Source organism: Rhodnius prolixus, unplaced genomic scaffold (genome assembly GCF_049639745.1).
Source record: "Rhodnius prolixus isolate KJV_2025 unplaced genomic scaffold, Rpr scaffold_7, whole genome shotgun sequence".
NCBI lineage: Eukaryota > Metazoa > Arthropoda > Insecta > Hemiptera > Reduviidae > Rhodnius > Rhodnius prolixus.
Window position 1 is genome coordinate 18,055,003 of NW_027411582.1, and position 1,153,433 is coordinate 19,208,435.

The 1,153,433-nt window shown below is 34.3% G+C and overlaps 13 protein-coding genes and 6 long non-coding RNA genes across 35 annotated transcripts in view; 9 read left to right on the top strand and 10 right to left on the bottom strand.

Annotated features, from left to right (window-relative positions):
* Positions 1 to 33,264: 33,264 nt before the first annotated feature.
* On the top strand, positions 33,265 to 36,302 carry LOC141446550 (uncharacterized). The gene is made up of 3 exons (XR_012453785.1): positions 33,265 to 33,353; positions 35,452 to 35,775; positions 35,949 to 36,302. It is a non-coding gene; the product is annotated as an uncharacterized lncRNA (long non-coding RNA).
* Positions 36,303 to 60,097: 23,795 nt separating this feature from the next.
* Positions 60,098 to 61,764, top strand: LOC141447102 (uncharacterized). The gene is made up of 2 exons (XM_074114307.1): positions 60,098 to 61,523; positions 61,625 to 61,764. The coding sequence occupies exon 1, from the start codon at positions 60,417 to 60,419 to the stop codon at positions 60,951 to 60,953; it is 537 nt and encodes a 178-aa protein (XP_073970408.1). The 5' UTR covers positions 60,098 to 60,416; the 3' UTR covers positions 60,954 to 61,523; positions 61,625 to 61,764.
* Positions 61,765 to 62,285: 521 nt separating this feature from the next.
* Positions 62,286 to 95,075, bottom strand: LOC141447105 (uncharacterized). Its single transcript, XR_012454145.1, has 3 exons — positions 94,164 to 95,075; positions 74,750 to 74,932; positions 62,286 to 63,310 (listed from the first exon to the last, which is right to left on the bottom strand). It is a non-coding gene; the product is annotated as an uncharacterized lncRNA (long non-coding RNA).
* On the top strand, positions 90,257 to 109,284 carry LOC141447104 (uncharacterized). Of its 2 annotated transcripts, XR_012454144.1 has the most exons (4): positions 90,257 to 90,384; positions 91,232 to 91,436; positions 105,179 to 106,378; positions 106,491 to 109,284. It is a non-coding gene; the product is annotated as an uncharacterized lncRNA (long non-coding RNA). The 2 variants fall into 2 exon arrangements; XR_012454143.1 differs by lacking the exon at positions 90,257 to 90,384 and having other exon boundaries at positions 91,044 to 91,436.
* Positions 109,285 to 116,113: 6,829 nt separating this feature from the next.
* Positions 116,114 to 888,088, bottom strand: LOC141447108 (opioid-binding protein/cell adhesion molecule-like). The gene is made up of 8 exons (XM_074114310.1): positions 887,803 to 888,088; positions 612,323 to 612,354; positions 505,697 to 505,786; positions 326,425 to 326,612; positions 256,763 to 256,976; positions 199,144 to 199,321; positions 140,657 to 140,793; positions 116,114 to 130,966 (listed from the first exon to the last, which is right to left on the bottom strand). Exons 3-8 carry the CDS (start codon positions 505,779 to 505,781, stop codon positions 130,866 to 130,868), a joined length of 903 nt encoding a protein of 300 aa, XP_073970411.1. The 5' UTR covers positions 505,782 to 505,786; positions 612,323 to 612,354; positions 887,803 to 888,088; the 3' UTR covers positions 116,114 to 130,865.
* Positions 281,386 to 292,853, bottom strand: LOC141447106 (peroxisomal N(1)-acetyl-spermine/spermidine oxidase-like). The gene is made up of 3 exons (XM_074114308.1): positions 292,706 to 292,853; positions 283,101 to 283,340; positions 281,386 to 282,815 (listed from the first exon to the last, which is right to left on the bottom strand). The coding sequence occupies exons 1-3, from the start codon at positions 292,744 to 292,746 to the stop codon at positions 281,438 to 281,440; spliced, it is 1,659 nt and encodes a 552-aa protein (XP_073970409.1). The 5' UTR covers positions 292,747 to 292,853; the 3' UTR covers positions 281,386 to 281,437.
* Positions 353,577 to 354,913, top strand: LOC141447107 (uncharacterized). Its single transcript, XR_012454146.1, has 2 exons — positions 353,577 to 354,493; positions 354,568 to 354,913. It is a non-coding gene; the product is annotated as an uncharacterized lncRNA (long non-coding RNA).
* Positions 601,906 to 612,780, top strand: LOC141447109 (uncharacterized). The gene is made up of 2 exons (XR_012454147.1): positions 601,906 to 603,120; positions 612,588 to 612,780. It is a non-coding gene; the product is annotated as an uncharacterized lncRNA (long non-coding RNA).
* On the top strand, positions 632,223 to 632,876 carry LOC141446590 (uncharacterized). Its single transcript, XM_074113132.1, has one exon. It carries the CDS (start codon positions 632,223 to 632,225, stop codon positions 632,874 to 632,876), a length of 654 nt encoding a protein of 217 aa, XP_073969233.1.
* A 24,634-nt stretch (positions 888,089 to 912,722) lies between the features above and the next one.
* On the top strand, positions 912,723 to 943,161 carry LOC141447110 (cytochrome P450 4C1-like). 2 transcript variants are annotated; one of them, XM_074114311.1, is made up of 13 exons: positions 912,723 to 912,961; positions 919,004 to 919,231; positions 919,328 to 919,446; positions 923,789 to 923,876; positions 923,951 to 924,142; positions 924,289 to 924,358; positions 927,590 to 927,737; positions 932,225 to 932,264; positions 932,441 to 932,559; positions 933,237 to 933,474; positions 936,217 to 936,396; positions 936,877 to 937,060; positions 942,045 to 943,161. In XM_074114311.1, exons 2-12 carry the CDS (start codon positions 919,060 to 919,062, stop codon positions 937,041 to 937,043), a joined length of 1,533 nt encoding a protein of 510 aa, XP_073970412.1. In that variant the 5' UTR covers positions 912,723 to 912,961; positions 919,004 to 919,059; the 3' UTR covers positions 937,044 to 937,060; positions 942,045 to 943,161. The 2 variants fall into 2 exon arrangements, with proteins under 2 accessions (XP_073970412.1, XP_073970413.1); XM_074114312.1 differs by having other exon boundaries at positions 912,724 to 912,961; positions 927,608 to 927,737.
* Positions 943,162 to 943,503: 342 nt separating this feature from the next.
* Positions 943,504 to 970,245, bottom strand: LOC141447111 (cytochrome P450 4C1-like). Of its 2 annotated transcripts, none has more exons than XM_074114314.1 (11): positions 970,014 to 970,245; positions 951,856 to 951,974; positions 951,016 to 951,103; positions 950,725 to 950,913; positions 949,540 to 949,609; positions 949,100 to 949,229; positions 946,854 to 946,893; positions 946,645 to 946,751; positions 944,624 to 944,861; positions 944,359 to 944,541; positions 943,504 to 943,875 (listed from the first exon to the last, which is right to left on the bottom strand). In XM_074114314.1, the coding sequence occupies exons 2-11, from the start codon at positions 951,970 to 951,972 to the stop codon at positions 943,715 to 943,717; spliced, it is 1,323 nt and encodes a 440-aa protein (XP_073970415.1). In that variant the 5' UTR covers positions 951,973 to 951,974; positions 970,014 to 970,245; the 3' UTR covers positions 943,504 to 943,714. The 2 variants fall into 2 exon arrangements, with proteins under 2 accessions (XP_073970415.1, XP_073970414.1); XM_074114313.1 differs by lacking the exon at positions 970,014 to 970,245 and adding an exon at positions 959,806 to 960,061.
* Positions 960,826 to 966,037, top strand: LOC141446551 (uncharacterized). The gene is made up of 3 exons (XR_012453786.1): positions 960,826 to 961,303; positions 964,858 to 965,002; positions 965,827 to 966,037. It is a non-coding gene; the product is annotated as an uncharacterized lncRNA (long non-coding RNA).
* Positions 970,246 to 974,456: 4,211 nt separating the features above from the next.
* LOC141447118 (cytochrome P450 4V2-like) lies at positions 974,457 to 988,304 on the top strand. Of its 2 annotated transcripts, XM_074114321.1 has the most exons (12): positions 974,457 to 975,156; positions 977,040 to 977,149; positions 979,378 to 979,465; positions 981,301 to 981,489; positions 981,563 to 981,632; positions 982,469 to 982,598; positions 982,801 to 982,840; positions 983,850 to 983,962; positions 985,219 to 985,459; positions 986,755 to 986,925; positions 987,678 to 987,857; positions 987,944 to 988,304. In XM_074114321.1, exons 1-12 carry the CDS (start codon positions 974,931 to 974,933, stop codon positions 988,120 to 988,122), a joined length of 1,737 nt encoding a protein of 578 aa, XP_073970422.1. In that variant the 5' UTR covers positions 974,457 to 974,930; the 3' UTR covers positions 988,123 to 988,304. The 2 variants fall into 2 exon arrangements, with proteins under 2 accessions (XP_073970422.1, XP_073970423.1); XM_074114322.1 differs by lacking the exon at positions 986,755 to 986,925 and having other exon boundaries at positions 974,754 to 975,156.
* An 871-nt stretch (positions 988,305 to 989,175) lies between these two features.
* LOC141447122 (cytochrome P450 4g15-like) lies at positions 989,176 to 1,003,679 on the bottom strand. The gene is made up of 5 exons (XM_074114337.1): positions 1,003,436 to 1,003,679; positions 992,028 to 992,140; positions 991,347 to 991,584; positions 990,551 to 990,733; positions 989,176 to 990,417 (listed from the first exon to the last, which is right to left on the bottom strand). Exons 1-5 carry the CDS (start codon positions 1,003,608 to 1,003,610, stop codon positions 990,257 to 990,259), a joined length of 870 nt encoding a protein of 289 aa, XP_073970438.1. The 5' UTR covers positions 1,003,611 to 1,003,679; the 3' UTR covers positions 989,176 to 990,256.
* LOC141447119 (cytochrome P450 4V2-like) lies at positions 995,187 to 1,032,731 on the bottom strand. Of its 6 annotated transcripts, XM_074114328.1 has the most exons (13): positions 1,017,352 to 1,017,409; positions 1,015,133 to 1,015,216; positions 1,013,784 to 1,013,899; positions 1,011,932 to 1,012,019; positions 1,011,670 to 1,011,858; positions 1,009,411 to 1,009,480; positions 1,009,176 to 1,009,305; positions 1,008,724 to 1,008,763; positions 1,008,542 to 1,008,654; positions 1,008,053 to 1,008,290; positions 1,007,094 to 1,007,276; positions 1,006,243 to 1,006,418; positions 1,005,398 to 1,005,777 (listed from the first exon to the last, which is right to left on the bottom strand). In XM_074114328.1, exons 3-12 carry the CDS (start codon positions 1,013,841 to 1,013,843, stop codon positions 1,006,258 to 1,006,260), a joined length of 1,272 nt encoding a protein of 423 aa, XP_073970429.1. In that variant the 5' UTR covers positions 1,013,844 to 1,013,899; positions 1,015,133 to 1,015,216; positions 1,017,352 to 1,017,409; the 3' UTR covers positions 1,005,398 to 1,005,777; positions 1,006,243 to 1,006,257. The 6 variants fall into 6 exon arrangements, with proteins under 6 accessions (XP_073970426.1, XP_073970427.1, XP_073970429.1 ...); XM_074114325.1 differs by lacking the exons at positions 1,005,398 to 1,005,777; positions 1,011,670 to 1,011,858; positions 1,011,932 to 1,012,019; ... (1 more) ...; positions 1,015,133 to 1,015,216; positions 1,017,352 to 1,017,409 and adding exons at positions 995,187 to 995,305; positions 1,027,879 to 1,028,067; positions 1,028,143 to 1,028,230; positions 1,030,468 to 1,030,583; positions 1,032,512 to 1,032,731; XM_074114326.1 differs by lacking the exon at positions 1,015,133 to 1,015,216 and having other exon boundaries at positions 1,005,397 to 1,005,777; positions 1,017,352 to 1,017,642.
* A 3,380-nt stretch (positions 1,032,732 to 1,036,111) lies between these two features.
* Positions 1,036,112 to 1,036,531, bottom strand: LOC141446591 (uncharacterized). Its single transcript, XM_074113134.1, has one exon. It carries the CDS (start codon positions 1,036,529 to 1,036,531, stop codon positions 1,036,112 to 1,036,114), a length of 420 nt encoding a protein of 139 aa, XP_073969235.1.
* A 7,885-nt stretch (positions 1,036,532 to 1,044,416) lies between these two features.
* Positions 1,044,417 to 1,083,900, bottom strand: LOC141447121 (cytochrome P450 4C1-like). Of its 7 annotated transcripts, none has more exons than XM_074114333.1 (12): positions 1,060,967 to 1,060,994; positions 1,060,747 to 1,060,887; positions 1,057,884 to 1,057,999; positions 1,056,072 to 1,056,159; positions 1,055,808 to 1,055,996; positions 1,054,824 to 1,054,893; positions 1,054,187 to 1,054,316; positions 1,052,904 to 1,052,943; positions 1,052,722 to 1,052,834; positions 1,052,231 to 1,052,468; positions 1,045,810 to 1,045,992; positions 1,044,417 to 1,045,510 (listed from the first exon to the last, which is right to left on the bottom strand). In XM_074114333.1, the coding sequence occupies exons 1-12, from the start codon at positions 1,060,977 to 1,060,979 to the stop codon at positions 1,045,350 to 1,045,352; spliced, it is 1,482 nt and encodes a 493-aa protein (XP_073970434.1). In that variant the 5' UTR covers positions 1,060,980 to 1,060,994; the 3' UTR covers positions 1,044,417 to 1,045,349. The 7 variants fall into 7 exon arrangements, with proteins under 7 accessions (XP_073970434.1, XP_073970431.1, XP_073970437.1 ...); XM_074114330.1 differs by lacking the exon at positions 1,060,967 to 1,060,994 and having other exon boundaries at positions 1,044,417 to 1,044,927; positions 1,045,336 to 1,045,510; positions 1,060,747 to 1,060,960; XM_074114332.1 differs by lacking the exons at positions 1,044,417 to 1,045,510; positions 1,045,810 to 1,045,992; positions 1,052,231 to 1,052,468; ... (6 more) ...; positions 1,057,884 to 1,057,999; positions 1,060,967 to 1,060,994 and adding exons at positions 1,068,733 to 1,068,908; positions 1,069,210 to 1,069,392; positions 1,069,855 to 1,070,092; ... (6 more) ...; positions 1,074,006 to 1,074,121; positions 1,083,599 to 1,083,900 and having other exon boundaries at positions 1,060,749 to 1,060,887.
* A 5,420-nt stretch (positions 1,083,901 to 1,089,320) lies between these two features.
* On the bottom strand, positions 1,089,321 to 1,111,404 carry LOC141447112 (cytochrome P450 4c3-like). 2 transcript variants are annotated; one of them, XM_074114315.1, is made up of 12 exons: positions 1,111,277 to 1,111,404; positions 1,099,804 to 1,099,919; positions 1,098,531 to 1,098,618; positions 1,098,267 to 1,098,455; positions 1,096,407 to 1,096,476; positions 1,096,192 to 1,096,321; positions 1,094,450 to 1,094,489; positions 1,094,259 to 1,094,371; positions 1,093,350 to 1,093,587; positions 1,092,502 to 1,092,684; positions 1,089,658 to 1,089,833; positions 1,089,321 to 1,089,518 (listed from the first exon to the last, which is right to left on the bottom strand). In XM_074114315.1, the coding sequence occupies exons 1-11, from the start codon at positions 1,111,356 to 1,111,358 to the stop codon at positions 1,089,673 to 1,089,675; spliced, it is 1,410 nt and encodes a 469-aa protein (XP_073970416.1). In that variant the 5' UTR covers positions 1,111,359 to 1,111,404; the 3' UTR covers positions 1,089,321 to 1,089,518; positions 1,089,658 to 1,089,672. The 2 variants fall into 2 exon arrangements, with proteins under 2 accessions (XP_073970416.1, XP_073970417.1); XM_074114316.1 differs by lacking the exons at positions 1,099,804 to 1,099,919; positions 1,111,277 to 1,111,404 and adding an exon at positions 1,099,381 to 1,099,584.
* A 23,207-nt stretch (positions 1,111,405 to 1,134,611) lies between these two features.
* The window catches only part of LOC141447114 (cytochrome P450 4c3-like), a 19,461-nt gene continuing 639 nt past the window's right edge, over positions 1,134,612 to 1,153,433 (bottom strand). Inside the window, exons 2-11 of the mRNA XM_074114317.1 lie at positions 1,150,591 to 1,150,706; positions 1,149,741 to 1,149,828; positions 1,149,469 to 1,149,657; positions 1,146,149 to 1,146,218; positions 1,145,940 to 1,146,069; positions 1,144,051 to 1,144,090; positions 1,143,860 to 1,143,972; positions 1,141,753 to 1,141,990; positions 1,138,849 to 1,139,031; positions 1,134,612 to 1,135,715 (exon numbers count right to left, since the gene is read on the bottom strand). Coding sequence (XP_073970418.1) covers positions 1,135,555 to 1,135,715; positions 1,138,849 to 1,139,031; positions 1,141,753 to 1,141,990; positions 1,143,860 to 1,143,972; positions 1,144,051 to 1,144,090; positions 1,145,940 to 1,146,069; positions 1,146,149 to 1,146,218; positions 1,149,469 to 1,149,657; positions 1,149,741 to 1,149,828; positions 1,150,591 to 1,150,706 — 1,328 coding nt within the window. The 3' untranslated portion in view covers positions 1,134,612 to 1,135,554. The remainder of the gene's footprint in view (positions 1,135,716 to 1,138,848; positions 1,139,032 to 1,141,752; positions 1,141,991 to 1,143,859; positions 1,143,973 to 1,144,050; positions 1,144,091 to 1,145,939; positions 1,146,070 to 1,146,148; positions 1,146,219 to 1,149,468; positions 1,149,658 to 1,149,740; positions 1,149,829 to 1,150,590; positions 1,150,707 to 1,153,433) is intronic.

The following is a 1,153,433-nucleotide window of genomic DNA, read 5'->3' on the forward strand; positions in this document are numbered from 1 at the left end:
ATGAGCTGTCACTAATCTGAGTTACTAATAACAAGGGTAACCTAAAACTGTGGTCTGAGCAATTCCTCGACCCGACCATGTTCTCTGCATCGATTTTAATCACCTTACAAGAAACTTGTGGACAGTTAGAAAGTTGGCCTCCATAGTCTATTCAATTCATCTTTACATTTCATTTCTGAAATTTTGGGAAATTATAAAATTTCTCTGAAATGGCGTAACACCAGAGTTTTTCTGGACCAATGAGTGATTTAGATTGAATTCACCGATTTTCAATTAGATTTTGGGACTTTTTTTTTTCTGAAATAGTTTACTTATGAGCTTCGATCAAATTTTGTTAGGCTGATTACTTTGGTTATTATTTTATTCATATATTTAAGAGTTTATAGAATAACACAGAAGTCAACTTTCTGTACGAATTCAATGTTTAAAAAAAGAAAATTAATTTGGTAAACTGTAAAAAGCAAAATTCTTGAAAGTGTGCGCACTAGATTGTTTTAAATAAATTTTGTTCCATCATTGTTCATGTTTGGAGCTCTATTATGGTCTAAACATTTCTGTACTTCGCAACACAAAACAAACAACCTACAGCTCTCAATAAAACCTTTTTATTGAATCATAATAAAAACAACTAACACCTTAAACTTTTGATAAGTGAGTACCCAATTTTATATAAATAAGACATTTAAAATAACTATCTTGCCAAGGATAATGGCTTTTAACTTGAGTAAATGCAATTTATTGCATAAATTTATAGTTACTAGGCAAAATGCTAGAAAATACTCATTTTTAAAATTTGCTGGTTCAATTTTAGCCAAAATAAAGAGTAACGATAGAAAAGTAATTTTGCATGGAAATATTACATAAAATATAAAAAAATATGCTAGCTGAGAAATTTCTACCCACGCTACGGTAATTTTTAACCCGGCAAAATAGAATTGAAGCTGTATAAATATAAAAAATGATCCTCACAAATCATATATCTCCTCTTTTTTTTTCCATTCTTCAATGCACATGATGGATAGAAAATATATGGATACGTTGCGTGATGCTTGGAATCCATACGACATATATTGCATAACTGTAATATACGTATATGTGTACCAGGATACAGGAATTGATGACATACTTCCCACCTGCGAAGAAAGGAGACATGTATAGATTTATTTATTAGATTCAGTATGGTTGGAAGTCTTCTGACGTTCCGTCATAACATAGTTTTAGGGATGACGCATTTTAATTACTTTTTAAGGAGTTTTATTTCATTTTTAGTTTCAATTTAAGACTGAAATTGTTTCTGTAAGTTATTCTACAACAATTTAAACGGAAAAAGTGCTAACTCGACTGCTTTTCTAAACTTCAAACAAGCTTTTGATTGTGCTTAGCAACAGAGCTTGCTCTGTAAACTTATGAGAACCTTCTCGTTCATTGGCTAGCTCATCCTTAGATTCTACCTTTACACTAGATACGAGTCTGTAAATTAAGTAATGGGACTGATTTTTTTAAATTTTTTTTATTCAAAAAGAATTACAATTCTATATTGTCACCTTCAAAATAACTTCCTTCTGAAGCCACACAGCGCTAGAGACGTTATTCCACTCCTCATAGCAGTGCTCGAACTCCGATACTGGAATAGCCTTCAGCTGGTCGGTTACAGCCGTTTGAATGTTTTCGACTGTCCCAAAATGAGTTCCCATGTGGTGATTTTTGCAACTTTGGGAAGAGAAAAAAAGTCATAAGGACTCAAGTCAGGCGAATAAGGAGGCTGAGGAGCCACAGGAATGTTTTTACTGGCCAAAAACTCGTTTATTGAAATTGCTGTGTGACAAGGAGCATTATCGTGATGCAACATCCACTTGTTCTTGATGTTTGGTCTCACACAAATGTCCCTTTTTCGAAGTTTTTCGAGAATCTCTCGGTAAAAGTGTTGATTGACCGTTTGACCTTGAGGTGGAAACTCTTTGTGGACGATTCTGTGGATATCGAAAAAACAAATCAGCATGCATTTGATGTTCGACTTCGCCATCCTTGATTTTTTGGGCCTTGGAGAGGTTGAAGTGGGCCACTCCATGCTCTGGCGCTAGGTTTTTGGGTCGTACTCAAACACCTAAGACTAGTCACCAGTAATGACACGTTCCAGAAAACGAGATCAAACCTCAAGGGAACTCATTTTGGGACAGTCAAAAACTTTCAAACGGCTGTAACCGACCAGCTGAAGGCTATTCAAGTATCGGAGTTCGAGCACTGCTATGAGGAGTGGAAGAAACGTCTCCAGCGCTGTGTGGCTTCAGAAGGAAGTCATTTTTAAGGTGACAATATAGAACTGTAATTCTTTTTGAATAAAAAAATTTAAAAAAATCAGTCTCATTACTTAATTTACAGACCTCGTACTTCCCGAATAGCATAAGGTCCTACCATCTCGTTTTATCAAGTAGAAGCTAGAGGGCCTCAAGGTAATTTTCTAGACCCTGTTCTCTACATATACACTCCTAACTATCCGATATTTTTGCCTTATCACAGTCAAACTAAGCAGATGTCTCTACAATGTTGTCCAATCACAACGATCATTTAAAAGCCATTAAATGAAAAAAAAACCTTAAGTTCAATCTTTTATCTTTTGAGATATGGTTCAAGAGATTGAGAATTTAGTTATACGAACAGAAATTTGAAAACGTTACTTTTAACCTCTGGAAGAAAAAAAAAACTTCGACAAACACCTGATATGGAATCCTCAAATTAGACTGAAACGAAAATAAAGTAATCGCTTTAGATTGTTCAAAAGAATTCTTGGCAACAGATCCAAACTGTCCATTAAAAAAACAGCAAGTTTTTAACTGGATTTTACAATTCATCAAGGCCTATTCAGACAATTACCATATCCATCCAGACTGTCAAACATTGCCTTGAATTGCTTAATGGGACTTGATAAATACCAGGAATAAACATGAAGCCTTGGCATGAATGTAACATACTCGTATACTCTAATACAATTCACACAAACCTCTTCGGATGTTGTAGATTTGGGCAGATAATATATTCAAGCAATTGTGTTCAATCACCCTTAGAAGATAATTGAACAAATAATCCAAATTTCTTCTTTGTACAAATCTTGACACTTAGTTAACCTTATCCCCAAAAGATCTTTTAGATCGCAGTGGATTACTCTTTAAATCCATACCTCTGCTTGATTAACATCTTTTCTGAATTGTTGAACAGATACATTATATTTTAAGTAATTACGAGTGTAGTTGTGTCTTCTAAATTATTTGTTACAGTTGCATAAGACAAGTCTTTTAAATGCTATCTTATAAATTTACTTCAAATTTAATTACATTTGCTTAGCTTATATTAAACAAGTGTTTAAAATTAAATAATTAAAACTGGTTATTAAATAAATAAAATTGAACGTTCAGTTTTCTTTATTTGCCAAAAAAGTTCAGAAATATTTTTTTATTATTTTTTATTTTTACGAAGGAACAAAAATTGGCTTAAGAACAAGAATGTTTCTTACCAAGCTAAGCTTTTCATGTTATCCTATCCTTTTTTTTACTGTTTTGTTTCCTATGTGTGCCATAACATGAATCCGTATCCAGGGCTCAAGTCACGTATCTGTGTTATACTAGTGGTACTTCTCCAGAACAAATATTTTGGGGCTTATATTTTTTGTACTTTGGCAAATTTTTAAAAAATTTTTTTTAAATGTTTTTTACATATATATTGATAATTTTTCTTTGTATTTTCTGAGTGGTTTTTCTATGAGAAATTCTTTTTGTTTTTTTGTTTTTTTTAAGGAAACATTAATTACAGCAGAGAAAATAATATCAACTAGTTAGTAATGTAGTTTATTTATGTAGCATATTTAAGGAATTTATTTAATATTGTTATTTAATGCAGCGTATTATGTTATTATTTTATTTAGTGTACCCTATTTATTTATTTTATGTTGAAATCATTCCTTAATTAAAAGTAAACAATTATTTCTAAAGAATAGTTATTTATTTAACAAATGTGGAAAGTAGTACTTTTCCACACACGAGGCAGGGTTTGCAAGCACGAACGAGCAAAGCGAGGCTTGTGCAAGTGCAAATTGCCGAGTGTGAGGAAAATACTTTACACTCGAGTTAAATATTATATTTTTTTCTGTAACCATTAGGGTTATTAGGTCAAGAAGTCCTGCATAAGGGGTACATTAAAATGATGGGATGATTGCTTTTATTTGATGATAAAACAAATTTATCCTGATTCACCCACGACCATTACATTACACCACATGTTTTAAAATCTACAATTATTATTATTTTTGTTCTTTGCGTCACCAATAACATTTTTTGCAGTCAGAGGACCTCCCAAACGTGTATTTCTGGTGGAAAATTAATATCAAAAACCGTTCACGAATAGATAAAATTGTAACTTTGATCTTAAATATCTCAACTAATATTAGAGGTATCAAAACGGGATTAACGTCATTTTTCACAGTTTTTTATATACGAGGGTCGTTTGAAAAGTCCGTGCAAAAATAAAAACTACTTAATTTTTTGGGGTAAACCTTTTTTATTTTTCAACATAGTCTCCTTTTAGGCTTATACACTTCGTCCAACGCTGCTCTAGTTTGTTGATCCCTTCCGAATAATAGGATTTGTCCAAGTCTGAAAAATAGCCATTCGTTTCTGCAATCACCTCCTCGTTTGAATAAAATCTTTTTCCCGCCAGCCATTTCTTCATATTGGGGAACAAATTGTAGTCCGAGGGAGCCAAGTCTGGAGAATAGGGGGGATGTGAAACGAGTTGGAACCCTATTTCCATTAATTTTGCGACCACAACTGCTGAGGTGTGAGCTGGTGCGTTGTCGTGATGGAAAAGGACTTTTTCGTGGGCCAATCGTGGGCGTTTTTCTTGCAGCTCGGTTTTTAAACGGTCCAATAACGATGAATAATATGCACCTGTAATAGTTTTACCCTTTTCCAGATAGTCGATGAGGATTATTCCTTGCGAATCCCAAAAGACAGTCGCCATAATCTTTCCGGCCGAAGGGACGGTCTTCGCCTTTTTTGGCGCAGATTCCCCCTTGGTAACCCATTGTTTACGAGTAGATTGTTCTTTGGTCTCAGGAGTGTAGTGATGTATCCATGTTTCATCCACAGTGACGAAACGACGCTTAAAGTCCTGCGGATTCTTCTGGAACAGCTGCAAACCGTCCTTGCAACACTTCACACGATTTCGTTTTTGGTCAAGCGTGAGCAATCGCGGCACCCATCTTGCGGATAGCTTTGTCATGTCCAAATGTTGATGCAAAATATTATGTACCCGTTCATTCGAGATGCCCACAGCACTAGCAATCTCACGCACCTTCAATCTTCTGTCATCCATCACCATATCATGGATTTTATCAATGATTTCTGGAGTAGAAACCTCAACAGGGCGTCCAGAACGTTCAGCGTCACTTGTGCCCATATGGCCACTCCGAAAATTTTGAAACCACTTATAAACCGTTCTAATCGAAGGTGCAGAGGCACCATAATGTTTATCAAGCTTCTCTTTAGTCTCCTGAGGCGTTTTGCCTTTCATAAAGTAGTGTTTAATCAACACACGAAATTTTTTTTCGTCCATTTTTTGAAAATCACTCGAGTTCCTCGATTCAAACGAATGCCAAACACAAAGAAATAGACCGATCTGGCTGAAACTTGGTGTGTGTTCTTCCAAGAGATGCTACTAACTAAACATAACCTCGATACGCGCCAGTAGTGCTATCTCTCTGACTTTGCACGGACTTTTCAAACGACCCTCGTAGTTTTCATAACCATTGTCAAAACCAGTGTTCTTTATGAAACCCCAAACAGGTTTTTAGTCGTAACTCCGCCAAAAATGAAGATACAGCATCGGGGATGGAAAAATTGAAAACTAGACCAAAAAAAACATATAGTTTACTTCGTGGTTTTTTCGAAATTCCGCTTTCCTAAAAAGTTATTAGCGATTGGTGCGTTTTAAATGGATCACCCTGTATAATTATATAATGTTCTGAGGAAGGTGTACACCTCTCCAACCCATTTAAACGACTAACTCACATGGAGAACCACAGGATTCGAAGGTAAAAACACATAAATATTTTAAAACCTATCCTTTATAAAGGAAACGTCAGATACGTTGTTAATAAGTTATTATAAATAGTTCTGAGGTGCAAAATGTAGATTATATTCGAAATTTAATTGCAGCATGTATTGAAGAAGTTATGGTTCTACTTAATGTAAGTAGTAACTGTATCAAAGTGAAGTTACAATTTTGGAATAATTTTAATATTTAATTATAATTGTACACCGATATCAAGTGTACAATTGCAAAAGCAGCACTACAAAAATGGCAGACAGATTACAGTAATGGTAATAAAGGGAGATTCTATAAAACTATGTGTAGATCTGTTACCTAGACAACCATGGTTTATAAGGGAACTGTCACTAATAAATGGGTTGTTACTACAATAAGCAGGCTGAGAGCGAACCACGCGATGTGTGAATCGTATCTTCACAGGATCAACAAAAGGTCCTCCTCTCCTCTTTGCGTGGATTGCAATGAGGAGGAGGATTTCAAGACAATATAATAATGATACGTCCACTTTATGTGGTAGAAAGGAAACGAATGTTTGACCACATCTACAGGTACTTTAGATGCACCATTTCGCTACGAAGACATAATATTCTCCACCAACATCTATGTGCTTAAATCTGTAGCAGAGCTAGCAATGAAATATGAATGTATTTAAAAGTTATAGCCGATTAGATTGAATGTGAAGAAAATGATTAGAGAAGGATTACGTGATTTTAATTTCGGATGGCAGGAATATAGAGGGATGAATGTGTGAAGCGAATGTATTTATAAGTAAGAATGGAGAGTGAGTGATATTCTAGTGATAAGCACCTAGACGATGCTGGCTGTATGGCGAAAGTCAATGCCAAAAAAAAAAGGAAAAAAATAATAATATACACAATATTTGTAGACTGAAGATGGTTCAAAAATGCTTTTTAAAATTTAAATAAAATTAAAAGAGACTTGAATTCGTTTAAAGCATAGTAAAAATTTTGATGGCACCCTGTTTACGTAAAAGAAAAAAAAGAAGATGAATTATGTATAATAATATCAGTTGAAAAAAGCATTTTTGAAAATAACACTAGGCGATTGAAAAAATAATATCAAAGTAAGTTCTTCTTCACGAATTGAAACCGAAGTTTAGCCTAGCACAAAATCAATTCCAGACACTCTTAGCTTTTCTAAGGGAAAGTTTTGACATAAGTTTGTAGTCAAAGTCACGAGAAGACTTCCTGACACCTTCTTTTCTATAACTTTGAATGCTTTTTTTTTTGTGTGGGTGTGTCCATTTTCCTGCTATATACTGCTTTGAGTTATGAAAACTTTTTCTGCTTAATAAGAACTATATCAACTAAAACGGCCAGATCCACAATTCTTCAAACTAGTGTGGTTCGTTTGCTCTGTATTATTATTACTATTTTTGGTGAGAAACAGTTTCAGACGGGCTTTACATCCAACTAATAAATTAGATAACAGTGGTAAAAGGCGACTTGTAAACATACATTACTACAGATTTCTTTCTTTTGTTTAATTCATTTACTTAGATTAGATTAGATTGAATTAGAGCGGCCTCAAGGCCTACGCCACCGCGACCCCTAGGATCTATTGTGGCTCCCCGACTTTAGAGCTCACCCTCCAGACCCGTCTGCTTAATCAGACTCTTAATTCTGGAGAGTGACTCTTGGGTAAAGCCTACAGGCCTTGGTTTTCCTCCCCGAGAAGTAACATCCTTATCCAGGACAAGCCCCTCACACTGACACAACACGTGCAGTGCCGTTTCCTCCACTTCCTAACAAAATCTACAAAGGCTATCCTCTGCCAGGCCCATGCGAAGCATTTGTTTTTCTGAGCCTGCAGTGGCCAGTTAATATGCCTTCAATTATCCTTATAGCCCCACGGCCTTGACGGATTAAGTCTGCGGTCAGCCTCGGCGAATAGCCTCTGATGAACCCCTTCGCCTGTCTGCCCAGTGATGGCAAGCCACCACTCCTGAGCCCTATTCTGCACCCATAAGTTAATGGCCGCAGACTTAACTCATTTCGAAACCCCAAAGCAGGGCTCCGGGCCAACTAAGTGTCCCGCAGAGCCTTCCTGGATCAATAAATCTGCCACCTCGTTTCCCTTATGCCCTGAATTACCAGGTACCCAAACTGGAAAGACCTTATTCTGGTCACTAATTTCCTTCAGGGCACCCAGACAGTCCCAAACTAGTCTTGAGTTGACCTGGTAGGAACTAATTGCCCGTAGAGCAGCCTGACTATCCGAGAAAATTACGACCTTAGTTGGAGGAAGGGACAAGAAAAAAAAATGATGAATTATGTATAATAATATCAGTTGAAAAAAGCATATTTGAAAATAATATCAAAGTAAGTTCCCATTTTTTATCTTCTTCGCCCTTTAATCTCGGTAGTGCAGAACCTAATTGCAGCAATTCATTTACTTACTCTTACTGTTTTTAAAATGCTCTCTTTTTTCAACCTTCTGCAGCAATACAGGCACTATTTGCACTCATTCCTGACATGCCTGCCTACTTTTAACCTTATCCGCAGTCGATAATTTTTGCCCTCTTAACTGCTAATGGTCTCTAAATTTTTCCGTTGAATACAGAATTATTATAACATATAAACCATAAGGGTGTAAATGGGAACTGCCAATAGGCACCATTAATGCGATCTGGTACATATTGACTAATTGGATCATCTAAACATGAGATATACAAGAATGGAAGCTGGCTGTTAAACAGGTAGAATCTAGTTTCTCGTTTTAGATAAGGCCATGGCGAATGGAACTGAATCTATCTTAGTTATAAATAAAACAACAAACAGCTCTGAGTCTTGCTGCAAGAATATAATATAAAAATTGGCCCAATACTCCTAGGGTGCGTTCCACTAAGCGCTCACAACGATCACGCTCACGACCGCGGTTTTGCCCGTTCCACTTGCTTGCGAGCGTTACAATCGAAATCCCCCAAGTGGAATGGACTATGGGGCGTTTTAACCGTTCATGTAAACATTACAAATGGCGACCTCGAAAATAAGTCAGAAGCTTGAAGAGGTTATTTTTTAATTTTAACCCCGTTTATAAGCAGTTATATAAACTTTATTAATTATTGGTAAAGTTGACTTATATTAAAAATATATATATAATTCAATTTTTTATATTACATTTTAGTGGAGTATTTTTAAAATTTACGTTTAAATAAAATTAAAATGTCTTTTTTGGCAATAGTAGGATATTTATTAATGTAACGTAATAATGCTTTAGAAAGTTCTTCATCTAGTCCCGATGAAAAGTGGAATGCAATTTTACAAAATCGCAATAGTGAAAAGCGAAAACTTAGGCCACGTATTATTAACTATCAAAGTGTAATTGGTTATTGGTTATTCAGTGATTTAGTATGTAAAGGGATAAGTAATTTTTCATTTTATTATTATTTTTTAGGCTTTGGGGAAACACATTCAGGTATTTACATGAGATAATACTTTCATTTACCTGATATAATTTTTTCGGTCGCCATATTTGTTTTTAAAAATTGCGCCAAATTTCTGAACGCTCACTTTGGCCCAGCTCTTAAGGTTTTGAGCTTCGCGTGACCGAAAATAATGACGTCATTAGTGACGTTTTCGCCACGACCAGAACGACCGCGGTCGGTTGCGAACGGCTGAAAATATATTTTGATCGTTGTGAGCGCTTAGTGGGAGTATCCAGTATTCAGCCTTCCTTTAATCTTCTTAAGACTCCCTTCAAAAATTGCTGACTAGAGCGGCAACGGGTACGCTAAATCCAAATATAAAAATTTAACTACTACTGCAGACACTATGTTTATTGAAAGGGTTTTGAGAATACAAATGTGTTATTTCTGTTGTTATTGATGGAAGAAGTGACTAGTCTTCACTTCATCCTACGGTAAAGATAACATCAAAATGATTATGGAGCTTCAACAAGATCTGCAACATTCAGAAGACCTGAACAAAGTTTTGGAAAACTATCGTTTTACTTCAATATGCGAAGAAGCATGTAGAATAGTTGAACATTAAAAAGAAAATAAACTTGGATATTACTCATCAATTTTGGTAGTTTGTTCAGTGTATTGATTTGATCATTTGAGATTCAGTGATTTGACTGTGATTGTCCAAATGGTTAATTTGCTTTAACGGCAAAATAACTTTAAAACAAGAATTATGAAAGAGTTAGTTAAATGCACTATTTAATTTAATTAAATAGTTTATTTTTTTTTTTTGCTTGTTGTAATGTTATTCTATATTTTCCTTATGAATTAAAATTGGTCATAAAAGTAAACTACAGCATGTTGGGTAAAATTTAAAGTGAAATTATCTCAGAGGCAGTAACAATTAAATGGTAAAAGAAGGTAAGTGTGACTTTGCTATCTTGGCCCTTTTTTTAGAATTAAAATTCATTCCACTTCTTTTTCTAATTAAACGTTGTACACTAATTACACATTTATAAGGTAGACATTTGCTTTCTCTTTAGCATTGTTGTAAGCAAAGTTGTTCTCCTTAATTTGATAGTGAAATCAAAAAAACAAGGGAATCAGATGCAAGAGTTTGTTTTTTTTATATAGTAGTTGTTTCATTCTTTTACATTTCTATGATCTTGAACCCTGAAGGTGTCAACTTTATGGTTATTTTCTTCATTTCTGTAAATAAAAAGAATTTTTATTAATTAATACAAACCTCCTGGTCTGTCCCAACTTAACTTCCCTATCCAAAGTTGGAAAATTGCCAACTTAGAACGTGTTCCAGTTAGGAATTATACTCTCCTCTGGTGAAAATGAACTGTATAGCAATGCTTCATATCGTCACATTAAGCATTTGTTCATTTATATGCAAAAATATGAATTAGTGTATATTTACACATCCACCATTAATGAAAATTAATTATACACATATATAAATTGTTCATTGGTACTCAAAGGTCTTTATCATGATTCTTGTTGGGAATGATGAGGGATTTTTCTTGTTGAACAGAGCAACACTGTGTAGAGGAGAGTTTATTGCGCGGTTGAGAAAAGGAGTGTTAAATGTGTGAGTTATTGAAGTATTAATGTTGTATGTTTTATTTTGTGAGAAAATATAAGGAAACGTTGTATTTGTACATTCTCCATATAATTCTCCATACATTTTTTAATTCTAACAATTCTTGTGACCTCTATCTCTTCCGTCTTGAGGATTCCAGCAAGGGCAAAGTACACTCCAGGGTGATAACAGTAAGTTTCCACTATTTAGTTCTTTGATAGTTCAGCTTTTAATTTTAAAAAGTGGTTGAGAGAAAATAAAAAACAAAACTAAATTACAAAAAAGAAAAAAAAAACACAGAAAAGAATCATTTCCCTCCGAGTGATATTAGCTGTTAAACAGCATCTTCATTCACATTATTCTTGAAATCATCTCCAGGCACTAATTTACCATCTAAAGGGAAGAAAGATTGAGAGGATTTCCTACGGTGTTATAGTTGGCGCATTGCCTGATTTACCCTTTTGTCATTGGATAAACAGGGCAGGCTTACATTCCCACAGTAGATCTCTTTTAACGAATATTCCTTCGGTCTTATTCCATTATCCACTGAATTCACCTTCACTTTGTTTTATCATGCTTCGTTAATCAATGATTACAATTAATTTAAGATGAACCACAGATGATAACCAGGTTTGCTTAGTTATTTTCTTAGAAGATATTTTTATTTAAACAATAATATTTGTTTTATACAAACATTAATTACTTAAAATTTAAATACCATTTAGTAAATAATTGTACAAAGTTACAAGTGACATTAAACAAATTTTAATCAAATTGGTTAATTGCTTATATGACTAAAGTTTTGTCAATATATTAGCATTGAACTTGGAACTTTATAAGCTGCTTGCTGTAATTGAAGGGCATAGTTTGTGTATTAAGTACTAGGACTTTATTAACTAGTTAGAATTCAACTTAATTGTTCATGTTATACTAATCAATTTGCCTGTGCACTATAGAGTTTCTTTTATCACAGATAAAATTATCAAATACTCTCATTTTAAAGTAGAAAAGTAATGTTTATTTTTATTACATTGATTACACACATGTGCACGCAACTACAAGGATGGAACGCCATTAAAAAAACTGCCTATTATTTCTCGTCATCCACTTTCTACGTCGAGGAAAGTTTAAACGCTCATATCAAGTAAGAATCATTCGGAAAATGCTGGATTATCATAAATTTACAAACACTAATGCTAACTGCATTGAAAATTTGGAGTCTTGGTGGTTAAATCTTCCAGAGTTAAGTATGAATCTAAACCAGCTATACTTTGACTTACCTGAGATGCAATGTTCTCTAAAAACGAATACCGTTGTTGTTGTCGCCGCCGAGATAAAGGAATCTGGTGCTTAGAAATAAGGGCTAAAATTCTCTATAAAATCTTGAGTAATTGGTAGGCCAGGGTAGATTCATTCTGGGTCCTTCGAAAATTAGGCACACTTGTCTAATTTAGGCCAAAAGCCTTCCTGGCCTGCTGGAAATCATTGTGGAACTCATAACGCTTTTGATATTCTTTTTTAGGCAGACCATTTCATCTCAGTGTTTGTAATCATTGAGTTTCGGTTATGAGGATGATTGGCCCGCAGTAACCTAGCTTGATGGAGGGGCTGCCTCCTTAAGGCTCTCAAGCTAACCTGTATCTCTTAGGGACGGTAGCCCTAAGGTGTGTCCTGTCAATGCCTTTGTGGTTTATGTATGTACTGTTGTGTGAATGTAAGGGTCTGAAGTGTGCGGATGTCGTGTGCTGTGTCGTTTACTGTTCTGGTGAGTGTGCATGGTGTACTGAACTGTGGTATCCCGTGGGGTCGCTACTCCCCAAGTAACTGCATGCAACTGCATAATAAGGCGCCAGGGGAAGATAAAATTTCTGTAGAAATGCTAAAGCATGGTGGAGAACTACTGCAAGAAAAAGTGTATGATTTAATCCTTTCGGTTTGGATGCGAGAGAAAATGCCAAGGGATTGGGACTCGGCTTTGATTTGCCCCGTATTCAAGAAAGGTAAAAGGCAAAGTTGTATGAACTACAGAGGTATCTCTTTGTTGGGTACAGTGTATAAGTTCTTCGCTTGTATCCTGTCTGAAAGAATAAATATAAGTGCTGAAAAGGTTTTGGGTGAATACCAGTGCGGATTCCGTAAAGGAAGGTCAACTACTGACCACATTTTCACTATGAGATCGATTTTAGAAAAGTTCTATGAGAATAATCTAGACCTCCACCAGCTGTATGTGGATTTTGCCATGGCATATGATACTGTATCCCGTGTGGGACTTGTGAGCTGCCTCAAAGTATTGGGTGTCCCATTTAAAATTATAAGACTGATTAGAATGACCTTAAGTCACACAGTTGCTAAGGTGATGGTGCAAGGGGAGCTGTCATGTTCCTTCCCTATAAGCCAGGGCCTAAGGCAGTGTTACCCAATGTCGCCTGTGCTGTTTAATTTAGTACTGGAAATGGCCGTACGTAACAACAGCACCACGAGTACAAGTGGATCTATCTATAATAGAACGGTCCAATATCTGGCATATGCGGATGACGTGGCTATCATCGCAAGGTCTGCTGGAGCTCTAAAGGATGCATTCGCCGATTTGGAAAGTGGTGCTGCACCGTTTGGTCTAAAGGTAAATGAGCTCAAGACGAAGTACTTAGTAACCACAAGAAGGGCAAGAAGGTATGGCAACCTGCAGGCTTCACAGCACAGTTTTGAGGGGGTGAAAAGTTTTAAGTATTTAGGAGCTACGCTAACGTCCAAAAATGAAATAAGAGAAGACATTATAAATAGAATTGCTGCAGCAAACAGATGTCTGTGGGCGTTGAGCGCAACCCTCCGAAATAGAAATGTGTCCCGAAAGGCCAAGATAGTGATATACAAGACCATCATAAAACCTGTGCTCCTTTATGGCTCAGAAACATGGACTCTTACGGCAGCTGATGAACGTGCTCTCCGATGCTGGGAAAGGAAAGTATTAAGAATAATTTATGGCCCAGCAGTGGAGAATGGCACGTACAGAAGTAGAAAAAATGCAGAGTTGATGGCGTTGTACGAGGAGGCAGATGTGGTCAAAGGTATAAAGATCGGAAGACTACGTTGGCTGGGACACCTACACCGGATGGAGGAAGGAAGAGCTCCGCGAAAGGCCTATGAGGGTCATCCCGGTGGGCGTAGACCTAGAGGGAGGCCGAGATTGAAATGGCTGGAGAAAGTGGAGGAGGACTTGGATAAGCTACGCGTCAGACAGTGGCGAAGGAAAGCAATGGATAGATCCGACTGGGATAAAGTGTTGAGTGAGGCCAAGGCCCTACAAGGGCTGTACCGCCGAAGAGTGAGTGAGTGATTTCATCTCAGTTCTACAACATCGATAATAGTTTGATCTTGGTCACCAATAAAGCTCCCTCCCCTGTTACCACATCAGAACAATCGTATCTGGAGTCCCGATATGCCCAATTTTTTCAATGTGCCATTTGTGACCTTAGACTTTCTTATTTTAATACAATCTACTGTAAAAATTGATTACTGGCCCATCTTAAAGAGTTTTCAATGAATTAAACAACTTGATAAACTAACACTGTTGAGTGCTCGTGAACACGTTTTCTTGTAAAACAAACGTAATTTCTCATACGAAGATAAAAAGGAATCCTGGAAAATGATATACCATTTGAAAGCCCATTAAACAAGGAAACTTTTATAAAAAGTGCCAGCACCTAGGTCTGATAATGATCACATAAGGGCCTAATGAGTTTTCTTAAAAAAATCGATTACTCTTATTTTTCCAGTATCCAGGAGGAAGATTGAGGCTGTTTGGTGAATAACTTATGCTTCAAAATGGTATCAATTTTGAGAAAATTTATCTATCTTTCTAACCGTGTTATCAGAATCGAATTCGCACTAAAACTTACTGAGTAATAACATTTTTATTGGAAAAAAAAATTAAAGTGACGTCACTCAAGAACAGTGGGAAATATGAAGTTGGCCAATACTCATTGAACTCCACATTAGATATACTACACACAGTAAGCCTATGGACATTACTTACTGGTTCACCCTGTATATCTTCTTTTTCATTTATTTTTATGTGTATATGTATGTATATTTACAAAACAACAGCAATCGACCAGGTACATGTAGCCTAAAAATTAAAAGTAAAAATAAAAGATAATTTATTTGTATTAATTTTTGGACCTTCAGAGTAACATTTTATTACTTGATAAACTTTATCTAAAACAAGAAAACAAAAAAAATACAATGTAATTTTGTACTACAAAAAGGTCTTCTACAAATAAAAAGAAGAAGAAAAAACTCAATTAGTTCCTTTTTTCCCTGTTTTTTTCAACTTCAGTGAGTGGACAAGGATAATCGAGAAAGTGGAGTATATATTTGAAAAAACAAGAACATGAATCGGCCACAATTTAAATAAACAAGAGAAGCAAGCGATTGGACCACATTCACGCTCCACTTAAACTTACAAAAGTAAACATTTTCTGCTTGACCTCCTCCGTATATTTGATGTCATTAATTTTATTTTGATGTTATTTGTTTTTATTGATTTTATTTATTTATTTCTATCTACAATCTTCATTTCACATTTACATAGAGAATAGTTTCAATAATAGAAAAGTTTTACATCGTTTACCACTGAGTATTGCTACAAAATTTATTGAGAAAAAAGTCTACTGATACAAAGAGTGGCTCACTCTGGTTGACAAGTATAATTTGTCTTTTGGCGGTGATAACTATGAAGAAATTGCGGATAGTCTGGTTAGGTATGTTGATGCAGCTTATCGTCGTAGATGGCAGCTCACTTGCAGCACCTTTATAGCAAATTATCGTATAGTGAAGGTCGACAGATATATCTGATTGATGATAACAAGCTCTACTTTATTAGATTGGTGTTTCGTGTGAGGTGTTAGTTGTTGAAATTAAAGTATTGTAAAGTTTTTCTATCTTTATCTAAAAATAACTTTACCTATAACTAATGCCTGCCACTAGTTAATTTAATAATATGTGGGTTTGATTAAATAATAAAACTCGCTAAATTTGTAAGTAATAACCTGATTTATTTACACACATAACCTTTACTCACATTAACATTTACTAGCAACTAACGCTATTCATTACAGTTACCATTTACACCAGTCACAACAGTTTACTGTTACAAAACTGTTCCACGACTGACCACTGGTCCGCACTGCACCGAATTGCACTAGTCTCTGCTACACAAACAAAGCTCTACTCACTAACTGACTAACCGCCTGACTAGCTAACTTTGAAGCACTCCGCAACACTGACTCTCAAAACTAACTCAGAACTTGACTAAAAACTCTAAAAACTCAACTTCTCCAGCTGTGTCTGCCTCCTTTTAACTGCGACTGCCCCACTCCGTCTGTGTCACGCCCACCGGCCGGTCACTGGCTGAGGAAAACACATACTGCCACCACCCCAACTGGGGCCGCCCTCTTCCAGCTCACCGTCTCACTCCAACTCCATTTGTTTCACTCCAACCTGCCGCCCATTGGCTGAAAAACACATACTGCCACCACCTCAGCTGCGGCCGCCCACCTCCTACTCTCTGTCTCACTCCAACTCCGTCTGTCTCGCTCCCACCTGTCAATCACTGGGAAAACACATACTGCCACCACCCCAACTGAGGCCTTTCTCTTAGCTGGCTTTTACACAGCGGTGGACCGTTACAGGCTGGTCACTAAACTCATACAACAATCTAGCCCTTTTCTTTTCCAGCTCAGGTAGAGACCGGCCTTTTGTTTACACAGTGTTGGCCTGTTAACGACATTGGTCGCTTAACCCCTAGAACAATCTAGGCCTTTTTTCTCTGCCCAGGTCAACTTCGTTACAGTATAGGTCGAAAAAGTGCTCGCAGTGACTATTACGACTATTGTAAACTTTTTGGTTGTTTTGCCCTGCGTTCGACTTGCATACACGTCATTGTCTAAATTTAATTCCGCACACTGTGAGAGGTTTTTAAAATTAAATTCCGCGCTTAACTGGTTAAAAGAGAGGGAGAAAAAAACTCTCAGAATCTGGTGAGGTTATAACAGTCCCGGTGAGAATGACAGTGGCGTAAGTCCACCAGATTGTTTGTTTCTTTATGACTGTTTTCTTGGTGAAGTTTATTGTCGTGTGATGTTAATTAGTGAATTGTTATATGGTTTTAGTTAACTAAAAATTAAAAATAAACCTTAGTGTTGGTGTTATTAGTTAAATTTTAATTTGGATTTTTTTTTTTTACTTTATTTACTTTCACAACTGCATTATATTTCAGCAATAAGTGAAGCTGATACATACAACATGATAATAGATAAGTACATGAATAGCATGAGGGGATAATTCACTCATTCCCAAAGAGGAGTTCACTATTGTGCACTGGCACTTACTTCATTTAGAAGATCGCGTGGCCACCTGCGCTTCAGCCGTCTTGAAGTAATCCCAGGCAATGCAGTAAGTTAGGGATACTAGTGGATTAGGATGTGAGGTGATTGACTTGTGGAATTTAATATAACGGGATCTTACAGCTTTTGGAAACATAAGGAACAAGGAAATCTCGGTGCAAGGTAGATTTAGGGACATAGTAAGGAGCATTTGCGGATTCTACGGAGTGTTTTTGACTGGAAGGATTGGATTCTTGTAGAGAATTGGAAGCTTTGGCTGAGCCCCAATGTTCCATTCCGTTAAGTCCAGGCAGGTTTTCAGTATCATAGTGTAGATGAGTCTTTTATTCTGTAGTGAGAGTTTAAGATCGCTTGTCGAGAAGTCTAGAGAGACGTTTAAATCGTCTGTTCAGTTTATTGGGAGAGAGATGACTGTTGATTGAAGAGAATTGGAAGGATTAGTTGGGATCAGATTGTGTTGAAGACAGTTTTTTTATTAGAATTGCAATGCCCCCTATGGGCAGTGTCATCAGGGTGATCAGTACTGTGGATAGTGTAGTAGGTTATGTTGAAATAAGATCTGCTAGTAAAATGAGTCTTCTGCATTTTGAAGCATTGGTTTATGGAATAAAACCCTTAAAATTAGTTTTAAAGCCGCTTTGTTTAACCTTCCGCCAGACAGAGTTGGGCACTGATTAAAAAAAAAAATTAAATTCTAAATTTAATTAATTAAATTTTCTAATTGATTAAATTTATTTCTAATTTTAATCAGAATTTAATCGGCAAATTTAATCGTAATTTAAATCATATGACAATTATTTAATCAATTAAATTTCATATTTAATCGTTAATCAAACTAATTTAATCATCCACTTTTATGGCTTTTCAACCAATGGTTCGAACCACGTTTTGGCGAGGCCATTTTCCTAAGCTTCTTCAATAAATACTTTTCGGTTAATTTTTGTAGACTTGGACTTCTTCACGAGTCTCTAGACCAGTGGTTCTTAACCGGTGTTCCGCGGAACACTGGTGTTCCGCGAAATTTCAATTTTAAATGTATTGAAATTTAGAAACTTAGAAAAGATACGAAAACAAAAAATTGTTCCTTTTTTAATTTGAATTTAATTTTAAGTTCTTGCTAAATACCGAATTTCGAATTATTTAATGTTAGTGTTCCGCGAGAAAAATAAATACATATAATTGTGTTCCGCGACTATGAAAAGGTTAAGAACCACTGATATAAAAGGTTGAAAATTCTTTGGGTCATAAAATTCTGTAAAATTATGGCCGTTCTATATCTCCCACTGTGAATCACGTATTGGTATGGAATTTTTTTCTATTATACACTTTGTTTTTCTCAATTAAAAACTATAGTTATTTTGTGCACAGATCTATAAATGTAGAAGATATAAAGGGTTGAAAATTTTTTGGGTCATGAAATTCTTTAAAATTATGGCCGTTCTATATCTCCCACCGTGAACCACATATTCGTATGAAATTTTGTTCTCTTGTACACTTTATTTTTCTCAAATAAAAACTATAGTTATTTTGTGCACAGATCTATAAATGTAGAAGATATAAAGGGTTGAAAATTTTTTGGGTCATGCAATTCTGTAAAATTATGGCCGTTCTATATCTCCCACCGTGAACCACATATTCGTATGAAATTTTGTTCTCTTGTACACTTTGTTTTTCTCAAATAAAAACTATAGTTATTTTGTGCACAGATCTATAAATGTAGAAGATATAAAGGGTTGAAAATTTTTTGGGTCATGAAATTCTTTAAAATTATGGCCGTTCTATATCTCCCACCGTGAACCACATATTCGTATGAAATTTTGTTCTCTTGTACACTTTGTTTTTCTCAAAAAAAAACTATAGTTATTTTGTGCACAGATCTATAAATGTAGAAGATATAAAGGGTTGAAAATTTTTTGGGTCATGCAATTCTGTAAAATTATGGCCGTTCTATATCTCCCACCGTGAACCACGTATTGGTATGGATTTTTTTTCTCTTATACACTTTGTTTTTCTCAATTACAAACTACAGTTATTTTGTGCACAGATCTATAAATGTAGAAGATATAAAGGGTTGAAAATTTTTTGGGTCATGAAATTCTGTAAAATTATGGCCGTTCTATATCTCCCATTGCGAACCACGCATTCGTATGAAATTTTGTTCTCTTGTACACTTTGTTTTTCTTAATTATAAACTATAATTATTTTGTGCACAGATCTATAAATGTAGAAGATATAAAGGGTTGAAAATTTTTTGGGTCATGAAATTCTGTAAAATTATGGCCGTTCTATATCTCCCACCGTGAACCACGTATTGGTATGGATTTTTGTTCTCTTGTACACTTTGTTTTTCTCAATTATAAACTGTAGTTATTTTGTGCACAGATCTATAAATGTAGAAGATATAAAGGGTTGAAAATTTTTTGGGTCATGAAATTCTGTAAAATTATGGCTGTTCTATATCGCTTACTGTGAACCACGTATTGGTATGGAATTTTTTTCTCTTGTACACTTTGTTTTTCTCAAATAAAAACTATAGTTATTTTGTGCACAGATCTATAAATGTAGAAGATATAATGGGTTGAAAATTTTTTGGGTCATGAAATTCTGTAAAATTATGGCCGTTCTATATCTCCTACCGTGAACCACGTATTGGTATGGATTTTTTTTCTCTTATACACTTTGTTTTTCTCAATTACAAACTACAGTTATTTTGTGCATAGATCTATAAATGTAGAAGATATAAAGGGTTGAAAATTTTTTGGGTCATGAAATTCTGTAAAATTATGGCCGTTCTATATCTCCCACCGTGAACCACGTATTGGTATGGAATTTTTTTTCTCTTATACACTTTGTTTTGCTCAATTACCAACTACAGTTATCTTGTGCACAGATCTATAAATGTAGAAGATATAAAGGGTTGAAAATTTTTTGGGTCATGAAATTCATTAAAATTATGGCCGTTCTATATCTCCCACCGTGAACCACGTATTCGTATGAAATTTTGTTCTCTTGTACATTTTGTTATTCTCAAATAAAAACTATAGCTATCTTGTGCACAGATCTATAAATGTAGAAGATATAAAGGGTTGAAAATTTTTTGGGTCATGAAATTCTGTAAAATTATGGCCGTTCTATATCTTCCACCGTGAACCACGTATTGGTATAGATTTTTTTTCTCTTATACACTTTGTTTTTCTCAATTACAAACTACAGTTATTTTGTGCAAAGATCTATAAATGTAGAAGATATAAAGGGTTGAAAATTTTTTGGGTCTTGAAATTCTGTAAAATTATGGCCGTTCTATATCTCCCACCGTGAACCACGTATTGGTATGGAATATTTTTCTCTTATACACTTTGTTTTTCTCAATTACAAACTACAGTTATTTTGTGCACAGATCTATAAATGTTGAAGATATAAAGGGTTGAAAATTTTTTGGGTCATGAAATTCTGTAAAATTATAGCTGTTCTATATCTCCCAATGTGAACTACGTATTGGTATGGAATTTTTTTCTCTTGTACACTTTGTTTTTCTCAATTAAAAACTATAGTTATTTTGTGCACAGATGTATAAATGTAGAAGATATAAAGGGTTGAAAATTTTTTAGGTCATGAAATTCTGTAAAATTATGGCCGTTCTATATCTCCCACCGTGAACCACATATTCGCATGAAATTTTGTTCTTTTGTACACTTTGTTTTTCTCAATTATAAACTGTAGTTATTTTGTGCACAGATCTATAAATGTAGAAGATATAAAGGGTTGAAAATTTTTTGGGTCATGAAATTCTGTAAAATTATGGCCGTTCTATATCGCTTACTGTGAACCACGAATTGGTATGGAATTTTTTTCTCTTGTACACTTTGTTTTTCTTAAATAAAAACTATAGTTATTTTGTGCACAGATCTATAAATGTAGAAGATATAATGGGTTGAAAATTTTTTGGGTCATGAAATTCTGTAAAATTATGGCCGTTCTATATCTCCTACCGTGAACCACGTATTGGTATGGATTTTTTTTCTCTTATACACTTTGTTTTTCTCAATTACAAACTACAGTTATTTTGTGCATAGATCTATAAATGTAGAAGATATAAAGGGTTGAAAATTTTTTGGGTCATGAAATTCTGTAAAATTATGGCCGTTCTATATCTCCCACCGTGAACCACGTATTGGTATGGAATTTTTTTTCTCTTATACAGTTTGTTTTTCTCAATTACAAACTACAGTTATCTTGGGCACAGATCTATAAATGTAGAAGATATAAAGGGTTGAAAATTTTTTGGGTCATGAAATTCATTAAAATTATGGCCGTTCTATATCTCCCACCGTGAACCACGTATTCGTATGAAATTTTGTTCTCTTGTACATTTTGTTTTTCTCAAATAAAAACTATAGCTATTTTGTGCACAGATCTATAAATGTAGAAGATATAAAGGGTTGAAAATTTTTTGGGTCATGAAATTCTGTAAAATTATGGCCGTTCTATATCTCCCACCGTGAACCACGTATTGGTATGGATTTTTTTTCTCTTATACATTTTGTTTTTCTCAATTACAAACTACAGTTATTTTGTGCACAGATCTATAAATGTAGAAGATATAAAGGGTTGAAAATTTTTTGGGTCATGAAATTCTGTAAAATTATGGACGTTCTATATCTCCTACCGTGAACCACGTATTGGTATGGATTTTTTTTCTCTTATACACTTTGTTTTTCTCAATTACAAACTACAGTTATTTTGTGCATAGATCTATAAATGTAGAAGATATAAAGGGTTGAAAATTTTTTGGGTCATGAAATTCTGTAAAATTATGGCCGTTCTATATCTCCCACCGTGAACCACGTATTGGTATGGAATTTTTTTTCTCTTATACACTTTGTTTTGCTCAATTACCAACTACAGTTATCTTGTGCACAGATCTATAAATGTAGAAGATATAAAGGGTTGAAAATTTTTTGGGTCATGAAATTCATTAAAATTATGGCCGTTCTATATCTCCCACCGTGAACCACGTATTCGTATGAAATTTTGTTCTCTTGTACATTTTGTTATTCTCAAATAAAAACTATAGCTATCTTGTGCACAGATCTATAAATGTAGAAGATATAAAGGGTTGAAAATTTTTTGGGTCATGAAATTCTGTAAAATTATGGCCGTTCTATATCTTCCACCGTGAACCACGTATTGGTATAGATTTTTTTTCTCTTATACACTTTGTTTTTCTCAATTACAAACTACAGTTATTTTGTGCAAAGATCTATAAATGTAGAAGATATAAAGGGTTGAAAATTTTTTGGGTCATGAAATTCTGTAAAATTATGGACGTTCTACATCTCCCATTGTGAACCACGCATTCGTATGAAATTTTGTTCTCTTGTACACTTTGTTTTTCTTAATTATAAACTATAATTATTTTGTGCACAGATCTATAAATATAGAAGATATAAAGGGTTGAAAATTTTTTGGGTCATGAAATTCTGTAAAATTATGGCCGTTCTATACCTGTTACTGTGAACCACGTATTCGTATGTAATTTTGTACTCTTGTACACTTTGTTTTTCTCAATTAAAAACTATAGTTATTTTGTGCACAGATCTATAAATGTAGAAGATATAAAGGGTTGAAAATTTTTTGGGTCTTGAAATTCTGTAAAATTATGGCCGTTCTATATCTCCCACCGTGAACCACGTATTGGTATGGAATATTTTTCTCTTATACACTTTGTTTTTCTCAATTACAAATTACAGTTATTTTGTGCACAGATCTATAAATGTTGAAGATATAAAGGGTTGAAAATTTTTTGGGTCATGAAATTCTGTAAAATTATAGCTGTTCTATATCTCCCAATGTGAACTACGTATTGGTATGGAATTTTTTTCTCTTGTACACTTTGTTTTTCTCAATTAAAAACTATAGTTATTTTGTGCACAGATGTATAAATGTTGAAGATATAAAGGGTTGAAAATTTTTTAGGTCATGAAATTCTGTAAAATTATGGCCGTTCTATATCTCCCACCGTGAACCACATATTCGCATGAAATTTTGTTCTTTTGTACACTTTGTTTTTCTCAATTATAAACTGTAGTTATTTTGTGCACAGATCTATAAATGTAGAAGATATAAAGGGTTGAAAATTTTTTGGGTCATGAAATTCTGTAAAATTATGGCCGTTCTATATCGCTTACTGTGAACCACGAATTGGTATGGAATTTTTTTCTCTTGTACACTTTGTTTTTCTTAAATAAAAACTATAGTTATTTTGTGCACAGATCTATAAATGTAGAAGATATAATGGGTTGAAAATTTTTTGGGTCATGAAATTCTGTAAAATTATGGCCGTTCTATATCTCCTACCGTGAACCACGTATTGGTATGGATTTTTTTTCTCTTATACACTTTGTTTTTCTCAATTACAAACTACAGTTATTTTGTGCATAGATCTATAAATGTAGAAGATATAAAGGGTTGAAAATTTTTTGGGTCATGAAATTCTGTAAAATTATGGCCGTTCTATATCTCCCACCGTGAACCACGTATTGGTATGGAATTTTTTTTCTCTTATACAGTTTGTTTTTCTCAATTACAAACTACAGTTATCTTGGGCACAGATCTATAAATGTAGAAGATATAAAGGGTTGAAAATTTTTTGGGTCATGAAATTCATTAAAATTATGGCCGTTCTATATCTGTTACTGTGAACCACGTATTCGTATGTAATTTTTTACTCTTGTACACTTTGTTTTTCTCAATTAAAAACTATAGTTATTTTGTGCACAGATCTATAAATGTAGAAGATATAAAGGGTTGAAAATTTTTTGGGTCTTGAAATTCTGTAAAATTATGGCCGTTCTATATCTCCCACCGTGAACCACGTATTGGTATGGAATTTTTTTTCTCTTATACAGTTTGTTTTTCTCAATTACAAACTACAGTTATTTTGTGCAAAGATCTATAAATGTAGAAGATATAAAGGGTTGAAAATTTTTTGGGTCATGAAATTCTGTAAAATTATGGACGTTCTACATCTCCCATTGTGAACCACGCATTCGTATGAAATTTTGTTCTCTTGTACACTTTGTTTTTCTTAATTATAAACTATAATTATTTTGTGCACAGATCTATAAATATAGAAGATATAAAGGGTTGAAAATTTTTTGGGTCATGAAATTCTGTAAAATTATGGACGTTCTACATCTCCCATTGTGAACCACGCATTCGTATGAAATTTTGTTCTCTTGTACACTTTGTTTTTCTTAATTATAAACTATAATTATTTTGTGCACAGATCTATAAATATAGAAGATATAAAGGGTTGAAAATTTTTTGGGTCATGAAATTCTGTAAAATTATGGCCGTTCTATACCTGTTACTGTGAACCACGTATTCGTATGTAATTTTGTACTCTTGTACACTTTGTTTTTCTCAATTAAAAACTATAGTTATTTTGTGCACAGATCTATAAATGTAGAAGATATAAAGGGTTGAAAATTTTTTGGGTCTTGAAATTCTGTAAAATTATGGCCGTTCTATATCTCCCACCGTGAACCACGTATTGGTATGGAATATTTTTCTCTTATACACTTTGTTTTTCTCAATTACAAATTACAGTTATTTTGTGCACAGATCTATAAATGTTGAAGATATAAAGGGTTGAAAATTTTTTGGGTCATGAAATTCTGTAAAATTATAGCTGTTCTATATCTCCCAATGTGAACTACGTATTGGTATGGAATTTTTTTCTCTTGTACACTTTGTATTTCTCAATTAAAAACTATAGTTATTTTGTGCACAGATGTATAAATGTAGAAGATATAAAGGGTTGAAAATTTTTTAGGTCATGAAATTCTGTAAAATTATGGCCGTTCTATATCTCCCACCGTGAACCACATATTCGCATGAAATTTTGTTCTTTTGTACACTTTGTTTTTCTCAATTATAAACTGTAGTTATTTTGTGCACAGATCTATAAATGTAGAAGATATAAAGGGTTGAAAATTTTTTGGGTCATGAAATTCTGTAAAATTATGGCCGTTCTATATCGCTTACTGTGAACCACGAATTGGTATGGAATTTTTTTCTCTTGTACACTTTGTTTTTCTTAAATAAAAACTATAGTTATTTTGTGCACAGATCTATAAATGTAGAAGATATAATGGGTTGAAAATTTTTTGGGTCATGAAATTCTGTAAAATTATGGCCGTTCTATATCTCCTACCGTGAACCACGTATTGGTATGGATTTTTTTTCTCTTATACACTTTGTTTTTCTCAATTACAAACTACAGTTATTTTGTGCATAGATCTATAAATGTAGAAGATATAAAGGGTTGAAAATTTTTTGGGTCATGAAATTCTGTAAAATTATGGCCGTTCTATATCTCCCACCGTGAACCACGTATTGGTATGGAATTTTTTTTCTCTTATACAGTTTGTTTTTCTCAATTACAAACTACAGTTATCTTGGGCACAGATCTATAAATGTAGAAGATATAAAGGGTTGAAAATTTTTTGGGTCATAAAATTCATTAAAATTATGGCCGTTCTATATCTCCCACCGTGAACCACGTATTCGTATGAAATTTTGTTCTCTTGTACATTTTGTTTTTCTCAAATAAAAACTATAGCTATTTTGTGCACAGATCTATAAATGTAGAAGATATAAAGGGTTGAAAATTTTTTGGGTCATGAAATTCTGTAAAATTATGGCCGTTCTATATCTCCCACCGTGAACCACGTATTGGTATGGATTTTTTTTCTCTTATACATTTTGTTTTTCTCAATTACAAACTACAGTTATTTTGTGCACAGATCTATAAATGTAGAAGATATAAAGGGTTGAAAATTTTTTGGATCATGAAATTCTGTAAAATTATGGACGTTCTACATCTCCCATTGTGAACCACGCATTCGTATGAAATTTTTGTTCTCTTGTACACTTTGTTTTTCTTAATTATAAACTATAATTATTTTGTGCACAGATCTATAAATGTAGAAGATATAAAGGGTTGAAAATTTTTTGGGTCATGAAATTCTGTAAAATTATGGCCGTTCTATATCTGTTACTGTGAACCACGTATTCGTATGTAATTTTTTACTCTTGTACACTTTGTTTTTCTCAATTAAAAACTATAGTTATTTTGTGCACAGATCTATAAATGTAGAAGATATAAAGGGTTGAAAATTTTTTGGGTCTTGAAATTCTGTAAAATTATGGCCGTTCTATATCTCCCACCTTGAACCACGTATTGGTATGGAATATTTTTCTCTTATACACTTTGTTTTTCTCAATTACAAACTACAGTTATTTTGTGCACAGATCTATAAATGTAGAAGATATAAAGGGTTGAAAATTTTATGGGTCATGAAATTCTGTAAAATTATGGCCGTTCTACATCTCCCAATGTGAACCACGTATTGGTATGGATTTTTGTTTCCTTGTACACTTTGTTTTTCTCAATTAAAAACAATAGTTATTTTGTGCACAGATCTATGAATGTAGAAGATATAAAGGGTTGAAAATTTTTTGGGTCATGATATTCTGTAAAATTATAGCTGTTCTATATCTCCCAATGTGAACTACGTATTGGTATGGAATTTTTTTCTCTTGTACACTTTGTTTTTCTCAATTAAAAGCTATAGTTATTTTGTGCACAGATCTATAAATGTAGAAGATATAAAGGGTTGAAAATTTTTTGGTCATGAAATTCTGTAAAATTGTGGCCGTTCTATATCTCCCACCGTGAACCACGTATTGGTATGGAATTTTTTTCTCTTATACACTTTGTTTTTCTCAATTACAAACTACAGTTATTTTGTGCACAGATCTATAAATGTAGAAGATATAAAGTGTTGAAAATTTTTTGGGTCAAGAAAATTCTGTAAAATTATGGCCGTTCTATATCCCCACCGTGAACCACGTATTCGTATGAAATTTTGTTCTCTTGGACACTTTGTTTTTCTCAATTATAAACTATAGTTATTTTGTGCACCGATCTATAAATGTAAAAGATATAAAGGGTTGAAAATTTTTTGGGTCATGAAATTCTATAAAAATATAGCCGTTCTATATCTCCCAATGTGAACCACGTATTGGTATGGAATTTTTTTCTCTTGTACACTTTGTTTTTCTCAATAAAAAACTATAGTTATTTTGTGCACAGATCTATAAATGTTGAAGATATAAAGGGTTGAAAATTTTTTGGGACATGAAATTCTGTAAAATTATGGCCGTTCTATATCTCCCACCATGAACCACGTATTGGTATGGAATTTTTTTCTCTTATACACTTTGTTTTTCTCAATTACAAACTACAGTTATTTTGTGCACAGATCTATAAATGTAGAAGATATAAAGGGTTGAAAATTTTTTGGGTCATGAAATTCTGTAAAATTATGGCCGTTCTATATCTCCCACCGTGAACCACGTTTTCGTATGAAATTTTGTTCTCGTGTACACTTTGTTTTTCTCAATTAGAAACTGTAGTTATTTTGTGCACAGATCTATAAATGTAGAAGATATAAAGGGTTGAAAATTTTTTGGGTCATGAAATTCTGTAAAATTATGGCCGTTCTATATTTCTTACTGTGAACCACGTATTGGTATGGATTTTTGTTTTCTTGTACACTTTGTTTTTCTCAATTAAAAACAATAGTTATTTCGTGCACAGATCTATGAATGTAGAAGATATAAAGGGTTGAAAATTTTTTGGGTCATGAAATTCTGTAAAATTATAGCCGTTCTATATCTCCCAATGTGAACCACGTATTGGTATGGAATTTTTTTCTCTTGTACACTTTGTTTTTCTCAATTATAAACAATAGTTATTTTGTGCACAGATCTATAAATGTAGAAGATATAAAGGGTTGAAAATTTTTTGGGTCATGAAATTCTGTAAAATTATGGCCGTTCTATATCTCCCACCGTGAACCACGTATTCGTATGAAATTTTTTTCTCTTGGACACTTTGTTTTTCTCAATTATAAACTATAGTTATTTTGTGCACAGATCTATAAATGTAGAAGATATAAAGGGTTGAAAATTATTTGGGTCATGAAATTCTGTAAAATTATGGCCGTTCTATATCTCTTACTGTGAACCACGTATTGGTATGGATTTTTGTTTTCTTGTACACTTTGTTTTTCTCAATTAGAAACTGTAGTTATTTTGTGCACAGATCTATAAATGTAGAAGATATAAAGGGTTGAAAATTTTTTGGGTCATAAAATTCTGTAAAATTATGGCCGTTCTATATCTCCCACCGTGAACCACGTATTGGTATGGAATTTTTTTCTCTTGTACACTTTGTTTTTCTCAATTATAAACTATAGTTATTTTGTGCACAGATCTATAAATGTAGAAGATATAAAGGGTTGAAAATTTTTTAGGTCATGAAATTCTGTAAAATTATGGCCGTTCTATATCTCTTACTGTGAACAACGTATTGGTATGGATTTTTGTTTTCTTGTACACTTTGTTTTTCTCAATTAAAAACAATAGTTATTTTGTGCACAGATCTATGAATGTAGAAGATATAAAGGGTTGAAAATTTTTTGGGTCATGAAATTCTGTAAAATTATGGCCGTTCTATATCTCCCACTGTGAACCACGTATTGGTATGGAATTTTTTTCTCTTATACACTTTGTTTTTCTCAATTACAAACTACAGTTATTTTATGCACAGATCTATAAATGTAGAAGATATAAAGGGTTGAAAATTTTTTGGGTCATGAAATTCTGTAAAATTATGGCTGTTCTATATCTCCCACTGTGAACCACGTATTGGTATGGAATTTTTTTCTCTTATACACTTTGTTTTTCTCAATTACAAACTACAGTTATTTTATGCACAGATCTATAAATGTAGAAGATATAAAGGGTTGAAAATTTTTTGGGTCATGAAATTCTGTAAAATTATGGCAGTTCTATATCTCCCAATGTGAACCACGTATTGGTATGGAATTTTTTTCTCTTGTACACTTTGTTTTTCTCAATTACAAACTACAGTTATTTTATGCACAGATCTATAAATGTAGAAGATATAAAGGGTTGAAAATTTTTTGGGTCATGAAATTCTGTAAAATTATGGCTGTTGTATATCTCCCACTGTGAACCACGTATTGGTATGGAATTTTTTTCTCTTATACACTTTGTTTTTCTAAATTAGAAACTACAGTTATTTTATGCACAGATCTATAAATGTAGAAGATATAAAGGGTTGAAAATTTTTTGGGTCATGAAATTCTGTAAAATTATGGCCGTTCTATATCTTCCAATGTGAACCACGTATTGGTATGGAATTTTTTTCTCTTGTACACTTTGTTTTTCTCAATTACAAACTATAGTTATTTTGTGCACAGATCTATAAATGTAGAAGATATAAAGGGTTGAAAATTTTTTGGGTCATGAAATTCTGTAAAATTATGGCCGTTCTATATCTCTTACTGTGAACCACGTATTGGTATGGAATTTTTTTCTCTTGTACACTTTGTTTTTCTTAAATAAAAACTATAGTTATTTTGTGCACAGATCTATAAATGTAGAAGATATAATGGGTTGAAAATTTTTTGGGTCATGAAATTCTGTAAAATTATGGCCGTTCTATATCTCCTACCGTGAACCACGTATTGGTATGGATTTTTTTTCTCTTATACACTTTGTTTTTCTCAATTACAAACTACAGTTATTTTGTGCATAGATCTATAAATGTAGAAGATATAAAGGGTTGAAAATTTTTTGGGTCATGAAATTCTGTAAAATTATGGCCGCTCTATATCTCCCACCGTGAACCACGTATTGGTATGGAATTTTTTTTCTCTTATACAGTTTGTTTTTCTCAATTACAAACTACAGTTATCTTGGGCACAGATCTATAAATGTAGAAGATATAAAGGGTTGAAAATTTTTTGGGTCATGAAATTCATTAAAATTATGGCCGTTCTATTGCTCCCACCGTGAACCACGTATTCGTATGAAATTTTGTTCTCTTGTACATTTTGTTTTTCTCAAATAGAAACTATAGCTATTTTGTGCACAGATCTATAAATGTAGAAGATATAAAGGGTTGAAAATTTTTTGGGTCATGAAATTCTGTAAAATTATGGCCGTTCTATATCTCCCACCGTGAACCACGTATTGGTATGGATTTTTTTTCTCTTATACACTTTGTTTTTCTTAATTATAAACTATAATTATTTTGTGCACAGATCTATAAATGTAGAAGATATAAAGGGTTGAAAATTTTTTGGGTCATGAAATTCTGTAAAATTATGGCCGTTCTATATCTGTTACTGTGAACCACGTATTCGTATGTAATTTTTTACTCTTGTACACTTTGTTTTTCTCAATTAAAAACTATAGTTATTTTGTGCACAGATCTATAAATGTAGAAGATATAAAGGGTTGAAAATTTTTTGGGTCTTGAAATTCTGTAAAATTATGGCCGTTCTATATCTCCCACCTTGAACCACGTATTGGTATGGAATATTTTTCTCTTATACACTTTGTTTTTCTCAATTACAAACTACAGTTATTTTGTGCACAGATCTATAAATGTAAAAGATATAAAGGGTTGAAAATTTTATGGGTCATGAAATTCTGTAAAATTATGGCCGTTCTACATCTCCCAATGTGAACCACGTATTGGTATGGATTTTTGTTTCCTTGTACACTTTGTTTTTCTCAATTAAAAACAATAGTTATTTTGTGCACAGATCTATGAATGTAGAAGATATAAAGGGTTGAAAATTTTTTGGTCATGAAATTCTGTAAAATTATGGCCGTTCTATATCCCCACCGTGAACCACGTATTCGTATGAAATTTTGTTCTCTTGGACATTTTGTTTTTCTCAATTATAAACTGTAGTTATTTTGTGCACAGATCTATAAATGTAGAAGATATAAAGGGTTGAAATTTTTTTGGGTCATGAAATTCTGTAAAATTATGGCCGTTCTATATCTTCCACCGTGAACCACGAATTCGTATGAAATTTTTTTCTCTTGGACACTTTGTTTTTCTCAATTATAAACTATAGTTATTTTGTGCACCGATCTATAAATGTATAAGATATAAAGGGTTGAAAATTTTTTGGGTCATGAAATTCTATAAAAATATAGCCGTTCTATATCTCCCAATGTGAACCACGTATTGGTATGGAATTTTTTTCTCTTGTACACTTTGTTTTTCTCAATTAAAAACTATAGTTATTTTGTGCACAGATCTATAAATGTTGAAGATATAAAGGGTTGAAAATTTTTTGGGTCATGAAATTCTGTAAAATTATGGCCGTTCTATATCTCCCACCATGAACCACGTATTGGTATGGAATTTTTTTCTCTTATACACTTTGTTTTTCTCAATTACAAACTACAGTTATTTTGTGCACAGATCTATAAATGTAGAAGATATAAAGGGTTGAAAATTTTTTGGGTCATGAAATTCTGTAAAATTATGGCCGTTCTATATCTCCCACCGTGAACCACGTTTTCGTATGAAATTTTGTTCTCGTGTACACTTTGTTTTTCTCAATTAGAAACTGTAGTTATTTTGTGCACAGATCTATAAATGTAGAAGATATAAAGGGTTGAAAATTTTTTGGGTCATGAAATTCTGTAAAATTATGGCCGTTCTATATCTCTTACTGTGAACAACGTATTGGTATGGATTTTTGTTTTCTTGTACACTTTGTTTTTCTCAATTAAAAACAATAGTTATTTTGTGCACAGATCTATAAATGTAAAAGATATAATGGGTTGAAAATTTTTTGGGTCATGAAATTCTGTAAAATTATGGCCGTTCTATATTTCTTACTGTGAACCACGTATTGGTATGGATTTTTGTTTTCTTGTACACTTTGTTTTTCTCAATTAAAATCAATAGTTATTTCGTGCACAGATCTATGAATGTAGAAGATATAAAGGGTTGAAAATTTTTTGGGTCATGAAATTCTGTAAAATTATAGCCGTTCTATATCTCCCAATGTGAACCACGTATTGGTATGGAATTTTTTTCTCTTGTACACTTTGTTTTTCTCAATTATAAACAATAGTTATTTTGTGCACAGATCTATAAATGTAGAAGATATAAAGGGTTGAAAATTTTTTGGGTCATGAAATTCTGTAAAATTATGGCCGTTCTATATCTCCCACCGTGAACCACGTATTCGTATGAAATTTTTTTCTCTTGGACACTTTGTTTTTCTCAATTATAAACTATAGTTATTTTGTGCACAGATCTATAAATGTAGAAGATATAAAGGGTTGAAAATTATTTGGGTCATGAAATTCTGTAAAATTATGGCCGTTCTATATCTCTTACTGTGAACCACGTATTGGTATGGATTTTTGTTTTCTTGTACACTTTGTTTTTCTCAATTAAAAACAATAGTTATTTTGTGCACAGATCTATGAATGTAGAAGATATAAAGGGTTGAAAATTTTTTGGGTCATGAAATTCTGTAAAATTATAGCCGTTCTATATCTCCCAATGTGAACCACGTATTGGTATGGAATTTTTTTCTCTTGTACACTTTGTTTTTCTCAATTACAAACTACAGTTATTTGTGCACAGATCTATAAATGTAAAAGATATAAAGGGTTGAAAATTTTTTGGGTCATGAAATTCTGCAAAATTATGGCCGTTCTATATCTCCCACCGTGAACCACGTATTCGTATGAAATTTTGTTCTCTTATACACTTTGTTTTTCTCAATTACAAACTACAGTTATTTTATGCACAGATCTATAAATGTAGAAGATATAATGGGTTGACAATTTTTTCGGTCATGAAATTCTGTAAAATTATGGCTGTTCTGCATCTCCCACTGTGAACCACGTATTGGTATGGAATTTTTTTCTCTTATACACTTTGTTTTTCTCAATTACAAACTACAGTTATTTTATGCACAGATCTATAAATGTAGAAGATATAAAGGGTTGAAAATTTTTTGGGTCATGAAATTCTGTAAAATTATGGCCGTTCTATATCTCCCACTGTGAACCACGTATTGGTATGGAATTTTTTTCTCTTATACACTTTGTTTTTCTCAATTACAAACTACAGTTATTTTATGCACAGATCTATAAATGTAGAAGATATAAAGGGTTGAAAATTTTTTGGGTCATGAAATTCTGTAAAATTATGGCTGTTGTATATCTCCCACTGTGAACCACGTATTGGTATGGAATTTTTTTCTCTTATACACTTTGTTTTTCTCAATTACAAACTACAGTTATTTTATGCACAGATCTATAAATGTAGAAGATATAAAGGGTTGAAAATTTTTTGGGTCATGAAATTCTGTAAAATTATGGCCGTTCTATATCTCCCAATGTGAACCACGTATTGGTATGGAATTTTTTTCTCTTGTACACTTTGTTTTTCTCAATTACAAACTATAGTTATTTTGTGCACAGATCTATAAATGTAGAAGATATAAAGGGTTGAAAATTTTTTGGGTCATGAAATTCTGTAAAATTATGGCCGTTCTATATCTCTTACTGTGAACCACGTATTGGTATGGATTTTTGTTTTCTTGTACACTTTGTTTTTCTCAATTAAAAACAATAGTTATTTTGTGCACAGATCTATGAATGTAGAAGATATAAAGGGTTGAAAATTTTTTGGGTCATGAAATTCTGTAAAATTATAGCCGTTCTATATCTCCCAATGTGAACCACGTATTGGTATGGAATTTTTTTCTCTTGTACACTTTGTTTTTCTCAATTACAAACTACAGTTATTTGTGCACAGATCTATAAATGTAGAAGATATAAAGGGTTAAAAATTTTTTGGGTCATGAAATTCTGCAAAATTATGGCCGTTCTATATCTCCCACCGTGAACCACGTATTCGTATGAAATTTTGTTCTCTTGTACACTTTGTTTTTCTCAATTATAAACTATAGTTATTTTGTGCACAGATCTATAAATGTAGAAGATTTAAAGGGTTGACAATTTTTTGGGTCATGAAATTCTGCAAAATTATGGCCGTTCTATATCTCCCACCGTGAACCACGTATTCGTATGAAATTTTGTTCTCTTATACACTTTGTTTTTCTTAATTACAAACTACAGTTATTTTGTGCACAGATCTATAATTTTAGAAGATATAAAGTCTAGTGAGTGGTAAACATGGTGAAATGTGTGTGTAAGGTGGTCCTATCTAAGTCGATTGAGTGGTAAAGATAGTTAAATTTGAGTGTATGGTGGTCCTATCTAAGTCTAGTGAGTGGTAAACATGGTGAAATGGGAGTGTAAGGTGGTCCTATCTAAGTCTAGTGAGTGGTAAACATGGTTAAATGTGAGTGTATGGTGGTCCTATATAAGTCTTGTGAGTCACTAACATGGTATAGATGAGTCACCAGACTGGTAGAATGAAGGTGCCACGTTTGGGAAAAGTGATAATATTAATAGAGAAGAGGCAACAGCTAGGCGGAATAAAGATGCATTGGTCCGATTCTGGTTTAACTATTGGCAATTTTTGGTTTTAAAAATTTAATCTCTCCAAAGTAATTCAAACTAAATTTGGAATTTAATTCAATCAATTAAAATTATGATTATTTAATTTTAATCCTAATTTTTAGTTATGATTAAAAATTTTAATTCATTAAATTCCGATTAAATTAAAAGTGAATTTAATTTTAATCAACTAATTTTGGCCGATTAAATTTTTTAATTTTAACATGATTAAAATTAAATTTCTGTTTAATTGAATTGTTTTTTAATTGATTAAATTTTCACCCAACTCTGGCGCCAGATATGTTGAGAATGACAATGAAGTAAGTCACATTTTTGCATTTTCTTTAATTTAAAATAATTTAAGTAATTTAAAATCCCATTACATTCTAATATGCACCAAAAAAATTTGATTCTATGTAATAATAATAATAAAAACAAAACCAATAAAGCTATTTTTATTATCTGCATTCTTTTTACAGAGCAAAACACAAAACTCGTTTTATCTCAAAACTGCTCAAAATGGAATTACGTCACTTTCATTCTAACCGAGACATACTTGTAGTTCTAACCTAGGCAGTAAACCTAACATTCACTTCCAGTTTTGAACGCCCAGAATCATTTCACATTATCCAAACATCACAGACCTGGCAATCTACTTGGCAGTTAGATGTCAGCAAATTTTTTATGTTTTGGAAGCGTAGCTCTCGTATTCCATCTGCATTTGATTTGTTATTGGATCATTCAGAATGTCAATCAATACCAACTGTTAATAGTGAGACCCATTCACCGAGAAGAATAACCAAGTAAGTAAATCAAGTAATTGACAAGTTACTAATTGATCATTTTTTATTCAAGTAGTAAAAAAATAAATTTTACACAAAGGTTATGGGTATTTCCTTTATCATGCTTGCCGAAAAAACATATACAACCACCAAAAGAACAGCAAATTTATGAAGCAATATTTATTTTTCCACAGAAAAGCAAAGTGCGAAGTTCTAGAAATAAATAGTCTGAAGTCTGTGTTTGGCATAATAAACTTTATTGCCTGCATTCTAGTGCTCAGTTATGTAAGTTATTCAAATCATTTATTAAACGTACAAAGAATAGACATACATTTATATAAAATATAACTTATATAATTTTAAATATTACAATATTCTAGAATTAGCAACTGTTGTACTTTAATAATTAATCAATACTTCTGATAAATATTTCTGTAATGTTTTTAAAAATAGTGTTCAAATTTAAAAAAAGGGTATAACTTTAATTTCTATAATAATAATCTATAATTTTTTAATGGTTTTATTGTAATTTATTAAGTTTCCACAGTAAGGTTGCTACAGTTTCTTTGCTGCCACTCGGCTAACCGTAGGAGGCTAATCATCAATCCGTGGCTTATCTTGGATTGAGCCTGTCACTTTGAATATTTTCATCCATTTGTCAAAACTAAATTAATGTAGCCCTGAAATTACGCTTTATTACAATTTTATCTAAAATGATCTTAAACCCATCTTTCACAAAATTTTAATAAATAATTTTATCGTTTTCAGCACAACTCACATGATAGACTTTAATAATCTCTTTAAGGCTAGAAACATAGTGGAGCAGCTAGCAAAGCGGCGATGATAGTTGCTTCAAATCAAAGAGACCGACAAGCAGCGAGCAAAGAGTCACATGCACATAGTGAAGAGTTTAGTCGCGTTTCTCTTTTCGACGAGACATGATGGAGGAATTATTTCTATATGAAAATTCTTCCTTAAAAATTTGGTATTTGCAGCAGCCTAGTAGCAGGAGGCTGCAGTGTTCATGATATAAACATGACTAAACATGAACATGGTGAATTTGTACCAACAACTTCGGGAGCATCCTGGCAAGTTTCATGCGTATTTTTGAGTGTCTATTTCAACATTTAATTACATACTGACCTGTATTGAAGGCATGTTAATCAAGAAAAGGACGAATTTCAATGTTAACCCGAATTAATCCTGTCCCATTTCTTATCCAACACAAATCTGAAAATACTGAATGTTGTTTACCATTACAATCATGATCATCTTCAATTCTTTGTGCCACACTAAAACCTTTTGATAATGTGGATTATTATATTTTTCTTTCTTTAATTTGTGACTTACACTGCTTCACTGTCTACAAGACTCACCTTATACTGCCAACTAAATCTTATTACCTTTTTACAGGTTACCCATTCTAGCCTTAGTCTTCATCTGGAACTACTGATCGATGGATACTAATTACAACCATGTTCATCTTCATTTCTATGATATCACCCTAAAACATTTTGATAACGTGTATTATTATATTTTCAATTCCTTAATTTTTGACTCTTTTAACACCTTGTTGACCACTAAGATCGATCAACGTTTCCCAACCTGTGGTACGCGAGTTTCTGGTTGGTAGTACGCGAAAAATAATCAGCAATGGCGGACTTAAAAAATTTAAATTGTCTTTCATGGAGTATTTTCTAAAACCCGAAAACACAAATAATGATTGGATTTCAAACCTCTTTTTTAAAGAAAATTTAGGAAAAGCTACATCATTATCAATAAAAGACAAAGAAAATTTAATAGAATTATCATGTAACAGAACTTAAATGATTACTCTGTAAAGATCTGCTTAAAGAGACTATCCAAGCAACATTAAATTTAATTGGTACTTACATAGTTGGATGCTTAAAAGAAATTAATTTAGAAGATTTGGGCACAAATATAATAATCCTAAAGAAGAACTTTGTAAATTGATTAATAATTTTGAAGAGAAAAATATGTACGCAATTTTTAATTTAAAAAAAAAGTTTTAAAACTAAGATCTTACACTTTGCAAAGGTTATAAAATGAAAATGAACTTGGAACTCCTTTGTAACAGATAAATTGTATCTCTATTCAAATAAAGATAATAATAATAATAAAATAACACACTCGGAATAAGAAATTTCACGAAATACAATAATTTTTACGAAGTTGTACAATTTAGCTTGATGTACTACCAAGTGGTACGCGAACCAAAAAAATGCGAAACGCTGACTTAGATTATACAAGTGAGAATTAGTTCTTACTTGTACTGGCCGTTGAAAATCGTGCAAAACACCACAAAAGAATATTTTTATAAAACCTGGAAATTAAGAACTTTGAAGATGCATCATTTAAAAATGCTTGATTACTTTTGCATAGCTAATGGTCACTAATGATAAAGTAAAAAGAAGGCATTATCAAAGAAAAATATCTCCTTTTCAATTAGGTTTGCATAAAATAAAACAAAAGTAGAAAAAAAATATATATATATATATAAAAGTATAAAGTATATTTAAAAAGCAATTTGCTGCAACTATTCTTCTCTTAAAAAAATATTTCAAGAAAAAGGTTCTACTTTTTGCTGGAGCAAAGTTTGCAACTCCATTTTTGTAGTTATGTTACACCTCAAAGGTTCCTTTTATATTCTTTATTTAATTTTTACTTTTTGCAGACCATCTTGAAAATTAAGACGACTTTTCTTCTTTTAATTCAGCATATTCCGCATTTTTATTTTTAATGTTTCAACAAATGATGGGTTAGTTCTGAATAGTCCAGTATACCAACGTGCACAAATTGTTAACCAAGTTTAAATAACATTGGTGCCGTTTTTAGGAAAATATGACGCTCATAACATAACAGAAACATAACTCTAGAACATTGCTGCACTGTTTTACTCTACAAGGCTCGTCTTAGATCTCTTTCAACGTACGCAGCTAGCAATGGCGAAAATACTACAGACATTTTTAAAATAATGTACTACGAATTGTACTGAACGCCCTATGGTTTACTAAGAACACACAAATAACCAGAGAACTGGACATTCAAGGCCATTCTCACTCACATGACCAAACTAGCGGACAATTTCTTCTTAAACCTCTACACACTGCCATCCACATCTCCATTACCATCTTGGTGAGCCTACATCTTCAAGAAGATTGAAACCAAGACTGTATCAAGACCTATTAAGAACTGAACTCCACTTAAAATGTGTTTCAATATAAGGATGAAAAAAATAACTGCCAGTTTCAGTCATGATATATTTTTATTATGCCGAGCTTTTGACCTAGGGACTAGGTCATCTTCAGGGCTAATTTACAATGTAATATTTTACATCATTAGAGGATTTGGTGTTTCTTCTGTCTTGTCTGTTCATGTCTGTTTAATTATGTAAAATATTACATTGTAAATTAGCCTGAAGATGACCTAGTCGTCCTAGTCCATAGGGGCTCGGCATAATAGTGTAAAGAAGTTGACCTGAGCCAGAGAAGAAATGCCTAGATTGTTCTGGGAGTTGAGTGACCAAAGTCTATAACGGTTCACCACTGTGTAAACAAAAGGCCAGACTTTACCTGAGTCGGAGAAGAAAGGGCTAGATTGTTCAGGGAGTTTAGTGACCGAAGCCTATAACGGTCCACCACTATGTAAAAGCCAAGGGAGCGGCCCCAGTGGAAGTGGGGGTAAGGCAATCGCAGTTGGAGTGAGTCAGCAACAGTTGGCGAGACAGTTGCAGTGAGTGGCAGTTTGGGAGAGACAGTTTTGAGAGAGTCAGTGTTGCGGAGTGCTTCAGTGTTAGCCAGTTAGGCGGTTAGTCAGTTAGTAAGTAGAGCTGTGTTAGTGCAGCTGAGACTAGTGCAATTCGGTGCAGTGCGGACCAGTGGTCAGTCGGGGAACAGTTTTGTGGCGTTACGTAGTGAGTAAGTAACAGTAAACTGTTGTGACTGTTGTAAATGGTGACTGTAATGAATAGCGGTAGTTGCTAGTAAATGTTAATGTTAGTAAAGGTAATTTGTTAATAAATCAGACTACTTATAAGTTTAGCGAGTTTTATTATTTATCGAACCCCCACTTATTATTTAATAACTAGTGGCAGTCACTAGTTGTAGTTAAAGTTTTTAGTAAAAGGTCAAAAACTTTACAATAGTTTATCATGACTGAAACTGGCAGTTATTTTTTCATCCTATTGAAACTATGAATCAGTCACCAAAAATGCAGAATGACTAGGAATAGATAAATGCTTTTTCAATCGTATAAGTCCATCTTTAAGGGTTTATATTTCTGGTTCAGGTTAATGAATGGATGTTTTATCTTAATATCTGCAAATATAGGTTAAATTATTCCAATACTCACAATGTCTTCTAGTCTTCGTTGATGGTAAGCTGCAAAGTATATGGAGTTGGCCGTTGGATGAAGGTTATAAAACTGTAAAAATAGTGGTGAAAAGAACCACGGAATTTAGCGTACAAAATGGTGTTTTCAGAACGCAAAAAACGCTAGTGAAGTCTTTAGGATAGCACAAGACTGTGAAACCAACAAGGTTCAGTTACTGCTGCTTATTTGCAATGCAGAACCAGTTTTTTCCATTCACTAACCCCTGGCAGGAGGTGGTAAACGTTAGATGGTAACCAATATCACGTCCTACTGTTAAACTGCCTTGCTAAACTCTTTATTCTTGGTTAGAGTTTTACTGTGTAACACAACTTAGCCTTGTCTTTACATCTATTTAGGTGACGTCATTATTTTGGCGTCATCTTTTTTTAATAATTTTTCTCCCATCTCATTTGCATTATATTTTATTGTAATTTATTAATAAAAAACATCTTCACTGCCATTTAATTCACAATTTTTGATTGGCCGTTTCATTTGTACTTGATATTTTGTATGTTTTTTTAAAAATGCATAGCCTCCTTAATTTCGTTGCTAAATTGAATCTTCTTCTTCAAGATGTTTTTCTAATTAGCATTTTTTGCACACCAAGAACAGCATATTTTTCGAGCGTAAGCATTGTTATCTTGCTCTAATTTCCTGCTAAGATCAAGCTATCTCAAGGTCTTACTTTACTTAAGCCTACTTGGTCCATTCTTATTCTACTCTGCGAAGGACTTGTTCATACCGCTGTACTCCCCTTTTCTGTTACAGGGATAGGGTGCTTTGCATCTACAATTTTTCTTGTAGTAATTATAGGGGACTTTATCAAGGAGTTATTTTGTTTTTTTCAACTCCTCCAGATACCCATTTCTGTCGGGTTTTGTATTTTGCTAGTTAGCGTCATTTCCTCGGATCAACTTAATATCAATGAAGTGTATACTTAACACTTTTTATGGATACTTATTCAATGTTCCATATCACTTGAAGAAGCTCTCCATCTTTTGCCAAATCTTCAAGAAAAGTACCGCCCTTAGTTGATTCTAATCCTAATATTTGGTGCTTAAGGTTCGCGTGATAGTTTCACTCTATCTTGCACTAAATTAGATGCATTTTATTGGTTACATCCACATCTTTTTAAATTAACTCTGAACTAACTCCACTTCTCGGACATTCCTTTGGTAGTTTATTTGCCATGTAGCTGGTATCTTCCTTATCCAGCGCGATTATGACCAAAAACCTACAGCGTAGCTTAAGAAATAAATGGTAATCCACAGGACTTTCATCTGTTCTTAATTTTTTCATCCAATCACTAAATGCCACCTGCATGTACCTAAGCAGCAACGGTTTGCATCTTTCAAATCCTTCAGTCCTTTTTTCGCCAGGAAAGAGGAGCATAATGGTCCTTATATAAATACCTCTTCTAAGTAGTTTCTCGAAGCAGATTTTGCAGAAACTTGGTTAGTACTTACCCTCTGCCTATTTTCCATTGTCTAAAATAGCTTTTCTTTTTTCTTTTTTTTTAATTATTGTATAAATTTTAATATTATTGCATTTTCTTCTTTTTATGTAACCATTTATTCATGCAACTCGTTTTAGATGTGTCACAAACAGTAGAACTTTGACTGTAAAGTTAGGAAACTAGCGGTTTCAAATTTCCTGACTGCCAAGATAAGGCACAGTAACCTACACTGCACCTTCTGCAGCCTAAGGATCAATAACCAATCCAACCTTTCTAAACTAAGTTCATATATTTAAACTGATGTATCGATATGTTAAAGAGTCGATAACAAGGAATAATTTCAACAAGAACAAACTAAAAAATAATGATGTATAACGCGAGCGAGGAACTCTATTTGTAGTTAAATATTATTGGAGTTCTGTATTAGCTCTGACACGAGTAAGATCGGCTCTGTATTTTTCGATGTGTAACTTTGTTTATACGAGGAGTTAAGTTGTGATTTTTGTTAAGTACGTTCAATTTAACTCATCCGTTATTGTGGTAAAATTTCAAGTATTTTTGTCGAACAGTTTTTGAGATATAAGTGATTGAAATATTTAATTAAAGGTAACTTATTACATATAGCAGTGATTAGTGAGTTGGAGGGGATAGAAGCGTACCGATATAGTGACTGTGGAAGGGGTATTTGTTCAGAAGTTTACGAGGATTTTAAATGAACAATTGCTATTTGAACCCAACTTCGCATCTTTAATATTTCTAAAGTAAACATAATATTTTTTGTTTTTCTTTCTTTTTATTATATTTCAACAAATTTACTGACTTTTGAGAGTTCTGATATTAAATTAAATTTATTTTATTTCAATTTAAAAAATTTTTAATAAACTGAATATGGCTGAAAAAATTACATTAGATGAAATAGCGAATTTAATTAAAGGTCTACAGGTTGAAATTCGTCAAGGGAATGAACAATTTCAAATTTATAGAGAACAACTTGAAAACACTAAACAGCGAGTTTCAGATTTGGAGGGCATACAAATCGATATAATAAGAGTTTTAGATGAAACACAAAATGAAGTAAAATATTTAAGAGAATCTCAAAGAAGAAATAATTTAATGTTATTTAACATAAAAGAAGAGCAAGGCGAAACTACATCGGACCTTCTGAAGTTAGTGAGAGATATATTTCTAACTAAATTGGAAATTTCATTGATGTCAACTGATATCAGTAATATTTATAGAGTGGGCAAAATTAAAGGTGAACGGCCGATTCTTATTAAACTACATTGTCTTTGGCAAAAGTTTGAAATTCTCAAGGCAGCAAAAAAATTAAGGGGCAGTAATATTTCTATTTCAGAGGATTTTTCTCCGGAAGTGAGAGAAGATAGAAAACAATTAGTGCCATATTTGCTTAAGGCTCGTGAAGAAAATCAGCTGGCATATATCAGGAGAAATAAACTCGTTGTTAATGGATCCCAATACTCTGTTGAGAATTGTAAAAAGTTATTTAAACTAACCGGCGAGGTCCAATGCAGTTCGGTATCGCTAAATTCTGAAAGTATTTCTCAGGTAGATAAAGTTATTTCAAGCGAAGAAGTTGTGTTACCTCATACTAGCTCTACGGAGAAAGATAGCCCTCGACCTGTATATAAAGGAAACCGGGGAACCCCAAGATCCTCGAAGCGGAAGGCGAAATCAAAGACCTCTCCTCCGTTAAGAAAATTCAATTCAATAGAGAGCTTCATTAAGAGATATGAACAGAAAACTGAGGTGGGAGTCAAAGAAGTGGACGCAGTGAAAGTTAAGGCTAAATAGCAAAGAATAGGTTCGCTTAATGCCTTTGAACAATCAGCTAACTCTAATATATGTAATAAATCAATGTTTAATGTTGAAAATCTATCATTTGGTTTTTGGAATGTGAATGGTTTTAAAAATCTGTTTCAATTAGATAATAAGGAAAGAGATATGCTCTGTAAGTTAAATGTAATTTGCTTAACAGAAACTTGGGCTTTGAATGAAGTGAAATTACCTAATTATTTAACCGGATATAATGTGTTTTGTAGTAAAGCTATCAGAGATAAGTCTCGAGGGCGCGCTAGCGGCGGACTGCTAGTATTAATTCAAAATGTCATTAATGATGTTGAAATTATCGAGATTACCCAGCTTTATATTATAGTTCGCTTTTCTTTAAATGACAAGCAGTTTATTTTAGGAAATTTCTATTGGCCACCTACAGCCGATATTGAATATTGTACTGAGTCTCTTGATCGGGTTTTGTTTGATTTAGAAGTGAAGTATTCAAGTAATATATGTAAAGTATTTGGAGGGGACTATAACTGTCGCATAGGAAATTTAAATTCTTTTGAAAATGATTTTTTTGAAGGCCTTAATATTACTGGGGAGAGATTTGTCTTAGATAAAAACATTAATCTCAGAGGTAGCAAACTTGTTGATGTAATGGAGTCTAGAGGAATGTTTGTGTGCAATGGTAGAAGTGTTTCGGATACCCCAGCCAATTTTACATACGTCAGTAGCACTGGTTGCAGTATTATTGACCAAGTTTGGGCTGATTTGGCATCATTAAACATAATTAAAGATTTTAAAGTAGTTAATTTTACTGAATTATCTTGTCATTTGCTATGTCAACTTGAATTTAATATTGATATTGCTGGAAGTTGTCCTGGCGAAGTAAGTGCTAATGCCGAATATTACGAATCTGTCCAATGGAATATTGATAGTGTAGAGTTGTTTCAAAACAATTTGAATTGCCATAATATATATTTCAATAGCTCTGATGTAGATGATCTAAATTCAAATTTTCTTGTAGCGGTTTACAAATCTTTAATAAATTGCGGCATGATTGTCTCTAGAAAGATTGTAGATTGTCCTAAAAAATATAACAATAATCAATCCTGGTTTAACGACGAGTTGAAGCTGCTTAAGAAAGAAGTCAAACAGAAATATAAACAGTATAGGCAAAATATAAATAATTTATATTTACTCACAGATTTTTTAAATATAAAGAAAGTGTTTAAAAACACCGTTAGAAAAGAAAAACAAAAATATAATTTTAAACTAATAAATGAATTTTCTAATGTTAAGAATAGTAAACAGTTCTGGAGTTTAGTAAAGTATTATAATATAAAATCGTATAATCAAAATGGTATAGATTTGGCAACCTGGAGTGAATTTTTTGAAAATTTGTACCCCCCGAAAATTAATTTACGTAATTCTTTCCACTCTGTCCTTGATCCTTTTCTGGATAAGGAATTTGATCTAGGGGAACTACAATTGGCAATAAAGGAATGTAAAAATAGGAAATCTCCTGGTTTAGATAAAATACCTAACGAAGTTTACAAACATCTAACGCCCATGTGGGAGCACTATATTTTAAATATGTTTAATTTAATACTTGAAAAAGAAAATATTCCCAAGATGTGGTCGAAAATTCAGATGACAATGCTCCATAAGAAAGGAGATAGATCTTTACCAGATAACTATAGAGGAATTGCTCTGATCAACTGTATTAGTAAGTTGTTTACTAGCATTTTAAGCAAAAGAATCTATGAATGGGCTGAATTGCACAATATTTTTCCGGAAGAACAAGCCGGATTCAGAAAAGGAAGAGGGTGTCTGGACCATTTGTTTACACTGAATGCCATGCTTAACATACATACCAGACTAAAAAAGAGTTATTTCTTAGGAATATTTGTTGACTTTCAAAAAGCGTTTGACACGGTGAATCGAGAAAAATTATGGTTTAAATTGTATAATCTAGGACTAAGCGGAAAATTGATAAGGATAATAAAAAATATGTATGATGGTGCCACATTATGTTTAAAAATAAATAACAGATATAGCCAAGAGATAAATATTACCCAGGGAGTTCTTCAGGGTGAATGTTTAAGCCCTATTTTATTTGTGCTATACATATGCGATATAATACAGTTTTTTGAAAAAAATAATCTCACAGGTCTTAGTGTAAATTCAAGAAAAGAACTATTAATGTTGCTCTTTGCGGATGACATTCTCATATTCGGACATTCATGGAGAGATAGCGTGGAAAAGTTAAAAGTGTTAGAGAAGTATTGTTGCGAAAATTCCATTACTTTAAATCCTGAAAAAACGAAAATTATCCCGTTTGGTCGATCTAATAGGCCAAGAAATTTTAAAAGTCTGTATTGGAAGGATAAGCCCTTGACATTTGAAACTAAGTATATTTACTTGGGAGTTCCATTCTGTGCAAATACCAAATTTAGTTATGCTGCTCAATATTTTTTAAGTAAAACAACCCCTCAAATAGCCAAGGTAATTAATATTTTATCAAAGAGTAAAAGCCGATCTTGGGAGCCTAAAACTAAACTATTTGACGCTATAGTTTCTGCAACTTTGTTATATGGTTCGGAAATTTGGAGCAGTAGATATTTGAACGTAGTGGAGAGAGCTCAGGTAAAATTTTTTAAACAAATAATGTGTTGGCCCAGAAACACTCCTGACTATATGGTTAGGTTAGAATCAGGACGCTTTCCATTGAGTTCAAAGATATTAAAAAGAATTCTTAATTATTGGAAAAGAATTTTAGAAATGAGTGACGATCGACTTCCTAAACTATGTTTTAAAAGACTTAAAGATCTACATAATCTGGATGGTGTTAAGGCGGAGTGGAATTGGTTTTCACAGCTACAGAATTGGCTGAGTATGTTAGGAGAACCTGAAATTGCGTTTACTGAAAACATTAATCACTTAGATGCTAAAATTCCCAATTTAATTACAAAATGGAACAATCATGCCGTTTCAGTGGATATTGAAAGAGTGCTTCACTCTGGATATAACACTATCTATAGAAATATCAGTAGCTTGGGATTTATTGAAAAATATTTGGGATTTAGAACTGCGATTGACAAACTTCGAGTAGTGAGTCAGTTGAGATTAGCAAGTGACAAATCTATTAGAATATGGTACAGCAATGGTGGATACCATGCTATTGATGCTCTATCATTATGTACATTGTGTAATTTAAATGCCCATGAAACGCTGGAACACTTCTTAATCCATTGCCCTCTTTACTCTCCTATTAGAAATCACTACCTAGAACGATATGTAACGGGTAGTGTAAATGATGGCCAAGGATTGGTTAGCTTGTTGACCGTTGCCTCTGAGAAACAGTTGGATCATCTCTACTACTACGTTACTGGCGCTCTAAAACTTAGAGCATTTGTGATAAATGAGTGAAACATGATGGGTTTGATGGGTAGTTGTAGATGCCTAGGATAACATTAAATATTATATAATAAAAATAAATTTAAGATAATCATTATATATACATATTATACGGATATTATTATATTGGCATATTAAGTATAATTTTCTCAATTTTTATTTTTAAAAGTTCATTTTAGTTTTGTTTACAGTTTGTTTCATAGCAGTATCAATTTTTTGTTTTTGTTTTGAGTAAATATGTTCTGTTTTTTTTTTTTTTTTTTCTGTTATTACAGAACCCCTGTAATGTTTTGTATAAAAAAACTAGATACAGTATTTTTCTATCTATCTAGTTAAATATTATTTAACTACGTCAACATGTAAATGAAAGTCACCTCACTGAAACCTGTGACCTAATTTAAGTTTTCCTCAACCCAGCAAATCTCTTTCCTCACTTTCATTTATTTACTTTTAGAGGATAGCAAGGGTTCTTTTAAGATCAGCTAGCTGTATTCGAATCCACTGTGTTGTCGCGCAATAATTACTCAACTATTTTGATACTTTAATTAAAGTTTTGTCTCTATCTGATTAAAGATTACCAAAAATTCTAGCTCTAACAGTAATTAAAAAAGATATTTCTTGGTTCAGAGATATTAATTATTTAAACATTTCATTAAATTTGGCTAATTGTAATAATATTGAATTATTGCTTAATAGTCTCAATCATATCCGAAAGCGTATTTTAGAAGACTTTAAAAAACAATGTTACCAACAAATAATGAACTGTAATCGTTTTCCTCTGCATAGAGAACTAGAATTTAAATTAAATAACCATTTCCTATATAATTCCTCATTGTCATTAGATAGTATTAGTTGGATCTTTAATTACTTTCCTCCAAGTAAAGTAAAGTAATCGCCTATTTTTTCAGGCGGGACTTAACGTCCAACTACCAAATTAGGTGTCGTGGACGGCGGCGACTAGCAAACATACTTTACTGTGAATTACTTTTATTAACCATTAAATAAAATCCAAGGCTACTGAGGTAAGCCTTTCCTTAATTATTGTTTTACTAGTTTGATTACTAAATTAATATATATGTAAAATTGAATCTGAATTATAAACATTTTAATACTGTCAGTACCAAGATTGAGATGTGTTGGTTATACTGAAAACGAGGACTTATTTCACTTTTTAGCTGTCTGTCCACCATTATGCGAAATAAGAAAGAATTATCAAATTTAAGGCTTAGTTTAATTTAAATAATGCCTATAGATTGGTGTACTTTGGTACAAAGACTTCTATCGGTTTGGCAAATAAGTTCGTTGGGTTTTTATTTTGGTACAGATTCATTCCGATTTTCTGTTTTTGTTTTCGGCGCAAGCGCACAACTCGATTGTTCATTTGAAAGATTATGTTAAGCTTAACCTTTCTATGGATTTCGGTTTAACAAACATTACTATTATGCTCGCTGCGTAGCTGTAAAGATGGAAGAAAATAAAGTGCATTTTCGTCATATTTTTCTCTATTATTTTTTTTTAAAAGGGCAAACAAGCTGCAGAGGCTCATAAAAAGATATGTGGTGTTTATGGTAATGATGTCCTAACAGAACGCGTGTGCCAAAAGTGGTTTGTCAATTTCTGTTCTGGAGATTTTGACATTAATGATGCGCCCCCCCTCCGGTCACCCGACCGAGATTAATTCAGATGATGTCAAGAGCGTAATCGATAAAGATTTGTATTTATTTGTATTTTGCTCCCTTATAATTACTTTCATTATTTATTGAGTTATCGTAACAAGGCACCACTCTGACGATCCAAAACCAATAGGTATGTCTTTAGTTATAATAATATAAAATGCATTTTATTCAGTTATTTTCTTTTGTATGTAATTTTTTAATTTTATGTTATTCATAAATATAAATACAATTAATATTATTATTTTCCTCCAAGTAAAGTAGTAAAGTAATCGCCTATTTTTTTCAGGCGGGGCTTAACGTCCAACTACCAAATTAGGTGTCGTGGACGGCGGCGACTAGCAAACATACTTTACTGTGAATTACTTTTATTAACCATTAAATAAAATCCAAGGCTACTGAGGTAAGCCTTTCCTTAATTATTATTTTACTATTTTGATTACTAAAGTAATATATATGTAAAAACAATCTGGTTGTAATATAATACCTATTGATAGCATTAGAATTTGTTTAGTGCCTATTACTTTTAGGTTATTATTATTACTATATATGTAAGTCACACAACTATATACTTGTTCCAATGTTTTGAATGTTAAAAGTTCAAATGATGATCCTTCTCTTGATGTTGATAAACTTTAATAGCCTTTTAAGTTTTAGCTTTTATAGTTAAGGTTATCTAAATAGAAAAATAAGATTACCTGAGTTAATAAAAAGTTTACTAAAACATTATCTTAATGTGAAATAAAGATCTTTATTCATAAAATTGTTCTTAACTTTATTTCTTGCATTAACGGTAGGCAGAAAAAAAAAATAATAATAATAAGCTTCTTTAATAGTATAGATAAATGCAATAGCCTAATAAAAAATTTTAAAATATTCGCTGCCATTTTCTGAGTGACTCATAAAGATGAATACTCCAAAAAAAATGGTTATACACCTCAACTAGCTCTGGAGTACAAAGCACTGAAGCAAATTATCCTTAGACAGTATCTTTTTGTTTATTCGCCTTTTATTTTTGTAAATCTTGTAAACTGTGTAAAATTGCTAAGAAATTATTCAAATCTCTTTTTGACGTGAATACGTCTTTAAATTTGCTATCATATGGAGGCAATCCAGAAAACCTAATGATAACAAAATCGGGGGATACAGTTAGGCATTATAGTTTCGAATCTATCGTCTACATCCAAAATTAAATTAGATCACTGGATAGCTAAAGGGACAAAGAATTCATTACAATAAGCGAGGACTGTGACGCATCGCGCGCGGTAGAGGGGGAAGCGCCGCCATTTTGAGATCATTTTGCTGCGTATCGAGATTTGCAATTAGTATAACTTTTTACTCGAAGAAGCTACGGTGTTCGTTTAAGTTTTAATCGTCAGCTGCCGTCACAATCTATCGATTGAATATAAAACTTTAGTGTAAAATAATGACAGTGAATATAATAAGGTGTTAGAATAAAAAAATATCAAAAATATATAATGTCGGCCTTTATGCGTCAAAAAGCCAAAACCAAATACAGAGATCCGTATACGGTTGGAAAGGGCTTCTCAAGAACAATCGAAAAGTAATAATAAAACACCATATGACCGAGTCAAGCTGTGCCGGGAACGTAAAAGAATGAATGCGGCCGAGCGGATCAACTACGGTGTACATCTGCAGCTGGGGCGGTTGAAATTATGCAAGTGGATGATGAAATCGCTTCTACATCGACAACGGACTGAATAGGCATAGATTGTGTTCGATCGTCGATTTGTTTCCTTGATTTCATCCTAAAAACATAAATAAAAATATTTTATATAAAAAATATAACCCGTTACGTAAACGTATTCACGTACAACACACGGCCGTGTCCATGACACAGTCACAGTTTTTTCTAATGATTTATATAATGATTATTATTTTATCATTTCAACTTTTGTAAATTAATCTACTAATGTAACACAGAACCCCTGTAGTAAATACTTAATATTATCGATCTATCTATCTATCTACATGTTCCTCATGTAAATTCTGCAGCATTTAATTCTTTAATCACCTCAATGAAGTCGTATACAATGAAGGCCTCAATAAAAGACAAGTTCATTATCTAAGTGGTATCATACACAGTCTCATGTAAATGGTAAAAAGGTGAAACTTATGGTACTTTCAAAATTGATTTTTTGGCAATCTAAATTATTAGTTTTTTAGCATTAGTTGATTAGGGTCTGATTAAATTCCAGAGCTTCACCAAGAATTGATAAAGTAATGATTAGCTGAAAATATTTACTGGTATATTTCGTTTAATTCCTTTACTAGCTTTTATTTAATAGACATCGTGTAGTTATAATCAATGGGCATAATGGGCAGTTTTCAAGCCATTTTGGAGGTCCCATATGACCTTTAATATTAACCTCAACCACAATTATTTTTAGATCGTCAGTGATCATCACCCAAGGGGATGTTAGAAATATCTCCATTCCCAATTCCAGCCAAGAGATTCCGCATCTATATTGAAAAATTTCTCCATTAAGGTGGGTTTATTACTTTCCTTATAAAACAAGTCTTTATTAAGCATTCATTTTGATTATTGTTTTTTCGTTTAATAAATCGTAAGTTTCGTGCTCAATTGAGATAAACTTGTTTAGAGAAATCTGTATTTTCTGTTCTTATATCTCTTACAATAACAGATAATTTTTTTTTTTTAAAGATAAGATTTAAATTAATTAGATGAAAAACAAAAAGATTATAAGTACATGAATTTACAGGTCGATGGCAATTGAAAAAAACTGACAGTAATCACTGCAAAGACATTAACAATTATTATATAAATATCAATGAAACTTTTAATATATTTACTAGTTAAGGAAGCAAGACGATTTACTCTGCGCCCATTTATCAAAGCCTATCGCAGCCCCCTATCTAACTTTTAAACTATGACTCTATTTCTTCAAGAACTGTGCTATGGCTATCAACCAATTCTCTGAACTCGGATTTGGGACGTCAAAAATTCCATCTCAGTAGCAGCAATCCTGTAAAGTTTTTTTTCCTCAATTACTTTACTACAACTAGTGTCTGCCACTAGTTATTAATGGTGTGGGTTCGATAAATAATAAAACTCGATAAACTTGTAAGTAACCTGATTTATTAACACATTAACATTACTATAGTTGTCATTTACTAGCAACTATTACTTTTCATTATATTTTCTATTCCGAACAGTCACAACAGTTTACTGTTACTTACTCACTACGTAACGCCACAAAACTGTTCCACGACTGACTACTGGTCCGCACTGCACTGAATTGCGCTAGACTCAACCGCACTAACAAAGCTCTACTCACTAACTGACTAACTCTGAAGCACTCCGCAACAATGACTCTCTCGAACTGTCCCTGACTCACCGGGTCATCGACTTACCGGCTAACAGCCCAACTGGCTAACTCCGCAGAAATCCGACTCAACCCTGATTCTCTCCAACTGTGACTGTCTTACCCCCACTCCCATTGGGGCCGCTCCCTTGGCTTTTAGACAGTGGTGGACCGTTATACGACTTCGGTTACTCCACTCTCAGAACAATCTAGACCTTCCTTCTCCGGCTCAGGTCAAGTCTGGCCTTTTTGTTTACACTGTGGCGGACCGTTATAGACTTCGGTCACTCAACTCCCAAAACAATCTCCACGGACAATAGCTACATCCCCTCGGCGCCAAGACCACTTCGTTACACTGCCTTTCTATCACTGATGATACTGTTTATTTTTTTTTTGCCAGATCGAGAACAAAACTCTTTTTAATAATGTCCAATTGCTGATGGACTTGAGTGCAGTAAGAGGTGACTGAAATACCTGCTCTTTTGATCACAGCCCAAGATTTCCCAGGATTCCGGTTCATCTCCTTCTTTTTATGTACTAGTTTTTGCCAACTCCTTTCCCTTTATCCCTACTTTTTGCTGATAGTACGGGTTCATTAACCGTGATGATGGCTAACCTTTCTAAGGGATGAACCATGACTGAAAAGCCTCTGGTTCCTCAGATTGGGGGATTTCGCTTCTCAGCCGAAGTAAAATGAACTAATTGCTATATAGATTAAATCAGTGGATTTAACACGTATAACTTGGATTCGATACCTGCTTTTCTTAGATTAAGTGTCCATAGATTTGCTTTTTCTAGAAGCTTCCACAGCGGTGATGGAACAACATCATAGTAAGAAATAACACGAAGTCAGAACCGTCTGAAAAGACTCTAAGTTCACAGATCTCAAACCAAGTCAAACAATGCATCTTACGTTAAAAATAAAAAAGTCAACGCAGGACATACTCTTCGAGATCATCGTTTTAAATCGGTACCTCACACAGTTACGTCTCAAGTTCCATTTTTACCTCAACATACTGCACTCCCTTCTCTTTTTTAATAGTTGTTTCTGGATGGAACTTAACCACGCAATCTAAATAATGAAAATCTATAAACATATTTAAAAAAGAAATACTTTTTTTAAAATATATTTTTGAATGAAGCTGCAAAGAAACTAGATAAAAACGACCAGATTGTTAAGGCAGTTTTTATAAAAACTTGGAGAACTAGTAGAGAATTCGATCTAATCTCAGTGGAGAGTTACTTGTGGTAAGTTAATGCTGCTTCTACAGGGAATATCGGATACTGCTGAGTATAATCTTACCACGTACAAGGAAAGCACCACTAATACAAGCGCTTTCTCTTTTTTTTCCCAACTTTACCTCTGAAATAGTGTACAGAGCTTTTCCCACTGATCCTATTTGTAATCTGTGACCAATTCTACTAACTCATCTAATCTGAACACGCTCTGGTATCAGATACTGCCATAGGTGCAACTAGGGAAATGGTGTTTACGGGGAAAAACCTCATCGAAAAATATATGAAAAAATATAAATATTCCAGCATTATGAAGTTAAAAAAAATAAAATGTTATTACAAAGTAGACTATATTCATTATGCAGAAAATTCAAGTTCTAAGGCAATATTAAATGGTTTAACTCCCCTACATTTGTTTAAACATAAGTTTTTTACAAATTGAGTTAGATCAGTACAAAATCTTATACAAAATTATAATAGTATGAAGACAAAATAAGAATGTAAAATGAAGATCAACTTTAAATACAGAATTAGAACAAAATCAAGGCTTTAATTACATAATTATAAAAACAAACAAAAGGCATTATGTTGGAAACAAAAACAAATAGAACAGAAAATTCTGGGTAATAGAAAGAAAATAATTTATAAAAATAAACAAAAAGGAATTCTTAGGGATGAATCAAATAAAACAAATATTAATTTACTGTCCCTTGGGGACAGGCATGTAGAAAATATTTATAAATATTGTTAATTTGTTTAATGTGATGGAGATCGCTTAATAGAGAGCTGAGGGAGCATTCATAGTCATGTAAATACATCGATTTTAAAAGATTTAAGGCTAGGCAAATAAATCAAGTATGATATAGAGAGCTGAGAGAGCATTAATAGTCATGTAAATATATCGATCTTAAATGAATTAAGGCTGGGTAAATAAATAAAATACGATATAGAGAGCTGAGGGAGCATTAATAGTCATGTAAATATATCTATCTTAAATGATTTAAGGCTGGGAAAATAAGTAAAATATGATATAGAGAGCTGAGGGAGCATTAATAGTCATGTAAATACATTGATTTTAAAAGATTTAAGGCTAGGCAAATAAATAAAATATGATATAGAGAGCTGAGGGAGCATTAATAGTCATGTAAATATATCGATCTTAAATGATTTAAGGCTGGGCATCGTAAATAAAATATGATATAACGATTCTGGCACTCGGCTACATAAAGTACTTACATCACTGGCCATAATCGAACACCCCTAAATCTGCCTAGAAACATGAATCAATCTGTTGTGTGTTTTTAGTACCAAAATTATTAATAATAATTAGCCATTTGTTGCTCTTGTTGAACAAATACAAGTAGAAATGTAGTAATATTGTTGAGGCACCTTTTAAAGATGTAGCGGAGAGGCCACCTCCTATGAACTTGAAACAACTGCCAAAATTATCTGATAGAAATATTTGTCGAAAGTTTAGATTAAATTACAATTTAGATTAATGTGACTGTCCTGCCATTCTAGGTCTTCCAGGGTTCATAGAGGTGTCTATGTTTTGTATACCTGAATGTTTTAGTCTTGAGTATGTAAAAGGGACATCTAGGTAAAGCTTGAAGACACGAACTGTCAGCCATTGAAAGTAAATATTGAAATCACACAGTTCCTTTTCTCTATTCTTTCTGACAAAACTAGACAAGGCTGTCCGTTGGCAATCAAGAGGCTTTTTATGGTTACCAGATTGAACTTCTAGCCTTGTTGGAGCTTTCGTACAAGAATGGCTACACCTACCTTTAGCTTGAGAGTTTCATCCACGATTGCAACAACTATTCTTGCGTCCACGCATTGTCGCCAGCAAACCTACTGCAACTATTTTGTTGGGCCCACATTAGCTAAGGCCCTTTCTGGGCAACCTTACCTACCTTATAAGTTACCTTCTTGGTAAGGCTTTCTGCATTCTGTCTCTTTACACTTTTGCCTTGATTCACCAGGCAGCCAGAAATAACAATATCAATGACAACTCGAACATTCACACAAGTAACAACAAGTTTTTAATTAATTTATTATTTTTTATTTTTTGCAGATGTAATGTATTTGATGAACCCTCTTTTGCTTAGCAATCTTGACACATCTCTCTAGTCTCTATAACCTTCAAATTATCAACAAAATACTGATACTAATGTCGCTATGGATTTGGCTTTACTGGACGTTTTAAGGGTTTAGGTAGGCTTTTAATTATCCACTTCATTTCTAAATTTGTGCGCTGCAATACCTCAGGTCTTGGGCTGGTACAAAGAATTGTACTGCTGTCGTTCAGAAAGAGTTATTAAAGGTACTCTAGCATCCATGTTATTCTTTCGCTAAAAGAAATTCTTTAGTAAGATTTAAAACAAATAATAACAGTCCTGATAATGAAAATCAGGTAAAGCACAAAATCATTTTGTAATAAAAAAAAATTGAAACAATGGTTACAATTTATAAAAAGGCGCTCTAAAGATTATTGCACAAGTTCTAAATAATAATCATGTACTTCGCTTAAAACTTAATAAAAAGTAAATGTGGATTTTTATTAAAAATATAATACTAAACCATTGAGAACTAACTTAATGAACTACACATTGCAACCAACAGTAGAATTCCAAGTCTCTGGAATTTCATTTAATCCAAGAATAATAATAAAAAAAGACGGAAAGAATTCCAGACTTCTTTTGAAATGGATTGTCAAGTCTTTTCATTCAAATGCACTTACAAAGCAATAATCTTGAGTGCTTGAATGTGAACAACAAACATAATTTACAATAATGCATTTCTCTATTTTCTATTGAAAATTATTTATCCAGAAATAAATTGAAAATAGATAATAGATAATTATCAAGATAAACATGTATTGATCAAAAGAAATATAATTGATTAGTTACAAATAAATCAACCACAACAAAAAATAAACTAAAGCTATTAGTAAAAAATAAAAGTTTTATTTCTTCTGATAGTTTTTTTTAGAGAAATAGTTTGTTAACTAAATTCAATCAAATGTTTTTTAATTAAACCAGGATAACAGTTGTTTTCCTTCCAATTTTTAGCAACATCTCACTAACGTTTTGTAAATAGTAGAATCGTATAGTAGTCAAATTGAGTTAGATCGGTACAAAATCTTATACAAAATGATAATAGTATGACGACAAAATAAGAATGTAGAATAAAGATCAACTTTGATTACAGAATTAGAACAAAATCAAGGCTTTAATTACGTAATTATAAAAACAAATGTAGAGAGGCGCCCGACAAGGCGGCCAGATGGGGACCGCAGAGTGGGGCAGGTATGGCCAGGTCCGAGCGAACTGACAGGCCAGTTTATGCCCAGAGCTCAGGCGAGGTTGTTAGCTGGCTGAAGGCCACACTGCCCCACAGTCAACGTTGACCAAAACCGACGGAGACGGACGAGCGACTTCCCCGGCCGGAATTAGGTACCACTTGGGAGATATAACTTTCTTTATCCTTATGCTTATTTGTGTTATTAACTAGCTGTATAAATAAAAGAGTTTCGTTCATTTTACTATGTTTATTTGTGTTATTAACTAGCTGTATAAATAAAAGAGTTTCGTTCATTTTACTAATCATAGTGGTTCCTTTCAGTACCCATTTCCTTTAAAGTTACACAAACAAAAGGAATTATGTTGGAAACAAAAACAAATAGAACAGAAAATTCTGGATAATAGAAAGAAAATAATTTATAAAAATAAAGAAAAAGAAATATTTAGGGTGAATCAAATAAAACAAATATTAATTTACTGTCCCTTGGGGACAGGCATGAAGAAAATATTTATAAATATTGCTAATTTGTTTAATGTGATGGAGATCGCTTAATAGAGAGCTGAGGAAGCAATTATAGTCATGTAAATATATCTATCTTAAATGATTTAAGGCTAGGCAAATAAATAAAATATGATATACAGAGCTGAGGGAGCATTAATAGTCATGTAAATATATCGATCTTAAATGATTTAAGGCTGGGAAAATAAATAAAATATGATATAGAGAGCTGAGGGAGCATTAATAGTCATGTAAATATATCGATCTTAAATGATTTAAGGCTGGGAAAATAAATAAAATATGATATAGAGAGCTGAGAGAGCATTAATAGTCATGTAAATATATCGATCTTAAATGATTTAAGGCTGGGAAAATAAATAAAATATGATGTAATGATTTCTGGCACTCAGCTACATAAACATGTAATATGAAATAAAACAAATATTAATTTATAAGATCCCTTGGGGACATGGCATTTTTGAAAATATGCTTTCATTTTACATAAATGAAAATAGCACATTAAAGCACAGTTTAGGATCAATCGACTTCAGAATTAATATAAAATCTATGGTTTCTCAAATATAAATGATTATATTTCTAAATATCATCATAAAAGAAGTAGAACCGTGCTTTAATAATATTACAAAAAAGGAGTTTTATGGCTTAAATTATTTATGCCATTTTTTTTTTTTTTTTTTTGTATGGAAGCTGCAAAAATTAAAGAAAAACAAATCGACCAAAAGAAGGAAGAGAATTCTCAGCCAGAGGCTATTTCAGCAACCAGAGAGATTTAAGATTAAAGCTTTTAGCCATATTACTTTCTTTTTTCTCAAGTGCTGATTCTGAAGGCATAAAGAAATGTATAAAAATTACTGTTTTTCGAAATCAGAGAGATCCAAGTTTTATTTTTGAAAACTTAACTAGGAGAAAATTCAATTAACGCTTTCCCACGCCAACAATGTAAGAGTCAAAATACATTCAAATTTAAAATTCTACTGTAATGTTGGTCCAAGAGTGGTAAAACAAAATTGCACAGATGAAAACCAATTTTAGTTGTCAATTGTTGGAACAATGATAGCAGTTATGTTCTGGGGCTTTACAATAAAGTGGAAATATATTGAGAATTTGGTAACGACAGTTTGTGGAGTCCCCTTTGGCATAACAGTTTCAATTCAGTACACCAATCTAAGTGTTTTCAATTCAATGTCCGCATCAACTAGTAAAAACATTAAACAAAAAGCAAAAATTGATATCACACCTACTCACCTCCATGCCGTACCATCTTTGCACTATACTTCTGCCTGCCTACACAGGTGGCCCCCACCCCCGTCAGTTTTGGAAAACAAATCCAACTAAACACAATTTCCCCCATCAACTGCTATTTCCCAGCTACCTAATGCTGGGACTCCATTCTTCCTGGCATCAAGATTTATAGTGCAAACCTATCACATACATATTTGCCCATTTCTCTTTGTTCATTTATCCAATATTGCTTGGAAAAATAACAGAATAACAATATCTCCTATTTCATTGGTCTTAAAATACAAAAAAAAAAAAAAAAAAGATCTGATTGCAAAATGCACAGCTTTTAATGTTGGACAGATCTTACACATATAAATATAATTTAAGTTGAATAAAATATGGAATATCTGGCTCAAGTACTGTTCATTATTTTTGGGTGATTGATTCATGAATCCAGAAGGAAAATAGTTATTTATTTAACAAGTGTGGAAAGTAGTACTTTTTCTCACACGAGGCAGGGTTTGCACGCACGAGCGAGCAAGGCGCAAATTGCCGAGTGTGAGGAAAATACTTTACACTCGAGTTAAATATTATATTTTTTCTGCAACCATTAGATTTATTAACTAAAAAAATTAAAAATTTCATTTTTACAGTCTACAAAAAGTAATTTATTTATTATAAACATTTATTGTTATATTACAATTATTTACATTACTTACGTATTTACATTACTTATTACATTTTCTGCTGTTTCTTTTATTGATGGAGGAGTGTTTTCTAAACAGGAATCACTAGAATCCATTTTAAATTTCTATAAGGTAACACTATAACCTTTTTAACTGTTACAATTAAAAATATCTTATTATTTATTAAAATATTATTTTTATTTCTATATTCCTTTCAATTTTTATTTTATTTTTTAATATTCGTTTTTTAATTATTTAGTTACGTTAAATAAGCTTATTTAATTTTTACAGAAAATATTTAATAACAAAACTTCTTATATCAAGGAAGCACAATAAAGTTTTTTCACTCACTAGTGAGGAAAGTTATTAAAAAATATTGTGATCCACCCAAGGATGCGACTGGCATAGGGCCACATACATCCGCATGCACAAGTTCGCCAGGTTTCATGGGTTTCACGGTTCGTTGCCCATAACTCATGCGGCTCTGTTTGCCGTAAAGACAAGCCTCACAAAAGAAATCATCATCGACAAAATTCACGCCATTTTCATTTAAAAACTTTCCTGCGGCTCTGCTTAAGGCCGTATAAACTTTTCTCTAACAGGCAAACACACTCCGAGCCATCACTAAAACCTTTCGGTTGCCTCATATAAATTTCTTCATCTATATTCGCATTAAGAAAAGCCGTTTTAATGTCAAATTGACCCAAAATAAAATTTCTAGATTCAACTACGCTTAAAAACGCCCTAACAGTATCCCATCTTACTACTGGTGAAAACGTTTCTCTATAATCAACCCCAGGCTTCTGGGTGAAACCCTGAGCAACTAATCTGGCTTTATGTCTTATAGTTCCATCAGAATTGTACTTTCTCTTGAAAACCCATCGATTGTCTATTGCCTTCCTTCCTTCAGGCAGATCAGAAAGACTCCTTGATCTTGATTTTGTATGTCGATGATGGGCTTGTGGCTGTCAACAAACGAGAAGTTTTGGATGTTTTCTTTTTGAAACTGCAGAAGAAATTTAAAGCAACTGTGAGTTACAGTGTGAACCAATTTCTAGGTATGGAACTAAGTCAGCTACAGGTTGGCTCTATCTTCATAAGCCAACAGACGTATGTGAAGAAGGTTATTAGTAAGTTTGGCATGGTTGAGGCGAACCCTGTACTGACACCTGTTGATCCCAGCCATCTCGCCGAAGTTTGCACTGAGAATCTAGATAAGTCCTATCCTTACCGCGAGCTGGTAGGTAGCTTAATATATTTATCCATTGTCACCAGACCCGATATTTCGTATGTTGTAGGTGTGCTGTCACAGGTATTGGACAAACCCAAACTCAAACATTGGAATATGGCATGAAGATAAGGTAAAACTTCCAGATTCCCTGTTTTTGAATAGAGTGATAAACACCTTGCCTGGTCAATATCTTTGAATATTTTAGTTACATTAAAGTTTTCTATTCTAGCTGAACCTTTCGTTTTTTGTTTTTTTTATGAAATCCAACAGGTTATGGGCCCAGGACAGTTAGAATAGAAGAACAATTCGGAGTGTTTGCGTTTAAGTTTTGCTTTGCTCTGTGTATTATCGGATCCTTTTTGTTTTGGTATATTGGCAATGGATTCACGAGGAATTATTGTTATTGACAAATTGTTGGGCCAGTCAAATTGGAAAGACTGGAAGTTCCAGGTGAGGATCCAATTACAATGTAACGATGCAATGCAGGCTATAGATGGCACACTTTTAAAGCCGACACAGCTGCCACTTAAAGCTACATCCAAAGATATGGAAGAATACAATAAAAGTTTGATTGCTTATAACAGAATAGAGTACTATGCTCAAGGCTTGATTGCTTCGAGTGTAACTCCTGAAGTAAGGAAACTTATTAATATGTGTACTACATCAAAACACATGTGGGATAAGCTACACAGCATTTATGAGCAGCGTACTGAGCAGCGTCAGGATCGGTTGTTTAATGAATTTTTTGGCATAAGAGAAAAGGATACATCTGACAATATTGCGGGGCATATAGCCAGGCTTGAAAAGTTGTGGGAGGAGTTGAAGGACGAGACGTGGAAGGAAGATAAGGTAAAACTTCCAGATTCCCTGTTTTTGAATAGAGTGCTAAACACCTTGCCTGGTCAATATCTTTGAATATTTGAGTTACATTAAAGTTTTCTATTCTAGCTGAACCTTTCGTTTTTTTTTTTTTTTATGAAATCCAACAAAAGTGATATAATGGGAATTTTTCCCCACTAGTGAGGTAAAGTTGGGCATTACACAGTTGATTTTAATTGAGTAATGAGAACATTCCTACATGGTTGCAGAAAAAAAGAACTTTGCTAATTTCAGTCATGATGTTTTATTTAATTGTTTTACAGAGTTTTATCGACCTAGGGACTAGATCATCTTCGGGCTTATTGACAATAAAATATTGTAACGAAGTTGACCTGGGCGGAGAAGAAAGGCCTAGATTGTTCTAGAGGTTGAACGACCAAAGTCAGTAACAGGCCGCCACTGCATAAACAAAAGGGGCGGTATCTACTTGTGGCAGAAAAGAAAGGCCTAGATTGTTCTAGGGGTTAAGCGACTAAAGCCGGTAACAGGCCACCACTGTGTAGACAAAAGGGCCGGTCTATACCTGAACTAGAAAGGAAAGGGCTAGATTGTTCAAGGAGTTAGTGACCTGTGTAAAAGCCAGCTAAGAGAAAGGCCGCAGTTGGGGTGGTGGCATATGTGTTTCCCAGCCAGTGATTGACAGGTGAGAGTGAGACAGACGGAGTTGGAGAGAGACGGAGAATGGGAGGAGGCGGCTCACAGCTGAGGTGGTGGCAGTATGTTTTCTCCAGCCAATGAACGTCAGGAGGGCGTGGAAACTTATGCTCAGAGAGTTGGAGGAGGGCAGTCCCAGTTGGAGGGAGGCACGCAGTTAAAAGGAGGCCGACACAGCTGGAGAAGTCAGTTTTAACAGTTTTTAATCAAGTTTTAAGGAGTTCTTAACGAGTTGTTAATCAGTTAGTTTTGGAGTTAGTCTTGGAGAGTCAGTGTTGAGACATAGTTAGAGAGAGTCAGTGTTGTGGAGTGTTTCAGTGGTAGCTAGTTGGGAAATTAGTCAGTTGATGAGTAGAGCTGTTTTAGTGCAGCTGAGACTAGTGCAATTCGGTGCAGTGCGGACCAGTGGTCAGTCAGGGAACAGTTTTGTGGCGTTACGAAGTGAGTAAGTAACAGTAAACTGTTGTGACTGTTGTAAATGGTGACTGTAATGAATAGCGTTAGTTGCTAGTAAATGTTAATGTTAGTTAATGTTAATGTGTGAATAAATCAGGTTATTACTTACAACTTTAGCGAGTTTTATTAGTTAATCAAACCCACATAATATTTAATAACTAGTGGCAGGCATTAGTTGTGTAAGTAAAGTTTGTTTGGGAAAAACTTTACAATATTTTTACATTGTTTCCATAAAGTTGGTGTATCTTCTAACCTGTCTACTTAGGGACTAAGTGTTCAAAAGCAGGCAGTGCAATAAAATAAAAACTTAGTTACTTAGGGCAATGATTTTCAACCTTTTGAATCATTATTATTTATTTTTTATTTATTTTATGAATAGAGATACAAAATTAATATGACAATTAATTTAGTGTATCGTCAGCTACTGCTTCTTTATTAACGAATCAGATATTCTTAGTTGCTGTTCTGTTTCTGGGAGACGAAGTGCAGCATTTATATCCATTTCTCACGGGCCATCGGTTATATAAACACTGATGTCGAGTGCAATACAGTCGAACCTCTCAAAAATAGACATTGGCGGGTGAAAGCAAAGTGAAACTACATATTATTGACAATTAATAATCTTTATAACAATTTTTATAATAATCATCACATTTATTCTTAACAATAATAATTTATGGTAAAATTATCATCTATTATCAGAAAAATAGAACAAACCTTTCGGCAAGTTGACGATGGCTCGATTTGGTTTTTGCAAAATCTTCCCAACACATTTATTTTCTCTTCTAGAGTTAACCAGTTTCGTTTGAGAGACATATCGGAAAAAATAATATTGTTCGTCCAAAGTAATATTGAAAAATGATTAAAATGGTACAAGATGTATGAGCTTATACAGGAAACTTTAGGAAAAACCAGAAAAAAAAAAAAAAAACTTGAGAGGGGATAATTATTTTTACCACCTCATCAAAGGAACTTTTTAATAATAAGGTGATCGTGAAACATTTAATCCGTTCCCTAAAATCAATGTCCGCGGTCGCCATGTAGAGTGACCGTTAAACGGAGCTTCTTTTATATAGAAAGTGTATAGGGGTAAAACGGGGAAATCCAAAAACTGGTCCGAAAATGGAGTTGGCCGCTAGTGAGAGTGTCCTTTATAGGAGGCTCGACTGTATATATTTTTTTTTTTTTATTGCACTATTATTGCAACCAGGCAGGAGACGCATGGTGCTCCGTCTTCTGTATCGATGGGAATCGATTTTCCCTTAATTATGTTTCCTAAATACCTGTTTAAAAATAAAACGATGAACTATTAGATTACAGCGATTATTAATATTCAGTTTATGAAATAATTTTTTATGAAAAATATAATGAAATTTTGCATTTAATTTTTAATTAGAGGACGTGCAACCGAGCTGCCTAAGTACGAGCCTCCATTTAAACAAAATACTACTTTAAAAAATAAAATTAAATAAAAATAAGTGAAATATTATTTCTGAGGCGGAAAACAGAAAGGAGTAAATAATTATTATCCCCAAAAGTCTCACCTTATTCTTCCTGAGATAATGCTACTGTACAAGTGAACACACTTAGTAGCTCCATTACCTAGGCGCTCGCAAACTTATTCCTTACCTGAATGGGGAGGGGGGGGGGGGAGCTTAATGCAAGTAATTTTTTTTTTCGGAGTCATCATAAATCATCTTTAAAATAAACAAGAAAAAACGGGTAGCCATCACTATTTTACAAATTAGTGCCTCCTACTTATCAAAAATTTAACTCGCCATATTGTTTTTATTTTTTTGTTTTACTTTTTCTTGCCACTAGCATTTTTTTTTGTTTTGTTTCATAGCTCAAACTTTAGCTTCAGAAGCTCACCCTATCAAATCATCGCTCTTAGAAAAAGCTGTGCACTTGTTAACCTGTTCGAGATGGAAACATATACGAGGGTCGTTTGAAAAGTCCATGCAAAAATAAAAACTACTTAATTTTTTGGGGTAAACCTTTTTTATTTTTCAACATAGTCTTCTTTTAGGCTTATACACTTCGTCCAACGCTGCTCTAGTTTGTTGATCCCTTCCGAATAATAGGATTTGTCCAAGTCTGAAAAATAGCCATTCGTTTCTGCAATCACCTCCTCGTTTGAATAAAATCTTTTTCCCGCCAGCCATTTCTTCATATTGGGGAACAAATAGTAGTCCGAGGGAGCCAATCTGGAGAATAGGGGGGATGTGAAACGAGTTGGAACCCTATTTCCATTAATTTTGCGACCACAACTGCTGAGGTGTGAGCTGGTGCGTTGTCGTGATGGAAAAGGACTTTTTTGTGGGCAAATCGTGGGCGTTTTTCTTGCAGCTCGGTTTTCAAACGGTCCAATAACGATGAATAATATGCACCTGTAATAGTTTTACCCTTTTCCAGTTAGTCGATGAGGATTATTCCCAAAAGACAGTCGCCATAATCTTACCGGCCGAAGGAACGGTCTTCGCCTTTTTTGGCGCAGATTCCCCCTTGGTAACCCATTGTTTAGATTGTTCTTTGGTCTCAGGAGTGTAGTGATGTATCCATGTTTCATCCACAGTGACGAAACGACGCTTAAAGTCCTGCGGATTCTTCTGGAACAGCTGCAAACCGTCCTTGCAACACTTCACACGATTTCGTTTTTGGTCAAGCGTGAGCAATCGCGGCACCCATCTTGCGGATAGCTTTGTCATGTCCAAATGTTGATGCAAAATATTATGTACCCGTTCATTCGAGATGCCCACAGCACTAGCAATCTCACGCACCTTCACTCTTCTGTCATCCATCACCATATCATGGATTTTATCAATGATTTCTGGAGTAGTAACCTCAACAGGGCGTCCAGAACGTTCAGCGTCACTTGTGCCCATATGGCCACTTCGAAAATTTTGAAACCACTTATAAACTGTTCTAATCGGAGGTGCAGAGTCACCATAATGTTTATCAAGCTTCTCTTTAGTCTCCTGAGGCGTTTCGCCTTTCATAAAGTAGTGTTTAATCAACGCACGAAATTCTTTTTCGTCCATTTTTTGAAAATCACTCGACTTCCTCGATTCAAACGAATGCCAAACACAAAGAAATAGACCGATCTGGCTGAAACTTGGTGAGTGTTCTTCCAAGAGATGCTACTAACTAAACATAACCTCGATACACGCCAGTGGTGCTATCTCTCTGACTTTGCACGGACTTTTCAAACGACCCTCGTACGTAGTTAAAGTGACTTCATTACACCAAACTGATTGGTCAATCTCTGATAATAGATTTGTTCCCAACACTGCCCCTTAATTTTTTCTAACAATGGAACAAAATAAAAATCCTGCCCAGCGTTGTCCTTCCACCACTTGTACTTTTTTTTTCTTTTTTGGTAATGTAAGTGCAAATTTATGATTTAGAGGTTATGTTTAAGTTAAACTTTTCTTAGTAATGTTGAAGATCCAGTTTGCCAAAAATTCTAGTTTGCCCGGTCCTGTTGCCCTGATTGCGGGTTTGAAACTGAATGCTTAGTAAAAAAACTATTTTGCCTCCCTTTTAGTGTTCTCTGATTGGTTGGAGTCAGACCATTTGAGAAAGTTGAAATAAAACATAAAAAAAGGGATTGCAAATTGTTACACAGAATTTTAATTAGATTAAATAAGTGACGAAAGTTAAAAGAATAAAAAAAAGTTAAACTTTTTGACCTGATGACCCCAAACAATTTACTTTCTATAGTTGTATAAAGTCCTAAACTATTTTGATTGGATAAAACTGGATATCGAGCGAACACGCTCAACCCTATTGGCTATAGTCCAAACAGTTCCCACTAGGCTATATAACCCTTTTCTGTGTACCTTCTCCTAGTACTTGGCTTGATTTTCCCACCGCCTACTAAATCAAGACTAGCTGACATAGCGCAACTCACACACCAACGACAAATATTTGAACATTGGGTTAACTCAAAGAGATTTTCACGACATTCCTAAACAAACGGATACGGTTTACTATTACAAACATCCAGTAATGAAAAAAAAAAATTAATTAAATAATCTTGAATCTATTTTTCCATTGTTCCAATGAGAAAATTTTACAATACAAATTCTGCCTACCTGTAAGCAATTCTAACAATATCGATAAACTCAAATGAAGGAGGGGTTTATATTCCCTCTCTCGAAAACTTTATTAACATTTAACTGAAACTGACAACACCAAGACTGTTTTTAAAACAAACTCTTTTTCTGAAAATATATTTCTGTAATGGCCAGAGGTAGTATTTATTTCTATTCAATGTTTGTTGTGATCTGTCGATTCACAAATCTTCTGAATTAGTAAGTTATCGTTCTTCAGGAGCTTGTGGATTTTATTTTTCATTTTACCATTAGCACAACCATGGTCTGTACAACCATAGTAAAAATGTACTTTACTCGGGTAATATATATTTATTTGAATAAATAAACCATAATTTACAATACATAATTATAATAATTTAATAGTGAAGAGATTAGTTCAGTGGTTAGCACACTATAGTCCCACTGCTGCCACTTAGGTTTTTCTCTACCTAGGAGCTCCTTATTCTGTTCGGTGGTGGACAGTGTTGTCTGAAACGAGAGAGCAGTGCACTGAAAAGCTACGGGCACCAATGAACTAAGATGCTGAGTCCTTTTAAGTTACGAAATAATAATGATGATAATATTAACAATAATGTGAAAAATATTGTAATTACTCAAAAAAGAAGAAATAAATTAAAATGCATACAATAAATATTTTTTACTTTAAAAATTATGAATATTACAAATTTAATGAGTAGTTTTCTAACTCCTTTCCTTTATTTTATTGTTTGTAAAATTAGTCATTAATTTTTAAGTAATTTTAAGTAGTTTTTTATTTTTTTTTATTTTGACTTGTTTCAACCTGCGCAAAATTACCAGAAAAAATGATCAGCATTCGTGGTATTACAGTTGATAAGTTACGCTTGTGTACTAACTTCATACACTATGATCAACATTCGTGGTATTACAGTTGATAAGTTACGCTTGTGTACTAACTTCATACACTACGATCAGCATTCGTGGTACTACAGTTGATAAGTTACGCTTGTGTACTAACTTCATACACTATGATCAGCATTCGTGGTACTACAGTTGATAAGTTACGCTTGTGTACTAACTTCGTACACTATGATCAACATTCGTGGTATTACAGTTGATAAGTTACGCTTGTGTACTAACTTCATACACTATGATCAGCATTCGTGGTATTACAGTTGATAAGTTACGCTTGTGTACTAACTTCATACACTATGATCAGCATTCGTGGTATTACAGTTGGTAAGATTCCACCGGTCTTAGGCCTTGGATTTTATTTAATGGTTAATAAAAGAAATTTACAGTTAAAAGTATGTGTGCAAGTCGCCTCCGTCCACGGCACCTAATTTGGTAGTTGGACGTGAAGCCCGCCTGAAAAAATAGGCAATTACTTTACTTTCACTACTCGTATGTGATGAAAATTTAATCATTTTAAAAGATTTAAAATTTAAATCGTTGAGCAAAAAAAAAAAAATATCCAACCAGCTGGTAGAGACAACTTTGCAAAATGGTATTTTTTAACAACAAAAAAAAATCACCATAGCAACGGAATTTTTAAATACTTCTCGTATTTGCTATATTCATCCTGACTGATCGATTCGTATTAATTGAGTGATGCTAATGGCTGTTAGTAACTTCTTCTTTTTTTTTTAATTAAAATCCTGGGATTAAAAAACAAAATCTAAACTCCACATTGATGATTTTTTTTTTTTGAGATTTTCCTATTTATAATCAGTTTGAATTGAATCATTTTTTTTCTTTTTGCGCTCTCTGTTCAAAATAAAATTAAAAATATCCCTTGAAATAATAAATCAGCGCTGAATCCTGTCTAGTTATCTTTGAATAATTAGTAAAACGGTCATTATGGTCTGTGGGCAATACTTGGGGAACGGACGGTTTAACGAGGAAGTCGGCAAGGCCATCTGCTACCGTCAACACGGCTCTCTACAGCTAATGCATACAAATTACTCTCGGCCTACCACTTTATGTAAAATCTCATCTAAACTTGAAAAGGTCCCAAACCATCTCACTATTTGCTGATTCTCTTTGCAATTCTCTCTTTCTCCATGTATCCATTTTAATGTTTCATCAGTTTAATAACCTTCTTTCAAGTATTTTATCATATTTTAAACTACTTTAAGAGAAAGCATTTTTTTTTTTCAAAAGCATTAAATGAGGGTTTTTCGGAAGTGCATCTTTTGATGCTCCCTAAATTTGAAAAGAATGTTTTCAGCGCCGAGCAGTCACCTAAAGCCACATTCCTTCATCTCCAGTAACTAACCATGAACTCTTTATTAAAACTATCCGGTTGTACAGTTGTATAAGGGTTAACTGGTATAAATAGCATTGTTCTAGTGATCATAGTTAATGAGATATAGAAGGTTACATTTTGGAGGTTTTACAAACTGTTCTAATTTCAAACCTCAATATCTCTCTTCGTACTGTTCCGATTTTAATGATTTCTTTACTGAATTGTAGAGAAAAGTTAGCTCTATAACTGGTGTATATAGCAATGTTCTAGTGATAATAGTTAATGAGATATGGAAGGTGAAACTTTAGAGGATTCGCAAATCGTTCAAAATTTAAAATGACTGTATCTCTCTTCCTATTCATGAGAATTCAATGATTTCTTTATCAAATTGAAGAGAAAAGTTAACTCTATAACTGCTATAATTAGGATTGTTTTAGTGTTAATAGTTCATGAGATAGTGAAGGTTAAACTTTAGAGGTTTTGTAAATCGTTCAGATTTCAAACCTCTATATCTCTTTTCCTATTTTTTTTTTTTTTTGGCGCATCAACAGCTGAGGTTATTAGCGCCCGGAGCTTTTTCCAGTGCACTACCGGTCTCCGGACAGTGTTCTTTCGTTACAGGAGCTGTAAGAAGCTCCTAGGAAGAGAAAATCTAAGGGTCAGCTGCTGGTCGAACCTGGGACCTCAGCGTGGGAGTCCAGTATGCTAACCTCATAGCTAATCCCTTCCCCCTCTTTTCCTATTCTTCCTATTTTAATGGTTTCTTTACCGAATTGTAGAGAAGAGTCTACTTTGTAATTACAGTTTAAAATGTCAAGTATAGGGGTTGATAAAAAGGACAAATCATACCTTTTAGCGTTTAATCAACTCTTATACTTTTTAAACTGTAAGTTTTTGTTTCGAGAGATTATGTATTATTTTATGTACATGTATATCTAGTTGAATAAATATTATATAGTAAGTATTTCATTGACTTGTTTATGGGCAATATGCCATAGAAAAATCTTAAAGGTTTAATCTTTAAAGCCATTAAAATTAACCAACGATTTAAAGTAAATACTAAAATCTACAAAATTCATGTCTTCAAATTGTTATGAAAATCGTGCCCATACTTCATGTATTTTTTCTTTTTCTTTTTTTTTTTAAATAAAACTATTGAAAAAACCGTAATCAACAATAAGTAAAATAAAAAAACTGAAATTGAAAGATTGAGAGAAAAATTGATAACCAAGTAATGTTTATTTAATGAAGCAGAATCAATCATCATTCTGACTCCCGATAATCTGCACACTTCTTTTATTAGTCGTTCTAAGATTGGATAAATGATTTATTTTCATATAATTTGCCAAAATTAACGAGTTTGATAAAAAATAAATAGAACCAGAGCTTAGAAAAGTAAACTGCTACAAACAATAGAAATTTCCTCGCTTTTATAATACAATACAACTTAGAGATTTGTACTACAAATTAAACATACTACTACTACTACTTTTTAAACATGAGTATGCCACCATTATTTGGAATTAATAAACAGTAGGCGAAATAAAGAAATGACAGGAAATCTGCTAAAGAAATTTACCTACTTCCTCAAATGTTCAAGGCAATGAAATGAAGAAGAGTAGTATTTGGATTTGCTTGTGGAAACTAGTCTGAGGTATGATCTTAGTTTTGTTAACAAGATTTTACATGAAGAGGTTGATTGTACATCCCTCAATCAGCGAATAGCAAATTAGTACATAAATAAAGCTGAAACAATTCAGTACCAAGGGAGCTGGACATTTTTGCATCAGATTAGAAGATGGCATTGTATTTATATAAAAAAGACAAAAAAATAACCTTCTTGTATGTTATAATCAGCTGTTCAAGCTTTATTTGTGTGTACTAGAATCGATTTATCTTTTGCATGATACTGTAGATGTTTTTGATATAAATCATATACAAAATAAATGTATAGTATAAACATTCCCAATTTAGCCTTTGAGCAGACTTCATAGGATCTTCATAGCCTGCAATATTCTAAATGAAGAGGTCGATTGTGGCTATCTGAGAAGACGGAGTCTAAGAAATTAATTAATTCCCTTCTCATGAACTTCGAAGCACAAAGGAACTTTGCGACTAGCTCCAGCTCACGGACCAATCCAAAGCTTAACAAAATGTCAAACCTCATTCACTTGGGTTTCCTCTTCTTCAAAGCCATATATAAGGAGCTCTCCTTTCAGACGGAAATTCTCCTCCAGCTCCTCGCATAGCTTTTAATATGTTCCACTGTGCATGGAATTTTCCTGCCATCAACAGCTACAGCCGTACGAAGTAATAGTAGAAGTAAAAATAAGTGGGAATGATTCTAATTCTAGATTCTATATCTTCATTATTAATTCAGTCATACATTCTGAGAACAAAGTAAATGATGTATACATATAAAACGTTCATTTGAATCATATTTCCAGGAAAATGCTACTTAAAGAGGTCTAGAATAGATGGAGGTTATGCCTGGAGGAGGTTATAAAGAACCATTTAAATGAAAATTAAATTTTATTAGAGATTAGATTAGATAATAGATGGGACGGGACCTACGCCCCACGGCACCGCAGCCATAAAAAGACTTATTGCGCCAACCCCTTCTTAGTTCTAGTAAGCGAACCCTCCCCTTCTAAAGAGGTTAAGGACTTTCCCTACTAGTTCTTTTTGCGCTACTATCTCCTTCGGCCTCAGCGTTCCAAAGGTTTCATAGCGCAAACGCTCGATTGCAACGCAATCGAACAGCAGGTGAGAGGCCGTTTCCTTCTCTTCCTGCCATAATCTGCGACACAACGGTTCCGAGCTAATAAGCCCCCACCTTGCGCAGATGCTTCTTTAACCTACCGTGCCCCTGTGAATAGGCTCTGTAATCAGAGTAATCTGATTTCTACCCAAGCACAGGGTCTCTTTGGTTCTTTGTTTACACAGCCAAGGCATCATAGTCTTGCTGTATTTAACCCCAGGAACAAATCACTCAGTTCTTCTCGTGCTCCCTCCAGATCCAATCTCTGAGAGCCGCACCAACTGCACGCCCTTGGTGATCCCTAGATCAAGCTCAGGGCCGATGAAAGGAGGTGTTAGCTCCATTCCTGGCCAGATGATCAGCCCTCTCATTCCCTTCAATCTCCACATGACCCGGCACCCATTCCAGTCGAACTTTGTTGTGCCGCGCAAGTTGTTCAAGGCCCTTTCTGCATTCCCAAACCAGGGAAGAGGTCATTCTGAAGGATACAAGAGCCTTCAGGGTAGCCTGGCTGTCCGAAAAGATACGAATCTCCCTATTTCTAGGTTCCATCCGCAGGTTTTCCTCAGCACATGTTTTAATCGCAAAAACCTCGGCCTGGCCAGACTGTGGCGTATCTCCCAAGAAATCTCTCAATGAGTACCTCGAGTTTAACCCCATGCACTCCAGACCCAGTCCCACAGTCCATCTTGGAGACATCGGTAAACCAAATGCCTCCCTTCCGGTACTGGTCCATCCAGTCCTCGGTTTAGTTTTTAATAAGTATTACATAAGTAATTACAATTTCAAATTTTATTAAATCAGTTGAGAAGATGAACCATCAATTTACTGGTTAAAATTTGTATTAACGATCATTTTTCCCAAATAATAATGTGAGTGATTCACAAAAAACAAATTAATACTTTTTTTTTTATAAGCAATGAACAAATCATAAACAGATATTCCCTGTCATATAAATTCTGAATTACAATATTTAGCCAACACCACTGCAGTATCCTACATCCTGAAACTCAATTTTATTGGTTTTAACATAAATTTGAGTTTTTTTTTTCTTTAGCAGAGTGAGTAAAAAAGAATATATTATCACATTCTACCGGAGCCACTCCCGTTGGCAGATCTACTAGGCTACAACACAGCACTATCTAGTGTGCATAAAGTGGAATGGGCTTGTAAAATCTACCTTGTATAATGGTGGTACTGTAAGCAGTGGTGGTAGAAACGCCATCAATAGCTCTTCGGCTGTTGACTTCGTAATGAATAGCTCTCTAGTGCAGTGTACTCCTCCATTGTTCAACGATGTCTAACTTTAACACCACGTTTGTAGTCCATTTCCACTTACGGAAATCCGTAGTTCAACACTATCACTTTGTCATGTCAATGAATTTACTTTCATGTGGTAAAAAAATGTTGATTTTAAAACATATAATTAATTATTAAAAAATAAGACGCGCAATCTAGCGCTAACTCAGTCCACTAATCTCCCTTCGATGTCTCTTGCATTCTTGTACCCTAAATCGTTCTTATAACTTGCCCAAGTTGACAGTTGACTCTCAGAATTTCTCTTCAAATTAAGACAAGTTTGCTCCGTTTTTTTTTCCTAGTGACCTCAGGAAGATCTTGGTGAATAATAAAGCTTGCACCTCTCCGGTATCTTTGTTGAGTTAAGAATATTAATTTTGTCTTGAGGGCGAGTGAACGACACCACCAAAGGCGTATTAGCATTGCTCATACGAGGGTCGTTTGAAAAGTCCGTGCAAAGTCAGAGAGATAGCACTACTGGCGCGTATCGAGGTTATGTTTAGTTAGTAGCATCTCTTGGAAGAACACACACCAAGTTTCAGCCAGATCGGTCTATTTCTTTGTGTTTGGCATTCGTTTGGATCGAGAAAGTCGAGTGATTTTCAAAAAATGGACGAAAAAGAAATTTGTGTGTTGATTAAACACTACTTTATGAAAGGCAAAACGCCTCAGGAGACTAAAGAGAAGCTTGATAAACATTATGGTGACTCTGCACCTTCGATTAGAACAGTTTATAAGTGGTTTCAAAATTTTCGGGGTGGCCATATGGGCACAAGTGACGCTGAACGTTCTGGACGCCCTGTTGAGGTTACTACTCCAGAAATCATTGATAAAATCCATGATATGGTGATGGATGACAGAAGAGTGAAGGTGCGTGAGATTGCTAGTGCTGTGGGCATCTCGAATGAACGGGTAGATAATATTTTGCATCAACATTTGGACATGACAAAGCTATCCGCAAGATGTGTGCCGCGATTGACCAAAAACGAAATCGTGTGAATTGTTGCAAGGACGGTTTGCAGCTGTTCCAGAAGAATCCGCAGGACTTTAAGCGTCGTTTCGTCACTGTGGATGAAACATGGATACATCACTACACTCCTGAGACCAAAGAACAATCTAAACAATGGGTTACCAAGGGGGAATCTGCGCCAAAAATGGGCGAAGACCGTTCCTTCGGCCGGAAAGATTATGGCGACTGTCTTTTGGGATTCGCAAGGAATAATCCTCATCGACTATCTGGAAAAGGGTAAAACTATTACAGGTGCATATTATTCATCGTTATTGGACCGTTTGAAAACCGAGCTGCAAGAAAAACGCCCACGATTGGCCCACAAAAAAGTCCTTTTCCATCACGACAACGCACCAGCTCACACCTCAGCAGTTGTGGTCGCAAAATTAATGGAAATAGGGTTCCAACTCGTTTCACATCCCCCTATTCTCCAGACTTGGCTCCCTCGGACTACTATTTGTTCCCCAATATGAAGAAATGGCTGGCGGGAAAAAGATTTTATTCAAACGAGGAGGTGATTGCAGAAACGAATGGCTATTTTTCAGACTTGGACAAATCCTATTATTCGGAAGGGATCAACAAACTAGAGCAGCGTTGGACGAAGTGTATAAGCCTAAAAGGAGACTATGTTGAAAAATAAAAAAGGTTTACTCCAAAAAATTAAGTAGTTTTTATTTTTGCACGGACTTTTCAAACGACCCTCGAATGTCCAAGAGGAAGGACATTAAAATGCTCACAGGAAACTTCAACCTTCAAAATGTCACGACAAAATTCGCTGACCGCCAATTTCATATCGCCTTGAGCGGAATAATTAATTCCTTTTAATATTAAATTAAAATAAATTATTGTATAGGTTATATTATGCACTTACTCATTATGTCCATTTAATACTAATCCATTTAGCACTGCTAGTGATGAATGCACTTTTTTATTATAAATACAAATAAATTGGCCACCATTTATTATTTCAACTTTTTTTAAAATGGTTTTGTCTTTGATTATCAAATTGTAGAGCAAAATTAGCATAATTTATTGAGCCATAGAACAATGAGAGGTACTGTGCGCAACAGAAGGACAATAATGGAATTTTAAAAAATAATGAGAGAGGTTATATAACAGTCGAACAGTTCTCGTAACCATTTTATGCCTTTTTCCCGCTTTTGTGTACTATCCAATTTATTGTTTGTCCATTTGAAAATACTGCCTTCTAATTAGAGCCTCGCTAATGGGTTACATCACTAAAAACAAGGGTACCTTATCTGGGGTTTGGTATCTTTTAGGACAAACATACCTCTCTCTCTCTCTCTCTCTCTCTCTTACCAAACTTACCTAATTACTATTTTGATCCACAACCTTAATGCGGGACTTTGTATTCTGTAAACGTACATCTCCACTCTGCCCAGAGCACACAAGTGCTAGAAGATACGTGTGTTTCTGTGTTGTATACATATTACATACATTGCAAATTCTCTTCTAGTCAGCTTAGTTCCTTTTGCCAGCAATTCTCCCTGGCTGTAATTCACAAGTTTACAAAATTTTAATCAAAACTCGAGAATTTACTTAATAAGTTCCTGTTATTTCTAGATGAATTGGTTAAGGTGCTAATTCCTATTGCTGTGCTTATAATATTAAGTGAATTAGAGTACAGTCGAACCTCTCAATAACGGACACTGGCGGGGGAAAGCAAAGTGGCCGCTATTTGGAGGTGGCCGTTAGAAGGAGGTAGGCAAGTTTCATAATGAAAAAATATGGGTTTTTTTTCCAAACATCTATTTAAAAATTGTTTACTATTAATAGATTTAAAAACGTGCATAATTGCATAATTATTTAGCTTATGATATGCATTAAGTTTTTCTTAATTATCCACAAAAATTATCAAAAAACTACAATTATTGACTTAATTAATAATTTTTATAATAATGATAACATTTATTCATACCAATAATAATTTATGGTAAAATTATCATCATACTATCATCTATTATTAGAAAAATAGAACAAACCTTTCGGCAAGTTGATGATGGCTCGATTTGGTTTTTGCAAAATCTTCCCAACACATTTATTTTCTCTTCTAGAGTTAAACCACTTTCGTTTGAGAGAAATATCGGAAAAAATAATATTGTTCGTCCAAAGTAATATTGAAAAATGATTTAAAATGGTACAAGATGTATGGAGCTTATATAGGAAACTTTAGGAAAAACCAGGAAAAAAAAAGAAAAACTTGAGAGGGGATAATTATTTTTATCACCGCGTCAAAGGAATTTTTAATAATAAGGTGGTCGTTGGTGAGAGGTGAAACATTTAATCCGTTCCCCAAAATCAATGTCCGCGGTCACTATGTAGAGTGTCCGTTAGATGGAAGTTCTTTTATATAGAAAGTGTATAGGGGTAAAACGGGGAAATCCAAAAACTGGTCCGTAATTGGAGGTGGTCGCTAGTGAGAGTGTCCTTTATGGGAGGCTCGACTGTACTTTAATTCAAGACGAGGGTATACACTTAGATATGAAAGTTATGATTTACGAAATAAATGCATGCGTAATGTAGGTGGAATGTCTTATGCATTGCCTGGCATTGTTTCTCTCGAAAATATACATACACCAAATCATGAGTGTCCTAGTGTATACTTAAGCTAACTATTTTATAGACAGAACCACCTCCACTGGATTAAGGGCGCTTCGCGCCTTTTTTTTTTATCATTTGTTGGAATAAATGAATTTCCATGGAATAACATGGAACTTGTAATTTGTGATCTGTTTCACAAAGAACTAAACACACTTTTTTTGGATGAAGTAAGATTTGGTTAAACTGGTAAAATTTTCTCAGCACCGTATTCAACATAGAATCTTGCCTAATATTTTACCAAATTGTAGATATCACCCTTCAAAATGTTAGTTTCACTTCATTTGATTTTACTTCGAAAGAATATTAACATATTAATGAAAGTTTTCTGAGAATAAAATATTTTTAGAGCTGTTTTTATTTGAAAAGATCCAAGTTAAACCATAAGTGAAATTGGAGACAATAAAGCCCTGCTAAAAGATTACTGCTGTCAAAGGAGATTATCATCGCTATTACCATCACTCTCTGAAGCATTCGTTTATGTTCCAAGCATTAAAATCTCAAAATATATGCAATAAATATATAAACATTATTAAATCAGTATACAGAGACAGCAAAGCAAGAATAGTGACAGACAGGAAGGGACCTTATTTTAGCATTGAAAGGGCAGTTAAACAAGGAGACCCACTGTCACCTGTTCTATTTAACTGTGCTCTTGAAGAACTGTTTAGCTGTTTAAACTGGAAAGGTTATGGCATCACTGTTGAAGGAAGGAAACTCAGTCACCTCAGGTTTGCTGATGATTTAGTATTGTTTGCCAATACGTGCGAAGATTTAGGAAAAATGCTGGTAGAACTAGAGGCAGCTAGCAGAGAGGCAGGACTAGTTATTAACCTTGACAAAACTGTTCTATTTACAAATCCCAATAATAAGACTAAAGATATTTCACTAGACAATGTCAAACTGAAATGGGTTAAAGAAACAGTTTATTTGGGGCAGCTAATTAGTTTTGATGACAGGACCAGCAAAGAAGTAGAAAGACGAATTACGCTTGCCTGGCAAAAATACTGGTCATTGAAATATTTAGTAAAAAATAGAAATATTAATCTTAAACAAAGAAGTCAAGTTTTAGAACGATGCGTAATGCCCTGCCTTCTGTATGGTGCCGAAACCTGGTCTTGCACGAAACTAAATCTATATAGGCTTCAGACTACTCAAAGAGCTATGGAGAGGAGTATGCTAGGAGTTAGTCGGAAGGATAAAATCAAGAGCACATTTATGAGAGAGCGAACTGGTTTGTCAGATATTATTCATTAATATTTAAGTAATTTTACTGCATTAATATTCATTAATATTTTTTAGAATTTATTAGATGTCACAGACCCTTATGCTGGCCACTTCATTTATAATATTTTTTTGTTATAATTATGATAAATCACACATATGTACATGCATGTTAAAGTAGAAAAAGACAAAGTTAGAGTAGGCTACTGTCTTGAATTCGTCTTACCAAAATATTCGAGAGCACAAATAACACACAGTTATAACAAGTAGATTATTCAACAACAATTATTGATTTCTCTATTGTAATTTAATTTTACTTATAGTAAAATACTGGAATAATTAGCTGTCCTAAAAATATACATATCTTATTTACTTTATATTACATATTACATTTTTTTTTATAAAAAAAAGTTTTGAATTTTTTAGCCTCATAATTTTTTTTTATTTTTTATAACGTTTTTCTTTTTAACCTGTAATTAATAGTTTGATTATTATAAATAACTAGATATTACAGTCAATCTACAGTGCTACTTGAACAAATATTTTGTAGACGAAAATGGCCAGCATAAGGGTCTGTGACATCTAATAAATTCTAAAAAATATTAATGAATATTAATGCAGTAAAATTACTTAAATATTAATGAAGAATTAATGAAATGTTGGGTGCTTGCTGATTTGTGTACCTTTTGGCGTTTAATCAACCCTTATACTTAACATTTTAAACTGTAAGTTTTTGTTAAAGAGTATTATAAAAAAGGTGAAGATGGCAAAGTGGAAATGGGCAGGAAAGCTGATGAGAGTGAAAGATGGTCGTTGGACAAATCGAATTACTAACTGGTCTCTGGAATTCAGGAAAAGAAGGGTCGGCAGCCAAAAGAAGAGATGGGCGGATGACATCTTAAAACATGCTGGACCATCATGGACTAGGAAGGCGAAAGACGAAGGATTATGGAGTTTAATGGGAGAGGCCTATGCTCAGTAGTGGGCCTGGTTTCAAGAATTACTCAATATTATAGTAGTCTTTCTTTTTGAAAAGTTATTGTTTTATTTGTTTCATAAAAAACATGTATTATATATATAAAAAATGTATTATTCTGAAACCAAATAAATGGCTTTATTATTATTATTATTATATTTTATTTGAAAAGATCCAAGTTAAACCATAAGTGAAATTGGTGACAATAAAGCCCTGCTAAAAGATTACTGCTGTCAAAGGAGATTACCATCGCTATCCCATAAAATGTTTACTCCTCACTTTTTTATTTAAACGCTTCTTTTAATAAAATGCATTAATAACGACTGTCTTAAAAAGGAATGACTAAGTAATAACGTGGTTAATTTTGGCCAAAACGTCAATCGAGTAAAACAGTGATGGCGAACCTATGACCTGTGCAAGCTTTTTCACTGACCCACAATTGCTAGGCAACCATTTGTTTATTTACGCTGGTTGATTTAGAATTCCTAATTGTGTGGATAATTTATATTCTCTCTGTCCTTTGTTTTCAATCACGCATTGACACAAAAGCAATTTAAATGCTATCTATAAACCTTTAGTTTGATCATTACAGTTCTAAAACGCAAATGACGACATATGCTTTTGTAGTATTTGAAATAAAGCAAAAGTGTTTACAAAATATCAAATAAAATGTATAATTTTACTCATATTTTGTTTGTTAAAAAAAGCAAATAACCATATTTAGATTTTTCTTCAGATAAAACACACTTTTTTATGGTGTTGTTCAGCTTATGTTTGTAAAAAAGAGACTTCCGTAGCACAATGTTTCGTCCCGTTTTACCCGTTAAGCTAACTGAATCTTACAGATGTTTAGTTTTGAAAATATTCACTTTAAAATTTTTAAACTTAACTCTTGTGCAAATGGGCATTAGTGACCCAAGAGCTAGTACTAGAAAAAAAATGAACAAAATTTGACCCACGTCTCAAAAAGGTTCGCCATCCCTGGAGTAAAATATGTTGAAATTAAAGAAAATGTTTAGCCCGTTTATTGAAGTTTAAAATTATAAAATTAAGAAACAGTCACTTACTTGGTCACAATTGATCGCCAGAATTGATTTTCAAGACTTGTTAACTCATAAAAGAAGTTAAACTTCATTCTTTTAATAATTAATTACATTTTTATCACTTAATACAAAGCTTAACTCCTACTTTTAGAATTTAATTAACAAAAAATAAAAAGCAACATCCATTTTAAAACAATGAAATACAAATTTCAAGTTCAGTGAACAATTTTAGAATAGTCCAGCAGTAGCTTATTCATCAATTGTAATTCAAGAAAAATAAATTCTTAAATAAATTATTTATTCATTTACTAAATAAATATAATTAAGTTTGGATTGTGTGAAAGAACTTGATAAAATGGCGATAAAACGTAGGTGCTTCACTTGAAAAGTCCATTTTCAGTTAATGAAAGATTTAAATTAGAGAATAGCAATAAGGCGCTTAACTTTTCGGAGCAAATTTCATTAAGAGTGGACTTAGAAAATGAAACAAACAAAAAAAAGAGAATAATCTTTCTGCATTTAGTATGATAATGAAGCAATTCTAAAATCCCTAAAAGCTAACCAAGGAATTTACAGGAATATACTACTTCGTTTATATAACCTTAAGAATAACCTTACAGAGGTCAGCTGTTGTTTTCCTTTTTGTATTTATTTTATTAAAATAACTTTCTGGGATTGCCAAAATCTTTAACTTGGAAACAACTTCCCTGAGAGCATTTATATTTTTATGAGCTTATTCCAGCTGAACTTGAGAATTAAAAAATTAGAAGATGAGACATGTTAGTTAAATCTTGGATTAACTGCAAGTAATTATGGTTCATTAAGTTAGTAACCGGTAAACTAGTAACATCAACTTAACGGCATTTCTCTGAGAGCTACACCTTTCAAAAATCCACAATTTGTTTTTTTGCTGGGTTTTCCTTATAGAAACACTCTCTGGGTTTCGGCCTGCTTTTATTAAATGAGAAGCATAGTTGGTATTCACTTGGAAAACAAACAAAGTGATACCAATATATTTTTTTATTATGTGAAAGAGCGATCAGAAATTTGCTTTTTTGGTTATTTAAAAAGTACTGTCCTTCATTCTTTAAAATCTAAGAAGTAGAAGAAGAACAAAAAGCGTTGTTACCAGAGTGAGAATAAAATTGGATGAAGAAGATGTGTTCTTTTACAATTTAGATTAAGGGTAGATTAGATGTAGATTCATTTTTTGTTTAAACAATATTTTGTAATGACAATGGACATTTGAATTAAAATAAATTTTGATAATCTATTCTTATAAATCTTCCGTTCACTCACTTCCTCATCTTGAAGTACTATTTGTCACATCGTTATTTTCAAATTCAAATCGGAACATCGTATTCAGTTGAACATCGTATTGAAGCGGGTGTTCCTCAAGGAAGCATCTTAGGACCTATCCTATATGTTATATACACAGCAGACTTACCAATCCATCCTGGAACTGTCCTCCTAACTTATGCAGATGATACAGCTATACTTTCTCCTCACATTGGTCCGGTAACTTCACACAGAAACCTTCAAACTCATCTTTTTTCTCTTAGAGGAATGGTTTAAAAAAATGGAAAATCAAGTTAAATGAAAACGAAATCCCAAAACATTACTTTTACTCTCCGCCGCATCACTCTTCCTCCGATCTTCTATGACTCGATTCCAATTCCTCCTGCCAATGTTGTGTCCGTATCTTAGGCTGTGTTTAAACAAAAGACTGGGCTTGGGACCCGCACACACGACTTAAACGAACTGAAGTTAACAGGCGTTATCGACTGCTTAAAAGGCAACTAGACCAACGTTCAAAACTTTCACTTAATAACAAACGACTGATTTACAATTCTATACTAATACCCGCCTGGACGTACTGGTATTGAACTGTGGGGTTCAACGAAACGCTCCAATATTCAACGAATTCAATCTCTTCAGTCTAAAATTCTCCGCACTATCGTTAAACAGCTCCATTTTACGTTTCAAATCTAACTATCCACACAGACTTAGAAATTCCGTTTGTAGGTCCAGGTTGCACGAACTCGCTATAAAAGTTTTCATCAGAACTTGCACTCTCATTCTACAATCCTCTTGTCCGCCATTTATCATCTTATCACCATCCAGATCAACCTCCCAGACGATTAAAATCAGCTTGTGGCCTCGCGATTTTATCTCTTCTGAGGAGAGTAGCTAATCCTGGGAGACGACTTAGGGAGTATTATCACTGGGTAACTTCTCCCCTCAATTATTGAGTTTGTAGTGGTCAGTTATTGTCATTGTTACTTATGTCGTATCTAGCGCTGGTGTAACTTAAATAAATTAAAAAAAACAAACTTATAAATAAAAATAAAATACTGAGTCTAAACTACGAATCTTTTAGGGTTTAATACTGAAAATAAAAATAAAAACACAAAAAAATGAATGGAAATTAGCACATAACGGAAATGATCACAAAAACACCGTATGAATTACAAAAGTAAGCAACAATCTCCCGAGTTAAAATACGAGGGTCGTTTGAAAAGTCCGTGCAAAAATAAAAACTACTTAATTTTTGGGGGTAAACCTTTTTTATTTTTCAACATAGTCTCCTTTTAGGCTTATACACTTCGTCCAACGCTGCTCTAGTTTGTTGATCCCTTTCGAATAATAGGATTTGTCCAAGTCTGAAAAATAGCCATTCGTTTCTGCAATCACCTCCTCGTTTGAATAAAATCTTTTTCCCGCCAGCCAATTCTTCATATTGGGGAACAAATAGTAGTCCGAGGGAGCCAAGTCTGGAGAATAGGGGGATGTGAAACGAGTTGGAACCCAATTTCCATTAATTTTGCGACCACAACTGCTGAGGTGTGAGCTGGTGCGTTGTCGTGATGGAAAAGGACTTTTTTGTGGTCCAATCGTGGGCGTTTTTCTTGCAGCTCGGTTTTCAAACGGTCCAATAACGATAAATAATATGCACGTGTAATAGTTTTACCCTTTTCCAGATAGCTGTTGAGGATTATTCTTTGCGAATCCCAAAAGACAGTCGCCATAATCTTTCCGGCCGAAGGAACGGTCTTCGCCTTTTTTGGCGCAGATTCCCCCTTGGTAATCCATTGTTTAGATTGTTCTTTGGTCTCAAGAGTGTAGTGATGTATCCATGTTTCATCCACATTGACGAAACGACGCTTAAAGTCCTGCGGATTCTTCTGGAACAGCTGCAAACCGTCCTTGCAACACTTCACACGATTTCGTTTTTGGACAAGCGTGAGCAATCGCGGCACCCATCTTGCGGATAGCTTTGTCATGTCCAAATGTTGATGCAAAATATTATGTACCCGTTCATTCGAGATGCCCACAGCACTAGCAATCTCACGCACCTTCACTCTTCTGTCATCCATCACCATATCATGGATTTTATCAATGATTTCTGGAGTAGTAACCTCAACAGGGCGTCCAGAACGTTCAGCGTCACTTGTGCCCATATGGCCACTGCGAAAATTTTGAAACCACTTATAAACTGTTCTAATCGAAGGTGCAGAGTCACCATAATGTTTATCATGCTTCTCTTTAGTCTCCTGAGGCGTTTTGCCTTTCATAAAGTAGTGTTTAATCAACACACGAAATTCTTTTTCGTCCATTTTTTGAAAATCACTCGACTTCCTCGATTCAAACGAATGCCAAACACAAAGAAATAGACCGATCTGGCTGAAACTTGGTGTGTGTTCTTCCAAGAGATGCTACTAACTAAACATAACCTCTATACGCGCCAGTAGTGCTATCTCTCTGACTTTGCACGGACTTTTCAAACGACCCTCGTAATGCTTTCTTCATTGTTAGTAGGTTATAGAAAAGATGGCGTATCACAGGAATTACTTGTTTTGAAGAAATTATTGGAAATAAGGATGTTAGAAATAATTTATTAACAGGCAGGAAATCAAATTACTTGTAGTGAAACGGATTAATTTATGAATAGTCATTTAAAAACATCTGTCTGCGACTTTTGAATTAAATTAGGAAGTAATGTGTGAAGGAAATTTAATGTTAGAGGTAAGATACATTTATTTAATTTTGATATAAAAACATAAATTTTGTACAAACAAAATAGAATTTTTCTATGTTTATTGAATTCTTTAAATTGCATCACCCTCCAACAGCACATCACATGTTGGTGTCGCAACAATTGTGATCATTCTCAAGGGAAATATCTCTTGACGATTCAGTCGACTTGAATTGTTGAGATATTCTGTAGAAGCGACAGTGTTTACAATCAAAAATGATTACTACAATTAGATTGGATAGTGGGCATTTTTTTTTTTAAATTCACAATTTACAAATTGTTTGAATTGAATGTTGGGGTCGTTGGGAGTGAAAGAAATTTACGATTTACAATAAATCTGATGGAGATTGCAGCATCATTTTAATTTGATTTTTTTTTTTTTTTTTTAGGTTTTTTAACAACTTTTCCAGAACGGTAGCCTGTTTTTAGATTGGGGAGTCAATTTGAGGGGATAAAAATTGGACATTTTTTTTAATTATTTAAGATGCGTCCACATCTAAGGTTATTGGCACCCGCAGATTTTTTCAGTACTCTGCCGGCCTCCGAACAATTATCTCTCGTTACAGACAACACTGTCCATCACTGTCCTAGGAAAAGAAAATCTAAGGGCCAGCAGCTGGGATTCGAACGCGGGTTCTAACCTATTACTATTGTGGACGCTAACCGCATAGGTAATCCCTTCCCTATTGGACAACTTGATTAAAAAAATAAATAAAAATAATAAATCTATACAAGGCGCCACGGTAGCCGAGCGGTTAGAGGCGAGACCTGCGAAGCTAATATGTAAGTATTGTGGTACTGGGTTCGATTCCCGGTCTTAGGCCTTGGATTTTATTTAATGGTTAATAAAAGAAGTTTACAGTAAAGTATGTTTGCTAGTTGCCTCCGTCTACGACACCTAATTGGTAGTTGGACGTTAAGCCCCGCCTGAAAAAATAGGCGATTACTTTACTTACTTAATAAATCTATACAGTGCTTTAAAATCTACATATATAAAAATATATAATAATAAGTAAATATGAGTGGTTGAGTTCTTTGAAATGGTGTAAATTGATTGGCAATTGAATTAGGAAAGGCATTAAGTCAGTTAGGTACTAGCATTCTGAGTTTTATGACTTTTTTTTGTTGCATTCATGATGGCGCAGTTTATTAGTATTCAGTCTGCCAATTCTTGTTCATAAATCTTTAAACGCATCCTACCTATTTTCAGATCCTGTTTGAAAAAAATTAAAAACATTCTCCATTCCACATTTTCCTGTGTGTTTTAGTCCTCCAAGTAGGTGCTCCAGCCACTCTGACATCCATCCCATCGACCTGGGCCAGCCACCGAATCTGTTTGCCGTCCCTTCGGCCCCTGGAGAGGCGTTTCTTCTTGGCCACTTCTTCATTCAGCTTTTTTAATGAGGTGTTCTGCCCAGTTTTTGTTAGTATTATAAATTTTGCAGCAGCGGGGGCCCTCCATAAAGAGTATACAGGTTCCTGGTTACTTTAACATTGATTTTCTTTTACTTTATGATAATTTTTCCACTCAATTATTATTATTATTATTATTATTTATTTATTTGTTACATGGGCATAGCCCTATACAAAGGAGTTGCTACAAAAAACAAAAAACAGTACATATACAAAAAACAAAAAGAAAAACTTGTACATCTTACATAGCAAACAAAGGAAAACAATACCAGTGTTATAATTTAAGTAATAATTAATAGAAATCAAAATCTCTTGCGATAAATGAGTTATTAAATATTCATATAAATCAATAATTCATATTATTAGTTAAACACTGTATTATTCATTTAGAATAAATGCCCTCAGTTTTAACACATTTTCCACATAATAGTATAATTTTTTTATATTTTCAGCGCTGATATTATGAAATAATATTGGAAAATTAAATTGATCAACTTCTTGTAAAAAACCTAAATATTTTAAACGAAATTGTAAATATATTGGGCAATTTAACAAAATATGGGACAAATCTTCAAATTGGGCGGTGTTACACAAAGTGCACTTTTCATTTGGATTTAATGTATATGTAATTTTACCAATACTAATCTTCAATACATATTTAGAGGACAAACGCAACTGAGAGAGCAATCGTATAAATTTAAAAGAAATAGGAAAATTCAAATAATTCTGTGGCTCCTGATCATTAAAAACTAACGCAGAATAGATTAAACTGAAATTGGAGCTGTGCAATTTGCAAAGGTCAGATTCTTTAAGCGACTTTTTATAGCTAACTAAAAACTGTTTCAACTGCTTCTTCAAACTGGAAATATTGTCATTGAATAAAATATCTGATAGATTTAAAGAAGGAAACAAGAAATTTAATTGTGAGACCCAATTATACTTGGTATTTACTGCATTACGACTTAATTCCAACAGCTTTAGAAAACACAGCAACGGGTATCTGTCGGGCGACATAGCTTTTAATTTATAAATCCAGTTACCAGCAAACTTGAGAAGAAGATAACTAATGTGTACCACACCAAATTCCAAACGCACGGCAAAGTTGGGCGTACAACGCGGTAATCCAAGCAAACGCTTGTAAAAATTTAGACTACATGCATCCAACGTGTTGCTGTACCTGAGCCCCCATATATGGGCACCATACAATAATACGCTCATCGCAATGGCTTCATTCAGTTTAACCCTGGAATCCCAACAGATTAATTTCGATGCAGCGCAAGTATTTAACACAGTTCCAATAGCCGCATTTGTTTTAGATACCGCATTTTCAGACGCTTTTAGAAAAACCCCGGAATTAGAAAATAAAACCCCCAAGTAATTGTAATTAGAAACTTGTTCTATCAAAACATTGTTAAAGTATAAATTTCTGACTTTTTTCTTAAAACTTTTTGAAAACCTAATAATTTTGGTTTTATTGGAATTAACATTTAAACCATTTTCTTTGCAGTACGATTCCAAGCATTTCAGTTTCGATCGAATATCGGTGAACGAATCCCCAAAGATTATCAAGTCATCGGCATATAACAACATCAGAATGTCAGAGCGATGCCCCACAGGAACGCCGAACAGTCCCCTACTTCTAAAATAAGTCTCAATATCGGAAATGAACAAATTGAATAAGAGCGGACTCAACGACTCCCCCTGCAAAACACCCTCAGTGACCTCTATTGGTTCCGATAATTGATTACCAACCCTAACTTGCAAGACTGCATTATCATAAAGTACTTTTAGAAATCTTATAATTTTACCGCTAATCCCAATCTGGAATAATTTTGACCAAAGTAAGGTATGATTCACAGAATCAAAGGCCCTTCTAAAGTCTACAAAAACACCGTATAATTCACCACCAGGCCGGGAAAGCTTAATTTGTATTAATGAGGATAAAATAAAAATATTATCAGTACAGCCTCGTCCAGCTCGGAACCCATTCTGGCATTCAGGTATTGCACCAACCGTTTCTGACCAAGTTACAATTCTATTTGATAAAATCAAAGTAAATATTTTCAACAAAGTATTAGCTAAAGCTATTAATCTGTAATTTGCTAATGAAGATCTGTCACCTTTCTTGTGTAAATTAAAACCTATAATATTGGACCAAGAAGACGGGATACACTCATTTAACAAAATTCTATTGAACATTGTTTCAATATATAATAACCAATTTTGCGGAAGATACTTGTAAAATTCATTAGAAATATCATCAGCTCCAGGTGCCTTATTAAATTTACAATTATTCAAAGCGCAATACAATTCGCTTGTATTGATAGGAAGATCAAAGAAAGGGTTCAGTACATCAATGAATAGCTGATTATCTAATATTCTGTTTGGATATAAATCACTATAATAAGATTGCCACTGTTCACATTTAATAACTGGCGCAAGGTTATTGGCCTTTTTGCGATATTTATTTATGGTTTGCCAAAATGTTTGACTGTTCTTACAGTCACTTAAACTTTGTACTAAAACAGCATTGTACAGTTTTTTCTTACTTTTGATCAATTGTAAATATTTTTTCTTTTCTTTTAAATAATTAGTGTTAATTGAATTTCTATTACCCGAAGACTTTAAATTTTTTAATAATAATTTGAGCTTATGCTTTTGTTCGACACAATCATGATCAAACCAATGTTTATTTGAGACCATTTTATTCGATCCTCCTATAAAAAAAGATTTACAAAGTTCCAACTTTTCACTAGTATCGTAAACAGCAGAAATCAAATTATCGTTAACATAATCAATAGATGATCGTTCAAAATCAACTGAAATTCTTGAAGAGTGACCCATAATACTGTTGTATAAGGGCAATTTATTGTGATCAAAAACCAATTTACTCACTTTCTGAAATTTACTTTTATTGGATGGCACAGAACCAGGTAACCTTAGAGAAATATTCAATGGGAAGTGATCAGAGGCAGTGACAATATTATCTACACATAAATCTGCAATTAAGTCTAAATGACATATGTCAGCCCAAAAAAGATCAATAGTACTAGAGCCGAGTGTTTGTACATAGGTACAATCGCCCCTCGAATCACTCACTGATCTGCCATTAATAAGTACCATTGAATATAACTCCATAAAGGACACTAGCCGTTTACCTCTAGAATTACATACCAAATCCTGATTATGTCTTGCAGGATAGAGTAAAGTGTCATGAAACAAATCAGAACCTAACTGATTAAGGTCGGCCACACGAGCATTAAAATCCCCTCCAATAAACACAGGTAGAGAACTATAATTCTCCTGTATACTAGTGAGAGCCGAATGAAACAAATCTAACATTACATCTAAATCTAATGAGGTATTAAAATAAACTACACCCAAAATAAAAGAATAATATTCAAAAGAAACACTCACAAAAATCCAATATTCACATTTATCTATTAATATTACTTTATATTTTTTCTTATAAACAGTAACGAGCGGTTAGAGGCGAGACCTGCGAAGCTAATATGTAAGTATTGTGGTACTGGGTTCGATTCCCGGTCTTAGGCCTTGGATTTTATTTAATGGTTAATAAAAGAAGTTTACAGTAAAGTATGTTTGCTAGTTGCCTCCGTCTACGACACCTAATTGGTAGTTGGACGTTAAGCCCCGCCTGAAAAAATAGGCGATTACTTTACTTACTTAATAAATCTATACAGTGCTTTAAAATCTACATATATAAAAATATATAATAATAAGTAAATATGAGTGGTTGAGTTCTTTGAAATGGTGTAAATTGATTGGCAATTGAATTAGGAAAGGCATTAAGTCAGTTAGGTACTAGCATTCTGAGTTTTATGACTTTTTTTTGTTGCATTCATGATGGCGCAGTTTATTAGTATTCAGTCTGCCAATTCTTGTTCATAAATCTTTAAACGCATCCTACCTATTTTCAGATCCTGTTTGAAAAAAATTAAAAACATTCTCCATTCCACATTTTCCTGTGTGTTTTAGTCCTCCAATTAGGTGCTCCAGCCACTCTGACATCCATCCCATCGACCTGGGCCAGCCACCGAATCTGTATGCCGTCCCTTCGGCCCCTGGAGAGGCGTTTCTTCTTGGCCACTTCTTCATTCAGCTTTTTTAATGAGGTGTTCTGCCCAGTTTTTGTTAGTATTATAAATTTTGCAGCAGCGGGGGCCCTCCATAAAGAGTATACAGGTTCCTGGTTACTTTAACATTGATTTTCTTTTACTTTATGATAATTTTTCCACTCAATTATTTCACATATTTTCCTACGCGCAGGCGCATCACAGCTCTGTGCATTAGTTAATAGCTCCTTTGAACAGAACATAATTGCGTGGCTAAATTTATGTGTTCGATGCCCCCGAAAAAATGTTCGGCCCCCCCTCCCGCTTATAAATCAACAGTTGGCGCTGGTCGCGCCGTCCATTCACAGTTGGCAGAATTGGAAAAGAGGAAGGAGTGGGGCCTCTGGCTTGTGTTGAGTTGCACTTAACCTTCTCAAAAGGTTATTGTGTTGTCTCTGAATTAGTCTTTGAGTCCGCCATTACCATGTGTTTAGCATCGGTCCAGCTTGATCTGTTTACGCCAGGAACTTGACAAACCTTTAGCTATTAATTATTGAATATAAAAATAAATAAAATTATTAATTAAGTCAATAATATGTAGTTTTTGATAATTTTCTTGGATAATTAAGAAAAATGTGATGCATATCATATAGCAAGGACGTATATACAACAAAGGTGAAGCTTTATTAATTTTTAATACAAAACGCTCCAAAACTTGCAGATTCATTCAACAAATCTGGAGCATCAATAGTATTAGCCTTAAGATTCCATTTAATCCTAACCCGTGTACGAAGCGTAACAGTTCTCTTTTTGTCTCCGAACTATACGGCGACGACTGTACATAATAGGCTGCATCTCTAGTAGAAGCAGTTGTAGGGCTTTCTTCCGAAATCTGAAAGCAGAAATGTTCCGCGTAAACGACATGCACACGATTTAAAAACTCTTAAAGAATCAAGAGGTCGATAATTCGAAAACATTATTATAGGAAGAGTATTTTGAGTTTTCCTGTTAATAGTTACTACGTCACCGGCCAAAAGTTTCTTCATAAAATCAATATCCCAAGTGTTTATATTAAATTCCTCTAAAATTATAAGTTTATGAATGTGCAATAACATATCGAATGGATACGCAATTCTACCACTAGCACCAAAAAGTACTAAATCGTGAAAACCTCTGATTAAATTATTTTATTACTGTGCTTTTACCAACCTTAGATGGTCCATACAAATAAAGATGTTTTCGTTTAATAATAATAATTAGTAGTAGCAAAATTGTCATAACACTCATAAACTTCTTTGTACCAAGGAAAATCAACTGTAATATCATGATAAATGTAAGAGTAAGGCACCTTAACCTTTGAACGTACTTCTTCATACATGTTAATCAAAAATTTATAACTATTACAGTGCTCGACAATAAAACGATGAGAAAAACAAAACCTTCTCCATTGTTAAAAAATAATAAAAACATTACTGCTGCATAGATAATTTCGAAACGCTACAATTATAAACGCAGGTGTTGGTCTAGTGGTCAAGAGCGTGGCTTTGTGTGCAGGAGATCACCAGTTCGAATCCCAAGTATGTATGACCACTTTTTATTAGAAAAAAAATCGTTTAAAGCAGCGTTTCCCAACCTGTGGTTCGCGAAAAATAATCAATAATGGCGGACATTAAAAATTAAATAATAAAAATATCACAGAAACGTTTTTTCCTATAATTCATAAAAATTATTTTAATTAATAATATTATACAGTAAAGTTGTTAATATGTACAGTAATAAGGTACAGTAATAAGGCTGGTCTGTCTCAAGATATACGAGAAAATATAATAGCACATTAAACACAGCATTAAAATTGTCTTTCATGGAGTATTTTCCAAAACCCGAAAACACAAATGATAATTGAATTTCAAACCCCTTCTATAAAGAAAATTTAGGAAAAAGCTACATCATTATCAATGAAAGATAAAGAAAATTTAGTAGAATTATCATGTGAGAACTTAAATGGCAAGTAACATTAAATTTAATTTAAAAAAAGTTTTAAAACTAAGATCTTACAGTTTACAAAGTTTGTGAAGTGAACATGAAAGTGAACAGATACTTTGTACAAATAAAGATAATAAATAGTAAAATAACATTCGGAAAAACAAATTCCACGAAATATAATTATCTTTACGAAGTGGTACAATTTAGCATGATAGGTACGCGAGCCTAAAAAGGTTGGGAAACGCTGGTTTTAAGTATGAGCTTCCGCCCCACTCGTCCACGACACCTAATTGGTAGTTGGACAGTAAGCCCCGCCTGAAATTACCAAAAGTGGGGGAAACATGAAACAAAACTCAAGTTTTGTTTATACAATACACTCATGTGAAGCTACTTTGACTGTGCACAAACAATGAATGTGTTCAATTTTTTTTTCTTTTGCAGAGATGAAGAAATGTTTGCAGAAAGTAAGATTGTAAGTTAAAGCACCCAAAATTGTAAGAAGTGGAAAGGAAGATAAATATGGGCAGTATGCCAACAAACTGATTTAGTGTAAAGCACTAGGTTGGACCAAAGGGTTCCATATACAACGTTTCTTTTGTTCGTCCAGTTGTGAAAATGTCCACTAAATCATACACAACCCAAGCAAGTAAGATATAATATTTCTTATATAAATTAGGAAATTTTAGTTTCCCTCTTTACGGTGAAAATAAAAATTAAGACTTTATGAACTACACATGTGACATCAGGTCCATATCTATTTTGAAAGCTAGTACTTCTATAAACGTCTTTCTAGGGGTGCGTTCCACTAGGCGCTCACAACGATCAAAATATACCTTCAGCCACTTGACGACCGCGGTCGTTTTGTTCGTGGCGAAAACATCACTAATGACGTTTATTATTTTCGCTCACGCGAAGCTCACAACGCCCCACCTTAAGAGCTGGGTCGAAGTGGGCGTTCAGAAATTTGGCGCAATTTTTAAAAGCAAAGATGGCGACCGTAAAAAATTATATCAGGTAAATGAAAGTATTATCTCATGTAAATAATTGAATGTGTTTCTCGAAAGTCTAAAAAAAATAATAAAATGAAAAATTATTTATCCCTTTACATACTAAATCACTGAATAATGACCAATTACACTTTGATAGTTAATAAGCTCAAGTTTTCGCTTTTCACTATTGCGATTTTGTAAAATTGAATTCCACTCTTCATCGGAAATAGATGAAGAACCTTCTAAAGTATTATTACGTTGCATTAATAAATATCCTACTGTTGCCACAAAAGACATTTTAATTTTATTTAAACGTAAATTTTATAAATACTCCACGAAAATGTAATATAAAAAATTGAATTATATATATTCTTTTAATATAAGTCAACTTAACCAATAATTAATAAAGTTTATTATAACTGCTTATAAACGGGGTTAAAATTAAAAAACAACCTCTTCAAGCTTCTGACTTATTTTCGAGGTCGCCATTTGTAATGTTTACATGAACGGTAAAAACGCCCCATAGTCCATTCCACTTGAGTTTTCGATTGTAACGCTCGCAAGCAAGTGGAACGGGCAAAACCGCGATCGTGAGCGTGATCGTTGTGAGCGCTTAGTGGAACGCACCCTAAGTTATAGTAAATCACGGCAAAGAAGTTGCAATGTTGGCTAAGTAAAAAAAAATTTACAACATGAATTCTCACAATTCAGATGCAATGGCCGGCAAAAAAACAAACAAGAATGTAAGGATTGTTGGCATTATATAGGTTAAATGTACTATACATAATTAAAAGCCCAAATTAATGTGTCATAAAAGCAAAAGAAAAAGTCAAATGAGTGTTATAACTAGTTGTTTACTTGTTGGTACATAATTATATTATACATTATATTATGTCAACATGTGAAGTAATGACAATATGTGCAAGCTGCAAGTCATGTATTTCCAGTTAACAGCTGATTTAGATATTTTGTTTTCAAAATCATTTTAAACATTCATGGTAATTTAATAAAGTGGGAAAGTCAACTTTTGAACTGATAATCTTACTTTATTACAAATAATTTGTTTTCAACATTATTTAATTTCTCCTTATTTCATTTATCCCAGAACGTAATATTATTATCTTAGTGGGATAAAAAGAAAAGAATAGTTAAGAATTCAAGAAGCATAGCAACTGAAGAGTCGTAATGCATTTTGAATGTGACCTTTTTACCCAATGAGTTGCTGTGACAGAGCGTTCAATTATGAAAAGGCAATTTTAACACTGACTGAACGAAACAATAATTTAAGCGTTTATAAAAATATTTTTATTTAAAAGTTTATTAATTTTAACAGGATAATTAATGTCTTAGTTTGAATATAATGAAACATAAAAGTGAAATAAAAATTTTCGAAGCAATTTAGTTGTAAATTTTAATTACTTATTTCAACAAATTATTAGAATATGTTGCTAAGTTGTGTCTTTAAGTTTGTTCTAAGCCTAGGCCTTTGTTGTAAGTTCTCCTTATTATTTTGTATTCTCAGATAAAGATTTGATAAAGATAAAGGAATGGACTATGGGGCATTTTAACCGTTCATGTAAACATTACAAATGGCGACCTCGAAAATAAGTCAGAAGCTTGAAGAGGTTGTTTTTTTTTAATTTTAACCCCGTTTATATGCAGTTATAATAAACTTTATTAATTATTGGTAAAGTTGACTTATATTAAAAATATATATATATAATTCAATTTTTATATTACATTTTCGTAAAGTATTTATAAAATTTACGTTTTAATAAAATTAAAATGTCTTTTGTGGCAACAGTAGGATATTTATTAATGCAACGTAATAATGCTTTAGAAAGTTCTTCATCTACTAGTTCCGATGAAAAGTGGAATGCAATTTTACAAAATCGCAATAGTGAAAAGCAAAACTTAGGCCACGTATTATTAACTATCAAAGTGTAAGTTGGCGTTTATTCAGTGATTTAGTATGTAAAGGGATAAGTAATTTTTCACTTAATTTTTTTTAGAGTTTAGAGAAACACATTCAATTATTTACATGAGATAATACTTTCATTTACATGATATAATCTTTTCGGTCGCCATGTTTTCTTTTAAAAATTGCGCCAAATTTCTGAACGCCCACTTCGACCCAGCTCTTAAGGTGGGGCGTTGTGAGCTTCGCGTGAGCGAAAATAATGACGTTATTAGTGACGTTTTCGCCACGACCACTACGACCGCGGTTTGTCATGTGGAACGGCTGAAGGTACATTTTGATCGTTGTGAGCGCTCAGTGGAACGCACCCACAGAAGCGAAAAAAGAGAGTTTAATTGACAACGCGGTGTCTAATGGTGAGAAATAAAAAAGGCCCATCGAGAGCGAACAAAAAATTATGAAATACCTGGAGCTGGCAGAGGGAGCTGATTAAGGTGAAAAGCCTTCGAACAGGTGAAGATAGTACCAATGATTACCACCTGAAATGATCCAAAAAAACTAAGCTGAAGGCGACAGAAGGAATTAAGTAAGTTCCCTTACTACAGAAAACTGGATTACTGGGGACTGTTTTTGGCAGGAAAGTCCTTGATATGCCCTTGCCCCCACCAGGTGTTTTTTTTTGTTTAAATACATAAGAACCATAATTTCCGCGTGGACGTCTAGAGTGCGCTAAGCTCTGAGCTAGTTCCTTCCATCTTTTTATTTATAGTGTTATTAGGTTAGGCAGCACTGTTCTTGAATCAGCTGCGTTGGAATCAAGTAACATATCCACTAAGTTAATACTCTCCCAAATTCCTTGTAATTTTTAACATTTCTGCTGATTTAAGTTTTCTTACCATTGAAGTATTTAATTTTGTAAGCAAACTTCTAAAGATAAATCAATGAAATTTGAACATATTTCAAGTTGATAATTTGGCAAGATAGTAAACTATAATTTATTTATTTTCTGGCATAAATAAACTGTGGCTTTCTAATAAACAATAAGAAATGACCACAATGGATTGAAATTTGTGGCTTTAATACATTCAAATGTATCTATAAAAGGACAAAGCCACCAACTAGTTATGTCACGCTGAGCTCAAACCCACAAGGGCGTAGTTTGGAATTAATTATATATAGTGTATAGGGTTGAACGGGCACCTTAACTGAATTCCTCCATGCGTGCTTCATTCCAAGCCAGTACTACAGCCTACAACTATCTACTCTCAACATTCTGTGTGCAGTGTATTTAGAGAAGATACTAGTATTATATTCTGTTGGTAAACAGAATACGTCTCCTTATTATTTTAAACATTTTATTTATTATCTACATCTTCAATTTGTTCTTGAAGTCTTCAAACCTATAAACAATAGTTATTAGTTTAACTAGAACGCAAAGTGATCCTTTTCCGGCAAGTAATAATAAACACTAATAATAATGTTTATTTACTTCCAACTATATACATAAGTTAGGTACATTATAGAATGTAACACTCAAATGCATGGAGCGTACTGCGTCCGCAGAGTTCAAAGAATAAATTTTATAGATATAATACAACTTGTTTTTACAAAAAATAAAATAAAATTATATATCCACTTGTGAGTAAAATAAATAAATACTCTTGCAAAAAAGAACTAAATAAAAAACATTTTAATCGCAATTAAATTCAATAATTAATAATTTTCAGTAATTTAATGCCACTTTTAAATAATTACATAAGTTATTTTAATTGCAACCGTTTTATGTAGCATATTAATCAATTTCATTGAGATTTTTTTTTTTTTATTAATATGCTTCAAACGATATGGGGTTGAAATAGAGCATGTGCAAATAAAGAGTAATATAACCTCTGCTTTATTCAGATTACTTAGGGTGCGTTCCACTAAGCGCTCACAACGATCACGCTCATGACCGCGGTTTTGCCCGTTCCACTTGCTTGCGAGCTTTACAATCGAAATCCCCCAAGTGGAACGGGCGTTTTAACCGTTCATGTAAACATTACAAATGGCGACCTCGAAAATAAGTCAGAAGCTTGAAGAGGTTGTTTTTTAATTTTAACCCCGTTTATAAGCAGTTATAATAAACTTTATTAATTATTGGTAAAGTTGACTTATATTAAAAATATATGTACGTATAATTCAATTTTTATATTACATTTTCGTGGAGTATTTATGAAATTTACGTTTAAATAAAATTAAAATGTCTTTTGTGGCAACAGTAGGATATTTATTAATGCAACGTAATAATGCTTTAGAAAGTTCTTCATCTAATTCCGATGAAGAGTGAAATGCAATTTTACAAAATTGCAATGGTGAAAAGCGAAAACTTAGGCCACGTATTATTAACTATCAAAGTGTAATTTGTCGTTATTCAGTGATTTAGTATGTAAAGGGATAAGTAATTTTTCATTTTATTATTTTTTTCAGACTTTCGAGAAACACATTCAATTATTTACATGAGATAATACTTTCATTTACATGATATAATTTTTTCAGTCGCCATCTTTGCTTTTAAAAATTGCGCCAAATTTCTAAACGCCCACTTCGACCCAGGTAATGAGGTACGAGTATTTGTGCGTAAGAGGACTTGAAATTCATATACTGAAAGGTGTGTATCGAAGCTGCTTGATTTCCTTGAAGCAAAGACCTCTGTAAAGCCTAGAGTCCTGGAGAATTTGGAGATTACATATCCTAACTTAACCCACACTATGAGTGCGTTCCACTAAGCGCTCACAACGATCAAAATGTACCTTCAGGCGTTCCACTTGGCGACCGCGGTCGTTGTGGTCGTGGTGAAAACGTCACTAATGACGTCATTATTTTCGCTCATGCAAGGCTCACATCGCCCCACCTTAATAGCTGGGTCGAAGTGGGCGTTCAGAAATTTGGCGCAATTTTTTAAAAGCAAAGATGGCGACCGAAAAAATTATATCAGATAAATGAAAGTATTATCTCTTGCTAATAATTGAATGTGTTTCTCGAAAGTCTAAAAAAAATTATAAAATGAAAAATGACTTATCCCTTTACATACTAAATCACTGAATAACGATCAATTATACTTTGATAGTTAATAATACGTGGCCTAAGTTTTCGCTTCTCACTATTGCGATTTTGTAAAATTGCATTCCACTTTTCATCGGAACTAGATAAAGAACTTTCTAAAGCATTATTAATAAATATCCAATTGTTGCCTCAAAAGACATTTTAATTTTATTTAAACGTAAATTTTATAAATACTTTTAACGGTTCTTTTTAGTTAGCGCTAATTTGAACTGCTAATTTTTAATTTGAACTAATTATGTTTACGTAAAAGGAAATATAATAACACTTTTTGTAGAGACATGCATTTGTTGATAAATTTTAATGTAAATGTAAAATTATATAGTATCACTGTATTCCCATTTCATTTATTATTGTTACATTAAATTTGCTTATTTACTATCTATCTGCCCAAATCAACATCAATACATTTATGTTGATGTTCTTGTTTGCTAACTTGCGTTGTAAATGGTTTGCATGTATGCACAATAGTAATGCGCGAATTTGTATTAAGAAGCTTTCAGATAACTGACAAAGCTTTACAATTACATTTTCATGTTTGCACCTGTGTTCGTCAAAAGTAGGGCTTCAACTGCTTGTACAGGAGATTGGATAAAAGGAGTTCTCTTCTACAACTGACGTATTCAAATCATTATTAATTTATCATTTCATTTTTATTCTTATATTTACATGTTCCTCATTAATCGTACAGAAAAAGCCACTGATTAAGAAACTTCAAAACATGTATTATTACATGCGGTTATTAGTTTTGAAATAATTTTTAAATTTTACTAAAAATAAAACAAAAAAATTAGCTTTAAACTTTCTCATAAAACTGAAGGAAAAAGTTAAAATTAGCTTAGGTTTTGCATGAAAATATTTCATATTAATTTAAGAGCTCATTGCAAAATTAAATTACATTTGAAGTAAGTTTATAATGTACTTTACGCTAAACGCCTTTGAAGTTTTAATATTGTTATAATAATGTATTTCTAAGCAAAATAGAGGAGACTACCTGAAGAGCAGTACAAGTGGAAAATGTTAGGCACTAGTGACTTTATAATAAAGGTAATGGACTTAGTTACGATGCTTTTCGTGAGGGATAGCAAGAGAAAATTCAGATTTCTTTAAGTTCATCTTGAGTTGCTTATTATTAAAAATAATTATTAGGCGCCTCGGTAGCCGGGCGGGTTAAGAGGCGAGACCTGCTAAGCTAATATATTGCATTGTGGTACTGGGTTCGATTCCCCGGTCTTAGGGCTTGAATTTTATTTAATGGTTAATAAAAGAAATTTACAGTAAAGTATGTTTGCTAGACGCCTCCGTCCACGTCACCTAATTGGTAGTTGGACGTAAAGCCCGCCTAAAAAAAATAGGCAATTACTTTACTTTTAGAAAGGTAGGTAAACAGTCTTTATTTATGAAGATTATTTACATAAGGAAATACAATTATAGCATTGTTATTCCAAGACAGGTTCTTTGGGACATCCAATCAGAAAACCTGAATTATAAATAATGGTATTTAAAATTGTCTTTCACTTACAATACACACTTCTCTCTTTTTCTCTGTAGTGCGCTTTTGTTTAGTATTCTCTATAACAGGAATGGCGAATCTTTTTGAAACTTGGGTCACTAATGTCCATTTGCACAAGAGTTAAGTTTAAAAATTTTAAACTGAATATTTCCAAAACTAAACATCTTTAAAATTCAGTTGGCTTAACTGGGTAAAACGGGACTAAACAAGTGCTATGAAAGTCTCTTTTTTACAAACATAACTGAATAAAACCTTACAAAAGTGTGTTTTATCTGAAGAAAAATCTAAATATGGTTATTTGCTTTGGGTTGTCGATTTTTTTAACAAACAAAATATGAGTAAAATTATACATTTTATTTGATATTTTGTAAACACTTTTGCTTTATTTCAAATACGACAAAAGCATTTGTCGCCATTTGCGTTTTAGAACTGTAATGATCAAACTAAAGGTTATAGATAGCATTTAAATAGCTTTTGTGTCAATGCGTGATTGAAAACAAATACAGATAGAATATAAATTATCCACACAATTAGAAAATCTAAATCAACCCGCGTAAACAAACAAATGGTTGCCTAGCGCAACTGTGGGTCAGAGCCTGACCCGCGGGTCATAGGTTAGCCATCACTGCTCTATAACTTAGAAACGGAAACTTCTAATTTGATATCTCCTTTAGGTAGGCACCACCATCAGTAAAAAGGTGCCAGGTTATGGTGGCTTTCAGGAGAAAATATGTAGCTATTAAGTTGGACAAGAATGAAGCAACCACTCAATTCATTGGCACAAAACCTGTTACTTTCTTGGCAATGGCTATAGGTAGAGCAAGGTAAAACCTCGGAAGGCTGTTTACAGGTTCAATCACTGTAAATGAACTAACACTATCTGTGTTAGATAGAACCAGATTACTCTGGTAATTGGCCTACACTTAAAGGGCCACAATTGGTTCAGGAAACATCTCCACCGTATGGGGCAACTTAACCCATAACCTCACTGTATGCTCTACCAGAAGAAAGAGACAGAAACAGCTACCACTTTTTTTTTGATTGCGTTGCCATCGCTAGGTAGAGATATAATGTGCTCAGATCTCTGCAACAAGACGAGATCATATCTTAAAAAATACTTCTAGGAAAGGTCCTTACAATTGGATCTTGTAAGGAGTAAAGGATTTACCTACTAGACCGTAGCTGCAGGTTTTTCCTTCCTTTTTCCCTGCATACTTTATCTATTATATCATAACCTTTCTTGAAATGAAGGTTACAATATTTGTACATTGACATTTTTAAGAGCTGGGTCGAAGTGGGCGTTCAGAAATTTGGCGCAATTTTTAAAAGCAAAGATGGCGACCGTAAAAAATTATATCATGTAAATGAAAGTATTATCTCATGTAAAAAATAGAATGTGTTTCTCAAAAGTCTAAAAAAAAATAATAAAATGAAAAATTACTTATCCCTTTACATACTAAATCACTGAATAACGACCAATTACACTTTGATAGTTAATAATACGTGGCCTAAGTTTTCACTTTTCACCACTGCGATTTTGTAAAATTACATTCCACTTTTCATCGAAACTAGAACTTTCTAAAACATTATTACGTTGCATTAATAAATATCCTACTGTTGCCACAAAAGACATTTTAATTTTATTTAAACGTAAATTTTATAAATATTCCACTAAAATGTAATGTAAAAAATTGAATTATATATATATTTTTAATATAAGTCAACTTTACCAATAATTAATAAAGTTTATTATAACTGCACATAAACGGGGTTAAAATTAAAAATAACCTCTTCAAGCTTCTGACTTACCATGTAATGTTTACATGAACGGTTAAAACGCCCCGTAGTCCATTCCACTTGAGTTTTCGATTGTTACGTACACAAGCAAGTGGAACGGGCAAAACCGCGGTCGAGAGCGTGATCGTTGTGAACCTTTAGTGGAACGCACCCTTAGTATATTTATTTTTTGTGTACATAATTATAATATAATAAAGATTTATTATACTAAATACTAATTCTACCTAAAAGACCACATTTGAAAAAATGATAATCAGTTTGTTTGAAACTTACAAATTAACACGAATCTGATGAATCATACTCTGAAGAATGAATATTCGAATAGAGAAAGAATTTATGGGAAAAATAAAACTGCTGATTTAACAGAAATAAATAATTTTATTCTGCAATGCGGAACCATCCATAAATTCTCCGTTCCCATTAGTGGATGTGGATGACAGTGGTATGTTAACAATACGGAATATTTGTTAAGAATGTGATAGGAATATAAAGGTGGCATGAGAGGGCGCCCCAACCAAAAGCCGGGCCGGAATAAATAGAAATATGCTAAATAAGTGTAATTTGTAATGCTTTATTCCAAATAAGTGTCAAATTTGAGAATTGAACGACACCGCAATAAGGTGAAAGTAAATGTTCCGATATAGCGTTGATTTGGATCCCAGATATCCGATCAAGTATTTTTTTTTTTTTAGTATAACATGCAATTTGGCATGCACATTGCAATAATTAATCGCAAAATTTCTCTGTACTTTGTAAGAATTTAAACTTTTATGGAAGCCACCTTCTCAATGTGGTTTTTATTTTAAAGTAAATGATGCTCTTCAACGATTAGAGATTAGCACATTATTGTTCCAACGTGATTAATGGCTTCTTAAATCAATTATTAACTTTAATGACATCTCGCATTATTAATATTTGATTTTCATTTCTTCTACAAATTAAATACTTTAAAAAATTCTGTAAAGTAACGATTGAATTTACTTACGTGCCTATTACTCTGGAACATGTTTTGCACTATAAAACGATCATTTTTACTTTTTTCATACTTTTATAACAGACAGCAAATATGTAAATATATAAGTGGGTACAATAAAGAGATTTTTGAATACAACAGGCTGCGAGCACTTCACTTGAAAATAGAGGAAAATTGCTTTTTAGAAATTTTCTAGTCAATGCAATGTCACTAGAAATGAATTAGCAGACCAATTCGCTAAAGTTTGTCGCCTTCAGCAACGGGGGAAGAACCAGTTACCTAATATAAAAAGCCCATTTCTTCAGAATAGAAATAAAATTAAAAAGAAAAAATAACAGACCCAATTGTTTTGTCATCTATCAATGGAAGAAAAGTGTTGAGGTAAATAAAACAATGTTCATGAAATTGATATGATAACCACAGTTTAAAAATTATAGTTCAATAATAAAAGCTTAATAATAATACTTTAAAATGCGTTATTTCTCCAATCCGTCTTGATTATAGCAACGAATAACACACTTTGCTGGACAAGGCTAGGCTCTCTATAACCTTCTTCACTCGATAGTTTTATCACTATCGATTAGCAGTTGTTATAAGTTCACAGGAGGTAGCCCCTCCGTTACAGTGTAATACTAGTAGATTGTAATGAGATTGTATGTAATATGTAAACGTATTCTAACTTGCGTAATTGTCACTAACGGCTTCAACTATTTCTTACAGTGGTAATAGAAACCGTAAGAGAAACTAACTGTACTCTACTATTAAACATTATTTGACCTTCAAAAGACTAGCATACATGTCATGAAATGCATTAGTTAATTAATATACTCAATATATTATAGATCTTCTTTCACTTAATTTAAAATTATATAAAAGTAATCACAACTTTGGAGTTAGTATACGAGGGTCGTTTGAAAAGTCCGTGCAAAAATAAAAACTACTTAATTTTTTGGGGTAAACCTTTTTTATTTTTCAACATAGTCTCCTTTTAGGCTTATACACTTCGTCCAACGCTGCTCTAGTTTGTTGATCCCTTCCGAATAATAGGATTTGTCCAAGTCTGAAAAATAGCCATTCGTTTCTGCAATCACCTCCTCGTTTGAATAAAATCTTTTTCCCGCCAGCCATTTCTTCATATTGGGGAACAAATAGTAGTCCGAGGGAGCCAAGTCTGGAGAAAAGGGGGGATGTGAAACGAGTTGGAACCCTATTTCCATTAATTTTGCGACCACAACTGCTGAGGTGTGAGCTGGTGCGTTGTCGTGATGGAAAAGGACTTTTTTGTGGGCCAATCGTGGGCGTTTTTCTTGCAGCTCGGTTTTCAAACGGTCCAATCACGATGAATAATATGCACCTGTAATAGTTTTACCCTTTTCCAGATAGTCGATGAGGATTATTCCTTGCGAATCCCAAAAGACAGTCGCCATAATCTTCCCGGCCGAAGGAACGGTCTTCGCCTTTTTTGGCGCAGATTCCCCCTTGGTAACCCATTGTTTAGATTGTTCTTTGGTCTCAGGAGTGTAGTGATGTATCCATGTTTCATCCACAGTGACGAAACGACGCTTAAAGTCATGCGGATTCTTCTGGAACAACTGCAAACCGTCCTTGCAACACTTCACACGATTTCGTTTTTGGTCAAGCGTGAGAAAATCACTCGACTTCCTCGATTCAAACGAATGCCAAACACAAAGAAATAGACCGATCTGGCTGAAACTTGGTGTGTGTTCTTCCAAGAGATGCTACTAACTAAACATAACCTCGATACGCGCCAATAGTGCTATCTCTCTGACTTTGCACGGACTTTTCAAACGACCCTCGTAGATGATAGTGATAACAAATAGTTGAAAGCAAAAACAAAAATGGTGTCATGAAATTACCAAAGAGAAAATATTGGAAACAGGCTTACAAAAAGTTCTAATCGAATCTTTAAAGTAGTTAGCCTGGAGTAAATGTTAGTCACCGACATTTTCACTTAAGCTTCCACTCGGTCGACTCTTTCAGTTGACACCTAAAACTCTTTTAGTTTATCCGCTAACTTTACTTCCTTCATACGTTCATACGTAGCGTGCACAGGAAACACAACCCATTGGCTGACTCTATCACACAGTAGTAGTAGGTAGAGTATCTTCTCTAAACTATAGAAGAGCCCTTAGTTCACCCAATCTCACCTGAGTTGTGTTCCAATTAGAAAGTTGTCCTTAACACCAACTACACCTAAGTAACTTATACCTCTTGGGATTGCCCCCGCATCTTCTGTCTGCACCTTACCTTCCACGCCATATAACCTCTCCTAGTACAGCCAACCTCATTCCAACTAATGTAACTATAACTGTTTAGTTAGAATACCTTGTTTTGATATACCACTTAATTTCCAGAAACTTGTTAACATCATTGAAACTAACAGAAAATTCATTTTAACAACTTTGGCCAATATTATAGCTTCGAAAGATCTCCTGTAAACGACTTCCTTAGTCCTTTAGTCTTTGACTATAATGACTGCTTAATGTACAGTCAACATTTAAAGACAAGGAGTTTTTGTAAATAATGCAGTTTAAACAGTCACAAGCTATATGCTCGAGCGATTATTTTATTTAAGGAAATAGAATTAAAGTAATCGCTAATTTCCTTCACCCATTTTTTTTTATGGGAAGGTTTTAGTGCAGTGGTTATAAGTATGGGTTTGTAAGCGGAGGATGAATTTTGAATTTCCGTCCTTGTTTCTAATACACGGTACTTAATATCATAATGATCGTTGTAATAATACTAACTAGAACTTTCTTATACTAAAAGCTTAATATTTTTTTTAAAAACATTCTCTGTGTTGAATGTAACACTCAGGCAGCAATAATTTCCCAGAATCCTTAGGTAAATAATCATTTTTTTCAGTCACTGTTCTTATTTCTTTCAGAAGAATAATAATTATTCTTTCATTTTAAAGAAAATCCTGGCAGGAAAGGGAAGAATTTAATATAGGCCCAAACTTTGACTGTTTTCTTGCACAGTTGTCCTTCTTTCTTTAAGGAAGGATTATTAAGTATTCTAAAGAAGATTGTTGGAATGGTATATATATATATATATATATATATATATATATATTTAAAAAAATATTTACTCAGTTTTTACCCTTTTTAGGCTAAATTTGTTTTTTCCTAGTCTGTTTTTATTGCAAATGATTGACTCTTACTAAGCTATTCACAAATAATTATAATTTTACTTTTGTTTTTTGTACTCTCGGAGAAATGATGGCGTTCATATCAAAGTTTTTCAAAACGTTTAAACCGTCTGATCTATTGCAGAATCGAAGCGTTTATAATGAAGTTAAGATGTCGTTTGGTTATGCGATTTAATGAACATGTAAAATATGATATTATTCTTTTACGTACTATCTACTAACGTATGCCTCCCAAAACCTTTTATTTAAAAAAAATTCTTCTTCTTCTTCTTCTTAAATGGCGCTACAACTCATGAAGAGTCTTGGCCTCCTCAAGAGGTGCCCGCCAGGCGTCTCTTTCCTGCGCAGCCACCCTCCAGTCACGGAATCCTTAGCATTGCCAAAGCATCTCTTGCCACACAGTCCTGCCATCGCGTTCTTGGTCTATCTACCCTCCTGGGACCTAGTTCGCTACCATCCATAATTTTATTTGGGTATTTCTTCATCCCCCATCCTTGCCAAGTGCCCTGGCCCATCGCAGTCTTCAGAGTTTTACAATTTTGGCCGATAACCGGTTCCTTGAACAAAGCATATACCTCCCGGTATTTCCTGATTCTCCAGTTCTTTCCATCACGTACAGGGCCATAAATTCTACGGAGAACCTTCCGCTCGAATACCGCCAAGGACCGCTCATCTACTTTTGACATGGTCCATGCTTCGGAGCCGTATATAAGCACTGGCCGGATCAACGTCTTGTACATTTGTATTCTTCCCAAAACGTTTTATTTAAAAAAAAATTGCTGGCATAAATTTAAGTTAACGTTAAAGGGTGAAAGATTATCCTTTTTTTAATGTGCTAAACAATTTCGCACTTTTGAACTGTTTGAGCCTAAAGTGCTGAACGGCACACTAACAATTTTATTTATTTATTTATTTTTTTCATTACAGCAATAAGTGAAGCTGATGCAACATGATGCATACGTAGTATAAACGTGAGAAACGTGAAGGGAGAATTCACCCATTGGCAAAACTCCCAAAGAAGAACATTTCACTTACTTCATTTAGAAGTGTTGCCACCGGCGCCTCAACCGTCTTGGTGTATTTCCAGGCCTTGCAGTAAGTTAGGGATACTAGTGGATTAGGATGTGAGGTAATTGGCGTTTAGAATTTAATGTAACGGGATCTTGCAGCTTCTGAAACATTAGGGAATAAGGAAATCTCGGTGCAAGGTAGAGTTAGTGATAAAAGTAACAGAGTGTTTTTGACTGGAAAGATTGGATTCTTGTAGATATTCGAAGCATTGGCTGAGCCTCAAAATTCCATTCTGTAAGTACTAACAATCTTAAAAAGGAAACTCCTGAAATCACACAAACAAAGGCTTATTTTGGTAAAAAGAAATGGGAACATAATCTCTCCAAAACAAGGAAAGATCACCGTCGCATCCTAAGTGAACTGCCAGCCTTCGAACAGTTTTCTCTCGTTACATACCATACTGTCCAACACCAGAGCTATAAGATGTTCCGAGGAGTGTACAGTGTATAGCTAACCACTGAGCTAATCTCTTCCATTCTTGTCTTTAACATTAGGAGTAAGAAGATTTTGTAAATTTCGTAGCAGTTTATCTTGTATTGATTTTTATAAGAACAAATAATTTGATCAAATGTTGTCAGAAAACAGGACCTGTTCTTATTGTTAAAATGGGACCAATCTTTGAACAATGCGCATTTCTATATTAAAGAAACTTTAAATTGTGACAGTTCTTTTAATTTTATTATTTTTTATTATTTTATTTTAATTATTAAAATATAATTCTCTTAAATTAGGCGAACTCCTGGCAGATAGGATGTTTTCAACGTTGATATATTGCTTAACATTAAAACAAATTACTTTTTATAATTCTATTTTTTTACGTTGTAAAGCATTTTTTTTATACCCAAACATGTAACCAATGTCTGGAACCTGGGCATGCCTACAAATCGATGTATGACTTTCTAAGTGATTTCCAAATCGTAATACTGGATAGAACTAAATTTGTTTAGAATTGAGGAAGAGTCTGCTTGGCATATCAGAGGTTCTTAGACCGTGAGAAGTATTGGAGCTGGTAATTCTATAGCCTGATGTTGATAAAACATATTTGGGTAAGCCTAGGCAAGTATGCTTCTTTTTTTGCTAGCAGAGGTTTTGATTATTATTTATTAGGCTAAAGAGTAAAATCATTATTAGAAGAATTACGGAAGACTTGCTTTTGTTTTTGTTCCAGAATAAAGACCAAGAAGGCTTCAAAAGATTTGGTGGGTCTGCTGTATTGGCATTGCAGGCTCAGATGACGCAAAAATACTGGCTCTAGTCGATGGTGTTCAATTACAGGTGGAAATAATTCCAACGTGCTCTACTCTTGCGAGGATGTGGCACAAGAATGAGACTCCCAGGAATTGAAACTGCTCTGAGGCAGTCTCACAAGCTGTTCAAGCTTGCTAGTGAGCGATGGTCTGGCGAATGTGCTCTGTTCTGCTATTGATTGATCCAGGAATGTTAAAAGTTGATCAGTTTAGCTGGCATAACTTCTTAAAACTCCAAATCATCTCATGCCAGATCAGAAGATCTCAGCCTTCCCACATTCTTTGTAGAATACTTCCATTGTACCAATCTTTATTAAATGTCCCGCTTTCAACCGATCTCAGTTTAATGTTCTGCAAATTTATTTTAAATTTATATTTTTGCTAAAATCTTACTTTCTTGCCGTTTAAATTTTGTTTACTTTTAAACTTTCACTTGCATTGTTCACTAAGTGTTTTCTTTGAATTAAAATATTCGTATATTTCATTTTGATTTTTAAATTGTTCAGCCGAAACTAAATTATAGAATAACATGAATAATTAAAATTCAGATCACGAAATAAATTTGTTTTTAAGGAGGGAGGGGTTCAAATAAGATTTTCCATTTTTTGTGTGTTTACCAGAAACTCATTTTTTCAACATTGGGAAGTATTTTTAGCGTTACTAAGCTTGTAATACTAAATTAGATCCACGTAGGATTTATTGTATACTGATTAGACTAGAAGAGAACGCTTCCATCCAAAGATAGCCAATTCTGAAGGCATTGTAATGCCCTTGAACTCTATGGAAGTAAAGCAAATAATAATTAGTTCATAATTAACAATGGTATTAATAAATTTAGGGCGCTCTGAATAAATTATACAATTTATGCATTCAGCTGACGGGCATTTATCATATCGACGCTGAGAAGGTAGGTTTTTTTTTACCATATACAAAGAGAAAGATACTACCGTACTAGTAGCTTGAATAAGGAGACTCCTTGGGGTTGGAGGTTACAGATGGTAGACAAGGTTACAAAAGGAAGCCATTGCCAACAGCAAAAAAATTAGGAGTTTAATTTACCTGTAACCCATATAACATATAAGATTACAAAGCAAGCCATGCAGAAAATACTAGCAGATCAATGATGGAAAGAATGGTGCATTTCTTTAGACCATGTTGTCCAAATTACCCTAAATGATTATGGTTTAAATGACTGGCAATGTGTACAAGTTATTACAACAGTAAGAAGTTGAAGATCTAGTCGTACAGCTTGTGGATCCATATCTGTACAGAATCAATGGGAGATTCTGTGTACAAAGTACAGTAAAGATGAACATTTCAAAAATTAATTGGGAAGAGTTTAGCTCGATGATTAGGGTTACTGGATTCCATGACGGGACCTCAAGAAGTCGAGTAGTTCGATTGTAATTAAATCGCCGTATTAAAAAGGGATGAACGCAACAACGAAAGCACGAAGTACGATTGTAATTAGATCGCCGTATCCAAAAAGGACGAACGCCAAAACGAAGGCACGAAGTACGAGTGTAATTAAATCGCCGTATCCAAAAGGGACGAACGCCACAACGGAAGCACGATGTACGAGTGTAATTAAATCGCCGTATCCAAAAGGGATGAACGCCACAATGAAAGCATGAAGTACGAGTGTAATTAAATCGCCATATCCAAAAGAGACGACCGCCACAATGAAGGCACGAAGTACGATTGTAATTAAATGGCCGTATCCAAAAGGGACGAACGCAACAACGAGATATTATGAAGGCACAATGTACTAGTGTAATTAAATCGATATATCTAAAAGGGACAAACGCGATAACGAAATTTGGTGAAGGAAGGTAGATAGGTTACTGCCAGTGTACGGTTATATTTATGGAGAGTCAAAAATAAGGTTTAGGATGAGAAGATGTAAATTATTGGTAATTAGACGCAAGGAGGAGATTTGCAATTAAAATCTTCATATTAGAATGTTTCTAGTTATAAATAAAGTCGCTGGCTTATTGGTTAAAAGTTTGCTTGAAAATTAAAAATAAAAAAATCATGTATTTTTGTATTATAAGCAGATTTTTGATTTTCAGAACGACTATTAATTAATTTTTATTAGCTAGTATCTTTTCAAATGGCGAATCAAAACTAACGTTACGAAATCAAAATTTATAGTATTTACTCTCAGACGGAAAATCCTATCTTCCATCATCTTGAACCAAACTCCTACACCAACTGTGGACAACCTTGAACTGCACTGGAATCCCCATACTAAACTGAAAAGATAAGAAACTAACCAACGCTACAAAACTTCTCGCCAGACTACTTGACAAACTTTCGAAACTTAACCTACATAACAAAAGACTCTTATATCTACTGTTACCATTTGGTCATACGGCGTCGAAGTATGGGGATCGACTAAGCGTTCCAACTCGCTACGCCTCCCAGACATTACAGTCCAAAAATACTTCGAAAACTTCTTAACGCTCCGATCTGTGTGTATCTAACCTCACTATCCATACAAGGGTCGTTTGAAAAGTCCGTGCAAAAATAAAAACTACTTAATTTTTTGGGGTAAACCTTTTTTATTTTTCAACATAGTCTTCTTTTAGGCTTATACACTTCGTCCAACGCTGCTCTAGTTTGTTGATCCCTTCCGAATAATAGGATTTGTCCAAGTCTGAAAAATAGCCATTCGTTTATGCAATCACCTCCTCGTTTGAATAAAATCTTTTTCCCGCCAGCCATTTCTTCATATTGGGGAACAAATAGTAGTCCGAGGGAGCCAAGTCTGGAGAATAGCGGGGATGTGAAACGAGTTGGAACCCTATTTTCATTAATTTTGCGACCACAACTGCTGAGGTGTGAGCTAGTGCGTTGTCGTGATGGAAAAGGACATTTTTGTGGGCCAATCGTGGGCGTTTTTCTTGCAGCTCGGTTTTCAAACGGTCCAATAACGATGAATAATATGCACCTGTAATAGTTTTACCCTTTTCCAGACAGTCGATGAGGATTATTCCTTGCCAATCCCAAAAGACAGTCGCCATAACCTCTCCGGCCGAAGGAACGGTCTTCGCCTTTTTTGGCGCAGATTCCCCCTTGGTAACCCATTGTTTAGATTGTTCTTTGGTCTCAGGTGTGTAGTGATGTATCCATGTTTCATCCACAGTGACGAAACGACGCTTAAAGTCCTGCGGATTCTTCTGGAACAGCTGCAAACCGTCCTTGCAACACGTTACACGATTTCGTTTTTGGTCAAGCGTGAGCAATCGCGGCACCCATCTTGCGGATAGCTTTGTCATGTCCAAATGTTGATGCAAAATATTATGTACCCGTTCATTCGAGATGCCCACAGCACTAGCAATCTCACGCATCTTCACTCTTCTGTCATCCATCACCATATCATGGATTTTATCAATGATTCTGGAGTAGTAACCTCAACAGGGCGTCCAGAACGTTCAGCGTCACTTGTGCCCATATGGCCACTCCGAAAATTTTGAAACCACTTATAAACTGTTCTGATCGAAGGTGCAGAGTCACCATAATGTTTATCAAGCTTCTCTTTAGTCTCCTGAGGCGTTTTGCCTTTCATAAAGTAGTGTTTAATCAACACACGAAATACTTTTTCGTCCATTTTTTGAAAATCACTCGATTTACTCGATTCAAACGAATGCCAAACACAAAGAAATAGACCGATCTGGCTGAAACTTGGTGTGTGTTCTTCCAAGAGATGCTACTAACTAAACATAACCTCGATACGCGCCAGTGGTGCTATCTCTCTGACTTTGCACGGACTTTTCAAACGACCCTCGTAATGACCTCAAAATTCCTTTTTCATTACAGATCTTGCTAACACTCTTTTTCTCAAATTCACCATTCCATTCTACAGCAGCTCATCCTAACCCTCTCATAGAACACCTATCTTCCACCACATTACCAGGTAATCCTCTAAGGAGATTGAAGAGAAGATGGCCTCTCGTGATCTACTCTCATCATGAGAGCAGTATAGCAAAGCACGTTACTGGAGTGACATCACTGGGTGACTTCTCCACTCGTGATTTTCACGTATTTTCTTTTATTTTTCTTTTATCAGGTACCACATATTTGCTTGTTGCAATAACCGTTGCAGTTGTAAATTCCAATAAAAGATTTAAAGAAAAAAAAAGTTAGTATCTTTGTACGTACATGCAAATATTTGTTGTCTTAGAGTTTTGCTTGGCACCTAAAAGATTCATTCATTTTTGTTTGAAAATTTCTAGTAACTGTTTACATCGATCTCACTAGCTTTAAATTTGCATTATAAAATTAAAGTTAGCTTTGAGTTTCCTTATGTAGGTTTTTAAGTAAATAGTTAAACAAATAGATAGGAGAAAATAAATTTTAAAGAGGAATTTAATTCTATTTTCAGTATAAATAGAAACACAGTTGTACAGGTAAAATAGTTAAATACAGATTGGGTTGTTCTAAGGAACACAATCTTCTAGCCTTAGTCCCGGTTTGGTGAATAAACAAACAAGGGAAGCCAAGAAGGGGAAGGTAAAAAAGCGCTAGAATAACAACGACCAGAGAGAGAGTAAGATTGGAGTGTAGCAAGCAAGAAGAAAGAAAGTATCTTCCAGCATGAGGGAGACTTTCACTTAAGGGCTAGCTGGTATGAGGGGACTTTCACTTAAGGGCTAGCTGGAAGAATAGCTGAAGATAAACAAACTTATCTCCGCTGATAAGGAGAAATATAGGAAAAAAGAAATAGTTTGTTATTTCCACCGATATCCGCCGAACATTATGGGCAACTTCTCTAAACCTCTTATACGTCAATTGATTGATTGTTATTCCAAAAAAAAAGAATTATTGGTTTTATCTCTAAAAAAAATAAATAGAGATTTCGTGGGTAAAAGTGAATAATTAAGTGCTCTAAAGAATTCTTATTTGGCTATTACAGTATTTCTGTTAAACACATTGTTTGGTCATATAGTTGCGAATTTAAAGGACTTTTTTAACCCAATAATTTTAGTTTTTTTAATGCTGTACATCTGTCTCTTTAACAGGCGAAGAAGTTCATTAAAGGCTATTCGCCGAGGCTGACAGCAGAATTAATCCTTCAAGGCCGTGGTGCTATAAGGATGATTGTAGGCCTATTAACCCGGCCACTACAGACTCAGAAAACACATGCATCGCATGGGCGCCTGGCGGATGATAGCCTCTGGTAGGTTCTGTCAGGAAGAGGAGGAGGAAACGGGCACTGCACGTGTTGTGTCAGTGTGAGGGGCTTGTCTGGGCTAAGGATGTTATTTCTCGGGGTGGAAAAAAAACCAAGGCCTGTGCGCTCTCCAGAATTAGGAGTCTGATTAAAAGGACAGATCTGGAGGGTGAGCTTTAGAGTGAGGGGAGCCACAATAGATCCAAAGGGGCCGCAGTGGCGTAGGCCTTGAGGCCGCCCTAGTCTAATCTATCTATCTATCTATCTACATTTTTTAAACTAATCATCTAGAAATTATAGGTAAATATTGATTCAAAAACAAAAATATGAAATTAACATATATGCAAATGAACGTACTAAATGGTGTGGAATAATAGGTGAACATGAAACATGACCCACCATTTACTTTTACCTATTTCGCAAAGAAGTAACCATTATTCCAAATTTTCTGTTTACCCTTACATTATTAGTATAGAAAACAAGACCTTAAGCGAGAAAAAACTCTTATTTTGGATGTTTTTTTATTGAGAAATTTTTTTACTGCATCATTTGATTCTTCATACTTACGGAGGAAAAATTAGTGAAAAAAAATTAAACTTTTATTTTTCATAGAAATATTCACAATAAAGAATTGGCCAATCTCAGTGAAGAATGGAAGTGTGAAAAGTAGGTTGGTTGAAGAGCCAATCAGAAAGAGTTTATTAAGCCACGCCTACCACCCATATATGACACACCACGCCCTCTTTAGTTCGTAATAAAATGGAAGATCTGTGAAAAGAAGATAACACAATAAAAAGGGTGAAGATTATAAGTATTTCTGAGAACAATGAAACACAGTATAATAGCCATAAAATTAAAAGTCAAAATAAAGGGTTCAATGTTTGGTGAGAGGGAAGAAATCTCAGCAAACATTGTTATTCTACTAGCGAAAATGTTTAAACTGCGCAATACCTCAGGCCTCATGGAAGATAGAAGGAACAAGTTAGTGATTGAATGAAAAAGAAATGGAGGCAAAGAGGTTGAAGGGACGAATATAAAATATTTTTTGGTACACGAAAATTGTACGGGATTAGAAAAGTTACATGCCTAAAACCAGAGTCTAAATATTTTATTAAATAATTTATAATTTAGTAAAAAATGTTATATACAAATTCAAAAGGTGTTCTTTTATTTTAATTTTATTTTGAATTAGAGACATGTTGAGTTAGATTTACCTCTATGTTTGAGGGGTTGCAGAAAGTAGGCAAATGAAGAAGAGGACTATTGGAGGGTGAATTAAGTTAAATACTACATGTTCCTGGCTATATATTTATTTTTATTTTATTTAGTTTTCTTAAGTAATGATTAATAATAATGTTTGGTCCTAACCTCCACCAAAGCGTAAATGTAAATAAATAAGAAATGTATTCTCCTCAAAAATTCAGTACTTGCCCTGCATTTGAGAGTATATGAATAAAAATATTTTAAACCATCTTGGATGAATTGTAAAATACGTAAATTCATCTCTTGAGGTAGTGTATTTACACATCGTCCCTAAGGGCTTGGCCAACACCTTACACCTGCTGCCCTTCGCTTTTATCTTCCACTCTTTCGACACCATTTCCTCATTCTAAGCTCCCTTATCTCATCGCGTTGATATAATCCTTCATCTGCATGGTTGTCTTTCTATGCCATTTGTGCTTATCGTGTAACAATAGTTCAGGAATTCAATTTGGTAGTTGAAAATAAAAAATAGGTATTACTTTACTTTTTTTTTAGTTAAAGAATCCTGGCATTCACTGTAGTACAATCCGCCAACCTGCCAAGGAGATTGGCTGTATCTACGAGGGTCGTTTGAAAAGTCCGTGCAAAAATAAAAACTACTTAATTTTTTGGGGTAAACCTTTTTTATTTTTCAACATAGTCTCCTTTTAGGCTTATACACTTCGTCCAACGCTGCTCTAGTTTGTTCATCCCTTCCGAATAATAGGATTTGTCCAAGTCTGAAAAATAGCCATTCGTTTCTGCAATCACCTCCTCGTTTGAATAAAATCTTTTTCCCGCCAGCCATTTCATCATATTGGGGAAGAAATAGTAGTCCGAGGGAGCCAAGTCTGGAGAATAGGGGGGATGTGAAACGAATTGGAACCCTATTTCCATTAATTTTGCGACCACAACTGCTGAGGTGTGAGCTGGTGCGTTGTCGTGATGGAAAAGGACTTTCTTGTGGGCCAATCGTGGGCGTTTTTCTTGCAGGTCGGTTTTCAAACGGTCCAATAACGGTGAATAATGTGCACCTGTAATAGTTTTACCCTTTTCCAGATAGTCGATGAGGATTATTCCTTGCGAATCCCAAAAGACAGTCGCCATAATCGTTCCGGCCGAAGGAACGGTCTTCGCCTTTTTTGGCGCAGATTCCCCCTTGGTAACCCATTGTTTAGATTGTTCTTTGGTCTCAGGAGTGTAGTGATGTATCCATGTTTCATCCACAGTGACGAAACGACGCTTAAAGTCCTGCGGATTCTTCTGGAACAGCTGCAAACCGTCCTTGCAACACTTCACACGATTTCGTTTTTGGTCAAGCGTGAGCAATCGCGGCACCCATCTTGCGGATAGCTTTGTCATGTCCAAATGTTGATGCAACATATTATGTACCCGTTCATTCGAGATGCCCACAGCACTAGCAATCTCACGCACCTTCACTCTTCTGTCATCCATCACCATATCATGGATTTTATCAATGATTTCTGGAGTAGTAACCTCAACAGGGCGTCCAGAACGTTCAGCGTCACTTGTGCCCATATGGCCACTCCGAAAATTTTGAAACCACTTATAAACTTTTCTAATCGAAGGTGCAGAGTCACCATAATGTTTATCAAGCTTCTCTTTAGTCTCCTGAGGCGTTTTGCCTTTCATAAAGTAGTGTTTAATCAACACACGAAATTCTTTTTCGTCCATTTTTTAAAAATCACTCGACTTCCTCGATTCAAACGAATGCTAAACACAAAGAAATAGACCGATCTGGCTGAAACGTGATGTGTGTTCTTCCAAGAGATGCTACTAACTAAACATAACCTCGATACGCGCCAGTAGTGCTATCTCTCTGACTTTGCACGGACTTTTCAAACAACCCTCGTAGTGCACAATACAGAATCTTTAGCTCATTATTGATTTTTATCTTCCACAGCCTATGATGCTCATAAGTAACCTTCCTATTTCACATGGTAACCTTTCGCTTCTGGTTGTTGTGGTACCTAGAGGTTTCAACCGTCCAGGTCCACCTATTATAATTATAAGAAGTTTACTCTCCTTTATAGCTAGTTATATTGAGGCATCTCCAACAGTGGCATATCTTTAATTATGAAATTAACATATGCAAATGAACGTACAAAATGGTGTGGTGAATATGAATAAAAGGTGAACATGAAAAATGATCCACAATTTACTTTTACCTATTTCGCAAAGAAGTAACCATTATTCCCAATTTTCTCTTTACCCTTACATTATTAGTATAGAAAACAAGACCTTAAGCGAGAAAAAGATTTTATTTTGGATGTGTTTATTGAGAAATTTTTTTACTGCATCATTTGATTCTTCATACTTACGGAGGAAAAATTAGTGAAAAAAAATTAAACTTTTATTTTTCATAGAAATATTCACAATAAAGAATTGGCCAATCTCAATGAAGAATGGAGGTGTGAAAAGTAGGTTGGTTGAAGAGCCAATCAGAAACAGTTTATTAAGCCACGCCTACCACCCATAACGTGTATTAAGTAATTAAGCATCAAGTAATTACACTCAGTGAGTTTAGAGAAAATGTAGACAAAAACATCAACGAATTATAAATTTTTCTGAATAAAATTTTCAATGCTAAACTGAAGAACATCTGACATGGATGACAATAAGAAGGCGATGAAAATATGAAATTGTGTGTGTTTAAAAAATAGTTATTATTAGTGCTTCGGACGTAAATACATTTTTAGTTAGCATTTTCCAACAGCATTTAAGGACTTTGTAAAATTAAATAACTTCTCTGCTCGGCCTTTATCATCTCTAGCACTGACGCTGAAATTGTTAGCAGAATCAATTTCAAGCTTGTTTACATTTATTTATTGAATTGAAAACTTAAGATATTTTCTCTAGTTCAATAACTTTTATTTTTCATAGAAATATTCACAATAAAGAATTGGCCAATCTCAATGAAGAATGGAGGTGTGAAAAGTAGGTTGGTTAAAGAGCCAATCAGAAACAGTTTACTCAGCCACGCCTACCATATAAGTCACACCATGCCCTCATTGGTTCATAATAAAATATGGTAATTCTCATAAGATTATGAGAGAAAACTACAATACTGATCTCCCAAGAAGAAAAAAAAATCAAAGAAAACAATCCGTTTTGTCATCCTTTATTTGACATCATAAAAGTCTATTTACATTTTCTGTTTCTTTAAATTCTTTATGTTAATATCATACACAATTTATATATGTATATCTGTATAAAAATTATTTTTTTATAAACTATATCGAACAACTTAACTGTATTACAATATGTAGTTATAAAACAATTACAACTTTATTCGTTCTTTTGTATTTCAATAATTGATTTTTTTAATGTACCTGTTCAAAAACTACAATATTGTGCACAAATTAAATAAAAAAATGTAATTTACATTTTTTTTGTCAGCATTTAATGAAAGGAGTTCTGAGACTTATTTTAATATTTTTTGTATAAATGGGACTTAATAGAAAAGTTTTTATTGAATTTTCATTAATTCTGAACTTTTTCGATAAGTTGTTGGTTATAATTAAAAAATTAATGAAAAAACACTTTATTACAAACATTTATCTTACAACCTTTTGTTTTTAATTACATACATTACATTTTTTTAAACATTTAACAGCAAAATAACAAATATTTTTATTACATTTTCAGTTGTTTTTACTTTATTATTTATATTATTATCCTTACACGGCGAAAACAATAATTTTTTTTTAAAAAATAGCGTTGAGGTCATTGTTAGGACTTTGAACTTTATTTTTTTGATATATTTTTCTTTTAATATTGATTTTTTTTTTCTGTTCTCTTTTACCTAACAGAAAAACAATAATATTTTTACTCGCAAATCACTCTTAATCTTAAAACATTTGGAAATAATAATTTTTCTCTGCACGCACACTACAGAAAAAACTCTTTCAATAATTATTGTTGAAAACTGAACATTATTTTATCATCTTCTGTGAATTTTAACGATTCAATAAGTGTTTCGTGTTCCTGTAATGGTTTACTTTTTCTAGATGTTTTTGAAATTATAAGTACAGTAAGTTCATCTTTGTTTTTTACTTCATGCTTCACCCAGAAGCACGTTCTTGTTCATATTTCGTAAACTCATTGGGCTTTTAAAAAAACAAGATTTTGGGTAAAAAAAATGATCGAAAAATTGTAAAATAATAACCTAAGGAAAGTAAGGGATAATCTAAATTGTTAGCGTACTTCATGCTCAAGCGGAGTACCTGAACTCGAGCTCCAGATAGCGACTCTTACATTTTCTCTTACTAGAAGCTTCTTTCAGATCACTATCCGGTGATGGACTGTGCTACCTGTAACAAGTTTCTTTGCCGAACATTTGAAAAAACCTACGGGAGCCAAAATACTCAAATGTTGATGCGCCTTATATAGATAAACAATAACTTAAGTGCAAAAAAAATACGAACAATCTGACGTTGATGTAGATGAAGATAATTAAAAAACAAAAACAAAAAATCGACGACGGCAAATGATTAACGAGCATGATGGAGATGATGCAGGAAAAATGACCCACCATGTACATGAAAAAAGCAAGAATCAAGATTGCATTTTAAAATATAGCTTAACGTTAGAAGGGCATTGTTTTGATTAATTAGCAATCTTCTAGAAACTATGTAAAAATTACTTCTTTTTTTCGGAAAATGTTTTAATCAAAACTAGTAAATCAGATATATAAATAAATCATTCCAGATTTAAAGAAAAATCTATGCAGCCATTTTGAAGTAAATTCCTATAAATATTATGCATTGTCTTATTTCTGGTTAATCGATATTTCCCTTATCTTTAAATTATAGCAATAATTTTTTTTTTTAAATTTATTTATTAAGTTACACCAGCGCCTAGATACGCCTTAAGTAACAATGACAATAACTGATATCAAACTAACTAATTGAGGAGAGAAGTTACCCAGTGATAATACTCCCTAAGTCGTCTCCCAGGATTAGCTACACTCTTCAGAAGAGAGAAAATCGCGAGGCCATTGACTGATTTTAATCGTCTGGGAGGATGATCTGGAAGGCGATGAGATGGTAAACGGCGGAGGAGAGGATTGGAATGAGAGTGCAAGTTCTGATGAATACTTTTGCAGCGAGTTCGTGCAACCTGGACCTACAAACGGAATTTCCAGGTCTGTGTGGATAGTTAGATTTGAAACGTAAAATGGAGCTGTTTAACGATAGTGCGGAGCATTTTAGACTGAAGAGATTGAATTCGTTGAAGATTAGAGCGTTTCGTTGAACCCTACAGTTCAATACCGTACGTCCAGGCGGGTTTTTGTATGGAATTGTAAATCAATCGTTTGTTATTAAGTGAAAGTTTTGAGCGTTGGTCTAGTAGTCTTTTAAGTAGTCGATAGCGCCTGTTAACTTCAGTTCGTTTAAGTCGTGTGTGCGGGTTCCAAGTCAGTCTTTTGCCTACATACAGCCCAAGATAACGGACAACATTGGCAGGAGGAATTGGAATTGAGTCATAGAAGATCGGAGGAAGAGTGATCCGGCGGAGAGTAAAAGTAATATTTTGGTATTTTTGTCTCATTTAACTTGATAGCAATAATTTTAATGTTCTTATTCTTCTTTCATTTTCTTATTCTTTCACTTAAGTGCCGAAGTTCCAATCTCACGTTGATTGAGGCGAGATATTAATTAGTAGAGTCAAAAGAGTAAAATCTAAAAAATATACCTCAGACAAGACCAATTCACAGATAACGTATTTTGGTCGAAAGTTTATGGTTATGGACAATATTATCAAAATTAATTACCAAGTTTGATCATTCTATAACTTCCAGTTCTTGTTATGGTTATTCTTGTTTGTAAAAACAAGAAGTTTTCCCGTTTTGCGAACTGAAGTTCACATATATACATTCACAATAAATATTAATATTTCCCACAGATTAGAAGGGTAATCTCAGAAAGTTACCATGATAAGTAATTACTTTCAACTGCAAGAAAAAAAATTGATAAGAAATAGTTTAAGCATTGGTTAAGAGGAAAACACCTTCTTCACCGACTTCAGTCCTTGAAGACTGCTCTTTTTTCCCTTTTGTGAGCCGAACAATAATATGAGTATAATACGCTTACAAATGACGAGAATATATTACAATAAAAATTGTCAACAATCTTAAAAGTCTTCAGAAACTACCTCATAATACAGCAACAATATTAGAGATAATTTATTCAAATTTCAACAATATTCTATAGTTTTGAACCTTAATCAGATACCAATCATGCTCACTGCACCATTTTCCCTCAATCAACATCAATTATAATTCCTAGTATTTAATCTACGCTAGGTGAATATTAATGATTTAGGTACAGAATAAGATTTACTTTAATTAGTGTTTCTAATCAACGTATTTACCTCAGTTATTTAATATGTCTCTACAGTTGGCATTTTACATTGATCAATAGAGTTCTAATGTTCGTCATGTCCATCACACTTTTGCAGTCTCTAAAGGGATGTACTCTAAGCCTTGACCCGAATTGTTGTAGCTCTATTATTATTATTTATTTAGTATTAAAGGGATATATTGGGAGGTAATGTTGTTCGCGTCCAACATAACCTCACTTGTACGAGTATTTCCCGGTTTACACTAGTACAGCATCGTGACATGTCAAACAAAAAAAACAACCCAAAAACTGTTTCAAGAATACAATAAAAGGTAAGCATGCACAGGTAACTGAAGCGAAACACTGGCATTTATTGAAGATCAAGATTGAAGTTCTGTGACATGATCTATCTGTTAAATAACAAGACTGATGCTGCTACAGAAAAACTATGCATGCGCCAAATCCTAACGACCGACAGCTGTGCAGCGTAAAGCCTTCTCTTTCGATTGCAGCGTCTCACATGTTTGTAGAGAAATCTGCCTGACCGGAACCGTCGTTTGTGTAAGAGGTGTTAGTTTCGTTTTGCGCGAAAACATGATACTACACATGTAGTAGAGCAACGAATTGTCGTGAAATTTCACATCAAAACTTGATAAAACCGCTACTGAAACTTATCTTTTATTACAAAGAAGTTTATGGTGATGATTGTTAAGTGCGCGAGTTTTTTTGTGTAGTTCAAGCGTTTCCAAGATGGCCGAGAAGATGTCGGAGATGATGACCGCCCGGGTCGCCCTTTCACGTCCAAAAATGGATGAAAATATCGATTATAATTAATCAAACATTACTACCTTGAGGTGCTTGCTCAACTCCGTGAAAGAGTAAGGAAAAAAACGACCCGATTTGTGTGAAGAACAAGTCACAGGGTTCTCCATCAAGACAACGCGCCGGCTCACACTGCCTTTGTCTGTCAAGACCTTTCTAGCCAAGTACAACATCCCAGTTTTAGGCCACCCGCCTTACTCGCCTGATCTGGCCCCATGTGACTTTTATCTGTTCCTCAAAGTTAAATCTGCATTAAAAGGAACAGTCAGATTTCAGTTCGTTGAAGGTGTGAAAGAAAAAGCGGCACGCGTCATGCAGGAGCTCACAGAAAAAGACTTCCAGCACTGTTTCGAACAATGGTAAATTCGCATGGAGCGTTTTAGGGATAGGGGAGGGATGTATATTGAAGGTGATAATAACTAAATATGTAAAAAATTTAAAATAAAATGTTTTACAGCAATAGTCTCGTTATTTAATAGCCACACCTCGTATAATCTACTTTAATCCATGGCTAACTCTATACAAAAATTTGTGCGGCATCGTGGTAAAATTAACCTCAATGTGACCTTCACTGTGAAGCCTAATTAAAGTCTGTCCTGCGCTGGAAGATGATCACTGACGATATAGAACTACACTTGGTGTAAAATACTGGGAGTATACACTGCTCCATAAAACAATTACTTCTGATGAAAAATATACCTAGAAAATTTGACTCAATTTCTAAGCTTCTTTTTTTAATAAGATTAAGTGAAAGTTAGTACAATACTATAACAGAAAAGTTTACAAAAAAAGTAATTTAATGCTATCTATTATGTGGCTTGTTGGATTTCTTGAAGGATACTAACATAAAACTTACGCCTGTGCCCAAAATGACACAATGTCAAAAATAAAAAGACAATCATAAGAGAGAAAACATTTCTGTTTCAAAAAGTGATTGCTTGGAGGTGGTTGGCGAACAAAAGACAACGTTAGCGAGTTTGGCGAACCAACTTTAAACTTCTTGCCACTTCTTTCTTTTTTTTTTTTTAGCTACGGCAATACTTTGTAAAACTTTCTTGGTCGTCAGCACTTATATTAGTAACTCTAAACTCATCTCTAACTGGTAAAGCTTCAATGGAAAGTTATTCTGTTTATTTTAAACAAATTAAGTAAAAAAAACAAAAAAACTTTGCATTATCTAGGGTGCGTTCCACTGAGCGCTCATAATGATCACGCTCACGACCGCGGTTTTGCCCGTTCCACTTGCTTGTGAGCGTTGCAATCGAAAACTCAAGTGGAATGGACTGTGGGGCGTTTCAACCGTTCATGTAAACATTACAAATGGCGACCTCGAAAATAAGTCAGAAGCTTGAAGAGGTTGTTTTTTAATTTAAACCCCGTTTATATGCAGTTATAATAAACTTTATTAATTATTGGTAAAGTTGACTTATGGGTCATTCCATGTCAAATCAACACAAAAAAAAGACCATTTTTGACCTCACCATCTCGGATTTTCTTGAAATTTGGCACATGTGTACTATTGGTATAGACTTGGAAAAATATGAAATTTTACTGTGATATGTCAACTGGTTTATGAGTTACAGGGCTGTAAAGTTGCCAAAAATGGGCCGAAAAACAGGGAACCCCGTGTTTTTGAATTACTGTAGGAGCTTTCCTAATTGAGCTACAGACTTGGGATTGGTGTCATTTTATAGCATATATAATGCCCTTTCCTGTGATATGCGACACAATATGGGTTAGGATAAATAAAGTTTGTTAAATTTAAATTTTAAATTTTTTAAAAAGTACATATTTTAAAATTTTAAAATTAATTCTATGAATAGCTAGTAGTGTTATGAATCACTGACCAAAACATTAATTTGGGACGACAATGGCTTCATTGTTAAAAAAATTTAAGACTAAAGCTCCTTTTCATGGAAAATATATTTTAATAAAATTAAAGTGATAAATAAATTGAAAATAGTAATAATGAATCAATGAATCATAATTAATAATTATTAAGATTTAAAATATTGATTTTGAAATCATTTTTAGAATTAATAATTATGATTACAGTAATTAATCATATTAATTAGAATATATTATTTTAATGAAATTACGCAGTTAATCAAATTATACAAAATTAATTCAATTCAATATCTTTGTTCAAGAACAGTCTTCTTTGGCTGATATAACAGCCTCTTTAAGTTGGTTTAAGTCGGCAAAGGGCCTTGTGATTGCGTAGGGGGTTCGGTAAAGAGACTGGCAGCTCGTGCCAGTTTGCAACCACCCTATGGAAATCAAATCCAAACTTCACTACAACTTTTTGAGTGGGCAGTAGAAAACATCACCAACAAAGACTTTGCATATTCAACCCAGGAAGACTATGTTGAATCTGAGTGTTTTTTAAAAAATCGGTTTGCTCAAGCATTGGCTATTAAAGGAACAACACAGCAATACCATGCTTTCATTCCCAGAAGTAAATCTAAAATATTGGTTAAAAACTTTTCTATGAACTCAGAAGCTTGCGAAATGGAAGTTTCAAAATTCCCTAATAAACTAAAATTAGCCGACATATCAGGTTATATCAGTGTAGTCTATAAAGAAACTGGTGGCTTGGATATGCTTTAGAGAAAAATGAAGAACTTGATGAAGTAAAAGTAACTTTTCTTCATCCAGCTGGACCCTCTAAATCATCTCGTATCCAAGAAATGCTGATATTCTTTGGGTCTCAGTAGTGGATGTTTTGATAAAAATTGATCCTGTGACTCTGACAGGAAGAACTTACATATGTCCTTCTAGAAAGTGATGCATGTCAAACAAATGAAGCCTTTTCAAGCTTAAAATAATAAAGAGATCCTATTACTTAACAGTATGTTTTACTTTGGACTTATTAGTGGAATTATTATTAGCATTATTGTATTAACATGAATTCAGAGTTAAATTAATCGGATTGGAGCTTTAGTCTTAAATTTTTTTAACAATGAAGCCATTGTCGTCCCAAATTAATATTTTGCCCAGTGATTCATAACACTACTAGCTATTCATGGAATTAATTTTAAAATTTTAAAATATGTACTTTTTAAAAAAATTAAAATTAAAATTTTAAATTTAAATTTAACAAACTTTTATATCCTAACCCATATGGTGTCGCATATCACAGGAAAGGGCATTATATATGCTATAAAATGACACCAATCCCAAGTCTGTAGCTCAATTAGGAAAGCTTCTACAGTAATTCAAAAACACGGGGTTCCCTGTTTTTCGGCCCATTTTTGGCAACTTTACAGCCCTGTAACTCATAAACCAGTTGACATATCACAGTAAAATTTCATATTTTTCCAAGTCTATACCAATAGTACACATGTGCCAAATTTCAAGAAAATCCGAGATGGTGCGGTTCAGACCCCGTGTTGATTTGACATGGAATGACCCTTATATTAAAAAAATATATATAATTCAGTTTTTATATAACATTTTCGTGGAGTATTTATAAAATTTACGTATAAATAAAATTAATATGTCTTTTGTGGCAACAGTAGGATATTTATTGATGCAACGTAATAATGCTTTAGAAAGTTCTTCATCTCGTTCCGATGAAGAGTGGAATGCAATTTTACAAAATCGCAATGGTGAAAAGCGAAAACTTAGGCCACGTATTATTAACTATCAAAAGTGTAATTGATCGTTATTCAGTGATTCAGTATGTAAAGGGATAAGTAATTTTTCATTTTATTATTTTTTTTTAGACTTTCGAGAAACACATTCAATTATTTACATGAGATAATACTTTCATTTACATGATATAATTTTTTCGGTCGCCATCTTTGCTTTTGCGCCAAATTTCTGAACGCCCACGTGAGCGAAAATAATGACGTCATTAGTGACGTTTTCGCCACGACCACTATGACCGCGGTAGTCTTGTGGAACGCCTGAAGATATATATTTTGATCGTTGTGAACGCTTAGTGGAACGCACCCCTAATTAAACTTGCAAGTGTAATAAAATTCATAACAAGTGTAATTGATGGATCCGTAGAAGGGAATATCATTGTTACCATCAAGTTGTTACATCAAAAAAGGAATGTAAATTATGTAAAAGAATTGACAGACATGAGATTAGTAAGCAAAGTCGTGCTTCTAGAACTTGCATTCATAAAAAGTTGTAGAAATACTGAAAGAAAACATTTTGTATTTTAAAGAAAAGAGAGAATAATTATTTCCGAATAGGATGCCCCATCCTGACGAATATCAGAAAACATACTTTTAAAACATGGGTTTACTGAAATATTAAATGGAAAGAACTGAGGCGAATTGGGTTAATAGTCGCAACGTAAACTATTTCAGGAAACAGATGACATTTTTCGAGACCACAGAATTTAGAATTTTTTGAGTAAACCTCAATTAACAGTCCATAAAAAAAAAGAAAGCATTACGAAATAAAATTCAGGACTACATTTAAGTTTTTTTTTTACTCCTATTTCTAATAATAGAAATTAGACGTATAAAGCCACCCGCACCATCCGGCATGTAACCTGCTGAGATAGTTGATCCCGCTTGGGTTTACCAAACCCTCAAAGCAAACTGCCGTTCAATGTTCTCTCTCTACCACATTGTACACTTTACAGACGCCTAAATTCTGTAACCAAAGCCTGAAGCTTAAGGTAACCACAGCGTTTTTTGGGTTTAAACCACACAAATGTTTTGTAATCAAGGACGTGATGGAGAATCGACTTTCTTTTTTTTTTTAATAAGAGAAGAATAATCGAATAAAATAATGAATTCTGCCTTCTGTAAGAAACAATATGAAGAGTAAAGAGCACCAATTAAATATTTTTCTCATTTAACACTAAACCTAATACGACCGGTCAATTGACTTTTTTTTTAATTTAGTTTAAATTTTCTAATTACAGCGTCATCATACCGCCATTAAACTTCACGACTTTTCCTAAAATATGTATACAATTGTTTTTTTAATATTCACTTCTTCTCCTGATATTTGATTTTTGAGAAAAATTTGTAGTCCGTCTTAAGTACCGCGACCGATCATTTGACCGGCTGAATATTTTCATTTTATTTACTTACTTTAATATTATATTTTATTTATTTATTTACTCTTTGTAACAGAATTCTCTCGAAAACTCAATTTGATAATGCATTTATCGGATTATTGTTTGCATGTGGAGCATATGAGGCCAAAAATGTACGATATTGCCCTTTTCTATGGAACAAAAAATACGGACGAGCATTCTTCTCAAACACTGTGAGCCGAAATGTATAGACGGAAATTGTGAGGTTTATTCGATTGGATCAAAGAAATCATCGCTTTACAAACCGATAAATTTACTTTTATTTCTAAATTTTGGAACAAATTCGTAGAGAAGAGTCAAAACTGTTCTAACCAAGAGCATATATCTCTTCCAAGGACAATATTGTTCCCAACAAAGTCGAGATGCAGATTTACTCAGTACATGCCCAAATAAACCGGACAAATTTTGGCTAGCGATCGATGTAATAAAAGGCTTTCCATATTTGGGAAAACGTGAAAGCAGAGAACCTTCAGTTCCGCTTGGGGAGTTTGTCGCTCTGAAATTAGCAGAAATGTATACAGCTCGTGGGAGAAATATAACCGTGGAAAATTTCGGAGATGGTCTCAACAAATAGTTTTCAATATCCTAGACTTAGCCCCGGGATAAATGCGTGGATTTTGCATAAAAAACTACCGGAAGTGAAATTTCAAGATACCATTGCAAAAGCATGACAAATATTAGTACACGAACAAGTGGTCGGAAAATAGTCAAATAAGATACTGCAAAGGCAATAAGTCTAAAAAATGCTGTCGAAACTGTAACGGGAAATTTACAATTGAGAAGCCTATAATTATAAAAAATGACGCAATAAAGAGTAAAATCTACGAGATTTATTTTTAAACAAAAGAAACTACGCCTTTTTCATTGTTAAATAATTATTATCCTCAGTCTATAATAAGAAATTTAAGTAATTTTAAAGTCCGGTCATTTGACCGGCCACGGTAGGAATAGTTATGCATAAATGTCGGTAGGTTTAGTGTTAATTTGATTTATTATTGATTTTTCTACTTCATTTCAGTATGCTATATGAATTATTTGTTTAAATAATTTATTATTTTAGAATACCCATAGAATTTGATAATAAATCTTTTAATATCTGATATATTATTCCAATGAACCAATATTCATTACATATTTAATCATGTAGAAGTTTTATACTCATATAAGTTTGATGCTAAAATAATAGGAAAATTAATGATACGAAGGGGCTTATTCTTGCACAAAACCCATTACACCCACGTAGCTTTTTATGCTACGTAATTTGGGACCAAATATCTGCATTGATATTCAATAAGCCCAACAGCAAGTTGGTCTACTTTAAAGATTGATCACAATGGCACTGTGTTGAACATTACAATGTAAATATTAGGGTTGAAGCAAAAACTATTTAATGGAATTTGCATTATATACTATATGAAAAAAATTATAAAATAAATATTAATACTTGGGAGTTTTTATACTGAAAATACCATCACCATTAATAGAAATTGGCCTTGCTAAATCTATGCTCTGCATGACTGGTTATCTAAAATCAATACAACTGGAAGATGAGTACTCACATGATAGTAAAACTTGGTTATCTATTTCATTTGCATTGCTTCTGATATTAGCCAGAGAACACTGCAGACATCCTAAGCTACAAGAACGTTTTGTGACTTGTACTTACCGAGGTGCCATTTAAATTTGGCTCACATGAAGCACACTGTCTGTTAGTGGGGAACATGAAATTGATGTGGTATTCACAATTTTGTCTTTTATTCTGATACCAGACTACCGGCTCCTCTCTCCTCCAAGAAATTCCTTGCGAGAGTTTAATTCTCTTTGTTCTGAGAAAATTAAGAGCGTAGAGTGGATGGGATGGACAGTCCTAACGCTTTACTAATAGAGGTTGTGTAATTTCCGAGTTTTATAATTTGACGGGTTTTCACATGAGACACTTATCTACTCGGAGGGCACTTGAAGAAAAACTGAGAATGGTACATTATAACATCTAAATTTCTGTGAAGAACTAGAGGAAACATAAAATGCACCTTCAAATGAACTACAATGCTATAATCTGAGGAACAGTTAGACACTAGAAAAGTTACAGGTGCTGGAGAAGGTTATACCTTCCTCAGAACCCTCTAGCGGCATTCGGGGACATAAAAATCTTGAAGGTAGCGTCATTATACTCCATTAATAAATAAAAACTTTGCCCCCAGCAAAAGCAAGGGATTTCTCCCATTATTTCTTATAGAATGGCTTGTTTTTTTGTGGTGAATACTTTAACGCCAAATTTATTTTATACCTTTTTACTGTGAAAAATCAACGAAATGTCATCTTGTTAACCAATATTAATAATTTAAGGAAAAAAAAATATAACAAAAATGAATAAAACGAGTTTGATGAATAATGGAATAACTGTTAGAAAACTCTGCAGTAAAATAAAAATATGAGTAAACATTGAGCCAAGTTATGATTGCAACCATCCACAAAAGGTTTTGTATTTTCTAAACCTACCGTCATGCGAGCTAGTTTACAGTATTGGTTGAATGTGGGCAGACCGCCAATTGTCTTACATATTCAACAGCGGGTGTGAATACCAAATGTGTTCACCAGTTTGAGGCTTTACCAGGTAACACCTTGTGCTATAAACCTTGTTATAAATTATACAAAATAAAATAATAAAAAATACTTCTTTGTTATCAGCTACTCTAATTCAAAATATTTTTGTATCGTTATTTTTTTCAATTTAAACTTGATGGAGAGGAGTAACTAAATTGAAATTTTTTATCAAATAGAAATTATTTAGTTTTAGTACGAGAAAACTGAACGATGCAGCGTTGTAAATTAAATAAATAAATAATTAAATATGTAATCCAAATCCCAAAATTAAAAAACATCGATCAACCAGAAATTGTCCTTTACAATTTTTATTTTTAGCGTTTACTTTCAAAAATGGTTTCAATGAAAACTTTTAAACTTTAAATAAAGAGAAATTTGTTTCAAAAATTAAGAATTTGAAGAAAATGTTTAAGTTTATAACCTTAATAATTGTAAATGAGATAGTAATGTGAGTTTTGAGTGTTCAGGACAATTTTTTTTTTGCATTTTCGAATGTGTTTTTAAAAATAAGCTTCAATTTTCAATTTCCCTAAAACACCTTACATCTTACAATTTAAATTCTGTAAGAAAAATATACCAGCGTTAACCAATTTAATAAAAAAAAGTCCTGTTTTATAAATTCATTTGTCTCAAAACAAATTTTTATTTATTTAATTATTAACTAACATTAAGCACATTTTGGGAATTAGGGGAAAAATTAAAAATATTAAATAAAGCATCAAAATAAACCACTAGGCCATTAAACATGTATTTGATTACATTATTAAACCAAAATATTGTCTCTTATTTTGTAATTTATTGTTCAAGTTGGGTCTTCTTTATTATAATGTTACCTTAGACATAAAACATCTTTACAACTACATACATACGTATTTATTGATTTTTGTTTTTTGTTTTTAGAAAAGAGATGCAAAATTCCCATTTTATCATAAACTTATTTCAATATATTCTGGAATTAAACTATTTTTTAGTAACTGTATACGTCCATAACATAATTAAATTTCGGGAAGCAGTTTTTCTCCTAGTTTCTTGACTCTCCTTGATTGTGTTGCAAAAAATACTTGTGTTAAAATCCAGGAAATTGTAAAGAAGATAGACATTAACTAGAACTTTAAAAGAAGTCGTACAATAAGGCTTATCGTAAAGAAGATAGATATTAACTAGAACTTTAAAAGAAGTCGTACAATAAGTCTTATCGTAAAGAAGATAGACATTAACTAGAACTTTAAAAGACGTCGTACAATAAGTATTATCGGAAAGAAGATAGACATTAACTAGAACTTTAAAAGACGTCGTACAATAAGTATTATCGGAAAGAAGATAGACATTAACTAGAACTTTAAAAGACGTCGTACAATAAGTATTATCGGAAAGAAGATAGTCATTAACTAGAACTTTAAAAGAAGTCGTACAATAAGCTTATCGTAAAGCCATCGTAAAGAAGGTAGACAATGACTAGAACTTTAATAGAAGTCGTACAATAAGTCTTATTGTAAAGAAGATAGACATTAATTAGAACTTTAAAAGAAGTCGTACAATAAGTCTTATCGTAAAGAAGATAGATATTAACTAGAACTTTAAAAGAAGTCGTACAATAAGTCTTATCGTAAAGAAGATAGATATTAACTAGAACTTTAAAAGAAGTCGTACAATAAGTCTTATCGTAAAGAAGATAGACATTAACTAGAACTTTAAAAGAAGTCGTACAATAAGACTTATCGTAAAGAAAATAGTCATTATCTAGAACTTTAAAAGAAGTCGTACAATAAGCTTATCGTAAAGACATCGTAAAGAAGATAGACATCAACTAGAACTTTAAAAGAAGTCGTACAATAAGACTTATCGTAAAGAAGATAGTCATTATCTAGAACTTTAAAAGAAGTCGTACAATAAGCTTATCGTAAAGACATCGTAAAGAAGATAGACATTAACTAGAACTTTAAAAGAAGTCATACAATAAGTCATATTGGCTGCAGTAGTTTGTGGAACAACACCCGATCTCCAAGCATGACGAAGTAAAAACTATTTGATTAATCCTGTAGTTTCAAAAATTAAGTTTTGGAAGCATTCATTGATCGACAAGAGTTTTGGATATGTTTTCAAGAAATCTTTTTAATATAGTTGTTGGAATCTGTACAGTTCAATTCTTTTAAAATTATTGTAAACTGGTAAGAGAACGATGCGTTAGAGATTGCAAATAATATCTTGGGGTTTTAATTAAATACTTCTTCAAAAGTTCTGAAATAAATCGTACTAATTTTCCAAAATAGCCGTATTTTTCGACTACAAAAATAGTCACAGATCAGTCTGATTCAATGCTAGAAATTTTCAGAAGTGATTGAAAATTTTAACATCAGTAGAAGCAACTAAGTATAATATAAACAGAACAAATACCATAAACTTAAAATTTGGGACCAGAAAAAGTTGAAAATGAAAAAAGCATTCCTAATGTTTCTTTCTGTACCATCATCAGAACATTTTTATACCATTATAAAATTTCAGAATATATTGAAATAATGTCCAAATATTTATTTATTTTTGAGCACGTACCAAACCTTTAAAACTTGAAATAATTTTTATTTAAACACAAAGGAAGACCAAAATTAGGGCAATTAAAGCCGTAAAGGACTATAAATTAATTTTTTACTTTTATAATTTTTGTTTTTTATTTAATTTTATTTACACAAGTTTTATTTACAATTAGATATATTTTTTTGAATGATATAATTTGTTCATGCTTTTCCACTATTAATTGATTCTTTTTTACTTCTTATTTGAAAATGATTCTTTTAAAAAAACATTTTCGTTGATTCTTAGGGACTATTATTTCTCTTAAGTAGAGAGATAAATTGGATATTTTTTGTTTTTATAATTTTGGAATTTTATTAAATTCTCCCCAATAAGTATTAATACTTGGCAGTCTTTCCTAACATATGGATCAACAATTTACACATGAATAACTATCCAATATTATTTTTCATGTAAAAGATTTCTATACTGATTAATTATTATTGACAAATCAGCTATTAAGGATATGTACCAACATTGTTAAAAGTAATAATACAACACCACTATTTCGTTGCCAAGCTGTACCATGTTGCATTGCAGCTGGGGTTTCTCCTGTAGACAAGAATTAAAAAAAAAAATTAGCTTAAAAAATAAAAATTATTACAAAATATATACAGGGTGTTCATTTTGAGACGGCTCAAATGTATTTCATGCTTAAACTGTTAATCTAAGCGAAAAAAATGGTGGAGGAAGAATTTGTTGCCAGTCACCTCTAGTTTCAGAATATGTAACCCTGATTTTGGATTCCTGCCCGCGTACGCGGCTGACACGCGACCAAAAGTGAGGGTTCGCGGTTGACCCCCACTTTCATGTACACAGTTTTAAAGAGTATAAAAAGTTATGAAAAAAACCGGAAACCGCAATTCGATATCTTCAAAATTAAAGGTGCTAGGCCATTTCAAAATCTGGTATTTATTAATCATATTTCAATTTTTTAACTTGTTATCAAAGAGAAAGAAGAGCACGCGATAGGTCATTTTCATGTAATTTTTCATCCCCTTTCTACTAAAAATATTGCCAAGGCAGTAAAGCTAGTATTTTTCTTAATATCGGGAAATAAGCAGTTTTCCGAGTGATTTTTCTGAGAAAAATCAAATGTTAAGAGCTTTAGATGTTCTCAAGCATACACAAAATGGCTAAAAATTAATTTTACATCTGTTACAAACAAGAAGGTTTGATAATTATTTGGTAATTTTGGGAGAGTTGCGTTTAATTACCAAAAAAAAAATTGGAAACCTCCTACCACATATTTAAGTGATCAATATCTTTCATTCAAAGGTTCAAACTTATTCCTTAATTTATCAAATAATGCACTTTACGCAACTTGTGCAGCATGTACTGTGCCTTCAAAGGTGCCTCCTCAGAAACAGAGAACAGTTGATAACCTCCTGGCTAACCTGGCTTCCGAGCCAGGTGAGGCATCTAAAGTTCTTAACATTTGACTTTTCTTAGAAAAATCACTCGGAAAACGACTTATTTCCCGATATTAAGAAAAATACTAGCTTTACCTCCTTGGCAATATTTTTAGTAGAAAGGGGATGAAAAAATACATAAAAATGACCTATCGCGTGCTCTTCTTTCTCTTTAATAGCAAGTTAAAAAATTGAAATTTGATTAACAAATACCAGATTTTGAACTCTACCATTTTTCCTTTCTTAAATTATTTTTGATCTAACTGAAAGAAAAGCACGCGTAGTACTAAATTTTAATTGAAATGTTCAGGTAAATAGCCCAATAAATTTCATATCGCATTATTCCTTAATTACAGGTAGCGTAGTTATATAAATGAATTTAATATAGGTACTAAGGATGGTTCATGCTAAAATGAAGGTAGTAAATCATTCTAACATCGACTGGTATACGGCCACATCCTTGATAATCGATTATTTGGCTAATATCTCACGCCTATAGGTAATAATAGTTTCAGTGAGAATGACAATTTGATTCGTAAACGATAATTTGTTCCTAAAATGTTTGAATTGATTTTTAACTATTGATTTTGATGGGAGTACGAGGTGTGGCTATTAAATAACGAGACTGATGCTGCTACAGAAAAACTATGCATGCGCCAAATCCTAACGACCGACAGCAGCGTCTCACGTGTTTTGTAGAGAAATCTGTCAGACTGGAACCGTCGTTTGTGTTAGAGCTGTTAGTTTCGTTTTGCCGAAAACATGATACTACACATGTAGTAGAGCAACGACTTGTCGTGAAATTTCACATCAAAACTTGGTGAAACCGCTACTGAAACTTATCTTTTATTAAAAGAAGTTTATGGTGATGAATGTTCATCACGTGCGCGAGTTTTTGAGTGGTTCTAGCGTTTCCAAGAAGGCCGAGAAGACTTCGGAGATGATGACCTCCCGGGTCGCCCTTCCACGTCCAAAACGGATGAAAATATTATAATTAATCAACATTACTACCGGTGAGGTACTTGCTTAACTCAGTGAAAGAGTCAATGAAAAAACGATCCGATTTGTGGAAGAACAAGTCACGGGGTTCTCCGTCAAGACAACGCGCCGGCTCACACTGTATTGTCTGTCAAGACGTTTCTAGCCAAGTACAATATCCAAGTTTTAGGCCAACCGCCTTATTCGCCTGACCTGAACCCATATGACTTTTTTATTTGTTCCCCAAAGTCAAATCTGTATTAAAAGGAATACGATTTCAGTTCGTTGAAGCTGTGTGAAGCTATGACGCGTCATGCAGAAGCTCACAGAAAAAGACTTCCAGCACTGTTTCGAACAATGGTAAATTCGCATGGAGCGTTGTAGGGATAGGGGAGGGATGTATATTGAAGGTGATAATAACTAAATATGTATAAATTTAAAATAAAATGTTTTACAGCAATAGTCTCGTTATTTAATAGCCACACCTCGTATTTTTTTTTTTAAATGATTCTTCATGATATATCAAATGAAGTTTATAGAATGTTATTTCAATTTCTTTCCGATTTACAGCAAACTTTGGAAAAAAAGAATCGATATTCTATTAATGGTTGCTTCAATCACTGTAGCCGTTTAAGCGTCAACTATCCTATGGCCATTATCTGTTGAAATGGACGCATGGTCACTGCCGCTTAAGACTGCGCTTTGAAGGAAGTGTTCTGGTGGACATATTGCGGTTCAGAGGGGGTTGTAAATGACTGTCTAGATTTGAGTGGAGTTTTATGTAGCGAGATTGGGCTATTTTCAGAAACGAGAGGAATATTTAAGTCAAGGTTAACTACTGTTCCTAGAGTTTTAGACTGTAAGATTTGAAGTCTGTTGATGTTCGATTTTTTGGCGCTTGCGCAGAGTTGTACTCCGTACGTCCATGTTTGGGCAAGTAGGGCGGCGTAGTTTTCTTTTGGTACAGTAAGTTTTGAACGTTTGTCTTGTAGTCTTTTTTTAGCATTTTGTAACTTAGGTTGAGGACAATTGAAGTTTGAGACGCGTGCGGAGGTTCCATGTTAGTCGCTTGTCAAAGTGCAGTCTGAGATCATTTTTGTAATGAACTAAATAAACTACTCAAAAGTGGCTAAGGAATTGCAATAAAAAGATCAAAAAAAGACAGAGTTATATTTTTTTAAAATAAAAGTTGCTTCATTTGTCTTTTAATATCACATTATCTTTAACAAATAAATTTTTTAAAAACAAAGATAAAACAGGATTTAACAAAAGCCGTGAGTGTCGCCTAACAAATTGTGGAAAACATCTCCACTGGTTTTTCCACAATTTTTATTTTGGTTATCCAATTAATAGTTTTTCAGTACCTGGTGTAGCCTCCTCTTACTCTCTGAACAGCTGAACAACGGTTTGCCATACTCAAAATAACGGCAGCTATTTCTTCTTGCGGAATTTCTTCCCATAGTAACGTTAAAACGTTAGCAAGCTCTCCGGTGTTCCTGGGTTGTGGCTGATGGTTATTTAGTCGTCTCTGTAAATTGTCCCAAATGTGCTCTATTGGGTTTAGGCCTGGTGAAAGTGCTGGCAGTGGTAAGTGGGTAATGCCGAGACGACTAATTTCCTCAAGAACATATCTGGCACGTTGAGGGCGGGCATTGTCGTCGAGAAAAACAAATTGTGGCCCAATATTGTCTCGGAAGTCTGAGACAAAGCCCCGAATAATGTCGTCTCTGTATCTGATCCCATTTAAAGTGCCCTGAATGATGTGTAGTTCAGTACGATTGTTGAGAGTAATTCCACCCCACACCATTACACCGCCACCGCGGTGTGCTGTTACCGGTTGGATGAATTGTGGCTAAAAACGAGTGTTTGGCCTTCTCCACACTCGCAAACGTCTGCTATCACTCGATAAACAGAATCTTGACTCGTCACTAAACAATACAAATTCCCAGTTTTGGTTCTCCCTCAACCTAGATTTTACCCATTCTAATCTTGCTCTTCTGTGCCGAGTGTCCAAAGAGGGCCTTCTAACTGGGCGATACGAATGCAAACCAACCTCTCTCAATCGATTTCTATCTAATCGTTTGATCAGATACTTGAGTCCCAGAGGCAGGGGCGGCTCTAGCTCGTGTAGCGCCCGTGTGCAATGAAACCCTGGCGCCCCTAGACCTGACCCCCCCCCCCCGCGGCAATAACTATTAACTAAGTTATCGCGTTTGATAACTGCCGCAACCGCGCTGGCTGGCCGCTTCTGTCATATCATTGTTGTACCATGATGGTCCAAGACGATGCTCTTAGCTGTCTCAGGGAGCGCCGCGGCGCCCGTGTGCATTGCACACCCTGCACTATAAGTTAAGCCGCCCCTGCCCAGAGGATTCAAAAAGACGATTTTGTAACTGTCGGGCGGTCAAAAAAGGGTTTCTGCGGGCATTCATCCTCACTAGGCGGTCTTCTCTTTCAGTGGCTCTTCGAAAAGTCCCACCGCCATGGCGTCTTTGTGCAGTTCCAAACTCGCAGTATCTTTGCAATGCTCGGCAAACAACACTTGGCGCGATGTTCAAATCATTAGCAATTTCAAGCTGAGAAAGGCCCTGTAAATGAAACTGGACAATTAAATCTGCCCTTTCATCACTTAGAGGTCTTCTTTCCATGATAAAAAATTAGAATTGAGAAGAGAAAAAAGGTTCATTCACTTTCAAATGCATTAGAATACTGAATCATTTTAAAGGACAAAATTAGCAATGTTTGTTTTTGCGGTTTATCAAAATGAATTAACCTTTGTACGACTAACAAGTGCATTAATTCCTTAATATAAACAAATATTGAATGCCAAAATAACGAGATAAACATCAAAACATTGTGCAAGTTAATTATATTTGATGTTATTTATGAATTCCTTAGCAACTTTTGAGTAGTTTATGTCGAAACTAAACAAAGAACTGATTCAGTTTTATGTTATATTTAATAAGTATTAAGTTTGGAGCATTAGGGTGTGAACTGATCATTACTGAATGTCCTAACTAAATGATAAAGAGTTCAAGCTACCGAAAACAACCTCTAACAATAATTAATATTCAATCAGAAAATTATTTGGTCCTGATTTATCAGAAGATTATCCCCAACCAATAAATAATCAAGTACACAAAAGATGAATTAAAATTTTCAAATAACAAAAGCTGAAGAGCTTTTTATAATAACAAATATGTCGCGAGCTTTATGCCACAGATATAATGGAATATGTATTATCAATATGGATTTGCCGCACACATCCTTCTCACAAATGTGTACATGAATAGAGATTCACAAACACTTTCTGGCTACACATTGTTTGGAGATTAATTTTACTAATGTTTGTTTTAGTAAAAAAAAAAATGTCCATCCCAATTATGCAAATATCATCAATTCCGTGGCTATAAATTTTCAGTTCGGGTTAATTTTTATTGTTTACCTAAAAGAAAAAGAACAAAAAAGTATTCTCTAAACAAACGAATATACACACATGAATAAATAGGTATAGATGTAAAAATAAATCCATGTACAAAAAAAAAAAAATAAAATAAAATAAAATGAAAAAATAACTTCTAGAAGCTCACAAACCATGACCTTCTGACCGAAAATGTTGAAACGTTTATGAAACATTCATCACAAAAGGAAATAATAAATTACAATCTAAAACAAAAAACCTAGAAATAAATATAGAGGGAAGAAGCCATTAGGCCCACCAACAATTGACTATAAAGCAGATAAATATCCAGTAATCATTAAAATTGGGTATTGAGAAGATATATCGATTATAAACAATAATAAAAATCGGAGTCTTGCGCGGACAGGCATAGTGTGCACATGGTTTTAAAAGTTCTCTTAATATTTGCTTGTATTTTACCTATTTATTAGTTTTCGATTTTAATTTTTTTGTGTTCTATTGGTTACATTAAGTGCCTATATGTTAGGAAAACGTATTTGTATCTTGGGAATAACTTTTTTGTGAGCCAGTTTCAGAGCCGAGATTGCAGTTTCCTTTTTGAGGAGTCTATAAAAGTGGTAATGTTGAAACTTAGTGTACAGAATTAACATTCGCAAGATATTCAAAATACTGAATTTAAAGCCACATTCTCACGGAAAATTTAATTCCAAACTTTGTGAGTGCCGATTTCTACATACATCAGTGTTTTTGCTATTTCTATCTAGTGTAATTTAAAACGCCAGAGGCAGGTAATAGTTGAGCTACGAACTGTGTCTTACTCCAATTTTCATAATTTTCCGGAAATAATTGTGGCATGCACGCTCTTTTGAAAGTTTTTTGATTTCTGTTTCTTGATTTGGAGTTAAATAACTTCTACATTAGTTGATAATTTAACAAATTGAGGTTGTCATTATGTGATATGTTTAGCTGTCATTTATTATTTGGATTTTGATTGAAATTTAACGAGCGGTTTTCGTGGAAATCGTTTTGCAAAATTGTGCACAAACTGGTCGATTACGCATAATTAAGTTTATCCAAATTGCTTCAAATTTTCAGTGTAATATTCTCGAGACTTCTTGTTAATGAAATATAATTTTTAGAAACATAGGACTTTTAATAGCTGAGTAATTAAAGAAGTAATTAATAAGAAGATTGTGGACTGAGGGTGAGTGGGTGAGGAACACTAGGTAAGAAGCCATCTGGAGGGGAGAGCTAGCTGTGTTATCATGCCTGCCTTCTTCATACGCCGATCTCTACTTGTTTGTCGATTTATTTACAAACACGACCTTGATCTGCATCAGAACAGAGTTCTTACTGAAACTTATTTCACTGTTTCGATCTTTTTCTTTTTTCAATTCACTAAGCGTAAATTTAATTAAAATGAGTGGTGATTTAGTGGAACTTTTTAAAAAATTGCGCTTGGTATTAAAAAATGACTTGGAAGATTCCCGACTGAAGACGGTTGAAGAAATTAAAGAACACTTTAATGTTATTGACAGTAGAGTTAAAGTCGTCGAAACAAAAGTAAAGCAACTTGATCGTGAGATAAGGAAAAGGAATGTGGTTTTATTCGGAGTCTCGCAAGAATATTCTACTTAGTTGGAAGGTTTTGTCTTTGATTTCCTAAAAGAAAAATTGGAGCCCAGTTTAGCTATTTCTGACTTAGATTTTGTCAGACGAATTGGAAAGATAGGCAATAAGGATAGGCCGATAATTGTAGGTTTCACAACATTTCGTATGAAACTGTTGGTAATGAAAAATGCCTTCAAGTTAAAAGAAACAAACATGGTTATAGTAGATGATTTTCCAAAGGAGGTGCTTGAAATACGCAAGAAACTGATGTCACAGTTTAGGGATGCCCGGAAGGATGGTAAATTTGCTATATTAAAATACGATAAATTAATAATAAAGGAGTATGATACTCGGCTCGCTTCAAACAAAAAACGGCTGCTCTCTGATTCACCGCCCACGGCTCCTGAACAGGAAGTGAGAAAAGAGAAAAAGACGCTAAGCAAGAAGAACAAAACGGATACTGATGTAAAGAGTGTTAAGACTACTTTAGAGCGTTTCGCGTTCCGACCTCGTTCTGATTCTTCTTTGAGTCAGCGTGATGATCAGGAATCGATGACTACGGACACTCCTTCTTCTGTTAAGTAGCAATTACCGTATGCTAATGGTAAGCGATTGGACATTTTGGCGTATAATGTGGCAGGATTAAAAAGAGCTTCTACCAGGAATTCTATATCTTATAGGCTGCCGGATTGGGCTAATGATGGTAGACTTTGTAAATTCCAGGCAGGTTTCAGGAGCAATTATTCCACAACAGATAATGTATTCACTCTTTTAAACGTAATTAAATATAAACTTAGTAAAAAACAAAAACAGAAGGTCTATACATTATGTCGTGGATTTCTCGGCTGCCTTCGATACTATTGATAGGCATTCCCTTATTTGCAAACTTCTTAATCTAGCAGTTTCCTCTAAAATAGTCCGATCGGTTGAAGGCCTTCCATCACACAATATTGGTAGTGTATGGTGTACTTTTATTATATTATTTATATATATATATATATATATATTATTATTACAATTGTTATTTTCCTTAATTTCATTTTCTGGTTTATATTACAGATGTTTATTTCAATTATTTTCATTATATTATTATTTTTCTTTCTTTTATCGCTTTTTGTAATGAAATTAATCTCTTTTATTTTTTAACATGAACACAGATATTTATTTTATTGTATTATTATTTTTCCTTCTCTTTTACTCTTCTAAGGAATTTAGGAAATATTTAAAAAATCTATGTTGTATTCATCTTCTAAAATATTAGTTATTTATTTCATTTATTTTATTATATTATTATAATTATTTTATTATTATATTATTATTATTTTTTGGTTTTTCTTTCTTTTTCACTTTTTATAATGTAATTAAATTGTTTTCATTTTGTAATATGTATACAGATTTCATTATTTCGTTATTTCATTTATTTTAATTTTATTGTATTATTATTTCTCTTTCTTTTTCATTTTTTTAAATGTTAGAAGTTAAATTGCATTCATTTTTAATGTCCGCTACATAGTCTCCTCCGACGATCAATTGATCAGAGATAAAATCTTTATTATTACATTATATAATGCATATTTATTTTAATTATTGTAATTTATTTGTTAAATAAAGTCTACTACTACAATAAAAATCTTAACAAGCTTCGTATCAGATAAAAATAAAGTAAATAATACTCAGTAAATAAATGAAAATCAAATCACCAGATCTAAATAATATAATTTGAACTGGATGAGTGTTTTCTGTCCTTTCTGTGTTTTGTACTTAGTAAATACCAACTCTACATAGAAGACACACCAAAAATAACGAGACTGATGCTGCTACAGAAAAACTATGCATGCGCCAAATCTTAACGACCGACAGTTGTGCAGCGTCTCACGTGTTTGTAGAGAAATCTGTCTGACCGGGAATTTGTCGTTTGTGTAAGAGGTGTTAAGTTTCGATTTGCCGAAAACATGATACTACACATGTAGTAGAGCAACGAATTGTCGTGAAATTTCACATCAAAACTTGGTAAAACCGCTACTGAAACTTATCTTTTATTAAAAGAAGTTTATGGCGATGAATGTTAATTACTAGCGCAAATTTTTGAGTGGTTCAAGCGTTTCCAAGATGGCCGAGAAGATGTCTGAGATGATGACCGCCCGGGTCGCCCTTCCACGTCCAAAACGGATAAAAAATATCGATTATAATTAATCAACATTACTACCATGAGGTGCGGAGCTCAACTCCGTGAAAGAGTAAGGATAAAAACGACCCGATTTGTGGAAGAACCAGTCATGGGTTCTCCATCAAGACAACGCGCCAGCTCACCTCTGCATTGTCAAGACATTTCTAGCCAAGTACAACATCCCAGTTTTTTAGGCCATCCGCCTTATTCGCCTGACCTGGCCCCCCATGTGACTTTTATCTGGTTCCCCAAAGTCAAATCTGCATTAAAAGGAATTTCGATTTCAGTCCGCTGAAGCTGTGTAAGAAAAAGCGGCACGCGTCATGCAAGAGCTGACAGAAGAAGACTTCCAGCACTGTTTCGAACAATGGTAAATTCGCATGGAGCGTTGTAGGGTTAGGGGAGGGGTGTATATTGAAGGTGATAATAACTAAATATGTTTAAATTTAAAATAAAATGTTTTACAGCAATAGTCTCGTTATTTAATAGCCACACCTCTACTACACCACACTATACTACATGGCATGAACCCTGAAGATGACCTAGTCCCTAGGTTGATTGCTTGGCAAAAAAAAGTGACTTAAATTGGCTTCTTTCTTTATAAAAATTAATAAATTAGCCACCAAAAACAATTAAACAATAAATTATTTTACCTGTAATTACTACAACGGAGACTGAGGTAACAGCTACTTCACCTAATGAGCATGTATAATTTCCAGAATCAGATGGCCTGACATTTGCTATGAACAGTTGACTTTTTGCACCATCTGGTAGAATGTCTGTCTTAACACTGTAACAAGAAAGAAAAGAAAATAAGTTCAATTAATTATTCAGCAAATTATAAATTAATTAGAAAAATCAGCTGAATAGTGTTAATAAAAGCTTTTATATATGTACGAGTAAAACTGCATTTTTACATATTAGAATATAATTTAAATGATTCCATAACACTATAATAATTGAACTGTAAAAACAAATATATCCAACGTGAAAGGCTCTCAAGAACAACAGATGTTAAGCTTTTATTGGTTTGGACTGTCTTGAAGGAGGCTTAACAGCAGTAAACAACCATTCCCAACCTATTTCTGAGTAATAACAGAATTTATGTTGTTAATCTCACAGATTAGTTATTGACCTCCTTATTTTTATCTTCCAACTAAGTTTTTGCCATTATCTTTTGCTAGATTGTTTTAGACAACTATTGTTGCGTTCATTAAAATGATTATTTATTATTAAACTGTTCAAATGGCCGTTGTCAATAAATACTTATGCTGTTCGTGTTACTGTTTTACAGTAAAGCAATACTGTAGTTACGAGGGTCGTTTGAAAAGTCCGTGCAAAGTCAGAGAGATAGCACTACTGGCGCGTATCAAGGTTATGTTTAGTTAGTAGCATCTCTTGGAAGAACACACACCAAGTTTCAGCCAGATCGGTCTATTTCTTTGTGTTTGGCATTCGTTTGAATCGAGGAAGTCGAGTGATTTTCAAAAAATGGACGAAAAAGAATTTCGTGTGTTGATTAAACACTACTTTATGAAAGGCAAAACGTCTCAGGAGACTAAAGAGAAGCTTGATAAACATTATGGTGACTCTGCACCTTCGATTAGAAAAGTTTAAAAGTGGTTTCAAAATTTTCGAAGTGGCCATATGGGCACAAGTGACGCTGAACGTTCTGGACGCCCTGTTGAGGTTACTACTCCAGAAATCATTGATAAAATCCATGATATGGTGATGGATGACAGAAGAGTGAAGGTGCGTGAGATTGCTAGTGCTGTGGGCATCTTGAATGAACGGGTACATAATATTTTGCATCAACATTTGGACATGACAAAGCTATCCGCAAGATGGGTGCCGCGATTGCAGCTGTTCCAGAAGAATCCGCAGGACTTTAAGCGTCGTTTCGTCACTGTGGATGAAACATGGATACATCACTACACTCCTGAGACCAAAGAACAATCTAAACAATGGGTTACCAAGGGGGAATCTGCGCCAAAAAAGGCGAAGACCGTTCCTTCGGCCGGAAAGATTATGGCGACTGTCTTTTGGGATTCGCAAGGAATAATCCTCATCGACTATCTGGAAAAGAGTAAAACTATTACAGGTGCATATTATTCATCGTTATTGGACCGTTTGAAAACCGAGCTGCAAGGAAAACGCCCACGATTGGCCCACAAAAAAGTCCTTTTCCATCACGACAACGCACTAGCTCACACCTCAGCAGTTGTGGTCGCAAAATTAATGGAAATAGGGTTCCAACTCGTTTCACATCCCCCCTATTCTCCAGACTTGGCTCCCTCGGACTACTATTTCTTCCCCAATATGAAGAAATGGCAGGCGGGAAAAAGATTTTATTCAAACGAGGAGGTGATTGCAGAAACGAATGGCTATTTTTCAGACTTGGACAAATCCTATTATTCGGAAGGGATCAACAAACTAGAGCAGCGTTGGACGAAGTGTATAAGCCTAAAAGGAGACTATGTTGAAAAATAAAAAAGGTTTACCCCAAAAAATTGAGTAGTTTTTATTTTTGCACGGACTTTTCAAACGACCCTCGTATTATTCTTGCGAGGCAGTTGGGCGAAAAGCCGTACTGAAAAAAATAGGCAATATTTATGACTATTATTTTAAGTTTTACAAAACTTTGGTTCGTTTTGATCGTGTTTGGCATCCTGGATTACTGTTCAAAATTAAAAAAGAATCTTCCCTCAACATACTACCTCCTTCTGCGTTCCTCAATCTTTCAGATAGATTCTTTCAAGTCAGTACTGGCTCAGCAATCTCTTCTTTCTCCACAGTGGGGGCAGGAGTGCCGCAGGGGAGTATACGAGTACTTGGCCACTTTCTCTACACAGTATACACATCAGACTTACCTGTACAACCCTCTACACTACTCTGTACATATTCTGACGATACAGCCATAATAGCTACAAGTACACATCCTTCATCAGCTTCATACAAGTTACAGACACATTTACATAAAATAGAATCCTGGGCCAAGAAGTGGAGGATTAAAACGAACCCACAGAAATGCCAGCATGCCAAGTTTACTCTCCGGCGGGGTTCCTGTCCACCTGTCCTCTTTAACAACAATCCTCTTCCTTGTACACAGATCTGGAGCGCTACCTTGGACTCTTCATAGACAATAGACTTACGTGGAACCCACACTCTAGACTTAAAAGGACCAGCAATGACAAAACGTGCCAAAACTGCTTTACAGACTACTTGGACGACGTACCCAAATTGCCCATAGAACTCAAACGCTTAATATACTACACTATCCACAGAGCTATGTGGACTTACGGGGCTAGAGCTGTTGGGTTCAGCCAAACATACGGACTGTACAAGACATTTCAGTCAAAACTACTGCCGACAGATAGTTGACGCTCCTTTCTACGGTGACTAACCTCACTCTTCACAACGACCTCAACATTCCCTTTGTACACCAACTCGCCAAGACTAAATACCAAAAGTTCCATACTGCCCTCTCGACTAGCTCAAATCCTCTTGTACTGTCTCTCGCCTCCTCTGACATTCCTAACAATACTCCTCGCCGACTGAATCGCCAGTTCCATACTACTCTTTCTACTTGCTCTAATCCTCTCGTACTGTCTCTCGCCTCCTCTGTCATCCCTAACAATCCTTCTCACCGACTGAATCGCCAATGGCCCCGCGAATTCCTTGCAGCATGAAGACCATAAACATCATTAATATCTTGTAGAGAGTGCTACCACTGGGTAGTTTCTCTCCTCCTGCCTTTCACGCATCCATTTATCTTTCATTCTTTCTATTTACTTATTGTATATAACGAAATAAATAAAGTTTTACAAAATTCGAACTATTTTTTAAAAAAAATCGCTATATAAGTTTTAGTAAGAAGTTAGTTACTGACTAGTAAAACTCTGTTGTCAATTTCATTCTTTGGAGCCTGCCCTTCTTAGCAACAATGTTTCTTCACATGCCCTCGGGAAAATGCGAAATATTCTTGTAAAGTGAAACCAATGTTTTTACTACATGCATGAGCCTATTGTTATGGATAACAATAGGAGTAAATATCGACTAAATTCATTAAATTTTGTTATACTTTGCTTTTATATTGCTTATAACCTGGAATTATTAACAGTTAAAGGGAGTTTTCAGCTTGGTTATTTTTTGCTGTGTTAGCTTCTTTGTTACCAGTTCCGGCAATATTCGAACCAACAATGCCCCCTAAGCAATTCATTTGTGAACTTTCTAACTATATATATGTAAAACTGCCATCAGAGAGGGCTGACGACAACGCCACACAGCCTGAATATTAGGTTATAGTCTAGGAAGGTTTAGCGTCATTTGAGAGTAATCTCCTCTCTAGACAATGCAAATCGACGGCCAAACGATTTTCTCCTAGTTGGATGTTAGTAATTGATTAATTTATTGAAGAGCTACCAATGGCTAGTAACTCCTCTCATTTTAAATAATAACTTATCCCATTTAATCTGTTGCAATTGCACCTGCAGTTTTTTGGCATATGCTTTCGCCATACAGCCAGCATCGTCTAGGTGCTTATATCACTAGAATATCACTCACTCTCCATTCTTACTTATAAATACATTCGCTTCACACATTCATCCCTCTACTACGAGGTCTGTAAATTAAGTAATGAGACTGATTTTTAAAAATTTGTTTATTCAAAAAGAATTACAATTCTATATTGTCACCTTCAAAATAACTTCCTTCTGAAGCCACACAGCGCTGGAGACGTTTCTTCCACTCCTCATAGCAGTGCTCGAACTCCGGTACTGGAATAGCCTTCAGCTGGTCGGTTACAGCCGTTTGAATGTTTTCGACTGTCTCAAAATGAGTTCCCTTGAGGTGATTTTTCAACTTCGGGAAGAGAAAAAAGTCAGGCGAATAAGGAGGCTGAGGAGCCACCCAAGACTCGTCACCCACCAGTAATGACACGTTCCAGAAAATGGGGGTAATTTTCAATTGAATCCAAAAAGTCAAGGCAACTTTCCTTCCTGATGCTTCTTCTGGTCCTGCGAAAGGTTTTTTGGAACCATTTTTGCGCAGATTTTTCTCATTCCCAATTTATTGGTCAACATTTGATGACCGAGAGGTTCTTGAAAAACTTCGAAAGAGGGTCATTCGTGTGAGACCCAAACATCAAGAACAAGTGGGGTGTTGCATCACGATAATGCTCCCTTGTCACACAGCAATATCAATAAACCAGAGATTTTGGGCCAGTAAAAACATTCCTGTGGCTCCTCGGCCTCCTTATTCGCCTGACTTGAGTCCTTGTGACTTTTTTCTCTTCCCGAAGTTGAAAAATCACCTCAAGGGAACTCATTTTGGGACAGTCGAAAACATTCAAACGGTTGTAACCGACCAGCTGAAGGCTATTCCATTACCGCAGTTCGAGCACTGCTATGAGGAGTGGAAGAAACGTCTCCAGCGCTGTGTGGCTTCAGAAGGAAGTTATTTTGAAGGTGACAATATAGAATTGTAATTCTTTTTGAATACAAAAAATTAAAAAAATCAGTTTCATTACTTAATTTACAGACCTCTTATATACAACTAACATATTTACATTAACCTTACAACTAATGGATGGATCAGTACTTTATATTCCTGCCATCCTTATAGCTTAACCTAAATTAATATCACGTAAACCTTCTCCAATCATTTTCTTCCATTCATTCTAATCGGCTATAACTACCTGCAGTTTTAATTCCATTGCAATTATTTTTTTAAAAGAAGTTTCAGTTTATCAACTAAGTTATTTGCGTAGAGTAATTAGGAATTCTAAAATAACTAAAAAAAAGTTTAATTTACATTGACACCACCACATTGAATTAATAAGTTAATTTTGCATCTCGTACATTATTTTTATGTTCGTATTTTGCAGTTAATGATGAACGAATTTTGTATTTGCTTAAGTTACCAAGTTGTTTCATTTTCAAAGTTTTGTAACTTAATTAAACAAGTGAAATTTTAGTTCCGAGATTGGAAACTTGTTTCCTGAAAGCGAAATAACCTTTTAAAGAAAGTCACGCGCCTATTGTTAAGTCCTATAAATAGTAGTTTTTGGTTTAATTAAATTGTTTTGAACTTTACTTAGTATTTTTGTTAGTGGTCATTTCTTAAATTTCACCTAATTTTGTTTTTTTAAACTAAAATGTTTTGTGGCCAGTATTAGTTCTAGTGTACAAGAATAGATAAGAACAAAAGTGCGGGTACATCATCAAAACCCTGATGGTAGATCAACAAACTGCTCTTGGATGTCACTATAGTCTGGATATGCTACAGAAATGCGGGTCAATTTCTAAAATGCTTTTGTGTTTCTTTTAAATGGTTTTCTGTTCTGTTTGACCGTACTCTTTCCCGCCAAAAAAAAAAGAGAAAAAGAACAGCAGAACCCATATAAAAATTTTATTCAATACACACTAAGACAGTGTTAGAAAGAGAGAGCAACAAGAGAAATAAGACCAACCCTTTGAGAAAGAAGATCAATAAGTTACTTTTATATTCACAGTCGCAACATTTATACAATCTGTATAAATACGACGACCATAAAAGTATTTCACATACAACATTTTTTTTCTCTCAAATATTTCCTTCCTGTTTGTATTTCCTGTTTTTCCTTTCCGGTTTTCTTTCATGAAAATATTGACTGAAATAAGTGGAAAACCTCTTAGAACCTCTTAGTGAAAATAAATATAATTGACAAATTCCATTTGAATTGGAATGTTTACAGAGAAAATGGTTTTTCCTCAACATGGAAGTTTTGCTTTATTATAAATTAATTAGTTCTTCTAAGAGTATACAGGATGTATAGAAAATATGAATTTAGGACCTCAAAACAAGAAAAAATTTTCCTCTGGAGGTATGCCCGTAAACGCTCTGTTTATGAGATATTCACGTCTAAAGATTTCAAAACGAATGATAAATTGATAGTACTCGTATAACTGCTAAAATCATCTTGTGTCTCGTAACTGCACATACCGATATTGACATTTTACTGAATAATACCATCTATACTTTGCACTGTGGACTATTTAAATAATAACTCTTTCTCAATAACATTTATCAGTTTATCGCTTTTACAGAGTTTGCATCATTATGCATCGCATTTATTCCAACAGTGAATATGCCAATATGGTGTTTGTTTATGGTTTTTGCAATGCTGCCCGTCGTGAATATTCAGTGCGATTTCCGAATAAAAGATTACTATACAATACTATCTTTAGGTCCTCATTTCAACGACTGGCACAATTGCTTTAATACCACGTGCTGATGGAGCTCTTTCTTTAAGTAATTAAAAAGGAAAAAAAAAAACAAGGGAAATGATAAACTATTGGCAAAATCATTATAAACTAAGTGAATCCAAAACCAGAATTAGTACTTTCCATCAAGATAAATATTGATGTACATAATCTGTCACACAGAAATAGTTTATGACGCACATTTGTGATGGTCATAGCGAGGTATTTATGTCATTAAGTGTTTCCGTCAATCCATAAATCAACGGTAAAGTTACAATCATGATTGTTATTAATTTAAGTGTATATATGTTATAATTTTGCTATTAAATGGTAATTGTGGTTGTTGTGAAACAATGATAAAATCTTCTAGTCAGCGTGTTGAAGCATGAACTAGAAACTTGACTGGAGTTACTGTGGGTTATACCATTAAAGGACGACAAAGGAGGTAGTCTGCGAGAGTCACCTGGTTAAGGCCCCCCAGTACAAGTCGATTTATCACTGTGACGTCTAAACAAGTATCTTTCTTGACACTATCACTTAAACACACAAACCGCAAATAACATGTCAAGATAGTAGTAAAATATCTTACCTTTTTAGGTGGTTATGTAACATTACTTGAGGTTTCACTACATGTTTTGGTTTGCATCTACTTTCCTTGCAAGATTTAGATTTTGTGATTTGAGTTTTTAGTTGATTTAGTTTTGTTTTAACTTCCAAAAAAAAAATAAGGTTATTTCGGCCCTCTGGCACACACCTGCTGCATAACCTCATTATATTTTAATGTCTTCCTATTTCAAACTATTGTAAGGCCTAAGATTTGATAAGTAAGAAGAATGTGCGAGTTCAGCCTCCTTATTCGCCCTTTCGCGAAGTTGAAAAAATCACCTCAAGGGAACTCATTTTGGGACAGTCGAAAACATTCAACTATTCCAGTATCGGAGTTCGAGCATTGCTATGAGGAGTGGAAGAAACGTCTACAGCGCTGTGTGGCTTCAGAAGGAAGTTATTTTGAAGGTGACAATATAGAATTGTAATTCTTTTTGAATAAACAAATTTAAAAAAAATCAGTCTCATTACTTAATTTACAGACCTCGTAGAAGGATAAGTCATAACTAAAGACAAGCAACTGAATGATGGTTCATTACAGTAACGAAATTAATCTATTTAAAATAAAATAATAATTAATAATAGGAATTTTGGCTAAAATTATATATTGTATTCTGTATTTGTATTTATTTATTTTTTAAAAATTATTATTATAGCTGCATTATATATTGCAGTTTAGAAATGGTATACGTTAAGGTTAGAAAGGAGGTTTCATTGAAGAGCAATTTTCCTAAATTTGGGACTGTTAGTGACAAATAGAAAGATATTATTAACTTTCTCAGTATCTTGATCATCTATAGTCAATAGATAGGTAATTTTATTACTATTAGTACTATTACTATTATTAGTGAGAGAAATACTGATGAACTTGTTTATATAATGATTGAATACCAGACATGTTTTGGGGTAGATGTAAAATATAAACTAAATCATCATTAAATAGTATACAAACAGAGTCAAGGCAGAATTTGACAGTAGTAATTTTGATGGTATTAACGGTTATGTGCTTTCCAGAGAGACGTAGTTAGGAAATAGTTCATAATTTATTTATATTGAACTTTGCATTTAAATAGCCTTCACAATCGTCTAGCAAACTTTAAGTTCTTTATACAGGGTGAACCAGTAAGTATTGTCCATAGGCCTACTGTGTGAAGTACATCTAAAGTGGAGTTCAATGAGGTATTGGCCAACTTCATATTTTCCTCAGTTCTTGAGTGACGTCACTATACATTTTTTTTTTCTAAAAACATTACTTTTTTCCAATAAAAATGTTATTACTCAGAAAGTTGTAGTCCGAATTCAATTTTGATAACACGGTTAGAAAGACAGATAAATTTTCTAAAAATTGATACCATTTCGAAGCATAAGTTATTCTCCAAACAGCCTCAATCTTCCTCCTGGATACTGGGAAAATAAAAGTAATCGAAATTTTTAAAGAAAACTCATTAGGCCCTTATGTGATCATTATCAGACCTAGGTGCTGGCACTTTCCATAAAAGTTTCCTTGTTTAATGGGCTTTCAAACGGTATATCATTTTCCAGGATTCCTTTTATCTTCGTACGAGAAATTACGTTTGTTTTTGCAAGAAAACGTGTTCACGAGCACACCAACAGTGTTAGTTTATCAAGTTGTTTAATTCATTGAAAAATTCTTTTCGATGGACCAGTAGTCAATTTTTTAAAGTAGACTGTCTTAAAATAAGGAAGCCAAAGGTTACAAATTGCACTTTAAACATTTACTACAGATCTCACTGAAATATTTGAGAAAATGTTAGGAAATATTTTAAACAAGTACTTACAACAAAAATTCATATAGTTTTGTATTTACACCAAACTACAATTTCACACATAACTGCACTGTTGGAAAAGATAAGAATGTGAATAAGCCTTAACAACTCTTTGAACCCACTAACAGATACGAGGGGCACTACTTATATTTTGAGCTTTGACAACACTGAGTGTTGTCAGGTGCTATCTGACGTTTCAACTTGAAAGTTTGACATTTTTGATCTATAACCTTCTTCAGGTTTTGTTATTTGAGCACGATTTGTGTTGTTTACAATCACTTGAAAATTCTGTCTCAGCGAAAAAATGGAATTAACTCGTGAAAATTTTCGATTTATTACGACTTTCGACGTGGATTATAAGACAGGAGTGCATCGATCAACTTACTTCCAATCCTTATATCTGAATCTGGAATTAACCAATATAACAAGGTATCTTATATACTTCTCTGATCTGTTAGACTTGTTTTTACAAAATTTTCTATTGTACCCTATTTGAAACTAAGCAAATTAACCTTCGATTATAAAAATAGTACTTGATATATAAGAGGATCCGATATGTTCACGTTCACCTTTATAAAAATGTTAAATGAAGAAAACTAAAATTCTAGTATTGAAAGTGTAAACATAATGCCCATTCAAAGGATGAACTAAGCAACAATCTGATCCTTACACTTACCAACTCCTTATTACAATTATTCCCAACACGTTAACTGCGGTCAAAGATATTGAGTATCTTGTCCGTTTCTAGTGTTACATTTCCTCAGGGTCCTATAAGTTAACTCTCTACCTGTATGCGATAGATACTCCCGGGAGCTTTTAAAAACCTTTTGCTATTTACAATTAACTGTTAACAAAATCTCTACTACTTTTAACACAGTTAACAACTGACAATTCGGAGACGTTATGCTGAGACTGTAGAAAATGGCTTCCGGTAGACTGGGTAATGCAAAAAGAAAAACTTTAGATTTTATCTAAATATTCTTCACAAATAAATGCATTAAATATAAATTGTTAAAAATGAAATACAATTAAATCCCTATTAAAATAAATAAAATAAAGACTAAAATAAGATTATGATTATACCGAAAATGTATTAAAACAGAACATCTATGCATTAGCTCGTCACACGTCTTTTTTGATTAGCATCTCTTCTAGACAGATTTTCAGCTTAATTTCCGGAAGTAACATAAGTGCGTAACCTATCGCTGAGATATTCGTAACACAATTTACGTCTTAAACTTCAATCTCTAAAACAAATTTAACTATTACTTATTAAGGTGTTTCAAAAAATGATGACTTTTAAATTTTAAAGAGCGCCGGGCGGAAAATCAAAGTTCATTTAAAAACAAAATGTTTGGGTCCGCAGTAGAGCAAAATCGATTAATATTTAGAGGTCAAAACATTTTTGATAAAGACTAAAATTCGATCCTGTGAAGGAGGGAAATCTGTGTGGAGTAGGAGACGAAATAGGGAGCTATCAACTGTTCGGAGAGGTGGATGTGGTACCGTGTGATAAGGTTGGGAAGACTGATCTGGGCGGGGCATGTTGCGAAGAATGGATGGCGAATCGATTCCCAGAAGAAAAGCTCGAGATGGAGATAGGCGGGGAAAGAGAGGAGTAGGCAGACCAAAGTTGAGATGGGAGGATGGTGTCATCAGTGGCGCAAGAAACTTGTTAAAGGTGACTGGGAACTATGGAAGGACTCATTGGGGAGGCTAGGACCCACCAAGGGTTGTAACGCCAATTAGATAGATAGGGGAGAACTACTGCCTGATCTGTACCTAGGTAATTGATCTTCTTGCATCTAAGTGTTACGAACGGTACAAATATTACGCTGGGATTATTATTATAAGTATATTAGTCGCACTGTGGGCAATTTTGTGCATGCCAACGTTATCTAGATCTCCCAAACTCTATTTGGAGTCTCAGTTTAGAGAGAACCTCGTCGTGTTCTCAGTCTCACCACATGGCCTTGTCCATTTCAGCCAGTTTAACTTAAAATCCAAGCTACGAATAAGGCCATAGATTTTTTGCCAAACTCGTAAAAAGCAAAAGCATTATCCTGGACTAATTACTGTCAACAATATTTGGACGTGAATACGTCTTTAAATTTGCTATCATATGGAGGCAATCCAAAAAACCTAATGATAACAAAATCGGGGGATACAGTTTGGCATTTTTCGAATCTATCGTCTACATCCAAAATTAAATTAGACCACTGGCTAGCTAAAGGACCAAGCAATCCATTACGATAAGCGAGGACTGTGACGCATCGCGCGCGGTGGTGGGGAAAGCGCCGCCATTTTGAGATCATTTTGCTGCGTATCGAGATTTGCAATTGGTATAACTTTTGACTCGTTTAAGTTTTAATCGTCAGATGTGGTCACAATCTATCGATTGTATATAAAACATTAGTGTAAAATAGTGACAGTGAATATAATAAGGTGTTAGAATAAAAAAAAATTATCAAAAATATATAATGTCGGCCTATACGCGTCGAAAAGCCAAAACTAAATACAGAGATCGTTTACGGTTTAAAAGGGCTTCTCAAGAACAATCGAATGGTAATAATGGAACGTAAAAGAATGAATGCGGCCGAGCGGATCAACGACGGTGTCCAGTACATCTGCAGCGGGGGCGGTTGAAATTATGCAAGTGGATGATGAAATCGCTTCTACATCGACAACGGACTGTATAGGCATACATTGTGTTCGATCGTCGATTTGTTTCCTTGATTTCATCCTAAATACATAAATAAAAATATATTATATAAAAAATATAACCCGTTACGTAAACGTATTCACATACAACACACGTCATGGACATAGCCACAGTTTTTTTTTTTTCGAATATTCAGCATGATCAAAAACTAATTCTTTCAGGTCCAAAAAGATGAATAAAAAGATTTTGTAACTACGAACAACCTGAGGGAAAAAAAATTAGTTGCTTGGATTCAGAAATTTACTAATTTCTTTAATGCGTAGGTTACACAGTACACTAAAAAATGGTTTTTACTATAATAAATAAGTTCTAGCCCTTTTACAATTTATTCCAATTATGCACATCTATTTCCAAGATGAAGTCAAATTTTACTTGTTTTTCCCTGTTTTTCTTCGAAGGGGGAAATTTTTTTTTTGTACACCCTAAATGGATGTTGGCAACACTAAACTTTTTTAGTTTAAAAGCAGACATATTAACGACCGAAGCGCTAAGTAACTTTTGTTGCAAAACTTTAATGGCAACTCTATTTAAAACAAAAAGTTGAAGAAGAAAGTATTCTCATCTTTGCATTATTTTTTTTGGTAATCTAAAAAACTGGGCCGACTTGATGAAGTTTAAAAAACTTTGATTAAATAATATTGCGTAAGCGTGTAGTTTTCGTAACGTTTCCGTGCGATGACGCACAGTGACCTTTAATAATTCTTTAATGGAAAACTTGATGTACAGAAGCACAGTATGTTTGAGCTCATAGCTACAATTCTCAGGCTACTTCCATCAAAATATGTATAGTGGAGCCTCCCATAAAGGACACTCTCACTAGCATCCACCTCCATTTAAGTACCAGTTTTTGGATTTCCCCGTTTTACCCCTATACACTTTCTATATAAAAGAACCTCCGTCTAACGGACACTCTACATACCGACCGCGGACATTGATTTTTTGGGGAACGGATTAAATGTTTCACCTCCCACCAACGACCATCTTATTATTAAAAGTTCGTTTGACGCGGTGATCAAAATAATTATCCCCTCTCAAGTTTTTGTTTTTTTCTGGTTTTTCCTAAAGTTTCCTATATACGAGGGTGCAAAAATAAAAACTACTTAATTTTTTGGGGTAAACCTTTTTTATTTTTCAACATAGTCTCCTTTTAGGCTTATACACTTCGTCCAACGCTGCTCTAGTTTGTTGATCCCTTCCGAATAATAGGGTTTGTCCAAGTCTGAAAAATAGCCATTCGTTTCTGCAATCACCTCCTCGTTTGAATAAAATCTTTTTCCCGCCAGCCATTTCTTCATATTTGGGAACAAATAGTAGTCCGAGGGAGCCAAGTCTGGAGAATAGGGGGGATGTGAAACGAGTTGGAACCCTATTTCCATTAATTTTGCGACCACAACTGCTGAGGTGTGAGCTGGTGCGTTGTCGTGATGAAAAAGGACTTTTTTGTGGGCCAATTGTGGGCGTTTTTCTTGCAGCTCGGTTTTCAAACGGTCCAATAACGATGAATAATATGCACCTGTAATAGTTTTACCCTTTTCCAGATAGTCGATGAGGATTATTCCTTGCGAATCCCAAAAGACAGTCGCCATAATCTTTCCGGCCGAAGGAAACGGTCTTCGCCTTTTTTGGCGCAGATTCCCCCCTGGTAACCCATTGTTTAGATTGTTCTTTGGTCTCAGGAGTGTAGTGATGTATCCATGTTTCATCCACAGTGACGAAACGACGCTTAAAGTCCTGCGGATTCTTCTGGAACAGCTGCAAACCGTCCTTGCAACACTTCACACGATTTCGTTTTTGGTCAAGCGTGAGCAATCGCGGCACCCATCTTGCGGATAGCTTTGTCATGTCCAAATGTTGATGCAAAATATTATGTACCCGTTCATTCGAGATGCCCACTTATAAACTGTTCTAATCGAAGGTGCAGAGTCACCATAATGTTTATCAAGCTTCTCTTTAGTCTCCTGAGGCGTTTTGCCTTTCATAAAGTAGTGTTTAATCAACACACGAAATTCTTTTTCGTCCATTTTTTGAAAATCACTCGACTTCCTCGATTCAAACGAATGCCAAACACAAAGAAATAGACCGATCTGGCTGAAACTTGGTGTGTGTTCTTCCAAGAGATGCTACTAACTAAACATAACCTCGATACGCGCCAGTGGTACTATCTCTCTGACTTAGCACGGACTTTTCAAACGACCCTCGTAAGCTCCATACATCTTGTACCATTTTAATCATTTTTCAATATTACTTTGGACGAACAATATTATTTTTTCCGATATGTCTCTCAAACGAAAGTGGTTAACTCTAGAAGAGAAAATAAATGTGTTGATTCGCAAGTTCGTCAACTTGCCGAAAGGTTTGTTCTATTTTTCTAATAATAGATGATAGTATGATGATAATTTTACCATAAATTATTATTGTTATGAATAAATGTGATGATTATTATAAAAATTATTAAATAAGTCAATAATATGTAGTTTTTTGATAAATTTTTTTGGATAATTAAGAAAAATTTGATGCATATATAGCTAAATAATTATGCAATTATGTACGTTTTTAAATCTATTAATAATAAACAATTTTTAAATAGATGTTCGAAAAAAAACCCCATATTTTTTCATTATGAAACTTGCCTACCTCCTTCTAACGGCCACCTCCAAACAGCGGCCACTTTGCTTTCCCCCGCCAGTGCCGTTATTGAGAAGCTCGACTGTATTTATTTAAAAACAAAAAAAAATCACAAAAATATGGAATTTGTTAACTTTTATAAAAACCAGCAATAAAAAAAGTTAAAGCCTGCGCTTTAGTTGAACTGTGCTTGCTTTAATTGTTTGGCAGAATGTTCTCATGAATATTTAATGAGATTTTGGAGGTTTGGTTGATTTAATGCTGTCGAAACCGTATTCTTATTTACCTGAAAAACGTTAAAAGAAATTATATTTAAACCACTTTGAATAATTTCTGGCCTTTTAATTCTCTTATTTACAATTCAAAATTACATTGCAATAAAACGTTGTAGAAAAGAAGTGAACACAGTAAGTAAGTAAGAAATCAAACATACTCGTAAAATCTAAATTATATCAATGAATCTAACCAATCGTACTTTAAGTTATTTATTTATTTTAGTAGCCATAAATATAGGTAACAGGCGGAAGAGCGATTCTTATTAAATGTAATTTTAAAAAGAAAGATAACTACGAGCTGTGGCTATTAAATAACGAGACTGATGCTGCTACAGAAGAACTATGCATACGCAAATCCTAACGACAGCTGTGCAGCGTAAAGCCTTCTCTTTCGATTGCAGCGTCTCACGTGTTTGTAGAGAAATCTGTCTGACCGGAACCGTCGTTTGTGTAAGAGGTGTTAGTTTCGTTTTGCGCGAAAACATGATACTACACATGTAGTAGAGCAACGAATTGTCGTGAATTTTCATATCAAAACTTGGTGAAACCGCTACTGAAACTTATCTTTTATTACAAAGAAGTTTATGGTGATGATTGTTAAGTGCGCGAGTTTTTTTGTGTAGTTCAAGCGTTTCCAAGATGGCCGAGAAGATGTCGGAGATGATGACCGCCCGGGTCGCCCTTTCACGTCCAAAAACGGATGAAAATATCGATTATAATTAATCAACATTACTACCGTGAGGTGCTTGGCTCAACTCCGTGAAAGAGTAAGGAAAAAACGACCCGATTTGAGGTAGAACAAGTCACGGGGTTCTCCATCAAGACAACGCGCCGGCTCACACTGCATTGTCTGTCCAAGACGTTTCTAGCCAAGTAATATAACAATATCCCAGTTTTAGGCCATCCGCCTTAAAATCTGCATTAAAAGGAACACGATTTCAGTCCGTTGAAGCTGCGAAAGAAAAAGCGGCACGCGTCATGCAGGAGCTGACAGAAAAAGACTTCCAGCACTGTTTCGAACAATGGTAAATTCGCATGGAGCGTTGTAGTGATAGGGGAGGGGTGTATATTGAAGGTGACAATAACTAAATATGTATAAATTTAAAATAAAATGTTTTACAGCAATAGTCTGGTTATTTAAGAACCACTCCACGTAACCAGGAACAAGCATTTGCCTTAAACTTCTTGTCTGACTTTCATATAGAAATTTTAGTCAAATATTTAATTATTATTAACACAGGCATTTAAATAACTTAACAATGTGCTGAACTATATAAAGGGCAACCTAGAACCTATTTGTTCACCAGAATCACAATTAATTTCAATGTTCGCGTGCTAGATTTGTTCCTGCAACTATCACTATCAAATTCCTTCACTATTCTTTTCAGTGCTTCAAAACTCCTTATTTTTAGAGTATATGGATCGAAAACTTAATTTGTCTTGAGCAAAATAATCACAAATTACTCCAAACGGGTGCATTAAACTATATTTCTTAATCCTAAAAGCCAAGAAAAAGAAAAAAACTATAACTATACGTTTATAAAATAACAGGAGTTACATTTTTTTTTTTAAATGATGGTAATTTTGTCTTTATCAATCAGGTTAATTAAGAATAAAGTAACATAGAAAAGTGATAAATCATAACTAAATGACTTGTTTTCTTTGGCTTGTAACTAGAGCTAACTAGAAACTCTTGTTTTCAGTGTCCAACAGTGCCCGTTTAAATTAATAAGGTAGGGTAGTTTTAAGTAAGTAATGTATGACAGAAATGGAAGGCTGTCCCTTTCTTGCCAATTTATTTAATTTATAAACTGTCATGCTCTAATGCAAGCTGCTAGAGATTGTCTTTCGTCGGCGTCATGGCGCTAATTAATCGTATTTTAGGTAGTAATAACCTCGAACAAGAATTACGCTCACTTTACATCCTAAAAAAATAAAAATAATGCGTAAAATATTTCAATAACTATTTAATTCAGAACTCTCACAATTTTAAGTGCACATACCTATTTGTTTCTAGTTCAATTAAAAATTTTTCTGGAGATATTTATCGTTATTCGGATCGTAACATGTTCCAAAAAAATGGTTTTATAATAAAGGGTAAAATATTTTTATACTGTATACACGTATAATGAGAGGCGGGTGTGTTGGTCTAGTGGTCAAGAGCTTGGCTTTGTGAGTAAGAGATCGCCGGTTCGAATCCCGCGTATGACTACTTTTTAGTTGTCAGAAAAATGTTTATAATAAAGTATGAGCTTCCGCCACCCATCCACGGTGACGTTTAAAGATCTGCCTGAAAAAATAGGCGATTACTTTACTTATAAAGAACAATAATAAATCATGTGTACAATATATGAAGACAAAACACAGCTAATACTACTGACAGCGAAGAATTTGTGCAGGGTGGTTGATACCTACTTAAAGAAAATGTATTTATTCTGTCATTTACACAACTGAAAAATAAAAATGCACTCTTAGATGAATCAAAAAGGCTTTTAAACAGTAAAATGAAAACAAACATGTTCAATTCGAAACAATTCAAAAAAGAAGAGAACAAAATGAATTATATACATCTGAACATCTTTTCAAAATATTGAGACTAAGAAGGCTTTATTATTATTATTTTTTTATGATTTAAGGCGCGTCAACATCTAAGGTTATTGGCACCCGGAGCTTTTTTTAGTGCACTGGCCTCCGGACAGTGTTCTCTCGTTACAGACAACACTGACCATCACCGGACTGTAAGAAGCTCCTAGGAAGAGAGAATCTAAGGGTCAGCAGCTGGATTCGAACCCGGGACCTCCGCGTGGGAGTCCAGTACGCTAACCGCATAGCTAATCCTTTCCCTATGCTTTATTATTATTTTGATTGTTATTATTTAAACTTGTTCACTGTCATCGTGTTGTGGATGTAATCTCAACCTCTCTTGAGAATGGACAGTATTGTCCGGGAGTTTTTCTCGACGTTGCTCAAGCTTTCGATCGCGTCTGGCACCGGGGATTGCTTGCCAAACTCAAGAGCATCCTACCAACTACATATTTTCTCATCCTTCAATCTTACCTTACTGGACGCTTATTTAGTGTCGTCTGTGGAAATTCCAAGTATCCTTGTTACCCAGTTCGAGCAGGTGTTCCCCAGGGAAGTGTCCTTGGGCCTGTACTCTACACCATATACACTGCTGATATTCCTACCAATCCTCGTACCTTTCTTTTTACTTATGCCGATGATACGGCCATCCTCTCTCCTCATAAAGACCCGGTCCTTGCCTACCGCTTCCTCCAATCCCATATAGAATCTCTTGAGCCTTGGCTAAAGAAATGGAGAATTAAAATTAATGAAAATAAATGTAATTACATTACATGCTCCCTAAGGCGAACTATCCTTCCACCCGTTTACCTAAACCTCACTCCTCTTCCCACAACAGATTGTGTTAAGTACCTAGGACTCTTCATGGACAAACGCCTAACCTGGAATCCACATACTAGACTCAAACGGAAAGAACTGAACAGACGATACAAACTTCTCTCTAGACTTCTCGACAAGCGATCTAAACTCTCTCTACAGAATAAACGACTTATCTACACTATGATACTGAAACCTGCCTGGACTTACGGAATGGAACTTTGGGGCTCAGCCAAAGCTTCCAATATCTACAGAATCCAATCCTTCCAGTCAAAAACTCTCCGTCGAATCGCTAATGCTCCTTACTTTGTTTCCAATCATACCTTGCACCGAGATTTCCTTGTTCCTTATGTTTCAGAAGCTGTAAGATCCCGTTACTTTAAATTCCACACATCAATCACCTCACATCCCAATCCTCTAGTAGCTCAACTTACACTCTACCAGGAAATCCTCCCAGGCGGTTGAAGCGCAGGTGGCCACGCGATCTTCTAAATGAAGTAAGAGCCAATGTACAATAGTGAACTGTACCACTTTGGGAGTTTCACCAATGGGTGAATTCTCCCCTCATGTATTCATGTATCTATTCCACTATCATGTTGTATCAGCTTCACTTGATGCAGAATTATTCTGCAGTTGTGAAAATAAATAAATTAAAAAAAAAAAAAAAAAAAAAAAAAAAAAAAAAAAAAAAAACTTGTTCACTAAAAGAGGGTATGTGGAATTGCACAAGCTGACCCTAGAATTCATCAATGTCAATCTGAGGGCAAACGGTTGAGTTAATGAAATTCGCTAAGGCTATTTTCACCATTCATGAAAACTAAGGTTGATGCATACATTAGGAAGAGAAGGAGAGCCGAGCCACTAGAAAGACAACTAAGAAACGATTCAAATACTTATCTAAATCAACGATATAATTGCTGAGTGTTATTGGGCCTTGATAAAGACAACATACTATATTTGTCGAAACGTTAGCAAATAAAAATATCTTTACAATAGTTTTTTGTTTACCGATATTAGAAAAATAAAATAATATTTTACCAGGACTGTGTTCACATAATATCTGTGAGTAAGCAGGTATCTTTGTTTAGTCCAAAAGAAGTTGATTTTCTAGGAAAAAGATTAGACAGTGTGGATGGTGAGATATCTTTGAAAAGTCTTATTTGGTTGAGTGAATCGAATACTAAAAAATATGTAAAAGGTTCATTCCACCTTTTATTCTGCAAAATGTTACCATTTGTACAGCAAAACGTCCAACAATAGCAGGACCTTCTCTTTAAAAGAATTCAATAAGGCTTTTTCTCTTGAAATATTTACTACAGTTCTTCTCACATCCTGGTAAAAATGTATGTATTACTTCTGAATTTGTAAGGATCCATTCCTGATACAGCTATGCTTTCTACGCTAAAAGAATGGCAGATTCTGATCATGTTAAATCTCCTAACGTGAATTTATCATTTTATCATTTGGAAAGACTGGCGAAAAAAAATAACTTATCGAATGCTTTTATCAGTGAAGATGTATTGTTATGTAAGGTTCCTCAAGTCTTACCTCTTAAAAAAGCGTGCCCAGAAATCAGAGAATATATTAGTAAATACATACTTATGGGTATCATTGGAAACCTTAGTAAACCCTGCTTTCATTTATTGCAAAAAGTTAAGTAGTCTGCCCACTTTTTCCTTAAAACCCTAAAAATAAAATTGAAATCGGTACGAATAAGGAAACCAGTACCTTAAGCCGTACCACCTACCGCTTAAGTCGTACCTCGAGCTAAAATTAAATCAATATATGGTTTATTTTCAAATAAATATATTTGCACGTAGAACTGGAGCCTTCAAAATTTGCGAATTTGGAGTATTCAAATTTGCCTTTATTTCTATCGTAGACTGGACGTGGTAAGTTGGTGTGACTGAATCTGAGACAATAATATCGACAGCAAATGTTTCAATTCCTGTATTTGTCACGACTTGTTTAGGAGTTGTCCTAGAGTCGATGGAAATGGGTCTGCTGACAGACTTTCAGTTTCTTCAGTTTCAATTTTCTCTCTTCTGGAGTTGGTTTGGACCAGGGGTCCCCAAACTTTTTACACAGGGGGCCACAGTTCACTGTCCCTCAGACCGTTGGAGGGCCGGACTATAAAACAAACTATTTTAAAGTAAAAAAAAAAAAAAAAAACGGGAACAAATAGAATATTTCAAATAAAGAACAAGTAAATTTAAATCACCAAACTGCCCAGTATTTCTGTGGGAACTATGGACCACCTGCTTTTGGGCTAATGAGATGGTCATTGTCCGGTTTAGTCATAGTGCTTTGCCCTTCTTCCTACTTCTGATGTTATTTTACACTGTTTTCGGAGCCGTGACGCGTGCATCCCGCGCCGTCGGAAGTAGTACTGAACCTGAGCGACGCAGCGCTTTGCGGCACCGCCACATATAGTGCTCCTCCTCTCACTGACCACCAATGAAAGAGATGCCCCTTCCGGAAGTAGCGGCGGGGGCCGGATAAATGTCCTCAGGGGGGCCTCATGTGACCCGCGGGCCGTAACTTATCACTATTTACCAAAGAGGTCTTCATCCCAAAAGACATGTCTATTATTTGGCCACAATCCTGTAAATTTTGAAGCCGTTCCTGGCGATAAACTGATCAGATTTTTGGGTATATTTTACCCAATAACTTTGAAACGGTACTTTGTTTAATTGTTACGCCAGGACTTTGTTCTTACCAAATTGATGAGACTTCGTTATAATCACTCTTAAGGTGATTTAAAAAGAACGGTCCAATGGTTGAAGACGAGTGTGCTCATCTATCTAGCCACCATAGTTATCGAAAATGTATTTCAACAAATACGCCAGAAAACTAAACTTAAAACTCCTTGCGGTCGGGTCTTAAATCGTACCACCGGTACGATAAATAATAAAGACAGTTAATAAAATCCCAAAACTATTTTGAAAAAAAATATGTTTTACAACACTGCAAGAGGAAAACAAATCACTAATAGATATACAGGGTGACCAAAGTTATATGCTCCACCCACTTTTTTTTTTAACGGCGGGAAATTTCGAAAAAATAAAAAACACGTATTTAATCATTTTTAGTCTAGTTTATTTTCAGTGATTGACCCATTTTTTTAAACCCCTGTATCTCGAGATACAGTATCCAACTTTTGTTTTTCAAATGGAACGTTATATTTTTTGTTGCATATTTTTGTAGTATTTGAGCTCCTAAAAACAACAAAAAAATTTTTTATGAAATCGGTTAGGTTTTTCAAAAGTTATGGGTATTTAAAATATGAAAAACAAATTTCAGTTTACTGTCAAAATTACGTTATTTTTTTTTAAAGAATCTATTCAAACTGGACACAATCAACGGATAGGCAAGCCAAAACTCAAACGTTTGTAGGAAAAACAACCTGAACGTCGAATAACTCTAGCCTGTCTAGATCTTGACTTCGCCACCATAAGTGCTGCTGCAAGCAAAGCGTGGGAGTCCAGAGTTTTGGCTTGCCTATCCGTTGATTGTGTCCAGTTTGAATAGATTCTTTAAAAAAAAAAATAACGTAATTTTGACAGTAAACTGAAATTTGTTTTTCATATTTTAAATACCCATAACTTTTGAAAAACCTAACCGATTTCAAAAAAATTTTTTTTGTTGTTTTTAGGAGCTCAAATACTACAAAAATATGCAACAAAAAATATAACGTTCCATTTGAAAAACAAAAGTTGGATGCTGTATCTCGAGATACAGGGGTTTAAAAAAATGGGTCAATCACTGAAAATAAACTAGACTAAAAATGATTAAATACGTGTTTTTTATTTTTTCGAAATTTCCCGCCGTTTAAAAAAAAAAGTGGGTGGAGCATATAACTCTGGTCACCCTGTATAACTTATACTAAAAAGCAAAATTAGTGTTTTCTTGCTTTAGGAGCTTCCACACACCAGATGGAAATTACTCTTAAATGGCTATAAATGTATTTGTTTACCCAAAAACAGTCTTAATTCATTGAAACTCAGATGGCGCTGCCTAAGCGCATAACTACAACCGAGCGGTATAACAATATAACTGTTACCATTTCGGCAGTAAAAGTACTTTTGAAATCATTGAGGTACGATTTAAGCACCGGTACGACTTAGACGACTTTCCCCTACATTGTTTTTGGATGAGTTTTATATGTTACTTAATTTTTTGTGAGATCGATTTCTTTTGTAAAAAGAAGAGTAAAAAAATTAAAAACAAAAATTATATACGTTGAATACTTAAGGGTTGAAATAAACACCAATGTAACATAAGTATAATTTATTCACTTAATACATAAGGCATAACATAAAGAGTATTACTTGCTACCTGCAACTTTTACCACCTCAAAACTATCAACCCCTATTTCACTCGCCCTTAACAGTGTTGCCACTCGTATACCATACATTAAATTTACCTACACTTTATTTTCTTTTAAATTCTTTATGTATATTCTCATGTTATCACATTAAATAAAATCGAAGACTCGGAATCAAATCCGGTATCCTAAAAATACGGGGACCGGAATGTCGTTTTCTTGTTAAATTTTTAACAAGTTTTATATTTTTTGTCAATAATGTAATTATCCTCGTAATCAACAACCTTTATCCATCTAGTGTGCAGTGCACCATCCAAATTTTTTAAATTTTTGGCCAATTAGAAAGTGTTTTAGCGATCGGAATAATTGGAAATCTGATGGCGCAATATCCGGCGAATATGGCGGGTGAGGCAGTACCACCACCCACCACAAATTCATTCATTTTTTTTTTGCAGTGTCCGTCTTGCGCAGTGCGGTCTTGCATATTATCATGTCACAGAATAATGCCTTTTCTATTTGACAATCGCTGGAAACTTTTGCCAATTAATGATTCAATTAATTCGATCCAATTGTTTTTTAGTAAAGATCCGTGCATTCATTAGTTTGTCCAGATTTTTTAGATGGTTCAAAAAAATATGAACGATTAACAAAACCTTGGCTCGGCTATAACTTCGTGGGAGTTTCATTCGGAGATAGACATTGCTATTTGCGTTTTGGATTATCATAAAAAGACCCATTTTTTCCATCTCCTGTGATCAAACCTAATAAACAAACAATACGTAACTACCACCTTTTTCCACGTAAATTAATTTCCGCTAAAATGGATTTCTGATCATGTTTAAGTTAAATTTCAAAGTTGAAAATTTTCTTAGAAGGTAATAAAACAAATTAGGTTTACCGATACTCAACGTTTTATAACCTTTTAGATAGTAAAGTATTGTTATTGCATATTTAACTTCCTCATTGCAATTTAATGTTTAAACTCTCGCAAAAATCAAGTGTTCTTTTCATGGTTATCACCATAACTGAGCCTACTTTATAGTTTATAGGCTGATAATCTTTTTTTGAACAGGCGCCATTAAATTATTATTATTTTTTATTAACAAGCTAAAATAATAATAAAGTTTTGATGCCCAACCTAATTTTACTTGCTTATCAACATTTTATGATAATAGGCATTAAATCTTTAAACATACCTTTTATCATTATATATTATAAAAGCTGATAAAAACTACACAAATTATATTTTGGTTCAACGTGACAGATAATGTTCAGAATTTCATTTATATTTCTGTGACTTCACGAGGATATGGCGCAGGCAGGTATTTAGAGTTATTTGTTTTTTAATCCAGTATACTTGCTGGTGGTTACGCCAAAGTACAACACTTCATCTTTGAAGCTGTTGGACTTGAAACATGGTTATGCAGATGCCTTCTCTTTCGATTGCAGCGTCTCACGTGTCTGTAGAGAAATCTGTCTGACCGGAACCGTCGTTTGTGTAAGAGGTGTTAGTTTCGTTTTGCCGAAAATTTGATACTACACATATAGTAGAGCAACGAATTGTCATGAAATTTCACATCAAAACTTGATAAAACCGCTACTGAAACTTATCATTTATTAAAAGAAGTCTCTGGCGATGAATGTTAATCACGTGCACGAGATTTTGAGAGGTTCAAGCGTTTCCAAGATGGCTGAGAAGACGTCTGAGATCATGACCACCCGGGTCGCCTTTCCATGTCCAAAACGGATGAAAATATCGATTATAATTAATCAACATTATTACCATGAGGTGCTTGCTCAACTCCGTGAAAGAGTAAGGAAAAATACGACCAGACTGGTGGAAGAACAAGTCATGGGTTCTCCATCAATACAACGCGCCGGCTCACACTGCATTGTCTGTCAAGACGTTTCTAGGCAAGTACAACATCCCAGTTTTAGGCCAACCGCCTTATTCGCCTAAGCTGGCCCCATGTGACTTTTATCTGTTCCCCAAAGACAAATCTACATTAAAAGGAACACGATTTCAGTCCGTTGAAGCTGTGAAAGAAAAAGCGGCATGTGTCATGCAGGAGCTCACAGAAAAAGACTTCCAGCACTGTTTCGAACAATGGTAAATTCGCATGGAGCGTTGTAGGGATAGGGGAGGGGTGTATATTGAAGGTGATAATAACTAAATATGTATAAATTTAAAATAAAATGTTTTATAGCAATAGTCTCGTTATTTAATAGCCACACCTCGTACATTCACAAATTATGTAAATTTATAGCTTCTGTCTGATTTTGAATGTGTTTACAAGGAAAGATCTGTAAAAAAAATTGAAGGTTTTACCAAGAAAAGAGTAAGTAGCAGGACTAAAGAAGCTCTATAGGAGATTTAATAAACCATAATGAAGTATATCGTCGTGAAACTGAGATCGCAAAGTATCTTTGCAGAATCTTGAGGGCTTGAGACCAGATAATCGGGCAAGAGAGCGTTCAGGAGGCATATATTGCAAGATAGCAAAATTTTAGTTAGCCCAATGCTATAGTTGGGAAGGCAATCAAATCCGTGCAAGACATTTTGAAAGTGGTTTGAAAAGTACAGGATGCCTACGTAGACAAAATAATGTTGCAAAGATATGTCTTTGTAACCAGCTAATGATTCCAGTTTTAAGTTTTCAACAACGAGAGATTTAAAAATTAAATTTGGGTCTTAAGTATACTGAACTTCAAGTACCTTGGTTCGTATCTCCAATTGGATGGAGCGTCGGATCTGGATATAGAAAAACGGGTGACTAGTGCGAGAAAAGCAATTGGGATGTTGAACCCTATCTTATGGAGCAGCAATATCCAGATGAAGACCAAGCATATAATATCCAGAACAAACTGCTCTATGCTGCGGAGACTTGGACTATTAGCAAGAAATTACAGAAAAAAATAGCTGCAATAGAAATGGATTTCTGGAGACGATCGTCCAGGAAATGTGACACTGAAAGAAGAAGAATTGCAAAGAGAGAAAAATCAGTGGTAGAAGAGATTGTTCGCAGGAAACTTGCTTGGTGCGGCCATCTGAAGAGAATGCCAACGGTGCTAAAATGGAACCCACCAAGCCGACGGAAAAGAAGGTAGACCCAGAAATAACTGGAGGAATGGAGTGGAAGAGATAATGATTGGTAAGGGACTTTGCGAGGATGATGTAATGGATGGAGACCAATGGAGGCGCAGTATTGAACAATGATTGGTCCGGTATAGTGAGTTTGTATTTGTTAGATGGATGATTCCTGTTTTCAATGTTTTGTTTTTTTGTAATATTTATTAATTTATTATTTATAGCGTTCACTATGTTTATTTGTATATAGTATTGTTATTATTTATTTAGGTAATGAACAATGATTGGTCCGGTATAGTGAGTTTGTATTTGTTAGATGGATGATTTCTGTTTTCAATGTTTTGTTTTTTTGTAATATTTATTAATTTATTATTTATAGCGTTCACTATGTTTATTTGTATATAGTATTGTTATTATTTATTTAGGTAATGAACAATGATTGGTCCGGTATAGTGAGTTTGTATTTGTTAGATGGATGATTTCTGTTTTCAATGTTTTGTTTTTTTGTAATATTTATTAATTTATTATTTATAGCGTTCACTATGTTTATTTGTATATAGTATTGTTATTATTTATTTAGGTAATGAACAATGATTGGTCCGGTATAGTGAGTTTGTATTTGTTAGATGGATGATTTCTGTTTTCAATGTTTTGTTTTTTTGTAATATTTATTAATTTATTATTTATAGCGTTCACTATGTTTATTTGTATATAGTATTGTTATTATTTATTTAGGTAATGAACAATGATTGGTCCGGTATAGTGAGTTTGTATTTGTTAGATGGATGATTCCTGTTTTCAATGTTTTGTTTTTTTGTAATATTTATTAATTTATTATTTATAGCGTTCACTATGTTTATTTGTATATAGTATTGTTATTATTTATTTAGGTACTGAGCAATGATTGGTCCGGTATAGTGAGTTTGTATTGGTTAGATGGATGATTCCTGTTTTCAATGTTTTGTTTTTTGTAATATTTATTAATTTATTATTTATAGCGTTCACTATGTTTATTTGTATATAGTATTGTTATTATTTATTTAGTTTTTATTAATGATAGTTAGTACGACATAAAAGTATTTGGTCTGAGGGGCCCTCATAATTAAGGAAAACACATTTAAAAAAAGTATACTCATAATTGACAATAAAGGTAATAAAGCGAATATAAATAGCCTAGTGATGGAAATGAAGGCTCTTCAAGAGCTGGGAAATTTATTTAACAAGTCTGGAACTGGCCGGTGGAGGCCGATAGATGAGTTTGGGTTTCCTACCGCAAGATTTGCAAATACCCATTAAGCTGTATTAATACTTGGGAACTGTTAGCGTAATCAGGAAAAGCCTTAATGAGCTAATTCAACTTGGGAAAATCCATCTGCCTGATTATATAAGTAAAGTGGATTTTGAGAAAGCGCGGTAATGTAAACAAATCTCCAGAAGATTCGAACATCTGTTCACTCTCTACTTTCACCGTATTCGGAAATTATAGCTTCTTACTTGTTAATCCAATTATATTATTGTTATAATTATTTTAATTGGTGAGAAGTTCTACTAGCACTCATTAATTTCAAGATTTAACGTTTCGACCAATAGTGGCCCTCATTAGCAAAATACAATTTTCTGATTGGCTATTACACAAGCACTGATTTATTTCGCAGTAAATCAAAATGAAACTGACTAATTAATTATGAAAAGGGAAATTTGGCTCAATCAATCACAATTTGTAATAATGACAGAAAGAGAGACAGAAATAAATTTTATAATTTCTAAAAAATGAGAAATCAACTAATTGCACCAGAAGTAAACAAGTTAAAGCTGCATTATCATGTTAATTGCGTTGTCCTAATCAACTTACCACCACTCATTTGTCTTAGCTTATAATTTACAATCTATTAAGGAGTATGTGATATACGACGACATTTAGATGAAGTTAACCCCGTCTAGGCTAGAACAATAGAACCAATTAAGATTGACGGAAAGGGGTACACGCCTGTCAAACATTAATTGTTCAAACATACAGAGGGTTGGACATAATGTTGGAGGGGTCCTTAGACATAACAGGACAGTGGTAGTGGTACAGACTACTCTGGAAGCTGTGCTCTGTGACCGTGAAACTAAATCGTATTGCCTCAGCATCCCTAATGGTTGTGCCAGATAATTCATAATTATTCAATAAGTCAAATTTATGGCGAGAGAGAATTTTAATTTTCGAAATTATTTTGATTCCATTTATTAAAATAGATAAAATTTTTACCATTTTCTTTCGCTGTGGGGAAGTGCATTTTATGCAATAGATTTCCATTTTTTTTTAGTAAATGGCATCCTCTAATTTGAATATATAACTGCATTAGTGCGAAATTATTATTTTTATTCTGTAACTTTTTATGTTCAAATATTTTTGAAGAGTTCTAAAGGACTCTCAAGATTTGGATTTAAGTTTTAATGCCCTAAAAATTCCAAGGAGGAAGGCAGAAGGCGCACTCAATGTAGACGCAACCTAGTAGCAGAAATTAAAACTTCTTATACTTAATAAGTACATTTTAATTAAGCGTCCAGTTTACAAAATAAATAAAAAAATAAAATAAAAATTAAACTATTTCTAGAAAATGTTGCTGACCACAAATTGTAGAATCTGTTTTTACTTCTCAGAACAAATGTCATCATTAATATAATTTTCTGAGAAATATCCATTTTGTATTGTTTACAGTAATTTTAATGTTTTGTAATCTATTTGTAAATTTAGTAAACTATCTCTTTGTTTACCTTAAAAGTGGCATGGATAAATATATTTAAGCTGATGAAAACATTTATTTATTTTCCTTTTTCTCAGTTATTATTATTTTTAAAAAGTCTTCATTAATGAGAGTAGCTTCTACTGTTATCCAAATGTTATTGTTTCTTTTTCTCTTTTAAGTTATTTTACGTCATCACCTAATTACTTTACTTCTCCCATTTTATTGTATATTGCACAATAGGAGAAAACTAATTATCTCTTTTATTTACTTATTTTTTTCTTTTAATTGTGCCATATGAATAACTGAACGACAAAAACTCTATTTTGTAACTGGTTGTACCTTTATTACTAATATAAATAAAATAGTAGCAGGAAGGAAGAAAACTGTAGGAGGAAATAGTTCATTAATAAATCAGCCAAGAGAAACAAAAAGTACCAACTAGACTGAGGGAGCTCCTATGGAAAAGGCAACACCAGGCAAAATTCCTTCAGTTTTTTTTAGACAGATTCATGTGCAGTTTATACAGATAAGTTCAATTCAATTTTTGATTACTCTCGGTAGTTATAAGATTGATTATCTAATAGTTATAATCGTTTCATTAAAATTTAAATCCTTTCACATTATCTCAGAGGTTTCTAAAATCTTGAGACTAACACGCGTAAAGCTAAAACTGCAACATTTTATTTTTAAAGTAAAGTAAAGCCTATTTTTTTGCAGGCGGGCTTTACGTCCAACTACCAGTTAGGTGTCGTGGACGGAGGCGACTAGCAAACATAGTTCACGATAAAGTACTCATATTAAACAATAAATAAAATTTAAGGTCTGCAGACCGGGAATCGAACCCAGCACTGTGATACATATTAGCTTTGCAGGTAACGCCTCTACTCGCTCGGCTACAGTGGCGCCTCTTTAATTACTACCAAAATAAGTTTTATTTCTATGGAGTTCACTTTATGCGATCAGATTTAATGAGAACTTATAAATTTAATTCTTGCAGCAAATAAAAAGTAGATTTTATATATATATTTATATATATTTTATTGTAACATTTAAATTTATTTAATTCGTTTTTTAAAGCATCCCTTACCAATTTTACTGCCCAGATATTCGTATTACCCTTTTAATTCAGAAGATTAGAGCAGAATGAATAGTGTTTAAAATTAAACGGAAGTTAAAAATACAACTTATGTTTGCAGTTTGGAACTATATATAGTATTTATCTTTCCTGTCTCTAAAAATTTAGTTTTAGCACATAAATCCAGCATCCAATTTGCTGTTTGATTGTATTGGAATGGGTAGCAGCACAGCGCCGATTCAATAAATACAGTACAATAGTTGAAACTGGCCGAGAGATCTGGCGCGGATTGCGGTGGTCATTAAATTTATTAGCCAATGGTGGTGGTAGCTCGTTGACGACAATTCAGTTTTGCTGCCCGCTCTATACCTAGGGGTTATCCAACAGTTTGTCCGAATTGGTGCGCCATCTCATGTAGTCAGGGTTCTTTTTTTTCAATCCCACCATTGTTCAAAGTTTGCTGTTTATAACGTAATCCACTTTTATTACTGGATAAAATAGCCTAAATGATATTGTCTGTTTTATTTGATTTGTAATTTTATAGTAGAATGATCCATAAATAATGTTGATAAAAGCGCTTGAAATTTTGAATAAATATTACTCTAGTCTCATTCGAAACAAATATAGACCTAATCTTGTCGAAGCTCGATGGAATAGCTTCTTGGGCGACACTGTAGTAACCGGACAGAGAAGAAACACTCGGAAGGAATTCACAATTTCAATTCAAAATGTTAACTAATGCAATAGTCTGTAGCCAACCGAAGATATTAATTGGTCCAGAGGCGCATCGGTAGCCGAGCGGGTTAGAGGCTATGCCTGCAAAGCAAGCATGTGTTAGTGGTAATGGGTTCGATTCTCAGACTCAAGACCTTGGATTTTATTTAATGATTAATAAAAGGATTTTGTTGTAAAGAACGTTTGCTAGTCGCCTCCGTCCGTGACACCTATTTTGGTCTTAAATAAAAGTAAATTTTGCCTGAAAAAATAGGCATTACTTTACTTTCTAATTGGTTACCTAGATTATGACTTCAAATAGAAGATTTGACAGAGGATATAAGAAATATGGCAGTTCCAGAAAAGATTAGATGCTTTTAGAAAAGCCTTTCTGAAATCAATGAAGTACTTCCAGAAATTTGTACCAAACGTACGAGGTATTTAAGTATGGATTTCTTAAAAAAAAAAAAAGAAGGGATATCCATGAAAGTGGTGAGAAAATGATTCATACATCATAAAAATGCAAAAGGAGACGTCGATAATAATGCCAACACACTTTTAACCTATACACATGCCTTCTGAATTTGAGCACTGATGCTACAGAAGAAGGACTTAGATCTGTTCCAGTTTCAAGTCACCCAACGCTACTGAGTAATTGCCATTGCGTACACCTCATTGCTAACTTTGTGAAGGAGGCTTATAGCTAAGTTTTGGATGGAGACCATCTCCATACACTAAGTAAAGTAATTTCCTATTTATTCAGGCGGAGCTTAACGTCCAACTACCAATTAGGTATCATGGACAACGGAAAGAAGCTCCTTCTTTACTATAAACAATTTTTCCTCACAAATAAAAAGTAGCCATACGCGGGATTCGAACTGGCGATCTCCCACACAGGAAGCCACACTCTTACCCACTAGACCAACTTATCTCTTGTCAACCAGACTATTTAACCTAATGACAAGAAGCCAATGATTCGGTGTAATAATAATAACAATTATAAAATTATTAGAATCTGCTTCACGAAACATTCACTGTATTTCTTTTTCTGATTCTTGAACCTAGAGCCGGGAAAAGAAAATAATCAGAGAATTGTCACGTACAGTTTTTTTTTTCAGTAGTTTTAAAAACAGCAATTACTGTTATCTCAAGCAAGAACAATAAACAGTATTTTTAGCAGTAACAAAGATATTCTTGTATTTTTACTAAAGAAAACTGTTTAAAAGAAAAGTAATTTCACCTGAAGAGGCTGAGAATAAAAAATTCCTTCCAATTCTACAAACAAAAACAGCGAGATAGCCCAAAATAAAAAAAACCTTACCAAATTAAAGCTCGCTACGAAAATAACTAAATTATACCTTCCAATTATTTTTCCAAAAGAGCGGAGCCCTTTCTTAAATGAATAGGTAAAAGCGTTTTGTTTGTTTTTTGTTCAAGAAAAATTTAGAAAAAAAAACTAGAATTTTGCACTCTGCTCAAAAAAATGAATAAATGTTCTTTCTTCTTGTATTTTAGTAATTTTTAAATTAGTACGTAGGAGAGTTTGTAATATTTAAAGAGGATCTCAGATTGCTTGTTATTTAGGCTATGATTTGTTTATTTATTTGATTAATTTTATTTCCTTCTTAAATCATAAAAATCAAGAAACTAATAGAATGCAGCCTATATTCTATTAATGTAACCTATATTCTATTAATGCAGCCTATATTCTATTAACCTAACCTATAGTCTATTAATGTAGCCTATATTCTATTGATGTAACCTATATTCTATTAATGTAGCCTATATTCTATTAATGTAGCCTATATTCTATTAACCGAACCTATAGTCTATTAATGCAGCCTATATTCTATTGATGTAACTTATATTCTATTAACCGAACCTATAGTCTATTAATGCAGCCTATATTCTATTAATGTAGCCTATATTCTATTAATGTAACCTATATTCTATTAATGCAGCCTATATTCTATTAACCTAACCTATAGTCTATTAATGTAGCCTATATTCTATTGATGTAACCTATATTCTATTAATGTAGCCTATATTCTATTAATGTAGCCTATATTCTATTAACCGAACCTATAGTCTATTAATGTAGCCTATATTCTATTGATGTAACCTATATTCTATTAATGTAGCCTATATTCTATTAATGTAGCCTATATTCTATTAACCGAACCTATAGTCTATTAATGCAGCCTATATTCTATTGATGTAACTTATATTCTATTAACCCCTTAATGCACAGTATTTTTGAAAAAAACCGCTATATTTTATACGATTAAGTAAGTGTTATAGCTTGCAATCCCATGTAAATGATAAATATCAATAAAACGATTGTTTTTCTTTGCTTTCACATTATTTTCAATTCTCGATTATATTCGAGTGTGAAAAATTATAGCAGCATAAAGTACAACGCCGCTCGAATTAACTCGAGTGTGCACAGTTTGGCCAATTTAGTGCGCTCGAGTTAACTCGAGCGTGCACGTTAAGAGGTTAATGTAGCCTATATTTTATTAATGTAGCCTATATTCTATTAATGTAGCCTATATTCTATTGATGTAACCTACGTATATTCTATTAATGTAACCTATATTCTATTAATGAAGCCTATATTCCATTCTCCAGTCCTACAATTGTATAGAAACATGAATCTATTTGAGTCAGTAGCAAAAAATAATTCTTATTTTGAATTTTCCAGTTTTGAGACGCGATTTGAAATATTTGTTATTGTTTAAATTAAGTAAATTTTATTACAAAAGTTAATGTGTTATAAAAAATAAATTATTTTAAATATTTTCGATAATATCAATTAAATGTTAAAAGTTATTAACTTTTCAATGAAATTTAATCGTAAGTATTCAAGAACTTTTAGAATTGTGTAGGCAGTGGTGTTGAAGGTTAGAAAACTTGTGGGTGGTCGGGCAGAGCGAACTTAAGTAATAGACCTAACTTTACCATTCAAAATCTACAAATTACCTTACAAAACTTAGTTTGTAATCTACGTCACATTTTTGTTTTGTTTTTCTTTTAATATTAGTTGTACAATAATCACTTATTTCACATGTTTTTAATTTCATTAAGTTGATAAATTGTTGAAGGGTGAAAAACTTGAATTTAATTTCATTCAATAATATTTTTCATTAAATGCCTCCCAAAAATTCTTGTTTGAATGTTTATTATTATTATGGTCAATATTCGGATCCTAAATGATTTTGTAGTGAATTGCCGAGTTACGGACAGTGTTCTCTTCATACTGCTAACTTTATCATCTGTTAGAGAGCTTAAATAGGTTACATCTCTTCTTTTATCATAGATAGGATTCCTATCTTTCAGCCTCACCCTCAGTTGCATTTGTGAACGTCTCCGTTTCGATTTTATTTAATTTTTTTTTTAGCTACTTATTTGCTTTTCCTAGTCATGCACAAGCTTCTGTCTAACGTGATGGGTCTTTAAGCGTAGTAACAATTTTATCAGACGCTTAATATCAATTCATCTTGTTATTAAAAAAGGGAAGTAGAAATAACTAATAGACAGCTCGTTTTTCCTTACCAACTTCCTGATAAAATGGTGAAAACCCAGGCACTGTCAAACACCAGCGATTCCAGTCAATCGATTCTATCTACTGTCATTAAGCTAAAACGATATTACAGTTTCTAGGCTCAAGCTTCCTTGAATCCATTTGAATAATCTGGATCTACAATAGACTATTCTTTGGTTTTTGTTTTTTTGTAGACATAAGACGTCAAAGAAAATATAAAAATTATATTTGCGAGCATTAGAAAGACTTAAAATTAATTTTTGCCATCTTGTAAATATTTCGAAATATCTTCCTGTTTTTCTGGAAAAAAAATAAAAAATAGAAATGAAATAAGGAGTGAAAAACTTCTGGAAATCTGTAGAAGAAAACAATCTATAAGTTACAGCTGGTTGAAATGCAATAACTATTTGTATGCGCTCAAAATATAAAAATATAAAAAAACAAGATGGTAATCTACCTATCTAGCACCTAGCCAATCTTCACCCCGCAGGCTTCATCGCTCAGGAATACGAATTGCGACCCAATATTAAAGTTAAAGTTGGAATCAATCAGACTTGAACCTATTTTGTATTCTGGAAGTGTTGGAAGCAGGGGTGAGGGAAATGCAAGCAACTTATGGTATGAGGAGATGCTGGACTAGTAAAAAAAAAAAAAAAAAAAGCCTTGACGCAATAGATGAATGGTTATGGGGAATGAGTTGGATAAAGAGTGTGTGAGAGGGTTAGATGGAAATATATTACAGGAGAGTTTTCCGTTGGAAAGAGATAGTAGATGATACCCAAGCTCTAGGGATGTGGAGGAAATTCCATGAAAAATGTAACGTGATCATCGCAGCCACTGCTACCTCCATCTACTTTCTGTCTAGTGTACATGGAATGAAAGATGGAAACAATGCATTGTCGGCCACTAATGGACGTTAGTCCAAGACTGTTGTCAAAATGGATACGACACTCGCAAAGAAGATGATAACCTCCCTCTTCCCCTGAAAATACATTAAAAATAAGGCGCCACGGTAGCCGAACGGTTAGAGGCGAGACCTGCAAAGCTAATATGTATTGCTGTAGTACTGGGTTCGATTCCACCGGCCTTAGGCCTTGGATTTTATTTAATGGTTAATAAAAGAAATTTACAGTAAAGTATGTTTGCTAGTTTGCTAGTCGCCTCCGTCCACGACTCCTATTTGACAGTTGGACGTAAAGCCCTGCCTGAAAAAAATAGACGATTACTTTACTTTACTTTTACATTAAAAATGTATGCTTGCCAATAATATGCTGCAAAAATAAAAGGTAAAATAACATAAATATTTTTTTTAAGAAAGCAACAAACTGGTTTGAAAATTATCCCCAATTTGAGTTATGCCTACTTTCAAGAAAAGAAAACAACAAACTGTTTTGGAAATGATCCCCCGGTTGAGTATGTTTACTTTTAAGAAATGAAAGCAACAAATTGGTTTGGAAATGATCCCCAAGTTGAGATATGCCTACTTTCAAGAAAAAATCTCATGTTTCATTCATTCAACTCATTTGGAATCACTTTCGGAGGTTACAGTTATTTACCGGCGCATTCTGAGCAAAAGCTTCTGGGTCCGGTGTGTAAAAATTAACTTAAACATACGTACCCACAAAAACTAATTTGCTGGGTCAATCTGAACAGGACTGATGTAAGACGTAAAAGAACGGAGACCTCCAGAAATGCCATGGTTCAGATATCTGTGAGATTAAAGGATGAAGTATTGCGCCGTTTGGGGAGTTTTTGACGTTACGGAGAAAGACGCGATCGTGAATACTGAAATACTGTGATGAGGAAGGCAAAATAAACCAATTTTATATACGAGGGTCGTTTGAAAAGTCCGTACAAAGTCAGAGTGATAGCACTACTGGCGCGTATCGAGGTTATGTTTAGTTAGTAGCATCTCTTGGAAGAACACACACCAAGTTTCAGCCAGATCGATCTATTTCTTTGTGTTTGGCATTCGTTTGAATCGAGGAAGTCGAGTGATTTTCAAAAAATAGACGAAAAAGAATTTCGTGTGTTGATTAAACACTACTTTATGAAAGGCAAAACGCCTCAGGATACTAAAGAGAAGCTTGATAAACATTATGGTGGCTCTGCACCTTCGATTAGAACAGTTTATAAGTGGTTTCAAAATTTTCGGAGTGGCCATATGGGCACAAGTGACGCTGAACGTTCTGGACGCCCTGTTGAGGTTACTACTCCAGAAATCATTGATAAAATCCATGATATGGTGATGGATGACAGAAGATTGAAGGTGCGGGAGATTGCTAGTGCTGTGGGCATCTCGAATGAACGGGTACATAATATTTTGCGTCTACATTTGGACATGACAAAGCTATCCGCAAGATGGGTGCCGCGATTGCTCACGCTTGACCAAAAACGAAATCGTGTGAAGTGTTGCAAGGACGGTTTGCAGCTGTTCCAGAAGAATCCGCAGGACTTTAAGCGTCGTTTCGTCACTGTGGATGAAACGTGGATACATCACTATACTCCTGAGACCAAAGAACAATCTAAACAATGGGTTACCAAGGGGGAATCTGCGCCAAAAAAGGCGAAGACCGTTCCTTCGGCCGGAAAGATTATGGCGACTGTCTTTTGGGATTCGCAAGGAATAATCCTCAACGACTATCTGGAAAAGGGTAAAACTGTTACAGGTGCATATTATTCATCGTTATTGGACCGTTTGAAAACCGAACTGCAAGAGAAACGCCCACGATTGGCCCACAAAAAAGTCCTTTTCCATCACGACAACGCACCAGCTCTCACCTCAGCAGTTGTGGTCGCAAAATTAATGGAAATAGGGTTCCAACTCGTTTCACATCCCCCCTATTCTCCAGACTTGGCTCCCTCGGACTACTATTTGTTCCCCAATATGAAGAAATGGCTGGCGGGAAAAAGATTTTATTCAAACGAGGAGGTGATTGCAGAAACGAATGGCTATTTTTCAGACTTGGACAAATCCTATTATTCGGAAGGGATCAACAAACTAGAGCAGCGTTGGACGAAGTGTATAAGCCTAAAAGGAGACTATGTTGAAAAATAAAAAAGGTTTACCCCAAAAAATTAAGTAGTTTTTATTTTTGCACGGACTTTTCAAACGACCCTCGTATATAGAATAAAATACAATTCATTATAAATATTTATTTTAATAAAATGTGATAATTATTGAATTAGTTTGTTCAATATTCCATCATTAATAAACTGAAACATTATTCGATTTATCTATCTAGGTATGCAACATACGTATAAACAGTTCTGTCACGATTTAACCACTAAAAGAAGACAAAATTTTATTTACACACAAAATTGGCTCAAAGAGAAATCCCCATTCTGATTCATGACTCAAACAAACACCTGTTGATCCTTAATTAAAAGCAATTAGCAAGGACTAAAGGATTTTGGTTTGTGTTTGGCTTTGAACATACAACTCTTTGTTCGTTTTTTTGTGTTTGTGTTTGTTTTTTGTATTAAATTTATAACATTTATGATATAATATTAACCATGCAACAAAATGATGTTGAACATAAAAGAGAAATTTAACCTGACGCAGTTATAATAAAAATTTTATTACATACTAACGTATGGTGGGTTTTAATAAAATAGTTTAATGTTACATCATATGAATTTAATACAAGACCAATTCTAAAATTTAGGCTACAAAACTTTTTATAAAATCGTAATTACTTATTTCGTCAGGCCGGCTTTTTGTTTGGATCTACTCGGACGCTTATATGGCCTTTGTAGAAGCTTTCCTAATTGAGCTAAAGACTTGGGATTGGTGTCATTTTATAGCATATATAATGCCCTTTCCTGTGATATGCGACACCATATGGGTTAGGATAAACAGGAAAGCTTCTACAGTAATTCAAAAACACGGGGTTCCCTGTATTTCAGCCCATTTTTGGCAAATTTACAGCCCTGTAACTCATAAACCAGTTGACATATCGCAGTAAAATTTCATATTTTTCCAAGTCTATACCAATAGTACACATGTGCCAAATTTCAAGAAAATCCGAGATGGTGAGGTTCAGACCCCGTGTTGATTTGATATGGAAATGACCCTATTACATTTTGCTTGCAGTATCGTGCAGCCTTGAAAAATATCTTGATAATTTAGGAAGAGTTTTCAGTGGACTTCTGACCAGAAATGGATTTAAGGGAAGGAGATGTGACTTTTGTTTGTTTAATTTATTTTTAGAAATAACCTACCGCTATTGATATAGTCATCTAGGCTTAGTAAGACTGAGATGGAAGCAGCTTTTTTTTTAAGCCTAGAAGCAGTGGTAAGTAGACTCCATCTAGTGGCCAAACCGATAAAAAAACTAAGTATATGCTGACAAACAAAGAATCTGGAACGGTGATGAAGTCACCGCTTTTCGATTTGACTAAGTGAATGAATTTATTTAAACAAGTCACTGCCCAAAATGGTGTTTCAGGCTGAAATTAGGGCAAGTCAATGATACTTACTTTAGGTTGTACACAATAGAGCACAGTCTTTCAAAATTTGAAAGAAAAATGCTTCGAAATTTATTTGGGCCAATTAACCAGTTAAGCGTGGAATTTAGTTTTGAAAAAACCCCACCACAGTGTGCGGAATTAAAATCAGACAATGACCGGTGTATACACGTCGAACGCAGGACAAAACAACCAAAAGTTTACTATAGTCGTAATAGTCACTGCAATCTCTGGGGGCTTACAGATTACAGAGCATTCTGTGCTCATTCAAAAAATCTTGCACCGTTTCACGTATGCATTGCTCTAGTTAACTAGAGATGCAAGAGCTTTTACAAGGAAGAAAAGAGCTTTGAATTCTGTGCAAAGAGAAATCATGCTCGTGCTGAGGACTGAACCTCTATCTAAGATAAAAAACGGCATTGCACAAGGGTTGAGAGCTTCTATTTGTGTGCGTAATTCCCAATCTCTAATGCGGAGACCAAACATGTACCAACCACTTATCATTTGGCTGACTCCCACCATCCACTCCGTATAAAATACTTGGCAGTTCTATTGGTAAGATAAAGGAAACATCCCACCAAATAGTATTCTTATTGTATTTTATTAAAATTTCGAGTTTTTATAGTTAATGGCAATTTTATATTTTTTCACAACGAGTATAAAAGTCGAGCGCACCGTAATAGAGATTTGGTTTGACGTGTATACATGCCAAAAAAGGCTTAACTGGTTAAGTAAGGATTGGAGGAAGATATATCTACCTGGGAGCTGTAGTTACAGTTTTTTGTCAACTTGAAAACAAGAACGATATTCAGAATCAAATGGACAGGACATACATCATGACCAAGATTGCGCTGAATCGCTTTGATTTAAAGTACATTCCACGACTCTACGTCGGACTTCGTGGTACTGGGGTGTAGATACAGGGGAAACGGGCAAATGCTTCTTGAGGAGGCCAATATCCTATCGTGCATCTTAGCGCCGTTGAAGGAGGACACTCCAATGCTTTTGGAGATATACTTCTGTTCATTTGAGAAGATTTAAGCTAGATCGCCGGCAAATCATCTATTACTATTTGTAATCGTCGTAACCGCAGACTGCAAGTCATACGTTATAGAGTGACTTAAATTACAGAAAAAATGCTAAAATAATAATAATAGTAATAAAACTACAAAATTTAGTAAATTCCAGTGAAGAACAAAAAAGTGGCCACGCTAACCTTATTTTCAGTTAACCATAACAAAGGTTATGTTTCGAGACTCCGTTTCAAGTGATCCTCAGATCGAGGAATGAATGGAGGGTAAACTGGACAGAACAGTGCCAGAAGGGAATCATGTGGTTTACGGATGGCTCCCAGATGGCCTGCGAGACCGGAGCTGGAGTGTATGGGGCTAAACCTGAGATATTCATTGAGAGAGCTCTTGGGAGGTATGCCACCGTCTTTCAGGCCGAGGTTTTTGCCATTAAAGCTTGCGCTGGGGAAAATCTGCGAATGAATCTTAGAAATAGGGATATTTGCATTTTTTCGGGCAGTCAAGCAGTACTGAAGGCCCTCTCTTCCTTCAGAACTACCTCTTCCCTGGTCTGGGAATGTAAAAAGGCTCTAGATCAACTGGCTCGGCACAATAAAATCCGATTGGAATGGGTGCCGGGCCATGTGGGGATTAAGGGGAATGAAATAGCTGATCAGTTGGCCAGGAATGGAGCTAGTACTCCTTTCATTGGCCCGGAACCAGTCCTGGGGATCACTAGGGGTGCAGTTCGTGAGGCTCTCAGAGACTGGATCTGGAGAGAACATGAAAAGTACTGGGTGATGCTTCCTGGGGTCAAACACAGCAAGAGGGTTATGCCCTTGTTGTGCAAACAAAGAACTAAAGTGACTCTAGGTTTGGGCAGGAATCAGATCACTCTGATTACAGGCCTATTCAAAGGGCATGGTAGGTTCAGAAAGCACCTGCACAAGATAGGGCTTATTAGCTCGGAACCATTGTGCAGACTGTGCCAGGAGGAGGAGGAAACGGCCTCTCACCTGTTGTTCGATTGCGTTGCAATTGAGAGACTGCGCTATGACATCTTTGGAACTTTGAGGCCAAAGGAGATAGTAGCGCAGAAGGAACTGGTAGGGAAAGCTCTCAACCTTCTTAGAAGGGGAGGTTTCACCTATTAGGCTTAAGGGGAAGGCACAATAAGTCTCTTGTGGCTGCGGTGCCGTGGGGATAGGGTCCCGCTCTGTCATTTTAAAATCTAAAATCTAAAAAAATCTAAGGTTATGAACCATAACATAATACAAAATAATTATCTATTCATGAAGTTAGATTTCATTAAATTATTTTAGTAAGTTTAGCAACTCATCAATTATTATACTGGGACTAACAGAGACAAAAATATCTTTAATTAAATTATTAATATTCAAAGTCCCAAAGTAAATTCCTGTGCAACAACTGTTTCTAGTAAAGCCCCAATATTAATTGCACATTTAAAATGCAAACTTATGTAACTCTATTAACTTCAGTTGTACGTGTGAAATCCTTTAAAATCCTTCGTCCTATCCAAAGGAACTCAGCAATTCCAACCTTGCCATTCTATTGAACACTAATTTTGGGTGAGACTAAGACGTTTAAACTTATTGTTGTTACAGGACACAAACTTATTAAGCACTAGTTAGACCAACTTGGGCTAAAGGGATCTAAATTTTAACCCATTCATGGCTACCTTGACTTTCAAAACTTATCCTGACATACGATAAACAATATACCCACCTGCTTGGAGAGAAACATCTGCTTGCCTAGTTTTATGAAGAAAACTTCCGTTTTTGGTTTTAAATTTTTGCAAAATCTGTAATTTATACTAAGTTTATTTTACTTTTCTGCAATACTTGGGGCAATTTACTTTATAACTTCAAAGTTACAGCCTTAAATATAAATACCAAAGTACCCTTAGCATCTTAAAATCCCCTTTATGGTTAACTTTGTTTCTTTTTATAAAAGCAGCTCATTAATAATACAAATTTAATTAAGGCCTTGCTTAAATATAATTATATACTTTACATTAAAAGTTACCAAAAACATTACGGAATGAAAAAAAATATTTGTTTATTTTATTTTTTTTTACAAATTGAAACGAATTATAAGTTCTGACATAAATAATTACCAGTTAATCACTAAACAAAAATTAAAAAGATTAATTAATAAATAATGTTTAAATTGAGCATCAAACGGTTTATTTTCTATTTATTTGAGGCACCATTTTGTATCGACTTCTTTGTAGCCCTATCATGAACCTATGATATGAAAAGTATATTTACAATTTCATTATTAAGAATAAAATACAGCCTTAGAAAATATATATTTATTGGTAAGACATTAAAAAACAACATATTACTTAGGTACGAGGTGTGGCTATTAAAAATAACGAGACTATTGCTATAAAACATTTTATTTTAAATTTATACATATTTAGTTATTATCACCTTCAATATACACCACTCCCCTAACCCTACAACGCTCCATGCGAATTTACCATTGTTCGAAACAGTGCTGGAAGTCTTTTTCTGTGAGCTCCTGCATGACGCGTGCCGCTTTTTCTTTCACAGCTTCAACGGACTGAAATCGTGTTCCTTTTAATGCAGATTTGACTTTAGGGAACAGATAAAAGTCACATGGGGCCAGGTCAGGCGAATAAGGCGGATGGCCCTAAAACTGGGATGTTGTACTTGGCTAAAGACGTCTTGACAGACAATGCAGTGTGAGGCGGCGCATTGTCTTGATGGAGAACCCGGTGACTTGTTCTTCCACAAATCGGGTCATTTTTTTCCTTACTCTTTCACGGAGTTGAGCAAGCACCTCACCGGTAGTAATGTTGATTAATTATAATCGATATTTTCATCCGTTTTGGACGTGGAAGGGCGACCCGGGCGGCCATCATCTCCGACATCTTCTCGGCCATTTTGGAAACGCTTGAACTCGCGCACGTGATTAACATTCATCGCTATAAACTTCTTTTAATAAAAGATAAGTTTCAGTAGAGGTTTTACCAAGTTTTCATGTGAACTTTCACGACAATTCGTTGCTCTACTACATGTGTAGTATCATGTTTTCGGGCAAAACGAAACTAACATCACTTACACAAACACGTCAGGTTCCGGTCAGACAGATTTTTCTACAAGCACGTAGCTGTCGGTCGTTAGGATTTGGCGCATGCATAGTTCTTCTGTAGCAGCATCAGTCTCGTTATTTAATAGCCATACCTCGTATTTACATATTTCAAATAAGCGCAGCAAAAAATTAAAGTCAACGATCACCATCATGGACAATGAATTAGTAGAACGAACAAGGGGCTGCTGCAGACGAGATTCTCTAATTCTCATGTTGGATGTTGGGAGTAGTGATAAACGGTAAAGGATGAAGTTCATCAACAAATTAATAACGTTGAAACCGATAATGCTGGTTTTGTTTTTCCTTTTTAAGCCCTGAGAAAAGATGTGCAAACAAAACGAATATAAAAATAAATAACATTCTTAATTATTAATTATTCTTAAAAATTTATATGTGAACGGCTAACTACTGCTAAAAAGAACTACACTATTTTACTTGAAAGTTCTAGGCGGATGTACTGATTATAAACTAGAGTCAGAGTGACAGCGCTAACAGAGAACCAACTGTTCAATACTGTTATCTTAAAATGGCCAACGTTATGTAAGAAATGGCGAGAAGAGCAAGGTGGCTGTCAACATTTCCCGCTTGACAACAAAATGTAAGTAGTAAAGGCAAAAGGACTAAAGTAACCTTCACCGTGTCACAAAAGTAACCTTCCTGTGACACTATCGGCACTAACGTATAACACTTCCTTGATTACCAATTTCGTTTGCTTTCAAACATGTTGACTAGATTGAATTCGTGTACAATATATTGAATGGAATCCATTTCTTACTTTAATTGTACGAAATTCATACATAGAAAATTGCGAACATACTTAGTCGATTTCTTTACAAAAAATAAAAATAAAATTAAAAAAAAAAAAATTGGTAAACGTGCAATGTTGTGACAATTCTTTTATTATCGCTTAGAATTAGTTTAGCGAGACTTTTGTTAAGTGTTAAATTAGTTATTTTTTTTGGCAAAATAATGTTTAATAAAGTTAGATTAGACCGCAGCCATAAGAGGCTTATTGTGCCCTGACCTTTGGATCTAGTAGATGAAACCTCCCCTACTAAAGAGGTTGAGGATTTTCCCAACTAGTTCTTTTTGCGCTACCATCTCCTTTGGTCTCAAAGAGCCAAATGGTTTCATAGCGCAACCACAACAAGTGAGAGGCCGTTTTCTCCTCTTCCTGACACAATCTGCATACAACGGTTCCGAGCTAATAAACCATCTTGTACAAGATGACTATACCCTATGTCAGTGATGGCGAACCTATGAACAGACACTGGACCCGCGCAAGCTTTTTCACTTTGACCCACAATTGCTAGGTAACCATTTGTTTGTTTACACGGGTTGATTTAGATTTTCTAATTGTGAGGATAATTTATATTCTATTTGTATTTTTTTTCAATCACGCATTGACACAAAAGCAATTTAAATGCTATCTACTGCCTTTAGTTTGATCATTACAGTTCTAAAACGCAAATGACGACAAATGCTTTTGTAGTATTTGAAATAAAGCAAAAGTGTTTACAAAATATCAAATAAAATGTATAATTTTACTAATATTTTGTTTGTTAAAAAAAAATCGACAACCCAAAGCAAATAACCATATTTAGATTTTTTCTTCAGATAAAACACACTTTTTGTTCAGTTATGTTTGTAAAAAAGAGACTTCCATAGCACTTGTTTCGTCCCGTTTTATCCGTTAAGCCAACTGAATTTTAAAGATGTTTAGTTTTGAAAATATTCAGTTTAAAATTTTTAAACTTAACTCTTGTGCAAATGTGCATTAGTGACCCAAGAGATAGTACTAAAAAAAAATGAACAAAATTTGACCCACGTCTCAAAAAGGTTCGCCATCCCTGGCCTATGTGTATTGGGGTGTAACAGTATATGTTGCTCATATTCATGCTGTTAGGCTGGGATACCCGCAGGGATGCCAAGTACCCTGAAGAAGTGGTTAATCCTTACAGGGTTAATAAAGTTACTAGGGCTCTTCAAAATTTGAAAAAGCAGAAACCTTTTTCTTTGTAATTAGTAAAAAGTACAAATAAAAAAGTATTTGATTTTTTAAAAACGATGACCCAATTACAATATCGACCAAACATCGTTAATTCATACTTGGACCACTTACGGTATTGAAATAAAACATCCAGGTCCAAAAGGAATTAAAATCATCAAAAATTGAACCCCTGATTCAGTTAGGGGCATTTTGCAGCGCAAACGGAAGGTAAAATGAAAAAGAGATATGTAGCCACCGGATGTAAATAAATTATCCGCACAATTTGCAAAAAAATGTCCTGTCGATCTATGAATCGATGGCTTTGCGGAATTTCGTAAGTTTTAATTTTCTTTTTTAAAATAGGTAATTAATGATTTTATTCGTGTTAAATAGTAATTAAATTAGGTTTTATTGTTTAATAAAATATTTTTCTCTATAAAAAAAGAAGGTTTTTCCCATATCCCTTTGTTACTATTTGGCAACATTGAAAAAACAGACTTTACCCAAAAATATTTTTTTTTAAACATTTTTCCTATGTATTTTTCAACATTGTAAAGCATTCTACAAAATATCGATATACAGGGTGACCAGAGTTATATGCTTCACCCACTTTTTTTTTAAACGGCGGGAAATTTCGAAAAAATAAAAAACACGTATTTAATCATTTTTAGTCTAGTTTATTTTCAGTGATTGACCCATTTTTTTAAACCCTTGTATCTCGAGATACAGCATCCAACTTTTGTTTTTTCAAATGGAACGTTATATTTTTTTTTGCATATTTTTATAGTATTTGAGCTCCTAAAAAAAACAAAAAAACATTTTTTGAAATCGGTTAGGTTTTTCAAAAGTTATGGTAATTTAAAATATGAAAAACAAATTTCAGTTTACTGTCAAAACATTACGTAATTATTTTTAAAGAATCTGTTCAAACTGGGCACAACCAGCGGATAGGTAAGCCAAAACTCTGGACTCCCACGCTTTTCTTGTAGGCAGCACTTATGGTGGCGAAGTCAAGATCTAGGGAGGCTAGAGTTCTTCGACGTTCAGGTTGTTTTTTCTACAAACGTTTGGTGTGAAGATATAGGAAATCAACTAATCGGCCCCATACTTCTACAGAGAGAACTTAACTGGTGCAAGGTATCTAACTTTTTTTAAGAGACATTTTGCCAGTTCTGCTTGAAAATGTTCCTCTACAACGTAGAGGCTAGATATGTATTTTCAGCAAGATGGTTGCCCGGCACATAATGCGAGAGAGGTTCGTGGTTACCTGGATAGAAATTTCCATGAAAAGTGCTTAGGGACTCATTGTCCCATCCAATGGCCACCTCGATCTCCGCACTTAACCCAAATGGACTATTTTTTGTGGAGATACCTAAAAAAATAAAGTGTAAAGTATCCTTAATCCCGTGGCTTCAGTCGATGATCTGAAACATGGAATAACACTAGCCTGCCTAGATCTTGACTTCACTACCATAAGTGTTGCTACAAGCAGAGCGTGGGAGACCAGAGATTAGGCTTGCCTATCCGTTGATGGTGCCCAGTTTGAACAGATTCTTTTTAAAAAAAACGTAATTTTGACAGTAAACTGAAATTTGTTTTTCATAATTTAAATTACCATAACTTTTGAAAAACCTAACCGATTTCAAAAAAATTTTTTTGTTGTTTTTAGGAGCTCAAATACTACAAAAATATGCAACAAAAAATATAACGTTCCATTTGAAAAACAAAAGTTGGATGCTGTATCTCGAGATACAAGGGTTTAAAAAAATTGGTCCATCACTGAAAATAAACTAGACTAAAAATGATTAAATACGTGTTTTTTATTTTTTCGAAATTTCCCGCCGTTTAAAAAAAAGTGGGTGGAGCCTGTAACCATGGTCACCCTGTATATAAAAAAAAAATAGCATCAAAAGGCATTGATATTTAAATTAAGAAACCACAATTCAAATTCCTAACACTCTAAGAGATTCACTGTGGGCGTTTATGCGATAATACAGATAGACCGTGGTAGTGAATAGTGTATTAGATTCTGCGGGTGTTGACTAGAAAGCCTACGCTACCATCGGATCTAGAGCGCCTATTCTGGCACATGAATAGTAAAAAAAAGGAAAGCGAATCAACTGTTACTGTGACTATTTTTAACAGAAAATAATTTGGAAATCCTAGTTTCATCCATTCTTGAACAGTGAATCTTTGATATGTTTTAGAAATGTTGAAATTTAGGTCAGCTGAATCACTTAAGCAATACATTATTTCATTTTCTGGAGAAAAAAGGAGGTTTGATTGATGGTTAAAGTAGATTTCGAGAAAGCAGAATAAAAAAGGGAACTCATTTTAGAAAAAATACGAAATTTATACTTCCATTGACGATGACCCGGGAGGCTGATACAATTGATTGAACGTTGTTACTACAAAATTCGACTAATATTTCAAATTCCTGAGCTATAATTGATAATTAGCCTTACTTCTAATAATAATGATTACTTATTTAATTTTCATAACGTGAGCTTGGCCATTTCTTTCGTTAGAAAACTCTTTTAGAAAGAGCGGTGCCTTCTTTTCTCTCTGCGACGCCCATTAAAGCCTTCCTTCGGGAAGAGGAATGAAGCCGAGAGATAACCGGAGTAAACCTGAAACCTATTCTTCTTTTTAGCCATCAAATCCAGTCACCGGTGGAAAGGAGAACCGTGGTGCTGGGCACTATCTTTTCCCTTCTCCAAAGTTTAGGGTGTACACATGGATAAAATTAGTGGCCCAATAATAATTAATTATGAGTTAATTAATTAAGTATGATTAATTAAAATTACTTAATTAAAATTACTTAATTAAAATTACTTAATTAAAATTACTTAATTAAAATTACTTAATTAAAATTACTTAATTAAAATTACCTAATTAAAATTACCTAATTAAAATTACCTAATTAAAATTACCTAATTAAAATTACTTAATTAAAATTACTTAATTAAAATTACCTAATTAAAATTACCTAATTAAAATTACTTAATTAAAATTACTTAATTAAAATTACTTAATTAAAATTACTTAATTAAAATTACCTTATTAAAATTACTTAATTAAAATTACTTAATTAAAATTACTTAATTAAAATTACCTAATTAAAATTACCTAATTAAAATTACTTAATTAAAATTACTTAATTAAAATTACTTAATTAAAATTACTTAATTAAAATTACTTAATTAAAATTACTTTATAAAATTACTTAATTAAAATTAAGCATATTAATTAATTATTGTAATAAGAAGTTAGAATAATAATTAAGAGTTATTTTTTCCCAATTCTTTTTAATGCCCTTCCAGATTTTTTTTAGCTGCTAATAATTTATTACTAACAGCTAGACTATAGAGTATTCGCTAATAAAGTAGGCTATAGGTTGGTAACGCTGTAGTAGAGAAACAATAGGAAATAATTGAAGGTTACGCGTGGTAGAAGTGGTATCTTGATTAATTACCACTAGAATCACGCAAGCTAAGTGCAAGAGCCGATACTCAGCTAGGAACAAAGTTTATAATACGATGTTGGTTTGGTATATAGATTGTTTCCAGGCATCCACGGTGGTAAATAGAAATGGAACCAGATGATAGAGGAATGGTGGATGGAGGTGGGATAAATTTCACTAGAGGAAAACAAAAGGTTTTGCAGTTTTCCAGTCATAGAAGTAGTATTATATGTTCCCTCATTGTGGAAACCATTTTCTCAACCAATGGTAACTATATTGTAGTAGCAATGCTACATTCAACAACACAAAACTTTATAATATTAGCAAATTAAATAGAAATGAGGTTAATCGTTATCTGGTCCAATTATTATTTCGGCAACAAATTCCCAAAAGATAATAAGATATAGGCCTATGGTGTTGTTAAGTGTTAAGCCTATTCCAGCAGCAGAAATATAACATTCATACCTTTTTTGTAAATTACAATTCCTTGGTATATTCTATAATAAGTTCCGGCTAACAACAATATAAACACAAAAAAGCATCTGGCACAATTTCTTTTATACTTGGAAGCATAATACTTCTCATGTTCAGTACGCATTTCCTAGTTCTTTCCGGGTAATAAAGTATGATGATCCAATTTTAGCATTACTTCCTAAAGTTAATTTTTTTTATGAATCACAATTTCTAAGTTAAATGACGTTCATACTATTATCAGAAGTAAGTAACCGCCTCTTTTACATATTCATACTATACTATAAACAATTTTTTCCAACAAATAAAAAGTAGTCGTACGCGGGACTCGAACTAGCGATCTCTTGCATACAAAGCCACGTTCTTGACCACTAGACCAGCACAGTTATTCAGAAAGTTGCTGGAAATGGTCACCCTAATCGATTATCGTTAAATTTATTATTTCTTATTTAATTTTTTATTTCAAAAGATTTTACAGGAAATCTTTTTTCAAGGAGTTCTGAGAAAGAGATGGGAGTGTACTTATGTCCTAAATTAATCTGAGAGAAACTTACAAGTTTGTAAATTAATTTTTTTTTCAATTTTTCTCAGTTGATGGCCATTTCAGGGAATACATTAGAATGAATTAAATATTAAGCGGAAAATAAATATATATTGCAAGTTTAATTTGAATCTCTTTCCTATTGAGAAGAAAGCTTTAAAGGATAAGGAGCTTGAGCACTCTAGAAATGGCGGGAGAGTGTTTCACTTCAGATTTTAATTCTTTAATTCCTTCGGACAGTTTTTTCGGAGAATATTTCTTAGTTACAAAGTCGCCCAATCACCGTCAGCCAATGTTGTGCTTCTCATTGATTGGTTCTTCAAAGTCTCTTTATTAAACTGAACCAGATGAATAATTCCTTTGACCAGTTTTTCGGAAAATATTTCTAGTTACACTCAAACCTGTTTTTGTGCGGTGGATAGGGACCGAATAAAAGAAAACGCATAAAAGAAAACGCATTAAAAAATTGCATAAAACTTCACGAGTAGCTATAAGAAATAGTTTTCGAAACAATATTAAAAAAAAAAAATCTCACTTATAAAATAACTCATAACCATAACTAGCAATTGCTTTTTCAAACGAAATCAAGACACGAGGCTTGGCAGCTCTTCGAATCTCGCAAAACCTTTTGGAGCCTGATTTAAAAAAAACACATGCGAACATTGTTAAATATTTTAATTACATATGTATTTATTTTATACATACAAAACTGCATATGTCCTTTAATGTTTATTTGCGATCAATGCATTTTTGCATTGCTACCCAAAAATTCAATCGCAATATTGTATTGCACATTTTATTCGTTGACATTGAAATTATTGTCAGTTCAATAATTAGATTATGAGATCGCACAAAAAAAAACGCACAAATAAAAAAATCGCATAAAAAAGGACCGCATAAAAACAGGTTTGAGTGTACTAAGTCGTCCAATCACCGTCAGCCAATATTGTGTTTCTTATTGATTGGTTCTTCAAAATCACTAAAAATTGAATTCATAAAAGCTTTAGAGGGCTCATAATATGCAATGTTTGACATAATATAAAGAACATTATATTTTTGATAGCTACCTTACACCCACTACTCATACTCTCCTATACCACAGCATACTTGTACCACTAAATTATGTACTCTATCCTCTCCATCGCCTCCCTGGCAGCAACACAATAGCCTGAGCTGGCTTCTACTGACCCCTAACCATACCATCTATCTCTGTTGTAACTTCTAGCTTCATCAGTCGATCAAAATATCTTCTTGATATTCAGCCTTCTGCTAGCCCTTCACCGAATATACCTTGTCAATGTATTTATTTATTTTCTTCATACAATAACTTTAAAGCCGGTTGTCACTTAAACGGCGTGTTTTGACTCTAAAAATTATTTACCACTATAAAATAAAATAATTCAGAGATGCCAGGAAATAGATTTTTTTGTACTGTTATTTTTATTTATTTATTTGTTGTTTTATAGTACTTTTAACAAAGAGTTGGCCTGATTACCCTTAGCCCAATACTATTCTTTTTTTTCTGTAAACTAGAAGACAGTTGTATAAGGGTTGATCGTCAAAAACTGCACGAAAAAGCGTAACGTTGAAAAACTCCCAACTTTGACAATTTTTTTCTCTTTTTCTATAAAAGATAAAATTCCCAAATTTTCTTTAAAATGTAGGGCAAATCCTCCTTTACAACTGTAATTTTTTTGCAACAACATAGATATAATAGATTTCGAGAAAAAAGTTGCTGAAAATGAGCAAAAACGGCCTTTTCAAAAAATGTTCTTGTTCTTGTTCTTCTTGTTGTTGTTGTTGTTCTTGTTGTTACCTTTTTTGTAAACAACGTAGCGCCTTAACGCGTGAACCGATTTTCATGAATGAGATGTCATACGATTCAATATTTTATGTAGATGTGCCTTTTGGGGGTCCCGACGCTGTATATCGAATAGGAGAGGAATTAGCCCCCTTTATGTAAGGCCCCCTCCAAAATTATTATAATTAATTACTCTGTAAATCTTGGCCCGATTTTGAAAAAATTTGGTAGGATGATAGGGTTAGGGCTCCCCTACGTAACTTTAAAACGACATTCTGCTCTTACACTTGTTAAGAGGAAGTATAGCAATCGTTTCAAATTATCGAGACGTGAACCGATTTTCATGAATGAAGTGTCAGTTGAATCGAAATTTTGTACAGACTTGTACTTTAAAAGTCTCGACGCTATGCCTCATAAGGAGGGGAGTTTGCCCCACCCAAATAATAGACAAAAAGAAAAATCTATCCAAAAGGTACAAAAATCTCCTTAACAAAAACTTACAGTTTAAAATGTTAAGTATAAGGGTTGATTAAACGTCAAAATGCACACAAATCAGCAGGTAACCAACATTTCATTCATACTTCATTGATATTATTTAAGTAATTTTACTGCATTATCTTTTTATTAAATTTTTTAGAATTTATTAGATGTCACAGACCCTTATGCTGGCCAGTTCATTCATAATCTGTGACATCTAATAAATTCTAAAAATGTGAAGGAAAAGTTAATGCAGTAAAATTACTTAAATTTTTATAACTAATTATGTTGATATTACTCACCTTTTATTATTATATCAAAAAACTTAAATGAATGAAATGGCCAGCATAAGGGTCTGTGACATCTAATAAATTCTAAAAAAATTAATAAAAAGTTAATGCAGTAAAATTGCTTAAATAATATCAATGAAGTATGAATGAAATGTTGGTTACCTGCTGATTTGTGTACCTTTTGGCGTTTAATCAACCCTTATACTTAACATTTTAAACTGTAAGTTTTTGTTAAGGAGATTATAGATGTCATTTCTCTGTTAATCAATGTCCCATTATGTCAAGAGAAAAAGACTTTGTAAAGTCTTCAATCATACTGATGATTTAACATCCAAAATCATCCTCCTCTTCACTACGAACAGCCATCATAATACTTAAAAGCAGCAAAAACAATATAATGTTTTTCCCCCCTTGTTATTGGCCTCTTGAGCTTAGCAAATCAGCCATTTAAATTCTTCTTTCGAAGCTTCTTTAGTATTCTGAATATTTATAGAGCTATCTTGTTGTTGTTGTTTTATGAACTCAAAGAGTTCTGTGTAAATGCTACCATCATCAGATGCAAGAATAGTATTTATATTGGCAGGTAAAGGACATCCAGTGGCTACAATTATATATAATGTTGAAGACATTAAATTTTTAACAAATTCACTTCCATATTCTCGCGTACAAATCAAAGAACCAAGGCTGACGAAAATAACATGGCCTCAGTATTCTATGTTACTGACAGTCCTTCAACATTTTGGGAAGCTTTTGCAATTCCATTAGGAATTCAATCTTTTTTTTTTTTTTTTTTTTTTTTTTTTTTTTGTTATTATTAAAGCATAAAGTTAGAAATTTTAATGGATAAAATGAAATAAATGTGAAAATTAATAATTTAAAAAAGATTTTGAGAGTAAACTAAATGTTACAGCTCCGTACAGCTTAAACGACAATTAGACAGTAATTAAATGATTGAATGCTTTGATCTAAATATGCTGCTATAAAGAAGCTCTTTAGTGTTAAGTTAATAATTACAGGATTAAATTAAAATTACGGTTTTGTTTATTTATTTATTTTTTTAACATGATGGATTGGGTGTAAAACCTAACGTGTAATTCAAGTCTACACTTTAACCTACAGCTGGAGAATGTAATACGTGAGGGAGACTTGGCATAAATTGTAAAAGACTGTACAGATTTGGGCCCCTACGCTGAGAATGTGGATATTGTGGTAAGGTCTACTGTAACATAGGGAGTGCCTTGTCAAAGCCGCTTGAGAGATGGGATTGAAAATAAATGAGAACAAGATACAAGGTATAACATACGATATAACAAACTCGTAGTTGTAAGAGGAACTGTGAAGTCCGCGGGAAGCATGTCCGAGGGAGGTTGACAGTGTCAAGAGAATGGAATTCTTCGAGCGCTGCAATTTCCAAAAATAATATCGTATATGATGAAATCAATTGCATAATTATGCAAGCTGACAGTTGTTTCTTGGGCGATCAACCGTCATATACAAAAGCAAGCTTGTATGCACAGTGGAATTCTCAAATAGAAACCGCTGATCTGTACTAAAATACGATTCTAAAACGGTAGGTTACCTTGAATGGAAGATATACAAGACTGTACAAATGCTTTTTCGAGAGAAAGATTCTCTGGAGTAAAGTTACGAGAAAGCTTAGAGTTACGGCCAAATTTGAGAAGATCTGACCTCGTGAAAGAGAACTGTAAATTAAAGTAACGGGTATGATCCAAAAGCTGGACATTATTAAAGTAATTAGACTCGGCAGACTGTGCTGTACAGGACAGCTAGCCAAAATGGCAAATCATGATGTGCCCAGAAATGATATAGGCGAGTAAAGAGTTGGTTTGAGTGAAAGAGCATTGGGCGCCCTTAAACTATGGTGGACAAATGGGATTACGGGAAAGCACAAAGGGTCCTATTTAATGTTAGGGACTGTAAGGGCTACCGCCAATATACAGAGAAGGATTGAGAAGATGATTTTTTTTTTTTTTATAAAAATAATTATTTATCGTCAGTGAGCAGTTTCTATGAATATCAAATAACGCCGATTCAAAAGTATATGTCCATGAAATTGGAAAAATCGCCAATGAGCGTACAGGAAATAGAAAAAAGAGAGGGATGACAGACATCAGAGCCTTTGTTCACAAAAAGGAGAGCCGCAATTTAAGAAAAAAAATTGATTTTTTGCATTTGAAAAGGAACGAGGATGGAGTCAATAAACTGCCAGCCCTTTGAACCATAGGTCACTTATAATGAACAATTCTGTCTCTCACTGAAATAGTTTCTCTTGTGACGAGAAGTAGCCAATTGGAAATCAATCCTGGAATCTCTGAAGTAAATGAAGTTAGGGAGCCAATATAATAACCTATCAAGGTAAAAATTCTGTCAAAGCCATTCAGCTTGAATGGTAGGATGGCTCAGTGAATGAATTTTGATGATACTGTTAATCATACCAGTATTCGTAATGATGATTTAACATCCAAAATCATCCTCCTCTTCTCTACGAACAGCCATCATAATAATTAAAAGCAGCAAAAACTATCTACATTTATTTTACCTCAGCAACTGCATGACGACTTGAAATTCAGTCCTCTTTCAAAACCAGCACAATTTACTTTTCACCAAAATACTTATGACTTACGAAGAAAAGTGTATTAATTTCAAACAAAATACTATGGATTATATAAGGAAGCCTCTCAGGTTATGTTGAGAAAAGGTTTTCCATTCCTTGTCGTATTAATTAATCTGATTAATGTGAGATTAATTAATTTAAGAAAAGCAAAATAAAAAATTCTTTATCCATTAAATATGTAAAAATTAATTTACTTACTGCACAAAATTGCCTTAAAATTAATTGAGACTATTTTCGTTCCATATGCAAAGTTTCTGTCCCATTGTTCTCGTTTACAATTTGCTTAACCTTTTGCTAAGAAAACAATCTCCAAAGAAAGTGATAAAAACGTAATAGAACAGGTGAATGTGAATGGCATTCTTGAACAGACACGCCCTCTATAGAACTAAAACTTATCTTTCGGAAGTAGCTGGCCGAATAAGAAATGAAATGAAAAGAGACAATGATAATTTAATTTACGGAAGTGAGGTTACACAAAATCTAGCTTTGCCCAAAACTAAGGCAAATATTGGGAAAAAATCTGATGGGGGGAGAACAAAAAGTCGCGCCTTTTTTTGCGTTAAAAAAAAAAGAGAAGTGATTGGTGCATCAAATACCGTAAGAACGTGAGTTGTGAACCCTGACAGGCGTGGTTCAAAAGCCTCTTGTTGTTTGGGGTAAACAAAAAAAAAAAATGGCTGCTGAATATTTATAGGCTAAAAAAAAAAAAAAATCTAAATATATGGAAATGGAGGAGATCGCCACAAACGCATAACTTGGCAGTACTGTGACCACAATAAAAGCAACCATTATTCTGGTATCTAGCCTCCTCACAGGTTTAGAAAAAAAATTCTCCCAGGATGGAGTTATTTTTTCCAAAAACCCTGGTTGTAGACTTTGCCATGAGAAGGAAAATGGTTTCACATATCTTCTATGATTTGCGTTCCCTTCGCAACGGCGGAAATCCTGTGGATCATGTCCAACAAGACTAACTAAAGGGCAGTATTTCTCAAAGTGGACGATAACGCCCCCTTATGGACGCTGGAAGTCTACTAGATGAGTGGTAAAGGGACCCAGAGAAAATTGGGAGGTTTTGAAGCAGTTTTAGTGGGGGGCGAGGGCTGATTTGTGTTTTTCTCAATAATTTAAACTTTAAAAAAAGTATATGGTATAAAGTGGTGACGGATGGAAAAGGAGATCCCAACTCAGAAGTGAGGGAGCTGTACCGTGAACTGGTAAAAGCCAGTAGACTGAGATGGATTGGACATGTAGAAAAAATGGGAAAAGAGAGATTGCCCAAGAAAGCAATGGATGGTCACCCAGGTGATAGAAAATTGAGGGGCAGACCGAAAATGAGATGGTTGGAGGATGTCCGCAGACTAGGTATTAGGAGATGATGGCGAGTCAAGGCGCAAGACAAAGAGGTTTGGAAGGAAGTTGTCGAGGAAGCCAAGGGTCTCAAAGGCCTGTACCGCTATTTAAAAAAAAAAAATAATAAACTAAAATAAAAACCTGCCTACTACACTACATCGATTATTTCGTTAATTTTCCAGCCCCACAATTATACCCCGAAATGATGTCGATTGTTCAACGTTTAATTAATAGTATTTCCATCGTCGTATTTGTGTGAACGTGGATTTTAGTGCTGTGGCAACACTGTTAACTAGAAACAGAAATCGCGTTTGCATGTTACCGAACGCGGTGACTTACGGCTGAATTTTGAGTAAATTCGAGCCTGATATTAACAAACTAATTAAAAAATCATCAGCTTCATCCTTCCCATTAGATTAGTTTTAAAATTTAAATTGAAATGTTCGTTTTAATTTGAATAAAAGTTTTTTTAAATATTATTTATAAAGTTCCCATTTTATTGCTCTCATTAGAACAGTCTCATTTAAAATAGAAGTTGAACTGTAAAATGTAATAGGATAAGTCTCATACGGCACTCTATAATTAAATTAAGGTAATGATAGATGTGGTAAAATTACCAATTTTAGGAGGGGGCGCTAGAAAATAATCGATTCTTAAAGTGGGCGGTAGACGAAATAAGTTTGATAAATTAAGCCTTTCAGGTTATGTTAAGAAAAGGTTTTCCATTCCTTGTCGTATTAATTAATCTGATTAATGTGAGATTAATTAATTTAAGAAAAGCAAAATAAAAAATTCTTTATCCATTAAATATGTAAAAATTAATTTACTTACTGCACAAAATTGTCTTAAAGTTAATTGAGACTATTTTCGTTCCATATGCAAAGTTTCTGTTCCATTGTTCTCGTTTACAATTTGCTTAACCTTTTGCTAAGAAAACAAATCTCCAAAGAAAGTGATAAAAACGTAATAGAACAGGTGAATGTGAATGGCATTCTTGAACAGACACGCCCTCTATAGAACTAAAACTTATCTTTCGGAAGTAGCTGGCCGAATAAGATATGAAATGAAAAGAGACAATGATAATTTAATTTACGGAAGTGAGGTTACACAAAAAGCTTCTATAAGCAATCCGACTGAGAGATTGGCAACCAGGAAAAACAACTGGAGTATTGGATATATTTCTCTTTAGTTTTTCTTTTTCTTTTAAGGAGTTTTTCCAAACTTCAGTTTTTCCTAATAAAAATCATATACTTAATAAAATCGCCAGAACTCTGGGCATTGTGCCAGTTTTTCTACCACATTTTCGTGTTACCATCATTGTCACAGATACAGATTCCTTGACGGTTGCCATCAATTATATCCACTTTCCTTTTCCTTTTTTTGGCCTATACTATGCTTCATTTTGTTGGAATTTCCCATCTCATTTCCCTTTTATTTTATTCTGCAAATATCATTAATTCCAAAGTTCTAAGTATTGCTGGTAGTTTTCTTCTTCAGTGAAAAACGATTGTATCAATCAAACATTGCAGATTTTGTAAAAAGATTTGATTGGCGTTGTAAAAGTAAGGTAACACTTAAGGTAACAAAAATTGTCTCCATAAACAGGTAAAATATAAACAAAATCTATCGAGTAGTTTTCCAGATATTTGATGATGAAGATTTCACTGTTTCAAACGAAACCACAAATTATCTATAATATCTCGTCCCCTACTCGACAGATTTTTACGAAATTTTATACAATTATAGAACAAAGTAGTCTCCATATACAGGTAAAATATAGACAAAATCTATCGAGTTGTCTACGAGATATTTGAAGTTAAAGATTTCAATGTTTCAAACGAAACCAAAATTTAACTCTAAATATCTTGTTTCTTACTCGACATATTTTTACGAAATTTTATACAATTATAGACAACAGTTGTCTTCATGTACAGATAAAGTATAGACAAAATCTATCAAGTAGTTTTCCAGATATTTGAAGTTAAAGATTTCACTGTTTCAAACGAAACCAAAATTTAACTTAAGTATCTCGTTTCCTACTCGACAGATTTCTAAGACATTTTATACAATTGTAGACAAAAGTTGTCTCCATATACAGGTAAAATATAGATAAAATCTATCGAGTAGTTTACGAGATATATGAAGTTAAAGATTTCACTGTTTCAATCGAAAACAAAATTTAACTTTAAATATCTCGTCCCCTACTCGACAGATTTTTACGAAATTTTATACAATTATAGAACAAAGTAGTCTCCATATACAGGTAAAATATAGACAAAATCTATCGAGTTGTCTACGAGATATTTGAAGTTAAAGATTTCAATGTTTCAAACGAAACCAAAATTTAACTCTAAATATCTTGTTTCTTACTCGACATATTTTTACGAAATTTTATACAATTATAGACAACAGTTGTCTTCATGTACAGATAAAGTATAGACAAAATCTATCAAGTAGTTTTCCAGATATTTGAAGTTAAAGATTTCACTGTTTCAAACGAAACCAAAATTTAACTTAAGTATCTCGTTTCCTACTCGACAGATTTCTAAGACATTTTATACAATTGTAGACAAAAGTTGTCTCCATATACAGGTAAAATATAGATAAAATCTATCGAGTAGTTTACGAGATATATGAAGTTAAAGATTTCACTGTTTCAATCGAAAACAAAATTTAACTTTAAATATCTCGTTTCCTACTCGACAGATTTTTACGAAATTTTATACAATTATAGACAAAAGTTGTCTCCATATACAGGTAATATATAGACAAAATCTATCGAGTAGTTTACTAGATATTTGAAGGTAAACATTTCATTGTTTCAAACGAAACCAAAATTGATCTCTAATTATCTCGTTTCCTAGTCGACAGATTTTTACGAAATTTTATACAATTATAGACAACAGTAGTCTCCATATACAGGTAAAATATAGACAAAATCTATCGAGTAGTTTACGAGATTTTTGAAGTTAAGATTTCAATGTTTCAAACGAAACCAAAATTTAACTCTAAATATCTCGTTTCTTACTCGACAGATTTTTACGAAATTTTATACAATTATAGACAAAATTTGTCTACATCTAAACGTATAATACAAACAAAATCTATGGAGTAGTTTATAAGATATTTGATGTTATAGTTTTCACTTTTTCAAACGAAACCAAAATTTAACTTTAAATATCTCGTTTCCTACTCGACAGATTTTTACGAAATTTTATACAATTATAGACAAAAGTTGTCTCCATCTAAAGGTAAAATACAAACAAAATCTATCGTGTAGTTTACGAGATATTTGAATTTAATTAATAAATAATATAAACAAAGTCATTAATAATAATAAATCTAAAAATTAAGTGTAAAACTCACCTTATTCCACCTCTTGTAGTATCGTAGTTAAGTATTGTAGAATTATGTCGCCATGTTATAAATTGTGTAGGTTGTGGAATTTTAGTTATGACACAGCGTAATTCTATAGTACTTCCAGAATTATAGAATTTATTCTTTATTGGTAGACTACGTTCGTCCGCTATTTCCAATTCTGGGACTGTAAGGAAAAAACAAAGGTTAAGTAAGAATGAAACATATTTTACTATACACAATATACTTTATAGCACTTTGAACTTTGTAAAAAATTTGAAAGATATAAAAGTAAACGCTAAAGATAAAAAAAAAAGAAAAAAGAAGATAACTGAAACTACCAGAATTCTATCTTTAGATAACTTAAAAGCTAGAACATCTTCTCCCTTTATAAGCTTTTTTGAATTCTCTTATCCTTTGTTATAGAATAAAAATATCTTACACCAACTTATCTTTAAAGAAAATAGACAGCGTAATATCTTAGCCGATCAAATCATTTTAACCTTTCACCTATCAAGTAATTCTTTAAAAGCTCAACATCTAAGAAACAAAAGTTTTACAGGTAACGAAAAAGTAGGTTTGCAGAAAATCTAGTGTGGACAATCATCATTTATTTATTTTCTATAAACTTTGAATTCTATAAACAATTAAATAATTCTTAATAACATATAAAGATAAAAAAAAAACGTATGCTACACTGATATATAATTTAGGTTGAATTTTACCACTTACCTTAACAATGAACGGCCATTACACGAATATTCCAAGATTTGGTTTGTTAAATTTTATTAGAATAGAACGGATTAGCTGAGTGGTTAGCGAATACTGGATTCCAACACGGAGGTCGTGGGTTCGAATCCAGCTGCTTGTTCCTTAGATTTTTCTCATTCTTAAAGCTATTTACAGCTCACTGGCCGATGATGGATTTTTACTTTAAAAATGCCATCATTATATTTCTTAATAAGTGATTAGTATTTGTATTAGCAAAAGAAATAATGTTCCTTCGCTTATACTTTTCATCATATTTACTAGATGCTGCTAATTTTGCAGTTGCCAATTTTTCAATAAATAATTAAATTATTTCAATTGGTGTCTACAGGTACTAATTCAAATATAGTTGTAGTCAAAATTCTCAAATCCAAACTGATTAATCAACGATTAATGGCAATGGTTAATTGTTAATCTGTTCAGGGATATATGTTAACAGGGAAAAAACAAAAACGTACTTACGACGCTAAAAAAAAAACAATGACATTACCTGGCTCTGCAGGACTTAATACAATTTTTGTGTCCTTTGACCACTGATTTCCGGTGACGTGTACACGAAATTCTATGAGACTGCCAACTTATAAAATGCCTAACACAAAGAAGTTATACAAGAAGTTTATAGATAATTATCTTACATTCCGAGGTTTACCTTTTTTTTTACCTAACTTGACTGGGCTATTCGTTAATTTAAAAAAAAAAAAGAACAAAATAATAAATAGTTGAACGAGGGAATTCCGAAGAACGGATGCAATAATTGTGCTTTAGTAAAATAATTGAACGGAATTCCATGACAAAAAATAATTGTATTATTTCATAAAGTTTTGTAACCTTTTCCGCTTCTAATTTACTTAAATATCCGTAAATAAACTTTTAACATTAAGGCATGTATTACAGGAAGCTATAAAAATTGTTTCTTTCAGTAAAGACAAGTAATCATGAGAGAAAATCAGGAATCAGGTTCAAGCTTATAAAAATATTTACAAAGAGGTTTATAACCAGTAATTACTTTTACATTATTTCCACACAACAGATTATTGTAAAATATATATTAAATGCGAAACAAATTGCTAGAAGTTATTTTCTTTATTTACTGAGAATTTAATTTCCGATTTAGTTATAGTTAGTTAATTTACTGTCTGAAATGAGACTGGTTGGTGTTGTATTGCAATAAACATGCAGACAAGCCTTTATTAGAATCGCCTGTTTGAATGACTGTTTATTTATTTTACTCCAAAGCTCACTGCATATTTTCCAACAATTTCCTAAATTTAGTGTTCAGTTTATTGTTTCACAAATAAAAGAAGTTTTTATTTTCGACAGCATTTATTGTATTAAATTAACAGCCAACAGTAAAATTATTTAAATTTCCTTCCAAAAGTAAATTATTATTTCCCATGGATGCTGAAATTGTCCACGAAATATGTACACTATATTCTTAAATAAATAATTCGAAGTGATTCTGATTCGCTGTTACCATATAACCCGCCAGATTTAAATGTAAATATAAAATAAAGAAATCTTTTTATATTTACATTTGAATTTGGCGGGTTATATGGTAACAGCGAATCAGAATCACTTCGAATTAGGCCACACCTCCGGGCGCTATTCTTTACATTTACCCCAAACTTACCTGTAAGTGCCAGGATTTATCTTTTTCTCCATTTAACTGGCCCAGAGAGGCTGTCTGCAATTTCTTTGTTGGCTCCAGATCTCATAATAGTTTATCCGAAGTCGCTTATGCTTAAGATGCTGTTATCCTCTCGCAGTTGGAGAAGATATTCCTGTTATTTAACTGTTGTTTCCCTGAGATAGTTGCCACTAATCATGTTTTCTTCCTCTAATAGATATCGCATTTTTGATGCCACTGAATTCAATTCAAGAAAACAATGCTCATGGACCTTCTTTTTTTTGCACTAGGACTAGATTATTAAATTGATATCTTTTATATGAAACTTTTCCTAACAGATCAGAAATAGTTATTATTTTTTAAACTTGCTGCTAATTTTACATCCAATTCTTCTGTAATACTCCCATCTTTTGTTTACTTTATTGTGAGCTTTATGAATACCTGAACAATGATAACCAATTCAAACTATTAGTTTGAAATTCGTCTAATCTTCTTTTAAGTTTAAAAAACAAAAAATTTCACACGTCTACACTACTGACACCAAGTAATAAAATAAGAGAATGAGGGGCCGCACAAAATTTGGTTTGTTAATCATGTTGTGTTCACACAGACTGCACTTAACAGCTAAGAACGCCATACGAGAACTGTAAGAAGTGGGGATTGTAAACAAGTAATCAACCTAACCTAACCTAACCTCTAGCGGATTCCTTATTTATTACCTTCCAGTAATTTCGCAGACAACAAATAAACAAGAGTTATTCGTTAATGAATTAAATCTATTCCTTTTTAAATTTCATACTGAGAAATTGCACTCGCTTTTCACTTTAATTATGTATTATAACTTTTAAATTAGATTAAAGATACAAGCAAGTTCTGTACTCCAGGTACTGCAAAGCTTATTTATTATTGTGCAGACTTCTTGAACCTCTCCTTTTTTTGGGGGGCAAATTCTAGTTTTTTCCTTCCAATTGTGTTTGGATTACCTCCTCTAGTTCCAAGTGCCAGAGATCTCTTGAGGCAAACTGGCGATTTCATCATCATCAGACAAATTAATATAAATAAATAACGCTTTATCATTTCCAGTCGCAGTCTGTTGTCCTTAAAAGAGCATAATCCCATGTTAAATGGAAATTTACATTTGGCTGTATTAACGACGGGGATCTCATTATACTCTAGAATAGCAAAGAATAGTCTTTGTAAGCTGTTAAGTATTTTTAAGACAAGTCTTTCTGGGTAACCATATTTTTATAAGTGAAGACAGCTTCTGAGTATTTGAAAGAACTCAATATTTTGAAGATATAGCCCATTGTTTAACAGTTTTTGCGAAAAACAACAACAACAAAAAAAACTAATTAAGTTATGCTAGATTCGCATTGGATTAGAGAGTGTCCTCTGTTGAGAGAATTCCGCCATCTTTATTTTCGTAAAAGTACACTCTCTAGAGCGGATATTGAATGAATGTTTATTTGTTTAAGTTACATAACCCATACGAAGAGTTGAGTTGCACATCTATATGTATAATAGGTATATACAAAATTATAAAATGAAATTAAATAACCTACAATCTGCTTATCAATAATAATTAATAATAATAAGAATAACAGGAAAAGTATCAAATTTTAATAGTACCGGGTAACAAAAGATTTTTCTTATGATTACACAACAAAATAATAAAATAAATAATAGTCTTTAAATATTCAATGTTATAAATAGAAAGAGAAAAATAAATAAACAAAAGCAAAAATTACTTTTAAATATATTTGAAAAGAGAAAGAATTCAAACAAATTATTGGCGGATATTATTTCTTCTTTAAACTGGCCAATCAGATCCTCGCCCAATTATTCGTTGCGAACGCCATGCATGGAAGGTAAGGTAAATTATTATGACATGTAATTTAGTTCTTTTATCTCTCTCTCTCTATTTCTTCTTGTTTACATCTGATTAAATTAAATTAAATATAAAATTGTATGTTGTATCTTGATGAAATGGAAAGGTTAAGTTATTTAGTGTTGATTTTATTGAATATTTTGTATCATTCATTAAAACTGTCCGGTAGGACAGTTGTATAAGGGTTGATTTAATTTATTGTAACGAAGTTGACCTGGGCAGAGAAGAAAGGCCTAGATTGTTCTAGGGGTTGAGCGACCAAAGTCGGTAACAGGCCATTACTGTGTGAACAAAAGGGCGGTATCTACTTGTGGCAGAAAAGAAAGGCCTAGATTGTTCTAGGGGTTAAGCGACTAAAGCCGGTAACAGGCCACCACTGTGTAGACAAAAGGGCCGGTCTTTATTGAACTAGAAAGGAAAGGGCTAGATTGTTCAAGGAGTTAGTGACCTGGGTAAAAGCCAGCTAAGAGAAAGGCCTCAGTTGGGGTGGTGGCATATGTGTTTCCCAGCCTGTGATTGACAGGTGAGAGGGAGACAGACGGAGTTGGAGAGAGACGGAGAATGGGAGGAGGCGGCTCACAGCTGAGGTGGTGGCAGTATGTTTTCTCCAGCCAATGAACATCAGGAGGGCGTGGAAACTTATGCTCAGAGAGTTGGAGGAGGGCAGTCCCAGTTGGAGGGAGGCACGCAGTTAAAAGGAGGCAGACACCGCTGGAGAAGTCAGTTTCAATCGAGTTTTTAAGCAAGTTTTAAGGAGTTATTAGAGTTTATAGTTATTAGTCAAGTTTATGAGTTAGTCTTGGAGAGTCAGTGTTGCGGAGTGCTTCAGTGGTAGCTAGTTGGGCAATTAGTCAGTTGATGAGTAGAGCGGTGTTAGTGTAGCTGAGACTAGTGCAATTCGGTGCAGTGCGGACCAGGGGTCAGTCGTGGAACAGTTTTGTGGCGTTACGTAGTGAGTAAGTAACAGTAAACTGTTGTGACTGTTGTAAATGGTGACTGTAATGAATAGCGTTAGTTGCTAGTAAATGTTCATGTTAGTTAATGTTAATGTGTGAATAAATCAGGTTATTACTTACAACTTTAGCGAGTTTTATTATTTAATCAAACCCACATATTTAATAACTAGTGGCAGGCATTAGTTGTGTAAGTAAAGTTATTTTGGAAAAACTTTACATTGGTGTCAGAAGTGGGATATAGTAGAACCGCTAGACGAGTAAGTGCTGATTTTATTAGTTCGGGTGAATTGCCGGAAAGTTGTAGAGAACTGACGAGTATTATATGCCCGTGAGTACTAAGATGCCCAGCATGGAGGAGTTAATAGCACTGATGAAGGAGATGAATGAAAACCTGAAGCAGGGCCAGTTAGAGATGATAGAAAAAGTGAAAAACATTAGAAAAGGCCAAATTGAGATGAAAGAAGAAATAATAAGGAAAATAAAAAGGGAAGTAAACGAGATGCCAGAAGAAATTGAGGGCGTAACAGAAACAAACAACATCCAAGAAGAAGACGAAGGCAGCCAGGATGATACAGACAGCAGGTCAGACTTAAAAGGTGACCAGGATAAAGGGAGACGTAGCTGTGTAGAAGTTCAGGAAGCTGCAAGGGAAGAAGAAAGCATAGAAAACTGCAGCGGACAGGAAGAGAAAGAGCAAGGTAAGGGAACTTTTGTTATACCAGTTGTGGAAGAGAGCCTTGAAGCGAGGACAGCGAGGAAAGAAGAGGGAGATAAAGTACTCCTGCCAGGATCGAAAAGGGAAGAAGGGCTATCGGACATCCACAGAGGTAACACCGGGATCCAGTTTGCAGTGAAGAGGGCAAGGGCCAAGCAGAGGCGGCGGTTCTCTTTGGTAGGCTACCACGAGAACGGTGTAGACTGGGCTAGTCGGTGCACCGAGTGGGTAGCGAGAAAGGGAACCAGCCGAGAAACCAATGGCGCCCTGAGGCAGGACAAGATTGGGTTACCGCTCAAAAGGATAGCCAGCGATATGGCAGGACCTTCTCCTGATTACAGAAGAAGAATGCGCTGCAATCTGGTTGCGATGGACCACGTCAGTAAGTGGGCAGAGGCACACGTCTTGGCAGATCAGGACGCGTCAACGGCAGCTGCAGCAACGAAGGTCTACAAGATCCTCGGCGTCAGGAGGACAAGGTCGACGCCGCCACACCCTCACTCTGACGGCATGGGGGAGCGAAGCTACAGGACCCTAGGAGGCCATCAGAGGACTTTGAAGAAAGATCATCAGGAGATTTGGGATAAACATACACCTCCCATAATGATGGTGTACCAATCGGCAGCTCAAGAGACCACAAAGCGAATGCTTGCTAGCGTTGTGCTTGGCAGAGAGCGTCGACTAACCGGTGACCTTGCATTTGGCAGCCTGGAAGCTGAAGAGACGGACGTGGATAGCTGTGCTGCGAAACTTCGCCGTAAGTTGAGAGCTGTACGTGGAGGGGTGCGCGGCAGGAGGAGACTGGACAGCGACCGGACGAGGACATCGTGTGACAGGCGGGTCATTGGAAGAACTTTCCAGAGAGGTGAGAAAGTGTGGTCGTACAAGCGTGTCCGCAAAAAGGGAAAACCTCCTAAGTTGCTGGGTAGGATCTTACACCACTGTCTCACTGCTCAACGACCTGGTGTTCGAGATCCAACCTACGCCCAGATCCAAGATGAAGGTGGTGCACTTGGACCAATTGCTGCCGCACGTCACGAAGGAGACTTCTGTTCGGGACGAACAGTTCTAAGAGGGGGGCAGTGTAACGAAGTTGACCTGGGCAGAGAAGAAAGGCCTAGATTGTTCTAGGGGTTGAGCGACCAAAGTCGGTAACAGGCCATTACTGTGTGAACAAAAGGGCGGTATCTACTTGTGGCAGAAAAGAAAGGCCTAGATTGTTCTAGGGGTTAAGCGACTAAAGCCGGTAACAGGCCACCACTGTGTAGACAAAAGGGCCGGTCTTTATTGAACTAGAAAGGAAAGGGCTAGATTGTTCAAGGAGTTAGTGACCTGGGTAAAAGCCAGCTAAGAGAAAGGCCTCAGTTGGGGTGGTGGCATATGTGTTTCCCAGCCTGTGATTGACAGGTGAGAGGGAGACAGACGGAGTTGGAGAGAGACGGAGAATGGGAGGAGGCGGCTCACAGCTGAGGTGGTGGCAGTATGTTTTCTCCAGCCAATGAACATCAGGAGGGCGTGGAAACTTATGCTCAGAGAGTTGGAGGAGGGCAGTCCCAGTTGGAGGGAGGCACGCAGTTAAAAGGAGGCAGACACCGCTGGAGAAGTCAGTTTCAATCGAGTTTTTAAGCAAGTTTTAAGGAGTTATTAGAGTTTATAGTTATTAGTCAAGTTTATGAGTTAGTCTTGGAGAGTCAGTGTTGCGGAGTGCTTCAGTGGTAGCTAGTTGGGCAATTAGTCAGTTGATGAGTAGAGCGGTGTTAGTGTAGCTGAGACTAGTGCAATTCGGTGCAGTGCGGACCAGGGGTCAGTCGTGGAACAGTTTTGTGGCGTTACGTAGTGAGTAAGTAACAGTAAACTGTTGTGACTGTTGTAAATGGTGACTGTAATGAATAGCGTTAGTTGCTAGTAAATGTTCATGTTAGTTAATGTTAATGTGTGAATAAATCAGGTTATTACTTACAACTTTAGCGAGTTTTATTATTTAATCAAACCCACATATTTAATAACTAGTGGCAGGCATTAGTTGTGTAAGTAAAGTTATTTTGGAAAAACTTTACATTATATTACATACGAGGTGTGTTCAAAAAGTAACGGGAATTTTTAAATTTCGCGGGTTTGGAGAGTCTGATTGTAAAATTTTTTTTTAATTATGTTGGTACACATGCCCCTGAAGTACGATAAAATTTTCAGTAATATTCATTGTTTACTTCTTAAGTGGCAGCCGTTAAGGTTAGACGTGTTTTTCGAGCTTGGCGATTTTTGTTTGTTAAAAAAAATGGATCAAAGAATTTGTATTAAATTTTGCGTAAAAAATGAAATAAAGTGTAATAAAGTGTGTGAAATGTTAATAAAGGCATATGGTGAGTCTGCTATGAGTAAAACAAGGATTTACGAGTGGTATAAGCGTTTCCAAGATGGCCGCGAAAACGTTGAAGATGACGAACGACCTGGACGTCCAAGCACATCAACAACCGATGAAAACGTGAAAAAAGTGAAAGAAATGGTTATGAACGATCGCCGAATCACAATCAGAGAAGTCGCTGATGATGTTGCCATATCAATTGGCTCATGCCATGAAATTTTTTCGGATGTTTTGGGTATGAAACGTGTGGCAGCAAAATTTGTTCCAAAATTGTTGAATTTTGAACAAAAACAGCGGAGAATGGAAGTTGCTCAAGAGTCACTCAATGAAGTCGACAACGATGCGGATCTACTGAAACGTGTTATAACAGGTGACGAAACATGGGTTTACGGATATGATGTCGAAACTAAGGCTCAATCGTCCCAGTGGAGGCATTCTGGATCGCCAAGACCGAAAAAGGCTCGACAAGTGCGGTCGAATGTGAAGGTTATGCTCACTGTGTTCTTCGATTTTAATGGCATAGTGCATCATGAATTCTTGCCACAAGGTCAAACAATCAATAAGGAGTACTACCTACAAGTTCAACGCCGTTTGCGTGAAGCAATCCGAAAAAAACGCCCGGATTTGTGGCAAAACAATTCATGGATTTTGCACCACGATAATGCACCTGCTCACACTTCATTGCTTGTTCGTGAATTTTTGGCCAAAAACAAAACTTTAACGTTGCCCCAGCCTCCATATTCGCCAGACATGGCTCCATGTGACTTTTTTCTATTTCCAAACATAAAGAGAACATTAAAAGGCCGTCGTTTTACAAACATAGATGTCATTAAAAGCGAATCGCTGAAAGAGCTGAAAGCTATCACAAAGATCGAGTTTCAGAAGTGTTTCGAGGATTGGAAAAAGCGCTGGCACAAGTGTATTGTATGCGAAGGGGACTACTTTGAAGGCGACAATATTAATGTAGATGAATAAATAAATATTTTTTTCAAAAAACGAAAATTCCCGTTACTTTTTGAACACACCTCGTATATACAACATTGTGGAAAGAAAACCTAGATGGAGAATGTAATTGAAGAAAACTATATTATTTACGATAAAGCCAGATTGACTACTACATAAAGTAACAATTTCTTTAATCGAAGAGTGAACTTAAACCGACGATTTTTATTTAAAAATAAAATAAAATAAAATCATTGATGTATGTTGGTGTAAGCATAGATAAAAAGATATTACAGTCAATCTACAGTGCTACTTGAACAAATATTTTGTAGATGAAAATGGCCAGCATAAGGGTCTGTGACATCTAATAAATTCTAAAAAATAACTTATTAATGAAAATTAATGCAGTAAAATTACTTAAATAATATCAATGAAGTACTAATGAATTGTTGGGTACTTGCTGATTTGTGGTACCTTTTGGCGTTTAATCAACCCTTATACTTAACTTTAAGTTTTTGTTGATATATAATTTAAGCCGTGTTCTCAAGCAGACGGCTTTGAGCCATTGCTTTATTTATTTTGGATATGTTTATGATTTCTAAATAAAATAACAATAATAATTCGCGTTGGTTATAAAAATAAAATAACAAATCAACTACTTCAATTTATTTTTAACAATTTGCAAAGCACTTCAATTAAGTAGAAGGCTTAATTTTAGTACTAAGTTCCCAAGTATTTAACTGGTTCACGTAGTACTTAATTTTAATATAAACTTAATATAAAGTTTATTCAGATTGTAAATTGTTTTTGAACAGTTGATGTTACTTTGGTAAGACTGTACTAGAGGGGTGAATCGGGGGGGGGGGAATGCTTTAGCTATGACATCATATGCCAGACGGAGCAGAATCGTATGTGTGTTGGTTGCAGAACGTTACGCGGGGGGGGGCTTATATATTTTCCTTCCGCATTTCAACCCACAGCCATCGCAATCTACACGGCCATTGTGAGCCTGCTGCGACATTTCCACTGTTCTGCCACCAAAAATGTCATCTCAATTATTTCTTCTACTTATTCTCTCTTTATTCTTCAATTTTATTTTTTCAACCCTTAGTTGATAAATTATTCATTAATTTTTCTACTTCCCAGCATCCACTTCTATTCATGTTGGTATTTTTTGGTTTGGACAGTCGATTTGGCGGAAATTATTTTTTTATTTTTTTTTATTACAGCCGCAAAAATTGGAAATTGTTTTTTCTAACTCCATTTATTTTTAACATTATAAAAATATGTGAACGTTACATTCATGGTCATTAATTCCCCGAGACTGGTTTTACTAAAACCCAAATATTCTCTGAGAAAAACTTTTCCAATCAAGGAGTAATAGGCTTAACAAATATTATGCGTCCAAAATACTTTGCGATTACCCAGACAATTTTGGGGAAACTACAGAAAAAGATAAAGAGCGTTCGAGAATATACGAGTTTTGGCTATTAAACAAAGAGACTATTGCTGTAAAACATTTTATTTTAAATTTATACATATTTAGTTATTATCACCTTCAATATACACCCCCTCCCCTATCCATACAACGCTCCATGCGAATTTACCATTGTTAGAAACAGTGCTGGAAGTCTTTTTCTGTCAGCTCCTGCATGCCGCGTGCCGCTTTTTCTTTCACATCTTCACAACGGACTGAAATCGTGTTCTTTTTAATGCAGATTTGACTTTGGGAAACAGATAAAAGTCACAAGGGGGCCAGGTCAAGCGAATAAGGCGGATGGCCTGAAACTGGGGTGTTGTACTTGGCTAGAAACGTCTTGTGACAGACAATGCAGTGTGAGCCAGCGCGTTGTCTTGATGGAGAACCCCGTGACTTGTTCTTCCACAAATCGGGTAGTTTTTTTCCTTACTCTTTCACGGAGTTGAGCAAGCACCTCACCGGTAGTAATGTTGATTAATTATAAAATCGATATTTTCATCCGTTTTGGACGTGGAAGGGCTACCCCGGGGCGGTCATCATCTCCGATGTATTCTCAGCCATCTTGGAAACGCTTGAACCACTCAAAAACTCGCGCACGTGATAAAAATTCATCGCCATAAACTTCTTTTAATAAAAGATAAGTTTCAGTAGCGGTTTTACCAAGTATCATGCGAAATTTCACGACAATTCGTTGCTCTACTACATTGTGTAGTATCATGTTTTCGGGCAAAACGAAACTAACATCTCTTACATAAACGACGGTTCCGGTCAGACAGATTTCTCTACAAACACGTGAGACGCTGCAATCGAAAGAGAAGGCTTTACGCTGCACACAGCTGTCGGTCGTTAGGATTTGGCGCATGCATAGTTCTTCTGTAGCAGCATCAGTCTCGTTATTTAATAGCCACACCTCGTAATACGAACTCAATATTTCCTCAAAAGAACGAAAATGAATAAACCAAAAACTGTAATTGTAAATAAAAGATTGGTGAAAATGGTTAAGATAAGAAAAAAAAAGTAGAAAAGATTTTGTCAGGGAATAGATTTCATGCTAAAAGGAACAGAACTTGAACACACACTAACTGATAAAAATCTTAACTCTCGACGCGTCACGTGGAAAATTCAATAAAATGATGACACGTGACCCATCACTACAATTTCAAGGTTTTCTTTTTAGCCCAATTACCAGCACTTCCATTCGAGTTATATTTCTGCTATTTTTATTTTTATATTTTGCCAATACGTCATGAAAAAGCAGCTGATAAGGTTGTTGGAAACTTAAAAGTTTAAATTAATAATAATAATAATAATAATAATAATACTTTATTTTTAAAAAGTATATAAGTACATTAAATTTTTAGTACAAAAGTATAATAGGCATGGCTACATGCAGCCGTCTGCCAGAGTTTACTAATGTCTAAATGAAAATACTCTTTCTCAATAAAACAAAGAAAGCTAGACCTAAAAAGATATGAAATAAAAATGAATAAAATAAATAAATAAAAAGTATAAACATAAAATAATAATAGTAAACTGCTACAAAACAAAAAGAAGAGGCCAACTTTTATAACAAATTAAATAAGAAAGTACAAAAACGAAAAAAAGTTCAAAATAAATGATACAAAAAATAAATGAAATGTACATGAAAAGAAATTCTAAGAAGAATCCACAATCCAGATATACCGAATTCTCCAAGCATGACGAGCATAGCGGATCAATGGGCGAGGATTTACTTGGCCGGATAAATAAGCAATAATTTCATCCCTTGCAAGAGTTCGCTTATTGAAATAAAGAACCCGAAATTCCGCCAATAGAGGACACTCACCCAGAAAATGGTATATCTCTTCGCGGGTGTTGAAGTTACAAAGAGAACACATTTCAAGGTCGGAATCTCTCTCAAGCCAAGGTCTACAGTTTAAACATAATAACTCTCCCCTCAGCTTAAATAGCCAGCGAAGTTCAGAGTGACTTAGATTCTCGGAGAAAGAGACCGTAACCTTTTCCCGATGGTCCGAAATCAAGACTCTATACAATAAAAACCGGTCGGATGCTACTGCACGATTTACAGACTCCACCAGACGAGACTTATTAATAGCATCTGGAAGTTGCAGAAGTTGTTTAGGACAATCAGAAGGGTCAACCAAAGAGAAATGAAAATCATATTGGTAACAGCTGGAGAGAGTGAGCCAATGTTTAAACCAATAGACCTTATTATTAATAATCTGGAGGGCAACAATTTTAGATAGGCGGTGATCAGGTAAGGAAAGAACTTTAATTAAATAGTAAAGTAAAGTAAGTAAAGTAATCGCCTATTTTTTCAGGCGGGGCTTAACGTCCAACTACCAATTAGGTGTCGTGGACGGAGGCGACTAGCAAACATACTTTACTGTAAATTTCTTTTATTAACCATCAAATAAAATCCAAGGCCTAAGACCGGGAATCGAACCCAGTACCACAATACATATTAGCGTCGCAGGTCTCGCCTCTAACCTGCTCGGCTACCGTGGCGCCTACTTTAATTAAATATTTTAAGTGCAAATGAAGGGTATAGGATTCAAAAGGAGGCAACTCAGTCTCTATGGCTAACATGTAAGAAGGTGATACTAATGGTAAACCATACCAACTTCTTTATAAAAAATCTTTGAAATTTTTCTAAGATTTCATAAGATTGAAAGCCCCAAACTTGGGAGCCATAGCAGACTACTGCGCGTGAGACACTCTTAAAAACTTGTATTTTAGCATTTAATGGGATGTTGTTATTTGAAATAAATTTGGACCAGATCCTGTTTAGACCAAGTTTAGCCGAGGAGACTCTCTCTTCAAGATGGGGGATAAAGGAAAGGCGGGGAGTTAACATTACACCAAGGAACTTGTACCGGTTTACAATCTCAATTCTTTCGCCTTTGTAAAACCACTTCTCAGATGCCGCAAGTCTGCCTCCCTTACGAAAAATCATTATCTTTGACTTCTTAAGATTTACTTGTAAATTCCATTTAAAAGTTTAAATTATCTGAACATATTTTATTCATACTTCATTCAATTTCTATGTTTTTGTTCTTTTCATTGCAAAAACGAAAAGGTTTACTCCAAATTTTGTTATCCACATTGTTTGTAAGCTCATAAAGAACACATTTACTCAATAGATCCCCCGCTACCTTAAATGACCGCCTCCAATCTCGGTCTGAAGCATGTGCAGGCGCGCTTCAATGTGTCACGGTCCTTATCAGGGCGAATGCCGCTTCAATAGTGGCTCTCAATGATGCGATGTTTGGATGTCTGGACTTGTTAGTGACCTTTTCAACTTAGTAGTCCAAAGGATTCAAATCTGGGCTGTAGGGAGGCTAGTATTCTTTCGACCAAAACATGTCGACGTTGTCCGACAACCAATTTTGCACCAGATGACTTGTGTGGGCGTCATACGGCTTTCCAGACGACACAGTGTCCATCCACGGCCTCACTACATTTGTTAGAACATGCAAAGAAACTTCTTTTGTGACATTTCCCCCGTTGTTAAAGAAATGCGGTGGCATGACATCGCTCTCACTGGACACTACTCCTAGCACGTGAACATTCGCCGCGAATTTCGTTCTTGTAACAATGGGGACATCTTCGGGGGTCATTCCTTCGATTAATTTTCGCATCCACAGTAAACATTTTCTCGTCAGAAAAAAAAACCTGTGTAGTTCGGCAGCATTGTTTCTTAAGGAACACAAAAGCGGACTGCAGCGTTGTCCTGGCGGCTTCAGAAAACATCTGCTTCACTTTAATTGTGTAAGACTTATAGCGGAGGTCCTCCTCGCCGATTCAACGCATAGTTTTTTCGCTCACATCAACAACCGACGACATTTTTCGGATCAATTGCCCTGGATCTTCATAAATCCAGCTCTTGAACCCGTTGAATGATGTCGGGCGTCCTGACAACGCGCTACTTCGAGTGTGTTTTTTTCGCCGCTGTTTGACTTCTCCAACTCATTATACTTCGCGATAACATCATACACAGTCGATCTCGGGTACCCGAAGAATCGAATTATTTCTGTCGCCGAGCGCCAAGCGCGAACACTTACGCTCTACGGTTATACTCCGCACTTGGTGACTGTTTAGAGGTTATGATGGTTTAGTAATGTGTCTAGCTATATGAACGCTTATCGCGACATCTATCAGTGGTACAGAAAGGCGGGAATCTCAATTTGTATTTTGCCCGGATTTTGACGCCGCACCAGTATGAAACCAATTCTCTTCTGAAAAAAAATTCAAGCGTAAAAATAATAAAAAATAAATAAATAAAAATAAACGAAGCATTTTTAAAAATTTAGAACCCCTGAAGTACTTGTTAAAAATAATAATATAATAATAATAACAATACGAGTTGTGGCTATTAAATTACGAGACTGATGCTGCTACCGAAGAACTATGCATGCGCCAAATCCTAACGACCGACAGCTGTGCAGCGAAAAGCCTTCTCTTTCGATTGCAGCGTCTCACGTGTTTGTAGAGAAATCTGTCTGACCGGAACCGTCGTTTATGTAAGAGGTGTTAGTTCCGTTTTGCCGAAAACATGATACTACACAATGTAGTAGAGCAACGAATTGTCGTGAAATTTCACATGAAACTTGGTAAAATCGCTACTGAAACTTATCTTTTATTAAAAGAAGTTTATGGCGATGAATGTTTAATCACGTGCGCGAGTTTTTGAGTGGTTCAAGCGTTTCCAAGATGGCCGAGAAGACGTCGGAGATGATGACCGCCCGGGTCCCCCTTCCACATCCAAAACGGATGAAAATATAGATTATAATTAATCAATATTTCTACCGTGAGGTGCTTGCTCAATTCCGTGAAAGAGTAAGGAAAAAACGGCCCGATTTGTGGAAGAACCAGTCATGGGTTCTCCAACAAGATAACGCACCGGCTCACACTGCATTGTCTGTCAAGACGTTTCTAGCCAAGTACAACATCCCAGTTTTAGGCCATCCGCCTTATTCGCTTGACCTGGCCTCATGTGGCTTTTATCTGGTTCCCCAAAGTCAAATCTGCATTAAAAGGAACACGATTTCAGTCCGTTGAAGGTGTGAAAGAAAAAGCGGCACGCTACATGCAGGAGCTCACAGAAAAAAGACTTCCAGCACTATTTCGAACAATGGTAAATTCGCATGGAGCGTTGTAGGGATTGGGGAGGGGTGTACATTGAAGGTGATAATAACTAAATATGTATAAATTTAAAATAAAATGTTTTACAGCAATAGCATCGTTATTTAATATCCACAACTCGTAATAATAACAATAATATAAGGGTAGGGTTAGCCATGCGATTAGCGTATTTGATTCCCACGCAGAGATCCCGGGTTCGAATCCAGCTGCTGGCTCTTAGATTTTCTTTACCTAGGAGCTTCTTACAGCCCACTGTCCGGTAATGGACAGTGTTGTCTGTAACGAGAGAACACTGTCCGGAGGCTGGCAGTGCACTGAAAAAAAACTGCTGGCGCCAATAACCTCAGATGTTGAAGAATAATAATAAAACAAAAATAATAATAATACACAAAATTATCTGTCTCCAAAAGACTGATAACAGAAAACAGTGACGCCCTAAATATTGACAAGTTATTCGATGTTCAATAGAATGATTTTCCACTTGAAAGCTAGCTTAAGAAGGCGTGGCCATCATTGTGAAAAACGATGCTAGCCTAGTTAGTGACATCTAGATGATATATCTTATTTTGATGGCCGTTACCCTACGAAGATCGTTGTAATTTCTATTCACCGCCTACACGCGCTAATACTCGTATCACAAAAAAAGAAAATTAATTAAACACGTGCGGTTATTGACGTGGCCTTGTTCAACGAAAGATATAATGCCTACCATAAATTATTATCAAGTGTAAGCGCGTAAGGTTTACACCCAGTGGCGGAGAAGGGAAGATGACGCAAACCTAAATTCCCTTACGCGATATGTGCTCGAAGGGGGCACCACAATCGATTATGTTATGTAATACAACGAAAATATATAGCAATAAAAACGGTAGAAAGGACACACTTACTTACGAAGTACCGGAAACGAGCGCACACAGCATCCGCCAGGCGGTGAAGGAGCTCTAAATAAGCGGAAGAAAGGAATAGGAACTATTAAGGAGCTTAGGTATACAATTGTGTAGAGATGTGTGTGTGTAATGTGTAGTTGAGCTCCTAGGTAGGAAATATTTGGGTTTAGGCCCAAAGAGGCGTATCAGAATTGGATATCGGGTTAAGCGGAAGAGTGAAGGGTAATAGTGCACCAAGTGCACTAGATGCGGATGAGGAAGCGGTAATAGTGCAATCAATGCACTAGATGCGGATGAAGCGAAGTGCTAGCTCTCAGCAGAAATGAATCGTAGTAGGCAGAGATGCGGTAAGAAGTACCCCAACAGGTAGACTCGAGTGACGGAAGTAGACAACGATGAAGCGTTGCGGAAGTAAATAGAAGCGGTACTTGAAGCGTACAGCTGGCCGGGGCGTAGACTCACGAACTGTTAAGGTGCGTCGACTCTCAGATGCGTTTTATCAAGTTTCATGTAAAAATTCACGACAATTCGTTGCTCTACTACATGTGTAGTATCATGTTTTCGGGCAAAACGAAACTAATAACCTCTTACACAAACGACGGTTCCGGTCAAACTGATTTCTCTGAAATCTGCAATCGAAAAAGAAGGCTTTACGCTGCACAGCTGACAGGTCGTTAGGATTTGGCGCATGCATAGTTCTTCTGTAGCAGCATCAGTCTCGTTATTTAATAGCCACACCTCGTAATTTTGGGTGGTTCAAAGAATGGCCACAAATGCTTGGTGAATCTATAGTATAGTTTCTATATTATAGAAAATCAAAAGAACAGAAATATCGCTAATCAGTTTTAGTGGACTCTTTAACTCGATATTAGTAAACCAAATCACATAAAAATCAAATAAATAAAAGAAAAATTAGTCTATAGCGTTTAGCACAATCAATTACAAATATTTAGAATTCAGCATAACAAAAAATAACAGCGGAGTTTGCAAAATCTTGTATTAATGCTACATATCATGTAACCAAGGCCAGAAGTAATAGCTGTTCAAACAGAACTTTTTTGCCCTGGAGATTGGAAAGTCAACATCAATGTTCAGTGTGTAAAAAAATAAAAAAATAATAAGAAAAAAAAAATTGAAAGCACATATCACTTGTGCATGTTCATTCTTGCAGAAATCCTGGCCTTACAAGTTGAGGAACGTACCGTATTCATCGATTTATCGTTCAGTTTTCTAAAACTTTACACTTCTAACTTTCGTCAATGTTGCAATCTTTCTTGAGCATTAATTATAATGATGATTTCGTTGGAATCATCACACAAGACTTTAAAAGACAGAATTAAACAAATTTGACGACGTAAATGTATTATTTATTTGATAAAATTACTGAATTGAAGAGTTATGTAACATCAATAAATTAATCCGTTATTAGCAATTTTAAAAATGTATTTCATCATTTTCAGTTAATAAAAATTCTGTTTATTTGCCCATAAGAAACCGAGAGGCTAGAGTTTAAGCGACATTTTATTCGTATTTATAACAATATTTTGGCAAATTCAATACGATTTGTAAGCCGATGTAAGAAATAAATTCAGTTAACTTATTTTTATATTTCAGCTTAAGGAAATAAGTGTGGATTAGTCTGATTCTACTTTCAGCCAAAATTCAATCTAGCACATGAAATTGGCCGTTCAGTAATCCAATATCAGCGAACTAAAGCTGATCCTAAAAGCTGAACTCGTTTCCCAACAATATTTCGATTACGTGTAAGCTATTCAATTATTACAACTTTTTACGATTTTTATACCATACATTCGCATAAATTTAGATGAATACAACAAAGTACTAGTTCTCCTTACTAACACTACCTCGCTCACTGAGGAAGTCACATAAATATGTGTATTTCTTACTTTTTTTTTCGACACAATTCCCAACAGAGAAAAAGCCTAACGTCTTTATTCTTATCCTGTGGTTTATTTTATCTTACAGTAATAAATTTTCAGAAAGATAAATGACGTTTTTCAGTGCCAGTACTGTGAGAGATTGTTTCCTTTTAAGGAAAAATGTTCGCCATGATTTGACTGTTTCTTTGTATAGTTCTAAAACTTACCACCATGATAAACTAAATCAATATTTATTACAAACTGTAAGAATGTAGAGGCGTAAGTAAATATTGAATGCATTAATTTAGGTATTAACTTAGGCAATAGTTACTAATTTTATCTATGTATCTGTAGCCAGATGAATCTACAATTTTTTATAAATAAAACTCCTACTATCGAAGTGCATCAATCTTAAACATAAGAACTGGCTACAAAGATGCCTCATTGGATACGAATAATTAATAATAAATAATTTTTTTTAATGAAGGGGGAAAATGCATTAGGCTGGAAACATAGTGGAGCGGCGCGCAAAGCGGCGCTGATAGCGAAGAGCGAAGCGGCAAAAACAAAAACTAGAAATAGATAGAGTTGCTCTATCTTCGCTTTGCTCGCCACTATGCGCGGTCCCATATGTTAACTTGTGTTTGATTTCGCCGCTTCGCTCTTCGCTATCAGCGCCGCTTTGCTCGCCGCTCCACTATGTTTCCAGCCTTATGCATCATCGTGGAGAAATGCCCACGGTATGTGGGACCCTTACCACTACAAAAACCCACCTCCCCTAGAGGCACAGAAACCCACCTTGGAACCACTTACGCATCACTTCAAGGTGGTGCCATGAGGCTATCATGAAATAGCCCATACGAGCTCCTACCTGCCTTTATTCGACTCTCTATCATGACAGGAGCAGACGGAAGTCCAGCTCCTGTTTCTTTCTACCCAGAAGTCCCAGCGATCCCTGTGAGGGAGCATAATCCCTACCATGTTCTCGGGCGTGATTCTCCCCGATCTCTTGTTCCAAGCTCTTCCTCTCCGGCACTCATCTATCACACAAAAAGAATGTGTGATGGTCGTCAACGAGGTCAGAGTCTCCGAAGATATATGACGGGTCTCTAACTTTCTCCATCCTACACAGGTACGAGGTGAAGTACCCGTGCCCTGTAAGAAACTGTGTGAGGTAGTAGTCGACCTCGCCATGCTCTCTTTCGGCCCACGCAGAAGGGTTGCCAATGAGCCGTGCAGTCCATCTGCCTCGGGTATCCGTCCGCCAACTTTCATGCCAGGACCGAATTGAGTGATCCCTGGCCACCACTTTCGCCTCCGATCTTCCAAGGACTTCCCTAAAGTCGTAAGCCATCTTTCGTTCCTGTGCCATCAAATCGATGGGGATCATTCCAGCCACCACCAGTGCTGCAGGCTCCGAGACCGTTCGATAGGAAGAGGCGATCCTGAAGGAAGATCCTCTTCCTTATACCGAAGCCATCTGCTTTCGGTACTTTTCTTTTTTAAGAGCATCGGCCCAAACTTCACACACACATAGAAGTATGGCATTCGTTACCGACATCAGAAGTCGCCGTTTACTTGACGTCGATCCCCTAACGTTGGACATAAGCCCACTCAGAGCCGATGTCACCTTCGCAGCTTTCTCCGAAGAGTGCCTGATCTGTTCCCAAAACGAGAGTTTAGTATCCAGGCGAACCCCCAGATACTTGACTACCGTTTGCTGGTGACAACCGTTTCGTCAGCTACGCAAACATGCACTCTCGTGGGAATATGTCGCCTTGTGAGTAACACTATTTCTTTCTTCTCCGATGCAAAACTAAGACCGTGGTCCATGAGCCAAGAGGTCGCGCGCCTCATCCACTTGATTCAGCCTAATCTGAGCATCTTCAATATCGCGTCCGACAATAAATAATTATAATAATAATGGTGTCTTTATTTAAATGTTTACTAAAATAGTGATACATATTTGTTATTTAGCAGATAAATGCTAATAAATTCTGTCAGAATTCAGGACAAAAATTCATACAAAACTGTTTTTGAAAGTTTCTTATTAAACAAACTTAAAGTAAGATTACAAATTGAACCTTTTTATTCCGTTATATTTTATTCTTTATTATTATTTCATTTAATTTTTTTGTAAGTGAAGAAAGACAGAGATTCTATTAAAATATCAGTTAAATGTTAGTTTTTAATTAAAGCCATGATCTTTTGTCATTAACAAATAATTTAAGAATTCAATAAGAACTAATTTGCATTTTCCTCTTTACTGTAACTATTACCTAACTTAATTTTTGATACTCACATTTACAATAAAATTTACATACTGATGCTGCAAGAAAGCTATGATAAGTTTGTCCGAAATTTAAGAACAAATTTTCTGGCTAAACTAATAACAGAACATTTTATTTTATTTTTTAAAAAAAATAAATACCAATTCGAGTTCATTTCATTTCTCAGATAACCTCACGAAGTTATAGAGCCTTCCAATCCTCAAGAAAATCCAAAACAATAATTATAATTAGAGTGGTGAACTGCACAAATATGTAGGAAACTGCGAATAACTATAGCTTTGGATTTAGTTCATGAATATTCAGACTTACGTTTATTTAAAGGTTCATTTTTTTAAAAGCTAATAAAAGAAATGTTTTATTTTTCAAAAGATATTGTAAAGTTTTTGTCCTTTTACTAAAAACTTTAACAACACAACTAATGCCTGCCACTAGTTAATTTAATAATATGTGGGTTTGATAAATAATAAAACTCGCTAAATTTGTAAGTAATAACCTGATTTATTAACACATTAACATGAACATTTACTAGCAACTAACGCTATTCATTACAGTTACCATTTACAACAGTCACAACAGTTTACTGTTCTTACTCACTACGTAACGCCACAAAACTGTTCCACGACTGACCACTGGTCCGCACTGCACCGAATTGCACTAGACTCAACCGCACTAACAAAGCTCTACTCACTAACTGACTAACCGCCTGACTAGCTAACTTTGAAGCACTCCGCAACACTGACTCTCTCAAAACTGTCACTTCCAAAGTGTCTCTCCAAACTAACTCTCCAAGACTCACTCAAAACTAACTGACTGACTTCTCAAAAACTAAAAACTCCAGCTGTGTCTGCCTCCTTTTAACTGCGACTGCCCCACTCCGTCTGTCCCACGCCCACCTGCCGCTCACTGGGTGAGGAAAACACATACTACCACCACCCCAACTGGGGCCGCCCTCCTCCAACTCTCTGTCTCACTCCCACCTGCCGCTCATTGGCTGTAAAGCACATACTACCACCACCCCAACTGGGGCCGCCCTCCTCCAACTCTCTGTCTCACTCCAACTCCGTCTGTCTCACTCCCACCTGCCGCTCATTGGCTGTAAAACACATACTGCCACCATCCCAACTGGGGCCGCCCTCTTCCAACTCTCTGTCTCAATCCAACCCCGCCTGTCTCACTCGCACCTGTCAATCACTGGCTGGGAAAACACATACTGCCACCTCCCCAACTGGGGCCGCCCTCTTCCAACTCTCTGTCTCAATCCAACCCCGCCTGACACACTCTCACCTGTCAATCACTGGCTGGGAAAACACATACTGCCACCAACCCAACTGGGGCCTTTCTCTTGGCTGGCTTTTACACGGCGGTGGGCCGTTATAGGCTACGGTCACTAAACTCCTTGAACAATCTAGCCCCTTTCTTCTCCGGCTCAGGTAAAGCCTGGCCTTTTGTTCATACAGTGGTGGCCTGTTACCGACTTTGGTCGCTTAACCCCTAGAACCTTTCTAGGCCTTTCTTCTCTGCCCAGGTCAACTTCGTTACAATATTTTGACAATTTTTTTTTTTTTTTTTTTCTGTTCGATTATTTATTAATGGACTGAAATACACATTTTTTCCTGAAAGACAATGTAAATTGTGTAATGAGGCTAGTTCTAAGGACGATCTTTGTCATTTCTTTACATAATGTAAAATTTTAGATTGGCTGAGAAATAAATTCTTACTAGTTCATTTTCAAGAGGAGCAGGTTTCTAACTTGGTCCAATTTGAAAAATTATTGTGCGTAGATGATATCAAAGCAAACAGTATTTGTCAATTTACTATCGAGGGATTAAGAGTAAGATCAATATTATTGTAGGGCTTAAACATGTACTATTGTTGTCTCTTTTGTACTTTTGTGTTTGAATTATTCTCTGACATAACATTCATTTCTTCAAAATATCATTGTCATTTGTCTATATGTAAGATGCTGAAGATTTCTGTCATATTGTCTAAATAAGATTTCTTATACCCATATGTATTTTTTTTGTGTAAAGTTCACTATATTTACAGGATTTCAAAGAACCCTGTTCTAGTGTCAGATTAATATTTTGTAATGTTGTTTCAGCTTTGTATGCTCACCCCCTTGCTATGGTGAAAAACTTGAAAGCAATAAAAAAAAAAAAAATATATTTTGACTAGAAGCCTAAAAAAGAAGCTATTTTATTTAGTTAATGAACTTAGTTATTAATTATTAAATATTAAGGGATTATTTCTGTGAATACGACGTAGGTATAATGTTGAAGTATTGGATAAAAGCGAGAAGATTAACCTCAAAATAAAATATTATTGGGGTTAAAAGGTGGACTACAAAACGCAAGCTTTAAGGAGAAAAGTTACAAACACAACTGTATTCAAGACAAAAAGAAAATAATTCTAAAAAGAAAAACACAAAAATCGAGTAAATGAAAATGTTGACAGTGCCAACATGATATTTGTTACGATAAAAATATTAAATAAACGAAGAATATAAATTCTGTAAGCAAATAACAAAGCAATATATTTATTCAAAACTTAAATTATATAAAATAGCAAGACACGAAAGAAAAAGTAAAGGATATGCAAAGCTGAGAATATATACATGGTATATCTTTTTTTTTATTTTTTAAAGGTAACTTCTGTAAAATGTATGTGCAATTTTTTGTTATTTATGAGCAGGACGTAGAATTCAACGTGAACTGTGAGGATATTGGGAGCGACCTTCTGTCACAAACTTGCAATCTCTCTTTTAATTCTCCTGTTCCAGTCTTTGTTCTTTTTATTTATTTTCGTGTAAAGTACAATTCTCTAAAAATTATTTTAGCATTTAGATTGTCATGTACAATGTACAATAAAAGTAAGTGATGTATCCGCAAAAAAAATAAATAGCGTTAGCTTATAATTCAGCGGCCCACTGTAAAAACATGATGGCCCCATTTAATGTGAAACCATATTTTGCCTTGTACATTATGTCTTCCTGCCTTAAATACCTATTTTTAGCACTTTATTAGACTAAAATTGTAGTTTACACGTAGGTATTTTTATTGTCGTCCTCTGAAACAAATCTGGCATCCATTTGATTTTATAATTGTGGGCACCCAAGAAACTTAAAGAAAAAGTTGCAACTTAAAACTATAGAAAAAACTATATTACAAAAAAAAAAGCAATTCTAAGTTACTTCATCTTAAGCTGATTTTGTGCATTAAACGTAAAAATAAAGATTTATTATTTAGTTCTTGATGTTTGACTGTTATAAGCTGAAACGTTCCCTTTATTTATTATTATTATTTTTGTTTAATTAAAAAAATATAGAAAGTGAAATATATAGAAGACAATTACTGCTTTTTCAGAATCTTTTAAAAGATTTATGTTTGCCACGAGTGTATATCCCAAAAAAAAGACTAAAAAAATAAACATTAAAAGTTTATGACTGTTCTTATTACAGGCGCCACGATAGCCGAGCGGTTAGAGGCGAGGATTGCTAAGCTAAGAAATATTTGTGTGTTGGAGGTACTGGGTTCGATTCTCGGTCTAAGCCCCTTGGATTTTTTTATTTAATGGTTAATATGAGAAATTTATAGTATTAATAGATATTTGTGCGCTAGAAACTGCATCAAATAAAGTATTGCGAAATAACATATGTTAACACTGCATTGCCAATGCTCGAACTTAGTCAGTTATTGCCAATGTGGGAGTCATATTGACTCCATAATTTATTTTTATCTTTTTTTTATATTGATTTCAATTTTAATAATAAAATTTGCATTAAAGGATGAGAAAGAATAGGAATTTAGAATGAAAAAACAAATTTTGTCCACAAATCGGCTTTAACATTTCACGCAGAAGAAATTAACTTCAACTTAAGATCGCAGTAATTTCAGTATTTTTTAGAACCCTGATTGGCTGCCTTCTGATCAGGGACTTTTTCAATTACTGTGCGCTGTTGACACAGATAGGAAATTACCCAATTCGCTGTAAGTTTTTGCTGCAATTCGGACAGAAAATCAATTCTAGAAAGAGGCTTTTTTCTTGTGCCTTGATACTTTCTATGAAGATTATGTAAATTTATTAAATAAGCATTTAGGCAATAAATGTTGATCATATCGAAAAATAATGCGCAATGACTACTTTCAAGTTTAACGATTAGCACACAAATTTCGATTCACTGAATCATTATGTAAAGATTAGTGTAGCAACCCAGTTTATTGAGCTTCCCTTTGTACGATACCGCTGAAACATTTAGCTCAAAAAAGAATAAAAATGAATGAATCTTGCTTTCGATTTTCATAATCTATGGAAATATAAATTTTATGGCACTCAGAAATATCAAGAGGAAAATCTCAGAATTCTTCGCGAGGAAGACAGAAGTGGGTTTGAAGTAGAAGTAAATTTCCCTGTAAGAGCAGACCAAACTGGTGATCTGAAGTCCAAGTTAATAACAGAAAATCTACTTACGAGGGTCGTTTGAAAAGTCCGTGCAAAGTCAGAGAGATAGCACTACTGGCGCGTATCGAGGTTATGTTTAGTTAGTAGCATCTCTTGGAAGAACATCCACCAAGTTTCAGCCAGATCGGTCTATTTCTTTGTGTTTGGCATTCGTTTGAATCGAGGAAGTCGAGTGATTTTCAAAAAGTGGACGAAAAAGAATTTCGTGTGTTGATTAAACACTACTTTATGAAAGGCAAAACGCCTCAGGCGACTAAAGAGAAGCTCGATAAACATTATGGTGACTCTGCACCTTCGATTAGAACAGTTTATAAGTAGTTTCAAAATTTTCGGAGTGGCCATATGGGCACAAGTGACGCTGAACGTTCTGGACGCCCTGTTGAGGTTACTACTCCAGAAATCATTGATAAACTCCATGATATGGTGATGGATGACAGAAGAGTGAAGGTGCGTGAGATTGCTAGTGCTGTGGGCATCTCGAATGAACGGGTACATAATATTTTGCATCAACATTTGGACATGACAAAGCTATCCGCAAGATGGGTGCCGCGATTGCTCACGCTTGACCAAAAACGAAATCGTGTGAAGTGTTGCAAGGACGGTTTGCAGCTGTTCCAGAAGAATCCGCAGGACTTTAAGCGTCGTTTCGTCACTGTGGATGAAACATGGATATATCACTACACTCCTGAGACCAAAGAACAATCTAAACAATGGGTTACCAAGGGGGAATCTGCGCCAAAAAAGGCGAAGACCGTTCCTTCGGCCTGGAAGATTATGGCGACTGTCTTTTGGGATTCGCAAGGAATAATCCTCATTGACTATCTGGAAAAGGGTAAAACTATTACAGGTGCATATTATTCATCATTATTGGACCGTTTGAAAACCGAGCTGCAAGAAAAACGCCCACGATTGGCCCACAAAAAAGTCCTTTTCCATCACGACAACGCACCAGCTCACACCTCAGCAGTTGTGGTCGCAAAATTAATGGAAATAGGGTTCCAACTCGTTTCACATCCCTCCTATTCTCCAGACTTGGCTCCCTCAGACTACTATTTGTTCCCCAATATGAAGAAATGGCTGGCGGGAAAAAGATTTTATTCAAACGAGGAGGTGATTGCAGAAACGAATGGCTATTTTTCAGACTTGGACAAATCCTATTATTCGGAAGGGATCAACAAACTAGAGCAGCGTTGGACGAAGTGTATAAGCCTAAAAGGAGACTATGTTGAAAAATAAAAAAGGTTTACCCCAAAAAATTAAGTAGTTTTTATTGTTGCACGGACTTTTCAAACGACCCTCGTATATTACCAATCAGGAGTCGAAATGACTCCGATATATTTACGTGTAATGCCAATATGGAGTCAAAATGACTCTTATGATTCAAGTAAACTAATCTGCAAAAAAAGAAACTAAGAATTCCAGAAACTAAGTCTTCAGCTCGTGAATGGTGAGAGAGTGGGGAAACAGAGACCATTCCTATTTTTTTTTTGGGAGTCCAAATTGACTCCGGATTGGCAATGCAGGGTTAATCCACTGTTTCGATCTCTGAGAACCTCGAATCAAATATTTTCAGTAAAAACCTTAATTTCCCAAAATTCTGACTTAATCAAAATACTTTAAAGTAAGAAGAAGTTTAAAAACAAATAAAAAAAGGTTTGTATATGCAACATTATTATAAAATGTGAAGTATATATTCTGTATTCGATGTAGAAAGTTAGTATAAAATAGTACTAACGCTGAGTGATGGTATAGTAACTGTATACCGGGTAGAGTAAAACATCTGGGGCCCTTAATCATACCGGTTGTGCAGCATTAATATGCATTGAAAAAGTTGGCTGTAGTTTGGGTTCTAGATAGTTTGTAACTCAGGCCAGTTTCTTGTTGGGCCGTTGTTTTTATAATTATTTTATTTTTTTACTTTTTTCTTACTTTGGTTAAAACTTATGGCGGCCAGTGGGAAGGTAGAAACTGGTTATTTTGCTACAGAAATAAAAGTACTTAAACTATTTTAAATAAAGAGTTTAGTCGTAAAAGTTTTAATATACAACCAAGTTTTTTAGTATGCGAGAAAAAGAAAAATTCCCGTATTCACGTGTGATATGTAATGGTGGAAAAGGAAAGATTGAATACAGTTCCGATTGTTGACTCGAGTTTGAATCGATTTTTAATTATCTGAATTTAACGCTAGAAACATCGATAGTTTCATTTATTTATTAATATTTTTTTTAATTAATTTGATTATTACAAAGGCAAAATTTTGCCCTAAGTAATTTCAGGTGTTTTGAACAATATTAATAATTAATAAGGGAAGAAACTACCCAAGTGGTAGCGCTCCGTATAAGAGATATGATAGCTTTAGTCTTATATTTTTATTCGAGCAGATCTTGAGAACATTGACGCTTAAGATGTCAGGAACTAAGACGATAGACTAAAAGGTTTCGGATGTGCAGGTAAGGTGTTATTTTTATTGAGGTAATTATGAAAGGAGTATTGACAATTGCGTATTAGGAAATATTTTAAACATGTACTATTTTTTTAAACAAAAATTCATATGTACTTACTCCAAATTACAATTTCACACACAACTACACTGTTGAAAAAGACAAGAATGTAAATTAGCCTTTCTTTTTAGTGCAATTTGTAACCTTTGACTTCCTTATTTTAAGAAAGCCTACTTTAAAAATTGACTACTAGTCCATCTAAAAGAGTTTACAATGAATTAAACAAATTGATAAACTAACTCTTGTGTGCTCTTGAACACGTTTTCTTGTAAAACAAACGTAATTTCTCGTACGAAGATAAAAGGAATCCTGGAAAATGATATACCTTTTGAAAGCCCATTAGGCAAGGAAACTTTTATAAAAAGTGCCAGCACCTAGGTCTGATAATGATCACACATAAAGGCCTAATGAGTTTTCTTAAAAATTTCGATTATTTTTATTTTTCCAGCATTCGGAGGAAGATTGAGGCTGTTTGGAGAATGACTTGTGCTTCGAAATGGTGTCAATTTTTAGAAAATTTATCTGTCTTTCTATCCATGTCATCAGAATCGAATTCGGATTAAAACTTACTGGGTAATAACATTTTTATTGGAAAAAAGTAATGATTTTAGAAAAAAAATTTAAAGTGAAGTCACTCAAGAACAGTGGAAAATATGAAGTTGGCCAATAAGTCATTGAACTCCACTTTAGATGTACTATACACATTAGGCCTATGGACAATTCTTACTGGTTCACCCTGTATATCACAGTAGTGATGTATTTTATTATCTCTCATGTAATTTACAAACTTAAAAATGGGAGGTGAAAGGGCCTCATAAGTGGAATAGCCTAGGGCCCCTTTTCATCTAAATCCGGTCCTGTCTGTATCGTGAGTCCAATTTCTTGTCGCTTAAGTTGAGTTTTATCTATGAACAGCCCAAGGTAGCGGACGGACATCAATGGCTAGGAGAGGATTTTAATTGTAATATACAGGAGGCAGTGCTCAAATTTTTGAAGAGTGAACGTAATACGTAGACATTTACTCCTATTTATTCATCAATAAATTGTATAATTACAACCTATAATATCCAATTTGATTTTCACGTTCAAAATTGTTGTAACATTAAACATTGTTTCAACATACCATTAGCATTGGAAATACCATCAAAAAATATTTGTTAGTTTTGAGGGTCGTTTGAAAAGTCCGTGCAAAAATAAAAACTACTTAATTTTTTGGGGGTAAACCTTTTTTATTTTTCAACATAATCTCCTTTTAGGCTTATACACTTCGTCCAACGCTGCTCTAGTTTGTTGATCCCTTCCGAATAATAGGATTTGTCCAAGTCTGAAAAATTGCCATTCGTTTCTGCAATCACCTCCTCGTTTGAATAAAATCTTTTTCCCGCCAGCCATTTCTTCATATTGGGGAACAAATAGTAGTCCGAGAGAGCCAAGTCTGGAGAATAGGGGGGATGTGAAACGAGTTGGAACCCTATTTCCATTAATTTTGCGACCACAACTGCTGAGGTGTGAGCTGGTGCGTTGTCGTGATGGAAAAGGACTTTTTTGTGGGCCAATCGTGTGCTTTTTTCTTGCAGCTCGGTTTTCAAACGGTCCAATAACGATGAATAATATGCACCTGTAATAGTTTTACCCTTTTCCAGATAGTCGATGAGGATTATTCCTTGCTAATCCCAAAAGACAGTCGCCATAATCTTTCCGGCCGAAGGAACGGTCTTCGCCTTTTTTGGCGCAGATTCCCCCTTGGTAAACCATTGTTTAGATTGTTCTTTGGTCTCAGGAGTGTAGTGATGTATCCATGTTTCATCCAAAGTGACGAAACGACGCTTAAAGTCCTGCGGATTCTTCTGGAACTGCTGCAAACCGTCCTTGCAACACTTCACACGATTTCGTTTTTGGTCAAGCGTGAGCAATCGCGGCACCCATCTTGTGGATAGCTTTGTCATGTCCAAATGTTGATGCAAAATATTATGTACTCGTTCATTCGAGATGCCCACAGCACTAGCAATCTCACGCACCATCACTCTTCTGTCATCCATCACCATATCATGGTTACTGGAGTAGTAACCTCATCAAGGCGTCCAGAACGTTCAGCGTCACTAGTGCCCATATGGCCACTCCGAAAATTTTGAAACCACTTATAAACTGTTCTAATCGAAGGTGCAGAGTCACCATAATGTTTATCAAGCTTCTCTTTAGTCTCCTGAGGCGTTTTGTCCTTCATAAAGTAGTATTTAATCAACACACGAAATTCTTTTTCGTCCATTTTTTGAAAATCACTCGACTTCCTCGATTCAAACGAATGCCAAACACAAAGAAATAGACCGATCTGGCTGAAACTTGGTGTGTGTTCTTCCAAGAGATGCTACTAACTAAACATAACCTCGATACGCGCCAGTGGTGCTATCTCTCTGACTTTGCACGGACTTTTCAAACGACCCTCGTAATTAACTTCTGAAAATATTAGTCAAAGAAATTGTAAAACAAAAAACATTTTAGCATAAAGATAATTCAAAATTATGCAGTAAGTTTGTAACTAAAGAAATTAATAACGTTTCTAAAGAGTTCATTAATATTAGCTTTAGATTTAATAAATAACTGCTTTAAAGAAGGATTTTAATCTTCCAAATATCATACTCTATTCTTGAGCAAAACATTTAATTGACAATAATTATGAAACAAACTACTATTATATTATTAAGTAAAAACTTAAAATGAATTTAAATTTGCGAGCCACCTGAGAATCAACGAAAACGTACTGAATGCAATTTATTCAATTTGAATATTTTGCCTCGTATATTAAAAAAACAGTGCCTAATTTCAAAGCTTCAATTATTTTTGAAAAACCTTCCTAACAATACAGAGTGTAACTGAAATTTTGAATGAGAAATTTTTTTCATAAAAAAACTCAGCCAGCAAGTACAGAAATTTTTTAATTAAACAATTTTTGTTGTTAACTTTTTTTAAAAAAATAAAATTCTGTTGTTTTCCATAGTTGAGTCCCAACTCAGCAGGCGAACTGTATCCTTGATTTTATTTATTTATTTTATGTCCTTGTTAATACTTTTAATAAACATTTTTGTTAATTTGTTACTATTGTGACTTCATTGGTAATTACGGTGATTTATATTTTTTTTTCTATTGAGTTTTATGTCAAAAGGTACCCTCTTCTTCGATAAAAGGTTTCTTGGGTCGATTCCTCTAAGTTAAAGCCCACTTTCCTAGCTCAACATCCATCTACATTCGATCCTTACTCAGATACTTAAAAACCTCCACACTTTTGCGTCCATTATTGTGAAACTAAAACCAAATAAGTCCAACTTATTTTCGATAATTTTACTGTCTGGTCTACTAATCTGATTCAAAACTCTTTTTTAAAAATATACTCAATTGATAAAGTTTTTTTTTGACGTGAATACGTCTTTAAATTTGCTATCATATGGAGGCAATGCAAAAAAACCTAATGATAACAAAATCTGGGGATACAGTTTGGCATTATAGTTTCGAATCTATCGTCTACATCCAAAATTAAATTAGACCACTGGATAGCTAAAGGATCAAAGAACTCATTAGGATAAGCGAGGACTGTGACGCATCGCGCGCGGTGGAGGGGAAAGCGCCGCCATTTTGAGATCATTTTGCTGCGTATCGAGATTTGCAATTAGTATAACTTTAGACTCGTTTAAGTTTTAATCGTCAGATGTGGTCACAATCTATCGATTGTATATAAAACATTAGTGTAAAATAGTGACAGTGAATATTATAAGGTGTTAGAATAAAAAAAAATTATCAAAAATATATAATGTCGGCCTATACGCGTCGAAAAGCCAAAACTAAATACAGAGATCGTTTACGGTTTAAAAGTGCTTCTCAAGAACAATCGAATGGTAATAATAAAACACCATATGACCGAGTCAAGCTGTGCCGGGAACGTAAAAGAATGAATGCAGCCGAGCGGATCAACGACGGTTTCAGTACATCTGCAGCTGGGGCGGATGAAATTATGCAAGTGGATGATGAAATCGCTTCTACATCGACAACGGACTGTATAGGCATAGATGGTGTTCGATAGTCGATTATGAACACACATTTTTTTATCCTAAATACATAAAGTAGATATAAAGTGGGGATCCTGGCGCAGGGCAAATGAGCCAGGCCCCCCAGCCGCCTCTGGTTTACGTTATCCTTACCCCTCTCCCTCAACATTGTGCAGGTAGTCCCCCTCTACCCCCACCCCCATCCCCGACCCCCAACTCCTTCATCGCAGAGTAGATATAAAGTGGGGATCCTGGCGCAGGGCAAATGAGCCAGGCCCCCCAGCCGCCTCTGGTTTACGTTATCCTTACCCCTCTCCCTCAACATTGTGCAGGTAGTCCCCCTCTACCCCCCACCCACCCCGACAGGGCAAATGAGTGAGAAATAAAAAAATATTTTTATCTGTTGTATTCGATCCGACGACTCTGTGCACCAAAAGCTGACGCTTTACCATCCTTGACCATAGTGGTAGTCTTGTGTATGTTTATGAAAGATGTGAATCTTATGTTTCGCGGCGGCGGCGGCGGTTCTCTCTGTGGGGGATTCCAGCTTTGTGCCCGGGGATCCGGTTTTGTCAAGGTTACGTAGGCGACAGTTGCTGTTGGCTCAGGGTTATTCCAGCAGTTATAGTTTTGTTTACTTCAAAGTCTTAATTCCTTTACCGGCGAGTATAATAAACAGGATATATTTTGGTTAAGATGATAAATATTGGAAGAACTTCAGGTAAATACGACAATTGGAGGAGAGGGGGTCGTTGAAACTGCTTCGTGGATAGTAATCTAAAATCTTACCTATATGAGATCCGGTTTTGTAAATGTCAAGGTTACGTAGGTGACAGTGTTATTGCAGGTGTGCGCGCTGCTGGAACATGTTCGTGCACCGGTGGTGTTGAGATCTGGTTTTTAAATGTTAAGGTTACGTAGGCGACAGTGGCTGTTGGAAGGGGTTTTCCCACCAGTTATAATTTATAGTTTTGTTTACTCCAAACTCTTAATTCCTTTACCGGCGAGTATAATAAACAGGATATATTTATTTTATCTTAAAGAAACATATTTATTATAGTATGGTAGAAACTCTAGGCAATAAATTTGAATCTTACGGCCGGCGATTATAATTTAAATTGGAAATCGTTGTTACACAGTTTTTTTTTAGTGGTTTGCACATCCAACTCTAGAAATGTTGCTCCGGTTGGTTTTTTACTTTTATTCTTAGAGAGGGGGTTTATTAATTATTCATCAATTTGAAAAAGTCTTTTTCAAAATCATTTCTAGCCACCTTTCTAAGCTCGGCATTAAATTCCACATACGGACTTAACCATTTAGATTGATTAAACTTTAGTACACGATTAATTTTCACCAATTTCAAACCATGCTCTAACGCTTGTCGTAGAGTAACGTAATGAACAACATAATTACTACGCGTACCTAAATGTGGAACTAGCTTCTTGTGTTTATTAATTGTAATAGTTTCTGGTAGAAAGGGCAGATCGTTGTGTAACTTGTGTAGTTGGCTTGGATATTCCAGATCAACGTCCAGGATATATCCAACATCATCATCATCTTGTGTAGACTCTAAGGAGAAAGTCTCTGGGGGCACCCATTGAAATCCTCCGTAAGGTAGAGACATTGTCATAGCTTTTCCATACAAATTCGTACAGTCTTGGTAAGATATAAATGTACTCTCCTTGTTCGCATCATAATCAGTCATGTAATGGTTGTTGGCGCGAGCGTACCTATGTGATACCTGACAGATACCTCCTCTGATCCCTCTCTCAAGTAGCAGTATCATATCGTAGTCGGTCAACAGTTGTAGACGAACGTTTGTAAATTTTAGCATTGCATCAAATGTTAATCCAGGAGCTGTATAGTAATGACATGGATCCAGTTTGTGATTTTTCAACGTAATTGTGCGAAAATTTTCAAACACAGAACATAATTGAAGAGTGTATAGGAGAAGGTAATGATCTGCATATTGTCCTAGTGTTTTAAACTGGAATGTATTCCACACATTAACTGCATGTTCATAATCCTCTTGGCTAATGCCACTTTGATTAAGCCTGCTATAGAAACTTTCTTTAGGCGGAAGTGAGGTCTCTTCAAGTTTGTTCCAATCGGTTATGTATTCATAGGGAAATATGCCTTTTCTAGTCAGTAAATCTGCATGTTTTGAGGGGAAAAATCTATTCACTTCTTCCAACTCTGAGAGATTTCTCACTAGAGAATCTAGACTGGATGCCATAAAGCGGAAAGTGTCCAAAAATCGCAGTTTTATTCTACCACCGTTCATACTTTTAGAGAAGGAAATATACTTTTCACTACTACTTGGTATCAAGTCAATAGTCTCCTCGTCAAAGCCCAACTCTTTAACAATAAAGTGACTATCATAACCGCTTAAATTATGCAGCAGGACGGGTATAAAAGTGGGATTTTGAATCCTTAAATTGCAATAATCATGCGCAGCACCTCTATATTTACAAGTTATATGACAATGATCCCTCACCTTTGTTTGCCCTTCCTCTATTTGCTGATTGCATAGGTGACAGGTGTGTGCGCTTTGAAAAGACAATTCCTCTTCTTCACTTATATCCATGGCAGTATTTGGAAGTGAATACAATCTTAATATCTCTTCAGCTATTCTCTTTAAACATTCAACAAAATGTGCTGCTGCATTTCCACCTCTATAGATGTATGGTTTTTTGGGTAATGATGAGGGTACGTCACACACTTGCACAGATTCCTTCACATAAATACAAAAACTCATAGGAATATGTTTACTATAAATGTTTGTATACGTATCTTGAGGATTAGGATCACACCCAATCACAGGTTGTAATATTGCCTCAAAATCTGCATAAATGACGTACGGCACCCGCAGCACTCGCTCCACATGTTCAAATTGAAGGTAGGGCTTTTTCACAGGCATCTCGATTCTTGCAACCTGGTGTTCAGTGCAGAATCTGGAATGTTCATTTAGTTTTTCCTCAGCCGACTCTCCATTTAGTCGCGCCGGTAAAGGAATTAAGACTTTGAAGTAAACAAAACTATAACTGCTGGAATAACCCTGCCAACAACAACTGTCGCCTACGTAACCTTGACAAAACCGGATCCCCGGGCACAAAACTGGAATCCCCCACAGAGAGAGAACCGCCGCGAAACATAAGATTCACATCTTTCATTACCATACACAAGACTACCACTATGGTCAAGGATGGTAAAGCGTCAGCTTTTAGTGCTCAGAGTCGTCGGATCGAATACAACAGATAAAAATAATTTTTTATTTCTCACTCATTTACCCTGTCTGGGGGCGGGGGGTAGAGGGGGACTACCTGCACAATGTTGAGGGAGAGGGGTAAGGATAACGTAAACCAGAGGCGTCTGGGGGGCTGCGATGGAGGAGTTGGGGGTTTTGGGTGGGGGTGGGGGTAGAGGGTAACTACCTGCACAATGTTGAGGGAGAGGGGTAAGGATAACGTAAACCAGAGGCGGCTGGGGGGCCTGGCTCATTTGCCCTGCGCCAGGATCCCCACTTTATATCTACTCTGAGATGAAGGAGTTGGGGGTTGGAAGTGGGGGTGGGGGTAGAGGGGGACTACCTGCACAATGTTGAAGGAGAGGGGTAAGGATATTGTAAACCAGAGGCGTCTGGGGGGCTGCGATGGAGGAGTTGGGGGTTGTGGGGGTGGGGGTGGGGGTAGAGGGTAACTACCTGCACAATGTTGAGGGAGAGGGGTAAGGATAACGTAAACCAGAGGCGGCTGGGGGGCCTGGCTCATTTGCCCTGCGCCAGGATCCCCACTTTATATCTACTCTGAGATGAAGGAGTTTGGGGTTTTGAGTGGGGGTGGGGGTAGAGGAGGACTACCTGCACAATGTTGAGGGAGAGGGGTAAGGATATTGTAAACCAGAGGTGGCTGGGGGGCTGCGATGGAGGAGTTGGGGGTTGTGGGTGGGGGTGGGGGTAGAGGGTAACTACCTGCACAATGTTGAGGGAGAGGGGTAAGGATAACGTAAACCAGAGGCGGCTGGGGGGCCTGGCTCATTTGCCCTGCGCCAGGATCCCCACTTTATATCTACTACATAAATAAAAATATTTTACATAAAAAATATAACCCGTTATGTAAACGTATTCACGTACAACACACGGCCGTGTCCATGACACAGCCACAGTTTTTTATTCATCAGTTAGTTTCCGTTTCTTTCTTTTATCGAATGAGCAATTACTCTCAAAAATATTGTTTCCACTTTTATTGCTCAGGGGCATAAATCAGCTCCAAGGCTCCATGACATGCTTTTTATCAGTCCATTTCTCTTAAAATCATACCTGTTAGGTCGTCCCCTCTGGTATAGTCAAGATGCTGAATTTAGTTTTGTTTTTTATTTTTACAGGCGATCAAAGGAGCAATGTCCTCGTTTCACTCGCGAAGAAAATTTCATTCCTCTCAGACAACATAACTATATTTTGATATAAGAAGTAAATATATGTACATAAGTAATTGAGGCTATGATAAAAAGATCGATAAAGAAAGAACCGATGAAAATGACAGAATCGATTTTATGAATGACGGTGAACAGGGAATGTTGGGAATGGTGAGGGATTTTTCTTGGTGAACAGGGCAACACTGTGTAGAGGGGAGAATTGCGTGGTAGAGAAAAAAGGGTAATATTATATGCGAGTTATTGATGTGTTAATTTTGTATGTTTTATTTGTGAGAAAATATAAACAAAACTTTGTATTATGGAAAATGTATTTTCCATACATTTTCTAATTCTAACATGGAAGGTACATCATTGAACTATGTAATTCTTGCATATCTTTGCGCAAGAATAGTGCCCACTGTAGAATTTATACAACATGCTTTAATGATGGTAATCAATATTCAATTCAATAACATGAAAATATCAAATATCAGGTGTAATTCTAATATTTGTTTATACTATAAACGCAACAAACAAATGCATGCGTATGCAGGGTGAACCAGTAATTATTGTCCATAAGTCTACTGTGTGTAGTACATCTAAAGTGGAGTTCAATGTCGTATTGGCCAACTTCATATTTTCCACTATTCTTGAGTGACGTCACTTTTAATTTTTTTAAAAAAAAAATCATTACTTTTTGCAGTAAAAATGTTATTACTCAGAAAGTTTTAGTCCGAATTCGATTCTGATGACACGATTAGAAAGACAGATAAATTTCCTAAAAATTGACAACATTTTGAAGCATAAGTTATTCTCCAAACAGCCTCAATCTTCCTTCAGAAACTGGGAAAATAAAAGTAATCGAAATTTTTAAAGAAAACTCATTAGGCCCTTATGTGATCATTATCAGACCTAGGTGCAGGCACTTTTTTTGTAAAAGTTTCCTTGTTTAATGGGCTTTCAAACGGTATATCATTTTCCAGGATTCCTTTTATCTTCGTATGAGAAATTACGTTTGTTTTACAAGAAATCGTGTTCACGAGCACTCAAGAGTGTTAGTTATTAAGTTGTTTAATTCATAGAAAACTCTTTTAGATGGACCAGTAGTCAATTTTTAAAGTAGATTGTCTTCAAATAAGGAAGACAAGGGTTACAAATTGCACTTGTAAAAAAAAAAAAGGTTATATATATAAAGGTTATATTCACATTCTTGTCTTTTTCAACAGGGTAGTTGTGTGTGAAATGGTAATTTGGAGTAAATACAAACTATATAAATTTCGTTTATAAAAATAGTACTTGTTTAAAATATTTCATAACATTTTCTCAAATATTTCAGAGAGATCAGATTTTTTTTATTTTTTATGTGCAATTTGTAACCCTTGTCTTCCTTATTTGAAGACAATCTACTTTAAAAATTGACTACTGGTCCATCTAAAAGAGTTTTCAATGAATTAAACAACTTGATAAACCTAACACTGTTGTGTGTGCTCGTGAACACGATTTCTTGTAAAACAAACGTAATTTCTCATACGAAGATTTCTCAATACTTACTGGTTCACCCTGTATAGTAGAACAAAATATGGCTTTATGTATTTAGCCTATTACCTGCAATGATTACAGACAATAACATTGCTAGAAATTCGGTGCCTTGGTTGTGTAAACAAAAACGGCCAAACCATTCGGTTTGAAACACACGTACTCTGTCTAATAAATCATCTCTTCTCATGCCTAAATGTTCGGTTTTTGACAGGATAACAGACGAAAATAGTGTATTTTGTAAAATAAACTGTTTTGAATGTTACATTCCATTTTTACATTCCATTGGTCAGTTTTTAGAAGTAAAGTAAATTTGACGAACAAAAGAAACTGAATTCCTGCTTTAAACTTACAATATTGTCTTTATTTGTATTGTTTGTTGTATTTATTTATACTAATTACCAAATATGATAATCACAAGTAAATAAAACAAATAACAAACAAAATCAATCAATAGTAGTTTAACAAGAGAAAATAATAAAATAATTAGGCGCCACGGTAGCCGAGCGGTTAGAGACGAGACCTGCGAAGCTAACATGTATTGTGGTACCGGGTTCGATTCCCCGGTCTTAGGCCTTGGATTTTATTTAATAGTTAATAAAAGAAATTTACAGTAAAATATGTTTGCTAGTCGCCTCCGTCCACGACACCTAATTGGTAGATGGACGTAAAGCCTGCCTGAAAAAATAGGCAATTACTTCACTTTATTTTAATCTGGGCAAACTAAAGATAAAAAGCATGCTGATTAAAAATAAATACTATCTACGATTAGACGGTCCCAAATCCCTGTGATTATTTACGAGTGGTATAAGCGTTTCCAAGATGGCCGCGAAAACGTTGAAGATGACGAACGACCTGGACGTCCAAGCACATCAACAACCGATGAAAAAAAGAAAATATAAATCTGTTTTATTTTTTAACGTTCTCTACCTTAAAAGGAAACGTTTTAAGAAATAAAAATCTATTGGACTAGTTCAGACATGTTAGAAAATGCTGACAAAAGAAAATCATCCTCTCTGGCAAATAATTCCCTGGGGCAGAACAGCCGGGTGTTGTTACAATCAATGGGTATATTTTAATGTTAAAGAATGTAAGATAAATAAAACCCAAGTGTAAGCCAAACAGCTCGTATAATTTTTTATGATAAAAATATCTGGTAAAGTAAAATAACTTCCAGACAAATGTATCCAACAATTGGTTGATAAAATTGTATATAGAATAAAAGGATATACAAAAAAATAATAATAACCTTTGATAAAGGATAAAATATAAACAGGGCCCAATTTGGTTCAGAAGGAAAATTGGTGGAGAAGGATTTAGTCGAAAGAGATATTGTGGGTAAATATAAAATAGGATAAAAACCTCGAGCCTTTTACACGTGTAGGAGGTACAAAACTGGGATATAGAAGGCTAAGATACACAACTGGGATGGAGAGGTGAGTGTGTTGCAACATCTTAAAGCCGTTTTGATCTCAATACCATCATCCAGTAATACCAACTGATATGGTACAAAGATGTCGTTTTCTTTTCCTTGGTATTGAAATTTTCAAATTTAAAAAAAATGATTGGTTTTCTTTTTAAGTTAGGAAGACACAGTAATATTCTGTTGCTACTTTTATAAATTATATTTTTATTTTTTGATAGAAAGCCCTCTGCGAATATATATATTCACTTTGATATTCAGAACACTGGGCAGAAATCACATTGCGTCAACACCCGTTGGGGCCATCGCAATGCTTTGTTTTAATTAGACAGTCGGATTCCCGTTGTCCGTGCCAGTTCTGAGTTGACTGTTGAATATCAGCCGAAGAGATCGTAAGCCAGGTCGACTAGCTAGCAAAAGCAAGCGGTAACCACACGGCTAACCACTCGCAGCAAGGAAGATCCGTGGGTGGCCAAAGCACGGGACCGAGCTCGGATCCAAAAGCGCAGATACGCAATTTTCTCCTCGTCCAGGCCCGGCACGTTGACACCGCTCCACTTCCCGACCAAGCCCGGCACGACAGTCCTCAGAGCCAATCCTTATTCCGAAGTTACGGATCGGATTTGCCGACTTCCCTTACCTACATTATTATATATATTTTCAATATTTTTTTTTCACTTCTTGTCAAACGAGAGCTATCCAACTGTTCCGAGCTTTGTCTCCTACTGCCAATGCCAAATCTCACTTTAATCCATTTGACCATTCTTCCCCCAAAGAATCTTTCCCCCCGCTAAGACTTTATGGTAAACCTTATCCATCTTTGTTGATCCTCTGACATCAGAATTTGCCGTTTACTTTTTTTCTAAGGGGGAAAAATGCCACAGGTACCTTCCAGATTAAGACTGGGTAAGTGGGGTTCTACCCACTAAAAAACCCTCTCCTCTTCAGGCATAACGTCCACCCCGGAACCGCCATAAGCATTACTTCAGAGTGGTGCCTCGTATTGAATGCAACTTTCTGTGAATTAGCAAATTGCCTGGGCCGTAGATCTTATCGACAGACTAGCTCCCACTTCTTAGTTGTTAACACAGACTCTGACAAAGCAGGAAACTTCCTCCCATAGGTCCTAGGCTAACCAGCAGAGTATCCACTATGTTGTGCGGTGAAAGCGGAGCAGTTCTTTCCTGCAGTCTCGCTCTTTCCTCCTTACATTCGAAGAAGGTGTGGTTCGCATCATCGTGAGCTGAATCCCCGAAAACACAATCTTGTCTGGCAACCTTACCCATTATTATGATATTACACATAGACCGATCGCACTCAGTCCATGAACAGACAAGACAGAAGGCACACCAACCCTGAAATGTAAAAGTATTACTTTCTAAACTAGCCCTGAAGATGACCAAGTCCCTAGGTCGAAAGCTCGGCAAAATAAATTTTACTGACTGAAATGGCATTTATTTTTTCATCCTATTGAAACTATAAATCAGTCACCAGAAACAATGAACAATAATAATAATTATAGCTCAAATTACAAATGGCGATTTTGACACAATAACACAGCTTATATACAAAGCAATCCCATTCTAATCACGTCACTTTGGAAATGGAGTCCCAACTTGCATAAAGGAGTTACAAAAGCTATGATTTGCATTAAATGTGAGGAAAGTGATTTTAGATTGGAATGGCAGTGAATCCGTAGAAATTGTAGAATAAAAAAAGGAACAAGTTAGTATTATCGAGAATCTTAGTGAAAGATAGTCATACGAGTCATTAATGCTACAATTGGTGAATTTGGTGGCATTTATTATTTAACACAGTAACTAATAATGATCTCAGTTTTAATTAGTTTATCTCATCCATGTTCAGCTGGACTAAATATGGAGTAGTTAGAAAGCTATAATTAAGAGTAACAGTTAAATCCAGTTTGTGTGCAACAGGAATAAAGAGCTAAAGACTTTTACTTAATCGCTGTAAGTCATGTTAGGTTGCATGCGCTAAATTGAAATAAAGACTATAGTATTCACACTCTATTGCCAAGATTTCATCCCTCTATTCTACATTGAACGGATAGAATTGAGCACAATAACATGCAATCCAACGTTTAGTGGCTGTCGGTCAAGGCCATTGTGCAAAAATTAATGGGAACAAAATGTTTTTTTAAACGACTTTGATGGCAGTTATTAAGAGAAAAATGTTAGCACTTAGCTCTTAGATGGGGCTTACGAGGTGTGGCTATTAAATAACGAGACTATTGCTGTGAAACATTTTATTTTAAATTTATACAATATTTAGTTATTATCACCTTCAATATACACCCCTCCCCTATCCCTACAACGCTCCATGCGAATTTACCATTGTTCGAAACCGTGCTGGAAGTCTTTTTCTGTGAGCTCCTGCATGGCGCGTACCGCTTTTTTCTTTCACAGCTTCAACGGACTGGAAATCGTGTTCCTTTTAATGCAGATTTGACTTTGGGGGAACAGATAAAAGTCACATGGGGGCAGGTCAGGCGAATAAGGCGGATGGCCTAAAAGTGGGATGTTGTACTTGGCTAGAAACGTCTTGACAGACAATGCAGTGTGAGCCGGCGCCTTGTCTTGATGGAGAACCCCGTGACTTGTTCTTTCACAAATCGGGTCGTTTTTTCCTTACTCTTTCACGGAGTTGAGCAAGCACCTCACCGGTAGTAATGTTGATTAATTGTAATCGATATTTTCATCCGTTTTGGACGTGGAAGGGCGACCCGGGGCGGTCATCATCTCCGACGTCTTCTCGGTCATCTTGGAAACGCTTGAACCACACAAAAAACTCGCGCACTTAATTAACATTCATCACCATAAACTTCTTTGTAATAAAAGATAAGTTTCAGTAGCGGTTTTACCAAGTTTTGATGTGAAATTTCGCGACAATTCGTTGCTCTACTACATGTGTAGTATCATGTTTTCGGGCAAAACGAAACTAACACCTCTTTCACAAACGACGGTTCCGGTCAGACAAATTTCTCTATAAACACGTGAGACGGAGCAATCGAAAGAGAAGGCTTTAGGCTTTATGCTGCACAGCTGTCGGACGTTAGCCACACCTCGTATTATTCAAAACTGCCTCAAATTTCTAATAAAGAAAAGAATAACGTGTGAATTTAAATGAATAATTAAAACTTCTAAGTACGCCATTAATTTGCACATTTTCTTAATTTATTGTCTTCAAAACTAGAAATCTAAAAGTAAAACAGCGTTGTACAAGCTTCAATATAATCAATTATACTAATTGTAGCATTCTGCAGATGTAACAGAGCAAATGTAATAAACAGTTTTTGAAAGATTAAGGTGATACTGTTGACAAAACTTCAACAAAGTAGCTGCCCTATATAATTCAAGGATTTGGAGAAAAGTCCTTCAGCTTAATAGTTATAGAGGCAACCTAAAGCTCCTAACATTTACTGAAATCTGTTTTAAAAGATTTATATTGTCAGATTTAATGAATTCTATAAATAGAAGAGAAATCCATTTCCTTCAATGGAATTTAATTATTGTAGATTTAGTTACGAGATCAAAATGAAAGGAATGCTGAATTAAACGGCAGTTATTGGAATTTAGAGATTAAATACAGATTACCAAGGATTAAGTAGAACAAAATTCTACCCAACTTTAAAAAAAAAAAAAAAAAATAGATATTTTAGAGCCGTTTTTCAGTTCGTTACGAGTTTATATAGGGCAAAGGGGGCCACATTTGAACAGAATTTACATTTTCTGTTACAGAATGCCCAGAATCGTATTATTGAACCTTTTTATTTTGTTTTCTACAACTTTCAAGTCTTCTTGAACAGATCTATATCAATAAACAGTTGGTACTTTACATACATATCTATATTTTTTTAAGTTAAACATTTTGTGTCAAATGTTAATATCTGCCCCACTGGTGGGGTACCTTTGAACACAATATAAAATAGAAAGAAATGATATTACTTTACTCTGAATCTACCTTCTATCAGTTATTTCTCTCACTACTACATTACTTTCTCTTCTAAACCACTGAAATCTAGTTCAAAAATCAAAGAATGACTCAGTTCAGGGATGTTGTACCCGAAGTGTGATGGGTTTAGGAAGTTTGAACAAAATATTCGGTTTGTTGCGCTTCTTAATGGTAGGTGAGGACCACTTTCCCCTTCTCTGCGATTAAACAAAAAAAAAGTCACAAACTTGCAGGTCGGTAGAGCGGCACATTGTAACTGTGATGTTGAAATGTGCCCCCTCTCCTTCCATAAAAGAAAATATAATATCCAACACTTTTTGGCAAGCAAATAGACTTTTGCAAATACTAGGTTTAAAAATACGAATTCCAAATGTTAATATGGACTAACAATACCTATACCTTGTCCACTACAATCTTCACAATACACTTCCAAAGCTGCAACAAAAATTTTACTTCCACCTTACAAAATATAACATTCCTCAATTCTGACTTTACAAAACAATGAAAACGAAGGGAAACTATGTCAATTATACAACAGGTCTACCACCAACATATGGAGAAAATTACCAATCATAAATGTTTTAAATATTTGTCGAGAAATTAAAACTGTTCAAAGGTGCTTAACTACATAAAAAGTTAATCGAAAATTCATTGTGGTTTTTGAAAATAGTCATTTTTGGAAAATTAACGATTCCCTATCACTTAAAATCTTTCAGCTACATGCAATCACACTGTTGATAGTTGCAAAGAGGATCGTTACATTTTTCTTGGTTTCTAAATAATATGGTAAAAGAAAAAAACCAAAGAACTTTTATTAATTGCATAAAACATTATACTACGTTCTTGACCAAATTCTTGATCCATCAATATCTCCAGATATTGGTTTGATTGCATCTGATGAGGACAGATAAAGATTGGGACTTGCAATAAGTTATAAATGCAGGGGCAATGAGATTGTTTATTGACCACAAAGAATGTGGGATGATGCATTAAAAGAGTACTGTGCTGCTATACGAGGGTCGTTTGAAAAGTGCGTGCAAAAATAAAAACTACTTAATTTTTTGGGGTAAACCTTTTTTATTTTACAACATAGTCTCCTTTTAGGCTTATACAATTCGTCCAACGCTGCTCTAGTTTGTTGATCCCTTCCGAATAATAGGATTTGTCCAAGTCTGAAAAATAGCCATTCGTTTCTGCAATCACCTCCTCGTTTGAATAAAATCTTTTTCCCGCCAGCCATTTCTTCATATTGGGAAACAAATAGTAGTCCGAGGGAGCCAAGTCTGGAGAATAGGGGGGATGTGAAACGAGTTGGAACCCTATTTCCATTAATTTTGCGACCACAACTGCTGAGGTGTGAGCTGGTGCGTTGTCGTGATGGAAAAGGACTTTTTTGTGGGCCAATCATGGGCGTTTTTCTTGCAGCTCGGTTTTCAAACGGTCCAATAACGATGAATAATATGCACCTGTAATAGTTTTACCCTTTTCCAGATAGTCGATGAGGATAATTCCTTGCGAATCCCAAAAGACAGTCGCCATAATCTTTCCGGCCGAAGGAACGGTCTTCGCCTTTTTTGGCGCAGATTCCCCCTTGTGGTAACCCATTGTTTAGATTGTTCTTTGGTCTCAGGAGTGTAGTGATGTATCCATGTTTCATCCACAGTGACGAAACGAGCTTAAAGTCCTGCGGATTCTTCTGGAACACCCATCTTGCGGATAGCTTTGTCATGTCCAAATGTTGATGCAAAATATTATGTACCCGTTCATTCGAGATGCCCACAGCACTAGCAATCTCACGCATCTTCACTCTTCTGTCATCCATCACCATATCATGGATTTTATCAATGATTTCTGGAGTAGTAACCTCAACAGGGCGTCCAGAACGTTCAGCGTCACTTGTGCCCATATGGCCACTCCGAAAATTTTGAAACCACTTATAAACTGTTCTAATCGAAGGTGCAGAGTCACCATAATGTTTATCAAGCTTCTCTTTAGTCTCCTGAGGCGTTTTGCCTTTCATAAAGTAGTGTTTAATCAACACACGAAATTCTTTTTCGTCCATTTTTTGAAAATCACTCGACTTCCTCGATTCGAACGAATGCCATACACAAAGAAATAGACCGATCTGGCTGAAACTTGGTGTGTGTTCTTCCAAGAGATGCTACTAACTAAACATAACCTCGATACGCGCCAGTGGTGCTATCTCTCTGACTTTGCACGGACTTTTCAAACGACCCTCGTAAAACTAGAATGGATCCGAAGAATTTAACTGACGTAGGATAGTTTACAAATCATTAATGGAAGAAGCATCTTCGAACACCGCTAGTAAGAAAAAGGTTCTGATTATGAGAAAAGAACCATGAATTCATTCATGCTGAAACATTAATGTTAATGGAATATCAGTAATTAAAATGTGTGCATGAGTAAAATCAAAAAGAATACGTCTAAATAATGGAGTGCACAAACATCTTGCTCGTAAATATGTTAAATTTTCAGTACTTCTGTGTTTAATACTTACTAATATTTAAAAATCTCTATTGGAGTGAAATGTACGAAGAACCCAGTAACAATACCAGCATCATCACGCATTATCATAAGAAGTTTCATGAATTTTTCAACACGTATTTTGTAAGAATATTCTTCTACTAAATTATTTATTCTTTTACTCAACTATTACAATTGACGTGCCTTATCAGTAACTAAGAAGTAATGCTCTAGTAAGCAGATTAAAAAAATAAATATTGTACTTCATAAAGTGTGAACAAACTTTTAGGCTTTGGTAGAATTTAGTTTTTACAGTCACTTTCTACAAAATAAAAAAAATCCAAGCAAATATTGTTAAATGAATAGTGTGTTATGTTGCAAGAAATCCTATTCAAGGAATTCTCACTTCTCCTCACGAATTTACCTTAAAAACGTGGAAATAGCCACACATTTTAATCTTTGTTATCAATTACTGAGAAGATAGAACCACATATTAGTTCTGAAAATGTCACACAAAAGCTGCAAGACAAATAGCTTATGTGTCAAAACAGAAAATAAAGCGACTGATGTTTCACCAACCAAAAGCAATAACAGTAACAACGGACTAATTCAGATTAATTTTGAAGCTAACTTTTTATTAAGCCTAATTAAAACTAAGTAAAATTATAATTTTAATAACGTTCTGAAAATAAACAGTCCTACCAAAGCGTTCTGTCAAATGTATTAAATTAAACGAGAACTATTTAATTATTCATCATATAAATTAATATTATTCAAGTAGAATGAGACTATGTGTTAACTTAGAATAATGTCTTGCTATAATTCTGAAAAGGTTTTGTTTTGTACAGAATATGATGTAGAAGTTATTGTGTCCTTGATGAAGCAGATTTGATTGTGACAAATACCATTTATATTTAAATGTTTCGTTTCCTACAATTTCTGGAGAAAGTTAGCAGTTAACAGGCTCAGTCATTCTAGCAAGTAATTCTGATGCATACTAAAGAATGTAATAGCTAAACTTACGGTTGTAAAAAACTATTAAAAGTTTATTCTAGTAAGAAGAAAGAAATAGAACTTATTTATGCAAACAAATCCCCATGGGACAACTGACTTAATATGGGATAAAAAAGAATAATGCTACAATATTTCACAACACAAACTAATAAAAACTGAAACAAAAAATTACATTAAAAATTTAAAAGAACACAAAACATTTGTAGTAAACTAACTAAAGAATATTAAAATGAAAAAACTAATTTAATTCAGTCAAGTAAGTTCTAGTTAGTTGAGTTTCAATCTAAGGTTTGTAAATTAATGTCCAATGCCAAGGTAATGGAGGAGAAAGTTGAACATTATGCCCAAAAAAATAATTTCATCTACGTATTTCTGCAATGTAGTTAGAGAAAACGTAACAATTAAATATGTGCATCATTCCTGACATTAAAAACAGATCTAATGCTGGAAATTAGAATCTTTTGACTTCATTATTCCGTAAAGAAATTCGATTATTTTGTATCAAACAGTACAAACAGATTTACTGAAGTTGCGCAAGAGTTGAAATCAGCATTTTGCAATGATCTATCGATAAAAACTTAATCGTTAGCTTTTCGTTCAGTCTAGATGTTCTCGATTCTGCTTGAAATTTCATGTAAGTGGTCCAGTCAAGAAAAGGGAGTCTGTAATAATCAGATTCAAATTGTTACAGCAGAATTAACATAGGGGAATAATACTACATTGAAATCCAAATTAGGTAAATTATTGATTAAAAATTCACTATTACTGGTTTAATTTTACTATTATTACTATTTTACTTACTGGTGAAAGGTACACAGCTGCCATCTACCAATCAAACTAGCAAACTAAGTAAGCTACAAAACACATGTTGCTGATAGATAGCACCACGCCATTCAATTTGAGCAGGCTATAGCGTCTCCACGCGTAAACCCAGCCTAAGCCCTGTCTGATATCTTCAACGCATGCACCAGACAAATTGGGACCGCATAGGTCAAACCGACGGGCAATACAATTTTCTTGTCGCAATTGTTTTTATTGCAATATGGTCATTCTCTCTTTAATCAACAATAGCTCGTTGAAAGATCAATCTGTTCTAACCATTGCTATGAGATAGATTAGATTAGATTAGACTAGGGCGGCCTCAAGGCCTACGCCACTGCGACCCCTTTGGATCTATTGTGGCTCCCCTCACTTTAAAGCTCACCCTCCAGACCTGTCCTTTTAATCAGACTCTTAATGCTGGAGAGCGACTCTTGGGTAAAGCTCACAGGCCTTGGCTTTTCCTCCCCGAGAAGTAACATCCTTAGCCACACGAGCCCCTCACACTGACACAACACGTGCAGTGCCGTTTCCTCCTCTTCCTGACAGAACCTACATAGGCTATCATCTGCCAGGCCCATGCGATGCATGTGTTTCCTGAGCCTACAGTGGCCAGTTAATAGGCCTACATTGCTATGAGATATATTATAAATCTTATTTTTAAATCTAATTCAATACTTTGTTGGTTATTTTGAATAAGCTTTTATAGGCTGCCCGGTCAATGGCTATTTTTAATTTTTGTTAGACTGACTCTACTCATGGTGGTAATTAAATGTTATATTTTATTCTTTTTATTTTTATTTTCATCCGTGAAATAGTCGACCAGGAAACTAGACTGAGTACATATTGTACCGAAGTTGACCTGGGCAGAGAGATTGTTCTAGGAGTTGAGCGACCAAAGTCGGTTACAGGCCGCCACTGTGTGAACAAAAGGCCGGTCTCTACCTGAGCTGGAAAAGAAAGGGCTAGATTGTTCAAGGAGTTTAGTAATCGTAGCCTATAACGGTCCACCACTGTGTAAAAGCCAGCTAAGAGAGAGGCCCCAGTCGGGATGGTGGCAGTATGTGTTTTCCCCAGCCAATGAGCGGCAGGTGGGAGTGAGACAGACGGAGTTGGAGTGAGACAGAGTGTTGGAGGAAGGCAGTCACAGTTGGAGGGGGGCAGGCAGTTAAAAGTGAGGGAGACAAAGTGGTAGTTAGTCAGTCTTGGAAAGACACTTTGGAAGGAACAGTTTGAGAGAGTCAGTGTTGCGGAGTGCTTCAGTGTTAGCCAGTTGGGCAGGTAGTCAGTTAGTGAGTAGAGCTTTGTTAGTGTAGCTGAGACTAGTGCTATTCGGTGCAGTGCGGACCAGTAGTCAGTCGTGGAACAGTTTTGTGGCGTTACGTAGTGAGTAAGTAACAGTAAACTATTGTGACTGTTGTAAATGGTGACTGTAATGAATAGCGTTCTAGTAAATGATAATGTTAGTAATGTTAACATGTTAATAAATCAGGTTACTACTTATAAGTTTAGCGAGTTTTATTATTTATCAAACCCACACTTATTATTTAATAACTAGTGGCAGTCACTAGTTGTAGATGTGAAGTTTTTAGTAAAAGGACAAAAACTTTACAATATTAATGGTAGAAATAATGCACATCCCGATATTCAAATTTGTCCATTATACAGTAGTTTCTCTCGAATCTGTCCATTGCGCTGCACATCAAGAAGCTTGCCTAGAATCACATCCCAGTGTAAATATGCCTTTCGTACTTTGATAAATAGAGAAATATCGTCCGATAATAAGCGCATGCGTATACAAGATCCTGAGATAATATGGCTGATTTCATTCTGTGAACAGATGTGTGCTGCAAAGGCTTCCACGAGCAAGGAATGGCCACGATTAAACAGACCGAGTTATCAGGTAACAGTTTTAGTTACTTTTTTAAGCAGATAAATAAAAAATTATAAGCAATTTAATCACGTCAGATAATACTTCTTATATTACGCAGTAAGTCACTAAATTATTCCAATATATTAATTAAAATTCGACAAAAGAACGTTTTTATGAAAGACTCTTTTTTGCAAAGAACATCCATAAATTCAACGAGAGCAAGCTTTTAATAAACAAAAAATATAAAAACTTAGTTATAAAAAAAAATATAGCAATAGAAATCCAGAGGAAGAACATTTTTTGTTAGTTAAGAGGACAGAAATATTGTATAAAAGGGGTATGAAGGGGTACAAATATATATAAGGTTTTAAGATAAGAAAAGTACTGGGATCTGTGAGAACCCAAAGGGTGAACTGGGAAGAAGATTCTGTGAAATGGGAACGAAGAGTAAGTCTAATGCTTTGCGACCCCACACAGCCTTCACAATATGGACACTCCCGCTTTAGACCACTATTTCTTCTGCCCCGCCTCACAATTACGGGTTTGTCTCCAAGCCCAAGCAAGTATCTTTTGGATTAAGATATATTACATCTCCTTTACCGTAATGGACACATTAGTTAATGGATATATGTACTATAGCAGGCGCGTGTTTTAATATACAGGGAGCTTGTGGACGCCATGTTGCAAACAAAAAAACATTCATTCCCAAAAAATATTCAAAAATATGTGCAATAAAATATAGATGACTTAAATCTATTTAGAATAATTGAATAATCAAAGATACTATTGAGGGCCAGCTTAAATTTAGGTAAAAAAGTTTTAGATGTTAAAAAAAAAAATAAAACAGAGTAATAGCAAATTATATCTCATACCTCTCTGATTGGAATGCAAATAGAAAGACCAATATTCAATCAAAAAAACATTTTTATGTTTGATCCAAATTACAAGTGTAGAGATAGTTGTAGTCTATATTTGAACCAAATTACATTGCATTCCCATGGATAGAAATCGAGATATAACGAATCAAAGTTTAGGGTATGTGAAAGATCACTAAATTTCAACATCCAATATTTCCTTCAGTATTCTATCAGGAACGCCCAAATTTCTCTCAATTGTAGAGATAGTTGTAGTCTATATTTGAACCAAATTACATTACGTTCCCATGGATAGAAATCGAGATATTACGAACCTTCTGGAATGTTCTAATTTCTCTCAATTGTAGAGATAGTTGTAGTCTATAATTGAATCAAATTACATTGCATTCCCATGGGTAGAAATTGAGATATAACGAATCTAAGTTTAGGGTATGTGAAAGATCACTAAATTTCAACTTCCTATATTTCCTTTACTACTCTACTTGGAATGTTCAAATTTCCCTCGATTGTAGAGATAGTTGTAGTCTATAATTGAACCAAATTACATTGCATTCCCATGGGTAGAAATTGAGATATAACGAATCCAAGTTTAGGGTATGTGAAAGATCACAAAATTTCAACTTCCTATATTTCCTTTACTACTCTACTTGGAATGTTCAAATTTCCCTCGATTGTAGAGATAGTTGTAGTCTATAATTGAACCAAATTACATTGCATTCCCATGGGTAGAAATTGAGATATAACGAATCCAAGTTTAGGGTATGTGAAAGATCACTAAATTTCAACTTCCTATATTTCCTTTACTACTCTACTTGGAATGTTCAAATTTCCCTCGATTGTAGAGATTGTTGTAGTCTATAATTGAACCAAATTACATTGCATTCCCATGGATAGAAATCGAGATATAACGAATCAAAGTTTAGGGTATGTGAAAGATCACTAAATTTCAACATCCAATATTTCCTTCAGTATTCTATCAGGAACGCCCAAATTTCTCTCAATTGTAGAGATAGTTGTAGTCTATATTTGAACCAAATTACATTACGTTCCCATGGATAGAAATCGAGATATTACGAACCTTCTGGAATGTTCTAATTTCTCTCAATTGTAGAGATAGTTGTAGTCTATAATTGAATCAAATTACATTGCATTCCCATGGGTAGAAATTGAGATATAACGAATCCAAGTTTAGGGTATGTGAAAGATCACTAAATTTCAACTTCCTATATTTCCTTTACTACTCTACTTGGAATGTTCAAATTTCCCTCGATTGTAGAGATAGTTGTAGTCTATAATTGAACCAAATTACATTGCATTCCTATAGGTAGAAATTGAGATATAACGAATCCCAGTTTAGGGTATGTGAAAGATCACTAAATTTCAACTTCCTATATTTCCTTTACTACTCTACTTGGAATCTTCAAATTTCCCTCGATTGTAGAGATAGTTGTAGTCTATAATTGAACCAAATTACATTGCATTCCTATGGATAGAAATCGAGATATAACGAATCAAAGTTTAGGTAATGTGAAAGAATCCTAAATTTCAACTTCCAATATTTCATTTACTATTCCTTCTGGAATGTTCTAATTTCTCTCAATTGTAAAGATAGTTGTAGTCTTTAATTGAAACAAATTACATTGCATTCCTATGGATAGAAATCGAGATATACCGAATCAAAGTTTAGGTAATGTGAAAGAATCCTAAATTTCAACTTCCAATATTTCATTTACTATTCCTTCTGGAATGTTCTAATTTCTCTCAATTGTAGAGATAGTTGTAGTCTATAATTGAACCAAATTACATTGCATTCCTATGGATAGAAATCGAGATATAACGAATCAAAGTTTAGGTAATGTGAAAGAATCCTAAATTTCAACTTCCAATATTTCATTTACTATTCCTTCTGGAATTTTCTAATTTCTCTCAATTGTAGAGATAGTTGTAGTCTATATTTGAACCAAATTACATTACATTCCTATGGATAGAAATCGAGATATAACGAATCAATGTTTAGGGTATGTGAAAGATCGCTAAATTTCAACATCCAATATTTCCTTCAGTATTCTATCAGGAACGCCCAAATTTCTCTCAATTGTAGAGATAGTTGTAGTCTATAATTGAATCAAATTACATTGCATTCCCATGGGTAGAAATTGAGATATAACGAATCTAAGTTTAGGGTATGTGAAAGATCACTAAATTTCAACTTCCTATATTTCCTTTACTACTCTACTTGGAATGTTCAAATTTCCCTCGATTGTAGAGATAGTTGTAGTCTATAATTGAACCAAATTACATTGCATTCCCATGGGTAGAAATTGAGATATAACGAATCCAAGTTTAGGGTATGTGAAAGATCACAAAATTTCAACTTCCTATATTTCCTTTACTACTCTACTTGGAATGTTCAAATTTCCCTCGATTGTAGAGATAGTTGTAGTCTATAATTGAACCAAATTACATTGCATTCCCATGGGTAGAAATTGAGATATAACGAATCCAAGTTTAGGGTATGTGAAAGATCACTAAATTTCAACTTCCTATATTTCCTTTACTACTCTACTTGGAATGTTCAAATTTCCCTCGATTGTAGAGATTGTTGTAGTCTATAATTGAACCAAATTACATTGCATTCCCATGGATAGAAATCGAGATATAACGAATCAAAGTTTAGGTAATGTGAAAGAATCCTAAATTTCAACTTCCAATATTTCATTTACTATTCCTTCTGGAATTTTCTAATTTCTCTCAATTGTAGAGATAGTTGTAGTCTATATTTGAACCAAATTACATTACATTCCTATGGATAGAAATCGAGATATAACGAATCAATGTTTAGGGTATGTGAAAGATCGCTAAATTTCAACATCCAATATTTCCTTCAGTATTCTATCAGGAACGCCCAAATTTCTCTCAATTGTAGAGATAGTTGTAGTCTATATTTGAACCAAATTACATTGCATTCCTATGGATAGAAATCGAGATATAACGAATCAAAGTTTAGCGTACGTGAAAGAATCCTAAATTTCAACTTCCAATATTTCATTTACTATTTCTTCTGGAATGTTCTAATTTCTCTCAATTGTAGAGATAGTTGTAGTCTATAATTGAAACAAATTACATTGCATTCCCATGGATAGAAATCGAGATATAACGAATCAAAGTTTAGGGTACGTGAAAGAATTCTAAATTTCAACTTCCAATATTTCATTTACTATTCCTTCTGGAATGTTCTAATTTCTCTCAATTGTAGAGATAGTTGTAGTCTATAATTGAACCAAATTACATTGCATTCCTATGGATAGAAATCGAGATATAACGAATCAAAGTTTAGGGTACGTGAAAGAATCCTAAATTTCAACTTCCAATATTTCATTTACTATTCCTTCTGGAATGTTCTAATTTTTCCCAATTGTAGAGATAGTTGTAGTCTATAATTGAACCAAATTACATTGCATTCCCATGGATAGAAATCGAGATATAACGAATCAAAGTTTAGGGTATGTGAAAGATCACTAAATTTCAACTTCTAATATTTCCTTTACTATTCTTTCTGGAATGTTCCAATTTCTCTCAATTGTAGAGATAGTTGTAGTCTATATTTGAACCAAATTACATTGCGTTCCCATGGATAGAAATCGAGATATAACGAATCAAATTTTTGGTGAAGTGCCTAAACATCGTGCATGTTTGCTATTTTACATATTTCAATACGTATTTTCTATTCCATTGTTAAATTTCTTTTCTTTTAATGTTTTATTAGTTTTATGATCCCATGTTTATGTTACTTCTTTTTTTTCTTTCTATTGAATATAATGGACAGAGAGTAAACTACTGCAATTATATGATGAAAAAACTGCATTTCTAATGTACTCGTATTCGCAACCTTAATTACACAATCAACCAGTGCTGAGACAATCTCGGGAATTTTAGTGATTGGAATTGTCTAGGATAGAAGATCACGTCGTTTTAGACGTCATAGTGGATTTTCTGGATGGATTAGGGTGGAATGTGTTCTAGCTGTTGGATTTGGATGGTTGGATAGGTTTCTGTGGACATTCTGGTATCTTGTGTAGATAATTGTGGATAGATTCGGTGTTTTTAGGAAGATATTAGATAAATAGGAAGTACTTTTGATTGAATCGATTGCGTGTGTGAGATATTTGGGAGGGTTTACTTGTTCTTATATAACCTTAATTAAAAAGGATCATACTCCCAAATTTCTTGATTAAAACACAATTTATATTTTAGTTGCAGTATTTAGCTTATTTAAACTTATGAATACTAATTTTGATTTTTCATTTATTTATTTAGATAATGCCAAACCGTTGTTGACATTTACTCTATCCGATAATACTCTTAAGTGTGAAATATGCGATCGTTATTATAATATTCTCTTTACATGTTGTCCTTTCTACTGAAAGTTGCTTTCAAGATTATGGAAGAAAACTTGCTGGCAAGGAAAGAGAATTTGTTTCATTTTGTTTAGGTAACTATTATTATAAATAATAATGGCCAAACTAACCTCATAAATTGTTATATGCTTGAAGTTTCTAAAATGTTGCAAGTCTTAAGTTGGTTTTCGTTACCATCTTTATAATGGAACTTAAACTCTTAACCTTTTAAGACTTACTCAAAACCTTCCCGCTGTACTCTCTGCATTATTTTCTTTTTATCTTTAGTGGTTTTTTTTAAGGTGGAAAAAAACTAAACGACCTTAAAATGTGATGACACCAAAAAAAAACTATTTCTCAAAACATAAGCCAGTTTTTTACCTTCCATTTTTTTTTTTTTTTTAAATAAAATATTGCCTACTCAGTAATATTGGAAAACAGAATGGTTGGAAATTTATGAGCTTGGTAGATTTTATTTTTATTTCCTTCAGCTCTACCTTTAAACCAGCAGGTTTTGGCGTAAAGATAATCGCACGTAGTGTTCTTTTAAAAAAAATATTTTTAGTGATAAATGATGGTTGGTTTTCGCGAGAATATTAAGGTGATAAATGAGACTAGGGTTTTATCTTTTTAAGAAAGGGCATAAAACTTGCATTTCAAATCTATAAAAGGCCTAGTTCTAAGTGATATAATTACCTTATTGCCTAAATCTTTCAAATGCTTGTGTTATGTACAAAGTACGAGGGTCGTTTAAAAAGTCCGTGCAAAGTCAGAGAGATAGCACTACTGGCGCGTATCGAGGTTATGTTTAGTTAGTAGCATCTCTTGGAAGAACACACACCAAGTTTCAGCCAGATCGGTCTATTTCTTTGTGTTTGGCATTCGTTTGAATCGAGGAAGTCGAGTGATTTTCAAAAAATGGGCGAAAAAGAATTTCGTGTGTTGATTTAAACACTACTTTATGAAAGGCAAAACGCCTCAGGAGACTAAAGAGAAGCTTGATAAACATTATGGTGACTTTGCACCTTCGATTAGAACAGTTTATAAGTGGTTTCAAAATTTTCGGAGTGGCCATATGGGCACAAGTGACGCTGAACGTTCTGGACGCCCTGTTGAGGTTACTACTCCAGAAATCATTGATAAAATCCATGATATGGTGATGGATGACAGAAGAGTGAAGGTGCGTGAGATTGCTAATGCTGTGGGCATCTCGAATGAACGGGTACATAATATTTTGCATCAACATTTGGACATGACAAAGCTATCCGCAAGATGGGTGCCGCGATTGCTCACGCTTGACCAAAAACGAAATCGTGTGAAGTGTTGCAAGGACGGTTTGCAGCTGTTCCAGAAGAATCCGCAGGACTTTAAGCGTCGTTTCGTCACTGTGGATGAAACATGGATACATCACTACACTCCTGAGACCAAAGAACAATCTAAACAATGGGTTACCAAGGGGGAATCTGCGCCAAAAAAGGCGAAGACCGTTCCTTCGGCCGGAAAGATTATGGCGACTGTCTTTTGGGATTCGCAAGGAATAATCCTCATCGACTATCTGGAAAAGGGTAAAACTATTACAGGTGCATATTATTCATCATTATTGGACCGTTTGAAAACCGAGCTGCAAGAAAAACGCCCACGATTGGCCCACAAAAAAGTCCTTTTCAATCATGACAACGCACCAGCTCACACCTCAGCAGTTGTGGTCGCAAAATTAATGGAAATAGGGTTCCAACTCGTTTCACATCCCCCCTATTCTCCAGACTTGGCTCCCTCGGACTACTATTTGTTCCCCAATATGAAGAAATGGCTGGCGGGAAAAAGATTTTATTCAAACGAGGAGGTGATTGCAGAAACGAATGGCTATTTTTCAGACTTGGACAAATTCTATTATTCGGAAGGGATCAACAAACTAGAGCAGCGTTGGACGAAGTGTATAAGCCTAAAAGGAGACTATGTTGAAAAATAAAAAAGGTTTACCCCCAAAAATTAAGTAGTTTTTATTTTTGCACGGACTTTTCAAACGACCCTCGTATATTAAGTTAATGCAAATTACGCAGCTTATTTAGATTAACAAAGGGAAGACAAGAAAATGCATCGGAGCGATTAAGAGGCATATAAAGCAGTGGATCTCTTATGTAGCTAGCAACAAATATCGGTTTATTTCAGTTGTATGTGATCCAAGAATCGTTTGGCACCATATTTGTGTTATTTATGCACATGACTGAGAGCACAATAGAGATCGGGAAGTTTAAATTTTAAGGCTGAAGTCCTATATGTCGTCTTTGTAGTTGAAGAGAGCTGTATAAGATAGTACGATCATCTGATCAGAATGGTGGATTCAAACTGCCAAGCTACCACATCCTGAAAGGCAATAAAGACACGGGAATCATCAGTGAAAGGAATCATTTCCAAGACACAAGGTATAGAGTGAAATTAGAGAGCTAGTTCAGGTAAAGAAAAAATTACATAAGTAGTAGAGAAGTTTTTTTTACCAAGATAATATTTGCTGTACAAAGATAGTGTTACAGGCAAATTTAAGGTCTCCGGGTGCCAATTACACAGACGCTTATCAGGGTAAAACATTTTTAAAAATCTGATCTGCTTTATTTAGTAGTTATCTGCAACTTTAAAGTTTTTTTTTTAAACGCCTGTTGTGATAGGATATAAGAAATGCAAATAATAAGATTTTCTGCATAGTACAAAATAAAAATTTTTATAACCTCCCTCTTGCACAGGTTTTAACATGCATTCTGGTAACTCTTTCCATTAAATCCATCATTGCAATACATTTATTTGAATAAAATGAAATAAAGTGCTATAAAATATAATGTATACGTCAAGTAAGAAAATTAAAAAATTACCAAAAAAAGTTAGAAACTTACCAACTACATGCAAATAGATGGACCGTACTATTGGCGGATGTGATGTCACTTGACATTCGTAGTAACCTTCGTCTGTTTGATTGACAGCTTCTAAAACTAAATTCCAATTTCTTGGCGATGTAAATGTTGCCGTATATCTCTGGTCTCCGCTGTAAACTTCGGTACCAACTGTCAGAAGAGTCAAACTGTCTCCTAGACGTCTTAGCCATGACACCTGTACACATGTGGTAAATAAAATTGTAAGAATAATTAGTTTAACTATAAGTAAATAAAAAAATATTAATTAACTAAGAACTATTTTCTGATAATTAATGCTACGTAATCCAGTCTTTACAATCGATTACTCTTAGGAGAATTGAGCCGTTCATTGCACAAATCGATTAATCCCACTTTTTTGTAATATCTTAAAAGTAAAGTAAAGTAATCGCCTATTTTTTCAGGCGGGGCTTAACGTCCAACTACCAATTAGGTGTCGTGGACGGAGGCGACTATCAAACATACTTTACTATAAATTTCTTTTATTAACCATTAAATAAAATCCAAGGCCTAAGACTGGGAATCGAACCTAGTACCACAATACATATTAGCTTCGCAGGTCTCGCCTCTAACCGCTCGGCTACCGTGGCGCCCCATTGTAATATCTTAAATTTAGGTGTCAATTGGTTCAGTCATAGCTTTTTTATATTCTGTAATAAATTTCCTAAATAATAAAGATTAACACCTTTAAATGACAATATGTTTTTGGCCTTGAATAATTAATAATTTATTACTGATGCCGTTTTGATTCAACTTCGTGCTCTAATGTAAATCGTTGCAATGATTCAACTCAAATTCATGTAGCACCCGCTGAATGATAACGGTACAATTTATATGAATTTATATTATAAAATCTTTCTTGGTACCCCCACACTAGACTAAAAAGAACAGAACTGAACAGACGCTATCGACTACTTAAAAGACTATTAGACGATAGATCAAAACTCTCTCTGGACAACAAAAGACTGATTTATACTTCTATTTTGAAACCCATCTGGGCGTATGGAATAGAGCTGTGGGGTTCAACCAAACGCTCCAATCTCTAAATGATTCAATCTCTACCATCTAAAATACTTCGAACTATTGTACACACTCCATTTTATGGTCTCCCAACCTGGACTATACACACTGACCTTAAACATTCCTTTTGTCACCCAAGTTGCTGAAAACACGATACAGAAAACTCCACTTTAGCCTGCAATCTTATATAAATCCTCTAGCTCACAAAATCTTTCTTCTAGAACTCTTCCAGATAACCCGGACAAGACGCCTTAAGAGACAGTAGCCTCATGATCTCCTCTCAAGTGAAGAGAGTGGGACTAACAGTCTAATATTTGGGAGAGTTACCACAGGGGTAACTTCTCCACTCGATACTTATCATTTATTGCTCTATTGTATCATTGTTACTTATAGCGCTAACACGCTGATTGTAGCATAAATAAACGCAAACAAAAACAAAAAAAATATTATAAAATGAATTTTAAAAAAACAAAAAACAATCTACATTATTTCATCGCTTTTCTCCACTTTTTGTTTAAGGGAGTTGATCAAGTTGTTCAGTGAACGGTTCAATTATGTGAACGGCTCAATTAATTGCACTATTATGTGTCGCTAGCTGCTGATGAAGAGATTAATGCTGGAAACATAGTGGAGCGGCGAGCAAAGCGGCGATGATAGCTGCTTCAGATCAAAGAGAGCAACGAGCAGCGAGCAAAGATTCGCATGCACATAGTGACGAGTTTAGTCTCGCTTCTCCTTTCGACGAAACAAGATGGAGGAACTATTTTTATATGAAAATTCTTGGTTGAAACTTTGGTATTTGCAGCAGCTTAGTAGTAGGAGCTGCAGTGTACATGACATAAATAAGTCTAGAAATGAACTTGGTGAATTTCATCACTTGTACCAACAACTTCGGGAGCATCCTGGCAAGTTTCATGCGTATTTTCGAATGTCTATATCAACATTTGATTACATACTAGCCCAGTGTAACCCCATTAATCAAAATCAAATTTTATTGTTTTTGAATAATACAACTCACAACAAAAGTTAGGCACAATATAGAAAAATTAACTAAATTATTAACTAAATACAAATCTGTGTAACCCCATTAATCCTAGCAGTTACTTTAAGGTAACAAAATAGAAATATATGCAGATAAAAAGAAATTAGTCAATTAAAAAAAACAATAATTTTATTAGATCACTACTCCATGATTTGTCGTAAATTACTGTGGTTCATCTGAAAAACTGGAGTAGTACGACACTACAGAAGAAGGATTGGAGAATTCGTTCTGATCAGAAGTAGTAGGACGTGAAAATGTAATTTAATTTTGCTTAGTATTTAGATGAAAGTTAGCATTAAGGGATTGAGAACCAAATTAAATGTAGCAAAAATTACCTGAATTCTCCATTAACTACTAATTGTTAATTAATTTTAACTATTAATTATTAATTGTTAAAAACTATTGTAGCTTCGCGAATACTGTAGTCCCACAGAGGTTTCTTTAAACAAACTGAACCAATAAATGTATCAATATCCATAACCTTTGAAAAATAACCTTTACAAATTGAGCGCGATAAGAGCGAAGAAATCAAACATGTCATAACGCTTTGCTCCACTCTTTATAGATAGCGTTGCTCTATCTTCGCTTTGCTCGCCACTATGCGCGGTCCCATATGTTTACTTGTGTTTGATTTCGCCGCTTCGCTCTTCGCTATCATCGCCGTTTTGCTCGCCGCTCCTCAATGTTTCCAGCCTTAGGGTACGTTCACAACGGAGCTGTGAGCATAGATGATAGCGGAGATGATAGCAGTGATGCATCAGCGCTTATAGAATAACCTAGTACATTCTTATGTGAGCGTGCACAACGAAGCTTCGACTAGTGACTCATACTCGCTGGTATAAACGAGCATAGATGATAGAATTGAATTTTTCATTTTTCTGCTAGCTGAACTGCAGTATCGGAGCTTCAAAATGGACGTAGAAAAATTATTTAGTGCTGTCTTTACTCATTATTTTTGGTTATTATTTTATTATTTACTTTTAAACAATATTTTGTTTTTTAAATCGTGCTGACATTTATTTTCATGCGTATTTATTTGTTGTTTTTTTTTTCAATAAAATCATTACTAACCTAAGAGTAATCACTAGTTTTTCTTCTATGGCTATAGGATTTCCATGACAATTTTTCCAAAGTTTTCTTAATTTTGACCTTATTTTTTCTAAAATATAGTCGAATGTGGGTGGACCCAACCTCACATATTCAAAAAAACGATCCGGATAATTTCTAAGTTCCTTATATAAATGGTGAAATTCACCCAAAGTACTTCGTTTTTTATTTATGGGATGTACATGATATTTTCTAAAGCGTTTTTTCTTTAAAATATACTTTTTCGTTGCTGCTAAACATAAAAACTCTTCTTCACTACTCGGACATGTTGGATGTATCACAGCTCCGTTGTGCACACTAATCAGCGATTATATTTTACTCTATCAGTTATCATCTCTGCTATCATCTATACTCACAGCTCCGTTGTAAACGTACCCTTAGTCTGCCGAGGCAGAAACAGTCAGAATTTAAAACTGAAAATATTCATCTAAATTGGCATGATCAATTATATTCATTATTCCCTGATAAAAAATTGGAAAACGAGCGATAACATGTTCATCTTTATAAGGAAACTTACGTAATTTGATTACGAATAAAAGAAAATTTAATCTTTTAAGTAATACAGAAAAGCAGTGTGTACCACTTTACATCTACACTCATGTTTTATTGTTTTTTACCATCGTCTAAAAGAGCGAAAAAGCTAGAAGAAAAAAGGTTTACATTAATTCAAGTACGGTGCATATCATTAATCACTGTCTGAAAGTTTCATTCAAATTCAACTTGGTCATTCATTTAATACGGTTTAGGCCCACAAAAAGTGGAAGTGCCTGTTTGTGAGCAGGGTGTTAAGTGTCTAATTAATTTGTTCGCTAATACATTCATTCGAGTTTAATTTCTTTATGAAAGTGTTTTATGAAAATTAAACTTATTTATCTTGACTTTATAATTTAATAATAATAAAAGATAAAATAAACTACAATAATATAACAGTTATTGATCTTTACGTATAGTTAAAGGGGCGTCAACATTCAAGAACCGGTGTTCAGAACCTTATCGACGCACTGCCGATCTCTAGACCAGCGTTTCCCAACCTGTGGTACTCGAAAAATAATCAATAATGGTGGATATAAAATTTTACAGCATAAAAATATCAAAGAAACGTTTCTTCCTATAATTCATAAAAATTATTTTAATTAATAATATTATACAGTAAAGTTGTTAACATGTACCGAGTAATAAGGTTAGTCTGTCTCAAGATATACGAGAAAATATAATAGCACATTTAACAGAATTAAAATTGTCTTTCATGGAGTATTTTCCCAAAACCCGAAAACACAAATGATAATTGGGATTTCAAACCCCCTTCTATTGAGAAAATTTAAGAAAAGCTACATCATTACCAATAAAAGATAAAGAAAATTTAATAGAATTATCATGTGACTGAACTTAAATGATAACTATGTAAAGATCTGCTTAAAGAGACTGGATTGTAATGAGTAAGCTCTATCCAAGCAACATTAAATTTAATTTTGTACTTTTGGTAGTTGAATACTTAAAAGAAATTAATTTAGAAGATTTAGGCGCCATTATAATAATCCTAAAGAAGAACTTTGTAAATTAATTAATAATCTTGAAGAGAAAAATATGTACGCAATTTTTAATTATTTAAAAAAAGTTTTAAAACTAAAATCTTACACTTTACGAAGTTTATAAAGTGGACATGAACTTGAACTCCATTGTAACAGATACATTGTATCTCTATACAAATAAAGATAATAGTTAATAGTAAAATAACACACTCGGAATAACAAATTTCCATTTTTGCGAAGTGGTAAAATTTAGCATGATGTACTACCCAAGTGGTACGCGAGCCAAAAAAGGTTGGGGAAACGCTGCTCTAGACAGTAGAGACTCAAAAAAGAAGGAAGGTAATTCTGCTGTTAACATTTGACGCTATCAACTGTCCTAAATGATTAGCATTAACTTAATTTATATAAGAGATTTACGCTAGTAAATAAACTGCGTGATGCTTAACTTATACAAATAGTTAATAAACGGTTTGATGACGGCAGAATGTGAGGTTAGAAAGAACTGCGTTGTCTGTGAGTAAAAGAGAGCCAAAGCAAAGTTCTGGCTTCCCTTTTACACGATATATATGGCGGTTGGCTAAACTGCTACTTTTCGATACCTACTTGCTTACGAACTATCACAACTTAACTTTATCTGTAAGTCTGTAAGTAATCAAGACAACTTCGTCTTACCTTATTGTACTTCATATTTTTTTTTAATGTGCATTCCAGCCTTTATGTTTTATTAAGTAGGCTGTGTTTGAACAAGATAATATAGTTCGCCAACTCCAATTTGCACTTATATATAGTTTGTAAAGTGTTTTTATTCAACACTTAACATCAAGAATCTCAACGTTAAATGAGCATCTCGGGGATAATTTGAAACAGTAATGCAACAACAGTTATAAAATTCATGAGCTGTTTGAGGGGCATATATGTGCTAGGGGTACCAACTTTCTTTGCCTAAGTTCATTAACCCTTTACTAACTGTTGCGTTGGTGTTAATTTTAAAGAAGGTTAAAGTTACTTTACATAAATTTACATTCTTTACTTATGTTTCATTAAATTACTTATGATTCTTACAAAAAACTGTTCAAATATTAACGTAGAAAAAGATTCAGATGTTAATATACGAGGGTCGTTTGAAAAGTCCGTGCAAAGTCAGAGAGATAGCACTACTGGCGCGTATCGAGGTTATGTTTAGTTAGTAGCATCTCTTGGAAGAACACACACCAAGTTTCAGCCAAATCGGTCTATTTCTTTGTGTTTGGCATTCGTTTGAATCGAGGAAGTCGAGTGATTTTCAAAAAATGGACGAAAAAGAATTTCGTGTGTTGATTAAACACTACTTTATGAAAGGCAAAACGCCTCAGGAGACTAAAGAGAAGCTTGATAAACATTATGGTGACTCTGCACCTTCGATCAGAACAGTTTATAAGTGGTTTCAAAATTTTCGGAGTGGCCATATGGGCACAAGTGACGCTGAACGTTCTGGACGCCCTGTTGAGGTTACTACTCCAGAAACCATTGATAAAATCCATGATAGGGTGATGGATGACAGAAGAGTGAAGGTGCGTGAGATTGCTAGTGCTGTGGGCATCTCGAATGAACGGGTACATAATATTTTGCATCAACATTTGGACATGACAAAGCGATCCGCAAGATGGGTGCCGCGATTGCTCACGCTTGACCAAAAACGATATCGTGTGAAGTGTTGCAAGGACGGTTTGCAGCTGTTCCAGAAGAATCCGCAGGACTTTAAGCGTCGTTTCGTCACTGTGCATGAAACATGGATACATCACTACACTCCTGAGACCAAAGAACAATCTAAACAATGGGTTACCAAGGGGGAATCTGCGCCAAAAAAGGCGAAGACCGTTCCTTCGGCCGGAAAGACTGTCTTTTGGGATTCGCAAGGAATAATTCTCATCGACTATCTGGAAAAGGGTAAAACTATTACAGGTGCATATTATTCATCGTTATTGGACCGTTTGAAAACCGAGCTGCAAGAAAAACGCCCACGATTGGCCCACAAAAAAGTCTTTTTCTTTCACGACAACGCACCAGCTCACACCTCAGCAGTTGTGGTCGCAAAATTAATGGAAATAGGGTTCCAACTCGTTTCACATCCCCCCTATTCTCCAGACTTGACTCCCTCGGACTACTATTTGTTCCCCAATATGAAGAAATGGCTGGCGGGAAAAAGATTTTATTCAAACGAGGAGGTGATTGCAGAAACGAATGGCTATTTTTCAGACTTGGACAAATCCTATTATTCGGAAGGGTTCAACAAACTAGAGCAGCGTTGGACGAAGTGTATAAGTCTAAAAGGAGACTATGTTGAAAAATAAAAAAGGTTTACCCCAAAAAATTAAGTAGTTTTTATTTTTGCACGGACTTTTCAAACGACCCTCGTAAGAATTTACTTTCATCAATAACTGTGTAATTAATGTGATGGCTTTAAAAATTACCTTAAATAATTGGAATGAAACATCCTAGCGTAAACAGCCACTCTACTTACTCAGTCTACTATCCTATTTAAACTGTAAAATTTCCTAATTTATATTATTTACCAAGTAAAGTTGTAATTTCATTGCAGGATCACGGTGCATTCCACAATCTAGACTTAAAATTTATTTTCATGAAAAGAATTGTAAACGAAAATCTATAACTTAGGTCTTAAACTAGCAAACATTATTAGGATGCTAGAAAAATAAGTTGCAAGACATTGTAATTTCAGGACAGAACCTTAAATACCCAACTACCATTTACTAGGTGTCGTGGACGGAGGCGACTAGCAAACGTACTTTACTATTTCTCATTTAACCATTAAATAAAATCCAAGGCCAAGACCGGGAATCGAACCCAGTACCACAATGCATATTAGCTTCGCAGGTATCGCCTCTTAACCGCTCGGCTACCGTGGCGCCTTATAATAATATTAAAAATATTTTTTTTTAAGTGAGGAAAACCTTCATAAAGGTACCGGATGCGAAAGGTTATGTGGGTTTCCTACCCACTAAAGAACCTCACTTCCTCGTTTTCCTTGATGGAACCAGCCCGGGACCATCACATTACTTCAGGCTGGACTGGGAACACTATACCCTCCGTCATTTTTCCCTCATTTCAGCTGAAGTGTTCCTCCTCAGCTTTCTTCTTTTTCAAAATATCGCTGACGGTCTTGTGTCCTGACGGACTACTCGGCTAACATTTTGCCCACGATATTCTCTGGGGGTAATGCTCCTACTATCTCCAACTCCAGTTGCATTCTTTCTTCGTCTCTTTTCTTACACCTCTTGTGTGCCTTGCATCGTCCTGAAGTTCCTTACAATAAACACAGCAAGGGCTCTCTACTTTTCCCATGGTGTACAGTCACTTTCTGAAGCAGCCGTGACCTGTTAGAAACTGAGTCAAGTAGAAATTTACTAAACCATGTTTACTATCATACCATCCTTCAATCCTGGGAATCAACACTCTTGTCCATGCTGCCCTTGCTACAGGACTCCCATTCTTCTTGCCATTTATTTATATTATTATTATTATTAACTTTTTTGAAGCTTCAACAAGGTGTATAACTTATCTAATAAGAGCCTTATGCAGGGTGTTCATTTTAAGGCGGCTCAATTGCATTTCATGCTTAAAAGGTTGATCTGAGCAAAAAATGGTGGAGATCACATATTTATGTGTTCAGCATCTTTCATTCAAAGGATCAAACTTATTCCTTAATTTATCAAATAATGCCCTTTACTCAACTTGTGAAACATGTACTGTGCCTTCAAAGGTGCCTCCTCTGGCTTGTTAGCCAGGTTATCCAGGAGGTTGCTCGTTACCTCTAGTTTCAGCATATGTGACTTGATTTTAGATTCCTGCCCGCATACGCGGCTGACACGCGACCAAAAGTGAGGGTTCGCAGTTGACCCCCATTTTCATATAAACAGTTATAAAGAGTACAAAAAGTTATGAAAGAAACCGGAAACCGCAATTCGATATCTTTAAAATTAAAGGTGCTAGGCCATTTCAAAATCTGGTATTTATTAATCATATTTCAATTTTTTAACTTGTTATCAAAGAGAAAGAAGAGCACGCGATAGGTCATTTTTATGTATTTTTTCATCCCCTTTCTACTGAAAATATTACCAAGGCAGTAAAGCTAGTATTTTTTCTTAATATCGGGAAATAAATCGTTTTCCGAGTGATTTTTCTAAGAAAAATCAAATGTTAAGAGCTTTAGATGTTCTCAAGCATACACAAAATGGCTATAAAATAATTTTACATCTGTTACAAACAAGAAGGTTTGATAATTATTTGGTAATTTTGGGAGAGTTGCGTTTAATTACCAAAAAAAAATTGGAAACCTCCTGCCAAATATTTATGTGATCAGCATCTTTCATGTAAAGGATCAAACTTATTCCTTGATTTATCAAATAATGCCCTTTACTCAACTTGTGAAACATGTACTGTGCCTTCAAAGGTGCCTCCTCTGGCTTGTAAGCCAGGTTATCAACTGCTCTCTGTATCTGAGGAGGGACATATCGCTAAAAAAATGGAGATATTTTCTGCAATTCTTACTGGTAAGGCCATATTCCTTTCCAGTGATAAGAGAAACTTAATTTTTATTTTATTATTATTATATTTTCCTAATTCAAGGCACCAACCAAATTCTACCCTATCTGAAACCATGCTGTAAAATAAAAAACTTTTCTCTCGTTTAAAGTTTAGTAAAGTACCTGCCTATAGTTTTTTTTTCCCTAACTTTTGATGACTTTCTGATGGCACTTTTTCAGTGTTAGTAGTGACGTCAGAAAATGGAGGAAAAAAGAGGGGAGAGTTCGAGGGCGTTAAAATAAGCCTCCTGTTTTTATCCTGGGTTTTTGTGATGGGTATACTAAGAGAAAGAAAGATGGGTTAGAAAGTACGGTGGATGGGTAGCGGCTTGTCGTATCCACTTATCAAAATCTCCTCTTTTTTTCCCCCCCAACTGCTTTAGGGTCTAATGAAGGGACAACATATAAGTGTTTCAATGGTGAAATGGTGTTAGCTAGAAAAAAGAGGGACCATGTTCGGGTGTGCAGGTTACTGTAATGTGTCATTGGTTCGCCAAGGGAGGTTTCAGTAAGAGCTGTACATAACCTGGTTTGTTGACAGGCTGGAATGAGTAAGTATGCAATAGAAATGAGATCTTCTATTAGCTTACTGTTCAATGTCAGGACATAAAAGGGTGCGTTCCACTAAGCGCTCAAAAACGATCAAAATTTACCTTCAGCCAGCCGTTCCACTTGACGACCGCGGTCGTTGTGGTCGTGGCGAAAATGTCACTAATGACGTTTTATTATTTTCACTCTTGCGAAGCGCATCTTAAGAGCTGGGTCGATGTGGGCGTTCAGAAATTTGGCGTAATTTTTAAGAAGAAAAGATGGCGACCGAAAAAATTATATCATGTAAATGAAAGTATTATCTCATGTAAATAATTGAATGTGTTTCTCGAAAGTCTAAAAAAAGTTAATAAAATGAAAAATTACTTATCCCTTTACATACTAAATCACTGAATAACGATCAATTACACTTTGATAGTTAATAATACGTGGAAGGGATTAGCTATGCGGTTAGCATACTGGACTCCCACGCGGAGGTCCCGGGTTCGAATCCAGCAGCTGACCCTTAGATTTTCTCTTCCTAGGAGCTTCTTACAACTCACTGTCCGGTGATGGACAGTGTTGTCTATATCGAGAGAACACTGTCCGGCGGCCGGCAGTGCACTGAAATAAGCTCCGGGCGCCAATAACCTTAGATGTTGACGCGCCTTAAAACATTTAAAAAAAAAAAAATATGTGGCCTAAGTTTTCGCTTTTCACTATTGCGATTTTGTAAGAATTGCATTCCACTCTTCATCGGAACAAGATGAAGAACTTTCTAAAGCATTATTATTTTGCATTAATAGCATTAGCCAATTGTTGCCATAAAAGGCATTTTAATTTTATTTAAACGTAAATACTCTTCGAAAATGTAATATAAAAATTGAATTATATACATATATATTTAATATAAGTCAACTTTTCCAATAATTAATAAAGTTTATTATAACTGCTTATAAACGGGGTTAAAATTAAAAAACAACCTCTTCAAGCTTCTGACTTATTTTCGAGGTAGCCATTTGTAATGTTAACATGAACGGTTAAAACGCCCCGTAGTCCATTCCAGTTGAATTTTCGATTGTAACGCTCGCAAGCAAGTGGAACGGGCAAAACCGCGAGGATCATAAGCGTGATCGTTGTTAACGCTTAGTGGAACGCATCTTCAAATGTTTAGGTTATCCTCCTCTATTACCTGACATTTGCGTAGGACTTTCTGAGGTATTTCATGGCCATTTCTAAGCCGTTTTAATTGTGATTATGCTCCTGGAGCCTTGGAAGCTCAAGATTTGTCCTATCCTCGTATATACAGGGTGATTTATTTAAAACGCACCAATCGCTAATAACTTTTTAGGAAAGCAGAATTTCGAAAAAACCCACGAAGTAAACTATATGTTTTTTTTGGTCTAGTTTTCAAATTTTCCACCCCCGATGCTGTATCTTCATTTTTGGCGGAGTTAGGTCAAAAACCCGATTGTGGTTTCATAAGGACCACATGTTTTGACAATGATTATGAAAACTACATAAATAACTGTGATAAATGACGTTAACCCCGTTTCGATATCCTTAATATTGGTTGAGATATTTAAGATCAAAGTTACAATTTTATCTTATTCGTGAACGGTTTTCGATATTAATTTTCCACCAGAAATACACGTTTTGGGAGGTGCTCTGACTGCAAAAAATATTATTTGAGACTCAAAGAAGAAAAATAATAAGAATTTAAGATTTAAAAAAATGTAGTGTAATGTAATGGTTATGGGTGAGTCAGAATAAATTTGTTTTATCATCAAATGAAAGCAGCCATAACATCATGATAATGTATCCCGTATGCAAGACTTCATGTCCTATGATTACGGTGCCAGGGAGGGGCGGATGTTGGTCTAGTGATCAAGAGCGTGGCTTTGTAAGTGGAAGGTCCCCAGTTCGAATCCTGCATATAACTACACTTTATTAAAAAAAGTATTATGATTCTTTAAGTAATAAGAATTACTGCATACGCGAGATTCGAACTGGGGGTCTCCCACTTACAAAGCCGCGCTCTTGACCTCTAGACCAACACCCTGGCAAGATATTCTTACCGTAATCATAGGTCAAGAAGTCTTGCATACGGGGTACATTAAAATGATGTGATGATTGCTTTTATTTGATGATAAAACAAATTTATTCTGACTCACCCACAACCACTACATTACACTACATTTTTTTAAATCTTAAATTCTTATTATTTTTGTTCCTTGAGTCTCAAATAACATTTATTGCAGTCAGAGGACCTCCCAAAACGTGTATTTCTGGTGGAAAATTAATATTGAAAACCGATCACGAATAAGATAAAATTGTAACTTTGATCTTAAATATCTCAACTAATATTACGGATATCGAAACGGTATTAACGTCATTTTTTACAGTGTTTTATGTAGTTTTCATAATCATTGTCAAAACCAGTGGTCCTTATGGAACCCCAATCGGGATTTTGGCCGTAACTCTGCCAAAAATGAAGATACAGCATCGGGGGTGGAAAATTTGAAAACTAAACTTAAAAAAACATATAGTTTACTTCGAGGGTTTTTTCGTAATACCGCTTTCCTAAAAAGTTATTTGCGATTGGTGCGTTTTAAATGGATCACCCTGTATATAGTATGTCCACTCTGAAAGAATCTGGAAAGAGTTCTGGCCCTTGGGAAGGTTACCCCTTAATCCAATCTCCGAGAATTTCTTAAGAGATAAATTCTGGAGTTTATCCATTACACCTCGATTAAAACAAAAAGAAAAATCACTGATAGCTCCTTTTTTTTTTTTTTTTTTTTTTTAAAAGAACAATTCCCGTAAGATAGTTGTTGCTTTTTCAAGAGGATTCTTGGTGAATTGCAATGTCTGCTGTACACTCAAGAGAGCCATTTCACTACAAGCTATAATTTTATTAGCTTACATTTATAGCGGAAGAGAAATAAGAAAGTTAGCATTTCTTCCCTTTTGGGAGGAGACTAATATAAGAAGTAAAAGAAAGAATGTAGAAAATAGAAAGAGGTCAGGACGTAAAGAGAATTAGAAGTAGTGGAGAATTCTATTAAAAAACTATCTTCAAGTCAGCTCCTGAGTTGGTAGAGGGAATGTTATTGATTGAAAAAGCATTACCTTCTAAGCATTTGCTCTCTGACAGTGAATCCTGTACCTTTAACTAGTCACATTGGCTAAAAAGCACTCTACATCTTATTAAGCTGGATGCTTTGTAGAATGATGTTGCATTTTAAGTGAATCAAAACTTTAAGGAATTAGTGATGCACAGACACGATAACTTTTACAGAAATTACAATGAAAAGTACTTATAATTACGTCCTAACACCTAGGCGAAGATTAGGTTACTAGTTATTTACTGTCAATATAACCTTACCTGACAACTGATAATCGATAATACATGTAATACTTAACCCAGTTAAAAATTATTGCAGAAGCTTATTTGGTAGGTGGTTAATTTACTAAATTTCTATTCAAAAATAAGATTTTTGCATTAAAGCCAGCTTAATTTTGGGCCAATTAACTTTAAATATTGTCAACAATACGTTTTACAAATCGATACTTTACTTCAATCGAAATGAAACGCTTTTATGTGCCACAAGGTTGGCATAGTTCATGTTCAATTCAATGATAACGATATATTTATAATAATAATAATAATAATACTTTATTGGGAAGGGATTAGCTATGAGGTTAGCATACTGGACTCCCACGCGGAGGTCCCGGGTTCGAATCCAGCAGCTGACCCTTAGATTTTCTCTTCCTAGGAGCTTCTTACAGCTCACTGTCCGGTGATGGACAGTGTTGTCTGTAACGAGAGAACACTGTCCGGAGGCCGGCAGTGCACTGGAAAAAGCTCCGGGCGCTAATGACCTCAGCTGTTGATGCGCCAAAAAAAAAAAAAAAAAAATAATACTTTATTTAAAAAGTAACTTAATCATTTTAAAAAACAAGTACAGCCTTCAGGTGGTCGGTTACAGTGTGATTTGGTGTCCCAAAATGAGTTCCCCTGAGGTGATTTTTCAACTTCGGAAAGAGAAAAAAAGTCACAAGGACTCAAGTCAGGCGAATAAGGAGGCTGAGGAGCCACAGGAATGTTTTTACTGGCCAAAAACTCGTTTATTGAAATTGCTGTGTGACAAGGAGCATTATCGTGATGCAACACCCACTTGTTCTTGATGTTTGGTCTCACACGAATGACCCTTTTTCGAAGTTTTTCAAGAACCACACGGAGTTTCTACCTCAAGGTCAAACGGTCAATCAACACTTTTACCGAGAGGTTCTTGAAAACTTCAGACGAGACTTATTAATGATATTTGGAAGTTGCAGAAGCTGTTTAGGGCAATCAGGAGGGCCAACCAAAGAGCACTGAAAATTATATTGGTAACACCTGGTGAGAGTATTTATTTATAATAAATTCAGTGGAAAAGAGGAAAAAATAACTACTTGCTACTTATATTCTTTACCAAAGTAATTACTAAGTGGTACATGACAAAAAAACAACACCAATTTCAATATTTTAAGATACAAATTTCACCTATGCATAGGGTTGCCAACTGCCCTTTTTTGGAAAGGACAGTCCCTTTTTTAACACCTAGTTGTCCTTGTCCTTTCTTAAATTAGGAAAGGACGCCTTTTGTCCTTTTTTCAGATATTATTCACACAAATCTAATTTATTTTATTGCACGTATTTTTGATTTAAGTTCTGACTTCCGAGACTTCTTCATTTGGCGTGTTGTTTTTCTGTTCTAACTGAACTGAATAAATAGGTCAACAGGTTATTGATGTAACGAAGAACAAAATGCAAAAAATGGTACTGGATTTGATGATTATATTCTTGTGGTAGGTGCATTCCTTTCATAATGCCGACGCTGTTTTAAGGCCTACTTTTAAGCAATTAATCAATTGCATCAATTCTGCATCAATTTTTAAAATAACTCCTATTCATCGCATACCTTTCGAAAGGGGATTGTATGTAGATGTTTTTTCATGAGTAGTGCACGTTTTAACTTGTATAATATGTTTCAGAAAAATGAAGTCAAAGTTTTTTGGAAAAAATTAGAAACTAGCTATTTCTAATGTTTGGGCCGCAAAATGAAATACTTGATATTATTATTTCGAAACATAAATTAGCTTATTTAAAAGGATATTTAGCCGTCTTTCTAATGAGCTTATTGAAATTGCTGTAGCTTTAATAGTTTGAGAAATATAGACAAATGTTTGCTAAAAAGTAGTACAGTAAAAGCTCCTTATTCGCGCTCCCTTCATTCGCGTTTTCACTATTCGCGGATTAAAAAAATGCGACCCAATTCCTATATTCGCGGAAGTACACTATGATAATAAAAGGATTCCAATAGGTATCCAACCCAATATCCTTTGTAAATGCCGTCAAATGGACTAATAAAAAAAGTAAAATAGATCTTATTACAACTTTGCCTAAAGTATGTTGTTAAATGATATCGCCGAGGACTTTGACATAAGCCGCCTTCGCCGCGATCGGTGATTTCAAAATCACCGATTCTTAAGAATGTAAACGCACAGAATGAAAGCAATTGTTCGTGATCCAGCAATAGAAAAAATGGAAGTGGCGTTGTCATTATGGATCGAAGACCGCAATCAAAAAAGGGTGCCCCTGAGTGGTCCAATGGTTCGGGAGAAGGCAAAGTATCTTTACGCTCATTTTAAAGAACCTGATGGTAGTTGTAGTGACAAGTTCAAACTTTGACTGGAAACAAAAGCTTTTAAAAACTGCCAAGCAAGAGAAAATTACAAAATTCTTCAAACCATTGCCTAAGCCTTAAGATAATTAATCAAAATGTTCAAAAACTTCAATTAAATTGATTTTTTTATATATTTGTTTTTTTTTTATTTTGTCAGCTAGGAACGTATCCCCTATAATCCCATATAAATTACCATTCCGTATTCACGGTTTCTGTATTCGCGGCATATTTATGGAACATATACCCCGCGAATAAAGAGCTTTTACTGTAATACCTTGCAAAAAAAACATAAAATTAAAAATATCTATAAAACTGAGCCGAATCGAGCCATAGTTTATATAGAATTTTTTTGTTGCAAATGATGCCTAGAATCGCCTCCCGAAGTAACGGTAGTCTTAATGCTGGAACACCCTGTATATTCCCGGGCCCCAAAATCCTGTCGACGGCCCTGAATGTACCTGATTTTTTTTTAGGGTATCCTTTTTTTTATAGAGTTGGCAACCCTATCTATGCATAATAGGCAATTGCAAAGTTGAAATATTACACCCTTTTAAAGTAAAAATAGAGAGATTAATAGTAGAAAGGAAAAGATTTGCAAAATGGTAACACTATTTCTTTAACAAATATCTGATGAGGGAAGGGATTAGCTATGAGGTTAGCATACTGGGCTCCCACGCGGAGGTACCGGGTTCGAATCCAGCAGCTGACCCTTAGATTTTCTCTTCCTAGGAGCTTCTTACAGCTCACTGTCCGGTGATGGACAGTGTTGTCTGTAACGAGAGAACACTGTCCGGAGGCCGGCAGTGCACGGGAAAAAGCTCCGGGCGCTAATAACCTCAGCTGTTGATGCGCCAAAAAAAAAAAAATATCTGATGTAAAAATTTAATGTATTCTATTTCCCTCTGATTAAATTAGGATTTTATTTGAAGCCCATTACTGAAAAGTTCATTAAAAATAAGAAGAAAAACAGAAAACTGCAATCCTGTAAGAAAAAACTATTATTAAAAAGATGCTGCAAGCAAAAATGATGCAAGGAATATTAAATTTCAATTTCCAAAAATTGTTTCAAGTTACCACTTATTTTCCTTAAATACTTTATTGTTTCTCTTACCCACCTTTGGGAAATTCCCCTTACAATGGAATAAATTTACTTTGAAAATAGAAAAACTGTAGCAATAGATTTTGGCGAGCATTTAAATAAAAGTTAACATAACGTGTTCATAAATTATATTTACGAGGGTCGTTTGAAAAGTCCGTGCAAAGTCAGAGAGATAGCACCACTGGCGCGTATCGAGGTTATGTTTAGTTAGTAGCATCTCTTGGAAGAACACACACCAAGTTTCAGCCAGATCGGTCTATTTCTTTGTGTTTGGCATTCGTTTGAATCGAGGGAGTCGAGTGATTTTCAAAAAATGGACGAAAAAGAATTTCGTGTGTTGATTAAACACTACTTTATGAAAGGAAAAACGCCTCAGGAGACTAAAGAGAAGCTTGATAAACATTATGGTGACTCTGCACCTTCGATTAGAACAGTTTATAAGTGGTTTCAAAATTTTCGAAGTGGCCATATGGGCACAAGTGACGCTGAACGTTCTGGACGCCCTGTTGAGGTTACTACTCCAGAAATCATTGATAAAATCCATGATATGGTGATGGATGACAGAAGAGTGAAGGTGCGTAAGATTGCTAGTGCTGTGGGCATCTCGAATGAACGGGTACATAATATTTTGCATCAACATTTGGACATGACGAAGCTATCCGCAAGATGGGTGCCGCGATTGCTCACGCTTGACCAAAAACGAAATCGTGTGAAGTGTTGTAAGGACGGTTTGCAGCTGTTCCAGAAGAATCCGCTGGACTTTAAGCGTCGTTTCGTCACTGTGGATGAAACATGGATACATCACTACACTCCTGAGACCAAAGAACAATCTAAACAATGGGTTACCAGGGGGGAATCTGCGCCAAAAAAGGCGAAGACCGTTTCCTTCGGCCGGAAAGATTATGGCGACTGTCTTTTGGGATTCGCAAGGAATAATCCTCATCGACTATCTGTAAAAGGGTAAAACTACCACAGGTGTATATTATTCATCGTTATTGGACCGTTTGAAAACCGAGCTGCAAGAAAAACGCCCACGATTGGCCCACAAAAAAAGTCCTTTTCCATCACGACAACGCACCAGCTCTCACCTCAGCAGTTGTGGTCGCAAAATTAATGGAAATAGGGTTCCAACTCGTTTCACATCCCCCCTCCAGACTTGGCTCCCTCGGACTACTATTTGTTCCCCAATATGAAGAAATGGCTGGCGGGAAAAAGATTTTATTCAAACGAGGAGGTGATTGCAGAAACGAATGGCTATTTTTCAGACTTGGACAAATCCTATTATTCGGAAGGGATCAACAAACTAGAGCAGCGTTGGACGAAGTGTATAAGCCTAAAAGAAGACTATGTTGAAAAATAAAAAAGCTTTACCCCAAAAAATTAAGTAGTTTTTATTTTTGCACGGACTTTTCAAACGACCCTCTTACAGGCTAACTGTAAGGCAAAGAAACCTTACCTACGGTTTACTTTCTCCTATAGCCTATTTATTTCTAGTGGGTAAAAGATGGAATTTTGTTCAATAAAGTTTTTCCAAGATACGATGCAGGTTTTCTACTGAATAAACTTTTAATATGTAAATTCTTTTTTTCACTTTATTAGCCATATTTACAGCTACAACAAATGGTTGCATCAAGTAAATTTGATGAAACTGGCAGTAAATTGTTTCAAAAATATTTTATTGCTGATATTATGCTATATATAGCAATGTGTGCTTTTCAATTTTGTTTCAAACTATACTGTGAGAAACATTATTGCATTTAAATAGGAACTTTAATTTGCATACAATCGATAAAATGTTGAAATATTATCTTTTAAACAAAACAGTTATGTAATACTAAAACTGTTGTTAGCTACATACCTTTTTTCAATTTACAGCCGTGAATATTAATTAAATAATAAAATACTGGTTTATTGTTTTAATAATCCTTTTGTTTAATCTCCATTGTTTGTTTATTTGAATTCTCTAAGAGAAAATATTGGGAGTTGTTTAATTCAGTTCTATATTCAGTTTTGAAATGACGTGAATAAAATGTAAAATGATAATTCGTCGAAGTTTTTCTTATAAAATAAATAAAACCCAATTAATTTTGTTTTAAACACATAGGGTAAAGTCGGGTGAGATGGCCAATCGGGAGAGATGGCCAACAGCCGAAATTTAATCGCAAATGTCGACCGACGGCGCTGCGTGACCTCTCCAGTGATGAACCTTCATGTCTGACTACAGTGAGTTCATTTTGGTCTGCGTCAATGCGTTATTAATTAACTCAGAGAATAAAAACATTATCGTCTCAACAAAAATTTTTATGACAGTTGCATATTGCGTGCTGCAGCGAATGTATTTGTCGAAATTTTAGTGTTGTTTTTTACATATTAGGAAAGTATACTACACATTAATGAATCCTAACTTCTAAAACTGTCAAAAAGTACGCGTTGAGTTATGTTTATCTTGTTGGCCGTCTCTCTCTAGCATTCGGGACAGATGGCCATCAAACAGTAGGGATAGATGGCCAATTATTTTTACTTTTTTTCTGTTATAGTTTGGCTCAGTTTCCAATTCACTGCAGAAAAATGCCAACTCAGTATAAAAGACAGAACACTAACCGCGGAAATTATACTGAAGAAAATTTGAGATCGTATTAACCCCACACCCAAACTGTCGTCTTTGCGAGAAAACGAGCCAAGTCTGTTGCCACTTTATTAACTTCTCTCGAGCACATTGCTGTTGTGAAAAAACAGAGTTGCAAAGAAATCCAAACTAACAGGAAATACCATCCCCAAAGAGACAATTCTGAAAGAAAAGGATTGTCCGAAAAAGAAAACGCTCACCATTCCCAAGTTCCGCTGAAGAGAACGAAACAGGAATCGAATTTGAAGATGAAAGTGACCTCCATTTCAGAAATCGATGAAACTGAATGTACAGGATATGGGGAAAGCTACAAGACCAGAAAAAAAAGATTGGTTGGAATGCATAATATGCCGGAAGTGGTTTCACGAAAATTGCTCTTCTTTTGCATACACTTGCAAAAATGTAGTAAAAGCGCATTTAAAAAGAAGAAAAATAAGTAAATATTAAGTAACCATTTATGGTTTTCTGATATTTTTACGTTTTACTAGTGCAATTCCATTTACAATATGTGGTCATCTCTCCCAAGTTGCATTGGCCAACTCACCCAACCCAGTGGGGATAGATGGCCAATTGCTATTTTTTTTTTTTTTTTTTTTTTTGTAAGAATAAAAAAATGTTTCCCTCAGCATTTTTTCTGAAATTTTTTCCCTATCTTATGTTTGAGAGCGTATGAGGTTTCCAAAAATAATAATAAAGTAAGCCTAGCTCTTACCAAAAATTTGCAGGCACTCTCCAAATAAAATGGTGGCCATCTCACCCTACTTTACCCTAAGTTTGATTCAGGTTACAGAGTTGCGATACCTGAGGAAAATAGAGAAGGATTAAGGCTAGAAATATAAGAAGGATCTTACAAGTAAATCCACAGAAGAGATGACAATCAGCTAGTTTGGCAACCTACTAAGTGTGGAGCAGGAAAAACTGGTGAAAAAGATATAAGATATTAAGAAAAGAGGAAAGCCAAGAAGAATTTGTGGAGGCCCAGAAGGTTCAGCAGAGTTTCTGAGATTAGGGAAGTAGACAAGGGATGATTTAGGATATAGACAGTTGGTGGAAGCCTCTACAGGAGCGACATCTCTTTATCCGGTACGAGGGCAATGGATTCGGAGGAACAAGAAGAACAATCAAAACGTTGGTAGCAGAAATCAACTATTTGATTGCATAGGGAAGGAATTAAGCTAATAAATGGTTAGCGGTCTTGATTTCCACGCAGAGATCCCGGTTACAAATTCAGCAATTGGCACCATCTGAAATGGCAAATATAGTGCACTGAAAATAAGCTCCAGATACCCATAACCACAGATGCTGGACGCATCTTAAATTAACAATATAAATATATCGATTGCTTGCCCTGGGATAAAAAAATTTTGCTTTGCTAAATATCTGGACTTCTTGAAGTTGATACAAAATTTAATGCGATTAAAAATGGTTTATCGTGTTTCACGCTTCAGCTAGCGACAGGGATTACCTGGGTAGGATTTGGAATGGTAAATGGCGAACTAATGGATTTTGGATGCAGATTTAAGGTAAGATGGAATATTGTATACAGTTTTAATGACCCTCCCATTGGGTGTTAACCCTGAGAAATATTTTCTTAACATCTTTTTTACTCCTTCGCTAGAAAATGGACTAAGTAAATTTTGGATTTAAAATTATGATTATGGTGCTATGAATACAGGGTGACCAGAGTTATATGCTCCACCTACTTTTTTTGTAAACGGCGGGAAATTTCGAAAAAATAAAAAACACGTAATCATTTTTAGTCTAGTTTTTTTTCAGTGATTGACCAATTTTTTTAAACCCCTGTATCTCGAGATACAGCATCCAACTTTTGTTTTTCAAATGGAACGTTATATTTTTTGTTGCATATTTTTGTAGTATTTGAGCTCCTAAAAACAAAAAAAAAATTTTTTTGAAATCGGTTAGGTTTTTCAAAAGTTATGGTAATTTAAAATATGAAAAACAAATTTCAGTTTACTGTCAAAATTACTTTATTTTTTTTAAAGAATCTGTTCAAACTGGGCACAATCAACGGATAGGCAAGCCAAAACTCTAGACTCCCAAGCTTTGCTTGTAGCAGCACTTATGGTGACGAAGTCAAGATCTAGGCAGGCTAGAGTTATTCGACGTTCAGGTGTTTTTTTTTCTACAAACGTTTGGTGTGGAGTTATAGGAAATAAACTAATCGGCCCATACTACTACAGAGAGAACTTAACTGGTGTAAGGTATCTAACTTTTTTAAAGAGACATTTTGCCAGTTCTGCTTGAAGTTGTTCCTCTTCAACGTCGGCTAAATATGTATATTCAACAAAATGGTTGCCCGAGAGTTGTTCGAGGTTACCTGGACAGAAATTTCCATGAAAAGTGCTTAGGGAATCATTGTCCCATCCAATGGCCACCTCGATCTCTGGACTTAACCCCAATGGACTATTTTTTTTATGGGGATATCTAAAAAATAAAGTGTACAGTAACCCTAATCACGTGGCTTCAGTCGATGATCTGATACGTCGAATAACTCTAGCCTGCCTAGATCTTGACTTCGCCATCATAAATGCTGCTACAAGCAAAGCGTGGGAGTCCAGAGTTTTGGCTTGCCTATCCGTTGATTGTGCCCAGTTTGAACAGATTCTTTAAAAAAAAATAACGTAATTTTGTCAATAAACTGAAATTTGTTTTTTATATTTTAAATTATTATAACTTTTTAAAAACGTAACCGATTTCAAAAAAATTTTTTTTTGTTTATTTTAGGAGCTCAAATACATATTAGCTTCGCAGGTCTCGCTTCTAACCGCTCGGCTTCCGTGGCGCCTTGTATACAGGTAATTGCCATTTAGAACCAGTGGAACAGATAATTCTAATTCATGATTTACAACAAATATATATTAATATTTCAGCTGATAATAGATACTGTCTGTATGAAAGTAACTTTTCCAAAACTGTGAGAAAAATATTTGGAATATCCATCTGCAATAACTTAGAAATTATTACTTTAGGATGGCTGCCAAAAGAATGATTGTAAAAGGATATTGTGTAAAGTAGGCCGGTCATAAATAGGTAAAACTGATGGTTCTATAAATGAAAAACTGTGCTTTTAAGTTAAAGGAAAAACATGTTTTAGTATGTAATTTGTTACACTGGAACTATTAAATATGCTGCATATAAGAAATAGCGAAAAATATAACACGTTAGAAGGTTAAAATATTCTATGTGTTCACACAACATTAAAAAAACAAAGAATATATAAAGTGCAAATATAAAGAGAGATTGCCTTAACAGAAAGATATTCTTAGATCTATGTCAAAGTGGGATAATCTCTGACATTTGGAGAAGCAACAAAATCCTATTAAATCGTAGAGATCTGAATTTAAATTATGTTCGTCCGATTGAGCACATTATGGGATAAACATCTGAATAATTTATTTTAAGGATCAATGATTGGAAAGCTTTGTTAAGCTGAGTAGAAACTAACACGCGAGAAGTATTCTTGTTTTCAAACACCATTTCTTTACAAAATCTTGGGTGAAAAATCTCGAAAGATTTTATTTTTTTAACTGTATCTTCCATACTTTATCTTCAATTCTATGTTTATACTGAATTTTAGAGGAGTTAGTCTCCTAATTAGACCAGTCTGTTCACCTTTTCGTTTCCTAAAATCCCTATATGATCTGGTACCAAACAACTAAAAGAACATATCGATGTGAAGCTGGCTATTCCACCAAAAAGCACGACTGAACGAGATATCACCACCTTCAAAGCCGCCCCCTGTCTATTAGAAAAGACTCAAAACTCCTTTTACGTGGGAGTTGCGAGCCTATAACTCAAAAGCATAACAATTAAATAGTACAAAATCTCAAAGTTGCTATGGCTTCTCACCTTACATCATTTTTGACCAGAGCTGGAGTGTAAGGTGCTCATTGAGAGTGCTCTTGGGAGATATGCCACCGTCTTTCAGGCCGAGGTTTTTGCCATTAAAACGCGCTGGGGAAAATCTGCGATTGAATCTTAGAAATAGGGAGATTTGCATTTTTTCGGACAGTCAAGCGGCACTGAAGGCCCTCTCTTCCTTCAAAACTACCTCTTCCCTGGTCTGGGAGTGTAAAAAGGCTCTAGATCAACTGGCTCGGCACAATATAGTCCGACTGGAGTGGGTGCCGGGCCATGTGGGGATTAAGGGGAATGAAATAGCTGATCAGTTGGCCAGGAATGGAGCTGGTACTCCTCCAGTCCTGGGGATCACTAGGGGTGCAGTTCGTGAGGCTCTCAGAGACTGGGATCTGAAGAGAGCATGAAAAGTACTGGGTGATGCTTCCTGGGGTCAAATACAGCAAGAGGGTTATGCCCTTGTTGTGCAAACAAAGCGCCAAAGTTACTCTAGGTTTGGGCAGGAATCAGATCACTCTGATTACAGGCCTATTCACAGGGCACGGAAGGTTCAGGAAGTACCAGCACAAGTTAGGGCTTATTAGCTCGGAACCTATGTGCAGATTGTGCCAGGAAGAGGAAGAAACGGCCTCTCATCTGTTATTCGATTGCTTTGCAATCGAGAGACTGCGCTACGAAATCTTTGGTACCTTCAGACCAGTGGAGATTGTAGCGCAGAGGAACTGGTAGGGAAAGCTCTCAACCTTCATAGAAGGGGAGGTTTCGCCTACTAGACTTAAGGGAAGGCACAATAAGCCTCTTGGTGGCTGCAGTGCCGTGGGGCAGGGGTTCCGTCCCGACGTGTAAAATCTAAATCTAAAATCTACATCATTTTTTAATTCTATCGAGTAAAATTTAAAGTAATTGCCTGGTAAACATATTGGTTGCCCTCATCGTTAACCAATCATCAATTGGTACAACTAACCTCTAAGCTTGATGAAATGGATAAAGCAGTTTGATTGGTTAATGTTCCATTAACTTTTCTTCAACTATAATTTACCATTTTAATATTAGGATTAGTTTGGTTGTTACCTGGTAATGACAACCCCTACCTCAAAATTCGTAAGTTTTATTCAATAGAATGTTTTTTGGAACCTATTTTTTAAATTAATGTAATAAGAGAGGTTAAATGAGTTTCTAAAATTCAGTGGATCAATAATGCGAAATTCATGATTTTTATTTACTTTAAAGGAATCTCCTTCAATACTTTTCAAGATAGACTCTTTAAATATGGCTCTCAAATTTGGCGCCCAGGCCTGCCGCTCAGTTCGCGCCCTAGCATAAAAAAAAGGACCTTACTCCAACCAACATTGCTTGTTACTTGAGAGTGCTTGATCGTAGAATTTTCCTTCACTTTTTTGCAATATTGGGTCTATTATTTAATGATAATAGAAGGAAACAAGTTTTGCACTTGTGATCAGACTTTAATTACAAACAAAAAGAGAGAAAACACCATTAAACTGCGGCCTCAGCCTTCGTACAAACACTTTCTTCATGTTTTTCAACTGGTTTTCCTTGAAATTTTTTAGTGTAATTAATAATTTGTTCAGCTGCTTTGATACCACTCATACGAGCGCCATGCATGGTGCCATACGCGCCGAGAGCCGCTGCTTCGCCAGCAAAGAATAAAACCGGTGTTTCTGGGTCACATTCATCTGGTACCGTTCTTCCTAGATCACAAATATCTCCAACATTTGCGCCATATTTTATGTAAGTTTTAGCGCCTAGACTAAAAGGACATGAGCTCCATTTTGTTTTCATAACATTTGCTGGATATGGTAATGTAGGATTATTCAAAAGTTGTCTCAGAAAACGAGTAAAGTCTTCGGCTAATTTAATTTCAGACAATTCTTCTACACATTTAGCGGCAGCATCTGAAACGGTCACTGATAATATCTGCTGGCTGGTTGGCACTTCATCGATTAAGCCGATACCTTTCAGCCAGTATCCATCATCTTTTATCTCGTCAAACCTCCAACAAGGACGTAGGCTACCTTCATTCCAGACCCAAAACGGATGGTTATATTCAAAGTATACATGGTTAATGTGGCCATAACCTAGACGTTTTATGGCGTTTTCTTTTGATTTTGGCAATACTGGTAAGAACATGGAGTCCATATGTTTTTTTAGAACGCCTAATGGGAGCGTTATCACACAATAGTCGGCTTTATAGGAACGGCCATCGCAGCAAACTACCCTTACTCTAGGTTTCTTAATGGTTTTCTTTTCATCTTCATATTCGTCCTTAGCTGTCCAGATTATCTTAGTCACTGGCTTACAGTAAGTGATTGTGTCACATTCTGGCATAGCTCTTAATAACGAAGCAAGTACTCCGATCATACCAGAAGCTACTCTAACACGACCTCCGCTCAATTCCGCATAACTACCAAAATCTTTTGCTGAAACATCTATCAAAGCAGATCCAATTTTATTCCTTAATAATAATGCTTCGGACATCATAACACGAGAAGCAAAATCTCTGTATCTATGGGGAAATGCCTCCAATTCATGTTCCATTTGTTTACATATAAAAGTTCTTAATCTACCACAATCTTTATAATCTTTAGCAGCTATGTAGAGTTCAGTCGCACTTTGTATAATCCCAAAAAATGATTCTATAGCAGCTTGTGATATATAAGCTGGAATTAAACGACCATCGCTAGTCACGCAGAGAGAAGCGAAAGGATCTTCTTTCAGTGGTGGCTTTGATATCAATGATTCTTGGGAGGCAAGAGTGTAAACAGAATTGGACAGGCTTCCACCTTCAATAAATGGTGCTCCCAATTCTACTGGTACATTGCCAAACCAGGAGCTGTGAATTCGGCCTCCTGCCCTGAAAAATTCAAACTGAATAACATCTAACAATGGTAGTTGCCATAATAATTACTCTGAATTACTTAATCTGTAGGAACAGAATAAAAAATAAAATAAAACAATTTGCAAACTCATACGATATTCTCTTAAAACTTATAGAGGTTCAGATTATAGAGACAGGCAACACTGTCTTATCATTAACCAGTGAGCTGTAAGAACCTTATAGGATCAGATAACCTAATCAAATTAAAGCTAACTGTAAGTTAATAAATGTTCCAACATTTATTTATACTTGTAACTTTACCTATGTGTCGCTTCGATTACTTTAATCTTGACCAATCCACTTCCAGCCAATCGTTGAGCAGCTGAGAGTCCAGCAATACCAGCACCAATCACAATAATCTCCGGTTGATCCCAACAAGGATCAACCATGTTCTCATCTATTATGCACATGTCCAGTTTAGTATCTTTTCGACATTGTAGATATCGTTCCATTTCTTTTGTCACAAAGGAGTAACAGTCGCAGTCCGACGAATAGTAGCGCCTAATTTTAAATATAATTATGTAAGCTCATGCTATAGAACTGTGTAAAAGAATATTGTAGATATTTTGTAAAATAATCAAAAATACTTAAATTTATCGGCTAGTAATATTAGAAAATCACGAAAGAACATTTATGCTACTTTCAGCCAAAAAAGTAAGAAATCTGTGTTCACAGGTGCAAAGATGTAAACTAAAGCCCGAGTAAATGGCGGCCCTTAGGACAAAATTGCATAAAAACATTTTATAATAAAAATAAAACTCAAAACTAAAAAATGTATTCAATAAACTGACTCTTTCGTTTGACCTTTTTTATTTCTGGAATGTTTCTAATATTGAAACCCTTTAATATTATAAAGGTGTGACATCACACTGAATCTACTCTCTAGCTACGAATATATTTTTCTTTTTTGTAAGGAAAATGATTCAAGCACAAAAGCTGCACAATAAGCACAGTAAATCAAAGTTTACAAACTATGTGTTAATCACTGAAAGAGGAGACAAGTCTTAATACAGTTGCTAGCGATCTCTGTTTGTAAAATTTGTAACTAAGAATCGCTAGAAAAATAAACAAAAAGAAAGATGAACCAACATTCAACAAGTATTTTAATTATTTATTTCAAGAAAATTTAATTTCAAGTTATATTTTTCCGCTTGCAGAACTTGTTTTTATTAGGAAAACTTCGTTTTGTTTGTTATCATTATGGTGAATTTATAACCTTGAAATTTTCTTTGATGAATAAAATTTAATTAATAATTAACATCTTCTTTTTTTAAACAATGTTTAACTTTTTTAAAAAAATATTAAATGCAATAAATTTTTTACAACGCGCCTGTCAGAAAGTTTCAATAAAATGAACATAAATAAAATGATATGAGCTCACATAGATTTTTACAAAATGTTGTATAGAAATGTGCAATCCTAAACAAAGGCTTTATAAAAAATTTATTATTTCCCAGAAGTATCATTGGTAATAATCAATGGCTTTTTACATCCGAAGATAGAATAAAAATAAAATTAAAATAAATCCTAGCCTTCCCAAGGGAAAACAAAAAAATGCAATTTTGTTCAACAAATATTGCAATATTGATTGATTAATATATTCTCCTGTGTATATACGAGGGTCGTTTGAAAAGTGCGTGCAAAAATAAAAACTACTTAATTTTTTGGGGTAAAGCTTTTTTATTTTTCAACATAGTCTCCTTTTAGGCTTATACACTTCGTCCAACGCTGCTCTAGTTTGTTGATCCCTTCCGAATAATAGGATTTGTCCAAGTCTGAAAAATAGCCATTCGTTTCTGCAATCACCTCCTCGTTTGAATAAAATCTTTTTCGCGCCAGCCATTTCTTCATATTGGGGAACAAATAGTAGTCCGAGGGAGCCAAGCCTGGAGAATAGGGGGGATGTGAAACGAGTTGGAACCCTATTTCCATTAATTTTGCGACCACAACTGCTGAGGTGTGAGCTGGTGCGTTGTCGTGATGGAAAAGGACTTTTTTGTGGGCCAATCGTGGGCGTTTTTCTTGCAGCTCGGTTTTCAAACGGTCCAATAACGATGAATAATATGCACCTGTAATAGTATTACCCTTTTCCAGATAGTCGATGAGGATTATTCCTTGCGAATCCCAAAAGACAGTCGCCATAATCTTTCCGGCCGAAGGAACGGTCTTCGCCTTTTTTGGCGCAGATTCCCCCTTGGTAACCCATTGTTTAGATTGTTCTTTGGTCTCAGGAGTGTAGTGATGTAACCATGTTTCATCCACAGTGACGAAACGACGCTTAAAGTCCTGCGGATTCTTCTGGTACAGCTGCAAACCGTCCTTGCAACACTTCACACGATTTCGTTTTTGGTCAAGCGTGAGCAATCGCGGCACCCATCTTGCGGATAGCTTTGTCATGTCCAAATGTTGATGCAAAATATTATGTACCCGTTCATTCGAGATGCCCACAGCACTAGCAATCTCACGCACCTTCACTCTTCTGTCATCCATCACCATATCATGGATTTTATCAATGATTTCTGGAGTAGTAACCTCAACAGGGCGTCCAGAACGTTCAGCGTCACTTGTGCCCATATGGCCACTCCGAAAATTTTGAAACCACTTATAAACTGTTCTAATCGAAGGTGCAGAGTCACCATAATGTTTATCAAGCTTCTCTTTAGTCTCCTGAGGCGTTTTGCCTTTCAAAAAGTAGTGTTTAATCAACACACGAAATTCTTTTTCGTCCATTTTTTGAAAATCACTCGACTTCCTCGATTCAAACGAATGCCAAACACAATGAAATAGACCGATCTGGCTGAAACTTGGTGCGTGTTCTTCCAAGAGATGCTACTAACTAAACATAACCTCGATACGCGCCAGTAGTGCTATCTCTCTGACTTTGCACGGACTTTTCAAACGACCCTCGTAAAATATTATACAGATTTTTGAATACTTTAATCTGAGGGCAATTTAGGAGCAAAATGGGGGGGAAAAATAATAAAAGAAAATTATAATTAAATAACCCAGTGAATAAGCTGAACAAAAGAACATTTACTAATTCCAACCTTTCTTTAGTCATTGTGAATAGGAGAAAAAGTTTCCAATTAGGAATGAAAGAAAATGTCGAAACCCTTCATTATTACTGCTGCTGACGACTACGTTATTTCCCTTTTATTTCATTTAATAAGTATTTCTTTGTTTTCAATTTTATTTATCTCCAAAAAAAAAAAAAAAATGACGTGATTTGCCTCATTAATTCAAGATTAAGTGAGAATATTTGTTGTCAGGCAATTTCTTTTCTTTTATCTTCAATATTATTAATATTATTATATATATATATTTTTTTTGTAACAAACAATTGTATAAGAATGTTGGTTGTGGTTGGAAAAAGTAGTTTTGGTTGATAATTGATTGAAATCTAGGTCGATTTGTTCAGTTCTTGTGCCACAAATTTCAACTAAACGGAGAATGAATATTTAGGATCAAGGAGGTTAAATAATTTCAATATTTGGGTTTGATATTAGATAGGAATGACAATTTAGTTGGTAAGCATTAAGTTTCTGCTTGGCCAACATCATTAGTGGAGAAACATGGTAAAAGTTTTTAATAGAAAATTACAAAAAAAAAAAATAATAAATAAATAATTTGAAGCATTTAATAGAACCTCTTTTAAATGGCTTTCTTTCTAGATTGTTTACTTAATATTTAAGGTTTTAGAAGGGGATTTGGAATTCATTGAATTAGTACTAAAAAGGGGAGCCTTATCAAACAAAAGCTGTCCCAAAACTCTTTATAAATCAACTTCCTAAAAAAGTATTTCATAAACTGCTGATTCAACATAGAGGAAAAGGTGATAATTTGGGACACCCCTGTTTTTGTGAACCCAGTAGTGGCTATCTGTTAGTTTTTGGTGCCTTACTACTCTTTGGGGTAGGTTTTGTCTGCTGCAGAAGGCAGCGCGTCCAATCGAGTGGCAGCTTTGTCCAAGAGAGGACCGCGTTGATTTTGTCAGTGCTAAAAAATTTTTCTTAAGGTTGATTTTCCTCTGCTTTTGGTTAATACCGAGGAATGTTAGCCTTAGACATTAAAAATGTAGAAAGTAGAGAGTTTTAATTGCCAGTACTGTGAATTTCAAATATGAATGTATATTGGAAACAAAAATGAGGTTATATTGTACGCGGTGTAAGGTGGTATTATGGGACATCGTTGTCCCACATAACAACCTCGTTAATCGTCTGCCAAGCAAGTGTGAAAAGTGGCACTGAGGACGAAACTATGTTTTTTTTTAAAGGGTACTATAAAGGGTCTAAAAAGATATGCCTAGAACAAAATTAGGACCATCGCCGAAAGGCAAACGTACAAATTGGGATGAAAAGGACATGGTTAATGCTATTAAAACTGTAAGGGAGAAAGAACTTGGTATTCGAGAAGCTGCACTTCACTTCAGGGCCCCCAAAGTCAAAATTGCATCGCCTATTATCAAAACAAACAGATTCTGAAGACGATTCTGAAGTTTCAGTTTCATCAGGTGAATCGGATTTGTCCACTCCACTCCAAAATTCGACACCAGATAATGAAGATGCGGAGAAAAGTTCAAGAACTCAAAGCTCGGAGAAATGTGGATTGAGTGCATTGTTTGTTGCCGTTGGGCTCATATGGTATGCACTGCATGTGAAAAGGAGTTATTTGTTTGTGATCTTTTGTGTCCAGTCCACACACCTATCATGTCTTGACATTTCTCTAAGAAAACTGATTACACCCTAATTTTTTATCCTTAATGTACGATAATTGTGTAAAATATAGTTTTTGTGGCATATTTAAGGCTTATTTTTTACAATTCATGGAGAAACGAGAACATTAACTATAATTATTATGTGTGTCCCCATATTACGGACCACACTTTCTGAAAACCCAATATGGCACCACCACAGGCTTTTTCAGTGTAACTCCCAGACTCCTTGCTGTAATCCAATCAGGACTCCAAATTTACAAATACAAATAATGTATGTCTATGATTTTACTTCAGAGTAGATTTTAAATTCAGTAATGTTCAAAATATGCAAGGTAAAACAAGACTGACCCATATTACCACCTTCTCACCTACTAATCGACAGTTTAGGATTAACAAATATTTTTTGAAAGGAAAAACATGTAATCTTTAAACATAATATTAAGTTTGAAAGTTGAAGAATTTACATTTTTAGAATTTGAACTTAGAATGTGATCTTTAGGAATGTTGTCCTCAGATGTAAAAAAAATAAGTGAAAACTCAAATTCCACAATTAATGACGACACTAAAACTTACTGCAATTTTAAAAGGAAAATGAGAATAGAGTAAACAAGAATATGCACAGTAAAGTTTCTTTAAATCCCCTAATAAGGATTAGCAGAATGAGAATTGTCAAGTATAAGCTACAGATAATCACTATTATCAAATAATCACAGTTCTAAGAGGCTAAAAACAGTTAATAATAACCTCATCGAGCAATTACAATCCCCATTTACTGTTTTCAAATAATCCTATTTTGTAATCCGCTTTTGAAATTTCAGCCATTCTATTAATTTCAGTAAGGCAAATGAACCATTTACCAATTAATCAAGATATCTCTCAAGCACATTTACCCAATTATATATATTATTCAAATTGATGTTAGTTTCTTCCTAATCATTCAGCCAAATGTCAGGTATCTGCTACACAATGTTACCGGAATCTTCTCACCAAGTTCTGGTTTATATGGATGATACAAATTTTAATTAAAAAAAATAATTGCCAAGCAAGCAAATCTTCTCATTGGAAAGCAGCTACACAAAGAAACAGCAAACAAGATAATCACTCAACGAGTTAAAATAAAATGAGAAATACAGACTGTGTTCTTGAATATTATTTGGGTTTTATCCGAAAAAAATAACATCCCATTCACTGTGGCCATAGTACGTGAGTGATATTGTAATTTAAGAAAAGATATTTACAATAACCAGATCCAGACCAACCAAAAATATCTGGTGAATGAAGACTCACACGTGTCTTTCTTTTACTACTATTTTCAACGTTCAATTTATTACGAAATAAGAATATGTAATGTAATGTACGATTAGGTTCTGTGAGTGATACTACATTTCTCCATTAATAATTGTAATTCTTGAAAATATATTGAACAAATATTATGGGTGAATTTTTCTACACATAAATTCTTTCCCCAATTGTTGATATTATTTCTTAGTAATCTTAATTCTTAACATACCAAAACTGCAGATTCCTTAGAAATAATATCTTTCTAGTAATGTACGTATTTACCAACTTTCGATAATAATTGCTTGGTAATGGTGGCAAAATGCACACAATAATCACTAACTGCACCCACATGTAGTAAAAGAAAAGCATCAGTATGATTGTAAGACAAAAAAAGACGACAATTCCACCGCGCTACTTAGACACCACATTGAAAATAAACATAACTTTGACTTCCAGAATGTGACAGTACTCGATAGGGATAGAACCATCACAAACGTAATTCTCTAGAAATGTGCCACATATAGTGAAACAGAACAACACAGTGAACTTTAGAACAGACACGTCTAATTAGCCAATTGCTACAATTTTATCATTAAAAAATAAATAGATATCTAAACTATATATATACAGGGTGTTCAGCATAAGACTACGGTAACTTCGGGAGGCGATTCTGGGCATCATTTGCAACAAAAAATTCCATATAAACTACGGCTCGATTCGGCTCCGTTTTATAGATATTTTTAATTTTATGTTTTTTCAAGGTGTTACTACTTTTTAGCAAAAAGTTGTCTATATTTCTCGAACTATTAAAGCTACAACTATTTTAATAAGCTCTTTAGAAAGAAGGTTAAATTTCCTTTTAAATAAACTAATTTGTATTCCAAAATAATAATACTAAGTATTTTACTTTGTGGCCCAAACATAAGAAATAGCAAGTTTCTAATTTTTTCCAAAAACTTTGACTTCATTTTTCTCAAAAACATTTTATATGTAAAAAACGTGCACTATTCAGGAAAAACATCTACATACGATCACCTTTCGAACGGTATACAATAATTGGGGTTATGTTAAAAATTGATGCAGAAATCTGTGATTAATTTCAAAAAAGTGGGCCTCAAAACAGCGTCGGCATTATGGAAGGAATTCACCTACCATAAGAATATAACTGATCAGAATCATCAAATCCATTACTAAGCCAAGAACTTACATATTACCCGCTCTGATCCCCAAATTAAATAATAGTGGATGGAATACTTCACCGGACCGCCAGTACACCTCCACGATCGTCTTTAGCGTTTGAACACCCTATCAGGAAAACATCTCGAATACTCCCGCCTAGCTTTTCCACTATTCCCATCTACGAAACCGTAGATGTTAACATATCGCGATATTCAATATTCGAAAACGTTGGCATAATAATAGCTAAATGACAACTAAATATCTAATGAAAATGTAGACTTTAAACTATCTCTTCTTCTTGTTGTACTTATTTGTTTTTATAAACCGTATTAGGATAAAACATGTCAGTTTTTAACTTCGTTAAACGAAAATCCTTTCTTTCGAAATTGGTACCTAACATTCATTTTACATCATATTCATTTTTCTTCTTTTTATTTTATTTTATTATTTGTAATGTAAATTTCATATTTTTGAAAATAGTTCTTAAATAAATAAATTATTAAATTACACGTTTGCAAAAAATCGTACTGGATTTGATGATTCTGATCAGCTACATTCTTATGGTAGGTGAATTCCTTTCATAATGCCGACGCTGTTTTGAGGCCTACTTTTTTGAAATTAATCACAGATTTCTGCATCAATTTTTAACATAACCCCAATTATTGTATACCGTTCGAAAGGTGATCGTATGTAGATGTTTTTCCTGAATAGTGCACGGTTTTTTCATATAAAATGTTTTTGAGAAAAATGAAGTCAAAGTTTTCGGAAAAAATTAGAAACTTGCTATTTCTTATGTTTGGGCTACAAAGTAAACTACTTAATAGAATTATTTTGGAATACAAATTAGCTTATTTAAAAGGAAATTTAACCTTCTTTCTAATGAGCTTATTGAAATAGCTGTAGCTTTAATAGTTTGAGAAATATAGACAACTTTTTGCTAAAAAGTAGTAACACCTTGAAAAAACATAAAATTAAAAATATCTATAAAACGGAGCCGAATCGAGCCATAGTTTATATGGAATTTTTTGTTGCAAATGATGCCCAGAATCGCCTCCCGAAGTTACCGTAGTCTTATGCTGAACACCCTGTATATACACATCCCGTGGCTTCAGTCGATGATCAGAAACGTCGAATTACTCTAGCCTGCCTAGATCTTGACTTTGCCACGATAAGTGCTGCTACAAGCAAAGCGTGGGAGTCCAGAGTTTTGGCTTGCCTATCCGTTGATTGTGTCCAGTTTGAATAGATTCTTTAAAAAAAATAACGTAATTTTGACAGTAAACTGAAATTTGTTTTTCATATTTTAAATACTCATAACTTTTGAAAAACCCAACCGATTTCAAAAAACTTTTTTTTGTTGTTTTTAGGAGATCAAATGCTACAAAAATATGCAACAAAAAATATAACGTTCCATTTGAAAAACAAAAGTTGGATGCTGTATCTCGAGATACAGGGGTTTCAAAAAATGGGTCAATCACTGAAAATAAACTAGACCAAAAATGATTAAATACATGTTTTTTATTTTTTCGTAATTTCCCGCCGTTAAAAAAAAAAGTGGGTGGAGCATATAACTTTGGTCACCCTGTATACCTGCTTCTCCATCTCTGTCTCTAAGTTTTAATAATTATAAAAAAATTTATTGTATTTTACAGTTTATGTTTATATTACTGATTTTTACTGTTTTTTCTATGTTACTGTCTCTATAAATTGTTTTGTATTTGTAATATCCAGGCCCTGAAGAGGACAATATATTTGTCGAAACGTTGGCAAAGAGACGAGTTGTTTTATTTGACCGATCCCTCGCAAATCTTCCATCCTAAGTTTAACAATTTACCGTCACGAAACCAATATATTCGTAAAAGAAAAGTTTTTACTCCAATAAAAATGATATAAAATAATATGCAGTACATTTCTTTTTCAGAATCAAGGCTGGTTTGGGACTGCCTGGGTGCCCTGAAGGAAATTAGTGACCAGAATAAGGTCTTTCTAGTTTGGTTACCTGGTCATTCAGGACACAAGGGGAACGAAGTGGCAGATTTATTGGCCCGGGAAGGCTCTGCGGGACACTTTGCTTTGGGGTTTCGAAATGTGTTAAGTCTGCGGCCATCAATGTATGCGTGCAGAGTAGGGCTCAGGAGTGGTGGTGGTGGAGAATGGGGAGCCGAGGCTGACCGCAGAATTAATCCGTCAAGGCCGTGGGGCTATAAGGATAATTGTATGCCTATTAACGGGCCACTGCAGGCTCAGAAAACACATGCATCGTATGGGCCTGGCAGAAAGATAGCCTTCGTAGGTTCTGTCAGGAAGAGGAGGAAACGGTACTGCACGTGTTGTGTCAGTGTGAGGGGCTCGTATGGCTAAGGATGTTACTTCTCGGGGAGGAAAAACCAAGGCCTGAGAGCTTTACCCAGGAGACACTCTCCAGAATTAAGAGTCTGATTAAACGGACGGGTCTGGAGGATGAGCTCTAAAGCCGGGGAGCCACAATAGATCCATAGGGGTCGCGGTGGCGCAGGCCTTGAGGCCACCCTAATTTAATCTAATCTAATCTTTTCAGAATCAATCAGTCTTAAAAACAATTTCAGTAAATCCAAACCGTTTAAATATTTTGTGCGCAAATATAAAACTATTATTTGAATGACCAAAATAATATTATTGTTAAGATAACATATTTATAAATTTGGGCAAAAACCTGATAGCACAGAGAGCTCTGTTTGTTCCATTTCTTAGCATTTTCTTTAAACATTAAATACACTCAGCATTGAAAATTTCTCAATAGTTCACAAAAAATATAAAATAAACTGTAGAAATGTTCTACATTGTAATGAGGTTAGATCACATGTGATACATGTGACTATTATTCAGTTTATTTATTAAAAATAGTTTATTTAAATTTTATTTGAGAATAGTGAACAGAATATTTTTTACAAATCGCGTCAAATTTTCATCAGAGTTTACCCCCCAAATATATTATATTATTATTTGATGACCCTGAAATCTAAAAAAAAAAAAAAATCTGGTGTCACACCCTCTCGACTTCAAGATTCTAACTTACAAATTTTCTTCACATACCAACAATATACTGTTCTTCTCCTAAAGAGTATCCGAGAAAGCAAAGACCAACATTACAGACAAAGCTTGCACTTCAGTGCGGGAAATAAACCCACCTTCCACCATCACGCCTTTATATTTGACTCTTAGAAGCCTCTTTACAGACTTCCAAGTACTGCAGGAGGAAGTCAAATTTATGGGTAAGCCTTTCATTGATGGTTGGACGTTAAGCTTACTTTACTTTTAAGTCTCATTAGTTAACCCTAAAACAAAAAAGCAAAATAAAGAAGAAAATTTCCAAATACTTTGTGCATAAATTTAGAACTTATTGATAAACTAGAATGCCTAAAAAATAAATAACTGGAATAATAAATATTTTCACCCAAATCCTACGGTTATAAACATTCTATTTAGTTGTAGTAAACATTCTCTACACCAGGGGACTTCAACCTTTCTACACTTTTAAGAACCTTTCGAGCCCATGGTCTTTCTTGAAGGAACCTCCATGTTTAAGTAGCAGATAAAATAGATTTATCAAAGCTTTTTTCCTACACAAATTCCCCAAATTATTCTTGTACCTTTATTTAATCTTAATTCAAAACATCTTATTAAGACAACTGTGTAGTGAGGTAGCGAATCAGGTATTATTTTATTTATTTTCTAGAATACATTTTATGAATAATTAACTATTAAATTTTATAATAATTAATGCGTCTTGATTGGTGTATTTGAAGCACGTGACTTTTACTGAATTTCAACATTTTATTTAATCCATAAAATATTTATTTATATTTACTCTTTACAATCCACTGCCTTTTTACGAGGGTCGTTTGAAAAGTCTGTGCAAAGTCAGAGAGATAGCACTACTGGCGCGTATCGAGGTTATGTTTAGTTAGTAGCATCTCTTGGAAGAACACACACCAAGTTTCAGCCAGATCGGTCTATTTCTTTGTGTTTGGCATTCGTTTGAATCGAGGAAGTCGAGTGATTTTCAAAAAATGGACGAAAAAGAATTTTGTGTGTTGATTAAACACTTCTTTATGAAAGGCAAAACGCCTCAGGAGACTAAAGAGAAGCTTGATAAACATTATGGTGACTCTGCACCTTCGATTAGAACAGTTTATAAGTAGTTTCAAAATTTTCGGAGTGGCCATATGGGCACAAGTGACGCTGAACGTTCTGGACGCCCTGTTGAGGTTACTACTCCAGAAATCATTGATAAAATCCATGATATGGTGATGGATGACAGAAGAGTGAAAGTGCGTGAAATTGCTAGTGCTCGAATGAACGGGTACATAATATTTTGCATCAGCATTTGGACATGACAAAGCTATCCGCAAGATGGGTGCTGCGATTGCTCACGCTTGACCAAAAACGAAATCGTGTGAAGTGTTGCAAGGACGGTTTGCAGCTGTTCCAGAAGAATCCGCAGGACTTTAAGCGTCGTTTCGTCACTGTGGATGAAACATGGATACATCACTGCACTCCTGAGACCAAAGAACAATCTAAACAATGGGTTACCAAGGGGGAATCTGCGCCAAAAAAGGCGAAGACCGTTCCTTCGGCCGGAAAGATTATGGCGACTGTCTTTTGGGATTCGCAAGGAATAATCCTCATCGACTATTTGGAAAAGGGTAAAACTATTACAGGTGCATATTATTCATCGTTATTGGACCGTTTGAAAACAGAACTGCAAGAAAAACGCCCACGATTGGCCCACAAAAAAGTCCTTTTCCATCACGACAACGCACCAGCTCACACCTCAGCAGTTGTGGTCGCAAAATTAATGGAAATAGGGTTCCAACTCGTTTCATATCCCCCCTATTCTCCAGACTTGGCTCCCTCGGACTACTATTTGTTCCCCAATATGAAGAAATGGCTGGCGGGAAAAAGATTTTATTCAAACGAGGAGGTGATTGCAGAAACGAATGGCCATTTTTCAGACTTGGACAAATCCTATTATTCGGAAGGGATCAACAAACTAGAGCAGCGTTGGACGAAGTGTATAAGCCTAAAAGGAGACTATGTTGAAAAATAAAAAAGGTTTACCCCCAAAAATTAAGTAGTTTTTATTTTTGCACGGACTTTTCAAACGACCCTCGTATATCCAATTTATATTAATATTGTAATTTTTACTTAAATATTATATTAATTTAATATTTTAATAATACAGTCCACTACCCCTGGTTCCTACATGAAAAATTCCTTGTATAGATGATATCCATTTTACGTGCATTTTGGCTGAGCAAATAGTGATCACTTGCGGAACCCCTGTCAACGTTCTAGGGAACCCAGGTTTAAGACCCCAGCTTTACAGGAATAGAGTTACTATTTGGAGAAACAAGTTCACATTATGGTTACTATTTCTAAACCTGGATAATGACTGATCTAAAGAGGTAAATGACTGATCTAAAGAGGTAATGACTGTAGGACCTTTTTGTTTCTCTCGTTTCTTTCTTATTTACACTTGTTACAGTAAATAGGTAAGAAAGCATAATATTAATTAGAATACAAAATCAAATTTAAATATTAATTTGAATGCGAAGTGTTTATCAAAAACAGTTTTCTTTTAATTTAGTACAGATTAAAGAACAATTTTGTACTTTTCTTCTACTTGTTTTAAATACTCTTTGTATTTAAAATATTTAATATCCTTGAAATGAAGTTTTCAAGGTATAGCGAATAAATTAAACCTTTAACCTTGACCATTTTACAAAAGTTTGAAATGTTTTTGAAGGTTAGTTACATTAAAATTTTACAAAATGAAATTATAACTTAAACAATTACTAACTTGAATTCTGTAGTTAATAAAGAAATTTTGTTATTATTATAATACTTTAAACAATCCTCTTTTCTGGCCTGAATTTCTGATTTTACTTTTGTGGATGTAGCTGACATTCAGCCGACATATCGTTCATGTATCCTTTATCCTCAAGCCTAATACCAATTTTATTAATTAATCTCCTTTGCGCTTGCAGGTATATAATTGGTTTTTATCATTTCATAATCTTCTACAGTTCATCTTTGTTACATTCTCTTCCTTTTTCCAATTATGATTTCATTTAATTGCGAAATGTAATGTTTAGTGTATAGAAATCTACAATTACCATTTACATAATAAATTATAGGTTTTTGATTTAGTTAAAATGGTTTTATAATAATTAATAAAAGTAAGTATAGAAACGCATCAACTGAAGAGAACAAGATGAATAGATGTACTTTAGTTAAATGAGTGTTGAATACACTGGAACTGTAATTTCTAAACTAAACAGAACAACACTAAACTGTATTCTATACTGTTTTTGTTCTAACTAATGTGTACAAGTAGGGAATGTTGTAAACACTTTTGTATGAACCAAAGGCAATTCACGTGATTTAATTAACGTATTAATTAAATTAATTGGGTTTATTGGATCAGTTATTTTTTGGGGGGCGTGTCTCACTAAATGCTCGCGCTACTGAACCATCGTGGAAGCAAAGTTATCAGAAATTAATTGAAAATGGCAAACCTGACTGAATAGATATGGACAAAGGATCGCTCATTAGGCAATATGGGTCCGCGCTTAGGGCGCTTTTGAAGATTTAGGAAGTAGCGCCCTCTAGAATGAAGATACGTATGAGCCAGCCCTCTACAACAAATGTCAAACTTTTCATTTATATTTATTTCTGTTACAGTTATTTAAATTAATTCATGTTTGAACCTTTTAATGTTATTATATACGAGGTGTGGCTATTAAATAACGAGACTTATGCTGCTACAGAAAAACTATGCATGCGCTAAATCTAAACGACCGCCAGCTGTGCAGCGAAAAAGCCTTCTCTTTCGATTGCAGCGTCTCACGTGTTTGTAGAGAAATCTGTCTGACCGGAACCGTCGTTTGTGTAAGAGGTGTTAGTTTCGTTTTGCCGAAAACATGATACTACACATGTAGTAGAGCAACGAATTGTCGTGAAATTTCACATCAAAACTTGATAAAACCGCTATAGAAACTTATCTTTTATTAAAAGAAGTTTATGGTGATGAATGTTAATCACGTGCTCGAGTTTTTGATTGGTTCAAGCGTTTCCAAGATGGCCGAGAAGACGTCGGAGATGATAACCGCCCGGTCCATGTCCGAAACGAATGAAAATATCGATTATAATTAATTAACATTACTACGGAGAGGTGCTTGGCTCAACTCCGTGAAAGAGTAAGGAAAAAACGTCCCGATTTGTGGAAGAACAAGTCCTCAGGGTTCTCCATCAAGATAACGCGCCGGCTCACACTGCATTGTCTGTCAAGCCTGACCTGGCCCCATGTGACTTTTATCTGTTCCCCCAAAGTCAAATCTGCATTAAAAGGGACACGAACTTCAGTCCATATGAAGCTGTGAAAGAGAAAACGGCACGCGTCATGCAGGAGCTCACAGTAAAAGACTTCCAGCACTGTTTCGAACAATGGTAAATTCGCATGGAGCGTTGTAGGGATAGGGGAGGGGTGTATATTGAAGGTGATAATAACTAAATATGTATAAATTTAAAATAAAATGTTTTATAGCAATAGTCTCGTTATTTAATAGCCACACCACGTAATTTCTTGACGATATGAAAGCAGAATAGATCGTGGTTTAATTTTTTGTTGATCAATAATAATTAACTCTAAATGCTTGTCAAGAAATGAAAAAATAAGTGTGGATGTGTTCTGTGAAATTTGGTTTTTAATTAAAAAAAAAAGATTTTTTTTTTAGATTCACTTTTTTGCGCTTCCAATGCTGTGGTCATTAGCGCCATTGTTAATTGATTTTTAATTGAATTATCGTGTAAGTTCTATGGGCTACAAAAAAATGTTAAGGAAGCCTAAATTAGGGAATATAATTTTTAGTAACAAATCAAAGAAAACTTACAAGATAAAGCGAATGTGGCGATAATTGCCAAAGTTAAGTGCGGATATTCCAACCTTGAAAACTTGAAAATGAAATGAACTAAAAGGAAAAGGGAAATATATATATATTTATACAGGAAAAGGGACGGATCAAAAGAGATTAACAGGAATTGAAATTAAAAAGGTGGCAAGTGAAAGACAGAATGAGTGAAGGAGTATAATAAGAAAGAGAAGTGGTTTGAAGAAAGAGGTTAGTGAAAATAAAAGAGATTCTTAGACATAGAGTGATCAGCTGGGACAACTATGGCGCGAGGTTTTTCAGATGGGGGCGGCTACTAAAAAAAAAAGGAGGAACTAGGAGGTTTTAGGGAACGAACGGAAATGAGAAAAGTAATAAGAAAGTGGAAGTGAAAAGAGTGGATTGGAGGCGGTGCCTGGTGAGATTGGAGTTAAGTTTGGGGGCAGCGTAGAGTTTTGGGACGAGAAAATTGTGACCGGACGGATGGAGGCGGGTGTCTGCGGCGGGGAATTTAATTAAGCGGTAGTTCATATTGACTTAAGTGTTCCAGCAGTGTGGATGATGATGTTGATGATACGGGCTAGCGCCACTCTTGGGATAGGATGAGGAGTTTTCTAACTATTTCTGGTATCCCGGGTGTTAACAGAACTTTTGGTAACATGCTCCTACTATTGAGTAGAAATGGGTCTGGTTATGAAGTTACATCATTCTAAAGAGTAATATAATGAATTTTATTATTAATTTTAATTCTTATAAAAATAAAACTATGAACAGGTGGCAAAAATTTAAATTCAAGTCTGTCTATCAATCAACTTTGGGGGGAATTACTATCCCTTTGTCCATGGAGGCCAAGTATCTTGGGGTTATCTTCGATAAAAGGCTCACATGGTATTCACACCTAAATATATGATTTCCCACAAGGCAAAGGTTTCTTGAGGATGATGTAAAAGGCTGTGCGGGAAAAGTTGGGGATTAAGCCCTAGGATGACGCTCTGGATCTATATAAGTGTAATAAGACCCATGGTGTCTCATGGGGAGGTGGCCTGGTGGGCGAAAGCCTTGCAGGTGGGTGGAGTCCTGGGTGGCGCTCAGTGGTATTCAAAGGCTGGCTTGCCTAAGTGTCACTGGGGCCATGAGAACTTCCCCTACTGCGGCCTTGGAGGTTTTGTTCAATTTGCTCCCATTGCACATTATATATTCAGGGCGTTGCAAGGGCCGTTGTCGTTAGGCTTATGGAAGGACAAGCTCCTATTACCGTCTGTCAAGGAGGAGCATATCAAGAGTTATAAGAGGAGCTGGAGGCCGATCCTATTCTGGGCCTGCCTTCGGATTCTGTGACTCCCAAATATAACTTCGACAAGCCTTTCAAAGTCTGTATTGGAGACCGGGAGGCTTGGAGACTTGAACCCCCTGATGTGGGAGATTCGATGTGGTACACAGATGGCTCCAAGATGGAGGAGGGTGTGGGAGCGGTAGTGTACGGGGTGAAGCCGAAATGTGGGTTTTCGGTTAGCTTAGGGAAACTAGCTACAGTTTTTCAGGCTGAGCTAGCTGCAATTAGGTTCTGTGCTGCCGAGATTGTTGGTCGAGGAACTATTAATTCTAAGGTCGTAATTTTCTCGGATAGTCAGGCTGCACTACGGGCAATTAGTTCCTAACAGGTCAACTCAAGGCTGGTATGGGACTGTCTGGGTGCCCTGAAGAAAATTAGTGACCAAAATAAGGTCTTTCTGGTTTGGGTACCTGGTCATACAGGAAATAAGGGAAACGAAGCGGCAGATTTACTGGCCCGGGGAGGCTCTGTGGGACAATTCGTTGGCCCGGAATCCTATTTTGGGGTTCTGAAGTGTGTGAAATCTGCGGCCATTAACTTATGGTAGGTCTCAGGAGTGGTGGCGAGCCACCACTGGGCAGGGACAGGTGAAGAAGTTCATTAGAGGCTATTCGCCGAGGCGGACTGCAGAATTAATCCGTCAAGGCTGTGGGGCTATAAGGATATTTGTAGGCCTTCTAACTGGCTACTGTAGGCTCAGAAAGCACATGCTTCGCATAGGCCTGGCAGATGATAGCCTTTGCAGGTTCTGTCAGAAAGAGGAGGAAGCGGGCACTGCACGTGTTGTGTCAGTGTGAGGGGCTTGTCTGGGCTAAGGATGTTACTTCTCGGGGAGGAAAAACCAAGGCCTGTGAGCTTTACCCAAGAGTCGCTCTCCAAAATTAAGAGTCTGATTAAAAGGACAGGTCTGGAGGGTGAGCTTTAGAGTGAGGGGTGCCACAATAGATCCAAAGGGGTCGTAATTGCGTAGGCCTTGAGGCCGCCCTAGTCTAATCTATCTGGCTATCAACAATTAATTTAAATTAAAGAAAGTAAAATCGACCAAAAGGAAGTGGCACAACTGGTTTGCTGATTTCGATTGATTTTCAAATCCAAACATTCATCGAAACGTTACCTTCCCATAACCACGAGGACAGATATTCGACTTTTTCCCCTCAATACAAGGTGCTCATTTAAAGACGGCTCAAATGTATTTCTTGGTTAAACCGTTGATCTGAGCAAAAAAATGGTAGAGGAAAAATTTGTTGCCCATCACCTCTAGTTACAGAATATGTGACTTGATTTTAGATATCTGATCGCGTACGCGGCAGACGCGCGACCAAAAGTGAGGGTTCGCAGTTGACCCCCCTTTTCATACAAACAGTTTTAAAGAGTATAAAAAGTTATGAAAGAAACCGGAAACCCCAATTCGATATCTTTAAAATTAAAGGTGCTAGGCCATTTCAAAATCTGGTATTTATTAATCATATTTCAATTTTTTAACTTGTTATCAAAGAGAAAGAAGAGCACGCGATAGGTCATTTTTATGTATTTTTTCATCCACTTTCTAATAAAAATATTGCCAAGGCAGTAAAGCTAATCTTTTTCTTAATATCGGGAAATAAATCGTTTTCCGAGTGATTTTTCTAAGAAAAATCAAATGTAAAGAGCTTTAGATGTTCTCAAGCATACACAAAATGGCTATAAAATAATTTTACATCTGTTACAAACAAGAAGGTTTGATAATTATTTGGTAATTTTGGGAGAGTTGCGTTTAATTACCAAAAAAAAATTGGAAACCTCCTGCCAAATATTTATGTGATCAGCATCTTTCATGTAAAGGATCAAACTTATTCCTTGATTTATCAAATAATGCCCTTTACTCAACTTGTGAAACATGTACTGTGCCTTCAAAGGTGCCTCCTCTGGCTTGTTAGCCAGGTTATCCAGGAGGTTGCTCGTTACCTCTAGTTTCAGCATATGTGACTTGATTTTAGATTCCTGCCCGCATACGCGGCTGACACGCGACCAAAAGTGAGGGTTCGCAGTTGACCCCCATTTTCATATACACAGTTATAAAGAGTACAAAAAGTTATGAAAGAAACCGGAAACCGCAATTCGATATCTTTAAAATTAAAGGTGCTAGGCCATTTCAAAATCTGGTATTTATTAATCATATTTCAATTTTTTAACTTGTTATCAAAGAGAAAGAAGAGCACGTGATAGGTCATTTTTATGTATTCTTTCATTCCCTTTCTACTAAAAATATTGCCAAGGCAGTAAAGCTAGTATTTTTCTTAATATCGGGAAATAAGTAGTTTTCCGAGTGATTTTCTAAGCAATAATCAAATGTTAAGAGCTTTAGATGTTCACAAGCACACACAAAATGGCTAAAAAATAATTTTACATCTATTACAAACAAGAAGGTTTAATACTTTTTTGGTAATTTTAATTAATTAGTTTAATTACCAAAAAAATTGGAAATCTCCTCAAACTTATTCCTTAATTTATCAAATAATGCACTTTACGCAACTAGTGCAGCATGTACTGTGTCTTTAAAGGTGCTTCCTCTGGCTCGCAAGCATATCTGCATTCTCAAATGCCTCTCTGTATGTGATCTGATGGAATGGCTCTGCAGACCTCAAGATATTCTTCCTCTAATCTGATCTCGTGTCAGGGACTCCTGATTTGACACCGCTAGGTTTTTTTTTTTTTTTTTGAAGCTTATAGAGTAGCGGAATGCGAATAGCGTTTTATTTTTGTTTCATTTCTTAAGTATTAATGTCACGGACAAACGCCTAACCTCGAATCCTCATACTAGATTTAAGCGGAAAGAACTAAACAGATTCTAATTTCTCGATAAACGATCAAGACATTCATTAAACAATAAGCAACTTAGCTACTCGATGATTCTTGACAAACCTGTCTGGACATGCTGAATGAAACTTTGGAGCTCAGCCACTGCTTCCAATATCTACAGAATCCAATCTTTTCAATCAAAAACCCTCCGTCAAATCTACTAATGCTCCTTTTCTGAAGCTGCAATATCCTGCTACGTCAAGTTCCACGCTTCAATTTCCTCACATTTTAACCTTCTAGTTTCCACCAACTTCCTGCATTACCAGGAAATCCTCCAAGGCGTTTGAAGCGCCCAAGGCTATGTGAACTTACTAACGAAGTAGGTGCCAGTTCGTAGTAGTGATAACGATCTTCTTTGGGAGAGTTTCACCAATGGGTGAATTCTCCCCCTCAAGCTACACATATATTTAAACTATGTATGATGCTGAATCAGCTTCACTTGTTGCAGAAATGTACTACAGTTGTGAAAATAAATAAGGTTTTTTAAAAAAAGAATTAATTAAATCGATTAAAAATATAAGAATCTTTTGATTTAAAAAATAAAAATACATACAATTCAAAAATAGTTCAGTAAATAATTATATCTAACCGCAATAAAAATAATGTCTACAAGGACAAGTGAATAAATAATTTGGTACTTGTCATTTTCTATTAAGGGACCCTAGGGCTGACCTACTTCATTCAGGACAAAGCCATATCAAACTGTTTGAATAGCAGTAGAATTCATATTTCTAAATGAACTTCAATATGGCCGTTGATATTAAAAACGACTCCATCAGCCCAGATTCTATTAAAAGTGGAGTACAATTTATACAGTCGAACAGCTGAACTGATTGGAAAATTTTCCCTTTAGAGTGAAATTATCTAAAAAGGTTATTAATTGAATAAATTTATTTAGGTAGATGTTTGTTTTGAAATATTTATTATTTATTAAACAGTGAATAAAGTTCGTTTTCCTTTGAGTTTGTATTTGTCAATTTATCAAGAGTGGCTAAAAAATAATCAAGATTTAAATGTTCACTTTTTATTTATTTAATTTAATTTTTTTCTTAACAAGAATTTGAAAACGAAATTTTCAAATTTTATTTTATAATATACAAAAATGTTTACGAATAGTTACAGAGTAGAGTCTGCGCAATTTATTTTTGAAGATGATAATTGTAATTTAAATACGAGGGTCGTTTGAAAAGTCCGTGCAAAGTCAGAGAGATAGCACTACTGGCGCGTATCGAGGTTATGTTTAGTTAGTAGCATCTCTTGGAAGAACACACACCAAGTTTCAGCCAGATCGGTCTATTTCTTTGTGTTTGGCATTCGTTTGAATCGAGGAAGTCGAGTGATTTTCAAAAAATGGACGAAAAAGAATTTCGTGTGTTGATTAAACACTACTTTATGAAAGGCAAAACGCCTCAGGAGACTAAAGAGAAGCTTGATAAACATTATGGTGACTCTGCACCTTCGATTAGAACAGTTTATAAGTGGTTTCAAAATTTTCGGAGTGGCCATATGAGCACAAGTGACGCTGAACGTTCTGGACGCCCTGTTGAGGGTACTACTCCAGAAATCATTGATAAAATCCATGATATGGTGATGGATGACAGAAGAGTGAAGGTGCATGAGATAGCTAGTGCTGTGGGCATCTCGAATGAACGGGTACATAATATTTTGCATCAACATTTGGACATGACAAAGCTATCCGCAAGATGGGTGCCGCGATTGCTCACGCTTGACCAAAAACGAAATCGTGTGAAGTGTTGCAAGGACGGTTTGCAGCTGTTCCAGAAGAATCCGCAGGACTTTAAGCGTCGTTTCGTCACTGTGGATGAAACATGGATACATCACTACACTCCTGAGACCAAAGAACAATCTAAACAATGGGTTACCAAGGGGGAATCTGTGCCAAAAAAGGCGAAGACCGTTCCTTCGGCCGGTAAGATTATGGCGACTGTCTTTTGGGATTTGCAAGGAATAATCCTCATCGACTATCTGGAAAAGGGTAAAACTATGACAGGTGCATATTATTCATCGTTATTGGACCGTTTGAAAACCGAGCTGCAAGAAAAACGCCCACGATTGGCCCACAAAAAAGTCCTTTTCCATCACGACAACGCACCAGCTCACACCTCAGCACTTGTGGTCGCAAAATTAATGGAAATAGGGTTCCAACTCGTTTCACATCCCCCCTCCAGACTTGGCTCCCTCGGACTACTATTTGTTCCCCAATATGAAGAAATGGCTGGCGGGAAACAGATTTTATTCAAACGAGGAGGTGATTGCAGAAACGAATGGCTATTTTTCAGACTTGGACAAATCCTATTATTCGGAAGGGATCAACAAACTAGAGCAGCGTTAGACGAAGTGTACGAGGTGTGTTCAAAAAGTAACGGGAATTTTTAAATTTCGCGGGTTTGGAGAGTCTGATTGTAAAATTTTTTTTTTTATTATGTTGGTACACATGCCCCTGAAGTACGATAAAATTTTCAGTAATATTCATTGTTTACTTGCAATTGTGGCAGCCGTTAAGGTTAGACGTGTTTTTCGAGCTTGGCGATTTTTGTTTGTTAAAAAAAATGGATCAAAGAATTTGTATTAAATTTTGCGTAAAAAATGAAATAAAGTGTGTGAAATGTTAATAAAGGCATATGGTGAGTCTGCTATGAGTAAAACAAGGATTTACGAGTGGTATAAGCGTTTCCAAGATGGCCGCGAAAACGTTGAAGATGACGAACGACCTGGACGTCCAAGCACATCAACAACCGATGAAAACGTGAAAAAAGTGAAAGAAATGGTTATGAACGATCGCCGAATCACAATCAGAGAAGTCGCTGATGATGTTGCCATATCAATTGGCTCATGCCATGAAATTTTTTCGGATGTTTTGGGTATGAAACGTGTGGCAGCAAAATTTGTTCCAAAATTGTTGAATTTCGAACAAAAACAGCGGAGAATGGAAGTTGCTCAAGAGTCATTCAATGAAGTCGACAACGATGCGGATCTACTGAAACGTGTTATAACAGGTGACGAAACATGGGTTTACGGATATGATGTCGAAACTAAGGCTCAATCGTCCCAGTGGTGGCATTCTGGATCGCCAAGACCGAAAAAGGCTCGACAAGTGCGGTCGAATGTGAAGGTTATGCTCACTGTGTTCTTAGATTTTAATGGCATAGTGCATCATGAATTCTTGCCACAAGGTCAAACAATCAATAAGGAGTACTACCTACAAGTTCAACGCCGTTTGCGTGAAGCAATCCGAAAAAAACGCCCGGATTTGTGGCAAAACAATTCATGGATTTTGCACCACGATAATGCACCTGCTCACACTTCATTGCTTGTTCGTGAATTTTTGGCCAAAAACAAAACTTTAACGATGCCCCAGCCTCCATATTCGCCAGACATGGCTCCATGTGACTTTTTTCTATTTCCAAACATAAAGAGAACATTAAAAGGCCGTCGTTTTACAAGCATAGATGACATTAAAAGCGAATCGCTGAAAGAGCTGAAAGCTATCACAAAGATCGAGTTTCAGAAGTGTTTCGAGGATTGGAAAAAGCGCTGGCACAAGTGTATTGTATGCGAAGGGGACTACTTTGAAGGCGACAATATTAATGTAGATGAATAAATAAATATTTTTTTCAAAAAACGAAAATTCCCGTTACTTTTTGAACACACCTCGTATAAGCCTAAAAGGAGACTACGAGTATGTTGAAAAATAAAAAAGGTTTACCCCAAAAAATTAAGTAGTTTTTATTTTTGCACGGACTTTTCAAACGACCCTCGTAAAAATGCACAGTATGGCTGATAATTTGATTTCAATATTTCACTTTCGCGTTTTTTTGGGGCCAGGAAAATTTATCATGAAAGAATAATATGACTTACTTTTTGCTAATCTATCAATAGCTCGCTGAGTACACCTCGTACTGAAATATAGATCTACGGCTTATCAACCTACGTAAAAAGCCAAAAAACTCACATCCAGGGGAATTAAAAGAACATGGATAATAATTACTCGTATTAACAATATATATTAATTCAAAGTAGCTACAGATAAAAAACAGATTTAGAATTTTCTTTGTTGCTTTAACATTAATGGGGAAGACAGAGTTTGCATGTCTCTAACCAAGGAATCATAATTAGGTGTATATCCTGACAAAGATAATAACAGTGAGTCTTCAGTATTGGAATCAGTTCAGTTGTTTAGTCTTCGTTAGCTTCAAAGTATGAAAATGTCAATTCGCATAGGTATGTACATAGATCCGAAACAAGAATAGATATATTCGCTACATTTGGTGATACTGGAATATTTTTCTCGGTTGACATATTTCCAAAAATCTTCTTCAAAATATTCTGGCTTGTAAGATTAAGTCAGTTTGTAAAATTATATAATTTCCTAGATTTGAATTCCCAGAATGCATTAAAAACTATTGCTAGGAAGTTTTATCTTCTACAATCGCTTCAAAGTCGGTCGATTGCGATCGACTTGTTGGACACCCCTGATATAAACGATAGTTTTATAATCGATGAGCTACTGCACTTTGATGTGATTTTTATAGGAGAAAAATTTAATTTTAACTAAACCAATAAACAATAAAATGCCTTCATATTTCCGGGGTATGAAAATAAAACTTTGTCATGACTTTCATATTGGGACGTATTTAAGTTAGCTACTTGATAACAGAAGCCAACATTTAATGATAGAGAAATATTATACAATTAAAATTTAATACCTACAAAATGCATTTTAATGATGTATAAATTGAATACAGAGCATAAGATAAACAAACTAATTAAATGAAAACATGATTGATGCAACTTCTGCATATTAATTGCAATTAAGTAACTAAATGTTCACTAATTGACTAAATTAACTGTAGTAAATTAACTAAAGTTTGATTAAACTTTTTTGTAACAAATGAAAGTTTTGAAACTAATGAAATGAAAATTGTATTTAATATTAAACTATTGGATTAGCTGAATGGTTAGCGAATACTGGATTCAAACACGGAGATCCCGGGTTCGAATCCAGCAGCTGGGCCTTTAGATTTTATCTTCCTAGGAGCTTCTAACAGCTCATTGTTCGATGATTGGACAGTGTTATCTGTAACGAGTGAACACTATCCGGAGGCCGGCAGTGCACTGGTACAAGTAAAAGGCGCCATTGGCCTCAGATGTTGATGTGCCTTAAATGAGAAAGATGAAAATAAAATGGTGGATTCTCTTCACCATTTTTTATTTACTCAAAAATAGGCATCAGCTGTTTTGCCAAACCTTTTCAGAGTTTTTTTTTTAATTCAGCATACATTAGATATCTATTGATTTTTAAATTGCTTTACAGACTACTTCGACGAAGCTCCAAATTACCCATTGGACTCAAACGTTTAATATACAATACTATCCTCAAACCTACGTGGACTTACGGACTAGAGCTGTGGGGTTCAGCCAAACCTAAAAACATATGGACTGTACAAAACATTTCAATCAAAACTCCTGTCGACAGATAGTTGACGCTCTTTTCTACGGTGACTAACCTCACTCTTCACAACGACCTCAACATCCCCTTCGTACACCGACTCGCCAAGACTAAATACCAAAAATTCCATTCTACTCTCTCGACTAGCTCTAATCTTTTCGTACAGTCTCTCGCCTCCTCTGACATCCCTAATAGGCCGACTGAATCGCCAGAGGCCCCGCGACTTCCTTGCAGTCTTCAGACCATAAACATCATTAATATCCGGTAGAGAGTGCTACCACTGGGCAGTTTCTCTCCTTCTGCCTTTCACGCATTCATTTATCCTTCATTCTCCCTATTTACTTATTGTATATATGTATATAAAGATTGTAAATAACGAAATAAATATCAAAAAAACAAAAAAATGTAAAAGGGAATGTAACTCAAGAAGCTGGTTGGAATGGTTCCCTTATTATAACTCAAGAAGCTGGTCGGAATGATTCCCTTATTATAACTCAAGAAGCTGGTTGGAATGATTCCCTTATTATAACTCAAGAAGCTGGTCGGAATGATTCCCTTATTATAACTCAAGAAGCTGGTTGGAATGATTCCCTTATTATAACTCAAGAAGCTGGTCGGAATGATTCCCTTATTATAACTCAAGAAGCTGGTTAGAATGGTTCCCTTATTATAACTCAAGAAGCTGGTCGGAATGATTCCTTTATTATAACTCAAGAAGCTGGTTGGAATGATTCCCTTATTATAACTCAAGAAGCTGGTTGGAATGATTCCCTTATTATAAACTAAAGAAGCTGGTTGGAATGATTCCCTTATTATAACTAAAGAAGCTGGTTGGAATAATTCCCTTATTATAACTCAAGAAACTGATTGGAATGATTCCCTTATTATAACTCAAGAAACTGGTTGGAATGATTCCCTTATTATAACTCAAGAAGCTGGTTGGAATGATTCCCTTACATAACTCAAGAAGCTGGTTGGAATGATTCCCTTATTATAACTCAAAAAGCTGATTGGAATGATTCCCATATTATAACTCAAGAAGCTGGTTGGAATGATACCCTTATTATAACTCAAGAAGCTGGTCGGAATGATTCCCTTATTATAACTCAAGAAGCTGGTTGGAATGGTTCCCTTATTATAACTCAAGAAGCTGGTCGGAATGATTCCCTTATTATAACTCAAGAAGCTGGTTGGAATGGTTCCCTTATTATAACTCAAGAAGCTGGTTGGAATGGTTCCCTTATTATAACTCAAGAAGCTGGTTGGAATGGTTCCCTTATTATAACTCAAGAAGCTGGTCGGAATGATTCCCTTATTATAACTCAAGAAACTGGTTGGAATGATTCCCTTATTATAACTCAAGAAGCTGGTTGGAATGATTCCCTTATTATAACTCAAGAAGCTGGTTGGAATGATTCCCTTATATAACTCAAGAAGCTGGTTGGAATGATTCCCTTATTATAACTCAAGAAGCTGGTTGGAATGATTCCCTTATTATAACTCAAGAAGCTGGTCGGAATGATTCCCTTATTATAACTCAAGAAACTGGTTGGAATGATTCCCTTATTATAACTCAAGAAACTGATTGGAATGATTCCCTTATTATAACTCAAGAAACTAGTTGGAATGATTCCCTTATTATAACTCAAGAAGCTGGTTGGAATGATTCCCTTATATAACTCAAGAAGCTGGTTGGAATGATTCCCTTATTATAACTCAAAAAGCTGATTGGAATGATTCCCATATTATAACTCAAGAAGCTGGTTGGAATGATACCCTTATTATAACTCAAGAAGCTGGTCGGAATGATTCCCTTATTATAACTCAAGAAGCTGGTTGGAATGGTTCCCTTATTATAACTCAAGAAGCTGGTCGGAATGATTCCCTTATTATAACTCAAGAAGCTGGTTGGAATGGTTCCCTTATTATAACTCAAGAAGCTGGTTGGAATGGTTCCCTTATTATAACTCAAGAAGCTGGTCGGAATGATTCCCTTATTATAACTCAAGAAACTGGTTGGAATGATTCCCTTATTATAACTCAAGAAGCTGGTTGGAATGGTTCCCTTATTATAACTCAAGAAGCTGGTTGGAATGATTCCCTTATTATAACTCAAGAAGCTGGTTGGAATGATTCCCTTATATAACTCAAGAAGCTGGTTGGAATGATTCCCTTATTATAACTCAAGAAGCTGGTTGGAATGATTCCCTTATTATAACTCAAGAAGCTGGTTGGAATGGTTCCCTTATTATAACTTAAGAAGCTGGTCGGAATGATTCCCTTATTATAACTCAAGAAACTGGTTGGAATGATTCCCTTATTATAACTCAAGAAGCTGGTTGGAATGGTTCCCTTATTATAACTCAAGAAGCTGGTTGGAATGATTCCCTTATATAACTCAAGAAGCTGGTTGGAATGATTCCCTTATTATAACTCAAGAAGCTGGTTGGAATGATTCCCTTATTATAACTCAAGAAGCTGGTTGGAATGGTTCCCTTATTATAACTCAAGAAGCTGGTCGGAATGATTCCCTTATTATAACTCAAGAAACTGGTTGGAATGATTCCCTTATTATAACTCAAGAAGCTGGTTGGAATGGTTCCCTTATTATAACTCAAGAAGCTGGTTGGAATGATTCCCTTATTATAACTCAAGAAGCTGGTTGGAATGATTCCCTTATATAACTCAAGAAGCTGGTTGGAATGATTCCCTTATTATAACTCAAAAAGCTGATTGGAATGATTCCCATATTATAACTCAAGAAGCTGGTTGGAATGATACCCTTATTATAACTCAAGAAGCTGGTCGGAATGATTCCCTTATTATAACTCAAGAAGCTGGTTGGAATGGTTCCCTTATTATAACTCAAGAAGCTGGTCGGAATGATTCCCTTATTATAACTCAAGAAGCTGATTGGAATGATTCCCATATTATAACTCAAGAAGCTGGTTGAAATGATACCCTTATTATAACTCAAGAAGCTGGTTGGAATGATTCCCTTATTATAACTCAAGAAGCTGGTTGGAATGATTCCCTTATTATAACTCAAGAAGCTGGTTGGAATGATTCCCTTATTATAACTCAAGAAGCTGGTTGGAATGGTTCCCTTATTATAACTCAAGAAGCTGGTCGGAATGATTCCCTTATTATAACTCAAGAAACTGGTTGGAATGATTCCCTTATTATAACTCAAGAAGCTGGTTGGAATGGTTCCCTTATTATAACTCAAGAAGCTGGTTGGAATGATTCCCTTATATAACTCAAGAAGCTGGTTGGAATGATTCCCTTATTATAACTCAAGAAGCTGGTTGGAATGATTCCCTTATTATAACTCAAGAAGCTGGTTGGAATGGTTCCCTTATTATAACTCAAGAAGCTGGTCGGAATGATTCCCTTATTATAACTCAAGAAACTGGTTGGAATGATTCCCTTATTATAACTCAAGAAGCTGGTTGGAATGGTTCCCTTATTATAACTCAAGAAGCTGGTTGGAATGATTCCCTTATTATAACTCAAGAAGCTGGTTGGAATGATTCCCTTATATAACTCAAGAAGCTGGTTGGAATGATTCCCTTATTATAACTCAAAAAGCTGATTGGAATGATTCCCATATTATAACTCAAGAAGCTGGTTGGAATGATACCCTTATTATAACTCAAGAAGCTGGTCGGAATGATTCCCTTATTATAACTCAAGAAGCTGGTTGGAATGGTTCCCTTATTATAACTCAAGAAGCTGGTCGGAATGATTCCCTTATTATAACTCAAGAAGCTGATTGGAATTATTCCCATATTATAACTCAAGAAGCTGGTTGGAATGATACCCTTATTATAACTCAAGAAGCTGGTTGGAATGATTCCCTTATTATAACTCAAGAAGCTGGTTGGAATGATTCCCTTATATAACTCAAGAAGCTGGTTGGAATGATTCCCTTATTATAACTCAAAAAGCTGATTGGAATGATTCCCATATTATAACTCAAGAAGCTGGTTGGAATGATACCCTTATTATAACTCAAGAAGCTGGTTGGAATGATTCCCTTATTATAACTCAAGAAGCTGGTTGGAATGATTCCCTTATTATAACTAACTATTAAAGAGCCTTCTCCTTACACTAGAATAATTAAAAATAATAATTAAGTTAAGAAAAATAGTATTCATAAGTAAGTTAACAAAGTTTCGTTAACTTTTAAATGAACATCATCTAATAGAGACTAAAAAGCTTTGAAAATAAATGCAAAATACGGGAATTAAAATTAAGAAAAGTGAAAATCTAAATGGTTAATACTAATTGTGAACATATTTATTTTTAACTGCATGATCAATAAACTGTAAACATTTTTGTTTATTGCGATGTTTTCCTTGCAATGTTTGCTCAATTCGTGTTTCAATTTGTTTCAAATGAAAACTACTATAGTTGGTATACTCGTAATTTAGAAAAATCAAAAGATTTGACTGTTACTTTTTTAACGTGAAAGGACGAATAGATAGAAGTTCCATGTTTAAAACCGAATAACTACAGACCTATTATTACGAACAATATTCTTTCACAATGCTAAAAAATCGACGAGGACTACAAATGAATCTTATATTTAGAAAATAAAAAGAAAGAACTTAAAAGATGAAGGAAAATCAGTACGTAATGCTTACAAGTAACTTGATAAGATAGTTTTGAGTACGAGGCATTTCTGCCTGGTAAAATTGCTCCTTTATATTGTTATTCTTTGATATCAATTACGAAAATAGGTCACCCGGTCCTGATTTACAGATGACCGAATCTAGCGCCTGAATCAGCAAATGTTGATAGTTCAATGGGTAGGAAGTAATTTTATTAAAGTCAGCTAATTGGTCATTTGGATGAATCTCAAATAGCACAGTGCTTATTACATTCGTCGCATTTTTTTGCTCCTATTGGCTGACATTGTCTTTGACTGTGTTTCGCCTTATAATGAAATAATTTGATGCAAAAAAAAACCTTACAAAAGTAACTTTTGAGGCACATGTCGTTTAAAAATAAATGAAACCTACTTCCGACATTGTGCTACTCTGCCTAGTCTTACCAAATTCTGTTCACTGCATTCTTCAGTTCACTTCAACCAGACTGAACTTTTCGCAGTGGCCTAGTTCATTGTCTAGAGACATTTACAATAAGATAGTTACTAATAATAATAACTGAAGAAGGCGCCACGGTAGCCGAGTGGTTTAAGATACTAGAGCTGCAAAGCTAAGATAACAATACGTTGGTTTAGTAGGTTCGATTCCCCTGGTCTACGCCTTAGATTTTATTTAATAGGGGCGCATTTGAACAGAATTTACATTTTCTGTTACAGAGTGCACAGAATCGTATTATTGAACCTTTTTATTTTGTTTTCTACAACTTCCAAGTCTTCTTAACAGATCTATATCAATAAACAGTTGGTACTTTACATACATATCTGTATTTTTTAATTTAAAAATGTTGTGCCAAATGTTAATATCTGCCCCACTGGTGGGGGTACCTTTGAACACAATATAAAATAGAAAGAAATGATATTACTTTACTCTGAATCTACCTTCTATCAGTTATTTCTCTCACTACTACATTACTTTCTCTTTTAAACCACTGAAATCTAGTTCAAAAAATCAAGAATGGCTCAGTTCGGGGATGTTGTACCCGGGTTTAGGGAAGTTTGAACAAAATATTCGGTTTGTTGCGCTTCTTAATGTAGCTTCGGACCACTTTCCCCTTCTCTGCGATTAAACAAAAATAAAGTCACAAACTTGCAGGTCGGTAGGGCTGCACATTTTAACTGAGATGTGCCCCCTCTCCTTCCATAAAAGACATTATAATATCCAATACTTTTTGCAAGCAAATAGACTTTTGTAAATACTAGATTTAAAAATACGAATTTCAAATGTTAATATGGACTAACAATACTTGCACCTTGTCCACTACAATCTTCACAATACACTTCCAAAGTTGCAACAAAAATTTTACTTCCACCTTACAAAATATAACATTCCTCAATTCTGACTTTACAAACAATGAAAACGAAGGGAAACTCTGTCAATTACAAAACAGGTCTACCACAACTTATGGAGAAAATTACCAATCATTAAAGTTTTAAATATTTGGCGAGAAATTAAAACTGTTCAAATGTGTCCCACTCTTCCCTATTTAATATGAGTACTTTATGGTAAAGTATGTTTTTTGCTAATTGCCTCCGTCCATGACACCTAATTTGGTTGTCGGACGTAAAGCCCGCCTGAAAAAAAGTAGGCATTACTATAATAATGGATACCATCTGAGAAAAACACATGTTTAGTTTAGTTGCGAAACTAGAAAAAAGAAATAGAGAATATCTTAAAACAATTCCAGACTTCTTTCTGCGATAATGATGGAGTTATTGCGCCAGTCTTTACCTCGAACTGCACATGGACACAAAACTCGCCAACAACCCACAAGATCCTAAGTAATGCAAAATTATTATACAACCTATTTGCAACAAGCCTTGAAAAAAGTTTAAAACTGATTTTTAAGTTATAAAGTACACATGTATTACGAGCTACTGAAACTAGTGTTGTTCAAGAGCTGAGTTATAAGGCTATAAGGTTCGAGCTGAAGCCTCACAGAGAGCTCGGTGAGCCTCCAAGGCTCGAGCTTTTTTTTTTTTTTTTTTTTTTTTTTTTTTTTTTTTTTTTTTTTTTTTTTATATGAAGCATTTTGTAGTAATTAATAAATTCATTTCTTAAAATAAAATGAACTTATAGCAAACAGCTAATGAATTTTTCAACATATTTTTGAATAAATGAATACAATAATTTTTGAAAATGTTCGTTGTTCATTGATTACTCGTCATTCCTTAAGAATTTAAAAAAGGCTTGCACTTTGTGAGAGCCTTCAACTCCAGGTTTGTGAGCCTCCAACTTGAGCTTCGAGGGCTATAAGACTTGAGCTCTGAAAGCTCAAGCCGTAAAGGCTCGAGTAGAAGCTCGACTCGGTTGATCCTTCAGCTCAAACCTCAACTTAACAACACTAACTGAAACCGATTTGGATTTAAGACTTAGACAATAATTCCAGTATCTACTGACATTTCAATTCCGTACTGAATGCTCCAATTATAATTATTATTCAGACAAAAAATCTGTACCCTGTCTCCTCTAATGACCCACAGCCAGAGATGCATATTGTTCCATCACCTAGACATACTTTGTCCTCTAACAGAACTATTCACATCAATTTAAAAGTACCCTTCGAAGAAAGTTAAACTCGCGTGGTGGCCCATCTTAATTCTATCATTGACCAGCTCTTTACTTTAACTAAACCCAGACAATGGCGCGATTGACGCAGTTATGGACGTCCATATAATGATTCTTTGGAGAGCCACCAATGTGTGGGTAATTCCTCTCGCATCATTTTGTCTGATATCAGATTTTACTTGTTGCAACAGCAACTGTATCTTTAGTTTAAATAATACATAAAATCAGTAGGTATTTTTTTTTTTGTGATTTAAGGCGCGTCAACATCTTAGGTTATTGGCGCCCGGAGCTTTTTTCAGTGCACTGCCGGCCTCCGGACAGTGTTCTCTCGTTACAAACAACACTGTCCATCACCGGACAGTGAGCTGTAAGAAGCTCCTAGGAAGAAAAAATCTAAGGGTCAGCAGCTGGATTCGAACCCGGGACCTCCGCGTGGGAGTCCAGTATGCTAACCTCATAGCTAATCCCTTCCCTTAATCAGTAGGTATTATCCTTATTTAGACATTTATAGAACAAAACGAGCTGTGAGAAAACAATTTTTATTATTATTCCAAAATAAGTTAGATTATTCCCTCTTTTTTTTCACTTGTTCCTCTTTTTCGGTAAGCTCAACGTATGTTGAGAAGTAAAGTGAGAAAACACCTTGGATTGAAAAGGAGAGAAAACCATAAAGGAGAATGTTAGAGAACAGTGAATTAGATCATATCTTCTTGGCTTTTGAAAATATACACACAACAAAATATCGAAAACAAACCTGATATGTCGTAAATCTAACCCAAAAGAAATTTATAGCCAAGCCACTTTTAGAATAACACTAACACCAGCTGTAAGAAATATACGGTTGTCTCTTATTTCTTTACTTATTTTATTTTTATGCTTTATTTTGCTTTTTCCCCAAACTTGTAAGAGATTTGTTCTAAATGTTCACTTTATATATTTATATATCATAATTCTTTACAATTTTTTCCTTTCTATTTGTTGTCACTGTTTTGTACATGTAAGATATCTACTCCTTAACAAAAACTTACAGTTTAAAAAGTTAAGTATAAGGGTTGATTAAACGCCAAAAGGTACACAAATCAGCAAGTACCCATCATTTCATTAATACTTCATTAATATGATTTAAGCAATTTTACTGCATTAACTTTTCCTTCACATTTTTTAGAATTTATTAGATGTCTCAGACCCTTATGCTGGCCGTTTTCATCTACAAAATATTTACTCAAGTAGCACACCATTTAACTTTGATTGACTGTAATATCTATTTATCTATAATAATCAAACTATTAATCACAGGTTAAAAAGAAAACGTTATAAAAAATAAAAAAAAAATATGAGGCTAAAAAATTCATAAACGTTTTTTAAAAAATGCTTACACCAACATACATCAATGATTTTATTTATTTATTTTTATTTTTAAATAAAAATCGTTGGTTTAAGTTCATTCTTTGATTAAAGTAATTGTTATTTTATGAAGTAGTCAAACGTTTATAATAATAGGTAATAATTATCTGTCTTTATCGCAAATAATATAGTTTTCTTCAATTACATTCTCAATCTAGGTGTTCTTCCCACAATGTTGTATATATGTAATATAAAGTAAATAAGATATGCATATATTTAGGACAACTAATTATTCCAGTATTTTACCATAAGTATAATTAGGGGCACTAAATTAAATTACAATTGAGAAATGAGTAAATATTGTTGAACAATCTACTTGTTATTAACTGTGTGTTATTTGTGCTCACGAATATTTCGGTAAGACGAATTCAAGACTGAAATATTGTTTTAAATCCTCCGTGATTCAAATTTAAACAGTAGCCGACTCTAACTTAGTCTTTTTCTACTTTAACATGCATGTATATGTACAACTTCGGAATAAACGGCATATTAAAGATAAATCAGAAGAATAATTTGGAATAGAGTTAAAATAAAGTACCTATTTAATTACGAAGATATAATATACATTTTATCATAATTGTAACAAAATAATATTATGAATGAACTGGCCAGCATAAGGGCTATATGACTGGCCAAGTTACCTATTATGACTGTGACATCTAATAAATTCTAAAAAATGTGAAGGAAAAGTTAATGCAGTAAAATTGCTTAAATAATATCAATGAAGTATTAATGAAATGTTGGGTACTGCTGATTTGTGTACCTTTTGGCGTTAAATCAACCCTTATACTTAACATTTTAAACTGTAAGTTTTTGTTAAGGAGATTTTTGTACCTTTTGGATAGATTTTCCTTTTTGTCTATTAGCAAAGTTACGTCTGCTTTACAGATTTTTTTTAAAATTTGGAATAAGCTATTCTATCATTATAACCTGATAAGGTGTTAAATCGGAACCGTAACTACCACTGGAGAGATCTTTTTAAAGAATGATTATAGTTGCGGTCCCCAAACCATCCTCAATAACAATTTTTTTTAGAAAGCGTTTTGAATAAAATAGGAAGGTATTTGTACGTAAATAGCAAAATTAAACTGCGATTTCAGTACTTCCTTTTAAGAGGAGCAAGAAAAATAAACTGCGATTACAGTACTTCTCCCTAAAAGGCCAAGAGGCAAAGATTTTTTAATCGAACGACAATTCATTGATTTAAATCGGTTCACTCTTTGATAATTTAAACGATTGCAGTACTTCATCTTAGTAGGTGCAAGAGCATCAGCAACGTAGAGGAGCTTTAACCACTTATTCGAGCTGAATTTTATCAAAATCGGACTAAGCGTTATAGAAATATTGGTAATAATAGTTTTAGAAAGGGCCTTATTTGGGAAGTACTGAAATCGCAGTTTAATTTTGCTATTTACGTACAAATACCTTCCTATGTTATTCAAAACGCTTTTTCAAAAAAATTGTTATTGAGGATGGATGGGAACGCAACTATAATCATTCTTTAAAAAAATCCCTCCAGTGGTAGTTACGGTTCCGACTTAACACCTTATCAGATTATAATGATAGAATTGCTTATTCCAAATTTTAAAAAAGTCTGTAAAGATTGCGAAATAGACAAAAAGGAAAATCTATCCAAAAGGTACAAAAATCTCCTTAACAAAAACTTACAGTTTAAAATGTTAAGTATAAGGGTTGATTAAACGCCAAAAGGTACACAAATCAGCGAGTACCCAACATTTCATTAATACTTCATTGATAGTTAAGTAATTCTACTGCATTAATTTTCATTAATAAGTTATTTTTTAGAATTTATTAGATGTCACAGACCCTTATGCTGGCCACTTCATATATAATATTTTTTTGTTATAAATATGATAAGTCACATATATATGTACATGCATGTTAAAGTAGAAAAAGACAAAGTTAGAGTAGGCTACTGTCTTGAATCCGTCTTACCGAAATATTCGTTAGCACAAATAACACACAGTTAATAACAAGTAGATTATTCAACAAAAATTATTCATTTCTCAATTGTAATTTAATTTAGTCCCCCTAATTTTACTTATAGTAAAATACTGGAATAATTAGCTGTCCTAAAAATATGCATATCTTATTTACTTTATATTACATATACAGGGTGTCCCAAGCTATATGGATAACGACTTTATCTCGGAAACTAAGATAGCTAGAAAAAAACTAAAAAATACAGGCATCTATTATTCTCTGCTTTAGTTCATCTACAGATGCAATCCCGGCTTGATTTTGATACACCCAGATTTAGAAATGCTTTTAGATAAGCAGAAATAAGGAAAGAAAGAAAAAAGTTATGAATAATCACCTTGTTTTTCAGGTATCCCCAAAGGAAGTAGTCCATAGGTGTCTAATTCGGTGAACGAGGTGGCCACTGAATTCTTCCCGTGTCGATATAACACTATCAGGCATGTAAAGAGCTATCTCGATAGGCAATTTGATGGGCGTGTTGTATCGACACGGGGGGCGATTCAGTGGCCACCTCGTTCACTGAATTTGACACCCATGGAGTATATTTCCTTTGGGGATGCCTGAAAACCAAGGTGATTATTCATAACTGCTTACCTAAAAGCATTTCTAAATCTGGGTATATCAAAATCAAGCCGGGATTGCATCTGTAGATGAACTAAAGCAGAGGATAATTATTCATAACTTTTTTCTTTCTTTCCTTATTTCTGCTTACCTAAAAGCATTTCTAAATCTGGGTGTATCAGAATCAAGCCGGGATTGCATCTGTAGATGAACAAAAGCAGAGAATAATAGATACGTATAAGTCGGTTAAAGCCGAATCTATTTCTTTGGCAGTAAGGGACAATTGGCAGGAAATAGCATGTCTATGCATCTCTAATGGTGGAGGCCATTTCGAGCATGATCTGTAATATTAATGAGGAGTAAAATTTATAATAAAATAGTACTTTTCTTCTTATTCTATCAAAAAACCGTTATAATATTATCATTTTGACATTTCTTATAAGAATCATGTTTTCATTCATAACTTGCAAAATATCGCTCACAGAAAAAAACCGTTCAAGTAAATTTTTCTTTAAAAAAATAGTGGAATCTATTTCTGAAATAAAAACCGCACCTTCCCATTTGAAAAAATGAAGTTGGTGCCTGTATCTCGCTTCTGGAAGCACCGAAAAAAATTTACAAATTAAATTTGGATTCCTAACAAAAAACTAAGGGAACACGTATTTTTTAGTTTTTTTCTAACTATCTTAGTTTCCGAGAAAAAGTCGTTATCCATATAGCTTGGGACACCCTGTATACAACATTGTGGGATGAATACCTAGATTGAGAATGTAAATGAAGAAAACTATATTATTTGCGATAAAGACAGATAATTATTACCTATTATTATAAACGTTTGACTACTTCATAAAATAACAATTACTTTAATCGAAAAATGAACTTCAACAGACGATTTTTATTTAAAAATAAAAATAAATAAATAAAATAAACAAAATCATTGATGTAAGTTTTTTATAAAAAAAAGTTTTGAATTTTTTAGCCTCATAATTTTTTTATATTTTTTATAACGTTTTTCTTTTTAACCTGTAATTAATAGTTTGATTATTATAAATAACTAGATATTACAGTCAATCTACAGTGCTACTTGAACATATATTTTGTAGACGAAAATGGCCAGCATAAGGGTCTGTGACATCTAATAAATTCTAAAAAATAACTTATTAATGAAAATTAATGCAGTAGAATTACTTAACTATTAATGAAGTATTAATGAAATGTTGGGTACTCGCTGATTTGTGTACCTTTTGGCGTTTAATCAACCCTTATACTTAACATTTTAAACTGTAAGTTTTTGTTAAGGTAGAATAAAGAGTAATTCATGGTATTCTTCAATTTGAAATGTCTTCAAAATAGAATTCAAGAAAATAGATAAAATTACGGTCCTGCAACTAGTGGACGCCACAAACAAAATATAAAATATATTCAATACATAAAATTAATGAGAAAAATTACAATATAATTTGCGAATTCTAAAATGATTTGATCCATATCTTAATCAAATGATTTCAGACTAATGGTTAATCACATTTTCAATGCATAAATTTCCTGCTACATTTTTAAAGAACACCCGTTCAATAAAAGGGTAATCCACCAATGATAATTGCATTTTCCATCCCTTAACATTAAATATTAAGGGTAGTTTATGAATAGATTGCTTGGATTCACGCGATTTGAACATTTAATCAGGGTTTTGCTTTATTATTTAGTCTAAATACAGGAAACAAGGTATAATGGGCGGATTGTTTTTATTGTAGCATTTCCAAAATGATTTCCTCATGTGCTCATTTGTGATTCTCTTTTCCTTGTGTTTTAGTCAATTTTTTTAAAAATTAGATAATGTACGAGTATAACTCCACAATATTATCCATTGTGAAATAATCTAAATACAGATTATTATTATTATTGCATTGGCTTTCGCCATACAGCCAGCATCATCTAGGTGCTTACTAACCTTATTCAAATACATTCTCTCAATAAATTACATTCACCCCCAATAAATGAAACTAGAAGCTACTCGTATGTACAACTACACAAGCACCATCATTTCTACATCTATAAATATTTACACTATATACACTGTAGTATTATACACTATATACGATAATGTATACACTATATACTCGTACACTAAACACATGGGTAGGCCATTATCATCTATACTAGAATATCACTCACTCACCATTCTTACTTATAAATACAGTCGCTTCACACATTCATCCCTCTACTATATACTACTATTTACATAAACTACAGCTAATGGATGGATCAGTACTCTATATTCCTGCCATCCTTATAGCTTAACCTAAATTAAAATCACGTAATCCTTCACTAATCATTTTCTTCCATTCATTCTAATCGGCTATAACTTTTAAATACACTCATATTTCTTTGCTACAAATTTAAGCACATAAGATGTTGGTGGAGAATATTAAGTCTTCTGCATCTAAATACCTGTATAAGTCATCAAACATTCGTTTCCTTTCTACCACCTAACGTGGACATATCATTATTATATGTCCTGAAATCCTCCACCTCATCGCAATCTACGCAAAGAGAAGAGAGGGACCTTTTTGTTGATCCTCTGAAGATACGATCCACACATTCGCTCTCAGCCTGCTTATTGTCGTAACAACCCATTTATTAGTGACAGTTCCCTTATAAACCATGGTTGTCTAGGTAACTGATCTACACATAGTTTTATAGAATCTCCGTTCATTACCATTACTGTAATCTGTCTGCCATTTTTGTAGTGTTGTTTTTGCAAATTGTACACTTGATATCGGTGTGTGGTAATTTATAATTAGCCATTTCTCCACTATTGGTGGGCTTCCTTTGCAAGTTTATCAACAATTTCATTCTCTTTTATACCACAATGACCTCTTACCCACAAAAAATTAATGCAGACTCCATTTTCTGTTAATACAGATAGTAAATTTTAAGCTTAAGAGGTTATCAGTTGTTTAAAAATTTGAAATAAACACCATAAGTCAAGTAACAAAATTATTCAAGAATAATTTAGCGTTAACAATTAAATAAAAATTAGAATAAACTGCGAGAAATGGTGTGCATATCTCCATTATTTCCATCTGAATAAATGACCAGCAAAAATAAATTCCAATACTTTATTGACAACATATTGTAAAGTTTTTTCTTGTCCTTTTACTAAGAAAGAACTTTACTTACACAACTAATGCCTGCCACTAGTTATTAAATAATATGTGGGTTTGATAAAATAATAAAACTCGCTAAAGTTGTAAGTAATAACCTGATTTATTCACACATTAACATTAACTAACATTAACATTTACTAGCAACTAACGCTATTCATTACAGTCGCCATTTACAACAGTCACAACAGTTTACTGTTACTTACTCACTACGTAACGCCACAAAACTGTTCCACGACTGACCCCTGGTCAGCACTGCACCGAATTGCACTAGTCTCAGCTGCACTAACACAGCTCTACTCATCAAATGACTAATTGCCCAACTAGCTACCACTGAAGCACTCCACAACACTGACTCTCCAAGACTAACTTCAAAACTCACTGACTGACTAGAAACTACAAGACTGTAAAACTCTTAGAACTCGATTAAAAACTGATTAAAACTAACTTCTCCAGCTGTGTCTGCCTCCTTTTAACTGCGTGCCTCCCTCCAACTGGGACTGCCCTCCTCCAACTCTCTGAGCATAAGTTTCCACGCCCTCCTGATGTTTATTGGCTGGAGAAAACATAATGCCACCACCTCAGCTGGGGCCGCCCTCCTCCTACTCTCTGTCTCGCTCCTACCTGTCAATCACTGGCTGGGAAAACACATATGCCACCACCCCAACTGAGGCCTTTCTCTTAGCTGGCTTTTACACAGGTCACTAACTCCTTGAACAATCTAGCCCTTTCCTTTCTAGTTCAGGTAAAGACCGGCCTTTTTGTCTACACAGTGGTGGCCTGATACCGACTTTGGTCGCTTAACCCCTAGAACAATCTAGGCCTTTCTTCTCTGCCACAGGTAGGTACCGCCCTTTTGTTTATGCAGTGGCGGCCTGTTACTGACTTTGATCGCTCAACCTCTAGAACAATCTAGGCCTTTCTTCTATGCCCAGGTCAACTTCGTTACAATATTGTATAATTCAAAAAAAGTCTCATCAAAATTATATTTAGCGTACTTTATTGTAAAATACTGTAACAATGGAAAAGATGGAAACTGAAATGACGAGATATCTCCACCATTGGAGTATTTTAACCTTTTTGTGGAAAATATATAGTATTAATTTACAAAATTCTCGCTAATAAACGTGGTTAGCTGCCCGTATTGCGTGTTCTAACCATTCTTATTGGCTCTAGCAGAGGGGTAGATGAATATCAGACTTTATTTTAAACAAAAACAAAAAAAAAATGCGAATGTTAAACATAACTTGAATTTTTATTATAATATTTCTAAATATTATTATTTGTTGATAAATGAATAGATTAGGTTTTCTTTTAAATAAATATTTTACATCGAAATTGTTTTTAATTAATCTACTTCACTAATTCTACTTTTGATTCTTGTAGGGTAGTTACAACTAGTCCAGAGGTCGGCAACCTATTTTAAGTACAGAGCCATTTCTTCTTTAATAATTTTAATAAATCTTACCAAGAGCCGCAAGGATGATGGATTGTAAAAAATTCTGTAGATCATTTGTATTCACAAATTATATTTTATGATATTCAATAAGATTTAAATGTTTTATGTATTTAGTTTTACATAAATAAATAATAACTAAACCTGTGTTAGAATGAAAAGGCGGCAGTCTTATGTAATTACGTACTTTATTTTAATATAATTCTGTTCAATTTCTAACCTATCACATTTAAAATTCTTTTTGAAAAAATATCTTTAATACCTACATGAAATTTCCATTTGTTTCAATAAAATTAAAATATACAATATAAAGGGAATGTTGAGGTCGTTTGTGAAGTGTGAGGTTAGTCACCGTAGAAAGGAGCCACAGTTATCTGTCGGAGAAGTTTTGACTGAAATGTCTTGTACTGTCCGTATGTTTGTAGGTTTGGCTGAACCCCACAGCTCTAGTCCCGTAAGTCCACATAGGTTTGAGGATAGTGTTGTATGTTAAACGTTTGAGTTCTAAGGGCAATTTGGAGCGTCGTCCAAGTAGTCTGTATTCTGTTCGCACGTTTTGTCATTGCGTGTCTTTTTAAGTCTAGTGTGTGTACCTCAACATTCCCTTCATAGACCAACTCGCTAAGACTAAATACCAAAATTTCCATACTACTCTCTCGAGTAGCTCTAATCCTCTAGTACTGTCTCTCGCTTCCTCTGACGTCCCTAATACTCCTCGCCGACTGAATCGCCAGTGGCACCGTGACTTCCTCGCAGTCTGAAGACCTAAGTCATTATTCTCCTATCTCTCCTCTCTCCTCCTCACATTCTCCTCTCTCCTATAGAGAGTGCTACCGCTGGGTAGCTTCTCTCCTCCTGCTCTTCCCGCTCCAGTTCATCGCTCCCTCCACATTTACTGATTGTATACAGTATACAGATTGTAAATTACAAAATAAATTAAAATAAAAAATATATATGCAATATATTTTGGACAAGCTGAAGAGACACACAATTTGGATAAAAGAGCCGCATGCGACTCACGAGCTGCGGGTTGCCGACCCTTGAATTCTTCAGTGACCTTGGAATATCAGCATATGTTTAATGAAGATTCTGCGGAGTTTAGTTATGTAATTAATTATTATAGATTTTTAAAAGAAGTGTTTGTATATTTACCACAACTTAATGGATCAATTAATGGTGATTTCTGGATGGAATCTAGGCAGTTACTAGAGTTATCAGGATGTGATACTCTGCTTGGAACGCTCAAAAAATCTTTAATTTAAAGCGTGTGTGGGGAAATCTGGGGATGTCTTTGTGGGTCAGGAATGGAGCTGGATTACCAGAAAGATTATCCCTCGGCTGCCTAACCTAGAACTTTTCTGGAGAAGGTTTTTCTTGTTGATCTGGGACAGCCGTCCTAAGGAAATCTGCTGCAGGTACTGAGCGTTAAGTTAAAGCGGGTGATTTGTCCAGGACAAGAGGTAGCTCAAGCCTGGGATTGGAGTTTCATCCTGTGTCGGTTTCTGCTGTTTTTCGAAGGCTGGAAACACAGTGGAGTGGAGAGGAAAGCGGCGATGATAGCTGCTTCAGATCAAAGTGGCCGACGAGCAGCGAGCAAAGAGTCGCATGCACATAGTGACGAGTTTAAGTCGCGTTTCTCCTTTCGACGAGACATGATGGAGGAATTATTTATGTTCGAAAATTCTTCCATGAAAATTTGGTATTTACAGCAGCTTAGCAGCAGGAGCTGCAGAGTTCATGATGTAAACAGGACTTGACATGAACTTGGTGAATTCCATCACTAGTACCAACAACTTCGGGAGCATCCTGGCAAGTTTCATGTATTTTTGAGTGTCTATTTCAACATTTGATTACATACTAACCAGAGTTGAAGGCATGTTAATCAAGAAAAGGACGAATTTTAAAGTTATCCTGTCCCATTCCTTATCCAACACAAATCGGTTGTGATGTAGAGGATCCTTTTGGTCCCACAGAGGTTTCTTGAAAAAAACTATACCAATAAATGCAGCAATGTCCATTTTAACCTTGAAAATTGAGCGCGATAAGAGCAAAGAAATCAAACATGTCACAACGCGTTGCTCTACTCTCCCTCTTGGTAGCGTTGCTCTACTCTCCCTCTTGGTAGCGTTGCTCTATCTTCGCTTTGCTCCCCATTATTTGTTAACTTGTGTTTGTTTTCGCCGCTTTACTCTTCGCTATCATCGCCGCTTAGCTCGCCACTCCACTACATTTCCAGCCTAAGAGCCCAAAGAGTGTTTGCACAATGTACGGTTTTCAACTACACGACGAATAATAATAATGAGAAATTAGCGGTGAAAAAACGCATCATTTCATCATCCTATCATCCAGCTGAACTAGCAATCGACCAAATGGGTCTTCAAAGCTGTGGACTATACCCCAACAATATCTTGACGAAGCTGAATTGTAATTCCGAAAGCCAATTGAAACAAATACAGATCTAAAAGTTATTTTTGGAAATAACGTAAGATCCACTTGGTAAATATATTCACAAGTGAGATTATTTTAACAGCGAAGCGCCACGGTAGCCGAGCGGTTAAGAGGCTAGACCTGTCAAGCTAGTATGTATTGTGGTACTAGGTTCGATTCCCGGTCTTAGGCCTTGGATTTTATTTAATGGTTAATAAAAGAAATTTACAGTAAAGTATGTTTGTGCTAGTCGCCTCCGTCCACCGACACCTAATTGGTAGTTGGACGTAAAGCCTCGCCTGAAAAAGTAGGCAATTACTTTACTTTACTACTTTCAACAGCGTAAAGTGATTAACACAGTACCTAGAACGGTGCATCACAATTGCATTTACAGAAATCTTCGCGAAAGATTAAAACCATAAACTAAAAAAACTGTGTTAAACAAAGCGTCAGTTTGGCCAAATATTAATTCTAAAACTTTTCTAAAAGCAACAACAATCTCTAAGAACTAGATAAAAAGAACATACTTAACCTACCTCAAGCTATCTAATTTTAAATGATAAAGAGTTTCTATTTATTACTCACGGTAGCGTTATCGGCTAGATAGTTGACCTGACAAAGTAAGGAGACTCTAGTGCCAGCTTGTACAGTAAAGTTTGTTGTGCCAAATCCGCTTACTAAAAGTCCAGGAGTTGTACTCGGCGATGTTGGCACCGCAGTTGTTGCAGTTGTAGTAGTAATGATGCCAACACCATTCAAAAGTTCACCACCGCCTGTGAAAATTTATACCAACATTATTTACATAGTTATGTAGAAAATTGCATCGCATTTTGCAACATTGTTACAAAATAAATTCAATAAATATTGTCACAACAGGAGTTTTTTACTTTAATAAAAAAGAAAACCTTATTACTTTACTAACTCTTCAGGAATAAACAATAAAAGTTTCGCTCATTTCATCAATTTAAGGAAGACAATCAAATTTTTTGCTTTTTATGAATCAATCTTTTATGGAAGCCATATTGCATTATCCATAGGCTTTACAGCTTGGGTTTTTATTTATTGAATTTTATATATAAATTTGTTTTATTCTTAGGTAAAGTATTTTTACAACTATGCAGTATAGTACAGAAAGATAGAAGTGCAAGAATTATCTTCAATTTATGCACTTTCGGAAAAGGATTAACTCAGTGATCAGCGTAAACTGGATTTCCAACGCGGAGATCCCAGATTCGAATCCAGATGCTGGCCTCTTAACGGAGCTTCTTACAGCACACATTTCGGTGATGCGTCAGTGTTATCTGCAACGGAAGTACTCTCACAGTACTAAATAAAACTGCATGGAAAGTGATTAACTCCTACAATAGCAAGAAAGGAGATTTTAAGTAACATTCATCTCCAAGATCTAGCCACGGCAGTCAAATAATTAAAGCTTTTTATGCGTTCTGAAACCTTCTCTTACATCAGGAGTCTTCAACCTTTCTACACTTTTAGGAACCCTTAGGAGCTCATGGTCTTTCTTGAAAGAACCTCATTGTTTATGTAGCAGATAAAATAGTTTATCAAAGCTTTTTTTGACGTGAATACGTCTTTAAATTTGCTATCATATGGAGGCAATCCAAAAAACCTAATGATAACAAAATCGGGGGATACAGTTTGGCAAACTGTATTGTCTACATCAAAAATTAAATTAGACCACTGGATAGCTAAAGGATCAAAGAATTCATTACGATAAACGAGGACTGTGACGCATTGCGCGAGGTGGAGCGGGAAGCGCCGCCATTTTGAGATCATTTTGCTGCGTATCGAGATTTGCAATTAGTATAACTTTTGACTCGGAGAAGCTACGATGTTCGTTTAAGTTTTAATCGTCAGCTGTCGTCACAATCTATCGATTGTATATAAAACATTAGTGTAAAATAGTGACATTGAATACAATAAGGTGTTAGAATAAAAAATATCAAAAATATATAATGTCGGCGCCTATACGCGTCGAAAAGCCAAAACCAAATACAGAGATCGTATACGGTTGGAAAGGGCTTCTCAAGAATAATCGAATGGTAATAATAAAACACAATATGACCGAGTCAAGCTGTGCCGGGAACGTAAAAGAATGAATACGGCCGAGCGGATCAACGACGGCGATCAGTACATCTGCAGCTGGGGCGGTTGAAATTATGCATGTGGATGATGAAATCGCTTCTACATCGACAACGGACTGTACAGGCATAGATTGTGTTCGATCGTCGATTATGAACACACATTGTTTCATCCTAAAAATATTTTATATAAAAAATATAACCCGTTACGTAAAGGTATTCACGCACAACACACGGCCGTGTCTATGTCACAGCCTCATTCTTTCTTTTTTTTTGAATTGGGAAGATTTTAAAGTACCAATTAGGAAATGAATAAAGAAAAAAACAATACTCCAAGAAAAAGACACAATTACGTAAACATGAATATTGAACAAGCAAGTATTATACTCTCTCGGTAAGACAGTTATATAAAAGGTTTTTTATATTACATATGTATAAAACATATTACGATAAAGTTTTTATTAGAAAAAGTTTGATACAAATATACACAGAAAAGTAATAATACATTTAAATGCACGAACTGGAGGCCAGTGTAGTAGGCAATAAACAGACCAAATCTATTCTTTAGTATACCAAATCGGACCAAACTTTATTGTCTTTGGGTACATATAAAGCAATAGAGTTTCAGCAAGTTTGCCTTACAATTGATTACAATTGTATGTCCAATAGATTTACGTTTCTAAATGATAGAATGAGTAGAATATTAGTATTAAATTGTTGAATATTTTAATTTCAATTAGTTTTTACTTTCATTGAATAGATGTTCAGAATTTATATTTAAATTGAATTATTCCTTATATGCAGCAGACATACCTCAACATCCAACTACCATTCTTTCTAACTTTGCTGACGATACTGCAATCTTATCTCCTCATTTCGATCCTCTTATCGCTACACGGGTTCTTCAAACACACATCAATAGGGAACGGATTCGTATGTATTTACATATTTTTTTCTAGGCAATTTACAGACGTTTTTCAACTAGAAGTATTCATACTGACACTTTTTAAGCCGTTTGAGTCTACTTTTATTTCACATATTTCCACATATTTGGATGTTATCGCATATTTATACATATTTGATGAAAATAAATAAATATTTCTACATATTTAATCAATATATGTACATATTTTTCATTTTGGGTATATTTTCATAATTGGGAGGTGGTTGACAGGAACTGTGAACCACAGACTGTAGGGCTGTGAATCACAGTGGGTACAATGGTTATTGTAATTTACACAGAATGCTGCTAAACAGTGACGGGCACTTGTTAGTTCTTTGAAGTTGTCTGTTCTTTCAGCTCGTTCGTTGAAGTGTCCAATTCATTTCGTTCGGTCACTTAGTGTATTCTTTTTTGAGTGAAATGCCACGAACATCGGCCTCAAACAAACAACTGGTTGCTAAATATCTTCGCGAGTTTCCAGCAGAACTTTTTCGAAGTGATGGAGACATTTTGTACTGCACAGCTTGTGACAAGCGCGTTTCTTGCTCTCAAAGTTCCCAAGTCACCCAACATATTGCCACCGGATCGCACATAGAGAATAAAAACAGAAAGAAAGAGAGGACGTCCTATCAAGCCTTCCTTACATCTCCATCAAGTAAGTCTACTCTGAGTACAGATCTGTGTCGGGCTTTGGTTAGAGCAGATATCCCTTTCCACAAACTTAAAAATCCTCATTTCAAAGGATTCTTAGAGACCTATATTGGGAAAAAAATGCCTGACGAGAGCGCTCTGAGGAAAAACTACCTGGAAGATATCTATAAAGATACACTAACCAAAATTCGAGAACATATCAAAGATGGACCGATTTGGGTGTCAATTGATGAAACCACTGACGTTGAGGGCAGGTATATTGCCAATGCAGTTATTGGAAAACTTGACAGTGATGCTGATGTGGATTCAAAGCCATTCCTTTTGAACTGTGAGGTTCTCGAAAAATGCAATCATTCCACCATTTCACGATTCTTCGATGCCTCAATGCATATCCTATGGCCCAGTGGAGTTTTGAACGAAAAAGTTCTTTTGTTTCTCTCTGATGCTGACCCCAACGTGGTCAAGGCTGGGCAATCTATTCAGGTATTTTATCCTAAGATAATTCATGTGACGTGTATTGCTCATGCCTTGCATCGAGTAGCAGAAACTGTCCGATCTTTGCTCAGTGACGTAGATTCCTTAATCTCCTGGGTTAAAAAAGTGGTCTTAAAAGCACCAAGTCGCATTAAAATGCTAAAAGATCTCTATCCAGACTTGTGCCTTCCACCAGAACCAATATTGACAAGTTGGGGTACTTGGCTGGAAGCAGCTCAGTATTACTATGAAAACTACAATAAAATCAAGAATGTCCTTTCACATCTCGAAGACGAAGCAGTAGCGATAAATACAGCCAAGTCTTTATTCGAGAAACCTAATTTAAGGAACGACGTTGCATTCATTTCTGACAATTGCGTATTTCTTGCACAAGCAATTACCCAACTTGAGTCCCAAAATGTTCGACTGACAGAAAACGTGTCCAACGTTCAAAAAGTCATCGAAAAGGTGGAAGGAATACCTGGGAGTAAGGGAAATCTGATCAGATCAAAACTGGTAGAAGTACTGAGCAAGAACAAAGGGTGGGAGACCATCTGCCAGATTTCTGATATTATCAGTGGAACAGAAGTCACCTCAGAACATCGTGTACCCTTTACAACCAACGAGATAACTTCTTTCAGCAAGGCACCTATAACATCTGTAGATGTTGAACGATCTTTTAGTCGTTACAAGTCCATCTTACGCCCAGATCGTCGTCACTTTACGTTTCAACGTTTGAAATTTCATGTGGTTGCAAACAATTTCGAAGAGTGAAGTTTTCAAAATTGAAAATTTAACACATCTTTTTATAAATAGTAAAAATGTTCTTTGTTGTATAAATCATTATAACTTGTAAAAACAAATTATTTTGTTCCTAATAAATTATTATAAATTGTAAAAATGTTCTTTTCTTGTATAAATAATTATAACTTGCCCCCCCCCCCAAAAATCCATTTTCATAAAAAAAATGTCCATTTTACTTAAATATTCCAGAAAATATTTTAAGAAAATCACATATTTTCCACATAATTGACGAAAATAAATGCATATTTTAATTAAATATTTGGCATTTTTAAATACATAAAAATCCGTTCCTTACACATCAACCACTTACAGGACTGGCTTTTCAAATGGCGAATTAAAACTAACGTTACGAAGTCAAAGTTTACAGTATTTACTCTCAGACGGAAAATCCTACCTCCCATCATCTTGAACCAAACTCCTATACCAACTGTGGACAAAGTACCCTACCTTGGGCTGCACCTAGACAAACGGTTGACATGGAATCTCCCATATTAGACTGAAAAGACAAGAAACTAACCAACGCAACAAACTTCTCGCCAGACTACTTGACAAACGTTCGAAACTTAACCTACATAACAAAAGACTCTTATATCTACTGTTACTGCGACCCATTTGGTCATACGGCCATCGAAGTATGGGGATCGACTAAGCGTTCCAACTCACTACGCCTCCAGAGATTACAGTCCAAAAATACTTTGTAAACTTCTTAACGCTCCGTTCTATGTATCTAACCTCACTATCCATAATGACCTCAAAATCCCTTTCATTGCAGATCTTGCTAACACTCGTTTCTTCAAATTTCATTCCTCTACAGCAGCTCATCTTAACCCCCTCATAGAACGCCTGTCTTCCTCCACATTACCGGGTAATCCTCTAAGGAGATTGAAGAGAAGATGGTCTCGTGATCTTCTCTTATTGTGAGAGCAAAGCACGTTACTGGAGTGGCACCACTGGGTGTCTTCTCCACTCGTGATTTTCTTTTATTTCTTTCTTTTACCATATTTGCTTGTTGCAACAACCGTACGTGTATTAATGTCCGCAGACAAAATTACAAAGAAACGGAGTCACAAGTTGATCAAAATTTCACTTTATATTACCAATAAGATTTTTATGAAGATAATAAGAGTAAATTAGTGATTGGAGGACAAAAAACATTGTTATAACTAGGGAACGGATTCGTATGTATTTACATATTTTTTTCTAGGCAATTTACAGACGTTTTTCAACTAGAAGTATTCATACTGACACTTTTTAAGGCGTTTGAGTCTACTTTTATTTCACATATTTCCACATATTTGGATGTTATCGCATATTTATACATATTTGATGAAAATAAATAAATATTACTACATATTTAATCAAAATATGTACATATTTTTCATTTTGGGCATATTTTCATAATTGGGAGGTGGTTGTCAGGAACTGTGAACCACAGACTGCAGGGCTGTGAATCACAGTGGGTACAATGGTTATTGTAATTTACACAGAATGCTGCTAAACAGTGACGCACTTGTTAGTTCTTTGAAGTTGTCTGACGTTGTCTGTTCTTTCAGCTCGTTCGTTGAAGTGTCCAATTCATTTCGTTCGGTCACTTAGTGTATTCTTTTTTGGGTGAAATGCCACGAACATCGGCCTCAAACAAACAACTGGTTGCTAAATATCTTCGCGAGTTTCCAGCAGAACTTTTTCGAAGTGATGGAGACATTTTGTACTGTACAGCTTGTGACAAGCGCGTTTCTTGCTCTCAACGTTCCCAAGTCACCCAACATATTGCCACCGGATCGCACATAGAGAATAAAAACAGAAAGAAAGAGAGGACGTCCTATCAAGCCTTCCTTACATCTCAATCAAGTAAGTCTACTCTGAGTACAGATCTGTGTCGGGCTTTGGTTAGAGCAGATATCCCTTTCCACAAACTTAAAAATCCTCATTTCAAAGAATTCTTAGGGACCTATATTGGGAAAAAAATGCCTGACGAGAGCGCTCTGAGGAAAAACTACCTGGAAGATATCTATAAAGATACACTAACCAAAATTCGAGAACATATCAAAGATGGACCGATTTGGGTGTCAATTGATGAAACCACTGACATTGAGGGCAGGTATATTGCCAATGCAGTTATTGGAAAACTTGACAGTGATGCTGATGTGGATTCAAAGCCATTCCTTTTGAACTGTGAGGTTCTCGAAAAATGCAATCATTCCACCATTTCACGATTTTCATTTAAAAAAATGTCCATTTTACTTAAATATTCCAGAAAATATTTTAAGAAAATCACATATTTTCCACATAATTGACGAAAATAAATGCATATTTTAATTAAATATTTGGCATTTTTAAATACATAAAAATCCGTTCCTTAGTTATAACCAATCAGGTTGCACTTAAACTCAAGTAAATGGGAAATCCCTGGTTCGAATCTTGCCTATGGCTAGTTAAATGTTTCAATTTCTCTTCAAAATTATTTTTATTAAATCGAGAATCATTTTTGTAAAAATTAAAAAAAAAAAACCTGTGCTTAAAAATAATTTATAAATTTGAATTGTGAGAATTGCATGTTTTTACTCCGCATTTTTAGGAAAAATAAACTTCTCAATATTACGTTATTGACTAAAACATCGTAAAAACAAAATATTATTTTTAGAACTTTTAATTTTTGTGATTGCAAGAGGGTTGACGGTTCCAGAGTAATAAAGTTGAAAAAAGTAGCGATGATATCTCAGTGACATTCATTTTAGGTTCACAGATTTAGCCGTAGCACGTTTTATCGTTTGTTTGCAAAAGGTAAATACGGAAACTCCTTTAATAAGTGTGCTTCAATTTATTTAAAGTTATCTCTGAACAGTAAATCATTAAACTGGTAGATAAATAGTTGTTTTTTTCTTCTTTTTTTTTTAATTAAGAAGAGTCATTTGTGAGGTACATCATGTAGTGTTTTCAGTGCATTGACCTAATGACAGTTTACTATTAAGCAGTTTGCTTAAAAAATCACATTTCCAAATTTGGCAATGGAATAATGCTTTATTTAGGAGTCATTCAGTTGGTTGCTATAACCAAGGAATGATGGATACGGTTTTGGTTATAGGAAAACTTACACCACATCTAATCTATGCTATCTAATTTGTCCTGTTCGAAAAGAATTTTGAATCTCTGTTTTTGGTGTTGAGATTCTTACGAGAGAAATCTTCATAGACTTATTAAATGGCAGGGACTGGCCAAGGGTCCCTGCATGTTTGACGCGTATACACAAATCAAACCAAATCTCTATTACGGTGCGTTCGACGTGTATACTCGTTGTGAACAATATAAAATTGCCATTAACTATAAAAACTAGAAATTTTAATAAAATGCAATAAGAATATTATTTGGTGGGATGTTTCCTTTATCTTACCAATAGAACTGCGGTGGGAGCCAGCCAAATGATAAGTTGTTGGTACATGTTTGGTCTCCGCATTAGAGATTGGGGAATTAGGCACACAAATAGAAGTTCTCAACCCTTGTGCAATGCCCGTTTTTACCTTAGATAGAGGTTCAAAATCTCAGTACGAGCAAGATTTCATTTTGCACAGAATTCAAAGCTCTTTTCTTCCTTGTAAGAGCTCTTGCGTCACTAGTTAACTAGAGCAATGCATACGTGAAGCGGTGCAAGATTTTTTGAATGAGCACAGAATGCTCTGTAATCTGTAAGCCCCCAGAGATTGCAGAAAAAGTCGCTTGCATGACTGTTGTAAACTTTTGGTTGTTTTGTCCTGCGTTCAACGTGTGTATAAACGTCATTGTCTGATCTTAATTCCGCACACTGTGGGGGGGTTTTTAAAATTAAATTCCGCGCTTGGTTAAACCAAGGTGAGGTTCAGGAGTGAAATGGTCGATGGAATTTAACTTCTAAATTGTTCGACATACATTACTTTAATTTTATTTGAAAGTAATGCTTTTTTTATTTAACAGTTTTATTTTCTTATTGTCAAGGTAATCGATTGAGATTCTTGTAGGTTAACTTATAATTTATTATAATAATTATTATAATTAATTAATATTTATTTATCGTTAATCATATTACCAATTACTTTTTATTAATACTAATTATATTATTACTTTGCAGGTGATTTTTTTTTTGTATAAGTATTCATTTTTCATATTTTTTTTTGTATTTGCGTGTTCATTTATTGCTAACACTGTAATTATGTTGTTTTTTTTTCCATTATCAGATCAATTTTCTTTTAATTTATGTAAGACGGTTTTCAAAAACAGATTTTATTATTCTGTAAAGAATATAATTTTAAAATAAATTAATACAAAACATTAATACATACATACATAAATAATTAAAACAATAAAATACCTGTAAAGAATAATTAAATTAGTTATATTTCACCGTCGTTAAACACTATGAAAATCTGTAACGTAAACACTCTAGATTTGAGTGGAGTTTTGTGTAGCGAGATTGCGCTATTTCAGAGACGAGAGGAATATTTAGATCAAAGTGTATTGTGTGATTGGAGACGTAGAAGGGATTGCTAGGTTTGAAGTCGGTTGATGTTCGATTTTTTGGCGCTTCCGTAGAGCTGTATTCCGTACGTCCATATTGGGGCAAGTAGAGCGGCATATAGTGTATGTTTGTTCGTCAGGTTCAGTTTTGATCGTCTTTCGAGTAGCGTTTTCAACATTTTATACCTCAGATTGAGGTCAGTTCGTTTGAGTCTCGTGTGGGGGTTCCAAGTTAGTCGTTTGTCAAGATGTAGTCCGAGATATCGTACTTGGTTAGTAATTGGTATAGAAGTGTTGCGGAAGGAGAGAGGAGGGAGAGTTTTCTTGTTTAGAGTGAATACTATGTATTTAGATTTCAATTCATTCACTTTGATTCTCCACTTTTGCAGCCAAGGCTCGAGAAGATAGGTGTGATTGGAGTGCACGGCATGCTATTACAGGATCTAGATGAGGAGAAAGAATTGCAGTGTCGTCGGCGAATGTGAAAGTAATTGTAGTCGGGTGAGTTGGTAAGTCGGCAGTATAGAGAATATAAAGTAAGGGGGCTAGAATGCTTCCTTGAGGAACTCCAGCGAGTATTGGAAGGATAAGAGAAGAAGAAGAACTTGGAAGAAACGGTCGGAGAGATAAGACTTATGAATGAGGTAAAAGGTAGAAGACAGTAGGCGTTTGAGTTTATAAAGCAGTCCCGTGTGCCCATACCCGGTCGAATGCCTGCGATATGTCAAGGAAGACACCCGGGCAATACTGCTTTAATTCAAGAGAAGTAGCGATCACATCTACTACTCGAAGTGCCTGGAGAACAGTCGAGTGGCAACTCCGAAAACCTAACTGGTGGTCAGGAATGATATTTAAAGGGGTTATTTCAATTTGGAGGCGGAGTAGTAGATGTTTTTCGAGGACTTTCCCCAGAATTAATGAATTTCCTTTGTTTTTAAGATGTAATTTTATAATTATTGCTGTAATAATTCTTACCTCCGATTACCATATTTCAGATAATGAATCGGATTGATTTTCGGAAGAGAGAGAAAAAACAAGATTCACATTTATAAAAAATGATCTTCCGGTATAAATGATTCCTATCCGGTTCTTTCTCTAACCGAAAGTTCAGTCTCATAATATTAGAATTCATAAGTTTTTAAAGCTTTTCGTGTTTTACTTCAATGTATTATTTCGTCCGACATTTCTCCTAGCCAACCTGTAGTTACCGTTTAAGAGCAAGCTATCTCTCGGTTTTTCCTCTCATAGACACGCTCTGTTAGCCTGCATCTACTGACTAACCGTACACAGGACTCAACAATCCTCCTTCTTCACCCACAGTCTACCTGAACTAAGCTCTTTAGCGTCCCACCATTTCCTAAGTCCTTCAACTGAAATTCACTGCTAAGCCTTTTTGTTAGGCTCATGCTTTTAACGTTGGCCAAGCCACAGAATTACCACCCTCTTCAGTCCTTCTCAGTATCACCCTCCCCCCTTCCATTGCACATTGCGAATCCTCTCAACAGCTATTTCAGTAAACTGTTCATTTCTATTTTACTAATGTTTACTAAACCAGAAAATAATTTGTACAGAACCGTAATTTTCTTAAATTATGTAAAAAAGAATTCGACAAACAAATCATTTCTCTCTTTTGACAGACCTTCTTCTTCTGAACCAAAACATTCGTTAAGATCTTTGATCCTTCATGCATGTCTCAAAAATATTACAAATTGAAATTGAATAGTTATTTATTAAATATTGCCTCCTGATAAACTCTTGTCTATGGGCGTCAGGCTATCCGCTTCTTTTTTAGAATACTTTGAGGTTATCTACCGCAGTTATTCTTCTTCTCGTTTCCCAATCAATCTCCTTTTTGTTTACTAAATTTATTTTAGATAACAGCAGCAACACTTCACTATACGAGATAAACTTGCCCATTCAATAGAAGAAAAATTAAGCGAGGATTTTCCTGAGCTTATGCTAGGTTCATGCTTTTAACGAGGCGAGGCCAAGCCACAGAATTACCTACAGTCCTCCAAGGGTAAATGGTACATCACAGGTCTTCTATATTTCCCAGATTGCCGTTGTTTCTGTCAATGAGACCTAGCACTACAGCCAGAGGTACGAGGTTTGTAAATTAAGTAATGAGACTGATTTTTTTAAAAAAAATTTATTCTTTTATTTAATTAGCCTTCAGCTGGTCGGTTACAGCCGTTTGAATGTTTTCGACGGTCCTAAAATGAGTTCCCTTGAGGTGATTTTTCAACTTCGTGTCATTACTGGTGACAAGTCTTGGTAAACCAAGCGCCAGAGCATGGAGTGGCACACTTCAACCTCTCCAAAGCACAAAAAAGCAAGGATGGCGAAGTCGAAGATTAATTGCATGCTGATTTGTTTTTTCGATATCTACGGAATCGTCCACAAAAAGTTTCTACCTCAAGGTCAAACGGTCAATCAACACTTTTACCGAGAGGTTCTTGAAAAACTTCGAAAAAGGGTCATTCGTGTGAGACCAAACATCAAGAACAAGTGGGTGTTGCATCACGATAATGCTCCTAGTCACACAGCAATTTCAATAAACGAGTTTTTGGCCAGTAAAAACATTCCTGTGGCTCCTCAGCCTCCTTATTCACCTGGCTTAAGTCCTTGTGACTTTTTTCTCTTCCCGAAGTTGCGAAATTCACCTCAAGAGAACTCATTTTGGGACAGTCGAAAACATTCAAACGGCTGTAACCGACCAGCTAAAGGCTATTCCAGTATCGGAGTTCGAGCACTGCTATGAGGAGTGGAAGAAACGTCTCCAGCGCTGTGTGGCTTCAGAAGGAAGTTATTTTGAAGGTGACAATATAGAATTGTAATTCTTTTTGATAAAAAAATCAGTCTCATTACTTAATTTACAGACCTTGTAGATAGTACTTCTTAGGTCGATCTAATCTACTAAATATCACGTAAAAATCTTTGGAAAAACACGGAATTGTCTCCTACATTCTCCAGATTGCCGATGTTTCTGTTAATGTGACTTAGTGCTCACGCTAGAGTTGCATCATACAAATATTTTCATTTCTAGATTAACAAATTTCAGTTCTTAACTTGAATATGAAGGAATTGAAAATCGTATCTATTCCCCCCAACTTATATTTATTTAAAAGTGGATTATGTACTAGCAATCAATCAATCAAATATTAGCCAATTAGAATTATGATTGAAAGCGGCTGTATAGCGAATTGATTGATGGTAAGTTTATTGCAATTTTATTCATTATTTAACTTTGTGTATTTAGTAACTAGATAAATAAATCTGACTCAAGGAATCACATTCAAAGTACTCGGTTTAGTAAGCAGCCGACTTTTACCGAAGTCGGTAGATACATTCACTATTTTTAGTAGTGTTGTTTAATCTGAGGAGGATCTTAATTAGCAGGAATCAATTTTAATTTTATAACTAGAAATTTCTTTCGACAAATACATACCTAGGAAATGAAAGCGCCCTAGATTTGACGTGTGATCTTTGGCTAGTTATTCAGGATAGAGAAGATCATGGTTATGGGAAACAACAGGAGAATAAAAAGCTGACCAGGGGCTTTGTAAAATAATGCTACCCGATGTCTTAATTAAAAAAAATAAAATAAAATAATGCTTTAGACACAAATGGCACCGAGCTAAGTTTAATAAGGAATAATAATCACGGTACTAGTTACGTTCGAATCTAAGCATATAGCTTAAAAGAGAAGGCAAAATAATAAAAACGTGTGATATGGTTGAGAATAGAATAGTAGAGGGTAAAGGAGTGGAGGAAAATGTTTTTGAAGAGATTCAGGTGTGGGTACTTCCATGGCACGTACGTACTTCAGAAGAAAGGATCCAAAAAAATTATGAAAATAGTAATCTAGAAAATAGAATGAAGGAAGAGAAGTAGACCAAGGAAGAAAGTGAGGAAATAAGATGTTGATGCTGTCTATGAAAGTCTATGAATCCACAAGAACAGTTCAGACAAAGGACTGTTACAGAGAATTATATAAAAGGACGAAGGAAACCTCAAAGAGGTGATAGTTCTTTGAAAAAAGGAAAAATAGAGTCACGAAAAAGCATTTACTTTTTCTGTTTGATACCAAAAAAGGAAAAAACCAATCACCTGTAATCTAAGTGCCTTCTTCTGCGTTTAGTGTAATTATTAATTAGCAAAATACTAATTAATTTATAATTAAAGGACTAATTATCATTTAGTTGCTAGCTCCGAAGTATAATTGGTTCAAAGGCATTTTTGTTTTTTAAATAATTTAAAAATCAATTGAACGAATTAACTAATTCGAATCGAGGTAATTTCGCCTTAATTAAAAAAAGGGGTAGAAAATAATTGATTTTGATTATGAGACATTGACGATTTAAAATTTATTTCGTTCTAAAGTTATCCTTAGAATAAAACTCTTTTATCCTTAATTTTCGTGCCAATTATCGTGACGCAGGGTTACTAGATAACAGCAGTTCAACCTTCGCTGCAGCTGTTATATCTACAAGAAGAAAACTATTTCTTAGTCCAGCGTTTCCAAACCTGTCGTACGCGTACCACTGGTGGTACGCGAGTTACTGGTTGGTGGTACGCGAAAAATAATCAATAATGGCGGACATAAAAAATTTAATAATAAAACTATCGTAGAAACGGTTTTTCCTTTAATTCATAAAAATTATTTTAATTAATAGTATTATGCAGTAAAGTTGTTTATATATTGAGTAATAAGATTGGTCTGTCTCAAGATATCCGAGAAAATATAATAGCAAATTTAACAGGATTTAAATTGTCTTTCATGGAGTATTTTTCCAAAATCCGCAAACACAAATGATAATTGATAACTATGTAAAGATCTGCTAAAAGAGACTGATTGTAATGAGTAAGCTCTATCTAAGCAACATTAAATTGAATTGGTACTTACAGGTAGTTGAATGCTTAAAAGAAATTAATTTAGAAGATTTGGGCACAAATATAATAATTTTAAAGAAGAACTTTGTAAATTAATTAATAATTTTGAAGAGAAAATAATGTTTAATTGTTTAAAAAAATTGTTAAAACTAAGATCTTACACTTTACAAAGTTTATAAAGTGAACATGAACTTGGAACTCCTTTGTTGCTGATACATTGTAACTCTATACAAATAAAGATAATAATAATAAAATAACACACACTGAATAACAAATTTCACGAAATACAATCATTTTTACGAAGTGGTACAATTTAGCATGATTTACTACCAAGTGGTACGCGAGCCAAAAAAAAGGTTGGGAAACGCTGTCTTAGTCAATTTAATTGAGACATTACTGCATAAATTTAATTTATTTATGACGCAATCTGTAAAGTAGTCAAGAATGCAGTTTAATGGTTTGAAAAATACGTTTGACAGAGACAATAAGTTGTATAATAATTGTGTAAGGTATTGCGTGTTGCAAGAGCCGAGATGAAAATCTAATTAAATAACATCAATGGAGCTAAGTGAAATGTTTTAGTATATTAAAATGATGTCGCCATATGAAATGATGTCATGTAATACAAAAGGGGATCTTGGTTAATATGGAGAAAGCTGCGAATATGGCTTTGACGAGCGGTTGTTAAAAAAAAAAAAAAGACCAAAAACACCCCAATCGCTTTAAGAAACAGGATAAAGGTGATCCTCGATCTCTACTACTTCTTCTAATACTTGCTTATAAGCTATCCTTTATTTTATATTCTTTGTTATAACATACCTCTTTGTTTCTCTCAATACAATTCCTTTAGAAACTAACCACAAGCCACTTACCGCTTGTCAAAATGTTCTCCGTAATTTTTAGAGAGTCAATTTATACAATTGGCTTAAATAAGTACACGTCTCCATTCCTGTTTTTACCTCTATTGCTTTTGCACCCCAACGTTAGATCAATAATGAACAGTACAGTGCCCTAAAAGACGTAAAATATCCTATAATATCTTTCTATTTAAAGGAACAATTTTCTCAGACAATTCACCCTAAATTACGGTGAGCCGGTGTTTTGTTCAGTCTATCACACTTCAACAAAAGAGTTTATTTTCTCGTTCAGAACTATAAGATATTAAAATGAAGTGATTTCACAAAAAACATCGAAATCGATCAACGCCAAATAGATCTTCGAAAAACAATTTAAGACATTTTTTTAATTTTGAAATAAGATTTAGCACACATATTAACACTCTATATAGTTAGTTTTTCTAATCAGGTCCCCAGAAACTAACTAACATATTCTTTGTAAAACGTTGAATCGGACACGTGTACATTAAACCCTTTTTAAACAACCAAGGAGAAGAAAGTTGAAATGAAACAGATCTCTTCCTCTGGTCTACAATGATACCCATCTTAAGAGCGATTTCTGTGCGAAGTTCCTTAAACTCATCCTTCTACTCCAAACAGCCTACTTTGCGCCTTTTGACTTCCACTACCAACTTAAAATTCAACTTCTCAACAAACCGGCTTTCTAATACTTAACTACTAAAGTCTTAAGCAATCCTTGACGTCGCTTATTACATTCCAAATAGTTGCTCTTGAATTCAAAAATATTTCCAATATTATAATCTTTAAAGACGGACATTTTACTCAAATAAATGGGGCTCGGTATTTGGTTTTATCTTTTACACTGTTTACAATAATGTTACATTGATCTTGCCTTTTACTAAAGTAATTTAGATACCAAGTAAAAAGAAAGTTTTGATTTCGTCCATATTTTTTGATTCTGAGTCCTCAACAGTAAGATTGATTATAGAATCCGGTTCCACACTGGAGATATCTTTCCAATATTTGAAATGCTAAATTGTCCAGCCAACATTTCATCTCGGTACAACACCCTCTCCTAAGAGCGGATATTCCCAACCTACCCAGAAACTGTAATAAGTGGCATTTCGTAAACTTTATATATGTCCCATTTCTCTTCCTCAGAAGAAAAGGTTTGAAAAATGGGTTTTTCCAAATTATAACCAACTAATACATCACTCGCCGCCTTGCATTGTTCGTTGACAAGAAATTGGTTCGAAAACCACACATTCCGCTGAAATGGATGAACTAAGCAGACGCTACCAACAATTGTAGAGATCGCTGGACAACATATTGTAATCACCCACAACGCGTACTATGCTCAGATAATTATCCCAAGCGGTTTAATCCTATCTGCATCATGCTATCCTATCTTCCAATGATGAGAGCAATCAGATCAGCATACCGCTTCTGGGTAACTTCTCCTCTCCGCATATTTATGTGAGATGCAGTTTTTTAGCATTTTAAATTGGACATTAAACATATATTTTTTTTAGGGGGAGCTTGCAAGAAACATAAAACTTGCTAGAATATGTATCAAAAAGTGGCCTGAATTGCTTCTTACAATACGCCAAACGGGGTCGCTTTAATATTGTAAAGTTTTTCTAAAAACTTTACTTACACAACTAATGCCTGCCACTAGTTATTAAATAATATGTGGGTTTGATAAAATAATAAAACTCGCTAAAGTTGTAAGTAATAACCTGATTTATTCACACATTAACATTAACTAACATTAACATTTACTAGCAACTAACGCTATTCATTACAGTTACCATTTACAACAGTCACAACAGTTTTCTGTTACTTACTCACTACGTAACGCCACAAAACTGTTCCCCGACTGACCACTGGTCCGCACTGCACCGAATTGCACTAGTCTCTGCTACACAAACAAAGCTCTACTCACTAACTGACTAACCGCCTGACTAGCTACCACTTTGAAGCACTCCGCAACACTGACTCTCTCAAAACTAACTCATAAACTTGACTGATTAAAACTGATTAACAACTGTAAAACTCTTAGAACTCGATTAAAAACTGATTAAAACTAACTTCTCCAGCTGTGTCTGCCTCCTTTTAATTGCGTGCCTCCCTCCAACTGGGACTGCCCTCCTCCAACTCTCTGAGCATAAGTTTCCACGCCCTCCTGACGTTCATTGGCTGGAGAAAACATACTGCCACCACCTCAGCTGGGGCCGCCCTCCTCCTACTCACTGTCTCGCTAGTACCTGTCAATCACTGGCTGGGAAAACACATATGCCACCACCCCAACTGAGGCCTTTCTCTTAGCTGGCTTTTACACAGGTCACTAACTCCTTGAACAATCTAGCCCTTTCCTTTCTAGTTCAGATAGAGACCGGCCCTTTTGCCTACACAATGGTGGCCTGATACCGACTTTGGTCGCTTAACCCCTAGAACAATCTAGGCCTTTTTTCTCTACCACAGGTAGATACCGCCCTTTTGTCTACACAGTGGTGGCCTGATACCGACTTTGGGAGCTTAACCCCTAGAACAATCTAGGCCTTTCTTCTATGCCCAGGTCAACTTCGTTACAATATTCATTGACTTCATGAAATGTAGAGAACTTTGTAATAATAATTGAATGTCGAATATCATTCCTAAAATTGAAGAGTTTGTAATGAAAATACCAAATTCGTACCTTTGTCTTTGCTGTTCAGGCTTTTGCTTCCATTTATCGTGTAACAGCTCAAGAAAATTCAATTAACTTCTTTGTTTTGGTTAAGAAGCATGTAAACTTAACTGGCAAAAAAGTCGAGTACTGTTATTTTACCCTTTTTTCATCTAAGCAAAAATTATCAATACAAAACTTAATGGAATTTTTCATTTTTATTAAAAGAGCGATATACAAGCATCACAGACAGCATTTTCTAAAAACCAATTTTTTCTAACTCAAGGGACATTAAAAGGAATTTTCCAAAATCGAAGTACGAGGTCTGTAAATTAAGTAATAAGATTGATTTTTTTAAATTTTTTTTATTCAAAAAGAATTACAATTCTATATTGTCACCTTCAAAATAACTTCCTTCTGAAGCCACACAGCGCTGGAGACGTTTCTTCCACTCCTCATAGCAGTGCTCGAACTCCGATACTGGAATAACCTTCAGCTGGTCGGTTACAGCCGTTTGAACGTTTTCGACTGTCCCAAAATGAGTTTCCTTCAGGTGATTTTTCAACTTCGGGGAGAGAAAAAAAGTCACAAGAACTCAAGTCAGGCGAATAAGGAGGCTGAGGAGCCACAGGAATGTTTTTACTGGCCAAAAACTCGTTTAATTGAAATTGCTGTGTGACAAGGGAGTATTATCGTGATGCAACACCCCACTTGTTCTTGATGTTTGGTCTCACACGAATGACCCTTTTTTCGAAGTTTTTCAAGAATCTCTCGGTAAAAGTGTTGATTGACCGTTTGACCTTTAGGTAGAAACTCTTTTTTTTTGGACGATTCCGTGGATATCGAAAAAACAAATCAGCGTGCATTTGATCTTCGACTTCGCCATCTTTATTTGGGCCTTGGAGAGATTGAAGTGTGCCACACTCCATGCTCTGGCGCTTGGTTTCTGGATACTCAAGCGCCCAAGGCTAGTCACCAGTAATGACACGTTCCAGAAAATGGGATCAAACCTCAAGGGAACTCATTTGGGCAGTCGAAAACATTCAAACGGCTTTAACCGACCAGCTGAAGGCTATTCCAGTATCGGAGTTCGAGCACTGCTATGAGGAGTGTAAAAAACGTCTCCAGCGCTGTGTGGCTTCAGAAGGAAGTTATTTTGAAGGTGACAATATAGAATTGTAACTCTTTTAGAATAATTTTTTTAAAAAAAAAAACAGTCTCATTACTTAATTTACAGACCTCGTACAATATCTTCCGGATTAATATTGCAGTAATTAAGTAAATGCAATTAATTAAATGGAATGAAGAACATTATCTATTAATTCGCCATGTTTTTTTACGTCAATTCAGGCCTCTTTTAAAAAGTTTTATTTTACTCTCTTTTTTTTTAAGAATTTTCTTGAAGAACACGAACCGTTCTTTAAAACCATAAGAAAGTGTAACAAAAGTTTACTAAAAAACTGGTTTGAACAGAATATAAATTCACCATTTTTTTCTTAAGCGTTTGGATTGGTTTTGACTTCAATGTTTCAGCAAATCAATGTAGAAAGAAAGAAGCAAGACAATCAAATTTAGGGAAATAAAAAAAAAAACCTAAGAAAAAGTAAAAGAAGAAATTAAGGCAGCATGCCCAATGGTGACAAAAGAATGTTTGTGTAGTGAAAGAAGAGTATTCTGTCTGCACTCCTAACTTAGGGAAGAGATTTTCTTGAAAAGAATGGAGATGAAGAAATAAAGAAATAGAACGTGCTTTGAAAGGAAGTTCGTTAAAGGAAAAGAATATGATGGGATGAGACTATAGACGAATGGTCAGGAGAAATCTGTTTTCTTCTGCAACAAACTTTGCTCTAAAACAGAAGACTGAGAGAGAAGAGGACTTCTAGGTGGGATAGATGAAGACCCCGACGGATGAAAGGGAAAGAAGTGAGGGGAAACACCCCCTACCAAGTGGATAAAAGGGTTCTTACTAAAACCAGAACAAAACGACCCAACCATCTGTTCAAAGCTATTTATACACTATGTATGTAAATAAATGTAAATAAGGACGGACAAGCCAGCCCAAACGAACTCTGGGATATTGCCTAATGTTTCCTCATATTGTACATACAACAGCTGCGCAAATATTAGTGATTATACACAATTTAGTCGCATGAAATGTCCTATTCAACAGTTGCAAATATTTCCTAGGTCGAGTATTTTGAAGCAGACCCTATTTCTAACTAATAAACCATAATTTCTTCCTTTATTGGAGTGTAGACTGATCTAAATTATTATTATTATAACCTTTATTTAAATAAATACAATTATACAAAAGTGACAAGTGCACAAGGTATACAGCATGGCCATGCCGTCTGCTGGAGTAGTTGCTTATAGAAAATAAATGAAAAATACATTCAGATAAATGAATTACTAAGATATTTTAAGAATGTTATATTAATACACTAATGAGAACGAAAAGAGAGGAAAAAAAAGAGATAATATGCAATTATAAAATTAAAAAATAAAAGATACTTAGAGGGTAAAAATAAAAAGTAAGTTATACCAAAAGATTTTCAATTCTTCTCTGACAAAGAAAATAAACTAAATATATATACTAAAGAAAATTAATAATTGAGACGCTTTAATCTGTAGTTCCAGGCTAGTTTAGCAAACGTAATGACGGATCTACAATCCGGAGAAGAAAGAAGATTAACTATGTGATGACCTGTAACACCAGATTTCCCTAAACACTGAGATCGAAGCTCCCTTAATAACGGACAATCAATCAAGAAGTGAAAATGGTCTTCTTGGGCACTTTGGGAGCAAAGAGGGCACAGCTTCTGAGAGTCCGCTTTTACAATCCAAGGAACACAACTCAAGGGTAATAATTCCCCTCTGAGTTTAAAAAGCCAACGCATATCACTCAACAGCAACTTGCTTTTTGCTTTTTCACCGAAGAACAGTCCAAATTGAGAACTAACGTCCACCAGTGTTCTGTACAAAAGAAAGCGTTCTGTAACTCTGGCCCGCCTAAGTGACTCCTCTCGAAAACTGTCTTTAATTTTTATGAGGATATCTGATTGATATTTTCGCCAGTTATCAAAATTACTCAATGAGAAATTTACCTCGGGCGAATACTTCTGAGCCAGTGCTGCCCATTGTACGAGGGTCGTTTGAAAAGTCCGTGCAAAAATAAAAACTACTTAATTTTTTGGGGTAAACCTTTTTTATTTTTCAACATAGTCTCCTTTTAGGCTTATACACTTCGTCCAACGCTGCTCTAGTTTGTTGATCCCTTCCGAATAATAGGATTTGTCCAAGTCTGAAAAATAGCCATTCCTTTCTGCAATCACCTCCTCGTTTGAATAAAATCTTTTTCCCGCCAGCCATTTCTTCATATTGGGGAACAAATAGTAGTCCGAGGGAGCCAAGTCTGTAGAATAGGGGGGATGTGAAACGAGTTGGAACCCTATTTCCATTAATTTTGCGACCACAACTGCTGAGGTGTGAGCTGGTGCGTTGTCGTGATGGAAAAGGACTTTTTTGTGGGCCAATCGTGGGCGTTTTTCTTGCAGCTCGGTTTTCAAACGGTCCAATAACGATGAATAATATTCACCTGTAATAGTTTTACCCTTTTCCAGATAGTCGATGAGGATTATTCCTTGCGAATCCCAAAAGACAGTCGCCATAATCTTTCCGGCCGAAGGAACGTTCTTCGCCTTTTTTGGCGCAGATTCCCCCTTGATAACCCATTGTTTAGATTGTTCTTTGGTCTCAGGAGGGTAGTCATGTATCCTTGTTTCATCCAAAGTGACGAAACGACGCTTGAAGTCCTGCGGATTCTTCTGGAACAGCTGCAAACCGTCCTTGCAACACTTCACACGATTTCGTTTTTGGTCAAGCGTGAGCAATCGCGGCACCCATCTTGCGGATAGCTTTGTCATGTCCAAATGTTGATGCAAAATATTATGTACCCGTTCATTCGAGATGCCCACAGCACTAGCAATCTCACGCACCTTCACTCTTCTGTCATCCATCACCATATCATGGATTTTATTAATGATTTCTGGAGTAGTAACCTCAACAGGGCGTCCAGAACGTTCAGCGTCACTTGTGCCCATATGGCCACTCCGAAAATTTTGAAACCACTTATAAACTTTGTGCAGAGTCACCATAATGTTTATCAAGCTTCTCTTTAGTCTCCTGAGGCGTTTTGCCTTTCATAAAGTAGTGTTTAATCAATACACGAAATTCTTTTTCGTCCATTTTTTGAAAATCACTCGACTTCCACAAGGAAACACAAGGAAATAGACCGATCTGGCTGAAACTTGGTGTGTGTTCTTCCAAGAGATGCTACTAACTAAACATAACCTCGATACGCGCCAGTGGTGCTATCTCTCTGACTTTGCACGGACGTTTCAAACGACCCTCGTATAAAGAAACCCACATTTTTGCTGATAGGTTCTACAGCTACAATACGTGGGAGACGAAACTCCGGAAGAGATAAAATTTTATTACAGTAATTAAAATGTAATCTCAAGGTGTGCAGGAAGAGAGGATCTATTGCAGTTTCTATATGAAGCATAAAAGAAGGGGTGTAAGAAGGTAGAGAAAAGAGCTTCTTAAGAAAATATCTTTGAAATTTATCGAGATGGTCAAAATTCTGAAAACCCCAAATCTGAGCTCCGTAGCAAACTATGGTTCTCGAGACCGAATTAAATAGCTGATATTTCATACTAAGGGGGACCTCATTCTGACAGATAAAGGACGACCAGACTTTGTCTATTCCAATCTTAGCCGCTGAGATTTTTTCACTAAAATGACTGTTTAAGATGTGACTGGACTTTAAGAGGATCCCTAAATATCTATATTGATTAATAACCTCAATTTTCTGGCCTTGATAGAACCAACGTTCTCTAGCAGCTAGTCGGCCACCTTTTCTAAAAACAACTATCTTAGATTTGTTTGCGTTTAAAGAGAGGCCCCATCTTTGGCAATAAGCCTCGGTGATATTAATTTCCAGGATTCTCAGAAATGAGTACGACGTCATCTGCATACAACAAAATGTTAATTTTAGTTTTACCAACCCTCACACCGCCCTCTAGATCTCTCGACAGGTCATCTACTGATCTAAATTGTTGAAGTAGAAAAAAGTCTATCGAGATTTCGATAAATTATCTTATTTTAAAGTGGAAGAATGTTAGACAAAGGCCAAAGAACGTTCGACCTAGAGACTAAATCATCTTCATGGGTTATCCTAATGACAATTAAAATATATAGGTACAGGGTGACCAGAGTTATATGCTCCACCCACTTTTTTTTTAACGGCGGAAAATTTCGAAAAAATAAAAAACACGTTTTTAATCATTTTTAGTCTAGTTTATTTTCAGTGATTGACCCATTTTTTTGAACCCCTGTATCTCGAGATACAGCATCCAACTTTTGTTTTTTCAAATGGAACGTTATATTTTTGTTGCATATTTTTATAGAATTTTAGCTCCTAAAAAAAACAAAAAAACTTTTTTTGAAATCGGTTAGGTTTTTCAAAAGTTATGGTAATTTAAAATATGAAAAACAAATTTCAGTTTAATGTCAAAATTACGTTATTTTTCTTAAAGAATCTGTTCAAACTGGGCACAATCAACGGATAGATAAGCTAAAACTCTGGACTCCCACGCTGGGTGTAGCAGCACTTATGGTGGCAAAGTCAAGATCTAGGCAGGCTAGAGTTATTCGACGTTCCAGATTTTCGACTGAACCCAAGGGATTAAGGTTACTGTACACTTTATTTTTTAGTTATCCCCACAAAAAATAGTCCATTGGGGTTAAGTCCATAGCTCGAGGTGGCCATTGGATCGGACAATGAGTTCCTAAGCACTTTTCATCGCAATTTCTGTCCAGGTAACGTCGAACAACTCTTGGGCAACCTTCTTGTTGAAAATACCTATCTAGCCGACGTTGTAGAGGAACATCTTCAAGCAGAACTGGCAAAATGTCTCTTAAAAAAAGTTAAGTTCTCTCTGTAAGAAGTATGGGCCGATTAGTTGATTTCCTAAAACTCCACACCAAACGTTTGTAGAAAAAAATAACCTGAACGTCGAATAACTCTAGCCTGCCTAGATCTTGGACTTCGCCACCATAAGTGCTGCTACAAACAGAGCGTGGGAGTCCAGAGTTTTGGCTTGCCTATCCGTAGATGTTGCCCAGTTTAAACAGCTTCTTAAAAAAAATAAAGTAATTTTGACAATAAACTGAAATTTGTTTTTCATTTTTTAAATTACCATAACTTTTGAAAAACCTAACCAATTTAAAGAAAAATTTATTTGTTTTTTTTAGGAGCTCAGATACTATAAAAATATGCAAACAAAAATATAACGTTCCATTTGAAAACAAAAAGTTGGATGCTGTATCTCGGGATATTGGGGTTTGAAAAAATGGGTCATCACAGAAAATAAACTAGACTAAAATTGATTAAATACGTGTTCTCTATTTTTTCGAAATTCCCTAGAAGTTATGATATGGGCAATTTAATTTTCAATTGGCTCACCTTTTCATGATATACACATATATTATAAATCTTTTTGGGAAAATGGTGTCCTACATCTTCCAATATATTACATCGTATCTTTTTACACTGGGGCAGAGTAGGATGTACCAATAAGGGAAGAGTAATCTGTCTACGTCACACGCTTGCCTGTGTTGCTGACAAGTTTTTTTTTTTTAAAAAAAAAACCTCTCCTGTCTCTCTAAGTACCAGCCTGTTCATCGGTTCACAAGGATTGTAGTATTAGGATAAATATAAATAGCAAAGACGGCGAATAAGAAATGGTGACCAACTTACATCCCTAAATCTAGCAGATTTTCAGACAGAAATGATCTTTACTACTTCTGGTATGCTGCTTAATGGGAAATATTGCATTGAAATAGTTATTTTCTTAAATTTATTTAAGATTAAATAATTACATCTTTAAGAAATATCTGTAGTTAAACAGATAATGGCAAATTGACCATAACCGAACTGGGAGAATCACTCAACAACAGATCATTTTGCTAGCCACTTTTATCTGCAAAATATTTGTTCAGTAATGAGTTGACCACCATTTAACTTGATTCTAATTCAGTAAATCTTAAAAGATTTGTTAAATAACAGTTCAATAAGTGCACAAAAAAGAACAGTTAGTGAACATGAAACGTGACCCACAATTTTCTTTTACCTACTTCTCAAGAAAATAACCTTTATTCCAAATTTTCTGTTTACCATTAGCGGAGAAAACAAGACGTTAAACAAGAAAAATCTTTTATTTTTTATGTTTTTATTGAGAAAATTTTTTTATTGCAAAATTTGATTCTTCATTAAATACCTACGGAGGAAAGATTAGTCAAAAAAATTAAACTTCTATTTTTCATAGAAATAATTAAGTATAAAGAATTGGCGAATCACAGTGGAAGAACGGAAGAGTGAAAAGTAGGTTGGTTTGAAGAGCCAATCAGAAGCTAGAACTGTTTATTTAACCACGCCTACTTCCCCATGTATGTCCACACCACGCCCTCTTTGGCTCGCAATAAAATGGCCGATTGCTATTTTTCATTTTCTACTTTATATTACTTTTGATCAACGAAAATATTAGCCAATTTTATTTAAATTAGAAATTTTATGCAACAGAAGAATACGAGAGCACAATCTACGCACAGTTAATAACAAATAAATAACTACTTGTAATAGTTGAGGTCTTAATAATTATTTAATAAAGTCCCTTTAATTGAGTACTTATAAAGAAGTTTTGATTAAAAAAATAATTAGTAAAGTGCTTTAATAATAATTGCCTATTTTAAAAATATTGTAAAGTTTTTGTCCTTTTACTAAAAACTTTACTTACAACTAGTGACTGCAACTAGTTCATTTAATAATATGTGGGTATGATAAATAATAAAACTCGCAAAAACTTATAAGTAGTAACCTGATTTATTAACATGTTAACATTACTAACATTATCATTTACTAGCAACTAACGCTATTCATTACAGTTACCATTTACAGCAGTCAGTTTACTGTTGCTTACTCACTACGTAACACCACAAAACTCCGCACTGCACCGAATTGTGCTAGACTGAACTGCACTAGCGAAACTCTAACTGACTAACTGCCCAACTGGCTAACTCTGCCGAACTCCGACTCAGCTCTGACTCTCTTCAACCGAGACTCCCTGGAACTCTGTCTGACTGCAACGCCAACTGCGACTCCCCCCACTCCAACTCCGTCTACCTCACTCCCGCCAGCCACTCACTGGCTGGGAAAACACATACTGCCACCACCCCAACTGGGGCCACTCCCTTTGCTGGCTTTTACACAGTGGTGGACTGTTATAAGCTACGGTCACTAAACTCCTAGAACAATCTAGCCCCTTTCTTCTCCGGCTTAGGTAAAGCCTGGCCTTTTGTTTACACAGTGGTGGGCCGCTATAGACCCCGGTCAGCAAACTCCCAGAACAATCCAGGCCTTTCTTCTCTGCTTAGGTCTACTTCAATATGCATCTGTCTACTTTGTTTTTAAAACTTCAACCTTTGGAGATATTATCTTTAGCAATATTGAAGATTGGTCAATAAAATGTTTGCAGATAAATTTCTTTTTTTATACCGACGTTTCGGCAGAGTTATTACCTTCTTCAGGGTATTCTAAATTTGTTGAGTTATAGAAATCAACTTCATCATCAAAACTGTGTTTTAGGATTGGTGGTTGTGGATGTTGTTGACAAAAAATAGAGGATTAGAGTAAATTTGTATAAAAAGGAGGGCATTATGATCAAGTTGAAATTATGATTAAAAATATATATCTTCTAGAATTTCAACTGAAAATCAATTATGATATTCTTAAAAAGAAAAGAATAAAATTGTAAAAAGGATGAAGTGAGGTTTAATTCACTTTAAGTTCTATTTATAGAAATAAAAGAGGATTCATTTATATTCTAACTGGGACAGCCTTTCGTGGCCGCTGGCTAAATTCCGTCAAACAAAAATATGGGACAGCAAATCAATGTGACCCTTTCGCTCACTTTGCTAAAAACCAAACAAACGCTTAAATTATTTTTTTATTGCGAGAATCTAGACAGATAATTTTTTTCATCCTCGAAAATATTTGGAAAAATGATTGGTTAGAGAAGTCTCATGATATAAACTGTGCCAGGGCCATGTAAATAAAGAAATCTTAACAATTTAATTATTATAATTATTTAAATTGCAGATAAAAACTGTCCATCAAATTGTGGATAGTCGACAGTTCAAATTGTTTATTGTGGGCCCGAGCGGGGTCATTACTGAATGGCAATCTGGTCTTTCTTTCTCTCGTAGAAGCTAGTTGGTGCCCTCTTTGGACATTGTGGATTAAGGAGACTTGAACCTTTCTTTAGATGTTAAGAGATGGAATTGCAAACACCCATCAATCTTATGACGGATTGTTTGGGGTTCAAATTGGTTAGTTTTGAGACTAGAACGGAGTAGGTTGATGGAAGAGGATCTTCGGCTGTTTTCTCTGAAGTTTGTTGCTCGATTTCTTTTGACAGCTGCGATTCTTGGGTGGTTCAAGCCCTAGAACTGGATTTTCATCCTAGATCACTTGCTGTTCGTTTATTATAATTTTTTAAAGGGTTAGCTGTAGATACCTAGAAGGATTTCGGATTACGAAGTGTTTTTCTTACCAAAAATACGAATAACAAACCCAGGTATAAGCAGCTATTTTAGCTTCTAACGTGCCGACAAGCCTTTCAAAGTATGTATTGGAGACCGGAAGGCTTGGAGACGTGGACCCTCCCAGTTCTGGGAGTTTCGATGTGGTATACAGATGGTTCCAAGACGGAGGAGGGTGTGGGAGCGGGAGTGGACGGGGCGAAGCCGAAATGTAGCTTTTCGATTAGCCTAGGAAAACTAGCTACAGTTTTTCAGGCTGAGCTAGCTGCAATTAGGTTCTGTGCTACCGAGATTGTTGGACGAGGAATAGCTAATTCTAAGGTCGTGATTTTCTCGGACAGCCAGGCGGCTCTACGAGCTATTAGTTCCTACTATGTCAATTCAAGGCTGGTAATGGGACTGTATGGGTGCCCTGAAGGGAAATTAGTGAACAAAAAAGGTCTTTCTGGTTTGGGTACCTGGTCATTCAGGACATAAAGGAAACGAGGTGGCAGATTTATTGTTCCGGGAAGGCTCTGTGGGACACTTAGGTCAGATTAGGTCTCAGGAGTGGTGGCTCAACAGAGACAGGCGAAGGAGTTCATTAGGGGCTATTCGCCGAGGCTGACTGCAGTATTAATCCGTCAAGGCAGTGCGGCTATCCAGGATAATTGTAGGCCTATTAACTGGGCCACTGCAGGCTCAGAAAACACATGCAACGCATGGGCCTGGCAGATGACAGAGCCTTTGTAGGTTCTGTCAGGAAGAAGAGCTGGAAACGGGCACTGCACGTGTCGTGTCAGTGTGAGGGGCTTGTCCAGGCTAAGGATGTTAATTCTCGAGGAGGAAAAACCAAGGCCTTTGAGCTTTTACCCAGGAGTCGCTCTCCAGCATTAAGAGTCTGATTAAAAGGGCAGGTCTGGAGAGTGAGCTTTAGAGTGAGGGGAGCCACAATAGATCCAAAGGGTGTTAGTGCGCAACACATGGGTTGCTATTTTTGAATAAGTATTGAACATATGGGTTTTATTTTAGAACAACTATCATATGATTTATGTGTTAAGAACTTTATTAGAATTCAGTTTGTAGTTAAGTTGGTATTTGGTTTTGGGTTTTGGATCTGGAGAAGCAGACAAATGTGGTAAATGTCATATTTATTGTTAATTTGATAGCATATATTATTCATATAAGTACCAAAATATTTATTGTTTATAGAAACGAGTTACGAGTTGCGAGTTGTGAGTTCTGAGTTGAGAACTTTTTGGTTGAATAAACTCCGTTGCACAGAATCCTGTTGTTTTGATCTGGATCCAAATACAAAGGGGTCACAATGGCGTAGGCCTTGAGGCCACCCTAATCTAATCTATTCTATTCTAACGTGCCGAAAAAAAACGTAAATCTCAATTGGGTACACTTCAAGAGTTACAATCTGTCGACCGGGCTACCCCCTATGACCTGGGGTCCTAACAAGAGAAGATAAAGAACTGTCATCGTCAGTGATAACAGAGTTGGCCTGTAAAGAACTTTGAAGTGAATAAAATGATTTATTGAAAGATAATAATTGCTGTAATCAGTTAAGATTGTAGTTATTTTTTTAAATACATGAACGGACCCACTTTAGTTAACATCCACAAAAAATAAATAAAACAAATAGTAAGAAGCCATTATTACTTTTAAATTAGAAGGTAACGTGAATTCATAACCTTTTTATTAGACACAATAAATGTTTAATGCGCTGTTTTTATGTGGGTAAGAAAGTTCTAAGTACTTTCAGAGCGTTCTCCGCCACAGACGACATATCTAAATAATGAAATGCTGCTGTCTAGTAATTATTAACTTAATTCAGCTGTTTTTACAATGTCTGCTACCATTTACTAAATGAATTGTCATTTACATTTAGCAATACCACTTTCTATAGGTAACGATGAAACACAGTTCAAAGAAGTAAAACTGTAAGTTAATTAAAGGAAAAAATATAATTATAAATAAATACAGATGGCAAATAATAAAATCTAAAATGAAAATCTGGTCTAATTAAATCTGGTGAAAGTACAAAAGGAAAATGTTATTCAACATAAAAATGTTTACATTCCTAAACAAAAAAAATACATTTTTTATGTTAGGGTTTTAAAATTTTGTTGTAGCAAAAGTATTATAATTAAATTTCTGAAAAGTTATTAAATTAAAAATATTTCTGTGCTTTTTTTATTCACTTTTTTTTCATAAAATAAATAAATATTATCTGAAAAGTTTGAATTTATAAGTACGAGGGTCGTTTGAAAAGTCCGTGCAAAGTCAGAGAGATAGCACTACTGGCGCGTATCGAGGTTATGTTTAGTTAGTAGCATCTCTTGGAAGAACACACACCAAGTTTCAGCCAGATCGGTCTATTTCTTTGTGTTTGGCATTCGTTTGAATCGAGGAAGTCGAGTGATTTTCAAAAAATGGACGAAAAAGAATTTCGTGTGTTGATTAAACACTACTTTATGAAAGGCAAAACGCCTCAGGAGACTAAAGAGAAGCTTGATAAACATTATGGTGACTCTGCACCTTCGATTAGAACAGTTTATAAGTGGTTTCAAAATTTTCGGAGTGGCCATATGGGCACAAGTGACGCTGAACGTTCTGGACGCCCTGTTGAGGTTACTACTCCAGAAATCATTGATAAAATCCATGATATGGTGATGGATGACAGAAAAGTGAAGGTGCGTGAGATTGCTAGTGCTGTGGGCATCTCGAATGAACGGGTACATAATATTTTGCATCAACATTTGGACATGACAAAGCTATCCGCAAGATGGGTGCCGCGATTGCTCACGCTTGACCAAAAACGAAATCGTGTGAAGTGTTGCAAGGACGGTTTACAGTTGTTCCAGAAGAATCCGCAGGACTTTAAGCGTCGTTTCGTCACTGTGGATGAAACATGGATACATCACTACACTCCTGAGACCAAAGAACAATCTAAACAATGGGTTACCAAGGGGGAATCTGCGCCAAAAAAGGCGAAGACCGTTCCTTCGGCCGGAAAGATTATGGCGACTGTCTTTTGGGATTCGCAAGGAATAATCCTCATCGACTATCTGAAAAAGGGTAAAACTATTACAGGTGCATATTATTCATCGTTATTGGACCGTTTGAAAACCGAGCTGCAAGAAAAACGCCCACGATTGGCCCACAAAAAAGTCCTTTTCCATCACGACAACGCACCAGCTCACACCTCAGCAGTTGTGGTCGCAAAATTAATAGAAATAGGGTTCCAACTCGTTTCACATCCCCCCTATTCTCCAGACTTGGCTCCCTCGGACTACTATTTGTTCCCCAATATGAAGAAATGGCTGGCGGGAAAAAGATTTTATTCAAACGAGGAGGTGATTGCAGAAACGAATGGCTATTTTTCAGACTTGGACAAATCCTATTATTCGGAAGGGATCAACTAACTAGAGCAGCGTTGGACGAAGTGTATAAGCCTAAAAGGAGACTATGTTGAAAAATAAAAAAGGTTCACCCTAAAAAATTAAGTAGTTTTTATTTTTGCACGGACTTTTCAAACGACCCTCGTAAATATAATTTTGCAAGCACGTTAATGGTACTTTAATATAAGAAAAAAGTACTGTTTTGCTACCTTTACAAGTTTTATTAATTACTATTATGAAATCCATCATCTCGTTTCATTCCCATCCAACGATACTTTATTTTAAATCATTAATGTAGTAGTAATAAAGTTTATTTAAATGGAAAAACAAAATACAATGTACAATATTTTGAAGCAGAACAAAAAAAAACTTTCAACGGCATGGTATCTACCGTCTGCTGGAGTTTGACACGTATATTATTTACACAATTGGGGGGAAAAAAAGTTGAAATTAATAATTTTACGTAAATAAATAAATAAATAAAAAACATTTTAAATACAGGTTTGACTAAAAAAAACAAAAAAAGAGAAAATAAATGAATTTTAAAAAGTTCATTCACTTTCATGAATTTACAAAAGCTCCTCTCAGATGATTGCAAAATCAGGAAACAGGCTCATTGAGGACTTTTCCTCTAAACTTCCAAGAATGAGCTGCGTAATGGATGAGCTGAGGCCAATCTATACCATTCAACAAACTTAAAAATCTTTCTAGAGAGAGATATCTCTCTCCAAAAACTGCCAAACGAATAGGCGACAGGGCAGGGCAGGTAGCAACAAAGTGGAAAGTGTCTTCCTTCTCCTCAAGATCACATAGAGGGCATTCTACTCCAGACTGTTGTTGGTCATAGGGCTTATAATTAAGTCTCATCAGTTCTCCTCTCAGCTTGAGAGCCCAACGTACAGAAGATAAACTATTGAGAGTGTCTACCCTCTCACTGAGTAAATTAGCACATCTCACGTCATGATCTAACAATTTATAAATTGTAAATCTATGAGTGGAGCTTGCTCTTTCCTTAAATTTATTTTTTGCGTTCAACCTCACTTGGTCTACCAAGCTCCCAATCTGAGAACTGAGGGTGGCGCCATCAGTTGTGCTAAAATTAATTGACACTTCATATTTACCAGCCAAATCCCTCCATCTACCAGCCCAGGAGATACCTTCTTTTATAACTTCCTCAGCAACTATCCGGGGATATCTATGAAGGTCCATTCTCAGAACTTTTCCTATGTACCGGGCATGAAGTTCAAAGGTATGTACAAAAAGAGGGTTTAGTCCCGTCTCCAAGTGTAAAATATAAATCATTAATATGTAATTATACGCAAGTGAGCTATTAAAATATGTGCTGAGGAAAACCTGCGGATGGAACCTAGAAATAGGGAGATTCTTATCTTTTCGGACAGCCAGGCTGCACTGAAGGCTCTTGTATCCTTCAGAATGACCTCTTCCCTGGTTTGGGAATGCAGGAAGGCCCTAAAACTACTGGCGCGGCACAACAAAGTTCGGCTGGAATGGGTGCCGGGTCATGTAGGGATTGAAGGGAATGAGATGAATGGCCAGGAATGGAGCTAATACTCCTTTCATCGGTCCGGAGCCTGTCCTGGGGATCACCAGGGAATCGGTTCACAGATTAGAGCTGGAGGGAGCACGAAAAGAACTGGGTGATCGATGTCCTGGGGTTAAACACAGCAAGACCATGATGCCTTGGCTGTGTAAGCAAAGAACCAAAGAGACCCTGTGTTTGGGCAGAAATCAGATTACTCTGATTACAGGCCTATTCATAGGGCACGGTAGGTTCAAGAAGCATCTGCGCAAGGTGGGGCTCATCAGCTCGGAACCGTTGTGCAAATTATGTCAGGAAGAGAAGGATGCGGCCTCTCACCTGTTGTTCGATTGCGTTGCAATCGAGCGGTTGCGCTATGAAACCTTTGGAACCTTTGAGACCGAAGGAGGTAGTAGCGCAAAAAGAACTGGTAGGGATAGTCCTCAGCCTCTTTAGAAGGGGAGGGTTCGCTTACTAGAACTAAGAAGGGAGTGGCACAACAAGTCTTCTGTGGCTGCGGTGCCATGGGGCGTAGGTCCCGTCCCATCTACTATCTAATCTAATCTAATACGCAAGTGAATTTGTATACTATGTTGCAGTTTTAAAATTTACCCAATGTAATAAAATGCAATAAGAATATTATTTGGGATGTTTCCTTTATCTTACCAATAGAACTGCCAAGTATTTTATACGGAGAGGGTTGGTGGGAGTCAGCCAAATGATAAGTGGTTGGTGCATGTTTGGTCTCCGCATTAGAGATTGGGGAATTACGCACACAAATAGAAGCTCTCAACCCTTGTGCAATGCCCGTTTTTACCTATTAGATAGAGATTCTGACCTCAGTACGAGCATGATTTCATTTTGCACAGAATTCAAAAAGCTCTTTTCTTCCTTGTAAAACGCTCTTGCGTCTCTAGTTTTAACTAGAGCAATGCATAAATGAAGCGGTGCAAGATTTTTTTTTGAATGAGCACAGAATGCTCTGTAATCTGTAAGCCCCCAGAGATTGCAGAAAAAGTCGCTTTAGTGACTATATTAAACGTTGTTAGACTATGTTAGACGTTGTAAACTTTTGGTTGTTTTTGCCCTGCGTTCGACGTGTATACACTGTCATTGTCTGATTTTAATTTCGCACATTGTGGAGTTTTTAAAAAAATAAAACTAAATTCCACGCTTAACTGGTTAAGTAATTCTAGGACTAAAGAAATCTTGCTGACTATTTATTTTCGATTAGTTTAATTTTAATAATTGAAAAGTTGAATTGAATAAAATATTCAGGGCCCGAAAATGTGATAGGGGATGAGAAATGTGTCCTTCAGAAACAGGCAAGACACTAAACAATTTTTTAAAAGGAAAATAGTAATGATTGAGCAGTACCCTAAAGTACATTTTTTTTTTTAAAAAAAAAAAAAGGTGCTTTAAAAGTAACTCGAAATAAGGAAGAAAAGATGGAAACTGTATAAATAAGGAGCAAGTAAGATAGAAGAAAATTTCTAGCTCTTTCTCTTAGTGTTCCACTATAAGAGGTCTTGTCGGCGCCAACATTGTGGCAAGAGTTAGATAAGAACTGAGTGAGAAGCACTCTCTACCCTGGACAACTCCCTAGGCGCTTCTACTAGAGCCAGTGAGATGGCTATGACTGCTATAGCAGACAAGTCTGATGAAACTAGAAAATAAATTCTCTTCTCATAACAATGTTATCTCGCTTAGGTTAAAGCTAAAAGAGGAAAAAATAAAAAAGGTGAGAGAGAAAAATAAGGGAACGTAAGAGGCATGACTTACCTACCAGCTCACTAAAACTACATACAACATACTAAATACTACCTCAACACTTTGTACCTCACTTTACACTTTGTTTTTTCCATTATTCTTTTTCGTTTTTTTGCTTTAAATAAACAGAAATATCTTGACTTTATTTCTCAATTTACGAAGCAAATACGAGTATGTAATATGTAATAAGCAAATATGTAATAAGGACGTAATAACTAGATGAAAAATGATAAAGATATCTATTTACTCGCAGAACACAAACAGTTCTACTCGTTTTTTTTAAAAAACATTCGTTCAAATTGCGTACAAAGATCCAGGTACTTTGGCACCTGAGCAATTTATTAGAACATCTTTGTCTTAAGATAATCTCCTATTAATACATATGAGTGTCCATCTTCGAAAAGAAAAAGCTGTAGAAAACTTATTTGCTTCGGAAAATTCATTAGCTCTTCAAAACCTGTTAATTTCCTGTATAGTTCAAGAAAAATCTGTGTTTTTATACAATTATTTAGCATACGAGGTGTGTTCAAAAAGTAACGGGAATTTTTAAATTTCGCGGGTTTGGAGAGTCTGATTGTAAAATTTTTTTTTTTATTATGTTGGTACACATGCCCCTGAAGTACGATAAAATTTTCAGTAATATTCATTGTTTACTTCTTAAGTGGCAGCCGTTAAGGTTAGACGTGTTTTTCGAGCTTGGCGATTTTTGTTTGTTAAAAAAAATGGATCAAAGAATTTGTATTAAATTTTGCGTAAAAAATGAAATAAAGTGTATGAAATGTTAATAAAGGCATATGGTGAGTCTGCTATGAGTAAAACAAGGATTTACGAGTGGTATAAGCGTTTCCAAGATGGCCGCGAAAACGTTGAAGATGACGAACGACCTAGACGTCCAAGCACATCAACAACCGATGAAAACGTGAAAAAAGTGAAAGAAATGGTTATGAACGATCGCCGAATCACAATCAGAGAAGTCGCTGATGATGTTGCCATATCAATTGGCTCATGCCATGAAATTTTTTCGGATGTTTTGGGTATGAAACGTGTGGCAGCAAAATTTGTTCCAAAATTGTTGAATTTCGAACAAAAACAGCGGAGAATGGAAGTTGCTCAAGAGTCACTCAATGAAGTCGACAACGATGCGGATCTACTGAAACGTGTTATAACAGGTGACGAAACATGGGTTTACGGATATGATGTCGAAACTAAGGCTCAATCGTCCCAGTGGAGGCATTCTGGATCGCCAAGTCCGAAAAAGGCTCGACAAGTGCGGTCGAATGTGAAGGTTATGCTCACTGTGTTCTTCGATTTTAATGGCATAGTGCATCATGAATTCTTGCCACAAGGTCAAACAATCAATAAGGAGTACTACCTACAAGTTCAACGCCGTTTGCGTGAAGCAATCCGAAAAAAACGCCCGGATTTGTGGCAAAACAATTCATGGATTTTGCACCACGATAATGCACCTGCTCACACTTCATTGCTTGTTCGTGAATTTTTGGCCAAAAACAAAACTTTAACGATGCCCCAGCCTCCATATTCGCCAGACATGGCTCCATGTGACTTTTTTCTATTTCCAAACATAAAGAGAACATTAAAAGGCCGTCGTTTTACAAGCATAGATGACATTAAAAGCGAATCGCTGAAAGAGCTGAAAGCTATCACAAAGATCGAGTTTCAGAAGTGTTTCGAGGATTGGAAAAAGCGCTGGCACAAGTGTATTGTATGCGAAGGGGACTACTTTGAAGGCGACAATATTAATGTAGATGAATAAATAAATATTTTTTTCAAAAAACGAAAATTCCCGTTACTTTTTGAACACACCTCGTATTTTTTTTTCAAATTAACTAAAGAATAACACACAGATCTAAACTCGTTAAACGAAAATCCTTTCTTTTGAAATTGGTACCTAACACTCATTTAACCTCATACACCATTTTCTTCCTGTTATTTTATTTTATTATTTATAATGTAAATTTTATATTTTTGAATATAGCCTTTAAATAAATTAATTATTAAATTACACGTTTGCAAAAAATCGTACTGGATTTGATGATTCTGATCAGTTATATTCTTGTGGTAGGTGAATTCCTTTCATAATGCCGACGATGTTTTGAGGCCTACTTTTTTGCAATTAATAAGTAATTTCTGCATCTTCAATTTTTAAAATAACCACTATTCATGGTACACCTTTCGAAAGGTGATTGTATGCAGATGTTTTTTCATGAATAGTGCACGTTTTAAACTTATATAATATTTTTGAGAAAAATGAAGTCAAAGTTTTGGCGAAAAAATTAGAAACTAGATATTTTTTATGTTTAGGCCACAAAATGAAACACTTGATATTATTATTTTGGAATATAAATTAGCTTATTTAAAAGGAAATTTAACCTTCTTTCTAATGAGCTTATTGATATTGCTGTAGCTTTAATAGTTTGAGAAATGCAGACAACTGGTTGCTAAAAAGTAGTAATACCTTGAAAAAACATAAAATTAAAAATATCTATAAAACGAAGCCGAATTGAGCCATAGTTTATATAATTTTTTTTTTTTGTTGCAAATGATGCCCAGAATTGCCTCCCGAAATAACGGTAGCCATATGCTGAACACTCTGCTTGCTTACTGACCCTTTGTAACTTATAACCAGTTAACTTCGAAGGCGTCCCTTGGGACTGGCAAAAGGTCGCTTCTGGTACTGAGCGACTGAAAAAGTTACAGTTGCTCTTCGCGATACCATCAAAGTCTTGGAAATGAAGCATAGAAAGCAGAGCTTCTTCCAGCCGAAAACCCAGCTATCAAATCATAAATACTCCCCATTTCTATTCTCCAACTATTACTTCAAAAAACTCAAATTATTTGCTCCTTTTTCTGCATATAAAACAGAACTATATGAAAATCACAATAATAAAACGCAATGTTCAGATTAGAGCATTTAGAATTCCATCGATATTAGACATTAATGTTTACTTTGAGCCTAATTAATTAGGCAATTATTTGCCAATAATGAATATAGCCTAAAGCTAGAGATTATAATCCTCAGGCTACATTCAACTATCAGCTAATTCCAGACAGAAGCTATTCATGCTATACAAGTGTTAAATTCGATATTTGTTCTATTTATCCTCATTTTTTTTAATTCTGATTAATTAATACCACAAATGGATGTACTTTTATTTGATAAATTTCACTTTTGTTTTGCTGGTGGCAAAACAGAAAAGTGAATCACTATTTTTGATTAAATGATAATCGGTAATTTATATTAGGTACACGATTATTCAGGTTTTAATTTTACCAAGCAAGAAATTTTTGACTTCATTCCATTGCTAATTTTTACGTCCCTTTAAAATCGGGTAAGAATTCACTTAAAATTTAATTATATATTGTAACGGCTTTTGGGATGGTTTTCTTTGTCTGAATCAAATCTAACAATCCAAACATCAAGCAGCAATAATTAAAAAAGAGTTTTCTTCGACTAATCAAATTAATTACCCATGTTTTCAAGGCCCAATTAATAATTTTTTATATTAAATTAGACCTAGCTTATTATTTGTAATCATTCAAATTTTCTATTACAGAGTTGCTTGTTAATTTTTTTTAAATTTTAATTGGGTAATGTTGTGCAGAGGTATTAAAAGATATAGAAGTTTCAATTTTAAGGTGTGGCTATTAAATAACGAGACTGATGCTGTAAAACATTTTATTTTAAATTTATAAATATTTAGTTATTATCACCTTCAATATACACCCCTCCCCTATCCCTACAACGCTCCATGCGAATTTACCATTGTTCGAAACAGTGCTGGAAGTCTTTTTCTGTGAGCTTCTGCATGATACGTGCCGCTTTTTCTTTCACAGCTACAACGGACTGAAATCGTGTTCCTTTTTAATGCAGATTTGACTTTGAGGAACCAGATAAAAGTCATATGGGGCCAGATTAGGCGAATAAGGCGGATGGCCTAAAAAACTGGGATGTTGTACTTGGCTAGCAAACGTCTTTACAGACAATGCAGTGTGAGCCGGCGCGTTGTCTTGATGGAGAACCCCGTGACTTGTTCTTCACACAAATCGGGTCGTTTTTTTCCTTACTCTTGCACGGAGTTGAGCAAGCATCTCACGGTAGAAATGTTGATTAATTATAATCGATATTTTCATCCGTTTTAGACGTGGAAGGGCGACCCGGACGGTCATCATCTCCGAAGTCTTCTCGGCCATCTTGGAAACGCTTGAACCTCTCAAAAAAATCGCGCACGTGATAAAAATTCATCGCCATAAACTTCTTTTAATAAAAGATAAGTTTCAGTAGCGATTTTACCAAGTTTCATCTGGAATTTCACGACAATTCGTTGCTCTACTACATGTGTAGTACCATGTATTCGGCAAAAAGAAACAAACAGCTCTTACACAAACGACGGTTGCGGGTCAGACAGATTTCTCTACAAACACGTGAGACGCTGCAATCGAAAGAGTAGACTTTACGCTGCACAGCTGTCGGTCGTTAGGATTTGGCGCATGCATAGTTCTTCTGTAGCAGCATCAGTCTCGTTATTTAATAGCCACACCTCGTATTATTTTATGAAGTCAAGTAAATAGAAAATGTAATCTCTTCTTTTATTTTCCATATTTTAATGTTCATATTCATTGAACCTTCAATATATCAATTTGGAATCTTTATTCTTAATAGAAAGTATTGTAGAAGATGATGTATTGAAGAGGTGACAAAAAGTACGTTTAAGTAAAAGTCAAAATTAAGTTCTTAAGTTTATGATATAACTATTAAATAAAGAATGCTGGTTATAATAAGAAGTTACACTTAATTATTCAACCATCGAAAATTTCCCAAGTAAATCATTTATATATTAATGCTCGGTCATAAATACAAATTAAAAATTAAGAAATTCACCAAGATATGGTTCGCACTAAGCATTCTAAGATGAGAAAATTTAGTTCTAATTAGGTGACGCGAGATCGTTACTAAATAATCAAGTAAAATACTGCGCAGCAGCTTGGCCGTAAGTCACTATTACACAATGTTGAAACTTAATATAGGAATTGCTTTTTAGAAAATTATGAATTTATTGCTTTACTTAAGGCAATTTTTCATTATTTTTTCATTTTTCAATTTCGCAGTGATGTAAGCCTTCTTTTGCCAGGGTAAATGGTTAAAAAAAATATCTCAAGAGAGTAAGAAATAATTATTTTCACCACTATGAATTGAAAGGATCTTTATGAATGGCCAGAAAGATTTGCCCGTCTTAAGTGCTACAGTATCCGAAACATCTTTGATCCCATTCAGTTATCCCAAAGTAAATAACAATAGCCATACAAGCCTATCCCAATAAAATGGGACAAAATCCCTGTACAAAGACTGTTGGTCACACACTGTCCGAACAAATAGAAATACGATTACTCGTATTATAAAAATTACATCGTTGCCAGAAAATTAATTTATTATTTTTCATTAACATTAAGGAAATGTTGAGTAATGATTCTCCTGTACAAAATTTGGCAACAGTCAATGAAAGTGGTCTCGAAACATAATATTTGTAAACATTTTAGCGTTAAAAATTCATTTAACACTGCATTGCCAATCCGGAGTCAATTTGACTCCAAAAAAATAGGATTGGTCTCTGTTTCCTCACATCTCATAGCTATCCCGAAATGCTCTTAGATATGCTATCCCCACTCTCTCACCATTCGATAGTCACGAGCTGAAGACCGTGGAATTTTTAGTTTCTTTTTTGCAGATTAGTTTACTTGAATCATAAGAGTCATTTTGACTCCAGATTGGTAATATCCAGACCAGATTTTCTGTTATTAACTTGACTCCAGATTATTGCCTAAATGCTTATTTGCTAAATTTACATAATTTTCATAGAAAGTATCAAGGCACAAAAAAAAGCCTCTTTCTAGAACTGATTTTCTGTCCGAATTGCAGCAATAACTTGTAGCGACTTGGGTAATTTCCGATCCGTGTCAACAGCGCTCAGTAATTGAAAAAAAAAAAAAAAATGAAAAAGTCCCTGATCAGAAGGCAGCCAATCAGGGTTCTAGAAAATACTGAAATTCACTGCGATCCTAAGTTGAAATTGAATTCCTTCTGCGTGAAATGTTAAAGCCGATTTGTGTGGACAAAATTTGTTTTTTCGTTCTTAATTCCTATTCTTTCTGATCCTCTAATGCAAATTTTATTATTAAAAATGAAATCAATATAAAAATAAATTATGGAGTCAATATCACTCCACATTGGCAATGACTGACTAAATTTGAGCATTGGCAATGCAGTGTTAAAGGCTCTTTTTTTTAAAAAAGAGAAGTTGAAGTTTAATGTATTGCCACGTCTTCTGCAAATATCGGTTGATTAAAAAAGAATAAATTCTTTTTTTGTTCAAAAATAGATCTTAATATTTATTACTTCAAACTATTGATTCAAGGGCAATCGACAAATTTAATTGAAAATGATATTTTATAAATTTGACACCATTTTCCAAGCATTATCAAGTAATGCATGATGAAGTGCTATTATTCACTGTCTCAATGAGCACATTGATTTGTAGGTTGTTAAAACCATAAACTGATTTAAAGCTTAATTAGAAATTATGAACACTTAATTATTTGAATCAACTTGAAAACACTTGCCATCAACAAAACGGCAAAGTACCATCGAATTGACATTATTAAAACGTTGTGACAATAATCAATGGTTAAATAATTATTTAGTCCTTATTAGAACCTCTCAATTGAGTGTCTCATCAATGAAAACATGATTGCTTAATCCAATGTAAACAAGCCTGATGTAAGAAACGTGTTTCTCTTTAGTTAAACAATAGAGAATCGACACTCTATTTTTTCTTCAATATTGTGGAAAATTTTTTTAAACAAAGGCAGCTGTTATCTATCGCTCGCGTGACTAACTTATTAAAAGAAAATTCTCCTTTTTAGCAGCTGAAATGAATACTCGTATTATCAGGAAGATCTTTTTTTCAGCAGCTAAGGAAATATAATCCAGGTCGACAGATGTATCGATCAATTCACCCAGTCCAGACCAATTTTACTAGAATTATTATTTGCAGGTTCGTTCCAAGAATCGTCGAAAAATACCAATCTGAGAGAGTCAAAAATGTTAAGGGAATCTCACAACAGCAGGTTAGCTTATTAATATGTCTTCATATTTCTATCTTTGCTGGAAACAAAGAAAATCAAAGCGCCCAAAATAATTTTTGATTTAAAAATAATAATAATAATAAATATGTAGAGGTCAAATTTGAGTTAATTGTAATTTAATTCTCAAAGATTCTATCCTAAAAATTTTCTACATTAACTCAAATATTGGGTCATATTTCTTATATTATTTAATGATCTTTAATTTAATTCAACGTCCAGAGAACTTTACATACAAGATAATAATCATTCAAATGACCCAACTTCTTCCTCACAATCGACACACAATTTATCTTAACTCATTAACACAAAGTCCAGTCTAAACCTTTCAAAACATTGAAAATGTGAAACTTATCAAGAACTATGATGAACTGAAATTGATAGTGAGCTGGCCCTAATTCAATTTATTAAAAGTATTAATAAAATATTCCCATATTTTTGGACAAACATTTTGATTGTAAAGGTTATTTTAAACAATATTATAGAGAATGGATTCAATCAGTAGTGAATGGTTAATAAATAATATCCTAAACTTTTTAAAACAGCAGCAAGAATTGCAATAATGTAGTTCCATATTTTTGTAAATTAAAGAAAATTAATTAAAAACCGTTGACTCGCAACACTGCTGATAGATAGCGCTAATAGCTTAACCAGCAAAATATATTATTGAGATCCAAAATGAGGTTAATTGATTTTATTATGATCTTTATCCATAAATGAGAGACATTATTTGAATTTAATTATTACTAAATTGGAATGTCTCACAAGTGAAACATTGTGGACCCTGAAATTCGAAATTAATACTGTAATAACAAATAGATAATCAATAACATTAATTTGTAACCATTCCTTTGATTTGTATACAATAATCTAAATACTATGGACTATATTAATAACCTATTTGTATTAATAGTAAGATTTGTAATAATGCGATGAAAGGAAGGTAAGTTTATTCAATTAATTTTTTATTACCTAATCAGGTACTATAATAAATTTTACAAAAATTTTGTGTGAATCCTCTTACTAATTTCTCAAAGTCACCCTCAGCTTAATTTTAGAATGTCTCAAAAAAGAGAAAAACGGTTCAGTGAAATGATTTTTCTGGTTGAGCAAGAGGGTGTTTCAAAAAATGATGACTTTTAAATTTTAAAGAGCGCCGGGCGGAAAAATCAAAGTTCATTTAAAAACAAAACGTTTCGACCGTAGTAGAGCGAAATCGATTAATATTTAGAGGTCGCTAGCATCGATCAAAAAATTTTTGTTTTGCTTTTTTTTCATTTAAAATCCTAATTAAATATTTTGTATCTTTTCAAATAATTAGCAAAACAAGTAATTGTACTAAGTTTATTTAAATATAATTTGCTATAAAGACAATGCAGTTGGAATCATTTTGGTGGCCTTTTTATTTTCAAAGTTATGAATAATTAAAGAAGCTGTATTTTTTTTTAAAAAAAATTAAGAAAAATATATATTTTTGAAAAATTTCGATTAATTAACGTTAAAATCACTTCATTTTTTATGTGTTTCGTACAGAATTTAAAAAACAAATAATTTTGGTCACTGAAACGACTAAATTAGGGAATATTTTGCATTTATTGTTATAATTTGAAATTGATTGATTGATAGTAAATTAATTTCAAATTATAACAATAAATTTTTTGCTCAACGGTAGCGACCTCTAAATATTAATCGATTTTGCTCTAATACGGACGAAACTTTTTGTTTTTAAATGAACTTTGATTTTCCGCCCGGCGCTCTTTAAAATTTAAAAGTCATCATTTTTTGAAACAACCTATTGAGCAATCTAACCAAAACCTTATTGTCCACTAATGTCATCTTAGCAAAATATTAAAATTCTTACTACATCTTTACCTAAATTACAGTTATACTCTTCACTAATATCATTACGTTCTTGCTTTGTATTTTATTTTTAAATGAACAATGGTAGTCATTTAATTACAACTTGTAATTTGGTAGCAGTTTCATTGTATTACAAATATGAACACAAATTTTCTATATACTTTTAATTTGTAATTTGTATTGTAGTAAAAACGAATTATTTGTTTCCAAGCTACAATTATAGTGTAAACTTTGTGCACGGAATTGTTAAAAACCTTTCATTACAAATACTTGACCAGTAAATTTTTATATCGTTTTCCACACATTGTTCTTTTATTTTTGGTTTTGTAGATACTGTAATTGTGATGGAAAGATGAGGTTGTTTTTAGTAGGAAACAACGTCCAATAGAACAGTAGAAAAAGATTAGTTACTCTGGGAAAATAATAGCCAAAGTTATAGACAGGAAATAAAATATTAGATTGTTACGCTTTTTTAGCTGGGTATATTGCTTCAGTTTTATCTATATTACAGCCTGTCTGTAATTCTTTTCTACACTCTCTTGGTAAGCTGATCAATAATTCAGTGGTAGTATTCTGTTCTAAATTAGTATTCTACCATAGTTTCTTTTCAAAATGTAATCACTATTATAGAACTACAAACCACCAAGAGCAATTTTCTAATTAACCCAACAATCTAGTTTTTAGAAAAAAATAAAAGAATTGTTTTATTTTCTATTTATTTATTTATTTATTTTTCGTATTACAAAAGTTTTATTTCTAAAAATAAAGCGGTATTAGATCCATTCTCATTTGGTGCTGTCTCTACCATTTATTTTATACCACAGTCAGGTTGCAATGCTTTCTCTTGTGGCTTAATGTATTTGAACGTGTATATCTACTAAACTGGCATGATTTGGACAGGTAGAATTGAGTGACTGTAGTACGTACAATGAATCATAACACTTTTTATAATAATGTTTGTTACTATTTTCATTTTGTTCGTTCAAATATTTTTTTTTTTTTTTTGGCGCATCAATAGCTGAGGTCATTAGCGCCCGGAGCTTTTTCCAGTGCACTGCCGGCCTCCGGACAGTGTTCTCTCGTTACAGACAACACTGTCCATCACCGGACAGTGAGCTGTAAGAAGCTCCTAGGAAGAGAAAATCTAAGGGTCAGCAGCTGGATTCGAACCCGGGACCTCCGCGTGGGAGTCCAGTATGCTAACCTCATAGCTAATCCCTTCCCTTCGTTCAAATATTATTTTCATTTTTATTTCCTTGTACCCTACTAAATAAGAGAATACATATTAATCATGTAGATTTCTAATTTTGAGACAATTCATCGCTAATATCGTTTTTTAAGTATAATTATTCAGTTGGAATTGAAAATGTAAAATGATAATTGAAGAGCTTGGTGTAAAAAGGAGTTATCTACAATTTTTTAAAATTTTTAGTAGGGACAAAAAAAACTAAATATGCTTTAAAATGTATTCCTTGTGTTGTGTCTGCTGTAAGGATTAGTTAATATATTGTGATGGGGGTCATTTGGGGCTCAAATTGAACTTTCTAGGGCATTTTTTTTAAGTTTGCTATAAGCAAAAGTTATTTTGCAGCTAAAACTCTTTTTTTGCACCAAAATCATAATTTTCAGTAAAACTTGAGTACATATTTAGTCAACAGTTTTTGAGCTTTTAAGTGGCATTTTGTGTCTTGTCGAAGCGAATGTTAGATATATTATCATGCATGTCAAAAAGAAAAATAATAATGTCTACCTAATATAAACATTAAATAAACCTAATAAAAAAATAATTGCGTCATCTTTTCTGTTTGGAGCAAAAGAAAGTTATCTGCAGTAGATAAACTCATTTTTGCTCCAAATCTAACCTAGGTTAGAGAATAAGTAATAATAAACGAGTCTGTATAAAGACTCGTTTATGCACCAAAAGATGTAGAATTGAACATACAATAGGAGGCGCCACTAAACACATTTTCTAAAAAAAAAAAAAAATGTAGATAACTCCTTTTTGCACCAAGCTCTTCAATTGTTTATTACTTTCAGCTAATGTTAAGATAAAAGAATGAATACGATAATTTAGTGTTTAATCATTTACCAAGCTCTTCAATTGTTTATTACTTTCAGCTAATGTTAAGATAAAAGAATGAATACGATAATTTAGTGTTTAATCATTTACCAAGCTCTTCAATTGTTCATCACTTTCAGCTAATGTTAAGATAAAAGAATGAATACGATAATTTAGTGTTTAATCATTTACCAAGCTCTTCAATTGTTTATTACTTTCAGCTAATGTTAAGATAAAAGAATGAATACGATAATTTAGTGTTTAATCATTTACCAAGCTCTTCAATTGTTTATTACTTTCAGCTAATGTTAAGATAAAAGAATGAATACGATAATTTAGTGTTTAATCATTTACCAAGCTCTTCAATTGTTTATTACTTTCAGCTAATGTTAAGATAAAAGAATGAATACGATAATTTAGTGTTTAATCATTTACCAAGCTCTTCAATTGTTTATTACTTTCAGCTAATGTTAAGATAAAAGAATGAATACGATAATTTAGTGTTTAATCATTTACCAAGCTCTTCAATTGTTTATTACTTTCAGCTAATGTTAAGATAAAAGAATGAATACGATAATTTAGTGTTTAATCATTTACCAAGCTCTTCAATTGTTTATTACTTTCAGCTAATGTTAAGATAAAAGAATGAATACGATAATTTAGTGTTTAATCATTTACCAAGCTCTTCAATTGTTTATTACTTTCAGCTAATGTTAAGATAAAAGAATGAATACGATAATTTAGTGTTTAATCATTTACCAAGCTCTTCAATTGTTTATTACTTTCAGCTAATGTTAAGATAAAAGAATGAATACGATAATTTAGTGTTTAATCATTTACCAAGCTCTTCAATTGTTTATTACTTTCAGCTAATGTTAAGATAAAAGAATGAATACGATAATTTAGTGTTTAATCATTTACCAAGCTCTTCAATTGTTTATTACTTTCAGCTAATGTTAAGATAAAAGAATGAATACGATAATTTAGTGTTTAATCATTTACCAAGCTCTTCAATTGTTTATTACTTTCAGCTAATGTTAAGATAAAAGAATGAATACGATAATTTAGTGTTTAATCATTTACCAAGCTCTTCAATTGTTTATTACTTTCAGCTAATGTTAAGATAAAAGAATGAATACGATAATTTAGTGTTTAATCATTTACCAAGCTCTTCAATTGTTTATTACTTTCAGCTAATGTTAAGATAAAAGAATGAATACGATAATTTAGTTTAATCATTTACCAAGCTCTTCAATTGTTCATTACTTTCAGCTAATGTTAAGGTAAAAGAATGAATACGATAATTTAGTGTTTAATCATTTACCAAGCTCTTCAATTGTTCATTACTTTCAGCTAATGTTAAGATAAAAGAATGAATACGATAATTTAGTGGTAACAATGTTTATTTACATAAATAGGAGGAATTGATCTTCACGTTAAAAATTACAAAATAAAACTTGAATAGCTTATTATTATGAAGCCCTTAAAAAGGGGCGGCCACTAATTGTTAGTTAAAATTACAAAGTGAAACTTTACCAACTTTCTCCAAAAAGCTCTCCTCCCTTTAAACAGAGGAGTTTGTTAATTGTTTTGTAGCAAAATTACGAAGTGAAACTTGTTATTATTATAAGACTTTCAAAAATTAAAAGTTTTAGCCATCTTAGTTTTTGGATAAAAGCAATTCAAGGATCCATAAACCTTAGAATACCTTTAATATGTGTAAGAAGTGCAAAACTAAGATGAATTGCTGTACTTTTTTTTATTATTTATTTATTTTCACAATTGCAATACCTTTTTGCAACAAGTGAAGCTGATACAACACGATGCATAAATAAAAATTCATGGGTAACATGATGGTAACCTCCAAAAAACCCATTTCACTATTATGCACTGGCACTTACTTAAAAACATTCAAGCACTGTTACTTTGTAATAATTATAAGTAATTGCAACCAAACAATTAACTAAAAACTAAACTTCCATTTTTAAGTCTAGATGAAGCAAAATTTAAGCTAGAGTTTAAGTAAAATTTACTCATGACAGAAAAATTGTTAAAACAATTAAACGGCAGTCAATAATTTTGCTCTCCTTTTTATTAAATTACGTAGCGAGCGAATGTCATGCGTACGAGGACTCGTACATGAGGACTCATTATTGTTGAAGACTTCTTAAGTCTTCGCTAAATGAGTGAATAATATAAATGATGTTGAAAACCAAAGAAAAGTTTAATTATGTTGTTGTCTGTTATAAATAATGAGTTTCACTATTTTTTTAAAAGTATGGCTATTAAATAACAGACTGTTGCTGATACAGAAAAACTATGCATGAGCCAAATCTTAACGACCGACAGCTGTGCAGCGTAAAGCCTTCTCTTTCGATTGCAGCGTCTCACGTATTTGTAGAGAAATCTGTCTAACAAGGACCGTCATTTGTGTAAGAGGTGTTAGTTTCGTTTTGCTGAAAACATGATGCCACATATGCAGTAAAGTAACGAATAGTCGTGAAATTTCACATCAAAACTTGGTAAAACCACTACTGAAACTTATCTTTTATTAAAAGAAGTTTATGACGATGAATGTTTATCACGTGCGCGAGTTTTTGAGTGGTTCAAGCGTTTCCAAGATGGCCGAGAAGTTGTCGGCGATGATGACCACCCGGGAAGCCCTTCCACGTCCAAAATGGATGAAAATATCAATTATAATTAATCAACATAACTACCGTGAGGTGCTTGCTCAACTCAGTGAATGAGTTAGGAAAAAACGATCCGATTTGTGTGGAAGAACAAGTCACGGGGTTCTCCATCAAGATAACGCACCGGCTCACACTGCATTGTCTGTCAAGAAGTTGCTAGCCAAGAAGTAAAACATCCCAGTTTTAGGCCATCCGCCTTATTTGCCTGGCCTGGCCCCATGTGACTTTTATCTGTTCCTCAAAGTCAAATCTGCATTAAAAAGGAACACGATTTCAGTCCGTTGTAGCTGTGAAAGAAAAAGCGGCATGCGTCATGCAGGAGTTCAGAGAAAAAGACTTCCAGCACTGTTTCGAACAATGGTAAATTCGCATGGAGCGTTGTAGGGATAGGGGAGGGGTGTATATTGAAGGTGATAATAACTAAATATGTATAAATTTAAAATAAAATGTTTTATAGCAATAGTTTCGTTATTTAATAACCACACCTCGTATTTGAAAATTATTCGGAAGTTTTACTAACTCTAGATATTAAATTAGTTATTTCAAATGTTCTAAAATTAATAAAGCGCTGGTAATGTTAAAGATTTCTGATCTTTTTTTTTTAACCAGCAAAGTGTAGCCTACAGTTTCGACAAACTTAGAACATGTTTCAGAATTTCTTTGGCATTTTTATGGACTATAAACATTGCATAAACACGAGCACGCAACGAAACATAATTTTTTTTTTTATTTAAAGGTTTATGGCTTATAGTTTCATTTAATTTTTAATCGAAAAAAGCAAACACAAAATTTTAAAGTTGATTTACAACTTGCTCACAAAATGTTAATGTAATAAATGTTAGACACGCTATTGTATGCAAAATATTTACCATTAAACGATTAATTATTATTTAAACTGAACGAGGTAATTATGGTTCTTTAATTTTCTTTTCTCAAAGAAATGATCTATAATATGATAAATTGCATTCAGGTAAAGCTATTTTGCATTAATCATATTTTATATAATTTAATTAAAAAAAACGGGGACTGACCGACTGACTAGTTTGGAGTAAATTGAATTATTTGTAATGACTACTTCTCGTAAGTTCTTGGCTGAAGGACATCGTACAGCGTCTAACAATTCAATGATTTGTGCTAAATTAAGGTCTTTGCAATAGTATTTCATTTGTTAGTGACAGCATCATGAAATTTTACCTAATGATTTAGTTAAAATCTTGTTTTTTGCAGACTGTTTAATAATGAGATCAATTTTTTTCAATCCAATCCGGATGCAGAAGATTCTCAATTATAAATATATCTTTTTGGTTAATCATTATTTGCATTGAAGGAGCTAAAAGTTACTATGAATCAATTCACTCACTTCAAAACAAAACCAATATAAATAAAGGTTATAAAAGAACAAGTCATGAAACCTTCATATATTTTTTAGGGTGCGTTCCACTAAGCGCTCACAACGATCAAAATATATCCTTCAGCCGTTACCACATGACGACCGCGGTCGTGGCGAAAACGTCACTAATGACGTCATTATTTTCGCTCACGCGAAGCTTACAACGCCTCACCTTAAGAGCTGGGTCGAAGTGGGTGTTAGTAAAAGCAAAGATGGCGACCGAAAAAATTATATCATGTAAATGAAAGTATTATCTCATGTAAATAATAGAATGTGTTTCTCGAAAGTCTGAAAAAAAAATAATAAAATGAAAAATTACTTACCCCTTTACATACTAAATCACTGAATAACGACTATTTACACTTTGATAGTTAATAATACGTGGCCTAAGTTTTCGCTTTTCACTATTGCGATTTTGTAAAATTGCATTCCACTCTTCATCGGAACTAGATGAAGAACTTTCTAAAGCATTATTACGTTGCATTAATAAATATCCTACTGTTGCCACAAAAGACATTTTAATTTTATTTAAACGTAAATTTTATAAATACTCAACGAAAATGTAATATAAAAATTGAATTATATATATATTTTTAATATAAGTCAACTTTAATTATTAATAAAGTTTATTATAACTGCTTATAAACGGGGTTAAAATTAAAAAACAACCTCTTCAAGCTTCTGACTTATTTTCGAGGTCGCCATTTGTAATGTTTACATGAACGGTTAAAACGCCCCATAGTCCATTCCACTTGAGTTTTCGATTGTAACACTCGCAAGCAAGTGGAACGGGCAAAACCGCGGTGGTGAGCGTGATCGTTGTGAGCGCTTAGTGGAACGCACCCTTATTTTGTACAAAGCACAATAGATTTCATAACAATCTGCCGTGATGTATTTTGCTGAATTATTTAAAACAGTACTGCTTAAGTAGAAAGATAATTGCCTGCGGGTGCGTTTTAAAAATTGCCAGAACAGAGTTTAAATTTTCTGTAGGTGGATTTAATGTGCAGCAAACTTTTTAAGGTTATTTTATGGTCAAAATAAACTAATCAAAAGAAATAGTTACTATTCGATTGCGTTACAATCGAATGGTGAGGATATGAAACCTTTGGTCACAAAGTACGTTTTAATTTTATTTAAACGTAAATTTTATAAATACTCCACGAAAATGTAATATAAAAACTGAATTATATACACATACATTATTTTTAATATAAGTCACAAAGTGCCAAAGGAGATAGTAGCGCAAAAACAACTAGTCCTCCACCTCTTTATTAGGGGAGGTTTCGTCTACTAGATCTAAATGTGAGGGCACTATAAGCCTCTTTTGGCTGCGGTGACGTATATAGTATGGGTCCTGTCCCACTAATTTAATCTAATCTAATTTTTATTACATAGTATAAATTAAATAATTATTACATGTTGATTTTAATGAGATAACATTTTAAATTAATACGTTTTTGCCACTTTACTGCGTTAAGAGACCCGAGGGAACCCTAATACTCGTTGCGTTCATTGCGGGGTTATTTTTTATGATGTACTAATTATTTGGAAAAGAATAAGTTAGTTCATTCTGTGGATACAAATTAAAAAATTTAAAAAAAATGTTCTTGTAATTTTTAAATATAAGCAAGAACATATCCCCAAGAACAAATACGCCTAATATTTTACAACGCTACTTGTGAGGAAAAAACTTATTAAGTAGAGACGCTAATCAGAAAGTTAGAAGTAAAAAGAGCTCTTCAAAGACTGTGATAAAACCTCTTGTTTGTTCTGTTTTTCCTGCATTAATATATTTCATGAATAAACATGAACATTCATAATAATAATTCGGCATAATTCTGAATTTTATATTTTACTGCGAGATGTAAATAAAAGAAAAGAAAACAAATTTAACATCATGTACGTTAGCCAATCACTCACCATCAAGAAATATAAATAAACAAGCGAGCACAGATGGAAAAGCAATCAATCAATTCAAATCAATCAACCTTCCCACAAACATCTTCGTTTATTAAAGCAACATTTCTCGAACATTTAGCACCACTTATCATTTCATATTGCTAATTCATCGCCCCCATTTCATTAGCAATCACTTAACTAAACTATGTTAAATGTAATTAAGTTAGAATTTAGTTATAGTGTTAATTATTTAGTGATTCTATTAGTTACCTAAATTACCCATAACACCTTCGCATGAACACGTACGAGGGTCGTTTGAAAAGTCCGTGCAAAGTCAGAGAGATAGCACCACTGGCGCGTATCGAGGTTATGTTTAGTTAGTAGCATCTCTTGGAAGAACACAAACCACGTTTCAGCCAGATCGGTCTATTTCTTTGTGTTTGCCATTCGTTTGAATCGAGGAAGTCGAGTGATTTTCAAAAAATGGACGAAAAAGAATTTCGTGTGTTGATTAAACACTACTTTATGAAAGGCAAAACGCCTCAGGAGACTAAAGAGAAGCTTGATAAACATTATGGTGACTCTGCACCTTCGATTAGAACAGTTTATAAGTGGTTTCAAAATTTTCGGAGTGGCCATATGGGCACAAGTGACGTTGAACGTTCTGGACGCCCTGTTGAGGTTACTACTCCAGAAATCATTGATAAAATCCATGATATGGTGATGGATGACAGAAGAGTGAAGGTGCGTGAGATTGCTAGTGCTGTGGGCATCTCGAATGAACGGGTACATAATATTTTGCATCAACATTTGGACATGACAAAGCTATCCGCAAGATGGGTGCCGCGATTTTTCACGCTTGACCAAAAACGAAATCGTGTGAAGTGTTGCAAGGACGGTTTGCAGCTGTTCCAGAAGAATCCGCAGGACTTTAAGCGTCGTTTCGTCACTGTGGATGAAACATGGATACATCACTACACTCCTGAGACCAAAGAACAATCTAAACAATGGGTTACCAAGGGGGAATCTGCGCCAATAAAGGCGAAGACCGTTCCTTCGGCCGGAAAGATTATGGCGACTGTCTTTTGGGATTCGCAAGGAATAATCCTCATCGACTATCTGGAAAAGGGTGAAACTATTACAGGTGCATATTATTCATCGTTATTGGACCGTCTGAAAACCGAGCTGCAAGAAAAACGCCCACGATTGGCCCACAAAAAAGTCCTTTTCCATCACGACAACGCACCAGCTCACAACTCAGCAGTTGTGGTCGCAAAATTAATGGAAATAGGGTTCCAACTCGTTTCACATCCCCCCTATTCTCCAGACTTGGCTCCCTCGGACTACTATTTGTTCCCCAATATGAAGAAATGGCTGGCGGGAAAAAGATTTTATTCAAACGAGGAGGTGATTGCAGAAACGAATGGCTATTTTTCAGACTTGGACAAATCCTATTATTCGGAAGGGATCAACAAACTAGAGCAGCGTTGGACGAAGTGTATAAGCCTAAAAGGAGACTATGTTGAAAAATAAAAAAGGTTTACCCCAAAAAATTAAGTAGTTTTTATTTTTGCACGGACTTTTCAAACGACCCTCGTAGATTCCCATACACATTTTTCAAATACCTATATATCTTTTAATTTATTAAATGAGATTTAAAGATAATTAAATTAACCTTTAATGTAAAAATATATGACACAATGAAGTAATAGTTGCAAATTAAAGCAATTACTTTAAGTGAATTAAACAGTTTAATAGGTGTCCTTTAATTGAACAAACTAACTAAAACCTGGGAAGTTTACCCATTTATTTTGATTAATACCAAATTAATCTAAAATGCACAATATTGATTTTGTTAAAAGAATTAAAAACTTTTACCATCAATTAATAAAATTTAATAAATTAATTAAAGTCTCATTTGTTGGAGACTTGGAGAGGAAATAAAATTAATCTAAGTCTGTAAACTAAAGTAAATGTAAGCAATAAAATGTTTTATTACAATTATATGTACATAAAAAAAGTAGAACTAAATAAAATTTTAGATGAAAGAAATTATGTTCAGACAATAACATCAGATAGCCGCAATGCGTACTTTCTAACCTGATGTGTAACCAGTTATGTGTACAATTTTATTTTAGTGCCAAGATAAAGTATACTAGTACTATGTAAGTTTTGAAGTAATATGTTGAAATATAACGTTTCCTTTCAATTACAGATGAGCTTGCTGTAAATAAATTTATAAAATGCAAAGAATAAATCTGTAAGTAAAATTAACTTCTTAAATACTGATCAGAAAATACATTCAAATTGCTTTTGTTTTTCTTGTAAAACTGAATAAACTTTGAATAAACAGAAATGTTTAAATTTCAGAGTAACAGTAAATACTGACGGCTGGATCTTTAACGATTTTATTGGTTTGTACTTCTGAGTAGAATAAGTTTTACTTTACAAGAATTTTCGAATAAAAGTAGTTTACGTTCAGTTGTAGTAGATATTTTGTTATTTGAGGCTACTTTTACTTCATTAGACAAAAATATCTTGCGAGAATAATACAAATTATAAACCTATCAGAATTATTTAACAAGAATTGGGCTGTTGTTGATCTAGTCTAATGATGGGCTAACTTTTTTAGGAGCGGGCCAAAAAATAAAAGAAAACAATTTGGACGGATCAAAATAATGTTTTTTATTTAAAAAAATACAGTGAGTCAGACATTTTTATAATATCAAAATTAAAGTAATGCGATGTATGATGCTGCGAGTATTTTGATAATAGTTCCGCCACAATTTGCTCCAAATTGGGACGTTCATTGTCTAACAAAAGTCTACATACGAGGGTCGTTTGAAAAGTCCATGCAAAAATAAAAACTACTTAATTTTTTGGGGTAAACCTTTTTTATTTTTCAACATAGTCTCCTTTTAGGCTTATACACTTCGTCCAACGCTGCTCTAGTTTGTTGATCCCTTCCGAATAATAGGATTTGTCCAAGTCTGAAAAATAGCCATTCCTTTCTGCAATCACCTCCTCGTTTGAATAAAATCTTTTTCCCGCCAGCCATTTCTTCATATTGGGGAACAAATAGTAGTCCGAGGGAGCCAAGTCTGGAGAATAGGGGGGGTGTGAAACGAGTTGGAACCCTATTTCCATTAATTTTGCGACCACAACTGCTGAGTTGTGAGCTGGTGCGTTGTCGTGATGGAAAAGGACTTTTTTGTGGGCCAATCGTGGGCGTTTTTCTTGCAGCTCGGTTTTCAAACGGTCCAATAAAGATGAATAATATGCATCTGTAATAGTTTTACCCTTTTCCAGATAGTCGATGAGGATTATTCCTTGCGAATCCCAAAAGACAGTCGCCATAATCTTTCCGGCCGAAGGAACGGTCTTCGCCTTTTTTGGCGCAGATTCCCCCTTGGTAACCCATTGTTCAGATTGTTCTTTGGTCTCAGGAGTGTAGTGATGTATCCATGTTTCATCCACAGTGACGAAACGACGCTTAAAGTCCTGCGGATTCTTCTGGAACAGCTGCAAACCGTCCTTGCAACACTTCACAAGATTTCGTTTTTGGTCAAGCGTGAGCAATCGCGGCACCCATCTTGCGGATAGCTTTGTCATGTCCAAATGTTGATGCAAAATATTATGTACCCGTTCATTCGAGATGCCCACAGCACTAGCAATCTCACGCACCTTCACTCTACTGTCATCCATCACCATATCATGGATTTTATCAATGATTTCTGGAGTAGTAACCTCAACAGGGCGTCCAGAACGTTCAGCGTCACTTGTGCCCATATGGCCACTCCGAAAATTTTGAAACCACTTATAAACTGTTCTAATCGGAGGTGCAGAGTCACCATAATGTTTATCAAGCTTCTCTTTAGTCTCCTGAGGCGTTTTGCCTTTCATAAAGTAGTGTTTAATCAACACACGAAATTCTTTTTCGTCCATTTTTTGAAAAATCACTCGACTTCCTCGATTCAAACGAATGCCAAATACAAAGAAATAGACCGATCTGGCTGAAACTTGGTGTGTGTTCTTCCAAGAGATGCTACTAACTAAACATAACCTCGACACGCGCCAGTGGTGCTATCTCTCTGACTTTGCACGGACTTTTCAAACGACCCTCGTACACCACAATATTTCGGAAATTTCAAAATAAAGAATTATTAGAGTAAAAAATGTGATTCAAACATTTGTAACTATTGTTACTAAATATATATATGAGAGATGAAAAGACCTCTGCCATCTCCCATTGCGTATAAATAAAAAGATCGGAGTTCATGCCTGAACAAAAGTCCACATTGGATGCGTTCCACTAAGTTACCACAACGATCAAAACATACCTTCAGGCGTTCCACTTGGCGACCGCGGTCGTTGTGGTCGTGGCGAAAACGTCACTAATGACGTCACTATTTTCGCTCACGCGAAGCCCACAACGCCCCATCTATAGAGCTGGGTCGAAGTGGGCATTCAGAAATATGGCGCAATTTTAGAAACAAAATATGGCGACCGATAAAATTATATCATGTAAATGAAAGTATTATTTCATGTAAATAATAGAATGTGTTTCTCGAAAGTCTACAAAAAATAAGTAAATAAATAATTATTTATCCCTTTACACACTAAATCACTGAATAACACAAAATCATTTACCTGAAATAACTTTTAAATTCTTCATCTGAATAAAGATCAATTACACTGATAGCTAATAATACGTGGCCTAAGTTTTCGCTTTTTATCATTGCGATTTTGTAAAATTGCATTCGACTCTTCATCGGAACTAGATGAAGAACTTTCTAAAGCATTATTACGTTGCATTAATAAATATCCTACTGTTGCCACAAAAGACATTTTAATTTTATTTAAACGTTAATTTTATAAATACTCCACGAAAATGTAATATAAAAAATTGAATTAGCTATATATGTATATTTTTAATATAAGTCAACTTTACCAATAATTAATAAAGTTTATTATAACTGCTTATAAACGGGGTTAAAATTAAAAAAATAACCTCTTCAAGCTTCTAACTTATTTTCGAGGCCGCCATTTGTAATGTTTACATGAACGGTTAAAACGCCCCATAGTCCGTTCCACTTGGATTTTCGATTGTAACGTTCACAAGCAAGTGGAACGCGCAAAACCGCGGTCGTGAGCGTGGTCGTTGTGATCGTTTAGTGGAACGCACCCATTCAGAATTGATAAATTCAATATTATAATACTTACTAGTTAGGGTAAATCTTAATATTTACAAATTTATTAGTTATAGTTGAAACGTGAATATAGGCGGATCTGAGTAAGTTAAGAATTTATTATTATTTAAAATGGTTCACCAAAGAAAGGAAATTCCTGTGTCAGAACGCAGATTAATAGTTAAATTAAATAATCAAGGATTTTCATATCGTAACATTATTTAAAGAAGCCACGCGAGATATCCTTTCCGACCCGAGATAAAAGACAAATTTTCAGGGTGTATGCAGACTTTTGTTCGGCACTATAGTTATTCTTTAGAGTGAATTTAGTTGGTTCATTCGTCAATCTATTTCGGAACACAGCTTTTTATAAGTTACAATATTTGAAAAAGCTGTTCACAAATATAATTATGAAGATGCAAAAATTGCTACAAATTCTCTGAGCATGAGATAATTAAATTTGGAAAAACCTGGATTTCGGCAAGCCCTTGTAGAACTCTAATTTTGGAATTTAGGAATAATTGTTTGTGTTGATTGTTAGATTGGAGTTCAATTAATTCAAGCTGCAATTACAATTTTAAGAAAGATACTGTTAAGCCGCGTACCGTCCTTTCTCGGCGGTACCGTTTGACAGTTCTCCATCTCGCCTTTTTCTATTTCTCTCTCCCTCTCCTTATTCCAATTCTCGTAGTATGCGTTAATTTTCGTTAATCTTTTCCTTTGCTGTCGCCGCCAATATCTTATTTTTCTGCTATTTTGTAGTTTTGTTTATTTCTCAGTTCCCATGGTTTCAACCTTCCCCTTCTCTATCCTCTCTTACCCGTGGGGTTTTTCCGTCTGCTGTAGTTCAGTACGCCGCTGACTCTGTGCAAATAAGTTAGTGCTCCTCAATTCCATACCGCTTCATAACGAGTCGACGTCTGGCCCTGCTCTGCATCAGATATAGTACGCGTCCGCTGGACCAACGCTTCAAGTACAGCTTTTCGTACTTCCGCAACGCTTCATCATCGACTGCTTCCGGCCCTACGTCACTCGAGTCTGCCTGCTGGTGTACTCCTTACTGCATCTCAGCCTGCTAAGAGACACTTCCGCTGATATCTAGCACTTCGCTTCATCCGCTTCTAGTGCATTGATTGTACTATTACTTCTTCCTCATCCGCCTCTAGTGCACTTGGTGCACTATTACCCTTCCCTCTTCCGCTTACCTCACTTCCAATTCTAATACGCCTCTTTGGGCTTGAACCCCAATATTCCTTACGCTTCTAGGAGCTCAGCTACACATTACACACACATCTTTACACACTTGTTTACCTAAGCTCCTTAATAGTTCCTATTCCCTTCTACCGCTTAATTAGAGATCCTTCACCGCCTGGCGGATACTGTGTGCGCTCGCTTCCGGTGCGTTAAAGGTAAGTGTTTTCTTGACCATTTTCATTACTAAATATTTTCTTTGTATTTATTTATCCCTACCCCAAGCACGTATCGATTTAAATTACGTTTACGTCATCTTCCCCTCTCCGCATCTGGGTGTAAGCCTCACGCGCTTACAGATACAATAAAAATAATTTACTTCTTTTATTTTGGTTTAATCAACAGTTGGTACTTTTCATTTTTATTTGAAATATGCTTAACAGTGGATTTTAATTGTTGAAATATTCAGAATCTAGTTATAAATTATTAATGAAAACACAAATTTCATTGTGGTTAGTGATTAGTCGTTCATGAATCCAAACAAGATACGTACGTATATCAAATTGTCAACAATGGTGATGTTATTATACAGAACAGCATCTGTCACAGAATGTCTGATCATTTCTGGATATATTTGGCATTATGGATGAAACACCTGGCGTAACAAACATGTTGACAATTGTGCCAAACCGTTTCGCATGACAGCTCTATCAAAATAATTGACTCAGCTAGCAAACATTGCTTTATATAACACAATCCTATAACCTCTTTTTTTTTAAACTTTTTACTTTATAAACCAAAATTAAATAAAAATAAGTTGTATAATTCATGGTTTTGTGGTACAAAAATGGTAGTTGATGGAGAAGCAGGATCATCTATCTGCAATTTACGCAATGAAATTTTGTTGAAACTAAATTTGAGACAGAAAGAGAGAAGAATGATTAAAAAATCGCTTCCGCTAGAATCGTATTTCCGCTAAATTTGTATTTTCCTTATGTAGAGGTTTAAATCTGGAGCTTTCTTCAGAGCACTGCCGGTCTCCGGACAGCTGTAAGGCTCTTAGAAAGAGAAAAATCTAAGAGCTAGCAGCTGGATTCGAACCTGTGATTTCCGTATTGGAATCCAGTACAGTGGTACCTCGGTTCTCAACCACAATTCGTTCCGGAAGTGCGGTCGAGAACCGAAACAATTTATCTCATAAGAAATAATGTAAATTATGTCACTTTATTTCGTTTCTAAGCCCCAGAAATAAGCCGTTTTACTGGCCTAATTTTTTATATTTTATGTATCTAAACAAAGAAATAAGACCTAAAAGTGTAAATATAAAAACAACTCGGCTCATCTCGGGTGTTCCGAGTTCCAAATCTTTGTTCGGATTTCAGGACAATATTTTCTCGAATTTCTTGGCCGAAAACCGATTTGCTCGAAAGTCAAGTCGTTCGAAAACCGAGATACCATTGTATTTGCTAACCATTCAGCCCTTCCATTTTAATTCCTATAAATATTATTACAATATATGCAGTTGATGAGACCAAATTTTACACTGGAATGGTACATTGCGAGTGAAAACTACCCCCATTTTTCTCCAAAAAAAAGTGCTTTTCAATATTTTCAAAGCAAAACGTCACAGATTTAAATTGAAATGTCTGTAATTATTAAATTTACATTTACAGGTTTATTTGAGGTTACAAATAAAATTCAAAAGTGCAATTTTCTATCAGCATACAATGATGGCGAATTAATTTTGTTTCAAAACATTTACAAATTGTTCTCTAAGCTGTTAATTATTATTATAAAATTTATTATTATTTTTTTGTAACGTAATATTAATATTTTGAGTTCACTGGGCCAATCACTGGCCTTCCATTTCTGTCATCTGTTGTAAATTGCGATTATAACCTATTCTTTTATAACCTCAATTTGAAAAGAAAAGAACTGGCGAGCATCTATTTGATAACACGACTCAATAATATTTTGAATATAATATTTAAAAGCCAGACAACTTGTTAAAACTGCCCGGTAGGACAGTTGTATAAGGGTTGATCATCAAAAACTGCACGAAAAAGCGTAACGTTGAAAAACTCCCAACTTTGACAATTTTTTTCTCTTTTTCTATAAAAGATAAAATTCCCAAATTTTCTTTAAAATGTAGGGCAAATCCTCCTTTATAGCTGTAATTTTTTTGCAACTACATAGATATAATAGATTTCGAGAAAAAAGTTGCTGAAAATGAGCAAAAACGGCATTTTCAAAAATGGTTGTTGTTGTTATTGTTACCTTTTTGTAAACTGCGTAGCGCCTAAACGCGTGAACCGATTTTCATGAATGAGGTGTCATTCGATTCGGAATTTTATGTAGATGTGCCTTTTGGGGGTCTCGACGCTGTACATCGAATGGGAGAGGAGTTAGCCCCCTTTATGTAAGGCCCCCCTCCAAAACTATTATTTCTAATTTCTCTGTAAATCTTGGCCCGATTTTGATAAAATCTGGTAGGATCATAGGGTTATGGCTTCCCTACGTAACATTAAAACGACATTCTGCTCTTACACTTGTTAAGAGGAAGTATAGCAATCGTTTCAAATTATCGAGACGTGAACCGTGTCTGTGACATCTAATAAATTCTAAAAATGTGAAGGAAAAGTTAATGCAGTAAAATTACTTAAATAATATCAATGAAGTATAAATGAAATGTTGGGTACTTGCTGATTTGTGTACCTTTTGGCGTTTAATCAACCCTTATACTTAACATTTTAAACTGTAAGTTTTTGTTAAGGAGATCGATAGTTTAGAATGAAGTGCAAAAGAATTCTCTTCTTGTTAAATGTAACCGTTGTCTGGTTTTTTCTCACAACAAATGATCTCTCAAATTCAGGAAAGAATGTTAAACTGAGCAAAAAATGGTTCACTTATAGCTCAATTTGAGTGGCCATTACTTACAGCTCAGAAAATACAGATGATCCAATTCCTAGATTCTAAAACAATTTTTAGTACCATTTTCTTCTTGTCTCAATGTCAACTTACCACTTTTATAAAATTACTTTTCAACTATTTACATCCGTAGAATAGTGACAAGTCACTTTTGTACAAACAATAACGTTTGCTAACCGTATAAATGAAAACATTTACTAAACGGAATACGAAATTCTGTAGACAAATGTTTGTAAGTTAAAGAGTTTTACCATATATTCCTTTGTCACTCCTTACAAGGTAGAATTGGGTCGGTGACAAAGCTTTACTTAAGTGACGGTGCTGTTCTACAGTACATTACGCTTAGTATTGTTTTGTTCTGGCTTATTTCCATTCTTGAAAGTATTCGCTAACTCAAACATTATTTATTCTGCTTTCTAGATGGGAACCCATCTCAAGTTGATTTTCTTGCTTTGAAATATTGTTTTCTTATATTCTTCTTTATATTTTCATTAATTATTTACAGCTTTTAGCAATGATAAAATGAAATAACCATACCATCAGTGAAAAAAATTTGTGAATATAAATAACATCTCTACGAGGTGTGGCTATTAAATAACGAGAATGATGCTGCTACAGAAGAACTATGCATGCGCCATATCTTAACAACCAACAGCTGTGCAGCGTAAAGCCTTCTCTTTCGATTGCAGCGTCTCACGTGTTTGTAGAGAAATCTGTCTGACTGGAACCGTCGTTTGTGTAAGAGGTGTTAGTTTCGTTTTGCCGAAAACATGATACTACACATGTAATAGAGCAACGAATTGTCGTGAAATTTCACCTGAAACTTGGTAAAATCGCTACTAAAACTTCATCTTTTATTATTCTTTAAAATTCACTGCATTCTTCACAGAACTTGTTAAACTCACGCTTTTAACACTGCATTTTGCCAATCCGAAGTCAATTTGACTTCACAAAAAAATAGGAATGGTCTCTGTTTCCCCACATCTCATAGCTATCCCGAAATGCTCTTAGATGTGCTATCCCCACTCTCTCACCATTCAATAGTCAGGAGCTACAGACCATGGAATTCTTAGTTTTTGTTTTTGCAGATTAGTTTACTTGAATCATAAGAGTCATTTTGACTCCAGATTGGCATTACATGTAAATACTCGTATATCGAAGTCATTTCGACTCCTGATTGGCAATAAAAGTAGATTTTCTGTTATTATCTTGACTCCAGATTATTGCCTAAATGTTTATTTGATAAATTTACATAATTTTCATGGAAAGTATCAAGGCACAAAAAAAAACCTCTTTCTAGAATTGATTTTTCTGTCCGAATTGCAGCAAAAACGAGCAGCGAATTGGGTAATTTCTGATCCGTGTAAACATCGCACAGTAATTGAAAAAAAAATGAAAAAGTCCTTGATCAGAAGGCAGCCAATCAGGGTTCTAGAAAATACTTAAATTCATTGCGATCTTAAGTTGAAGTTAATTCCTTCTGCGTGAAATTTTAAAGCCGATTTGTGTGGACAAAATTTGTTTTTTCGCACTTAATTCCTATTCTTTCTCATCCTTAAATGCAAATTTTATTATTAAAATTGAAATCAATATAAAAAAAAAGATAAAAATAAATTATGGAGTCAATATGGACTCCACATTGGCAATAACTGACTAAGTTCGAGCATTGGCAATGCCGTGTTAAATTAGTAAGCTGACTATATTATTATATCAGAAGAAAAAATACATACATAAACGAGCCACATATTTACATTTATTAGAAAACTCAAATTACTGTGCTACACAATTTTCTTTGAAAAGTAGAAAATACTTGAACGTAACATTATTAAACAACTCGCAAACAAATTGAATCCCACAATTCTAAAATAGAATTTAAAATTGTAATAATCCTAAAAAATAAAAAATATATCACCACTACCAGATTCAATGTGTTTTTACAAAGATTCTACAATCCGTATGGGAACGTAGGTAGGTTTTGAAAAAACGAAAATACACCATCCACAGAGAATGAGTTGAAGAAATAGCTAGCTGCTGGCTTACCATTGGTCAAGAGTATTGTGGTGTGACCGTAGTTTGTATACTAACAATCCGAAGCTCTATAGTGTCCTAACTCCATAACTGCCTTTCTAGCACATACACTGGTTTTTATTGCTCCGCCGAGTATTGGAGAGTAGCTCATAAAAATCTCTTGCCATTTTTCTGTATCTCTTACTTCCATTTCACAAGTTTTGTTAAAAAAAAAATGTCGTAACAAGTTATCTACTCGGGATGAAATATTTTTAAAATAATATAATAATTAATATTTATGTTAAATAAATAAATAACGCTTAAAATAACAGAGAAGAAAAAGGAACATTACGAGGGTCGTTTGAAAAGTCCGTGCAAAAATAAAAACTACTTAATTTTTTGGGGTAAACCTTTTTTATTTTTCAACATAGTCTCCTTTCAGGCTTATACACTTCGTCCAACGCTGCTCTAGTTTGTTGATCCCTTCCGAATAATAGGATTTGTCCAAGTCTGAAAAATAGCCATTCGTTTCTGCAATCACCTCCTCGTTTGAATAAAATCTTTTTCCCGCCAGCCATTTCTTCATATTGGGGAACAAATAGTAGTCCGAGGGAGCCAAGTTTGGAGAATAGGGGGGATGTGAAACGAGTTGGAACCCTATTTCCATTAATTTTGCGACCACAACTGCTGAGGTGTGAGCTGGTGCGTTGTCGTGATGGAAAAGGACTTTTTTGTGGGCCAATCGTGGGCGTTTTTCTTGCAGCTCGGTTTTCAAACGGTCCAATAACGATGAATAATATGCACCTGTAATAGTTTTACCCTTTTCCAGATAGTCGATGAGGATTATTCCTTGCGAATCCCAAAAGACAGTCGCCATAATCTTTCCGGCCGAAGGAACGGTCTTCGCCTTTTTTGGCGCAGATTCCCCCTTGGTAACCCATTGTTTAGATTGTTCTTTGGTCTCAGGAGTGTAGTGATGTATCCATGTTTCATCCACAGTGACGAAACGACGCTTAAAGTCCTGCGGATTCTTCTGGAACAGCTGCAAACCGTTCTTGCAACACTTCACACGATTTCAAGCGTGAGCAATCGCGGCACCCATCTTGCGGATAGCTTTGTCATGTCCAAATGTTGATGCAAAATATTATGTACCCGTTCATTCGAGATGCCCACAGCACAAGGCAATCTCACGCACCTTCACTCTTCTGTCATCCATCACCATATCATGGATTTTATCAATGATTTCTGGAGTAGTAACCTCAACAGGGCGTCCAGAACGTTCAGCGTCACTTGTGCCCATATGGCCACTCCGAAAATTTTGAAACCACTTATAAACTGTTCTAATCGAAGGCGCAGAGTCACCATAATGTTTATCATGCTTCTCTTTAGTCTCCTGAGGCGTTTTGCCTTTCATAAAGTAGTGTTTAATCAACACACGAAATTCTTTTTCGTCCATTTTTTGAAAATCACTCGACTTCCTCGATTCAAACGAATGCCAAACACAAAGAAATAGACCGATCTGGCTGAAACTTGGTGTGTGTTCTTCCAAGAGATGCTACTAACTAAACATAACCTCGATACGCGCCAGTGGTGCTATCTCTCTGACTTTGCACGGACTTTTCAAACGACCCTCGTATGTTTCTCAAAAAATGTATATAAACAGTCGAACCTCTCAATAACGGTCACTGGCGGCGGAAAGCAAAGTGGCCGCTGTTTGGAGGAGGTCGTTAGAAGGAGGTAGGCAAGTTTCATAAAGAAAAAATATGGGTTTTTCTTTCAAACATCTATTTAAAAATTGTTTATTATTAATAGTTTTAAAAACGTGCATAATTACATAATTATTTAGCTACATGATATGCATCAAGTTTTACTTAATTATCCAAAACATTTATCAAAAAACTACATATTATTCACTTAATTAATAATTTTTATAATAATCATCACATTTATTTATAACAATAATAATTTATGGTAAAATTATCATCATTCTAAAAAATTATATTTTATTTAAAACATTTCTCTGATAATTATCATCAAAAAATCATAAATACAAATAGCAATATAAATTTACATTGCATTTTTTATCCACATTTAACTATTTTTATAACTTTATGAAGGGTAAATTTTTGCTAAACTTAATGGACAGACGCACTTCTACATCACTCCTCAACATTGTAAAAATAATCACTAATTTTGTTTTGCAAGCCGTTTTGTTGTTTCCATCTCGGTCCTTCAAAATATTGGCAATCTGCGTTTTTCCAACTCCAAACCTAATTGTACATAATTAACTTTTTGTTAGAAATTATGCAAACTCATTGAATTTCTTTAGAAAAATAGGACAAACCTTTCGGCAAGTTGAAGATGGTTCGATTTGGTTTTTGCAAAATCTTCCAACACATTTATTTTCTCTTCTAGAGTTAACCACTTTCGTTTGAGAGACATATCGGAAAAAATAATATTGTTCTTCCGAAGTAATATTGAACAATGATTAAAATGGTACAAGATGTATGAGCTTATATAGGAAACTTTAGGAATGTAAGGGGCGCTGGCCAACCCGCACGGTGAGGAAGCAGGAAATGGTCACTCCAACCACAATTCAATATAATTACAGATTTCGGCTATAGTATTTATTTACAATAATTTAAAATAATTTATTTACAATAACAAAAAAAAGGACAAACAAATTATCAACAAATACCCCAAAGTAAATCGGATCCTACGCTCCACCCCTTACATAAACCAACCCCGTTGAATATTCCCCTCCAACTACAAGTATCAATCCAGACCTAGCAACCACTGAGTCGACCCGACTGGGGCTCAACCAATACCGTAATGAAATTACCACTGGGTTACCACTTACCAGCCAACAGGACCATCCAGCCGACGATCCCCTTCAACCGCATCAGTCCTCTGTACCTTCAGACCACTGGCTCCACGCTCGACCCCTGGCTCCTCTGCTAGATAGCTGGCTCCTCTGCTAGACAGCTGGCTCCTCCGCTGGACAACGGGCCCTCCGAAAAAAGAGTGAGACCCTGGCCAGCCAGTAGCCCAGTTTTTATATATGATACGGTGTCGACTCAGCGGTTCCTACACCTTTCGTAATTTTAATTATTGATTTTCCTCCTTGTCCTAATTCTTATAACCACGATTACAAAACAAATCAGAGAGCAAACTACCTAAATTAAATAAAATTTATTTTCTTGTTTAAAAACTAAGTATATTGAGATTTCATAGTACTTTTAAAAACACTGTACCCCAATGACTTTCTAACTACAAAATGTTATGAAAAGCTGGACCCTTACAAGGAAAAACCAGAAAAAAAAGAAAAACTTGAGAGGGGATAATTACTTTTATCACCGCGTCAAACGAACTTTTAGTAATAAGGTGGTCGTTGTTGGGAGTTGAATCATATAATCCGTTCCCCAAAATCAATGCCAGCGGTCGTTATGTAGAGTGGCCGCTAGACGGAGGTTCTTTTATATAGAAAGTGTATAGGGGTAGGGAAAATTCAAAAACTGGTCCGTAAATGGAGGTGGCCGCTAGTGAGAGTGTCCCTTTATGGGGAGGCTCGACTGTATTTCATTTTTTTAATCTAGCGCTAGCACTACTCAATTTATCCCATTCATTTGTGGACTGCCCACTGTTAAGATGCTTTACGCGATAAATGTCGGAAGAATAAATAAGCCAGAGAAATTTCAAAAGTTTTGACTTTACCAAATAATTTACAATTTGCCTTTTAACAAATCTGCATCATTGTCGCAATCAACATAACCGAATTTAGCCATTTAAAGTGGCTACAATCTTGCTCATAGCCACTTACAGATGCTACACTCCTACTACCTAGAACTAGAGTGGACTTTTATAGTACCTCGACGTTGTTTATAAAACCGGAGACGATAATATCTCCGAATTAAACGGCGACGAAGGTACAAAAATTGCATCAGTAGAAATAGTAGATCGGTCTTCGGAGGAAATCTGAAAAAAAGATTTATCCGCGTGTACTGCAACAACAAGACTTAAAAATTTTAAAGAATCTAGAGGCCGGTAATTTGAAACCATTATAATTGGAAGTTCATTTCTATATTCTCGTTCATCACAGTATTTCCGTTTAATAGTAACTGCGTTACCAGCCAATAGTTTCGTTAAAAAATCGAGATCCCAATTGTGTATATTGAATTCTTCTAATATTATAATTTTATGCATCTTTAGAAGCATATCAAGTGGATAAGCACTTTTGCTACTTGGTGCGTAAAACACCAATTCATGTAAACCACGAATCAACTGTTGAATAACAGTACTTTTACCAACATTAGATAAACCGTAAAGATATGTGTTTCATTTTATAATAGTACGAATGCGTAACAAAATTATCATACCAATCATATACTTGTGAACACCAAGGGAAATCAATACGCACATCTGGATATATGTATGAATATGAAATGCGCATTTTTGTGCGAACTTCTTCGTACATATTTATTAAAAATTTGTAGTTATTTCGATGTTCAACAACAAAGGGATGTACAAAACTGAAACTATCCATTTTTCGAAAATAATAGGAACATTGTTGTCTCATTGATAAGTTAGATATACGAGGGTCGTTTGAAAAGTCCGTGCAAAGTCAGAGAGATAGCACTACTGGCGCGTATCGAGGTTATGTTTAGTTAGTAGCTCTCTTGGAAGAACACACACCAAGTTTCAGCCAGATCGGTCTATTTATTTGTGTTTGGCATTCGTTTGAATCGAGGAAGTCGAGTGATTTTCAAAAAATGGACGAAAAAGAATTTCGTGTGTTGATTAAACACTACTTTATGAAAGGCAAAACGCCTCAGGAGACTAAAGAGAAGCTTGATAAACATTATGGTGACTCTGCACCTTCGATTAGAACAGTTTATAAGTGGTTTCAAAATTTTCGGACTGGCCATATGGGCACAAGTGACGCTGAACGTTCTGGACGCCCTGATGAGGTTACTACTCCAGAAATCATTGATAAAATCCATGATGTGGTGATGGATGATAGAAGAGTGAAGGTGCGTGAGATTGCTAGTGCTGTGGGCATCTCGAATGAACGGGTACATAATATTTTGCATCAACATTTGGACATGACAAAGCTATCCGCAAGATGGGTGCCGCGATTGCTCACGCTTGACCAAAAAGGAATCGTGTGAAGTGTTACAAGGACGGTTTGCAGCTGTTCCAGAAGAATCCGCAGGACTTTAAGCGTCGTTTCGTCACTGTGGATGAAACATGGATACATCACTACACTCCTGAGACCAAAGAACAATCTAAACAATGGGTTACCAAGGGGGAATCTGCGCCAAAAAAGGCGAAGACCGTTCCTTCGGCCGGAAAGATTATGGCGACTGTCTTTTGGGATTCGCAAGGAATAATCCTCATCGACTATCTGGAAAAGGGTAAAACTATTACAGGTGCATATTATTCATCGTTATTGGACCGTTTGAAAACCGAACTGCAAGAAAAACGCCCACGATTGGCCCACAAAAAAGTCCTTTTCCATCACGACAACGCACCAGCTCACACCTCAGCAGTTGTGGTCGCAAAATTAATGGAAATAGGGTTCCAACTCGTTTCACATCCCCCCTATTCTCCAGACTTGGCTCCCTCGGACTACTATTTGTTCCCTAATATGAAGAAATGGCTGGCGAGAAAAAGATTTTGTTCAAACGAGGAGGTGATTGCAGAAACGAATGGCTATTTTTCAGACTTGGACAAATCCTATTATTCGGAAGGGATCAACAAACCAGAGCAGCGTTGGACGAAGTGTATAAGCCTAAAAGGAGACTATGTTGAAAAATAAAAAAGGTTTACCCCAAAAAATTAAGTAGTTTTTATTTTTGCACGGACTTTTCAAACGACCCTCGTACAGCAATCGAACAAACAATGCTCATCTTCTTTAGTGATAGATTTTAAGATATTTCGTTCTGACTTAACAGGCTGTACAACGAGGTATTCAACATCGAAAATACTACAAAAATATTCACTAACTTCAGACAAAAATAATCGTTCAGCAAATTTAACATAGACATTTATCTGATACTCACTGTTATTACCAGATTCTAGGGATATACAATAACTTTCTAAGTCACAAAATAACTTCAAGTTTAACAACACTAAGTCTCGAATGTGAACGGATGGCCTGTCCCTACCTAGTGGCAATGTAAACAAAAACTGACTGGTTGCCCGCATTCGCTGATAATTGGCCTTGGTGCGGGCGCTTGAACCGGCTTATCTGGACATCTTGCTGGTTGACTTATTTAGAATATTCTTCAAACTGAGATGGTTGCTTAACGCGTACGAGTATACAATTAATACTAGCATGGACGTACGCTGGATTTATAAAACATTCCCCACCAAATTCAAGTTTATTTTATTTTTTACGTCAAACTAGTTTATTATTCAACTTTTTGTTTTTGTAACCTTCAACTGAGAAGAAGCAAAGAACTGTCCACATCCAAGTATTCTGTCAGCCCATTCGTTTTGTAATGTGTAGATATTGTTTAATGATAACTACATTAGGTAAAACAAAGGTAAATCCATCTTAGAACCACGTCGTGATTTTATATCTTGAATAAGTGCATACAATTTTACTTAATTCAATCCTAAGATTCTTTAATGGAACACAGTTCCAATATTAAAGTGGCTTTTTATTTCCAATCTCAAATCTGTTGGTTTAATGCACTTTTTTTTTTGTATGGGTTCCTCCCTTAAAACAATTGCATATGCTGAAATGTTTGCCTTCCATCAAGTTTTAAAGAGATAAACTAATCTAATTGACTATAAAGCACACGATATTCCTTCAGTTAGAATTTTCAAATTAACCTAAATTCTGTTGCTAACAACTTATTTTATACCTGCATTATTATTTTGTTTTCGGGGGTCTTAGGCTTTTATCTTCAGTTTGAAGAACAGTTGGTAATGGCACAGGGTCTTTGATTACGCAGTAAGATATTCTTGGCTTGAATGACACTTTATAGCTAGAAATATTAGCTAGTTTGAGATAATAGTGACTAATGTGTGCAACCTCTAATCATTGTCCAATCTTCATGAAATTTGGCATATACGAGTATATCTTTTGTAATACTTAGACTCAGGGGGGCCAGCAAAGTTGTGTGATACTCACAACTTCGGAAAAATTAAACACCTTCTCCAGCTCATCACTTCATACATTATAGTGTTTGTGTATTGTACTGAATAAGCGAGATTATGAGTTGTAGTTGCCTGCAGATTAGCTGTTCCTAAATATAATTACTCACATCTACAATTTGTGCAGGTTAGATTTAGCAGGCGATTTTGAGTAAATGTTGACAGTGTTATTTGACTGAAGATACCAAGAACCAGGAAGAATTGGCATAATAACAAATAGAAAAAAATTATTAATGCATTTGTTATTACTGCAGTTATGAATGCTTCTTCTCTTATGCAGTTCTTTTTGTTTGCTTTCTCTGTTGTATTGTATATTTCTAGTACAAACCACAGTTCCGTGATTCCCAAGATAATTAGAAAAATGACGTGCCCTTATATTAGACAAATCATCTGACTATCTAAGTCTAAATAGACTTATGATTTAGAGGCATTCCAATTAAGCTTAGCTTCCTAATCATCTTCTTATCTTATCATAAATCCTTCTTACTCATTCCCTTGGCATCCGAACTGGCAACTTTTCATCCGGACATCCCAACAATCCTTTTTGCAAGCCTCTCTCTCAACAGTTTTCAAGCATAATTGTTACTAATACTTCATTCAGAAGATTGAAGTGCTAGTGGCTTCTCGTTTATCTGAATAAGCTCGTAAGCTCATGAACCCAGATTGCTGGGCACCCATTCTCCTATAAACACACGTCATTTCACTCCAACTGCTTGTTGCTAAATTTACATTTGAAAATAAATTAATGGATGAGTTTAAAAAAAAATCAATGTTGCTCTATTTTTGCCACAGATATGAATTTCTCTTAAGGTATATCACTTCAGATAGTTCTTCTAGGACCCACAGCGGCCTTGATCCTGGAAGATAGTTGCTCCTGAGTATTATTTCTCATTTGAATGATTCTTTTCAAATGCAAACACAAGACTGGATTATATTTATAATTCAAAATTTAAATGCAAATTACTTGGAACAATTCATGTGTACAAATACAAATAGATATTTAAATACATTTTATAAAGAATTAACATTTAATTTGAAATAAAGATTCAAAGTTAAATATACCGTATGAATATTGCAATAGTTTTCTCAATAAAGGAAATATGCAAATCTAAATTGTTTGAATAACTTAAGTATTATTAAGGCGAACCCTAAATATGCAAAATAGGTAAATGCTGATTTCCCAATGTGTATACATTATAGATTATTCTTAACTGCACAACAATTCTTTAATTTATTTAAAATGTTATGTTTAAAGGGGAAAAAATGAAATAAAGTCATTATAAAATGAAATAATTGATAATAATAATTTTTTGTAACTCTTTTTATTATCTATTATCAGACTTGATAATACTTTTCTAAAGAACTGGCAGTGGTGCCAACTGTTCAATTAAGTAAATCTAGTTTTTTCTGTTAAATGCATTGAAACGGCATATGAACAGATTTTGGTACCTCTTCCAGAATGTGTTCCACTAACCTCTTGTCAGATACTCCTTAACAAAAACTTACAGTTTAAAAAGTTAAGTATGAGGGTTGATTGAACGCCAAAAGGTACACAAAGGCGTTCAATCAATCTTTATACCTAACTTTTTAAACTGTAAGTTTTTGTTAAGGAGATTTTTGTACCTTTTGGATAGATTTTCCTTTTTGTCTATTTTGCAAAGTTACATATCTGCTTTACAGATTTGTTTTTTTTTAAATTTGGTATAAGCAATTCTATCATTATAACCTGATAAGGTGTTAAGTCGGAACCGTAACTATCACTGGAGAGACCTTTGTAAAGAATGATTATAGTTGCGGTCTCCAAACCATCCTCAATAACAATTTTTTTTTGGAGAAAGCGTTTTGAATAAAATAGGAAGGTATTTGTACATAAGTAACAAAATTAAACTACGATTTCAGTACTTCCTTTTAAGAGCAGTAAGAAAAATAAACTTCAATTACAGTACTGCTCCCTAAGAGGCAAAGATTTTCAATCGAACGACAATTCATTGATGTAAATCGGTTCACTCATTGATAATTTTAACGATTTCAATACTTTCTCTTAGTAGGTATAAGAGCATGATGGCACTTCACAGCCACGTAGAGGAGCTTTAACCACTTCTTCGTGCTAAATTTTATCAAAATCGGACTAAGCGTTTTAGAAATATTGGTAATAATACTTTTAGAAAGGGCCTTATTTGGGTAGGGCAAACTCCCCTCCTTATGAGGCATAGCGTCTAAACTTTAAAAGTGCAAATCTGCACAAAATTTCGTCATGAAAATCAGTTCGCGCGTTTAGGCGCTACGTTGTTTACAAAAAGGTAACAACAAGAACAAGAACAATTTTTGAAAATGCCGTTTTTGTTCATTTTCAGCAACTTTTTTCTCGAAATCTAATAGATCTGGGTTGTTGTAAAAAATTACAGTTATAAAGGAGGACTTGTCCTATGTTTTAAAGAAAATTTGGGAATTTTATCTTTTATAGAAAAAGAGAAAAAAATTGTCAAATTTGGGTGTTTTTCAACGTTACGCTTTTTCGTGCAGTTTTTGATGATCATCCCTTATACAACTGTCCTACCGGACAGTTTTAATAATAGAGGAGTAAGACTTCCACCCTGGAATCCCTACTTCATGTTGACGATATTCGAATGCGCTGGCCTGATTGTCTTCGACAAAGACAATCCTGAACAATATTATCATCATATCATCATAAAATATTATAATACTTGAGAATCGTGGTCATCAGAATCCCTCAAAATACGATTTCTATAAATCCAGTTTTTTTTATAGTACTAATTTATAAGATGAAGTACTATAAATGAAAATTTGCCTTCCAGCGAATGCAATAATTGAAGGCGAAACCAACACTACCCCTTATATAATAGCGTTTTATATCCCAACAGTGTGAAAAGGAATTTGCAATTAAACGCATTCCTCTAGTTGTTTCAAAAGTGATCGCTTTAATTAGGAAATTATAGTCGAATGCTTATCTTAAAATAACGCTTCACGATTAACATTTATTGAAAAGATTAATGGCGATTATTACATTAAATTTAACTAGTAGCGATGGTTAAATTGGAAAGCTTGTGATAATCATTAATTTCGTTATCTTTGGGTGATTTAACCTTGTTTTTCCTAACAGTATTTACTTCATTTCCGTTTTTCTTTTTTTTCCGAGATGACTCCGTCAAGTTTTCTTATTCTCTTCAAAATTCTCTCTCTCTCTCTCTATTCACTTAAATGATACTCCCGTCCCTATTTTACTCTAATGGTAAAGTGCAAAAATGCTGTGAGAAATAATTACTGCTGTGAGAAAGATAAATACAACAATCTAGAGCAGGGAAACAGATTGACCCTGAAGGAAATACGACTTTTGGTAGCAGACGGCTACATCAATATTCATTAACTAATTACCAATTCTACGCGTCAGCAGTTCACCTTTCAATTTACCACTACATCCAGCATCCGGTCGAACAATCAGGCCACATCTATCTCTAGCTATACCATGATTAATTTAGTTTAGCATACATTCATAATTAAGACACTAATTAAGATAGCTTTTGTTTATAAAATAGAATGATTCTAGCCCTATAGTGCATCAAGTTGCATTTCTGCCACCATAATCTTTAGCTTTGTGCGGAAGAACTCTCTTGGATTTCATTTGAATTAAACTATGATGAATACGAGGTGTGGCTATTAAATAACGAGACTGATGCTGCTACAGAAGAACTATGCTTGCGCCAAATCCTAACGACCGACAGCTGTGCAACGTAAAGCCTTCTCTTTCGATTGCAGCGTCTCACGTGTTTGTAGAGAAATCTGTCTGACCGTTTGTGTAAGAGGTGTTAGTTTCGTTTTGCCGAAAACATGATACTACACATGTAGTAGAGCAACGAATTGTCGTGAAATTTCACATCAAAACTTGGTGAAACCGCTACCGAAACTTATCTTTTATTAAAAGAAGTTTATGGTGATGAATGTTAATCACGTGCGCAAGTTTTTGAGTGGCTCAAGCGTTTCCAAGATGGCCGAGAAGACGTCGGAGATGATGAACGCCCGGGTCGCCCTTCCACGTCCAAAACGGATGAAAATATCGATTATAATTAATCAACATTACTACGGTGAGGCGCTCGCTCAACTCCGTGAAAGGGTAAGGAAAAAACGACCCGATTTGTGGAAGAACAAGTCTTGGGTTCTCCATCAAGAAAACGCGCCGGCTCACACTGCATTGTCTGTCTAAAGACATTTCTAGCCAAGTACAACATCCCAGTTTTAGGCCAACCGCCTTATTCGCCTGACCTGGCCCCATATGACTTTTATCTGCATTAAAGTCAAATCTGCATTAAAAGGAACACGATTTCCAGTCCGTTGAAGCTGTGAAAGGAAAAGCGGCACTCGTCATGCAGGTGCTCACAAAAAAAGACTTCCAGCACTGTTTCGAACAATGGTAAATTCGCATGGAGCGTTGTAGGGATAGGGGAATGGTGTATATTGAAGGTGATAATAACTAAATATGATAAATTTAAAATAAAATGTTTTATAGCAATAGTTTTTAATAGCCACACCTCGTATATTGCAGAGTTCAGCAATTGAACGGAACAGTGTACGTCGCAAAAAAGGGTACAGAAAGGAACTGGGTGAGACCTTGTGTAAAATAGGCAGATCCATCATGCCTAAAAGAGCAAGGGCCATCTCCTTCACAGGACCATACTTTGAGGAGAAAAAAAATATGCATCAGCGAGACCACCAGCTAGCGTCAGAAAATATGGATTAGAACATTGGCCTTTATTCTTATGTGTAAAGAGCCAGAAATACAATTTAAATTTTTGTTTGAGGTTTTTTTTCATCAAAGTTAATTAATAATAATTCAAAACTAATCAATTTTTGGAGAAGAAACAAAAAGAAAATAGCCATTTTATTTTTGAATCATTATTAATTAACTTTGATCAAAAAACCTCCATTATGTCATTAAAATAAGTTGCACAAACAATTGTAGTCAACTACTGCGTTTTCTTGCTACTTTACTTTTTACTTCCGTTTTATTAAATAATAATTGTGAAAAACTAAAATGGTTACTTTTCTTTTTGTTCCTTCTCCAAAAATTGAGATTTGAGTAAATTAGTGGTGAAAAGTCGGTTACGCAAAATCCCAGTTTCTGCATTTACATCCCTCAGTTCGGGGTAGGGTTTTATTAAAAACCAAAAAAATCCATATGGTCTTGAAGCTCAATAAATGCGCAAACTTTTTCTGAAATTATGTGACTCCTTCATTCATTAATCATTGAATAAATGCAGTTGAAAATTTTAACAAAAAATCATCGAGAACGAATTTTTTAGACATTAAAGTAAAACTTTTATTGTTATAAGAAATGTATTGAGGCTCTGTATTAAGGAAATTTATAGGAAATTTAATGCTCTTTCGTTTGGAATAAGCAGATTTGTTGTAGGATAAAGGATAGAAAAGTTACGGCCGTTTTTATGGTGGAAAAAACGCGAATATCAACGAAAAAGATAAAAATGCAAATATCTTGGACACTATTGAGAATCGGGCCAAAGTGAAGAGGATATTTTTTGTTGCATTTGAGCTGCTGAATCACCTCTTCGATGTTTCGACCACTCCTTCGCATACACCCTGTATAACACATAACATAAATTTCACTTCCTGAAAATTGCAAGCGACTAATTATTTTTTAAAATATTTTTTCGTTGTTTTATATCAAAATATCAACTCCTTTCTAAGGAAATCACTGTTTCGGAGGGGGTGTTGCAGGGGGAAATTCTCAGCCCCTTGTTATTTTCCCTTTATCTGAAGGATATTCTAGAGTTCTTCAAAAGTAATGGAGTACAGGGCGTAAGTATTGGACACAATCGTGACCTATTAATGATCCTTTGCGCCGATGACATTGTCTTGCTGGCATCTTCTGAGCGGGAAGTCCAATCAAATTTAAACATTCTTGAAGATTACTGCCAAGCTAACTCTCTTACAGTGAATACTAAGTAAACTCATGTGGTACCCTTTTTTAGAGGGGGCAGAGTAAGGAAAACACGGAGTTTCTTGTTTGGCCAATCTAAAATACAAGTTGTAAATTCGGTCATTTATTTGGGTGTACCATTCTCCACTTCAGCAAAGTTTTATCAGGCCTCAAAGTATTTTCTCTCTAAATTTTATATAGCTCAATCATCTGTTCGAAATATTTTAAAATCAAGTAGGTCTGATTCCTGGAATAGTAAATGCCAGTTGTTTGATTCTTTGGTGGAGAGTGTTGCTTTGTATGGTAGCGAAGTTTGGGGTTGTCTGTACGGAGATATATTAGAGCGAGGACAATTAAAGTTCTTTAAGTATATTTTGTCCCCTCTAATGTCCCAAGTGCTTATATCAGACTAGAGTGTGGCCGGACTCATACTAAGTTTAGAATCTTTAAAAGAGCTATTGGTTGGTGGGTTGCTATTCTAAGCATGTCTGATGACCGACTCCCGAAACTGTGTTTCTCAAGGCTATTAGAATTGGAATCTAATTTTACATTACCATTTAACTGGGTATCTGTTTTACGGACTCATTTAAGTGTAATCGGTTATGAACAATTAATCACAATATCGAATGTAACAGATATATTAAAGTATAAAAATGACTTGATTGCCTCTTATAAAAATCACATGTTTAGTTGTGATGTTGATTTTGCTGTAAAATCTTCCTTCAACAACTTTTACAGGAAAATAAGTGCACTGGAGCCATCTGCAGAATCTTATTTAGAATTAATTGGCAGTATAGAAAAATTAAGAGTAGTCGCACAACTTAGATTGTCGAATAAAAAACGATTCTCTTTGAAAATAGGCTCAAAGAAAATTGATATTTTTCCTGAAAATGTATGTCAATTTTGTAATAATGGCAATAATGATTTAACTCACTTTCTTTTTAAGTGTTCGAGATTTTCAGGTCCTAGAGATAGATACTTTTCAGAATTTGTGATCCATAAGAATATTGCTGATCTGTTAATTATTACTGATACTCATCGTATAAATAGCATTTTTTCATTTTGTAACAGTTGTATTAATTTAATAAGATGATAAAAATTAATTAATTGTACTTCATTAACATGTGTAACAGTAAGAGGGCCACAACAAGTACGGCAATCACTAGAATTCAGTTATTTATGTTTTCTTTTTAAGTTTGACTTTCTCTTATGCTGTATTATTCAGTCTTTGTCGCAAGAGAGGGAGATAAGAATGTACTCTATTTGAATTTATTGGTTCTCGTTTAATTAAGGATTATATATATAATTTTGGTCTCACAGTCAATCAGAGATATAAACCAACATGTATTAGTGTTGATTTTGTAGTGTTATTTCTATTTCATTTATTTATTTATCTTTTCTTGTAGTCGGTTTCTATATTTTCTTTTCTTTTTCATGCAGTTAAAATGTAATATTTTATAACGTATATATTGAATTATTCCATCTCCCTGCGACAAGTATTTGTATTACTTTATAAGCAGAAATAAATTATTATTATTATATTATTATATAAGTCGTCATCTTACGATTCTTTTTCAATCAAGCCCCAATAATTGGGTTTAAACTCTCTGAAACTGAACTTGTCATCATTAAAACTGTTCAATTTCGATGTAATGTTGGATTATAAGGTTTGGTTTAATATAAATGAGCATGCTATTAGCTCTATAGAAAATCCAAGATTAGATTCCCGGGAAGCGATTAAATTTTACATTAATAGAGCATAATTGAAAGGAAGATATGATTCGACTAATGAGATAAAATTTAAGGGGTAAGTATGTGGCGGGCCTCTTAGCTGGTAAAGCTATCATAATTAGATTTAAATAAGTTTAACTTCAAAAAAAAGTTGAGGGATCAAAAAGGCTTTCAAGGTTTCTGAGAAGAAGGTTAATCTATATACCAACTTGAACTAAGATGCGAGTTTATTTCTGTGGTAAGTCACATATCGTTTCCATGTACTTAAAAAAGAAATCCCAAATTGTATACTTAGAAAGTATATTCAGCTTTTTATTTAAAATAAATACCGACATTAAGATCTGAAGATCAGCGAAAAAGAGAAAACTTTCAATAAAATCCAAAAAATATAACAAAACGGAAGGAAGTAAAGTAGGATAAAAAACTTTTGGGAATTATGCAAAGAAAAAGAAAAAATTGGTATTAAGTTTTTAAGACTCAATTACAAGAACTACTTAAAGAGTTTCCATAAACTTTTCATCTTTTTCAAAAATATAAAATAAAACTTCGATTAAGCAGTTTATATAAACACTTTTTTAAGCAATCCATTGATATCTTTAAAATCAATTATCTTTGCTTTAGATAATCTTTCATTTTTATACATTTTATTGTAGCGCAAATATTTTGTATTCCTAATATATGTGATGTTACAGTAATATTAACCCTCAACTGGGTATCGTCGGGAGCAAATTTGACCCGCGCGTTTCTCTTTTGTGTGGCAATTTGTAGGAATTAACTTTAAACATCTCCCCTTCTCTGAATTCTCCTCTTTCATCCTCACCAACAATCGACCATACAAATCAGTCGTTCTTCGAGCAGTGCAAGTAAATAAAATATAGGTTTTGTGTCAAAACTAGCCTGCCTAAATCTTGACTTCGCCACGATAAGTGCTGCTACAAGCAAAGCGTGGGAGTCCAGAGTTTTGGCTTGCCTATCCGTTGGTTGTGTCTAGTTTGAATAGATTCTTTAAAAGAAAATAACTTAATTTTGACAGTAAACTGAAATTTGTTTTTCATATTTTAAATTACCATAACTTTTGAAAAACCTAACCGATTTCAAAAAACTTTTTTTTGTTGTTTTTAGAAGATCAAATACTACAAAAATATGCAACAAAAAATATAACGTTCCATTTGAAAAACAAAAGTTGGATGATGTATCTCGAGATATAAGGGTTTAAAAAAAATGGGCCAATCACTGAAAATAAACTAGACTAAAAATGATTAAATATGTGTTTTTTATTTTTTCGAAATTTCCCGCCGTTAAAAAAAAAAGTGGGTGGAGCATATAACTCTGGTCACCCTGTATATACCTGCTTCTCCATTTCTAGCTCTTAGTTTCTGCAACTCAACCATCCCGCATAGTCACGTAAGTTTTAATAAGTATAAAAAAATTTATTGTATTTTACAGTTTATGTTTATATTACTGATTTTTACTGTTTTTTCTATGTTACTGATTCTGAAAATTGTTTTGTGTTTGTAATATCCAGGCCCTGAAGAGGACAATATATTTGTCGAAATGTTGGCAAAAAAGACGAGTGGTTTTATTTGACCGATTCCTCGCAAATCTTCCATCCTAAGGCTAAGAATAAGTATTTTGAGAAATCATGTGAGTGTACGGTAGTATTCATTTTTTAATTATTAACTGAAACAATCAAAAAGAAGAAATTAACAATAAATTTGGTAACAGTCCAATCTCAGCCCCCCCCAAAAAAAATATTTTATTTATTCAACAAAGACCTAAACCAAAAAAGTAAAGAAAGCTTAAAATAAAAAGTAGAAAGTGAAAACAAGATGGAGGAATAACAAAAATCGAAGAGAAAGGGAAGAGAAGCTTCAAAATAATATTTAAGGTAAGCAGTAACGGGGTAAACATATTCACACAGCCATGTGAATAAAGAGTTTTTTTTACCCAGAAAATAGGTTTTAGCTTCTTGGCTCGATATGTATCAGATGGTATCAGGGCTCCTTCACTTTATATATATATATATATATATACGGACACGTAGTTGATAAAATAAACATACCGGTGAACCATCTGAGGCCAGCCTGCTCATCTACTTTACCTTTCAACTCCATCTCACTTCTCACCATTCTGCCTGACCCGCACTCTAGGCTCATTTTATCCAAACCAAGACTTTGTAGCACCTTCGCAAATATATATATTGACTTTATTATTTCCTCTCCCATAAAAACCAAAAAAGGTTTACTGAATTTATTTCAATTTATTCTTTTAAAAACTGAGGTAAGGGGGGTCCTCCCCTCAGTCCTCAATGTTTTATCTCTTATCGTTCATAAAAACAAATCTCCTTGTTTAAATTAATGATACGAGTATAACAATGACGAACGACAAAATCGAGGTGAAAATATAAGAAATACGATATTTGCAACCATGAGACATGGATGGATTGCAAAAATGTCGGTTGTAAGGACAAAAGAAAGGTGACATAAAGTTGCCCATTTTTATTTAGCCACTGGCCAAAGGAGGTACCTCTCAATTACAAGAAGAATTATCCAGCTAGAAGTTGCTGGTTGATCGTGTATTATCGGGATATTAGTAGTACTAATTTCTGCCAATAGAGAGATATACTGTCCAATCAATCAAGTCTCTGTTATAAACCCAAAAGAATTCGTTAAACTTACCAGAAGAACCATTTTGGTTAATTAAAACCTATACACCTCCAAGAGGTCATGGAATCTGGAATCTGGATTCCTTATTTGTGATAGGATAAGTCCACTGTTGACCACTAAGATAGCTTACCCGTTCAACTGGTGCATCTGGGACCTGCTAAAATTAAGCAGAACCCTTCCTTTATCAGACCAAAACCTCCTTTAGCCTGACGACAGCCAGTGTATACGTCCATAATGTATAATGTAAATGTCCTCGAAGGTGGAACCGTTGGAATTCATACTCAACCACATTTCCTAAGCGGCGTAAAAGCTATTCCCATTCTATGTAGATATTTGCTCAAGGAACATCTTTTCTATTTTTTCGACGTTTCTAAAAGATCCTTATTCTTCTTCAAAAGGCTATACTGCAAGTGTACAGTATAGTTTTATTTGTTTTTAGGGTATTACCCTATACAAATGGGGTATTGGTTACAAATTAAATTAAATACCATGTAATTACATATAAACTGAAAACTAAAAGTATATACAATATAACTTCATTTCTGGTCTCTTATTTTTATTGTCAGTAACAGGTTATTATCCTGTACAAATGGAATATTGGTACAAATTAAACAAATTAATTAAATACAATGTAATTACATATCATAAAATTAAACTGAAAACTAAAAGTATATACAATATAACTTCATTTCTGGTCTCTTATTTTTATTGTCAGTAACAGGTTATTATCCTGTACAAATGGAATATTGGTACAAATTAAACAAATTAAATTAAATACAATGTAATTACATATCATAAAATTAAACTGAAAACTAAAAGTATATACAATATAACTTCATTTCTGGTCTCTTATTTTTATTGTCAGTAACAGGTTATTATCCTGTACAAATGGAATATTGGTACAAATTAAACAAATTAAATTAAATACAATGTAATTACATATCATCAAATTAAACTGAAAACTAAAAGTATATACAATATAACGTCATTTCTGGTCTCTTATTTTTATTGTCAGTAACAGGTTATTATCCTATACAAATGGAGTATTGGTTCAAATTAACCTTCCAGCGGGCGAGCCCAAAAAGTTACAAAAACAGGCGCGCGTATCTTACAGATAAACTTAGGTATTTTTAATTTTTTTATTTTTAAATAAATGAAATTAATTAAATAACATCTGTAATTATTAATAATGAAATAACAAATAAAAAAAGACTCAGAAAACGACAGTACTTTTTATTTTTTACAAGCCAATAAGTGTAATTTTACAATCAGCATGTTCAGCCACTAGACTGTCTGAAAGCTTTCGCAGGTATTTCCTCCTCGTATCTGAGATATACAATGTCTTTTTAGTAGAAAACAATATTCTTATAATCAATGTTGAAAATTGATGGACATGTATAAAAGAAAAAATATAAATAATTGATAAGTATGGAATCTTATTCGAATGGTTGCGAGTATATGTCAGGCACGGATCGGCAATTGCAAAGAAATGTTCAACCCCAAACAAGATAAGATTTTTACTGAAGGAAACTAGTCATGAGGGTGTAGCATTGATTAAAGGGGCAGCATCCTCCGCCGCTCCGTCTCTAAACTGCGATTATTTTAGGTTTAGTCTGTATCTGTGAGATACTCGCGCCCACTGGAAGGTTAAACAAATTAAATTAAATACAATGTAATTACATATCATAAAATTAAACTGAAAACTGAAGTATATTGCTTCTTATATAAAAAGATAACTGATCAAATGACAAAACAAAACAAAAGACATCTAAAAGAACCAAAATTTAGAAAGAAAAATAACAAACTGCTCTTTACTTTTCAATATTTACAATAAATTCTTTAATTTTTAGTTGCTGACACCACATAATAGTAAAGGTTATTTAGTAAATTTAGTAAAACCATCAATAACTAATAAATTATGTAAATTTTCCTCATTTTTCATGCTCAATTTTAATAAATTCAGATAAATATTTGTTTCTGACCGATCTAAATGATGGACACACCAACAGAAAAAGATGTAGAGTGTCTGGGGCTCCTGAATTGCAGCAAAAACAATCCGCCTTAAGTCTGTAGGGACTGCCTTTAAAAATTACACGACAATTATAAGGATGCCCTAGCCTCAGTTAACTTACAATTCTTTGCTTAACTGCAAGTCTAATAGGTAGTTACTTAAACTGTTATGTTTGATTGCATATTTGTAGTTGATCTTGAAGGAGTTAAAGTTAAGATGCCTTTATCCGCAGTAATTCAATGACTTTGTAAGGTTGTTTACAAATTATCAAAATTAGTAAATCTACTAAATTGATTTAAGCGAGTAAAATACTCAGATAATGCTAAATTAACGGAATAAATTAAACACCTTATAGTTATTTATTGTAAGAGATAAGGCTATTGTAAAAGCTTTTGATTAAAACAACTCAATTAGTGTTTGACCCAAGTGAATTTTCTAAGTTAATACTGGTTGTTGTTAGGAAGTTAATTCTAAAGTTATTTAACAGTTAGTTTCTAACTCTTGTTTACGCTTAGTCTGGTTTTTGTAAAACATGAAACATCAATTTTGTTAAAACTCGATGAGTTAGCTAATGATGCTGTTTTCGTTAGAGTATGATGACGTCGTTTTGTTATAGATATTAATTACAATCATCGAAGAAGTAGTAATTATGGCTAAATAAAAAGAAGATGAATAAAATTTCTCTTATTTTTTTGACGTGAATACGTCTTTAAATTTGCTATCATATGAAGGCAATCCAAAAAACCTAATGATAACAAAATCGGGGGATACGGTTTGGCATTATAGTTTCGAATCTATCGTCTACATCCAATATTAAATTAGACCACTGGATAGCTAAAGGATCAAAGAATTCATTACGATAAGCGAGGACTGTGACGCATCGCGTGCGGTGGAGAGGGAAGCGCCGCCATTTTGAGATCATTTTGCTGCGTATCGAGATTTGCAATTAGTATAACTTTTGACTCGGAGAAGCTACGAAGTTCGTTTAAGTTTTAATCGTCAGCTGTCGTCACACTCTATCGATTGTATATAAAACATTTGTGTAAAATAGTGATAGTAAATATAATAATGTGTTAGAATAAAAAAATATAATCAAAAATATATAATGTCGGACTGTACGCGTCGAAAAGCCAAAACCAAATCCAGAGATCGTATACGGTTGGAAAGGGCTTCTCAAGAACAATCGAATGGTAATAATAAAACACCATATGACCGAGTCAAGCTGTGCCTAGGAACGTAAAAGCATAACGGTGTCAGTACATCTGCAGATGGGGCGGTCGAAATTATGCAAGTGGATAATGAAATCGCTTCTACATCGACAACGGTCTGTATAGGCATAGATTGTGTTCGATCGTCGATTATGAAGACATATTGGGCAGCAGCTAGTGCACGTTTCACTACGACGTTTGTCAACAATCCATTCGGACAAGTGTGATGTGTGTGATCGTCTATGGTTTCTGCGCTCATTGAAGCTAACTGAAGAAAAACACTTACCGCTGCTTAATAATTATTATATTATAAAAAATATAGCCCGTTAGGTAAACGTATTCACGTACAACACACGGCCGTGTCCATGACACAGCCACAGTTTTTTTTGTTTGTTTCGTTTTGGTGCCTGGAGCTTTTTTCAGTGCACGGCCGGCCTCCGGACAGTCCGCTGTAAGATGCTTCCAGGAAGGGAAAATCAAAGGGCCATAGCAGCTGGATTTGAACCCATGATCTCCACGAAGGAATCCAATTCGCTATCCGCATAGCTAATCTCTTCCCTTCAATTCCTATTATTTTCAACTTTTGCTTGAGTAGAGCTCTTTTATCAGATCTTGTCCAATGATTGTCCTAACCATAATTCTGCAAAGGCTTCCTCTATTGAGTTCTCCTATTTCGAAGTAGCTTCACAATAGTTATCAAGGCAAATTTTTAGCTTTTTTCTGTTTCAAAAAGAACTGTTTGTCTCTTACTTCACCTTTCATTCTCACAAAGTGGCCAAATTTTATCTCAGCAGCCCAAAAAAATTGGGTCATTGATTTTGATAATGTTCATTATTTTTTTCCTTTATTCCTTTTTGACAGACTTTCCTCACATTATTTTAAGCCCAAACTCTCGTAAAATGAATTTTATAATTGGCAATATATATTTGGAAAAATAAAAATAAAAGATATTTGAAAGCGAGAGAAGCCAATTATTGGCATTTTCTTTTCAGAACATGTATAAAAAAGCTATAGATGTATAGGTATGGGTACAAGAAGATTATAAAGTTAAATGAATATCTGAACCTTGATGAAAATCTCAATAATAAATAAATGATGAATATTCTTTCTATAAAGTACCTCCGAGGAATTTTGACATAATCAGGTTCAAGTGAGAACCCAACCATTACGAAAACCTACCCAAGGAATCAAAGTAGAGAGTTCCTAAACAATTTTTGTCTATAATATCAATATCAAAAACCTTTGACAGGAATAATCTCCTTAATAAGTAACAAGAGTAAAAATAATCTCAACAATACTAAAATATTAAATCGAAATATACAATGTGAAATAAGCTTTAATACAAAAGGGCATATTATACGCAATATCTTTTACTAAAATTTCGGCATTATACTAAATTAAATAGGGTTATAATGTTGTAAACATGATTGATCTCCCTTATTCCCAGCTTATAAGGGGTTATATTTAAGCATAAACAATTGAAAACTGACACCACCATTGTTAACACAAATATACGGATTCAAACATTGAACTTTATTGCTTATTATTCAAAGAAATTCACATTAAATTGTGCAGTTTTATTAAACAATTTGCAACAATTATTTATCAAAAAATTAACGATAGAATAATCCATAGACTTCTTAAATATTGAAGCAAATGAAGAGTATAATATAAACCAAATTTTAAAACTGTTTTTTTGTTGGGATTAGCAAAATATAAACAAAAAAAAGACTAATTTAACAAAAGAACTGAAGATTAACAACCAAAAACCATTATTAGAGAAATAATATATTGCTTTCAATTGGCTATCAAATAATCTACTTAAAAACATTCTTATAAGTTCTTTTTATCCTAAGTCTGCAGCTAAACGCTTATACTACAATATTATTACTATTATTTTGCCTTTATTTTTGGGCATTGGCTTTCGCCATACAGCCAGCATCGTCTAGGTGCTTATCACTAGAATATCACTCACTCTCCATTCTTACTTATAAATACATTCGCTTCACACATTCATCCCTCTATTATATACAACTATTTACGTAAACCTTACAACTAATGGCTGGATCAGTACTCTATATTCCTGCCATCCTTATAGCTTAACCGAAATTAAAATCACGTAATCCTTCTCTAATCATTTTCTTCACATTCATTCTAATCGGCTATAACTTTTAAATACACTCATATTTCTTTGCTAGGATCTGCTACAGATTTTAGCACATAGATGTTGGTGGAGAATATTATGTCTTCGTAGCGAAATGGTGCATCTAAATACCTGGACAAGTCGTCAAACATTCGTTTCCTTTCTACTACCATATCGTGGACATATCATTATTATATGTTTGAAATCCCCCTCCTCTTTGCAATCTACGCAAAGAGGAGAGAGGATCTTTTGTTGATCCTGTGAAGATACGATCCACATACCGCGTGGTTCGCTCTCAGCCTGCTTATTGTCGTAACAACCCATTTATTTCGTGACAGTTCCCTTCAACCATGGTTTTAACAATTTTATAGTTTTTGTTTATTACTTACAATGGAATAATTTGAAGGAATTGGTTTCTAAACGGATTATACGGGAAGGTTGTTTGATGGAGTTTCAGAAACTAGTGAAACTTAATAGTTATGAGCAAATTTACTTTGCCACGCATCCTTGGATTGCGTTACAGTGCAAGGTCAAGACTCCAAACAGTTCATAGTAAGAGGCGAATAATCTTTCGATTTAGCTATGGGAATTTAGAGGTGTACCATGCAAGGATAAACTAGAAGCTTAAGGAAGTAAGATTTGTTGGCCTCTGGTGGACGCCTGCAATGCACGGAGAGAAGAGAGGTCGAGGCCCAAAATGGACTTGCCAGGCGACGAAGACTACCAAGAAGAACATGCATTGAATGGTTGGATGTTGTTGAGGAGGACTTGGGTAGAATTTGAATGAAGAAGGAAGACAGACAATTGTAAATTTTGTTTTTTAGTTTATTTTTTAAAATTTCTCTTACTTCGTTATCCTTGATGTTGTTACCGTCATCTAAACTGAAATGAGTCCCTACCAAAGTTATTAATCACAGCTTTGTAAAACTTCTTGTCAAAAAATAGCATCTCTTGAGCTCTTGGCTAAAGAAATGGAGAATTAAAATTAATGAAAACAAATGTAATTACATTACATTCTCCCGAAGGCGAACTATTCTTCCACCCATTTACCTAAACCTTACTCCTCTTCCTGTAACAGATTGTGGTTAGTACCTAGGACTCTTCATGGACAAACGCCTAACCTGGAATCCACACTCTGGACTCAAACAGAAAGAACTGAACAGACGATGCAAACTTCTCTCTAGATTTCTCGATAATCGATCTAAACTCTCACTACAGAATTAACGACTTATCTACACTATGATGATACTGAAACCTGTCAGGTCATGCTGAATGGAACTTTGGGGCTCAGCCAAAGCTTCCAATATCTACAAAATCCAATCCTTCCAGTCCAAAAACACTCCGTAGAATCGCTAATGATTCTTACTTTTGTATCAAACTCTACCTTGCACCGAGATTTCCCTTGTTCCTTATGTTTCAGAAGCTGTAAGATCTCGTTATATTAAATTCCACTCATCAATCACCCTCACATCCTAATCCACTAGTATCCCAACTTACTACTCTACCAGGAAATCCTCCCAGACGGCTTGAAGCGCAGGTGGCCATGCGATCTTCTCAATGAAGTAAGTGCCAATGTACAATAGTGAACTGTACCACTTTGGGAGTTTCAGCCAATGGGTGAATTCTCCCCTCATGCTATTCATATATCTATTTTATGTATCATATTGTATCAGCTTTACTTGTTGCAGAATTATACTGCAATTGTGAAAATAAATAAAGTAAAAAAAAAAAAAAAAATAGCAGATTCCCTTAAAAATATAAATTTAATAAATTTGTCTGTACTATAACTGAGTATATCCTTTTTGAATAAGATTCAGGCATTTCAATGTTACGTATTTAGTTAGCATCAAATTACCTCTTCGATTCAACTCAGGCTTTCTTAACTCTCCTGGGCATAACGTGAGAACATATCACACTGTCGTGAGATAGATCAACTTTAGGCCCATGAGAGCATGCATTTAATGAGTTAATACATGTTTAATAGTAAGTTTAGTGACTACTGAAGTGGCAGTTGATAATGTCAACCAAGTTGTTCTTAGGCGTAGAATAAATTATGATTAATTTAATTTGCCATATATTTGAAAACTATAAATTTGAAACAAAACTATAAAAGTTGACAGTCTGATCAATTCAAGTAGTTCTTAATTCAGAAATTTGCCAAAAGAAATCCAAAATAAAAATAATCATGAAATGCTTTAACAAAGAGACCTAAAACTCCTTAACAAAAACTTAGGAGTTTTAGAAGTTAAGTATAAGGGTTGATTAAACGCCAAAAGGTACACAAATCAGCAAGTACCCAACATTTCATTCATGCTTCTAGTAATATTTTAGAATGTATTAGATGTAACAGACCCTTATACTGGCATTTTCATCTATAAATATTTTTCTGTTAGAATAATAAAAGATGTATCTCATCACCATAGTTAGTATTAAAAAGGCACTACATTTTAACTCTATTCCAAATTATTCTTGTGTTTTATCTTCATTCTGAATAATCATCACATTCACTCGCATATTAAGGAAGAAAAAGGGAATGTTGGAGTTGGTCTTTTACTGTTGTAATTTGAATTACGGAGTTTAAAACGAAATTTCAGTCTTGAATTCGTCTTACGTGAGCACAAATTACATAGTTAATAAACAAATTAATAATACTTGTAATTATAATTCATTCATTTTCAAACCTTCATTTAATGAAGCTCTTTAATTGATTACTTGTTTTAAACAACCAAAAGTCAAAAACAAAAAAACAAAATAAAATCGTTATGTTCCTTGGCATATGCATTATTAATTTTTAAAGTCATAATAACAGAGCTTTAATAATTTGGCAAGATCGTGTGCCTTAAAATTGTTGGGATTATCAAATAGAAAACAGGGCATATACTAGAATATAGCAGCAAGGGCAATCCTAGAATCTCTATTTTCGCAATAATACGCAACAACTTGTACTTTTCTTTATCGGATGACCTTTCTTGACAAATTCTTTCACAAATTATCAATACCAAAGTGGTATATGTACGTTTTAGTGGAAACAAAACAACTAGAAAAGATGAGATTTCGAAACAAGATTTCAGAAATTGGGAACAATTTAAAAATTATTAAAATTCAAGTTACGAAGGATTCATATCCATACAATATGAAGGTTAATATTATAAATAGAGTAACCGAAGTTTTCAAAACTCCAAAGGCAAAAGAAACTGCAAAATTAATATTAACCTAAAACTTAAATACTTATGTATTTTAATATTTGGAAAGTAAACTACCACTTGGTGAAATGCTGTAGAACTGTTTATCTAGGATCTACCCTTTTGGTAAAGACCTAAAACTCGCCGCCGTCAGGCTCTAGTTATTAACCTGTACATTTTACTAAGTATTATTTACAGAAGAGGCCAATACTAATATTAACACAGCCGATAACCGAAACTAAGCATTTCGGATTGTAAAATAAAGTTTTGGTCTATGCTGTGTGAGTTATTTTAACAGCTAATTCCATCGTTATGAAGCTGGAGGAAATAGTCAAAGTAGAGCTATAAACCATTCGCGGGCATAGCACATCAGTTTGATATTTTTCCCCTGGTTATTTAGCATTGGGGTAGCCATATTGTATTTTTAGTTTACATTAAAAGATATATCATTTCCGTTGTCACTGTTCAAAGATAAATCAACAAGGAAGCAATTTTAGCATTTTAAAATAGGGCCGTTGTCACTAGGCTTATGAAGGGACAAGCTCCTATTAGCATTAGGCATGGAGGAGCGTATCAGGAACTATATGAGGAGCTGGAGGCTGACCCTGTTTTAGGCCTGCCTTCGGATAGCATGACCCCCAAATATAGCTTCGACAAGCCTTTCAAAGTCTGTATTTGGGACCGGGAGGCTTGGAGACGCGGTCCCCCAGTTGTGGGGGACTCAATTTGGTACACGGACGGCTCCAGAACAGAGGAAGGGATAGGAGCGGTAGTGTACGGGGTGAAGCCGAAATATAGGTTTTCGGTTAGCCTAAGAAAACTAGCTACAGTTTTTCAGGCTGAGCTAGCTGCAATTAGGTTCTGCCGAAATTGTTGGACGAGGAATTATTAATTCTAAGGTCGTGATTTTCTCGGGCAGTCAGGCTGATCTACGAGCTGTTAGTTCCTACCAGGTCAATTCTAGGCTGGTTTGGGACTGTCTGGGTGCCCTAAAGGAAATCAGTGACCAAAATAAGGTCTTTCTAGTGTGGGTACCTGGTCATACAGGACACAAGGGAAACGAAGTGGTAGATTTATTGGCCCGGGAAGGCTCTGCGGGACACTTCGATGGCCCGGAGCCCTATTTTGGGGTCTCCAAGTGTCTTAAGACTGCGGCCATTAAACTATGGGTGCAGAATAGGTCTCAGGAGTGGTGGCTTGCCACCATAGGGCAGAGACTGGCGAAGGCGTTCATTAAAGGCTATTCGCCAAAGCTGACTGCAAATGTAATCCGTCAAGGCCGTGAGGATATAAGGATAATTGTAGGCTTATTAACCCGGCCACTGCAGGCTCAGAAAACGCATGCATCGCATGGGCCTGGCAGATGATAGCCTTTGTAGGTTCTGTCAGGAAGAGGAGGAAACGGCGCTGCACCTGTTGTGTCAGTGTGAAGGGCTTGTTTGGCTAAAGATGTCACTTCTCGGGGAGGAAAAACCAAGGCTTGTGAGCTTTACCCAGGAGTCGCTCTCCAGAATTAAGAGTCTGATCAAAAGGACGGGTCTGGAGGGCGATCTCTAGAGAAGGGAAGCCACAATAGATCCAAAGGGGTCGCAGTGGCGTAGACCTTGAGGCCGCCCTATTAGAATCTTAACTTAGAACATTTTAAAATGAAATCTTTTTGTTATTTTTTTTTAAAGCAAGCTTGTCGCTTTTCCATGGCTTTTGAAGGAGTAAAAAATTGATTTATAACAATTCCAAACATTATTAAAATTACTGTGGATATTTTATAAAAGGTATAAAATATTATACCTTAAAAGAAAATATATTTTGTTTAAGAAACAGAGAAATTTATTAATTTAAATATCTTCTGTCGAAAGCTGGCTACCGACTTCATCTCCATAGATGCTAGAATTGATTAATGATTCTTGAATATACAGAAATTCGATGCAAAAGAAAAAGCGCTGTTTAGGTGATGTTAAAGGTCCGTCGGAATTACATTCTTCATTTTATTCATTTTTTCGTATGAGTGGTTAAATTATAAATATTGCAATTAAGTATTTAATGACGTAAAATTTTACTAGTAGTACTTTACTAATTTTACTAATAATTAAAATTAGTAATATAGCATTAATTTTTACTGAACGTAAAAACCTTCAAACTTTTTACTGAATTTTTATTCATTTTTTAATGCTATTACTTTTTTGTTGTTAATATATAATTGTTTTTTTAAATTTAACCAGTTAAGTGTAGAATCTAGTTTAAAAAAAAAAAAAAAAAAAAACACAGTGTGCGGAATTAAAATCAGACAATGACGTGTGTACACGTCGAACGCAGGGCAAAACAACCAAAAGTTTACAATAGTCGTAATAGTCACTGCAAGCGACTTTTTCTGCAATCTCCAGAGGCTTGAGATTACCAGAGCATTCTGTGCTCATTCAAAAAAAAATCTTTCACCGCTTCACGTATGCATTGCTCCTAGTTAACTAGAGACGCAAGAGTTTTTATAAGGAAGAAAAGAGCTTTGAATTCTGTGTGCAAAATAAAATCATACTCGTACTGAGGACTGAACCTCTATCTGAGGTAAAAACGGGCATTGCACAAGGGTTGAGAAGCTTCTATTTGTGTGCGTAATTCCCCAATCTCTAATGTGGAGACCAAACATGTACCAACCACATATCATTTGGCTGACTCCCACCAACCCTCTCCGTATAAAATACTTGGCAAGATAAAGGAAACATCCCACCAAATAATATTGTAACGAAGTTGACCGTGGCAGAGAAGAAAGGCCTAGATTGTTCAAGGGGTTGAGCGGCCAAAGTCGGTAACAGACCACCACTGTGTAAACAAAAGGTCGGTCTCTACCTGAGCTGGAGAAGAAAGGGCTAGATTGTTCTAGGAGTTTAGTGACCGTAGCCTGTAACGGTCCACCGCTGTGTAAAAGCCAGCTAAGGGAGCGGCCCCAGTTGGGGTGGTGGAAGTATGTGTTTTCCCCAGCCAGTGATTGACAGGTAGGAGTGAGACAGACGGAGTTGGAGTGAGACAGAGAGTTGGAGGAGGGCGGCCCCACTTGGGGTGGTGGCAGTATGTGTTTTCCTCAGCCAGTGAGCGGCAGGTGGGCGTGAGACAGATGGAGTTGGAGAGAGACAGAGAGTTGGAAGAGGGCGGCCCCAGTTGGGGTGGTGGCATTATGTGTTTTCCTCAGCCAGTGATTGACAGGTGGGAGTGAGAAAGACGGAGTTGGAGTGAGACCGAGAATTGGAGGAGGGCGGCCCCAGTTGGGGTGGTGGCAGTATGTGTTTTCCCCAGCCAGTGATTGACAGGTGGGAGTGAGACAGACGGAGTTGGAGTTAGACCGAGAATTGGAGGAGGGCGGCCCCAGTTGGGGTGGTGACAGTATGTGTTTTCCCCAACCAATGAGCGGCAGGTGGGAGTGAGACAGAGTGTTAGAGGAGGCAGTCCCAGTTGGAGTGGGGCAGTCGCAGTTAAAGGGAGGCCGACACATCTGGAGTCAGTTAGTTTTTGGATAGACGGTGTTGCAGTTAGTATTTGAGAGACAGTTTTGAGAGACACAGTTGGAGAGAGTCAGTGTTGCGGAGTGCTTCAAAGTTAGCCAGTTAGGCGGTTAGTCAGTTAGTGAGTAGAGCTTTGTTAGTGCGGTTGAGTCTAGCGCAATTCGGTGCACTGCGTACCAGTGGTCAGTCGTGGAACAGTTTTGTGGCGTTACGTAGTGAGTAACAGTAAACTGTTGTGACTGTTGTAAATGGTAGCTGTAATGAATAGCGTTAGTTGCTAGTAAATGTTAATGTTAGTAATGTTAATGTGTTAATAAATTAGACAACTTATAAGTTTAGCGAGTTTTATTATTTATCAAACCCAGATAAATTAAATTAACTAGTGGCAGGCACTAGTTGTAGGTAGTTGTGAAGTTTTTAGTAAAAGGACAAAAACTTTACAATATTCTTATTGTATTTTATTTAAAATTTCTAGTTTTTATAGTTACTGGCAATTTTATATTTTTCACAACGTGTGTACACGTCGAACTCACCGTAACAGAGATTTGGTTTGACATGTAAACACAGATTTTATTTCAGTCATCTACTCTAGTCCAAACTCGAGAATTTGGAGAATCACTCGTGCGGACTACAACACCGAGCCTTCGGCTCTTGTCGCAATATTCGTTTACTCACTTTTGTTCGCTAATCACTCCCTCTTGTATCAGGAAATTTTTCCAAAAAAGGTGGAAATACACCTAAAGCGTACAAAAGTATACAGTTTTTTTTTTTTTTTTCAGGTACAGTGCCATTTTTGTTGGATCAACCATTCGCTGGGTTAATACGGTTTCGCTGGCAAGTAAATGATACCTGGTATTGGAAAGCTATTTTCTATTTTAGAGGTTTTAGGGAACGTCTTAAAATGGTGTTTAGTCGTATTGTAAACGATTTATGTGTACATAAAAGCAAATAGTTATTCTTCAATTCTTCGATAAGAAAAGAGCGATTTTTCCACAATATCTTTCTTAGGAGCAAATAAGCTTTTTGGAAAATATAATTATTGAAAAAAATTATATACAAATAACTTGCAATAAAGGAAACTTCTGTTATTACTGTAGCAAGGGAACAAACAGGTTATTTTTATAACCTACCCTTACTTTCAAGGGCTACTCCATAATATCTCTTGTGTGTTAGTAGGTTAGAATGAAGAACGAATTTTGCCTTTCCACAACTGAAACCTTCTCTATCTTATTCCTACGAACCATATTCCCCCCTTCTATACATTTTCCCTTTGTATACTTGCTTCAATTCAACAACTGTAAACACATTCTCCTCCAAGATAGTGTGTAACAACTGAAGGGATGCCAGCAACGCAGAAGGAATCTAGTTGAAACTCTAGTCCCTAATCACATGCGCTCTGTCAGAGTACTTTCTTTTACCAAACCTAACCCTTTTTTTTTCTTATACCCTTACTTCTTTACCATTGCCAACTGACTACAAAATAACTAAAATTGAACAGACATTTTGCTATTCTTTACAATCCACTGCATTCCGTATTATTTTATTTATTCACTCGTAGATTGGAAAATATTCTTTTGAAACAATTAGTAAACGACAATATAGATATTTTATTATGAGTTTTACTAAATAACGAGTTCATTGTTTACTAATTTTAGCGAAAAAAAGTTCCCGTTTCTACCACCATTGTTTTTGCATTATTTTTGTGTGCTTAATTAGCAAGTTCTCATTTTTGCTTTAATATTACAAAAAAAAAGTATTTTAAATTTAGCCGTAAGCAGTGTTGCCATGAGCGTTTCTCTCACACAAATTTGAATTTACTTATAATTCTAATCGTCATCACCACCATAATCATTTCCCTCTTCTCACCCATCCTGATGGGACATGAGCGTTGTTGAGGCACCCTTCTTCATGTACTTTTTCTTCCATCCCTTCTCTGACCTCAGCCTGACCTCTACTGTCGTTCCACACAACGCCACTTTTTCTCGCACGCCTTCTTTATCCACTCTTCCTACCTAATCCTCCGTTTTACCACTTGTTCTTCACATGCAACTCTAGCCATTCTTTCAAAACTCATGCGTAGAACGTAGCCTCGAACCAGTATAGACTATACTCTTCTAATATTTATTCTGCTGTTTGTACCTTCAACCTAGTTCTTACTGTTGCTTTACGAATCCTAATTCTTCTGGTTTTCCCCCTCTATCTTTCTCAGATATCTCATCTCAGATGCGTATATTTTTTATTTTCGTTGAACTGTCGACCTATAGACGGACAGCTTCGTACTGTTTCGATATTTCTCAATTACTGAGAGAGACCTTCCAGACCGTGCTAAACATCCCATTTAAGGTACCCTTCTTTTAATTTGATCTCCTCATTCACAGATTCATCCTCGCTTAGAAGAAGCACTTCAAGTTAATTAAACTTCGTGACCTGGTCCATCTTTTCTTCTCCTATTCCTAACCACCCTCACAATTTTATGTGGCTTCCTTCAACATAATGACTTTTCTCAGCTCCATTCTCACAATAGGCTAATTATGGATGAAGCCTCAAGTCCATTATTAGTACCACCAGATTGTCCGCAAATGCCAGAAGAGGAGAGACATCATTAGTTAGACGGCCACTCCCTTCATGTTGTACCTAAAAGTAATGCAGTATCATCACAGTTACTAATTTTATTGCAGAAATAATCACTATTGCTACTTGATGGAAATGTTTTTGTACTCTTGTTCATGATACCACACTAGTTGCAATCGTGTACCCATTACTTGAACTCCGCATGTAAAAATTACACTTCCCGCAATTGAATTAAAAAATAACTATACTCGAACCTCTCAATAACGGACGTTGTTTGGAGGTGGCCGTTAGAAGGAGGTAGGCAAGTTTCATAATGAAAAAATATGGGTTTTTTTTCCAAACATCTAGGTATTTAAAAATTGTTTATTATTTATTAATAGATTTAAAAACGTGCATAATTACATAATTATTTAGCTACATGATATGCATCAAGTTTTACTTAATTATCCAAAACATTTATCAAAAAACTACATATTATTGACTTAATTAATAATTTTTATAATAATCATCACATTTATTTATAACAATAATAATTTATGGTAAAATTATCATCATTCTAAAAAATTATATTTTATTTAAAACATTTCTCTGATAATTATCATCAAAAAAAATCATAAATACAAATAGCAATATAAATTTACATTGCATTTTTTATCCACATTTAACTATTTTTATAACTTTATGGACGGTAAATTTTTGCTAAACTTAATGGACAGACGCACTTCTATATCACTTCTCAACATTGTAAAAAAAAATCACTAATTTTGTTTTGCAAGCCGTTTGGTTATTTTTCAACGCGTAGATTCCATCTCGGTCCTTCAAAATATTGGTAATCTGCGTTTTTCCAACTCCAAATCTAATTTTATACATAATTAACTTTTTGTTAGAAATTATACAAACTCATAGAGTAATTGAATTTATTAGAAAAATAGAACAAACCTTTCGGCAAGTTGACAATGGCTCGATTTGATTTTTGCAAAATCTTCCAACACATTTATTTTTTCTTCTAGAGTTAAACCACTTTCGTTTGGGAGACATATCGGAAAAAATAATATTGTACGTCCAAAGTAATATTAAAAAATGATTAAAATAATAAAAGATGTATGAGCTTATACAGGGTGATCCATTTAAAACGCACCAATCGCTAATAACTTATTAGGAAAGCGGAATTTCGAAAAAACCCACCCTTGATGCTATATCTTCATTTTTCACGGAGTTACGGCCAAAAACCCGATTGGGGTTTTAAAAGGACCACTGGTTTTGACAATGATTATGAAAACTACATAAAAAAATGTGAAAAACCAATACCCTGGCAAGATATTCTTACCGTAATGTTAGGTCAAGAAGTCTTGCATAAGGCGTACGTTAAAATGATGTGATGATTGCTTTTATTTGATGATAAAACAAATTTATCCTGATTCCCCCACAGCCATCACATTACACTACATGTTTTAAAATATTCAATTATTATTATTTTTGTTCTTTGAGTCTCAAATAATATTTTTCGCAGTCAGAGGACCTCCCAAAACGTGTATTTATGGTGGAAAATTAATATTGAAAGCCGTTCACGAATAGATAAATTTGTAACTTTGATCTTAAATATCTCGACTAATATTAGGGATATCGAAACGGGATCAACGTCATTTTTCACAGTTTTTTATGTAGTTTTCATAAACATTGTCAAAACCAGTGGTCCTTATGAAACCCCAATCGGGTTTTTGGATGTAACTCTGCCAAAAATGAAGATACAGCATCGGGAGTAGAAGATTTGAAAACTAGACAAAAAAAACATATAGTTTACTTCGTGAGTTTTTTCGAAATTCCGCTTTCCTAAAAAGTTATTAGCGATTGGTGCGTTTTAAATGGATCACCCTGTATAAGAAACTTTTGAAAAAAACAAAAACTTGAGAGGGGATAATTCTTTTTTATCACCGCGTCAAACGAACTTTTAAGAATAAGGTGGTCGTTGGTGGGAGGTGAAACATATAATCCGTTCCCTAAAATCAATGCCAGCGGTCGTTATGTAGAGTGTCCGTTAGACGGAGGTTCTTTTATATAGAAAGTGTATAGGGGTAGGGAAATTTAAAAACTGGTCCGTAAATGGAGGTGGCCGCTAGTGAGAGTGTCCCTTTATGGGGAGGCTCCACTGTATCTCAAATAACTATTCCTCTTTTGGTGATGAGAAAAAATAATAAATAAAATTCAAGAGAAAAAAATAAAGAAACTAAAGAAATCATAAATTTGTATTTTCAAAAGATGAAAACTGACATGAATTACAAAGTATCTGGCTGAATTTCCCATCTTGACTTTTGAAATGTAAATTATTTTACTACTGAAAGATATCCATGGCAATATGGCGTTGAGGCGGGAATCTTTTGGGAGGCTTTATGATTGGTTGGACTGGTTCGCTGATGATCGAATTCAGCATTGCAGTCACTAGTGGCATACTAACAAGGACGTCGGCTATTCACCAAGGGTAAAACCGTATACTAGTCCGCCTTGAGGGAATAACGGCATACCAGCTTAATGTTATAGATATTCTAACGCCCCACGGGGCCCCTTTTCCTCTTCAAGTTCCCTTTAATTCAGATCGGAATACGCTCAGGATTTAGCCGTATAATTATCTACACCATTCTCCGACAACTAGCAGTCATCTTAGAATTGATTTTAAAAATATAGTGACTAAGTAATACTCAGATAACTCTGAGTTCAAAGCAAGGTAAAGTGAAATTAATTCTTCTCTTATTTTAATACGATCTTCAAATGGACATCAATAATGAGTTTCTAATAATGTCTTGACGGATTATTGCTGTCCGGGTGCCATGTCTTGTTTAGCGAAGACATTGAGAAATTTTGTTTTAGATTCACTTCCTGGTTAACACAGCCACATAAAAAATTAAACTAAAAAACAAATGGATGCCAAAATGATATTGGCAAAAAAAAATTGTCACGTAAGAAAGCTTTTATTAATTCTCTGTGAGGTACATTAGTGGATTATGAAGGCACAGGCTTCAACATTAATTTTAGGTAAACTCCCATTATTTACAAAATAGTGACGTAAATAATTATTAACAACTATGTAATGTTGAAGTGCTATACCATTACCATTACTTAGTAGTTATCATTTTATTGCAGAATGTTCTAAACTTTAGGAAACAGAATGGAATAAGCAACAACTTTCCGGAGAGGAGATGATTGTTTTGTTAAATGGTAAAGCTTGGGATGGTTATTGCAGAAATATTGTAAAGATGCTTATAGCAGTAATTACCCGTAATAGTTTCATATGATTATATTATATTGTATAATTATTGTTTATGTTGTAATTATTATTAATAATTTTATATATCATCTAATTTAATGGAGACTGTTTTTTGAGTTTATTCAGATTTTCTTTGGCTTATTGTTCAGTGATTTATTAATTTTGTACAAGAATTAATTATTTTCTTCTTTTTTTGACGTGAATACGTCTTTAAATTTGCTATCATATGGAGGCAATCCAAAAAACCTAATGATAACAAAATCGGGGGATACAGTTTGGCATTATAGTTTCGAAACTATCGTCTACATCCAAAATTAAATTAGACCACTGGATAGATAAAGGATCAAAGAATTCATTACGATAAGCGAGGACTGTGACGCATCGCGCGCGGTGAAGGGGAAAGCGCAGCCATTTTGAGATCATTTTGCTGCGTATCGAGATTTGCAATTAGTATAACTTTTGACTCGGAGAAGCTACGATGTTCGTTTAAGTTTTAATCGTCAGCTGTCGTCACAAGCTATCGTGTATATAAAACATTAGTGCAAAATAGTGACAGCGAATATAAAAAGGTGTTAGAATAAAAAAATATTATCAAAAATATAAAATGCGTCGAAAAGCCAAAACCAAATCCAGAGATCGTATACGGTTGGAAAGGGCTTCTCAAGAACAATCGAATGGTAATAATAAAACACCATATGACCGAGTCAAGCTGTGCCTAGGAACGTAAAAGCATAACGGTGCCAGTACATCTGCTGCTGGGGCAGTCGAAATTATGCAAGTGGATGATGAAATCGCTTCTACATCGACAACGGTCTGTATAGGCATAGATTGTGTTCGATCGTCGATTATGAAGACATATTGGGCAGCAGCTAGTGCACGTTTCACTACGACGTTTGTCAACAATCCATTCGGACAAGTGTGATGTGTGTGATCGTCCATGGTTTCTGCGCTCATTGAAGCTAACAAAAGAAAAACACCGCTGCTTAATAATAATAATATATTATTATTATTATATTATAAAAGATATAACCTGTTACGTAAACGTATTCCGGTACAACACACGGCCGTGTCCATGATACAGCCACAGTTTTTTTGCATTCACTTCATTCACCCGACAAAAGCTGTCCATTTTTTGGAACGCAACATGTGATAAAAAACAGAACCTGCGCGTCAATTTGAAACTTTCTTGACAGTGGATAGACGAAATCTGTGGACCAAAATAAACGCAATCCAATGGGTAGATTTGTTAAATCTATGTATTTAGAATAGTAGCTGTCCTTGATTTGCGTACGGACCGAAGTTGCTGCTTAGTGAAATACGGTGAAATTAAGGACGCCTGGGCATGAAAATGTCTATGCTAATGTCACTAATTGGTCAATGTTTTGTAAGAGTATATCCACCATAACTTAAAAAAACAGAAAGTGTCAGTGAATTCAAATTCGGTATGTAATTATACGACATCAAACTAGGGCTGTGACAATTAGGTTTTGGTCAAAGGGCCAACATTGTATTTGTGCCAATGGTCGAATGATTATTGCTCATTTCAGCTGTAATTTGTAATTAGTATCACCGCCATGCATTCGACCTAGATACTAAGGCTTACAAAACAGATGGTAGTACACAAAAATAAAAGTTTGTGTAATACGAGATGTAGCTATTAAATAACGAGACTGATGCTGCTACAGAAATAACTCGGCATACGCCAAATCCTAACGACCGACAGCTGTGCAGCGAAAAAGCCTTCTCTTTCGATTTCAGCGTCTCACGTGTTTGTACAGAAATCTGTCTGACCGGAACCGTCCGTTTGTGTAAGAGGTGTTAGTTTCGTTTTGCCGAAAACATGATACTACACATGTAGTAGAGCAACGAATTGACGTGAAATTTGACATGAAACTGGGTAAAACCGCTACAGAAACTTATCTTTTATTAAAAGAAGTTTATGGCAATGAAAGTTTATCTCGTGCGCAAGTTTTTGAGTGGTTCAAGCGTTTCCAAGATGGCCGAGAAGACGTCGGAAATGACAACCGCCCGGATCGCCCTTCCACGTCCAAAACGGATGAAAATATCGATTATAATTAATCAACATTACTACCGTGAGGTGCTTGCTCAACTCCGGCGAAAGAGTAAGGAAAAAAAACGACCCGATTTGTGGAAGAACAAGTCACGAGGTTCTCCATCAAGACAACGTGTCTCACACTGCATTGTCTGTCAAGACGTTTGCTAGCAAAGTACAACCAACCGCCTTATTCGCCTGACCTGGCCCCGTGTGACTTTTATCTGGTTCCCCAAAGTCAAATCTGCATTAAAAGGAACACGATTTCAGTCCACTGAAGCTGTGAAAGAAAAAGCGGCGCGCGTCATGCAGGAGCTGACGGAAAAAGAGTTCCAGCACTGTTTGGGAACAATGGTAAATTCGCATGGAGCGTTGTAGGGATAGGGGAGGGGTGTATATTGCAGGTGATAATAACTAAATATGTTTAAATTTAAAATAAATTGTTTTATAGCAATAGTCTCGTTATTTAATAGCCACACCTCGTACTTGAAATTTATAAGGAAGTTTTACTAATTCTAGATATTAAATTAGTTATTTCAAATGTTCTAAAATTATAAATTCCTTTAGTTATAAATAATTTTATTCTCTATTTAAATTAATTAGCATATTTTCTAAATACGAGGGTCGTTTGAAAAGTCCGTGCAAAAATAAAAACTACTTAATTTTTTGGGGTAAACCTTTTTTATTTTTCAACATAGTCTCCTTTTAGGCTTATACACTTCGTCCAACGCTGCTCTAGTTTGTTGATCCCTTCCGAATAATAGGATTTGTCCAAGTCAGTCTGAAAAATAGCAATTCGTTTCTGCAATCTCCTCCTCGTTTGAATAAAATCTTTTTCCAGCCATTTCTTCATATTGGGGAACAAATAGTAGTCCGAGAGAGCCAAGTCTGGAGAATAGGGGGGATGTGAAACGAGTTGGAACCCTATTTCCATTAATTTTGCGACCACAACTGTTGAGGTGTGAGCTGGTGCGTTGTCGTAATGGAAAAGGACTTTTTTGTGGGCCAATCGTGGGCGTTTTTCTTGCAGCTCGGTTTTCAAACGGTCCAATAACGATGAATAATATGCATCTGTAATAGTTTTACCCTTTTCCAGATAGTCGATGAGGATTATTCCTTGCGAATCCCAAAAGACAGTCGCCATAATCTTTTCAGCCGAAGGAATGGTCTTCGCCTTTTTTGGCGCAGATTCCCCCTTGGTAACCCATTGTTTAGATTGTTCTTTGGTCTCAGGAGTGTAGTGATGTATCCACGTTTCATCCACAGTGACGAAACGACGCTTAAAGTCCTGCGGATTCTTCTGGAACAGCTGCAAACCGTCCTTGCAACACTTCACACGATTTGAAAATCACTCGACTTCCTCGATTCAAACGAATGCCAAACACAAAGAAACATAACCTCGATACGCGCCAGTAGTGCTATCTCTCTGACTTTGCACGGACTTTTCAAACGACCCTCGTACATCAAGCGATAGACAGCCACACTGCACTGACTAAATGCAGTGATTGAACGAAACTATCTTTGCCATCTTGGACTACCAAAAAAGAGTAGACGCTTTTATTCCAAATTTACACGAGAAGCAGCCTCCTCAAATTTCTATAGTTTGAATAGGAGACCAGGTCTTGATTGATTTGGAATGTTTTACAGTAATAGTCTCGTTATTTAATTTTGTAATTTTTTTTCGTTAGTTTGTACAGTGCAAAGAAATAACTATTATAAAATTATTACAGATAAAGTGACCGTTGCTCATGCAAAATAACCAATGTCAATTCCATGGACTTCTCACAAAATCAGACAAGATTCAACAGAATAATTCAAAATATAGCCAATCCAAGGTAGGCTACTAACAACAAACATATTTCAGTAGAGTTATTTTTATTAGCAGCTGATTGCTGTGGTTTGTTTTCACGATGAGAACAAAAAAGCCGCTCTCTTATTTAAAATGCAACCGCTAAACAATGAAAATTTAGCGGAAACCTTATGCTCAATTTTTATATCAAAAGCTAAAAGCTGACCGGCAGTATTAAAAGCTGAAACCAATTTGATTTTATCAATTAAAATCTCGTTAAGAATTAAATCGTTCCCAACAAATCTGGGGAGGATTATAAGGCAAATGATACTGGCACATACGAATTTAATGCCCCAATAAACTGAATAGACTCGTAATAGCCTAAAATCAATTAGGAATTATTGATTAAAAAGTAAAAAAGTGAGGGATTAAAAGTTCGATTTACTGGTATTGAATCCAACTTGAGTATAAAAAAGCATTATTAGAGATTAAGTCCAATAATATTGCTTTTTTTTTTACCAGTATTATTGTGGTATTCTAAAATTTATAAATTAATAAAATTTTTTTATTGTTTTCCATAATAATTACCACTATGATTACAATTAAGAGCAGGGGTATCAAACTGGCGATGCGGCCCCCGAGGTAATTTTTTGTGACCCACTTTGTTCTGAAATGAAATAAAACTGTTTTGAAGGAAATAGCGCTTAACACAATTCCTTCCCTCGTTAACCCTTTAGCTTCTGAAGACGTAGTATACACATGGCCCAGTACCTTTACCTGGAGGCCTGCGGGCGTTTATAAACACGCTGACTCAGTTCCGACGGTGTTTGGAAGCGATATGTCTGCCACTCGAAGTGGAATTTCAGAATGATTAGGTTTTAAAAGGCAAAAAAAGAAGTAGGAATTCCCCAAAATATATTCTTACGTTCTCAGTCTTTGAATCCAGGTATAGCAAACTTTGTAGGAGGACATCGCTGGCCAAGTTTCGGGTGAAAAAAAGAATAATTTTCGTTTTATAAATATAATTATATAGTGTTTAGGGAGGGGATTAGCTATGAGGTTAGCATACTGGACTCCCACGCGGAGGTCCCGGGTTCGAATCCAGCTGCTGACCCTTAGATTTTCTCCTCCTAGGAGCTTCTTACAGCTCACTGTCCGGTGATGGACAGTGTTGTCTGTAACTATAGAACAATGTCCGGAGGCCGGCAGTGCACTGAAAAAAGCTCCGGGCGCCAATAACCTTAGATGTTGACGCGCCTTAAATCATTAAAAAAAAAAAATTACGAGGGTCGTTTGAAAAGTCCGTGCAAAAATAAAAACTACTTAATTTTTGGGGGTAAACCTTTTTTATTTTTCAACATAGTCTCCTTTTAGGCTTATACACTTCGTCCAACGCTGCTCTAGTTTGTTGATCCCTTCCGAATAATAGGATTTGTCCAAGTCTGAAAAATAGCCATTCGTTTCTGCAATCACCTCCTCGTTTGAATAAAATCTTTTTCCCGCCAGCCATTTCTTCATATTGGGGAACAAATAGTAGTCCGAGGGAGCCAAGTCTGGAGAATAGGGGGGATGTGAAACGAGTTGGAACCCTATTTCCATTAATTTTGCGACCACAACTGCTGAGGTGTGAGCTGGTGCGTTGTCGTGATAGAAAAGGACTTTTTTGTGGCCAATCGTGGGCGTTTTTCGCATGAGAAAGACAGTCGCCATAATCTTTCCGGCCGAAGGAACGGTCTTCGCTTTTTTTTGGCGCAGATTCCCCCTTGGTAACCCATTGTTTAGATTGTTCTTTGGTCTCAGGAGTGTAGTGATGTATCCATGTTTCATCCACAGTGACGAAACGACGCTTAAAGTCCTGCGGATTCTTCTGGAACAGCTGCAAACCGTCCTTGCAACACTTCACACGATTTCGTTTTTGGTCAAGCGTGAGCAATCGCGGCACCCATCTTGCGGATAGCTTTGTCATGTCCAAATGTTGATGCAAAATATTATATACCCGTTCATTCGAGATGCCCACAGCACTAGCAATCTCACGCACCTTCACTCTTCTGTCATCCATCACCATATCATGGATTTTATCAATGATTTCTGGAGTAGTAACCTCAACAGGGCGTCCAGAACGTTCAGCGTCACTTGTGCCCATATGGCCACTCCGAAAATTTTGAAACCACTTATAAACTGTTCTAATCGAAGGTACAGAGTCACCATAATGTTTATCAAGCTTCTCTTTAGTCTCCTGAGGAGTTTTGCCTTTCATAAAGTAGTGTTTAATCAACACACGAAATTCTTTTTCGTCCATTTTTTGAAAATCACTCGACTTCCTCGAGTCAAACGAATGGCAAACACAAAGAAATAGACCGATCTGGCTGAAACTTGGTGTGTGTTCTTCCAAGAGATGCTACTAACTAATCATAACTTCGATACGCGCCAGTGGTGCTATCTCTCTGACTTTGCACGGACTTTTCAAACGACCCTCGTATATAGTGTTTTAATTATCCTATCCATATTCCTGAATCCTCACTTCAGAATATAAATTTAACAAAATTTGTAAAAGTAATGTGGTCCGCGTGAATCTTGCCTGTAGCACCAATTGGCCCTTGTTTTTATAGCTTATATAGTGGATTTTAGAAAGTGGTCCGCAAAAATATGACTGTGTGCTTACAAAATAATTTAAAAGAAATGAAAATGGAACGTTATATTTCTATTTAGTCCAACAATGTATCGGACTCTTAACTTAGCGATCAAAAGTATACAACTGAAATATAAACAATCATTAACACTGAACCTATGTAAAATCTATGAAGAAGGCGCTGACAAAATTCAAGAATGCAGCGTTTATTGTTTTGGAAGGTTCAATTGTGTGGTATCTTTAGATCAAGAAGGACAGCCTAATGTCTCCTTAAGGAAACTTTTCAAGCTAGCAGCGGTACCAATCTTTCCATCGTTGGCTAATGATGATTCGAGCTGGGGTTAAGCATTCCCAATCTGCGCGCAATCTGATCGCTAGTTCATATGTCCCAAAATGTAACAATAAACCAATTGAAAAGCAATCACCTTCTTACCAAACCCTAGCGATTATCAGCTAGAATTCTGGCAGCATCTTCATCCTCTGCGATTGACTAGAGCGCCGACATAGAGTCGAATAATACAGCTATTTTCTTACAATAATGTAGGGGTAGTTTTTTAAAAAAATGAAACTGTCAAAAAAATGCAGTAGAAGTACAGAAAATTTGGAAACCGCTGAACTATGAAAACCCATTTAGTTTGGGACATGATTAAGACATAAACATACAAGATATTTCGAAATTAAATTGTAAATATTGTCCAATCGAATAAATTACTTATTTGTTGAAATATTTTACATCTCCTTCACTAATTTGAAAACCGCTGAACTATGAAAACCCATTTAGTTTGGGAGATGATTAAGACATAAACATACAAGATATTTCGAAATTAAATTGTAAATATTGTCCAATCGAATAAATTACTTATTTGTTGAAATATTTTACATCTCCTTCACTAATTTGGAAACCGCTGAACTATGAAAACCCATTTAGTTTGGGACATGATTAAGACATAAACATACAAGATATTTCGAAATTAAATTGTAAATATTGTCCAATCGAATAAATTACTTATTTGTTGAACTATTTTACATCTCCTTCACTAATTTTAAGTTCATTTAAAAGAGATCCAACTATAAAATGTTTGTATGGAATGCGAACAAAATATTTTTTGAAGAGTTAGGACAGTAGGTTAAGTTAAGCACAGTCCAAGGAACAGTTCTACCAACTGTAGGCGGAATACGAGTACGTAATTAACCGAACCAAAATCCTATCTAAACTATGTTAATTAACCCACTTGTAAACAGCCTTATAGGATATTTTCCTTTATTTATTTTACATAAAATTGAAAGTGGCTCAACACTGTTTCGTTACTGTCAATTTTTATCCAGTATGAATTATTTAAACCTCGCAGTATTACTTAGAATAAACAATTTAACTAAATACTTAGAATAATTGACAGATCAAGTCCTATTAAGGGAGAAATGCAATTAAGGTATTTCTCAAAACGCCCATTACCTTCTTTTTGAGCTTCGTCTCATTTCAAAACAAAAACCTCAGACTGATTTCATAACAATAAAAATATGTAAACCGCATTCTATGTGATATGAATGAAATGAATTTGTATTTTCTATCCCATACTGTCTATTATTAATACAAAACAGTACAAATTACTGTGTGCTATTGAAGCCGCAATGGGCATCACAAATGAGAGGTGAACCGCTAATGTGGTACTGGGATTTCCCGTTTAAAATATATTGAAACTTTATACGCTTCAGTCGACTGTATTTCTGTATGTACAACTTATTTTATGGGTGCAAAATGTACAAAATATATTCCCATAAATGTGGCAGTAAACTATAATTTAAAGTCGCCTAGCGTAATAATATTTGAAGCATAACAATAAATGGCATCAAACTATTTTAATTAAATAAAGTTGAATATGCTTTTACATGCAGTTATTGACGAAAGATGAGTTTTAAAAACTTTAAATTTTTTTGCAGAATCATCAATGCGTCAATTCATTAATCTAAAAACTCTCTTTTCTCCCATTCCTAGAAAAGCCAATAGAAAATTGGGACGCCAATGATCTAAAAGTTCTACTGATGGAATAAAATGATCAATCATTTTTGTGTAAATATGTAAAATATAACTATTTTCTTAAATAAGCGCTTCTTATAATATTCTACTAATTACTTTCTCCTCTTTCCAAACCTCCTCATGTCAACCTTGCCTTGTACGCTGATGACGAGGCCTTATACACGGTCATCTTAGAGAATGGACACCATCACCAACAGACTTACTGTTGCAATAGACAGACTAACGAAATTCTGCAGCAAATGCAGAAAATTAAAATTAACCACGACAAGACTAACGCTATACTCTTCACCAATATTCTCATCCCATGGTCTACCCACGTTAAGTACTTAACTTTAGACAACAAACTGACTTTCACTACGCACGTTCAGCGAAAAAGTAAACGCAGGGAGTACAAGACTTTTATTCCCTCTTCTCTCACGTGACTCCAAAATGACTGTGGACCAACAAAACTCCTCCTCTACAAAGGTAGTCATTAGGCCGATGTTACTCTACGCCCGCCTGAAGCCCCTGACTTGTAGTAGCAACATAAAGACACTTCAGGACTACGGTAGAGAAATTTCTGAGACTCGCAACAGACTCTCCACGACGCACTAGAATTGACTCGCTCCACGGAGACTGCATCCATTATCCCCCGGTACACTCCTATATCCAAAATCGTCTGCTCAAACTCCTTTCCATCCTAGACTGCCATCCTAATCCACTCTACTGTGACATAGCCTCCTACAGATCCTTCTACAACGTACAGACACAGAAGACTAAAACATATCCTACTCTAACTCTCTACACTCCTTTTTTCTGCATTTTTTCTCATTCCTCTCCTTTTTTCCCTGCATTCATATCCTGCTCACTTAACCTTTCTCGTTCCTCACTTGGTAAGAAGGTTGAAATGTATTGAACATTATACTAGTGTATTTATATATTTATTTAAATAAATATTTATTTAGTTAAAAAAAAAAAACTAATTACTTTAATCTTCCTCAACTCTACTTTTAAATACCTTCATCTCATTCAACACCTGCCCATTTTTTGAAAATATCCCTGAAGGTTGTCAGTGGATAGCTTAACCACTTTTGTTCTCTTCATATTTACTAAAATCATTATTTTACTATCTCCTTCTTCAGGTTACTCTATTTAAAAAACTTTTGCCTAAATTTGAGCGTAAGCGTAAATAAAAAAAAATTATTACAGAGATTTAATAAACAAATAAATTATTAATTTAGCGTAGAGTAAAGTTTTAATAATATTTCAATAGAGCGATTATTGGCTGAAGTCATTGTAGGAACTTTCTTAAGGTAATAAAAGCTTCACCTGTTAGTAGACTAGCTTCAGCGTTAAAGTGCTTACGCTCTGAAGTGAGTAAGAGAACTTTCTAGAGAGCAATTCCACATCTTCTAATATATACTCTACAATAAGTGAGTTTCTATTATATTGACTAACTTTATGAGGTTCTATGGACGAACGAACAATCTACCATTAATGCCATAGTTTATCTACAAGCTTAACTAATAATAAGAATAAGAACTTTTCAGACTCAAAATTGTTTTTTATTGATTACTTATAATTAGGTACTTACATTTCTGATGTTTATTACAGCTCTCAATGAAGCTTAACTATTTAATGAATCATACAAAGCGTTTAAGCTTTTATAATTGAACTCGCTCTGTCATCTGTTTTTTCCCCGTTTTGTTGGGAAGAAAATACATTAACACTGGCATTGCCGATGCTCGAACTTAGTTATTGCCAATTTGGAGTCGTATTGACTCCATAATTTATTTTTATCTTTTTTGGCATTGATTTCAATTTTTATAATAAAATTCGCATTAAAGGATGAGAAAGAATAGGAATTAAGAACGAAAAAACACACACAGAATGTCCACAAATCGGCTATAACATTTCACGCAGAAGGAATTAATTTCAACTTAGGAACGCAGTAATTTCAGTATTTTCTGGAATCCTTATTGACTGCCTACAGGGCAGGGACTTTTTCATTTTTTTTTCAATTACTGTGCGCGAGTTTTTGAGTGGTTCAAGCGTTTTCAAGATGGCCGAGAAGACGTCGGAGATGATGACCGCCCGGGTCGCCCTTCTACGTCCAAAACGGATGAAAATATCGATTATAATTAATCAATATTACTACCGTGAGGTGCTTGCTCAACTCCGTGAAAGAGTAAGGAAAAAAAAACGACCCGATTTGTGGAAGAACCAAGTCACGGGGTTCTCCATCAAGACAACTAGCCGGCTCACACTGCATTGTCTGTCAAGACATTTTGCTAGCCAAGTACAACATCCCAGTTTTAGGCCATCCGCCTAATTCGCCTGACCTGGGCCCCATGTGACTTTTATCTGGTTCCTGAAAGTCAAATCTGCATTAAAAGGGAACATGATTTCAGTCCGTTGAAGGTTGAAGCTGTGAAAGAAAAAGCGGCACGTGTCATGCAGGTGGTCACAGAAAAAGACTTCCAGCACTGTTTTCGAACAATGGTAATAGCCAAACCTCGTATTCTCAAAATAACTGCGTGTGGATAGAACAACTCATAAAGGAAAGAATCACATGATGTTTTAACGAGAAATTCATTGTAGTCAATATTAGAAAAAATTATTAGGTTTCACTGTAAAACTAGAACGCATGAGAAGCAAGATAAAAGCGGAATATAGCAAATATTCTAGGGAGAGTCAATAAGACAGAAATAAAAGTAAACAAAACTATCAAGTTAATCTTATGGCCTGAGCGAAGTGGATTTTGAGCATTTAAAGGGTACCGGAGTCAGGAAACTTGAACTGCTTCAAGTGCGTTTTAATCCTGTAGGAAAACATTCGGTTGGCACAAGGGAAGGTGTGTGAAAAAAAGAAAATGGAGGTCAATCTACTTTTCGGGCTTCTGACGTCACTATTTTTGAAAGTGCGTTATCAGTGTTAGAACGTTGCTCGTTGGTTAGTGAAGTAACAATCAGTGAGAAGGAATTTCAAGAATTAAAACTGTCCGGTAGGACAGTTGTATAAGGGTTGATCGTCAAAAACTGCACGAAAAAGCGTAACGCTGAAAAACACTCAACTTTAACAATTTTTTTCTCTTTTTCTATAAAAGATAAAATTCCCAAATTTTTTTTAAATTATAGGGCAAACCCTCCTTTATAACTGTATTTTTTTGCAACAACCCAGATCTAATAGGTTTTGAGAAAAAAGTTGCCAAAAATGAGCAAAAACGGCTTTTTCAAAAAATGTTCTTGTTCTTGTTACCTTTTTTGTAAACAACGTAGCGCCTAAACGCGTGAACCAATTTTCATGAATGAGGTGTCATTCGATTCGGAATTTTATGTAGATGTGCCTTTTGGGGGTCTCGATCCTGTACATCGAATAGGAGAGGAGTTAGCCCCCTTTATGTAAGGCCCCCTCCAAAATTATTATTACTAATTATTCTGTAAATCTTGGCCCGATTTTGATAAAATTTGGTAGGATGATAGGGTTAGGGCTCCCCTACGTAACATTAAAGCGGCGATCTGCTCTTACACTTGTTAAGGGGCAGTATAGCAATCGTTTCAAATTATCGACACGTGAACCGATTTTCATGAATGAAGTGTCATTCGAATCGAAATTTTTGTACAGACTTGCACTTTAAAAGTCTCGTCGCTAAGCCTCATAAGAAGGAGGGGGTTCGCCCCACCCAAATAAGGCCCTTTCTTTTAGTAAGAACAAATAACAGTGGAAATGTTTGAAATTTCAAAAGGAATAAAATAAAATGTGTACCTTAACAAAGTGTCTAGAATTTAAATTGTAATTCTCTAAACGTTCCAGTTGCATGCTTTGTCTAGTCTAGTTTGCAATGTAGTCAGAAAACGGGTACCACCTGTACAAGGTGGTAATATTGTAAGTGAATTGGGAATTCCTAGGTTGCCAACAAGCTGCTGCTGTTGCCAAGAGAATAGTGTCAGTCTATGTGGAATATGCACAACATGGCCGAGAGAATGAGGTTAAAGACATGGGATGTGTTGTTGGGGGTGTAAGTAGTTTCTGCACTAACTTGTTACTGTAAACCTCTGCAAGGACAAATACTTGAATAGAACTATTTTCTCACTAATTAATAAATGTCTTATCACGACCAAAATTACCTCTTCACAACCATATTAAATTTAAATTGCTTCTGTAAGTAAATCAGTGAATGAAATTAAAATACTTTGAAATAAGAACTATTGCTTATTAAGATTACAAAAAGAATTTAACAACAAATAAATGCGAGCAACAGTTAATATTTCAGCAGAAATATTGTTCTTCTGAAAAGATAGTTATTTAGTGCACAAAAGTAAAAAAATATATCTCAAACTAGAAAATACCTAGAAATATTTGCTGCTTTAGTAAGTATTATAGAATAGGTTTTGGTAAGTTTCTGCTAATAGAAATAATATAAACTAAAACATTTGCAATAAATTAAGGACAAAAAAAAGTGTTCTTAATGATTTGTGCCGTTTATTTTGAAAGTGGGGCAAGTCCATTTTCTGTTATTTCGAGATATTTAAGGTTTTGCGGTTCAATAAATTTAAAAATATTGGTAAATATTAATAGACATATTTTTTGTATTTTGTGGTGTTAGATAATGTAAGTTTATAATCCAATAGTGTTTATAGTGCTGGCTAAGAAAAATAAAGGTTTTATTATAACTAAATGGACTTGCCTCACGTTCAAAATTAATGAATTATTGTAATCGTTGATTTAAATGGATAATATTTCAGTCGTATCAGTCTTTTTTTAACAATAAAAACAAAATACTAATCAATAGTTCGACTATTCTTCTTCTTTTTTTGAATTAATTTGGTCCCAATCGCTTTCGTATTCAGATTCTGATTCCAAGATTCTTCTTTTATTATCGATTGTCATGGGTCATATTTCTATAAACATAATAAAATTACTTGCAAAAGAGGATTTCATTGAAATGGCGTTATTACCCAGAAAAGTATCTATATTTTTTATTTGTTACCTACCAAATTCACTTTCAGATGCATCAGAGTTATAATTAACATTGTAATCGGTTTCAGCCATTTTTTCTTTTTATAAAATAAACAACACATTATCGGCATGAAATTTTGTACACTTATATACTATACTTTACTGAGTTCTAAGTTATATGCTGTAGTTTACTTGGGTACAGATCCATAAGTTGAAAAGATATTGAGAGTTGAAATTTTTTTGGGTCATGGTTTTGCTGTGAAATGGGGCCTTTATAACTCACACAGTAAACAACACATTATTCGTATGAAATTTTGTGCTCTTACTCACTCCGTTTTACTGAGTAGTATGCTATAGATTTCTTGAGTACGCATCTATTAGTTGAGAAGATATTGAGAGTTGAAATTTTTTTGGGTCATGGTTTTGCTGTGAAATGGGGCCCTTATAATTCCCACAGTAAACAACAGATTATTCGTATGAAATTTTGTGCTCTTACACACTCTGTTTTACTAAGTAGTACGCTATAGCTTTCTTGCGTACGGATCCATTAGTTGAGAACATATTAAAAGTTGAAATTTTTTTGGGTCATGGTTTTGTTGTGAAATGGGGCCTTTATAACTCCCACAGTAAACAACACATTATTTGTCAGAAATTTTGTGCTCTTACACACTCTGTTTTACTGAGTAGTATGCTATAGTTATCTTGAGTACAGATCCATTAGTTGAGAAGATATTGAGAGTTGAAATTTTTTTGGGTCATGGTTTTGCTGTGAAATGGGGCCTTTATAACACAAACAGTAAACAACACATTATTCGTATGAAATTTTGTGCTCTTACACACTCTGTTTTACTGAGTAGTATGCTATAGTTTTCTTGAGTACAGATCCATTAGTTGAGAAGATATTGAAAGTTGAAATTTTTTTGGGTCATGGTTTTGCTGTGAAATGGGGCCTTTATAACTCCCACAGTAAACAACAGATTATTCGTATGAAATTTTGTGCTCTTACACACTCGGTTTTACTAAGTTGTATGCTATAGTTTTCTTGAGTACGCATCTATTAGTTGAGAAGATATTGAGAGTTGAAATTTTTTTGGGTCATGGTTTTGCTGTGAAATGGGGCCTTTATAACTCACACAGGAAACAACACATTATTCGTATGAAATTTTGTGCTCTTACTCACTCCGTTTTACTGAGTAGTATGCTATAGTTTTCTTGCGTACAGATCCATTAGTTGAGAAGATATTGAGAGTTGAAATTTTTTTGGGTCATGGTTTTGTTGTGAAATGGGGCCTTTATAACTCCCACAGTAAACAACACATTATTTGTCAGAAATTTTGTTCTCTTACACACTCTGTTTTACTGAGTAGTATGCTATAGTTATCTTGAGTACAGATCCATTAGTTGAGAAGATATTGAGAGTTGAAATTTGTTTGGGTCATGGTTTTGCTGTGAAATGGGGCCTTTATAACTCACACAGTAAACAACACATTATTCGTATGAAATTTTGTGCTCTTACTCACTCCGTTTTACTGAGTAGTATGCTATAGTTTTCTTGAGTACAGATCCATTAGTTGAGAAGATATTGAGAGTTGAAATTTTTTTGGGTCATGGTTTTGCTGTGAAATGGGGCCTTTATAACTCCCACAGTAAACAACAGATTATTCACATGAAATTTTGTGCTGTTACACACTCTGTTTTACTGAGTAGTATGCTATAGTTTTCTTGAGTACGGATCCATTAGTTGAGAAGATATTGAGAGTTGAAATTTTTTTGGGTCATGGGTTTGCTGTGAAATGGGGCCCATATAACTCCCACACTAATCAACAGATTATTCGTATGAAATTTTGTGCTCTTACACACTCGGTTTTACTAAGTTGTATGCTATAGTTTTCTTGAGTACGCATCTATTAGTTGAGAAGATATTGAGAGTTGGAATTTTTTTGGGTCATGGTTTTGCTGTGAAATGGGGCCTTTATAACTCACACAGTAAACAACACATTATTCGTATGAAATTTTGTGCTCTTACTCACTCCGTTTTACTGAGTAGTATGCTATAGTTTTCTTGCGTACAGATCCATTAGTTGAGAAGATATTGAGGGTTCAAATTTTTTTGGGTCATGGTTTTGCTGTGAAATGGGGCCCTTATAACTCCCACAGTAAACAACACATTATTTGTCTGAAATTTTGTGCTCCTACACACTCTGTTTTAGTGAGTAGTATGCTATAGTTTTCTTGAGTACAGATCCATTAGTTGAGAAGATATTGAGAGTTGAAATTTTTTAGGGTCATGGGTTTGCTGTGAAATGGGGCCTTTATAACTCACACAGTAAACAACACATTATTCGTATGAAATTTTGTGCTCTTACTCACTCTGTTTTACTGAGTAGTATGCTATAGTTGTCTTGCGTACGGATCCATTAGTTGAGAACATATTGAGAGTTGAAATTTTTTTGGGTCATGGTTTTGTTGTGAAATGGGGCCTTTATAACTCCCACAGTAAACAACACATTATTTGTCTGAAATTTTGTGCTGTTACACACTGTTTTACTGAGTAGTATGCTATAGTTTTCTTGAGTACAGATCCATTAGTTGAGAAGATATTGAAAGTTGAAATTTTTTTGGGTCATGGTTTTGCTGTGAAATGGGGCCTTTATAACTCACACAGTAAACAACACATTATTCGTATGAAATTTTGTGCTCTTACTCACTCCGTCTTACTGAGTAGTATGCTATAGTTTTCTTGAGTACAGATCCATTAGTTGAGAAGATATTGAGAGTTGAAATTTTTTTGGGTCATGGTTTTGCTGTGAAATGGGGCCTTTATAACTCCCACAGTAAACAACAGATTATTCACATGAAATTTTGTACTCTTACACACTCTGTTTTACTGAGTAGTATGCTATAGTTTTCTTGAGTACAGATCCTTTAGTTGAGAAGATATTGAGAGTTGAAATTTTTTTGGGTCATGGGTTTGCTGTGAAATAGGGCCCATATAACTCCCACACTAAACAACAGATTATTCGTATGAAATTTTGTGCTCTTACACACTCTGTTTTACTAAGTAGTACGCTATAGTTTTCTTGCGTACGGATCCATTAGTTGAGAACATATTGAGAGTTGAAATTTTTTTGGGTCATGGTTTTGTTGTGAAATGGGGCCTTTATAACTCCCACAGTAAACAACACATTATTCGTATGAAATTTTGTGCTCTTACTCACTCTGTTTTACTGAGTAGTATGCTATAGTTGTCTTGCGTACGGATCCATTAGTTGAGAACATATTGAGAGTTGAAATTTTTTTGGGTCATGGTTTTGTTGTGAAATGGGGCCTTTATAACTCCCACAGTAAACAACACATTATTTGTCTGAAATTTTGTGCTGTTACACACTGTTTTACTGAGTAGTATGCTATAGTTTTCTTGAGTACAGATCCATTAGTTGAGAAGATATTGAAAGTTGAAATTTTTTTGGGTCATGGTTTTGCTGTGAAATGGGGCCTTTATAACTCCCACAGTAAACCACAGATTATTCGCATGAAATTTTGTACTCTTACACACTCTGTTTTACTGAGTAGTATGCTATAGTTTTCTTGAGTACGGATCCATTAGTTGAGAAGATATTGAGAGTTGAAATTTTTTTGGGTCATGGGTTTGCTGTGAAATGGGGCCCATATAACTCCCACACTAATCAACAGATTATTCGTATGAAATTTTGTGCTCTTACACACTCGGTTTTACTAAGTTGTATGCTATAGTTTTCTTGAGTACGCATCTATTAGTTGAGAAGATATTGAGAGTTTAAATTTTTTTGGGTCATGGTTTTGTTGTGAAATGGGGCCTTTATAACTCCCACAGTAAACAACACATTATTCGTATGAAATTTTGTGCTCTTACTCACTCTGTTTTACTGAGTAGTATGCTATAGTTGTCTTGCGTACGGATCCATTAGTTGAGAACATATTGAGAGTTGAAATTTTTTTGGGTCATGGTTTTGTTGTGAAATGGGGCCTTTATAACTCCCACAGTAAACAACAAATTATTTGTCTGAAATTTTGTGCTGTTACACACTGTTTTACTGAGTAGTATGCTATAGTTTTCTTGAGTACAGATCCATTAGTTGAGAAGATATTGAAAGTTGAAATTTTTTTGGGTCATGGTTTTGCTGTGAAATGGGGCCTTTATAACTCCCACAGTAAACCACAGATTATTCGCATGAAATTTTGTACTCTTACACACTCTGTTTTACTGAGTAGTATGCTATAGTTTTCTTGAGTACGGATCCATTAGTTGAGAAGATATTGAGAGTTGAAATTTTTTTGGGTCATGGTTTTGCTGTGAAATGGGGCCTTTATAACTCACACAGTAAACAACACATTATTCGTATGAAATTTTGTGCTCTAACTCACTCCGTTTTACTGAGTAGTATGCTATAGTTTTCTTTCGTACAGATCCATTAGTTGAAAAGATATTGAGAGTTCAAATTTTTTTGGGTCATGGTTTTGCTGTGAAATGGGGCCCTTATAACTCCCACAGTAAACAACACATTATTTGTCTGAAATTTTGTGCTCCTACACACTCTGTTTTAGTGAGTAGTATGCTATAGTTTTCTTGAGTACAGATCCATTAGTTGAGAAGATATTGAGAGTTGAAATTTTTTTGGGTCATGGGTTTGCTGTGAAATGGGGCCTTTATAACTCACACAGTAAACAACACATTATTCGTATGAAATTTTGTGCTCTTACTCCCTCCGTTTTACTAAGTAGTATGCTATAGTTTTCTTGCGTACAGATCCATTAGTTGAGAAGATATTGAGAGTTGAAATTTTTTTGGGTCATGGGTTTGCTGTGAAATAGGGCCCATATAACTCCCACAGTAAACAACACATTATTCGTATGAAATTTTTTGCTCTTACTCACTCTGTTTTACTGAGTAGTATGCTATAGTTGTCTTGCGTACGGATCCATTAGTTGAGAAGATATTGAGAGTTCAAATTTTTTTGGGTCATGGTTTTGCTGTGAAATGGGGCCCTTATAACTCCCACAGTAAACAACACATTATTTGTCTGAAATTTTGTGCTCCTACACACTCTGTTTTAGTGAGTAGTATGCTATAGTTTTCTTGAGTACAGATCCATTAGTTGAGAAGATATTGAGAGTTGAAATTTTTTTGGGTCATGGGTTTGCTGTGAAATGGGGCCTTTTAAACTCACACAGTAAACAACACATTATTCGTATGAAATTTTGTGCTCTTACTCACTCTGTATTACTGAGTATTATGCTATAGTTGTCTTGCGTACGGATCCATTAGTTGAGAACATATTGAGAGTTGAAATTTTTTTGGGTCATGGTTTTGTTGTGAAATGGGGCCTTTATAACTCCCACAGTAAACAACACATTATTTGTCTGAAATTTTGTGCTGTTACACACTGTTTTACTGAGTAGTATGCTATAGTTTTCTTGAGTACAGATCCATTAGTTGAGAAGATATTGAAAGTTGAAATTTTTTTGGGTCATGGTTTTGCTGTGAAATGGGGCCTTTATAACTCCCACAGTAAACCACAGATTATTCGCATGAAATTTTGTACTCTTACACACTCTGTTTTACTGAGTAGTATGCTATAGTTTTCTTGAGTACGGATCCATTAGTTGAGAAGATATTGAGAGTTGAAATTTTTTTGGGTCATGGGTTTGCTGTGAAATGGGGCCCATATAACTCCCACACTAATCAACAGATTATTCGTATGAAATTTTGTGCTCTTACACACTCGGTTTTACTAAGTTGTATGCTATAGTTTTCTTGAGTACGCATCTATTAGTTGAGAAGATATTGAGAGTTTAAATTTTTTTGGGTCATGGTTTTGCTGTGAAATGGGGCCTTTATAACTCACACAGTAAACAACACATTATTCGTATGAAATTTTGTGCTCTTACTCACTCCGTTTTACTGAGTAGTATGCTATAGTTTTCTTGCGTACAGATCCATTAGTTGAAAAGATATTGAGAGTTCAAATTTTTTTGGGTCATGGTTTTGCTGTGAAATGGGGCCCTTATAACTCCCACAGTAAACAACACATTATTTGTCTGAAATTTTGTGCTCCTACACACTCTGTTTTAGTGAGTAGTATGCTATAGTTTTCTTGAGTACAGATCCTTTAGTTGAGAAGATATTGAGAGTTGTAATTTTTTTGGGTCATGGGTTTGCTGTGAAATGGGGCCTTTATTATTCTCACAGTAAACAACACATTATTCGTACGAAATTTTGTGCTCTTACACACTCTGTTTTACTGAGTAGTATGCTATAGTTTTCTTGCGTACAGATCCATTAGTTGAGAAGATATTGAGAGTTGAAATTTTTTTGGGTCATGGGTTTGCTGTGAAATAGGGCCCATATAACTCCCACAGTAAACAACACATTATTCGTATGAAATTTTGTGCTCTTACTCACTCTGTTTTACTGAGTAGTATGCTATAGTTGTCTTGCGTACGGATCCATTAGTTGAGAAGATATTGAGAGTTCAAATTTTTTTGGGTCATGGTTTTGCTGTGAAATGGGGCCCTTATAACTCCCACAGTAAACAACACATTATTTGTCTGAAATTTTGTGCTCCTACACACTCTGTTTTAGTGAGTAGTATGCTATAGTTTTCTTGAGTACAGATCCATTAGTTGAGAAGATATTGAGAGTTGAAATTTTTTTGGGTCTTGGGTTTGCTGTGAAATGGGGCCTTTATAACTCACACAGTAAACAACACATTATTCGTATGAAATTTTGTGCTCTTACTCCCTCCGTTTTACTGAGTAGTATGCTATAATTTTCTTGCGTACAGATCCATTAGTTGAGAAGATATTGAGAGTTGAAATTTTTTTGGGTCATGGGTTTGCTGTGAAATAGGGCCCATATAACTCCCACACTAAACAACGCATTATTCTATGAAATTTTGTGCTCTTACTCACTCCGTTTTACTGAGTAGTATGCTATAGTTTTCTTGCGTAGAGATCCATTAGTTGAGAAGATATTGAGAGTTGAAATTTTTTTGGGTCATGGTTTTGCTGTGAAATGGGGCCTTTATAACTCACACAGTAAACAACACATTATTCGTATGAAATTTTGTGCTCTTACTCACTCCGTTTTACTGAGTAGTATGCTATAGTTTTCTTGAGTACAGATCCATTAGTTGAGAAGATATTGAGAGTTGAAATTTTTTTGGGTCATGGTTTTGCTGTGAAATGGGGCCTTTATAACTCCCACAGTAAACAACAGATTATTCACATGAAATTTTGTACTCTTACACACTCTGTTTTACTGAGTAGTATGCTATAGTTTTCTTGAGTACAGATCCTTTAGTTGAGAAGATATTGAGAGTTGAAATTTTTTTGGGTCATGGGTTTGCTGTGAAATAGGGCCCATATAACTCCCACACTAAACAACAAATTATTCGTATGAAATTTTGTGCTCTTACTCACTCTGTTTTACTGAGTAGTATGCTATAGTTGTCTTGCGTACGGATCCATTAGTTGAGAACATATTGAGAGTTGAAATTTTTTTGGGTCATGGTTTTGTTGTGAAATGGGGCCTTTATAACTCCCACAGTAAACAACACATTATTTGTCTGAAATTTTGTGCTGTTACACACTGTTTTACTGAGTAGTATGCTATAGTTTTCTTGAGTACAGATCCATTAGTTGAGAAGATATTGAAAGTTGAAATTTTTTTGGGTCATGGTTTTGCTGTGAAATGGGGCCTTTATAACTCCCACAGTAAACCACAGATTATTCGCATGAAATTTTGTACTCTTACACACTCTGTTTTACTGAGTAGTATGCTATAGTTTTCTTGAGTACGGATCCATTAGTTGAGAAGATATTGAGAGTTGAAATTTTTTTGGGTCATGGGTTTGCTGTGAAATGGGGCCCATATAACTCCCACACTAATCAACAGATTATTCGTATGAAATTTTGTGCTCTTACACACTCTGTTTTAGTGAGTAGTATGCTATAGTTTTCTTGAGTACAGATCCTTTAGTTGAGAAGATATTGAGAGTTGTAATTTTTTTGGGTCATGGGTTTGCTGTGAAATGGGGCCTTTATAATTCTCACAGTAAACAACACATTATTCGTACGAAATTTTGTGCTCTTACACACTCTGTTTTACTGAGTAGTATGCTATAGTTTTCTTGCGTACAGATCCATTAGTTGAGAAGATATTGAGAGTTGAAATTTTTTTGGGTCATGGGTTTGCTGTGAAATAGGGCCCATATAACTCCCACAGTAAACAACACATTATTCGTATGAAATTTTGTGCTCTTTCTCACTCTGTTTTACTGAGTAGTATGCTATAGTTGTCTTGCGTACGGATCCATTAGTTGAGAAGATATTGAGAGTTCAAATTTTTTTGGGTCATGGTTTTGCTGTGAAATGGGGCCCTTATAACTCCCACAGTAAACAACACATTATTTGTCTGAAATTTTGTGCTCCTACTCACTCTGTTTTAGTGAGTAGTATGCTATAGTTTTCTTGAGTACAGATCCATTAGTTGAGAAGATATTGAGAGTTGAAATTTTTTTGGGTCATTGGTTTGCTGTGAAATGGGGCCTTTATAACTCACACAGTAAACAACACATTATTCGTATGAAATTTTGTGCTCTTACTCCCTCCGTTTTACTGAGTAGTATGCTATAATTTTCTTGCGTACAGATCCATTAGTTGAGAAGATATTGAGAGTTGAAATTTTTTTGGGTCATGGGTTTGCTGTGAAATAGGGCCCATATAACTCCCACACTAAACAACGCATTATTCTATGAAATTTTGTGCTCTTACTCACTCCGTTTTACTGAGTAGTATGCTATAGTTTTCTTGCGTAGAGATCCATTAGTTGAGAAGATATTGAGAGTTGAAATTTTTTTGGGTCATGGTTTTGCTGTGAAATGGGGCCTTTATAACTCACACAGTAAACAACACATTATTCGTATGAAATTTTGTGCTCTTACTCACTCCGTTTTACTGAGTAGTATGCTATAGTTTTCTTGAGTACAGATCCATTAGTTGAGAAGATATTGAGAGTTGAAATTTTTTTGGGTCATGGTTTTGCTGTGAAATGGGGCCTTTATAACTCCCACAGTAAACAACAGATTATTCACATGAAATTTTGTACTCTTACACACTCTGTTTTACTGAGTAGTATGCTATAGTTTTCTTGAGTACAGATCCTTTAGTTGAGAAGATATTGAGAGTTGAAATTTTTTTGGGTCATAGGTTTGCTGTGAAATAGGGCCCATATAACTCCCACACTAAACAACAGATTATTCGTATGAAATTTTGTGCTCTTACACACTCTGTTTTACTAAGTAGTACGCTATAGTTTTCTTGCGTACGGATCCATTAGTTGAGAACATATTGAGAGTTGAAATTTTTTTGGGTCATGGTTTTGCTGTGAAATGGGGCCCTTATAACTCCCACAGTAAACAACACATTATTTGTCTGAAATTTTGTGCTCCTACTCACTCTGTTTTAGTGAGTAGTATGCTATAGTTTTCTTGAGTACAGATCCATTAGTTGAGAAGATATTGAGAGTTGAAATTTTTTTGGGTCATGGGTTTGCTGTGAAATGGGGCCTTTATAACTCACACAGTAAACAACACATTATTCGTATGAAATTTTGTGCTCTTACTCCCTCCGTTTTACTGAGTAGTATGCTATAATTTTCTTGCGTACAGATCCATTAGTTGAGAAGATATTGAGAGTTGAAATTTTTTTGGGTCATGGGTTTGCTGTGAAATAGGGCCCATATAACTCCCACACTAAACAACGCATTATTCTATGAAATTTTGTGCTCTTACTCACTCCGTTTTACTGAGTAGTATGCTATAGTTTTCTTGCGTAGAGATCCATTAGTTGAGAAGATATTGAGAGTTGAAATTTTTTTGGGTCATGGTTTTGCTGTGAAATGGGGCCTTTATAACTCACACAGTAAACAACACATTATTCGTATGAAATTTTGTGCTCTTACTCACTCCGTTTTACTGAGTAGTATGCTATAGTTTTCTTGAGTACAGATCCATTAGTTGAGAAGATATTGAGAGTTGAAATTTTTTTGGGTCATGGTTTTGCTGTGAAATGGGGCCTTTATAACTCCCACAGTAAACAACAGATTATTCACATGAAATTTTGTACTCTTACACACTCTGTTTTACTGAGTAGTATGCTATAGTTTTCTTGAGTACAGATCCTTTAGTTGAGAAGATATTGAGAGTTGAAATTTTTTTGGGTCATGGGTTTGCTGTGAAATAGGGCCCATATAACTCCCACACTAAACAACAGATTATTCGTATGAAATTTTGTGCTCTTACACACTCTGTTTTACTAAGTAGTACGCTATAGTTTTCTTGCGTACGGATCCATTAGTTGAGAACATATTGAGAGTTGAAATTTTTTTGGGTCATGGTTTTGTTGTGAAATGGGGCCTTTAAAACTCCCACAGTAAACAACACATTATTCGTATGAAATTTTGTGCTCTTACTCACTCTGTTTTACTGAGTAGTATGCTATAGTTGTCTTGCGTACGGATCCATTAGTTGAGAACATATTGAGAGTTGAAATTTTTTTGGGTCATGGTTTTGTTGTGAAATGGGGCCTTTATAACTCCCACAGTAAACAACACATTATTTGTCTGAAATTTTGTGCTGTTACACACTGTTTTACTGAGTAGTATGCTATAGTTTTCTTGAGTACAGATCCATTAGTTGAGAAGATATTGAAAGTTGAAATTTTTTTGGGTCATGGTTTTGCTGTGAAATGGGGCCTTTATAACTCCCACAGTAAACCACAGATTATTCGCATGAAATTTTGTACTCTTACACACTCTGTTTTACTGAGTAGTATGCTATAGTTTTCTTGAGTACGGATCCATTAGTTGAGAAGATATTGAGAGTTGAAATTTTTTTGGGTCATGGGTTTGCTGTGAAATGGGGCCCATATAACTCCCACACTAATCAACAGATTATTCGTATGAAATTTTGTGCTCTTACACACTCGGTTTTACTAAGTTGTATGCTATAGTTTTCTTGAGTACGCATCTATTAGTTGAGAAGATATTGAGAGTTTAAATTTTTTTGGGTCATGGTTTTGCTGTGAAATGGGGCCTTTATAACTCACACAGTAAACAACACATTATTCGTATGAAATTTTGTGCTCTTACTCACTCCGTTTTACTGAGTAGTATGCTATAGTTTTCTTGCGTACAGATCCATTAGTTGAAAAGATATTGAGAGTTCAAATTTTTTTGGGTCATGGTTTTGCTGTGAAATGGGGCCCTTATAACTCCCACAGTAAACAACACATTATTTGTCTGAAATTTTGTGCTCCTACACACTCTGTTTTAGTGAGTAGTATGCTATAGTTTTCTTGAGTACAGATCCATTAGTTGAGAAGATATTGAGAGTTGAAATTTTTTTGGGTCATGGGTTTGCTGTGAAATGGGGCCTTTATAACTCACACAGTAAACAACACATTATTCGTATGAAATTTTGTGCTCTTACTCCCTCCGTTTTACTGAGTAGTATGCTATAGTTTTCTTGCGTACAGATCCATTAGTTGAGAAGATATTGAGAGTTGAAATTTTTTTGGGTCATGGGTTTGCTGTGAAATAGGGCCCATATAACTCCCACACTAAACAACGCATTATTCTATGAAATTTTGTGCTCTTACTCACTCCGTTTTACTGAGTAGTATGCTATAGTTTTCTTGCGTAGAGATCCATTAGTTGAGAAGATATTGAGAGTTGAAATTTTTTTGGGTCATGGTTTTGCTGTGAAATGGGGCCTTTATAACTCACACAGTAAACAACACATTATTCGTATGAAATTTTGTGCTCTTACTCACTCCGTTTTACTGAGTAGTATGCTATAGTTTTCTTGAGTACAGATCCATTAGTTGAGAAGATATTGAGAGTTGAAATTTTTTTGGGTCATGGTTTTGCTGTGAAATGGGGCCTTTATAACTCCCACAGTAAACAACAGATTATTCACATGAAATTTTGTACTCTTACACACTCTGTTTTACTGAGTAGTATGCTATAGTTTTCTTGAGTACAGATCCTTTAGTTGAGAAGATATTGAGAGTTGAAATTTTTTTGGGTCATCGGTTTGCTGTGAAATAGGGCCCTTATAACTCCCACACTAAACAACAGATTATTCGTATGAAATTTTGTGCTCTTACACACTCTGTTTTACTAAGTAGTACGCTATAGTTTTCTTGCGTACGGATCCATTAGTTGAGAACATATTGAGAGTTGAAATTTTTTTGGGTCATGGTTTTGTTGTGAAATGGGGCCTTTAAAACTCCCACAGTAAACAACACATTATTCGTATGAAATTTTGTGCTCTTACTCACTCTGTTTTACTGAGTAGTATGCTATAGTTGTCTTGCGTACGGATCCATTAGTTGAGAACATATTGAGAGTTGAAATTTTTTTGGGTCATGGTTTTGTTGTGAAATGGGGCCTCTATAACTCCCACAGTAAACAACACATTATTTGTCTGAAATTTTGTGCTGTTACACACTGTTTTACTGAGTAGTATGCTATAGTTTTCTTGAGTACAGATCCATTAGTTGAGAAGATATTGAAAGTTGAAATTTTTTTGGGTCATGGTTTTGCTGTGAAATGGGGCCTTTATAACTCCCACAGTAAACCACAGATTATTCGCATGAAATTTTGTACTCTTACACACTCTGTTTTACTGAGTAGTATGCTATAGTTTTCTTGAGTACGGATCCATTAGTTGAGAAGATATTGAGAGTTGAAATTTTTTTGGGTCATGGGTTTGCTGTGAAATGGGGCCCATATAACTCCCACACTAATCAACAGATTATTCGTATGAAATTTTGTGCTCTTACACACTCGGTTTTACTAAGTTGTATGCTATAGTTTTCTTGAGTACGCATCTATTAGTTGAGAAGATATTGAGAGTTTAAATTTTTTTGGGTCATGGTTTTTCTGTGAAATGGGGCCTTTATAACTCACACAGTAAACAACACATTATTCGTATGAAATTTTGTGCTCTTACTCACTCCGTTTTACTGAGTAGTATGCTATAGTTTTCTTGCGTACAGATCCATTAGTTGAAAAGATATTGAGAGTTCAAATTTTTTTGGGTCATGGTTTTGCTGTGAAATGGGGCCCTTATAACTCCCACAGTAAACAACACATTATTTGTCTGAAATTTTGTGCTCCTACACACTCTGTTTTAGTGAGTAGTATGCTATAGTTTTCTTGAGTACAGATCCATTAGTTGAGAAGATATTGAGAGTTGAAATTTTTTTGGGTCATGGGTTTGCTGTGAAATGGGGCCTTTATAACTCACACAGTAAACAACACATTATTCGTATGAAATTTTGTGCTCTTACTCCCTCCGTTTTACTGAGTAGTATGCTATAGTTTTCTTGCGTACAGATCCATTAGTTGAGAAGATATTGAGAGTTGAAATTTTTTTGGGTCATGGGTTTGCTGTGAAATAGGGCCCATATAACTCCCACACTAAACAACGCATTATTCTATGAAATTTTGTGCTCTTACTCACTCCGTTTTACTGAGTAGTGTGCTATAGTTTTCTTGCGTAGAGATCCATTAGTTGAGAAGATATTGAGAGTTGAAATTTTTTTGGGTCATGGTTTTGCTGTGAAATGGGGCCTTTATAACTCCCACAGTAAACAACAGATTATTCACATGAAATTTTGTACTCTTACACACTCTGTTTTACTGAGTAGTATGCTATAGTTTTCTTGAGTACAGATCCTTTAGTTGAGAAGATATTGAGAGTTGTAATTTTTTTGGGTCATGGGTTTGCTGTGAAATGGGGCCTTTATAATTCTCACAGTAAACAACACATTATTCGTACGAAATTTTGTGCTCTTACACACTCTATTTTACTGAGTAGTATGCTATAGTTTTCTTGCGTACAGATCCATTAGTTGAGAAGATATTGAGAGTTGAAATTTTTTTGGGTCATGGGTTTGCTGTGAAATAGGGCCCATATAACTCCCACAGTAAACAACACATTATTCGTATGAAATTTTGTGCTCTTACTCACTCTGTTTTACTGAGTAGTATGCTATAGTTGTCTTGCGTACGGATCCATTAGTTGAGAACATATTGAGAGTTGAAATTTTTTTGGTCATGGTTTTGTTGTGAAATGGGGCCTTTATAACTCCCACAGTAAACAACACATTATTTGTCTGAAATTTTGTGCTGTTACACACTCTGTTTTACTGAGTAGTATGCTATAGTTTTCTTGAGTACAGATCCATTAGTTGAGAAGATATTGAAAGTTGAAATTTTTTTGGGTCATGGTTTTGCTGTGAAATGGGGCCTTTATAACTCCCACAGTAAACCACAGATTATTCGCATGAAATTTTGTACTCTTACACAGTCGGTTTTACTAAGTTGTATGCTATAGTTTTCTTGAGTACGCATCTATTAGTTGAGAAGATATTGAGAGTTGAAATTTTTTTGGGTCATGGTTTTGCTGTGAAATGGGGCCTTTATAACTCACACAGTAAACAACACATTATTTGTCTGAAATTTTGTGCTCCTACACACTCTGTTTTAGTGAGTAGTATGCTATAGTTTTCTTGAGTACAGATCCATTAGTTGAGAAGATATTGAGAGTTGAAATTTTTTTGGGTCATGGGTTTGCTGTGAAATGGGGCCTTTACAACTCACACAGTAAACAACACATTATTCGTATGAAATTTTGTGCTCTTACTCCCTCCGTTTTACTGAGTAGTATGCTATAGTTTTTTTGCGTACAGATCCATTAGTTGAGAAGATATTGAGAGTTGAAATTTTTTTGGGTCATGGGTTTGCTGTGAAATAGGGCCCATATAACTCCCACACTAAACAACGCATTATTCTATGAAATTTTGTGCTCTTACTCACTCCGTTTTACTGAGTAGTATGCTATAGTTTTCTTGCGTAGAGATCCATTAGTTGAGAAGATATTGAGAGTTGAAATTTTTTTGGGTCATGGTTTTGCTGTGAAATGGGGCCTTTATATCTCACACAGTAAACAACACATTATTCGTATGAAATTTTGTGCTCTTACTCACTCCGTTTTACTGAGTAGTATGCTATAGTTTTCTTGAGTACAGATCCATTAGTTGAGAAGATATTGAGAGTTGAAATTTTTTTGGGTCATGGTTTTGCTGTGAAATGGGGCCTTTATAACTCACACAGTAAACAACACATTATTTGTCTGAAATTTTGTGCTCCTACACACTCTGTTTTAGTGAGTAGTATGCTATAGTTTTCTTGAGTACAGATCCTTTAGTTGAGAAGATATTGAGAGTTGTAATTTTTTTGGGTCATGGGTTTGCTGTGAAATGGGGCCTTTACAACTCACACAGTAAACAACACATTATTCGTATGAAATTTTGTGCTCTTACTCCCTCCGTTTTACTGAGTAGTATGCTATAGTTTTTTTGCGTACAGATCCATTAGTTGAGAAGATATTGAGAGTTGAAATTTTTTTGGGTCATGGGTTTGCTGTGAAATAGGGCCCATATAACTCCCACACTAAACAACGCATTATTCTATGAAATTTTGTGCTCTTACTCACTCCGTTTTACTGAGTAGTATGCTATAGTTTTCTTGCGTAGAGATCCATTAGTTGAGAAGATATTGAGAGTTGAAATTTTTTTGGGTCATGGTTTTGCTGTGAAATGGGGCCTTTATAACTCACACAGTTAACAACACATTATTCGTATGAAATTTTGTGCTCTTACTCACTCCGTTTTACTGAGTAGTATGCTATAGTTTTCTTGAGTACAGATCCATTAGTTGAGAAGATATTGAGAGTTGAAATTTTTTTGGGTCATGGTTTTGCTGTGAAATGGGGCCTTTATAACTCCCACAGTAAACAACAGATTATTCACATGAAATTTTGTACTCTTACACACTCTGTTTTACTGAGTAGTATGCTATAGTTTTCTTGAGTACAGATCCTTTAGTTGAGAAGATATTGAGAGTTGTAATTTTTTTGGGTCATGGGTTTGCTGTGAAATGGGGCCTTTATAATTCTCACAGTAAACAACACATTATTCGTACGAAATTTTGTGCTCTTACACACTCTGTTTTACTGAGTAGTATGCTATAATTTTCTTGCGTACAGATCCATTAGTTGAGAAGATATTGAGAGTTGAAATTTTTTTGGGTCATGGGTTTGCTGTGAAATAGGGCCCATATAACTCCCACACTAAACAACGCATTATTCTATGAAATTTTGTGCTCTTACTCACTCCGTTTTACTGAGTAGTATGCTATAGTTTTCTTGCGTAGAGATCCATTAGTTGAGAAGATATTGAGAGTTGAAATTTTTTTGGGTCATGGTTTTGCTGTGAAATGGGGCCTTTATAACTCACACAGTAAACAACACATTATTCGTATGAAATTTTGTGCTCTTACTCACTCCGTTTTACTGAGTCGTATGCTATAGTTTTCTTGAGTACAGATCCATTAGTTGAGAAGATATTGATTGTTGAAATTTTTTTGGGTCATGGTTTTGCTGTGAAATGGGGCCTTTATAACTCCCACAGTAAACAACAGATTATTCACATGAAATTTTGTACTCTTACACACTCTGTTTTACTGAGTAGTATGCTATAGTTTTCTTGAGTACAGATCCTTTAGTTGAGAAGATATTGAGAGTTGTAATTTTTTTGGGTCATGGGTTTGCTGTGAAATGGGGCCTTTATAATTCTCACAGTAAACAACACATTATTCGTACGAAATTTTGTGCTCTTACACACTCTGTTTTACTGAGTAGTATGCTATAGTTTTCTTGCGTACAGATCCATTAGTTGAGAAGATATTGAGAGTTGAAATTTTTTTGGGTCATGGGTTTGCTGTGAAATAGGGCCCATATAACTCCCACAGTAAACAACACATTATTCGTATGAAATTTTGTGCTCTTACTCACTCTGTTTTACTGAGTAGTATGCTATAGTTGTCTTGCGTACGGATCCATTAGTTGAGAACATATTGAGAGTTGAAATTTTTTTGGTCATGGTTTTGTTGTGAAATGGGGCCTTTATAACTCCCACAGTAAACAACACATTATTTGTCTGAAATTTTGTGCTGTTACACACTCTGTTTTACTGAGTAGTATGCTATAGTTTTCTTGAGTACAGATCCATTAGTTGAGAAGATATTGAAAGTTGAAATTTTTTTGGGTCATGGTTTTGCTGTGAAATGGGGCCTTTATAACTCCCACAGTAAACCACAGATTATTCGCATGAAAGTTTGTACTCTTACACAGTCGGTTTTACTAAGTTGTATGCTATAGTTTTCTTGAGTACGCATCTATTAGTTGAGAAGATATTGAGAGTTGAAATTTTTTTGGGTCATGGTTTTGCTGTGAAATGGGGCCTTTATAACTCACACAGTAAACAACACATTATTTGTCTGAAATTTTGTGCTCCTACACACTCTGTTTTAGTGAGTAGTATGCTATAGTTTTCTTGAGTACAGATCCATTAGTTGAGAAGATATTGAGAGTTGAAATTTTTTTGGGTCATGGGTTTGCTGTGAAATGGGGCCTTTACAACTCACACAGTAAACAACACATTATTCGTATGAAATTTTGTGCTCTTACTCCCTCCGTTTTAGTGAGTAGTATGCTATAGTTTTCTTGAGTACAGATCCATTAGTTGAGAAGATATTGAGAGTTGAAATTTTTTTGGGTCATGGGTTTGCTGTGAAATGGGGCCTTTATAACTCACACAGTAAACAACACATTATTCGTATGAAATTTTGTGCTCTTACTCCCTCCGTTTTACTGAGTAGTATGCTATAATTTTCTTGCGTACAGATCCATTAGTTGAGAAGATATTGAGAGTTGAAATTTTTTTGGGTCATGGGTTTGCTGTGAAATAGGGCCCATATAACTCCCACACTAAACAACGCATTATGCTATGAAATTTTGTGCTCTTACTCACTCCGTTTTACTGAGTAGTATGCTATAGTTTTCTTGCGTAGAGATCCATTAGTTGAGAAGATATTGAGAGTTGAAATTTTTTTGGGTCATGGGTTTGCTGTGAAATAGGGCCCATATAACTCCCACACTAAACAACAGATTATTCGTATGAAATTTTGTGCTCTTACACACTCTGTTTTACTAAGTAGTACGCTATAGTTTTCTTGCGTACGGATCCATTAGTTGAGAACATATTGAGAGTTGAAATTTTTTTGGGTCATGGTTTTGTTGTGAAATGGGGCCTTTAAAACTCCCACAGTAAACAACACATTATTCGTATGAAATTTTGTGCTCTTACTCACTCTGTTTTACTGAGTAGTATGCTATAGTTGTCTTGCGTACGGATCCATTAGTTGAGAACATATTGAGAGTTGAAATTTTTTTGGGTCATGGTTTTGTTGTGAAATGGGGCCTTTATAACTCCCACAGTAAACAACACATTATTTGTCTGAAATTTTGTGCTGTTACACACTGTTTTACTGAGTAGTATGCTATAGTTTTCTTGAGTACAGATCCATTAGTTGAGAAGATATTGAAAGTTGAAATTTTTTTGGGTCATGGTTTTGCTGTGAAATGGGGCCTTTATAACTCCCACAGTAAACCACAGATTATTCGCATGAAATTTTGTACTCTTACACACTCTGTTTTACTGAGTAGTATGCTATAGTTTTCTTGAGTACGGATCCATTAGTTGAGAAGATATTGAGAGTTGAAATTTTTTTGGGTCATGGGTTTGCTGTGAAATGGGGCCCATATAACTCCCACACTAATCAACAGATTATTCGTATGAAATTTTGTGCTCTTACACACTCGGTTTTACTAAGTTGTATGCTATAGTTTTCTTGAGTACGCATCTATTAGTTGAGAAGATATTGAGAGTTTAAATTTTTTTGGGTCATGGTTTTGCTGTGAAATGGGGCGTTTATAACTCACACAGTAAACAACACATTATTCGTATGAAATTTTGTGCTCTTACTCACTCCGTTTTACTGAGTAGTATGCTATAGTTTTCTTGCGTACAGATCCATTAGTTGAAAAGATATTGAGAGTTCAAATTTTTTTGGGTCATGGTTTTGCTGTGAAATGGGGCCCTTATAACTCCCACAGTAAACAACACATTATTTGTCTGAAATTTTGTGCTCCTACACACTCTGTTTTAGTGAGTAGTATGCTATAGTTTTCTTGAGTACAGATCCATTAGTTGAGAAGATATTGAGAGTTGAAATTTTTTTGGGTCATGGGTTTGCTGTGAAATGGGGCCTTTATAACTCACACAGTAAACAACACATTATTCGTATGAAATTTTGTGCTCTTACTCCCTCCGTTTTACTGAGTAGTATGCTATAGTTTTCTTGCGTACAGATCCATTAGTTGAGAAGATATTGAGAGTTGAAATTTTTTTGGGTCATGGGTTTGCTGTGAAATAGGGCCCATATAACTCCCACACTAAACAACACATTATTCTATGAAATTTTGTGCTCTTACTCACTCCGTTTTACTGAGTAGTGTGCTATAGTTTTCTTGCGTAGAGATCCATTAGTTGAGAAGATATTGAGAGTTGAAATTTTTTTGGGTCATGGTTTTGCTGTGAAATGGGGCCTTTATAACTCCCACAGTAAACAACAGATTATTCACATGAAATTTTGTACTCTTACACACTCTGTTTTACTGAGTAGTATGCTATAGTTTTCTTGAGTACAGATCCTTTAGTTGAGAAGATATTGAGAGTTGTAATTTTTTTGGGTCATGGGTTTGCTGTGAAATGGGGCCTTTTCTAATTCTCACAGTAAACAACACATTATTCGTACGAAATTTTGTGCTCTTACACACTCTATTTTACTGAGTAGTATGCTATAGTTTTCTTGCGTACAGATCCATTAGTTGAGAAGATATTGAGAGTTGAAATTTTTTTGGGTCATGGGTTTGCTGTGAAATAGGGCCCATATAACTCCCACAGTAAACAACACATTATTCGTATGAAATTTTGTGCTCTTACTCACTCTGTTTTACTGAGTAGTATGCTATAGTTGTCTTGCGTACGGATCCATTAGTTGAGAACATATTGAGAGTTGAAATTTTTTTGGTCATGGTTTTGTTGTGAAATGGGGCCTTTATAACTCCCACAGTAAACAACACATTATTTGTCTGAAATTTTGTGCTGTTACACACTCTGTTTTACTGAGTAGTATGCTATAGTTTTCTTGAGTACAGATCCATTAGTTGAGAAGATATTGAAAGTTGAAATTTTTTTGGGTCATGGTTTTGCTGTGAAATGGGGCCTTTATAACTCCCACAGTAAACCACAGATTATTCGCATGAAATTTTGTACTCTTACACAGTCGGTTTTACTAAGTTGTATGCTATAGTTTTCTTGAGTACGCATCTATTAGTTGAGAAGATATTGAGAGTTGAAATTTTTTTGGGTCATGGTTTTGCTGTGAAATGGGGCCTTTATAACTCACACAGTAAACAACACATTATTTGTCTGAAATTTTGTGCTCCTACACACTCTGTTTTAGTGAGTAGTATGCTATAGTTTTCTTGAGTACAGATCCATTAGTTGAGAAGATATTGAGAGTTGAAATTTTTTTGGGTCATGGGTTTGCTGTGAAATGGGGCCTTTACAACTCACACAGTAAACAACACATTATTCGTATGAAATTTTGTGCTCTTACTCCCTCCGTTTTACTGAGTAGTATGCTATAGTTTTTTTGCGTACAGATCCATTAGTTGAGAAGATATTGAGAGTTGAAATTTTTTTGGGTCATGGGTTTGCTGTGAAATAGGGCCCATATAACTCCCACACTAAACAACGCATTATTCTATGAAATTTTGTGCTCTTACTCACTCCGTTTTACTGAGTAGTATGCTATAGTTTTCTTGCGTAGAGATCCATTAGTTGAGAAGATATTGAGAGTTGAAATTTTTTTGGGTCATGGTTTTGCTGTGAAATGGGGCCTTTATAACTCACACAGTAAACAACACATTATTCGTATGAAATTTTGTGCTCTTACTCACTCCGTTTTACTGAGTAGTATGCTATAGTTTTCTTGAGTACAGATCCATTAGTTGAGAAGATATTGAGAGTTGAAATTTTTTTGGGTAATGGTTTTGCTGTGAAATGGGGCCTTTATAACTCACACAGTAAACAACACATTATTTGTCTGAAATTTTGTGCTCCTACACACTCTGTTTTAGTGAGTAGTATGCTATAGTTTTCTTGAGTACAGATCCTTTAGTTGAGAAGATATTGAGAGTTGTAATTTTTTTGGGTCATGGGTTTGCTGTGAAATGGGGCCTTTACAACTCACACAGTAAACAACACATTATTCGTATGAAATTTTGTGCTCTTACTCCCTCCGTTTTACTGAGTAGTATGCTATAGTTTTTTTGCGTACAGATCCATTAGTTGAGAAGATATTGAGAGTTGAAATTTTTTTGGGTCATGGGTTTGCTGTGAAATAGGGCCCATATAACTCCCACACTAAACAACGCATTATTCTATGAAATTTTGTGCTCTTACTCACTCCGTTTTACTGAGTAGTATGCTATAGTTTTCTTGCGTAGAGATCCATTAGTTGAGAAGATATTGAGAGTTGAAATTTTTTTGGGTCATGGTTTTGCTGTGAAATGGGGCCTTTATAACTCACACAGTAAACAACACATTATTCGTATGAAATTTTGTGCTCTTACTCACTCCGTTTTACTGAGTAGTATGCTATAGTTTTCTTGAGTACAGATCCATTAGTTGAGAAGATATTGAGAGTTGAAATTTTTTTGGGTCATGGTTTTGCTGTGAAATGGGGCCTTTATAACTCCCACAGTAAACAACAGATTATTCACATGAAATTTTGTACTCTTACACACTCTGTTTTACTGAGTAGTATGCTATAGTTTTCTTGAGTACAGATCCTTTAGTTGAGAAGATATTGAGAGTTGTAATTTTTTTGGGTCATGGGTTTGCTGTGAAATGGGGCCTTTATAATTCTCACAGTAAACAACACATTATTCGTACGAAATTTTGTGCTCTTACACACTCTGTTTTACTGAGTAGTATGCTATAGTTTTCTTGCGTACAGATCCATTAGTTGAGAAGATATTGAGAGTTGAAATTTTTTTGGGTCATGGGTTTGCTGTGAAATAGGGCCCATATAACTCCCACACTAAACAACGCATTATTCTATGAAATTTTGTGCTCTTACTCACTCCGTTTTACTGAGTAGTATGCTATAGTTTTCTTGCGTAGAGATCCATTAGTTGAGAAGATATTGAGAGTTGAAATTTTTTTGGGTCATGGTTTTGCTGTGAAATGGGGCCTTTATAACTCACACAGTAAACAACACATTATTCGTATGAAATTTTGTGCTCTTACTCACTCCGTTTTACTGAGTAGTATGCTATAGTTTTCTTGAGTACAGATCCATTAGTTGAGAAGATATTGAGAGTTGAAATTTTTTTGGGTCATGGTTTTGCTGTGAAATGGGGCCTTTATAACTACCACAGTAAACAACAGATTATTCACATGAAATTTTGTACTCTTACACACTCTGTTTTACTGAGTAGTATGCTATAGTTTTCTTGAGTACAGATCCTTTAGTTGAGAAGATATTGAGAGTTGTAATTTTTTTGGGTCATGGGTTTGCTGTGAAATGGGGCCTTTATAATTCTCACAGTAAACAACACATTATTCGTACGAAATTTTGTGCTCTTACACACTCTGTTTTACTGAGTAGTATGCTATAGTTTTCTTGCGTACAGATCCATTAGTTGAGAAGATATTGAGAGTTGAAATTTTTTTGGGTCATGGGTTTGCTGTGAAATAGGGCCCATATAACTCCCACAGTAAACAACACATTATTCGTATGAAATTTTGTGCTCTTACTCACTCTGTTTTACTGAGTAGTATGCTATAGTTGTCTTGCGTACGGATCCATTAGTTGAGAACATATTGAGAGTTGAAATTTTTTTGGTCATGGTTTTGTTGTGAAATGGGGCCTTTATAACTCCCACAGTAAACAACACATTATTTGTCTGAAATTTTGTGCTGTTACACACTCTGTTTTACTGAGTAGTATGCTATAGTTTTCTTGAGTACAGATCCATTAGTTGAGAAGATATTGAAAGTTGAAATTTTTTTGGGTCATGGTTTTGCTGTGAAATGGGGCCTTTATAACTCCCACAGTAAACCACAGATTATTCGCATGAAATTTTGTACTCTTACACAGTCGGTTTTACTAAGTTGTATGCTATAGTTTTCTTGAGTACGCATCTATTAGTTGAGAAGATATTGAGAGTTGAAATTTTTTTGGGTCATGGTTTTGCTGTGAAATGGGGCCTTTATAACTCACACAGTAAACAACACATTATTTGTCTGAAATTTTGTGCTCCTACACACTCTGTTTTAGTGAGTAGTATGCTATAGTTTTCTTGAGTACAGATCCATTAGTTGAGAAGATATTGAGAGTTGAAATTTTTTTGGGTCATGGGTTTGCTGTGAAATGGGGCCTTTACAACTCACACAGTAAACAACACATTATTCGTATGAAATTTTGTGCTCTTACTCCCTCCGTTTTACTGAGTAGTATGCTATAGTTTTTTTGCGTACAGATCCATTAGTTGAGAAGATATTGAGAGTTGAAATTTTTTTGGGTCATGGGTTTGCTGTGAAATAGGGCCCATATAACTCCCACACTAAACAACGCATTATTCTATGAAATTTTGTGCTCTTACTCACTCCGTTTTACTGAGTAGTATGCTATAGTTTTCTTGCGTAGAGATCCATTAGTTGAGAAGATATTGAGATTTGAAATTTTTTTGGGTCATGGTTTTGCTGTGAAATGGGGCCTTTATAACTCACACAGTAAACAACACATTATTCGTATGAAATTTTGTGCTCTTACTCACTCCGTTTTACTGAGTAGTATGCTATAGTTTTCTTGAGTACAGATCCATTAGTTGAGAAGATATTGAGAGTTGAAATTTTTTTGGGTCATGGTTTTGCTGTGAAATGGGGCCTTTATAACTCCCACAGTAAACAACAGATTATTCACATGAAATTTTGTACTCTTACACACTCAGTTTTACTGAGTAGTATGCTATAGTTTTCTTGAGTACAGATCCTTTAGTTGAGAAGATATTGAGAGTTGTAATTTTTTTGGGTCATGGGTTTGCTGTGAAATGGGGCCTTTATAATTCTCACAGTAAACAACACATTATTCGTACGAAATTTTGTGCTCTTACACACTCTGTTTTACTGAGTAGTATGCTATAGTTTTCTTGCGTACAGATCCATTAGTTGAGAAGATATTGAGAGTTGAAATTTTTTTGGGTCATGGGTTTGCTGTGAAATAGGGCCCATATAACTCCCACACTAAACAACAGATTATTCGTATGAAATTTTGTGCTCTTACACACTCTGTTTTACTAAGTAGTACGCTATAGTTTTCTTGCGTACGGATCCATTAGTTGAGAACATATTGAGAGTTGAAATTTTTTTGGGTCATGGTTTTGTTGTGAAATGGGGCCTTTATAACTCCCACAGTAAACAACACATTATTCGTATGAAATTTTGTGCTCTTACTCACTCTGTTTTACTGAGTAGTATGCTATAGTTGTCTTGCGTACGGATCCATTAGTTGAGAACATATTGAGAGTTGAAATTTTTTTGGGTCATGGTTTTGTTGTGAAATGGGGCCTTTATAACTCCCCTCAGTAAACAACACATTATTTGTCTGAAATTTTGTGCTGTTACACACTCTGTTTTACTGAGTAGTATGCTATAGTTTTCTTGAGTACAGATCCATTAGTTGAGAAGATATTGAAAGTTGAAATTTTTTTGGGTCATGGGTTTGCGGTGAAATGGGGCCCATATAACTCCCACACTAATCAACAGATTATTCGTATGAAATTTTGTGCTCTTACACACTCTGTTTTACTAAGTAGTACGCTATAGTTTTCTTGCGTACGGATCCATTAGTTGAGAACATATTGAGAGTTGAAATTTTTTTGGGTCATGGTTTTGTTGTGAAATGGGGCCTTTATAACTCCCACAGTAAACAACACATTATTCGTATGAAATTTAGTGCTCTTACTCACTCTGTTTTACTGAGTAGTATGCTATAGTTGTCTTGCGTACGGATCCATTAGTTGAGAACATATTGAGAGTTGAAATTTTTTTGGGTCATAGTTTTGTTGTGAAATGGGGCCTTTATAACTCCCACAGTAAACAACACATTATTTGTCTGAAATTTTGTGGTGTTACACACTCTGTTTTACTGAGTAGTATGCTATAGTTTTCTTGAGTACAGATCCATTAGTTGAGAAGATATTGAAAGTTGAAATTTTTTTGGGTCATAGTTTTGCTGTGAAATGGGGCCTTTATAACTCCCACAGTAAACAACAGATTATTCGCATGAAATTTTGTACTCTTACACACTCTGTTTTACTGAGTAGTATGCTATAGTTTCCTTGAGTACGGATCCATTAGTTGAGAAGATATTGAGAGTTGAAATTTTTTTGGGTCATGGGTTTGCTGTGAAATGGGGCCCATATAACTCCCACACTAATCAACAGATTATTCGTATGAAATTTTGTGCTCTTACACACTCGGTTTTACTAAGTTGTATGCTATAGTTTTCTTGAGTACGCATCTATTAGTTGAGAAGATATTGAGAGTAGAAATTTTTTTGGGTCATGGTTTTGCTGTGAAATGGGGCCTTTATAACTCACACAGTAAACAACACATTATTCGTATGAAATTTTGTGCTCTTACTCACTCCGTTTTACTGAGTAGTATCCTATAGTTTTCTTGCGTACAGATCCATTAGTTGAGAAGATATTGAGAGTTCAAATTTTTTTGGGTCATGGTTTTGCTGTGAAATGGGGCCCTTATAACTCCCACAGTAAACAACACATTATTTTTCTGAAATTTTGTGCTCCTACACACTCTGTTTTAGTGAGTAGTATGCTATAGTTTTCTTGAGTACAGATCCATTAGTTGAGAAGATATTGAGAGTTGAAATTTTTTTGGGTCATGGGTTTGCTGTGAAATGGGGCCTTTATAACTCACACAGTAAACAACACATTATTCGTATGAAATTTTGTGCTCTTACTCCCTCCGTTTTACTGAGTAGTATGCTATAGTTTTCTTGCGTACAGATCCATTAGTTGAGAAGATATTGAGAGTTGAAATTTTTTTGGGTCATGGGTTTGCTGTGAAATAGGGCCCATATAACTCCCACACTAAACAACGCATTATTCTATGAAATTTTGTGCTCTTACTCACTCCGTTTTACTGAGTAGTATGCTATAGTTTTCTTGCGTAGAGATCCATTAGTTGAGAAGATATTGAGAGTTGAAATTTGTTTGGGTCATAGTTTTGCTGTGAAATGGGGCCTTTATAACTCCCACAGTAAACAACAGATTATTCGCATGAAATTTTGTACTCTTACACACTCTGTTTTACTGAGTAGTATGCTATAGTTTTCTTGAGTACGGATCCATTAGTTGAGAAGATATTGAAAGTTGAAATTTTTTTGGGTCATGGGTTTGCTGTGAAATGGGGCTCATATAACTCCCACACTAATCAACAGATTATTCGTATGAAATTTTGTGCTCTTACACACTCGGTTTTACTAAGTTGTATGCTATAGTTTTCTTGAGTACGCATCTATTAGTTGAGAAGATATTGAGAGTAGAAATTTTTTTGGGTCATGGTTTTGCTGTGAAATGGGGCCTTTATAACTCACACAGTAAACAACACATTATTCGTATGAAATTTTGTGCTCTTACTCACTCCGTTTTACTGAGTAGTATGCTATAGTTTTCTTGCGTACAGATCCATTAGTTGAGAAGATATTGAGAGTTCAAATTTTTTTGGGTCATGGTTTTGCTGTGAAATGGGGCCCTTATAACTCCCACAGTAAACAACACATTATTTGTCTGAAATTTTGTTCTCCTACACACTCTGTTTTAGTGAGTAGTATGCTATAGTTTTCTTGAGTACAGATCCATTAGTTGAGAAGATATTGAGAGTTGAAATTTTTTTGGGTCATGGGTTTGCTGTGAAATGGGGCCTTTATAACTCACACAGTAAACAACACATTATTCGTATGAAATTTTGTGCTCTTACTCCCTCCGTTTTACTGAGTAGTATGCTATAGTTTTCTTGCGTACAGATCCATTTGTTGAGAAGATATTGAGAGTTGAAATTTTTTTGGGTCATGGGTTTGCTGTGAAATAGGGCCCATATAACTCCCACACTAAACAACGCATTATTCTATGAAATTTTGTGCTCTTACTCACTCCGTTTTACTGAGTAGTATGCTATAGTTTTCTTGCGTAGAGATCCATTAGTTGAGAAGATATTGAGAGTTGAAATTTGTTTGGGTCATGGTTTTGCTGTGAAATGGGGCCTTTATAACTCACACAGTAAACAACACATTATTCGTATGAAATTTTGTGCTCTTACTCACTCCGTTTTACTGAGTAGTATGCTATAGTTTTCTTGAGTACAGATCCATTAGTTGAGAAGATATTGAGAGTTGAAATTTTTTTGGGTCATGGTTTTGCTGTGAAATGGGGCCTTTATAACTCACACAGTAAACAACACATTATTCGTATAAAATTTTGTGCTCTTACTCACTCCGTTTTACTGAGTAGTATGCTATAGTTTTCTTGCGTACAGATCCATTAGTTGAGAAGATATTGAGAGTAGAAATTTTTTTGGGTCATGGTTTTGCTGTGAAATGGGGCCTTTATAACTCCCACAGTAAACAACACATTATTTGTCTGAAATTTTGTGCTCCTACACACTCTGTTTTACTGAGTAGTATGCTATAGTTTTCTTGAGTACAGATCCATTAGTTGAGAAGATATTGAGAGTCGAAATTTTTTTGGTCATGGGTTTGCTGTGAAATGGGGCCTTTATAACTCACACAGTAAACAACACATTATTCGTATGAAATTTTGTGCACTTACTCCCTCTGTTTTACTGAGTAGTATGCTATAGTTTTCTTGCGTACAGATCCATTAGTTGAAAAGATATTGAGAGTTGAAATTTTTTTGGGTCATGGGTTTGTTGTGAAATAGGGCCCATATAACTCCCACACTAAACAACGCATTATTCTATGAAATTTTGTGCTCTTACTCACTCCGTTTTACTGAGTAGTATGCTATAGTTTTCTTGCGTAGAGATCCATTAGTTGAGAAGATATTGAGAGTTGAAATTTTTTTGGGTCATGGTTTTGCTGTGAAATGGGGCCTTTATAACTCACACAGTAAACAACACATTATTCGTATGAAATTTTGTGCTCTTACTCACTCCGTTTTACTGAGTAGTATGCTATAGTTTTCTTGAGTACAGATCCATTAGTTGAGAAGATATTGAGAGTTGAAATTTTTTTGGGTCATGGTTTTGCTGTGAAATGGGGCCTTTATAACTCCCACAGTAAACAACAGATTATTCACATGAAATTTTGTACTCTTACACACTCAGTTTTACTGAGTAGTATGCTATAGTTTTCTTGAGTACAGATCCTTTAGTTGAGAAGATATTGAGAGTTGTAATTTTTTTGGGTCATGGGTTTGCTGTGAAATGGGTCCTTTATAATTCTCACAGTAAACAACACATTATTCGTACGAAATTTTGTGCTCTTACACACTCTGTTTTACTGAGTAGTATGCTATAGTTTTCTTGCGTACAGATCCATTAGTTGAGAAGATATTGAGAGTTGAAATTTTTTTGGGTCATGGGTTTGCTGTGAAATAGGGCCCATATAACTCCCACACTAAACAACAGATTATTCGTATGAAATTTTGTGCTCTTACACACTCTGTTTTACTAAGTAGTACGCTATAGTTTTCTTGCGTACGGATCCATTAGTTGAGAACATATTGAGAGTTGAAATTTTTTTGGGTCATGGTTTTGTTGTGAAATGGGGCCTTTATAACTCCCACAGTAAACAACACATTATTCGTATGAAATTTTGTGCTCTTACTCACTCTGTTTTACTGAGTAGTATGCTATAGTTGTCTTGCGTACGGATCCATTAGTTGAGAACATATTGAGAGTTGAAATTTTTTTGGGTCATGGTTTTGTTGTGAAATGGGGCCTTTATAACTCCCCTCAGTAAACAACACATTATTTGTCTGAAATTTTGTGCTGTTACACACTCTGTTTTACTGAGTAGTATGCTATAGTTTTCTTGAGTACAGATCCATTAGTTGAGAAGATATTGAAAGTTGAAATTTTTTTGGGTCATGGGTTTGCGGTGAAATGGGGCCCATATAACTCCCACACTAATCAACAGATTATTCGTATGAAATTTTGTGCTCTTACACACTCTGTTTTACTAAGTAGTACGCTATAGTTTTCTTGCGTACGGATCCATTAGTTGAGAACATATTGAGAGTTGAAATTTTTTTGGGTCATGGTTTTGTTGTGAAATGGGGCCTTTATAACTCCCACAGTAAACAACACATTATTCGTATGAAATTTAGTGCTCTTACTCACTCTGTTTTACTGAGTAGTATGCTATAGTTGTCTTGCGTACGGATCCATTAGTTGAGAACATATTGAGAGTTGAAATTTTTTTGGGTCATAGTTTTGCTGTGAAATGGGGCCTTTATAACTCACACAGTAAACAACACATTATTCGTATGAAATTTTGTGCTCTTACTCACTCCGTTTTACTGAGTAGTATGCTATAGTTTTCTTGCGTACAGATCCATTAGTTGAGAAGATATTGAGAGTTCAAATTTTTTTGGGTCATGGTTTTGCTGTGAAATGGGGCCCTTATAACTCCCACAGTAAACAACACATTATTTTTCTGAAATTTTGTGCTCCTACACACTCTGTTTTAGTGAGTAGTATGCTATAGTTTTCTTGAGTACAGATCCATTAGTTGAGAAGATATTGAGAGTTGAAATTTTTTTGGGTCATGGGTTTGCTGTGAAATGGGGCCTTTATAACTCACACAGTAAACAACACATTATTCGTATGAAATTTTGTGCTCTTACTCCCTCCGTTTTACTGAGTAGTATGCTATAGTTTTCTTGCGTACAGATCCATTAGTTGAGAAGATATTGAGAGTTGAAATTTTTTTGGGTCATGGGTTTGCTGTGAAATAGGGCCCATATAACTCCCACACTAAACAACGCATTATTCTATGAAATTTTGTGCTCTTACTCACTCCGTTTTACTGAGTAGTATGCTATAGTTTTCTTGCGTAGAGATCCATTAGTTGAGAAGATATTGAGAGTTGAAATTTGTTTGGGTCATAGTTTTGCTGTGAAATGGGGCCTTTATAACTCCCACAGTAAACAACAGATTATTCGCATGAAATTTTGTACTCTTACACACTCTGTTTTACTGAGTAGTATGCTATAGTTTTCTTGAGTACGGATCCATTAGTTGAGAAGATATTGAAAGTTGAAATTTTTTTGGGTCATGGGTTTGCTGTGAAATGGGGCTCATATAACTCCCACACTAATCAACAGATTATTCGTATGAAATTTTGTGCTCTTACACACTCGGTTTTACTAAGTTGTATGCTATAGTTTTCTTGAGTACGCATCTATTAGTTGAGAAGATATTGAGAGTAGAAATTTTTTTGGGTCATGGTTTTGCTGTGAAATGGGGCCTTTATAACTCACACAGTAAACAACACATTATTCGTATGAAATTTTGTGCTCTTACTCACTCCGTTTTACTGAGTAGTATGCTATAGTTTTCTTGCGTACAGATCCATTAGTTGAGAAGATATTGAGAGTTCAAATTTTTTTGGGTCATGGTTTTGCTGTGAAATGGGGCCCTTATAACTCCCACAGTAAACAACACATTATTTGTCTGAAATTTTGTTCTCCTACACACTCTGTTTTAGTGAGTAGTATGCTATAGTTTTCTTGAGTACAGATCCATTAGTTGAGAAGATATTGAGAGTTGAAATTTTTTTGGGTCATGGGTTTGCTGTGAAATGGGGCCTTTATAACTCACACAGTAAACAACACATTATTCGTATGAAATTTTGTGCTCTTACTCCCTCCGTTTTACTGAGTAGTATGCTATAGTTTTCTTGCGTACAGATCCATTTGTTGAGAAGATATTGAGAGTTGAAATTTTTTTGGGTCATGGGTTTGCTGTGAAATAGGGCCCATATAACTCCCACACTAAACAACGCATTATTCTATGAAATTTTGTGCTCTTACTCACTCCGTTTTACTGAGTAGTATGCTATAGTTTTCTTGCGTAGAGATCCATTAGTTGAGAAGATATTGAGAGTTGAAATTTGTTTGGGTCATGGTTTTGCTGTGAAATGGGGCCTTTATAACTCACACAGTAAACAACACATTATTCGTATGAAATTTTGTGCTCTTACTCACTCCGTATTACTGAGTAGTATGCTATAGTTTTCTTGAGTACAGATCCATTAGTTGAGAAGATATTGAGAGTTGAAATTTTTTTGGGTCATGGTTTTGCTGTGAAATGGGGCCTTTATAACTCACACAGTAAACAACACATTATTCGTATAAAATTTTGTGCTCTTACTCACTCCGTTTTACTGAGTAGTATGCTATAGTTTTCTTGCGTACAGATCCATTAGTTGAGAAGATATTGAGAGTAGAAATTTTTTTGGGTCATGGTTTTGCTGTGAAATGGGGCCTTTATAACTCCCACAGTAAACAACACATTATTTGTCTGAAATTTTGTGCTCCTACACACTCTGTTTTACTGAGTAGTATGCTATAGTTTTCTTGAGTACAGATCCATTAGTTGAGAAGATATTGAGAGTCGAAATTTTTTTGGTCATGGGTTTGCTGTGAAATGGGGCCTTTATAACTCACACAGTAAACAACACATTATTCGTATGAAATTTTGTGCACTTACTCCCTCTGTTTTACTGAGTAGTATGCTATAGTTTTCTTGCGTACAGATCCATTAGTTGAAAAGATATTGAGAGTTGAAATTTTTTTGGGTCATGGGTTTGCTGTGAAATAGGGCCCATATAACTCCCACACTAAACAACGCATTATTCGTATGAAATTTTGTGTTCTTACTCACTCCGTTTCACTGAGTAGTATGCTATAGTTTTCTTGCGTACAGATCCATTAGTTGAGACGATATTGAGAGTTGAAATTTTTTTGGGTCATGGTTTTGCTGTGAAATGGGGCCCTTATAACTCCCACAGTAAACAACAGATAATTCGTATGAAATTTTGTGCTCTTACACACTCGGTTTTACTAAGTTGTATGCTATAGTTTTCTTGCGTACGCATCTATTAGTTGAGAAGATATTGAGAGTAGAAATTTTTTTGGGTCATGGTTTTGTTGTGAAATGGGGCCTTTATAACTCCCACAGTAAACAACACATTATTTGTCTGAAATTTTGTGCTCTTACACACTCTGTTTTACTGAGTAGTATGCTATAGTTTTCTTGCGTACAGATCCATTAGTTGAGAAGATATTGAGAGTTGAAATTTTTTTGGGTCATGGGTTTGCTGTGAAATAGGGCCCATATAACTCCCACACTAAACAACGCATTATTCGTATGAAATTTTGTGCTCTTACTCCCTCCGTTTTACTGAGTAGTATGCTATAGTTTTCTTGCGTACAGATCCATTAGTTGAGAAGATATTGAGAGTTGAAATTTTTTTGGGTCATGGGTTTGCTGTGAAATAGGGCCCATATAACTCCCACACTAAACAACGCATTATTCTATGAAATTTTGTGCTCTTACTCACTCCGTTTTACTGAGTTGTATGCTATAGTTTTCTTGCGTAGAGATCCATTAGTTGAGAAGATATTGAGAGTTGAAATTTTTTTGGGTCATGGTTTTGCTGTGAAATGGGGCCTTTATAACTCACACAGTAAACAACACATTATTCGTATGAAATTTTGTGCTCTTACTCACTCCGTTTTACTGAGTAGTATGCTATAGTTTTCTTGCGTACAGATCCATTAGTTGAGATGATATTGAGAGTTGAAATTTTTTTGGGTCATGGTTTTGCTGTGAAATGGGGGCCTTATAACTCCCACAGTAAACAACACATTATTTGTCTGAAATTTTGTGCTCCTACACACTCTGTTTTACTGAGTAGTATGCTATAGTTTTCTTGTGTACAGATCCATTAGTTGAGAAGATATTGAGAGTCGAAATTTTTTTTGGTCATGGGTTTGCTGTGAAATGGGGTCTTTATATCTCACACAGTAAACAACACATTATTCGTATGAAATTTTGTGCTCTTACTCCCTCCGTTTTACTGAGTAGTATGCTATAGTTTTCTTGCGTACAGATCCATTAGTTGAGAAGATATTGAGAGTTGAAATTTTTTTGGGTCATGGGTTTGCTGTGAAATAGGGCCCATATAACTCCCACACTAAACAACGCATTATTCGTATGAAATTTTGTGCTCTTACTCACTCCGTTTTACTGAGTAGTATGCTATAGTTTTCTTGCGTACAGATCCATTAGTTGAGACGATATTGAGAGTTGAAATTTTTTTGGGTCATGGTTTTGCTGTGAAATGGGGCCCTTATAACTCCCACAGTAAACAACAGATTATTCGTATGAAATTTTGTGCTCTTACACACTCTGTTTTACTAAGTAGTATGCTATAGTTTTCTTGCGTACGGATCCATTAGTTGAGAACATATTGAGAGTTGAAATTTTTTTGGGTCATGGTTTTGTTGTGAAATGGGGCCTTTATAACTCCCACAGTAAACAACACATTATTTGTCTGAAATTTTGTGCTCTTACACACTCTGTTTTACTGAGTAGTATGCTATAGTTTTCTTGAGTACAGATCCATTAGTTGAGAAGATATTGATAGTTGAAATTTTTTTGGGTCATGGTTTTGCTGTGAAATGGGGTCTTTATAACTCCCACAGTAAACAACAGATTATTCACATGAAATTTTGTACTCTTACACACTCTGTTTTACTGAGTAGTATGCTATAGTTTTCTTGAGTACGCATCTATTAGTTGAGAAGATATTGAGAGTTGAAATTTTTTTGGGTCATGGGTTTGCTGTGAAATGGGGCCTTTATAATTCTCACAGTAAACAACACATTATTCGTATGAAATTTTGTACTCTTACACACTCTGTTTTACTGAGTAGTATGCTATAGTTTTCTTGAGTACAGATACATTAGTTGAGAAGAAATTGAGAGTTGAAATTTTTTTGGGTCATGGTTTTGCTGTGTAATGGGGCCTTTATAACTCACACAGTAAACAACACATTATTCGTATGAAATTTTGTGCTCTTACTCACTCCGTTTTACTGAGTAGTATGCTATAGTTTTCTTGCGTACAGATCCATTAGTTGAGAAGATATTGAGAGTTGAAATTTTTTTGGGTCATGGTTTTGCTGTGAAATGGGGCCCTTATAACTCCCACAGTAAACAACACATTATTTGTCTGAAATTTTGTGCTCCTACACACTCTGTTTTACTGAGTAGTATGCTATAGTTTTCTTGAGTACAGATCCATTAGTTGAGAAGATATTGAGAGTCGAAATTTTTTTGGGTCATGGGTTTGCTGTGAAATGGGGCCTTTATAACTCACACAGTAAACAACACATTATTCGTATGAAATTTTGTGCTCTTACTCCCTCCGTTTTACTGAGTAGTATGCTATAGTTTTCTTGCGTACAGATCCATTAGTTGAGAAGATATTGAGAGTTGAAATTTTTTTGGGTCATGGGTTTGCTGTGAAATAGGGCCCATATAACTCCCACACTAAACAACGCATTATTCGTATGAAATTTTGTGCTCTTACTCACTCCGTTTTACTGAGTAGTATGCTATAGTTTTCTTGCGTACAGATCCATTAGTTGAGAAGATATTGAGAGTTGAAATTTTTTTGGGTCATGGTTTTGCTGTGAAATGGGGCCCTTATAACTCCCACAGTAAACAACAGATTATTCGTATGAAATTTTGTGCTCTTACACACTCTGTTTTACTAAGTAGTACGCTATAGTTTTCTTGCGTACGGATCCATTAGTTGAGAACATATTGAGAGTTGAAATTTTTTTGGGTCATGGTTTTGTTGTGAAATGGGGCCTTTATAACTCCCACACTAAACAACAGATTATTCGTATGAAATTTTGTGCTGTTACACACTGTTTTACTGAGTAGTATGCTATAGTTTTCTTGAGTACGGATCCATTAGTTGAGAAGATATTGAAAGTTGAAATTTTTAAGTTTTCCTGAAAAAAGTTAATCCTGAAATAGTTATCTGTACAGGTGGTATAAATCGCATTTTTCTACCTGTGATAGTAAATGAGATACAGAAGGTTAAATTTTCAATGTTTCTATGATTTGGTAATGATTTCATTTAAATTCGAAAAGAAGGAAGAGAGGTATAAACGTTTTTAATTTTGGATGAGTTTCAAAACTAAGTTCGAAAAGTTAGATCATTTAACTTTCTACATCAAGTTTACTGTGATTTTTCGGTATCTTGTTCACTTTGAAAATGGGTAATTTACTTCTAAATCCAAATTTTAGCGTTTTTTTTTTATTTTATGTTACTTTAGAAATAAGGCCGTTATTATCTTTTAAAACGATTCCTCTTTTTTTTTTTTGATGGTGCGGATTTCAGCCTCGTCAAATTTGATGATAGGTGGGGGTAGAATGGTGCTGATGGGTATGGCTTACAGCTTCGTTGAACTCGATGATTACCCAGTCAGATTTGGAGGTGTTTGGGTCTGGCACAATTTAGGTGCGCCAGAACCGCCATTTTCCCTCTACTTATGTTCTATATTAAAGTAATAAACAAGTTGAAATGATGATTTGCAGAAAAAAAAAAAATTTATTTATTTATAACCAATTTTATTTCACCTAGCTTAAAGTTTACATATTTGCAATCTATTATCGAATATGAAAAATTAAAAATGATTGTGCTATATTAATATATCTAGAATAGTTATAAGGTTAAGGGCCTGGTGCCAAAAAGTTTTGTCTTTGATTTCTATTCCCTATAACATGATATTAGTTAGTTTTCCTTTTTATTTAATAGTTTTTATTTAATAGTTGGGTCAATATGACCTGTGGTGACGGCTCAAGGGTTAATAATATTAATGTTTTATACAAAAACTATATTTCGTGTGTCAGTATCTGTTTTATATTGATTTTATATTATAATATATATCATTATAATGTAATAATGAATGAGAATCAATATGAAATTGAAACACTTCAATAGGTGGCATCTTACCCCAAGCACTGGAGGAAGACGCCACGTAGGTTTATTTTTGTACTAAGGCTTCAATCATGTTGTTTCAAGCTAACACGTACTCACCAAGATGTATACGACACGAATATCACGGAATTATTACGTTTAATCTAGTCAATCCATTACCAAACTTTAAGTATCGACAACGAAATATTATAACATGGGTACTCACCAAGTTCAAAGAGTTGAATTTTCAGTTTAACGACGATTAAACTAGATATAAATAGAAAAACTCACAAGCACGGTATTCACAGTTGTTTACTACACACTTTAACGTAGGAATCGCTGCCATCCAGTTGTAGATATGCAAAATCTGACGATACTTGCATCTTCCCCCAACTGGCATCTTCCCCCCACTTACCTTACATAATGTTTTCTTTAGTAAAAAACAAATATTTTTTCAAGTAAGAAAAGAAAAAAACCCAAAATTATTTACACAATTTTCTGATTGTTGCTTGAGGTTATATTTTCATCCCACATTTATCTTGGGCTCATAATTAAGAAGTATAGATAAAGTTGGTCATACTTCTTAACATAGTCATATAATAATCATACTACATAGTCATGAAACTTCTTTAATTATTTAATATAGCTTTTATTAAAAAGTTTTCAAGTCATCAACTAAAATTAAAGTTCCTACATTAATTGTTTCAATTAGCTTTTTGCTAATTTTGAAACTGTGTAAACCAGTGTCTAAGTAAGATTAAAACTTCTTAACAAGGACTATATGTCCAAGAAAAAACCCATGACTGAGATTATACAAATTTCAACTGAACTATAAATTCCAAAAGGTACTAAACATTTTAGATACGTTCCTAGTTTAGAGTAAGTTTGTTAGAATTTATGTCAATTGCAGAAAGTTTTGAAACAATTGGACCCTTTGCAACTGTGAGTCAAGATTTAGTTTTAATGAATTTCGTTACTACGATACTTATAGGACTATGTAAAAAAGAAGTTTCTTTTTAAATGTTCAGCATTTTGCAGTATTAATTCATTTATTCATTAACAGAAATAATGAAATACAATATAAATTAGTGTTATGGAACAATAATTTGGAATCCAGTTCTTGTTTACCAAATAAAAAATTTAGTAATGCAGTGTTGATACTTCAATTTATTTACTGATTCTTTTAAAATTTTTGGCTTTTTCAGTTTGCACTGTTTGTTCTTTCGTATTTACTATTTTATTTTTTTTTTTAAAAAAAAAACATCAACGAAGTTGAACGTTGAACTAGCAACCACCATTTTAACTAGGGCAATTTGTTTACATAGATCCTAGTGAATCTCCAAAAAAAAAAAAAAAAACATAGACATACACATTCTTAGTCTAGATCCCTGTTTTGTATCTAACTTTCAGGTTGGTATTCCCTACACAAACTGCTTTTTCTACCTAGAGTAGAAGAACGTAAATCTTACTCAGTAGAACTCCACTCCTCTAGGTTAGATGGTGGAAATAGCTGTAAGAAGCATGAGTTCAAATGAACTGTATAAATCCCTAAGAGAAAAAATATCACCCGACTTCCTAACTTATATTATATCCTGGAAACATCAGACAGAGTTTTTTTTTTTTTTAAATCTACAGTTTTTTTCTGAATAAATAAAATAATAAATGACAACCCATCTATAAATTTAATCATTAACTATTGCTACAGAATTTATAATTACATTAATGCACTACCTTTAATTTATTAACTGCATGTTTATATAAATACTCTTTATAAATCTAATCATAGAAGATTAACTATTGCTATTGAATTTTGAATTAAATTAATGCACTACCTTTAATTTATTAACTGCATGTTTATATAAATACTCTTTATAAATCTAATCATAGAAGATTACCTATAGCTACAGAATTTATAATTACATTAATGCACTACCTTTAATTTATTAACTGCATGTTTATATAAATACTCTTTATAAAACTAATCATAGATGATTAACTATTGCTATTGAATTTTGAATTAAATTAATGCACTACCTTTAATTTATTAACTGCAAGTTTATATAAATTTAATCATAGAAGATTAACTATTGCTACTAAATTTTTAATTACATTACTGCACTACCTTTAATATATTAACTGCATGTTTGTATAAATACAATTTAAAAATAAATAAGAACCAAATTAATTCAGTTAACCCATCAATAACTAACTACGATTAAAAAAAACAAAAACAAATATTACTGATCCTGAATAATCAGGACAACACATTTTTGTTCGATGGAGTTATCGATCTTGGAAAAAAAAGCTAATAATCGAAGTATTCATACAATTATTACGTCGAACTACTAACTTTATTTGTGCTAATTAAAAACCTTTAATTCACAATTAAAATTTCTTGACTAGGAATTGAAACAAGTACATCAATAAAAAATTAAATCATAAGGTGAACATAAAATTTATTAACTGTTAAATAAATAACGTTAAATTATTAACTAAATCGTGTAACGTAAAAAGATTTTAACCTTGTTGTTAAGTCCACTTGTGTACAGTAAAACAAGGGCCGAGATTAGGATTTGCTGTAATGGTGGGAACGAATGTAACTGGATACTCTGAAAGTAGAACCAGTACAATAAGTGTGGCCACTACTTAAGCAGATTGAAGCTTAAGTGTTTAACGATGATGCTCTTTAGTGTGATTACTTGAAGTGAAGTTGTTCTTGTTGAAAGCAGTGATTACTTCTCTGGTTACACAATTTAGGAAAGCGATCTAACAAGTTAATTATCTACTTTCCTTTCATTTAATACAAATATTAGTTTTTGTGGGAAAAATAAAATGTCCAAAAATTTAATCATATCCTAGGGAGAATAATAAAATTTATTTATATTGTATATTAGGTATTTGATCCTTCCCAACATCTACGAGGTGAGGCTATTAAATAACGAGACTGATGCTGCTACAGAAGAATTATGCATGCGCCAAATCCTAACGACCGACAACTGTGCAGCGTAAAGCCTTCTTTCCGTAGTGAAATCTGTCTGACCGGAACCATGTTTCGGAAGTTTCGTTTTGCCGAAAACATGATACCTACACATGTAGTAGAGCAACGAATTGTCGTGAAATTTCACATGAAACTGGAAACTTATCTTTTATTAAAAGAAGTTTATGGCGATGAATGTTTATCACGTGCGCGAGTTTTTGAGTGGTTCAAGCGTTTCCAAGATAGCCGAGAAGGCGTCGGTGATGATGGCCGCCCGGGTCGCCGTTCCACGTCCAAAACGAATGAAAATATCGATTATAATTAATCAACATTATTATTAGCCGTGAGCTGCTTGCTCAACTCCGTGAAAGAGTTAGGAAAAAAACGACCCGATTTGTGGAAGAACAAGTCTTTAGGGTTCTCCATCAAGACAACGCGCCGGCTCACCCAGCATTGTCTGTCAAGACGTTTCCTAGCCAAGTACAACATCCCAGTTTTAGGCCAACCGCCTTATTCGCCTGTTCTGGCCCCATGTGACTTTTATCTGGTTCCCCAAAGTCAAATCTGCATTAAAAGGAACACGATATCAGTCCGTTGAAGCTGTGAAAGATAAAGCGGCACGCGTCATGCAGGAGCTCACAGAAAAAGATTTCCAGCACTGTTTCGAACAATGGTAAATTCGCATGGAGCGTTTTAGGGATAGAGGAGGGGTGTATATTGAAAGTGATAATAACTAAATATGTATAAATTTAAAATAAAATGTTTTACAGCAATAGTCTCGTTATTTAATAGCCACGCCTCGTATTACCTCATCCTCTTAAATGTTTGACCCCGATTTCCCAGCAGGAGTCCCGCAAGGCGCATTTTAGGAAACATTCTATATTCTATTTATCCGGCAGACATCCCGGTACAATAAACACCATTTTACTCACAATCCTAATAATCTGGTAATCTTACGTAATATGCATGCCATCTAGATCTATTTGCTGCATTGTGCTCGCGAAAGCGGGTAAAATTAAATGCTAAAAGCACATATTACATTTACAATTGGGACGTAAAACCAACCCCTATTTTACATTAATTACCACGCAACTTCAAACCAAGTTTATTGGAAACGACACTAACTTGATTCTGAGGCGACTTCTTGGACCGAAGTCCACGATATTTAACCTACCTTTTACAAGTCACTTCTTTGAGGCGTCAAGACGAATCTACAATGGTTCCTTTCAACATTTACAAAGATTTCTTCCCATAGAAGCGTCAACATTCCTATTACTCCCGAACTTATCGGCTGACACTTATCATGCTTACCATACTAATGTACCCAGTCATCCTAATCCTGTATAACAATCCTTTCTACTACATCACAACCCGACAACCCACCACGTTAATACATTTAGTACAATAATTGGTCCATTATTTAGAATATTTAAAAAAACGTCAAATTCAAAATAAAAATAATAAATGTAATATTCAAAAAAATAAATGATGAATTACAGTAATTTATTTGGTTCTTTGAGTCCTCGAACAGAGTATCAATTAAATCTTTCGACACAAACTCAAATAAAAAATTAAAAAAAGTGCCAGCCCACTTAACCCAGAATCACCAATGAAGTAGAAACACTGTGTAAAGGGTGGAAAATTAAAATCAACGGCTGAACAAGAACACTAACCTGACCCTACACTTTATGCCGAGGAATAACCTCTTCGCTTTATATACACATACTCATAGCACTATTTACAGCAGCCTGAATACTTCAGTTCGCCCTGTCGAACACCTTCTTAAAAATAAAAATATTAATAGAAGAAGAATACAACAAATTTTTAGAGCATCAAGGGGACTTTTTTTGTATCTACCAAAATATATAAAATATAGTACATACATGTGTGTAAGTTTTACTTGTAGAGGTTATGGAGTGTGTCGATAAGATTTATTTAGGTTTTAAACCGTCGTCCATTGGTTGGCTGTCCAATCTTCAACTTCCATAGAATATGCTCGCAGACACAGTACCGCGAAGAAGATGAGCGATTCGTTCAAATTTCAAACCACTATAACACTCTTCCTATTCTTCAGAATTTAATGATAAATTCACACAATTGTAGAAAAAAGTTTGCTCTAATACTGGTATAAATTGTAATGTTTTAGTGATAATAGTTAATGAGATAAAGGTTAAATTTTGGAGGTTTTGCAAATCGTTTAAATTTCAAACCTTTATATCTCACTTCTTATTGTTTCGATTTTAATGATTTCTTTACCAAACTGTAGAGAATAGTTAGCTCTATAACTGATATAAATCGCAATGTTTTAATGGTAATAACTAATGAGATACGGAAGGTAAAATTTTGGAGGTTAGCAAATTCGCTTAAATTTTAAACCTTTATATCTCTCTTCCTACTGTTCATAATTCAATGCATTCTTTACCGTATTGTAAAGAAACGTTTGCTCTATAACTAGTATAAATTGTAATGTATTAGTGATAATAGTTATTGAGATATTGAAGGTTAAATTTTTGAGGTTTTGCAAATCGTTAAAATTTCAAACGTTTATATCTCCTTTCGTATTTTTCTGATTTAAATGATTTCTTTACCAAATTGTGGAGAAGAGTCTACTTTATTGCCGGTATAAATAGCAATGTTATAGTTATAATAGTTATTGAAATATTGTAGGTTAAATTTTTGAGGTTTTGCAAATCGTTAAAATTTCAAACGTTTATATCTCCTTTCGTATTTTTCTGATTAAAATGATTTCTTTACCAAATTGTGGAGAAGAGTCTACTTTATTGCCGGTATAAATAGCAATGTTATAGTTATAATAGTTATTGAAATATTGTAGGTAAATTTTTGAGGTTTTGCAAATCGTTAAAATTTCAAACGTTTATATCTCCTTTCGTATTTTTCTGATTAAAATGATTTCTTTACCAAATTGTGGAGAAGAGTCTACTTTATTGCCGGTATAAATAGCAATGTTATAGTTATAATAGTTATTGAAATATTGTAGGTTAAATTTTTGAGGTTTTGCAAATCGTTAAAATTTCAAACGTTTATATCTCCTTTCGTATTTTTCTGATTAAAATGATTTCTTTACCAAATTGTGGAGAAGAGTCTACTTTATTGCCGGTATAAATAGCAATGTTATAGTTATAATAGTTATTGAAATATTGTAGGTTAAATTTTTGAGGTTTTGCAAATCGTTAAAATTTCAAACCTCTATAGAGGTGATATATCACTCACTCTTCCTATTTTTTTTTTTTTTTTTTTTTTTTTTTTTTTTTTTTTTTTTTTTTTGGCGCATCAACAGCTAAGGTCATTAGCGCCCGGAGCTTTTTCCAGTGCACTACCGGCCTCCGGACAGTGTTCTCTCGTTACAGACAACACTGTCGATCACCGGACAGTGAGCTGTAAGAAGCTCCTAGGAAGAGAAAATCTAAGGGTCAGCTGCTGGATTCGAACCCGGGACCTCCGCGTGGGAGTCCAGTATGCTAACCTTCCTATTGTTCAGAATTCAATTATTTCTTTCGCTAAATATCGAGTAAAGTTAGCTTTGCACCCTCCACAATTTTTTAGTGATAATAGTTAATGAGGTAAAGGTTAAATTTTGGAGGTTTTGCAAATCGTTAAAATTTCAAACCTCTATATCACTCACTCTTCCTATTGTTCAGAATTTAATTATTTCTTTAGCTAAATATCGAGTAAAGTTAGCTTTGCATTCTACACAATTTTTTAGTGATAATAGTTAATGAGTTTTAGAGGAATAATTTTGGGAAGTTTTCAAATTCAATCCAATTTCAAACCTTTATATCTTTATTTCTATTCCTCAGAGTTCAATTAATTTTTTTTACAGAATAGAAGAGAAAAGTTTGCTCTATAACTGGTACTAATTGCAATGTTGCAGTTAAATGAGTTCTAGTTGAAAGAGTTAAGATATAGTGCCTATTTTTTTTATGAATATTTAATGTACATTTTATCAATAATATAACCAAAAATTATTTTTGAATTAATTTGCCAGCATTTCGGTCTGTGACTTCCATTAAATTCTTGACAATATTAATGAAATTTTTTTTTATTTATTTATTTTGCAACTTTAATTAAAATTTAATGCATTAAATGTTCTTAAATGATGTATTAATTGATATAAATTGTTCTAATAATTTTAATAAACACGTGCCTTTTCGAATGTTTCTTTATGGCTGAAATTACGGACGGAAGTATGAATGAAATGTTGGGTACTATTTGATTTGTACACGTTTTTAGAGTTTAATCATCTCTTATACTTAACATTTTAAACTGTAAGTTTTTGTTAAAGAGATTTTAATGAGCTATTATTAATATTGTTTTTGGTAGTTATTTCTTAATATTAGTAAAAATATACATAAAATAAAAATTAATAATATTTTGTTACAATTGTAGCATTTATGTATTAAAATAATTATTGCGATCAATTTGATTTCATTAACCACTGCTGCTATTACTTTTTCTAATTTTCTGAAGATTACTCCTCAAGAGGATCGGTATGGTTTATCATTTCTCTTACAGCTGGTAATTTCTGCGGGAAGTGAAAGAACTAAGGCACTCCTTCGAAGTTCTGGGTAGTTAGGATGATGTCAATCAAGAATATTCTTTCTGATGTCCCATGCAAGCTTCACTTAGATATTCTAAAAATTGGTCCAAAATTAAAAGATTGGGTGTATTCCAAAGAGTGTATTCCAAAGAATGTATTCCAATGAGTGTATTCCAAAGAGTGTATTCCAAAGAATGTATTCCAAAGAGTGTGTTCCAATGAGTGTATTCCAAAGGGTGTATTCTAAAGAGTGTATTCGAAAGAGTGAATTTCAAAGAGTGTATTCCAAAGAGTGGATACTAACCTAAATGATTCCCTCGAGAAAACAAAAGGATATTTACAAGACAATTAGAGGCAAAGAGAAATTTACTGAGAAAATCAACAAACAATACGAGACAGTCCAACTTGGAAAGTTGATAAATTAAACTTTTATATCTTTTCTAAATTCGATTTGGAATAACTCTGCCATAAAATAAACATCTTTTTTTCCAATCATTGCAGTCTAAAATTCTTTCGCTTCTTTAAATTAAACGCTTCGTATTAAGTTTCTGATATATCAATCCACAATAAACTTATAAGTTGCTGTAAATAACTTTAATTTATCTCACGCTGTTTATTAATTTTATTATTTTTTTTTTTTAAAAAAACTATATGCTCAAACAAATGCAATAATCTTTCTACAGGTTTGACATGAAGTCTTGCTCTGGAAGCCTCAAGAGATACTTTCCAATCACCTTATCCCTACTCATCTTTAAATCCTTTCTTCCTCAACAGGTATTACCTAATAGTAGCAGGATCTACCACCATCTCCTAGTCTAATCTAATAGAGGAGGAGTCTCAGGAAGCTGTGAACTCTAAAAGAAAAAAGAGTATTCACTGGTGTCTTTCCCATCCGTACTGAACCTAACATATCCGCCCAAGCAGATGACACTATAATCCTCTGAACTTACCAAGATTCTTATTGACATTGATCACCTTCAATTCCACATTTCTGTCTATTGAAAAACATGGTTTAAGTTATGGTTAATACAAGTGAATGTACAGAAATGTGAAAAAGTTGCTTTTTTAGTTAACTATAAGAAAAAAAAATAACCCAATCATACAACAATAAAATTCCCTTAATATCTGCCAAAGTTAAGACTTAGAACTTTTAATAATGAACAAAACAAAAAGCAATTAACAATTAACGTTTTTGATTGTCTTAAAATCCATAAGATTTTCAAAGAAAGTCCGCCATGTTTTAGTGATAATAGATATTGAAGCTTAAATTTCGAAGGTTTTAAAAACCCTTCAAATTTCAAACCCTAATAAACACTATTGTTTCCCTTTCCAAGATTGGCTGAGAGTGACTGGTAGCGCTTCCATAGGTTAGTTAGTTGTCCTTTGTACTACTGACTTATTATTTATGTTTCACTTATTTTTTACACATTCAGCGCATGTTTAATTTGAATAGTGATTACTAAGGAACGGATTTTTATGTATTTAAAAATGCCAAATATTTAATTAAAATATGCATTTATTTTCGTCAATTATGTGGAAAATATGTGATTTTCTTAAAATATTTTCTGGAATATTTAAGTAAAATGGACATTTTTTTTAATGAAAATCGTGAAATGGTGGAATAATTGCATTTTTTCGAGAACCTCACAGTTCAAAAGGAATGGCTTTGAATCCACATCAGCATCACTATCAAGTTTTCCAATAACTGCATTGGCAATATACCTGCCCTCAACGTCAGTGGTTTCATCAATTGACATCCAAATCGGTCCATCTTTGATATGTTCTCGAATTTTGGTTAGTGTATCTTTATTGATATCTTCCAGGTAGTTTTTCCTCAGAGCGCTCTCGTCAGGCATTTTTTTTCCCAATATAGGTCTCTAAGAATCCTTTGAAATGAGGATTTTTAAGTTTGTGGAAAGGGATATCTGCTCTAACCAAAGCCCGACACAGATCTGTACTCAGAGTAGACTTACTTGATGGAGATGTAAGGAAGGCTTGATAGGACGTCCTCTCTTTCTTTCTGTTTTTATTCTCTATGTGCGATCCGGTGGCAATATGTTGGGTGGCTTGGGAACGTTGAGAGCAAGAAACGCGATTGTCACAAGCTGTGCAGTACAAAATGTCTCCATCACTTCGAAAAAGTTCTGCTGGAAACTCGCGAAGATATTTAGCAACCAGTTGTGTGTTTGAGGCCGATGTTCGTGGCATTTCACCCAAAAAAGAATACACTAAGTGACCGAACGAAATGAATTGGACACTTCAACGAACGAGCTGAAAGAACAGACAATGTCAGACAACTTCAAAGAACTAACAAGTGCGTCACTGTTTAGCAGCATTCTGTATACTCGTAAATTACAATAACCATTGTACCCACTGTGATTCACAGCCCTACAGTCTGTGGTTCACAGTTCCTGTCAACCACCTCCCAATTATGAAAATATGCCCAAAATGAAAAATATGTACATATTTTGATTAAATATGTAGAAATATTTATTTATTTTAATCAAATATGTATAAATATGCGATAACATCCAAATATGTGGAAATATGTGAAATAAAAATAGACTCAAACGGCTTAAAATGTGTCAGTATGAATACTTCTAGTTGAAAAACGTCTGTAAATTGCCTAGAAAAAAATATGTAAATACATACGAATCCGTTCCCTAGTGATTACATTGGCCGCAGAAAAATGTAATGTTTCATATTATTGTTAGATATTTATTTATTTTAAATTCTAAATGTGTTTATTAAATATAATTATTTATTAGTGGAAATTTATCATTTAAACTCTTAAACTATCCCGTGTCGGCAGAAATTGTCGTGGTATTTTTTTAATCAAAGCAAAAAAATACACAGACTGTAATATTTGTACAAGTACTGTTTCATAGAAGCTTGTGGTAATATTTCTTCTTGCAGGACTGCCCTATCGACCCAAGTAAAGAGATGGTTCCCCACCTATTTTGAGACCCTTACAGTACCGCCTTACAGCTTACAAAAACAATAAATCTAACAAGGACCTCCATTGGTCCTCCTCCTCAGGTAATCCCATTTTCACTGTGGACCACTATATCACAATCCCTGATCATCTTTAGTACATATTTTGGAACTTCGTTTACATGCACTAAGTACTAAAGACAGATAAGAAATGTAAATTATTTGCAAGAATAAGTGCAGGTAAAGAATTACCATTTGTAGCTATGTTTTTTTGAATTGTAAAATATTGTAAAATTTTTCCTTTATCTAAAAACTTCATCTACAACTAGTGACTGCCACTAGTTACTAATATGTGGGTTCGGTAAATAATAAAACTCGCTAAACTTATAAGTAGTCTGACTTATTAACACATTAACAATACTATGGTTGACATTTACTAGTGACTAGCGCTATTCAATACATTTACCATTTACAACAGTCACAACAGTTTACTTACTTACTACGTAAATACACCACAAAACTGTTCCCCAACTGACTACTGGTCCGCACTGCACTGAATTGCACTAGTCTCAGCTGCACTAACAAAGCTCTACTCACTAACTGACTAACTCCACTCACTGGCTAACTCTGAAGCACTCCGCAACACTGACTCTCTCGAACTGTCCCTGACTCACCGGGTCATCGACTTACCGGCTAACAGCGCAACTGGCTAACTCTGCTGAACTCCGACTTAACTCTGACTCTCTCCAACTGTGACTGCCCCACTAAAACTGCGACTGTCTTACCTCCCTCACACTGAGAATTGCGCTAGACTCAACCGCACTAACAAAACTCTACTCACTAACTGGCTAACTCTGAAGCACTCCGCAACACTGACTCTCTCAAAACTGTCACTTCCAAAGTGTCTCTCCAAACTAACTCTCCAAGACTCACTCAAAACTAACTGACTGACTTCTCAAAAACTAAAAATTCCAGCTGTGTCTGCCTCCTTTTAACTGCGACTGCCCCACTCCGTCTGTCCCACGCCCACCTGCCGCTCACTGGGTGAGGAAAACACATACTACCACTACCCCAACTGGGGCCGCCCTCCTCCAACTCTCTGTCTCATTCCAACTCCGTCTGTCTCACTCCCACCTGCCGCTCATTGGCTGTAAAACACATACTGCCACCACCCCAACTGGGGCCGCCCTCTTCCAACTCTCTGTCTCAATCCAACCCCGCCTGTCTCACTCTCACCTGCTGTCAATCACTGGCTGGGAAAACACATACTGCCACCTCCCCAACTGGGGCCGCCCTCTTCCAACTCTCTGTCTCAATCCAACCCCGCCTGTCACACTCTCACCTGTCAATCACTGGCTGGGAAAACACATACTGCCACCACCCCAACTGGAGCCTTTCTCTTGGCTGGCTTTTACACAGTGGCAGACCATTATAGACTTCGGTCACTCCACTCTCAGAAGAATCTAGCCCCTTTCTTCTCCGGCTCAGGTCAAGTCTGGCCTTTTGTTTACACAGTGGTGGACCGTTATAGACTTCGGTCACTAAACTCCTAGAACAATCTCCACGGACAATAGCTACATCCCCTCGGCGCCTTGGTCACTAAACTAGAACAATCTAGGCCTTTCTTCTCTGCCTCAGGTCACTTCGTTACAATATAATATTTAGAACAAAATATCCATTATAAAAACTGCCCCATAATTCTCAGATTTACTAAATTATTTTACCCTTTACAAAATTATGAACTTGAGACTTTTTTAGCTTTATTGTTCGCTTTAAATTAGTGAATGATTTTTAAAGTTTATGTATAGGGCAATGTAGTTTTTAAAAATTTAAGTTGTTACAATACAAAAAATGAGATGAAAAAAGGGATGAATGTTCATATGAATTGTTTTTGGGTTTTAATAATTAATTCAAATGTACACGCTAATTGAAAGAAAGATAAAAATTACAGAAATATTACAGTGTATATAATTAAAAATATTTAGCATCAAGTTTAGACAGAGAAAAATGAAAAACGCCTGTCATGTTCATAACTCCAGAATTAGTTAGAAGTACATTTAATTCAGCTAGATATACCCAGAGGGATTCTTTGTTTTGTTAATGTTCTGCATCTTCTATTTAATTATTTTCTGTAGCCATACATCCTTTGTAATGAGAAACCATTTTATTTCTTTTTAACTTGAAAGAAAAACATTTTGTCTAAAACAAAGAATGAAAAGGTGTAAAATACGTCTTTTACATCCTTCAGATAATGAAGGCCTATTCTCAGGACTTGATTAGGCCCAAAAAACTCCACTGCGTTAGGATAAAAAAAGGGTTCCTTTTTTGGGTACCTTCTTCAGCCAGATGGCTAGCTAATTTCCCTTTCTATCCTACAATTTCATTTTGGGCAGCCGGTTGCGATATTTCACGGATATTCGGAGCGTTGAACTGCGCTCTAAAAACTGTAGTATACAACTGGCCTTTGAGTTAGAATACTTTAAAGCAGTGCTTCCCAACCTTTTTCTGGTCTTGGCACATTTCGTCAGATACCAAACTGTATTACACACACTATTACAACACTATTACAACACTATTACAATCCTACAAAAATACAAAGTTTTCGTGGCAGGCTGTAACATTAATAACAAACCCAATCATTCACCCGTCTATACTGCTCTCTGTCAATACAATTAACTACATGTATTCAGTAGCAATGAATCTTATGACAAAGAAATTCTTTATTTTAATGCCCATTACTGATGCCAAGAAGTGCTGGTAATTCATGCAAAAATTGTAAATCCGTATCTAAAAGAAAATGATTAAAACCACCTCTAAATGAGATTAAAGTTACCAAAAAGTAAACAGCCAATAAAGAAGAACGAAAGCCATGACATATTTTACTAATTCTCCATCTTGAATCCTCTTGGAGCAAGTTAACTCCAGTCTTCCAATGGTCAAGCTAGATAATGACAAAACTGCATTGCTTTAATTTTTATAATTTGACTAGCCTACTTTTTGGGTTAATATTTGTGTTACGTTGTTAATTTAATATTTATCAGAGCAATTGGAAATTAGGGATAGTACTTAATGTGTGTTAAAGAAATATAGTTTTGTTATTAACTGGGAAAGCTAACTTTTAATGATTTATTTAATTACAATGCGTGACATTTATACTAATGCGTTGGGTAAGTACAGAGACTGGAATCAGTGAACGAGTTGGAATCGATTCCAACTCTGGTGCTGATTCAAATCCAACGACTCCAAAGGTGGACACGTTCTGCCCATCACTAGTAAGTACAGACTCGAATCACGAATGGTTGGAATCGATTCCAACCCAGGAACTGATTCAATCCAACGACTCCAAAGGGCGGACTCGTTCTGCCCATCACTATTGAAATTGTTACGGAGGGCCACCGCCAAGCAGAACTGATGGAGTGAGGTTTGTGTTTTTTTAGAAACTCCGCATCATTTTGTGTTTTATTTCATTATAGGAATATGAGGTTATACTATTTTAACTTATAATTAATTTTAATGCAACGCCATTATAATTTTACATTTTATTTTTATTTTTTGCCACGGCACACTTCTACCACAGCCGCGGCGCATAGGTTGGGAAGCACTGCCCTAAAGAATGGTGAAGAGTACTTTAAATTTACGAGGGTCGTTTGAAAAGTCCGTGCAAAGTCAGAGAGATAGCACCACTGGCGCGTATCGAGGTTATGTTTAGTTAGTAGCATCTCTTGGAAGAACACACACCAAGTTTCAGCCAGATCGGCCTATTTCTTTGTGTTTGGCATTCGTTTGAATCGAGGAAGTCGAGTGATTTTCAAAAAATGGACGAAAAAGAATTTCGTGTGTTGATTAAACACTACTTTATGAAAGGCAAAACGCCTCAGGAGACTAAAGAGAAGCTTGATAAACATTATGGTGACTCTGCACCTTCGATTAGAACAGTTTATAAGTGGTTTCAAAATTTTCGGAGTGGCCATATGGGCACAAGTGACGCTGAACGTTCTAGACGCCCTGTTGAGGTTACTACTCCAGAAATCATTGATAAAATCCATGATATGGTGATGGATGACAGAAGAGTGAAGGTGCGTGAGATTGCTAGTGCTGTGGGCATCTCGAATGAACGGGTACATAATATTTTGCATCAACATTTGGACATGACAAAGCTATCCGCAAGATGGGTGCCGCGATTGCTCACGCTTGACCAAAAACGAAATCGTGTGAAGTGTTGCAAGGACGGTTTGCAGCTGTTCCAGAAGAATCCGCAGAACTTTAAGCGTCGTTTCGTCACTGTGGATGAAACATGGATACATCACTACACTCCTGAGACCAAAGAACAATCTAAACAATGGGTTACCAAGGGGGAATCTGCGCCAAAAAAGGCGAAGACCGTTCCTTCGGCCGGAAAGATTATGGCGACTGTCTTTTGGGATTCGCAAGGAATAATCCTCATCGACTATCTGGAAAAGGGTAAAACTATTACAGGTGCATATTATTCATCGTTATTGGACCGTTTGAAAACCGAGCTGCAAGAAAAACGCCCACGATTGGCCCAAAAAAAAAGTCCTTTTCCATCTCGACAACGCACCAGCTCACACCTCAGCAGTTGTGGTCGCAAAATTAATGGAAATAGGGTTCCAACTCGTTTCACATCCCCCCTATTCTCCAGACTTGGCTCCCTCGGACTACTATTTGTTCCTCAATATGAAGAAATGGCTGGCGGGAAAAAGATTTTATTCAAACGAGGAGGTGATTGCAGAAACGAATGGCTATTTTTCAGACTTGGACAAATCCTATTATTCGGAAGGGATCAACAAACTGGAGCAGCGTTGGACGAAGTGTATAAGCCTAAAAGGAGACTATGTTGAAAAATAGAAAAGGTTTATCCCCAAAAATTAAGTAGTTTTTATTTTTGCACGGACTTTTCAAACGACCCTCGTAGATGTTCCAATAAAAAGCATAGATTGGTTTGTCAAATCTGTCTATCTAATTTTTGATTCGCCTTCTTTTTACCTTAATAATGAACATTTTAAGTTAAATAGTTCGGAAATATGCCCGATTTGTAACTCATGTAGTCCTGAAAATTCATTGCATTTTTTAATGGGAATGTGCTATGTATAACGAGCCTAGGAGCAGATATATTTACGGATAATTCTCTACAGAGAAAATCTCCTTAACAAAAACTTACCAGTTTTAAAAGTGTCGTTGATTAAACGACAAAAGGTACACAAATCAACAAGTACCCATCATTTCATTTATACTATAGCTTGTAACAGGGGCGGCTCTAGCTCGTGTAGCGCCCGGGTGCAATGAAACCCTGGCGCTGTCTGGCCGCTTCTATACTTTAAATACGTGAAATAAGGTTTATTTCGAGTTGAAACAAAATGTTCGAAAAAGAAGCCGTCCATAGGGCGCTCGCGTTTAATAACTGCCGCCACCGCGCTGGCTGGCCGCTTCTGTCATATCATTGTTGTACCATGATGGTCCAAGACGATGCTCTTAGCTTTCTAAGGGAGCGCCGCGGCGCCCCCAGAGACGGCGGCGCCCGTGTGCATTTCACACCCTGCACTATAGGTTAAGCCGCCCCTGGCTCGTAATAATTCAGCCATTTAAAAACGTTTTTAAAAAGCTTATTTAATTTAAATTCGTATCTAATTTTTCGCCATTTTTATAAAAACAGATTTTTAAGTTTTCTGAGAACATTCCCCAGAATGTTTGTTGCCAAAAGACAACAAAAAATTGATGGTTTCAGGTGGTTTTATCTGGTTTTTGGTGTTATTTGGTTTTTTGAAAATAATTTTTTTTTCTAACCATAATATCATGGAAGTTGGCAAAACTTTGAGTGTTGGTTGTATTTGTCTTTAGTAATTGGTACCTAAAGTAAAGTCAGTATCTTCTGGAACATATTACATCTTTAATGAATTGAGCATTGCTATTATTTACACTATTACGTATAATCTTGTTAAATTAGGTTATTTTACTGTTAACAAGAAGTGGTTTATGTTGATACAAGGTAAGTAAGTACACTGTTAAAGTGTGTATAGTTAGTAAAGATAAGGTTTGTTTTGTGTTCCTTTCACCTTAATTATAACAGTTTACAAACTCAGGAATTAACATCTTACTTATTGCAAAAATATTAATCACAACTGCTCTTTTTTCTTTCGTAAATATTTATTGCAAATTTTTTGCATAATATGATCTTTGCTTTGATAGGGTAAAGTCGGGTGAAATGGCCAATCGGTAGAGATGGCCAACAGCCGAAATTTAACTGACCTCTCTGCGTGACCTCTCAAGTGATGAACCTTCATGTCTGACTACAGTGAGTTCATTTTGGTCTGCGTCAAAGCGTTATTAATTAACTCAGAGAATAAAAACATTATCGTCTCAATAAAAAAATGTTTATGACAGTTGCATATTGCGTGCTGCAGCGAATGTATGTGTCGAAATTTTAGTGTTGTTTTTTACATATTAGGTAAATATAATATACATTAATGAATCCTAACCTCTAAAACTGTTAAAAATTAAGCGCTGTGTTATGTTTATCATGATGGACATCTCTGCCTAGCATTCGGGACAGATGGCCATCAAACAGTAGGGATAGATGGCCAATTATTTTTACTTTTTTTTTCTGTTATAGTTTGGCTCAGTTTCCAATTCACTGCAGAAAAATGCCAACTGAGCATAAAAGACAGAACACTAACCGCGGAAATTATACTGAAGTCCACACCCAAACTGTCGTCTCTGGAAGAAAACAAGCCAAGTCTGTTGCCACTTTATTAACTTCACCCGAGTACAATGCTGTTGTGAAAAACAGAGTTGCAAAGAAATCCAAACCAACAAGAAATACCATCCCCCAAAGAGACAATTCTGAAAGAAAAGGATTGTCCGAAAAAGAAAACGCTCACCTTCCCCAAGTTCCGATGAAGAGGATGAAACAGGAATCGAATTTGAAGAGGAGAAAGTGATGCCATTTTAGAAATCGATGAAACTGAATGTACAGGATATGGAGAAAGCTACAACAAGACCGGGAAAAAAAGATTGGTTGGAATGCATAATATGCCGGAAGTGGTTTCACGAAAATTGCTCTTCTTTTGCATACACTTGCAAAAATGTAGTAAAAGCGAATTTAAAAAGAAGAAAAATAAGTAAATATTAAGTAACCATTTATGGTTTTCTGATATTTTTACGTTTAACTAGCGCAATTTCATTTACAATATGTGGCTATCTCTCGCAAGTTACATTGGCCAACTCACACAACCCAGGGGGGATAGATGGCCAATTGCTACTTTTTTTTGTTTGTAAGAATAAAAAAATGTTGCCCTTAGCATTTTTTCTGAAATGTTTTCCTTATCTTATGTTTGTGAGAGTATGAGGTTTCCAAAAATAATAATAAAGTAAGCCTAGCCCTTACCAAAAATTTTGCAGGCACCCTCCAAATAAAATGGTGGCCATCTCACCAGACTTTACCCTACGATATATTTCTAAAATTTAGTGAAGCTGTAGTTAAAAGGATACTACTAGTGTAAGGAACAAAAGTTTGTCTGCCCTGGAGGAATTACTTGTTATCAGGAACTCTAAGCGCGAAAAAGTGGTCTTTAGGAATTGTGCAACGCGTGTGTCTGACAGTCTAAAAGTTTATCTTTAATCTGAAAGTATAGTTCTCCTCCGTGAGCATTACCCTTACAGATTTAAATTTGCTTGAAATTCTACTACAACTTAATTATTTGCCTTTACAAGTTTTTTTTCCACCCTCCTACTTGAGACTTTAGACAGTGGAAAGGCAAGTTATAAGACAAGTTCGTTTATGTTGTTCGTGTCAACTGCAGGTAATTAACCAGGATGGTGTTGGTAACCAGTAAACCGAGGAAGCCTTTAACATCGGAGTTTCCCTTAGCAATGACACTTTAAAATCCACAGTTTTATTTATTTTATTTTAATTTTTTTCGGGGATTTCCAGTTAGAGACACTCTCTGGGTTTTGATTCCTTCAAATGAGTACAAATATACAGGGTGACCAGAGTTATATGCTCCACCCACTTTTTTTTTTTAACGGCGGGAAATTTCGAAAAAATAAAAAACACGTATTTAATCATTTTTAGTCTAGTTTATTTTCAGTGATTGACCCACTTTTTTAAACCCTTGTATCTCGAGATACAGCATCCAACTTAGTTTTTTTAAATGGAACGTTACATTTTTTGTTGCAAATTTTTGTAGTAGTTGAGCTCCTAAAAACAAACAAAAACAAAATTTGAAATCGGTTAGGTTTTTCAAAAGTTATGGTAATTTAAAATATGGAAAACAAATTTCAGTTTATTGTCAAAATTACGTTATTTTTTTTTTTAAAGAATCTGTTCAAAATGGGCACCATCAACGGATAGGCAAGCCAAAACTCTGGACACCCACGCTTTGCTTGTAGCAGCGCTTATGGTAGCGAATCAAGAACTAGGCAGGCTAGAGTTATTCCACGTTTCAGATCATCGACTGAAGCCACGGGATTAAGGTTACTGTACACTTTATTTTTTAGATATCCCCACAAAAAAAAATAGTCCATCGGGGTTGTCCAGAGATCGAGGTGGCCATTGGACGGGACAATGATTCCCTAAGCACTTTTCATGGAAATTTCTGTCCAGGTAACCTCGAACAACTCTCGCATTATGTGCTGGGCAACCATCTTGTTGAAAATACATATATAGCCGACGTTGTAGATGAACATCTTCAAGCAGAACTGGCAAAATGTCTCTTAAAAAAAGTTAAATACCTTGCACAAGTTAAGTTCTCTCTGTAGAAGTATGGGGCCGATTAGTTGATTTTTCTAAAACTCCGCACCAAACGTTTGTAGAAAAAACTAGCTGAACGTCGAATAATTCTAGCCTGCTTATATCTTGACTTCGCCACGATAAGTGCTGCTACAAGCAAAGCGTGGGAGTCCGGAGTTTTGGCTTGCCTATCCGTTGATAGTGCCCAGTTTGAACAGATTCTTTAAGAAAAATAACGTAATTTTGACAGTAAACTGAAATTTGTTTTTCATATTTTAAATTACCATAACTTTTGAAAAACCGAACCGATTTCAACTTTTGTTTTTGTTTGTTTTTAGGAGTTCAAATACTATAAAAATACGCAAAAAAAAAAATATAACGTTCCATTTGAAAAACAAAAGTTGGATGCTGTATCTCGAGATACAGGGGTTTAAAAAAATGGGTCAATCACTGAAAATAAACTAGACTAAAAATGATTAAATACGTGTTTTTTATTTTTTCGAAATTTCCCGCCGTTAAAAAAAAAAGTGGGTGGAGCATATAACTCTGGTCACCCTGTATTCTGTATTCTCAGTAAAACTAAAAAAGTGATACCAGTATCTTTTATTTTTAAATGTAAAGGGCCAACAAATAGAAATTGCATGTTTGAAAGAGAGATACCAGTATCTTTTTTTTTTAGAATGAAAAAGGGCAAACAGATAGGAATTGCATTTTTAGCTTTACAAAAGAATCTGTCCTTCTTTCTTGTATACCCAAATTGGACAAAACGTGTTACTATGTCCATTCCACGAAGTAAGGAGGAAATTGAAAAGCTAGAAATAGTCTTTTTGTTACAACTTAATTAAGGATGTAATATATGTATATATATTTTTTCTTGTAAAGGATAGGAATTCAAAAAGGTATTTATCTGCAATTGTTTTATTTTCACTTAATTTTTTCGTTTGCATTGAAGCTAAAAAGACCTAGTTAAATAAATATTGTGTATTACAATATCTAGATTTTGAAAATTTGTAAGCAACACTTCAATAAAATTGATTTTCTGTACAATTGTAACCTCAAAAAAAATTTACCTTTTTCGAAAAAACAACATGAAAATCCCAATCTATTTGTGATTCTTTTTTGACGTGAATACGTCTTTAAATTTGCTATCATATGGAGGCAATCCAAAAAACCTAATGATAACAAAATCGGGGGATACAGTTTGGCATTATAGTTTCGAATCTATAGTCTACATCCAAAATTAAATTAGACCACTGGATAGCTAAAGGATCAAAGAATTTATTACGATAAGCTGTGACGCATCGCGCTCGGTGGAGGGGGAAGCGCCGCCATTTTAAGATCATTTTGCTGTGTATCGAGATTTGCAATTACGAGGGTCGTTTGAAAAGTCCGTGCAAAGTCAGAGAGATAGCTCTACTGGCGCGTATCGAGGTTATGTTTAGTTAGTAGCATCTCTTGGAAGAACACACACCAAGTTTCAGCCAGATCGGTCTATTTCTTTGTGTTTGGCATTCGTTTGAATCGAGGAAGTCGAGTGATTTTCAAAAAATGGACGAAAAAGAATTTCGTGTATTGATTAAATACTACTTTATGAAAGGCAAAACGCCTCAGGAGACTAAAGAGAAGCTTGATAAACATTATAGTGACTCTGCACCTTCGATTAGAACAGTTTATAAGTGGTTTCAAAATTTTCGGAGTGGCCATATGGGCACAAGTGACGCTGAACGTTCTGGACGCCCTGTTGAGGTTACTACTCCAGAAATCATTGATAAAATCCATGATATGGTGATGGATGACAGAAGAGTGAAGGTGCGTGAGATTGCTAGTGCTGTGGGCATCTCGAATGAACGGGTACATAATATTTTGCATCAACATTTGGACATGACAAAGCTATCCGCAAGATGGGTGCCGCGATTGCTCACGCTTGACCAAAAACGAAATCGTGTGAAGTGTTGCAAGGACGGTTTGCAGCTGTTCCAGAAGAATCCGCAGGACTTTAAGCGTCGTTTCGTCACTGTGGATGAAACATGGATACATCACTACACTCCTGAGACCAAAGAACAATCTAAACAATGGGTTACCAAGGGGGAATCTGCGCCAAAAAAGGCGAAGACCGTTCCTTCGGCCGGAAAGATTATGGCGACTGTCTTTTGGGATTCGCAAGGAATAATCCTCATCGACTAACTGGAAAAGGGTAAAACTATTACAGGTGCATATTATTCATCGTTATTGGACCGTTTGAAAACCGAGCTGCAAGCAAAACGCCCACGATTGGCCCACAACAAAAAAGGCCTTTTCCATCACGACAACGCACCAGCACACACCTCAGCAGTTGTGGTCGCAAAATTAATGGAAATAAGGTTCCAACTCGTTTCACATCCCCCCTATTCTCCAGACTTGGCTCCCTCGGACTACTATTTGTTCCCCATTATGAAGAAATGATTGGCGGGAAAAAGATTTTATTCAAACGAGGAGGTGATTGCAGAAACGAATGGCTATTTTTCAGTCTTGGACAAATCCTATTATTCGGAAGGGATCAACAAACTAGTGCAGCGTTGGACGAAGTGTATAAGCCTAAAAGGTGACTATGTTGAAAAATAAAAAAGGTTTACCCCCAAAAATTAAGTAGTTTTCATTTTTGCACGGACTTTTCTAACGACCCTCGTAGTATAACTTTTGACTCGGAGAAGCTACGATGTTCGTTTAAGTTTTAATCGTCAGCTGTCGTCACAATCTATCGATTTTATATAAAACATTAGTGTAAAATAGTGACAGTGAATATAATAAGGTGTTAGAATAAAAAAATATTATCAAAAATATATAATGTCGGCCTATACGTGCCGAAAAGCCAAAACCAAATACAGAGATCGTATACGGTTGGAAAGGGCTTCTCAAGAACAATCGAATGGTAATAATAAAACACCATATGACCGAGTCATGCTGTGCCGGGAACGTAAAAGAATGAATGCGGCCGAGCGGATCAACGATGGTGTCCAGTACATCTGCAGCTGGGGCGGTTGAAATTATGCAAGTGGATGATGAAATCGCTTCTACATCGACAAAGGACTGTATAGGCATAAATTGTGTTCGATAGTCGATTATGAAGACACATTGTTTCATCCTAAATACATAAATAAAAATATTTTATATAAAAAATATAACCCGTTACGTAAACGTATTCACGTACAACACATGGCCGAGTCCATGACGCAGCCACAGTTTTTTTTCTTTAACCAACTGTCTCTTGATCACGTTACGTCACAATCTTCTACTGAGCTAAATACGCATATACACTTTTGTGTGTAATTTTTGCAAATAAAGAAGGCAGTTACAGGGGAAACCGGAGTTGTTTTCAAGCTCTACTGATTCATCCGAGTTGATATCTCAGAAGTGCTTTTTACTATTCTTAAGATCTCTTTGAAAATGATTATATTTCTTTGATTATCTTTTTTTTAAAAACTAAAAAAATATACGCATGAGTTATATCTAGTTTTTGCTTCCCAAGAAGTACAAATGAATACCAGAGTTTCAAGTTTCCGTCCGTCCATTTAGGACCTCTTTACACATATCGCCCTCAGAGGCGAGAACCGTAAAGCTAATATGTATTGTGGTACTGGGTTCGAGTTTTAGGCCTTGGATTTTATTTAATGGTTAATAAAAGAAATTTGCAGTAAAGTATGTTTGCTAGTCGCCTTCGTTCACGACAACTAATTTGGTAGTTGGACGTAAAGCCAGCCTGAAAAAATAGGCAATTACTTTTACTTTTTTTACTTTATGCATGAGTTTACGGTAATAATTGTTGTAGTAAAAAGTAGTTTTAGGGAATTCTGTAAAACGGATAAAGGGAATTTCAAAACTATCGGTTAAGTAATGCGTAGTTTTCAAATTTTTTATAACGTGAATTTAATACGTTTTTAAAATTCAGAGTTTGAAAACAACATTGAAGATCATACAGAATTGTAGTAATAGAAATATGGTGTACATTTTTGGTTACGTTAGTTTTTTTATTTAGTTATTTTTTGTAAGGAAATGTTATGTTAAGAAATTAAGTGATTAATTCTATCTCCAATCCATCTTACTGAGCCATGGATTAGACATGTGGTTGTTGGCACGATTCCAATTCCAGTAAAATTACCTTCAAGGAAAAAAAAAATATATCTTTGCCGTTGAAGATTAATGGTTTAGTTACTATAGATGGGTAACTTAGAAACTATATCAGTAACATCTGCACAAATATCTCAGCTTAGTTGTTTTCATATTCTTCTTTTTTTATCACGAAGATATGGGCAGAAGATTTGGAAAGACTGGAAGAACTATTCTTCAAGAAAAGGTACATCTTATTTCTAGGCTGATTTTCGGGGAATATGGGGCAGATATGGGATATCCAAATTAGGCTTGAATTAGCACCAGTTAGGCTTTGACTTTCAAGCTATGGCCATCTGATTCTCTTGCTGTTATTTCCAAAGTAACTAGACTCGCAAAGTTTCTCCGAACATAGAACTTATGGGTTACAATCATTTCTTATCACTTAAGAAAGAATCTAACCACCCATTCTCAAAGAATTACCCTTTAATCTAATTCTTTTTGGGGAAAAAATGATTGAGTTGAATAATGAATAATATTTATATCTAAGTATAAATATATACATAAAATAAATACATTTTGTATGATACATTTCAACCTTCTTACCAAGTGAGGAACGAGAAAGGTTAAGTGAGTAGGATAGGAATGCAGGGAAAAAAAGGAGAGGAAAACCTGCAGCTAGTGTAGAGAGTTAGAGTAGGATATGTTTTAGTCTTCTGTGACTGTATGTTGTAGAAGGATCTGTAGGAGGCTATGTCGCGGCAGAGTGGATTGGGATGGCAGTCTAGGATGGAAAGGAGTTTGAGCAGACGATTTTTGGATAAAGGAGTGCACCGGGGGATAATGGACGCAGTCTCCGTGGAGTGAGTCTGTTGCGAGTCTCAGAAATTTGTTCTGTGTTGTCTTTGGAGCTTCTTGTTGTTGCTATTACAAATCCAGGCTCCAGGCGGAGCAGGCGTAGAGCAACATCGGCCTAATGACTACTTTGTAGAGGAGGAGTTTTGTTGGTCCATAGTCATTTTGGAGTCACGTGAGAGAAGAGGAAATAAAAGTCTTGTGGTCCAGTTTGCCTGCGTTTACTTTGTCCTGTACGTACGTAGTGAAAGTCAGTTTGTTGTCTAAAGTTAGCCCTAAGTACTTAACGTGGGTAGACCATGGGATGAGAATATTATTATGTCTGATTTGTCGGTTAAAGGAGGGTCTACGTTTGGTAGAGAGTATAGCGTTAGTCTTATCGTGGTTAATTTTAATTTTCCACTTACTGCAGAATTTTGTTAGTCTGTCTATAGCAATAGTAAGTCTGTTGGAAACAGTGTCCATTCTCCAAGATGATGTGTAAAAGGCCGCGACATCAGCGTACAAGGCGAGGTTGACATGAGAAGGTTTGGGGAGAGGATTTATGTAGGAGATGAACAGGGTAGTACCTAGGATTGGAACCTTGGGGAATCGCCTGCTGCGATTGGATACGGGGATGAAGAGGCAGAGTTTAGGTGGATGACAAGACTTTCTGTTGGAGAGGTAAGAGTGAAGGAGTTTAATGAAATAATACAGGAAAGTGGTATTCGATTAGGCGGAAAAGAAGTCCAATAAGCCAAACGGCGTCAGAGGCTTTTTCTAAAATATTTATAGATTCCAGGGGTTTTTTTCCTGCTACTTAAAATAAAATCGTAGCGTCGTTTTGCGGGAAAATTTTAAAATACAGTAAAATCTATGAGGTACAATGGCACTTCCGTTAAGTTCATGCCAATAAAATGAATGAATGAATACGAAGTGTGGCTAATAAATAACGTGACTGATGCTGCTACAGAAGAACTATGCATGTGCCAAATCTTCACGACCGACAGCTGTGCAGCGTAAAGCCTTCTCTTTCGAGTGCAGCGTCTCACATGTTTGTAGAGAAATCTGTCTGACCGGAACCGTCGTTTGTGTAAGAGGTGTTAGTTTCGTTTTGCCGAAAACATTATACTACAGATGTAGTAGAGCAACGAATTGTCGCGAAATTTCACATAAAACTGGGTAAAACCGCTACTGAAACTTAACTGTTATTAAAAGAAGTTTATGGCGATGAATATTAATCACGTGCGCAAGTTTTTGAGTGGTTCAAGCGTTTCCAAGATGGCCGAGAAGATGTCTGAGATGATGACCGCCAGGGTCGCCCTTCCACGTCCAAAACGGATAAAAAATATCGATTATAATTAATCAACATTACTACCATGAGGTGCGGAGCTCAACTCCGGCGAAAGAGTAAGGAAAAAAACGACCCGATTTGTGGAAGAACAAGTCACGGGGTTCTCCATCAAGACAACGCGCCGGCGCTCACACTGCATTGTCTTGTCAAGACGTTTTCTAGCCAAGTACAACATCCCAGTTTTAGGCCAACCGCTTTATTCGCCTGTTCTGGCCCTATGTGACTTTTATCTGGTTCCCCAAAGTCAAATCTGCATTAAAAGGAACAGTCAGATTTCAGTCCGTTGAAGGTGTGAAAGAAAAAGCGGCACGCGTCATACAGAAGCTCACAGAAAAAAGACTTCCAATACTGTTCCGAACAATGGTAAATTCGCATGGAGCGTTGTAGGGATAGGGGAGGGGTGTATATTGAAGGTGATAATAACTAAATATGTATAAATTTAAAATAAAATGTTTTACAGCAATAGTCTCGTTATTTAATAGCCACACCTCGGTAAATACTCGTACATGTAAAATTGGAGGCCATATTGGTTTGACTGGAAAATAGCTTCACACCAACCAAAAATATAATTATATTACACTTTAGGGCCAAAGAAATTTTAAAAAGATAAGCTTAATGATTTCAATGATGATTAAAGTTTAATTTAACAAGTGTAGTAAAGAAATCTAGTTAATTTTAAAAAGGAAGTAGTTAGTTTTGTTTCAAAAAGTTGGTAAGGATGATCTCCGGGCAGACTAGAGTTCTACATCTGTTAGTTTAGATCAAATGGATAACGGTGGTATAATGTTTGTAAAGTTACATTAATTTAGCTAATTTTGTCAGCAAAGTTAGGTGCGAGAAAGTAAAAAGAGAAAAAAACGAAAAAGTTTTTACAACTTTGTTTTCAGGAAGTCCAACATCTCATTTGACTAAAGTTTTTTTTTTTTTTTTTTAACTTAGAGATAGAGAATTGTAATTTATTCTGCAATACATGAATGAAGCTGGCTTGAAGCTATCCCGAGCTTCAGGATACTCTCTGTTGTGAGAAGAGGGGTATAATGACAAAAGGGTAGTGAAGGGTAAAAAAAGGAGACTCTCGAGATAAACACCCAACTTCTTATTTCCATTTCATTGAAATTTTTCATATGCTTTGTTTTTCTTTTTTCATGTGAAAACCGTCAGAAAATGAATTGTATCCATCCCGTTAATTAAAATGAAATGTGAAAAAAGGGCTTGGAAAATTCCTTGAAGGTTATATTCTTTTCCTTTACTAAATTTCTGTATCGATTATTATTACGAGTATATCCAAAATTTCGTTTACTTTCCTTCCTATTTCTGTTAACAGGAATCAACGTGCTCATGTTCTGTTTTAACTTGAATTTTTAATGTATAAAGATGATTAGATGTAGCCTGAATTCTGAAAATTTCGTTTTTCAGCTACGAGACAAAGTAAGTAAAAACGTAAAGTAAAGTAATCGCCTATTTATTCAGGCGGGGCTTAACGTCCAACTACCAATTAGGTGTCGTGGACGGAGGCGACTAGCAAACATACATTACTGTTAATTTCTTTTATTAACCTTTAAATAAAATCCAAGGTCTAAAGACCGGGAATCGAACCCAATACCACAATGCATATTAGCTTTGCAGGTCTCGCCTCTTAACCCGCTCGGCTACCGTGGTGCCTACAATGTAAGTATTTTTATAAGGTAAATAAATCTTTCTGTATTAATTAACTAAAACTTATTTTGAATTTTAGATGAACTCTCATTTTGTATTAAATAATAATTTGTTCTTGAATATGGTTGTTCATCTTTCTCTAATGAAGGATGCACAGATCTCTCGAAACACCCTTGCAGAGCTTATTCCAAAAAAAAAGAGACTCAGACAAGGGTGTTACCCGGCTCCTACCAAGTTGAAAATATTTTTTTTTTTTTCTTTTAAACAGCAATGAATGATAATAATTTGTGCTCTCGTATTCTTCTGAAGCAAAAAAAGTTACTAATTTAAATAGAATTGGCTAATCCGTTTGTCAAAAGTAATAGAATAGCAGAAAAGTGAAAAATACAGATCTTCTATTTTATTTGGAGCTAAAGAGGGTGTGACAAACGTGGATGCGTGGTTTAATAAACAGTTCTCGCTTCTTATTGGCTTTCAAACCAACCTACTTTTCACACTTCACTGTGATTGGCCAATTCTTTATTTGGTAATTATTTCTATGAAAAATTAAACATAATTTAGTGTTTACTAATTTTTCTTCCGTAGTTTTTAATGAAGAATCAAATTATGCAATAAAAAAATATTTTCTCAATAAAAACAATAAAAATTAAAGATTTTTCTCGCTTAATGTCTTGTTTTCTCCGCTAATATTCTAAGCGTAATCAGAAAATTAGGGAATAATGGTTATTTTCTTGCGAAGTAGGTAAAAAAGAATTGTGGGTCATATTTCACCTATTGTTCATTTTGTATGTTCATTTGCATAGGGATGTTATTTAACGATTTTTAATGATTTAATGATAATAGTTTGGTACTAGCAGAGCTACTAAGGTTAAATAGTGTCCCGTGGTTGGTGCGGCAGGGTGATGATGGATTTGATGGCAAGTGCTCTCTGTGTTCCTTAGGGGTACAGGAGGAGCTCTATCGTTTCCTAGCTATATGTCCGATTTTAGGTGAGCTCCTACTCCGAATTCTAGTCTTTCTGGCCATTGTATTGTTAATTTGCTGTCTACCTCGGATTATCTTCTACTGATTACTTTTGCTAGGAGTGCCTGGAATTTAAGATACAAAATTATAAATGAAGAGCCTAAAATTTAAATATCTTTTACTTTTCTTTATTTTCATGAAGTTTAATGTTTTATTTTGTTCTTTTGTAATAGCTTCACAATTTGGTTCGCTGCTCTTCTTTGGCTCTCTATTATACTTCAACCATCTTTTTCTGATACTTATTTTTTTTTTATTTTGATTTTATTTATTCATGTATTTTTTCTTTACTTAACTAAAAGCTAACTGTTACTTTTGCCAAGCTATATATAAGCCATGCAATTTTCTACTATTATAAATTTTGTATTTTGTATTATTTGTTTTATTATAAAAATAAAGGATTATTATTAGTTTGTGGTACCTCCTATTACAACAGCCAACATAGGTTAAGAGCTACACTTTACTGAACAAACATTCTGTATAATATTATGAAAATGGCCAGCGTAAGGGTCTGCGACATCTAATAAATTTTAAATGATTTTAATTAAAATTCAATACAGTGAAATTACTTAAATGATATTATTGTTATATAATTTGAATAAAACACATAAGCTTTTACTTAAAAGTTTCTAAATGGTTGAAATTACGAGCTGAAGTATGAATGAAATGTTGGATATTTGCTGATTTGTGTAATTTTTGTCGTTTATTCAAACCTTATACTCAACTTTTAAGGTTCTTGAGTATATAAGTTCTTGTTAAGAAGTAAAATTCATTAATAAACAGATAATGTAACGTAGCATTTGGGGAGCAATACCTTACAATATTAAGAAAGCATTATTAAGCAAAAACCTCATAAAGTAGCATGATTTTGTTAGTTTAATAATAAGGGGAGAATATAAATTAGAGGATAATATTAAAAATACCAAAAAGCTGGCTGCTGAAGAATGTTGTATTTATATAACTGCACCGAATGGCTGACATTCTTTTTTTGTCCAAAAAGTAACAGGAGAAAAGTGAATAAAAAGGTAACCACAATAACATATTTGCTGTAAGGTAGATCGTTATTGTGGTTACCTTTCAGTATTCTTGTTCGTATATTATATAAATTTGTGTTTGTGTGCACGTATGGTATAGGAGTTCATTCAAGGATGATACCAAGTAGTGTCTGTGACTGTCAGTTGTTAACTCCTGGTAGAACAGGAGTACAGGAGAAAAAAAGAAGGTTTTCAGTGTTTTTTTTTCTCTTCTACTTCTTTTCTGTCTCTTACCACTTCTTATTCTGGCTACCATAACAAGGTAGCAGCTTCTATACTTGCGGCCAGCTGTTAGCACTTTGGACAATAAAAGCTTAACAACAACAAATACGAGTAGATAAGGTTTGTTGAAGTGAGCTCCTGCACAATAAGCACGAGAATTCAACTGACCAAGAATTTAATTTTGTCTAAAGGAGAGAAGCTGCTTTGTCTTCTCTTAAACAGATATAACAGTGATATACCTTCCTTTTGGTATTTTTCATCTTAAATTGGAAATAATTTGCTTTTTCTTAATATATTATCGTGCGGCTATTTCTTTCTTTATATGCTTCCACTTGAGACATTTATCTATTAGGTAATAGGATCTCCTAGAAGAGGATTTATTTCACTAGCGTTAATTAAACTGCAAAAATAACCATAAAACAAAAATAAAGAATTCGTGTACGAAACGATAAATAATGAACAGAAATTTAGGGTAACTATGTTACACTACTATGTTTCAATATAAATTTTAATGCCCTTTTTTTGAAATTATCTCGAAAACAGTTATTGTAACTGGGTAAGACTTATTTATATATTTTTTAAATAAACAAATTGTATTATTGGTTGAATACATGTAGTATTTGATTAATTTTATGTGTTTGCCTAAATTATATACAGGGTGATCCATTTAAAACGCACCAATCGCTAATAACTTTTTATAGGGAAGCGGTAATCTGAAAAATGTCTCTTTTTTTGGTCTAGTTTTCAAAATTTTCCACCTCACGATGCTGTAGCTTCATTTTTGGCAAAGTTACGGGCAAAAACCTGATCGAGGTTTCATAAGGACCACTGGTTATGAAAACTACATAGAAAATTGTGAAAAATAGCGTTAACCCCGTTTTGATATCCCTAATATTTGTTGAGATATTTAAGATCAATGTTACAATTTTCATCTTATTCGTGATCGGTTTTAAATAATAATTTTCCACCAGAAATACACGTTTTGATTGGTTCTCTGGCTGCAAAAAATGTTATTTGTGACGCAAAGAACAAAATTAATAATAATTTAAGATTTTAAAACATGTAATGTAATGTAATGGTTGTGGGTGAATCAGGATAAATTTGTTTTATCATCAAATAAAAGCTATCCAACTATCATTTTAATGTAAGATGTATGCAAGACTTCTTGACATATGATTACGGTAAGAATATCTTGCCAAGGATGGGCGGGTGTTGGTCTAGAAGTCAAGAGCGTGGCTTTGTATGTGGAAGAACCCCAGTTTGAATCCCGCGTATGTCTACATTCTGTTTAAAAAAATATTTTACTGTATTAAGTATTATGAGTGACTGCATACGCAGGGTTTTTTTCGGAATTCCGCTTTCCTAAAAAGTTATTAACGATTGGTGCGTTTTAAATGGATCACCCTGTATAATATTTAAGGAAATCAAATTTGAGACAAAGCTATGTCTTGATAATGAAAGTATGATTAATATAGCGAAAATTAAACGTGGCGTGATGATTTGAGTTCGTAAACTGCAGTCGAGCTTAATTGATTACAAGTAATGATTTTATTTTATGTATCTCTCAATCATCCAAAGTGTAGTTTCTTTGAAAAGGTGGGGATGACGGTATCCCTCTATATTCCAGAATTTTGTACTGTCTTGCAGTGGTAAGAGCTGTTCTATTATTACAATGTGTGTATCAAGACAATTATTGAAAAAATATGAAATCGATTCTTATGGACGATAAGTGTTAGAAATCGATACAAATGCAATAAGAAACCTATTGATTTTTTCAAGACTATGGACAATTATCGAAACGCAATATGGAGGTGAACTGGAATCAGTATTCTCTGAGCCACAAACAATTAAACTCATTTTAATTAGGGCAATGTAGTTTACATTATTTGTGAACACATCTTTTGAATTGTTTAAAATATTTCCAAAGCCTAATATTTGGCAAGGAAACTTTCAAATAATTTACCGAGTTAAATATTTCCATTTATTAAAGTTTACAAAGTAAGCTGTATTTAAAGAGCTTAAGTTTAACAATATAGTTGCAACTTTAGAATAAAATAGAATGTCTTATTATAATATTGTTAAACAAAACACCATTTTCCCAAATTTTCATTTTAACACTAAAAATAACAAAGCACATATACGTCTCAAAAGTGAATTATTTACAGTAATTGTGGTAACCTTTTAAAATTCAGTAGATACAATACATTTTAGATGAGCTTCTGCGTATATTGGCAAGGCAAGAAAGCTGTCTCTAGATTTAAACATAAAAATGGCTACCTTTTGTTCCAGTCTAAAACTTCCATTATTGTAAACTAACTTGCTATTCGATTGAAAAACAATGCTACCTAAAACAATACTTTATAACCTTCAACTATAAAGAAAGAAAATTCATAGCATTGCTGTGAAAGGAAAATTTAAACATTCATGGATAAAAACAAACTTTTCAAATATGTTACAAAACTTCCATATAAGCACTCTACTAAATGATGTAGAATATAATGGTATAAATTTGAATAACATTGTCTAAGAACGTAACCTCACAGCTTTCTTAAATTTTTAGTGAACAGTTAACAAAACGTTTTGTTACTAAACAAAATGTTTAGATAATGCCAAAAACAGAAGCTGTAGCTTGGTTATATCTGTAAAGAAAACTGTTTGGGTCTAGATTGGTTTTATGTCCAGCACTGATCTATACGTATTTTCCCCTGTATTGTATTAGAATTAAAGCATTTTGGATTTCAAAAACCTAATGAACTTTAAATAGGGCATAAAATGCTTTTTATTTTAAGTATTAAACAACAAAACACTTACCAACATTTGCTGCTTGCTTGTCTTCCACACAGACAGAGAGTAGTATTGCGATCAACGTTATCACTGCCACATTTCCTTCGGCCATAATACCTGAAAATAAAGTCAGAATGAATGATCGAAGAAAAACTTAAAAATACAAAGTTAAAAAACTAAACTTTTTTAGCTTTTATCAATGATCTGAATATTACAAAATTTACATTACAATATCATAAAATATAAATAAAAGATAACTTTTTCGATTGAATTCGAATTTGTTAAAAAGCGTTATTATTTTATTGAAACATCCATAAGGCAGTGGAAACATTGTTTACCATTAAACATACAACAGCGTGAACATTCAACAAATGAACAAAACTGGTTTAAACGTTAAAATTTTAATTGCACCTATGTTAAAAAAGTAATTATATCGACCAGTAGACACAAATGGCAATTAGCGAATCCAAGCTCTGAATTAACATTCACCAAGTATATTTTATACTAGTTAATTTATTCAACTTCACCTTCGCTCGTACACGTAAGCTGAATAAATTTTCTATTCATACGATTCACACATTATTCACAGTAATAAAATCCACCTAATTTGATTAATAGTACAATGACCTTAATTCAATTACAATTAGCTTTCTGAGGAAAGATGTTATTTCAGTCAGCCTTTACCTAGCGATGATGTGACAAAGTAGGGGCGAAAAAAACTATTATACTTTAAATTATGTACTTGTATTCAATACTGCTAATTAAAAAAAAACTAGGCCAAGGCCTAGTTCATGTGCTATTTAAACAGAGTACCACGTGAAACAATTCATAAAACTACACAAAGTCCAAGCGCAGAACAAAGAAATAAAGAAAAAGTAGTTATAAGGTAATAATAATGAGTTAATAATCATAAATTAAGACCCCACGGTAGCCGAGCGGTTAAGAGACTAGACCAGCAATAGATCAGTATTGTTGGTTAGTAGGTTCGATTCCCCCGGTCAAGGCCATGGATTTTTATTTAATGTTTAATATAAGAAATTTATAGTAAAATATGTTTGCTAGTCGCCTCCGTCTACAACTAATTTGGTAGTTGGACGTTAAAGCCTTCCTGAAAAAATAGGCATTACTTTATTTATCTTAATAATATATAACTATACATATAACATGAAAAATATAATTGACAACTTCATTTATCAAAAAATATAATCAATTATACCTACCATTAGATATAAAGAAAAAAATAAACAAATGAATTCTGACATTTAATTCGAGTTTATAATTATTATTATTAATTATTATTATTATTATTATTATTATTATTATTATTTTGTTTCTTTAAATTCAAAAACAGTGAAGTAATTAACTATTAAATATAATTACTGCCTCCAAGTTTTCTTTTACAAATACATTAAATATTTACATAAATGTACTGTTTAAATTATGTTGCAATAGATAACTAAAAATTCAATACTTCTTAGAGACATGAATGTTTACTTATTCTAAATAGAATCCACAAAAACATTTTCACTTCAATCTAATGTTCACTATGGTGGATGGTAAAATCAGGAAACCCTCTTACTTCTCGAAACAGATTTCTAAAGTTCGAATCAATTAAAACTTGGCGCAATAACTCATCATCTATACTACTATCTAGTTGCTCTTGTTCTCTCCTTGTTCCATCTCAACTGAAATTAATTTTCTCAACTGACATTTCCTTTAAAATTGAACTCTATTCTTTCATTTAGATAGGAATAGCGCTTCACTTCGGTAAGTACATTAATTTCAATTTATAATAGAGAAGGATTTCTGTATAAGTTTTTTTTATTATCTCAACGCTGCAAAATATTGCGAACTAATATATTTTTCTAAATAAGTTATTTATCGTAAGTTATTTTTTCTTTGAAAGTATATAAAAACAAAAAAAAAAGGATTGTAAGAACCCTGGCATTTCACCTATAATAATAATAATAATTTTTTTTTTTTTTTTAAAGAGGGGTGAAATGCATCTTACGCACATTGTGCCGGACTCCCTCGCGGCCTACCGGCTAAAACACCCCCCTACTACCAGGCCTAGCCTGGATTCGCTTGTGCAGCACTACTTCAGGCTAGGCTCCTGTTCCTTACCCACTAGGGGTTATCCTCCTCTCCATCCATGTCTCTTCTTTTAAGGGTTAGAACTGCCCTTGTAAACATCGCCACAGCATTCCACTGCGCCCTGCCACAGAGCATTATGCTTTGGAAGCGCTCAGGAACCCATTGACCCACTCTTTCTTCCAAATCTCTTCTGATACGACCCCATCTTTCGCACTCAAAGAGTGTCTGATGGGCGTCGTCTCTTATTCCTGAACAGTGGGGGCAATTTCCCACCGACCGCTTCCCTATCTTCTGGAGAAACTCCCGGAAGTAACCATGGCCACTGAGGAGCTGGGTGAGGTAGTAATCTACCTCACCAAAACCTCTACCAACCCAACTTCTGACATCTGGGAGCAGAACTGCCGTCCATCTGCCACGAGTTTCCCCAGTCCACGCATCTTGCCACGCAGCCATTGTGCGTTCCCGCTCTTCTCTGTAGGCTGCTGCTCTATCGGCCTCCCACCTTCTTTCAAAGAGCCGTTTCCTCTCACCGGCCAGTAGCGCCACGGGAATAACTCCCGCGATCACCAAAATGGCCGGTTCAGAAACTGTTCTGTAAGCGGTGGCAATCCGTAACGCGCCAACCCTCTGTACCCGCGCCAGTCTCTTTCTGTATACCTCCTTCTGGAGCGCGTCCGCCCAGATCTCAGCCCCGTATAGCAGTAAGGAGTGCGCTACTCCCATTAGCACCATACGGTTATGAGCCCTCGGGCCCCCTGCGTTAGTCAGTAACCTACTTAACTTTCCGACATATTTTGATGCCTTATCGGCGGCCTTCTGTAATTGCTTGCCGAAAGTTAACTTGGCATCTAAGGTTACTCCTAAATACTGGACAGCGTCCTGTGAGACAATCGTCTCTGTACCCACCTTGAATTGGAAGCCCGTCTCAATCCGTCTCCTGGTGAGCATTACGACCTCTGTCTTCGCCAGTGCCAATGACAATCCGTGTGCCGCCATCCACCAATTTACCCTGCGCATAACCTGGTTTAACTTCAGCTGGGCTACATTGAGGTCCCGCGCCGAAATTAGAGCTGCTACATCATCCGCGTATCCTATCAACAGCGTTTCCTCCGGTAATATTAGCCGAAGTAACCCGTCGTACGTTATGTTCCAGAGGTCAGGTCCTAGAATCGAGCCTTGCGCTACTCCGGCCGTAACATTCATGGATCTAACCCCTTCCTCCATCTGATATACTACAACTCGGTTACTGAAATAATCACCTAAGATCCGCTGCAGATATGTAGGGATCTTGAAGTCCTCTTCCAACGCGCGCATCGCATCTACCCATCTCAGCGAATTGAACGCATTTTTAACATCAAGGGTGACTAGCAGCACTATCCTTTGCAGCCACTGGGAGTGATCCTCCGATCTTTCCACGGCTCTCACAATTTCCTTTATCGCGTCTAGGGTCGATCGGCCAGCCCTGAAGCCATACTGCCTCGGTGACAGATCTCCTGCCGCTTGCACATATTCAATGAGTCTTCCTCTAAGGAGCTTTTCGTACAGCTTCCCAGCAGTATCAAGCATGCAAAGTGGGCGGAAGAATGTGGGGAGTGATCCCCCTTTCCCTTTATCGATCAATACTAGCCGCGCCACTTTCCATCTGTCATAAAAAATTCCAGCTTTTAGGCATGCGTTATACATTCCCAATACTAAGTCAGGATGCTGCTGAGCAACTTTCTTCAATATCTCGTTGGCAATGCCATCCGGGCCAGGGGCCTTTCTGGTTTTTAGGGTACGTACTGCACCCTCCAACTCTTCCTCCGTAAACAGAACGGGGGTCTCTATTTCGTCCCAAAGCCTAGCTGGCCTTGGCGGATGGGAGGGAAACAGCGTTCTCACAATCTCATCGACGGTCCGAGCATCCAAAACTGGCTGCTTCATAAAACCCGTTAGCTTCTCCATGACAATCTTATACCCCCTACCCCAGGGATCAGCGTCAACCTCATCTTTTAAGGCATCCCAGCAGCGATTCTTGCTTCTGGCTATTGCCCTTCGCAGTTCCTTCTTGGCCAATTTGTATTCCAGAGAGCGACTAAGCGCCTCTGGCCGTTGCCGTGCCCGCTGGGCTCTTCTTCTTTTCTTTATGCAGATTTTACGCAAATCCGCAATATGAGTAGTCCACCAGTATACTGGCCGTCTACCTCGCCAGGGGGCCTTCTTAGGCATAGATTGCCTACATGCCTCCTAATAATAATAATACAGGGAAGGGATTAGCTATGAGGTTAGCATACTGGACTCCCACGCGGAGGTCCCGGGTTCGAATCCAGCAGCTGGCCCTTAGATTTTCTCTTCCTAGGAGCTTCTTACAGCTCACTGTCCGGTGATGGACAGTGTTGTCTGTAACGAGAGAACACTGTCCGGAGGCCGGCAGTGCACTGGAAAAAGCTCCGGGCGCTAATGACCTCAGCTGTTGATGCGCCAAAAAAAAAAAAAAAAAAAAAAAAAAAAAAAAAAAAAAAAATAATAATAATAATAATATAAGGGAAGGGATTAGCTATGAGGTTAGCATACTGGACTCCCACGCGGAGGTCCCGGGTTCGAATCCAGCTGCTGACCCTTAGATTTTTTCTTCCTAGGAGCTTCTTACAGCTCACTGTCCGGTGATGGACAGTGTTGTCTGTAATGAGAGAACACTGTCCGGAGGCCGGAAGTACACTGAAAAAAGCTCCGGGCGCCAATAACCTTAGATGTTGACGCGCCTTAAATCATAAAAAAAAAATTATAATAATAATAATATATAAAAAAAAAAAAAAAAATTATAATAATAATAATATAAATAATAATAATAACAATACCGTACCATTCCAAGGGGTGACATTCGTCTGGGTGCCAGGGCACATAGGTGTGTCCGGCAATGAAAGAGCAGACCAGGCCGCTAAAGAAGCTGCCTCTACTACCTCTGAAGATGTCATCCCTGTACGTCCCACTGATTTACAAGCCTATTTGAAACTTATTATAAATAGAAAGTGGCAAGTTCAGTGGGACAACATTAACGAAAAACTAAAAGAGATAAGGCCACTCCTCATTGCCGAAAGAAGGCCGAGGTGCCCGCGATGCCGAGAAAGGCTGACAGTGTCACACGTGTTGGAAGGGTGTCAGGCACTGCGAACACAGAGAGAAACAGCAGGCCTGCCACATGACAAGCGCGTTATCCTTCAAGAGGGTTCTCCTTACATCAGGAGGCTATTTACGTATCTAAAACATATCAATTTATATCTTAAAATTTAGGTTAGCAATTAGGTTAATTTATAGGTTAGTCCTTTTAGAGGGGAAAGGAATATCGAGTACTTTCCCCTAGTGTGAATGCCTTGGATGGGTGTATTGTATATAGGTGAGAATGTATTTATTAGTATGAATGTATTTATTGGTACGAATGTATTTATTGGCGTGAATGTATTTATTAGTTTGAATGTATTTATTGGCGTGAATGTATTTAGTGGCATGAACGTATTTATTGGCGAGAAAGTCGTATGTCTGTTTAGGTTAGGTTTTTTATCTCGGGGTTGAAAGAAATTTTATACGAGTATTTCAACCCCATTAGGTTAATTATATTTAGCTCTAGTTTATTTTAGGATGTGCAGGAATATTAGTTCAAAGTACTGCACATCCAACTGCTAGTAGAGTAAATAGCCTCCTCGGATTTAGTATTCAGTAAAGCCCAAGCAAATAGTAAACCTAGAAATTATAATACTTTTGGTTTTGCCTACAATAAATATAATAGAAAACATTTAAAATTATTAATTCAGATTTAGATATGTAGTATAAACGTTAGTTTAATTAAGGGATGTCACAATTATATTCCACACTCCCCCTCGTCGACAATGTCGATGAAATAAGAGGGGATGTGTGGAGACAATTTTGCGGACCCAGGCTCCACCCTACCTTGTTAAGCAAGGTGTAGTGATTGGAAGCTATGGGTCTACACATGTGTCATCCCCGCTCGTGTAGTATAAGGAAATAAGAAGAACTATGATAGTGGGCGCTAATGACCAAGATGTCGATGCGCCGGAAAAAAAAAAAAAAAAAAAAAAAAAAAAAAAAAAAAAAAAAAAAAAAAAATACCGTACCATTATTCCTAAAACGTTTCTCTTACAAACCTACATACATAGTACATAAACACCGCTCTTAGAAGCACCCTAAATAAAATATTTCTTCCTCCCAATCAAAAATATCTAAATTACTCAATGGATTGTTTACTTTCTTGAAAATGGCTTTCAGGATTTCCTACAAACTCCGTTTGATAGATTTACGTATAGCTATTATTCTTATAATTTGTTAAGCAGTTGTTTAGTGGGTTATATTTCAATGTAAATTGTATGGCTTTATAGACAGAATAACCTTTGTAATAATCAAATTCTTCTCGAAAATTTAGAGATTCAAGAAAATTTACGTGTTAGAAATTTTAAGAATAGTAGCAAAAGAAAGTTATTTGATGGTTCTCTCTCCTCTTTGCGTAGATTGCAATGAGGAGGAGGATTTCAAGCATATAATAATGATATGTCCACGTTATGTGGTAGAAAGGAAACGAATGTTTGAAGACATATACAGGTATTTGGATGCACCATTTCGCTACGAAGACATAATATTCTCCACCAACATCTTATGTGCTTAAATCTGTAGCAGAGCTAGCAGTGAAATATGAATGTATTTAAAAGTTATAGCCAATTAGAATGAATGGAAGGAAATGATTATTACGTGATTTTTAATTTCGGTTAAGCTATAAGGATGGCCGGAATATAGAGTACTGATCCATCCATTAGTTGTAAGGTTTATGTAAATAGTTGTATATAGTAGAGGGATGAATGTGTGAAGCGAATGTATTTATAAGTCAGAATGGAGAGTGATATTCTATTGATAAGCACCTAGACGATGCTGGCTGTATGGCGAAAGCCAATGCCAAAAAAAAAGGCAAAAAAAAAAGTTATTTGGTTTTTCATTTACAGATATTATTTCGACAAACCACTTTGACAACGTAGTTTAAAAGCGTACAATGATGTAAATAACATTGTAAATAGTCTTGTTGTTGATCAGTAAAAACATTATTTGTTTACAGCCGAGGATTGACAGTATTATAGTCGCTTGTATTGTTTGTTTGTTTACGACGAGATTTTTGGGCGATTTACTTGGTTATTAAAAGAAAATAGATATGTTTACTTCAAATTAAGCAATTGTAAAGCCTTTGAAAGGTACATAGTTCTTCCTTGTAGAGGGTTAACAATTAAATATTTTATCCTTAATAGGAATGAGGAAAGAATTCTGTTGCAGACGAAAATAAAAGATGAAGTTTAAGGCTAAGAACCCATTTATTGTTTAGCGCTATAAGGTGGTTAAAAATTAAGGAAAATATTGACGAGTCACTGGATGAGGTGAAAAAAGCGAGCTCCTCCAATCCAGGGTTAAAAGGCATCTAGCTGCCGTTTATATTATTATAAAAGACTGAAGATTATTGATGAGGTTTGCTTTTTTTATTAAGCCTTAAAGTTGCTTTCAAAGTAGCATAAAAAGTAAGGAAGCGTAAAAATAAAGCTGTAAAATTTTGCTAACGAGTTCATGAAGAAAGGAATAAAAAACTTTTTTGAACAAAAGTAGGTAACTTTTAATTTATTCAAACAAAAGTTTGATATTTTTTAATTACATCACGAATTGTAATGAATTCTCTGTTTAAGGCTATGATTAAATCGACAACATTGGTAAGTAGATAACTTTTTTATTTTTAATTATTAATTAATCATAAAATTAATTAATTTAAAAGGAATCTGTTTTTAAAGTTTTGTCTTTAGAACACTTTTCAAGAAGTTTTAAGATCTCTAATTAGGTCGCTAATTACGTCATTAACAGAATACTGCTAAATAGACAGGAAAAAGAAGTGGAATTTGCATTTTCTGTTAAAGAATTTTGAACCAAAAAAAGTAACCTTCCGATTTTGATGATTGTAACCTTCAAAGTATTGGCTTTAGAAATTCTTCTACGTTTTTTTGAGCTCGTTTGCTCCAAAGGATTGCCTCAAAATGACACCTTCAAGTGAAAACTCAGTTTTAACTTTGATACTATTGCAATATTTCTTTTTTATCAAAGTTTTTTTTTTTTAATCTTATGGCAACACTGACAGGTCTTAGGAAACTAATAGTCCACCGATTATAATCTGAGCATATTCTTTTATTTTTAATATTTTTTTTTTCGTTTTCTAATTTTTTTTTTATGAATTTGCGACAGCAACGATTGTTGCAACAAGCAAATGTGATATTATGTAATGTCTTCAATTAAGATTGGAGAAGGCACCCAGTGGCGACACTCCATTAACGTGAACAGATCACTATACTGTTAAGAGGAGAGTAGATCGCGGGGCCATCTTCTCTTCAATCTCCTTGGAGGATTGCCTGGCAATGTGGAAGAAGATAAGTGTTCAATTAAAGGATTAGGATGAGCTGCTGTAAAGGAATGAAATTTTAAGAAACGAGTTTTAGTAAGGTCGTTAATGAAAGGGATTTTGAGGTTATTATGAATGGTGAGGTTAGAAATATAAATGTGCAAAGGAAATTAGAAATTAGATTTTTGATTAGAAGTCATAGTGATCTGCTTTTTTTTTTCATGGTAATTCCATTAAGGACACTTCTTGTAAAAGAAATGGTTAATATTCTTCTAAAGAACCGCTTCAATTCAGTAGTAATGAGAGGCGAGTGTTGGTCTAGTGGTCAAGAGCTTGGCTTGGTGAGTGGAAGGTCACCAGTTCGAGTCCCGCGTATGACGACTTTTTATTTGTTAGAAAAAAATTGTTTATAGTAAAGTATGAGCTTCCGCTCCAGTCCACGACACCTTATTGGTAGTTGGACGTTAAGCTCCGCCCTGAAAAAATAGGTGATTACTTTACTAAAGCTCTTAATGGGCTGGCCCTTATTTAATATGTAAATTTATTAATGTAACGTTGAATTCTTAGCAGCGGGAGGTACTTTAATGAGAACCAAACAACTAGAAGTAAGTATGAGGTGTAGAATGAAGAAATAAAGAGTTTAGATCCTTCTATCAGAATTAGCGTAACTGACTATAATAAAAGAAAAACCTCTTCCAATGAAATAATTTTAGATAAAATATTGTTGAAATATTAGGATGATATTTTGTTTCTTTGTCTGAAAGGAAATAACTAAGGTCATCACTCTTTAGCCTGCTGTGCCAAGGTTTTCACCACAACTGCTATATACCATCTACCACACCGGCAAACCATTCTACCAGGAGGATCCAATTACCCCAAATGAGTTGGCAAATTGTATAATCCCTTACCTCCACTTCTTCCTAACTTACTAGCTCCTTCGCAAACTTTTTGGCCCATTGCCTTGAAAGGAGCTCGACAAAAACAAAAACCAATGTAGTAGTCTGTAGCCTGGGTCTTTCTAACCCTTTTTGAAAGTTAAATTTACTCCACTAATTCTTTGATATAATTTATAAATAATATTACCTTTTCATTTAAGGTAAAAATAAATTGTGAGAATAATATCTCTTTCTTAAATAATTTCAGTTTTTAAATTTATTGACCGTTTGACCTTGAGGTTAGAAACTATTTGTTTTTCAAAAACTTCGAAAAAGGGTAATTCGTGTGAGACCAAACATCAAGAACAAGTGGGTGTTGCACCACGATAATGCTCCTTGTCACACAGCAATTTCAATAAACGAGTTTTTGGCCAGTAAAAACATTCCTGTGGCTGAAGAGCCTCCTTATTCGCCTGACTTGAGTCCTTGTGACTCTTTTTCTCTTCGCGAAGTTGAAAAATAACCTCAAGGGAACTTATTTTGGGACATTCGAAAACATTCAAACGGCTGTAACCGACCAGATCAAGGCTATTCCAGTATCGGAGTTTGAGCACTGCTATGAGGAGTGGAAGAAACGTCTCCAGCGCTGTGTGGCTTCAGAAGGAAGTTATTTTGAAGGTGACAATATAGAATTGTAATTCTTTTTGAATACATTTTTTTTAAAAAATCAGTCTCATTACTTAATTTACAGACCTCGCATTTCAGGCGAGTCTAATATCTAAGACCACTCTCAGTATTCTCTCGCTACAGACAACATTGACCAGCTGAAGATCAGAAAATCTAAAGTAGGCAGCTGGATTTCAAAACATGCTTTCCTCATTTAGTAAATCAATTCCCTTCGCTAGAATCGTCAAAATAAATTTAATGAAAAGTCTAAATTTTGTCTGTTTATTTCTGTAGAACTAAGTAAACCGAATATAAATAAACAGTAAACAATATAATGTAAAACATAATGTGGTAATGTAATGTTTATAACTAACTTAATATTCAATTAGTGTGTGGAGCGTAAATTTATGTTGTTAACGAGAATGTTTACTAACACGTAGACATATATAATAGTCTTCTTGAAATTTTATAGTCATTCAAATAATTTACTTTTCTGTTATTATATTGTAGTTGTTGTTGTTATTGTAGTTGTTGCTGCTGTTATTGTTATTATTTCAATAAAATGTTCAAATATGTGTCAAGCAAAATACGATATGTATTATATTACCAATTCAGGCCTTTTGTCAAATTATTTTTTTAATTTATTTATCACAACTAAGTTCTAAAAAACAACTTTTTCTATTTCAAATATTACTGTTTAACATTGCACACACTCCCAGCACGTGAAGTGGCTATCCCACTGAGTAGATACTCCCAGAGGTTAGGAAAGTCAATTACATTTCTAGCTAAGGACTGGGATTTAATTTATATTGCGGTTTTCCTCATGTTCAACTCAGAACCTAAAATCATTGGAGTCGTTGTTTCTATGAAACCCAGCCGCAGTCGCAAACAATTGGGCTAGTAACTAATGCTTGCGCCTAGTAGTTCAGTATTTCATTCTCGAAGTATGACTTGTGACAGACCACACTCCTGATGGATTTATAGACGCCATATACTGATGATTTCTGTTCATTGTCTGAAGCATTGAGGCGCAGTAATCCAGGATATATGCAGGCAACCCTGTAAGGTGAACAGGAACAAGATGGGACAGAGAAGGGATCAAGTATAACCAGATTGCGTTCCCTATAATAGAAGATTGAGGACATTGGTGCAGCCATATACCTACGCCGAACTCTTGGCGACCGGCTAAAACAGTATTTGCTAGTGAAGTGACCGCTAGTTCTTCGCTACAGGCGAAGGAGTTCATCACGGGCTATTAGCCAAGGCTGACTGCAGAATTAATCCGTCAAGACCGTGGGGCTATAAGGATAATTGTAGGACTATTAACTGGGCCACTGCAGTCTCAGAAAACACATGCATCGCATGGGCCTGGCAGATGATAGACTTTGTAGGTTCTGTCAGGAAGTGGTGGAAACGGGCACAGCACTTACCCAGGAGCCGCTCTCCAGAATTAAGAGTCTGATTAAACCGATGGTTTTAGAGAGTGAGCTCTAGAGCGGCAGAAGCCAAAATAGATCAATGGAGTCGCAGTGGCATAAGCCTTGGGCCGCCCTACAAGACCGCTAGTTGCACTGCTTGTAGTAAAAAAAAATTAACGTGGGGCTGTGTCACGGACACGGCCGTGTGTTGTACGTGAATAAGTTTACGTAACGGGTAATATTTTAATATTTTTTATATAAAATATTTTTATTTATGTATTTAGGATGAAACAATGTGTCTTCATAATCGACGATCGAACACAATCTATGCCTATATAGTCCATTGCCGATGTAGAAGCGATTTCATCATCCACTTGCATAATTTCAACCGCCCCAGCTGCAGATGTACTGGATGGACACCATCGTTGATCCGCTCGGCCGCATTCATCCTTGTACGTTCCCGGCCCAGCTTGACTCGGTCATATGGTGTTTTATTATTACCATTCGATTGTTCTTGAGAAGCCCTTTCCAACCGTGTACGATCTCTGTATTTGGTTTTGGCTTTTCGACGCGTATAGGCCGACATATATTTTTGATATTTTTTTATTCTAACACCAGTATATATTCATTGTCACTATTTTACACTAATGATTTATATACAATCGATAGATTGTGACGACAGTTGACGATTAAAACTTAAACGAACATCGTAGCTTCTCCAAGTCAAAAGTTATACTAATTGCAAATCTCGATACGCAGCAAAATGATCTCAAAATGGCGGCGCTTTCCCTTCCACCGCGCGCGATGCGTCACAGTCCTCGCTTATCGAAATGAATTCTTTTATCCTTTAGCTATCCAGTGGTCTAATTTAATTTTGGATGTAGACGATAGATTCGAAACTATAATGCCAAACTGTATCCCCCGATTTTGTTATCATTAGGTTTTTTTGGATTGCCTCCATATGATAGCAAATTTAAAGACGTATTCACGTCAAAAAAAGTGCTTATTTAGACGTTAATAACCCTTATTAGCCAACAACAAAAACTTCCTTTCTACTTCTGGAATTTACATTTCAAAATTTAGATATTTGAAATTGATGGACGAGCCGCCATTTTGACTTGAACATAAGGTTGCTTGCTACATTGGGCCGCTTTATGAATCAAGTCTGTTATATCAATGAAAGCTAGAAATTGTCTTCAAAAATGATTATTATCTGTTAAACGAAATTTAAGTTAACAAATACAAAAACAGAAAAAGAAGGATATAATTTAAATGATATTTTTATATTTTTTATAGATACCAAGAATTGTATCACGTAATCAATAAAACAATGAGTATAAATTTGGCAATATGAAGAAAGAGTCACGTGGGCTGTAACGCACACTACGCGTTCACCATTCAGTATTGCTGGCTGTACGATTCTCCTCTTCTATAGTAAAGATCTAACCTTCTTCTTTTTACACCATGAAGACTATTCTAGTGTCTGGGTGTTATCTATATATTTGCCTAAGGCAATATCTTCTAACTCTCCAATTCCACCATAACCTAAGTTAGAAGTACTAGTTCTTGTATTATTTGAGACTCCTACATCCTATTTCTCACGTTCCTGGCGTTTATTTGAAAGCTAAGTCTTATAGTTTCTTCAACATAGTTTTATTATTACTCATGGTTGATTGTTCCACTACTATTTTTGTCAGTTCAAATAGTAACGGAACTTTTTTTTACTTGATGGCCCAATATTTTTGATCATTAATTTCAACAGCTTTTATTTTGGTTTTCACGGGGAAATCTAGGAAATATTATATATAATAACAAGAAAAAGTAAAATCCACTATTTTTTTTATTAAAAATAAGTTGAAATTGCACGATGCAATTTTTATGCAAGTAAGAGAAAACTCCTTGCTTTCAATGGACCGTCGAGTCTGCAATCACAATTTACAATCATTTCGTTACTTTAAGCTGAATAAAATCTCTAAAAACGTGATCTTCAAGTGTTTTAACCGAAATCCTATAAATCGATTGCTTTTATACTATAACAATTATACTATCGATATAGTAGCGGGGAAGATGGAGTCATCAATTATTTCCTCTTTAGATGCAGCAGATATATAGTTCTATCAGCACAAAAATACTATTTCCCTTGTACCGCTAAAAGTATTGTATTTTAGCTATAATGAATCCTGATGCGCTACAAAGCATTTATAAAATTGATTAGAGGGAATAAAACAGAAATAAGTAGGATCTAGAGAGACTCCACAGATTTCATATTCAATATACACTCTCACTAAATCTACTAAATACAACACACTAAGCACCCAACACCAAGTTACAAGTCATATTCAGTTACCATTGTATTGTTTCTAGGAAGGAATATGAGACTGCAGAGTTACTATTCCTTGTACCAAATGAACGTTGAAAAAAACAGAGCTAGTTTTTTCGTCCAAGTAATTGGTAAATTGAAGCATTAGAAGCCAACAGTAGCTGAGTATACCAATATGTTGGTTTTAATCTAGCCCTTGCAAACAATAGATGGTTAATGGTGTAAGGTATTTAACCAGTTAAGCGTGGAATTTAGATTTAAAAAACCTCCCACAGTGTTCGGAATTAAAATCAGACAGAGTGACGTGTATACACGTCGAACGCAGGGCAAAACAACTAAAAGTTTACAACGTCGTAATAGTCACTGCAAGCGACTTTTTCTGCAATCTCTGGGGGACTTGAGATTACAGAGCATTCCGTGCTCATTCAAAAATCTTGCACCGCTTCACGTAATGCATTGCGTAGTTTACTAGATACGCAAGAGCTTTTACAAGGAAGAAAAGAGCTTTGGAATTCTGTGCAAAATGAAATCATGGTCGTACTGAGGTCTGAATCTCTATCTAAGGTAAAAAACGGGCATTGCACAAGATGTTGAGAGCTTCTATTTGTGTGCCTAATTCTCAATCTCTAATGCGGAGACCAAACATGTACCAACCGCTTATCATTTGGCTGGCTCCCACCGCAGTTCTATTGGTAAGATAAAGGAAACATCCCACCAAATAATATTCTTATTGTATTTTATTAAAATTTCGTGTTTTTATAGTTAATGGCAATTTTATATTTTTCACAACGAGTATACACGTCGTAATAGAGATTTCGTTTGACGTGAATACACGTCAAATACGCTTAACTGGTTGAAACTCGCAAGTTTTAACATCAGATGAAGGTTTTATATAGTAAAGTAGTGTTTTACATAGTACTATATAGTTTTATATAGCAAACTAAAGTAATCGTAAAGTAATTCAGGCAGGGCTTAACGCCTAACTACCAATTAGGAATCGTGAACGGTGGCGGAAGCTCATACTTTACTATAAACAATTTTTTTCAAACAAATAAAAAGTAGCCATACGCGGAATTCGAACCAGTGATCTCCCAAACACAAAGCAACTCTCTTAACCACTAGACCAACACTCCACCCTTTATTTTTATGTAATAAAGTGACAAACAAAACTTTTGCGGAAAAAAGAAGATATTCTTGGCAAAAACTTATTTCTGAAAATTCAGAATGGCAGCAATAATCTCCTTAACCAGTAAAGGAGTGAAACAAGAATAAAATTATTTGGTTCTAGGTTAGCGAAAGTAATTCTCTTTAACTAGCGTTGACATAACTCCATGAATAAAAAATTAGATGCGACGTTCTCGAAATGTCAACTGCTAAGTGGAACCACTCTTTTAATCTAATAGCATCTATTTTATATATATCCTTATTTTTCCTACAACCCTCAAAATGAGATTATTCTATCTGCTAGATTCATTGTGCAGAAAAAAGATAGTTTTATCTTTAATTCACATTTTTGTTTTTTATTTTCACTTCAATTTAAAAAAGAAAACTTTTCAAAACTTTTCAAATTCTATTATTTAAATTTAGAAGTTAATTATGTATTAAGATGTTTCATAAATATTATTTTTCAAAAGATATTTCTATGCATAAATTTATGTTAATTAATAAGAGTAACATAAAATTAAATGTAAATTATAAAATAAGAATTTGAATATTTCTTTTAATAATAGTTTATTAAAAAATTAAATCTCTATCAGGCTTACGGTATTTTTTTATTTATTTTTGGTACCTCCATTTCGATTTGTAACCTACCACGGGTTAAGGTTATAGTTAAGTTGTTATTAACCGCTTGGCAGTGGGAGCATTATTTTGCATAGTTTTATACAGAGAAATAATACATATTTAAAAAAATATTTTTACTCAATGCAACAAATGATGTTTATCCGTTGTCAATTTAAATGGCCATAAGATGAAGAACAGTGTTGAATATATTTACTCGAGAAAGAATGGCTAACAGTGAGCAAATGTAGAAGAAAAAGTAAAACATTTTTGGGAATCAAGGACAAAAGTATAATAATACTGTTTTTCCTAGAATCAATTCAACCTCTTTGCAAGCAAGATGAATTGTTCCTAACATCTAGAGCACGTAAAGATCTCACTAGAAAGGAAACTGCGTGTTTCCCACACATACATATCAAATATTATTTCTAGAATATTTCCACATAGACACAAGCCAGAAAAAAAAAAGTATAAAACTTTTCCTTATTTCTTACAAAAGCCATTTGCAGTTTCCTTTATGGCTTTAATTGAATTATGGGATGCGTGTTAGGCTTTCCAAATTAAGTTTATTGTAAGTTTTGTTCTAAGAAAGAAGAAAAATATAGACACAGCGTTAGTAACATCTTCATCTTTTCAGGAATTAGATCCCTCGGAGAAATTCTACTTAGGTAAAAGAATAACTCTATACTTTATAATAATGAGGTAAGTAAAAAAATAAAAAACTTCATTTTGCATTTAAAAACCTGAGGACATTATTTCATGAAACTTTGATGCGAATGTTTGTTGCCTTCAATCTTTTCCCTTAGAAAAATATGATCTTAAAATCGGTTCGGTTTCTACTTTAATCGTTCATTCGTTCAATTCTTACCCAATTTTTTAATTTAAAGTATTCACCAGAGACAAATCTTAATAGCGTAAGGTTTTTATCTAAATAATAACTAATCAGGTAAATTAGATAAAATCATATAATTTGCATGTAAAATATTTATTTTTTTAAAATTTTCATTTACTTTTAGTAAAGAAAATGAATCACATTTTGTGCAGACTTTTGATTTTAGTTCTTACAGAAGATAATCGTTTTGAAATCATTAGCTATCATCCTAGAAAAAGTACATCTAAGGGCACAATTATTTAATCAGTATTTTGTTAACATACTGTACTCAAAGACAAAGAGAAATATCATACCATAATATAAAGATGGCAGGTTAAATAATTTTAAAAATAGGACAGGGGAGAAAAATTTGAATTATCTGATAATAGAGACTACGAGGCAATTTATTTAGAAAATTTACAAATTTAATATTTATAGCTCGGAACCGTCGCGCAGATTGTGTCAGGAAGAGCAGAAAAAACGGCCTCTCACTTGCTGTTCGATAGCGTTGCAATCGAGTGGTTGCGCTATGAAACCTTTGGATCTTTGAAACCTAAGGAGTAGCGCAAAAAGAACTAGTAGGAAATGTCCTCAACCTCTTTAGTAGGGAAGGTTTCGTCTACTAGATCCAATGGGTAAGGCACAATAAGCCTCTTGTGGCTGCGGTGCCGTAGGACATAGGTCCTGCCCCGCTTCTGTAATCTCTAATCTGTAACGGTCCTTTCAATTGAACCATTTCGACCAAAACTTTAGCGACCTCTGTTGGTTTTGACTTCAAAGGATGTGCAATTGTTAAATTCAATATTTGAAAAGATGTTATTTCTTTAAGTTTTGTACAAATTATTAAAAATAATATATTAAATTTACCGCAAGTTCAATGAATACAATTGAAATATAGAATTAGAGGGGATTGAAGATAAATTACTTAATTCTAACTTTATCATCAGCTTCTGATTTACTAGGAATGCGTCACAGTGAAGGGAAGTTTGTTAGTTGAAGTGTGAAGTCTTGGGAGTTTAACGCCGATATTAAACATTCCATGTATAGAGGAGGCAGTGGGGGGGACTTGGCAAAGTGTAGCCCCGGCTATTTGGTGTAATAGACAGCTCTAGTTAGTGGAATGATAGTCAAGCGATATTATCAGTTAAAGTCTATCTGCAGCACATATGATAAGGGGTAGGCATGGTAAGCCTCTTTTGGCAATCATTTAGAAAATAAAGCAGTAAAAGTAAAGTAAAGTAATCGCCTATTTATTTCAGGCTGGGCTTAACGTCCAACTACCAATTAGGTGTCGTGGACGGAGGCGACCAGCAAATAAACTTTACTGTAAATTTCTTTTATTAACCACTAAATAAAATCCAAGGCCTAAGACCGGGGAATCGAACCCAGTACCACTGCAATACATATTAGCTTCGCAGGTCTCGCCTCTAACCGTTCGGCTAACGTGGCGCCCCCATTTAAAAAATAAACGAAGTCAATATGTTATTCCCTACTACGATTGGGAAGAACTGTGCTGATGTTGGAGTAAATTGAGGTAGCTAGTGGGTAGCGTCATCTCTCTAAATAAATGAAATTAATAATGAGAATAATAATACTAAAGAATATTTTAAACAAACCACGATAATTTTGAGTTATATCCCATCTTTACTACTCGTGTCACATCCATTGCAGTGTTTTACTGCATAAATATCAGCTGGTTTTATCCTTACTTAAAATTCACTGCTAGATCGAGCCTCTCATACATAACAAAACAGCTGTTGTCCTAGATATATGAGCCCTCTTCACTGTGTATAAACGGCCTACTTTCAGCCTTTATTCAACATCCAATACTGATAAATCATCTTCAAAAAATAAGTATGATAAATTTTTTGAAGGATGAAAATATAAGTGCTGATTTCTTTTTTTTCCTGTGAAATTCTGGGTTTTCTGTTAATAATCTTCAATTAACCATTCAGCCGTCACGTCGGGTCATATTGACCCAGCTCATACTTTCAAGTCTTCTATTTTAATATCTATAAGGGCTGGGCTCGCGAAATTTTTATTTATCTCTTTTTGACGTATTTTGATTGAGATGGCATAGGATTTTTTCCCGCCGCCTGCTGTACGGGCTCGAACCAAACATTTTGACCCGAGGTGACAGTGTGTGCCGTTCATTTCTTAGTCTTAGTTCATTTCTCAACCTTTGTTAGGACTCTTAGGAAAAATAAGCCAGAAATCCCCACTGCATTTCTGCCACACAAGTCAAGGGAAGCGAACAGCTACCTTTTTGGGTTCACAAAGAAAATTTCTATGGTGTCTTATGTACCCAAAAAATCAAGAGCAGTAATTTTGTTATCTACCATGCATAGCGATAAGTCCATTGACAGCGGAACAGGGAACAAAAATAAACCCGAAATTATAACCTTTTACAATGCTACCAAAGGTGGGGTAGACAATAATGACCAACTTTGTGCAAATTACTTTGTGATCCCACGGAATATGAAGGTGAGGATCAATATTTATCTGCAAGAAGAAAGCGCAACAATTCTTCCGATTCAACAAATGGAGAAGACTTTCCTAACCCTAAAAAAACGAAGAAGATGCCACATATGCCCTAGTACAAGGGACAATTCGTAAATATCATACTATTTGCACTAACTGTAGAAATAATTGTAATTAATTAACTGTTTTAATTTTAATTGTAAACTGTAAATATTTTCTCTGTTTTTCATTACATGTTAAGTAGCACCTCATTTAGAAATTACATCTTTATGTTATTGATTTTTTTTTTAAATTTGTATTTCTGTTTTATTAAAGTATAAATAAATGTATTGTCTTCGATTTCTATTCCCTATAACATGATATTAGTTAGTTTTTCCTTTTTATTTAATAGTTTTTAATGCTGGGTCAATATGACCCGAGGTGACGGCTTATAGCACTTTACGAAAGATGACGGCTCAAGGGTTAAGAACAATTTATGGGCGGGTGTTGAGTTATGAAGCGGCGTGGGGCTTGGTAAAGTGGGAGATCTCCAGTTTGAATGAAGATTTGGCAGAAAGAACAAAAAAAATGTTCGCTCGATTGCCGCTCTGTAGATTCTTCTTAATATATTTCCACTTCTTATCTACAACCAGAGCCGTTAGAACAAGTCTTTTGTCAAGATCTTACCAGGCACCAGGCACAGTAGACCCATATCAAAAGCTAGAAGGCGAGAAACTGTTGGCGGAGAAAGATTTTGTGAATTACCCTCTAACAGGGCAAGTCTAGGACAGGTACAAGAACAGTTTCAACTAGCTCTAAAAGTTTCCTCATTTCTCTGTAGCTTTTGGTAAACCAGTATGTCACGCAACTCTGTGCGGTACAAAGACCAAGGAGAAAGGAGTGAAGGGTGCGGTTTAACATTTAGTAAAGCCTTAAGCGGCCTGCTGTAGCAGTTGCAATAAACCTTAATACTGCCAACATAACAAGACGGTGAATAATTATTTCCAGTTCCACCATCTTCTCGTATAGCTTTCAAGGCCATCAATTACCATAAAGACTACTCAAGACTTGTATGGAACTGCTTAAGAAAAAACCTGATGAAAATTCGCATCCAAAATAAAGCCCGATTAGATAACGAACGATAAAACAAGAACCGTATTTTCAGTTTACAGGGGCAATGAGGCAATTTGGTACTGTGAGGATTATACCCAGTTCTCAAAGGACCTTTACCTTTTTTTTTTTTGAAAGGGGGGCCGCTAAATGCTTTCTGAAAGAATGGATGCCTAATTATAATTCACAGAAGTGGTTGTGAATGTTTCGGATAAAATGTACACATAAAATAAAAATACTTTGAGTCTAAACTCACGCTTTTAAACAGCTATCAATGTACTAAACATATTTTTGATTTTTTAATTTAAGGCAGGTCAACACTGCCGCCCGTAGCTTTTTCCAGCACAATGGCGGCCTCCGTACAGTGTGCTTTAAAAACACCTAGGAAGTCCTGACCTTCTTATTCTTAAAAGTAAAAAATCAACAATAATAACTGGGCTGAAATAAAAGCAAAATTATTATAAATTACTCTATAAAGAAATCTTTAATGTCGAGATGAAAAGTTATAGGTTAAATTATGTTGTTCATGCATTAATCTTTGGCATTTGGAATCAGCGGAAAAGATAAATAAGGAAAAGAAAAATGAAAAATTGGTTAGCTTTTGTCATGACAAAGTAAATAATACTGTAATTGAATTTCTTCCTCAGAAAATCTGCGTAAATGTCAAACAGTTAAACGATGCATACATTCAGGCAGTCAGGAAATCCAGAAAACTGATTTTATTTTGAAGTTAGTGTAAACAAGTAATACGCAGAACCAGTGTTTACACTTCCTTTTTTGGTAAGTCTATTTCCTTTTTAAATGGTGCAGAATTGGGAACGGGATGCTGTAGATATTGAAAGGAGAATAGAATGAAATTCAATTATTTTAAAAAAAAAGTTTAGCTAAATACGTGTTCAAGACCTGATAACAAATACAGTTGTTATTTGAACGGTAAAAAAAAAAAGATTGAATTTTGAAAAAAAAGTTACAAACTTACTTGATGCGTGAAACTTTTAGTCTTCATTAAAGGCAAAATGTAAAGAGAATAATTTTAAAAAACTAAACTCCCGATAATCTAATTACTACAATTCTCGAGGCCTAACTTCTAATCTCAAATAATAATTAATCTTTCGTTTTTTTAAAGCACTAAACCTATTTATCCTAGAATAAATAATTCAAATAAATGATTTAGATATATTTATATGTATTCGCAAGAAAGTAATGAAATCCGATCAAGTAAAGTGGTACTTCTATATTTCGGAATATTCTTTATATACGGAATTTGTGCCCAGCTTACTAATATAAACAGCTCAACATTGATTTTTTCAGACAAAAGTTGATACTTTACTATAAACAATTTTTTTTAATAAATAAAAAGTAGCCGAACGCGGGATTCGAACTGGTGAACTTTCACACACCAAGCCAAGCTCTTGACCACTAGACCAACACTCGCCTCTCATTACTACTGCATTAAAGCGGTTCTTTAGTAGAACATTAACCATTTCTTTTACAAGAAGTGTACTTAATGGATTTTCCCTGGAAAAAAAAAAATTGCAAATCACTATGACTTCTAATCAAAAATCTAATTTCTAATTTCCTTTGCACATTTTAAATTTCTTCTGTAAACAGTATATTTTATAGAAAAACCAATTTCAATGTAATCTGATAAGACAGCAACTTCTAAGATGTAAAAGAAAGATTTTAATTTAAGCAGAGATGTAAATTGAATATTAAAAATCAATGCTCTTTTTTAAAAATTCGTTTTTGCTTTTTACATGTAAATTGGTTGTTAACATTGAAAATTTAAATGCTAAATTTTAAAAAATGAAAAATATTAAAAGACGAAAGTTAGACCCAAATATTGATTTAATAAAAAAATCATTGAGTTGTTTGTTATTTTTTAACAAATAGGACATTCTTAGTATTTGCTATTATTTAATCTAAGTACTCTTAAGTAATTTCTAATTATAAATATTTACTTTAAATGCATCATATTCACAATGAAATGCACTTCTGGCCAGGCAGTTCAACCAGCAGCTTTATGCAGAAAACTTTAATTGCATAAAATCAGAAATTTATTTAATAGTACCAGTTTTTTGGTAATTCATCGAAGGAGGATCATATTTTCATTCAAATCATCCAAAAAAAAAAAAAAAAAAACTACCGTCACTCTATTTACTTGTCAATTTTTGTTTTTGAAAACAACTATGGTAGAACTCCGCCATTTATGGCAAAAATGTTCTAGGGAAAAATACATAGCCTCTGCTGGCCACCGACATAAATGGGGACAAGTGTATAAATATGAAAAACGTACCACATATTATTGACCTGCTAGAAATCTGATGGCACATAGCCAGCGACCAATGGGGGTCCCGAGGAAAATATATTTCACAAGCTTATGTCTGCCATAATTTATAACCGAATTCAAGTTACGCAATTATCTTTAAAATCAGAACACATACTAAAAGCTAAAATAGAAAGAAATTATTCTCACTAAAACCAAAATTACTATCTCAGAAACGTTACTAATAATAATAATGATAATAATAAAATAATTTTGTATTTTTCCTGAGAAGGAAAAATGCCACAGGTACCTTCCAGATTAAGACTGGGTATGTGGGGCTCTACCCACTAAAAAAACCCTCTCCTCTTCAGGCATAACGTCCACCCCGGAACCGCCAAAAGTGTAACTTCAGGGTAGTGTCTCGTATTGAATGCAGCGATCTGTGAATTAGAAAATTGTCTGGGCCATAGATCTTATCGACGGTCTAGCTCCTTCCTCTTAGTTCTTAGCGCAGACCCTGACAAAGCAGGAAACTTCCTCCCATAGGTCCTAGGCTAACCAACAGAGAATCCACTATGTTGTGCCAGTGAAAGCGGACCAGTTCTTTCCTGCAGTCTCGCACTTTCCTCCGCCTATCTTTCTACCTTCGAAGAAGGTATGTTTCGCATCATCGTGAGCTGAATTCCCGAAAATACAATCCTGTGTGGCTAACTTACCCATTTTGCCAAGATACGAGCAAAAGTAACCATGGCCGGTTAGGAACTGGGTTAGGTAGTAGTCTATCTCGCCGTGTCTCCTATCCACCCAAGCTGCAGAATCTCCGATGAGACCAGCTGTCCATCGACCCCGGGTATCAGCCAACCATCGTTCGCGCCAAGCCCGTTTAACAAACTCTCTTACTTGCGCCTTCGCCACGTTTTTCCCCAGTACATCCTTCTGCAGGTAGATTCAACCTTCTGGCTTGAGTGAGCAGATCTATAGGTGTAACTAATAATAATAATAATACACTGCAAATGAATTGCAAAATGAAAATAAACAACAACTAACTCATTGTTGCAATAATTAAGAGTTATGGCTGAATTTCTACCAGTCTGTAAAACGAAATAATCTTTGCCTTTAACTATGAACTGTAGAAGTACTTAAAACTTTAATTCATTTCCAGAACACTCTAAAATTAAATTTTCTCGGATGAGGAAATTTAAAAAAAAGGAAAAAGAAAAGAAAAAGTAATTTGTAAGCTTCTATACATCTAGTGTGGCACTTAATCTATTCAAAAGGCGTAGAACGGAGACTTCCATTACTGTGGTTAAGATTTTTCAACACTTTATTGTGTGAAAAACCCATCAACAAATGGTTCTGCTCAATTGAACTGATTTACTAAATTCTCCTTTCAACCAGCCAGAATGGAAATAACTTCATTCTCACAAAAAAAAAAAAAGTTGAAAAAATTATCATTTTAACAATTACAGAAAAGAGAAATGTATAATAAGATAAAAACAGACACTAAAAGCAAATAAAGTGAGACGTATCATCAAGACAATGTTCGATAGAAAGATGAAATTAAAATTCTATGTTCAAAATAAATTAATAAATTAAGTCTACTTTTTTTCAGACAGGTTTTGATTTGCACCTTGCAAATTATGGTGGACAAAATGGAGGCAATACCGTAAACTTTATGTTTACCATTGTTACCAACAAAAACCGTGTTTCAGAAAAACGACAATCAAAAATATTAAGTTGGCCTTGCTGTTCTTTAGTCTGTTTTTAGTGACTCATTCATTAATCCAGAAGTAAGAAAGAGAACAATGCCAATTTCAGTCATTTTTTTTTTTGTTTATTTCTAGCCGTGCTTTCGATCTAGGGACCATTTGTCATCTTCAAGGCTGTGGAACATATTTTACATCAGAGTTATAATTAATCGAAGCGATTTATTGTACACCCATCGATTAATTGCCAAGCTATAAAAGATTTGGTTCCCTATGAAAGCTATATAGATAGAACCCCTGCCAATATGATCTATCAAAAAATTACCCCAACATCACAAATATTCAAGCATCTAGACGAAATATAGACTTATTTTGATGGCACTGCCTCAAATGGCCTCCATTACCTAACAGTGAGCTATAAAATGCTCCTTAAGACGAGAAAAATGTAAGGGCCAACAGCTGGGATTCGAACCAGTGATCTTCGTGTTCGAATCCACAATTCGCAAACCACTCACCTAATCCCTTTCCTTCCCAAATTTACTGTTGACTTTTTTTTTTTTTTTTAAATTACCGTTTCGGATTAAATGAATAATCCATGCTGTTTTCGCTAAGAAAAAAAATTATTCTTATTTCTATAAGAGGTACTAGCGCCCTTAAATATTTCATAGGATAAGCCCTTTATCATCTAAAATATTTATGAAGTAGACATCCTCCTATAATCTTAGCCTCCATTATGGTTAACTGTATTATATAGTAACTTACCTTCCGTACCATACCCTCTTATCTAGAGGTAGTTCTACTTAACACTGTAAATTATAATCACTGTAAAGGAATGAAATATAGATTAAAGAATTCTTTAAATAATAATATACATTTGGCTTAAGCTCCTGTAGGCTTCAGTTTATGAAATAAACCTTTTATTTTAAAGCAAATTGTCCAAAGTTACCTGTTTTTTCAACATTACGCATTTTTCTTAATTAATTACTATAAAACAAGTAAATAAATATTTTTTTTTGTAAAAGAAACTTACAAAATGATAAAGAATGAACAAACGATCAATGACAGCATGAATTCCAGGCGAATATTTTTAGTACAATTGTTTAAACATTAGTAACCATCCATTAGAACTGTTTGACGCCCACATAGAAAATGTCAGACAACAATAAGCTGAAATTTTTTAAAAGAAATGGAACAGAAACGTGTTTTTGATGGAGGTTGCCTGCGTAAAAATGCCTCTAAAGAAAAAGAATTGATTAAAGTTTACGATAATTTTTATACTGTTTAGGGAAAAGTTGGTCACACTACGCTACGTCACAAATTAGAATACGCCTCTACAGTGCCTTTTTTATTCAGCTAAATAAATTCAAGAAAAGTCTTTTCCTTCATATATATTTAATCACGCCAACATTTTTGCCTTTCATTATTCAACCCAATTAAATTCATTGCCTGGGCTTTCTGTTTACTGAATAAACCTATTTAAAAATCCATGTTCATTACCAAGCATGGGGATTATCTGATTCCTCTCGGCCACAAATAAAACTATTAACTTTCTAATTATAGATAAGGTATTATCCTTATTCCTGAAAACAAATTCTATCTTTATTTAAAATTTAATGTCAACATTTTATGCTGGCTCTAACAAGATTTACTCTCAAATATAATAACATTTAGGGTGAAGGGACCAGTAATTGACCGGGCACCAGTAATTGACATACCAGAAATAAACTGGTATTATAAGGGATATGAGCCGTTTTTAGTGGTGATTCTTTCAATTTCGTTATTGAGAAGCCTTTGGGCAGCAGTTCCAGAAAAATATTAATTATTGGAAGGTTCCTTGGTATCAGTGGAAGGTTATTTGCGTTAAAAGTTCAAAATCAAGGAAAAAACAAGCCGTTGCTAAGGAGGATTGATAAGAAAATAATTTTCCTTTTTTCTTATTTTTCGTTTATTTGTTCATATATTCGTGTGGTTATCAATGTTCTGTTATAATTAGTATTACTTGTAGATTTCATTTATGTAGTTTTTTTTTTAATTATAAGAAGCATTGAGGATTAAACTGGGGCTGTCAATCACTGGTCCTTGAAACGGCAATCTGCCCAGTAATTGACATGTATGTCAATTACTAGTCCTACAGCTTTTTTGTTTGAGACCAGTGATTGACATCCTGGGAAAATGATAAGATAGGTTGATAAATTTTATTATAATTAAAAATTCAATCATTGTAAAATAAAATCATTGATAAAAATCGGCAAAATAAATAGTAAAACTTCCAACAAAATATGTTTAAATTAATGAATTAGCAAATGTACGCCTTATTTCAAGAGGGCATGCAGAATGATTATTCTGTAGAGAACAACAATGTATGGACAACAAACTGGAATAATCGTGATCGCCGAACAGCTTCACGAGACCTACGTGATTGATAAAAACGACGCCCACTTATCGGAGTTGGAAAATCTCTCATTCTCCCTCAGTTTTGGGTCCTAGCCACATGACAAAGAAGAAAGGGAGGAAATGGCTGAACCATAGAATTCCATCAAATAAAACGGCCAGGGGAAAAATGAAGCTCCCTCAAGAGAAATACCAGGTGCGAAATCAAACATACGTGGAGAGTTGGTGACTTTGTGATGTTACACATTAATAACATAAAAATGTTTGTAAGATCTATTGTATTTACCAATTAACAGACATGTTGACCGAAGACGAATATATAGCATCCCAAAGGCTAAATAGGCTAAACTGTAGTAAAAAAAAATGAAATCGGTATGAAAACCATTTTTAATTCCCAAATAGTTGAAGGTTGGATCGCCCTGTTCTACTTTATGGAGAACGTTACCAATTTAATAAAACCGTTGATGTGTGAGGTTTTCAAATGGCTTGTGATTTCAAGTGGCTAATTATCAATTACGTAAGATATATTATGATGTTCATTTCCTATGTATTCCGAAAGAATATTTTGTTTTTTCATTCATTTTTTCTTTTATGGTGTGCCTATTTTAATAACACATATTTTTGTCAATTGGTTACCTAGTTATGTGAATATCAGTGGTTTATTTGTTGGTATGTGTATATTAATACCTATCCTTTCCAAGTTAAAGAGTCAATAACAGATATATATTTTTTAATCTAGTTGTTTCTTCATTGACGTTTCATTTATTTATTACTGTTATAAGTGCGAATGCTTACAACCTGTTGCGGGACGCGATGAACGTGCACACAATGTATATATACATGTGCCCAAGAGGTAACTCAGTAATAATAAACAATAAAATACTGAATAGATGCAGAAAGTAAGAATGAATTACATTCAGATAGTTTGGTTTCGAAGCAAATGACACTGGCAGCACAGATTGTGGAAAATATTAGCGAAGCGCTCCAAAAGAAGGGAAGCTAGGAGAAATTTGGTTCACTAGAAAGCACCAACAACTCGAACCCAAAGACGCGTAGATGCCATCGGTAGCAGCGTTATAGGCGGAATGAATGAAACAAGGATGTGACCACATAGTCTAATCGGAAGTAGAGAGGGTAGTTTGGTAAAGTGAGAACCAAAAAAGTTCCCAAAAAAGGGTTTAAGTAACAAAATATTTAGCGGAAACTTGAAAGGATAAGAGAGCGGAAGAGTTGAGAGAAAGAGATAAAAGCGAGCCGACAGACATTGTGTACGATCTAACAAGCATTTTAGCTAATATCTCCTTGGTACTATTGAAAGTAAGGGCTGTTCTTCAAATTACCTGTCTTGGTTTAGACTTAATTAAAATTGTCCGGTAGGACAGTTGTGTAAGGGTTGGTCGTCAAAAACTGCATAAAAAAGGGCAATGTTGAAAAAATATTAGATTATTTAGGTTTGCCTATTTAAAAACTGATTGTAATTAATTATGAATAAGACTAATTTTTGTTATAAATCCAATTGAAAAAGTGATTTAGGTGATTTATTTAGATTTAAAAGTGATTTTGAATGCATACCTTATGTCGTTTCATGAATATATTTGTATGTCAATTACTGGTCCCACCCCATGTCAAACACTGGTTCCACCGAAAATTCGGTATGTCAATTACTGGGTCACTGACATACTTCCAAAAAAAATCATTTTTGGTTGACATAAAGATCGAATTTACTGCTTTTAAAATATTAATAAAATAAAATACATCCTACTGGAGCGGTACAATTTTACAACCTTCACCTGGAGCCAAAATAACGGAAGTTATTCTATCTTAAACTCGAATTTTTTCTTAAGCAGTCAATTACTGGTCCCTTCACCCTAAAGTGTTTGCTTTATTTAAACAAAATAAATAATATAAATAAAAAATATATGTATATTTTGCGTGGTAACACTCCAAAACATTAGACTGTTAGTCACCCTCTTCACTTGAGAGGAGATCACGAGGTCACTAGTCTCTTAAGACGTCTTGTCCGGGTTATCAGGAAGAGTTCTTGAAGAAAGATTTCTGAGCTAGAGGATTTATATGAGATTGCAGGTTGAAGTGGAGTTATCTGTATCTTGTTTTAGCAACTTGAGTGACAAAAGGAATGTTAAGGTCAGTGTGTATAGTCAGGTTGGAGCGTGTACAATAGTTCAAAGTATTTTAGATTGAAGGAACTGACCTTTGGAGATTGGAGCGTTTGGTTGAACCCCACAGCTCTATTCCATACGACCAGATGGGTTTCAAAATAGAAGTATGTAGTCGATAGCGTCTATTTAGTTCTGTTCTTGCTAGTCTAGTGTGGGAGTTCCAAGAAAGTCTTCGGTCTAAGTAAAGCCCAAGGTAGCGGGCAACGTTTACTGGTACAGGTTATAGATGACTGACTGGAGGAAGAGTAATGCGACGAAGAGTGAAGGTGATGTTTTGCGACTTAGTCACATTAAGCTTTATAGCCCATCTCTTGAACCACTGTTCTAAGGAGGAGAGATGAGATTGCAGATTTTTGTGAGCTAGGACAGGATCATGATTAGTAGACAATAAGGTGGTGTCGTCTGCGTATGTGAGAAGTGTGGTGTTAGGATCAGTTGGTATGTCTGAAGTGTATATGGAATAGGACCCAGAATGCTGCCCTGTGGAACTCCAGCTTCACTCGTATCTTCTCCAATAGTATGCTTCTGTTGAACTGAATTGAATTTAATTGAATTGTTGAATTTAATTTAAAATTATAATACGAAATGTTTGATTTAAGAGTATTCTTCATACTTACTAACTCATCCTCAAATCTTACCTACAAGATCGGTATTTTAGAGTCAACTGTGGAGCAGCAGACTCTGATATCCATCTAGCTCGAGCTGGTGTTCCTCAGGGCAGTGTCCTAGGTCCTATTCTTTACTCCTTATAGTCAGCAGATATACCTCAACATCCAAATACTATCCTCTCCACCTTTGCTGACGATACTGCAATCTTATCTCCTTATTCCGATTCTCTTACCGCTACACGAGCTCTTGAAACGCACATCACCCACCCTCTTACAGAACTGGCGAATCAAAATTAACGTTACGAAATCAAAATATATCGTATTTACTCTAAGACGGAAAAATCCTACCTCCCATTTCATCAACCAAACTTCTATACCAACTGTGGACAAAGTACGCTACCTTGGACTGCACCTAGACAAACGGTTGACATGGAATCCCCCAGACTAGACTAGAAAAGACAAGAAACTAACCAACGCTACAAAACTTCTCGCCAGACTATTTTGATAAACGTTCGAAACTCACATAACAGAATACTCTTATGCCTGCAGTTACTGCGACCTATTTGGTCATACGGTATCAAAGAATGGGGATCGACTAGACGTTCTAACTCTCTTTGCATCCCAGACTTTACAGTCAAAAATACTTCGAAAACTTCTTAACGCTCTGTTCTATTTATCTCACTATCCATAATGACCTCAAAATCCCTTTCATTACAGATCTTGCTAACACTCGTTTCTTCAAATTTCATTCCTCTACAGCAGCTCATCCTAACCCTCTCATAGAACACATGTCTTCCCCCACATTACCAGGTGTACCTCCAAGAAGATTGAAGAGAAGATGTTCTTGCGATCTACTCTCATCATAAGAGCAGACCAACATATGTCCAAGATAATGGAGTGACACCACTGGGTGCCTTCTCCACTCGTGATTTTCACGTATTTTTTGTATCATGTACCACATTTGCTTGTTGCAACAATCGTTGCAGTTGTAAATCCCAATAAAAGATTAAAAAAAAGAAGAAGTATATGTTATAGTTTTTTGTTTATTATGAGAAAAGTTGGTCTAAAACCTACTTAGAAAATATTGCCAGGTCGCTTGGTATTATTTTATTTACAGAAATTGGCCAGCTAAAGTTTCTTTGTCTCTCTAGAGTATAAAGTAACTTATACTCACTAGAGAGTGCGGTAAAGTTACTTAAATATTTTTAGAACTACAATTGATTCATTGTTATAAAAACTTTGTGAAAAATAATAATAATTTGGAAGGTTATATTTTAATGAAAAAAGTTAATAAAAATGCAAATTTTTTATAAGATGTTACGATAGATATTCCTTCATTTACTCAGTAGCTGTGTTTTTGTTTTAAAAATCCCAAAAATTAACTAAATTTTTTATCATAAAACATATAAATATTGAAGTTTTATAGCTGGGCGATGTAGGACCAATAGTAATTTAGGTTTAAGTAGGCGTCGAGGATTGGCTGAATCAGTTCCTAGTCTATCTTGTAGCTGCTGGTAGCTCAACTATAAATCGTTCTGCCCTTGAAGCCCTTTTATCTCCGCTACTAACTCCCTGTGGATTTACTCATTGCTCACGAACTTGTGGTATCACCCTTGGCGATGCAATGCACTTTATTTTTTTGGAAGATTCTTTTTTTTTGGTTTGTTAATGGCTGACTTACTAGTCTAGCTCCATCCTGACTGGACATGCGTTTGTCAGTTGTAGTCTACAGCATTTCGGGGACCGTCAGTTATTTAGAGAGTAAAGTAAAGTAAAGTAATCGCCTATTTTTTCAGGCGGGGCTTAACGTCCAACTACCAATTAGGTGTCATAGACGGAGGCGACTAGCAAACGTACTTTACTATTTCTCATTTAACCATTAAATAAAATCCAAGGCCTAAAGACCGGGAATCGAACCCAGTACCACAATGCATATTAGCTCTGCAGGTCTCGCCTCTTAACCCGCTCGGCTACCGTGGCGCCTTTATTTAGAGAGTACAGCTGCCTATAGTTTTGGATTGACGTCTTAATTTCATTGTTATTTGTGGAGTACATGTTAATCTAGTGTTTTCGAGTGTAGAAAGTGGTATTTTAGATTTCTGTAAGCACCCTTCAAAGGTATGTTGTAGTTTTTTAATTTTTAAATGTCTAGCTGAATGTGTTTAAACGTTTTTGTTTTTCCTTAAGTTTTGTTCTAATTTCCATTTATAAAAAACAGTCTCTTATTTTGTCTGGAGAAGTTTGTACGTTGTTGCCAGGTTTTGGATATCTAAATTCGGGGTTAAGTTGTCTCCAGGTGTACGTTTTTATCTCTCTAAAGCAGTGATGGTGAACCTATGACCCGCGCAAGCTTCTTCACTGACCCACAATTGCTAGGCAACCATTTGTTTGTTTACGCGGGTTGATTTAGATTTTCTAATTGTTGTGGATAATTTATATTCTATCTGTATTTTTTTTTCCAATCACGCATTGACACAAAAGCAATTTAAATGCTATCTATAACCTTTAGTTTGGATCATTACAGTTCTAAAAACGCAAATGAAGACAAATGCTTTTGTAGTATTTGAAATAAAGCAAAAGTGTTTACAAAAATATCAAATAAAATGTATAATTTTACTCATATTTTGTTTGTTAAAAAAAATCGACAACCCAAAGCAAATAACCATATTTAGATCTTTTCTTCAGATAAAACACACTTTTGTAAGGTTTTGTTCAGTTATGTTTGTAAAAAGAGACTTCCATAGCACTTGTTTCGGTCCCGTTTTACCCGTTAAGCCAACTGGATTTTAAAGTTTTTAAACTTAACTCTTGTACAAATGGGCATTAGTGACCCAAGAGCTAATACTAAAAAAAAGATGAACAAAATTTTGACCCAAGTCTCAAAAAGGTTCGCCATCCCTGCTCTAAAGGGTATAAAAATTTTAAAAAAAGCAAACCTTAATCGGTATTAAACAAATAATAAAGACTTACTGCTAAATACTTCCCCAAATACGGTATAAATAATAACAAACTAAACCTTAACAAAACATAAAAGAAGTAAAACGGAAGCTATAAGTTAAACAAAAGGATAAAAATATTGAACTGCTCTTTAAGAAAACAATCTGTTTGGTACCCAAAGAAAAAGGAACGTAGATAAAAATCGTTGAACAAATATTATTAGAGTGTGCTGAAGGAACAAAGGAAGGAACAAAAGATGGCAATAGATTGTCGGGCTGAAACAACAGTCATGAGAAACATATTGGGGCCCACCACGGAGATGGAAGATAGTAAAATATATAAAAAAGATGTACTAAAGTAAAAAATAATAACCTGGCAGATATATTTGTTATTACTAAAAACAGAAACAAACCACAGATATATCTGATACAATTACAGGGTTACAGTTAATGTTTGTGACAATAGAAATAAAGCGCTAAACGTTATATTGATTATTAGGTAATTTAGCTAAGCATTGTAGTTTTTATTTAAAAAAAAAATTTAAAAAACAAACACACATCAACCACTTACAGGACTGGCTTTTCAAATGGAGAATCAAAACTAACGTTACGAAATCAATGTTTATAGTATTTACTCTCAGACGGAAAATCCTACCTCCTGTCATCTTGAACCATATTCCTATACCAACTGTAGACAAAGTACGCTACCTTGGACTGTAGTATCTAGACAAACGGTTGGGCATGGAATACCTCAGACTAGACTGAAAAGACAAGAAACTAACCAATGCTATAAAACTTCTCGCCAGACTACTTGACAAACGTTCGAAACTTAACCTACATAACAGAAGACTCTGTAATATCTACTGTTACTGCGACCTATTTGGTCACAGAAGTATGGGGGAATCGACTAAGCGATCCAACTCGCTATGCCTCCAGACATTACAGTCACAAAAATACTTCGAAAACTTCTTAACCGCTCCGTTCAATGTATCTAACCTCACCATCCATAATGACCTCAAAATCCCTTTTTCATTACAGAACTTGCTAACACTCGTTTTCTCAAATTCATCATTCCATTCTACAGCAGCTCATCCTAACCCTCTCATACGAGGGTCGTTTGAAAAGTCCGTGCAAAAATAAAAACTACTTAATTTTTTGAGGTAAACCTTTTTTATTTTTCAACATAGTCTCCTTTTAGGCTTATACACTTCGTCCAACGCTGCTCTAGTTTGTTGATCCCTTCCGAATAATAGGATTTGTCCAAGTCTGAAAAATAGCCATTCGTTTCTGCAATCACCTTCTCGTTTGAATAAAATCTTTTTCCCGCCAGCCATTTCTTCATATTGGGGAACAAATAGTAGTCTGAGGGAGCCAAGTCTGGAAAATAGGGGGGATGTGAAACGAGTTGGAACCCTATTTCCATTAATTTTGCGACCACAACTGTTGAGGTGTGAGCTGGTGCGTTGTCGAGATGGAAAAGGACTTTTTTGTGGGCCAATCGTGGTCGTTTTTCTTGCAGCTCGGTTTTCAAACGGTCCAATAACGATGAATAATATGCACCTGTAATAGTTTTACCCTTTTCCAGATAGTCGATGAGTGTAGTGATGTATCCATGTTTCATGCACAGTGACGAAACGACGCTTAAAGTCCTGCGAATTCTTTTGGAACAGCTGCAAACCGTCCTTGCAACACTTCACACGATTTCGTTTTTGGTCAAGCGTGAGCAATCGCGGCACCCATCTTGCGGATAGCTTTGTCATGTCCAAATGTTGATGCAAAATATTATGTACCCGTTCATTCGAGATGCCCACAGCACTAGCAATCTTACGCACCTCCACTCTTCTGTCATCCATCACCATATCATGGATTTTATCAATGATTTCTGGAGTAGTAACCTCAACAGGGCGTCCAGAACGTTCAGCGTCACTTGTGCCCATATGGCCACTCCGAAAATTTTGAAACCACTTATAAACTGTTCTAATCGAAGGTGCAGAGTCACCATAATGTTTATCAAGCTTCTCTTTAGTCTCCTGAGGCGTTTTGCCTTTCATAAAGTAGTGTTTAATCAACACACGAAATTCTTTTTCGTCCATTTTTTTGAAAATCACTCGACTTCCTCGATTCAAACGAATGCCAAACACAAAGAAATAGACCGATCTGGCTGAAACTTGGTGTGTGTACTTCCAAGAGATGCTACTCTAACTAAACATAACCTCGATACGCGCCAGTGGTGCTATCTCTCTGACTTTGCACGGACTTTTCAAACGACCCTCTCGTAGAACACCTATCTTCCTCCACATTACCAGGTAATCCTCTAAGGAGATTGAAGAGAAGATGGCCTCGTGATCTTCTCTTATCGTGAGAGCAAAGCACGTTACTGGAGTGGCACCACTGGGTGATTTTCTTTTATTTCTTTTTTTCTTTTACCATATTTGCTTGTTGCAACAACTGATTCAAAAACTACAAGAATTGTTTTTTAAAATATTCATTTTTATTGTTCTGTACTAATTGATAATTACTTATTGTGCAAGTGTTAATGTTTTTGATTAGAATTACCCAATAAACTTTAATTATGAAAATACTGTTTCTGCAACCTTCTTCAGCCCCCCAAAAAACCAATGGAAGTCTATAAATTCTACTTCAACAACTGTACGTGCTTCTCATATTTTCCCTGATTTCATTTTGCATCTGACGACTTAAGCAACATTTTCAATCGGATAAATTCAAATAATTTTCTGTAATAATCATTATTCTTCACAATATTGTAGCATTTAAATAATATTTTCTCTGCTTTCGTTTTAATAATTCTACAAACTTACGACAAAAAGGTTATCAACTCGGTGAAAGTTTTAAGGAGGCTTTTAAGTACCAGTATTCAAGCCCTGGAAAGTGAGTGTAGAAGAACTGTTGATATACAGGTGAATTAATGTTTCCTGCTCGTTCTTATTACACATTAAACAATGATCTTGGGTTTGATTGTATAAATGACATTATTGATGTTAAATTTAGTAACATAAGGACCACCCAATCTTATTTCAGAAAAAAAAATGCTTATAACTTGAAAAGAAATGAATTTATCTAAATATTGTTAACCAAAATTTTTGTAATAAATTTTGAGAATTCCAAAATATATTAAACATAATGTTATTTACTTTATTTAAATCAGTCAAGTGTAAATGTTCCCTGTTTTATTATAGAAATATTAGGTTTGTGATATATAAGCATTCTAACGAGCAATTCTAATTTTAGAAGAGGGTTTGAAATACAATTATCATTTGTGTTTTCGGGTTTTGGAAAATACTCCATGAAAGACAATTTTAATCCTGTTAAATGTCCTCTTAAATAATTTCTCGTATATCTTGAGGCATGCTAACCTAATTTTTTTTTGGGGGGGGAAGTTTTAATTATTAGTATTATTATTGTATATAAAACTCTTTTTATAATTCATATAAAAAGTGACTATTGCTTCTAATACCTCTATGTTCTTGCTTAAAATGATTGTATTATAATTGAAGGGACATGTTTCATGTTTAGTTATTATATTAAAGAGAGGGTCTCTTGCAGTTCCATAGTACGGGCATATCATCATCGCATGTTCTAGATCTTCCCAAACCCCACATCTGGGACATAGCGGAGAGTTAACTATTTTTAACTAACTCAAGTAGGCTCTACATATAAGGTGATTGCTTCGTATTCTGCATATACTGGTCACTGTTGATTTACTAACTGACATTTTAGCAAACCACGGGCGTCTCTTTAACTTGGGGAATAAAAGTTTATAGAATCTTCCTTTCTCTTTGTTATTGTTATACTGTTTTTGCCATATTTCTGTTATGGAAGATCTAATAGTTGAGGTGAAATCTTGGAATGGAATTTTTATTGTTAAGAGTTCTCCATTGGTAGCGGCATCCTTGGCCAGCTGATCTACTCTCTCGTTATATACTATCCCAGAGTGTCCCTTTATCCATCCAAAATTTATCAATTTCCCCAATGATTTGGCGTTATTTAAGCTAACCTAATTACTTTACATATTAACTACTTTACTGCACAATATTATTAATTAAAAGTAATGTTTATGAGTTATAGGAAAAAACGTTTATATTTATATGATTTAATTTTTTATGCCCGCCTTTATTGATTACTTTTTGCGTACAACCAACCAGCAACTCGCGTACCACAGGTTGGGAAACGCTGAACTAGATGATAACAAATCAAATTTGTCCCTTTTTATCTTCTCATTTCTCCTTCCCAGAAAGAAGTATTTACCCTCGAAAAGCTTTTTTCGAAAAAATAAAATGGTTCAGGTTTAATTCTCATGGAGATTTCAGTTGAATTGGATAAAAAAGGGACCCATCATTTTTGGAGGTGGAAGATTTTATGAATATGCGGATTAGTTTGTGTTAGCTGTTGTCCAGAGCATCCAGACCAAAATGGAAACAGCAAGAGGTGGTCTGTGTGTAGATTTAAAAATGAGAGGGAATGACAATGATTTTTGGTTGAACATTCGGTTATGAAAAACAGAACAAAAAAAATTCCATTACACGAATTCGTGAATCCCCAGGGTTGTTCTGCCAATCCTCAATAAGCCAAAATAACCTACATATTTTATTCAAATATGGAGTTTAAAAAACAAAATTAAAACATTAATCCATCTGAACAATTTTGTAAAATCCAATTACAACGAAGAATAACAATAATCAGCGTTCAAAATCAGTATTCAAACACTTAGCTTTCATTTTAGAACTTACTGTGATTTGATGCCCTCTCAAATACAGTTTATTGTGTGTTTATTATATAACCTGCACTTTGAACATTATTTCGCATTACATTTATTTCATTCACATTTACAGATAACCAGAAAAAAACCTTTTCGAAATATGTTAATTATGTCCGTGAATTTGTACTTAGTTTAAACGTAAGCTGTGCATAATTATTCATATTAATATTTTGTAAATTTCAAGTAATGCTCTTATAAGCGGGACATTTTGGAAATTAATTGAAAAAAAGAAGAAATTACTCATATATTTATATAATAATAGTAATAATAATAAAGGCGCACGTTAGCCAAGCGGTTAGAGGCGAGATCTGCGAAGCTAATATGTACGAGGTGTGTGGCTATTAAATAACGAGACTGATGCTGCTACAGAAGAACTATGCATGCGCCAAATCCTAACGATCGACAGCTGTGCAGCGTAAAGCCTTCTCTTGTGATTGCAGCGTCTCACTTTTTTTGTAAGTGTTAGTTTCGTTTTGCCGAAAACATGATACTACACATTTAGTAGAGCAACGAATTGTCAGTGAAATTTCACATCAAAACTTGATAAAACCGCTACTGAAACTTATCTTTTATTAAAAGAAGTTTATGGCAATGAATGTTAATCACGTGCGCAAGTTTTTGAGTGGTTCAAGCGTTTCCAAGATGGCCGAGAGAAGACATCGGAGATGATGACCGCCCGGGTCGCCCTTCCACGTCCAAAACGGATGAAAATATCGATTATAATTAATCAACATTACTACCGTGATGTGCTTGCTCAACTCCGTGAAAGAGTAAGGAAAAAAACGACCCGATTTGTGGAAGAACAAGTCCAAGAACCCCTTCTCCACTCCGGCTCACACTGCATTGTCTGTCAAGACGTTTGCTCGCCAAGGGCACGGAGAATTGCGGTCGCTCGGCAGGGGTACAAATACAACTTGTCAGGCTAATTATTTGTTTATTATTGTCTATCTGTTGGTAATACTAACATTAATATTATTACTATTATTATTACTGTCTATCTGCTGTTAATTTACACCCTCATGCCTAGCAAATGTACTACACTATCAAATAATTGACAACAGCTAACATCGGCCAGAACCAATGCTTTAAATTAATAACCAATACTCGCAGACAAACAATTCAATGATACGTATGGCACTTGTACTATCTTTTTCTACACTCTAACTTACCTGTGCAGGTGTCTCTATGCACCACGCGCTCGTAGGAGGGAACACTCTCTCACACCGTGCATTGCTGTCTCGGCCGCTACCAGCCAGCCGTGTGGTCAGCAGTTTAGCCTAACAATTTGTAATATAATTTAGGATAATACATCTATTATTTTTCTATCTGTTTTTAAACCTAGTCCTACACTCCTTTACATGAGGTTTTTTATTTTTATTTTTTATAATGAAATACACCAGTTTAAACACTGGCAGACTCTTTATGCCATGCCCAATAAATACAGTGTATTTTCAATTAAAATTTATTTAATTTATTTTTGTTTTAATTTTTATAATGAAATACACCAGTTTAAACACTGGCACACTCTTTATGCCATGCCCAATAAATACAGTGTATTTTCAATTAAAATTTATTTAATTTATTTTTGTTTTAATTTTTATAATGAAATACACCAGTTTAAACACTGGCACACTCTTTATGCCATGCCCAATAAATACAGTGTATTTTCAATTAAAATTTATTTAATTTATTTTTGTTTTAATTTTTATAATGAAATACACCAGTTTAAACACTGGCAGACTCTTTATGCCATGCCCAATAAATACAGTGTATTTTCAATTAAAATTTATTTAATTTATTTTTGTTTTAATTTTTATAATGAAATACACCAGTTTAAACACTGGCAGACTCTTTATGCCATGCCCAATAAATACAGTGTATTTTCAATTAAAATTTATTTAATTTATTTTTGTTTTAATTTTTATAATGAAATACACCAGTTTAAACACTGGCAGACTCTTTATGCCAAGCCCAATAAATACAGTGTATTTTCAATTAAAATTTATTTAATTTATTTTTGTTTTAATTTTTATAATGAAATACACCAGTTTAAACACTGGCAGACTCTTTATGCCATGCCCAATAAATACAGTGTATTTTCAATTAAAATTTATTTAATTTATTTTTGTTTTAATTTTTATAATGAAATACACCAGTTTAAACACTGGCAGACTCTTTATGCCATGCCCAATAAATACAGTGTATTTTCAATTAAAATTTATTTAATTTATTTTTGTTTTAATTTTTATAATGAAATACACCAGTTTAAACACTGGCAGACTCTTTATGCCAAGCCCAATAAATACAGTGTATTTTCAATTAAAATTTATTTAATTTATTTTTGTTTTAATTTTTATAATGAAATACACCAGTTTAAACACTGGCAGACTCTTTATGCCATGCCCAATAAATACAGTGTATTTTCAATTAAAATTTATTTAATTTATTTTTGTTTTAATTTTTATAATGAAATACACCAGTTTAAACACTGGCAGACTCTTTATGCCATGCCCAATAAATACAGTAAATCCTTATGTCTATATTTATATTTTTTCTGAATAAAATATATCATTATTATTATTATTATTATAAAGTGACAAAGATTTATTTTATTTATTAAATTTTAAAACATTTATTTCATTTTCAGTTTTGTTTGCGAAAAAAAGAAAACAGAATGGATTTTGTGTTTGTGAATGCGAGGGAATTTCTGATTTATCTATTTACTGATGTAGTAATACAAATCATCTTATCGTATTTCTTGTTATTCTAGAATATTTCAGACAAATATTGACTCTGTCAAGTGTATTCATGTTTGTAAAAAAAAAAAAAAAAAAAAAATCGTTGCTTTTGTGATAGCCACAGTTTGCGATAGAATATTGGGCAAAAGTTTTGTAGTCTTATGTGAAAATCTTTGGATCTGTTGAGAGGTTAGATTGTGTTATTCACTTTAAGATGAAAAATTATTTGCTCGTCGTTTTTCTAATCTAATTTTTTTAATTATTTGTTTTTTTCTATTTTAAGGGGAAGAGTTTACGTAATTTAGCACTTCTTTAATCTTTATGTTGTACACTAATTTTTGCCTTATTTTCACTTATTTACCTTTCTACCCTTCTCAAAGGATACTTCATTTAAAAAGGTATACAGCTTTGATCTAACTACCGACGTGTTCCTTAACAAATGGAGCCAACTTTCCTCAGCCGTGATAACGGCGCCTAACTAGAAGCTATGCTGCTGCATATAACTTGTCTGGATAACTGCCTCCTTAAATTGAGATTAGGTTTTCTTCATCTCTTAGGCAGCATCCACGGCAGTGGTACCGAATATCTTCCCGGCTACTCTCCCGCATTTGATCTATTCCAAACCGTTATTGGCATCTACTACAAAAACTTGTTTTAGGCTAATCTTTTAAATGGAGAATGCCGATACGTTGTCACTTACTACAACTTGCCCCAACCTGTTTTGTAAGATTCCTCTTAAGGAAGGAATATTCTGATCTTTTTGATACTATAATAGTAGATGTGAGAGTAGAACGTCGCTTTAAAGTTACGTAGGGAAGCCCTAATTCTTTTATCCTGCCAAATTTCAACGAAATCTGTCTAAGATTAACAAAGTTATTAATAATAATTTTCGAGGGGGCCTTACATTCTTGGGGCTTATCCAATGCACAGCGTCGAGACCCCTAAAAGACACATCTACATAAAATTCTGAATCGAATGGCACCTCATTCATGAAAATCGGTTCACGCATTTAGGCGCTACGTTGTTTACAAAAAAAAAGGTAACAACAAGAACAAGAACATTTTCTGAAAATGCCATTTTTGCCCATTTTCGGCAACGTTTTGACGTGAATACATCTTTAAATTTGCTATCATATGGAGGCATTCGAAAAAACCTAATGATAACAAAATCGGGGTATATAATTTGGCATTATAGTTTCGAATCTATCGTCTACACCCAAAATTAAATTAGACCACTGGCTAGCTAAAGGATCAAAGAATTCATTATGATAAGCGAGGACTGTGACTCATCGCGCGCGGTGGAGGTGGAAGCGGCGCCATTTTGTGATCATTTTGCTGCGTATCGAGATTTGCAAATGGTATAACTTTTGACTCGGAGGAGCTACGATGTTCGTTTAAGTTTTAATCGTCAGCTGTCCTCACAATCTATCGATTGTGCATAAAACATTAGTGTAAAATAGTGACAGTGAATATAATAAGGTGTTAGAATAATAAAATATATCAAAAATATATAATGTCGGCCTATACGCGACGAAAAGCCAAAACCAAATACAGAGATCGTATACGGTTGGAAAGGGCTTCTCAAGAACAATCGAATGGTAATAATAAAACACCATATGACCGAGTCAAGCTGTGCCTAGGAACGTAAAAGAATGAATGCGGCCGAGCGGATCGACGACGGTGTCAGTACATCTGCAGCTGGGGCGGTTGAAATTATGCAAGTGGATGATGAAATCGCTTCTACATCGACAACGGACTGTATAGGCATAGATTGTGTTCGATCGTCGATTATGAAGACACATTGTTTCATCCTAAATACATAAATAAAAATATTTTATATAAAAAATTTAATCCGTTACGTAAACGTATTCACGTACAACACACGGCCGTGTCCATGACACAGCCACAGTTTTATTTTTTCGAAATCTATTAGATCTGCGATGTTGCTAAAAATTCACTCTTATAAAGGAGGATTTGCCCTATATTATAAAGAAAATTTGGGAATTTTATCTTTTGTAGAAAAAGAGAAAAAAATTGTCAAAGTTTGATGTTTTTCAACGTTACGCTTTTTCGTGCAGCTTTTGACGATCAACCCTTAAACAACCGTCCTACCGGACAGTTTTAATGATCTTTTTATGTTTATTTAAAAAAAAACGAATTGGTCTATTAAACAAATACAGTATGGTAGCTTTGTTAGAAAGAATTATTGAGAGCACTGATAAAGTACATAGCTCGGTCGAAATAAAAGGAGAGATAGTAGATAATCGATTACTTGGCAGCCTTCCATAATACCGGCCAATAAGTCTATGTCAATATCAGCTGGAAGAGAGATGTATGTTTAATATTGAGTCGTTAAGTTTTATTTGTGTTGGAATCGTTTGTTATCTGTCAGTTTATTTTTTGGTAAATAATAGCAATAGCGGTAAGTAGAAAAGTTTTTAAACTTCTTGTTGAGGCGACATTTAAATTAGATTATTTTCTCACTTTAGACATTTGTTGCGTCCCATATATCTTTGGTGAATAACGACAGTTATATTTAGCCGAAGTAGTTATTGTCAGAATTTTCGATATTAACTTATCCGTTTTGCTATTTTTCACCTGAATTAGTGGTTTTATGCAAATTGATCTCTGCGTATGTGTGTATTGATCCAATGTAATTAAAACAAAAATTGAATTTTGAAAAAGGTTCTCGAAAAACTGGTACTTAAGCGTATTAGCCCCATATTGTCGGAGTTTGGTGTTAGACCACCAATTTGGTTTCAGGAGCCATCATAGCAATCATTGACATCATAACAATGCCACCGGGTTGTTGATGCTATTGCTTCAGCACTGGAGAGAAAACAGTATTGCTCAGGGGCATTCTTAGACGTAAAGCCAGGCCTTCGATCGTGTTTGGCATCCTGGATTACTGTTCAAGTTAAAAAAGAATCTTCCCTCAACGTACTACCTCATTCTGCGCTCCTATCTTTCAGATAGATTCTTTCAAGTTAGTGCAGGCTCCGCAATCTCTTCTTTCTCGACAGTGGGGGCCGGAGTGCCGCAGGGGAGTATACTTGGCCCCGTTCTCTACACAGTATACACATCAGACAACTCTGTACACTACTCTGTACATATGCAGACGACACAGCCATACTAGCTACAAGTACACATCATTCATCAGCTTCATACAAGTTACAGACACACTTACATAAAATAGAATCCTGGGCAAAGAAGTGGCGGATTAAAATGAACCCACAGAAATGCCAGCATGCCACGTTTACTCTCCGGCGAGGCTCCTGTCCACCTGTCCTCTTCAACAGCAATCCTCTTCCTTGTACACTGATCTGGAGCGCTACCTTGGACTCTACATAGACAAACGACTCACGTGGAACCCACAACACTAGACTTAAAAGACAAGCAATGACAAAACGTGCAAAACTTCTTTACAGACTACTTGGACGACGCTCTAAATTGCCCATTGAACTCAAACGCTAAATATACAGTACTTTTCTCAAACCTATGTGGACTTAAGGGCTAGAGCTGTGGGGTTCAGCCAAACCTACAAACATACGGACTGTACAAACATTTCAGTCAAAACTCCTCCGACAGATAGCTGACGCTCCTTTCTACGTGACTAACCTCACCCTTCACATCGACCTCAACATTCCCTTCATAGACCAACTCGCCAAGACTAAATATCAAAAATTCCATACTACTCTCTCGACTAGCTCTAATCCTCTTGTACAGTCTCTCGCCTCCTCTGACATCTCTAACAATACTCCTCGCCGACTGAATCGCCAGCGGCCCCGCGACTTCCTTGTAGTCTGAAGACCTAAACGCCATTATTCTCCTATCTCTCCTCTCTCCTCCCTGCTCACATTCTCCTCTTCACATTCCCCTATCTCATATAGAGAGTGCTATCGCTGGATAGCTTCTCTCCTCCTGCTCTCCTCCCGCACCAGTTCATCTCATTCACCTCCTATTTACTTATTGTATATATTTATATAAATTGTAAATTACTAAATAAATTTTGAAAAAAAATAAAAAGAGAAATACGCCACGATAGCCAAGCAGGTTAAGCAAGTGATGCTTGCAAAGCTAAGTTGTATTGTTGGTTTAGTAGGTTCGATTCCGCCGTTCTAGGCCTTAGATTTTATTTTATATTTAATATGAGAAATTTATTGTAAAGTAAAGCTAGTTACTTCTGTACTTGACATTTAATTAGGTTTTCAACTACCTCCTCAGATAAAGAGAGCAGTTGATAACCTCCTGGCTAACCTGGCTTGCGAGGTTAATAAAGTGCATTATTTATCATAATTAAGGAATAAGTTTGATTCTTTAAATTAAAGATATTGATCACTTAAATACGTGGCAGGAGTTTTCCAATTTTTTTTGGTAATTAAACGCAACTCTCCCATAATTACCAAAAAATTATTAAACCTGCTCACAATTATTAACTGATGTAAAATTATTTTTCAGCTATTTCCTGTATGCTTGAGAACATCTAAAGCTCTTAACATTTGATTTTTCTTAGAAAATCAAAAACTACTTATTTCCCCGATATTAAGAAAAATACTAGCTTTACTGCCTTGGCAATATTTTCAGTAGAAAGAGGATGAAAAAATACATAAAAATGACCTATCTCGTGCTCTTCTTTCTCTTTATTTATTTATTTATTTATTGTTATAGTGGTCTTGTTTGCACATTAACCAATTACTTTATATGAGGGCTGGAAAAAACCAACATATTGGCATGAACAATTACAGTTGGCTCCTAGCGCCTCAATTTACCAATATGTTGGTGGAAAAAAACCAGCCCTATCTTTTCCAATATTCAATTTGAGGAATAGCGCAGCCTCTTTCCCTTCTTTCTTCGTCATGCCAGCCACTCTTCTACTACATTCTGCTTCGTGGCTTCCATGAGATAAGGATATCTTGAGCGCTGCGTACTGACATTCCTTCCTAGAACAACACAATGGTCTCTGAATGTGACTTCGTTATTTGATGTGAGCTTAGAGTGGTGTAATTAGTGGTGTAGTTATGATAGTACTTGTTTGAGTAATTAAGAACTAAAATCGCAACTATGGAGTTGCGATTTTAGTTCTTTCTCTTTGATAACAAGTTAAAAAAATTGAAATATGATTAAAAAATACCAGATTTTGAAATGGCCTAGCACCTTTAATTTTAAAGATATCGAATTGTGGTTTCTGGTTTCTTTCATAATCTTTAAAACTGCAAACTCTAAGTTTTGGTCGCGCGACAGCCGCGTATACGGGCAGGAATCTAAAATCAAGTCACATATTCTGAAACTAGAGGTGATTAACTATTTAAGCATGAAATGCATTTGAGACGTCTTAAAATGAACACCCTGTATTTACATTTTCGACTTTTACTCGTATATTTCCAAATTTAATAAAAAGCGTGAGAATATTCTGTTTAAAGCGTCCATTTTTCACATAATGTATACTTTTATCTTGTATTTATTGTTGAGAGCGTATGGTTGCAAATTGTATTGTGTTTATAAAGACTTAAATTGGGCGCAAATATTGAAAGTTTGGGCCCCAGAACCTTGAGAATGATAATAAGTAAACATGCTTGTTTACATCAACTCTTTTTTTTCAATTAAAGTTTGAAACTTGGTGGTTGAACATAAATATGCATTTTAGGGAATGTTATTTTGGAAACTAAATAAATTTTACCCTTTTTAATAATTTACTAACATCGCGAAACTTTATTACGCTGTAAATAACACAGAAAAGTTTATAATAAAATTTCACTTTAATATCATTTCTTTCGCAGAAATGTGTAATAGTCTTGAAAAAATGTAATAATGGGTAGATATATATAAGTATACACATACACTAGTATGTGAAAAAGATGCATAATAAATAAGTAGGTTATATAGGAGGCCGTGTATGTTGTAACTGTTAGAAGCTGTTAAGTGATCTACAGTTCGACTCTCGCTGTAACTTAGTTTTTTTTATTAGCCAGTTAAATTTTTGAAAGTAAAGTATGAGCTTTTGTTCTCTCCCCGGGAACTTTACTAAAAACAATTTCCATTGATTGCTTTGTTCCAGAAAAAAACGCTAAAACGGGGAGGAAAACGCTTTGGTACGGTTAAGTCGTACTTTGGACCAAATTGTATTAAGAGCGGCAATGGTTATAATACAAAATTTCCAACTTCAGCAATATGTGTTTTCCACATTTTAGAGATATTTTTACAAGTATAGACATATAAAAATATAAATCTATAAATAAAATTAAAATATTTTAAACAAAAAACACAACCCCCAGTGGTAGAAAAGTAAAAAACAAAGGTAAAGAAATGCTACTTTTTTTCCCCCAAATGTGCTTTACGTCCAACTATTTCCAAATTGGTGTTTTAGACCAGGGGTGGCCAACATCAGTCGATCGTCGAACGCTCGCTGAAACCTTGCTACAATATTTCCTTTTGCGAAGGGGAGAGATATAAAGCGCAGTTATAAGATGTGATGACAGAATTAATCTCTACCCCCTTTTTTTTCAGAAATATCGATTTTTCACAAGAGAATATACTTAGGGGACTCCCCATAGCGCAGTCCCCACTCAAGTATTATTATCATCTTCGTCAGGATATACACCTAATTACGATTCCTTGGTTAGAGACATGCAAACTCAGTCTTCCCCATTAATGTTAAGGCAACAAAGTAAATTCTAAATCTGTTTTTTATCTGTAGCTACTTTGAATTAATAAATATTGTTAATAATTATCCATGTTCTTTTAATTGCCCTGGATTGAGAGTTTTTTGGCCCTTTAAATAATTATTGTTGTTGTTTTTTACGTAGGTAGATAAGCCGTATATCTATATTTCGGTACGAGGTGTACTCAGCGAGCTATTGATAGATTAGCAAAAAGTAACTCATATTATTCTTTCATGATAAATTTTCCTGACCGAAAACGCGAAAGTGAAATATTGAAATCAAATTATCAGCCATACTGCACATTTTTATAACAACTTTTTCATATTTACGAACAAATAGTACAACAACTTATACATTGCAGTTGATAAAAAAATTAAATTGCATTTTAAGTTAGTAAAAATCTATCTTGAAAAAGTGTCGGAAAAACTAATTTTTTAGGTACCGCATGCTGCGGAATGCTGCTGTCAAAAGTTGGGTCTGGAAATCTATTTTCTTCATGAGCCTATATCTCGAAAACTTAATAAGTGATTTAAAAAATAATAATTATATTTTACTTATTTACCCATATCTCGCTGGAATGCACCTTATACTGAAACACAGTGTATAAACATAGTATGCATTTCACACCCTTAGACTACGCCTATGACAACAAGTCGATCGCGACACACTTTTAAGATAAAAAGTAGATCTTATATACAGAAAAGTTGGCCACCCCTGCTATAGACGATTTAAGTGAAAAGCAAAAATACTTTTTTTTTTTTTTTTTTTGTTTTCTTTTTTTGGCATTGGCTTCCGCCATACAGCCAGCATCGTCTAGGTGCTTATCACTAGAATATCACTCACTCTCCATTCTTACCTACAAATACATTCGCTTCACACATTCATCCCTCTACTATATACAACTATTTACATAAACTACTGCTAATGGATGGAGCAGCACTCTGTGCTCCTGCCATCCTTCTCGCTTAACCAAAATTAAAATCACGTAATCCTTCTCTAAGCATTTTGTTCCATTCATTCTAATTCGGCTATAGCTTCTAAATACATTCATATTTCATTGCTAGCTCTGCTATCGACTTAAGCACATAAATGTTGGTGGAGAATATAATGTCTTCGTAGCGAAATGGTGCATCTACATACCTGTATATATCGTCAAACATTCGTTTCCTTTCTACCACATAACGTGGACATATCATTATTACATGTTTGAAATCTTCCTCCTCATTGCAATCTACGCAAAGAGGAGAGGACCTTCTGTTGATCCTGTGTAGATACGATCCGCACACCGCGTGGTTCGCTCTCAGCCTGCTTATTGTCATAACAACCCATTTATTAGTGACAGTTCCCTTAAACCATGGCTGTCTAGGTAACTGATCTGCCATAGTTTTATAGAATCTACCTTTATCACCATTATTGTAATCTGTCTGCCATTTTTGTAGTGCTGCTTTTGCAATTATACCCTTGATATCGGTGTGTGGTAATTTATAATTAGCCATTTCCCCACTATTGGTGGCTTCCTTTGCAAGTGTATCAACAATTTCATTCTCTTTTATACCACAATGACCTCTTACCCACAAAAAATTAATGCAGACTCCCTTCTCTTTAAAAATGGCAATAGTTTCTACAATCTCTGCGATAATGTGATTCATTCCTGCAGACTGGTTGTGTATATGTGATAATTTACACAACGCACTCTGGCTGTCACTAATAATGGTATATTTTTTCTCCGACAACGAATAAATATATTTTAAAGCCGTTAAAATGGCAATTAGCTCCGCTGTATAGATGGACGCCTCATCTTCTAATTTAATTATCGTAAAATAGTTCCGAACCGGATCATACACAGCACTTCCGACTTTATTATTGATTTTGGACCCATCTGTAAATAAACGATATGAGCCCGGATAATGGGAAGAAATGTAATCTTCGAAGGCCGCGGTTCTCATCTTTTCCGGTACCTTTATCAAGTCGAAGGAAGTGTTAACACTTAATTCGCTCAATAAATGTTCGTATTTTAAGTTGTACACATCTAACTTATTATTAGAATATACCTTATCTCTAAAGGTAGAGATTCTACCTTTCATTATACTTTACAATACTCAAAAATACTTTACAATAAATACATTTCTTTCATTAACTATTAAATATAGTCCAAAAGGCCTAGGACCCGGGAATACATATTTACAAATCTAAGCTCGCATAAATGAGATTTCAAAACAGGCATTATGCTTGCTGAAGAATAGATTGGAAGTTATATGTTCAGAAAAAGGAAACTATAGTTCTGAGGAATCATTGCAGGATCCAAATAGAACCGACATACTACTACACTCCTGAGACCAAAGAACAATCTAAACAATGGGTTACCAAGGGGGAATCTGCGCCAAAAAAGGCGAAGACCGTTCCTTCGGCCGGAAAGATTATGGCGACTGTCTTTTGGGATTCGCAAGGAATAATCCTCATCGACTATCTGGAAAAGGGTAAAACTATTACAGGTGCATATTATTCATCATTATTGGACCGTTTGAAAACCGAGCTGCAAGAAAAACGCCCACGATTGGCCCACAAAAAAGTCCTTTTCCATCACGACAACGCACCAGCTCACACCTCAGCAGTTGTGGTCGCAAAATTAATGGAAATAGGGTTCCAACTCGTTTCACATCCCCCCTATTCTCCAGACTTGGCTCCCTCGGACTACTTTGTTCCCCAATATGAAGAAATGGCTGGCGGGAAAAAGATTTTATTCAAACGAGGAGGTAATTGCAGAAACGAATGGCTATTTTTCAGACTTGGACAAATCCTATTATTCGGAAGGGATCAACAAACTGGAGCAGCGTTGGACGAAGTGTATAAGCCTAAAAGGAGACTATGTTGAAAAATAAAAAAGGTTTACCCCAAAAAATTAAGTAGTTTTTATTTTTGCACGGACTTTTTAAACGACCCTCGTAGGTAGATAATCTGTACAATTAGATGGAAATAGCCTCATTATTAAGCACGTGGAAGCCAGAATATTTCTTCTAGCTGCAACGAGTATTAGATTTGTAAGGCACAAGTCAGGAAACAAAGGGTTAATTTGTAATTTAAATAGGATGAAAAAATAATTGCCATTTCAGTCATGATACATTTATTCTGCCGAGTTTTCGACCTAGGGACTAGGTCATCTTCAGGGCTGTGGAACATGAAACTGTTTTCCTAAACAGACACGAACAATTTAAACAACATATACGCAAACTTACTACAAAATACTTGACAATTGGCAACACTGACTTCCACACAACCTAACACATATCACACACAGACCAATCACACTCAGTCCATGAACAGACAAAACAGAAGACCCTGTATTGTAAAAAAAATATTACTTAAATTGTTCGTGTCTGTTTTGAAATTTAAACTGTTTTCTGTCTTAGATATGTATATCATTTCTAGCATTTTCCTTACGACACAAAACTAAAAAAGAACACCACAACACTTTTCTTACACAGCACAGAAAATCATCACACTTTCGATTTCCCAAACACAAAGATATAGAAATCAGAAACCAACACACAAAAAAGGAAAACTGCTAGAAATGATATACATATCTAAGACAGAAAAAGCAGTTTAAACTTCAAAACAGACACGAACAATTTAAACAACATATACGCAAACTTACTACAAAATACTTGACAATTGGCAACACTGACTTCCACCCAACCTATACACATATCACACACAGACCGATCACACTCAGTCCATGTTCAAGACAAGACAGAAGACACACCAACCCTGAAATGTAAAAATATTACTTTCTAAACTAGGTAAATAATTTTTGTAAATTTCGTTATATTATACATATTCATTTTAATAGAATCATTGTTAACAATCTGTAAACATGTTCCACAGCCCTGAAGATGACCTAGTCCCTAGGTCGAAAGCTCGGCAAAATAAATGTAACACGACTAAAATGGCAATTATTTTTTCTTCTTATTGAAACTATGAATCAGTCACCAAAAAGAATGAACAACAATTGTAATTTGAAATTATAAATTTTAGAAAAATTCATTTTAAAACGTTCTGAGGAGGCAGAAATGATTTTTTTAAGTTTAAAGATTGAAAACACTATTCTAAGTTAGAATAGTGAAAGTATAAGTTACAGCTAGAAAATAAGCTCCTTCTATAAAGTAGAAATTGCTATAGTAAATATTGAAATAAGCTGCAATCGAGAAGAGTTTTTTTTAAAACAGAATTACATTTTCATTTATTTTTTTCATCTTATTTTGAACCAAATTTCCTCTTGCAAGAGTTTTACCCGTACTGGAACTTAGCCAAAATAAGCCATTCTCCTTTCGCTTAAACCACGAATTATATTAACTGGAAAAATGGCTATCGGTTGTGAGGTAAAAAGGGAAACCTACTCCCTACCACTTGTGACGTCTCCCAAAAATGGAAGGATCACGGGTGGATATTTTCAAGGATAACATTATCCTTTCTTAAGCGGTGAAAAAGAGATACACTAATAAGGTTAGAGAACCAATAAGACAAAAACTTAAAAGTTATTTGAATTATTATTTTTTGTAGTTATAGTTTTTACGAAACAGTAAATTATTTATGGGAATACCTTGGACTTAACGGTTATTTCAACGTCAGAATATGATTTAAATATTTTTAGATTTAGGCTGCCATTAAAAGGAATGTAAAGATCAAATGGAAAAGAGCAGGATGTACACAAAATTTGAATTAAAAAGATTTAAATGCGTACACCAGAGAACCCCAAAGAAAATGTTGAAGAAAGATTTCAGGTTAAAACCAGTTTAATGACAAATTTTTGGCCAATGATTTGAGAATATTTGCGGGTTAAGAAGATAAATATATCTACGATAATCAAAAAAGACCTTATCAATTCTATAATCTTGTAAACCCATATCAAGAAAGTAAGGTTGAACTGTAAGCAAATTTGAGTAATATGGGTCTTTTTTAAATCGATGTTGTCTAAATAAATTTCCAATATTACTATCCGTGGGTTTGGTTCGTTCTTTGTGAGATCCTGATGAAAATCAGTGTCTATTCCGTAAGATTCCTCTGTTATGCGCTGGAAGCTTTTAGACAGCAGCTAGATTTTGAGCCATGCGACACTTAAATCCTCTTAGTCTACTGTATTAAATACAGTACCATGCTTTAATATGCTCCTGATTAGTTTAAATCATTTTAATAGTGCGAATATTGAAATAATCAACTCAAAGCGCCTGGGCAGATTAAAACGAAAGGAAAGTGAAAAATGGGGCCTCTAGTTTACTACGTTTCGAAACCTTTTGAATTACTTTCAGACACTGAAGAGATAATTGCGCAAAAACGACTGATGGTTAAAATCCACAAAACTCTACGAAAATAAGACAATTTATCTGTCACATCAGACAAAACGTCGGCACAAAAATAGCCCCTCCGGTACTGGATCTGTCGCATACTCTGATCTAATCAATAAACCAGTTACAGTTCTCAGTACAGTTTACAGTTCTACGTACAATGAAAGTGAAGCTGGGTTGCCAAAGTTGAATTAAAACACAGGCCATTTGGTGCAACAGGCAACATTCACGCGGGCAACATCATATTTACAAAGTTGATTAGATAGGTAAAATTCACAACTAAGAATGCTTTAGAAATCTAGACGAACAGTAAGCTAATTCAGTGTTTTTCCCTTGTATTTTACCTTATTTTTTCGAAATGAAGGCTACCCTTTATGTTTACTTTAGCCCTGGCCATAAATGTACGTGACAGGGACAGAAATAGTAGAAATCTAGACGAACTGGAAGCCAATTCAGATTTTTTTCCCTTGTATTTAACCTTTAATTTTCCAAATGAAGGCTACCCTTTATGTTTACTTTAGCCCAGGCCATAAAAGTTGCTGACAGGGGCAGAAATAGTAGAAATCTAGACGAACTGGAAGCCAATTCGGTGTTTTTCCGTTGTATTTAACCTTATTTTTTCGAAATGAAGGCTACCCTTTATGTTTACTTTAGCCCTGGCCATAAATGTACGTGACAGGGACAGAAATAGTAGAAATCTAGACGAACTGGAAGCCAATTCGGTGTTTTTCCCTTGTATTTTACCTTTCATTTTCCAAATGAAGGCTACCCTTTATGTTTACTTTAGCCCAGGCCATAAAAGTTGGTGACAGGGACAGAAATAGTAGAAATCTAGACGAACTGGAAGCCAATTCGGTGTTTTTCCCTTGTATTTTACCTTTCATTTTCCAAATGAAGGCTACCCTTTATGTTTACTTTAGCCCTGGCCATAAATGTACGTGACAGAGACAGAAATACGTAGTAGAAATCTAGACATGGGTTGTCAAACTCATTTAAAAGACTAGCAATTAGGTGCAACAGGCAAGATTCTCGAAAAAAAGAAATAATTGGGATCAGTTTACATTACGTGACACGGAGAGTTTCTAAACGACGCCGGAAGTAGTCACTTCGTTTACACAGGCCCACTGGCCTTCAGGGCCACGTGTATTTTCGTCTTAAGTAGTTGAAAGGCTTAACGAGGAAGGGAATTATGGGTACAGTATAGCCTGAATCTCCCCTAAGCGCTATTTTCTTCATAACAATTTTTTCTATTTTCATTTCATTTCAGTAATATCATGAGCCTTAAAAAATTACCTCGCGGGTCTCATGCGGGTCCGAGGACCTACAGTTTGACACCCCTGTTGTAAAAGAATAAAAGTAAAAGCAAACAAAATCTACAGTAGGTAGGTAAATGTGCATGTGCAATGAGCAGGCTGTTTTCAAGAATAAAGAGATAAGTGCACTAGGCCTATTTATGATATGAATATTGGATAATAGAATCAAACAGTCGTAAAGGAAATGGTACTGCTCTATATGCAGGCACTTCACATATGAATAAGGCTTACTATTACTTATACTTCCTTTGTATAAATTATGCTGTTTGTGATTTGTATCTGCTTGTAGCAGTGCAGAATATGTCTACTTGAATAATACATTATGTGAACGCCAATATAAGTGAAACGGTGCCAAACTTTGTATGATGTTCTCTACTGATTGACTTTTAATTTTATTGAAACCAATAATTAAAAAAAAATGACTATAACAAAATTTGGACTATTTCTTCTTGATGGTTGGACTCACTACTGTCTACACACTTCATACAAAATACTTGTTCCAAAAGAACATCTCCCGGCAAAAAGACAGGCCTCAGAATTCTTCAACATCAGTACCATCACTTCCATCTGGAAGATTAATTACATTAATGATGTCTTCCAGGTTTTCGTCTTTCTCCTACCAAACTTTATCCACGAATTTTACCTTTTTACAATCCATTTGACAATCAGTAATGGGAAAATAAAGCAGTACTGATTCTTAAGAATAACAGTTGAAAAGTTATTTATTTAACGTGGAAAGTAGTACTTTTCCTCACGCGAGGCAGGGTTTGCACGTACGAGCGAGCGAAGCGAGGCTAGTGTAAGTGCAAATTGCCGAGTGTGAGGAAAATACTTTACACTCGAGTTAAATATGATATTTTTTCTGCAACCATTAGGGTTATTAACTAAAAAAAAAAACTAAACAGGAATCACTAGAATCCATTTTAAATTTCTATAAGGTAACACTATAACCTTTTTAATTGTTATAATTAAAAATATCTAATTATTTATTAAAATATTATTTTTATTTCTATATTCCTTTCAATTTTTATTTTATTTTTTTAATATTCGTTTTTTAATTATTTAGCTTATTAAAGTTTTACAGAAAATATTTAATAACAAAACTTCTTATATCAAGGAAGCACAATAAAGTTTTTTCACTCACTAGTGAGGAAAGTGGCACTAATGGGAACTTTTCCCCACTAGTGAGGTAAAGTTGGGCATTACACAGCTGATTTTAATTGAGTAATGAGAACATTCCTACATGGTTGCAGAAAAAAAAAAAATCAGCTTCATGCATAATGTTGCATATTTCAAAAATTCATATTTTTTGTCCCAATTCCCTTCAATCAGATCAAATGTTATAAGCGCTATATTTTTTAAAAATGAGAGATATTTAAACACATAAACTTATGTTAAAATCTCAGCAAATAGTGTAAAGGAAATCAACTTGCAAAGAATGAATGCTCCTAAACAATTGAATGTTAGATAATAAAAAGAAATATTCGCTACAAATTATACCAGACATTATGACATGAAAATAGCAAAATGTGGCAAAATATCATTTATATTACAGTTAAATACTTAATCACCGAGATTAAAGGGCGAGGAATTATTAACTCTAAGGTCGTAATTTTCTCGGATAGTCAGGCTGTACTACGGGCAATTAGTTCCTACCAGGTCAACTCCTTGGCTGGTTTGGGACTGTCTGGGTGCCCTGAAGGGGTGCCCTGAAGGAAATTAGTGACCAGAATAAGGTCTTTCTAGTTTGGGTACCTGGTCATTCAGGTCACAAGAGGAACGAAGTGGCAGATTTATTGGCCCGGGAAGGCTCTGCGGGACACTTCGTTGGCCCGGAGCCCTGCTTTGGGGTTTCGAAATGTGTTAAGTCTGCGGTCATCAATGTATGGGTGCAGAGTAGGGCTCAGGAGTGGTGGCTTGCCACCACTGGGCTGAGACAGGCGAAGGAGTTTATCAGAGGCTATTCGCCGTGGCTGACCGCAGAATTAATCCGTCAAGGCCGTGGGGCTATAAGGGTAATTGTAGGCCTATTAACGGGCCACTGCAGGCTCAGAAAACACATGCATCGTATGGGCCTGGCAGAAGATAGCCTTTGTAGGTTCTGTCAGGAAGAGGAGGAAACGGCACTGCACGTGTTGTGTCAGTGTGAGGGGCTCGTATGGCTAAGGATGTTACTTCTCGGGGAGGAAAAACCAAGGCCTGAGAGTTTTACCCAGGAGCCACTCTCCAGAATTAAGAGTCTGATTAAACGGACGGGTCTGGAGGGTGAGCTCTAAAGCCGGGGAACCACAATAGATCCAAAGGGGTCGCGGTGGCGCAGGCCTTGAGGCCACCCTAATTTAATCTAATCTAATCTAAATACTTAATATTTAATTAAATTCAATGAATTGAAGCAAAAATACGAGTATTAATGTGAGACTCCAGTAAACAATTATTTTGATTGTTCGCTCTTCATTATACTTGTTATTTCATCTGCCACACAGATGCGCTTAATCAAATTAAATTAAATTAGTTACAATTATATTAAAGCTTAAAAATCAATAAAAATATATCTTTTAAGAGATTGCTGCAAAGGAAATACTTGAGCTTTTGGTTTTCTACGTTTTTAGTCCAAGGATACTGGATTTTCTCTATAGTCCTTTATGGGTAGTAACGTAAGTTGTTAAATCTTGTAAGTATTTGAACATTGACTTATGCGAAACAGGCGCTAATAACAGATCAATTGGACATAGTTATGCAAAAAGGGACCAACCCACATGTATGCTCAAATTGAGTTTATGATGAATATAGGTTGCTAAAAGCCTATTTGAAATTTAGCAAAAAAGAACCAAGCCATTACTATCGTTTTTATGATATAAATGACATTGTGAACCAAACCACAAATTATATTTGAAGATTTAAAGTTTAACGAAACAGAACCAAGTAACTTGGTTCTTCTTTGCAAATTAATATGGAAGTTATATAAAACAGAACCAAACAGCTTGGATCCGTTTTGAAAATTAGTAAATTACTTCATGTGGGTTGGTTCTGTTCAATGTACAATGAGAACCAATGCAAGTTTTAACATTTTAACACAGGATCTCTACGAAACGCGTTAATATTGCACTAAGATGAGATCACAGTTTCTATGGTTTGCTAAAATAGTGAATTTACAGAAACAAAATTTCTCAGTGTTTAGTATTTAATTTGTCATTTCACTAGTTTTTTTGTGCTAATTTTGAGTTTAAAACATTTATTCTTAGATTGGGTGTATCTGCGGTTGATTGCGGAGGACCAAAGTTGGTCGTGAGTGATATTGTCAGTGCGCTATGGTTTTATTTGTGTTTGTATGTATTATTTTCCGACCGTAATACATTTCCTTCGAATTCTCCCCCATAAATCCTAAGTTTCATCGATAGAGTGAAATTTCGGCAGACAACGGGGGCCAAGGACTCCCGGATAATACCAGTTTAAACTCAGATAAGTCATCTTTAACTAACAATATTCAATCTATGAATTATAATAATACTAACTTACTTGCTAACACGATGGAAATGGTAAGTACTAATACTCTGGATAAGGATAATAATACAAACGAAAGTATTCTAAAGGCAAATGAACGCCCTAATAAGGAAAATATTGCATATAGAAAGTCTAAAGTTCATGTACTTACTCAGCTAACTCAGGTCCTAAAATAAATGATATAAAGTCTATTTTGCATCTTATTCCTAATGATTGTCTTTCTTTTTACCGCGATTTATTTGCTGATAAGTACGAAAAAGATTATATAGATGGATTTGGTGCTAACACAGATTTTACACCAGAAGATGATTAAAATAATATATTTTACATACTTTTTTTAATTTTAAAGTTAAATTTAGTTTGAAAAGATAGAATTCTATTCAGTTTTACAAATAACATATGAAAATTTCGATAGACTTTTATTTTTCTACCTATATTGTTTTCTGCAAAAAAGAACCAAGCAACATTTTCAGAAAATTTGGAAAATAAACTGATGGTAACTGAAAATAATTACACTCTTTAAATAAGTTATAATTATTGCTCGAAAAATGAATTAACTGTAAAAAACCTAAAGTTAGCTAGAATTAATTATTACGGTTAAACTTTAAACCTTATTTACTCGAAAAAGAGTTTTTGTTGGTTGGTTCTTTTTTGTATAACTATGTCCAAAGAGCGAAAGAGAATTATTTATTAAGTCTATGCGGGAATGACTGATGTAAAGGTAAAGTTACGTAAATATATAATAATCTAGTGGAATATGTGTACACATTTACAGGAAAATATGTACATGCTCAAAATTATCATAATAAATAAATAATGTAGGTAAATGTAGATTAAACGTACATTTATTTCAATACTTCGGACTGATCAAATTAACTTTAGGCTCCGAGGCTGACCGTACCCAAAATATTTAAAAACAAACCGCTTAATTCAGAATAAAGTTAAAATTTTAAAATTGTATAATACGTCATTAAAGTCAAACCAAACTTTGTTCAGAAGTGGTACTTTAATAAATTAGAAAAATAAATAATAATATTTTTTAAAAAATTATCATCAAGGTGAAGGAATAAAAATGATTCAAATAAATGATTCAAGAGAATCGTTTAAATTAGTGCAATTAAACGCATTGAAGGTTAAAGAATGAGTTAAATACAGCCAATATACAAAGGGACTGCAGATAGACTTTAACTGATAATATCGCTTGGCTATCATTCCACTAACTAGAGCTGTCTATTACACCAAATAGCCGGGGCTCCACTTTGCCAAGTTCCTCCCCACTGCCTCCTCTATACATGGAATGTTTAATATCGGCGTTAAACTCCCAAGACTTCTCACTTCAACTGACAAACTTCCCTACACAATGACGCATTCTAAATGAAACGGAAACTGATGGAAAAGTGAGAATGAAGTTGAAGAACAAAAATCTTCAATCCCCTCTAATTTTATATCTCAATTGAATTTGCGGTAAATTTAATATATTATTTTTAATAATTTGTACAAAACTTAAGGAAATAACATCTTTTCAAATATTGTATTTAACAAAAGCACATCTTTTCAAGTCAAAACCAACAGAGGTCGCTAAAGTTTTGGTCGAAATGGTTCAACTGAAAGCACCATTACAGATTAGAGATTACAGAAGCGGAGCAGGACCTATGCCCCAAGGCACCGCAGCCACAAGAGGCTAATTATGCCTTCCCCTTTTTGGATCTAGTAGATGAAACCTCCCCTACTAAAGAGGTTGAGGACTTTCCCTACCAGTTCTTTTTGCGCTATTATCTCTTGTGGCCTCAAAAACAGCAGGTGAAAGGCCGTTTCCTCCTTTTCCTGACATAATTTGCACAACGGTTCCGAGCTGATGAGCCCCACCTTGCGCAGATGCTTCCTGACCCTACCGTGCCCTGTAAATAGGCCTGCGTGTTCAGAGTACTTCTACCCAAGCACAGGGTCTCTTCAGTTCTTTGTTTACACAACCAAAGCATCATAGTCTTGCTGTGTTTAACCCCACAGGACACATCACCCAGTTCTTTTCGTTCTCCCTCCAAATCCAATCTTTGAGAGCCGCACGAACCGCGCGCCCTTGGTGATCCCCAGGGCAGGCTCTGGGCCAATGAAAGGAAAAAAGAAAAAAAAGAAGGTTCTTTTTGTGCTACTATCTCCTTTTGTCTCAAAGATCCAAAGGTTTCATAGCGCAACCACTCGATTGCAACGCAATCGAACAGCATGTGAGAGGCCGTTTCCTCCTCTTTCTGACACAATCTGCACACACCGGTTCCGAGCTAATAAACCCCACCTTGAACGAAGGCTTACTTAACCGACCAGTAATCTGATTTCTACCCAAACACAGGGTCTCTTTGGTTCTTTGTTTATATAGCCAAGGCAACATACTCTTGCTGTGTTTGAACCCTAGGACACATCACCCATTTCTTTTCTTGCTCTCTCTCCTGATCCAGATCCATGAGAGCCACACGAACTGCACACCCTTGGTGATCTCCAGGACAGGATCCGGGCCAATGAAAGGAGTGTTAGATCCGTTCTTGGCCTACAGATCGGCTGTTTCATTCCCCTTGATCCCCCAAAAGACCCGGCACCCATTCCAGCCGAACTACATTGTGCCGAACCAGTGGAAAAGACCATTAAATAGACTTATTTTAAATAATCATTTGATTACTTTAAATTTCTCAATGCTTATTTCAAATTCTCAGCTTTTCTTCTGATTAAGCTTCCTAAAAAAAATTATATCGATGTCAAAATTAAATGATATCTAATTCGATAGTTGTAAAACCAACAAGTTTGTTCCAAATTTTGGACAGTTGTATAAGGGTTGATCGTCAAAAACTGCTCGAAAAAGCGTATCGTTGAAAAACACCCAAATTTGACAATTTTTTTTCTCTTTTTCCGTAAAAGATAAAATTCCCAAATTTTCTTTAAAATAAAGGGCAAACCCTCCTTTATAACAGTAATTGTTTTGCAACAACCCAGATCTAATAGGTTTCGAGAAAAAAGTTGCCGAAAATGAGCGAAAACCGCTTTTTCAAAAAATGTTCTTGTTGTTGTTGTTCTTCTTCTTGTTACCTTTTTTGTAAACAACGTAGCACCTAAACGCGTGAACCGATTTTCATGAATGAGGTATCATTCGATTCGGAATTTTATGTAGATGTGCCTTTTGGGGGTCTCGACGCTGTACACCGAATGGGAGAGGAGTTAGCTCCCTTTATGTAAGGCCCCCTCCAAAATTATTATTACTAATTACTCTATAAATCTTGGCCCGATTTTGATAAAATTTGGTAGGATGATAGGGTTAGGGCTCCCCTACGTAACATTAAAGCGACGATCTGCTCTTACACTGTTTAAGGGGAAGTATAGCAATCGTTTCACATTATCGACACGTGAACCGATTTTCATGAATGAAGTGTCATTCGAATCGAAATTTTGTACAGATTTGCACTTTGAAAGCCTCAAGGCTGTGTCTTATAAGGAGGGGAGTTCGCCCCACCCAAATAAGGCACTTTCTAAAACTATTATTACCGATTTTGATAAAATTTAGCACGAAGAAGTGGTTAAGGCTCCTCTACGTGGCTGTGAAGTGCCATCATACTCTTACGCCTACTAAGAGGAAGTACTGCAAACGTTAAAATTATCAATGAGTGAACCGATTTACATCAATGAATTGTCGTTCGATTCAAAATCTTTGCCTCTTTGCCTTTTAGGGAGAAGTACTGTATTCGCAGTTTACCATTTGCGTTTAATCAACCCTTATACTTAACATTTTAAACTGTAAGTTTTTGTTAAGGAGATTAAAGAATAGCTACAAACAAATTGGGTCATTTCCTGAGAACCTATTTTGTTTTACAGCTTCATAAAGTAATAACTTTCCTAGTTTTGGCAAGAAAACAGATTTCTTCATAATTTCCATTTTTTTATTTGCAAAGAAAAAGAAGTAGTTTTAAAGATTACTGTTTATTGTTCAGTAAAAACTGAGAAGACATTTTCTTCGGTAGATCTTGGGGCATGGCTAAATATACGTTTGACTAAAGCTAAATAGTATACTGAAGCGGAGAACTAGCAACAACTGGTTTAACAAAGCAATAAACTAAAGCGTACAGCGTAAACCGCTGTTTGGTAGCTTCTATTCAATCTGCCTGAGGGGCCTCTCTACAGTAGCTTAACAATTCCTTCCAGCTATTTCTAGCCTATATGTACCCAAGGCTTTATTTAATATCTTCTTCCACTTTGTCGTACTATTCAAAGGTTGTTCGTGATATCCTGAGAAATATAAGTAAACAGATCTCCCAAAGTATTAAATCTTAAATTTCTAATCTTGTTCTAATTTACTTTAGCAAATAGCTAAATTATTTTCATTAAATGGACCGTTTATTTTGAAAGTGGTGTACGAGGGTCGTTTGAAAAGTCCGTGCAAAGTCAGAGAGATAGCACCACTGGCGCGTATCGAGGTTATGTTTAGTTAGTAGCATCTCTTGGAAGAACACACACCAAGTTTCAGCTAGATCGGTCTATTTCTTTGTGTTTGGCATTCGTTTGAATCGAGGAAGTCGAGTGATTTTCAAAAAATGGACGAAAAAGAATTTCGTGTGTTGATTAAACACTACTTTATGAAAGGCAAAACGCCTCAGGAGACTAAAGAGAAGCTTGATAAACATTATGGTGACTCTGCACCTTCGATTAGAACAGTTTATAAGTGGTTTCAAAATTTTCGGAGTGGCCATATGGGCACAAGTGACACTGAACGTTCTGGACGCCCTGTTGAGGTTACTACTCCAGAAATCATTGATAAAATCCATGATATGGTGATGGATGACAGAAGAGTGAAGGTGCGTGAGATTGCTAGTGCTGTGGGCATCTCGAATGAACGGGTACATAATATTTTGCATCAACATTTGGACATGACAAAGCTATCCGCAAGATGGGTGCCGCGATTGCTCACGCTTGACCAAAAACGAAATCGTGTGAAGTGTTGCAAGGACGGTTTGCAGCTGTTCCAGAAGAATCCGCAGGACTTTAAGCGTCGTTTCGTCACTGTGGATCACCCTCGGACTACTATTTGTTCCCCAATATGAAGAAATGGCTGGCGGGAAAAAGATTTTATTCAAACGAGGAGGTGATTGCAGAAATGAATGGCTATTTTTCAGACTTGGACAAATCCTATTATTCGGAAGGGATCAACAAACTAGAGCAGCGTTGGACGAAGTGTATAAGCCTAAAAGGAGACTATGTTGAAAAATAAAAAAGGTTTACCCCAAAAAATTAAGTAGTTTTTATTTTTGCACGGACTTTTCAAACGACCCTCGTAAGTCCATTTTCTGTTACTTCAAGAAAATTAAAGGTTAACATATCTGTTAATTATAAAATTTAGACAAATTATATGAAGTCTGGCAATGATTCTACTGTTTTATCAATATGTAATTTGGTTATATAAATTTGTTTTAGGCGCATTTTACCAAACTGATGTATACTTCCGGGCTGCAAATGGACTTACACCACTTTCAAAATTAGCCAATTGTAAAAATCGCTTAATTTCAATTTTGAAAAATCCAATAATATATATTTTCAAATAATAATATACTAATATATAATAATATTTCATGTTAATAAATAATAATATACTTCATATTAATCCAATTTTGTTTACAAATAATAATGACACGACATAAAATAGAAGTAATATTTTTAATTTTAGACGCTAATTACATTGTTATAATTACAAGATATTGATAGTATTTAATATAAAACAAATGTAAAATAACAGGCTACTGATCGGCAACCATCTGCTAAGCGGCCTATCCCTGTCAATTGGACTTACTACACCACTTTCATAATCGATGATTATGCAATTTCATTTACCGACCAATTTTAAATTCTACAAAACATGGAAATTATTTAAGAAATTAAACACGGACTAGTTATACATAAAAAATTAACATAAAATTAAGTGTGAATTACGTGATAGCTCATTTTTTTTTTTTTTCAAAAATGGACTTACACCACTTTCGAAATAAACGGTCCAAATCATAAATTTCAAGATTCAACTATATTATCAACAAACGATGCTGTGGCTTATCTAGTTAAATAGACGTAAGTATCGCTCTCCTCTTTTGCGTCGTTCAATTGATTTTCAATTCCGGAATACAGCAGTGTCATTTCGTAAACGCATCATTTTAACATAACGTGGAGAAAGCAGTTTAACGTTGTAGCCGGTGGATTCAGGGCTATTTGTTGCATTGCACATTGAAATCTATGAACAGTCAATACAATAATGCAATCGTTAACATTGAAATGGAATATTTTAAGTGACATTTTAAAACTGTCCGGTAGGACAGTTGTATAAGGGTTGATTGTCAAAAATTGCACGAAAAAGCGTAACGTTGAAAAACACCCAACTTTGACAATTTTTTTTTTCTCTTTTTCCGTAAAAGATAAAATTTTTCTTAAAATATAGGGCGAATCCTCCTTTTTAACTGTATTTTTTTTTTCACAACAACCCAGATCAAATAGATTTTGAGAAAAAAAGTTGCTGAAAATGAGAAAAACGGCATTTTCAGAAAATATTCTTGTTCTTGTTGTTGTAGTTTTCCCCTTTTTGTAAACAACGTTATACAGGGGGAACCAGTATGTATTATCCATAGGCCTACTGTGTGTAGTACATCTAAAGTGGAGTTCAATGACGTATTGGCTAACTTCATATTTTCTGCTGTTCTTGAGTGACGTCAGTTTTAATTTTTTTTCTAAAATCATTACTTCTTTGCACTAAAAAAAATGAGAATTTGTAATTTGGAGTAAATATAAACTATATGCATTTTTTTTTATACTATATAAAAATAGTACTTGTTTAAAAATTTCCTAACATTTTCTCAAATATTTCAGAGAGTTTAGAATTTTTTTTTAGTGCAATTTGTAACCTTTGACTTCCCTAATTTAAGACAATCTAATTTAAAAATTGATTACTGGTCCATCTAAAAAAGTTTTCAATGAATTAAACGTGCTCGTGAACACGTTTTCTTGTAAAAACAAACGTAAGTTTCTCATACAAAGATAAAAAGAATTCTGGAAAATGATATACCGTTTGAAAGCACATTAAACAAGGTAACTTTTATAAAAAAAAGTGCCAGCACCTAGGTCGGATAATGATCACGTAAGGGCCTAATGAGTTTTCTTAAAATATTTCGATTACTTTTTATTTTTCCAGCATCCGGAGGAAGATTTGAGGCTGTTTGGAGAATCACTTATGCTTCAAAATGGTATCATTTTTTTTAGAAAATTTATCTGTCTTTCTAACCGTGTCATCAGAATCCGAATTCGGACTAAAACTTTCTGAGTAATAACATTTTTATTGGGAAAAAAGTAATGATTTTAGAAAAAAAAATTAAAAGTGATTTCACTCAAGAACAGTGGAAAATATGAATTGACCAATACCTTATTGAACTCCCACTTTAGATGTACTACACAGTAGGCCTATGAACAATACTTACTGGTTAATCCTGTACAGATTTAGGGTAAATATAACTGTAATCTTTTCGTCCGCTCCATTTTTCGATTTGCAGCTTGGTTTTGAATTAATGTCTGCTTTAAAAAAAATAAATAAACATGCTCTAGTTGAATATGTTTACGTAATTCAATACTAAAATGTTTATGTTGCCCAAAATTCTCTGTTTCAAGATAATAACCAATAAATAACATATGAATCTCTTATATTATTAATAAATTAGGCTTACAGCTTATTAACCTAGAGTAAAGCTATCGGTAGAACGACTATACCAGGGATAAAAAAGAAAAAGAAGAAGACTAGCAATGAAGAAGAGTTAGCTGACAGCGTCGCTGCCAACTGAGGTAAGCTGCAATTTATCTTCAGTAAGGCTAATTAACGGTAGGACGATGGGTACCTGTCAGGCAAGATGTTGCTTAAGAGAATACGGACGGGCGCAAGAAAGAAATCTTCAGCAAGTCTTTTGCAAAACTTTGGCCACCTTTCAACATGGACTTATAAAACAAACCCATCGACCTCTAAGTCACATCCAAAAAGTCGTATTTTATTTAAAAGAAAATTATGAAAACATATCATGGATATCAAATTTAGTATTTTGGTATCAAATAACATGAAATATAAAAAGAGGAATTCATTTGTACTCTATCCCAGTTATTTTTTGTTATTTAATATTTCAACACAAGTTTTCTCTTCTGTTTACCGTCAAATAATATTTAGGGAATAATATCAAGAAAATGCCACTTTTCATTCCAGAACTTCCAAACGAGGGCCTGAAACGGTCGTATCCACAATTCTGGATTAAGCTTACAATTTATATTCTTTATTTTGAAGACTCTTTATTATTTATTCTTCTTCACAGTTGATGCGTAATATTCTTTTTCTGCAACCATGTAGGGAAGTTCTCATTACTCAATTAAAATCAGCTGTGTAATGCCCAACTTCCCACACTAGTGGGGAAAAATTCCCATTAGTGTCACTTTCCACACTAGTGAGTGGAAAAACTTTATTGTGCTTCCTTGATATAAGAAGTTTTGTTATTAACATAAATATTTTCTGTAAAACTTTAATAAGCTTATTTAACGTAACTAAATAATTAAAAAACGAATATTAAAAAATAAAATAAAAATTGAAAGGAATATAGAAATAAAAATAATACTTTAATAAATAATTAGATATTTTTAATTATAACAGATAAAAAGGTTATAGTGTTACCTTATAGAAATTTAAAATGGATTCTAGTGATGCCTGTTTAGAAAACACTCCTCCATCAATAAAAGAAACAGCAGAAAATGTAATAAGTAATGTAAATACGTAAGTAATGTAAATAATTGTAATATAACAATAAATGTTTATAATAAATAAATTACTTTTTGTAGACTGTAAAAATGAAATTTTTAATTTTTTTAGTTAATAAATCTAATGGTTGCAGAAAAAATATAATATTTAACTCGAGTTGTAAAGTATTTTCCTCACACTCGGCAATTTGCACTTGCACTCGCCTCGCTTCGCTCGCTCGTGCGTGCAAACCCTGCCTCGCGTGAGGAAAAGTACTACTTTCCACACTTGTTAAATAAATAACTATTTATTTTATTGAATAACTATCTCAGAATATTATTTTAATTTTGTTCTTTTAGATTTGTTTCGTCGTATTCCCTAAATGCCATCAACAGTATAAGAATTTTGTTTTTTTTTCAAGTATTTTGAACAAAAATATGTTGAATTTTCACAATTTTCTTTTGAAGTCTTCTACAGGTTTCCTGATTTCTTCAATTTTTACAATGTTTTCTTTAATTTGAGGGCTAATTACTTAATATTTGTCTTCAGACTTTGTAAAATTCATTAATTTTATTAAATAGTCTGTTATAAAATATTATTATTTTTTTTTAAGGTACAATGTTTTCAATTTTAAAGAATTATATTGACAATCTCATAACTTCTAGAATCCAAAGACGAGTCTAAATAATGTTTTTCAAAGAATGAAAATGTTGCTCTTATTAGTTCAATATAATTATTTCGTCAACACAATCATGTAGCTATTTTCTAGCGCCTCCTAAAATTTGTAACTTTACCACATCTTAAAAATCACAATCGCAATCATTACTTTAATTTAACTATAGCGTGCTATAAGAGTCTTATCCTGTTTCTGAGTTCGAACTCACAATTTTAAATGAGACTATTCTAATGAGAGCAATAAAATAGCAACTTTAAAAATAATATTTAGAAAAATGTTTATTCAAATTAAAACAAATATTTCAATTTAAATTTTGAGACTAGTCTAATGTGAAGGATGAATCTGATGGTCTTTAACAAGTTTGGTTAATATCTGGCTCGAATTTACTCAAAAAACAGCCGTAAGTCATCTCGCGTTCAGTAACATGCAAACGATTTCTCTTTCTAGTTAGCAGTGTTGCCACAGCACTGAATGAATCCACGTTGGAAATGCTATCAAAAATCGATAACAATCGACCACAATTCAGGGTACAGTTGCGGGATTGGCTTTACAGTGAAGCCAAATTTTACAGTAAAGTATGTTTGTAAGTGGTATTTATACTGGAATATACTATTTTTTCATATTATTTACAAATAATCAAAGCAAGTAACAATAAATTGATATAGACAGAACTTTATTAGCCCAAAATTAACGAAAAAACAAGGAAATAATCGATGTAGTGTAGTTGATAGGTTTAACCGCTTCAACACCCCCTAATTTCCTCTGGGCTTTTTACCGCCCCCTGTAGGCCTCCAGCCTACAAGTTATCACTTTGAGAAAGACTGGCTTAGTAGGTTAGCCCTTGTTTGTCATCAGAATTATTCGAAGAGGCGAGATGCTCATCGAGGATTTTGAATTGAAAAAAAACCCTCATTAACAGTTGCTCTGCTATTCTTCGATTCATTCATTTTCTGTTCGTTCGCTAATGCAGCTTAAATAGAACAATGATAAGTCTTGAGGAGCAAAATGTCTAATGATCTTTAAGTGAGGGCATTGTTGCTGACACCATTTATAACAGGCGCCATGGTAGCCGAGAGGTTAGAGGCGAGACCTGCGAAGCTAATATGTACGAGGGTCGTTTGAAAAGTCCGTGCAAAAATAAAAACTACTTAATTTTTTGGGGTAAACCTTTTTTATTTTTCAACATAGTCTCCTTTTAGGCTTATACACTTCGTCTAACGCTGCTCTAGTTTGTTGATCCCTTCCGAATAATAGGATTTGTCCAAGTCTGAAAAATAGCCATTCGTTTCTGCAATCACCTCCTCGTTTGAATAAAATATTGGGGAACAAATAGTAGTCCGAGGGAGCCAAGTCTGGAGAATAGGGGGATGTGAAACGAGTTGGAACCCTATTTCCATTAATTTTGCGACCACAACTGCTGAGGTGTGAGCTGGTGCGTTGTCGTGATGGAAAAGGACTTTTTTGTGGGCCAATCGTGGGCGTTTTTCTTGCAGCTTGGTTTTCAAACGGTCCAATAACGATGAATAATATGCACCTGTAATAGTTTTACCCTTTTCCAGATAGTCGATGAGGATTATTCCTTGCGAATCCCAAATGACAGTCGCCATAACCTTTCCGGCCGAAGGAACGGTCTTCGCCTTTTTTGGCGCAGGTTCCCCCTTGGTAACCTATTGTTTAGATTGTTCTTTGGTCTCAGGAGTGTAGTGATGTATCCATGTTTCATCCACAGTGACGAAACGACGCTTAAAGTCCTGCGGATTCTTCTGGAACAGCTGCAAACCGTCCTTGCAACATTTCACACGATTTCGTTTTTGGTCAAGCGTGAGCAATCGCGGCACCCATCTTGCGGATAGCTTTGTCATGTCCAAATGTTGATGCAAAATATTATGTACCCGTTCATTCGAGATGCCCACAGCGCTAGCAATCTCACGCACCTTCACTCTTCTGTCATCCATCACCATATCATGGATTTTATCAATGATTTCTGGAGTAGTAACCTCAACAGGGCGTCCAGAACGTTCAGCGTCACTTGTGCCCATATGGCCACTCCGAAAATTGAAACCACATATAAACTGTTCTAATCGAAGGTGCAGAGTCACCATAATGTTTATCAAGCTTCTCTTTAGTCTCCTGAGGCGTTTCGCCATTCATAAAGTAGTGTTTAATCAACACACGAAATTCTTTTTCGTCCATTTTTTGAAAATCACTCGACTTCCTCGATTCAAACGAATGCCAAACACAAAGAAATAGACCGATCTGGCTGAAACTTGGTGTGTGTTCTTCCAAGAGATGCTACTGACTAAACATAACCTCGACGCGTATCTCTCTGACTTTGCACGGACTTTTCAAACGACCCTCGTATTGTGGTACTGGGTTCGATTCCCGGTTTCTAAGCTTTATATTTTATTTAATGGTTAATAAAAGAAATTTACAGTAAAGTATGTTTACTAGTCGCCTCTGTCCACGACACCTAATTGGTAGTTGGACGTTAAGCCCCGCCTGAAAAAATAGGCGATTACTTTACATTACTCTAGAACAATGATAATATAATGCAATTTCAAATTCCTTTAACTTTTCCCCAAACTCATTAAGAGAAAAGATAGATTTGCTTTTAAATTTCAATTTCTTTCAAGGTTATAGTTTTGTTTTTCCCAATACAAACAAGAGAGTGGAAAAAGAGTAATATAAAAACGTACGATTCCGTTTACATTTTCACAAGGCGGGGTCGCCTGACCCTCAAATCATTAGGCACACTCCAGAAGGTTTGTATTATTTAGCCTTTTGTTTTTGTTTTTTTTGTAGGCCACCCTGGGCCAGTTGTCGGTATTTCTCGCTCGAGCTACAATGTCGGGACATTAGTCAAACAAAGAGTGATATTCGCGAAACTGGAAGGTTATTTAGCAAATGGTATTTATACTGGAATATACTATTTGTTCATATTATTTACAAATAATCAAAGCAAGTAACAATAAATTTATATAGACAGAACTTTATTAGAAAAATGAAACTTTTTAGAAAATGTTTGCTTAATCCTTCAGCCGTCACGTCGGGTCATATTGACCCAGCTCATACATTCAAGTCTTCTATTTTAATATCTATAAGGGCTGGGTTCGCAAAATTTTTATTTAACTCTTTTTGATGTATTTTGATTGAGATGGCATAGGATTTTTTCTCGCCGCCTGCTGTACGGGCTCGAACCATCTATTTTGACCCGAGGTGACTCCCTGAGTTACATTTTTCTCCTCCAATAAAACTGTTTCCGAAGCAAGTAATTCTTTATTTTTATTCAATAAGAGGGATTTTTTTTTTGTTATTGTTATTGCTATTAATAATATTGTACGAGTATCAAAGTTGCCTTGCCGCCGAGGGGGATGTAGCAATTGTCCGTGGAGATTGTTCTGGGAGTTGAGGGTCCCAAGTCTTATCTATGGTGTCTTATGTGCCCAAAAAATCAAGAGTAGTAATTTTGTTATCTACAATGCCTAGCGATAGATCCACTGACAGCGGAACAGGGAACAAAAATAAACCCGAAATTATAACTTTTTACAATGCTCCCAAAGGAGGGGTAGATACTAATGACCAACTTTGTGCCAATTATTCTGTAGGAAGAAAAACAAATAGATGGCCCATGGCCATTTTTTACCACTTACTTAATGTGTCAGGGCATTAATGCGTATAACACATATAAAAATAATGCTCAACGTAAAAATACAAAATTTTAAAATGGACCGACGCACCTTCCTCAAAAGTTTGGGGCATCAATTATTGCGAAACATCATTATCAGAAAAGGTCGCTGAGCACCGTGATCTCACGGGATTTGAAGGTGAGGATCAATATTTATCTGCAACAAGAAAGCGCAACAATTCTTCCGATTGCAACAAATGGAGAAGACATTCCTAACCCTAAAAAACGAAGAAGATGCCACCACATATGCCCTAGTACAAGGGACAATAAATATCCTACTTTCTGCAGTAACTGTAAAAATTACGTATGTAAGATACACTCAGTAACTATTTGCACTAACTGTAGAAATAATTGTAATTAATTAACTGTTTTAATTTTAATTGTAAACTGTAAATATTTTCTCTGTTTTTCATTACATGCTAAGCAGCACCTCTTTAGAAATTACATCTTAATATAATTTTTTAAATTTGTATTTCTGTTTTATTAAAGTATAAATAAATGTTTTGTCTTCGATTTCTATTCCCTACAACATGATATTAGTTAGTTTTTCCTTTTTATTTAATAGTTTTTAATGCTGGGTCAACATGATGGTCAACATTATGGCACTTCACATAAGGTGACGGCTCAAGGGTTAAGTGAATATATTGATAACAAATCACCGCCCAGTGATGTGGCCAATTCTCTTGTAAAATATACCAAGTACATGATATAGGTTAATGGAAGATAGGAATATACGAAGTAAGCAGGGAGGTTTGAATTCTACAATATTGGTGGATATGCATGATCCCATATATCGGAGGAATAGAGTCGATGGTTGTTATTGGGAGCATCCACTAAATCCCTTCTCCTCCACTCGTAATATCGGAATGGAGATCAATTTCCGTGTTACCTTTTAAATTTATCCGCCCCTGTAAATTTTACGTAGAAAAAAAATATATATTTCTCTATCTACTATATAAAATATCTTTGGAATATATTACATGTACATTTATGAATGATGGTAGGGAACTAGAGAGCACATTTCATGCAAAAAAGAAGAATTAATGTTACATTTCAATTCCATATAAATAGAATTAAAAAGACTTACGTCATGGATACTCATTAAAAAAAGACGTCAATTAAAATAAATACTGGTAATTAATATTCACAATTTAATAATTATAATACTTACTCCTAAACAAAAACAAAAGTATAAATATTTGTGAGAGTAAAGGTAAAACTTTTTCTCTAATTAATCATACCTTATCGGGAAAATTTTTTGAACAAGAACGGGAAATTTGAACAAAATAATTATCGTATATCTAGGTTTCGTAACTGTAAATTATTGAACTAAGGATTAAAAATTGGCGAGGAATCGGTCCAAATAAAAAAAACAACAACTCGTCTTTTTGCCCAAAGTTTCGACAAATATATTGTCTACTTCAGGGGCCTGGATATTACAAAATACAAAAATAGAAAACAATTTAGAGAAAATAGGTGCAAACGAAATTTTCTAGAAATGTGCTACATAGTGAAACAAAACATTCCCAGTAAACTTTAGAACAGACACGTCGCCTCCACAGATACAGAGAGCAGTTGATAACCTCCTGGCTAACCTGGCTTGCGAGCCAGAGGAGGCACCTTTGAAGGCACAGTACATGCTTCACAAGTTGAGTAAAGTGCATTATTTGATAAATTATGGATATAAAGTTTGATCCTTTACATGAAAGATATTGATCACTTAAATATGTGGCAGGAAGTTTCCAATTTTTTTGGTAATTAAACGCAACTCTCCCAAAATTACCAAATAATTATTAATCCTTCTTGTTTGTAACCGATGTAAAATTATTTTTTGCCTATTTTGTGTAGGCTTGAGAACATCTAAAGCTCTTAACATTTGATTTTTCTTAAAAAAAATCACTCGGAAAACGACTTATTTCCCGATATTAAGACAAATACTAGCTTTACTGCCTTGGCAATATTTTTAGTAGAAAGGGGATGAAAAAATACATAAAAATGACCTATCGCGTGCTCTTCTTTCTCTTTGATAACAAGTTAAAAAATTGAAATACGATTAAAAATACCAGATTTTGAAATGGCCTAGCACCTTTAATTTTAAAGATATCGAATTGCGGTTTCCGGTTTCTTTCATAACTTTTTATACTCTTTAAAACTGTGTATATGAAAATGGGGTTCAACTGCAAACCCTCACTTTTGGTCGCGCGTCAGCCGCGTATGCGGGCAGAAATCTAAAATCAAGTCACATATTCTAAAACTAGAGGTGACGAGCAACAATGTTTTCCTCTACCATTTTTTGCTCAGATCAACCGTTTAAGCATGAAATGCATTTGAGCCGTCTTAAAATGAACACCCTATATAATATACCTGCTTCTCCAGTACTGGCTCTTAGTTTTCTGTAACTCTACCAGCCCGCATAGCCACATAAGTTTTCAATAATTATAAAAAATATTGTTGTATTTTATTTATTTTTATTTTTATATTACTGATTCTCTAAATTGTTTGTATTTGTATTATCCAGGCCCTGAAGAAGATAATATATTTGTCGAAACGTTGGCAAAAAAACGAGTTGTTTTTATTTGACCGATTCCTCGCCAATTTGAATCGTTAGTAAAATAATTATCCAAAAAAATGATTACATCCGTGTATTTGACACTCTGTTTATTTTGCTCCCATCTTCAGAGGTGGGAATCGTTAACCCAGTCATCAAGTTTTTCATCTGATCAACCCTAACTATCTGAATCTTTAGTTATATCAACTTCAGAGAAGATCTGATCAGAAATTTGATTAAAGGAAGTCAAAAAAAATGAAGCACACTGAATCGGATGAAATCATTGCTCATCCAACAACTTGTCGAATCAATCCAGAGCAAAGGAGACATCAACGTTCACATTTTGATGACATCGCCTGGACCGCCTGACCTTTAATGTCCATTTGATCCATCATGCCAAGAGTGTTTTCTATAGATCTTTTGGTTAAATAGAATGAAATATTCGTACATTGGTTATAGTAGCTAACAAAATACATCCAGTTGAGCTTTGAACTAGCTAGCGTTCACATCGTGTCTGCTCAGTGTATTCATATAACAACTATATTAAAAAGTTAAAGTTTTTTCTCTTTAATTTTGTTTTTTCAATTTATTTATTGATTTGGTTCTTATTAAATATTTATTTATCAATATAAGTGGTTATTATTTTCAAATTTTTTCTTATTTTTGAAGTTTGATCTAGCAGTTTTAATTTTAATTTTGAAAATGAGTGTTGAAAGTGGAGGTCCGGGACCTCCTGAAATGGAAGTAATGGAAGCTGGGGTTTCTTTTGAGGAGAAAAGGGATAAAAACGAAGGTGAAATTGAAGGTGAATTAAGTAAAGATGATAAAGTTAAAGAATTGTATCTACCTACAGATGTTGGCCCGTTTGAAATATACATGGAAATTAAAGGTCAAGGACAAGGTATTGGTCAATTACATGCAATGTCAGTAGGTAAATTAATTAATAAATATCATCCAATGATTCAGAAAGACGTGGTGGAAATTTCAAAAATGGGGAAAAACCGATTGAGGTTAAAGTTTAGAAATGGTAGTGCTGCCAATACATTAGTACTTTCTGATGAGTTGAAAAAAGATAAATTTGAATGTTTTATACCCAGTTATTTATTGAAAAGAAAAGGGGTAATTAAAAATGTGGATTTAACTCTTTCTGATGAGGAAATAGTAAATGAGAGTTTGTTTAGTCAGGGCAGAAATATTAAATTAATCGCTGCTAAAAGATTTATAAGGAAATATAAAAATGAGAAAGGGGAATATGAAACCAAACCCACATTTTCGGTACTCTTGACTTTTAGGGGACAAGTGATGCCAGAATATGTGTTTATTCACCATGTACGATGTCTAGTTGAGCCGTACATATCTAGAGTTGTACAGTGCTACAATTGCTTACGGTTTGGTCACATGAGTAATCAATGTCGAAGTAAAATTAGGTGTAGTCTGTGTGGCGAGCAGCATGATAGGAAAGACTGTGAAAAAAAAGAGGATTTAAAATGTATTCATTGCAATGGAAATCACTCAGCTACAGACAAAAAATGTACTGAGCAATTAAGGCAAACTAAAATAAAAACTATTATGGCACTAGAAAATCTATCATATTCTGACGCTAAAATGCGTTTTAAAAATTCGTACGCTAAAATAACTGATGCTCCTCCAGTGATATATTCTAAGCGTGAATTTCCACCATTAACATTAAATCCGAATTTAAATAGTATTACACCACAAACTGAGCCAGCTCAACCAATCAAAAGAGCGAGACAAATTTCCCCTCCTAAACCACAGTTTTCACAAAAAGAAATAGAATCCTTTTTAATTAGGTCCACCCCGTCTAAAAATACACCCGGGGGACTGGTAAATTTTAACCCATACCGACCGGAAGAAAATTATATAGAAACTATACGTACTAAAGATTGGGTATGTGAGATAATTATGTCTGTGTTGGACTCTATATATCCCCTTATAACGTCTCAGGTAAGGGAAGAAGAATTGATAAAAATAATACAAGAAAGAGTTTCACATTTTCCATTTAAGTAAATTTATTCATTCAATTATTATATTTTTTATAAATCAATAATTTTTATAAATGACAATTCAACAGCTAAGAATACTTCAATGGAATGCACGATCTGCATTGGCTAATAAAGGCAGTTTGGAAAAGTGTCTGGAAAATGAAAAAATAAATATTGCATTAATATCTGAGACGTGGTTTAAACCGAATAGTAATGTTAAATTTAGAGGTTTCAATTTAATACATAAAACTAGAAGTGATGGTAAAGCTGGTGTAGCTATACTGTTGCAAAGTTCAATTCCGTATGTAGAAATAAACAACTTACATACAATAGACGGATTAATGTCCGTGGCGGTGAGTATACCTTTACATGTAAACAAAAATATTACGATCGTGTCTGTTTATAATTCCCCTTTAAATAAAATTAATTATAATAACTGGGATAATTTTATTAAAATTTTACCTCACCCACTGATTGTAGGAGGAGATTTCAACATACACCATAAAGAAGTAGGCTCTAGTTTTACGGATAATAAGGGTAGAAGTCTTTTAGAGGCGGCAGAAAGTAATAATTTAATTTATTTAAACGATGGAACTGCTACACTTGTTTCAAATATTCGCCAAAAAAATAAATCAGCATTAGATATAAGTTTTTGTTCAGCCAGTATTAGCCCGTCTTTTAAATGGGAAGTTCTAAATGATCCTATGGGATCAAATCACCTACCAATATTGATAACGTCAGAGAAAGAGAGTATACCTCATGTTCCTCGCCGACCATTTAGTAAATGGAAAATTACAAAATCAGACTGGTCTCTTTACAATACAACATTTTCAGATTTAATAAACAATTCTTGCTTGGATCTAGACTACTCACAATTAATAAATATCATAAACAAAGCTGCCGAGTGTTCAATACCAAAATTCCAATTCAACTCAAATTCCGTTGTTTTAACTAAGTCATGGTGGACAACCGAATGTGCGGAAGCTATACAGCGGCGTAAGGAGGCTTTTAATAAATACAAAGCTAATCCATGCTTAGATAATTACATTGAATGTAAAAAATTGACTTCTTTGGCCACTCGAATTGTTAAACAAGCAAAAAGGAAAAGTTGGGCAAAATTTTGTGAAAATTTAAATAAAAGTACTCCTATTAAAGACATCTGGAAAAAAATAAAAAATATCTCTAATAAACAAAATAGTTATACTCCTTTGGTTAATGGAGAGTGGGTTCAACATTTTATTAACACACTAACTCCTGAGTTAGCCCAAAATGAAATTAAAATCGAAGAAAACGAGCACATTGATGTTAATGCTAAATATTTAATAGATACTTTTACATTAGCTGAACTTAATAGAGTGCTGAAATCTAGCCCGAACTCTGCTCCTGGTTTGGACCAGATGCACTATTTAATGTTATATCATATGCCGATTAGGGGTAAGAAAATATTATTGCAAATTTATAACAGAATGTGGTCCACAGGCCAGTTTCCGGATGAATGGAAGCACTACATTGTTATTCCTTTCTTAAAGCCTAATAAGCCCCCAAATGAAAGTAGTTCATATAGGCCAATATCGCTATCATCATGCGTTTTAAAAACATTAGAAAGAATGATAAAAGATAGATTAGAGTGGTGGTGTGAACACTACAATATTCTGCCAATAACTCAGTTTGGGTTTCGCAAAGGAAAAACAATACAGGATTGCTTGTCAGAATTAACCACAGACATTCAGATAGCTCTGTCGTCTAATAAAAGTACACTTGGCCTTTTCTTAGACATTACTGCTGCCTTTGATAATGTACAGTTGCCTATTTTGGCAACTAAATTAAATAGTTTAGGACTTCCTGCTACATTCATTAGAAATATCATCAATCTTTTATCGGGTAGAAAACTCTATATAAAAATTAATAATAAATTATGTGAGCCACGTATAGCTCAGACTGGCCTGCCGCAGGGTGGGGTCTTGAGCCCATTGTTATATGCATTGTACGTGAGTAATATCGAAAGGATGGTAGGATCTCAAGTGAAAATCCTGCAATATGCGGACGACATCTGTTTATACACCAGTGATGTAACAATTGATGGTTGCATAAATCATTTAAACGAGACAGTTGGTCGCTTAAAAGAGTGGTCAACTAATCATGGCTTGACGATATCTGCAACTAAAACAGTGGTTTGCCCCTTCACCAGAAAACGAAGGTTACCTTTAGGAGATACAATTTCATTAGGTAGTTTCTCCTTTCAAGTTGTCAGACAAGTAAAATATCTGGGTATGACATTTGATAAGGTTCTATCATGGAAGCATCACGTACAATCTATTGAAACGAGAGTTGGTAAATACTTTAATGTTTTAAGGGCGATCTCCCATCAAAAATGGGGTTCGGACCCAAATATTTCTCTTCTATTTTATAGGACAACTGTACGCAGCATTATAGATTTTGGATCCTTTCTCTATGGTCAAGCAAAAATGTCAACCCTTAAACCTTTACAATTGCTACAAAATAAAAGTTTAAGATTATGTTTAGGATACACTAAAACTACACCACTTGATGTTATGCATTCTGAAGCTGGCGAGCTGCCGGTTAATCTCAGAAGAGAACAGTTATGTCAACGATATGTTCTGAAAACTATGAGCAGGAATGAAAAATTATATAAACAAATTTGTTCATTGAGTATTAAAGATTTACAGATGCGTTATTGGAGATATAAGAACTCACCCGTGTTGTCAGTTAGTTTCACAGAAGTTTCGCATTTGAAACCTCTGATATATATCGCAGACAAATTGCCATATTTCAATGCCAATTCAGAAATAATTTCACAAAATCAGCCGTATGTTAAATTTTTACAAGACTATTCTAATATTCCGCAACCAATAGTAAATAGAGTATTTCTAGATGATATTTCTGAACTATTTCCCTCCACATACACACTTTTTACCGACGGCTCCAAATTAAATAGTGAAGTGGGATGTGCCTATTTTGATCCCAATAGCAATACAAGAAAAATGTTTAAACTGCCTGCCTATTCTACCGTTTATACAGCCGAACTGATCGCCATACATCAGGCTATGGTATACTCTTACACATTGAATGCCACAGATATCACCATATTTAGTGATAGTAGAAGCGCCTTAGATGCCCTGTATCATTGGAAGTTGGCATCAGCCAATCATTTAATAATTAACATTGCCGAAGCTCTTTTAAATCTGAAAAATCAAGGAAAGAATATTAAGTTTGGTTGGTGCAAAGCTCACTGTGGTATTAGTAATAATGAAACAGTAGATTTACTTGCTAAGGAGGCCAGTAGCTCTGGAGAGTACTTAGCGATCCCTCTCCCACCATCAGATTTAAAGGGCTGGGTTAAAAGAAAAATCATTGAAAAATGGCAGTGTAAATTTGAAAAATCGGATAAGGGCTTGTTTTATAAAGCAATGGTACCACAGGTTAACCATAAAGTACGGTTTAAAGATGGGTATTTTGGTAAAACAATGGTTACGATAATAAATAGAATGAGAGCAAACCATGGTATTTGTCGGTCGTATTTGTTTAGAATAGGGAAATTGGCCTCTCCTCTGTGCAGGAGATGTAATGAGACAGAAGATTTTGAACACGTGGTGATGGTCTGCCCTAGATATAATAAAGAAAGAGAAAAGTTTTTTAACGAAATCTCGAGATATTGCACTGTTCCCCTATATTTTAAGGAGATAATATTCTCAAATAATATCTATGTATATTCGTCTTTGATAGAATTTATTAAACAATACAATATTTAACATACAGTTAGTTGTTGATTGGTTAATAGTGTAAGCACTGATACCAAAAAAAAAAAAAAAAAAAATACATCCTGTGTAGAGTTGGCCAACCAAAGTGCAAAGAATACTTGAGCACTTAGTACTTCCTGGAAGAACGGGATTTGGCAAATGCGAAAGCATAAATGTTCTCCAGCTATTGCTTATAGATTTTCCGCTAGGGCTGATTGAGCGAACTGTTTGCGGCCTTCTGGAGAAGTACGTAGAGGTTAGTTGTATCACAGGCCTACTGGCTGAACCTTTTCCCATTATGGCCGCTCTTCTTAGGAAAACAAAATAATTGGCTAATTTTGAAATGGTAACCGAGTAGGGTTACCAGCAAGGACACTTTTTTAGGTTCGACCTTGTCCATACGGTTATCAACTCCTTTTTGGCTCCATCGGACAGCTAGCATCACCAAAAAATGCACTTTTCTCGAAAGAGAAGAGGTTACAGAGGACCTTAGGGTCAACAGAAATTGGACTGCCCATAGCAAATTGGTAATGATGGCCATAAGCGCACGCTGTTTGTAAAGATACTTTTAACTTACAGATAAGATTATCATGAAACTAATTGTAGGATTCATGTTCGTATTTAAATAATAAAGTATTGTCTCTAAGGTAGATCATTCTATTTTAGTACTGAAGATGCCTATTTTGATGAAAAGTTTGAAAAAAATATTATCTTTACCAAGAAGATCTACTCTCAAATACAATATCCAATTATTCGAGAAAGAGTATAAGATTAGCATATTTATTACAGAGAATAAATTACAAATAAAGAAAAAAAATAAAGTAATGAATAATTATACAAAGTTACTATGGTAACTGACGTAGGTTATTTATAGTTCGTCAGTTCATTACTATAGTTGTCAAGGGAACAATAAAATTGAGATATTACAGAAGTTTGTGATGTCATAAAACAAAAAGAGATCATTTACTTGAAACAGGACTGGAATTTAAATTTTCTCCAGTTATAAAATATAACCAACAAAATAATTTTAAATTCATTTTATTGTAAACTAAATTGCAATTTCATTTAAATTTGATTATGTTTCATTCATTTGAACAAGAAAATTTGTGTATTATACAAATAATATTACAAGCAGGGAAACAACAAATGTTAGCACAAGTATCTAAAAAAAGTAGAAATTATCAGTTTAAGTATTTATATCAGTATGAACTGATGCAATAGTGGGTAAAAATTGACCTGAGCTTAAACTTCGTTACTTCTTCTCTTAAACTTCTCTCAAACTAATTTAGTAAGGCGTGGCCTACAGTTTAAGCTTGTTTTTCTTTCAAGGTATTAACTGTTTCATTACTATTAAGAAGAAACAAATCAAAATGAACAGTGACCATTGCCTAATCAGTCAATCAGTCCTAAAACAAATCTTAAGTCAGTGCTAGTCAAGTTAGTAGTCTCGTGTTCTTGTTATTGTGAAAAAAATATAACGAATTGCTAGTAAACTTTGTTTCTATTCAAAATACCAAAAAAAGAGAACCTTTTACAGCTGTGAGAGAAGCCAGCTGACAAACAACTTCTAAGCAAAGAAGGTTTCAGATTTTTTCGTCCTGGGAAGGGTATAATGGTGTAGAGTGACATGAATTGAAGCTCTTATTTGGTACTAGTCAACAAACCCTAATCCAAGGCATCTGGATTGCCTTGTCCTGTGAAGCTTATCTTTAAGGAGAAGAATGATGTAGAGAATTACTTTTTTTACCCAGAATTCTCTTAAAGACATTATCTCTTCTCGCATTATAAGAGGTCGCCTAAATGTTCCCAACTCTCTGTTAAATAAATAACGCAAGGAAGTGTACAAAAAAAACCATTTCTTTTGTACTTATTTTTTCCCCAAAATTAACTCTAATGGAAAAACGCAAATTTCTAGCGTATTACAAAATACTGCGCGCACAGAATAACTCTCTAAAGTGTTGGTACAATATTTAAAACATCAATACAAATGCAATCTAAAAAATATCTAATTAAATAATAGATAAATAAAGTGGTAATTACCGATTACAATAGAAATTAAGCAGATTCCATTTTATTATATTCTTTCAGGCGAGCTTTACGTCCAGCTACCAAATCACATGGACGGAGGCGATTAGCAAACATACTTTACACGACAAAGTTCTCATATTAAACATTAAATAATATCCAAGGTCTAGACCGGGAATCGAATCCAGAACCACAACAATACATCTTAGCTTTGCAGGTCTCGCCTCTAACCGCTCGGCTACCGTGGCACCCTAAGTCCATGTTATTATTCAATAAATTTTGGTCATAGAACGAAATTAAACATTTGTGGACATACAATGATAACTATGTAAAAATCTGCTTAAAGAGACTGGACTGTAATGAGTAAGCTCTATCCAAGCAACATTAAATTTAATTGGTACTTACAGGTAGTTGAATGCTTAAAATAAATTAATTTAGAAGATTTGGGCACAAATATAGTAATCCTAAAGCAGAACTTTGTAAATTAATTAATAATTTTGAAGAGAAAAATATGTAGGGGAAGGTGGGGGAATATAGCGCATCGGGTAATATCGCGCAGATGAGATTTGAGGAAACGGTTTGTGTGAAGATAGTAAACATGGTGCTTCTACCTAGGAGTCAAATAGTGAGGTAGAACAACTCAACTCCCGTCAGCATATCGACACATGTGTTGACGCTGTGTGTATGAAACCGTTTCGTCAAGTTTTGTTATAGATTTTTGCACTTCTTCTTTTCACGATGAGTTCTCACATAAATATTTTTCGTTTTCATTAGCTGGCTAGTTTTATTAGTTGATATCCTAGCTCTAAGTTCCAGCCAAATATTTCTATTTTAAATAAATTTTGTAGTTACTATGGCTTGATTTTAGGAATAGGGCTATCCGGGGTAATATCACGCATTAATCGCGAAAATTGTCAGCACTTCAGCTTTTTAACTTCTTAAAGACTTTTCTCGGTATTCATGACTTTTTTGAGTTTTCCTTTATTTATACGCTGATTTAAAGAATGAGCACACGAACTGCTAGTTAAGTTTTGATATTTTTCAATAATTACCTTGGTTTCAAACACATGTAATGATTAACATTCATATTGTTTATTATTAAGTATTTATGTTTATATTAACAGTAAAAATTTTAAAATCGGTTAGTTAAATTGCTTTCCCACTGTAATTATAGATGATAAAATAAACAAACTTTTTGAAGTTTCAGGTGCGCGGTACTACCCTGTATGTGGGGGGATACCGCGCAAACGCACTATTTTAGTTATTCATTTTTTATTACTGTTCAGGATTATTAATAATGTTGATACACCACCCAGCGTTGAAATACACGATATTTTTCTGATTGGCACTTGCAATAAGGTAATCAAGCCAATAGAACAAGAAATACAGCGATTTCCCCTTAAGTGCGTGATATTACCCCGGATAGCGCTATTCCTAAAATCAAGCCATAGTAACTACAAAATTTGTTTAAAATAGAAATATTTGGCTGGGACTTAGAGCTAGGATATCAACTAATAAAACTAGCCAGCTAATTAAAACGAAAAATATTTATGTCAGAACTCATCGTGAAAAGAAGAAGTGCAAAAATCTATAACAAAACTTGACGAAACGGTTTCATACACACAGCGTCAACACATGTGTCGATATGCTGACGGGAGTTGAGTTGTTCTACCTCACTATTTGACTCCTAGGTAGAAGCACCATGTTTACTATCTTCACACAAACCGTTTCCTCATCTGCACGATATTACCCGATGTTCTATATTCCCCCACCTTCCCCTTCATATTTTCTCTTCAAAATTATTAATTAATTTATAAAGTTAAGTGCGTGATATTCCCCTACATTCCTCTACGCAATTTTTAATTATTTAAAAAAAGTTTTTTTAAAACTAAGACCTTACACTTTACAAAGTTTATTAAGTGAACATGAACTTGAACTTCTTTGTAACAGATACATTGCATCTCTATACAAATAAAGATGATAATAATAAAATAAAACACTCGGAACAAGAAATTTCACGAAATACAATCATTTTTACGAAGTGGTACAATTTAGCATGATGTACTACCAAATGAGCCAAAAAAGGTTGGGAATCGCTGCCAAAAGGTATCCTCGACCCATCCGAATACTGGAATGTACGTGGTATTTGTGGCCTCTTATGTGATTGAGATTGATTAATTCGCTTCAAAACTAATAATAATTGCAATACGTGAAAACAGTGAGTTGGGTAAAAATTTCATTAAAACGTATTCACAAATCATATGAGCAAAAAAAAATACGTAAAACGGTATGAAACCTAAGAAAGAAGGAATGTGTGATAATATTTATTCATAGAAGCATTCCTTCTTTAGCATGCGGTTACATAAGAGTTGTAGAAGTAGAGTATAAAAAGAAGAGAATTTATCGAAGCATAATATACAAGATTAGAGAGAATAACAATATAGTAAGGAGAATAACTTAGATGGCAATGCAGGAGATTGACTGAAAGAGCAATCCTGAAGATTAACCCGGCCCGGGTTGAGATAACCAAGTGGGAGGAGGGTTTCCTTTACCCGACATGTTAAGGCTATGGGTACAGAAATAGATAGATGGGTCGATGTTTAAATAAGACGTTATCGGAGCAGGATTCTTTTTTTTTTTGGTTGTACCGAACATCTTACTGCCTACTGAATTATGTATATATTGATAATGTGCCTATTTAAATAGACGGTTTATTGGTGAAGTGGAAGTTAAAGGGAGTTTGGTTGTACGTTCCCTAGGGAATAAATCGGATAGCATTGAGACTGAGTGAGAATGAAGAACTACTATACTCGTATGTATGTGTTAGAAAATGGATGGGATGGTAGGTGATGAGAGCTTATGGTAAAGGGCAACTGGCATACATACCAGGGAACTATGTGGAGAAGGAGCTCTAACCCATGATGAAGACGGCTTTAAACCACCACCACCATGACAGGTGGGAGTCCTTACAATATCAACTAAGCCAAATGTGAAACCAGAGAAGAGCTGAAAATAATCATCCATATTCTGATAGGCCAGATGTCGTCACATGGTCGTACAATATTACAAAAGACATAATTTAATTCAATCCGCCCACTTAATATATTGTTACCATTTTAATTAAATTTCTGAATCTATATGAAAACACATTGTTTGCAATTATAAATTTAATATATTGTTTATTAAGACAACAAAATGCCATAATATTTGATTATAATAATAATTATATAATATAATAATTGATTATATAATAATAGTTGGCTTGTTGCACTTACACGGTTCACTTCGGCTCTTTGAATTGTTGGTTTAAAAGTGGTTTTTACTTACATTTGAAATTTGAAAATTGGCTTATATATTTATTGTTACGTCAAGGATAAAATTTTATATTTTTGTGAATATTGGTGCAGTAGTTTTTGAGTAACTTTTGATTGAACTTTTATGATTATTTATTAAATTATAAAAAGTAATAGTGAGTTCTGAGTGGTGGGGGCAGAGAGAACTATAGTGTTTGTTTGTAAGTACAGTTTTACTGCAGCGAACTTTTACCTCTTCTAACTGTTTATTTGTACCACTATTTCTATAAACTAGTGCAAGTTTCCATATCAGCTGATATTTTCACCGACTTTTTCATCTATTTACAACAACAAATTTATTTCATATAAATAGTTATTAAACTGTTGCATGCCGCCAAAAACTGATAACTATTCGCCTAAATTACAATCGGATTCATCAGGGAGTCGTCTCAAAAGAGTGAGAAGCTCGCCAGAATTTACAGATAAAAATATTAAGAAAGTTGTGATGAGTGTGGACAGAAACATTTCACCTTTTTCTGAGCCGTTTAACGTGCCTTCGCCTCAATTTTTCGAAAATCTCTCCCAAATTATGAATAATTTACTAGATAATAAGTTGGCCTCCCTTGCAACTAAGGCGGATTTCAAAATTCTTCATGATGATTATGTTGTCTTAAAGGAAGAAAACAGAAAACTAAGGAACGAAATTGATAATTTAAAGTGTACTGTTGATAAAGTTATCAATACTCTTGATGATGTACGTAGAGGTAAGATCTCACCGAAATAACTTAATCTTCAGAGGTTTGAAGATTAACGAAAATACAGATTTAGTAAAACTAGTGACAGACTTTTCCAAAGATGTTTTAAAAGTTGATTTGAATTCAGACTTTCTGTTTTTCCATTGCAAAGAAGAGATTTATCTATTCGACCTTTAATGTTCTCATTCATCCGTTTTTCAGATAAACTATTAATTTCGAAATCTCTTAAACGACTCAGGGGTACTGGATTTGCTGTTCAAAATGATTTGCCATTAAATGTACGTAAAAAGCATGCAAAGTTGTTGACAGTAAGAAGGGAAATTCTTAGAAGAAGACCGGATTTCAAAGTATTCGTTCGTGCAGATCGTTTGATTATCCGGTCCAGGGTGTTTGGTTGGTCACTTTCTGAAGGTTTGAGATCTGGTGATCAGTCTGGAGTGGCAAAACTCAGCGAAATTGTTGGCATGGATTTGTCTACTTTTATTTCACAAGTCTCTCCGCCTGATTATTTTTCTCGCAGTATGTCTTCCTCAAGAATTGAGAATATCTCCAGCTCTGTTGAGAATGCATCTCAACGGAAATCCTCCTCTGGTTCCTGAGTAGATACCGTCAGCCGGCGACAGTTTTCACCGAATTCTGCAAATATTTTGGTTAATAAATTGAATATAATTTCTTATTATGTATCAGGATTAAAATCAAGTTTTTTTTTTTTTTTTTTGTTTTTTTTTGGCGCATCAACAGCTGAGGTCATTAGCGCCCGGAGCTTTTTCCAGTGCACTGCCGGCCTCCGGACAGTGTTCTCTCGTTACAGCCAACACTGTCCATCACCAGACAGTGAGCTGTAAGAAGCTCCTAGGAAGAGAAAATCTAAGGGTCAGCTGCTGGATTCGAACCCGGGACCTCCGCGTGGGAGTCCAGTATGCTAACCTCATAGCTAATCCCTTCCCTGAAAATCAAAAGTTAAAGATCCTTTTTTTTTTAGTTTTTTTGAAAACATTTGATATTTTTGTTTTATTTGAAACTTTTTTGTTGAGTGATAATTTAAGTTATTATGAAAAATTGTTCGCAGATTATAATTTATGTTTTAATCCAGCAACTAAATTCTCAAAGTTTGGTCGAGCTAGCGGTGGTGAGCTGTTTGCTTTTAAATCTTCCCTTTCAAAGAAATTTATTTCTTTTATTACAATTGATGGTTATAATTTAATCTCTCTTCAACTTGCTTCTTCACAGTATTTGATTTTACCCATTTATCTAAATTGTAATTTTTGGGATTCTCAGTTTTTAAGATTATCCAATTTTTTGGATGAACATAATTTCTCAAATATTATAATTCTGGGTGATTGTAATGTCAGGATTGGCACTTCTCAGACTTTACCCGAAGATATGTTAATTAATAATAATCATTGCCAGGTGCTTAGGAATTCAAAGGACAAATTTGTCGACAATAGAGGTTTGAGATTCTTGGAAATTTGTGAAAATCATGACCTTATTATTCTGAATGGTCGATTCCCGGGTGATACTGAGGGCGAGTATACTTTCATTAATAAGAATGGTTGTTCTGTAATTGATATTTGTGCTGCATCTTATGACTGCATTTCATTAATCTATGATTTTCTGGTATTATCAGAAAATTTTTCTGATCATCAACCGATAAAGGTTACTTTGGATTTGGATTTTCATGAGAAAGTAGTCACTATGCCTTTACTACCTCAGTTATGCTGGTCGGATAGTCTTTCTGGTCTTTATAAAAATAATTTAGTAAATGTTTTGGAAAAAATAAATTCATTCCCGTTAGATGTCCAACAATGATACTTTAATTAGTGCGATCAAATCTTCCTCTCCGTTGTCTAATTGCTGTTCTTCCAATATAAGATCCAGTAGAAAAAAACCGTGGTATGATGGTTCTTGCCATCATGCTAGAAAGAGATCGTTTAATTTGTTAAAACTTTTTCGCTCCATTGGTTAAAAATGCCTACATTGAAGCTAATAAAGAATATAAAAATATTTGTCTCAATAAGAAAAGAGAATACTTTGGCTCCCTGGTAAGCAAGTGTGTAATAGCCAAGGACTCAAAAGATTTGTGGCATATTTTTAATAATTTTAAAAATAAAAAGTTTACTTGTGGAAATAATATTTTAATGAGTGCCTGGGTATCCCATTTTGAAAATCTTTTGAACCCGTCCGATGCTCTTTTTGCAATTCACTATGCTAGTCCTCAGGTTTTCAATGGAGGAATTGTCCTCAGTAATTTCTAGTTTGAAAAGTAATAAGGCCTCCGGCCCAGACCGAGTTACTTATGAATTTTTTAAAAACGGTCCTGATATTTTATTCGACAATCTTTTGTCACTATTTAATTACATTTATAATAATGGTGTTACACCTTCCTCCTTTAGTTCTTCAATTATTTTCCCATTATTCAAACGGGGTGCGGTGAATGATGTGTCCAATTACAGGGGAAGTTCTTGTATAGATGCGGTTGCCAAAATTTTTACAGGGTTACTTCTCAGACGTTTGGAACGCTTTATATATGATAATCAACTGCTGAGCGAATATCAGGCGGAGTTTCGGCGGGGATATTCAACACTGGACAATATATTTGTACTCTCTAACATTGTAAAGCTTACTCTTTTAAAACGGTCTCAAAAGCTATACTGCTTCTTCGTTGATTTTTCAGCCGCCTTCAACCGTGTAAATCGTCAAGAATTATTTTTAAAGCTTTTCAATATAGGTATTTCCTCAAAATTTGTCACAGTGTTGCAATCACTGTACTCGGAAACTTTAGCTGCTGTTGGATGTAAAGATGGGATTTCCCAGTTTTTCCGCGTGGAAAGTGGCGTCCGGCAGGGTTGCCTGCTAAGCCCACTGCTTTTCTCGATTTTCTTGAATGAGTTGCCCATTTGTCTTGAAAGTGGTGTTAGTTTTTCAAATACTGTAATAAAGGTATTAATGTACGCAGACGATGTCGTTTTGATCAGTGACAACCCGATTAAACTCCAAAGAAATATAAACATTCTAGATGCCTACTGTATGCAGTGGGGTTTAACAGTTAATTTAGAGAAATCCAAGATATTGGTATTCAGAAAAGGAGGGAGACTATCTTCTCGTGAGAAATGGTTTTACAGAGGGCAGAGGATAGATACTGTCAACAGCTATAAGTATTTAGGTGTAGTTCTCACTCCTCGCCTCTGTTTTAATACTCATATCAGGGAAAAAGTGTCTTCTGCTAAAATGGCTCTTAACTCTGTTTGGTCGGGATTGCTCTCCCAAAACTTAGTTCCTGTTTCGCAAAAGTTCCAGCCTTTTAATTCTGTTTCTAGGTCAATTGCTTGCTATGCAGTACAGGTCTGGGGTTACCTATGCTACGATGAATTAGAAAAATTATTACGTTTTTTTTATAAAAAAAACTTTTTTGCTTACCGTCAATAACCCCAAATTTTATATTGTATTTAGAGACTGGTGTGGACTTGTTGGAGGTGTTTACCCTGAGACTGCATTTCAAATATTGTCTAAAAGTTTTGAATCTACCTGAGTACCGTCTTCCTAGAATACTTGCATTGGAAGTAATTAAACGTAAAGTATTCTGGTTTGAACCCTGGATCAATCTTTTTGACAAATATACTGGTTTCTTTCCCTCAGTTGAGAATATGCATCTATGGAGTGGTCAGTTGCCTGTTCTGTTGGATACTGTTAGGCTGGCGCATCGGGAGGAGTGTGTAGAAAAAGCCAGATCGTCGAAAAAGTTTTTGTTCTATAAAAAATTAAACTTCTCGTTAAATTTTTTTTCTTTTGAGCGAGATTCCCAGGCCAACTCTTACCCATTAAAAGATCTTTGCTGGTTTTTTAAATTGAAAGGTGAGTTGTTGTTTTTAAACTGTACTCCTTGGGTCGAAAGGCAAATTGAACTCTGCTCTTTATGTAATTTGAAAGTTAGGGAGGATATTATGCATTTTTTGGCAGTGTGTCCCATACTGTCAGAATTTAGAACAAGGTATCTGGGTGCGTCTACCTTTTCTGAGGCTGAGATGGTCACTTTACTAAACTCTTTTAATAAAAATTTAATTATATTTGCTAGTCGTGCATGGCAGTACCGATATTTCCTTGTCCAAGAATTTAATTATTAAATTGCTGGAATATTGCATATTTCTGTTTTTTCTTGTTTTATTTTATATCACTTCATTGTAGTTAAATTATTTTATTTTATTTTTTTGGCACTTTTTGATTTTAAGTATTCTTATCTTGTTTTATTTGTTAATAAGTATATATATATTTGATATTTTGTGTAACCCCAACCTCCGGCTGACGGAATTTATTCCAAGCCGTACATACTTTGTATTCAAGAATTTTTGTTCATTTTCTTTTCTATTTCAATAAAAGTATATTGTTATTATTATTATTAATAATAATTATTAATAACAATACAAATTAATAATTCGATTATATAATTTTGAAATAACAATATATTGTTGCTAATATTGTTAAATATTAGCTGGTCTAATTCAATTTATTAAATTCTTTTACTTCTACCACTAAAACAAGGTATTGTAATCTGTAGGTTTTCAATTTTCACCCATTTTGAGGGGCTCTTTGTTAAAAAAAACTGTGACTGTGTCATAGACACGGCCGTGTGTTGTACGTGAATACGTTTACGTAACAGGTTATATTTTTTATATAAAATATTTTTATTTATGTATTTAGGATGAAAGCAAGGAAACAAATCAATAATCCAACACAATCTATGCCTATACAGTCCGTTGTCGATGTAGAAGCGATTTCATCATCCATTTGCATAATTTCAACCGCCCCAGCTGCAGATGTACTGACACCGCTCGGTTGATCCGCTCGGCCGCATTCATTCTTTTACGTTCCCGGCACAGCTTGACTCGGTCATATGGTGTTTTATTATTACCATTCGATTGTTCTTGAGAAGCCCTTTTCAACCTTATACGATCTCTGTATTTGGTTTTGGCTTTTCGATGCGTAAAGGCCGACATTATATATTTTTGATAATATTTTTTTATTCTAACACCTTATTATATTCACTGTCACTATTTTACACTAATGTTTTATATATAATCGATAGATTGTGACGACAGCTGACGATTAAAACTTAAACGAACATCGTAGCTTCTCCGAGTCAAACGTAACTAATTGCAAATCTCGATACGCAGCAAAATGATCTCAAAATGGCGGCGCTTCCCTCTCCCCCGCGCGCGATGCGTCACAGTCCTCGCTTATCGTAATGAATTCTTTGATCCGTTAGCTATCCAGTGATCTAATTTAATTTTGGATGTCGACGATAGATTCGAAACTATAATGCCAAACTGTATCCCCATATTTTGTTATCATTAGGTTTTTTGATTGCCTCCATATGATATCAAATTTAAAGACGTATTCACTTCAAAAAGTGTTGAAACTAAGATCTTACACTTTACAAAGTTTATTAAGTGAACATGAACTTGAACTCTTTTGTAACAGTTACACTTGTATCTCTATACAAATAAAGATAATAATAGTAAAATAACACACTCGGAATAACAAATTTCACGAAATACAATCATTTTTACGAAATGGTACAATTTAGCATGATGGTACGCGAGCCAAAAAAGGTTGGGAAACGCTGATCTAGTAGGTCTAGTAGTAGGGAGATCCCCAGTTCGAATCGCGCGTATGCAGTCATTTGTAATACTTAATGCATTCATAATACTTTTCTTAAATAAAATGTAGTCCTACGCGGGATTCGAACTGGGGATCTCCCACTTACAAAGCCACATAAATCTACAATTTCCATTTGAAACAGTTTTTCTGAAAAATCTATTATTGTTACTTCGGAAAAGGGAGGTAGTGAAATTACCAGTTTTTCAAAACATAATGAAAATAATATTTTATTTTTTTAATAAACTGAATTTCAAATCTGTTATGATTAACTTGATTTGGTTTTATTAGTAGTAATAAAAAAGAGCTCCTACATGAGCTCGAAGTGCCAGTGGGGGGTGCCCTAGATAAATTTTATGTTTATTTTTCTTTTTTAATACATTTTTTTTTTTTTGAGTTGGCCAAGTTTTATGACTGTCATGAAGAGAATGGCAGGAACTATGGTAGGTACATCCTCTTCATTCTTCTCTCTTCTGCGTCCCCTGCACTCTGTTTTCCACCGGCTTTATGTGGGGTGTATTACGCTCCTTGACCGGGCTTAGAAGTTCACATTTCGTCGAGTGGACATCATAAATTTTCAACCTGCTGGAAACCCACCAACCCATTTTTCCCCATTTACTAAAAAACATTCATACAACGTTCTTTATTTCCCCGCTTTTCCACCATTTCATCTCTGCGTAGTTACTAACCTAAACTCTTATCTCCTAGCATCCTTAATATTCACAACTGTAACTCCTGTTTTTTTTTTTTTTCTACTCAATTACATTTTTGTCAACACTACAATTCAGCCTGTAGAAAAATAAAATATAACTCGATTCATTTGTTCGCGAAAAACCTGATTCTTTCTGGTCTCAAACTTTTATTAATATTTTCCAATACACGTCTTTTATTTTACAGTATTAAACGATTCGCTCGTTTCCAAAATTGTACCTCTCGTTTTAAATTCCTATTTTTTATTCTTTTGATTTGAGCCTGCCTTTATTTTTAAGGCAAAAAAGAATTGTAAGGAAAGTAATCTTCTACTTTTTAAGGCATGACTTCAATTAGGTATTGTCGACCAAATAATTTTAATTTTATTAAATAAATTTTATTAATATTGTAAAGTTTTTCTCTTGTCCTTTTACTAAGAAAGAACTTTACTTACACAACTAATGCCTGCCACTAGTTACGTTAAATATGTGGGTTTGATTAAATAATAAAACTCGCTAAAGTTTGTAAGTAATAACCTGATTTATTAGCACATTAACATTACTCACATTAACATTTACTGACAACTAACGCTATTCATTACAGTCACCATTTACAACAGTTTACTGTTACTTACTCACTACGTAACGCCACAAAACTGTTCCCCGACTGACCACTGGTCCGCACTGCACCGAATTGCACTAGTCTCTGCTACACAAACAAAGCTCTACTCACTAACTGACTAACCGCCTGACTAGCTAACTTTGAAGCACTCCGCAACACTGACTCTCTCAAAACTAACTCATAAACTTGACTAATAACTCTAAACTGTAATAACTCTTTAAAACTGATTAACAACTCATTAAGAACTCCTTAAAACTAAAAACTTGATTAAAACTGACTTCACCAGCGGTGTCTGCCTCCTTTTAACTGCGACTGCCCCACTCCGTCTGTGTCACGCCTACCGGCCGGTCACTGGCTGAGGAAAACACATACTGCCACCGCCCCAATTGGGGCCGCCCTCTTCCAACCTTCTGTCACACTCCAACTCCGCCTGTCTTGCTCCCACCTGCCGCTCATTGGCTGGAAAACACATACTGCCACATTCACAACTAGGGCCGCCTCCTCCAATTCTCTGTCTCTCTTCAACTCCGTCTGTCTCACTCTCACCTGTCAATCACTGGCTGGGAAAACACATATGCTACCACCTCAACTGAGGCCTTTCTCTTAGCTGGCTTTTACACAGCGGTGGACCGTTACAGGCTACGGTCACTAAACTCCTTGAACAATCTAGCCCTTTCCTTTCTAGTTCAGGTAGAGACCAACCCTTTTGTCTACACAGAGTGGCCTGTTACCGGCTTTGGTCGCTCAACCCCTAGAACAATCTAGGCCTTTCTTCTCTGCCCAGGTCAACTTCGTTACAATATTAATGTCTCTTAACACTGCATTGCCAATCCGAAGTCAATTTGACTCCAAAAAAAAAAATAGGAACAGTTATTAGTTTTTAAGGCAATTGCCTTATAAGGGTGATCCATTTAAAACGCACCAATCGCTAATAACTTTTTGGGAAAGCGGAATTTCGAAAAAACCCACGTAGTAAACTATATGTTTTTTGGGTCTAGTTTTCAAATTTTTCACCCCCGATGCTGTATCTTCATTTTTGGTGGAGTTAAGGCCAAAAACCTGATTGGGGTTTCATAAAGACCACTGGTTTCGACAATGATTATGAAAACTATATTAAAAACTGTGAAAAATGACCCCGTTTCGATATTCCTAATATTAGTTGAGATATTTAAGATCAAAGTTACAATTTTATCTATTCGTGAACGGTTTTCAATATTAATTTCCCACCAGAAATAAACGTTTTGGGAGGTCCTCTGATTGCAAAAAATGTTATTTGTGACGCAAAGAACAAAAATAATAATAATTGAAGATTTTAAAGAATGTAGTGTAATGTAATGGTTGTGGGTGAATCAGGATAAATTTGTTTTATCATCAAATAAAAGCAATCATCACATTATTTTAATGTACCCAGAATGCAAGATTTCTTGACCTATGATTATGGTAAGAATATCTTGCCAGGGACGGGCGGGTGTTCGTCTAGTGGTCAAGAGCGTGGCTTTGTAAGTGGGAGATCCCCAGTTCGAATCCCGTGTAAGCAGTCATTCTTATTACTTAAAAAACCATAATACTTTTTTAAATAAAATGTAGTCATAGGCGGGATTCGAATTGGGGATCTTCCAATTTACAAAGCCACGCTCCTGACCACTAGACCAACACCCGTCCATCCCTGACAAGATATTCTTACCGTAATCATAGGTCAAGAAGTCTTGCATATGGGGTACATTAACATGATTTGATGGTTGCTTTTATTTGATGGTAAAATCTATTTATCCTGATTCACCCACAGCCATTACATTCTCTACATTCTTTAAAATCTTCAATTATTATTTTTTTTGTTCTTTGCTTCACCAATAACATTTTTTGCAGCCAGAGAACCTCCCAAAACGTGTATTTCTGGTGGAAAATTAATATCGAAAACCGTTCACGAATAGATAAAATTGCAACTTTGATCTTAAATACTTGTATCTCGACTAATATTAGGGATATCGAAACGGGATTCCACAGTTTTTTATGTAGTTTTCATAATCATTGTCAAAACCAGTGGTCCTTATGAAAATCAAATCGGGTTTTTAACCGTAACTCCGCCAAAAATAATGATACAGCATTCGGGGTGTAAAATTTGAAAACTAGACAAAAAAAAACATATAGTTTACTTCGTGGGTTTTTTTCGAAATTTCGCTTTCCTAAAAAGTTATTAGCGATTGGTGCGTTTTAAATGGATCACCCTGTGTATGTATGTAATATAGTTTGCAGATCGTTCAGAGTTATTTTAAATTATATTAAGTAAAAGAAATAAAAATGCAACTATCTGATGAATATCTATACAAAAATATCATTGTCAAAATATCATAGTATATCTTGTATAAAAAAAATACATTTATATATTAAAATAAAAAATTAAAACAAAAATATCCAACTACAAAAAAAGAAAAGAAAAAAGTTATCCATCAAAAATAAAAAATATAAATAAAATAAATAAATAAAATAAAAGCAAAAAGAAAGAAATAAACAAAAACTCCATTAAATAATCATCTTCTACATAACCAATAACCAATATTTTTTTAAATTTTAAAGTTTTGATAATTAAATTATAAAGATACCTAATTTTAATTAATGTGTTACATTTCAGGATTTTGTACATCTTTTCCAGTTCACCATCGCCTTTATCATCAAGAAGGTGACCCAAATATTTATTTCTGTAAAAGTCAAATGCTTCGCATTCTAAGAGAACTATCTATCATCTGAACCTGACGCTTTATTTAATTTACATAAATTAATACTTTCAATAAGCTCCATTCTAATGTAATGTCCTAAATCTAAAAAGGGGGTGACTTTTAGACGAGAGAATGGGAGGAAAAGTAACTTTCTCAGAGTAAGTTGTCTGCAAGGAAGCCGAAATATCAATAAAATAATTGAAACATATAGAAAAAGTGACCTCTAAAAGTAAGGTTTTCATTTGTTTAACTATTTATTTGTTTATTGTGTTTTTGATTGTTTTAGCGCATTAACCATTATAGTTTGCGAAAGCTGGGAATAACCAATACGTCAGAGTCATAAATATTCGTACACCTGCAATTTATTCAGAAAACATACACAAAATTGGAGTTAAAAAATAAAAAATAAAACGCTTTGCCCAACAATTGTTTTATTAACATCATATCAATTGAAATTTTACCATTTAACGTCTTTTAAAAATGAATAAATATTTAATATACAAAAAACGTACATATGGGTTACGAAAAAACAATATGTATCAAAAGTATTCGTACACAACTATATGAAAATTACACATTTATAACAAAAACAATATCTTTTAGGAATTAATATTTTGTTGACCCCCCTTTAGCCTTTATTACACATTCCAAGCGCCGTGGCATGGAATCTACTAATTTTTGTGTGACTGAAGCGGGGGATTTGATTCCATTCTTCCAAGATTGTGTCCTTTAAGTCTTGCAAATTAGTTGATGGACGTTCGCGTACTTTTCTTTTTAAGTACCCCCAAACATGCTTAATTGGATTGATGCCAGGTGATTGCGGAGGTGTCACCAACCACTTTGGAACGTTGTGAATGATCCACATTTTAGATTTCCATGCGGTGTGCTTAGGGATCATTGTCTTGTAGGAAAATAAAATTTTGCCCAATTCCTAATTTTCTTGCACTAGAGTGAAGATTCCTTCTCAGAATGTTTATACAGGGTGTCCCAAGCTATATGGATAACGACTTTTTCTCGGAAACTAAGATAGCTAGAAAAAAACTAAAAAATACGTGTTCCCTTAGTTTTTTGTTAGGAATCCAAATTTACTTTGTAAATTTTTTTCGGTGCTTCCAGAAGCGAGATACAGGCACCAACTTCATTTTCTCAAATGGAAAGGTGCTGTTTTTATTTCAAAAATAGATTCCTCTATTTTTTTAAAGAAAAATTTACTTGAACGGTTTTTTTCTGTGAGCGATATTTTAGAAGTTATGAATGAAAACATGATTCTTATAATAAACGTCAAAATGATAATATTTTAACGGTTTTTTGATTAAATAAGAAGAAAAGTACTATTTTATTATAAATTTTACTCCTCATTAATATTACAGATCGTGCTCGAACTGGCCTCCACCATTAGAGATGCATAGACATGCTGTTTCTTGCTAATTGTCCCTTGCTGCCAAAGAAATAGATTCGGCTTTAACCGAGTTACAAGTATCTATTATTCTCTGCTTTAGTTCATCTACAGATGCAATCCCGCCTTGATTCTGATGCACCTAGATTTAGAAATGCTTTTTGATAGCCCTTCAAATTTCCTATCGAGATATCTCTTTACATGCCTGATGGTGTTATATCCATCACGGAGGCTATTCAGTGGCCACCTCTCTCACCGGATTTGACACCTATGGACTATTTCCTTTGAGGATACTAGAAAAACAAGGTGATTATTCATAACTTTTTTCTTTCTTTCTTTATTTCTGCTTATCGAAAAGCATTTCTAAATCTAGGTGCATCAGAATCAAGCCCGGATTGCATCTGTCGATAAACTAAAGCAGAGAATAATAGATACCTGTAACTCGGTTAAAGCCGAAACTATATCTTTGGCAGTAAGGGGCAATTGGCAGGAAAGTGCATGTCTATGCATCTCTAATGGTGGAAGCCATTTCGAGCATGATCTGTAATATTAATGAGGAGTGAAATTTATACTAAAATAGTACTTTTCTTCTTATTTAATCAAAAAACCGTTATAATATTATCATTTTGACATTTCTTATAAGAATCATGTTTTCATTCATAACTTCTAAAATATCGCTCACAGAAAAAAACCGTTCAAGTAAATTTTTCTTTAAAAAAACAGAGGAATCTATTTCTGAAATAAAAACCGCACCTTCCCATTTGAGAAAATGAAGTTGGTGCCTGTATCTCGCTTCTGGAAGCACCGAAAAAAAATTTCAAAGTAAATTTGGATTCCTAACAAAAAACTAAGGGAACACGTATTTTTTTGTTTTTTTCTAACTATCTTAGTTTCCGAGAAAAAGTCGTTATCCATATAGCTTGGGACACCCTGTATACTTCACATGATCCATAATAGCATCAATAAACTCAAGAAAGCCTACACCACCGGCACTCACACACCCCCAAACCATGACTGATTTGCCACCATATTTTACCGTTGGAATGAGATTCTTAACATTCATGGCATCATTTTTCCTCCTCCATACTTTTTGGTTTCCTCGGGTACAAAATAATTCTAATTTAGACTCATCAGTAAAAATCACTCGATTCCAGAAATCAGGGGGGTTGTTTATATTCTCTTTAGCAACTTCTAATCGTTTCTTTTAATTAGCATTACTGATGTAACTTTTTTTTCCGAGCCCTTCTTCCATGTAAATCATTTCTTTTCAAACACCTTCTAATTGTGCATGAACTTACTTGTCTTCCAGTTTCAGAATAATATTCATCCCCCAATTTCGGAGCACTAATTTTTGGATTTTTTTTAACTTTTCTCACTATGACCCTTTCATCGTGCACACTTAATTTTCTTGGACGTCCACAACGTTCTTTAGAAATAAATGTCTTCCTCTGTCGATAAAGTCTTTAACCGTAGTATGGGGCCTATTCACAATTTTACCGATTTCTCGGAGCGATCGACACTCATTGTAAAGACGAATAATAATCCGCCGTTCTGAGTCGGAAGTTTCTTTTGATTTGCGCCCCATTTTAATTTTTTTTTTTTGTCTAGTTTTAACGTACTTGCTAATTGTATGTATTCGACATAAACTGAAAGTTAAAACCTGACATCTTATCGGCAAGATAATATTAAAGGATTACAGTCAAGTCCACTGTACGAATACTTTTGACCCCCATCCGTTTACTTGTTTACTGTAAATTGAAAACATAATCAATTGATGAATGAATTCAAATTATAATCAAGCTTCATTTTGTTCGGCTTGGATCACATTTAACATAAAAAGTCATTATTGGAATTATACACAGGGAAAAAAAGGTATTAATTGAAAGATATGCTGGTGTACGAATATTTATGACTCTGACTGTATATCTGTATTAACAGCTATTGTTAGATTTAAGACTCTGTAAATATATCGGGGAATTATTGTTGGAATAGTTCTTAAGCAAAAGACTGATCTTATTGAACAACTATTTATAATGATACCAAAAAAAAACCTCACGTAAAATGAATAAACTATAAAAATTGATAGATAAAAAGAAATCACTTGAAGTGAAGAAATTCATTAAGTGAAATCCTTCCTCGAGATTTATGAGCACGATAAATATAAAATATGATAGGCCAGTTTTACTCATCAACGTCTAAAGTTGTTTATTTGCCTTAACTCTACTGTTATACATGACCCATTCAACGAAGTGTTGTTGTTATTCATCAACAACTTCAAAACAAGGCCAGAAGTATAAAGTTAGCTTCTAAAGTTTTACATAATAACGCAAACAACTACCACCAAGTGTTAACAAAATTTCTCAGCATTTTACAGTATTCTGTAGCGTACGCCACATCTCTGGGAACAGCGATACCTCTTCTATTTTTCAGTTCATCTAACTTGGAAGGTAAGACCATCCACTTTGCAAGTTCAATATAATTGCTTGATGTTTTGTTTTTGAAAAGCCCAGGAAATGTCTATAAATATGTGCTTAATTATAAATAGTTCCCTAAACCTCCTCATTGATGGCCGTGGCCTTTTACACGGTCATCTTGGAGAATGGACACCATCACCAAACAGACTTACTCTTGCAATAGACAGACTAACAAAATTCTGCACTAAGTGAAAAATACGAATAAACCACGATAAAGCTAACGCTGTACTATTTCAGACACTCTGATCCCGTGGTCTACCCACGTTAGGTACTTAGGGCTAACTTTAGACAACAAATTGACTTTCACTACGCACGTTCAGGGACAAAGTAAACGCAGGCAAACTGGACTACAAGACTATTATTTCCTCTACTCTCACGTGACTCCAAAATGACTGTGGACCAACTAACTACTCCTTTACAAAGGGAGACATTAGGCTGATATTGCTCTACGCCTGCTCCGCCTGGAGCCTGGACTTGTAGTAGCAACATAAAGAAACTTCAGGATAACGTAAAACAAATTTCTGAGACTCGCAACAGACTCTCCACGACGCACTAGAATTGACTCACTCCACGAGACTGCATCCATTATCCCCCGGTACACTCTTATATCCAAAATCGTCTGCCCAAACTCCTGACCATCCTAGACTGTCATCCTAATCCACTCTGCCGCGGTCATAGCCTCCTACAGATCCTTCTACAACATACAGGACACAGAAGCCTAAAGCATATCCTACTATAACTCTCCACACTAGCTGCAGGTTTTTCCTCCCTTTTTTTCCCTGCATTCCTATCCTTTCTCTTTCTTCACTAGATTAGGAGGTTGAAATGTATTCTTCTTCTATAAATAGTTATAATGCACCTTAAAGGAATTAATTAATGTTCAAGATAAATGTAACAATTATTCATTGAGAAAAGACTGATTTTAAACTCATTTCCTCTCGTTGCTTCAAATTTTCTCCAAAAATTGTTCAACACTGAACAATTTTCACGAACCTTATTTTCAAAAACAGAAAATTGATTCCAAATTTTCTAAAGTAATCATTGTGACAGACACGCAGTTGAGCGCCCTTTTTCAAATTCTCGCGTTTTAGATTCTGGCTAGTTTCAAATACCTTATTTCGACAGATTGGCACAAGATTTACGACTTACAAATAGTTAATTCGCCAGTGAGAGCTTTTAGATAAAAAATAGTTTTGTAAAGAAGAAAAGCTAACAAACGGCCATTGCGGGGACCTTTAGTAGTGCCCCTGCTGCTACGATGCAGGTACTGCAGGGATTGCTTTCGCTTCAGTTATACAGCAGGAAACAAGGGTCAGTGCTTCTAAACTGGCAAGTGATGGGCAATGGAGGTTCATTAGTTCTCCGATTGGCCATATAAGGTTGATCCTGGGCTGTTCTATACACAGTTTTGGGGCTCAATTTCAAGGTGTTCTTCAGATCTAGGAAAGAAACTGGATGGAACAGTGCCGGAAGGAAGGAATGTGGTTCTCGGATAGCTCCAAGATGGCCTGTGGTACTGGGGTTGGAGTGTATGGGGTTAAACCTGAGATACTCATTGAGAGTTCTCTAGGGAGATACTCCAACCGAAGTCTCCGCAATTAAAGCTTAGGCTGAGGAAAACCTACGAGTGGATCTTAGAAATAAAGAGATTTGCATCTTTTCAAACAGTCAAACTGCACGGAAGGCCCTTACTTCCTTCAGAACTATCTCTTCTCTGGTTTTTTGAATGTAAAAATGCCTTGGAATAACTCGCTAGGCACAATAAAGTTCGGTTGGAATAGGTTCGCAGGTCATGTGGGGGATCAAGGGAGAACGAAACAGCTGATCAACTGGACAGGATGGAGCTAACACTCCTTTCATTGGCCCAGAACCTGCCCTGGAGATTACAAAGCGTGTGGTTCTCAAAGACTGAATTTGGAGAGAACATGAAAAGAACTGGATGATGTTCGCTGGGGGGTCAAACACAGCAAGAGTATGATGCCTTGGCTGTGTAAACAAAGAGCCGAAGGGACCCTGTGTTTGGGTAGAAATTAGATTACTCTAATCACAGGCCAATTCACGCGGTATGGTAGGTTCAAGAAGGATCTGAACAAGGTGGAGCTTACTAGCTGGGAACCGTTGTGTCAGGAAGAGGAGGAAACGGCCTCTCATCTGCTGTTCGATTGCGTTGCAATCGAGTGGTTGCGCTATGAAACCTTTAGCTCTTTGAGACCAAAAGAGATAGTAGAGCAAAAAGTACTAGGAGGGAAAGCCCTCAACCTCTTTAGCAGGGGAGGTTTCTTCTACTAGATCCAAAGAGGAAGGCACAATAAACCTCTTTTGGCTGTATCGGAGCAAAGTTCCCGTTTTGCGTTTCGCTTTTTAATCGTAATCGTAACTACCGCGAAAACCTAAAGAAAAGACAGAAAAAAGTTTAATTTAAAAGAACATTCTAGAAAGTTTTATTGAACCGCAAAACAAAATCTAGAAAGCTGAATTTAACTGCAAACAAAAACTCTGCATATTAAGGAAAATTAGTGAATTGAACTATATTTGGTATTTAACTTGGGTTTTCTAAAATAGTTTTCTTAAAACTTTTTACTACAATTTTAGACCACTTAACTTTTAACAATGGACTTTCAACAATTTTTAACACAGTAACTAAAATTACTTTTAAGAAAAAACCTTCTTAAATGGTAATCAACATTTTCATTCAAGAAAACTCATTTTCTTAAAAGTTAAATGCAAGGATGCTTAAGAAAATGCTGTTGAATGTATACCTAAAATGTTATAGCCAAGTTTTATTGACCGAAGATGAAGCTTTTGTTCTATCTTTATTGTTATACAGAGCGAGCGAAAAAAGACTAAGAAGAAAACTAATTTCACGCTAATCTTATCATTTTATTTTATTATTATTTTCTTTATGAATTTTAAATATTATTTACTCTTGGGCACAAATATTGTAATCAATATCTAGGTACTGTGAAATCTTTTTTCCATTTAAAGACATGATGGTTACTAAACAGCTGTCTCTAATAAAGACAAGAGCAATTTCTTTTGAGGGGCCATCAAAATATATCTATTTATTATTGTCATTTTGAAAGGGTCTGTTTGCGTTCATTTTTCTGAACACCCAACGGGAACGAAGTAAAGAAAAGTAAAAGATTTTAGTGACATTGAGGTAGTGCCTCCTCTTCGGCTGTTCGGAGAATAAGAAGCCTAAAAGCTTCAGTTCCTGACGTAGTTCCTTCAGAGCTCCTGAAGATGGTTGTCCGGCAGAATCCTGAAAGGTATCTGAACATGTTTAAGAAGATAGACACCTTTAGCGTTCACTGGAAAGCTTGCGAGACTGTCCCCGATTGATCAAGACAAAGGGGACACAGATCAGCTGGTAACGTGGAAGACCCTCATCGCCGCAAGCTCAAATTAAGCTAGACCATGTTCTAGAGGACTGTACGCAGCTAGATGTCCGAAGAATGTCTTTGGTTGTCTAGAAAACTGACTTCATTGTGAATCGAAACAAATCTACTTATTGCAGGACCGGGTTAAGAAAACGTTGTGTCAAAACTAGCAACCAATAGACCTCCGTCTAATGTTCGATAATAAGATGGAGTTTCATGCGATCAGCCGGGCAGCCAATAAATTCACCTCAAAAACTGCATTAACCCTCCATCGGGCGCATATGTTTGTAATGTTTCGGAAACGAATGAAAAATTTCAGTCTAAAGTTTTTCTTTAAAAAACAAAAAACTCGGTAAAGTGGAAGAGAACAATAATGTGACTAGAAAAATCAGTCATCCCTAATTTTGAGGTGCACATTTATGAATGAATGTGTGAGATGGTTTATTAGCATTATCCAAGAAAAAGTTTTTACGTATTGATGCTCTGCCTATGTTCAGAAGTGCGAAAGAATGACCATGAACCATCTCCGAACGTTTCTGTCCGACGTTGTCACCAACTATACCAGGCAAACGCCATAAAATATTATGGCTCCCTCGTCTAACACTAGAAGTAGGTTTTTTATCCGACAATTTGGTTACTTTAACTGTACATGCGCACTCAAAATCATCCGCATCTTGATCTTCTAAAAATTAAAAAAAAAAAGCTTGTTTAGTGTCCGAATCCCCTTCTCTTTCTCCTATTCAATATTATTCAACAAAAGACACTCGTTGCAAAAATAGTCAATAAGTAGAAAACTGTCTTTTAAATGATAATATTGTACTTTGTAACAGTTTTTGGTAAAAAAAACTTGAAAAATTTCAATACCCAAAGAATAAGACCGCGCAACTAATCTGACAGATTACGCGGACGCTAAGTAACACCACAAAACTCACAAGAGAGAAACACCAACAGGCTGTTCGGTTAGAAGAAGGTAAAAGAGGAAGCTACTGAGGGCCATGGCTCATTCTAAGAAATACCTGAGTTGCTATCAATAAGAAAATGCCCCTTCATCTCACAGATTAAATGCACCCGATGGAGGGTTAATTAGAGAAAGGCTAATCGCCAATTTGTGTGGCTAGCCCTTTTGTCGAGCAAGCGATGGTTATTGTTATCGACGGTTCAGTTTGCTCACTTGTACGGTGCTGAATTATGGCGGAAACATAACATACAACAAACAGATTCACTGAATACGCGTTGCACAGGTGCAAAGGCTGGCTGCATTATGGATCGCCTCTCGCAGAGTTAGGCCATTATTATCGATACTAACAAAGGGATTCATGTTCACGCTCTAGTTCCATCCTAGGTCATCCAGCCTACCTTACCGTCCTTTCGATCAATTCCTTGAGATGTGGAAATAATTAATCTAAGTTTTGCTGGATCAGACATACCTGTACAACTTTCTACACTACTCTGTACATATGCAGACGACACAGCCATACTAGCTACAAGTACACATCATTCATCAGCTTCATACAAATTACAGAGACACTTACATAAAATAGAATCCTGGGCAAAGAAGTGGCGGATTAAAATGAACTCACAGAAATGTCAGCATGCCACGTTTACTCTCCGGCGGGGCTCCTGTCCACCTGTCCTCTTCAACAGCAATCCTCTTCCTTATAAAGATCTGGTGCGCTACCTTGGGCTCTACATAAACAAGCGACTCACGTGGAACCCACACACTAGACTTAAAAGACATGCAATGACAAAACGTGCGAAACTACTTTACAGACTACTTGGACGACGCTCCAAATTACCCATTGAACTCAAACGCTTAATGTACAGTACTATCCTCAAATCTATGTGGACTTACGGACTAGAGCTGTGAGGTTCAGCCAAACCTACAAACATACGGACAGTACAAGACATTTCAATCAAAACTACTCCGACAGATAGTTGACGCTCCTTTCTACGGTGACTAACCTCACTCTTCACAACGACCTCAACATTCCCTTCATTGACCAACTCACCAAGACTAAATACCAAAAATTCCATACTACTCTCTCGACTAGCTCTAATCCTCTTGTACAGTCTCTCGCTTCCTCTGGCATCTCTAATACTCCTCGCCGACTGAATCGCCAGTGGCCCCGCGACTTCCTTGTTGTCTGAAGCACTAAATCTCTCCTCTCTCCTACTCATATCCTCCTCTTCACATTCCCCTCTCTCCTGTAGAGAGTGCTACCGCAGGGTAGCTTCTCTCCTCCTGCTCTCCTCCCGCACCAGTTCAACTCATTCACCTCCTATTTACTTATTGTATATACAGACTTATTTATACAGATTGTAAATTACAAAATAAAATTTAAAAAAAAAATTGCTGGATATTTAAGTTGTATTTCTTTTTCCTACAAGAGAACTTTTACAACTGATAAGATAGCTTGAGATAAAAACAAATAAAATAAGGAAAAAAATAAATTAAAAACTGAATTTTCCGAACAATAAGTGGCTTTGATTAACGATGGTGCGATTTTTATTTCAAATGCTTAAGGATTTTGGAAAGATACAGATAGATATAAGTGGAAATACTTAGTTTAGCGGAACTAAAATAAAAGGAGACCCTTAAATAATTTCTAATGAGCGGCCATTATTCTCGTTGAAGAGTGCAAATATCAAGAGAATAGTAAAAACTCTTCAAATGTTAAGTGATGGACAAGGCTGTAAGTTCAGAGTCGTGCTAGGAGTAGTTAGAAGTTTTACCGCAGAAGAGGAAGACAGTTTTAACGTCAAGGGAGTTATCAGAAAGGACCTAGCCACCATGAACGCCACAAAACTTCCCCTCTATTCCAGTGCTTTAGGAGTAGTAACATAAAGTGGATTAGAGCGGACAGAAAAAGGGCCATTTGAAACCATCCGTCCACCCGGCGTCCTCTCGAGGTAACACATCTCCCGCATTTGACCATTCCCTCTCACCCTAAGGCGGTATATCCTTTAAAGTTCTCTCTAGTTTGGTTTGAAACGAGCCCATAAGGGGGAGAGGCCCCTTGGTAGGTGGCGGGCCGGGGGGCTTGAAGGAGGTAGAAACAGTGGCTAAAACTAGAGCCACTTCGTTTTGGGTCTCTTCTTTAATTGTACCACTTTTTACGGTCGGTAAAGCTTTTTGTGGTCACTGTGGACCGCCAGTACAACGACAGGGCTTGTAGAACAAGTTTTCTCATTTTATTACCATTTTGTAACGCACCCTTCTTCCTCCAAAAAAAACCAACCCCCCACTCCAGCGCTTTTTATTATTAAGCTTTCCTCTAATCATACAAAAAAAATACTCAGCATCATAAAAGAAAAGAATTGTAGTAGAATAAACTTTAATGAAACCAATCAAATGCTATAACCTACCTACTATAAAACTTCTGAAACAATGGCTAAATGATAAAACTTTACCAATAATGATAACTTAAGATTTTTTCCTAAGACTTAGAAAAATAAACTATATCAATGCAATAATTTTGTCTTGAATTTAATTTTGCTACAACCATTGATTGCAACTAAAAACTAGTAAAAAAAAAGTAAAAGTAATCGCCTATTTTTTCAGGCGGCGCTTAACGTCCAACTACTCAAATTAGGTGTCGTGGACAGAGGGGATTAGCAAACATACTTTTCTGTAAATTTCTCATATTAAACATTAAATAAAATACAAGGCTTAAGACCGGGAATCGAACCCAGTATCATAATACTGTAAAGTTTTTGTCCTTTTACTAAAAACTTTAACTACAACTAGTGACTGCCACTGGTTATTAAATAATAAGTGGGCTCGATAAGTAATAAAACTCGCTAAAATTATAAGTAACCTGATTTACGAGAATTAACACATTAACACTTCCTAGCAACTATCGCTACTCCTTACATCTACCATTTACAACAGTCACAACAGTTTACTGTTACTTACTCACTACGTTACACCACAAAACTGTTCCACGACTGACCACTGGTCCGCACTGCACCGAATTGCACTAGTCTCAGCTGCACTAACAAAGCTCTACTCACTAACTGACTAACTGCCCAACTGGCTAACTCTGAAGCACTCCGCAACACTGACTCTCTCAAACTGTCACTCACTAACCGGCTCATCGACTAACCGGGTAACAGCCCAATTCCGACTCTCCAACTCTTACTGACTCCAACTGTGTCTGCCTCACTCCAACTGCGACTGCCCCACTCCAACTCCGACTGTCTCACACCCACCTGCGACTCACTGACTGGGAAAACACACACTGCCCCCACCCCAACTGGGGCCGCTCCTTTGGCTTTTACACAGTGGTGGACCGTTATAGGCTTCGGTCACTAAACTCCCAGAACAGTCTAGCCCCTTTCTTCTCCGGCTCAGGTAAAGTCTGGCATTTTGTTTACGCAGAGGTGGACCGTTATAGTCTTCGGTCACTCAACTCCCAGAACAATCTAGGCCTTTCTTCTCTGGCTCAGGTCAACTTCGTTACAATACATATTAGCTTTGCGGGTCTCACCTCTAACCGCTCGGCTACGGTGGCCTTTGCCACTAATTTACCTCTTTCTAAAATTAGCGAAATACGGTACTTTCATATTAGTATTGTATTTTTACATTTAGTAATTAATATCTTAAAATATTACTAAAGAAGGTATACCTTCAGTGATTATCGTTAACTGAATTTCAGGTAGGTTATAAATACATAAGTTAGATGCTCTTGATACTGTGATTCATAATTGTACCATTGTTTCGCTATTTTGAAAAAGCGTTCATCATACTTATGAAATCATGGTTTGATCTGGACATACCCAGTTAAAAATTCCATCAACACCGCTGCAAACAACAATGGCGTGAACGTAAATGAAGTTAGATATGTTAAGATTAAAATTATGATTAGATTATCGGGGCGGAACCTACGCCCAACGGCACCGCAACCGCAAGAGGCTTATTGTGCCTTCCCCTTTGGATCTAGTAGACGAAACCTCCCCTACTAAGGAGGTTGAGGACTTGCCCTACTAGTTCTTTTTGCGCTACCATCTCCTTTGGTCACAAAGATCCAAACATTTAATGAACAGCAAGTGAGAGGCCATTTCCTCCTCATCCTGACACTATCTGCACAACGGTTAAGAGCTAATAAGCACCCTCCTTGTACAAGATGACTATGCGCTATGTGTTCTATGTAAATGTATTGGGGTGTAACAATATACATATGTTGCTCATGTTCATGTTGTTAAGGCTGGGATACCCGCAGGGATGACAAGTACCCTGCAGAAGAAGTGGCTAAGCTATGTTAATAAGATTGATGCTAAGGGAAGGGATTAGCTATGAGGTTAGCGTATTGGATTCCGTTAGCGGAGGTCACGGGTTCAAATGCAGCTGCAGACCTTTGTATTTTCTCTTTCTTGTAATTTCTTATAGTTGTATATCGTTGTCTGTCCGGAGTCCAGCAGTGCACTGAAAAAAAGCCCCCGTTCGCCAATAAACTCAGATGTTGACGCGCCTTAAATCATTAGAAGAAAATAATAATAATCTGAAAGTTCAAACAGATTAGAAAAGTCTTAACAGAAATGTCTGAGAGAAATAGGCTATTTTTCTTCCTTTGACTGAAAATAACATTTTTTAAGAAGACTGTTGGAAATATTGAACTCTTATAAAGAATTTTTATTCAAAATTAATAACAAAATAATCTTAGAGTAATATATATATAAATATAAAAGTTCTGATAAAATAATATTAGATTCGCTAGTAGTAAGTTATTCGTTTAATCTGATTAAATTATATTTAAATTTTATGAATCTCATTACTCAATAATTTTATCACTTACCTCAGTGAAGTAGCGAAAGCAGCTTTAAGCCCCTGAAAAATTAAAGCAAACAAATTAATATTACCAGTCTGTAATACAAACATAATTTCATTAAAATATGTAAATTAACAAAAAAAAAAAAATATATATATAAGATTAGAAGTTTAAGAGCGCATCCAGTTTAGGAATTGACGATTTTTGGGGTACAGACGCAAAAAATTCATTTTAAACACCCTTGTATAATAAAAATGTATACTTTAAAAACTGACAAAAATTAATGTTACAGGAATGAAAAGAAAAGACAATTAAGGAAAAGGCCATTGAATCTAAGAGACAACAAGATGCTTTCGGCACTTACAAGACTCTTATCTCCTGCAGGAGTGGTAAGGGAAGCTGCAGAACAACTAGGAAGAATATAATAAAAAATGCATGAACTTAAAAAAAAAAAAGCTGTTATTCGTTTTCATTCAATAAATTGGCAGTTGTTGGCACTTAAATATATGCCCGTTCAGACAGTGCTTTAGTATCTTTTTATAAAACTTCCTTAAAATAATAATACTAATTTATATACAAAATACAAAAAAAGAAAAAAGAATAATTCGTATTTTGAGTGAAGCGAATTGTGTGTATGGAAAGAGCCAAGGTTGTTACTCTTCAATTTAGTTCAAATTTTCACTGATAGGTTTCACTACTGTAGGTTAAAAATAAGTTGACGCGTTCAACTGAATGGCCGTTCATCTGAATGGGCCACAGTAGCCCGAAATAATCCAAAAAGAAAATCATTGATCGAAAAAAGCTTTCACAAAACAGCTCCTGCTTTTAAATCCATTACGAAATTTTCTGGATTTGACTTAGATGAAAAAAGGAACATTCTTTAATCAGCATAAAGGTTTTTTTACGTAATTCTGTAAGGCCAGAATGAAATATCGAACCTTAATCTAGTAGATTTTACCACGTTTTTTTAAAGACCTATTTCTTAGTTTAAATATTTTCTCCTCGAAAATGAGTACAGTTTGTAACACTAAAAATTGAAGTATTACCTGTGTTATTATTCATGTATAACTAAGCAAGTCTCAGATCCTTACTATATCGGTTCGCTAGTCAAATACATTATGTAATCAACTACGAGGTATGTTCAAAAAATAAGGTGAATTTTCAAATTTCGCGGGCTACGTACATTCGAATTTCGATTGTCTTTTTTTTTTATGTTGGTACACTTGTCTCGAACATATTTTCAAAGTTGTGGCTACATAGCATGTTTAGTTTGTATGTTAGAGGCATAAATAAGACAAGTGTTTTGCGAGTTCGGCGATTTTCTTCTGTCGAAAAAAATGGATCAACGAATTTGAATCAAATTTTGTGTAAAAAATGGAATTAAGTGCTCAAAAACACTTGAAATGTTGACAGTGGCGTACGGTGAGAGTACACTGTGTCAAAAAAATGTTTACAAGTGGTACAAGCTTTTCACAGAAGGTCGAGAAGATGTGAATGACGACGCTCGCCCTGGACGCCCCAGCACATCAACAACCGATGAAAATGTTGAGAAGAATCGTCGAATCACAATTAGAGAAGTTGCTGAGGTTGTCGGCATATCGGTTGGCACATGTCCTGCAATTTTTTCGGAAATTTTGGGCATGAAGCGTGTGGTAGCGAAGTTCTTTCCAAAATTGCTGAATTTTGATCAAAAAAACCGTCGCATGAGCATCGCTCAGGAATTGTTGAATGACATTATCATGTCTCAGCCACCGTATTCACCAGATTTGGCGCCCTGCGTATTTTTTCCTGTTCCCATGATTGAAGAGACCCATGAAAGGACGGAGATTTGCGACGATTGAGGAGATAAAAACCGAATCGCTGAGAGAGCTCAAGGACATACCAAAAAGTGCATATCAGAACTGTTCCGAGGATTGGAAAAAACGCTGGCACATATGTATTATATCTGAGGGGGACCACTTTGAAGGAGACAAAATAAAAATCGATGAATAAATAAATATTTTTTAAGAAAAATGAAAATTCACCTTATTTTTTGAACACACCTCGTACTTAGTTCCAAATTAATTTGATCTTCGAAAGGAAAAATAAAAATACTGTGCTATTTACAAGTTTACGTGTAAAATGGGGACCAGAACCTTCTCAGAGTCTCTGTTTAAGAGACTCTGGCCTACTATAGGTCAATTTTTACGTGAAACCATGTTAAGTATCTGGTTCTAGTACTGCTTTTTTTTTTATTGGCTAATGCTGTTCAGCTTCTTCCATTTTATTGGCTAGTGCTGGTTCAGCATTACTTAATGCTGTTAAAGAATTTATTCGAATCTAATGCTAACTTTAAGTAGAAATTTAAAAACAAAAAATCGCAAATTGTGACGTAGAGAGCAACAATTCCAACAATCCGTTATCTATTGCTTAATTAAGGTACCCTACTTACGATTCTTTGAATGCAATTAAAATAAATAAATAAATATAATTGGGCATTTCGCTACTTAATGGCTGAAATGTGTTCTCTGTATCGTCAGGAAAAAATATAAAGGTTATTTAAAGAGTATAATAAAAGCAACCTTTGAAATCCAAATTTTCGTAGTAAACGGTTATTTAGAAACTGTTTCACATAAAAAATAAAAAATAAATAAATAAATAAATAAATAAAAAATGAAAATTACAAAATGGTCGTTACGTTGAAAAAAAATATTATGAATAATTAATTCAAACACCATTTATGCTACTGTACGTATTTCATGAGGTGTTAGAAGTGTGTACAGGAATGTGGTATGTATTATGCCACTTTTTCAAAGATTATTTCGCTGCATAATGCACGTTTAGTGAAAAAGGTTTGCATTATTTATAATAAATTTTGCCTCTTTTAATAAAGTGTTTATTTGCAAAAATAAAATAAAATAAATAATGACCAAATAGATCCACGCAAGATACATAACCTATCCACTATGTTGATGCCAAACCTACCAATTGCACGTAGAGACACGATTTATTATCTATAATTTTTAACCAATTAAGATGTCAAACAGAATAAAGAACAAAAATTAAAAAAATAAAATAAAAAAAAATAGAAAACACCTAATTTTAGGTATGTAGACTCCATGATTTTTGCTTAAATGCTCATATACTTAATAGGTTAAGCTACTTAAGAGCTTAATAAAGTTAGGCTGCAGTAGTTATAGCAAAGCTATAATTATTATAACAATGAAAGCTTGAAATGTAACTTACTTTATTAAGTTTTAAACTTAAGAAAAAATAAAATTCTGTAATAATTAAATTAAAGTTGTATTTTATCAAAAATCGGGATAAGATTTTTCAAAGATATTTGTAATAATTGTTTAAAAGGGGTTCGAACCCCTTTCGTTTGGGGCTAACACCTTTCCCATGGGCATATTCAGGCGTTGAGACCCCTAAAAGGCACATCTACATAAAATTCTGAATAGAATGACACCTCCTTTCATAAAAATCGGTCCGCACGTTTAGGCGCTACGTTGTTTACAAAAAAAGGTAACAACAAGACTATTGAACTGAAACGTTTCGGCAACTTTTTTCTCAAAACTTATCTGCATCGTTGCGAAAAAAATTACTGTTATAAAGGAGGGTTTGCCCTATATTTTAAAGAAAATTTGGGAATTTTATCTTTTATAGAAAAAGAGAAAAAAATTGTCAAAGTTGGGTGTTTTTCAACGTTACGCTTTTTCGTGCAGTTTTTGTCGATCAACCCTTATACAACTGGTCCTACCGGACACAATTTTAATAAGGTTTTGTAACAGATATCTTTTTAATACAAAATAAATTTGTAGAGATAGAAAATTGATTTCACCCTTATACAATAATAACTCTAAACATAAGATACTAATAAAGACTAAAAAAGACTATAACAACATTAACTCAAGGTCTCATCCGATTATATAGTGATCACATTACAATCGTTCAGTGATATTTTATTAAGATGTAAAGGATAAAAGTTTCTTGGATCTTGTAAAGATTGTAACTGAGAGAAGAACTTCCATTTGGCCTCAAACTTTATCCAACTTGCTTAATGTTTATCTTAAGAAGTAATCTGATAAAGATTACTAGACTGGCTTTTAACCTAATTCGCGTATCACTTACAAATGTGCTTACTTTAAATATTTAATTTTCTTACTTTTCCTTATTCCTAGCAGGAAATGTGACCAATTTTCAAATGAATAGTCTGCAGGTGATGGTGGGAGAGGAAGACTAAGAACTCAGTTCTTCTTCGTGATGAGAAGAATCAGATTCAAGAAGTCACCGGAATAAGAAGGCGGAAAAGAATATGTAAGGTCTTTCGCCGATGTAAGAGCCTTAATTAAGCATTTAATTACTACTAAATATAGCTGCAGATAACTAGCCAAATCAGCTAAGGTCAAAATTGGAACAAGCAAAAAAAAAAAGAAAAAGAAGCAGTGTGACCAACTTAATTGAATTTTAACCACAAATAACAGGAGGTTACACCGTTGAAAGTTGAAACAAACCACAGTTGCCTGCAGTGACTTGATTTCTTTCCGTTTTTTTAAGTTTAACTACAACTTTTCTGTAATTTCTGTTTCCTGTAGGGAAATTACTTTTTAATTAATGATGTAATTAAGAAACTTTTGATTTTTAAGCAACTACGATTAACTAATGGTTACTTTCTCGTAACTTTTTTTTTTGGAAGAAAGACTACAAAAAGTAGAGTAATCTCCTTAATTTGTGGTTATTTTACAGGCTGATTTAACGTCTATAGCAGGGGTGGCCAACTTTTCTGTATATAAGATCTACTTTTTATCTTAAAAGTGTGTCGCGATCGACTTGTTGCCATAGGCGTAGTCTAAGGGTGTGAAATGCATACTATGTTTATACACTGTGTTTCAGTATAAGGTGCATTCCAGCGAGGTATGGGTAGATAAGTAAAATATATTATTTTTTAAATCACTTATTAAGTTTTCGAGATATAGGCTCATAAACAAAATAAATTTCCAGACCCAACTTTTGACAGCAGCATTCCGTACATGCGGTACCTAAAAAAATCGATTTTCCGACACTTTTTAAAGATAGATTTTTAATAACTTAAAATGCAATTTAATTTTTTTATCAACTGCAATGCAACTTACGTGCAAAGTCAGAGAGATAGCACCACTGGCGCGTATCGAGGTTATGTTTAGTTAGTAGCATCTCTTGGAAGAACACACACCAAGTTTCAGCCAGATCGGTCTATTTCTTTGTGTTTGGCATTCGTTTGAATCGAGGAAGTCGAGTGATTTTCAAAAAATGGACGAAAAAGAATTTCGTGTGTTGATTAAACACTACTTTATGAAAGGCAAAACGCCTCAGGAGACTAAAGAGAAGCTTGATAAACATTATGGTGACTCTGCACCTTCGATTAGAACAGTTTATAAGTGGTTTCAAAATTTTCGCAGTGGCCATATGGGCACAAGTGACGCTGAACGTTCTGGACGCCCTGTTGAGGTTACTACTCCAGAAATCATTGATAAAATCCATGATATGGTGATGGATGACAGAAGAGTGAAGGTGCGTGAGATTGCTAGTGCTGTGGGCATCTCGAATGAACGGGTACATAATATTTTGCATCAACATTTGGACATGACAAAGCTATCCGCAAGATGGGTGCCGCGATTGCTCACGCTTGACCAAAAACGAAATCTTGTAAGGACGGTTTGCAGCTGTTCCAGAAGAATCCGCAGGACTTTAAGCGTCGTTTCGTCACTGTGGATGAAACATGGATACATCACTACACTCCTGAGACCAAAGAACAATCTAAACAATGGGTTACCAAGGGGGAATCTGCGCCAAAAAAGGCGAAGACCGTTCCATCGGCCGGAAAGATTATGGCGACTGTCTTTTGGGATTCGCGAGGAATAATCCTCATCGACTATCTAGAAAAGGGCAAAACTATTACAGGTGCATATTATTCATCGTTATTGGACCGTTTGAAAACCGAGCTGCAAGAAAAACGCCCACGATTGGCCCACAAAAAAGTCCTTTTCCATCACGACAACGCACCAGCTCACACCTCAGCAGTTGTGGTCGCAAAATTAATGGAAATAGGGTTCCAACTCGTTTCACATCCCCCCCCTATTCTCCAAACTTGGCTCCCTCGGACTACTATTTGTTCCCTAATATGAAGAAATGGCTGGCGGGAAAAAGATTTTATCAAACGAGGAGGTGATTGCAGAAACGAATGGCTATTTTTCAGACTTGGACAAATCCTATTATTCGGAAGGGATCAACAAACTAGAGCAGCGTTGGACGAAGTGTATAAGCCTAAAAGGAGACTATGTTGAAAAATAAAAAAGGTTTACCCCAAAAAATTAAGTAGTTTTTATTTTTGCACGGACTTTTCAAACCACCCTTGTATAAGTTGTTGTATGAAAAAATAGTTCTAAAAATGCACAGTATGGCTGATAATTTGATTTCAATATCTCACTTTTGCGTTTTCGGTCAGGAAAATTTATCATGAAAGAATAATGTGACTTACTTTTTGCTAATCTATCAATAGCTCGCTGAGTACACCTCGTACTGAAATATAGATATACGGCTTATCTACCTACGTAAAAAACAACAACAATAATTATTTAAAGGGCCAAAAAACTCACATCCAGGGCAATTAAAAGAACATGGATAATTATTCAAAACATTTATTAATTCAAAGTAGCAATCTAAGGATTCAAATTGGCAAGGAATCAGTTATAAATAAAAAACAACATCTCGTCTTTTTGCCAAAGTTTCGACAAAGATATTGCCTTCTTCAGGGCATGGTTATGCGGGTTGGTTGAGTTACAGAAAACTGTTACAGAAAACAGGCAAAAAGACGACTTGTTTTTATTTGGACCGATTCATTGCTAATTTGAATCCTTAATACTATTAAAACTAGGGAAATCCTTCTTACAAATCCTCTTTTATTTCTTATACGCTTTGAGGTCCTCAGAATACGAAAACAAAGAAGTACTTTTTACAAATTATATGCATGTATCCCCACCGAGACTCTAAAAAGAAAAGTGGCTATAAGTTCAAATTTGAATTCAGGTTATATCTGACTAAAGTGATTCGTTCTTTTAATAGCGTTTCCGTTTGCAAGCTTGTTTTCCCTGCTCTGGCTTGAGAGCACAGGTTGAGTTGCTATCCTTAACTTGCTGCTCACCTCCTAAAACTTCCGTTCTGTACCTGGGTTTCTAATTATGCTAACTACACAGATGTAAACCCACAGTTTGGAGTGAAAAAAGTGAAAACTATTGTTTAAGGGTACAAGGAATCGTTTTTATGTTCAGAATTACGTCTTTTTTACTTTAATTTTTCCGTAACATTATTATTATTTCATTTAATAGAAGAAAAATTATCGCAAAAATAAAAGAAGACGCCTTAAAATTTCTAGGTTATGAATGATATGTTCTTGTAGAATAAGAAGTTATTTCTGTATAATTCAACCATCTTAATGGGTACCCACATATATACCTTAAAAGCATACTTTTGTTATTTTTAAAGAAAAAGGCTTTCTAAAAATCTTTGCCGTTTTCCATGTAGCCTGCTTTCATTTAATGGAATAATATTGCTCCCTTTTAATAAATAAATTTATTAAAAGTAAAATACAAAATAACTTTAAATTTATTGCGAAATAAATACGTTCTTTTAAAAAATGTATTTATTCTATAAAATGAAGATATGAATTCCAATTTAATTCAAAATAATACCTCCACACGAAATTCATGAAAACTGTGGAGAATTCATCTAATAAAATATGATTAAATATTTCTTTCTAATCGATAGCTAATCGAGTTGGAATGTGGATATGATACACGTTAAACCTGTTTGATATCCAGATTGTAACAACCCAATTTTTTGTTTAGATATTTCCAATTACCTACATATAAAGAGAAACATCATACAAATCCGGTTGTTCAGGGCTTTTTGCTTTAAGTGGTGGTAGATACAATAAACTTTAAAGCACGAGTGTCAAAATGGAGGGCTGCGGCCCCCCAAGGTAATTTTTTTGTGGCCCATGATGTACTGAAATTAAATTGAAAGAAGAAAATAGACCTTAGAGGAGATCGAGATGATAACTAATGCCCACAATTCCCTAGTTAAAACCCTTTTAACTCCTGAAGATGAGTCTAGACGTGGCCCAGGGCCTTTCCTGAAGGGGCCTGTATAAACGCGCTGACTCAGTTCCTCGGCGACGTTTAGAAGCCATATGTCCTGCCACTCTCAGGGGAATTCCAGAATAATTCGGTTTTTTAAAAGGACGAAGTAGGAATTCCCAAAATATATTCTTATTTAGGGTGAGAAATACCCAAAAAAATGTTTGCTGAACAAATTTTATGTAATTTTTGGGAGTATGTACTTTTTTTTTGTTTTCTTTATTTTGGCATTGTCTTCCGCCATACAGCCAGCATCATCTAGGTGCTTATCACTAGAATATCACTCACCCTCCATTCTTACTTATAAATACATTCGCTTCACACATTCATCCCTCTACTATATACAACTATTTACATTAGATTAGATTAAATTAGGGTGGTCTCAAGGCCTGCGCCACCGCGACCCCTATGGATCTATTGTGGCTCCCCGGCTTTAGAGCTCACCCTCCAGACCCGTCCGTTTAATCAGACTATTAAAATATACTACAGCTAATGGATGGATCAGTACTCTATATTCCTGCCATCCTTATAGCTTAACCGAAATTAAAATCACGTAATCCTTCTCTAATCATTTTCTTCCATTCATTCTAATCGGCTATAACTTTTAAATACATTTATATTTCATTGCTAGCTCAGTTATAGATTTAAGCACAGAGATGTTGGTGGAGAATATAATGTCTTCGCAGCAAAATGGTGCATCTAAATACCTGTATATGTCGTCAAACATTCGTTTCCTTTCTACCACATAACGTGGACATATATGTTTGAAATCCTCCTCCTCATGTCGGCATGTGAGAGTATGTACTTATGTCGGCAACTATTTGTGTCCGTAAAATCAAATAATGGGCATACAGATCATGATCGACTGGAAGAACATCTATCTACCTTACTGAAGATTGTCTGTCCTCACTCTCTGAGTCCAGATATTGGAAAACTAGTTCGAGGAAAGCGCTAGCAACTTTCGGGTACAAAAAAGAATAGTTATAGTTTTATGAATACATTAAATAAAAGCAATTATTTAGTGTTTTAATTATCCTATCCATATTCCTGAATCCTCATTTCAGGATATAAATTTAACAAAATTTGTAAATGTGTTGTGGCTCGCGTGAATCTTGCCTGTAGCATACGGTGACCATTATTTTTGTATCAAAAAAGCAGGACAAGGAGCAAAAAAACCTATATAAAGTATTAATACGTTTATTAACACGAGATCGGTTATTACAAAACAATGGCCCATATTCAGCCGAAACTGAGCGACTGCTTGAACTGTACACTTGTTAATTAGTAACAAAATGTAAATAGTAACTCTTGTAAATAGAAAAAATATTCAAAACTATACTAACGACAAGTAAAATACAAATATATTTAATTTTCACAATATGAAGGTCAGATCTTAAGAAAATCATATATAAATCTTCGAAAAAATATTCATATTTTCATTGATTTTATTCAGTATAATTTAAATTTCATTGAAAAACAGTACAAATAAATAAAAAAACAGGACATTTATGCTTAAAAAAAAAAAGGACAGCGTCTTAAAAAACAGTACTGTCCTGCCAAAAACAGTACCGTACTGTAGCACCAATTGGCCTGTGTTTTAATCCCCTGCCTTAAAGAATTAAACATTAAGAAACTCTGGAATTATCTAAATCTAATTTATGAATTTTAAAATAAATTTATGAAATATTAAAAATTATTTTCTTTTTAATAAAATGTAATAAAACGCTGAGAGTTAACATATGTAAACAAATGTTCAGTGTGAGCTTTTTTATTCAGAAAAAAAAATTGTAAGTATAACATTATTAAAAAACAGTTCTAGCTAAAGAAAGCAAAAAAATAAATAAATGGAAGGACTATTTTGAAGTTACTTTCTGGTAGAACCACTCAGTTAGAGTGACCCACATGATGAATGTGGCGTTTTAGTTACATAAGTTCTGGTTTTCTTTTTCCTAAAACTTTAGATTGAATTCCCCCGATATAAGGGCGAAAAAGTTACCATTTTACTTCTTATTTTCTCAAATTGCCTTCTTAAAAAAAAAAAAATCAAACTTAACTATGTGTTCGCTCTAAATAGTTTTTAAGCAAAGAAACAGCTAATAAGTTATATCTATGTGGCAGTGGAACAGTAATTATTCTCTATTAGTTAAGTTAGATAGCTTGTGAGGGGGCCCCAGCCGTTTACTCATTTAGCTGCCATCAAAGTAACCCTTCTCTATTAACCTTTGACAAGCTGATTAGGCGTACTTAACTGTAAAGGTTCGCTTGTAAAGGGCTAATGGGTAAATATATCTAACTAGTATCGGGACAACCACAAATTTTAATATTCAATTATAGGTAAACCCTTCAAAATTTTTCTTTTATAATTTTTGTTTTCCACACTTTTATGATTGCTAATGGTGATGTTAATTTAAAAATAAATAAAAAAAAATATGGCGTGAATAAATATACAGTTTTACCTAATTAACCGTCTCATGCACAGTGCAGCCACATGTGCAACATAAATTATTTTTAACATAAAGGAATGTTTCTGTTAAATATTTGTAAGACGGTTTTCAAAAACAGATTTTATTTTTCTGTAAAGAGTATAATTTTATAAATAACTTAATACAAAACATTAATACATACATACATAAATAATTAAAACAATAAAATACCTGTAAAGAATAGTTAAATTACTAGTTATATTTCACCGTCGTTAAACACTATGAAAAACTGTAACGTAAACACTCTAAAATGACGCCAAACCTTCCTAGACTATAACCTAACCTTCAGGCTGTGTGACGTTGTCGGCAGCCCACTCTGATGGCACTTTTGTAAGACGGTTTTCAAAAACAGATTTTATTATTCTGTAAAGAATATAATTTTATAAATAAATTAATACAAAACATTAATACATACATACATAAATAATGAAAACAATAAAATACCTGTAAAGAATAATTAAATTACTATACTTCACCGTCGTTAAACACTATGAAAAACTGTAACGTAAACACTCTAAAATGACGCTAAACCTTCCTAGACTAAAACCTAACCTTCAGGCTGTGTGACGTTGTCGGCAGCCCACTCTGATGGCACTTTTGTAAGACGGTTTTCAAAAACAGATTTTATTATTCTGTAAAGAATATAATTTTATAAATAAATTAATACAAAACATTAATACATACATACATAAATAATGAAAACAATAAAATACCTGTAAAGAATAATTAAATTACTATACTTCACCGTCGTTAAACACTATGAAAAACTGTAACGTAAACACTCTAAAATGACGCTAAACCTTCCTAGACTATAACCTAACCTTCAGGCTGTGTGACGTTGTCGGCAGCCCACTCTGATGGCACTTTTACATACTTTTTTGCAATTAACTAATATGCCTACTTTTTATGAAGTCCGGGATGATTCTAACGTGAATATGTTTACCGTCCATTTAATCTGTGAGATGAAGAAGGCATTTTCTTGTTGATAGCAACTCAGGTATCTCTTTGAATGAGCCATAGCCCTCAGTAGCCTCCTCTTTTACCTTCTTCTAACCAAACGGCCTGTCGGTGTTTTACTCGTGAGTTATCTGGTGTTACTTAGCGTCCGCGTAATCTGTCAGACTAGTTGCGGTGTTACTTGCGTCCGAAGGTCTTTGGGTATTGAAATTTTTAAAGTTTTCTTATCAAAAACTGTTACAAAGTACCATATTATCATTTAAAACACAGTTTTCTACTTATTCACTATTTTTGCAACGTGTGTCTTTTGTTGAATAATATTGAATAGAAGAAAGAGAAGGCAATTCGGACACTAAACAAGCTTTTTTTTTTAATTTTTAGAAGATCAAGATGCGGATGATTTTGAGTGCATATGTACAGGATAAAGTAACCAAATTGTCGGATAAAAAAATCCTACAGACGAGGGAGCCATAATATTTTATGGCGTTTGCCTGGTAATAGTTGGTGACAACGTCGGACAGAAACGTTCGGAGATGGTTCATGGTCATTCTTTCGCTCTTCTGAACATAGGCGGGCATCAATGCGTAAAACTAATTTCTTGGATAATGCTAATAAACCATCTCACACATTCATTCATAAATGTGCATCTCAAAATTAGGGATGAACTGATTCTTCTATTCACATTATTGTTCTCTTCCACTTTACCGAGATTTTTTTTTTTTTTAAAGAAAAACTTTAGACTGAAATTTTTCATACTTTCCCAAACATTTTTGATGAAATTAACCGCTATTTGGTCATTAATCTCACAGATTAGTTGCTCCCTATGGTGTTACAAACCTATTGCTTCCGATGAAGGGTTACTTTTATTTGATTTTCATTGTCATATTCTTAGACAAGGTAATTTCTTCAAAGGTTTGTTTAGTATTTAGCAGTGTGTTTTATCAAGTGACTAAATTTCCCTGTACAGCAATACATGAAAATCAATTAAGATCTAATTGAAGGAAATTATTATTTTAAAATGTTAATGTTGCAAACCTGCAACATCATGCAAATCGTTGATATTTTATAATTCTTTTTTACTTTTATTCACGGGACAAAGAACTGTTTCATCTTCCAATTTCAAATTGTCCAATGAATACAAAACCAACCAAATACTTGGTGAAATGTCAAATTACTATTTTGATAGATGTTTAAAGGGTCTGATCGATCCCTTAGAGGTAACTTTTGTACTTTCCATTGAACTGAATTAATTTCATCGTTAATAATCAAAATTGTTTGTGTTCTGCGTTTATGTTATGACTAAACATAGCTAATTGAACTTTATACTGAGCTGGTAAAATAAACACCCATCTTGGGAGAGCATGAAATTGGCAATATAGTTCGATTGTTGTTCTCATTAACTCGAGTATTATGATGGTTCCTGAACTTACTTTGGTTGGGAATGAATCTATCTAGATAGTGGGGCATATATAATTAAGTGAGGTCAAGATACAGTATGTTGATAATTTGACAATAGTTAACATCAACTGCAGACTATTCGTAAAATAGGAGACTTTCGATTAGGAAATAAGGCTTCTAGACCATAAAGACCATCCAACTTGATACTCGATGCAGGGTTAACCCCCATCTACACAGATGAATCCGTAGAATACAGTTTATAAACGAGGATTTGCCCTATATTTTAAAGAAAATTGTGGAAAATTGAATCTTTTACATGAAAAGTGCAAAAAATTGTCAAAGTTGGGTGCTTTTTCAACGTTACTCTTTCTGGTACACTTTTTTTAGACGATTTACCCCTTATACAACTGCCCTACCAGACAGCTTCAATTAGATGTACAGTCATTTGGGTAACTAAGAGTAACATTCAGGTCATCAGTTATTTTTATTATGCTGTCTTTTTTTTTTTTTTGCTTTGTAGCACTGTAAAACCTTAAAATATTGCCTGAATTCTAGGACCTTCCTTATATGTTCACAACAATGGAGTGGCACTAATATACGTACTATATAACCAAATAACCAATATCCAATCTCTCTTTTACTTTGTTCAAGGTAATGTTTATACTCTACGATGGACTTACTATATTCTTCATTTTATTCACTATTTACTCGGCTGCTCTTTGCTCTGTGCAGTCACCTCCCAGTATGTGAGTGAGTCTCTCTTCGTCGTTTACCGCAGTCTGTTCGTCACGTTTGTTCTCTGGCACTCGTACGGAAGTGTTTTCCGTTTTCCGCTATTCTCGTTCACCGCAACTGTATGAGTGTCCAGTGTTCTACTCTTTCTGTTACACCGCAATTTCAAGTGTTATCCCGTGTTCACTTCTATTCGTTACACCGCATGTTCACGGGTACGCAGTTTTCCGCTATTCTCGCTACACCGCATGTTCACCGCTATAAAGAATATTAATGCCTATTTGGCCTTCAATCAGCTCGCCTTTAGTCAAGAGGACATAATCTACGCTCATAAAGGTATCTGTGGCCAGGGGGTGGGGGAGTCGACTCTCTTTTCCCTTTGGGGTTTCCATTTCCTTAGAGCTGTGTCACGCCAGTGTCCACATCTTGCAAGGTAAGCCTTATTATTTCATTCTATTTGTATAATTTCATTTGATTGCCCGCTTAACGAACTACACCCTATTCTATACAGTCCACTTACCGCGTTTGTTTGCAAAGACCAAACAAATTCATTTCAAAACATCCGTTGCTGTTACCCAAGCAGGCGCACCTATCTCGACTTATATGTGTTCATTTTCATGTTATGTATTTACACGCAGGCCCTAACACTGTGTTACCCGCTATTCGCGCCAAATTTTGGATCCTTTCTCTTCGTAGTCCTCTTCGTCAAGTATACTTCAAGTCTGTCAACACTTCTCCGCTTTCGTGGCCAATAGGGCGCATCCTTAATCTCTTCCCTGGACCCAATCGCGTTTCCCGCGTCGCCTTCTTTCGCACCAGTCACGGCGTTGTCACTCGTCCGGTGCGCAATCTCATTCCTCTTCCTTTCCAGGGCTGAGCATAGCTCACCCTACTATCCTTTTCCCCTTACCGTTCCCGATTCCTTGCATCCTATCCTCCCTTACATTTTCCCCCTATGGTATCCTCAGTAAAATCTTAACGATTTTAGGTGGGCGGTATGTTCAAGCTCATTCCTACTCCTTTCTGTCCTCCAATGTATGCTAACCGCATCGCACGCATCGACCTCGGCAGTTGTCGTGCTTATTAAATAACGAGACTGATGCTGCTACAGAACTACGCATGCGTCAAATCCTATCGCCCGACAGCTGTGCAGCGTAAAGCCTTCTCTTTCGATTGCAGCGTCCCACGTGTTTGGGTCTGACCGGAACCGTCGTTTGTGTAAGAGGTGTTAGTTTCATTTTACCGAAAACATGATACTACACATGTAATAGAGCAACGAATTGTCGTGAAATTTCACATCAAAACTTGATAAAACCGCTACGGAAACTTATCTTTTATTAAAAGAAGTTTATGGCCATGAATGTTAATCACGTGCGCGAGTTTTTTGAGTGGTTCAAGCGTGTCCAAGATGGCCGAGAAGAAGTCGGAGATGATGACCGCCCGAATCGCTCTTCCACGTCCAAAATGGATGAAAATATCGATTATAATTAATCAACATTACTACCGTGAGGTGCTTGCTCAACTCAGTAAAAGAGTAAGGAAAAAACGACCCGATTTGTGGTAGAACAAGTCACGGGGTTCTCCATCAAGACAACGCGCCGGCTCAAACTGCATTGTCTGTCAAGACGTTTCTAGCCAAGTTCAACATCCCAGTTTTAGGCCAACCGCCTTATTCGCCCATGTGACTTTTATCTGGTTCCCCAAAGTCATATCTGCATTAAAAGGAACCCGATTTCAGTCCGTTGATGCTGTGAAAGAAAAAGCGGCACGCGTTATGCAGGAGCTGACAGAAAAAGACTTCCAGCACTGTTTCGAACAATGGTAAATTCGCATGTAGCGTTTTATGGATAGGGGAGGGGTGTATATTGAAGGTGATAATAACTAAATATGCATAAATTTCAAATAAAATGTTTTACAGCAATAGTCTCGTTGTTTAATAGCCACTCCTCGTATAATCTGAAGCTGAGAATGTAGCCAATACATTTTATGAGCAGATACAATGGACTGATACTGGGTCACTGCATTCAAATAATCCTGACATTGTGCAATCAGGTACACCACATTTACTAGTGGCAGCAATTGTTGCTGTTGTAAATTTCAGTAAAAGATAAAAAAAAAAAGGTTATCTTGCTATTGATTATATCAAAATAAATAGAACAGAAATTTGCACTTAAATAACAGTTAAGCAATCACTACGTTTTAGCCTGATTATTATACACTTAAGTGCTACTGTATTGGGCTTACTAAGAGCAGTGAATTGGAATGGCAGTGTTTGTATCACAACCTGTTGTACTGGAACGTTGTTTATACCCGTTTAGTCTAGCCTATCCTGGTAATACTGGATTAAATTAGAAAGGAACATCTTGTTATACCAACAGTAAACTAAATAGAAGCATGTTTACTCAAATTAGGTCTCTATGTGGTCTACCTAAACACAGGAAACCTAAAATAAACGCTAAACAGCCTTCTAAAATGTTTAAACTTAGTTCAAACATAATATGTTGCTAAGTTCAGAATTTGTTTAATCCAAAATCTGAACAAATTATAATGCTGCCTTAATATGGGATTAAGAGAAAAGCAACAAAAAAAAAAAACTGGGATTCCTTAAATGTGACAGCAAATTTAAGAAGAGAATTTCAATGCTAATAAATGATTTAAGAGTTATTTGTGCAGCACCAGACATTCGAAAATAATTCTACGTATCCAAGCATAGAATAGTTCGCTATAAAAAGTATAGAATTCGCTATAATAACCGCTTCTTTAAGATAAGTTGTGGATCTGCCTCTTCCGACTACTCTCTGGCACGGGCTGGTGTACCTCAAGGTAGTATTCTCGGACCGCTCCTCTATACTGTGTACACATCTGACCTACCAACTGACTCAAACACACTGCTCTGCACTTACGCTGACGATACTGCTATACTCTCTTCTAACTCAGACGCCATTACCGCTTCCTCTCATCTACAGACACATCTACACAAACTAGAACCCTGGGCCAAAAAGTGGAGAGTCAAATTCAATCCTCAAAAATGCGAACAGATAACTTTTACTCTGCGTCGTAATTCTTGTCCCTCTGTAAGTTTCAACTCCATTCCTCTTCCTTCTGCTAATTTAGTTCGCTACCTTGGGATGTACATCGACAAAAGACTAACGTGGAATCCGCACACTAAACTGAAAAGACTTGAACTCAACCGACGAAACAAATTACTACTGCGACTATCCAAACTACCACTGGAACATAAACGACTAATATACAACAGTGTACTCAAACCGATCTGTACTTATGGACTCGAACTGTGGGGTTCAGCCAAACTTTCTAATTCACAAAAAATATAGTCCTTCCAATCAAAAATACTCCGTCAGATTACGAATTCTCCATTTTATGTCTCTAACTCTACCCTCCATAACGATCTCAAAATCTCATACGTAACTGACGAATCCAAATCTAAATATAGAAAATTCTTTGACTCTCTTCCATTCTGTACAAATCCTTTTGTTCGAAATCTTGCCTCCACAACGATTCCAGATCGTCCTCCACGACGATTGAAACGCTGTTGGCCTCGTGACCAGCTCCAGTAATGTAAGGAACTCCAGCGAGAGTGTTGCCGGAGGGCAGCTTCTCTCCTCAAGCTGATCCAGCCATAAAGTCTACTTTCATCATATTCACTGATTGCATTTTATTCTATTGTAGATTGTGAATAGCAAATAAATTACAAAAAAAAAAAAAATTCTACGTATCCAAGCATAGAATAGTTCGCTATAAAAAGTATAGAATTCGCTATAATAACTTTTATGGATAAATTCCACAAAGAATTAGTCAATAAAATTACAATTGTATCTGGGCCTCCTCGTTTTTGCAGGGATTTAGTTTTATGGACTGAACGACAAATGGCGGCTATATCGTTTTACATAAGTTTTTATATCTTTAAATTTATTACTATTGAAACCAATGTAACTTTTATTACATAATTTATTTATTTATTAGACAAAATGGTACATTATCTTCCATTTTATTACTTAGGGAAAAGGTGCACAATGTTTTTGTTTCATTCTTTATCTTTAATAGCAGCCAGTAATATTAGGCTGTGTTTATATGCCTCAATATGAAATGGAAGGACCGTCCTTTATCAAAGTTCCATTTAATAAAACTGATATTAGTTTTAGAGGAATCTGACATAGACGTTGTTTTCACTGCCATCTAGAACAGTTAATTGAATGAAATTCGTTTTTTATTAAATAAAAAAAGACAGAAAACAAAAAATCATTTCCTTTCTTGTTTAGACTTGCTTTTAATTCTTCTGTAGTTCTTGGTTTTTTGTAAAATAATATGAATTTCAAAATTTTAATAAAGAAATCTCTGTTTCCTTTAAAAGGTGTAATTAATGCATTACGATCATGCCAAATTTTAGGAAAATCTAGTTACAAATAATGATTAATGATTACAACACTTCTGATTGAATAATGATGTTTAAAGTGATCTTTAAAACGGCTCAAAAAAAAAATGTACGAGTAGGGGTAAGGGGGCCACATTTGAACAGAATTTACAGTTTCTGTTACACAGTGCACAGAAACAGTATTATTGAATCTTTTTATTTTGTCTTCTACAACTTTCAAGTCTTCTTAACAGATCTATATCAATAAACAGTTGGTACTTTACGTACATATCTATATTTTTTTAATTTAAAAATGTTGTGTCAAATCTGCTCCACTGGTGGGGTAGCTTTGAACACAATATAAAATAGAAAGAAATGATATTACTTTACTCTGAATCTATCTTCTATCAGTTATTTCTCTCACTACTACATTACTTTCTCTTTTAAACCACTGAAATCAAGTTCAAAAAATCAAAGAATGACTCAGTTCGGGGATGTTGTACCCGAAGTGTGATGGGTTTAGGAAGTTTGAACAAAATATTCGGTTTGTTGCGCTTCTTAATGTAGATTCGGACCACTTTCCCCTTCTCTGCGATTAAACAGAAAAAAGTCACAAACTTGCAGGTCGGTAGGGCGGCACATTTTAACTGGTGATGTTGAAATGTGCCCCCTCTCCTTCCATAAAAGAAAATATAATATCCAACACTTTTTGCAAGCAAATAGACTTTTGTAAATACTAGATTTAAAAATACGAATTCCAAGTGGTAATATGGACTAACAATACTTACACCTTGTCCACTACAAATCTTCACAATACACAGTACAAACATGCACCAAAAATTTTACTTCCACCTTACAAAATATAACATTCCTCAATTCTGACTTTACCAAACAATGAAAACGAAGGGGAACTCTGTCAATTATACAACAGATCTACCACAAAATATGGAGAAAATTGCCAATCATAAATGTTTTAAATTTTTGGCGGGAAATTAAAACTGTTCAAATGTGCCCCCCTCTCCACTGTACTTATTTTTAAGGAAATTTAACAAAAAAAAAAAAAACAACATACCGGGTGATCCATTTAAAACGCACCAATCGCTAATAACTTTTTAGGAAAACGGAATTTCGAAAAAAGCCACGAAGTAAACTATATGCATTTTGGTCTAGTTTTCAAATTTTTCACCCCCGATACTGTATCTTTATTTTTGGCGGAGTTACGGCCACAAACCCGATTGGGGTATCCTGAGGACCACTGGTTTTGACCATGATTATGAAAACTACATAAAAAATTGTGAAAGATGACTAACGTAACTCCTCCAAAAATGATGATACAGCATCGGGAGTAGAAAATTTGAAAACTATACCAAACAAAACATATAGTTTACTTCGTCGGCTTTTTCGAAATTCCGCTTTTCTAAAAAGTTATTAGCGATTTAAATGGATCACCCTGTACATACATCTATTGATATTTCGGATAATGATATTTCGGATAATCTGACGTAAGGTCAAAGATCTAATTTGGATGACATCGTTAACCTTATAGAACCTTGGTTGTTAAGTAAAAAATAAAAATAAACAGTCAACCAAGAATAATAATTATTCATTACTGTTAGATTCTCTTCACTTAAATCTGTTCCATTCTATAGAATTTATTTCTTTGCGATCCTTGTTAACATCGAGGGGAAGAACGCAGATTGTTGAAATCTGAAATCAGTCTAACAAGGTAGGGAAAAATCACTCAAATGAACTCACTGATTTCTAGAAAAATCAGTTCTTCGAGAATTTGGATAAAATTCCATTTGTAATTGAAGTCTCAGTTCTGGTTACCAATGGAGTACTTATTGAATAGTAAAGAAAAGAAAATTATTATCTGTTCTGATTCAAGAAGTTCTCTGGAGGCAACATGCAAATTAGATACGGACAACAAGCTGATCCAGTCCATACATACGCTGCTATACTCCTCTGTACGCAGTCACAAATCAGTCATTTTTCTGTGGATCCCGGGTCACACTGGGATAAGTAACAATGAAGCCGCTGACAGGGCTGCTAAAGATGCCACGTTACTGAACGATAAGTATGAAATTATTCTGCCCTCAGACTGGAAAAGTTTTCTTAGACCAAAAATTATGTCCCAGTGGATAAGAGACTGGGAATTAGTTCCTCTAACTAACAAATTGAGGAATATAAAGTCAACACCAATGAAGTGGGTAACATCATGTCGAAACACTCGCCGTGAGGAGGTGGTGTTAGCCAGGTTGAGGATTGGCCACACGCTATTTACCCATGGTTACATCTTCAAAAAAGAAGAACCACCTATTTGCTCTGAGTGTAATAACTTCCCTTTAACTGTACGCCATATCCTGGTTGAATGCCCCAAGTATTCCAGAGCTAGGCAAAAGTGTAACATTTCCTCACAAATGGAAGAAGTATTGAAGGACGATGAAAACAGCGTAAAAAACACTGCGATTTCTGAAGGATATTAATGTTTTTAATTCAATGTAACAATAGACACTTTACTACGCGAGGTCACTTTTAAAATACAAACTTATAGAAATCGGTATTTTACAAAAGTTAGGTAGCAGTAAAAATAACAGTAGTATTTGATAATAGTAACAATTTAGGAAGGAGTAGGTTAGGCAGTGTGAATGTGTGTGTGAAAGAGGTGTAGGGGGGCCAATGCCGGGGCAGGGGTGGCAAACTTTTGTCTTCTTGTCTCGCAGGACGTCTTCCTGCACTTTCTCGGGAGCCACTGCTTTCTAGGGCGGGTGGGTCTGTGTCGGGATTGGCAACCTGGCACGCGTATGAATGGGCTGCGTAAATGTAAATAGATTTAGGATTGTAAATGAGTGAGAGAAATATAGAGTACTCCACTCAATGTATATATAGGAATATAACTATTAGGATGATTGTATTTATTAGGATGATTGTATTTATTAGGATGATTGTATTTATTAGGATGAATGTAATTAATAAGATGAGTAAATGAGTGTACATATAAATTTTGTGTAAATAGGTTTTTTTAAAATTTAGGTTAGATCTCTATGGGGTGCGAGGAATATCGAGTACTCCACCCCAACATTAGTTAGTTAGGTTAGAAGAAAATAGGAGTTAGGCCAACCGTTAGGTTTGTATCGATCAGATTGACTAGGTGTAGGTTAGGCTGTGTAGTAAAGTGTCTATTCTACAGTATAGTTTAGGTGCAAAGGACCCTTGTTGTTGCGCACCTTACAAAACCCCAAAACAAACAAAAAAAGTTCTGGTTACGCCATTGCTAAGTGGTTCTTCATTAGCAATATCCCAACAATTAGGCCACAAACATCTGTCGATTAGACAAGAACAAGGAAATACTTTACAAAGTGCTATTTGGCCTGCTAGAAAGTTTAGGACTTGCAAACTTCTAGTTTTAAGATCGTTGCTGGAGCTGGAAATTTGAAAAATGATTAGATAAACTTCACATTTTGCACTAAATTTGATAAATTTTTGATTTAATCTCATGCGAAACTCAGAAAAATGCATGAAAATGCATTTTTCTCAAATTTCAATCAGATTTTTAAAACAATAAATAGTAATCACCATCTTCTATAAATGGATAAATTCACTTGAAATCTATTAGCTGAATTATATTTATTGCAATAGATAAAAAACTACAGAAAGATTTAATGTCAAAAAATAAAAGAAGTCCAGTGAAAAAAAAAAATAGGAAAATATGGCCCCAAGGGAAAACAGATAAAAAACCGAAATAACTGGTCTACAGTATTCCACTTGGGACATACTTTAGAGCAGCAACATCAACCAGCTACAGTTCCAGTCTAAATGTGTACACGCTATAGTAGAGTTTTTCTGTGCACGGATGTTACTATATCTATTAAAGTGAACAGTACTGTAGCGAAGGCGGAAGCACTATATGATCTGTAACAGTACTGCGATAGACTGTAGAACTGCACGATTTACCTATAAATTGCATATATTTCTGTAAAATGTTAGACGCGTATGGAAGAATTTATTTTATATTCTTTATTTGGTTTCATTACTAATATTACATTTATTAAAAATGGCTGGTAGGAAAGCAGCAAAAAGAACGAAAAAACGAAACATTGAAAAACACCAAAATTAGACAAATTTTTCCTCCTTTTCTATAAAAGTTAAAATTTCCAAATTTTCTCTAAAATATAAGGCAAATACTCTCACAATTATAGAGATAGTTGTAGTCCATATTTGAACCAAATTCCATAGTTATGAATAGAAATCGAGATATAACGAATCAAAGTTTAGGGTATGTGAAACACTAGCAAATTTCAACATCCAATATTTCCTTTAGTATTCTATCTAAAACATCCAAATTTCTCTCAGTTGTAGAGATTGTTGTAGTCTACATTTGAACCAAATTACATAATTTTCCTATGAATAGAAATCGAGATATAACGAATCAAAGTTTATGGTGTTCGAAACATTAGCCAATTTCATCATGCAATATTACCTTTAGTATTCTATCTAAAACATCCAAATTTCTCTCAATTGTAGAGATAGTTGTAGTCTACATTTGAACCAAATTGCAAAGTTTTCCTATGAATAGAAATCAAGATATAAGGAATCGAAGTTTAGGGTATGTGAATCATTAACCAATTTCAACATGCAATATTTCCTTTAGTATTCTATCTAAAACATCCAAATTTCTCTCAGTTGTAGAGATAGTTGTAGTCTACATTTGAACCAAATTGCACAGTTTTCCTATGAATAGAAATCGAGATATAACGAATCAAAGTTTATGGTGTTCGAAACATTAGCCAATTTCATCATGCAATATTTCCTTTAGTTTTCTATTTGGCACGTTATAATTTCTCTCAATTGTAGAGATAGTTGTAGTCTACATTTGAATCAATTTATATAGTTTTCCTATGAATAGAAATCAAGATATAAGGAATCGAAGTTTAGGGTATGTGAATCATTAGCCAATTTCAACATGCAATATTTCCTTTAGTATTCTATTTGGAACGTTATAATTTCTCTCAATTGTAGAGATAGTTGTAGTCTACATTTGAATCAATTTACATAGTTTTCCTATGAATAGAAATCAAGATATAAGGAATCGAAGTTTAGGGTATGTGAATCATTAGCCAATTTCAACATGCAATATTTCCTTTACTATTCTACTTTGAATGTTCAAATTTCTCTCAATTGTAGAGATTGTCGTAGACTACATTTGAACCAAATTCCATAGTTTTCCTAATGAATGGAAATCGAGATATAGCGAATCAAAGTTTAGGTAATGTGCAAGACTGCTAAATTTGAACTTCCAATATTTCCTTTACTATTCTGCTTGGAATGTTGAAATTCCTCTCAATTGTAGAAATTTTTGAAGTCTATAATTGAACCAAATTGCATCATTCCTATGGATAGAAAACAGTATAGAACGAATTAAATTTCTGATTTTAGAATTGTGGTTCTCCCTAAAATCTGTTTCTTTTTATTTACGTCTCTCTTGCTCTACCATTATTATTTGCATTTTACTGTAATTAAAGATACGAAAGATGAAAGGTATTCAGAAAAAATAAAAGTTATACTAAAAAAGGTTGGTCTATTCTCTAAACAACACTGACAAAAGGTAGCATGTAAAGGTGTCTGATAACAAATTGTTATAACTTAATGGAAAATACTTGCGCTTGATAGCGTTTGCATATTTCTTTGATATCAGGTTTATTTTTTTTTTGATTGAGACATACACTCATCTCATTTGTTAAGGAACTTTAATCTTCACTCTTCTTTGTTGTAATTTGATTTAATATTCAAAAGTGCAAAAACAAAATCTCAGTTTACGCAAATACACAAAGTGGGAAAATGCAATAAAATGATCAAAGCACTTTTTTATCTGCGTATAATTGTTATCTGAAATTAATTCTGACACCCTTCATGAATTATTCAATTTTAACGAGCGAATCTTACAAATATCAATTAATTTTTCAGCTTCTGAGGAATCTTGACGCAAATAGACATGATGTGACTCTTCAAATGGATTTTTAATACACCCATACAAATTATCTGAAATGTCTGCAAAATATTGGTTATTTTTATTATTCTTCTTGTAACGATGGTAAACAAGCTTTTGCAAATCTTTAATATAACATTTTCCTTCAGGAACGTTAAGAAATATTGTTCTACTTAATCATTCTTCTCTACGGCGTCTGCAATTTGGTAATGTAAAATAACACCATTTGTGTTTTCTTTTATCATCCATTATGATTTAATTTTATCCACAGTTCAAATTATGACCGAAAAATAATATAATAATAATAATTTATTTTATTTATTTATTTTTATTTTTAAACCATTTATTTAGTTACAATCAACGCATTTGGCGTTATAAGCAACAATGATAACAATAAATAACATTCACTCTTATCAGAGTAGAGAAGTTATCCAGCGATAACACTCCAAAAAACATTCTAAATTCTACTGACTCTCTTCATCAGAGAGGAGATCGCGAGGCCACTGTCTTTTAAGAGGCCTAGAAGAGTTGTCTGGAAATGTTCTTGATGATAGATGTTATACAAGTGGATTGTGATGTGTTTGAATGTTAAGATGGAGTATCCAGCAACTTGTGTGACGAAAGGAATGTTTAAATCTGTGTGAATGGTTTGATTGGTGACGTAAAAAGTAGCGTTTACTATTAGAGCGAAGAATTTTAGATTGCAAGGACTGGATACTTGGCAGATTTGAGCGTTTGGTTGAATCCCACAGTTCGATGCCATACGCCCAGACTCGCTTTAATGTACTTACATTATATAAGTCTTTTGTTGTCCAGAGTGAGTTTTGATCTGTTGTCGAGTAGTCTTTTCAGTTGTCGGAAGCGTCTGTTGAGTTCTGTTCTCTTAAGTCTAGTATGAGGGTTACATGTAAGTTTTCTGTCAAGGTAAAGCCCAAGGTAGCGGACTACGTTGACAGCTGGTAAAGGAATAAGATTGTAAAAGACAGGAGGAAGAGTGATGCGTCGAAGATGAAGGTAATATTTTGAGATTTTGTTTCGTTCAGTTTGATAGCCCCATTTTTTGAACCATTTTTCTAAGGAGGAGAGGTGAGACTGAAGGTTACTATGAGCTATTATTGCATCTTTGTTAGTAGATAAGATGGCAGTAATTATTTATTTATTTAAAAAACTTACCATATGTTCACAAAAATGAATAAAACAGAAATTGAGGTTTCAACCTTAGCGCCTAGATACACTCATTAGATAATATTAGTACAGATTAAAAGGTACATATTAAAGGGGGAAAAAAAAACTGTGGCAGTGTCATGGTCACGGCCGTGTGTTGTACGTGAATACGTTTACGTAACGGGTTATATTTTTTATATAAAATATTTGTATTTATGTATTTAGGATGAAATCAAGGAAACAAATCGACGATCGAACACAATCTATGCCTATACAGTTCGTTGTCGATGTTGAAGCGATTTCATCATCCACTTGCATAATTTCAACCTCCTGCAGCTGCAGATGTACTGATACCGTCGTTGATCCGCTCGGCCGCATTCATCCTTTTACGTTCCCAGCACAGCTTGACTCGGTCATATGGTGTTTTATTATTACCATTACCGATTGTTCTTGAGAAGCCCTTTCCAACCGTATACGATCTCTGTATTTGGTTTTGGCTTTTCGACGCGTATAGGCGGACATTATATATTTTTGATATATTTTTATTCTAACACCATATTATATTCACTGTCACTATTTTACACTAATGTTTTATATACAATCGATAGATTGTGACGACAGCTGATGATTAAAACTTAAACGAACATCGTGGCTTCTCCGAGTTAAAAGTTATACTAATTGCAAATCTCGATTCGCAGCAAAATAATCTCAAAATGGCGGCGCTTCCCCCTCCACGGCGCGCGATGCATCACAGTCCTCGCTTATCGTAATGAATTCTTTAATCCTTTAGCTATCCAGTGGTCTAATTTAATTTAGGATGTAGACGATAGATTCGAAACTATAATGCCAAACTGTATTTCCCGATTTTGTTATTATTAGTTCCATCAGTTTGTAAAAAAAAATAACATTTCTTCTTGTAAGTTTCAAAATACGATTTTAATACACGACCTTTTGAAAGCTAACTTACTTATTATGATGAGATTCTGAATACATATCCTTTAGTATAGTTTTATCAACCTTTATTATACTTTTTATTGATTTATTGTTTTAAATAAAAACTATGCAGAAACTATTGATGTAAAAGACCCAGAACAAAGATCAATTTAATTGGATTACTCCATAATTAATTCATACAACAAAATTTTAGTTTTTTTACAGCGATTTCTTTTTTCTAAAATAATGCTAACGATTTTTCTATCTACTGGCATTTAGATCTTAAATTTATTAGATAATTTTTTTCTAATGCAACTTTATTCTTACGGTGAACTTTATAAATGACGTTAATATGGAATTTATACTTAAATAAATTATGTTACATTTGTATTAAATGTGTCCGTCGGCAACAGAAACATCTAATTTGTATATTTAGTACTAAATGTGGTTATACGGGAATGAAACTCTCGACAGATATATGTACTATGTAGCTAGAACCATTTACTGTGATATATTCAGTTTTAGAATAATAGGACGAGACATAAAGTTAAAGTTAAAGCCAACAATAAACGCACTCATTCTTCCTTTTTATCATAATGGAGTAAAAAAATATTAAATAAATATATTAGATGCTATAAAAATGTGTGATAACGTTAAAGAAAGCGACAAAACTCTCGTTATTTTGATAAAAGTTTTTCCTTTTATTTGAGATTCCAGTTAACCAACCTAACAAATTATCCCTCCGGAAATCTCAAAATGTTTCTTTTTACATAACAAAGATAAAATCGAAATTCTTCTCATTCAAAATATATTCATTTACTCGTGAAACGTTAGAAAAAGTAACAAATTTGGAATGTAACTTGATACAGACGAGTTAATTGCGCAGGATCTCTGAATAAATCGACACATTTCATCAACCTTCATGCATAATAGCATCCTCAGGAGAGCATTCAATCCCCATTTCAAGGCCATTGGAAATTCCTGCCTATTTATAACACATGTGCTAATAATTTTGAAAATTATTCGACCTAGATTACAAAATTTGATTTTAATATAGAGCTAGTATTTTTTTTATTTTTTTATTTATGTTTATTTATTTTGCAACTGTAATAGATACAACAAGCAAAAGAGATGAGGGTAAGGAAATGGTGCAGATACACGTGCACGCATATATATGCACTTACATACACGTGCGCGCACATGCATGTGCACCAAGAGGCGTGAGTGGAGTGAACGACGTCCAACCAGTGATGGAAGCCGTTAGTTCGCCACGTTGGCAAGCTTACGCAGCAACCATCCTAGGAGGTCGGAGTTATATATTGAGATGATCGCGTGACCACCGTCGCTTTAGTCTGCGCTGTGGATTTGAAGGAAGTGTTGTAGTAGACATGTTGTAGGATCAGAGGGGTTGTAATGAGTGTGTAGATTTAAGTGGAGTTTTGTGTATCGAGATTGGGGCTATTTCAGAGACGAGAGGAATGTTTAGATCAGAGTGTATAATATGATTGGAGACGTAGAAAGGGAGTGTTAACTATTGTTATTGGCCACGCGGTAGTTCCACCTCGCCCTATCCACTCAGGAAAACGTTGCGACAACCATCTTCTGACGTTCACCGAATAATGAGGTGGAGCTCCGTCTTGTTGATAAATTAAATTTCTGCTAACGTTGTGTGGAAGATTCAACAACAGTGGGAGCAATGCGAAAACGTGCTCGGTTATGCGTCAGGAATCGAGGTCGGCATTTTGAGAACATGATACATCAATAATTACTAAGTAATTATGTATTTTACACGCTTAAAGAAATGATTTTGTTAATAAATAATAATTTTGATATGCGAGTACGCTTCATCCAGTCCCCTTTGCTTCCTTCGCTAACACCGTGTTTTTCAGCACTTTCTCAGTAATAGACTAAAGAAAACAGCTATTATTGAAACTGATTATACCATTGGAAAGTGCATTAAAAGGAGCAATTTTTGTGAAATTTGACAGCCTCTAAGACCAATTTTGTCGAAGAGGCTAATTTTTGAAAATTCATGAAAATTCTAAATTCCTAAAATAATTAACGTTCTTATTGTAATAAATGAATCTGATTAAAGTTAAATAACTAAGAAAATGATCTATTATTATAGGAAATTTAATGCTGAATCCGAAAATGAGGTGAAAAATGTAAATAAGTGAGGCACACGTTGAGAAATAGTGTTTTTATGACGTAAGGACGGGTTTAGTCGAAAAAAACCTGAAAAAATCATAACTTTCTAACAGATAGAGATAGGACACTCGTTCAGGCGGCGTTGTACTACATTTTGAATCTAGTTTAACAGAAAAAGTTTTTCGTCACTTATCCGATTCCACCCTGTATAGATAGAGCTAGTAAATTTAATACAATTTTAATAACAATTCATAGTTTTATTTTATTAATTTTAATAACTACAAAAGATTTGTTGTGAAGACACACAGGACTACTTTTTTTTATTATCATTATTATTTTAAATCTCATTGACAATTTTTTTTGGTATTCAGAATGTTTAGGTGACTATTCACTAAAACATAACACGCGGACACTTTCGGACCCTCTAAATCTTTAGTATTAATAATATTACTTTAAATAAAATAACCTATTTCTCCTATTAATTAAGTGGCTATTTTAAAATATATCAATTAATAGCATTTACTACGTAAGAATCTATAAAGGTACGATGAGTATTTGTAGAATTAGAATTAGAATAGTAGATGGGACGGGACCTACGCCCCACGGCACCGCAGACATAAGAGGCTTATTGTGCCAGCCCCCTCTTTGGATCTAGTATACGAACCCTCCTCTACTAAAGAGGTTGAGAACTTTCCCTACTACTACTAGTTCTTTTTGCGCTTCTATCTTCTTTGGTCTCAAAGATCCAAAGGTTTCATAGCGCAGCCACTCGATTACAACGCAATCGAACAGCAGGCGAGAGGCCGTTTCCTCCTCTTCCTGACATAATCTGCACAACGGTTCTCTAGCTGATAAGCCCCACCTTGTACAGAACTGCTTCCTGAACCTACCGTGCCCCCGTGAATAGACCTGTAATCAGAGTAATCTGATTTCTACCCAAGCACAGAGTCACTTAAGGTCTTTGTTTACACAGCCAAGGCATCATAGTCTTACTGTGTTTGGTCCCCCAGGAAAACTTCACCCAGTTCTTTTCGTGCTCTCTCCAGATATCCAATCTTTGAGAGCCTCACGTACCGAACCCCTGGTGATCCCCAGGACAGGCTCCGGGCCCTTGAAAGGAGTGTTAGCTCCATTCCTGGCCAGATGATCAGCTTTCTCATTCCCTTCAATCCCCACATGATCCAGCACCCATTCCATGAGTATGTGTAAATGATTGCATGTGCAGTGGATATGCCGGAATCTGATTCTTGGTTCCTTAATTCCAAGCAGCAGTTGCATACTTCAGCTAGATCTTTTTTTTTAATGCAAAAAATATTGGTAAGATATTAGTATTATACGTTATCAGCGTAGTATGCTAGCATCCCTGATAAGTGGCTAGTCCACTAATTCTTAAAAACTAATTTAACCTTCCAGCGGGCGCGAGTAACTCACAGATACAAGCTTAGACTAAAATAATCGCAGTTTAGAGATGGAGCGGCGGAGGATGCTGCCCCTTTAAGCAATGCTACACCCTCATGACTAGTTTCCTTCAGTAAAAATCTTATCTTGTTTGGGGTTGTACATTTCTTTGCAATTGTCGATCCGTGCCTGACATATACTCGCGACCATTCGAGTAAGATTCCAGACTTGTCAATTATTTATATTTTTTCTTTTATACGTGTTCATCAAATTGAACTATTTTCAACATTGTTAATAAGAATATTGTTTTCTAGTGACAGAAAAAAGACATTGTATATCTCAGATATGAGGAGGAAATAACTGCGAAAACTTTCGAGACAGTCTAGCGCGCCCGTTTTTATAACTTTTTGGGCGCGCCCGCTGGAAGCTTTGTTTCTGTTTTTTCTGCTTAAGAGGATCGACTGTAAAACGTTTTTGGCAAGTGAAATCTGCATGATCGCTCTACTTTCCTTTACGAAAGATAAGAGAATGTGAAAATCAATAAAATATCAAATTAAGAAGCTAAAACAAAGTAAATGTTAATATAATAATAATAATATTAATAAATCAAAAGCAAATACCTTTTTTTTTAATGCGAGGAATTCAGGTAAATACATGAAAACAGAAACAAAAATAGAAAAATATTAAATTTTGCATTTCAAAAAAAGCAAGATCAAACGAAAGTAGCTTAACGATGAGATATTAAAAATAAAATAAAATAAAAAAAGTGTTCTTTTATTTCTTTAAATAAATAAATCTAAATGTAAAGTAGACTAAAGTTTACCAGCTAAAAAGGTAACGAATCTTTATCCCTTCAATACGGAACATGGATTACGTGACCTGAGATTTAAAAAAGTATTTTGCAAAGTATCTTCAAGATGCTCTAGTAACATGAAGGTAAATTTTTATGCTTTCTGAGTGTGTGAATGGTTCACTAAGTACTTATTTTATTAGTTTCAAGTGACATTTTGGTAGATATAGCAACACTTGGGATGCTCTACTAAATCGAATATGGTTAGTTTATGTTAGTGAACAATAAGAGTTGCAATAAAAATCTGAAATCGATAAGCAAGGTAAGATTCGAAGAATATAAAGGGATGATAACTAATAGGTTTCAATATCATACTTTGAATATTTCTTACTGCCATTGATACAATTTGAAATTGCTTCTTCTGCGAGAAAAGATAAATCGACATGTGATAATTCTACAGCCCAAATAACAGCATCTGTACAGTTATGAAATACGTATGTAAATTGTTGCAAAGCCAAATCAACTGCCACCTAAATAATTATGGCTTCCTTAAGTGTCAAATTTGTTTGTAGACTCTGTAAAATGTATAGTTCGTAATTGTGTATGTGTATAATGATTAGATGTAATTTTCTCTGAAGTATAGTTCTTAGGAAAAACATTCTCAGGAAACCTAGAATTTATAACTGTAGAAACAGTATATACAATGGTGCAAAATGACATACCAATCCATAACTGTCTAACAGTTTTCAATTTTCAGTTTTGAAAAATTATTATAACCGCTGATATTATTATTATAAACACTGAATTATCATATGTTCTAATATTATACATAAACACCGAATTATTATAAGCACTGTCAATCTTTAGATTTGTCTGTACCATTAAGCCATTTCACTATTTGTAATTGTATCGTAACATTTCCATCGTTAAAATTATAATTCTCTATAATTCGTATAAGTTAGTGTAAATGCCAGACATTGAACGCTTAAATATTATTTCGATCAATATTTTCTTGTTTTAATACGTCGTTAAAAAGAATAAGAAAGTTTGTAAAATTAATCAGCTTAAAATTATAATACTTATAAAATCAATAACTCTGGTATGAGTTTTAATACCCAATTAAAAACTTACGGGGACAAAGAATAATTCTCATAAAATAATTATTGTAATTTCTACTATTTACGTTTATTATATTATTACACTTTAATTAGTAATAATTTTTGTAATTTATTTTTAATGTTCAAATATTCCATTATTTCAACTTATTTGGCTAATTATTCGACAAGTACCTCTGAAATGAATGCAAACAAAATGATTTTTTATTGTATTTCCCGCTTTTTATAATATTCCGAAAAACGAACTGGCTTCCAGTTCTTCTGGAATTCTACTTTTCGGTCTCTGTCACCTACTTTTATGGTCAGGGCTAAAATAAGCGTAAAAGGTAGCCTTCATTTGGAAAATGGAAGGTAAAATAAAAGGGAAAAACAACGAATTGGCTTCCAGTTCGTCTAGATTTCTACTATTTCTGTCTCTGTACCTACAATTAAGGCCAGGGCTAAAATAAACATGAAGGGTAGCCTTCGTTTGGAAAATTAAAGGTAAAATACACGGGAGAAACACTGAATTAGCCTACAGTTCGTTTAGATGTCTACTATTTCTGTCTCTGTCACCTACTTTTATGGCCAGGGCTAAAATAAACATAAAGAGTAGCCTTCATTTTGAAAATTAAAGGTAAAATACACGGAAAAGCACCGAATTAGCTTACAGTTCGTCTAGATTCCTACTATTTCTGTCTCTGTCACCTACTTTTATGGCCAGGGCTAAAATAAACATAAAGGGTAGCCTTCATTTTAAAAATTAAATGTAAAATACAAGAAAAATCACTGAATTAGCCTATACTTCGTTTAGATGTCTACTATTTCTGTCTCTGCCACCTACTTTTATGGCCAGGGCTAAAATAAACATAAAGGGTAGCCTTCATTTTGAAAATTAAAGGTAAAATACACGGGAAAAACACTGAATTAGCTTATAGTTCGTCTAGATGTCTACTATTTCTGTCTCTGCTACCTACTTTTATGGCCAGGGCTAAAATAAACATAAAGGGTAGCCTTCATTTTAAAAATTAAAGGTAAAATACAAGAAAAAACACTGAATTAGCGTATACTTCGTTTAGATGTCTACTATTTCTGTCTCTGCCACCTACTTTTATGGCCAGGGCTAAAATAAACATAAAGGGTAGCCTTCATTTTGAAAATTAAAGGTAAAATACACGGGGAAAACACCGAATTAGCTTACAGTTCGTCTAGATGTCTACTATTTCTGTCTCTGCCACCTACTTTTATGGTCAGGGCTAAAATAAACATAAAGGGTAACCTTCATTTTGAAAATTAAAGGTAAAAACACAGAATGGGCTTCCACATCCTCTAGATCAGGAGAATAAAACTCCCTGACGGATTCTGTGAGCCTGTATAATCGTGCACACACAGTTCCGGCAACATTTGGAAGCGATATGTTTTGCCACTTTCAGTGTCACGTAATGTAAACTGACCCCAATAGCGAGAAGATTAAAAATAAAAGCATTCTGTGTCGAGAGGTTATGAATGATACCTATCAAACCAAATTTGTTTAAATGTGTTGTTATCCGTGTGAATCTTGCCTGTTGCACTAAATGACCCGTGTTTTTATTTGAATTAGACATCCCCGCTTTAAATAACAAACTGGTCAAATTTAAATTTTTAATACTCCTTTAAAGTATCAAAGCATAATGCTGTGTTTAAATAATTAATGAATTGTTCTCCAGCTAATGGTGCTCTCGAACCGTCTTAAAACTTGAATTTCCTTAAAAGTGTATCTGTCCGCTGTTAAACTGAGTATTCTATGTGGACATAAATTTCACTTAACGCAAAGTTTATTTTTATCCCTGAAAGTGAACACGCAAAATTACACTTCGTTCTTTCACTAATCACTTAAACATGGCAATTATTTACTAAATTACTATTGACAAGAATGAAACCAGTCTCTAGGTGAAGAGTTGTAAGATGAAGAAGAAGGAGCAGTGAATCTAATGTCGAAGAACCATCCTGTACTGAAGATTCCAGTCGCTGATCTACTCCGGAAATAACTAATCTGATTATGCTAAACACTCCGGATAGAACGAAGGCTCAAAAGATTTTGATAAAACATAAAACATTAGGTAAAGGTTATGAACTGGAATAGCAGTTAATTAATGTAGCAGCCTTTGAAGTAGCGACTCGGAATGTAAACGGATTTACTAACATACGAGGTGTGGCTATTGAATAACGAGACTTTTGCTGTAAAACAATTTATTTTAAATTTATACATATTTAGTTATTATCACCTTCAATATACACTCCTCCACTATCCCTACAACGCTCCATGCGAATTTACCATTGTTAGAAACAGTGCTGGAAGTCCTTTTTCTGTGAGCTCCTGCACGACGCGTGCCGCTTTTTCTTTCACAGCTTCAACGGACTGAAATCGAGGTTCCTTTTAATGCAGATTTGACTTTGGGGGAACAGATAAAAGTCACATGGGGCCAAGTGCGGCGGATGGCCTAAAACTGGGATGCTGTACTTGGCTAGAAACGTCGTCTTGACAGACAATACAGTGTGAACCGGCGCGTTGTCCTTGATGGAGAACCCGTGACTGGTTCTTCCACAAATCGGGACCTTTTTTTCCGTACTCTTTCACGGAGTTGTGCAAGCACTTCACAGTGGTAATGTTGATTAATAATAATCGATATTTTCATCCGTTTTGGACGTGGAAGGGCGACCCGGGCGGTCATCATCTCCGACAATCTTCTCGGCCATCCTGGAAACGCTTGAACCACTCAAAAACTCGCGCAAGTGATTAACATTCATCGCCATAAACTTCTTTTAATAAAAGATCAAGTTTCAGTAGCGGTTTTACCCAAGTTTCATGTGAAATTTCACGACAATTCGTTGCTCTACTACAATGTGCAGTATCATGTTTTCCGGCAAAACGAAACTAACACCACTTACACAAACGACGGTTCCGGGTCAGACAGATTTCTCTATAAACACGTGAGATGCTGCAATCGAAAGAGAAGGCAAAGCTGTCGGTCGTTAGGAGTTGGCGCATGCATAATTCTTCAGTAGCAGCTTCAGTCTCGTTATTTAATAGCCACACCTCGTACTTACTATCGACGGCAAGAATTAGAATTACGTTGGAAAATGCATAAACGTTTCTACTTTCAACAAAATGAAAATAAAAAAATATATTTTTTAAAATGAAAAATAATCATCCGAGGTATAAGAAATTAAGGGCAACTGCACTTTTAAAGGTGAAGTAAGATATTCCCTAAAGGGCTTATTTACAGAACAGAAAATGCTAGGCCATTTTTGTCTGAAAAAAAATTCGAAGTTTAGATGAGTATTATGAGGTTAGTTAACCATACATCATTTTATTCTCTGTGAACTTCTAACTGTTCTACAGTTTTTCATTTCGTAAAAAAATAAAAATAAAACCAAAAACTTTGTCACCCTTTTAAATATTAAAGTTTCTTTTGCCTCCAAAACTAATTCAAACGAATGTTTTATATTCAGCTGGATGTAAGAGAAAAGAACAGTTAATGAAAGAAAGAACAGGTTATCCTGGACCTTCTAAGCACAAACAATGGTTAATTTTTTTACCATCCAATTTCACTTAACATCGATTATCTGTTGCAGCATACTTGCATGTCACGTTAACTTTGAAAGTGCAGCAACATTATACTGGTAAATTGATTTGCTTGAGAACCTGGTTACTTTTCATTTAAAAACCGTTGTTCATCGTTTCTGGTTAACATTGTTTCAAGAACACTTATTAATTAAGAAATGTCTACTAATAATAAGGATTTCAGTACATAATTATAGCTGGATCAGATCATGTAAATCATAAAAATAAAGGGTACCACTTACAACTGATTCTATTTATTTGTTTTGTGAAATCAATTATAAAGAGTTGCACTTATCAATACTAAAACAAATTAATAAGTTATTAATTAATCAACATTACTACCGTAAGGTTCTTGCTCAACTCAACTTGAAGGTGATAATAACTAAATATGTGTAAATTTAAAATAAAATGTTTTACAGCAATGGTCCCGTTATTTAATAGCCACACCTCATATTACTGTGATCTTGCCAAAGTGGATTCCACAAACCGATCTCTCACTCTTTTTTGAACTTTAAACAAAGGATCAATTGCGTAATTCTAAGGGTCATCGCAGGATGTACGCTGAATAGTGGAAACAAAAGATAGCCGGGAAACGGTATCCTTAATGGATCAGATTGAGTGTCAAAGATGGCAATGATTAGCAGAAGAAATGGATACAAAAAGACGCATCAGGCGCCTTTAACCCAGGTGATCTCAGAAGCACTGGGATGGAAAATTCCATGCCAGTGAATGTGCCTGGCTTTGATCTGAGAACATATTGTATTACCGCTTAAGAACAGACAAATTGCAACTACATCATCGGTAGCAGTATCATCATCATCAAGTCGCAAAGCCGTTGGAGACGCCATATATCGCAACATCAATAGCTTCACTAATTGTAATAGAGTTAACATTGACATTTCGGAAATTTATTTGGAAATGAAAGACGCAAAAGCTGGTGATGTCTGTCTAGTAAACGAAAAAGGCCAATGGCATCTTCAAATTCGTACTCGGGTGTGTGTATATCCATCCGGGCACAGCGTTAGCAGAAATCAAACTCTTTATGTTACGATCGTTGTTAAAATGTTCCAAAAACATCGCTAAAATTATACCCGATTACGAGCGATCTTACTACACCAATTATGATAGTTGGAGACTTTAATGTTGATGTCTCACAAAACCGTTCATTGTCCGACTTCATGCTCAGCAAGTTCAATTTATCTTATATTGAAACTTCTCCAACAACGTTAGGTAATACCTACGAGGGTCGTTTGAAAAGTCCGTGCAAAAATAAAAACTACTTAATTTTTTGGGGTAAACCTTTTTTATTTTTCAACATAGTCTCCTTTTAGGCTTATACACTTCGTCCAACGCTGCTCTAGTTTGTTGATCCCTTCCGAATAATAGGATTTGTCCAAGTCTGAAAAATAGCCATTCGTTTCTGCAATCACCTCCTCGTTTGAATAAAATCTTTTTCCCGCCAGACATTTCTTATTTAAAACAGATTGTTTCAGTTTTCGTCTAGCTGAACTTCAAACTTAAGACAGTGGGAAACAGGATTAAATAAACAATGTAAATACTTGAATCTTTAATAAGGTGTATTAATGAAAAGAATTTCAAGATTACTGAAGATAAATTAGAGCAAGATGAGATAGTAAGGTGAACATCACAGTTTTGGTTACAAATATTTCTTTAGCGTCAAAAAGGACGAAATCTTTGCTTTGTATAAAAACTGTTTTGTAAGTTTGAATAACCTGAATCGTATTACCTTCTTTTAACAAAAAACATAAAAGAAATATTAAGTTTTCATGCCAAGTTCATGGAACTGTAGACAATGTACGCATTTCATCCTAAGTAGTGTCAACTATCTAGCCGTCTCTAGTTTCTAATGGTGTTTCCATTCAAATATCTTGAAAAGACAGGAAAAGAGTTTTACTTTTAGTTAAGTATATATCTATAAAGTAGAAACAGAAAAATAAAGACCATAATTGCGTACAAATTCTGCTCACGTTCTAACCTTAATTTCCAGTATCTTCCAAGAGGTTATGTTCTTTGTCACTGGTTGCCAACACTGACCAGGATCTTCTTCGTCTTTATTTTTATTTTTTCTTGCTACCTTCACACCCAACCAAGTTACCAAGAGAAAATTCCAGGTCATCTTTAAAAGGGGAAGAAATGAGAATATTTCTCTTTTGATAATCAGTTGGAGCTCCTCTCCAAATGGAGTTATGCCAATTGATTTGTGGATATGTTGTAGATGAAGAGGTCTTTTTTCTGTCTTTACTCTTTCTAAAAGTATACTTTCTTTCCAAACAACTATAATCAATTTTGTTTTGTTTTCCTTCTTTATATCTTCTTCTAGAAAGTTATACGTAGGAAATAATATAAGAAAAGTTTTATAACAATATTCTACGTATTTATAGAAATCTTCCAAAAGTCTGTCTCTCACATAATTCTATTCAGTTCTTATCATGTAAATTCGTTTTTGGAAACAAATTATTATTTTGCTGTCCTTATCGCTCCCTCAATGTCATTCAATCAGTAAAACTTTTTAACAACTATTTCATAGTTCATATATAACCCTAAAGTCTTAACAATATTCCCATAGAAACAATTTCAAGGTTATTTTTCTTTATTCTTAATATTGTTCAATTTTATCATTACATGTACAATGGGACAAGAATTCGATTTTCCTTGAATAACTTACGAAGTAAATGGAAAGAGGCAGTCGGTAGCTAATGTAAAATTTGGCGAAAAGATCAAAACTAAGATAACAACGAGGGTCGTTTGAAAAGTCCGTGCAAAGTCAGAGAGATAGCACTACTGGCGCGTATCGAGGTTATGTTTAGTTAGTAGCATCTCTTGGAAGAACACACACCAAGTTTCAGACAAATCGGTCTATTTCTTTGTGTTTGGCATTCGTTTGAATCGAGGAAGTCGAGTGATTTTCAAAAAATGGACGAAAAAGAATTTCGTGAGTTGATTAAACACTACTTTACGAAAGGCAAAACGCCTCAGGAGACTAAAGAGAAGCTTGATAAACATTATGGTGACTCTGCACCTTCGATTAGAACAGTTTATAAGTGGTTTCAAAATTTTCGGAGTGGCCATATGGGGCACAAGTGACGCTGAACGTTCTGGACGCCCTGTTGAGGTTACTACTCCAGAAATCATTGATAAAATACATGATATGGTGATGGATGACAGAAGAGTGAAGGTGCGTGAGATTGCTAGTGCTGCGGGCATCTCGAATGAACGGGTACATAATATTTCGCATCAACATTTGGACATGACAAAGCTATCCGCAAGATGGGTGCCGCGATTGCTCACGCTTGACCAAAAACGAAATCGTGTGAAGTGTTGCAAGGACGGTTTGCAGCTGTTCCAGAAGAATCCGCAGGACTTTAAGCGTCGTTTCGTCACTGTGGATGAAACATGGATACATCACTACACTCCTGAGACCAAAGAACAATCTAAACAATAGGTTACCAAGGGGGAATCTGCGCCAAAAAAGGCGAAGACCGTTCCTTCGGCCGGAAAGATTATGGCGACTGACTTTTGGGATTCGCAAGGAATAATCCTCATCGGCTATCTGGAAAAGGGTAAAACTATTACAGGTGCATATTATTCATCGTTATTGGACCGTTTGAAAACCGAGCTGCAAGAAAAACGCCCACGATTGGCCCACAAAAAAGTCCTTTTCCTTCACGACAACGCACCAGCTCACACCTCAGCAGTTGTGGTCGCAAAATTAATGGAAATAGGGTTCCCACTCGTTTCACATCCCCCCTATTCTCCAGACTTGGCTCCCTCGGACTACTATTTCTTCCCCAATATGAAGAAATGGCTGGCGGGAAAAAGATTTTATTCAAACGAGGAGGTGATTGCAGAAACGAATGGCTATTTTTCAGACTTGGACAAATCCTATTATTCGGAAGGGATCAACAAACTAGAGCAGCGTTGGACGAAGTGTATAGGCCTAAAAGGAGACTATGTTGAAAAATAAAAAAGGTTTACCCCAAAAAATTAAATAGTTTTTATTTTTGCACGGACTTTTCAAACGACCCTCGTAAGAACTCATCAAAATTTGTAAGGAGCTATAATTTCTTTCAGGGTGCAAAGAATTACTTTTATAACAATACAAAATTTAACTAGATATTACAATTCTTTTGTTCTACAATGCCATTATAATTGAACACAATTTGATTAACTTCATAAAACTAAAAAGTGGAGAAATGCGATGAAATAATGTACCCTGTTTTTTTTAAAAAAAATCCTGTACATTTTTTAAAATTTATTTTGTTCATTTCAATCTGTATAATATAATATAGAATAAGTAAATAGGGAGAATGAAGGATAAATGGATGCGTGAAAGGCAGGAGGAAAGAAACTGCCCAGCGGTAGCACTCTCTACAGGATATGATTTTTAGGCCTTCAGACTGCGAGGAAGTCGCGAGGCCACTGGCGATTCAGTTGGCGCCTATTGTTAGGAATGTCAGAGGAGGCGAGATACTGTACTAGATGATTGGAACAAGCGGAGAGAACAGAATGGAATTTTTGATATTTAGTCTTGGCGGCGTGTCCCCATGTTAAGAGCCTTACGATTGTCGGTGGCTGATATTACCGGTTATGGTTTAGGGAAAGAATGTATGGCGAAGTGGAAGAGGAATTGAATCGGGAATGGAGGAATAGGTGGCGAGCGTCAACTAAGGGAAGAACAACCTTTAGTTTCGTCCCCGACGCTGCCGGAGGTAGGCGGCTGGTTTCCACTGAGATGCCATATGCAGTTGCACGATTGGTCACGGGACACGGTATGTTGCGCGCCAAAATGTTCGAAATGGGCTTAGCAACGGACCCATATTGCGCTTGTGGAGACCCAGAGACAGCGGAGCACATTATTATGGAAAGTGATCTTTATGATGATTTGCGCTGTATTATGTGGCGGAGAGTGGGATTTCCGTTCTGCTTGGCTGGAGACGTTTTCCCCTTGTTAATGGAGAACGCGTCTGCGTATGTGGCTTTCCGCGAATTCGCGCAGGCGGCCTTTGAGAGGCGGATGACCTTGGTGGTTGGTAGATGAAGTGGATCTGGTTGGTTGGTTGGAGGGTGTTGTTGGGAGTTTGATTTGGTGCTTGTTTTTCGAGTTTGTGTTGGGTGTGTGCGAGTGTGTGTGTGTGATTTTATTTGTTTTATTTTAATTGTAATTGTGTGATTGTTGTTGATGATTTGTTGTTGTTGTTGTTGTTGTTGTTGTTGTTGTTGTTGTTGTTGTTGTGATTGTCTGTGCCTGTTGGCTTTATTGCTTTGTTGGCCGGGACTTGTGAGTGTTGAGAGCTCATTTTGTGGTCGTTTGGTTGAACGGAGGAGTGTATACGTGGGGCGGGTATGAGCTAGCGCTCGGGGACCGCCCCTAGAAAAAAAAAAAAAAAAAAAAAAAATTAGTCTTGGCGAGTTGGTCTATTAAGGGAATGTTGAGGTCGTTGTGAAGAGTGTGGTTAGTCATCGTAGAAAGGAGCGTCAGCTATCAGCCGGCAGTAGTTTTGGTTGAAATGTCTTGTACTGTCCGTATGTTTGAGGTTTGGCACAGCTCTAGTCCATAAGTCCACATAGGTTTGAGGATAGTACTGTATATTAAACGTTTGAGTTCAATGGGTAATTTGGAGCGTCGTCCAAGAAGTCTGTAAAGCAGTTTCGCACGTTTTGTCATTGCTTGTCACTTGTTTATAATATAAATTCAAATAAATTTACTGTTATCATTCAGCGCCTGCTACTTGAATTTGAGTTGAATTAAAACAATTTATACATTAGAGCACGGAGATGAATCAAAATGGCTTCTGAAATAAATTATTTATTATTCAATGGCCCAAAAAATTGTTTTGGCCGGTTTAATGGTGGTAATCTTTATTATTTGAGGAAATTTATTATAAATATAAATAGCTGTGATTGGAACCAAGTGCTTTGGTAATTAAATTCAAGATATTTCATCAAAATTGTGGAGTTAATGGATTTTGTGCAGTGTACGGTTCAATTAATTACCATCTTTTGAATTTTGGGATGAATTAAACTGTAGTTTAGTTAAGTAAAGTTAGCTAAAAGCCAGTACTCACGTAATTTGTTATGTTTGTAATCCAGGATATAGGAAATTATTCCTGTTATTGTATGTAATCAAATATGACTGAAACTGGCAAGCATTTCTTTTCATTTTGGGTGGATAAATTAAGTCACCAGTAAAGGTAAAGGTAATTCAATTTTTTTTATGTCAAAAATGTTCCATAGCTTTAAAGGGCTAACCTAGTTCATAGGACGAAAACTGAGCATTGTAAATAAATATCAGTCACCAAAAAAAGATAAACAGTAGGTACTCTATCTGTGAAGGTATTTTAACTACTTGAAGGGAAATATACTTTTTCAGCACTACTATAGCTGAGATTAGTGGTCAAAAGAAAGTAACGTTGCGAATCCCTAAGCCTTGTGGAAGGGATGAAAGGGCGAAATAGAGCCTTGTAGGCCCATTAACTTTTCCCAAATATAATTACAAAAAAGTTCCAAGCAACCTCCACTGATGGTAAGAAAGAGTTCGGGACAACTGAAGAGTTAATTTAGAGGAATCGTTGTAATGTTTTAGTAACATTTACAAACAAAAATAATGTTTCAACTTAGTTAGTTTGTACTGCTTTTATAAATGGATCCTTTAGGATGGGTGAACGCCCAAAAAACCGTCCCATTATCGAACAAAAAATAAAGCAAAGTATCATAAACGAGAACTATGAAAAACAAATTAGTTGATTACATTTAATATTCTTCTTATATACGTACATATAAGACATGCAAATCTGGAAGCCATGTTATAATACAACTTATTATTTAGACAACGTGCAAAAAGAAAGAAAAATAATAATTCTGGGGAAAAAAAAGGAAAGCACACAGAGAGAGGAAAAATGAGATTCCTATTTGTCAGTACGATACAAGGAGGTAGCAGCTTTGGGAATAAAAACCACTAAAATCTTTATTACCTCTTTGGAAGTTTTACAGAGTGACGTTATAAAAAAGTTTTAACATTATTTCTTTTTTTGGCTCCTTCATATGTAATGATATTTCATTCTTTTTCCATGCAGTGATTTTTTTATTTATTTTTTTCTATACGAGTCGCTGGAAATGAAAAGACGAGATTTTGGCTTGAAAGAGTTTATTGTTGGTCAAAATACCTATTAGAATATAAAAGTTATTTTTTTTTTTTAATGTATGTAGCGAATTCCATTTTAAGTGGACAAGTTTTCTCTACTTTCCCCACGTAAGCTGAATTAAGCATTATCGCAATTATTTAAAACTTCCTATTACTAATTCATGAAAATCGGACGGCACGTTTTGGCGCTATGTTGTTCACAAAAAAGGTAACAACAACAAGAAGAACAATAAGAACAAGAACATTTTCCTGAAAATGCCGTTTTTTCCCACATTTTCAGCCATCTATTTCTCAAAATCTATATTTTGAAAAAAATTTAGGAATTTTATCTTTTATTGAAAAAAGAGAAAAAGAGAAAAAAAAAATTGTCAAAGTTGGGTGATTTTCAACGTTACGCTTTTTCTGGTGCAGTTTTTGACGATCAACCTGTATCTCGTACAACTGTCCTAACTGTCCTGTTTTAATTACAATTAATTAATACAATTAGAATTAATTAATTACAACCGGTAGTAATGTATATTTTTAAGTAGTCGAAGTTAAAAATAAACATTGTAAAAGTTGTTTAACATAAATTTATTAGGTCTCAAAAAAATAAATTAGGAAAAAAAGACAAGTAATTTAGAACTTTTAATAAAACTTTAATAAGCTTATTTAACGTAACTAAATAATTAAAAAACGAATATTAAACGATAAAATAAAAATTGAAAGCAATATAGAAATAAAAATAATACTTTAATAGATATTTTTAATTATAACAGTTAAAAAGGTTATAGTGTAACCTTATAGAAATTTAAAATGGATTCTTGCGATTCCTGTTTAGAAAACACTCCATCAATAAAAGAAACAGCAGAAAATGTAATAAGTAATGTGAATACGTAAGTAATATAAATAATTGTAATATAACAATAAATGTTTATAATAAATAAATTACTTTTTGTAGACTGTAAAAATGAAATTTTTAATTTTTTTAGTTAATAAATGGTTGCAGAAAAAATATAATATTTAATTCGAGTTGTAAAGTATTTTCCTCACACTCGGCAATTTGCACTTGCACTCGCCTCGCTTCGCTCGCTCGTGCGTGCAAACCCTGCCTCGCGTGAGGAAAAATACTACTTTCCACACTTGTTAAATAAATAACTTTACATTTCTTTACATTTCTAGGGTGAAATATGAATAAAATGTTGGGTACTTGCTGATTTGTGTACCTTTTGGCGTTTAATCAACCCTTATACTTAACATTTTAAACTGTAAGTTTTTGTTAAAGAGTATTAAATTTGAAAATACCGATTTTGCTCATTTTCAGCAACTTTTATTTCTCAAAATCTATTAGATCTAGGTTGTTGCAAAAAAAAATACAGTTATAAAGGAGGATTTGCCCTATATTTTAAAGGAGATTTGGGAATTTTATCTTTTATAGAAAAAGAGAAAAAAAATCGTCAAAGTTGGGTGTTTTTCAACGTTACGCTTTTTCTGGTGCAGTTTTTGACGATCGGAAAGTTTTAATAATGGGTTGGCTTAAAACATTGCAATCTACATACAGACAAATCTTACATTCTAATTCCCATTTAACAGTGTAGTAATGCTCATTATTGTGTCATCATCTGTCACTTAGTTTGTGATCGCACAGAACACTAATGAGATATTTACACATAATGTTATCATCACGGAGTGAAGGTTGTAAAATGTTTTTACCTTACTAGAGAGAGTATAATGAAACGTTGGTCTGCATTTAGTGGGAGAAACTGTCTACCGTTATCTCTTGACAAGTCCGGTAATAGTCATTTGACTTCCGGTTAAAGTCACTCAATTTCCCCGCCCTTGCAACTATCTAGCTGGTTCAAATGAACTCAGAAACCTTAAAGAGAGCACCAGATAGCTGTAGGGAGATCCGATGTTGTCGTGGAGATCAGTGTGGTTAGTGAAGCTGGGGGGGGGGCTAACGAGCCTTCTACAACATACTTCCCCAACAACATAGCGCAACAACAATACATGGAAGTGAGGAGAGTGGGGATTTTGCTGAGTTACTGGCGAGGGACGAACCAAAGGAACCATTGTAACATTCCAACTTTAGTACTGAAAGCAACCAATCTATGAGATTTCACTAACTTTAGTATCAAGACTGCGGAGAATCATCCCTTGAAGCCATGCCTGCCAAGTATTACCATTCAACTAAAACTAGGGAACGCTAAAGAAATATTCGATTCAATAATTTCAACTTAGTATTTCAAAACTCAAGTCACTAAAATTTATTACTCATTTAATGCACTATAATAAAGCTATGCAAACAATTTCAACTTCTTTCGTTGTATATACGAGGGTCGTTTGAAAAGTCCGTGCAAAAATAAAAACTACTTAATTTTATGGGGTCAACCTTTTTTATTTTTCAACATAGTCTCCTTTTAGGCTTATACACTAGTTTGTTGATCCCTTCCGAATAATAGGATTTGTCCAAGTCTGAAAAATAGCCATTCGTTTCTGCAATCACCTCCTCGTTTGAATAAAATCTTTTTCCCGCCAGCCATTTCTTCATATTGGGGAACAAATAGTAGTCCGAGCGAGCCAAGTCTGGAGAATAGGGGGGATGTGAAACGAGTTGGAACCCTATTTCCATTAATTTTGCGACCACAACTGCTGAGGTGTGAGCTGGTGCGTTGTCGTGATGGAAAAGGACTTTTTTGTGGGCCAATCGTGGGCGTTTTTCTTGCAGCTCGGTTTTCAAACGGTCCAATAACGATGAATAATATGCACCTGTAATAGTTTTCCCCTTTTCCAGATAGTCGATGAGGATTATTCCTTGCGAATCCCAAAAGACAGTCACCATAATCTTTCCGGCCGAAGTCTTCGCCTTTTTTGGCGCAGATTCCCCCTTGGTAACCCATTGTTTAGATTGTTCTTTGGTCTCAGGAGTGTAGTGATGTATCCATGTTTCATCCACAGTGACGAAACGACGCTTAAAGTCCTGCGGATTCTTCTGGAACAGCTGCAAACCGTCCTTGCAACACTTCACACGATTTCGTTTTTGGTCAAGCGTGAGCAATCGCGGCACCCATCTTGCGGATAGCTTTGTCATGTCCAAATGTTGATGCAAAATATTATGTACCCGTTCATTCGAGATGCCCACAGCACTAGCAATCTCACGCACCTTCACTCTTCTGTCATCCATCACCATATCATGGATTTTATCAATGATTTCTGGAGTAGTAACCTCAACAGGGCGTCCAGAACGTTCAGCGTCACTTGTGCCCATATGGCCACTCCGAAAATTTTGAAACCACTTATAAACTGTTCTAATCGAAGGTGCAGAGTCACCATAATGTTTATCAAGCTTCTCTTTAGTCTCCTGAGGCGTTTTGCCTTTCATAAAGTAGTGTTTAATCAACACACGAAATTCTTTTTCGTCCATTTTTTGAAAATCACTCGACTTCTTCGATTCAAACGAATGCCAAACACAAAGAAATAGACCGATCTGGCTGAAACTTGGTGTGTGTTCTTCCAAGAGATGCTACTAACTAAACATAACCTCGATACGCGCCAGTAGTGCTATCTCTCTGACTTTGCACGGACTTTTCAAACGACCCTCGTAGATAAGTAAAGTATTAAAACCATTCCAAATTTTTGAAATTAGGGTTCCCAGAATCCCACCCGAAAAAATGGGTTTTAGAAAATAGCCGCCCTCACTACCTCCCTCACGCTGTGTTTACAAAATATTTCCAAAAAACGAAAAATGAAGGTATGTAAGATAAAACTATGCATTTCATTATTTTTTTACCTCGTGGGACTCGGCTGTAACTGTTAACCGTATCGCGTAGAAAGAATACTATTAATTAATACTGCATTGCCAATGCTCGAACTTAAGTAAGTTATTGCTAATGTGGAGTCATATTGACTCCATAATTTATTTTTATCTTTTTTTTAACGTTGATTTCAATTTTAATAATAAAATTTGCATTAAAGGAAGAGAAAGAATAGGAATTAAGAACGAGAAAACAAATTTTGTCCACAAAATGGCTTTAACATTTCACGCAGTAGGAATTATCTTCAACTTAGGATCGCAGTGAATTTCAGTATTTTCTAGAACCCTGATTGGCTGCCTTCTGATCAGGGGCTTTTTCATTTTTTTTTAAATTACATTCACTATTTTTTCAATTACTGTGCGCTGTTGACACGGATCGGAAATTACCCAATTCGCTGCAAGTTTTCGCTGCAATTCGGGCAGAAAATCAATTCTAGAAAGAGGCTTTTTCTTGTGCCTTGATACTTTCTATGAAAATTAACTAAATTTATCAAATAAGCATTTAGGCAATCATCTGGAGTTAAGTTAATAACAGAAAATCTGCTTATATTACCAATCAGAGTCGAAATGACTCCGATATATTTACGTGAAATGCCAATCTGGAGTCAAAATGACTCTTATGATTCAAATAAACTAATCTGAAAAAGAATCATGAAGTTAAATTATGGTGAAATTTACACGATGTTAAAGAGTGGTAGGAAATAGTAATAATATTAACAAAAAGGCAGTAAAATCTGCTAAGAACTTTGAAAATGTGTTTTCTGTTTAATAAATTATAAACATTTCATCGTTGTCCTGAATTTATAATTGACTTCTCTCTCATAAATCTGATCCTTTCAAAGAACAGCAATCCAGTAAATTATAAAATCCATGGACTTGTTGGTACACCGTTTTAAAATTAAAATAAATGAAATTAAAAAGGGATCATTAGAATCTTCATTAATTTAAGAAATTCCTTTACACATTTCAAGAGCATTCCTAAAAAAATACTTTATAATTCTAAAAGCTCCGAATTAATGTAGCTGTTGGGTAAGAATTAATTGAAGTATCCGAAATTTACTAGTTAGATTGTAGATAATAAAGGAAGAGATTATTAGCTCACAAATCCACAGCGACCTAGATAAACTTTGTGGCTCCCTAGTATAATGTCAAGCCAAGTGGCTTTGTGCTTGATGAAGCTTGAATAGCCATGGTATGACTTTGTAAATGTTGTTCATGTTGGTAAGACTGGTTTAGACTCAATGGTTACCAAGATTTCTGAATAGGCTAGTCTCACTTCAACCACGGGTAATTTCAGTACCACAGTTGTCTGATTTTTTTTATCATTATTATTATTTGTAACATTTGCGGTCACTGGTGCCCAGAGTTTGTTTTTTGTAATTTGTCTGATCCAGACGGTGTTCACTCGTGCGGACATCTTCGTCCATCACTGATAAGAGGCTCCTCTTGGGAAAAGAAAAATTTAAGAGATGGCAGCCGGAAGTGAGTCCAGGTTCCCAATTTGGGAATCTAGTGCACCTATGTACACAGTTCATCCTCTGCGGTTTTATTATGCGTTTATCGCTTTTTATTGTATCTGATTCAGATACAATATCACCTCTTACGAATCGAAAGATGCATTCAATCTGTTACTACTATTTTCAAGGTTGTAACTCACAAATATTTGAAGGAATCTATCCATCTCTTCTCATCAAATTACCTTAATCAAATATTTGAATCTATCAAATAAAAATAAAGTACATTTATGTATATACAGGGTGGTCCCAAGCTATATGGATAACGACTTTTTCTCGGAAACTAAAATAGCTAGAAAGAAACTAAAAAATACGTGTTCCCTTAGTTTTTTTTTAGGAATCCAAATTTACTTTGTAATTTTTTTTCGGTGCTTCCAGAAGCGAGATACAGGCACCAACTTCATTTTTTCAAATGGGAAGGTGCAGTTTTTATTTCAGAAATAGATTCCTCTATTTTTTTAAAGAAAAATTTACTTGAACGGTTTTTTTCTGTGAGCCATATTTTAGAAGTTATGAATGAAAACATGATTCTTATAAGAAATGTCAAAATGATAATATTATAACGGTTTTTTGATTGAATAAGAAGAAAAGTAATATTTTATTATAAATTTTACTCCTCATTAATATTACAGATCATGCTCGAACTGGCCTCCACCATTAGAGATGCATAGACATGCTCTTTCTTGCCAATCGTCCCTTACTGCCAAAGAAATAGATTCGGCTTTAACCGAGTTACAGGCATCTATTATTCTCTGCTTTAGTTCATCTACAGATGCAACTCCGGCTTGATTCTGATGCACCTAGATTTAGAAATGATTTTAGACAAGCAGTAATAAGGAAAGAAAGAAAAAAGTTATGAATAATCACCTTGTTTTTCAGGTATCCCCAAAGGAAATAGTCCATAGGTGTCAAATCCGGTGAACGAGGTGGACACTGAATCGCCCCCTGTGTCGATATAACATGCCCATCAAATTGCCTATCGAGACATCTCTTTACATGCCTGATGGTGTTATATCGACACGGGGGGAATTCAGTGTCCACCTCGTTCACCGGATTTGACACCTATGGACTATTTCCTTTGGAGATACCCGAAAAACAAGGTGATTATTAATAACTTTTTTCTTTCTTTCCTTATTACTGCTTGTCTAAAAGCATTTCTAAATCTAGGTGCATCAGAATCAAGCCGGAATTGCATCTGTAGATGAACTAAAGCAGAGAATAATAGATGCCTGTAACTCGGTTAAAGCCGAATCTATTTCTTTGGCAGTAAGGGACGATTGGCAAGAAAGAGCATGTCTATGCATCTCTAATGGTGGAGGCCAGTTCGAGCATGATCTGTAATATTAATGAGGAGTAAAATTTATAATAAAATAGTACTTTTCTTCTTATTCAATCAAAAAACCGTTATAGTATTATCATTTTGACATTTCTTATAAGAATCATGTTTTCATTCATAACTTCTGAAATATCGCTCACAGAAAAAAACCGTTCAAGTAAATTTTTCTTTAAAAAAAATAGAGGAATCTATTTCTGAAATAAAAACTGCACCTTCCCATTTGAAAAAATGAAGTTGGTGCCTGTATCTCGCTTCTGGAAGCACCGAAAAAAAATTACAAAGTAAATTTGGATTCCTAAAAAAAAACTAAGGGAACACGTATTTTTTAGTTTCTTTCTAGCTATCTTAGTTTCCGAGAAAAAGTCGTTATCCATATAGCTTGGGACACCCTGTATAATTACCAAACAAAGTTGAAATAAAATCGTAAAAAAATTTTGCGAGCAAATCTCAAATTTAGAACTCACAAATTGACTCTTAGTAATATTTTACAAGTGACAAGACAATACAATAGACTGTAACGGTACTTTAGAGGCAATTCTAATCATTCTTCTTTTCCAAAAGAGTTCTTAATTCAAATTTTCTGGTCAAAAATATTTCTTTTACAAATTTTAGATCCAATATAAATGCACGGACTGTACAAGACATTTCAGTCAAAACTCCTGCCGACAGATAGCTGACGCTCCTTTCTACGGTGACTAACCTTACTCTTCACACTGACCTCAACATTCCCTTCGTACACCAACTCGCCAAGACGAAATATCAAAAATTCCGTACTGCTCTCTCTACTTGCTCCAATCCTCTTGTACAGTCTCTCGCCTCCTCTGACATCCCTAACAATCTTACTCGCCGACTGAATCGCCAGTGGCCCCGCGACTTCCTGGCAGTCTGAAGAACTAAATCTCTCCTCTCTCCTACACATATTCTCCTCCTCACATTCCCCTCTCTCATCTAGAGAGTGCTACCGCTGGGTAGCTTCTCTCCTCCTGCTCTTCCCGCACCTGTTCATCGCATTCACCTCCTATTTACTTATTGTATATATTTAAACAGATTATAAATTACAAAATAAAAAAAAAAAATATACATATAAATGCAACTAGAATGCGAAGCTGGAAAAGAAATCGTTTTAATTAAAATTAATGTTCTCATTTCAAAGGCAGTGAATGACCAGAAGTGTAATGGACATCAAATTCTCTACACTTGACTGATAAATCAATTTGAAAATTCAAAAATACTCAAGAAAAACAATTCAAGAAATACTACGGGTAAAATGAACGAAGTCGAATGAATTAATTGACTTACGTCAAAAAAATGGCGAATGAATTAATCCAAACAATGTTTTCAACGTCTTAACACTAACTAATCTATAAATCAAATTGTGGTCAACGTTATATAACTAAAACAAAAGAGATTTAACTTAAAGCCATTTAATAACTAGAAGTTTTTGTACAAAGTTAAAAGTTAGGAAAGATCTAGCGCACACTGTTAGCTTTTACAAGATCCAAGACCATCTCATTGGTTAGAAACTTAGGTTTTGTGTTTCAAGATTATAAGGAAACAGTAGTAAACCTGGTCCTTTTCAAAGGTAGAAATCTAATTTACTCTGGGATAACCTTCCCCCATTTTTGGTAGAAGATAGAGAAATTGCAAGAAAACCACCTTACCTGGATTGGTGAAATGGATTCACTGGGTGGAACTGTAACGGTCTACAAGTTTAATTGCATACGTGTGTTGTTAAAACTGCAAGTGAACTAACTTGGATCCTGTAGATGTCGTGGATTGCCAGTAGATTTTTATAGATAAGATCTTTTAAGTAAAAATACCAAAACAAAATAAAAATAATTCTTTAAAGACAAAAAAATAAGTAGTTTAATTCTAAAAAATATTATTTGCGTAAATGAAATGGCTTTAGATAATATTAATTTTTTCCTCTTAACGACTACCCTTCTAAACCGAATAACTGGGCACTACAACTAAAAAGTTATCTAGCTACTATTGGTAAAGAACATCTTTGGAGCTGTGAGGATCATAATATCAATATAAAATATAAAAAAAAGACTGTATTAGCGCATTCAGTAACCACTTGTTGGAGCAAAGATATAGATTTTGCTATAAATTCAATTTTTAATTTGTTCTACAGAAATATTAGTTTATTGGGTGGCCAAGAAATGTACCTGAATTCACTTCCTCAAATCAGTCAAATCAGAATTATTTCTCAGGATTAGACTAGCCTCAAGAATATCTGTTCGATTATATATTAACGGAAGGAAATACAAAAATTTTCTTCCTGAAAGCCAATGTAAATTGTGTAATGAGGCTAGTACTAAGGACGATCTTTGTCATTTCTTTACAGAATATAAAATTTTAGATTGGCTGAGAAATAAATTCTTACTGCAGTCGAGTAGTCCATAAAGGACACTCACACTAGCGACCACCTCCATTTACGGACAATTTTTGGATTTCCCCGTTTTACTCCTATACACTTTCTATATAAAAGAACCTCCGTCTAACGGACACTCTACATGGCGACCGCGGACATTGATTTTGGGAAACGGATTTAATATTTCACCTCCCACCAACGACCACCTTATTATTAAAAGTTCCGTTGACGCGGTGATCAAAATAATTATCCCCTCTCAAGCTTTTGTTTTTTTTCTGGTTTTTCCTAAAGTTTCCTGTATAAGCTCCATACATCTTGTACCATTTTAATCATTTTTCAATATTACTTTGGACGAACAATATTATTTTTTCCGATATGTCTCTCAAACGATAGTGGTTAACTCTAGAAGAGAAAATAAATGTGTTTGGAAGATTTTGCAATACTCAAATCGAGCCATCGTCAACTTGCCGAAAGGTTTGTTCTATTTTTCTAATAATAGATGATAGTTTATGATAATTTTACCATAAATTATTATTGTTATGAATAAATGTGATGATTATTATAAAAATTATTAATTAAGTCAATAATATGTAGTTTTTTGATAATTTTTTTGGATAATTAAGAAAAATTTGATGCATATCATATAGCTAAATATGCTATTATGTACAGTTTTAAATTTATTAATAATAAACAATTTTTAAATAGATGTTTGGAAAAAAAAACCCATATATTTTCATTATGAAACTTGCACTACCTCCTTCTAACGGCCACCTCCAAACAGCGGCCACTTTGCTTTCCCCCGCCAGTGTCCGTTATTGAGAGGTTCGACTGTATTTCATTTTCAAGAGGAGCAGGTTTTCTAACTTAGTCCAATTCGAAAAAATTATTGTGCTTAGATGATATCAAAGCAAACAATATTTGTAAATATTTTTTATTTAATGTTTAATATATCCTCCGACAGATAGCTGACGCTCCTTTCTACGGTGACTAACCTCACTCTTCACACCGACCTCAACATTCCCTTCATAGACCAACTCGCCAAGACTAAATATCAAAAATTCCATACTGCTCTCTCGACTAGCTCTAATCCTCTTTTACTGTCTCAGAGCTTCCTCTGACATCCCTAACAATCCTACTCGCCGACTGAATCGCCAGTGGCCCCGCGACTTCCTGGCAGTCTGAAGAACTAAATCTCTCCTCTCTCCTACTCATATTCTCCACCTCACATTCCCCTATCTCATCTAGAGAGTGCTACCGCTGGGTAGCTTCTCTCCTCCTGCTCTTCCCGCACCAGTTCATCTTGTTTACCTATTTACTTATTGTATATATTTATACAGATTGTAAATTACAAAATAATTTTTAAAAAAAAATGTTTAATATGAAAACTTTTTGGTAAAATATGTTAACTTTGGTAGTAGGACGCAAAGCCCCGCCTGAAAAAATAGGCATTACTTCACTACTACTAGTTACTAAAAAGTACTAAGTTAATTTCAAAAAAATTTTTTTTGAGGCTATATTCTTCAAACTTGATCCCAAAACCCAGGATAAGACTCATATGGCAGGCTATAATTAAATTAATGATAGCGTTTGTGATTTTTAAGTTGTAGTAAAATTAAAAATTTTATAGGGTCACTAGAAAATAATTGATTCACAAAATTGGCGGTAGACGATATAAGTTTGAGAACCTCTGGCCTATAAAAAGTAAAAAGTAAAGTAATTGCCTATTTTTTTTTAGGCGGGGCTTTACGTCCAACTACCAAATTAGGGGTCATGGACGAAGGCGACTAGCAAACATATTTTACTGTAAATTTCTTTTTATTAACCATTAAATAAAATCCAAGGCCTAAAGACCGAGGGAATCGAACCCAGTACCATAATACATATTAACTTTGCAGGTCTCTCTCTCAACCACTCGGCTACCATGACGCTTACCTCTGGTCTAAACATTATGGATTTACCTTGATTTACAGGAGTAAAATCAATTAATAAATTTTTTTTTTTAAAAAAATCTAGAAAATTAGGGGGTAATTCTGAAAGAGATGGTGAATAGACTTTCAAAAGTGCCAAAATTTGGGGTTATCTCTTACCTAAATTACTTTCAACACCTGTACTTTCTTTACATCGTTTAGAGAAAGGTAAAAAAAATCATTTGATTTATATCATTAACGATAGATACCATTAACGATAGATGCCATTAACGATGGATATCATTAACATTAGATACCATTACATTTTAACTTACAAAATAACAAAATGTTGGCTGGTCAGTTTTCAACAAATATGAAATATGAAACTTTTGAAAATTCATAACCATTTTACATAAAAATCGCTGGAGACAAACAAAATTTAAGCTAAAAAAATTTAAAAAAAGCAAACTTAAATTCAATCTTTAAATATTAAAAAATCAAATTTAAAAAATCTTTAAAAGAAATATGGGAACAAATTGAAAAAATAAAAATAGAATAAAATCGAGACAGATGGCCACACAAATAATGGTTAAGACCAGAAGAATTGATAAAATTCACAGCAAGCCGAGGTGGTCTCCGACCAGAGGCTAGTACAGGTGTACGTACACGTGTATTATTCATTAGCGAGTTACCTTCGTTAGAAAGTGGACCAACACACTTACTAGCCTGTACATCCTCGACAGAGGATCTAACCTCGTTAGGTCGCAAAGCCCCCTAAACCATGGTTCCTGTGAAGTTAGAACTCAAGTTACCTCCCTCACACCGACTGTTGGACGGTCACTAATTTAATGAAGCTACAGCAAAGTCTGGTTAAATATTTTTTCCCTCTTCAATTTAATTTTTTGTTTACTTACTAAACGAGAAGGTTAAAAAGAAAAAAAATGGTTATCACAAAGATGGACGAAGGGAAACGGGAAGGATATGTCTTTACGATTCACTTCTGATTTAATGCATTTTGAGTACTCTACTAGCTTTTAATAAAAAAGTTAAAAAAACTGTGGCTGCGTCATGGACACGGCCGTGTGTTGTACGTGAATACGTTTACGTAACGGGTTATATTTTTTATATAGAATATTTTTATTTATGTATTTAGGATGAAACAATGTGTCTTCATAATCGACGATCGAACACAGTCTATGCCTATACAGTCCGTTGTCGATGTAGAAGCGATTTCATCATCCACTTGCATAATTTCAATCTCCCCAGCTGCAGATGTACTGGACACCGTCGTTGATCCGCTCGGCCGCATTCATTCTTTTACGTTCCCGGCACAGCTTGACTCGGTCATATGGTGTTTTATTATCACCATTCGATTGTTCTTGAGAAGCACCTTCCAAGCGTATACGATCTCTGTATTTGGTTTTGGCTTTTCGACGCATATAGGCCGACATTATATATTTTTGATAATATTTTTTTATTCTAACTCCATATTATATTCACTGTCACTATTTTACACTAATGTTTAATATACAATCGATAGGTTGTGACGATAGCTGTCGATTAAAACTTAAACGAACATCGTAGCTTCTCTGAGTCAAAAGTAACTAATTGCAAATCTCGATACGCAGCAAAATGATCTCAAAATGGCGGCGCTTCCCCCTCCACCGCGCGCGACGCGTCACAGTCCTCGCTTATCGTAATGAATCTTTTGAACCTTTAGCTATACAGTGGTCTAATTTAATTTTGGATGTAGACGATAGATTCGAAACTATAATGCCAAACTGTATCCCCCGATTTTTTTATCATTAGGTTTTTTGATTGCCTCCATATGATAGCAAATTTAAAGACGTATTCACTTCAAAAAGTATCAATTTGAGTTTTACTGAATCATTTTAGAAATATACACTGGGTAAAAAAAGTCTGGAAACATTCACCTAAGTTTTACACTTATGCTTATTCTGTCTAAAATATGCTATTTTTTATTATGAAACCACTTTTATCTTTCACAAGAAACATTAAACTTCCATTACAAGAAAATATAACAATAATGCATGACAACAATAATTATCAAAAAACGTTGAAATAAAAAAGACATCTATTTAATGCAAAAAAAGTCTGGAAACACTTGTGTAAACAAGATCTACAAAGCATTTCAACAATAACAACAGATTTTACTCGCTATTGGGACAGAGGGCAAAGATCAGAAACCAAGTCTTATGAATAGAAAGCCTTTCAGTCTGTGATTAGCTCTGTTAGATCTGTGATAATGGAAGTTCCAATGCAAATCCGTGAATTAATCGTATCTCTGAGAGACCAAGGAAAAACCGTGAGGGAAATAGGAAGGATTGTGAAGAAAGGGGCAGGTACGGTTTCAAAAATCATAAAGAGATATAAGGAGTTAGGCTGTGCATTCAGCAGACCACGTAGCGGGCGACCACCAAAATTAAATCGTGTGCATGAACTGGAGATCCGCAAAACTGTCCATGATAATCCTTCCACTAGCGCTCAGGTTATTGCTGATAACTTGTCACGTGATTATAACGTAACAATTACTGCTCAAACGGTGAGGAACAAGTTAAGATCAGGTGGTTTTGTCGGCCGAGTTCCCAGAAAGAAACCCTACATTACTAAATTAAATCGCAAGCGCCGTCTGGATTTTGCTAAAGAGTATGTAGGGAAGCCTTCATCCTTCTGGGAATCTGTTATTTTCTCGGATGAAAGCAGATTTAACGTTTTTGGGTCAGATGGACGACAGAAAGTATGGCGAAAAGCAAATCAAGCTTTCGATACCAAGAACTTGAGGCCCACGTTTAAACATGGAGGTGGTGGGATTATGGTCTGGGGCTGTATGGGTGCAAAGGGAGTTGGTGCCTTAAATATTATAAGTGGTACTATGGACCAATATATGTATATTGATATACTTAAAAGTAATTTGCATCAAAGTGCCAATAAATTGGGTCTGGAACGTTCTTTTATCTTCCAGCAAGATAATGACCCAAAACACACGGCCCTAAGAACAAAGGAATGGCTCTTGTATAATGCACCTAGGCAACTGAAAACACCTCCCCAGTCCCCAGACCTTAATCCCATAGAACATTTATGGGATGAAATGAGCCGTCGAATAAGGAAAAGAGGTGTAAAAAACAAAGAAGAACTGAAAAATGCATTAGTGGAAGAATGGGAAAGAATTCCAGCAGAAGTAACAAACAATCTGGTTGGATCAATGAAAAAACGATTATTGGAATTAATAAGAAATAAAGGAGGTCCAACCAGCTTCTAATAGCTAAAAAAAACTATGCATAAAATACTAACATAAGTATGTTATTATTATTTATTATTTATAATGTTATCACTGTTTCCAGACTTATTTTGTCTGTCTTTTTGTTGCCAACGTTTGTTATTTTTGTTGCTAACGGCCATTATTATTATACTTCGTTAAATTACCAGATTAATGTTTGTTGTGTAAGATAAGAATAGTTTTATTATTACAAATTACTCATTATATTCAGGAAGAGCATAAATATAAAACTTTGGTAAGTGTTTCCAGACTTTTTTTACCCAGTGTATGTATTTTGGATTATATCGATTCAGTCACCAGTCTTAATTCAATTTTATTATTTTCTCTTAAACTACTAGTAAAAGAAGATATTTTATATAATTCTTTAGATTTTCGAATGTGAGTTGGTTTATATAAAATAATGATTGTGTAAAGTGATTAAACGGTAAGCGAATACTGGGAAATCACAAGTTCAAATCCAGCCGCCAGACCTTTAGATTTTTCTCCCTCTTGAAGCTTCTTACAGCTCTCTTGCCCGCTGCTGATGGGCAGTATTGTCACTTACGAGAGAACACTGTATGGAGGCCGACAGTGCACTGGAAAAATTTTCTGTAACCACTGAAAATAGTATAATACAATAATAATAATGATAATAATATATTGGAGGTTCCAAAAAATATACACAAGGCCAAAGTTCACTGTCATTAAATAGAAAAAAATACGCTGTGGTGAACATAATTAATATCAGCTCTTCGTTCTAAAATATTTAACCATTGCTTCGACCTAGTCAATTAATAAATACACCTCCTTACAGTTTTAAAAGTTAAGTATAAAAGTTGACTAAACGCCAAAAGGTACACAAATCAGCTAGTATAATGTAGCATAATCAGCTAGAAATAATGTTAATGTAATAGGATGAAAAATTATTGCCAGTTTCAGTCATTATAAACTTTATTATGCAGCGAGCTTTCGACCTAGGGACTAGGTCATCTTCAGGGTGTGGAACATATTTACAGTGTGTTACCAATTATATTACCAATTAATTATATTACAATGAATATGTACAATGTAACGAAAAAATTACAAAAATATTTACCTAATTTTTTATCTTATTGAAACTATGATTCAGTCACCAAAAATAATGAACAGTAATTATAGATCAATATTATTGATAGATAATATTATAGACATTATACGAGATTATAGTAGATTATAGATATTATCGTAGATCTAGTGAGCTCAGACTGGACATCACTCTTGTAGCAAAGCACTACACAGTCTCATTGCTTTAGTAAAAAAGTTATACACATTAAATACTTTAATTTTGTTTTCACATACAAGTTTATTAAAGCAGTTTATGAAGAACTATTAAGAGAACACTTAAATTAACGATGTAATTGAAGAAAACTACATTAACATTTAATATTAACAAACTAGATTAATTATTAATTACATATTAATGCTTAACTAGTACATAAAGTAAAGTACCAATCAGTTTAATTCAAAAATGAACTTAAACCGTCGATTTTTACTTCCTTCTGCTGCGCTAAACTTGCGCTTAACTCAGATGTCAAAAACAAAAACAAATATTTTCATTAATAACGGAATAATTTTTTTTTTGTTTTAAATCTTTTATTGTAATTTACCACTGCAACAGTTGTTACAACAAGCAAATATGGTAAAAGAAAAAAGAAATAGAAGAAAATCATGAGTGGAGAAGGCACCCAGTGGTGTCACTCCAGTAACGTGCTTTGCTCTCACGATAAGAGAAGATCACGAGGCCATCTTCTCTTCAATCTCCTTAGAAGATTACCTGGTAATGTGGAGGAAGATAGGTGTTCTATGAGAGGGTTAGGTTGAGCTGCTGTAGAGGAATGAAATTTGAAGAAACGATTGTTAGCAAGATCTGCATTGAAAGGAATTTTGAGGTCATTATGGGTAGTGTGGTTAGATACATAAAAGCGGAGCGTTAAGAAGTTTTCGAAGTATTTTTGTGACTGTAATGTCTGGAGGCATAGCGAGTTGGAACGCTTAGTCGATCCCCATACTTCGACGCCGTATGACCAAATGGTAACAGTAGATATAAGAGTCTTTTGTTATGTAGGTTAAGTTTCGAAAGTTTGTCAAGTAGTCTGGCGAGAAGTTTTGTAGCGTTGGTTAGTTTCTTGTCTTTTCAGTCTAGTATGGGGATTCCATGTCAACCGTTTGTCTAGGTGCAGTCCAAGGTAGCGTACTTTGTCCACAGTTGGTATAGGAGTTTGGTTCATGATGATAGGAGGTAGGATTTTCCGTCTGAGAGTAAATACTATAAAAGAACTAAAATTTATTTTCGCAAACATTTCAACTAGTCAGTTTTTTCTGAGACGAAACTACTTGTTAATATTGAAAATGTTTTAAGGGACGGTAATTTGCGTAAAAACAAGGAAGGTTTGACGATATTGACTTGTTACTGTTGATATGGTGGTGAAAGATAGTTTAGTTTTATACTGGATCCAATTAGTGAAAAACGTCAAACAAAGACGTCGTACAGAGGACATAAGAGGGATTTAGGAGAATAGGGTTGTAAAGGGGTTTTTGAGGAGGCGATCTTAATGGAGCGGTGAAATTAATCTATAAAAGAAGTATTTTTTTTTAAAGTATTACTTATTTATTACTCCGTCACTCATTAAAAACAAACTAATGCTTGAAAATTACCAGATAATAGACGATTTTCGTTTTTATTTTTCTATCTCAATCTTTCATTGCTATTTCTTCAAATAAATTCCATCAAAGACATATTTATATTTCGATGGAATAGTAGACTTATCGCGAAACAGGTATAATTTTAGTAAGTGACCATGAGGAGAAAGTGTAACAGTGATTTTACCTTCCCTGATGCCCAATCAACTAGATTTAAGTTAGAAGATATTTGATCTAAATATTTTTACATCAATTTCTAGCGTTTCGGTAAAATATACATTCATTATAAGTTTGACGCTAGTTTTAAGCACGTAACTGCAAATCACATGCAGTTATACAACGATTTTGTTGGTATATCGCTCCAGTAAACCCAATTATTTGTGTTAGGATATTAGCTTTTAGCAAAGGTACTGGTAATAATAGCTACATTAATTTCAATTGCCATGAGTTTCAGTGACCATGAGGAGAAAGTGTAACAGTGATTTTACCTTCCCTGATGCCCAATCAACTAGATTTAAGTTAGAAGATATTTGATCTAAATATTTTTACATCAATTTCTAGCGTTTCGGTAAAATATACATGCATTATAAGTTTGACGCTAGTTTTAAGCACGTAACTGCAAATCACATGCAGTTATACAACGATTTTGTTGGTATATCGCTCCAGTAAACCTAATTATTTGTGTTAGGATATTAGCTTTTAGCAAAGGTACTGGTAATAATAGCTACATTAATTTCAATTGCCTAATCTTATCAATATACCGGATTACGTTAGTCTTAATCTACTTATATTAATACAGCTCTTAATGTTAACAGAATCAGCTCGGTTCATTAGAAGATGTTCAATATTAATTAGAAGGAGCTTTTCTCTATATCTATTATTTGTTCATTAAGGCATTTCTCATTGGGTAATTTGAAAAATTCAATTTTTGTAAAACTTAAATCGAATTAAACCTATATTCTTTGTATTCTGCTATTTTTTGTTTAACCTATATCTTTTCACTTTGTCCACAAATTCCTACCATATAGGAAAATTGATCTTTAGAATCCTCATTAAAATATCATTTAGGAAATATCCAAATATTGCTCAAGAGAATTAAGGTGAGCTTGCAAGTTACTTGGAAACCTGTCAGCAGTAACCACTCGAATTGAGAGTCTTTATTAATGTGGTTTACGCACCCTAATTTCATTTTTTTATTTATTATTTTTACATTAAATTTTTAAAAATCTAAAAAATTTTGTTTGGTGGTATCCATCTTGAAATTAACACATTTGTAAAGGTTGCAGTTGATAGAAAAACAATTATATATTTAACACTAAACCTAACACGACCGGTCAATTGACCGTTTTTTAAATTTGGTTTAAATTTTCTAATTACAGCGTCATCATACCGCCATTAAACTTCACGACTTTTCCTAAAATATGTATACAATTGTTTTTTTAATATTCACTTCTTTTCCTAATATTTGATTTTTGAGAAAAATTTGTAGTCCGTCTTAACTACCGCGACCGGTCATTTGATAGGCTGAATATTTTCATTTTATTTACTTATTTTAATATTTTTATTTATTTTTTTTGTAATAGAATTCTCTCGAAAGCTCAGTTTGATAATGCATTTATCGGATTATTGTTTGCTTGTGGTGCATATGAAGCCAAAAATGTACAATGTTGCCCTTTTCTATGCAACAAAAAATAGGGACGAGCATTCTTCTCAAACACTGTGAGCAGAAATGTATAGACGGAAATTGTGAGGTTTATTCGATTGGATCAAAGAAATCATCGCTTTACAAACCGATAAATTTACTTTTATTTCTAAATTTTGGAACAAATTCGTAGAGAACTGTCAAAACTGTTATAACCAAGAGCATATACGAGGGTCGTTTGAAAAGTCCGTGCAAAAATAAAAACTACTTAATTTTGGGGGGTAAACCTTTTTTATTTTTCAACATAGTCTCCTTTTAGGCTTATACACTTCGTCCAACGCTACTCTAGCTTGTTGATCCCTTCCGAATAATAGGATTTGTCCAAGTCTGAAAAATAGCCATTCGTTTCTGCAATCACCTCCTCGTTTGAATAAAATCTTTCTCCCGCCAGCCATTTCTTCATATTGGGGAACAAATAGTAGTCCGTGGGAGCCAAGTCTGGAGAATAGGGGGGATGTGAAACGAGTTGGAACCCTATTTCCATTAATTTTGCGACCACAACTGCTGAGGAGTGAGCTGGTGCGTTGTCGTGATGGAAAAGGACTTTTTTGTGGGCCAATCGTGGGCGTTTTTCTTGCAGCTCGGTTTTCAAACGGTCCAATAACGATGAATAATATGCATCTGTAATAGTTTTACCCTTTTCCAGATAGTCGATAAGGATTATTCCTTGCGAATCCCAAAAGACAGTCGCCATAATCTTTCCGGCCGAAGGAACGGTCTTCGCCTTTTTTGGCGCAGATTCCCCCTTGGTAACCCATTGTTTAGATTGTTCTTTGGTCTCAGGAGTGTAGTGATGTATCCATGTTTCATCCACAGTGACGAAACGACGCTTAAAGTCCTGCGGATTCTTCTGGAACAGCTGCAAACCGTCCTTGCAACACTTCACACGATTTCGTTTTTCGCAATCGCGGCACCCATCTTGCGGATAGCTTTGTCATGTCCAAATGTTGATGCAAAATATTATGTACCCGTTCATTCGAGATGCCCACAGCACTAGCAATCTCACGCACCTTCACTCTTCTGTCATCCATCACCATATCATGGATTTTATCAATGATTTCTGGAGTAGTAACCTCAACAGGGCGTCCAGAACGTTCAGCGTCACTTGTGCCCATATGGCCACTCCGAAAATTTTGAAACCACTTATAAACTGTTCTAATCGAAGGTGCAGAGTCACCATAATGTTTATCAAGCTTCTCATTAGTCTCCTGAGGTGTTTTGCCTTTCATAAAGTAGTGTTTAATCAACACACGAAATTCTTTTTCGTCCATTTTTTGAAAATCACTCGACTTCCTCGATTCAAACGAATGCCAAACACAAAGAAATAGACCGATCTGGCTGAAACTTGGTGTGTGTTCTTCCAAGAGATGCTACTAACTAAACATAACCTCGATACGCGCCAGTGGTGCTATCTCTCTGACTTTGCACGGTCTTTTCAAACGACCCTCGTATCTCTTCCAAGGACAATTGTTCCCAACAAAGTCAAGATGCAGATTTACTCAGTACATGCCAAATAAACCGGACAAATTTTGGCTAGCGATCAATGTAATAAAAATGTTTCCATATTTGGGAAAAACTTGAAAGCAGAGAACCTTCAGTTCCGCTTGGGGAGTTTGTCGCTCTGAAATTAGCAGAAATGTATACAGCTCGTGGGAGAAATATAACCGTGGAATACCTCGGAGATGGCCTCAACAAATAGTCTTCAATATCCTAGACTTAGCCCCGGGAAAAATGCATGGATTTTGTATAAAAAAAAACTACCGGAAGTGAAATTTAATGGCAAAACTTTATATTACCATTGCAAAAGCATGACAAATATTAGTACACGAACAAGTGGTCGGAAAATAGTCAAATAAGATACTGCAAAGGCAATAGGACTAAAAATGCTGTCTAAACTGTAAAAAATACGTTAGCGGGAAATTTGCAATTGAGATGCCTATAATTATTATAAAAAAATGATGCAATAAAGAGTAAAATCTTAGAGATTTATTTTTAACAAAAGAAACTATGCTTTTTTCATTGTTAAATAATTATTTTCCTCAGACAATGAGCAAGACAATCTTTAAGCAATTTTAAAGACTTTCACGGTAGGAATAGTTATGCATAAATTTCGGTAGGTTTAGGTTAATACCAGAAGTGTGTGGAGTCCCATTTCAGCCTTACAGATCGCTGCCATTGATTTCTGTGAAGGAATTACTGTTACTACTTTTAAGATACCTGTGCGACAGGTCTTACGAAGTGGTTTAGCAGAGATAAGGTCCCTAATCTTACAGATTTGCAAGAGCATCTGCACGCAGTAGAGCAGAGGAAGAATCAGTAAATGTTAATTTACCTAATTTAAGTTTCAAAACTTGGGTTAAATTCTATTTCCAGAATGTTTTCAGATTTTCATACAGTGAAAATGGATTTTAAAAAAGAGCCATTTCCCACCATTAACTATGATAATTTTAATGAGAGAAAATCCCTGTGTGTTTTTCCGTTATTACAATGTTTTTCTAATTACTTAGATGATGAAAAATACTTTTTAGCAAAATGTAAGGAATAATGTCTATTTAAAAACTTGGAAACATATTTTATACTCCTGTATGACATTATTTCAACCATTTTTCACACTTTTAGGCGAGCGTTTGTTAGAATTAGTTTACAGAAATACAAACTACTGTCTGCTATATTACACATTTCCATTTAACTCCTGGCAAAACTAGCTAGAAGTGTGCGCCAAGGTGAAGTTAAATAAGTAATCAGAAACACCATTGAAAACTGCCATAAAAGCTAAACTTTTATGTTCTTACTACTCTTCTTCTTCATCTTCTAATTATTATTGTTTTAATTAAAACGCGTCAACATCTCAGGTTATTGACGCAAACGGGGGGAGAGCAGTAAGAAGTGCACCTAGGAACAGTAAATCTTAAGGGTAAGCAAGTAGACTCGAACCTGGGAACTCCATGTGGGAGTTTAGATGGAGTTTTGAAACGTTTAGGAGTTAATTAACCCACAACTGGGTATCGTCGGGAGCAAATTTGACTCGCACGTTTTTTCTTTTGTGTGGCATTTTGTAGGAATTAACTATAAACATCTCCTCTTCTCTGAATTCTCCTCTTTCATCCTCACCAACAATCGACCAGACAAATCAGTCGTTCTTCGAGCAGAGCAAGTAAATAAAATATAGGTTTTGGGTCAAATTTGACCCGACAATACCATTTAAGTTGTAACTTTTTTTCTTAATATTTTCTATTTTTATGTTTTGGAGTTTGTTTTCTGTTCTATTTTTTAATATTATTCTATAATATTAAATATTATATAGTAAATATTACGTGATATTTAATATTATTGCTGATAGCTGGTTCTGTTCAGTTAAGCTGGTCCATGAACTAGGAAAGCTAAATTTGTCTTACTCGGGGACATTACGAAAAAATAAAAAAGAAAACCCCTCTTATATAATTCCAAATAAAAAAAACTACCGTCGGAACTTCATTGTTTGTTTTTACTGGCAACAAAACGGTGGTGTTTTGTACCAAAACAAAACAAGTGTGTTATACTCGCATCATGATAATTCAGTACTTGCAGAATTATGGGAAAAACAATCTTTTTTTGTCTTTAGGACTTTTCTTTTCTTGGAATGAACATCTAACTTTAAGGAAATAATGTTTTTCAGTAAATATTATCTTTTTATTTTTCTGTTTTTGTAACTTAAAAATAATGTAAAAAAAATGTAACTTTTGTTAATTTTTAACTTTTTTTTTTTTTTGTTTTTCTTAATCTTATGAAACAAATTTAACAAAATATTAATCATTTTCGTTTTGCTAAATAAATTTTCTAAAAAGAAACCAAATCGACTTTAATTATATCAATGGACCTTTTAAAAGTAATGTGCATTTAAATTTTCGGGGGTCAAAGCTGACCCGGACGATACCAGTTGAAGTTGAGATTTTGGAGGATACCAGATAAGGGTTTATTCATCTGCAAGGTTTTTTCAAGCAGTCGGCCATTTTTATTATTCTACGCAACGAACAGCTGATATAAATAAATGCTAAAATTATTAAACTTTCAACCGTTTTACTTTGCTGTCTTTAAGCCATTTTATTTATCTAGTATAATTGTTCTAACTAGTTCTATACAGGGTGAACCAGTAAGTATTGTCCATAGGCCTACTGTGTGTAGTACATCTAAAATGGAGTTCAATGACGTATTGGCCAACTTCATATCTTCCTCTGTTCTTGTGTGATGTCACTTTAAAGTTTTTTTTCTCAAATCATTACTTTTTCCAATAAAAATGTTATTACTCAGAAAGTTTTAGTCCAAATTCGATTCTGATGACACGGTTAGAAAGACAGATAAATTTTCTAAAAATTGATACCATATTGAAGCATAAGTTTTTTTCTAATCAGCCTTAAATCTCCCTCCGGATGCTGGAAAAATAGAAGTTATCGAAATTTTTAAGAAAACTCATTAGGCCCTTATGTGATCATTATCCAGACCTAGGTGCTGGCACTTTTTATAAAAGTTTCCTTGTTTAATGGGGTTTCAAACGGTATATAATTTTCCAGGATTCCTTTTATCTTCGTATGAGAAATTACGTTTGTTTTACCAGAAAACGTGTTCACGAGCACTCAACAGTGTTATGGTAAAATAGAAAATTTTGAAACCAAGTCTAACAGATAAGGAAGTTTATTTGTAAGACACCTTGTTGAATTGGTTAATATCTAATTCAGATATAAGGATTATCTGTTAGTGGGTTCAAAGGGTTGTTAAGACTTATTCACATTTTTTTCTTTTTCAACAGGGTAGTTGTGTGTGAAATTGTAATTTGGAGTAAATACAAACTATATGAATTTTTTTTATAAAAGTAGTACTTGTTTAAAATATTTCCTAACATTTTCTCAAATATTTCAGAGTTTAGATTTATTTATTTATTTTTTCTTTCTTTTTAGTGCAATTTGTAACCTTCGACTTCCTTATTTAAAGACAGCCTACTTTAAAATTGACTACTGGTCCATCTAAAAGAGTTTTCAATGAATTAAACAACTTGATAAACTAACACTGTTGGTGTGCTCGTGAACACGTTTTCTTATAAAACAAACGTAATTTCTCATACGAAGATAAAAGGAATCCTGGAAAATGATATACCGTTTGAAAGCCCATTAAACAAGGAAACTTTTGTAAAAAGTGCCAGCACCTGCGTCTGATAATGATTACATAAGAGCCGAATGAATTTTCTTAAAAATTTCGATAACTTTTATTTTTCCAGCATCCGGAGGGAGATTAAGGCTGATTGGAGAATAACTTATGCTTCAAAATGGTATCAATTTCTAGCAAATTTATCTGTGTTTCTAACCGAGTCATCAGAATCGAATACGGACTAAAACTTTTTGAGTAATAACATTTTTATTGGAAAAAAGTAATGATTTTAGAAAAAAACTTTAAAGTGACGTCACTCAAGAACAGTGGAAAATATGAAGTTGGCCAATACGTCATTGAACTCCACTTTAGATGTACTACACATAGTAGGCCTATGGACATTACTTACTGGTTCACCCTGTACATTTTATTTTAATTTATAATATAAATAGCTCCTAATTTGTATTTATTCTTGTTATTTTAGTTCGTTTTCTCGACGAATATTTAAATTCAAAACTCTGAATTTCCAAGTCTTTAGTTACAAATCTATTTCTTAAAATAAATTAACTACTGGTGCTAGCTAAATGTCAAGGAATCACAAAGTTCAATTCAAAATGGAGTTTAATGGAAAAAGCCCAATTAATCGTCTCAATACTTAATCATGTTACATACACCGTAAATATAAGAAATAAATTAGAACAAATGAAAAAAAAATGGTTACCACCATTACGGAATACTTAATTCTGATTCCCTTTTATAAAAGTGTCTATTATTTGAAGTTAATGGGCGAAACCGGATGTTGGATTAAACATGTTTTTGGCAAAAGCTTTGGTATCCATTCTATGTAACTACCGGTGCCAAATGCTTGCATTATTACGCTACATAATTTTTACCTTTTCTCTACTGTGGCCGTTTCATTTCTTTTATTTTTTATTTTATTCTTTTTTTCATTATTACTTTTTTCCCAAGTTTATTCTTTATGATCTGGCTCTTTTCTAGAACAAAAAGCTCTTCTAACCTAATTTTTTATTTTTTTGTAAACTATAGTTTGTATATTTTAGAAATGAATGAAAAATTTTACGTTTTTTTCTCTTTTTACTTACTTTAAAATGTATATTTTATTCATCATTTTATAAAATTCTGGAGTGACTACAAAGATGCTTCATTAAAATTAATCTTCTAAGGCAACGTTTCCAACCTGTGGTACGCGAGTTGCTAGTTGGTAGTACGCGAACAATAATCAATAATGGCGGACCTAAAAAATTAAAAAAAAAAAAAAAATCAAAGCATAAAAATATCCTTTCCTACAATTCATAAAAATTATTTTAATTAATAATATTATACAGTAAAGTTGTTAATATGTAGAGTAATCAGTTTAGTCTGCCTCAAGACATATGAGAAAATATAATAGCACATTTATCAGGATTAAAATTGTCTTTCATGGAGTATTTTCTAAAACCCGAAATAACAAATGATAATTGGAATTCAAACGCCTTCTATAAAGAAAATTTAGGAAAAGCTACATCATTATCAATAAAAGATAAAGAAAATTTAATAGAATTATCGTATGACATAACTTGAATGATAACTATGTAAAAATCTGCTTAAAGAGAGACTGATTGTAACGAGTAAGCTCCATCCAAGCAACATTAAATTTAATTGTTATTTACAGGTAGTTGAAGGCTTAACCTTCCAGTATCTCACAGATACAAGCTTAGACTTAAATAATCGCAGTTTAGAGACGGAGCGGCGGAGGATGTTGTCCCTTTAAGCAATGCTACACCCTCATGACTAGTTTCCTTCAGTAAAAATCTCATCTTGTTTGGGGTTGTACATTTCTTTGCAATTGCCGATCCGTGCCTGACATATACTCGCGACCATTCGAGTAAGATTCCAGACTTATCAATTATTTATATTTTTTCTTTTATACGTGTTCATCAAATTGAACTATTTTCAACATTGTTTATAAGAATATTGTTTTCTACTGACAGAAAAAGACATTGTATATCTCAGATACGAGGAGGAAATAACTGCGAACACTTTTAGACAGTCTAGAGGCTGAACATGGTGATTGTAAAATTACACTTATTGGCTTGTAAAAAATAAAAAATACTGTCGTTTTCTGAGTCTTTTTTTATTTGTTACTTCATTATTAATAATTATAGATGTTATTTAAATAATTTCATTTCTTCAATTGATAGAAAATATTAAAAATACCCAAGTTTATCTGTAAGATACGCGCGCCCGTTTTTGTAACTTTTTGGGCGCGCCCGCTGCAAGGTTAAAAGAAATTAATTAATTTAGAAGATTTGGGCCCAAATATAATCCTAGAAAAGAACTTTGTAAATTAATTAATAATTTTGAAGAGAAAAATATGTACGCAATTTTTAATTATTTAAAAAACAAGTTTTAAAGCTAAGATCTTACACTTTACAAAGTTTATAAAGGAACATGAACTTGAACTCCTTTCTAACAGATACATTGTATCTCTATACAAATAAAGATAATAATAATAATAAAATAACACTCTCGTATTAACAAATTTCCCGTAATACATTTTTACGAAGTGGTACAATTTAGCTTGATGTAACTACCAAGTGGTACACGAGTCAAAAAAGGTTGGGAAACGCTGTTCTAAGGTATACGCGAACTGATTAAAAGTACTGGTAGGTTTAATAACTCATTTATTATTACAAATGGCTTCATGATCGATTAGAAGCTCAGGATTAAAGTGTTAAAAGCTGTTGTGGGAAGATTTGTAAGAGGGAAATTGGGATATTTAGAAGGCTGAAGTACTGTACTGTAAAAATAATAAAAATTAAAAATTAAAAAAAGGAGAAGATTTTCACTGCATTGCCATCCTCAGATTAGTGTACTCTCGCTACAGATAAGCTGCTAATTTCACTGATCATTAATTCTAAAATTCAAGAAATCCCAGATCCTTAAAGAGAAACCATTTTCTGTCCGTATGTGCAAATAACTCGCTAAACTAAGTTCCAAGCATCAATTTTCTCACATCCTGGGTCCCTTTATTTTACCTTACTGCATTGCCTTCACAGAAGATTGAAGCACCAATGGCCACGTGATCGGCCTTATAAAGAGTGCCAGTGCATCAGAGGTCCGAGTGTAAAGCTTTTTCTTTAGGTATTTCACCGCATGCTGGGCGAATACCTCCACCAATTCTCTGCTACTCATGTATTTATAGGGTAAAGTCCGGGTGAGATGGCCAATCGGGGGAGATGGCCAACAGCCGAAATTTAACCGAAATGTCGTCCGATGGCGCTGCGTGACCTCTTCATTGATGAACATTCATGTCTGAATACAGTGAGTTTATTTTGGTCTGCGTCAAAGCGTTATTAATTAACTCAGAGAATAAAAACTATATCGTCTCTACAAAAAATTTTATGATAGTTGCATATTGCGTGCTGCAGTGAATGTATGTGTCGAAATTTTAGTGTTGTTTTCTACATATTACGTAAGTACAGTATACATTAATGAATCTTAACCTCTAAAACTGTCAAAAATTATGCTTTGAGTTATGTTTATCATGATGGCCGCCATCTCTTCCTAGCATTCGGGACAGATGGCCAAACCAACAGTATGGATAGATGGCCAATTATTTTTACTCTTTTTTTTCTGTTATAGTTTGGCTCAGTTTCCAATTCACTGCAGAAAAATGCCAACTCAGCATAAAAGACAGAACACTAACCGCGGAAATTATACTGAAGAAAATTTCTGATCGTATTAACCCCACACCCAAACTGTCGTCTCTGCAAGAAAACGAGCCAAGTCTGTTGCCACTTTATTAACTTCACCAGAGCACATTGCTGTTTTGTGAAAAATAGAGTAGCAAAGAAATCCAAACCAACAAGAAATACCATCCCCAAAGAGACAATTCTGAATAAAAGGATTGTCCGAAAAAGAAAACGCTCACCTTTCCCAAGTTCCAATGAAGAGGACGAAACAGGAATCGAATTTGAAGAGGAAAGTGATGCCATTTCAGAAATCGATGAAACTAAATGTACAGGATATGGGGAAAGCTACAACAAGACCAGAAAAAAAAAAAGATTGGTTGAAATGCATAATATGCCGGAAGTGGTTTTTCACGAAAATTGCTCTTTTTCTGCATACGCTTGCAAAATTGCAGTAAAAGAGCATTTAAAAATAAGAAGAATAAGTAAATATTAAGTAACCATTCATTTTTTTTCTGTTATTTTTACGTTTTACTAGCGCAATTTCATTTACAATATGTGGCTATCTCTCGCAAGTTACATTGGCCAACTCACCCAACCCAGTGGGGATAGATGGCCAACTGCTTCTTTTTTTTTTTGTAAGAATAAAAAAATGTTTCCCTCAGCATTTTTTCTGAAATGTTTACCTTATCTTATGTTTGTGAGCGTATGAGGTTTCCAAAAATAATAATAAAGTAAGCCTAGCCCTAAACCAAAATTTTGCAGGCACCCTCCAAATAAAATGGTTGCCATCTAACCCGACTTTACCATATCCATGCATCTGTTACAAAATTTACTGAAGTTGTGAAAATAAATAAAGTTAAAACTAAATTAACAGCAATCAGAAAGGTGGAGAGATATAGTTCGAACCGTCAGAGTGTAAAAAAAAACAATTTAATCACAGAATTAAGCTCTAAACCCAGAGCATTCAATGGAGTAATAAAACTGCGTAAAGCAATAAAAATGTTTGATAGAATTATACTGATAGCGAGTAAAGTTTATTAAAATGAATCATACACCCAACTTTGCGTGTTGCAGCCATATTCTCTCCTCTCCTCTGCTCAAAATCTCTCCCTCTAACATTAAATCCATTCTACATCGTTAGTATAAATAGATCCCATCTGGCCTATTACAGGCTTTACCTATTTTGCAGCACACACAGTTATTTTCGTTTCTTTCTATTGTAACAATATGGTTTACAAGCACAATTGGTAATATTTAGCTGTTCTCGCCCCGTGGTCTTTACTTTCAACATATTGTTTACATATTTCTGTATTGGGATGTAGGCATACCCAAACTCATGGGCGTTACCACTTAACCCCATTGTTATCCTTTCCGGTATAAACCGATTTAGTGTGGTTTTGGTTGTAAAAAAGGAAATGCGAATGGTCCGTCATTTGTTGGCAACTCATTTTTCTCCTTGCTCCTTGGTTGTGAAATATTTCACAGAACAATTATTCTAGAGTTCATTTTCTATTTACAGGACTTTACATCTGTAAATAATTACAATAGCAAATGGTTCGGAATCGCATGAACCACTTTTAAGGGCAGAAACTAGTCCATGGGCGAAACTCCGTAAAGTCTCGAAGTTCGTGGTAAAACTTACCGTCTCCCATAAGGGGTCTCTCGAGAGCAGCGTTTCTTTTTTTTTTTTGCCAGATTATTGGGAAACAAGATGAGCCAAAATTGGCAGAATAGTGAGCTATTTGAATCCTGAGAATTGATGAATTTAATTTGTTTTCTTCGATTATGTGTCTTAGTTGTACCTTTTGTTTAGCTGTTGTCTTTTGAGTCTCGTTTGTGGGTTCCCAAGTGAGTCTACTGTCCAAGTAGAATCCTAGGTAGAGTTCTACGTTCGAGATAGAAGATGCGTTGAGTAAGAAAAAATTTGGGACATGTTTAGTGCCTGAGCGTGAAATTATTTTGGACGCTTTTGCTTTCATTAATTTTTTTTATACGCCAATGGGTGGCTATATTTTAGGTTGAGGTGCTCTTGAAGGAATTGGGAGGTTTCGGATGGTTCTGAGTGGATAGAGAGGATGGCGGTGTCGTCAGCATGGGTAGGAATATCAGCAGGATGGGGACCAAGGATGCTGCCTTGTGGAACTCCAACGGAGATGGCTTTAACTGGAGAATATTTGGAGCCTACTCGCACTTTAAAATGTCGATCAGCTAAGTAGGATCGTAGAATCCAAAAATAAGTGCTTGTTAGGAAATTTTTAAAGTTTCTAGAGGAGACCTAAGTGCCATTACCTTATCAAAGGCTTGGGCAATGTTCAGCAAGATTTCCGAACAGTACTTTTGGTTTTCGAAAGCAGAGGAGATGACATTGACGACTCTGAAGCTTTGCTGGCTAATGGAGTGGTTGGCGCGGAATCCGCATTAATAATGAAAAAAATTAAAATATAACCTTTTTTTGTGTGTGTCATTTTTACACGGGCTTTACTTAGACCGAAAACTTTCTTGGAACTCCCACCCTAGACTTAAAAGAACAGAACTAAACAGACGTTATCGACTACTTAAAAGTCTCTTAGACGATAGATCAAAACTCTCTTTCTGGACAACAATAGATACTTCTATTTTGGGCGAATGGAATACAGCTGTGAGGTTCAACCAAACGCACAAATCTCCAAAGGATTTAATCTCTTCAATCTAAAATACTTCGAACTATTGTACACGCTCCATTTTATGTCTCCAACCTGTACTATACACACTGACCTTAACATCCTTCTTATCACCGAAGTTGTTAAAACAAGATACAGAAAACTCCACTTCAACCTGCAATGTCATATAAATCCTCTAGCTCAAAAATCTTTCTTCTAGAACTCTTCCTGATAACCCTGACAAAACCTCGTGATCTCCTCTCCGGTCAAGAGAGTGGCTAACAGTCTAATGTTTTGGAGTGTTACCACTAAGTGGGTAACTTCTCCACTCGTTACCTTATCATTTATTACTCTATTGTGTCGTTATTACTTATAGCGCTAACGCGCTGATTGTAGCAAAAATTAACACACACACACACAAAGATTTCTACACTTTTATAGTATTATATACCACAAAGTAGGCGCCAAGATAGCTGAGCGGTTAGATAGGCTAGACCCGCAATGCTAAGATGTATTGTTGGTTTAGTAGGTTCGATTCTCCCCGGTCTAGGTCTTGGATTTTTTATTTAATGCTTAATACAGTGGTTCTTAACCTTTTCAAAGACGCGGAACACAATTATGTATATATTTTTTTCGCGGAACACTAACATTAAAAAAATTTGAAATTCGGTATTTAGCAAGAACTTAAAATTAATGAATAATAAAAAATCGAATTTAATTTTCAAAAAAGATATATATATATATTAATTAAAATTAAAAAGGATAAATTATTACATAGTTCAAAAAAAAAAATCTGAAAATGAAATTAATCAAATATCTAATCAACATAAAAGTACGTTGCTACAAAAATCTTTTAATGAGAAATTTGTGGCTGGCGATGCTTACATATTTGAACATCAGGTCTGATTTGAGATAGAGCTACCCTCATTTCCTCTTCTGTATTAGTAAGTCTTTCTCTTTTCTTGGTTTTTATGTTGGTTAATGATGAGAAACCCAACTCGCAAAGATAAGATCTTGAAAATTGTATTAAAACGTTGAGTGCCTTTCTTTACAAAGCTGGGTATTCTTTTTGGATATAAATCCAAAATTCATCAACATTTCATTTTAAGGGTACGGTCTGTTGACAGAGAAACTAATTCTTCTTCTTCTTGTAAGGAAAATTGTAGTGCTGCACGAGACCGAGACAAGGCGAGACTTTATGCAGTCTCGATCTCGGTCTCGGTCTCGGTCGCTCCAGTCTCGGTCTCGGTTTTTTGAATTTTTGTTTAAGTATTAAAAGCGGTTTGCTATTAATAATCTTTTCAAAAAATGTTATTATTTTCTAATAATTAATTTAATTTATATATTGGTAATGAAAATATGTGTAAAAGAAGACAACTACTTACACTTCAATGCATCATATATTACTATTACTGTTATATATCTTTATATAATTTCAAAAAGATGTTGAAAACGCGCCAAATGAAAGACCGAAATAACATATCTGCCTGCTATAACAAGTCGATTCGTGAAATAAAAAATACACCTCCCAACAAACTTCCCGCTCCATTAGTTATGGCTGTTGGTGAAGATAAAGAATCTGATGACCTTCACCTTTTGACGACGACGACGACGACGACGACTGCATCAATATTTTTGCACCATTTGCTCAAAAATCAGCAAATATCACCGAAGCATGGAAGACAGAAATAATTAATTACACCAAATTAGACCAAGCACCAGTAGACGTTGACATTTTAGAATGGTGGAAAACACTTGAGAATTCCTTCAAAAATTTGTCTAGAATGGCGAAAGATATTTTTAGTATCTGTGCAACTTCAGTGCCATCGGAAAGATTATTTTCGCAAGCTGCGATGATAATGACCAATAGAAGATCTTCTCTAACTTCTGACTCAGTAAAAGCTCTTTTATGAATCAATGCTTGGGCAAAGTGTATCTTAAAAACGAAAATTTGTGGCAATATTTTTTAGGTGAATAGATAGTCTTTTTTTTCAAATTCACTAATTCCAAAATTCTAAAATATAATTCAAATAATATCAAAGTTCAAAGTATTAGATTATTAATAGTGAAATTTATGAAATTGAATGAATGAATGATATGAATAGTGAAATTTAGTGAATTTATGTAAAAATTATGTAATTCGAAGGGGGCCGCCACGGTAGCCGAGCGGTGCGAGACCTGCGAAGCTAATGTGTATTGTGGTACTGGGTTCGATTCCCGGTCTTAGTCCTTGGATTTTATTTAATGGTTAATATGAGAAATTTATAGTAAAGTATGTTTGCTAGTCGCCTCCGTCCACGACACCAAACTGGTAGTTGGACGTAAAGCCCCGCCTGAAAAAATAGGCGATTACTTTACTTTGCTTACTTTACTTATGTAATTCGAAGTCAAATAGATGTAGTAATATTGAACATATATAATAAAATCGTATCTTTTAATAATTAATTCAATACCCGTAATGATTATTTATTAATAAAGAACACAATTTTATAATTTTGTAGCTAGAAATTAATATTTGAAAAACCGAGACGTGACCGAGATTTCTCGACGAGATATATATCATGTCTCGATCTCGGTCTCGGTCTCGGTTGCTCAAGTCTCGTCTCGGTCTCGGTCTCGGTACCGAGACCGAGATTTGTCTCGTTTCTCGTGCAGCACTAGAAAATTGAGCATGCGATGTATCAAAAATACCAAATGTATTTCGTATCCAATCATAAAATTCTACATTTAAAGATGAAAAATAATTTTCAAGTTTGGCTTCTACTAATTTTCAATACATTTAAAATTGAAATTTCGCGGAACACTTGGACCATATTCGCGGAACACCGGTTAAGAACCACTGGCTTAATATGAGAACTTCTGCAGTAAAGTATGTTTGCTAATCGCCTCCGTCCACGACAATTAGTAGTTGAACGAAAAGCCTGCCTGAAAAAATAGGCATTAATTTAATTTCCTACACTTTATAAGTTCTTTTCACTTCCACGTCCAGTTGCTCTCATACGTGCGGGTAAAAACCTGAACTTGCATGAGTAAAAGCACAATTTTTTGCACTTTGTACAAATAAATAAAAATTCCAATTAAAATAATGAAATTATTAATTCGTAATTTTAAAACAAAATGATTGATCTATCAAAGGGTTTCTTTAATGATTTTTTTTTTAAAAAAACTTTACTCGTAATTTCACCAGAAAGCTGGTAAAATTGCCACGATCCCTAATCACCAATACAGGGTGTAATTTCCATTAATTAAAAATCTAATTTAGCTAATAAAACAATATAAGGTGAAACAAGTCCAAGCTGTAGGGGCGTATTTCGTTTTATAATTGATTACCTCTCATCTTGCTTTAATAGATCTGTATTATATCTAATTTCCTCCAAGAAGAAGATACGACGATAAATGCTGAATAAGTTATTCCTTAGTTTTTTTTCCCCCCTTCTCCTTTGAAACTAATTATAGCAAAGAAGACAGAAGAAAAAGGATTAGTATCTAAGCTACCGTCGCTCTCCATAATATTAATTAAAAAATATAAATTCCTCTTTATAATTAAATTAATTAAATCCTCCAATCTTTTGAACTTTCTATTCATTGATTTCCTTTGCACATTATCCCCCCTCCACCAAAAAAAATAACAATGTTAAAATAAGCTAAACTTGGTTTTAATTAATTATAATGTTGCAAGATTCTGTGACTCTCTCCTGTAATATTTTATAAAAGAATTTTTTTTTAAAATTTTAAATAAACTTTCAGGAAAATGCTCAACAAGCCATTTCGAGGGGTTAGTTATGCTTTGCTTTAACATTTTAATTTTTTTTTTTTTTTCTGTTTCTAAAATTGTATTTCTATTCCAGGTCTATCTTATACAGATTAGATCGGCTAGTTTTGGATGTAGAGATTCAGAAAAATGGGAAATCTAGATTAGTTTTACGAGTAATTCCATATTTTCTGTTTCTAACATTGTATTTTTATGCCAGGCGTGTCTTATACAGATTAGATTGGCTAGTTTTGGATGTAGTGATTCAGAAAAATGGGAATAATAAGAAATCTTGATTAGATTCACGAGTAATTCCATATTTTCTGTTCCTAACATTGTATTTTTATGCCAGGCGTGTTTTATACAGATTAGATCGGCTAGTTTTGGATGTAGTGATTCAGAAAAATGGGAATTATAAGAAATCTTGATTAGATTCACGAGTAATTCCATATTTTCTGTTCCTAACATTGTATTTTTATGCCAGGCGTGTCTTATACAGATTAGATTGTCTAGTTTTGGATGTAGTGATTCAGAAAAATGGGAATAATAAGAAATCTTGATTAGATTCACGAGTAATTCCATATTTTCTGTTCCTAACATTGTATTTTTATGCCAGGCGTGTTTTATACAGATTAGATCGGCTAGTTTTGGATGTAGTGATTCAGAAAAATGGGAATAATAAGAAATCTTGATTAGATTCACGAGTAATTCCATATTTTCTGTTCCTAACATTGTATTTTTATGCCAGGCGTGTCTTATACAGATTAGATTGTCTAGTTTTGGATGTAGAGATTCAGAAAAATAGGAAATCTACATTAGTTTTACTGGAAATTCCTAATTTTCTGTTTCTAAAATTGTATTTTTATGCCAGGCGTTTCTTATACAGATTAGGTCGGCTAGTTTTGGATGTAGAGCATCCGACTTTGTTCTTTTTCTAAACTTAATTATAAAAGAATTATTTTTAATTCTATATTCCACAGCCTGTATTTCTGCTAAACTGTGTTGGATAAAAACAGTGAAATCTAAAATAAACTGTAAAAATCTAAATTGTGTCTAATTAAAAAAACACTACTTTAAACCAAGATTTGCATCAATTAAATTAGCAAAGAATTTTAATTTAAATAATTTACATTTTCATATAAAAAAATAATTCAACAACGAATTCAATGTGTTTTAAGAAAAACAAATAAGCAGAGAACTTCTTAAGTCATAACCAACATTTGTAGCCTGCTTCGCAGAGTGAAAGAAATTGACTTAAAAGTGCTGAAAGCGCAACAATAGGAAAGAATCAAATGTGGTGGAAAAGATAAGCACGAAACAGTTATTGACTTTCTAGTTGGTTCAAACAGTAAACGCCATGAGCAACTTTACAATGTTAGCTGTAGATAATTTTAAATGTAAAAACATTTAGTAAAATGAGTTAAAGAGTGTTATGCTGTCTGTTAAATATTTTCAAAAACTTTATTTTTATTTTAGAGTTTGTTTTTTTTGAGAAAATGTTTTGTTGAAATATAAAAATAAATATCTATTTCATATTTTACAAACAATGTTATGTTCTAACTTCTATTTCGTAAATAGCAATATTTAAACGGCCCTCAAATGTTATGTACAGGTTATTTATACAATCTACGTGCCTTGCCAAGTTTATCTAAAAAATGCGGTGACACCATCTACTTTGTAACATTGGAATGATACTGGAAACATTCTTTCCAACAGCCAGCATGACTAGGACAAGAAGAAAGATGGAATGAATTCATCAGATGGGAGGGCGCCAGCTTTAGGGAACTGTCAACAGTGTTGTTACAGCCGTTATGTAACCGTAAACCTGTTACATATATTATATAACCGTAAATGAAGGTTATAGTAGAACCGCTTGGTAACTGGATTCTGTCATAAATTCGGATAGAAACAACGTCTATAGCAACTGCATTGTACCAGATGCATCAATTTGGTTCCTCTCACACTTGCTTTGCTTGAATGCGATCAAGTATTCATGTTGCAGCGAATTATTACTGTGATATTGCAATTTCAATGTAATGTTCTTCCTTAATCCTTCAGCCGTCACGTCGGGTCATATTGACCCAGCTCATACTTTCAAGCCTTCTATTTTAATATCTATAAGGGCTGGGATCGTGAAATCTTTATTTATCTCTTTTTAACGTATTTTGATTGAGATGGCATAGGATTTTTTCCCACCGCCTGCTGTACAGGCTCGAACCACCCATTTTGACCCGAGGTGACGGCTTGTGTCATTCATTTCTTAGTGTTTTGACCCGATTCCTTGAGTAACATTTTTCTCCTCCAATAAAACTGTTTCCGAAGCAAGTAATTCTTTACTTTATTCAATAAAAGGAATTCTTTTTATTGTTATTGCTATTAATAATATTGTAGGAGTAACAAAGTTGCCTTGCCGCCGAGGGGGATGTAGCTATTATCCGTGGAGATTGTTCTGGGAGTTGAGTGACCGAAGCCTATCGCGGTCCACCACTGTGTAAAAGCTAAGGGAGCGACCCCAGTGGGAGTGGGGGTAGGATTTAATGCGTATATCACATATAAAAATAATGCTCAACGTAAAAATATAAATTTCAAAATGGACCGACGCATCTTTCTCAAAAGTTTGGGGCAATCATTATCAGAAGATCGCTGAGCACCGTGATCTCACGGGATTTTGAAGGTGAGGATCAATATTTATCTGCAAGAAGAAGGCGCAACAATTCTTCCGATTGCAACAAATTGAGAAGACATTCCTAACCCTAAAAAACGAAGAAGATGCCACATATGCCCTAGTACAAGGGACAATAAATATCCTACTTTTGCAGTAACTGTAAAAATTACATATGTAAGATACACTCAGTAACTATTTGCACTAACTGTAGAAATAATTGTAATTAAGTAAAGTAAGTAATCGCCTATTTTTTCAGGCGGGGCTTAACGTCCAACTACCAATTAGGTGTCGTGGACGGAGGCGACTAGCAAACATACTTTACTGTAAATTTCTTTTTATTAACCATTAAATAAAATCCAAGGCCTAAAGACCGGGAATCGAACCCAGTACCACAATACATATTAGCTTCGCAGGTCTCGCCTCTAACCGCTCGGCTACCGTGGCGCCTTAATTGTAATTAATTAACTGTTTTAATTTTAATTGTAAACTGTAAATATTTTCTCTGTTTTTCATTACATGCTAAGCAGCACCTCATTTAGAAATTACGTCTTTATGTAACTGATTTTTTTTCAAATTTGTATTTCTGTTTTATTAAAGTATAAATAAATGTTTTGTCTTCGATTTCTATTCCCTATAACATGATATTAGTTAGTTTTCCTTCTTATTTAATAGTTTTTAATGCTGGGTCAATATGACCCGAGGTGACGGCTTATGGCACTTCACGTAAGGTGACGGCTCAAGGGTTAAGACATTGTTACTCTGGAAGCGCAATGGTACCCTTCCCTTACTAATTCGTCCTTAAATTTTAACATCCCAATAAGTATTGCCGAATAGCAGAAGGTTCTATCACCTTTCCATTTCATCCAATAAAGACAGTAGTACCTCATAAAGATATCCTAGGTCTTGTTTTTGAGCAAAATACCCTGTAACCCATCCTCAAACTAACTTATCCACTACAAAAAGCTTTCAATTCCATCTTTCTTTCTTAGAGACATGATTCAATACATGGAGAATCTAATTACAAGAACATTAATCTGAAAACAATATTGTTTCAATCTGGAAAACAAACTGTGCTTAGATAGAATTTCCTTTCAGTTAGTCCAATGTTGTCCAACCTAATACGTATCCTTCAACTAACTTAATAAACCGCTCAAAAGACTTTTTTGGCAACTAATCCAAATTGTCATTACAAAACAAAGGTAGCTTGGAATTGAATTCCACCTTCAGAAAGAAATTTTAAAAAAATCCAACCCTCTAACGAATCCAATCCTCTCAGACCATAATCCTTAGTTTATACCATTGAAAACTCCATATTATGTCTCTAATTCCATTTATTTCTGTTCAAGTGAGGAACTCCAAAAAAAAAGAAACCTCTCCCATCGTCACAAGACTCAGAAGCATCATAAGATCATCTTATTCATGAATTTAAGAATCACAAGTGGGTAATCGTTCCTCCATTCTTTGATTGTCTCAACATCTGAGGGGCCATTGGTGCACGAAGGTTTGTTTAGTGCACTTACTACCAACAGAAGGTGTACTCTTTGTTACAAGAGTACAAACAAAATTGTCAATCACCGGACAGTGAGAAGTAAGAAGCTCCTAGAAAGAGAAAATTTAAGGGCCAACAGCTGGATTCGAACCTAGAATCCAAATCAGTGAGCTAATCTCTTCCTGTGACTGTTATTAAACCTATTTTTGCTTATTTATGTTACATGCATAAAATAAAAATTAAAAATATTATTAATAAGGAAAAGAAACCAGACGGGAAATAATGTTCCGTCAATAATAAAATTTGCAAAACAATTAAAAATACATTTCATTCTGAGGGATCAATTAAAATCTCAGCTAAAAGTTATGTAAGTTAAATTGATATTCTATTTGAATAACTGAGAGCTAATTGCAATAAAACAAGCCATCAACAAGTCATCATTTGCTTTTATTCCATTTTGATAAGCATTAGGATTGAATTAACAGTTGGCTAAAGTATTGTTCAACCATTTACCAAAGAGAGAGCAGTTTGTCACATTTAAATAGACTACTGAGATACCACATTTGGATTGTGATACGGCCAAGAGGATAATCAGTAAACGCTTTAGGAAGAGCATATCTCCTTTATCTCGAAGGAAGCAGGCTGAGGCGGTTAATGTTTGCTACTTAGTGGTTAGAGCATCAGAGTACCAGAGATATAATAAATCTGACGGGAAACGCAAACCACTTGTTATAAAGTGAAAAAGAAAGAAGGCGTGATGGGCTAATTTTAAGATTCGTGTTTAGGTGGTCATTGGAAATTAAAATTTAAAAGAGGATGGATTTCAAAAAAAAAAAAAGATGCAAGAAATAAAAGGATAAAACCCCTCAAATCCAGCGCATAAATCATCATTGCTTAACATGGACGAAGTTGAGAGGCACCTCATCCATGAGCATTCCGTATTTTGATTTTCAGTATTAACAATGTAAGATTCAGTTTAGTCTCAAGTATTTTATTTTAATTTAAATGCAAATTGTACTCATTTAAATTTCAGAATATATTTGCCAAATGTTTTATACGTTCTATTCTAAATTCTCTACAGAATCTGCACGAGTTTTTGAAACGGAAGGTATTAGAAGTATTTCAGAAATACTGTTTTAGTGATCGAGGTGGCCACTGAATTCCCCCCGTGTCGAAATAACATGCCCATCAAATTGCCTACCAAGATATCTCTTTACATGCCCGATGATGTTATATCGACACGGGGGGCGATTCAGTGACAACTCTTTCACCGGATTTGACACCTATGGACTATTTCCTTTGGGTAACCCTGAAAAACTAGGTGATTATTAATAACTTTTTTATTTCTTTCCTTATTTCTGCTTACCTAAAAGCATTTCTAAATCTAGGTGCATCAGAATCAAGCCGGGTTGGCATCTGTAGATGAACTAAAGCAGAGAATAACAGATGCCTGTAACTCGGTTAAAGCCGAATCTATTTCTTTGGCAGCAAGGAACAATTAGCAAGAAACAGCATGTCTATGCATCTCTAATGGTGGACGCCATTTCGAGCATGATCTGTAATATTAATGAGGAGTAAAATTTATAATAAAATAGTACTTTTCTTCTTATTCAATCAAAAAACCGTTATAATATTATCGTTTTGACATTTCTTATAAGAATCATGTTTTCATTCATAACTTCTAAAATATCGCTCACAGAAAAAAACCGTTCAAGTAAATTTTTCTTTAAAAAAATAGAGGAATCTATTTCTGAAATAAAAGCCGCACCTTCCCGTTTGAAAAAATGAAGTTGGTGCCTGTATCTCGCTTCTGGAAGCACCGAAAAAAGTTTACAAATTAAATTTGGATTTCTTACAAAAAACTAAGGGAACACGTATTTTTTAGTTTTTTTCTAGCTATCTTAGTTTCCGAGAAAAAGTCGTTATCCATATAGCTTGGGACACCCTGTATATTGTATATTTTAATTTTATTGAAACAAGTGGAAATTTCATTTATTAAATTAAAGATATTTTTCCAAAAAGAATTTTAAATGTTATAGGTTTGAAATTGAATAGAATTATATTATAATAAAGTACGTTATTATAGAATACTTTCATTCAAACATAGGTTTAGCTATTATTTATTTGTTTACTTTGCAATATGTAAAATTAAATATATAAAACGTTTAAATATTATTAAATGTCATAAAATAATAATTTGTGAATACAAACGATCTACAGAGTTTTTTACACTATCATCCTTGCGGCTCTTGGTAAGATTTATTAAAATTATTTAAGGAGAAATGGCTCTCTTCATGAAATAAGTTGACGACCCCTGGTCTAGATAGCAGAATGTCTGCCAAGTTATTATTAATAAATGTTCAGCAACTTCGGTAGTAGGAAATGAGGAGCCCTCTATCCAAATTATTCGTGGAATTCAAAGACGGTTGGCCAGGTTGTAGAATCTTTGACCGGTGGTATGGAAAGAATATTTGGTGAACACTGATTCCCAAGCGGTTAAATCAAACAGAATATTGAAAGACTTGGATTATTTGTAGGCCTACCTTTCCGGATTGGAGATGTACAACGTGCCTCCTCGATATAGGGAACAACTTGGAGAGGGTCAAACAAAAAAGAGAACCATTAGGACAACCAGATTTGAGGTTTAAATAGAAAAAACGTCTGCAAAATTTATCTAATTCTAAAGTTTTGAATTAACTTAACGTCTAACTACCAATTAGGTGTCGTGGACACATACTTTACCATAAACAATTTTTTTCTAACAAATAAAAAGTTGTCATGCGCGGGATTCGAACCGGGGATCTCCCACTCACAAAGCCATTCTCTTGACCACTAGACCAACACTAGCGCCTAAGTTTTTTCTAATTAATTAACTGATATGATTTTTTTTTTATCACCATATTTCTTCTTTTCTATTTCTTTTTCCAATTTTGAAACTTCAACTACTTTCAAGAAAAAAGTATAAAATACATTCTACTTTTATTTGTTTCGAGCAATAAACGGACTCAAATTACGTCACAGACCACTGGAAAAAATAAACGAGAATTTACTGCACGTCAGCTTCATCTATCAACCCAGTTTTTTATTTCGCTTCCCTTACATTTATTTTAACTGAAAATGAGATGTACCATTACATGTATAAATGAAAAATAGGTACCAACTTTTCTGTGTTAGCTAAATTTAGAGAATGTAATAAACAAAAACTATTTTTATACAATTTTACTATTTTTTTTCTAAAGAATCAACTTATGTATTAAAAATTTGCATTTCAAAAAATTATTGTAATTTTTAACTTAAACTGTTTTATTCCAACAAAATTCAAATCAAAATTAGGTACATCATAATTGAAGTAAAACATATTCCGCAATCATTCATAAACCGTAGTTAATGGTGAACCGTAATATAAATCTTCAAAATAATTTATAATTGTTTTTGCATAATTTCATTCTTTATAAAATTTCTATAGAGGGAAAAATAGTGAATAAATTCTAGAGTACATTTTTCATAAGATTAATTTGCCTAAAAACACCTTAATGGTAGAACGTAGAAGTGGTATGTGGGCGTGTAATTGTGCGTGGTCTACCCCAACCTACCTACGGTTCTATTGGCCAGTATACACGCCCACTATACACTTGTTCGAACCGCCATTAGGATTTTTAATGCTAATTATTTCTAATAAAACAAGAGTTTAGATTTTTTTTGCTATTTTTTGCCTTCGTAGGTATTTCATAAAGAATCACCTTATGCAATAAAATCTTTCACTATAAAAACTAATGTAATTTTCAATTTAACGGTTATATTCCGACAAAATTCTTTAATTAAATCAAAATTTGGCACAGTTTAACAATAAAAGTTTATTTGTAATAATTTAAAATAAAATTTATATTAACTTTTTTAGTTTTAAAAAGTGTAGGTATTGATTTGATGTTTTAATTGCTTTTATCATCATATTGAAGCGGGTGTTCCTCAAGGAAGCATCTTAAGACCTATCCTATATGTTATATACACAGCAGACATACCAATCCATCCTGAAACTTTCCTTCTAACTTATGCAGATGATACAGCTACACTTTCTCCTCACATTGATCCGATAACTTCACACAGAAACCTTCAAACTCATCTCTTTTCTCTTGAGGAATGGTTCAAGAAAATGGAGAATCAAGTTAAATGAAACAAAATCTCAAAATATTACTTTTACTCTCCGCCGCATCACTCTTCCACCGATCTTCTATGACTCAATTCCAATTCCTCTGCCAATGTTGTCCGTTATCTTGGGCTGTATTTAGACAAAAAAGACTGACTTAGAACCCGCACACACGACTTAAACGAACTGAATCAGGCGTTATCTTCTACTTAAAAGACTGTTAGTCCAACGATCACATCTTTCACTAAATAACAAACGACTGATTTACAATTCTATACTAAAACCCGCCTGGGCGAACGGTATTGAACTGTGGGGTTCAACGAAATGCTTCAGTCTTCAACGAATTCAATCTCTTCAGTCTAAAATTCTCCGCACTATCGTTAACGCTCTATTTTACTTTTCAAACCTAACTATCCACACAGACCTGGAAATTTCGTTTGTAGGTCCAGGTTGCACGAAATCGCTATAAAAGTTTTCATCAGAACTTGCACACTCATTCCAATCCTCTTGTCCGCCATTTATCATCTCCTTCACCTTCCAGATCATCCTCTCAGACGATTAAAATCAGCCAATCGCCTCGCGATTTTCTCACTTCTGAAGAGAGTAGCTAATCCTGGAGACGACTTAGGGAGTGTTATCACTGGGTAGCTTCTCCCCTCAATTAGTTAGTTTGTAGTGGTGTCAGTTATTGTCATTGTTACTTATGGCGTATCTAGCGCTGGTGTAACTTAACAAATAACTTAAAAGAAAAAAATTGCTTTTATCAATAATTTTCTAAATACATAACGCTAAAATTAATATACAGTTTTTTTTTAATTTTTACTTTTACAAACTTCAATTTTCCCTGATTAAAAAAAATCGAGGATAAATTTGGCGGTGTTACAGCCTGATGTATTCATATACAGGGTGTATACGGAGGAGTGGTCGAAACTTCGGGAGGTGATTCAACAGCTCAAATGCAACAAAAAATATTCTCTTCACTTTGGCCCGATTCTCAATAGTGTCCAAGATATTTGCATTTTTAACTTTTCCGACCATACTCGCGTTTTTCTCCATATAAACGGCCGTATCTTTTCTATCCTTTATCCTATAACAAATCTGCTTATTCCAAACGAAAGAGCATTAAATTTCCTATTTTGCTTTGTACAGAGCCTCAAAACGTTTCTTATAACAATTACATTTTTACTTTAAGTGCATTATTTGATAAATTAAGGAATAAGTTTGATCCTTTACATGAAAGATATTGATCACTTAAATATGTGGCAGGAGGTTTCCAATTTTTTTGGCAATTAAACGCGACTCTCCCAAAATTACCTAATAATTATTAAACCTTCTTGTTTGAAACAGATGTAAAATTAATTTTTAGCCATTTTGTGTATGCTAGAGAACATCTAAAGCTCTTAACATTTGATTTTTCTTAGAAAAATCACTCGGAAAACGACTTATTTCCCGATATTACAAAAATTACTAGCTTTACTGCCTTGGCAATATTTTTAGTAGAAAGGGGATGAAAAAAATACATAAAAATGACCTATCGCGTGCTCTTCTTTCTCTTTGATAGCAAGTTAAAAAATTGAAATATGATTAATAAATACCAGATTTTGAAATGGCCTAGCACCTTTAATCTTAAAGATATCGAATTGGGTTTCCGGTTTCTTTCATAACTTTTTATACTCTTTAAAACTGTGTATATGAAAATAGGGGTCAACTCCAAATCCTCACTTTTGGTCGCGCGTCAGTCGCGTATGCGTGCAGAAATCTAAAATCAAGTCACATATTCTAAAACTAGAGGTGACGGGCAACAAATTTTTCCTCTACCATTTTTCGCTCAGATTAACCGTTTAAGCATGAAATGCATTTGAGCCGTCTTAAAATGAACACCCTGAATACAATCATATCCTAGAATGACCTTAAATCGACTTATAGCCGAATCATTAGGTATTAGGATATAAAGAGGTCGGCAAGAAATTTTGATTTTAAAAAGAAGTCGCAGTCTCTAAAAGTTTAAGAAGCATTGGACTAGGAGATGTATCAAGTTAAAGTTTTGTAATCTTAGTAAAAACTCCTAAATTTTGTATTCTAATATATTGGGCTTTCTACTGTCTTGAACATGCATGAAATTTTGCACAAATAATGTAGAAACCATCTTTGTCTATATTTGGGCATAATACCAATAATTCCTGAGCTATAGTCTAGGAGAAATATCAAGTAGCAGTTTGCTCATTTTAGTTCTAGTATGAGCATACGTGACCGAAGCTATTAAATTTTTTAACAAAAATTACTACAAAATTCTTTAACCGTGAAATTCCAGATTCTATGGAAGATGGATCATAACTTTGAGTTATAAAATGGAAGTTAAAAAATATCTAGTTAAATGTGTCACAAAGTGTGAAATATCTAGTTAAATGTGCCACAAAGTGTGAAGGCTGAATTTACGTGTAAATAAATAAAAAGTACAAGGTAACTTTTTGATCTAGCTGTACTGGGGTAGCAAACGAAAGATATAATTTTTTTTTTAATAAAAACTAGGTCGCCCTTAGTAAAGCCATCTATAACCAGAGAAAGAAGTGCTGTTACATATCCACTGGGAATTGCCGCGTTGTAAGGTATGGAAGTAAATCTTGGAATGCGGCAGCACTGAATCACAGTTCCAATTAAATCTCCACCCTTTGCACTAACAAACATAGATATATCCAACGAAAAAGGCCGTTTAAAATAGGTCTGCGTTTCACAATAACCTCCTAGAGTCGCCATTCTATTGTCTGTAATACAGATACAGACAATTCTGTAAGGAAAATAGGCATTTAAATGAATTTATGTTTATATCTATACGTTACGTATAATACTAGTTTTAAAATAGTCAATTACAGTTTTAGACCCGAAATATTTGAAAAGGAGGTCCTGTTAAATTTTATTTCTTTCCCTTACAAATGTAAGATAAATAGAACAACATGCACTGGAAATGCATTGTCTTCATGGTGTGCAAAGTGCACGGCAGTGAAAAAAACTGAGAAGGATCTGTACCATTTTGTTGAGTTCATGGACAGAAGTAGAGCCAAACTGAAGACTGCTATCTCAGAAACAGTATAACCTTTTTGGCTTTATGTGCATGATTATCCAACTAATTGGACTTTACTTATCGGCAATGGAAGAACTTCTTAATTTTACATCTATTATTCTGGCTGCCAAATGGTAGAAAGAAGTAGGGTTGTCTTTAGATTAAATATGGAAGGAAGGGGAAGCATGGACAGCAGATAATGGTTACCACTACATGCCAGCACCCGTCTTTTGAACCTCTACTAAGATGCTCGGTTATTTTTCTTCATTTTCTGATTGTGGTAGTTACTTGAAGAAGCTACAGAGTATTTAGTGAAGATTGGTTTCTAATCTTGTATACTGCGTAGCTCAGTGATAATATAACTCTAGACACTCGTCCACCAGCGGCTCTTGTAGTTTTTGGACTAGAGTAACAGATATTGAGGACCATCTAGTACATCCCACCAGCCTTTCTGCAGGTAAAAAGCTGACATCACACCTCTTAGCAGCCATGCCGGTTGTTGGTTGAAGTTTTTGGCCGAGTGCCACATACTAACTTAATCCGAGATAGATCAGTAAACGTCTCCTTCATCACCAAAAATGGGGTCCTAGCTATTGTGAAGACTATGAAAAAAGTTTAGAAAATATCTTTCATCACACTGATGAATCGCAGGGCAATCGCTAATTTGCGTAGACAACAAAAGAGACAAATGCAACTGGTGACTTGTAACTTATCCTACTAGAACCTTCAAGATATCGTCACAATAACCTTCTTCACCGCACAGGATAAGATTAATTAGTCTAAACCCTATTGAACTGTGGTATGAGATCATTGGCATATATGCTATAAGTGATTATGCTATAAAAACAATTAGTTTTAAAGCTAGATAAGCCTTTTTTGGCTGCTGTGCTTTGAGGAACAAAACTGCCTGGAGTTTCGGTACTAATCAAACCAAATCTAAAGTTTTGAACTTAATGTAATTATTAGGGAACGGATTCGTATGTATTTACATATTTTTTTCTAGGTAATTTACAGACGTTTTTCAACTAGAAGTATTCATACTGACCCTTTTTAAGCCGTTTGAGTCTACTTTTATTTCACATATTTCCACATATTTGGATGTTATCGCATATTTAGACATATTTGATTAAAATAAATAAATATTTCTACATATTTAATCAAAATATGTACATATTTTTCATTTTGGGCATATTTTTATAATTGGGAGGTGGTTGACAGGAACTGTTAACCACAGACTGTAGGGCTGTGAATCACAGTGGTTAAAAAAGTGTTCTTAAAAGCACCAAGTGGCATTAAAATGCTAAAAGATCTCAATCCAGACTTGTGCCTTCCACCAGAACCAATATTGACAAGATGGGGTACTTGGCTGGAAGCAGCTCAGTATTACTATGAAAACTACCATAAAATCAAGAATGACCTTTCACATCTCGAAGACGAAGCAGTAGCGATAAATACAGCCAAGTCTTTATTCGAGAAACCTAATTTAAGGAACGACCTTGCATTCATTTCTGACAATTGCGTATTTCTTGCACAAGCCACTACCCAACTTGAGTCCCAAAATGTTCGACTGACAGAAAACGTGTCCAACGTTAAAAAAGTCATCGAAAAGGTGGAAGGATTACCTGGGAGTAAGGGAGATCAGATCAGATCAAAACTGGTGGAAGTACTGAGCAAGAACAAAGGGTGGGAGACCATCTGCCAGATTTCTGATATTATCAGTGGAACAGAAGTCACCTCAGAACATCGTGTACCCTTTACAACCAACGAGATAACTTCTTTCAGCAAGGCACCTATAACATTTGTAGATGTTGAACGATCTTTTAGTCGTTACAAGTCCATCTTACGCCCAGATCGTCGTCACTTTACGTTCCAACATTAGAAATTTCATGTGGTTGCAAACAATTTCGAAGAGTGAAGTTTTCAAAATTGAAAATTTAACACATCTTTTTATTAAAACTGTCCGGTAGGACAGTTGTATAAGGGTTGACCATCAAAAACTGCACGAAAAAGCGTAACGTTGAAAAACACCCAACTTTGACAATTTTTTTCTCTTTTTCTATAAAAGATAAAATTCCCAAATTTTCTTTAAATCTTACTCCAAACCCTCCTTTATAACTGTAATTTTTTTGCAACCACCCAGATCTAATAGGTTTCGAGAAAAAAGTTGCCGAAAATGAGCAAAAACGGCTTTTTCAAAAAATGTTCTTGTTCTTGTTCTTCTTGTTCTTCTTGTTCTTGTTACCTTTTTTGTAAACAACGTAGCGCCTAAACGCGTGAACCGATTTTCATGAATGAGGTGTCATTCGATTCGGAATTTTATGTAGATGTGCCTTTTGGGGGTCTCGATCCTATACATGGAATGGGAGAGGAGTTAGCCCCCTTTATGCAAGGCCCCCTCCAAAATTATTATTACTAATTACTCTGTAAACCTTGGCCCGATTTTGATAAAATTTGGTAGGATGATAGGGTTAGGGCTCCCCTACGTAACATTAAAGCGGCGATCAGCTCTTACACTTGTTAAGGGGAAGTATAGCAATCGTTTCAAATTATCGACACGTGAACCGACCGAAGTGTCATTCGAATCGAAATTTTGTACAGATTTGCACTTTAAAAGTCTCGACGCCGTGCCTCATAAGGAGGGGAGTTCGCCCCACCCAAATAAGGCCCTTTCTAAAACTATTATTACCAATATTTCTATAACGCTTAGTACGATTTTGATAAAATTCAGCTCGAATAAGTGGTTAAAGCTCCTCTACGTTGCTGATGCTCTTGCACCTACTAAGAGGAAGTACTGCAATCGTTTAAATTATCAATGATTGAACCGATTTAAATCAATGAATTGTCGTTCAATTAAAAAATCTTTGCCTCTTTGCCTTTTAGGGAGAAGTACTGCAATCGTAGTTTATTTTTCTTACTCCTCTTAAAAGGAAGTACTGAAATCGCAGTTTAATTTTGCTATTTACGTACAAATACCTTCCTATGTTATTCAAAACGCTTTTTCAAAAACATTGTTATTGGGGATGGTTTGGGGGACCGCAACTATAATCATTCTTTAAAAAGATCTCTCCAGTGGTAGTTACGGTTCCGACTTAACACCTTATCAGGTTATAATTATAGAATTGCTTATTCCAAATTTTAAAAAAATCTGTAAAGCAGATATGTAACTTTGTAAAATAGACAAAAAGGAAAATCTATCCAAAAGGTACAAAAATCTCCTTAACAAAAACTTACAGTTTAAAATGTTAAGTATAAGGGTTGATTAAACGCCAAAAGGTACACAAATCAGCAAGTACCCAACATTTCATTAATACTTCATTAATATTTAAGTAATTCTACTGCATTAATTTTCATTAATAAGTTATTTTTTAGAATTTATTAGATATCACAGACCCTTATGCTGGCCACTTCATTTATATTATTTTTTTTGTTATAATTATGATAAATCATATATACGTACATGCATGTTAAAGTAAAGATAAAGTTAGAGTAGGCTACTGTCTTGAATTCGTCTTACCGAAATATTCGTGAGCACAATTAACACACAGTTAATAACAAGTAGATTATTAAACAATAATTATTCATTTCTCTATTGTAATTTAATTTAGTACCCCTAATTTTACTTATAGTAAAATACTGGAATAATTAGCTGTCCTAAATATATGCATATCTTATTTACTTTATATTACATATATACAACATTGTGGGAAGAACACCTAGATGGAGAATGTAATTGAAGAAAACTATGTTATTTGCGATAAAGCCAGATAATTATTACCTATTATTATAAACGTTTGACTACTTCATACAATAACAATTACTTTAATCGAAGAATGAACTTAAACCGACGATTTTTATTTAAGAAATAAAAATAAATAAATAAAATAAACAAAATCATTGATGTAAGTTGGTGTAAGCATTTTTTTAAACAAGGTTTTGAATTTTTTAGCCTCATACTTTTATTTTATTTTTTATAACGTTTTTCTTTTTAACCTGTAATTAATAGTTTGATTATTATAAATAATTAGATATTACAGTCAATCTACAGTGCTACTTGAACATATATTTTGTAGACGAAAATGGCCAGCATAAGGGTCTGTGATATCTAATAAATTCTAAAAAATAACTTATTAATGAAAATTAATGCAGTAGAATTACTTAAATATTAATGAAGTATTAATGAAATGTTGGGTACTTGCTGATTTGTGTACCTTTTGGCGTTTAATCAACCCTTATACTTAACATTTTAAACTGTAAGTTTTTGTTAAGGAGATAAATAGTAAAAATGTTCTTTGTTGTATAAATCATTATAACTTGTAAAAACAAATTATTTTGTTCCTAATAAATTATTATAAATTGTAAAAATATTCTTTTCTTGTACAACTTGCCCCCCCCCCCAAAAAAATCCATTTTCATAAAAAAAATGTCCATTTTACTTAAATATTCCAGAAAATATTTTAAGAAAATCACATATTTTCCACATAATTGACGAAAATAAATGCATATTTTAATTAAATATTTGGCATTTTTAAATACATAAAAATCCGTTCCTTAGTAATTATCGTATCTTCTGAAAAACAACACTTTGTGTCTGAAGGTCTCGAACTTCGGCGAAAAACTTCTTCTTCTTCTTCTTTCAAGGTATTCGTATTGTATTTCCCTATCCAGGGTCCCTGCGCCAAGCATCTTCCCAAGCACTATTCCCTATTCCTGAGCGTCGCTTTTGCATAGACCTCGCGCTATCATTAGTTCCTTTACCTGCGCTAGCCAGCTATTCATAGGCGTTCCTCTTCTTTGTCTGCCAGCAGGTTGCCAGCAGAGAGCTTTTTTTTTGGGAGACGCGTATCGCTCATGTTAAGGACATATCCAAACCACCAACAGCCTTCTTTCGTCCACCCTATCCAGTATGGTTTTATCTATACCGACGGCTTCCCTTACAACCATATTTGGGACTCTATCCAAGATTTTAACTATAAAAAAAAACTTTATGAAATTTGACAAGGTCGCAATACCGTATTAACCAGTTTTAAGAGGGATGAAAAACCTATTTGATTTTCCTCTACATCTGATTGCTCTAAAAAAATGAAAAAATAATCGACGAGAGATGAACACAATAGGCTGGAACTGCTTTCTGTGTATATTTTTATTAAAAAAAAATAGTAATAATAAAATTTAAAAAAACTCGAGTTGAGTGGTACTGCGTCTGACGCTTCATCCGTTTCAACGCAGCCGGAAGTGACGGGTTGCACTAAGGGTGGTTCAGCAAGAGATGCTAGTTGTGAAAGCATTGGATGTGATTCCCATGGACCATTGATGCTGTACATGACATGCTATCAACATAGCCATATGACTGTGATAGTCATTTAACTCTTATTAAGTCACAATCATTTCACTATTTTTATTTTTATAAATAATTTTAAATTTTAACTTTTACCAGAAAAGTTTTGTAAATCGGCCTCGCGTTTTGTTTTCTAGCTTTCAAGTAATGAAAAATGTTTTTTTCTGCAACCATGTAGGGAAGTTCTCATTACTCAATTAAAATCAGCTGTGTAATGCCCAACTTCCCACACTAGTGGGGGGAAATTCCCATTAGTGTCACTTTCCGCACAAGTGAGTGGAAAAACTTAATTGTGCTTCCTTGATATAAGAAGTTTTGTTATTAACATAAATATTTTCTGTAAAACTCTAATAAGCTTATTTAAATTTATTTTATTTAAATAATTAAAAAACGAATATTAAAAAATAAAATAAAAATTGAAAGGAATATAGAAATAAAAATAATACTTTAATAAATAATTAGATATTTTTAATTATAACAGTTAAAAAGGTTATAGTGTTACCTTATAGAAATTTAAAATGGATTCTAGTGATTCCTGTTTAGAAAACACTCCTCCATCAATAAAAGAAACAGCAGAAAATGTGATGAGTAATTTATTACCAAAAAAATCGAAAGATCGTCATACAAGACGTTACAATAATTTTAAGAAATGGTGCACTGACAAAAAAGTTAAAAACACATCAGAAAATATACTTATAGCTTACTTTGATGAAATTTCATCAACATTGAATTCATCTACATTGTGGTCTGTATATTCCATGTTAAAAACTACCTTAAACATTAATGATAATTTAGACATAAGTCAATATAAAAAGCTTAAAACTTATATTAAAAGAAAATCTGAATATTACATACCAAAAAAATCAGAAATATTTACTAGAGAAGAAATTAACAAATTCTTACATGATGCACCAAATGACATGTTTTTAATGATGAAAGTAGTTTTTGTTATTGGAATATCTGGGGCTTGTAGGAGTTGTGAGCTAGTACAATTAGAACTCAGTCAAATTAAATTTTTAGAAGACTTTATAACAATAAATATTGCTAACACAAAAAATAACGTACAACGTACCTTTTTTATTTCAAATGAAGTAGGTCTCTATAATTTTAAACAGATCTTTCAACAATATATTACCCTCAGACCCAACACACTAAACATCCTCGGCTACTTGTTGGGTACAACCATGGTAAATGTAATATACAGCCAGTAGGTATAAATACCATTTCTAAAATTCCATCAAGAATAGCAAAATATTTAAAAAAAGACAATTTTCAAAGATACACTGGACATGCTTTCCGTCGAACTTCAGCATCACTGTTAGCCAACGAAGGAGGCGACTTGATACAAGTTAAAAAACATGGAGGTTGGAAAAGTTCAACAATAGCAGAAGGTTATATAGAAAGATCCATGGCCGCCAAACAGAACACTGCACAGCTGATTCTACAAGGGCAACCCCACTTCTCAACTAATCAGTCACTCCCTAGTACTTCCACCAGTTCAAATTCAAATCTTACATTAAATAAGTCTTCAAACCAACCTTTTATTACTAATGCCAATAATTGTAATATAACAATAAATGTTTATAATAAATAAATTACTTTTTGTAGACTGTAAAAATGAAATTTTTAATTTTTTTAGTTAATAAATCTAATGGTTGCAGAAAAAATATAATATTTAACTCTAGTGTAAAGTATTTTCCTCACACTCGGCAATTTGCACTTGCACTCGCGTCGCTTCGCTCGCTCGTGCGTGCAAACCCTGCCTCGCGTGAGGAAAAGTACTACTTTCCACACTTGTTAAATAAATAACTATTTATTGTTTGAAAAAGTGGATTTTTTTTGGATGTAAAATTAATTTTATTTAGTTGCTAATTGTTCCGAACAAGGCCGGCGTCCCTTCATCAACGGCTCTACTATATTACTGAGAGGCACTAATTGAACAGGTTATACACCTTTTTGTTCATAATTAGGAGGCTGATTGCGGTCTGTGGCCGTTTCCTTATTGATTGGTTTTTGATTATGCTTTTGTTCCATTCTTTGGTGAATGTTCTGTAATTATTTAATTACAGATTGAACCTTGAACTGGCAATTGTACAAGTCATTACCTATTGGGGACAGTATCCGTCCTAGATACAGTTTCGAGGCTCCATTTCAGGTTTTCCTCAGATCGAGGACTGAATGGAGGGTGAACTGGACAGAACAGTGCCGAAAGGGAGTCATGTGGTTCACGGATAGCTCCAAGATGGCCTGTAGGACCAGAGCTGGAGTGTACGGGGGTTAAACCTGAGGTACTCATTGAGAGTGCTCTTGGGAGATATGCCACCGTCTTTCAGGCCGAAATCTTTGCTATTAAAACTTGCGCTGAGGAAAATTTGCGAATGAATCTTAGAAATAAGGAGATTCGCATCTTTTCGAACAGTCAAGCTGCACTGAAGGCCTCTACCCTTAGGTTTGGGATGGTAAAAAAAGCCTTGGAACAACTGGCTCGGCACAATAAAGTTCAGCTGGAATCGCGCTGAGTCATGTGAGGATCAAGAGGAAGGAAACAGCAGATCTGCTGGCCAGGAACGAAGCTAACACTAATTTCATTGGCCCGGGAACTGCCCTGGGGATTACCAAGGGTGCAGTTCGTATAGTTCATTAAAGACTGGATCTGGAGAAAGTATGAGAAGAACTGGGTTATGTGTCCTGAGGACCACAAGAACTATGATCAGCAAGACTACGATGTCTTGGCTGTGTAAATAAAGAACCGAAGAGACTCTGTGCTTAGGTAGAAATCAGATTACCCTGATCACGTGTTAAGAACCGTTGTGCAGATTATGTCAGGAAGAGGAGGAAACGGCCTCTACTTGTTTGAGGCCAAGGGAGATTGTAGCGCAGAAGGAACTAGTAGGGAAAGCCCTCAACCTTCTTAGAAGGAGAGGTTTCACCTACTAGATCCAAAGGCGAGGGTACAATAAGCCTCTTGTGGCTGCGGTGCCGTGGGGTGTAGATCCTGCTCCGTTTTCTATTCTAAACTAATCTAATGTTTTTATTAACAACTAATCTAATAAATATATTGGAATAGGTCAACATTTTTTTAAGAGTTTGCAGAAACAACAATTCAAGGAAGACAACGCGTGAACGAAAAAATTATAGTAGTATAAAGAAACTAGAATAACGTCTATTGCTCGCCTCTTCACCAGGACGATAACCAGGTAGTTGGTGCTCATTGTAGATAAGAACATTGATAAAATATGACAGCGAGAGTTAGATAATGACGTTGTGTCAGTACGAAGATGTTACTCCTAGGGAGAAAAAAAACCAAAGACCTGCGAGCTTTACCCAGGAGCCGCTCTCTAGAATTACGAGACTGATTAAACGGAAAGGGTCCTGTGGGTGAGCTCTAGAGTATTGGGAACCACAATAGTTCAAATGGATCTACGCGGTGACGTAGATCTAGATAATGACAAAAGAAAATGAAAGGCAGGAAAATGAAGCTGAAAAAGAAGAAAATGGCCCTGGAAATTAATATTTTCTTTGGAGGATCAATAAGAATACCGAACTAAACTATAATGTGGCGCAGCTCTGGGAGAAAAGGAAACAAAAGGACATCAAATGACCTAGCTCACTCTAACGTCTTTATAAGAAAGGTCTTATCAGTGAGACATTCGAGACTAGCAAGCCTAGCATGGACACCTTCAACGGGCTCTAACCGTTAAGCCCATATTCTCATAATCTTAAAATTGCAGTTGGTTATCTGGTCTCTTGATTATTAAAGCAAGTACTCGTATCTCTCGTTTCCAAGTTTGCCAGTAGACCTTAAACTACTTAACATTCGAATACATTAAATCTATTAATAATTTCCAGTTTATTTCTAGTAATTTACCTTTCAGTTACAAGAAAATACATCGTTGAATCAGCCAGCTATCAATTCTCTCATGTCTAAGCCATTAGACATGACAGTTTTACAAACTTTCATTAAAAAGTTAAGATTAAGGTGGCTGTGACATAATGGAAAGAATGTGTTCCAGAAGAGATTCAGTTGACGCAAGTTATAAAGGTAAATCTGGTCGAAAAAACAGAACGAACCGTTGATGGTCGATAGATGTTGCAAAATGAGATTTGTGAAAGATCTGAGGTGATGGTGTGCAAGAGGAAGGATAAGGGGATATCAGGCGAAGGATTTTAGAGAAGGCCCAAGTCTTTTTGGGACCATTAGAAGAAGTCAGTTAATGCTAACCACTCTCCAGCATGATTTTGAGTCTAATTTTGAGACACTAAACAGTTTTGAAACGAGAAGGAAGGGAATAAGTCCTTCTTTATCGTCAAATTTATTAATTGATATTAATAAAATTCTCATTTGAGCCGTTTATTTTGAATGTGGAGCAAGTCCATTTTTGAAAAAAATGAAGATAATGGTAATTATAGATAAAACTTAGTATGATCTTTTTACCTGTAAACAATTTAGAGTCAAAAAAAATTCAGAATCCTAATATTAGGGAGATTGAAGTTTTAGCTCTTAACAATATTGTAAATATGTTTAATTTGAAAATGGTGCAAGTCCATCTTAGGTTGAAATTATTTAACCGTACAGCAAAATTTAACTCCGGTTGCTGTATGGTGAAGCAAATCTGATGGTTTAACATCATGTCTTATCTATCTATCTTTGGTATTGGTAATCGGTGATGGTACAATATTTCATAAAATTTATTATTATTTAATAATAATAAGTACATCTTAATTTTGTGTTTCGATAATAACACCAACATCGGGAAATCTTAGTACTATTGGCTCTGAAAAACTGTAAATTGTATAACATTCGACTTATATTATCGGCTATCAAGTAAGTTGTGTTGTTTTGTGCTCGGTGTACGAAAAAAGTTTCATTATTTGAAAATTAATAACGGATTGTGGTTTATTTTATAAAAAGAAAAAATGGCTGAAACCGATTACAACGGTAATTATAACTCTGATGCATCTGAAAGTGAATTTGGTAGGTACCAAATATAAAATAAAGATACTTTTCTGGGTAATAACGCCATTTCAATGAAATCCTCATTTGCAAGTAATTTTATTATGTTTGTAGAAATAAGACCCATGATAATCGGTAATAAAAGAAGAATCTTGGAATCAGAATCTGAATACGAAGGCAATTCGGACCAAAATGATTCAAAAAATAATATTAAAAATAATATGAAATATATTATCCATTTAAATCAACGATTACAATAATTCATTAATTTTGAAAGTGAGGCAAGTCCATTTAGTTATAATAAATCTTTATTTTTCTTAGCCAGCACTATAAACACTATTGGATTATACGAGGGTCGTTTGAAAAGTCCGTGCAAAGTCAGAGAGATAGCATTACTGGCGCGTATCGAGGTTATGTTTAGTTAGTAGCATCTCTTGGAAGAACACACACCAAGTTTCAACCAGATCGGTCTATTTCTTTGTGTTTCGCATTCGTTTGAATCGAGGAAGTCGAGTGATTTTCAAAAAATAGACGAAAAAGAATTTCGTGTGTTGATTAAACACTACTTTATGAAAGGCAAAACGCCTCAGGAGACTAAAGAGAAGCTTGATAAACATTATGGTGACTCTGCACCTTCGATTAGAACAGTTTATAAGTGGTTTCAAAATTTTCGGAGTGGCCATATGGGCACAAGTGACGCTGAACGTTCTGGACGCCCTGTTGAGGTTACTACTCCAGAAATCATTGATAAAATCCATGATATGGTGATGGATGACAGAAGAGTGAAGGTGCATGAGATAGCTAGTGCTGTGGGCATCTCGAATGAACGGGTACATAATATTTTGCATCAACATTTGGACCATGACAAAGCTATCCGCAAGATGGGTGCCGCGATTGCTCACGCTTGACCAAAAACGAAATCGTGTGAAGTGTTGCAAGGACGGTTTGCAGCTGTTCCAGAAGAATCCGCAGGACTTTAAGCGTCGTTTCGTCACTGTGGATGAAACATGGATACATCACTACACTCCTGAGACCAAAGAACAATCTAAACAGTGGTATAAGCCTAATAGGAGACTATGTTGAAAAATAAAAAAGGTTTACCCCAAAAAATTAAGTAGTCTTTATTTTTGCACGGACATTTCAAACGACCCTCGTAAACTTACATTATCTAACATCACAAAATACAAAAAAATATGTCTATTAATATTTACCAATATTTTTAAATTTATTGAAACGCAAAACCTTAAATATCTCGAAGTAACAAAAAATGGACTTGCTCCACTTTCAAAATAAACGGCACATTTGGAATTATAATTATTTATTCGCAGTTTAATTATTTCTTCACGCACCAATAAAGTGTATCAACGGACTTCACGAAAAATCTTAACGCCTAAAATTCGTAATTCTAACACATGGACCTGAATAGTCTGCCATAAAACTCTCAGTAAGTTTTTAAAATTCTAAAATAAGAATAAAAAAACAGAAAGTTTATATCTGTTTGAGCACTTTAAATTTAATGAAAAATAAAGTATAATGAATAACACGATCTAATTTAAACAAACAATGATGGAATATTGTGTGAATTAAGTAAAAGAATAATGTGTTATTTCAAGACTGATTAGGTAATTCGACGGCAGATTAACGCTTATTTTAATGTTTTTTTATGAAAAAAATAAAATAAATTGTTATAATAACAACTAAGGATTTTGTTAAAATTGAATTCTAACATTTTTGTTTCTGTTTGTTCAGTTAATTGCTGCTTTAAAGAGTAATAGCTTCCATTCAATCCCACAAAAAAAAAGAAGAAAATAATCCTATTAAAATCGAAAAGCAAGGGAAAAATCGATAAACGGGTGTACTTTCTTTTTTTTAATGACAAATGAAAAAATTATTGCAATTTCCAGTGCCATAAATTTTTGATTCCATATTGCTGTCCTCGTCCAATCACATTTTACAGGATGAAAAGATAGAATGAATTTTCTACCAATAGCAACATTGATACGGGATCGTTCTTTCTATATTTTATCAACTGTGGAATAAAGTTTAAAAAAATTAATTCCAAATATAAATCTGTTTCATTCCAATCAAACATGATGGACGCATTTCAAAATATATATCCACATGAAAACCAATCCATTGCATCTGACAACCAAATTCACATTTGGGTTGCCTATTTGTCTTCTTAGTAACAATTATTGTGTCCCCCCATAAAAATAATTTAGCGACTAGGAAATATAATATAATATTGAATTATTCTAAAATGCCTAAATAGTATTGTATTTCGTGAAATTTGTTATTCCGAGAGTCTTATTTTACTATTATTATCATCTTTATTCGTATAGAGATACAATGTATCTGTTACAAAGGAGTTCAAGTTCATGTTCCTTTATAAACTTTGTAAAGTGTAAGATCTTAGTTTCAAAACTTTTTTTAAATAATTAAAAATTGCGTACATATTTTTCTCTTCAAAATTATTAATTAATTTACAAAGTTCTTCTTTAGGATTATTATATTTGTTTATATGGTGTGGGATTCTAAAACTTTCATAGATTGGGCAACTAATAAACAGGTGAATTAATGTTTCCGGCTCTTTCTGATTACATATTAAACAATGATCTTTGGGTTTGATTGTATTACATGACATTATTGATTTTAAATTTAGTAACGTAAGGGCCACCCAATCTTGTTTCAGAAAAAAAAATGCTTACAACTTGAAAAGAAATGAATTAATCTAAATATTGTTGACCAACATTTTGTAATAAATTTTGAGAATTCCAAAATATATTAAACATGCTTTGATTTACTTTATTTAAATCAGTTAAATGTAAATATTCCCTGTACCTGTCTATAATTATAGATAGGTATATGAGGTTTGTAATGCAAGCATTCTAATGAGCCCAAATCTTCTAAATTAATTTCTTTTAAACATTCAACTACCTGTAAGTACCAATTAAATTTAATATTGCTTGGATAGAGCTTACTCATTACAATCAAGTCTCTTTAAGCAGATTTTTACATAGTTATCATCATTTACACAATGAATTTTATGCAGCCATCTTAATGCGTGCTTCATTACTTCGTATTTCAAATAAGGTTGTTCAGTTTCAAGGCGTATTAAATGATTAGGAGTACCTTTAGGCAAAACACAAATGCCTAAATATGTTAATCTTTAGTCAATTTAAAATTTCAGCAAATGGGATTTTAATTCTATTAAGATACAGTGATGAACTAATAAATTTCTTAAAATTAAATATATTGTGCACAAATTTTACTAAACTCTGTAATTATTTTTATTCACTTAAAAATGGCAGACAATGGGCAAAGTTATTCGTGTTTATTTGGTTTTTAAGTGCTTTTATCTCTCCTCCCCAATCCAAAACAGTGGATAGCCAACTAATTTTGAGGAAGACATTATACACGTACAACGTCAAATTACACCCAGTCTCATGGTTTCTGCGCGAAGCGAAATATTTTAGATCTTCCATTATTAAATTCAATCTCACATCTTTTGAATAATTATTGCCTTCATCATACCTGTTTGCAACCATCTAATAGCAATTCAATTCTACATTATAGCATGATTTCACATAGAATTATTAAATTTTAATTAATAATATTGGCATCTAATGAATTCAATAATAATTTATGTGCAGACATTTAATGATTGAATTATTCAAGCTATTCCATAATTTAATTTATCGATTCAATTGAATTTCACAAAAAAACGATGTTACTACATTACGAAGTCTGGCTATTAAATAACGAGACTCATGCTGCTACAGAAGAACTATGCATGCTTTGCAGCGTAAAGCCTTCTCTTTCGATTGCAGCGTCTCACGTGTTTGTACAGAAATCTGTCTGACCGGAGCCGTCGTTTGTGTAAGAGGTGTTAGTTTCGTTTTGCCGAAAACATGATACTACATATGTAGTAGAGCAACGAATTGTCGTGAAATTTCACATGAAACTGAGTAAAACCGCTACTTAAACTTATCTTTTATTAAAAGAAGTTTATGGCGATGAATGTTTATCACGTACGCGAGTTTTTGAGTGGTTCAAGCGTTTCCAAGATGGCCGAGAAGACGTCGGAAATGATGACCGCCCGGGTCGCCTTTCCACGTCCAAAACGAATGAAAATATCAATTATAATTAATGAACATTACTACCGTGAGGTGCTTGCTCAATTCCGTGAAAGAGTAAGGAAAAAATAGACCCGATTTGTGGAAAAACAAATCATGGGTTCTCCATCAAGACAACGCGCCGGCTCAAACTGCATTGTCTGTCAAGACGTTTCTAGCCAAGTACAACATCCCAGTTTTAGGCCTAATCCGACTTATTCGCCTGACCTGACCCCATGTGACTTTTATCTGGTTCCCCAAAGTCAAATTTGCATTAAAAGGAACACGATTTCAGTCCGTTCAAGCTGTGAAAGAAAAAGCGTCACGCGTCATGCAGGAGCTCACAGAAAAAGACTTCCAACACTGTTTCGAACAATGGTAAATTCGCATGGAGCGTTTTAGGGATAGGGGAGGGGCGTATATTGAAGGTGATAATAACTAAATATGTATAAATTTAAAATAAAATGTTTTACAGCAATAGTCTCGTTATTTAATAGCCACACCTCGTATTAATTTGTAGGCATCACGATGGCCGAACGGTTTAAAGGCTGGGCCCATAAAACTAAGGTAACATTGTGGTACCTGGGTTCGATTCTGGGTCTAGGCCCTTAATTTTATTTAATGAGACAAAAATGACACCTGATCGTTATTTGGAAGTCCACCGTAAAATAAAAAAATACCCATTACTTTACATTACATTGAGATTTACTGGCTGCAATGTATCTCCAGAGGTTTAGGAGGATCATCCTGCGCCAATTATTCGAGATGTGGGGGTAACCTTAGATTTTTACAAATTCTTACTTCATCTTGCTCGAAATATCCCAAATTCTTAATTGTGCCTCGAGACTAGAGTGATTCACATTCCTTTTAAAAAGGATTTTATGGCTGGTGAAGCCGATTGTGAACTTGGACAGGCAGCCAACTAAAAGCCTTAATAGGCTTTCTTCTTTAGTGGATTGTACCTAAATACTGTCCTAGAAGCAATGAAGAGCGAAAGAAGTAATGATAAGTTCTTCATTCATAATACAGTAGATTCTCAGAAATCCGGGCTTCTGTGGCGGACGGCCGGTCCGGATTTCGAAAAATACGGATTTCTCGGAGGTTGGCATGACTGATGATTTTCGTCTTTATGGTGAACAATCATGACAATACTGTATGTGTTAACGTTTATTTGCAAATAAAACACATACAAGAGTGAGTTTCCGAAATAAGTTACAGTACGTATAGACACCGAAATAATTAACAGTAAGCTGCTGTTCTGTATTATCACAGTAGTTCTGTATTATTATTATTACAGTAGTACTGTACTGTAATTAATAAAACACTTTTATACATCCAGCAGCTGACCCTTAGATTTTCTCTTCCTAGGAGCTTCTTACAGCTCACTGTCCGGAGGCGGGCAGTGCACTGGAAAAAGCTCCGGGCGCTAATGACCTCAGCTGTTGATGAGCAAAAAAAAAAAAAAAACAAAAAAAAACTTATACATTTACAAACTAAAAAAAATACATTAACTTGCAGTTTAAATAACATTATTTACAACTTATCTTTTAAAGAAGTCCTTTGAAGACGATGCAAACTACTGTACATAAAATTTGTATAATGCGGGCTATTTGCGTGCCATGCATATATGTTACCTTATATCTAATCAACGTTTTGTCTTTTTTATTTGCAAGAAATTTAAATTCAAGATCATCGATCCGGACTACCCAGAGTCCGGACTAGGCCGATCCGGATTTCTCAGAGTCTATCTTATTTTTTTTTTTTCGGCGCATCGACGACTGTGGTCATTAGCGCCCCTAGAGCTGCGTTCTTTTCTCGAATTAGGATGGCACATGTCTCTCCACCCGATTAGCGTCCAACCAATGTCTCATCCAGTGAGGCATGGCGGAGCCCCGGGTAATCCGACCTAGGTCCACACTTCCCTTTATAGGTTATCGGTCCAGCCGACAAGAGGGAGTGCGGGTACCCAGTAGTGCCATCCTCTTCTTACCCAACTCATTCGTCTTGTCTCAATTTTATTTACTAGCTAAAGGCTATTTGCATCTATATCCTTTCCTAAACTATCCTAGCTATCAGTTCTGAACTGTGGGGTGTAGTACTCTTATAAATATTCCTACACCCTTTAAAGTATACTAAGCCTAGCTATATGTACAATATTTACACTCATTTATACCTACATTCTTCTTAATTAAAACATTCATGCTTATAAATACATTTATGCTTATAAATACATTTATGCTTATAAATACACTCTCGCTGATAAATACACTCACGCTGATAAATACACTCACGCTGATAAATACATTCATGACTACTGATACATTCATACTTCGTCCATCCAGAGGGGAGAGTACTCGATATTCCTCTCCCCTTTTGTTAAACTAACCTATTAGCTAACCTAACTATTAAATAACCTGATCCTAAATTTTATGGTAAAATTGAATTTCCTTCAAAAATGCAAATAGCCTTTTTTTGTGAGAAGACTCTATTTCTAACACTGCACGCAAATCATCTGGCAGACCTGCTTGAGCTCTATGTTGACGCAGGGTCTGGCATTCTTCCAACACATGTGCCACAGTTAGCCTTTCATTGCACCATGAGCACCTCGGTCTTCTAGCCCCAATGAGGAGATGCCCATGGGTCACTCGAGTGTGCCCAATCCTCAGCCTCGTGATTATAAAGTCTCTATCTTATTATATAAAGTAAGAGTTTCTAAGATTTTTTGGTAACACTCATGAATCCACTCATGTTCAAACATGTCGGTAAATGAATTTTCAGATTCAAAGGCTGTTAAGGCTTGTTTATTCAAAAAGAAAAAAAAGAAATGCTCCAAAATTAATTATTAAAAAAGGTAGTTGAATCCGTAATGGTTGGCAACATCAAAGATTTTATTTGTAAAGCAAACTTGTTCCTAAAGAACTAATGGGGTTTGTTCGAAAAAAACACCTTTTACCAACCGAACTTAATTCCACTGAGACCTAAAATTCATGAATATTTTTTCTTTCTATCTTACAGGCTTCTAGTAAAAAGAATTGAACTCCAAAAAAACCACATCAGTTTAACTAAAACCAAAAACGGAACTAAAGAAACCAACCAGGTAGCCTGAGAGAATTTTTTGTAAGAGAGAAATCGTAGTCCCACGGCCTTTACGAAAACCCATGAAGGATGAATATCTTCGAAGCTTGAAGTACAAGTGTCAAAACAACAAATTAACTACAAGCGCGCGGCGCCTAAGAATAGTTAATGCCAAGTCTTATTTAAGACCCATTTATCCAAGCTCCTCAATACTGGAATCTTCCAATGGTAAGGCACACAGATCAGAAGAACTGATACTTAGTACAGCTGCAGTTCCACCCATTCTTATGGAATATCCAAAAATAACTCCGCAGGCGAGAACACCAGAATGGAATGCTATTAACGAATCTAGGCTAAGCGACCCAGCTGCAAAATATCACCACAAATATAGCTAATTACAGTTTTAGAATTATCTGCAACAAAATTCTGCACCTTCGCCTCCCTCTAGTTAATAAAAAAAATAAGTAATAAATAATAAATGACTTCATAAAAAATTGAAATAATTGATAATTAGAGGAAATAATCAAAATTAAATTTCATCAAGCATAAATTTAAGATAAAACCCACAAATGGGATATATGGCTTTCATTTTATTGAATAAATGGAATCACATTATTAAACTCAACATATCTGAGAGATTAGAATCATTTCACGATCAAAAGTTTTCCGCTTCCGTAACTCTTTTGACATTACGTTTTGTTTAGCGTACTTGTTGGTAGAGAAAAGTTTGGTCCAAGTGATTGAATCTTGCTTCTATTCAAATTATTTCTTAAGAAATTTTCTTTTTTTTATTTCCTTTTGTTCATTTTAATGCTTTCCACTGGTGAAAGAAACTTTATAGTTTCTTAACCAAGGCTTGAAAACTTGAAAAGTTACAAAAAGAAAAAGTAACTATAAAATATAAAGTTGCCATTAACTATAAAAACTCGAAATTATAATAAAATACAATAAGTATATTATTTGGTGGGATGTTTCCTTTATCTTACCAGCAGAACTGCCAAGTATTTTATACGGAGAGGGTTGGTGGGAGTCAGCCAAATGATAAGTGGTTGGTACATGTTTGGTCTCCGCATTAGAGATTGGGAATTAGGCACACAAATAGAAGCTCTCAACCCTTGTGCATAGATAGTGGTTCAGACCTCAGTACGAGCATGATTTCATTTTGCTCAAGAATTCAAAGCTCTTTTCTTTCTTGTAGAAGCTTTTGCGCCCCTAGTTAACTATAGCAATGCATACATGAAGAAGCGGTGCAAGATTTTGAATGAGCACAGAATGCTCTGTAATCTCAAGCCCCCTAGAGATTGCAGAAAAAGTCGCCTGCAGTGACTATTATGACTATTGTAAACGTTTGGTTGTTTTGCCCGGCTGCGTTCGACGTGTATACTACGTCATTGTCTGATTTTAATTCCGCACACTGTTTTTTAAAACTAAATTCCACGCTTAACTGGTATTATCAAAAACATTGTCAGAATGATAATATCAATGGTGAAAAATATAAGTGAACGTATAAAACTTTTAGAATTCAACCAGGTTCCTTGGTAACCAAGGGCAACGCCCGCAAAGTTAAATTTTGGATGTAGAGATTCAGAAAAATGGGAAATCTAGATTAATTTTACGAGTAATTCCATATTTTCTGTTTCTAACATTGTATTTTTATGCCAGGCCTATCTTATACAGATTAAGTCGGCTAGTTTTGGATGTAGAGATTCAGAAAAATGGGAAATCTAGATTAGTTTTACGAGTAATTCCATATTTTCTGTTTCTAACATTGTATTTTTATGCCAGGCCTATCTTATACAGATTAAGTCGGCTAGTTTTGGATGTAGAGATTCAGAAAAATGGGAAATCTAGATTAGTTTTACGAGTAATTCCATATTTTCTGTTTCTAACATTGTATTTTTATGCCAGGCCTATCTTATACAGATTAAGTCGGCTAGTTTTGGATGTAGAGATTCAGAAAAATGGGAAATCTAGATTAGTTTTACGAGTAATTCCATATTTTCTGTTTCTAACATTGTATTTTTATGCCAGGCCTATCTTATACAGATTAGGCCGGCTAGTTTTGGATGTAGAAATTCAGAAAAATGGGAAAAATAGGAAATCTTAATTAGATTCACGAGTAATTCCTTGTTTTCTGTTTCTAACATTCTATTTTTATGCCAGGCCTATCTTATTAGGTCGGCTAGTTTTGGATGTACGTAGAGATTAATAAGGCGCCACGGTAACCGAGCGGCTAGAGGCGAGATCTGTAAAGCTAAGAGTATTATGGTACTGGGGTTTGCTTCCCGGTCAAGACCTTGGATTTTATTTAATGGTTAATACAAGAACTTTACGGTTAAGAATATTTGCTAGTCGCTTCTGTCTACAGTACCTAATTGGTAGTTGGATATAAAGGTAGCCTGAAAAAATAGGCGATTACTTTACTTTCCTTTACTTAAGTACTCCTGTACTTTTTTGTTGATCATTGTTGACAATGTTTCATACCTTAGCATTGAGAAACTTACGTCATGAACAACCTAGACACGTCTTAAACGACATGAACTCAAAAATATCTACTTTCAAGACTTCTTCACAAACGAACAAACTTTTTAACATACCAGTTAATGTGATAAATGAAGACTAATATTAAATTATTTATAAAGAATTCTCGATTTTAGAAAATATTTATGTAGAGAATGTATCAGTAAAATATTTATCTTAAACATATTGAACTGCAAAAATTTTGGCCGAGTTAATAAAGTTATTAATAACTATGTATTGATTTATGTAAAATAGTTATAAAAAAACAGTTTAAAGCATAAAGTTTTGTAATTTCTAAACAGTTTGTAATGAAGTGGAGAATATTGTTGAATTATGGTTGAAGAGAATTCATATTGCAAAATAGTGAGTAGAGAATTTGTGGTGATTTATTAGATATGTAAATGCAAGGTACTAATGTTACTAATATGTTTATTAAATATCGCTAGAATAGATTCGTACATAAATTCAACGAACCGAGCTTACTAAAATTAATAATTAAGGGAATGATTCGCTGTAGTTGCCCATATAGTGGAATAATATGGTAAGGAGCAGACATTGGTAGTTGTATTGAGCGATGATAGTGGTTGTAGATCGTAGTAGACTCAAGGCTTAAGGGTGATTGAGTTGAAGCGTAGAATATATTGACTGTCGCTGCTTATATGTAAGATTCTTTGGCCTCCTTCCACAGGACAAGAGCACTTGTCGGAAAAGGAAGGACACAACTATGGGGCTTGGATGCAGGAGGTGAAATAAGGTACCTCTTCTTATTATTTTCTCCTTTTTCCTCTATTATTATGCCAGTCAATGAGGCAATAAATTCTTTTCTCTTCCTGAACTGGTCGAGAAGGTCGATTACTTTTTTCCAGCGCTCTTTATAGGCCGGACACACGCCTAAACTGGTCTGCTAATTGGGTCATCAAGATGCTATACCTCATACCAGTCAACAGCTTAAAGATAACTAAGATTTTCTGGGCAGACCATTTAGAGAATCTTCCGCCCGAAACTTACGAATAGTTCCCATCTCTTTCCTTGTTTTAAATTTGGATTTTTGCAGGGTGTCATCTCTTGTACTTCCTATTTCCGTTTTTTATTTTTTGTGCTAACTCATTTCCGTTTTTCTATGACTCAAAACGTTTGCAGCATCTCCCAGTAGACGGGGGTCCACTGAATAGTTGTATTTCTGCCTTTTCTTCCAACATCGTGTGGGCAGTTTTTACATTCCTGAAAGACAAGCGTTTCTTAGTTCTTTTGAGCTGGTAACTAGAGGTATTTATAGTTTTCCCCCCGTCATTCTAGGCAGATTATAAATTAGAGTCTACATTTCAGCCCAGTATTGACAATTCTATTCTTCCGAATGAAATCCATCTCTATCACTTCATCTATTTCTCACTTCTACGTAACAGCTTTAAGTAGCCGGTTCATGACTATCTTCTCTTTCATTACTATAGCTAATTCTCGCAAGAATCCATTGACAATCAAAATATGAGAGGATTTTCTTTGTTACTCACTATTAGAGGCACTATTTGGATCGGGACGAATTTCCGACGTGAATCTTTACGGAAAATTCAGATTTGGGTTTTTTGAATACCCACACAAAAATAAATAAATATATAGGGGAATATACTTGTCCCCGTTCACAGTAGATACATAAGACATACCTATACAATCCTCTACACTACTCTGTACATATGCAGACGATACAGCCATACTAGCTACAAGTACACATCCTTCATCAGCTTCATACAAGTTACAGACACAGTTACATAAAATAGAATCCTGGGCAAAGAAGTGGCGGATTCAAATGTACCCACAGAAATGTCACGTTTACTCTCCGGCGGTGCTCCTGTCCACCTGTCCTCTTCAACAGCAATACTCTTCCATGTACAGATCTGGTGCGCTATCTTGGGCTCTTCTTAGACTAGCGACTTACGTGGAACCCACACTCTATTGTAGACTTAATAGACAAGCAATGACAAAACGTGCAAAACTGCTTTACAGACTTCTTGAACGACGCTCCAAATTGCCCATAGAACTCTGCTTAACACTGCGTTGCAAATGTTCGAACTTAGTCAGTTATTGCCAATGTGGAGTCATATTGACTCCATAATTTATTTTTATATTGATTTCAATTTTAATAATAAAATTTGCATTAAAGGATGAGAAAGGATAGGAATTAAGGACGGAAAAACAAATTTTGTCCACAAATCGGCTTTAACATTTCACGTAAAAGGAATTAACTTCAACTTAGGGTTCGCAGTAATTTCAGTCTTCGGATTGGCAATGCAGTGTTAATATACTGTAACGAAGTTGACCTGGGCAGAAAAGAAAGGCCTAGATTGTTCTAGGAGTTGAGCGACCAAAGTCGGTAACATGCCGCCACTGTGTGAACAAAAGGCCGGTCTCTATCTGAGCAGAAAAAGAAAGGCCTAGATTGTTCTAGGGGTTAAGCGACCAAAGTCGGTAACAGGCCGACACTGTTTAAACAAAAGGCCGGTCTCTACCTGAGCCAGAGGAGAAAAGCTAGATTGTTGTAGGAGTTAAGTGACCGTAGCCTGTAACGGTCCACCGCTGTGTAAAAGCCAGCTAAGAGAAAGGCCTCAGTTGGGGTGGTGGCATATGTGTTTTCCCAGCCAGTGTTTGACAGGTGAGAGTGAGACAGACGGAGTTGGAGAGAGACAGAGAATTGGAGGAGGCGGCCCTAGTTGTGGTGGTGGCAGTACGTGTTTTCCAGCCAATGAGCGGCAGGTGGGAGCAAGACTGGCGGAGTTGGAGTGTGACAGATGGTTGGAGGAGGGCGGCCCCAGTTAAGGTGGTGGCAGCATGTGTTTTCCTCAGCCAGTGACCAGCCGGTGGGCGTGACACAGACGGAGAGGGACAGACGCAGTTAAAAGGAAGCAGACACAGCTGGAGAAGTCTGAGTTATTAGAGTTTTTAGTGAAGTCTTTGAGTGAGTTTTGAGTCAGTCTTGGAAAGTTAGTTTGGGGAGACACTTTGGAAGTGACAGTTCTTGAGAGAGTCAGTGTTGCGAAGTGCTTCGGAGTTAGCCAGTTAGGCGGTTAGTCAGTTAGTGAGTAGAGCTGTGTTAGTGCAGCTGAGCCTAGCGCAATTCGGTGCAGTGCGGACCAGTGGTCAGTCGTGGAACAGTTTTGTGGCGTTACGTAGTGTGTAAGTAACAGTAAACTGTTGTGACTGTTGTAAATGGTAACTGTAATGAATAGCGTTAGTTGCTAGTAAGTGTTAATGTTAATGTGTTAATAAATCAGACTACTTATAAGTTTAGCAAGTTTTAATATTTATCAAACCCACATATTATTTAAATTAACTAGTGGCAGGCACTAGTTATAGTTGTGAAGTTTTTAGTAAAAGGACAAAAACTTTACAATACAATACTATTCTCAAACCTATGTGGACTTACGGACTAGTGCTGTGGGGTTCAGCCAAACCTACAATCATACGGGCTGTACAAAAACATTTCAGTCAAAACTCCTCCGACAGATAGCTGACGCTCCTTTCTACGGTGACTAACCTCACCCTTCACACCAACCTCAACATCCCCTTCATAGACCAACTCGCCAAGACTAAATACCAAAAATTCCATACTACTCTCTCGACTAGCTCTTGTACTGTCTCTCGCTTCCTCTGACATTCCTAATAATCCTCCTCGCCGACTTCCTCGCAGTCTGAAGGACTAAACATCATCCTTCTCCTATAGAGAGTGCTACCGCTGGTTAGTTTCTCTCCTCCTGCTCTTCTCCCGCGCCAGGATCCCCACTTTATATCTACTCTGCGATGAAGGAGTAGGGGGTCGTAAGTGGGGGTGGGGGTAGAGGGGGACTAGTTGCACAATGTTTAGGTAGAAGGGTAAGGATATTGTAAACCGGAGGCGGTTGGGGGGGCCTGGCTCATTTGCCCTGCGCCAGAATCCCCACTTTATATCTACTCATATTCATCATATTTACTGATTGTATACATGTACGAGTATACAGATTTTAAATTACAAAATAGATTAGAAAAATAAATAAATAAAATTTTCTGTGAAAGAGAAATTAATATCAGATCTGTAATATCTAGATGGTATCAAAAAAAGTAAATCAATTAAAAACTGAAGTAAAGAAATTAAAATTCCCACAGAAAAAAGGGAGGTTTTCATAATTGAGGTAAATGACCGACAGACTGGTTGGTCGTTTCAGTTCAGCCCCTTTTTGTATAAAATATAACTCTACTAAAGTTAGAAATAATTAATTTTTTTCTTCTTTTAGCATTATCGACATGAATTTTAAGCAGAAACTTAGTTATTAGTCAACGTTAAACGCAGATCTGATTCAACCTTATATAATTTCTATTTCAGTTAACTCAATTTTCATAGACGATTAGCATTTTGTAACATCAGAAATATGGAAACTACTAAATGTTGTAAAGCTTAATATCGGATGGTACGGTCACGTAGGCTCTCTCTTTGTGTATAAATCTAACCTTAAAGCAAAATGAATCTCTAAATTTTCTGTTTCACTGGTATGAGTAACCACGAGTGTGGCTATTAAATAACGAGACTGATGCTGCTACAGAAAAACTATGCATGCGCCAAATCCTAACGACCTGCACAGCTGTGCAGTGTAAAGCCTTCTCTTTCGATTGCAGCGTCTCTCACGTGTTTGTAGAGAAATCTGTCTGAACCGGAACCGTCGTTTCGTGTAAGAGGTATTAGTTTCGTTTTGCCGAAAATATGATGCTACACATGTAGTAGAGCAACGAATTGTCGTGAAATTTCACATCAAAACTTGATAAAACCATTACTGAAACTTATCTTTTATCAAAAGAAGTTTATGGCTATGAATGTTTATCACGTGCGCGAGTTTTTTGAGTGGTTCAAGCGTTTCCAAGATGGCCGAAAAGACGTCGGAGATGATGACCGCTCGGGTCGCTCTTCCACGTCCAAAACGGATGAAAATATCGATTATAATTAATCAACATTACTACCGTGAGGTGCTTGCTCAACTCTGTGAAAGAGTAAGGGAAAAAACGACCCGATTTGTGTGAAGAACCAGTCATGGATTCACCCAAGACAACGCGCCGGCTCACATTGCATTGTCTGTCAAGAACAGTTTCTAGCCAAGTACAACATCCCAGCTTTAGGTCGTCCCCCTTAACGGCTTGACCTGGCCCCATGTGACTTTTATCTTTCCCCAAAGTCAAATCTGCATTAAAAAGGAACACGATTTCAGTCCGTTGAAGCTGTGATAGAATAAGCGGCACGCGTCATGCAGGAGCTCACAGAAAAAGACTTCCAGCACTGTTTCGAACAATGGTGAATTCGCATGGAGCGTTGTAGGCATAGGGGAGTGGTGTATATTGAAGGTGATAATAACTAAATATGTATAAATTTAAATAAAATGTTTTACAGCATCAGTCTCGTTATTTAATAGCCACACCTCGTAATACGAATTATGATGATTTTTTTTTTTTTTTTTAACCAATTTTGGGATAAAATGTTGACTGAAATTCTGGGATACCACCCTAACTTGGATCCTCTAAAGTAATTACTGTCAGTTCTAAAGTAAAGTACCCTGCGGCAATTTACTTGATGGAAGTATATATCCAGGTCTCAAAGGTTCCTTCTTTTTCTATCCTATACTCAAGACATTCCCAACTGACCATCACTTCATTCCCCACTTCTTCTTGTATATATTTCTGTTCCTTATTTAATAGCGAGGATGCCGATGAATGCGTTGATGTGTTGGGGGGCCTTCAGCTATCGATACTAGAACTCGATTAGATGCAAGTTATTTTCATCTAATAAATTTTAAAGTAAAGACAATAAAGAGAGAACAGAGAATTTAGAAAATTATGAAAAGTTTAATTTGAAATCTAGAAGCGCTACATTGCTGCTAAGGTTTCTATTAGTTTTCTATAACCATTTTTAATGACTTGAACGTAACTAATAATTTGTACATTTATCGTATTGGTTGAGACAGCAGGTGGGAGTTGTTATAGTCAAATAAAAGTTAATTACTAAAAGAAAGTAAATTTTAAACCTCTAGTTAAGCCAATTCTGACGTGTGAAATAAAATCTTGATCATAAATAAGGCCGACAAATAGAGAATCGCTGAGTTTAAGGGGATAAAATTCTATGGATCCGTGCAAGGTGTGTTTGTCACTTTATGAAAGGATTCTGGATGTCAGGAATCTAGAATGAAGACAATGAAGAGGGTTTCAATAAATAGGAAGTGAATCGAGCAAGTTTGCGGAGAGAAATACAAATAACAAACAATCTTTGTGTATAGCAAATTATCAATAAAAGAATCAGATCGTAGTTGTCTTCAGGCTACGGAGACGATGTTTTGGTGGGAAGGCGATTGTGAGTGCGCAGCTGTATCCACTTAAGAGTACGTTCACAACGGAACTGTGAGTATAGATGATAGCAGAGATGATAACTGATAAGAGTAAAATATAATCGCTGATTATTGTGCACAACGGAGCTGTGATACCTGAAACATTTCCGCGTAGTGAAGAAGAGTTTTTATGTTCAGCAGCCACGAAATAGTATATTTTAAAGAAAAAACGCTTTAGAAAATATCATGTACATCCCATAGATAAAAAACGAAGTACTTTGGGCGAATTTCACTATTTATATAAGGAACTTAGAAATTATCCGGATCGTTTTTTTGAATATGTGAGGATGAGTCCACCCACATTCGACTACATTTTAGAAAAAAATAAGGTCAAAATTAAGAAAACGTTGGAAAAATTATAATGGAAATCCTATAACCACAGAAGAAAAACTAGTGATTACTCTTAGGTAAGTAATGGTTTTATTGAGAAAAAACAAATAAATACACATGAAAATAAATGTAAGCACGATTTAAAAAACAAAATATTGTTTAAAAGTAAATAATAAAATAATAACCAAAAATAATGCCGGTTTTCATCAAATGTCTTGAAAAACAGAGGTATTTTGAACAGCAGTCAAATTTGAAGCTCCGATACTGGAGTTCAGCTAGCAGAAAAATGAAATATATTTAATTATATCATCTATGCTCGTTTATAGCAGCGCGTATGAGTCACTAGTCGCTATGTTTTTCTTTAAGCGCTGATGCATCACTCCTATCATCACTGCTATCACCTATGCTCACAGCTCCGTACCATAAGTGAGGAACATCGTCTACCCAGGCAGGCTATGGAGGTAGAAGGCATCGTAAAGGAAGAAGAAGGATAAATTGGTTCGATAATATTAAATGAGAAACTGAAAAGGACGAGAATTAGGATAACCAGGGTTAAAAAAATTGGAGCTATCTAGCACAAAGATGGCGTTCTTCTGTTCTACAGGAAGGTAGTTGAGAACAGGACTAAGAAAGTAAATAATCGATAGACGTTATTCTCTTTTCTTTTCAATTTTCGTTGAAAACTTTCCAAAATAAAATAAAAACAGGCAAAAAAATATAAATAAAAATGAAATAAATCTAACAATGCGTAAAATTTACGGTTCGACGTTATCTAAATGTGCAGCCAATAGTTTGGAACTGGGTTTAAGGTGTTGGGTGGTAATAAATGTTGTATATATGGGGTTTGAAATGGGTGAGAAGGGACATTTGCAAAAGGTCCATGCGGGTTTAGAATTTGTGAGTATATTTAGGGAGAAGCCTTTCGCAGCAGCATCAGCAACAACAACAACAGTTTAGTTATTTATTTATGGTGAGTCTGTTTTGTATCGATAATCGATAAATTTAATTTAGCGACTTTAACATCGAACTGTTTTGTATGTGAAAGAGAAAGTGATTTAAGTGGAGAATATGACAAATGGTTATTTTGATTATGAGATTTCATCAACAATCAAACGTTTTGCTCGAATTATAGATGTTTGTAACAGTTGTTATTAATAACCTCCTAAGAAAAACTTACTTCAACTAATATTTTAGATGTTTTTTTATTACATTTAATTTTATTTTTATGTGGTTAAAAGAGCATATGTAATGTACGAGGGTCGTTTGAAAAGTCCGTGCAAAAATAAAAACTACTTAATTTTTTGGGGTAAACCTTTTTTATTTTTCAACATAGTCTCCTTTTAGGCTTATACACTTCGTCCAACGCTGCTCTAGTTTGTTGATCCTTTCCGAATAATAGGATTTGTCCAAGTCTGAAAAATAGCCATTCGTTTCTGCAATCACCTCCTCGGTTGAATAAAATCTTTTTCCCGCCAGCCATTTCTTCATATTGGGGAACAAATAGTAGTCCGAGGGAGCCAAGTCTGGAGAATAGGGGGGATGTGAAACGAGTTGGAACCCTATTTCCATTAATCTTGCGACCACAACTGTTGAGGTGTGAGCTGGTGCGTTGTCGTGATGGAAAAGGACTTTTTTGTGGGCCAATTGTGGGCGTTTTTCTTGCAGCTCGGTTTTCAAACGGTCCAATAACGATGAATAATATGCACCTGTAATAGTTTTATCCTTTTCCAGATAGTCGATGAGAGCCTTGCGAATCCCAAAAGACAGTCGCCATAATCTTTCCGGCCGAAGGAACGGTCTTCGCCTTTTTTGGCGCAGATTCCCCCTTGGTAACCCATTGTTTAGATTGTTCTTTGGTCTCAGGAGTGTAGTGATGTATCCATGTTTCATCCACAGTGACGAAACGACGCTTAAAGTCCTGCGGATTCTTCTGGAACAGCTGCAAACCGTCCTTGCAACACTTCACACGATTTCGTTTTTGGTCAAGCGTGAGCAATCGCGGCACCCATCTTGCGGATAGCTTTGTCATGTCCAAATGTTGATGCAAAATCACTCGACTTCCTCGATTCAAACGAATGCCAAACACAAAGAAATAGACCGATCTGGCTGAAACTTGGTGTGTGTTCTTCCAAGAGATGCTACTAACTAAACATAACCTCGATACGCGCCAGTGGTGCTACCTCTCTGACTTTGCACGGACTTTTCAAACGACCCTCGTAAGTATGACTGATAGCACAGATTATAGTTAAAACATGCAACTATTCCGCAGAAACTACGAAAAGAAAACATACCCAGTGATAAAACCCAATTGTTAAGGTTTCTCGATGAGGAAATCGTTTTTAAATCACCTGGGTGGTTATGTGAGATGAGCGAGCTGTGGGTGGCAGACTAAGGAATTACAGTAGAATTGCGTTGATAAGTAGAAAATGTTTTTTACAACGTAATCATGTAACATGACCAAGAGAATTTACAAAATTTCTAGTTAGTGGATGGTTAAACGTTGAAAGAAGCCTTGAAACTATTGAAAGGAGGATATTGGAGGTTACAAGCAGTGGTGTCTTCGAGCCGGAACGTCGTTCCGCTTCCTTTTTGGACAGGAACGCATTCCGGAACTATAGATGATTTCTATTTTAACGAAAATTGGTTGATAATTAAAAAAAAAAAAAATATGATAATACAATTTTAATTCGCTATATAAATACTATTCCTTGCAGTTCGGCAGAGTGCAGCGAGGATATTAATATTATATTAAATGAACAAAGTAATAGAATATTAATTGAAAATCCAGCAAATCTCCTATTTATAAAGATGAATGGTCCACCGCAACAATTATTTAATCCAGATGATAATGTGAAAATTTGGTTGAGGTCTCGTCGTTCAGCAGATGACAACAAAATAAAGAAAGTTCATCCAAAAGATGCTGAACATAATCCTATTTGGAATATTTTATACAAATTATTATTTTTAATGTATTATTATAAATATTTATGCAATTGTTTGTGAGTACTATACGTATTTTATAGTTTGTTAACTATTTATAATAAAATATTTAAAAAAATTAAAGTATATACAAACACACCTAAGCGTTCCGGTAAAAAAATAACTAGCCTGGTTACAAGGTTTGGTTAAACCACATAGTTCAATTTTTGTACCACCCCATAGGATTTAAAATAGAATCGTATGAAAATCGTCTGTATTTTTATAAATACGAGGGTCGTTTGAAAAGTCCGTGCAAAAATAAAAACTACTTAATTTTTGGGGGTAAACCTTTTTTATTTTTCAACATAGTCTCCTTTTAGGCTTATACACTTCGTCCAACGCTGCTCTAGTTTGTTGATCCCTTCCGAATAATAGGATTTGTCCAAGTCTGAAAAATAGCCATTCGTTTCTGCAATCACCTCCTCGTTTGAATAAAATCTTTTTCCCGCCAGCCATTTCTTCATATTGGGGAACAAATAGTAGTCCGAGGGAGCCAAGTCTGGAGAATAGGGGGGATGTGAAAATTAATTTTGTGACCACAACTGCTGAGGTGTGAGTTGGTGCGTTGTCGTGATGGAAAAGGACTTTTTTGTGGGCCAATCGTGGGCGTTTTTCTTGCAGCTCGGTTTTCAAACGGTCCAATAACGATGAATAATATGCACCTGTAATAGTTTTATCCTTTTCCAGATAGTCGATGAGAGCCTTGCGAATCCCAAAAGACAGTCGCCATAATCTTTCCGGCCGAAGGAACGGTCTTCGCCTTTTTTGGCGCAGATTCCCCCTTGGTAACCCATTGTTTAGATTGTTCTTTGGTCTCAGGAGTGTAGTGATGTATCCATGTTTCATCCACAGTGACGAAACGACGCTTAAAGTCCTGCGGATTCTTCTGGAACAGCTGCAAACCGTCCTTGCAACACTTCACACGATTTCGTTTTTGGTCAAGCGTGAGCAATCGCGGCACCCATCTTGCGGATAGCTTTGTCATGTCCAAATGTTGATGCAAAATATTATGTACCCGTTCATTCGAGATGCCCACAGCACTAGCACTCTCACGCACCTTCACTCTTCTGTCATCCATCACCATATCATGGATTTTATCAATGATTTCTGTAATAGTAACCTCAACAGGGCGTCCAGAACGTTCAGCGTCACTTGTGCCCATATGGCCACTCCGAAAATTTTGAAACCACATATAAACTGTTCTAATCGAAGGTGCAGAGTCACCATAATGTTTATCAAGCTTCTCTTTAGTCTCCTGAGGCGTTTTGCCTTTCATAAAGTAGTGTTTAATCAACACACGAAATTCTTTTTCGTCCATTTTATGAAAATCACTCGACTTCCTCGAATCAAACGAATGCCAAACACAAAGAAATAGACCGATCTGGATGAAACTTGGTGTGTGTTCTTTCAAGAGATGTTACTATCTAAACATAACCTCGATACGCGCCAGTAGTGCTATCTCTCTGACTTTGCACGGACTTTTCAAACGACCCTCGTAGACTGTATGCATGTGTTAAAAAAAATTAGTATTTTGTCAATAAACATCCCAAGGTAGCGGGACAACAATTTTGCGAGGATCAGGAGTTAAATTTTAGTAAATTGGAGGGGGAGCTACGCTACGAAGGGTGAAAGTAATATTTTGGGAATTAATTTTTATTAACGCTGAATTTTTTTTTTTTTTCCATTTTTCTAAAGAACCGAAATAGGATTGGAGGTTTCATTTATAAAACTGCGCCGATGTACAAAGAAAGAATTGCACCTGCATATTATAGGACAGTTTCTTGATTGGTGGAGATGAACATCCTGAACGCTGTGTATAGGATTGGACCAAGGATGCAGTCTTACCGGTCTCACGGTCTTGTGGAGGTATTGATTGTACAATTTCGATTGAAGGGATACTAGCGCCACTCGTCAAAAATGTTTGGTACTTCTAAAGAGATTATTTCATTTGGTTTTAACATTTTGAATCAGTTCATACAATTTAGTCAAGTGTTGGGCGTTCCAATAAGGCTGGAATCGTTTAAAACATTTTGGTTTTTAAGTTCAAAAAATAATAATAATAATAAAAAATATGTATACTATGTAAAAAATATGTATGTATATACAGGGTGTGTACGAAGGAGTGGTCGAAACTTCGGGAGTTGATTCTAGGCATCATTTGCAACAGAAAATTCCATATAAACTATGGTTCGATTCGGCTCCGTTTTGTAGATATTTTTAATTTTATGTTTTTTCAAGGTATTTACTACTTTTTAGCAAACAGTTGCCTATATTTCTCAAACTATTAAAGCTACAGCAATTTCAATAAGCTCATTAGAAAGGTTAAATTTCTTTTTAAATAAGCTAATTTATATTTCAAAATGATAATATCAAGCTTATCATTTTGAGGTCCAAGCATAAGAAATAGCAAGTTTCTAATTTTATCCAAAAAACTTTGACTTCATTTTTCTCAAAAATATTATATAAGTTTAAATTGCAGACTCCTCATGAAAAACATCTACATACATACACCTTTCGAAAGATATATCATGAGTAGTGGTTATTTTAAGAAATTGATGCAGAAATCTGTGATTAATTGCAAAAAAGTAGGCCTCAAAACAGCGTCGGCATTATGAAAGGAATTCGCCTACCATAAGAATATAACTGATCAGAATCATCAAATCCAGTACGACTTTTTTGCAAAACTGTATTTTAATAATTAATTTATTTAAGAACTACATTCAAAAATATAAAATTTACATTATAAATAATAAAATAAAATAAAAAGGAGAAAATGGTGTATGATGTTAAAGGTTAAAGGGTCAGGTACCAATTTCGAAAGAAAGGATTTTCGTTTAACGAGTTTAGATCTGTTTGTTTTTCTTTAGTTATCTGTATATAACAACTCAAAAACTGTAAGAACTCCAAAACAAAAAAAAACTCCCTCTTTTAATGAAAAAGTGGAAGTTGAAAATGGTGTAGCTTAAAAAAAGTACCAAACTATAGAGAAAAGTTGATTAAAGAAAAAGAAAACAAGGCTAGAAATGAGATTTCCCTTTAGTATAAATTTTTTGTGTTTCCTTTGCGGTCCAACAGATACATTAATGAAATCCTCAGGGCAACAATTGTTCACAGAGTTCAAACAAGGCGTTCATTTCAACTCTGTGACGTCGGTGGGTTTAGGCTATCACTTTGTACTACATTTCCTTCGTCTCGGCAAGGTTTATCAATCAGTTATTGATCTCACTGGATAGGCTAATCAGCTAACTCTTCTTCCCAAACTTTGCTTTACATGAGAGGGATCTATTTTAAAAAGTAACTGGATTGAATAAGGAAATTTTTTTGGAGTATTGGTTGCTAATATTTTAATTTTCCAACTTACAATCTGTCACAGCGGCTTACCTGAAAAAAAAATAATAATTTTCATAAATAATATTCAGGTATTAAACTTACAATACAAATATTAATAAATGCTTTTTGACGTGAATACGTCTTTAAATTTGCTATCATATGGAGGCAATCCAAAAAACCTAATGATAACAAAATCTGGGGATGCAGTTTGGCATCATAGTTTCGATTATATCGTCTACATCCAAAATTAAATTAGACCACTGGATAGCTAAAGGATCAAAGAATTCATTACGATAAGCGAGTACTGTGACGCATCGCACGCGGTGGAGGGGGAAGCGCCGCCATTTTGAGATCATTTTGCTGCGTATCGAGATTTGCAATTAGTATAACTTTTGACTCGGAGAAGCTACGATGTTCGTTTAAGTTTTAATCGTCAGCTGTCGTCACAATCTATCGATTGTATATAAAAAATTAGTGTAAAATAGTGGCAGTGAATATAATGAGGTGTTAGAATAAAAAAATATTATCAAAAATATATAATGTCGGCCTATACGCGTCGAAAAGCCAAAACCAAATACAGAGATCGTATACGGTTGGAAAAGGCTTCTCAAGAACAATCGAATAGTAATAATAAAACACCATATGACCGAGTCCAAGCTGTGCCGGGAACGTATAAGAGTGAATGCGGCCGAGCGGATCAACGTCGGTGTCAATACATCTGCAGCTGGGGCGGTTGAAATTATGCAAGTGGATGATGAAATCGCTTCTACATCGACAACGGACTGTATAGGCATAGATTGTGTTCAATCGTCGATTTGTTACCTTGATTTCATCCTAAATACATGAATAAAAATATTTTATATAAAAAATATAACCCGTTACCGTAAACGTATTCACGTACAACACACGGCCGTGTCCATGACACTGCCACAGTTTTTTTTTTTTGGTTAGAAGTAAGAAAGCCAAGAATTTAGTTAACACTAAATAAATAAATTCTAGTTCTCTTTGAAAACTTAATCTTTTTTTTTTAATACTATTTGTTTATTTATTTTGCAACTGTAATAGATTACAACAAGCAAAAGAGATGAGGGTAAGGAAATGGCGCAAATACACGTGCATGCACATATATGCACTTACATACATGTGCGCCAAGGGCGTGAGTGGAGTGAATGACGACCATCCAGTGATGGAAGCCGTTAGTTCCACCATGTTGACGAGCTTACCCAGCAATCATCCTAGGAGGTCGGTGTTGTGTTGAGATAGTCGCATGGCTACCGCCGCTTTAGTCTGCGCTGTGGATTTGAAGGAAGTGTTGTTGTAGACATGTTGTGGATCAGACGGTTGTAATGATCGTGTAGATTTGAGTGGAGTTTTGTGTATCGAGATTGGGGCTATTTCAGAGACGAGAGAAATATTTAGATCAGTTTGTATAGTATGATTGGAGACGTAGAAGGGAGCGTTAACTATTGTTCTCAGGATTTTAGACTATAAGGTTTGAAGTCGGTTGATGTTCGATTTTTTAGCGCTTCCGTAAAGTTGTATTCTGTACGTCTATATTGGGGCAAGTAGGGCCATCTATAGGTTTCTCTTGTTCGTCAGTTTGAACGTTTGTCGAGTAGTCTTTTTAACATTTTGTACCTCAGATTGAGGTCAATTAGTAAAGAAGTGAGGGATATCAGTGTACTGATCGGCCCGTCAACATTTCAAAACATTTGCAATTATTCATTTGGGTTTCAAAGATTTTTGAAAGCTAGAAAAGCCGTAATTTCATTTTCTGTAATAATTATCATTCAATCCCTCAGCTTTACCTCTAACTTTCAATTTCAGCGAACATTCAAATGCCCATTATCTGAGTGTAACCTATATTAAAAGTTAAACTTTCTGTTAAACTGATTTGCGTTCATGAAATTCTAGCATGCTATCAGTGCCCCTCAATATTGTGTACAAAGTAGATCGAGAAATTATACTGAAAGCAATGCCTAAGAGTTCGGAGCATGCATGCCGTCTAGTTTAACCACTATTGATTTGTAAAGTAATGGCAACTTGTAAGGACAAAAAAAATTCTATTACAATTTGAGAATTAAAGCAGGAGAAATAGATTGTAGAGGAAATAGAATAAAATAGTAATAAAGTAGAATGAATTTAGACTGCTTGCTTGTAATAAAATCTATCCAGTGTTTAGTAAAACGAGAAATAAATCTTTAAGAGTGCTTCTTTCCGATAGAGGTGTTAAATGAAGGACTTACCAGTGTTTAAAGTAAATAAATAGCAATAACAAACTATCTAAATTTTAGAACTTACTAGTGTTTAAAATATTTTTATTCATTTATTTTTAATTTATTTTGTAATTTACAATCTGTATCCTTTGTATACAATAAAGTAAAGTAGTAGTAAAGTAATCGCCAATTTTTTCAGGCGAGGCTTAACGTCCATCTACCAATTAGGTGTCGTGGACGGAGGCGACTAGCAAACATACTTTACTGTAAATTTCTTTTATTAACCATTAAATAAAATCCAAGGCCTAAAGACCGGGAATCGAACCCAGTACCACAATACATATTAGCTTCGCAGGTCTCGCCTCTAACCGCTCGGCTACCGTGGCGCCCTTTGTATACAATAAGTAAACGTGAAGAGTATGATGAACTGGTGCAGGAGGAGAGAAACTACCCAGCGGTAGCACTCTCTATAGGAGAAGGATGACGTTTAGGTCTTCAGCCTACAAGGAAGTCGCGGGGCCACTGGCGATTCAGTCGGCGAGGAGTATTAGGGATGTCAGAGGAAGCGAAAGACTGAAAGATAGGAGCGCAGAATGAGGTAGTATATTGAAGGAAGATTCTTTTTTAGTTTGAACAGTAATCCAGGATGCCAAACATGATCGAAGGCCTGGCTTACGTATAAGAATGACCCTGAGCAATACTGTTTTCTCTCCAGCGCCGAAGCAATAGCATCCACAACCCGTTGGCATTGTTGAATAGTGCTATGATGACACCTGAAACCATATTGGTGGTCTGGTATAACACCAAACTCCGACAATATGGGGTTAATACGCTGAAGTAACGGTTTTTCAAGAACTTTCCCTAGAGTCGGCAGTAAGCTGATTGGTCTGTAGGATATGCTATCTAAATTTTAGAACTTACTAGTGTTTAAAGTAAATAAATAGCAATAATATGCTATCTAAATTTTGGAATTTACTAGTGTTTGAAGTAAATAAATAGCAATAATATGCTACCTAAATTTTAGAACTTACTAGTGTTTAAAGTAAATAAATAGCAATAATATGCTACCTAAATTTTAGAACTTACTAGTGTTTAAAGTAAATAAATAGCAATAATATGCTACCTAAATTTTAGAACTTACTAGTGTTTAAAGTAAATAAATAGCAATAATATGCTACCTAAATTTTAGAACTTACTAGTGTTTAAAGTAAATAAATAGCAATAACAAACTATCTAAATTTTAGAACTTACTAATGTTTAAAGTAAATAAATAGCAATAATAAACTATCTAAATTTTAATTTTCAATAAATATAAAGTTGTGCCTTTTAGATCATTAGCCCAGGTTATGTTTACTGATTTGTTGAACACTTTGGGTCTGATGATTATTATTTCCCAAATTATTTGTAACGAAATCGGAGTTGAATTCGAACTGTTAAATCACTGCAATAAATGAAAGCCTATATTTCTCTTGAAGATTTACAGAGTTTTCGCTGATGGCTCAGCATGAAAAAATATTGTTCAACTTCTTGATTGAAAAAATAAATAATATTTTCTTTTTTAATATAAGGATGATGAAAATAATTTAATGGAAATGTTAGAATCTAAAAAGTTATTGGTTCACTTTTTCCAGTATTCACTGAAGCATAACATTTATGAAATATACAAATGTGAAAATTGGTATATTATATACAGTAACTAACATTGCTTGTGCTAACTGTATCAGAAATCTACATGTTTTATTACTAAGAATATCTAAGCCAGGTTATGTTTATTAGGGATCAACATAGTAACAGTAATAGAGGTAATCACAGAATTCTCAGTATTACAGTTAAATTTGTTTCCAGCTTTGAATTTGATATGTCGTACTAAACAGAATGTTGTGGTTATATGAAAATTTAATGAATTTAGAGTGATTTAAAACCCACAATCGAGGAAGTATGAAATAATTGGATTTAACATTCATGAAGGTAAAATTAGTAGCAATAATTAAAACCAAAAAAAAAAATGCAAATACTAAAAAGTACAAATTAAAAGATTCTGTAATAAAAAATTCAGCGGTTTTCCGTTCACTTTCAGCTAGCATAAATTCCAGTATTTTGGTTTTAAAAATTTTGTAAACAAACTTATGTTTCAGTTCGGTTTGTTGGTAGTGAATTTCTAAAGTTTCATGTTTAATTAAAACCACATTTAAGTAATTTTCTGCGAAGACTGCTCACGTTATATCAATCTAAAAATTATGGAAATTCCATCTAAAATAAAACTGGAGCTTTCAACAAGATGAGTACAGTTAATAAGCCTCACTTCTTAAATAAATTTTAGCTTATAAAGCAATGGAAAATATTTCTCATTAAGACTGGCATTGCCAAAGCTCGAACTTAGTCAGTTATTGCCAATGTGGAGTCCATATTGACTCCATAATTTATTTTTATCTTTTTTTTTTTATATTGATTTCAATTTTAATAATAAAATTTGCATTAAAGGATGAGAAAGAATAGGAATTAAGGATGAAAAAACAAATTTTGCCCACAAATCGGCTTTAACATTTCACGCAGAAGGAATTCAACTTCAACTAAGGATCGCAGTGAATTTCAGTATTTTCTAGAACCCTGATTTGACTGCCTTCTGATCAGGGACGTTTTCATTTTTTTTTCAATTACTGTGCGCTGTTGACCCGGAAATTACCCAATTCGCTGCAAGTTTTTGCTGCAATTCGGACAGAAAATCAATTCTAGAAATAAGCTTTTTGTGCCTTGATACTTTCTATGAAAATTATGTCAAATTTATCAAGCAAGCATTTAGGCAATAATCTGGAGTTAAGTTAATAACAGAAAATCTACTTATATTACCAATCAGGAGACGAAATGACTCCGATATAATTACGTGTAATGCCAATCTGGAGTTGAAAATGACTCTTATGATTCAAGTAAACTAATCTGCAAAAAGGAAACTAAGAATTCCACGGTCTTCAGCTGGTGACTATCAAATGGTGAGAGAGTGGGGATAGCGTATCTAAGAGCATTTCGGGATAGCTATGAGATGTGGGGAAACAGAGACCATTCCTATTTTTTTTTGGGCGATTTTTTAATTAAAAATTGTTAACCTTCTCTTTAATAGCCAAAGACTTCTTCGATCATGATGGTGATTAGTCGGCGACCATTATTTAAGTTACAGAATAGAGAGTGGCCGGTAAAAAACAAGTATTAAAAACACTAAAATTTTGGACCAGAAGAGAATACAGTAAGGTAATAAAAAAAAACTTGTCCCATTTTACTAGAACATAAACAACTAAGTGATGTAAACATAAAATATTTATATCAGCTATTAACACAACTTGTACTTAATGGCAACACTGTATATGTGAGCAAATACTCGTATGACTTTTTTTTTACTCGAGTTAATATTATGAAGTTTACTTGAAACTCAAAACATTTTATGGAAAAATTACCTGAAAACACAAAATTTATGCCATAAAATTTATTTTATATTCTAATCTATTCTAAAGAGGCATTTACGTTAAACCTGTCTTCTTTAAATTTGAAATATTTTCTTACATGAATCCCTAATAGTATTACACAAATAATTATACATTAAGATAAATAAATGAATAAACTTTATGAATAGATATCTAGAGGAGAGGGGCCACCTTTGAACAGTTTTAATTTCGCGCCAAATATTTAAAACATTTATGATTGGTAATTTTCTCTGTAGGTTGTGGTAGACCTGTTGTATAATTGATAGTTTCCCTTCGTTTTCATTGTTTGGTAAAGTCCAGAATTGAGGAATGTTATATTTTGTAAGGTGGAAGTAAAATTTTTGTTGCTTCTTTGAAAGTGTATTGTGAAGATTGTAGTGGACAAGGTGTAAGTATTGTTAGTCCATATTAACATTTGGAATTCGTATTCTTAAATCTAGTATTTACAAAAGTCTATTTGTTTTCAAAAAAGTGTTGGATATTTATATTTTCTTTTAAGGAAGGAGAGGGGGCGCATTTCAACATCACAGTTACAATGTGCCGCCCTACCGACCTGCAAGATTGTGACTTTTTTTTTGGTTTAATCGCAGAGAAGGGGAAAGTGGTCCGAACCTACATTAAGAAGCGCAACAAACCGAATATTTTGTTCAAACTTCCTAAGCCCATCGCCACTTCGGGTACAACATCCCGAACTATTCTTGATTTTTGTACTAGATTTCAGTGGTTTAAAAGAGAAAGTAATGTAGTAGTGAGAGAAATAACTGATAGAAGGTAGATTCAGAGTAAAGTAATATCATTTCTTTATATTTCATATTGTATTCAAAGGTAACTCCACCAGTGGGGCAGATATTAACATTTGGCACAACATTTTTAAATTAAAAAAATATAGATATGTATGTAAAGTACCAACTGTTTATTGATATAGATCTGTTAAGAAGACTTGAAAGTTGTAGGAAACAAAATAAAAAGGTTCAATAATACGATTCTGGTGCACTCTGTAACAGAAAATGTAAATTCTGTTCAAATGTGCCCCCCTCTCCACTACAATTTAGTTGCAAACATGAATTATCCATGCATAATCATTGTAACGATCATTATACGGAACGTTTAGTATGGGAAGGATAAAATATGCAAGGAAGAAAAGAATGTAAAAACCTGAAGAGAAACTTTTTGTGTCTATAGGGAATAGAAGGATTGCAGGTGGGTATTTCTTGGCAAAGTGGTTTAGGTTGGCAATCATGAGTATGGAAAGAAGTTTCAGCTGAAGGTTTTGGTTAAAGAGGGTGATTATTATATGTGAGACACTTCGTTGGCCCGGAGCACTGTTTTGGTGTTTCGAAGTGCGTTAAGTTTGCGGCCAATAACCTGTGGGTGACTTGCCAGAGGCAGGCGAAGGAGTTAATTAAAGGCTATTCGCCGAAGGCGGACTACAGAATTAATCCGTCAAGGCCGTGGGGCTATAAGGATGATTGAAGGCCTATTAACTGGGCCACTGCAGGTCAGAAAACACATGCATCACATGGGCCTGGAGAATGTTAAGCCTTTGTTAGGTTCTGTCAGGATGAGGAGGAGGAAATGGCACCGCACGTGTTGTGTCAGTGGGAGGGGCTCATGTGGCTAAGGATGTTACTTCTCTGGGAGGAAAAAACCAAGGCCTGTGAGCCCAAAGAGCTCCCAGCTCTCCAGAATTAGAAGTCTGATCAAAAGGACAGGTCTGGAAGGTGAGCTTTAGAGTGAGGGGAGCCACAATAGATACAAAGGGGTCGTAATTGCGTAGGCCTTGAGGACGCCCTAGCTAAATCTAATCTAATCTAATAATATGTAATAATTATATTATATATTATAAAAATGTTTTGGTTATGAGTTCGGTCTACTAAGTGGGAGATTACCAGCTCGAATCCAGTGTATTACTCTTATCTAAAAACTATTAATAGTAATGTAATGAAGGGATGTGAATAGCTAACTGGTTAGATTTTCTCTTTCTATGAGCCGGAAGGTAATTGACAATGTTGCCTGTAACGAGAAAACACTCTTCGGAAGCCGGCAGTGCTCTAAAAAAAATGCCCCATTTTTACTTGTTATACAGTTGATTTGGTCACCCTTTACGGTTTTTGACGTGAATACGTCTTTAAATTTGCTATCATATGGAGGCAATCCAAAAAACCTAATGATAACAAAATCGGGGGATACAGTTTGGCATTATAGTTTCGAATCTATCGTCTACATCCAAAAGTAAATTAGACCACTGGATAGCTAAAGGATCAAAGAATTCATTACGATAAGCGAGGACTGTGACGCATCACGTGCGGTGGAGGAGGAAGCGCCGCTCTTTTGAGATCATTTTGCTGCGTATCTAGATTTGCAAATGGTATAACTTTTGACTAGGAGAAGCTACGATGTTCGTTTTTAATCGTCAGCTGTCGTCACAATCTATCGATTGTATATAAAACATTAGTGTAAAATAGTGACAGTAAATATAATAAGGTGTTAGAATATATAAAATATATAATGTCGGCCTATACGCGTCGAAAAACCAAAACCATATACTGAGATCATATACGTTTGGAAAGGGCTTCTCAAGAACAATCAAATGGTAATAGTACTCGTAAAACACCATATGACCGAGTCAAGCTGTGCCGGGAACGTAAAAGAATGAATGCGGCCGAGCGGATCAACGACGGTGTCCAGTACACCTGCTGCTGGGGCGTTTGAAATTATGCAAGTGGATGATGAAATCGCTTCTACATCGACAACGGACTGTATAGGCGTAGATTGTGTTCGATCGTCGATTATGAAGACACATTGGGAAGCAGCTAGTGCACGTTTCAACACGATGTTTGTCAACAATCCATTCTTCGTATCACAGACCTATAATTAATAAAGTTATATTGTAACACAGTAATTATTTGTTTCCTTGATTTCATCCTAAATACATAAATAAAAATAATTTATATAAAAAAATATAACCCTTTACGTAAACGTGTATTTAACGTACAACACACGGCCATGTCCATGACACAGCACAGTTTTTTTTGGGGGGGGGGGGTTAGAAGTAAGAAAGCCAAGAATTTAGTTAACACGACTAGTAACCGTAAGTTTTCATCGTCAATATAAGCATTTGTCTTATACACAAATAACCTTTTCATAAAAGGAAGAAAACGAGTAGGTTACAATAGAATGTCTACATATGGGACTCATAAATCAATATGAAATATAAGTTTGCCTTAAGGGGAAAACAGTCCAAAGAGATTTGTCACAGGACAAAGTACTATTCAAGTAAAAAAAATAAGTAGTAGTGATCTTTTCCACTCACTTTGGTCGAACAATAAATTCGTTTTAGAAAACATCATACAAGTGAACACGCTTACGTCTTTATCTTACCTCAATTTTTCGAACTTGAATTGTCTTTTAACTTAGAAATTCTACATAAAAAACAAAAAAAAAGTAGTGAACTTCAATATTATACATGTTATGATAACAAATTGATACAGTTGAAGGTAGCTTGATACTGAAAATGTGGTTTAAGTTGGCAGTACTGGAATATTATTTATCCGCCCGTAGCAAGTTGACCAGTTTCGTGTCCCTGACTGGTTTTGGATTTACATTCATCATAAAAGACAGAAACAAACAAACAAAATGGAATAAAACAATACAATATTAAATCCTACAAAAGAATAACATCACAGTTCTACTTCCAAACAGACGCTTTAGGGTAAGGAAAAACCAAATTTATATTCTAAACTGTAGACCTACATGAAGTATAATTGTATCCTAAATTAGAAATACACCCACTTGCAACAATATGCTTGAAAATATTTGATATTTAATTTTTTGGAATATGAGAAATGGCGAGCATTCATTCTAAATTACATCACTCTGTTTTTCTTCGGAAAAAAGTATATTGTATATATTTCAATTTTTCATGCAAATTTTCCCGTTTTTCTGCCAGCTTCTTCTTTCCCATAATAACTTGAGCCTGCGGGTTCTCACTTAACCCATTGTTCCAATCTGTCCCAGATACCTGGATCTTTTTTATATCAAACAAAAAAAAATGAAAGAACTACATCACTTTACTTATCTTTCAATTAAAGGTGCGTCAGTGCACCGCCGGCCTCCGGACAGTGGTTCTCTCGTTACAGACAACACGGTCCATCACCGGACATGAAGAGAAAATTTAAAGGAGCCAGCAGCTGGATTCGAACCCACGATCTCCGTATTGTGAATCCAATATGTTAACCACACAGCTAATCCCCTTCTTCTGGTTGATTATATTCATTGACTAAATTTGTAAAATAAAAACTATGATTATTTAACTTTATATCAGTCATTTTCCGAATTTATCTTATTTATAAACCGAAACAGAACCACTCCGAGCTAAAGATATGAAAAATCATAATTTTATTTGAAAAGATACATTGAATTTTTGCTAGGGTATTTTATATTTCTTTTCTATTCTATTGCATTGTTTAAACTCAATTTGTGTTTACTTGGTTTTAAACTGCAATTGAACATTATTCTGTTTAAAAGTACAGTGGAACCTCGCATAACGAGCACCTCTCTTAACGAGTAATTCGCATAACGAGTAAAACAAATTGATTCTTATAGCGAGCGATGTTTCGCATAACGATAGTTTTCTAATGACATTTCGCTGACTGCGCAGTTTTCGCTGACTCATCGAAAACTGCGCATTCTTCGATTAGTCATTCCTGTTTACGCATATGCGTTTCATATTCTCCACGTATCTAATGCATTGATACAGTCGAAACCGAACTTCACCGAATGAGTGGTGTATAGGGGAAGTCCATATAGTGATATTTGTGTTTAAATATTATTGTGTTTATTTTGTTATCCCTCTAACAAAATGGCTTCGAAAAGAATTAAAATAACGTTAGAATTGAAACGTAAAATCATTGAGAAACGAGAAAATGGTGTAAGTGTGGCTGATCTAGCAATTATCCCCTTTTATTTTAATTTATATGAAAAAAATTGTTTCGCTTAACGAGTATTTCGCGTAACGAGTAAGGTTCTGGAACGAATTATGCTCGTTAAGCGAGGTTCGACTGTACATTTCTTTTCTTACATTTTGTATAAAATATTAAATATACATCTACTTTCATTCATTCAGTTAAATTAACTGGTTGTAATAAGTATAAAAAAATAAGTAAATCATACGTGTTAGATTTTATAAGCGAGTCTTACTCCTTGATTGTATGTTCGTCGTGATTCTTAGCTTTGTACCCTCTTCAAAGAGACAAAACCACCCAAGGCTTTACGTTAGTGCTGCACGAGACCGAGACGAGGCGAGACTTTATGCAGTCTCGATCTCGGTCGCACAAATCTCGGTCTCGTCGAGATATCTCGGTCTCGGTCTCAGTTTTTTGAATTTTTGTTTAAGTATTAAAAGTGGTTTGCTATTAATAATCTTTTAAAAAAATGTTATTATTTTCTAATAATTATTTTAATTTATATATTGGTAATGAAAATGTGTGTAAAAGAAGACAACTACTTACACTTCAATGCATCATATATTACTATTACTGTTATATATCTTTATATAATTTCAAAAAGATGTTAAAAACGCGCCAAATGAAAGACCCAAATAACATATCTGCCTGCTATAACAAGTCGATTCGTGAAATAAAAAATACACCTCCCAACAAACTTCCCGCTCCATTAGTTATGGCTGTTGGTGAAGATAAAGAATCTGATGATTCACCTTTTGACGACGACGACGACGACTGCATCAATATTTTTGCACCATTTGCTCAAAAATCAGCAAATATCACCGAAGCATGGAAGATAGAAATAATTAATTATACCAAATTAGACCAAGCACCAGTAGACGTTGACATTTTAGAATGGTGGAAAACACTTGAGAATTCCTTCAAAAATTTGTCTAGAATGGCGAAAGATATTTTTAGTATCTGTGCAACTTCAGTGCCATCGGAAAGATTATTTTCGCAAGCTGCGATGATAATGACCAATAGAAGATCTTCTTTAACTTCTGACTCAGTAAAAGCTCTTTTATATATCAATGCTTGGGCAAAGAGTATCTTAAAAACGAAAATAGTGCGAGACCTGCGAAGCTAATGAGTATTGTGGTACTGGGTTTGATTCCCGGTCTTAGGCCTTGGATTTTATTTAATGGTTAGTAGAAGAAATTTACAGTAAAGTATGTTTGCTAGTTGCCTCCGTCCGCGACACCTAATTGGTAGTTGGACGTAAAGCCCCGCCTGAAAAAATAGGCGATTACTTTACTTTGCTTACTTTACTTATGTAATTCGAAGTCAAACAGATGTAGTAATATTGAACATATATAATAAAATCATAACTTTTAATAATTAATTCAACCCGTAATAATTATTTATTAATAAAGAACACAATTTTATAATTTTGTAACTAAAAATTAATATTTGAAAAACCGAGACGAGACCGAGATTTCTCGACGAGATATATATCATGTCTCGATCTCTGTCTCGGTCTCGGTTGCTCAAGTCTCGTCTCGGTACCGAGACCGAGATTTGTCTCGTTTCTCGTGCAGCACTACTTTACGTTCCATTTTGGTTCTGACTTTCGTATTTATTCTTATATTAAACTGGTTTCATGTACAGAAATAAGTGTACACTGAAACTAACGGAACCTTTTAAATTCACCGTTGAAGATGTTGGACAAGTCAACCCCCCCCCCCCCCAAAAAAAAAAAATTATCTAGCATGCCCCGTAAACCCGTAATGGATTTACTTCACCAATCTCAGTCACATTAACAGCTTTACTGGTACACGGTGGAAATGATTATTTTTGGTTTGTTTATTCAACTAATTTTGCAATTTCAATAAAAAGATTAAACCAAAAAAAGGGATAATGGTATAGAAGATTTAAGAGTAGAACCAACAAATTTTTTTTTCCTTTGGGCAACCGATTTTAATTGAAATTTTGTGTAGCTTAAACGGATTATTGTGAAAGCTAAAATGTTGTCAGGAGATTATTATTTTTTTTAATAGTATTTTTAAACACATTATAAAATACTCTTACAAAAAAAAAAAAATTATTGCTGTAGTGCCACTAAAAAAGTAGAAGAGATTTAAAAATAAATAATTTAAAAAGAATAAAAATAAATCGATTTGAACGCTTTCAAGATTTTTCAGCAGTTTTACATAACTGAGTTTTCTGAAAACTTCTGTAATTCAGGTCAGCTGAACTGCGAGTAAATGAATAGAAACAAAATGTAAAAACGTTCAGTGAGTAATTAAATATTAAATTAATTCAAATAATAAACAAATTCCTGCGATATTTATGCAAGAAAAATTAAAATCTTCTAGAAAGCTGCTCAAATGAAAGTAAATATTATTGTTTTCATTAAATTATTTAATATTCCATAAAATTAAAGTTTAACATATACTACAAAGTAAGACAAAATAAATAATCACCATATTATAATAGATAAATATGAATTGTTGTGGCTAAAGTTCTAAACGACATTCTTGATAAGCTTTGTATAATGATAAAAGCTTTAAAGAAAGGGAAAAAGGGATTTGCAAAGCTATTATTAAAGCTTGCAGTCTGAGAGTTATAATAACCCTAACCCATTCCTCTCGTTCTACGGCGCTGTCACTTCTAAAATACTTTATTTACATTTCAGTTAATCCAATACGCTTTCACGCTCTCCTTTCCAGCTTCCCAATTGTTTATTTTGAAGAAAGTTAATATTTACACTTATGGCCGCCATTGTGGGATCCATCACTAACCTCACCCGCCGACTCTTCTCTAAATTTCTCACTAACCAGAGCGGCCTTAAATCTTAATATTTATGTATGATAAGAGGGTGTGGAGTTATTGAATTAATTTTATTTATTAAATTCACTAAACATTCAAAAAATATTGAGCGCAACCAATGAATATAATTCTGCGTTCTTGTTTTCTAAATAAACTTAAAAAATTTTGCTGAAACAAAAGTTGTTTTTACTTCTTCTTTTTCTTGGAGAATGCTGCAAACATTTAACATTAAATTTTACCATGGAAACCATTCAAATAACAGTTGCGGTTAGCGTATTGGATTTCCACGCGGAGGACCTCGGTTCAAATCTAGCTACTAATCGTTAGATACTTAGATATAAAAGTGTGAAATTAGAACGAATTTGAAAATCACCAAAATTCAACCTTCCATATCTCATTAACTATTAACACTAAAACATTGCGATTTATACCAGTCATAGAGCTAACTTTTCTCTACGATTCGGTAAAGAATTCATTGAATTCTGATGAACACGGAGAGATATAAAGGTTTGAAATTTGAACGAACTTGAAAACCACCAAAATTTAACCGTCCATATCTCATTAACTATTAACACTAAAACATTGCTATTTATACCAGTCATAGAGCTAACTTTTCTCTACAAATCGGTAAGAATTCATTGTATTCTGATGAAAACGGAAAGAGATATAAAGGTTTGAAATTTGAAGGAATTTGTAAAACACCAAACTTTAACATTCCATATCTCATTAACTATTAACACTAACACATTGCGATTTATACCAGTCATAGAGCTAACTTTTCTCTACAATTCGGTAACGAATTCATTGGATTCTGTGGAACACGGAAACAGATATAAAGGTTTGAAATTTGAACGAACTTGAAAACCACCAAAATTTAACCGTCCATATCTCATTAACTATTAACACTAAAACATTGCGATTTATACCAGTCATAGAGCTAACTTTTCTCTACAATTCGGTGAGAATTCATTGTATTCTGATGAAAACGGAAAGAGATATAAAGGTTTGAAATTTGAAGGAATTTGTAAAACACCAAACTTTAACATTCCATATCTCATTAACTATTAACACTAAAACATTGCGATTTATACCAGTCATAGAGCTAACTTTTCTCTACAATTCGGTAAGAATTCATTGTATTCTGATGAAAACGGAAAGAGATATAAAGGTTTGAAATTTGAAGGAATTTGTAAAACACCAAACTTTAACATTCCATATCTCATTAACTATTAACACTAACACATTGCGATTTATACCAGTCATAGAGCTAACTTTTCTCTACAATTCGGTATAGAATTCATTGAATTCTGATGAACACAAAAAGAGATATAAAGGTTTGAAATTTGAACGAATTTGAAAAACACCAAAATGCAATCTTGAAAAAGTAAAAAAAATGGTCAAAGTTTGATAATTTTCAATGTTACACTTTTTCGTGTAGTTTTTGACGATCAATTTTTATTGTCATGCCGAGCAGTTATTGTTCATAAAATAAGCACCTCCATAGAATTACTGAGCTACATGAAGAGGCTTAATAGGAGAATACAGGCAGCATTAGTGTATAATATCGGACAGTAAAATCACAATGAAATGGTTTAAACAATTTGTCACGAAGCAGAGGTTTTGAGTGTATGCCCTCGAGGGGGCTGTTTTACGTATTGTACAGCTGCACATAACGAATGAGGTATACAAGTTTATTATACACAATGATGTATACACTTCTAGATTGGCTAATTTTGTCTGTTTGTATTTTCCGCTTTTACTTCATTTTTGTGCTTGACCAGCTGGGCCAGTTCATAAACTGTAAAATCCAACTTGTAGTTTTAAAATCCTAAATTATCAAATTGCTACAGCTAGTTATCATTATGAAAATATACGCATTTAAAATTGCACGTGATATTCATTTGACACTTTGTTTACAATCTAAACAATACCTTGGTTTTGTATCCTAAACTCTAAACTATATGTAGGTCGAGAGGGGGGCACATTTGAACAGAATTTACATTTTCTGTTACAGAGTGTACAGAATCGTATTATTGAACCTTTTTTTTTTTTTTTTTTTTTTTTTTTTTTTTTTTGGCGCATCAACAGCTGAGGTCATTAGCGCCCGGAGCTTTTTCCAGTGCACTGCCGGCCTCCGGACAGTGTTCTCTCGTTACAGACAACACTGTCCATCACCGGACAGTGAGCTGTAAGAAGCTCCTAGGAAGAGAAAATCTAAGGGTCAGCTGCTGGATTCGAACCCGGGACCTCCGCGTGGGAGTCCAGTATGCTAACCTCATAGCTAATCCCTTCCCTATTGAACCTTTTTATTTTGTTTTCTACAACTTTCAAGTCTTCTTAACAGATCTATATCAATAAACAGTTGGTACTTTACATACATATCTGTATTTTTTTAATTTAAAAATGTTGTGTCAAATGTTAATATCTGCCCCCCACTGGTGGGGTAGCTTTGAACACAATATAAAATAGAAAGAAATGATATTACTTTACTCTGAATCTACCTTCTATCAGTTATTTCTCTCGACTACTACATTACTTTCTCTCTTAAACCACTGAAATCTAGTTCAAAAAATCAAGAATGACTCAGTTCGGGATGTTGTACCCGAAGTGATGGGTTTAGGAAGTTTGAACAAAATATTCGGTTTGTTGCGCTTCTTAATGTAGGTTCGAACCACTTTCCCCTTCTCTGCGATTAAACCAAGAAAAAAAAGTCACAAACTTGCAAGTCGGTAGGGCGGCACATTTTAACTGTGACGTTGAAATGTGCCGCCTCTCCTTCCATAAAACAAAATATAATATCCAACCCTTTTTCAAGCAAATAGACTTTTGTAAATACTAGATTTAAAAATACGAATTCCAAATGTTAATATGGACTAACAATACTTACACCTTGTCCACTACAATCTTCACAATACACTTCCTAAAGCTGCAACAAAAATTTTACTTCCACCTTACAAAATATAACATTCCTCAATTCTGGACTTTACCAAACAATGAAAACGAAGGGAAACTCTGTCAATTATACAACAGGTCTAAAACAAAATGTGGAGAAAATTACCAATCATAAATGTCTTAAATATTTGGCGAGAAATTAACACTGTTCAAAAAGGTGCGCCCTTTCCCCTAATTGTTTATATTTTGAAGTAATCTAACGATTCTATAAATTACATGTTCTATTTCTAACTTTGCTTTTTATTTTTGTTATATGAAAATCTAAAATGCTTATGATAAAATGAGTGTTACATTGTTCATGATATTACATCTAAAAAGACGTTCAATAAATTAATTAATTAATAAATATAAATTAATAAATTGTGTGAAACGTACCATAAGTCCAAGTCTAAGCTTTCAAAAGAAAAAACAAATATTGCTTACTTAGGCATTTGCTAGATCCCAATTGGTTGAATAATTGAATAGCAACTGTCTTTTGTCAATAAACTTTTATGAATTCCACCGAGAATAAGTATCACTGATTTTGGCAATTTTTATTAAAAATTTTGGTCCCAAAAAAGTTGAATTAAAAAAGTTTATAAATAGAAGCAACTAAAATTAATGGGTTTTATTCAATTGTTTTGCAAGCAAAACAAAAAAAAAACAGTATATTTATGTCTTAAGTTAATGCAAGCAATTTAAACCAAGTTTATTCCCATAGTCTCTTTTCGAAAGACTAGTTTTCTAGTGATTTATTTGAATGGTCAAAAACATACAAGACTATTAAATCTGTAATGCTTGTTATATAGTCCTATTAATACAATTTAAAGGTCTATAAAAAAAAAATGTAAAATCTAAGGAAATAAAAATTATTATGGTAATTCGATTGGAAATAAATGTGAAAAAGTCACACTTCAATAAAACTCCATTTAAACTATATTTATTATCTGAATAAAGATTATTCTAATAAAAAGTTCTGAAGTAGAAAAGCTAACTGCTTCAAGAAAAAGCCATACTTTAAGATGAGGGAATTAGGGAAGAAATAATAGTACAAGTAGGCTTTCTAACACATAATCCAACTTCAAACTTTGTGAAAACAATTGAAAAAGTTTGTGCTACATCGGAAATAAATCAGGAGTCGGTTATTTCCTGTTTAACAAAAGAAAATTTATTTGCTAAATGTTAATAAAAGGTTTAGACCGTACGGATTTAAACGAAATAAAATTTACCACATCTATAGTAATATTATTTTGAGGAATTCTTTTTAAATTTTACCTGTTCACGCATAAAATGATAAATAACTTTATTAAAATAAGTTTTTAATTTAACAATTATTACATTCATCCAACCATGTATGTATCAGATAATTTGTGGGCCCCTCTCCTATAAATAAACTTGCACATTAGTTTCTCAATTCCCAAACGTTTTACTCAAATGTTGACTCTTTAATATTTGTAAGACGGTTTTTAAAACAGATTTTATTATTCTGAAAAGAATTATATTTTATAAATAAACATTAATTCAAAACATTAATCGTACATAAATAAATAATTAAAACAAATAAAATACCTGAAAAGAATAATTAAATTACTAAGTTTATAAGTAACCGTCTTTAAACACTCTATGTAAACACTCAATCTAACGTAAACACTCAAATGACGCTGAACCTTCCTAGGCTGTAACCTCACATTCAGGTTGTGTCGCGTCAGCCCCCTCTGATGGTACTTTTACATATTCTAAGAATCAAAACATAAATACAGGTTATCTTCACAATTCCCAAACGTTTTACTCAATTGTTTACTCTTTAATATTTTAAGAATCAAAACATAAATACAGGTTAGTTTCACAATTCCCAAACATTTTACTCAATTGTTTACTCTTTAATATTCTAAGAATCAAAACATAAATACAGGTTAGTTTCACAATTCCCAAACGTTTTACTCAAATGTTTACTCTTTAATATTCTAAGAATCAAAACATAAATACAGGTTAGTTTCACAATTCCCAAACGTTTTACTCAATTGTTTACTCTTAAATATCCTAAGAATCAAATATAAATCCAAGTAACTACGTCAGCAAGTACAGATGTATTGTGTGAGGAAGTGAAAGAAATTGTGTAATATTTGTGATGCGTTGATGCAATAAACACTCGTTATATTATATAAACACAAATAATGAGCTAACTTAATTTACCTGTTTATTAGGAATGTACGATTAATTTAATCCAAAATATGTAAATAACAAAAGTTAGACGTAGCGTGATTGTTGGAGCGATGCTGAATATGTCCGGGAAGTGATTGTTGTATAACTTTTGTAAAGTTAGAATAAATTTAATAAGTTTAACAATTTAGTAAATACAGACTTAAATTAATTAAGTTTATTTCCTTGAAGTTGAGAATTGACAGTAATGGTTTCTTTTCTTTCATTCCTCACTCTCGAATGTGTAATTGTTACAGCTACACGAGCGATAGAAACATCGCAAAATGGGTAAGTTAAATACTGTGTAGAGGAAAGGTGGAGATCCAAAATTTTTGTATAAATAACAGACCAAGTTTAGCTAGAGACAAGTACTGCTAAGGAAGCAACAGAGAGGAATGAAAGGAAGAACAGTAATCAGTGCTAAGAAGTTAATAAGTGCGAACAAGTTTACTAATCAAAGTTGCAGTGTTACGTACATTCTGGCTCAAGCGTTGTGTCATTAAAAATTTATAAGTTGTTTTTAAATTGTGTTTCTATTTAAAAACATCACTAAACCGTTACATCTAATTAAATTCCGTAAACAGTAAATAATAGTTTATTAAAGTTGGAATAAATTTAATAAGAATCACGATTTAGTTAAATACAGACAATTGGATTAAAAGTAGAAAACATTTGAATGGATAGAGAACAATTCTAGCAGACTTAAGATTAGTTTGAAGAACTCTTGTTCTATCTATCATTCAAGATTATTAAACTAACTTTCATCCCACTCTCTGTTGATCGTATGCAGACCCAATCTGCTCACCACTGTTCTGTCCATTTTGTCTTTCATCATTTTGTTTTGTGGAGCAGTATGATTTGAACAATCAAAAGAATTCATTCTAAAATAATTCAGAATTGTGTTTGAAATCTTTTGTGAAAATTTTGAAACCACTTATAAACTGTTCTAATCGAAGGTGCAGAGTCACCATAATGTTTATCAAGCTTCTCCTTAGTCTCCTGAGGCGTTTTGCCTTTCATAAAGTAGTGTTTAATCAACACACGAAATTCTTTTTCGTCCATTTTTTAAAAATCACTCGACTTCCTCGATTCAAACGAATGCCAAACACAAAGAAATAGACCGATCTGGCTGAAACTTGGTGTGTGTTCTTCCAAGAGATGCTACTAACTAAACATAACCTCGATACGCGCCAGTGGTGCTATCTCTCTGACTTTGCATGGACTTTTCAAACGACCCTCGTATCTACGCGGTTCAGCGTATTGGATTCCCACGCGGAGATTCCTGGTTCGAATCCAGCTGCTGGTCCTTAGAACTTCTTGGAGCTTCTTACAGCTCACTATCGGATGTCTGTAACGAGAGAACACTGACCGGAGATCGGCAGTGCACTGAAATAACCTCCGGGCACTAATAATCTCAGATATTGCCGCGCTTTAAATCGTTTAAAATCATAAGAAAACAAATAAACGGAACTGGATCTTGAAATCTAAATCTCATTGTAAATAAAGGTAAATTAAACAACTTTACTTTAGATTGAAGACATATTAACACTAAACCTACCGTCATTTATGCATAACTATTCCTACCGTGACTGGTCAAATGACCGGACTTTAAAATTACCTTAATTTCTTATTTTAGAATGAAGATAATAATTATTTAACAATGAAAAAGCGTAGTTTCTTTTGTTTAAAAATAAATCTCGTAGATTTTACTCTTTATTGCATCATTTTTTTTATAATTATAGGCTTCTCATTTGCAAATTTCCCGCATACTTATTTTTTACAGTTTAGACAGCATTTTTTTAGTCTTATTGCCTTTGTAGTATCTTATTTGGCTATTTTCCGACCATTTGTTCTTGTACTAATATTTGTCATGCTTTTGCAATGGTTATACAAATTTTGCCTTGAAATTTCACTTCCCGGTAGTTTTTGATACAAAATCCATGTATTTATACCTGCGAAGTCTAGAATATTGAAAACTGTTTGTTGAGACCATCTCCGAGATTTTCCACGATTGTATTTCTTCCACGAGCTGTATACATTTCTACTAATTTCAGAGCGACCAATTCCCCAAGCGGAACTGAAGGTTCTCTGCTTTCACGTTTTTCCAAAAATTGAAAGCCTTTTATTGCATCGAACGCTAGCCAAGATTTGATACCAAATTTGTCCGGTTTATTTGGGCATGTACTGAGTAAATCTACTACATCTTGACTTTGTTGGGAACAAATGTCCTTGGAAGAGATATATGCTCTTGATTAGAACAGTTTTGATTGTTCTCTACGAATTTGTTCCAAAATTTAGAAATCAAAGCAAATTTATCGGTTTGTAAACGATTATTTCTTTGATCCACTCGAATAAACCTCATAATTTCCGTCTATACATTTCTGCTCACAGTGTATGAGAAGAATGCTCATCCCTATTTTTGTTCCAGTGAAAAGGGCAAATCGTACATTTTTCGCTCATATGCACCACATGCAAACAATAATCCGATAAATGCATTATCAAATTGTTTTTTCGAGAAAATTCTGTTACAAAAAATAATAATAAAAATAATAAAATAAGTAAATAAAATTAAGATATTCCGCCGGTCAAATGACCAGAGGCGGTAGTTAAGACGGACTACAAATTTTTCTCAAAAATCAAGTATCAGGAAAAGAAGTGAATATTAAAAATACAATTGTATTTCACGAAAAGTCGTGAAGTTTAATGGCGGTATGATAACGCTGTAATTAGAAAATTTAAATCAAATTTAAAAAACGGTCAATTGACCGGTCGTGGTAGGTTTAGTGTTAAGGAAGTTAATATTTTCTATACTACCAAGGTTAAAAAAATAAAATGAACATTTATCCAAATATGTGTTGAAAATCTTTTCCATTTATTGGTAATTTAATAACATTTTTCTGCAACCATGTAGGGAAGTTCTCATTACTCAATTAAAATCAGCTGTGTAATGCCCAACTTCCCACACTAGTGGGGGGAAAATTCCCATTAGTGTCACTTTCCGCACTAGTGAGTGGAAAAACTTTATTGTGCTTCCTTGATATAAGAAGTTTTGTTATTAACATAAATATTTTCTGTAAAACTTTAATAAGCTTATTTAACGTAAACTAAATAATTAAAAAACGAATATTAAAAAAATAAAATAAAAATTGAAAGGAATATAGAAATAAAAATAATACTTTAATAAATAATTAGATATTTTTAATTATAACAGTTAAAAAGGTTATAGTGTTACCTTATAGAAATTTAAAATGGATTCTAGTGATTCCTGTTTAGAAAACACTCCTCCAACAATAAAAGAAACAGCAGAAAATGTAATAAGTAATGTAAATACGTAAGTAATGTAAATAATTGTAATATAACAATAAATGTTTATAATAAATAAATTACCTTTTGTAGACTGTAAAAATGAAATTTTTAATTTTTTAGTTAATAAATCTAATGGTTGCAGAAAAAAATATAATATTTAACTCGAGTGTCAAGTATTTTCCTCACACTCGGCAATTTGCACTTGTACTCGCCTCGCTTCGCTCGCTCGTGCGTGCAAACCCTGCCTCGCGTGAGGAAAAGTACTACTTTCCACACTTGTTAAATAAATATTATTTTATTTTTGATGATTAAATATTCATCGAAATAAAATCCTTGAGATATTTCCTAAATAAAAAAAAATCAACACTGTTACTGTAATAAATAATTAAAAATCAATATTTACAGAATAAATTTAATATTTCACCAACTAATATTTAAATTAGACTCTCTTGAACACTAGCAAGCGATAAACAAAATCTGACAGTAGGCTTTCAAGCTATTCATTCCCATCACTGGAACTGAGCTTCAGCACAAACAACACAGCCACCTAGATTATGTTTGCACAAACCATCACAAACTGGGATGGTATAAAAAAAAAAACTTCATCTACTTTATTTATACTTACTTTACTTACTTTATTTTATGTATTCAGATACAAATATTTACAATTAAGTTAATTAACATGTTTCTAACAGAATTTAAACCAAAAATAATAATGCATTTATAATTGTGTTTTAGAAAATGATATGTATTTTTTAATAAAATTAGTGCTTCAGAAAAGATCACTGCAGTTAAAAGTCATACGTCATTTAGGAATTACTAAATAAAAGTTTACTTTCATTAATTAAAATTAACTAAACTAAAATAAATTTAACTATCAATTTTATATATTTTGTTTTATTACTTTAATTATTATTACTAAATACTACAGTTAAACTATAAACTAGTATTCTTATATTTTTCTTTTTTATTTAATATTTATCATAAAGTTTATAATTAGTTGTTTAAATGAGACTAGCAGATAACCATGTAATTAATGTTTTAATTAATTGTTTTTAATTTAATTTAATTAATTGTTACGTTGTTAAACATTTTTAAAAAAAGCAATAAAAAATCTGGTAAGATTTATTTTAGACGTTGAATAATGGCAGCGTAGTCAGAATGGACATTTCTGCTGAAACATCGATGATGACTTACTTGTACTTATTGTGAAATATAAAGAAATAACTAAAAATAAACAGGCCCACTACGGTATAATTTCTGTTAAATGTGTTGCCTAAATATCACTTCAAGCTTTACATTTTTCGTGTAATAGTTGTAAACATATATTTTACCCTACTTACCTATATCGTAAATTTAAAAGCACTTCCTTCGTAGTTTTCTTGATGAAGTCATGTTCAGGCAACCCAGGAGGTAATAATGCTATTATGGGATTCATTCCTCTATGAAGTAAGTTTAGACATTAATTTTGTGGACAGAAAGTTAAATTCTTTTACTTCTTATAAATTGCTTAAATTTTTAAATTTATAATCTAATTCCCAAATTGAATTAATTTAATTTTAAGAATTAAAAACTTTATTATTCCAAGAAGTTTGCAAAGAATTCTCTTCTTTTGCCTTTATAAATATTTTATAACTAATTACAATAAAAGTAGCGAGCAAAGTTGTTAAATTTTAAGCTTTTTTGCTCTTCATTGTCCAAAAATAAGAAACTTAAAGTAATCAATCAAATTTGTAACTTTATTAAATTTTCATTTTCTATTTGTGTACATTGAGGAAAATGATTTCCTTACAATTGAAAAACAGTGTACATCATTACTTCCAGGAGCTTAAGTTAGAAGTAAAAGAGTTTTCTGAAATTGCCATGATACTGACAAATGATTTGCCAAGATTTGTTGTGGTTGTGTCTCATTAAAAAAAAAAAAAGCTCACAGAAAGAGTCAACATTCAATGTTATCAGGGAATACAAGTCGTTTATTAAAAAAGAATTTAAAAATATTTGTTTGTCTTAAAGCGAAAATCAGAAATAATGATCTGAGAGAAGGATTTACTAAATAAAAGTTTACTTTCATTAATTAAAATTAATTAAAATTAACTAAACTAAAATAAATTTAACTATTAATTTTATATATTTTGTTTTATTACTTTAATTATTATTACTAAATACTACAGTTAAACTATAAATTAGTATTCTTATATTTTTCTTTTTTATTTAATATTTATCATAAAGTTTATAATTAGTTGTTTAAATGAGACTAGCAGATAACCATGTAATTAATGTTTTAATTAATAGTTTTTAATTTAATTAATTTTTTAATTAATATGTTTATTTTGTTTTCTTTTTTCGAATAAAACTATTTATTATTATTAGTATTATTATTGTTTTTTTTTTTTCTAATGATTAAAGGGGCGTCAACATCTAAGGTTATTGGCGCCCGGAGCTTTTTTCAATGCACTGCCGGCCACCTGACAGTGTTCTCTCGTTACAGACAACACTGTACAATCACCGGACAGTCTTGTCTATAATATGCTCCTAGCTAGAGAAAAAGCTAAATAATTTTAAATATTTTGCAGCAAATATTGGTTTTTAAGATTTTATGTATGTACGCTGTCAAGAATGTTTTAAGAACAATTAAACAAATACTGTTTAGAGTAAAAGATCAAAGGAATTACCAAAGAATACTGTACTTGCTCTTGTTCTAGGTTCTAATAGTTCGTTCGAGTAAAGGTAGCTTTAGAAAAAGCTAGTAACCAACCATTACTTTACGAGTACGTAAAATCATTACTGACATTTAATACAATTTATGTAATTTCATTATTATTATTATTAAAATTATAATCTAAGTGGCCTCTAAACACACTGAAAACCACTATTACTTCGATTATATAATATGATTAAACATAAGTTTCCATTTTAAGTCACATTAATAATTTCTTGTTTAAAACGACGAACGTTTTTAACGTTGGTTAAAAAGAAATCGTTATAAACGTTTTTGAGAATGTTACAAAAAACAGAAAGTTGTTTCAGTAAATTTTAATTTTTGGCTGAAAAATTTTATCTAAAAGCTGATTTTTTGTTTGCATTATTGCTGAAAACAAACTCAGATATTTTTTTAGTAACACTTTTATGGACTCAGGAGGTATTTAAATCTAGTAAAGTAATCGTCTATTTTTTCAGACGGGGCTTAACGTCCAACTACCAAATTAGGTGTCGTTGACGGAGGCGACTAGCAAACATACTTTACTGTAAATTTCTTTTATTAACCATTAAATAAAATCCAAGGCCTAAGACCGGGAATCGGACCCAGTACAATACATATTAGCTTCGCAGGTCTCGCCTCTAACCGCTCGGCTACCGTGGCGCTTATTTAAATCTAGTATTTTCTGTAAAAAACAGGACCACCAACATCTTAGTTTTATTTATAGGTTAAACTTTATTTACCGTTAGCCTTTTCAAGGATGAACTTTGCTGAATTATACAGCAAAGGAATGTATTTATAATAAAGTGTAACATAAATAGAATAGCCTGTTGAATTCCAAGTTGAACTGTAATTCAGTTAAGAGAAGGAAAAATAAAGTAAAACAGTTTTAAGTAGGATTGCTTGCTAAGCTATCGGGATTTAAGATACTTCATAATAAAGCGCTAGCAGGAGCAATAACACTAATGGATGGTCAACTGTAAACTGAAAGATGCATTAAATGAAATAAAATTCTAAATGCTATTACTGAAAGCCTTTATCTACTGAATGAAATCAGTTGTAAAGCCATTTGGCCGGCAGTACTTCTTTAAATCCACAAAGTAAAGCCGTAATGGAACAATATTATTTCCATATGAAAAGAGTTAAATAAATCCCTATGTTATACTTAAAATAGTCAAATTACTTATCTTGTTTTCTTTTTTAAATACAGCTTTTATTAACACACAATTTCTGTGAATTTCTAGTTTTAACAGCGTTTGGGATGGATCCCAGAAACAAAGCTAGAAATAATACATGATTGTATTGAATTGCAGCATAGCTTAGTCAAATTACTTGTTTTCTTTTTTTAAATACAGCTTTTATTAACACACAATTTCTGTGAAATTCTAGCTTTAACAGCGTTTGGGAACCCAGAAATAAAGCTAGAAATAATACATGATTGTATTGAATTGCAGCATAGCTTAGTCAAATTACTTGTTTTCTTTTTTAAATACAGCTTTTATTAACACACAATTTCTGTGAATTTCTAGTTTTAACAGCGTTTGGGATGGATCCCAGAAACAAAGCTAGAAATAATACATGATTGTATTGAATTGCAGCATAGCTTAGTCAAATTACTTGTTTTCTTTTTTTAAATACAGCTTTTATTAACACACAATTTCTGTGAAATTCTAGCTTTAACAGCGTTTGGGAACCCAGAAATAAAGCTAGAAATAATACATGATTGTATTGAATTGCAGCATAGCTTAGTCAAATTACTTGTTTTCTTTTTCAAATATAGCTTTTATTAGCCCACCATTTCTTTGAATTTCTAGCTTTAACAGCGTTTGGGATCCCAGAAATAAAGCTAGAAATAATACATGATTGTATTGAGTTGCAGCATAGCTTAGTCAAATTACTTGTTTTCTTTTTCAAATATAGCTTTTATTAGCCCACCATTTCTTTGAATTTCTAGCTTTAACAGCGTTTGGGATTCCAGAAATAAAGCTAGAAATAATACATGATTGTATTGAATTGCAGCATAGCTTAGTCAAATTACTTGTTTTCTTTTTCAAATATAGCTTTTATTAGCCCACCATTTCTTTGAATTTCTAGCTTTAACAGCGTTTGGGATTCCAGAAATAAAGCTAGAAATAATACATGATTGTATTGAATTGCAGTATAGCTTAGTCAAATTACTTATCTTGTTTTATTTTTTAATGGATATATTTATTTAATTTTTAATTGTAATAAATTAAATCAAACCACAGAGAGGGTGGTAAATTAATTAAATTTGGAGTGCTAGGAAATGTGTATACACATTATACATCGTGCTTCTAGGCTTTGTTAGATGAAAGTTAATGTAATTAGGGCATCTATTTGTCATGCAGACTCAATATCAGGTTAATGTACTTCTCATTAATCATAGAAGGGCATACAGTACCTGTAGCAGGGTGTGAATATGTATGGCTCTAGGTAGGTTATCTATACATACATATATAGCAATACCTAAATCTTACAATAACGTTCACTAGCTAGGCTTATCTAGCTAATATTGATGACGTAAATAGTGGTTACGCTAGTAATTAAGGTAACTAAATAGTGTAGTAGTATAGAAGTAAGGGAGATATAATTGGCATTAAGCTGGGGGTAATTAGAATTTGATTATGATATTATGAAGATTTTAATTTGTACATTTCATCATTTATACATATTTAACAATATGCGGGCAAAAGCCAATTCATTGTAAGGGAAAGTAAAGTAAAGTATACTTACAGCTACCGATTAGGTGTGAACGGAGGCGACTAGCAAACATACATTACTTCAAAAGTTCTTATATTAAATATTAAATAAAAACTAAGACCTCTAGACCGGGAATCGAACCTACTATACCAAACAATAAATACTAGTACGGCAGGACACGACTATAACCGCTCGGCTATTGTGGCACATTGTAATTAAGTAGCTAGAATACTTTTCTTTTCATTTTTATTGAGAAGTTGAGACATTATTTTGTAATGTTAATGAAAAGTATAATTAATTCTATCAAAATGTCAAATCGCATACATAATATTAAGAAAAGAAACGATCATTTACTCAATCTTAACTGAACAATTTCAGATATTTTTCAATTTACCTTAGTAAATTATTGATGAAAAAATTTATTTTTCTTGTAGTTGTGAATATTTCTATGGACAGTAAGAGATGCGAGTGACAGTGCTGACGGTTAGAGTTTGGGAGTCTGGAGCGGATTCTGTTCTACAAGGATGTGGCAATTAGTGGTGTTGAAGACTGTACAGTTTGGATTCGATTCGAATTGGAATCGTTTATTGTCTTGGGCAATTAGTTCTAATAGTAATGTCCAAAGTGGTCTGAGAAAATGAACTTTTTTTTTTATTTTATTTATTAAAAAGTGACAAATTAGAGCAGTTACCAAGAGGAGTAGGAAACATTTTTGGATTTTTCGTCTTTATACAGGGTGAACCAGTAAGTAATGTCCACAGACCTACTGTGTATAGTACATCTAAAGTGGAGTTCAATGAGGAATTGGCCAACTTCATATTTTCCACTGTTTTTGAGTGACGTCACATTAATTTTTTTTTCTAAAATCATTACTTTTTTCCAATAAAAATGTTATTACTCAGAAAGTTTTAGTCCGAATTCTATTCTGAAGACACGGTTAGAAAGACAGATAAATTTTCTAAAAATTGACACCATTTTGAAGCATAAGTTATTCTCCAAACAGCCTCAATCTTCCTCCGGGAAAATAAAAGTAATCGAAATTTTTAAGAAAACTCATTAGGCCCTTATGTGATCATTATCCAGACCTAGATGCTGGCACTTTTTATAAAAGTTTCCTTACCTAATGGGCTTTCTAACGGTATATCATTTTCCAGGATTCCTTTGATCTTCGTATGAGAAATTACGTTTGTTTTGCAAGAAAACGTGTTCAGGAGCACACAACAGTGTTAGTTTAAAGTTGTTTAATTCATTGAAAACTCTTTTAGATGGACCAGTAGTCAATTTTTAAAGTTGATAATTTTAAAACTTGATAAACTAAAACAAACAAAGACAGCCTACTTTAAAATTGACTACTGGTCCATCTAACTAACATTGTTGTGTGCTCGTGAACACATAATCCTGTAAAACAAACGAGATTTCTCATACTAAGACAAAAGGAATCGTGGTAAATGATATACCGTTAGAAAGCCCATTAAACAAGAAAACTTTTATAAAAAATGCCAGCACCTAGGACTGATAATGATCACATAAGGGCCAAATGAGTTGTCTTAAAAATTTCTATTTATTTCGCCACTATTCGGAGGAAGATTGAGGCTGTTTGGAGAATCACTTAAGCTTCGAAATGGTATTAATTTTTAGAAAATTTATCTGTCTTTCTAACCGTGTCATCAGAATTGAATTTGGACTAAAACTTTCTGAGTAATAACATTTTTATTGCAAAAAAAAATATTGTTTTTAGAAAAAAAAATTAAGTGACGTCACTTAAGAACAGTGGAAAATATGAAGTTGGCCAATACGTCATTGAACTCCACTTTAGATGTACTACACACAGTAGGCCTTATGGTTCATAACTTACTGGTTCACCCTGTATAATCCAACCTAGCATCCATAATTGGCAGGAAGAATTGATGATCCAATGAGATGGATAGGAAAGAGTTATTTTTCGATTATATTCACAAAAGCGACGCCTTCATTAAACAAGTCCGTCTATTTATTTATTGATTGATCCTCTTATATTTTTTTTAAAAAAAGTTCGAATTGATTGCTACGCATTTATAAGTAACCGTAAGAGTGTATTGTTTGCTAGATTATTGATTGCAATCAGAACAGGATGAAGAAGAATTATATAAATAAATCGTGAAAAAAGTGGAACCCCCAATTTCGCCCCCCAAAAAAAATGAAAGTGATGCCCTATGTGTTGGGGCAACATTGTTGTCAGGCGCTAGAGCTTTAGTACAGGAAATGGTCTCGCATTCCCTCTTATATGGAACACCACCCACCATTGCACAATTTCCACACATATACGGCTCCCACCAGTTTTTTTTTTGGTGTGTGTGTGTGTGTGTGTGTGTGTCTACGATCTTGTAATGGAAAACCCAGAATTGGCACACCCAATTCACCCGCCAACCCACTAGCACGTTTATTAAAGACCACTCACGCAACCAGAGTTTAAAGGGAACCAAACTCCTCCTCGTCTCTTCCGAATACACCATCAACGGCACCCTTTTTTTACTCAGCTTCCATTCATCCATTACACAAAGAATGTTGAGCGCGTTTCCGGTGACGTTAATTAGAAAGGTTATAAGCCGATATTGATCAACTTCTCCCCTTTATTTTAATTTGCAATCTGACAAAGATTAAATTTTAATGAAGATAAAAATTATTTAACTTTTAAAATAAATGGTTTTTCTATAAATATTGGGTTTTCCGGAAAATAATGCAGGATTTTTATGTTTTCTTTAAATTATCCCTCCAAAAAGTAAACTGTTTTTGTTTGTTGGACTTTTGATTTTTATAAATGTAAACACTTATTAATCCTCTTTCAAACAAAAAATGTTTGTTTACCTCTTTAACATTTTGCTACTTGGAAATAATTCAGTCTTTACTAAGATGTCAAAGTGTGATATTCGCAAACAAAGGCCAGAAATATCAACGATGTCTGGGGCGAAGGCAGTATAAGTGAGTGCACTGTTCAAACGGTGGTTCCAGAGATTTCGTGTAGGAGTCTTGAGCCTTGAAGACAAAGAAAGGCCGTGGAAGAAGTTCCTGCCCTTGATGACAATGTTCTCCGTGCTTTGGTGGGAGAAAATCCCAGAAACACTGTTCGAGAACTGGCAGGGAAACTTGAAGTCAGCAAATCAACACCGTCGATGACCATCTCAAGGCGATTGAGAAGGTGATAAAGCTTGAAAAGTTTGGTTCATCCTCACATTAAACGAGCGCCAAAAAAGATCAGCGATATGAAATTTGTGCTGCACTTCTTTGCCGAAACAACAGCGATCCTTTCTCTGTCCAGAATTGTGACTTGCGATGAAAAGTGGATCCTCTACGACAAAGCAGGACGCTCTGGACAGTGGCTTGACAAAGGAGAAGCAGCACGACATTTTCTTAAGCTCCCAAATCATCATTGGCGTAATGCATCAAGAAATTGGCAATAATGAAACCATCTTTAGTCAATCGAAAGGGGGCCCATTCTGTTGCATGACAACGCACAGCCACATATCTCACGTTTGACTCAGCCGAAAATTGTTGGAGCTTGCCTATGAGAGACTCTGCCACACCCGCTGTACACACCGGACCTCTCGCCTACTGATTACTATTAGACACCTGGACCGCTATTTACAAAATAAAAAATTTATTGACCAAAAAACATTAGAAAATGCGTTTTCTGAATTTATAAATTCTAAGGATTCCAAATTCTATACAGAGGGTATGGAAAAGTTACCCACACGTTGGCAGAAATGCATAGAAAGTAATGGAGACTATTTTGATTAATAAAAACAGTTATAAATCATTAATTTCTATTTTTTGTCTTTTAAAACCATAATTCTGCATTATTTTCAGGACAACGCAATAACTATTTTCTTTAAGAAGAGTTTTATATTTCTCGTCAAAAGATATTTGACATAAACTGATATTTTAATGACGTTTATATGGGTATTACATCCTTTTTTCAAATAAGTCCGTTGCTATTGTTTGAATAAAAGATTTCCAAGTGATTTTCTTTGCTCTAATTTTAAAGCATTCAAGAAAAACTGTGAAGGTTTGTTTCCCTAGAAGCAAAGTGAGTACAATGCACACCATTATTATTCTTCTCAAACGCGCTAAACGCGCAAGTCAATTTTATTAACAATAAAATCAATAAAAATACAAAAAAGACAAAACTTCTTTATTGGCAAGAAGCGAAGATAGGATTGCTCAAAACTAATGGAATCGATCGCGGCTTAATAAAATTGATTGCAATAAAGTTATAAGTAACGAAGCGCAAAATAAACTTACCATTTTATTTAAAAAAAAAGGAAGCTATTTTGTGATACAATAGTTTGTAATCCAAAGCTTGCACATGACGACAACAAAACGTGTACCTTTGTATTAATCCGAAAGAGAACGGTCGCCCGATAGTAGGTTGACGGTAATGGATTTCCATCATTGAAAAAGAAGAACAAGTTTTAGTGAATAACAACCACATAAGAGGATTAATCAGCTAAATAATCAAGCAGAGAGTATTTGGAGATTATCTGCGAAAGGAGGCAAGGAAATAAATCCTTGGAAGAAGGGATTATTGTAAGTGAAGAAATTTAGCTGATGAAACAACCTGACTTGAAGGATTTTGTAAAGAAGACCATTATTTTGATGAATCAATAAGAGTATTATGGGTCTTCTGCAGGTGTTTTAGTACGATAAAGTATCAAGAAAGAATGGGAATTCTCTTTTCATTTGGTTTTTTCCTGTATACGAGTATTTTCATTCAATCTGATGCTGAGACAACGCAAAAGAGTTGTTCTTCTGGAAAATATTGTGAGATTCTCGAATCTCGAAATGAATAAGCAGAGGTAGCACTGAGGTATTAATTGAGGAAAAATAAAATAAGGACAATGATAGCTTTGAGGATTTTATTTGTACACAGCATCAGTACTAGATTCTACTTCTTGAAGTTACAGAAAATGTAAAGGGTTCTTATTTCAATTTATAAATAAGAGATCTCGCTTTTAATAGCAAAGCGGTAATGGTTAATAACTGTAATGGAAAAGCGAATACGTAAAAACATCTTTTAAAGATGTCTTAGCTTTCAAATGATTACATTTTCTATTGGTTTTAATTATACTGAAAAGGGTTATTTATTAACTTTTCGCTTCTTAAGTAATACTTCATAGCTTCAGGTGGTTCTACTATCGTTACCACTCTTTAAAATTGAGTTCTTACCGGTTGTAAAAGATACCAGATTTTCTGGAAGAGGAAATGGGAAGGTTTACCTCTCAAGTATCAATTTTACTACTACTGCAATTTGTTTACTACTAAAATTTGAACATAACGAATGGTACGATGTATTATAATATTATAAAGAAAGCTTAAAAGTAATGCTGAAATTCCTTATTTGAATGAAATTCTACAACCACAGGTATCTCTTTATTGAACAGATTTTTCATTTTTTTAGAGTTTTCTTCAAAAATTCTTTAAATTTTGTAAACTTTTATTTTACACTCATCATATTATAACTTGTAACAAAAACATCCGCTAGATGGCATAGGCTGTACAAGTTGGCTATGTTTTATTACAAGAGTCACTAACTAACCTTTAGACTGCAGTTATTATTGTCAACAATAAAATAATATTCGTTTACTGACATTCTACGGTAGAAGTGTGCCGTGGCAAAAAAAAATTTATAAGTATATAAAATTATAATGGCGTTGCATTACAATTAATTATAAGTTAAAATAGTATAACCTCATATTCCTATAATGAAATAAAACACAAAATGATGCGGAAATACCGTTAGTTTCTACACAAAACAAACCTCAGTTCATCAGTTCTGCTTGGCGGTGGCCCTCCATAACAATTTCAATAGTGATGGCAGAACGAGTCCACCTTTGGAGTCGTTGGATTTGAATCAGTTCCTGGGTTGGAATCGATTCCAACAACTCGTTCACCGATTCCAGTTTCTGTACTTAACTCTATGCATTAGTATCAATGTCATGCAATTTATTAAAATATATCATTAAAAGTTAGCTTTCCCAGTTAATAACAAAACTATATTTCTTTAACACACATTAAGTACTATCCCTAATTTCCAATTGCTCTGATAAATATAAAATTAACAACGTAACACAAATATTAACCCAAAAAATAGGCTAGTCAAATATTAAAAATTAAAGCAATGCAGTTTAGTCATTATCTAGCTTGACCACTGGCAGACTGGAGTTAACTTGCTTCAAGAGGATTCAAGATGGAGAATTAGTAAAATATAACATAGCTTTCGTTCTTCTTTATGGACTGTTTAGTTTTTGGTAACTTTAATCTCATTTAGAGGGGCTTTTAATCACTTTCTTTTAGTTAGGGATTTACAATTTTTGCATGAATTTCAGGCACTTCTTGGCATCAATAATGGGCATTAAAATAAAGAACTTCTTTGTCATAAGATTCATTGCTACTGTATACATGTATGTAGTTAATTGTGCTGACAGAGAACGGTATAGTCAGGTGAATGATTGGGTTTGTTATTAATGTTACAGCCTGCCACGAAAACTTGTATTTCTGTAGGATTGTAATAGTGTTGATATTACAGCACTAGTTGAGCATAATACGTCATTTTCAAAATGAAATGGAAGCATTTCAGTTCCAGTGTGCTGTTTACTGTTTGGTACCTGACTAATGTGCTATGACCAGTAAAAGGTTAGGAAGCTAAGAGTTAATCCTTCCGTTAGAGAAGTGGCTCACATCTAATAGACAAGCCACAAGCTTAGGATCTTATTCACTATTATTTGGCCTTAATTAACCTATTTAACATGATTATTTTCCTCATATCATTATTTTAAATAATCTTATTAGAAATAACATTTTAATTATTTGATAACACAGACTAGTGTTATGCACACAAGACTTTGAACTAATTGAATTTAACAGGCGTTTTCGACTAATCAAAAGACTACTCGACTAACGGATTTAATCTCTTAACTTATTGACAAACGATTGCAATACTAAAACCAGTTGAACAGTTTTGAATGTACAATGAAACGCTGCAATATTCAAAGAATACAAATCTCTACAGTTTAAAATTCTGTTACTATCGTTATAGCTCCATTTAATGATTGAAATTAGAAATTCCGTTTGTTAGTCAAATTGCTCGAATTCTTTATAAAAAAACTTTTATCAAAATTTACAGTATCATTCCAATCATTTTAGAATTAATCATTTCCATATCATCCTCTTAGGCAATTAAAATGCCAGGGGCCTCGCGATTCTTCACTCTTCTGAAGATATCCTGGAGATAACTCAGGGTGTAGTAACTTCTCCCCTCAGTTGTTGAGAGTGTAGTAATATCAATATTATTATCATTGTTACAAATAATTCAGCTAGCACTGGTATAACTTTCAAAATAAATAAATAAAATAAAAGCCTATTTTGTTAAAATCAACGTGGGCTTTCCTTTATTTTTCAAGCCATCGAACCTGCTCAACTAGCTAATTAAATGATGCTATTTTTAAAATCTAATTGAATAATTTAAGTGTTAATTAATACTTGAAACAATGGAAATTGAGTCGTAAATATTCTGCAGGTTTCATTATTTATTTCAATGTATTCATTCGAGGTCATTAATTAATAAAATTCATTTCAATTAAGGAAAATTAACCAAATTAGTCCCATGTTTATATTGTATTGTGAATAATATTGTGATCTCAATTTAATGTAGCCACTAGTTGAAAGAAAATACATATTAGCAATACATTGATATTTATTATACAAATATACCACAAAATGGAACATAACCCCAAAAGAACTATAAAAGTCGCAAGTTCTAAACAACACAACACAGCATACAATCCCGAATAATAAATAATAAATTATGGATTTCATTCAAATATTAATTTGTCGTGCTTGCATTGCTCTCTGTTGATTTTTCTTTGAACTATGACAACAGAACATATGTATATTTTATTGAATCAATGCAAAAAGTAAATTCAAAGAGAAATAGTTATATTCAAACGATGGATAACTTTTGCTGTGAAAGGATAAAATAAATTATTCCTTTTCACTTTTTCGTTTTGACCAGTATACTTAATCCAGTTAAAATGATCGCTAATTGAATGAAAATAAAAATTTAACTTTATTTGAACAATAATTTTGACAAAGTAGAATAAATATGTCCCGGTAAGACCATTTTTTATTGAAATCAAGGTAATGACAGCTTTGTATTCTACAACTGTTTTGTTTAGAGTGACAATGCAGTAAGTTCTTAGTGCACTTATTGGCCATCAGCAGAAGCACAAAGTTTTAGTACTTAATCAAAAGCTCATACTATTGAGAATGACAGTAGCGTAAGTCCGCCAGATTGTTTGTTTCTTTATGACCGTTTTCTTGGTGAAGTTTATTGTCGTGTGATGTTAATTAGTGAATTGTTATATGGTTTTAGTTAACTAAAAATTAAAAATAAGCCTTAGTGTTGGTGTTATTAGTTAAATTTTAATTTGGATTTTTTTTTTTCACTTTATGTACTTTCACAACTGCAATATATTTCTGCAATAAGTGAAGGTGATACATACAACATGATAATAGATAAGTACATGAATAGCATGAGGGGAGAATTCAATCATTCCCAAAGAAAACTCCCAAAGAGGAGTTCAGTATTGTGCACTGGCACTTACTTCATTTAGAAGATCGCGTAGCCACCTGCGCTTCAGCCGTCTTCGGAGTATTACCAGGCAATGCAGTAAGTTGGGATACTAGTGGATTAGGATGTGAGGGGATTGATGTGTGGAATTTAATATAACGGGATCTTACAGCTTCTGAAACATAAGGAACAAGGAAATCTCGGTGTAAGGTAGAGTTGTAAGAAGTATTTGCGATTCGACGGAGTGTTTTTGGACTGCAAGGATTGGATTCTTGTAGATATTAGAAGCTTTGGCTGAGCCCCAAAGTTCCATTCCCGTAAGTCCAGGCAGGTTTCAGTATCATAGTGTAGAGATAAGTCATTTATTCTGTAGTAAGAGTTTACATCGCTTGTCGAGAAGTCTACAGAGAAGTTTGAATCGTCTGTTCAGTTTATTGGGAGAGAGATGACTGTTGATTGAAGAGAATTGGTAGGATTAGTTGGGATCAGTTTGTGTTGAAGACAGTTTTTTATTAGAATTGCAGTGCCTCCTATGGGCAGTATCATCAGGGTGATCAGTTCTGTGGATAGTGTAGTCGGTTATGTTGAAATATAAGATCTGCTAGTAAAATGAGTCTCTGTGATGAGTCTTCTGCATTTTGAAGCATTGGTTTATGGAATAAAACCCTTAAAATTGGTTTTAAATGCCGCTTTGTTTAACCTTGCGCCAGATATGTTGAGAATGACAATGAAGTAAGTCACATTTTTGCATTTTCTAAAATAAGAAATTTAAAATCCCATTACATTCTAATATGCACCAAAAAAATTTGATTCTCTGTAATAATAATAAAAACAAAAACAATAAAGCTATTTTTTCTGCAACCATGTAGGGAAGTTCTCATTACTCAATTAAAATCAGCTGTGTAAAGCCCAACTTCCCACACTAGTAGGGAAAAATTCCCATTAGTGTCACTTTCCTCACTTGTGAGTGGAAAAACTTTATTGTGCTTCCTTGATATAAGAAGTTTTGTTATTAACATAAATATTTTCTGTAGAACTTTAATAAGCTTATTTAACGTTACTAAATAATTAAAAAACGAATATTAAAAAATTGAAAGGAATATAGAAATAAAAATAATACTTTAATAAATAATTAGATATTTTTAATTATAACAGTTAAAAAGGTTATAGTGTTACCTTATAGAAATTTAAAATGGATTCTAGTGATTCCTGTTTAGAAAACACTCCTCCATCAATAAAAGAAACAGCAGAAAATGTAATAAGTAATGTGAATACGTAAGTAATGTAAATAATTGTAATATAACAATAAATGTTTATAATAAATAAATTACTTTTTGTAGACTGTAAAAATGAAATTTTTAATTTTTTGAGTTAATAAATCTAATGGTTGCAGAAAAAAATATAATATTTAACTCGAGTGTCAAGTATTTTCCTCACACTCGGCAATTTGCACTTGTACTCGCCTCGCTTCGCTCGCTCGTGCGTGCAAACCCTGCCTCGCGTGAGGAAAAGTACTACTTTCCACACTTGTTAAATAAATAACTATTTATTATCTGCATTTTTTTACCGAGCAAAACCCAAAACTCGTTTTATCGCAAAACTGCTCACAATGGACTTAAAGCCACTTTCATTCTAACCGTTTTGAATTTGAATAATAATATCTGACAAAGTAGAATAAATATGTGAGTTCGCTTCACTTAAATAAATATTTGCTGAGATATATTTCACATCTTTATTTGCTTCACCTTTATTTAAATGTGCAGTACTTTTGCTCATAAATAAGACCAAAAAAATGTCTTGCAGTACATACATGCATAATTAACGACTGCCTTACCGTCTTAGAGCTGTGAAACTCCTTTCTATCCAAGGGGCTCATTTCTCTTTAAGCAATACTCTTTTTTTTCCTTTTACCCATTCTTACCACCTGTATCGCGGTTTATATTTTATATAACCCTCTTTTTACATTAACCTAAGTACCGTAAGCCATCCAGGGCCTTTCTGATAGAGTTACTGAACAGTACAGCCTACTAACTACTCCACTTGTTCTACTGGTTGTATCCCCCACCTGTTGCTGTCCTCTACAAGAACAGTTAAAAGATAGTGAGCTAACAAACCATCAAATTTAACACAACCAGGAGCTCTGTTTTCCGAGTGGAGGTCAACATTGTGTGGTGTGCTTAGTAGGTAATGAACTACTCAGTCAAATGACAGATCAATGTGAACCCAGCCTGGGAATGGTTGATAATGTTTTCTTAGCAATTTAGGGACTGTGTGTGATTGATCAATCATCCTGAATGGTTACATAATAAACAGAGTTTGTCATAGGGTTGAAAATTAACTCAATTTACCATTCTTGCAAAAGTGTGTCTTCCACATTTATACGAAGTATCATGTCAGCATGTTGCGGAATGAAGAAGCGAATACTCTGGCGTAGGGTTGCCAACTCTATAAAGTTCCAAAAAAGGACACCCAAAAAAAAATTAGGTCCATTCAAGACCGTCGACAGGATTTTGGGGCCCAGGAATATACAGGCTGTTCAGCTTTAAGACTACCGTTACTTCGGGAGGCGATTCTAGGCATCATTTGTAACAAAAAAATTCTATATAAACTATGGCTCGATTCGGCTCCGTTTTATAGATATTTTTAATTTTATATTTTTTCAAAGTCTTACTACTTTTTAGCAAACAGTTGCCTATATTTCTCAAACTACTAAAGCTACAGCAATTTCAATAAGCTCATTAGAAAGAAGGTCAAATTTCCTTTTAAATAAGCTAATTTATATTCCAAAATAATGATATCAAGTATTTCACTTTGTGGCCCAAACATAAGAAATAGCAAGTTTCTAATTTTTTCCAAAAAAAATTTGACTTCATTTTTCTCAAAAATATTATATAAGTTTAAAACGTGTATTATTCATGAAAAACATCTACTACATACAAACACCTTTCGAAAGGTATACCATGAATAGTGGTTATTTTTACAAATTGATGCAGAAATCTCTGATTAATTGCAAAAAAGTAGGCCTCAAAAGGCAATTCAACTACTATAAGAATATAATTAATCAGAATCATCAAATCCAGTACCGTTTTTTGCATTTTTTGTTCATCGTTACATCAATACAGTCAATAACCTGTTGACCTATTCAGTTCAATTAGAACAGAAAAACAACACGCCAAATGAAGAAGTCTCGGAAATCAGAACTTAAATCAAAAATACAATAAAATAAATTAGATTTGTGTGAATAATATCTGAAAAAAAAGACTAAAGGCGTCCTTTCCTAATTTAAGAAAGGACAAGGACAACCAGGTGTTAAAAAAGGGACTGTCCTTTCCCAAAAAAAAAGGCCAGTTGGCAACCCTACTCTGGCGCTTTATCCATCATTGCAGCTTAAGAAAAAAACGCTCAAGAAGACAACAGAACTAGGCTTACAAACTTAAAAAAGTTTACAATTATAACCGTAAGAGATCTGAAACATATTACTAACATAAACAACAGAACTGCGCATTTTCTCGCAGGACATTGTCGCCTTGATTGGCACCAGAACAAGCAGGAACTCGAAAAAAAGGTGACAAAAACTGAAAATGGAGGAAAATGATACTTCACTTCCTGACAGACTTGTTATTGAAAGAAGATTCAGGAATCCTGGATAAGGTACCAGGTATTGGAGGAGAATATAACCTCCCAAGAAACCTCTCAGTTTTTTGTGCTTAAATAAAATCTCTGTTTGAATATTTATTTTATTTTTGGTTTTTGTTTTGGTTTCAGTAAATAAATCACATCTTTTTCTGTGGTTCCATTAATGTTTTTGTTCGTACGCATTCGAACGTTTCATCAAACTTCTCAAATGATGCAAAAGAAGTACTGTCTGACCTTTTGGCAGGAAAAAACAGAGTAATACTTCGACATATTTGTAAAATATTTATCTCCGAGTAAAAGGACCTTTATTTGACCCCCAAAAAAGTACTAATTTATTCGTCTTTGAAATAGTACTTGCAGTAAATACTTCAAAAAGAAGTTGATTTATAAAATAAATGAAAAGTCTGCTACCAAATTGATTGAAGAAGGAGTCTGATGCAAAAAATCCTTATAAATTGCTGCTCTGTATATAGTATATAAATAAATAAAATAAATAAACAAGTATAAGGGTAGTATTTTTACAAATAGAAAACTTCTCACAGAGGAAACCGAATGGGATTCAGAAGTCAGTTAGTAATCGAACACGGATATATAAGGGTTTCATCCAGGCAGATGGATTTCAGACCCAATTCAGACTGGTATTCTACCCATTTACTGGACTCTTTTCTATCAACCAGCCAGCTACACCATTTTAAGTAAAATCGAATTTAATTTAAACGTAGACGTAATTTTATTTCTTGGCAGAGTTATTCCCATTTCTAAAGCGTACCAATTCAATTTTAAAATTGAGATGCGCTTGATTAATTTCAACTGTTGTTGACTGGAGCAGCTATCTTATTTAGTACTACAGAATATTATTTATTTTGAAAGTGAGATTTAGGTTCGCATGCTGCATAATATTTGTTGATTTTTTTTTTCAACTGTTGTAGCACAATGTGTTTGAATATAATAACTACAATATAAAAAAAACTTTGTATTTCTCAATTATATACTATAGTTATTTTGTGCACAGATCTATAAATGTAGAAGATATAAAGAGTTGAAAATTTTTTGGGTCATGAAATTCTGTAAAATTATGGCCGTTCTATATCTCCCACTGTGAACCACGTATTGATATGGAATTTTGCTCCCTTATACACTTTGTTTTTCTCAGTTATATACTATAGTTATTTTGTGCACTGATCTATAAATGTAGAAGATATAAAGGGTTGAAAATTTTTTGGGTCATAAAATTCTGTAAAATTATGGCCATTCTATATCTCCCACTGTGAACCACGTATTGATATGGAATTTTGCTCTCTTATACACTTTGTTTTTCTCAATTATATACTGTAGTTATTTTGTGCACAGATCTATAAATGTAGAAGATATAAAGGGTTGAAAATTTTTGGGGTCATGAAATTCTGTAAAATTATGGCCGTTCTATATCTCCCACTGTGAACCACGTATTGATATGGAATTTTGCTCTCTTATACACTTTGTTTTTCTGAATTATAAACTATAGTTATTTTGTGCACAGATCTATAAATGTAGAAGATATAAAGAGTTGAAAATTTTTTGGGTCATGAAATTCTGTAAAATTATGGCCGTTCTATATCTCCCACTGTGAACCACGTATTGATATGGAATTTTGTTCTCTTATACATTTTGTTTTTCTCAATTATAAACTATAGTTATTTTGTGCACAGATCTAAAAAGATGGAAGATATAAAGGGTTGAAAATTGTCTGGGTCATGAAATTCTGTAAAATTATGGCCGTTCTATATCTCCCACTGTGAACCACGTATTGATATGGAATTTCGCTCTCTTATACACTTTGTTTTTCTCAATTATTAAAACTGTCCGGTAGGACAGTTGGATAAGGGTTGATCATCAAAAACTGCTGGAAAAAGCGTAACGTTGAAAAACACCCAACTTTGACAATTTTTTTCTCTTTTTCTATAAAAGATAAAATTCCCAAATTTTCTTTATAATGTAGGGCAAATCCTCCTTTATAACTGTAATTTTTTTGCAACAACTCATATCTAATAGGTTTCGAGAAAAAAGTTGCCGAAAATGAGCAAAAACAGCATTTTCAAAAATTGTTGTTGTTCTTGTTCTTCTTGTTGTTGTTGTTGTTGTTGTTGTTGTTGTTGTTGTTACCTTTTTTGTAAACTGCGTAGCACCTAAACGCGCGAACCGATTTTCATGAATGAGGTGTCATTCGATTCGGAATTTTATGTAGATGTGCCTTTTGGGGGTCTCGAGTCTGTACATCGAATGGGAGAGGAGCTAGCCCCCTTTATGTAAGGCCCCCTCCAAAATTATTATTACTAATTACTCTGTAAATCTTGGCCCGATTTTGATAAAATTTGGTAGGATGATAGGGTTAGGGCTCCCCTACATAACATTAGAGAGACGATCTAATCTTACACTTGTTAAGGGGAAGTATACCAATCGTTTCAAATTATCAACACGTTAACTGATTTTCATGAATAAAGTGTCATTCGAATCGAAATTTTGTACAGATTTGCATTTTAAAAGTTTCGACGCTACGCCTCATAAGGAGGGGAGTTTGCCCCACCCAAGTAAAGCCCTTTCTAAAACTATTATTATCAATATTTCCATAACGCTTAGTCCGATTTTGATAAAATTTAGCACGAAGAAGTGATTAAAGCTCCTCTATATGGCTGTGAAGTGCCATCATGCTCTTACACCTACTAAGAGGAAGTCTTGCAACTGTTAAAATTTTCAATGGGTGAACCGATTTACATCAATGAATTGTCGTTCGATTCAAAATCTTTGCCTCTTTGCCTTTTTGGGAGAAGTACTGTACTCACAGTTTGTTTTTCTTACTCCTCTTAAAAAGAAGTACTGAAATTGCAGTTTAATTTTGCTAGTTACGTACAAATACCTTCCTATTTTATTCAAAACGCTTTCTCAAAAAAATTGTTATTGAGGATGGCAACTATAATCATTCTTTATAAAGATCTCTCCAGTGGTAGTTACGGTTCCGACTTAACACCTTTTCAGGTTTTTTTTTTTTTCTTCTTCTTCTTCTTAAATGGCTTTTAGTTCTTGCTAATTAGCCAGAGGGTATTATCGGTATAAATAGTTGTATTGATATTTGATTTGATTTAATACATTCGAATAGTTCCATGTATACTATGGGGTCTTTTGTCATTAGGATGGAATTTAAGTGTGGTGGGAGCGTGCAGTTTGAGGCTATAATTGCCTTCCATAATTCGTCTCTGTTTTTTGAGAGTTGTGGGCATGCCAGAATTAAATGATTGGCGTCAGCATCCGATTCTGAATCGCAGGAACAAGTTCCGTTGATGTTGACGCCTATTCTTGCCAGATGATGGGGGGTGTAATTGTGGTTTAGCCTCAACCGGGTTATTGTGCCATAAAACCTTCTCTCCACGCTAAAGCCATAGAACCATGGCTTTTTGGGGATGAATGGTTCAATTGCCGCGTAAAATTTTCCTTTTTTCTGAACCTGAATTTTGTATTCCCCTTGCCAGGTGGAATAGCATTTCATTTTGTAATTGTTTTTTAGATCGCTGGGTAATAATATTTTTAGTTTTGGACAGCTAGTTGATGTGACTGCCTCTTTGGCCCCAGCATCAGCAACTTCGTTGCCTTTGAGCCCTGAGTGGGCCTTTATCCATATTAGGTGGGTAGGCTTGGTGAGGGATAAATTGTGAAGAAGTTTCACTGTTTCTAAAATGAAAGAAGGGGCATCCCGACCTGGATGCTTTAGTTTAAACAGGGCGCTCTTACTGTCGGACAAAATTCCTACAGATTCTACAGTATTTGTTGCCTGTGCAATCTGTAAGCTTTGGTTAATGCCGACGAGTTCTGCAGTGAAAATGGAAGCCAATTCGCCAAGCTGGTACCGGTAGCTCGCATCCTGCTGCACGTCATATGCGGAGCAACCCACACCGTCCGCGGATTTAGAACCATCCATATAGAGTACATAAGCACTGGGAAATTTATTCTGAAGCTTTTCCAAAAAGTATGCGTTATTTACCGAGTTGGGTTTAGACTTATCATAGTTATAAAAATTGGTGTGGATGTTCTTGTTAACGTCTAGGGATTGTTTCAATTCCGCTGTATAGAACGGCAAAACCTCCTTCCTCTGGAGGGACAAGGAGTGACCAGATAATTCGGTAAATACTCCCACCAAGATCGGATCCTTTTTTCTTAGCCAATATTTGTGCGTAAACACCGTACATGCAAAGTTACTGATTTTTCTAATTACCGGTTTACTGTTGACACATAATCTATTAGTAATAAATCTCGAGGCGAGTATTTTTCTCCTTATATTCAGGGGAAATTCTCTAGCCTCCACTAGCAAGGCGTTAATGGGAGTCGAGGTGAGAGCCCCAAGGGCGGACCTCAATGCTTTATATTGGATTTTATCCACCCTGTTTAAGTGGGTAGGAGCGGCATCGCCGTAAAGGAAGCTTCCATAATCAATTCGAGAGAGGACAAGATGTTTATAGACGGTTAGAGAGGTTTTGGTGTCAGCTCCATAGTGCAAATGGTTGATCATTCGCAATATGTTCAAGCATTGCTCGCATTTTTTAGTGACATAATTGATGTGATCCTTCCAGGTAAGCTTCGAATCTAACCAAACGCCCAGCGTCCTCATCGAAGGCAAAACCTGTAGGTTATAAGGGCCAAGTGCCATGGTGGTGTTGGTGGTAAATCTCCTTCGGCGAGTGAAGATAGTTACGCTACTTTTGCTTTCTGATACTGTTAAGCCGAGGTCTGTGCACCATTTATTGAATTTATCCATTGCTGCATATAGTATGGACGTGGCTTCATTCAGGCTTTTCGCTTGGCTGTAAATGAGTATATCATCGGCGAACTGTGATATTCCCACTTGTGAATTAATTGTGTCTGCCAAATTTGCGGTGTACAGTGTAAATAATATAGGGCTTAATATAGCCCCTTGAGGAAGTCCAACGTGAGTTTGACGCCCTTGGCCATAAAGGACACCATTACATCGGACATATATTGTCCTATCGTAGAGCAGACTAAGAATTTGCTTGGTTATCCTCGGCGGTGCCTCCATAGCTATCAGTTTTTGTATTAATATTGGTATGCTCACATTATTATATGCATTACGCAAGTCTAAGTTAGTAGCCACCAGGAATTCTCCATTTGTAACCTTTTCAGGTTATAATGATAGAATTGCTTATTCCAAATTTTAAACAAATCTGTAAAGCAGATATGTAACTTTGCAAAAAAATGAACATCTATCCAAAAGGTACAAAAATCTCCTTAACAAAAACTTACAGTTTTAAAAGTTAAGTATAAGGGTTGATTAAACGCCAAAAGGTACACAAATCAGCTAGTACCCAACATTTCATTCATGCTTAGTTCATATAATTTAAGTAATTTTGCTGCATTAACTTTTCCTTCACATTTTTTAGAATTTATTAGATATCACAGACCCTTATGCTGGCCAGTTCATTCATAATATTATTTTGTTATAATTATGATAAAATGTATATCATACTGTAAAGCCAGATAATTATTACCTATTATTATAAACGTTTGGCTACTACATAAAATAACAATTACTTTAATCGAAGAATGAACTTAAACAGACGATTTAAAAAAATAAATAAAATAAAATAAATAAATAAAATAAACAAAATCATTGATGTATGTTGATGTAAGCAATTTTAAAAAAGTTTTTGAATTTTTTAGCCTCATAATTTTTTTATAATGTTTTCTTTTTAACCTGTAATTAATATTTTGATTATTGTAGATTAATAGATATTAAAGTCAATCTACAGTGCTACTTGAACAAATATTTTGTAGATAAATATGGCCAGCATAAGGGTCTGTGATATCTAATAAATTCTAAAAAATGTGAAGGAAAAGTTAATGCAGCAAAATTACTTAAATTATATGAACTAAGCATGAATGAAATGTTGGGTACTAGCTGATTTGTGTACCTTTTGGCGTTTAATCAACCCTTATACTTAACTTTTAAAACTGTAAGTTTTTGTTAAGGAGATTATATACTATAGTTATTTTGTGCACAGATCTATAAATGTAGAAGATATAAAGGGTCGAAAATTTTTTGGGTCATGAAATTCTGTAAAATTATGGCCGTTCTATATCTCCCACTGTGAACCACGTATTGATATGGAATTTCGCTCTCTTATACACTTTGTTATTCTCAATTATATACTATAGTTATTTTGTGCACATATCTATAATTGTAGAAGATATAAAGGGTTGAAAATTTTTTGGGTCATGAAATTCTGTAAAATTATGGCCGTTCTATATCTCCCACTGTGAACCACGTATTGATATGGAATTTTGCTCTCTTATACACTTTGTTTTTCTCAATTATATACTATAGTTATTTTGTGCACAGATCTATAAATGTAGAAGATATAAAGGGTTGAAAATTTTTTGGGTCATGAAATTCTGTAAAATTATGGCCGTTCTATATCTCCCACTGTGAACCACGTATTGATATGGAATTTCGCTCTCTTATACACTTTGTTTTTCTCAATTATATACTATAGTTATTTTGTGCACAGATCTATAAATGTAGAAGATATAAAGGGTTGAAAATTTTTTGGGTCATGAAATTCTGTAAAATTATGGCCGTTCTATATCTCCCACTGTGAACCACGTATTGATATGGAATTTTGCTCTCTTATACACTTTGTTTTTCTCAATTATAAACTATAGTTATTTTGTGCACAGATCTAAAAAGATGGAAGATATAAAGGGTTGAAAATTTTTTGGGTCATGAAATTCTGTAAAATTATGGCCGTTCTATATCTCCCACTGTGAACCACGTATTGATATGGAATTTCGCTCTCTTATACACTTTGTTTTTCTCAATTATATACTATAGTTATTTTGTGCACAGATCTATAAATGTAGAAGATATAAAGGGTTGAAAATTTTTTGGGTCATGAAATTCTGTAAAATTATGGCCGTTCTATATCTCCCACTGTGAACCACGTATTGATATGGAATTTTGCTCTCTTATACACTTTGTTTTTCTCAATTATAAACTATAGTTATTTTGTGCACAGATCTAAAAAGATGGAAGATATAAAGGGTTGAAAATTTTTTGGGTCATGAAATTCTGTAAAATTATGGCTGTTCTATATCTCCCACTGTGAACCACGTATTGATATGGAATTTCGCTCTCTTATACACTTTGTTTTTCTCAATTATAAACTATAGTTATTTTGTGCACAGATCTAAAAAGATGGAAGATATAAAGGGTTGAAAATTTTTTGGGTCATGAAATTCTGTAAAATTATGGCCGTTCTATATCTCCCACTGTGAACCACGTATTGATATGGAATTTCGCTCTCTTATACACTTTGTTTTTCTCAATTATATACTATAGTTATTTTGTGCACAGATCTATAAATGTAGAAGATATAAAGGGTTGAAAATTTTTTGGGTCATGAAATTCTGTAAAATTATGGCCGTTCTATATCTCCCACTGTGAACCACGTATTGATATGGAATTTCGCTCTCTTATACACTTTGTTATTCTCAATTATATACTATAGTTATTTTGTGCACATATCTATAATTGTAGAAGATATAAAGGGTTGAAAATTTTTTGGGTCATGAAATTCTGTAAAATTATGGCCGTTCTATATCTCCCACTGTGAACCACGTATTGATATGGAATTTTGCTCTCTTATACACTTTGTTTTTCTCAATTATATACTATAGTTATTTTGTGCACAGATCTATAAATGTAGAAGATATAAAGGGTTGAAAATTTTTTGGGTCATGAAATTCTGTAAAATTATGGCCGTTCTATATCTCCCACTGTGAACCACGTATTGATATGGAATTTCGCTCTCTTATACACTTTGTTTTTCTCAATTATATACTATAGTTATTTTGTGCACAGATCTATAAATGTAGAAGATATAAAGGGTTGAAAATTTTTTGGGTCATGAAATTCTGTAAAATTATGGCCGTTCTATATCTCCCACTGTGAACCACGTATTGATATGGAATTTTGCTCTCTTATACACTTTGTTTTTCTCAATTATAAACTATAGTTATTTTGTGCACAGATCTAAAAAGATGGAAGATATAAAGGGTTGAAAATTTTTTGGGTCATGAAATTCTGTAAAATTATGGCCGTTCTATATCTCCCACTGTGAACCACGTATTGATATTGTAAAGTTTTTCCCAAAATAAAAAAAACTTTACTTACACAACTAGTGCCTGCCACTAGTTATTTTAATAATATGGGTTTGATTAAATAATAAAACTCGCTAAAGTTTGTAAGTAATAACCTGATTTATTAACACGTTAACATTACTCACATTAACATTTACAAGCAACTAACGCTATTCATTACAGTCACCATTTACAACAGTCACAACAGTTTACTGTTACTTACTCACTTCGTAACGCCACAAAACTGTTCCCCGACTGACCACTGGTCCGCACTGCACCGAATTGCACTAGTCTCAGCTGCACTAACACAGCTCTACTCATCAACTGACTAATTGCCCAACTAGCTACCACTGAAGCACTCCGCAACACTGACTCTCTCAACACTAACTCCGAACTTGACTAAAACTTGATTGAAACTCGATTAACACTGACTTGAAAACTAGATTGAAAACTGACTTCTCCAGCTGTGTCTGCCTCCTTTTAACTGCGTGCCTCCCTCCAACTGGGACTGCCCTCCTCCAACTCTCTGAGCATAAGTTTCCACGCCCTCCTGATGTTCATTGGCTGGAGAAAACATACTGCCACCACCTCAGCTGTGAGCCGCCTCCTCCCATTCTCCGTCTCTCTCCAACTCCGTCTGTCTCCCTCTCACCTGTCAATCACAGGCTGGGAAACACATATGCCACCACCCCAACTGAGGCCTTTCTCTTAGCTGGCTTTTACACAGGTCACTAACTCCTTGAACAATCTAGCCCTTTCCTTTCTAGTTCAATAAAGACCGGCCCTTTTGTCTACACAGTGGTGGCCTGTTACCGGCTTTAGTCGCTTAACCCCTAGAACAATCTAGGCCTTTCTTTTCTGCCACAAGTAGATACCGCCCCTTTTGTTTATGCAGTGGCGGCCTGTTACTGACTTTGGTCGTTCAACCTCTAGAACAATCTAGGCCTTTCTTTTCTGCCACAAGTAGATACCGCCCCTTTTGTTTATGCAGTGGCGGCCTGTTACTGACTTTGGTCGTTCAACCTCTAGAACAATCTAGGCCTTTCTTCTCCGCCCAGGTCAACTTCGTTACACTGCTCCCCTCTTAGAACTGTTCGTCCCGAACAGAAGTCTCCTTCGTGATGTTGGGCAGCAATCGGTCCAAGTGTACCACCTTCATCTTGGATCTGGGCGTGCGTTGAATCCGTTACACCAGGTCGTTGAGCCGACAGACAATGGTGCAAGTTCCTTCCCAGCAACTTAGGAGGTTTTCCCTTTTTGCGGACACGTTTAAACGCCCAAACTTTTTGGCCTCTCTGTAACGTTCTTCCAATGACATGCCTGTCATATGATGTCCTCGTCTGGTCACTCTTCAGTTTCATCCTGTCACGTACCTTTTCACACGCAGCTCTCCACTTACGGCGAAGTTCCCCAGCATAGCTGTCACCGTCCGATTCTTCCGTCTCTGGGCTGCCAAATAAAAGTTCACTGGGTCGGCGAAGCTCCCTACCGAACACAACGCTGGCAGGTGTTCGGTCCTCGGTCTCGGTCTCCTGACCTGCCGATCGGTACACCATCATTATGGGAGGTGTATGTACAACCCAGTCCTCCTGATGTTCATTCCCCAAAGTCCTCTGATGGCCTCCTAGAGTCTTGTTGAGTTGCTCCACCATGCCGTCAGAGTGAGGGTGTAGCGGCGTTGACCTTGTCCTTTTTCTCCTGACGCCGAGGATCTGGTAGACCGTCGATGCTGCAGCTGCCGGTGACGAGTCCTGACCTGCTAAGTCGTGGGCCCCTGCCCGCTTACTGACGTGGTCCATCGCAACCAGATTACAGCGCATTCTTCTTCTGTAATCAGGAGAAGGTCCTGCCATATCGCTGACTATCCTTTTGAGCGGTAACCCAATCTTGTCCTGCCTCAGGGCGCCATTGGTTTCTCGGCTGGTTCCCTTTCTCGCTACCCACTCGGTGCACCGACTAGCCCAGTCTACACCGTTCTCGTGGTAGCCTACCAAAGGGAACCGCCGCCTCTGCTTGGCCCTTGTCCTCTTCACTGCAAACTGGATCCCGGTGTTACCTCTGTGGATGTCCGATAGCCCTTCTTCCCTTTCCGATCCTGGCAGGAGTACTTTATCTCCCTCTTCTTTCCTCGCTGTCCACGCTTCAAGGCTCTCTTCCACAACTGGTATAACAAAAGTTCCCTTACCTTGCTCTTTCTCTTCCTGCCCTCCGCAGTGTTCTAGCACTGCTATGCTTTCTTTTTCCCACGCAGCTTCCTGAAGTTCTACCCGGCTACGTCCTCCCTTAATCTGGTCACATTCACCTATACATTGCGACCTGCTATCTCCACTACCTGCATCATCCTTGCCACCTTCGTCTTCTTCTTGGATGTTGTCTGCTTCTTGGACATTTTCTGTTTCGGCCTTCATTCCTTCTGGTATCTCGTTTGCTTCTCCTTTTATTCCGTCATGGCCTGTTTTCGTCTCGTCCCGCCAGTTTCTCATATCTTCTATTATCTCCTTCGCCAGTGCTATTAACTCCTCCATGCTGGGCATCTTAGTACTCACGGGCATATAACACTAGTCTGTCTTCCAAAACTTTCCGGCAGTTCACCCGCGCTAATAGAATCAACACTTACTCGTTTAGCGGTTTTACTATATCCCACTTCTGACACCAATGTAAAGTTTTTCCCAAAATAAAAAAAACTTTACTTACACAACTAGTGCCTGCCACTAGTTATTTTAATAATATGGGTTTGATTAAATAATAAAACTCGCTAAAGTTTGTAAGTAATAACCTGATTTATTAACACGTTAACATTACTCACATTAACATTTACAAGCAACTAACGCTATTCATTACAGTCACCATTTACAACAGTCACAACAGTTTACTGTTACTTACTCACTTCGTAACGCCACAAAACTGTTCCCCGACTGACCACTGGTCCGCACTGCACCGAATTGCACTAGTCTCAGCTGCACTAACACAGCTCTACTCATCAACTGACTAATTGCCCAACTAGCTACCACTGAAGCACTCCGCAACACTGACTCTCTCAACACTAACTCCGAACTTGACTAAAACTTGATTGAAACTCGATTAACACTGACTTGAAAACTAGATTGAAAACTGACTTCTCCAGCTGTGTCTGCCTCCTTTTAACTGCGTGCCTCCCTCCAACTGGGACTGCCCTCCTCCAACTCTCTGAGCATAAGTTTCCACGCCCTCCTGATGTTCATTGGCTGGAGAAAACATACTGCCACCACCTCAGCTGTGAGCCGCCTCCTCCCATTCTCCGTCTCTCTCCAACTCCGTCTGTCTCCCTCTCACCTGTCAATCACAGGCTGGGAAACACATATGCCACCACCCCAACTGAGGCCTTTCTCTTAGCTGGCTTTTACACAGGTCACTAACTCCTTGAACAATCTAGCCCTTTCCTTTCTAGTTCAATAAAGACCGGCCCTTTTGTCTACACAGTGGTGGCCTGTTACCGGCTTTAGTCGCTTAACCCCTAGAACAATCTAGGCCTTTCTTTTCTGCCACAAGTAGATACCGCCCCTTTTGTTTATGCAGTGGCGGCCTGTTACTGACTTTGGTCGTTCAACCTCTAGAACAATCTAGGCCTTTCTTTTCTGCCACAAGTAGATACCGCCCCTTTTGTTTATGCAGTGGCGGCCTGTTACTGACTTTGGTCGTTCAACCTCTAGAACAATCTAGGCCTTTCTTCTCCGCCCAGGTCAACTTCGTTACAATATGGAATTTCGCTCTCTTATACACTTTGTTTTTCTCAATTATAAACTATAGTTATTTTGTGCACAGATCTAAAAAGATGGAAGATATAAAGGGTTGAAAATTTTTTGGGTCATGAAATTCTGTAAAATTATGGCCGTTCTATATCTCCCACTGTGAACCACGTATTGATATGGAATTTCGCTCTCTTATACACTTTGTTTTTCTCAATTATATACTATAGTTATTTTGTGCACAGATCTATAAATGTAGAAGATATAAAGGGTTGAAAATTTTTTGGGTCATGAAATTCTGTAAAATTATGGCCGTTCTATATCTCCCACTGTGAACCACGTATTGATATGGAATTTTGCTCTCTTATACACTTTGTTTTTCTCAATTATAAACTATAGTTATTTTGTGCACAGATCTAAAAAGATGGAAGATATAAAGGGTTGAAAATTTTTTGGGTCATGAAATTCTGTAAAATTATGGCTGTTCTATATCTCCCACTGTGAACCACGTATTGATATGGAATTTCGCTCTCTTATACACTTTGTTTTTCTCAATTATAAACTATAGTTATTTTGTGCACAGATCTAAAAAGATGGAAGATATAAAGGGTTGAAAATTTTTTGGGTCATGAAATTCTGTAAAATTATGGCCGTTCTATATCTCCCACTGTGAACCACGTATTGATATGGAATTTCGCTCTCTTATACACTTTGTTTTTCTCAATTATATACTATAGTTATTTTGTGCACAGATCTATAAATGTAGAAGATATAAAGGGTTGAAAATTTTTTGGGTCATGAAATTTTGTAAAATTATGGCCGTTCTATATCTCCCACTGTGAACCACGTATTGATATGGAATTTCGCTCTCTTATACACTTTGTTTTTCTCAATTATATACTATAGTTATTTTGTGCACAGATCTATAAATGTAGAAGATATATAGGGTTGAAAATTTTTTGGGTCATGAAATTCTGTAAAATTATGGCCATTCTATATCTCCCACTGTGAACCACGTATTGATATGGAATTTTGCTCTCTTATACACTTAGTTTTTCTCAATTATATACTATAGTTATTTTGTGCACAGATCTATAAATGTAGAAGATATAAAGGGTTGAAAATTTTTTGGGTCATGAAATTCTGTAAAATTATGGCCGTTCTATATCTCCCACTGTGAACCACGTATTGATATGGAATTTCGCTCTCTTATACACTTTGTTTTTCTCAATTATATACTATAGTTATTTTGTGCACAGATCTATAAATGTAGAAGATATAAAGGGTTGAAAATTTTTTAGGTCATGAAATTCTGTAAAATTATGGCCATTCTATATCTCCCACTGTGAACCACGTATTGATATGGAATTTTGCTCTCTTATACACTTTGTTTTTCTCAATTATATACTATAGTTATTTTGTGCACAGATCTATAAATGCAGAAGATATAAAGGGTTGAAAATTTTTTGGGTCATGAAATTCTGTAAAATTATGGCCGTTCTATATCTCCCACTGTGAACCACGTATTGATATGGAATTTTGCTCTCTTATACACTTTGTTTTTCTGAATTATAAACTATAGTTATTTTGTGCACAGATCTATAAATGTAGAAGATATAAAGGGTTGAAAATTTTTTGGGTCATGAAATTCTGTAAAATTATGGCCGTTCTATATCTCCCACTGTGAACCACGTATTGATATGGAATTTCGCTCTCTTATACACTTTGTTTTTCTCAATTATATACTATAGTTATTTTGTGCACAGATCTATAAATGTAGAAGATATAAAGCAGTGGTTCTTAAGCGGTGTTCCGCGAATATGGTCTAAGTGTTCCGCGAAATTTCAATTTTAAATGTATTGAAATTTAGAAACTTAGGAAAGATACGAAAACAAAAAATTGTTTCTTTTTTTTTTAATTTGAATTTAATTTTATGTTCTTGCTAAATACCGAATTTTAAATTATTTAATGTTAATTTTCCGCGAGAAAAATATATACCTATAATTGTGTTCTGCGTCTATGAAAAGGTTAAGAACCACTGACTTAATATATGTTAACCACATTTGGTACGCGTACCATAGGTTGGAAAACGCTGGGTTTGGACAGTATTGTAATCGATCTTTGAGTTTTCATTTTTTTTGAAATACTTCTTTTAGGGTACCCTGAGTTCAAATAAATGGATTTTATAAAATGGTCAATGTTTGTTTTTAATGAAATGTTTCTCTAGTCAAAAAGTCGTACATTTCTCAGTTTTTCTCAGGATTTTAATAAAAATGGCGCCTTCCCTTGCTTATTATTGTTTATATGTACGATATATAATAATTATATATATATATATATAGGAGTATATATGTAATTAATGGGGCCATAACATATGTGGGCGTATGGCGGTGCAGACTATTACTACCCAATCATCGTTCAATGTTCCAAAGATAGTCTGTGAGGCTAAAGAATTTACTGTATAAAATCAATAATTTAAGGAACGAAAACGTTACAATGTTTCAATAAATATTGTGCGATAAGGAATTTATTTAGAGAAGATAAACTATGCGCCCTGGATAGCGAAGTGAAATTCTAGTTCAACTACTACTATTTCGCTGGTCTTTGTTATTTGTGCTGACCCATGAGATAAATGAAAGTACAAAGAAAAAAAAGAAATCAACTTTTCTCCAGTTCAAGAACCTTTCTATTTTTGTTTTTCCCATTGTAGTGTAAATTGGTGACTTAGTTAAAAAAAGGCAAGGGAGCTTTTACCAGTACAAAGCACCGATCGAACCTTCGCTTTCTTTATATTAGGTTTTTTTCTACTTTTGGCCCAGGAATAAAGCTGGTGTTGTAATGCTAAGCTGTTTTGTAAAGCTAACTTGTTTGAAATGAATTGACCAATATAATAACGCTTGTAAGATTTTTCGGGTTAAGCCACAAAGGGATATTACACATTGTATTGACCTTTCAGAAGACTAAATTTTCTTTTATTAATATGAATAAAAAGTGTTGTTTAACATCACTCAGCTTCTCACCAGGTACTTCACGTTGTAGACACTATCGCTAAAAAATATTGTAACGCAGTTGACCTGAGCCAGAGAAGAAAGGTCTAGATTGTTCTGGGAGTTCCTGGCCAGATAATCAGCTTTTTCATTCCCTAACACTCCTTTCATCGGTCCAGAGCCTGTCCTGGGGATCACCAGGGGTTCGGTTCGTGCGGCTCTCAGAGATTGGATCTGGAGGGAGCATGAAAAGAACTGGGTGATGTGTCCTGGGGTTATACACAGCAAGACCTTGATGCCTTGGCTGTGTAAGCAAAGATCCAAAGAGACCCTGTGTTTGGGCAGAAATCAGATTACTCTGATTACAGGCCTATTCACGGGGCACGGTAGGTTTAAAAAGCATCTGCGCAGGGCGGGGCTTATCAGCTCGGAGCCGCTGTGCAGATTATGTCAGGAAGAGGAGGAAACGGCCTCTCACCTGTTGTTCGATTGCGTTGCAATCGAACGTTTGCGCTATGAAACCTTTGGAACGTTGAGGCCGAAGGAGATAGTAGCGCAAAAAGAACTAGTAGGGAAGGTCCTTAACCTCTTTAGGAGGGGAGGGTTCGCTTACTAGAACTAAGAAGGGGCTGGCACAATAAGTCTTTTGTGGCTGCGGTGCCATGGGGCATAGGTCCCGTCCCGTCTACCATCTTAATCTTAATCTTGTTCTGGGAGTTGGCTGACCGAAGTCTATAACGGTCCACCACTGTGTAAACAAAAGGCCAGACTTTACCTGAGCCAGAGAAGAAAGGGCTAAGACTGTTCTGGGAGTTGGGTGACTGAAGCCTTTAACGGTCCACCACTGGGTGAAAGCTAAGGGAGCGGCCCCAGATGGGGTGTGGGCAGAGTGTGTTTTCCTAGTCAGTGAGTCGCAGGTGGGAGTGAGACAGTCGGAATGTGGCCGACACAGTTGGAGAGAGTCAGGGAGTCGGAGTTGAGTAGAGTTAGCCAGTTGGGCAGTTAGTCAGTTAGTGAGTACAGTTTCGTTAGTGCAGTTGAGTCTAGCACAATTCCGTGCAGTGCGGACCAGTAGTCAGTCGTGGAACAGTTTTGTGGTATTTACGTAGTGAGTAAGTAACAGTAAACTGTTGTGACTGTTGTAAATGGTAAATGCAATGAATAGCGATAGTTGCTTGTAAATGTTAATGTGAGTAATGTTAATGTGTTACTAAATCAGGTTACTACTTATAAGTCTAGCGAGTTTTATTATTTATCGAACCCACATATTTAATAACTAGTGGCAGTCATTAGTTGTAGTTAAAGTTTTTTTAGATAAAGGAAAAACTTTACAATATTTGTAAGACGGTTTTCAAAAACAGATTTTATTAGGTATTCTATAAAGAATAATTAAATTACTAATTATATTTCACCGTCGTTAAACACTATGAAAAACTGTAACGTAAACACTCTAAAATGACGCTAAACCTTCCTAGACTATAACCTAACCTTCAGGCTGTGTGGCGTTGTTGGCAGCCCCCTCTGATGGCACTTTTACAATATTTTATTTACGTAGACGCTTTTTTTTTAGCCAGGTACTGTTTCCGATAAACCCAATTACTTCAAAACCGGTAAATTCTTACTACGAATGCTAAAAAACATAAGCAAAGAAATGTAAATGCTAGTAGTTGTTTTTTTTGACAGGCTTCTTTTTTTAGAAGGTGAATAACTTGATTTGAGACAGCTTTCATGTTTACCTACCATGATGCTAAGTGATTTAAGCTACAGATACTCCATTAAATGTAGGAAAGCTGTATTCACAACAGTATTTTGTCAATAGGAGCATACTTTGTGAAGTTTTAAAATTGAAAAGTAGGAGAGAGTACATAATATGTGTTTATGTCAAAACCAACTGGCAGAACTCATGAATAAAGCAGTCTACGACATGAAAATGATATCCTTCTTAAAGCGCATGCTACAAATGGACCAAGTGTGTGTGACTAGTTAAAAATGAACGAAGATACACTCAGAGTTGTAAAATACCAACAAACACATAGAATTCCTACCTAACCACAATTTCATATAAAAAGAAATTTCATGTAAAACCTCAACCTGTTCAATTCTTTTTATCTGGTCTGAAATGTTTCTCAGAGTCACTGCCATAGCCACAAACTCCGCCCCTCGTCTATCCCAGGTTGATAAAAAATTCGTTCTTTACTGAAAAATAAAAGACAAAACTTTTTGGTGAAAAAGCCCTTTTGCTCGGGCCCTTCATTGTCATTCTAAACCTTTATAACCTTACTTAAAAACCAAGAAAGGCAGCAAAAAAAAACAAATCTAACTTGTCACACGAACGAATCAACTAAAATGTAATGCAATTGGCATGCCGAAACTACGAAAACTGCTAGGGAAATGCCTCCATATTAGATCTACCTTTTCCGACTTTTAACCCACTTACCCGCTTCATTTACGTACTTAATATTTTCTGCTAATTTTTCCACAGTTTTAAAAATTGATCGTAATTGGAAAGTTTGAAATAAAGTTTACATTTGGAAATTATGTTTTTAGCATTAGCAACATTTATAACTACAAATAATTGGTAATAAGTAAATTTGATTTTATTGGATCAGTTCACTTGTTATGACTTCTTAGAGCAGCGTTTCCCAACCTGTGGTACGCGAGCTGCTGGTTGGTGGTACGCGAAAAATAATCAGTAATGGCGGACATAAAAAATTTATAAAAATTAAATCATAAAAATATCATAGAAACGTTTTTTCCTATAATTCTTAAAAATTATTTTAATTAATACAGTAAAGTTGTTAATATGTACAGTAATAAAGTTAGTCTGTCTCAAGATATACGAGAAAATATAATAGCACATTTAACATGATTAAAATTGCCTCTCATGGAGTATTTTCCAAAACCCGACAGCACAAATGATAATTGGATTTCAAATTCCTTCTTTAAAGAAAATTTGGGAAAAGCTAGATCATTATCAATAAAAGGTAAAGAAAATTTAGTAGAATTATCATGTGACAGAAGTTAAATAATAACTATGTAAAGATCTGCTTAAAGAGACAGATTGTAATGAGTAAGCTCTATCCAAGCAACATTACATTTAATTGGTACTTACAGGTAGCTAAATGCTTAAAAGGAATTAATTTAGAAGATTTGGGCACAAATATAATAATCCTAAAGAAGAACTTTGTAAATTAATTAATAATTTTGAAGAGAAAAATATGTACGCTATTTTTAATTATTTAACAAAAGGTTTAAAACTAAGATCTAACATTTTACAAAGTTTATAATATGAACATGAACTTGAACTCCTTTCTAACAGATACGTTGTATCTCTGAACAAATAAAGATGATAATAATAATAAAATAACACTCGGAATAACAAATTTCACGAAATACTATCATTTTTACAAAGTGGTACAATTTAGCACGATGTACTACCAAGTGGTACGCGAGCCAAAAAAAGGTTGAAAGAAACGCTGTCTTAGAGCAATCACTCAGTGGTAAAACTCTTTCTCGATGGATTTCACACACAGCAACAGATCTAGAAGTCACTTCCCAACTAGGCAGATTGTCTGGGAAAGTGAGGAGTTGTTAAATGGATCTTACGGAAGAATTTAACCCATAACTGGGTATCGTCGGGAGCAAATTTGACTCGCACGTTTTTTCTTTTGTGTGGCATTTTGTAGGAATTAACTATAAACATCTCCTCTTCTCTGAATTCTCCTCTTTCATCCTCACCAACAATCGACCAGACAAATCAGTCGTTCTTCGAGCAGTGCAAGTAAATAAAATATAGGTTTTGGGTCAAACCCGACAATACCATTTAAGTTGTAACTTTTTTTCTTAATATTTTTTATTTTTATGTTTTGGAGTTTGTTTTCTGTTCTATTTTTTAATATTATTCTATAATATTAAATATTATATAGTAAATATTACGTGATATTTAATATTATTGCTGATAAATTTTCTAAGAAAAACTAAATCGACTTTAATTATATCAATGACCTTTTAAAAGTAATGTGCATTTAAAATTTCAGGGTCAAAGCTGACCCGAACGATACCAGTTGAAGTTGAGATTTTGAGAATACCAGTTTAAGGCTTAAGTATTGTTTACAGTAAGGTGCGTCTAAATGGTAAATATTTAAATGCACATTGCGATGCAATAAAAGCGTCGGCAGTATATTTAATGTTTAAGTATTCACTTATTTAATACAAGTGAAAGTAAAGTAATGGTCTATTTTTTCTTGCGAGCTTTACGTCCAACTACCGAATTAGGAGTCGTGGAAGGAGGCGACTAGCAAACACACTTTACTGTAAATTTCTTTTATTAATCATTAAATAAAATCCAAGGCCTAGACCTGGGGAATGGATCCCACTATTTACATCAATGTTTAATACATCTTTAGCTTTGCGGGTCTAGCCTATAATCACTCGGCTTCCATGGCGCCTTTTATAATATAAATGTATTCAATGAGTAAATGTGTATTTGTCATGATTATGATGATCTAGAGTTCATCTGAAGGTTCGTTAAATCCAAATAGTTGAACCAAATACTGCAGGCTCGTATGGATTAAGTGAGTATTGAAGTTGGATGGACTTTAGTATGGATTGTTTTATGCCCTGGTGCCACTTTAATTAGGATAGAATGGCTTCTAAGCTGGGATTGGCTCCCTTCTAACTGTCTGTGTGAAAGTTGAAACGTTATGAAAATATAATACTTTACGTAGATTATGTTTGCATTTATGTTAATAATATTGTTACCTCTCTAGATTGGAATTTTGTAATTTTAATCCATTTTTGTGTGTCTGTATTTCTTCTGTATGAGATCCACAGTTTATATTCGTGAATAAAAATATATCGCTCAGTTTTAGTGGTAGAGGTTGAGTCAATTTGGTTATGTGATGAAAAACAAAAAAGAAAAATTACAAAAACAAAAACCATCCATCATTTGAACTGAAAAAAAACTCTCCCAACTGGATCAACCAACAAGTTGTTGTAGTAAGATTATAAATAGCTTCATAATAAACGCTAAAAAAATCGGTCAATTTGATTTTGCTAAACTGCAAAGATAATTGTCAGTTTATGTGTTAAGCGAATGTTATGTACAGTGACTCCCATTAATATTGGGACACCTATTACAAAATGATTTAAAAGGAAAATGAAAACAACATACAAAAGTTGGGGATTTTTTTTTTTTTAAATTACATTAGCAACATCTGTGGAAATTATATATAAGTATAAATCGATGAAATTCCAAACTGTTAGGTAGCACTTTTTGAAAAAGTGTAAAATAAGGCTCTCAAAAATATTGGGACACCAGAAGTGCTAGAGTTTAAATGTTCAATATTTAAAATCTCCTACTATTTAATATTTGGTTGGTAATAATTTAATAATTGCTTTTTGACTTAAAACAGCCCTCAAACGATCAGGCATAGGTGAAACAAGTTTTTGGTTAATTCAGGTGGTGTTTTTTTCCCATTCTTCCAGGAAACATCGTTTTAATTCATTTTTGTTAGATATTACTCGTTTACTTAAAGCACTAGCTAAATATTGCCATAAATCTTCAATGGGATTAAGACCTGGAGACTGCGGAGAGGTTTGGAGTACTTTTGGGCAATTATATAACAGTCACTGGCGTATCACCCAAGCCGTAGGTTTGGGGTCGTTCTCTTGGTAGAATTTAAAAGACCCTAAAATACCCAATTTTTTGGCATTTTTTTTCAAATTATTTTTTAATATATTACTATAAACCATTTTGTCCATCACTCCATCAACAAACATTAATTCTCCAAATCCTGATGCGGTCATCTAACCCCAAACCATAACTGACCCACCTCCACCCGGTGGTGCAGCTTTAAAACCCTTTAAAGTTGGCTGTAAATTCTTCTTTTCGAGTTCAGCATTCGCTTTCCTCCAGACCATAACCCTTCCAACTGACTGGAAAACATTAAATTTTGATTCATCGCTAGAGTATATCATTCCAAAATTCACTATTTTCATTAAAATATTTTTCGGCAAATTTCACTCTCTTAACACGATTTATCTTACTGACAAAAGGATTCTTCCAGGCTACTCTACCATGATAGTCGAGTTTTCTTAGCACTCTCCGAACAGTTTCTGCTCCATTTTTGCTCTCTGAACATGTCAAAAATTTCACATTGAAGTTTTGGAGCACTAAGTCGGTGATCTTTTTTAATTCTTTTAATATTTAACGCTGCTCTCTGCTGCTCTCTCTCAGAGAGCAGTTGAGGACGGCCTTTTTGTGGGGTTGAAACAATTCTTTTTTCTTTTTGGTAACGCTGAATGATGTTCCACGCAGTAGATGTTTTAGGTCCGATCAGTTTTTCTGTCTCTCTAACACTTTTTATTGTCTTTGTGCAAAGAAATTATAATATTTCTTTGTTCAATCGTTGTATTTGTATTTTTGCGCGACATGTTACACCTGGCTTGATTTATATAAACTAATTTAATTATTAATTTCATATTGAATATATGCTTAAGGTATATATTTACAAATTGTATAAATATTCGGGCAAAACCTTGGACAAACTATAAATTATAATAGTGTCCCAATATTTATGAGAGGTAGAATTTGCACTTATTATTATATATATATTTTTTAATCTACCAAAACATTTTTATTTACTTATTTAAATAGTTTTTATTTAATTAATAGTAATTATAAAATGAAATGAATTTATAAAAATTTGAATAAATGGGTGCCACTTTTAATTTTCGTCAATTTTTAACTTCTGTATGTACTGTCCCAATATTAATGGGAGTCACTATGCTTTTTCGCAAGTAAATATACTACTGCGCATGAGCATGAATGCTTGTTTATGCTTCTGAATGATCGAGTATTCGAATAAGTGCATGCATTGGGTATGTTTTATGGTTGTACATATGCATTAATAGCGGAAGCGAATGCCGAGACGAATTCAAATACACCATATGGTGTTCTAAATATCAACCAAATGGATTTTTATTCTGTGGACAATGAATTGGCTTTAAATAAATAAATAAATTGTAAGGTACAGGGTTGCCAACCACTCTGAAGAAGTGATTAGACCTTTTCTCTCCAAAGAGATATCATCAGTATTAAGTAATATACAGGGTGTCCCAAGCTATATGGATAACAACTTTTTCTCGGAAACTAAGATAGCTAGAAAAAAACTAAAAAATACATGTTCCCTTAGTTTTTTGTTAGAAATCCAAATTTAATTTGTAAATTTTTTTCGGTGCTTCCAGAAGCGAGATACAGGCACCAACTTCATTTTTTCAAATGGGAAGGTGGGGTTTTTATTTCAGAAATAGATTCCTCTATTTTTTTAAAGAAAAATTTACTCGAACGGTTTTTTTCTGTGAGCGATATTTTAGAAGTTATGAATGAAAACATGATTCTTATAAGAAATGTCAAAATATAACGATTTTTTGATAGAATAAGAAAAAAAGTACTATTTCATTATAAATTTTACTCCTCATTAATATTACAGATCCTGCTCCAAATGGCCTCCACCATTAGAGATGCATAGACATGCTCTTTCCTGCCAATTGTCTCTTACTTCCAAAGAAATAGATTCGGCTTTAACCGAGTTACAGGCATCTATTATTCTCTGCTTTAGTTCATCTACAGATGCAATCCCTGCTTGATTCTGATACACCTAGATTTAGAAATGCTTTTAGATAAGCAGAAATAAGAAAAGAAAGAAAAAAGTTATGAATAATCGCCTTGTTTTTGAGGTATCCCCAAAGGAAATAGTCCATAGGTGTCAAGCCCGGTGAGAGTGATGGCTACTGAATCGTCCCCCGTGTCGATATAACACCATCAGGCATGTTAAAAGATATCTCGATAGGCAATTTGATGGGCTTGTTATATTGACCTTTGTTGAATCGCTCCCCCCCCCCCGTGTCGCACCGAAAAAAATTACAAATTAAATTTGGATTTCTAACAAAAATCTAAGGGTACACGTATTTTATAGTTGTTTTTTTTTCTAGCTATCTTAGTTTCCGAGAAAAAGTCGTTATCCATATAGCTTGGGACACCCTGTATAAATATTAATCCAATTTGTAGCTAAAATTTCAAATTTCAAGAAAATTCTGCTAAACACAACTTCGGAAAACTTGTTTTTCCTTCAACACTCGCCATATTGGCTTCAGTCCATTCCTACCAACATAAAGTTTAGAACTCTATTTCTAATAACTTAAAAACAAGAACTGACAGGCGAAATAGTATGGATCTAAAGGCAGACTTAACCTTCTTTGCGTTAAGGTTATGATTTTCTCTGAAAGTTTAAATAGAACTATTTAATAATAAAAGATGTTACTAGAAAGGCCATTTTTAGTTTTAGTATCGAAAATTAATGGTAATTTGTAGCATTGAAATTGGAGTTCTACCGTTCAAACTGGGTTCTCTTAGATTTTGTTTACTTTTAGGAGATCAAATTCAAAGAGATTCCAATTCTAGTAATATTCAAAGAAATAAGCGGATCACGTTTTTCAGGGAAACGAGAGAACATTTCACTGAGAAAATAAATGTGCACCCACAAAACTAGTAATTCTGCTGGATAGTAGTAAAACTATTTAAGTTTAGTGTGCTTAGGTAAGCGTAACTCACCAATCAAACATCTTATTTATAACCTCCCCAAAAAAACGATAGCAACTCAAGACTTTTCTCTCTTTTTGCGTTTTGTCTTTGAAGCTTTCAACTTTAGAGTTATTGAAGTAAAAGAAACAAAACATAAAAGTTTCATTAAGTTGTAAAAGTAATTTTATGTTTAAAAGAAAAGAAATCGAGTAGTTCCTATCAAATTTCTTATTTGATTTTGCCAATAAAAACAACCAAGTTGTATGGAGACGATATGTTCTTCAGGAGGGCTTAACGCTCAGATATCAAATTAGGTGCCATAAAGAGCACCGGATTTATATCTGTTACAACTACAATTTTTTTTTTTTTAAACAAATAGAAGTTTAAAATATTATTATACGAGTATAGCTCACGAAGCTGCGGCAATCGTTATACCAAATTCCGCTTCATTCTAACCGTTCAAGCTAGCCTTCACAGATTTTATTCAGTCTTTCCTAATATCTCTAGCTATCTATAACTTCTAGTAATATCTCTAGCTATCCATAACTTCTCGTAATATCTCTAGGTATCTATAACTTCTCATAATATCTACTCTAGCTAGCCATAACTTCTCACAATATCTACTCTAGCTATCCATATCTTCTATCTAATTTTTCTGTCACGTATTTTCCACCAAATAAAGTTTAAATCAGCAACAATCCGTCTTCAATAACAATGTCAATAGGTCCTAAGTTTCTCTCCAAAAGAGATTACAACGTAAAACACATAATTAATGTAGTTCATATAGTATATGTACGCAATTAGATTACTAAACTTAAAGAATATCGTTAAATACGCCTTCTTCAATTGAAACAAAAATTAGGCTCATTTTAATTTGAATATAACATAATCTGCAACCATTCATATACCGTAGTTGATGGTGAACCGTAATATAAATCTTCAAAATAATTTATATTTGTTTTTGCATAATTTCATTCTTTATTAAATACCTATGGAGGGAAAAATAGTGAAAAAATTCTAGAGTACATTTTCGGTATGAAAAAACTAGCCTAACATGTGCTAATGGTGGAACGTAGAAATGGTATGTGGGCGTGGTCTACCCCTACCCACCCTACGGTTCTATTGGCCAGTATACACGCCCACTATACACTTGTGCCATCCGCCATTAGCATTTTGTTATCAAAATAATTTAGGCCAAAACTAACATGTTTTTGTTCAATTTTGGTTCGTAAAAGAGAAGGACAAGTATCTTATTTTTTTTTTTTTAAAAAAAACATCTTTTTCACAATCAAAAAACAAATAGTACTTTTTAATTTTTCTTAAGAGTTCTTAACAAACATGTCACAACCTGTCCCAATTTCAACTAGAAAAAACCTCAAAGAAAAATATAAAGTTGTAATAGAATTTCAAGCTAATTTAAGGATGTATTTATGAAGACCTCGCCTTTTGGTTTAAAAACTACTACCTCATCCTCAAATCTTACCTAAAAGATCGATATTTCAGAGTCAACTGTGGAGCAGCAGACTCTGATATCCGTCTAGCTCGAGCTGGTGTTCCTCAGGGCAGTGTCCTAGGTCCTATTCTTTACTCCTTGTATACAGCAGACATACCTCAACATCCAAATACTATCCTCTCCACCTTTGCTGACGATACTGCTATCTTATCTTCACATTCCGATCCCCTTATCGCTATACGAACTCTACAAACACACATCAACCACTTACAGGACTGGCTTTTCAAATGGAGAATCAAAACCAACGTTACGAAGTCTAAGTTTATAGTATTTACTCTCAGACGGAAAATCCTACCTCCCTCATCTTGTACCAAATTCCTATACCAACTGTTACCTTGGACTGCACCTAGACAAATGGTTGACATGGAATCCCCATACTAGACTGAAAAGACAAGAAACTAACCAACGCTACAAACGTCTCGCCAGACTACTTGACAAACGTTCGAAACTTAACCTACATAACAAAAGACTCTTATATCTAATGTTACTGCGACCCATTTGGTCATACGGCATCGAAGTATGGGGATCGACTAAGCGTTCCAACTCACTACGCCTCCAGGCATTACAGTCCAAAAATACTTCGAAAACTTCTTAACGCTCCGTTCTATGTATCTAACCTCACTATCCATAATGACCTCAAAATCCCTTTCATTACAGATCTTGCTAACACTCGTTTCTTCAAATTTCATTCTTCTACAGCAGCTCATCCTAACCCTCTCATAGAACACCTATCTTCCTCCACATTACCAGGTAATCCTCTAAGGAGATTGAAGAGAAGATGGCCTCGTGATCTTCTCTTATCTTAAGCACGTTACTGGAGTGGCACCACTGGGTGCCTTCTCCAATCATGATTTCCCGTTATTTCTTTTCTCTTTCACCGTATTTGCTTGTTGCAACAACTGTTGCAGTGGTAAATTGCAATAAAAGATTTTAAAAAAAAAAAAAAAGAATCTGTAAAATGAGAGAGAATCGTGAGTTTCAGCGAGGTGACAAAAGATAAAATATTACAGCTTTGAAGTTGGCTGAAGAGTGACCAAAATGTTGCTAATAGTAATGTTTAATTAATAATTAATGTTTAATTATTAATTAAATAATAAATAAATTAATGTTGCTAATTAATGTTTAATAATTAATACATTACATTAATTCAATTGACTAGTTATAAATTACGAAGAGAAAACCAAATTGTAGGAAATCTGATGTTCGCTTGAGAAAATTGCTACTGCAAAAAAAAATTGTCAGCATTTTTTCGCCCTAATGAAATCTTTTTGACAACGTATGACGTCATTTGTGATCCATGCTAAGGGAGAGAAAATAATAAAATCACATAAAAATCATTAAATTAATTAATTCTGGTAATAAAAAATACAAGAGGCGTCCATTTTTGGGCTTGCATACAAATTAAAATTCTTTTTCTTTTTATACTTAATAATATTATAAATATGATTTCCACATACGAGCCTATTGTAATTTCAACTACGTGCCTAGAATTGGCTTGTCCCAGCATTGATCTACATAATTCTAAATGGTAGCTTGTATAACTCTGTTAATAAATAAATGGGAATAAAAGAATTTGGATGGAAAAATTCACATTTTGTTGTTGTTATTCTTGTTCAGATGCTTCGGCAAACTTTGTCCTTACTACTTAATGTGCGTATCCTTTGTCTGTACTAAACCCAAAATGAAAAACCATTTATTTATCCCAAATTGGGGCTGCAAACCATTAATAATTAGTTTCATTTACATTCTAACCTATCTTATCCGTCAACGTTACCCGATAATAAATTCATTCGGCCTAATACGTACTCTTACACTACATTAAGATCATAATCAATCAAAGACAACTAACATTCAAGATGAAACTTTATAGCAATTTTATTATTCTATTCAATTATATTAATGGGTTGGCAAATAAGTTCGTTCGGTTTTTGAGGGTGGAATAAATAACAATTTTTTTGATACACAGAATAAATTTCAATCAATTATACATTGACCATTCTTATTGATGACTTCTTGCCGTCTTTCCACCAACTTCATTATACCACGTCTGTGTCTTATCGTCGAAAAACCAATCAAAATGTTTTTTGACACTCTTCTCGTTATCGAAAGTTATTCCGTTCATGGAGTTCTGCAACTATCAGAATCAGAAGGTACCAGGTTTGGTGAATACGGAGGATGAGGCAAAACATTGCAACATCCCAGCAGTTTATTCCGAGTGGTCAATGAAGTATGCGGTCTGGCGTTGTCGTGGTGGGAGACGTACACCTTTGCGATCTGCCAATTCTGGACGTTTTGTGCGGATTGCATGGTTCAATTTTGGTTAACTGCAAGCAGTATGCGGTTGAATCAATTATTTTGCCTGACGGTAACAGCAACGTAATAGATGATACCTTTATAATCCCACCATACGGAGAGCGTAACCTTCTTCGGATGCAATTCCGCCTGCAAGCTTGTTTGCGGCGGCTCACTGCAGTGCTTCCATGATCTTTTACGGACTACATTATTGTAGACGATCCATTTTTCATCTCCCGTTACCATCCGCTTTAAAATTGAGTCGTTTTCTTGAAGTTTCCGCAGCGAATCGTAAATAGATATGCGAGTAGCAAAGTTGGCCTCGGTTAATTCTTGCGGTACCCAAACATTGAGCCGAGAAACGTACCCCAGCCGGCGCAAATGATTTTTGGAGCTTGTATGGGATATGTTAAGTGCTAGTGCTATCTCTCTCACCTATTCACATGGATCTTGACATCGTCTGAATTAATCTCGGTCGGGGGACCGGAGCGGGGCGCATCATTAAAGCCAAAATCTCCAAACCGGAATTTGTCAAACCACTTTTGGCACACGCGTTCTGTTAAGGCTTCATCGCCATAAACACAACATATCTTTTTATGAGCCTCTGCAGCTCCTTGGCCCTTTTTAAAATAATAGAGGAAAATATGACGAAAATGCACTTTATTTTCTTCCATCTTTACAGCTACGTAGCAAGCACGATAGTAATGTTTGTTAAACCGAAATTCATAGAAAGGTTAAGCCTAACATAATCTTTCAAATGAACCATCGAGTTGTGCGCTTGCGCCGAGAATAAAAAAAGAAAATCAGAATGAATCTATACCAAAATAAAAACCGAACGAACTTATTTGCCAACCCGATAGAATAACTATGTATACTTTAATCATTGAACAAAATAATCTATATTACTTTTAAGACATTCAACAAACATTCACGTTGCCAATTATCCTCTTGTTTAATCGGACAATTTCTTCTTTTTATTTACATTCTATTAAAATATGTTATAAATAATTTAAAATATACCTTGCATGAGGTTATTTTTTCGTAAACAGACAGTTTTGTGACTAACTCACAAAGCGACTGATACACAAAGCGATTAATTATATTTTTAAATTTCTGTAGACTTAAACGAACTGAAGTTAACAGGCATTATCGACTACTTAAAAGACTACTAGACCAACGTTCAAAAACTTTCACTTAATAACAAACTACTGATTTACAATTCTATACTAAAACCCGCCTGGACGTACGGTATTTAACTGTGGGGTTCAACGAAACGTTCCAATCTTCAACGAATTCAATCTCTTCAATCTAAAATTCTCCGCACTATCGTTAACGGCTCCATTTTACGTCTCAAATCTAACTATCCACACAGACTTGGAAATTCCGTTTATAGGTTGCACGAACTCGCTATAAAAGTTTTCATCCAGAACTTGCGCTTTCATTGCAATCCTCTTGTCCGCCATTTATCATCTCATCACCATCCAGATCATCCTCCCAGGCGATTAAAATCAGCCAGTGGCCTCGCGATTTTCTCTCTTCTGAAGAGAGTAGCTAATCCTGGGAGACGACTTAGGAAGTGTTATCACTGGGTAACTTCTCCTCTCAATTAGTGAGTTTGTAGTGATGTCAGTTATTGTCATTGTTACTTATAGCGTATCTAGCGCTGGCGTAACTTAACTAATAAATTTTTTAAAAAAAATCTGTAGATGATCATTTGGCTAGGACGATTGGCAATCCCGAATCCTCTAAAACCACTCGAGACTTTAATGGTTCTTTAAGAAGTAAATCTGCGCTAGCGATGATGTAGTCGTTTGCAAGATATGAATGTACGTAAAAGACGATGGGTACATTCAAAATTACCATGGATGACAGGAATTTGGACTGACGGAAAGAGAAGTTTCATTAATTCTCTGGAATGTGCCCAAAATTTTCTGTGTGTTTTTGGTGGCATTTTGTTCACACTTATAAAATTTGTCACTTTTCAAAAGTAGGAGAATGGGGAAAATTTATGAAAAGCAAAAAATGGGATCCAGGATGTCGAAAAGTTTGAGGGAATAGAGATTGAAAAGAGGAAATTCGTTTGCATAATTAGTTTTAATTTTGGTAAATACGGCTAGGAGGTGCAATAAAGAAAACAGTATACTGTCGGAAGTCAAAGATGCCGGAGGCTTTAGATTGTTCATTACTTGAAGCTAGTGGATATTACAGATCATCCGCTAACAAACTTGATAATTAATAAAAACAAATGGATTATCTAAAGTTTCATACTAAAACCATTAAACTTCTTCTCTTTACTTTAAACTCTCTAGAAACTTTTGTTAATAATTAATTTTAATTAACCAAAAGATTACGCATTTAATATTAAGTGTCAAAAACAAACAAAATTTTAAATGAAAAGGTGAAAATTAGCTAAAGATTTACAATAAAAGTTTTATTTGTTTCAGAAGCTTTATAAAATGTTAATATCTTTTCGCCCTCCACAAAGTGGGGTTGGTATTCCTGATGGGCTACTTTGTGGCAGTGTTTGGGTGGGGCTTGAAGGAGCTCTTCTTTTGACGAAGGGTTGTAAAAGCTTTGGTTTGTCAGTAGGATTAATTTAGTAAGGGAGGTCGCAAAGGAATTGGTGGAGTTAGTGAACCCCCATGTAGTATACGTACATACAAGTCTCGGTAAGGTTATTTTATCTGCAAAGAGGATATAACCTTATCTAAGGCTTTATAGCGTGTACATACCATACCCACTAAAAGTATACAACTGATATAAACAGCTTAAGTGAAGTACTTAGCGAATGTTCTACCTGGTTAACAGTAGAGTAAAGTATACGCCAGGAAATGTTATACGATTAATTGTTCAACAAAATTTACAAGTATATTTACATGGTTTATTAGTCCATAACCATAAGATAAACACTGAATTACAGAGTAACTCTATACTGATGTAGAAAGATGGGAAGCTATATTATTAGTTTCACATTAATCTGCATAAGTTAGACAACTTAAATGGAACTAATTTACGAAACTATGGACTAGTATCGTGTTCATAAAAACAGTTCTTCATTTAATCAAACAACTCAAATGCAAAAACTAATGTGCTGGAATTTAATAGCGCTTTATGATCGTCACCAAGTTTATTATAAAAGGCAACCATTTAAATACCGTTTGAAGAGGGAATAACACTATCACGGTACAGCTTCTGCCATCTATCGGAATGAAAAGAAAGTAAGTGCTAACAGGTAAGAGGCAACAGTAAGTTGCCGAGAGGATTCTTCTAATTACTGTAATTAAGTCTATCGAGATGTGTTGGCGTAGGTTCCACAGATTTTCAAATACCAATGGAAAAATCATCCCTGATCTTGAAAATAAAAGAAAAGTTGTTTTTAACATTTAATTTATTTATTTATCAGTCATCAAAATGATACCTAAACCGACGAAACCCATCACTAGTGTAACTACCTACCCACAAATCTGCTTGCTACCAGTTCTTTCCAAAATCCTTGAAAAGCTACTTCATAAAAGACTTTATCCTTTAATGTCAGAACAAAATATGATTCCGGATCATCAGTTCGGATTTCGGAGACATCACTCAACTTCTCACCAGGTGCTTCGCGTTGTAGACAATATTGCTACCTCCCTCGAGCGAAAGCAGTATTACCCGAGTGTTTTCCTTAATGTCGCTCAGGCGTTCGATAGAGTATGGCATGAGGGACTACTATTTAAGCTGAGGGAGATTCTTCCTCATACATACTACCTTATCCTCAAATTTTACCTAAAAGATGGATATTTCAGAGTCAACTGTGGACCAGCAGACTCTGATATCCATCTAGCCAGAGCTGGTGTTCCTCAGGGCAGTGTCCTAGGTCCTCTTCTTTACTCCTTATATACAGCAGACATACCTCAACATCCAAATACCATTCTTTCTACCTTTGCTGATGATACTGCAATCTTATCTCCTCGTTCCGATTCTCTTATCGCTACATGAACCACTTACAGGAATGGCTTTTCAAATGGAGAATCAAAACCAACGTTACGAAGTCAATGTTTATAGTATTTACTCTAAGACGGAAAATCCTACCTCCCATCATCTTGAACCAAACTTCTGTACCAACTGTGGACAAAGTACGCGCTACCTTGGACTGTACCTAGACAAACGGTTGACATGGAATACCTCAGACTAGACTGAAAAGACAAGAAACTAACCAACGCTACAAAACTTCTCGCCAGACTACTTGACAAACGTTCGAAACATAACGTACATAACAAAAGACTCTTATATCTACTGTTACTGCGACCTGTTTGGTCATACGGCATCGAAGTATGGGGATCGACTAAGCGTTCCAACTCACTACGCCTGCAGACATTACAGTCCAAAAATACTTCGAAAACTTCTTAACGCTCCGTTCTATGTATCTAACCTCACCATCCATAATGACCTCAAAATCCCTTTTTAATTACAGATCTTGCTAACACTCGTTTCTTCAAATTTCATTCCTCTACAGCAGCTCATCCTAACCCTCTCATAGAACACCTATCTTCCTCCACATTACCAGGGTAATCCTCTAAGGAGATTGAAGAGAAGATGGCCTCGTGATCTTCTCTTATCGTGAGAGCAAAGCACGTTACTGGAGTGGCATCACTGGGTGCCTTCTCCACTCATGATTTTCTTTTATTTCTTTTTTCTTTTACCATATTTGCTTGTTGCAACAACTGATGCAGTGGTAGATTCCAATAAAAGATTTAAAAAAAAAAAATAACAATAGGTTTTAAGATGGCTATTTTTTTGTAATTTTATTTATTAAATAAATTGGTGAAGCATAAGCCATACGAATGAGGATAGCATTTACATACAAAAATAATATTTAAAACAATAAACCAGTAATCAAATTGATATCTATCAATATCAAAAATCAATAAAAACAAAAATAATTCATTTATTTCTCTTTCTGAGGAGAAATCAAAATTAAAATTATGCACGAAAATAATGCCTTCTCTAACGTGGCAGAGTAAAATAACCGTTAAAAAGAGGAATCAACTAACAATCTTAGAGTTTGTTTTCCAGGTTGTAATCCACACAAACCATCTGGTACATTATACTAGCACTTTGCCATCAGGCAGAAAGGCTAATTTCAACAGTTTAGCCACCTGTTACGCAGCCAGTATCTAGCCATTATAATTATCGTATCTAGTTTTAAATTTTTTTTTTTTCAAACCACAATAGAACTTGTTAACTTCACTGGTTATAATGTAATTAATAAGAGACCATAGCAGGAAATGGCTGTTAAAAACGTATAATGATAATTAGGAAATGTGCAAAAGGAATACGCTAATAATTTTAGCCAATGAAATAAAACGTATTAATTTATTTTTAGAATTAATTAATATTTTTATTATACAGGGTGATCCATTTAAAACGCACCAATCGCTAATAACTTTTTAGGAAAGCGGAAATCCGGAAAAACCCATGAAGTAAACTATATGTTTTTTTTGGTGTAGTTTTCAAATTTTCCATCCCCGATGCTGTATCTTTATTTTTGGCGGAGTTATGGCCAAAAAGCTGATCAAGGTTTCATAAGGACCACTGATTTTGACAATCATTATGAAAACTACATAGAAAATTGTGAAAAATAACGTTGACCCCGTTTCGATATCCCTAATATTAGTTGAGATATTTAAGATCAAAGTTACAATTTTATCTAATTCGTGATCGTTTTTCAATATTAATTTTCCATCAGAAATACACGTTTTGGGAGGTCCTAGGACTACAAAAAAAAAAAAAAAAAAATGTTATTTGAGAAGCAAAGAACAAAAATAATAATAATTGAAGATTTTTAGGGAAGGGATTAGCTATGAGGTTAGCATACTGGACTCCCACGCGGAGGTCCCGGGTTCGAATCCAGCTGCCGGCCCTTAGATTTTCTCTTCCTAGGAGCTTCTTGCAGCTCACTGTCCGGTGATGGACAGTGTTGTCTGTAACGAGAGAACACTGTCCGGAGGCCGGCAGTGCACTGAAAAAAGCTCCGGGCGCCAATAACCTTAGATGTTGACGCGCCTTAAATCATTAAAAAAAAAAAAAAATTGAAGATTTTTAAAAAAATGTAGTGTAATGTAATGGTTGTGGGTGAATCAGGATAAATTTGTTTTATCATCAAATAAAAGCTTTCATCCCATCATTTTAATGTACCACCGTATGCAAGACTTCTTGAACTGTGATTACGGTAAGAATAACTCGCCAGGGAGAAGCGGGAGTTGGACTAGTGGTCAAGAGCGTGGCTTTGTAAGTGGGAGATCCCCAGTTCGAATACCACTTATGCAGTCATTGTTATTACTATAAAGAAATCATAATACTTTTATTAATAAAGTGTAGTGCTGCTCGAGACCGAGACGAGGCGAGACTTTATGCAGTCTCGATCTCGGTCTCGGTCTCGGTCGCACAAATCTCGGTCTCGGTCTCGGTCTCGTCGAGATATCTCGGTCCCGGTCTCAGTTTTTTGAATTTTTGTTTAAGTATTAAAAGTGGTTTGCTATTAATAATCTTTTAAAAAAATGTTATTATTTTCTAATAATTATTTTAATTTATATATTGGTAATGAAAATGTGTGTAAAAGAAGACAACTACTTACACTTCAATGCATCATATATTACTATTACTGTTATATATCTTTATATAATTTCAAAAAGATGTTAAAAACGCGCCAAATGAAAGACCCAAATAACATATCTGCCTGCTATAACAAGTCGATTCGTGAAATAAAAAATACACCTCCCAACAAACTTCCCGCTCCATTAGTTATGGCTGTTGGTGAAGATAAAGAATCTGATGATTCACCTTTTGACGACGACGACGACTGCATCAATATTTTTGCACCGTTTGCTCAAAAATCAGCAAATATCACCGAAGCATGGAAGACAGAAATAATTAATTATACCAAATTAGACCAAGCACCAGTAGACGCTGACATTTTAGAATGGTGGAAAACACTTGAGAATTCCTTCAAAAATTTGTCTAGAATGGCGAAAGAAATTTTTAGTATCTATGCAACTTCAGTGCCATCGGAAAGATTATTTTCGCAAGCTGCGATGATAATGACCAATAGAAGATCTTCTTTAACTTCTGACTCAGTAAAAGCTCTTTTATGTAACAATGCTTGGGCAAAGAGTATCTTAAAAACGAAAATAGTGCGAGACCTGCGAAGCTAATGAGTATTGTGGTACTGGGTTCGATTCCCGGTCTTAGGCCTTGGATTTTATTTAATGGTTAGTAGAAGAAATTTACAGTAAAGTATGTTTGCTAGTTGCCTCCGTCCGCGACACCTAATTGGTAGTTGGACGTAAAGCCCCGCCTGAAAAAATAGGCGATTACTATACTTTGCTTACTTTACTTATGTAATTCGAAGTCAAATAGATGTAGTAATATTGAACATATATAATAAAATCATAACTTTTAATAATTAATTCAACCCGTAATAATTATTTATTAATAAAGAACACAATTTTATAATTTTGTAACTAAAAATTAATATTTGAAAAACCGAGACGAGACCGAGATTTCTCGACGAGATATATATCATGTCTCGATCTCGGTCTCGGTTGCTCAAGTCTCGTCTCGGTACCGAGACCGACACCGAGACCGAGATTTGTCTCGTTTCTCGTGCAGCACTAATAAAGTGAAATCATACGCGGGTCAAGAAGTCTTGCATACGAGGTACATTAAAATGATGTGATGATTGAAACGTAGAAGATAAAATAAACCAACCTTTATACGAGTATTTTAAACTTTTATCAAAAGAACTTTAAAAAATCTCAGTAAATCCATTCAGGCAGTTTATCAGTTATCTGTTCGCAAACCAGAAGCTCATGTAAGATAATTATTATTAAAGATAATATTAACAAGATAATGATATTAATAACACAATGATAATTATATTTGCTGAAACATTACAATACTCTACAGCGAGCTTATATTAGAACTAGACTGTTTTATTGAATAGCCATGTTAACAATGATAAAGCAATGTTGGTTTTGCTTTGTTACGTATACAGAAATATGTAATAATGTTCATTTATCAATGTACCCATACATGTTGATGGTCATTAATAATTACAAAATTTGATATGAACATTCATAAGACTGACTATATCAACTATTCTCAAGTTGTTGATTTACAGAAATACGTAGTTTTAATTTACCTTAAAATGGTTTAAATGAATTCCCTTCCGCCTGTAAAAAAAATTATTTAAATAAAAAATATTGATTTAAATCAACGTTTCCCAACCTTTTTTTGGCTCGCGTACCACTTGGTAGTACATCATGCTAAATTCTACCACTTCGTAAAAATGATTGTATTTCGTGAAATTTGTTATTCCGAGTGTGTTATTTTATTATTATTATCTTTATTTGTATAGAGATACAAATGTAACTGCTGCAAAGGAGTTCATGTTCACTTTATAAACTTTGTAAAGTGTAAGATCTTAGTTTTAAAACTTTTTTTAAATAATTAAAAATTGCGTACATATTTTTCTCTTCAAAATTATTAATTAATTTACAAAGTTCTTCTTTAGGATTATTATATTGGTTTATGTGGAGCGGGATTCTAAAACTTTCATAGTCTGAGCAGCTGATAAACAATTATTATTTCCGGCTCGTTCTTATTTCACATTAAACAATGATTGATTAACATTATTGATTTTAAATTTAATAATATATATTGTGAATTCCAAAATATATTAAACATAATGTTATTTAGTTTATTTTAAATCAGTCAAGTGCAAATGTTCCCTGTTTTATTAAAGAAATATTATGTTTGTGTTATAAGTAAGGAACGGATTTTTATGTATTTAAAAATGCCAAATATTTAATTAAAATATGCATTTATTTTCGTCAATTATGTGGAAAATATGTGATTTTCTTAAAATATTTTCTGGAACAGATCTGTACTCAGAGTAGACTTACTTGATGATGGAGATGTAAGGAAGGCTTGATAGGACGTCCTCTCTTTCTTTCTGTTTTTATTCTCTATGTGCGATCCGGTGGCAATATGTTGGGTGACTTGGGAACGTTGAGAGCAAGAAACGCGCTTGTCACAAGCTGTGCAGTACAAAATGTCTCCATCACTTCGAAAAAGTTCTGCTGGAAACTCGCGAAGATATTTAGCAACCAGTTGTTTGTTTGAGGCCGATGTTCGTGGCATTTCACCCAAAAAAGAATACACTAAGTGACCGAACGAAATGAATTGGACACTTCAACGAACGAGCTGAAAGAATAGACAACGTCAGACAACTTCAAAGAACTAACAAGTGCCCGTCACTGTTTAGCAGCATTCTGTATAAATTACAATAACCATTGTACCCACTGTGATTCACAGCCCTACAGTATGTGGTTCACAGTTCCTGTCAACCACCTCCCAATTATGAAAATATGCCCAAAATGAAAAATATGAAAAAATATGTACATATTTTGATTAAATATGTAGAAATATTTATTTATTTTAATCAAATATGTATAAATATGCGATAACATCCAAATATGTGGAAATATGTGAAATAAAAGTAGACTCAAACGGCTTAAAAAGTGTCAGTATGAATACTTCTAGTTGAAAAACGTCTGTAAATTGCCTAGAAAAAAATATGTAAATACATACGAATCCGTTCCCTAGTTATAAGCATTCAAATGAGCAATTCTAATTTTAGAAGCGGTTTGAAAGTTATCATTTGTGTTTTCGGGCTTTGGGAAAATACTCCATGAAAGACAATTTTAATCCAGTTAAGTGTGCTATTATATTTCCACGTATATGTTGAGACAGACCAACCTTATTACTGTACATATTAACAACTTTACTGTATAATATTATTAATTAAAATAATTTTTATGTATTATATACGAAAAAACTTTTCTATGACATTTTTAAGATTTAATTTTTTATGTCCGCCATTATTGATTATTTTTCGCGTGGTGTGACGCGTACTACAGCTTGGGAAACGCTGATTTAAATAAAAATTTTGGGTGCCATTATCGGGAGGGGCACGACACAAAAAAACGAAAAAGTAATCCATTCAATAAGGTAAAATCTCCGGTTCTTTTGGTAATTTTTTTTTTAGAATTTCCACACCAAAAAAAAATGGTTATTTAAAATCAATTTAATCCACTTTTATAAAAATAAAACACGCAAAGTTGTTCATTATCCAATTTCTTTAGAGGGGAACAATATCCACATCCTCTCCTAATTTTTCTTTTAGGGCATTTATGTCCACAGTTATATTCTTTTTTTTTGAACATTTCTCAGATTTATTTAATTTATTTTTTTAGTTTTTTGAGAGATCCATTTTGATAAGCGAGCAGAGTAAAAAAAGGACGAAAACCGAAGGGCTCGCTACATGACATTTAGATGGATCTTTTAAATACTTCTGACGGATTAATCCGTCCTATATTGATTGTTAAAAGTTCGAAACCTGTCCGGGATACAACGAACGCTACGTTAGATAATGTCAACGATTATTTTATTTTTTTTTTTAAATTTATAAAAAGTAGGTTCTTTATGATTAGTAAATAATTATGAAATAACGATATAACTAAAGTCAGTTTGTATTTACAAACCAACTTGTAAAATGAAGAGAAATTCTAGCCGGATGAACGTCAGTTGATGCAGTAATATACTGGAGTTGCTTAATTAAAGTGAGAAGAGAAAGAGAAACTGAGAGAAATACGCACTATAGTTGCCGACATATTTTAATTACGGTTTCCGCTGACTGGCTCATATCACGCCTTCGCTAATTAGAAGACACGGTGAGAACGTTTCCGGTAAGCCCATTGTCATTATCATGCTAAACTTTTCAAAAAACCGCTGTCTCCGGAGTTTATACTAGAAGGTTATAGTAATTTACAAATGTATTTTATAATAATTGGAATGTTTCAGTTACGTGTGTTTGTCACTTTGTTCAATTATAATGAAAAATTCTTGGCGTGAACAAACACTAATTTTACTTACCACGATTTAACGGTAATTAAAGTAAAGTAATTTAAAAAAGAAAGAGGGGTAGACCAAGAATAAAATGGGATCAAGAGATGCAAGAAATGCTGCGGCGGAGTAGCATGGAAAAGAGAGTTGCCCTAGACAGAGCAGAATGGAGGAGAATGAGCTAAGTGTATGTAGAAGCTTGGATACCACAAGAAATAATAATAATAATAATAATAAAGGGAAGGAGGGAAGGGATTAGCTATGAGGTTAGCATACTGGACTCCCACGCGGAGGTCCCGGGTTCGAATCCAGCAGCTGACCCTTAGATTTTCTCTTCCTAGGAGCTTCTTACAGCTCACTGTCCGGTGATGGACAGTGTTGTCTGTAACGAGAGAACACTGTCCGGAGGCCGGTAGTGCACTGAAAAAAGCTCCAGGCACCAATAACCTTAGATGTTGACGCGAGTTATATCGCCAATGTCACTGATAAGAATGCTACCCACGCACTTCCTGATCACAAACTATATAAATCCTAAGCTCCCCACCTTAGTCAGTTAGTTGCTACCCTGACATTGTCCTGTCAACTTTTATAACTGTAAACCAGTCTGTTAAGTTAATGTGTTGTGTAATTTTGCTCTCTCTGTAAATTCATGCTTGTAAGTTGTAAATAAAGAATTGTATTTTTTAAAAAGGCAATTCTCACTTGCAAACATATAACTGGCGCCCGATTGCAGGAACCTCGAACATACCTAGTAACAGTGAGTGATTATAAAAACGCCACCTTCAGTGAAACGTTTTTATTTTAGGAAAAGTGAACAAGTGCACAAGTGAGCAGTACAACACCACTCGTCCATATAGTGGGTACATCGAATCACCGCACCACTCTTCCATCCAGAGCTGTTAAAGGCAACATCATCCAGCATCTCTACAGTAAAACACATCACAGGCTGCGACAGGACTCAGGTAGCACTACTCACCTTGACCTTTTTTTTCAACTAGACCTTTTTCTAACACCTCAAGGTCCAACCAACATCTAAGGTCCAATCCAACCAGAGTAACTAGGAGGCAAAAGAAAACAACCACCAGTTCCTTCAATTTAATTTTCAATTTAAATTTTCAATTCACTTTAATTCAATTTTCAATTCAATTTAATTCAAATTACTAACATTGTATACAACTATATGTAATAACTTTGGCATCCTTTTGGGAAAACTCTTAATATATTTACCAGTCAAGTACCCCCCTATAGAATAAACATTCCTTTCAAAAAGAAATCCGCCAAAAGACTCCCCCCTCAAACAAATATGGTAATACCTGGGAACGAGGCACAAATACCTCCCAATACGGGAAATACCAACCCACCAGAAACAATTAGACAGCCCCTTATACCCTCCATATCCGGAGGAAATCCCCCATCACACAGACCAGAAATGCGTAATTATATTATGCAAAGGGATGATTATGACCACATTCCCACCTTCGACGGCAATCCCATAACTCTTTTGAAATTCACTCAATCCGTAACAAAGGTATACAATTTCGTTTGTCAATACAACATAATAGAAAGAGAATTAAATCATGAGAAATTACTAGAAAAAATCAAATATAGACTCACGGGCTCAGCCGAATCCTTAATACTAAATAAAGAAATAAATACCATTCCCGACCTGCTAGCAATTCTTAAACGAAATTTCTCAGACGTAAGAACAGTCGAGATATTAAAACAAGAAATTTACAACACCAAACCCGCATACAAAGAAAACCCGGAAGAATACTTAAACCGGTTAGAGAACCTAAGACACCAAATATACACTAAATATCAATTAGATGATATGACTCCCGATTTCATTAATAACTCAATACACTATTTAGAAAACGAAATTATACATCATATGTACAGCAACCTACCAACCCAACTCACTAATCACATCATGACTTTTAACCCCAACTCCTTAGAGGAATTCCGCACCATTTTAAACACAAAATGTACCTTCATTATTAACCAAATTTATCAAAAAACCAAATCCGCAAATATACCCCCAACCTTCCAGAAAAATCCTTATAAAACTCCAATAAAAACTTTCAACCCAACACCCCGATATTATTCAACACCACCCCCTAGGCTTTACCAACAACCAAGCCAAACCCCGTACAAATCCTACACCCCTCGATACAACTATCAATCCAACCCAAGAGATTCCTATTACCAACCATCAACTTCCAAAACTCCCAATCACTACCAACAACGTCCCACTTACCAAAACTATCGGCGATCACCCCCTCATAACGCACCCACTTATAACACCTCTTATACAACCCCTCAAAAATCATATCCACCTAGGTATAACTCACCCAAACCTTTATTCAAACCCCATGACCTAGCTCATATACAAGAACATAAGGATAATAAGGATAATAAAGACGCCCAAATTCAAGCCCTTACTGAACGACTAGAGCAAATGGAAACTTTTTTATCTTAAGGCAACAGCTCTTGTGTAAGTCCAATCAACAACTCTCCCTCGATCTTAATAATAATCTTAAAACCTTACCCCATTGCTATGACAATCTCGGACAAACCTGGCTCATAGATACGGGATCCGAAAAGAATTACATAAACCCTAGTGCAGTCCCACCAGGAAGCACTCTTTTAGAAGAAGATTTTACAGTAGTAACCCCCGCAGGCTCCAAGCATGGACAAAAATTTATCATCCTTAACCTACAATCGCGTCTTGGAATTCTAGCACCCATCAAACTATATGTCTTTCCCTTCTCCAACAAATACGATATCCTTATAGGAAATGAAACAATGAGAACACTAAACTTTACCATTGATTTTAAAAATAATCTAATGAGGAACGATAAAAACCAATTACCCTTATACTATGATAACCCCCAGGAAGAGTCAAAACAAACGGAAACCACTTTAAGTAAAGAAGATTACGACAAAAACCCCCATAAGGAAGAAGTAACAAATAAACCAATAAGGAAGAACAGACCCTATAACGGAAGCAATAAAATCAGAACCGAGGACAAGCACGTCACTCTGTCCGAGGACAATAATAAATATGTATTAACAAACAAAGGACATTTGCCAATGAACAAAGACAATCAGCATCTACAAGGTGACATCAAAAATTCAACAAGGAAGAAGGATAACCACATCCATTATAATAACAAACTCTTATCAACCAATCCCTCAAAAGAAGAGATACAAAAAGAAATACATACCCTCGTACGCACTAGCCACATGAATAAAGAGGAAGCAAATAGAATCATCAATTTATTGTACAAGTATCCAGAAATCATAAAAAGAGAAAAGGATAAACTGAACTCAACCAATGTACTACGGCATACCATTCGCACTATCGATGAAACTCCAATATTTACAAAAAATTATAGATACCCCCAAATTTATAAAGAACAAATAAAGGAAGAAATAAAAAGGTTACTTGAAGAAGACATAATACAACCATCCGAATCCCCCTACAATTCACCCATTTGGGTAGTCGAAAAAAAACCCGATGCGTCCGGAAAGAAAAAGATCCGTATGGTCATTGACTATCGTAAGCTCAACGAAAAAACTATCGATGATAAATACCCCTTACCCAACATAGAAGACCTTCTTATTAGCATTGGTAAATCTACATATTTCAGTGCTATAGACCTAGCATCTGGCTTTCATCAAATCCCCATGGATCCCCAATCGATTCCTAAAACGGCCTTCAGCACAGAAGACGGCCACTGGGAATTTAAAAGACTCCCCTTCGGTCTAAAGAATGCTCCCCCGGCCTTTCAAAGAGCCATGAACATCATCTTCTCCGAACTCCCTAATGTACTCGTCTACATGGATGATCTAATAATCTTCTCACACACCCTAGAAGAGCACCTTCAACATTTAACTTCAGTATTTGAAAAATTAAAAACCCATAATCTACAAATACAATTAGATAAAACAGAATTTTTCAAAAAAGAAATACCATTCCTAGGCCACATAATTTCGAAAGAAGGTATAAGACCTAACCCCCTTAAGCTCATTGCTATAAAAAAATTTCCCCATTCCTAAGACCACCAAACAAATAAAGCAATTCCTTGGCCTAACTGGCTACTATCGTAAAATGATAAAAAATTATGCTAAAATAGCAAAACCCGTTACGAAACTACTAAGAAATAATTCCAAAATAGACCCCACTAACCAGGAATACCTACAAGCTATAAATCAATTAAAAGAGATTCTACAAAACAACCCTATTCTCCAATATCCAGACTTCGACAAAACATTCACCGTAACCACCGACGCCTCGAACTATGCCATAGGTGCAGTACTATCCCAACAGACAAACGGTAAAGACTTACCCATATCATATGCTTCGAGAACGCTCACCGCTCAAGAAGAAAAATCCAGTACCATTGAAAAGGAATTATTAGCCATTATTTGGGCATGCAGATATTTCAGACCCTATATTTACGGCAGGAAATTTATAATTCAAACAGATCATAAACCTTTACAGTATTTACACAATATGAAAGAACCAAACGCAAAAATGCTACGTTGGAAATGCCAACTCTCCGATTATGACTTCAAAATCAATTACGTCCAAGGAAAAACTAATCAAGTCGCTGACGCTTTATCTAGAAACCCACCGCAAGAACAACAAACCATCCACAAAACCATTAAAGACATGATACAAAAAGAAAAAGAAAAACGAACTTCTAGCTTAAATGAAAACCGCGAAGAATTAAGAATCCCATCCGGAATAATACATATAAAAACCAACTCCCGAAACAAAGCCAAGCCCCGATATAAAAAGGTAACATTCAATCCTGAAACTAGGAAAATCCGAACAACCACCAACAAACAATTAAAAATACACCCTAATCAACTCAAAAGACCTCGCAAGTATGAAATTAATGAAAATATATGTCCACAGAATGATCAAGTGGATAACGATCCTCCTAATCACGATCACGCACAACCGGGAAGCAGCAACGTACAAGATAATGAACCTAGATAAAGGACCCGGCATAATCCCAGTAAAAATTCAAAATTCCTTCATCATTAAAGACTATTTTACTTACGTCCACTCAATTAACCTAACCATCCTGCAAAGAGAATTAGATGACCTATACCTCTCCATCTCCCAACACAAACCCAGAAGAATATCCCAAAATTATTCAGAATCCCTAAAGTCAAACACTAATGAAGTAATTAAAGAAACTCTTAAAAACCACATTCAATACGCCCAGAACAAATTAGATCACATTTATGTTAACACCAACCCTCAAAGATCAAAACGAGGTTTAATTAATGCTTTAGGTACCGCCATCTCATGGATAACAGGAAACATGGATGCGAATGATAAAGAACGTTATGATCAAATTATCCACAAAATTGAAGCTAACGATTACCACCTAGAACACAATATTGAACAACAAATTGCCATTAATAAAAAACTCATAAATGAATTCAACCAAGACATTAAGATAATCTCACAAAATAATGCCAAAGTTAAGAAATTACTAACCCTAGATAGTAGCTTTGTAGAGCTTAATCAATATTATATAATTTTGTACTCAAATATAATGTTATTGATAAACAAAATAAACGACATCTCCTTATCATTAGAATTTTGTAAACTAAATACTATACACAATAGCATAATAACGAAAGAAGAATTGGCGAAGCTAAAACAACTCAATCCTGTTCGTCTAATTTCCGATTCCCCTGAAATATTATGGAAAACCAGCCAATTACACTGTTCCATAACATCTACCCACCTACACTATCTCCTCAAATTACCCCTTGAAATCCCTGCTATGGAAACATTCTTCCTATTATCGTATCCTTATGACAAAGATGGAAAAACTCTAACTATATACGCCAATCCCCCTTTCATTATTAAAACCTTCGATCTCCTCACAGGAGACTGCGAACTCCTTTTAGAATATTATTATTGTAGAAAAACCACTAAGGTAAATAACAAATGTATAGAAAATATCATTAATAACAACAATAACAACGAATGTAAACAAATAGAGATAAATGCATCAAGACCCTTTATAAATTATGTTAACAATATTAATCAATACTTAAGTTATAAAAATGAAATTATTTCTATCAAAACAAATAATCTAAGTAAAAATATTAAAATAAAATCACCCTCTTTGGTACAACTAGCTCCCCTAGAATCCCTAAACAATTTCAAAACCCCCTATCACTATACTGAATCCGAGTCCATTCCCATCGAATCTATAACAGCTGAAAAATACAAACTTAACATAACCTTTAATGATCTACATAACATGAATATCCAAATGAAACCATTAGAACCTCTAGAAGAAAAATCTTACCCTCACCATACTCTTATTCTTTATATAACTATATTGACTATTAGTCTTATACTCCTTATTCACCTCCTCAACTCATATAAAGCGACCATCCGCAACTTATTTGTACAACATCTCCTTCCAAGAGAAGAAACTTCCAATAACGATGAACCACAAGCAGAAGAAGAAATTCCCATCGAACCTCTTCCAAGACATCAGTATCTTCAGCTTCATCCTGTGTCGACGTGAGGACACGCCGAAACTTAAGGAGGGAGGAGTTATATCGCCAATGTCACTGATAAGAATGCTACCCACGCACTTCCTGATCACAAACTATATAAATCCTAAGCTCCCCACCTTAGTCAGTTAGTTGCTACCCTGACATTGTCCTGTCAACTTTTATAACTGTAAACCAGTCTGTTAAGTTAATGTGTTGTGTAATTTTGCTCTCTCTGTAAATTCATGCTTGTAAGTTGTAAATAAAGAATTGTATTTTTTAAAAAGGCAATTCTCACTTGCAAACATATAACTCGCGCCTTAAATCATTTTTAAAAAAAATAATAAATAGAATAAATACATAAAAAGAAAAAATCAAATCAGCAATAAATTCGGTAAAAATAAATTAAAAATTTAAAATTTAAAAAAATATGGTGGGTAACGTTGGTGTATTAGTGCAGTGGTGTGTGTAAATAAAGATGTAAATGATGACCTCTGAATTTGTATAATTTTGTTTAAATTAATAATATTTATTTTGTAAATTTATTAAAATTTAAACAACTTTAAATTAAAATAAAAATATACAAATTATGTCAAAGATAATTTATTTTAAACTAAGAATAGATAAATTTTATTATTAAATTTTGTAATTAGTAGCTCACATTACCCTTTGGCTTAGTCACAGCGTAAACTGATTTAAATATATTTAAATGTATTATTTAAAATATTTAATAAATGGCTTTCCATTTCATTTCAAAGTAAAGTAATCGCCTAATTTTAGGTATTCAGGCAGGGTGCAACGTCCAGCTATCAACTTAGGTGTCGTGAACGGGGGCGGAATCTCATACATTACTAGAAAACAATTTTTTCTAACAAATAAAAAAGCACCCATACGCGGGATTCGAACCGGCAATCTCCGGCACACAAAGCAACGCTCTTGACCACCAGACCAACACCCACCTCCTTGATTATTGTATTTAGTGTAAAGTAAAATAAGATGTACAGATCAAATAATAAGAAAGAAACAATAAAGAGTATCTGTTGCGGTTTTTAAGCAAGGTATCCCATAAAAATAATGGAAGTTAACTATCATTGAAGAAATGATGGTTTTAAATGTTAAGCAGGATAGAGTTTTAAGAATAATTGAAGAAGGAATTAAGGTTTGATTTTTTTTGCCGGTAGCCATTTTTGTTTTATGGTATAAACGTGGTACAACTGGTGGTATATTACTAAATGAGTGGCGCAGGAACGTCTTTAGAAATGCTATAAAGTGGGCCGTGGGAAAATTCAGAGCATTTTTTTGGGGGGGAGGGGCATAAAAAAAAGGTATTCAGCTTAAGCAGTAGCAAGAGCCGCATTTTGTAATATTCCACTAGGGACCATTAGAAATCGGTACGAAGGAAGAAGGGTTTTTCCTCGCCAACAGTCTACCCAACTATTATTATTAATTAGTAGGAGGACGGAAGAGGTAGTACAAGGTTTTGTACAGCAACTGGGGAAGTTCTTGAAGAGGATGGGAATAATCCATATGAAGAAGTGCCGTAGGATATAACTGTGTAGCACTTTACCCAAAACACTAAGCTAATTTCTACTATCCTTTAGGCTAACATCAAGAAAGGGCTATTATTAACCTTGCCGCTTCTTGTTCACACCCGGGAAACCCTTCACCCAGCGTGTTAATACAATGTTAACTTCTCGCCCTCTGAAAATTTGGGGGGGGATTCAACCCTACTCAAGTCACACCATGAATGAACTCGAGACACAAATACACACGCATGCAAATCCTACGTGAATTTTAATTAGCCGTTCTTTCACCGCACATAATTTCCTTTATCCAAACTCAACCCTCGAACCACCCATAGGTGTCAAATGAAATTAATTTCATTAAACAAACTGTAGTTTAGGGCCTTTTTATAACATAAAACCCAATTCACCCTGGTTTTATAAAGAAAAAAAAGAAACATAATCGATTAAAAATAATTCTTTACATCAACATATAAATCGATTAAGTAATTTTAGAAAAGGTTTTGTGACTGAGATTTGATGATAATTATGAGGTGAGAATTGTGTCCATTTAGAGGCTCTCAGCAATTAATGATTTCGATGTCCTCCAATAGTACACGAAATTCGTAAATATAACTTATTTAAAGTACTATACGAGGGTCGTTTGAAAAGTCCGTGCAAAGTCAGAGAGGTAGCACCACTGGCGCGTATCGAGGTTATGTTTAGTTAGTAGCATCTCTTGGAAGAACGCACACCAAGTTTCAGTCAGATCGGTCTATTTCTTTGTGTTTGACATTCGTTTGAATCGAGGAAGTCGAGTGATTTTCAAAAAATGGACGAAAAAGAATTTCGTGTATTGATTAAACACTACTTTATGAAAGGCAAAACGCCTCAGGAGACTAAAGAGAAGCTTGATAAACATTATGGTGACTCTGCACCTTCGATTAGAACAGTTTATAAGTGCTTTCAAAATTTTCGGAGTGGCCATATGGGCACAAGTGACGCTGAACGTTCTGGACGCCCTGTTGAGGTTACTACTCCAGAAATCATTGATAAAATCCATGATATGGTGATGGATGACAGAAGAATGAAGGTGCGTGAGATTGCTAGTCTTGCTATCCGCAAGATAGGTGCCGTGATTGCTCACGCTTGACCAAAAACGAAATCGTGTGAAGTGTTGCAAGGACGGTTTGCAGCTGTTCCAGAAGAATCCGCAGGACTTTAAGCGTCGTTTCGTCACTGTGGATAAAACATGGATACATCACTACACTCCTGAGACCAAAGAACAATCTAAACAATGGGTTACCAAGGGGGAATCTGCGCCAAAAAAAGGCGAAGACCGTTCCTTCGGCCGGAAAGATAATGGCGACTGTCTTTTGGGATTCGCAAGGAATAATCCTCATCGACTATCTGGAAAAGGGTAAAACTATTACATGTGCATATTATTCATCGTTATTGGACCGTTTGAAAACCGAGCTGCAAGAAAAACGCCCACGATTGGCCCACAAAAAAGTCCTTTTCCATCACGACAACGCACCAGCTCACACCTCAGCAGTTGTGGTCACAAAATTAATGGAAATAGGGTTCCAACTCGTTTCACATCCCCCCTATTCTCCAGACTTGGCTCCCTCGGACTACTATTTGTTCCCCAATATGAAGAAATGGCTGGCGGGAAAAAGATTTTATTCAAACGAGGAGGTGATTGCAGAAACGAATGGCTATTTTTCAGACTTGGACAAATCCTATTATTCGGAAGGGATCAACAAACTAGAGCAGCGTTGGACGAAGTGTATAAGCCTAAAAGGAGACTATGTTGAAAAATAAAAAAGGTTTACCCCAAAAAATTAAGTAGTTTTTATTTTTGCACGGACTTTTCAAACGACCCTCGTATATTCATCGATATTATGCGTAAATATAAAATCGATAAATATTAGAGATGAGCTAGCTTCTTGAGCTCAGTCGAAGATGTTTATACAGCAAGTTTAAGGAGTTTTCTTCATAAAAAAGAGGAAAAAAAAAAACGAAAATCTTGGCTAGTTTAGGTAGATATTCATTAGTTTTGACTTCTAAAGATCAATTTTGAAGCCACGGTTTGATAAAACACATTCAGTCGGCTAGTTTTACAAGTTGAAGTTCTGAAAAAAAGGAAAAAATCAGAAATAATGTCTAGTTTAGCTAGAAATTCTTCATTTTACACTTCTACAGTTCAATTTTGATGCCAGGGCTTGATCAAATACATCTGGTCGACTAGTTTAACAAGTTGAAGTTCTGAAAAAAAGGAAAAAATCAGAAATAATGTCTAGTTTAGCTAGAAATTCTTCATTTTACACTTCTACAGTTCAATTTTGATGCCAGGGCTTGATCAAATACATCTGGTCGACTAGTTTTACAAGTTGAAGTTCTAAATAAAAGGAAAAAATCGGAAATGTCTAGTTTAGCTAGAAATTCTTCATTTACCACCTATATAGTTCAATTTTAATGCCAGAGCTTGATCAAATACATTTGGTCGACTAGTTTTACACATTGAAGTTCTGAAATAAGGAAAAAAATCAGAAATAATGGCTATTTTTGCAATGAATTCTTTATTTACGAGAAACTCACATCTTAATAGTTTTAAAAAGAAACAAATATCTACATTTAAAATTTTATGCAGCACCCGCATGGACCCGCAACACTTGCGCTACTAACTACCAAAACTGCCAAGGTAGAAATGTTTGCGGTTAGTCAGGTCCAATCCGAGGTGGTTTACCCATTTGACCATACCTACGCTGTGGTAGAGGTCGCTAGTGTGTGTACCCACTATGTACTTAACGTATAACTCCAGCGAAAGGTTTGTTCAGTCTTGTTTGTAAATTGTACGGAGCCATTTTGCCCCAAATCGTGGAATACTCGTATAACTAAGACAAAATATTGTACAAAAGATGTAAACATTAAAAACTGAAGCACATTTTGCTACGAAGTATCTTACACGTTTAGGTTTTTTTTTTAAATAATTTTTATCCCTTAACTTGTATCTTATGGAATCGAACTGTTGAGGTTCAACCAAACGCTCAAACCTCCAAAGGAGGCCTTGCAGTCTGAAAATTCTTCGCTCTATAGTTTGACGCTCCTTTCTACGTCACCAATCAAACCATTCACAAAGACTTCAACATTCCTTTCGTGCAACACAAGTTGCTCAAACACGATACAGAAAATTCCATCTTAATATTAAATCTCATCAAAATCCACTCGTACAACACCTATCTTCCACAACATTTCCAGACAACACTTTCTAGGACAGTCTTAAAAGACAGTGTCCTCGCGATCTCCTCTCTGATGACGAGAGTCAGTAGAATGTAGAATGTTACCGCTGGGTAACTCCTCCACTCAAAGTATTACATGTGGTTTATTCTTATCATTGTTGCTTATAACGCAATAAAATGGTTGATTGTAACTTAATAGACGATTTTTTAAAATGTTTACCACTCATTTAATCCTGTTTAATTTTAGATGACGGAACTGAAAAACCTATTCAGAAATGGGTCACTCCCAGTTAATTTGCAAGAACTTGATCAAATCTCAAACAAATCATCTGCTTCTTTACTATTAAATCCCAATATAACCCAGCTTACTTGTTGTTATTGAAATTAAATAAATTTCCACAGAGAAAATGAACTCTCAGCAGCTGGAAAATGGTGACCATTAATGTTAACAAAATATTGGAAAGCCTATGTCTATATTTAGAAAAGCACCCTCAATATTATTTTATAAATTTCAGCATGACTGAATCTAAATTTCAGTACTCTCTTATAAAACCAAGCCTTCCCCAGTGACTCTACGAACATGAAATCAATACATTAGCGTGGCTAAAAAGCTACGCGCATTATTATACCTAATGGTTCAATGAAAAATGAGCATAACAGCTTTCCATGATAAAAGAAAAATGATTTTACTTTCAAAAAAACAGAAATTAAAAATTAAAATTACAAAAGAACAAATTATGGAACGCCCCAGCTTGGTAGAGCGTAATACACATAGATAATATATGTGCCTTTATCATTGAAATGGCTAACCCCCGTATCGTGCAGTGGCTACAACACATTCACTGCATCAGATGTTACCACAAAGTGGCGGTTTTGTACGGACGGGTGTAACTATCACATGTGTGGTGGCCCTGACCGGTCAAAGACACGTGTCCGTCAGCAGTAGCATATCGATTGCTGCTACTGAATGCTAACTGAGTACGAATAGTAATTATTTAATTTTACGTGTATGTAGAATCCAACCGATAATATATAAGGACGATCGTAGAGATGAAGGTTAATTTAATGAAGCTATACTGAAATCAATTTAAATAAATATTTGAGGCAAAATTTCACATTGTGAGAGAAAAATTAAAAAAATTTAATTGCATTATAAACTTTGAAATGTTTTATTGGAAATTAAATAGATTTTTTACTTACTCTTTATCCTAGTAAAAACGAATTCAGTTTTAACCACAAATGTATGTTTTGGGGTTTTCTGACAATGATGCAAACGCAGTGGAAAACACGCAAAACTTACTACTATAACCACAATTTAAAGGTTTTTTTTAACTTTTAAAATTTAATTAAGTTTCAGTAAAGATTAAATAATATTTATTTATTTATTATATAGTAAAATTTATAATATACGAGGGTCGTTTGAAAAGTCCGTGCAAAGTCAGAGAGATAGCACCACTGGCGCGTTTCGAGGTTATGTTTAGTTAGTAGCATCTCTTGGAAGACCACACACCAAGTTTCAGCCAGATCGGTCTATTTCTTTGTGTTTGGCATTCGTTTGAATCGAGGAAGTCGAGTGATTTTCAAAAAATGGACGAAAAAGAATTTCGTGTGTTGATTAAACACTACTTTATGAAAGGCAAAACGCCTCAGGAGACTAAAGAGAAGCTTGATAAACATTATGGTGACTCTACACCTTCGATTAGAACAGTTTATAAGTGGTTTCAAAATTTTCGGAGTGGCCATATGGGCACAAGTGACGCTGAACGTTCTGGACGCCCCTGTTGAGGTTACTACTCCAGAAATCATTGATAAAATCCATGATATGGTGATGGATGACAGAAGAGTGAAAGTGCGTGAGATTGCTAGTGCTGTGGGCATCTCGAATGAACGGGTACATAATATTTTGCATCAACATTTGGACATGACAAAGCTATCCGCAAGATGGGTGCCGCGATTGCGAAAAACGAAATCGTGTGAAGTGTTGCAAGGACGGTTTGCAGCTGTTCCAGAAGAATCCGCAGGACTTTAAGCGTCGTTTCGTCACTGTGGATAAAACATGGATACATCACTACACTCCTGAGACCAAAGAACAATCTAAACAATGGGTTACCAAGGGGGAATCTGCGCCAAAAAAGGCGAAGACCGTTCCTTCGGCCAGAAAGATTATGGCGACTGTCTTTTGGGATTCGCAAGGAATAATTCTCATCGACTATCTGGAAAAGGGTAAAACTATTACAGGTGCATATTATTCATCGTTATTGGGCCGTTTGAAAACCGAGCTGCAAGAAAAACGCCCACGATTGGCCCACAAAAAAGTCCTTTCCCATCACGACAACGCACCAGCTCACACCTCAGCAGTTGATTTATCACACCTCGTACTTGTTAATCAATCTACTCATATACATGAATATTTAGGGTGTTTCAAAAAATTGTTGACTTTTAAATTTCAAAGAGCGCCGGGCGGAAAATCAAAGTTCATTTAAAAACAAAAAGTTTCGTCCGTAGTAGAGCAAAATCGATTAATATCTAGAGGTCGCTACAATTGATCAAAAAAAAATTTATTTTGCTTTTTTTTTTTTTTTTATAAAAAATCTTAATTAAATGTTTTGTATCTTTTCAAATTATTAGCAAAACAAGTAATTGTACAAAGTTTATTTAAATATAATTTGCTATAAAGACAATGCAGTTGGAATCATTTTGATGGCCTTTTTACTTTCAAAGTTATGAATAATTAAAGAAGCTGTATAAGAAAAATATACATTTTTGAAAAATTTCGATTAATTAACGTGAAAATCACTTCATTTTTTATGTTTTTCGTACAGATTTAGAAAACCAATAATTTTGGTTACTGAAACGTCTAAATTAGGGAACATTTTGCATTTATTGTTATAATTTGAAATTGATAGTCCATATTGGTGCGAGAAGAGCTGTATAGAGTCGTCGTTTGTTCTGTAGTGAGAGTTTTGAGCGTTTGTCGAGTAGTCTGGCTAGAAGTTTGTATAGTTTGTTTAGTAGTCTCGTATGGGGGTTCCAGTCTCTTGTCTAGGTGCATTCCAAGGTACCGCACATGGTCGGCTGGTGGGATAGGTGTATGATGTAAGAAGACAGGTGGTGGAGTTTGTCGTTTGAGTGTGAAGACTATGTATTTAGACTTAGTTGGTTTAATTTTTATATGCCAGTTTTCTAACCAAGGTTCTATTGAGTGAAGGTGGGACTGTAGTGAGCGTACTGCGAGGATAGTGCGTGATGAGAATGGCAGTGTCTCGTCAGCGAAGGTGTAAATAGAGGTATTGTTAGAAGGTAAGTCGGCAGTGTAGATTGTGTAAAGAAGAGGAGCTAAGACACTTACCTGTGGTACACCAGCAAGGACAGGATAGATTGAAGAGTGAGTAGTGCCTTGGAGAACTTGAAAGAATCTGTCAGATAGAGATAAGAGCTTAGTATGAGGTAATACGACACTCGTAAGTGCTAGGAAGGATGCGTTTGAGTTTCCACTTAATGACTTTCATGCCAGACTCGATCGAAGGCTTGCGATACATCGAGGAATACTCCAGCGCAGTACTGTTTTTCGCTCGAGTGAAGAATCTATTGGTGTCTACAATACGATGGGCTTGCTGGATCGTCGAGTGGCAGTTTCTGAAACGAAACTGATGGTCCGGTATAATTTCGAGAGATTCTACAACTTTGTGGCAGTGTCATCAGCGAAGGTGTAAAATAGATATTAATTTAAACTGTATTTTCATATTACATTATTTGGCACAAAACGTAAAATTAAAAAAAATATATTTTTACCCAAACATTACTAAGAATCATCTAAATATTCGTCACAATACACTTTCTCACGTCCCATTTTTTTTTCTAATCTATGTGCATAAACCAGGACAGAAGTAGCGTTAAAAATTAATGTACCTTTTAAAACTTTATTATTTTTTTTTGTTCTTTCACTTTGTTTTTTGTTCTTTCTTTCTGTGGCGTAAAACTTCTTTTTTTATACATGTATATTCCCTTTAAAGTGGGATTTTTATTTTGTTTAGGATGGCTTTTTAAAAAAGTACAAAGCGTAAAACGCTATACGGCGCTTTCTGATGATAATAATGTAACACCTAAAAAGTATTTTTTTTTTGTTCACGTGTGTTTTTCAGTTTTTAATTAAAATGTATTATTATTTCCAGAATGAAAATTTACTGTAATTGTGCTTGAAAGCAAACGTAAGTTTCTTCTTAAATTTTTCTGAATTTTAAAAGCAGTGGCCATTTCAAAAAATAAATAGGTGTAAAATTTATGAAAATTATAAAATTGCATTTTTAGGATAGAAATTTGTGCCAATCATTTTAAGTTTTTGACGAGAATACGTCTTTAAATTTGCTATCATATGGAGGCAATCCAAAAAACCTAATGATAACAAAATAGGGGGATACAGTTTGGCATTATAGTTTCGAATCCAATCGTCTACATCCAAAATTAAATTAAACCACTGGATAGCTAAAGGATCAAAGAATTCATTACAATAAGCGAGGACTGTGACGCATCGCGCGCGGTGGAGGGGGAAACGCCGCCATTTTGAGACCATTTTGCAGCGTATCGAGATTTGCAATTAGTGTAACTTTTGACTCGGAGAAGCTACGTTGTTCGTTTAAGTTTTAATCGTCAGCTGTCGTCACAAATCTATCGATTGTATATAAAACATTAGTGTAAAATAGTGACAGTGAATATAATAAGGTGTTAGAATAAAAAAATATTATCAAAAATATATAATGTTGCCCTATATGCGTCGAAAAGCCAAAACCAAATACAGAGTTTCTTTCGTGTACGGTTGGAAAGGGCTTCTCAAGAACAATCGAATGGTAATAATAAAACATCATATGACCGAGTCAAGGGTGTGCCGGGAACGTAAAAGAATGAATGCGGCCGACGACGGTGTCCAGTACATCTGCAGCTGGGGTGGTTGAAATTATTCAAGTGGATGATTAAATCGCTTCTACATCGACAACGGACTGTACAGGCATAGATTGTGCTCGATCGTCGATTTGTTTCCTTGATTTCATCCTAAATACATAAATAAAAATATTTTATATAAAAAATATAACCCGTTACGTAAAAGTATTCACGTTCAACACACGGCCGTGTCCATGACACAGCCACTGTTTTTTTTAAACGAGCGAGAGCATTTGCGCAATCTGGGTCAAGTAGAGGGATGTTTGTTACTATGCTGCCGTTTGTTCTGTTTTAGGGGAGTTCAGAATTAGATGTTTTGGGAGAAAGCAGTTAAGTGAACCCCAATTTTTTGAGTATCTGATTGGTAGGGACTGGACACAGCTTAATATGTATTGTATATGCGCAGGTAGATATCGGAAGTTTATGATAGAACAATTTAATTATGTATTTTTGTTCTGTATCAAATTGGAATTTTAGTTACGTGCTACTCTGCTGATGGAGGTAGTCCATGCATTTGTGTTCTATATTGTAATTTTTCTTCAGTGTTATGTTTATTATAAATGAAAAATATACACATTATTATTATTATATGAGGGAAAGAATCACACAGTACCTAAACCAAAGAATAAATATTTATTATAATAAATATATACAATACATAAAATAAATATATAAGTATAGATGTATAAAAACATTGTAACCTTCATAACAAGTAAGGAACAAGAAAGGTTAACTGAGGAGGATTGGATTGCAGGGAAAAAAGGAGAGGAAAAACCTGCAGCTAGTGTAGAGAGTTAGAGTAGGATATGTTTTAGTCTTCTGTGTCAGTATGTTGTAGAAGGATCTGTAGGAGGCTATGTCGCGCCAGAGTGGATTAGGATGGCAGTCTAGGATGGAAAAAAAGTTTGAGCAGACGATTTTGGATATAGGAGTGTACCAGGGGATAATGGACGCAGTCTCCGTGGAGTGAGTCAATTCTAGTGCGTCGTGGAGAGTCTGTTGCGAGTATCAGAAATTTGTTCTGGGTTATCTGAAGCTTCTTGTTGTTGCTACTACAAGTCCAGGCTCCAGGCGGAGATGGCGTAGAGCAACATCGGCCTAATGACTATTTTGTAAAGGAGAAGTTTTGTTGGTCCACAGTCATTTTGGAGTCACGTGAGAGTAGAGGAAATAATAGTCGTGTAGTCCAGTTTGCCTGCGTTTACTTTGTCCTGTACGTGCGTAGTGAAAGTCAGTTTGTTGTCCTAAAGTTAGCCCTAAGTACTTAACGTGGGTAGACCACGGAATGAGAGTGTATCATACATTACCTTACTTACAGGGGTACTTATAGGATGAGTAGCCAATCCAATATAAAGTCATATTAATTTATCCAAATCTTTAGAAATTCCAATTAAATTACTTACTGTTACTTACTTATATTTTTGGTGGCTGATTCATAGTTTCAATAGGATGAAAAAATAATTGCCATTTCAGTCGTGATACATCGTCCATGAACAAGACAAGATAGAAGATACACCAACCCTGTTAATGTAAAATATTATTTTGTAAACTAGCCCTGAAGATGACCTAGTCCCTAGGTCGAAAGCTCGGCAGAATAAATGTATCACGACTGAAATGGCAATTATTTTTTCTTCTTATTTAAATTACTTACATAAATTTTAAGATTATAATAAAAAATTCTTTGTAATGCTATAATTTTAAATAATTGAGTTAAATAAATTTTTAATTCAACGAAGAATTTATTATGTATGCATACATTCTATTCGAAGCTATTTATTTGGGGAAAAAAAATTGCGATGAAGTACAGAAAAATTTAACAAAGAAAATATTGAATTTTTAAAGGGCACTAAAAATTTGGAATGTTTACTGAAATTTGATGGAAAATGCATTAAAGCACTCGTTCTGCTGAGAGCTTTTAAAACTGTCCTGTTTAGCCGAGTAGGTTTGGATTTGTTACTAGGTTTTAACCTTCAGTGAACAATGTAACCTCTTGTAAATAATCACAAGGCCCCTTACAGCCTGGTCGATTATACTCCACCCACACAGTACCGCAAAGCATATTATAATTTATGTTCAACTAACACAATAGAATAACTATGCGCGCATATATTTGTCGATTGTGTCACACTGGAACACATGTATTTCATTATAGTACACAAACAAAGAGATTGTGTGGCTGACTTAATGCTAATATTATGAATATCCACATTTTATTATAATATTAACAATAGTGTTATTATTATTAATGTGGTTTAACCCTTCTTAAGATGAAATGGAGTGTTGAACCTCTCACTAACCCTGTCCTCATACTGCAATATTATCTAGTAATAGTTGAATTGTATTCTTTAAACATTTATCTTATAGACTAACTCTGGTTTGTATAATTTTTGCTACTACTATTAGAGAGCTGCCTTGCCAAAGAAAGCAATTTTAATTGGAAGATTTTCAGTAAGCAAACAGCTATAAACCACTCCTATTGCATGGTTTTTACCACCACTTTTACAATTATTTAGCATTTAATTGTAGTACATTTCTTACATTTACAAATCTTCTTTAAAATCGGATCAAGGCAAGAAAATACGGTTATCAAAGGAGCCGTTGTATAGTTAAAAGGTAAGGTTATGGAGGTTAGCCTCCCGTTGAGGCATCTGACAACTTTAAAGGCCTGTTAGTTTGCTTGAAATAAGTAGATGCTTGACAGCAAACAAAATAAACAATTTTTTCGTATAATCACGCTACATTAAAAAGCCTGAGAAAGTCAGGTTGCTTAACAAAGGAGGAGACTTAATGAACTAGCAACAGTAAAACACAATGAGTCTTTTCTTGATTGCTGGACACACAGAAACTTGAAATAATACACGTTGAAGTTTTGAAATAAGGAAGAAATCTGAAATAAAGGCTAATTTTGCTAGCAATTCTTTATTTTCCACTTCTACAGTTCAATTTTGATGCCAGGGCTTGATCAAACACATATGGTCGACTAGTTTTACGTGTTGAAGTTTTGAAATAAGGAAGAAATCTGAAATAAAGGCTAATTTTGCTAGCAATTCTTTATTTTCCACTTCTACAGTTCAATTTTGATGCCAGGGCTTGATCAAACACATATGGTCGACTAGTTTTACGTGTTGAAGTTTTGAAATAAGGAAGAAATCTGAAATAAAGGCTAATTTTGCTAGCAATTCTTTATTTTCCACTTCTACAGTTCAATTTTGATGCCAGGGCTTGATCAAACACATATGGTCGACTAGTTTTACGTGTTGAAGTTTTGAAATAAGGAAGAAATCTGAAATAAAGGCTAATTTTGCTAGCAATTCTTTATTTTCCACTTCTACAGTTCAATTTTGATGCCAGGGCTTGATCAAACACATATGGTCGACTAGTTTTACGTGTTGAAGTTTTGAAATAAGGAAGAAATCTGAAATAAAGGCTAATTTTGCTAGCAATTCTTTATTTTCCACTTCTACAGTTCAATTTTGATGCCAGGGCTTGATCAAACACATATGGTCGACTAGTTTTACGTGTTGAAGTTTTGAAATAAGGAAGAAATCTGAAATAAAGGCTAATTTTGCTAGCAATTCTTTATTTTCCACTTCTACAGTTCAATTTTGATGCCAGGGCTTGATCAAACACATATGGTCGACTAGTTTTACGTGTTGAAGTTTTGAAATAAGGAAGAAATCTGAAATAAAGGCTAATTTTGCTAGCAATTCTTTATTTTCCACTTCTACAGTTCAATTTTGATGCCAGGGCTTGATCAAACACATATGGTCGACTAGTTTTACGTGTTGAAGTTTTGAAATAAGGAAGAAATCTGAAATAAAGGCTAATTTTGCTAGCAATTCTTTATTTTCCACTTCTACAGTTCAATTTTGATGCCAGGGCTTGATCAAACACATATGGTCGACTAGTTTTACGTGTTGAAGTTTTGAAATAAGGAAGAAATCTGAAATAAAGGCTAATTTTGCTAGCAATTCTTTATTTTCCACTTCTACAGTTCAATTTTGATGCCAGGGCTTGATCAAACACATATGGTCGACTAGTTTTACGTGTTGAAGTTTTGAAATAAGGAAGAAATCTGAAATAAAGGCTAATTTTGCTAGCAATTCTTTATTTTCCACTTCTACAGTTCAATTTTGATGCCAGGGCTTGATCAAACACATATGGTCGACTAGTTTTACGTGTTGAAGTTTTGAAATAAGGAAGAAATCTGAAATAAAGGCTAATTTTGCTAGCAATTCTTTATTTTCCACTTCTACAGTTCAATTTTGATGCCAGGGCTTGATCAAACACATATGGTCGACTAGTTTTACGTGTTGAAGTTTTGAAATAAGGAAGAAATCTGAAATAAAGGCTAATTTTGCTAGCAATTCTTTATTTTCCACTTCTACAGTTCAATTTTGATGCCAGGGCTTGATCAAACACATATGGTCGACTAGTTTTACGTGTTGAAGTTTTGAAATAAGGAAGAAATCTGAAATAAAGGCTAATTTTGCTAGCAATTCTTTATTTTCCACTTCTACAGTTCAATTTTGATGCCAGGGCTTGATCAAACACATATGGTCGACTAGTTTTACGTGTTGAAGTTTTGAAATAAGGAAGAAATCTGAAATAAAGGCTAATTTTGCTAGCAATTCTTTATTTTCCACTTCTTATTAATATTATACAAGTGGCAATTTTATTTAGTATATAAATTTTGTTAATTTGGTTTGTCAGAGAAGAATTGAAAATCTTTTGGCATAACTTATTTTTTATTTTTACTCTCCAAAAGTATCTTTTATTTTCTCATTTTATAATTGTATATTATCTCTTTTTTCCTTTCTTTTCATTCTCATTAGTGTATTAATTACATTCTTATAAATATTGTAACGAAGTTGATCTGAGCCAGAGAAGAAAGGTCTAGATTGTTCTGGGAGTTGGCTGACCGAAGTCTATAACGGTCCACCATTGGTGTAAACAAAAGGCCGGACTTTACCTGAGCCGGAGAAGAAAGGGCTAGATTGTTCTAGGAATTTAGTGACCGTAGCCTATAACGGTCCACCACTGTGTAAAAGCAAGCTAAGGGAGTGGCCTCAGTTTGGGTGGAGGCAGTGTGTGTTTTCCCCAGCCAGTGAGTGGCAGGTGGGAGTGTGACAGACGGAGTTGGAGTGGAGCAGTCGCAGTTGGAGTGAGGCAGACACAGTGAGAGACAGTTGGAGTCAGTTACAGGTTGGAAAAAGTCAGAGTTGAGACAGGAGTGCCTGCAGTTAGCCAGAGTTAGCCATATGGACTGTTGCCCGGTTAGACGACGAGCCGGTTAGTTAGTCACTGTTGGAGAGAGTCAGGGAGACGGAGTTCAGTAGAGTTAGCCAGTTGGGCGTTTAGTCAGTTAGTGAGTAGAGTTTCGTTAGTGCGGTTGAGTTTAGCGCAATTCGGTGCAGTGCGGACCAGTAGTCAATCGTAGAACAGTTTTGTGGTGTTACGTAGTGAGTAACAGTAAATTGTTGTGACTGTTGTAAATGGTAACTGTAATGAATAGCGGTAGTTGCTAGTAAATGTTAATGTGAGTAAAGGTAAAGTGTTAATAAATCAGGGTACTACTTAAGTTTAGCGAGTTTTATTATTTATCAAACCCACATATTAATAACTAGTGGCAGTCACTAGTTGTAGTAAAGTATATGAGGAAGAAAAACTTTACAATATCTTTGTAATTCATTTATCTGAATATATTTTTCATTTATTTTCTGTAAGCAGCTACTCCAGCAGATGGCATTGGCATTGTTATGTTTATAGTTTGTACTTAGAACTAATATCCCCACCCTAATTACTAATGTAACATGTCAGTTAATAAACAGAGTTGATAGTGTACACACAGTTGCCCGTCTATGTGAATACCCCAATTTTTCGGCTCACACCGCTCTATAATATTTCTATTTTCTAACTCTGCTAATTTATCTTTTAATCTATCTTTAATCTTAAAAGGAATTCTACGAGGGGGCTTAACTATGGGCACAGCAGTTTTATCAATTACAATAGTACATAATCCCGGAAATGACCCCGTTCCAGAAAACAAATCATTATTTTGTTCAATAAATTCTGTTTTATTATTAAATCCTCTTATCTTCAAGTTATCAACCTCTAATACCCTTCTAGATACAAGTCCCAAGTTCACGCAATCTTTTCTTCCTAGCACCGGTTTCAAAGTTTGATTTTTTCTGTCATCGACAACAACAAAGTTCAGATCATGTTTATGTTTATCAATAAAACAAGCAAGTTCTATACACCCTACGGTTTCTAGTTTATTACCATCAAATGTTTGTAAACAACATGTTTTCAATTTATTTATTTTATCCACGTTAACCTTTTTTAATAAGCTCAAGGGGATTATACTAACATCTGCACCTGTATCTAATTTAAAATTTATTACATTATTATCTAAGAATTTGATTTTTTGAGTCCACTGACCATCATTCCCTCTGTTAATTTTGCTAACCTTGTTTACTTTATTTATTGAATCAACAACCAGATTTAAATCATTAATTTCATCATTTTCTAATTCATTTACAAACTCTACTTTTTTATTTTTGAAACACCCGATTTTAAAATGATTAAATTTTCCACATAAAATGCATTTTTTGCCGAAAGCCGGACAGTTAAATTGTGAATGAACAGATCCACATTTTTTACATTTATAATTATTCCGATAATTAAAATTATTAAATTTATTATTATTACATTTGTAATTATCTTTTTTATTATAGTTTTAAAGGTATAAAAAAAAAGAGTTGATAGTGTACACACAGTTGCCCGTCTATGTGAATACCCCAATTCCTTAATAATAATAACATAATATAACATGGCGCAGTCGGATTCGGAACTGGTATAAAAAAAAAAAAAAAAAAAAAAATTATTAATAGTGTCGGTTAATTATAATCTTAATAATTAATTAATAATAATAATAATAATAATAATAATTAATAGTGCCGGTTAGTTATAATTCAAAAGAATAAAAATAATTTTGTTAAACATCGAGAGAGAAGAAGATGGCTATGAGCTGTTTTGTACCACCGGCTCCACTAAGTTTGGAGGGAAACTTATTGGAAAATTGGAAGAGGTTTCGAAGTGATCTAGAAATTTTTCTAAAAGCAGCGGGGTTCACAGAAACTAAAACAACAGTTGGACGTGCTACGGCCATACTACTCAACTTGATCGGAGAAAAGGGTAAGGAACTTTATAATACTTTCCAATTTGAAGAGGGCAAGTCTGAAATCTTTGAAGAAGTTCTTAAGAAATTTGAAGAGTATGTAAGCCCTCAGAAGAACCTTATAGTCTCTAGTTTTCGATTTAATAGCAGAAAACAGAAGGAACAGGAAACCTTCGATGATTTTGTCACTGAACTGAAGAAGCTAGTAAAAGATTGTGACTATGGAGCGTTGGCAGACAGACTTCTATTGGACCGAATTGTGCAGGGTGTACAAGATAACCAACTGAGGGAGAAGTATCTGCAGGAAAAGGAGCTTACCTTGGACAGAGCCATTGAGTTGGGGAGGACTACGGCCTTGAGCAGAGAACAGGCAGCCGAAATGAAACCATCGGAAGTCGACAGAATTGTAAATAGGAAGCAACTGAAGAAGACGAAAGAGAAAGTGGGTAAGCTTCATGAAGGACATATCGGCGTTACAAAAACCCTGCAATTAGCAAGAAATCATGTATACTGGCCAGGTATAACCGATGATATTAAAAGCACTGTTTTAAGGTGTCAAACTTGTGCCAGGTTTAGAAATAATAACATTAAAGAGCCGTTAATTCCACACGAAGTGCCTGATTATCCGTTTTTAAAGGTTGGAGTTGACTTGTTGGATTTTGGAGTAGAATCTTATCTTGTGCTATTCGACTATTATTCCAAATGGCTAGAATTGAGGCGAATAAAATCGAAAGACTCAAGCCAAATAATAAAATGTTTAAAAAATATCTTTGCTACCTTTGGTATACCCGAGCTAGTAGTAGCTGATAATATGCCATTTGGCTCAAACATGTGTAAGGATTTTGCAAGGGATTGGAATTTTCAATTCCAATATTCCAGCCCTAGATATCCGCGGTCAAATGGAATGGCCGAGATGGGTGTACAGATTTCTAAGAAAATTCTTAAAAAATGTAAATCTCAAAATTGTGACCTCGACGCTGCCCTTTTGCAATATAGGGTAACCCCTATTCTTAGTAGTGAGTGGACACCTGCTCAACTATTACAATCTAGAATTCTTAGGTCTAAGATTCCTATAAAACAGTCATTATTAAGACCGGAAGTAGTGAAAGGGTTTACAGAATTCCTGTCTAAGTATCGCAATAAAGTGGGAGATTATTATAATAGATCAACGCGACGTAAAAAAGAATTCCTAGTGAATGAGGAAATTTATTATAGAGAAGGTAAGGAGTGGAAGAAAGGGAGGATAGTTGAGAAAATAAATCCCAGATCGTTCGTTTTAATAAACGAAAATAATAACAAAATTAGAAGGAATTCCTTTCATATAAGACCTTCATATGACAGTCATGACAGCACTAATAATCGGAACAATTGTAGCGTTAGGGATGATACAAGCATTAACAAAGACGTTGTCCAGTACAGATCCGCAAGGGGAAGGCTGACCATCAAGCCCCAGAAATATCCAAAATAGAGGATATTATTTCGTTAAGAATTTTGTTAATAGTTATTTGTATTTTATGAATTTATTTGAATTATGTAAAAATAATTAAAATAAAATAATTGAATAATAAAAATATATTGATAATAGTTAATTGTTAAATAGTATAGTTGATATTAGTTTTTGTGTTTTCCACAATTTAATTAAATATTGTTAATTAAATAAAAAATGTATAATTAATTTTTATTTATGGGGAAGATGTTATGTTTATAGTTTGTACTTAGAACTAATATCCCCACCCTAATTACTAATGTAACATGTCAGTTAATAAACAGAGTTGATAGTGTACACACAGTTGCCCGTCTATGTGAATACCCCAATTCCTTAATAATAATAACATAATATAACACTCTATACCTCGTGCACTTATCACTTTTGTATAATTGTATTTATTCGAATTAATAATAATACAAGTGGTAAGTCAGCACATAAAACAGTAATAGCACTTTAGGGAAGGGCCTTTTATCCTTCTCTTCCACAAAGGTCATTATTCGAAATTATTAGAAAAATGTTTCAGATAAAAAGTTATTGATCTGTGTATGTTATTTAGAATACAATTATTTGTTTAAACAATTGTAGGAACTGTTATTAACCTCAAAAAGGTTATTTCAAAAGAAAAATCAAAAGATCAACAATCTGCTCGATTGCTGTACCATCTCTTATTTAGTGGAGTAAAAAACAACAACAAAAAACAAGGTGAAGATTTATTTTAAAAACTTTTACCAATCCTAAAATGATGCAAGTAGATGCAAATAGTGTTCAAACAAAACTTTTTAACAATTCAATAAAAACATAAATCTTAGAAAACAAAAACAAAATAATAATAACAAAAATGTATTCAAGTAACAAAAGAATTTTTGACCAATGAAAATGTAGCAGGATATGGCAATTCCAAGCTAATGCTGTATCTCGTATAAAAAGGGCACGTTACGTTTATTCACTTTGTAAGCTGACACCACAATGGCAGAATAGTGGACACCAAAAAAAAAAAGAAAAATGTGTCAGAGTACAATAATATAATAAATTCTTCCAGTGATATACCAAAGTACATATCCCAGTAGAGTGGTTTGCTACAGAAATGTGTGGAATACTGTTCTGGAAAAGAATTCGTGTTAACATTTTACAAAAAACTAAACATTTTTTTTTACCAGTGGAAATTAAATATTTGGAAGAAGCAAGTTACTTTTCTATTGCCACTAGTGCACCTTTCTTTGTAGTGAAATTCTTTTCTGTCTCTCCTAGAAATTCCAGCCAAACACCTACAACCTATCCTGTGAACAAAGTAACATACGAGGGTCGTTTGAAAAGTCCGTGCAAAAATAAAAACTACTTAATTTTTTGGGGTAAACCTTTTTTATTTTTCAACATAGTCTCCTTTTAGGCTTATACACTTCGTCCAACGCTGCTCTAGTTTGTTGATCCCTTCCGAATAATAGGATTTGCCCGACTGAAAAATAGCCATCCGTTTCTGCAATCACCTCCTCGTTTGAATAAAATCTTTTTCCCGCCAGCCATTTCTTCATATTGGGGAACAAATAGTAGTCCGAGGGAGCCAAGTCTGGAGAATAGAGGGGATGTGAAACGAGTTGGAACCCTATTTCCATTAAGTTTGCGACCACAACTGCTGAGGTGTGAGCTGGTGCGTTGTCGTGATGGAAAAGGACTTTCTTGTGGGCCAATCGTGGGCGTTTTTCTTGCAGCTCGGTTTTCAAACGGTCCAATAACGATGAATAATATGCACCTGTAATAGTTTTACCCTTTTCCAGATAGTCGATGAGGATTATTCCTTGCGAATCCCAAAAGACAGTCGCCATAATCTTTCCGGCCGAAGGAACGGTCTTCGCCTTTTTTGGGCGCAGATTCCCCCTTGGTAACCCATTGTTTAGATTGTTCTTTGGTCTCAGGAGTGTAGTGATGTATCAATGTTTCATCCACAGTGACGAAACGACGCTTAAAGTCCTGCGGATTCTTCTGGAACAGCTGCAAACCATCCTTGCAACACTTGGCACGATTTCGTTTTTGGTCAAGCGTGAGCAATCGCGGCACCCATCTTGCGGATAGCTTTGTCATGTCCAAATGTTGATGCAAAATATTATGTACCCGTTCATTCGAGATGCCCACAGCACTAGCAATCTCACGCACCTTCACTCTTCTGTCATCCATCACCATATCATGGATTTTATCAATGATTGATTTCTGGAGTAGTAACCTCAACAGGGCGTCCAGATCGTTCAGCGTCACTTGTGCCCATATGGCCACTCCGAAAATTTTGAAACCACTTATAAACTGTTCTAATCGAAGGTGCAGAGTCACCATAATGTTTATCAAGCTTCTCTTTAGTTTCCTGAGGCGTTTTGCCTTTCATAAAGTAGTGTTTAATCAACACACGAAATTCTTTTTCGTCCATTTTTTGAAAATCACTCGACTTCCTCGATTCAAACGAATGCCAAACACAAAGAAATAGACCGATCTGGCTGAAACTTGGTGTGTGTTCTTCCAAGAGATGCTACTAACTAAACATAACCTCGATACGCGCCAGTCGTGCTATCTCTCTGACTTTGCACGGACTTTTCAAACGACCCTCGTAATGTACATAATATCTCCTTTTCATTCACACATATTTTTTTAAAAAGATTTGCTACTGTTGAAATAGTTCAAATAAAAATCAACAGAGAGCAATGTAAGCGCTGCAGTACTTATTTTTGGAATGTTTATATTTGATTTTTACCAAAGTTGCTTCTCGATTACCCTCTTTACAGCCAATTAAAAACAAAAAAACAGTTATTGCAATCATTTCCGATATTCTAAAAAAGTTTTAAAAGAAAATATATTTCCTTTAAGGTTTGTGGAACTTTCTTATAACTAATCTACAGCCGAATTAGGGATTTACTAATGTTTTTTTTTACATTTCTTATCAATTGTCGTAACCAAGAAGAATTATAGAAAACAAATCGTCAAATTAGAGAATTTGAGGGACATAGAAAAACCCCACTTCCACTAAAAATATTAAATTTTGAAAAAACAGAACTATCAGAAGTGTCACCAAACTGGATATAGATGCTTATAACAAAGAAGAACACCAAAGAGAATATTTCTCTCATGAAAATAAATTGTCACGACTCTGAACCTCCCATTAGTAAATTAACTAATGAATTAATAAAAATAAACTAACAGAATGTAGGAGTATAACGAAGTGAATGTTCAAAATAATATTTAGTTTGTAAATACTACACAAAGAGGATAATTTTGAGCAGATTTAAAGCAAGTGAGGTAGAAAAATGACGTCAAAAAAGGGTCTAGTGTTTTTAAGACTACAGCTGCTAGCATACTATGGGTCTTGGCATACCCCTCGGTAAGAGTATATTTAAGGAATACATACTCATAGTTAAATTCCTGTGTTTACTTAGTAAAACTCTTACCAAATCACCTCTTCAACTTCAACTTCAAGTCTGCCCAAGCTGTAACATTTTAACATTTTCATACTTTCGATATTTTGAACTTTTGTTTACCATCTCAAATAAACTTGTGAAGAGGTACAGATGTCATATCTGTGAACACTTTTATTTTGCTTCATGATTAATGAACATTTGATAAGTAAAAATGCTTGATAGATTGTTTTTAATATTATTGCCGTGAAGAAAGATATGAGATTTTGTACAGAATTTGTTTAAACAAAATCAAAAAGTTCATGCAGTGAAAGGTTAAAAGAATTTAAAGTTTTTTCAATACGAGTATTAGTACATATTAGTTTTTAGATATGAATATACAGGGTGTATACGGAGGAGTGGTCGAAACTTCGGGAGGTGATTCTACAGCTCAAATGCAACAAAAAATATTCTATTCACTACGACTCGATTTTCAATAGTAGTCCAAGATATTTGCATTTTTAACTTTTCCGTCGATATTCGCGTTTTTCGCCATAAAAACGGCCGTAACTTTTCTAACCTTTATTCTACAACAAATCTGCTTATTTCAAACGAAAGAGCATTAAATTTTCTATAAATCTGCTTTACCCAGAGCCTCAAAACGATTTTTATAAGAATGAAATTTTTACTTGAATGTTTAAAAATTTCGTTCTCGATGATTTTTGTTAAAATTTTCGACTGCATTTTCTCAATGGTTAATGAATATAATAATATAATAATAATAATAAAGTGCCTTTATTCAAAATTTTACAGAATTACATATTTGTTTATTTAATTTGTAACAGACAAATACTCATGGTTGAAGAACCGTCTGAGGGTTGTCCCTACTTATTTTTACCCTTCTACATGATGAAAGCACAATGAATGAACTGTTAAATAAATACAACAAAACAAAGAAAAACAGAAACAATAAAAGAGAAAAACAAAAGAAAAAATAATCTCACCACAGACAGAAGCAAAAAATAAAATACAGAAAACAAAATATTCTTAAATACAGTATACGACTTTATATAATAAATAATAATCAAAATTAAGGCCACTTAATATTTCATTTATTTACTGGATAGGGATACAGACACATTTAGGTGATACAGATACACATTAATAATAAAATAAAACAGTTCAATAGTTGAATTCCTTCACCAGTTCGTATCTATATGCCCATGCCGCTTTACAATAGCTTACCAAGCTTTTCCAACATTTGCCATTTAAATAGTCCATAAACTCCAGCTCATTTAAACAATCTTTCTTAAAATATATGGACCTAAACTCTCTTAATATTGGGCATACCGCTATAAAGTGAAACACTTAAGAAAATTAGTAATGAAAAGTCAGTTCGCAAAATCCCACTTTTCTGCATTTACATCCCTCTGTTCGGGGTAGGGTTTTATTAAAAACCAAAAAAATCCATATGATCTTGAAGCTCAATAAATGCACAACTTTTTCTGAAATTATGTGATTCCTTGATTCATTATAACCATTGAAAAAATACAGTTGAAAATTTTAACAAAAATCACCGAGAACGAAATTTTTAGTCATTCAAGTAAAAATTTCATTGTTATAAGAATCGTTTTGAGGCTCTGTACCAAGCAAATTTATAGGAAATTTAATGCTCTTTCGTTTGAAAAAAGCAGATTTGTCGTAGGATAAAGGATAGAAAAGTTACGGCCGTTTTTATGGTGAAAAACGTGAATCTCGACGGAAAAGTTAAAAATGCAAATGTCTTGGACACTATTGAGAATCGGGCCAAAGTGAAGAGAATATTTTTTGTTGCATTTGAGCTGCTGAATCACCTCCCGAAGTTTCGACCACCCCTCCGTATACACCCTGTATAGGTTTTGTGACCTTCAATAAGTGATCTAAGTGTTCAAGATTGGCGAGGAATCGGTCAAATATTAACAACTCGTCTTCTTGCCAACGTTTCGACAAATACTCGTATATTATCTTCTTCAGGGCCTGGATATTACAAATACAAAAATACAAACAATTTAGAGAATCAGTAACATAGAGATTTCTATATTATATTAGATTAGTAAAAAAATCAGTAATATAAAAATAAAAATAAATAAGATAAAATACAATAAATTCTTTATAATTATTGAAATTTACGTGGCTATGCGAGTTGGTTGAGTTACAGAAACTAAGAGCCAGAACTGGAGAAGCAGGTATTTAAAAAGCAGCAATAATTATCTACAAAAGTTAGATATCTTTTTATTTTTGAATGATAAAATTGTAGCAATTGGCTAAATTCGACGTTCTGTTCTAAAGTTGATTGTGTTGTTTTGTTTCACTATGTGGCACATTTCTAGAAAATTTCATTTGTACTGGTTCTTTTCCCCTAACTAGTATTGTCACATTCTAGAAGTCAAAATTGTGTTTGTTGTCTAAGTAACGCGGTGGAATTGTCATCTTTTTTTTCGTCTCACAATCATATTGTAATGAAGTTGACCTGGGCAGAAACGAAAGGCCTAGATTGTTCTAGGGGTTGAGCGACCGAAGTCGGTAACAGGCCACCACTGTGTAAACAAAAGGGCCGGTCTCTAACTGAACTGAAAAAGAAAGGGCTAGATTGTTCAAGGAGTTTAGTGACCGTAGCCTGTAACGGTCCACCCCTGTGTAAAAGCCAGCTAAGAGAGAGGCCGCAGTTGGGGTGGTGGCATATGTTTTCCCAGCCAGTGATTGACAGGTAGGAGTGAGACAAACAATTGGAGGAGGCGGCCCCAGTTAGGGTGGTGGCAGTATCTGTTCTCCAGCCAATGAGCGGCAGGTGGGAGCAAGACAGGCGGAGTTGGAGTAAGACAGAAGGTTAGAGGAGGGCGGCCCCAGTTGGGGTGGTGGCAGCATGTGTTTTCCTCAGCCAGTGACCGGCCGGTGGGCGTGACACAGACGGAGTGGGGCAGTCGCAGTTAAAAGGAGGCAGACACAGCTGGAGTAGTCAGTTATTACAGTTTTTAGTGAAGTCTTTGAGTGAGTTTTGAGTTAATCTTGGCAGTCAGTCTTGGTAAGTTAGTTTGGAGAGACACTTTGGAAGTGACAGTTTGGAGAGAGTGTTGCGGAGTGCTTCAGAGTTAGCCAGTTAGGCGGTTAGTCAGTTAGTGAATAGAGCTGTGTTAGTGCAGCTGAGACTAGTGCAATTCGGTGCAGTGCGGACCAGTGGTCAGTCGTGGAACAGTTTTGTGGCGTTACGTAGTGAGTAAGTAACAGTAAACTGTTGTGACTGTTGTAAATGGTAACTGTAATGAATAGCGTTAGTTGCTGGTAAATGTTAATGTTAGTAATGTTAATGTGTTAATAAATCAGGTTACTACTTATAAGTTTAGCGAGTTTTATTATTTAATTAAACCCACATATTTAATTAACTAGTGGCAGGCATTAGTTATAGTTGTGAAGTTTTTAGTAAAAGATAGGAAAAACTTTACAATATTGATACTGGTACAACCTTGCCTTAAGATACTGACTTCTCTGGCATACATGACACAGTCTTGGCAATTTATTTTGTAAATGATGCTGGGATAGTTTGTCTGTTGGAATTTTGCTCTTTGTTTTAGTGAAAAATTGTTTTATGGTGTTCCCCTGATTTCCATTTCGAAGGAGGTTCTTTACAGTCGGAGAGAAACGTTTTATGTAGGTTACCGTTTGGTCTTCTATATATTAATTTAGTTTTTAGTTTATTAGTTGATGATAAAATTTTGCCATTCTTGAATATATTTTATTAGACCTTGACTACAATAAATTAAATTTGTTTTTATTTGATTAAATATTATTAAAAAGAATAAAAAGCCCTCCAGAATAACAACTTTTTTTTTATTGTATTTTTCTTCTCCCAGATCCGTACTATCTAGTTACAATGGCCACAAATAAATAAAATTAGAATTTCAAGGAAATCTACTCAAATTATGTAAAATATTACTGCATATTTGAATTTCAATGAAGGGCGTAATCCCTTCCACCCCGCACAGTCAAAACACCACTCAGACTTCTTTAGTCAAGAGACCCAGTGGGAAAAGTAGAAAATTTTTCCTCTTGAAACCCATTTTCCAACACCCTTGTTTTTTCCAGTTCATTAAAGGAAAAAAAAAACAACAATACGATTAAGTATGTTTTTCACAACGCCTTCACTCTTTTCCATATGTTTCTAATTCTATCCTGTTGCAAATATAAATAAAATAATAAATTTATTAAAAATACGAGGGTCGTTTGAAAAGTCTGTGCAAAAATAAAAACTACTTAATTTTTTGGGGTAAACCTTTTTTATTTTTCAACATAGTCTCCTTTTAGGCTTATACACTTCGTCCAACGCTGCTCTAGTTTGTTGATCCCTTCCGAATAATAGGATTTGTCCAAGTCTGAAAAATAGCCATTCGTTTCTGCAATCACCTCCTTGTTTGAATAAAATCTTTTTCCCGCCAGCCATTTCTTCATATTGGGGAACAAATAGTAGTCCGAGGGAGCCAACTCTGGAGAAATAGGGGGGATGTGAAACGAGTTGGAACCCTATTTCCATTAATTTTGCGACCACAACTGCTGAGGTGTGAGCTGGTGCGTTGTCGTGATGGAAAAGGACTTTTTTGTGGTGGCCAATCGTGGGCGTTTTTCTTGCAGCTCGGTTTTCAAACGGTCCAATAACGATGAATAATATGCACCTTTAATAGTTTTACCCTTTTCCAGATAGTCGATGAGGATTATTCCTTGCGAATCCCAAAAGACAGTCGCCATAATCTTTCCGGCCGAAGGAACGGTCTTCGCCTTTTTTGGCGCAGATTCCCCCTTGGTAACCCATTGTTTAGATTGTTCTTTGGTCTCAGGAGTATAGCGATGTATCCATGTTTCATCCACAAGAAACGAAACGACGCTTAAAGTCCTGCGGATTCTTCTGGAACAGCTGCAAACCGTCCTTGCAACACTTCACACGATTTCGTTTTCGGTCAAGCGAGAGCAATCGCGGCACCCATCTTGCGGATAGCTTTGTCATGTCCAAATGTTGATGCAAAATATTATGTACCCCTTCATTCGAGATGCCCACAACTCTAGCAATCTCACGCACCTTCACTCTTCTGTCATCCATCACCATATCATGGATTTTATCAATGATTTCTGGAGTAGTAACCTCAACAGGGCGTCCAGAACGTTCAGCGTCACTTGTGCCCATATGGCCACTCCGAAAATTTTGAATCCACTTATAAACTGTTCTAATCTAAGGTGCAGAGTCACCATAATGTTTATCAAGCTTCTCTTTAGTCTCCTGCGGCGATTTGCTTTTCATAAAGTAGTGTTTAATCAACACACGAAATTCTTTTTCGTCCATTTTTTGAAAATCACTCGACTTCCTCGATTCAAACGAATGCCCAACACAAAGAAATAGACCGATCTGGCTGAAACTTGGTGTGTGTTCTTCCAAGAGATGCTACTAACTAAACATAACCTCGATACGCGCCAGTAGTGCTATCTCTCTGACTTTGCACGGACTTTTCAAACGACCCTCGTATTGGAATTCTTTATCTCAAAAGCCACTATATTTTTAATTATATTTAAATTGTCGAAGTTTTTAATCATGAGCAATTTAAAAACATTCTCTACCCTAAGGCGCTACGGTCCTACAATGTGCCCTAAGGCCGCCTTCACTATTTTGTTTCCATTTCAACCAATCAATACTCCATTTGCCCTGATCTTAACGAATCAATTACAGCAAATTTCTTTTCAAAATCTTTCATCAAACAAAATATAATCCTTCAAGTCGACTAGCCTGGTGTCATCTTGGATAACTAATGATAGTTTGCAAAGTTACTGTCATACACACCAGTCACGCCGCTTCTATGTATTTGAAAAAAAACTTTTACCTGTTGTAAGCAATCATTTTAAGGGTCCTACATTTAATTATAATTAAATCTAAAATAATTTGGGTCTAAAAAGTTTATTTAAAATATTTCTTTAAGAGCATTTTTGGCAAGGAAAGATGGTTAACCTTTCTTCTTAAGAACTATTTTAGTATAATATTGTCCTGGGTCTCTCACATATTTTAAAGAAATAACAAATTTGGGGCTAAAATTCCGTTTTGAAGGACCTTCCTTAAAGGGAGGTACCAACTTCACAAAAGTAATTATTCCCTTATTTAGGCTTTCCTTAAAAATTAGCTGCAAATATTTTTCTTTAAAAGCAGGAGAATGATAATCATATTTTCCATAAAATTTAAAACATTTAAAGGAGGGTAAATTTGTGGCTAAAATTTCAATTTTAAAAAATATTTCACAAAGTATAGTTCTACTTTGCTAAAGGTTTTGAAGGTTTTGTCAAAAAAATGCTTATTACGAGTGGCCCTAACTTCGTATTTCGTATATGCACTAATGGGATGTTGATTATCACTGCATTGCCAATGTTCGAACTTACGTCATTTATTGCCAATGTGGAGTCATATTGACTCCATAATTTATTTTTCATCTTTTTTTTTTACGTTGATTTCAATTTTAATAATAAAATTTGCATTAAAGGATGAGAAAGAATAGGAATTAAGAGCGAAAAAACAAATTTTGTCCACAAATCGGCCTTTAACATTTCACGCAGAAGGAATTAACTTCAACTTATGTAAGATAGAAATAATTTCAGTATTTTCTAGAATCCTGACGGCCTTCTGATCAGGGACTTTTTTTAAATTACCGTGCGCTGTTGACACGGATCGGAAATTACCCAATTCGCTGCAAGTTTTTGCTCCAATTCGGACATAATATCAATTCTAGAAATAGGCTTTTATGTGCCTTTGATACTTTCTATGAAAATTATGTCAAATTTAACAAATAAGCATTTAGGTAATAAATGTTGATCATATCGAAAAATAATGCGCAATGACTACCTTCAAGTTTTACGATTAGCACACAAATTTCGATTCTATGAATCATTATGTAAAGATGAGTGTAGCAACCCAGTTTATTGAGCTTCCCTTTGTACGATACCGCTGTAACATTTAGCTCAAAAAAGAGTAAACATGAATGAATCTTGCTTTAGATTTTCATAATCTATGGAAATATAAATTTTATGACCTCAAAAATATCTCAGAATTCTCCACAAGGAAGGCAGCAGAGGATTTGATATAGAAGTAAATTTCCCTGTATGGGCAGACCAAATTGGTAATCTGGAGTAAAATTAATAACAGAAAATCTACTTATATTACCAATCAGGAATCGTAATTACTCCGATATATTTACGTGTAATGCCAATCTGGAGTCAAAATGACTCTCTATGATTCAAGTAAACTAATCTGCAAAAAGGAAACTAAGTATTCCATGGTCTTCAGCTCGTGACTATCGAATGGTGAGAGAGTGGGGATAGCATATCTAAGAGCATTTCGGGATAGCTATGAGATGTGGGGAAACAGTGACCATTCCTATTTGTTTTTGGAGTCAAATTGACTCCAGATTGGCAATACAGTGTTAATACCTTTCTGTATTTTTCTTATATATATATATGTACATATATGTTTGGGCATTATAAGGAAGAATGAGGCTAGATCCCACCGAAATTGTCATTGCTTTGAATCATATATTTAATTCTAGTTTATGTTAATACTTAGATGTTTTATAATTAATGTTAGATTCAGAGAATTGTATGGAACAAAAAGTAAGTCGTGCACGTTTCTATACCAGACTTTTCTGAGATGTCAGAAATGGTATTATACTAATAATAGACTGGTTATTTAGTCTATGGACCTAATTGTGCGAATCAAAAGACCATGTTATTGGAACTAGAATGCAATTCACTTTAAATTAAACAGGTAAGGTAAATGATGAAGTGGAGAATCTGTTTATTAATCGAAAGAGGTGCTTGTATAGAATCATAGCGGAATGAACGTTTAGTTGAGGATAGTGTTAATATTGAATTGTAGATTTGTATAATAGTTTACAATATTTGAATAGATGAGAAGTTAGGTTAAGCTTGATGGATTTGAAGTTAAGTTTAACATTATGTTGTTTAAGAGATAAAGCTGAGTTAGTAAACGACAAATATCTTGATGGAATTGATAGAACGTGAATTCAATATAACTTGAATGCTTCTCTATTCTACATTAAATACATTTAACACTCATTTAAGTAATTTTGACTTGGAGTTTTCATCTATGGTCAGTTATTAAGTCGATTATCTTTCAGCTTCACAGGTCAATTACTTTTCAAAATAAACATTTATTTATGTTGTTTCTGAGGGAGAGGTTAACCTTTGTCTAAAGTTTCTACACCTTACTATAAGTTTATCTTCATAATTTTAAGTATTAATTTATTGCAAAGGTTCTAATTTGAAAAAAATGGGATGCAAGGTACTACGATTTACTTATCAATTTTTTCATTTAGGCTTTGCGATTCTTTTTCTCGTTTGTTTTTCAGATGCCATTCCAATCAGTGATAAAATTTATTATAGTTCTATTAAAATTGATGTGCGATTAATATAGTGCCACTTTTACCATTAAATCAAAATCTGTGATTGATATTAAATGATAATCAAATCTGGACCTGTTAATTCAAATCTGAATATATTAAACCTATTAACCTATTGAATATATTAATCATATTAATCACTTACCAACTTCAATTATTCCAAATCATTACCTACCAACAAATATTATCCGCTCCTATAGGAAAGTTACAAAACACATAAACTTTTTCTGCTTTATTTTTTAATTGAAGTTTTTTTTTTTTTATATGACGTGAATACGTCTTTAAATTTGCTATCATATGGAGGCAATCCAAAAAACCTACTGTTAACAAAATCGGGTGATACAGTTTGGCATTATAGTTTCGAATCTATCGTCTACATCCAAAACTAAATTAGACCACTGGATAGCTAAAGGATCAAAGAATTCATTACGATAAGCGAGAACTGTGACGCATCGCGCGCGTTGGAGGGGAAAGCGCCTCCATTTTGAGATCATTTTGCTGCGTATCGAGATTTGCAATTAGTATAACTTTTGACTCGGAGAAGCTACGATGTTCGTTTAAGTTTTAATCGTCAGCTGTCGTCATAATCTATCAATTGTATATAAAACATTAGTGTAAAATAGTGTCAGTGAATATAATAAGGTGTTAGAATAAAAATAATATTATCAAAAATATATAATGTCGGCCTATACGCGCCGAAAAGCCAAAACCAAATACAGAGATCGTATACGGTTGGAAAGGGCTTCTCAAGAACAATCGAATGGTAATAATGAAACACCATATGACCGAGTCAAGATGTGCCTAGGAACGTAAAAGAATGAATGTGGCCGAGCGGATCAACGACGGTGTCCAGTACATCTGCAGCTGGGGTGGTTGAAATTATGCAAGTGGATGATGAAATCGCTTCTACATCGACAACGGACTGTATAGGCAGAGACTGTGTTCGATCGTCGATTTGTTTCCTTGATTTCATTCTAAATACATGAATAAAAATATTTTATATAAAAAATATAACCCGTTACGTAAACGTATTCACGTACAACACACGGCCATGTCCATGGCACAGTCACACGTTTTGTTTTTTTTTGGTTTATGAACATTAACTACATCTACTTTAACTTTACGTCATTTGCAAGTTTAATAAATCCATTTTTGAAAGACTTCAATTAAAAATTTGTATTGTTCTAAAAATAAAAAAGATTAGTGATAATCAAGCTAACAAAGTTTACTTTTAAAAAAGAGGTACAAGAGTATAACCAGTAGAATAAGGCGAAGATAATACGTAATCATCCAGGAGGAATCCTTTCTTTAAGGATAGCACTAAAGTTGCTGGTAATGGGCCGACAGTTTTTTAAAATGGGCGACAATAGCCATTCAATGTGGCAGGTAATCAACTTTCCAAGCGCTTTTACAGTTATTCTTTTGTTTTTTTTTTCACTAATAACTGGCAATTTTACACTTCGCTGTTTATCTTACCTGAATTAACTTTAATTTTATTGCGTCATCAATTCATTCAAAAACTAAAAACTAAATTTAAAATGATTTATATTCTTAGATTTTTTGTTTTTGTTTTAAATAATTTTATTGAAATTAAACAACTGCAGGTGCGATTTGCTCCTGCGACAAGTGAATCTAGTAACTGATGCAATTAACGTGATAGCAGTAAAAATAACAGTAGTATTTGATAATAGTAACAATTTAGGAAGGAGTAGGTTAGGCAGTGTGAATGTGTGTGTGAAAGTGGTGTAGGGGGGCCAATGCCGGGGCAGGGGTGGCAAACTTTTGTCTTCTTGTCTCGCAGGACGTCTTCCTGCACTTTCTCGGGAGCCACTGCTTTCTAGGACGGGTGGGTCTGTGTCGGGATTGGCACCCTGGCACGCGTATGAATGGGCTGCGTAAATGTAAATAGATTTAGGATTGTAAATGAGTGAGAGGAATATAGAGTACTTCACTCAATGTATATATAGGAATATAACTATTAGGATGAATGTATTTATTAGGATGAATGTATTTATTAGGATGATTGTATTTATTAGGATGATTGTATTTATTAGGATGATTGTATTTATTAGGATGAATGTAATTAATAAGATCAGTATATGAGTGTACATATAAATTTTGAGTAAATAGGTTTTTTTAAAATTTAGGTTAGATCTCTATGGGGTGCGAGGAATATCGAGTACTCCACCCCAACATTAGTTAGTTAGGTTAGAAGAAAATAGGAGTTAGGCCAACCGTTAGGTTTGTATCGATCAGATTGACTAGGTGTAGGTTAGGCTGTGTAGTAAAGTGTCTATTCTACAGTATAGTTTAGGTGCAAAGGACCCTTGTTGTTGCGCACCATACAAAACCCCAAAACAAACAATTAACGTGAGGAGTTACACCTCCAATGAATCAATTATTGACCTTCAATTCCAAGTAAATCACGAGGCCAGTGCCATTTCAATCGACAGATGGGATTTTCAGGTAGAGTAAAAAAATGAAAGATGGTCAATGGCGGAACCTGAGAAGTGCGGAAAGGTGAGAGAGAGAAGAGCTTGCATCGAACGGAGATTAGGTCTTGAATAAAAAAGTACTTTTAGGCCAGACTGAATGGTTCTGTTAGTGACAAAGTATGCAGAATTTTCGTCTGCGGCGCTTGGAGAAGGTAGATGTTGGAATTCTTACTTGGTTAAACCCCACAATTCGAGTCTTGTTAGTTAAAATTGGTTTCAGTAGCGCGTTAACACTGCATTGCCAATGCTCGAACTTAGTCAGTTATTGCCAATGTGGGAGTCATATTGACTCCATAATTTATTTTTATCTTTTTTTATATTGATTTCAATTTTATGAAAGGATGAGAAAGAATAGGAATTAAGAACGAAAAAAACAAATTTTGTCCACAAATCGGCTTTAACATTTCACGCAGAAGGAATTAGCTTCAACTTAGGATCGCAGTAATTTCAGTATTTTGTAGAACCCTAATTGGCTGCCTTCTGATCAAGGACACTTTCATTTTTTAAAAATTACTGTGCGCTGTTGGCACGGATCGGAAATTACCCAAGTCGCTACAAGTTTTTGCTGCACTTCTGACGGAAAATCAATTCTAGAAAGAGGCTTTTATGTGCCTTGATACTTTCTACGAAAATTATGTCAAATTTATCAAATAAGCATTTAGGCAATAAATGTTGATCATATCGAAAAATAATGCGCAATGACTACCTTCAAGTTTTACGATTAGCACACAAATTTCGATTCACAGAATCATTGTGTGAAGATGAGTGTAGCGACCCAGATTATTGAGCTTCCCTTTGTACGATACCGCTGTAACATTTAGCTCAAAAAAGAATAAACATGAATTTATTTCGATTTTCGTTATCTATGGAAATATAAATTTTATGACATAAAATAGCTCAGAATTCATCGCGAGGAAGACAGTAGAGGGTTAGAAGTAGAAGTAAATTTCCCTGTATGGGCAGACCAAATTGGTGATCTGCAGTAAAGTTAATAACAGAAAATCTACTTATATTATCAATCAGGTGTCGTAATTATTCCGATATATTTACGTGTAATGCCAAACTGGAGTCAAAATGACTCTAATGGTTCAAGTAAACTAATGTGCAAAAAGGAAACTAAGAATTTCCATCGGTCTTCAGCTCGTGACTATCGAATGGTGAGAGAGTGGGGATAGCACATCTAAGAGCATTTCAGGATAGCTATGAGATGTGGGGAAACAGAGACCATTCCTATTTTTTTTTAGAGTCAAATTGACTTCGGATCGGCAATGCAGTGTTAAATAAAAGTATTTGGTTATCAAACGTCAATTTGGATTGTCTTGCTAGTAGATAGTTCTGTTTTTTGAGTTCTTATCGTTTAAGACTTGTATTTGGTGAGAGTAAGTTTTATTTCGTTTTTCTTAAAATTTTATGACGTTCATTAAATCATAGTGGGGATCATGTTTTACCAGTTTATAATTCTATTTAATGATTTATTGATTTTTAATCCCTGGCTTTGCCTTTGATATCAATTTATTTTCTATAAATTAACTTTTCTTGAGCAACAGATAACTGTTTAGCTACATCTCTTCTCGGTTTTTACAGTACCTTCTTCGATACTAACTCGTCAGTCATCAAATCTTACGGCCATTGAACTGCAACATGAAATCCTCTTATCTAGGATAGCCAGTAGCCTGAACTTCGCCGGCTACTCATTATAATTTCTGATAAGATTAGCCGTATCTATCTGGTGCCACTTGGATATTGATTATATATAAACTTAACCCTGATTGTTATCTAACCACAACATGTTCCGGCCTAGAACTGGTAACAATTTGATACATGAAGACAATCCTGTCCAGCATCTGCTTACACGGTTATCCTGTGCGACCAACATCTAGTTCGCACTTCTTATTGTTATTGTTCAACATCTTTGCCTAGCTTTATATTAGCGAAGTTTAGTTGACTCTTAAGAACTAATTGTTTTTCTCCCTTTCTAACTTTTAAATAAGCCAATCGTTGTTTCAATTAATGCAAAATGAGATCATTATACACTTTGTGGAGAACAAAAGCTTACAATAGAGTTAGTTATCCATCACTTTAAATTTTTTAAGAATTGAGTAATAATAATAATAATAATAATAATACTGTATTTATGCATATTACATATTACAGGGAGTCAGCTTCGTACATCATTACAAATAAAAGAAATAAATGAAATAGAGAATAATTAGTTAAATAATAAACTCCTTTTGAGAACAAAATATTTAAAAATAAGAGAGTAAATAAATAAGTAGCTCCATATAAATTAAAGTAAACATTTTAAGGAAACATAAATAAAGTAAAATAAAAGAACTTAAAATAAATTCAACGCAAAATCCCTTCTTTTAATAACAGCCAGCATAAAGAACGCTATAGATTTCAGTTTGTTCAAATCATTAATCATTAATAAATTTACTAAATTTTCTTCCTCGCTGATATTTTTATCAATGTATGTTTGTAGGAATTGGTCTCTAGATAATTTATAATACGGGCATCTAAAAAGTACATGTGAAAGGGACTCATATTCATTACAATTACACATTTCACATTTTTCCTCCGCATTAATTATGTGAGACGCCCCATCAATATACAGTCTTACAAGGGTTTTATTTGACAATCTTAATTGGGCGACAATTCTAATATATTTGAGATTGCAATTGTATTTAAGGTATTGTTCGCCACCAATAAATGAAGCCATCAATCTGTAACTGTTATTATATCTCGAATTAAGGATCCTTTCTATGTCTTTACTTTGTAAGTGATTAGCCCATTTGCTTAGAATGTCATCACAGTTATCGGCAATAGTTTTACAATCGTAAGTCGTATCTAAAATTGAGGGACATCCCACACGCGTTAAGATTTCATTTAAATACGACAACCAATTTTTTGTTTTACAATTAAACTGTGATTTTTTCAGATAATTAAACAAAGCGTCATAACATTGTCTGGGCAAATCGTCTGACGTCATGTTAAGGACTTTGGCCCACCATTTTAATACCCTTTCAAGCGCCACAATTCTGAGATGTTTGTAACCTATTTCAGATCTTATGAAGTGGTTAGGAGTATTCACAGGCAAGTGGTACAGTTGTTTGAAAAAATTAGTTTGGACCCTTTCCAGATCCTCGAGATGACCAAGGGCCCAGATTTCGGAGGAATACAGTACGGTTAAAACACCGATAGATTCAAATAATCTAATTTTGGTTTCCCAGGTGTTAGACCGCCCTCTAATTAAGATATCTTTAACCTTTCCTAACGCTTTTGAGCCTTTATTTGCCATTTGATCTGAGCATAGTCTGAAATTACCCGAAGAACTGAAAGGGATTCCAAGGTAGATATAATTAGACACGTATTGTATATCTCTTTCACCAAATTTCAATATGGGGAACTTTTTTAACTTTTTCGGGGGACGAAATACCACCACCTTGGTCTTCTCTGTATTAACTTGGAGAAAATTTGCTGAACAGTACTCAGACAGAATATTCAATTTTGACTGCGCATCCGTTCTGGAATCAGCGAAGATGACAATGTCATCGGCATAAAGTAAACATAAAATATCTTTATTATTACCTATATTGACTCCAAATGCTCCTTTACCTTTAAAAAAAGAAATAAAGTCAAATAAGAAGAGTGAGAAGAGGAGGGGTGACAGAGATTCGCCTTGGAGAACACCTTTATTCACCTTAAAACTATTGGAGCTAATTATATTGTTCACTTTAATAGTACCACTTGCCTCTTCATACAGATTTTTAATGATCCTTATAATTTTGCCACTAACACCAATTAAATTTAACTTTTTCCATAAAATATTGTGGTCAATAGTGTCAAAAGCTTTGCTGAAATCTATGAAAATGGCATAAAGAGATTTTTTCTTAATATTGTGGATACTAATTAGGGTATATAATGTAAAAAGATTATACGAGGTGGAACGACCCTTTCTGAAACCAGATTGTTCAATAGGTAAGATATTATTCATTTCGGTCCAAGTATTTAGTCTCTCTCTCAGAATAGAAGTGAAAATTTTTGTACACGTATTAAAGAGTGCAATACTTCTATAATTTTCGGGGTTATTTTTATCTCCTTTTTTAAAGAGAGGAGAAAATATGATGTGAGACCATTGTAGGGGAATTCTTTCGCTTGTAAAGATTACATTTAGAAGATTCAGCAGGTAATGTTCCCATTCAGGAGTAAAATTTTTGAACACCTCATATGGTATACCATCACTGCCTGGACTTTTTTTGTTCTTTAAGATTAATAAGGTCTGTTGGAGTTCCTCTAACGTAATGTCTGAATCGAGAATGAATTGTCCCACGTTAAAATATAATTCTAAGGAACCTGGTTGGGGAGGAAAAACTGAGTTATAGTACTTCAGCCATCTTTCCATTTCGATCGGGTTTACACTCATTCTGTTAGGACATATTTTTTTAACTGCCAACCAAAATTGTTTAGAATCTTTCACATTTGAAAGTTCCAAACATATTTGTGAATAATAGCTTCGCTTTTTAATTTTAATGAATTGAAAATATTTTCTTTTATTTTCCAAATAATTTATGAAAACTGAATTAGCGTATTTAGATTTTTTAAGTAGCTTATATAAATATTTTAGATTAGACCTTAAATTCTTACAGTCCAAATCAAACCATGGTTTATCAAAAGTGTAATCAATATCCCCAGAACATTTATTTTCAAAATACATATCACTTGAGGAAGCTGTTTGTTTCAATGTATACTTCAGATTTTCATAAAGTTTTCCTGGATCGTTACTATGAAAATAAATATTTGGAGTAGAAGATAGATTTTGCACAAAATGATCCAATTTACTATTATTCCACTTTATACGGTCAAAAGTAGTACATTTATTTGCTGATATATCAGAGTAGAATGGACTTAGACCAGGCAAACACAATTGAAATAGTAAAGCTTTATGTTCTGTAAGAGCACACGGGTCAACAACTTCTAAATCATCAATGAATTTCAATGCAGACACATTCACCCAAACTAAGTCGATTATACTTTTACCAACAGACGATAACAAAGTATAGTTCGCAGGCCGGTCAGATTTTGTTTAAGAATTGAGTATTGATAGAATTGAATGTTAAATCCAAGCGGTCGCATTAGAAAATGTAATTTTCCCATTGCCTATTATATGCTGGTGTCCAGATTTATTAATGGGCAGAATTATGATGTAGGCCGCAGAAGTGATAAAGTTGATAAAGAAATTAACTGATTGATGTTTAAAAGTAAATTTTGTGAACAGATATATGAAGGAGAAAGGAAGTGAACAATACCGATAATACGAGCGGTGGCTATTAAATAACGAGACTGATGCGGCTACAGAAGAACTATGCATGCGCCAAATCCTAACGACCGACAGCTGTGCAGCGTAAAGCCTTCTCTTTCAATTGCAGTGTCTCACGTGTTTGTAGAGAAATCTGTCTGTGCCGGAAACGTCGTTTGTGTAAGAGGTGTTAGTTTCGTTTTGCCGAAAACACATGTAGTAGAGCAACGAATTGTCGTGAAATTTCAAATGAAACTGGATAAAACCGCTACTGAAACTTATCTTTTATTAAATGAAGTTTATGGTGATGAATGTTTATCACGTGCGCAAGTTTTTGAGTGGTTCAAGCGTTTCCAAGATGGCCGAGAAGACGTCGGAGATGATGACCGCCCGGGGTCGCCCTTCCACGTCCAAAACGGATGAAAATATCGATTATAATTAATCAAACATTACTACCGTGAGGTGCTTGCTCAACTCAGTAAAAGAGTAAGGAAAAAACGCCTGACCTGGCCCCATGTGACTTTTATCTGGTTCCCCAGAGTCAAATCTGCATTAAAAGGAACACGATTTCCAGTCCGTTGAAACTGTGAAAGAAAAAGCGGCACGCGTCATGCAGGAGCTCACAGAAAAAGACTTCCAGCATAGTTTCGAACAATGGTAAATTCGCTTGGAACGTTTTAGGGATAGGGGAGGGGTGTATATTGAAGGTGATAATAACTAAATATGCATAAATTTAAGATAAAATGTTTTACAGCAACAATCTCGTTATTTAATTGCCACACCTCGTATCCTTAGCAATGTGCAGAGCAAAGGTAAATGAAAGATTACTTTGTTCCACCATTAAAAGCCTACCTATGATGCAGAATAACGTACAATAACTGTCAGTTTTTGACGACATCTTTTTGAAACAACTTAAGAGGTTGCAACCTTGTGTTAGTGTTACCCAACATTCGTTCAAAAATCACTTAGCGTGCTTAACATTATTGTATTCAAAAAATTGTAATATTGCTTTAAATTCTAATTATATTATTAGACTTAAAAGCATTCCTACATTATTATAAAACTCTAATCCATGCATCACGTGATACTAATAGCTTCGCTTTTTATTTTTGATTATGATAACTTGGAAAGCAGAATGTGGTTTTAACTAATTACTAGATTTCGAGCAATTTGGCTCAAATATTTTCTAGAATGAAAAGTAAAAAATCCAGAGAGAGGGAAGCAATTTTGAGTATTTGTGCCCAATTAAACCTGTTTTCAAAATGGAAAAGAAAAAGCTCGCTAGATATTTTTGAATTCTTTGATTATTAGCATTGAGTCTTCGATATTTACCTGCCCCTGGTTTTAAACAATTCCATAAATTTTCAAAACATATTTGCACAGAAAGAGATAAATCAGAAGAAGAACTAAATAGAATAATAAAACCAAAAGTGAATTATTTTTGACTTTTGCAAATTATAATTTGTAATTCTGGTTTGAATTAACTATTTTAAATCATATTGGGACTACTGTTTAAGCTGAGGGAGATTCTTTCTCTCCTTTAAACTAAGACTCTGATATCCGTCTAGCTCGAGCTGGTGTTCCTCAGGGCAGTGTCCTAGGTCCTCTTCTTTACTCCTTATATACAGCAGACATACCTCAACACCCAAACACTATCCTCTCCACCTTTGCTGATGATATTGCAATCTTATCTCCTCATTCCGATCCTCTTATCGCTACACGAACTCCAAAATCACACATCAACCACTTACAGGAATGGCTTTTCAAATGGAGAATCAAAAGTAACGTTACGAAGTCAAAGTTTATAGTATTTACTCTCAGACGGAAAATCCTACCTCCCATCATCTTGAACCAAACTCCTGTACCAACTGTGGACAAAGTACGCTACCTTGGACTGTGCCTATACAAACGGTAGACATGGAATCCCTATACTAGACTGAAAAGACAAAAAAACTAACCAACGCTACAAAACTTCTCGCCAAACTACTTGACAAACGTTCGAAACTTAACCTACATAACAAAGGACTCTTATATCTACTGTTACTGCGACCCATTTGGTCATACGGCCATCGAAGTATGGGGGATCGACTAAACCGTTCCAACTCACTACGCCTCCAGGCATTACAGTCCAAAAATACTTCGAAAACTTTTCTTAACGCTCCGTTCTATGTGTATCTAACCTCACCATCCATAATGACCTCAAAATCCCTTTCATTACAGATCTTGCTAACACTCGTTTCTTCAAATTTCATTCCTCTACAGCAGCTCATCCTAACCCTCTCATAGAACACCTATCTTCCTCCACATTACCAGGTAATCCTCTAAGGAGATTGAAGAGAAGATGGCCTCGTGATCTTCTCTTATCGTGAGAGCAAAGCACGTTACTGGAGTGACACCACTGGGTGCCTTCTCCACTCATGATTTTCTTCTATTTCTTTTTTCTTTTACCATATTTGCTTGTTGCAAAAACTGTTGCAGTGGTAAATTACAATAAAAGATTAAAATAAAAAAGCTCATCTTATTGATGAGTACAATTTATTGACTGCATTCTTAACATTATCATGGTCGAACTGACACTTTTATGAACTAAAATTAAGGCGAAGAAATAATTGATAGAGCAAACAAAGTTTTGGAAGTTCTCAGATAATTTTTGTTATAGTAAATGTAAAAAAAACAAGAAGGATATTCTTTTGTTTACAAAGGATAATAAGTTAGGCGATACTAAGGATAAAAAACAAAGTTACAAACATGAAAACTAACTTTAATGTTATTGATGAAAGAGATGAACCATCTTTAGTAATTCTCGTTCTTAATGTGAATAGGGTTGATCCAGAACTGCAAACCCTCATTGACACCCTTTACAGCCTAAACTCTCATTCTATTGGAAGTTACGCCAAACTTTCTTTTAGACTTTGTAGGACCAGGATTAAATAAGCTTCGTCCCAAGTTTTGTTTTATTTTATTTACTTTTTTTCCCCTATAATCCTATTTTTATTTTTTTATTTTTTTGCCTCTACAAGGTAGAAAAGGCTCTTGTGCTTTTTCTTTGCAAAACGAAATGGTGGAAAATAAACTGCTGATTTTTCTTTCGGTTCTACTCCTTTTTTTCCCCCATTTTCCACTAAATTTCATTCAACTGCTTTTGTCAACAACGAGCCTTGTGATAAAAAAAGTATGTGCTGTTTCAAAAATTTATTTAAAAACGAACTTTGGTCACATAAATAAGTAAGAAAAGGTTAATTTATTTTATGTTAAAAAAAAAAATTAATGTGTGGCTGTGTCATGGACACGGCTGTGTGTTGAAATCAAGGAAACTAATCGACACAATCTATGCCTATACAGTCCGTTGTCGATGTAGAAGCGATTTCATCATCCACTTGCATAATTTCAACCGGCCCCAGCTGCAGATGTACTGGACACCGTCGTTGATCCGCTCGGCCGCATTCATTCTTTTACGTTTTACGGCACAGCTTGACTAGGTCATATGGTGTTTTATTATAACCATTCGATTGTTCTTGAGAAGCCCTTTCCAACCGTATACGATCTCTGTATTTGGTTTTGGCTCTTCGACGCGTATAGGCCGACATTATATATTTTTGATAATATTTTTTTATTCTAACTCCATATTATATTCACTGTCACTATTTTACACTAATGTTTTATATACAATCGATAGATTGTGACGACAGCTGATGATTAAAACTTAATCGAACATCGTAGCTTCTCCGAGTCAAAAGTTATACTAATTGCAAATCTCGATACGCAGCAAAATGATCTCAAAATGGCGGCGCTTCCCCCTCCACCGCTTTTGTATCCCACGATTTTGTTATCACTAGGTTTTTTGGATTGCCTCCATATGATAGAAAATTTAAAGACGTATTCACGTTAAAACAAATTAGGTGAATTGAACTAGACAGAACTAAACGAGGAATATAACCTGGTAGTCTAATTGATATCTGTGCAAAAATTAAGTTTATTTTACGAATAAATAATTTCCAAACTCGTATCCATGTGGTGAGGGTAAAATTTTTTTCTGGAAAACTGTAGGAAAATAAATTTTCAATTCAATTAATGCACCAACGAATACCAAAGGGAATTTCATTACAATCGTCTATCGTAATTTAGAAATGATAACATTTCAATGTTTTATGAACAGAGATATGTTTTGAATTCGATGCTAAAATGATTTCATTGTTTTTGATTGCTGCAGGTATTCCATTGAATTTCAGGTAAAAAGGAAAATTGAAACGTGGAAGAAGTCGCAGAAATAAAGAGAATACGAGGGGGTACCCAAAAATAACCGGAATTGCGTTGCCGCGCATGGAGCTTATGTAGTACGCATTTCTGCCGCTAGACGTGTATAGCGCAATTCCTTGCCAGTTCAGTCCTGCCTGTGTTGTCTGCCTGGCTTGTTCTGTTCATCTGCAGTGATTGTTTTTACCAGCGCTGTTTTGTTCTTTTTTCGTTTTTTATGATGGCAAGTTTAAGTGAACAACGTGCAGCTCTGAAATTTTGTTTTCTACTCGGCAAAAATGCTGCTGAAAGTGTTTTAATGTTGAAAACAGCTTACAAAGATGACGCTCTGGGAAAAACTCAAGTATACGAGTGGTTTACTCGGTTTAAAAATGGCGACATGTCGATTGATGACAAACCTCGTTCTGGACGTCCATCAACTGCCCGAATCGACGAAAATGTTGAAAAAATTCAAGAGCTGGTGTTCACAGACCGTCGACAGACAATTGATCAACTGTCAGAGAGTAGTGGGTTATCTTGGAGCTCGGTTCAGCGAATTTTAACGGAAGATTTGGGGATGAAAAGGGTTGCTGCCAAGTTTGTTCCTCGAGTTCTGACTGACAATCAAAAAGAACATCGAGTTGAAACATGTCGTGCTTTGAAACAACAGCTTGAAACTGATCCAGACTTTCTGTCAAAGGTCATTACTGGTGATGAGTCATGGTGCTATGGTTATGACCCAGAAACAAAGCAACAGTCGAGCCAATGGAAGACGTCATCTTCCCCGACCAAAAAAATGTCGTCAAGTCAAGTCAAACATCAAAACAATGCTGATTTGCTTTTTTGATGCCAAAGGCGTAGTCCATTCAGAGTTTGTCCCCCCAGGTCAGACCGTCAATCAAACCTTGTATTTGGAAGTTTTGAAAAGATTGCGCAATAGTGTTCGCCAAAAAGACCCGATTTGTGGCAAACAGGAGACTGGTTCTTCCACCACGACAATGCACCTGCACACACAGCCATCTCTGTTACACAGTTTTTGGCTAAAAATGGCATGGTTCCGCTGCCCCACGCACCTTACTCGCCTGACCTGGCTCCGTGCGACTTTTTCTTATTTCCACGCATGAAAAAGGGCATGAAAGGTCACTGATTTGACAACATTGAAGAGGTCAAGAAAAAAACGAAGAAGGAGCTGTCAGCCATTTCTAAACATGACTACAAAAAATGTTTCGAACAGTGGAAGCACCGGTGGGACAAATGTATTAGTTGTAATGGAGAGTATTTTGAAGGGGATAAGGTTGTTCTGTAAAAAATTTGTAAATAAATAGCTTTTAAAAAATAATTCCGGTTTTTTTTGGGTACCCCCTCGTACAATAAAATTAGCCCTGGGTCTGGGTCTGGGTATATCAACAGCTAAATATGTTCCCATTCTTTCCTTTGAATATTTTGTTTTTTTTAAATTTGGACTTCTTTCAATACATGCGCTAATTTTTATTATGCCCTCTGACATACGATTTTTTATAGCTTAATATATCAAAATTTCGTTTCTGTCAAAGACATCAATTATCAATGTCTAAGAGGTGTGACTATTAAATAATAAGACTGATGCTGCAACAGAAGAACTATGCATGCGCCAAATCCTAACGATCGACAGCTGTGCAGCGTAAAGCCTTCTCTTTCAATCGCAGCGTCTCACTTGTTTGTAGAGAAATCTGTCTGACCGGAACCGTCGTTTGTGTAAGAGGTGTTAGTTTCGTTTTGCCGAAAACACATGTAGTAGAGCAACGAATTGTCGTGAAATTTCACATGAAACTGGGTAAAACCACTACTGAAACTTATCTTTTATTAAAAGAAGTTTATGGTGATGAATGTTTATCACGTGCGCAAGTTTTTGAGTGGTTCAAGCGTTTCCACGATGGCCGAGAAGACGTTGGAGATGATGACCGCCCGGGTCGCCCTTCCACATCTAAAACGGATGAAAATATCGATTACAATTAATCAACAATACTACCGTGAGGTGCTTGCTCAATTCCGTGAAAGAGTAAGGAAAAAACGACCCGATTTGTGGAAGAACAAGTCCTCAGGGTTCTCCATCAAGACAAGGCGCCGGCTCACACTGTATTGTCTGTCAAGACGTTTCTAGCCAAGTACAACAACCCAGTTTTAGGCCAACCACCTTATTCGCCTCATGTGACTTTTAACTGGTTCCCTAAAATCAAATCTGCATTAAAAGGAACACGATTTCAGTCCGTTGAAGCTGTGAAAGAAAAAGCGGCACGCGTCATGCTGGAGCTCACAGAAAAAAAGACTTCCAGCACTGTTTCGAACAATGGTAAATTCGCATGGAGCGTTGTAGGGATAGGGGAGGGGTGTATATTGAAGGTGATAATAACTAAATATGTTTAAATTTAAAATAAAATGTTTTACAGCAATAGTCTCGTTATTTAATAGCCACACTTCGCAATTGCATCAAAATGCCATATTAGTGAGTAGCCAAAGTGCATTTAAAATCAATTAAAATGCGCCGAAATGTTGACCCACTAAATTAGCACTGATAAATAGCGAACTTATTCCAAAACATTATTGTCGGGACTCAAGATAGCTCTTAGAATTTTCTGGCAGAAACCTTCAAACTAACTTGTGAATATAACATGAAATTAATAAAACAATACTGCATCTCTGAAATTCCATTTTTGTTGCTAGGAAAAATTGGAATTAAATTTAGGATAAGAATTAAGTTAAAAAAAAAACAAGACGGTACATAATTTAAAAGAGCTTCCGACAATGTAGCAGACTTTCTACTGAAGCAGTAGTATTTGTATAAAACGTAGTAATAGTAGTTTGTAATATTTAATTTACTTCCAGAGAGTACAAGCAAGGAAATCTTTAATTGCTTTTCACAATGAAAGTAAAATGTACAGATGTTCTTGATCATTTTTTTCTTAATCTTAAATAATTTATTGAACTTGCTTTAACTTGACGGTTAAGTTTTCCACTTAATGAATTAAGGTGTGAGGAATGGCCTAAACTTCATTGAATTACAGAGACTGAGGAATTACAGAAATCTTGAGGAAATAAATCAGTAGGAAAATACAACGTTTAAAGTTTAAACAAACGAGATAACAGTAAGCAAATGAGAAACTACAAAAGCATGTCTTTCTTATTCTTACCTTTTAAAACTGTAACTACTGCAATCGTTATTCAATTTTTGAGTTTTTACAAATAATTTTTTACCAGTTAACTGTTTCGACATTGTTGGAAAATGTGTATACAAATTAAGCGATGACGAATATATTCGTCAAACCCAGAGTATGTTTGATATGAAACTGGGTTGCTGCAATTATCCCCCGAGTAGGTCGCAACATTACAGACTGGTATTTATGCAAATGAATCCCTCTGACCAGATGATAAAATACCAACAATTATGCAGGGAAATATATTGGCAGGTTAGTAGCCAACGACTCAGTAATTTGGATGATCGCTAAATCTTGATCCCTGCACATGAGCCAAAAGCTCCGCCTCTTGAGTACAGGTAAATAGGGAACAAAAGGATCCAGGCGTGCCACTTACTGCATAGTCTAGCCTAACACAATATATGAATTCGTTATTTGATTCAGTGATGACTAATAAAAGACAAGGGATACATTTACGAAGACTAATTCATACTAAATCTATCTATTAGTTCTTTTTATTTCGACATGGCCTCAAAATGTTCCAAACTTCTTGCAGTTTAGGAATATATTTTAGTTTTAAAATTGCAAAATTAACTGTTGATGGTCACTACTGAAAAACGCATGACAAATATACTCGTCATAACACAAATTTTTAAACTTTTTTTCATGACGAATATCTTCGTCATAAACATTAACTGGTTAAAGATTTAAGTTCCAAAAAATGTGTTTTTCACAAATTGATCTTGTTTTAAATTTGAAGGAAAAATAGGGTCAGCATTAAACAAAAACAATGTTATACTTTAGTTTTAGAGGTTACAAAGAATGCCACAATATGGCATTGGACAAAAATCAGTGAACCAAAAGGGTTTATTTTACCAAAGAGATTTAACAGTTTTGCCTAAGTTGGGTTAACATCTAAATCTAGAATAGAGTAAAAATCGTTCTTATTTTTCAGTAATAGTGAGTATAACCGCACTATCCCGTTTACATTACATTTTTTTTTGTATTATAACAACTTTTCTTTTAATTATTGTCTGTTATTTTTGTCATTAAAACTGTCCGGTAGGACAGTTGTATAAGGGTTGACCATCAAAAACTGCACGAAAAAGCAGTTGAAAAACACCCAACTTTGACAATTTTTTTCTATTTTTCTATAAAAGATAAAATTCCCAAATTTTCTTTAAATCTTACTCCAAAACCTCCTTTATAACTGTAATTTTTTTGCAACAACCCAGATCTAATAGGTTTTGAGAAAAAAGTTGCCGAAAATTAGCAAAAACGGCTTTTTCAAAAAATGTTCTTGTTCTTGTTGTTGTTGTTCTTGTTGTTACCTTTTTTGTAAACAGCGTAGCGCCTAAACGCGTGAACCGATTTTCATGAATGAGATGTCATTCAATTCGGAATTTTATGTAGATGTGCCTTTTGGGGATCTCGACGCTGTACATTGAATGGGAGTTGAGTTATCCCCCTTTATGTAAGGCCCCCTCCAAAATTATTATTACTAATAACTCTGTAAATCTTGGCCCGATTTTGATAGAATTTGGTAGGATGATAGAGTTAGGGCTCCCCTACGTAACAATAAAGCGGCAATCTGCTCTTACACTTATTAAGGGGAAGTATAGCAATCGTTTCAAATTATCGACATGTGAACCGATTTTCATGAATGAAGTGTCATTCGAATCGAAATTTTGTACAGATTTGCACTTTAAAAGCCTCGAAGCTATGCCTCATAAGGAGGGAAGTTTGCCCCACCCAAATAAGGCCCTTTCTAAAATTATTATTACCAATATTTCTATCTCCTTAACAAAAACTAACAGTTTAAAATGTTAATTGCTGATTTGTGTACCTTTTGGCGTTTAATCAACCCTTATACTTAACTTTTTAAACTGTAAGTTTTTGTTAAGGTTTTATAATTAGTGATCGATTACTTTATAGTTTATGTTTACAATAATCGATTCGTCCTTCTCTATATTATCATGATTATTATTATTATTATTATTTTTAATTTAAAGAGGGACCAACATGTAAGGTCGTTGGCGCCCGGAACTATTATTTACTGCACTGCAGCTTCCGGATCGTGCTCAAGAACAGGAAACCCAAAAGCTAGCCGCTGGATTTGGACTCGGGATCTCCGCATTGGAATCCAGTGTACGCTAACCACTGAGGTAATCCCCCTCTATTTGACCATTTCTACTATTGTCCGACTTATCTCTAGAGATCTGTACACATGGCTCATTTTATTTACCACTGGTCCTCTACTTAGTTAATAGAGAATTTTCTGTAATCATGTAACTATAATAGAACTAGGTTCTAGGTTCTTCTATTTCTCTATTACCAGCAGCGAACAATAGAACAAGTAAAATTGACTATAACATACTCTACTCTTACCGCTTTTTTGTTCAACCACTGCCTTCCATAATTTAAATTCTAAGAACTTGGGCTTAGTCAGGAATCGATAACACTATTATGTCATCCAACTAAAAGATTGTTCGTCTAAAGCTGGCTTTATTTCAGTAGAAATCAAATCAGTCTCTTACATTACGTCATTTCGCCGTCCATGCCTGAAGCTTTTTCTATTAGTCTCAATTCTTTAAAATGTTCTGTGTTCTAGTTCTAAAAAAAGTATTTACCTTCCATTGAGTTTAAAATTAAATATTGTGTAAAAGAAAAAAGTAATCCATATAATCCGTTCTAGGACGGATATAAATAAGTTCGATGGACGTTCTATATTAAAGGAGTAACAAACCTTCTTGCAATATTTTCTCTGTTCTTAGCTACATAATGGCGTTGATTTCTTTAATTAAAAAAAAAATGATTGCGTAAATTCGAACCTTTTAATCAATGTTTAATTTTTATGATTATAATTTGCAAGAAGAACTAAAGATGTCGCAATTCGAATTAGCAGCTGATGCCAGTCGCTTTGAAGGCTCTTACCGGTTGTCAATTATATATCCTCTTAATGAAGCCATCTTTTTTTTTTTAGAATCAATAAACTCTTTCCTCACTTTAACACTGTAACTTGAAAGCCCATCAACTGATCCATTGGCGTTTCACAGAGCCCTGCCGACCTCCTGTTTAGACTTAGTCTAAACATAGTCTCCTGTTAAGGAACAACAACATGGTGTCAGCAAAATGTTTAGACTTGGAAAGAGAATGCAATATTAAGATTATTAGGACGAAACCTCCTCTACTAAGAAGAGGACTAGTTCTTTTTTGCGCTAGTACCTCCTTTGGTCTCAAAGTTCCAAAAATTTCACAGGGCAACCTCTCGATTGCAGCGCAATCGAACAGCAGGTGAGAGGCCATTTCCTCCTCTTCCTGACACAATCTGCTCACAACGGTTTCAAATTAATAAGCCCCACATTTTGCAGATGCTTCCTGAAACTAGTTTCTGGAAGACCTCAGCAAGAGCCTCCATTTCTGGAGTCCCTCTAGGAACGCTCTTCTGTGGTTTCACCGCATCCATCTTAAGCTCTGGCACATTACCACCCTTAAGTTCAGACCCAGCAAGCGTATCTTTCTCAGAAACCTGAGGAAAAACACTAGCTAATGATTTTGAATTTTTTATTTGTATAACTTTTTTTTTAGTCCCACGTGGGGTAATCAACGGTCACTTGTGGCAGACCTCCCCTACCACAGGAAGGCTACATTGCAATGGGGTTTCGGCCTGCGATGCCCCAAGTGGATCGTTACCGCACATATATTTTACTTCCCTGTTCGCATTCAGCCTCGACTCGAGTCCCCTAACTCAGCTTGGTTAGAGATCCGGAGGGTATCTCTAGATAGGATCAAAGCAGGGATAGAAACAAGGATTAGTATTGGGGATATACCACCACTATGCCCTATGTGTACTGTGTGAATGTTTTGGGGGTGTTACCGTGTATGTGGCTCAAGTGCAGATGTGGCTAATCCACTTCCCCCTACGGGGTAAATGCAATATTTAATTTGACTAAAGTAAAGTAAAGTAATCGCCTATTTTTTCAGGTGGGGCTTAACGTCCAACTACCCAATTAGATGTCGTTGACGGAGACGACTAGCAAACATACTTTACTGTAAATATCTTTTATTAACCATTAAATAAAAATTCAAGGCCTAAGACCGAGGAATCGAACCCAGTACCACAATACATATTAGCTTCGCAAGTCTCGCCTCTTAACCGCTCGGCTACCGTGACGCCTTTCAATTTGACTATATAAAATAATCTTTTCTCAACATTCTTTCTCACTAAAAATTTCAGCAACTTAACCGCGGCCCCCATTGTTACTTTTTTTGCCTTCTACGTTTATTATTATCGATAAAGAGCAAAATAATCTGGTGAACTAGAAGCTTTAAGAGATTTTTTTTTTTAATTTTATTTTGTAATTTAAGGTGTTGTAGTCATGCCATTCAAAAAGAAAGGGGTTACTTTTATGTCACGCCAACGTTTTATAAAAAAAAATATTTTTAGTAATAAGCAATCTAGCTCAAACCTTTTTTTTGAAGTCATTTAATTAAAATTTTGGAATGAAGAATGGCTGCAACTTATTAGTAATTAGAGAAAAGGTTGTCTCAATTTTAAATATTGTTTTACAAAAATGTTAAAACATTTTATAATTAAAAAAAATTGATTAATTTGAATAACCTAGGATTCAAGATTGGCGAGGACAAAAATAAACAGTAAAACACAATAAATTCTTTATAATTATTGTATTTTACTGTTTATTTTTGTATTACTGATTTTTTACTGATTTTCTATGTTACTGACTCTGTAAATTGTTTTGTATTTGTAATATCCAGGCCCTGAAGAGGACAATATATTTGTCGAAACGTTAGAAAAAAAGACGAGTTTGTTTTTTATTAGACCAATTCCTCGCCAATCTAGAATCCTAACAATTTACGGTCACGAAACCTATACAGGGTGAACCAGTAAGTATTGTCCATAAGCCTACTGTGTGAAGTACATCTAAAGTGGAGTTCAATGACGTATTGGCCAACTTCATATTTTCCTCTGTTCTTGAGTGACGTCACTTGAAAGTTTTTTTCTAACATCATTACTTTTTTTCAATAAAAATGTTATTACTCAGAAAGTTTTAGTCCGAATTCAATTCTGATGACACGGTTAGAAAGACAGATAAATTTCCTAAAAATTGACACCATTTTGAAGCATAAGTTATTCTCCAAACAGCCTCAATCTTGCTCCGAATCCTGGTAAAAATAAAAGTAATCGAAATTTTTAAGAAAACTCATTAGGCCCTTACGTAAACTAACATTGTTGTGTGCTCGTGAATACGTTTTCTGGTAAAACTAACGTAATTTCTCATACGAAGATAAAAAGAATCCTGGAAAATGATATACCGTTTGAAAGCCCATTAGGCAAGGAAACTTTTATAAAAAATGCCAGCACCTAGGTCTCATAATGATCACGTAAGGGCCTAATGAGTTTTCTTAAAAATTTCGATTACTTTTATTTTTACCAGGATTCGGAGCAAGATTGAGGCTGTTTGGAGAATAACTTATGCTTCAAAATGGTGTCAATTTTTAGGAAATTTATCTGTCTTTCTAACCGTGTCATCAGAATTGAATTCGGACTAAAACTTTCTGAGTAATAACATTTTTATTGAAAAAAAGTAATGATTTTAGAAAAAAACTGTTAAGTGACGTTACTCAAGAATAGTGGAAAATATGAAGTTGGCCAATACGTCATTGAACTCCACTTGAGATGTACTTCACACAGTAGGCCTATGGACATTACTTACTGCTTCACCCTGTATATTCATTAATTTGAATCTTTTACAGAACTATAATAATCTCTGGCTGAATTCTGAGGTAGAAATCAAGTGATTAAGTTAGTCTTCTTTTTGAGCTCAATTCTCGCTAGTATTTTCATAGTAAAATATTTTTATTACGAAAATTTGGGATTAAAAAACAGGGAGAAGCAAAACAGGATTCAAATGCAGCGAAAATCCATGTAAATATTTAGGCGTGTCTGTTAAACACTGCATTGCCGATCCGAAGTCAATTTGACTCCAAAAAAAAATAGGAATGGTCTCTGTTTGCCCACATCTCATAGCTATCCGAAATGCTCTTAGATATGCTATACCCACTCTCTCACCATTCGATAGTCACGAGCTGAAGACCGTGGTATTCTTAGTTTCTTTTTGCAGATTAGTTTACTTGAATCATAAGAGTCATTTTGACTCCAGATTGGCATTACACTTAAATATATGGGAGTCATTTCGACTCCTGATTGGTAATATAAGTAGATTTTCTGTTATTTACTTGACTCCTGATTGTTGCCTAAATGCTTATTTGCTAAATTTACATAATTTTCATAGAAAGTATCAAAGCACAAAAAAGCCTCTTTCTAGAATTGATTTTCTGTCCGAATTGCTGCAAAAACTTGCAGCGAATTGGGTAATTTCTGATCCGTGTCAGTGCACAGAAATTGAAAGAAAATGAAAAAGTCCCTGATCCGAAGGCAGTCCAGTCAGGGTTCTAGAAAATACTGAAATTACTGCGATCTTAAGTTGAAGTTAATTCCTTTTGCGTGAAATGTTAAAGCCGATTTGTGGACAAAATTTGTTTTTCCGTTCTTAATTCCTATTCTTTCTCATCCTTTAATGCAAATTTTATTATTAAAATTGAAATCAATATAAAAAAAAGATGAAAAATAAATTATGGAGTCAATATGACTCCACTTTGGCAATAACTGACTAAGTTCGAGCATTGGCAATGCAGTGTTAAATAGTTTCAATGTTGGATATAAGTTTTTAACATCAAAATTCCAGCACAGTTCAATGGAATAAATTTGTTATTTCGGTCTCGTCAAATTGAAATTTTATTTCTGAATTAAGAAAAGTTTAAATTTGAAATAGAAAATAAATGTATAAATATCTAAATTTATTTTTTAAAAAAATAGCTCATAAAAAAATAACTTTACACCAACTTACCTAAGATAGAATACAAAATTCAATTAATATTAATATAATAACTCAAAATGAATACACTGAGTTGTAAAAGCGGGTTTCCTTTATTAATTCGCGATGCAAATAATTATGTATTCGAGAAATTTGCTAATTAACTGTTCTTATCTTTGATTATATTTGTTGGGAAAATTCTCTAAAGCTGCGAATTATTTTGTATCTAAAAGCAATATTGCTATCACCAGAACATTAAGAACGCTTTCATATTATAAATCCGATACTTGGTCTCCTAAAATACTGCTCTTTAATTCATTAGTATCTTCAGTGACATTATACGCTTCTGAAGTTTGGGCTTCCCCTTACACTGATCAAGTCGAAAAAGTCCAACAAAAATATTTTAAACAGTTATTACACTTGCCAATGAGTACTTCTAGTTCGTATATCCGATTAGAAACAGGCTCATTGCATCTAAAAGCACTAGTATTTAAAAGAACAGTTAAATACTGGTTAAAGTTAGTGGAACTCCCTGATGATCATTTGCAGATACATTGTTATAACCGTCTTGTGCAACTAATTGAAAATAAATCTATTCCCTTCAACTGGCTGGCCCAACTAAAACAAAATCTTTTGACTATCGGCGCTTGGGACGATAGATATTTGTGTGACAGCTCACTGATCAAATCAAATTTCAATAATATAATAGAAAAATATAGTAATCACTGCTTTAGTAAAGACATAGATAACATTTTAAACTCAAAATATAACACATACTTTAGAGATATTAGTTCCTTAGGTTCTTCAAGTGAGGTGTACCTTGATAAGAATAAAGTAAGCTATATAAGATTATTCTCGCAAATACGTCTTGCCAGCAGTAAGATGCCAATTTTATATGTGAATAAACAAAGAACTATATTTTCCCCTAATAAGCCGTGTCCAACTTGTATAGGGCAGAGTTCGGATGATCTTGAACACTTCTTTGTCTCTTGTCCCTTCTATGTAACTTTACGCGGGCGGTATATTGGTGAATGCCTTGGTAACCATGGAAACATTAAACAGCTTCTAATTTTAAATGATACGGCACAATTACGCAAATTATATCTGTTTGCGGTGAACGCCCTCGATAAAAGAAATAGATGGACTTCTTTGATAAATATGGCTTGATCTTGTTCATCTAATTTCTCAAACGTATTTCTCATTATTTGTCTGGAAACAGCAGAATTGTTTGAGAATAGTGTTTTGTTTAGTTTCTCCTAAAGGTATTTTTTTTCTTTTTACACTTATGTAACCAATCTAAAATACTTCTGTAATTTTTGTAAATATATTTTTCTTTCGAACTAACTCTTCAATTATTTTCAAATTCTTTGTTATTAATATTGTAAATTTATTTTGTGTATTTTACAGAAACTTCTTTATTTTTAGTGCTGTACATTGTAATATATCCAACTCCTTTGTATGGGGTGAATGCCCTTTGACAAATAAAATAAATAAATAAATAATTATATTTGTTGTAGCGTTTAAATTAGTTGTATGTCTAAGAACTGTCCTTTTTTTCGAAAATAACATAAATATTTTTAAAGAAATAAATAAAAAAACATTTCGCTAATCAACGCCGCTTCCCTTAGAGTGGGAAACAATGTAGAGGTTAGGTTAGGTACGTCTATAAGTTCTCATCAAAATTAGGGCAAAGAAATTGCTTTTTGTGTTTACAAACTCAAGTTGTAAGTTATTTTTGCGTGGATATTTCGTATAAAACTAACTATTTAGAGATAAGAATTACAAATAATAACTAATCAAAAAAATAAAAATAAAACTGCACACACGCTGAGATAGATTACTAAAAGTAACACTAAAACATTTTACAAGATCTGACGTCACACCCAAAGCTACATCAATCTTTGTTAAAACGTATTAGGTTTCTTGCTTTTGACATTATACGTATATATATATATATATATATATACATCAACGTCGTTATTAATTTCTATGATTAATATTTACTTGATAATTTTGTCATCTAAGAATATACTGGTTAAATTAATTAATCATTAAAAAAATGAAAAGCAAGCTACAAAATATTGTTTTTTTTTGACGTGAATACGTCTTTAAATTTGCTATCATATGGAGGCAATCCAAAAAACCTAATGATAACAAAATCGGGGGATACAGTTTGGCATTATAGTTTCGAATCTATCGTCTACATCCAAAATTCATTACATCAAAGAATTCATTACGATAAGCGAGGGTTGTGACGCATCGCGCGCGGTGGAGGGGGAAGCGCTGCCATTTTGAGATCATTTTGCTGCATATCGAGATTTTTTAATTAGTAAAACTTTTGACTCGGAGGAGCTACGTTGTTCATTTAAGTTTTAATCGTCAGCTGTCGTCACAAATCTATCGATTGTATATAAAACATTAGTGTACGAGGGTCGTTTGAAAAGTCCGTGCAAAAATAAAAACTACTTAATTTTTTGGGGTAAACCTTTTTTATTTTTCAACATAGTCTCCTTTTAGGCTTATACACTTCGTCCAACGCTGCTCTAGTTCGTTGATCCCTTCCGAATAATAGGATTTGTCCAAGTCTGAAAAATAGCCATTCGTTTCTACAATCACCTCCTCGTTTGAATAAAATCTTTTTCCCGCCAGCCATTTCTTCATATTGGGGAACAAATAGTAGTCCGAGGGAGCCAAGTCTGGAGAATAGGGGCGATGTGAAACGAGTTGGAACCATATTTCCATTAATTTTGCGACCACAACTGCTGAGGTGTGAGCTGGTGCGTTGTCGTGATGGAAAAGGACTTTTTTTTGTGGGCCAATCGTGGGCGTTTTTCTTGCAGCTCGGTTTTCAAACGGTCCAATAACGATGAATAATATGCACCTGTAATAGTTTTACCCCTTTCCAGATAGTCGATGAGGATTATTCTTTTCGAATCCCAAAAGACAGTCGCCATAATCTTTCCGGCAGAAGGAACGGTCTTCGCCTTTTTTGGCGCAGATTCCCCCTTGGTAACCCATTGTTTAGATTGTTCTTTGGTCTCAGGAGTGTAGTGATGTATCCATGTTTCATCCACAGTGACGAAACGACGCTTAAAGTCCTGCGGATTCTTCTGGAACAGCTGCAAACCGTCCTTGCAACACTTCACACGATTTCGTTTTTGGTCAAGCGTGAGCAATCGCGGCACCCATCTTGCGGATAGCTTTATCATGTCCAAATGTTGATGCAAAATATTATGTACCCGTTCATTCGAGATGCCCACAGCACTAGCAATCCATCTCACGCACCTTCACTCTTCTGTCATCCATCACCATATCATGGATTTTATCAATGATTTCTGGAGTAGTAACCTGAACAAGGCGTCCAGAACGTTCAGCGTCACTTGTGCCCATATGGCCACTCCGAAAATTTTGAAACCACTTATAAACTGTTCTAATCGAAGGTGCAGAGTCACCATAATGTTTATCAAGCTTCTCTTTAGTCTCCTGAGGCGTTTTGCCTTTCATAAAGTAGTGTTTAATCAACACACGAAATTCTTTTTCGTCCATTTTTTGAAAATCACTCGACTTCCTCGATTCAAACGAATGCCAAACACAAAGAAATAGACCGATCTGGCTGAAACTTGGTGTGTGTTCTTCCAAGAGATGCTACTAACTAAACATAACCTTGATACGCGCCAGTAGTGCTATCTCTCTGACTTTGCACGGACTTTTCAAACGACCCTCGTAAAATAGTTACAGTGAATATAATAAGGTGTTAGAATAAAAAAATATTATCAAAAATATATAATGTCCGCCTATACGCGTCGAAAAGCCAAAACCAAATACAGAGATCGTATACGGTTGGAAGGGCTTCTCAAGAACAATCGAATGGTAATAATAAAACACCAAATGACCGAGTCAAGATGTGCCAGGAACGTAAAAGAATGAATGCGGCCGAGCGGATCAGCTGACGGTATCCAGTACATCTGCAGCTTGGGCGGTTGAAATTATGCAAGTAGATGATGAAATCGCTTCTACATCGACAACAGACTGTATAGGCATAGATTGTGTTCGATCGTCGATTTGTTTCCTTGATTTCATCCTAAATACATAAATAAAAATATTTTATATAAAAAATATAACCCGTTGCTTAAACGTATTCACGTACAACACACGGCCGTGTCCATAACACAGCCACACGTTAATTTTTTACATTTCATATTTGTATCTTATAACTTGAAACAAGAAGCTAATGAATATTATGCAAAAAAAATAATTAGGAGCTTTGTAAGAACAAAAATTTTAAAGAAAATTAACATTTTACATATTTTCAACCCTTTTTTATTATTTGACTCCAAAGAGAAATACATTTTCTCCGCTTTTATATTTATATATATGCCAAAGAGCATATCTTTGCTAGCTTTTAGTATCTTTTTTGCTACATTTCCTTTTAAGATTTTTTAATTGTTTTTGATGAGAGTGGGAGGGAGCTGAAGACTCACTTTCCTTTACTTTAATTTGCATGAAGACTCTTCCCATCTCCTTTTCAGCTGGTATTCTTCACACCGTTAACACCTTGTTTGTTAAAATTTTATATTTTTATTGCGGCTTTTGGCAATTTTCATGTGTTATTTTATTGTTTTGCATATTGTTTCTTTCTTGAAGATTGTTTTGTTTTTGTTCTTTTTGTGCTACTGAGAACAATTTTTTTGTTGAACTGAAAATAAATTATTTGGGGAAAAAAATAAAGCTGTTTCAAAGTTCATCCAAATAATATGTGGCTGTGTCATGGACACGGCCGTGTGTTGTACGTGAATACGTTTACGTAACGGGTTATATTTTTTATATAAAATATTTTTATTTATGTATTTAGGATGAAAAACAATGTGTCTTCATAATCGACGATCGAACACAATCTATGCCTATACAGTCCGTTGTCCATGTAGAAGCGATTTCATCATCCACTTGCATAATTTCAACCGCTTCACCTGCAGATGTACTAGACACTGTCAGTTGGCCGCATTTTTTCTTTTACGCTCCAAGGCACAGCTTGACTCGGTCATATGGTGGTTTTATTATTACCATTCGATTGTTCTTGAGAAACCCTTTCCAACCGTATACGATTTCTGTATTTGGTTTTGACTTTTCAACGCGTATAGGCCGACATTATATATTTTTGATAATATTTTTTATTCTAACACCTTATTTTATTCACTGTCACTATTTTACACTAATGTTTTATGTACAATCGATAGATTTGTGACGACAGCTGACGATTAAAACTTAAACGAACAACGTAGCTTCTCCGATTCAGAAGTAATTCAAGGATTTTCAAAACGTATTGTAACGAAGTTGACCTGGGCGAGAAGAAAGGCCTAGATTGTTCTAGGGGTTGAGCGGCCAAAGTCGGTAACAGGCCACCACTGTGTAAACAAAAGGGCCAGTCACTACCTGAGGAGAAAAGAAAGGCCTAGATTGTACTAGGGGTTAAGCGACCAAAGTCGGTAACAGGCCACCACAGTGTAGACAAAAGGGCCGTCTCTACCTGAACTAGAAAGGAAAGGGCTAGATTGTTCAAGTTTAGTGACCGTAGCCATAGCGGTCCACCTCTGTGTAAAAGCCAGCTAAAAGAAAGGCCTCAGTTGGGGTGGTGGCATATGTGTTTCCCAGCCAGTGATTGACAGGTGAGAGTGAGACGGACGGAGTTGGAGAGAGACGGAGAATGGGAGGAGGCGGCTCCCAGCTGAGGTGGTGGCAGTATGTTTTCTCCAGCCAATGAACGTCAGGAGGGCGTGGAAACTTATGCTCAGAGAGTTGGAGGAGGGCAGTCCCAGTTGGAGGGAGGCACGCAGTTAAAAGGAGGCAGACACAGCTGGAGAAGTCAGTTTTTAATCAAGTTTTCAATTGAGTTTTTTAAGCAGTTTTTAAGGAGTTCTTAACGAGTGTTAATCAGTTTTAATCAGTTAGTTTTGAGTGAGTCTTCGAGAGACAGTTTTGGGAGACACTTTGGAAGTGATAGTTTTGAGAGAGTCAGTGTTACGGAGTGCTTCAGTGTTAGCCAGTTGGGCAGGTAGTCAGTTCGTGAGTAGAGCTTTGCTAGTGCGGTTGAGTCTAGCGCAATTCGGTGCACTGTGGACCAGGGGTCAGTCGTGGAACAGTTTTGTGGCGTTACGTAGTGAATAAGTAACAGTAAACTGTTGTGACTGCTGTAAATGGTGACTGTAATGAATAGCGTTAGTTGCTAGTAAATGTTAATGTTAATGTGTGAATAAATCAGGTTATTACTTACAACTTTAGCGAGTTTTATTATTTAAACAAACCCACATATTATTAAAATAACTAGTGGCAGGCATTAGTTGTGTAAGTAAAGTTTTTTTTTGGAAAAACTTTACAGTATCTCTGAAACGGAGCCTTAAAGTAAACGTAAACAACAAATCAATACCAGTTTCAAGGTACAGCATGAAGTTTGGAGTAATTGAAGGCAGGGAATATAATTTCTTAATAAAAAAAACGCAATTATTTCTCCAATACCTCAAACTGCTCAAACCCCCAAACCTGAGCAGCGTAACAAGCGATATTTCTGAAGACAGTATTAAAAAGTTCGAACTTAAGGGACAAGGGAATCACACTCTGAGCAACAAAGACTGGACATATTACTACTATATTTGAACAATGCTTTTCAATTTTTGACTTAAGCCCATTTTTCTATATAAAAAACTCACACAAAAATATTTTTTTCTAAATTAAGAGACCTCAAAATAGATATTTCAAGGGGAAACTCTAAATTGGACATCTTCCTCATTGTGTTACCACCTTTTATAATAATTGAGCAAGAGAATGAGAAATCTAGTAAGAGAAAATGATAATTAAAAAATTGAAAAATTCCCAGACAGCGAAAATATTTCAGAAAAAAATAATTAAGATGCTACGCCAATATTTCTCCTTTCATAATTAATTTACTTAATGCAATTATGAAAGAAGAAAGATTAGGGAATGTCTGCGAACCTAATTTATTCTACTCTTTAGTAAAGAAAGATTATTTAAGAAGTATAGACCGATTACTTTAATTCCTAGTTTTGGGTGAAGAACTTTCGAACGCCCTGTAGAATAGCGGCTACAATTAATAATCTGTGAATTGTCAATACAATATTGCTATTTTCAAAAATATCGATCAGTAATCGATCATTTTTTGGAGCTAGTATCATTAAAAGTAAGAAAGAAGTGATAAAGACTAGAAATTTAGGAAGGCTGACAGAAATGACGATAAAATAAATAAAAAAATAGGCAATATAAAAAGATGGCCTGATGAATTGGTGCCAGAATCGTGGATGATTATGGGAATTGCCTTGGCCTAGAAATGGGCCTAGATTCCAAGCTACATTTTATTTTGTCTTTCAACAAACAACTTTTATTTATTTATTTTCAATTTTTACTTTTTTAATTAGTTCAATTAATTATTATTTTTGATTAATTTGCAGTTGGAAATGAAAAAAATTAATTTAAATAAATAACAGTTTTGAGAGTAAAAAGTTGTATGATTTCTTTTTATCACAAATTTACTTAATATATTTTTTCTATCTACTTTTTGGAGAAAAATTTGCTTTAAGAAAACCCAAAATTAATTCTATTAAGATCAATTGAAGAGCTTGGTGCAAAAAGGAGTTATCTACAGTTTTTTAAAATTTTTAGTAGGGACAAAAAACTAAATATGCTTTAAGATGTATTCCTTATGTTGTGTCTGCTGTAAGGATTAGTTAATATATTGTGATGGGGGTCATTTGGGGCTCAATTTGAACTTTCTAGGGCATTTTTTTTAAGCTTGCTATAAGCAAAAGTTATTTTACAGCTAAAACTCTTTTTTGCACCAAAATCATAATTTTCAGTAAAACTTGAGTATAATTAATAAAGTACTTATAATTAAGTACTTTAGTCAACAGATTTCTTGTTTTTTGAGCTTTTAAATGGCATTTTGTGTCTTGTCGAAGCGAATGTTAGATATATTATTATGCCTGTCAAAAAGAAAAATAATATTATCTACCAGATATAAACATTAAATAAACCTAATGCCAAATTTTTTTGTTCGATTGATGGCGTCATCTTTTCTGTTTGGAGCAAAAGAAAGTTATCTGCAGTAGAAAACTCATTTTTGCTCCAAATCTAACCTTTAGATTAGAGAATAAGTAATAATAAACGAGTCTGTATAAAGACTCGTTTATGCACCAAAAGATGTAGAATTGAACATACAATAGGGGCGCCACTAAACACATATTCTGAAAAAAATGTAGATAACTCCTTTTTGCACCAGGCTCTTCAATTGGAGATTAATTAGTGATTATTAAGATTAGTTGGTGATTAATTAGTGATTATTAAGATTAATTGATGATTAATTAGTGATTATTAAGATTAATTGGTGATTAATTAGTGATTATTAAGATTAATTGGCGATTATTAAGATTAATTGGTGATTATTAAGATTAATTGGTGATTATTAAGATTAATTGGTGATTATTAAGATTAATTGGTGATTATTAAGATTAATTATTATATTCATTCTATTTGCACTTGACTGTTGTCTTCAAATTGAAATGAATTTTCAAAAATTAACTTATAATCTTAAATTTATACTATCATTCTAGTAGAGTAATAGAAAATAACAATTGTAAATAATATAAATTATTTATCTAATTAATAAAGTAGAGGTTTTGTGCACCTACTTCTTCTAAATTCTTTGGTACAATGTTCATATATCACTTTAAATAAGAGTCATGTTACAATGTTACAATTTGGCTGAATTGTAAAACGTATTATAAACAAAGAAATAAAACTGAAACTTCGCAAACTTACTGCTCAAATAAAAAAGATAATAAAAAATCACCATCGAGTAAACCTATGCTCCATTTAACGGACAAATGTTCTCGGAAAGTCTCCACTGTTCCGTAACGTAATTTTTCTGCCTACAATTCAGGAATCACATAGCAGAACCTTCAGTGACCGCCAGAGATTCAAGGTACCAAAACATTTCGTGACGATTCAATTCCAAATCCTAAACTAACTGCTAGTTGTGTTTAACTAATTACAAGAACTCCGTACTTTAATAAAAGTCAGTAATTTAAACGGATGCTGAACATAATATGGTTTTTATGAAGGCATATCTTCTTCCTTCATCTTATTCTGAAAATCACATAGTGTCTGCGCGAATCAAATCTTTGCATAAATGTTTGGAATTGTCCTGGTGAATGTTAAAAACGATTGATGAATAGCAAAGGACGCTTTTGTCCGCCACCGTCTGAGAAAGAGGTTTATATTTTTGCCCCATAATGGCGTTCGCTTAATAACATGCTGTCAGGCTAAAAAATATTTGAGTTCCACTTATAACTTGTAACCCGATTAAATAAGCTCAAAATTCAAAGCAGCTAACGCTCATCCACATTCTTCCCATCATACTGAAGAAAAACTTGAAGAACATCCTGCCATTTAACATCCTTTAATCCATAAAATCCATATCCAAACTTAACTTTAGCTAACTACTATCTGATTTGGTTCATGGCGCACCATCTTCTTTGTGGAAGCAAATTTACCAAAGCTGAAGCTGATCACTTGAGATTCGGAATCAAATACTACTGTTTTCAAGTGATCCAAAGCTAACAGAAAGATGTTTACGAACAGTCTGTCACAATTAATTTTCTTTTAAATATTAATTTAAAAAGAAATGGAATAACGGTCTTTTTTAATGGATGCACACTGTAAGGATTGAATCTCAAAAATATTTATTTATTTATTGCCAGGACATATAAAAAATACAAAAGGCACGTCAAAATATTTCGAGTCTTCATAATACAGGAAAGTAAACAAAATTTTTAAATGACTGTGATATAAATAAATGAGATATAATTTACAAAAATGAAACGGCACTGAAAATTGCAAAAACAGCACTACAAAAATGGCAAACAGATTACAGTAATGGTAATGAAGGGAGATTCTATAAAAACTATGGCAGATCAGTTACCCGAACATCAAGGGAAACTTGTCACTAATAAATGGGTTGTTTACGACAATAAGCAGGCTGAGAGCGAACCACGCTGTGTGTGGATCGTATCTTCATAGGATCAACAAAAAAATCCTTTCTCCTCTTTGCGTAGATTGCAATGAGGAGGAGGATTTCAAACATATAATAATGATATGTCCACGTTATGTAGTAGAAAGGAAACGAATGTTTGACGACATATACAGGTATTTAGATGCACCAGTTCGCTACGAAGACATAATATTCTCCACCAACATCTGTGTGCTTAAATCTATAGTAGAGATAGCAAAGAAATATGAATGTATTTAAAAGTTATAGCCGATTAGAATGAATGGAAGAAAATGATTAAGTGATTTTAATTTCGGTTAAGCTATAAGGATGGCAGGAATATAGAGTACTGATCCATCCATTAGTTGTAAGTTTGTATGTAAATAGTTGTATATAGTAGAGGGATGAATGTCTGAAGCGAATGCATTTATAAGTAAGAATGGAGAGTGAGTGATATTCTAGTGATAAGCACCTAGACGATGCTGGCTGTATGGCGGAAGCCAATGCCAAAAAAAAAAGACACTGAACTTTAACCTGACAACAATTATTATTATTATTATTATTATACTGTTCACTACAATTCAAAATTCCCAGGTCTTCAGGTCCTGTATAGATCCCCGTAACTCAATCCCATAGGTCATCCTTGAGTGGAATAGAGTGAAATATGCTTATCTTAGCACTTCCAAAGGAACTTCGTTTCTTAATTTTCTTATTACTATCTGAGATAACCTATTACTCAGAGAATCAATAAACGTAGCATAGAAGAATATCCTGTTCAAGTTTTTTGAGATAAAACAAACAGAACATAGAACTAAATAAATTGGCTTACCTTGATGAAAAATCAAATTTTAATTACAAAGATGAATCTCTATTTCGGTTGAAATAATGCAGATTTTAAATGAACGGTTGCGATAATTGATTAGGGGTTGGCAAGTGAATGATGGTTCTTTTACAATTCACTTTTCAGAGTGGCCTGGTTAATTATTTATTTAATTTTCCCAAGCTAATTGGGGAAGACATTGTTATCATTGTTTTACCAAAAAAGTCTTTCTTTCATTTAATATTCACTTCAAAAAGTAATAGCGAGAGATTTTTTATCTTTTTTTAACTTATAAGGACTGTCAACAATTAGGTTTCAATTAAGAGGAATCAGGTCCATTTGGAATTTTATAAAAATAAGGAAACTCATTATTAAAGGCTATTACTAATAACTTCCTGATTATTAGGCTGACTTCAAAGGAAATTTTGATTGAATATTTCAAAACCCTTAATGGGCCCTGAAAGCTGAAAACAAAGTAATTTCAAACACACACACAAATATTGGAAATTTTACCAAAAGTAATTTAAAAATACTAACAAAAATGTTCAAATATCTGCCACAATAATTGAATATACAGGATGTCCCAAGCTATATGGATAACGACTTTTTCTCGGAAACTAAGATAGCTAGAAAAAAACTAAAAAATACGTGTTCCCTTAGTTTTTTGTTAGGAATCCAAATTTAATTTGTAAATTTTTTTCGGTGCTTCCAGAAGCGGGATACAGGCACCAACTTCATTTTTTCAAACGGGAAGGTGCGGTTTTTATTTCAGAAATAGATTTCTCTATTTTTTTAAAGAAAAATTTACTTGAACGGTTTTTTTCTGTGAGCGATATTTTAGAAGTTATAAATGAAAACATGATTCTTATAAGAAATATCAAAATGATAATATTATAACGGTTTTTTGATTGAATAAGAAGAAAAGTACTATTTTATTATAAATTTTACTCCTCATTAATATTACAGATCATGCTCGAACTGGCCACCACCATTAGAGTCATGCTGTTACTTGCTAATTGTCCCTTGCTGTCAAAGAAATAGATTCAGCTTTAACCGAGTTACAGGTATCTATTATTCTCTGCTTTAGTTCATCTACAGATGCAATCCCGGCTTGATTCTGATGCACCTAGATTTAGAAATGCTTTTAGGTAAGCAGAAATAAGGAAAGAAAGAAAAAAGTTATGAATAATCACCTTGTTTTTCAGGTATCCCCAAAGGAAATAGTCCATAGGTGTCAAGTCCGGTGAACGTGGTGGCCACTGAATTCCCCCCCGTGTCGATATAACATGCTCATCAAATAGCCTACCGAGATATCTCTTTACATCCCTGAAGGTGTTATATCGACACGGGGGACGATTCAGTGGCCACCTCTCTCACCGGACTCAATCAAAATACCATTATAATATTATCATTTTGACATTTCTTATAAGAATCATGTTTTCATTCATAACATCTAAAATATCGCTCACAGAAAAAAACCGTTCGAGTAAATTTTTCTTAAAAAAAATAGAGGAAACTATTTCTGAAATAAAAACCGCACCTTCCCATTTAAAAAAATGAAGTTGGTGCCTGTATCTCGCTTCTGGAAGCACCGAAAAAAATTTACAAAGTAAATTTGGATTCCTAATAAAAAAACTAAGGGAACACGTATTTTTTAGTTTTTTTCTAGCTATCTTAGTTTCCGAGAAAAAGTCGTTATCCATATAGCTTGGGACACCCTGTATATTTACTTATTATTATAAATATTTGTTTTATAAATGGAAACACTCACTTGACGTTTCCTTATCGCAACTTATACAAATAAAATTGTTGTTGAAAATATTCTGTGCGAATAAAAGTTGTTCAAAACAAAATTAATGATTACATTCAATTATTCCATCATTTTGATTTATGTTTTTACTTTTTTTTTAAATTTAGTTTTACTAAATTTAAGGCAAATAAAGAAATAATAACTATTTACTGAATTCTAAATTGCAAATCTGTAGAAAATTATATCGAAAGAACTCATTAAAGGGAAGATAAATTAGTACTCCGAATGTATTTAAAGAGGTTAAGCTAGAAAAATAATTAAAATATTAGTTATTAATCTATATTAGGGCATTACAAAAAATGTTGACTTTTAAATTTCAAAGAGCGCCGGGCGGAAAATCGAAAGTTCATTTAAAAACAAAAAGTTTCGTCCGTATTAGAGCAAAATCGATTAATATTTAGAGGTCGATAGCATTGATCAAAAAATTTTTGTTTTGCTTTTTCTTTTTTTTTAAATTCTATACGAAACACATAAAAAATGAAGTGATTTTAACGTTAATTAATCGAAATTTTTCAAAAATGTATATTTTTCTTAATATTTTTAAAAAAATACAGCTTCTTTAATTATTCATAACTTTGAAAGTAAAATGGCCATCAAAATGATTCCAACTGCATTGTCTTTATAGCAAATTATATTTAAATAAACTTTGTACAATTACATGTTTCGCTAATAATTTGATAAACATTATGGTGATTCTGCACCTTCGATTAGAACAGTTTATAAGTGGTTTCAAAATTTTCGGAGTGGCCATATGGGCACAAGTGACGCTGAACGTTCTGGACGCCTTGTTCAGGTTACTACTCCAGAAATCATTGATAAAATCCATGATATGGTGATGGATGACAGAAGAGTGAAGGTGCGTGAGATGGATTGCTAGTGCTGTGGGCATCTCGAATGAACGGGTACATAATATTTTGCATCAACATTTGGACATGACAAAGCTATCCGCAAGATGGGTGCCGCGATTGCTCACGCTTGACCAAAAACGAAATCGTGTGAAGTGTTGCAAGGACGGTTTGCAGCTGTTCCAGAAGAATCCGCAGGACTTTAAGCGTCGTTTCGTCACTGTGGATGAAACATGGATACATCACTACACTCCTGAGACCAAAGAACAATCTAAACAATGGGTTACCAAGGGGGAATCTGCGCCAAAAAAGGCGAAGACCGTTCCTTCGGCCGGAAAGATTATGGCGACTGTCTTTTGGGATTCGCAAGGAATAATCCTCATCGACTATCTGGAAAAGGGTAAAACTATCACAGGTGCATATTATTCATCGTTATTGGACCGTTTGAAAACCGAGCTGCAAGAAAAATGCCCACGATTGGCCCACAAAAAAGTCCTTTTCCATCACGACAACGCACCAGCTCACACCTCAGCAGTTGTGGTCGCAAAATTAATGGAAATAGGGTTCCAACTCGATTCACACCCCCCCTATTCTCCAGACTTGGCTCCCTCGGACTACTATTTGTTCCCCAATATGAAGAAATGGCTGGCGGGAAAAAGATTTTATTCAGATTGCAGAAACGAATGGCTATTTTTCAGACTTGGACAAATCCTATTATTCGGAAGGGATCAACAAACTAGAGCAGCGTTGGACGAAGTGTATAAGCCTAAAAGGAGACTATGTTGAAAAATAAAAAAGGTTTACCCCAAAAAATTAAGTAGTTTTTATTTTTGCACGGACTTTTCAAACGACCCTCGTATTAAACTTGCTGTCAAAAATTTTAATTACAAATTATTACTGATAGCGATAGAAATCTTCCTTGTAACTATAAAGCGGATAAAATGATTAAAAAAATAATAAATAATGATTCTTAGGCATGCTGAACTATTGCGCTTAAGGCTTCAAAAATTTAGGCTTTCTTGCGCTGGAGAATCGTGAATTAAACAGTGTTGTTCGCTCTTGGATTTAATTGTGAAATAAGAAAGTTAAGGCTACAGTACTGCAATACATCGTAGTATTGCGGGTTAGCTATTGTGGCGCCTTAAACTTAGTATGAAGTTATTTATATTTTTCCTCTTTTTACCTAATATTGTACTCCTTTACTTCAAATATTAAGTTTCTAAATAATTTTAGTTAGTTATCAATCAATCTATCTAATTATTTGTTTCACTTTTTCCAATAAATCCTTTTATTAAATTCAATTTCAAAAAATTTTAAAGCAACCTTAACAAAAACTTACAGTTTAAAATGTTAAGTATAAGGGTTGATTAAACGCCAAAAGGGACACAAAACCTTTTGGATAGATTTTCATTTTTGTCTATTTTGCAAAGTTACATATCTGCTTTACAGATTAAAGTTTGGAATAAGCAATTCTATCATTATAACCTGATAAGGTGGCCGTAACTACCACCGGAGAAATCTTTGTAAAGAATGATAATAGTTGTGGTCCCTAAACCATCCTCAATAACAATTTTTTTTTAGAAAGCGTTTTGAATAAAATAGGAAGATATTTGTATGTAAATAGCAAAATTAAACTGCGATTTCAGAACTTCCTTTTAAGAGGAGTAAGAAAAATAAACTGCGATTACAGTACTTTTCCCTAAGAGGCAAAGATTTTTAATCGAACGACAATTCATTGATGAAAATCGGTTCACTCATTGATAATTTTAACGATTGCAGTACTTCCTCTTAGTAGGTGTAAGAGCATGTTGGCACTTCACAGTCACGTAGAGGAGATTTAATCACTTCTTCGTGCTAAATTTTATCAAAATCGGACTAAGCATTATAGCAATATTGGTAATAATACAATAGTTTTAGAAAGGGCCTTACTTGGGTGGGGCAAACTCCCCTCCTTATGAGGCATAGCATCGAGACTTTTAAAGTCCAAATCTGTACAAAATTTCGATCGAATGACAGTTCATTCATGAAAATCGGTTCACGTGACGGTAATTTGAAACGATTTCTATACTTCCCCTTAACAAGTGTAAGAGCAGATCGTCGCTTTAATGTTACGTAGGGGAGCCCTAATCCTATCATCCTACCAAATTTTATCAAAATCGGGCCTAGATTTACAGAGTAATTAGTAATAATAATTTTAGTGGGGGCCTTACACAAAGGGGGCTAACTCCTCCCCCATTCAATGTACAGCGTCGAGACCCCCAAAAGGCACATCTACATAAAATTCCGAATCGAACGACACCTCATTCATGAAAATCGGTTTACGCATTTAGGCGCTACGCAGTTTACAAAAAAGGTAACAACAACAAGAAGAAGAACAAGAAGAACAAGAACAACAACAATTTCTGAAAATGCCGTTTTTGCTCGTTTTCAGCAACTTTTTTCTCAAAATCTATTACATCTGGGTTGTTGCAAAAAAATTTCAGCTATAAAGGAGGGTTTGCCCTTTATTTTAAAGACAATTTGGGAATTTTATCTTTTATAGAAAAAGAGAAAAAAATTGTCAAAGTTGGGTGTTTTTCAACGTTACACTTTTTCGTGCAGTTTTTGACGATCAACCGTTATACAACTGTCCTACCGGACAGTTTTAATATTTTCACTTAATGAAGTAAGAGAAATATTTAGAGAGGGATTCAAAAATCCATGATGCGCAAATCTCCTACGTTTAATGATCTCGCTAATTATTAGTAATTACTTGAATAACTAACCAAAAAAATGAACCAAAGGAAGCGTTTTTTCCGTTTCAAACTGTGAAATAATGGAGTTTATCTTTTAAAATTGAAATATCTTCAACTTTTTGATATACATGCAGCCATAATAAATACCATGAATCCAATAGAATGGAATATTATACAATATAAATCCACAAACCTAATCAGCCACTAAAATATATTAAAACCAGTAAATATAATACAATAAACATGATGCTAATCTAATAAACAGAAAGTATACAGTAAAAACGCACAAATTAGTCCAAAGATTTGTTTCAAACTGACGAAACTAACGAAATGTTGAAAAAGAACTTAACCTAACATAAAACTACAATAAATTCTAGAAAAAGAACGAACTATTTCCAAAAAGAGGATGGTGCGCTCGATATTTCAACTAAACAATAGAAGGTAGTTGATTCAAAACATAAGTAATATTGTACAATTGTTCTAAAACATTATTTCTTAACTTAACACTTATCTTACAAAATCAGTTTGATGAAAATCTTTCAAGTAATTACTGATGGCTTGGAGAAAAAAAGGAGCAAAAAACTTGGTATTCTGTTACCAAATTGTAGACACAAAAAACAATAATTTTATTTTTCCTGGTTTAAGTCTGATAAAGTCGAAGTTTTGTCTGAAGAAATAAAGAGGTACAATGAAAGAGTTCTTTATACTGATTGGTCAATAAATCTTCTAATAGTATCTTTCTTTTTATGTATTTGTGAAAGAAAAATCAATCGTCTTTTAGACACCAGTTTTAGCAATTGAATAAAGTGCGATAGATATAATTATCTTTTTAAATATATCATTAAATAAAATTTAAGGTCATGATCGGGAATCTAGACGAAAAATATAGCCTATAATTGTGGTTTTGTAATGTGAATTATGTAATATACACTTATTTACTGGCTGCAAACATGTATATTATGGTAAAGGCTTTGATCTGAAATTTTGGCCTTACATATTCTTTATGTGATATGACGAATTCAGAGAAGTTAGCTGATCTTATCCGTTTACTGATATCTGGTTTTGTTGCTGACGACATTTGGAAATTTCTCATCCAAAAATAGAAAGGGTGTGATCATACATTATGTCTTTCTACATTCTTAAATCTTTTAAAAATCTCCCATCATTTCAATCAACTTAAAGATTACAAATCTGTACTAATATTAACTATTTTCTAAATGGGCCTAAATGCTTGTTTAAAGGCTGTCTATAGATAGCAACTTTGCAGAAAATCCTAGCAACTATTTTCAAGAAAACTGAGGAAAATCCATTAATTGAAGACCTACCTAAAATTTGAATAACACATGTAACTCTCTCTTAAACATTGGACAAGAGATGAAGACTATATATGTAACACAATCATGATACTTAAAAATGAATCTATTCAACCATAATCTCCAAGAAGTAATCTAATTTTCCGATTAAAATGTTAGTAACCAAATTATCAAATTTTCGCTGAAATTTAGTCCCAAAATTAATCAGTGATATAGAATAATTATTTATATACATATTGTTTTTGTTTTATAAATCATTTAGCTCTAAATATTAAACAATTTTTGAAATATCCATAGATTTATTAATTATATTTCAATTTGGAAAAGTAAGTAATATTTCTGTCAAGAGATAAGTAATACTATTATTCATGCACAATATTATTATTTTCAATGATTTAAGGCGCATCAACATCTTAGGTTATTGGCGCCCAGAACTTTTTTTTGTGCAGTGTTCTCTCGTTACAGACAACACTGTCCATCACCAGACAGTGAGCTACAAAAAGCTCCAAGGGAAGAGAAAAATTTAAAGGGCCAAATGGCTGGATTCGAACTCGGGTCCTTCGCGTGGGGAATCCAACACTCTAACCGCATAGCTAATCCCCTACCTCATAATATTATTATCATTAATAAATACATTTATGGAGAATGTTCGAGCTATAATTTTTATACAATATTATTTCATTTTTTTAAATTTAAGGTTACACATGCTATTTAGCTATGTACGAGTATATATGGAACAAATATTGGGCAATTATGAGAATATAGTTCTTTCTTACCGTAAAATATGCAGGAGCGCGGATTTCCCCACTACATCAACAGATGGTGATTCATAATTTTTCAATTTGAAATCACTTTTTTCTTTTTAATATGTTGACCCAAAAAAACCAAATATATATAGTATCTTTTTAAAAAATTAAAACCAAATAATAAATTCACCAAACAATTTAACTAAATTAAAAATAATAATTACAACCGTTTATCACGTTTTTAGTAGACCGAAGAATTTACGCGCGAAACTTAAAAAAAAAGTAAGGGAAAAGATGCAAAGCCTCCGTACCGCGATACACCCGAAACAGTGCTGGTCTTTCTCAAACGGTACACCGCCCCAGGGTGGAATACTCGGCTATATTCGGCTATATCCGTGATCAACAAACTGGTACTGTCCCGATCCCAATTGTAACAATAAAAAGGGATAGGATATTATGTCATTCATGTAAAGAGAACTGTTGTGTTAGTGTGGAGTGTTGAATGTTTCTATTTTTAGATTGAAAAATTATAAAATAAGTTTTTTATTTTATTTTAAATTAAAATTCATCACATTCGCGGTGTGACGTTCATTCGTTTAATTATTTTGTCCATTCTTTGTCCTAACTTAGAATTTATCATTTGGCCACCAAATTAAGGAAATAAAGATTTTGTTCGTTCAGACCTAACCCAGACAATTTTTGTTTTATCTTTGTAGAAAGGGCAAAAATACTGCAGGTCTTTTGGCAATCTTTAATGGGGTGATAACAGGCGGCAAATCCAGAGGGAGATGGGCGATTGCCTATCCCCGGGGAGTCAACCTCAATTTAAACAAGGCTATATGTTGCTACAGGCAACATTCACTCGGACCACATCGCATTTACAAATTTTATTTGCTAGCTATATTTAATAATATCAATACCCAGAAGGCTTTCTGTAACATTTTTGCTATTTTAAATCTGTTTACATTACGTGACACAGAGACTGGCATACATATTACTTCCAACCATCGCTGGAACTGAGTAAGCGCGTTTATACACCCCCTGCAGGCCTCCATGAAAGGCGCTGGGCATCGTGTGTACTCGTGTTCAGTAGCTTAAGGGTAAACTAGAATTTTGGGTACGGGGGTATTGCACAGATCTCCCCTAAGAGCTATTTACTTGATAACAATTTTTTTTCTAATTTCATTTTATTTCAGACTATCGTGGGCCACAAAATATTTTCCTCAGGGGGGCCGCGGGCTGCTAACTTGACACCTTGATCTAGACAAACTGGAATCCAATTCGGTATTTTTAAATTTCACTGTCGGAATGATGGCTACCGTGTATCTTTATTTTAGCCCTGGCCATAAAAGTAGATGACAGAGACAGAAATAGTAGAAATCTAGTCTGGAAGCCAATTCGGTATTTTTCCCTTGTATTTTACCTTTAATTTTCCAAATGAAGGCTACCCTGTTTGTTTATTTTAGCCCTGGCTGTAAAAGTAGGTGACAGAGACCGAAAAAGTAGAAATCTAGACCAATTGTGAATTCACAATTTTTTGGATATAAAAAATGGAACAATAATAGCTAATTTATGGGCCAAGAGCGCAATAATCGTAAAGACAAAATTATAATTTCATTACGAAGTCGTAATATTGTAATAAATTGACTGCTAATAATTTTGTAGTGTAATAATAATTCCATCAGGAATGGTAAAATTATCCCACAGCTCTTCAACAAATGTCACTGTCATCCATTTTGTAAAATCAAAATCGAAACAATAGCGAATGACGTCATCAGTTTGTGTATATCTGAATAGAGTTCCTGCACATTGATATATTTGTCGGAAGTTGGCGTTCTAGAATGATACGAAGGAAGTAACTGGGAAAATAATTTTCTCAGTATAAATTGAAATTGATTTTTTTTTGTTTTTTGTTTGTCTCGGAACACCAACGTCCATTGTGATACTTTTCAAGATCCATTGTGCCTCGTTTAGACAGACGATTTCCATACAGTTCTCCCTGCAGTCTAAGAAATCCAAGAAATCTAGGAGAATTTAGAGAGAGTTCCAGGGAAGACATATCCTTCTCCAGCATCTGGAAACTACGCTGATGTCTCAATCTATTTTGGATAATGACTCCGTCAGAAGTTCTGCAGTAGTTGACAACTTCTCCCCAATGTATCTGCAGGCACTAGCGCCCAGATTTTAAACCCAGTTTTCTTCAAATGTCTTTCTAAGCTGAGAATGCTCTAATGAGGAAACCCGTTAGTTTTCTGAATCTATTTTTACTTAGGCCAGGGGACTCTTCTGTTCCCGTTGTGAAGTTACTCTCTATCTTCCTAAGAACCAGAAAGGCGTAGGTCGTCAGAACTCCTCATTTCAGTTCTACTCTCCGGGTAAGAAAGCATCTTTCATTTCGCACAACGTTCAGGTCCCAGAAAACGCATTTTGCCGACTTCCCTCGGCCAACTTATTTCCTTCCTAGCTTCGATACAATTTCAATTCGATATTAGTTGTCAGTTGAACTGTAAGAGAAAATTTGTAATTCCTAGATAACAGTTTGCGATCAAAGCTAGCAACTGTTACAGGAATATTTGTTTTCACGCCTAGGTATTTATTGAAACATAATCTTATTTAAAACTAAATTATGCATCTTTATCTTCTTCTTCTTGGGCATCATTGTTCTTGGATGGCTCTAGCCTCCACTACCCTTCACATATTTCCTTAGCCGCCCGTCTCCACCGTTTCAATACCCAGAGGACCTTCTTCTTCTTCATGCAATTATCGATCTACCGTCTTTTTCTTCTTGCTGCCAAATGGCCAGAAAAGAGCCTCTTCTCTGTCTTGCTTCATTCTTTCCAGCTGACCAAACCACTTTAAATCTTCTGCACTTCACTATCAGGTTATGTGTTCATTGTTCATCCTAAAATTCCTTCAAAAAGTTCGCCCTCTTGTTTCTTGAAACTTCTAGGATTCGTCTACGTAACAATCGTCTTTAATAAGATCTTATACAATTTGGCTACCCTGGATGTGAGCTCAGAGCTTCAGGCAACACCCAGTTACACTTATTTCAAGTTTTTTTTCATGATATTACGTCCAACTTTCTTTTTTTTTGCAGTGGTGAGTTGTAGGTATTGTTTACGATAACAAAGCTATTTCCAACAATCGTCTGTCTAAGCGGGGCACAATATCTTGTAAAATAACTTACAGTGTTGTGTTCCGAGACAAAAAAACAATTACTTTATTTAATTGACAACAACGTTGGTATAATTCTTAAACACGTCACGAAAGTGGAAATTGATGCTTGAAAAAACGGTATTCCTACAAGCTACAAGTATTGCAGGAAGTTAATTAATTTAAATGGTTGAAAATAAGTTTACTTCCCAGAGAGGCAAAGAGATTGAATTTAATTACTGCTTTGCTCGGCATAAAATATGTAACTTTTGCTCTACTTTTGTTTGTAATTGCAAAAAGAAACGGATTTTGTGATTTTAATAATTTATTACTTTTTATAATTTCTTATTCATTTTGTTGTTTTTTTTTTGTTTTTTTTATAACAACGCGGTCAATCTATTATTAATACGAAATAGAAGATTATAAGATAAACTTCTGTTTGTGTTTTTTTAATTTGCGATACTGTAGTAATTGCTTAGTTTATTGAGCAGTTCCATGACAGATGTGAGGGGCTTATGTATTGGATTTATTTAACGTAATACTTGAGCAATTAATGAGGAAATAGTTTTCTTTTCACCTCCAACAGCCCAGGAATTCCTCAATAGAACGGAAGTTTCAAGTAATGACGCCTTAAAATAAAAACAACCAAAAATAAAAAACAAAAAGACGTATAACTTACAGTGACCGTACGTCCTTTATTTAAGGGAAGTCTTTTCATAGCTCTGCCCTCTAATTTTATTTATTTTCTAAAATAAAGGCATTTTGGTCCTTTATTTTGTAAAATCGAAGCAAAGTTTAAAAAAAAAAAAGTTCGAATATTTTCACTGTAAGCACATTTTAGAAGCATGTATTTCCGTCAAATTCAACTTTCAAATGAACTGTTTAGAATTTTGTCTTCTTACAGCGTTAATCGGCGCTATTAAACCAAATTTATTCTACTGAAATGTATCAAAATTAATGTTATTTAAATTTTGGCAATGTGTTTGGATGTGTAATAAATTAAGATTGTTTATAATTTTAATTTATGCATTGTTGTATGGCACTATTTTCGTAACAACTGTTTTAAATTTATGAATTTTAAATGGTATTTCTTTTTTTTAAATTTTCTTCGATATTTCCTTTATCCCCCCCAAAATATGGTCACCATACTTGTAACCTTTTTTTATATAATCAACAATCAAACTTTTATTAAGATTTAGGTTGTTTAACCCTCCATCGGGCGCATTTAATCTGTGAGATGAAGAGGGCCATTTTCTTATTGATAGCAACTCAGATATTTCTTTGAATGAGCCAATGGGCCCTCAGTAGCTTACTCTTTTACCTTCTTCTAACCGAACGGCCTGTCGGTGTTTTACTCCTGAGTTATGTGGTGTTACTTAGCGTCCGCGTAATCTGTCCAGATTAGTTGCGTCCGATGGTCTTATTCTTTGGGTATTGAAATTTTTCAAGTTTTTCTTACCAAAAACTGTTACAAAGTACCATATTATCATTTAAAAGACAGTTTTCTACTTAATGACTATTTTAGCAACGAGTAGCTTTTGTTGAATAACATTGTGTAGAAGAATGAAGGAGATTCGGACTATGAACAAGAAGCGCTTTTCTTTTGTTTTAAATTTTTAGAAGAACATGTAACAAAGTAACCAAACTGTCGGATAAATAAAACTACTTCTAGTGTTAGGATGAGGGAGCCATAATATTTTATGGCTTTTGCCTGGTATAGTTGGTGACAACGTCGGACAGAAACGTTCGGAGATGGTTCATGGTCATTCTTTCGCTCTTCTGAACATAGGCGGGCATCAATGCGTAAAACTAATTTCTTGGATAATGCCAAAAAACCTTCTCACACATTCATCCATAAATGTGCACCTCCAAAATTAGGGATGGACTGATTTTTCTATTCACATTAATGTTCTGTTCCTCTTTACGTTTCCAAAACATTTTTTGATGAAATTAACAAGCTGTTGGGTCATTAATCTCACAGATTAGTTCGCAAAAATGGTGTTACTGCGCCCGATGAAAGGTTAAATTAATTTTCCAACAATTTATCTGGGAAAACAATTTCATTAAGAAATTGTTTCTGTTGTTTCCCTTAAATGAAAGAATATAATATTTTCCTTCTCGAAGAAAACCCATAAAAAACACTTTTTAGATGAATCTCTGAATGTCACTTTTTAAATCAGACTCCAATGAAACTAATGTTGAAAGAGAATAAATAATTATTGTGAAATAATAACGAGAAATGGTCGCAAAAAAATCAAATTTCTCAGTAAATTTTTATTAAAGAATGAAAAAAGCTTTTTGTTGCTTAAAAACTGTTAGTTATTTTAAAATGTACAAACTAAAGTGGAGAATCTTAATTTAAGCCAGCAAAGTCAATATTCTGTATTAGAAAGACAAATCTTTGAAGGGCATTATTTGGTATTAGAAGAGAAAAAATTACATTACCTTTGGTAATACATTAGCTAAAAAAGAAGCTTTGGTTTAATTAACTTTTCTAGACCAACTTTTTAATGGCGGCCTTCTAAATTCCTCTTATTTCATATCCTCACATTAATCTTTCGTTAAACCAGGTATTTATTAAACATTAAGGATAGAGCGGCTTTTTCACAAGGATTTAGGTAATGACTAGAAGAGTAAGGATGCACTGAACGAGAATTAAGTATTGCGACTTTTATTAATTAAATGCTAATTATTGCACATCATTCGTTATTATTGTTATTGTTATTCATTGGGGAGGAAAAACCAACGTTATCCAAAGCCCCTCAGGACCTCTTATAGCCATCCTTAAGGAAGAAGCAATAGCTGAGTCTCTCGAGACACCTCAAGACAAATCAGGCAACCACCTTTAACACTGGCATTGCCAATGCTCGAACTTAAGTCAGTTATTGCCAATGTGGAGTCTTATTAACTCCGTAATTTATTTTTATCTTTTTTTTTTTATATTTATTTCAATTTTAATAATAAAATTTGCATTAAAGGATGAGAAAAAATAGGAATTAAGAACAGAAAAAACAAATTTTGCCCACACAAATCGGCTTTAAAATTTCACACAGAAGGAATTAACTTCAACTTAGGATCGCTGTAATTTCAGTATTTTCTAGAACCCTGATTGGCTGCCTTCTGATCAGGGACTTTTTCATTTTTTTCAATTACTGCGCGCTGTTGACACGAATCGGAAATTACCCAATTCTGCAAGTTTTGGCTGCACTTCGGACGCAATATCAATTCTAGAAAGAGGCTTTTATGTGCCTTGACACTTTCTATGAAAATTGTGTAAATTTATCAAATAAGCATTTATGCAATAATCTGGAGTGAAGTTAATAACAGAAAATCTGCTTATATTACCAATCAGGAGTCGAAATGACTCCGATATATTTGCTGGATGACTCCTATGATTTAAGTAAACTAATATGCAAAAAGGAAACTAAGAATTCCACGATCTTCAGCTCGTGACTGTCGAATGGCGAGAGAGTGGGGATAGCATATCTAAGAGCTTTTCGATATAGCTATGAGATGTGGGGAAACAGAGACCATTCCTATTTTTTTTTATAGTCAAATTGACTTCGGATCGGCAATGCAGTGCTAAGGGTCAACAATCTCTTCTACAAGCAACCTATTTCATCCAAAGATTTTAAAACTAGCATCCAGGAGCAAAGTACCACGTACCATCCATCGTATGATACATTGAGCTGTCTAATAAGTTGACCAATCAGGTACCAGTATCTTAGAATCCTGGATGTATCTTGAAACAATACTTTGAAGTCTGGAAAATTCAACCATAAGAATGGAATGCTGCAAGATCGACGACTCCATGAAACCTAATCTCATCAGATTTCCAATACGTCTACCTAGAAATAATGCTTTTGGGACAAAAGTTACTGTACAAGAGGAACATAATGTTAAGATAGTACTGAAGGACATAAGATCTTTAGAGGTTCTTTTTTAAAGCAATAAATCTGCAAGAAAGATTAGGAAATAGGTTAAAATAATTAGGATGTAAGTAATAAAATTAAAAATCGCGACATTCAGATTTTATCTTCATATAGTAAGGAGGCTTGTAAGTATAATTTTATTTCAGGATATAAAGTGAGTTTCTTGTAAGTTCTTTCTTCTTACATTCAATTACTAATTTTATTTGTTAATATTCTTAAAATATTCACTTTTATTTAACAATGAACTTCATTCAGAAAGATTTTGCTAATTATTTAACGTGTCAACAATTTTCTCAAGACACGCAGTAACATTTACAGAGTTCAAACCAACTTTCAAAGTATATAACAGAATAATGAATTAGCAAGAAAGTTGAAAGTGACAATATGGGGTAAGGGGCTTGCTACTTATTCAGGTCATTGTTCACTATTCCAAAAGATTAATGAAGTAAAAACCATTGTAACTTTCCGGGTTGGAATTTACAATAAACCTGTACATTAATTATAAATAGATTTCCAAAAATAGAAGCCCCTTCCTTTTAATTGCATTGTTTATTAAAATAATAATTTGCAAGATTCAAAAAAAAACAAAAGGTAATATTTGATAAGCTAGTATTTAGTTTTTAGGTAAGTGGGGGGAAGATGCCACACTTAACACTTATTTCCGTTTTGTAGGAAACTGGGTTATCGAAAAACAACACCAAATGTATCAACGTCCAGGTTGTTTTCTATTCTTTAATTACATATACGAGGTGTGTTCAAAAAGTAACGGGAATTTTTAAATTTCGCGGGTTTGGAGAGTCTGATTGTAAAATTTTTTTTTTCATTATGTTGGTACACATGCCCCTGAAGTACGATAAAATTTTCATTAATATTCATTGTTTACTTCTTAAGTGGCAGCCGTTAAGGTTAGACGTGTTTTTCGAGCTTGGCGATTTTTGTTTGTTAAAAAAAATGGATCAAAGAATTTGTATTAAATTTTGCGTAAAAAATGAAATAAAGTGTAATAAAGTGTGTGAAATGTTAATAAAGGCATATGGTGAGTCTGCTATGAGTAAAACAAGGATTTACGAGTGGTATAAGCGTTTCCAAGATGGCCGCGAAAACGTTGAAGATGACGAACGACCTGGACGTCCAAGCACATCAACAACCGATGAAAACGTGAAAAAAGTGAAAGAAATGGTTATGAACGATCGCCGAATCACAATCAGAGAAATCGCTGATGATGTTGCCATATCAATTGGCTCATGCCATGAAATTTTTTCGGATGTTTTGGGTATGAAACGTGTGGCAGCAAAATTTGTTCCAAAATTGTTGAATTTCGAACAAAAACAGCGGAGAATGGAAGTTGCTCAAGAGTCACTCAATGAAGTCGACAACGATGCGGATCTACTGAAACGTGTTATAACAGGTGACGAAACATGGGTTTACGGATATGATGTCGAAACTAAGGCTCAATCGTCCCAGTAAAGGCATTCTGGATCGCCAAGACCGAAAAAGGCTTGACAAGTGCGGTCGAATGTGAAGGTTATGCTCACTGTGTTCTTCGATTTTAATGGCATAGTGCATCATGAATTCTTGCCACAAGGTCAAACAATCAAAAGGAGTACTACCTACAAGTTCAACGCCGTTTGCGTGAAGCAATCCGAAAAAAACGCCCGCATTTGTGGCAAAACAATTCATGGATTTTGCACCACGATAATGCACCTGCTCACAATTCATTGCTTGTTCGTGAATTTTTGGCCAAAAACAAAACTTTAACGATGCCCCAGCCTCCATATTCGCCAGACATGGCTCCATGTGACTTTTTTCTATTTCCAAACATAAAGAGAACATTAAAAGGCCGTCGTTTTACAAGCATAGATGACATTAAAAGCGAATCGCTGAAAGAGCTGAAAGCTATCACAAAGATCGAGTTTCAGAAGTGTTTCGAGGATTGGAAAAAGCGCTGGCACAAGTGTATTGTATGCGAAGGGGACTACTTTGAAGGCGACAATATTAATGTAGATGAATAAATAAATATTTTTTTCAAAAAACGAAAATTCCCGTTACTTTTTGAACACACCTCGTATATAATAGTATATTAGATTAATTGCAAAACCATTAAAAATGCATTTGAATGAAAGTCAAAACTGGCATCTTCCCCCATCATGTGGGGAAGATGCCAGTTGGTGCGGGGGAAGATGCAACAATATCTTAAGATATAAATTGAGAAAGAAAAAATTACAAATTTAATGTTAGGTAAACAGCAAAATATTCTCATTAAACACTGAGGGGAAGGAAAACCGAACAAAAGACATTTTTTGTTTAATTTTTAACATTTTTTGCAATGCAAATTGTCTTTGCTGCAAATTTCATGTAGCCATCTCTTGCATGTTATGCATTGAAGCCAATCGCATTTTGGGCCCTTCCTATCATAAAAATATCCTTTACACTCAATACAAAAATCATCGTCCTCCTCTTCAATGTCACTCTCACCACTGGTCATTACCAAATTATCGGGAGCGGAGGATGCTGAAGATGAACTGTCCTTCCTTTTCTTTTTCTGCAGAACTTTTCCCCCTTTTTTGTCGGCAGAGCAGCCTTTTTTCTCAATGCCTCCCGTTTCTCCACCGTCGTAAGGACTTCAGCAGTTTGTTTCTTTCTTCGAGTTTGCTTGGGTTTCTGAAATCTGGGGATAGGACTAATTTCTTCAAAAGAAGTGATGGCACCGCTGCTGCTTGTTGAAGCTATTGCCAGAGGTGCGTTAACTTCTTGTGTGGCATTCAAATTTTCTTTCATATTGTCAGAAATGGTATAAGCATGTTCTGGAATTTTTTGCGGATCGCATGGATAAATTCCGCATGCAGAAAATCCCACGCTGCCATTTCCAACAGTGGCTGCCCTATTCCACGCGGCGCTGAGCGAAGACCCAAATTGAAGTCTGGTGATTCTGCGTCCCGGGTTAGAATGGATCCAGTTGTTAAGGGCCTGCTGCCAAAAAGTTTTGTCTTCGATTTCTATTCCCTATAACATGATATTAGTTAGTTTGTCCTTTTTATTTAATAGTTTTTAATGCTGGGTCAATATGACCCGAGGTGACGGATTATGGATTATTACACTTCACATAAGGTGACGGCTCAAGGGTTAATAATATTAATGTATTATACAAAAACTATATTTCGTGTGTCAGTAATTGTTTTATATCGATTTTATATTATAAAATATATCATTATAATGTAATAATGAATGAGAATCAATATGAAATTGAAACACTTCAATAGGTGGCATCTTACCCCAAGCACTGGAGGAAGACGCCACATAGGTTTATTTTTGTACTAAGGCTTCAGTCATGTTGTTTCAAGCTAACACGTACTCACCAAGATGTACACGACACGAATATCACGGAATTATTACGTTTAATCTAGTCAATCCGTCACCAAACCTTAAGTATCGACAACGAAATATTATAACATGGGGTACTCACCAAGTTCAAAGAGTTGAATTTTCAGTTTAACGACGATTAAACTAGATATAAATAGAAATACCCACAAGCACGGTATTCACAGTTGTTTACTACACACTTTAACGTAGGAATTGCTGCCATCCAGTTGTAGATATGCAAAATCTGACGATACTTGCATCTTCCCCCCACTTACCTGTATAAACTTTTTTTGTTAACAAAAAAAAAAAAGCTGTAAAATTTCAACGAACGATGAATTGAAAAATATGGATCTGGTACACCAATCATCTGTCAATGCGTAATGAAATCACATCCTACACTAAAACCTTTCAATGGATATGGTTTAGCCGTCAATTCATTCTAAATGTAAAACCTGACAGATGTATATTTTCCTGATTCGAAAGATGAAAATATAAGCTTTTTTTTATTCATTTCTCTATTTCGTAATTATATTATCAAATCAATACACATAACTTCATTAAAGTGGTTGTTGACTATTAAAATTTAGAGGTTACTAAATAGGTCAATTAATATCCAATAATTGCCTGCCGTCCGATTTACGTATAAGTAACAAGTAATTGCTCTAATCTCTAAAAATAAAATCAAATTTGACTTGAAACAAAATTCTAGTTGAAGACAAAATCCAATGTGACCTAAAAAGATGTAATATGGCTTCACTGAATATAGATTTTAGGTTGAAAAGGAAATGTCTTAATTAAAGCAAAATTGACTTGGATTTGAAAGGTTTGTTTTTGTGAATGGTACCATTAATTATAAATTTTATATCGAAAAGGTTGTGTTCTAATTGAAGCCAAATATACTGTGATCTAGAAGATCTATTATGGCTCCATGAGGTGTAGATTGTAGATTGGACATTGAGGAGGCTCTATCTCAATAAAAATCAAACTCACTGCGTCCTAGATCCTTGTGGGTCCTGTTAAATGTCAGCCTTTATTGGCACGGGAAGATTTCCAATATACCCTGAAAGGACTTTATCTATTTCTGGCGTAGCAATGTGCCCGTAGAATTGCTAAAGAATATTGCTAATGAACGTCCAAGTAATCGTAGCAATGTTCGGTAATAACTCAGGCGCCCCTCCAAAAACAGTGAAAAAATTCACTATTGCCTTAAGTTTACTGTGGCATCAATCTAACCAGTTCAAAAAATCATTTTAAACTTTGTTACACATCTTAAGTATTTCCTGTAAGTACGAGGGTCGTTTGAAAAGTCCGTGCAAAGTCAGAAAGATAGCACCACTGGCGCGTATCGAGGTTATGTTTAGTTACTAGCATCTCTTGGAAGAACAAACACCAAGTTTCAGCCAGATCGGTCTATTTCTTTGTGTTTGGCATTCGTTTGAATCGAGGAAGTCGAGTGATTTTCAAAAAATGGACGAAAAAGAATTTCGTGTGTTGATTAAACACTACTTTATGAAAGGCAAAACGCCTCAGGAGACTAAAGAGAAGCTTGATAAACATTATGGTGACTCTGCACCTTCGATTAGAACAGTTTATAAGTGGTTTCAAAATTTTCGGAGTGGCCATATGGGCACAAGTGACGCTGAACGATCTGGACGCCCTGTTGAGGTTACTACTCCAGAAATCAATCATTGATAAAATCCATGATATGGTGATGGATGACAGAAGAGTGAAGGTGCGTGAGATTGCTAGTGCTGTGGGCATCTCGAATGAACGGGTACATAATATTTTGCATCAACATTTGGACATGACAAAGCTATCCGCAAGATGGGTGCCGCGATTGCTCACGCTTGACCAAAAACGAAATCGTGTGAAGTGTTGCAAGGACGGTTTGCAGCTGTTCCAGAAGAATCCGCAGGACTTTAAGCGACGTTTCGTCACTGTGGATGAAACATGGATACATCACTACACTCCTGAGACCAAAGAACAATCTAAACAATGGGTTACCAAGGGGGAATCTGCGCCAAAAAAAGGCGAAGACCGTTCCTTCGGCCGGAAAGATTATGGCGACTGTCTTTTGGGATTCGCAAGAAATAATCCTCATCGACTATCTGGAAAAGGGTAAAACTATTACAGGTGCATATTATTCATCGTTATTGGACCGTTTGAAAACCGAGCTGCAAGAAAAACGCCCACGATTGGCCCACAAGAAAGTTCTTTTCCATCACGACAACGCACCAGCTCACACCTCAGCAGTTGTGGTCGCAAACTTAATGGAAATAAAGTTCCAACTCGTTTCACATCCCCCCTATTTCTCCAGACTTGGCTCCCTCGGACTACTATTTGTTCCCCAATATGAAGAAATGGCTGGTGGGAAAAAGATTTTATTCAAACGAGAAGGTGATTGCAGAAACGAATGGCTATTTTTCAGACTTGGACAAATCCTATTATTCGGAAGGGATCAAAAAACTAGAGCAGCGTTGGACGAAGTGTATAAGCCTAAAAGGAGACTATGTTGAAAAATAAAAAAGGTTTACCCCAAAAAATTAAGTAGTTTTTATTTTTGCACGGACTTTTCAAACGACCCTCGTATTAAGGACGTGTTTGGCTGAAAGTTCGGCACTTTAAACTAGAAAATCCTTCGTTCTTTCAAGTAGACGCTTTTTAGATAATGCAATCAAATCTGTTGCAGTGCCATCGGTTGATAGATCAATTTCCATTGAATTTAATATATCCGGGCTGCAAGTTTCTTTTTCATATATTTTCAAGGTAGGGGTGTTCAACCTTTGAATTCTAATACTGATTGAACAGAATTTGATTAATTAAAAGTGCAATAACAAAAAATGAAACTTACCTTTTTATAGAATCTAAAAGAAATAATTAAATTCTTTAAATAACATAGATCTAATTACTACGAAACATTTTATCACTTGTCAACTAAATTTCAGGAAATCGAGAAAGATTGAAAAATAATCATAGCCTTTTATCGATCGATTTTGTACAGCATAAAATTAATGGCTTAATTAACAAACTGGCAGTAGAACCTTACGTAATTGTATTATAGAAGGAGCGATACTAAAATCGTTTTACGAAATTCGTTACCTCAGATGGTCTTCTAGCTTCCCAATTTCTAAAATAATATTATCTCTCGTTAATGTTCAAATACGCTCTGAGAAAGTTATATTTATTTATTTTTTGTATTTAACCCTCTGAGTGCAATTAGAAGAATTTAGACTTAAGTCTTAAGCCTGGTCTACCAAATAGAGGCAGAAGTACCAAAAAGTGGTAGGTTTTTTTTTGTTAATTTAAGGCGCTTCAACATCTGAGGTTATTGGCGCCCGATGCTTTTATCAGTGCACCGCAAGTCTCCGGACAGTATTCTTTCGTTCCATCAGCACTATAAAACACTATTGGATTATAAACTTACATTATCTAACACCACAAAATACAAAAAATATGTCTATTAATATTTACCAATATTTTTAAATTTATTGATACGCAAAACCTTAAATATCTCGAAATAACAAAAAAATGGACTTGCCCCACTTTCAAAATAAACGGCACAATTATTAGTGATAAAGAATTGGTGACTAGATTAGCCATTTGTTTGATGTTAGACAAATTGGGAACCCAAAAAGTAAATAAATAACAACTAAATATTGGTATAAATGAAACACAAGTATATAGAAACTAATTGCTTAGTGTTGAACACTTCTTCTGGCATAATCTATTCAACTTGGAAGGTCATTAAGGAAGAAGGAATTGGTGCAGAGAGGTGTGCAGAACTCTCATCCCACGCCTGTCGATGTTTGAGGGTGCATTGCCTCCAGCAGTACCCACCCAGTTGGGGAGTGTAATGACAATTTTAGGCCCCAACAAGTTACCCAGCAACTATTCACCACTACAACAGTCCCACCATCTCCAGTAAAGTCTGTTGGAGTAATGGTTACGTTCACATTAACTAAGTTAGTCTTCTTCAGCGAGAGGTCAGATAGTTACTAAGTTGAAATAAAAGGGGGATAGAGACTTGTGAGAAGTCGATCTTCCTATCTTCTCCACTCGGCCACACTAAGTAAATGGGTAGAAAGAGCAACGCAGTTTCTATCTCATTCCCATTTCTGTATTTCTAACTCATTCCAGTACCAACCAGAACAATATAATCAACCCCGTTCATCAACTTCTCAAATCCTCATCAGCCAGCTCTTCGTCTAGTTTCCAGTCTCTTTCCGATCGTCCAGTTTGCTATTTATTTCTCTATCTTAATGAAAAATTATTATAGGACAACTCAAGAATTTGTCATCCAGCCTTTGTAATTGGGAAAGTCTCCCATTATTTTCTTTTAGAAGAAAAATTTGTTGGGAAATATACTGTTTTCTTTTACTTCCACTGCAAGTAACAGTGTGTATTTCTTTTCAATCAAAAGGTGAAATTAAAAAGAAAATTACACACCCACTGAGTCCTGGAGGTCCTTCCCAAACTGCCAGTGCTCCTTACTGACACCAAAGGAGTAGCCAGAGGTGTGGGAACCAGGATACTTAAACAATATGCCTCAAATTGCTTAAATTATTATTATTAATTTATTGTATTGTACAATAAATAGTTACAATAGAATAGAATTGTGTTGACAAACAATAAAATAAAATTACACTTTTAACTTAAATATATAAAGAATAACTAAAAATCTTTCTTTAAGAAAATACTTAATATGTATACTATAATACAGGGTGTTCATTTTAAGACGGCTCAAATGCATTGCATGCTTAAATGGTTGATCTGAGCGAAAAATGGTAGAGGTAAAATTTGTTGCCCGTCACCTCTAGTTTCAGAATATGAGACTTGATTTTAGATTCCTGCCCGCATACGCGGCTGACGCGCGACCAAAAGTAAGGGTTTGCTGTTGACCCCCACTTTCATATACACAGTTTTAAAGAGTATAAAAAGTTATGAAATAATCCGGAAACCGCAGTTCGATATCTTTAAAATTAGAGGTGCTAGGCCATTTCAAAGACTGGTATTTATTAATCATATTTCAATTTTTTAACTTGTTATCAAAGAGAAAGAAGAGCACGTGATAGGTCATTTTCATGTAATTTTTCATCCCATTTCTACTAAAAATATTGCCAAGGCAGTGAAGCTAGTATATTTCTTAATATCGGGAAATAAGTCGTTTCCCGAGTGATTTTCCAGGCAATAATCAAATGTTAAGAGCTTTAGATGTTCTCAAGCATACACAAAATGGCTAAAAATTAATTTAACATCTGTTACAATCAAGAAGGTTTAATAATCATTTGGTAATTTTGGGAGAGTTGCGTTTAATTACCAAAAAAAATTGGAAACCTCCTGCCACATATTTAAGTGATCAATATCTTTCATGTAAAGGATCAAACTTATTTCTTAATTTATCAAATAATTTATTATGTTGTGCACTTATTCTCAAATTAAGAATAGTGTTTAAATAATTTAGTCTTTACTCTGATGATTCTCTTACTACGCAAGAGTCTTGAAAAACGTAAATTTGTGTTGTTCAATGAATTTCTTTTACCTGTGCTCAGGGTCTCAAGAATCAAAACCCGCCACTGGCTTGATAGCCTTTTGTTAAGTCGACATCTAATTGTGATTACTGAGTAAACAGGGATCTATAGTCAATTTTCCTTGAAGTTTACAAAGCTTCATCATTTTCGATCTAAATTCAAAAAATAAAATAAAAAAAATAGTCTTCCCTCATAAAGCAAGTTGAGATAAATGCCAATCATGCAAATACTTCAAAAAAACGTGTTGCCTCCTTCTCAGATCGCTGTCAGGTCACCTAGCAACTTATTCCCACAAAAGTCCTATAAAGTTCTTTATCTTACATACTTAAATACATAACTTAATTAAATCCCATGAACTATTGTTAAAAGGCTTCACAGTTGATAAGAGTTCAGATTTCCTTCTAACACCAGCACATAACACACAACACATTTCTTCCAACTACCCTGGGCCAAAGTCGACAAATTAATTAAAACCTTAACTGCCTTAACTCACCTTAGTTTGTGAATTTACCCAGTTTTAGTAAAAGTAAACTTCAGAGATACCAACATAAATGAACAATTTATGCACTCTTCAACCTGCTGTTAAATTTCAACAAGAATCAAAATACCGAAATGATTTGAGAAAACTTGTTCAATTGTAAACAAAAAAAATGAAATAAAATAAAAATAAGCGATTTACTTCCACTTAGTGTGCTTACATTTTCTCTTTTCTGGTTTTCTATTCGTGATATTGGTGTAAAATTAAGTCAAAGTTTAATTTCAGATGATGCACTTTGAATTTTTAGAGCTCTGTTTGGCTTAGAGTTAGAAAGAAGCGAAAACTCTGATAAAAGTAGGCGCCACGGTAGCCGAGCGGGTTAGAGACGAGACCTGTGACGCTAATATGCATTGTGGTACTGGGTTCGATTCCCCGATCTTAGGCCTTGGATTTTATTTAATGGTTAATAAAAGAAATTTACAGTAAAGTATGTTTGCTAGTCGCCTCCGTCCACGACACCTAATTGGTAGTTGTACGTTAAGCCCCGCCTGAAAAAATAGGCGATTACTTTACTTACTTTTAATTTTTACTCTGGTAAAAGTTCACTGATAATAATATTATATCTTCAGCGAATACTGCTATTCTTTTCTGAAATACTGTGCATAATGTTTTCAGGCTATTAGAGCGCACAATATTTTATTTTCAGCTTTTAAACTAATTTTAATTTCATCTCACTACTGGTGAAGGACGCGCCTAGTCGAAAAGCAGAATATAAATTATAAAGAGTTTAATTTTTAGAACTTCTCAGCCATTTCCAATTATTGTCTTCCAGTTTTCCAGTGCCATTAATATTATCTGTGGCTCTACTAACCAAATCCCTCGATCCAACTTGAAAAATTCGTGAAACTTTCTTTTTCTGCACCAATTTTCATATCACACTATTAAAGGAGAATTATTTTTTAGATAAAGAGGAGCGATAATACAGTTAAAAAAAAGTTTGTGTGCCAAGTTTTTACCAAAGTATTGCTTTCTTCAAGTTTTGAACAAAGGACTTTAAACTAATGCACCTATTCAAATTGGCAATGTATAGACAAATAATAAATATAATAAATACGTCAATTTTTTGTGTATTCTAATTAGTTTTTAAATAGATATAATACATTTGCATTAATTTCTTTGAACAGACCCTAAGGAAGGCAACAATTTGACTGAAATTTTGCTCCTCAAAAATAATTCAACAAAATATTACGATCGATAGCAAGACCATTAATTATTTAAGTAGAAATCTATTTTTTTTTTCAATAATAGTTATTTATTTAACAAGTGTGGAAAGTAGTACTTTTCCTCACGCGAGGCAGGGTTTGCACGCACGAGCGAGCGAAGCGAGGCGAGTACAAGTGCAAATTGCCGAGTGTGAGGAAAATACTTGACACTCGAGTTAAATATTATATTTTTTCTGCAACCATTAGATTTATTAACTAAAAAAATTAAAAGTTTCATTTTTACAGTCTACAAAAAGTAATTTATTTATTATAAACATTTATTGTTATATTACAATTATTTACATTACTTACGTATTTACATTACTTATTACATTTTCTGCTGTTTCTTTTATTGATGGAGGAGTGTTTTCTAAACAGGAATCACTAGAATCCATTTTAAATTTCTATAAGGTAACACTATAACCTTTTTAACTGTTATAATTAAAAATATCTAATTATTTATTAAAGTATTATTTTTATTTCTATATTCCTTTCAATTTTTATTTTATTTTTTAATATTCGTTTTTTAATTATTTAGTTAGCTTTAAATAAGCTTATTAAAGTTTTACAGAAAATATTTATGTTAATAACAAAACTTCTTATATAAAGGAAGCACAATAAAGTTTTTCCACTCACTAGTGAGGAAAGTGACACTAATGGGAATTTTTCCCCACTAGTGTGGGAAGTTGGGCATTACACAGCTGATTTTAATTGAGTAATGAGAACTTCCCCACATGGTTGCAGAAAAATCTCTTTTTCTCACCCTGATTAAATATATATATATATATATATATATATAATTCAATTTTTATATTACATTTTAGTGGAGTATGTCTTTTGTGGCAACAATTGGATATTTATTAATGGAAAGTAATAATGCTTTAGAAAGTTCTTCATCTAACTCCGATGAAGAGTGGAATGCAATTTTACAAAATCGCAATGGTGAAAAGCGAAAACTTAAGCCACGTATTATTAACTATCAAAGTGTAATTGGTCTTTATTCAGTGATTTACTATGTAAAGGGATAAGTAATTTTTCATTTTATTATTTTTTTGTTTAGACTTTCGAGAAACACATTCATAATTTTTTCAGTAGCCATCTTTTCTTTGAAAAATTGCGCCAAATTTCTGAACGCCCACTTCGACCCAGCTCTTAAGGTGGGGCGTTGTGAGCTTTGCGTGAGCGAAAATAATGGCGTCATTAGTGACGTTTTCGCCACGACCACTATGACCGCGGTCGTCATTTGGAACGGCTGGAAGGTATATTTTGATCGTTGTGAACGCTTAGTGGAACACACCCTTTGATTACTCATTTTATTAGGGAAACCTCCCACTTTCCATTAACCTGTAAGATGGGAACGTCCGGCTTGTGGCACGTGCTTTTTCACTGTACCTCATACGTTTTTGATTAGTGTATTATTCATCTTATACACCAAATACATTATGTACATCAAATTATTTAGCTGTTAATCTTGGTTCAACGCTTCAGCTGAAAAGGTGAGCAATTAGTCGTTGGTTTTTTTCCACTTATTATTTTTTCTCTGATATTTTAGTCATTGCTCATTCAATGACGTTGCTGCACTCCATGTTTTCCCATTTGAAGAAAACCTAGATAAAAAAATAATAATAATAATAGGCATCGTATTATGTCTCATTAAATTTTTTATAAGAAACTCATGCAATAAGACGAAAGTCTCTCCTTAAATGATCAAACTTCAGTCATTAAATGATTTCTTTAAGTAACTGCAAGTCGTTGAACTTCTATTGCAGAAATGAATCGCCATGGCCAAGGCCATCATTTCCTTTTTCTTTTTCTTTTAAAAAAAAAAGGGCAACCACCCTTGTCAGTGAGACCCTTTAATATAATATACTTATATTAAAGTTGAATCAATATTAAGAATGTTATTATTAGTTTTCGGCAGAAAATATGTATCAAAGAAGTTGTTATCTCATGGTTCTGAAAAAAAGTATCCTATTACTTCCATTATTTCTATTAATGTATTGAGATGGGACATATAATTACTTAGGATAAGATTGGACAGTTGCGTTCAATTTCTAAAGAAAAGGAAGGAGATGGTAAGATGTGGCCGTGAAATTGAATGAACACATTTCACGTAGATAAGAGTGAAATAAAGAGCGTTAGCTGATGCCCACTTAAATACAATTTGTGGCCTGAGTGTTTGAAATTATTTAGCGAGGTATCATTTTAGCCTATAAGATGAGAAAAATAAAAAAAGTCACCGTCACGTTCTTAAAACATTTTGGTGTTCCTAACTTCTGCTGTAAATAAATTATTTAACTGCACTAAGGGCGACGGATCTTCTTCGTTTTATCGCTTCTTTGTATCGCTATAATTTGTTCTTTAAAGTCTTTATGTTTATAGTAAGTAACGTATCGTAAAAATTGTATTGATTTAGAAGCTATGTTAACCATTGTAGCCCGTGAAGGGCTCTAGTCTTCTCAATTACTATTCAGTAGCTCACTATAAATTTGGCTACCGGACACAATACTATTTCAAAATGGACATCCAAAAATTGGAGTAGTTCATGTAGCTGTGCCAGCTTGAAGGTCACTATCAACATACGAGGTCTGTAAATTAAGTAATGAGACTCATTTTTTTAAAAAAATTTTATTCAAAAAGAATTACAATTCTATATTGTCACCTTCAAAATAACTTCCTTCTGAAGCCACACAGCGCTGGAGACGTTTTCTCCACTCCTCATAGCAGTGCTCGGACACCCATACTGGAATAGCCTTCAGCTGGTCGGTTACAGTCGTTTGAATGTTTTCGACTGTCGCAAAATGATTTTTTGGATTCAATCGAAAATGACCCCCATTTTCTGGAACTAAAAAAACTTATTACGTCATTACTGGTGACGAGTCTTGGGTGTTTGAGTACGACCCAGAAAGCAAGCGCCAGAGCATGGAGTGGGCACACTTCAATCTCTCCAAGGCCCAAAAAAAGCAAGGATGGCGAAGTCTAAAGATCAAATGCATGCTGATTTGTGTTTTTTCGATATCCACGGAATCGTCCATAAAGAGTTTCTACCTCAAGGTCAAACGGTCAATCAACATTTTTACCGAGAGATTCTTGAAAAACTTCGAAATAGGGTCATTCGTGTGAGACCAAACATCAATGAACAAGTGGGTGTTGCATCACGATAATGCTCCTTGTCACATAGCAATTTCAATAAACGAGTTTTTTGGCCAGTAAAAAACATTCCTGTGGCTCCTCAGCCTCCTTATTCGCCTGACTTGAGTCCTTGTGACTTTTTTCTCTTCCCGAAGTTGAAAAATCACCTCAAGGGAACTCATTTTGGGGCAACCGAAAACAAACGGCTGTAACCGACCAGCTGAAGGCTATTCCAGTATATCGGAGTTCGAGCACTGCTATGAGGAGTGGAAGAAACGTCTCCAGCGCTGTGTGGCTTCAGAAGGAAGTTATTTTGAAGGTGACAGTATAGAATTGTAATTCTTTTGGAATAAAAAAATTTAAAAACATCAGTCTCATTACTTAATTTACAGACCTCGTACACTGAGAAATATAACAGTCTTTTAAGATAACCATAACATACTTATACCTAATTATAGGCAGTCAACTGGGTGCCCTTTTAAGTAGGAAAAATTAATAACAATATATAACTACTTTTTTAAAGTAATATATATTTTATTATAATTAAGTGTAATTTTATCAACAAAGTATTAAATTGTTAACATTGACAAAACAAGCGTGGAAATTAGCTAATGAAGAAAGAAATAAAAATAATTGTTTTATTAAGAAGTTTAATTAAAACCTAATTAAGCTTTAGAGTTCATGAACTCGAATATTACGCAAATCAGAGTTCTCTACTGAGCTAATTAAAACTTTTTGTTTGTATTTTGTAGTTAGAATGAATCGTTTTATTTTTAAAAATGGTAAGTTCATATTTTTTGTTTATAATCTTTAATGTTATAAGTTTTTAATTATTATACTAATCACAGTTTTAAGATTCAACGCTGACTTAATGATAATGCGCGATTAAGAGTATCCAAATGCTACTCAGGTTCTAGTAAAATGTATTTTGTGTAGGTACAGACTGTGAAATAATAGATCGATTATCATCCATCCAATTTACTTCTATCGATGCTTATTCCATCAAAGAGTGGGTCACAACTTATAAACATTAGTCTTGTGATGAAGGTTACAGAATATACTTGCACATTGAATGGAGACAAAAGTGTTGTGTAGAGTATTTGGTTATCACAGCTCTCTTTAGGATCTGTTTCGCGCTTGTATGTCGAATTAATGTTATTAATGGTTATTAAATAACGAGACTGTTGCTGCTATAGAAAAATTATGCATGCGCCAAATCCTAACGACCGACAGCTGTGCAGCTTAAAGCCTTCTCTTTCGATTGCAGCTTCTCACGTGTTTGTAAAGAAATCTGTGTAACCGAAATCGTCGTTTGTGTAAGAGGTGTTAGTTTCGTTTTGTCGAATATACGAGGGTCGTTCGAAAAGTCCTTGCAAAAATAAAAACTACTTAATTTTTTGGGGTAAACCTTTTTTATTTTTCAACATAGTCTCCTTTTAGGCTTATACACTTCGTCCAACGCTGCTCTAGTTTGTTGATCCCTTCCGAATAATAGGATTTGTCCAAGTCTGAAAAATAGCCATTCGTTTGAATAAAATCTTTTTCCCGCCAGCCATTTCTTCATATTGGGGAACAAATAGTAGTCCGAGGGAGCCAAGTCTGGAGAATAGGGGGGATGTGAAACGAGTTGGAACCCTATTTCCATTAATTTTGCGACCACAACTGCTGAGGTGTGAGCTGGTGCGTTGTCGTGATGGAAAAGGACTTTTTTGTGGGCCAATCGTGGGCGTTTTTCTTGCAGCTCGGTTTTCAAACGGTCCAATAACGATGAATAATATGCACCTGTAATAGTTTTACCCTTTTCCAGATAGTCGATGAGGATTATTCCTTGCGAATCCCAATAGACAGTCGCCATAATCTTTCCTGCCAAAGGAACGGTCTTCGCCCTTTTTTGGCGCAGATTCCCCCTTGGTAACCCATTGTTTAGATTGTTCTTTGGTCTCAGGAGTGTAGTGATGTATCCATGTTTCATCCACAGTGACGAAACGACGCTTAAAGTCCTGCGGATTCTTCTGGAACAGCTGCAAACCGTCCTTGCAACACTTCACACGATTTCGTTTTTGGTCAAGCGTGAGCAATCGCGGCACCCATCTTGCGGATAGCTTTGTCATGTGCAAATGTTGATGCAAAATATTATGTACCCGTTCATTCGAGATGCCCACAGCACTAGCAATCTCACGCACTTTCACTCTTCAGTCATCCATCACCATATAATGGATTTTATCAATGATTTCTGGTGTAGTAACCTCAACAGGGCGTCCAGAACGTTCAGCGTCACTTGTGCGCCCATATGGCCACTCTGAAAATTTTGAAACCATTTATAAACTGTTCTAATCGAAGGTGCAGAGTCACCATAATGTTTATCAAGCTTCTCTTTAGTCTTCTGAGGCGTTTTGCCTTTCATAAAGTAGTAATCAACACACGAAATTCTTTTTCGTCCATTTTTTGAAAATCACTCGACTTCCTCGATTCAAACGAATGCCAAACACAAAGAAATAGACCGATCTGGCTGAAACTTGGTGTGTGTTCTTCCAAGAGATGCTACTAACTAAACATAACCTTGATACGTGCCAGTGGTGCTATCTCTCTGACTTTGCACGGACTTTCTTGATAAAACCGCAACTGAGACTTATCTTTTATTAAAAGAAGTTTATGGTGAAGAATGTTAATCAAGTGCGCAAGTTTTTGAGTGGTTCAAGCGTTTCCAAGATGGCCGAGAAGACGTCGGAGATAATGACCGCCCGGATCGCCCTTACACGTCCAAAACGAATGAAAATATCGATTATAATTAATCAACTTTACTACCGTGAGGTGCTTGCTCAACTCCGTGAAAGAGTAAGAAAAAAAACGACCCGATTTGTGGAAGAACAAGTCCATGGGTTCTCCATCAAGACAACGCGCCGGCTCACACTGCATTGTCTGTCAAGACGTTTGCTAGCCAAGTACAACATCCCAGGTTTTAGGCCAACCGCCTTATTCGCCTGACCTGGGCCCCATGTGACTTTTACCTGTTCCGCAAAGTCAAATCTGCATTAAAAGGAACACGATTTCAGTCCGTTGAAGCTGTTAAAGAAAAAGCAGCAAACGTCATGCAGGAGCTCATAGAAAAAGACTTCCAGCACTGTTTCGAACAATGGTAAATTCGCATGGAGCGTTGTAGTGATAGGGGAGGGGTGTATATTGAAGGTGATAATAACTAAATATGTATAAATTTAAAATAAAATGTTTTACAGCAATAGTCTCGTTATTTAATAGCCACACCTCGTATTTTTTTTTTTAAATGATTCTTCATGATATATCAAATGAAGTTTATAGAATGTTATTTCAATTTCTTTCCGATTTACAGCAAACTTTGGAAAAAAAGAATCGATATTCTATTAATGGTTGCTTCAATCACTGTTGCTCGTTTGTGTCAATACAAAGGGATGAGATGGCTCAGAATCCCAGCCCTTCGGAGAAGAAAACATTAATGCCTTCAAACATTGTCCTTGAGTTCCTCATTAGTTAATGGATTTCAGGCCAACCTCCAAATGGAATCTGTACTAATCTCTCACAAGGATTCAATTTTGCAGGGGATTTTTTTTTTAAATAATAGTGAAGTCTTAATGTGAAATACAATATATGAAGTTTTTAAGAAAATTGTCAAACATATTTGCGACTTTGTTTTAAATATTTTTTGACACAGACCTTTTTTTTTCATTTCGAGAGGACTCAACATTTGTATTTCGAGTGAGAACTCAATTTTGAACTTATGACAAGATCGCTGACCACTTACTAGAGTAAGAGGAAGAAAAAGAAAATTTTTATGGATTTTTTTCCAACAAATTTTGAATTTAAAAGTAATTATCTTCAACAAAATTCTGTTTGTTCATTTTCATTTTCCAATTATCCATTCTAAAACTCTATAACGTCATACTTTAGCAGCAATTCTGACGAACATTCCTGTTTTCATATAAAAAATATTGTAATAAAAGGTCTACAAGGAAAATTCATTGCATTTTCCTCCATACATTATTAATTAGTTTTTCAATTATAAATAATTCTGTTATTAAGGCAGTCAGTTGTATATAAATCAGTCATTTTGATTTGTTCTGTAAATTGGTTAGTGAGTAAATCGTGGGCAGTATTTTAAAACCTTCTGGAAGTTTTACTGTAACGGACCAATGATTAAAATTAATATTTTGTGGTTATGTCTATGAAAATTGCTTAGTTTTCAATAATACTGCCATTTTTCTCAAAAATATTAAATATTCAGTTCCGTAAATCTGATAAAATCACTTCGAGAAAACCTAAATTAAGGTAACAAAGCTGTTGTGCCGCTAAGTACAAATTCGCATTCGTAATGTAAGTCTAATTGGTTACATTATTCCATTTTTCGCTTTGGGTTTTTTTTGTTTTTATCTTTTAGGAGTTTGTTCTATTTTATTGGGTTGCCCAGAAAATAATGCAGGATTTTATGTTTTCTTTAAAATAAACCTCGAAATACGTAGTAAACTGCTTATGTTTATTGGACTTTTGACTTTTATAAATGTAAACACTTATCCTCTTTCAAACAAAAATGTTTGTTTACTTACCTCTGTAACATTTTGCTACTTGGAAATAATTCAGTCTTTACTAAGATGTCAAAGCGTGATTTTCGCATAATTTTGTTTTACGAGTTCAAACTCGGCCGGAACGGGGCCCAAATGGCCAGAAATATCAACTATGTCCTGGGCGAAGGCAGTATAAGTGAGTGCACTGTACAGAGGTGGTTCCAGAGATTTCGAGAGGGAGACTTGAGCCTTTGATGACAAAGAACGGCCGTGGCAGAAGTTCCTGCCCTTGATGACGATGTTCTCCGAGCTTTGGTGGAAGAAAATCCCAGAACAACTGTACGAGAACTGGCAGGGAAACTGGAAGTCAGCAAATCAACCGTCTGATGACCATCTCAAGGCGATTGGGAAGGTGAAAAAGCTTGAAAAGTTGGGTTCCTCCACATATTAAACGGCCGCCAAAAAAGATCAGCGGTTGTACTTCTTTGCCGATTCTTTTTCTGTCCAGAATTGTGACTTGCAATGAAAAGTGGATCCTCTACGACAACAGCAGACGCTCTGGACAGAGACTTGACAAAGGAGAAGCAGCACGACATTTTCTCAAGCCCCCAAATCATCAAAAAAAGGTGATGGTTACTGTTCGGTGGGCTTCATTTGGACAGATTCATTACAGCTTCTTGAATCCTGGCAGAAACCATCAATGCCGAATCTTATTGTAACCAAATGCATCAGAAATTGGCAATAATGAAGCCATCTTTAGTCAATCGAAAGGTGGCCCATTCTGTTGCATGACAACGCTCGGCCCCACATATCTCACGTTTGACTTCCCGAAAATTGTTGGAGCTTGGCTATGAGACTCTGCCACACCCGCCCTACTCACCGGACCTCTCGCCTACTGATTACAATTTTATTTTTTTTAGACACTGGACCGCTATTCGCAAAATAAAACAATTTATTGACCAAAGAACATTAGAAAATGCGTTTTCTGAATTTATAAATTCTAAGGATTCCAAATTCTATACAGAGGGTATGGAAAAGTTACCCACACGTTGGCAGAAATGCATAGAAAGTAATGGAGACTCTCATTAATTTGTATTTTTTTTTCTTTTAAAACCATTATCCTGCATTATTTTCCGGACAACCCAATAGTATTTCATAAGATTACAGTAACTTAAGGAAGATAATTCAGATTCATGTTCTTTGTGAAGTAACGTGAACGCTGATTTAAAGACTACTTTTAAATTTCTGTAAGACTAAACATTACCAAGGTTAAACGAGTTTATGCGGCATACTAGAAAGCTGATTTGTGCTTATAGAGTCTTGCCAGGGTCGGTCACTTTATGTTGAGTTTCAATCAATAAATGCTTGAGTTTGCCCTTAATTGCCTCCTCCGTATGGCACATTACCCGCCTTTTCGTGTTACGAACGAGATAAATCTGATAATAAGTTATTTGCGTATACAATCTGCTCTTATCAAATGCGTCAAAGCAACTGTTTTTAATCGAGGCTAGTTAGAAGGTTCAAAAACGTAGGTAGATCTCTCCGTGTGCTCATACAAATTTTGTACAATCTTCCAAACGGTTTACTTACTCAACTGATCTCGGATTACCTCATGAAGAAGTTGAAATGATGATACTACATCAATTTAAAAGTATACTCCATCCGTTCCAGCGAAATTTCGTTTGAAAGCCTCTTGTTATTCTTCCAACGAATTCAACCAGGATTTCTCCTGTTATTTGCTGTCTTACTAAAACGTTGCAATCCATCAGTAACTCAATTAGTTGCAATTAGATTAAAAATAAAAGAAAAAGTGTCTTTATATGATTACCAACTTCTGCTTTCAACAATACCATCGCTAGGGCCCGCACTTCGAGTTTAGAAAACGTAACGTTATACCATCAACAAAAGAAAAACTGTGGCTGTGTCATAGACACGGCCGTGTGTTGAACGTGAATACGTTTACGCAACGGGTTATATTTTTTATATAAAATATTTTTATTCATGTATTTAGGATGAAATCAAGGAAACAAATCGACGATCGAACCCAATCTATGCCTATACACAGTCCGTTGTCGATGTAGAAGCGATTTCATCATCCACTGCATAATTTCAACCGCCCCAGCTGCAGATGTACTGGACACCGTCGTTGATCCGCTCGGCCACATTCATTCATTTATGTTCCCGGCACAGCTTGACTCGGTCATATGGTGTTTTATTATTACCATTCGATTGTTCTTGAGAAGCCATTTCCAACCGTATACGATCTCTGTATTGGGTTTTGGCTTTTCAACGCCTATAGGTCGACATTATATATTTTTTTTATTCTAACACCTCATTATATTCACTGTCACTATTTTACACTAATGTTTTATATATAATCGATAGATTGTGACGACAGCTGACGATTAAAACTTAAACGAACATCGTAGCTTCTCCGAGTCAAAAGTTACACAAATTGCAAATCTCGATACGCAGCAAAATGATCTCAAAATGGCGGCGCTTTCCCCTCCACAGTCCTCGCTTATCGTAATGAATTCTTTGATCCATTACCTATCCAGTGGTCTAATTTAATTATTGAAGTAGACGATAGATACGAAACTACAATGCCAAACTGTATCCCCCGATTTTGTTATCATTAGGTTTTTTGGATTGCCTCTTGCCTCCATATGATAGCAAATTTAAAGACGTATTCACGTCAAAAAAAACTGAAAACTAAGAAAGATCAAATAAATTTTGATAAATGATGCATATCTGATTTAATCAGTTCGCTTCAATGGAATGAATCAATTTAAAAACGTTTATTTATTCACTTCTCTCCCAAAACCCCAACAGAAAACGTAAGTTCATCATAATGGCGGTAAAAAAATTTAAATAACCTATATTTCAAATTATAAAGTGTAATTTTTTGCATTCAAGTATTTTAAGCATGGAGAGATTAAGCTGGACAAGGGCGTATTATTTTACCAGTCAACTATGGAAAGTAGTTAAATGAGGAGTGGGTAGAACGAGACAGGGTTCGCCCTAGAATGCATTTATGGAGTAAGTGGGTTGAAAGCAACAGGGAAGCCATGGCGGCTCTATTTAACTATTAAATATTGATAACATTTTTACTTTCTTCCATTTTTTAGTCAAAGGTCACAGAACAATTGATAGAATAATAATAATAATTATTATTATTTATTTACAAGCTTATAGGTAAATACCTTTAGCTGGGAGTTGTAACAAAAATGCACAAACAGTAAAAAATAAAAGTAAATAAATGAAAAATACAAAATAGAAAAATAAAAATAAAATAAAGTAAAATAAATAAATAAAATAACATTTCAATAATATACGAGTAGTATTAAAATAAAGGAAACTATTCTTTATGAGGTAAAAAAGTGGAAAACTAAAACATAACTCATTGACATATGTACATACAGTGACTCCCATTAATATTGGGACACCTATTACAAAATGATTTAAAAGGAAAATGAAAACAACATACAAAAGTTTGGAATTTTTTTTTTTTTGAAATTACATTAGCAACATCTGTAGAAATTATATACGAGGGTCGTTTGAAAAGTCCGTGCAAAAATAAAAACTACTTAATTTTCTGGGGTAAACCTTTTTTATTTTTCAACATAGTCTCCTTTTAGGCTTATACACTTCGTCCAACGCTGCTCTAGTTTGTTGATCCCTTCCGAATAATAGGATTTGTCTGAAAAATAGCCATTCGTTTCTGCAATCACCTCCTCGTTTGAATAAAATCTTTTTCCCGCCAGCCATTTCTTCATATTGGGGAACAAATAGTAGTCCGAGGGAGCCAAGTCTGGAGAATAGTGGGGATGTGAAACGAGTTGGAACCCTATTTCCATTAATTTTGCGACCACAACTGCTGAGGTGTAAGCTGGTGCGTTGTCGTGATGGAAAAGGACTTTTTTGTGGGCCAATCGTGGGCGTTTTTCTTGCAGCTCGGTTTTCAAATGGTCCAATAACGATGAATAATATGTACCTGTAATAGTTTTAAAAGTATAAATCGATGAAATTCCAAACTGTTAGGTAGCACTTTTTGAAAAAGTGTAAAATAAGGCTCTCAAAAATATTGGGACACCAGAAGTGCTAGTGTTTAAACGTTCAATATTAAAATCTCATACTATTTAATATTTGGTTGGTAATAATTTAATAATTGCTTTTTGACTTAAAACAGCCCTCAAACGATCAGGCATGGATGAAACAAGTTTTTGGTTAATTCAGGTGGTGTTTTTTTCCCATTCTTCCAGGAAACATCGTTTTAATTCATTTTTGTTAGATATTACTCGTTTGCTTAGAGCACTAGCTAAATATTGCTATAATTGTTCAATGGGATTAGGATCTGGTGACTGCGGAGTGGTTTGGAAAACTTTTCGGCAATTATATAACAGTCACTGAGTATCACCCAAGCCGTAGGTTTGGGGTCGTTATCTTGGTAGAATTTAAAAGACCCTAAAATACCCAATTTTTTGGCACTTTTTCCAAATTATTTTTTAATGTATTACTATAAACTATTTTGTCCAACATTCCATCAATAAACACTAATTCTCCAAATCCTGATGCGGACATCCAGCCTCAAACCAGAACTGACCCACCTCCACCCGGAGGTGCAGCTTTAAAACCCTTTAAAGTTGGCTGTAAATTCTTCTTTTCGAGTTCAGCATTCGCTTTCCTCCAGACCATAACCCTTCCATCTGACTGGAAAACATTAAATTTTGATTCATCGCTAGAGTATATCATTCCAAAAGTCACTATTTCCATTAAAACATTTTTCGGCAAATTTCACTCTCTTAACACGATTTATCTTACTGACAAAAGGATTCTTCCAGGCTACTCTACCATGATAGTCGAGTTTTCTTAGCACTCTCCGAACAGTTTCTGCCCCTTTTTTGCTTTCTAAACATGTCAAAAATTTCACATAGAAGTTTTGGAGCACTAAGTCGGTGATCTTTTTTAATTCTTTTAATATATAACGCTGCTCTCTGCTGCTCTCTCTCAGAGAGCAGTTGAGGACGGCCTTTTTGTGGGATTGAAACAATTCTTTTTCTTTTTGGTAACGCTGAATGATGTTCCACGCAGTAGATGTTTTAGGTCCGATCAGTTTTTCTGTCTCTCTAACACTTTTTATTGTCTTTGTGCAAAGAAATTATAATATTTCTTTGTTCAATCGTTGTATTTGTATTTTTGCGCGACATGTTACACCTGGCTTGATTTATATAAACTAATTTAATTATTAATTTCATATTGAATATATACTTAAGGTAAATATTTACAAATTGTATAAATATTCGGGCAAAACCTTGGACAAACTATAAATTATAATAGTGTCCCAATATTTATAAGAGGTAGAATTTGCACTTATTATAATATATATATTTTTTAATCTACCAAAACATTTTTATGTACTTATTTAAATAGTTTTTATTTAATTAATAGTAATTATAAAATGAAATGAATTTATAAAAATTTGAATAAATGGGTGCCACTTTTAATTTTCGTCAATTTTTAACTTCTGTATGTACTGTCCCAATATTAATGGGAGTCACTGTATGTACATAAGTGAAAAATAGCTTAATTAGTTAAACATAAATTACTCAACAGTTATCACTCTAAGAGCAAAGAATTTCTGAGCTTCAGAGCTTGTTACATAAAACTGTAAATATCATTAATTTGATGCACACTATTTATATCTAACAACTTGAGAAGGTTATCATTTTTAGATTCATTTGAAGAATGGTACGAGTTAAGAAAATGACTTCTAACAATTGAATCATTGATAGAATAATTTTTACATTAGCTTATCATTTTTTTTTTAATTATTACTGATTACTTTTAATTGTAGTTAATGGAGATCCTTTTTTGGGCATTAATTTGTTGAACACCAATAAACATTTCGCCATGATACTATTAATTATACTGGCAGTCATCGTAAGTCCTCTTACCTATTATCTAGTTAAAACTCTGTTATGGATTCAAAGAGCTTCAAAAATGATTAAAAATATAGCAGGACCTAAAACACTACCGCTCATTGGTAATGGACTTATATTTGTAAAGATGAAACACTTACATGGTATATAATTGCAATTATTTGTTTAATATTGTTATTACTTTCATTTAATTAATTAAATATGGTAAAATGTATTTGCTTGATACTTTTATTTTGCAGATATGTTTGACATCATTAAAGATCTTTTAGATGAATATGGTGAAGGAATTGGTAAAATTGTAAGGATTTGGATTGGGCCAAAATTATTAATCATATTATCAGATCCAAAACATATTGAGGTAAGACTTAACTGTTTTTATTTAACAATTTTTTTTTTTTTAGATTGTTTTAAACACACTCGTCCCAAGTTTGGGTTGAAAACCAGGTCCAGTTTCTCTGAAGGCTTCACTTTGTTTATATTGCATCGAGTCAAAAGTAGGACCTAAAGGTGATGGATGGATGGATGGATCTGTTGTACCACGATTATATCAATGACAATGTCTTTTGGTTCTATTTTATCTTTATAACAGTTGTATTCTCTGTTCTCTTTTATTGTATTGGTGAAAATGAGTTATGGAACAAAATATAGCACTATTGAATAAAATCCCAGATGAGAAAACAAATTGTAAGAACTTAGTTTTATATTAATTTCCGAAGGAGTGTTGTTCTGGGGTGTTCCTTGATGTGCAGCAGGCTTTCGATCGGGTGTGGCACACTGGACTTCTCTGGAAGCTCAAGACCATCCTTCCAGCCACCTATTTCCTCATTTTGAAATCATACTTGACTGACAGACATTTTAGAGTTCCGCAAGGCAGCATACTAGGCCCCATTCTGTACACAATCTACTCCTCAGACGTACCTACTCATCCTCAAACTACTCTTCTCACCCATGCTGACGATACTGCCATCTTATCTACTGACAAAGATCCAATAATAGCTCATAGAAACCTTCAGTCTCACCTCACCTCCTTAGAAAAATGGTTCAAAAAATTGGCTATCAAACTGAACGAAACAAAATCTCAAAATATTATCTTCACTCTTCGACAAATCACTCTTTCTCCTGTCTTTTTAAGAGGGTCGTTTGAAAAGTCCGTGCAAAAATAAAAACTACTTAATTTTTTGGGGTAAACCTTTTTTATTTTTCAACATAGTCCCCTTTTAGGCTTATACACTTCGTCCAACGCTGCTCTAGTTTGTTTCATGGAATTGCCTTATGATACGTGATGTGTCAAAGCATTTTGGTGGAAAAAGTTGGCAGATATGACTAATGTGAACAAATCTTTCCATGGAACTTTCTCTTTTCGTGCAAGTATTAATTAAAGTTAGTTTATTATTATTATTAATTTAAGGTGTGTCAATAACGGAGGTGCCTGGGGCTTTTTTCAGTGAACTGTCGGCCGCCAGACATCCTCTCAATTTATAGACAACACTGACAGCTTCCAGAAAGAGAAAATCTAAGAGCCGACAGTCTTACTTTCATTAGTAAGAAGTAATCGCTTATTTTTTTCAGGTGGGGCTTAACGTTCAACTACCAATAAGGGTGTTGTGTACCACATGCTAAGCTATAAACAATTTCTTTTAACAAATAAAAAGTAGTCATAAGCGGGATTCGAACTGGGGACCTCCATCACACCAAGCCACGCTCTTGACCACTAGACCAGCACCTGCCCCTTCCTGGCAAGATATTCTTACCCTAATCATAGGTCAAGAAGTCTTGCATATGGGGTACATTAAAATAATGTGATGGTTGCTTTTACTTGATGATAAAACAAATTTATTCTGATTCACCCACAACCATTACATTACACTACATTCTTTAAAATCTTCAATTATTATTATTATTTTTTCACTTTGAGTCACAAATAACATTTTTTGTTTAATCAGAGGATCTCCCCGAAAACGTTTATTTCTGGTGGAAAATTAATATTGAAAACCGTTCACGAATAAGATAAAATTGTAACTTTGATCTTAAATATCTCAATAAATATTAGGGATATAGAAACGGGGTCAACGTCATTTTTCACAATTTTTTATGTAGTTTTCATAATCATTGTCTAAACAAATGGTCCTTATGAAACCCCGATCAGGTTTTTGGCCGTAACTTTGCCAAAAATGAAGACTAGACAAAAAAAACATATACTTAGTTTATTTAATGAGTTTTTCAGTACTTCCGCTTTTCTAAAAAGTTATTAACGATTGGTACGTTTTAAATTGACCACCCTGTATATACGATACAATCTTATTCCTTTACCAGTAGCCAACGTAGTCCGCTACAATGGGCTTTACCTTGACAGAAGACTTACACGGAATCCTCATACTCGACTTAAGGAGTACAGAACTCAACAGACGCTTCCGACAACTGAAAAGACTACTCGACAATAGATCAAAACTCACTCTGGACAACAAAAGACTTATATATGTAAGTATACTAAAGCCAGTCTGGGCTTATGGCATCGAACTCAACCAAACGCTCAAACCTCCCAAAGAATTCAGTCCTTGCAATCTAAAATTCTTCGCTCTATAGTAAACGCTCCTTTCTACGTCACCAATCAAACCATTCACACAGACTTTAACATTCCTTTCGTGCAACACAAGTTGCTGAAAACTCGTTATAGTAAATTCCATCTTAACATTCAAACACAACACAATCCCACTTGTACAACATCTATATTCCAGAACATTTCCAGACGTCTTAAAAGACAGTGGCCTCGCGATTTCCTCTCTGATGAAGAGAGTCAGTAGAATTTAGAATGTTTTTTGGAGTGTTACCGCTGGGTAACTTCTCCACTCTGATATGTGTAAATGTTATTTATTGTTATCATTGTTGCTTATAATGCAAAAAATGCGTTGATTGTAACTAAATAAATGATTAAAATATATATATATATATATATATATATATATATATATTTATTTATTTCCACAATTTAATGCAAAATAATAAATTTATAGCAAAATTTCTTTCTAAAATTTTATTATTTTTGTTATTATTGTCATTATTAAAAATAATCAATATGACATATTATTCATAAATGTAATATCTTATTTGTACTTAATTAATTTTGAACGAAATACGAGGGGGCACCCAAAAAAAACCGGAATTATTTTTTAAAGCTATTTATTTACAAATTTTTTACAGAACAACCTTATCCCCTTCAAAATACTCTCCATTACAACTAATACATTTGTCCCACCGGTGCTTCCACTGTTCGAAACATTTTTTGTAGTCATCTTTAGAAATGGCTGACAGCTGCTTCTTCGTTTTTTTCTTGACCTCTTCAATGTTGTCAAATCGGTGACCTTTCATGCCCTTTTTCATGCGTGGAAATAAGAAAAAGTCGCACGGAGCCAGGTCAGGCGAGTAAGGTGCGTGGGGCAGCGGAACCATGCCATTTTTAGCCAAAAACTGTGTAACAGAGATGGCTGTGTGTGCAGGTGCATTGTCGTGGTGGAAGAACCAGTCTCCTGTTTGCCACAAATCGGGTCTTTTTTGGCGAACACTATTGCGCAATCTTTTCAAAACTTCCAAATACAAGGTTTGATTGACGGTCTGACCTGGGGGGACAAACTCTGAATGGACTACGCCTTTGGCATCAAAAAAGCAAATCAGCATTGTTTTGATGTTTGACTTGACTTGACGACATTTTTTTGGTCGGGGAAGATGACGTCTTCCATTGGCTCGACTGTTGCTTTGTTTCTGGGTCATAACCATAGCACCATGACTCATCACCAGTAATGACCTTTGACAGAAAGTCTGGATCAGTTTCAAGCTGTTGTTTCAAAGCACGACATGTTTCAACTCGATGTTCTTTTTGATTGTCAGTCAGAACTTGAGGAACAAACTTGGCAGCAACCCTTTTCATCCCCAAATCTTCCGTTAAAATTCGCTGAACCGAGCTCCAAGATAACCCACTACTCTCTGACAGTTGATCAATTGTCTGTCGACGGTCTGTGAACACCAGCTCTCGAATTTTTTCAACATTTTCGTCGATTCGGGCAGTTGATGGACGTCCAGAACGAGGTTTGTCATCAATCGACATGTCGCCATTTTTAAACCGAGTAAACCACTCGTATACTTGAGTTTTTCCCATAGCGTCATCTTTGTAAGCTGTTTTCAACATTAAAACACTTTCAGCAGCATTTTTTGCCGAGTAGAAAACAAAATTTCAGAGCTGCACGTTGTTCACTTAAACTTTCCATCATAAAAAACGAAAAAAGAACAAAACAGCGCTGGTAAAAACAATCACTGCAGATGAACAGAACAAGCCAGGCAGACAACACAGGCAGGACTGAACTGGCAAGGAATTGCGCTATACACGTCTAGCGGCAGAAATGCGTACTACATGAGCTCCATGCGCGGCAACGCAATTCCGGTTATTTTTGGGTTCCCCCTCGTAAGTGCGTAATTCAATTGCAGTTACTAATTATATTTGCATTTATTAAATGCAAACGCTCCAATTTATTTTATAATCTAGTTCAAAGTTGATAGAACATTATCAAACTGCGTACACTCAAGAATTGTGGAAACGTTTATTGGGTTACAATCCAATGGATTTCAAGCTGCAGATTTAGGATAAGAGGTTGCACATTAATTGTGGTAGGAAAAGCAAGTAATTTGACAAAAAAAAATTGTGTTTTTAGGCAGTTCTATCATCTAAGTTGGCCCTTGACAAAGACGAAATTTATGAATTTATAGGAATGGTTGGAAATGGCATTTTTGTAAGAAATGGTTGGTTAAAAAATTTCATTGAATAACTCACTGATAAAACGTATTAACTAATACTTATTTATTTATTTTTTTAGGTGAAAAATGGAAAGAATTTCGTAAACCAATTAATAAAATGTTAGCAACTAAAATGATTGAATCACACATGTTATCCGTATTTCAAGAAAAAGCTAAGAAATTTTGTACTATTTTAGAAAAAACTGTTCCTTATGGTGAATTATTTGATGTACGAACTATTGCGATGAATTACTCCTTGGATACATTTTCTGGTGGGTTTATAAATTTATTTGGTATCTACAAACAATATATATGTATAGATATTTTATATAATCCAACATTTATTATTATATTTTATTCTATAATGTAATAAATAGTAACAATATTAAAACTAAGAAAGATCATCCTTCTCTTCTAGCTTCGCTGATGGGTCATGAATTTAATGAGTTAGAAAATAACAAATACGACGTCACAAAAGCAGCAGATGAGTTAGTTTCATGTTTAAATATAAATAAATTCCTCAAAAAAAAGAATTAATGAAGCACTATTTCAATTGAAACACATTCAGATTCAGTGCTTTGAAACTAACTAACAATACTTGCTTGAACGAACTTGACTTTCATAAAGATTTGTCAAAACATTTATAATAAGTTAATACACAGGGAAGGGATTAGTTATGAGGTTAGCATACTGGACTCCCACGCGGAGGTTCTGGGTTCGAATCCAGCTGCTGGCCCTTAGATTTTCTCTTCCTAGGAGCTTCTTACAACTCACTGTCCGGTGATGGACAGTGCGGTCTGTAACGAGAGAAGACTGTCCAGAGGCCGGCAGTGCACTGAAAAAAAGCTCCGGGCGCCAATAACCTTAGCTGTTGACGCGCCTTAAATAATAAAAAAATAAGTTAATACAAAAATAAATTAACTTTATCCTATATCGCAACCAAGCTATAGCAATACAATCAAATAGAATCTCAGTAGTTGTTTCCACCTTCTTCTGGCAGAGTCTACTCGGTATTTCTGAAATAAATAACCCTACCATGTGGTGGTCTTCACCTACTGTGCCAAACACCAGAATAATATGGTTCCTACCTTACTTTACGGTTTCCTTGATTCTGATTTTACGCAGATTGGAATAAACTTTTTACTGTCTTAGATTAGATTAGATTAGATTAAATTAGGGTGGCCTCAAGGCCTGCGCCACCGCGACCCCTATGGATCTATTGTGGCTCCCCGGCTTTAGAGCTCACCCTCCAGACCCGTCCGTTTAATCAGACTCTTAATTCTGGAGAGTGGCTCCTGGGTAAAGCTCTCAGGTCTTGGTTTTTCCTCCCCGAGAAGTAACATCCTTAGCCATACGAGCCCCTCACACTGACACAACACGTGCAGTGCCGTTTCTTCCTCTTCCTGACAGAACCTACAAAGGCTATCATCTGCCAGGCCCATGCGATGCATGTGCTTTCTGAGCCTGCAGTGGCCCGTTAATAGGACTACAATTATCCTTATAGCCCCATGGCCTTGACGGATTAATTCTACGGTCAGCCTCGGCGAATAGCCTCTGATGAACTCCTTCGCCTGTCGCAGCCCAGTGGTGGCAAGCCACCACTCCTGAGCCTTACTCTGCACCCATGCATTGATGGCCGCAGACTTAACACATTTCGAAACCCCAAAGCAGGGCTCCGGGCCAACGAAGTGTCCCGCAGAGCCTTCCCGGGCCAATAAATCTGCCACTTCGTTCCCCTTGTGCCCTGAATGACCAGGTACCCAAACTAGAAAGACCATATTCTGGTCACTAATTTCCTTCAGGGCACCCAGACAGTCCCAAACCAGCCTTGAATTGACCTGGTAGGAACTAATTGCCCGTAGAGCAGCCTGACTATCCGAGAAAATTACGACTGTCTTAGATTCTAGGAATGCATTTGTCTTGCGGCCTTCCGAAAAGCCATCGACTTAAGAGCCATCAACTTGGTGTCCTTACTTCATTGGAGTAGATGCTCCATTCCTACCAATTGATCAGCATTGCCAGCATGAAATGGCACCCATTCAACGGCTATCTAATGTTATTGGAAAAGCGACGTCAGGGACTCTGAATTCCCAAAGAAGGGATGAAGTTATTTTATAATAATCTGACGAGATTATAGTCCTTTGTGTACTTCACTTAATTCTTGGTATTTAGGCCACTTGAAAAAGGTGTCCAAAACTATATCTTGAGTATTATTGGGTCATGCGCAAAGCTGAAAAAGAAAAAGTTGATAACTTTTTTTATAAATATTTTAAGAACATAAATAAAAAAGAAAAGAAAAGAAGCAATATTTTCCACAACAATTTTGATTTCCATAAAGACTAGTCAAATTAAAATTGATCGGGTCTGCAGAGCTCGGTAATATTCTTTGATTTTATCCATCAAAGCACGCAATTCGCCCTACCCCAATTTTTGATTGGTTTTTAAAATTTCATCTATTTGAAGTTGATTCATCAATTAGGAGTCACGAATTTGACTTCCATTTTTAATGTTTATGTCACTCACTATACTTTGCTGACTTAGTGGTTCTACACAAACATAAAGTTTATGAAAGCAGCAAAATGTTCAAAAGCTTTATGTCGGCAGAAAAAAAGATGAAGTTCTACTCAAATAAGTGTATTTCCAAACTTCGAAAAAAGTGTAAATAAACTTTTTACTAGACAGTAAACTCTTTTATTTTTTGAACAGAACTGAAGTTATTCTTTGCTGATTTTCAACTTATAAAATCCCACCAACATTGAGCTTCAGTTCTGGAAATGGAATAAGCTGACCCATTTTACCAAAATTTTGTGTAAGTATGGGGAGGGGTTAATGATCACTTTAAGTTCGGGATTTTTAGGAAGGTAAAGGACGGAAAAGAGCCGTTAAGTATAGTGTGTGACGGATACATTTTAAGTTAATACTCTACACCAAATTGAAGAATCAGCCACAAATTATGGATGAAACTCCGTAACTGGTTAGATATTTAAAAAATAATCATGATGGCTATGGAGAAAAAAACAGCAAGACAAAAGTATATTTAATTACACTTAAATAAAACAAAACCTGCTAAGAAATATGAATAGTATCGTGTTTAAAATAATATTTCTTAAAATATAACCTATCGCCCAAAAACCTTTTGTTTTCGAAAGATTAATACGTTGAAAATCTTGCTGTAATAAGTGAAAAAGTTTAGCCACATTCTGGTGGTGATAGTTCTGTCCAGTAACCATTAATATGTGACCTTGATTGGAGGCGAATTGCTATCGCACCCTAGCACAAATATTTCTTTTTATATTTAACAATTATAATAGCTATCTTGGTTCTGTTGAACTGAGCTCCTTCTAAAGAAGCCCTTAGCTTATTCTGTGAATGGGTTCGGGTTCTTTAGGTGGTGGAACTTAACACCCAACCAGCGGACAGGGTGTTGGCTTTCTCATTTCTTTTTTTTTTTTTAAATTATGAGAGAGCTTTTTTAATGAGTTTTTTCCTCTCTCTCTGAATCTTTAATAATTCTGAATGACTTACGAATGAGAGGATCATTAAGAAATGAAATGAAAATTATTCGTTTAATAACTAAGTCTGTGTATTTTTGAATTTCATTTAAATATAAGTACATGAACTTAGACGAAACCCTCTTTTTTTTTTCTTATTAAATTTAACGCTTGGAAATATTATTTTTATAACTATTAAAATAGATTGTTTTGTAAATTTAATTATAGAAATCTTAATTTTGGCAGAGTAACTAGTATAGTAGTGCAAATGATGTTCAAGCCCCAGTACAATATTTACCGACCTATAAATCGTTTTACTGCCGAAGGCCGCCGTTTAATTAAAAATGGAAAGGAACTATGGGCTATGTGTTATGAAGTAAGTAACTAAAAATAGTTTTGAACGAACGTTTGGAACTAGAAAAATTAAAACAATATTTTGTGTGGTTGTCGTTGCCGCATATAATCAAAAAATAATTTTTTTTTAGTTGTGGCTGGTGAAGTAAACAATAACTATCTCGCTAGACGCCTTAAGCACTAGAATAGAATAGAATAGAAAAATGCTGTATTTCGTGTATTATTAACACATTACAGGAATTCTGTGCTAATGACATTTAGATAATCTTGAAATTAATAATAATGTCAATACTAAAAATTAAATAAAATACATAAACCCAAATAAATAACGCAACTGACATTACTAACAATATAACTGTTTTAATTCCTGAATCAAAGAAAAATAATAATAAATAGAAAATAATATTAAAACAATACAAATATAAGAAATAACCAAACAGTGTTTTCTAACTTTAAGAAACTATAATGAATAATTTAAATAAACTAAAAACTTTTCTTTTATTAATTTTTATTCAATTTAAATTAAATTAATTCTGATTTCATTCTTTCAATTTACTCCCTGCTCGTAATTATTATTCCTTTATGAAAATAAATCGACTCTAAGAGAATAGAAACAAAGCATAATGTACAGATACTATTCATTAAGAATAAACGATCTTATTTTGAAGGCTTCAATAGTAAAATTTCTTGTATTAACACATTACAGGAGTTCTGTGCTAATGACATTTAGATAATCTTTAAATTAATAATAATGTCAATACTAAAAATTAAATAAAATACATAAACTCAAATAAATTTGCAACTGACATAATAACCAAAATAACTGTTTTAATTCCTGAATCATACCTACTCATCCTCAAACTACTCTTCTCACCTATGCTGACGATACTGCCATCTTATCTACTGAAAAAGACCCAATAATAGCTCATAGAAATCTTCAGTCTCACCTCACCTCCTTAGAAAATTGGTTCAAAAAATGGGCTGTCAAACTGAACGAAACTAAATCTCAAAATATTACCTTCATTCTTCGACGCATCACTCTTCCTCCTGTCTTTTACAATCTTATTCCTTTACCTGCTGTCAACGTAGTCCGCTACCTCGGGCTTTACCTTGACAGAAGACTTACATGGAACCCTCATACTCGACTTAAGAGAACAGAACTTAACAGACGCTTCCGACAACTGAAAAGACTACTCGACAACAGATCAAAACTCACTCTGGACAACAAAAGACTAATATATGTAAGTATACTAAAGCCAGTCTGGGCTTACGGCATCGAACTGTGGGGTTCAACCAAACGCTCAAATCTGCAAAGGATCCCAGTCCTTGCAATCTAAAATTCTTCGCTCTATAGTAAACGCTCCTTTCTACGTCACCAATCAAACCATTCACACAGACTTGAACATTCCTTTCGTCACACAAGTTGCAAAAACACGTTACAGAAATTTCCATCTTAACATACAAACACATCACAATCCACTTGTACAACATCTATCTTCAAGAACATTTCCAGACAACACTTTCAGACGTCTTAAAAGACAGTGGCCTCGCGATCTCCTCTCTGATGAAGAGAGTCAGTAGAAAGTAAATTGTTTTTTGGAGTGTTACCGCTGGGTAACTTCTCCACTCTTTTATTCTGTTATTTATTGTTACCCTTGTTGCTTATAACGCAAAATGCGTTGATTGTAACTAAATAAATGATTAAAAAAAAAAAAAAAAAAAATTGCTGAATCAAAGAAAAATAATAATAACAATAATAATAAATAGAAAATAATATTAAAACAATACAAATATAATAATAATAAGAAATAACCAAACAGTTTTTTCTAACTTTAAGAAACTATAATGAATAATTTAAATAAACTAAAAACTTTTCTTTTATTAATTTTTATTCAATTTAAATTAAATTAATTCTGATTCCATTCTTTCAATTTACTCCCTGCTCGTAATTATTATTCCTTTATGAAAATAAATCGACTCTAAGAGAATAGAAACAAAGCATAATGTACAGTTACTATTCATTAAGAATAAACGATCTTATTTTGAAGGCTTCAATAGTAAAATAATACAATTTATTTAGATGGTCAAGAGACTCAATTATTAACAATTTTTTGGAATAAATTCATTTCATTTTTATTGTTTATTACTTGCGGTAAATAATGTTTCCTGACAGGATCATAAATATGGCACTGGATCAAGATATGTTCCATACTTTCTGATCTATACAGGTTACACAATGAACAAACGGAGTCGGTATTTATTGCATGAAATCCACCTTTTCTAAACCATATTTTAATAACCTTATGGCTGGACATTCTTAACTGGCTAATTACTCGTAGTTTGTCTATTGCGCAATTATGTTTTAGATATTCCTCTGATACCACCAACCCTCTTATATCTCTATAAATATAACTATAGCTGGAATTGATTGCTCGCTGAACTGCCTTAAGCACTAATGGTCTCTTGTTAAGACAATCTGTGTGCGTTAAAATTATTACTTATGTATATTACTTAGAGGGCTATCATTGGGTAGTTTCTTCCCTTGTTGTTCATTATGCTGAATTACTGTCATTGTAATACTAAAATAAAAAAATCAATTATTGCGCTATAGTGATCTGCTCACTCAATAAATTAAATTTGCAATACTTGTAGTTGAAACTATACTAAATGGATCACTGTTTTTATTTATTTACTGCTTTTATTAAAATTGTCGATGTACACTATGACAATTCACATAGAATCTATGGAAATAGTTTTGATTCGTGCAACCATTTGAATTTAGAGAATCTACAGGCAAACTACTTATGCCGAAACCTCTTTTATTTCTTTGTCTGTAATTCTTATTTGATCCAAAATTTCTTCAATCTCTTAACTATCTTTTACATAATGTCTTGGCTCTGAGTGGACTATGATCCCGATATACGAAGGTCGTTTGAAAAGTCCGTGTAAAGTCAGAGAGATAGCACCAATGGCGCGTATCGAGGTTATGTTTAGTTAGTAGCATCTCTTGGAAGAACACACACCAAGTTTCAGCCAGATCGGTCTATTTCTTTGTGTTTGGCATTCGTTTGAATCGAGGAAGACGAGTGATTTTCAAAAAATGGACGAAAAAGAATTTCGTGTTGATTAAACACTACTTTATGAAAGGCAAAACGCCTCAGGAGACTAAAGAGAAGCTTGATAAACATTATGGTGACTCTGCACCTTCGATTAGAACAGTTTATAAGTGGTTTCCAAATTTTCGGAGTGGCCATATGGGAACAAGTGACGCTGAACGTTCTGGACGCCCTGTTGAGGTTACTACTCCAGAAATCATTGATAAAATCCATGATATGGTGATGGATGACAGAAGAGTGGAGGGTGCGTGAGATTGCTAGTGCTGTGGGCATCTCGAATGAACGGGTACATAATATTTTGCATCAACATTACAGGTGCATATTATTCATCGTTATTGGACAGTTTGAAAACCGAGCTACAAGAAAAACGCCCACGATTGGCCCACAAAAAAGTCCTTTTCCATCACGACAACGCACCAGCTAACACCTCAGCAGTTGTGGTCGCAAAATTAATGGAAATAGGGTTCCAACTCGTTTCACATCCCCCCTATTCTCCAGACTTGGCTCCCTCGGACTACTATTTGTTCCCTAATATGAAGAAATGGCTGGCGGGAAAAAGATTTTATTTAAACGAGGAGGTGATTGCAGAAACGAATGGCTATTTTTCAGACTTGGACAAATCCTATTATTCGGAAGGGATCAACAAACTAGAGCAGCGTTGGACGAAGTGTATAAGCCTAAAAGGAGACTATGTTGAAAAATAAAAAAGGTTTACCCCAAAAAATTAAGTAGTTTTTATTTTTGCACGGACTTTTCAAACGACCCTCGTATCTTCTCATACATTCTTCTATTTGCGAACCAGACTTGTACAGCCTTTCGTACTTGGAGCTTTGCGTAATGACCTGTATTCGTATAATATATCATATTGTCTGACCATTCATTGCATGATGGTAAAAATGCTGTAAACTTGTGCAGTGTGATACCATTCTTTTCGAAAAACTGGCAAAATGTTTAGTTTTTTAAATTGATTACCATTAACTAGCAATTTGCCGACGATAATTACTGTTTACTAAATTCATAACAATAACGCAGACTGCGAAGTAAGAAATGAGAAATTAAAAAGCAAATTTATTAGTAACAATCGCTTCTGAATTAAAATTGTGGGAATGTCTTAGCTAGAAATTACTCAAGTTCTAGATCATTAAAATCAAGTTTGTTTTATTGTTCATTTTAAGTGTAGTTATTCCAGAATAACACTATTACAATGAAATTCTGTACCAAGATGTTTTCTGTACCAAAACATTTGAAATTTTCTTTAAAAAGAATTGTATTAAATTTTTTCTATTTAGTACCCAATCTACTTTTATATCGAACAATAAATTGCTAAGTTAAATTGAAACATAAAGTGAAAAAGGAAAAAGAAAATTTAATTTAAATGTAAAATATGTTACAGATGTTATCAACTAAAAGGCAAGAGAGGGAAAACCCAAAAGGTAATCATGCCATTTTGTTGTATCTATAAATGAATCGTGCTCATCTATTAGTTATTTTGATTGGTTTGTGATAATACATTTCCACTGATTGCTATTTAAAAGATACACCATTGTAACAACCAAAACAATAACATAAAATAATGAAAATAATTTGTGTTTTGAAATGGTGATTACAGTTAATGAAACATATAATGGTCAACCACAATATTTTAGTGATTTTATATTGAATATGGAGAAAAAATATGATTTATCTACAGATCAGACGTCTCGTCTAATGATGGACTTTGTGGCAGCGGTATGTCTTTTTTTTAAAAAAAAATAATAAAAATAGTGTAAAATAAATGCTGAGAATACCATGTTTATGTATAATAATAGGGTGTGACAAAAGTATCTGGGCTGTCCTTTTTTCTTGCCAATTTTTTGAATTAGAGATTGATTGTCCAGCAATGGCAATCAATATCAAATTACGTACCTATCATTAAGAATGATATTTCTTTGCTCCATTTGCTTTGCTAACATTATCTGCTGCTGTTACACAGCGCTGAAGGCTTAACTCAATAAAAGTTGGTTAAAGTGGTTTTGTCTGCTACTCGTGAAAAAATATGATAACCTTCCTGTATCAGTGTAAGGTTAGTTTGTTGTCGATTTCAGATCAACTCTCAAATTGTTTTGCAACGTGCAATTGAATACCAGCAACGTTGTTTGTTAATGTAAGTTATGTGTACTACAAATTTGTATATGTACTTTTTTTTATTCTTATTTCTCTTCTTATTATACAATAATAAAAGACAATCATAAATGTATAAACCTAACCGAAGTTAATCACCAGAGAAATTTGTTCAGCAATTAACCTGTTTAAGGAGAAAAAAAAAATTCAAATAACGTTGTAAAAGCAAAAACCAGAAAATTATTTTTTATTACTCTTCATTTTAATCTGAAGTAACTTTTCCTTTTATTTAATGAGTTTTCCAGGGTGTGGATACCTCAGCTGTAACTGTTAGCTATGTACTATTACTGTTAGCCATGTACCCTGAACATCAAGAGGCTGTTTACCAGGAACAATTAGACGTAATGGGAAGTGATTATGAACGGCAACCATCTTGGGAAGATTTGTCTAAAATGACCTATTTGACCAGAGTTGTTAAAGACGTTATTAGACTTTATTGCCCACCAGCTATATTTAGAAAACTTTCTGGAGATTTTCATTTTGGTAAATTAAGTTTGTATATATTATTAACTAAGATTGGTTTTTCTAAAAGCTAAAGTCTGAACGTAGCTTTACTACTAAAAAAAATTAAAAAGATATGCCTAAGTTCATAAAAAAAGGTTTCATTTATCTGGCACAGTTATTTAATTACTGAGTATGAAGAGATTTAATGGTACAAACGCTAGATATAAAGTGAATCAGTGAACAAAAAGTGAGCCTTTTGAGTAGATTACGTTAAGGTTGGCAGATTCACTCTTTGACCCTTTTGGTCTGTTTGTCATACACAATTAGGGCTCTCTTTTCATTTCTATTATTTTAATTATTCAGGAGGCTGCAGAATCAAATAATACATTTGGGGAACAGCTATATTTCTTCTTCTTTCCAGTCGTATCCTACTGACAGCAAACAAAACAGTTCTACTATCTCACAAAACCTGTTTTGGGCTTTCTGTTGTTACACCAAAATTCTTTGCCGAAAATGAGCAAAAACGGCTTTTTCAAAAAATGTTCTTGTTGTTGTTGTTCTTCTTCTTCTTCTTGTTACCTTTTTTGTAAACGTAGCGCCTAAACGCGCGAACCGATTTTCATGAATGAGGTGTCATTCGATTCGGAATTTTATGTAGATGTGCCTTTTGGGGGTCTCGATGCTGTACATCGAATGGGAGAGGAGTTAGCCCCCTTTATGTAAGGCCCCCTCCAAAATTATTATTACTAATTACTCTGTAATTCTTGGCTCGATTTTGATAAAATTTGGTAGGGTGATAGGGTTAGGGCTCCCCTACGTAACATTAAAGCGACGATCAGCTCTTACACTTTTTAAGGGGAAGTATAGCAATCGTTGCAAATTATCGACACGTGAACCGATTTTCATGAATGAAGTGTCATTCGAATCGAAATTTTGTACAGATTTGCACTTTAAAAGTCTCGACGCCGTGCCTCATAAGGAGGGGAGTTTGCCCCACCCAAATAAGACCCTTTCTAAAACTATTATTACCAATATTTCTATAACGCTTAGTCCGATTTTGATAAAATTCAGCCCGAATAAGTGGTTAAAGCTCCTCTACGTGGCTGTGAAGTGCCATCTAGCTCTTACACCTACTAAGAGGAAGTACTGCAATCGTTTAAATTATCAATGAGTGAACCGATTTAAATCAATGAATTGTCGTTCGATTAAAAAATCTTTCCTCTTTGCCTTTTAGGGAGAAGTACTGCAATCGTAGTTTATTTTTCTTACTCCTCTTAAAAGGAAGTACTGAAATCGCAGTTTAATTTTGCTATTTACGTACAAATACCTTCCTATGTTATTCAAAACGCTTTTTCAAAAAAATTGTTATTGAGGATGGTTTGGGGGAACGCAACTATAATCATTCTATAAAAAGATCTCTCCAGTAGTAGTTACGGTTCCGACTTAACACCTTCTCACGTTATAATGATAGAATTGCTTATTCCAAATTTTAAAAAAATCTGTAAAGAAGATATGTAACTTTGTAAAATAGACAAAAAGAAAAATCTATCCAAAAGGTACAAAAATCTCCTTAACAAAAACTTACAGTTTAAAATGTTAAGTATAAGGGTTGATTAAACGCCAAAAGGTACACAAATCAGCGAGTACCCAACATTTCATTAATACTTCATTAATAGTCAAGTAATTCTACTGCATTAATTTTCATTAATAAGTTATTTTTTAGAATTTATTAGATGTCACAGACCCTTATGCTGGCCATTTTCGTCTACAAAATATTTGTTCAAGTAGCACTGTAGATTGACTGTAATATCTAGTTATTTATAATAATCAAACTATTAATTACAGGTTAAAAAGAACTGTGGCTTCCCTTTTCCATTCAATTGAAAAATAAGAAAATTTAAATACTTACAATGTAAAAACGTTGTCTACTTCTAATTTTTTCAATTAAAAAATTTGTCAAAACAAACAAACAAGAGCAACAATTCACAATTACTTATCATTGAACAATTTTAGAATTAAGGATTACATTTTTTATGAATGGCATTTATTTTATAACTTCTCTCTCCTGTCTTTTGGTTTTAACCATTCTGCATAAATTTACAAAAAAATTTTGTGCGCGCGAATATTTTTCATGTGCGCTACGTTTAAAATTTATGTGCGACTATTATAGAAGCTACATTTTCTTTAACTAATATTTTTCGCCCTCCTCTTGATGCTTAGCACCCACTTTTCCTGCAGTTTTTTCTAATATATATATATTTTTTTTTTCATAAACCTTAATTGTATTTAACCTTAATGAAATCACGATGATTTGTTCAATATATGAACAAAAAATCTATTCTAAATTTTATCAGGATGATTTCTCCTGCATTTGGATAATTAAAGCAACTGAATATTTCTTAAAAAATATTCTTTTCTGGAAAATATGGCTATCCATGACTTTAAGAATGGCTGGATATATGTACGGAAATCTCATTCCTTTTCATTTTTGTGTGTTGAAAAAAGTTTGTTATTACTTTCAAGTAATATCAATAGCACCATTAAGGGAAGAGATTAGCTGTGCGGGTATAGTATTGGATTTCCATGCGAAGATCCCAAGTTCGAAATCAGCTGCTGGCTCTTTAGATTTTCTCTTCCTAGAAGTTTCTTACAGCTCACTGTCCGGGAATGGACAATGTTATCTGTATCAAGAGCCAGCCAGCAGTACACTGTAAAAACCTTAAGGCGCCTAAGGTTTCAGATGTTGATACATACATAATAACTCAAATAATATATTTTCAGATGGATACACTCTACCAGCTGGATCTTCAATCTGTATTTCTTTGTTCGCTTTACAAAGAAACAAACTTTACTGGTCACATCCTGATGAATTCTATCCAGACCATTTCTTACCGGAAGAGGTAGCAAAAAGGCCAAAAGGTTCTTGTATACCATTTAGTTCGGGTTCAAGATCATGTCCAGGTAAATGTATTGATAGTGAACTTTATTTCGTTTGATTCATACAGAGTGTTTTTTTTAAAGTTCTCTTCTAATAAATTACTTCCAATTTCCTTTAAGGGGTATTTATCATGTTTACTTGTTGCGTTTATGTAATATGCAGTTTCGATTACATAAATAATGATGGGGAGAATTAATAATTTGTTTGAGACAATTGCTTGAGCAAAGGTTGATATTTTTTGCCGTTAAACTTGCCTTTATTTCCTTTATATTCATTTTGTTGGCAACTCACAAGCATAGATAGAATGTCACTTTAAGCTATGATTCGGAACCTTTACTCGTAGAATATTGATTGCACAATCATTTAAATTTAAAAGTCTTTATCTCTTACAAAGATTTACCGTAAGAGAGTATCAAATAATTGATGAAGAAAACAATTTGCACATTTGAATAAGAAAATAATCTTCAATGTTTAATTTTAATAATTGGATTACCTGTTTACAGGGGCTCAGTATGGAATGGTTTCCGTGAAGACATTAGTATCAGTTGTAATCCGAAAATACAAATTTAATACAGATCTGAAGTTTGAAAATTTAGAGTACAAACAAAGCTTTATACCAGAACCTGTACAAGGTTTCATGATTTCAGCAACGCCTAGAGTTCATGGTTGAGTAAATGTTAAATGCAGGTAACGCTTTTTAAGATTGATTGAGGATGTTTTAGTTGATTTCTTTATAAAATAATAATAATATAATAAAATCAATTCATTCAGAGCTTATAGTCTATAGAAAAATATCCTCTTCTAAACGTTGTTACCAATAAAGAAATCTGCTTGGAAAGACTTACGCTTTCATCCTAGGTTTTGCCAATGCCTATTATATATTTGATAAAATTCAAAAACAAATGTCTAACAAGATTCATGACACTTAATCTTGCAGCAGTTTTGTGTAACAACGTCATGATAAATATTCTTCACGATTATTTGTCCGAACAGAGTGAGTCCATAAGGATCGCTTGACGGGTGGGAAAGTGTAATTTACCTCAAGGTACAGCAAGTTTAAAAGAATCTGGAAGTGCATTTACGTCCAGCAATAGAAACGCGCTTCCAAAATATTTTAAACAACGACATGATTTCTTTAGAAACCTAGAAGAGTAATAGATATCTACTGCTTACGTAATAACCAAATAAACATTAAAAGAAATGATGGAGAAATGACCAAGTTGCGTTTTCGCTCGAACACATTGTTTTGTAACAAAAGCGACAATACCAAAGAGCATTACCAAATCAGTGCTTTCAAATTTGGTTTTTGGGAAATTCTAATTATTTCATTAAACCCCATACAATAGATAAACTTTTCTCTTTTGGATGAATTTTGCTTCCAGATTTAAATTTGTTTTTGTCAACTATAAAATCATTTAGATTATACATACGTCGTTATTGGACCGTTTGAAAACCGAGCTGCAAGAAAAACGCCCACGATTGGCCCACAAAAAAGTCCTTTTCCATCACGACAACGCACCAGCTCACACCTCAGCAGCTGTGGTCGCAAAATTAATGGAAATAGGGTTCCAACTCGTTTCACATCGCCCCTATTCTCCAGACTTGGCTCCCTCGGACTACTATTTGTTCCCCAATATGAAGAAATGGCTGGCGGGAGAAAGATTTTATTCAAACGAGGAGGTGATTGCAGAAACGAATGGCTATTTTTCAGACTTGGACAAATCCTATTATTCGGAAGGGATCAACAAACTAGAGCAGTGTTGGACGAAGTGTATAAGCCTAAAAGGAGACTATGTTGAAAAATAAAAAAGGTTTACCCCGAAAAATTAAGTAGTTTTTTTTTTTGCACGGACTTTTCAAACGACCCTCGTAACTACGTTCTATCAAATTTTATTGACTTGAGATTTCCTTCATCATGCTTTATACGTTTTTGCCTCATCACTTACGTTCCCAGGTGTCTAAAATTCTGAATTTAGTCCACAGAGGACTGAAATTGATATGGACATAAGTACTTTTATAATATTATCAATACTTTTCCTTTAACTGTTTTTATATTTTAAACAATCATTTGTCTGAGAATTTGGAGAAGTTTATAGTCGAGATTTTGCAGAAATATTAAAAGAATTTACCTTTAGATAGATTGTTAAAATATCATATTGCAAAATTTTGGTAGAACTAGATTCCCATTTAAGACTTTAACCATGATTGTGTTGTTTATTGGAATTGCATGACAGGATTTCTGTCGTTGCGATTTAGCATTTTTGTAGTTTAATGGTTATTGGACTGCCTTGGTACTGGTTTTGGCTTCTTCTCCGTCTTTTTCATTTTATTTTTTTGTAGTTCTGTCCCTAAAAAAAAAAATGATTGCAATGGGTGCAGTGGTTTCATATTAATTTACACATAATGTAACAATCTATGGGAGTGCAATTTATTCATTCTTTATCAAAATAACATAACATAATCACAACTAATGTTTAATACAAATTAGTTAAAATGAATAGACACAGAATGAAATAGTCTTTAGAAGCTAAATAATATAATGACAAAAGAACTTGAAAGATAAAAGTTGTAGACTAATTTCTAACAAAATTTTATTCATATTTTGTAATGTTCTAAAACAATATGGCAACTATGATATTGAATGAAATCTTACTAATTATGCAATAGACGCCTTCTCAGGTTGTAGAACTTGTTATATCAAATTAGGAGATGAATGGTGTTCGCGTAGGGAAAAGTGCTTCTTTGTATTTTGGTAATTGAAATTACTGCTATTCACCTGACAATCATTTCTAGTAGGGTGAATTTTATAATTAGGCTACTTTTGCTTTCACGTAGCAATGCCCAATAACACGATGAATTTTTTTTTTTTTTTTTGTAACATGTGAAGTGTTTTTTTTATCTTTAATTTTATCCAGATTCTACTCAATACCACTGAAGGCATTCTCTTACGGTTAAAAAACTATTTAGCGATTATTGAGAATTAAAAATATCTCTGGAAAATTTTAAGTTTAGAAAAAAATATGAAAGTTCGAACTGAGAATAGTTTTAAAAAAAATAGTCTGTTTGTTTACATCAGATATTTCTTCGTGTACTAGCTTTCATTTTGTTGCTAGCTATGCATATTCACTATTTTACTTGCTTTGTAAATATTTATTCAACTTCCATCGAAAAGAGGATTATAAGTCCATGTTGAACAAATACTTGAATGTTTACTTAAGTTCATATCTCTTGTTTTTCTAAATAAAGTATTATTTTTAAAGTTATTTTATTCCACAAATTAGTAGATATGGAATAAATTGCAGCTGTATTGCACACAAAAAAAAAAAAATATCCATATAACTTTATAGAGAGTTTAGGGTTATTTATTTATTAAGTATAGTTTTGTAACAGTGACGTGCTCACAACGATCACGCTCACAACCGCGGTTTTGCCCGTTCCACTTGCTTGTGAACGTTACAATCGAAAACTCAAGTGGAATGGACTACGGAGCGTTTTAACCTTTCATGTAAACATTACAAATGGCGACCTCGAAAACTAGTCAGAAGCTTGAAGAGGTTATTTTTTAATTTTAACTCCGTTTATATGCAGTTATAATAAACTTTATTAATTATTGGTAAAGTTGACTTATATTAAAAATATATAAATATAAATCAATTTTTTATATTACATTTTAGTGGAGTATTTATAAAATTTACGTTTAAATAAAATTAAAATAATATCTTTTGTGGCAACAGTGGGATATTTATTAATGCAACGTAATAATGCTTTAGAAAGTTCTTCATCTAGTTCCGATGAAGAGTGGAATGCAATTTTACAAAATCGCAATGGTGAAAAGCGAAAACTTAGGCTACGTATTATTAACTATCAAAGTGTAATTGGTCGTTATTCAGTGATTTAGTATGTAAAGGGATAAGTAATTTTTCATTTTATTATTTTTTTTTAGACTTTCGAGAAACACATTCAATTATTTACTTGAGATAATACTTTCATTTACATGATATAATTTTTTCGGTCGCCATCTTTTCTTTTAAAAATTGCGCCAAATTTCTGAACGCCCACTTCGATCCAGCTCTTAATTAAGGTGAGGCGTTGTGAGCTTCGCGTGAGCAAAAATAATGGCGTCATTAGTGACGTTTTCGCCACGACTACTATGACCGCGGTCGTCATGTGGAACGGCTGGAAGGTATATTTTGATCGTTGTGAACGCTTAGTGGAATACACCCTTTGATTACTCATTTTGCTAGTGGAACCTCCCACTTTCCATGAACCTGTAAGAAGGGAACGTCCGGCTTGTGGCACGTGCTTTTTCACTGTACCTCATACGTTTTTGATTGGTGTATTATTCATCTTATACACCAAATACATTATGTACATCAAGTTATTTAGCTGTTCAGCTGAAAAGGTGAGCAATTAGTCGTTGGTTTTTTTCCACTTATTATTTTTTCTCTGATATTTTAGTCATTGCTCATTCAATGACGTTACCGCACTCTATGTTTTCCCATTTGAAGAATACCCTGATAAAAAATAATAATACTAGCTTATAAGAAACTCATGCAATAAGAAAAAAGTCTCTCCTTAAATGATCAAACTTCAGCAGTTAAATGATTTCTTTAAGTAACTACAAGTCGTTGAACTTCTGTTGTAGAAATGACTATATTAGCTACAAAAATCGCCATAATAGAATGCACTCAAAGTGGTGAGGATCTTAGGTGACATTACAATAGAATAGCATGCTGCTCTTCAAAATGCTCAATTTTTACTTTAGGTGCATCTCTTTCGCTGACTTACCCGAAATACTTATTCAAAAAAAGGGCTTAATTAAAATAGATTGTTAGTAATACAGACATATACGAGTATAATATTTAAATGTATTAAAGTCTTGTACTGTTCTACATTTTAGAAAATAAGAACAAAATAGCAATTTTAATTTTACAATTTAGAATTTATTTAGTTCCTCTTAAAATAGCAATTGTGAATTACAATCCAAATGGAAGATAAATGAACTGGAAAATGGTAGTCAACGTTAAAAGATGTAGAAAATTTGTTGAGTTTCCTTTTTTCCTATAATTTAATTAAGACTTTCCCGTCCGGAAAATCATAAAGGAAGTTATGCGTCTAATTAAACTTAAAATATTTTTTTTTAAAAAAGTATCCACTCAAGAGATTATACTTCCGGCTGATAATAAAAATGATGGCACTTTTTTTTTAAACGTTATATGAGGTCAAAGCTATACCAAATGTAATTACTATATATAAGCGAAAAACTTTATCCTTTTCTGCAAAAATAAAAAGTTTCTTCCTTAATATTAATTAAACACAGTAAGTGATAATAAATGAGTATGATTTTTTTTGTTTTACTTTGTAAGTGCAGTGCTGAAATAAGGGAGCTGAAGCTCAATATAAATTACACTTTTCTTTTAAGAGGAAATTAAACTCAAATAGAAAGCAGTCAAGAAATGCTGGTAATTTTCTTTAATGACGATCAACTCCACCTTTGTAATTGATTTCTTTCTTCGATCAGTATTTATATTGTCGAAGTCTGTTAGCTTTCTGATGCTAGCTAATCATTGATGGAATTAAATTAAAATTTCAAAATTTGGGTTAACATTAATGACTATATTTTATAATAATTTAAAAATCTTAATTCGCAAAATTTCTTCTTGTTTTTCAGCACAATGAAATGGATTGAAACTATATTATTTTGTCAAAGAAACTAAAATCAATTTTACTGTGAAACAAAAATTAAAGGATCCTCAGTATTTAATCAGGATTGTCAGTAGATAACTGGATTGCAACAACAATCACTGTGGATTGTTGTTAAACAGTAAAACTTCCTCTTCGTTTATGTAATATCAAAACACATCTAGGAAACAATTTTTGATTCCACATAGAAATACTCAGAAAACTGCTTTTGGAAGTAACGTTAAATAATCCCTTCAAAAAGAAAAGATAGACAGTTTTTTTTAAATAAAGTAGCTGTTGTGTTTACATTTTCAATTAAAGCCATCACCACTCCTATTCAAAAATATATTTTTAAAAAAAATAATGATAAGGTGCAACATATAAGGATTGAATTCGATCAAGAGAAAATTTAATTTCAAAACTGTGACGTCAAAATTTCCTCATAACGTTATGAAGAGAAAGTAATCAATGTTTTGTTCAATGAACAGGTGTTATTCTAATTTAGATCAGCTTAACTTAATCCATATTAAAGGTTATAAATCACGATCTATGTGCATGCACTTTATTAGCTGTGTTAAAATAATATGGAGAAGTTTACAGCTAATTTAAAATAATATTGTTAAGTGTATATTAAAAATTATATTTATGTTCATAAAATCACATTTTCATTAGATGATTTATTTACTTTTGTTTATTTTTGATTGCTGGATAGGTAAAATTTTGGTTATACATATGTATAAGAAATTCAGATAATATTTATGTATATTACACTTTATTTAAATTCCATGCACCTTTAGTATTTTCGACAGAAATAATTTTAAACTACTGTTAACTGATCTCACACGATTGAACATATTAGCATCCTTATACATAATGGCAGGCGCCACGGTAGCCGAGCGGGTTAGAGGCGAGACCTGCGACGCTAATATGTATTGTGGTACTGGGTTCGATTCCCGGTCTTAGGCCTTGGATTTTATTTAATGGTTAATAAAAAAAAATTTTACAGTAAAGTATGTTTGCTAGTCGCCTCCGTCCACGACACCTAATTGGTAGTTGGACGATAAGCCCCGCCTGAAAAAATAGGCGATTACTTTACTTATACATAATGGCATTACAAAATTTATTATTTTAATTTTATTAAAATTTTAATTTTCTTAACATGTTTAAATTCAAATAATGTGGCCACCTATCACATTTTAATGGCACTTTTAAAAGGTACATGTCTTTCATTTTAATTTTAAAGCGCATCATCATCTAAGAGATCAATGGCGCCCAGAGTATTTTTTTTTTTTTTTTTTTTAAGAGCACTCCCGATCTCTGGACAGGGTTCTGTCGTTGCAGTAGCACGTTACAGAAGGTTACAGTAGCTCGTTAGGAGAGAAAAACATCTAGTCGCAGGCAGCTAAGTTCCAACAACAGAATTCTTTAGGGTTGAATTATTACACAGATTGAAAAAAAACACTTCGCCATATTTATTTATAATAATTTAACAATTCTCAGTCTTTTAAGTATAAAACGAAAAAATTTCTTTTTCTCTTCAATATTTTAACAACAAAGTAATTTTGAAGTCCTTCATAATCATAAGGCCTCAAGCGCTATGTACATATCTAACTCATTACAGTAGTTTTTAGTTATTGAAGTTTCATTATAAATAACATCTTAAGTTCTTTCCTTAATCTGAACTATGTATCCTTGATTTGATTCTAAAAATAACGAATATTTATGTTCTAAATTTTCATATTTCATGTCAGTCTCAAATTTATATTTTCTAATTGCTACTGAAATTAGTGTTTTCATTGTAATTGTTGCTAATTGGGCACCTGTAAAAATGAAATATTATTATTAAATATTGTTTATATTTATAAAGTAAAGTAATGTAACAATAAATGAGCATGCGAATGCAGGTGAATGGAAAAAGTTTTAGAAGCAGAAATAGGTACTTTTTTCTTTTTTTGAAAAATCTACAGTACTTCGAGAGCAACTGAAGGTAACAAAGTGCACATAAAATCACATCCACTACATAACAGCTACTTCGATCCATGTATAAATTACATTGAGAGAGTAGAAATAGTAATCAGGACGTTCAAGGTTTGTAAGAGGGTCTCATAAATTGAATATTGATGTGTACAACAACGTTCCTTACAATTCGTAACTTGTTATAGTGAATTGTGGAATTTAATTACCAAGCATCTGGCAACAAGTCACCCTGGCCGAAAATTATACTTAATTAAAATGAAAGGTTAAAATATGAAAGGAATGTATTAAAACTCAGTTGAATAACAATATTTATTCTTAAAACAAACCTGGACATGATCTTGGGCCCCAGCTAAAAGGAAGATAAGTTCCTTTTGGTCTTTTAGCTACCTCTTCTGGTAGAAAATGATCTGGATAAAATTCTTGTGGATGTGACCAATATTTAGGATCTCTGTGCAAACTGTAGAACATGAGGTAAGCCGTAGAACCTTTAGGAAGGGTATATTCTTCATCTGCAAAATAAATATAGATTGAACCGTCCACCAGCTTTATTATCATATCGTATGAAGTGTTAGAATAAATAATGTTTATTACCTAGCTTAACATTTTTTGAAAGTTGTCTTAGAATTGCCAATGGGCAATACAAACGCATTACTTCTTTTATAACTCTTGACAAATAGGTCATTTGAGATAGGTGCTCCCATTTTAATGATTCATCTAAATTTTCTCCTAGAATATCCACTTGTTCTTGATAAAGAGCTTCTTGATATTCAGGGAACATGGCCAGCATTAGAAACGCATAGGATGTTATCACAGCTGAGGAATCGAATCCCTGATACAATTAAATAGGATATAAAATTCATCTATACTGACTTTTTTGTTATTTTATTTGAATCTTCTTAAGTGCTTCTATAGTGTAAATTGATTTATTGATATACGAGGCCTAACTTAAAAGTATCCGACCTTTATTTTTCCCTCGCAAAATAAAGACGATAGCGCGGCGCCACTGTACTTATTAAAGGTAGACACCTTCATGCGCATGTGTGAATTTTGTGACCGCCTTCCAGCGCGACAGTCGCTGTCTCTGGGTCGCTTAGTGAGGTGCAACTCAACGTGTTCGTCGCATTACCGAATCTCTCAAGATGACTGAAACATCAAATTTTGTCAAAAGCTTGGTGATTCTCAAAGCGAAACAATTCGTAAGATTCAGCAGGTGTTTGGAGACGAAGCGATGGGTGTAACACAAATTAAGGAGTGGTTCAACCGTTTCAAAAATGGCCGCACATCAGCGGAGAGTGACCAGCGTTCTGGTAGGCCCCAGACTGCTCGGAGTGCAGCCGTTGTTGTGGCTATGCAAAATTTGGTGATGGCAGATCGTCGCTTGACCGTGCGGGAGATCGCCCAAGAGGTTGGAGTTAGTGCAACTTCAAAATGGAGGTCCTTTTGTTTCGGCAACATCAACTTGGTCACTCTCCGCTGATGTGCGGCAATTTTTGAAGCAGTTTAACCACTCCTTAATTTGTGTTTCACCCATCGCTTCGTCTCCAAACACCTGCTGAATCTTACCAATTGTTTCACTTTGAGAATCACCAAGCTTTATACAAAATTTGTTGCAGTGCCTTTGCTCAACACATCTTGAGAGAATCGGTAATTCGACGAACACGTTTTGTGGCACCTCTCTCAGCGACCCACAGGCAGCGACTGACGCGCTGGAAGGCGGTGACAAAATTCACACATGCGCATGAAGGTGTCTTCCTTTACTGAGTACAGTGGCGCCGCGCTATCGTCTTTATTTTGCGAGGGAAAAATAAAGGTTGGATACTTTTTAGACAGACCTCGTAGATTTACTAAAAGTGTCAAAATTTCATAATTGAATCAAAAAATGTAGTAATTGGAATAAACGTGAAGAGAAATTAACTTTTAAAGACTCTGCTTTTAGTTTTTGTTGAAGAGAAATCAGGTAAATAAGAATTGAGCTTTTAAAAAAGAATTGACAGATTATATACCGTTAGCTGGAACATTATATTTTAAGTGTAATAATCAATACATGATTGAATACGCAATGCTGGACTATTTAATGACTTCACAATGTGCTTTATCACAGTATCAATCAAAAAGTTGTGGACTAAGTGTGCCTTCAAATTAATTTTGGAAGCGGCATTAATGGCTTTTTAGTTGTTTTACTTTCTATAACTCATCCCAAAAAAATTATTTAAAAAAAACAGCCTTAAATTGGGAACAAATCGCTGGAATTTCTAAATTCAGCTTCTCAGTTATTCTTTGAAAAGTTTCATTCGCAAGCTGATGAATTACAAACTAAAAGAAACTTTTAGAAAACAAATAGTCGTAAAGTATGCTGAACAAAAAGCGGTTGAACATTTGAATGAAAGAAAATGCATAGACCTTTTGCCTTAAACCTGTTCTAGTCCCCCAGAAAGTAGTTCAGAAAACGTGTCTAATGGCGACTAGAATTATTTAGAGCGTTTACGCCAAAACACTTATAGATGTACACAATCTCTGCAAGAACTTGATAAATATTGCAGCTATCAGTGTAACTGCTTGAGATGCATTGGCTAATTATTGCAATTCGCCATGTGGGGCTACTATTTACTTACTGCAATAACAAAATCCGTGACCAGTCTTCCTCTTTCATCTTGAGTTAACTTATTTTCTTCGGCCTTTTTTAGTAGGAAATCAGAGTAGAATTCAATGCCATCATTTTCTGAAATAATACAGCATACATATTAAAAACTATAATATATATATATATATATCATGCAAGAATCACTGTAAGGAAATAAAAACTTCACTTAAAAATACTCACCATCCATATGTTTTCTTCTTTCAATTCTCCCTTGTAATAACTACAAAGCAAACATTACTTAGAAATGATAACAAAAAACATGCGTTAGTTAGTTAGTAATTAAGTTCAAGGGACTTAAGTGATTTTTATTGTTTAAACTTTGTTCGTTTGATGGAAACACAAAAATTCAGAAACCATAAATATAACCTACAAATCATGGCTTCACTTCTATGTAAATGTGCCCACAAACTTAGCAAATCGTTTATTGCAATGAGTGTGGCATAAGAAGAACTAAAAGAGTTGATTATTATGGCAGGCATCCGATGTACCTCTGTGCTTATATGTTGTTTAAAATGTATTAAAGTATTCTTAAGAAGGGAATAAACAGACTGTAAAGGAAAGCAAAAGCCAACGCTGATAGAAATCCTGCTTTACTAATGTTTTTTTATAAGTGAGTAAAATTCTAAGTAACATGGTTACGATGATTACCATTAAAGACATCTACAGAATAGTCGTATTGGATACTCCCATTTGTTCGAAGTTCAAGGCAAGGCAAATTCATAGTTGGTACAGAACAGTGTTACCCGCTATGATGGGTGTAACGAAAAAAGGTATTAAGGCAAACATTTACTAGTCTGCAAGGATCAGAATGGACTTGTTAAAGTTACAGAATAAAATATATATATATATACAGGGTGTCCCAAGCTATATGGATAACGACTTTTTCTCGGAAACTAAGATAGCTAGAAAAAAACTATAAAATACGTGTTCCCTTAGTTTTTTGTTAGGAATCCAAATTTACTTCGTAAATTTTTTTCGGTGCTTCCAGAAGCGAGGTACAGGCACCAACTTCATTTTTTCAAATAGGAAGGTGCGGTTTTTATTTCAGAAATAGATTCCTCTATTTTTTTAAAGAAAAATTTACTGGAACGGTTTTTTTCTGTGAGCGATATTTTACAAGTTATGAATGAAAACATGATTCTTATAAGAAATTTCAAAATGATAATATTATAACGGTTTTTTGATTGAATAAGAAGAAAAGTACTATTTTATCATAAATTTTACTCCTCATTAATATTGCAGATCATGCTCGAAATGGCCTCCACAATTAGAGATGCATAGACATGCACTTTCCTGCCAATTGCCCCTTACTGCCAAAGAAGTACATTCGGCTTTAACCGAGTTACAGATATCTATTATTCCCTGCTTTAGTTCATCTACAGATGCAATCCCTGCTTGATTCTGATACCTAGATTTAGAAATGCTTTTAGATAAGCAGAAATAAGGAAAGAAAGAAAAAAGTTATGAATAATCACCTTGTTTTTCAGGTATCCCCAAAGGAAATAGTCCGTAGGTGTCAAATCCGGTGAACGAGATGACCACTGAATCGTCCCCCAGTTCGATATAATACCATGAGGCATGGAAAGAGATATCTCGTTAGGCAATTTGATGGGCATGTTATATCGACACGGGGGCTATTCAGTAGCCACCTCTCTCACAGGACTTGACACCTATGGACTATTTCCTTTGGGGATACCTGAAAAACAAGGTGATTATTCATAACTTTTTTCTTTCTTTCCTTATTTCTGCTTATCTAAAAGCATTTCTAAATCTAGGTATCAGAATCAAGCAGGGATTGCATCTGTAGATGAACTAAAGCAGGGAATAATAGATACCTGTAACTCGGTTAAAGCCGAATCTATTTCTTTGGCAGTAAGGGACGATTGGCAAGAAAGAGCATGTCTATGCATCTCTAATGGTGGAGGCCAGTTCGAGCATGATCTGTAATATTAATGAGGAGTAAAATTTATGATAAAATAGTACTTTTCTTCTTATTCAATCAAAAAACCGTTATAATATTATCATTTTGACATTTCTTATAAGAATCATGTTTTCATTCATAACTTCTAAAATATCGCTCACAGAAAAAAACCGTTCAAGTAAATTTTTCTTTAAAAAAATAGAGGAATCAATTTCTGAAATAAAAATCCCACCTCCCCATTTAAAAAAATGAAGTTGGTGCCTGTATCTCGCTTCTGGAAGCACCGAAAAAAATTTACAAAGTAAATTTGGATTTCTAACAAAAAACTAAGGGAACACGTATTTTTTAGTTTTTTTCTAGCTATCTTAGTTTCCGAGAAAAAGTCGTTATCCATATAGCTTGGGACACCCTGTATATAAAACATTGCTACAGCAAAAAAAAGTTTCTAAAACTAAGTTCACACTCGGCAATTCTCTTAAGCAAAAATTTAAAATAATAAATCTACCTCGTTTGTAAAATTCCAATAGAATTTGCTATAATTATTTAATTTTCTTCCCATTTTCGTCAATTCCGTTAAAGTTAAACTGATATTATATTGTGGTTTTGCCATCATTTGCATAGTTATTTCTAATGACCTAAAAAAAAAGATGAGAATAGTTGAGCTTTTTTAACAAAATATACTAAAAAAAAAATAAGTATCAAATATAATAAACTAAAAAATCGCAACATTATTAAAATCAAGGGCAATTGTTTGCAAAAATTGTATTAAGAGACTCATTGGCACATCCAGACTGTAACTCCCACGAAAATATATTTGAAAAAAATAAAATTTAATGGCGTAATGCATTTGCTTGTCAAACATAATCATCTTTGCGAAATGAAAAATGCTGGGTGCGCCCCTGAAAAGAATATATAAACCAAAATAAAATTTTAAAGATTACTTACGTTTTTAGTACATTTGAAATATTGTATCTATTATTTTCCAATTCATTAATTTCATGGCCAAAGTTAGAAACTGCAAAATAACAAAGCAGTTTTATGCAAGTCCATTCAAATAATTATTTTTTTAATACAAATTATTAATAGCTAAGAGATTTATTTATTACATTGAAATCTAGAATTCAATCTTAAGATTAATTCTTCCAAAGAGATTGTACTATCGTCAACACAACTGGAAAGTGTGAAAACTTCAGGAATGATGCTTGTGGTAATTCAGACTGCCCAATCTGAATTCACATTTGTAATTGGAAGAAATAATAGAGAAGGCAAAGTGACGAACAAGTAAGTTTGCTATTGCTGAATGTACGAGTATACAAGGTGAACCAGTAAGTAATGTAAAGAAAACTCATTAAGCCCTTATGTGATCATTATCAGACGTAGGTGCTGGCACTTTTTATAAAAGTTTTCTTGTTTAATGGGCTTTCTAACGGTATATCATTTACCACGATTCCTTTTGTCTTAGTATGAGAAATCTCGTTTGTTTTACAGGATTATGTGTTCACGAGCACACAACAATGTTAGTTAGATGGACCAGTAGTCAATTTTAAAGTAGGCTGTCTTAACTTAAAATAAGGAAGTCAAATGTTACAAATTGCACTTTAAACATTTACGTCTTTCTCTCTAAAATATTTGAGAAAATGTTACTTACTGGTTCACCCTGTATAATAAATTTTATCGTTCATCTGCGCATTTATATGTCTTTCCTTTATTTACCTGCCCATTAATTTTTCTTTATCCTCTACAATAAAAAATATAATGGTTTTATCTCTAGAACAAGATTGCTTGTTCTACACTTTGCCTGTACTATTTCTTCTTTTTTCACTAAGAATTTAGACTGTTTGAACTAGTTTGCTTTTATACACACCATTCCAAAAATATTAGCCACAAATTCAAAAATAAAAATGAGTTTTTTGATATTCCATAAGTTGCATTTGTTTCTACGATATTAATCTAATACATGAAGCTCTAAACATTTTGTTTTTGTTTTTGAACTTGAGTTATTTTGCGCTTGTAAATGTTTTAATTTTTTTAAACATCTTAATTTTTTGTGAGTTTTCCTGCTTTCTGAGCAGTTTTTTTATTCATTTACATTGGCCGTTTTTTTTTTTAAATATGTAGCAATCAACTAACCTGCTAAAGTGTCTAAAAAGTAATTGGTAGTGTAACTTTTTACATCAAATTTTTGTCCAGTGCAGCTATATTTATGTATAACCTTGCAAAATTTCAAGGCAGTATTATGAAAAGTGTCTATATTTGATTCAATAAGTTTTTTATTTAAAACTTTATTTAATGGTTTACGTAAATCTTTCCATTCAATCCCTATAATTAATAATGAATTAGTTATTTAAATTTAATAAAAATGTAAGTCTATAATTTATAAAATTCACTTTTTAGTTTCAAGATTGTGAAAAATTTACTTACCATTTCTAACGAATATTCCATTACCAGTTAATCCAATGATATTATACAATGGATCTTTATCCACAGCATCCGGGCTAGATAAAATGGCCTGTTAATAAAAATTTACTTAAATTTTTAAACAACATCCTTAATGAAGGGAATTTTTCACATTATTTATTTTTATTTTTGGGAATGATTGATTTAAAAAATAATATTGTATAACTAAAAACTGTTTAGGTCATCATTAAATAAATGTAGTACATTTTTTTTTTTTTTCAAATGCGACCATCTAAATCTTTTACCCAAACACTACCAAATCTTCACCACAATATCATTACTGATCGTTGCATTTGGTTAGCTCATTTTATTGGAAGTAAAGTTAATAAATTCATTTGTAAAGTTAATAAATTCATTTGTAAAGTTAATAAATTCATTTGTAAAGTTAATAAATTCATTTGTAAAGTTAATAAATTCATTTGTAAAGTTAATAAACTCATTTGTAAAGTTAATAAATTCATTTGTAAAGTTAATAAATTCATTTGTAAAGTTAATAAATTCATTTGTAAAGTTAATAAATTCATTTGTAAAGTTAATAAATTCATTTGTAAAGTTAATAAATTCATTTGTAAAGTTAATAAATTCATTTGTAAAGTTAATAAACTCATTTGTAAAGTTAATAAATTCATTTGTAAAGTTAATAAATTCATTTGTAAAGTTAATAAGTTAATAAATTCATTTGTAAAGTTAATAAATTCATTTGTAAAGTTAATAAATTCATTTGTAAAGTTAATAAATTCATTTGTAAAGAATGGAATAAATAAAAAATCGATAAAAATATTAAAAAATAAACTGTAAACAAACCTCAATATGTTTGTGGTCACCCAAAAATATCATTAATTTTGGACCCATCCATAATTTTACAATTCTATTTGTTCCAGTACTGTAGTTTTCAATTAAATCTTTTGCTGTGTGAAACATATCTGAAACACAAATAATAGAATTTAAGGGATATAAATTCTAAATTATTGTGTTGATAGGAATTAATAGAATTCAGTCAAGTTAGGGTAGTAAAAATTAAGAGAGGAAAAAGTTAGGAGTACTGTGGCTGGTAATGGGACTGAAATAGTTATACATCCTCGAGCAGGTGAAGATGGTGCCGATTATCATCTCCTCAAAACGTTCTGGTCCCAAAATTAAAATTGATATGATAGAAGAGATTAGGCAAAAATTGCAACTGCTGAGAGAGCTGCATTTCTGGGGACTGTTAAAATAGTAAGCAGTCTTTAATAATTTATTTGAAATAACCTAACAATGTCGCCTGATGGTTGGGCGTTGACAAACCACAACCACAACCACATCTGTTTTATTAATACTAAATGTTATGATTACAGAACCCTTGTTCGAATCTAACCAGCCCTTAGACTTTTTTTCTTCTTTTATTTAGAAGCCTCTTGTATCTCATTGTTTGTTGATGTACAGAAAGATATCATTATTGAAAGACCAAGCAATGTGCAGAAAAAGGCCTTGAGCGCCATTAAAAAAATGAATATCATGAGGTATTCTCCCAGTTTTGTGGAAAGCCAACAAAACTTAAATAATACTTCATGACTGCCCATTGTAAAAATAAGTCAAATGATTTTTTTTTGCGTACAAAAAACTCAATTCGATTGAGCAGGTTTATCAATTTAATAAACAGATTTTAGTTTCTGTTTTTACTTTATTGTTTAAGAATAGTACGCTGCCCTTCTTGATCCTCAGATCGAGGATAGAATGAAGGGTAAACTGGGCAGAACAGCGCCGGAAGGGAGGCATGTGGTTCACGGATGACTCCAAGATCATTGACTCATTGAGAGATCTCTTGAGAGATACTCCACCGCCTTCCAGGCCGAAATCTTTGCCATCAATACTTGTGCTGAGGAAAACCTGCGAATGGATCTTAGAAATAGGGAGATTTGCATATCTTTTCGGATAGCCAAGCTGCATTGAAAGCCCTTACTTCCTTCAGAACTACTTCTTCCCTGGTATGGGATGGTAAAAAGGCCCTGGAACTACTCGGCACAAAAAAAGTTCGGCTGGAATGGGTGCCGGGTCATGTAGGGATTAAGGGGGAATGAAACCAGCCGATCAACTGGTCAGGAACGGAGCTAACACTCCTTTCATCGGCTCGGAATCTGACCTGGTGATCACCAAGGTTGCAGTTCGTGTGGCTCTCAGAGATTGGGTGAGCATGAAAAGAACTGGGTGATGTGTTCTGGGGTTAACACAGCAAGACTATGATGCCTTGGCTGTGTAAACAAAGAACTGAAAAGATTCTGTGCTTGGGTAGAAATCAGATTATAGATCTATTCAAAGGGCGTGGTTGGATCAGGAGTCATCTGTTCTAGGTGGGGGCTTATTAGCTCGAAACCGTTGTGGAGATTGTGTCAGGAAAAGGAGGAAACTACCTCTCACTTGCTGTTCGATTGTGTTGCAATCGAGTGATTGCGCTATGAAACCTTTGGATCTTTGAGACCAAAGGAGATAGGAGCGCAAAAAAGAACTCATAGGGAAAGTCTTCAACCTCCTTAGAAGGAGAGGTTTCATCTACTAGATCCAAAGGGGGAAGACACAATAAGTCTCTTTTGGCTGCGGTGCCGTGGGGCGTGGGTCTCGCCCAGCTATTTAATCTTAATCTTCTGTATTTACTTTACTGTGTATAGAACAGTCTGAAGCTCTATTATGTTGCCATCAAAGAGGTGCCTTGAACAAACAAAAAAAAAAAACAAAAAAAAAAATCCCTGCTGTTAAAGGAAACCTCAAAAGTTCTTCTCCCTAGGCGCCATATTGAAAAAAAAAAAATTCACAGGTTTACTGCAATTTTTGTATCAGTAATTTAAAGAAACAACTGCAGCGATTATTGTGAGAAATTCACGGAAAACTGGTTGGGGGGCAAACCCTTTCATAAAAATTTGCACTTGTTGCAATTTTGTATGCAGTTTATGTTAGGCTGACCTTTCACTAGTCTAATTTGTGAAAAAATGATGCTAATTTATTGCAAAATAATTATACGAAGGTCTTGAATAATGTAATTCACGTTAAATAATCAAAATGCAAAAACCTCAAGATATATGCATAAAGAAATATGAGAAAGGAAAAAATAAAATGTATTTATTTTAGTAATTGGAACTGATTCTTAATAATTACTTGATAATTCGTATTTTATTTAGAATACAATAGATTTTCATTTATTTACGTACAATATATTCATAATATTCAGCGTTTTTTTAAAAGAATTATTAAGTGAAATATCTTTATCAATTCCTAATAATCAATTTGTTAACTTAATTAAAGCACCTTCACTTACAAGCAAAAAAAAGAATAGAAATCAAAAACCTTGTTCCAATTCTATTTAGAAATGATTTGATGGCGGTCAGGGAATTATCAAAAATAAAACTTCTCTTTCTACCAAAATATCTGACCCAATTGGTTCTGATTAATAGTTTTGGCCACCACATAGTTGATATTTAATTATTTTATTTTTTGCATGTTGCAGCCATACTTGATTTCCTAATTTTAATCATTTGTTTTTTCTGAGTATTCTAAAGTAAATGAAATACCGTCAATTGCATTTCTGATTAAATATAATTTCACAGATTAATTTGATTACTCAATTTGATTTCATGGAATTGCCTTATGATACGTGATGTGTCAAAGCAATTTGGTGGAAAAAAAATTGGCAGATATGACTAATGTGAACGAATCATTCCGTGGAACTTTCTCTTTTACGTGCAAGTATTAATTAAAGTTAGTTTATTATTATTATTAATTTAAGGTGTGTCAATAACGGAGGTGCCTGGGGCTTTTTTCAGTGAACTGTCGGCCGCCAGACATCCTCTCATTTTATAGACAACACTGACAGCTTCAAGAAAGAGAAAATCTGAGGGCCGACAGTCTTACTTTCATTAGTAAGAAGTAAAGTAATCGCTTATTTTTTTTTCAGGTGGGGCTTAACGTTCAACTACCAATAAGGGTGTTGTGTACCTCATGCTAAGCTATAAACAATTTCTTTTAACAAATAAAAAGTAGTCATAAGCGGGATTCGAACTGGGGACCTCCATCACACAATGCCACGCTCTTGACCACTAGACCAGCGCCTGCCCCTTCCTGGCAAGATATTCTTACCCTATTCAAGAAGTCTTGCATATGGGGTACATTAAAATAATGTGATAGTTGCTTTTACTTGATGATAAAACAAATTTATTCTGATTCACCCACAACCATTACATTACACTACATGTTTTAAAATCTTCAATTATTATTATTATTTTTGTTCTTTACGTCACAAATAACATTTTTTGTTTAATCAGAGGACCTCCCAAAACGTGTATTTCTGGTGGAAAATTAATATTGAAAACCGATCACGAATAAGATAAAATTGTAACTTTGATCTTAAATATCTCAATAAATATTAGGGATATAGAAACGGGGTCAACGTCATTTTTCACAATTTTTTATGTAGTTTTCATAATCAATGTCTAAACAAATGGTCCTTATGAAACCCCGATCAGCTTTTTGGCCGTAACTTTGCCAAAAATGAAGATACAGTATCAGGGGTGAGAAATTTGAAAACTAGACATAAAAACATATACTTAGTTTATTTAATGAGTTTTTCCGGATTTCCGCTTTTTTAAAAAGTTATTAACGATTGGTACGTTTTAAATTGACCACCCTGTATGTACATAATTAAAACTGTCCGGTAGGACAGTTGTATAAGGGTTGATCATCAAAAACTGCACAAAAAAGCGTAACGTTGAAAAACTCCCATCTTTGACAATTTTTTTCTCTTTTTCTATAAAAGATAAAATTCCCAAATTTTCTTTATAATGTAGGGCAAATCCTCCTTTATGACTGTAATTTTTTTGCAACAACCCAGATCTAATAGGTTTCGAGAAAAAAGTTGCCAAAAATGAGCAAAAACGGCTTTTTCAAAAATTGTTCTTGTTCTTGTTGTTGTTGTTGTTGTTGTTGTTGTTGTTGTTGTTGTTGTTACCTTTTTTGTAAACAACGTAGCGCCTAAACGCGAGAACCAATTTTCATGAATGAGGTATCATTCGAGTCGGAATGTTATGTAGATGTGCCTTTTGGGGGTCTCGACGCTGTACATGGAAAGGGAGAGGAGTTAGCCCCCTTTATGTAAGGCCCCCTCCAAAATTATTATCATTAATTACTCTGTAAATCTTAGCCCGATTTTGATAAAATTTGGTAGGATGACAGGGTTAGGGCTCCCCTACGTAACATTAAAGCGACGATCTACTCTTACACTTGTTAAGGGGAAGTATAGCAATCGTTTCAAATTATCGAAACGTGAACCGATTTTCATGAATGAAGTGTCATTCGAATCGAAATTTTGTACAGATTTGCACTTTTAAAGTCTCGACGCTGTGCCTCATAAGGAGGGGAGTTTGCCCCACCCAAGTTAGGCCCTTTCTAAAACTATTATTACCAATATTTCTATAACGCTTAGTCCGATTTTGATAAAATTTAGCAAGAAGAAGTGGTTAAAGCTCCTCTACGTGGCTGTGAAGTGCCATCATGCTCTTACACCTACTAAGAGGAAGTACTGCAATCGTTAAAATGATCAATGAGTGAACCGATTTACATCAATGAATTGTCGTTCGATTCAAAATTTTTGCCTCTTCGCCTTTTAGGGAGAAGTACTGTAATCGCAGTTTATTTCTCTTACTCCTTTTAAAGGGAAGTACTGAAATCGCAGTTTAATTTTGCTATTTACGTACAAATTACCTTTTTATTTTATTCAAAACGCTTTCTCAAAAAAATTGTTATTGAGGATGGTTTGGGGGACCGCAACTGTAATCATTCTTTAAAAAGATCTCTCCAGTGGTAGTAACTCCGACTTAACATCTTTTCAGGTTATAATGATAAAATTAAAATTTATTATTCCCAATTTTAAAAAAATCTGTAAAACAGATATGTAACTTTGCAAAACATACAAAAGGAAAATCTATCTAAAAGGTACAAAAATCTCTTTAACAAAAACTTACAGTTTAAAATGTTAAGTATAAGGGTTGATTAAACGCCAAAAGGTACACAAATCAGCAAGTACCCATCATTTCATTAATACTTCATTGATATTATTTTAAGTAATTTTACTACATTAATTTTCATTAATATTTTTTTGAATTTATTAGATGTTTCACAGACCCTTATGCTGGCCAGTTCATTCATTTTCTTTTTCTTTTTTTTTATGATTTAAGTCGCATCAACATCTAAGGTTATTGGCGCCCGGAGCTTTTTTCAGTGCACTGCCGGCCTCCGGACAGTGTTCTCTCGTTACAGACAACACTGTGAGCTGTAAGAAGCTCTTAGAAAGAGAAAATCTAAGGGTCTGCAGCTGGATTCGAACCCGGAACCTCCACGTGGGAATCCAATACGCTAACCGCATAGCTAATCCCTTCCCTTTGTTCATTCATAATATTTTATTTTTTTGTTATAATTATGATAAAATGTATATTATATCTTCATAATTAAATAGGTACTTTATTTTAGCTTTATTCCAAATTATTCTTCTGATTTATCTTTATTATGCTTTTTATTCTGAGTAGTCACATGTATGTACGAGTATGTTCATGCACGTTAAAGTAGAAAAAGACTAAGGTAGAGTCGGCTACTATTTAAATTTGAATCACGGATTTAAAACAATATTTCAGTCTAGAATTCGTCTTTCCGAAGTATTTGTGAGCATATAAAATAGAAATGCATATTTTTAGGATTCGCAATTGTTATATAAGTGCTTGAATAATTATTTGATTATAAAAATTCTTTAATAGTACTCAGTTAAACGAACTACATTTAATTATAATTTTGGTATTAATTATTATTATTTTTTTTAATATTATTATTTTTAATATTATTATTTATTCTGTTTAAACCATACAGTTGTACAGAAGGAGTTAAAAAATAAAAAAGATAAATTCAAACAGAACTTAAACAATAAATAACAATAAAATAATAAATTAGATAATACATTAAATTGTTACATGAATATTTTAACAGTAGATTATAACTTATTATTATTGTCATTAAGCAAGGATAAGCGCAACATCACTACGTAACAATATAATTGTAAGTATATAAATATTAAATGTAAATATTAAAGCAGACAGATTGAATTTGATAGTAAATTAAATAGTTGTCCCTCTTTGCTAATAGTGGTTGGAATAGATAATGAGGTAAATATTTTATTCTCACACATTCATAAACAGGAAAGGTATTATAAAATATTCATTTTCATGGAGATTACGAAGAGTACAGAACTGGTTTTGGATTAATTATTATTACAAGTATTTATTTGTTATTAGATGCGTGAAATTGGTACACTCTTATTTTGCTGTAAGATGAATTCAATTTTGAAATTTCGTTGGTAACTCTTTGTGATTCAAATTACGAAATTCGTTGACTGCCTTTCTCTAGCTTTCTCTTTTTCTATTTTAAAATGTGCGTGTTGACAATTATTCAGAATAAAGAGCATAATAAAGATAAATAATTTGGATTAGAGTTAAAAATAAAGTGCCTCTTTATTATTATTGACAAATTTGTGATGTAAATGTTATTGTTATTTTAATACAAATATTTTATGAATAAGAATAATAAAAGACATCTAATAAATTCTAAATATTATTAATGAAAATTTAATGCTGTAAAATTACTTTAATAATATCAATTGTTATAAAATTTTCAAAAGTAAAATGGATTTTTATTATTTTATGGAAAAATTGGGGGGGGGGAATTTAAATAAAACCCATAAGATTTTATCGAACATTTATGGACGGTTTAAATTACGAGCTGAAGTATAAATGAAATGTTGGATACTTGCTGATTTGTGTACCTTTTTCTCATTTAATCAACTCTTATACTTAATTCCGAATCGAATGACACCTCATTCATGAAAATCGATCCGCACGTTTTGGGGTTACATTGTTTACAAAAAAAAAAGGTAACAACAACAAGAAGGTTTCCGGCAACTTTTTTTCACGAAATCTATTTGACCTGGGCTAATGCAAAATATTACAGTTATAAAGGAGGATTTGCCCTATATTTTAAAGAAAATTTGGGAATTTTATCTTTTGTAGAAAAAGAGAAAAAAATTGTCAAAGTTGGGTGTTTTTCAACGTTACGCTTTTTGACGATTGACCCTTACCGGACAGTTTTTAGTTTAACTTTTTAAACTAAGTTTTCTGTTTCAAAGATTTCCCTTGAAAACTCAGGGAATCTGTTTTTGAGAAAAGTTAAAAAAAAAAAAAAGTGATAGGCATTTAGGTATGTTCAAAGAATGTCAGTGATTTTGGAAGAAATCACAGGAAAACGGAATATTACTAACCAAATGGTATACAAAGCCTGAACATTCTGTGTTATTTTTCTTTTTTTGATTATGCAGTTCACGTTTACATAAAATTATCGCTTTTGTTTATAGTGATAAATTTTTTTTAAGTTATTGCTTTATTTTACGTATTATCGCTCTTATAAGACGAAAAATTTAATTCAAATTTTATTTTAACAAAAATGATAATTTTGGTTTTCGACCGTTGTTAATTGATGATTTTTGGGAAATATTTAGGTGCGGTCACAGACAAATTTCTTTCTTAATACCAACGTTTAACGTTAACTGTTGTTATAATGATGTAACCTTAACATATAACTCCACAAATTTTACAAAATATGACGTTGTTATGAAGAAAGTTAGTTTCTATTAGTAGTAATGATTGTTAGGTAAGAGGTTCCAATAAAAAATAAGGTTACCCTTACAAGAATTACCTTTTAATGAATGAATTTTTGATAAAATGGCTGCATTTCCAATTAGCGGTAATGACGCTTTAGGTCCTGGTATATTGTGCACATATCTTTCAGCAGTATAAATCCACAACAATGTCTTTAATAATATAAAAAATAATAAAATTAAAACTATAAATATTAACAGCCACAAAATTATCATTTCCTCTATAAAAGACTGAACGTAATGTACTTAACACAGGTGAACTCTACCAATGCAAACAGTGCATCTGTGGGACACCCTTTATAAGTAGATGTCCTTGGAACGAGTTTTTTTTTGTTTTTGTTTTCAAGAAGAGAGGGAGTGGATGCACGATACGTTATCTATGCAAAGTGCTTTCTACGAAAAAAAAAAATCACTCAGAGCGATGTAACTATGTTAAATAATATATTTGGAAATTCTTAAAACAGTAAAGCTTATTTATCTTGTAAATTCCCAAATTCAAAGCTGTTACACGTAAAGTCACAACAACTCATCGAAAACAAACCAGACTTTCATCAAAAATTTTTCGCACAAATTGTCTATTTTTTTTATATGAGAAATAGGTTTTTGGAAATGATGTGACAAAAGTTCTAACAATCTTCTTTAAAAAATATTAGGTATTGTTTGTTTTTTTGCTCTTAATTTTCATCTAGTTTTTCACAACTTAATGAGTGAATGGGTTTTATTTAGTATAACTGTTAAATTTTTTGTTTTTAATTAATTCTATTTTATCATGCACAAATAATTCTGTAAAATTATTACTATAAGAAATATAACGGAGTACTTTTTTAGCAAGGTTTTCAATTCAAAATGAATCAAGTGGATAAAATATTTTTTCCTTCTTTCAGTTTTGTTCGAAGACTTCAAAAAACGATCCTACCGACCCTAAACATTCCCAGGGGAAACTTCAACTTTTTTGTTTAACGGTTTTTTTAATCAATCGTTCAATTAAATAATCTTTATACCTTGGAACAAAAGTAGTTTAAGAAAGAGGCTGAGACAACTCCTCTGGATCTGGTCGTAAATATTGGAGCTTCTTTAATTTGCAGAGTTTTTTTATTAAATAATATGTACTGGAAAAAAAAGTAATGAACTGAAAAATAGTCATTTAAAAAACTAATTAAGTAATGTTTTTGTTTTCTCGTTTCTGAAAAATGTTTTAGTTTTGTGGCGCCCCACACTGTAGATATTTAATATTTTCCGCCCTTGTAACAAGAAGGTTATAGATGACCAATGATGTAGAATTACTGAGCGTAACCTGACTGCTTACGATTAATAAGTTAAAACCTTATAAGAAAAACATAACAATTATTATGTACAATTGAGGTTTGCCAAGACCAAATGAGAATTAAAAGAATCTTCAAAGAGTGGAGAAGATAGAAATTACATGCATGACACGAACAAGTAAAAGTCGTAACCGCCGACCATGCGTTTGCTGAATCTGCAGTGACTTTTTTTGAAGGGGGTCAACGAACGGCCATGGCCTGTGGCCTTGCAGCAGTAAGTAATCATGAATCTATTTCGCATGCCTTTGGACTAAGTGTTATCTCCCACTATGGTTACCACAGTTTGTGGTATAATACAATAATAATAAACACTTGAAAGATTGGTGACAATTAGTTATGAAATCCTCTACTTTGAAATGTCCAAGCGAAGAGCATCTTTTTTTTTTAAATATTCCGGTTCTATCCTGCCAAATCCATTTAGAATGAATGTATCTCAGTAAGTGAGAGTGTAGACTTAATGAAGGATATCAATTCTACGAGGACCGGACATATTGCCAGAAAATGGAAGGGCGTTTCCTTATACTGAAGGTCCTTTATTTCAACAAATTGCCTTGAACCACCAGGATTGCTTCCTTCTACAAATTATCTACAAACTACAATTCAGCTAATCCTTATTATAATGAAGTTCTCCGTTGGCCTCTAATCTTCAAAATTCTTGTCTTTTCAAGTCACTGTTTTTTTATAAGGGATTTTAAAAACATATTTCTAGGGTCTTGAATGTCCTAAAATTTAGCTAGACATTCACTGGATCAGACTGTTCTTTTTTTAAAATTTCCATACCATTTTTGGGTGCTTAAATTTAGAATGTAGTGTGTGTTAAGCATTAATGCAAATAAAAATTAAGTGTTTTGACGTGAATACGTCCTTTAAATTTGCTGTCATATGGAGGCAATCCAAAAAACCTAATGATAACAAAATCGGGGGATACAGTTTGGCATTATAGTTTCAAATCTATCGTCTACATCCAAAATTAAATTAGACCACTGGATAGCTAAAGGATCAAATAATTCATTACGATAAGCGAGGACTGTGATGCATCGCGCGCGGTGGAGGGGAAAGCGCCGCCATTTTGAGATCATTTTGCTGCGTATCGAGATTTGCAATTACCATAACTTTTGACTCGGAGAAGCTACGATGTTCGTTTAAGTTTTAATCGTCAGCTGTCGTCACAATCTATCGATTGTATGTAAAACATTAGTGTAAAATAGTGACAGTGAATATAATATGGTGTTAGAATAAAAAAATATCAAAAATATATAATGTCGGCCTATACGCGTAGAAAAGCCAAAACCAAATACAGAGATCGTATACGGTTGGAAAGGGCTTCTCAGGAACAATCGAATGGTAATAATAAAACACCATATGACCGAGTCAAGCTGTGCCGGGAACGTAAAAGAATGAATGCGGCCGAGCGAATCAACGACGGTGTCAGTACATCTGCAGCTGGGGCCGATTGAAATTATGCAAGTGGATGATGAAATCACTTCTACATCAACAATGGACTGTATAGGCATAGATTGTGTTCGATCGTCGATTATGGAAGACACATTGGGCAGCAGCTAGTGCACGTTTCACTACGACGTTTATCAACAATCTATTCGGACATAAGTGTGATGTGTGTGATCGTCTATGGTTTCTGCGTTCATTGAAGCTAACAAAAGAAAAACACTTACTGCTGCTTGGTAATAGTTTCCCTGAAGAGCTAGTAGCGAACTGTGCGGTACGTGTAAAAAATCACTGGACTCTGACAAAGTGCCCACGTTGTCACGTTCGAACGGATTTGTGTATCCACCTAAGCAACACGGTTTGCCCGCTTTAGATCCGATCAGTGCACCTGTAGTATCACCGCGACTGCCAATCATACATAAACATATTCACGTACAACTCACGGCCGTGTCCATGACACAGCCACAGTTTTTTTTTTCTGGTTTACAAGTAGTAGACTCCTTAGGAGCATTCTGCGATAACTAAATATTTTATTAATGAAGAATCGGTAACTTTTCTAGCTCAAAGGCAAGAAGGACTAGACCTGGACAACTATAGCAAACCAAAGAGCAAAGCACTGTGTCAGTTATACAAAATGTTCGCTGAAAATTTTTGCTTTGTCGCTTCGATATCTTTATCTTTAGATGCTTAGAGAACACCAAGATTTTGTCTAGTACAAATTGTAGTGTTATTAAAAGGCTACGTTTCATGATTCGCCAATCTGTGTCCGCCATTGTTAAAAACGTGGCACTTTGATTAGTGATATGCACAGAATGGTGCCAAAATCTTCTGTATAGGCACTGAATTGTTGATAATATTCTGCAGTGATTATCTAACATCAAGACGTTGCCATCAGAGTAGAAGTAGCGATTCTCAATTGCAGGTCCATGTACCAGTAACGGTGCGCAGAAAAATGAAAAAAATCTTGAATTGTAAAAAAAGACGGTACCAAATTTGAGAAAGAGAAGAGGACAGAGTTCGTTGTCTTATCCAAATTTCAATTTCCACAATTTATACATTAAATGTACGATTCCTCATTCTAAGGTATGTACTTCTGAGGATGGGGCTTGTAGACCATCGTGTACAATTTAAAATTTATTTCGTTATCTCTAAGAAGATTTGTGATTTTAGAACTATAAGAATTGCCAAAAGAATTGTATGTGATATGACACCAGATATTTTTATGTGTGGCTAAATTCCAAACCAATTTCATTTCAGCATTTATAGGCTGATTTCTGGATTCGCAAAGGTTAAGAAACATTGAACTAGAGCAGAGGTTTTCAAACTTATTTCGTTATTGCCCACTTTGAGAATCAATTATTTTCTAGCGCCCCTTGAAATTTGTGAACTTCACCACATCTTAAAAAGTCACAATCGCAATCCATTACTTTAATTTAATTATAGCGTGCCATATGAGACTTATCCTGTTACATTTTACAGTTCAAACTTACATTTTAAATGAGACTGTTCTAATGAGAGCAATAAAATGCAACATTATAAATAATATTTAGAAACAACTTTTATTCAAATTAAAACAAACATTTCAACTTAAATTTCAAAGCTAATCTAATGTAAAGGATGAAGCGGATAATGTTTTACAAGTTGGTTAATATCAGGATCGAATTTACTCCACAACAGCAGTAAGTCACTGCGTTCGGTAACATGCAAACGATTTCTCTATTTTAGTTAACAGTGTTGCCACAGCACTCAAAATCCACGTTTACACAAATACAACAATGGGAATGCTATCACAAATTGTTGATTACAATCCAGGAATAGAATTGCGGGATTGGCTTTTGTAGCCTAAAATTAATGAAACAAGGAAATAATCGATGAGTAGTGTAGTAGGTAGGTTTTGATTTTAGTTTAAAATATTAGAATAACAGAAATCAGCCATGGCCCCCCCCTCCTAAACCGCTTCAATTCCCCCAAATTTTCTTTGGGGTCTTTACCGCGCCCACTTTGAGAAAGACTGGACTAGAGGAGGACATTTACCTTAGAATTGCTTGACTTGAGTACACCACCTACATTTTCTGGCGGAAGATGTAGTAGCGAGTGATAAGTAAAGCCACAATACTTGCGAAAGATCAACATTGTACCATACTTAGACCGCAGTTTCTATCTATAGACTACTGGATAGCCAGCAGGTATTTTGCACTCATCCTTAATGGGCTTAGATTGTACAATCTGTTTAAAGTCTAAATTATTATGTGCACATTTTTGTAAATTTAAATTTAGATTAGGCACTAGTTTTGTTTTTTTAAAATATTATTTAATATCCAGGAACACAAATACAAGGACGGTCAGACCTGGTTGTTTTTAATTTCCTAACGGATTGTGTAAGGTGCTTAATGTTACAGCACCAAAAATATTGAGAATAGTTCAAGAACATCGCACTCAAAACATCCTAGTTGACTGGGTACTTGTGGTAATACTTCTAATTTATTCTTTGATTACTCTTGCAATTCTAATTCTAATAGAAAGTATTGCAATCATCATAGATTTCCCAAATTAAATTTTTACCCAATTTTAGCAAATATTAATATAAATATCCAAAAACTAAACCAAAAGAAATGCCTAGAAAGCTCTCGCCAAATTGCAGATTTGGAAGGCGCTGCAAACAGTTAAGAGGCGTGGCCCGCTAAACTGGAACGTTACAGATGGGCCTTGATTCGCCTTAGATTTTATTTAATGAAATAATAAAATATTTACAGTAAAATACGTTAGCTATCCACCACGTTTAACGTTACCTGATCTATCGTGAGACGTTAAGTTCGTTTGAAATCATTACTTAACTTAACCTAAAACCCGGCTCGAAAATCTACCAATAAAACTATTTTATAGTTTCTTCATTAGTGGTTTAAAAATCACCAGTTTTAAAATCATGCAGATATAAATGTTGGATTTTATTTCGGCGTAGTTATATCAACGTATATTTATTTCATCAGATCATTGACCCAAATCAGAGAGTGTGTTTTTTAAGAGCGAACGTCCTTGGAACATTTTGTTTATTTTGAATGAGGAGTGGAAAAAGGCTCATTATTTAACGATTTACAATTAGAAAGCATTATTTCAACAGTATTAATCAAACTTTCATTCAACTAAACAATTTATCTTGAACGAGAAGTGTTTGTTGTTAACGTAACTTTGGAGTAATCAGTATAATTTGTTTGTTTACCCTAATCAGTTAGGTAATACAAAATATTTGCATTTAATTAATTCTATCCTTTTTTTTTTCTTTTATGTTACCAGATCGATTCTTTTTGGATATCAGCACTGAAGTACTTTTTTTGTCTGGCCTCCATCTGATATCAAGGCTGCTTAACAGCAACAGCTTTACAAAAGAGTCCAGATAAGTGTGAGATATAAATCCAAAAACTATGTGAGATATATTATGTAAATTATGGTGAGATATATTGTAGTAGTGAAAAATATGATTAACTTTTTATGTGTACGTTTTTAATAAAACTATTTTTCTCAAATCGTTTTCTCGTTAAACTATAAAAAATTTAACTTAATGCTTTTCAATGATCTGTGATAAAGTATATTTAGAAAACTTTAATTTGAATAATTCTCCATACTTATCATATGACATAATTCATGTTTAAACCACAACAAAGCGACCATTTCTTTTTAGCTATGGTACACGAATTTCTGTAGAAGTTTCTATGTTTTAGTAATAATTGACGTCATGGGCAAGCACACCTACTCCTTTCACCGAGTATACTTTACACGTATTTCCCATCCAATATTCATTTCGTATGAAATGGTATTAAAACATAGTTTATATTAATTTGTAATTACTGGAATCATTATTCTTGGCCTAAGATTCCAGAATTGATCGAAATACATGAGTAATTTAATAATGTCTCACTTTATAATTAGAATTTATGCTTTGATTCACGTATTCTACAAAATTAAAGACTGTGACATAATAAAATTGGGCATAAAATATTATCGGTAAACTAGCTAACTACAGAAAAGTACAATCTTTATGTAATTCAAGGATATTTACCACTTTATGTACAATACAATCAACTAAACACTTTACTTACTGTTATTTACATGTACATTTGATTGGGACACTGTTCTGCTAATATTGACTCTTAAATATTAAATTTTTTTGGTTGACCTATTGCAGGTCTAGCGGCCATTAGCGCTTCTGGTGGCGACGGAGAGGACTACTTGGAATAACAAAAATGACAACAGTAGATCAATCCAATAGGTTTGGATTGAAAAAGTGGAGATTATTGTATTTTTTTTATAAACGAAAGGATACAAATTCTCTTACGAAAGGCATTTTAAGAACGTATAAAGTAAGGTTGTATACGTAGTATGGATTTTGGGAGATTTTGCAAAGGATTTCGGATTATAAGGGTTTTATTCTTATAGTATTTTTACGCTTTATTGAGATTCCGTATGACCAAATTGGTCCTAAAATTGCTTTTGTGTTCAGCTCTTGTTGTTTCAGTCTCATTTGAGGACTCAATGTGTATTTGGTTCATTAAATGTATCACTTGTCAGATGAAAACCTTGAATGTTCCCTCGTGAAACGGCCATACCTTTTTCCATAATTAGCAGCGTTATGGTGTTTGGTACCGTTTATTTATTTCTGATATGTCGTAGTTTTGTCGGTAATTTTGAAAATAATCCAGCTTCTATAGTAAATTTGATTAATGTACATCTTTTTCTTATCTTAACTTCCCAAATTTAAAAAAAAAGAAAAGAAGAAAAACAAAATTACTTTTCTCTTAATGAAAGCGAAATTTCACTTCTTATCTGTCCTATCTCTCACTATTTGCCTTTCAGATCCTACTTACAGATTATTTTTGCTAATACAAAAATAGATTTCTCTTTACTGGCTGCTTTCTGTTGAATAATTAAATTCATACTTAAATTTCTTGGACAAAACAGAGAAAATATCAAGTTATCTCAACGGTGAAATTTTTTTTTTTTTTTATTGCAAAGAAATTCAATAATATGAGCATTTAAATAATACATTTATAAAATATTTAAACTTAGGATGGAAGATTTGCGAGGAATCGGTCAAATAAAACAACTCGTCTTTTTGCCAACGTTTCGACAAATATATTGTCCTCTTCAGGGCCTGGATATTACAAATACAAAACAATTTACAGAGTCAGTAACTTAGAAAAAACAGTAAAAATCAGTAATACAAAAATAAATAGTAAATTACAATAAATTCTTTATAATTATTAAAAGATTATGTTTAAGAAAATATTATAATTGTTTTGTATTTGTAATATCCAGGCCCTGAAGAGGACAATATATTTGTCGAAACGTTGGCAAAGAGACGAGTCGTTTTATTTGACCGATTCCTCGCAAATCTTCCATCCTAAGTTGAACAATTTTCTGTCACGAAAACTATACAGGGTGTTCAGCATAAGACTACGGTAACTTCGGGAGGCGATTCTGGGCATCATTTGCAACAAAAAATTCCATAAAAACTATGGCTCGATTCGGCTCCGTTTTATAGATATTTTTAATTTTTTGTTTTTTCAAGGTATTACTACTTTTTAGCAAACATTTGTCTATCTTTCTCAAACTATTAAAGCTACAGTTATTTTAATAAACTCATTAGAAAGAAGGTTAAATTTCCTTTTTAAATAAGCTAATTTGTATTCCAAAAAAATAATATTAAGTATTTTACTTTGTGGCCCAAACTTAAGAAATAGCAAGTTACTAATTTTTTCCAAAAACTTTGACTTCATTTTTCTCAAAAACTTTTTATATGAAAAAACCGTGCACTATTCAGGAAAAACATCTACATACGATCACCTTTCGAATGGTATACAATAATTGGGGTTATGTTAAAAATTGATGCAGAAATCTGTGATTAATTGCAAAAAAGTAGGCCTCAAAACAGCGTCGGCATTATGAAAGGAATTCACCTACCATAAGAATATAACTGAAGTACGATTTTTTGCAAACGTGTAATTTAATAATTAATATATTTAAGAACTATATTCAAAAATATAAAACTTACAGATGTTTTTCCTGAATAGTGCACGGTTTTTTCATATAAAAAGTTTTTGAGAAAAATGAAGTCAAAGTTTTTGGAAAAAATTAGAAACTTGCTATTTCTTATGTTTGGGCCAAAAAGTGAAATACTTGATATTATTATTTTGGAATACAAATTAGCTTACTTAAAAGGAAATTTAACCTTCTTTCTAATGAGTTTATAAAAATTGCTGTAGCTATAATAGTTTGAGAAATATAGACGACTGTTTGCTAAAAAGTAGTAACACCTTGAAAAAACATAAAATTAAAAATATCTACAAAACGGAGCCGAATCGAGCCATAGTTTATATGGAATTTTTTGTTGCAAATGATACCCAGAATCGCCTCCCGAAGTTACCGTAGTCTTATGCTGAACACCCTGTATATTCATATTTATATAATATATTATTTTTTTTTTGAATATTGATGATAGTACTTATTTTAAATTTAAATGACTTATTTAAGTGTTTATTTAAGTTTATTTAAGACCCATATGGACATACGGAGCAGAAGTGTGGGGCTCAACCATACCCTCTAACTCCAAACGCCTACAGACATTACAATCTAAAATCCTAAGGAAAATCCTGAATGCTCCATATTACATTTCTAACCTTACCATACATACTGACCTACACATCCCTTTTGTCACTGACCTAATAAAGTCTCGCTACCGCAACTTTTACAGCCTCCTAGTTCTCCATCCTAATCCTCTTGTCCAACGACTCTCCTCTCCTCACCTTCCCGACAATCCTCCTCGTCGCTTGAAGCGAAATTGGCCTAGAGATCTGTTGTGATTAAATCATTGCGAAAGAGTTTCACCAGTGGGTGATTGCTCTAACCATGTCATTACAAGAGAACTGAACCAGTAAGATCAAATTTACTTGATGCAACAATTGTTGCAGTTGTAAATATACAAATAAAGTGGAAAAAAAAAAGTGTGCATAAAATATTATATATCGATTATAATTTACATCAAGTTCTTTATTATTTTGTAAAATATTAAGATTTTCTATAAGGCCCAACAGGCACAATAAGATCCCAAGTGCATATTCATGCTGTCTAGCGGCAATTATAGGAACTACATTTTCTAGTAGTTCATGGAAGCGCCAGTAGGTTGTATTGGCAATATTTGCGTGTTTAAATTATCCACTTTTTTTATTCTAATTTCCTGGTTTATTGATAATTATTGTTGTTTAATTATAAAAATAAGTTTCATTTAGAAGATGATTGATGTCGTGCAACTTTTTAACAATTAAGTTATATTTTCCAGGTTTTAGTTTATAAAAGTTATCGTATTATGGTCTATCAGTCATAAAAGCATTTTTAATTATTGACATTTATATTGGAAAAATTATTATTAATTTAAGCAGCTATCACAAAGACGCATTATTAATTAAGTAAGTTAAGACATTACTGACCTTCTTTTCAATATATCAAAGAAACCTTGAGATGTTATAATCACCAGCTATTTATATAATAACATTAACATTAATTCCTTTCACTTGCAATAATTGATTTACGATGTTTATTGTTTGAACTTAGATGTTTGTTAGTATTAATAATCTTTAGCTTGGACACTTCTACAATATAATGTAAACATAATATATCCGGAAACAGTTTAAAATTCCTAAAATGTGAGTGTGTATTGAAGATTTTCATAGGGAATTCCACAGAGGTTTTTGATTAATTCACACTAAATACTGTGAATTAAGAAGCTGTTACCAAGCAGAACAGTTCCTTTTTTATTTTAATTATTTTGTTTTTTCTAAATGCGTAAATAACCATCTAAAATATTCATGTTTCTTTATTGGCATTTACTTTTTTTATTTAAAATAATTCTTTTATTCTATTTTATTAAAACAATTTTTATTCACTTAATTTTTTGTAGTTTAACAAGGTTTAGGATTTTTTTAAAAATTAAAAAATGTTTTTATTTTTAACATTGAATGTTGTTAAACTAATTTAACTGAGGTTTTGATGTGTTTTTCTATTTTATTATTATTACTATTATTTTTTAATTTAAGGTGCGACGACATCTCAGGACATTCGCGCCCGGAGCTTTTTTTAGTGTCCTGCTTGTTTCTTGACAGTTTTCTTTCGTTACACTGTCCATCAACCGGTTGTGAGATGTAAGAAGCTCCTAGGAAGAGATAATCTAGCGGCCAGTAGCCGGATTCGAACCTAGGATCTCCGCGTGGTAGTGTACTATCTTAATTTTATTATTACTCAATATGAGGGGATGTTTTAATAGATATTCCCATAAGGGGTGTCCCGCATCGTACGTTTTGCATCTGCATGCATTAAGCATTTCATCTCCTAGACAAAAAACAAACCAACTGTGGATGTGTCATGGACACGGCCGTGTGTTGTACGTGAATACGTTTACGTAACGGGTTATATTTTTTATATCAAATATTTTTATTTATGTATTTAGGATGAAATCAAGGAAACAAATCGACGATCGAACACAATCTATGCCTATACAGTCTGTTGTCGATGTAGAAGCGATTTCATCATTCACTTGCATAATTTCGACCGCCCCAGCTGCAGATGTACTGACACCGTCGTTGATCCGCTCGGCCGTATTCATTCTTTTACGTTCCCGGCACAGCTTGACTCGGTCATATGGTGTTTTATTATTACCATTCGATTGTTCTTGAGAAGCCCTTTCCAACCGTATACGATCTCTGTATTTGGTTTTGGTTTTTCGACGCGTATAGGCCGACATTATATATTTTTAATAATATTTTTTTATTCAAACACCTTATTACATTCACTGTCACTATTTTACACTAATGTTTTATATACAATCGATAGATTGTGACGACAGCTGACGATTAAAACTTAAACTAACATCATAGCTTCTCCGAGTCAAAAGTTATACTAATTGCAAATCTCGATACGCAGCAAAATGATCTCAAAATGGCGGCGCTTCCCCCTCCACCGCGCGCGATGCGTCACAGTTTTCGCTTATCGTAATGAATTCTTTGATCCTTTAGCTATCCTGTGGTCTAATTTAATTTTGGATGTAGATGATAGATTCGAAACTGTTTCCCCCCGATTTTGTTATTGTTAGGTATTTTGGATTGCAAATTTAAAGACGTATTCACGTCAAAAAATAAATGAAAAATTATCATCATTATTATTCGCCATATATTTTAAAGAAAATTTAGGAATTTTAACTTTTATAGGAAAAGAGATAAAATTGTCTAAGTTTGGTGTTTTTCAATGTTACGTTTTTTCCGTGCAGTTTTTGACGGACCAACCCTTTTTACAACTAACTGTCCTATAGGACAGTTTTAATTATTTTATAGTGCCTCATGCTGGGCCCTTTTCCTCTCTTGTATCTACCCTTTGCGGCTATGTTTTATATCTAGCAGCACGTTCATACATAAATTGAGATTATCCTCGTCCATTTCTACATTCTGTGAAAATAAAATCTACCTTGGCGGTCTATCAGGTAGGTATCACTTTCATGAAGCGTAATGCTTATAACAGAAAACAAAACATTAATATGGATTTGGTTTTAGTGTGAAGGAGAGACGTTATGGTGAGGCCATATATTATACACTTACCGGTGTATGATGTAAGTTAATAGATGTACTAATTTCTACTCATAGATGTCTCTGCTATTTCAGTTATTATACTAAATCTCTTTAACAAAAACTTACAGTTTAAAATGTTAAGTATAAGGGTTGATTAAACGCCAAAAGGTACACAAATCAGCAAGCACCCAACATTTCATTAATTCTTCATTAATATTTATGTAATTTTACTGTATTAATTTTCATTAATATTTTTTAGAATTTATTAGATGTCACAGACCCTTATGCTGGCCATTTTCGTCTACAAAATATATGTTCAAGTAGCACTGTAGATTGACTGTAATATCTAGTTATTTATAATAATCAAACTATTAATTACTGGTTGAAAAGAAAAACGTTATAAAAAAAAATTATGAGGCTAAAAAATTCAAAACTTTTTTTTATCAAAAAATTTAATATGTAATATAAAGTAAATAAGATATGCATATTTTTAGGACAGCTAATTATTCCAGTATTTTACTAAACCCTTATACAACTGTCCTACCGGACAGTTTTAATAAGTAAAATTAGGGAGACTAATTTAAATTACAATTGAGAAATGAATAATTGTTGTTGAATAATCTACTTGTTATTAACTGTGTGATATTTGTGCTCACGAATATTTCGGTAAGACGAATTCAAGACAGTAGCCTACTCTAACTTTGTCTTTTTCTACTTTAACATGCATGTACGTTTGTGTGATTTATCATAATTATAACAAAAAAATATTATAAATGAAGTGGCCAGCATAAGGGTCTGTGACATCTAATAAATTCTAAAAAATATTAATGAAAATTAATACAGTAAAATTACATAAATATTAATGAAGAATTAATGAAATGTTGGGTGCTTGCTGATTTGTGTACCTTTTGGCGTTTAATCAACCCTTATACTTAACATTTTAAACTGTAAGTTTTTGTTAAAGAGATTTTTGTACCTTTTGGATAGATTTTCCTTTTTGTCTATTTTACAAAGTTACATATCTTCTTTACAGATTTTTTTAAAATTTGGAATAAACAATTCTATCATTATAATCTGATAAGGTGTTAAGTCGGAACCGTAACTACCTCTGGAGAGATCTTTTTAAAGAATGATTATAGTTGCGGTCCCCCAAACCATCCTCAATAACAACTTTTTTTGAAAAAGCGTTTTGAATAACATAGGAAGGTATTTGTACGTAAATAGCAAAATTAAACTGCGATTTCAGTACTTCCTTTTAAGAGGAGTAAGAAAAATAAACTGCGATTGCAGTACTTCTAGGCAAAGAGGCAAAGATTTTTTAATCGAACGACAATTCATTGATTTCAATCGGTTCACTCATTGATAATTTAAACGATTGCAGTACTTCCTCTCAGTAGGTGCAAGAGCATCAGCTACGTAGAGGAGCTTTAACCACTTATTCGAGCTGAATTTTCGGAGCAAAATCGGACTAAGCGTTATAGAAATATTGGTAATAATATGGTTTTAGAAAGGGCCTTATTTGGGTGGGGCAAACTCCCCTCCTCATGAGGCACGGCGTCAAGACTTTTAAAGTGCAAATCTGTACAAAATTTCGATTCGAATGACACTTCATTCATGAAAATCGGTTCACGTGTCGATAATTTGAAACGATTGCTACACTGCCCCTTAACAAGTGTAAGAGCTGATCGCCGCTTTAATGTTACGTAGGGGAGCCCCAACCCTATCATCCTACCAAATTTTATCAAAATCGGGCCAAGATTTACAGAGTAATTAGTAATAATAATTTTGGAGGGGGCCTTACATTAAGGGGGCTAACTCCTCCCCCATTCGATGTACAGCGTCGAGACCCCCAAAAGGCACATCTACATAAAATTCCCAATCGAATGACACCTCATTCATGAAAATCGGTTCCAGCGTTTAGGCGCTACGTTGTTTACAAAAAAGGTAACAACAAGAAGAAGAACAAGAACATTTTTTGAAAAAGCCGTTTTTGCTCATTTTTGGCAACTTTTTTCTCGATACCTATTAGATCTGGGTTGTTGCAAAAAAATTACAGCTATAAAGGAGGGTTTGCCCTATATTTTAAAGAAAATTTGGGAATTTTATCTTTTGTAGAAAAAGAGAAAAAAATTGTCAAAGTTGGGTGTTTTTCAACGTTACGCTTTTTCGTGCAGTTTTTGACGATCAACCCTTATACAACTGTCCTACCGGACAGTTTTAATGTCCTACCGGACAGTTTTAATATTGGTGTTATGCAGGGAAAACAGATGAGATTAATTTTTTTTTATTTATTGAAAAAGGCAAATTAATATTATCTGAAGCAAAAAAAAAAAAATGAAGGCTACAGAGAAGAGAAACCTAGTTAAAGGTAAATAGAATAATAGTTTTGTATGGCAGTTAAAACTTGAGGAAAATATTCATATTAAAAAGCTGTGGGGAGAGGAGACACGGTTGAAGGAATGTACAGATCATAGTTTACATAAAAGACGTGCTAGTTAATATCGAATTAAAATAAAATCTTCTGACGGTTAGTAAACCAGCTTGAAATGTAACAAATCTGATTATAATAAGGTTACTAACTACGCACGCCTTTTTAAAATATACTAAATACGAAAGGAGCTTTACGCGCTGCTAATTGCAATAATTAAGTCATTAAAACTGAATTGAATCTATTAATTCAATTGTATTTAATTAATTCAAAAAATCTGACGTTTACGAACTAATAATTGGACAGGACTTCAAGGTAAATCTTATCTAGTCTTCTATATAGCCAGAGCCTCAGAATTTTGTATGTTATTTGTGATATTTGCTTTTAATAAAGCTAGTGATTCTAATTTAAAAAAAAAAATGTTTGATTTGATTATTACTGTAGCAGTGACTTTTATAGTTTATCATTTATTAATTGCAGCATATAGTTATTGTAGAGTGTTAAAAATTGTGAAGAATATACCAACGCTTCCATCAATACCATTTTTAGGTGTTGCCTTACAATTCTACAAAATTAAGTCACCAAATGGTAATCATTTTGCAAAATTATTTCTAGATTTAAGAAAACAAGACTTCTGTTAATTCAGTAATTTGATCAGTTATATTTTTTTTTTAATGAGGGGGTGAAATGCAACTTACGCACATTGTGCCGGACTCCCTCGCGGTCCACCGGCTAAAACACCCCCCTACTTCCAGATCTAGCCTGGATTCACTGTGATTTCAGCATTACATCAGGCTAGGCTTCAATCCTGCCCCTACTCAGGGGACCCTGCTCACATTTTTTTCCATGTCCCTTTTTTTTAGAGACGAGTACTTCTCTAGCAAAACTAGCCACTAGCGACCAATTAGTTCTGCAAGAACTAGCCTCCACCAGCATCTCAGGAGTAATCGCCCGATTATCTGCTCCAAATCTCTTCTGAGGCGACCCCTCCTTTCACACACACAAAAAAAGGTGTGGTAGGCGTCATCCCTCACTTCTGGACAATATAAGCAATCTTCTTGTGCCTCCTTACCCATCCTCTTGAGGTATGCTCTGAAAAGGCCATGCCCACTCAAGAGTTGGGTAAGATAGAAGTCAATTTCTCCGAACGACCGCCTTATCCAGATACTTATATCTTTGATGAGCCTGGCGGTCCATCGGCCACGCGGTTCCTCGTCCCAGGCAGCCTTCCATTCCAGGACGGTTCGGTTACGCTCCTCCCTGGATACAACAACTTCCCTGTTAACTTCCAGCCCTCCTCTCATAAAGTCTCTTAAGCTCTCCAGCTAAGAGGAAATGATTGCAGGCTCGGATACAGTGCAGTATGCCGAGGCAATCCGCAGTGCACTGAGCCTCTGGACCCTGGGATAGCCTTTTCCTATACGCCGTTTTATTTAGAGCATCAGCCCATACCTCCGCCCCATAAAGGAGTGTGGAGTGGATTACGCTCATCAGGACTCGACGGGTGCTTACTCGCGGGCCTCCTACATTGGCCATCAGTCTCCCCAGCAGCGCGACATTTTTCGCAGCCTTGTCCGCGGCTTGCTGAATGTGCAATCCAAAGTTTAACCACCTATCCACCGTCAATCCCAGATAAATAATAATAATAATAAAACAGATATGAGCTAGCGCTCGGGGGAAAAATAATGCGAACCTTTTCAAAGTAGACCTGTTCGAACAGCAACAGCGGCGTTTGCTCTGATTCATTGTACCTTTTATTATTATTAGTATTTTAAAAAAAAATTATTCAAGGCGCGACAATACTTGAGGTTATGGGCGCGAGGAGCTTTTATTCAGTGCTCTGCCAGCCCCTGGACAGTGTTCTCTATTTATAGACAATTCTGCCAATCATCGGACTGCGAATGAGCTGTAAGAATAAGGTTTGTGGAGTTTATTCGGTAGTATTCTATCTAGGCTCATATTCTGGCAAGTTTTCAACTCTTATTCCAAAATTGATTCTTTCCTTGCCAATTTGAGTTTAGAGAATTTTAAAAAAAAAGAAAAGAAAGTAAATAACTAATAATTTGATCAGAACCTTGATTAAAAAGAAGGTAGAGATGGATTCAAGTCACCTTGCCGAACAAGAACTCTCTTAAAGACCTAGCAACTTGGTCTTTATATTATGTTATTTATTTTTATTCGTCAGTCGGAAATACTTCGGGTATTAAATGCTATGTTCTTTTTTTTTCAAAAAAAAGGGGCTCCAATGCTTTTTTGTAAACTTCATATGTACATTATGCAGTTCTCAAAGATGGATTATGATCCCTGTAAGGTTACATTAGTGTAAGGTACAGTTTAACAAAACTGTATAATGATTAAAAAAAAAAAGTAACTCAAAATTTTCATGAAAATTGGTAAGTTGAATTCTTGAGAATAGCAGAAAAAGAAAAATTCGAGTTTGTGTTCACGCAAAATTTTCTATTTTTTTTCAGGTATGATAGAGGTATTGTCACCTTGTCTACAATCATCACCTCAGAAAATTATAAAATGTTGGATAGGACCAAAAATAGTTGTGTGCTTACTGAATCCAAAATATATAGAGGTACCTGTAATTTTATTGGGATTTCAATTCCAAAATAAATAAAATAAAAAAATAACGAATTCTATAGCAATCATTTCGTTTCTCATTGTTTTCACTAATATTTATTAAAATTAACTTGATAAGACTTCCGCAATAATCAGGATTTGAGTGACAATCCTTAGTTCAGTGAGTACCCAAATAAAACAGTTTAAAGTTAGTCTCTCCCCCAAAAAAATAATAATAATACTTGATAATATTTCCTTAGTCTACTACCCAAAATAAACCTAGATATCCTCTAGCAAGAATCACCCATTATTCTTGTCTGCAACTACCATTCTGTCATAAATACAAATAATTTAAATTTGTATTACATTTACTGGAAACTGTTCCATAATAAACTGAAAACAAAGACAATATTTATAAAAATTTTTGTTGCTAAAAGTAAAATGGCCTCAAATTATAACAAATAATTTAAAATTTGTATTAATTTAAACATTAATATATTAGATGCTTTTAATGAGACTTTAAAAATGTTTCTTTGGTGTATAGAGCAAATTTTGACTTAATTCATTCTAACAATCTTAACAATGCATTAATTACAACATACTAAGGGTGCGTTCCACTAAGCGCTCACAACGATCGAAATAGACCTTCATCCGTTCCACATGACGACTGCCGTCATAGTGGTCGTGGCAAAAACGTCACTAGTGGCCGTCATTATTTTCGCTCACGCGAAGCTCACAACGCCTCACCTTAAGAGCTGAGTCGAAGTAGGCGTTCAGAAATTTCGCTCAAAAGCGACCGAAAAAATTATATCAGGTAAATGAAAGTATTATCTCATGTAAATAATTGAATGTGTTTCTCGAAAGTCTAAAAAAAATAATAATAATACGTGGTTTAGAGAATTTATTAGTTTGAATGTATTTATTAGCGTGAATGTATTTATTGGCATGAACGTATTTATTGGCGAGAAAGTCGTATGTCTGTTTAGGTTAGGTTTTTTATCCCGGGGTTGAAAGAAATTTTATACGAGTATTTCAACCCCATTAGGTTAATTATATTTAGCTCTAGTTTATTTTAGGATGTGCAGGAATATTAGTTCAAAGTACTGCACATCCAACTTCTAGTAGAGTAAATAGCCTCCTCGGACTTAGTATCAGTAAAGCCCAAGCAAATAGTAAACATAGAAATTATAATACTTTTGGTTTTGCCTACAATAAATATAATAGAAAACATTTAAAATTATTAATTCAGATTTAGATATGTATTATAAAAGTTAGTTGATTTAAGGGATGTCACAATTATATTCCACACTCCCCCTCGTCGACAAGGTCGATGAAATAAGAGAAGATGTGTGGAAACAATTTTGCAGACCCAGGCTCCACCCTACCTTGTTAAGCAAGGTGTTGTGATTGGAAGCTATGGGTCTGCACATGTGTCATCCCAGCTCCAGTAGTATAAGGAAATAAGAAGAGCTAAGAAAGTGGGCGCTAATGACCAAGAAGTCGATGCGCCGAAAAAAAAAAAATACGTGGCCTAAGTTTTCGCTTTTCACCATTGCGATTTTGTAAAATGCATTCCACTCTTCATCGAACTAGATGAACTTTCTAAAGCATTATTACGTTGCATTAATAAATATCCTACTGTTGCCAGAAAAGACATTTTAATTTTATTTAAACGTAAATTTTATAAATACTTCACGAAAATGTAATATAAAAATTGAATTATATGTATATTTTTAATATAAGTCAACTTTACCAATAATTAATAAAGTTTATTATAACTGCATATAAACGGGATTAAAATTAAAAAATAACCTCTTCAAGCTTCTGACTTATTTTCGAGGTCGCCATTTGTAATTGTAGGGATTGAAATATAAAAATATATTGTATTTAGTTTTAAAGGAAACATATGATTAAAAATTTCGAGGACCATATGTTTCCAGATTGTTGTATTATTCTAAAATATGAGTAATAAAAAGTTTCTAACAAATTCTTGATTACGTATTTACTATAGTAATGTTTACATGAACGGTTGAAACGCTCCGTTGTCCATTCTACTTGAGTTTTCAATTGTAACGCTCGCAAGCAAGTGGAACGGGCAAAACCGCGGTCATGAGCGTGATAGTTGTGAACGCTTAGTGGAACGCACCCTAAGCGCCTTTAAGGATAGTAAAATTCTACGCTTGATCCATATCTTTCAAATTGTATGTAATAGTAAACATTTACTAATTGGCTTGTTCTTTATAGATTGTTTTATCAAGTAAAGATGCTTTGGATAGAGATTCTGTTTATAAAATTTTGCACATTTATGGATCAGGACTTTTCACTGAAAATGGTAACCTAACATTTGTATTACTAATAATACATATTTTTAATCCAGACGCATCAATTACTGTAGTAGCATCCATATTGTTATTAGTAAGGAACGGATTTTTATGTATTTAAAAATGCCAAATATTTAATTAAAATATGCATTTATTTTCGTCAATTATGTGGAAAATATGTGATTTTCTTAAAATATTTTCTGGAATATTTAAGTAAAATGGACATTTTTTTTATGAAAATGGAATTTTTTGGAGGGGGCAAGTTATAATTATTTATACAAGAAAAGAACATTTTTACAATTTATAATAATTTATTAGGAACAAAATAATTTGTTTTTGCAAGTTATGTATAATGATTTATACAACAAAGAACATTTTTACTATTTATAAAAAGATGTGTTAAATTTTCAATTTTGAAAACTTCACTCTTCGAAATTGTTTGCAACCACATGAAATTTCAAATGTTGGAACGTAAAGTGACGACGATCTGGGCGTAAGATGGACTTGTAACGACTAAAAGATCGTTCAACATCTACAGATGTTATAGGTGCCTTGCTGAAAGAAGTTATCTCGTTGGTTGTAAAGGGTACACGATGTTCTGAGGTGACTTCTGTTCCACTGATAATATCAGAAATCTTGCAGATGGTCTCCCACCCTTTGTTCTTGCTCAGTACTTCTACCATTTTTGATCTGATCAGATCTCCCTTACTCCCAGGAAAAAGTTCTGCTGGAAACTTGCGAAGATATTTAGCAACCAGTTGTTTGTTTGAGGCCGATGTTCGTGGCATTTCACCCAAAAAAGAATACACTAAGTGACCGAACGAAATGAATTGGACACTTCAACGAACGAGCTGAAAGAACAGACAACGTCAGACAACTTCAAAGAACTAACAAGTGCCCGTCACTGTTTAGCAGCATTCTGTATAAATTACAATAACCATTGTACCCACTGTGTTTCACAGCCCTACAGTCTGTGGTTCACAGTTCCTGTCAACCACCTCCCAATTATGAAAATATGCCTAAAATGAAAAATATGAAAAAATATGTACATATTTTGATTAAATATGTAGAAATATTTATTTATTTTAATCAAATATGTATAAATATGCGATAACATCCAAATATTTGGAAATATGTGAAATAAAAGTAGACTCAAACGGCTTAAAAAGTGTCAGTATGAATATTTCTAGTTGAAAAACGTCTGTAAATTGCCTAGAAAAAAATAGTAAATACATACGAATCCGTTTCCTACTAATAATACATATTTTTAATCGAGGCGCATCAATTACTGTAGTGGCATCCATATTGTTATTAGGCTCCCCGCTACAGTGCTTCTCCAACCATTAATCTAACCCTATGTTACTGTTATTAATTTCTCAGCTAATAAAAGGTTTAGTGCAAAATCCGCTTTTAAAACAAGGCGATAAGACAATTAAAAGGCATAAATTGCTACATTAGTGGCAAGTAGCTCTTTTGTTTTGTTTTTTTTCCTGTTAAAATTAATTAAAATCTATTCATAAACCAATGTTTATATCACAAAGTTGTAGTTGATCCCGAAAAGAAGGTTATAAATGATAAATGCCATTTGCCACTTCATATGGCAAGCTTAACTGTTGTTAAGTGAGCTTAACTGAGACTCAGTTCAAAAAAATTAACGAGGTACCATCAAGAAAGCTAATTTCAGATACGCATTTTTAGGTATGTTCTCAAAGCCTCATTTTCCCAAATTTGTATCCTAATAAATAAATTTATTCTATTCTTTTCTAGATTTTCCAGGTTTAGTTACTATATCATCAAATGTTTTTGTTTGTTATTTTTAAGAAATACTAGTTTTAATTTGTTATAGGTAAAAAATGGAAAGAATTGCGTAAACCATTGCACAAGGTATTAAGTTCAAAAGCAGTCGAATCATATTTCCATTTTTTTCAAGAATCAGCCGTAAAATTTTGTAAATTTTTACAACAGTACGCTGTTACTGGGGAAAAATTAGATTTGAAGCATGGAATAACAAATTTTAGTGTTGATTTATTATCAGGTTATTTTATCTTATACATTATTATTACTATTTTTTATTAATATTTTTTTAAAAATATTTTTATATTTTTCAGCATGTACTTTAGGATATGAAACCAATGAAATGTTTAATTCAAAATTAACAGTTGGCAAATGTGCTAGTGAGTAAGTGTTAATCCATAATTATATGGTAATGTTTTAGGATTGTGTAAACATAATTACTGTATTGATACACCTAAAGCCATGCAAATTGCCGTATGAATTTCCTGAAGTGTTTACAATTTTTTTTTATAAGTGATACAGTATAGAGGCGAGGCCCAAAAGCCAACATGTATTGAGATATTGAGTTCGATTCCCAATATAGACCTTGAATTTTATTTAATGATTAATACGAGAATTAAATGGTAAATGTACGTTTGCTGGTCACCTTCGTACGCGTCACCTGATGGGTAGATAGGACCTGAACAAAGTTGGCATTTCTTTATCTTTTTTAAGTTAAAGGGAAAGCAACTGTTTTTCAAAAATTATTTCAGATAATGTTGTAAATATTAAAAGTCTCGAAGGCGGACAAACAATACTAAATTCTATACAGAATTTTGCATGGCTGCGAATATCATCGTCTAATAACAGCAAAAAAAAAAAAATCATTAAACATACTGTTACTATACACCAAACCTAAAATTGACATTGAATTGCCCTTTAGAAAACCTGGCTTTGGCCTACAATAATTATAATTTTTTACAAAACTTAAGAACATTTTTTTTTACTGAAAAGTATTTGATTGAAAAACGTAGGATACTTAACAAAGTGCAAAGTATAACGCGTTGGTAATTTATTTTTCTTTTATTTAGCAAATTATACGGAAGTTTTAGGAACTATGTATGAGATTATCTAAAGAGGTTGATTAACGCTCCACTCTAGACTATAAACAAACGGGTCCACCTATACTATACTTTTACCGAACTTCATTATTCACATTCTTAATTATTTAACTTTTCCAGAATTTTATATTCAGCTACAAAAATGATGCATACACCGCATTATATTGTGTTTAATTCGTTGATTCCTTATGGAGCCGATGGACGCAATTTAATCAAATCCTCTAAAGAGATGTGGTCTTTTGTAGGAAGCGTAAGTTAATTCTAATTTGAAACTTATAAATTTTGCGCAGAAGTTTTTTGGTAACACTATCAGTTGACATTGAAATACGTGACTCAACTGTACTACTTAATCTAATTAGAAAGTGATCATTCAACTTAAGCAACATCACTATTGTTAAAGAATAATCTCAATTTATTAAGATAAAAATGTATATTTAATTTCTGGTTTTCAGATTTTGAAGGGTAGAATGAACGAAATTGTTTCGCCAGAAGGTTAGTATATATTAGAATGCTAAATTAGACAAGTTTTGCATGAAATTATGAATTGTTACCCTATCCAGAAAAATATCGGGTATCGTCAGTGGAAGGAAGGTTGGTTCTGCTGCCTTCCTAGAGTTCTATACAAATTAATAATTAAAAATATAGTAAAAGAAACATAGAGAAGTTAAGAAATAAATATGTTTTACCCAACTATCACCAAAACTGAAACTTTTTTTAATATTGAAGAAAGTAAACAATATGTGGACACCTATCCTGTGAGTACCCACATCAGGTTATAAATCTTAGACTTACAATTAATTGAAGATAAAGGAATACTTAACATAATATCATGGAGTCCTAGAGTACAAAGAACAGAAACTTAGATGAAAAACAAAATCAATTCTTAGTCTTCCATACTCTCTTAGAATTTTCTCCTCAGAAAAATGCACTTTCTTGCAGAACTGGCTACATCAGTCATCTTCTATTGAAGAAAAGAATCTATTCGACGTTGGTCTACTGTTTCTGCTATTAGGTCTTCGGCATGGTGGCTTAATAGTCACAATATTTTCTATTGCTGGCCCTGAAGTTGCATAACCTTCGAGCCTGTAACCTTCTTCTAATCATTGGTTATGTACAATTTTAATGTACCAGTTTTCTACATTTTACTTTACTCAACCATATTTCATTAGTTTCTCGTACCATGATGTCCTTGGAAGCTATCCAATATCGTTTACTTCCATCTAGTGCCCACACTAATATTAAGAGAAAATACCGTAACGTACCAGCTTCTTTGGAATCAGTCCCAGATCGCACTATTTTTTTCCCCCTGAACCGTCCGTGAAGCTTCATTCGTTCCAGACCGAACTACTTGAGCCCTAATTAGGTGCCCGATTGGATACTAGCAAGTATACACAGTATAAGAAATTACATCGCTGTGCCTACTGATTTAACTTAGTTAGATAACATTTGGAAATATTGCAATAAATAAATACATTTTTAGGTTTTTTTATTTATTTTTCAGAAAATGACATCACAAATCCCCAATTTTACTCGGACTTTTTAATACAAAAAGGAAAAGAATATGGTTTATCACATGAGGAATTAGCACGCCTAGCAACAGATTATGTAATGGCAGTAAGTAAAAAAGTAAAAAATTGTAAAAAGTGAAGGAAATATTGGAAGTTGAAATTTAGGATACTTTAACATTACCTAAACTTTGATTCGTTATATCTCGATTTCTATCCATGGGAATGCAATGCAATTTGGTACAAATGTAGACTACAAGTATCTCTACAATTTAGAGAAATTTGAACGTTTTAAGAAGATTACTAAAGGAAATATTGGAAGTTGAAATTTAGGATACTTTAACATTACCTAAACTTTGATTCGTTATATCTCGATTTCTAGCCATGGGAATGCAATGCAATTAGGTACAAATGTAGACTACAAGTATCTCTACAATTGAGAGAAATTTGAACGTTTTAAGTTGATTACTAAAGGAAATATTGGAAGTTGAAATTTAGGATTCTTTCACATTACCTAAACTTTGATTTGGTATATCTCGATTTCTAGCCATGGGAATGCAATGCAATTAGGTACAAATGTAGACTACAAGTATCTCTACAATTGAGAGAAATTTAGGATTCTTTCTCATTACCTAAACTTTGATTCGTTATATCTCGATTTCTATCCATGGGAATGCAATGCAATTTGGTACAAATGTAGACTACAAGTATCTCTACAATTTAGAGAAATTTGAACGTTTTAAGAAGATTACTAAAGGAAATATTGGAAGTTGAAATTTAGGATTCTTTCACATTACCTAAACTTTGATTCGTTATATCTCGATTTCTATCCATGGGAATGCAATGCAATTTGGTACAAATGTAGACTACAAGTATCTCTACAATTTAGAGAAATTTGAACGTTTTAAGAAGATTACTAAAGGAAATATTGGAAGTTGAAATTTACTAATCTTTCTTATTATCTAAACTTTGATTCGTTATACCTCGATTTCTATCTTTTAGAATACTACTTTTTTTTTCTTTTTTTTTGTATAATGGTCCATAACATATATTCCATATTCCATAATGTGTTAACATATTCCATAATATATTCTATCTTGGAGATTTGTATACTTTTTTTTTTTCTTTCTTGGCCTTGTGATTTGTATATTTATTAAAACGTATTGCTCAGTCGTTATTTATTATTTTTAAAATAGTTTGATATGCACAAAAGTGCATAGCTTTATATGGATTAAAGAATATTTAACTAATACAATAACAACAATCTTTCGCCTAATAATCAGTGTTGGTAAAAATTCACTAGAAATTCATTTTTGTTAGCAATTGAAAAAAAAATATATTACTCGTATATTGATTTTCAAACAGGGATTCGACGCGCCTGCTGTTATGAGTGCAGCTACTCTGATGATGTTAGCCATGAATCCTGAACATGAAGAAGCTGTTTATCGTGAACAAGTTGAAATCCTTGGCGATGATTTATCAGTGTTGCCTTCAGAAAATGATTTATCAAAAATGCATTATTTGAACAGAGTCATAAAGGAAACTTTACGTATTTTTAGTCCAGTAACTATTTTAAGGACTACCAAGAATGATATTATTCTTGATGGTAAATAATATTCTAATAGCTTCTGTTGTCTATGTTTGTGGAGAACTGAGCAGTATTGTGAGAGAGTATATCAATCAATTTATTAGCATTTCAACTAAGTCCGGAGTCTATTTAAGGTTATAATATTTTTTTCAAATATAGATAATCACCTAATATCTTTAGCCTAACCGAAAATTAGACCCTAAGAAGGTTGAAAAGCCTACGCTAATCCGATCCAGATGGCCTATTATGCGCTGCAAAAGTCTGGAAGTTATTTGTACGAGCACCATCTTCTTCTCGGATATCCTCGCAGCTTTACAGTCTATCAAGTCTAATGAAGGCTTGTTTGGCTTTACCCTGGCTTATCTGGAGTGTGGAATTGTTTAGAAATTTGGCGAGAAATTTTTCTTCTGTGAGCCTATTCATTAGCGACAGGTTATATCGCTAATCTGACTAACGATCGCTCGCTTACGAGGGGCTTGCGGAGCTTTCACGGAACTCAAACCCGAAACCCTACTTTGTTTCTTGTAAAGGGCCTCTCTTGTTTAGTAAATGAAGAATGAGTGCACTAATTCTGGCTATAAACAATGGGAGCAATGGCAAATAAAGTTTATTGACTCGTCCCAACTTACTGCTGCATTATTATAACAAGGCCGTACGATCATTCGAATAAGGACTCTTACAAATCCTTTATAGATTAATGTAACACATGCATTGCATGGGCCTGTCAGAAGTCATCCTTTGTGGGTTCTGTCAGGTGAAGGAGAAATGACAATGGACTTAATATGTCCAGTGTTAAGGACTAGATGATTCAGGATTCTTCTTCGGCGAAGAAAAATCCACTCCTTCATACTCTGCCCGGAATCCTATCACCGTCTTTTTGTTTCTAATTAAACAGACTGGACAGAAAGTGGTGCTCTATCTAGGGTGTGAAGTGTGTATGAGGAGGAGTGGTCGAAACTTCGGGAGGTGATTCAGCAGCTCAAATGCAACAAAAAATATTCTCTTCACTTTGGCCCGATTCTCAATAGTGTCCAAGATATTTGCATTTTTAACTTTTCCGACCATACTCGCGTTTTTCACCATAAAAACGGCCGTAACTTTTCTATCCTTTATTCTACAACAAATCTGCTTATTCCAAATGAAAGAGCATTAAATTTCCTATAAATATGCTTGGTACAGAGCCTCAAAACGTTTTTTATAAACAACGAAATATTTACTTTAATATCTAAAAATTTCGTTCTCGATGATTTTTGTTAAAATTTTAAACTGCATTTTTTCAATGATTAATGAATCAAGGAGTCACATAATTTCAGAAAAATTTGCGCATCTATGGAGCTTCAAGACCATATGGATTATTTTGGTTTTTAATAAAACCCTACCCCGAACAGAGGGGTGTAAATGCAGAAAACTGGGATTTTGTGTAGCCGACGATTCACTACTAATTTACTCAAATGTCAATTTTTGGAGAAGGATCAAAAAGAAAAGTAACCATTTTAGTTTTTAACAATTATTATTTAATAAAACGGAAGTAAAAAATAAAGTAGCAATAAAATACATTAGTAAAAAAGTACTACAGGGAGGTGCCTAGCTAAAATTGTTGCAAAAATTGTTCGATCTACTCAAACAAGGAAGTGGGAAAGAATTGTGGCAAATTTTTAGTCATTGAAAAAATACAGTTGAAAATTTTAACAAAAATCAACCAAAACCAATTTTTTTAGACATTAAAGTAAAAATTTCATTGTTATAAGAAACGTTTTGAGGCTCTGGGTTAAGCAAATTTTTGGGAAATTTAATTATTTGGAATAAGGAGATTTGTTGTAGGATAAAGGATAGAAAAGTTACGGCCGTTTTTTATGGTGAAAAACGCGAATATCGACGGAAAAGTTAAAAATGCAAATATCTTGGACACTATTGAGAATCGGGCCAAAGTGAAGAGAATATTTTTTGTTGCATTTGAGCTGCTGAATCACCTCCTGAGGTTTCGACCACTCCTCCGCAGACACCCTGTATCTACAGGGTATCAGTCATTAATTTCTAGTATCTGTATCAGTCGTTAATTTCTAGTTAAAAAATTGAAGAAGGAAAAGGAAATATTTACGGTTGTACAATTTATAATGATTTGTTTATGTTAAAATTAGGTTAAAGTTTGATAATGACGTAACAATTGAAATTTTTCAAGTAGATGATAGAATTAGTACGAATTATTTATATTTTATCATTATTATATTTTATGCAGAACAGTTCACATTGCCAAAAGGTTGTTCAGTATATATCTCGATACACGATTTACACAGAGATCCTAGCAATTGGTCACATCCACATGAATTCTATCCTGACCATTTTCTACCTAAAGAAGTCGCTAAAAGACCTAAAGGAGCGTACATTCCATTTAGCTGGGGCCCAAGATCATGTCCAGGTATGTTCGTCTTTTTATTTTCTTAAGACCACTTCTGTTTCTCTGGTACCAAAATTTTAATACTTAATAATAAACATTTAAATTAGGTCCACAATTTGCCAACGTTGAGATGAGAGTACTTCTATCTCGAGTGATTAGAGAGTATAAATTTGAAACTGATCTAAAATTGGATAAATTAAGTTATAAATATTCTTTATTAATCGAACCTGCAGAAGGATTTATGATGAAAGTTGTATCAAGAAATCTGCAAGAAAAGAAGAAGTAATATAAAAAACTGTTTAAAACTTATGAGCGAATTTTTGAGTGTATTTTGTATGTACTAATAAGTGAACTTACTGTATATTAATTCAATTTTTCAAAGATGGAACTTGTGTCAAAAATATATTGTAAAAGCTAAGGGAATGAATATGTATATGCATTTTTCAAAAAAAAATTATGTGAACCATATTTCTATAACCAAACTGTTTTCTTTAATGAATGAACACTTATTTCAGCCAAACGTGTGTAAATACTCCAAAATACACACAGTTTCCGTCTCCTGCACAGGTATTTATTCGTGTTATAGGTAAATATCAGAAAATATTTTTTATCTCAAAAAAAATCCAGATGCTGGCTACTTTTTTTATAGCTCACTTGTACGAAGAAAGCTTCTCTGCACTGAAAAAAGCTCCTAGCGCCAATAATCACAGATGTTAACTGGTGCCTTAACCAGTTAAGCGCTTTTTTTCGTGTATACACGCCAAGCCAAATCTCTATTAAGGTGCGTTGGACGTGTATACTCGTTGTGAAAAATATAAAATTGCACATTAACTATAAAAACTCGAAATTTTAATAAAATACAATAAGAATATTATTTGGTGGGATGTTTCCTTTATCTTAACAATAGAACAGCCAAGTATTTTATACGGAGAGGGTTGGTGGGAGCCAGCCAAATGATGAGTGGTTGGTACATGTTTGGTCTCTGCATTAGAGATTGGGAATTACCACAAAAATAAAAGCTCTCAACCAGGGATGTCCTGTTAATTAATTTTTTACCGGAACGCTTAGGTATACATTACTCATATATATTACTTTAATTTTTTAAAATATTTTTATGCACCAAAAAGGAAAGGAAGCGAGAATCATTGCGAACCCCATTTTTTTGTGTATATACGTTTATTACAATAATAACATTTTATAAAAATTGGTTAGTCACAAACAATTGCCTAAATATTTATAATAATACATTAAAAATAATAATTTTTATAAAATATTCCAAATAGGATTATGTTCAGGATCTTTCGGTTGAACTTTCTTTATTTTGTTGTCATCTGCTGAACGATGAGACCTCAACCAAATTTTTACATTATCATCTGGATTAAATAATTGTTGCGGTGGACTATTCATTTTTATAAATAGGAGATTTGTTAGATTTTCAATTAATATTCTATTTCTTTATTCATTTAAAATAATATTCATATTACTAAATCCGCGCTAGCACTCTGACGAACTGTAAGGAATAGTATTTATATAGAGAATTAAAATTTGTAAATCTTCAGGGATTTCTTTGTCTCCATTATCAATATAATCTCTAAACGCATTGATACATCGCGTTGTTGATGTTATTAAATTTAATCCGGTGCATAAAGACTCGATTTAATTTGCTCCATTGTCAGTTTCAATATCCGTTGGATCTAATACTCGAAATACATTTATTAAATTATTTTCTGTATAAGTCTTCGAGTCATATTGTTAATGAGACTAGTAAATTCTGTTAATAAAGGTAATTTCTTTATTATCCGTTAATGTGCATGTTTCGAATTATCGCATAACCGAATAACCAAATACAAGACTTACATTTACATAAATTAGAGAATTGAGAGCTGGATCTGACCTCCAAGCGACCAGATGTAGAAAATTGTATTCACGTAGTTTTTTTTTTTTTTTTTTTTTTTTTCAATACATCAATTTTCGTTAGAACAGAAATCATCTTTGGTTCCGGAACGCGTTCCTGTCCAAAAAGGAAGTACCGGAATGACGTTCCGGCTCGAAGACACCACTGCTCTCAACCCTTGGACAATGCCCGTTTTTACCTTAGACAGAGATTCAGATCTCAGTACGAGCATGATTTCATTTTGTACAGAATTCAAAAGCTCTTTTCTTCCTTGTAAAAGTTCTTGCGTCTCTAGTTAACTAGAGCAATGCATACATGAAGAGGTGAAAGATTTTCAAAGAGCACAGAATGCTTTGTAATCTCAAGCCCCAGAAATTGCAGAAAAAGTCGCTTGTCTTTGTCTGATCACAATGTCTGATCAGATAGTTGGGCTAAATTACTTATTTAATGAGCACAAATAAATATATATATAAAAGTAGTTTTATTTATTGTCAAAATGGTTGAAAATAAAGATTTCCGTTCAACATTAATTTCGTGGTTTAATCCGAACCATATACCCTTGGCTGACTTCCAGTAACAATGAATACTTATATTCCAATTTGTCAAATGTTAAGTCTGTTTCAAATTTAAATTTTCTTATTGCCGCAGATATGAGTATCTTAATTGATGCTATTGCGTAATTGCTTCCTGCAAATAAAATTAAAAAGTATTAATGAAATTTTAATTTATTAACAAAATAACAGCTGTTTTATTATTAGTTAATAAGTTTTAATAAAATTAATACTTATTAGGTATTAATGGCTAAGAAAAGTATCAATACCTGGACAAGATCTTGGACCCCAACTGAATGGAAAATATGTATTCTTCGGTCTCCTAGCACATTCTTCTGGTAGAAAGTGATCTGGATAGAATTCGTTTGGATGTGACCATAAAGTTGGATCTCTGTGTAGATAATAAAATAAAATGAAGGTTGTGCATCCTTTAGGAAGCTTGTAATCTCCTTCTGGAATATTGTTCAAGAGGAATATATTTGCAAAATGTATTTCTTTTCTTGTTGAGCAGTACCTATTGAAGGGAACAGTTATTTGAAACAAATAGAAGCCATTCGCAGAGGTTTTATCTACCTAATTGCTCTAAAGAATTTATTGTAATGGCCTATGTTTTTCTTTTTCTTAATCATTTCCAATATTCTCTTACATTGTGTTTTCTTTACATTTGTATCCAATTTAATTGTTTGTCAAAGTGGGAAAAACCCTATATAAACAAGAGTTAGCACTGGTTAACCATGAATACAAACAAATGTAAATGAATGCACATACAAATTCTGATGCAAATAAAAGAAAAATAGAATAAGACAAAGTGTACATAATATTTATTACAATCTTCAATGAGTTCCTCCTGATAAGTAAACAAATACAAAGCAGATCATTTGTTTATAATATTGTTACGCTAAACATAATTTACACAGAATAACTGAGATTTATAGGAAGGTAAAATGTTAGCACACTTATAGTGAACAATAATGCCAGCTTGCCTAACTGGGCTACTAGACAGACACTAATTACAAATGCTAATTACCTGTACTAATATCTGTGCTAATATCTTTTGTAACTTACCTAATTCTAAATCATTCGTTAGTTTCCTATAAATACCAGGTGGGCAATAAAGTCTCATAACTTCCTTCAATACCCTGGTCAAATACTCCATTTTAGATAATTGTTTCCATATAGGTGCCCCTTCAGTATTATCTCCTAAAATATCTAGTTGTTCTTGGTAGACAGCCTCTTGATGTTCAGGATATATGGCCAGCATTAATAAAATATAGGATATTGTTGCAGCTGATGTATCGAAACCCTGCAACAAATTTTTTCACGTAAAAGGTTTCTTAAAATAAATGTACATAGTTTGGTAGCATATTTCAAGACGCGCGGATTTAAAAATTAAGAGTTTAAATGACTTAATCAGGTTTATTTTTTTCATTTTTAACAATTAGATACAATCCAAGAACTGACCAGCAATCAAACCCACTACAACAAAACATAGCTCTGCGGGACTGGTCTCTAACCGTTTGGCTACCGCAGCGCCTAACTGAATTTATATATCGTAAAACAACCAATTTTAGGTATTATGTATTGTTTTTTATAGGACTATGCTTTGACTTATAACTTTTTAGTTAGATAAATAGTAAACATCATGTAGAGGAAGCTTTCTACTATTTCATTCATTCAAAAGCTTCTAATTTTTGTTCCAACGCTTCATGTTTAAATCCTTACAAAAAATAAAAATTTTATACTTACAGCTACAAGAAAATCGGTAGCAAGTTTTCCAGCCTCTTCCCAAGATAGTTTATAGTCATTCGCTTTTTGTATGAGAACATCAGAGTAGAAGGTTGGTTTATCATCAAAATCTTCTGAAATTAAGTTGTATTTCAAAATTAAAACTACTTATTCTGTTAAAAAAAAAAAAAAAAAAAGACCCTCACCTTGAAGCTTTTTTCTATTTTCTATTCTAGCTTCTAAAATCTATAAAAATAAAAAACAATAGGACTATAGTTAGGAAATATAAGCATAAAGTTTATAGATTTTAAATAAGTAAGTAGGTTTGTGCACTGCTGAACTAGATAGTACAAATAGTTTAAGAAATTAAATAATGAAAGAATCAATTAGGATTCTGCAATTACAAATAATTTATACTATATAAATTATAAATAAATTTTAATCCAGGTGTTGATTATCATTTCAAATAATGCAGACTATTGTAGAGGCCTGTAGTACTGCTACTAACCACTAGAATGCTGCACTATCCTTAACTTTGCTGGTTCAAACAATTAATTTTTTCATCTTCTTTAAAAACTATTGTATAAACAATATCTTTAATCAATATAATATGAATGCTATTGCAAAGTTACTACACAAGAGTGGCTATTTATATAAAATGGCTAGTGTGAAGAAGCCATTCTTTGATGATACACCGGCATTAAGACAGCTAAGAAGTTTAGGCTTTATCCTTGGCTACATTATTTTCAGACAACTTGCTGGTATTCTACGTTTCCTATACCATTCTTATTATAACGAACAAATTCGTATTCAAAACTCTTAGTGAAGGAGCTTCATGTCATCCGAAACGTAGATCACCATTAAAAATGTTTTTACAATGTAAACCTTTCTCTGATATTGCCGAACACCCTTCACTTGTAATTTAAAGCGTGATAAATTATAAATCAGATTTCTATCTTCTTTATTTTTTGTTAGAAAGCAAAAATATTGTATGGTCAGTGTGTAGCGTAAGGTTTAAAACATAATGAAGTGCTTCATTAATGTGTCGTAGAAGGTTACCAATTTTTATACCATTAGAATTCTTTCAACATCACTATTTCACATTGTAAGTTATATTGGACTATTCATCAGCTTATTAAGACATAAAATGAAAGTACAAAGTGATATCTTACATTTGTGAGTTATTATAGTATTAATTGTAAGAAATGTCCCGGGCTCCACAAACTTAATTGTTTACTCATTAACTTAGTAATTCTGTAGAAGAAGTAAATGGCTAAACCACTAACTCCACTCTACTCCGTACAGAAGAAAATAAAAAATATGTCGAAACATTTTTTGTTTTATTGACCAATTATCAGTAAAATATTATATTGATGACGGTCATGTTGCAATTGCGTTACAAATGTAAGATAAGCAGAAGATATTAAATATTTTTCAAGTTGCTTACCTCACAACTTAATTTCCAAAGTGATTTGCAAATTTCTTTCAAACGTTTGCCTTCATTCGAAATTGTTGCAAGAGGTAAATAAATAACGTTAATAAAATTCTTTACTACCTTTACAAGATTTTCTATAACACTGTTAAATTTTAAAATTGTCAATAACATTGTTGAATACATTATTTGGATATTTAAATTTTATAAAAGCAAAATTACCAATCAATTAGCTCTGATATGTTGTGATTATCTTTTTCAATCTCGTTCAAGTCATGCCCAAAAGTTGACACTAAATTAAACACAATTTTTTGTCATTAATAAAACTAGAAAAACATATCAGCATTTCTAATAGGTGTAATGTGCCAGTACTAAAAAGAAATATAATAGAATAGAATAAAATAGAAAAATCCTGTATTTCGTGTATTAACACATTACAGGGATTCTATTCTAATGACACTTAGATAATCTTGAAATTAATAATAATGTCAATACTAAAAAGTAAATAAAATACATGAACTCAAATAAATTTGCAACTGACATAATAACCAAAATAACAGTATGAAAGAAAAATAATAATAAATAGAAAATAATATTAAAACAATACAAATATAATAATAATAAGAAATAACTGGCACCAATAACCTTAGATGTTGACGCGCCTTAAATCATTAAAAAAAAAATAAGAAATAACTAAAAAGTGTTTTCTACATATAGTTTCTAAATAGTTTATTCCAAATGAATAGTTTTTAGAGCTACTATTCTATATTTAGGATAAACGATCTTATTTTGAGGGCTTCAATAAATGAAATAATACAATTTATTTAGATGGCCAAGAGACTCAATTATTAGCAATTTTCGGTATAAATTCATTTCATTTTTATTGTGTAGTACTTGAGGTAAATAATGTTTCCTGATAGGATCATAAATAGGGCACTGGATCAAGATAATGTTCCATACTTTACTAGAAAGAAATATCATTACCGGAGCTTTTTCTTTAAATTAGACTCAATAACTCAGCAATAAAACTTTATTAATCTAAAAGTTTGTAATAAAATTCGTTGGAACTGTTTTTCAGACAAAAAATAAATAAATAAATAAAAAATACAGAACGTGAAAAGGATAAGACTAGCGAAGATGAGAGATACCATGGTATTAAGATGATACCATGACTTAAATCAATAATAAAATTAGCACTTAAACCATTTTTTTTTAACTCAAGGGATCTCAAAATATAGGTTACAGGAGTGGGGAAATTAATATTTTTTCATGTTATTAGTTAGAACAATTTAAAGAGTACAACAGTGTGTGTTATACACTTACCGCTTAGGGCATCTGTTGTAAAGTTTGTAATGTAGTGTCTTACATTAAAATTTTCGCCAGTTTTAGCGTATTTGTTCAGTACATTGCATAGTTTTATAGATTTCTCATGGAACATGTCCAGATTTGATTCTACCATCTTTTTAGTTAGCAATTTATCTAATGGTTTACGAAGGTCTTGCCATTCTTTACCTAAGCGTACAAAATTTTTATTAGGTATTGATTTTTTTCTAATAAAGTATAAGAATCAAACATTATTTAATACCATTTCTAACGAATAAACCATTTCCTACTAATCCAATGAAGTCATACACTGAATCTTTTTCAATTGCAGCTGGGCTTGTCAGTATTTTCTGTAAAAATGTATGAGAATCTTGTAAAATATTTACTACATAGCTACAACGGTTAGATATAATACTCGTACATACCTCTATATATTTTGGATTCGTAACAATTATTGCTAGTTTAGCGCCTATCCAGAGTTTTATCATTCTAGCTGCTTGTACGCCATATTCATTACACAAATCAATCAAAAATTCAATGGCCTCTGAAAAGATAGTAATGACAATTTTCAAATTTGTTTGTCTATTTATTTAGCCAATTATTTATTAAAATTCATGATATAACTGAAGGCTGATAAAAAGGTAGGCGATTCCACCCAATGGAGGAAGACCTTAGTTATTATTAAATTATTGTATGGATAGAAAGTTAGTCGGAACTGACGAAATCTTGGAACCAACGACGATTTAATTAACGGCAATTTTTTAGAAAGGTCAATATTTTATATAAATGGATTTGACTGCAGGTTTTTCCTTCCTTATTCCCTGCAGTCTTATCCTACATTTCTTAGCCCTTCTACTAGCACAGGTTATGAAGGTTACAATGTTCTGTACATTAACACTTAGTGTATTTATTTATTTTTTTTTGTACATATTTATATTATAATAAAGATTTAATCTACTCTAAATGGGTTTGGATGGGCAGAATCGGAATCAAGGATTTCTTTTTTATAGCCTACATATACCTGAGACAAAAAGAATGTTGAGGTCGTTTTGTATGGTTAGATATGCAGTAAGGAGAATTGGTTATTTTTCGAAGAACGTTTGACTAGAATGATTTGATACACAGCGGGAATTGGAATACTTGATTGAACCACAGATGGTGTACCTCTAAGTCCTTAGGGATTATACGTTTGTCTTTGTATAAAACTCTTTTGTTTTTTGAAGAGAATTTAGAATGTCCGCCAAGAATTAGAAAAGTTTTTACCGCCCGTTTAATTCTTGCATGAAGAGTCTTCGTTGCAGGTGAGTGGCTTATATAGATAGAAACCAAGATAGTGAACTCTGACAACTGAAGAAATTAGATCAACTCTCATGGAGGAGAATAGATGGAAGCGTTGTCCTACGTGGGTGTATTTAGCGCGGTTGACATTGATCTTCCATCTTTTTATAGGATTGGTGATGGCAAGATGCCACAACAGGCTACAAAATTTAAAGAATTGACATTAGTATTGACTAAAAAGGAGGATTGTTCCTGGGTGGAAAGATAGGCCTGTGGTTTAGATTATGTAATTATGTCCCAACCTGTGGTACGCGAAAAATAACCAATAATGGCGGACATAGAATATTTAAAAAAAAATTAAATCATAAAAATATCATAGAAACGTTATTTCCTATAATTCAAAAAAATTATCGTAATTAATAATATTATACCGTAAAGTTGTTAATATGAACAGTAATAAGGTTAGTCTGTCTCAAGATATACGAGAAAAGAGATAATAGCAAATTTAACAGGGTTAAAATTGTCGGAGTATTTTCCAAATACCGAAAAACACAAATGATGATTGGATTTCAAACTCCGTCTATAAAGAAAATTTAGGAAAAGCTACATCATTATCGATAAAAGATAAAGGTAATTTAATAGAATTATCACGTGACAGAACTTGAATGATAACTATGTAAAGATCTGCTTAAAGAGACTGGATTGTAATGAGTAAGCTCTATCCAAGCAACATTAAATTTAATTGATACACTTACAGTTAGTTGAATGCTTAAAAGAAATTAATTTAGAAGACTTGGGCACAAATATAATAATCCTAAAAAAGAACTTTGTAAATTTATTATTAATCTTGAAGAGAAAAATTTGTATATAATTTTAAATTATTTAAAAAAAGTTTTAAAACTAAGATTTTACAAAGTTTATAAAGTGAACGTGAACTCCTTTGTAACAGATAGTTTGTATCTCTTTACAAATACAGATAATAGTAGTAAAATAACACACTCGGAATAACAAATTTCAGGAAATACAATAATTTTTACGAAGTGGTACAATTTAGCATGCTGTGCTACTACCAAGTGGTACGTGAGCCAAAAAAGGTTGGGAAAAGCTGATGTAAGGGAAAGAAGTAAAGGGTCTTCGTTGAGCTGTCGTTTGGGAATGTAGTGGATTATGAAGAGCATGAATGACCCGGTTTTGAGCGATTGATCAGGTAAGATTTGAGAATCACGAAATAAGCGAAGATAAGGATTTCCTTGTGCTTCCATTACAAAGCTTCCAGTCTATCAAACTATTAAATGCACTTTCTTATGCAACACAGTACGATACCTTGACGATTAGAATAACGAATGACCGATCAGTAATCGAAAATTCAAAATTAAAATGAGAAGAATGAATTACTTCCTTCTAGCACTACTGTAATAAACATTCAAAACTTATACTAACAAAGTTTATTCAACAACACTTGGATTATAATCTGGAAATACGGAAATCAGATAAACATTTTTAAGTTTATACTCCAATTATTTTACAATTTAATATTATCCACCAAAAAACTAATGTTCTGTTTTATTCTGAGACAGAACAACACCACTCATCAATGGTTTATGATTTAATAATATGAAGCTATGAAATTTCTATCTGGCCATTCTAACCCTGCCATTCATCACTATTTATTTTTGAATCTATCTGTCGTTCCCATTTAATTTTTGAGGCGGCGTTCCATTCGCGATTTCCACGGCATTGAAAACCAGAATATAAGTTGTGCTTCTTGAGGGACACCGTTGGATGATGTTTATTAACACTAGAAGCAGTGTTCCCTCTAAGCTGTGCGCGTGTGTGCGGGCACATAAATTTAAACATAGCGCACAGGAAAAATATTTGCGCGCACAAAAATTTTTTGATTAAAACGAAACAAAGTAACCGATTGCAGGAACATATGGGTATGCTGATGAGAGTAAAATCATATATGAATGACGGAAACAATGTAAATTTAAGTTAAGTTTATGCAGAATGGTTAAAACCAAACGGCTGGAGAGAGAAGTTATAAAATAAATGCCATTCATAAAAAATGTAATCCTTAATTTTAAAATTGTTCAATAATAAGTAATTGTGAATTGTTGTTCTTGTCTGTTTGTTTTGACGAATGTGTTAATTTAAAAAATTAAAAGCAGACAACGTTATCACTAAGGAACGGATTTTTATGTATTTAAAAATGCCAAATATTTAATTAAAATATGCATTTATTTTCGTCAATTATGTGGAAAATATGTGATTTACTTAAAATATTTTCTGGAATATTTAAGTAAAATGGACATTTTTTTTATGAAAATGGAATTTTGGGGGGGGGGGGGTAAGTTATAATTATTTATACAAGAAAAGAACATTTTTACACTTTGTAATAGGAACAAAATAATTTGTTTTTACAAGTTATAATGATTTATACAACAAAGAACATTTTTACTATTTATAAAAAGATGTGTTAAATTTTCAATTTTGAAAACTTCACTCTTCGAAATTGTTTGCAACCACATGAAACTTCAAATGTTGGAACGTAAAGTGACGACGATCTGGGCGTAAGATGGACTTGTAACGACTAAAATACTTTGAAATGAGGATTTTTAAGTTTGTGGAAAGGGATATCTGCTCTAACCAAAGCCCGACACAGATCTGTACTCAGAGTAGACTTACTTGATGATGGAGATGTAAGGAAGGCTTGATAGGACGTCCTCTCTTTCTTTCTGTTTTTATTCTCTATGTGCGATCCGGTGGCAATATGTTGGGTGACTTGGGAACGTTGAAAGCAAGAAACGCGCTTGTCACAAGCTGTACAGTACAAAATGTCTCCATCACTTCGAAAAAGTTCTGCTGGAAACTCGCGAAGATATTTAGCAACCAGTTGTTTGTTTGAGGCCGATGTTCGTGGCATTTCACCCAAAAAAGAATACACTAAGTGACCGTACGAAATGAATTGGACACTTCAACGAACGAGCTGAAAGAACAGACAACTTCAAAGAACTAACAAGTGCCCGTCACTGTTTAGCAGCATTCTGTGTAAATTACAATAACCATTGTACCCACTGTGATTCACAGCCCTACAGTCTGTGGTTCACAGTTCCTGTCAACCACCTCCCAATTATGAAAATATGCCCAAAATGAAAAATATGAAAAAATATGTACATATTTTGATTAAATATGTAGAAATATTTATTTATTTTAATCAAATATGTAGAAATATTTATTTATTTTAATCAAATATGTATAAATATGCGATAACATCCAAATATGTGGAAATATGTGAAATAAAAGTAGACTCAAACGGCTTAAAAAGTGTCAGTATGAATACTTCTAGTTGAAAAACGTCTGTAAATTGCCTAGAAAAAAATATGTAAATACATACGAATCCGTTCCCTAGTTATCACATTGTAAGTATTTAAATTTTGTTATTTTCCATTTGAATGGAAAAAGGAAACCACAGTAATCAGCTAAATTCTGTCTTCACGATCTAATGATTTGTCTTCATTTTAGGGTAGCTTTTTCATTGTGTTCCGTTGTATTGTATGTAGTACAAGTGGTATGCTGTACGATCCAGTCAATGCGTATAAGCAGCAAGTTGGTTCAAAATTTGGCTGAATATTAATACTATTATTGTATTGTCTTTTTTGCACTTTTTTAAATTGCCGCACAAAATTTGTTTATTTTGGAAAAAAGTGCACACACTTAAAAAAGTGCGCACACAGGTCACAAAAAATTAGAGGGAACACTGACTAGGAGATATCTTGGTAAGACTACCTCACATTTCAACAATAAACACTTATGAATTTATATAGTATAATTTGGGTTAAAAAATTTAGATAAAGACCTACCTTGGGTTTTATTAAATATTAGATACCCTTCTGTTTAATTATAATCATCAGATATCCTTAATATAATTCCAGAAATTTCGCCCATTTATTTTGAGGAAAACTAGCAAAAATGAAGTAATCAATCATTTAATAACTGACTGTCAAAGATATAAAATATATATAATTATTTCCGTAATAATAACATTTATCTTTTATTTGTTTTCTTGAAACAATACGTAATGAACTTGCTTTTTCAATTTAATTTCTATTTTTCCTCAACATTGTACAAACTTGAAGCTATAATTTCTACCTTGAAGTAATAGTATTTATCAATTAATAAGCTTATTTAAATGTAATATGTAGTTATAGGAATTGGTTTTAAGGGTGAATAATCTTATAAAGCTATAATCAAAGTTGCCGAGCACAAAATGTATAATATTATAAGAGTTATGTAATTGTTCGTTAGAAGCAAGAGGTGCCTATTTAACAGATGACTGGGGTTGCAGGAAGGAATTTATACAATCCGCCTACAAGTCATGCCTGGACGATGAGAGTGGAACTGACCTTTTACACAGCTTAATTCATTTTATAGTCAGTCAGAAGGAACAGTATGAATCATCTACGATATCTTTTCAATTAGGTATTTTCTTCAATTGCTACAACAACCCTGCGGTTGATTGTTACACTCATGAAATTTATTTTAAATCAATAAACTTCTTATTTATTTATTTATTTATTGGAGTTCTTAAAGTCAGTATTTTTCTTTGATAAGTAGAACCGTATACATAAGTTTCAGAAACTTTAAGTGAAGTTAGTGCTAAATAAAGGTTATAGAAAATGTTACTTTAGGAACAAAAACGTATTTATAGTTAAAAATATTCTATCCCAATCTAACTTTAAATTCTAATAACTATATATTTCATTTAAATAAGCTTATTAAATGATCTATATAACCTCTAAAAGGCAGGAATTATAACTTCTAGTTGGTAAAAAGTTGAAGGAAAATAAACAATTTTAAATTTATCTTTTGTTTGTAATTTTTCTTATGTTTTTAAGTTAATTTTCAAGCTAATGTTAATTAAAGTTAATGTTTCAACTTAACAGACATAAATGTACTGTAGAGTCGAATAAACTAACAAATTATAGTACTTTTAGATATCTTAAGCTTTAGGAGTTCCTTTAAAGTTAATAGAAAAGAAATCCATTAAAATGAAATTGATTGTTGATGTTTTATTCTGAAATACGATTTGTTAGGATCTTTTTATTCTTCTTCTTTGGGTTCAAAGATGAAGTATTGTAATTAATATACGAAAGTATTAGTTAATGTGAATGTATAAAAAGGACAAGATTCTGTTATTAGGATGTGCATTAGAAACTGATGTCTCATTATAAAAGTTTCACTAATACAAAAAGAACCATCGGTATGTCAAACAGAATTCAATCTATCATAATTAAGGAACGGATTTTTATGTATTTAAAAATGCCAAATATTTAATTAAAATATGCATTTATTTTCGTCAATTATGTGGAAAATATGTGATTTTCTTAAAATATTTTCTGGAATATTTAAGTAAAATGGACATTTTTTTTTATGAAAATGGATTTTTTTTTGGGGGGGCAAGTTATAATTATTTACACAAGAAAAGAACATTTTTACAATTTATAATAATTTATTAGGAACAAAATAATTTGTTTTTACAAGTTATAATGATTTATACAACAAAGAACATTTTTACTATTTATAAAAAGATGTGTTAAATTTTCAATTTTGAAAACTTCACTCTTCGAAATTGTTTGCAACCACATGAAACTTCAAATGTTGGAACGTAAAGTGACGACGATCTGGGCGTAAGATGGACTTGTAACGACTAAAATCCTTTGAAATGAGGATTTTTAAGTTTGTGGAAAGGGATATCTGCTCTAACCAAAGCCCGACACAGATTTGTACTCAGAGTAGACTTACTTGATGATGGAGATGTAAGGAAGGCTTGATAGGACGTCCTCTCTTTATTTCTGTTTTTATTCTCTATGTGCGATCCGGTGGCAATATGTTGGGTGACTTGGGAACGTTGAGAGCAAGAAACGCGCTTGTCACAAGCTGTACAGTACAAAATGTCTCCATCACTTCGAAAAAGTTCTGCTGGAAACTCGCGAAGATATTTAGCAACCAGTTGTTTGTTTGAGGCCGATGTTCGTGGCATTTCACCCAAAAAAGAATACACTAAGTGACCGTACGAAATGAATTGGACACTTCAACGAACGAGCTGAAAGAACAGACAACTTCAAAGAACTAACAAGTGCCCGTCACTGTTTAGCAGCATTCTGTGTAAATTACAATAACCATTGTACCCACTGTGATTCACAGCCCTACAGTCTGTGGTTCACAGTTCCTGTCAACCACCTCCCAATTATGAAAATATGCCCAAAATGAAAAATATGAAAAAATATGTACATATTTTGATTAAATATGTAGAAATATTTATTTATTTTAATCAAATATGAATAAATATGCGATAACATCCAAATATGTGGAAATATGTGAAATAACAGTAGACTCAAACGGCTTAAAAAGGGTCTGTATGAATACTTCTAGTTGAATAATGTCTGTAAATTGCCTAGAAAAAAATATGTAAATACATACGAATCCGTTCCCTAATCATAATCAACCAGTTCTATGTAGTTAATAATTTATTATTAGGAGAATCTCCATATAATTCTCAAAAATGGAACACCATTGTGTTCCGCAGAGAGACAAAAAATACATTCTAGTAATTTTCAGTTAGCCGGAGTTTCAAGATTGAAGAAGTTCACTTACTCTAGTATAAGACAAAATGACGGATGTCTAATATCCCAAATTATTAAAAAGAAAAAAAAAACTAACTTGGTTTGAACTTATCTAAAGGGTGAGCAACTCCTGATTATCACACCTGTCTTCATCTCTTTAGAAGGAAGGAACAAAGGTATTCCAAACATAATTTATGGATATTATAACTAATGTCCTAGACCCTAGAGGATTTAATTGGAAATTGTTTGAGATAATTGGAGGAAGCTGGTGAACATTTTTTGAGTCATCAAAACCTTTACCAAATATGAAAATTAAAAACAAAAATAAATCTCTCATGTTTTAAACCAATTTGAATTTTTGTAAACATTGTCCCATAATACTTTTTCGTTCAGATTACTTCATCTAACAGATTTTCGTGGTGGGGAAATAACAATTTAGCATAATATTCGTTTAACATTTTGCGTCTAGTTATATTTTTAACATTGACGATTATTTATTTAAAAAGATTACTTTACAAGAGAAGGTATAACTTGAAGACAAACGTAATTTCTTTTTGCATCTTTGCAATTAAATTTCAAACTTACAACTTTTAACAACCACTTTTCCAGAAACATGTTAATTTTTTTTTTTAAAATGATTTTTAATTTGTAGGAAAAAAACGTAAGACTTCTTGAGTTGTTCCAATCAAATCCAAGGTAGACAGATAGATTTAAGTATTAGAAATATTTGTTCTAAAGGGCATTAAAGAATAATATTGAAACAAATTATTTACCTTTAGGAGTGTTAATTTTAGCAAGAAGTAGACCATTTCCAACAATTGGCCAAGGTTTTGGGCCAGGTATATTGTAAGTCATATTCGCTGCTCTAATTGCCCAAATGATGCATTTCATTATACGCCAGATTAAGAATACTACCAATGATATTACAAGTACACTCAATACTACCATATTATAACCCTTATACAACTGTCCTACCGGACAGTTTTAAAAAAGAATTACTATAAACTGAAGCAGTTAACTGAAATTTTCAGTCTTTTAACTGTTTGCCATAACCTTGAATGTGACAAATCATAGTAGAGGACAATTGAGAGAAGAACATTTTGAAATCGTAATTACCGACTTGTAGGCTATCATTTCTAATATACCACTATTATTTTTTTGAGTGTTTCATTTTCCTGGACATCATTCGAAAGATCAATTAAATCACAATTCTTCCAGTCTTGTTTGAACTTATTCGACTTCTAATGAAACAAAAGGCAGTCATAAGGTACGTTATTGCGCCCAAATTATGTTTTATGTATTTCTAAGACCGAAAGCGCTTAATCAGATAGCTTTATCTGTCACTGCTTCTAATTATGTACTAAAGTATTTTTTTTTTTTTTTTTGTTATCGTGCCAAGAATATAAATAAATGAGGCGCCACGATAGCTGAACGGTTAGAGTTAAGGCCCGCAAAGCTAAGATGTATTGTGGTAAAAGGTTCTATTGCCGGTCTAGGCCTTGGATTTCATATAATGGTTAACTAAATAATTCATTGTCAACTATGTTCGCTAGTCGCTTCCGTCAATGACACCTAATTTGTTGGTAGCTGGATGTAAATCCTGCCTGAAAAGATAGGCTTTACTTTACTTTACTTACTTTTTATAATTAAAGTGACCAACAACATTTTCAATATTAATAATTAATGTTTTGTAAAGTTGAGGAACTCTGTTTCTATTAATTAGGAGCTTTGTTTTGTTTTCTTCCCTTTTTTGTGCAATATGCGAAATTTTGAGAGCTAAATTTTAATTTACTTTTCTATCATGTACCTTATTATTTTGTAACTACATTATTTAATTATTTTTTATTTTGCAAAAGTTATTATTCTTAATTGTAATACTGAGAATGTCAAAACTCCATGCTAACAGGTGTATTCTTATAGCAATAAATATATTCTTCTTCTATAAATAAAGTGTAACTAAATATATATATTTTTTTAATCATTTATTTAGTTACAATAAACGCATTGCGTTATAAGCAACAAGGGCAACAGTAAGCAACACATCACGCATATCAGAGTGGAGAAGTTAGTTTTTGAAGTTACACTCCAATAACATTCTACATTCTACTGACACCCTTCATCAGAGAGGAGATCGCGAGGCCACTGTCTTTTAAGACGTCAAGAAGTGTTGTCTGGAAATGTTCTGGAAGATAGATGTTGTACAAGTGGATTGTGATGAGATTGAAGGCTAAGATGGAATTTTCTGTATCGTGTTTTTTTTGAACAACTTGTGTGATGAAAGGAATGTTCAAGTCTATGTGTATGGTTTGTTTGGTGACGTAGAAAGGAGCGTTTACTATTAGAGCGAAGAATTTTAGACTTCAAGGAGTGGATCTTTTGCTGATTTGAGCGTTTAGTTAAACCTCCACAGTTCGATGCTTAACTAAAAATAGAAATAAAGTTATTTATAAACTACTTTCGAATCACTGAAGATTTCTTTAATCCATATTAATCCGTAATTAATTCCTTACAAGACCACAACCATTAATTTCCGAATTAATCTGCCCCCGTTTCCACACCAACTTATCCAGCAATCCCAATCCTATTGCTCAAGATATCTCTTCCATTTTACTCCATAACCCTGTAATCTTTTGATTTGATCATTCCAGTTTCTAATTCCTGGAGAATAAAAAATATTGAAGCAAAAGATAGTGTTACATAACTTATAATTTTATTTATTATAAAGTATAGAATGGATAGAATTGCAATATTTGCGGTGATAAATTATTTTTATTTTGCAATATATTCTATGTGTATTACATTAATTATATTTAATTTGTCATATTTAATTATAATTGCAACACAATTTGAATCATCACTCACTTAGTGCTGACAACCATTAAATTTCAATATTTACATTATTTATTAACCACATCACAAATTCTCAGTCATATTATTATTTCAAACCTAATAATGATGTCAAATGAAACTTATTTGAAATCTTCATTATATTGTCAATAAAACAAACTAACATTTCTTGAAGAAATAAAGGAATTAGGACGAACTATTTCAAACATTATTGGAGAATTATATATTATTATTATATGTCTTTCTAATCGCCATTATTTATGAAACCCTATAAAAAATAATTTAATGAGAAAAAATAAATAAATAAATCTATTCATTGAAGAGAGAAGAAAAATTTTTCAGGGCTCCAAATGTGTCTGAAACTAATCTTTGGAGAAAATAGTTAGCTTTCAATGGCTGTAGAGATTTGGCCGATGACAACCATCAGAAAAATAACGAGGAATAGCCGCAAACACTTCTGCCGTTGTTGGCTGCTTAGGTCTCACAATACGATAGAATGCTTAGGCACCGTAATACTGGCCAAAATATGTCCAAAAAAAAATCACCAAAAACAAAAACACATTTTTATCCCAAGAGCGGGTTCAGTGTCTCTGAATTCTGTGAAACAAAATTTCTTGAAGGCATTGTTGTAGCCTCTAAAATTATTTACTCCTTGCAAAAATCTTATTAAATAAAAAAACATTGTTTTTGTTAATTTAACTAAAAAAAAAAAAATAAATAAAAAAATGCTCACTTTAATTTGACCCTTTCATTTTCTTGGTTTGACCCTCACCATAAATCCTTGGCTGACCTCAAGTAACAAAGAATACTTGTATTCCAGATTGTCAAACGTTAAGTCAGTTTCAAATTTATACTCCCTTATTAAAGTTGATACAAGTGTCTTAATTGCTATCATGGCATAAACACTACCTAAAAAGAAAAATAAATAATAATAAAACAATAATAACAGATAGATATATATATGTAATTCTTCCGACTTATCTGAAAAGCATCAAAGAATTTACCAAAACTGTCAGTACAATTTTCGATCGCATATATCTTAAAAGGGAAGGGATTAGCTATGCGGTTTCTAGATAGAATGTCGGCATATGTGGTAAGTTGACAAAAGCTTGTGTTCACTTGCAAAGAAGGAATTTCGAAAAATGTTTTGAGTCCAAAATGGATTTGCGGCCAAGGCCGATTGTTAACTCTCATATTATTCATTCTTTTCATTAAGGATTTGGTGGAAGAGTATTTCTCTGTCGCTTTATTTTTAGGAAGTTCATATAAAATTGTGTCCAAGTGCTGATGATACAGTTTTTGATGACAACCAAACTTTTTACTAAATCTAAAACTTCATGTTTTCTGTACCACATACTTTATAATAAAAAAGACACTTATCATTTTGTCAAAATTAAGCAATGTATCCAAATTAGCTGAGGACAAAAAAAAAAAGAAGATATTTATCCAGCAATATTCAGAAAGTGACCAGTTTACTAACAATATCAACGCAGATGTTTACAATCATAAAGAAGCATGGATGCTCAGAGAAAGTTTATTGTTATTTTGTAATATTAAATATGCATATACAACATTCTGACTAACCTGGGCAGGACCTTGGTCCCCAGCTGAATGGGTAGTATGCATTTTTCGGCCTTTTTGCGCACTCTTCTGGCAGAAAATGATCTGGATAGAACTTTTCTGGTTGTGACCAAAAAGTTGGGTTTCTATGTAAAGAGTAGAAGGAGATAATAACCGTGCATCCCTTGGGAAGTTTGTAGTCTTGTCCTATAAATAAAGACTTCTTTTACAAATCTCACATGTATTTAGTGATAAAAAAGTACAAACTTAAAAATGTGGAATGACGTTTAAAATTTAGATTTTCTCTTTTACAAAAAATAAAAAATAGCAGCGCTGGCGTTTGATTACCGTCTAGTTTCATAAATACATCGTTATTTATTTTAATAATGTATAAGCTCTATACGTTTGCATCTACGAGTATAACGCTTCTTTTATTTAGTGTGCTTAACTGTGCAATTTCAAAGCAATAAAAGCGTAATAAGAGGTGTTATTTCTCTTTCATTTATTTATATTCTCGGTTAAATAAACTATTTTTTTTTTTTATAATTTTAATTCTTCATTAATTTACACCTTGAAAACTGGGTAAGTAGAAAGCTGACTTTAATTAATTTAATTTAATTAAATTTTAATTAATTCTACTATTGATTTGGTAGCATCTAATCAAACGAGATTAATAAATAACAAATTGCCGATTGTAAATCGAAACAAGCATCCCAAAAGCAGTAGTTTAAATTAACTATTAAAAGCAATGAAGTAACGGCTTAACTAAAAGTTTTATTTTTCAGATTTGAATTATGAGAACGCAGCGCATCAGGGATTGTGTTTAGAGTTGAAATTGAAATAAAGTAAAAAAAAAATCAATCCAATAATGTGCTTTAATAAAAGTAAATTGTAATGTAAACTAAAAATTATTAAGAAATTTAAGTTTTAGAGCAAAGTCCGTAAAGTCATAAACCGAAAGGAATTCTAGTTGATAATCTTACCTAAATCCAAATCATTTCTAACATGCCTCAATATTGCAAGTGGGCAATAGAGACGCATCACTTCTTTTACCACTCTAGTCAAATAAACCATTTTGGATAGTTGTTCCCATGTTGGTGCCACTTCAGGATCTTCTCCTAAAATATCAAGTTGTTCTTGATAGACAGCTTCTTGATGTTCAGGAAACATAGCCAACATCAATATAATGTAGGATGTGGTCACAGCTGATGTGTCGAATCCCTACAGCAAATCATATCATAATTATATCAAAAGCCTATAGTTAATAATTAAACTAAAAAGCTTATTCCCCCTTAGACTACTTTGGGTTGACTTTCCAAATTGAACCTAGTAAGGGAGTTCAGCAATCCACCTGTGGCTATAACCTTCCCTATTTGTTATGATTTTTAGTTGATTAATGTTTTTTCGTCAGAAGCATTTAACCTGTTTTCAAAAAGGTTACCCATTATTATCATTAAATATTTCTTACTTACAGCTACAAGAAAATCGGTAGCAAGTTTTCCAGTCTCTTCCCAAGACAGTCTATAGTCTTTCGCTTTTTGAATGAGCACATCTGAGTAGAAGGTTGGTTGCCCATCTGTTTCTTCTGCAATACAGTTTTATTTATAATAATGTGAAACAATTTATTTCTGGTAAACAATGGCGTAAAACCTACCTCCCAGTTCTTTTCTAGTTTCTATTCTAGCTTGCAAAATCTGTAAAAAAAAAAAGTTCTATCAATTTATGATGGCTTTCTTAGTCCCATAAAAAATTATTATAAATTTCTTCACTTTCTAAATTTGTTGGGATTAAAAATAACTTCAATGATGGTTATCGAGCAGTTGAAAAAAGTTTATTTTATTATTTCTGAGCCTACAATTCTTCCTCCTTCTCATTGCCTACATACTGATAGTAAAGGTTAAAACAAGAGCATATTTAAACAACCTTTCTCATTGTGGCATACTAATTTTAGGAAAAAACAAAGAAAGGAAGGAAATGATTATTTGCATAAAAACGTAAATTTTGTTCGCTTTGTATGGTAATGAAGAAGACAATTTAATGAGGTAAAAAATAATTTACTGTCCCATCGTAAGAAATTGACTATTTAGTTGATAATGTAAATCATACCTCACAAGATAATTTCCAAAGATATGCGCTCAGTTTCTGTACATTTCTGCCATTCTTCGAATAATTCACCCAAGGAAAGTAGATATAATGAAGAAAGTTAGTCATCACTTTAGTCATCTCATCTAAAATCCTTTCAATTCAATCAAATTTTAATTAAATATTTTTATTTCGCTTATTTTTTTTTTATTATAATTATTTTTTTTTTACTACAATTAGTATTCATGAACAAAACTACCTTTCCATATGTTTAAAAATATTACGATTATCGTTTTCTAGTTCGTTTATATCATGACCAAAATTTGAAACTGAAAGAAAATAAATAACATTAATAAAACTAGAATATATTAAAAATAATCATTTAACATTTCTGGCATAAATTAACTGTATAAATCTTTTATTTGGGCATGCCTGGACTGCTGTCATCTATTGGGCTTGTGCAATAGACAATTATGATCTAATCCTAAGGTCGAAAGATGAACAAAAATAAAATAAAAAATATCTGGATTTTCTAATATTCTTTTTTGTAAAAATTCTTTAGTTTTGAGAGGGGTTATTAGGCTTCTCTCTAAAGTCCCACTTTAGTGTGTTGTACTGGCTTGCCAGAGTATAAAATTGCTAATAGAATGTTCCACTTTACCAAGTAGAATTTTCGATTTTTTAAAATTTCCACGCTAACCGTACCTACAATTCTACTTAAACACAACATAGTGATTAAAAATACATAAATTTACAAATTTTACTGGAAATATTTGTAGGCCAGCCGCTGACTCTTCCTAATTCTCACTTACTTGAGCAATGATTCTGTACGCACACACACATTCACACACACTCACGCACACACACTCACAGAGAGATATGACCAATAAACTATTTGACATAAGCTAAAGTAACGATAGCCAATCTTACCATTAATCAGAATAGATTCACAGGATAGATTCTTTAATAAATTATTTAATAACATCAATTACATTCATCTTACGCTCATTACATGAGTGGCAACTTTTGATGTACAGCTCAACATCTCTAGTCATCTCGGGCCAAAAAAAATTCTCTTTGGATACGAGTTAACGTCCTCTCTATACAGGGATGGCCGGACCAGGGCGCGTCATGATGGGCTTTAATAATACGAATTCTCTGTTTAGCTGGTACCATTATTTGCCACTGGTTTTTCTGGGCTTTACCATCTGTCCAGTATAAGAGCCCAGATTCGTGCACATAGATTTTTTCTGGCCAGGTCTTCCTAGTTTGGCTACACCAACGATCTTCGGATTGCTCTTGCCCGAGCTGGTCGCTTCCCCCCGTGGCCCACTGCACTTCCTTTAGCTACTCTGACTTGGAAGCTGACGCGACCCTTCAACTTAACCCGTCAGCGTTAAGATGTTTAATCCCTGGCTTATGTTCCACGTCGTATACGAATTCGGATAATCTCAAGGAACAACGTGTCAATTTCGCGGAGGTGTCTTTCAGGCTCAATTTCAACGCAGCATGGTATGTGACAAGTCTAAATTTTCGACCTAGAAGATAACAGCGGAATTGTGTTGTGGCCCAGACCACTGCTAGCAGTTCTCTTTCCGTGGTAGAATACTTTTGCTCAGCTGGAGTTAGTTGACGGCTAGCATACGCCACTGGTCTTTCTTGCCCTTCACATAGTTGGGAGAGAACTGCTCCTAACGCTATCCCCGAAGCGTCAGTCGCTAATATAAAGCTGTCTCTAAAATCTGGGTATACTAGTACTGACGAGGAGCAAAGTGCTCTCTTCAAAACCTCAAACGCAGACTGCTCCTTCTTGCCCCAGGTGAACATCCACATCCTTCTTAAGTAATGAGGTAAGTGGTTCAGCAAGGTCCGCAAACCCCTTTATAAAGCGGCGGTAATACCCCGCAAGACCCAAAAAACTCTTTACCTCTTTTGCCGAGGTAGGAGTAGGATAAGAGTTTATGGCCACCAATTTGCTAGGATCTGGTTTTACGCCTTCCGAAGTAACTTTGTGAGCTATAACTCTGTGTATAGTAGTCAGAGAAAGTAGTGTATTTACACATTTGTTGTTCACACCAGAGTTTTTAATGAAATAATCGTTATTCCCAACTTTTCAGTTTTCATTACATTACTACAGAAAATATTGAATTGAACTAATACTAAAACTGATCCATGTCTGGCAGACTTTTTATCAATTTGTAAACATGGAATGATTTTATATTAGAGAATGCAAGCGCCTATTACATGTTACAATACTTAAATTCATCCCATGCTTGCAATTATAGCAGTACTTAAGTTATATTTATGTTCAAATATGTCTTACGCTTCTAGTGGATCAGAAGCCAAAACTTTGCAAAAGAAAAGTTTGGAAGCCAAAACTTATTTTAGCAAAACATTATTGCAATTAGTAGAGAATGTTTTGACTCTAGCAATCTCAATAACTGCTTTGAAGAAAAATATTTATAGTAAAATTTTTATCAAAATTAACATTAAAAAAAAAGAAAACTTTTTTGCTTACCACAAAGAGTATCTAATGCGAAATTTGTTGAATAGTGTCTGAAATTTAAACTTTCTTTGGTATTAGAATATTTTTTCAGCACTTTACAAAGCTTCAGGGATTTCTCATGGAACATACTAATATTTGATTCTATCATCTTTTTAGTTAACAATTTATTCAATGGTTTTCGCAATTCTTCCCATTTTCGACCTGGACAAAAAAATAAAATATAGAAAGTATTGTTATTTAATAAAATATATTGAATACTAAATGAAGAAAATACCATTTCTAACGAATAAACCATTTCCGACTAATCCAATAAAACTGTAGAAACCACCTTTGTTCAATGTTTCTGTACTTGTCAGCACTGTCTGTAAATGAATATATGATGTTATATATTATATATTTTAATTTTATGATTACATATTAGGAATACGAGTATATTATTTGTTTTATGAATCAAGTTTCTGTGCAACTAGCGTTTAAGGTTATATGTTCAATTTTGGAAGTAATACAGACGACAACAAATTGAGTTTCCTGAGAACGAAAGAGGAAGGCCCAGGAATATTATGTTATATCATAAATTCACGATATCGACACTTATCGACTAAAAATCCTTGAAGACATACCTACTACATACAGCATTATTGATTAAATAGCGATGTTCAGCAATAGAAACGTGCGCATCATTTGAAAAATTGAGACTAGTCTTATTCTGAACTGATCAAGTTGTTAGTCTCAATTTACCAAACTGGACCGTACAGTCAAGAAGTTGAAGAAGTAACTAGCTGTAGAATTCAGTACAAATTATAAGATGTAAAGAATGTGTTTTCTTGAAGACCTTGACTTTCCAGTGGGTATTAAAACAGCGCTGAAGAAACTGAGGTTGTATCCTTGGCTTTCACATAAAAGTTCACAAAACAAATCTAGTCATGGTTTTTTTTATATTAAGTGTGGACAGAAGTAGCTAACATCTTAAACATAACCTTTTACATCAGAAACTGCGGAGGTTTCAAGAAAGAGCTGATAGCCGGGGATAGCTTTAAACGTTGCGTTTCTAGTCTGAAATTCCTGTTGCCTTCAACAGGGACAATGTGGGAGGTCTTTTAGGCGATTATTATGGAAGGAGCGATTCCATTCACTCTGATACTGGGGCGAAAACTGGCGGTTGCACACCGGAGAAAACTTTCATTTAGCCCTTAATTTGGGGCTACTACGCTGCCCACACTACTAGCCACTACTGATCAAATCTACCTTTAGTTGGAAGTTTGAAATCTAAAGAAGTCTGTTGACAAATTATTTTAAAAAGATGCGCATAGAAACCAAGAGTATTTAATAAACGCTTTCCGCCACACTATCGGGACTCTCCTAACATTGTTCTCTGTTGCCTATCGTGACAAGCCAATGTAAACCTTTTTCTACATAAAATGCAAAAATGTAGTGAGTCCCAACAGTTAGGTACATAGTATCAACTTCATCAAAATCAGATAGGTTGTACCAGATTGAAAACGATGCAGTTTGGTTGAGTACAAATGAAGGAAGGAAAAGCCTAGGGATTTATAACTAGGAAGAGCGAAGTTTTGAAGGGATGGTCGGCATGAATTGCAGTGTTGATTAAGGTGACAGTGACCTAGATTTGATGCAGGAGAAGCGGTGAGAAGAAGATTAGGTACTTGATGGAGGCCAAATCAGAAGACCGCAGACCAAGATTGGGCTATTTGGATTACATCGGGCGATTGGCGTAAAAGCGAGGTCAGGCTAAGGCCTTCTATCAGAAAATTAGCAAATAACAGAGAAGAGTACATACGATGGTTAAAGAGCTAGGTTATCTAAAGCTCGACGCTGAAAGGCATTAGAGCGAACACAAAGAAGAAGAAGAAAAAAAAGGAAATCTTAGTTGTCAAACTATGAGATTGTCTCTCTGTTTACTAAAATACCCTGGCCGTAGAGGTATCTCAACTGGTTCACTGATGGCTGATTGGATCTCTTTTCTATTCTATTCTATTCAAGCAGCTGCTCCAATCTAATCCTCTGAAGACGCTAATCGTAGGTATTCTAATCTACTCTCCTAAGCTATAGCAAGTTCGTTACAAAACTGTTAGTCGTAATTAATGTAATATAGTAAAACTAGATACCTCAATGTACTTCGAATTCAAAACAAATACCAAAAGTATAGGTCCAATCCACATTTTCATCAATCCTGGTGATAAACTGTATTCTTTATGTAGGCCAGTTGCGAGGCTAAAACTGTCTGCAATAAAAAATAAAAAAAATTAGGCTTATGCACATTATATTTTTTTCAACTCTTAAATTAGTATTAAAGCTTTAACAACAAAATTAGTTCATTAGTCGAACGGCCCGTCCTGGGCAAAATTTTGAAATGATGCGAAGTCAAAATATTTTACTTTTTTAAAGTAAAAATTTAATTTTAAAATTCGTAACGTATCACGTTGTGATTTATTGACTAATCGTATTTGAAACAATAACAAATTAAATATATTTTTAAAAATATATGAAGGGATGGTCGGCATGAATTGCAGTGTTGATTAAGGTGACAGTGACCTAGATTTGATGCAGGAGAAGCGGTGAGAAGAAGATTAGGTACTTGATGGAGGCCAAATCAGAAGACCGCAGACTAAGATTGGGCTATTTGGATTACATCGGGCGATTGGCGTAAAAGCGAAGTCAGGCTAGGCCTTCTATCAGAAAATTAGCAAATAACAGAGAAGAGTACATACGATGGTTAAAGGGCTAGGTTATCTAAAGCTCGATATATCAAAAAAGAAAGAATTCTCCGAGGCCTTTTTGGGTCTTGTTGTTCCAAAATTAAATAATGTATAGTACATTTACAACTGAAACAAATGTTGCATCAAGTAAATTTGATGAAAGTGGTTAAGTTCTCATGAATGTCATGTAAGAGCAACCACCCATTGATGGAACTCTTTCTCACTGGATATTACACTCACATCAGTTGGCCCCTAGGCCACTTCCGCTTCAAGCGACAAGGAGGATTGTCTGAAAGGTGAGAAGAAGAGAGCTGTTGGTACAAGAGGATTAGGATGGAGAGAGCTAGGAGGCTGTGTTATTTGCGGTTGCGAGACTTTATTAGATCAGTGACCAGTGATGTAAAGGTCAGTGTGAATGGTAAGGTTAGAGATGTAGTAAGGAGCATTCAGGATTTTCCGTAAGATTTTAGACTGTAGTGTCTGCAGGCGTTTGGAGTTACGAGGGTTTGGTTGAGCCCCACACTTCTGCTCCGTATATCCATATCAGTGTCTTCTTGTAAATTGTCAGTTTGTGATTCCAAATCGAGTTTGGATCTGCGGTCAAGTAGTCTAGTAAGTAGCTTGTAGCGTCTGTTCACGTCTTGTCGTTTCAGTCGAGTATGTGGGTTCCACGTGAGTCTCTTGTCAATGTACAGTCTTAAGTATCGTACTACGTTATAATATAATATAAATTTCAAATTTTGAATCAATAAATTTACCAAAAAATTCAGCGCCTGCTACTGAATTTGAGTAGAATTATTGCAACGATTTACATAAGCCCACTGAGTTAATCAAAAAGGATTCTGAAATAAATTATTTATTATTCAATTGCAAACAAAATTTATTATTTTAATGGTGTTAATCTTCACTATTTAGGAAATTTATTATTTATATACAAAAAAAAATATGACAGAACCAAATGCATTGATATTTAAACTTAAGATATTTGGAAAAGTAGAGTTAATCAATTTGTGCAGCGAACGGCTCAAATGTTGCAAGATAAGCACTACCCAAATTGAAGCAAAATCATTGCCGCCATTTTCAAAAAAATTAACAAAATATTGAAAATTATATATTATAAAGTGAGCACTCACAACCTCATTTAACCGGGCTGACCTCCGGCTATACCCACCCAGGAAAACTGAAATCCCGGTTAAACCGAATACACAGTATTACATAGTACATTTGTACCTATGAATGTACATATGTACGAGGGTCGTTTGAAAAGTCCGGGCAAAGTCAGAGAGATAGCACCACTGGCGCGTATCGAGGTTTTGTTTAGTTAGTAGCATCTCTTGGAAGTACATACACCAAGTTTCAGTCAGATCGGTCCATTTCTTTGTGTTTAGCATTCGTTTGAATCGAGGAAGTCGAGTGATTTTCAAAAAATGGACGAAAAAGAATTTCGTGTGTTGATTAAACACTACTTTATGAAAGGCAAAACGCCTCAGGAGACTAAAGAGAAGCTTGATAAACATTATGGTGACTCTGCACCTTCGATTAGAACAGTTTATAAGTGGTTTCAAAATTTTCGGAGTGGCCATATGGGCACAAGTGACGCTGAACGTTCTGGACGCCCTGTTGAGGTTACTACTCCAGAAATCATTGATAAAATCCATGATATGGTGATGGATGACAGAAGAGTGAAGGTGCGTGAGATTGCTAGTGCTGTGGGCATCTCGAATGAACGGGTACATAATATTTTGCATCAACATTTGGACATGACAAAGCTATCCGCAAGATGGGTGCCGCGATTGCTCACGCTTGACCAAAAACGAAATCGTGTGAAGTGTTGCAAAGACGGTTTGCAGCTGTTCCAGAAGAATCCGCAGGACTTTAAGCGTCGTTTCGTCACTGTGGATGAAACATGGATACATCACTACACTCCTGAGACCAAAGAACAATCTAAACAATGGGTTACCAAGGGGGAATCTGCGCCAAAAAAGGCGAAGACCGTTCCTTCGGCCGGAAAGATTATGGCGACTGTCTTTTGGGATTCGCAAGGAATAATCCTCATCGGCTATCTGGAAAAGGGTAAAACTATTACAGGTGCATATTATTCATCGTTATTGGACCGTTTGAAAACCGAACTGCAAGAAAAACGCCCACGATTGGCCCACAAAAAAGTCCTTTTCCATCACGACAACGCACCAGCTCACACCTCAGCAGTTGTGGTCGCAAAATTAATGGAAATAGGGTTCCAACTCGTCTCACATCCCCCCTATTCTCCAGACTTGGCTCCTTCGGACTACTATTTGTTCCCCAATATGAAGAAATGGCTGGCGGGAAAAAGATTTTATTCAATCGAGGAGGTGATTGCAGAAACGAATGGCTATTTTTCAGACTTGGACAAATCCTATTATTCGGAAGGGATCAACAAACTAGAGCAGCGTTGGACGAAGTGTATAAGCCTAAAAGGAGACTATGTTGAAAAATAAAAAAGGTTTACCCCAAAAAATTAAGTAGTTTTTATTTTTGCACGGACTTTTCAAACGACCCTCGTATGTATGTATGTATTATACGGGTGCATAGGTAGACTCATCAGTAAGATGCCTATGTGAAAATATGTAAATTAAAATTCCGTTTTGTCCCAGAGATCAACTCCTGTCTTAGACGGCAATCGTTTTTTGTTTTTTTTTACATACATACATAATGTCCCTTCAAGAAAATCAGGTATAAAAGAGTTGCTGCCACGCCTACAATTATGTTACATCGGAAGACAAAAAATTTTTCCTGTCGCCACCGAAAATTAACTTTTGTTACGGCGCCGATCTGAGGTGTTCTTATGATGACTCAACATGATCCCGGTTAATCCGAATCCCGGTTAACCGAGGGCCGGTTAATCGAGGTTGTACTGTATATATATAATTTTGGACAAAGATTTCATTAAATGATAGTAAATTGTAACCTCGCCGGAATAAATTATATAAAATATTACCCTCAGGAGATCTTAGACGATAGAGAAGTAAAGCATTTCCAACAATTGGCAATGGTTTTGGGCCAGGTATATTAGCAACTAAATTTGCCGCCCTAATTACATATCGAAGGGTTTGTACTATAAACCTCGCAACGTATATCACTAAAATCAAACAAAAAATACTAAAAACAACCATCTTCGTATAAAATCAATGTAATCGATTTAGATTAAACTAGAATACAATTTGCGATCATGTAGTTTTTAAGAAGTATGAAGACCTTGAATTAGAACCCCTACATCGGAGTGGGGGTAAATTCAGGTATACTAATGCATTCAAAATCAACTAATTATTGTCACCCCTACTTTTCTACATTGAATTTAATTTCTATTAAAATTTTCACAGGATAGTTTTTTTTAATTAAAAGTTTTTAATTAAACTTCATGCCTGAATGAGTAAGTAAAAAATTAATTTTGGCGAAACACTGTAGAAAAACGAAAATGTATAAAAAAAATTTTGTCACCAAGAAATAATAATAATGCTTCATTAATAAATTAATAAATACAAGAGTAATGAAATTCAACACATTCTACGGCGTGGTACAACCGTCTGCCGGTTATTAACAAGTATTGTTTATTAATTTTGATTAAGTCAAAAGGAAGAACGAATAATGCCAAATCCAGTCATAAATTTTTTATTATCGTTTTCTGAGTTTATAAAAAAAAATCTAATTAAGTGACGTAGACGTCCTGACTAAAATAAATGGCCTGCAACATTATCGGCTCCACTGGAAAGCTTGGCTAGTAGAGGCTACACGGATAGTATGTCTCACGCTAGCACAGAAAAGCATTGATAGGAGAAAATGAAAAGTTTAGAAATTGGTTTTTGTAACCAAATTTTGGTGGAATAATGAGTTGAAACATGAATATAGTCAATGTATGGCCGAAACTCCTTAATTGAATTATTATAGTGGTGATCCTGAAGAACTTTATGAAAATATTAACAATGGAATAACTGTCAAGTATTACATTCAAAGCAGCCTACGATTCGAGCCTCGTCACCCCGCCGCTAGATGGCATGGGCATTCAGTTTATAGAAATAAGACCCATGACAATCAGTAATAAAAGAAGAATCTTGGAATCAGAATCTGAATACGAAGGCAATTCGGACCAAAATGATTCAAAAGAAGAAGAATAGTTGAACTATTGATTAGTATTTTGTTTTTATTGTTAAAAAAAGACTGATACGACTGTAATATTATCCATTTAAATCAACGATTACAATAATTTATTAATTTTGAAAGTGAGGCAAGTCCATTTAGTTATAATAAATCTTTATTTTTCTTAGCCAGCACTATAAACACTATTGGATTATAAATTTACATTATCTAACATCACAAAATACAAAAAATACGAGGTGTGTTCAAAAAGTAACGGGAATTTTTAAATTTCGCGGGTTTGGAGAGTCTGATTGTAAATTTTTTTTTTTTATTATGTTGGTACACATGCCCCTGAAGTACGATAAAATTTTCAGTAATATTCATTGTTTACTTCTTAAGTGGCAGCCGTTAAGGTTAGACGTGTTTTTCGAGCTTGGCGATTTTTGTTTGTTAAAAAAAATGGATCAAAGAATTTGTATTAAATTTTGCGTAAAAAATGAAATAAAGTGTAATAAAGTGTGTGAAATGTTAATAAAGGCATATGGTGAGTCTGCTATGAGTAAAACAAGGATTTACGAGTGGTATAAGCGTTTCCAAGATGGCCGCGAAAACGTTGAAGATGACGAACGACCTGGACGTCCAAGCACATCAACAACCGATGAAAACGTGAAAAAAGTGAAAGAAATGGTTATGAACGATCGCCGAATCACAATCAGAGAAGTCGCTGATGATGTTGCCATATCAATTGGCTCATGCCATGAAATTTTTTCGGATGTTTTGGGTATGAAACGTGTGGCAGCAAAATTTGTTCCAAAATTGTTGAATTTCGAACAAAAACAGCGGAGAATGGAAGTTGCTCAAGAGTCACTCAATGAAGTCGACAACGATGCGGATCTACTGAAACGTGTTATAACAGGTGACGAAACATGGGTTTACGGATATGATGTCGAAACTAAGGCTCAATCGTCCCAGTGGAGGCATTCTGGATCGCCAAGACCGAAAAAGGCTCGACAAGTGCGGTTGAATGTGAAGGTTATGCTCACTGTGTTCTTCGATTTTAATGGCATAGTGCATCATGAATTCTTGCCACAAGGTCAAACAATCAATAAGGAGTACTACCTACAAGTTCAACGCCGTTTGCGTGAAGCAATCCGAAAAAAACGCCCGGATTTGTGGCAAAACAATTCATGGATTTTGCACCACGATAATGCACCTGCTCACACTTCATTGCTTGTTCGTGAATTTTTGGCCAAAAACAAAACTTTAACGATGCCCCAGCCTCCATATTCGCCAGACATGGCTCCATGTGACTTTTTTCTATTTCCAAACATAAAGAGAACATTAAAAGGCCGTCGTTTTACAAGCATGGATGACATTAAAAGCGAATCGCTGAAAGAGCTGAAAGCTATCACAAAGATGGAGTTTCAGAAGTGTTTCGAGGATTGGAAGAAGCGCTGGCACAAGTGTATTGTATGCGAAGGGGACTACTTTGAAGGCGACAATATTAATGTAGATGAATAAATAAATATTTTTTTCAAAAAACGAAAATTCCCGTTACTTTTTGAACACACCTCGTATGTCTATTAATATTTACCAATATTTTTAAATTTATTGAAACGCAAAACCTTAAATATCTCGAAATAACAGAAAATGGACTTGCCCCACTTTCAAAATAAACGGCAGATATGCTAAATATAAGACTGATTAAACCCTAGGGAGGGACTTAATACCTTATGAATTTTATTCTAATCTACCGCCGGCTTGGGTGCCCTACATTTTAAATTTATTTAATATTATTTTGGAGAAAGAAGTGGTTACCAAGTCATGGTCATCTATTGCCATGAAAATGATTTATACAAAAGGGCAGTCTTACTGATTCAGCCAACTATCGGGAAATACCATTGCTGAACAGCCTTCCTAAAATCTTCACCAACATTCTTTCCCGTGGAACGTCTGGTTGGGCAGAAAACCTCCAATCAATTGCTGCCTGAACAATAATCCGGATTTAAGCCAGAAAGGAGTTGCCAAGATAATATATTTATATCCTCCTATGTAATTAATATTAAGTTAAAGATTCTCTCTTTTTTTCGTCATTTTCGTGGATTTTTCAAAAGCGTTTGACTTGCTTTCTCATTACTTATTCTGGACTCAGCTGCAAAACTTAAGCTTTGGCCTAAAGATGGTAAATATTCTGAAATGTCTCTATAAGTATGCGAGTATATGCAAAGAATACAAGCTCAGGTTGCACGGATGATATTAGAATAACTTCGGAAGTTTTGCAAGGCGAACCCTTGTTGCCTCCTCTTTAAACTTTTCATATCCGATATGTTGGAATTTTTTAACACCAAGAATGCTGCTAGGGTTAAATTGGATGATAACAATGACATTATTTTAATTGTGTATGCGGTTGATATAATTATATTTGCAAACTATGTAATTGATGCGAAAGAAAAATTATCTATTTTGGCGCAATATTGTAGCTTGAACAGTTTGAGCGTTAACACTAGGAAAACAAAAATTATGTACTTCTCTAGAAACACTAGATACAAAAAATTTCAGAACGTGACATATGAAGGCAAGCAAATTGATTTTGTAAACTGTTTTCAGCATCTGGGAGTCCCATTTACCTCGACAGATAAATTTTTTCAGACTGCAAAGTACTTTGGGACTGTTGATGAAAGATGGCTTTCAGTAAATTTAAATCAATTTTAGTAAACTAAGCGGCTATAAATCATGAAACCAGGCAAAAAATGATTGACACCATTCTCAAACCGACGATGTTGTATTATGCAGAAGTTTGGGATTACAACAATTTGGACATATTGGAAACAGTCCAACTTCAAGAATTAAAAAAGAAAAATTATTTGCCCAAATGTACTCCCAGCTCACTTGTCCGAGTAGAATTTAGAGCGGTACCTAATTAAGTTAATGTATTCAAAACTGTGAATAACCTTTTGGTTAAATTACTTGAAATGGACAATTCTCGCCTACCACGTAAATGCTACAATATTCTGTCCAAGTGTCCAAGTCAGTTCAAAAGAAAAACCCTAATGATTGGATATCGTTTATAAGGGAAACAATGGCCTCTATTGATTGCCTTGATATTTTCTTAACTAAAGACCCTCTGAAAACTAAAAGAAAATCCGTAACAATGAAACTTACAAATAAATATCTTTCCGAAAATGTAGAGAAGGTAATTGATAGCAAGTACAATGATTTATGTAGACTAGTCTCTAATTTTGGAAATATTGAGTGTTATCTAAATTTGGGCTACAGTATAACAAAATTAAGAATTGTAGCTCAAATCCTTCTCTGCAGAGTAAAATTAGCGAAACTATATAATACATACATTTTTGACAGTGATAATATATGTCTAGTTTGTAAGACTTTAAGTAACGATTCTGCATACTGCATTTCTTGTTTCAGTGTAAAACGTTTTTATCGATTAGGTCTTTTTTCATTACAAAATATTATTGTACAACCTCTTATTCCAACTCGCAGAAATTTCAGCAATTGCTTACAATAAATACAAAAGAACCGTTAAATTTCTTCATATATAATTTCTGTAAACAGGCTGCCAATATTAGAAGTTTTGTTCTAGGAGAATGATATTTACTTTGTTTGGTTTTTTCTTTTCTCCTCCTTCAAAGTGAATTCATACTTAATCACAGCATGACTGCATTTTATTTTAATGAATTTTTTTACAATTACCACTGCTACCACTTTTTGTTCGTTCATTTCATCCACACTATTTTGCTGATAAAATTGTTTAACATTAGGAAAGGTTAAAATTTAATTGTCTTAATCCGTTTTCATCCAAAATTACATTTCTTTCATTTACTTTTTAATCACTAATATCTTATATGAACGAAGGACAACAAGATGTTGTTATCACCAAAACATGTAATAAAAGTAAAAACTTTATTATTAAAAATTTTATAGAAAACCACAGCATAGAATATAGAATATACAAAGGATAGAATTGTAATTTTTGCAGTGATAAATTATTTTTATTTTATAATAAATTCTATGTGTATTACATTAATTATATTTAATTTGTCATATTTAATTATAATTTTATCACAATTTGTATCATCACTCAGTTAGTGCTGGAAACCATTTATCGATTTCTTCAATATTTACATTAATTATAAAATATAACCATAACTCAGATTTCCAGTCATAATTTTATTTCAGACCTAATAATGATGTCAAATGAATCTTATTTGAAATCTTCATTATATTGTCAATAAAACAAACTAACATTTCTTGAAGAAATAAAGGAATTAGGACGAACTATTTCATATATAATCGGCGAATATCTTTTATAATTTCAGAATAAGCGAAGTCTTTCTAATAGCCATTATTTATGAAACCCTATAAAATAATTTAATGTGAAAAAATAAATAAATAGATCTATTCATTGAAGAGAGAAGAAAAATTTTTCAGGGCTCCAAATGTGTCTGAAACTAAGCTTTGGAGAAAATAGTTAGCTTTCAATTTCTGTTGAGATTTGGCCGATGTCAACCCGAGGAATAGCCGCAAAATCCCTTTGCCGTTATTGGCTGCTTAGGTCTCACAACACGGTTGAATGCTTAGGTACCAAAATACTGGCCAAAATATGTCCTAAAAATCACCAAAAACAAAAACATTTTTTTTACAGAGGAGCTGGTGAGTACAGAGAATCTGAATTCTGTGAAACAAAATTTCTGGAAGGCATTGTTGTTGTCTCCAAAATTATTTACTACTTGCAAAAATCTGGTTAAGTAAAAAACATTAAAAAACAAAAAATTATAATATTGCTCACGTTAATTTGTCTCTATCATTTTCTTGGTTTAACCCTCACCATAAATCCTTGGCTGACCTCTACTAACAAAGAATACTTGTATTCCAGATTGTCAAACGTTAAGTCAGTTTCAAATTTATACTCCCTTATTAAAGTTGATACAAGAGTCTTATTTGCTATCATTGCATAAACACTACCTGAAAAGAAAAATAAATAATAATAAAACAATAATAACAGATAGATATAAACCATCCCCAATTGTAATTCTTCCGACTTATCTGATTGTATCAAAGAATTTACCAAAACTGTCAGTACAATTTTCGATCGCATATATCATTTTCATCTACGCCAAATTTGATTACAAGTCTCCACTGATCGTTCCTTGTGATAGATTGTTCCTAGATAGAATGACGGAATATGTGCTAAGTTGACAAGAGCTTGTGTTCACTTCTTTTTTCAGTTTCTTTCTTTAAATAGTATTTCAAGATTACTTTAAGTTAAAAAGTAGTGACTGATGGGAAAATTTGATAAAAAATATGAAACGTAACGAAGTCCAAAGAACAAAAATAAATAAATCGTTAGAATTCTATGTTAGCCTCTCCGGAAACATAGATCCAAATTTAGACATGCAATCAATATAATTAATGGCCCTTTGTTATGATAAAGGAAAGAACCACTAACTCTCTAAAGGCTTTGGGTTAATGTTAAGAAGTTTCACTAACTACATTCATAACATAATGTATAATATATATGCTATAAACATAATACAAATTTATATCATGAGTCGGACAATGGCATCTAGTGCGAAGAAGGAATTCCGGAAATGTTTTGAGACCAAAACAGATTTGCGGCCAAGGCTAATTGATAACTCTCATATTATTCATTCTATCATTAAGGATTTGGTGGAACAGTATTTCTTTGATGCTTTATTTTTAGGAAATACATATAAATTTGTGGGTAAGTGCTGATGATATAGTTATTGTTGACAACCAAACTTTTTACTAAATCTAAAACTTCATGTTTTCTGTACCACATACGTTATAATAAAAAAGACACTTATCATTTTAACACAATTAAGCAATGTATCCAAAGTTAGCTGAGGACAAAAAAAAAAGAAGATATTTATCCAGCAATAGATATACAAAAAGTGACCAGTTTATTAACAATATCAAAGCAGATGTTTACAAATTTATGCTGTAAAAAGCATGGATGCTCAGAAGAAGTTTGTTGTTATTTTGTAATATTAAATATGCATATACAACATTCTGACTAACCTGGGCAGGATCTTGGTCCCCAGCTGAATGGGTAGTATGCATTTTTCGGCCTTTTTGCGCACTCTTCTGGCAGAAAATGATCTGGATAGAACTTTTCTGGTTGTGACCAAAATGTTGGGTTTCTATGTAAAGAGTGGAATGAAATAAGAACCGTGCATCCCTTAGGAAGTTTGTAGTCTTTTCCTATAAATATAGACTTCTTTTACAAATCTCGCATGCATTTAGTGATAAAAAATAAAAAATAAAAAATGTGGAATGACGTTTAAAAATTTAGATTTTATCTTCTTCAAAAATTAAAAATTAGCAGCGCTGGCGTTTGATTACCGACTAGCTTCATAAATACATCGTTATTTATTTTAATAATGTATAAGTTCTCACGTTTGCATCTAAAACGCTTCTTTTATTTAGGGTACTTATTTGTGCAATTTGAAAGCAATAACAGCGTAATAAGAGGTGTTATTTCCCTTTCATTTATTTATATTCTCGGTTAAATAAACTATTTTTCTTTTAATTTTAATTTGAAAGCAGGTAAACAAATAAATCCTATAATGTGCTTTAATAAATGTAAATTGTAATGTAGACTAAAAATTATTAAGATCTTCATGTTTTAGGACAAAATCAATAAAGTCATAAACTGAAAGTAATTCTAGTTGATAATCTTACCTAAATCTAAATCATTTCCGACACGCCTTAATATTCCAGGTGGGCAATAGAGACGCATCACTTCTTTTACCACTCTAGTCAAATAAACCATTTTGGATAATTGTTCCCATGTTGGTGCCACTTCAGGATCTTCTCCTAAAATATCAAGTTGTTCTTGATAGACAGCTTCTTGATGTTCAGGAAACATAGCCAGCATCAATATAACATAGGATATGGTCACAGCTGATGTGTCGAATCCCTACATCAAATTTACCATAATTATATCAAAAACCTGTGGTTAATAATAAAAACTAAAAAGCTGATTCCTCCTTAGACTGCTTTGGGTTGACTTTCCACATTCAAGCTAGCCAGGGAGTCCAGCTCGCTACGAGTGGCTATTCCCTTCCCTATTTGTTATCATTTTTAGTTGATTAATGTTTCTCCGTCAGAAGTATGATTTAAACTATTTTCAAAAAGGTTACCCATTATTATCATTAAATATTTCTTACTTACAGCTACAAGAAAATCGGTAGCAAGTTTTCCAGTCTCTTCCCAAGACAGTTTATAGTCTTTCGCTTTTTGTATGAGCACATCTGAGTAGAAGGTTGGTTGCCCATCTGTTTCTTCTGCAATACAGTTTTATTTATAAAAATGTGAAACAATTTATTTCTGGTAAACAATGGCAAAAAACCTACCTCCCAGTTCTTTTCTAGTTTCTATTCTAGCTTGCAAAATCTGTAAAAAAACAAGTTCTATCAATTTAGGATGACTTCTTTCTTAGCCCAATAATTTGATTATAAATTTCTTCACTTCAAATGAGATACAGGGTCCCGAAAAGCCTAAAGGTACCTAAAAATTTGTTAAAATAAGTAATTATTGCTTGGTTTTGATTTTGAGTTTACACAGAATTTTTTATTTTTTGGTACCTCTTTACAGTGGGAGAAAATATATTTGCATCAATCCAGTGGTGATAGTGTGTGCCTAGTTTGTGATTACTTACAGCGAAATTACTCTCCGTATAAAATCAAATTTTACAGCTAGCTAGTAGAAAATCTAAGAAAAAAATATTTCCATCAACTATCCATACGATATGTGTGTACGAAGTATAAACATTGTAACCTTACCAACACAATATTATAGTATTGAAAAAATTTAAGCTTAAAATTTTGGTCATAATAGTGGAAATATATAAAGATAAATCTTATACAAGTTGGGAAGCAGCAAATTATAGGTTTTACGTTTTATCAACTCTTTCAGATGTAGACTGTTGTTTTGATTTTTTAATTACAGGCATATAACAAAGAAGATTACTTTCTGCTTTTAATAAAATCTCAAAATAATTACGGTTGTAGAAAAAAGTATTTTAGGTAAGCCTATGAAGTGACAAATTAAAATAACACGTAGTTAATTGAGCTGAGAAGAATAAAAGTGACCAAATAGTTTCTCCTTAGAAAAACTGTGCTGCTGTTCAATTGTTCTATAGATGGAGTGTAATTCAAGAATACCCAGCAAAATCAGAATAGTTCCAACCCATTACCAAAATAAGATTTATGTGCTAACTGAATATTGAATGAGGTTTCCCATTTACTACTTCATAAAAAGGGACTAAAAACTCTTCTTCTAAAATTCAAAATGCAAAAAAACAGAAATATATATATTAATATTATTGTTTCAAAGGCTCATAACTGATTGCAATGACTTGAAGTATAAGAAAAATAAAATAAAAAAAAGGAAATTATTATTTGCTTTGTATAGTAATTTCATGAGGTTAAAAAACATTTATTATCTCATCGTAAGAAATTGACTATTTATCTGACAAAAACTAGACCATACCTCACAAGATAATTCCCAAAGTGATGCGCATAGTTTCTTTAAATTTCTGCCATTCTTCGAATAATTCACCCATGGAAAGTAGAAATAATGAATAATGTTAGTCATCACTTTAGTCATCTCATCTACAATCCTTTCAATTCAATCAAATTTTAATTAAATATTTTTATTTCTCTTATTTTTTTATATTATATATACATATATATTTATATATATTTACTACAATAAGTTTTCATGAACAAAACTACCTTTCCATATGTTCAAAAATATTACGATTATCCTTTTCTAGTTCGTTTATATCATGACCAAAATTTGAAACTGAAAGAAAATAAATAACAGTAATAAATCTATAATATATTAAAAATAATCATTTAACATTTCTGGCATAAATTAACTGTATAAATCTTTTATTTGGGTATGCCTGGACTGCTTTCATCTACTGGGCTTGTGCTATTGTCAATTATGATCTAATCCTAAGGTCGAAAGATGAACAAAAATAAAAAATATCTGGAATTCGTAATATTTTTTTTTTTTGGTAAATATTCTTTATTTTTGAGAGTGGTGACTAGGCCTCTAAAGTGCCACTATCGTATATTGTATTAGTTTACCAGCAGTATAATATTAATAAAAATAACAAGGAGATTGAATTCCCTAATTGATAAAAAAAATGGCTAATCACTTTGCTAAAGGAAAGGTAAAAAAAACAAAAAAACTCATTTTAGCAAAACATTATTGCAATTAGTAGAGAATGTTTTGATTTTGCAATCACAATAAATGTTTTGAATAAAAATATTTATAGTAAAAATTTTAGCAAAATAAACATAAAACACCAAAAAAAAAAAAAATTCTTTTTACTCACCACAAAGTGTATCTAATGTAAAATTGGTTGAATAGTGTCTGAAATTTAAACTTTCTTTGGTATTAGAATATTTTTTCAGCACTTTACAGAGCTTCAGCGATTTCTCATGGAACATATTAATATTAGATTCTATCATCTTTTTAGTTAACAATTTATTCAATGGTTTTCGCAATTCTTCCCATCTTTGACCTGGACCAAAAAATAAAATATCAAGTACTTATTGTTATTTAATAAAATGTATTGAATACTAAATTAAGAAAATACCATTTCTAACGAATAAACCATTTCCGACTAATCCAATAAAACTGTATAATTTATCCTTCTTCGATGTTTCTGTACTTGTCAACAATGTCTGTAAATGAATATTTGATGTTATAGATTATATATTTTAATTTTATGATTACAAATTATGAATTTATTATTTGTTTTATGAATAAAGTTTCTTTGCATGTAGCGTTTAAGGTTATATGTTCAATTTTGTAAGTATTACAGGCGAGAACAAATTCACTTTCCTGAGAACTAAAGAGAAAGGGACTATACAAGACCTTGAAAGATTATGTTACAGCAAAAATTCACGATATAGACTAAAAATCCTTGCTGACATACCTACTGCATACAGCATTCTTGATTAAATAGTGATGTGCAGCAATTGGGACATCCGTATCATTAGAAAAATTGAGACTAGCCTTACATCTGAACTGATCAAGTTGTTAGTATCAATTTTCCAAACTATTCAGTAGAAATTATATGCTGCAAAGTAAGTGTTTTCTTGAAGACCTTGACGATCCAGTGGGTATCAAAACAACGCTGAAGGAACAATGGTTGTATACTTGGCTTTCACATAAAAGTTCACAAAACAAATTCAGTTATGGTTTTTTTTTTATATTAAGTGTGGACAGAAGTAGCTAACATCTTAAACATAACCTTTTACATCAGAAACTGCGGAGGTTTCAAGAAAGAGCTGATAGCCGGGGATAGCTTTAAACGTTGAGTTTCTAGTCTTCAATTCCTGTTGCGTACATCAGGGACAATGTGAGAGGTCTTTTGGGCGATTATTTTAGCATCCAGCATGGAGCCATTCTATTCACTCTGATACTGGGGCGAAAACTGGCGGTTGCACCCCGGAGAAAACTTTCATTTAGCTCTTAATTTGGGGCTACTACGCTGCCCATACTACTAGCAACTACTGAACAAATCTACCTTTAGTTGGAAGTTTGAAATCTAAAGAAGTCTGTTGATAAATTATTTTTAAATGATGCGCACAGAAACCAAGAGTATTTAATAAACGCTTTCCGCCACACTATCGGGACTCTCCTAACATTGTTCTCTGTTGCCTATCGTGACAAGCCAATGTAAACAATTTTCTTCATAGAGTGCAAAAATGTAGTGAGTCCCAACAGTTAGATTAGATTAGGTTAGATTAAACTAGAACGGCCTCAAGGCCTACGCCACTGCGACCCCTTTGGATCTATTGTGGCTTCCCTCACACTAAAGCTCACCCTTCAGAACTGTCCTTTTAATCAGACTCTTGATGCTGGAGAGCGGCTCTTGGGGAAACCTCACAGGCCTTGTTTATTTTCTCCCCGAGAAGTAACATCCTGAGTCCCAACAGTTAGGTATTTATCAACTTCATCAAAATCAAATTGGTAAAAGCTGATTGAAAACTATGCAGTTAAGTTGAGGAACAATGCAGGTAGAAATGCAGATGCCTACGCTTCATAACGAGGAAGAACGAAGTTTTGAAGGGATGGTCGGCAGAATTACAGTGTTGATCAAGATGACAGTGACCTAGATTTGATAAATGCATCACTGAAAAGTAGCTCGAATTCCTTTTGTGGAGTCGCCATGAAAATTTGAAAACCAGAAGCAGAACAAAATAAGTTATACTGCAGTAAAATCCCTCTTTAACTCAAGATGCAGTGACATAGACGAAATGGGACAAGTGAGAACTCTTCAATCCTACTGCTTCAAGCTCCTCGAGTTCGCCTAGCCGGTCAGCGCAACGTAGACTTCACAAATTGGTCTTTGCTCTAGTTTCTAAATCCGATTAATAGCAAAAAATAAAAAGGTAGGCTTGTTTCGCAGATAAAATTGTAGATTAAACTTTCAATAATTTATTTTAAATGTCAATCGAAAAGGTAATATACAGCTGAAAACTGTTTACCTTAAATAATAATGTTCAACAAGAGCCTGCAACTGTCGTAATAGTAAGTTATTTATTACAAGTAATAGTGGGGGTACCATCAGCGTTACTGGGATACAAGCAGTTAGATCAAAAAAGGAATATTTATGTTGATAAGGAAATAATTGATAATATTACAGAACAAGTATCGAAAAAAGGTTCCTAGTTATTGATACATATTTATCGATTATCGAAAAAAGAAATCGTAGTGTAACTATTAGATAGTCTCTATGTTTACTAAAATAGCCTTGCCATAGAGGTATCTCAACTGGTTCAAGCAGCTGTTCGAGTATATACCTCTGAAAACGCTAATCGCAGGTATTCTAATCTACTCTATTAAGCTATAGCAAGTTCGTTAGAAAACTGTTAATCGCAGTTAATGTATATAATATAGTAAAACTAGATACCTCAATGTACTTCGGATTCATAACAATTACCAATAGTCTAGGTCCAAACCAGAGTTTTATCAGTCCTGGTGATAAACTATATTCTTTAAGTAGACTAGTTACGAGACCAAAAACGTCTGAAATAAGAAAAAATAAATAAACAAAAACTTTTAGCCTTATTAAAACTGTCCTGTAGGTCAGTTGTAAAAGAGCTGACCGTCAAAAAAATGCACTAAAATGCGTAAAGTTGAAAAATACCCAACTTTGACTACACATTATATTTCTTTCAGCTCTTAAATTAGTATTATAACTTTAACAGTAAAATTAGTTCATTAGCCGATCGGCCCGTCCTGGGCAAAATCTTGAAATGATGGGAAGTCAAAATATTTTACTTTTTGAAGTAAAAATTTAATTTTTAAAAATTCGTATTGTATCACGTGATTTATTGAATAATCCTATTTGAAACTAATGCAAATTAGATATATTTTTAAAAAGTACATCAAAAGAAGAATAAAACCTTCAATCAAAAATAAAGAGAATTCTGATACAAGGTCAAAAGCAAGCAAAAACTGAAGGAATTCTCCGAGGCCTTTCTGGAAACTAGTGTTCCGAAAATATATAAAGTATAGCATCAGCCCCTCCATTCCACTATCACCCAATACCTCTCTCAACTGTTTCAGACCCCCACTGATGGAACAAACAATTCGTTTTTATGTAAAACAATAACCTTCACTAAATGCTCATTCTGAGAAGGAATTAGATAATGTCTTACTGAATTCTCGCATGATTTAAATCCAGCTTGCCTCGTGTACACTAGTTGCACGTGTGCTTATTTTATCCCCAAAAGGAATACCCAGCTAAGTCTAAATCATATGATGCAGTGTAACATATCGGTCATTTATTTTGGCGTGACGGGAAAAGTTTTAGTTAAAAATTGGAATTAATGGAGACATTACGATATTGAAACATTTTCAAGGTAAAGAAATAATTGGTATTTTAATTAAACGCAAAATAATATAATTATGAAGGAACACCATAATCTAATTCTGACCTAGAGGTAAAGCATTTAAAGAAATCTTAAAACTTAGGCCAATGTCTATAATCTGATCGAACCGTTCGCCAAGAACTGATGGACAGTAATTACTTTAGAAATTTATAATTGCAACTTTACTATCCACTGTTGGTCTAGATTACTTTTACTAGTCCTAGATATAGCGTTGGTCACTAGCCATAGAACTTGACTTTGATGAAGCCACGGCCAGATGCCTTTTATATGACCGTATGCTTACTGTTGCGATCTTTAGTTGTGATATGAGACCTCTGACATATTGAGTCTTCAAGAAATGATACGCAGTACTACGAAGAGAAATCCTAGATCTTGCAAAAAGGGGATCTAGCCTTGTACTAGTCCTACTTCGGCGTTATTAATCTAAGTTGCATTTTACTTAAAAATAAAAAAGTTTTCTACTTTAATCTTTCTCTTAGGGCATTCTCTTGCTAATATTTACAAGGTGTTAACTTGCAGTTCAACCCCATTCTCAGAGGAAACTTAAATCAAATTTTCTTGTCAAAAAGTTCCTAATAAATGAGCCGTTCACTGCGCAATTCGATTAACTTCGTAAAACAAAACTTAGAGAAACGCGATGAAATAACGTACATATTTTTTTTAATTACCTTTATAATATAAATTTCAAATTTTGAATCAATAAATTTACCGAAAACATTCAGTTGGCTGAATTGAATTTGAGTTGAATTATTGAACGATTTACGTAAGAGCACGGAGTTAATCAAAAAGGATTCTGAAATAAATTATTTATTATTCAATGGTAAACAAAATTTTGTCTTTTAACGGTGTTAATCTTTATTATTTAGGAATTTTATTATAAATATAAAACGCTATGACTAAACCAAATGCATAGACACTTAAATTTAAGATATTTGAAAAAGTGGAATTAATCAATTTGTGCAGCGAACGGCTCAAGTATAAAGAGAAAATTTTGGACAAAGATTTCATTAAATGATAGTAAATTCTAACCTTGCCGAAATAAACGAAATAAAATATTACCTTTAGGAGATCTAAGACGATAGAGAAGTAAAGCATTTCCAACAATTGGCAATGGTTTTGGGCCAGGTATATTGGCAGCTACATTTGCAGTCCTAATTACATATCTAAGAGTTTGTATTATAAACCTTGCAACGTATATCACTAAAATCAAACAAAAAATACTAAAAACAACCATCTTTGTATAAAATCAATGTAATCGATTTAGATTAAACTAGAATACAATTTGGCAATCATTTAGTTTTTAAGAAGTAAGAAGAACCTTGAATCAGAACCCCTACATCGGAGTGGGGGTAAAATCAGGTACACTAGTTCATTCAAAATCAACTAATTATTGGCTCCCCAAGTTTTCTACATTGAATTTAATTTATAACCAAATATTTTCTATTAAAATTTTCACAGGCTAGTTTTATTTAATTTAATAAAATATTTTTCCTTTAACGAGTGTTAAGGTTTCACAAACGATTTTTCTTAAACCTCAATGCCCTGAATGTGTAAGTGAAAAATCAATTTTGATAAAACATTTTATCGGCTTCACTGGAAAGCTTGGCTAGTATGCTAGCACAGAAAAGCACTGAGAGGTAGATGAATGGATATCCTTCGAAACAGCCGGCAGGTCTTAACTACTGGATTTGAAGGCGTTACCATTCTCTTAGAGAATTAATAAAACTTAAAGACTGCCCAAGAGGTTTTCCATGCAGATAGTGGGTATTCCAAATGGCAAAACTAGTACCTGCCGCATTTTTGTTACTCTAGGGCAGTGCTTCCCAACCTTTTTCTGATCATTGCTCATTAGTCAGATACCAAACAGAAAACGGCAAACTGGAACTGAAATGCTCCCATTTCATTTTGAAAATGACGTATTATGCTCAACTAGTGCTGTAATAACAACACTATTACAATCCTACAAAAATACAAGTTTTCGTGGCAGGCTGTAACAATAATAACAAACCCAATCATTCATCCGTCTGTACCGTTCTCTGTCAGTACAATTAACTACATGTATACAGTAGCAATGAATCTTATGACAAAGAAATTCTTTATTATAATGCCCATTATTGATGTCAAGAAGTGCCTGTAATTCATGTAAAATTTTAAAATCTGTAACTAAAAGAAAATGATTAAAAGCACCTCTAAATGAGATTAAAGTTACCAAAAACTAAACAGCCAATAAAGAAGAACGAAAGCTGTGACATATTTTACTAATTTAGTTAACAGTTAGCTAGTCAAGTGACCAGCAGTGTGTTAATGCGACGGCTGGCTTTGCAAGGTCCGTGAAAGTGTTTCAATTTAAGCGTTAACGTCAGTTAACAAGCACACTCTAAGTCGTAACACTCTCTGTGTTTCGTTTTGATCAGTGTCATTGCTGGAGAATGCCTTCTCACACAGGTAAGTAGTGCTGAAAAGAAGCAGTATTCCGACTGCCTTACTACCTCTATCAATGTGTATTCTTTTTCAACCATAATCCAGAACTCTACTAAATTCATTTCCAGAAACTTCAATCGCAGTGTACTTTCAGCTGCAACTTCAATAAGCTGTTTCTTTTCCATTAATTGTACGCCAGATATATCAATTTGGATATGAAATGGGTTTCTGATACAATCTTTGTCAAAAAAGAGTTAGACTTGAAAAGTAGTGTTGCAACTTCTCATCCAACTATGATAAATGTTCAATAACTATGTCATGTAACTCAACTGCACCAGGATCAACTTCAACAGAAGCATAGCTACTGAATTAGTTGCTTCTATTTCATGTGACTTCACATTCGAAGACTCTGACGAAATGCGCGTAGTTTTACTCTCAGTAAAAGAGAGTATGGTTGATTCGTTGTCCTGCATACTCGAATTCAGTGCATATACATACTCGCATAATTTTATGTTTTATTTCATTATAGGAATATGAGGTTATACTATTTTAACTTTTAACTAATTTTAATGCAACGCCATTATAATTTTATAATTATTTTTATATTTTGCCACGGCACACTTCTACCGTAGCCGCGGCGCATAGATTGGGAAGCACTGCCTTACGGAGATCACGAAATGCAGAGAACAACTTTGGCATGCATATGTACTAGTGATACACGTACGGTTACGGTTTATAGCCAATTTCCACCACCACATTTTTAAATGGGTTAAGGGCGCTTCGCTCCTTTTTTGTCATTGAAAAATCTGATCTCCTTTTATTCGAATTTCTTGAGCAAACCGGAAACTGTCAATACCCTAAACAATCCGTTGAACCAATTCGATTTAATTTTATTGGTCAAACCACCAACATTTCGTTTACACCTGTTACGAATATCGTAACTTTCAACATTTCGAGAAATGTTGTCTTGAATTAATGTATTTACAGCTATACATAGTTCTTTCCGGAAACATTTTTGTGATATAATTCCAGAAGTTCGAAAATTATCTTCCCAAGAAAACTCCATTTATGGCAACAAAAAAGGCAAATTTTAACCTATTTATTTAATAGATAAATATTCTTGCAGAAAGTTATTTCAAGGAAACAGGCTGGCCACAACTTTTAAGAATAAACTGAATTAAGTTTTTCACAAAAATTGTATTCTTCTTGCATCCATCTACAAAAACAAATCAAACATTTTCTTTATACAAACGACCACTAAACAAGAACCTATAATAAACTCTAACCCTACACGTTATGGTATGTGGCTGTCATTTGAGTGCCTTACTTCTCATTTACGTCTTTCTTTTCACTAGTATAAGGACGAATATACAATATTGGTGGTGGCTTATACACTCAGTGACAAAAAAAACCGGACACTTATATTTATAATAAATAAAGCCGCACATTTGTATTTATTCGTTTAATTCCAATTGTTTATCTATGTATTAATTATAACGCATGTAATAATTTACTGAATAAGTTAATTTTAATGCAATCAGATCAGAAATTCATAAGTTACAGAAAAATTATGTAAACACCGGAAAATCTTTATAGTGATAAATTGAAATTTAAGTAACAATTATTACCTTGTTGATTTCTAATACTGCGTATTACCTCCTGTGGCCCTTCGGATGGCTTCCAGTCTCCTAGGCATCGAGTAAATAAGCGACTGAATTTAATCTTGTGAAACAGCATCCCATAACTCACCAACAGCAGTTTGTAGCTGATAACATTTGTTGGGGGTGACGGAAGTTGCCTGAGGTGTCTCTTTAACAAGTCCCATAAGTTTTCAATGGGATTCATGTCTGGAGAACGTGCTGGCCAATTCATTGTAGTAATTGAAACATCCTCCAAGTAATGGGTAACAATTCGAGCAACATGCGGTCGAGCATTATCCTGCATTAACACGAAGTTATCCCCAATAAATGGAGCAAATGGGACCCACTGCTTCCTGAAGAATCTCTTCAATGTACCGTCGAACAGTCAAAGATCCATTCTGTATAGTAATTAGTTCGGTACGGGTTTGGGTGTTGATTCCACCTCATACCATAATTGGCTGCCTTTGAAAAGGTTGGGATTCTCGCATGGTACATGAAGCATAGCGCTCACCAGGTCTTCTCCATACACGGTCCCGGTCATCTGATTGCCACAAAGCAAACCGGCACTCATCTGTGAAGAGAACAGCTCCCCCATTGCTCAAGTGTCCAATGGAGATACTGATTTTACAAAAAGTCTCCTTTCTACTCGATGCCTCTCCAGTAGAAGAGGACCTGATGCGAGACGTCTAGAGACTAAGTTATTCTTTTGAAGCCTTCTAATGACTGTCCGAGAGCTCACCCTGACATTACGGACCGTTTGTAGTTCGCTACGTATCTCGGGAGCGGTCACATGACGATTTCGCAGTACTGCAAGAGTAATAAAACGATCGTCTCTAGGCGACGTACATCGCTGTCGACCGCTACCTTCTCTTCGATCGAGACTTCCGGTGGTCCTAAGTCGTTGAAGGCCATCGTGGATGGTAGAGCGCGGCTCACCTATGACTTGAGCGATGTACCGTACGCTACGCCCTTCGTTGGCCAAAGCATCTGCCCGGGCAAGATCTCGACTTAAAACCATCATTTTAGGGGAAAAAATCAATTTAATTAAATTTTTGCAAAAATTTATGTTTAATCAAAGAATATAATTTGAAAAAATTAAAAAACTCACTTGATAAGCTGACTCAAGAAAAAAATAAAAAATCCGTTTTAAACACTTTAAAAGAAAAAGTATCACTGATAAATGGTAAACAACTAGTCTGCAATGATTAGTTTGAGCTCAAAGATCATTGCTAACATTTGTACCTAATTATTAAAGAAGATAAACAAATAACTACAGGTGTCCGGTTTTTTTTGTCACTGAGTGTATTAGTGGACGAGTAACCCATATCAACTATCTTCGGTACACTGAATGACGATTGCCTAAAATCATCTTTAGTATAACAATTATTATTAAAGTACTCAAATACTTTTTTTCTAGTTCCAGATAAATTATTGATTGTAATATCTTTAGGCAAATAATAAGATGATACTTGTAAATTTTCTTCATTGTACTTAGTAATGTAGTACCACTTAATTTATCAAATTCTGTTTTAGCTTGTCCTGTATTAATGTGCTCACATTTAGGCTAAATATTCCCCTTATTAATGTTATTATTATTATTAATTCCATAACTAAATTTCAGACATATCTTAAAAGGGATAATAAAACAGAAGAATTAAAAATTATAAAACCTCTTAGTTGTTTTTAATCAACTAAGATAGTTGATATGGATTACTCGTCTACTAATTTATATAAAAATAGAATTCTTACGCCTCGTAAAAGGTTTAAGATTAAGTGGAATCCTAACTCCTTCAAATTAAATAAATTTGACTATAGACTTCCAACAACAACAAAAATTTGTAGAAAATTGTCTAGTTGAACTAGATTGCCCAGATAATCAAATTAAATGCATGTATTTAGTGCATAAAAACTGGTGACCCAGTTTTTGATTTTATGCTATAGATTTTGGTAAATTAGCTTGCAAAATATCTTTGTAAACTGCGTGACTTAAAATAAAAGGGATTAAAAATATTTGCATAATAATTATTATGAAACAAAATTTTGTGTTGTTTCTTTTAAATAACTTCTTGAAGCACATTAGAAAGTGCAACGAAAACGGGCAACCAAACATTAAACAAAAAATTGTTACAGAAATTACTAATCTCATAACAGTGTAATCAAGGATGTGCTTGATCCCTATTCAAACTGGTTAGTGAATTTTAATAATAACTTGATGAAAGATTCAAATTATCACTTCATTTTTTAACGCACTTCTAAATCCTATGTCTCTCAGTCTTGACACTGACAAGTCTATTGGAATATTTACGAAAGTAAATGCTTCCTCTATTAGCATTAGTGAAAGCTAATGTCATAATACAAAGATAACATGTGAACTTTACTGATTTTGAAGTAACTTGCCAGTTACTGTTGCTTCCTAATTCAAAAAATTTTGCAACTATCTACGATGGAGAGATATCTAAGAGAGATTATCTAAGAGGCTTTATTACTTATTTAATACAAAATATATACATTAGAAAACCTATTTTTTTTTCAGAAGTGACGAAATAAAGATATTTAAGGCGCTTGAATATCTTGAGATTATTGGCGCCCAGAGCTTTTTTTTCTTCAGTGCACTGCCGACCCTCCGGACAGTGTTCTCTTGTTACATACAACACTGTTCCATTACTAGAACAGTATGCTGTACAGAAGCTTCAAGAAAGAGGAAAATCAAAGAGCCAGCAGCCCTAGATTCGAACCCATGATTTCCGCGTGAGAATCCATTACTATAACTGCATAGCTAATCCTCTCCCTGGAGATAAAGATTATGGCCATTCATTAAACAATAAACTAGAGGCATTAAACGAAGTTATTGTTTACAATTAACTAGAATTATGAAATTTTAGATTTTAAATATTCTAGAAAGCATTCTAAAATAAAAAGAAATATAGGGTTTCCAGTAAAGATTGATATGTACAAACATTTCTTATTTTAGTAGCATATTTTATTTTATTGTTCTGTATTATACATAAATATTTGCTATATTTATAATTTATATGCATTTAAATTTTTGAAGCATGCGTCTTTCTATTTACATCAAACGTAATCATTTGACTCAAACATAATATCCTACTTTATGTTTGTAAAATAAATATAATATTAAAAAATAATTGACTAAGTAGGTACATGGCATTTTAAGCAATTCGATGAATTTTATTTAGTAACTTCTTATTAGATAAAATCTCAGCATTATCCAATAACACTAATATTCCCATGTTTTCATCTTGATTTGTTAGTCAATATTCTCCATTACTAAACTTGATAAACCATCACTTAACTTTATACACTTTTAACCAAAATTCGGCACATTACTAATAAGTTTTGAAAAATTCATATATAAATAAGTATAGAAATGTAAGAACTTATTATATGATAAAAATTAAAAGCTAACCAAGGTAGGCGGTACCTTAGAGAAGCTCCTTTTTTATTTTTTGATCTAATTTTCAAAATTCCCATTTAAAAATAAATTTCCCACAAGAGTGAGAAAGGGGGGTTTTCCCTCTCTCTCTCCCTCTCTCTAAATGCAGTTACGGGTTTTCCGTAAATGAAGCAAGATAAATAAAAGATTAAAATCTTTTACGTAATGATGTGGTTATTTATTTATTGTTTTTAATTTCTAGTTTTTCAAGCGTTTGAAGTCATAATCATTAAATTCATTTGATAATTACAGCGATCTTATATACAGGGTGATCCATTTAAAACGCACTAATCGCTAATAACTTTTTAGAAAAGCGGAATTTCGAAAAAACCCACGAAGTAAACTATATGTTTTTTTGGGTCTAGTTTTCAAATTTTCTACCCCCGATGGTGAATCTTTATTTTTGGTGGAGTTACGGGCAAAAACCCGGTTGGGGTTTCATAAGGACCACTGGTTTTGACAATGATTATGAAAAGTACATAAAAAATGCTGTTAACTTCGTTTCGATATCCCTAATATTTGTCGAGATATTTAAGATCAAAGTTACAATTTTATCTATTCGTGATCTGTTTTCAATATTAATTTTCCACCAGAAATACACGTTTTGGGAGGTCCTCTGACTGCGAAAAATGTTATTTGTGACGTAAAGAACAAAAATAATAATAATTGAAAATTTTAATGAATGTAGTGTAGTGTAATGGTTATGGGTGAGTCAGAATAAATATGTTTTATCATCAAATAATAGCAATCATCACATAATGTTAATATACCCTGTACGCAAGACTTCTTCACCTATGATTACGGTAAGAATATCTTGCCAGGGTGTTGGTTTAATGGTCAAGAGCGTGGCTTTGTAAGTGGGAGGTCCCCAGTTCGAATCCCACGTATGACTACATTTTATTTAAAAAAGTGTTATGATGTATTAAGTATTGTGAATGACTGCACCCGCGGGATTCGAACTGGGGATCTCCCACTTACAAAACCACGCTCATGACCACTAGACCAACACCCACTCCTCCCTGGCAAGATATTCTTACCGTAATCATAGGACAAGAAGTCTTGCATACGGGGTACATTAAAATGATGTGATGATTGCTTTTATTTGATGATAAAACAAATTTATCCTGATTCTCCTACAACCATTACATTCTCTACATTCTTTAAAATCTTCAATTATTATTTTTTTTGTTCTTTGCGTCACCAGTAACATTTTTTGCAGCCAGAGGACCTCCCAAAACGTGTATTTCTGTTGGAAAATTAATATTGAAAACAGATCACGAATAGATAAAATTGTAACTTTGATCTTAAATATCTCGACAAATATTAGGGATATCGAAACGAAGTTAACAGCATTTTTTATGTACTTTTCATAATCATTGTCAAAACCAGTGGTCCTTATGAAACCTCAATTAGGTTTTTTTGGCCGTAACTCAACCAAAAATAAAGATACAGCATTGGGGTTGAAAAATTTGAAAACTAGACTAAAAATAACAAATAGTTTACTTCGTACGTTTTTTTGAAATTCCGCTTTCCTAAAAAGTTATTAGCTATTGGTGCATTTTAAATGGATCACCCTGTATATATATGTGATGTGACTTTCCTTGAGATTTATTTTTTACTTTTAAAAGAAAAATCGTTCACCTCATTCGTTTTTCTCCTTCCTTCAGTACTGAACTATTTTTTTCTTAACATATTTATGTTCAATAGCTAGTGAAATCATTTTATCTATAAAGTGTCTGTATCGCTCATCTCCAATTTTATATCAGAATTGCTCCAAATAGCCGACTTACCTCTGAATCGTGGTAAAAATTAAAAAATATTAAGAATATGTTTAGGAGAACTCACTTCAGGAAAAGTTCCAATTTTAATGTAGCAAAACAATCTAATTATCATATTTCAATTTCATGACAGAAATGCAGGAAGCTTTTTTGTACACAGGAAACTGTTTTTGGAAATGATCGGTTGTTATCAAGCATCCTTAAAAAGAGATTACAAAGTAGTAATTAGATCTCTTATTGCTAAGTTTTTTAATGAGTGAAAATTGATGGAGATTTTTATTAAAATAATATACTTTAAATTTTGTTTTCAATTAAAGCTAAAATCTTGGCAAATACAAATGATATTTCAATAAGAACTAATTTTCATTTGGCTGAAACACGAAAAAAAAAAAAATTCAACATATTTTAAGCAAGAAATTATTGTTATGCTGATTGATGATGAGAAATTGATGAACAATTTTTTTTTAGGACACTGATCAATAAGAGAGCAATAAAAATTTAAAGAGAGTTTTCCAGTTCAAAATTAGAATTACTAAAGCGGGCTGCATCTCTACAACAATTCCCTTTCTGAGGTTAGCTTCAGGACTCACAATACTACCAAGCAGTAATCGCAACTGGAGTTGGACAGTGGTGTAAGTGCAGAAGGCTTCAAAAAGTGACCAGCATTTATTATAGTTCTTCAACATTCGTTGAAGAAGTAATTCAAAATTATTTTATATTTATTATACATTATTTTTCGAAAATAATTTAGGTAGTCTTGGAGTCTACAAAAGGTAACGCTTTTATGCGATTAGATTTCAAATTTTATTATTCTTTTCCTCTCCATTATTAAAAAGATCGTCTACAGTTTCAATGGAAATGAGAGAACAGATCATGTAATATTTATGTGGTCATCATTATGCGTACAAAAAGCAAAGCCTTCCAACTGGTTCTTCACACTAGTCCGGCAAGATGTTAAATCTCACTGACCTTGATTAATGTTTTTTTGATGAAAACAGGTTTTTACTTTCTTAAAATATTTTGTGAGAGTAAATAAGAGGCTGTTGTCCTATTAATTGTCACAGGAAATGCAGGTTTTCAGGTTCTTACAATATAAAATCCAAAAGGAAGAAAGACTATTGCCAATTTTAGTCATAATGACTAAAATTGGCTATAGTCTTTCTTCCTTTTGGATTAATGAGTCAGCCACCAAAAACGGTGTACCAAAAGTCCCAACTTTAAAGATAATTCCACAACTAAAATTTACTTTGTATAATATTTCTTTATATCTAATAAAATGTAATCCTAAAATATTCGAATTCTTTTAGATGATATAATATCGAAGCATTGGCATAAATAAGACTAGATTCTTTAGATATATATATTTTTTAAATTGAACGTCACTGGAAAAAACTGGACACATATTAATAATTCTATCCCATAGTTTTAATTTATTAAGACCTTGATTAATTTCGCAAGTCTGCCTAAGCAGCGGCTGCTAGGCCAGGGTCGTTGGCAGCCAATTGCCTGGGCTAAGTTTAAGGTCAGAGCGCTGCAACTAGATTTCATATTTATGAGCTAATTCGACAGAAGATATGAAACTAATGTTTATTTATTTAAAGTTTAATTTAATTTTAATCAAATATCGTGGTAGAATCTCTACGAATTTCAATTATGATATCCTTTATTTATTCCATAATTTTAAATCTCACATGAGGATGTTCAAATATCTTTTCGTAGACGGGCACCTTTAACCCACGAGGCGGTTTTTTTAGACTCTCTTCTAAAAAAAAAAAGTTATCTTCTTTTCCTTAGTATATTTTTTAACAAACTAGATGATTATGAAATCATATTATTTGCGTTGCCACACTAAAATTGTATCCACTTAATACGAAACGCAAGAAACCCATGTTGGTATTGTAGGGAATGAAGGGCACATTATGTAGCCAAGATGGCCGTAGAGGAAGGTACTGGAAATTAAAATAAGTGTTAACCTACATTCTACAAGAGTAATCAATAATTGTTATAAAAATGTTTCAATTAACTTGAAAAATTAAGTAAACGAATGACTTACATCCCGTTCTTGAATTTTAAAACTATAACAATTTTAAATTTTAGGAGTTAAGACTTTCAGAAATATAATTTTCTAATACAACCACAATCTTAAGAGCCATTTTTTAAAATAAAAAATCCTTTAAGACAGAAGGTGGCCAAAACGTGGCTCACTAGATAACTACAAGTGGCGCAAGCAGAGTCTGATAGCTAAGTCCAAATCCCAAGCTGATCCTGCTGCTCAGAGGTTACACACACGTTTTCGCTTTTTTAAAATGATATGACGCCTTAACTAATACGTAAACCTTAATGTGTTTTTGATTTGTTACTATTATTCCAAGTCTGGTATGCCGTATGTATTACACAGTTCGATTACGAATTGGAATGTTTCTGAAAAATAAATATTAAAAACTATTAATGTGATAGTTTTCTTTTAATAAGTTGGAATTTAAGAAAGAAAGCAAAACAGAGCAAGAAGTAGAATGTACGGAATACGGCTTCGCTATAACCTCCTGTGGAATATAGGACAGAAAAAGAGGACGTAAACAGTATAGAGAAGAATATACCTTTTTAGTAGGGTCAGGTTTCGTCTACTATGTTAGATCCTAAGAGGAGGGCACAATAAGCCTCTTTTGTCTGCGGTGCCTTGGGGCATAGGTCCCTTTCCTTTTCTAATCTTAATCTTATGATCCTTTTTATATCTCTTAATGTATTTGTATAAAATTTTCCAGCAGTTCATTTCAGCAAAGCTTTCTTAAATCACAAAAGCTATAGCAGAAGGTCTTCAGGATTTAGTCTTTAGTATGTAAGATTGGGCTCTTTGTTAGGCGATTCGGCGTAACCGTCTTTTCTCGCAATTCCTTTTCTTGGCCAGACCGGTTTTGGACTGAAGAATATACTAGCAAAGATGCATTCTTTAACGAACAACTTTTTAATTGTAAGAAATTCTTTAAGTACTTCTACCATATACAGTTGTTTTCTAACTTAGTGGTTTACTTCATCATACTGTTTATAGCATATCCTTCATTAACTGAATGCCTTGAAACCTTAATTGTATTATACTATCAGAAGAATTCACTGATGAGAGATCTAATGCTGTAAGTATGAAGAAATATTCTTTCTTTTATAGAATCCCAATCCTATAGCTTCCACTATACTCTATAATCCTATAATCTGCTGATTTGATCAGTCCATTTCCTAACTCCTGGAGAATAAAAAATATTGAAGCAAAAGATAGTGTTATATTAATATATAAGTAATATAAGTAATAATTTACTTATTATATGTTATATAAGACTTATTTACACTCTGATTACTGCTCTCCTGAACTCCACAGATTCTTGTTGTTTGGAACGTCTCTAGGAAGAGATATCCCACAATAAGGTGAATTCATACTTAATCACAGCATGACTGAGTTTTATTTTAATGATTTTTTTTACTTTACCGCTGCTACCCCTTTTTATTCGACTATTTCATCCACATTATTTTGCTGATAAAATTGTTTAATATTAGGAAAGGTTAAAATTTAATTGTCTTAATCCGTTTTCATCCAAAATTACATTTCTTTCATTTACTTTTTATTCACTAATATCTTATATAAACTAAGGACAACAAGATGTTGTTATCACCAAAACATGTAATAAAAGTAAAAACTTTATTATTAAAAATTTTATAGAAAAGCATAGCATCATTTTCTACTACAAGATGTGACTAATCTACTAAAAAATACAGTCTAGTTAAAATTGAACGCAAAGGATAGAATTGTAACTTTGCAGTAATAAATTATTTTTATCTTGTAATATATTCTACGTGTATTACATTAATTATATTTAATTTGTCCTATTTAATTATAATTGTGTCACAATTTGAATCATCACTCAGTTAGTACTGGCAACCATTAAATTTCAATATTTACTTTATTTATAAAATATAACCACAACTCAGAATTCCAGTCATAATTTTATTTCAAACCTAATAATGATGTCAAATGAATCTTATTTGAAATCTTCATAATATTGTCAATAGAACAAACTAACATTTCTTGAAGAAATAAAGGAATTAGGACGAACTATTTCATATATATAATCGGGGAATATCTTTTATAATTTCAGAATAAGCGTAATCCTTCTAATCGTCATTATGTATGAAACTCTATAAAAAATAATTTAATGAGAAAAAATAAATAAATAAATCTATTCATTGAAGAAACAAGAAAATTTTTTCAGGGCTCCAAATGTGTCTGAAAATAAGCTTTGGAGAAAATAGTTAGCTTTCAATTTCTGTTGAGATTTGGCCGATGTCAACCGTTAGAACAATAACGAGGAATAGCCGCAAACCTTTTTGCCATTGTTGGCTGTTTAGGTCTCACAATACGGTTGAATGTTGTGGCCAAAATATCTCCAAAAAAATCGCCAAAACGCTTTTTGAACAAACATTTTTTTTTCGAAGGCATGGTTGTTGCCTCTAAAATTATGTACTACTTGCGAAAATCTGGTTGAGTAAAAAACATTATTTTTGATAAAATTCACCAAAAAAAAAAAAATTGATATTATTGCTCACTTCAATTTGTCCCTTCATTTTCTTGGTATGACCCTCACCATAAATCCTTGGCTGACCTCAACTAACAAAGAATACTTGTAATCCAGATTCTCAAACGTTAAGTCAGTTTCAAATTTATACTCCCTTATTAAAGTTGATACAAGAGTCTTATTTGCAGTCATTGCATAAACACTACCTGAAAAGAAAAATAAATAATAATAAAACATTAATAACAGATAGATATAAACCATCCCTAATTGTAATTCTTCCAACGTATCTGATTGCATCAGAGAATTTACGAAAAGTGTCAGTACAATTTTCAGTTAGCTGAGGGGGGGGGAAATTGATTTATCCGGCAATATACAGAAAGTGACCAGTTTATTAACAATATCAAAGCAGATGTTTACAATTTTATGCTGAAAAAGCATGGATGCTCAGAAGAAGTTTATTGTTATTTTGTAATATTAAATATGCATATACAACATTCTGACTAACCTGGGCAGGACCTTGGTCCCCAGCTGAATGGGTAGTATGCATTTTTCGGCCTTTTTGCGCACTCTTCTGGCAGAAAATGATCTGGATAGAACTTTTCTGGTTGTGACCAAAAAGTTGGGTTTCTATGTAAAGAGTAGAATGAGATAAGAACCGTGCATCCCTTAGGAAGTTTGTAGTCTTGTCCTATAAATAAAGATTTCTTTAACAAATCTCACATTTATTTAGTGATAAAAAAGAATAAATTTAAAAAAATTGGAATGACGTTTAAAAATTTAATTTTTTTTTCTTCAAAAAATAAAAAATAGCAGTGCTACATCGTTTTTTATTTTTTATTTTAATAATGTAAGCTCTCACGTTTGCATTTAAAACGCTTCTTTTATTTAGGGTACTTGTCTGTGCAATTTGAAAGCAATAACAGCGTAATAAGAGGTGTTATTTCCCTTTCATTTATTTATAAATTATTCTGTTTTATTATTTAGAAATTCAAGTTTTTGTACAAGATCCGCAGAGTCACAAAAACGAAAGTAATTCATCTAATGATAATAACTTCAAGTTATTATTGGCGCATCAATTTCTTAGCAAACTTTCAGTTATTAATGATTATTTCATAGCTTGATGAGATTATGTTTCGTAAAATGTTCTCAGGAACAATCTTATTGAGAAAGTGATTATTATTTTTTACTTTAATAATGTATAAACTCTCACGCCTCTTTTATTTAGTATACTTACTGCGCAATTTGAAAGCAATAAAAGTGTAATAAGAGGAGACATTTCGGTTTCATTTATTTATAAATTTTTCTCAGTTAAAAAAACTATTTTTCTTTTTATTTTAATTTGATAGAAGGTAAACAAATAAATCCTATAATGTACTTTAATACATGTAAATTTTAATGTAGACTAAAAATTATTAAGAAATTCAAGAATTAGGACAAGATCGATTTTTTTTTTTTTTTTTTTTTTTTTTTTTACGTGCCGAAAACGGATCCTCCGGGGTACCAGGCGACCCCCCGGTAGTAAGTAGCCTTACCCGGCCACGCGGGGCTCTGGTCGGGCGGACTTTTAGATCCCTAGCTACTCGTGGGAATTTTATGGAGAAGGATTTAAAAACTAAAAATGTTGACACCGACACTAACACAAACACACAACAACAACAACAACAACAAACACCTCAACAGCAACCACGACCACAGCAGACACAACTAAAGGCAAAACAACACAAACAACATAAACAACATGCACCACATAAACAACTCCATACGTTACACCTAGAGGCACCAAATATTGCCACAGGCCAGGATGGAGGAACCGATGGTTCCGCATCCAGTAAGGCCAAGGCAGTGGTGCACCCTAGCACAACAGGGGCCACAGGACCTGTATGCGCTGATAGGGGAAAGAAGAGTAGAAGGTTAGGACCCGGTAGAGGCAAAGGGAAGGGGAATGCTCCTCCTGTCGGTATAGCCGGGGCAGAAAACCCCAGGACACCTGTCACTAAGGGGGGATCCCAAGGCTTTAGGGCGGACTCTCTAGAGGCTATCGAGATGATGGCGGATGCTGAAGTGCATTCGGCAAAAATCTCGGGAAGCTCCAAAAGGAGAGTCGCTGCCCTTGTTAAGGCTGGGAAAGAATACATACAGGCCAAAAGGCAGGTCTTAAGGGACAATTTTAACCGCTGGGTTCAGCATACCTCTGAGGCAGCTAAAAGACCCAGGTCGGAGGGGGAGTCTCCACAACAGTGGCAGCCGGCAAAGAAGGCCAAGGCCAGGGCTGGGGAGCAATCCTACAGCGAGGCCCTCTCCTTTGTCAAAGTTGCCATTGTTCAGGAGGGGTACCCCGAGGCTCAGCTCCGGAGAGGCTTACCGCCATCCAATACGCTGTGCTGAAGGAATATGACCAAATCCCAAAGGGTAGCTTGCAGGTTAGGCTCGCCAAATGCATGTATAGGCCGGGGTTTGTCTTGGCCACCTGTGCTGATCAAATCAGTGCAGAATGGCTTAGGGACATTGTCCCAAAACTTAGACCCTGGGAGGGGGCCAAGCTATTGCCGCTGTTAGGGGAGGATATACCAAGGCCTGAAACCGCAGTTGTATTCATCCCCGATGAGCAGGGTAATAGTTTGGAGGCTGACATAGTGCTTAGACGGTTGGAGGTGGGCAATGACAAGTTGCGCACCGACAACTGGAAAGTCTGGGGCTGTAAACCCGTGGAAGGCGGTCGAGTGTGGACGTTTTCCATGGACAGGGCTTCAATAGACGAATTAAGGAGGCTGAATATGTCTCCTTTCTTCGGTTGGGGACAAATCAAGTTCAGAGTTAAGACCCCAAAGTATAAGGGCCCGGAAGAGGCTAGGTCATCAAGGGATGAGGAGGAGTTGGTGACGAAGGCCACAGGCCCTGATAAAGAGTCTTCGCCAGGGGGGCAGAGTGGTTTGGAGGGGGAAATGGAGGCCCTCAGTAACGCTCTGTCCGTATTGCCCACCTGAAGGATATCCCAAGGAGGAAGGGGTGGAGGCGATGGAGATCTCCATGGGCGACCTACCGTGTGGAAGCGGATCATTACCCCAGAGGCCTAAAGGCCAGGGGCGAATGATAAAATCCGTGGAGACACGGGGGGGAGTCCCGGAGACGCAGGACGTCGCTCCACCCACCTCGGACGCTTTACATGGTACTTAAAGTGGTGCAGGCAAACCTCCATCACGCTAGGGCTGCTTCGGCTGTGGTGTGTAAGAGGTTTGACAGCGAAGGGCTAGATTTGGCCCTACTGCAGGAGCCATGGTGCTATGGGGGGCTTGTCCGGGGCCTTAATCCCAAGCTGGGGAAGACACTATACAGCAAGTCTGTTACTAGACCTAGAGCCTGTATAGTGTTTAGGGATGGAATGAGCTGTACTCTAATACCGGAGCTTTGCTCCGGAGATCTTGTTACAGCACTTCTCAACATCAACACCGAAGGAGGACCAAGAAAACTTATAGTTTGCTCGGCCTATTTTCCCGGTGATGAGGACTGCCCCCCGTCTCTGTTAGGCGACATTGTTGCCCACTGCCGGAGAGAGGGATTGCAGCTGATACTGGGGTGTGACGCCAATGCACACAACACTGCATGGGGGAGCACCGACGACAACGCCAGAGGTAAGTTACTTTTAGAATTCATTTCTGGTGAGGGGCTGCATGTGTCTAATATAGGATCAGTCCCGACTTTCGTGGCTGCAACTAGAAGGGAGGTGTTGGATTTAACTCTTGCCACGCGTTGCATGTCAAATAACGTAGTTAACTGGCATGTATCGGATGAGCCGTCTTGTTCTGATCATAGACATATCAGATTCGATATATGCGTCCCGCCCCTTGTTATCAAGAGGCTGCAAAACCCTAGAGAAACGCATTGGGCGGGATTTAACCGAACGCTCACAGAGTCCCTATCAAGCTTCAAGGTTGATGTTAGAAGGACGGAGAGCATTGAACAGGCAGTGGTCCAAATTAATGAGGCGATACTAGAGGCCTATCAGGAAAACTGCCGGGATAAGATCAGACCGCAAAGGTCGAAAACAGTCTGGTGGAATAGTCACCTCGAAAAGAGGAGAAAAGAGGTGAGAAGGCTATTCAATAAGGCCAAATACAACCAAGACTGGGATTCATATAGACAAGTTCTGACGCAGTACAATAAGGAAATAAGGAAGGCCAAGCGAAGCGCCTGGCGGTCATTCTGTGAGGATATTAAAGATACCCCAGAATGCGCCAGAATACATAAAGTCTTGGCGAAAGAAGGTACTGCGGGCAGAGTAGGTTTCATTGTTAAAGAAGACGGAACCTACACTAAGTCGATGGAGGAAACCCTGGAATTACTCTTGAGTACCCATTTTCCAGGATCCACTCGGCTATCGGCCTCGGGATGCGAGGAGGTTTGCTCGGAGGTGCCAAGAAGGCCTTCACGAGCGGATTGGAGGATTGCGACGCACATCGTTCAACCAAACAAGTTACGATGGGCGATCGCACGGTTCCAGCCCTTTAAATCTCCGGGGCCGGATGGAATTTATCCAGCCTTTTTGCAAAAGGCCGGGGAGGTGTTGATGCCATTCCTGTGTAGAATTCTCAGAGGCTGTTTGGCCTGGAGGTTCATTCCAGAAACTTGGCAAAAGGTGAAGGTCGTGTTTCTTCCCAAAGTTGGGAGATTAGGGGACCAAGCACCGCAGTCATTTAGGCCGATCAGTCTGTCATCCTTTCTACTTAAAACATTGGAAAGGCTTATAGACAGACATATTCGGGACGATATCCTAGGAATTCAACCTCTTAGTGATCGTCAATATGCCTATCAGGCAGGCAAGTCTGTGGATCTTGCGTTGGATGACTTTAACAGGCTACTTCAAAAGTCCCAAGAGGACAAAGAATTTGCAATGGCCGTGTTTTTAGACATACAAGGGGCTTTTAATAATGTCTCGCCTATGTCGTTAATTGATGCCCTGTCAAGAAGAGGCCTGGCGCCAACTATCTGTCAGTGGATCAAGTCTAATTTATTAGGCCGCACTGTTATGGCCACATTAGACAATTGTTCGGTAGAGGTTAGGGTGGCGCGGGGTTGCCCGCAGGGGGGGGTTTTGTCCCCCCTTCTGTGGACAGTTCTGGTCGATGACCTCTTGGTGAAAATGACGGCGGAAAGTTTCCACTGCTTGGGTTTTGCTGATGACCTGGTAGTGGTTGTTAAGGGACGATTCGCTTATACGGTTTCGGAGCGCTTACAGAGAGCGCTTAATATTGTGGATAGATGGAGTAGAGCGGAGGGTCTCTCCATCAATCCGCAAAAGACTAGGGTTGTTCCTTTCACAAGAAAGAAGAATCTGGATGGATTGGTGCAACCAATTTTGGGGGGAGTTACTATCCCCTTGTCCATGGAGGCCAAGTATCTTGGGGTTATCTTTGATAAAAGGCTCACGTGGAATTCTCACCTAAACATGATTTCCCATAAGGCAAAAGTTTCCTTAGGATACTGTAAAAGGCTGTGTGGGAAAAGTTGGGGACTGAGCCCTAAGATGACACTCTGGATTTACAAGAGTGTAGTAAGACCCATGGTGTCACATGGGGCGGTGGCTTGGTGGGCAAAAACCTTGCAGGTGGGTGGAGTACGGGCGCTCGGTGGTATTCAAAGGCTAGCGTGCCTGAGTGTCACCGGTGCCATGAGGACCTCCCCTACTGCGGCCTTGGAGGTTTTGTTAAATCTGCCCCCACTGCACATATACATTCAAGGCGTTGTAAGGGCCGTTGTCGTTAGGCTTATGGAAGGACAAGCTCCTATTACCGTCAGGCATGGAGGAGCATATCAAGAGTTATATGAGGAGCTGGAGGCCGATTCTATTTTGGGCCTGCCTTCGGATTCTATGACTCCCAAATATAACTTCGACAAGCCGTTCAAAGTCTGTATTGGAGACCGGGAGGCTTGGAGACGTGGACCCCCAGTGGTGGGAGATTCAATGTGGTACACTGATGGCTCCAAGATGGAGGAGGGAGTGGGATCGGGAGTGTACGGGGTGAAGCCGAAATGTAGCTTTTCGGTTAGCCTAGGGAAGCTAGCTACAGTTTTTCAGGCTGAGCTGGCTGCAATTAGGTTCTGTGCTACCGAGATTGAAGGGCGAGGAATTATTAATTCTAAAGTCGTAATTTTCTCGGATAGTCAGGCTGCTCTACGGGCAATTAGTTCCTATCAGGTTAACTCAAAACTGGTTTGGGACTGTCTGGGTGCCCTGAAGGAAATTAGTGACCAAAATAAGGTCATTCTGGTCTGGGTACCTGGTCATTCAGGACATAAGGGTAACGAAGCGGCAGATTTATTGGCCCGGGAAGGCTCTGCGAGATACTTCGTTGGCCCGGAGCCCTGTTTTGGGGTTCCGAAGTGTATTAAGACTGCGACCATTAACTTATGGGTGCAGAGTAGGTCTCAGGAGTGGTGGTCTGCCACCACTGGACAGAGACAGGCGAAGGAGTTTATTAAAGGCTATTCGCCGAGGCTGACTGCAGAATTAATCCGCCAAGGCCGTGGGGCTATCAGGATGATTGTAGGTCTATTAACTGGCCACTGCAGACTCAGAAAACACATGCATCGCATGGGCCTGGCAGATGATAGCCTTTGTAGGTTCTGTCAGGAAGAGGAGGAAACAGCACTGCACGTGTTGTGCCAGTGTGAGGGGCTTGTTTGGCTAAGGATGTTACTTCTCGGGGAGGAAAAACCAAGGCCTGTGAGCTTTACCCAAGAGTCGCTCTCCAGCATTAAGAGTCTAATTAAAAGGACAGGTCTGGAGGGTGAGCTTTAAAGTTAGGGGAGCCACAATAGACCCAAAGGGGTCGCAGTGGCGTAGGCCCTGAGGCCACCCAAATTTAATCTAATCTAATCTAAGATCAATAAAGTCATAAACCGCAAGTAATTCTATTTGATAATCTTACCTAAATCTAAATCATTTCTGACATGCCTTACTATTCCAGGTGGGCAATAGAGACGCATCACTTCTTTTACCACTCTAGTTAAATAAACCATGTTGGATAATTGTTCCCATGTTGGTGCTACTTTAGGATCTTCTCCTAAAATATCAACTTGTTCTTGATAGACAGCTTCTTGATGTTCAGGATACATAGCCAGCATCAATATAATGTAGGATATGGTCACAGCTGATGTGTCGAATCCCTACAGCAAATTTATCATAATTATATCAAAATCCTGTTGTTAATAATTAAACTAAAAAGCTGATTCCTCCTTAGACTGCTTTGGGTTGACTTTCCACATTCAAGCTAGCCAGGGAGTCCAGCTCGCTACGAGTGGCTATTCCCTTCCCTATTTCTTATCATTTTTAGTTGATTAATGTTTCTCCGTCAGAAGTATGATTTAAACTATTTTCAAAAAGGTTACCCATTATTATCATTAAATATTTCTTACTTACAGCTACAAGAAAATCTGTAGCAAATTTTCCAGTCTCTTCCCAAGACAGTTTGTAGTCTTTCGCATTTTGTATGAGCACATCTGAGTAGCAGGTTGGTTGCCCATCTGTTTCTTCTGCAATACAGTTTTATTTATAAAAATGTGAAACAATTTGTTTCTGGTAAACAATGGCATAAAACCTACCTCCCAGTACTTTTCTAGTTTCTATTCTAGCTTTCAAAATCTGTAAAAAAAAAGTTCTATCAATTTATGACGACTTCTTTCTTAGCCCAATAATTTGATTATAAATTTCTTCACTTTAAACGAGATACAGGGTCACGAAAATTCTAAAGGTACCTAAAAATTTGTTAATATAGGTAAGTATTGCTTGATTTTGAATCTGAATTTACACAGAATTTTATATTTTTTGGATGCCTCCTTAAAGTGGGAGAAAATATATTTGCATCAATCCATTGGTGATAGTGTGTGATAGTATTGTGATTACTTACACCGAAATTACTTTCCGTATAAAATCAGGTTTTACAGCTAGCTATTTTTAGTGGAGAATCTAAGAAAAAGATATTTCCATCAACTATCCATACGTTATGTTTGAATGAAGTATAAATATTGTAACCTTATCAACGCAATATAATATTTAAAAAAATTAAGCGTAAAATTTTGGTCATAATAGTGGAAATATATAAAGACAAATCTTATCCAAGTTGGGAAGCAGTAAATGTTAGGTTTTACGTTTTATCAACTCTTGCAGATGTAGACTGTTGTTTTGATTTTTTAATTACAGGCATATAACAAAGAAGATTACTTTCTGCTTTTAATAAAATCTCAAAATAATTACGGTTGGAGAAAAAAGTATTTTAGGTAAGCCTATGAAGTGACAAATTAAAATAACACGTAGTTAATTGAGCTGAGAAGAAAAAAAGTAAAGTAGTAGTTCAGTAAAATCAGAATATAGATCCTACCCATAACCAAACTAAGATTTATGTGCTAACTGAAAATTGAATTTTATTTCCCGTTAACTGCTTCATAAGAAAGGTACAATAAACTCTTCTTCTAAAATTCGAAATGCGAAAAAAATATGTCTATATTATAAAAAAAAAGGAGGGTTCAAATTTAAAATATGAAATTATTAGAAAGATATTTGTTCGGACTTAAAAATAATTCCAATGATGGTTATCGTGCACTTAAAAAAGTTTATTTTATTATTTTTAAACCTACAATTCTTCCTCCTTCTCATTGGCTGCATACTGATAAGAAAGGTCAAAACAAGAGCATATTTAAATAACCTTTCTCATTGTGGCATACTAATTTTAGGAAAAAACAAAGAAAGGAAGGAAATGATTATTTGCATAAAAACGTAAATTTTGTTCGCTTTGTATGGTAATGAAGAAGACAATTTAATGAGGTAAAAAATAATTTACTGTCCCATCGTAAGAAATTGACTATTTATCTGATAATGTAGATCATACCTCACAAGATAATTTCCAAAGATATGCGCTCAGTTTCTGTACATTTCTACCACTCCTCGAATAATTCACCCAAGGAAAGTAGATATAATGAAGGAAGTTAGTCATCACTTTAATCATCTCTTCTACAATCCTTTCAATTCAATAAAAGTTAAATTTTATATTTTTATTTCGCTTATTTTTTTTTATTATTATAATTATTATTTTTTACTACAATTAGTTTTCATAACTGTACCTCGGAGGGAAAAGGCACCATGTCACCAAAAGTAAATTTTACAGGGGAGCCAAATAAAGATATTTTTCCAAATTCATTTTTTGTTCCACTTTTCCGGTTGTACTCTTTCCTGTACTTCTCACCATAATTATTACAGTTGGTATGGCCACTTAACCTCCCATATTTTAAAATATTTTATTTTGATCTCCATTGTGAAAAAAATTTATGCCCATGTAGTGCCTTTTACCCTTAAGTAACGAAGTATCATGGTGCTTTTTAAAAATACATAAATCGCTTAATAGTAAACATAGGACATAGTGCTTTAAACCTGTAGAAAGAGCAACAAAAAATTTGTAAAATGATGCCAAAATCTGAAAATCGAAAAAAATGGACATGGTGCCTTTTCCCTCCGAGGTACAAATCTACCTTTCCATATGTTCAAAAATACTGCGATTATCCTTTTCTAGTTCGTTTAAATCATGACCAAAATTTGAAACTGAAAGAAAATAAATAACATTAATAAACCTATAATATATTAAAAATAATCAATTAACATTTTTGGCATATATTGACTGTGTAAATCTTTTATTTGGGCATGCCTGGACTGCTGTCATCTTCTGGGCTTGTGCTATTGACAATTACGATCTAGTCCCTAGATCGAAAGATGGACAAAAATAAAATAAAAAATATGTGGATTTTCTAATATTCTTTTTTGTAAAAATTCTTTAGTTTTGAGAGGGGTTATTAGGCTTCTCTCTAAAATGCCACTCTAGTATATTGTACTGGTTTGCCAGAGTGTAATATTGATAAATATAAAAATGAGGCTGAATTCCCAAATTACGTAAAATAAAGGATTAAAATTAAATAAGACCCAAACGTTTGGAGTTTTAAGTAACTTGGTGACCTACAACTGTGTAAATAGTAGTCAGAGAAAGTAGAGTAAATGTTTACACTAGAATCTTTTAATGAAATAATCGTGATCCATGTCTAGCATACTTTGTGTTAAATTTGTGAACAGAGAATGATTTTATATTGGAGAATACAAACGTCTGATACATGTCAGAAATATCTTTAGCCTGCAATTACTTAAATTCCGGTATTTGCTTACAATTATCGCAATTATTATATAACCTAGGTTATATTTATGTTCAAATATGTCTTAAGCTTCTAGTGGACAGACGCCAAAATTTTGCAAAAGAAGAGTTTGGTAAAAAAAAACCTCATTTTAGCAAAACATTATTGCAATTAGTTGAGAATGTTTAGATTTTTTTAATTTTCTGATAAAAATACTACTTCTAACGAATAAACCATAAATAAATAAATGTTTAGAATAAAACTATTTATAGTAAATTTTTAGCAAAATTGATGTAAAACAGCAAAACAAAACAAACAAAAATTCTTTTTACTTGCCACAATGTGTATCTAATGCGAAATTTGTTGAATAGTGTCTGAAATTTAAACTTTCTTTGGTATTAGAATATTTTTTCAGCACTTTACAAAGCTTCAGGGATTTCTCATGGAACATATTAATATTTGATTCTATCATCTTTTTAGTTAACAATTTATTCAATGGTTTTCGCAATTCTTCCCATCTTTGACCTGGACAAAAAAAGATTATATCAAGCAAGTATTGTTATTTAACAAAATACATTGAATTGTAAATTATGAAAATACCATTTCTAACGAATAAACCATTTCCGACTAATCCAATAAAACCATAAAAACCATCTTTGTACAATGTTTCTGTACTTGTCAGCACTGTCTGTAAATGAATATTTGATTTTATAGATTATATATTTTAATTTTATGATTACAAATTAGGAACTTACTATTTGTTTTACGAATCAAGTTTTATGCAACTAGCGTTTATGGTTATATGTTCAATTTTGTAAGTAATGCAGACGAAAACAAATTGGCATTCCTTAGAACGAGCGAGAAATGGACTATATTAGATCCTGGAGGATTGTGTTACAGCAAAGACTGACGTTATTAAAGATTATCGACTAAAAATCCTTGCAGACATACCTACTGCATACAGCGTTCTTGATTAAATAGCAATGATTATCAATAGAAACATCCGCATCAGTTGAAAAATTATGTCTGACAGTTCAAGTTGTTAGCCTCAATTTTCCAAACTACAAAGGTACATCGAACAGTCATGAAGTTAAAGAAGTAAGTGGCTGTAGAATTCATTTAAAATGATGTGCTGTAAAGAAAGTGTTTTCTTGAAGACCTTGACGTTCCAGTGGGCATCAAAACAACGCTGAAGGAACTATGGTTGTAACACTAACTCACTAAACAAATACAGACATGGTTTTTTTAAAAATATTAAGTGTGGACAGAAGTAGCTAACATCTTAAACATAACATTTTACATCAGTAACTGCGGAGGTTTCAAGAAAGAACTTGATAGTTGGGAATAGATTAAAAGTTGGGTTTCTAGTCTGGGATGCCTGCGGCTTTCATCAGGGGGATTATTTTGGCATCCAACATGGAGCGATTCAACTTCAACATAATCAAAGATGTTGAACCACATTGAAAACGATACAGCTAGGTTGAGTACAATTCAGGAAAGAGAAGTTTAAGCTTCATAACGGGGAAGAGCGAATATTTAAAGGGATGGGTTGCTTGAATTGCAGTGTTGATGACAGTGACCTAAATTTGATGAATGTGTCAATGAATAGTAGCTTCTTCTCGAATTCCTTTCGTGGATTCGTCATAAAAATTGAAAACAGGCCTTAATAAGTTATTCTGCAGTAGAAGACCTTTTCACCAGAAGATACTGTGACACTGACGAAATGGTATAAGTGAGAACTTTTCATACCTAAAGCTTCATGCTCCTCGTGTTCGCTTAGCGGGTCAGCGCAACGTAAACTTCACAAATTTGACTTCGCTTAACTTTCTAAATCCGATTAATAGCAAAAAAAGTAGGTTTGTTGCGCCGGTAAAATTATAGATTTAACTTTCAATAATTTAATTTATAAGTCAATCGAAAAGGTAATATACAGCTGAAAACAGTTTACCTTAAATAATAATGTTCAACAAGAGCCTGGAACTGTCGTAATAGCAAGTTATTTATTACAAGTAATAGTGGGGGTACCATCAGCGTTACTGGGAATCAAGCAGTTGGATCAAAAAGGGAACATTTATATTGATAAGGAAATAATTGATAATAATTACAGAACAAGTAACGAAAAAAGGTTCATAGTTATTGATACATATTTATCGATTATCGATAAAAGAAATCGTAGTGTCAAACTATTAGATTGTCTCTATGTTTACTAAAATAGCCAGACCGTAGTGGTGTCTCAACGGGTTGACTGCAGGCTGATTGCTGTCTTTTGTATTCTATTCTAGAGGAGCAGCTACTCCAATCTGATCCTCTGAAGACGCCAATTGTAGGTATTCTAATCTACTCTACTAAGCTATAGCAAGTTCGTTTCAAAACTGTTAGTCGCAGTTAATTTAATATAGTAAAACTAGATACCTCAATATACTTCGGATTCATAACAGATACCAAAAGTCTAGGTCCAATCCACATTTTCATCAGTCCTGGTGATAAACTGTAGTCATTAAGTAGACCAGTTATGAGACCAAAAACGTCTGAAATAAAAAATAAAAAAAAATTAGGCTTACACACACATTTCTTTAACTCTTAAATTAGTATTATAGCTTTAACAGCAAAATTAGTTCATTAGCCGATCGGCCCGTCCTGGGCAAAATCTTGAAATGATGCGAAGTCAGAATATTTTACTTTTTTAAAGTAAAAATTTAATTTTTAAAATTCGTTTTGTAACACGCTATGATTTATGCGTCCGTCAAGTTGGTATGGCCACCACCGAGTTTTTTAACCAAATTTTGCACATCGTTTGTGCCGGCGATCTATCTACCAAGTTTCGTCGTTTGTGCCGCTAAATTGACGTCAAGTTGGTACGGCCACTTTGTTTTGCTAATAACTTCTGCAATTTAGCGGCACAAACGACAAAATTTGGTGAATCGCCGGCACAAACGATGTGCAAAATTTGGTTAAAAAAACTCGGTGGTGGCCATACCAACTTGACGGACGTGTGATTTATTGAATATTCGTATCACCCAATATATTCCCTCTACTGTTTTAGAAGCCACACTGATGGAACAAACAATTCGTTTTTATGAAAAACTATAACCTCCACTAAATGCTCTTTCTGAGAAGGAATTAGATAATGTCCAACTGAAACCTCATACGATTTAAACCCAGCTTGCCTTGTGTACACTAGTTGCATGTGTGCTTATTGTATCCCCAAAAGGGTACCATGCAATGGTACTATACGGTTAAATCACCTAGATAAATCTAAATCATGTGTTGCAGCTCAACATGACGGCGTTTTGACGTGACGGGAAAAGTTGTAGTTAAAAATTAGAATTAATGGAGACACTACGATATTGAGACATTTTAAAGGTAAAGAAATGATTTGTCTTTAAATTAAATTAGATATGATCACATAATACATACAAAGTACTAAAATAAAATTATTTGTACATCTTAATCTAATTCTGATCTGGTGGTAAAGCATTTAAAGAAATGTTAAAACTTATAGACCTAGATGTGTAATCTTAGCCGTCTACCTGCTTGATATTTTGTACAGTTACCGAACGAAGGTTAGGAATTTTTATTATGTTCAGTCGGCGATTGAAGGTTAAGTGAAGGAAAATCCCAAGTTGGAAACCGCAACTAATTTCATAAATCTGCTTGCCATTTTTTTGTTTTTTATTTTTCCTTTTTGAAATGAGATTTTGGCAACTATATACACCATCTTTTATTGGATAAAAAATTATTCAACATTTAACGTTAAGGAATTGTTGCAGAGAACAATATTTTTGTAAATCAAGACATTTACGCTCAATTTGCTTACTGCTCACCATGACGTGCTTGGATTTTTTCTGGATTTCCTTAGATTTATTCTGAATGGATTAAATTATTGCAGGTGTCTTTAAAGAATTAGATCCTTGTGAATATTTTTGGATGGAATTTTCTAAAGATTTTTTTTTTTTTTTAAACTTCTTTATTTGGGATTCTGAGTTAGGTTTAAATGGGTGGTAAATAGCTATTCTCGTTGATTTCATGAAGCGATAGCCAGAAACAGTTTTACAGGATTCAATTTCTGATCTTAAATGCCACTGTCAAAGTTTTACGTCAATTTGATCGGTAATTGGCATTCAGCTCTAGCTGTTAGTGGAATTGTGATGGAACCGTTCGCGAAGTACTAATGGGGAGTAATTACTTAGAATTCTGTAATTGTAAGTGTACTATCCACTGCTCGGGCTAGAAAACTTTCATAAGTCCTTCAGATATCGTTGGTCAAGTGTCGCAGAACTCGACTTTGATCAAGCCACATACAGCTAAATCTGTTCTTATGATTTTTATATAATCCTATGCTTACTGTTCTTTAGTTATGCGTTCTTTAGTTATGATATAAGACTTTTGACGCATTGATTCCAGAAGAAATGATACGCAGAACAGACTGCTGTGAAAATCTTTGATATTGCAAAAAGGCATCCTAGCCTTGTACTAGTCCTATGAGAGGTTGACACAATAAGCCTGCAATAACTGGGAATATAACCCTCGATGAGACCAATCTAGATAGGGCATTGCCTGGACAATTATATCCTTATACTAGTAATTAAATATCAAATATTTCCCGGTGAAAATTAGTAGCACCCTTTATAATATAAATAAATTTCAAATTTTGAATCAATAAATTTACCGCCATCATTCAGCGACGACTGCTACTGAATTTGAGTTGAATTATTGCCATGATTTACATTAGAGCACTGAGTTAATCAAAATAGCTTCTATAATAAATTATTTGCCACCATAAGTGCTGCTACAAACAGAGCCTGGGTTTTGGCTTACCTATCCGTTGATATTGCCCAGTTTGAACAGATTCTTTAAAAAAAATAAGGTAATTTTGACATTAAACTGAAATTTGTTTTTCATATTTTATATTACAGTAACTTTTGAAAAACCTAAACGATTTCAAAAAAATTGGTTTTGTTTTTTTTAGGAGCTCAAATACTATAAAAATATGCACAAAAAAATATAAAGTTCCATTGGGAAAATGAAATTGGATGCTATATCTCGAGATATTGAGGTTTAAAAAAATTGGTCAATCACTGAAAATAAACTAGACTAAAAATGATTAAATACGTGTTTTTTAATTTTTCGAAATTTCTCGCTGTTTAAAAAAAAAGTGGGTGGAGCATATAACTCTGGTCACCCTGTATAATATGTATATGTATAACTTTGGATAAAGATTTCATTAAAAAATAGTAAATTCTAACCTCGCGAAATAAGTGAAATAAAACATTACCTTCAGGAGATCTTAGACGATAGAGAAGTAAAGCAGTTCCAACAATGGGCAATTGTTTTGGACCAGGTATATTGGCAACTACATTTGCCGTTCTACTTATATATCGAAGGGTTTGTACTATAAACCTCGCAACGTATATCACTAAAATCAAACAAAAAATGCTAAAAACAACCATCTTTGAATAAAATCAATGTAATCGATTTAGATTAAACTAGAATACAATTTGCGATCATTTAGTTTTTATGAAGAATGAAGAACCTTGAACCCCTAGATCAGAGTGGGGGTAAAATCAGGTATACTGCAAAAAATGTTATTTGTGACGCAAAGAACAAAAAAAATAATAGAAGATTTTAAATAATGTAGTGTCATGTAATGGTTTTGGGTGAATCAGGATAAATTTGTTTTATCATCAAATATAGCAGTCAGAGGACATCCCAAAACGTGTATTCGTCATCACGAATAGATAAAATTGTAACTTCGATCTTAAATATTTCGACAAATATTAGGGATATCGAAACGGGATCAACGTCATTTTACACAATGTTTTATGTAGTTTTCATAATCACGGTGAAAACCATTAGTCCTTATGAAACCCCGATCAGGTTTTTGGCCGTAACTCTGCCAAAAATAAAGATACAGCATCGGGGGTGAAAAATTTGAAAACTAGACCAAAAAAAAAAACATATAGTTTACTTCGTGGGTTTTTTTCGGAATTCCGCTTTACTAAAAAGTTATTGGCGATTGGTGCGTTTTAAAATGGATCACCCTGTATATACATCATCAAATATAGCAGTCAGAGGACCTGCCAAAACGTGTATAGTCTAGAATAGTTTATTTTCAGTGATTTACCCATTTTTTTTAAACACCGATATCTCGAGATACAGCATCCAATTTTTTTTTTCAAATGGAACGTTATATGCTATATAACATTATTTGCATATTTTTATAGTATTTGAGCTCCTAAAAAAAAAAAAAAATAAATAAATAAATCGGTTAGGTTTTTCAGAAGTTATGGTAACTTAAAATATGAAAAACCAATTTCAGTTTAATATCAAAATTACCTTATTTTTTTAAAAAAAGCTGTTCAAACTGGGCACCATCAACGGATAGGCAAGCCAGATCTAGGCAGGCTAGAGTTATACGACGTTTCAGATCTTCGACTGAAGCCACGGGATTAAGGTTACTGTACACTTTATTTTTTAGGAATCCCCACAAAAAATAGTCCATTGAGGTTAAGTCCGGAGATCGAGGTGGCCATTGGATCGGACAATGAGTCCCTAAGCACTTTTCATGGACATTTCTGTCCAGGTAACGTCGAACAACTCTCGATTTAGGGCAACCATCTTGTTGAAAATACATATCTAGCCGACGTTGTAGAGAAAAATCTTCAAGCAGAACTGGCAAAATGTCTCTTAAAAAAAGTTAGATACCTTGCACCAAATATGGGCCGATTAGTTGATTTCCTAAATCTCCACACCAAACGTTTGTAGAAAAAACAACCTGAACGTCGAATAACTCTAGTCTGCCTAGTTCTTGACTTCGCCACCATAAGTGCTGCTACAAGCAAAGCGTGGGAGTCCAGAGTTTTGGCTTGCCTATCCGTTGATTGTGCCCAGTTTGAACAGATTCTTTAAAAAAAATAAGGTAATTCTAACATTATACTGAAATTTGTTTTTCATATTTTAAATTACCATAACTTCTGAAAAACCTAACCGATTTATTTATTTTTTATTTTTTTTTTTTAGGAGCTCAAATACTATAAAAATATGCACACAAAAAATATAACGTTCCATTAGGAAAATGAAATTGGATGCTGTATCTCGAGATATTGAGGTTTAAAAAAATTGGTCAATCACTGAAAATAAACTAGACTAAAAATGATTAAATACGTGTTTTTTATGTTTTCGAAATTTCCCGCCGTTTAAAAAAAAAATGGGTGGAGCATATAACTCTGGTCACCCTGTATATGTTAAGTGGCGTAGACGTCAGGACAGGAATAAAAGGCCTGCAAAATTATCGGCTTCACTGGAAAGCTTGGCTAGTAGAGGCTACACGGATAGTATGTCTCATGCTAGCACAGAAAAGCACTGAGAGGTAGATGAATGGATATCCTTCGGAACAGCCGCCAGGTCTTAACCACTGGGAGTGAAGGCGTTACCATTCTCTTAGAAAATAATAAAACAAAAAGAATGTTCAAGAGGTTTTCCATTCAGATAGTGGGTATTCCAGATGGCCAAACTAGTAACTGCCGCATTTTTGTTACCCTACGGCCTACGGAGATCACGAAATGCAGAGAACAACTTTGGCATGCATATACAGGGTGTATACGGAGGGTGGTCGAAACTTCGGGAGGTGATTCAGCAGCTCAAATGTAACAAAAAATATTCTCTTCACTTTGGCCCGATTCTCAATAGTGGCCAAGAAATTTGCATTTTTAACTTTTCCGTCGATATTCGCGTTTTTCGCCATAAAAACGGTCGTAACTTTTCTATCCTTTATCCTACAACAAATCTACTTATTCCAAACGAAAGAGCATTAAATTTCCTATAAATTTGCTTGGTACAGAGCCTCAAAACGATACTTATGACAATGAAATTTTTACTTGAATGTCTAAAAATTTCGTTCTCGATGATTTTTGTTAAAATTTTCATCGGCATTTTTTCAATTATTAATGAATCAAGGAGTAGTCACATAATTTCAGAAAAAGTTGCGCATTTATTGAGCTTCAAGATCATATGGATTTTTTTGGTTTTTAATAAAACCCTACCGCGAACAGAGGGGTGTAAATGCAGAACACTGGGATTTTGCGAACTGACTTTTCATTATTAATTTACTCAAAATCTTTGTGACCAAAGGAGATAGTAGCGCAAAAAGAACTAGTAGGGAAAGTCCTCAAACTTCGTCTGCTAGATGCTAAGAGGAGGGCTCAATAAGCCTCTTTTGTCTGCGGTGCCATGGGGCATAGGTCCCTTTCCTTTTCTAATCTTAATCTTAATCTTATGATCCTTTTTATATCTCTAATGTACTTGTATAAAATTATCCAGCAGTTCATTTCAGCAAAGCTTTCTTAAATCACAAAAGCTCTTGTAGAAGGTCTTTAGGATTTAGTCTTTAGTACGTAAGATTGGGCTCTTTGTTAGGGAATTCGGCGTAACCGTCTTTTCTCGCAGTTCCTTTTCTTGGCCAGACCGGTTTCGGACTGAAGAATATACTAGCAAAGATGCATTCTTTTACGAACAATTATTTCATTGTAAGAAATTCTTTAAGTACTTCAACCATATACAGTTGTTGTCTAAGTTAGTGGTTTACTTCATCATACTGTTTATAGCATATCCTTCTCTAACTGAATGCCTTGAAACCTTAATTGTATTATACTATCTTAAAAATTCACTGATGAGAGATCTAATGCTGTAAGTATGAAGAAATATTCTTTCTTTTATAGAATCCCAATCCTATAGCTTCCACTTTACTCGATAATCCTATATTCTGCTGATTTGATCAGTCCATTTCCTAACTCCTGGAGAATAAAAAAAATTGAAGCAAAAGATAGTGTTATATATTATTACTTATTATATGTTATATAAGACTTATTTGCACTCTGATTACTGCTCTCCTGAACTCAACAGATTCTTGTAGTTTGGAACGTCTCTAGGAAGAGATATCCCACAATAAGGTGAATTCATACTTAATCACAGCATGTCTTGAGTTTTATTTTAATGAATTTTTTTTACATTTACCGCTGCTACCACTTTTTGTTCGACTATTTCATCCACACTATGTTGCTGATTAAATTGTTTAACATTAGAAAAGGTTAAAATTGAATTGTCTTAACCGTTTCATTCCAAAGTTACATTACTTTCATTTACTTTTTATTCACTAATATCTTAGATTAAAGAAGGACAACAAGATGTTGACATCACCAAAACATGTAATAAAAGTAAAAACTTTATTATTAAAAATTTTATGGAAAAGCACAGCAATATTTTCTACTACAAGATGTGACTAATCTACACATGACTTCAGTTAAAATAGAACGCAGCGGATAGAAATGTAATATTTGAAGGGATAAATTAATTTTAATTTGCAATATATTCAATGTGTATTATAATTATATTAAATTTGTCATGTTTAATTATAATTGCAACACAATTTGAATCATCACTCAGTTAATACTGACAACCATTAAATTTCAATATTTACATTTTTATAAAATATAAAAATATCAAAATTTTTCAGTAATAATATTATTTCAAACCTGATAATGATGTCAAATGAACACATTAACATTTGTTGAAGAAATAAAGAAATTTGGACTAGACCTGCGAAGCTAATATGTATTGTGGTACTGGGTTCGATTCCCGGTCTTAGGCCTTGGATTTTATTTAATGGTTAATAAAAGAAATTTACAGTAAAGTAGGTTTGCTAGCTAATTGGTAGTTGGACGTTAAGCCCCGCCTGAAAAAATAGGCGATTACTTTACTTTACTATTATTCTATTATCTATTATTATTGCAGAACAAGAGAAGTCTTTCTAATGGTCATTACTTGTTGCTGTGTTTTCTAAAGCTGTTGGAATTAAGTCGTAATGCAGTAAATACCAAGTATAATTGGGTTTCACAATTAAATTTCTTGTTTCCTTCTTTAAATCTATCAGATATTTTATTCAATGACAATATTTCCAGTTTGAAGAAGCAGTTGAAACAGTTTTTAGTTAGCTATAAAAAGTCGCTTAAAGAATCTGACCTTTGCAAATTGCACAGCTCCAATTTCAGTTTAATCTATTCTGCGTTAGTTTTTAATGATCAAGAGCCACAGAATTATTTGAATTTTCCTATTTCTTTTAAATTTATACGATTGCTCTCTCAGTTGCGTTTGTCCTCTAAATATGTATTGAAGATTAGTATTGGTAAAATTACATATACATTAAATCCAAATGAAAAGTGCACTTTGTGTAACACCGCCCAATTTGAAGATTTGTCCCATATTTTGTTAAATTGCCCAATATATTTACAATTTCGTTTAAAATATTTAGGTTTTTTTACAAGATGTTGATCAATTTAATTTTCCAATATTATTTCATAATATCAGAGCTGAAAATATAAAAAAATTATACTATTATGTGGAAAATGTGTTAAAACTGAGGGCATTTATTCTAAATGAATAATACAGTGTTTAACTAATAATATGAATTATTGATTTATATGAATATTTAATAACTCATTTATCGCAAGATGATTTTGATTTCTATTAATTATTACTTAAATTATAACACTGGTATTGTTTTCCTTTGTTTGCTATGTAAGATGTACAAGTTTTTCTTTTTGTTTTTTGTATATGTACTGTTTTTTGTTTTTTGTAGCAACTCCTTTGTATAGGGCTATGCCCATGTAACAAATAAATAAATAATAATAATAATAATAATACTTGTGAAACCCTATAAAAATTAATTTAATGAGAAAAAATAAATAAATAAATCTATTCATTGAAGAGAGAAGAAAATTTTCTTCAGAGCTCCAAATGTGTCTGAAACTAAGCTTTGGAGAAAACAGCTTTTAATTACTGCAGAGATTTGGCCGATGTCAACCATCAGAACAATAACGAGGGATAGCCGCCAACACTTTTGCCTTTGTTGGCTGCTTACTCACAACAAGGTTGAATGCTTAGATACCACAATACTGGCAAAAAAATTGACAAAAACAAAAACATTTTACTACCCCAGGAGCAAGTGGGTTCAGTGTCTCTGAGTTCTGTGAAACAAAATTTCTCGAAGGCATTGTTGTTGCCTCTAAGATTATTTACTTCTTGCAAAAATGTGGTTAAGTAAAAAAGATTATTTTTGTTCACTTCACAAATATACAGGGTGTCCCAAGCTATATGGATACAGGGTGTCCCAAGCTATATGGATACAGGGTGTCCCAAGCTATATGGATACAGGGTGTCCCAAGCTATATGGATACAGGGTGTCCCAAGCTATATGGATACAGGGTGTCCCAAGCTATATGGATACAGGGTGTCCCAAGCTATATGGATACAGGGTGTCCCAAGCTATATGGATACAGGGTGTCCCAAGCTATATGGATACAGGGTGTCCCAAGCTATATGGATACAGGGTGTCCCAAGCTATATGGATACAGGGTGTCCCAAGCTATATGGATACAGGGTGTCCCAAGCTATATGGATACAGGGTGTCCCAAGCTATATGGATACAGGGTGTCCCAAGCTATATGGATACAGGGTGTCCCAAGCTATATGGATACAGGGTGTCCCAAGCTATATGGATACAGGGTGTCCCAAGCTATATGGATACAGGGTGTCCCAAGCTATATGGATACAGGGTGTCCCAAGCTATATGGATACAGGGTGTCCCAAGCTATATGGATACAGGGTGTCCCAAGCTATATGGATACAGGGTGTCCCAAGCTATATGGATACAGGGTGTCCCAAGCTATATGGATACAGGGTGTCCCAAGCTATATGGATACAGGGTGTCCCAAGCTATATGGATACAGGGTGTCCCAAGCTATATGGATAACGACTTTTTCTCGGAAACTAAGGTAGCTAGAAAAAAAACTAAAAAATACGTGTTCCCCTAGTTTTTTGTTAGAAATCCAAATTTACTTTGTAAATTTTTTTCGGTGCTTCCAGAAGCGAGATACAGGCACCAACTTCATTTTTTCAAATGGAAAGGTGCGGTTTTTATTTCAGAAATAGATTCCTCTATTTTTTTAAAGAAAAATTTACTTGAACGGTTTTTTTCTGTGAGCGATATTTTAGAAGTTATGAATGAAAACATGATTCTTATAAGAAATGTCAAAATGATAATATTATAACGGTATTTTGATTGAAAAGAAGAAAAGTACTATTTTATTATAAATTTTACTCCTCATTAATATTACAGATCATGCTCGAAATGGCCTCCACCATTAGAGATGCATAGACATGCTCTTTCCTGCCAATTGCCCTTATTGCCAAAGAAATAGATTCGATTTTAACCGACTTACAGGCATCTATTATTCTTTGCTTTAGTTCATCTACAGATGCAATCCTGGCTTGATTCTGATGCACCTAGATTTAGTAAAGCTTTTAGATAAGCAGAAATAAGGAAAGAAAGAAAAAGTTATGAATAATCACCTTGTTTTTCGAGTATGGCCACTGAATCGCCCCCCGTGTCGATATAACACCATCAGGCATGTAAAGAGATATCTCGATAGGCAATTTGATGGGCGTGTTATATCGACACGGGGGGGGGGCAATTCAATGGCCACCTCGTTCACCGGATTTGACACCTATGGACTATTTCCTTTGGGGATACCTGAAAAACAAGGTGATTATTCATAACTTTTTCCTTTCTTTCCTTATTTCTGCTTACCTAAAAGCATTAATAAATCTAGGTGCATCAGAATCAAGCCAGGATTGCATCTGTAGATGAACTAAAGCAAAGAATAATAGATGCCTGTAACTCGGTTAAAGCCGAATCTATTTCTTTGGCAGTAAGGGCAATTGGCAGGAAAGAGCATGTCTATGCATCTCTAATGGTGGAGGCCATTTCGAGCATGATCTGTAATATTAATGAGGAGTAAAATTTATAATAAAATAGTACTTTTCTTCTTTTCAATCAAAATACCGTTATAATATTATCATTTTGACATTTCTTATAAGAATCATGTTTTCATTCATAACTTCTAAAATATCGCTCACAGAAAAAAACCGTTCAAGTAAATTTTTCTTTAAAAAAAATAGAGAAATCTATTTCTGAAATAAAAACCGCACCTTCCCGTTTGAAAAAATGAAGTTGGTGCCTGTATCTCGCTTCTGGAAGCACCGAACAAAATTTGCAAAGTAAATTTGGATTCCTAACAAAAAACTAAGGGAACACGTATTTTTTAGTTTTTTTCTAGCTATCTTAGTTTCCGAGAAAAAGTCGTTATCCATATAGCTTGGGACACCCTGTATATAGATATATTTGTACATATATATTATTGCTCACTTCAATTTGTCTCTTTCATTTTCTTGGTTTGACCCTCACCATAAATCCTTGACTGACCTCAACTAACAAAGAATACTTGTAATCCAGATTCTCGAACGTTAAGTCAGTTTCAAATTTATACTCCCTTATTAAAGTTGATATAAGAGTTTTATTTGCTATCATGGCATAAACACTACCTGAAAAGAAAAATGAATAATAATAAAACATTAATAACAGATAGATATAAACCATCCCCAATTGTATTTCTTCCGAATTATCTGATTGCATCAGAGAATTTACCAAAATTGTCAGTATAATTTTCAGTTAGCTGAGGACGAAAAAAAATTGATTTAAACAGCAATATTCAGAAAGTGACCAGTTTACTAATAATATCAAAGCAGATGTTTACAATTTTATGCTGAAAAAAGCATGGATGCTCAGAGGAAGTTTATTGTTATTTTGTAATATTAAATATGCATATACAACATTCTGACTAACCTGGGCAGGACCTTGGTCCCCAGCTGAATGGGTAGTATGCATTTTTCGGCCTTTTTGCGCACTCTTCTGGCAGAAAATGATCTGGATAGAACTTTTCTGGTTGCGACCAAAAAGTTGGGTTTCTATGTAAAGAGTAGAATGAGATAAGAACTGTGCATCCCTTAGGAAGTTTGTAGTCTTGTCCTATAAATAAAGGCTTCTTTTACAAATCTCACATGTATTTAGTGATAAAAAAGAACAAATTTAAAAAATGTGGAATGACGTTTAAAAATTTTGATTTTCTCTTCTTCAAAAAATGAAAAATAGCAGCGCTGGCGTTTGATTACCGACTAGCTTCATAAGTACATCGTTTTTTAATTAATGTTTACTTCATAGCTTGACGAGATTATGTTTCTTAAAATGTTCTCAGGAACAATCTTATTAAGAAAGTGATTATTATATCCTAAAAAAAATTGTTTAAAATGAAATATAATTTTTTGACTTTCTAGAACCAATTTTCTTCCGAGAAAAAATATTTTGGGTGGGTCACTGTAATTATGGATATATTTCTTTCATTAGCTTCATTTTATCTTATACATTATTATACTTGCTATTTTTGTTTACCTGAATAACACCTAGTAAAATGGATTTAGTTGATAACCTTACCTAAATCTAAATCATTTCTAACATGCCTCAATATTGAAGGTGGACAATAGAGACGCATCACTTCTTTTACCACTCTAGTCAAATAAACCATTTTGGATAATTGTTCCCATGTTGGTGCCATTTCAGGATTTTCTCCTAAAATATCAAGTTGTTCTTGATAGACAGCTTCTTGATGTTCAGGAAACATAGCCAACATCAATATAATGTAGGATGTGGTCACAGCTGATGTGTCGAATCCCTACAGCAAATCATATCATAATTATATCAAAATCCTATAGTTAATAATTAAACTAAAAAGCTTATTCCCCCTTAGATTACTTTGGGTTGACTTTCCAAATTGAACCTAGTAAGGGAGTTCAGCAATCCACCTGTGGCTATAACCTTCCCTATTTGTTATGATTTTTAGTTGATTAATGTTTTTTCGTCATAAGCATTTAACCTGTTTTCAAAAAGGTTACCCACTATTATCATTAAATATTTCTTACTTACAGCTACAAGAAAATCGGTAGCAAATTTTCCAGTCTCTTCCCAAGATAGTTTATAGTCTTTCGCTTTTTGTATGACCACATCTGAGTAGAAGGTTGGTTGCCCGTCTGTTTCTTCTGCAATACAGTTTTATTTATGAAAATGTGAAACAATTTATTTCTGGTAAACAATGGCATAAAACCTACCTCCCAGTTCTTTTCTAGTTTCTATTCTAGATTTCAAAATCTGTAAAAAAAAAAAGTTCTATTAATTTATTATGGCTTTCTTAGAAATTGACCATCTATCTGATAATGTAGATCATACCTCGCAAGATAATTTCCAAAGATATGCGCTCAGTTTCTGTACATTTCTACCACTCCTCGAATAATTCACCCATGGAAAGTAGAAATAATGAATAATGTTAATCAGTACTTTAGTCATCTCATCTACAATCCTTTCAATTCAATCAAAGTTAATTTAATATTTTTTTCGCTTATTTTTTTTTATTATAATTCTTGTTTTTTTGTTTTTACTACAATTAGTTTTCATAAACAAAACTACCTTTCCATATGTTCGAAAATATTGCGATTATCCTTTTCTAGTTCGTTTAAGTCATGACCAAAATTTGAAACTGAAAGATAATATTAAACATTAATAAATATACAATATATGTATTAAAAATAATTATTTAACATATCTGGCGTATATTAACAGTATAAATATTTTATTTGGGCATGCCTGGACTGCTGTCATCTTCTGGGCTTGTGCTATTGTCAATTATAATTGAAGTTTGAAGTAACTTTGTGAGCTAGAATTTTGTGTATAGTAATCAGAGAAAGTAGAGTAAATGTTCACACAGAGTTTATAATGAAATAATTGTTATTCCGAACTTTTCAGTTTACACCACATTACTACATAATTTTATAATTCAAGTAATAGTTATTGATGAAAAGAAAATATTGAATTGAACTAATAATAAAAGAGATCTGTCAGACTTTGTGTTAAATTTGTGAACAGGGAATGATTTTAAATTAGAGAATACAAGCGTCTGTTGCATGTCAGAAATATCTTTAGCGTACAATTACTTAAATTTAGACGCTTTAGCAAAACATTATTGCAATTAGTAGGAGAATGTTTTGATTTTAACAATATCAATAAATGTCTTGAATAAACATATTTATATTAATTTTTTTTTCCAATATTAACATAAAAAAAGCCTAAAAAATATTCCCTTTAACTTACCACAAAGTGTATCTAATGCGAAATTTGTTGAATAGTGTCTGAAATTTAAACTTTCTTTGGTATTAGAATATTTTTTCAGCACTTTACAAAGCTTCAGCGATTTCTCATGGAACATATTAATATTTGATTCAATCATCTTTTTAGTTAACAATTTATTCAATGGTTTTCGTAATTCTTCCCATCTTTGACCTGGACAAAAAAGTATTATATCAAGCAAGAATTGTTATTTAATAAAATATATTGAATACTAAATTAAGAATATACCATTTCTAACGAATAACCCATTTCCGACTAATCCAATAAAACCGTAAAAACCATCTTTGTACAATGTTTCTGTACTTGTCAGCACTGTCTGTAAATGAATATTTGATTTTATAGATTATATATTTTAATTTTATGATTACAAATTAGGAACTTATTATTTCTTTTACAAATCAAGTTTTATGCAACTAGCATTTAAGACTATATGTTCAATTTTGTAAGTAATACAGGCGAGAACCAGTTGACTTTCTTGAGAACGAAAGTGAAAGGGACTATACAAGACCCTGAAAGATTATGTTACAGCAAATATTTACGATATAGACTAAAAATCCTTCCTGAAATACCTACTGCATGCAGCATTCTTGATTAAATAGTGATGTTCAGCAATTGGGACATCCGTATCATTAGAAAAATTGAGACTAGCCTTATTTATCTGAACTGATCAAGTTGTTAGTCTCAATTTACCAAACTACAAAGGTACACCGAATATTCAAGAAGTTAAAGAAGTAACTGGTTGTAGATTTCATTAGAAATTATATGCTGCAAAGTAAGTGTTTTCTTGAAGACCTTGACGTTCCAGTGGGTATGAAAACAACGCTGAAGGAACTAAGCTTGTATACTTGGCTTTCACATAAAAGTTCACAAAACAAATGCAGACATGTTTTTTTTTTTATATTAAGTGTGGACAGAAGTAGCTAACATCTTAAACATAACCTTTTACATCAGTAACTGCGGAGGTTTCAAGAAAGAGCTGATAGCCGGGGATAGATTTAAACGTTGAGTTTCTAGTCTTGAATTCCTATTGCGTTCATCAGGGACAATGTGAGAGGTCTTTTGGGCGATTATTTTGGCATCCGGCATGGAGCCATTCTATTCACTCTGATACTGGGGCGAAAACTGGCGGTTGCAACCCGGAGATAACTTTCATTTATCCCTTCATTTGGGGCTACTACGCTGCCCACACTACCATCCACTACTGATCAAATCTACCTTTAGTTGGAAGTTTGAAATCTAAAGAAGTCTGTTGATAAATTATTTTAAAAAGATGCGCATAGAAACCAAGAGTATTTAATAAACGCTTTTCGCCACACTATCGGGACTCTCCTAACATTGTTCTCTGTTGCCTATCGTGACAAGCCAATATGAACCTTTTCCTTAATATAGTACTAAAATGTAGTGAGTCCCTGCAGTTAGGTTCATATCAACTTCATCAAAATTAACCAATCGTTTGATTGATCCTGGTTGACCCAGACTAAAAACAATGCAGTTAGGTTGAGTACAAATGAAGGAAGGAAAGGCCTAGGATTTATAACGAGGAAGAGCGAAGTTTTGAAGGGATGGTCGGCATGAATTGCAATGTTGATTAAGATTACAGAGACCTAGTTTCAAATGAATGCGACAATGAACAATAGCTTCTTCTCGAATTCCTTTTGTGCAGTCGCCATAAAAATTTGAAAACCAGAAGCAGAACAAAATAAGTTATACTGCAGTAGAAGCCCTCTTCAACTCAAGATACTGTGACATAGACGAAATGGGATAACTTAGAACTTTTCAAACCCACTGCTACATGCTCCTCGAGTTCACCTAACTGGTCAGCGCAACGTAGACTTCATAAATTGATCTTCTCTCTTCTTTCTAAGTCCGATTAATAGCAAAAGAAAGGTAGGCTTGTTTCGCAGGTAAAATTATAGATTCAACATTCAATAATTTAATTAAAAAGTCAATCGATAAGATAGTATACAGCTGAAAACAGTTTACCTTAAATAATAATGTTCAACAAGAGCCTGCAACTGTCGTAATAGCAAGTTATTTATTACAAGTAATAGTGGGGGTACCATGGGCGTTACTGGGAAGCAAGCAGTTAGATCAAAAAAGGAATATTTATATTGATAAGGAAATAATTGATAATAATTACAGAACAAGTAACGAAAAAAAGGTTCCTAGTTATTGATACATTTTAATCGATTATCGATAAAAGAAATCGTAGTGTCAAACTATTAGATTGTCTGTATGTTTACTAAAATAGCCTTGCCGTAGAGGTGTCTCAACGGATTCAAGCAGATGCTCCAATCTGATCCTCTGAAGACGCTAATCGTAGGTATTCTAATCTACTCTATTAAGCTATAGCAAGTTCGTTACAAAACTGTAAGAAGCAGTTAATGTAATATAGTAAAACTAGATACCTCAATGTACTTCGGATTCATAACAAATACCACAAGCCGTGGTCCAAACCAGAGTTTAACCAGTCCTGGTGATAAACTGTATTCTTTGAATAGACCAGTTATGAAACCAAAACCTTCTGCAATAAAAAATAAACAAAAATTTAGGCTTATACAAATTATATTTCTCTCAGCTCTTAAATTTTCTTTAAAGCTTTAACAGCAAAGTAAGTTCATTAGCCAATTAAAAACTATTCTCCCTCATTCTCATCCAGCGTCTTGGGTAAAATCTAGAAATGATGTGAAGTCAAAATATTGTATTTATTTGACTTTGTTAAAGTTAAATTTTAATTAAATAAAAAAAGTGTTATTTTTATAAACAAAGGTTAATTTGCTTAGTTTCAAATAGGGTACAATAGAAAATTTTGAAACCAAGTCTAACAAATAAGAGAAGTTTATACATAAGATACCTTAGTTGCATTGGTTAATTCCAGATTCCGATATAAGGATTATCTGTAAGTGGGTTCAAAGGGTTGTTAAGGATTATTCACATTCATATCTTTTTCAACAGTGCAGTTTTGTGTGAAATAGTAATTTGGAGTAAATACAAACTATATGAATTTTTGTTTAAGTACTTGTTTAAAATATTTCCTAACATTTTCTCAAATATTTCAGAGAGATCAGAAGTAAATTTTTAAATTGCAATTTGTAACCTTTGACTTCCTTATTAAAACTGTCCGGTAGGACAGTTGTATAAGGGTTGATCGTCAAAAACTGCACGAAAAAGCGTAACGTTGAAAAACTCCCATCTTTGACAATTTTTTTCTCTTTTTCTATAAAAGATAAAATTCCCAAATTTTCTTTATAATGTAGGGCAAATCCTCCTTTATGACTGTAATTTTTTTGCAACAACCCAGATCTAATAGATTTTGAGAAAAAAGTTGCCGAAAATGTGCAAAAACGGCATTTTCAAAAATTGTTCTTGTTCTTGTTGTTGTTGTTGTTGTTGTTGTTGTTGTTGTTACCTTTTTTGTAAACAACGTAGCGCCTAAACGCGAGAACCAATTTTCATGAATGAGGTATCATTCGAGTCGGAATGTTATGTAGATGTGCCTTTTGGGGGTCTCGACGCTGTACATGGAAAGGGAGAGGAGTTAGCCCCCCTTTATGTAAGGCCCCCTCCAAAATTATTATCATTAATTACTCTGTAAATCTTAGCCCGATTTTGATAAAATTTGGTAGGATGACAGGGTTAGGGCTCCCCTACGTAACATTAAAGCGACGATCTGCTCTTACACTTGTTAAGGGGAAGTATAGCAATCGTTTCAAATTATCGAAACGTGAACCGATTTTCATGAATGAAGTGTCATTCGAATCGAAATTTTGTACAGATTTGCACTTTTAAAGTCTCGACGCTGTGCCTCATAAGGAGGGGAGTTTGCCCCACCCAAGTTAGGCCCTTTCAAAAACTATTATTACCAATATTTCTATAACGCTTAGTCCGATTTTGATAAAATTTAGCAAGAAGAAGTGGTTAAAGCTCCTCTACGTGGCTGTGAAGTGCCATCATGCTCTTACACCTACTAAGAGGAAGTACTGCAATCGTTAAAATGATCAATGAGTGAACCGATTTACATCAATGAATTGTCGTTCGATTCAAAATTTTTGCCTCTTCGCCTTTTAGGGAGAAGTACTGTAATCGTAGTTTATTTCTCTTACTCCTCTTAAAGGGAAGTACTGAAATCGCAGTTTAATTTTGCTATTTACGTACAAATTACCTTTTTATTTTATTCAAAACGCTTTCTCAAAAAAATTGTTATGGAGGATGGTTTGGAGGACCGCAACTGTAATCATTCTTTAAAAAGATCTCTCCAGTGGTAGTAACTCCGACTTAACATCTTTTCAGGTTATAATGATAAAATTAAAATTTATTATTCCCAATTTTAAAAAAAATCTGTAAAGCAGATATGTAACTTTGCAAAACATACAAAAGGAAAATCTATCCAAAAGGTACAAAAATCTCTTTAACAAAAACTTACAGTTTAAAAAGTTAAGTATAAGGATTGATTAAACGCCAAAAGGTACACAAATCAGCAAGTACCCATCATTTCATTTATACTTCATTGATATTATTTTAAGTAATTTTACTACATTAATTTTCATTAAAATTTTTTTGAATTTATTAGATGTTTCACAGACCCTTATGCTGGCCAGTTCATTCATTTTCTTTTTCTATTTTTTTTATGATTTAAGTCGCGTCAACATCTAAGGTTATTGGCGCCCGGAGCTTTTTCCAGTGCACTGCCGGCCTCCGGACAGTGTTCTCTCGTTACAGACAACACTGTGAGCTGTAAGAAGCTCTTAGAAAGAGAAAATCTAAGGGTCTGCAGCTGGATTCGAACCCGGAACCTCCACGTGGGAATCCAATACGCTAACCGCATAGCTAATCCCTTCCCTTTGTTCATTCATATTTTATTTTTTTGTTATAATTATGATAAAATGTATATTATATCTTCATAATTAAATAGGTACTTTATTTTAGCTTTATTCCAAATTATTCTTCTGATTTATCTTTATTATGCTTTTTATTCTGAGTAGTCACATGTATGTACGAGTATGTTCATGCACGTTAAAGTAGAAAAAGACTAAGGTAGAGTCGGCTACTATTTAAATTTGAATCACGGATTTAAAACAATATTTCAGTCTAGAATTCGTCTTTCCGAAGTATTTGTGAGCACAAATAACGCGTAGGTAATATCAAGTAAATTATTCAACAATAATTATTCATTTCTCAATTGTAATTTAACTCCTTAACAAAAACTTACAGTTTAAAATGTTAAGTATAAGGGTTGATTAAACGCCAAAAGGTACACAAATCAGCGAGTACCCAACATTTCATTAATACTTCATTAATAGTCAAGTAATTCTACTGCATTAATTTTCATTAATAAGTTATTTTTTAGAATTTATTAGATGTCACAGACCCTTATGCTGGCCATTTTCGTCTACAAAATATATGTTCAAGTAGCACTGTAGATTGACTGTAATATCTAGTTATTTATAATAATCAAACTATTAATTACAGGTTAAAAACAAAAAAAAATATGAGGCTAAAAAATTCAAAACTTTTTTTTATAAAAAACTTACATTAATGATTTTATTTTATTTATTTATTTTTATTTTTAAATAAAAATCGTCGGTTTAAGTTCATTCTTCGATTAAAGTAATTGTTATTGTATGAAGTAGTCAAACGTTTATAATAATAGGTAATAATTATCTGGCTTTATCGCAAATAATATAGTTTTCTTCAATTACATTCTCAATCTAGGTATTCATACCTCAATGTTGTATATGTGTAATATAAAGTAAATAAGATATGCATATTTTTAGGACAGCTAATTATTCCAGGATTTTACTATAAGTAAAATTAGGGGGACTAAATTAAATTACAATTGAGAAATGAATAATTATTGTTGAATAATCTACTTGTTATTATCTGTGTATTATTTGTGCTCACGAATATTTCGGTAAGACGAATTCAAGACAGTAGCCTACTCTAACTTTGTCTTTTTCTACTTTAACATGCATGTACGTATATATGTGATTTATCAAAATTATAACAAAAAAATATTATAAATGAAGTGGCCAGCATAAGGGTCTGTGACATCTAATAAATTCTAAAAAATAACTTATTAATGAAAATTAATGCAGTAGAATTACTTGACTATTAATGAAGTATTAATGAAATGTTGGGTACTCGCTGATTTGTGTACCTTTTGGCGTTTAATCAACCCTTATACTTAACATTTTAAACTGTAAGTTTTTGTTAAGGAGATTTTTGTACCTTTTGGATAGATTTTCCTTTTGTCTATTTTACAGTTACATATCTTCTTTACAGATTTTTTTAAAATTTGGAATAAGCAATTCTATCATTATAATCTGATAAGGTGTTAAGTCGGAACCGTAACTACCACTGGAGAGATCTTTTTATAGAATGATTATAGTTGCGTTCCCCCAAACCATCCTCAATAACAATTTTTTTGAAAAAGCGTTTTGAATAACATAGGAAGGTATTTGTACGTAAATAGCAAAATTAAACTGCGATTTCAGTACTTCCTTTTAAGAGGAGTAAGAAAAATAAACTACGATTGCAGTACTTCTCCCTAAAAGGCAAAGAGGAAAGATTTTTTAATCGAACGACAATTCATTGATTTAAATCGGTTCACTCATTGATAATTTAAACGATTGCAGTACTTCCTCTTAGTAGGTGTAAGAGCAAGATGGCACTTCACAGCCACGTAGAGGAGCTTTAACCACTTATTCGGGCTGAATTTTATCAAAATCGGACTAAGCGTTATAGAAATATTCGTAATAATAGTTTTAGAAAGGGTCTTATTTGGGTGGGGCAAACTCCCCTCCTTATGAGGCACGCCGTCGAGACTTTTAAAGTGCAAATCTGTACAAAATTTCGATTCGAATGACACTTCATTCATGAAAATCGGTTCACGTGTCGATAATTTGCAACGATTGCTATACTTCCCCTTAAAAAGTGTTAGAGCTGATCGTCGCTTTAATGTTACGTAGGGGAGCCCTAACCCTATCACCCTACCAAATTTTATCAAAATCGGGCCAACATTTACAGAGTAATTAGTAATAATAATTTTGGAGGGGGCCTTACATAAAGGGGGCTAACTCCTCTCCCATTCGATGTTCAGCATCGAGACCCCCAAAAGGCACATCTACATAAACTTCCGAATCGAATGACACCTCATTCATGAAAATCGGTTCACGCGTTTAGGCGCTACGTTGTTTACAAAAAAGGTAACAACAACAAGAACAACAACAACAACAACAACAAGAACATTTTTTGAAAAAGCCGTTTTTGCTCATTTTCGGCAACTTTTTTCTCGAAACCTATTAGATCTGGGTGGTTGCGAAAAAATTACAGTTATAAAGGAGGGTTTGGAGTAAGATTTAAAGAAAATTTGGGAATTTTATCTTTTATAGAAAAAGAGAAAAAAATTGTCAAAGTTGGGTGTTTTTCAACGTTACGCTTTTTCGTGCAGTTTTTGATGGTCAACCCTTATACAACTGTCCTACCGGACAGTTTTAATGTAGTACCTCTAATTTTACTTATAGTAAAATACTGGAATAATTATGTTAGCTGTCATAAAAATATGCATATCTTATTTATCTTATATTCCAAACATATAATACTGTGGGAAGAATACCTAGATTGAGAATGTAATTGAAGAAAACTATATTATTTTCTATAAAGCCAGATAATTATTACCTATTATTATAAACTTTTGACAATTACTTTAATCGAAGAATGAACTTAAACCGACGATTTTTATTTAAAAATAAAAATAAATAAATGAAATCATTGATGAATGTTGGTGTAAGCATTTTTTTTAAAAAGTTTTTGAATTTTTTAGCCTCATATTTTTTTTTTTTTTTTTTTAATAAAGTTTTTCTTTTTAACCTGTGATTAATAGTTTGTTGATTAGATATTACAGTCAATCTAAGTTAAATGGTGTTCTACTTGAACAAATATTTTGTAGATTAAAATGGCCAGCATAAGGGTCTGTGACATCTAATAAATTCAAAAAAATATTAATGAAAATTAATGTAGTAAAATTACTTAAAATAATATCAATGAAGTATAAATGAAATGATAGGTACTTGCTGATTTGTGTACCTTTTGGCGTTTAATCAATCCTTATACTTAACTTTTTAAACTGTAAGTTTTTGTTAAAGAGTTTTAAGACAGTCTACTTTAAAAATTGACTACTGGTCCATCTAAAAGAGTTTTCAATGAATTAAACGACTTGATAAACTACACTGTTAAGTGCTCGTGAACACGTTTTCTTGTAAAACAAACTTAATTTCTCTTACGAAGATAAAAGGAATCCTGGAAAATGATATACTGTTTGAAAACCCATTGGGCAAGGAAACTTTTTAAAAAAAAGTGCCAGCACCTAGGTCTGATAATGATCACATAAGGGTCTAATGAGTTTTCTTTAAAAATTTAGATTACTTTTATCTTTCCAGTATTCGGAGGAAGATTGAGGCTGTTTAGAGAATGACTTATGCTTCGAAATGGTGTCAATTTTTAGAAAATTTATCTGTCTTTCTAACCGTGTCATCAGAATAGAATTCGGACTAAAACTTTCTGAGTAATAACATTTTTATTGGAAAAAAGTAATGATTTTAGAAAAAAAATTAAAACTGACGTCACTCAAGAACAGCAGAAAATATGAAGTTAGCCAATACGTCTTTGAACTCCACTTTAGGTGTACTATACACAGTAGGCCTATGGACATTACTTACTGGTTCACCCTGTATGAAATGTAAGATTATTTCACTATCACCCGAAATTTCCCTCTACTGTTTCAGAATCCACACAGATGGAACAAACAATTCTTTTTTATGAAAGACTATAACCTCCACTAAATGCTCTTTCTGAGAAGGAATTAGATAGTCTTATTGAATTCTCGCACGATGTAAATACAGCTTGCCTCGTGTACACTAGTTGCGTGTGTGCTTATTATATCCCCAAAAGGGTACCATGCAATGATACGATACTGTTAAAACACCCAGCTAAGTCAAAATCATTTGATACAGCGTTCCATATCGTTTGTTTATTTTGATGTGACGGGAAAAATTGCAGTTTAAAATTGGAATTAATGGAGACACTACGATATTGAGACATTTTCAAGGAAAAGAAATGATTTGTCTTTAAATTAAATTAGATATGATCTCATAATACATACAAAGTACTGAAATAAAAATATATATCCCACTTCAGCCTCTTAATTGTTGGTCAGCCATTTACTACACACTAAATAAAATTATGAAGGCACATCATAATCTAATTCTGACCTAGAGGCAAAGCACTCAAACAAAAGTTAAAACTTGGACCTAGATCTGTAATCTTAGCCGTCTACCTGCTAGATATTTTTTACAGATACCGAGTAAAGGTTAGGAATTTTTATTAAGTTCAGTCGGCGTTTCAAGGTTAAGTGAAGGAAAATCTAAAAAGTTGGAAATTTAAACCACGACTTATTTAATTAATCCGCTTGGATTTTTTTTATTTATTTATTTAATATATGTTTAATATGAGGCAACCACGCCTCACAGACCCGTTCAATAATTATATACACGATCTTTTATTGCAGCGTTTCCCAACTTTTTTTGGCTCACGTAACACTTGGTAGTACATCATGCTAGATTGTACCACTTCGTAAAAATGATTGTATTTCGTGAAATTTGTTATTCCGAGTGTGACTTATTTTACTATTATTATCTTTATTTGTATAGAGATACAATGCATCTGTTACAAAGGAGTTCATGTTCACTTTATAAACTTTGTTAAGTATAAGATCTTGGTATTAAAACTTTTTTTAAATAATTAAAAATTGCGTACATATTTTTCTCTTCAAAATTATTAATTAATTTACAAAGTTCTTCTTTATGATTATTATATTTTTTATATGGAGTAGGATTCTAAAACTTTCTAAGTCTGAGCAGCAGATAAGCAATTAATGTTTCCGGCTCGCTCTAATTACACATTAAACAATAATTTTTGGGTTTGATTGTATAAATGACATTATTGATTTTAAATTTAATTTAAATTTCTCTGGCTCGCATGCAAGGTTAGCCAGGAGGTTATCAACTGCTCTCTGTATCTAAGGAGGCACCTTTGAAGGCACAGTACATGCTTCACAAGTTGAGTAAAGTGCATTATTTGATAAATTAAGAAATAAGTTTGATCCTTTAAATATTTTTGGTAATTAAACACAACTCTCAAAAATTACCAAAAAATTATTAATCCTTCTTGTTTGCAACAGATGTAAAATTATTTTTTAACCATTTTTGTGTGTGCTTGAGAACATCTAAAGCTTTTGATTTGAAAACATTTGATTTTTCTTAGAAAATCTCTCGGAAAACAACTTATTTCCCAATATTAAGAAAAATACTAGCTTCACTGCCTTAGCAATATTTTCAGAAGAAAGGGGACGAAAAAATACTTAAAAATGACCAATCGCGTGCTCTTCTTTCTCTTTGATAACAAGTTAAAAAATTGAAATATGATTAATAAAACTCCTTAAAGAAACTTAAAAAAGTTTGAAAAGTTAAGTATAAGGGTTGATTAAAACTGTCCGGTAGGACAGTTGTATAAGGGTTGATCGTCAAAAACTGCATTTTGTATCAGATTTTGAAATGGTCTAGTACCTTTAATTTTACAGATATCGAATTGCGGTTTCCGGTTTCTTTCATAACTTTTTATACTCTTTAAAACTGTTTATATGAAAATGAGGGTCAACTGAGAACCCTTACATTTGGTCGTGCGTCTGCCACGCATGCGGGCAGGAATCTAAAATCAAGTCACATATTCTGAAACTAGAGGCGACGGGCAACAAATTGTACCTCTACCATTTTTTGCTCAGATCAACCGTTTAAACATGAAATACATTTGAGCCGTCTAAAAATGAACACCCTGTATACGAGGTGTGTTCAAAAAGTTTTGTTTTTGGCCAAAAATTCACGAACAAGCAATGAAGTGTGAGCAGGTGCATTATCGTGGTGCAAAATCCATGAATTGTTTTGCCACAAATCCGGGCGTTTTTTTCGGATTGCTTCACGCAAACGGCGTTGAACTTGTAGGTAGTACTCCTTATTGATTGTTTGACCTTGTGGCAAGAATTCATGATGCACTATGCCATTAAAATCGAAGAACACAGTGAGCATAACCTTCACATTTGACCGCACTTGTCGAGCCTTTTTCGGTCTTGGCGATCCAGAATGCCTCCACTGGGACGATTGAGCCTTAGTTTCGACATCATATCCGTAAACCCATGTTTCGTCACCTGTTATAACACGTTTCAGTAGATCCGCATCGTTGTCGACTTCATTGAGTGACTCTTGAGCAACTTCCATTCTCCGCTGTTTTTGTTCGAAATTCAACAATTTTGGAACAAATTTTGCTGCCACACGTTTCATACCCAAAACATCCGAAAAAATTTCATGGCATGAGCCAATTGATATGGCAACATCATCAGCGACTTCTCTGATTGTGATTCGGCGATCGTTCATAACCATTTCTTTCACTTTTTTCACGTTTTCATCGGTTGTTGATGTGCTTGGACGTCCAGGTCGTTCGTCATCTTCAACGTTTTCGCGGCCATCTTGGAAACGCTTATACCACTCGTAAATCCTTGTTTTACTCATAGCAGACTCACCATATGCCTTTATTAACATTTCACACACTTTATTACACTTTATTTCATTTTTTACGCAAAATTTAATACAAATTCTTTGATCCATTTTTTTGAACAAACAAAAATCGCCAAGCTCGAAAAACACGTCTAACCTTAACGGCTGCCACTTAAGAAGTAAACAATGAATATTACCGAAAATTTTATCGTACTTCAGGGGCATGTGTATCAACATAATAAAAAAAAAATTTTACAATCAGACTCTCCAAACCCGCGAAATTTAAAAATTCCCGTTACTTTTTGAACACACCTCGTATATAACATAATTTTGGAAAAAGATTTCTTTAAATGATAGTAAATTCTAACCTCGCCGAAATAAATGAAATAAAATATTACCTTTAGGAGATCTAAGACGATAGATAAGTAAAGTATTTCCAATAATTGGCAATGGTTTTGGGCCAGGTATATTGGCAGCTACATTTGCAGTCCTAATTATATATCTAAGGGTTTTTATTATAAACCTCGCAACGTATATCACTAAAATCAAACAAAAAATACTAAAAACAACCATCTTTGAATAAAATCAATGCAATCGATTTAGATTAAACTAGAATACAATTTGCGATCATTTAGTTTTTAAGAAGTATGAAGAACCTTGAATCAGAACCCCTACATCGGAGTGGGGTAAAATCGGGTATAGTAATGTATTCAAAACAACTAATTATTGCCTCCCCTACTTTTCTACATTGAATTTAATTTATAACCAAATATTTTTCTATTGAAGTGAATAGTTTTTTTTTTAATTCAATAAAATATTTTTCCTTTAACAAGTGTTAAGGTTTCACAAACGATTTTTCTTGAACCTCAATGCCCTGAATGCTTAAGTAAAAAATCAATGGTTTTATGCTATAGATTTTGGTGAATTAGCTTGCAAAATATCTTTGTAAACTGCGTGACTTAAAATAAAATGGGATTAAATAATATTTTCATTTAAATAATAATTATTATGAAACAAAATTTTATGTTGTTTCTGTCGGGAAAAATTTACAGTAAAAGATCGATTAACCAGGCTGACCTCTGGTTATAACCACCCCGGAAAACTGAAATCCCGGTTAAACCGAATACACAGTGTTACATAGTCTGTTTCGTCCCAGAGATCAACTCCTATCTTAGACGGCAATACTTTTTTTATTTTTTTGTTTTTAATTTTTTTAATTTTTTTCTCTTTTCTTTCTTTTTTAAAAATGTTTTCATTTTTTTGCCGTTTAACTTTTTGAAAAATACTTTTCAAGTGTTGTTTGTTTTTTGTTTTTATCAAACGACCACTCTCTGTGATGAGTGTACGCAATTTAAAAAGCACAACTTTGTCACTGGTTGGAATGTCCCTTATCGTGAAAAAATTCAATCAATTCAGCAACTGAATTCGATGCTGCATCCAGGGATATTCCTGGGTGATCATTCTCTTCTACAGTCGATTACATTGCACCATTTTTTGGGTTTTTACATACATACATACATAATGACCCTTCAAGAAAATCAGGTATAAAAGAGTTGCTGCCATCGCCTACCAATTATGTTACATCGGAAGACAACAAAATTTTCCTGACGCCACCGAAAATTAACTTTTGTTTCGGCGCCGATCTGAAGTGTTCTTATGATGACTCAACATGATCCCGATTAATCCGAATCTCGGTTTACCGAGGGCCGGTTAATCGAGATTGTACTGTATTATGTTGGTCGTTGTTGGCGGTCTTTTATTCTTCTGTGCAACTTTCTGTCTGTGGGTGTTCTTGTGCTTAACTTTGATACACGTGTTCTAAGTAAACTGTTCTAATTAAAAACCAATAATTAAAAAACAGTTTCTTTTAAATAACTTCTTGAAGCACATTAGGAAGAGCAAAGAAAACCGGGCAACCAAACAAACTTTTTGATTAAAGTAATATTTATTTAACCAAAATTCGGCGCATTACTAATAAGTTTTGAAAAATTCATATATAAATAAGTACTTCTTAACAAAAACTTACAGTTTTAAAAGTTAAGGGTTGATTAAACGCCAAAAGGTACACAAATCCAGCAACCCATTTAGAGGGATAATAGAAAGATAACTGCAATTACCAATACTTTCCAATAAAAGAAAAATAATAAATTTTGAAAACACTACTTCCTTTTAAGGAATGTAAGAGAAAACAAGCTGTGATCACAATAACTTCTAAAGAGGGGCAATAAAAGTGATTTGCAAATTACACTTCTTATCCGCAAACGGGCAAAGCGAATACAGTATGATTGTAAATACTTCCCCTCAATAGGTGTAAGAGCAGGATGACACTTAAATGTCACGCATTCTTCTTCTTGCCTAATTTGATCAAAGACGGGCAAAGATTTGCAGAGTTATTATTAATAACCATTTAAAAGGGGGATTTATTTAAGTGGGGCAAACTCCTCTCCTAAGTATATACCATCGAGACTCCAAAAAGCCGTACTTAACGTATCTAAAATTTCAAATTGAAAGTCAAATCATTCATTTAAATCAGTTCGTATTTTAAATAATTAAAAATTGCGCCCATATTTTTCTCTTCAAAATTATTGATTAATTAACAAAGTTCTTTAGGATTATTATATTTTTTATATGGAATGGTATTCTAAAACTTTCTAGTCGATAATTTGGACGATTGCAAAACTTCCTCTTAGTAGGTGTAAGAGCATGATGGCACTTAAGAGCCACGTAGGGAAGCTTTAACCGCTTCTTCGTGCAAAATTTTAGCAAAATCGGAGTAAGCGTTGTAGAAAGATTAGTAATAATAGTTTTAGAGAGGGTCCGATGTTCGCTTACTAAAGATACACAGCGTCGAAACCTATAAAAATGCAAATTTACATGACTTTTTGAACAAAATAACACTTCATTGAAGAAAATAGATGCACGATACGATAATTTTAAATGATTGCGAAACTTCCCCTTAGTAGGTGTAAGAGCAGAACGTCGCTTTAATGGTACGTAGGGAAGTCCCAATTCTTTCATCCTGCCAAATTTTATCAAAATCGGGCTAAGATTTTAAGAGTTATTAGTAATAATTATTTTGAAGAGGGCCTCACATATATGGGGCTAACTCCTCTCCAATTCGATGTACAGCGTCCGTGACCCCCAAAAAAGCCATCTACATAAAATTCCGAATCAAATGACACCTCATTCATGAAAATCGGTATTCGCGTTTAGGCGCTACGTTGTTTACAAAAAAAGGTAAGAACAAGAACATTTTCTGAAAATGCCGTTTTTGCCCATTTTCAGCAATTTATTTCTCGAAATCTGTTTAATCTGTGTTGTTGCAACAAAATTGCAGTTTTAAAGGAGGATTTGCTCTATATTTTAAAGAAAATTTGGGAATATTATCTTTTATAGAAAAAGAGGAAAAAATTGTTAAAGTTGGGCGTTTTTCAACGTTACGCTTTTTCGTGCAGTTTTTGACGATCAACCCTTATACAACTGTCCTACCGGACAGTTTTAATTTAAATTTAAAAACTTATTATTTGATATAAATTAAAAGCTAACCAATGTAGGCCTTTTTTATTTTGATCTAATTTTCAAAATTCCCATTTAAAAATAAATTTCCCGCAAGAGATAGAAAGGGGTTTCTATCTCTCTCTAAATACATTAACGGGGTTTCCTCTCATACAGGAAGATAAATAAAATATTAAAATCATTTACGCAATAATCTGGTTATTTGTCAACTTTTTTTTAAATTTCTAGTTTTTCATGCGTTTAAATGAATAATTAAATTCATTTAATAATTACTGCGATTTAAAATATATATACATGTGATCTGACTTACCTTGAGATTTATTTTTTACTTTTAAAAGAAAAATCGCTCATACCTCTTTTATCCACCTTATTGTTTTTCTCCTTCCTTAAGTACTGAACAATTTTTTCTTACCATATACGTGGGTCGTTTGAAAAGTCCGTGCAAAAATAAAAACTACTTAATTTTTTGGGGTAAACCTTTTTTATTTTTCAACATAGTCTCCTTTTAGGCTTATACACTTCGTCCAACGCTGCTCTAGTTTGTTGATCCCTTCCGAATAATAGGATTTGTCCAAGTCTGAAAAATAGCCATTCGTTTCTGCAATCACCTCCTCGTTTGAATAAAATTTTTTTCCCGCCAGCCATTTCTTCATATTGGGGAACAAATAGTAGTCCGAGGGAGCCAAGTCTGGAGAATAGGGGGGATGTGAAACGAATTGGAACCCTATTTCCATTAATTTTGCGACCACAACTGCTGAGGTGTGAGCTGGTGCGTTGTCGTGATGGAAAAGGACTTTTTTGTGGGCCGATTGTGGGCGTTTTTCTTGCAGCTCGGTTTTCAAACGGTCCAATAACGATGAATAATATGCACCTGTAATAGTTTTACTCTTTTCCAGATAGTCGATGAGGATAATTCTTTGCGAATCCCAAAAGACAGTCGCCATAATCTTTCCGGCCGAAGGAACAGGTCTTCGCCTTTTTTGGCGCAGATTCCCCCTTGGTAACCCATTGTTTAGATTGTTCTTTGGTCTCAGGAGTGTAGTGATGTATCCATGTTTCATCCACAGTGACGAAACGACGCTTAAAGTCCTGCGGATTCTTCTGGAACAGCTGCAAAACCGTCCTTGCAACACTTCACACGATTACGTTTTTGGTCAAGCGTGAGCAATCGCGGCACCCATCTTGCGGATAGCTTTGTCATGTCCAAATGTTGATGCAAAATATTATGTACCCGTTCATTCGAGATGCCCACAGCACTAGCAATCTCACGCACCTTCACTCTTCTGTCATCCATCACCATATCATGGATTTTATCAATGATTTCTGGAGTAGTAACCTCAACAGGGCGTCCAGAACGTTCAGCGTCACTTGTGCCCATATGGCCACTCCGAAAATTTTGAAACCACTTATAAACTGTTCTAATCGAAGGTGCAGAGTCACCATAATGTTTATCAAGCTTCTCTTTAGTCTCCTGAGGCGTTTTGCCTTTCATAAAGTAGTGTTTAATCAACACACGAAATTCTTTTTCGTCCATTTTTTGAAAATCACTCGACTTCCTCGATTCAAACGAATGCCAAACACAAAGAAATAGACCGATCTGGCTGAAACTTGGTGTGTGTTCTTCCAAGAGATGCTACTAACTAAACATAACCTCGATACGCGCCAGTGTTGCTATTTCTCTGACTTTGCACGGACTTTTCAAACGACCCTCGTATCTTCAGGACCCACAATACTACCAAGCAGTAACCGCAACTAGAGTTGGACAATGGTGTAAGTGTAGAAGGCTTCAAAAAGCGACCAGCGCATATCAATAATTCTATCCTATAGATTTGGTTTTAATTTATTAAGACCTTGATTAATTTTTAAGCAGCGGCTGCTAGGCCAGGGTCGTTGGCCAGGCCACTTGCCTGGTTCAGGTTAAGTTTAAGGTCAGAGCGCTGCAACTAGATTTCATATTTATGAGCTAATTCGACAGAAGATATGAAACTAAAGTTTATTTATTTAAAGTTTAATTAAATTTTAATCAAATATCGTGGTAGAATCTCTACGAATTTCAATTATATTATTCTTTATTTTTCTGTATTTATTCCATAATTTTAAATCTCACATGAGGATGTTCAAATATCTTTTCGTAGACGGGCACCTTTAACCCACGTGGCGATACTGTCTACTATGAGAACGTTTCAATTCCGTCTGCGAACTCTTCTTAAAAAAAGGAAAAGTTATCTTCTTTTCCTTAGTAAATTTTTTAACAAACTAGATAATTATGAAATCATATTATTTTCGTTGCCACACTAAAATTATATCCACTTATTATGAAAGGCAAGAAGCCCATGTTGGTATTGTAGGGAATTAAGGGCACATTATGTAGCCAAGATGGCCGTAGAAAAAGGTACTTGGAAATTAAAGTAAGTGTTAACCTACATTCTACAAGAGTTATCAATAATTGTTATAAAAATGTTTTAATTAACTTGAAAAATTAAGTAAAAGTATGACTTACATCCCGTTCTTGAATTTTAAAATTTACACCTGCACAGCATGAAAGAGAACAAAACAATCTATATGGAAGACAAAAGAAAGTTTATAATTTCTTAAAGGCAAACCTTGATTCCAAATTATTTATTATTTCATTTATTACTGAAAAACATAGAAATCAAAGGAAGTAAGGATAGGATTCGGCCAAAAGAAAAGCTCGATGGATCCACAAATTGGAAATCCCTGGCTGAAGTCCAGACAATAATTTTGGTTCCCAGCGTTGCCCTGGAAGGTTTCGCACGTTCACAGTTGTTGAAATTCCTTAACCTAAAAAGAACAATATCATTATCACGCACAGTTAATAACTATATGCAAAAAAATAATAAATAAATAAATACTAATGTTTTACTGATTTAATTATCATGAAAAAATTATGTATTTATTTATTTATAATTTTGTTTTCTACCTTATTTTAGGTTCTTCAAATTCTAGGTTTAATTCTGACCATATATCCTTGAATTATCTCTATTAACAAGGAATATCTGAATTCCAACTCATCAAATTGTAAATCTGTTTCAAGTTTATATTTTCGAATAACTGTAGAAACTAGCACTTTACTCCCTGCCATCGCATATATACTTCCTAAAAAACAAATTTAATGATTAGTCTAGAATACAAAATTTAATTTCATTTCAAAAATAATTATAATTTTGTAGAATTTATTTACAGAATTATTAACCAACAATCAATTTTTCAAAAACACAAAGAATCAGACCCAAAACTAGTTTATTATTTTCAGAAGGTAAAAATTCTTATATTTGTATTTTACAAAAGATTAGCTGCTTAAATTATTGTGAACAGAAAACATCAATTAAGTTCTGGGACTCCCTTTAAATCTAGCCCATTCGTGCACGCACGTCGGTAATTTTTAATGGTATGATCATTGAAAGCCAAAAAATTACAGACTCATGATTGGTATGCTAATTTTATTACATCAGAACCTTTTCAAATTCAGTTCATCCACATTATACAGAGTGGGGCAAAAGGTATGAACCGGTTTTAAATGGATGTAAAACAAAAACAATTCAACTTACAGAAATTATGTTTATATTGTTTAATTCAGTACAGAATCTAGTTTTTTTACATTAAGTTTGAAAGATGATATCACGTAGGTGGCGGCCGTCAGCCGCGATGCACTCTTGAAGGCGAATTCTGAAGTTTTCAACTGCTCTTCTGCACATTTCGATGGGTATTGCCGTAACTTCCTCTCTGGTTCTGTCCTTAAGTTCTTCCTGGGTATGTGGACGATGTTTAAAAACTGTGCAGTATCCCAATTTGGGATTATTGGTCCTTACTTTTTCGAGGATAATGGGCGAACCGTCACTGCCACCGCTGAGCGCTATGTGACAATGTTGGAAGAGTTTGAGACCTCTCAAATCTGGTGAGCGCGCAGGCCACTCCACGTCACCCCTCAAAGAGACGAGGCGCTGGCGGAACACTTGCCTCAATCTCGGCCATTGAAATCCTAGCAGTGTGGGATGTAGCCCCGTCCTGTTGGAACCAGATGCCGCCCAGATTAGTTGCTTCACTCAATTCAGCTCAGGTTCAAAAAACTCTTCCAACATTGTCACATAGCGCTCAGCGGTGACAGTGACGGTTTGCCCATTATCCTCGAAAAAGTAAGGACCAATAATCCCAAATTGGGATACTGCACAGTTTTTAAACATCGTCCACATACCCAGGAAGAACAGAATTAGAGAGGAAGTTTCGGCAATACCCATCGAAATGTGCAGAAGAGCGGTTGAAAACTTCAGAATTCGCCTTCAAGAGTGCATCGCGGCTGACGGCCGCCACCTACGTGATATCATCTTTCAAACTTAATGTAAAAGACTAGATTCTGTACTGAACAATAAATGAAGAGAAAAATTCCTTAAAAAAAATATATGGTTAGGTTGACTTAAGCAAATCATTCTCTCTTCAACAAGAAGGATTCATCTCTTAAACGTTAACCAAAGAACCAAAATCGGGCTAGGATTTACAGAATTACTAGTAATAATAAAATTTTGAATTGGACCTTGCATTCATGGGTCTAACTCCTCTCCCATTCGATGTACAGCGTTGCGACCCCCAAAAGGCGTATCTAAATGAAATTCCGAATCGATTGAGATTTCATTTATCAAAATCGGATCGCGCGTTTAATAGGCGCAAAAAAAAAGAAGTAACAAGAAGAAGAACATTTTCTGAAAATTCAGTTTTTCGGCAATTTTTTACAGGTCTGGGTTTTTGCTCAAAATCATAGTTATAAAGGAGGATTTGCCCAATGATTTAAAGAAAATTTTGGAAATTGATCAATTTGTAAATACGAGGTGTGTTCAAAAAATAAGGTGAATTTTCATTTTTCTCAAAAAATATTTATTTATTCATCGATTTTTATTTGGTCTCCTTCAAAGTAGTCCCCCTCAGATATAATACATTTGTGCCAGCGTTTTTTCCAATCCTCGAAACAGTTCTGATATGCACTTTTTGGTATGTCCTTGAGCTCTCTCAGCGATTCGGTTTTTATCTCCTCAATCGTCGCAAAACGCCGTCCTTTCATGGGTCTCTTCAATTTTGGGAACAGGAAAAAGTCACAGGGCGCCAAATCTGGTGAATACGGTGGCTGAGGCATGATAATGTCATTCAACAATTCCTGAGCGATGCTCATGCGACGGTTTTTTTTTTTATCAAAATTCAGCAATTTTGGAACGAACTTCGCTGCCACACGCTTCATGCCCAAAATTTCAGAAAAAATTGCATGACATGTGCCAACCGATATGCCGACATCCTCAGCAACTTCTCTAATTGTGATTCGACGAGTCTTCATAACAATTTTCTTTACTTTCTTAACATTTTCATCGGTTGTTGATGTGCTGGGGCGTCCAGGGCGAGCGTCGTCATTCGCATCTTCTCGACCTTCTGTGAAAAGCTTGTAACACTTGTAAACCTTTTTTTGACCCAGAGTACTCTCACCGTACGCCACTGTCAACATTTCAAGTGTTTTTGAGCACTTAATTCCATTTTTTACATAAAATTTGATGCAACTTCGTTGATCCATTTTTTTCGACAGAAGAAAATCGCCGAACTCGCAAAACACTTGCCTTATTTATGCCTCTCATATACAAACTAAACATGCTATATAGCTACAACTTTGAAAATATGTTCGAGACAAGTGTACCAACATAAAAAAAAAAACATTCGTAATTCGAATGTACGTAGCCCGCGAAATTTGAAAATTCACCTTATTTATTGAACACACCTCGTATATATTTACCTGGACATGATCTTGGTCCCCAGCTAAATGGAAAATATGTATTTTTCGGTCTTTTGGCACATTCTTCTGGTAGAAAGTGATCTGGATAGAATTCGTTTGGATGTGCCCATAATGTTGGGTTTCTGTGTAGGTAATAAAATAAAATGAAGGCCGTGCATCCTTTAGGAAGTTTATAACCTTCTCCTGGAACAGTTAAAATATTATTAACCATGAAAATTAAGTAAATAATGTTTATTCCTCTCTTTGACCGAATATCTTCAATTTTCTTGGAAGACAGATTGTAATTATGTAGTTAAAACTATGCGTTACACTGCTCGGATTCCATTTAATGGGATCTAACCTAAGAAAAACATATAAGCACTGGAGCGCTTAAATTTTTGTATTACCCAAAATTATCTTTCAGTTAAGTGGGAATTCAACATCGTTATCGAAAAAATGTCTTAATCATCCGTTATCGTTAGAAAAAAACAAAATTTGTAACTCTATAGAGTCGCTTCTAAAGAAATAGGAGTAATTTTTTTTCCAGAATTGGGCTAATGGATAAAATTACAAATTCAGGACTGAAAATATCAATTATACATTTGGCCGCTTCGTATACTTTATAATAATGTCCAAACTTCAATTCATTTAAGGAACACTATTTAAGTAAGTATGTTTGATCAGATTTAGCGATGCCTGAGAAAAATTCATTAGCCAGCTGTTCGCGATTGTTATAAAAAAACGAATTGATTTGTTTCTTATACAAATCATAAGTTAAAAGCCTAAGATTGGCAATTTGACAACCAGAAATTTGAATAACTTAACCGAATAGTTTTAGTTATTTTCTAAGATAGTCTTTTATATCTTACCTAAATCTAAATCATTGGTTAATTTCCTGAATATCCCAGGTGGATTGGAAAGACGCAGGACTTCTTTTATTACTCTAGTCAAATAGGACATTTTGGATAGTTGTTCCCATGTAGGTACCACTTCTGGATCTTCTCCTAAAATATCTAGTTGTTCTTGATATACAGCTTCTTGATGTTCAGGATACATGGCCAGCAACAATAAAACGTAGGACATGGTCACAGCTGATGTGTCAAATCCCTGTAACAAATTTCTGATAGTAATTTTTGTAAATATTTTTGGGCAACAAGGCGTAAGGATTTAATGCAATATGTATAAGGTACTAGAACAGGTAATTCTTCATCTTTCTTCACTGTAACATTTTGTTTTAAATATCTTTAAAGATCTGTGCTTTGTTCTTCCAGAGAACAAAAAGATTTTCGAGAAAGACTCTGATAATACTCTCTAAAACTTCTGTATTAATAAAACCAAACTATTTAACTTTTCTTTCGAGTTGAATTCGGTAATTTTTATTTAAGGTTTGAATTGTTTGATTCGAGATTGCTAGTAAAAGTTTACAACATGTTTATATCAAATATTAACAAATTTAACGTTTTTACTTGTTGCTTTATTACTTGAGTTCCTACTTACTTTATATAAACTTATGACTTTAGAAAAATTTTCCCTTGTCATGGTCTCATCTTTCTCTTCTTTCTCGTCACTGACATCCAATATTATTTATATATTTTTCGATTCAATTCTCAAAAATTGTGCCCAATAATAATTATTTTAAAATTTATATCTATCAGGTTTTCTTCAAACATTGTTGCTTTTTTAAACTGATAGTAATTTTGCTTGCTAATAACTGTTCGAAACTGTGTTTTTTTTTTTTTGGATCTTCTAACATAAAAGAAATATAAATAAATACTTACGGCTATAAGAAAGTCAGTCGCAAGTTTACCAGTCTCTTCCCAAGTAAGATTATAATGTTTGGCTTTTTGTAAGATAACATCTGAATAGAAAATAGGTTTGTCATCTATATCTTCTGCAATATATAATTAATGGCCACATAATTATCTAGGAGTAATTTAAAGTTTAATTAGAAGTGATAATAGTACTGTACCTCCCATTTTTTGTTTATCTTGCAATCTAGCTTGTAACATCTAAAAAAAAAGCAGAAATTAAAAAAATCTAAATGATAAATGATTACCAAAATCACACTTTCTAATATCTAAGAATTGTTCGTTCTTAAAATGCATTCTGTAGGGTTATGCAGAAAAGTGAACTTTATAAAGGGGTTCGTAAATTAGAGTTCAGCTTGTTGCATTTGAGATTTTTCTACCCAAGACTGCATCTATTGTTGAGATGTTTCTAAAAAAGATACAAGACACTTTATTGAGGCTTTAAGTACCATAACAGAGAAGTATGCAATTCTGCCAGCTATACAGTATAGAGAGGTACATTATAAAGCATCGAAAAAGCGCAAAGTTTAAAAAAATATATATACCTATAGGTTTATCGGTAACAAGATTTTACAAAGAAGGGGATTTTAAATTTTATCTCAATTGAATTTCTTTAATAAGTACGTAAATGATCCAACGACTTGGCTTAAGAGCAAAAACTGGACTGACAGGTTAAAAAGAGGCCCTGAAGCATTTTAAAAAGAAGTAGGTTATGTAATGGATGCTGGATATGCTGTTTACCTGGATGAACTAAAAATTGCAATCATTGGAGTAATGTCAATCGTGTGAGCATTGCATCGAATTGATTTTTAGCCAAAACAAATAATAATAATATCAATAAACCAGCTGAATACCCTTGTTTCGCTATGGAATTGTATCTCATTTAAGCAATGAGAAATATAACGTTTCATTCTATTTTGAAACAAATTAGAATGAACCATATTTCGGTTCTAGAATAAACACTGAAGTACGTCTCGATCGAGCTAGGTGGTAGTAGCGTTTCTATAGTCATTTAAGTATTATAAGGTTACACCATTTCAGTTGTTTTTTAATCTAAGATCCTGGATTTGACAGTGACAGCCGAAAGAATTTCATTCTGATTTAGATAAATAGGAAGACAACTTATTCTTTTGAGAGTTACAGTTATGTTCTTGCATATTTTCCATTGTTGGAATTCACTATTTCAATAAATTTAGGTTCAAGTTGAATTGTACTGCTTCGGAATAAGGAGAGAGTACAGCTACAGAATTAAGATGTGATGGACGTTCTGGGGAGAATAGAATGAATAGAACAGCTCAGAGATAAACCAGCTACCCACAAAGAGTAGAACAGAAGGATGATACGTCCAGTCTTAAGTAACACAGAAGAATCTGTTAAGAGAAATAAGACTTGTGAATAAGGTACGTTGCAAGGTTTAAGACTTTTGAGCTTTCACAGAAAACCCGGATATGAAATACGATCTAATACCTGTGCAATGTCGAGTAAAAGGACAGGACACCCGTGCGTGGCAACAAGATAACAAGGTCGGTAACAAGATCTACCGACGGTGACATTGTTTAATAATGAAATGTGCGTAATTCATACTGGTGATCAGATGAAATGTTCTGAGTGTCAAGTAAAGAAATAAGCGTTTAAGGCTAAGTTCATCCCATATTATAGTCATTTAAGGTTTCAAACTTATACAGCGATAAGAATTTCGAAGATGAAGTTGCTTGTTGTACATTGGAATCACTTTTATAAATTTACGAGAATATATCGTAAATACATCAAACCAGTAAAATTATCAAACAATAGCATCTGTGTTATCATATGTAAAAGTCAATTATTAAAATGTTTAAGACGATACTCATAGTTAAGTTATTCATGAAATGATCTTATCTATCTGATTCATACTAATTCAAACCTGATAAGTTAATTTCCAATAAGCTCTGCTACTCTTTACAACAGCTCTTCCATTGGCTGAGATACTCACCAATTGAAAAAAGATCATGTTTATAAAATTGCTTCCTAGTTCTAAAACCATTTCCACAATCCTATAATACATCAAATATTTATACAAATACATCAATTTATTTGAACACATTATTATGTATCAATAAATGACGAAAATAAAATTACCTCTCCATGCGTTCTAAAACATGATGTCTTTCATTCTCGAGCTCATTCAAATCGTAACCAAAGTTTGAAACTAAAAGAAATTAAAACATATTAATTTTTAATCAAGAACTTTTATTGATTATGGCAAAGATATAATTACGTTATTGATCGACATACTCCTTAATTTTGCCTTTATAGCCACAAAATTGTGAAATGATTTGTACTATAGTAACAATAACATTAATTCATGCTTATCTTGTAATCATATTATATAACAAAAATTATCTTACATTTAGTGTGTACTTCTAAATTAAAATTAACCTTTCTTATTTCAAAATAAATAAGGAGGGTTAATGTGGGAGCAATGCCAGGATTAAATTCAAGATTTTTCTTGGAGTTAGCAGTCCAGGAAACTGCCAATTTAATAGAATTGGTACTGTTGTTTGCTATGCTGCTTTCTAGCTATTTTTGCTAAGTCACAGGCGGTGTTGAAATCGAAGTTTCCATAGGCGACAAAGAATTCATTTAGGAAATAAACACTCAGCTAGCGTTCTTTACCACGAAGAGACGTAAATTCCGGAAATTCATGTTTACTGTTGTACAAAAGAATTCAAGTATAGATCAAGGCCAATTTGCCACCTCAATAAAATTGGATTTGTGAGGCTACATGAGCCTGGATAGTTACATTCACTGTAGTAATAGATTGGTCTATTGTTTAAGGGTAAATACATAACAAATAAAATTTTGGGAGAATGAGGCCGCATAGAAAAACTAAGGTGTTACTTGGCTGGAACGATTTGATCATACTGAAGAATATAATAATTGATGTGGACGAGTTGATAGCTGTGATGATTGCACGTGAGCAATAAAATGTTTGTTTCTGGTACAACTGTTATTATAACCTTGACGTAAAAAGCAAGTGTCACTGCAGTGAAAAAGTTTATGTGCACTCCTTCTCCATACTACATAATTACATAATGTAGTAAGTATAAAATATTAACTATAACGTACAGTAACATATGTAGGTACATAATATAAAATTTAAATTCATGAGAATAATAGACTTCTTCCCAATGAAGCTGAAAAGACGTAAATGTATAAGAAAATTAAAGACTCTAGCTTCATTCCAAGCAAAGCAATAAGAAGAAGGTTATGGTTTCCCAGAGTACCTTAAACGGAGAAGTACACTTTTGAAATTGAACTATAAATTTAAGAATTTTACTGAAACAAACATGAAAATTATAAACGTCAATTAAATTAAATTTATCCGAAATTTCTAAGCTTGCTCGAAGCTGATTAATTTCTAAGACTAAAGGAGAGCTATTAAAGTGATTATTTCACAACAAATGTTTTTTTTCATATGAATTGAAGCAAAAGATACAAATTATGCTTCTAATGATTAAAAATGCAACAGCGTATTATTTGTGGTCTCACGAAAACATGGTAGACACCAGACAGTATTAAAGAAAAGAAGCATGCTTTCAATGGAAACTAATTAGTACTAAAAAAAAAAGCAGGCTTTAATGGAAACCAACCAATACTCAAGTGAAGAAACATGCTTTAATGGAAACCAATCAAAACTCAACATAAGAAGCATGTTTTAAAAGAAATTTATTAGTATTAAAGAGCAGAAGATGTCTGAACTGGCAAAATCATAATTATTTCCAACATTGCTTTGTAAATACCAGCTCAAGGACGCATTTGTCGCCAGTGTGTTGAATAAACATTTATATAAAATATTCTCTTTCTCAGAAAAATGCCCAAAATTAAAATTTTCTTTCGAAAAAGCCCCGTAAATCGATAACCTCAGATGTTGACGTGCCTTAAATACTATATACTTATTTTGTATATGTTCAACATTCCAGCAACAAGTAAACTAACCACATATAGCATCTAATGTAAAATTTGTAACATAATGTCTTAAATTGAAACTTTCTCCTGAGTCTGCATATTTCTTTAATACTTGGCACAATATTATAGATTTCTCATGGAACATATTCAGATTTGATTCTACTATCTTTTTAGTCATCAATTTATTCAATGGTTTGCGCAATTCTTCCCATCTGCGACCTGATTGGAAGAAAATTATTATTATTTATTCAATTTAAGTAAATATAAATAAAAAATTACGTGATTAGATATTACCATTTCTAACGAATATACCATTTGCTACTAATCCAGCAAAATTATAGATTGGATCTTTCTTTAATGCAGCTGGACTAGTCAGAATTGTCTGAAAAAAAAAAACATGTTTTAAAAACTCATACAACTTTTCTGACTCTTAGATACGGAAATGCAGTATAATATTTCATTCGTTATAATTAATATATAATATTTAATTCGGTGAAATATCCTTTAGTTAATTTCACTTTAGACTGAAACTAAAAGATCCCAGTTTTTGCAAAAACATATCTAAAATCCATAGTAAGAAAAACATTTTAAGCCAAATTAAGTCTTTACACGATTATTTGAGTTATTAGGTTTTTTTAAATAAGTTTCTAAGAAAATCGAGGGAATCTAGAAGAAAAAAAACTAGGATTTTAGGCTTTCAGAAATATAATTTTCTTCTTTGAAATTTTAGCCCGTTAATTACATTAGATAATTACAAGTGGCCCAAGCAGATTCTAGCAGATAAGTCCAAATTTCAAGTTGATTCTGCTGCTTTCAGTGCCAAAAACCGTGGTCCCAGAGTTATCTTCACCAAACGATGGACTCTCTAGCAGCTAGCAGATAAAAAGCACTGTCATGATGGGAACATCTTCTCATTCAGGAAATGATTTTAGATTGATGCTCCATTAAACTGGCTTAAACAAACTAAATTTTACTGCTATGATGAAGTTATTACCTTTTACCCTCCTTAAGCGAAGCAAATTCTATCATTATCTCTACTAACCAACTATGAACGTAAGATAATATTAAAAAATTGGGGTTTAGAATGCAAAAGGTTGGCTACCCCTGCACTAAGTAAGAGTTTTTTTTTTTATAGTATAATTACTTTATATTCCATTAAATATATAAAGTTTGAGTTCCCTGCGATTCATCGTTATGGAGCTAGAGTATAAATTACAAATGTCCAGGCCATTTTTTTTTTTTTAGACTCAAGACACCTCCTCAAAATCACTGTTTCTAGAGTTAAATCGTTTTCGAAAATTTGAAAATATTCTCTTTAACTAGGAGCAAGATACAGAAATGATTAAATGTTTTACTACGCTATTTGGCAGTGGATAAACATTAGTTGATAAAAAGTCAATTAAAATTAAGAGTAAACTTAAATAATTAATAAACACAGTACCAAGGAAAATAGTGGACGATAATACTAGGTTATCTTCCAGTACTTGGCATAGGTTATAACATTACTAAAAGAGGTTACACACAGGTTTTCGCCTTTTTAAACGATATGACGCCTTAACTCATTTACCTCAATGTGTTTTGGATTTGTTACTATTATTCCAAGTCTAGGTCCAACCCAAAATTTTATCAAGCCAGTAAGTATGCCGTATGTATTACATAGTTCGATTATGAATTGGAATGTTTCTGAAACATAAATATTAAAAACTATTAATGTGATAGTTTTCTTTTAATAAGTTGAAATTTAAGAAAGAAAACAAAACAGAACAAGAAGTAGAATGTACAGAATACGGCTTCACCATAGCCTCCTGCTAAGATTACATATAGTTAGAGAAAGGGAGGACGTAAATAGTACAGAGAAGACTATAACTTCGTATGTCCCTCCCGATTACAGTAGTAAATACTTTTACATCCCAAAAGTGCGTTTACACCAAACGAACTAGAGTCTAGAACATGCTAAAAGTATATTTCGTGTTCGTTTGGAATAAACGGTATTTCTTTAGTTATTCTAACTAAGTACTTGCAGCAAAATGCACTTGAACTTTTATATAACAAAATACACCGTTTACACTAACATATTTTTTATGTCCCCTGATTTTTACATTAAAAAAAAAAATAATAAAAGCAATACTGTTAATAAAAGCTGTTAGACAATGTTTTCAAATGTAGAGATTTGCATCTTTTCGGGCAGCCAAGCTGCACTGAAGGCCTTTACTTCCTTCAGAACTTCCTTGTCCCTGGTTTGGGAACAGTGCAGAAAGGCCCTGGAACAACTGGCTCGGCACAATAAAGTTTGGCTGGAATGGGTACCAGGCCATGTGGGGATTAAGAGGAATGAAACAGCCCAGCCAATCAGCTTGCCAGGAACGGAGCTTCTTTCATTGGCTCGGAACCTGTCCTGGGAATCGTCAAGAGTGAAGTTCGTGTGGCTCTCAAGAGACTGGATCAGGAGAGAGCACTGAAAGAACTGGGTTATGTGTTTCTGATTAGATGTTCCAAGACTATGATGCCTTGGCTGTGTAAAAAAAAAGAGCCGAAGAGACTCTATGCTTGGGCACGATCACAGGCCTATTCACGGGGGCATGGTAGGTTCAGGAAGCAGTTCTGTACAAGGTGGGGGCTTATTAGCTTGGAACCGTTGTGCAGATTGTGTCAGGAAGAGAAGGAAACGGCCTCTCACTAGCTGATCGATTGCGTTGCAATCGAGTGGTTGCGCTGTGAAACCTTTGGATCTTTGAGACCAAAGGAGATAATAGAACAAAAAGAACTAGTAGGGGAAGTCCTCAACATCCTTAGTAGGGGTGGTTTCGTCCACTAGATCCAAAAGGGGAAGGCACAATAAGCTCTTTTGGCTGCGATGCCATGGGGCATAGGTTCCTTTTAATCCTTAATATTCCTTAATCTTAAACTCAGGATCCTTTTTATATCTCTAATGTACGAGCATAATCTCGTATTCGCATAAAATTTTCCAGCAGTTCATCTCAGCTAAGCTTCCTTAAGTCACAAAAGCTCTTCAGAATTCAAAGAAGGTCTTCAGGATTATTTAAGGGCCTTATTATAACTTTAAAAAAGTCTTTCCTGTCATTTTATTGAAAATTAACATTAATTTAGAATAAGATATTATTAAATGATTTTTGTAGTACGTAAGGTTGGGCTCTTTGTTAGACAATTCGGCGTATCCATCTTTTCTCGCAATTTCTTTTCTTGTCAGACCGGTTTCGGACTGAAGAATTTACTAGGGAAGATGAATTCTTTAACTAACAACTATTTAATTGTAAGAAATTCTTTAAGTACTTCAACCATATACAGTTGTTTTCTAAGTTAATCGTTTACGTCATCATACTGTTCATAGCATATCCGTCAATATCTAAATGCCTTGAAACCTTAAATGTACTATTAGAAGAATTCACTGATGAGAGATCTAATGCTGTAAATATGAAGAAATATTCTTTCTTTTATAGGAGTACACATGTGTAACTACAAATCTAATAAATTCGCTATTCATCAGCGCATTGACCTGATTTTTGACGGTTAGGCCGAATAAACAATAACATATCGGCACAGAAAGTTTCCATTGTAAGTGGAAAAACTGCACTGAGGTAATGAAAAGTGTTATTTTCCCATAATTCAACACTTACGAGGCATACATAGCTGAAAGTGTTACATTCAATTTACGATGAGCACTGTACAAAAACAGTGTAGATGTTTTCTTTTTAATGTAATTTCCAGATTATTATTATTCATTGATTACGAGGCTCATAATTAATTACATAATAACAAAGTTAATTTTATTTTGGTTTAATGGTCAATAGCACGACGAAAGCTGATGTAATCAGAGATACGAACAAGAAGACAAATAAGAATTGCATTCTTATCTTTGCGGAGAGAGAAATTATTTCAAAAGCAATCAAGGTAGCTTTTATAAAATGGTATACCAGACTTCCCAAGAAGAGTATACTTCATGGAAAACATCCGCTAAGAAAGAGATTAAATAACAATAATTAATAATTAAGAGCTAATCACGTAAATTGTGAATCATAACTGCTCAGGATTAGTAAATAATTTGGCCATACTTAAATTGATAAATTAAGGATTCAAATTGGCGAGGAATCGGTTCAAATAAAAAACAAACAACTCGTCTTTTTGCTAACTTTCGTCAAATATATTGCCTTTTTCAGGGCGTGGCTGTGCGAATTGTTGTTTTTATTTGGACCGATTCCTAGCCAATTTGAATCCTTAATATAATACTTTTACGGTCACTAAAACTAATATAATTTTTATTATTATTATTATTATTGTTTAATTATTTTGTAACTGTAATAAATACAACAAGCCAAAGAAATGAGAGTAAGGAAATGGCGCAAATACACGTGCACGCATATATTATATGCATTTACATACACGTGCGCGCAACATGCATGTTCGCCAAGGGGCGTGAGTGGAGTGGACGACGACCATCCAGTGATGGAAGCTGTTAGTTCCGCCACGTTGGCAAGCTTGCACAGCATCCATCCTAGGAGGTCGGCGTAATATGTTGAGATGGTCGCATGGCCACTGCCGCTTTAGTCTGCACTGTGGATTTGAAGGAAGTGCTTGTAGTAGACATGTTGTGGATCACAGGTTTGTAATGACTGTTCTAGATTTGAGTGGAGTTTTGTGTAGCGAGATTGGGCCTATTTCAGAGACGAGTGGAATATTTAGATCAGAGTGTATTGTGTGATGGGAGACGTCGAAGGGAGCGTTAACTATTGTTCTTAGGATTTTAGACTGTAAGATTTGAACTCGGTTGATGTTCCGTAGAGTTGTATTCCGTACGTCCATATTGGGGCAAGTAGGGCGGTATATAATGTTCGTTTGTTCGTCAGGGTCAGTTTTGATCGTTTGTCCAGTAGCCTTTTCAACATTTTATACCTCAGATTGAGGGTCAATTCGTTGTGAGTCTCGTGTGTGGGTTCCAAGTTAGTCGTTTGTCAAGATGTAGTCCGAGATATCGTACTTGGTTAGTAATTGGTATAGAAGTATTGTGGAAGGAGAGAGGAGGGAGAGTTTTCTTGTTTAGAGTGAATACTATGTATTTAGATTTCAATTCGGTTACTTTGATTCTCCACTTTTGCAGCCAAGGCTCGAGAAGATTTAGGTGTGATTGGAAATATAAACTTTAATTGATAAAGTTTACTATTTCAATATTATTAATTGCCTTTGTAAAAATAAAGCTTGTTTGGCCACTCTAAGAAATCCATCGGAATTTTCGGAGTGTATTGGAATTAGATTTATGACTAATTTTTTTCTGGCCAGAGAATAGTTTGTGTATATGTCTGAGCACGAATAATCCGGATATGGAATTGTTTAAGTTGATGAAGGCCTCAAACGGGACCTAATCCGGAATGAGTGGTATAATTACCCAGTATCTTGAATCTGATAAAATATCTTCTAAATTAAAACTGTCCGGTAGGACAGTTGTATAAGGGTTGATCGTCAAAAACTGCACGAAAAAGCGTAACGCTGAAAAACACCCAACTTTGGCATTTTTTTCTCTTTTTCTATAAAAGATAAAATTCCCAAATTTTCTTTAAAATATAGTGCAAATCCTCCTTTATAACTGTAATTTTTTCGTAATAACATAGATTTATTAGTTTTCGAGAAAAGCAATGTGAAAATTGCGCAAAAACAACATTTTCAAAAATTGTTGTTGTTCTTGTTGTTGTTGTTGTTACCTTTTTTGTAAACAACGTAGCGCCTAAACGCGAGAACCGATTTTCATGAATGAGGTGTCATTCAATTCGGAATTTTATGTAGATGTGCCTTTTGGGGGTCTCGACGCTGTACATCAAATGAGAGAGGAGTTAGCCCCCTTTATGTAAGGCCCCTTCCAAAATTATTATTACTAATTACTCTGTAAATCTTGGCCTGATTTTGATAAAATTTGGTAGGATGTTAGGGTTAAGGCTCCCCTTTGTAACAATAAAGCGACGGTCTGCTCTTTCACTTGTTAAGGGGAAGTATAGCAATCGTTTCAAATTATCAACGCGTGAACCGATTTTCATGAATGAAGTGTCATATTATTCAAAATTTTATGTAGATTTGCATTTTAGAGGTCTCGACGCTGTGCATATTTGGGAGGGGAGTTCGCCCAATGTATGTAAGGCCCCCTCCAATATTATTATTACTGATAACTCTGTAAATCTTAGCTCGAATTGATAAAATTTGGGAGGATGAAAGGGTTAGGGCTCCCCTGCATAACAGTAAAGCGATGGTCTGCTCTTACTTTATTATATTATATATGCGTTGTAGTTTTATTTTTTATACGTGACTAAACTAACTGACGGACTAAGTCCGCCAAGCCGGTCCCAAGCCCAGGTGAGAAAGGATGAGGGGTCCGTCGGAGTTACTTATGTTTCAGGATCTAAAGGCTAACTATACGCAGAGCCAGGAGAGGGAGGATATATTCATAAATGTTTATGCTGTGTAAATATGTTATTGTTTGCAACCCTCTATAAAACTATAAATAAATCTATCCAAAAGGTACAAAAATCTCCTTAACAAAAACTTACAGTTTAAAATGTTAAGTATAAGGGTTGATTAAACGCCAAAAGGTACACAAATCAGCAAGTACCCATCATTTCATTTATACTTCATTGATATGATTTAAGTAATTTTACTGCATTAACTTTTCCTTCACATTTTTAGAATTTATTAGATGTCACAGACCCTCATGCTGGCCATTTTCGTCTACAAAATATATGTTCAAGTAGCACTGTAGATTGACTGTAATTAAAACTGTCCGGTAGGACAGTTGTATAAGGGTTGATCGTCAAAAACTGCACGAAAAAGCGTAACGTTGGAAAACACCCAACTTTGACAATTTTTTTTCTCTTTTTCTATAAAAGATAAAATTCCCAAATTCGCTTTAATAAAATAAATATGATATGCATATTTTTAGTAAAATAAATAAGATACGCATGTTTTTAGGACAGCTAATTATACCAGTATTTTACTATAAGTAAAATTAGGGAGATATATAAAATAGATATTATAGTCAATCTACAGTGCTACTTGAACAAATATTTTGTAAGGGAAGGGATTAGCTATGAGGTTAGCATACTGGACTCCCACGCGGAGGTCCCGGGTTCGAATCCAGCAGCTGACCCTTAGATTTTCTCTTCCTAGGAGCTTCTTACAGCTCACTGTCCGGTGATGGACAGTGTTGTCTGTAACGAGAGAACACTGTCCGGAGGCCGGCAGTGCACTGGAAAAAGCTCCGGGCGCTAATAACCTCAGCTGTTGATGCGCAAAAAAAAAAAAATATTTTGTAGATGAAAATGGCCAGCATAAGGGTCTGCGACATCTAATAAATTCTAAAAAATTTAATAAAAAGTTAATGCAGTAAAATTACTTAAATAATATCAATGAAGTATGAATGAAATGTTGGTTACCTGCTGATTTGTGTACCTTTTGGCGTTTAATCAACCCTTATACTTAACATTTTAAACTGTAAGTTTTTGTTAAGGAGATTTATATAATCAGATATGGAATTCTGATGATATTCCGGTTTCTTGGTGTAGAATGAAATTAAAACTTCTGCATAAAAATTAGAACTATTCTGGCCCTAAAAATTATTGTAAGATAAACATTTTTAATTCTATAATCAATTTCATCAAACAAATTATGTACATTAGGCTAAATAGATGGTGTGATTATTGTAATATTCTACTTTAAGAGCAAAACAGGGTTTCATTGCGGAAAAATTTGTTCGATTGCTGTTTTCTCGGTTAATGCTATAATCAATACTTAATTTAGACTTAAAAGAAGAAGTGTATTTGTGAAGTAGTTTACTTGATTCAGTAAATCATACTAAACACTGGTTTAAGTTGTCACTCAGGAAAGGGTTAGCGTACTGGACTTCCACGAGGAGAAACCGGGTTCGAATCCAGCTGCTGACCCTTAGATTTTCTCTTCCTAGGAGTTTCTTACAGCTCACTGTCCGTGTTGTCTGTAACGAGAGACTGAAACACTGAAAAAAAAAGCTCCGGGCGCCAATAACCTTAGATGTTGAAGCGCCTTACGAGGGTCGTTTGAAAAGTCCGTGCAAAGTCAGAGAGATAGCACCACTGGCGCGTATCGAGGTTATGTTTAGTTAGTAGCGTCTCTTGGAAGAACACACACCAAGTTTCAGCCAGATCGGTCTATTTCTTTGTGTTTGGCATTCGTTTGATTCGAGGAAGTCGAGTGATTTTCAAAAAATGGACGAAAAAGAATTTCGTGTGTTGATTAAACACTACTTTATGAAAGGCAAAACGCCTCAGGAGACTAAAGAGAAGCTTGATAAACATTATGGTGACTCTGCACCTTCGATTAGAACAGTTTATAAGTGGTTTCAAAATTTTCGGAGTGGCCATATGGGCACAAGTGACGCTGAACGTTCTGGACGCCCTGTTGAGGTTACTACTCCAGAAATCATTGATAAAATCCATGATATGGTGATGGATGACAGAAGAGTGAAGGTGCGTGAGATTGCTAGTGATGTGGGCATCTCGAATGAACGGGTACATAATATTTTGCATCAACATTTGGACATGACAAAGCTATCCGCAAGATGACGCTTGACCAAAAACGAAATCGTGTGAAGTGTTGCAAGGACGGTTTGCAGCTGTTCCAGAAGAATCCGCATGACTTTAAGCGTCGTTTCGTCAATGTGGATGAAACATGGATACATCACTACACTCCTGAGACCAAAGAACAATCTAAACAATGGGTTACCAAGGGGGAATCTGCGCCAAAAAAGGTGAAGACCGTTCCTTCGGCCGGAAAGATTATGGCGACTTTCTTTTGGGATTCGCAAGGAATAATCCTCATCGACTATCTGGAAAAGGGTAAAACTATTACAGGTGCATATTATTCATCGTTATTGGACCGTTTGAAAACCGAGCTGCAAGAAAAACGCCCACGATTGGCCCACAAAAAAGTCCTTTTCCATCACGACAACGCACCAGCTCACACCTCAGCAGTTGTGGTCGCAAAATTAATGGAAATAGGGTTCCAACTCGTTTCACATCCCCCCTATTCTCCAGACTTGGCTCCCTCGGACTACTATTTGTTCCCCAATATGAAGAAATGGCTGGCGGGAAAAAGATTTTATTCAAACGAGGAGGTGATTGCAGAAACGAACGGCTATTTTCCAGACTTGGACAAATCTTATTATTCAGAAGGGATCAACAAACTAGAGCAGCGTTGGACGAAGTGTATAAGCCTAAAAGGAGACTATGTTGAAAAATAAAAAAGGTTTACCCCAAAAAATTAAGTAGTTTTTATTTTTGCACGGACTTTTCAAACGACCCTCGTATCTTAAAAGTAATAATTATTATATTTTTGATAAATTCGCAAGAATATCTGGGGAAAATGAAGATAGATCGTTCGCCATTGAAGGATTGATTGTACATGAAATCTACATTTAAGATATCTCTTTGTAAAGTATTAATTCTGCCAGCCAATAATATTGCTGGATATACTTTGTAAAGAGAGTCAGGGCTTTGGTCAATTGATTACAAAACTTGGTTTTACAAGTAGGATATCTCTAATTATTTTTTTAATCCCATGTATAAAACTACTTTTAGTTTGTTAGAAAAAAATGTTAATAATAAAAGTATGAGCTTTCGCTATCTAGTTGGTCGTTAAGCCCCGCCTAAAAAACAAAAGTAGGCAATTACTTAACTTTACTTTGTAAAGAGATTATAAATGGGAAAATACGTCGGTTCAATGACTGGATTCAGGTTTTCTAATCAAATTTACTGCGTATTAATTCAAGGTTTTCGTGAAAAAACAAAATATATACAGGGTGACCAGAGTTATATGCTCCACCCACTTTTTTTTTTAACGGCGGGAAATTTCGAAAAAATAAAAAACACGTTTTTAATCATTTTTAGTCTAGTTTATTATCAGTGATTGATCGATTTTTTTAAACCATTGTATCTCGAGATAAAGCATCCAACTTAGTTTTTTTAAATGGAACGTTATATTTTTTTTTTGGCATATTTTTAAAGTATTTGAGCTCCGAATTTTTTTTTTTTGAAATCAGTTAGGTTTTTCAAAAGTTATGGTAATTTAAAATATGAAAAACAAATTTCAATTAATTGTCAAAATTACGTTATTTTTTTTAAAGAATCTGTTCAAACTGGGCAAAATCAACTCTGGACTCCCACACTCTGTGTGTAGCAGCACTTATGGTGGCAAAGTCAAGATCTAGGCAGGCTAGAGTTATTCGACGTTCAGGTTGTTTTTATCTACAAAACGTTTGGTGTGTAGTTTTAGGAAATCAACTAATCGGCCCCATACTTCTACAGAGAGAACTTAACTGGTGTGCAAGGTATCTAACTTTTTTTTAAGAGACATTTTGCCAGTTCTGCTTGAAGATGTTCCTCTACAACGTCGGCTAGAAATGTATTTTCAACAAGATGGTTGCCCGGCACATAATGCGAGAGTGCTTCGAGGTTATCTGGACAGAAATTTCCATGAAAAGTGCTTAGGGACTCATTGCCTAATCCAATGGCCACCTTGATCTCTGGACTTAACACAAATTGGACTATTTTTTGTGGGGATATCTAAAAAAATAAAGTGTACAGTAACCTTAATCCCGTGGCTTCAGTCGATGATCTGAAATGTCAAATAACTCTAGCCTGCCTAGTTCTTGACTTTGTCCAGAGCTTTGGCTTGCCTATCCGTTAATTGTGCCCAGTTTGAACAGATTCTTTAAATAAAGTAACATAATTTTGACAATAAACTGAAATTTGTTTTTCATAACCATAACTTTTGAAAAACCTAACCGATTTCAAAAAAAATTTTTTTTGTTTTTTTTAGGAGCTCAAATACTACAAGAATATGCAAAAAAATATAACGTTCCATTTGAAAAACAAAAGTTGGATGCTGTATCTCGAGATGCAGGGGTTTAAAAAAATGGGTCAATCACTGATAATAAACTAGACTAAAAATGATTAAATACGTGTTTTTTATTTTTTCGAAATTTCCCGCCGCTACAAGTGGCATTTAGATATTATGAATTTATAATATTATGTTATTACATATTCTGTATTACATTATTATTATTATTATTATTATTTTACATATAAACTGTTGGAATTTAATACGGAAAAAAGAAGTATTTCCTGTTTCGCTTCAATGTACTGAAAATGGTTTCTTAGTGAATAACTCGGTTAACAGAATTCAGGTATTTATTTATAAAAATAATTAAACAAAATTAATTTAAATTAATTTTTCAAAATGAAAATTTTTAAAACATCTTTATTTCAAATGAATTCAAGCCTGTTTAGGCTTATATACAAGGTGTTCATTTTAGGACGGCTCAAATGCATTTCATGCTTAAACGGTTTATCTGAGCCGAAAATGGTAGAGGAAAAATTTGTTGCCCGTCGCCTCTAGTTTCAGAATATGTGATTTGATTTTAGATTCCTGCCCGCATACGCGGCTGACGCACGTCCAAAATTAAGGGTTTGTTTAATTTTCATATTTTTACTTATTCCTTAATTTATCAAATAATGCACTTTATTCAACTTTTGCAGCATGTACTGTGCCTTCAAAGGTGCCTCCCCAGATTCAGAGAGCAGTTGATAACCTTCTGACTTCTGGTAATTAAACGCAACTCTCCTAAAATTACCAAATAATTATTAAACCTTCTTGTTTGTAACATATAGAAAATTATTTTTACCCATTTTCTGTATGCTTGAGAACATCTAAAGCTCTTTACAATTGATTTTTCTTAGAAAAATCACTCGGAAAACGACTTATTTCCCGATATTAAGAAAAATACTAGCTTTACTGTCTTGGCAATATTTTCAGTAGAAAGGGGATGAAAAAATACATAAAAATGACCTATCGCGTGCTCTTCTTTCTCTTTGATAAGAAGTTAAAAAATTGAAATATGATTAATAAATACCAGATTTTGAAATGGCCTAGCACCTTTAATTTTGAAGATATCGAATTGCGGTTTCCGGTTTCTTTCATAAATTTTTAAAACTGTGTATATGAAAATGGGGGGGGGGGTCAACTGCAAACCCTCACTTTTGATCGCGCGTCAGCCGCTTATGCGGGCAGGAATCTAAAATTCAAGTCACATATTCTGTAACTAGAGGTGACGGGCAACAAATTTTTCCTCTACCATTTTTCGCTCAGATCAACCGTATAAGCATGAAATGCATTTGAACCGTCTTAAAATGAACACTCCTGTAACTATATCAAAAATTATATAATTTCAATCATATCCTTGTTTTAAAGAAGTCAGTAAGGAGATTAGACTAGCTTCTAAAAAATCTGTTCGATTATTTATTAATGGACTGAAGCACACATTTTTTCCTGAAAGCTAATGTAAATTGTGTATTGAGGCTAGTTCTAAGGACCGATCTTTTGTCATTTCTTTACAGAATTTTAGATTGGCTGAGAAATAAATTCTTACTATTTCATTTTCAAGAGGAGCAGGTTTCTAACTTAGTTCAATTTGAAAAAATTATTGTGCTTAGTTGATATCAAAGCAAACATTATTTGTAAATTTACTATCGAGGGATTAAGAGTAAGATCGATATTATTGTAGGGCTTAAACATGTACTATTGTTGCCTCTTTTGTACTTTTGTGTTCGAATTATTCTCTAAGATGCTGAAGATTTCCATTATATTGTCTAAATAAGGTTTCTTATACCCATAAGTATTTTTTATGTAAATTTCGTTATTTTACAGGATTTCAAAGAACCCAGCACTAGTGTCAGATTAATATTTTGTAATGTTTATATGTTATCAGCTTTGTATGCTTACCCTCTTGCTATGGTGAAAACTTGAAAGCAATAAATTTATTATTATTATATCAAAAATTAGTTTTTAATGAATTTGAGTGGTGCAATAGTATTAACCTCATACCCAAAAAAAGAAAAGATACGTAACTTTTTCAAAATGTTGTTCTCCTTAGAATACTCCTTGTGATTTTTGTTATTTAGCTAACAAAGAAACAAATATTTACACACACAAAAAAAATAGCCTATCATTACCTTTAGAAGTTCTAATTCTAGTTAGAAGTAGGGCATTACCAAGAATTGGCAAAGGTTTTGGACCTGGTATATTGGCAGTCATATTTATAGCCCTTATAATCCATATAATAGTTTTTATTAAATATTGTAAAGAGAATGTCACTAAACATATAAAAACTGTACTTAATACGACCATGTTAAAAAAAAAAATTTTAACTGATATAAATTAAACACTGCGAAAATATACGGTAGTTGATTGCCTTTTAAAAGCTTGGCAACAGGCTAGCCAACGTTAAGGAGGGATGGTAAAGTAGGGGATTAGTTATAACATTTTAATATCCAGTTAACATGTTGATTTGTTGTAACATATTCCCTTTTCTGATAATTTATATCTTTTTTTTTTTAAATATATTCAAATGTTTTATTGAATTATGATTTTGCATACTATTTTTAGAAAAATATTAATAAAAGTAAAGTTATTATTAATTAATATGTTTTCTGTTTCTTACATTTTTAATTAATGTTAATTAAACCAAACGGAAAAAGATAACATTTTCTTTTTTTTTTTTGTATAAGGTGATGATTTTTTTTCATGTATTTTACAACTTTTTTATTTCATGGAGGATGCTTTTAGCCTTTGCTGTACTAGGCTCCAAGAAAAGTTAATTGGCTAACTATACTCTGGTGCAGCGTTTCCCAACCTGGTTGGTAGTACGTGAAATATTATCCAATAATGGCGGACATAAAAAATTAAATCATAAAAATATCATAGAAACCGTAAGTTGTTAATATGCACAGTAATAAGGTTAGTCTATCTCAAGATATATGAGAAAATATACCAGCACATTTAACAGGATTAAAATTGTCTTTCATGGAGTATTTTCCCAAAACCTGTAAACACAAATGATAATTGGGTTTCAACCCCCCCCCCCCGTCTATAAAGAAAATTTAGGAAAAGCTACATCATTATCGATAAAAGATAAAGAAAAGTTAATAGAATTATCATGTGACAGAAATTGAATGATAACTATGTAAAGATCTGCTTAAAGAGACTGGATTGTAAATGAGTAAGCTCTATACAAGCAACATTAAATTTAATTGGTACTTACAGGTAGTTGAATGCTTAAAAGAATTTAATTTAGAAGATTTGGGCACAAATATAGTAATCCTAAAGAAGAACTTTGTAAATTAATTAATAATTTTGAAGAGAAAAATATGTACGCAGTTTTTAATTATTTAAAAAACAAGTTTTCAAACTAAGATCTTACAGTTTACAAAGTTTATAAAGTGAACATGAACTTGGAACTCCTTTGTAACAGATACATTGTATCTCTATACAAATAAAGATATTAATGATAAAATATCACACTCGAAATAACAAATTTGACGAAATAAAACCATTTTTACGAAGAGGTACAATTTAGTACGATATACTACCAAGTGGTACGCGAGACAAAAAAAAGAAGGTTGGGAAACGCTGCTGTGATGAAAGGAGACAATTGAAAATGTTAGAAATTCATCTAAATTTTAAATTATTTTTCAATTAGATACTTTCATACAACGTTGGGTAAGCAGTTTTTTCTGTAAACATTAATTAATCGATTTCTCATTTAAAATTTCTATTAACAACGCAATTTATTAGTGGTTATTTACAATCCGTAACAATTATGTTTAACAATTTCCTTGCCTTCTCAGATATCAATCCTTTGAGGTTAGTTCCTCTTGACTATTCGATTTAGATAACAAATCTCATGACTTCTCAACCTTTACATTTATTGTGTTTCAAGAATATATATATATTTCTTTTTTCTTCGCCTCGATGGCTAAACCAAGATATTCTTGCCTTTCACTGTATGTGTTTTGACCATTCACTCAGAGCTCTGACTTTTTAATTATTTTTTTCTGACATGTGTAGGAGGTGCTTCTAGCACACATTCTATTCATACATCTACCTCCTTTTTTCTTTGGCCAGTTGGTACACTTCTTTTTGGTACTTTGTAACTAAATTCTTGGGTCCTCATCTACCTTAACTCTAGACTAATTTATTTATTTACAGTACGAGCAATCACCCAGTTACTATGAAATATAATTAACTAGCTGTACCCGTTCACACGTTGCTGTGTTTGAACAAAAAGGCAGTTTTGATACCTCAAACATAATTTATTAATGACCAAATGTATACAATACATCGAAATGAAAATTAACAATAAAATTATCCCTACTTCAGAGTAAAGGAGTGTCCTTGCAAAGGTATCATTTCTACATAATGTGAAAAATTCAGTTAATGTTGTTGGCGGTGGTGACATTGCTCTTGCGCGTACATTTTCTGATGTAAAATACACACGCTGTCCATTTTCTGCTAAATGAACAACCGTTGAATATCGTACATGAATGGAAAATGATATACAGGTAATACGCCATACAGCCTCATTGCTACTTATGAAGCGTCCCAGTTGATATTGGGTGACTTCATCGTTAGATGCAGTTGTATTTTCCACTCTAAACACTCCCATATCGCTTCCTTTGTTCACATATTTGCAAATATATTTTCTAGCTTTCACTGAATTGCAGTACCCAACATTTATGTGTGCGTTATACGTTTTTAGTAGTAATGGAGAATATGGTACTACCCAACGATTATCAACGTCAATAGTATTGTTGAGTACTTTTAGTTTAATGGATTTTCCACCATCTTTGGTATAATTTATTCTCGTATTAATAATTGCAAAAAACTGTTTTTCATGGTTTTCATGGTTACACTTTCAACAAATATTACTAATTAAATGTTATTTTGATATTTTGAGATATTTGTTCGGGAGCACCTAGAACCCCAACTCTGATTTTAAAAAAATTTGCAAAAATCTTCCCGGGGATATACCTAATAATTTCCCAAATTTTCACGGCGATTGGATGTATGGTTTTTGAATCTATCGAGTAAAAACAAACAGACACACATTCATTTTTATATATATATAGATAATATAATTCAATGTAATTTATAAGTTACATATAATATAATCGTAATTTGTAGAATATAATATACACATACAAATAAAATACATTAATAATGCAACAATAGTAAAAATAAGAAAGATAATTGAAGAAGCAGAAATAAATGTTTATTCGATTAAAAAGATACATAACTTATAAATTACTTAAGAAAAACAATTAACTTTAGACTTTTTAACACTGCATAGTCAGTTATTGCCAATGTGGAGTCCATATTGACTCCATAATTTATTTTTATCTTTTTTTTACGTTGATTTCAATTTTAATAATAAAATTTGCATTAAAGGATGAGAAAGAATAGGAATTAAGAACAGAAAAAACAAATTTTGCCCACACAAATCGGCTTTAACATTTCACGCAGAAGGAATTAACTTCAACTTAGGGATCGCAGTGAATTTCAGTATTTTCTAGAATCCTGATTTGACTGCCTTCTGATCAGGGACTTTTTCATTTTCTTTCAATTACTGTGCGCTGTTGACACGAATCGGAAATCACCCAATTCGCTGCAAGTTTTTGCTGCAATTCGGACAGAAAATCAATTCTAGAAAGAGGCTTTTTTTTTGTGCCTTGATACTTTCTATGAAAATTAAGTCAAATTTACCAAATAAGCATTTAGGTAATAATCTGGAGTCGAAGTTAATAACAAAATCTACTTATATTACCAAACAGGAGTCGAAATGACTCCCATATATTTACGTGTAACGCCAATCTGGAGTCAAAATGACTCTTATGATTCAAGTAAACTAATCTGCAAAAAAAAATTAAAATCTTTGTTGCAGCTTTGGAAGTGTATTGTGAAGATTGTAGTGGACAAGGTGTAAGTATTGTTAGTCCATATTAACATGTGTAATTCGTATTTTTATACCTAGTATTTACAAAAGTCTATATATGCTCGCAAAAAAAAATGTTGGATATTATATTTTCTTTTATAGAAGGAGAGGGGCACCACATTTCAACATCACAGTCAAAATGTGCCCTACCGACCTGCAAGTTTGTGACTTTTTTTTTTTGTTTAATCGCAGAGAAGGGGAAAGTGGTCCGAACCTACATTAAGAAGCGCAACAAACCGAATATTTTGTTCAAACTTCCTAAACCCATCTCACTTCGGGTACAACATCCCCGAACTGAGACAATCTTGATTTTTTGAACTAGATTTCTGTTGTTTAAAAGAGAAAGTAATGTACGAGGGTCGTTTGAAAAGTCCGTGCAAAGTCAGAGAGATAGCACCACTGGCGCGTATCGAGGTTATGTTTAGTTAGTAGCATCTCTTGGAAGAACACACACCAAGTTTCAGCCAGATCGGTCTATTTCTTTGTGTTTGGCATTCGTTTGAATCGAGGAAGTCGAGTGATTTTCAAAAAATGGACGAAAAAGAATTTCGTGTGTTGATTAAACACTACTTTATGAAAGGCAAAACGCCTCAGGAGACTAAAGAGAAGCTTGATAAACATTATGGTGACTCTGCACCTTCGATTAGAACAGTTTATAAGTGGTTTCAAAATTTTCGGAGTGGCCATATGGGCACAAGTGACGCTGAACGTTCTGGACGCCCTGTTGAGGTTACTACTCCAGAAATCATTGATAAAATCCATGATATGGTGATGGATGACAGAAGAGTGAAGGTGCGTGAGATTGCTAGTGATGTGGGCATCTCGAATGAACGGGTACATAATATTTTGCATCAACATTTGGACATGACAAAGCTATCCGCAAGATGGGTGCCGCGATTGCTCACGCTTGACCAAAAACGAAATCGTGTGAAGTGTTGCAAGGACGGTTTGCAGCTGTTCCAGAAGAATCCGCATGACTTTAAGCGTCGTTTCGTCAACGTGGATGAAACATGGATACATCACTACACTCCTGAGACCAAAGAACAATCTAAACAAAGGGTTACCAAGGGGGAATCTGCGCCAAAAAAGGCGAAGACCGTTCCTTCGGCCGGAAAGATTATGGCGACTGTCTTTTGGGATAGTTTTCGACATCATTTCACTATGTCTGTCTGATGTGTTCATAACAGGAACTTAATTAAAAATTATCAAGTGTATCAGTTTTTTTTAAATCCATGATTACTCCAGAACTCTCCTTCGGAATAGAACAACTATAAAAAATAAAGTGGAAACTAGTTGGACTAGATCAATTACCTACATTTCACTTTCCAATTCCAATAGGGAAGTTACTGTTTACACAAGAAATTCTTTGGAACTGACCTCGCCACATGATCATTCTAATACTGATGCTGTATATCCGCATCTATCAATTCTGACAACACAAAAATTTGTATCGTATTCAATTCTTAACAATGCAAAAGCCTGTGTACAATAGACAGTGTTCCATTTTTACGTCTCAAATTTCACCGTCCACAATGAGTTAAACACTTTCTTTTTTTCCGCTAAAGCTAAAACCCTGGCCGTAGTTCAGTTCCAATCTGTACTTCACATTCAAATCTAAATATCCAGGACCACTTAACTTCCACTGTTCCGCCACGACCACTCTTCAAGGCGTCACTGGCCGAGTGACCCATCTGGAATGTTTGGATATCGGCTATACAGGATGAACCAGTAAGTATTGTCTATAGGCCTACTGTGTGTAGTACATCTAAAGTGGAGTTCAATGACGTATTGGCCAACTCCATATTTTCTACTGTTCTTGAGTGATGTCACTTATTTATTTATTTATTTTTTTTTAATATTTCCTAACATTTCTCAAATATTTCAGAGAGATCAGTAGTAAATGTTTAAAGTGCAATTTGTAACCTTTGATTTCCTTATTTTAAGACAATCTACTTTAAAAATTGACTACTGAATCCATCTAAAAGAGTTTTCAATGAATTAAACAACTTGATAACTAACACTGTTGAGTGCTCGTGAACACGTTTTCTTGCAAAACAAACGTTATTTCTCATACGAAGATAAAAGGAATCTTGGAAAATGATATACCGTTTGAAAGCCCATTAGACAAGGAAACTTTCTATAAAAAGTGCCAGCTCCTAGGTCTGATAATGATCACATAAGGGCCTAATGAGTTTTTCGTAAAAATTTCGATTACTTATATTTTTCTAGTATTCGGAGGAAGATTGAGGCTGTTTGGAAAATGACTTAAGGCTTCGAAATGGTATCAATTTTTAGAAAATTTATCTGTCTTTCTAACCGTATCATCAGAATCGAATTCGGTCTAAAACTTTCTCGAGTAATAACATTTTTATTGGAAAAAAAGTAATGATTTTAGGAAAAAAAAATTAAGTGACGTCACTCAAGAACAGTGGAAAATATGAAGTTGGCCAATAAGTCATTGAACTCCACTTTAGATGTACTACACGCAGTAGGCCTATGGACATTATTTACTGGTTCATCCTGTATAGTTATAATCTCTCAGAGGCTTATTATGGCTGAAAAACCAGCTCAATTATCAGTTTTGTGCCGTGGCCTTGACCCTTTTCTCTATTTTATCTCCTCAAGTATTAAGTTGTAAAGTTGTCAAAATTCTTGTATAAATGCTTTTAGAAGAAGCAGTGTTCGGCTGAAAAGCAAATTAAGTATTGTTAAAAACATTTTTACAACTTAAATTTTTATGAAAAAGGATTAATCTTTAATTATTCTCAACTTTACATTATGCACTTTAGGCAGGGGATTACAATATGCACGCGGAGGTCACGAATTCGAATCTAGCTGCTGGTCCCTTAGGATTTTCACTTCCTAGGAGCTTCTTAAAGACAACACTGACCGGAGGCCTACAGTGCACTGAAAAAAAGCTCTGGGCAGATGTTGACACGTCTTAAATAATATATAAATAAATAATTATGCACTTCTTTTCTTATTTAAAAAAAAGTGGCTGTACTGATTTTATTTAATGGTAAATTTAGAATCGAGTTTTGCTAAACAAATATTTCATACAAAAGTTATAGGTCTACATAGTGGAAAATGCGCATGCGTTGTTTAATTAAGAAAAATCTTTAGTGTCAATCTCAAATAATAAATCCATAAAATGGATTTAAAAAATAAAGTGGGAAATGGCTACATTTACAGCATTTTCTTCAAATGTTTAGAAAGTTATTTAATCCTTGTTAAATTAGTGTAAGTAAAGCTTCTAAAGCTAAAAAATGGTATCGCCAACTAATCGTAAATAGCTCTCCGAAACGTGAATAATTCCTTAGGTCATGGAACGCTAAATTTGCACATTAGCATTATCTTGGCCATATTATTATTATTTTTTATGATTTAAGGGGCATCAACATCTGAGGTTATTGGGCGCCCGAAGCTTTTTTTACAGTACACTGCCGGCTTCCGTACAATGTCCTCTCGTTACAGCCAAAACTGTCGCATCACCGGACATTAAACTGTAAGAAGCTCCTAGGAAGAGAATATCTAAGGGCCAGCAGCTGGATTCGAACCCAGGACCTCAGCGTGGGAATCCAATACGCTAACCGCATAGCTAATCCCTTCCCTCTTGCCCTTATTATTATTTTAACCCTTCATCGGGCGCATTTAATCTGTGAGATGAAGAGGGCATTTTCTTATTGATAGCAACTCAGGTATCTCTTTGAATGGGCCCATGACCTTCAGTAGCTTCCTCTTTTACCTTCTTCTAACCAAACGGCCTGTCGGTGTTTTACTCGTGAGTTATCTGGTGTTACTTAGCGTCCGCGTAATCTGTCCAGATTAGTTGCGCCCGATGGTCTTATTCTTTGGGTATTGCAATTTAAAAGACTTTTCTACTTATTGACTATTTTTGCAGCGAGTATCTTTTGTTGAATAATATTGAATAGAAGAAAGAGAAGGGGATCTGGAACTAAACAAGCTTTTTTTTTTATTTTTAGAAGATCAAGATGTGGATGATTTTGAGTGCGTATGCACAGATAAAGTAACCAAATAGTCGGATAAAAAACCTGCTTCTAGAGTTAGACGAGGGAGCCATAATATTTTATGGCGCTTGCCTGGTATAGTTGGTGACAACGTCGGACAGAAACGTTCAGAGATGGTTCACGGTCATTCTTTCGCTTTTCTGAACATAGGCGGTCATCAATGCATCAATGGATAATGCTAATAAACCATCTCACACATTCATTCATAAATGTGCACCTCAAAATTAGGGATGACTGATTTTTGTATCCACATTAATGTTCTGTTCCTCTTTACGTTTCCAAAACATTTTTGATGAAATTAACAAGCTATTGGGTCATTAATCTCACAGATTAGTTGCACCCTATGGTGTTACCAACATATGCGCCCGATGGAGGGTTAAATAATATTTCAATGATAATAATAAATAGGGAACGGATTCGTATGTAGTTACATATTTTTTTCTAGGCAATTTACAGACGTTTTTCAACTAGAAGTATTCATACTGACACTTTTTAAGCCGTTTGAGTCTACTTTTATTTCATATATTTCCACATATTTGGATGTTATCGCATATTTATACATATTTGATTAAAATAAATAAATATTTCTACATATTTAATCAAAATATGTACATATTTTTCATTTTGGGCATATTTTCATAATTGGGAGGTGGTTGACAGGAACTGTGAACCACAGACTGTTGGGCTGTGAATCACAGTGGGTACAATGGTTATTGTAATTTATACAGAATGCTGCTAAACAGTGACGGGCACTTGTTAGTTCTTTGAAGTTGTCTGACGTTGTCTGTTCTTTCAGCTCGTTCGTTGAAGTGTCCAATTCATTTCGTTCGGTCACTTAGTGTATTCTTTTTTGGGTGAAATGCCACGAACATCGGCCTCAAACAAACAACTGGTTGCTAAATATCTTCGCGAGTTTCCAGCAGAACTTTTTCGAAGTGATGGAGACATTTTGTACTGCACAGCTTGTGACAAGCGCGTTTCTTGCTCTCAACGTTCCCAAGTCACCCAACATATTGCCACCGGATCGCACATAGAGAATAAAAACAGAAAGAAAGAGAGGACGTCCTATCAAGCCTTCCTTACATCTCCATCATCAAGTAAGTCTACTCTGAGTACAGATCTGTGTCGGGCTTTGGTTAGAGCAGATATCCCTTTCCACAAACTTAAAAATCCTCATTTCAAAGGATTCTTAGAGACCTATATTGGGAAAAAAATGCCTGACGAGAGCGCTCTGAGGAAAAACTACCTGGAAGATATCTATAAAGATACACTAACCAAAATTCGAGAACATATCAAAGATGGACCGATTTGGGTGTCAATTGATGAAACCACTGACGTTGAGGGCAGGTATATTGCCAATGCAGTTATTGGAAAACTTGACAGTGATGCTGATGTGGATTCAAAGCCATTCCTTTTGAACTGTGAGGTTCTCGAAAAATGCAATCATTCCACCATTTCACGATTTTCATAAAAAAAAAAAAAGGTCCATTTTACTTAAATATTCCAGAAAATATTTTAAGAAAATCACATATTTTCCACATAATTGACGAAAATAAATGCATATTTTAATTAAATATTTGGCATTTTTAAATACATAAAAATCCGTTCCTTAATAATAAACATTCTCCACTCTCGTAGTTGTATGTGGAGGTAGCAGACCAGAACGAACCAATGGAAAGAAGAGAAAGTTAAAATATTCTCATGTCTTTTGATTTTGGTACCACTAATTATTAGTTAATTATATACAAAATATTACGCATAGTAAATTCTTTATGCTATTTTTTTATTCTGCACAGACAGATGCAAAAGTTACGACTGGGTCAGGTGTTCCGTGTAAAATTCACTGACTGGCACGTGTAACCTATACATCATTAATTAGTCTAAACTCAGTATTACACTGCATTAATAATAATTGTTTTTATTAATGCTAATTGTTATTAATATATGCTTGTCCTACATAATTAAAAACATTCACTAGCCAGGTTATTTTGTCTGAATGATAAGTTGTAGTGTACTAAGTAAACTGGACAACAATAATTGCTTATCATAGACACGTTTCGTCTATTAAACACTGATTATGGTAGGTCTGACTACATAATACGAGTACAGGCTCATTGCGGTTTGGTTAGAAGCGAAATAAACGGTAAATTAAGCGAAATAACTACTACCTACCGAAAGACATATTCATTCTTTATATCAAATGGGCTTTGTAGACAACTTGTTAGGGTTGAATCTCTAGTTACTTAGACGTCTTTACGTTGTTCTGTAGTAAGATTTAATTTTTAATAGATTTATGAAAATAATTGCCTACTATTGTTAAGTAGGTATATTAGTGAACTTTGTGATAAATTAAATACATTAATGTTAGTTGTGGATTTGATTTGGGAGGGTAGCAAACAAGGCTTTTTGTAACAGCTTCAGGTATGACAGGTTTGCCATACGCCATTATTTAGAAAGATCCAAACCTGGGCATTGCTAGTCGCTGGGTAATACGAAGTGTGGCTATTAAATAACGAGAATTATTGCTGTAAAACATTTTATTTTAAATTTATACATATTTAGTTATTATCACCTTCAATATACACCCCTCCCCAAACCCTACAACGCTCCATGCGAATTTTTCCATTGTTCGAAACAGTGCTGGAAGTCTTTTTCTGTCAGCTCCTGCATGAAGCGTGCCGCTGTTTCTTTCACAGCTTCAACGGACTGTGAAATCGTGTTCCTTTTAATGCAGATTTGACTTTGGGGAACAGATAAAAGTTACATGGGGCCAGGTCAGGCCTAAAACTGGGATGTTTGTACTTGGCTAGAAACTTGTCTTGACAGACAATGCAGTGTGAGCTGGCGTGTTGTCTTGATGGAGAACCCCGTGACTTGTTCTTCCACAAATCGTTTCGTTTTTTCTTTACCCTTTCACGGAGTTGAGCAAGTACCTCACGGTAGTAATGTTGATTATAATGTTAATTATAATCGATATTTACATCCGTTTTGGACACGGGCGGTCATCATCTCCGACGTCTTCACGGCCATCTTGGAAACGTTTGAACCACTCAAAAACTCGCGCACGTGATAAACATTCATCGCCATAAACTTCTTTTAATAAAAGATAAGTTTCAGTAGCGGTTTTTATTAGGTTTTGGTGTGAAATTTATCATGTTTTCGGCAAAACGAAACTAACACCTCTTACACAAACAACGGTTCCGACCAGACAGATTTCTCTACAAACACGTGAGACGCTGCAATCAAAAGAGAAGGCTTTACGCTGCACAGCTATCGATCGTTAGGATTTGGCGCATGCATAGTTCTTCTGTAGCAGCATCGGTCTCGTTATTTAATAACCACACCTCATATCCTCTCAGAACCTAGGATTTCTCCGTTATCTATTGGGTCTATTCTGAGTAAGGGGGAGCTCTATAGGTTTTAAAGGTGGCAGATCACTGTCAAACAAACCCCCCATGGATAGGGGAATTATTATTTATTTTTATTATTTATTTATTGAAAATGTTGAGTACATGTATGTACATAACAGCCGAGTTCAGCATGACAGATTTGATAAAGTTAGGTTAAAGTACAATACTCTTATACATACATACAAATATGAAAGTAAATTTACAATTCAATGGAACAGAAAAAGAAAACAATCTTTCGAACGAAACAAACACTTTTTAAATACAGTAAAATAATTTGACAGAGACAAAACTAATCATTTATCTCTTTAACAAAAACTTACAGTTTAAAATGTTAAGTATAAGGGTTGATTAAACGCCAAAAGGTACACAAAAAGTATAAGGGTTGATTAAACGCCAAAAGGTACACAAATCAGCAAGCACCCAAAATTTCATTAATTCTTCATTAATATTTAAGTAATTTTACTGCATTAATATTCATTAATATTTTTTAGAATTTATTAGATGTCACAGACCCTTATGCTGGCCATTTTCGTCTACAAAATATTTGTTCAAGTAGCACTGTAGATTGACTGTAATATCTAGTTATTTATAATAATCAAACTATTAAATACAGGTTAAAAAGAAAAACGTTATAAAAAATAAAAAAAAATTATGAGGCTAAAAAATTCAAAACTTTTTTTTATAAAAAAAAATGTAATATGTAAAATAAAGTAAATAAGATATGTTATTTTTAGGACAGCTAATTATTCCAGTATTTTACTATAAGTAAAATTAAATTAAAATAGAGAAATCAATAATTGTTGTTGAATAATCTACTTGTTATAACTGTGTGTTATTTGTGCTCTCGAATATTTCGGTAAGACGAATTCAAGACAGTAGCCTACTCTAACTTTGTCTTTTTCTACTTTAACATGCATGTACATATGTGTGATTTATCATAATTATAACAAAAAAATATTATAAATGAAGTGGCCAGCATAAGGGTCTGTGACATCTAATAAATTCTAAAAAATATTAATGAATATTAATGCAGTAAAATTACTTAAATATTAATGAAGAATTAATGAAATTTTGGGTGCTTGCTGATTTGTGTACCTTTTGGCGTTTAATCAACCCTTATACTTAACATTTTAAACTGTAAGTTTTTGTTAAAGAGATTTTTGTACCTTTTGGATAGATTTTCCTTTTTGTCTATCTTACAAAGTTACATATCTGCTTTACAGATTTTTTTAAATTTGGAATAAGCAATTCTATCATTATAACCTGATAAGATGGTAAGTCGGAACCGTAACTACCACTAGAGAGATCTTTTTAAAGAATGATTATCGTTAAGGTCCCCCAAACCATCCTCAGTAACAACTTTTCTTGAAAAAGCGTTTTGAATAACATAGGAAGGTATTTGTGCGTGAATAGCAAAATTAAACTGCGATTTCATTACTTCCTTTTAAGAGGAGTAAGAAAAATAAACTGCGATTGCAGAACTTCTAGGCAAAGAGGCAAAGATTTTTTAATCGAACGACAATTCATTGATTTAAATCGGTTCACTCATTGATAATTTAAACGATTGCAGTACTTCCTCTTAGTAGGTGCAAGAGCATCAGCAATGTAGAGGAGCTTTAACCACTTATTCGAGCTGAATTTTATCAAAATCAAACTAAGCGTTATAGAAATATTGGTAATAATAGTTTTAGAAAGGGCCTTATTTGGGTGGGGCAAACTCCCCTCCTTATGAGGCACGGCGTCGAGACTTTTAAAGTGCAAATCTGTACAAAATTTCGATTCGAATGACATTTCATTCATGAAAATCGGTTCACGTGTCGATAATTTGAAACGATTCCTATACTTCCCCTTAACAAGTGTAAGAGCTGATCGCCGCTTTAATGTTACGTAGGGGAGCCCTAACCCTATCATCCTACCAAATTTTATCAAAATCGGGCCAAGATTTACAGAGTAATTAGTAATAATAATTTTGGAGGGGGCCTTACATAAAGGGGGCTAACTCCTCTCCCATACGATGTACAGGGTCGAGACCCCCAAAAGGCACATCTACATAAAATTCCGAATCGAATGACACCTCATTCATGAAAATCGGTTCACGCGTTTAGGCGCTACGTTGTTTACAAAAAAGGTAACAACAAGAACAAGAACAAGAAGAAGAACAAGAACAAGAACATTTTTTGAAAAAGCGATTTTTGCTCATTTTCGGCAACTTTTTTCTCGAAACCTATTAGATCTGGGTGGTTGCAAAAAAATTACAGTTATGAAGGAGGGTTTGGAGTAAGATTTAAAGAAAATTTGGGAATTTTATCTTTTATAGAAAAAGAGAAAAAAATTGTCAAAGTTGGGTGTTTTTCAACGTTACGCTTTTTCGTGCAGTTTTTGATGGTCAACCCTTATACAACTGTCCTACCGGACAGTTTTAATTAAAAATTTTCTCAATTTTAATGCATTGTTGAAAAACTGAAATATGTTTTCTAAGTGATCGTAATTATTTATGTTTAATAAAGAGGCCACATGTAAATCTTTATATAAACTCAAATATTTTTTTCTATAGAATTTATAGAAAGGGGAATTATAGCGTGTAAGCTCTTTAGGCAGAGCCTATGATGTGACAGTACCTTCCTTCAAGTCCACACACGATCCGTGCGCTTGGAGAAGATCCATTGCTAGTATAGAGCTGGCTACATCTGGATACAGCACTTCCAAAACTCGAGCAAGCCTTGCCTGAAAATTATGGAAGGGTAAGAATGGTTGGTGGCATGGATTTGCTTTGCGTGACTACGTTCAGCTGACGAGGGAAGTACCGTTGATACTTGTGTCCATCATGAGTGCCCCCATGAGCTGAACCTATTGCAAATAGACAGCTGGAAGTTTGGGCTCTAATGCTTATCCTAAACTGCATGGAGCAAGGCAGCAGCCGCGTAACAGCTCCATAGTCTATGGTAAAGATATAACTCACAGCCCACTTTTACCCTTTGCGACCGCAACTCGTTTACTCGTAGCTCCATCTGTTGCTAAGTTTACTGTCGCTCCCTAAACTAGGCCTGGCCATATTGCCCAAGAGTGGCCTGGTTTGTTTGGGGTTAGTCTGAAATCAACGGCATTCCGTAGACTTCCGCAGCATCATCTACCGCTTCCACTAAACCAGAGAGTAAGGCCCTCTGAATGTAAAGAGGTTGAACTCCGCACTGCTTCATTCAGTCCCCTACGACTTCCAATGCCTCTACCACATTCTAGCTCGCGGCTAGGACTCAACGTATATATCGCGGGAGGCACTGCTTCCAGAACAATCAGACTATTCCGTCTGGAATGCTCTTGCTTGGTAATATAAAGCATTACTTTACTTTTTATTGACTCGGATTCCTGGTAGAGTTTCCATAATATGTTATTAACCATTCTGATGGATTAAATAAGTTGGAATTCTGTTATTAATAGAAAATATTGGATATATGATCGGTTAGAAAATATGTTTTTGTGCTCTAAAAAGTTTAGACACATTCATTCACCAAAAAAAAAAGAAGTTTTTATGGAGTTCATTGCTTATGCGGAAGTGTTAGAAATAATTGAATCGTGGCCTTTTGTGAAAGTAAATATGTACATAATTTCGGCAATAATTGGCAATGTTTAATGTAAGCCATATTTACATTCCGCTGGATTTTTTTTAGAGAGAGGAGTTCGTTGTATGATGTAAAATAGTTTGCGAACTGCAAGTTTTTTTTTTTTCATTTGTGGCTATTTTAATCATAAAGTGGGCTGTTAAGTTCAACATCTAGAAGGTTTCACTTTCATACATTTAGTTTAAAAAAAGAAAAGAACTAATAATAATTCTAGTTCTATCTAGTTTGGATGTTTGTGCCGTTTATTTTGAAAGTGGGGCAAGTCCATTTTTTTGTTATATCGAGATATTTAAGGTTTTGCGGTTCAATAAATTTAAAAATATTGGTAAATATTAATAGACATACTTTTTTGCATTTTGTGGTGTTAGATAATGTAAGTTTATAATCCAATAGTGTTTATAGTGCTGGCTAAGAAAGATAAAGGTTTTATTATAACTAAATGGACTTGCCTCACTTTCAAAATTAATGAATTATTGTAATCGTTGATTTAAATGGATAATATTACAGTCGTATCAGTCTTTTTTTAACAATAAAAACAAAATACTAATCAATAGTTCAACTATTCTTCTTCTTTTGAATCATTTTGGTCCGAATTGCCTTCGTATTCAGATTCTGATTCCAAGATTCTTCTTTTATTACCGATTGTCGTGGGTCTTATTTCTACAAACATAATAAAATTACTTGGCAAATGAGGATTTCATTGAAATGGCGTTATTACCCAGAAAAGTATTTTTATTTTATATTTGTTACCTACCAAATTCACTTTCAGATGCATCAGAATTATAATTACCGTTGTAATCGGTTTCAGCCATTTTTTTTCTTTTTATAAAATAAACCACAATCCGTTATTAATTTTCAAATAATGAAACTTTTTTCCTACATCGAGCACAACACAACACAACTTACTTGATAGCCGATAATATAAGTCGAATGTTATACAATTTACAGTTTTTCAGTGTTGCCAATAGTCCTAAAATTTCCCGATGTTGGTGTTATTATCGAAACACAAAATTAAGATGTACTTATTATTATTAAATAATAATAAATTTTATGAAATATTGTATAATCACCGATTACCAATACCAAAGATAGGTAGATAAGACATGATATTTAAACCGTCACATTTACTTCAACATACAGCAACCGGAGTTAAATTTTGCTGTACGGTTAAATAATTTCAACCTAAGATGGACTTGCACCATTTTCAAATTAAACATATTTACAATATTGTTAAGAGCTAAAACTTCCATCTCCCAAATATTAGGATTCTGAATTTGTTTTTACTCTAAATTGTTTACAGATAAAAAGTTCATACTAAGTTTTATCTGTAATTACCATTATCTTCATTTTTTTTTTCAAAAATGGACTTGCCCCACTTTCAAAATAAACGGCTCATTTCTTACTATTTTGCAGATAAAATTAATCTACTTTAGAATGGTAGAACAGTTTCTAGACAGCCTTGAAGGCTTTTCATGAAAATTCTCAATTTGGAAAATCTGTCATAAATTCTAGTAGATATTAATAATTTGTGAATTAATCCATATATTCAGATTATGCATTTTATCTCATATGATCACATCATGTGCAGCCTACTTTTGGTATTTACATAATTTTGGGATATCTGTAATCAATAAGTAATTCTTCTCGCTTATTGATTATTGATTATTTTATTTATTTTTGTTATTACAAGCCATCATACAATTATAATATAAACTAAAACATATTATCTTAATAACTAACAAGAACCAGAAGACACAACTGCTTGTCAGCATCGCCGGAGTCGGGACCAATGCCACTTACAGATAATTATTAATTAAATTTAATCTTCAAATTTATTCACTTACTGTACTTAATAATTAAAGCAAACGAGCCAACTAAATAGTAATGATGGTACAAAATGATAATATTATTACTGATTAATATGATAATATTATTAATAACACATATGTCCTAGAGGTCATATTAAAAATATCTTAACTTTTACCTAAAATAATATAACATAAAAAAGTCATGTATTCCTTTATATTTAACAAATCAATCTATTAAAGAGGACATCCAAAATAATTCTAAACTAAACTCTCAAACATAATCGTGTACTAACTTAACAACATAACTTAGCCTATATTTTATTAAATTATTAATTATATTATACGTTTAACAACTTCTCTCGAAGTTTAAAAGCCTCTTAACAATAATTTATCAAGGTGATCCAGTCAGCTCCATTGAAAAGATCTACCATTTCTTTAACCAACACATTTTTTTTTTCTTTAACCATTTAATCCGGCTATGAGGGGCATTAAATCCGAAGAAAGATCAATGGACTTCCACAATTATTACAGAAAGAAGAAGGCCTAGGATTCTTCGGTGGTCGACCGAAAGGATAGTAGTTGCCCAGGAGTAAAAGACTAGAAGAATTATTACATTGATGAGAGAGAGAGGTAGTTTTAGGATGCTCATGTCCTTTAAGGGATGTAGAATCAAAGGGAAAGAAGAATTTTTTTTGGCGCATCAACAGCTGAGGTTATTCCAGTGCACTGCCGGCCTCCGGACAGTGTTCTCTCGTTACAGACAACACTGTCCATCACCGGACAGTGAGCTGTAAGAAGCTCCTAGGAAGAGAAAATCTAAGGGTCAGCTGCTGGATTCGAACCCGGGACCTCCGCGTGGGAGTCCAGTATGCTAACCTCAAAGCTAATCCCTTACCTGGAAAGAAGAATACAAAGATTATTAAATAATAGGATTGTAATATTAAAATAAAAATAACAATTTATGATCTTTAAGAATTTTGACCGCTCCCCAAAATCTTATCCAATAACAATGGTCAAAAACCAAACCATCATTCAAAAATAATAATGATAAATTATTTGAAAACTATTATTTCTATAATAAGTTTTGAATTATTAAATATAATAATTATAATACAAGAAATATGTGTGACAATAACATAATAATGTCAAAATACAAATGGAATAATTGCAGACACAAACTTCATGTACATCAATGCAAATTTATAATACTATATAATATACTAGAAAACTAACCAGTTAACATCACGCGAACGTGCTAATAAAAGTACATACTAAAGCAAAAAAAAATAGTAATAATAATAAATCCAGATTTAGGCAACCAGTTAATTCATGCACAAAAATTTATTTTACGATTCATAAACCATGAAGTATTGCAAACTAATTGGTGGATGGCAAAAATTACTGAATTCAGAAGTATTGCAATAATTGCCAGCTCGAGCTTGCAAAAGCATAACTTCACTCCACCAATTCCAATACAACGTCCTGTTTCACAAAATTAATGGTAGCTTGTGATTAGTTTATAGGATCTAAGAATGATTAATGTTTGAACCAAGTAATAGCCTTGTAGTCTACATTATGTGAACTAGCATTGATGTTGACATGTTTTTATTAAGCTATTATAAGATACAAAGATTTACTATTTCTTATTTAGATAGTTATCAATCTTCATCAATTATTATTGATGAATCCAGCGTGCTATTGCATGCTATGAACACTAATAACAATACTGTATAGGTGACAGGTCTGTATATTTTATAGATATAACTATTAAAAGTGAAAATTAAAGTTGCAGATTCTCTAGAATCTCAATTTTAATTGTTAATATTTCCAGTAAAAGGGGTGAACAAAGTTGAATAAAATAGATTTAATTACGAAAATACGAGGGTCGTTTGAAAAGTCCGTGCAAAGTTAGAGAGATAGCACTACTGGCGCGTATCGAGGTTATGTTTAGTTAGTAGCATCTCTTGGAAGAACACACACCAAGTTTCAGCCAGATCGGTCTATTTCTTTGTGTTTGGCATTCGTTTGAATCGAGGAAGTCGAGTGATTTTCAAAAAAATGGACGAAAAAGAATTTCGTGTGTTGATTAAACACTATTTTATGAAAGGCAAAACGCCTCAGGAGACTAAAGAGAAGCTTGATAAACATTATGGTGACTCTGCACCTTCGATTAGAACAGTTTATAAGTGGTTTCAAAATTTTCGGAGTGGCCATATGGGCACAAGTGACGCTGAACGTTCTGGACGCCCTGTTGAGGTTACTACTCCAGAAATCATTGATAAAATCCATGATATGGTGATGGATGACAGAAGAGTGAAGGTGTGTGAGATTGCTAGTGCTGTGGGCATCTCGAATGAACGGGTACATAATATTTTGCATCAACATTTGGACATGACAAAGCTATCCGCAAGATGGGTGCCGCGATTGCTCACGCTTGACCAAAAACTAAATCGTGTGAAGTGTTGCAAGGACGGTTTGCAGCTGTTCCAGAAGAATCCGCTGGACTTTAAGCGTCGTTTCGTCACTGTGGATGAAACATGGATACATCACTACACTCCTGAGACCAAAGAACAATCTAAACAATGGGTTACCAAGGGGGAATCTGCGCCAAAAAAGGCGAAGACCGTTCCTTCGGCCGGAAAGATTATGGCGACTGTCTTTTGGGATTCGCAAGGAATAATCCTCATCGACTATCTGGAAAAGGGTAAAACTATTACAGGTGCATATTATTCATCGTTATTGGACCGTTTGAAAACCGAGCTGCAAGAAAAACGCCCACGATTGGCCCACAAAAAAGTCCTTTTCCATCACGACAACGCACCAGCTCACACCTCAGCAGTTGTGGTCGCAAAATTAATGGAAATAGGGTTCCAACTCGTTTCACATCCCCCCTATTCTCCAGACTTGGCTCCCTCGGACTACTATTTGTTCCCCAATATGAAGAAATGGCTGGCGGGAAAAAGATTTTATTCAAACGAGGAGGTGATTGCAGAAACGAATGGCTATTTTTCAGACTTGGACAAATCCTATTATTCGGAAGGGATCAACAAACTAGAGCAGCGTTGGACGAAGAGTATAAGCCTAAAAGGAGACTATGTTGAAAAATAAAAAAGGTTTACCCCAAAAAATTAAGTAGTTTTTATTTTTGCACGGACTTTTCAAACGACCCGCGTACTTTCTGGTGCATTCCATTAAAAAAAAATTAAAAAATAATGATTCCATAGTTTTACTTTTTAGTGCTACGAATACCTCCCAGCAATCTTTCCACGCATATTGTATTATTTCCTGAACCTTGGGGAAACCATATACAACATGTTGAAATACTTCTAGAAGTCACGGGAGTAAAGGGCTTCAAACTTAAGTTTTGTAAAATCCACATTTACAGGAAATAAGAAATAAATTAGAATTTAGTTGAAGGGACTTTTTAACTTTTATCGTCTAAGAGACTTTTAACATTTGTCGATTTCGACTTTTTAGTTCGGTTTTTTTAAATCTAGTGTGGGGATTTATTAAGTAAATTATAAATAATATTACATATTACATCAATACTTAACTTTCTTTTGAAGATTTTGCAAGTTATACTATAAGTGAAGAAAGAAATAAATGTAATATTGTCTTTTTCAACAAGAATTAAATAGCTTCTAACATTCATCTTGCTAATAACAAATAACTTTGTCCCAGATCTAGCTGAAACCATCTTGAGAAGGGAGTGGAAACCTTATTACTGATATTCTTATTGTTACATGTGAACTAACACATATGTCAGCAGTAGGGTACAGTTAATTTTGGAAACTGAGTGATTTTTAATAAAGGGGGATTGTTGCAAGGTTGTTAATTAGAGAATTACGTAAAGTTAACTCTCTGAAACATTTGGACATACGAATATATATATATTTTGATAAGTTTACACTGACCGAGCAAGTGATTTGATAATATATTGTGAGGAATATGAAGTTACGGAGGCGTGATGATGTAATCTTAACGCAAGGTTTATTTAACTGACGCGACTTGAATGATGTTAAGATATCGCGTAGCGAATATCTTATACTCGTAGTGGGCTCAAGAATACTTCTTTGGAATGTTTATGTGTAGGTTATAAAGAGGGGAGAATTTGTGTGCAATGCATAGAGTATCTGCTAGCAACTTTAACTTGATATGCGGTGATATATTTGGCGTAAATAGTTTTTGAATCTTGATGTTTCTTGCTACTTAGCACAGCACTTTACAAAATCCTTATCTTAGGAAATTTATTGCATGGTATTGATACATCAACTGTGACAGTTTCCTATATTTAGCTATTGTTGGCCGAGTATCCCGAACATCAAGATACTGACCATCGAAAGTCCATCATTAGGAGAGAATCCTGAAGCCTCACCTGCTAGGAAAAAAACTACTTATCTTGTGAGAATGATTAAGGAATTAATGCTATTGCCTAGCTCACTTGGTTTATTTAGGTCACATTCAAGTTATTTATGTAGATTTATCGCTAATCTAAATTTAGGCAAGATTTAGGAAATCATTTTCTGCAAGAGTAATCAGATGATATGGTAGAGGATACTGAAAATGATATTGATGAGTTCACTACATTTTATGCACTCCAATTAGTTTAAGAAACCTAATATGGTCATTAAATCCGTACGAAGAGTAATGTTGAATACATGCATTGCTTTTTAATATCAATATTGATTTCGTCGGAAGTTAGATCGGTAATTTTTTTCATTATAACCAGTTTTCATTCATCTTCAGATATTGGTTCATTAGGTTTTTGAAAAATTATGCAAAAAAAATAAAGTTATGCCCATTTTTACGTCCAACTACCAAATTAAGGTAGTCGTGGACGAAGGCGAATAGAAAACGTACTATACTATTAATTTTTCATATTAACCATTAAATAAAATCCAAGGCCTTGACCTGGAATAGAACCCAATACTACAAAGCTTTGAGGGCCTTGCCTGTAACTGCTCTGCTACCGTGGTGTCTGAAATGTTAATTATATTTAACTGAATTTTTGGTACAATATCTATCTGTAATCACCAGTTCCACTTCTGACTTTCAATATTATTGTTTTTTACATTTATTCTACAATGAAATGAAGTGTGATAGCATTCTCACACATTATACGTTCTCTCGCAATGATTATTACAATTTGAAGAGTTATTTCTGTAGTATTGTTGGACTGAGCAGCTAAATGGCAGTAGACATTTGCAAGATATGATTAGAACTGCATCATGTAACTGCACTTCATATTATGTTTTAATTAATAGGGTAATAAATCCATACTTTAAAATACTCAAATCCTTTTTTTTTAGTCCTTATGGGCGGCCCTGGATCCACATTTAATTTGATCCACAATGAAAGCCAAAATTCATTATAAATAGTACATTGTTAATAGCAGTTTTAACACCCCTTTATCAATCTAGTATTTTTTCATATTTTTAACACCCGCCAATGTTTAAAAAATCATTATTAATCACGAAACTGACTTAGTAAAAGAGTCCAAAACTCCAAGCTAGAAAACATTTTAAAAAAATCATTATTAAAACCCTTTCTAAAAAAATAGTTTTTAATTCTGGCTCACCTGATTTTAATCAAACTGACATTATTCCTTATTGTTATCTCCTTAACAAAAACTTACAGTTTAAAATGTTAAGTATAAGGGTTGATTAAACGCCAAAAGGTACACAAATCAGCAATTACCCAACATTTCATTCATACTTCATTGATATTATTTAAGTAATTTTACCGCATTAATTTTCATTAATATTTTTTAAGAATTTATTAGATGTCACAGACCCTTATGCTGGCCAGTTCATTCATTATAAGTTTTTTGATATAATAATAAAAGGTGAGTAATATCAACATAATTAGTTAAAAAAATTTAAGTAATTTTACTGCATTAACTTTTCCTTCATATTTTTAGAATTTATTAGATGTCACAGATTATGAATGAACTGGCCAGCATAAGGGTCTGTGACATCTAATAAATTCTAAAAAATATTAATGAAAAGTTAATGCAGTAAAATTACTTAAATAATATCAATGAAGTATTAATGAAATGTTGGTTACCTGCTGATTTGTGTGCATTTTGGCGTTTAATCAACCCTTATACTTAACATTTTAAACTGTAAGTTTTTGTTAAGGAGATTTTTGTACCTTTTGGATAGATTTTTCTTTTTGTCTATTATTTGGGTGGGGCAAACTCCCCTCCTTATGAGGCATAGCGTCGAGACTTTTAAAATACAAGTCTGAACAAAATTTCGATACGAATGACACTTCATTCATGAAAATCGGTTCACATCTCGATAATTTGAAACGATTGCTATACTTCCTCTTAACAAGTGTAAGAGCAGAATGTCGTTTTAATGTTACGTAGGGAAGCCATAACCCAATGATCCTACCAAATTTTATCAAAATCGGGCCAAGATTTACAGAGAAAGAAATACCTTTTTTGTAAACTGCGTAGCGCCTAAACGCGTGAACCGATTTTCATAAATGAGGTGTCATTCGATTCGGAATTTTATGTAGATGTGCCTTTTGGGGGTCTCGATTTACAGAGAAATTAGAAATAATAATTTTGGAGGGGGCCTTATATAAAGGGAGCTAACTCCTCTCCCATTCGATGTACAGCGTCGAGACCCCCAAAAGGCACATCTACATAAAATTCCGAATCGAATGACACCTTATTCATGAAAATCGGTTCACGCGTTTAGGCGCTACGCAGTTTACAAAAAAAGGTAACAACAACAACAAGAAGAACAAGAAGAAGAACAACAACCATTTTTTCAAAATGCCGTTTTTGCTCATTTTCAGCAACTTTTTTCTCGTAATCTATCAGATCTATGTTGTTGCAAAAAAATTACAGTTGTAAAGGAGGATTTGCCCTACATTTTAAAGAAAATTTGGGAATTTTATCTTTTATTCTAAAGACTGTGCTAACAAACTTCCTATTGTTGTTCTTATATCTGTAAAACCATGGTCTTTTGAGGGACCCTAGATTGTATAGCTGTGTAAAATTGGGCCTTTTCTCGCCTTTGACAATTCGTATATCCGCTGCCATTAGGGTATAGCACTCCGCTTTTGCATAATTTTTAATATCGGAGACTAACATTGAGTGTGGAGATGTATGTTATAGGGAGATCGCTTCCTTGGCTTCATCCATCCACCATTTCATTTCCTCTCAGACCTGTGTGGTCCTTAAAATACTTGACATAATACTTGTTTCAAGTAAAGAAAAGAGGTTATTTGGTCTTGTAACTAAAATTAGAATGGAAGATCCAAAAACCAATAAATTGTACAAGCTGGGTTAAAACAAAACTGGAAGAATATTAAGGAGTAACTTTTGGTTACCCTTAGAAGACTTAGCATACCAACTAGACCTGTAAATTAGCACATTAATTCATTAGGTGCTAAAAACTTTATTAAAATAACTTCAAACGTTAATTATTCCTAATTTAATCATAATAAGTATTCTTTTGAAATAATGAAGGTATTCGTTAATTAAACAAAATCTAACTTAATAACTGAATATGCAAAGATTTTGCTGATTTAATAATTTACAGGAATAAATCATTTTTATTTTCTACCTAATTTTATTACTTCAATATCTTGGTTTAATTCTGACCATGTATCCTTGGTTTACCTCCAGTAATATGGAATACTTGTATTCTAACGAATCAAATGTTAAGTCTGTATCAAATTTGTATTTTCTAATAATAGTAGAAATAAGTGTTCTATTCCCTGCCATCGCGTACGTACTTCCTAGAAAAACAAATTTAATGATTAGTTTAGAACTCAAACTCTATTTGGTTTCATTTTATTTGTTGTAGTAATATTTTACGCAAAATATCTGCAGATATAACACATGGGCTGAAAAGTCCCGGGCTTAACACATAGTTGGCGCTAGTTGTATCGCATTCACCTCTTTTCCAGTTAGTACTAACCTTCAAAAGACAGCTGTTAAATTTCATGATATTCTATTCATTAGTTTGTGAGTTATTACGCTAAGAGTGACGCTACTTTTGTTATTTTCAAAACAAAGGATCAAAAACAATTTCGTTTTTTAATTTTACACTGCTTCTTGATGGGAAAAAATACCGTTCAAGCGAAGCAATGGCTTGAAAAGTGTTATAGGGACTCTGCTCCATCAGAAACAACAATAAAACGGTGGTTTGCTGACTTCAAACGTGGTCGTAGAGACACCGATGATGCAGAACGCAGTGGACGTCCAAATGAGGCGATAACACCAGTAAACTTAAAGAAAACTCCACAAAATCGTTTTGAATGATCGAAAAGTGAAATTGCGTGAGTTAGCTGACATCGTAAAGATATCAAAAGAACGTGTTGGTTTTATCTCTGTTGAAAGTGGGTGCCGCGTTTGCTCACTGTTGACTAAAAACCAGAACGTGTTGATGATTCTGAGCAGTGTTTGGCCATGTTTAAACGTAACAAACCGAAATTTTTGCGTCGATATGTGACAATGGATGAAACATGGATCCATCACTTCACTCCGGAATCAAAACGATGGTCATCTGAGTGGACAGCAACTGGTGAAGCTCGTCCAAAGCGGCCGAAAGCACAACAAAGCGGCTGGAAAGGTTATGGCCTCGGTATTTTGGGATGTGCGTGGTGTAATATTCATCGACTATCTTGAGAAGGGAAATACCATCAACAGTGAATATTATATAGCGTTATTGGAGCGTTTGAAGGCCGAAATTGCAAAGAAACGACCGCATTTGGCAAAGAAAAAAATTTTTGTTTCATCAAGACAACGCACCGTTTCACAAGTCAATCAAAACAATGGCAAAACTACATGAATTGAACTTCAAATTGCTCCCACATCCACCGTACTCGCCAGATTTGGCTCCCAGCGACTACTTTGGCTGTTCGCAGACCTAAAAAAAAAATGCTCGCTGGTAAGAAATTTCGCTCGAATGAAGAGGTTATCGCTGAAACTGAAGCCTATTTTGAGGAAAAAGATAAATCGTTCTACAAAAGTGGTATTGAAATGTTAGAGCGGCGCTGGAATGATTGCGTTGTTCTTGATCGAAATTACGTTGATGAATAAAGCTAATTTTGAACAAAACAAACCGTGTTTTCTTTGTTAGGCCCGGGAATTTGCAGCCCATGATAATACTGATAACATATACTACCTCATGATATAAATGTGGGTTTTATCATTTTAAGCCACAGCTACAAAAGATTCCTCTATCAGTCCCAAAGAACTTATGAGTCTGATTTTAGAAGATTACAATTCTCATATTTAATTATACTATCCCCATGAGCATTCATTCGTAGCTTAATGAGTGGATAGAAAATAATCAATAAGAGCAAAATCCTATTTCTACCTCTTCGTGACGCTCCTGGACCACTGTCCTAGTAGTAGTCCAAACTGGATTTGGTTCAGCTAGTCCCGTTGTCTCGTTAATGATTGGGATTGAGGTTAATTCCCAATCTTAGAACTCTCCATCTTGATGCTAGGAGGGAGCAACTAAGAACAGGTGGGGAAGGAGCTTATTGCGCCACGGTGCTAGATATCTAAGACTTCTTATCCCCTCTCTTTACAGCATTTCACTAGCCCAGTCCAAGAAGGCATGCGTCCCATGCCGAAAGGTGGGTGGAATAAGGTATTTGTATTGAAAACAAGCTTCTAACCAGGTGCCTCCTTAAAGAATATAGCCTTTTCCTATTGCTGCTTACTTGAGAGGGCCTTTGGCCTTTCCAGAAGGCCTTCGTAAATGTCTGGTGAGGAAGAAGGATATATTTATCCTTCTTCCTCACCAGACATTTACGAATATACATACTCTTCCTTGGTGGAAGAGGTGCTAAGGCTTTACAAGAATTACCCCAAATCTGCTCCTTACTACCTGGAGTTCTGCCAAAACAGCCCGGGGCGTTAATAAAAGATTCAGAATATGCCTCTTTGTAGAATTTGGAGGTGTCTTCTGACGCTGGTAAGAGTAGTTATCCCAATTTGCCGGCTAGCTAATCCCTTTTAATTCTTCTAGAGAGCCTGTATGGTTACTAGAATTGGGAACAATTCGGAAGAGAAAACAAAGAGATTTTGTTTTTCTGAATACCGGCTCTCTTCTCTTTTTAGAACCTTCCAGAAGAGCTTGGTTCTCTTTTTGATCTGGGGGAGCCATCCTTAGACTATTTCAGGAACCTTGGGGGCTTGACTTTGGTAGAGAGCCTCCATGGGTAGTAACAGATGTTACGAGGGTTATACAGGGTGAACCAGTAAGTAATGTCCATAGGCCTACTGTGTGTAGTACATCTAAAGTGGAGTTCAATAACGTATTAACCAACTTCATATTTTCCACTGTTCTTGAGTGATGTCCCTTTAAATCTTTTTTTTCTAAAATCATTACTTTTTCCCAATAAAAATGTTATTACACAGACAATTTTAGTCCGAATTCGATTCTTGTTGACACGGTTAGAAAGACAGATAAATTTTCTAAAAATTGATACCATTTGGAAGCATAAGTTATTCTCAAAACAGCCTCAATCTTCCCTCTACGTCCTCCGGATGCTGGAAAAGTAAAAGTAATCGAAAATTTTGGAAGAAAACTCATTAGGCCCTTATGTGATCATTATCAGACCTAGGTGCTGGCACTTTTTATAAAACGTTTCCTTGTTTAATGGGCTTTCAAACGGTATATCATTTTCCAGGATTCCTTTTATCTTCGTACGAGAAATTACGTTTGTTTTGCAAGAAAACGTGTTCACGAGCACTCAACAGTGTTAGTTTATCAAGTTGTTTAATTCATTGAAAACTCTTTTAGATGGACCAGTGGTCAATTTTTAAAGTAGCATGACTTAAAATAAGAGAGAACTCACAACCAGACTTCTGAAAAGTAAAAAAGAAAAAAAAAATCGATACATATATAATTACCTGGACACGACCTTGGACCCCAGCTGAAAGGATAATACGCATTTTTTGGTCTTTTGGTACATTCTTCTGGTAGAAAGTGATCTGGATGGAATTTGAATGGATGTGCCCATAATGTTGGATCTCTGTGTAGGTAATAAAATAAAATGAAGGCTGTGCTTCCTTTAGGAAGTTTGTAACCTTCTCCTGAAATAAGATTATAATATCAATAACATATTTGAAATTTACGGACTTAAATAATTTTTTTTAGGCAAATTAATTCCCAGAGTTATTAGCGCCAATAGATTGCACTTCGCTAAACAAAAACATATGGTTCGCTTTTCACATAAAATCGCAATTATCCTTAAACATTTTTAAAAATAAATATATTTACACATATAAGTTAATAATAATGTAATAATATTTACACATTACAAATATTTACACATTAAATATTTGCGTACTATGAACAAACTTATGACAACTGTGTGGACTACTATATTCTTTGTATTCGAGTATTATATTCATGATGTAAATTTTGAAATATAAACCTAAAGAATCGTCGATTTTTATTCTAATTATTGTAGACAATTCTAATCAGTGCATTATTTTATTTTTTGTGTATTTTGGGCTTTGATCTATCACATTTTCCATAATGCAGGATAACCTGATTCTACCTCCGATATTCATGCAGATTAGAACATTCCACTAAAGCTTTAAGTTCATTTTGCTCGGTAACAAGGGCAAAGATTTGGAATATATCCTGAGAAAGCATTGGCCTATCCTTGGCATAATGTATACATGATTAAAAATGTAAATATTTTAGACAAAACATCTTCCATTTCCCTACAAATAATAAAGTTATTATGGTTAATTTACTAAGCTTAAGAAGATATCCAGCCTAAAATACGCTTCTCTCAGCGCACTTACCTCTAATCAAGTATAAAAATGTTTTACAAAAGATATTTGTTAGAGCAATTTTCTTGAAAAGGTTGTATGTAAGCAGGCTGTTTCTTTACTAATACTTTAGTACGGCCGTTAGTCCAGAGATAGCGCTTGTGTGCTAAGTAAATACACCTAGTTGATCTTTGGACTCAATTTTTTTGATGATAGATGAGTTAACTTATTGTAAATAGGAGGCACCACTCGTCTGAGCTCTACCTTGTGTGGTTTGCGCTGACTAACCTAGGTAGCGTTTATCAGCTGGAAGTGAAAATCCCTCTAAGGGAATTCACTTTTTTATTCATTCCGTTTGACCAAACCAGCATAAACTACTACAAGTCACTAGTTTCGCTTCATCAGTAATTAATAAGGAACGGATTTTTATGTATTTAAAAATGCCAAATATTTAATTGAAATATGCATTTATTTTCGTCAATTATGTGGAAAATATGTGATTTTCTTAAAATATTTAAGTAAAATGGACATTTTTTTTTATGAAAATCGTGAAATGGTGGAATGATTGCATTTTTCGAGAACCTCACAGTTCAAAAGGAATGGCTTTGAATCCACATCAGCATCACTGTTAAGTTTTCCAATAACTGCATTGGCAATATACCTGCCCTCAACGTCAGTGGTTTCATCAATTGACACCCAAATCGGTACATCTTTGATATGTTCTCGAATTTTGGTTAGTGTATCTTTATAGATATCTTCCAGGTAGTTTTTCCTCAGAGCGCTCTCGTCAGGCATTTTTTTCCCAATATAGGTCTCTATGAATCCTTTGAAATGAGGATTTTTAAGTTTGTGGAAAGGGATATCTGCTCTAACCAAAGCCCGACATAGATCTGTACTCAGAGTAGACTTACTTGATGGAGATGTAAGGAAGGCTTGATAGGACGTCCTCTCTTTCTTTCTGTTTTTATTCTCTATGTGCGATCCGGTGGCAATATGTTGGGTGACTTGGGAACGTTGAGAGCAAGAAACGCGCTTGTCACAAGCTGTGCAGTACAAAATGTCTCCATCACTTCGAAAAAGTTCTGCTGGAAACTCGCGAAGATATTTAGCAACCAGTTGTTTGTTTGAGGCCGATGTTCGTGGCATTTCACCCAAAAAAGAATACACTAAGTGACCGAACGAAATGAATTGGACACTTCAACGAACGAGCTGAAAGAACAGACATCGACAGACAACTTCAAAGAACTAACAAGTGCCCGTCACTGTTTAGTAGCATTCTGTGTAAATTACAACAACCATTGTACCCACTGTGATTCACAGCCCTACAGTCTGTGGTTCACAGTTCCTGTCAACCACCTCCCAATTATGAAAATATGTCCAAAATGAAAAATATGAAAAAATATGTACATATTTTGATTAAATATGTAGAAATATTTATTTATTTAAATCAAATATGTATAAATATGCGATAACATCCAAATATGTGGAAATATGTGAAATAAAAGTAGACTCAAACGGCTTAAAAAGTGTCAGTATGAATACTTCTAGTTGAAAAACGTCTGTAAATTGCCTAGAAAAAAATATGTAAATACATACGAATCCGTTTCCTACTAATAATACATATTTTTAATCGAGGTGCATCAATTACTGTAGTGGCATCCATATTGTTATTAGGCTCCCCGCTACAGTGCTGCTCCAACCATTAATCTAACCCTATGTTACTGTTATTAATTTCTGAGCTAATAAAAGGTTTAGTGCAAAATCCGCTTTTAAAACAAGACGATAAGACAATTGAAAGGCATAAATTGCTAAATTGCTACAATAGTGGCAAGTAGCTCTTTTGTTTTGTTTTTTTAAATCAATCAATTGTGCATTTGAAAAATATTCAAAGCTTCTTGATAAAAAGAAAATGTAATACTTTTTGATAAAAAAACTAAACAAAAAGAACACTTTTAAAAATGGCTCAAAGTACCAAATTCAAAACTAATTGAATTCTTTCGCCATTTTCTAAGATACTTTTATATACCTTACCTAAATCTAAATCATCAGTTAATCTCCTAAATATTCCAGGTGGACTGAATAGACGCATTACTTCTTTTATTACTCTTGTCAAGTAGGACATTTTAGATAGTTGTTCCCATGTTGGTGCTACATTAGGATCTTCTCCTAAAATATCTAGTTGTTCTTGATACACAGCTTCTTGATGTTCTGGATACATGGCCAGTATTAATAAAATGTAGGATATGGTAACCGCTGAAGTGTCGAATCCCTAAAAACATATTTTAGGTAGTCATTTTAATTTTTTTTGTTTAATGTAAATTTTCTTAGGTAACAGGAATGAAAAATTTAAGGGAACATAGTTTACAATGTTGTTCATTCTTTTTGGTGACTGATTCATAGTTTCAATGGGATTGAAAAAATAACTGCCATTTCAGTCTAGAAAAATTTATTTCGCCGAGCTTTCGACCTAGGGACTAGGTTCATGGACTGAGTGTGATCGGACTATGTGTAATATGTGTTAGGTTGTGTGGAAGTCAGTGTTGCCAACTGTCAAGTATTTTGTAGTAAGTTTGCGTATATATTGTTTAAATTGTTCGTGTCTGTTTTGAAAACAATTTAAACAATTTGACTGAAATGGCAGTAATTTTTTCAATCCCATAGTTTACAATATAACAGTTAATTCACGCATCTTTCTTTATAACCAGTTTTGTTTTGACAAGTTCACAGAAATTACAGTAAGATTATCTGAACGAATTGTGAGATCTTTTTGTTGTAAACATTTAGCGGGCCTATAATGTTATTCTTTTTTTCGAAATGTATGCTATATCGAAAACTTTAAGAAAATAATTAAATTTAACCACTCAAAAGACTGTCCTTCAATTAAATTCTGATTAGCAACGTAATTTATAGAATGTCCGTTTTCACTCAGAAACTATTAGGCTTTATTTTCTTCTAGTGAACTTTTTCTAAGATTCTAGTCTGCCTCTGAGAATCCTCCCTAAACATTTAACCTCTCTTAGTCTAAATCAAGAAGTTTTTATTAGAACTTTTAGAAAGACAGATAAATTTTCTAAAAATTGACACCATTTCGAAGCATAACTTATTCTCTAAACAGCCTCAATATTCCTCCTGGATACTGGAAAAATAAAAGTAATCGAAATTTTTAAGAAAACTCATTAGTCCCTTACGTGATCATTATCAGACCTAGGTGCTGGCACTTTTTATAAAAGTTTCCTTGTCTAATGGGCTTTCAAACGGTATATCATTTTCCAGGATTCCTTTTATCTTCGCATGAGAAACTTACGTTTGTTTTTACAAGAAAACGTGTTCACGAGCACACACAACAGTGTTAGTTTATCAATTGTTTAATTCATTGAAAACTCTTTTAGATGGACCCAGTAGTCAGTTTTTTAAAGTAGATTCTCTTAAAATAAGGAAGTCAATGGTTACGAATTGCACTTTAAACATTTACTTCTAATCTCTCTGAAATATTTGAGAAAATGTTAGGAAATATTTTAAACATGTACTTTAACAAAAATTATTGGAGGTTAGTTGTTATGGAGGAGTTTATAGCACTCTCGTCTAATGTGCTATTCCAGTAAATTGTACAGTTCTAACAGCTGTATTATATTAAGAATATAAAATGTATTACCTTATCTATAGATATAAAAATATCATTTAACCGGAATTGATTTTTGCAGAATGGCTTTTCTTCTGAACTTACCTGATACATAGTAACTTTTTCTGAACGAAAATTGATCTTAGAGGGGTCCTAGCAAGCTACAATGTCACACTCTGTTCAAACGGTGTAATTTTTACAGCGAACAAAATTAAATAATAAATATTCTAGCCAATGAACTTTCCTATTACTAATTCGAATTTTTCAAGGTCCTTTTGGCCAGGTGTTTTTGATGAGAATATATTTTTTTTCCAATATGGCGCCAGCACCTTAATTTCATCTACTCTATGAAGTATCATCTAGTAAACTAACTTCATTCGAATATTATTTGCAACAGGACATCTTTTTGAAACCCAATACTAATTTAGACTTGCTAATAACTGGTCTTGTTCAAAATACGAGTACGTACTCCTTATATTTTTGTTTTTAAAAAAGTTCTTATAATAAATAAATACTTACGGCTATAAGAAAATCAGTTGCAAGTTTACCAGTCTCTTCCCAAGAAAGATTATAATGTTTGGCCTTTTGTAAGATAACATCTGCGTACATAGTAGGTTTGTCGTCTATATCTTCTGCAATATATAATTAATGGTAGCATAATTATCTAGGAGTAATTTAAAATTTAATTAGAAGTGATAATAGTACTGTACCTCCCATTTTTTGTTTATCTTTCATTCTAACTTGTAACATCTAAATAAACAAAAAAGAAATCTTCAAAATGCCATTAATATTATAAATAATTATTAGGAAAATGCAGGACAGGTTTTTTTATCCACCAATAAAATGGTTAACTGAGGCATTACAAGCCAAAAGAGAATACCAACAAGTTGGGTTTTTTTTCCAGCTCTCGAAAACAGTATTTGGTTGATCTACAAATATTATTGGGAAAATTCAAAGTTCTTGCCTTTAATTGGGGGAAAAAAAACTGTGGCTCTGTCATGGACACGGCCGTGTGTTGTACGTGAATACGATTACGGTAACTGGTTATATTTTTTATACAGAATATTTTTATTTATGTATTTAGGATGAAATCAAGGAAACAAATAATTACTGTGTTACAATATAACTTTATTAATTATAGGTCTGTGATACGAAAAGTACGACAAAAATGGCATACAAGAAACTTCGAGATTTCTGGTAAATTGACACGATTGCACCATTGTGACCACATCCACAGGTACATTAAACCATACCATAGCTGCCGTCGTACCGCAGCCTATGTATCTGCATGAATGGCAGTCGCGGTGATACTGAGACGAGCACTGATTGGATCTAATGCGGGCAACCCGTGTTGCTTTGGGTGGATACACAAATCCGTTCGAACGTGACAAAGTGGGCGCTTTGTCCGAGTCCAGTGATTTTTTTTTACACGTACCGCACAGTTTAAAGTTTGCTACTGGCTCTTCAGGGGAAGTATTATTAAGTAGTGGTAAGTGTTTTTCTTTTGTTAGCTTCAATGAGCGCAGAAACCATAGACGATCACACACATCATACTTATGTCCGAATTGTTGACAAACGTCGTAGTGAAACGTGCACTAGCTGCTGCCCAATGTGTCTTCATAATCAATGATCGAACACAATGTATGCCTATACAGTCCGTTCTCGATGTAGATCTGCCCCAGCTGCAGATGTATTGACACCGTCGTTAATCCGCTCGGCCGCATTCATTCTTTTACGCTCCCGGCACAGCTTGACTCGGTCATATGGTGTTTTATTATTACCATTCGATTGTTCTTGAGAAGCCCTTTCCAACCGTATACGATCTCTCTATTTGGTTTTGGCTTTTCGACGCGTATAGGGCCGACATTATATATTTTTGATAATATTTTTTTATTCTAACACCTTATTATATTCACTGTCACTATTTTACACTAATGTTTTATAAACAATCGATAGATTGTGACGACAGCTGACGATTAAAACTTAAACGAATATCATAGCTTCTCCGAGTCAAAAGTTATACTAATTGCAAATCTCGATATGCAGCAAAATGATCTCAAAATGGCGGCGCTTCCCTCTCCACCGCGCGCGATGCGTCACTGCTTATTGTAATGAATTCTTTGATCCTTTAGCTATCCAGTGGTCTAATTTAATTTTGGATGTAGACGATAGATTCGAAACTATAATGCCAAACTGTATCCCCCGATTTTGTTATCATTAGGTTTTTTTTGGATTGCCTCCATATGATATCAAATTTAAAGACGTATTCACGTCAAAATGGAAATTTAATAGCAGTTTCAACAGAATCTCCATCACTTTTTACTCACAGAAAAATTAGAAACTTCAATATCAACGTGTAATCTCTGTTTATGGATTCTTGAATGAAAATTGAAAAAAATTTAAGATTTTTCTTCTAAAATAAAATTTGGAAGAATTTGAGGCAACATTGATTTGCAATTTTTCACCAACCTAAAGATGAATAATGATATTCATAAATTATGCTTAAATCAAACTTATCAGTATAAATATACCTGTATACTACATAATATAGTATATTTTTAGTATATCCGGTAGTATATTTTTGTTAACACATTCGTACCTCGTAAGATAATTTCCAATACGATTTGCTATCCTCGACGACACCTCTTCCGTTTGCGGAAATACTTACCAATTGGAAGAATATCATGTTCAGAAAATTACTTAACAGTTCCAACATCATCTCTACAATCCTATAAAACATATTAGGATATCTGTTTATTTACTTATTTTTTTTTAAACATTTTTAAAGGATAAGTGATTAAAAATTACCTCTCCATCCGTTCTAAAACATGATGTCTTTCATTCTCGAGCTCGTTCAAATCGTAACCAAAATTTGAAACTAAAAGTCATTAAAACATATTTTATTAATTTATCGGTATTTACCAATTTTGATATGTTAAAGGCAGATTAGGCTAAGATAAAACCAAAGGTCTTGTAAGAGTTTTAGTGGGCCTACTAATTTAGTGGACATTACGGATTCAGGAGGCATAAAAGCCAGCAGTATCTGGACAATGGTGGTCATTTTATGTTTTGTTTGACCGAGTAAAAAGATAACTGACTGCTCCAGGCTACATGTCCGTTGCTTGACATGGCAGGCACGAGATTCTTTACACTGGGTGTTGAAACGTCCACATCTTAGACTTGTTCGCGCATGTGCTTTAAGCCACTGGTTAGCTAGCAGTGACCGGGCGATGATATAGTAGATCCCCCTATGGGTCAGGCATGTGAAGCAAGAGGCCAGCGTAGACCTGCGGCCCGTCACGATGTTTGGAAATTATAAAATTTAATTGTAACAATTAAATTGTTCACAATTAAACGTAGTTCCCATCTTAGCAGTTGTTGGAAGAGTAGCAGCAGCGTCCAACAAAATGGCAGTAGCCTAGCAGTTCAATCTATTTTAAAAATCAGAACTGCCAACGAAATTCAACCAAATTACGAAGATGTGTTTTAAGAAAAACGTGGCCAAGTTTCATCCAAAAAAATGATTTCATAATTTTTTTGTACGACATTTTATTATTTGATTTTATTTTCTTAATTAAAACTGTCCGGTAGGACAGTTGTATAAGGGTTGACCATCAAAAACTGCACGAAAAAGCGTAACGTTGAAAAACACCCAACTTTGACAATTTTTTTCTCTTTTTCTATAGAAGATAAAATTCCCAAATTTTCTTTAAATCTTACTCCAAACCCTCCTTTATAACTGTAATTTTTTTGCAACCACCCAGATCTAATAGGTTTCGAGAAAAAAGTTGCCGAAAATGAGCAAAAACGGCTTTTTCAAAAAATGTTCTTGTTCTTGTTCTTCTTGTTGTTGTTGTTCTTGTTGTTACCTTTTTTGTAAACAACGTAGCGCCAAAACGCGTGAACCGATTTTCATGAATGAGGTGTCATTCGATTCAATATTTTATGTAGATGTGCCTTTTGGGGGTCCCGACGCTGTACATCGAATGGGAGAGGAGTTAGCCCCCTTTATGTAAGGCCCCCTCCAAAATTATTATTACTAATTACTCTGTAAATCTTGGCCCGATTTTGATAAAATTTGTTAGGATGATAGGGTTAGGGCTCCCCTACGTAACATTAAAGCGGCGATCAGCTCTTACACTTGTTAAGGGGAAGTATAGCAATCGTTTCAAATTATCGACACGTGAACCGATTTTTATGAATGAAGTGTCATTCGAATCGAAATTTTTTACAGATTTGCACTTTAAAAGCCTCGGCACCGTGCCTCATAAGGAGGGGAGTTTGCCCCACCCAAATAAGGCCCTTTCTAAAACTATTATTACCAATATTTCTATAACGCTTAGTCCGATTTTGATAAAATTCAGCTCGAATAAGTGGTTAAAGCTCCTCTACGTTGCTGATTCTCTTGCTCCTACTAAGAGGAAGTACTGCAATCGTTTAAATTATCAATGAGTGAACCGATTTAAATCAATGAATTGTTCGATTAAAAAATCTTTGCCTCTTTGCCTTTTAGGGAGAAGTACTGCAATCCTAGTTTATTTTTCTTACTCCTCTTAAAAGGAAGTACTGAAATCGCAGTTTAATTTTGCTATTTACGTACAAATACCTTCCTATGTTATTCAAAACGCTTTCTCAAAAAAATTGTTATTGAGGATGGTTTGGGAGCCGCAACTACAATCATTTTTTAAAAAGATCTCTCCAGTGGTAGTTAACACCTTATCAGGTTATAATGATAGAATTGCTTATTCCAAATTTTAAAAAAATCTGTAAAGCAGATATGTAACTTTGTAAAATAGACAAAAAGGAAAATCTATCCAAAAGGTACAAAAATCTCCTTATCAAAAACTTACAGTTTAAAATGTTAAGTATAAGGGTTGATTAAACGCCAAAAGGTACACAAATCAGCGAGTACCCAACATTTCATTAATACCTCATTAATATTTAAGTAATTCTACTGCATTAATTTTCATTAATAAGTTATTTTTTAGATTTTATTAGATATCACAGACCCTTATGCTGGCCACTTCATTTATATTATTTTTTTGTTATAATTATGATAAATCACATATACGTACATGCATGTTAAAGTAGAAAAAGACAAAGTTAGAGTCGGCTACTGTCTTGAATTCGTCTTACCGAAATATTCGTGAGCACAATTAACACACAGTTAATAACAAGTAGATTATTAAACAATAATTATTCATTTCTCTATTGTAATTTAATTTAGTCCCCCTAATTTTACTTATAGTAAAATACTGGAATAATTAGCTGTCCTAAAAATATGCATATCTTATTTATTTTATATTACATATATACAACATTGTGGGAAGAACACCTAGATGGAGAATGTAATTGAAGAAAACTATATTATTTGCGATAAAGCCAGATAATTATTACCTATTGTTATAAACGTTTGACTACTTCATAAAATAACAATTACTTTAATCGAAGAATAAACTTAAACCGACGATTTTTATTTAAGAAATAAAAATAAATAAATAAAATAAACAAAATCATTGATGTAAGTTGGTGTAAGCATTTTTTTAAACAAGGTTTTGAATTTTTTAGCCTCATATTTTTATTTTATTTTTTATAACGTTTTTCTTTTTAACCTGTAATTAATAGTTTGATTATTATAAATAACTAGATATTACAGTCAATCTACAGTGCTACTTGAACATATATTTTGTAGACGAAAATGGCCAGCATAAGGGTCTGTGATATCTAATAAATTCTAAAAAATAACTTATTAATGAAAATTAATGCAGTAGAATTACTTAAATATTAATGAAGTATTAATGAAATGTTGGGTACTCGCTGATTTGTGTACCTTTTGGCGTTTAATCAACCCTTATACTTAACATTTTAAACTGTAAGTTTTTGTTAAGGATATACTTTTTGTGTTAATAATAGTAAATCAAAACTTTTTATTAATTCGAGTTTTTTAATCATGCGGCCCGTAGCTATTTGTGGAAATCTTAAAATGACCCTTGATGTCAATTGTCTTTGACATGCCTGTTTTGAGTGCTTGTAATTATTACCCCTTTGGCACGGTCTCTTTTTTTTTACATATTCTTTTTCAAGGCTGAGGTCTAAACTGCCAGTCCAAGAATATACTATTTACTAACCACATATAGCATCTAATGTAAAATTTGTAGCATAATGTCTTAAATTGAAACTTTCTCCTGAGTCTGCATATTTCTTTAATACTTGGCACAATATTATAGATTTCTCATGGAACATATTCAGATTTGATTCTACTATCTTTTTAGTCATCAATTTATTCAATGGTTTACGCAATTCTTCCCATCTGCGACCTGATTGGAAGAAAATTATTATTATTTATTCAATCGATTTTTTAAAATAAATATAAATAAAAAATTACGTGATTAGATATTACCATTTCTAACGAATATACCATTTCCTACTAATCCAGCAAAATTATAGATTGGATCTTTCTTCAATGCAGTTGGACTTGTCAGAATTGTCTGAAAAAAAAAAAAATCACCTAATATGAATCCCACCCAAGTCTGTCTTTAACCCCAATTTTTGAAGTTAACAGTGACAAAATTCTCCAGATTTTCAGCGATCTCATAATTGATCGATAGTAACAATATAAGGTTGGTACCCCAGATTTTTATGTAAGAATGGAGAAACTGGTCGGTTTTATATCATTTATTTTCACAATTAATTAAATTGTGTAAGAACATCTAAAGCTCTTAACATTTGATTTCTATTAGAAAATCACTCGGAAAACGACTTATTTCCTGATATTAAGAAAAATACTAGCTTTACTAGCAATATTGGCAATATTTTTAGTAGAAAGGGGATGAAAAAATACATAAAAATGACCTATCGCGTGCTCTTCTTTCTCTTTGATAACAAGTTAAAAAATTGAAGTATGATTAATAAATACCAGATTTTGAAATGGTCTAGCACCTTTAATTTTTAAGATATCGAATTGCGGTTTCCGGTTTCTTTCATAACTTTTTATACTCTTTAAAAATGTGTATATGAAAATAGGGATCAACTGCAAACCGTCACTTTTGGTCGCGCGTCAGCCGCGTATACGGGCAGGAATCTAAAATCAAGTCACATATTCTGAAACTAGAGGTGACGGGCAACAAATTTTTCCTCTACCACATTTTCGCTCAGATCAACCGTTTAAGCATGAAATGCATTTGAGCCGTCTTAAAATGAACACCCTGTTTACATTTCCTAAACTATTTTAATGGATTAAACTCATCTACCTCTATGTGCTTCGGATTTGTAGCTATAATTCCAAGTCTTGGTCCAACCCAAAATTTAATCAGCCCAGCAGGTAAGCTGAATGCATTACACAAACCGATTAGGAACTGAAAAGTTTCTGAAACAAACATTGCAAACTATAATAATAATAATGGAAATTATATTAATGATTAACTTTAGCGAGGAATCGGTTCAGAACAAAGAAAAAAAATTCCGTCTTTTTGCCATCGTTTTAGCGTGGCTATGCGGGTTGGTTGAGTTACAGAAAACGCCCTGAAGAAGGTAATATATTCGTCGAAACGTTGGCAAAAAGGTGTTCTTTATTCTGGACCGATTCATCGCTAAATTGAATCTTAAATATAAAAATTGTACGGTCACTAAAAGCTAATAAAAAAGGAAATTATATTTATTAACAGTCTGGTATTTTCTCGGAGAATTTAATGTGCTATTAGAAATGAGGAATAAAGTTTAATATTAAAGGCCCAATTTGAGGAAATCCACAAAGGTGATGATAAAATCAAAATGAGGAAATATCAGTCTCCACCACAGTTTGCTAGGCTAGTTGCTGGTTGGTTGCAGGACGTCGTTGTATACGAGCCATTACTCCGGAAATAGACAGTTGATTGGTTAGTGTATCGTTAAGATTAGTTGTGATGCTAGTACAGAAGTAAATCGATAGTGGCCTTGGAACTAATATTAGAGCTGGGGTGAGAGAGGTCCTCTTTCGGGCGTCCTCAAAGGGAGTCCGGTAATATTTTGGGAGCCAGATAGCCGTAGAAACGGTAACCCTAACCAGCCCCAACTATAAAAGTTCCCGTAAGGGGGGTGCATCTAGAGGGGCATCGCTGTGTGGTGGGAGGGTTCAATAGTGATAAAAGGCGTCAAGAAACTAAATAACTAACTCTCATATTATGTTATAATCGAACATAAAACAAACTTTATTGATATTAAAAGAACATAAAACTCAAAATAACTGAAAATCGGAACTGTGACCTAAACTTAAAAACTACACTTAACCCTGATATGTTAAACTGAAAATTATAATAAAAAAAGTAATGGAAAAACCAAATACAAATTATTGACTCACGCAAAATATGGCATTAACGGAATAAGCGGCATTGGCCTAGCCCAGTGGTCGGCAAACTTATTAGCCAAAGAGCCAAATATGAACATTACAACAGTTTTAAAAAAAATTGGGAGCCAAATCTGCTTTTTTAGTAAACTTTTATTACACTAAATAAGTAGTACACTAAATAAAACTAAATTTCATACTTAATAAATATTTATTAATGCGAACAATGTGCTTGCATCTCCTTGGAAAGTTTGAGTAAGTCAGGTTTGTATGTTGTTGTTTTTAATTTTAGGCATGATTCCAAGTTCTCATCAATAAGACGACTTCTCAGTTTACTCTTGATAATGTTCATGCTTGAAAAAGATTGTTCGCATATACATATATGTAGAACCGAAAAGGGAAAGAACAGCAAACGCGAGCTTTTTCAGCTGATCGTAAGAGTCAGGAATACTATTCCAAACGTTGAAAATGATTATGTCTTCCTTCTCCAGGTCATTCAAAGCAGACCACTTGTGTTGTGAACTAAGATCACATTTTTTCTTCTCCAATATTTCCAATTCAACACAATGACGTTCGAATTTAGAGCGCCATATCTCCTTGTTTTTTAAATTCAGCAATTGTATTTCAAAGCTACCAATGTCAATTTCAAAAGGAGAAAATTTCAACTCGGTTATCGTAGCATTAAGAGAATTTTTGACCAATGCTAAAGTTGCTCTGCTGTTTTTAAATTCCTGAAACCTGCTGTAACATACGAACAATTTCAGCCGGTAGCTTGTACATGGTTTGTGTTTACGTTTACGAAAACTAATAAAATTAAACTCGATGTTCGTTACGTATTTTTACAACAATATAAAATTTTAATTACCTATCTATCTTTTAACTTAAACAAAAAATTATACATGTTCTCGATTTATAGAAGAATTTTAATTTATCAAAATAAGATGTAATTTTTTTTCTTACCAAGTTTTTTTTTAAATGAAAATATTCTCTGGAGCCGCACTTTGCCGACCACTGGCCTAGCCAGGAGTCGGCAACCCGCGGCTCGCGAGCCGCATGCGGCTCTTTTATCCAAATAGTGTGGCTCTTCAGCCTGCCCAAAATACAGGGTGACCAAAGTTATATGCTCCACCCAATTTTTTTTTTAACGGCGGGAAATTTCGAAAAAATAAAAAAACACGTATTTAATCATTTTTAGTCTAGTTTATTTTCAATGATTGACCCATTTTTTGAAACCCCTGTATCTCGTGATACAGCATCCAACTTTTGTTTTTCAAATGGAACGTTATATTTTTTGTTGCATATTTTTATAGTATTTGAGCTCCTAAAAAGAACAAAAAAAAAATTTTTGAAATCGGTTAGGTTTTTCAAAAGTTATGGTATTTTAAAATATGGAAAACAAATTTCAGTTTACTGTCAAAATTACGTTATTTTTTTTAAAGAATCTTAATATTTTATTTTATTTTATTATATTTTAATTTTATTGAAACGAATGAAAATTCCATTTATTAAAGGTATTTTTTCAAAAATAATTTTAAATGTGATAGGTTCGAAATTGAATAGAATTATACAATATGAAAATAAAGTACTTGATTTATATCGTAAGCTGCCGCCTTTTCATTCGTTAAGTTATTATGTGTTTATTTACTTTGCAATATGAAAAAATAAATATATAAAACATTTAAATGTTATTGAATATCATAAAATAATAATTTGCGAATACGAATTGATCTACAGATTTCTTTACACTATCATCCTTGCGGCTCTTGGTAAGAT

What these genes read in the sequence shown, in the direction of transcription:
- LOC141447102 (XM_074114307.1), top strand. Translation starts at nt 60,417, where the DNA reads ATGGATTCACGAGGAATTATTGTTATTGACAAATTGTTGGGCCAGTCA.
- LOC141447106 (XM_074114308.1), bottom strand. Translation starts at nt 292,746, where the DNA reads ATGCTAAGAAATGGAACAAACAGAGCTCTCTGTGCTATCAG. An exon ending in AGAGCTCTCTGTGCTATCAG is followed by an intron (nt 283,341 to 292,705) that starts GTTTTTGCCCAA and finishes ATTTAAAATTAG; the next exon opens with GCGCTACTATTCGTCGGACT. An exon ending in GTAATCGAAGCGACACATAG is followed by an intron (nt 282,816 to 283,100) that starts GTAAAGTTACAA and finishes TGAATTTTTCAG; the next exon opens with GGCAGGAGGCCGAATTCACA.
- LOC141447108 (XM_074114310.1), bottom strand. Translation starts at nt 505,781, where the DNA reads ATGGCCGAAGGAAATGTGGCAGTGATAACGTTGATCGCAATACTACTC. An exon ending in CAAGCAAGCAGCAAATGTTG is followed by an intron (nt 326,613 to 505,696) that starts GTAAGTGTTTTG and finishes AAATTTTCACAG; the next exon opens with GCGGTGGTGAACTTTTGAAT. An exon ending in CATCTATTTGCATGTAGTTG is followed by an intron (nt 199,322 to 256,762) that starts GTAAGTTTCTAA and finishes TTTTCCTTACAG; the next exon opens with TCCCAGAATTGGAAATAGCG.
- LOC141446590 (XM_074113132.1), top strand. Translation starts at nt 632,223, where the DNA reads ATGGAGTACTTATTGAATAGTAAAGAAAAGAAAATTATTATCTGTTCT.
- LOC141447110 (XM_074114311.1), top strand. Translation starts at nt 919,060, where the DNA reads ATGATACTATTAATTATACTGGCAGTCATCGTAAGTCCTCTTACCTAT. An exon ending in GTCACAAAAGCAGCAGATGA is followed by an intron (nt 924,359 to 927,589) that starts GTTAGTTTCATG and finishes ATTTAATTATAG; the next exon opens with AAATCTTAATTTTGGCAGAG. An exon ending in TATGGGCTATGTGTTATGAA is followed by an intron (nt 927,738 to 932,224) that starts GTAAGTAACTAA and finishes AATATGTTACAG; the next exon opens with ATGTTATCAACTAAAAGGCA.
- LOC141447111 (XM_074114313.1), bottom strand. Translation starts at nt 959,983, where the DNA reads ATGATAATTTTGTGGCTGTTAATATTTATAGTTTTAATTTTATTATTT. An exon ending in AAAAATTCATTCATTAAAAG is followed by an intron (nt 951,975 to 959,805) that starts GTAATTCTTGTA and finishes TTTGTGTTTCAG; the next exon opens with ATATGTTTCACACAGCAAAA. An exon ending in TTCAAAAAATGTTAAGCTAG is followed by an intron (nt 944,542 to 944,623) that starts GTAATAAACATT and finishes TTTATTTTGCAG; the next exon opens with ATGAAGAATATACCCTTCCT.
- LOC141447118 (XM_074114321.1), top strand. Translation starts at nt 974,931, where the DNA reads ATGTTATTTGTGATATTTGCTTTTAATAAAGCTAGTGATTCTAATTTA. An exon ending in AGGACTTTTCACTGAAAATG is followed by an intron (nt 979,466 to 981,300) that starts GTAACCTAACAT and finishes AATTTGTTATAG; the next exon opens with GTAAAAAATGGAAAGAATTG. An exon ending in GAGAAGGATCAAAAAGAAAA is followed by an intron (nt 986,926 to 987,677) that starts GTAACCATTTTA and finishes TATTTTATGCAG; the next exon opens with AACAGTTCACATTGCCAAAA.
- LOC141447122 (XM_074114337.1), bottom strand. Translation starts at nt 1,003,610, where the DNA reads ATGGTAGTATTGAGTGTACTTGTAATATCATTGGTAGTATTCTTAATC. An exon ending in CTACCGATTTTCTTGTAGCT is followed by an intron (nt 991,585 to 992,027) that starts GTAAGTATAAAA and finishes AATTTGTTGCAG; the next exon opens with GGTTTCGATACATCAGCTGC. An exon ending in GGGTCCAAGATCTTGTCCAG is followed by an intron (nt 990,418 to 990,550) that starts GTATTGATACTT and finishes TTTTATTTGCAG; the next exon opens with GAAGCAATTACGCAATAGCA.
- LOC141447119 (XM_074114325.1), bottom strand. Translation starts at nt 1,032,686, where the DNA reads ATGGTTGTTTTTAGTATTTTTTGTTTGATTTTAGTGATATACGTTGCA. An exon ending in TACATTAGATACACTTTGTG is followed by an intron (nt 1,009,481 to 1,027,878) that starts GTGAGTAAAAAG and finishes ATTTTCTTTCAG; the next exon opens with TTTCAAATTTTGGTCATGAT. An exon ending in AACTAGAAAAGAACTGGGAG is followed by an intron (nt 1,008,655 to 1,008,723) that starts GTAGGTTTTACG and finishes ACTGTATTGCAG; the next exon opens with AAGAAACAGATGGGCAACCA.
- LOC141446591 (XM_074113134.1), bottom strand. Translation starts at nt 1,036,531, where the DNA reads ATGGTTTTAAGTCGAGATCTTGCCCGGGCAGATGCTTTGGCCAACGAA.
- LOC141447121 (XM_074114330.1), bottom strand. Translation starts at nt 1,060,921, where the DNA reads ATGGTTGTTTTTAGCATTTTTTGTTTGATTTTAGTGATATACGTTGCG. An exon ending in TCGTCTAAGATCTCCTGAAG is followed by an intron (nt 1,058,000 to 1,060,746) that starts GTAATGTTTTAT and finishes TTTTTATTTCAG; the next exon opens with ACGTTTTTGGTCTCATAACT. An exon ending in TTTGGAAATTATCTTGTGAG is followed by an intron (nt 1,052,944 to 1,054,186) that starts GTATGATCTACA and finishes TTTTTTTTACAG; the next exon opens with ATTTTGAAAGCTAGAATAGA.
- LOC141447112 (XM_074114315.1), bottom strand. Translation starts at nt 1,111,358, where the DNA reads ATGACTGCCAATATACCAGGTCCAAAACCTTTGCCAATTCTTGGTAAT. An exon ending in TACATTAGATGCTATATGTG is followed by an intron (nt 1,096,477 to 1,098,266) that starts GTTAGTTTACTT and finishes AATTTCTTTTAG; the next exon opens with TTTCAAACTTTGGTTACGAT. An exon ending in CGACTGACTTTCTTATAGCC is followed by an intron (nt 1,093,588 to 1,094,258) that starts GTAAGTATTTAT and finishes AATTTGTTACAG; the next exon opens with GGATTTGACACATCAGCTGT.